General features: G+C 39.1%; 9 protein-coding genes and 1 long non-coding RNA gene across 26 annotated transcripts; 4 read left to right on the top strand and 6 right to left on the bottom strand.

Annotated features, from left to right (window-relative positions):
• Positions 1–278,713: 278,713 nt before the first annotated feature.
• Positions 278,714–736,588, bottom strand: RYR2 (ryanodine receptor 2). 3 transcript variants are annotated; one of them, XM_076334184.1, is made up of 104 exons: positions 736,538–736,588; positions 622,964–623,083; positions 601,715–601,819; positions 556,733–556,807; positions 555,897–555,975; positions 554,645–554,757; positions 541,426–541,525; positions 537,873–537,969; positions 526,632–526,706; positions 523,108–523,264; positions 516,230–516,394; positions 514,597–514,718; positions 511,345–511,528; positions 510,496–510,631; positions 501,596–501,691; positions 491,149–491,267; positions 490,600–490,733; positions 487,628–487,869; positions 483,737–483,929; positions 481,765–481,981; positions 479,786–479,890; positions 475,529–475,632; positions 471,114–471,197; positions 465,877–466,036; positions 454,912–455,059; positions 447,647–447,855; positions 445,536–445,710; positions 437,113–437,321; positions 435,858–436,210; positions 434,696–434,810; positions 433,668–433,828; positions 432,826–432,985; positions 432,484–432,570; positions 431,516–431,742; positions 429,771–430,572; positions 429,032–429,232; positions 428,804–428,909; positions 425,880–426,023; positions 422,891–423,164; positions 419,884–419,998; positions 419,160–419,292; positions 417,820–417,923; positions 416,286–416,421; positions 413,873–414,059; positions 413,288–413,393; positions 411,890–412,010; positions 410,451–410,620; positions 409,219–409,439; positions 407,822–407,912; positions 404,461–404,601; positions 403,474–403,637; positions 401,102–401,180; positions 400,372–400,461; positions 399,088–399,225; positions 396,768–396,845; positions 393,714–393,789; positions 390,935–391,061; positions 387,596–387,711; positions 385,974–386,038; positions 383,767–383,888; positions 380,449–380,498; positions 375,255–375,315; positions 373,838–374,076; positions 369,318–369,399; positions 367,177–367,307; positions 365,298–365,618; positions 363,621–363,861; positions 363,121–363,208; positions 361,424–361,516; positions 360,921–361,091; positions 359,915–359,974; positions 355,498–355,632; positions 351,383–351,495; positions 349,668–349,764; positions 346,416–346,519; positions 345,768–345,819; positions 345,567–345,620; positions 343,882–343,905; positions 335,432–335,488; positions 334,230–334,329; positions 333,209–333,288; positions 331,100–331,176; positions 329,701–329,774; positions 321,868–321,948; positions 320,796–320,884; positions 319,086–319,214; positions 317,570–317,674; positions 314,673–314,754; positions 312,249–313,552; positions 311,808–311,872; positions 309,811–309,958; positions 309,231–309,317; positions 308,168–308,386; positions 305,480–305,610; positions 304,794–304,836; positions 301,948–302,081; positions 293,762–293,822; positions 292,587–292,733; positions 290,566–290,700; positions 288,104–288,260; positions 284,731–284,795; positions 283,316–283,416; positions 281,750–281,801; positions 278,714–280,004 (listed from the first exon to the last, which is right to left on the bottom strand). In XM_076334184.1, the coding sequence occupies exons 1-104, from the start codon at positions 736,583–736,585 to the stop codon at positions 279,909–279,911; spliced, it is 14,916 nt and encodes a 4,971-aa protein (XP_076190299.1). In that variant the 5' UTR covers positions 736,586–736,588; the 3' UTR covers positions 278,714–279,908. The 3 variants fall into 3 exon arrangements, with proteins under 3 accessions (XP_076190299.1, XP_076190297.1, XP_076190298.1); XM_076334182.1 differs by lacking the exon at positions 335,432–335,488; XM_076334183.1 differs by lacking the exons at positions 335,432–335,488; positions 343,882–343,905.
• Positions 736,589–772,904: 36,316 nt separating this feature from the next.
• Positions 772,905–825,873, bottom strand: MTR (5-methyltetrahydrofolate-homocysteine methyltransferase). Of its 6 annotated transcripts, none has more exons than XM_076334175.1 (33): positions 825,796–825,873; positions 819,786–820,000; positions 817,703–817,792; positions 816,817–816,886; positions 815,581–815,673; positions 815,382–815,488; positions 814,038–814,097; positions 811,735–811,829; positions 807,694–807,794; positions 807,284–807,345; positions 806,178–806,245; positions 805,029–805,105; positions 803,787–803,899; positions 802,236–802,376; positions 801,391–801,576; positions 800,636–800,815; positions 799,507–799,623; positions 799,268–799,408; positions 796,032–796,121; positions 795,253–795,405; positions 794,568–794,675; positions 790,746–790,846; positions 788,322–788,389; positions 787,329–787,449; positions 784,281–784,362; positions 783,394–783,492; positions 782,086–782,161; positions 780,661–780,816; positions 779,753–779,949; positions 777,074–777,274; positions 775,462–775,654; positions 774,600–774,712; positions 772,905–774,464 (listed from the first exon to the last, which is right to left on the bottom strand). In XM_076334175.1, exons 1-33 carry the CDS (start codon positions 825,830–825,832, stop codon positions 774,378–774,380), a joined length of 3,798 nt encoding a protein of 1,265 aa, XP_076190290.1. In that variant the 5' UTR covers positions 825,833–825,873; the 3' UTR covers positions 772,905–774,377. The 6 variants fall into 6 exon arrangements, with proteins under 6 accessions (XP_076190290.1, XP_076190291.1, XP_076190292.1 ...); XM_076334176.1 differs by having other exon boundaries at positions 819,786–819,997; XM_076334177.1 differs by lacking the exon at positions 825,796–825,873 and adding an exon at positions 820,143–820,322.
• A 13,721-nt stretch (positions 825,874–839,594) lies between these two features.
• On the bottom strand, positions 839,595–911,770 carry ACTN2 (actinin alpha 2). The gene is made up of 21 exons (XM_076334174.1): positions 911,282–911,770; positions 886,638–886,752; positions 885,213–885,332; positions 878,378–878,464; positions 877,191–877,278; positions 875,035–875,113; positions 870,890–870,971; positions 866,570–866,655; positions 864,995–865,087; positions 863,747–863,977; positions 862,439–862,586; positions 860,732–860,882; positions 854,948–855,056; positions 853,971–854,111; positions 853,396–853,578; positions 852,105–852,239; positions 851,451–851,630; positions 850,939–851,085; positions 843,385–843,450; positions 842,313–842,471; positions 839,595–840,939 (listed from the first exon to the last, which is right to left on the bottom strand). Exons 1-21 carry the CDS (start codon positions 911,414–911,416, stop codon positions 840,781–840,783), a joined length of 2,694 nt encoding a protein of 897 aa, XP_076190289.1. The 5' UTR covers positions 911,417–911,770; the 3' UTR covers positions 839,595–840,780.
• A 137-nt stretch (positions 911,771–911,907) lies between these two features.
• On the top strand, positions 911,908–913,794 carry LOC143159062 (uncharacterized). The gene is made up of 3 exons (XR_012995099.1): positions 911,908–911,977; positions 912,164–912,349; positions 913,394–913,794. It is a non-coding gene; the product is annotated as an uncharacterized LOC143159062 (long non-coding RNA).
• Positions 913,795–927,706: 13,912 nt separating this feature from the next.
• Positions 927,707–966,271, top strand: HEATR1 (HEAT repeat containing 1). Its single transcript, XM_076334171.1, has 45 exons — positions 927,707–927,753; positions 927,985–928,163; positions 929,172–929,388; positions 930,330–930,471; positions 930,983–931,084; positions 932,044–932,184; positions 932,772–932,983; positions 934,237–934,370; positions 935,183–935,291; positions 935,651–935,761; positions 936,216–936,333; positions 937,561–937,668; positions 938,092–938,187; positions 939,203–939,291; positions 939,590–939,801; positions 940,078–940,199; positions 940,712–940,909; positions 942,535–942,718; positions 942,992–943,140; positions 945,253–945,445; positions 945,988–946,160; positions 946,514–946,681; positions 947,536–947,778; positions 948,537–948,668; positions 949,250–949,356; positions 950,433–950,576; positions 951,352–951,470; positions 951,740–951,861; positions 953,353–953,481; positions 954,808–955,038; positions 955,714–955,840; positions 956,913–957,079; positions 957,694–957,740; positions 958,602–958,725; positions 959,587–959,727; positions 959,944–960,233; positions 961,004–961,154; positions 961,670–961,828; positions 962,602–962,736; positions 962,996–963,100; positions 963,194–963,362; positions 964,097–964,251; positions 964,625–964,783; positions 965,500–965,608; positions 966,037–966,271. The coding sequence occupies exons 2-45, from the start codon at positions 928,022–928,024 to the stop codon at positions 966,123–966,125; spliced, it is 6,474 nt and encodes a 2,157-aa protein (XP_076190286.1). The 5' UTR covers positions 927,707–927,753; positions 927,985–928,021; the 3' UTR covers positions 966,126–966,271.
• A 1,067-nt stretch (positions 966,272–967,338) lies between these two features.
• On the bottom strand, positions 967,339–982,501 carry LGALS8 (galectin 8). Of its 2 annotated transcripts, XM_076334172.1 has the most exons (10): positions 982,423–982,501; positions 980,109–980,246; positions 976,312–976,400; positions 975,302–975,512; positions 974,530–974,646; positions 972,724–972,780; positions 972,621–972,647; positions 971,145–971,233; positions 969,064–969,229; positions 967,339–968,606 (listed from the first exon to the last, which is right to left on the bottom strand). In XM_076334172.1, exons 2-10 carry the CDS (start codon positions 980,148–980,150, stop codon positions 968,457–968,459), a joined length of 948 nt encoding a protein of 315 aa, XP_076190287.1. In that variant the 5' UTR covers positions 980,151–980,246; positions 982,423–982,501; the 3' UTR covers positions 967,339–968,456. The 2 variants fall into 2 exon arrangements, with proteins under 2 accessions (XP_076190287.1, XP_076190288.1); XM_076334173.1 differs by lacking the exon at positions 972,724–972,780.
• Positions 982,502–991,972: 9,471 nt separating this feature from the next.
• EDARADD (EDAR associated via death domain) lies at positions 991,973–1,009,892 on the bottom strand. Of its 6 annotated transcripts, none has more exons than XM_076334164.1 (6): positions 1,009,825–1,009,892; positions 1,005,295–1,005,356; positions 1,003,583–1,003,622; positions 1,000,494–1,000,609; positions 997,602–997,647; positions 991,973–995,080 (listed from the first exon to the last, which is right to left on the bottom strand). In XM_076334164.1, exons 1-6 carry the CDS (start codon positions 1,009,853–1,009,855, stop codon positions 994,704–994,706), a joined length of 672 nt encoding a protein of 223 aa, XP_076190279.1. In that variant the 5' UTR covers positions 1,009,856–1,009,892; the 3' UTR covers positions 991,973–994,703. The 6 variants fall into 6 exon arrangements, with proteins under 6 accessions (XP_076190279.1, XP_076190282.1, XP_076190280.1 ...); XM_076334167.1 differs by having other exon boundaries at positions 1,000,494–1,000,582; XM_076334165.1 differs by having other exon boundaries at positions 1,005,295–1,005,353.
• Positions 1,009,893–1,018,116: 8,224 nt separating this feature from the next.
• On the top strand, positions 1,018,117–1,047,188 carry ERO1B (endoplasmic reticulum oxidoreductase 1 beta). 3 transcript variants are annotated; one of them, XM_076334162.1, is made up of 16 exons: positions 1,018,117–1,018,405; positions 1,023,154–1,023,273; positions 1,028,344–1,028,427; positions 1,028,817–1,028,858; positions 1,032,987–1,033,069; positions 1,035,049–1,035,122; positions 1,037,786–1,037,906; positions 1,037,998–1,038,044; positions 1,039,169–1,039,180; positions 1,040,031–1,040,057; positions 1,041,502–1,041,594; positions 1,041,752–1,041,998; positions 1,042,840–1,042,909; positions 1,044,093–1,044,179; positions 1,045,359–1,045,492; positions 1,046,397–1,046,840. In XM_076334162.1, the coding sequence occupies exons 1-16, from the start codon at positions 1,018,307–1,018,309 to the stop codon at positions 1,046,455–1,046,457; spliced, it is 1,401 nt and encodes a 466-aa protein (XP_076190277.1). In that variant the 5' UTR covers positions 1,018,117–1,018,306; the 3' UTR covers positions 1,046,458–1,046,840. The 3 variants fall into 3 exon arrangements, with proteins under 3 accessions (XP_076190277.1, XP_076190276.1, XP_076190278.1); XM_076334161.1 differs by lacking the exon at positions 1,039,169–1,039,180 and having other exon boundaries at positions 1,046,753–1,047,188; XM_076334163.1 differs by lacking the exon at positions 1,039,169–1,039,180.
• Positions 1,047,189–1,052,209: 5,021 nt separating this feature from the next.
• GPR137B (G protein-coupled receptor 137B) lies at positions 1,052,210–1,077,933 on the bottom strand. The gene is made up of 7 exons (XM_076334160.1): positions 1,077,447–1,077,933; positions 1,068,869–1,068,918; positions 1,063,601–1,063,823; positions 1,059,651–1,059,804; positions 1,057,429–1,057,553; positions 1,054,363–1,054,487; positions 1,052,210–1,052,820 (listed from the first exon to the last, which is right to left on the bottom strand). Exons 1-7 carry the CDS (start codon positions 1,077,813–1,077,815, stop codon positions 1,052,709–1,052,711), a joined length of 1,158 nt encoding a protein of 385 aa, XP_076190275.1. The 5' UTR covers positions 1,077,816–1,077,933; the 3' UTR covers positions 1,052,210–1,052,708.
• A 24,108-nt stretch (positions 1,077,934–1,102,041) lies between these two features.
• Positions 1,102,042–1,152,564, top strand: NID1 (nidogen 1). 2 transcript variants are annotated; one of them, XM_076334158.1, is made up of 20 exons: positions 1,102,042–1,102,245; positions 1,109,447–1,109,746; positions 1,110,975–1,111,204; positions 1,111,855–1,112,282; positions 1,113,402–1,113,551; positions 1,114,837–1,115,088; positions 1,116,217–1,116,417; positions 1,118,275–1,118,520; positions 1,119,484–1,119,627; positions 1,120,731–1,120,859; positions 1,124,145–1,124,288; positions 1,125,031–1,125,153; positions 1,135,784–1,136,008; positions 1,136,662–1,136,834; positions 1,138,835–1,138,961; positions 1,144,091–1,144,262; positions 1,146,280–1,146,437; positions 1,147,805–1,147,928; positions 1,149,088–1,149,200; positions 1,150,727–1,152,564. In XM_076334158.1, the coding sequence occupies exons 1-20, from the start codon at positions 1,102,042–1,102,044 to the stop codon at positions 1,150,846–1,150,848; spliced, it is 3,765 nt and encodes a 1,254-aa protein (XP_076190273.1). In that variant the 3' UTR covers positions 1,150,849–1,152,564. The 2 variants fall into 2 exon arrangements, with proteins under 2 accessions (XP_076190273.1, XP_076190274.1); XM_076334159.1 differs by lacking the exons at positions 1,102,042–1,102,245; positions 1,124,145–1,124,288 and having other exon boundaries at positions 1,109,473–1,109,746.
• Positions 1,152,565–1,153,433: the final 869 nt, after the last annotated feature.

The raw sequence follows: 1,153,433 nt of genomic DNA, 5'->3' as shown, positions 1-1,153,433 counted from the left end.
GAGACTGTGCTTTCATCCAGCTAAATCAAATTCATTCTTTACAGCTGAAGAAGTTTCCCCCCTGTGCCCCCTTTTCTGTTAAGAGGAGGGCTGAATGAGAAAACGCAGCAGTAAATTATCCATGAGAGGAGGCAGAGCGAGCCTCCTGCCCTACAGCCCACCCTGACACCAACATTAAGCAGCTGCTGGGTGTGATAAACAGCAGCGTTTCCCAGAGATTTAAAGACAAAGCACACAGCAATGGAGACACAGCTACACGATTCTTTAATATTTATAAGGCAATAGTTCAGAGGCCTCACTGAAAATTAAAGGCCTATTATGCTAGGTATTATATAAACTTGTACAAATATACATCTCCTGCTTCAAAGTGTCCAGTTTATGAAAAGTACTGCACCAATGACAGGTTTCAGATTTAAAATGTATTCTTTCTCCTCTTTTCATTTCTTAGTCTCTTTCTGGGATAAGCTGGAAGATCTCTGAAGAAGAAAGAAAAGTACGACTATAAACCAAGCACGCTGGTAAAAAATCTCATTGTCAAGAAAGCACTTTTCCCCTTTGCTGATGTCTTGGATGGCTTTCTGTACAGTATAAAATGTCTTCTCTTCTGCTGGGTTCATCTGAATTACGATGCACAAAGGGAAGGGGAGTTTAGCTGACTTTAAGATTGACAGTGCTGGCGATGGACATGGAAGTTCAAAATATGTCAGATATAAGTGGCTAATATTTTCTTAGAGGCTTTCTTGTAAGGATAGTATGCTCACATTAGGACACAGCTCTGTGCACATGTGTGTGCACATATCCGAACAGCTAACATTGCAGCTATGTAATGCTGAGTAAATCCTTAGAATGTAATGGAAGTAGTCCAGACACATATAATTTTAATCAGTATACAGAATTTGCCTGATTGTATAAGAATTGCCCAATAAGACATGAGATTTGCTGTACTGGACAACTCTGTAGATAAATAATTATTGAGTTTCTGTAAAATAATTGGCTTCAAGAGAGCACATAGCTCACAGAAGTGTTGGGTGAGAGGAAATCTGAGATTATGCAGTCCACCCTTTGCACTGCTTTCCATCACACCTCTGGGGCAAGTGCTACTGGATCATTCCTGACAGGCATTTCTCTAACCTGTTCTTGAAAACCTCCGCTTACGAGGAATCCACAACTGCCCTACATATCCATATACCTTTTCTTGTACCCAAACTACACTCGATGCCAATGAACTCCAGCTCCATCAGTGAGTGGGATAATGACCTCCCAGTTTTGAATATGACAGCCTCTTAACCCTAGAAGAATAAAATAGGAAATCTAAATGCTAAAAAAAAATCAAGAAAGGTCTTGTTAAGCTGTAGAGAGAATTGTTGAACAGGAATAAAAGTTACACATGATGCAGCTGTACGATGCAGAAGCAGCAGTAACATGCACAGATGTGTCAAGTGTGCTAGGAGCAATAAGTCAGTGAATGTGAAAACTAAAGAATTTCCTTCTAAGGGCATAAAAGGCCGGAGGCAAATGAGGCCATTTTGCTTAGAGAAATGGAGACAGAACACAATCTCCACTTTATCCTCTTAATAAAGAATTCAGGTGTCATTTCTATTCATATTGACAGAAAAGATTCTCACAGCAAGTAGGTGCCATAATATCTTTGCAGGGGGTTGGCTTAGGTCTTAATTGTCAGGTGTCTCAAAATAGAAGGGATGGCCATGAGAAAGCAACATGAAACAAGATTCTCTTGGCTCGCTTTGTCCTTTTTGTGCTTCTACAGTGATCCAAAGACTTCTTCAGAAAACTTCCCAAAAGAAAGGACTCCTCAAATAGTATGAAATCATCAGAGGATAGTCATAACTCAATCTTTTTTCCTGAAAAGGAAAAATCCTCAGCATATTCCATACTCCATTCTTTGCATTAAATAAGGAAAAGCACCTTTTCATCACACCTATTGATACAGGAGATTGTTGAAGGTCTACTACTTTGCTACTTCAAGATCTACTACTAAAGCAAGTATATAGTACAGTCCTCCTGGCCACAAGAAAAAGAAAAGATCCAGAGCAGATTCATTAACTGTGCCAGCTCATTCTTATTTCAGTGACCTTCTTTCAGCACTAGGAATTAATTATTTTAAGTGTATTAGTTCTTTAAGGTGAATTGAAAAATCAAGGTTAGTCCTTTACAATGAAAGTAAACATATAATTTTCTAATCTACCTATATTTGACTGATTATTTCAGTTTTAAGGATATTTTCATTAAAGCTTTGTAGCTCATATTTTATTTTACAGGATGAGTAAATACAATTTAAAAGGTTCTGACAAATCCTTTAAATGTTCAGCAGACCAGGACTGTACTGCAATATTAACGTACAGAATTTGCAGCTTGTTTAACTTCAGTGAGCAAGAGTACAGGATGTATCACTCATTAACATGCATTGAAACTTCTAGTTTGATGCCTTCTGCTGAATATAATTAATTGCACAATTTAATCAGATTACTTTTAATGAAGTTCACATTTTATAAACTTACCAAGGATAATCACATGCATGTCTTGGTAGGCACAATTACACCAGAAGAAGGATCCTTTATCTATTTTTAACCTTTGCATCCCAATTAATAAGTATAAAATTCAGATTTTGATTACTGTATATTAACAAGAATTGTAATTGTTGGCTAAGTAACAAAACATGCCTCACGACTGAACCGATATGTCATTGAAATATATCTCTAAGCCTTGCCTTCACAGTTTATTTTCCAAATGACCAGCCTAGTTGGTACTCAAAATGTTACAAAGCAATGGGAATACATTTTGAATGTGCCCTTTATTTTTCTATTACAGCATTAGTGTAATTATTGCAGGTCTGTCTGTGCTTCCTTATGCTGCGAATGTGATCATCTATGCCCTTGCAAACTTGAGTTTAAAGCCCTGACAAATGGGAATGGCCCTTGCATAGGCCTAAGGGACTGATCCTCACTTAAGCTAAGGCTGCATTAAGGCACTCCGTCAAGGTAAGGGACTTTAAAGGGGAGGGAGCCCTTCAGTGTGCGCACATTTTTCAGGCCTTTCACTTTGCTGGAGTGGATTAGCTGAAGAAAAATTGTACTCAGCTGAAGGCATTGGGCCTGTGCAATTTTGTGTGAATATATATTTCCTGCCAAACGATAAGCTCTGATACTTTATCTTTTATTGCATGTAAAGGTGATGAAATTATTATAGCCGTTTCCATGAGAGTGCAGTTATGACACTGATTTGCTTGTTTTCTACTGAAGAATTGTTAAAATTTATTATGTAGAGATATTTCCTTTAAAGAAATGGACTACATAAACCAGTAGGTTTTTCCAGTGTAAGATTTGTACTGAAAATATTAGTTAACACAAAAGCTTTGAAAACAGGGGTTGAGGAGCTCTCTGTGGTTGTCTGAAGAGAGCTGACAGCACCATGATACAGCACTCCTTCTTATGTTTCCGTCTGGCCCTAACAGATATGTCCTTACTCATTATTTTTTTCTGCACGAGTGCAACAAATTAGGCAATGCACAGAGAGGAAAGTGTGAACTTTGTCCCAAACATCTTACAGCTCTGAAGAGAAAGATTTAATGTATATTCCTAATATTAATTTTCCATTTAAGTTACTGCTCTAGGTGCTAAAAATATCCATGTTACTATTAAGATTACGACGTTATTATTGAGATTACTATTAAGATATCCATGTTATCATTACTATCGATGTTTACTAGATGTCCATAGTAAGATGTCCATGCTTTGCTAATTCAGGGGGTGCAGCTTGCAGAGCAATACAGCAAATACTTAGAATCATAGAATCGTAGAATAGTTTGGGTTGGAAGGGACCTCTAAAGGTCACCTAGTCCAACCCCCCTGCTGTGGGCAGGGACATCTTCAACTAGAGCAGGTTGCTCAGAGCCCTGTCCAACCTGACCTTGAATGCTTCCAGGGATGGGGCATCCACCACCTCTCTGGGCAACCTGTGCCAGTGTTTCACCACCCTCACCGTAAAAAATTTCTTCCTTATATCTAGCCTAAATGTACCTCCCTTTAGTTTAAAGCCATTCCCCCTTGTCCTGTCGCAACAGGCCCTGCTAAAAATTTGCTGCCATCTTTTTTGTAAGCCCCCTTTAAGTACTGATAGGCTGCAATAAGGTCTCCCCGAAGCCTTCTCTTCTCCAGGCTGAACAACCCCAACTCTCTCAGCCTTTCTTCATAGGAGAGGTGTTCCATCCCCCTGATCATTTTCGTGGCCCTCTTCTGGACCCACTCCAACAGGTCCGTGTCTTTCTTATGCTGAGGACTCCAGAGCTGGAGGCAGTACTCCAGGTGGGGTCTCGCCAGAGTAGAGGAGCAGAATCACCTCCCTCGACCTGCTGGCCACGCTTCTTTGGATGCAGCCCAGGATACGATTGGCCTTCTGGGCTGCGAGCGCACATTGCTGGCTCATGTCCAGCTTTTCATCCACCAGTACCCCCAAGTCCTTCTCGGCAGGGCTGCTCTCAGTCCCTTCATCCCCCAGCCTGTATTGATACCGGGGGTTGCCCCGACCCAGGTGCAGAGCCTTGCACTTGGCCTTGTTAAACCTCATGAGGTTCACATGGGCCCACTTCTCGAGCTTGTCCAGGTCCCTCTGGATGGCATCCCGTCCCTCTGGCGTGTCGACCGCACCACTCAGCTTGGTGACATCTGCAAACTTGCTGAGGGTGCACTCGATCCCACTGTCTATGTCACTGATGAAGTTATTAAACAGTACTGGTCCCAATATGGACCCCTGCGGGATGCCACTCATCACCAGTCTCCATCTGGACATTGAGCCGTTGACCACTACCCTCTGGATCCGACCATCTAACCAATTCCTCACCCACTGGACAGTCCACCCATCCAATCCATATCTCTCCAGTTTAGAGAGAAGGGTGTTGTGGGGGAACGTGTCAAAGGCCTTAGAGAGGTCCAGATAGATGACATCTGTAGCCCTTCCCGTGTCCACTGATGTAGTCACTCCATCATAGAAGGCCAGTAGGTTGGTCAGGCAGGACTTGCCCTTGGTGAAGCCATGCTGGCTGTCTCAAATCACCTCCCTGTCCTCCATGTACCTTAGCATAGCTTCCAGGAAGATCTGTCCCATGATCTTCCCAGGCGCAGAGGTGAGACTGACTGGCCTGTAGTTCCCCGGGTCTTCCTTTTTTCCTTTTTTAAAAATGGGAGTTATGTTTCCCCTTTTCCAGTCAGTGGGAACTTCTCCGGACTGCCACGACTTCTCAAATACGATGGATAATGGCTTAGCAACTTCATCTGCCAGCTCCTTCAGGACCCGTGGATGGATCTCATTGGGTCCCATGGACTTGTGCACCTTCAGGTGCCTTAGATGGTCTCCAACCTGATGTTCTCCCACAGTGGGCAGCTCTTCATTCTCCCAGTCCCCGTCTTTGCCTTCTGCGGCTTGGGCAGTGAGGCTCAAGCACTTCCCAATGAAGACTGAGGCAAAAAAGTCATTGAGTACCTCCACCTTCTCTATATCCTGGGTAACCAGGTCTCCCGTTTTGTTCCGGATAGGGCCCACATTTTCCCTCATCTTCCTTTTATCCCTGACGTACCTATAGAATCTTTTCTTGTTGCCCTTGACGTCCCTGGCCAGATTTAATTCTGTCGGGGCTTTAGCTTTCCTAACCTGATCCCTGGCTGCTCGGACAATTTCTCTGTATTCCTCCCAGGCTACCTGTCCTTGCTTCCACCCTCTGTAGGCTTCCTTTTTGTGTTTGAGTTTGTCCAGGAGCTCTTTGTTCATCCATGCAGGCCTCCTGGCGTTTTTGCTTGACTTCTTCTTTGTCGGGATGCGTCGCTCCAGAGCTTGAAGGAGGTGATCCTTAAATATTACCCAGCTTTCTTGGCCTCTTCCCTCCAGGGCTTTGTCCCATGGCACTCTACCAAGCAGATCCCTGAAGAGGCCAAAGTCCGCTCTCCTGAAGTCCAGGGTAGTGAGCTTGCTGTGCGCCCTCCTCGGTGCCCTAAGGATCTTGAACTCCCCCATTTCATGGTCACTGCAGCCCAGGCTGCCCTTGAGCTTCACATTCCCCACCAGCCCCTCCTTGTTGGTGAGAACAAGGTCCAGCATAGCACCTCTCCTTGTTGGCTCCTCTACCACTTGGAGAAGGAAGTTATCATTGACGCATTCCAGGAACCTCCCGGATAGCTTACGCCCTGCCGTGTTGTCCCTCCAACGGATGTCGAGGTGGTTGAAGTCCCCTATGAGGACAAGGGCTTGTGAGCGTGAGGCTGCTCCTATCTGTCTATAGAGAACCTCATCAGCTCAGTCTTCCTGGTCAGGTGGCCTGTAGCAGATCCACACCATGATGTCACCTGTCCCTGCCTTCCCTTTAATCCTGACCCATAAGCTCTTGGTCAGCTCCTCATCCATCCCCAGGCAGAGCTCCATGCACTCCAGCTGGTCATTGACATAGAGTGTGACACCCCCTCCTCGTCTCCTCTGCCTGTCCTTCCTAAAAAGCCTGTATCCCTCCATCCCAACACTCCAATCATAGGAGCCATCCCACCACGTCTCCGTGATGCCAATAAGGTCGTAACCCTGCAGGCGTGCGCACATCTCTAACTCCTCTTGTTTATTCCCCATGCTACGTGTGTTTGCATAGAGGCATTTAAGTTGGGCCCCCGATGAAGCTGTCTTACTGGCTGGAGTTCCTTTGTGCTGCTCTTCAGGCGCTCTCCTGCTGACCTGTGTTCCTTCTCCAGGCTCTGGGCATCTATTGCTGGCCCTGGCATCAAACTGGTAGGAGTGGGGTGGACTGAGGTTCCCCTCCCCCGGCATCTCTAGTTTAAAGCCCTCTTCACCAGCTTGGCAAGCCTATGACTGAAGGTGCTTTTCCCCTTCTCTGACAGATGGACCCCATCAGCCCCCAGTAGACCAGGTTTCTCAAAGCGAGTCCCATGGTCTAAGTAGTCGAACCCCTGGCTGCGGCACCAGTCCCGTAACCATTTGTTGACTCGCCAGATTCGACTGGCCCTTTCAAACCCCTTCCCTTTGACCGGCAGGACTGATGAAAAAACGACCTGCGCTCCCGAGTCCCTTACCGCCGCTCCCAGGGCTCTGTAGTCCTTCTTGATAGTCCTCAGACTGCTCCTGGCTGTGTCACTCATGCCCACGTGAAACAGCAGCAGCGGATAATCATCAGTGGACTGTACGAGGCTTGGTAGCCTCCCGGTGACATCCCTGATGCGAGCCCCTGCTAAGCAGCCCACCTCTCTAGAGAGTGCGTCCAGTCGGCAAATGGGTGCCTCCGTACCTCTCAGAAGAGAGTCGCCTACTACTATCACCCGCCGGCTTTTCTTAGTGGCGCTGGTTGTTATACGGGGGGCAGATCAGGCTGCACTACTCAGCTCCATCGCTTCTGCTGGTGTGACAGGACTTTCCTCTTCAGCCTGCAGAGCGGTGGAGCGGTACTGCAAGGGCACCTCAGGTTTCGGGGGAAGTCTCTTCCTCCTGCTGGTCCTTGCCTTTGCAACTGTCCATTCCTCTGCATATTGCCCCCCCCGCTCCCTTCTGCGTGTGCCGGTGGGGGAGTTTTTGGCTGTGGGTCTGCTGCAGACTGTGCTTGGAACCAGCTATCTAGCTCCTTCTCTGCCTCCCTGATGTTACACAGTCTTCTCACCACCCCCTGCAGCTCAGCCACCTGCTGCAGGAGGTCCTCGACCTGGGCACACTTTTTGCAGGCAGGTCTGCTGCTTGTCCCTACCCCAGGAGAGAGGTCTAGGTGCTTCCTGCAGCCTGAGGTCTGCACCGCAGCCTCTCTCTTCAGCAGTTCCATCTGCACGGAGGCATCGGCCACCGCTGGGGTAGGTGGTGCAGACCCCCCAGCTGGAGCCGCGGCCTTTACCCTCAGACGAATGCCCACCATTCTGCCTTGAGGGTCAGGTAGGATGAGCGCCCTTGTCCTGTGCCCAGTTGCTGGGTTATGTGCACGCCCAGTCCCCCACTTGGCTCGTGTAATGCCTCTCCTTCAAAGAGGCGCCCACCCTGCGCGCCCTCCCTCACGAACTGCCACGCCCTAGCTGACGCGCCACGCCCTGGCTGACGCGCCACGCCCTGTGTGCCCATCCTGTTGGCAGCACTCCCGGTGGCTACCGCTCCCTGGGGCTGCCTTGAGTGGGAGTGGGGGGTGGCAGCCGTTGGTCCTGGCCCCACCCACGCCTCGTCAGCCGCCCTCGTGAGAGCGGCCGGCTCCCGGCGGGTCTCTGCGCTCCCCTCTGGGTTCCCCGGCTCAGGAAATCTCCCAGTAAGCCACGATCCGCCGCTCCGCTGCAGGACGTGCCTGCACTGGAGCTGATCGCCTCTGCGAGTGACCACTTGCTTGGTGGTATCAAATACTTACACACAGTTTAACAAATGAAGGCAAAATGAATGATTCTACCCACATTTTCCAACTGTAAATGTTCAAAGTATCTTACAAATATTGGCAAGATGTGAACATACTTTTTGGACAGTGAAATATTATTGTTCCTATTTTATAAGTGGCACATAAAATCCCCCCTCCTCCAAAAGCTGAGACCTAAACAGATTATTAAGACGTTACATTATAATCAAATAAATCAAGCTATTTTAAAACAATAAACCTTGTTATTTTAAAATTGAAGGATGGCATAGATGAAGGCGGCACAAGCACAACATCATGTGCTTAAGGGGGATGAGAGAACCCCAACTACTATAAACTATTGTCACTTATTCTGACCAGTTGAACCAAAATCTGGAGTCAGTAGATCTTGTGTCAGCATTTCATGGCTCTTGCTCTAACAAAGTCAGGAAGAAAAGAGGACGCAGAATGTTTTTTTACTGTAGCTTTAGAGTTCCTTAAAGAACACCAGAAAAAAACTGCACATTCATTCCACTGTTGCCTGCCTCCTTAAATTTGGCATCATTCCATAAGGGGATTTTTATTCAGGTTGTTTCTGCAGCCATGTTCTGGTCATAGAAGCTTTTTTGCTTTGACAACAAACACTGTAAAGATTTCATGCTACATTAAAATCAGCTCTTGCTTCTAAGTCTTCCCCCCTTCCCTTTGTTTTATCATGACTCTTTTTAATCTCAGTAATTGCATTATTCCGTTTACTAAAAGAAGGTAGAGCATACTCTTCACAAAGCCCCTCAGCTCTTTTATATTGACAACACTGTGGTAGATTATTGCTCTCAGAGCAAGTGCATTTTTGGTTTACGTGTAAACCTGCTTCATCTTCCCTACTAACCTTTCTTTGTCTCTTTCTGTTCTGCATTTCAAAGCACAGCACACAGTGCTACTGATCAGTTGGTATATGTATCACATACATAAAATACTTCATAAAATATTCATATATATCTTGAAATGGTTGTGTATATATGTCTGTATATTGAATAACTATATTTATGAGAATAGATTAGATCTCAAAGTTTGTTCTCTTCTTTATGTCTTAATTTTATACCATGAAATTCATTGTTATTCCCATGGCCTGTTTGAGTCACATTTAACTGATACACAGGTTTTCCTCTTTCCTTCCACATAAGGAAGATAATTTTGTCAGTAATGTTCATTAAAATATAACTGATGAAATAATCTCAGACAGTATTTATTTTATTATTCAATCTCAGCCTCTTGAAATGAATATTTTTTTTTTCTTTTTTCAAGGCACTCAATCCTCATTCATGAATTATTCATCACCTGCAGTAGTATTTGAAATACTAATTTTTTTTCTTCTACTATATAACTCAAAGGCCAACTGGTCCAAATGGCTTCAAATCTTAATCAGTTTAAACATGAATGGCTTCAATCTGCTTGCAATTTGCAATTTTGCAAATTGAGACCAGGTTTACTACAGTACAGTCTAGAGGTAAGATTTATTTCATAATTACTGTTCATGACAGCAAATCAAATAAGACTGAAAATGGTATTTCCATTAAAATAAGTTAAACCCCATAATTTTTAAATATGAAACTTTCAAATTAATCTTTACCTTTCTCTTTTGTTTCCTTTTTCTTCCCTCAGTCCTCTTTCACTTTTTATTCTTTTTCTATGTGATATTTGCAAGGGGGACATAGCAACAGAAATTCAAAAGGAAAGTAAAAACACTGAAACTTTGAAAAAAGAGGTACGTTGGCTCCTTTTTGATAAACTTCAGTTTCGCTGGGGTAAGGAAGTTGGTTGTTTCTCATCTTTTCTGGACACAAAATTCTTTGCTTGGTTCCATAAAAACAAAGCACCATTTTAAAACCATCCTAATAAAACCACCAATGTCCCTGTTTGTCTTGGGCCTTTAGGAAAAAATGGTTGTGGATATCCTCAGATGGAGAGACTTCTGAGAGATCTGAAAGAGAGTGCTTTTGTATACGTGTCATTGACAGGCAGAGAAGGACATTTAGAAGGAACATGGGCACAGCACCTCGGATATAAGTGTATAACAGTTTATCACTAACGTAGGTGAGGACACATGGTATTTTCATCAAAGCAATGTGAGTAACCTTACACTGAATTACTATGTTAGTGGGAACTATTTGTATACAAGGCAACAAGCATCTTCTTGCATTGATATGAGACCCTAGTAAGGTCAGACCGTGGTTTTCAATGTAAAGTTAATGTTTGATAACCCTGTGCTTGGTGACACTGTAGCACACAAATGATGTCAAATCAATGGTAATGAAGAGCATAGGCATTTCAGAGTATACTGTCGCATGTCTAACTGGTGAACAGAAATACACATGTACAGGAGACGTCTGTGGGGATAAAAGGATATATTTAGATACATTTACACATTCATTAAAGGAGAAGCTGTTTCCACATGCTGAGATATCTGATTGGTGTCCTTGTACTTGTTCTTGCTAAGCCAGAAAGGTTGTGAGTATAATAACCGTGAGCATTCACTTTATTGTACTGTTTTCTAGATATAGAAAAAAAAAAAAAGTTCATTGTATTTTTAAAGTGTAACACATCTTTTTTTTCTATAATGATTGTAATAGCATTCAGATGCCCATTTGAAAGGATGAACTTCATTAAAGAGATCTTTAATATGCTTATCTTTATTAAGAGTCTGTATCAATGCATCACAGTACAACATAGACCAATGTAAGGTATACATAAAATATAAATATCAGTGCTAATACCAACAGAAATAATAAACCAGAACTGGTGTAATGTCAAGGGCAGGACTCCCACATGGGCCAGCTTTCATTTAACATTACAATAAAGAGCTAGCTTACATACTTTTCTCAGTAGATTATTTAACTTAATCACTACAAGAGTTGTCAATATGTGGGAGTGCCAGGATGAAGCAGCAGCAGTTTTTCTGACATTACACTTGAAAGTAGTTCTCCTTATGCCCAATTTCCTTCCCTAACCACTTTAAAAAAAAAAAAAGTAGGGTGTTTTGGGGGGTTTTTTTGGGAGGGGGTTAATTCCTCTATGTCACATGCTATTCCCACAGGACAAAGAGAACAGGCAGGTTATCAATCTCTAGAATAAAATTGTTCTTTAGCAGAAGAACCTTAAAAAAAGAAAAACCAACAAAAAAAACCCAGTGCCTTTTGTTCAATATTTCTAAGCAACCTGGTACAGTTGAGCTCTCTGAGGGACCATGGTGTTTCAGAGGCAAGGGTTTTTTAATGTGCTTAAATCAGCTTAGCATTTCTTAGCATTTATTTCATTGGAAGGCATATTTTGCCTCCTGACTTATTCCATGACACCTACACAGTTGAACCCTGCTCTGTAAAAATGCCGGAGAAGCTCCTTCTCCGAGAACCTCACATGAGCAACCAGTGAATAACAGAAAATAACAGCCCAGGAGTTGAAAATAGAACAAGGAAGATCAGGTGTGTAAGGAGTAAGACGTGTATGGAAAAGGATGGTTAAGACTGATCTGTATGAAGAACCATGTGAATAATCCATCATATTCTACTAGACAATGTCACACAATATTGTTAAACGCATGTAACATGCAAGTCCTTGCAGTTGCATGGGCAATCATTAAGAGATAATTTCATCTGCATTGTCAGTTGTGACATAATGGTATGTATATATTTTTTGTAGCTATGCAGTGTCATCATGATCTGTAATGGTGGATGATATATTTGTTATATATTTCTCCAGAAACATCCAAAGAGAAGCTATGTGGTATCCAGCTTCCTGCTGTAAGGGGGAGAAAGTGAAAAAGGGGAGAAGTTAGTGATTTTGTTAATAGCTTATATCAGCAATAAATGCAGTACTCTATTCGCCTGGCAGTTCAGCTCTGAAAGCTCATAGGTTAGTGGAGATGAGGCGGTTTGAGGCATTAAAATCAGCAAGCACAGAAATATAAGACGCTGTTCTTCCTTCTCCTTACGTCCTGTGCTGGAATTAAATCCAGAGGAAAACAAATTACTACTCCCTCAAAACCAATTAATGGAAAATTATAGAGCTCTGGCAATATGCTTGTACACCTTGTTTTGCCTTAGAGGTTTCTCTTATAATGAAATAAATGATGTGGAGGGGTTTATTGCTTTTCTTCTGAAGATATAGTCCCAATGGGTGATGATCTAAGAAAAACCTCTCTAGATAAATATTACCCTGTATATGTCATGTAGCGTGCTATTTCAGAATATACCAAGGAAATAACATTAACTGAACAAGGTCTTACATTTTATTGGGAGGTGGAAGGTGAGAACATTATACCAAGTAAGCGACGGGAGCACATTGCCTGTCTGCTGCCTGCCAGACTTTTTACCCTCCTCCCGCACATTCAGCTCTTTTTGATCCACAGCTGAGCTTTGACCTGGCACAGCTGCTTAAACTCCACTCAAACATCTGCAAAAACCACTACGTTTCTGAGGAAGCTGTGAGAAAATATGTAGACAGGAACCAAGCGAGATGAGAAAGGTAGAACTGCTGGCAGAGGTAAGACTGTTGAGGCAAGACTGTCAGTGGCTCAGCTGGCGGAGCTATGTCTAGCTACGGGGAACCGTGCTGTGCGCTGCAGTTGCACATGCCCTGCTTGCACAGTCTCTTTGTGCGCAGTAAATGTTGCCTCAACAAAGTGACCAAAAGCAGGAGATCTACAGGTTTTCACTCATTCACATGTTTTTCAAGGGGAAGAACGAGTCCATATAAAATCTAACATTTTGATACAGTGGAGCCAGAAAGATGGTCCCTCTAAACTGTAACCATTTCCTCATGGATGATTTACCCCAAAATGGTCCATTGTGAAAGGACAAGATCACTATTATCTCTTCATGGTTCTTGGCATTCTTCTTCTTGGCATTTTTTAGACGTGCTTTTGGTCACCAAAATGATATGCAGGACAGCAGTATGCTTCCTAAATATTCTCAGTGTATCAATTTCAGTACAATAGTTTGATAACCAATGATATGGTTAATCAATAATATTTCTCCTGTGTCTGCATATTTTTTTCCTTTGAAAATGGACTGGCAATGGCTGTCTGGAGTCAAAGCTTTTTTAGACTAAATATTGCTGATCCCACTTGCTACTGCTGCACAAGTTTTCCATGCAAGTGCTGCTGAGCGCTGTCTGAGACCTTCCACTGAGTTCCAGTAGCTTCATTAAGGTAATTAGAATCGGGAGTTATTTATTGCTGCCCACACTGATTTTGTATAACATATAGATAAATAGTAGAGCTGGAGAAAGTTGTTCTCTGGCAAATCAGTTGAACTGTGCAACAAAAAGTTGTCTGACTTTTTCACTTTAAAACACTGGTCCATTCGTGTTCAGACTGCACATAATCTCATGATACTGTAATGGTTTTGGATATCCAAACCATTCCAGGCTGATTTTTATTATCTTCCTTTACCAATCATTACATGCAAAGGTTAGAAATTGCGCACATTAGCACTTTTCACTTACCAATATTTTTCTGCAAATCTGAATAAACTGAAATGGTTGAAATAACATATCATTGTTTATCAAACTATTGTACTGAAATTGATACACTGAGAATATTTAGGAAGCATACTGCTGTCCTGCATATCATTTTGGTGACCAAAAGCATGTCTAAAAAATGCCTAGAAGAATGCCAAGAACCATGAAGAGATAATAGTGATCTTGTCCTTTCACAATGGAGTTGGTCAGTGTTACACCACCCTACTCAAGCTGACCAGGAAGCCCACCCTGCATCTCCCACAGCAGCACTAGTATTGAGAGCCCACCTTCTGAGAAGCTGGGCACAAAATCATGAGCCTACTTTGGCCAAATTCTTGTGCATCTGATGACTTCAGTGAGCTTACACAATGTGAGAGGAAGAATCGGCTTGGAACAAGAGAAGAAAGGTTATATTTTTGGCTACAATAAGAGTTACTTAATTAATGCCACAGGCGTAGCTTTTCTGACTGTGACCCAGTCCTGAGGGTGAAGCTTGCCTATTGGCTCTCCAGCAAAGATAAATGAGATATGTTATTGTCGTATACAACTTCATTGTTCTTGTATGAGTCTGTCCATCCCAGTTAGTTTATTCTGCTTATTCTTGATTCATTGCATCCTGGACATGACCCTGCCAAATCTTTTTTTTTTTTCTAAAATTCATAAACTTTTCTGAGTGTGTTGACAATATTCTGCAGTCTCTGTTGGGCTTCTGTGCTGGTAAAAGTCCCTTGAACTTCTGCATGCACATTATTTATTTACCTTTTTTGTTTGGAGCCATAAGCCCCTTCAGAGTTTCATTTCACATATTTTTTTTAGATTAATTTAAACTCCTGAAGCTGTCTGAGTTTCTTCTTAGAGCTTTTCATAGAAATAGTTTATTCCTAGAGTGATGGGGCAAGCTGGGTTGAGCGGGTTTTCTTCTTCATGGCTTTCCATGAACTATATGAGCCAGGACAATACGTTTCTGACTGGGGTAAAATGGATTTTTGCTAATTTCTGAGAAGATAGTGGAAGTTTTCTCAGACTTATGAAGTCGAATATTCATATTTTCAGCCTAGTCCCCTGCAGGTGTATCCTTATTCCAGTGTTCCTCCAACTTGTAAGAACCAAGTAGCTGATTCTGGTTAAAGTTCTTTCTCTGATGCCTTATTCTAACAAAATTTCCCCATTATGTGCACAGCTAAGAGAGGAAAAATGCCCAAACTAGTTTTTAACAGATAGATAAACACCCTTGGGGAACCATTTTGGATTCCAAAGCTTCATTGCTCATTCTGTAATACGTCTATCAGATGTATATTAGGCAAGTTGTTAATGGATTTAGTGAGAGTGTGGAAGGCTCCACTGTTCACAGCTAGGCTTACAAATTGGTTTGCCTAAAGATGCTTATTTTCTTTCTATCTAAATGTCACCATGTGTTTTGTAGGCCCTTGTAACTGTTTTGTTAATGTGACTAATTATGCATGTGTATATATACGTATGTATGCATATAAGCATATGTATACAAATACCTTCACATTATCATTAACTGTACTGAGCCAAATATTATAGTTTTTCTTTGACTTATTTGCAAGTTGTTGTATCTGTCAATAACTGATTAATGAAGTCTAAATTTAGTAAAATTCTAAGTTTCTGAGCACACATATGAGCCAATTGAGGGAAAAATTTGAAAGATTTTAGTCTAGCAGTACCACTTCCATTAAAAAAAATGCATTCAACTCACTATAGCTCATCTTGCTTTCTGATAATTAGCTAGATATGGTCCAAAAAATGCACTTTTTGCTCAAAGGAAATTTTCCTAGCATTATTTCTGCTCTTAAGTCTTACTTTCAGCTTCTTCTTCTTCTTCTTCTTCTTCTTAAGTCTTGCTTACAGCTTAAAAAAATAAATTTTTGTTTACTTCCGTATGAAAACCATGAAAAGGTCAAAAAATGTATTTGTTTCTAGGGCATCAGACAATGCCCATCATCCCAGAGAACCTGAAGATGAGGTTTTTTTTCTTATAGAGAAAGCTCTGACCTGGGTTGCTGTAGAAACATAATGGAGATGGCCAGTAGCGTGTAGCTCTGTTAGAGAAGCTATGATGTCAGTCACTTTCATAGATGTAGGACCCAGAAAGGTACAAAAAGACGCTACAAGCTTCTTCAGGGTGCTGCAGTTGGGTGAAATATCTGCAAGATTTCCTGCTGCTCATTCAGGTAACAAATCATTTGCAGTGGGAGTGGGGTGGAATTTAGACATCCAAATACAAGTCTGTTACTTTGAAAAACACTCTGCTTTCAACTGCTAGTAACCAGGATCCATCAGTGCCTTGCCGCTTTTCAGAGCTATAGCCCAAAATTGCACTGCTGTGGATGCATCAAAACAGTTTCTGTCTTAACTAGACAGAGCATCCCAAATCCCACTACCAAACAGGATCCAGAAACAAGACATACCACTGCCAAAATCCTTCTTGGGAACTCAATCCAGTAAGAAAGCGTACAGTTAAATTGATGTATCACAGATTGCTGTTCCAGTTATCACTTTCAAGCGGTTATCTGGAGGAGGTGGGGGGGGTAACATTTCTCTTTCTGTGACAGCCTCATGTCTGGAGCCCTCCGCAACGGAGTGTGAGGTCGGTGTTTGGTTCCCTTTTCTTCTTGTGAAGTTCAGCTCATGCATGCAGGTATGCCTCAGAAGCCAAACACTGACTTCCAAACTGAGGTCCTGTGCCTGCCACCATCATTCTTATAACATATTGTGAAGAAGTGTCAGGGGAAGTAGAATAAGACTTTAACTCCTGAGTCAAGTATTTTTCCAAATAAATACTTAGTTAAAAAGCCAAGATGTCAGAATACTGAGCTGCAATAAAATACAAAGAAAGGGTCACTGTGTACTGAAATCCCTCTTTAAAACAGAAAAGCACGAGCAGTTTACCCAGATTAAAACATGCCCATGGACTATCATCTGTCCCAGAGAACCCCAGGGTAACACCTGGCAAAAGTAACTGAGATGGATCTATTTATTTCAACAGCTGATTACCAATTTCAGCTAAGGTTGGAAAGGAACAAGGAAATATCCCCTAAGACTAATACCATCCCAACACAGCAGAGGGCTGTCAAAGCAATGAGTGGCACATGGCTGAGTGGCACCTGGAAACCGTACAGACCTTCCATCCAGCGCCCCAGGGAAGGGCTCTGGGGACAATGACAATAATTAATTTTTTGCCATCTTCTGTTCTCACTCTGCAGTCAGCTAAGATTACGTTTTGTTTTGTTGGTTTGGGTTTTTTTCTGTTCATTTCCTCTTCTATTTACAAACTGTAGTGTCAGAATACATCCTGCATAACTGACACTGAAATTATTTGTCCTGACGTTTGAATTGGCAAGTACCAAAATCACTGGGCCAGAACTGCCTACATTGTATGTTCTTTGCCCAGTAAATAGTAACAGATGCTCATCTGCAATAAAATAACTTGAGCATTACACTATATAAAATATATTGAACCACACAAAATGTGAGAAATTTTCAGACTTTTATTAGGGTAATTACCTTTGCAAAATAAGCATACTCAAGAATGCAGTTCTATTTAGAAGAAATCTTTAAATTATTGGGTAACTAGGTTATCAGCTGTTTCCACTTCTTTAATGCTTTTTAGCCTATCATTTGTCTTAAACTCCTCTAATATCAGTTGAATAATCTCCATAATACTTCTCTAATGCAGCATCGTCCCAATTTTACAAATGGGCAACTTGATGCACAGAGACTTTTAAACCAACATTTCCAAAATTGTCTTCCTAAAATCATGTTACTAACATGTGGGTTTGCATAGTTAGTAGCCCATTTCAGTACTTTCTGAATACATATAAATTGTTATTCAATTCAATAATAACTTCTGACGTTCAACTGCTGTAAAACTCAGAACACATTCTGCAGTGAAGGAATGTGAATCAGAGAAGGGAAATGAAGCACAGTGTTCCTAACATCTACCTAGGCTCCTAATTTAACTGCCACATTAACATTAGCTAAAAAAAACTTGGTCTCCCAGATCTCTCCTGAATACTTTATACTTCTCTTGAACAAGATTATATTTCTCTCTTCCATATTCTTGTGCTACCTGACATCCTATTCACAAAGAGATGGTCATCAGTTTTTATGCCAAAAATAGTGATTTTGAAGTGGTATTAATGTCTAAATTAGGAGGTCTTTGCATTTCTATAATTCTTCCCAGGAGATATTTACTTAAAGAGACAAACATCAAAAAAGATCATTATTAGCTGGTTTCCAAACACTCTTTTATTGCTGGAAGTCACTTCCCCTGCAAGCCAATGTTATTAACTGTGACACTGCCATACGCCGGTGTGCCACACTTGCAGCATGGCGGCAGGACACACCAGCGGTGCCCACACCCGACAAGAGCAGCCCACGGCAGGGACCTAAACCTAGGTCCCTTGGTGAAAGAGCCCATGTATATAGCAATATTATGGTAGTGCAGCTTTAGTTTCAAGTAAGAAAAGGAGATTTTGAGCATCGAATATGTAGGAAGTACCCATAATTTGATTTATTCTCCACTTGGCAGAGCTCTGAAGATGAGGAGGCAGTGTGTGGGCCAGAAGTGAGTCTTCCCTTGTGCCCTGCCTTGGCTGATCACCTTGTCACTCATGCAAAAAGCAGGTGTCACATCTAGGAATAGCCCTCTCCACCCAGCACTCTGCACAGCACAGCTAGCAGCAACCAACCAGCTGGAAGAGAGAAAGTACAGGATGATTTAACATATTCTTCCATTTGCCAGCCTGTTTCTCTTTGCTTTTTCCCTGAGACAATGAACAAGACAAACACTCTGCTTTTCAGTGTTTGTAAACTGGGAGATTTGTTAAGACTATGGACCCCATAAGAAATAACATTTCTACCCACCACCAGGTGCTCTCTAAGTGAATCTGTCACTGCTCATTAAATCAGCTACTCACAGCGAACAAGCGCCTGCTCAGAAGTCCCCGCGGGTTACAACCAGGCAAAAGCAACAGCTTCAGACAAGTGTGGTAGAGCAGGCAAACCCAAACTGGTACTGAGTATGTCCCAGACTCTCCCAGTATGATATCCATACGTTTTGTAGAGGTTATTCAGCTGGCGCAGTTGCAGCCAAAGACAGTTGTTACAAAATGCTTTCTTCTTGGGACACCATAAGACTTTGTTCCTTTTCTAAGCTTACACAGAGACATGTATGTGTAATCAAGTGCAGCACTTAAAACAGATATGCAGAAAAATGTATATTAATTTTTTTCTCTTTTGTGTGAAATTTAATTATACTGATCTTCAAATGTCACAAACTTTCCCCCAGAACCAGATTAAAAAGAGCTTTTTGGGTTTTTTGATAGCTACGCTTACTGGTATGTGCTTTTTAGCAGCCAGAAACATGTTACCAGAGCAGCAAGAAGTTTTACACAACGGACATATTCAGATTTTTGTGTAGTACTAAAACCAGTTAAATATATCAAAACAAACATCACAGAGGTGGAATGAAATACAAATGCTAACAAGGGCAGTGATAGCAGAGTTAGATCTCAGGCAAGCTGTCCTGCAAGTGACTACTCAGTCAGTCCAGACAGTTTTGTTATGATTGATGGGACTGTCAGGCCTGAAAAATAAAATAAATCACTGCAACATCACTAGGCATTGAACTTGATGCAAGACAGAACAACCTTTCATCAGAGCATAGGCATTTCTAGAGTCCATCCGCTTTCTAGTGGAAGCCGCAGGTCATTCCTTACGGTTCACAAGGTGAGCTAACAAACTGAGCATATCTGTATTTGTTTCAAGCCAGGGCAGATTCTGAAAGCCAAAACAATGCTTTTCACTGGTGACAATTCCCAGATGATCCAATGCTTTGTTTTATTTAGCGTACGCTGTAAACTGGGCTGACCCTTTTGGTTAGATCTTCAAAAACAGCAAACTGTAACATTTCTGTGTGCCTTACACCAATGATGTGCAATATGATCAGAATCAGAGAGCAGTGTACGGTCAGGAGTCAGGACAACAGACAGAGCCTGTAGTTTTCTGAATGCCTTCGCAGCTCTGTGAAACCCTTCTTTGAATACGTAGATATTGGATACCAGGTGATACGTTTCACTTTTTTTGTCTAAATACACACTTGTCCATAATGATTCTAGTAAATGTGACTTGCTTTGGCTTAAAAAGCCCAAGGGAAATAAACAGGTAAATCCATTCAATTTTCTATATAATATCTGTCATATCCTTTGCACCGAAATGATTTACAAGAAATGCGGGCTTTGGATATTTCCTCAGAAAATGTCCTGACTTTTTAAAGAAAAAGTGGGACAAAGAACAGGCTCAACAAATATCTGTAAGGAATTAAATAAGCATTATAGGAGGGTGGACTATATATTACCCCAGCCCATATGGAGAAAGAAGTTAATGTTATGCAGAAGGAAATAATGAACTGCCCAGCAATTTAGCAGGGATTCTCTTTAGAAGTCCTCTGCAGCGTTCCCTTCTGTCTCCACCATTGCTGTCAGATGGTAGAAGCCCCCGACTGCAATGGTGAGGGACACTCCGAAATTCAGATCTCTTTAGTCCATGACAGCCAGTGACTGTAAACTCCAGTGTTAACACCCAAATGCCTGGGAAAGCCCACAGTCACAGGGACCTTTCTCATGGACATCTGTGCTCCATTAAATTTTAGGGAGAGGTATGGCTCCCAGCCCACCCTTTCCTTCTCTCTTTTTTCCATCCTAACAGATCAGCAGGTGCTGTTCAGCTGTTTTCCTCTAAAGGGTCTTCATGATATGTCCTTGTCCCTGCATGGCAACCATGAATTCAATTTCCATAGGGGATGCTGCTGAGACACAGGCTGCAGTAGCTGTTTGGCTGTATGGCCCCTCTGCAGCCACTGGCAGCTGCTTCTGTAGCCCTCTTCTGTTCTGCCTCTCTGCCCTTCCTCCCTTTATTCTCTCCATACATGAACTTCCTTTATTTCTCTTTAGCCCACACTGCAGATGGTATGAATGTTTGCTCTTTAAATCTAGAAAACCAGAATGATGGGATTTAACAACACAATCTTCTTGCTACCCATCTGAGATAAGCCATCATCAACCATATGTTACATATATGTCTACTGATGCATGAAAGGACTTTTCTAATCATAAAAGAATCTGTAGCATGGGGGTAAGATTAATCCTGTGTGCTGACCCCTCCACACTTCTCCTTCAGAAGATTGAAAATTTTCCTTCTGCATTTTTAATGAGGGAGGCTAGGAAATTAATCAATAATTCATGACAAAAATATAATGGAATAAATCTCAGGCTCAGTAGAAGTGAAACTCAGGAAGTAGAGAATATAGATGTACTGCACTGAAAGTAGGAAGAAAAAAGGGGGTAAAAAGAAAAGAGAAAGGAAACTTTCAAGTTAAACTCAGCCACTGAAACTTCCATATCAGAGGTGCATTTCTCTCTGAGCATTTAACATGTATTTTCTGACTGGGAAAAAGGAGGCTGTAGCTAGGTATCAGAATGGCCTTGGTAAACTCAAGAATCACAACCAAGCTCTAACTATACCACAGCAAATGATTCCAAGATCAAAATCCATACATGACTGTCAAACCTTAAAAACAAGCTGAAAGATTATTTTCAGAATGCAGAAGGAAACAATAAAACATGGTTCTCCTGCTTATAAGTCAAATGTTTCTCTTACCCACTTTATTCTGTTGCATAAGTTCTAGTACAAATCATGCACTTTAACATTAACCACCTTAGGATGCTCAATAGGATCTCTTGTGCTGATTTTCCATGTAGGAATCCCAGCTCTTCAGAAAAAATTATAGGTATAAGACACAAATCATTAAAAACATCATTTTAGGGTTCACATCTGTGCTTGAAAAAGCTGATAGGAAAAAAAAAAAACACACCACAAAAAACCCCAAAAAACTGAACTAACCTGCTTTAAAGTCAGGGAAAAAGAAATAGGCTTTAACACTTCTGCTTTTCTTTCGAGAGACTGCAACACTACTGCCACACACTGCTGAGGTGGAATGGTACTTCAGCAAATTAAGTAAATAATCGGTGAATACAAGAAGTTTATGAGAAGCTTTTTTTTCTCCCCCCCCCCCCCCCTTAAGCTGCTGAAGAAGAAAGGAAAAATAGCAGAGCCGAAGCACCTTAGGCCAGTTTAACAATGCTGTGTGCTACCAGAGTAATACTCTCCATGCTTCTGCTTTAGTCAATGCACTAACCATATGCTATTTTCTCTCTCTTTGTTTTTCTTGTTGCATAAACTATTCCTCCCCAGCCTTTTGCCATGAGCCAGACAGGAGAAGTGACTCATATGTTCCGGGATTGAAAAGGCACATTCTGTAAGCACAGTTAGTGAGTCTTACCTGCCAAAAATAAAGCTCCTCAAAGTTTCTTCAGAGATGAGTTGTCCAGTCTCCCTTAATACCCTGACTTCAATCACAGAATTGGTATTTACAAGTATGTTATCTTTCATTTGTTTGTTTTTGAACTTCTTGAACTTCTGAGCTGATGCCAAAGTGCAATAGCTGTGTTGTGCCTGCCACCAACTCTACAGAAGGAGGTAAACTAGGAGGACGTCTATGCCATAGCTATAAATGACACCCAGGAAAAGCCAGAGATTAACTGAATACAAATGCTTAATAGAAGGCAATGAGAAGAAGTGAATATATAGTTGTTCAGTTTTATTGATGCTGGGGGGAAGTATGTTTTTAAGGCATTGAATACTATGGTGCCTGCACATAGTTTCTATAACTAGACAATTAGGTAATTGCCCCCAAATGCTGGCTCAAAAGCAAAAGACATCAGAATTTCACTTAGTGCAACACTGAGAAAGAGAAAACATTGGGCCTGACCCATCGTTTTTAATGTCCTCTTTCCTGAGCCTTGAAACTCCACCTCTGAAACACGAACAGAAAGCTTTCCTGTCATGTGCTGGTGTGCAGCTCTCAAAAAGGTGTCAGCTGAGATAGCTGGGATATAATCTCTTCAGGGCACACTGAATTTCAGCCTGTGTAAGTTGGCACCCACTTCAGACTATGGAAATGTGTTGTTTGGTTAGGCTTGTGAGTGAGAAGCAACATGTAAGTTTGAGTACAATCAAAAGGGGACCACAAAAGGTGTCACTTGGTGAAGGAGCACGGGAAGGAGAGCTTTTTACAGGATGGAAACTAAGAAATGTTTGCAGTGGGAAAAAGATAAAGTTGCTCGAAGCTCAACTTCAGGACAGTATTACCACGTGTTTATATTTCAGCTAATTTATTGACAAATATGCTAAGTCTTATCCACTTTCTCCTACACTGGGGAAGAATGACTATCATGAACAGAATGATTGCAACATCATTGAAATCATTAAGACTGTTACGATACACCATGATGTATGTGGAGCATTCTTTCTAACATGTACATATATATCTGTTCCTATTAAATAGTGATACATGCTTGTACTGGTTCAGGGGAAGGAGGGCAAAGAAATGTTATAGATAAGAATAGCACCTGGTATTTTTAGGATAAGGTCAGTGCAAATTTATTCCTCATGCTGTCCTACACCTGAGATCCTTTTCCCTTCAAAGCTGACCTGACTACTAAGTTGAGTAACAATAAAAGTTCAGCAACAGCAGGTGTTTTCTTAATTGAACTCTGGTGAGTACTCACAGCCCACTGTAGAATCATCCATGCACTCACTTCTTTTTCTATTCATTTTTTCAATTAACCTTTCTTTTTAGGAACTTGGAATGATCATTTTGTCCAGAAAAGTTGCTTCTGCGCAGTGGGTTGTGCAAACATGCTGTCATACAGAAATCAGCAAATGATGATACATTACTCCTCTGGCTTAGCATCCTCTAGAAATCCTGAAATGGAAGAGATCCCAACAGGGGAGCATGCTGCTCTGGCAGGCTCAGTGACAATCTAATTTCTTCGGACACCACATGGAAAGTTGCTAGCGTTGAAGCATATCTTTTGCATATGAGAAAGCATTTGGTCATAACCACTCAATTTCTTATAAGCAGCTTGTGAAAGGAAACAGGTAGGTTGTCTTTCTGTTGGTAGACAAAAAGCCCACTGAATTGACACATAAGCCCATGCTGGGTCTCAGTGTTGCTGTATAAACGCTGAATAACTCCACTTCAAAACCAGAACATACTGAATCCTATTTTAGTGAGAAAGACAGCATTTTTTGTGCCCATTTACATTAATTCAGGACAAAGTTTTGTGGTTTCCCCTGTAAGTTCAGGCACTGCCATGTGTCAGCTCTTTAGTTGCAAGATGAATCCAGTTTACCCTGGTTTCACTTGGGTGGAAATCTGACATAGCGAAATACATAAACTGCCTTTGTTCATGTTTAGATTTGGATACTGTTGAAGTCATGGCATTTGTAAGTTTAAAAGTGTATGTCAAGCATGTAATAATAGTATAAAAATTTAACCATTAATTAACATTTTGACAATGCCTCCAGTGTGAGAATTAATGCAGTTAAATCAAGTATGCTAATAAAAGCCAAGAGAACAAGAACAAAGCAATAAAATGTACCCTTATGGAAATTCTTCATTCTGTTGTGAAATAAAGGCATTTAGAATATATACCTTCTAGAAAGGGCTTTGGATTTAAGGTGAGAGCACAAAGTATTTTTTAAAATGCTATTGCCAATCTCACAAATATTCTTGGGTTTTTGCACAGCATTTGAAGAACTATCTATAAAATATCAAGTATATTCACACACAAAATATCACAGGACTTCTGAAAACCGATGATACTCCATATTCTTATTGCTGGTCCTTGGTTAATTTTTTTGGCCAGCATTTAAACATTCCTAGACCATGTCTATTCATGGTAGAAAATGAACATGATCTTAAATTTTGAGCGATGCAAGGTGTTACAACCAAAATGAAGGACAACATGTTTTGTCTCTGAGCATTAGCTTTCCTCAGAACATCATGAAGTTCTCTAAAAGCAAGAGCAGAGCCAACACATTTTTCAGATGTACTATAAAACATACCTAAGATTAGCTTTTTTTGTCAGCAGCTTTGGAAGCGTGAAGTCCCATTAAACAGAGCTCTCCAATGACTCTATTGTCCTCTCCCACAGAAAAGAGATCCCCGTTTCTGGGGGGATCACCTGCTAGCTCAGCTGTGCCTCATTCTCTCAGCTAAGGGACATAGGATGTGATCACACATACTGGACTTTCCGAAGCAGCCTGGCTATGGTGCCTCAGCTCCTTTTACGGCCAGCATCCAGAGCTTCCCAGGCTATGCCCATGTCACTGGGGGATATAATGTTGGGCCCAAGGCTAAGTATATGGCCTGGCTTGCAATCACATTGCTTCGGGCTATCCCTCATGATGACAGATTGCAATGGAGAGGGCTAGTTGGACCAGTCCAAGACATAGACAGGGTGACCTAATTACTATGAAGCATAGATGTTTGTGCTTGCTCTTTCATCTTTGTTTATTTAACAGCATAGCTGTATCAGTAAATCACGCAAACTATACAGTGACGGGCTCCTGGCTATGGGTTTCCTTCCAGTGTGTGGAGGGATTTTTTAGCATTGTCATCCAATTATCCTTCAACATTCAAAGATAAAGTGGCAGGAATTTCCTGAAAGGAGATAGATCTAAAATAACAAGTAAAGGAGAATAAAAGCGTTTGTTATATAAAATTATTTCCTTTATCAGTCAAATAGAGAGATAAAGCAGACATTACTCTCCAAATTTAAAACTGACATTTGTATGTGTTGTTTAAAGTCTGGATCCTTCCTAGCACAGACAAATGGTAAGCATAGACCTTTTGTAACACTGCAGGTTGTTGTGGTTTAACCCCAGCCAGCAACTAAGCACCACGCAGCCACTCGCTCAATCCCCCCACCCCAGTGGGATGGGGGAGAGAATCGGAAGAATAAAAGTGAGAAAACTCATGGGTTTAGATAAAAACAGTTTAATAATTGAAATAAAATAATAACAACAATAATAAAAAATAAAAGAATATACAAAGCAAGTGATGCACAGTACAATTGCTCACCACCCGCCGACCGATGCCCAGCCAGTCCCCGAGCAGCAGCCCCCCCCGGCCAACTTTCCCTCAGTTTATGTACTGAGCATGACATCACTGGTATGGAATGTCCCTGTGGCCAGTTTGGGTCAGCTGTCCTGGCTGTGCCCCCTCCCAGCTCCTTGTGCACCTCCAGCCTTCTCAGTTGGTAGAGCATGGGAAGCTGACAAGTCCTTGGCTAGTGTAAGCACTGCCTAGCAACAACTAAAACATCGGTGTGTTATCAACATTGTTCTCATCCTAAATCCAAAACACGGCACTGTACCAGCTCCTAGGAAGAAAATTAACTCTACCCCAGCCAAAACCAGGACAATATCTACCCCTTATTCTATACCATCTACGTCATGCCCAGGTCCCACACTTTCCAATACATTCCCATTAATCACCACCACTTTTCCTGTATTTTTATACATACACACAGCTATCATTCCCTTAGTTTATGGGCCATCCCTATAAAATGTTCGTTGTGTTCATTTAGTCCATGACTTTGGGCTCCATCTCTCGTAACAGTCCTTCAGGGCAGGAGACATGGTGTGTGGTGTTGGATTGTTGCATGCTGAAGCCAGTTCTGATTCCATTATCAGTGCGCTTTGCTCGGTTTTCATCAAAGTTCATTCTTCATTAATCTGAGTGATTCTTACTGTAATACCGTTGATATGGCATATAGCCATCATAGAAGTGATGATATACAATGTTATACAGCAATTAACATCATACAATTTAATTCATTGGCTATTCTCACCCAAAATCAAATCCCCTTGAGGTACACATCAGACTTCCCCATCCTCCCGCATCACCCACCAAGTGCACCCAGGTCCTTGAGCACAAGCAATCCCACGGATGGGTCTGCCTTTGCCCGAGGCAGGAATAACCCAGACTGTCTTCCCCAGCATATTTTTTATGTGCACTACAGGGACTTTATCTCCTTCTACAGTACGTAAAAATTCTGACTGGGCAGGGCCAGCTCGATTGGCAGATCCCCTAGTGTTGACTAACCAGGCGGCCTTGGCTAAATGTGTGTCCCAAAGATTGAATGTCCCAGCCCCCATTGCTCTCAGTGGAGTCTTTAACAGTCCATTGTATCGTTCGATTTTCCTGGAGGCTGGTACATGATAGGGGATGTGATACACCCACTCAATGCCGTGCTCTTTGGCCCAGGTGTCTATGAGGTTGTTTTGGAAATGAGTCCCGTTGTCTGACTCAATTCTTTCTGGGGTGCCGTGTCGCCATAGGACTTGCTTTTCAAGGCCCAGGATAGTGTTCCGGGTGGTGGCATGGGGCACGGGATATGTTTCCAGCCATCCGGTGGTTGCCTCCACCATTGTAAGCACGTGGCGCTTGCCTTGGCGGGTTTGTGGGAGTGTGAAATAATCGATCTGCCAGGCCTCCCCATATTTATATTTCAGCCATCGTCCTCCATACCAGAGAGGCTTTAACCCCTTGGCTTGCTTCATTGCAGCGCATGTTTCACATTCATGGATAACCTGTGCAATAGTGTCCATGGTCAAGTCCACCCCTCGATCACAAGCCCATCTGTATGTTGCATCTCTTCCTTGATGGCCTGAGGTGTCATGGGCCCACCAAGCTGTAAATAATTCACCCTTATATTGCCAGTCCAGATCCACCTGAGCCACTTCAATCTTAGCAGCCTGATCCACCTGCTGGTTGTTTTGATGTTCTTCAGTAGCCCAACTCTTGGGTACGTGAGCATCTACGTGACGGACTTTTACAACCAGGTTCTCCACCCGGGCAGCAATATCTTGCCATAATGCGGCAGCCCAGATGGGTTTGCCTCTGCGCTGCCAGTTGCTCTGCTTCCATTGCTGCAACCACCGCCACAGGGCATTTGCCACCATCCATGAGTCAGTGTAGAGATAAAGTACTGGTCACTTTTCTCGGTCAGCAATGTCTAAAGCCAGCTGGATGGCCTTCACTTCTGCAGACTGACTCAATTCACCTTCTCCTTCATCAGTTTCTGTGACTTGTCATATGGGACTCCATACAGCAGCCCTCCACCTCCGATGCTTTCCCACAAGGCGACAGGACCCATCAGTGAACAGGGCATATTGCTTCTCATTTTCTGGTAGTTCATTATACATTGGGGCCTCCTCAGCACGCGTCACCTCCTCCTCTGGTGATATTCCAAAATCTTTGCCCTCTGGCCAATCCATGATCACTTCCAGGATTCCCGGGCGACTGGGGCTTCCTATTTGAGCCCGTTGCATTATCAGTGTGACCCACTTACTCCATGTAGCATCAGTTGCCTTATGTGTACAGGGGACCCTCCCTCTGAACATCCAGCCCAGCACCGGCAGTCGGGGTGCCAGAACGAGGTGCGCTTCAGTGCCAATCATTTCCAAAGCAGCTCGAACCCCTTCATATGCTGCTAATATCTCTTTTTCAGTTGGAGTATAGCAGGCCTCGGATGCTCTGTATCCCTGACTCCAAAACCCTAGGGGTCGACCTCAAGTCTCCCCAGGTGCTTTCTGCCAGAGGCTCCAGGTAGGGCCATTCTCCCCGGCTGCGGTGTAGAGCACATTTTTTACATCTTGCCCTGCCCGGACTGGCCCCAGGGCTACTGCATGAACTATCTCCCGTTTAATTTGTTCAAAGGCTTGTTGTTGCTCAGGGCCCCATTTGAAATCGTTCTTCTTCCAGGTCACTCGATAGAGAGGGTTTACGATCAGACTGTAATTTGGAATATGCATTCTCCAAAAACCCACAACGCCTAAGAAAGCTTGTGTTTCCTTTTTGGTAGTTGGTGGGGACATGGCTGTTATTTTGTTGATCACATCCATTGGGATCTGACAACGTCCATCTTGTCATTTTCTTCTTAAAAGCTGGATCTCCTGTGCAGGTCCCTTGACCTTACTTTGTTTTATGGCAAAACCGGCCTTCAGAAGGATTTGGACTATTTTCTTCCCTTTCTCAAAAACTTCTCCTGCTGTGTTGCCCCACACGATGATGTCATCAATGTATTGCAGGTGTTCTGGAGCTCCACCCTGTTCCCATGCGTTCTGGATCAGTCCATGGCAAATGGTGGGGCTGTGTTTCCACCCCTGGGGCAGTCGGTTCCAGGTGTACTGGACGCCCCTCCAAGTGAAAGCAAACTGTGGCCTGCACTCTGCTGCCAAAGGGATTGAGAAAAATGCATTAGCAATATCAGTTGTGGCATACCACTTGGCTGCCTTTGACTCCAGTTCGTATTGAAGTTCTAGCATGTCCAGCACAGCAACACTTAGCAGCGGTGTAACTTCATTCAGGCCACGATAGTCTACTGTTAGCCTCCACTCTCCATTAGACTTCCGCACTGGCCATATGGGACTGTGAAAGGGTGAGCGAGTCTTGCTGATCACTCCTTGGCTCTCCAGTCAACGAATCAGCTCATGGATGGGAATCAGGGAGTCTCTGTTGGTGCAATATTGCTGCCGGTGCACCGTTGTGGTGGCAATCGGCACCTGTTGTTCTTCAACCCTCAGCAACCCCACAACAGAAGTGTTCTCTGAGAGACCGGGCAGGGTAGACAGCTGTTTAATTTCCTCCGTCTCCAAGGCAGCTAGACCAAAAGCCCACCGGTACCCTTTTGGGTCCTTGAAATATCCTCTCCTGAGGTAGTCTACACCAAGGATGCACAGAGCCTCTGGGCCAGTCACAATGGGGTGCTTCTGCCACTCATTCCCAGTTAGGCTCACTTCAGCCTCCGATACCATTAGCTGTTGGGATCCCCCTGTCACTCCAGAAATACAGATGGGTTCTGCCCCTTTGTAGCTTGATGGCATTAGGGTACACTGTGCACCGGTGTCCACTAGAGCCTTATACTCCCGTGGGTCTGCTGTGCCAGGCCATCGAATCCACACAGTCCAGTAAACCCGGTTGTCCCTTCCCTCCACCTGGCTGGAGGCAGGGCCCCTCTAGTCCTGGTCATAGTATTTGTTACTCACTTCTTGTAAATATGAATCAGAAGTCCCTTTATTGAGATCAGAAGTAAGATCAGCCCTTCTACTCTGTCTGGAGAACTGCCCGCTGGAAACTGGAGGAGTAATTTTCCTGGAAGAACCCCTATTTGTGATTGTTTTTCCTTGCAACTCACGTACCCATGCCTCTAGGGCTGAGGTAGATTTTCCATCCCACTTCCTCATGTCGTCTCCGTGGTCACACAGGTAAAACCACAGGGTGGCCCATGGTGTGTATTCACTATATCCTCTCTCTTGAGCAGAGGGACGCTTACTCCTAATGGCTGAGATACTGGTCCATCCAGGTGGGGAGTAGGACCTATCCTCTTCGAGTTGCTGGACCCTCCAGGACAGTCTCTCCACAGCCAAGATGAGGGAGGAAGACACACTGTCTTCGTATTGCTGGAGTTGGCCAGCCAATTCATCCACTGTTGGTTCCTCTTCATCTTTCCAGGTCAGTATTGCCAATGAGTTGGCATATGATGATGGTGCGCTCCGTACAAACTTCTGCCACGTTGGTGATGTGCACTTGACTTCATCTGGATCTTTCGACAACTGTTCATTGTCCAGGTCACTATAAATCACCTCCAGCATGGCTAATTCCCTCAGGTACTGGATAGCTCTCTCCATGGTGGTCCACTTGCCTTGGCAATATATGACATCTTCCTTGAAGCTATACCTTTCCTTCACCCCTGACAGGAGTCGCCTCCAGAGGCTGAGGGCTTGTGCCTCTTTTCCAATCACTTTGTCAATGCCCCCTTCCCTGGAAAGGGATCCCAGCTGCTTGGCTTCCCTACCCTCTAATTCCAGGCTACTGGCCCCGTTATCCTAGCACCAGAGCAGCCAGGTGACAACATGCTCACCTGGATGACAGCTGAAATCTTTTTGCATATCTCACAGCTCACTCAGGGATAGGGATCAGGTGGTTTCCATCTCATTTATGAGTTCTTCCTCTTCCTCCTCCTCTCTTCATGATGGCCCTGCTTTTTCATCATCCCTTACTAAATGAGCTGACTTTCGCTTCTAACATTTCTTCTTCTGTATAGGGGAGACTGATACCGACACGGGTTGGTTCTCTGGTTCAGCCGCAGTGCCTGTCATTGGGGTTTGAGTATCCGCAGTGCCTCTTGCAGGGGTTGAAGTAGCTTCAGTGCCTGTTGCAGTGATGGAGTAACTGCAGTAGCTGTCATTTTGTCCTCAGATCCAGAGACCTTCTCTTCCCCTTGAGGGTACTGAATACTGTTGAACAGGGCTCAGTAGGCATGGGCCAGGCCCCAGCACGTTGCAGTGATTTGTGTCTCCCTAGAATTGCCAGGGTGACAGCATACTTTTTCCAAATATTCTACTCATTTTTCAGGATTCTGCACTTGTTCAGGGGTGAAGTTCTAAAACACTATGGGTGCCGATTGGCCTAGGTACTTGCCCATCTTGTCCCACACACCTGCCACTCAGAACGATCCAGCCTTGGGGCAGATCTCTGGATGATATTCTTAAATTGCTTATTAACCTTAGACAAAACCAAAACAATATTCCCAAGAAATACCAATAGAAGTATCTTAACTACCCAAGGATGCTCAAGATACTGAAAAGTTACTGTAATGAAGGAGGAAACATCAACGCGTGGCTCAGGGGCTGGTGCCATCGGAGGAATTTTGGGTTTTTTGATCATGGGGAGGTTTACATGGCACCGGGCCTGCTGGTGACAGACGGAGTCCAGCTGTCTCACAAGGGAAAAAGGATCATGGCTCATGAATTGGCAGGGCTCATTGAGAGGGCTTTAAACTAGGTTCGAAGGGGGAATGGGATAAAGCCAGGCTCGCTAGAGATGAGCCTAGGGGTGGCGTGCCGATGCCGGGGGTGAAATCGATAGCCCAGCTCAAGTGCATATACACCAATGCACGCAGCATGGGCAGCAAGCAGGAGGAGCTGGAAGCCATTGTGCAGCGGGAGAGATATGACTTAGTCGCCCTCACAGAAACATGGTGGGGTGACTCTCATGACTGGAGTGCTGCAATGGATGGCTACAGACTCTTCAGAAGGGACAGGCGAGGAAGGAGAGGCGGTGGGGTGGCCCTGTATGTTAGGGAGTGTTTCGATTGTATAGAGCTCAACGATTGTGATGATGGTACAGTTGAGTGTCTATGGGTAAGGATGAGGGGGAAGGCCAACGAGGCAGATATCCTGCTGGGAGTCTGTTATGGACCACCCAACCAGGATGAAGGGGCGGATGAAGCGTTCTATAAGCGGCTGGCAGAAGTCTCTCAATCGCTAGCCCTTGTTCTCGTGGGGGACTTCAACTTCCCGGACGTCTGCTGGAAATACAACACGGCAGAGAGGAAGCAGTCTAGGAGGTTCCTGGAGTGTGTGGAAGACAACTTCCTGACACAGCTGGTAAGTGAGCCTACCAGGGGAGGTGCCTCGCTCGACCTGCTGTTTACAAACAGAGAAGGACTGGTGGGAGATGTGGTGGTCGGAGGCCGTCTTGGGCTTAGCGACCATGAAATGGTAGAATTCTCGATTCTTGGTGAAGTAAGGAGGGGGGGCAGCAAAACCACAACCATGGACTTCCGGAGGGCGGACTTTGGCCTGTTCAGGACGCTGGTTGAGAGAGTCCCTTGGGAGATGGTCCTGAAGGGCAAAGGGGTCCAGGAAGGCTGGACGATCTTCAAGAAGGAAGTCTTAAAGGCGCAGCAGCAGGCTGTCCCTGTACGCCGTAAGAAGAATGGGCGGGGAAGACGACCGGCCTGGCTGAACGGGGAGCTCTTGCTGGGACTCAGGAAAAAAAGGAGAGTTTACCGCTTGTGGAAGAAGGGGCAGGCGACTCAAGAAGAGTACAGGGATCTTGTTAGGTCGTGCAGAGAAGAAATGAGAAAGGCAAAAGCCCAGCTAGAACGCAATCTGGCCGCTGTCGTTAGAGACAACAAAAAAAGTTTTTACAAATATATTAATGACAAGAAGAGAGCCAAGGAGAATATCCATCCTTTATTGGATGCAAGGGGGAACATTGTCACCGAGGATGAGGAAAAGGCTGAGGTACTCAATGCCTTCTTTGCCTCAGTCTTTAACAGGCAGACCAGTTATCCTCAGGGTACTCGGCCCCCCGAGCTGGAAGACGGTGACGGCGAGCAGGATGAACCCCCCGTAATCCAAGAGGAAGCAGTCAATGACCTGCTATGCCACCTGGACACTCACAAGTCTATGGGGCCGGATGGGATCCACCCGAGAGTGCTGAGGGAGCTGGCGGAGGTGCTCGCCAAGCCGCTCTCCATCATTTATCAGCAGTCCTGGTTAACGGGGGAGGTCCCAGACGACTGGAGGCTTGCCAATGTGACGCCCATCCACAAGAAGAGCCAGAAGGAGGATCTGGGGAACTACAGGCCTGTCAACCTGACCTCGGTGCCAGGGAGGATTATGGAGCGGTTCATCTTGAGGGCGCTCACAAGGCATGAGTGGGACAACCAGGGGATCCGGCCTAGCCAGCACGGATTCATGAAAGGCAGGTCCTGCTTGACCAACCTGATCTCCTTCTATGACCAGGTGACCCGCCTAGTGGATGAGGGAAAGGCTGTGGATGTGGTCTACCTGGACTTCAGCAAGGCCTTTGACACTGTCTCCCACAGCATTCTCCTCGAGAAGCTGGCGGCTCACGGCTTAGACAGGTGTACTCTGCGCTGGGTCAAAAACTGGCTGGACGGCCGGACCCAGAGAGTTGTGGTGAATGGAGTTACACCCAGTTGGCGGCCGGTCACGAGCGGTGTTCCCCAGGGCTCAGTACTGGGGCCGGTCTTGTTTAATATCTTTATCGATGATCTGGATGAGGGGATTGAGTGCTCCCTCAGCAAGTTTGCAGACAACACCAAGCTGGGCGGGAGTGTTGATCTGCTCGAGGGTAGGAAGGCTCTGCAGAGGGACCTGGACAGGCTGGATCAATGGGCCCAGGCCAACTGTATGAGGTTCAACAAGGACAAGTGCCGGGTCCTCCACTTCGGCCACAACAACCCCATGCAGCGCTACAGGCTTGGGGAAGAGTGGCTGGAAAGCTGCCCAGCAGAGAAGGACCTGGGGGTGTTGGTCGACAGCCGGCTGAACATGAGCCGGCAGTGTGCCCAGGCGGCCAAGAAGGCCAATGGCATCCTGGCCTGTATCAGAAATAGTGTGGCCAGTAGGAGTAGGGAAGTGATCGTGCCCCTGTACTCGGCCCTGGTGAGGCCGCACCTCGAATACTGTGTTCAGTTTTGGGCCCCTCACTACAAGAAGGACGTTGAGGTGCTGGAGCGTGTCCAGAGAAGGGCAACGAGGCTGGTGAGGGGTCTGGAGAACAAGTCTTCTGAGGAGCGGCTGAGGGAACTGGGGTTGTTTAGCCTGGAGAAAAGGAGGCTGAGGGGAGACCTCATCGCTCTCTACAACTACCTGAAAGGAGGTTGTAGCGAGGTGGGTGTTGGTCTTTTCTCCGAAGTAACAAGCGATAGGACGAGAGGAAATGGCCTCAAGTTGCGGCAGGGGAGGTTTAGATTGGATGTAAGGAAAAATTTCTTTACTGAAAGAGTGGTGAAACATTGGAAGAGGCTGCCCAGGGAAGTGGTGGAGTCCCCATCCCTGGAGGTATTTAAAAGACGTGTAGATGAGGCACTTAGGGACATGGTTTAGTGGGCATGGTGGTGTTGGGTTGACGGTTGGACTCGATGATCTTAGAGGTCTTTTCCAACCTCAATGATTCTATGATTCTATGATCATAGAAGAAGGTAGTGAAGATACCATTCTGTATTTCCTCCATAAAAAATATCTCAGAAGAAGAACTATAATTGCTAATTGTCTCCACGAGGTAGTACCTGGAGTACCGTAATGGCTTTAGTTCAGAGCCCAAATACCAGATGAAGCTCAAGACCAGTGTTTTAATAACAAACCTCCCAGGCAAAACATCACTAATCCCTGCAGAGCACAGCAAACTGCAAAAACCAACACTAATCTTTAACATGTACAGCAAAAAAAAGAGCATGGTGCAGATCAGATAAACTAATATCGAGAACAGAAGAATAGATATTGTGACCCACAACTGTTAACAGCTATAAATTCCTTAATATGCTCTGGTTAATCTGTTATTATCTCAAACCCTTTGTGCCCCACGCTGGGTACCAAAAAGGTCTGTTGTGGCTTAACCCCAGCCAGCAACTAAGCACCACGCAGCCGCTCGCTCAATCCCCCCACCCCAGTGGGATGGGGGAGAGAATCGGAAGAATAAAAGTGAGAAAAACCTCATGGGTTGAGATAAGAACAATTTAATAATTGAAATAAAATAAAATAATAATAATAATAATAATAATAATAATAATAATAATAATAATAATAATAAAGAATATACAAAGCAAGTGATGCACGATGCAGTTGCTCACCACCCGCCGACCGATGCCCAACCAGTCCCCGAGCAGCGGCCCCCCCGGCCAGCTTTCCCCAGTTTATGTACTGAGCATGACGTCACATGGTATGGAATGTCCCTGTGGCCAGTTTGGGTCAGCTGTCCTGGCTGTGCCCCCTCCCAGCTCCTTGTGCACCTCCAGCCTTCTCAGTCGGTAGAGCATGGGAAGCTGACAAGTCCTTGACTAGTGTGAGCACTACTTAGCAACAACTAAAACATCGGTGTGTTATCAACATTGTTCTCCTCCTAAATCCAAAACACGGCACTGTACCAGCTCCTAGGAAGGAAATTAACTCTACCCCAGCCGAAACCAGGACACAGGTATAACCTGATATCTGGTGGGCAAGCACTGTAGACAGTCTTAATTTCTTCACTTGTTTTGATCTCTACAGCAATAAATCCAGGTGTCACTTTTTCAACGTTTTTGTCTACACTTCCCCTCCTAAATCTGGGGAATGCTACAGTCTATTCTCTAACTGGCTGCATGTGCCTTGCTTTGTTCTTCATACAGCTGGCTGAAACCTGGTTGTTTTGTTTTTTTCCCAGGTGTCTTTGGTTGTGTAATAATGCTTTGCTGCTTGGCTTAGAAAAAAAAAAAAAAAGACAAAAACGTGTGATTTCTCTTATCACTTTACCCTGTGTGAAATCTTTAATGAAGTGAGACTTTCCAGACATATGATACTCCCCAGGGCCCATAAATTTGTGGCAGTATTTCCTAACAATTTCAGTATACATTAGTAATAGTTCAAAAATTCTCTAAGCTATGTCGGTTTCTTCACCTTCATTTCACCCACATGGTTACAACACACAGTACAGTACATGAAAGAGAAGGTTTTATGATACAGCATGTGTTTTATACATATTTAAAATAACATGCTCCCATGCTGACCTGGCATGCATATGAAAATCTTCTGTAACTGATTTGATTTTAAGAACACCTTTCCACAGATATCTGCTGATTATTCTTAGCTTCACCATAGTGTTTTAAAATAGTTCTTAGCTTCAGATTATTTTCTTGGTTATGCACTCTTTTTGTTCCTTGTTAAATTTTTCAGTAAACTTTCCTCACAGGTAGCATTGCTGATACTAGCTGGCATCAATTTCCTGATCCTCAGGGCTCTACCATGCCTGTCGCTAATAATTCAACCAGTTTGGCTTGATAAGAAAACACTGTTAGCAAACAATAAAGCACTGCTGTTGGATTCCACAGATACTAAAATTGCAACTTGTAAACAAATCCACAAGACAAGTATTCCTGCCTTTTTCCTGTTTCCTCCTTGTGAGTATTTTAGGAAATAAGAAATGGCAGGAATGCTTGCAGAAACAGTGTTTTAATTACATATTAGACTAGTCATAATCTGAAATTTGCAATTGTTATCATGGATATTTACACTACAGTCCAATAACAGAATGGAAACAAACAGTGTGACGTACGTGCCCAATGAAGACTAAGAAACCCAGCTCAATTACTTGCAACTCTCTCCTCTCATTTGATTTACAACCCACAACTTATTCTCCCAGAGATAATAATCTGCTTTTTTTTTTTTTTTTACTGCAGAGGGCTTTGGATCAGGTCATTACTGCCTGATAACAGTCAAGGCAAATGGTGGAATTTATAAAGCCTTCAGGTATGAATTTAAGCAATTAGCATTGTATTAGCAGCCTACAAATGTGATTTCAAAAGAATCCCCAAAGATATTCACTGCTATCAAAATCCATTTCTTTACTCTTTCTTTCAGCTGTCTGTAAACCTTAACCACAAAGAATGAGAATGAATGCCTTGGTCCCAAAAGGATAAGTTAGGTTGGCCTTTTCATATAATAAGGCAAAATGAAAGCACATTTGCAACACTTATATGACCTTCAGAAATGGGAACTTAACTCTCATCATTGTGATGGTGACAGCTTATATTTGAAGTAGTCCCAGGACAATTTCTTTTTATCCTTCATATTCTCAGCTAATCACAGGGAAAAGTTCATGGCTATTCGTTTTAAAATCCTGCAATAACTCTGTAACAGTAAATGTTCTTGTTAGAAGGACTCAGAAAATACTTTTTTCGTTCCATAGAAAATGTTGAGTTACTGGCAGAAAACAACTGAAAGCTCATCTATTTTTCTCCAAAACTCATAATACTTTAGTTCCAAATTACTGTCATAATGCCTCCTGCACCCTTTCTCTTGACAGGCCCTTGTGACATTACTGCTCAGTGTCAACTGCCCTTTTGGTTAAGAAAGTGATGCACCAGTAACAGTGAAGTTTTGCCCCTAGAGAAGGGTGACACTCAGGCATAGCTAACCGCTGTTACCCAGCAAGCCACATGATTGCACAGGTTTTTAGCTCTGAGATATTTTTCTTTTTTGTTCCCTTTAAAAAAATCAAAATTATTTACAGAACTGTTACACAGTAACAAAAAACAAACAAACAAAAAAAAAAACCCAAATACACACACCCCCAAACCTCCCAGACCTAATAATTTTTGAACCTGCATGGGCTGCACTGGGACAACCCGCATCACCATGGTCCTCTCCATGGGCTGCAGGGGAATCCCTGCTCCAGCCCCTGGAGCACCTCCTAATCTCCTTCTTCACTGACCTTGGTGTCTGCAGGGCTGTTTCTCTCACTCCTCTCTCACAGCTGCTGCACAGCGCTTTCTTACCCTTTCTTAGATATGTTATCACAGAAGCACCACCAGCATCACTGGCTGGCTCAGCAGTGTCCTGCAGCAGGTCCATTTTGGAGCCGGACGAAACTGTCTCTGCCCAACATGGGGGCAGCTCCTGGTGTCTTCTCACAGAAGCCACCCCTGCAGTCCCCTGCTGCTACCAAAACCTTGCCATGTAAACAACAGCTTTGAATGAATTAAAACCCAGCTCTTGTCCCCTGAAGTCAGTGATAAATCTTCTCTGAGAAAGCAGCTCAAGACCAAGGAGGCAGCTGTAACCCCAAATGTGAGATGGAGAAAAAGAAAGTGGTCACTGAGTAACCAATGCACTACCGTCCAGATCACTGCTATAGTAATTACAACTGTGATGTTTCATTTAAAGTTGAAATAACTTGATGACATTATACAGTACAAATTCTTCACTGTAAGAATTGAAAACTGTGTTAGAAATAAAAAGATGCTACTGGAAATATTATTAAATTATTGCTGCATATTCATTATTGATGCAATTGAGCAATTGTTGACAAAAAGTAGCTGCTGCAATGTTGATCTCATCCTTCAGTCTCTCCTGAAGGGATGGGAGTTGAGAATGTGAATGATTAGTTTTTTTAAATTGCTACTGTATTGGGTTTATGTGGCAAGGTTGTTTTTTTTTTGGGGGGGGGGGGCAGGGCGGCGCTGCAGGGTTGGCTTCTGTGAGAAGATGCCAGAAGCTGCCCCTGTGTTGGACACAACCAGTTCCAGGCGGCTCCAAAACAGACCCGTTGCTGGCCAAAGCTGAGCCCATCAGCAACATTGGTAGCACCTCCGTGATAACATATTTAAGAAAGGGAAAGGGTAAAAAAAAGCTGTGTAACAGCAGCTGGAAGACAAGAGTGAGAAAAACATGAGAGAAACAGCCCTGCAGAGACCAAGGTCAGTGAAGAAGGAGGGGGAGGAGGTGCTCCAGGCGCAGGAGCAGAGATTCCCCTGCAGCCCATGGTGAAGACCACAGTGAGGCAGGCTGACCCCTGCAGCCCGTGGATGTCCACAGTGGAGCAGATATCCACCTGCAGCCCATGGTGGACCCCACACTGGAGCAGATGGATGTGTCCTGAAGGAGGCTGTGACCCTGTGGAGAGCTCACCTTTTTATTTGACTGCCTTGAAATTTCTGAAGAAGCTGTAGCAATGAAAGTTCAACAGCTTCACCTTAAAGCTCTCTAAAGAAGTGGTTCTGTCTTTTGTACCCATTTTTCAGCTTTTTGTTTCTTTTTTGGAACAGAAAATACAGCTAGGCTCACTGTCGAGATGCTGTTTCAAAAAGACATTTGACAGACAAGTATATCCTTTCTCCAGTGATTCCTGATTCTTTTGAAATTATCGAAGTAGGAACACTGAGTGGCAACATATTACACATTCTCTGGGGTGCTGATTTTTCATTAAGAACCCCAAACAATGTACACCCCTTTAATTGCCAGTATTCTGCAGTTATTGCACAGATATTTCATAGCCTTTTATCTTCTTCTCTTGCCTCTTTGGCATATGACATACTGGCTATGGATTTACTCAAAATCATGTGCAGAGAAGGTGTCATAAATCACCAAATGAGAGCAGAATATTGTCTCTGAGAAGAGTGGGATTACCAAACCACAAACCCACTGTTTTTGGAGAAATCCTTTGTGTTCCCCTCAAAAACATTCCCAAGATCTCTAAGATGAAAAATTCACAGAATAAAAAAAAATCAGAATTTCATTTTGCCCTTGCAATTTTTTTTATTGTCAGGTATTCCTCAAATAAATACAAAATGTTCTGCTTACCATTAAGCACTTTTTCTACTTATTCAACATGACTTGTTTAAAATCTTTCCCATTACATATTTATGTATCTTTCATTTCTTTGTTTTTTCTCCTTTGCCAATTGTCAGAATTATATTAAGCTGCTGGTGTGGAAATTCCTGGATAATTGGCTTTGGACAACATCACTTTCACTGCTGAGTGATGATGGACATGTAATGAGGCATCAAAAGCAGCAGCAAGAAACACAGAGATCATTAGGTGCTGGTTGTGCAAAGGAGACTTTTGGACCCTTCTCCAGGCAAAAGAGGCTGGGCTGCAGGCTGGGGCCAGGTGTCTGTCTTTCCCTTCCTTCCTTCCTTCCTTCCTTCCTTCCTTCCTTCCTTCCTTCCTTCCTTCCTTCCTTCCTTCCTTCCTTCCTTCCTTCCTTCCTTCCTTCCTTCCTTCCTTCCTTCCTTCCTTCTTTCCTTCCTCTCTTTCTCTTTCTTTCTCTCTTTCTTTCTCTTTCTTTCTTTCTCTCTGTCTCTTTCTCTTTCTCTCTTTCTCTCTCTCTTTCTTTCTCTCTTTCTTTCTCTTTCTTTCTTTCTCTCTTTCTTTCTTTCTCTCTTTTTCTTTTTCTTTCTCTCTTCTTTCTTTCTTTCTTTCTTTCTGTCTCTCTCTCTTTCTCTTTCTCTCTTTCTCTTTCTTTCTCTCTTTTTCTTTCTTTCTCTTGCTTTCTTTCTCTTTCTCTCTTTCTCTCTTTCTTTCTTTCTCTTTTTCTTTTTCTTTCTTCCTTTCTCTCTTTCTCTCTTTCTGTCTTTCTTTTTTCCTCTTTCTTTCTCTCTTTCTTTCTCTCTCTTTCTCTCTCTCTCTCTCTCTCTCAGTCCCTTCTCATTACTCTGGATGTGTGACCAGACATTTTGATGCCAGGGAACACTCCCCTCCTATTGTCTAGAGCTGAAGCAAGGAACAAGTTGACCGTCCCAGCTTCCTCCCTCCAGAGAGGTTTGCTGCAGTGTGTGCTGTGGTATCTGAGGCAGAAGGCGGTGCAGCCATTGAGGATGCAAAGACAGTGATGAAGGAGCTACATGTGAGACACGCACCAAAAAAACATAGACTGTGAAGCACAGAAATGGTTATTAGCCATCTAAAAGAAGATGTAAATGAAAACTTTTACTGACATCGCTGTAGAAGTACTCGTGCAAATGTGTTACATTGGTCTCTTTTAGATTTTATAGTGACATTTCTATAATTCCTTTGATTTTTTAAACTCTTCTACCAAAATGTACTCTCCAAACATTCTGTCCAAGACTCTGTAACCAGAAAGTGTCTCTATTCAGTGAATGGGTAATACTTAAATTAGGAGCTGCTCTAAGTCTAGGTGAGAAGCAGTCCCGACAGACTTAACAATTTCAAGGGTAAGCTACACATATTGCTATAATATAGAGAGGTTCTCTGGTAATTTGTGGAAGACATTGAAGTTCTAACAAACAGATAAATAAAATCAGCTTTCCATGTGTAGCAAAAAGAAAAATAATTGCTATTTAATACATATGGAGTACAGGCAAGTTACATTGTTTCTTTCATGAGGAAGAATAGGTGGTACTGAAGGTAAAATCATTCGAGCAGGGAAAGGTTTAGCAACAACTAATGTCTGGAAGTTTTAAACAATTTGAAATAAAAAGTAAGACCTATTTTTTAACAGAAAAAATTATTAAACACTGAAACATGCTACTAAAGGAAGAGAGTCTTTATTTCTTTTGAATTTGAACACAAATGGCTGAGTTCAGTAAGAGGGTAAGTGGACTGAATCATTTTACTACATGGGTGTTTGACCCAAATGACTTCAAATGTGAAGCTTTCTGATTTAAAAATGGCAAACAGGAGATGGCGGGTTTGCGCTGCTTGGATCCAGGTTTTCTCTGATAGAGAGGCAGGACCGCATTGGGTGGGACTGGGTTCTTGGTTAGCTTTTATATCTGGTCACTTAAAACCTGTGTTATGCAGAAAAGTGAATAGCTTTCCAGATAGGACTTTGTTAACATCCTTCTTGTCCTCAGTACAGCATATTATAAATTCTCACCTGAATAGACATGAATGCATTCTGTGATTAAACAGGTATTAGATTGTGACACAGAAAGTTTTATTTTCAGAGCCATATATTTAGGAGAGTTTAATATGAGCATGTATATTTCTGCTTATGTGCAAAAGCTTCTGCTACTGTTTCACTCTATTAAACTCTAGAAAAGACTGCAATAGAAACTTTTTTACTACTATCCGATGAAATAATTATGAATAAAATTCTTTCAATGTAAATTTCCTTGCCAATTTTAACATTAACCCTGAATAGATTGAAATATTCTACATAGCTTTGGAATCTCCCTACTAAAAAATGAAAAATATTTAATATACTTTTCAGTAACAAGTGAAGACATTAATCATTTTGCCATTGCTTGAAAGACCTGTTGACAGTAAATAGATTATGTGAAATAAACGTTAATTCAGGTAACTCTGCCTATTTTTATTCTTCTGCTATTTCTCTTTTTTTTATTTGTAATGCTAAAGTCAGTTGTATTGCAGACAAAAATCTCTAGTGTTGAGACACAGTTCAAAACCTGCAAAAAGCAGATTATTCTATTGCAACTCAATGATTCACTTGATCTAATTTGGGTGTACCTCACAATGATGGAGATGGATACAGGATTCACTATTTGTATTAAAGAAAAATCTCTCTTCAATTTCTGCATGAGGATTTTGTACTAAAAGCAAAGAATCTTCTCTCTGTGTCCTAGAAAAGGAACAGACTTTCTAACATTTTGATGCTCAGTTTTCTTCCCTGTGTCTTTAACGATTTGCACTATAAAGTTTTCCCTGTATCCCTTGTTCAGCCATGACCCCGCCAGTGCCCTTAGGACCGACCTCCTTACCTCTTCAAATTCAGCTCTTCCGCAGACTTTTAAAGACCAAAAGAGAGAAAAATCTGTGGAGCAGTGCAGGGTCGGGGAGCAGCACTCCGGAGGTCAGCAGCGTCTCTGGCTTTGGACTACGTCCACAGTTTGGCCTCACTGGAAACCCAAAGGAGTGTTTTAGCAGTAATATGAATGTAAATTTACAGCTAGAAAGATCAACTCCTTGACATCCTCTTTGTAGACTCAGGTGAAAGAAATATCTGTGTCTAAAGAGACAAGAGCTTCTGTGAAACCATAGCAATAACTGCAAAATTGTTTCATTACTGCTCAGAGGCCTGCAGTGAAGCCCGTTCATGTACCTGCTCTGTAATCAACCTTTGAGCAGGGACAGGACCAGCCTGTATCTAGGTTCCTTTAACACTGCTTTGAGGAAATCCCACTGTTTACCACATGGAAGCTGTTTTGAAATGTCTGTGTGAGAGCTACTGAGTACAGGTTTGAGAATATTGGAAGGGAAGAAAAAGGACAAAAGTAAGCCTTAATAAGGCTTGTTAAATCTCTTTACTGTACAGAGGTAACAGTACTAGATAATTCATCATCCAATATTCATAATGCCTGAATTGCTCTGCTTAAGATTCTGTTTTGGCTGAGCACACCATTGAATTGGGAGTGCTGGTTCATACCAGTGCTCACGTCCTTTTCCTAGATCCTTCCTGGGTTTAGCATATATGGACTCTGCTTTTTCCTCAACTAGGACTGGTCTTGGAGTGTAAAATATACAGATGAGCCCTATCTTGCAATTTCATTGTGGTTCCTCATGAGTGCATTTTTGTTCCTGATCTGACAGCTCCCCTTAGTAATGACATGGATGACAGTGTTCACCAAGACTCGGCATGAAGAGCAGCTCACAAGAGGCACCCAGCCTTTACTCTCCCGTCAGAAGTACAGCCAGCCACTTAAGGTATACCCAATAATCTGGTAAGCCTTTTTTGCCCATTAAAATACTCTGCAAAACGAAGCATTTTTAAAGGAAATAAAAAAGCAATATGCATTCAACCCTGTGGTTGAACAGCCCAACTATTGAAGTGTCACATGGAATCATAGAGTGAGATCTTGAAGGTATTTAGATAATAGTGGTAATTTTTGGCATCTGAATCATATAATTTCTCTGTCTACTAGTCCTTTATGAGAATGTAAAATAGCTAACACTCCAGCTGCTACCAGGGGTCCATTGCTCTGGTACTCTTCCAGCATTCACAAAGGCGGTATTAGGGATGTCTGAGGGCACACTCCTGCCTATTCCTATCAATATCCATTATGAACCATCTGCCTATGAATTTGCCTAATGCTTTTTGAGCCTCTGGTAATATCATCCAGCTTTTTTTTTCCCAGCTCAAAAAATTTTGGAAGTTCACTATTCACCATGAAAGAACCCTGCTTTCTGTTAGCAGGGTTTTAAATTTTGTAATAGTTTTATTGCTCACTCCTTGTATTGTGGGATTTGGCAAGTTATAGGTTTGCATTCGCCTCATCCATTGCTTATAAGATTTTGCAAACCTCAAACACATTTCCATTCTGAGATGGTTTTCATATATCACCTGACTTACTTGTTATCAAATCAAAAAACAACCAAGGCAGAAAAAGAACAGCTCAATTACTGTATAAAAATAACTTATATATTCTTCTTATTTAGGGAACATATAAAAATTTCTATAACACTATTATATACTTATGAGTTAAAACAACAGATTATAAAATAGACATCGTCCAGTAATTCAGTACTTAAAAGAAATTTGTCAGCAATATTATTTAACAGAGGTCTGACTGCAAGCATTGACATTTAAGTCAGCCTTATAGTGATATTTCTGTGACTACGCAACTCTTGGAGTTAATGTTAGTTGTGGCTAATTCTTTTCAGGTGTTTGTCACTGATAGGCGAGATGGTCACTACTGCACAGGGTATGTCTAATAAATGAATGATCCTGCTTGCTTAAAGAGTTAATGAGTTGTGTATATAAATATCATAAGACCATGAAACCAACTGCATCGTGTGTGCTACTGCAGTGCTAAAGTTCATTTTCCCATCTACTTGTAAAAAAGATATATTAAGGATTATTTCTATTTCCATCAGCAAAAGTGGTTTTAAGATTGCTCAGAGCTTCTGCTGGCCAAACAGTGGATTTAACCTACAAAAGCACACTTCATTAGTATAATAAGGCAGGTGTATGTATTTGTACAGATATGCATATATGTTTATTAAAACATAAATTTTACTTACATAAAATTAATTAGAAATTTAATCGGATTACCCGAAATGCTCTCTGAAAAGCTGCAGCATGATATGTTTCTTGTGTTTTTTCCCCTTATTTCTGGTATATATCTTCTCATACATATCTATATGATCAAGAGGTTCCTGCCTCATTCTGTATGTAATTCAGTGAGAAAGCTTGACTTCTGTTTCAGCATTTTTCTCTGTTAATCAGATCAGAAAAGAACTAGGAGATTCTTAGGCAGGCAGAAAATCAAATTAGTTTTGAAGGTTTTATGTCTGAGGGCTGATACTATGGATTTTTCATAAGATAACTTCTCACAGGATAATCCTCCATACAAAGGCTTTGTAGGATCTCTGTATAAAAGCAAACAAACTGAAAGCTTAAAAAAAAAAAAGAATTCCCTAACTTAACCTTGAGTTTAGAGAATCAGATAAAACTGTGGTGTTGAAGAGTGCTTTGACAAATTGAATGAGAAAGTGATATCTTCCTTTTCAATTCCAGGACCATCAGATCTTTCTGTATATACACAGTAGATATTAGATTATCAGAATTAAAATATTTTATGCAAAAGTTATCAATGAATCTATAAAAAAATACCTTACCATTTCATAAGCTTGCTTTCTTTTCTTTTTTTCCCCCCTCTCCTATTTTTCAGGCTCAGTCTTTTTCCTGGTCAGCAGCTGGGATCCTTTGTTGCTGGCTTTCTGTTGTTTGAGTGGTTTTAAAGATTTTTGTCCCAAGATAATCTCCCTCAACCACATTTTTAATATTGTCAGTATAATAAATTTTTGTCTATGTCCACTCTACGACAAACATCTGTCTTTGTAATTTCAGATACCTTATAGCTTCGGAGGCTATGGTCTTGTCAGACAAAGGATAACCTTAACTGCAGTGTAGGGATATGTACTTAGGACCTACCTATTAAAGGTTGGTTTATATGTGAGAGGTGGAGATGCATAAGTCTTCAGAAAAGAAAATAGATTTTATTAAATATTCTTGTAGAAGGACTCCATGTTCTTAACCACATACCAAAAATAATATTGATCTTACTTACATCTTTTAGATCTTTGGCTATGGTAAACTACTATCTGCCCCTATGAACTTGTGGACCTTGGCACTATGCTACAGAGCATAAGGCATGCTGTTTTAATATTCTTACTGATCAAACAGAGGCTGAGGAAACTCAGAATGACTTTCCCTTTTTAACTTTACAGCTTTTCTATTCTGCACATCTGACAAGCAACTCAAATTTCATTGGGAAGATCTGAACACCACTTCAAACAGCAAGCCATTTTTCAGATGCATTTACTGCAAGGAAGGTACAGTACTTTCCTGGAAAATTCAAGTTAATCTTTTATAATTTGTTTCATAACAGCCATAGAAAATTTCCTTTTGCTGAATTTTTATTTTACTTTTGGTACAGAGGTAAAAAACAATTCAGGATTAGTATGCAGCCAGTAACTGTCTCTTATTTCCTTTCCTTGATAGCATTCTTCTGCTTTGTTTTCGAGGTTCTTTTGTTTGCTGCGCCACCAATAAATGCACATGTCTAAGAAACTTTACCATAAGAAGAATTGTAGTGCAAAATACAGCTGTCAAAAAAAGCAAAAAAAATCCAAAACCTAAAAAAAAAAGGCACTTTTATTTTTCCAAACAGAAGCTTGCTCTGCTTTACAACATATCTCATACTGCCTGGAAGGAATCTTTCTTCCATATTGTAGCTAATCCTGCTCAGAGTATAACAGAGCATTAAGAGAAAAGTTGTGCAAGGAATTTACTGTGAGTGCATAAATCACAAGCTATCTGCTTTAAGCTTCAGGCAGATGAGTTTAATTGCTCCATTGCAGTTTATTTGAAAACTCTTGCTCTTCGTTCAGGCTGCAAGACAGACATATATTGGCATAGTTAAACATCTGTCTTCAGTCAGAACAATAGCAATCACAATAGGTGTCGGAGCACCTCACTTTCAAACATCCATTGTGTGATGGTTAAATACCATTCAGTTTGTAACAGCAATATAATTTATTGGCTGTGATCTAGGCAATTGACTCAGCTGTTATAGTTCTGTAAAAACGTGTTTTGTTGTGGGTATCACACAACAACTGAGCTAGCATGGTATTCTGTCACAAACTGCTATTAATCAGTAACATGCACTAACTATGGTTAGTAATTGGTTAGTACAATAGTAGTATAAAATAACACTATCAGTGTGTTGTTTTATAGTGGATGAAAGTGTTGCCAGGATAAAATAGACATAGAACATTTTGACTTAATGATAACTGCTGTGGTTACTGACTGATTCCATGTCCAAAACAAAACAGAGGTCCCACTGTGCACTGCGTGACAGCGAGAGGAGACCCCTGTTGGCACCAAGTCCCACGCATCACAGAAGTCCTATTGCTTAAGCCCTCAAAGTATTATTATTATCCTCATTTCTTGAGATAGCAAACACAGACAAAGAGATTAAGAGCCTACTCAGTGGCCCATTAGGTAATTTAATACAAGCTACTGTGTATCGTAGGACATCCAATTTTATAGTCTGTCCTGAGTTGAGCTCAGTCCCTTCAGAGTGGCTGTAATTCACCTTCTGCGGGGACAAGAGCACGTTTGGAATGGAATTGCTCCCATGCAAGAACCCAGATTTCTCAAACTCCAATCCAAAGACGTCGGGAAAAATCACTGTGTTTTGCTGATCTTTTCCTTTAGTCAGCAAAAGTAACAGTGAAAACTTTAATTAATTCATAACTTCATAGCTAACTGCACCTATGACTGCTGTAGTCAAACCACTTTTATTTGCTAGAGCCCAGCACAGGGTTGGGTGTGTAAATCTGAAAGGTCTCAGATTTACAAATTTTCATCTTAATTTGCCAAGGGACCATTACTCTTCTTTTCATTCCAGATAAATCTCCAAAATTTTCAACATATTTTGCCATTCCTAAACTTTTCATGCATAGATTGAGCTGAATTCTGGTCTCTTTTTTTTTTCCTTTTTCTTTTTTTCTTCCAGAAGTGTTTGGCTCATGACTTGGAATCTATAAATGGCTTTGAAAAACCAGCTTCAGCCAGCTACTTTGGCTTTATCCATGATGTGTGACTGGTCACTTAAATTATGTAGCATTAGCTAGTCTTCCTCACCAGATGATTAAAGATTTTTAAATATCTATAAAGAATGAGTCATGGACAGAGAGAGAGATGAATACCCATGCAGTCTGTAAAAAGAGAAGCCTGTTTCTGTGGATGGAAACAAAAGCCTATTTATTTGCACGGCTGCTCACAGCGAGGGTAAGGGTTGCCCTGTGTTCCCTGACTCATGATAAATAATGACCTTTTGTACTGCCACCTCATACAGGTGGGAATTTCAACTTTCCTATGCTATTGACTTTTGACCAACTGCCTGCCCTTCCCTTTAAATTTTCTTGTTTTTTACATTGAGTCAAAATATGTCTAACCAACTCCAAAACTCTTCCTATTTTAGAAGTTGCATGACTCTTGGGAATAACTGAGGCAGGTCCAGCTACAGGCTTGACAGATGGGTCACATCAAAAGAATACATCACTTTGTAGGAAATAAACAAATTCTGTTCTAGAGTATCAAGGTACAGTATTAAATTCATAGAATTTCCTGTTATCTGAAACTCTCCCCATGACTTTCCTAGGCAGTTGAGCCAGCTACTCGTCCTAATTTTTTTTTGCAATAACCACCTAATAAACTTTCCAAAGAAAATCACATGGATCTCACAGGTTAAGGTTATAGAAGTCCTTGCTGGGAAGAGTTACTTTAATGCACATGAATATTAGGTATGTAATTTATATAAATATTAAATTGCACATCTATATTTAATATCTTCTATTCCACATATAATAAACGATTGAGCATTGGTTGCAATTATTTATATCTCACCCATACAGAAGGATTTTTTGCAAATAAACCATTCTATGAAGAAAACACATGAAGAAAACAAATTCTCTGTAGTAAATGGGATCATTTAGCCTGAGGAACAGATGTTCATCAGAGTAGCCACCTTATGTCTGATTGCTATTATTTGTTTGGGGCCCGTTTGTGAGTGGTAAGCCATTTTAGTCAATGCCTGTTGCTTCTTTCTTACTACCAGGGATTTCTACTTCTTCCTCTTCATTACAAGGTTACTTGTTACTGCTTTTGAGATGCCTGTTAACAGATGCAGCTTCATAAGGGAGTTATGCGGACCTCAAAAACAGCAGTAAGTTCTGTTCCTTTCTCCTCAGGGGCTTAGAGGAACCTCAGAAACCAGCGGTTGCACCTCCATTGTCCAGCTCCAGCAAACCTTAGTTCTCTGAGACTAGCGAGTGTGACCAAGATGGAGATGGATACACTAAACCTTGATGCCACCCCTCCCCAAGCAGCCTGAACAACGCCTTGCCCAGGGAACTGCTGCCCGTAGCCTCCCTGCCTGGCAGCACTCACCCCATAGGGCAACAGCCGCTGCACCGCCGGGGCCCCCTGTGCTGCTGCCCCCGCAAAGATGCAGCAACACTGGACTCCAGCCAGGGACAAATGTCTCGGTGCCTCTTTGCTCACATAGTAACTTACTTCTCTCACATCTGGGGCAGATTATTATTGAAAGACCAACTATTTCCCACCTACTTGCTTGCAGCAGGGGTTTCCCCTCCCCATCAGCTAATGTGGGTTCCTGTGAAAACAGTCCATTGGGCTCGGTGCCACACCAGCAGTCCACCCACATCAAGAGTGGGTCTCCCTGGGGCCTCTGTTTATGACTAGCCTTCAGGAAGATCCCCATCCCCTGCCCTCAGCATCCCCTTTCTGGAATAGTTGCTCTCATCTGGGATTGATGCTATTTCTTCCTGCCAGGTGGAGGTTATAACTAAAGGTAAACATGCTGGGATGTTATTCACAGAGCAAAATGACATTTATAATGTAATGTAGATAAATTCCCAAACTGTCAAAACTTACTCAGAAAAGTCCTATTACACTTTTTTAGGTGGGTGAAATGAATTTTACCCTCTGGGAAATGTTCTGGTGGAAAGGAATGACAGTTTCTGTTGTATTGTATTTTAGAAAACAATTTTGTAACAGTGAAAAGCAGTTGGAACAAACACATTTGCATGAGTAAATTTAAAAAAAAATCTTGAAGTGTGAACTTATTAATTTAAAAAATGGAAATGGAAAAAATACTATGCTTATAACTTGTTCAATAGGGAACATGTAAATAATAAATGACGGGCTCAAAATAGGTCTTTAAGAAGTTCATTTATTCAAATTTCAAGTAGATGGATTAAAACATTATATTGAATTAGAAAAAAATTAAAAAAGGTGAGTTTCAAACTTCAAGCAGACTTCTAGGCAACAGAGTTGATCTACATACTCAATGATATAATTCTTCACAGATCATCAGTAAAACACAACGGCTCACATTTAGACAAGTACACACCAACATATTAATTTGACAGAGCCCACTCAGGTGGGTTATTATTACTGCAAACGACTTTTAAAGGATACTATTTTTAACTGTTGAAAGAGTGAACGGGAATCATCCAGTAGGCCCACTTGCCTCCCTATTTTTTTATGCCTTCTATTATTTACGACATGTTCACCCAACAATCATGTACATCCAAGTTCAACAGGAGTTTCATTTGTCTAAATGCAAGCACCTGATCATCAGGACTTAGAGGAGCAAGATTAATTTGTATTTTTTATTTTATTCTCTTTATTTCTCAGGTCTGTAGGTAAATGTCTCTGTAGCATTGAAATGTTTTAAATGTTACACTTCAGATTTTGTGTCAAAATAGTATAGATGACTGTATTAAAATGTATGAGATGTTATTCAAAGCAGGTGCTGCAAGCAAAGCACAAGTGTTGTATCAGTTAAACTACCCAAATGCAATGGAATTTAAGGAGAATCAAAGATTGTTACTCTGAGGCTGGTGCTCAGCAGTTGTAGAAGCCAGCTGATACTTTGATTTCTTTACATTCTAGATGATAAAGCCTCAGTGAAGAATACCAGATGAGGGATAACAGGGAGATTATACAACACATGTAAAGCCCCATTATTTTAAGAATATCTTCTCTATTGATATGTTTTTAATTAATTTAAAGTTGAAGAATAGAGAAAGGGATACGAAGACCGAGATACAATTTCAGGGCATAATGTAGCCAAAGAGAAAAGAAATGGAAATTGTGGACAGAATGCTTTAGCATTTGAATGAAATTATTTGAAAACAAAGTGACAATTGAAATTTGAAAAGTATATGATTGCTGAGGAGACCTTGAGAAAGTTATTGGAAAGAAGGGAATGAGTTCTATCAGTCTTTCACACTTGCTTTTCCTAGCTGTCTACAGAAATCCCTGGACATACAGGGATTTCTTTGCACATGGTGTGGGAGAATTCAGTCAGGGAAACTACATATTCCCTTCTCAAGACGGAGGATGGAGATCTACATATAAAATAGTTTCCAGTGTCTTTATATTTATGTAGCTCAATATCAAATATTATTTTAGCAGTTGTCTTAGATATCAAGAACTGGCATCCTTTTTGTAAGACTGTACTGTAGGCTTCATAACATGGACATGCAGCTGGCCAGGCTGCATGCTTTGCTGTGGGTACAGCCCTGGCAGGCAGCTGGAGCTCTGGAGATGTTCCTCCGGCCCCTCGCCGGGCAGTGGTCCTCACCCCGTGCAGATGCCTCTGCCTGAGACCTAAACGAAAGCAGCTTTCATTCATTCACTGAGCTGAAGTTCAGTATGAACCACAGCAGAGTAGTGCTTCATACTGAACTTCAGTGACTACTGGGAGAAAAAATAAATAATTTGCCTTGGCTTACTAACATTAAACACCCTGACAGATATCAGGTGTGGTTTTAAAGAAATAATTCGATGGGCAAGTACCAAGGATGAAATTCCACCCTGCTTGCCTTTAGCAGTGCCTTACTTCAGACTCCTTGCCATGCTGCGGGACATTCTATGCCTGTTTTGATCCATTCTTTTCATCTCTGAATAAGTAATTGATATTTTCTACGGAGCCATACACTTTCAAAATATACATATGTATATATATGCCATATATACCCTATTTTTATATCTGAACAACAGAATTTCCTCTTATTCTCTAACACAGTTTGTGTAAAACCTTAATAACAGCAGATCCATTTTTCTTTACTTAAAAAAGAGTAACCACCAACAATTCTAAACACAGAAATATATATCCACAGCACAAAAGACTAAGCATGTGGTTGAATACCATCCCAGCCAGTGCTTTTATGGAGCACAGACCTCCACTCCAGGAATGCTGGAAAGCCTAAACAATATAACATCAGGGTCTTTGTTCTTTTTTTCTAAGCGCATGAAAAACATAAAGGTCTTGTCTGTCTCCCACCCCACAGGCTATGGCTAAATGATGTGTTGAACAGAAGCCACGCTGCAGGGTAAGGATCCTATACTGCATTATTGCTGTCAGATCCAACTTGCTTTCATTGTGTTTGCTTTTACACAGTTTAATTAGTGGCTGCAGAAGAGAGAAAAGCGAGGGGAATACAGAACCCAGCTTTTTTGCTCTCTAGTGCACAGATGGGCAGAGAAGTCACTTGTTCTTCTCATTTTATCCCTCTTATCCCTTATTATATCAACCCTAATTCTCACATCACATTGAATTGCACCTCATTCTGCAACTATTCCCATTGATCTCAATTAAGCCATTTTAGAGAAACATTAAAGCTAAGGGGAAAAAAGAGAAAGAACTGCTACTGATAGATGTTAATCTTGTCATTTAATACGATTAGAAGGCACTCTGATATTTTATTAATGAGTGGGGTGCAAGAATCATATGCAAAAGAGCTGCATTCTCAAGGTCTGGAGATCAATGGTTTGCAAGATTTTATTCCTCTGCTAAGTGATTAATGAAATGAATAGGAGATGTTCTCAAATAATCTCACAGGCCTGTTTATATAATAGCATCAATTATGAAGATTTTTTACAGAAAGCAAGGAATTTAAGTACTATAACTATGAATTTTCTTCTTACTACATTTCTTTAGACTAATTTCTCTAGGAACCATAGATGAAATATTCACAAACACATACCCTTCAAAAAATGGATATTTGGGGTCATCTTTTAGAAGGGAAAATGGAGAATATTCCCAGAGAAGCTGCCAGCTATCATTGAAACTACGTACATGCTGTCGGCATGCTACTAGTAATTTTTACTTCAAACTAATTAACACCTTAGTCAAGATGCGTTCACTTTCATCTCTTCACTTACCTGACATTTTTTACATGATTTAAGTTGGAAGCTTGAGGAAATTCTGCACTGAAGGACTTTATGTACAGGATGATCACCATGTGGAATGGGACCATTTTCTGTAAGGAAGGCACAAATTCTTCCCACAGCTGAATTTACTGAGGAAATAAAGACTACCACTTGAATTTGAATGTTGTTGAGTCTCTTTACTTCAGCGTTGCCTTCTCACAATGTTTTCTGATAACAGGGTTCACCCCTAAAATCTTACAGCAAATATTGTTTCATCAGAGAGACTGTGAGGCTGAATTTTATCTTTATCTAAAATAGCATAAAGTTACTGTAGACAGTTTGTTCCATCACTGGCCCTTTTTTGACAAATACTACTCATAAAGGGCCTTTTGACTACTACTTAGTATAATATATTTGGGGTAAAGCATTGCAAGTGTCCATGGCCTAATGCCCCCTCTCACCGCCTCTGGATGGATTTTCCTGAGAGAATCCACCACCTTCTCTCGGCTACTTTTGAGGGCAGAGGACTAAAACTTACAGAGAGAGGATTTGGAAATTCATCTCTGGAACACAACAACGGAAAACAGATGTAACATTTTCCTTGGTCATTTATTTTAGAATATATGGTATATGAGAGCTGTCAGGCCTGGATAACATCATAATTTTGTTAATCTTGTAGTTTTCCACAGTTTTACAGTTTTAAAAAATGCTGTCATTTAAACATTGTTTAAATAATAACACTGCAGGGGGGGAAGGGAATAGTTTCCAATTTTTGTTTGCTTATTGAGCAAGCAACAGTTGCTGCATTCTGCCATGGATAGATAGAAGGGGGGGAAAAGCACATAAACCTCTCACTGTGTCAGCCAGTTCTGTATATCAAAGTCTCAATAGCAAAATCAGAGCATAACCTGGATAGAGACAAGAGTAAGAAAACCAAGAAGATGACTCCTCTCACATCTTCAGTCTTCAAATGGATGTTCAGGCAATTCCCTTCACTGCAAGTTCTCCCCAGCCTGCGCACTGGCTGAAGTGGGAAGACTGAAGCCACCCTCACCAACCTGAGGAAGAGAAAACAAAGTGTATTTCCCCAAAAGAGCATGTGCTTCACAAGCTTCAGGGGGTATTGCTGAGGCTGTATTCCCAACCTGCTCGACGGTAATATGCTCTCCAGCACCGCACCCTTCAAACATTAATGAACTGATCTTCACAAACCCTTTGCAAGGCAGGGAATCATTATCTCCCTTTTACAGATGGAGAATTGAGGCACAACAAGACGTGAATGATTTGCCTAGAGGAAATCTGTAGCAGAGCCAGAAACTGAACCCAGTCCTTTCAAATCTCAGAGCACCATCCTCAGAGCATACAGTTCCAGCCTGATTTGCTGGGAAATCTGTCAGGCATTGTGCCTCTGGTAACCTCGCGGTGCTCCTGCTGTAGTTCACTGCCTCAAAGGCATGACTGAATCCTGCATCGCTGTAGTCATTTCATTCACAGCAAATTCTGTTTTCATGGTGTTTGCATTACTAATATAATGAACTACAATTCCTTCTCCAAAAAGATAAGATTGCAGTCAGACTTCTTTTTAAACTGACTTGCTGTTAGTCAGCAAACCATCACTTGGTACTGTTAAGCAGTACAGCTCATTTTCAGAGCTGTTTGTCACTGAGGTTATATGAATACAGACTTACAAGTGTATTATAAGTTGGTGCCCTGGTTTCGAGAGAACCTTTCCCTGAGAAAGGTAAGGTGAAGGAGCGGGGGAAAGTGTCCCCCCCGTCTCCCCCATAGATTGGTTCCCCAAGGAAAAAAGGTGAAAGGTGTAATTATTAATAGTTTCCAAAAAGTGACTCCCGAGGTACAGAGATGACGGCAATGTTGAGTACAAATACAAAAATACAGATACAAAAATTAGTCTCACGACCAAAAATTTTATCACATCATAAACCAGTAGTGTTACACAGTGCAGCAAAATGATATCCTTGATCCAGCCCCCGGAGGTGATAAACAGCACAACAGGGAACATATACTGCAAGTAAGGTTTTACATAACACAACTTTGAGAGCAAGCACAACAGCTTTGAGATTAAATTAATCAACATTGTGACCAGTGACTGTTAAACCAATATGATGAATGCTTATAACAAATTTGCCTTGACACCCTCTGGTCAGATCTGTCGTTATCTCAACCCTTCATGCCCCACATTGGGAGCCAAAAGAACTGTTGTGGTTTAACGCGGCAGGCAGCTAAACACCACACAGCTGTTCCCTCACTCCCCCTCCTCCCCAGTGGGATGGGGGACAGAATAAAAAAAAAAAAAAAAAAAGTAAAATTTGTGGGTTGAGATAAAGACAGTTTAATAGGACAGAAAAGGAAGGGAAAATAATAATAATAATAAAAATGATAAAAGAATATATAAAATAAGTGATGCACAATGCAATTGCTCACCACCCGCTGACCGATGCCCAGCCAGTCCCCGAGCAGCGGTCACCCCCGCCCCCAGCCAACTACCCCCAGTTTATATACTGAGCATGATGTCACACGGTATGGAATGTCCCTTTGGCCAGTTTGGGTCAGCTGTCCTGGCTGTGCCCCCTCCCAGCTTCTCGTTGGCAGGGTATAAGAAGCTGAAAAGTCCTTGACTAGTGTAAGCACTACTTAACAACAACTAAAACATCGGTGTGTTGTCAACATTATTCTCATCCTAAATCCAAACCACAGCACTGTACCAGCTACTAGGAAGAAAATTAACTCTATCCCAGCCAAGACCAGGACAGTATGGTGACATTTCTAGATGTTACTGCAAACTCTGCTTTTTAGATTTCTCAATCTACTCAATGATTTTAATATTCCATGTAACTACACTGGTAAACTACACTGAACTACACTGGTTCAGTGACTACAAACTACTAATCCTATTCTGTTAATTCTCACTACATGAGAGGGACCAATCATATTTATACACACAAGCCTAAAGATTCTGTATCAAAGGAGAAAAAAAAAAAAAGATTTGAAGGAATAGTTTGATGATGACCAAACTCATGACTCATTTTTTAGTGTTAGTGTGCATTTGTAATACTTCATAGTTAAAGGAATCATTCTGATTCAGGCACATCAAAAAATAAGCACTTTGCCCTATGTTTCAGGAAATAATTTTATTCCTAGAAGAGGATAAAATAAGCAGTTACCAAAGAACTCTTAAAATTTTAAAGATACAGGAGAGGATGAAATCTCTGAAAACAAGTCAGGAGGATTCACCGGGGCAGTGCTTAACAGTACAAAAGAGAAGATTGTGGTCCTAAGGTTTATCCATCAGAAAAGATCATTAAAAACTGGTTGCAATAGGGTGAAACAGTGGGAGCTTGAGTTTAGTGGTCAGGGCCATATGGAGTGTCAACGGGTCCCAAAATAATATGAATAAGATGAAATGCAAAAGAATAAAAATAACACAGCAGCTCTTCTTGATCCTTCCTTAAGTAAGTGAGGATGCTCCAGTGCAGGAGCATTGGGCTGAATATCGGCAAACTAGGTTAAATTACTCCATGGCTTTATTTGAAAATATTTTTTACTGACTTCACAAAGCAGAAGAGTGACTCATTGCACTTTTAGAAATGGTACTTCATCAGAGCACCCAGTGTGAGTGCGGATGTCAGCTCTTGCCCTTCCCATCTTGGGAAGGGGTTTGGGCGGCATCCCTGAGCCTGCAGCAGTTCTGCCCTGGGGAGAGGGTTGCTATCAACCTTCCTGATCTGCCTTCACATAAACAAGCATGAAATGTTATTTATCATGCAATATATAAAAAACTCTAAGTACATGTGTCTGCATAGGTGTATTTGTAAGTTTTTATGCATATAAATTTTTTTTACATATTCTAATATGTATATATAGGTATATTGTCTGCATACATATGCACATGCATGTACATAGACATGTATATATGTATACATACATATACACACATCATCTAAAAATACCTGCTGAAGCACAAGCCAAAATTGTATTCACTATGGTCTTACTCATTAGACTGAAATTTCCCCTTTTACACTATACACACCCTGTCGTCTATTCAAAGTGGAGCAGTTCCAACAGAAAGGACCACAGCGGTTTTTTTAGAACAGTCTTTAAGATATTTAACTTATGACAGAACATTTTGGTACCTGAGTTTCCCAGAAATAATGTGACTGCTTAAACTATTAGGAAGAACTGTAACTGCCACTTCCTCTAGAAGGCTGGCAAATCAAGACCCATTTTCTTTGCTTTCATTTTTTGGCACTTTTAAGAAAATATTCCTTTTCAAGTTAAATAGAACACTTCATATTAAATTAAGTGCCATATTTCATGGTCTTCCTTCAAAAAGAAGAAATTAGCAAAATATCTTTTGACTGGATTTTCTTTCTTTTTTTTAACAGCTGTTTTGGTTTTACAGTGGAAATGAAAAATCTGTATTTTCACAGACCTACTGGTGATGGCATAAAATGGGCAAGTGCCAGCAATGACAAGTTAAGTAAGACTACTCCACTCACTAAGAAAAATAGGAAAACTGATCAAAAAGGGTAGTAATCTATAACACCGAACAAGGAAGACTCTTTAAGTAAAAGAGAGAAAGCAATCAATCCAGTACAAGTAGAAGAAACATTGCCTGACATTTGTCTGGGAGGTCAGCGAAAGGATTTACTAAATTAATAGAAAGCAGAAGCCAGTGAGTCAGACTGCAGCAGGACTGCAGATGGGATATTTCTTGTGGGAGCAACATAAACCGAAGTTCACTTGGGAAAAGTAAAAACTCGGGGGTCCAGGGCTGTAAGAAATCATCTCTGTATAGGGTGCTAAGAGATAAAGCTACTGTGGGCAAAGCTGGGCCACTAAGAAAAGGAGTTTTACTTGAGTTCCTTAATGACCTTCTGCCTGCATAGTCTGAACAACCTCTCTGAAAAAATGTCTACAGCATTGGTGTCCAAAAATCTTTTTTACCAGAATGCTGCAACACTAACCATGACATTTAAACAGAGAAACAGCAAATGTAGAGGCATATTCCCTTCTTCTAAATAAGAAATCCAGGGAGGATTTGTTATTAATGAAAACAGCTGCATCTATGGCAGAACTACCACAAGAAGAAGACATCCTTAAGTTGTACATAAAGTTTTCTAACCTCGTTTTCATTTAATTAGAAAGCTTGTTAGAAAAATTACCAAGAAAACATCGAGACTTGGCACATAGACTATAGCAAAGAGAAAGTAATATGGGCATGGCAGACAGCCCTGTCGACTTTGGACTTCATATCCCCAACACAACAAGAGCACCTAACTCCTAGATGCTAGTGCCTTGCTCAGCACAACAGCTGAGCTGCACTCTCATCCTCAAGGATCAGATACTACATTCCTGTCTGGGGACCAACAGACTCTGTGCAGGAGAAAATCGCACTGAAAGCCCAGAGCTGCCGGTGATGACTCCTGTACAGGAACTGAAGGCACCAAAGTCCCTAGCAATGCTGATGAGGTTGGGGTAGTGAGCTGCAAACACCACAACATTTCATTTGAGATTCAGGTTGGTGACTCTGCATTGTGAGAGCACTTCCTTGTTAAGAGTATCGGGTATGTCCTTGTTTTTGCTGCCAGCATGCATTAAGCATTCATGCTGCCCCACAGCCTGCAGGTCTCCTGCAGACTTCTCGCCCCCCGTGGGAAAGGGAAGCCAGGTATGCATGGAGAAGGGACTCTGTGTGGTCGGCAAGTTAAGCAACACCTACTGACCTTTCATGTAACTCTGTCAGCTTCTTATGTGCTTAATTTTTAGTATCTTGGTCTTCAGTACTCTGAAGGCCTGTCTACATTGGCACTTGAGTTCAGGGTTACACTTTTGAAGCAAACCTCTTGGTCATTCCTTCAGGATATTGTATGGAAGTGCTGCCATTATTAGTGCAACAACTGTTCCTGGAACATTATTATTTTATATCGTCTTCATAGAAGAATACAACCTTAAGGGTTTTGTCTGAGCTACCACATTCAGACCTGTGCTATCACAGACATGTTGTCATGTAATGCCATTTACAAAGCTCCTTCTCAAAAATTCATTAAGATTTTTGCTTCTCTCCTGTTAGAAAGCTGTTCCAGAATGTATTTTGGTGATTAGAAATCCCACTTTTTGTGATCAGTTCATACTAGTTTGTTCTAGTGTTATCCTTTAATTTATACAGTTCTTTTGTCCATCTTGGTCCTCCAGGAATCCAGCAGACACTTTTTCATAGAATCATAGAATCATAGAATCATTAAGGTTGGAAAAGACCTCTAAGATCATCGAGTCCAACCGTCAACCCAACACCACCATGCCCACTGAACCATGTCCCTAAGTGCCACACCTACACAGCTTTTAAATACTTCCAGGGAAGGTGACTCAACCACTTCCCTGGGCAGCCTGTTCCAATGTTTAACCACTCTTCCAGTAAAGACATTTTTCCTCACGTCCAATCTAAACCTCCCCTGGCACAACTTGAGGCCATTTCCTCTCATCCTATCGCTTGTTACTTGGGAGAAGAGACCGACACCCACCTCGCTACAACCTCCTTTCAGGTAGTTGTAGAGAGCGATGAGGTCTCCCCTCAGCCTCCTTTTCTCCAGGCTAAACAACCCCAGTTCCCTCAGCCGCTCCTCATAAGACTTGTTCTCCAGACCCCTCACCAGCCTCGTTGCCCTTCTCTGGACACGCTCCAGCACCTCAACGTCCTTCTTGTAGTGAGGGGCCCAAAACTGAACACAGTATTTGAGGTGTGGCCTCACCAGTGCCGAGTACAGGGGCACGATCACTTCCCTCATCTGTACACCTATATTTATAGTAGTACTGTCCCTGTTAGATTTAATTTCACTATTTCAAACAAGCATTAAGCTTCTACATTTCTATATATGTACTTAAATCTTAGTTGTATCTATAGTTACACCTTCTTGCACGACAGGGTCACCACTCTGATGATCCACCAGAACCTTTCTGTACTTGTACAAGTTTTAAATAATGTTTCTGTGGCAAAGATGAGAAGAACATAGTGTAAGAACAGCCATACTTGTTCAGACCATTTAACATGTTATCCTGCATCCAGATGTGGCTATCAGTGGCCAACAAGGGAAAAATAAGAAACACATTTTAATAGTTGCTCCTTTCCCCAACTTGTCTTCCACTGTCTATTTACAGCTAAGGTGATTTCTTGAGTAAGTCACCTGCTTCCCACTTAGCAACCCTGAATACATCTCATCCAAGCAATATCCAGCCTGGTTGTATCTTTCCCTAAAATACTGGGTTTGAGTTGTCCGGATATATATCACTAGGTAAGTGCTTAGAGTTTTATTTCAAAGAAAAATGCATTTGAATATGGTGCTTTACATCACTTCAAGCAAGGGTTTTACACCATTTACATTTATGCCAAAACTTTTATATAATTTCAAAGTAGTCTCATAGAACTGAGAAAAGATGGCTCAAAATATAGCCTGAAGTAGCTCAAGAGGCTTACAAGGCTTCGTTGTCCCTTCAATGTTCTCCTGCACCTTATGAGTGTAAAAGGCAGCATGTAAAGTGTCCTGCTTTCAAAAAATCAGTGCAACATGAAATATTTGAATAAATAAAAATCTTCCTAAAAGTGCTAAGCTTATTTCATCTTTTTCTGGTTTTATATTTATCTCAATGACCATATCATTAATATTTTAGGGCTTGTTCGTTTGTTAGCTTACAGCCATAGAATGAAGGTGCAGACAAGTAGAGAAAGAGCAGTTTTCTTTGCCCAGCAGATTCCTAGCCACAATCTGACATGTCAAGACTTTCTCTTGCCCAAATTATTCTCTAGCCTATTTTTACATAGTTGCTTAAAATTCTTCTAGCAGTTTGTTGATTTGCACAGAAGATTTCTGTACAATTATTTTTTTCCTTTTATACTGGAGCCTGCCTGCACTAGAACTCCCTTCCAGCATCCAAGATACTTAAGCTTCTTGGTGTCTATATAAATGAAAAGGGTATAACAGAGAAAAATAGTTGCAACTTTGCTCTCGCTTACAACATTTAAGCCCTGTTGTCATTATAAGTCTGGTTTGGAGCCAACTGTCCTTAGCTAACTACAAGATCTGAATGTGGAGTAAGTTCTGGTTTGATAATCTTAAAATCTCTCTAGCTCTTTTTATGACTCCTGGAAGCAGAAATGGTTGTAGTGTTGAGATCATATGATGTCTTGAGCAGAAAATGCCTTGTAAATTGTAGTAAACTTTGCTCTATAGTAAGTAAATTCAAGTCTATTTGTACTTTGCTGTGCCAAATAATACATTCTATTTTTTTCATACAGAGCAGATAGTTTGACCTGGATACTGAGCCAATAGCAAGTACAAATAACATTACTATATTTTAGGATCATGGTCCTCCTCTATGTTGGAACTATCCCTAGTGATGCATCTTTACAGTCAGATTTTCAGAGGGCTCCTTGTAAGGCAGATGAATCACAGTCCTTAAAAGTCACCAGTGTCACCCTTTTGTGAGACACTCCTTCCACTTCATAATACAGATGACCCTAGCACCACACCCGGTAAAGCAGATGCTCACAGGTGGTGTTTAATTATCCCCATGACTGCAGTGGGCTCTTTCTGTCTTCAGGGAGGAATTCCTTTCTCCATAATATTATTTTCATCAAATGTTGTCGTGGTTTAACCTCAGTCAGCAACTGAGCACCACGCAGCCACTTGCTCACTCCCCCCCCTAGTGGGATAGGGGGGAGAATTGGAAGAGCACAAGTGAGAAAACCTCGTGGGTTGAGATAAAAACAGTTTAATAATTGAAATAAAATGATAATAATAATAATATGATAATAATAATAATACACAAAGCAAGTGATGCACAGTACAATTGCTCACCACCCGCCGACCGATGCCCAGCCAGTCCCCGAGCAGCGGTCCCCCCAGCCAGCTTTCCCCAGTTTATGTACTGAGCATGATGCCACATGGTATGGAATATTTCTTTGGCCAGTTTGGCTGTGCCCCCTCCCAGCTTCTTGTGCACCTGCAGCCTTCTCAGTCGGTAGAGCATGGGAAGCTGACAAGTCCTTGGCTAGTGTAAGCATTCCCTAGCAACAACTAAAACATCGGTGCGTTATCAATTTGTTCTCATCCCAAATCCAAACCACAGCACTGTACCAGCTACTAGGAAGGAAATTAACTCTATCCCTGCCAAAACCAGGACAAATGTGAATAATAATCCAGTCTGGACAAATCACGGAGAGAGGAGGTCGGTGCGGTTCTCTTGTACAAATGTCTTGTAGACATTTGTGAACCTGGGAAGAGGGAGGGAACCCTGGTATTACATAACATGGTAATTTTTAAAATCAGAATGGAAGATGGTTACACTGATATTATCTAAAATCTAAGGATTCCTTCTTAAAGATCGATATTCAATGTGCTGCTTAGATGCTATCAGTGGTAGTAGAGAAATATCAAATTTTGACATAAATTCATCATACAGGCAAAGGAATTGTGTGAGGTATCCTCACACCTCGACATCAGTCCATGATGAACTGGAATACTTGGAAAAGAACAGCAAAATATGAAACAAATTTAGTAAAGATGTGCCTCTTTTGAAAGAAATAAACAATAAGATTTCATATTTACCTTTGATATCTAGGATGAAATGGTATTCCTAGAATTCAAAGAGCACATACAAAACACAAAGGCTATAATGTTAATTAATTCAAGTACTGTTTCTGTGCTTGCTGCCGCTGTTTCTGTGCTACCACTGCTAAGTTATGTGCATTTTAAATGAATATTACATTTTCTGAACTGTTTGTTGGCACAAGGTATGCAATAGCTATTAGTGACATTACTTGACATGAGACAGCTGAACAAGGTAGTAGCCTTAGCAAAGCACATCTTGATAGAGGAAAAAGGGAAAGAAACTTGAGGAAAACATTGCTATCAAAGGAGTGGTATTTCTAGATTTAATTTTATTTGAAACATTAAAGGAAGAATCCAGTATAAAGTACTCATATGAATACTGCCTGAAGTTGTCTTAATATTAATACTATCTTGCGATCAGTATTTCTCATGTGATTAAAGGTTGCAAAATCAGGCTACAAATCAAGAAAAGGATAAAAAAGAAAAGTCAAAATGATCTAGATATTCTGTCCTCCTACTCAGCTTCTGCTGTGGTTGATACCATTCAGAAATGAGTAAAAAAATTTCTTACCTTCCAGGAAGGATGGCAGAAAGGGAATGAGCCTATTTGCCAAAGAAAATTATGAATAAATAGCTAGAATCAGCACAGTCATTAGTTTAGAATTGATGTAAGTGGAGCAACTATTTCCCTAAAGTCTCCAATACCAAACAGCTACTGGCCTGACCACAATTAGTGAAGTTAGTAATTTAAAGTTATATTTAAATCCCTCAAATTAACTCTATCTATTACCTTCTAGGTTGAAAGATCCTGTTCTACTGATGTATATCTCATGTATTTTTGTAAGCCTTGGTACTGATTCTAGTATTTGATACATATATATATGTATAATATATTGTGCAGCTGCTATAGATGATAGGCTAACACCTGTGCATCCTTACTACAGACAGCAGTCCAGGGTGACTGACACACTAATTACAGCTACAATTTTGGAAAAGCAGATGGACTCTCTACTTGACTGTCCTATCAGCTACTCACATTTTCCTTCAAGAATAGTTGGAGTCTATCCTTAATAATGCCGTCTGCAATTGTAAGGTTTCTTGGTTTAACGCATTATCAGCTCTTCAGAATTTACAGTTCTTTGCCTACTGAAGATTTGTCCTAACATTTGCAGAGTGTCTAGCTCAATGGTCACTTTGAAGTATATTACATGAAGAGATGTATATTACCTGATAGGAAATCTCAGCCACATTTAAATGACATTGGATACAGTGAGCAATACAGGAACAAATGTTCCTGTTATTCTCAACACATCTTTAAGAACCACTGACAATCTGCTTTATTTACATATGGCATTTCTTTAATGTATTTTTCATTCTTTTGATTGTCTGGCAGTAAATTTTGCTTGATTTATGATTTTTGCATATATTAAATGCTGAAAAAATGCTGAAAACGTAATTTGTATAATGCTTCTTGCTGAATGTTTTTGTGTCAAAACCATGGGACTATTCATCGCATTTTCAACAACATGCTCATGGTGGATGTCATTCAAAACAACAAAACTGCTTTTTTGATTTGCTGTCTTGTGATTGTATCTCCAGTGTTTTGTCCCATAGATTGCATGGAACGACTATATTCTGCAAGGAAACCAGCCAAATACAAATATCTATCCTATGCGTGTGCATTACATTATGTAACAGGACTATTACTAAAGTGCAAAAACAGGCAGACAAAAGTTAAGAAAATCAGGATTAAGGATGCATGTTGAATTTTAAATGAGTTCTTTTTTCTTGTAATGAAGTCATTAATTACAGTATCACACAATGTGTGAGCCTTGTTTTGCACTGCCACCTACAAGAGGACAAGTGCAAAATCATTAATTTAAAAAGTTAATGAAAGTTCTGACTAAATTTGCAAGTTGGAAAAATTGTGGAGAAGATTATGCTGAGTACTCTTGAAAGGCATTTAAAGAATAATGCAATCATCAGGCACAGTCAACATGGGTTCACAAAGGGAAAGTCCTGCTTAACTAATTGGATATCCTTCTATGATAAGGTCACCCGCCTAGTGGATGAAGGGAAGGCAGTGGATGTAGTTTTTCTGGATTTTAGTGAGGCTTTTGATACTGTTCCTCACAGCAACCTTCTGGACAAGCTGTCCAGCTGTGGGATGAGCGGGTTCATGGTGCGCTGGGTGAAGAACTGGCTGAAGGGCACAGCTCAAAGGGTAGTAGTGAATGGGGTTACATCTGGCTGGCGACCGGTCACCAGCAGTGTTCCTCAGGGTTCAATTCTAGGGCCAGTTCTGGTCAATGTATTTATCAATGATCTGGATGCAGCAGTTGAATGCACCGTTAGGAAGTTTGCTGATGATACCAAACTGGGAGGTGCTGTTGACTCTCTTGAGGGACAAGACGCCTTGCAGAGGGATCTAGATAGATTGCAGCATTGGGCTGTGATTAATGGGACAAAATTTAACAAGTCCAAATGCCAGATTCTGCACCTAAGATGGAGTAATGCCAGGCACAAGTGTAAATTGGGAGAGGGGTGGCTGGAGAGCAGCCCTGCAGGAAGGGATCTGGGGGTGCTGGTTGACAGCAGGCTCAACGTGAGTCAGCAGTGTGCCCTGGCAGCCAAGAGGGCAAACCGCATCCCGGGGTGCATCAAACACAGCATAACCAGCCGGTCAAGAGAGGTGATTATCCCGCCGTACTCAGCGTTGGTGCGACCTCACCTGGAGTACTGTGTGCAGGTCTGGGCCCCACCATTTAAGAAGGACGTGAAAGTCCTTGATTGCATCCAGAGGAGGGCAACAAAGCTGGTGAAAGGACTGGAAGGAATGTCCTGTGAGGAGCAGCTGAGGACTTTGGGCTTGTCTAGTCTGGAGAGGAGGAGGCTGAGGGGCGACCTCATTGCTCTCTACAGCTTCCTGAGGAGGGGACGTGGAGAGTGAGGTGCTGAGCTCTTCTCCCTGGTATCCAGGGATAGGACACGTGGGAATGGTTCAAAGCTGCATCAGGGGAGGTTCAGACTGGACATTAGGAAGCATCTCTTTACCAAGAGGGTGGTCAAACACTGGAACAGGCTTCCCAGAGAGGTGGTCGATGCCCCAAGCCTGTCAGTTTTGCAGAGGCATTTGGACAATGCCCTTGATAACATGCTTTAACTTGGTCAGCCCTGAATTGGTCAGGCAGTTGGACTAGATGATTTTTATAGGTCCCTTCTAACTGAAATAGTCTATTCTATTCTATTCTATTCTATTCTATTCTATTCTATTCTATTCTATTCTATAGAATTTAACCAGACGTATAAACTGTAACTAAACTTAGCAATCTAGATCCTCACTGAAGTACTTAGGTAATATTCTGATTTTAATACCCATAGGGCATTTACTGTTTGTAAATCATGCCAAAATATGAATTTTACTCCCAAATTTTAGTATTTGCCAAGCTCATCAAGTCATTGGAAGTGTAGTCACAAAGACAGTCAAATAGAGCATCCAGTCTGGAAACCATCAGCTCCTGCATCACTTTTTCTGTTTTCATATATGTAGGAGGTATAATTAGAAGACACGTGGGAGAAAGGTGGGAGAACTGGATAAATTTTTATTTCATTGGTATTAGCTATCAAAATGGCCTGTCATCATCTGAGCTCTACTAAATGCTAGATTTAGTATCTGGAGGTGCAGTAAAGGCTAAGATAAATGGGTGCAGCCCTTATGCTTTTCTGAAATGTGGAACAATCAGGATGGTATTAGCCATAAGTGAGCCCAAAAATCACAAAATACAAACTCACTGTTTTCCCACCTGTTGTCTGGGTTGAAACAGAGTCTGGGAGCAAGGTTTGTGTTTGCTACTTATAAACTTGAAAACATTATTAAAGGACATTTGTGCTGTATTGAGTTGTTGGCATACTGGGTCTGTAAAGCAAGTATTTGGCAAGTTACGTATCAAGTAATTAGTTTAAAACAAAATGTTATCTAAATGGAATCAAACACAGAAATAGCTATTAATATGAGCCCAAACTGCTAGACTCTTAGATACCTGTTAGACATGGGTTGTGTTAGCTTTTCCCTGAATGAAAATCAATGCTTTGTGTTTTGTTTGCATTCACACTGGGCTTGTTCTAAGAAGAAACTTAAGCACATGGATATGCACATGCAAGAAGGCGCTTTGAAGTTATTAGGACTGCTTTTGCATGTTTCTATGTTTGCTGCTCTGGTTTTATTGAACTGCAGTCACTTTCACTCAGTCAAAGTGTTTGACAAATTTTACAGAAGATTTCTGAATGCAAAGGGTTCTGGGCACAGATTTTTATTTCTGGTAAATTTCAGGCAAACATTTTAGACAAATTGAAGTGCTCTGAAAAACCCTTTTTTCTTAAGCGTTAGGGTTTCCTGAGCCATACTTGACTGGTTCCTATAACAACTTGCAAAACCAAATGATAGAGCACTCTGGAATAATTCCAGAGTGTGGACTGAATTAATTTGAGAGATGAAAATGAATAAAAGAAAACATGAGACAAGTTACTGAAAGTAACAAAATAACAGGAAAACACTAAAGAATAGGGAGTGTTCTGCTTCAGAAGCTGTTCTCTTTTTGATGTGATGTGTTAAGCAAACATGTTACTCATGCAATTGGAAACATCCAGGACCACAGGAAGGATGTGCCTGCGAAAGTTTCATTAGTTACATCACATTAACCATAGTTTTATCATCTAGTACTTAAAACTGTCTAAAAATATATGTCCTAACTTTCTTGGACCTCGATTTATTTACATGTGTATTCAGATGGTACTGCTTGTCAACTTTTAGGGTATTGCAAGTTTCAACTGATGTCTGTGAACTATGGACCCCTCCACTTTGAAATCTTCCTATTAAACACAGTGAAAGTATTTTCCCCTAATTATATGACTATGCTGGTTCTGTCTTGACCCCGTGTCCCTAGCATGAGAGGCCTGAGTCTACTCTCTGCACATGTTTGTTTTATTTTGATCACCATCTTGTTATGTGGACAGAAGGTCAAGGAAGGATTATTGCTAAATTTTTACTGCCCGAGTTTTATCTTTATCTTTCATTTTCTAAAGTTGGAATTGAGCTTCACTGAAATTTATCATCTCTCAACGCTATGTCTAATACTTCTCAATAACGATAATATATACATACAGATGTCTATATAAAAGCTTAACACTTCAGAGTATCAGAGGTTCAAATCCTGCAGTTAGTCTGCCTCCAGAATAGACTCCATCACTCTTTCAGTCCTGCTGAACCCTGGGCTTCAGAGGTCTCCCAGCCTGGCAGAGCGGCACGCAGCAACGCCTGCACTGCTGCTGCCTTGGACTGACCCACCTTCCCCGGCCTCACAGCTCCTTTTGCAAAGCACATCTGCAACATTATCTGGGGCTTTTTGTGTCTCCTCAGCTTAGCTGCCTTTACTTGCCTCCACATTTCTTTTCTTTCTTCTCTTGTCACAGACCTAGAAATGTCCTAACTGTTCTTCTCTCACCTTCCAGTTTGCCTCAGAGACCTAGCTGCTCTCCTGATCTCCCTTGCACCCTCATTTATTTTCTCTCTTTCTTTTCTCACTAACTTCTTCATGCAGGGATGCGTGAACAGACACACCAGGATCTACATGTAAAACAGGAGAAAACTACAGTGTGATAATCTCTCACAGACTAACAGGCTACATATGAGAAAGAAGGAAGCCAACTGGCACATATTTAGAAAACTGATACATATTTCTCTCATTCATTGACGGGTAAATTTTTCACTCTGAAGGTCTTGCTCCAAGGGCTGTTTCATGCGGTCATAGATTTTATAAATGAGAACAGCTTGACTTACCATAGGTTAACCCATTCATGCATCCCTGCACTGCACCGCTTCTGGTCTTTACCTCATCACAGGTTATTTTTCATCCTTTTTAATACCCCATATCAGCACAGCTCCAGTTTTTCAATAGCTGTCATCCCGTCTTTTGTCTCTCACCTGTAGATCTGCTCTAGTTGCTTCCCCTGGAGGTTTTTTTTCCAATTTCATTTTAGGCATTTTCCAATACAGCTCAAACTCATCAAAACACTTTTTTTTTTTGTTGAAATCTGCATGGATTCCTCTTCACCAAACCACAGAACCTGTTCAGCTTCATCAATCTGGACCTGTCAGCTGTCTAAGTACCATCAGAAACACTCTTTCTTTAAATATTATTCTCTGTTGGCGCCATTGACACCATCTTTTGATTTTCATTCCCTTCTCTCTCCAACTGTTTCTTTGGCATAGCTTTTAGAAATCCTCCTCTGTCTTGTTGTCATTTTCATTGACAACTTCTGGTTCTCCATCTCTTCTACTTCTGTATTTTATTTCTTGGTAATGTCCAACCACCAAAAAAAAAAAAAGCCCCCATTCTCTCTCTGACGTATCATCTTGGATTTTTAACTATTACCTTAAACTCATCACTGCAAAAACAGACCTCTGTATTGGCCCCATCAAATTATGTACTGAAGGAAGTTCTTGAATTTGACAATCATCAAAATAAAACAGCAGAACAATTAGGATGTGTGTCTATGAGAAATAGGCCAGCTAGACTTCCTTTTTGCAGAGTGGTAATTTATTTGAATGGTTTAAATTAAACAGTTTAGAAAACCAAACAATTTTCATCTTGTTGCAACACATATTGGTGACTGCCAGTAGAAGGAAGAGATGGAAAATTATTCAGCTGGACATATTGGGCAGAATATTTTGAGCTTCTGAGTGATCTCAAATCCTACATTGCATTAGTAATCAGTCATGGGGGGTTATGGCAGATGAATCTTGTGAATTTAGACAAGGCAATTTAGGAGGTTGCTGTCCCATCTGCCCACCCCACCTTTCTGCCAACCACCACTGCCATAACAGTGGCAGAAAAAAGGAAAATGTGTTCCTGGTTGATGTGTGATTCTAACCACCAGCAAGGCTGGGATCGCATCAGCACAACAGGCTGAACTGCAGTGAGTGAGGCACACAAACACATCTGTTTCTGCCTTCTTTTCCAAAACATCCCTAACAGGTAGTGAGGAGGAAGGTGGGTTACTAGGGGAAGAGGATTGTTTTAAGCCACTGTAGCTGTTTGCTTTCCTGAATTTGAGTCAAAATGTTACCATTTCTTCCTTTCACACCCTCCTCTGCTGCCCTCAGATTGTCAGTGTGGGGGGTCAGTACAGGGGACAAGCATAACGAACAAGGGGCCCACACGTGCAGTTTCACAGAATTGTTCACAGCCTGCTGTCCGCTAAGGGAAGGAAAAAATCTGTACTTGAATATTTCATTTAGCGAGACATAGCACCTTGAGTGTATTCTGTGCTCTCTGACCTGGGATGACGCAGGCAAACCTGCGCCCTGGCTGAGTCACCGCGAGCAGCATGCTCTGCTGTCAGCCTTCCCAGCACAAGCAGATGCACGATGCAGTCACCAGTAGACTATTAGTACATAAACTAATTATTTAAGTTGTATCTTTTACACAGCTTAAAAATGGTGATGACTTGTACACAGCGCTAATTAAACCTAATGTCTTTATGTGTTTGCAGTTATTAGTGCTCATTGCTGAGGAATCCATTATTTATCTATTAAAACAGTTCTCCTGTTCTTGGCATGGAGTAGCACCAGATGAAAGGTTAATTTTTGCATGTTTAAAGTTCAGTGAGGGGAATGTAAACATGGAAATATATTTCACCAGCGAGGCAGCAAAGCAATAGCAAATTCTGCTGCATAACAACGTCCTTTACTCTTTTGACTAATAGGAATTCATCATTTCATGGAATGAAATCCATTGTTTGAGTCATTCTTGTTAGATTATGTGATAAAAGCTCATCTACACACCCACAAAAGAGCAGAGAGGCACAACTGCTAAAGAGTCCCTGAATTCTTATGTTAAAGATTTTGGTATGGAGCAAGCTCCTCCCTGCCTCCCTGACACAATTGTTCAGCTTTGCCTGTGGTCATTAACCATTCACTGCAAAATTGACTCTGGAGATTATCCCGCAGTTATTCTCTCTCTGGCTCAAAGGTAATTAACTATACCATAAGAGTGAAACAGTTTCCACTCAAGATTTCTGCCTCCAAACTTATTTATCTCAAATTCTCCATTTGGCATACCTCCTAGCATCACCAGTCACTCAAGCCACGGATGGAGAAGGTAACAAATTACCCTGGCACAATTAAGACAAACTCATGGCCTGGCTGAGCTTGGTAGAAATACCTTGTGCTTCTTGAGTGCTGATGAGAGATGTAGGTCTCCTGGACAGGGATGCAAGAGTCTGAGACAGACCAGTGAGCCAATATAGGGAAAGCAGGAGGACCCTGCTTCAGGTCCTGCACCTCCTAGAAGAGACGTGGGTTGATTCCTTGGAAGCCTTTGGATTGGGGCTTCCAAGACAGTGTAAAGATTGGTCATAAATAAGAGGAAAGAAAATGGGAGGTTGAAGAACAGCTGCGTTTAGACATTTGTTAACCTGACTAGTCCTTCATTTAAGCCAGTGGAACGGACCAATCACCCAGCATGTGAGAAGTGAACTGTCAAGAATAGTAAATGAAGGCATCTGATAAATGACGTGTTGGAAGAAGCAAGCCAGTGCTACAGAGAACAAGGCAAACAACGTGGCTGAAAAGGGGAGCTTAGAGTTGGTGCTGGTTTTGAACAATGTTTGTGTTTGCTTTCTCCAAGCATGTGTCATTTTGAGAAATCGAAGGGTTCTGTTTATTCTCAGTGTTCCCCTTTGGTTCATTTTCATTGTATCACATGCTATTGTGCTCATATTGCAGAGCTCCTCAAACAGGTCACGCAGTTCAAATTATGAACTTGAAAATGGAAAGTAGACACTGAAGGGTGTTTGCTATGATTGCTGGAACTTAAAAAAAAATTTCAGGGTTTTTTTTGCTTTTTTACTTTTTTTCTAATTAGGAAAATGAAGCACTTAAGTGCCAATGCAAAGGAAAGCATTTTGAAGTTCAAGAGCTTTTTGATAAATGATGGAAGAGACTATTTAAACTACTATTGCATTTCCCCTGCAATCCAGTGCTGTTTGTACTAGAGAGATTATTATCACTAGGCATGCATACAATCCACTGTGTTTGATTTTCAGTGAGAGAAATCTAACATGCCAGAAAGACAATGTTATGAAGAGCCAGACTGACTGTTTTGCATAACGAATGCTTGGCAGCCATTTTACTTACATATAATCTAACGTGTGATGCCTTGAAAACGTTGAAAGTGATTTCTTATACACTTGTTCTGGTAAAAGGCGGCAATATAAAATACAACAGCATTAATAAAAGACACTGAGGAATCAAAAATCAAACACTCAAGCTGTCATGCTATGACTGCATTTCTTGTTGGGAAACACAAGACGTGGCATGTGAGCTTTGACTCCTTTCAGGTATCAAATTGTCTGTAACAATCAATTTTTATGCTTCTGTATTACCGAAGTGAAAATGTTTTGATACATTGCAGTTCATTTTTTTTCCCACAAAGCATCCTGAATGCTCCTGTCACCTTTTCCTAGAAACTGCTGAATACCATTATGTTATTTCTGTGGGACAGGGTTATTAAGGCATTTTCTTAACACATGACAAAGACCTTAAATGGTGGATGGGAGTGTGGTGTACAACATAGCTACACTTGAGTCCACAGTCAATATTTGTGGTGCCTGCATTTTTCCTCAATTAAGTGAGATAAGAGACTATTTTGATTAAGTTTTCTGCTTGGATTTGTTACCCTGAAATTTAAATGTCTGTAAAGATGGAAACTAAGCAAACTTCCCATTGCTCACTACTGCTATCCAAAGTTTTGGAGCTTTCTCATTTATTATTAATGTTCCAATTATACCAGAAAAAAAGACCAACATGGGTTGGTGATCTTCCTTAAATATTGATAGCAATAAAATTAGATTTTTTTTTTTTAAATAAATAAATTAAACAAGCTTTGAGGAAACTGTAACAAAGACTAACAAGAAGATTGCAAACTGGTATATAAATATCCCTGAATTCTGAATGAACCTGGATTTGGGTTGATTTTGCAAAAAAAGTAGCCAGCAAAAAGCAAGACCCAAATGAAAAGCAACATTTTTTGAAAATGTTAGAATATTCAGTCTGATGGATCTGAAATATTTCATTCCAGAAATACTGAAGAGCATCTTGGTTGTTTGAGCTGGAAGTCTTATATTTCAGTTTAAATTACATTATTTCCCTCAAAATATTAACCTAAATGAAAAATATTAAAGAAAAAAAAAGGTCCTAAAGCAAAATAAAATTATTTGTTTGGAGTCAGACAGATGATACCTATTTTTTCCTAAGGAGATGTTACTTATTTTTCATTTCCTGAAGCCATGTTGTTCAAATAAAAGTAATAAAGTATTTCAAGCTTTTTTTTTTTTTCCCCAAAGCCTCTGATTCAGCTATCTAGCAAAAAAAAAACCACCATGGTACATTCATCTCACAGTGACAGGTAGATGAAATTTAAAATATTCTGGTAAAATCTCAGTATTCTGATACATTATGATAAAATATTGCCTTCAATTTAAGCATTAGAATAATCCATAATCACAACATGTATACCTGATATCAAACAGGCTGTTCCTTGTTCTCTAATAAAAAAAAAAAAATTACCAGTATTGGCAAATGACTGTTTTAACATTGCACTAATGCACAATGTCAAACTTTTTTGGTTTGCTCTTGAGTTGTTTGGAATGATTAATACTTTGTTATGTTTCTGAAACTGAGTATCATCATTACAACCTACAACTTTAAAGAACCAACTACTGCTCATCAGTTACATCTTATTTCCATCATCTTATGAATGTGCAAATTAGAAACCTACAAACTGTGCCAACAGATGTCTAAATGTCTCAACACGCAAATGCCTTCATAAAATGTCAGGTGTTAAATGGAAGGTATTACGGCTAATACTTGTATCTTCAGAGTTCATCAGTTTATTTCTACAGCTATGTAGAAAAGGTTGTAAGTATGGGGGACATTTGTGAAGACTTAAGTGTCTGTTGTAGCAGGAGTGATACTGGACAGCTGGAGGAAGATGCAAACAGGGCCAATCAAAGGAATATTTCCATTTAAGAGTGGCTTGGGATGCCTGGGCAGATGGAACCCCTGTTCATAAGTGAGGAAGGAAAGATGCAGATTTAGTCTATTCACTACAGGACAACCCACCGTAATCATCTTTTTTCTCATCTCTGAAAAGGGTGACATCCTGCAAACGCTGTGCTCTGTTGAGTGCAAAGCAGATGGCCTTCAAACTTTTATTCAGGCGTTTATATGAGTGAGATTCATTCCCCAACATATTTTGTCTTCTGTATTTGTGCGTAATTACCTTTTGTTAGTCAACAGCTATGTACAAGGAGAATAGATATAATTTTATGAGGGGGGATTAGGTATGCTTTAGGTATTTGATGGGAAATAGGAGTCCTGTAAATAAAAAAGTCAAGGTTATATAGCAAATACACTGAAGTGGTCATAAGTGTAACAATTGTTTGTTTTCTTCTGTGTTGTTTAGGCTTGGTTATGTAAGTGTTGTTTCAGTGTCTTTTTGCACAAGCTAATGTATAGATGAAAGAAAATAAGTAAAATTCTTTGTAATTCAAGTACAAAAGAGCGATAGTCTCTCTATCTCTCTGCATCCAACCCACACATACCTTTTGATCAGTTGTGCAGAAAGAACACACAATTTCAAAAAGGAAAATGTTGGCAAGCTCTCCCCCCAAGCTTTTCAGCAACTGTAATGATGATTAGCAGAAACATTGCAGGTGCATGATTCATGTGAAAGTGTCAGGCAGCTCTCTGACTACTAGTGCTGGAAGATTGGGAAAATAGACTCATTTACTCTCACCTATGAATGGTATTTTTATGGTTTGGGTTTTTTTTAATTTAGGAAGTAACAAACAAATCAGTAGTTATTCTACACAATAAGCATTAGTACGTTACTTAAAGAAAGAAGATTAGTATTGTTGGTTGAGATTTTGTTCAGACAAAAAGACTGCTGCTTTTTGGTCAGTCTGTGCATAAAGTTACATATATTATGGCAAAGAGAATTTTCTAGCGGGTTAGCTTTCTAAATTAGCTTTTATCTCTTCCTTTTGAAAATGCCTTCCTGAGCTCTTTTTAAATGAAATGAAGACTAATGAAGATATAGAGAGGAATTTAAATCCAAATATACTGAGATAGTTCAGTAGCTAAATCCTGCTGAAATCAAGAGGAATTATGTGCATCATTGTCAAGTCGTTGTTCTTATTTCCGTTGACATTAACAGTCAAACCTTCTGGATGATTTAGTGTTTATAAAATCAAATAAGCTAATGCAAAAACCTATACAGCAACTTTATAATCTCTCATATAGATAGATTGACACAAGGTGAGAAACTGCCATTAAAGCTTTAATAAGTGTTATATGGTCACATATTAGGTTTGGACAAGAATGAAACAAACACCCTTAGGGAATGTATTATTGACAATGTTGAAGGGTATATGAAAGAATTATGAAAATTTTCCTCTTTCCTTCTTTATTTTCATCAATCATTCAGATTAAGATGCCATGCCCTGATGCAGCCTCAGCAATATATCTAAATGCTCTCTTTATTTGTAATAACTTTTTCCATATTTGGCAGAACCTCTCAGTTGTGTACTTGTCTGCAATTGACTCAGATCTCAGCACAGCAGTGCCACAAGATTTAAGCTGCAGAATTTAAACTTTCATCTTGCTACATAGGCCTTGAATGAGAGTTTACGTCATCCTTAAAACGTCAGAAGTCTGACTGTAGTATGAATTCAAAAAGGATATGCTAGACACTTCTCTAAACCAGCAGAGGTTAGTGCATCCTAGGAGCTGTTCTAACCTGACAGGTTTCCAGAAGTGTTCCCACCTCTGAGAGTTACTGGGGGCACACAAGTCTGAACAACTGACTTATGAAGAGTTAGAGAAGAAGAGTCCCCTACTTACAGGAAATGAGGAACAGCAGAAGGTGACTACGGGAGTGAAGGAGGTCCCATACCTGTGTAATGTGGAAGAGGAGGAACAATTTATAAGGTGAAAACATGGGATGAGTAGAACTTATTTTCCCCCTACAGCCTCTCAACCTTGCCAGTCTCTTTATATTGCCTAGGAACCACGAAAAACTGTGCAGCCACATCCTAGTACACTATTGACTCATATCATCTACCCTTTACAACCCCTTTAGCTATGCATCTTGTTCCCACTGAGTCCTCTCGGCTATCCTCTGTCATTGCTTTACAGATAGAAAACTGAAAGAAGTCTAAGATGGGAAAATTGAATACCATCTACACTTCTGCAGAGCTTTGTGGTAGCTGTGACTGCTAACAAAACAGTTTTGCAGGAGCAACAGCAAAATACAGCAAGCTAGTGGGGTTTTTTACTACAATCCCTGTGAAATAGAAAAAATTATCTCTGAATCTCAAACAAAAAAATAAAAAAGATGGATTGCTTTCATACTCGCTTTAAGAGGGCAAGGGCATAAAAAAGTATCCATATGGATTGAAGCCATAAAGCTTTGCAGAAACCTGCTGTCAAATGCAGATAAATTGCCTTATTTGGCATAAGCTAAAAAATATTCTAACAAAAAGAAAATTCACAGCAAAAAAATTAGGAAACACTCAGAGACGCCTAAAGTTCTTTGAATATTCTCGCTTATTTTTGTTCCACTTTTTTCACTGGCTTAAATCCAAGTCTGTTTAAATTAAGCAACTGAATAATCACCTTATTTTCTTTGTATTGCTGAGGTGAGGAGGTAAAACAGGTGAGTTTGTCCCTCCCCAGCTGGTGTACTCCCAAGATCTCTGGACCCTCACGTGTTCATCTTACAGAAAAATTTAGCATCTGCAAAGAATGAGTCTCTTCTAAGGCTACAGCCAAAAATAGACTTAACATTGCTGACAGAGGGAGAGTTAAGTATTTCTGACCTTCATGCTGCATGTTGTGATAAGTCTAGTATTACTCTTAAGCATCAGATATGCCGCATCAGAAATGTCGTTTGTTCTATTAGCCTAAGATATTTCTATTCGTCTCTTAAATCAATGCCAAATATTGCATTGACCGGAAATAATTTTTTCAGGTAAAACTTCAATTACTTTAAGTTTCATATTGTCCTTCAGGTTCTTGACAGAGCATCATACTATTGTGGGACTAATTCTTGTTTCTGTCCAGCTGACTAGAACATGAATTTAAAGTACCTCCTATCTCCATAAATGAGTGTTTTACTGCTCAAGTACACATTTATAAGAGTAGCAATTCATTTAATGTCAGAAAGACTGTTTTTGACCCTGCCTGTTTTGCATAAACTCTCTCCATCAGACATGCATATGCTTTAAATAGCTCCGTATTAGTGGAACCATTTATGCATTTTGACTTTTTCAAGCAGTATAAAAGAGTTAGATACTCTTGAAAGCTTTAACATCAAAATTGTTTCAATAAGTTGTAGGTTTGTTTTTAGGGTTCTTTTATTCCTTGAATTGATTTTATCAATAGAGAGCCTGGCATGGTCCCTGTAAAACCAGATATGTATTGGAAAATGTCTTTCCTTTCCAAAGTAGAACAGCAAATAACTAATATAAAGATCAGCATAACTGCATCAATATGAAGCAATCATTCAATTTAAACCCCAGGAAAGATAAAGTTTTATAACTTTCTAGCACAGGTAAGCTCTGATTTTCATTGTCTTTCAATGGGTGTATACTGAACATTATTTGGACACCATTTCTCTAGAACCAGCATTCTGTGCATAAAGAAAACACAAAGCATTGTGAGTAGATTGGTAGAGATCCCAGACCTTTAACGCCTTAAACTTGCATGTATTTACAGAAAAGCTATGGGTCTGCTTATCTAACAGAAAGAGGCTTCACTTCTGAAAAGTCAATTTCCAGTGTAACTTTTCTTCTAAAACACATCTCACCTCCTCTCTGAATTTATCTAGGAGAAAACAATTTTTTGATAATGAAGCCATATTTTCAATTACACTTATGGTCCCAGATGCTTGTCACAAGCAGAAATATACTGTATAATTATTTTGAAATAGCATACAATGGGTGATATTAATAAAGCTTTATTACATTTTAAATGTTTGGGCTTTGTCCACTTGGCTACTATACCATACCGTGATTGCAAATTGAACTGTCATAATTTCATTAAGATTTGACTTTTGCCTATAATTTCTTCCTTTTCTTCTTGGGTTATTTATTAATAAATGTCCCAATATCTGTCCTCTGCAGGGATAATCCAGACATAGAACCACTGCTAGAGCTGAGGTTGAAACACAGGATCAAATTTAGCCCTTCAGCTGGCAAGAGCGTGTTCCAGGTCAGGTCTGAATTAGATCTAAACCTTTTATTGTAAATCACAATGGGAACACTTATCTTTAAAAATAGCAGACCTTTTGACTGAATGTGTTTCAAATAAGCCATATTTTAGATACAAGACAGTGAGAAAGTATTTCTTTTCTTCTTTTTAAAGACTTTCCACATGCAAGTCTAACTTTTCTTTAGCAAGTATGATACAAAATGTAGGAAAAAAAGGAATGTAGGATTAAATAAGTAAAAAACCAGTGTTTTGTCCCACTTTCCTATGCCTTTGGTGCAGTTATTTCATCAGTTCTGTACCTACCCAATCATCTTTCTACTTTGGCCATACCTCCCCAGTTCACTCTTGAGAGCGTTGGGGAAGACAACATCAAAAGTCTTACAAAAGTTAAGAGGTATGACTTCTTCTGTGATTCACAAAACCACAGGTTCAGCAGCGTCACAGATGGAAACTAGATCAGCCCTACAGAACTTTTCTTGTCTTATCCATGTTGGGTTTTATACAGCTCCTTTTTTTTTCTTCTAGGCACTTCTCATATATAAGGAGACAGTATACCTCAAAGGTCTCTGACTGGAAATTACTGTTTCACCCAACTTGCAACATAACAGCTGAAGAGTGAACCTGTTCAGAGGGAGATTTGCAAAGGCATGGCTTACTGCTAGATAACAAATTCCAAATGTTTCATGGACCATGTTCTAAACCAACCATAACTGTCCACAACTTCAGTGAAACCATTGTCTAGTCAAAACCACGTTAAAATCTGTTGTAATTATTTGCAAGAATATAGCACTCCTATTCGTTGTAATTTCGTGCTGAGAAATCCAGTAATCAACATACCATCTTCCAACCAGCAAAGCATTTCCACTGAGTTTAAAATTACGGATGAAAGTTCCAGCTTGAAAACAGGACTCATCTATTAGATAAGCTTCTCACTTAATGAGACAGCATTTCTTTGAATAAATGAATTTCTAAAAGTGTCAGTAGTATCTGTCAATCAGACAGGTTGGTTGGTGAAATATTCATAGGAACTTTGCAGTAATCCTTAAACTCTGTAAGCCTTTTGAATTTTCAGTGGGTCAGCTACTGCATTCAGATTTGCTTGTAGCATGCACTGACTTCTTCCTGGAAGGGGCTACAGGAAATGCTAAAGAAATCATGCTAGTGGTAAGGTTTCATTATTCATCTTAAACATTGCAAATTGTCAATTTTCCCTAATACATTCAATGAATTAATTTCCACCTCTGGTTTTAAATGTAAACAACCAGCTTGCACAGAGCATATTGGCCATACTTCGATTTCTACATAAATTTACCCAAATATTCTCACATAAGTCTATTTCAGACCATAAAATAATAGTAATTTAGGTTATTATTAATAAAATGACAATATGCCAGAGAATCTTGATGTTAGTAGAAAAATAACTCCTAATCTTAATATTCATATTTTGTGATAAATATTATAACTCCACAGAAAGCTATAGGTCATCCTGCTAGAACTCAAATGATTTTATTATAAATCATTAGCTATTCAAATAGATGAGCATTAGAATAGAAAATATATGGGCCTGTAGACCAGAATAGTTTATTTCTAAAAGTGGACCTGAAAGAGATTGATGTTTAAGATAGACTTGCACTGGAAAACTGTGTGTTGTTAAATAAGTTTAACAGTTTATATCAGGAAATCTGTTTTTAATTTGCTTAGAATTTATCCATAATTTAGTCATTAGGTTTGACTTTCATGTGATGAAGTCTGAATTTGTCTGAAATCTTTCAGCATAAAAAAAATCACACAGGAAATAGTACTGTGGCAAAGATTGTGTTTTGTGCTCTCTTAAAAAATGAAACAAACAACAGTTCTGATAATCACTTCATTGAAAACCATCCTTTAAAGCAGCATATTCAAACTTCTCAGGAGGGCCACTTGGCACTGTAGGTACATGTGCTTTTTTTCCCCCTGTTCCCATAGACTCTTCAAATAAAGGAAAGGTACAGATCCCTAAGGATGTGGGTTACTGTACAGTCAGGAGATGGGCTCCATGTCCACACCTGATACAGCTTCTCCCTGGACTCAGTAGCCATGAGTGTACTGGTAAATTAAACATGCTCACAACCATTCTCTGAAAAAGAATGTATGCCACAGAAGTGCAGGACAGACGAAACCCTGGTGAGCAAAACCTAATTTTGATGGTCAAACGCTATTCTTGAATTAATAGAAAGGACTACCACTTGATCAGGCTCTTGTATCACCTCTATGGCCATGCTGGAGTCTCTTCCAGACCTACAGTTTCCATTCTGGCATGACCTAAAGGAGGTCTATTGGTCAACACAAAGAACAGAGTATGAATCTGGGGTGTACAAGACCCTAAATGTCCTCAAAACACTTCTTTCCCATAGGGAAGTTCATGGCAGCAGAGGGCTATGAACTTACAGAATTAAATAAGGAAAACTGATTGGTTTGGGTACCTGAGAGTCCTACTTTCACATACCAAAAGGATTTGCCAAATACACTTATCTTACTAGTTTACAATAGTATCAAAATAATCCAAGACCCACATACCTGCACCTCCTTACAAGCAGCCACAGCTTCAGAGAGACGATCTATTTTGCACTGACAAGCCTGGTCTTTCATTTGGATAGGTTCTTCCTGTGAAGAAGGAAATACATCGGACTTGCAAATTCTCTCCTTTGATGGGGATTGTTTTAAGCTACCCCCTTCCACCCAGAAATGGTCATTAAAAAAAAAAAGCAAAAAAACTTTTTGAGTAAGTATCTGATAGACATAGAGAAACGTTTGTCCTGTTTCTGAAAGTAGTTATACTGCAAAAGACATTATTTTACAATGCTATTTAAATGCTTACCTTAAAGCAACTTCATTGCAGGGTGAAATAACGTCGTTACGAACCATAAAAGACTGGGTGACAAGCCTATCTAAATTCTGACTTGTAGAAAATAGAAAGGTTTTAAACAATACATTTAATCTTGTAGCATACAAGTTAGTATGCTAAATTTGCAGGCATTTTCCTTAAAAGTGTCAGAACGTGGCAAAACTTCACCATGTATGTCATGCACCGTATAGTACCAAAAGAAGTGGGGGGAAAACGACCACTACTCAGACTCCACAGTCAGGCGGGTACTATATGGTGACAGTTTATTATGAGAGCCAGAATCCTTAAGCAAGCATACAGGTTCACGAAATAGTAACACATAACATGACACAACTACATACACAGGGAGGGTAACACGACCTGTCGATAAGGATCAAGCCGATGGTCACAGACCGTTCGGGGATCTCAGTCCAGCTGAGAGGGAGCTCCAAGGAGCCTCCTCCAGTCCGCATCCTTTTGTGCTTTTGTTGCCGCATGGTCTCGGTAGATAAGCCCTTGGTTGGGTCTTATCTTTTACTCAAATGCGCCGTCTTCTCCCCTTCCCTCTTATTGTAACAATGAGGAGCCGTAACTGCTAAATCACTAAACTAAGTGCTCAGTATCACAAGTTGGTGTTACTTTATGCAGGCAAGGTCCTCCTTTCACTTCCCCGCCTTAGGTTTTCTCTCTCAGTGCATTCAAATGTGTTTCAGAGCCTGAGTCTTTAAGCCTTTGACATAAGTTTAGGCCTCAGGACTGTGAGAGGTGTGGCAGAGGCGGGCTTATCAAGGATGACAGTGTCCGAAGAGGCGAGAGCTATGGGGCCTTCGCTCCATCCTGTCCCCCGTTTCTGCACAGTCATTGCTCCCTTGTGTCCAGCTGCATGGGGGCATGGGCATAAGTTTCACTAAGATTTGCGAGAGGTGTGGTAGAGGCAGACTTATCAAGCGAGGACATACTCAAGGATGACGGTGTCCAAGCAGGCGAGAGCTATGGGGCCTTCGCTCCATCCTGTCCCCTGTTTCTGCACAGTTATTGCTCCCTTGTGTCCCGCTACATGGGGGCATGGGCATCACAATGTACCTACCATTTAGGTGATAAAACTGAATTTTTATGTGATGCAAACTAATGGAAATCCCTCTACAGTTGAGGGTGAGAAGTTAGCCCTTTCCATATCCGACAAGAACTTCACTTGGCTTCTGGATATTGTGATATTTTTAATCACAAGCTATACCCACTAGAAAAGGAAGCAATGGGTATCTCCCTCTCTCTCTCTTTTTAAAATAAACATCCTTGATTTCTGTATACTAAGAATCAACAGTTTTATACAGATTTCTGGCAGTGTAATCATGTTTAAAGTATTTTGTGGCAGTAGATGTTTGGCAATTTTAGCTTTCTAAAACCATTATTGCAATTTCTTAGCCTTTGTACTCTATCCTTTATAGGCAATTTAACCAAGAAATGTTTTCCTTTTCCTGCCTCACATGTAAATAGAAAAGCACTGCTCCAGTTTTGGGGCATTTGGTCAACTGTTTTCCGAATCCATTTCCTCCCAGAGTCAGGCTGCTATATCGTTGACCACAGCATCCTGCCCCAGTCATCCAGCTTCCAGCACTGCCTGTGCGGAAGGCAGGCTCCTGTCCTGCTGTGAGCATCGCACTAGACTGTCAGCTAAAATGCCATGCAGCCATGATCCTGTTATTTTCCCCTCTTATCGGTCTTCTAAAATCTTTCTGCTTAATAATGACTTCATGCATAACAACCCCACTGATATCAGTTTGTAGCCCAGAAGTTAGACATCCCTTATAATTTTATTTAAATCTCAGAGACAAGTATTCAAAAAGACCAAGCTTCTGACACAAAATTCTAAAGAATTACTAAGCCTCCCTATTTCTAAATAAGTGAATCTCCTTTGCTTGTCTGAAACTTTAGATAAAGATGACTTTCAAAGTAAAAACACTTTGCAAAAAGTACACATTGACAACTGAATGATGAAAAGCCCATTTAAAAAAAAAAAAGACCACAGTTCACTTGCTTTTTTATCTGTTCTTCATGACAGAGTTCTGGCCGGCTGCCATTTGCTTTCTCCTGGTGTCCTGCAGGTGACAGCAGACTTGTAGACAAACTGATTAGGCAGACTGAGAGATGCTTCTCCAGTTGCTCTCATTTTTCTTTGCCATCTCAGGTGGAGCAGGAGTCGCTCTCAGTGGCAGTGGTGTCACTGCTGGCTGTGGCCCCAATAATAAATCCTTTAGCCCAAGTCCCTTGTGCTACTAACCCATCCCTGGAGGACTCATTCAGCCACACTTCTCTTAAATTGCAGTATTTTGTGGAACCTAATGTATCAAACTTGAAATCTATGATGTTTTCCATATTAAAATATTAATTTAAAAAATTAAATAGAGATGAGAGAAAACGGTTAAGTCAGAAGGGGAAAAAAAGTGAAAGAAAATAGCTGTAACTTCCAGGAGACCAAATTTCTTTCTCCGGTTTCTGACAATAAAAGTCATCATCGGGTTCTCTGGAATATGATATAACAGAGAAAACATTTCAGAAAGCATATTATCATTTTCTGTAGCACTGAGAAACTACACCTTTCAAAGCCAGTGGGACATAAAGGTTATTTGGAAGAAAAATGTGTCATGCAATCTGCTTCTACATTGCTTTCTGTCTTTAGGATCTTACTTTCTCCTTCTGGCTCCTGTATGCCTGTATAAGAACTGCATTTTGGACCAGACCATCGATCATTCTGGATTCCAGAAAACAGAAACAAACATCTTTCAGGAGTTGCCTTTAGGGATGTATGAATGCCAATATGTCTCCAAGTAACCTTCTGTAGTAGTCAAGCACTGTATTTGCTGTCAGATGCCCTTCTAGCTGCATTTGTTCAGGTTGGGATGCAACATGGCTAAAGTAAGCAAGAAAAATTTCAGTCAAGCACCGTGCACCCTTTAAATCTTGAAGGAATATATCCCTCAGCAGTTTCTGAGGTTCATTAGTACCAGTGCCTTTGCCTCCATGATGGTTGGAGGGTGTCTGAGACAACATTTATAGGGAATGATGCATCCTTCATCAACTGGAAAAATGGATAAAGCTGTCCTCAGGCATTGTTCTACTATTCCATATTATGCTACTTCTCCTGTTCAGCTATAACTTTGTTGCCTCATCATCCCTATTTGAGTCTGACATTGCTTTTCTCTGTTGCACAGTGCTTCAGCTCTACACTCAAGAGTATTTGGAGCAGCGATAGTCCTTTTACAGTATTATCAGCCATGGTTGCAATGGAAGAAATATTGATAATATATCTATACACACATACTATTATCTTCACAAATGTTGCTTGGAGGTTTACAGATCTAAACACAATTGATTACTTGGAGACTTTTACACAAGATCAGATTCACTGATCTTCCAATGAGCTATCCAGGACTTAAAAATAAAACAAACAAACCCTGTTCACTGCACCACTGCATCTTCTAGTCTGTGGCCAGAGGAAGAGAAGGCGGTGCCTTTTCAAGACAGTCCTTAGTGGTGCGATGAGGTAAATCATTCACTGTGAGATTGTTTGTCATTAATTACAAAAATTACTCAGAGTGCAAGTAATTCCACAAAATGGGGAAGTACTTCATTATTCACACCTGCTCACTCTCTTCTGTGAGTAGAGGTACCTAAACAGTAGAATTTTTCTTCCATAAACATAGGTGCTTAAAAATTGGATATTCATCTTTACTAATCATAGAATCATAGATTCATAGAATAGTTTGGGTTGGAAGGGACCTCTAAAGGTCATCTAGTCCAACCCCCCTGCTGTGGCAGGGACATCTTCAACTAGAGCAGGTTGCTCAGAGCCCCGTCCAACCTGACCTTGAATGTTTCCAGGGATGGGGCATCCACCACCTCTCTGGGCAACCTGTGCCAGTGTTTCACCACCCTCAGCGTAAAAAATTTCTTCCTTATATCTAGTCTAAATCTACCCCCCTTGAGTTTAAAGCCATTCCCCCTTGTCCTGTTGCAACAGGTCCTGCTAAAAAGTTTGTCCCCATCTTTCTTATAAGCCCCCTTTAAGTACTGATAGGCTGCAATAAGGTCTCCCCGAAGCCTTCTCTTCTCTAGGCTGAACAACCCCAACTCTCTCAGCCTTTCTTCATAGCAGAGGTGTTCCATCCCCCTGATCATTTTCGTGGCCCTCTTCTGGACCCGCTCCAACAGGTCCGTGTCTTTCTTATGCTGAGGGCTCCAGAGCTGGAGGCAGTACTCCAGGTGGGGGTCTCGCCAGAGCAGAGTAGAGGGGCAGAATCACGTCCCTCGACCTGCTGGCCACGCTTCTTTGGATGCAGCCCAGGATACGATTGGCCTTCTGGGCTGCGAGGGCACATTGCTGGCTCATGTCCAGCTTTTCATCCACCAGTATCCCCAAGTCCTTCTCGGCAGGGCTGCTCTCAATTCCTTCATTCACCAGCACGCACACCCCCTCATTACTTGGAGGAGAGAGACAGGACACAGCAGCCCATCTCAAGGTAGGCCCCAGAGCAGGCTAGATGAGTTACTACCTAGAAATAATTGTCCCTCTCCCGTGGCTACATGCAGAGCATAGGGTAATTGGAGTCTGACCACAGGTGCCTTAATAACATGTCTACATTAGACAGAATGAGGTTGGACCACAATCTCTTGGTTCATTTATGTGTGTCCAGAAATGCTACAACTGGCAGAAAGAGAGCAACAAGCATGCCCCTGCCCACAGGCACAGGCAATCAAGGTGCAGAATCACGTTCAAGAATCATCTGTACAAATACAACAAATTTAGCTGTGTCACTCACATAAAAACTGCAGAGAAATAGCATTTGTGCAGATTCACAGAATGTTCTTAATTGCTAGTAAAAATCTTCTGAAAATCACTCAACCAAATGAGGGACTAGATATATATAAAATTGTAGCATATGAATTAAAAAAAAAAAAAAAAAAGCAACTGTCCATTTATGGAAACTTTAAACAGGAATTTTATTTTACACCTGTAAATGGCATTTATACTTTTTTTGAAAAGTCTGTACCCGTCTGTAATTTTTTCATTTTGCAATCACAAGTTATTCTAAAAGATCTGGGGAAGGATTTGCTTCTTTATGCTTTTTTAGCACTTACAAAAACATGCTGTCTAATCCCTTTATCAGTCTTTGAATATGCTTTTCTATCATCTTCAAGAAATATGAGTGATACCATGCCCCAAACTCCCATTTCTGATGCCCCACTAAAGATATTTTCTAAAAGAACTACCTAACCAATCATTACATAAAAAACTTCTACTTAATGTGCAGCCCTTTATCAACTAAATGCTTATAAAATCACACTACTTCCTTTGTTGAGGGGTTTGGGTTTGCAGGGATTTTTTGTCCTTTATATGGTCTCCACCAGAGATGTGTGCTTAGAGACACTAGTCAGGAGCGAGGAGGGGAGGTTCGTTTGGAGTCTAATAGCTAAAGCTCCCTGAATCACCTCACCTTTACACTGTTGTTCTAGATGGAGAGAATGTGTAAGGCAGTTAATCTAGAATAAATAAATCAGAATAATTTTTCCTGTATAGCTCTTTCGTATTCTCATACAAGCAAGCTTCTAGCTTTTCAGAAGGTCTCCAAGGCATTTATTCATGGCCTTTCTCCACCCTGTCTCTTCTGTATGCATGGAAGTTATCTACCTGAATGGTCTCTGCCACGGCACTGAGGCTGCAGCATCCCTCTTCATTCAAATGATAGAATAGGAAAACTTTTGCAGAATATGGTTCATTTCTGCAGGAATTTTCATGTCCTCTACCCTAACTGGCTTTCACCTTAAATAAGTCAATAAATAAGTATGCTTACCACATTTTCCCTTTTTTGAAAGGACATTTCCAGCTGATGTGATGGATTTCATTGCCAGCTCTACTAACTCATTTTTGAGGCGTTAAAATTAGTGCTTACAACGTTACTAATAATACTATAGTAAGTGACACTTTTATTTAAATGTGATTATTTTATTTTGTCAACCAGGTTTGTTTTCAGTGTTGGTATCTCACCTCTAGTTCTACCTCCAAGTACCATTTTATGAAATAACTATTCTGATAATCATCTACATAACTTTAGCAATTTAAGAACAGACAAACCAAGACAAAAGATACAGTATGTATCAGCAAAATAATTTCTGAAAGTTCTAGTTTTTCAGGGCTTCCAACTAAGTCCTATCAGAACTGATTAAAGAAATAAAAAATGTTATTCAGAACTTTGGATTATTTTTAAATACAGAAAATAGACATGTTTTGTTTTCCACTGTACCTTGTTGAGAGAAAAGAATTTTTGGTAGTTAGAATGCTGCTAATGCAAAAAAGGAACTTTCTGATTTATTACAGCAAAATTTTCAATTCTGAATCCATTGAACTTCCTTTGGATCGATAGTTCTCCTAACTGAGGACTTAAAACTAAGTTTAAGATAGGGTACCAGAGACAGTAAGAATTGAGATTATGTAATACTCTGTATCTGGGTTTGAGTCTTTTATTCTCCCGGCTTAGCTGTAAGCAGTGATGAAGAGAATGTGTAACCTACATTCAAGTCTCACATGAAAATTTTCTTTGAAAAAATTGGAATTATGCAGAAATTGCCTGCACAATCCTGTGAGATTCAGTGACGATTACTCCCTGGAAGTTAGCATCCCTTGGGAAAGTATCACTGTCAAGACTACTTAAATAGTGATCCCATTTTTAAAGGTAGATGAAAAATATTCGAGCTCATGTGGGTTCTATTTTATATACATTTATTCAGTTTACAGGAATAAAAGCCAGTTAAAAGTTATGAGTAAAGACAGGAAAACAGTTTTTAATTCATCCAGTCCACTGTCGTGGTTTAACCCCAGCCGGCAACTAAGCACAACACAACCACTCGCTCACTGCCCCCCCAGTGGGATGGGGAAGAGAATCGGAAGGGTAAAAGTGAGAAAACTCATGGGTTGAGATAAAGACAGTTTAATAGGCAAAGCAAAAGCTGCACACACAAGCAAAGCAAAACAGGGAATTCCTTCACTCCTTCCCATCGGCAGGCAGGTGTTCAGCCACCTCCAGGAAAGCAGGGCTCCATCACGCGTAACGGTTACTTGGGAAGACAAACACCATCACTCCAAACGTCTCCCCCCTTCCTTCTTCTTCCCCCAGCTTTATATGCTGAGCATGACATCATATGGTATGGAATATCCCTTTGGTCAGCTGGGGTCAGCTCTCCCGGCTGTGTCTGCTCCCGACTTCTTGTGCACCCCCAGCCTACTCGCTGGTGGGGTGGGGTGAGAAGCAGAAAAGGCCTTGACGCTGTGTAAGCACTGCTCAGCAATGACTAAAACATCCCTCTATTATCAACACTGTTTCCAGCACAAATCCAAACCATAGCCCCATACCAGTTACTGTGAAGAAAATTAACTCTATCCCAGCCAAAACCAGCACATCTACTTATAGACTTATTTTCTGCATTTCCTCTAGAAGTGCAGAAATCTGTAACCTAAAGTAACAGACAAGCATATGGCTAAAATATGGGGGACACCCTGTGGGAAAATGGCAAAATTTCTTGCTTTGCAAAGCACTTACAGTGAGCCTACTTTTCCACTGAAAAAAAAAGCTGGATTTAAACACCTTCTCAGAGTTAAGCACTTGCTTGAGTGCTTCCCTGAATTGAAGCCAAATTGAGGGATATAAAAAACTAATAAAGAGGCAGACTCAAAATGATTTGGAATCCATCTAGCATGCACTCCTGGAGATTTTGTGAAACCTCAATTTAATACTTATATATTTCTGACACCAGTATAGTAACACCACAAAATAAACCTGTGAAAGCTAGGAAAATGAAAGCCTAAGACATAGATCCAGCATCTGAACCATAGCTTACTTCATACCCCAGAAAGCCAAATCTTACTTACCTGGGCTAGAAAAATCAGAATAGAATGAAGAACAAGTTGAATAGGAGATTTCACAAAAAGCATTAGAAAGAGAGTTTATATACCAGTGACGTTATAATCCATGAAATGGGGTATTTCTCTTTGTTTCATGGAACAAGTCATCTAATGAAGAAGCACATGCGTGTGTGATAAGTGATGGCTGATTTAAAGATCTGTGTGATTTCATGTTAGTTTATGTAATCCTGGTTATGTGGCATAATTTATCATTTTAAATATTCTTTTGTCAGCTAGGACATCTGCTGTCATTTGAAATGGCGCCTGCCCAATCTGAAATGTTTGAAGCAGATGGAAGCAGCATACATCTTCAGCTGCCTTCTGATACCAGCTTAAACAAAAGAATTTTTTCTCTCAAAGCAATATGCTGCCATGGTGCTGCCTCACAGCAGGCCAGACACCATAGACAGCAGGCAAACTGAACACAATGGCTAAACCTGTGAAGCTCATGCTTGTTTTAATATCAATATTTTACCGGTCAGTTGCTGAAGGAGCCATAATTAAAGTTATATAATATATTTCACTTCCATCCCCACTGGAGTTACTCACTCTCTTCCTAAAGTCTCATCTCACATGGCAGAATTTCATAAATTCTGTTTCTTCTGAAAGATTGGAGCACATGCTAAAAAGTACAACAGCTGGTAACAGCAATGAAAGTTGGGGGGGGGGTGTTAGTTGGAAAGAGTACAAACAAAAAAACTTCTTCAAAAGTTGAGTTCAGCTTACAATCTGAGGCTGAAGCTGGAATTTGCAAAGCCCTGTAGGATCTTTAAATGTTTCCTAGGAAAGCAACAGAGAGCATCTGTGTTTCTTTGTGAATATCATAAAGATAGTTCAATGAATTATTATTCTGCATTGCACTAGGAGTTAGAAACACTCCAGTACAGATAGCTGTGCCAGTATTATATATTCAAGTTACAAAAACCCCCACAACATAGTACCTTACTTTCAAGATGATGGTAGACATGATAGTGAGACAAAAAATATAAAAGGAATAGGGCCAGCAGGTTGTGAAAATGAGTATATCAACGAGCAATAGAAGTGGCATGACATTTTTCCTCTTTCTAGGAGGATAAGAAGACATTTTGGAAGAGTCACCATTTGGCAAGTTCAGCTCTAGCATCTCTGGTTGTACTTCTGCCACGTTGTTGCCTCTCACAACAGTCTTAACCTTACCACACTCCCCTGTGAGTTAGGAAAAATTCTGCTGATTTGGGCAGAAGAGATGTTATTTTTAATGCAGATCCAGACATTTTCATCTAAAAGTGCTAGCTATGCACCCAAGTGCTTGCACATTTTGGACCGCTACATGACAAACCCTGTGGAGCTGCGGGGCAGCGGCCACTGCTTGAGGCAGAGGCTCAGAGCCTGACCTCTGCTACCTCGGTACACGGGGGGATAGTTAACAGCACCCACGGCCGTGTTCTCTTCACAGCAATACAGCTCAAAATACTCCACAAGTGGAAAAATAGCCACATCAAGAACAAAAAAACACACTCCAGTTTCCCACTGCCCAACAGACACAGGGAAGCGTGAACTGTGTGGGTAAATGAGCTACAGCTGAGACTGACTGAGCCGCTTAGAGTCCATCTCAACATGGGACTGAAGGCACAGACATTAAATTAGTTTCACTCATCTCAGTGAGTTACCTCTGTATGCAAAATTCAGCATTACAATTATTCCCAGTAGCAATGCTTTTGCCTAGCTGGGAAGAGCTCATTTTATTCCAGGAAACTACTGTTAAACATGATGCAAAGCAGCAAGCATAAAGGAGCATATCACACTTTGATTTGAATAGATATCAACCCCAAGTTAAGAGGGAGAAAAAGCAGCTTTGACTACAGTATATATTTGGTAATAATAAAAGACTATTCCATACTGATAGCAATTTATATTAGATTGCAATACACTGTAGAGCAAATTTCTTCCTGTAGCTTCAAATGTACTGAAACTGTACAACATATTTTTAGAAGTCCATGAATATAAACAGTCCTGCCCAAGAGAAATGTAAGGAAGACTAACAGTTTACAATTATTTTAAACAACATAAGAAATACCTTCCTCGCCATGTACTTTCACCAAAATATTTACAGAATTTTTTCTTGCCACAAACCTAGTTAATCTTTTCTCCACATTGCTGGTATTCAAAAAGGCTTTAAGAACATGTCAATTCCTGCAAATAAATTAGCTTCATGTGCAAGTCAGAGAAATGATTAGCATGAAATAAATACCATGCTGTTCTCTTGATTATAGGGAAATCTGAGTGAATTCATTTGAAAAGTCTCCTTGTGAGATACAGCAGGGGAGCTCAGCAGCAAAAATATGTTGAATAGCAGTAGAACAAGATTTTTTTCATGTTCCCCCGAATATCTATCATACCTCCAAAATAGGACAAGTTTCTCTATCCCTTTTAGTAAGCCATTAAGAATATATTACAATACTTGCAAAATAATAATAATAAATGTGCATGAAATGGGGAAAAAAGAACACAGAATCTAAAATAAAAGATTGGCTTCTTTTGTCCTTCCTTCTCTCCTGCATATTTTGACTAACCTAAGTTACCAATTGTAGTTTCTGAGCTTACACTTAAAATCAGAAATCAAGATGTGCTGAAAAAACTCCACGTGTCCAAGGTGAATTACACTGTACCAGTGCAGATCTATTCCTCCTCAACCTTAGCACCACTGAACTCTGTCCATGAGCAGCTGTACCGTATTTAATCAGAAAATGCCCCAGAAGCAGATCTGGGGTATCTTTAGTGTTCCAGGTATGTTTTAGCCCATTCAAATGTTCTTGCTGAGCATAAGCAATAGCGTGCCTCTGGGACAGCGAAGTAGCGACCACCTAAAAACCTCCCCAGCTCTTGCTGAGCTCAGGAGCTGGACCTCGAGAGACAGTAAGAAGCAGTGCCTGCCACAAGAGCTTGGCCTTTTTATAGTTTCTCATTCTGTAAGAGAATTTGCAAGAGAAACGTAAAGTCCTCTGCAGTTTTCTTTCTTGCTTTTTTGTTTTATGCTGATTCCCTTTCATGGTCTTTCTTTGTTGTAAGAAAGGAGTGACTCATGTTCAGATCTACCTAGAGACCATCTGTCTACCCCTCCTCCTGGACTGTGTAGCCCTTCCTTCTCCCCCTGCTCCTTCAGGCAAAGCCATTCAACTTGAAGAGGTGAAGTGGGTGTCAGTGAGACACAGAAAATCAAGAGGTTTTACAGACTCGATGCTGAAAGAAGCTTTGCTCTACCAGGATTGCCCTCCTGCTGTAAAAAGGAAAGACGCTGTTTAGAAGGAGCTTGGGCCTCAAAGAAAGCCTTAAGTGGAAAGGCTTTATGTAGCAGTCCATGGTTTTTTGTGTGTTTTTTGTATCAGTGTCTATGTAAGAGTGAGTATTTTGTATACCAGCAATCTTTTCTGACTGCACGTCTGGGTGATCCCTAGTGGTTGTGACATAAAAATGTTTTAAAGTGTACATATTCATGATTTCTTTCCCTTACTGCCACTTCTCAGCTGTTTTTGAGATAAAGCAAGCTGAGCAGAGCCAAGATCAACCTAGCTCAGCATGCTGAGAACTGCAATATTTCTTTTCCTCACCATCTGTAACTGCAATCCAAGGATAGAAATTATAAAGTTAAAGAATTTTCCTTAAAAAAAAAAAAAAATCATTGATTGCCTCACAAAAGCAACAGCTTCCACAGATCTCATGCTCTGCCTGAGGAAAACCATACTAACTTCATGGCAACAAGGGTACCAAGATAGTAAAAATGACTCCACATGCCCAGTCCCCCTTCTTTAGCTTCTGTTTGGGTTCTGCAGCTGAGCCTGGTCCCCCGGTAACAGCCCTAGCATAGGTCAACTATATCAAGGGCAACGGCAGGGCTGAAAAAGACAGGAGAAATTTATTAAAGACTCTCTAAATATTGCTCTACTTTGTGAGCATCTGTAAAAAAACATGGACATGTTTTGCAGTTACCACTGGGAGAAGTTAGGGAGAGGAGAGACTTGCAATTAGAAATGAGAACACAACAGAGGTTTTCGTGACATTGTTGTAGAACAGGAGCCAGAAAGCAAGAATAGTCCCACGGAACTACTTGGAGAATAAAAATACCACTATGCTTTAATATTTTCCCATTTCATTTTCTTCCCAGTAGGAGCTGAAGAGTAGTGTGACAGGGTACAATAAAGGAAACTCTATTTCTCTTGTTATTACAACTACTACGTAGTAACTGGATGGTAAGATAGAAAAGGAGATAGATACGGCAATGAAGAGCACAGCTATAGCAAAACAACTTCAGCATCATTTTGACATAAAACAATAACAATCTCCCCTTATTTATGACGTCAACAATGAATTATCCCTTGGTACAATTGTTACAAAACCAAACAATATTTTTTACTTCAGCTTCAGTTACTTGCATAATACATCATTATTTGCTAAGATTGTCAAGTATTTCATAGGGACTAACAGTGATTAATAAATGCATCCAGACTAAAACAGATTTAATACATTGAGCTAAATAATTCAATGTACGCCATTTCCAGGTGACTTACATGAATTTATTTAAAAGAATCTCAAAAGGAAAAGATGTAAAAAACCCAAAAAGTAGATTAATCTAAATGTTATAGGCATTGGATATTATCAGAATGCTAAATTAACTTGAGATTGCATCCTCATATACAACTGTGCTTATGTGAATATACAGTGTGCTACATGCTGTGATCTGGAACGTTAATGCTTTCTGGCCCCTGGACAAGCAGCAGGATTTATGCAGTCAGGTGAAAAAGATGTAGTAGAGGAAGATAGCAAATATGAACTTTGCAGGGCTTTTATTTTTAAAATAGCTTTGCTGTAAGGCATCCTAAATCCATTATTTCCACCGCATTCTAAAATTACCAATTGCTTGTTGCAGGCGTACATCTAGAACGTATCAGGAGGTATGTTGGTCTGATTCATAGAGATGGCCCAGGTAGTTCAGGCTAGGTGCAGCTGCTTGCCAGCAGACAACTCACAAGAGATTTAAGGATGAATGAAGACAAAGAACTTTCTTTTCCTCCTCTCACTGCAACCTTTAGCCTGGTGTCCTTTTCTGGTGCAATCAAAACCTCCTTTTTTTTCCATCCACTTTCACCCAGGCTGTCAGTGAAATCCTCTCCAGGACCAGCTCCAGGTCTGACAAACCTTTGCAATGAGAAAGGCCTGGTTCGCCTTTGGCAAAAGAATTTCTTTAGTCAGATTCTCCCCAAAGCATTCACTGACGAGGATATCCCTTGGCTGTTACCAAAGGACTCAGCCGTTCAGTGGCTGAATGGGTGCCAGCCACTTCTGAAAGAACAAGAGACACCATTTGAGCTAATGAAAGGTTTGCTAGGCTTTCTTCCTCTTAAAATATTTTAAATATAAATATATATATACACAGATAATTAACATAATATTATAACAGATGCTTTCATTCATTCTCTCTCTATGAAGTAAAAATTTACTTCAGCAGGGAGTTTCAGAGGAAAGTGACAAAGACCTGTGTGGAGAAGATAGAAGCACATTCAAATTTAGGTACAAACATCTAACCAGGTTTTTACTGACAATTTATAATGTCCAATCAGAACTCGGTGGTACTAGAAGGAATAAGAACTTTGAATCCTACCATTTTAACCACTTAAATTAAACATAGAAGCCCTTTTGGTGTTTATAGAAATTAAAACCCTGACCCTGAATTCATGTTACCGCGACAGGACTTGCAGTATTGATTTTCAAGGAAATGGAATTGGCCATTGTCACTTTTAAGTGTTAGCTCTGCTTATCAAAGCACAGATGAAGAACAGAGGATAAATGAAAATATGTACTAAGTATCTCTAGCACACTTTTTTATTTGAAAAATTTGGCAATTTTGAACTTTTTTTAGGCTTCACTTCAAAAATATGGAAATACACTTACAAGCAGAGATGAGAGTCTGAATCCCTGCAAGTAACACAAGAGGTGAGCAGTAATGCACCTAATGCATGGAGGTACTCCTCAGTTTAACTCTTTCCTCCACTCATGACATGATGGCATCAAATATATTTTGATTTGGTTATCTTTTAAATCTTTACAATACGGGTTGAACACAGCGTCCCGAACTTCACCCAGCTGCACAGGTTCAGAGATGGTAAAGCCAGAGAGCACTGCTGTGCAACATGTGTACAATTACACCTTCCTGTCTTTGCTTTACAGACTAGAGACACCCATCATATTTCTTTCCCACTGTAAATGGGCACTATATTACCATGCCCAGCTGATTATCCAGCCTGGCTCCTGGGTCCCTTTTCTACTCACAGCCTACTCTTCCTCCCTGCCAGGCTGGCCCTGAGCAAGGCATGCAGGTGCGATGCTGTCTGGGTACCCAGGGAGAAGAGTGCATGGGCACTTTCAGACAAATTACAGAAATGTGTTTTGAAATCCATTGTCTGCAAACTTTTTCTCAGGAAACTGCAAGAGCTGGAAGTTTGTGAGAAACAAACCCAAAGTTAATGCGAAGGTGGATGAACAGAATTCATTGTAATGTAATAACTGTGGAAATATTTTGGCTATGTTCACTCCATCTGTCAATCATCATGTCATCTGGATAAAAACAAGCTAATAATACAACCTCCAAATAAGGAAAACATATTCAACAGTCTGCACTAGCTTCAGAGACCAGTGTTATATTGTATTTTGACTTACTGTATGATTTTAAATTCATATTCATAAACTTCCTTAACCTCTGAAGGTTCTAATTTAGTAGGATGAATTTCAGGTATTTGAATCCATATATGTGATCATTTTGCCCTCCCAGGCAGATTGTTGCTTTAGGCAACCACTGACTTTCCCAGTGCCTACAGCATAAGCTGCCCATAGCTACCAGTAGCTGGCTGTGCTGCAAAGTTTCTTTATTTCTATTAAATTGCGGTTTCACAGCAGACAAGAATCTATCTCAAATATCTTCTTGCATGATTTTCTGCTTGTAGATGAATTTTGTAGGTTAATTATTAAAAATGTTAGGGAGGTCTTAGTTCTATGCAGTGAACTAGAATGATAAGCTGATGCCAAGTGTGAATCAAGAAAAGTGATCTGACTGTCCCCGCAACCGAGCGGCTTAGAGTCCTGTATCTGCCTTTTCCTCTCCGGACCGTTCTGGAGTATAAGGTCTGGGTCTTTGCCCCAGTCCAGAGAGGTAACACACTGGGAAATGAACTGAACATGTACTGTGGCAAAATTTACACGGGCACATCTTGCACACATGCTCTCCTTGGCAGTATCTCTCAGAGCCCTGCTGGAAACAAAATATTACTAGGAGGTGGATCATGAAGGTCTTAGTTCAGTTCCTGTATCTTCTACAGGTCATATAACTCCTGTGCAAAAAGATTAAATAATCTAATTCCTATATTCCTTATACCATTATACTCTGAGGTAGTGCAGCAGGAGAACGAACACTTTTGGAAGTCACTGTAATTATGATGGACATTTGGGTTGTAGTGTCAGGAAGGCTAGAAGATTTCTGATTGTTAGGGAAATAGGAACAGCATTATGCAGAGGTTTGCTTCTCCTGTTAAGAAACAAGTTATAAAGAGGCCCTGGACAAACTGTAACACTTTAAAGAAGGTAGTGTAAGTGAAAGAGAAGAGGGAAGGCTAAAGAAAAATGTTTTATTAGTAGTGCTTTCTCTTCTGATCCCAGAAGAATGGTATTTCCAGAGAAATAAGAATTAATACACTATGAGCCAAACAGTGAGACTCAGTCTTACGTGGTGACAGAGGCAGCTAGCACGTGTACGGAGCACTTGTTGTCTCAGCCCTTTCCCAGGTAACACCCATCAGGAGGCAGAGAAGCAGAACACTTCAACTTGCTGCAGCACCCCGTGCTCCACAAACAGGCACTACACTGCACCTGACGGCATGGAAGCCAAGTGACCACCAGCCAGACGGCTCATTTTGCCATCGCAGATTAGCAGCCCCTCCGTTCGGCCAATACAGCTGAATTTCTAGCTCTCCCAGTTGAATTGCACCTACCAAAAGGAGGTGGGGTTTTTACTTCATGAAGGAACTAAGGGGGAACTTAGGGACACGGTTTAGCGGTGGACTTGGCAGTGTTAGGTTTATGGTTGGACTCGATGATCTTAAAGGTCTTTTCCAACCTAAACGATTCTATGATTCTATAAAAACCTGCAGCAGGAAAGAGGCAGGAATGTCTCAGCAACCTGAGCTGCTGCAACACATCAAGTGTTTTCTGTTTCTGAAAGAGATTAATGCCCCCTGTTCAATCATCTCCCTTGAGAACTGCAACACTTTTGCACTGCAGGAACTCTGATAAGGTGCTCTCCCTGAGTAAAATGCTCCTGTTGATATTTCTCTGAAGTGCATCAAAGAATAAATACACTGTCAACTCATTTTCACCAGGGCTTGGTGTGAAGCCTGACTTCTTCTCCCCCAGCTTAACTATGGAAAAGCAAAAGAAAACAGAAAGCAAAATACAAAATAAATGGACCCCTCTTAGGCGTGACTTTCTGCATGCACTGGTACCAGAAGAATTAATCATAAAATACCAACAAAACCGTTCACAAATTGTATACAGCATAAGGAAATGTTTGTTCATTTGCATACATTAGGTAGTAATACCAGCAATAACTCCATTCTGTTTAGTTAAAAATAAGCCCCAAATTTAAATTTTATAAAGCAAATTAATAAGTCACTGATCAGCACAGAGCTGGAAGCAAGATCATTTGCCCTTTGCTGCCTGTTTGCTGCGGTCAAGACACTCATTCAAACAACTTAAATGTTTACGAAAATGGCAGTTGCACAGTCAACCTCTCAGTAGAACTTCTGAAAGCAATTTCTAATGTTTTTGTTTATTTTCTGAAGAACTGTTTTATTCCAGCTCCCTCACAGAGAGTACTCTTCAGCCTTTAATGATTTCTAAACATCAGGCAGTCCTTTCACGTCTGGAATTTGTCTCAATTACTGGTCAGATCTGAAGCCTTACTAGGTCATATCTCACCCTCCATTTTCACTAATCAGTGAGAACAAAACAAAAAATTAAATGAAAGATTTAACATTCTTGTCTGCATGCCTATAAAAATATCAACCCATATCAGTATCCTTGTTATCCTAGTGATAACTCTCCTATGAGAGAGAGAACCAGATTTTCTCTATTTGCCAGTTTTACAGGGCCTGATCTACAGTGTGATCTCTTCCTAAATGTCCATGGTAGGTCTCATCTAACCAGGATGGTACTGTGTACATTATAAAACTGAGTTTATGAACTTATGAACAGGTGTAGAAAAAGTGGGGCTCTTAAACACATACTTCTCCTTGTAAATCTAAGAACTAAACAAAAGGATCCAACTAACTAGAAAAAATTTTTCATAAAATCTCTTAAACATATACTTAGGTATCTGTTACAGCAGATGACGTTACGGCTTTGATTAAACTAAAAATCCTGCTCTGGGGATTTGCTTTGCAGCGGTTCCAGGCTCTTTTGCTCCCCCAGTCCTAATACAGTTACCAACCGCCCCCCTTATTGCATTTTTTCAGCATGATTTGACAATGTTCTCTTTGGCTCTTCTCTGTGTGGAGGTAAATTAATATCAAAGGGATGACAAAATAAGAAATAATCCCAGGCAGATTTTTGCTTAATGATTGGAACCATGTTGTTTGCCTTTACTTCTGTTGGAGCAAGGCTTTGAATCCCAAGCAGAGGCCAGCAGATGGCACGGTGCAGATGACCAGATGACAGCCTGTGCCCCAGGCTTGCTGAGTCAGTGTACACACATTGTCTTCTGGCCAGTGTGCCAGTTAAAGAGGCTAAAGCTCCCGACTGACCTCAGTTGGAAGGCACGTTTCAGTCACATCTGCTGACCAAACTCTCTGAGGCAATCAGTACATAATTTATTTTAGTCAAAATGAGTTAGGTTGCTTTAGGCAGTCAAAACACAGTATGGATGCAAGCAAAGTCATTTGAATTGGAGCAAGTTTGAGCAAACTCACAAGCATCTCCAGTGGCAGGTGAAGCAACCGTGATTTCTGAGAGAAAACCTGAGCAGCTAAGGCAGTAACATGAACAATAACATTGCCACAGATTTTAATTTATATAATCAGCTGTAAATAACCACAAATAATCACAAATTGCCTTTAGAGCATGCGTGTGGGATGCAGGAGACCAAAGCTGTGACCGAGGTACCACCTTAGCCTCAGCATGTCACAGAGGTCAGTACTTTCAAAGCAGCTAACCCCCTTCCCAGCCATGGTTTCAGTACCCATTAAATCAGCATTTCAGGGACTGGCACAGCACTTTGATGTAATATGTGAATTGCCCCATGCCGGGGGAACTCCCTCACGCAGCAGAGAAAGGGCAGGATAACAGCAGGGACTCTGGCCCGAAATTAACTTACCAAATCCAGGGATCAGACTGCTCGTTTCCTGGCTGTAAGTCAGGCTTCGCTTGCCTCTGGCTGCTTGCAGAGAGATGGTGAACGACAGCCCTGGGTATGGCCTGTGGCCGGACACTTGTTACAGCAATTATACTCAAGAGTAGCTTGGTTTTAAATAACAGTAGCAGCCTCTGAAAAGTCACTCTGTTGTGTAAAATTGACTATAGAGCAGGTGTCGGCTTTGTGATGCTTGACAATTATTGTTTTTTTATTTTACCTTTAAAAATAATAATAATAAAAAAACACATGCTAGCCCAGTTTCTCTTGAAACTCCTGGCTGCTTTCTGTTGCTCCGACAACACAAACCAGCTGTACACTCTGACAGAGCACCAAGCAGCCAGAGCATACTGATGAGTCTGATCCCAGTACTTGGTCTGCTCTCAGTGAGGTATTATATTCTATTTGTCAAGACTAACCCAGCCATAAATACAGAACATAATCATTTTGCATGTGCTGTGGTACTTTTTAATCTTTGATCACATCTGCACCAGAAAAACTGTTTTCTTCACAGGAATCATTGAACTTCATATGTCTGAATTCCCCCATCTCCCACGTAGTTGTGTGATTACTGAAGAAGCATTTGACATTAATATAATGAACAAATACTCAAAATCATAGCTTAAGCATTTTTCAATTATTGTGGTCAAGGAGATCAAGGTTTCAATAGCTTGACTGTACTGCTGAAGCATAAACATCTGGCAAACAGATATATGCATTCTTTGCATCTTTGCATTTATATATATATATTTAAAATCTTCTAAGTGCATAAAATAAAATTAACATTAATGTCTTGTCAACCTGTAGTCTTCAGACCTTTTGCAGTAATGACTGACAGCTAGTCTAATACTGCTCAAACAGGGTAGATCATCCAATGTTTTCTTCTGCCCAGGAAGCATCCAAATTAATTTCATGTGCTCCACTTGTTCACCACTCATTTTGAATAGCTCTGCCATTCCCCCTGCTCACATTCCTGCAGTTTCAGTTACCATCCCACCTTGCCATCATCCCTGCCCTTTCTTCCCAGCTGTTTCTGGACTCCTCCTCTGCCCGGGGGCTCACAACACCATAGCCCTTTTCCAGAAGCAGCAACCTTCTTTTAGGGGGAAGGATTTCAGCTGTGATGGTGCTGGCCATCTTCTTCCTGCTCGCCCCTGTTAACCCCTGACTGGCCCTGTCCTTTCCACAGGAAGGAGACAGCTCCCTTTCCTGCTGGGCGACACTACAGTTTCCAAAATACCACAGAAAGATAGATGTTTAACAGGGCTGCTAATTTTTAATGGGATTTAAGAGTGTAACTCCTCAGAACCACTTAAAATACGACCTTGGGATGGCCCTGTAGCTTCAACACCAGCAAGGCGTTGTTTCACCTGAGGTTCTGGTTCAGCCTCACAGTGGTGTGACCTCTTCCTCATCCCTCTCTGTAAAGATTGTGCTTAGCAATTTAAGGAAAGGTAACCTCACAAGCTGAAGAGATCCTGGCAGATATTAGAAACAAACTGCCTCACCATTTTCTAACAGGAAAGCAAAGAGCCAAGTAAATATTTAAAGATCTTAAACTTATTGAAACAGACAAACACACAGCCTGCCAGGATAACCAGGGAGAACCAGCCAGAAATTTTCTTTACCAGCACGGCCCAGGGTGGTTTGTGCTGCCAGCCATACAACAGCTTGTCCGTGGAGCAGCTGGATCCCACCCCAGCTTTGTACAAAAAAGACATAATTTGTGAAGTAGGCCAAGCACAACTCAAAAGTAAAACAATGAGATTCGCTTTAGACTGTGCTTTTAGACCCATGAGCTAAGTGTGGGGACACTCACCGTTCCAACATAACCAGCTGGGAAGCAGCAGAGCCATGGTTTGCAGTAGGCACGAGGTTTCTCTTACCTCAGGGGTCTCTTGATTCTGTGGACATTCCTTCACAGAGTTTTTGTAAATCACTGCCCAAAATCATTATTCCTTTTCCATTTTGTGCTTAGGTTACCAAAGCACATCAGTGCCCAGCCATAGCTCTTCCTCTACTAGACCCTAGCACACACAGAAGATATGGGGTCACAGATCCTTTTTCCCTACAGAAACAAGGCTATTAAATCCTACACAGATCTAGCACAGCAAGTCACTGACTCAAATTAACTGTCCACCGCAAACGGTGGCTGAGACATCTGGCCATCTGGCCTCTATGAGCAGCAAGTGGAAGTAGCTGCTTTTTTTCTCATTTATCCTCTATGGAGACCACCAACATGTTCACAGAGGAGGCGAGTGGCGCATCCTGCATTCCAAGAATCTTTCCAGATCACACTTCCGTTACACCAACTACAAATCTGTAGAGGAAGGAATTATTTTTACAATTAATTTTACCATGAAAATCAAGCAGAAGTGAAAGAAGAAATTTAAAATATGAATTAAAGCAATTGCTAATGCAAGAGTAAGGAAATAAGTCTGCTTTCTCTGAAGAATCACATTTCTTTACTTTAAAGCTGTGTCTGACACACATCTTCCCCAATACCAGACACATTGTCCGACAAAAATTTTCCAGTCCTTCAAACAAGGGAATTTTTCTTAGCATTGTCAACCTTAATCCAATGACCTTGACTTAGGATCAAATACATTTGATCAAATATCATCAACAAATCATTTGTTGTATTAAATACATTCTTTATCACTTAATAACACAAAAATCTTGAAAGTTTCTGTCCTTTAATAGTATGTATCCAGTGTTTTCTCCCAATCACCTCTTCAAGTTTCAGTTACTGACTTAACAAGTTTCACATCCCAGTCTTTATGTGTCTTAGTAAGAGATGCATCACGCTTGGTATTTCATGGTGGGTCTGCTGTCAGAAAGGCCATAGCTGTTAATCTCAGTTTGCTCAAATGTGCCTGGATTTGGTATGTGCAAAGACTTACTTGATCATCCTTCCTCTTGGTCATCCTGCGAAAGATTGTTTGCAGATGCACAAGAAAGGCAACCCAGAGCACTGGGCATCTTCACAAACCTTTGACTCTACTTTCCTGAGATACCAGGCTAGAAGAGCCAGGTGGGGTGGGATTCTCATGAAGAGGATGAAAATAAGGCCTATGCAAGACCTTTAACATGCAGAGGGTAAGCAAAAGTCTTATGTAAGGACGATGATTGTCCCAAGCATACTTGCAACTAATCATGGAGTGTTGCAATATAGTTTCTTCTAATGGACACACTTCATCAGATTAAGAGCAGACACTTCTTACTTGTTTTTGACTAAATCCCAGTTAACACCCTTCTACATCCAGCATCCAACAGTGACACTTAGCGATGGATTTCTCCAAAAAAGCTCCACTTCAGCAAAAAGCCTACAAGCATTCTCCCCAGAGGGAAACTGTGGGAGACGGGAGGAGCAGCCTCCGCATGCAATTGCAGCTGATGAACCGATGAATCTTTCAGACCCATGACACTGACCTCCCTTTCCCCTCCATTCATTCATACTCAAAACAGGAGGAACTTTGAACTGTCTGCAAACATCAAAGATTCATTGTAAAATGTATTTCCATTCACTGCAGATAACTCCCTCGTATGCCTGCCAGTGAGTATCCCATTGCCAGATGGGTCGTAGCTGGGGAACAAGGCAGACAGAAAAGCCAGTGTCCTGATGATTTAAGAGGGTGTGAAATATAGACAGATTAAGAGAAACTGTCTCTCCTGAAGCGTTCTGACAAAAAGCAGGCATTGAAAGCAGCCTGGCTGGCTTGCCAAAACACTGACAGTCCATCCCAGAAACAAAAATTACTTTAATGCACTAATATTTGATGACATAATTGTACCAGAAGCAGAAAGCATAAAACACAAATAATAAAAGTATAGAGCTAAGCCCAAATACAGTCAATGGGCAATTTTTATACTCTCTTCTCTAGCCCACAGCTTGTAAATTACAGTTATCTCTTTCTTTAATTTTCCTTCCATAGCTTGCACAGCTTTTTTTTTTTCCTTTTTTCTTTAATTCTTTAATTCCTATCCCATTCCTAGAGCGACCTCTCTCCTGCTTAGCTGCATTGTTTGGTTTTCACGGCTGGCCTGTGCTCCAGGTCAGGATATAAGTCAAAAATGAATGTTCAGCTAAATTAAAAATTAATTTGCTCAGACTCAACTATACTCCTGCCTCTGCTGTGGCCGGCACCATAACCCCTCAAGACCTTGCCCAGCAGTAGCAATTCCTGTATGGCCTGCTGCCCAATCCATTGCCAGTTACCAAACAGAACCATATCTTGCCTGCTGCATTGCAGTTTATCCAGCTTCCTTGGCCCTGGGGAGTGCTTTTAAAGCTGTACCAGTTCTTGCTGGGACACAATCTCTTGGAACCAATACCCTGGTGGCATTTGTCACCGTAGCCATTCAGCTTCCATAATTTAAACTGGAAGGACACTTTGCCAGTTGCTGATTCTGACCCAGTCTTCCTCTAGTGAATTTTAACATAACTCCAAATCTGGACTTAAATCTTTTGACTCTTTTCCTAAACTTGCAGCTAACATTAACATTAGCACTGATCCCATGCGTTGGCAGTTGAACCTGAAATGAGCGAGAACCTCTACTTCCAACTCTGACAGTCTACTTCTTTATTTCCCTCTCTCTGACAGATAATTTAGAAAGCCTGACTTACCTCTTTTCTCTCTGCTAGGTAAATGAAAGGCAATTGAGATGAATCAGAATGTCAGAATAACAAAACCAAGGGAGAAGAAGAAACAGCCCTTGAGAAAACAGAAACTTTGAGTTTCTTTAAGGAACTAGTCTATGAGCATGACCATCTTCACAGCAAATCCTAGGCAAAAGTGCTTTCCACAATTCCTGCTATCTGGTCTATTACAGGCTATGATTCACAGCTCCTTTTCTGGAGATTTGACATTCTCATAATTTTCTCATGAGCCTAATGTGTGAGAAATATTTTTTGAGTGACTGTTCTACATTTTCAAGGTTTGAAATGCAGCCTGACTAGACAGGAGGTGGGATTACATGACTTTAATTTTTCCTTGAGAATTTTTTTTACCAAAATATATTTTTAAGTATAAGTTGATCCCCTGCTTCTTTTTTTCTATGCAATTGCTGTATTGTTGTATTTTATTCCTACAAGCAGGCTGCTATGGCTATATTATTACAATACATCAGAAGCAAAAACTTGCTTTTTTCTAATGATCACTTCAAGTATTTTTGAAAAGGACAGTCAAAAAAGACTCTGGTTACAGAGACAGATTCAACCTACTTTAACAGAAAACACCTCACAAAAATGTGTCCTGTGTAAAGCAGGTTGCATCATGAAAGACAGTTTTATGATTAAAAGTGGGAAGAACTAGACAGGCACATAGCAATATTTATCACTGCAACTCGGGAGCCAAAGCAATCAAAGCTATTGTGTGGTCTCCCCAACACACTTCACATCATATTTTAATCCATACTACTTAAAATGAAGTCATTTCCTACACAGCTTATTGGACAGCTGGTGTTATAGCAGCCTCTTGCTTCAAAAGACTTCTATCTATTTACCTTTTTTATTTTCACCATGGTTCTCCTGTACGTAATAATGGATGGACAGTTTTGTAACGGAAGAGGTCCTGAGCCTGCACGGCTTTGTACTCTGTTGTGTCTATTGCACAAATGGGTGTAAAACACTTTTTTTCTTCGGTAATGCTGTCTGCACACTCAGGTAGGATAAAGAACTGGTTTAAGGATGTGAATTTGACTTCCTGAATCTACTACAGTGCCTCTTGTTAGCATCTTCCCATCAGTGGTCTTTCTGGAAAGCAGCTTTTAAACCACAGCCTGTACTATGTCATGGTCTAATACTTTAGAAAGCTGCTGTAACTTCTTGGCTATTCATTACTCCTGATTAAATATTCTAATGAGTGTGCTGGATTTTGTAACAGCTGTTTTCCCTCTAGACCCTTAAAAATCATAAAAGAAAACTCTTGTTTATATCTTAGTCATTTTTCCTTCAGATTTCCAAATTTAATTGCTTTTTCATCCATTCTTCCTTCAGCAGAAAGATTGCTTTGCTTTTCTATTCCACCTTTGAATATTTCCAAATAACCTAGAAACAATTTGCATTGTGTTTAACCTTCCTAGCCATAATACTAGCTGTAATATTAACTGTATGTTTTCTTTCTTCAGTCAAGTCATTATGTCTCAGTCATTACTTTGATAAAAACAAATCAATAAACCTCTTACTGAGTCATCCAACACAGCTCCTGTGTAGTCTTGCATTACGAAGAGGATGTTGTTATAGTGGTAACTTGATCCATCATACTGCATGTCCAGAAAACAAGCTGTTCGGAGAACTTTACTTCTCTTAAAGCATTATAGATAAACCCAGCACTTCAAATGTGTATGAAAAAAATACTGACAGAAAAAAAAAAACAAGCCACAGAAGGGGAAACTTCTTCACATCCTTTCACCAAAGGTACTAATTGAGTTGGGGCAGCCTTTGTGTAAACATTACTCAATATGAAAAACCTATACTTACAAAACCTATGCATGTTATCATTTACATTTTGTGTGACCTCTCTTTTATCCTTAAAACACTGCAAAAAAAAGGCTTTTAATAGAGGCAGTCCAAGTATGAGCTGATATATAGTTGATTGCCTCCAAAGGAGAGCTGCTTCCTTCAGCTCCTGGTACCAGTGTGGATTTTCATCATGCATCTGTCAGAAAAAAAAAAATCCAGACACCGTACAATCTTCCAGAAATGCACTGGCATCTATTTAATCTAAAGTTATTTTGATCATTATGTGTTTTCATAGACTTGCATATGAAAGAAATGTTACCATGTTACCCTAACTGTAAAATAGGTCTAGGCTGCTCTTCCTCGCTTATGTGATTAGTGACTGTCATTCAGTGAAATGTAGCTGTTTAACCTGTCTGGAAAATGACGGAGCATTTTTTATCATATCTAACTGTGTGATCACAGTCTTTGAATATGCCACATTTATTCTAAACTATATTCTATTATGTACTTTCTATGCCTTTCCAAAATCTGGCTTGAGTTTCTGACATATAACACAACTGTGAAAGTTATTTCACTTTATTCTCCCCAGTAGAAAAAGAGAGAACAGAACAAAACTTCTTTCTTTTTTTCAGTATCTTTACATGTCTTTGGTAGGTTGGGGGTAATAGGTTTGGGGTCACTTCACTTTTTGCTTCTTGTTTCTGTTGTGCTGAGTTGCAACGCATTGTGATAGCAGCTTCATCAGATGGAACACGCTTCTCAGCAGAAAAATGAGTAGAAGAATCAATAAATATATGAACATATTCTGTCTTCATTGTGTTATTAAGTAGCCAAATATTTCTTTTTTTTTTAATTCTGTCACTATTTTCTTTTCCACCATTTTTAAAACTTAAATGAGTCTAGGTTTGTAAAAATGCTCTTTTAAAATGAGCAAGACTACAGTGAACTTTTACTATAAAACACGCTTTTAACAAAATATGTCAAAATTGTAGAACTGTGAATTATCTTTTAATGGTACATTCTCTGGGAATTATTTATTGTCTAGTGACAACATTGGGGCAGCTTCCACAATTCATAAAGTTTACTCCATTAGGCTATTTTTATATGTAACTGACTATCACAAAAATAATTATTTAGCCAAAGGAAATGAAAGTAACTTCTATTACAAAGACTGCCTTCTAGTTTAAATGTTCTCTTTTGATGTGATTTCATTTTTCACTTGCTTTGCCCAATGCTGTATTATAGCCAATAATGTAATTATGGTGAAGCTGTGAAAGTAATACAGGCCAGGCTGTTTACCCAAAGAGAGATGGTTCTGCTGAACAGCTCATCCATTAAATAAATGCCTTGCAACCTTTTGTTTGCTACAGATTTTAACAATATAATTTTACAAAGCTTGTTGGCTTAAAGACAGTGATTTCATAAGCTATTCTTGACCAGTCCAGCTGATACTATAATTTACAGGTAACCCAGTTTTTATACAAGGATACAAGTTCTGTAAAGGCTTGCAAGTGCAGCTCAGCTCACAAGGTAGGGTAGGTAAAACTCTACAACGTACAGTATGACGAGCTACCATGGTAACAAACATAGGGCAAAAACCTATAAAAACCTGATTTTGAGTGCTTGAATACCTAAGATCCAATCATGAAAAAAAGGTAAGTACATTTTCAGCACCTCATATTTTCAAATTCAGTTATATGTCTTATTTCCTTTTTTCTTTTAAAAATTGACTTGGAATTGAATATTTAAGCTTGTAATAATGACAATTACAATCCAAATAATTGGGAATGAAGCTTGGAGAAGATCCATGTAGGTTGAATATTTGGGTAAATCTACCTGATAGTAAACTCTCTGAATCCATGGAAACTCTCTGAATCTATGGAATATTTTTCCCATGTGAAATGAAGTCAGGTCTGTCTTGTGGCATATTTTAAACTAAATATGATAGCATCAAGACTATTCTGAAACTTTACAAATACTGAATGACTGAATATATAGCTCATGAAAAAAATGCTTTGCAGAGATTTATGGTGTCAAATCTTTCTTAGTTACAGTCTTTTTTTTTACAGTGAACAGATCATAAAAAAATTGCTTCAGCATGTATCCAAGATTCAACTTCTGGCTGTAACATTTTTATATTCACAGAAGAAAAAAAAAAAAGTCATTATCCCAAGAAATAGTAGTTATGCATATGAAGTTGATATTTATCAAAGCAGGATTATTCCTCCTGTTCATTTGGGCAGTTCTTTCTAAGTCAGTGATAGCAAGTTCCAACAATTTTCCTGGTGAACAATGTACCTGGTTGCCCATGCCTTCCAGTGGAGAATTTGGGGTTTAGGGCCGACTTACTACAACACAGTGCTCCCAAATCCATTTGTTCACATGTGGGAAGAAACAGGGAAGTTCACAGATGATGATGAATCTGGTAGACTTAAACTGAAAAAACAGCAGAATAATTCATTAAAACAATCTCTGAGCTGCAGATGCAAAGGTAGTACTCAGTAATTACATTTAATTTAATTCAGCCTGGTTTATGAGTCAATTACTCATAAATCCAGCAAAGAAGAGCAATTGAGGAGATATGAAAAGAAAAAAAATTCCACAAATCTGTATTCTTTTTCTCTGATTATGGAATATATGGGACCAAATTACTAAGCTGATATAAATTAGCATAACTTGATTGAATTCAATGGCATTATGCTCACTTGCATCATTTGAGACTGGAGTAGCTGGCATTTACCAACACATTGGAACCAGCTACATTTGCAGTAAAAAGCATCATTTTATTAATACAATTTGTTTTCAACATGTATAAATCAGAACATTGTTTCTTGGTTGTATGGCTCACAAATCAAGTTACTGAAACATATAGTGGTATTCCCAAGGACAATTTAAACAAAGGTACTTTTCTTGACACATGAAAATATAATTGTTCCAGTTTATAAAGGCAAGAAATTGCTTGCCATAATCTCAGTTGCTATAGTGCCTGGGACTCTATTAATATTTAGCAGTCATTGGGTTAGCTCGGCTAGTTTCAGCGTTTAGTAACCTGGACTGAGGGCATGTCCATTGCACTACATGGTGGCACAAAACATACTGAAATGCGCTTCCTACGGTCTTCTAAGGAGGCAAGTGCGCGGTTTAGTGGTGACTGTAGCCAACAGGAATCTGATATCCTTGGGGTCAGTTTTTAATTCTGATGCTGACTCAGTTTTTTCCATTTCTGAAATGACTTTATCCTCTCAGGGTTGCTCCAAAGGACAGGTCCGAGGGAAGTTCTGCATATTGCAGGGAATATTCAGCACCAGCCTAACAGCTGATCCTAAAGACTTGACTTTTGCCCTTCCACGTATGGGCTTAAAGAAATGCCGCATTTAGCCCCATCAACATTTGAGCTCAGAGCCAGCAATGCCTTTTCCTGAGGAACACAGTCTCATTAATGCTGAATAGTACTTCCCTCCTTTGCCGTGTACGACAGTGAGAAGTACAAATACAGACATGTTGCAGCAGGCATTTTACTCACTTTGTAGGATCGCTATAGCTCAGACTATATCCCAACAAGAATTTCCTCTCAACCTAACATTAACCAAATTTCAAATTTCCAGCCCAGGAGAAGACGTGTATTTCAACACTTGCTCTTTGCCTAGACAAAATTTAGAATATCAAATGTTTTCCCACAGTAAAAACTTCCAATAGTTTTGGTTCAAGTATGCTGAAATGTTTCATTTCAAAAGTGCTGAGCAAAAGAAAGCTTCCAGTTCAGCCCAGGGCTGATGCACACATTTCATTTTAAGTATGTTAAATTGCAATGCTTTACAGGAGTTCAAGTGCGAGCCACCTCATCAAACCCTCTCTCCATAATTATGCTCATCTCAGAGCGTATGACACAACATTGTTCAGAGGGGAATTCTTCATTATGTCCTGGGCTGTGTAGTCCTCCAGGGAGTTCAGCTCACAGGGAAGAGTGCGCTCCCAAACAACACCCTGGGAATTGCTAGGAAATACCATTCATGTTAAGCATTTCCAATTAACTAACCAAATCAAAGTCTTTGGATCTAGGTTGAAACAAAACAGTCCTTTTTATTTTCTCAGTGTAAAAGCTTAGACTTTAACAAAACTGCTATTGTATTTTCCATCTTTATTTTTAAGAGATAGAGCAACAATCTTTACTTCCTTCTTACCTATATTTGGGCATTCAATTACATTATGGGCACTGGAACCATCCTAAACATTAAAAGATGAACAGAATTCAAAATTGCCCTTTATTTTTCCCATTTGACATTTTAAAGGAGTGCAATGAAAAATTTGCAATGCAAGTCAGGCATTTAATTTCATACAGAAGAGCGTGTACAAACAACATACTAGTAAAATTGGGCCTCTGAGCTAAAGAGCTCATTCACTTCCTTTAACCATATTTTTAGAGTACAGTTCTATTTTTTTTACAGACAATTTTAATGGATTTTCTTATTTTGCCTCTGAACATACCAGTCATTTTTTGTTTTGTGAGCAGAAACAGAGGGAAGGCTGTACACCCGAGGGCACCTACTCCCTTATAACGTGTAATTTTGTTGTGAGACTACTGCTTAGCTCAGGACTTTACCAGCTTTGCAGGTGCAGGTGACTTTCTGTCAAGTTTGCAGCGAGCACAGCCTGATCACTGCAGAGGCTGATACCAATTTTGACACTGACAAAGACGAATAACGTGCCTCATCAGCGAGAGAGCTACAAAACAAAACAGAAGGTCCTTGGAATCGGTCAGTCCCAAACTCCAAGCTGCACTTGAAAGCTTTGTCTTCTCTAGGTTAGTCCTGACTAGTTAAAAAGCAATTTAATTATTTGTTCCATTTTAATTTCTATTATATTGTCCATTACCTTCTCTTAATCTTCGGTGCACATATGTGTACTACCTCACCTCCATTTTGATACAGAGAACTTGGGGTCGTGTTAGTTCATTGTCATGACGTGTTGCTGTCGTGGTTTCTGAGTCTCCCTTTTCACCAGGGTCAGTAAATCCTGGCCACTGGGGAAAACTGTGAAAATACAGGAAGTTTCTGACACTCCCCATGAAACATTATTGAGCTTGAAGAGGAAAAGGTTTTCCCACTCCATTCTCACAGGTAGAAGTGCTATAGATGATACCTTCATTGATAAATGCATTTAAATTAACATGAAGCATCTAGCTCTATCTCAAGGAACATGCACAGCCTCTAACAAATAATCACTTCTTCCTGAAACAGGTGATTCACCTTCCAAATTTAGCCTTCTGTGAGAACGAAGGCTGAGGACAATGTACCAGTTTTCGGGCTAAGTCGGAAGGAAATTTGATATTATTTCAAAACACCTTATGTTACTTAGTAACATATTAACTAAAAACTTAGGTTTGTAGATCAGACCTCTCTTTTCACGACATTGACCATCTGCTAGATCTAGCTTTAACAGATGAAATTTGGAAGGAGGATTTCACAGTTTGTTCTCACCCTAGAATTCAAGGTACGCAGATGCATAGCAATACCAACATCCTTTAATTATTTAGGCACTGTTATTTGCGATCTTGAAGCTTTTCAAATTATATGTGGATTTAATAGTCCTGTTTTTTCAGCTGGAGATGTTGCAGTAAAATGTAATCATCATGCATGAAACAACAGAGCTACATTTATAGTTCAGGTCTTTTAACTTCCTCTGCCACAAATTCTTACTCCCAGTCATTTCCTACCTAAAGTAATACAAATATGTTACTTTAAAGAACTTGTTCTCTTAACAAATGTTATGTTTTATGAAATTGCTCAAAGTACTTTTACATTTTAATTATTTCTAGCTCATATCTATTTTAAATAAATTTACATTCATTGCCAGGTAGTTAAGACAGTTACAATAGTTAACTTTTATAATGAACAAAAATAACTTTTTTTCTGCTTCACTTTTCAATTTCTTAACATTTGACAGAAGAAAATAACAGAAGTTTTCCCCAAATCCCTCACATTTCTGGAAATAAGTAGAGTTTTGGATGACATTTCAAATTACAAAAGAAGGTACAAAATTGATGAACATTCTTGCAGTTATCACTAGCTTTTCTGACAGAAAAAAAAAAGAGAAATTTTGCACAGATTCAGTATTTTTATCACTATTTAGATTACAGTGGGTGTAGAATAAAGATGAATCAAACTGCTAAAAAGACAGACAACTATAGAGCACATCAATAAAGTGAGGATAACACAGGAACTACATGGCAATTTTTAAAATTGCCCTGCGTTTAAATTTAGGTTTCTATTACTCTCTTGACCACATCTGCAAACATTTCATTAGTACTAAAATGCAATCTGATTTCTTTACATTCTAAAAATTATTGATTCACATCAATACCTCTGACCTTCTGCTGACTGGGCTGCATTCCTCAGCTACTCCCCTTAAACATGCCACCAAGTAAAATTAGCAGTACAAATGTATATGTACTGTCATTTCCTCAAGGTGTTGTGTTGCCAGTATGATAAATGAACACATTTATGAAAATAACCATATAAGTTCCACAGGACAAGATACATCTCTATACTGAATATCTTCTTGACAGGCTGAATGTCTTTGGCTGTAAGGCAGAAGTAGATGTGCTTTACTGTGTAAGTAGCTTATCAATTATTTCAAAAAGATAAGTAAAACCAGCTCCATTAGCACCAGGGTCCAAATAGACCTTCCTGAGCCTCAGGAAAGCTTCCTTTGGTTTAAGTCATCCTGCGTCTCACTTTAGGCTCTGTCCAATGTAAAACCAACAGACCAGACTGTGTTGGTAGATAGGAGGACTTACAATACTATAAAATATATCAGGGGAAAAACATGCTGTCAAGAAACCACTGGGAGCAGAGAGGGTGGTGCCTGAAAGGAGGTAGTTGGGGTGGTCAGAGGGTGGAGCTGTTTGAGGATATGTATGGCTGGGAAAGAGCACAGGTATAACAGAAAGCAGCATCTGAAGGAGCCCGTACAAACTCTAGGTTCCTCCTTATCTCCTTATCGTCTTTAATCACTACAATTTCTCCCTTTCCCCCAGTGCAGGGAGAGACAGATTCAAGGGCTCCCACCTTCTCTAAGCACCTACATCCCTGTCCCCAGCCCTGCCTCAGCCACCTCCTGCCAAAGGGCTCCAGCAGCTGCTGCCCAAGATGCCATCCCCTCTCCCTGCTCTGATCCCCTCCTTCAGGTTTATTCTGTTCTTAGTCTTCAGCATATGTTTGAAAATGTATAGAACACTGAACTTGTTAGGAAAAATTTAAAGGCTTATTATCTGTCCCTCTGCCATTGACACTTTTGGGAAACTGGGTGCGTAACTGCTTGTAACAATGCCTCAAGAATTTCAAAACCTGTGTCAAGTGCTTCCCATGTACCTTACTGCCTATTGCTGCCACATAGCATCTTTCATGAGATAGTCACAAAGTACTTCTTAAAAGGAGGAAGAATTGTTTAGTCACTGTTAAAGGAAGCACAGTTTCCAGTCGCTTCCTTTATGTTCTGTTCTGGTTTTGACAACACGGTGGAGATTTACTGTATACAACTGAAACGCAGTGGCATGCAAAAACTTTGTTTCATTAAAAACACTAGAATGTGAAGCCCAGAATGGAAACAGGAACTGAGGTAAAGTTAAGGTGTCTTCACAGATAAGATCTGGCATCAAAACATCCGGTAGCCTCAGGAGATTGCTGTCGATGAAAATTACAGTGAAAGCTTGATAGAACTATCAAAACTCTCTACATAGCCGTAAATAAAAACTCATAAAGCAGAGCCAAACAGATGTTCTCTTCCTTCATATACTTACAGCTATTATATATCCAAATATTATTATTAACACTTAGAAAGTAAGGATTACAAAGTAGCATAGAGTGCAAGAATTGAAAAATACTTCCTTTGATTCAGGATTATGCAGCCAAGCTTTGTGGACCATGTGGAGTTTTGGACCTGCTGCCCACGGAAAGCCGACACAGGCGCAAATGGTCAGAACATGCCAGTAAATCAGGGCACGCAGAGATCTTGTCATCAAACCTGTTTGGGATTCCTGTGTTTCTACCATAAACTAGATCACCATTCAAACCAGTAGGCTACCACAAAAAGCAGGAAGTCTGGCATATTTGCTAAAACGTGATCTAAGGATGTACATACTGTACTAAAAGAAGACATCATGAATGTAAAGAAAATAATAGAAATTACTTAGCTGGTAATCAAACATGTTCACCAAATGATAGACTTAATATAGTCCATCTGTTGCAAAGCACATTAACAGAAGAAATGAATGGCTAGATGCATTGAAAGTATTCAGTTTAAAGCAGTAAGTGGGAAAAACTATAATCTTTGTTACGGGCAAATGCTACCTGTTCTGATTTTAAAACTGTTGAAATGGTCACTAACATTTAACAAAAAAGAAACAAGGAAGCAGACTGTGGTGCATTGTTCCAAGAGTTGTGTTGTCTATTATAAAGTGAGTGCTGTACAAAAATTGCTAGGTAATCTTGAAGCCCCTCTTCATTAGAAGGTGTACTGGTCACTACTTACCAGTATTGATTAAGCAAGCATTGAATGGTGAATTCTACAAAATTCCATTCATTTTATTTCTCAAGTATGCTTCTAGGCAATGCATCTTTTTTTTTCCTCACTTGTTTACCTCTGCACCCTTTCTAACTTCTTTACACCAATAAACAAGTAGCCTTGTTTGCAGATGTTACAAGTCACCTTAATATATATTATCATTTAGGCAATTCCACTGAAGTAGTCCAAAGTTCTTTAATGTGTTGAATTATTATCTAAAGAACACTGGGAGTACTTTGCAGCAGCAGGTATTAAGCAGTTGTAGCCTGGCAGAGCTCCCTCAACATGATTCATGTCAGCTGAGCCTCTCCTCCTCATGTGTGCTTAAAACAGACGCAGAAATCTGAAAACATGTATCAAGTGCTTTTCTTAAAATGTGGCTCCACTTTTGATCCCATTGAAGTAGAAGCAGCTTATCTGATTCTTCTGGATCTGCATAACAAGTTTTCTCATGAGGCTTCCCAGCTCTGCAAACATCATCAGTGTTATCATTAGGAGCACAGCCTTTCTCACAGTACTTAGGAACTTGCTTTGCTAAAGTCAGGAAGGGAGGTGCTATGAAAATGGAAAATAACACAAAATAGGGAAAGTGACTCACAATATATGGAGTTCTTAAAAGATCCTAGATGAAATAATAATAATAACCTTCACTTTCCAATAACTGAACCAAACCTTTTATTTAGGCTCAAACTGAATTTATTTCACATAAACTGGCTTCTGAATAACAGAATCACTGCATCTGCTCTAATGTGTCCTGCCTGATGGCTTTGCTATGCTGTGGAAACATATACCTCCCTGTAGAATTTCCAGAGCTATTAGAGAAAAAATATTAGCCAAAGAAGAAACCATTTCAGTCTTTCTTCCTTTCTTTCCTCATATGCTGCAATGGATGTCTCATTTGGACTTAAGCAGTGTAAGTTCAATGCTACTACTTGGTTGTCTTGTTCTCATGTACAACTCTGTTGGAAGGATCAAGCAACAGGGTCTTCAATTTCTTTTGATAGATATGTTAACAAGGTTAAAGACATGAAAAGAGCAGGTAGCTAGAGACCACAAAGATGTCATTAAATACAGAAACGTCAATTATATTATTCCATACCAGTTTGTTTTGTTAACTGGTCACTTGCAGCATTTTGGTGCAGTGTTACAGAATGTCCTGTGGTGTTTATTCTAACTGAAATTGTGCTTTCTCACCTGAATAATTCATGTGCAGATCTTGAGTTAAATTTGGATAAACCTGTAATGGGAAATGTCCAATGCACTGAAGCCACCTAAGATTAATATTCTCCTCTGTCACTGCTGCAACAACTTGTATCTGGTGCCTTCACAAGGAGGCAGACCCAGGCAGCCAGTTTTGGAACAAGACAAAGGTTTCCAAGACACCTTTTCTCCCTGAGAACAGACTTTTCCCCTTATCTACCATGTTGTTTGTTCTTTCAAACACTACAATGCCCTAAATTTCACAAATTATTAAGGAGTTCAATGCACTTGAAAAGTTCTTCGAACTCATTCTGAGTAATTGCAACTTACTACTCTTAGGGAACTTAAAACAGATAGCAGATCATTTAAGCACATGCCTAACTTTAAGCACAAGCCATTCCCTGGGTCTAAAGGAACTACTGAAAGGTATAAATACCTGTGTGAGTGTCCTGAGGATTCAGGACTTGTGGCTTCCTGCCTGGAAGTACAGAGACATTGCCTTCTCACCTGGCAGGGAGGCATAGGGACATATTCATGAGCATTTGCAATCAACCCATTGACTTCAGTAAATGGCTAATGCTCTAGATTAGGTATCAGCTTGACTTCCTCTGTTGAAATGAGGCCAGAGAAATTAAGAAAGATCTCTAGAGTATTTAATTAAGCACCTCCAACTCTAGCTGTGTAAGTCTTACAGTTAGCTGAGCTGCTGTGAGAGTCAGAGGCCTTTTCCACATTATCTACACAGGGAACAGCGAGCGAGGAATTTGAGATACAACCAAAAAGGCATGCACGCTGAATGCACAGCTGCTTAGACCCAGCCAGGAGGAAGCAGGAGGCCCAAGGTTGTGTGTTTGAACTCCCGTCCCTCTCACTAGGAAGCAGTCCTGACTCAAATCCAGAAATCATGTGCACTGGAGACGCAGCCCATGGAGTCCCAAGGCCCAGGTTGGGCATTGCAGGTCCTTGACCACAGCTGATCTCTCTGTAGCCCTGCCTGGTACCAAACAAGCTTCACCCACCTACACACTCAGCCTGATACAGGAATGGGAATGTTTCGTGGGATGTTACACAGCAGTCAGGGAAGGGCCAGGTGACAATAAGAGCGGTGTCTGTGCAATACCTACCACAACCGCACCTGGGCCGGTGGTTAGGGCTCCCAGGCACCACTGTAACACACACCCAAATCTGCTCTGCAGCTCCTTGTATCTCAGCACAGAAAGATGAAATGTGGCTGTGCGTTTTCCCATGGCAAACTCAGCTGTATCTGTCAGAGCAGATTAGAACCTACAGTACTTTGAAAAACAGCAAAACGTAGGAAACACAGAAGTGCCTGTACTTTGATGCTTGCACTTTGATGGACAAATTCCACCAATCATTCCATTGCCTAAGCCTTAAGGATTTGCTGCTGGTTAAGAAAGAAAAACATCTAGGGTGAAGAGATGACAATAAAGGAAAAAGGTCCTCCGTGGGGGAGAAAAATTTCATTTAGAAGTTAAAATCAACTTCCCACTTGTGCCTTTTGGGTGAGAGACATTCCTCTCCCGATCCCCAAGTTTTTACCGGTTAGAGCCAGGCCATGAAAAATATATTCTCTCTCCTCTTCTCCAACTCCCATCTGTCAGTCACCACGAAAGAGCTGCAGATCAGTTCCACTTACAGAGCTGCTCTTTAGCTTTTGGGACAGATCGTCTGGAGGATCCAGCCCTGAGGGGATGAGGAGGTGCTGATACCTGCCACGTTGCTTGCACAGCTTGCTTCAGCGGTCACACTCCAGAGTTCATGGTTTATCTTCCACTTCTGCAGCCTCAGAGGGAAGAGGAGGATGGGATGCACAGAGAGCTCAGACTGCAACAGAATTCCCAGAATCATCTCATCCTTTCTTTCCATATAAGTGGTATTTTTTAGTGATCAAGAACTTTCTAACATCACTTCTGTGGCTTAACTAGTGCTATGGGGAGTATAAATACCAATTTTTTGCAAATACAGCCAGTAGTCTTTAGATATTAGTACTATTTCTAGTGTAGAAAATTAAAGAGAGTGGAAAAGTACTCACAAGTAACTGAAACCTGTAATAAAATAGTAATCGTTACAAGTTTTCATACATATATATAACCATACTAATGAAGGATTGATTCCATATGCTTTGTCTTCAAAGTCACATGCTTTGTTTAAAGCAGAATGAGCAATAGAAGAAAACTGGTTACTCTCATTATGGCATCACATGTACTTTGTGAAAGAGACACAAAATTGCTTCTTTAGCTCAAAAAAAAAAAAAAAAGATTATATAAAGTACAGGATAACATTTTATGAGAAATAATAATAATGGCCACCTATTATACTTTGCTTTTCATCAATAGGTATCAGGGTCAGACTTACTTTTCCTGTTTTCCAGAAGAGAAAATAAGGCACAAAAGGTGGAGTGACTGCCCAGGGTGATCCATCAGGCCGACACAGCTTTGGAAATTAAATCCAAGTTTCCTGAATCCCAGCCTGGTGTTCTGTCCTTAGCAATAAATGATTGGATATCTTAATCACCAGAGGACAACTTTACCCAGTCATTCACATGTCTCTGAAACCAAAGGCCCTCTAGAAAACACAAGGTATTTTCAGTTCAGCAGTCTCTGCAGTGTCTGACACTCCCAGTGTTTGCAAAGTCATTTTTTAATAAAACTTAGTGATGAACTAGAGCGGGAAATGGCTGATGTCCATAATTATATCACGCTGTAACAAAATTTGCCACTCATAATACATGCTTTCCTACATCTTAGTACTTTTTTGAAGCTTTCACTCTGGAAGCTTAGGTATCTAGCCATTCTTTTATAGGCAACATTTTAATTCAGTAATAATACTTCAAGTGCAACAACAGATTTGACAAATGAAGCATCTGTGTGAAATACACCAATTAAATTGTACATGGGAAAGGCAAATCTGAGGCAGTCTGAGAAGAGATTATAACAACAGTGTGATTTTGAAGATAGCACTGTTGAATCTTTTGGAAAAGTATCTTTCCTTTCTTCATGAAAAGGTAACTTGTAGGCAGATGTCTCTGCATTTTTAAAGTCTGGAGACTCAATTACTTTACAGAGCAATTACTAGATAACAAAATTATAATCACTGCCTGGACCATTAAACTTTGGTAAAGGTGACTGAAATAATCTTGAGAACCAAGAGCTTGTTTAGAGCACAGATATTAAGCAGCAGTAATTAAGTGACACAGCAGGTGTGTGAGTCCCAGGAGAAAACATGTTACAATGACAATTTTATTACACATCTCAATTACTTGTTACTATCCTCTTTAGTTTTCTGCAGTAGAAATCTACCACTGTTTCTGATCTCCAGAAGCCTGAAGCACTACACAGGTGTCATGAGCCCCTTCTCTAGTCCTGAGACCAGCTGGCATAGCCTGGTCACATCCACCCAGGAATGGTAAACTCAGCCTGGAAATAGGATAGCCATATCCAAACCACCCAGGGTTAATAGCCTCTCCTATATTAATTCCCAGACTGTCCCAGGAATTACCTGGGAGACTGCTAATTAACCACAACTGTGCATGGGACTGTATGAACAGTTTAGCAGTGCAGGCAGCCTATTTCTGCACCTCTGCCTGTGCCCTGGCACTGTCTATTTACTAGTCAAGATGGAGACAATAATGGCCTCCTAGCAAAACCAAGATGTTTCTGTCAGATGTGATGGACAAAAGAAGAATGGACAAAGGATGGACAAAGAAGAATGACATGTGGAGAGGGAAGATAGGGCCAAAGTTCTTAACTGGAAAGCAGTGAGTTAGCAATGTTGTAGATAAATGTGAGCAATCCAGGATGTAGGAAGAGAGGACGCTGCAATAATCAAGTTAGGAAAGGATGAGGGATGGAGCTAGCTGAGGGGATGGACCAATGTCTGCATTTTAGAGCTACTAGACAAGAGGAATCTTTGACGTTCACAGACAGCCCGGGGCAGGGGTGCAGCTGAAGACAATGCTGAGGTCCAGGGAAGGTGGTGCCGTTCCCAGTGAGCAGAAGGGAAGTAGTGGGGAGGGCTAAGGAGACGGTGTACTGTTGGTTATGGCACCACTAAGCTGGATCCCCACAAGGCAGAGGCAAGCTGAGGGTTTAGCTTTCACACATGGCCTGAAATTCATCTGTTCAGACTTAGATACCTGAGCAGTTGACAGAGATCCTCCCAGAGGTGGGGAATCCAGCAGCTGGGAAGGAAGCCTGCAGTTTATCTTCCAGACCATCCAGGATGTACATGCTTCAGTCAGAAAGGAGCCATAGAGGTCAAAAGAGAAGAAAAATTGTCTAAAGAAGCTGCCCAGATGGAGAACACCACCCCAGTAACCCACATTAAGCTGATCATCACCCTGTCCTACTGATGTGCTGATGAGGCAGAGCTTTAATGCATCCAAGCTCAGGAGGCCATAGTGGGTGCTAAAATCATTCAAGCTGCTTTCTTGGCCAAGCATCGGGGGCTAGAGGCTGTAGGTGCTGCAGTCCTGCAAGTCCTGGATCACAGAAGATACCAGGAGCCCCAAAGAGTCTGAGAAATGGGTTCAAAGGAGTCCCTCCAACCCAAACATCATCTAAAGGACTGTGGAGGAAAGGAACACTCTCTGTTACAGTAGTCTAGCCAGCAGGATAGGACAACCAGAAAAGAGCCTGGGAAAAATTTAACTATTTTGTCTTGTTTGTGGGAGCAGCCAAGCCAGAAAAAAAAACCATAGACCTCAGCATAAACACGGTCACTCTTTCACACATGTGCATGAGTGAAAGCATCTGTCTGTGTGCATGCACACTCAGACATGACTTGCATGTTGGAATTCATCTAGTAACCTGCATTTTCAGAGGCATCCAGCTCTGACTGGCTACATCTAAACTAGTCAATTCAACAGTGCCATCATCTTGGTACATAATTGTAGCCTCTTTACTGCATAACCATTGGAAGGTTATTAACATGGTTTTGAACCAGGGGCAACTAACACTCTCTCAGGCAGCTCCTAGGGACAATTTGAAGTTTCTGATGAGTCAGGGATGATTCCCACTAGGCCATCTGGATACAGCCAGTCTGTTTTGAATGATAAGGTAATTTAAAAGTATGGGTATGGGCAAAACATCCCAGTTGGTTTCAAGGCCAGAGAATGGGTCCTGGGACTGTTCGGTGTGCTAGTCCAGTTGTATCCAGACTCACTCTCCTGGGATGAATAACAGTTTTGCTACTAGCAATTTTGCTGTGTTTCTCAACAGAACTCTAAAGTAGACAAACTGCATATTGGTGGCCAGAAGCATCATCTAGAAGTGTGATGCGGGTAGAGAAGAGTTGTGACATGATACATGCAGTTAGCCAACAGCTGACATTTTTTGGTTCTATGAATACTGCAATACATATGTAAACATTTCTGGAGAAAAATGTTATGACATTTAACTTTGCCTGGCAAACTATGGTGCAATTTAGTGTGTGTTTTACTCCCTTTCCCCATACTGCCAGATAATCACATGGACAAGCAGTGTGCTGGGGATTTCATTTGTCAAGAAGAGTTGCTAGGGAAAAAGATCTTAAGGACAGAGAAACTCCTGGAAGCTCTTCATGCTATGGGGTGCCAAAAGAAGACAGGAAGCTTAACAGCTGGATCCTGAAAGGGTCTGAGCTGGCAGTCAGCACATGACTCAAGGCTTGCTGTTAACTTTTCTCTCAACATGGAGATACAGCCCTCATGCTCTACTAAACTAGAAGTAACTAACGGGGGTCTGTAATATTTGCTTCTAATATGTGCACCCTTTATTTTATCTTGATCGGTTGTTTACTGGCTATAGCCACCAGTAGTGATTGGAGTAGCTGAGGCCTGATGCTGCCACACCTAAATAAATGTATCTACAAGTATGTATCAATGGTGATAATGTTTCTGAGGTTGGAAAGTGCTGTAGTGTATATGCACACATAACAGTTACAATTCTGTTCCTGCTTGTCACATCTTTAAACCCCGAAGGGCTCTGCTCTCTGGTAGCTATTTTCCACGCTGTTCAGTACCAATCACTCTGCTATAGAGCAAAAACAGACACACTGTGCTTTTATGGACAACTCTGTGCTGCTCTGAAGTGTTTCATAGTCTCTACATACCTTCTGAAAGAAAAAAATATTTGCTTTTTGTCTCTGGAGAGACATAAGTCAACCTGATGGACAGACATTCAAATGCTATTGATTGCACCAATGTTTCTTTGTGCTTATAAATATCTGCAGCTACAAAATTAGAGATTGATCTGAGCTTCTCTTCAGAAACTGGGAAAAAATAAGAATAACCTGAATCTTACAATAAATAATGTATCACTCATTACCCTTTAGGAAAAAGGGTGACTGATTCAAAAACCTCATGCGTATTTTATGCTTTGGTCTAAGAAAAACACTATTATTTATAGTGCATTATGAAATAATGGTAATACAGAAGTTTTCAGGTGGCCAAGGAGGGATTTTTATGGCTCCAAGGCTTATTTATAATAAATATTATTTATTGTCCCTGTAAAAAGCTCTTATACAATTATCATGCCTGCTTTTTCTCAAGGATCAACATAACCATAAATATTTCCTGCCCTTTAATGTACATTTGGGATGAAGTCCCTCCAAATGCAGATACTACATTACTCTCTCAGCATCCTTATGCTCCCTGTCCCCCATCCCTTCCCATCCCTAGATTCCCCCATTGAACATGCACAGGACCTTCTCCGTGGGACAGTTTCCTCACTACAGAAATGTAGGAGTATATTAGGGGGAGGAGGGAGGCAAGTCAGAAGATGGGCTGCAGTGTTTTGACCTGGCTACAATAACTGCCCACACATGAAATGAAACAGCAGTCCTGAAAAAGTCCTATATTCTGATTTCAAGTTTGATTGGGTTTCAACCACCTCCATCCCAGGAAGTTATGTACCAAAAGATTCTCCCAGCTTTACACCGGGCAGGCTAGTTAAGCCTCTTTGTATTTAAAAAAAATAAAACAAAGTCATACTTAACAGCCACTTCATGGTTTAACATGTAGTTATACGCTCACCTATGTTTCTAGAGACATAATTCCTTGCTTCAATGATATTTCTTTGTCCGGTGTGGGAGGACAGTCCATTCTTCCCCCCTTGTGCTATACCTCATATGACCAGCCTGCAGAATGATGGGAATGTACAGAGGTAAAATATGCAGATCCAAAGTCTGTTACCTAAAAGCTCATTGACAGCGAAGATAAGGTAAATAACTGCTCACCAGCTGGCAGATTTTTTTCTTACTATCTGCATTCAAAACATAATCTAGAATAAGGAAATTTATGTCTACTAATTGTATGGCTATTCACAGCTCAAGGGCAGCTCAGCTATTAGCCATAACATAACAGTCAGAACTTTCCATACATTAAACAACTTTCTTGCTTAGAGCAGGAGCAAAATCCAAATAACAGTGTCACAGCAGACCAACAAATCCATCCCAAGACACCAAAAAACCACAGTGACTAATAAAAGAGAGAGAACAAACCCCCCTAAATTCAGACACTAAGTAATTTCCTATCTGACTCACTGCTATCTTGGCAAGCTTGTATCTTTGTTTATGGTTATTTATTTGTATTTGTGACCATAAATTAGAAAAGCATGAGAATTATCTGGGAAAATAGGCCCGCATGGACCAGGTGAGTCACCATGCTTTGTCCTCCATAATCAAAAGAAATTATGTCATAGGTTTTAATTCCATATAGGTCGAGAAGGTTAGGCATTCCCCTCACGTACACACAAGCTACAAAAGGTATTCATAATCCACAGCATAAGAGTCAAGCCCTCAGTGACTGCAATGCACTAAGGAAAGAGAGATTCAGAGGCTGGAGTCAGGGCTGCTGCCAGCTGTGGGTTCAAAAGTGGACAACTCCTGAGGCTGCAAAGTGAGATGAGACATCACCTCCTCCCCATCACCATGTCTCTCCCAGACAGGAAGAAAAAATAAAGAAACCTGATAGAAGAAAAGTTACGTGTTCCTGTGAACAGATAATTGCTGCTACCACTGATAGAGAGAAGCAATCAATAACAGTCTTAAGTTGGGACAAGCATTTCAGCACTGCTGACAGGCCTGGATTTAGCATGAGCTATAGTCATTACCACCTAATCACACCAAGCTGCAGAGGAAAAGTTTAAAAAAAAAAACAAACAACAAACTGCAAAATCTTGCACAGACATTCCTTGGTGCCAGAGCACCCGGGTTCTCTCTTCCTCTTTACTATCAGGCTATATGGCACTTTGGTCTGCAGAAATTTGAGGTACTAATCAGAAGTCAGGCATCTTTCACGACTGGACACAGGTTGGAACATATAAATGACTACAAGAGGTAAACAGAAATGTTAAGTTGATATTCAAACCTGAAGGTGAGCCCCTGAGGACACAGTGCAACATGGGGGAACAAAGAAAAGTGCATGCACTTCTCACTACCCAGCTGGTGTCTCCTGGGTTTTCCTACAGTTGCTGGAGAGACTTGGGTAACTCCAGTGGGCCACTGAAAGTATTCAGAGTTCCTACTTTGAATTTCTCCTCAATATTCTGGGATACTTGGGGAGAACAATCATGCCACAGGGACCACATTTTTCTCCTGAACAAAAAACAGAAGTAACCCACTGAAACCTGAAGATTTCCGGTTATACCACAGCTCCGTATGGCTGGAGTGCCTCATCTTCCTGCTGGGGAGCTCCGGCAATTCCCTGAACTCAATAATTACTCCAGGAAACAATCCTGCAGTATTAGATCAACACTTACAGCATATGCTACACAAAACATTAAAAGTCAGAAAATTATTTTTATTTCTATGTTCCATGGTTTTCTACATAAAGTCTGTGGGGGTGCAAATGGTTTGATTTTGAATGAGTGGAATAAAGCAGGGCCACAAACACATACCCCCACCCATTTTTAATGATTTGTTAATTCCAGTCCTTATTCATTCTGCAGTCACAGCCTAAACCAAGAAGGATTACAGATGGGGTGGCACCTGCTTGCTGAGCTCATACTGCAGAATATAACAACACTATCCACTGGTGTCCTAATGAATTCCCATTCATACAGTGTTCTCATTCCCAGAACTTCCAAAACAAAAACACACACGTAGGTCACCTTTAGTTTGTGCAAAATCCCCTGAAAGATATGCAACAAAGATACGCAAATATGGCAGGCAATGCAATGACACTACTGTCTGAAACAAATAAATTAACATAGTCTTTGACAAATCCTCGTACTTGGGCAAATCCTATTTTTCAGACAAAGAAATTGTCTCCTGGTTTTTTTTTGAACAAAGACCTATCTCTGAAAACGAAATGCCTCTGCAGGCATAAGCACAGGATTTCTTCTTAGTAATCATAGCTAAATTTCTTAGAGCCTTTTCTCTTCTGCCACATGTGCCAAGTGCCAGTATACCTCCTGGCTGTTGTGACAGCACCTGGGGGCTGGAGAGACACACAGTCTCAAGCACATAAATTGCTTTTTCTTTCAACTCAACTGGGTTGTGATTTGCTTGAACAGAAAATTGTCCAGTTCAGAAAAGAGGAAAGAAAAGAAAAAAAGAGACCCTTAGCAGACTCAGAGGAGGGAGAAGAGACTGCAAAGAAAGGGTCCTTTTTAATAATAAAACCCCGGGGGGGGGGGGGGGGAGGGGGGGCTAACCATCAGTTGTTTTCACCAGCTAAGATTACTGCACTCTATTTCTGCCCTGAGGCAAAGCCAAGGGGTTCTGGTTTCACCAGGTTTTCCTAAGGGCCTGAAATTGGGGATGCTTCAGGGATAGATCTGACCCAAGGTAAAGCAGAGGGCACACACAACCAGGGAACTACAACTGTATAATAATACAGGTGTATTATTACAGGTGGTGCAGGACTAAATGGTGAACTGTGTCCAGGCTCCCATTTTAGTGTGATCTCCTGAGTAGAAATATGAGCACGTACTCGCTGGAAAAGTACTGGCAGCAAGTGCCAGATTCCCAGAAAGCACTGGACTTGCTCTGCCTGCACCAGCCCGGTTAAGCCTGCATCTGCATTGCCAATTCACCTGCTCGCAGTAGGCATTTGCCAGCACCTCTGCCATCAGCAGCCAATCAAACAGGTAAAAAGAGCTGAATCATTCCCAAATAACCAACTTCCCCTTCTTCTATCCAGGCAGCAATCCAGGCAAAAACAGAGGATAAGAGTAGCAGGCAGGGCTAGTGAGGAGGCTAAGTAAAGCTTAATTGCCATTTTCCTTCCCAGCTCCTGAAAATATCCACATCCAAAGCCTCTAACACTTGGCAGAAACCTTTCAACCATGGATTTTATGATACACTTCCCAAGGACTTTTGCCACTAGGTCAGTTTAGTCTTATACACACATACAGAAAATACACATTTATAAACACACATATATAAAAGAAGTCAGGGCACACTGTGGAAGTTATTGGAGTTTTTTTCTATTTCTAGACCTATTTTATTCATATCTAGTCTTATTTGATCACTCAGTCTTTGAAAATGCCTCACTTTGGTGAAGACATACCATAATACCAGCAGCATGATATAGCCTCGAACTTTCTGCAAACTTTGCTATGACCTTGAAAGTCCAAAAACTTAAGCACCACATTTAAAAATGAACCCTTGCCATGTGACGAATTGCACAAGGAAGCAGTTTGTACACTTCAGATGGGCCTGAGGATGTTTATTCCAGATTCTTGAGCTCATTTTGGACTTTGAGAGACTTTAGCACTGGTCCATGTGACATCTGCTTGCGTCAATGACAGGTAAGAGGCTTCATCACTGTACAGATCTCTCTCCCTTACCAATGACTTTCATTATAATCCTTTGGTTTGTTACAAACAGCATTTATTCTACCTTGTTATAAAAATCCTGTATGACAACAGACAAAACAGAAAGTAAGTTGGAAAAATACAGAGCTGCTTCGTTCCCAAAAAGCCTCTTCTGGAAGCTGTTTTTTAAGAAAGATCTGAACTAAGACCTGAAATAAAAAAATCTAAAATCTTCCACAGATCCAACCTATGAAACTTTGTTTAGAAGAATTTAAAACAAGTTGTAACAGTTCTGCCATTTTTGTTGGTACTATAGATCTGAAGGTCAAAACCAACTACTTTTCTTGCTTCCTTACAGTAAAATGTTACACTAAGCCTTCACCGACTTAGTTGACATGAGTAGATCACGTGGAACTAAGAGCGTAAGACGTAGGTCAGGCCCCAAGTGATCTAATCTGAAGTGCAGCTAGGCCAGACATCAGACCCACACACTTTGCCCTTTAAATTCATAAAAATAAGACTATAAAAGGAAATATATATATATATATATCACTTTTATAGAAGATACAAGAAGGTCTAAAGTAATAGTATTTATAGAAGAAAATTATTGTTGTTGAAAAACAAAAAGAAATACTACTAGAAAGAGAAAGGTGGTGGGGAAAAGGTGGTTTGTGCGTGGAAGGTCATCATAGGTGGAATAGATGCTATAACAGAAGATGTAAGATTAGGAGGAATGTATATGGACGAATTCATGTAAAATATACCAGACTGGCTGCATGTTCAAAATATCATGCTGAATCAAACTGTAACAAGCCCAGAGTATGTGTTCAAGTAGCGTTAGAGGGCTGCAGTGACTGGAAGTAGAGGATGAGAAAGGGCAGAGACCTGGCAGGGCAGGAGCTGGCAGCCACTGAACAAGTGCTGCTGGCAGAGAAGGCATTTGCAGGCAGGGCAGGTGATCAGCGTTAGGAAGACACTGAGGGACAAATCCATCACAAATTTTTCTTTGCATTTTTTTGGATGCCTTCTTTGCAATATTTGCTTTTCCTTTACAAAGCTTTTGGGACTTGATCATTTCTTCTTAGTGGCTATGGGTTAGTTATTTCTCCCTTGAGCAATACGTTTCTAAACTTGGTTAATTAGATTTTTTTCCTGTTTCTCATGGTGCATTCTGAAGATGAGAAATGACAGAAGAGATCCTGCTTTTAAAAGCAAAGCAGAAAGAAGAGAGAAAGGAAAGATGGTGCAAAAAGAGAAGAGAGGCAGTTAGTGTCATTGTCAACAGTGAAAAAGAATGGCATCTAGAAAACTTATTTATACGTGTTGTATAAGGGTCTAAATCTTCTGCAGTATTTTCAAATAAACAGTACCCAAGTTTTGGTGAGAAACTCATACTTAAAAAGCTATTTCATCTTATGTTGTAAAAAGTGCCCAGAAGGGAGCACATTTTACAAAATATATGGCTGAACCTTTCAATTTTTAAGTCAAAGAGAACAGTTCTCAGAATCTCCCAGTAGTGAGATCAGTGTAGCATTAGCTATTTCAGTACAGTCAAAATCTGACAGCAGGATAAAAATGCATTAGAATAGACACTAATGCAAGTAAATCCAGGTAAACTTCTGTGAACAGAACATAAATATTTTGTTTCCTTTATGTTCTTGACCACTGCACTCAAACCTCACAATAGTAAAAAATAATTTGATTTGTTATGTTAAATTTTCAGTTTTATTTTGGCTATCTGGGAAATAACATTTTATTTATCCTGGTTTAGGAACTAGGCTCAAAGAGAGAGGAAGAAAGAATTTTAACTTTGATGTTACTTTTCACAGTCCCGTTCTTTTTGTCTCATATATCATGCTCTCTTTTCTTCGTATCCTCTGAAGATTTTCTGAAGTCCAGCAATCTCTTGCTTTTAGTTAATATTTTTATTCCCACATGTAATAAACCTGTAAATTGAACTGAACCAGTTTCTTTGACAAAGATTTCATTCACAGTTCATAAATAAATTTAGTGGTAGCGTTTTTGCTTAAGTTAATCTTCTTGTCCACATAACAATTATTTTCCTTAGTATGGTCAAAGGTAAACTAAATTATCTAATTTAAAAGAAAGCAGAAAAATAAAATATTTACCTATTTTGTTCAGGTTAATAGATTCATGTTTATTTGAAAGAAAGCTTACAAATACCTAAAAAGCTTAAACATGTATGACCAGGCTGGACTGTATCTACTAGTAGTGAGATTTTTGTAGGAAATCCGAATTACAAACTAATGTCTTTATATGGCCCTAGTGAGAGAGTTTAATGCAATACAAGTATTATTATAAGTGAAGATAGAAAGTTAACAAATCTGGACTGTGCAGTACATAAAGGAAAATCTTCCTGCTAACAAGAACTAGTAACTTATCACAGTCTTTCACACAATCTGCTTGACTAGTTCACATAAAACAGGGCAAACGGTAGTGGGTAAAGGAAGGATCAGGGCCTGCATGCAGGAGGAACGCTTTCTGGCTTTCAGCCAAAAAAAAAGCAGTATGATGTATCTGGTTAATCATGTATTTCCCAGACAACCTATTCTTTCCTCTCATTCAATCCTCTGTCATGTGAATAAAAGCTGTGAACAGCATTTACTACCTGGTCTTTTTTCACTGGAAATCAAAAATACTAAATCCACAATTAATCCACACAGTTAACAACATCTATGCAATAAGTATACAGTATTGTACACCTCCTAAGTGTTGTTGTAAATAACTGAGCTGGTCTTGCATGAGGAGTTCTTTCCTTAAGCAAAGAAATCCTTATTGTATATTAAAAAGTCTCATTCCTCAGGTGAATTATCTACTGCCTTTGCCAAGTCTGTGGCATTTGACCTCAGTGCCTACCCTTATTTTATTAGCATGCCAAATTATACTATGTCCGTAACATCCTCTTCCTTTTCCTTCAGGAAACATGTGGAATATGAAAAAAATTGACACATCATCAAAAACTGTCTTAAGGAAAAGTAAAAGGGTCAAAATTCAAAGAAGAAATTGCAAATGAGAGCTCCCAGCAGGAAAAAAGAAGTGTTCTGTCTACCAGCAATTTAAAGAGAAGCCCAATTACCAGCATCATTTCCCAAACAATATTCAGTTTAAGCAGAGATTCATACAGTAATATAAATTGTATTTCCAGTTGGTCATGCAGGAAATTCTAATTGTTTTTTAATATAAAGAAGGGTGTTTGGGGAACAGAAACCAAACCCACAATATTTTAGGAACATTTATCTTTGTAACAATGCCAAAAACAGTATTTGCACTTTTCTATTTGAGGTCTCTAAGGAAATACAGGACACCTACCATTCACCCCAAGGATTCCCCTGAATCTGACAGCTGCCAGGCTGCTTAAATGGCAGAAAATTTCCTGCTAGCGTATGTTTTACATTTGCAATGTCACTGCTACTTGACACATCTGGCCAATGTCAAAGATTTCTCTTTCTGATATCCCTTGAAAAACAACCATCTGTGATTCAATATGTAAAGTATCTATAAAATGACCCAACTTCATTAAAACAAGAATGAAAAAGGATTTCGTGATGTGTGTATACATTTACCAACACAGGGAACAGGATACACACCAGCTTCTTCAAGGGGAAAGACAAAAGTACAGGGTGGAAGACAAACAAAGAAGCTAAACAGAATATTGCTAGAACTCGGAAAACCTGATGCTGTCGGTACCATCTAAGCAATATGTCAGCCTACTCTTCACCAGCTTTCCATGGCTTCCAGATCAGACAAACTGCTCCAGTGGGTGGCTGCTCCTAAGTGCTTCAGCAGGAATTATGGTACAGCACCATGTGAAACAGGTCCAGGGTTACTTCCCTGTCACCATACCTTGGGTACACCAGTGTAAGTGCATTTCAGTCTGCTCCCACCCAATTCTGTGAAAATGAGCTGACTTTAAAAAAGGAAGTTCTACCATTCTGAGTGTTTAAATTACCTGTATTATTCGCACAGACCCCTAGTCTCTTAAATTGGTTCATCTGTACAGTACATTTTACTTCCTTTTTATCTTCGGTGTATTATTTCTTGACCATAGGAGGGTTTAGCAATTTTGAAAATCTTATGGCTAATGGTTAGATTTGGGTACTCTAGCAGAAATATTGTGGAAGCTGTCCTTATGAAATTCCCTATATTTATAACGAGGGAAGACATACCATTCTGTCGACGCCAGTTTGTCCAACTCTTTGAGGACAAAATTTACTATGATAATTGTTTACATGAAATGTTGACTGCATCAGAGCCAAAATTATTAAAGAAAAATATCTATTCCATAGTTGAGAACAGAAAGATAAATTCTAACCTGGGATATTCATGCCAGATCAGCCATTGATTCCCTTCATAAACGTGGGTACTATTGCTGGTTTTCTAGCTGACCTCTCAAATGGCCTGGAGCATCTTTAAGTGTGACAGTTTCCCCCTGGGGGGCCCGGTAGCCCTGCAGCCCAGTAATGCAGCAGGGCTGGGGCTGGGGCTTCAGGCTCTGCCCGGGGTTTGCCGGGGCTCATTCCCAAGGCTTGCCGGCTGGCTCTGTCTGCGTCTGCCAGGGCCTGCCTGCGGCTTCGCTGCTGCTTGGCTTAGCCGTGAAAGCCATTCCTCGTATGACAATAACACTTATAAAACTCACTGTATACAGTACAATCAGAATGAGCTGGACTTCCAGAGCAATGAAGAAAGAATAAGGTGTAAAAACATGTTAGAAAACACATAAAAATGACCTCGAGCAGATCCTAGAGTAAAGACGAGGAAACCATCGATTTCAACACCATCTTCCTCTCGGCAAAGGGCTCTGGATGCCGATGACTCGCCGTACTGCCCCAAACACACCCCACCACCAACCTTACAACACAGAGAGGCAGTGGAAAGAGGAACATAACACCAGGAAAAGGATTAAATACCAGGAAATATACATAACAATTTTAACTTAATTTTTATTGTTGAGACCTTTTCTGTGCAGTAACATTCGTTCCTTTTTTCTTTCTCTTAGATCTGCATTAACAATAGTTATTTTATTAAAATGTTAAGGTTTCAGTTATACAAAGTCTTAGCTTTATATGTAAGATTTTTTCCTTTTTTGACCCGAGCAAGGCTTGGAGTGTAAAAGCAGGTAAAAGAGACCTTCCAACCCAAATAAACATTAACTAAAATTAGCAGTGCTCACTTTGTTATATCTATTGACTTGGGTAACTTCTTGTGATCTGTAAAGCAGGATTGTATTAAACAACTGTTTTCAACACAGAGATCAGTCTGAACCACAAACTTATTTCCAGATTATTCCAACCTGGTATTATGAAAATCTCAAACTGAAATATGGATCCGAATCAACTGGCTCAAAGAAATGCAGATGTGTTGTGTGACTCAGCCAGCCCCAAAATTCACAGCTCAAACCTTCACTCCAGCTATTTAAAGTCATCACTTCTGAGCTTCTGGATATCGACACCAAGCACAGCAAGTATGTGCTATAAAAAAACAAACCGACCGAATCACTTGATGAATTGGTAAAATTATTATTATAGTTAGGCAGTGTATTGGCATGAAAAAGCACAATGCTCTTAACCTTACAGAATATTAGAAAATGAAACGTTTTCATTGATAAGCATTAGGTAATCTCAAATAGAATCGACTTCCTCTGGCAGACCAACCTTGCTCTGAAGTGAACATAAACCGTGAACTTTCCCCGTCACCTTTTCGATCTCCTTCAGATAAATCCTGAATTTTGTTTACATACCATAATTGAATTGAAGACAAGTCCCTTTCTCATATCAAAACACAACTCCTGGGAGCAATCAATGAGCAATCAATTACAAAGATTAGTGTTAGTTCATCCATTACATGACATGACTCCTTACACAAACCCATTGACCGACACACGGCACTCAAGATCAATACAATCTTTCCTCTTCCTTTCCCTGTAATTCCCAAGAGTGCCTAGCAAGGACAGATTCCCATAGAAATTGGTTAGTACAATAGCAGGCAGGATGCAGTTGCATTCTTTCTTAACAATAATCTTTAGGAAAACAAATCTTTCAGCAGGAAAGACTTAAAATACAAATCCTCTTATTGCAAAGGAAAACCTCAAGGTCTCCTCTTCCAGCAAAGGTCACGCTCACTCGCCATTCAAGCAATGGCAGCCAGGATTTGTCCTATTGGCCTGAGCTCAAGCCAGACAACATGACATTAAAAGCGCCAGCCTGGCCCAAAATCAAACCTCAGAAATTCACTCCTGGAGACCTTTGACATCCTGCTTTGTTGCAGTCTCCAGTTTCCAAAAAGCATAACAACAAACATGAATTATGGCACGTACCAGCTGTATAGCACATCATATCTGATGATTTTACCTGCCTCAAGACAGGGCACCAGCAGACGCCTGCCAGCAGGTCAGCGGGTCTGGCCAAGGGCTGCACGCCCCGCACACACCCAGAGACCTCCCAGGTGGCCCCGCACCCACACCTGCACCTCTGTTCCTATGTGGGCACGATGAAAGCCCCCTCTCACCCTCTCCCTGAAGCTGCATAAGTATCTTTCATCAAAAAGGGGGACTGCATAGCCCTCAACAGCCAATTCTGATCACCTTCCAGTTCCAAAAACAGTGAATCAAACATACAGGTGAAAACTCCGGGGATGGCAAGCTGGCAGCAGCAAAGGCGAATAGCAGGTCAAAAAATGATCCTGTCTGTCTGGCAATGAAACCAGCAGAGGACAATTCCTCTGTCCTTGTCATGTTACAATGGCACAGGATAATTATTTAGCAGCAGATTAGGAGTTTTACAGTAATGTCATGATTTATAGCTATTTTAATGATGTGCCTAAGATAACCATTAGACTGGCACAAAGTTTATACTTAAGTGTAGGGGTATAAACTCCACTGAAGGCACTTTTGTTTGAACATCAGGGCAACTGTTCAGTCTGTGGGGCCTATTTAGCTGTGAGCTCCAGTTATGAGCTGGAGGTTTAGCTACTTGAGAGTTTTCAAGAGTGCAAAGCTTGAAGAAGTAATAATTACATTGTAAAGAGCAATGACACCCCCGTAAGAGTGGGGAACACGTGCTAATGAAATTCGGGGCAAAAAAACAGTGCCTCATATCCTTCACTAGCAAAAAACAGCACAGTTGTATTTATGAGTCCCCATCCCTGGAGGTATTTAAAAGACGAGTAGATGAGGCACTTAGGGACATGGTTTAGTGGGTGGTGGTGTTGGGTCGACGGTTGGACTCGATGATCTTAGAGGTCTTTTCCAACCTCAATGATTCTATGATTCTATGATTCTATGATATCTGTAATTTCTTTTGTTTAGCCATTTACATCAGCTTAAGAAGTTGTCAACATGATTAACACCTCTTAATTTCTTAAAGGCTGCGTGATTTTCATGCAGTCTGTAAGTATTGAGCACTGCAGAAGCCAAAGCTGCTCATTGTGGTCTCTGACCTTAGATCTGTTTTCGGGCCTTATTGTAGTAAAGATCACTGCACAATGCATCCATCTAAAAACCTGTCAGTCCTAACACCAGAGATGTTAGCAGTCACAATAGTATATGATAAAAAATACCCACTCATTATAGGTAGACTGGTGATTTTGTGTTAATGTCATTGTACATAGGCTTTTGAAGAGAAATGCCATAGAAACAGCAACATTTTTAGAGCACGAGGACAGTAGATTAATGGAAGATAAATGCTCACTGGACAGTCTGACTATTAAGATTCACAAAGACAGTTAAGCATCTTCATATCTAAAAAAGCAGCTGACTCAGATGTGTGACTCCAGCTGATTTTCAGTACCTTTTAATTATCTCTATAACACTAATTCCATAATCCACAGCTTAAAATATTTAGAAAATTCTGGACAAGAGGGTTTATTGTATATAGGTTTTGTCATTCTTTTATGATTTTATGATTTTTTTTTTTTCTTACATCTAGGATCATTCCAGTACAAACAATCCTATGTTATATTTATCGTGTGATAAGATTCCCAAGACATTTCTTATAGATGGGGATTCTGTCTATGTGAGAGACGCCACAAACACAGGATGTCGTTTGATAATCCCTTGATCTATAAAATGATCATTATGGCACTCAAATAATAAGTGAACATTTTTAAAGAAAAAAATAGAACTCATAGGAGACACTTGTCCTCAAAGATTCGTAACAGCTTATTAAAATGTCTTCTGTGTCCCTCTATTCTTCATTACCAAATGAGCATGCCTTAAAAATCTTGATGAGAAAGAAAATGTGCAAAGGGCATCCATGATGAGGATTAAATATGCTCAGCCCAAACCATTGGAATTAATTTCAAAAGCTTAAATGACAGACAATTCAATGCTGTGAGGAGTGAAAGATGGGAATACCATGATCTGTAGTCTGCATTTTTAGGTAAAAATAAAAGGTTCTGTGGTAAGCCAGACTGAGTTTTTTGCCAGGCAGTGTCCCAAGCCTTCCACACCAGATCTTTCTGTTTCTCAGCCAGTGGAAAGAAAACAAAACTCAGACCCTGCAGTACATTTCATTTCAAACTGACTGGTGATTAACAAGTAAAATACGTACACAAACCAGCCCAAGTGGACATCACTATTATTACACTATTAACTGTTTCCCCAATCCAATTTATTTATACTGAATGAGAATTTATTGATCCTCAAGAGCTGATTAACATGCACAAATCAAATGATGAGTTAATCAACCCAAACACTCTTAAGATTTCCAGATTGCAGTCTCTGGTCTAGCTAGAACTAATTTTCAGAACAGAGAGTTGTTAATGACAGATTATCTATAAATAAGATCACAAGTTTAAATAAAAGAAAGGTTGTCCCAAAGTACAAATTTGCAAAAAACTGGAGATCCAAATGCCACATCCACAAATGCCGATTATGATCAGTACATTGCAATTCTGGCATTAACCCAGTATTTTGTGTTATTTAAACAAAACAGGCATCTTAATTAACTTATTTCTGGTTTTCCTAGCATAAAGTGAACCTTGGGGATTATAAAATGGGAACATAGCGCACACCAACATAGAAACATACTGGTGGCTATTTAAGAGATTGCAGAATCTGGCACAAGACTGTTCCCAGAAATACAGGTTTAAAAGGACCTGTGCCTCTGACAGGAATCAGCAGAGACCCAGCCAAGCTCTCCTAGCCCCACCATGCATAGGGAAGGAAAGTAATGGTTTCAGCTCCAAACAGAACAGGGTTTACCGGAAAATGTGCTCTCCTTTTGGCATATAGACCCACACTCAGTTCCCATCACTGCTGTTTCCCTACCTCTCAATCTGCACAAGTCCTAGTGAGCGGTGGAGGCATTGGGTGTAAGGTCACTTTCTGCATCCCAGGCTTTCTTTCCAATGCAATGCTATCTTGGTTACCTTGGGTTTTTAGCTTACAAAAAGGTCTCTACACTCTATGAAAGATAGAAGAATATGCTGAAAGAGGCAGTCAAGGACAAGTTGTGTTGCTCTTATCAGGCTTTCCAAAGAGCACAGTGCTGGATATCAAAGAGTACTGTGAGCATAATTATGTTTTTCATCAACCAAAATTTGAATGTTTTGCAGTTACCTGTAAAAGAAACAAACCTGTTGGGTTTGTTTTAACCTTTAAAAATAATTAAATTAATTCCCAAATGTAAAATGTCCATTTCAAATCAGGCATTTGAAACCTCATTTAGCTTCAAAACTGGAACATTTCATCCAGGTTTCTTCCCCTCTGCCTACCCCCAAAAACTTGGTGAAGTGAACCCCAGCTTACTAAATCCAAACATGTGTTTCTTTATTAGGAAAATGGCACCTTCGCTCAGTGCCACTGTCAATTTCCTTGGAAATCTGGTTTTAAATGTCACATAAGAAGCTGCTCAATGCTGAGCTCCACGGTGTGGGCTGAGCAGCTGAGAATCTTCCCCCGTGCACACAGCGGTGTCTGTGTATCATATGCCTGCTTTCATCCGAACCTCCTGGTTCCCTGCCTCTCCCTCTCCTGAGCCTTATTAGCAGAACTTTTAGATCAGCTTCAGCATTACCTGCCAGCCAAGTTTCTGTACATTTTTTTTTTCCTCATTCAGCCCGTCAAAAAAAGGAGGCAGCACTGAGAACTTCGGGGCTGATTTGAATATTCAAATCCATCACGCTTGGAGGAGCTTAAAAAGTAGGCAAAAATAGTTGACTCCGTCTGCTTTACATTTATCATTAAAAACAGTGGGACATACTCTAAGAGAATAATGTGGAAAACAACAGAATTAGTCTGCTTTAAACAACTAAGGGAGAAAACGTAACTGAGAGGAGAAGAAAAAAACAACAGAATTAACAAAGCTTCTTTTTGTCAGTAGTTATTCAAAACAGCATTTAGCCATTTGGGTAGAACAGTAGAGGAAAGCTTTTATGCATGTGTTAACTCTTCTATGGATAAATAATTGGCTTCATTTTTCACAGCTACCCTTCTAACACCTTTAGTAAGCACTCAAATGAAAGTTGGATGTCATGCAAGCACTGCATTTCCACACCAAAAGCCACCCCTGATCTTTCCTTCCCAGACCTAAGGGAACGTAAGTGACTTCCATAAGTCACAAAAAGGGCATAGGATTACCATTAGGTTTTAATTATCCAAGGAGGTGGCCAGCTGTGAAAACTGGGAAATACAATTTCTGAAATGGGTGCTCCACAGAGGAGTAAGCGCTGTCACGCAACACCAGTGGCAAGTGCCACTAATGGGAGCAGTGGGAGCCCAGGTTTTGCACGCCTCGCCACATGCAGCCTGTTGTGAGGAGGTTTGGAGGTTGTTGCTGCTCGACTAAGTGCCTGCATCCAACTGGACATTTTCCAGCAACAGGGCAATAGGTGGAATGAATTGATTTAACTTTAAAACAACCCCCCTGTGTGTTTTTATGTCTGGTATTTCCGTACACCCTTTCTTCCAGTGAGATACAAACGGATGGAGCTGGCACACTGTCTGAAAGGCAGAAGACTGGAAAAAATCTTGTGTAACAGTAACTTGTCTGAAAGTTTTTAAACACTGACAAGATTTGAAAGAAGGGAGAAACCGAACGTGGCTTAATAAGCACCAGGATGACAAAGCTATGTTAACACTAGCAATTCTTGCAGCCCAGTAAAAGAAGATCTAGAGGCAGACAGAAGACAATGCCAAATTTCCAAGATCCTGTTCCTTCTTCACGCATTTCAGGGGCAAGGGGATTATTTCAGATTAGATTTAGTCTGCCCCTGTTGGCTGAATGTCCATTAATGGGGCACTTCTAGTTTAGTTTAACCAAAAGAAAACTCATTTGCAGGCTTTGAAACCATTCCTTGATGTGAGCACCAAAATACTATAAATGGGGGGAAATGTAGAATTTTGTCCAAAATGCATTTTTGATCCAAACTAAAATGCTTAGGTAGCACCACTGAAACTATTCTGAGTTTTGCTACTGAATAAAAATGAATGTGAATTACCAAACATAAAACCAGCTTCAGTTTCTGCTTACGTCACCACTGTTATCTTGCCTTATGACAGAAAATCAGTATCAAACTTGAGCCTTTACCTACTTTGCTGGTAAAAGAGTCTTTCCAAACTATAACAATGGGTGTCACTGGGATAGTAGTACCTAATCAGGCCTCTTTCAACCTTGTGGCTATTTCCTAGTAATACTTTAATCACTTTCCTGTAAAACTTTTGCTTTTTAAAGATATTAGCAGGTCAGAGATACAGCAGCTCTAAACTGGCATTGCTTCGTCGAATCAAGGCCAGATAAGAAGCTTGTCTAATACTGCCAGAGGATGTCGCTCAAGGAGTCCACCTACTCCCCAGTGTGGTATTGAATATCATTAAACATTTAAATAATTTCTGTTATAAATGAGTGGCAATCCAGTGGGGAATTATTTCATAGATCGAGGAAGAGTCGATTTATTTTATCCCTCTCGCAGGACATTAATAGCTGCTATCAAAACACAATGTGCTCTGAAAAATGCCAGCACATTACCAATATCTGTTTTGTTTGAGAACTGCTGACAACTGACCTATACGACTCACAGTAAAACATTCATGTATTAAGTGCCCCAGGACTAGCCCCAAAAAAAGATACAGAGAAGACTACATGATTACTGTTGCCTTTTGCAGCAGACTTAATTTGTGCTGGCACTTTCACCATTTTATAGTAAAAATACTAGCTTGATGGCAGTGATATCACCACAGACTGAGTGCTTTTGCTAACAGCACCCATCTGTAAGGCTTGTGAAGTCCCCAGGTAAATTCCCAAGCCAGAGGCCTTTGTGATTAAATCCTGTGGGCAGGAAGGCAGACTTACCTTTCCCGGGAGAAAATTATGTGGTGTACCAGTAGGCACCCCTAATAGTGACCGGCAAAACCTTACATGCATAACAAGAACTGGCTTTTAACAGGGGATTTTGCAAATTGCACCAGCTTTGAATCAGTGCCGTCTGTGCTTCCGTGCATGAATTCCACTACTTCCCTACCCAAATGGTGAAATAACAAGATAAAATGCAAGTTACAGAACAAAGACACTAACTAATCAAAGAGGATGAATCATATTTTGATCTGTTTTGTTTTTTAATTAACCTGTATTGCTAATAGATGACTGGATTATCTCTCTGACAGTACGTTATGGCAGAAAAAAACAATTGCTTTTCTCCATAAAACACATCATGCATACTTTGCAGTAACATAGGGCATTGAAGAATATTTCAAGTAAAAAAAGCATTAATACTTTTGCAAACAAATTTTTTGGGGTTCCTGGCTTCAGGTTAGAATAGCCAAACTGACTTGGATAAAATTGTCAACACAGAAGTTTGATTTAACTGATTTTGTTTATTTAAGCAATCTAAACACAGTCATTTGATCCTGCCACCTCCAGTCTTATGCCCCAATAAAAATGTAGGAAAAGGGTGCAGGCAAAATCACTGCTGCTGCTGCTAATCAAGACAAAGAGCTCAGTCGGGAGGAGGTTAAAAGGGAGATGATCCCCAGGCTCAGGGCCATACGAATCAGAATAGTTACTGGGGACAAATTTGACCCTGCTCTCTTGTCACAGCAACGCTGATCCAAGTTACCGTTACAAGATCCCAGTTTCTGATGGGGGCATTATAAGCTGCACTCAGCCACGCAGTGTAGCTACGAGTCCTGCGCTGCCGTAAGTATACGCAAAGAGTTAAATCACACATTTTTTTGGTGCTTTCGAGTCTGATTGATCAGTTGCAAGAATATAGATATTTTATGAATTTTTGCTACGAGAATACTGAACTGATCAAATGATACTTGCAATAACAACAAAGCTACAAAACTGTAGGAACATATGTCCTAGCAATATAAGTATTGGCATTTGGATGAATATTACAAATAAACCACCAAATCCCATCCAACATATAGAGTAACATAACAAATAATGGTAAAGGAAAACACTTACAGCAGGTGGACTGAGAGCAGGAAAATACAAAAACACATTCCAAAGTTGGTAATTTGGCAGAGAAAAAAATAATTCCTTCTGGCCAGTGTCTATCTGGCACCCAGCCTGTCCCATACCGGATGAGATCAGTTTAACAAATGCGTGAGTACATGAACAGCTGATAAGATTTGTAATTATACCGTTTATGGTTTTGTTAATCATGTCGGTATCATTAGCTGTTATTTCCCAGATCAAAGGGCTATAACCTGTTTCTCACAACATTTTACCACTATTTTAAAATATTTTTTAGAGCTAATCATAAATGATACACTAATAAATCAGTGTTGAAAATAATTGTAATTAATTCTGGCATTACAAAGGTGTGAAGATACTGCTTTTGCCCCAAGCTGGCCTTGGTGTCCACCAGCCATAACACAAGGATTACTTGCTTCCTTAGGAAAATCTCACTCACTCTGGAAAGTTTACCAAAATCTTCTGGTATATATTATGTAGAAGAGCTTAGAGCTAATTAGTAGAATAAATTGAGACACATTATCTTTTCTTGTTCAGTAATTTGGCTAGTGACTTCTCATGCTGTTAAGAAAGGTCCGTGCTGGAGTGGAAGCTCTCTTCAGAAGTGCCTGTGCGTGTTGGGCACGTGTCTGAGAGGCTGGCAGCTCCCCCATTAGGAGGTGGATGCCTTGTGAGCTCTCCAAAACCAGTGGAGAGCAGACATTGATTTTCTGCAGTTCATATACCTTTGGAACTGTTTTTTCTTAAGATGTAAAATTATACTATTATTTGCCCTGAATTCACATTCTACCCAGTAACATTTATGCTTTACATCAAGTTAAAAATATTTAATTATAGGAAACAGGGAATAGAAGAGCTATCTAAAAATAATTCAACAGCTGTATAATAAGTAGGCTGCACTTCTGAACTTAAAGACTATATACTCTTTCTTCCAACACATTGAGCGTTAACAGTTCTGGGAAATGTGTGCACATCTCATTTGATACCAAACCTTTACCTTGGTAATTTACAATAGTCAGGAACTAGATAATGAGGCATTTTCATAATATGCACAAGGGTTTTAGCTTGAATTAAATAATGGTCTCAATTTAAATTTACCTTCCTGAAAGTCACATCTAAATCAAAACCTGTCCATAGCAGAGCCACGTCAGAGCTAGAGGTGCCTAGACAGGATTTCCAAAGGGAGGATGGATCTCTCAAAGGTCAACTGAGGTGACCCCTTTAGCCAGTTTTGTCACCTTAGGCCAATGACATGGCATCAGTCATCTACTGTAGGATATACTCTGGGAACTACAGACACCAGCTTAAATTACAACAGGTCACAGAGAAACTTCAGAAGTTGCAACATGAGAATCAGTTAGTGGCTTCTTGACAACTCCAGATACTAAACAGAGATCTGAAGAGATCTCTACGCAGGCAGAATTATGGTCCAGTTAATAGAGAGGGGGGGGGAAAAAAAAGGTGAGGGGGGCAGCATAGATTTGAATGTTCAAAAGCTAAAGGCATGACAGCACACACTTACAATGAGAACACTCTTGCTCTCAGTGTCCCGTGAAAAGCACCAGCTTACACTGCATGCATAACAGCAGGAGCTGTCAGCCCATCACCAGGTGGAAGGGAGCGATCTCCAAGAAACTGCCTATCGTTTCCAGTGATAGTTTATTTAAAAAAAAAAACAATTATTTCCTGATATGCTTATCCAAAACTATTAAATTATCTTCTTCCTGAGGCTTAGTCCATGACTATGTTTTAGGAAGAAATACAAATCTCAGATGGGTCAAAATACATAGCATATCATGATGACTAAATCTCACTGTAGAGATACTCAGGAAAATGGTCAATTAATTCAACCCATGCTTCCAGCCTGTTAGAATGCCAAATAAATGAGTCAAATGTTTAATTAAAATAAATAGGAAAAAAAAAAATACTGACACAAATTTATGCATCAGTCCCAGCAAAATTTTCAAGTCAATGCAGAGCAATACTTTTGGTCTCCTGATGTTTTGAGTTTCCAGGTATCAACAATTCCTCATGTGTTCCTGTGATGGATGATGGTACCAGTCCAGTGACGAATACCAGGGCAAAAATGAGGAACGAAAAGAGCACATTTTTCACCAGCTGAATGACCTGAAATCCTCCACATATTTTCAATGAATTAAGCCAGAGGTTAAATTATATACATATTTACTTTGGAAAGGTGAATATGAGACAAAGCTATAGACTTTCTGTTTGGCTTTAATTACCATCATTCACTGTCAATTACATTTCAAGATTTCATTTAATCTTGTGATTTAAGAGATACTACATTTTGACTTGCTGATTCTCACTTATTAATTTTTAGAGTGGCGTAAAGAAATCCTGACTTTCATCTTCCAGCAATGTATGACCCAACCCTGCCACAGTGCTTCACTCTTAAATTACCACCAGTCTCTTATCTTGAGGGACACTCCTTATTTTAAGGGACACCTCTCTTTCCATTCATTTAGCATGTAACAGGAACTCCCAAACAATCAAACCTTTGCAGAGCCAGCTGAGTAATCATTGATTGTGTTTTGTTTCCCTGTTTTCTCAGTCTTTCCACAAAATCAAGCCACAGATGTTGGGAAAAAAGTGGTGTGGACAGGGAATTTCCTTCTGTGACTCCTAAAATCGCAGAGTTGCACGTCTGAAATACAAAGAGTGAATATAGCTGCAGGTAGCCACATGTTTCAGATTTTACTCCAGACCTCTGCTTTTATACTTGTATTCTAAGTAAGGAAACTGTATTCCAGGAGGAAAAGAAAAAAATCTAAAAAGGTTGATTAGTAACTATGCAAACAGCAAAGGCTCCCACTTACAGGCATGACCATTAAATGCAGGTTAGGGCTTTCAAACACAGTGACAAAGCAGCTCTTTCTGGCAGAGACTGAGACTTTTTAATTCTGGTCCTCTCTAGGCATTTGGAAAGCCATCACCCAGGACGTGTGGGGACACCAGACACGCAGGGCTTCTGTGCACTGCTTCCCTGGCTGCTCCAAATGATGGGGAGGGGAGAGGGAGGGCTTCAGCATCAGGCTGTGCAACTGCAGAAAGAAAAAGAAATGAGGTCTCTTCAACCTCTGGAAAACAACAGGGTTTCAGAGATCACCTTGAAAAAACACAGTCCAGATTCACTCAGATTTTACAGAGTGAGCTCTATGAGGGAAGAAGCTGGCCACAGTGAAGAATAATAAAAAGAAAGGAAACAATATTTTTTAATTTAGAATCTTAAAATGATGTCTTGCATATGCTGAAGTTTAGGACACGAAGCATTCACTGAAGAGCAAGCAAACTATAACAGAGAACTGTTACAGAATAAAAGCTCTTATCTGAAAAGACACCACGGAAAAGCAAGGGAGACAGAAAGAGGTATCATGCAAAGACATACATTAACTCTTAGTATCTGACTGTACAGCTGTATTTCTGAATGAAATAATCCTCAGCTGGTTGAAGAATATTCTCTGGGAAAAAAAAATACAACGTTGACTTTTAAGGAAATGCAAACCTCATAGGAGGAACGAACCTAAAGGCTGGGTGAGGATGATGTGTAGAAGGCACTCAGATCAGCAGAGACTGTGTGGCTGCACAACGTGTCCTCATCGGGAAAGTGGCCTCTGCAGAGGTGGCCAAGCCTCCCCAGCCTGTCACCCGCATAAGGAAATCCCTTGCGGCACTCCCAGCACGAGCCTCAGCTTCGTCCCCAGGTGACCAACACCCAGGGGGATCACAGGCAGCCATCCATCCTCACATGAGCATTGTTTCCTGACCTGCTTCTAGCACAGGAGCTGCACCTCAACTTCCCACAAGCTCTGTGTGGCCCAGGAGTCCTGCTTCAGTTTCACACTCTAACATTTTACATCCATGGCTATGTCGTGCAACTGTGGAAAGAGTCTTTCTCACGATGTAAAAACACCTGCACAGGATGCAGACAATAGTTGAATATTGATTTCCTTCAAGTCCAGCTTCAAAATAACATCAGCATTTTATTTCATGCAAAGCATTGTTGTTTGTTTAGAAATCAAACCAAAAACGCACTGAGATGAAGCAAAGCTGGTAAGTGCCACTTGAAATAATAAACTAGGTTTGTGGTAATTGTGTATTTAAGGATAGTAAAAATATTTACTTCGAGAGGAAAAAAATCTGTTCACACTCAATGTCACTTCAAGTAAAATATTTTTATTTACTTTTGGTTTGATTTCATTACTCTAATTCCATGGACACCTTCCTCCTGTGTATTCCAATTAGTTAGTTCAAAAGCACCTCTAAGTTGGTTCAAAAGCAATCTCTAAGGGGGTGCTGTTACATCTGTCTTGCTAACTACCACAGGGGTGTACAGCAAAATATCTAAGGGGGAAAGGAACATTGCATGTATGGCTACCTGCAATTCACATTAAAACTCAGCTGTTTTGAATATAAAATCTCTGAATGCCACCCCTAATGGGGCAACTCTAACCTCGTCCTGAAGAAGAACAGGGACTCATGCAGTCTGCATTCTCAATACAGAACATGTTTGCCCCCCAAATCTTCATCTTTTACCTGCTGCTTTCTTCGATTGTATTTGTTGTTCATTCTTCCCACAGTCCTGGAGCTCCAGCTTCAGATCCTGTGAGAGTAAAATATTGCACAATGAGGGAAAACAAACTTTTTAACAACAAAATGCATGTAAAATCATCATTAGGACCTTTGCAGGTCTGATTCTCATCTCTGATGACTCCAGCTGAGCAACTTCTGCTGGTGCAAATGAAATCAGAATCCAGTAGAGTACCTCTGTAGGAGATCTTGAGAGCTTATTACTTTGGGATATGATTTATTTTCCCCTTTTATGGACTAAATTAGCAAGCCCTCTTCACACAAATAATTTGCCTGCCTGTACTGAATGCACAGGAATTGCCTGTTCCCCCTCACAGGCAGTTAATGCTTGTACGGCTGCCTACGTCATGGTATTTTCATTTGGATAGCATTGAGCTGAACACAAGGGATTAATACTTGTCATAACATCCCCAGCAGAACTTGTCACCTATTCCTGCTCTATTCTCGTGCCTTTTGGCATTTGCAATCAATATTTGTCTTGTTTGTCAGCCCGCTGCCATCAAGTTCATTCCTTACAAATCCACCCTTTAAAGAAACATTATGCGACAAGATTTGCTGTCAGTCTTGCTTGTCCTAACAGCAATCTGGTAAAACAGCAAACTCAGTTTGCTATAATTTAGATGAGGGGGATGTTTCCCCTTCTAATTTAACAAACTTGAAAAAGAGTGAGGAGACCTTTTTTTTTCCCCTTCAGTCATCTTTTCTTCCTAGTTCTTATGTAGCAGCATAGAGGTGCCCAAAATTTTGTCCAGGTTATGCCTCATACCATTTCATAGGGGCATTCAAGGAGTGTACAGCATTGCAAATTTTGAAGTTGTGACCAGATGTCTGCTTGTCCCAGAGCTGATAGGCACTCCTGATAGACATTCATCCAACCCTCATGTGATGTGCTATTATCTAATGAGCTGGGTATTCACCTCTGAATGGTACAGCTGCAGTGTGATCATGGGGAGGTGTATGCGCTGGGTCATGCTGCCATGGACCACCGAGGAAAGAGGGCAGAAAGGAGTCAGCCATCAGACAGCTGAACTGTTTGTGCAGGCTGGATTTGGCCTGTGGGCAGAGGCTGACCACTGTTTCTAGCAGCACAATGTCTGTTCCCAGCTTTGCAAGAAGAGAACATGTAAGTTCTCGCACACACATCTTCTCAACAAGCCTCTCAAGCTGCCTCCTTAGACTGCTTAAAGAATGTCCAGAAGGCTTCCCATCTGGGCAACTATGAGTTAATTGCTTCAGCACAAAGGAAGGCTTAGCTGTTGAAAATAAAATCATTTAAAAAATTATTAAAACCTCAGAAGAGGAAGGGGTAGAACTGCAACGGAGACTGATTTAAACACATTTTATTCCCTGGAGCCCAGCCACTCATAAAGAAAATCCTGCTCAATCTTTTCAAATTTAGGATACTATTCCTTAAGAAAATCATGTGTATTCTTATAGAAAACTGTACATCAGATCCTCTCCTACTCTAGATCAACGTAGAACCACTGAGGATCCCATACCTGTCTTTGCTGTATCCGTACATGTTTAAAAAGTATGTGTTATCTCCTCCTATACTGTAAAGCCATACACTCAGAGCAGCAGTTCTCTCTCATATCTTCCCATTAGTCAGTGTGAATATTTATCACCGTCAGCTAAAAGCTGTAACTGTGAATGCAATCCTGCTGCACCAGTGAAACCTTCTGGATCAACAAAACACTCCTGCCTCCAAAATGTGAAATTCTCCTTTCATAGCAAATGCAGCACTGTTGAATGGGTCAAAAAGTGATCAGCGATTACAGGGTGAAAGACAATAGAATAGGCAAATTGGAGATGTAGTAAACTCAACAGTGAATGAAATCCCCTTCACCTCCTCCATTCTTTCCCGGACAGGTGAAAAGAAGGGCATAAAGCAAAGCAACCATTTCTTCTTGTAAGAACCAAAATACTCACAATGGTGCAGCAAAACTGCAGTGCACCAATATTAAAAGTGCAGAAGAGCATTGCTGTGTACAGAAGGAACTAACTAATCCTGAGGGCTGGCATAAACTGTGTAAGAACCAAATGTGTAAACATTAGAAACACACAGTGAGAACTTCTACTGTGAACTGCAGCCTTAGCAATTGGAAGCGATGAAAGAGATTGGATTAGATTGGATAGATTGGATAGATTTAGATTGGATGTAAGGAAAAATGTCTTTACTGAAAGAGTGGTGAAACATTGGAACAGGCTGCCCAGGGAAGTGGTGGAGTCACCATCCCTGGAGGTATTTAAAAGACGTGTAGATGCGGCACTTAGGGCCATGTTTTAGTGGACATGGTGGTGTTGGGTTGACGGTTGGACTCGATGATCTTAGAGGTCTTTTCCAACCTCAATGATTCTATGATTCTATGATTCTAAGAGGAAAAGGATCTGTGCGTGTAGTGGTCAGGCACGCTGAAAACCATAAGGCTTCGGTGGGATACAGACTTGGAAAGATCAGTTCCAGAAGTCATTTCCAATGCGTACAAGAAAGAGGAACCCCGACCAGAAAACAAGTAGGACACGTGGAGTGAAGAGGTGGATAGCAGCTTTAAAGTTGCACTGAAAACTGGAAGTATTTCCAAATCACTGATGTTTTGGAATAACTTTTCAAGGGAATTTGTGAAGGCAAAAATCATAGAATCATAGAATCATTAAGGTTGGAAAAGACCTCTAAGATCATCGGGTCCAACGGTCAACCCATCACCACCATGCCCACTAAACCATGTCCCTAAGCGCCTCATCTACACGTCTTTTAAATACCTCCAGGGATGGGGACTCCACCACTTCCCTGGGCAGCCTGTTCCAATGTTTAACCACTCTTTCAGTAAAGAAATTTTTCCTCATGTCCAATCTAAACCTCCCCTGGCACAACTTGAGGCCATTTCCTCTCATCCTATCACTAGTTACTTGGGAAAATTAAATAAAATAAAAAATAAAAATAAATGAAATAAAATAAAAAATGAAATAAAATAAGCATTTTTTTAATATGATATTGACAATTTACAGAAGCAAGGTTCTTAGTTTGGATTCAGGCAGTTCTGTAATTGTAATCACAAATCTGTGTGTTAACAGCAGAAATTTTTTCTCCAAAGCACCTGTAAAGTGGGTGGGAAGGACTCGGTTCCACACTTTTATAAATCAGTCCAAAGTCCTTCCCCGTTCTGCCCCTTTGTGCTTCAGATCTTTCAGATGGGACCCTGGAGGTGCAGAGGAGCCCTGCAAGTGCACTCACTGCAGAGTATGCAGGAGTCAGCCCATGCCCGTACCCATCTTGGTAAGAAGGTCTTGCTGTGAAAAACTGAAGGGATTAATGGTGTGGAGTCTTGTGCTCAGGAGTGTCAGGTTTATACCATTAATCTAACACAAGTTTCGTTAAGGCATGGAGCCTGTTACGGACAAAAGTTAAGGTGAATATTTATGGATCACTGCAATACTTCTGTATTATTTTTAATTGCAAGTTTTTCTTTGCAATTATACTCACTAGAGCTGTGAAATAAGAAAACAACCGAGTAAAACTGGTAACACCAGTTCAACTAATTAAGGTTTAAATTAGTGCGATCTCCATGTACTTTGCAGTTTTTTATCACTGTAATACCTACAACAATAAAATCAAATTTAATCCATGAATCACACTGGATTATCTAGTGATAATCATAGTAATAAAGGAAAATGATACACAGTGGGAACTTGGTTCTCAGTACCAAACTATCAGCAATAAAATACTAATGAATAATACACTTCATTACAGCCAAAATACTGTTCCCTATCAAGAGTGCCACCAAATTATGCAACATTACTAGCAATGGTATCTGAAAAAAACATATAATGGACACGAAATTCCGAGAAAAAGGTTGAGTCATTATCTGTATGTTGTTATTGCTGAAACATAATTATTTCACCTTTAGAAAGCAAAGAGGTCTATAACAGCAAGAGTGAACTCTAAGTATTTCCCTGCATGTGGGAAGGTAAGTATAAGCAAAACTGTGGATGATAAGAGTCAGTGTGTCATGCTGGGTTTTCTTCTCTTTCATTCATATTTAATTTTCCCTTTTAAGTCAGGCTTCTTCAAGATTTTTCCTCTCAGCATAAGAGGCCGAAAAACAAGCCTGCCAGAGACTAAGCTAATCGCTTGGCAACAGAGTCAGATTCCATTTTGTTCACTCTCCAACTAGTCTCACTCTTTAGCAATTTTGGATGGACTATGTTCTAGCTTCAACTAGACAGAATGAAGGTACCTGCTGCCTTATCCCCCACTTTACTGCCTGGAGGTTAGGGTGCTTTTAACAAAGATGGTTTAAGCCTCTCAGGGCTGGAGTACCTGAACCAGCTGTCTAGCCATTAAGATCGTTAGCTTATTTCCAGCTGGATACTTCAGGAAACTTGCTGATTAGTGTGTACAGTTTTCGTATCATCACTGGGCACCTAAGTCTCCCCATGCATATCCTAAAAGGATAAAACCACTTCCAGCGGAGGAATCAGATTGGTCACATTCCTTTGCATGATTATCCCAGTGGCTACTAGCTTTAGACAAACTCCTTACTCAGCATACACCTTTAGGTCACCTCTCTGAAGGGCCTACTTTTCCAGATGCATTACACAGAGCGTTGCACAGTCTGGACTTTGAATTCCACATGAGCACATAAGGATTAGGGATCTTTCTTTTCTCCATTGGGAAATACACTGCAACGGACTGTAAGGCAAACACAAGGCACTTCTTTCTTATCTGCTATAACTGATGTTTAATGACAAACTAAGAAATGAGCACGTATCACTCTTTAGGCAGTTAGCTAAGCTAGTGATGGAGCAAAGTCCATGCTTATAAGGAGGGTTTGACCTCAATTAATGAATTATACTTTAAGCCATCACAGAACACATCTCCCACTGTGAATTACCAAACTAACAAGGTGCAAAAGTGACAAAATCTTAATTATCCCAAGAGCTGTGACGATTTTAATGAGGCAAACTGAACACAGAGGAGAAGGCAGTATCACATTTCTTTCCTTTTTCCTTTGGAAATTACCTTTTTCAGGATTTGGCATAAGAGGAGTGATCATGCAGATTGTTACACTGTTGGGTTATATTCTCTAATCACAGTGGGCATTTGTAGGAAGTTGAATTCAGAGTAACAGAACATAAAAGCTGCTCATTAGGAAAATGCCTACTGTGTCTTTCATGTGGGATTTTAGAAGAATGAGCACGGAAACTGCTATGTATTTAAAATCCCACTACAGAACACCCTGTAGGCCTGCCCGCTGGGGAAAGCATCCTTTGGAAACACCTGACTGCCTTGCCCAGTCCATTGGCCACAGAGAAGCTGGAAGGTGGTGGCACTCCTCAGGTCCTACGGCTGTGTGGAAGGACTTTGGTGACCCACCCAGCTGGTGAGAATTTATAATTCACCTCCCAATTTACCCTGATTCCTGCTGAGTTTGGCCAGTCTCTTTGGATGGGGCTTTGAATGCGGAGGAGATGCTCATGGTGGAAGCTGAATATCAAAATGCTGAAAAATTGCTGCTCAGCATGCTGGGTGAAACCATTCTCCTACTTAGAACTCATCAGGAAAATCTGTGTTACTATAGAAAATTATTTATTTGGCAAAACTGAAAAGTTCTTGTGTAAGAATATGCCAGTTTTGATGAAAGGAGTTTTTTTCAGGTTCAGCAATAGAAAACCGAGGGTGAATGAAGACAAGACCCAACTCCGACAGTGAAGGTTTAAAGCTGACTGCTGGGACATATGGGGCTGGATCCCTGCCCCAGCCCCTCCAGGCCTATTCGAATAGAGACATGCATCTTTCTCCACTCCTTGTGACTCAGGCCTGTGCCAAGCTTCAGCCAAGGTTTCTTCTTTGCTTTGTGTTGACTTCATGCCAGCCTTATGATAATCAGAGACTTAGATTTCTTTTCTTTCTTTAGGGCTGTTACAATCATGTTTTGTTGAACTGAAGTATCAAAGTTGGAAAGAACAAACACCAAAAAAAGAAAGGGTGCTGGATTTCTTGATGTACTCAGACAAGAAAGAAGTGGTTTTCAGACAGAATCTGTGCTACATAATAAATAAATAAAATAATATTTCACCATAAGATTATATCAAGGAAAAAAACATGCAAAGAGCTTCTGTATTTATTACTAAAACAAAAATATTTTTCATGTGTTCCCCAGGAAAACAAAATATCTTTACAGTTCATTCCTTTATCAAAAAATTGAAGCAATTTTTGACATGGACGTACCCACTCTGAAGATTTAACAAGACTTTTGTTTGTGCATTTTCTTTAATGTAATTTTTAAAACCTACATGTACCGCACAATTTATACAAAGAACTTCTAGGATCAAACTCATTTGATCAGATGAATGAATTATCACATGCAAACCAAGCGAAAACTCAGTTGCTGACTGTAATCATTCTGATAGCGGATTTCAGTCCTGCCATTTTTGCTAATGGTTCTAGCAGTACATAGCACAAATGGGCTGATAAATGACAGATTTTAGATAAGTACTCCTCTATTAAAATAAAAGCTTAGTCATTGAACTCAATTAGAAAGAAAATATGTCCTAACCTTCACTCTGCAAAACACAGAACCAAAAAATAAAAATACATTTTGTCTGAGGAAAGAGTTTTAATTCATTGCTTGATTTTGGTTTTATTTCAATCTTCTGGATTGTTTTAACTATAAAAACACTTATTGTAACTTAACAGGCAAAATTCTAAAAGGAGTAAGTTGGGAAACTGTCAATTAATAAAAATAAATAGAGGAATAAAATAAAAAATCCAATTCTTTCAATTCAAACCAGTCTAAAGGTCTTTTTCTGAACCTTGTGAAACAAAAAACCAAAAAGGGTACTTGCTAAATCCTGTTGCAATTTCAAGGTGAAGAAGATGCACAACAAAGACAAAGATCATCTCCAGTTTTCACAACTAACTTTCCCATGTCTGATTATTCTTGCTAAGACAACTCATTACTACTTTTGATCCTCTTGAAGCAGTAGGGAAAAGGATTAAGATACATCCTTCTTTATCAAGAAATAATTGAAATGTAATTTTCTTGATCTATTCCCAGCAGACTGGGAATCAAAACTAAAATTCTCCAAGGAACACACATGTCAGCCTGACCTCGGTGCCGGGGAAGATTATGGAGCGGCTCATCTTGAGGGCGCTCACAAGGCATGAGCGGGACAACCAGGGGATCCGGCCTAGCCAGCACGGGTTCATGAGAGGCAGGTCCTGCTTGACCAACCTGATCTCCTTCCATGACCAGGTGACCCGCCTAGTGGATGAGGGAAAGGCTGTGGATGTGGTCTACCTGGACTTCAGCAAGGCCTTTGACACTGTCTCCCACAGCATTCTCCTAGAGAAGCTGGCGGCTCACGGCTTAGACAGGTGGACTCTGCGCTGGGTCAAAAACTGGCTGGATGGCCGGGCCCAGAGAGTTGTGGTGAATGGAGTTACATCCAGTTGGCGGCCGGTCACGAGTGGTGTTCCCCAGGGCTCAGTACTGGGGCCGGTCTTGTTTAATATCTTTATTGATGATCTGGATGAGGGGATTGAGTGCACCCTCAGTAAGTTTGCAGACGACACCAAGTTGGGTGGGAGTGTTGATCTGCTCGAGGGTAGGAAGGCTCTGCAGAGGGACCTGGACAGGCTGGATCGATGGGCCCAGGCCAACTGTATGAGGTTCAACAAGGACAAGTGCCGGGTCCTGCACTTGGGCCACAACAACCCCATGCAGCGCTACAGGCTTGGGGAAGAGTGGCTGGAAAGCTGCCCAGCAGAGAAGGACCTGGGGGTGTTGGTCGACAGCCGGCTGAACATGAGCCGGCAGTGTGCCCAGGTGGCCAAGAAGGCCAATGGCATCCTGGCCTGTATCAGAAATAGTGTGGCCAGTAGGAGTAGGGAAGTGATCGTGCCCCTGTACTCGGCCCTGGTGAGGCCGCACCTCGAATACTGTGTTCAGTTTTGGACCCCTCACTACAAGAAGGACGTTGAGGTGCTGGAGCGTGTCCAGAGAAGGGCAACGAGGCTGGTTGAGGGGTCTGGAGAACAAGTCTTATGAGGAGCGGCTGAGGGAACTGGGACTGTTCAGCCTGGAGAAAAGGAGGCTGAGGGGAGACCTCATCGCTCTCTACAACTACCTGAAAGGAGGTTGTAGCGAGGTGGGTGTTGGTCTTTTCTCCGAAGTAACAAGCGATAGGATGAGAGGAAATGGCCTCAAGTTGCGGCAGGGGAGGTTTAGATTGGATGTAAGGAAAAATTTCTTTACTGAAAGAGTGGTTAAACATTGGAACAGGCTGCCCAGGGAAGTGGTGGAGTCCCCATCCCTGGAGGTTTTTAAAAGACGTGTAGATGAGGCGCTTAGGGCCATGTTTTAGTGGGCAAGGTGGTGTTGGGTTGACGGTTGGACTCGATGATCTTAGAGGTCTTTTCCAACCTCAATGATTCTATCATTCTATGATTCTAAGAAATAATTGAAATGTAATTTTCTTGATCTATTCCCAGCAGACTGGGAATCAAAACTAAAATTCTCCAAGGAACACACAATCTTAGAGAGCAATGTCATCTTGCATCAGAATTGAAAAAAGAAAAAAATCAACCAAAAAGATTACAGAATTTCACTGCATTGTGTTGTTTCAGAGCCAGCAAGAAGGTGTCCAGCACAGCGAGCCAACATCTTTCCCCTTATTTATCCAGCTTGCTGGGGAAAAGACCTGAAAGCCAAGCAGCCCAGGGGACAGCTGAGCCAGACCACGTATGTAGCTGCTCCTTGCCCACTTGTGCAGGTGGTCAGCAGGGTGTGGGAGCTTGGGTACGGGCCATGCTGATGCCTCCTGCCTCCACAGCAGTCCAGCTGGCTGGAGCAATGGGGCAGGGGAGCACCAAAGCTTCCCTGGCTAGGTGAAGGGGAGAAGAAACTCCAGGAAACCAGGGAGGACTGGAAACACATGAGGCAGGGGACAGGGCCAGTTGGCCCATCTTCCCAACTAGTTTTATTTGAAGGTTTGGACAGAATCAATAAATTCTCATGAAGCACTTTGGTTTTGTCAGATTGGTATTTTTCAGTGAGTATTGCTGAGGTAAGGAAAACGTGCAGGCTGAGCAGGAAAAGAGGTCACCGTGGGCTGCGGTGTTCTTATAATGCTTTAAATAGTTTGGCAGAGAGCGTGTTCCAACTCTGTTGCCTTAACAGTGAGTCTCCAAATGAAAAGAAATGTTCCTCATCACATTCATTTGACTTCACTTTGTGACATGAATGACAAAGTGAGGACCGGGCAAGGCACTCATACTACCACACCAGTATCTTTGAGCATGAGGCAAGCTGGACACTCTGCTTACTTGCAGTCTCAGTTTCATATTGGCAGGAACGTCAGTTCTCAGCTTCCCTGGAGAAGACAGAGAGAATGAGGAAGGAAAAGGAAGGCAGAGGTGCCTATCAAGTAATTTCCTTTTTTTTTTTTTTTTTTTTTTTTTTTTTACAACCCTGAGAGCAAAGTAAGACAAGTAACTTACCCTTGTGCTGGTGATGACTGCTGGTGCTCCCCTCTGCCAATATCCTGCCCTCCTGAAGTCTGTCAGCTTTGGGCAGGAGCAAAACATCTCCAGGATACATCTGCAGTCTGTCCTGCGGCAGGGCACTCCTATCAAGCCATGGTAGGAGGCAGAAAGGGACTACAGATCTCCTTGTAATGTCATAATTTATTCTTCCCTAGTGTAAAGTTTTTACAATTAGATCCAAGCTGGACACGTCAAACTTGCTATAGTAATTAAATCAACGCAAGTGCAAGTACTCATCAGGCTTACTGTTAGGATCGGTAATTTAGGAAGCTTAGTATGGATATAGTGCCTCAGTTTAGGAGACCTGTAAAGGGAAAGAAAAGGATCAGTATACACTTTCCCACGGTAAATAAAAACACATCCATATCTAAGAATACCCATGAAATGCTGTGGATTATTACAGAAAATATGCAGCCCCTTCATTAATACATGAAAACCTGATCTGGTTGAAAATGTCCCAGCTCATTGCAGGGGGGCTGGACTAGATGACCTTTAAAGGTCCCTTCCAACCCAAACCATCCCATGATTCTATGAAAAGGATTCCTGAATTTGTATACTAATCAAGATAAATATACTGATGTGAAGTTATTTTTTATATGCTAGGAACATAATATCAGATCATAATTATCCAGGGGCGCCTCACAGTTCATTTACCTTTTATAGCACAAAGAAGGAGATAGCCTTTGAGTTTATGCAAATATACACAGTCACCTCTAAAAAGACTTAACAGGAAATTTAATCTAAACCCTGCACAAGGCTACTACTCCAGTGGGTGATGATTACCCTATTCTGAAAAGCATTTCTGTCCTCTGGAGACCTAAAGTGCTACGTAAGTAATATTATTTTATGACGATGGTTTCTGTTTTGTAGTACCAACCAGCCTTATTTCTTTTCTCTCCATGTAACCATGTGTTTTCTCTGTGTGAGCTACAGAGCATCTGCAGATCCTAACTTTGGGAGGTCAGAGGTTTGACCCAGTCTGCTTCTGTAGGAGGTTTTTCTCAATTTGCATATGCTGGTATTGGCCATTTCCTGCAGCCTAAGTGAGTCCAATTAATGAGCCCTGCTGTGATCAATAAACACTGGAATTGTTGCAAGTATTTGGGGAATGAGACATGAGGCTTTCCAGCACGGAGCTTGTTTGAAATGGGAGAGAATGCAGTTGCTGAAAAGCCTATTTCTAAAAAGCAAAAGTCTGTTTAATAAAAAATACTGTGACTTGAGACTTTTTTTTTCTTTTGTCATTTGAAAGAAATCACTTTTATGGCTGATGAAAGACTTTTTCAGGGCACTGTATATTTGTAACAAATCAGGAACCAAATAACAGGGACGTATTAAAATAAGCTTGACAATAGCTTTTGGAAGGCCATTTAAATGCATTATCATATCCTCCAGTGTAAAAAAAAATATTTATAGCAAGCATCTAACCCTTGTTGCTATTTGTATTAAATATTCATTACAACTACTAGAATGAATGGCATACTATAAAGGGACCAAATTATTCAGCAATTGTAAGGATCAGACTTGTGGTGTAAAAGAAAGAAGGATAAGATTTGTTCTTGTTTGTTCAAGAAAACTAAGCTCATGAATGTAAAGAGTCTCTCTTTAACATGTCTCCATGTTAAGAGAGACAGTAAATTGTATGGTTATGGGAGCCATATTTTCACTGTATTTTCAGGATATAGACTGCCTTCAGAAAAAGTCACCGCAGATTCATGGATTTGTTGGAACTTTATCTGCATGGTACTTTTGGTCCTATGGAGGGGTATTTAAATTAATCACCAGGTCTTTAGGTGGACTCTACACCCAAGTCCCAAACTCAGTCCTCTTAGCCTCTGACAGGCTAAGAGGAAAAGATATGGCCGTCATTACTGCAAACAGGCACATTTTTTAGATATTTAAAGATACAAGGCACAGAAATCAAAAGTAGAAGAATTTCAAGCAGCACAGAGTTCCTCTCAGGCCCCCCACAAAGGATCAACTCATCATGCACAAAATCGTACAGAATAAACCTAGTTCAGCTTTAAAATTAATTCTGTTTTGTCCCCCTCCATCTACCTACCTGTGCATACATCTTTTCAAACTGATTCTCCCAGGTGGCCATGTATCACCTCCGGTAATGACATCAATAAATCTCAGAGATGATAGTTAGGAATCTCCCTGATGTCACTGTGAGTGATTCACTCTCCAGCAGGGACTGGTAGCCAACTAGCTGTCAAGCTGCTGATGATTGCTTTAACACAACGGAATAGGAAAGAACAGGCTTAGGAGAAATGGTTTAAATAAGTCTCTCAAGTTTCATGAATACACTTGGCCAACAGGTGACAGTGTAATGTATGGCAAGTAATAGCATCAGAGAAATTCCACTTTGGGGGGCCAGATCCTCACCCTTGGTGCAGTTTCCATAGTGCTTTGATAGTACTAAAAGAAAAATTGCCTGAAGTGCAGTATGTGCTTTTAGCAGGGAATATCTCTAGACAAGGTAATGCTGCAGTAAGTCCTTTCAGCTTTGCTATATAGTCTGGAAAGTCCTAAGACGGCATCTTCAGTGTAAATCTAACATAAGCCAGTTAGACTCTGGCTACCACCATTCAGCTCACTGAGAATCCCAGAGGATTTTCCTCAGGTAACTGTTGTTCTTAGTCACCTTTGATGCGGTGGGACTCAAATGCAGGAACGAGTGTGCAATGATCCCTCTGGGCCACAACATACTTTAGAAATTATATCCAGCTCTGGTTAAAAACACAACCCTTGCCCTGCTCTGTTGTTATAACAGCCTTGTCCCTCTTCATTCCCACTGGACAAATGGCTTAAAGTGGTACCAAAATTATTTATTAGGGGAAACATTCTGTTATAGCTTACAAACCAAGTTCTGTAAGACACCTCTGTGAACTCTGTACAAGACCAGTGTGGTCCTGTATGTCAAATATCTGGCCACCACAGATTAGCTCCAGAGCAAAGAGAGGTAAATTGGCTGATCTCTGGTCTGCAGGTTTCATGTATGCTTCTTTACATGTTTGTACTTGGTGGCTTTATGAGACAGAGCTACCATTTTTTGCCATGCTTCAACCTCTGCCTACCTATGAATTACTTTTTGAAACCCTGTCCTGCCTTTTCTTGTTAAAAAATGATGCTTTGGTTCATGCAGCAATGCACTGAGAAAACAGGAGATTCAAGTATGATAGCAGATGAGGGAATGGCAAGATCGACCAGAGGGTCAAAACCAACTTCTTCTGACAGAAGTCTTCGCCTTGGTGCCATGCCACCACTGCATCTTGTTCAGTCAAGGAAGGGGAGCATTTACTGCAGCTGAGACAGGTGAGAGGAGGTAGGCAAAGCAGCACTTAATTTCTAGCTCTGCCAGCTGGCCAGTCCTGTCAAAAACTGAAACACTTGTGGGCATAGTGCAGTAGAGCCTGAGCTCAGCCAGGTGAATTTGAGATCAGGTGCTTCCAGAATGAATTTTCACATAAATCTTGACTGAGTCCCATTTTAACCAAACAACTTCTGAACTTGTGTCCCCTTATGTGATCTAGGCCAAGACACTCCCCCTCTGGACAAGAAAAAGTAAATGAAGCACCACCCTTCCTCCTCTTTCATTTTACCAGGAGAGAGCTTTCTCCTTTAGCAGCGGCTGAGTACAGCCAGCTCCCGCAGCACCGCAGTTAGGAGAGCACTGGGCTCGTGACCAGGTCTCCTGTAACAGGACAAAGCACTTCTAGCAGGTGTGGTTACCCAACACTCTTATTTGTCTGGCTACATATTGCAAAACTGATACTTCTAAGATGGTAGACTGCTAAACAGCCCAGGCTGCCTACAGGAATGGATGTCAGCATCTTATACAAGGGAAGGAAGCAGCTACAAAACAGAGCATCCTAACTACTACTAGAGAAGCCTGGATTGGGGTTTTTGAAGCGAATATCTGCCTGGCCCCAGTCAGAGAGATTGTCTGTTTGGCCACTGTGAGCACTGGAATCGGCGTGAGGACACAGAGCTCTGCCCCAGCTAATCTGCAGCACTAGCCAGGGCAAGAAGAGCTCTGTGTTCATTCAGCCATGATTTGGAGCAGAGTTTAAAGACTTCCCCCTCTCCTTCATCATCTTCCCTTTATTTCACCACTCTTCAGCCATGCTGACAACCACTATTTGTGGGACTACATTGAGGGCCATGAGGGAACTGATCCAGCTTAAAAATAACTTTTTTCTGTTATTGCTCTACTGTTATTTTTCAAACCCGGGGCAGTTCCCTGACCAATTCTTTGATTTTATTCTTTTCTAAAAGTTAGGCTACTTTTAACTTTTTATACAGATATAAAATTCAGATAAATGCAAAGCAATTCTACTTTCAAATCAATATAAAATCAAAGTCATATTAAGAAATCAAACACATTACTCTTTAAGTTATATAAATGTTGAGAAAGTAGCCGTCTCACTGTAAATGCCAATTAAAGAATTTGACTAACAGCTTAACGCTGAGGCCAAAACTATTATTTGATGTCTAGACCATGACCTCAGTACCAATTATAATGCTTCCTATGTAGATTTCAGTTGTCATGCAGAAACTAACCTTTTCTTGCCTCTGCTCTGGCCTTCTAGTGATATAATGTTCACTTTGACGGAAGGCTCTTAATAAACACATTTGATAACTCTTACTTGCCAGAAATTAAGGATGACAGTCTCAAGTGCCTCAAGTCCTTAAGCTATAGCAAACACTCCAGTGAATAACTTTTTCAACTACTTTCAACTTTTTTTAAAAATGAGGAATGATCTCTCAAGCAACATCTTCCTTATGGAAGATCAACATTGAAAGCAAACTCTTCTTATGAGCTAAAATTCTGAAGGGGAAGCACGCCTTGCATATTCTGCTAAGCAGATTTCCCTATTCCATCTCTCGCCATGACAGAGGTATCAAGGTAGATTTGATCCAGTACATTTCAAATTAGATATTCCCTGGTCAGGAATCAGTTCAGCTCTGACCTGACTGTGGGAGCTACGCAATCACCTCATGTAACAGAAGCATGTGCCACGCCGACTGGTACTCACCTGCCTGTAAATCCACACCTGCCTTCGTTGTTTGCAGCCTGGAGAAGTCTCACCTAAGACAGTAGTTTAAAAAAAAAAAAAAAAAAAGCTGTTTTTAAAAGATGTGGTATCCCAAAACAGAAAAGGTCATACTAAATAAATTAATAATAAACTTTAGTGGAAATTGTTGCAATCTGTGATCTGGAAAAAGGCTATTCTTCATTCTGCATCCCTACATTGCCACAGGCACTGTAATCTGTCCCTTCCCTTGCTCTCTCTGACTTAAATCCCGCATCCCTTTGCATGGTGCTACTATACTAATTCTGATGGAAAAAATAGGCACAAATGTGGAACTCCTTGTCAAATATGTGGTGGATAATAAAAGTGTCTACAGCCTGACAGTGACACTAGAAAAGTTAATGGAAGAGTGTGATATATAGAAATACATAGAAACATCATCAAGCTCAAGAACTCTAAGGTAGGTGAATATCAGGAGAGAAATACCCTTACCTTACTCTTAATCTTTGCTAGGTATCATATTGCAGCTGTTCTTACATTCTTAGGTGTTGTGGTTTAACCCCAGCAGGCAACTAAGCACCACACAGCCACTCGCTCACTCCCCCTCGGTGGGATGGGGGAGAGAATTGAGAGTAAAAGTGAGAAAACTCATGGGTTAAGATAAAGCCATTTTAATGGGCAAAGCAAAAGCCATGCACGCAAGCAAAGCAAATCAAGGAATTCATTCCCTCCTTCCCATCGGCAGGCAGGTGTTCAGCCATCCCCAGGAAAGCAGGGCTCCATCATGCACAGCAGTTACTTGGGAAGATAAACGCCATCACTCCAAACGTCCCCCCCTTTCCTTCTTCTTCCCCCAGCTTTATATGATGAGCATGATGTCATATGGCATGGAATATGCCTTTGGTCAGCTGGGGTCAGCTGTCCCGGCTGTGTCCCCTCCCAACTTCTTGTGCACGCCCAGCCTACTCGCTGGTGGGGTGGGGTGAGAAGCAGAAAAGGCCTTGACTCTGTGTAAGCACTGCTCAGCAATGACTAAAACATCCCTGTGTTATCAACACTTTCCAGCACAAATCCAAACCATAGTCCCATACTAGCTACTATGAAGAAAATTAACTCTATCCCACCAAAAACCAGCACATTAGGTTATGTTCTCGTGCACAGGTCTAGGCAGTTAAATACTGGTTAAGACTGTGAATACAGAGACCTTGATCTCCTTTGTCACTGGGAAAATAGTCAACAATGTCTACCATTCTTATACTAAGCTGCAATGAACAAAAAAAGATAAATATTTCATTAAAGTAATAAATCATCTTTAACTGTACATTGTGATTCCCTATAAATGTTGAAGTAAGAACTGACAGGAGAACAGGACTTTCCTGTTCATCATTCAGTGGTGCTATGGATGATACTTTGGGGGAGGAAATGAAATGTGTGATATCTGCTGTGGTCCTCCACTTCTTATTGTTACTGATGTCAAATCCTGTTTCCTTTAGGAAAAACAGAGAGACACAAAGTGTAGATAAAGCAATGCCAAAGATGACAAAGCAATTTCTGCCTCTTAAACCGTGATATTTTCAACAGAGTTGTTAGAGAAACATTGGCACAGCACAGTTTTATCAGCCTCCAAGACCTGACCTCCCCTGAGCCACACTGGTGCTGTTTAAGATGGTTTAGTTGTTTACTTTTAGCTCCTTTTCTGGCCACAGGTTCAAAGAGGTTAAAAAAGTTTCAACTCCCCTGGGTGCCAAAGCCAGACTTTTATTAAGTCTGCAGTGAGACTTAGGTCAAGGTGAGCAATAAGGAAGCGGACAGATCAAATGACAGGTGAAAGGACAAACAAGGGCAAGGACTCAGCTTTCACTTACGTGTGCTATTCAGGACTCCCTGAAGCAAATGGAGGGGTAATGAGCAGCGTGGTGCAGCATGAAGCAGGCTGCAGCTTCCTGAGGAGCAGAAGAGCAAAGGCACACAGGTTTCAGCCCCAGCTCTCTTAGCCTTTCCCCCTATGTCAGATGCTCCAAATCTCTTAATCATCTTCATGGCCTTTCACTGGACTCGCTCCCCTAAGTCCATATCTGCCTTGTACTGAGGAGCCCAGAACTGAACCCAGCACTCCAGATGTGTCTCACCAGTGCTGAGTAGAGGTGAAGGATCACCTCCCTCAACCTGCTGGCAACACTATGCCTAATGCAGCCCAGGATACACTTGGCCACCTTTCCTGCAAGGGCACATTGCTGTTCATGTTTACCTTGCTGTCTACCAGGACAGACCCCCCAGGTCCTTTTCTGCAGAGCTGCCTTCCATCGAATCAGTGTGTACTGTTGTATGGTGGTTATTCTTCCCCAGATGCAGAACTCTGTTGAGCTGCATGAGGTTCCTCTCAGTCCAGTTCTCCTGTTGAGAATGAGCCTGTTGAGGTCCCTCTGAATGGCAGCACAACCAGCTGGTATATCAACCACCCCTCCCTGTTTTGTATCATCTGTGAATTTGCTGAGGGTGCACTCTGCCCCATTGTCCACATCATTAATGAAGATGCTGAACAGTATTGCCCCAGTATTGACACCTGGGGAGCACTGCTAGGGACTGGCCTCCAGCTTATCTTTGTGCTGCTGATCACAGACCTTTCAGCTCCACAGTTCAGCCAGTTTTCAATCCACCTCACTGTCCGTTTCTCTAGTCCACACTTCATCATTTTTTGAATGTTGCACAGACTTGTGCATGTCCAGTTTGTTTAAATGCTACTTAACCTGGTCCTCTTCTACCAAGAGTAGCTTATCCTTGTGCCAGGATCCTGCATGCCACCATCTCATGGTCACTACAGCCAAGGCTGCCCCTGACCTTCACATTCCCAACCAGTTCTTCCTCGTTTGCAAGTGTGAGGTCCAGCAGAGCATCTCCCCTTGTCAGCTTCTCCATCTATGGAGATGGAGTGGGTATCACGGTGGTTAAAGTCCATCGGTTGGCTGCCATATTTTCCAGTTGTTAACTACACGTGAATTTAGGCCTATTGTTAAGAGATAGCTGTGTGCCAGTTTGTTTGTATAGCCAAGTCCTCTCCATTTTCCTGATTTCTTCAAGCGATTTCTCCCACTTAAAAAACAAAAGTCCTCCCAAACAAAGCCCCTTCTGTTAGTTCAGTACATGTTGGAAATAATTTAAAATTTCTTAGGATATATCCAATGATGCAGCCACTGAGCTGCTCTGGCATGTATTTAGTCATATTTATTGTCTATGGAGTCATTTCTTCTTAAGGCAAGACAGCTTTGAGAGGTTAAGTACATAGAATAAGGAGTTGTTGAGTGATTGCTTTATACCATTTCATAGTTCTCTTTGATTGCTTTGAAGTCTGCATGAATACGACCCAAGAGATGTTTTGAAAATACTGTCAATACTGAAATTTAAATAGTAACAATTAATCTCTGCTGCCTGTTGGATAATATAGAAAGCTAACAATATATGGATTGAATATGTTTTCATTAGCAGAATTCAAATATCAGTCAACATTGAGGCAACACTGCTTAGAATTTCGAATTATACTTTTTACCAAGATACTTACCACTGTAATTCAGTTACATAAATATTTATATTACAGGAAATTATTTATTTTGTACTCTCTGTAAATCTATCTTGCTGCTAATTAAGGATGAGCAAAACAGTTACAACAGTATAGTAAAGCCACCAGTCGTTCTCCCAGGCTTCAAGGTGTGTTTGCTGAAGTGCAAAATATCTTTATTGTGCACCACTGTTTCTTTTGGTCAGAAGTGAAAGGAGGAGAGCTTTATGGAATATTTCTGGCCCACCTGGATTTCTGGCCACCATCCCAATTAGGCCTATAAAGTCTTCCCTGGCCCTTAGCCTCCGCTTTAAGGCAAAGCTCTGTGCTCCTGGCAATAAGCAGCCTTCTGCGCTCTGCCTGCCTCCCCTGCCCCAAGGCTTTTCAGCAGCCAATGATGCTCAGAGCTACACTTACCTGTTTCATTTCCAGGAAGGTGCTAACTCTTGTAGTTTTTTAGCACTTGGGGAACTCACTTAGATGAGAGGGAAACTCATGCGGCAGATCAGTTAACAATTCTCTGGCTCCTGTGTGCCATCAAGAAAATATAGGAAGCAGCGGAGGGACCAGAATAAGACTTTGTTTCCTGGTTCCTTGTGCACTATTGCTCCCAGTGGTTTTACTGCTTCACTAACAGCGTAGGGTCTTACAAGGGACAAGTAAGAGTAGCAGAACTGGCAACTCTCAAGGTAGAGCTTCATTGCCAAAGGGGCTGCTCTTACCATGAAAGCAGAAAGAAACAAAATACTAAATACATTTATTCTGTTTTCCTAAATGAGGTCAGGCAGTCATAGTCATTAAACTCAGTCAAGGCATTAAAAACAAGTGAGTAAGTCTCACTGGTCACAGCCAATAATGAGAGTTATATATAACTAAAGATAGACTTCTGAGTCTTTTATCACCTTGAAACCTTATCACCCAAGTCAAAGTAAAGAGACTCTTCAGTGGCTTTCAGTCAGGCTTGTCAGTGAGGCCATACTCAACACCATCCAACAGGCTTACATCAGCTTCCATTTTTATTCCCATCACAAGTTTCGTATAGGAATGCTGACCCAAAATTCAAAATATAGAAAATGCTATTCAGGAAAAAAATAATCCCATGTCCTGTTAAGCTTTCTTTTTGACCATCATCTTCTACGTACATATTCTAAAGGGAACTTTAAGAACTGGATTTGATTCTTCTATTTAAAATCATAACAAGTTGCTCATTGTTCCCAATTTTATAACATTTTAAAATGTTATAAGAACATCTACCTGTAGTAGACATGGTGAGTTTCTTCCTAAATAATTAGGTTTGCACTATAGCTACCACCTGCTGGAGTAATAAGTCTTGCCTGTCAGAATGGTATTTGTTCATCTGGAATGAAAGACTATTTCCCCTCCATACGTCCTGAAGCTGGCTGATTATGGACCCACAGAAGAGAGACTCCTGTTGATCTGGGCATCAGTACTATGAGCTGTCCCTCACTGCTGTCTTATCTCAGATTTCTTATGGGTTTAAAACCAAACCACACTTGCTTTAGGCAAGTTACAGAATAGGAAACCAGTGACTGGCACTTAAGGATACAGTGGTTCCTGATTTTATGTTCCTTTTGTACTACTTCTAGGTTTTGCCTTTTACAATAATTTCCCAGCTTCTAAGAGACTCAAAAATAGAACAAAGAAAAATGAGTACTTAAATTTGCAGCACAATCTGTCTTGTCCTTTTTAGTAGCATGTTAGGGCTTAAATGTCAAAAGACCAGACATTTACATATATTCTATAGAAACCATGGATTGCTTCCTTTACATATTGGATTAATATATATGGCTTAGTACTTCTGACTAGCAACAGGAATGCAGTTTTTTATAGCCCTACTTTGAGATGTTCAAATATGAAAGTCAGCAAAAATGAACTATTTTACATAGTATTTATGTGCTTTGAAGTCCAAGCAAACATGGAGCAAAAACACAACCTGAACATTGACTCTTGGGTTTCTGAGGTAAACATCTAGTCTCATATTAGGCACATATTAGGCATGGCATATTTTGCTTGGACTCCAGTTGCTATCCCAGGCAGATGCAGGAATCTTATAAGTCCTGGATGTCTGTATCTGGATGCCCAAGTTTTAGCCAAAGATCTTGGATAACAGAGGATATCTCAAGTGACTCTAGACATTATGTTTAAACAGCTCAGCCTCATCCCTCGGTTTGACCCACTATACCCAGGTCTTGTATTGTTATTATTTTTTTTAATAACTCAGAATGATATAAAATAGAATTGTTAAAATTTTTTGCTTCCTACATGATACTGTGCAGATATTCAAGGGAAGAAGAGTCAAAAATATCTTTTCTTGGTTGCTGTTTTCTATTTAGAGCCAAATTTCTGGGAATACAGCCATAGTACCTTATTACAAAAAGTCTTATGCACCCCCTTCCAGATTTCTGTTGGAATTTGTCCAGATCACAACTGAGAAAGAACTATGCGAAAGAGGACATGTGATTTTTTCCATTAACTTTGGATGCCAAAAAAATGTTAACTAAAAAAACCCACCACCACCAAACCCTACAGTTCTGCACAAATATGGCAGGAAAATAAAAACAGGGCTTTTTCACTCTGCCCTGACAGCTATTTTATCCAGTACATTTCTTATTCTGTAACCCAGATGAATCTTCTTGTCTCTTGGGTTCATGCAGAAGTTTTATTTTCTTGCAGAAAATGAAGGCAGCTGTCTCCTTGCCTGTAAGGCAAAAGGGATTAAAAACCAAAAGCAAAAAAGAAAAATCCTCTCTCTTGTTACTGCACCTCAGCTTATGATCCTTTTCCTTTGAAGGACAGAGATAAGGGGAGTGGATACCACTGGGGAAGAACAGAAAGAGCTACAGCTCAGCAAGTTAAGCCTGTTGGTCCCCACCCTCATGCCTGATGCACCACGTTTCATAAATTGTACTCTCAGACCTCCATTTTCAAATGCACTTCAATAAGCTCATAGCTCAGGACTAGAGCAGAAAGACTAAAAAGGACTAGTTCAAAACTCATAGTTAAAAATAAACACTTGTCTAACTTCAAGCCTTTCCCTCATTCCTGTTCATTGCACTTCTTCACTACAGACACCAATTTTAAACCTTCTTTGCTGCACTGAATTCAGGGAAGTCTCCCCAGTTGACAGCAGAGTCAGGATAAAGAGCTACCAAGATATATGTAGGTAATTATAAGGTGTTTACTTCATACCTAAAAGTTCGAAATTGATTTGGAATTTGGGTTGTCTATTTTCTCTTGGCATGACAGGAACAGCTGTGAGTCTACCTCCCTACAAACAGGTCACAGGCACACAGGCAACACCTGCAACCCAGGGCTCAATGTTGAAAAGCGCAGACCATTTTCTGCCAGGCTCTGAAGCCTTCCACTTGCATTGACTGCAAGGGTTGACAACCGTCAGCATGTCAAAGAACTAGCCCCAACTCATCGCACTTTTTTTATATTAAAACTGTGATACTGCCACCCAGTTATATCGGAAGGAATATTTAAACTTTACTCCTCAATGGTAATCTTATTCTTATTTACAGGCAAGGAGGTTGAAAATTCATTAGAATACAGCACTTTGACATTCTGTTTGAAAATAATTGTTATTCATGGGCTTTAATTTCAAAGAAGCTTCAGCAAAATTCAATATCTTTATCCATGATCTGGATGAGGGGATTGAGTGCACCCTCAGTAAGTTTGCAGATGACACCAAGCTGGGCGGGAGTGTTGATCTGCTCGAGGGTAGGAAGGCTCTGCAGAGGGACCTGGACAGGCTGGATCGATGGGCCCAGGCCAACTGTATGAGGTTCAACAAGGCCAAGTGCCGGGTCCTCCACTTCGGCCACAACAACCCCATGCAGTGCTACAGGCTTGGGGAAGAGTGGCTGGAAAGCTGCCCAGCAGAGAAGGACCTGGGGGTGTTGGTCGACAGCCGGCTGAACATGAGCCGGCAGTGTGCCCAGGCGGCCAAGAAGGCCAATGGCATCCTGGCCTGTATCAGAAATAGTGTGGCCAGCAGGAGTAGGGAAGTGATCGTGCCCCTGTACTCGGCCCTGGTGAGGCTGCACCTCGAATACTGTGTTCAGTTTTGGGCCCCTCACTACAAGAAGGACGTTGAGGTGCTGGAGCGTGTCCAGAGAAGGGCAACGAGGCTGGTGAGGGGTCTGGAGAACAAGTCTTATGAGGAGCGGCTGAGGGAACTGGGGTTGTTTAGCCTGGAGAAGAGGAGGCTGAGGGGAGACCTCATCGCTCTCTACAACTACCTGAAAGGAGGTTGTAGCGAGGTGGGTGTTGGTCTTTTCTCCGAAGTAACAAGCGATAGGACGAGAGGAAATGGCCTCAAGTTGCGGCAGGGGAGGTTTAGATTGGATGTAAGGAAAAATTTCTTTACTGAAAGAGTGGTTAAACATTGGAACAGGCTGCCCAGGGAAGTGGTGGAGTCCCCATCCCTGGAGGTATTTAAAAGACGTGTAGATGAGGCACTTAGGGACATGGTTTAGTGGGCATGGTGGTGTTGGGTTGATGGTTGGACTCGATGATCTTAGAGGTCTTTTCCAACCTCAATGATTCTATGATTCTATGATTCTATGATTCTATGAAAATCAGAATAAGAGCTGTCTAAGTCAAATAAACTGCCATGTCATATATATTTGCAGGACCATATGTTCTACTATAATTGCAAATTATTGCAAACATGTCTTCAGGTTACAGAAAGGTATTTCCATAGGAGGATAAACTGAATTTAAGCTAGATGCAGACAGAAAGCTAGAACAGTTCTTATTTTGTTATGGTTTGTTGTTGGGTTTTTTAATAAGTAAAATGCATCCTTCTTTCTCAGCAATAATAATAATAGTTCAGATAGTGAGACCATAATTTAATTCCTAAAGCATAAGATCCATTTGGAAATAACTGGAACCATGTGGTGTTTCCCCGGAAGTAGGTGTGATTAGCTAGTCCTTGTCCTTACGCTGCAACTCTGAGCAAGCAAGCCACTTCTGTTTTCCTGACACTGCCCAGTTTCCCCATGTTTCCCCTCTGTTTCCCCTCTGTCTTCAGCGCAGGCCTGACAGAGGATTTGGGAGAGGCACATGGCCTGCCAGAGTGGAGGCTGGAGGACAAGCAGGATGCCTTAAAGCCATTACAGCGGCATCAAACAGTGTTAAACAACTGAATCACCCCATGCGACTTAGTGTATCCACTTCAGTGGGAAGAGATGCTTAAAATAGAATATCTTCTTTGTGGTTTGCAATAAATAATAAAGGATATTAAAAGCCCATTACAAATGGATTAGTGACTTTCTATTGACCTGAAGAGGCATTGAGTCAGTCTCATAAAAGTCAGTGCTGGGCCATATTTGCTGTATTCTGATGTTGCTTCTTAGATTTGTTGGCAGAATACAGCCATTTGTCTATGTTGCAAGGAGCCATTTTTTCATCTGAGTAACAACTGAACAGCTTTTTGGACAAGAGGTTTGCAGACATGAGAGTAGAGGGTTAAAACAACTTGGCTACAAGATTAGATGATCAATTTTCAGTTACTCAGATTAATGATCAAAACAAATTGGCCAAATTTGGGTAAGTATTTTCAAACCTCTCACTGTGTAAGAATCTCTGAATCAAGGTTGGAAAAAGCAGGTAGTTCACCTTGTCAGCTTTTAGCATGCACATGTATAATAAGAAAAGTAAAAAGCCGGGTTGATTTGACAGAGGCCTTTCTCCAACTGTCTGACTTCATCTCCTTATATTACCTTGCATTTGTTATACAGAAAAAATCATTAAATATTCCCCATATAAACTAATATAACCCATAATCTATAAATGACCAGAAACACTGAAAAGCATTTTTTCACACACACAAAAAAATTCTCGTAAAAGCCAGGCTATGAAAAATACATGTTATAATCTTTCACAAGTTTTACTCTGGTGCAATTATTTGCAAATATTATTTACTCTTAAAAGTTGAAAACATATACATTAAGCAAGGAACCTTATAATTCATCTCGTACTTTATTAGGAATAGATTACTTCAAACCATTTCTTGATCTAATTTTGAAGTCATTGATTTGACAAATGAGTTTCATTTTGTGATGTTTCATAATCTCATCTCAGAATCCCAGAAGAATTGCAAGCCACTCGATGCACGTCTGAAAATAGCTTAAGTATAATGCCTTTAAGAGAGGATAGTGAAAAGAAAACATCACCTGGGTGGTTTAATGTTAATGAAAACAAATCAGAAAGCCGCCAGGAAAACTGTAATACCTTCTCACTGTTAGTCTTCTATGTCTTTAGGACTGCAGGAATATTGTATTGGCTGAGAGTAAGCATTCACAGTGATCCACTTGTCAGAGACAATAGCAGATGTTTGAGGAGAAAATGAGGGAGATGCTATCCTGAAGTAATATGGAGTAATTTCTCCATAAGAAAAAATTAATTTTAATCATCTTTCATTCTAATCCAATAAAAAAATCTGAATTGTTTGTGTTGTGATGGCTGAGGAATATCTCTTCTAAACATGTGAACTTACCTTGTTCTCATGTTTAAAGCTATGAGATGAAATTATGGCCAATCTATGAATGCTCATTTCATATTTTATCTTTCTGAAACTTATTAGGTATGTGGGCTAAATGATATTTGCAGGGAAAAACAATTAAGCAGGTTAGTTACTTATGTCATAAAAGCACTTTCCTTGGTCTACTGTTTTTGCTTCATTCTCTATTTTCCAGTAAAACCAGCTATTTTCCAATATTGGCAGTACTGACAGACTGAGAACTTATCACTACCAGATGATTACCTTCTTTTTTTCACTCCTTTTCCCCATTATAACCAGTTATCTGGGGATCTCCTTTCCTCTTTGTCTCATTAAACATTTCTTTCTTCAAGAATACAATGAAATATTTATTAAAAATAACATGCTTTTGTCTTGTCTCCTGTGAAGAAGATTCTTTTGTTCTTTTTTCTGAAATGAAAAAGACAATATACAACACAGTGGAAATTAAGCAATTACTCTAGTAATCTCATGTTGTTCTGTGTCACAGAGGTTTGACCTGCAGGGCCCAGTTGATCTTTTCCTCTGTGTTGTCTCTGCAGTGTGTCTAAGTGCTACTGACCGCATGGCTGAGAAGCATCAGGTAGAAAACATGACTGCAAACAGAACCGGCCTGTAGATATTCTGTTCTGTGATGCATAAGCTGTTATTTCTTCATTGTACTCTCAGGGAGCACAAGAACTCTAGTGAGAAGGGATTTCCCTTTCCTCCCCTCTCCTTTCCTCTTTTCTCCTTATATTAATAATTTACTGAAACATCAAATTGAAAATTCAACATAGAATATCCCATAGGAAAAAAAAAATTCTCCTAATTGACGTTGGTAAAATCAAAATTCTGAGACAGTTACAGAGTGCTACGTGAGAGAAGAAGCATGGGGAAACTGGGCAGTGTCAGGAAAACAGAAGTGGCTTGCTTGCTCAGAGTTGCAGCATAAGGACAAGGACTAGCTAATCACACCTACTTCCAGGGAAACACCACATCAGCAGAGCAGGCAGAGCAGGGACAAACGTTTCTGCTGGTGGTCCAGATCCCATAGTGTTATTCCTTCCCTGACCATAAGCATTCAATCTGGTATCTTTGTGATGCCATTTTTTATATAGTTTAGGTTTATACCTCACCCCACCAGCTGTTAATTAAACTCTTCCTTTTTTGAATTCAGACTTCCTCTAGGTAACATGGGTAAGGTATATGCAAACAGTCATCCCTCATTTCAGTTTCAAATCCCTGCCATCACTGCTACTTCAACCTTTGGTTTGCCCAACATGAATGTTTGAATTATCTTAGACCTTCCTATAGTCTGTCCACTGCAAACCTCAGGGTTTCCCCTCCCAGGCCATTTTTGCAACCCTCTTCCTTTTGGGAACCTCCCAGTATGCCTGCAGACAGCAGAGGAGGAATTAAAAGATCAGGGAAAACACTGTGGCAGTGACTTCCTCCACAGCAGAAAACATCTTGTTTTCCTCCTTTCTATCAAAATCACTGCCTCAGATTTTATCTGCCAGTCTCAGATGTTCATCATAAGTGGTCAGTACTGGTCTAGGACACATTGGGTTGGTTGGAACAGGAGTGCACTTCTGAAGTGAGTCTCCTGGTTATTCCCACTAATCCCTCTATGAACTGGAGTCCTTTTGGATTAAACTAACCTGGAAGATGCACTTAATACAAACTAGCTTTTAATGGGTACTCTATTCACAGGTCCAGACTAGTTTTACTCCAAAGAGGAACCTTTGAAACACAGATACTGTGGACATTTCATTCTCAATACCAAAGATATCAATTTTCTAATCTGCTCCTGCTTGGCTACACTGCTTGCAAAAGGAGACACAGGCAATGTCTATGCAGAGTTTCAGGGCTGTAGGCTAAACCCATTTCTCTTTACTTCAGGAAGAAGAGCCTGGCTGAGGTGACAATAGATGGAGCAACGGATTTCTCATGGAAGCTGAATGGATTAACACTCATTTTTGTGGTTTGCACAACTTGCTAGGAGAGGAAAAGCTAAACTGTAAGAAAGCAGTTCAAAGATCTGCAGTAATCAGGCAGTAACAAAGCACAAGGTTCAGAGGAGCAGCCCTATTGCCCCTTACCTGGCCACATTCAAGTCATTGGAGAGCGATGACAACTGTGCTCATCAGCAAAGTAAGCAATAGTTTATCAGCACCCAGCTTATGTTCCTTTTCATTTAAGACCTAGAAAGTCAAAGCAGAAGACTGAGGCCATGTTTAAGGGAGCTTAATTTATGGGAATAAGACTGGCTAAGGAAATGTTGATTGGAGAGCTCCTGCAGTGTCAGGGATTACTTTTGTTCAAATATACAAATGCTTATGGAAAATGAGATGGTCTCTCCCTCACATTTTTACACTAGAAGGCGGCACTCTATGAACTGGCTACTTTTTACAAGACAGCCCCACCAAAATCACCGTCATTCATTGCTTTCTGCTAATTCATCTCTGCTGTTCTCTTCACTCCAGCTTTGTTTCCACATAGCATGTTTGTCTTCAAAAATCTAGTGCCACAGTTTGACAGCTTCTTAAACAAGAAGCATATGTTATAGAACCTCTTCAACAGAGGCAGCAGTTAGCTAAAATAGACAATGTGAAGAGAAAGTAATAGTTCATGTTTCTCCAAGGGAGCTAAGAAACAACTAAAGAGCCTTGACCCCATGAAATTAAGGCATGATTCTTTCCCATTTTATATGCAGTGCTTCATCTACCGTGACCAGATGCTACCATTCTAATCATATGAGGTGACTTAAATCATATTTGAAGGGGGAAAAAAAAAGAAAGGTTAGCCAAAAAGTTAAATACACTAAGGTTGTCCTCATTTCAATACTCATATATTTCGAAAGGAGCATGCCATACCACAGTCAGCTTTGGAATTAAGTGCTAATCTTTATGGCTTTAAGGTAAGCAATGTAGCAAATAGTTGTTGTGATTGACCTGAAAGGAAGTTGAAGCTTTAACCAACTCCAAAAAATAAGCTTTGTGTCTATTGCTAGGTGAATATCTAAAACTCAGGTACAAAGCAAGCCAAATTCAAATGAAAATGCTAGAAAATATTTCTAAATTCATAATTAATTTTTGGAACACAATTCCATGTCCCACAATGTCATGAAAGAGGACTATAACAGTACCAATTTATTAAGTTAGGTAATATTAACTAAATCTTTGAACAGACCATTTTCCTAACAAAGGTTATTCTTGTTCACTTTTACAAAGTATAAGGTAAACATCTCTTCCATTAGTATTTCTAGTTCATTAATTCTATACAAGCTGCCTTATTCTCTGCCCAACACAATTCTTCTCATAAGCTATACATGAAATTTTGTTGCTGCAATGAATATAAGGCCAAAATAATGCCTGAAAGACTTTAATTTGTCTCCAAAATTTTAATATCCACACAAATTTTAAAAGGGACCTTCATACTAAAAAATTATTTAAAGTGTAATAAGCATCAGCATTTTTAATTGGGCAAGGACAAATAAATAGTGTTTTACCCTGCCAAGTCTCCCTGGCTATGCATATTAACATTAACCCCTCTAAATCAGAAGAGATTATTAGTCTACAATTGAGCCCACTTGTCTCACAATGCAGTAAATAAATTGTGAAATAGTATGCATTATTAAGCTACAGATTGACAGAAGCTCATTGATACAGGGCACGGTGGCTTAATAGGTACATTTAAAAAATCATTACCTGGCAATAAAAAACTTTCCAGGTGAAAGATCTTTGCTTCATTCCTTTAATGGGAGATGAAAATTGAATTTCTACCAAATGTCTGTTTCAGTTGCTGCATGCAAAAAAGCACAGGTCTCTAGAGTGCTAGCCTATTGCCTTACTCACCCGGGAGAAGCCTTTTTTTCATTATTCAGCCTTGTCCTCAGAATCCCTTTCACATAAGCTCAGGGTGCACTCTTTAATTTAGGTTTTCAGTTAATATACCTTGAAGTGTTCTTCACAAAAGCTCCATTGAGCACCATTACACACTTCTACAGAAAAAAGCAGGTCTTCGCAGAGTGCACCACTGCTAACAAAACTGTTCCTTCTGACTCCGGCGTCTCGCAGCATGATGCCCTGGGGATGAGTTGTTTTCTACAATGCTCAATTGGGGTGTAAGCTATAGCTTAATAGGTTCATGAGGAAGTTAACCGTGTATAACATCACAGACACACACTGTGGGCTTTGTAAGCACTTTAGCTGCCTTTTTCCTTGCAGAGTCCTTTTCTCAGCTGCAGTTGGGCTCTGAATAGTCTGAAAATCCCTGGCAAGCTGTTTATTAGGTGTTATCTCCTGTTTAGGTGGAAGAGCACTTGGGTAGATCACAAATGACTTCACGTCAGCATATGTGACACAGACATAACAAGCAGGGCTGAATGAACTTCTTTGTGGGAAACAACGACAACAGAATTCCATGCTGAGTCTTCAGTGGAAATGAGAATTTATACACACACGCACACAGAGTAGGGCTGTGCATGTTAACACCACCCATCTCTTGGTCACCAATTTTCTGGGTTAAATTTTCTGCTAATATCTCTATTTAGTCAGTAGAAAAAACTATGATCTCCGGAGAGCACTTCCAGGGACACAAATTCAGCTCCTGCTTAGGTTCACCTTCGGTAAAGATTGACCATCTATGCAATGCTGATTAGCCAGACTACTTAGCCAGCAAAAAGATGGCTGATATGAATATGTATAGCTCAGTTGCATCTCTCTGTACAGACTAGATAGCAAAGAGTCTAGGGGCACTGCAAGAATCTTGATGGCCCTAAAAAAGAAGTGAGGGCAGAACCAGATATGATCAAAAACTGACACTGTGCTATGAACTCTTGCACTAAGAAAAAGAGGACTTGGAAGCTGGCTGGAAGATTTCCTAATAATCTCCTCCCCATTAATCATTCCTGTCATGCAAAATGAATCAGAGTTTATTCTTTCACCTGGAGACCTCCTTCTATGTTATCATTAACAGAAGATGGAGTTATTGTTTACAAGCAGACAAAGAAGAAAAGTCCAGAACTAATCCAGTGCCTTATCAGGCTTTCCTTAATAACACAATCTCATTTTAGAAAGCCCCAATTCCAATGTGATTCCTCTAAATGCACCCTATGAAAGGTTTCATTTTCATAATTCTGCAAGCCAATAAAGATGCAGACCTGTCTGGACAAATGGCTGGTAGGGCCAGTCCTTTATATCACAACACAGAAAACCCCATCCCTACTGTATATCAGCTCCCATACTGTATCTTTGCCCTTACTACTACTAAAAATGACACTTCAACGCATTTGCTACATAAAAAGGCAGCTAGAACAAGAGAGGCATTAAGAAAGATTTTTGATTGTTAATTACTAGTTTGAGAAGTTACATCTAATTTACTGCTAGAGTTTTAAATGACTGGAACCCTATTTATCCTCCATGGATTGTGTAGCAAGGTATAAAGAATATAATTACTTTCTGCACTTAGTGCTTTTTTGGAATTTTAAGCTAAAGACATAGCAAGTGGCAAAAGGATTTATGTCATGCAGTTAAAGTCAGTTTACTCTCTTTCAGTGATTATTTAATTGGTATGTAATAATGGCCTTATTAAATCCAAAGAAAGCAGTGGTGGGTTACAGCTTTGCCAATGTTCAGTCTAAATTGACTACTTGATTTTGAAATTAGTTAGCACTTTTTTTAATTTGGACGATTTGGTGATTGACGGATTGATTGGTTGATTACTGGAGAGATAGAAAAGGTCACCTGTCCCTAACTTTTTTCTTACATTTTACTGTCATCCAACTTCTCTACTATATGCTGTCCCCGCTGACTTCTGTGTTTCCCTGTAGCATTACTCTCAGGAAAATTCCCTCTTCAGTAGGCACTGAAGATTTATTCTGCATTCACTCTGATCTTTCTGCACTATTAAGCTCATGACAGCCATGTTGAAAACAGGAAAACATTGCGCAGACTTCTGGCACAATAAAGAAGTGTTTTGCAAAAGATGTGAAAAATCCAAAACAGGAATAACTGGATAAGTGACACGTTGGAGAGCATTACTCAGTAGAGTTCCTGCCTTTGGCTAGGGGCCACAGACTGCCATTAGAAATGCACTGGAGAGCTGTCCCTTGCCAGCAAGAAACTTGTGGCCAAGTCTAGCAAGCTGAGCAGAAAGTGTCTGCCATTCAGTGGCTATTAGTCGTCCATCAGAAGACGGAAAAAGAAAATGCTTGCAGCATTGTCTCAGACTCTCCTTATGATTCACAAGATCCTCACCAATCTAGCTTCAAAATAGAGGAAAAATGGAAAATAACATGCTCCCATTCAATAGCATGGCTATGACTTTTCCTCCCTGTTTCCTCCCTTCTCAGCCATGTGTATGTAGGGATGCAACTCAGCCAAAAAGACTGAGCAAACAAGTCTTTCAAAAACAAAAGATTTTTCAAAGAAAAACTTTTTTTGTAGAAATACGAATTTCAAAGACATGTAATAAAGTTTAACTTTTTGTCACAAACCTAAAATTTTTAATTTTTCAAATTCTTTTGTTTGGACCTGCAGTTTCCATATATAAGTGTGTGTGTGCTTATAATATATACTAATTCATTATTATAACATAAATGCTAAATCAAAATCAAATGGTTTTGTTAAAATCTTTTCAATGCTATTAAAACAGAATGATCATGTATAGTTAGAAACCACCATCATTGTTTAGTTCTTATTTTCAATTACAACCTTAATTTTGCCCCAGGTGTAACTATTCTAGGTCATACAGTGATTCCAGATGTCAAGCACCTCTGTACAAAAACACACCAGTAAAAAAGAAGGCCAGAAGAACTGTGAGGCTTTTTCTGTGCTTTATATTCCTATATTCATGCTCCACTCTCCCCCTGCTGAGCTTGTATTTTCAAAATCTGGAAAACAAGAAAACAACTGTGAAAAAGTTGTTATTGGCTCTGAATAGCCAAATGATGCATTTTTTTCTAAGCACCAACCATGGTGTCCTTTTACATGACCATCTTAAAAAAAAACTAGGATTAAGCCAAATGAATATATTAACTAGATGAGATTACTTGTCTCCCTTTCATCAATAATCCAAAAAGAGGAAAAATGGACCAGTTTCATTCTATGCCAAGCCTTAGCAACGTACTTTTCTCTAACCACCATCATATTCTACAAAAGACAAGTGAACTTGACCTTCCGATGAATAACCAGAGAGCGCACAGTGAGTCAAAGGCTGGGTTTTTATCACAGCTACTACAGAGGATGCAGCCAAAGTAATTGCTCTTGAGTCAGCTATGGGAGCTACATTGGTAGCTATAGAGCAAGAATATCCCCAAGAGAAAAATACCCCTCTTCAGGACATTTGTTTACTGAAGCTCACCCAAGTATTTACTAAATGTACTTACTTGGATTTGAAGAATCTTGAAGATATCTGCATTGCTGCCAATTTTTGGGTCAGATTCAAAAGTTGCTCACAGGAATTCTACCTATAGGTCAAATTATTCTCTGGTGCATTTGTATTAATTTAACTGGATTTGTAACAGGTTTGAATCTATCCCATGGATTTCTGCAGATGCAGTTTAAGCTTGGTGTATTGAGGTCTCTGTATTTTTTCAGGTATTGCAGATCAGTCATGTCAGAGTTGAAAAACATGACAGCGATGCAAAGCTGATTTCATTAAATAAATATCAGAGTCAAATCTATAAGGTAATCAATAACACTAAAGGACTTCTGATACAAATCTATTATGCCACAATGACCAGCTGCATTTTACCTTGTGCTATAATCCTATACCTTACGGTATGTCTAAGAGGAAATGGCTGCCCCCACTACCTCCTACCATCCCAAAGCGGCTAATTACTGCCACATCTGCTTTCTGTCAGAATCCAGAAGGTAATAAATGTTTATCCTCATTAACAGGGTGACCAGATTGTCTCCAGGTTAAGGAGGGAACAGAATAAGTATTCAGGTCTCAACCCTATAGAAGACATCAAAGAGAAGTCTGGCTACGAGAGCTAACATGATCCACCAAGAGCAGAGGAACGTGAGAGCTCAGCTGTACTCCTCTGCCTACTGCCATTTCAGGAGGGAGACAGCATGACAGTTAATAAGAGAGAAAAACCTGATATAATCTTACACATTTTTGGTTATTCATATTACCTCGTATAGCATAGGCATAGATATCTATTAAAAAAACTTAACTGAAAGCATGCACTAAAACTACATTATCTATTCTGGATATTCTGAACAAATCTTCATTCATCTATTTTCCTTAACTTGACCTACGTGTAAGTTAACCGAACAAAACCAAGACATTCCTCACACAATGGTGTAGCAAAACTACAAACAGGCAACTGGGCCACTGTACGTGATCTCCCCGGTACAACCAAGATGCACTGAAGGTGGCGAACTGGACCTCCATCTGAACTGTCCAGGCCAGGCAGAGAGCTGTACCAGGATCAGCGGGCGCAGAAACGTCCTGCAGAGGCTGTTGGTAACACCTGCAAGCTCTCCAACCTGCAGTAAGATGTTGGAGGACACTTCAGCCTCAAGGGTATCCATAAACGTACATCTCCATGCCTCTACTCTGTTCAGCTTCAGACATATTATCTCTCATTTTTCCCTTAAATATGATGTTCATTCTTTCTGTTCTTACAACATTATTGCTGATGTCATGAACTAAACTGGCATAACAGTTCAATGACCAGCATATGTAGGCTTTACTTATGAATGTGAGAACACTAACAGTGGTTACGGTTAAGGTCAAATTCCACAAATGTTTTTGAGAAAAAATAATGCTGGGAAGATATTTTGACAGTGTCAAAATATTTTGTTTCAGTATGCTGAAAATGACATGCTGAATTTCAGTATTTCAAAACACTCTTGTCATTCCAATGGAAGTTTGTAAGGGTCAAAATGGAAAATACAGTCCAGGTTAAACTAAACCTTTCAGGGTGACCGACAAAGGCTCTCCTTTAACTCAGCTCTCTTTCAGTACAATGTAAAGAACATTTTGTATGCTATTTGAAATAGAGCTCATCTTCATTTAGATCTATACATGAAACTGTCTCTCTGTGCAGCTGGATCATCTCTGTCCTGTGTTGCAGTATTTGCAGTGTATCACAATGGGAGGAGTGGTGAACTTAGGCAGTGGACTAAGAAAGATAAAACAATCTTCTCTTTTAAGGCTGTTATAACACAATGTGTTTCAGCTTTGAGGTTAAATCAGAATTTTAAATGGTTGATGAGATGGGAATGGTTCAAGTAAAACCAACTCTGTATAGGGAGGAAGGAACGGAGGGGAAAAAAATCTAGAATATTGTGTTTTGGGTCAACTCAAAATATTTCATTTAGACATGAAAGAAAAAGGTTGCTTTCACTTCTCTGTTATGTAACTTATTTCCCCACCCTCATCATTTAAGGGAGCTGACTTCAATCAAATTTTACATGAAAGATGCAATTTCTAATGAAAAAAAGTCAAAACACTGTAATTGGCTCAGAACTGGAGGGGTAAATATTTATGCCTCAGCTGTAACTTATAGCCTGTTCTCATTCCTTTCCTACAGACAAAATAATTTTTTTCCAATTCAGGACTGCAGGAGAACAGAAATGTTGAAAGAAAGTAATTCCCTCAAAAATCTGAGAACTCCTGGCCTCCTTTTTCTACAGCTCACAAGCAGCATGGCACTTGCATCCCATACTCCCAGTTTGTCTGCTGAAAATCATTTACTACATCTACAGGTTTGCCTTTCTTTAAAAAAAATCACAGGCTTATTCTTTTTCGGAGGGAGAACTGAGCAGCCGAAAATGCAGCAGCACCATGGTCTCCATATAAACCCGAAGACTGAGTGAATGGAGGCCTCTTCTCTCTAAACCTTAGAGAAGCTATGTGAAGAAGCTGCTCAGTATACTGCTTGCTCATTCTCCTTCCTCACATTACAGAATTCCGAGCAGACCCAAGCTACCACTGTGCCTCATTATTTAATTTAAGGGGATTTTTTTTTCTTTTGTTTCATTTCCACAGTAACCCCCATAATATTTTAAGTCTCAAGCTCTTGTTTTCAAAAAGCCAGGTAACACAATAGCAAAATATTCAATGTTCCTTCTTCATTGTCAGCGTTGTTTATGCATCTGGGTCAAATCCCTGAGCCAAAGCAAAGGAATTGCTTTCAGAGGACTTGAATTTCAATTTCTGAAGAAATATTTTTCCTGTAGCAGCATTTAATTTCTTGACAGGCTCTGTAAGCCTTTGCTCTCCCAGCTTGAAGAGTTCCTCTGGGCTGCTGCATGACTGGCTGCTGCAAAAATTGCTCAGTTGTCTCATCCTTGCTGGAAGAAATGCAACCTATGTTTCCAGCCACATTGTAGTTCTGTGGATTAGGTACCCTTTTAACTTTTGAGTCCCTGTACACCCTGCTGTTGCTGCTGCTAAGATTAACGGTCCTCTGAAATGGGATTTGGGTTATAACTACTGGACTAGATGCCCAAGTACAGCAAAGTAGCTGCCAGCGTATCTTCTGGGAATAACATCTAGATTGCTGTAGACCAGTTCCCCCACCACCACCCCCCATAATCTCAGCATATCTCAGATCCTCTCAGATCCTGCTAGTCCAAAGCAGAGAATACTTTTCACTGTAGTCCCCCTTCCTCACACTGCCAATGCAGGAGCACACTGGAAGACCTGCACCACCACGTCAGTTATCTAAAGTTTTTGCTCTTTTGGGTGATTTAAGGCAGCCTGAAAACTGTAACTCCCACAGCATGAAGCAGACAGCAGACTTTTTCATGCAGCACAGGCAACGCATTTGAATGGTAAGACAACAAGGGTTTGTTGTCTTTTAATTTGAGTCAGTCTTCAATACACCGTCACTTTACTTTCCCTTTATATTTTCATCCATTATGAGAAAATGTTACTGTAAAATTGAATTTTTTCTTTCCTAGCTGTCATCACCAGCAAGAACCAGTATTATAGGCAAATACAGGATCTCTTTTCAGCTCTTCAAAAATATTCCTATCTGTAGGACATTAATCTCTTTATAACTGCAATTAAAAATGTGTCCAACACCATGCAGATGTCAGCATACAAAATATTCCTAAGTGGTGCTATAAGGACAATGGGCTTAGTAATACCTCAGCTGTTTCTTTATGAGAGAATTGATATAGTTTATTCAATTCAAGATTAAGAATTTTACAAAGAATAATTTTGCCAGGTGGCTTATTCTTAGTGAAATTACGGATTCACAGTTTAATTACTCTAGTCTTTGTCATTCACAACACTTACAATTAGTCTGCCTGACAATTCCCATTGTAGAACTTTGCTTTCAGGTGTTTATCTTTGCCACATTTTAGTAATCAAGCTGGATGTCTTCTTTTAGATTAAAATTTTATGAAAAGTTTCAACTGAGATCACTTATCCATTTCTGAGTAAAGTGATGAAAAAATCTTTCAAGGCTTTACCTTCAATAATTCCCCAGTCCCTTCCTCAGTTTTCCTATGAATTCCTTTTTTTCTATCACCAGATGACCTTCGATCACTTCTTCCAGATGCAATGTGCTCTGTGTGTGTGTGAGGGAAGAGAGAGGAAACATTATAAAAGTAAATGTTAAAGCTGAGGTGTCACAGAAAAGGTGTTATCACAAAAAAGAGCAGTTAGGAAGTTTGGAAACAATCTTAATTTTTTTTATCTGAACCATCAAGATTTTAATTCTACATAAACTTTACCAGACCCAAGAGAAATACACATTTTATTAACTTTCTATTTTACAGTGTAAATACTACTAACTGATTCTCTTCATCACTTAAAGCCATGTGGTTTTTAAAGTTGTGTATCCTCTCTTTGGGAATTAAGACATATGTCAGGGATCTCATTCATTACTGGTCTACCTTCCTAAAGATTTCTTTCTCATCACAACTGACAGCATCACACACTGTTAAAGCTTTCGTGGTTGTCTTTGAAACAGCTCTGCCTTTAAAAGGACTCAATTTTATCCTAATATTTATGAGGTGCAAATTTACTTAAAGTTCCTATATTGTTGTGTTGATATTTACCTCTATAAATTCTAAAAGCCAAATAAAATACATTGTTTTGGGGCAGTAAAGAAGAAACTGACAATTTAAAATTAGTTTCTCCAAGCAAATGTTAAATAGTACGTGGAAAATGAAGTATTTTTCTTATTTCAGGTGTTTGTTTATATTTTCAGAAATTGTTTCTTTGGGATTTTCTTGTGCCTTACCATTAATTTAATACCTGCAGGCCTCAGTTGTATATGGATTTCATTATACTAAAAATTACTCAAAAAATTCATAGACATTTGTGAATGTGAATACACATGAATGTGTATAAAACTCAAAAAACTGGTAGGCAAAGAGAGGTAAAGTGTTCTTCCTTGGCCATATAAGTTTTATTCATAATGTATCCTTGCTCCAGCTCTGATTATTGTGCACTAACCAACTCTAAGCATTTAAAAACCATTAGCCTTGGTCTTTAAGTCTTGGAGTCCTTTTGCACTCTGCACCTTCAATATAAATGTGATTCTAGGTAACAAATTTTGGGCAAGGTTCCCTCAACAATTGACATCAGAACAATTGACATACTGAACTGGAAAGAATAAAATGCACTAAAATCCTTAGAAAATATTTGCTATGAAAATTAAAGCACAGACTTTTCCCAATCACATATATTTTAGCTTTTCTCAGCAACTTGAACAGCTTTTAAGGTGGATAGCAAATTCATATTCGGATTAAATCAAAGGCAGATTCATGATTTCATTTACACTTCTCTGTGCTTCTAGCTAGCCATAAACTTTATTTAAGCATTTGGGAACAACTCAGGATATCTTTTCAGTAGCACAAAAGAACTTGTGTGTACCAAAATTCTTTGCCTTGGGGGTTTTTGTGTGCATGTCCCCATAGACCATGAAGGAGTCAACACTCTAATAGACATAATCACAACTAATCTTTTCCTTTCTAAATTATTTGGATTACCTGACTGGTACAAATCTTCTCAGTGCTCTGTTTATCTGCATTTCTTCTGGTATGCATGGATTCGTTTGCAGATCTGCCAAGCCATCTATATAGGAACATGCCTTCCCGTCCTTTATTTACAACGTTACATACAGACCTAAGGTCAGGTGCCAGGTGCCAGTATCACCAGTTGTCTGCTAATTCACATCAGTTAAGGCTCAAGCTTCTAATTTTCATTTGTTTTCAAAAAGATAAAGGAACTTGGCTTTGGAAGAGGAGGTTGTTTTCAGTGAGAGAAAATTACAGTCTTTCTGACTGCTCATTGTTTTGGAAGAGGAGTCTGGGCTGCTTGATATTTGCAATAAGCATTCCCCAAGTGGCTGTAGCCCCAGGGCACACACATTAGAGACAAGAAGAAAAACAGCATGACTTGCAGCTCCTACATAAGCAGTTTCCTACTCTCATGCTCTTCCGGACACATGAACTAATTCTCATTTTCTAGCCCCAAGGAAGAAGGCTAACACTGGCCTGAGCCTCATTTTTTTTTCCCCCCAGAACTGTAGCTCATCTTTTGTCAGTAGGGATACTGGCAATTTATTGCTCTTGCTTGTGAAAAGAACCAGGATAATTTTTTTGGGAAAAAAAAAAAAAAAACAAACTCTACTCTCTAGTAGCTTTTCAGCTACTAATTTTCACACACAACTGATACCTGAACTAAGACCAGAAAGTAAATCCATTTACTTGCTCTGAAACTGACACAATGTTCCATTCACTGCACAATCTTTCCTCCTTACCACCAGCTGATGGGGTTTATTTGCCTCTGAAGTCTTACACAAAGATGAGTAAAGCAAGATTTTTTTTTTTTAAATGCATAAAGCAAAAGATCAAGAAGCAGTGAGCAGCCTGAACAATGAAAACTAATCATTATTTTAAACATATGCTGGATTTCTCACCGAGTGTTTTCTTTGATAATACTAAGTGGTTTCACTTACCTGTGATCTCTGCCCTGATTTCATTAGGAGTTCTGCATGAATCTCATACGAAAATAATGTTATGGTAAGAAGGTATAAAGGCAGAAGGGCAGAGGGGAGAAGATATTTGATCACAAGTAAAAGTGAAGTGAAGGTCTCTTCACAAGCTTATCCAGGGGATTAGTTCGTGGGGAAACATCCATGATGGGCTTGTCTTGAAGCTGACCAGCCATTTTATGGAATATACTCATGGACAGATCACTAGACTGGGAGCCAAAAGGTTTGAACTATAGCAAAGCTAAAACTGAAATTTCAGTCCTGGGAGAAATTCTGATATTTCAACTTTTGCTTCTGTCCTGCACAGAAAGGAAAAGTCTTCATTGGGAAACTATTTGGTGGCAGATTAACAGCCAGCTCTTGTTAGACTGAAATGCTGTCTGATATTGGCTAAGCCATTTGCCTTGATCATGGAAAACACCACAAGCTGTCCTTAAGTTTCACTGATGCATAGTAAAAATTTATTGAGTCTCAGTGGCCCTAAAATAACAACAATGCTAACAGTGACACTTGCTTTCCTAAAGTACTGTGAAAGAATTTAAAAATATAACCACTTGTGGAAACAGAAAAAGAGGTAAATTCAATATTTCAATATATTTTAAAATAAGAAAAGTAATAAAAAATATAATAGAATTGTAACAGAGGAATGTAAAATGATATTTAAACCCAGAGCAGACGCAGGTTTGTGGTACACCTATTGTAAGTCAGCCAGGAAGCCAAAGGCCAAAAGAGAGAAGTTTTCACCATCAGTATTTGAGGATGGGATGAGGGAGTGTCACAAGGATAATCAAGAGCATATTGGGAAAAGACTTATCATTGGGGCTTCGATAAAAGGTCCCAGCAACAGTAGCAAAAACTTGAAGAAAGCTGCAGAAATTTCCCTGAATGTGCCTGTGACTAGACAAGCCAGATAAGATACTAAACAGAAGATACTAAGCCAGGGAAGATATTAAAAGTCCAGCTTTTGAAGAATTTTCTCTCTGCAGGCAGGGCTCTGAGAGCTAGATCTGCCACAGAGTCCCTCAGAGCTCCAGCAGCCACCACCTAATGCCACGGGCGGTGAGGATCAAGCAGAGCAGCCAGACCTGGAGGAGAAAGAGGATGAGATGTATATATGAAGAAATAAGGAAGAAAGGAGGAAAGTGGCTCAGTTATTAGAAACAATAACAACCATTGTTTTAAAATGTTTTCATTGCAAAGCTTTCAAGAAGGGTGAGGTTTACAAGTCTTGTGAAAACCTTTTGGTTAATTTTCCCCTCTCCCTGCCTTTCCTTTTGTTTTTGGGGTTTTTTTAATTTGCTGATTTAAAAGGGAATGGGGGAGGAGGAAAAATTAAAACCGGGATGAAATGTGTTTCATTTTCATATTTTGTTGCAAAGACACAGCATACTTCTTTTGTTCTTATTACTAAAGGTGTGAAAGGAAAAAAACCTCATACAGCTGTGCAGTCTGTTTTGTCAAGGGCCGGGAGGAGAGTCATCAGTGTGGGAAATGAATGAAATGGAGAGTAGGTCAGGACAAATGCATAATCATAATCAGATGCTTCAGGGATCTAGATCATCAGGGGAAGGACTTCAACACGCTTCAAGAAAGCAGGCAGTGCTGTGACACAGGAGAGGAGATTATGTCTTTCCCTGGGGTCTCAGACAAGCAGCTAGAAAGATAATAGGGAGGAATTAAGGAAGACCAAAGTCAGAGAAAGGCAGAAAGAAATTAGACTGAATCAGGAAAATAAGCAAATGGAACAGGGATGCAAGGTGCTTGCTAGCTAGGAAAAGAAGACCATCAGGGAAATCACAAATTTATTTGGTGTTGTTTCTAGCAGAAAAGAAAAAAAGAAAATTAAGCCAAAGAACAGAAAAAGTGATAGACCGAAGGAGTCCTATGAGTAGTGCAGAGTAGTACGCTATTGCAAGGCAATTGGGCAAACACGGCTGTAGGTGTCAGTGAGGAGTCAGACAAGAGCCAGAGGCAGCACAAGACAGGTGGCAGGAGCCCGTGGGAGAGGGGGTATGTGGAAGCAGGCATAGCCAGGTTTTGAAGGCAAAAAGCTCTTGCATCAGTTCAATTGTACTCTTGAAACATACCTAGAGGTACAGCTGAGCTACAGGCCACAGAGGTTGAAAACAGTCACAAGTCTTCAAGTTATAAGCCCAGTCACTGGCCCATCTTTCAGCTTGAAATATATATATATATATATAACTTGAACTCAAGAAAATTGCTTTCAGAACACTGGAAAAAAACAGGCTGAATGATTTAACCCCCTGTAAATGATGACACTGTGCATAGACTGGCTGCATAATCAACAACTGCATCTAGATATTTAGTGTGCTAAGTAATAATTCTCCTGCATCAGTCAATTAAAGAATCCCTAAGTTCACATTAACACAACATGCACTAAATGCACCCAAGGAACCATTACAGTGTATCACATTAATATTCAACAGTCTAACAGCTCCCCAAGCAGGCATTGTCAGGGTACACCCAAAGGGCCTCATTGGAGCTGTTACAGCATCCTGTATCCAAAATCTGTGGATTAAACACTTGTTTAATAGGCTCCAATGTGAGAGAATATAGCAGGTACTGCCCATAATGTCAGGCATCCACGGGTAATGGGAGAAACTAATACACTTCCAGCGGGAATGACAAACCAGATTCAAACTGACGGCAGCAGCACAATCATTCTACCAGTGCCTTTCAACGGCTGTAATGGGCACAAACTTCCCTAGCATAGTCTAAATTAGATAACTGGTTATATTATACTTTAAAATTGCAGAGTAATCACACAAGAAAAAACAAAAAACAATTTCTCAGAATGATGGAGAACTTGACAGGAACCCTCAAAAAGGAAAATTCCTAAATAATGTAGCCCCATTCTTCTGCTGTAATTTTGTGGAATGCATGATGGTGGAAGAGATCATGCTGTATAATTTCCCCCAATACACATTCATTTGCATTCAAATGTACGTTCACTTTCACTCAGAAGCAGTTTAACTCACAATAATGGCTTCCAAACATCTCCTGTTTGCCCCAGAAAGGACATGCTATTTCAGAGGGCTTGGAAATGGTACAAACGCAAAACACCTGAAAATAAAGTTTGAATCCTTCCACTTTTCACTATTAATAATTTGGCTATCTCTGCAGTACTTTGAAAATTATGCTGTTCCTGTGACTACATATATATATCTGGCCTGTTATTACTGCAAAAAGAAACTGCACCACCTCATATTGCTGGAAGTACATGATTCTTCTGAACAACATTCAGAAACTTCAGTGAGTGGTTTGAAAAGAAAAGAGAAAGATGAGAAAAGAAGGAAACAGAACTTTTCTCCAACAATACTTGACCTAGATGAAACACATAATAGGAGTTACAATGCAGACCTAAAACAGTACCAATATAGCTGATATCAGTCTACTCAAGTAATCTCACTACTAGTGGTACTGTAGAAATTGTTGAAGTGTGATGACCCTTCTTTGGCAACAGCAGGAGAATTCATAAAAGATCAACTTTAAACCAGGCTGCAGAGTGAAAAGCATGTTTCTAGAGCTCTCTTTGCTCATGAGCTAACTGTTTCAGTATTACCTTTGCCTGTTGCCAAGGACCGTGGGTTTGGCGTACTCTAGTTAAGGTCTGCCAGCACACCCACATGGGCAAACCCGTATAGCATAGATGGAATTAATCCCAACCAAAAAAGTGCATTTGCTGACAATGATTTATATTAATCAAGTGAACAAAATCCACTATCTCAAGAAAAAATGGCTAAAGGAAACACTGGCTACCATGTCACTTACATTGTTACAGCAGCCAAGGCTTCTAGAGTGGAAATAGCCACAGAAAAGTGAAGCTACAGGATGGTGGTTTCAAATGATTGCAGTCATCTAAGCTAGAGTTGGTGTCCCTTTCCAGCCAGTTTTGTCAGCAAACCATTTCTTCATGAGGTCTAGAGAGCTGCCATTCCAACAGCTCTTTTAAACATTTGAAAGATGCACTTTGGTGCAGAGGAAGGGGGACCTACTGAATTTAGAAAATTGAGTCAGATCTCCTTCAAAATATATCAAGCCATTTATGTTGAAATCTCATCATTCTTAAAACCAGCAAAGTTGGGGGTTTTGTTTTGTTTTTTCTTCTGAGCTTTTAGAAGTCAAGCTTTCCAATTACTTTCTACAAGTAGAAACATATTTTGAAAAAAAATTATTCAGATTCCCACAAAATCATATCCTTCCAGGGTTCAAACCCCAAGTGTTATGAGACTCCTGATAAAGCAAGAAATGGCAACCTTGTAAACAGCAAAGCCCACACTTCTCTGCTGTTGAGGTGCTACAGAGATCTAGATAGGCTTTATCTTACTATTTTATCCTGCCCAGCAACAAACATCTGCAAGCACATTTCAAGGGACCTGCATACTGCATTCATTTTTCCATTATTTTTTCCATGACTTCCCCAATAAATGTGGTGGGTTGGGTTTTTTTTTTCCCTTCAGTGTTAGTTTCGTTCTCTTTTTCTAATTAAAGAGTTAAGAAGGAAAGGAAAGTGTGATTGTTCTCTACAGCTGAAGCTATTTGCAGTGTCTTTATGCTGTAGGACTACACAGCCAAGAAGTACTAGAAATGCCTCTGATAACTGTAGCACAGTGGTATTTATTTTGTTTCTGTTTTAACCAGCCTTATCCACCAGTGCTATGAATTTCCTTAAGCCTTTTAATCGAGTAGTATCTATAAAGCATGTCACAGCCAAGGGAGTCAGACTGGACTGTGGCTTTTTTTTTTTTTTTTTTTTTGGTGTTACAGCAGCCTGTATCACTTCATGGGAAAAGAAAATTTTGGGCATTGAGGTTCAGTTTGAACTTCTAATGTGAGCAGAACTACTTGCTTGCAGGGTGATCTGAAATAAAAAATGTTTTTCCCAAATCTGCTCAAGCAAAAATAAGTTTCAACAAGCAAATATAAAGGAAGAATCATCCAGTAGGCTTCTACCACAGATAATTTATCCTAGGCAGTAAGTACAGCCATAGACTCCAATTGATTTGCAAATGCTAAACATTTTCAAAAGTCCATGAGTAACTTAGACGTCTGAGTCACATATTTAAAAGACTCATCTTGGTCCCACTGATTTCTGGTGAAACTCAAGATATGTCTTTCTAAATTAGTGGTATCCAATGCAGAAATATCAGCTTGGCCAAGCTTCATTCTGCCCTGCCTGGCCCTGCCTCTGATCACACTCTCTGTTTCCCAGCTAGGGTACCCTTCTTCACCTAAGTGAAGCCCTACTATCATCTTCTCTGAAAACCCCTGAAACGTGCCCCTTTGTCCAGAAAGCTTAAAGGTATTGCAAACCCCTATAAGTAACTATGGGCATATCAATGCCTATGCAAGTTTCTGTGAGAGATTTCCCAGGCTGTAACTGAGGAAAAGCCTGTGAGCATACCATGCCACGTAGATATATCAGATGAGGTCTGAAAGCTGGAGAGCCGTGTCCCAGTTACTCTGCATTGTGCAAACATGGCTATGGTACTGCTTTGATTACAGTCTTATTCTGCAGCCATCTTACATGGCTCTTCTTCCATGATTCGGATATACATTGAGAAAGAACACACTTTTAAACTGTCTTTCAAATAAAAATGTCTATAGCTGATGTCACAAAAACATCAGAAAAGAACTTTTTAATACATTTTTTTTGCAGGAAACATTAACACAGCTGTCTGAAGGATATTTGATAATTTGGACACACTCTATAACAGCTGAGAGGTACCTCAACTGAATGGGGAGTTGGGACTTAAAAAGACTTCATAACCAAAAGAAGCAGCTTTATATTGTGACATAAAAGAGAATCCCACTATAGCAGCCTCCTCTCAGACTGCGCTTTCCTCCGAAGACTGAAAAGACTTGACAGCAGAAGAGAAAAGAAGCCTCTGTTCTCAGCACGCTTCCCCTCCTCAGCAGTGCACCCAGCTATCACATCTCCACTGGGATGCAAGAAGCCAGGAGCAGGTTATCTGCTCAAATGTGACTACTGATTTTTCTTCAGAAGCATTGCTTAACCTTTATTTTCTGCAAAATGTCTTAAAACTAACACTTCAGGTCTATCACCACACAAAAACCTGCCAGACATTAGCAGAGAGTCTGACTCTGTACTAGCTAGAGGCACAAAAGTGAATGTGTAACTGTCATTTCTTTCATGCTGTGAGCAAGGGTTACTCCTTTTGAACTTAAGGTCCCAGTTTAGGTCCTACCAGAGACCTGAGAAGCCAGCCTTACACATGGTTGAGTTTCATGCACAGCCAACCCACAGAGCTGTCACTGCTTTAAAGTCCCTAACACTTTTCAATACTTCCCAAGGACCAAGATCTATGGCTATGCTAGCATGGCTTCCTGAATAACAGTAATAGGAGAAGCAGAGCCAAAGATAAAAGAAATGCTTTCCCATGCACTGAAAACTGAATAGCTTTCAGACTTTTGGTACTTCATAAGGTCCTTGATAACACCAACAGCTCCAACACAGAAAACTTCACTGTTACCAGCTGACAATGCAGACATAACCTCATTTGAAAAGATGCAGAAAGGGAAGCATTTTTTGCACACATATCCCAAGAATTGTGCAAATGTTCTTATTTTACTTCCTCATTATTTCCACAGGATAAAAAAAAAAAAAAAGGAAGACAGAAGAGAAAAGGAAGAGATGCTTACCTTCAGAACTGACTAAGCCACTCTTGCCTACCTTTTCCTAATAAAAATTCCAAAACCCAAAAGATTGACTTTTAAACATTTTTGTTCTCCCCTCTCCACATTAAAAACTAAGTGAGGATAAAAGAAGGGAAAACAGATGGGCAGGACTGGAGTAAAAAGGGTGGAGAGACAAAGGAATTGATGGAACAAAAAGCAGATCTGAATCATTCTCTACTTCATGGCTACCAAGTTACATGACTATAAGCAAGTTATCTATCACCTGTTACAAAGTGACATTTAAAATAATCAGAATTTCTTCAGTGGTAAATTTTGATCACTAGACATTGATACCCACAAACCTCCATAAAGTTATTTAAGACAAATAGCTAAAAATGCTTCAGGCAAACAAAAGACTCACAAGTTAATCTTCAGCTCTCCCACAGAAGTCCTACGCAAATGGCCTGAAGCTCATCAACCCCTAAGCATCAAACAGGAGCTTTGGGTGTTAGCATTTCTGACAAATGACAGGTTCACTTTCTGTGCCTTTCATCTTCTCTATGCTTCAAATGGGCTGCTAGTAATTTTTTCTTCTCACCTTTTGTCTCTACATAGAATTGGCATTTGAATCTCTGAGGGCAAAACCTACTGTCTTAGAGTATGTTTGTGCAGTACACATGTGCTAGGGCTGTAGTTTGTTTGGGATTTATGTGATAGTAAAGTAACCGAGGTTTTGCTAAGACTGTAGGGTAAGTGCTCCCACGTATTAGCCTGTTGTCTTGGTCACGGAGTCTTAAAAACTGCAGACATGTTAAAGTACCGACAGGTTTTCCTTCTAGCCTATGAACACAGTTTTACTTCTTACAGAAAACAACTGTTAGGGTGCAACAAGCAAGGGTGAGCACTCAGATCTGGCTGCAAATGGGACAAGTCCAGAGCACGCAACCAAACCCAGGAGCTAGAGAACATCCCCGATTTCCACAGCATAGGCACAGCTGCACTGAACCAAAATTCAGTTTTCTGGGCTGCTTTAGACTTGAATTGCCCCTGACTTTATAGTGTGCTGTGCACAGTGCTGGGCACAAATACATCGTGGAGAGGTGAGGAACACCGCAAGGACATCGCCTTGCTCTGTGAATGCCTACATGTCTTCTTAGGCTGAGGCTGGAGGGAGTTCAGTCTGGTCCAGATAACCCGCTGTCCCCTTGCTAAGTGGGCACTCTAGGCACAGATTCACTGGGCTGGGATGTGAGTGAGGGGGCCTGGGGATTGCCCCTTACCCATTATCTCACAGCTCCTTTTCTTCTAACACAGATGGTCAGCACCTATGCACACAGTAAAACCTTGCAGCCTCTTGAACAGGAGCAGCCCTGTTACTGCCCAAGGGGAGCAAAAGAAGAGGGCTGATGGACTTAAAGAGGACAGGGACTAAATCTCTCTTCATCACAAGACTCTTGGCTATGGGGCCCCTAAATAAGACCTTACTAGGACAGCCCAGTACTATGTAGATAGGGCAGCCTGGCTCTTACCAGGGCTCAGATGCAGAGCTGTGGTTATGGGAAATGCCCCTACCATGTCTGGGCTTGTGTGGCCTGTCTTTCCCTTTCACACTGCCCATGTACTGGCTGGGGAGACTCAGTCCTCCCAGTCACACTGGAAATCCCTCTGCTCCTGCACAGTGCTCCTGCACTTCAGGACGTTACGTGGAGGGATACAACACAACCCTCTTGTGCTGCTCTGTGCTCAGTGCTACAGCACACCCATTAATCAAAGGTGAACCTTGCCAAACAATGTCTCTACCCATCTGGTTCTAAGGCACAATGAAGCAACAGAAGAACATTTAAATCCCCATGAAAAAGCTAATTATTTTCATTCCTTTTTTTTTAAAAGCAGAGAAGAATTTGTGGTACAATTTTGAACCCCAACTTTGACAAAAGAGAAAAAGTATGCCTAGGTTTTTGCCCGAGTAGTAAATGATTGTTACTGCTGCCAAAATATGGACACAGCAAAATAATGGCACCCAGACCAACCTCCACCCAGTAGAGATTTCTGCCCAATAACAGATGTGTGTATGAACATGTAATGAAATGCCTAGCAAGGGAAGCCAATGGTGCAAATGAATGACAATAAAAATAACAAGCGACATCAAAAGAATCATGTCCCACTAAATGATGTCAGATGGTTGGTGCTTAAGCCATTTATGGAGCATCAATGGAGCTGCCTCAGCGATTTAAGGGCCTGCTTCTCAACTGCTTTGTGGTTCATAGTGCTGCTATTGCCAGTACAAGGCAAGCGTGACACAAAGCTATTGTGACTTGATGGCATTTTTCAGTTATAAATTATCAAAAATCTGACCCAAGAAGCCTATCGCCACTTCACTTCTGACATGACTGCGCTGAGTTACTCATTTGTTCTGTCTCTGCTGGTTAATTGCAGAAAGAAGAAGAACAGCTTTGCTCTTGAGCGCTCTCTGCCCAGTTGGCATCAAAAGCTTACACAAACACAGCATTGTTTGATGATTATCCAGAGAAATCATGGCAAGGAGGGTGGAAAGCAAAATGCTGCTATTGTTACTCATCTTAATCGACAATAGGGAAGGAAAACTGAATGAAATACTCAAAGAAGGAGGACAACAAGGCTGACACTTTGAAAAAAAGTAGAAAGCTCCAGATGGAGCTGCCTCAGCTGTTCATGACATGTAGCCTGCATTAGTGCCAAGCTGTCATCAGAAACACAGTTTGAAATGGTCAACCAGAATCATAAACGGGGTCCTTGAACATCCACAGTGGAGTGTCAAATACGACCTTAACACTTCCTCAGACTGCAGTCTAGTATGTCAAAATACATACCTCAAAGTATTTCTAAAAGGGTTGAAAAGGGCAAAGTATTATTCAACCCACAGGATAATATACATTGGAAAACTGACCTATCTTATTCACAGAATATACATCACTAGCAATTTTCTTTGTGCTTTCATTTACATACATGTTTGCCTGTATGTGCTCTGGCCCTTACAGATTTAATGGTAATAAGCCTCATCTACAGCTCTTCTATTTTACACAGATGTTTTTTTCAAATACTTAGCTGTGACTTTTCACTGTTTAAAGAAGTGCAAGAGAAAGGAACAGAGATTATACCCAATATGTGTTGACTGAGGGTATCTGCAAAGAAAGTATCTACAAAATGATTAATCAATGACTTTCATTCCATAATGGAAAGACCTGATCTGCACCATTAAGAAAGTAGTTCATCATGACCTTGTAGGACAACAGCTCTGGGTTGTGTCAGCCACAGCAGGGGTTTTGTCAGGAGTAATTACCCAAGGGACTAGCCACAAAAACCAGACTCATTTCATAGAAGCCACCAAAGGATAATCACCTCACAGTGAATTTTATTGACTACTCATGCAGAATGAATCTAAACAAGCATTCCAGTGGTAAAAGGCTCTAAAACTTGTTTCAAAACTGTGAAGTTAACTTGTCTGTCAGTCAGCTTTAAAATGGCTCTTCTCATATTCAGCAAAGGATGCAAACAAATAATGAAAAATGTGAAACCCTACCATATGCCTATGGAATTTCTAAAAGACATTTAGGATTTTGGACGAGTGGCAATTAACGTGTTCAGATAATAAAGTCTTTGCTTAATTCTGCAATAGCAAAATTTCTGAATAGGTAGTAGAAACTCAAGGGTAATATACCAACATGCCAAGGTAAAAAGCCCTTAGAAAAAAGAGGGAGGACTGAAGACAGCACATCATCAACTTCAAGCATCAGACTGTGCCAGGCAGCAGCCAAGGCTGACACTTCCCCACCTGGCCGATGACTGCCTTCCCAGCAGGAGCTTGCACTGGGGTTGTCTGCACAGCAGTGTCTCTGTCTCAGCCACTCACTATGTGTGTTAGCCAAGAAAAAAACCACCACTATGTGCACTTATAGTTTGGGTATGATCCTGTTTGCAAGCCTCCACATGAGTAAAACATGCCCAGATGAGTGTGATCCAAAGAACTACAGGTTCCAATAACAACAAATATCATGGCTACTACCCTTTTTTCCTCTCATGGAAAGGACTGGATCCTACATACTGCTGAGCAGTCTGGCTGCAACCCAGTAAAGCACTCAAAAAAAGAGTGCTGAGCTTAAGTCTATGGGGGCTTAAGCTTAAGTCTACAAGGGGGCTATTTGCATGCTTACAGAAAGTAGGTGATTAAGTTTGATGGAGGTAACAGTCATCAGTGATTTTTTTTTCCCCTGCAGACTTGAAAGCATGAAGTTTCTCATCAGTCTGACTAACCCTTTCAGCTTAAAAGGAATACAAACTATGAGGAAAAAAAATATAAAGTCTTCCTGAGAATCACACGCAATATGTACTTTTTCTTACATCATCTACATGAATTAAATGCATCATCTCCTTTATGGTAACATTTACGGGGGAACAAAAACAGAAAACTATATAGATTGGTATGTCCTTTGCTACCTTCTAGCCACACTTCAGTTCTGGTTTCAGTTCTGGTTGCTATCGCTGGTACTATAGCAATACAAACTGCAGTACATACAGAAATCATAAGAATAATAGCTGACATCTGTCAAACTGGAGTGCCTTTGTCACATAAGCCCAAACAGCTAACACTCAGGGGATGAGAAGCATTTATAAAATCTTTTCTACAGAAAAATTACTGTGGGGTCAGGATTCAGAGTTACATGCCACTGCAAAATGGGCTATCTGTTCCATGTACTAGGAGAAAAACTGGAAGATATACATCAGAGAATAAACCTATTTCCGTAGGAGATTGCACTGGATGACCTGACAGGGCATCTGTTTCCATCAGCAAGTCTCATTCGTTCATTATATTGATTCATGTGGCTATCCTGAATCTTGTGCTGAACCTAGCACCTGTAATTTACCTTGGGCTTAAACCCTGGGCTTTTAAAAAGCAAATCCTTTCAAAGAAATTGGCTTATTTCCAAAAGACAGCTCCTGGATTTTTAATCTAGGAGTCTTAAAAGGTTCCCTAAGCTTGTGGAGGACCAGGGCTGTGCTGTACTGACTGTTCACTACTTTCGTTAGCAGAAGAGTGGCTATTTTCTCCAGTCTTGCTTTCTGCAGCACTTGTGTGCATGCAGACATGCATCTGTGCATGTACAACTGGACAAATATTTTCAACTTAAAAGCATTTCAAGTGTAAAGGCATCTATGGCATTGTCATTCACACTTGATACATCCAGTTCAAAGAAAATATTTTGCTGCAGGCAATGAAATTATTTGGAAAATCAAGAAAAGAGGAAAGAAATAAAGGAGAAATATTAAAGGCCTAATCTGTGGAACACATACAGTCTTACTCTGCTAAGAAGCATTAAAAAATGGTAGCAACAAATAAAGATCAGTTAATTGGGAACAATGCCTTTGTTATTTCTTAGCTGCTAGAATTCTTGTACATAATGAAATAAATCTACAGACCAAATGAAACACCAGCAAGGAAAAACTTTGTAAAAGGTGAAATATTTAAGCATATGTAACCTTTCAAAATTTCATGTGCTCTCCCAGATATCTGGTCTTTGCCACTTTTAAACCATTTTCCACATAGATAGTCAGGAGTGTGTCAGTGACGTCTGATTCACGGTCTTTCACAAACCAAAATTTTTATACTTTCTCTGCTTCGGAAAATCTACAATACCTTCATCAGGTTCCTTCTCTATGGTTTCCAGCAAGCTAATTTTTTGTGGATAGCAGACTGGATCTCTTTTCCTCTGTCTTCTTCTTTCTTTCCTTTCTCTTAGTAGAAAGTATGGGATGGGATTTTATCTCTACTTCACTAGGATTTAAAATTCTTTGTCATTTACCCCTTCTTAAGCTTTGAGGCCATTCATCAGTCACCTGGTGAGATGGTTTATAAGAGAGAGAGGTCTATTGACTACTCCTTTATTGTTATTTCATATGGCTGATTTCCACTGTGTTACAAGACTCTTAAATACTGTTCTGATGTTATAACAAATTCAAAACTTTGTAGTTTGCTTTTCTTTATGCCTCCACTGAATAAACTCTAGCTTCAATTACACCTATGGCAGTTTAGAGAATCAATGGGACAAAAGATTAGGTTCATCAGCTGGTTTACCAGTTGCTTAGGAGTATATTGTGACACGATTTTGTGTACTAGAGTTAAAATCTCATTTCAAAATGAGGTTTATACCTTTGAGAAAAGGTACAAAAGGATCAAATTAAAAAAAGAGTATTTCAGTAAAGCACTCAATTATTTTCAAGACTGTCCTAGGTCTTTTCACTATCATTATATTTGCCTAATGATTTCCAATTAAAAAATTATAACAAACCATCTACTATTGATTCACTACATACAACTTAATGTAGAGAAAATATTTGGTTTTATTTGATTATGATGACCTACTGAAGTACTGATTATTCTGAGTGTGCTTAAGGAAGGTAACTACTAATTTTTGATGCACTTAGTGAATAGTCTTCTGCTTGAATCAAACACTCCTAAAGCATACAGTTTCATGAACTTCTTAATCCTTCTAACCAGGACAAAGATCTATGTTCTGCTGCAGCAGTTTTGATTATCTGGCACAGTCTAATTTATGCTTTAAGACAGTCTGATCAGACATAAACATTAGATGATGATAAAGCCTCTATGAGTTCTCTAGAATACTCAAATATCTTACTGTAGATAAAAGATCCCATGTCATGAGGTGGCTTTTTAAAATTATTTTGGTTTTATTTTGGTATTCTGTCATCTGATTTACCCTTGACATTGGTGTAAATGTGTTGAACCTGAACTGATTTCATGCTGGTTTTATGTCAGTGTAACCTCACAGAGCCAGATTTACTGCCACCTTGCAGCTGTTTTGCTCTACTTCTGCAATGCAAAACAGCTTTTAACCATCTTTCAGCAACTACTTTAGCGGGGTTTACAACTGCCTTGAATGAGAATATGCATGCCAATGGCACTGGTGGAGAGATCGCTGATGATTTACATCTATGTAGACTAAGAGTTCATGTCCTTTATGTTCAAGCATACATATATAAGGTGATTTGGCAGTGAAATTTTTTAGTCTCTATATTATGATTTTTACACACAGTACAGTTTTCTTTCATTGTTTCTTATTTACACACTATGGATTTCTCTGGCAATAACTGGAGGCTGCAATCCTGGCCCCCTAAAATCAAAGTTCAAGGAACAGCTCCAGTTGCTCTCAATAGGACTTTACTCAGAAATGCAACAAACATTCAGAAGAAGCCTTGCAAATCTTCCCAAAATATCTACAGGTATTGTCTTTTTGTAAGAATGCATAGAGTATAGGGAGCAGAGAATTATTTAATTTCTTGAATCTGACCCAAATTCTTAGACTGTTTGCATTGTAATTACAAAACATGCTATCTGGTGAGCAGGTGGCAGCATAACAGATAGATAAACTAGAAATTCTGCCTATAAAGATATCATTTATATGGCTACAGAAGTTTAAAATCATTTATTTATTGTTCTTTTAGGTCAAAGCAGTGGCATATTAAGTCATAATGACCTCAGCAGAAATAGAGGAAACAGAGAAAATTTTTCTTCATCTACAGTAGTGCAATTTGCTTTCCAAAGCAAAAAGCCAGCATGTACTTCCAAATTGAATCAGACTAATCCAAGTCATACCAGGCTCTAACTGAGTTCACATTCAAAGTGCCGGTTTTGCACACTTGATATAACTGCAATGTCCATAAATAATTGGACTGCAAAGTCCATAAATAATTTGTCTCAGCAGCCTCTATGTCAGATTTACTCAATTATTAATAGAATTATGCATTTCATAACTGTCACCCCTGCAAAGTCACACTCAGGCAACAAAAAGTCAAGGCATTGCCATTTCTGGCTGGTGAACAAAGCAGCAGTGATGAAGGTCCTGAGGGCCCAGGTAAAAATTCCTTTCATTACACAAGAGGTTGAATTCAAAATTAAGATCTCCAGGTAACCGTATGATTCCAGAGTCCAGTGCTTTACAAATTAGATTCAGAAAGAAAGTACAGCAAAGTTCATGTCTGCATAGTAATAATCTGTATATTGACCTTGCTCTGACATAGTAAATAATTCAAAACAAATAGCTAGCTCTTAATCCCATAGTCACAAAAGCAGAGAAAACAGGATGACTGGCAACATCTGTTGTACGTCACGTTTAAAAAATGTAATCGAGCCACAGTTCAACAAATCTTGTCTTGAAACTAAATAGGCAAATGAATGCCAGCATGTGCTAGTTTGTGGGTTTGCTCCATTTTTGGTAACAGCAGCTAGTTTAGATCCTGTTTATTGTCCTCTACCCTGCAGTGACAGATCTATTACAAAAGAAAAAAAAAAAAGATCTAAATTATATGAGAGTATTAGTCTTACAATAACCAAACAAGAGCAAGCTACACTTCAGTTCCTACTTTCAGTACACTTCCCTGTGTCTTTCTATGGAGTTGCTATCCTGTCATCACAAAATGTTCAAGGGAAGAAGGGGAAAGGAAGTGTGGGAAGGAGTAAAGGCTAAGGGAAGGTTGATCTTTCCTATGGGTTTTAGAAGACGACTTACATTTTGATGTCTTGGAGTTAAAAATTGCCTTCTGTTGATGGAATGCTGCTCTGGTGGTGCTGAAACAACACAGTGGCAGTCACCCTAAACACAGAGTATATTAATTTTTCACTGCTTACTCACAGACTCTACCATGTTTTAAAAATGAAAATATCCATATGTTCAAGAAGCATATTCAACTTGAGTTTGAAAAAGCTTACCCTTTTAGGCTAAGTGTAAGTTATAGAGTTTTAATGTACTGAAAATCACCCCCTTCTGTTTCATGAAAAAACAAGAAACCAAGGTGATTTCAGAGCTCAATGAGTATTTTTTGATTTGTCAGTGCTTTTCTGTCTATGTGATTTTGCTCTTTTACAGTTTGATAATTGATACAATATGAAACTCAAGATGCCCAATCAGATACATATTTATTTAATGGTTTGTGAATAACACATAACTCATGAACATATTTGAAAAGATTTAAAATATCTGTTCAGGAATCTGAACAATGAGCAACATATAATAAGGTATAAAAGGCTCTTAAGCAAAGGAGAAAGTAAACTTTCTCAGAGAATTTTCTGATCCAGAGACTCAAATCAATGGAAAACCTTGTATTGACCATAGCAGAAACCTGATTCACCATTTATTTTGTTTCTATTATTGTTATACACATTTAATTCTTCTCCAAACTTGGATTGCCTAATGGTATGTTCCCAGAAATACTATGATTATTTATTACATAGAAAAATTTTGTATGGTAGAGTTATCAAATCTAGATATAATTTTCCAAAATACCATTCTTTGAATGCATTCAAATCCAGAATTTTGGATCAGAAAAGGAGTGTGAGAGGATTTCCATAATTCATGTTTTCTCAGAAGTTCCCCAGCTAGAACAGGGTCAATGCAAAGCACATAGCTGCTTGGTGCTTTAACACTGAACATGGCAAGATTCATATATATTACCAATTATTCTAAACAGGTTGCTTTGGCTTTCTTTCCTGTAGCAGACTGTGAGATTAAAATCCTCAATTATTTTATTGCAATTATTGCAGTTATTTTAAGGTTTGCAGTTTACATGTTTGTCTAATAGGTATGAGTGAGCAGTTCACTTCTTACTGTATGTTGCAAAGACTTCACATAAAATATAAAACATATGGAACCTGAGCTGTTCAGAAAGTCCAAATGTTGATATTTGCATGCCTTTGCAAGCAAATGGAAAATTGCAAGCAAAATGGAAAATTACGGCTTAGAAACATTAAGTTTCTCAGCAGTGAAGGTAAAATGAAATTTTGCTGTTTGAGGCCTAAAGGGCAGGTTGTGCAAAGACCAAGCTGCCTGTGCCTTGGAAGGGAGTACAACTGATATCAAAACCAGGGAGCGCATCCCAAAGAGCAGGGCTTGCTCCTGTAGCTGATATGGGAAGGAACAATGTCACAACCAACCTGATTTCTCCTTTACTAGCCCTCCAGACAGCTACCAGAGGCTAAACAGGCAGAAAAAACATACCTATTTTGCAATGCTACATGGACCCTGCAACTGTAGGAAATCTCTTATTTTACCTACTATTGATCTAGATCTAAGTTACCTAAGAAAAACATCAGAAATCATCCAAGTTTTCACACGACTATGGCTTATTTTCTGATGAGGGAAGGTCAACCTAGCAATGGGGCAAGGGAGATAACAAAAATTACAGTGAGATACCTGTAGCTATAGAGATTAAATATTCTGATCTATTCCGGGTGAGGTTCTACTTACAACAACGCCAGCTTCATAAAGACGAGGTATCGAAGCTGACAGTCTCTTGATTTCAGCTCCTTAGGAGCTCTGGCCAATTGCTGATGGAAAGGAGGAACCATGCTTTAATAGACTGCAATGTGAACCTGTCTCCTCCAAGCAGATCTGACAGGTTTCTCTACAATAAGAGAATATGAGCTATGAAAATAAGGATCGTTGTATGGGATGACACTAGCCAGTTCTAACTGCAGATTTCTGTGAGCGAGGTGAGGATGTCAAAAGATATGTCCCCTGCTCAAATATACACTTGTACCAGGAAACATCCCTCAGTGAGAAGTACTGATTCTGTTGAAACTACACCTTTTCTTCCTGAATTGGCAGGAAAGGCTGAATCAATCTACCCTGGAACAGCTAAAACAACAAAATATAGCTCTGTCCTGCCTTTCAAACCATGGGGAGAAAGAATAATGTACAAGAACAGGCCTAATAGTGTTGGCGCATAATTGATCAGATTCATTAAGGACGCTTCTGAAATCTCACATTACTGACAGCCCCCTGTATCCTTCTCAAGCCTGTTTTAGGCCTACTGCTCTATTTACTTACTAAAGAAGGATCATCAGTCTCTTAATTCTTTTAAAAATAATTAGCTTTTTATATTTGCTGATATTTTAAACCAGAAATTATTACAAATCCCATGGTAGAAAATTTAATCTGTAACATGCTTATGATGTTTAATATAGAAATGGATTAAGAACTTGCTGAAACTACATTTTATATGTTTGAATACCTAATAAGCATTTACAGTGAGCAACTGTAAATAGGCTAACACATCAACAGCAATGAGATCTGCTTAATAGGCTTATATCACTGGGCTTTATCAAGACAGAAACTGTAGCATTTTACCTATATGTATTTCCATCACTGCAATAAGGATTGCACTACAAGTCCCTCACTACAAGAAGGATGTTGAGGTGCTGGAGCGTGTCCAGAGAAGGGCAACGAGGCTGGTGAGGGGTCTGGAGAACAAGTCTTCTGAGGAGCGGCTGAGGGAACTGGGGTTGTTTAGCCTGCAGAAGAGGAGGCTGAGGGGAGACCTCATCGCTCTCTACAACTACCTGAAAGGAGGTTGTAGCGAGGTGGGTGTCGGTCTCTTCTCCCAAGTAACAAGCGATAGGATGAGAGGAAATGGCCTCAAGTTGCGCCAGGGGAGGTTTAGATTGGCCGTGAGGGAAAATTTCTTTACTGAAAGAGTGGTTAAACATTGGAACAGGCTGCCCAGGGAAGTGGTTGAGTCCCCATCCCTGGAGGTATTTAAAAGACGTGTAGATGCGGCGCTTAGGGCCATGTTTTAGTGGGCAAGGTGGTGTTGGGTCAATGGTTGGACTCGATGATCTTAGAGGTCTTTTCCGACCTTAATGATTCTATGATTCTATGATTCTATAATATGTGGGAATTTCTCAAGTGGGATCATCAAACATCTGTGAGTTACCATATCAAGGATCTGCTCACAGTTCAAACATCTTCCCCACCATTTTATTGAGAGAAATATTCTGGTGCATATTTGCTACTGGGCATGCATCTCATATAACCAGAATCCAAACTCTGAAGCAGCTTTAGCAGACTGAAGAGGTGCACTTTGCAGCATCTCCTGTGATCTGGTACAGGACTACTACTTATTACTTATGTGGATTGTTTCTAAGCTTACCCTTCCCACTGTCACCTTTGATTCACCAAACTCCTTGAAATAACTCTTTTGGAAAATATTTAATAGAGACCAGTATGCAGCTACAAAAAAAAAAAAACATACATCTGATTTAGTCCAAGAAGTTGTTTCATGTAGCTAAAATGTTGTAGTAATACTTACCAAGACAGGCAGGACTGTGATCTGGTGTATTTTATTCACTGAACAGGATCTTGATCTGGAGACACAGTTACTTTTGTTTAACTGCCTTCTATTTTTTCAGCACTTAAAACTCCTGAAGACATTCACATAATTCATCACCTGTCCAGACAGTAAGAAAAATCCTTTCCTGAAAGCCAAGGCACGAGCTCTTGCTACTTAATTCTGGCAGAGAAAAAACTGCTTTCTTCTACATGAATTAGATCATTGACTTAATGATTCCCTTGGGGAGAGGAAGTGTTTTATTTCAGTACATCATGGAAAACTACTGTTTCATATTAATAGTTTTCTTGAGAACGCATGATTTGTACTTGTAATTTATAAATTTTATACAGGACTATGAATTTAGCTCACTGCTAGTTCTCAACAGAGGCTAGCTATGATGGTAGCTACCAACGCCAGAGATGAGAATAGTGCTTGGTGAAATCAAAGGATGCTGCATGCAGGGAGAATGAAGTAACATGCTGTCTTTTATACAAGGGAAAACTGAGGTATAAAATAATTAGATGACTTGGTTATGATCACACCAGATGACAGAGGCAGGCAGAGATGACTAATGTTCTGACTTTAAGACCTATTTCTTAATCATGGGGAAAAAACTCAGTCTTTTAAAGGATAATACAGTGTATGTGCCTTCAGAAATGTGTCTCAGATGAAAGGTGTTCACTAGAGACTGCAAACAAAATATAGGGACTTTTTATTGAAAACTGTTATTTGAGCCATAATAAACTAACTAACCTTCTTATCAAATTGAAGACAACATTTTTTTCTTCTGGTTCAGCTATCCTGCTCTCAAGTATACTACTCAATTCCCAGTTCAGCAAGGAATAGACAACAGACTTTTCTTTCCTGCAGTTCAACAAACGGTATTTACAGTATATTCTGCTTATCCATGGACATACTTTCATTGCTTATTCCCTTGTAAACCTTCATTTAAATCATTGCTTATAATTTTGTTCTAAAAATCCCATTTTTAGTAAACTCATATTTGGACAATTCTGTCACATTAAAAATAATGAAACCTTTGGTTCACCCGGTGCCAAAAAGAATGATACACTATTCCTCATTTCTCAGAATCATGACTTTGTCTTTGCACTAACCAAGACAATGAGAAAATCCTTAATTTTCTATATACATTCAGTCCCCAGCTTTATTTGCCAGCTAAGTTGCCAATTTGAACCTCTCTCTGTTGGAAAATCCTAAATTCTCATTTTCTAACATGCCCTCTGGATTCCTCTAATTCAGATTCTGATAGACTCCGGATCTCAACACCCAGGCTTCAGCCTGGGGTTAATGGAAATGAACAGTTAGTTCATAAGTGCTATTTTTGCCATATGTTGCCAAAGATACTTTCTTTTCCATGTCCTATTGATTTCAAGGGCACCTTCCTCAACTAATCCCCCTCCAGCTGATGTCACTCTCAGGTCAAAGAGCTAAATTTCATCTGCACGTCTTGCTTTTCTTCCCCAGCCTGACAAGATAGTGACTACTGATGCCAGCTTTTCCATCTTAGACTGTTTAGGAGCAGGAATTCATTCATCGTAATTCAGGTGTTGTTGCAGGATCACTGCAGAACACTGCTGAAAAGATTAATTTATTTTACTCTGTATTTAAAGTTGGTATAACCTTTGCTGAGTAGCGCACTGTGAGTCACTGCAGTGCACACATGCTGAATTTTTATTTTGGCTTCCTCCAGCCACCAGTTTACCTACTCTAAACGTGTTTTGAAACCAGGAGGTCTCGCTGCCATAGAAACATCACACTCCTGTGCTTGCCATCCTGTCCAGGCCTGAAAGGAAAGTTATGTATGGCTTGTTTTTGCTTTGGACAGCTACGGTAGGAGATACAGAAACAGAGCCTGGCCTCTGGTCTACCCACAACGTGCAGCTACAGACGTGCCTCGTTGCTGATGGTCTAACACTGACCCTGTCCCCTCCACACAATAGAATTATTCCCACTCCAGCAGGAACTACAGATGGAACCGGAGCACTCAACCAAAGAATGGTGCCTTAGGAATAACTCTAGCCATTATAAACTTGGCAGCTTTACACTGTGCCTTGGATCTGTTCATTTCCAGTCTATGGAAAGGTAGCACTGAGTTACATTTTGCTCCCCATCCTGGCACATGCCAGGGTCGTCAGACAGCCACAAGTTCTGGCTCAGTTACTTGTAACTTCCATGTTCCCACAGGAGTCTAGGATACAGAAATAGAAACACATCATCTCCTCCCCAGGCAGCCATAAACAGAGCTCACCAGACAAGTACCAACAGGTTACACTTGTATTGGACGTCTATTCTTCATTAAGATTAAGAGAGTCAAAAGCCAGAAGGCAACAATGTTATCATGTACTCTGGTCTTCCACCTAACACTTAGCCTTTCCCTGAATTCATCCTGGTGTCAAATCTAATTGCTGTGCTTTGATCTTAATTTTTAAATTTCCGGTGACAAAGAATCCATCAAAAACCTATGTGAGCTCTTCCAATGGTTAATTAACTTCTCAGCTAAATGTATTGTCTGAATTTGTTTTGCTTCAGCTTCCATGCGCTGGATCTTATTATGCTTGTCTCTGTGTATGACACCAAAGAGACTTCTCATAACTATTTTTCTGTTTCTAGAACAGGCTGTGCATACCACGACCAAATCACCACTGAAATTTCCCTCTGAAAAACTTTATTTATTTAGGTCATCTAGTCTGTCACTTTAAGGTATACTGTCTATATTGGTTAGCATACTGATTCATTCATGCAGCTTCTCTTTGAAACCTCTCAAATTTTTCTTGAAATGAGAAAACCAGAGCAAAGCAGAGAGTTTGGTAAGTTAACAAAATACAGGGGGACCAGAGCTCTCTGCTCTGCACTCTAGTCCTGCAGATCACACTGACCTTCAGCACTTCAGGGGTATCTGCATTCCCACTGGTGCAGTACAAAGAGGGAAATCAAACACACCGAGGTTTGATTTCACACACTTTGTCGTGGTTACAGGCCTGCAGGTCTGCATGGCATTTTTACCAGTAATGAAGTTAAATTGATTTGCCAACCTTAGGCATGTGCTGCACATGTGCAGAGTTAAATACTTCAGGACCTTGTGTCCAGATTGCAAGTGAGGTGCTCTAGGCAACGCCCTCAAGTGTGAGTTCAACCTTGCTTCCACCAGAAGAGAAATTACACTGAGAACAGCAGTGATACGCTTGGGTATGTACATCAAGACTCCAACTACAGACATGAGGTAAACCCACACCTAAAGAGTACTCCTCCAGCTCACAGAGTCACTAATGTGGATGCACCTGGTAAGATCCCAGGTCTCTCTGAAGCACAGATTCCCCAAACTGAAGCCTCCATTCATTAAATTGCACTAAAATGGAGATTTATTTAAAGCAAACCTGTTAAAGTATCCAGTCCATAAGCAGCTAACTGTACTTCAAACACTATCCAATACTGTCAGTTAATTCACCTCACCAATAAAGCAAATCCTTCTTGATCGGCTTCCTGCTGGAGATTCTGTGAAGTCATCCCCTTCAATTTCCTCCAGTTAGGAAGAATTTAGTTTTGAAATTGTGGTAAACAATTTAAGGCTTCTTAAATTCCACAGGTATGGTGACAACTCCTCCCTCCAAGATACTGATGAACGAAACGTTGGAACTTTTAATTACACCTTGTAAGGACTTGGTGAAGTAAAAGAACAATTTATTCTGTTCTTTAAAGTATGGATAAGGTGAATATACATCCTGTGGAAGCCCTGGAAGTTATGGGAAAATGTTAAGCTGGGTGGGTATGTTACATTAATTAATATGACTTTGATGGTATAAGAGTTAGGCCATACACCATTTACAGCCAAACATGTAACTTCGAAAGGCTCTACTGTGAAGGAGCCAAGCCACGATCATTCTAACTCCCAAAACATTGTTTATGCATTAACCATAGTCTTGGGCTTGTTTATTCGTTTTTATCTGGTTTCTTCTAGATGAGATAGTTTGTTGTCAAAAAATGTCCTAAAAAGACACCAAGTTGTTACCTTACATAGCCTTAGCAGACTGACTACTGACAAATCTTTGATTAAAAGAAGTGAAAACAGAAACACAGTTCTTCCCCCTCTCTAGAAATAGTGGTAAATGTTGAAATTTTCTGTAATTGAAGTTTTAAAAAATTACTTTATAATTTTAAGTTATCAGAGGCAAACAGAGAAGAAGCCCTTGTGATCTGCTGTGCATACAAGTAAAAAGTTGCTTTTCATCAAGCCCGAGTCAGACTTTGTATTATGTTGTGTTTCTCCTCATTAATCTCTGGGGTGTAATCCTACACCAGTTTTACAGCAGGGTCACCCCTCTACCTTCGGTATGGTTATTCTTCTTTTCTACCAGCATAAGTCCAAAAGAAATTTTGTTGTTCATTCTGTTCACAAACCAGGAATAAATCACATTACAAAAATGCCCACAATGTCTTATTGCTTATACAGAGATTTATTATTTGAAAACTGGTTTGCTTTTCCACAGCAAATGACTAAGAGCAGAAGTCTATAAGCACAATGATTGCCTCCTTCCTCAGGGCCAGTTTGTATTTCATACTCATACAAGTTCACAAAACAAGTCCAAAAGAAGAACCACCTTTCTTCTTGCCGTGTAAGAGCTAACCACAGCCACAGACCTTTTTCTCCAACAAGGTACTACAGGGAGAAAATGTGGTGCTTAAAAATAATGCATGACATAAGAAGTTTGAACATTTAAAAAAAATCACAAAACTCAAGCTTTATTCTAGCTTATTTTAGTAGTTCTTTGGTGAAATAACAACATGTAAGCTAGTAATTAAAATGGTTTAACATCTATTAATTTTAGAAAGTGAAACAATATCAAACAGCTTTTACATGCCTAATATGCCTCTTATTTTTACCTCACACAGCTCAGGAGGCAGTTACTGTAGTACCCAGGCATAGCACTGGGTCACATCACGTGTTTTTCAGCGGGTAGAGCTGCTCTGCTATGTCACCAAGGAAGCACCGTATCTGGAAAGAGATCAGCTTTTTTCTGGATTTGCTTAATTTTAAGCTTAGAGGAATAATAAACTGTTCTCTGGTAGTTACAATACCTTATGGCCACGGTGAACTACCTTCTCATGAGTAGGTAGTTCACTCAGAGTTTCACACTGCTTTAACACAGCAGCTGCACACTGTTTATCTATAGTGCATCTGTCAAGGGCTCACAGAGAAATGTTTTGTCTTTAGTGCTCTGTGACTAATTTACTAAATATTCACTACATAAAGTAAAACGATTTTTTTTTATTATTAGTCATTGTATATTTTCATAAAATAATGTTAGAATTTTCTTTTGAAATTTGGAGGGAATGCTGTGTAATCATAAATGCAAGGAGGCACAGTTACTTAGGCAATCGGTTGGACGGGAGGTGTCTAGGAGACATTTTGTCCCTTAAAATGCAATCAGTAAATTACTGGATAAACCACTGCTCTAACTGTGAATTTTATCACATCATATTCATATCTAGAGGAATAGATGCTCTCACAAATGCAGAATGATGACAGAAGAAGCAGGCAGAAGCAGCAGCTGGGCTGTGAAGGAGAATGTTATTAAGAGAAACTTGACAGTCTGATATTGCAATAATACAAACAATGATTGCTCCAAGGAAATGACTTTTTATGATCATATTTTCTCATCGTAAGATTACTGTACCATGAAAGTCTCCTTTTCAAGGAGCTGGGCATAGTCCACACATTTTTTTTGCTTTGGCCATGCAGGGTGGAAATGACATGCTCTCTCTAAACCCTAAAATAACTCATCTTCCCACACACTGACCCAAGGAACCACAGCAGAACCCCTTCTGATGTAGCTTTCTAGGGTCAAAAGATTTGCAGGGATGGAGTAGGTGGGGCAGGGGATGAACAGTGGTGGATCAAATTATTTCTTATCTTGGTAGTGCATTGACTAATTCATCTAAGGCTTTTCAAAACCATATTGTGACTGAGCACTTGAATTCACCTTTGAAAGAAATACTTTCAGCAGATATTTAAGGGGGGCTGTTCAGCGTAGGAGGAGTGGGCAAGAAACTGGAACTAATACAAGAATTTCTAACTGTCTGTGAGAGAGCGTATTTGCCTGGTAGAGATCATTATCTCAGTGACTGGGCATGACTTTATCATACTTTAAGTATTATCATACAGCCTCCAAATGACATTTTTCCTTAGTGGTAACTTTTTAATAATAAGGCAGCAGGGAAGACAGCTGGAACACCTATGGTGGAAGCCATAGTGTCGTGGTTTAACCCAACAGGCAGCTAAACACCACACAGCCATTCGCTCACTTCCCCCACTCAGTGGGATGGGGGAGAGAATTGGCAGGTTGGGGAAGTAGGATTCATGGGTTGAGATAAAGACAGTTTAATAGGACAGAAAAGGAAGGGGAAATAATAATAATAATAATAATAATAATAATAATAACGATGATGATGATGATGATAATAAAAGAATATACAAAATAAGTGATGCACAATGCAATTGCTCACCACCTGCCGACCGATGACCAGCCACTCCCTGAGCAGCGGCCCCCTGGCCAGCTTTCCCCCAGTTTATGTACTGAGCATGACGTCATATGGTATGGAATGTCCCTGTGGCCAGTTTGGGTCAGCTGTCCTGGCTGTGCCCCCTCCCAGCTTCTTGTGCACCTCCAGCCTTCTCAGTCGGTAGAGCATGGGAAGTTGAAAAGTCCTTGACTAGTGTAAGCACTACTTAGCAACAACTAAAACATCGGTGTGTTATCAACATTATTCTCATCCTAAATCCAAAACACAGCCCTATGCCAGCTACTAGGAAGAAAATTAACTCTATCCCAGCCGAAACCAGGACACATAGGAACACCCTGATCATCAAGATCATAGCTAGACCAGATGCCATATTTGTCAACACATATTGTATCTATAACAGTGATCTCTGCCATTTTACCTAAAGCAACACAGGATAAACAAGTCAGTATTGTTCAGTAAGCATGGCTGAGGTTGGCTATTAACAATGATGAAAAAATCCAAAGCGTTTATACCAAAGCCAACCTTACCAGATTGGAGCTTTTCTTCTCTTTGAGGATGTAAGAGGACTTGAAGACACTTCAACTAAAGGAGGAAATATTTTTTTATTGAACCTTTTTGCTCTTGGGGTTTTTTGTTGGGTTTTTTTTCTATAGCTAGAGCATAGCCAAGTCTCTCAGGTGACAGCTTCTAGAAATTATGTTTCTATTTTATCAAAAATTAGAAAAAAACAAATGCTACCTGAATAAAACATCATCTGTAGGTAACAATATATTGTCTCACTTTTTGCACAGTAATAACCTTTCATCTTTCTCATGTCATTGATTTTATTTTTTAAAGAATTACTTCATTTCACCAGGATCACCAAAGCAATACTTTTAGCCTGTGAAGGTTTCTTAGCCTTCACATTTGTAAAAAGATTTAAATGTTATTGGCCTTCTCTGAATGCAGTCCTACTATTGTTGCAGGACTCTGCATATCATTTGAACTTTCCTTAATGCTTCAGTTGAAATGGTTCTTGCCTGTAAGTTTTATTGCATTTCTCCCTGTAAGTTTTTATTACCTCAGACTTGTTCTCTTCATTTTCACTGAGGTTCAGAAAACCTAAAAGGCAGATCTGAGAAAAAATATATTTCAAACTTAATAGCTCAAAAAGGTTTTTTGAGTTTCACGTACCTCTACGTTGTTACATGATTAACTTCTCCAAAATTTGGACCCCATGCAGTCATTTACAGTTGTACAAAGCTCAGTCATGCTTCTACATCCATTTGTGTAAATCAAAGTAGGCATGCCAAGACGAATGACAAAGCTGGTTTTGTGTGTGTTTAATTCACCATATCAATTCTTTACTAAAGGTTCTTATAACAGAAGTGCCCAGAGTATAATTTAGTAAGAAGTCCTGTATGATACCAGAGAGCACTAACATTTCTGAAAGTTCCTAAGTTCTCTTGCCAGAAAAGCTGATGAACATCTGTCCAAAAGAACAAAAACCATTTCAGACCAATCATATCACAGAATTCCCAAATTTAAGATATTATACTCCTTATCTTCATGTAAAGACATGTATCACATCTGTTATGACTTGCCCTCTTCCATGAACATAGTTTATTTAAAGATTGTAAAACCTAGATGGAAATTAGAGGGGTTTGATTTTTACCTTTTCTTGAAATTTCTACAACTCAAAAAGGAGACATGCACATTCAAAGCAAGCTTTATTTTATACTGAGAACCCCAAAAAAGTAAATGAAACATTAAAGTCTTCTGCAGTGGCACACAGAAATTTGTCTCCTCTTCAGAAGGCTCTTGTCTCAACATGATAGTTGTCCTACAACAAAAATGTTACATTCACGCTGAAAAAGCATTATTTGCAAACGCCTATAGGCATAACCACATAGAGAGCCAACACATTCTAAGAGTAAATATAAAATTATGTTCCTTAAGGAAAAAAACACATAACATGTAAAACCAGTATCTCTGCTCTTCAGTAAATACGTACCATCCTACTGGTATCTCTGCTCTTCAGTAAATAATGCATTTGATCTTCTCTCACAAATAGCAACCTGAATTAAAAACTCAGGCTTTACTTTTACAGCTACAGAAGGAAACGCTACCATTCACCTCAGCAACATCCATGAGCATGTCTGGTTTTGTACACTGGTGCTCTGCAACAATGAAAATTTTGACTAGCCTTATATATTTAAAATAGGGCACTCAAATGATTCCTGAAATTAAACAATTCCTTACATGTTTCACTCTCCATTCTACACATATATTTCTGTTGCAAAGCTGTTTTGTGACCATAATCAGATCAGAGCCAAATGTCTTCCAAAACTCTACTAAAATCACCTATATTGTAAAACTGTAACTGATGAAACCAAGGGTGAAGTAGGCTTCTAGTAAGTACACATATTCCACAATGCGTCTGTGTACTTAACCTTAATGTGATCCTTATTCCCTCACACTGGAGCTTGTGAAGGAGGAGACAAACTATAGCGTTATGGAAACACACCCTTGCCAGGTCTTTCAGGTGATGACAAAAATATATGGAAATTATCTCCTAATTCATAAGATACTGGAAGTGTGAATGGTGTGCCTTCACATGCTGTTAAGCACACGCACTCTGTTGAGCAGCACCACCAGTATGCTAGGTGTAATGCAAATACAAAGATAAAGAACATGCCTGTTTTGGAGAACACAGCTCAGCCACAGGCAAAGTACACGGGGAGAAAAAGGGAGACCGTGTATGATATATGTGTCTTTCTGATTATTTTCTTTTATTTTAGGTATATTACTTTTATTATGAACACAGTATTCATGGTTACAGTAAAAATTATTTCTTCAGAGGGATTTGAGCTATAAAGGATTGGGTTTATATGAGGTTTTCCTTTTGCATTTAGAATGATCCTCAAATTTAAAGTTACAGGCAACTATTCTAACTCTTATTATTAAATAGGTCATTCCTTCTCCCTACATCACTCCTCGTTATCACCTCCACTAGGCTAATGTATTCATACATTTTCATCTGGAGCTGTGGTACACAGGAAAGTAATATTTAAATTAAGTCATTATGCCATTTTTCCTTACGAAGTCTTTTAACTGGAGTGAGCACAAGTAAAATCCCTCCAAGTTTTTCAAGTTCACACCCAAGGCCAGTTCACAACACTGAAGCCAATCTAAAAAAGCCAAGAAGCCAAGATAAAAAAAGGTGCTTGCACAAGCTAGATGCAACAACCCTGGAAATTTTTGGAAGATCAGCTTTTGATTTGATTACAAGCAACTTTCCCCCTCTAATTTTTCATATCCCACTTCTCAAATATACTTCATTTCAAGAATCTGCATTGCAATGGAGGAGTTGCTGGCAAATGAAGGATGTTGTAAATCATACAGCTGTAATGGAAGGTAAAAGCCACCTGAATTAAAATTCACGGTGCTTTTCTACAAGGATTTGTAGCAAAGATTTGAGTAACGTAAGTTCACACGTGTGTGAACTAAATTGGTCTCTGCTGTACCATCCATTACTGCAGGGGAACAGAGCGGTGTTTAAATAATGCATAGGGATTCCACAACTGCTCAGGACAGAAAATGGATACCAATGCCAAACAGTTCAGCCCACAAAAATGAAGCCGAGAACTGTATAATTTAAAATCATAATTTTGTCAGAACAGCAGGACTAACCTCTGTTCTGAAGTGAAAAAAAAAAAAATTAAAAAAATGCAGTGGACCATGGTGAGTCCTCAATAATGCCTATAAAATCAAAACACCCAACATAAGCAATACGAATTGCATTGATACTAGCTCCAGGTCTCATGAAAATAAATTTGCCCCATTACTATAATACATACACAGTGCCTAAGAGGTCTTTTACCCAGACACTGATTGAGCTTGACTTTGCTTATTTAGGAACTGGTCACTACTTCATCATTATGGAAATGAAAGAAAATAGGAGAAGGCACATAGAGCAGTCTCATCAAGAATTGTTGTAATGTCCTAGTGGTTTTATGAACTTTGAGTAACCCATGATTGTTTCATACATTTCTCACCTTTTTAATTCCCCTTTATTTTTCTTCTGCTCCATTTCATAGTCTTTCTTTTCTCATGCTTGCAGTTACAGACTCATCTAATAGGAGACAGTTCTGCATGACAGGAACACAAATTGCACAAAAGTTAGACTCAGCCTTGGTGTAACATCATTCCACAGATTTCAAAACCTTAAGAGATCAATATAATTTACAGTGCAACAATGCCAAAACATGAAGATCAATAAAAAAAGTATGGCTTCAAGTTCAAATAATTCAAAATTTAAAAGTACAGCACAGAAGTGAAAGTCTGAGGCAGTATTGGAAGGTGTATACAACTGCACCATAGGGTCTTGCGTGGCAATCAGACCTGTAAATATGCTAGCTGTCTCCAGCAAAGGACTTCTTCATACTGGGGAGGAAGATAACACCCCCTGTCCACACAATTCATCTAGCCAGCATTGTAGATTGCCAGAGTGAGACCTTTCATGACTTCTCAGTTTATGCCCTGAAGTGTGAGGTTTGATTTCCCTTACTTTATTCTGAATAATATTGCTGGTAATAAAAGTCTGCCATTTTCCCAAATCCAGTACAAGTATTATTCTGATGACCTCCTGCCGTGGTTTAACCCGGCAGGCAGCTAAACACCACACAGCCGTTTGCCCACTCCCCCCCTCCCCAGTTGGATGGGGGAGAGAATTGGAAAAAAGGTAAAAATCATCGGTTGAGATTAAAACAATTTAACAGGACAGAAAATGAAGGGAAAATAATAATAATGATAAAAGAATATACAAAGCAAGTGATGCACAATGCAATTGCTCACCACCCACTGACCGATGACCAGCCAGTTCCCCAGCAGTCGCCATGCCCCCCTCGCCCCCTGCCAACTCCTCCTAGTTTTTTGTTCAGCATGACATCACATGGTATGGAATATCCCTTTGGCCAGTTTGGGTCAGCTGTCCTGGCTGTGCCCCCTCCCAGTTTCTTGTGCATCTCCAGCCTCCTCGCTGGCAGGGCACTATGAGAAGCTGAAATGTCCTTGACTTAGTGTAAGCACTGCTCAGCAACAACTAAAACATCGGTGTGTTATCAACATTATTCTCATCTTAAATCCAAAACACAGCACTGTACCAGCTACTAGGAAGGAAATTAACTCTATCTCAGCTGAAACCAGGACACCTCCAGTAGAAAAATATTCCAGATTCATTTTTTGCACTGTGTGAAAAAGATGGTGCTTTGTAAGATGGTGCATTTGTTACATATATATTCACACCTTCGAAATGTATCCTGAGGATACATTTCACAGACATGGTTAAATTACATGCATTATACCTCTTTTATCCTCTCACCTCCTGTGCCTGAAGTCAAAATTTTCCAAGACACTTTTCATATTTCAAATTCTGGACAGCTTCAAAAAACTATCCTTAAAAAATGCCTCTCTGATACAGATTTTCTCCCTCCCTCAACATATATGCATAATACTACATATATGCAAAGAGAAAAGGGAAGATGATACACGTAGTTCACATACACCAGTTAGTAAAGCTACGTGCCTACCTTAAGATCTTCAGTTTCACCCATCAAAAGGTGATGTTGCTACCATCACCCCCGTAAAAACACCAGTATATTGCTGTTAATAAACTAACTTAAAACAGCTAACATTAAATGTAGGGTACTTAAAAGGTACTTAAAATCAGATTTTGCTACTTGAGTTTGTTGTTGCTAAGAAAAATGCTATTCAGTCTTTATACCTTTTTGCATTCTTTTTTGATCCAAAGATTACACACTTCCACTGACATACCTTGACACATGTGAAAATAGAGTATTTATGGCCTACAAGAAATGTAGGGTGACAGACCTGAAAAAAATCACCTCTCTTCCCTGCCCAAGGTCACAGATAAGGCTGAGAGACTCTTCACTGAGGTTTGTAAAAGCCTACTAAATGATCCCTATTTGCCTTTGTCAGGCACATCTGCATTAAAGAAAAATGCAATAGTAATTATAGTCCCTAGCATTCTGTAATTTCTATGCAAATTAGACATAGGGCTTCAAGTTGTTAGCTAAAAAAGGCCTGAAATTCCCTTACGGTTGTGAGTTCCTGTGGCAGGTGTCATCCTCAATAACCAGGGAGAAGCCAGTCTCTCCCAAGTTCTGTATTTTTTGCCCTTATTCATTAGGGCAAAATTTGCTCTTTTTATCTCTTGCATGCTTTATTGTTTACAAAACTGTTTTCTAGAAACTAAGAAACAAATTGCCACTGATTATCAACACTTCTTACACATTTAGAGGAGATAAATTATATCTTCACGCCTTTTTATACAAATCCTCTTTCTTTAAGCTGTTCAACTGTGGAAAAGTAGGCTGACTTTTCTAACATCTGAACTATGTAAACAAGTTGTTATTTCCACTTGGAAGGGTAATAATGTCTTTGTGTTAGAGAGAGAGGTATATAATAAAATGGACAATGATTATGGGCTTAAATAGGTCAAGAGCAATGGACTATTAATGGTTTTTATGCCAGATGTAATTTTTAAGCAGACAACTATATCTGGAGGCACTCTCTAGCACTTCAGTTCCAAGGTGTTGAAAGTGCATCCATCATCAGATAAAATTGTTATAACACTGCATGCCTGTTCTTCCCAAGTACCCCAAAGCAAAGAAGAGACAACTAGTAAATCATATAGAAACCTACTAGTATTGATGTAACTCCTTAAATGCTGACAATCTGAAGCATTCTGAGGCCACACTGCTCCCCTTCAACACAACAGAAAGTGAGCACAGTCACCTGAGCAAAATGTGAGTATCTGCAACAAACATCCATAAAAAATTAACGGCAGCAGCTGTTTATAATGTGGTTGGTAGTCTCGAGAGTTTCAACCCCTATTTCTCCATTCAAGCTGTATTCCCTAGGTTGACCTGCAGGACAGCAGATGTATTGGATCTGGAATGCCCTGTTGTCACCCTGAGCACAAGCTGCAAATCTGAAACATTCCACTTGCTTCTGACAGAGAGACCCTTTGTCACGAACACAGTGAGGCTCGGCAGTCCAGGTTATCACCCTGGCTGAGAAAGTCCACACTCAACACACGCATAAATAGTGATTCGCATTTCGCAATTATTGAAGGGAGTCCCACCTAGCAGATGTTTGTCTAGTAAGGTTACTGAAAATGTCCTTTGATTTAGAGATTTGCCAAACCTGACAATGAAAGCATCAAAGGAAAGAAACATCTCTTCAATTTTGCCCAGTTCAAGCTCTCCAGAGGAAAGGAGAGGAAATAGGAACCTAACAAAACTTTAACAATCCTATAATACTTAAAAATGGAAAACATCTTGAATGATTCTTTGCTGGTAATGTTTAAGGTCACTTCATGTCTTACAGTTATGAATCCTACAAGTTATTATGCCCTCCTGCCCCTTACCACACCCAGCAGCACCTCCAGTTTCTTCTCAGGTCCCCTGAGTTTCGGGAGCAAGAGCCAGCAAACCCCCTCCTTAGGAAACCAAGCTAAATATAAATCTAATGTGATAGGTACTCAGTTAGAAAAGTAAGATGCAAACCAACAAATGGGATATCCCAGACAGCACAATTCTTTTACCTTTCTCTGGTTTCCAGAGAGCTGTTTCTTTCCAGAGAGCTGTTTCTCCTGGGAAGATATCCAGATCACAAATAGCAAAGAAAAATAAACAAATATACAGGAAACTTCATACTGCAATAAGCAGCCTGGACAGAGATAACCAGAAAAAAATAAATAGCCAGGGAGATAGAATTATTCACTACATGATAACCTGTCAGAGTCAGGGGGCGATACACTATCAATGCTATTCATGATTTATCTGACCTCTTAAAAAGGGAAATGGGCTGCAACTCAAATCAGATGCTCGTTTTCCCCGAAGTGTGGGGGACACAGGAAGCTTCATAAATTTATTGGTTCTGGTCTTCCATGGAGAAACTAAAATATATAAGCTCTAAAAAATGAAGGTCAATCTTTCAGATCTACTGGTCTTCAGAAAACAATAGACCTTTCTTCATGTCAAAAACCAAGCCTTTTTTGAATCACTATAGATTAACACGGCTTCAGAAAAACTGGGGGAGGGTAGGCAGCAGTAAAAAGAAGTGTGTTGCTAGGAAGGGAAAAAGGTGAGGTTTGGTAATTATGTCATGTTCTTATTTTCTGTTCTAGAGGGAAAATTATATTTTGAGTAATAAACTGAATTATTAAAAAGAGCATATTGATTCAGCCTGCCAAAAAGACACTGCAATATTCATTTTTCATTAACAGCTTTTTTAATATGCTGTGTGATGTATCCCAACAAAGGTGTTTATCAAATCAGTGCCAATGTGGGTGATTTTAATAAGGCAAGCCTTTAGTATCTCATAGATTGCATCCATTTGTTATCTAGTACCTCAGCCAATTTAAGTCTCAGATCCCAAAACAATCTGCCTCCAGCTGTTATCCAAATTTGTCCTTGTAAAATGTTTTCATCGATCCTGAAAAATTGTGAAAAATGAGTGAAAAAATACTGTTGTACCACAAGGATAGACATGAGGAGGATGAGAGAAAAAGGCATATTTGTAACACACATAAGGTAGGCCTTTCCTTAGCAAAGTCCTCATGCAGCTATCAACATCTTTTCCTTTAACTGTAAGCACATGCTCAAATTCCAGTGACTTCAGCAGGACTTTACAAGCTACTTAAGTTAATAATTGCTGAAATATTTTTTCAGAACACAACTTGTTTTACTCATATGCCCCAGTGTTTTACCTGAATCAGGACTGTAGTGCCTCTGCATCTTGGTAAAGGAAATGTTAAAGTAAATACCACTGGCTATGGCTTTCCATTTTATCAAATTGAAGCCATGGTAGCCAAAATATGTAAAGAAATAGCCTCTTTTTTTCCTCCCCCATGAAATACAGATAATTCCTCCAGCCAGCTTCAAGTGCAGGACTAAGGACTGCATGTTTTCAGCTGTTAATTCTAGTAGGGTAATGACTTTGTCTACCCATCCCTTGTCAAGATGGCTTTCTGTGCTATGAAGCATTGTTTCCCTGCCTTTATTTTACATGCATGCATTTTTACATGAACTAAGTAAACTAAAACTTGGAACATTTCCTATATGTTCATTTCCTTTATTCTCACCAAGAACTTAACCCAAGTCTTGCAAGCCATGGGGCCGTACTCACTATCGCAATAAAATTCCTGCTTTTTTGTGTTTTGGTGTTGTTTTGAACCAATTAGTTATGGCCATAAGAAGCTGAAGGGCTCCATGAAAACTTCTTAAGCCAACCTCAGGAGAAAGTAGACAAATTTCAAAGATATCATTTAATTTCCAGTCCATTTTGAATTAATATTTTTTGACAGTACCTCTGTGGTTGCTGTCCTACCAAACTGAACCTTTCATAGAGTATTTTGAGATTCTGCTGTCTTTGCCCTCTGCACATGCCACAAAGTAGCCACAGAGGTCAAAACTTCCCCTTCAACTCTGATGAACAGCAAAGAGGACCTCCTACCTACACCATTTACTTAAGAAGCTAACTACTTTTTAGTACAAGCAAATTTAGGCTCTCCTTTTAATTCATATTTGTTAAAGGGGAAACATATAAAAAGTTAAAATTAAATTAAGGCTGACAACTTCCTCTGTAATAGAATTTTACTAATTGCAAATACATGCTGATTGCAGCTGGATATCATCTCCTCTCTCCTTTATATCACACAATGACACAGTGAGTTCACCTTTTGGCAGGTAGCAAAAGTCTTGATTTTGCACTTTGGGAGGAAGGGTGAAGGGACAAAAACTGCATGTGAAAAGATAGCTCACAGCATGGATTTCTCTTGCTGGGAAGAAGAACCCCCTATCTCCACCGAAGGAAAGGCCAACCCATGTAACTATTAATCAAGCTGAGCTCACTGACAATATTGGCAAGAGTAAAAGGGTCATGGAAAAAGGACATTGAACAACAGTATTAAAACTGAAAAAAACCCTATATTCAGAAAAGTCAGTTTTAAGGATGACTGTGCTGTGCAGATCTGCTCCTTTTCTGTTTATGTACTGTTGTGGTCCTTATTTACATTATCATACTACTTTTTCCCCTGAGGCTTCTTTGCATTCCTTAGTGCACTCCATGCATGATACTCACACAGTGAGCAGCTATTAAGTATTTTGTTTAGTCCTGGTGGTTCAATGTACCACTGTCCATGCATTGTACTCTAGCCCTTCTCCTTATACAGAAGTATTCACCATGAGTTTTCCAGGGGTAATCCCACATATCATTTTTTTTGTTATCTTTGAAGATTTCAGGTGCAAAGGTCTAACAATTGTCTTGTAGGTGTAAATCAACTCCAACTCAGGGTTTTGTGGTCTGGGTTGGCTTTGCAAGGCCATTGTCTGACAAATTTCACAACACTTCTCCAAATCACTGTATCTCAGGGATTTCTTTCTGGATGGAAAGGCATTTCTCTACATCATTCTTCTCTGAAGTAACTGAATATTTTTAAAATATTTTCATAGCCTGCCTTGGACGGTCACTCAGCTGGAAACTTTCATATCAAACAGCTAAAATCTTGCTAAATTATATACTCCAAAATAACACGTGAACACAGTATGTGTTGTGCAACTAAGGATGCCTACTTCTTACTGTAGACTATTTCTTGCAAGGAGTGGTTGGTGATTAATAACTGTATTCCTCCACAGGACTGTGGCTAACATCTCAGCAAAATGCTATTATTGCACTCCACTGTACTGTACTTTCTTCATTCAATATGAAGTCAATGTGGACAGCTGGTACGTTGTTTTGTCTTTCAGATGACGTTTGAAATTAACTTCCTCACCATTGGTCATTAAAGAACATGACAAGATATCTTCATTTTTGACGGAAACTTTTTAAGCTTTTTCTCTGATCCAAAGCTTCCTCCTCTATGGGACCTGACAGAACTTTATTCTTCCAGCATTGAATGGCTTTGTTCTGGGGGGAAAATTCCTTTAAAAGTATCTGGTTTAACCATTTTCCTCTGAGTTTCTCTTTCATTTAACAGTTGGATCTGGAGATTTTTAATGTTGGGGGTTTTTTATTCTTTTTAAAATCTATTCCCAGAGAGTTATGCAGAGCTGCTGCTTCCTTAGAGAAATTAAGATATTCATCTTCTGAAGCAGTACACTCTATATGGTATTGTTCATGAGACACTGCTTAGAGCTGGCCAAAATTTTGTACAGAATCTTTTTCATTAAAACATGCTGTTTCTTAAAGGCCAGAAGGTACATACATTTCAACATAGTTTTAAATAGTTTCTAGCTGAAGTTTCTAAATTCCTCTATGAATATAAGACTGAGTGAAAACCTGATTTGTCTATTAGAAAAAAGATGCTCCGGCACAATTTTTTCTGCAAAACATTCTGGAGATTCTGATTTCAATCCAAGGCAGAACAAAAAGAAATTTTTAAACTTCAGAAGGTATCTCAAAACAGAGCAGATCTCCCACAGTCAACGCCAATGACTTACCATCTGGGGAAAAAAAATCAGGCACCCATTCTAAATAAAAAGCACTTATCCCTTCAAAATATTTTGTGAGAAATACAGACCCAATGAGAGAGAGCTACAAACTATTTGTTTTGTGGATTAGGCTTCACAGGATTACAGGGAGACTAAAGATGAACACACAAAGGAAAAAAAGCAGCAAAGAAAGCAAAAAAGGAGACTGAAAGCACAAGATCTTTAACATCCCAATACATGGATGAGAAATGAAAACCAAACAGCTGCAGTGAGGCTGGATCTCCATATCCAAAGGCAATACATACTGAAAACCTCCCCATCAGACAATAAAGTTAATGTATGGCAGTGGCACAAGCAGGGCTGGAGTTTCAGCTGGTGGGCGTTTCACTGGGTCTGCACCTCTGCACCTCTGTCTGCAGGCTCAGACAGGGCCTGGTCCTGGGTTGCTCTCCAGTCTCTCTGCAAGGTTAGAGCCTGACAGCGTTAAAGTGAGTGAACCAAGCTTCATGATGAGAAAAGAGCACAGCAGGAAAATATCCAAAAGATGATGCAAGGGAGATAATCTATACACCCACCCACACATCTCTGTTTTTATCTATGTGTCCTTCTATATTACTCTGCTTTGCAGAAACTTTGCTTTTTTTCTTTTCAAAGTTTCAACACTTGAAGTTAAATAAATAAATCCTTTTTTTTTTTTTGTCTGTCGTAAAATCTGAGGTAGGTTAATACAGTGATGCCTTTCCTGCATCCATGCATTTTGTGGCCATGATGAAGGCACCAGAAAAAGAAAACAATTTGTTCTTTCAACACAGTCCAATGTCCCTGGTAAAAAATAGAATACTGAACAAGAAATGGTACCAGAAATCCACTGTTGAAAGATTGGGCCTCTAATTGCTGTGGCTAAACAGGCAATTCTGCCTTCAGTAAATTCACTGTAACACCTACAAAGCCTTTAGCAGTTATATATATGTAATTAAAAACAGATTTGTGATCTGCTGCTTTGTGCTTTAAATAAAACAACATATTCATAGCACTGCTATTTAAACATTTAACCTTTCTAAAAAGGAGATAAATAGTTTTCCTTAAATGCACATGTTCTTAACAAAGGTCCCACAGGTCAGATGTTCTGAGCAATTAATGAGAAGGTAGGAGACAAATTTTTTGTCTTTATATCTAAATATGTCTCTATGGTAGTTAATTACTATCAAGCAGTTTACAGCTTTCCAGCAAAGGCTATAAATCTTTTCCTATTGAAATCAATGCCAAAGCCCTCCCTTGCTTGTAAGTGGTCCATGCTTGGAACCAATGAATATGTGCAATCAGGCAGTTAGCAAAATTCAGGTTTTCTGGATGCCTGTGGAATAACTGCTGGTTCCTTTACACTTAACTGAAGTAAGACAGCATTTTAACAGTCTGAACATGAGCATGGATATCATGAATGTGTATGTATGGGAAACAAGGTACTTATTTGTGTTAGTAGAATCATCAACAGATTATTTTTAAATAGGATCCAAGGTCTTGATATTTCAGGGACCTCTGAATAGCCAGAGTACATGCATAAAAATAATGTATTTACATACAGGGGGAAAATCAGTCCTCTAGTGTACTGTCATTTAATTAATGACTTAATGTAAGCTAGTTCCTTCCTAAAGAAATAAAATGTCAACAATAATTGAAAGAGAAGCTAGATTTAGTTAGAGACAGCTGGGGTGAGAAAAGTCAGTGGTAGAAGGAAAATATTTAAATATTTAAAATATTTTAAATACGCCGTAAGAAGAACGGGCAGGGAAGACGACCAGCCTGGCTGAACAGGGAGCTCTTGCTTTGACTCGGGAAAAAAAAGAGAGTTTACCACTTGTGGAAGAAGGGGCAGGCGACTCAAGAAGAGTACAGGGATCGCGTTAGGTCATGCAGAGAGGAAATTAGAAAGGCAAAAGCCTAGCTAGAATGCAATCTGGCCGTTGTCATTAAAGACAACAAAAAATGTTTTTACAAATATATTAATGACAAGAAGAGAGCCAAGGAGAATCTCCATCCTTTATTGGATGCGGGGGGGGGACATTGTCACCAAGGATGAGGAAAAGGCTGAGGTACTTAATGCTTTCTTTGCCTCAGTCTTTAACAGGCAGACCAGTTATCCTCAGGGTGCTCAGCCCCCTGAGCTGGAAGACAGGGACGGCGAGCAGGATGAACCCCCCATAATCCAAGAGGAAGCAGTTAACGACCTGCTACGCCACCTGGATGCTCACAAGTCTATGGGGCCGGATGGGATCCACCCAAGAGTGCTGAGGGAGCTGGTGGAGGTGCTTGCCAAGCCACTCTCCATCATTTATCAGCAGTCCTGGTTAACGGGGGAGGTCCTGGATGAGGGACCTCCCTGGAGGCTTGCCAATGTGACGCCCATCTACAAGAAGGGCCGGAAGGAGGATCCGGGGAACTACAGGCCTGTCAGCCTGACCTCGGTGCCGGGGAAGATTATGGAGCGGTTCATCTTGAGGGTGCTCACAAGGCATGTGCGGGATAACCAGGGGATCAGGCCCAGCCAGCACGGGTTCATGAGAGGCAGGTCCTGCTTGACCAACCTGATCTCCTTCTATGACCAGGTGACCCGCCTAGTGGATGAGGGAAAGGCTGTGGATGTGGTCTGCCTGGACTTCAGCAAGGCCTTTGACACCGTCTCCCACAGCATTCTCCTCGAGAAGCTGGCGGCTCACGGCTTAGACAGGTGTACTCTGCGCTGGGTCAAAAACTGGCTGGACAGCCGGGCCCAGAGAGTTGTGGTGAATGGAGTTCAATCCAGTTGGCGGCCAGTCACGAGCGGTGTTCCCCAGGGCTCAGTTTTGGGGCCGGTCTTGTTCAATATCTTTATCAATGATCTGGATGAGGGGATTGAGTGCACCCTCAGTAAATTTGCAGACGACACCAAGTTGGGCGGGAGTGTTGATCTGCTCGAGGGTAGGAAGGCTCTGCAGAGGGACCTGGACAGGCTGGATCGATGGGCCCAGGCCAACTGTATGAGATTCAACAAGGCCAAGTGCCGGGTCCTGCATTTTGGCCACAACAACCCCATGCAGCGCTACAGGCTTGGGGAAGAGTGGCTGGAAAGCTGCCCAGCAGAAAAAGACCTGGTTAATCAGCATTTGATTTTGAACAAATCTCAGTGATCACTTCATCTGCATTCCTAACCAGCTGAGTAGGGTATGATATATATACAATCATTCTCCTTCTATTCCTTTTTTTTTAATCAGTTCTGAACTTTACAACATATAGTCACTTCCAGTTATTGAATATGTGCTATTTCTTCCTATCTGAGAAAAGTTGATATTGCATTGTATTTCTGGGTTGCAATAAGCGAATGACTTGGCATTCATGCTTAGAAAACTATTATTTAAGTAACTTTCAGAAATTTTCCTTTGTGACAATGACTTTTTTGAGTCTGAGTCCTCTGTTTAGTTGTAGAGAACACTCCAGAGTGCATGGGTATGAAATTGATATTGTGACCCTTACAATGAAAAAAATTCCCCTAGCAAAAGCCTCACAAAAACCAAACTGATAGCATCCTCTCAGGATAATTACCTCGTTGCGTGTGGTGACTGATTCATACAGATTCCTTTTTTTTCTACCTCAGGACATGTATATTACAGCAATATTAACAGCCTAAATATACTTTTTATCCTACTGCAGTCCTTTTCAATCCCTAAATTTCCATAGAATCCCTATTAAAGTAGTTTTAGAGTCAGTATTTAGATAACAGATTTTTGCTTCTGAAATTGATGTGTGCAATTTTATCTCTAGAGCTTAAATAATACCATTTTGAGTTGGTCTGTTTCTAATATCTCACAATCTACAGAACTATCAGACAGTCAGGAGCTCATAACGCATGCTTATCCGTGTTAAAAAGATAAATTATTGGGTTAACTTAAATTTCAGACAAAAAGTACCAACAAATTAAATATATGACTATGTATTTGTTCAACAGCCAGCAAGCTGAGGAAGGTCCATAACATAGCAAGAAATCAGTATAGGCCAGAAAATTTCAAGACAGCTCGACCAAAGCAGCATGGATATTGCGAGCCACCGGCAGAGTGCAAGATGAAGAAGGATATACGCTACAAGTGAACCAAGGCACTACCCTCACGTCTGGGGCAACCACCACATTGCACGGCCAAGCATTGCTACTGGGTTCTGCTTTTGCACAGCATGCGAGGTAGAAGAAGAGGAAGGAGCGCAGGCTGTCTTGCCTGTGCTTTGTGCAGCCTTACCTCCAGGGAACGCGAACAGCAGAGTTTGTATTTAGAGCACAGGCGGTTTTCCCACACATGGCCCTTCCTCTGCTCATTTTGCACAAACAAAACGAGCTCAAACTCAACAAAAAGAACTGTTCCCTGTTGCCAGTCCAAGCTCCCTCTCTCTCCAAAGCCTGTGCTCGCCTCATCTGAGAGGAAGACAATTCATTTCACTCTTACTCTTGAAGATACAGATGAGGCTGCATAGCAAAATGTTTTTTCAAGCAGCCTGCTCCAAGAACATCACATTTCAGAGGCGTTCCTCACCAGTTTGCGCAGAGGGCTGAAGCCCCTTTCAGCTGGGAAGGGAACTGCTCTTTGTCACAGCAGATGAGTTTCTCTTTGGGTGCTCACAGCAAGGGGCACTGCCTGGTCTTCCACAGACACTTATGGACAGGGCTGCCCAAGTTTCCCCCACCCTTCGAAAGACATGTATTCCTCCACCAGCTGGGGAACAAGAAACACAGCATGCAAAAAGGTCACACAGCCTTCACCCCCTTGGGAAGCACCAAAGAACTGCACAGAGAATAAAAGACTGAGGATCCCTCTGATGTCTACATTACTGCAGCTTATTATTCTGCCCCAGCTATCAAGTACAATGGAAGAGAAAAAATGGCCATAGGTTGAACACAGACCACCAGAGGCTGAACTTACTCCACATTAGAGATACTGTAATATAAGATCAGTAATAGAGGGCTCTTCTTTACCTACCATGTCAGCTACCAGCTGCCAGCTCCCTCCTTCCCTACACCCCACACAGGAACTTTTCAGGTGACCACAAGACCTCTCTTTCTGTACTTTGCAGCACTGGTGCATGACTTGAATCTTTCACTGAGGCCAAACGAGGAGCGTGTCAACCTGAGCGTCACATACAGATCAGAAGAATCTGGTACAGATGTCAGCGAAATGGAAGCAGGCATGGACGGACCTCTGGGAGTACATAGAGCAAGTGCCTGTTAGAAGGAGATGGGCCCATGAACGGCTTATGAGGGGAGGGTGATAGGATTAGTAACCTCACTCTGAATCAGCCAGACCCGGGTAAGATCACATAGAAGTGCATGGTACCAGTGTTGAAGCAGCAGAGGACACCACAGCTCTTAGCTGTAATTTCAGGGAAACTGAGTATGAAAAGACACAGCATATGCCTTTTCAGCCTCCTTTGCCCTTACCACCTGTTCAGGCCTTGGCATGCCATAGCAGGAGTTGGACCAAACCTCATGGGTTCTTGCCCAAACATTTCTCCAGCCCACTTCCACCATTACTGCATTTTTCCTCTCTTCAGTCACCTTCCTCTTCTTCACACCTCTCAGCATGGCTGAATTCAGGTTCTCATCTGGTCCTTGTCTGTCTGTCCAGAATATTGTAGCAGAGACTCCCCAAGATTGCCAGCACAGGATGACAGCCAGACCCCCAAGGCTTTAAGCAGAAACATAAATGGTCACTTACAAGTCACAACAGGAGTGTAACATTGAGAGCTGAGCAGAACTAGTTTTAGGGCACAACAAAGAGACCAAAGAACAAATATCCAAAGAGTGGGAAACAGCCTGTTCATGATAAAAGTACAAAGGAGATAAAAGCAACAGCAACAGCCCCTCTGAGAATGAGGACAAAAGAAAAAGAGCTAGGAAATGTTTCCCTCAGTCGAGGACACTGTGCTGATCAGTATTACTATATACATGCCAGCAGTCCTTAACTCACCTTTGAGAGGAGAAAGAGAACTGCTTTTTTGATTTGCCACTCATCACATTTTGCCACTCTAGACTCAGAAATCATATACAAAAGTAACAACTTTTACTTTATAAAGGAGGTTAAGTCAGATATTTAAGAAGGAGTGTATGCATGTTTGTGCTTTCTGCTTCAACCTTTTGACACAGCACGGTAGTGGAGACTGCAGCACTAAAGAGTAAACTTGGATGCAACGTTGCCACTTGCCTACTCCATACTTTCACATTAATGCTTCCACCAAATCCTATCACTGTTTAAATCTCTCCTGTTGAAAATGCTGATGTCATCTAAATTCTGATTGCTAACCTGTCTGCCTCTCTATGCCCATTCTCCACTAACACAAAGACTCAGACTAGCACAAATTCACTTGTGATCCTCAGCTCTGCTTGATGCACTTGGCTCCTGAGCAGTCTGCACAGGCACTTTACAGTCCAATCCCGCTGAAAGCATCGTAGCAAGCACAGGCTGACATTAGATGACTGGCATGGGGACACGAATGACCACAGGACCTGGACGACGGAGTTAATGGAGACGGGGGAGACGAGAAGGTGAGACTCCTGTGCATGTGTAAGACGGGCACTTCGGACAGGAAGGGAACTTCTAGTACATGAATGCAGCTGACTATGCTTTGAGATGCGAGGCAGGTGCCACAGCTGAGGGTGGAGGGACTGGCACAACTTAAGGAATGAGATGTTAGCCGTTTAATTCCTGTATGGAACATGAATCCTACCCTAGCAGTGCTAGAAAACTACCGTAAGTTTTACTTTAGTGTATTTTTCTAGTTGTCATTTTAGTTTGCTCCAGGGTTTGGCTTAACTTTCCAAGGCAATTCCATCTTCACATACAACAGTGCTCTACCTGGGAATACATTAATGTGTTTCCTATTTGACAAAAACTGAATGTGGTAATGAATTTCACATGAAATGATGGGGAACAAAGAATTAAAAACCTCAAAATATTGCAATTTTAAACATGTACAATCATGACACAGAAGAAACATTTTTAATGTTTTTAAATGTATTTTCAGACATCTTTTTCCCATAAAAATATTCAAACTAGTCTTAGTGTTACACGTAGAGACTGCTATATGTTTAGAGTAGATTTACCACAATGTAACTAATAATATATTTTCATTTTGATTTGTCACATGCCAATGCTAATTTTTATACCCAGTGTTATACTTATTGCACAAAACTGTAGTGGTAGCCATAGTGGCATGACAGAGTCTGTAAAGATTCCAGTTATGAATTAAATATAATTTCCTTTATGTTTTCTACATTAAGCTGCATTTCACTTCGTTCTTTAATGAACTTGATTATTCATTCAAAGCAGTATGTTTGGACTAGTAAATAACTGATGTTTAAAAAAAACTCTACAATAATAAGATATGGCAGTAGGTAATAGGTCCTATTACCCAATTATCTTACATTTTTAAAACCCCTTGATAAGCTAAAAGTTTACAAAACTTTTGAAATTGAATCTTACAAACTGACGTCCGTTAAGTTGCTTTTTTCCCCACTTTCTTTTGTGTTTTTCCCCTACTGCTGAAGTTAAAATGAAAAGATAAAACAGTGTTCAATCTGACAACAGAAAGAGCTGTTTAGCCAAATTTATGTTCCTGATGTTTTTTCATATGTAAATGTATATTTATATTTATGTATACACACACACACAGAGGTATGAGTGCTTGTATATCCAAAGGCAATTTCATCAGTAATGAATACCAGGTAAGCTATTTATCCATCGTTTAATTTTCCATATTTAAATCAGAACCACATATAACAAACGAATCTGAATTTAGTTACTGATTTAGCTCCTTCTTTGTCCCCTCTCTTGTGTTTCTCTAAATGAAGCAGATATAAAATTTCAAAAGCATTGAGTCCTATACCAGCACCTGCAAGCTGAAAAGATGTTGAAAATAGAACAGCTTAAGCAAACAAGGGGCAAAATTTCAGCAACAGCAGGTATTTCTGTGGACTCTGCAAAATGTTTGAGGATTTTTTAAAAGTGTATAACTAAGTTGATTTAGTCTCGATGTCATTTAACATTTACAAAGTCAGCTGTTATAAAGAGAAAATCAAATTTTAGTTCCACTTTAACTACAGAGTGACTACCGCTCGCTGCTTTAGAGTCAAAATCTGTGTTTCCCCCTGCCCGGCAGCTCTCAGAGCACCATTTCCTCACCTCCATCCATGTGTATATGTCTAGTAGTTATGAATGGTATTGCCTTACCTGAAGGGACCTGGTTTGTTTGGTTTTTTTTAATAAAGCACTGATCTGTCTTATGAACACATCAGCAGAAATGTGTTCTGCCATTGCATGCCCCGCAGCGGTTTCCCCAGCGGGTGCCGCACCAGCAGCAAACGGCACTACAGCGGGAACAGGCAGCGATGTTCTGCTGGGACCTGACGTTACATCAGCCAACAGGTAAAACACTGTGACAGCAAGTGTAATGGGATTGAAACCAATTTCTGTAAATTGAGAAAAGTAAATCTTGAAAACTTCCATTACCTTAACTTCTGCTACTGATTTTTTTGGGGGGTGGGGTAAGGAGTGTGTGGTGTGTATCTTCTTAGAGATTTCCTTTCCAAAGCAGGGACTGTCTTCATATTAGCTGCTGCACACTCATAAAGCTAATTCCCCTAGCAGGTATTTTCACAAAACAATCTCATTATAAGCAGAAAGAGAGTATAACCAGATTTGTAATTTTCATCATTTCAATGCCCTAAAACAATTTCCGACTCTTTCTACTTTTCTGCAAACACCACTTCATTATATTGACTTTCTCTGCAGATTACATTTATTCTAGCACAGAGAAGCCAAATGAAGTTTTCCAAATCATTTGTGTTCTTTGGGTTAGACAGCATAACTATCTTTTTGGCATACAAATTGAGATTTTATATCATTAAAATTTACTGCTTCATCCTAGAGCTACCTGAAGCCAGTAGGCCCTTATTAAATAGGACTTATTAAAAGCTGTGTTTTTATTTATTTATTTAAAGCCCAAATATCTGCATGAGCCTTGACACTGCTAAGCATGTCAGTATTTCTCTACAAAGACTAATTCCTAGAACTACAGGGTGAGCTCCTGCACGATACATGGTTTAAAGAACAGAGGTCACTATTGCTTCTTTCCCCTTGGCAGGTCAGCAGTTATTCTTCCCCAAAGACTGGAGAGAGGCCTTGAACCTACCTGCAGAATAAATGTCACAGCCATTACCTACTCTGTTGTTGGGCTGCTCTGTCCCTGTTATTGCAGGTTTCCGTCTTATCTACCTCACTATTTATTGGACTAGAAAAAAGAGAAGGTACAAGAATGACATTATAGCCTAGTGGTGAGATCTACCAGCAGGAATACTGGAGTTGAGATCCTTCTGTTGAGTCACGGTCTAGGAGAAGTTCTTACATAAATACTGTAAATAGGACCGTGGAGCTTCACCGTACATAGATGTCACACAGTAAACCTTCAGTAAGGTACTTAAGCCCTAGTGGGGGCCAGCATTTCATATTCACTGCTCTAGGTAGTTGTTTTCCAGCTTTGGTGTGCCACTCTCCTCTTACATTCTACAGTATTCTCAGTTCACAGCATTCTCTCCATACATTTTATAGACAGCCTATCTCAAGACCCATGGTGTTAAATACCAAGGTGCCTAAAAATTAGGTGCTGTAACAGAAACCTTCTGTAATTGAGCCCTAGTGTTCAAATCCTGAGAATCAGAGCATAGCCTGAGGACTTTGTTCTCTATCCTATCTTTTGAACCCTACAGCCTCAATTAAAAGGTCAACAAGGAAGATTTTTAAAAGTCCACTACAAACACAGGAGATACATGATAGAATGATGCTGTGAACCAGTATTTGCATCTCTCTGATAAGACCACACAGGTGAAACCCTGTTCCCCTGAAAGTCAATGACAGTATCACCATTTCATTACCTTTGGGGACAGAGGTTCAAACAGCTTTAAGCGAAAAGAGGAAAGCTGTATTACCATGGTGGTTCTGAAGACAAGGGGCAGCGAGGGGAAAGATTTGGATGGGATGAGGAAAACAAAGACATCCATGAATTCTAGTAAGTGACTAACACATGTAGTACATATAAATAGACATGGAGCTCAGTGGAGTAAGGAGGCCCTATGCAGAAACACCATACTCACCCACGGCACAGATACGAAAAGGCGCTTCCTGCATCCTTCCTCAGAACTCCTCATAGCAGACACAGGCAAAGCTGTTTCACTTGTAAAGACCAGGCTGTAAAAGTAACGGTGGATAGCTACAGTACATATTCAGAGATTGGATTTAATTCTTGGTGCTAACTGTAAAATCTTTCTCTCTTTTAACAGGATAACCTGGACTTAAACTTTTCTACTCTCTGAGTACAAAACATTTTTTAAAAGATTTATGGACTGTTGTTGCTTCAGCTAATCATTCCCCTTTACGTAACAGCTGATCCTTGAAATTACATTGACGTACCATTAACAGCACAATTAATATCAGTATCTTAAAACAGAAATGAATCTGTTGTGGTGTAGAGTTCCAGTAAAACTGCACTTCTCAGCATTAGATGTGCAGCAGATGAGCTAGTGTAAAATCCAGTCTCATGTTGTGGGAATGTGATCATCATATCAGTAACAGTGAAAAGATTATAAGCATGAGGCTATGCTGGATCAAAACAGTGATTTATTTAGTTTAATAGCTATGTTTTGACAGTGATTTCCAAGACAGATGCCTGTTCACCTATGTACGTTAACACCTTCTACTAAAATTGGCCTTAAATTAGATCTTGATTAGAGTATTTGCTTTGTAGGAAACTTACCAACATGTTTCAGAGGAAAGGATATGAAGTCACATCCACAGGGCAGAGATGCTTCCTAATTCTAATTCTTTAGTAATCTGCATGTGAATATAAGCACTGATCAATACATCTTTTATAATCTAACTAAGAAATTTACTACGGCATTCCTGTTGCCCATCCAAATATCTCACCCTCTGAAATAACATTAAACTCCTAATCTCGAAACTGAGCTTCTCAGATTCCTTTTCCTATTGCAAAAAAATAATTTCTTTTGTTATTTTGAAAAACATTACCTTTTAATTTCCTTGGCTAACCTCTGATTTTAGCCTTTAGAAAAGGACACTACTGTTAACCCCTTCTTGAAAAATCTGTTACTACTTTGATTCCTTTCTTTATCCCTTTTTTTTTCCAATTTTATCCAATTGCTAAAGATGATAGTCTTTTAACAGCAACCTCTGACAAGCACCATTAAAAAAAATCAGACAGTTCAAATAAACCAAATTAACTAGCCCTCCAGTCAATAACAAAAGAGGAAGATAAGTCTTCCAAACATGGAGTATGCCTTACTGTTCTATAAAGCACTGTTTTTGGCAAGCTTTTGGACATTGTAAAAATAAGAATAAATCCACTGGGTTTTTTTGTTACAGCTGATCAATAGATGTTTCTGTTGTACACAGATGATCAAGTTTTTTCTGAGTACATGAAAGCCAGGAACATTCAGAAAAGTCACCTATGCAGATTAGTTTTTCTGTCTTGATTATTTCATATGGTATATTGCGTTGTGACTTCAGTGGACTTATATTTGGCAGTTATGTTTAGATGACAGGGGCTGTGTTTGTGGTTGTGTCTAGTATTAAACACAAATAAACCTTATTTATAAAAGCTAGATTTAAAGCAAATTCTTCACTGCTTTGGTGAATGTGCAATATATTAGTTTCACATATTTTAACCTTTTCAATATTTCAAAGCTGCTTTAAGTAAAATAAAGATCGAGGAAAACACTGAATTTGGGCTATATAATCTATTCCGTAGAAAGCATATAATTTTCTGATGACGACTAAAACAGTTACTTTCAGGCATGAAAACAGCAAAATATGACTGCTGAAAAAATATTTTTATACATCCTTTGAGAACTTGGGAACTCATACAACCTTTTCTCCATGAGGCAAATGCAAACACACACTCACAGAACTGCAAAAGGCATGCACAGAAGTTGGAGCTCAACTTGCCCACTCCTTCCCTAAAGGCTTCAGGTCCTGTTGTGAGACAAAAGACAAGTCTGGGGAAGACAGTTCTCTTGGAGACATGCAGAAGATTCAGGAAATAGCAAGCCTCCTTGGCTTGCTTCCTTGATAACACGTGAATTACTGTTTTCAAGAATTGCAATAACCTCTAATATTTTGATGAATACCAGAGAGAACACAAAAGAGATTTCTATGCCTGCCTTTCATTAGACTGTGTTTTTGGTGGAACAAGTTACCTTTTGTAGGCAGTTTCCCCTTTGCAGTCTTCCAGGAGAACCAGAAAGAATTAGTCTTTCACCCTGAAATTGATACTGGACCAGCCTTGTCCGGGAGATGATCCATCCAGCCCTTTTGATTAACAGAAGCATCATCTCATTCCTTTGACTATGTGAAATGTCTCTGTGTTGAAACTAGGTAGCGTCTCATCTGTTTAACAGTAAATAGGTATTTTCCTTAACTAAAGGCAAGATTCCCTTCCCTTCTTTGGTAACTCATGTTTCAATGTGAAATTTCTCTTCACTTTGTAGTGCACTTGGTAGTTTACTGAGCTTTGTAGTCTTCACATTAGCACATACACTTAATATCTAAGCTTTAAGTGAGATACATTTTTCATAGTTGATGATTGTCTTTTGACTGAGACTAGATACAATGGTAATTGACCAATTTGGGGTAAAAATGGATTAAATGGATTTGAAAAGTTTGAATTCCCCTCAGTAACTTGGACAAAGTTATATGTGACACTCAATGTTTCTGGTTCTAAGCTGATATTGTGTCCATTTTTACAGTAAGGTGAAATTATTCTGGAGCCACCTAGTGGTCCTCAGTACTCCTGAGGAGTCTCTAGATATTCAGGGTTTACAGATCAGGGGCTTCCTTCACTGGTCTCCAAGATTATAGTATATTGATCGGATTAAATGATGAGAAAATTTGTTGAAAAATAATGAAAAGCTGCCCCAGGGTAGAGGATGGACTAGATGGGCACATATATTTCCCTGCTGGTTTAGATCAACATGTATAAAGAAATGTTCAAACCTGTAGAAGTTAACAAAAAATAAGGGTAGCACCTTTATAGAGAGATGTCTCATCATGGAGAGAAAGTAACAATCAAGTGGAAATGTTAAGCACAGAAGAGCAAACCTCTGCTACAGTATAGTGGGTCTATTTGTCATATTTACTGTGGGACTATCCGAAGCACTTCTATCAGATGCTAACATGTCTTTTGAGCCATTCTTTTGATTCATACTGTTTGAATGCAATGATTTTTTTTCGTAATGAAGACAATGATTTCACATCTCTGTAGCATCTTTCATCTAGGTGAATCACAAACCACTTAAATTTCATACTACTTACACATATTGCATATAGAAATTGTTCTGCCGGCCCTTGAAATAGGGCCATTATTTCTCTTTATGCCAAGAGAAAACTGAAACAGATGTAAAAGCCAGTTTGTTGACTCCTTGATACAAATCTCTCTCCCTCCTCTCCTCTAGCATACAGTAACTGAATTGTGAAGTCCCTTCTTTTTGCAAATAATTTCTGCAGTTCAGAAAAGTAAGCATTATGAGATATTTTTCTTGGTGAGTCTTCTGTTGTAGCTATTCAGCCATGACTGGGGCACATACACGGTGGTGGAAATTAAGACATGCAAATGTTTCTGGGTTTTCCCCCATTATATATACAAGACCAGTCTCCTAGAATAACTTAAAACAAACTGCAGTAAGTCTGGACTGTGCTTGAGAGGCTAGAAGTCAGATCTAGAACTCTTACATTTTCAGAATTTCTACAAGTATTACTTTTCCATTTTTTCTTCACGTCATTTCAAAACTTGCTTTCAGATCTTATACCTTATTGATAAAATCAGTCTGAGGCACACAGGTTTCCCAGTTCTTTTTCTGACTTTTATTAGTCAGATTAAGTGTTTACATTTTCTTTTTCAGTAGTGTTTTCCTTCAAATTACATCTCCAATCTCTGAGCTTATTTGTTCAAAATAAGTCCAAAACTACATGGAATTTTTTTTTTTCTGCCATTCTACCTACCTAAAAAATTTCTACCCATGCTAAAATAACAGCCAAAGGCAGGTAGCATCTGTTAACTTTTGCAAGCAACTTTGTTTTATCGTATTCCTATTTGACAGCTCACTATTGTACCCCTGAACAATAAGGGAGCTTATTTCATAAATCACTACAAAATAACTTTCAGATTGTTACCACCTATGTACAATTATCGTAGACCTGCCTTGGATTCTTTGCCAGTCTTAAAATCATAAAAGGTCACATTGAACCTGACTTCTGTCATGACAGGAAGCACTGCAAAAGGCCATTGCATCCAATGAAAGATATGTATAGCTGCTGAACTAGGATTTATTTAATGGAACTGTAATAATCTAGGAAAAATACAGGTCCAAAACAGTTTACACACAGCCAAAGACAGGGTTGAAACAAAATCATATGTTTTGCCTTTGATCATTGACTACAGCAGGATATTGATTAACAAAAGCCCAACAGAAATAATCAGTCCCTAACCTCAGAAACCATCACATATAAATTATAACATGCTTTTGTTACATTTTAGCATGAACTTACAGCTGTTTAAAAAAAAAAGTTGCTAAAACCTGAGAATGATTTAACAAACTTAACCATCAAGAGCCTTTTTCTTGATGGAATCTTGTAAAGAAGGACTTGCCAACATGGGGTCACTGAGGAAAATTAATACAAATTAACTAAAGGTGTTCTTTCTTAGTGGTTTATATATACCATGTTAAAGATTAATTCAGAATTGAAGTGGCCTTAATTAAATTTACCTTAATCATTTCCAAAGTAAGTTCAAGTGATGAGCATTGCAACCATTTCTATTCTGACTTGGAGCATCTATACAGGCATTCAATGTTGCTTAACTAATCCACTTAGAAAACTAATTAGGCTTAATTTTCCTGGATGTTCTCACGTAAGTAAGCTCGCAGATATGTGCTGAGTAAATCCCACCTCAGTATGAGACATCAGAGTGGAAATATGAGAACAGAAATGCCTACACCACGTTCTATGACAGGCAAGAAATCAGGGATTGATGGTTGCAATCAGCATCACTTCAAAGAGATGAGGAAGAGGTATTTTTTAAAAGCCAGTTCTGTTGAGCTAGGCCAAACTGTCACCAGTTCAGACCTGCCTCCTCACATCCTTCTGTCAGAAAAAAAGTAGGAAATTTTAAATCAGAGCTGTGCTTCTAACCAATTTTATTAGTAAAGAGGAATTTGAGACATAACTGAAGGCTATCAGGAAAATAAATAACAACATTGGGTAGGTTCAGAAAAAGTAGAAAGCATGAACTGACATTAAGATAGATCGGGCTCCTAGGAAAATGGACAAGAAACTTATTTTCCAAAAGGGTGATTAGAGTATGGACTAGATTTTCTAAGGCAAGTAATAGAAACTTAGTTTCAAATAAGAATTGGAGAGACAGGAGGGGAAGCACACAGCGTGAGGGACAAGTTTAGAGACCTGCAGATACCTGGGCTTTGATAGATTGTGTCAACTCCTGATGCCTTAAAAAGCCACTAATTCCTTGAAGAAGCAGAGAGACAGACAGACAGACAGACTGAGGATAGTGAGCTAAGCAGAAAGAAAGCTGACATAGAGTGAGTTTGAAGGGAAAAGGTGATTCAGTGCTAACAGAAGTGAAGTCTGCAATAAATGGACCAGGAAGAATAGAAGTGAGAACTTCTCATAACTGAGAAGTTAGTACTGAGGCTTAGGGATGAGCTGTTTCATGACAATTTGAAGACAGTCTTGCAGTAACAGTATATTGATTTTCCACATTCAGGGTGAAGTATCCTGCTTATGTGAAAGAAATACAATAATTGCAGTAAAGCAGTTGTCACACTCTGTAAAATCAAATGGAGCACACAGAAACTTTAGAGTAAAACAGAGTAGAAAGGAATCCCTTGCAACCTGAATACTGCTTTTCTTTCAGAATTTTTTTTTTGAAAGTTTGAAATATAAATCTTAAATTCACATTTTAGATTTCTTTATCCTCACTGGGATTCCTACATGCAAGTTTGGGTACTGTAAACATAACTTGTTACCAAAATCAACCAGATAGATAGTTACAAATTACAGTAGCTCTAATTCTGAAGAATAAACAACTATCCTGAAAAATGAAAATAAATGTACTGGTTTGTTTTTTCCCTGATATCAGACTGAAAATATAATTAATGAGACTGGATGTGGCTACAAAAGGTAGTATCTTGAGATATATATATGTAAATATTTATATACCCGATCCATTACGGTATTACATTGTTCCACAGGAAAAAATTTCTACCCTTCCTAGTGATTGTATGACCACAATGGGATGTGTGCAATATTACTAAATTATCTGTGTTACGGAAAGAGAACATTTGGAGCTGGTGCAGACCAAGAGCTTTCTGCAACAAGCTAGCAGAACACATTCATTGCCTTTTCACAAGTGATAAGATGCCTGAGAAAGGGGTCTCTGAAGGGCACAAAACATGCAGTTGGAACAGGTTTCAGAGTAAATGGCACTACATTATCACAAGTTATGGGCTTTAAAACTAACAGCGAATTAATCTGCTATTAAAAGAGAAAAGACAGATGGCAAGTGTGAGCACCATCATCTATGCTATGCATCCACTGAGGAAATGGAAGATGAAAGAAATGTTTCATCCTATAAAGAACTAGAATGAAGAAATGAAAGTTACCTAAAGCATAACGAGGCAGTTGTCCGTAATTATTATAAGGCTGAAGACAGAAAGTCAAAACCGGAATGAGAGATTTTTCCACACTAGAACTAATGAAAATGGAATAAGAATAATTAGTTCCATCACTCAGAAAAGATGGGAATTGAGAGCAGGATGTTTCACCAAAGAAGACTCATCTGGGTATTCAGAAACTGTGTTATTGCCAAATGTAGTAGGTAATGACTACATTACATTATGTTACCAAATGTACTACATGTATATAACATAATCATAGAATCATAGAATCATTAAGGTTGGAAAAGACCTCTAAGATCATCGAGTCCAACCGTCAACCCAACACCACCATGCCCACTAAACCATGTCCCTAAGCGCCTCATCTACACGTCTTTTAAATACCTCCAGGGATGGGGACTCAACCACTTCCCTGGGCAGCCTCTTCCAATGTTTCACCACTCTTTCAGTAAAGAAATTTTTCCTCACGTCCAATCTAAACCTCCCCTGCCGCAACTTGAGGCCATTTCCTCTCGTCCTATGGCTAGTTACTTGGGAGAAGAGACCGACACCCACCTCGCTACAACCTCCTTTCAGGTAGTTGTAGAGAGCGATGAGGTCTCCCCTCAGCCTCCTCTTCTCCAGGCTAAACAACCCCAGTTCCCTCAGCCGCTCCTCAGAAGACTTGTTCTCCAGACCCCTCACCAGCCTCGTTGCCCTTCTCTGGACACGCTCCAGCACCTCAACGTCCTTCTTGTAGTGAAGGGCCCAAAACTGAACACAGTATTCGAGGTGCGGCCTCACCAGTGCCGAGTACAGGGGCACGATCACTTCCCTACTCCTGCTGGCCACACTGTTTCTGATACAGGCCAGGATGCCATTGGCCTATAATGATTCAAAACAGAAGAGATACAAAAGGGAAATCAGAAGCCCAGCTATCTGTTTACCAGACCTGTCTTGTAAGAGTCATTCTAAGAAGTTTGCATAGTAAAAAAATGAACCAAAATGAGTTGAACCTTTTAGCAAACGTAGACTCTTTTATCAAAATAGAACATTAAGGGTCATTAACAAGTTTTGATCACGCCACTTGTGTTGGCACCTTAAGTACTTCAGATTAGAGTTCTCCATTTATTATACCAATGTTATTTAAAGAAAAATTAAGCAAAAATTTCGCAGTAAGCTAAAACTTACGGCAAAGTATCTGGAAAACAAAATGTGTTACCCAAAAGCCCTTAGTGCAATACAACTATTTATGCAAAAAAAATACAAGCTAAATTGCTTTATAGACTGCTTCCCTTGCAATGCAGTTTTGTCAGTTGTATAACTACTATGCTTGCATGGTGACACTTTAAGACTTCAATGACTGAATTTCTTTTGTCCCAGACTACAATCATTAACTCCAATCATGCCTTTAACTCTCTACCATCCAAGGGGAAATAACATGGAATTCTAACACTGAGACGCTTAATGTGAAAGTCTTTTTGCACATTAAAGCTATATACTGTTTAGCTAGTGAGGAAATTAAATGCTAGATTCAGGACTACTCTTCAAGTAACAGGCTAAGGATCTTATTACACCAGAAATAAGAACACACATTTTTCTCCCATTGAGTTTAATAAGAGTTATGAATGTGAAATATAAATTTGGATCTAGGCTGTATCTATTCACATAGCACCAATTAATTCAGACTGCCATGGGCTCAATTAAAGACAAAATATAGTCCGTAAGTAAAAATGTTGATTGATGTACAACCACCAGGATGTCAATAGTATAAGGACAAGAACAATGTTGGATCTCTGTGGCTTCATCCACACCATTGTGTAAAGCCAGTCCCAGGCCAAAATAAGCACCCGAGTCAATTGCTTCCTTGTTGATGTGCTCTCAGGACTGACTAGTATCTGCAGAGGAAAAATCTCAGGCATATTCAGTGCTTAGAGTAACCTCTGGTGCACATCTATTAGTGTGACATGCAAAACAGCCTCCAGCTCTCCTATCCACCTTTGTGGTGACAACCTTTCTAGAAGGTGGAATATCATCAGCCCTACAGATCAGTGCAGGCTGCCTATGACAGACAATACTGGTACCAGAGAGCAGTTGCACCCTTATCAAACAGAAAAAAAAATGTCACGTTCCCCTGGGGTTACACCACCAGATGATACGATATCAATACGATAAACCTTTAGGAGTGGCTAAATTAAACCTGGCAAACCTGAACACCCAGAGGGCCATCATAAATCTTTACCAACTTTCTCTCTTGGTCTGGGGAGACAGCCTGGTAAAATGATGGTCACTCTACTGCTCAGAAGTGCAGTACTGTGGGGCCACTGCCCACCTGCTCATACCCTGCCCCTGTTCATGCAGTCCAAATGATTGTACAACATGCAGTGACTGTGAGTCCACCTCTGGAAAGGGTTTATTTCCGTCAGCTGCAGAATAGTCCAGGACATAGTGCAGAATCCTCTTTCGCCCTTCCCAAAAGTTTTAAAGAGGCAGGAGAATTATGAAAGAAGTGAGTGATGGACATGGTGACAAATGTTCCTTTCTTTCACTGTCCTGCATTTTTCTGGGGATTAGATGGAACTGTTGAATGATGCTTTGATAACTGTATTGAAAATAATGTAAAGGGCACCTAGGGCAAAGGGATACATGTTGTTTTTATGAATTATGATAAACAAGTAATAAGCAATACATGGTCACCAGAGACTGTTATATTTTCCTTTCCCTGCTAATTGCTGCTTAAAGAAATAAACTTTCAAAATCTTATTTCTCGGTCATTTAAATGTCAAAGGAAATTATGCAGAAAATAAAAGCCATAGGCAGTGTAACATCTAGACAAATTACTGGTGGGTTTTGGAGATTGCAGAAATTCCATTCAGGAAAAATCCCTTCTGGTGAAGCAATCTCTCAAGTCCATGTCAAGAGCATGGATCATGACTAACTATACTTCCAACAATCTCTCAGGAAATGTCCAGAAGTCCCCTAAAGACAAAACTCGAGAGCAAGTCTTTGGAAAAGATCTACATCCCTCCCTCGTTATTCATTCCTTGTCTGTAAGACTGTTAAAACTAAATGTAGCAGCCAGCAAGCTGCATGGAATTTTTTTTTATTTTTTTTTTTTTTTTTTGAGAGAGAGAGAGAGAATAAACAGCAGGAATCAAAGCTGGGTGCACCCACAAATCGACGTCTGGGTTCATTCCTAGGCAAGGAATTTATAACAGTATATCTCTGCTTCTTCCTCTATATTACACTTGAGTTATCTTGGTCTCATTGAAGACAGAATCAGCCTTAATTTGTTTTTAACTCCTTGTTAAGTACTGTGCTGGTTTTGGCTGGGCTAGAGTTAATTTTCTTCATAGTAGCTAGTATGGGACTATGGTTTGGATTTGTGCTGAAAACAGTGTTGGTAACACAGGGATGTTTTCGTTACTGCTGAGCAGTGCTTACACACAGTCAAGGCCATTTCTGCTTCTCACCCCACCCCACCAGTGAGTAGGCTGGGGGTGCACAAGAAGTCGGGAGCAGACACAGCCGGGAGAGCTGACCCCAGCTGACCAAAGGGATATTCCATACCATATGATGTCATGCTCAGCATATAAAGCTGGGGGAAGAAGAAGGAAGTGGGACACATTTGGAGTGATGGCGTTTGTCTTCCCACGTAACCGTTACGCGTGATGGAGCCCTGCTTTCCTGGAGGTGGCTGAACACCTGCCTGCCGATGGGAAGTAGTGAAGGAATTCCCTGTTTTGCTTTGCTTGCATGTGCAACTTTTGCTTTGCGTGGCAGTGTGGTGCTTAGTTGCTGGCTGGGGTTAAACCACGACAAGTACAAAAAAAGTAAAAAGAATCAGACAGAGGCTTTATATATTTCTGGCCATTGACTAAAAGCACATATCAGAAATAAGACAAGATAAACTCTAGCTGAAAAGAGAATCAAGTACTTATTACTATTTTATGCCTACTTTGCATCTTAAGGTTGCATTTGTTATCTTCATTATTGCACTGCTTCCTTTATTTTCTCAAGCACTGTAGGAATGATTGTGACTCATACTGGTTTGCAATGCTAAAATAAAATCTCATCCAACATAATGTGATGAAAAAACATTGTTTTCAACGAAGTTATATCAGCTTATTTCAACTAGGGATCTAGATTTGTAACTTCATCAACTTCAGTTGCTCATTTACACCTTTTTATGTTAAATGAAACAAAACCAGGCCTATATGAAGACTCGTTCACTTGGTAGAACAAGATAGTTCTTTGAGAGCTAGATCAACAAAGAGATTTAAGTATCTAAAGTGATGAGCACAAAGCCTAAGCCTGATGTTTATATGCCCAAAACAGCCACTCTTTGGCTGCTAAATCCTGGAGTTACTTATGTGCCTGCCAGTAAACACAATTATATGACAATACTAAACAACTTAATGCCTACCTCCTTCCTCACAGAAAAAAATTGAGACAAAGCATTTTCCTGGTCTCTATCTCCCCTGAGGCATAGTCTAGTATTTGAGGAAAAGGGGTTCTGGTCTACAAAGTGTTTGTCCTGGTTTCAGCTGGGGTAGAGTTAATTTCCTTCCTAGGAGCTGGTCCAGTGCTGTGGTTTGGATTTAGGATGAGAACAATGTTGATAACACACCGATGGTTTAGTTGTTGCTAAGCAGTGCTTACACCAGTCAAGGACTTGTCAGCTTCCCATGCTCTACTGACTGAGAAGGCTGGGGGTGCACAAGGAGTTGGGAGGGGGCACAGCCAGGACAGCTGACCCAAACTGGCCACAGGGACATTCCATACCAGTGATGTCATGCTCAGTACATAAATTGAGGGAAAGTTGGCCGGGGGGGGGCCGCTGCTCGGGGACTGGTTGGGCATTGGTCAGCGGGTGGTGAGCAACTGCATCGTGCATCACTTGCTTTGTATGCTCTTTTATCATCATCATTATTATTATTATTATTATTACTACTATTATTTTATTTTATCTCAATTATTAAACTGTTCTTATCTCAAGCCATGAGTTTATTTTCACTTTTACTCTTCCGATTCTCTCCCCCATCTCACCAGGGCTGGGGGAGTGAGCGAGTGGCTGTGTGATGCTCAGTTGCCAGCTGGGGTTAAACCACAACAGACCTTTTTGGCACCCAGCGCGGGGCACAAAGGGTTTGAGATGATAATAGATTAACCAGAGCATATTAAGGAATTTATAGCTGTTAACAGTTGTGGGTCACAATATCTATTCTTCTGTTCTCGATATTAGTTTACCTGATCTTCATCATGCTCTTTTTTTTGCTGTACATGTTAAAGATTAGTGTTGGTTTTTGCAGTTTGCTGTGCTCTGCAGGGATTAGTGATGTTTTGCCTGGGAGGTTTGTTATTAAAACACTGGCCTTGAGCTTCATCCGGTATTTGGGCTCTGAACTAAAGCCATTATTATACTTTGGGTACCACCTCGTGGAGACAATTAGCAATTACAGTCCTTCCTCAGGTCTTTTATGGAGGACATACAGAATGGCACCTTGACTACCTTCTTCTATGACGTTTCCTCCTTCATTACAATAAGTTTTCAGTATCTTGAGCATCCTTGGGGAGTTAAGATACTTCTATTGGTATTTCTTGGGAATATTGTTTAGGTTTTGTCTAAGGTTAATAAGCAATTTAAGAATATCATCCAGAGATCTGCCCCAAGGCTGGATAGTTATGAGTGGCAGGGTGTGTGGGATAGGATGGGCAAGTACCTAGGCCAATCGGCACCCACAGTGTTTTAGAACTTCACCCCTGAACAAGTGCAGAATCCTGAAAAATGAGTAGAATATTTGGAAAAAGTATGCTGTCACCCTGGCAATTCTAGGGAGACACAAATCACCGCAACGTGCTGGGGCCTGGCCCATGCCTACTGAGCCCTGTTCAACAGTATTCAGTACCCTCAAGGGGAAGAGAAGGTCTCTGGATCTGAGGACAAAATGACAGCTACTGCAGTTACTCCATCACTGCAACAGGCACTGAAGCTACTTCAACCCCTGCAAGAGGCACTGCGGATACTCAAACCCCAATGACAGGCACTGCGGCTGAACCAGAGAACCAACCCGTGTCGGTATCAGTCTCCCCTATACAGAAGAAGAAACGTTAGAAGCGAAAGTCAGCTCATTTAGTAAGGGATGATGAAAAAGCAGGGCCATCATGAGGAGAGGAGGAGGAAGAGGAAGAACTCATAAATGAGATGGAAACCACCTGATCCCTATCCCTGAGTGAGCTGTGAGATATGCAAAAAGATTTCAGCTGTCATCCAGGTGAGCATGTTGTCACCTGGCTGCTCTGGTGCTAGGATAACGGGGCCAGTAGCCTGGAATTAGAGGGTAGGGAAGCCAAGCAGCTGGGATCCCTTTCCAGGGAAGGGGGCATTGACAAAGTGATTGGAAAAGAGGCACAAGCCCTCAGCCTCTGGAGGCGACTCCTGTCAGGGGTGAAGGAAAGGTATAGCTTCAAGGAAGATGTCATATATCGCCAAGGCAAGTGGACCACCATGGAGAGAGCTATCCAGTACCTGAGGGAATTAGCCATGCTGGAGGTGATTTATAGTGACCTGGACAATGAACAGTTGTCGAAAGATCCAGATGAAGTCAATCGACCCATGTGGCAGAAGTTTGTACGGAGCGCACCATCATCATATGCCAACTCATTGGCAATACTGACCTGGAAAGATGAAGAGGGACCAACAGTGGATGAATTGGCTGGCTGACTCCAGCAATATGAAGACAGTGTGTCTTCCTCCCTCATCTCGGCTGTGGAGAGACTGTCCCAGAAGGTCCAGCAACTTGAAGAGGATAGGTCCTACTCCCCACCTGGACGGACCAGTATCTCAGCCATTAGGAGTAAGCGTCCCTCTGCTCAAGAGAGAGGATATAGTGAATACACACCATGGGCCACCCTGTGGTTTTACCTGTGTGACCACGGAGACGACATGAGGAAGTGGGATGGAAAATCTACCTCAGCCCTAGAGGCATGGGTACGTGAGTTGCAAGGAAAAACAATCACAAAAGGGGGTTCTTCCAGGAAAATTGCTGCTCCAGTTTCCCGTGGGCAGTTCCCCAGACAGAGTAGAAGGGCTGATCTTACTTCTGATCTCAATAAAGGGACTTCTGACTCGTATTTACAGGAAATGAAAAACGAATACTATGACCAGGGCTAGAGGGGCCCTGCCTCCAGCCAGGTGGAGGGAAGGGACAACCGGGTTTACTGGACTGTGTGGATTCGGTGGCCTGGCACAGCAGACCCACAGGAGTGTAAGGCTCTAGTGGACACCGGTGCACAGTGTACCCTAATGCCATCAAGCTACAAAGGGGCAGAACCCATCTGTATTTCTGGAGTGACAGGGGGATCCCAACAGCTAATCGTATCGGAGGCTGAAGTGAGCCTAACTGGGAATGAGTGGCAGAAGCACCCCATTGTGACTGGCCCAGAGGGTCCGTGCATCCTTGGCATAGACTACCTCAGGAGAGGGTATTTCAAGGACCCAAAAGGGTACCGGTGGGCTTCTGGTCTAGCTGCCTTGGAGACAGAGGAAATTAAACAGCTGTCCACCTTTCCCAGTCTCTCGAAGTACCCTTCTGTTGTGGGATTGCTGAGGGTTGAAGAACAACAGGTGCTAATCACTACAAGTGCACCAGCAGCAATATCGCACCGTCTGAGACTCCCTGATTCCCATCCATGAGCTGATTCATCGACTGGAGAGCCAAGGAGTGATCAGCAAGACTCACTCACACTTTAACAGTCCCATGTGGCCAGTGCAAAAGTCTAATGGAGAGTGGAGACTAACAGTGGACTATTGTGGCCTGAATAAAGTCACGCCACCGCTGAGTGCTGCTGTGCCAGATATGTTAGAACTTCAGTACGAATTGGAATCAAAGGCAGCCAAGTGGCATGCCACAACTGATATTGCTAATGCATTTTTCTCAGTCCCTTTGGCAGCAGAGTGCAGGCCACAGTTTGCTTTCACTTGGAGGGGCGTCCAGTACACCTGGAACCGACTGCCCCAGGGGTGGAAACACAGCCCCACCATTTGCCATGGACTGATCCAGACTGCACGGGAACAGGGTGAGGCTCCAGAACACCTGCAGTACCTTGATGACATCATTGTATGGGGCAACACGGCAGAAGTTTTTGAGAAAGGGAAGAAAACAGTCCAAATCCTTCTGAAAGCCAGTTTTGCCATAAAACAAAGTAAGGTCAAGGGAACCGCACAGGAGATCCAGCTTTTGGGAATAAAGTGGCAAGATGGATGTTGTCAGATCCCAATGGATGTGATCAACAAAATAACAGCCATGTCCCCACCAACTACCAAAAAGGAAACACAAGCTTTCTTAGGCGTTGTGGGTTTTTGGAGAATGCATATTCCAAATTACAGTCTGATCGTAAACCCTCTCTATCGAGTGACCCGGAAGAAGAACGATTTCAAATGGGGCCCTGAGCAACGACAAGCCTTTGAACAAATTAAACGGGAGATAGTTCATGCAGTAGCCCTGGGGCCAGTCCGGGCAGGACAAGATGTAAAAAACGTGCTCTACACCGCAGCCGGGGAGAATGGCCCTACCTGGAGCCTCTGGCAGAAAGCACCAGGGGAGACTTGAGGTCGACCCCTAGGGTTTTGAAGTCGGGGATACAGAGCATCCGAGGCCCGCTATACTCCAACTGAAAAAGAGATATTGGCAGCATATGAAGGATTTCGAGCTCCTTCAGAAGTGATCGGCACTGAAGCACAGCTCCTCCTGGCACCCCGACTGCTGGTGCTGGGGTAGATATTCAAAGGGAGGGTCCCCTGTACACATCATGCAGCTGATGCTACGTGGAGTAAGTGGGTCGCACTGATCACACAACAGGCTCAAATAGGAAGCCCCAGTTGCCCAGGAATCTTAGAAGAGATCACGGACTGGCCACAAGGTAAAGATTTTGGAATATCGCCAGACAAGGAGGAGATGCATGCTGAAGAGGCCCCACTGTACAACAAATACAATGGACTGTTAAAGACTACACTGAGAGCAATGGGTGCTGGGACATTCAAACATTGGGACACACATTTAGCAAAAGCCACCTGGTTAGTCAACACTAGGGGATCTGCCAATCGAGCTGGCCCTGCCCAGTCAAAACCTTTACATACTGTAAAAGGAGATAAAGTCCCTGTAGTGCACATAAAAAATATGCTGGGGAAGACAGTCTGGGTTATTCCTGCCTCGGGCAAAGGCAAACCCATCCGTGGGATTGCTCGTGCTCAAGGACCTGGGTGCACTTGGTGGGTGATGCGGGAGGATGGGGAAGTCTGATGTGTACCTCAAGGGGATTTGATTTTGGGTGAGAATAGCCAATGAATTAAATTGTATGATGTTAATTGCTGTATAACATTGTATATCATCACTTCTATGGTGGCTATATGCCATATCAATGGTATTACAGTAAGAATCACTCAGATTAATGAAGAATGAACTTTGATGAAAACCGAGCAAAGCGCACTGATAATGGAATCAGAACTGGCTTCAGCATGCAACAATCCAACACCACACACCATGTCTCCTGCCCTGAAGGACTGTTACGAGAGATGGAGCCCAAAGTCATGGACTAAATGAACACAACGAACATTTTATAGGGATGGCCCATAAACTAAGGGAATATCATCCGTGTGTATGTATAAAAATACAGGAAAGGCAGTGGTGATTAATGGGAATGTATTGGAAAATGTGGGACCTGGGCATGACATAGATGGTATAGAATAAGGGGTGGATACTGTCCTGGTTTTGGCTGGGGTAGAGTTAATTTCCTTCCTAGGAGCTGGTACAGTGCTGTGGTCTGGATTTAGGATGAGAATAATGTTGATAACACACCGATGTTTTAGTTGTTGTTAGGCAGTGCTTACACCAGTCAAGGACTTGTCAGCTTCCCATGCTCTACTGACTGAGAAGGCTGGAGGTGCACAAGGAGCTGGGAGGGGGCACAGCCGGGACAGCTGACCCAAACTGGCCACAGGGATATTCCATACCATGTGACGTCATGCTCAGTATATAAACTGGGGGAAAGCTGGCCGGGGGGGCCGCTGCTCGGGGACTGGTTGGGCATTGGTCAGCGGGTGGTGAGCAACTGCATCGTGCATCACTTTGTATATTCTTGTATTATTATTATTATTACTATTACTATTATTATTATTATTATTACTACTACTACTATTATTTTATTTTATCTCAATTATTAAATTGTTCTTATCTCAACCCATGAGGTTTTTTTCACTTTTACTCTTCCGATTCTCTCCCCTATCCCACCAGGGCAGGAGTGAGCGAGCAAGCAGCTGTGTGGTGCTCAGTTGCTGGCTGCAGTTAAAGCACAACATGTTTGAGCATGAAAGTACTTCTCAGGAAACCAACTAAAGCTAGAGGTGAGACATTTCCCTTTATAAGACTACCGTATTATGTACAAGCAATTATTTGCAAGGTCAGAGCTAAGCAAGTGACTCACCCTTATGACTAGTACTCCCATGCAGGAAAAAATATCATCGGGTCCAGTTCCATTAAATATATTTCCTATGCAAAATAAACAGCTTTAACGAGCCATATCTACCCCTTCACCACACTCAGCGGCTGGGTTCCAACTAGGTCCCAATCTCTGCTCTGTTCAAATCTCTTAATGGCTTTTATGCGTCTGTGTTTAGTAGCCTAACTCAGCTGTTACACAGAGATCTTGGGTATGTATTTTAGGAATCTGGACTCCGAACACCTCAAGTTAAATGTTACAAAGCAGAGCCTAAGTGTCCTTAATGCATTTAGCTTTTAGACAGAAAATAATCCAGAAAGACTTTACAAGCTGCTAAGACAGGATTTTGTGGAATTCATATCCTAAATGCAAGATTGTGATCTTCAAATTCCAGACTTCAGGAGCCAGAAAACTTAAAGGGGCATACATAGATTTGTCATTTACGTATCAGACTGAGACATTTTCCTTGACATGAGACTCCTGTGCAAAAAAGCAAATGACACGGGCTGAACAGTGAGGTAGTGAGATGTCTGGTTCCCGGTCAGAGCCATCTGCCAGACAGTGCAGATCCGAGGAGGTACTGGACTTAGTAACTGAAATTTGGAGTTACACCACATACTGATAGGAACTGGAAGTGACAGCCCTAGCTTTTCCCTGCTCAAAGTAATATCTAACCATCTGGAGCGAGGTTAAAATACATTAAAATGGAGAATAACATATTTTAAGCTATTAGATCATATATGGACATCTATTATCCAGGCAAAATGAAAGACAACAAACAAGAACTAAAGCATATTACTTTAAATCTCCTCAGAATCAGAGAAAGAGGGATGTTTAGAAGTAAAATGTAGAAACACAATCTTTTCCAGAAACATACACACAAATACGTGTATCATAAAATCTAGCTTTTTGCTATCTTCTAGGGAGAAACCTAGTTCAGCTGTAACACTAATTTTTACACACAGTAAAAGACGCCTAAGAATAGACATGAAATAAATACAGATTTTAGCTCTGTTTTTTTCTAAAAGAAAATGACAGTTTATAAGCATATATAGCAAGTGGTGAAGAATGTCAGGTTTTGTCATTCATTTATTTTCCAATTTTTCCCTTAACAAGGTAATTTTGAGGCAAATTTGCAGTAAGACCAGAAGGCCCAACATAAATCACTTAAGCTCTTTACAATTACATTTGCAGGAATGGAAGAAAAGGGAAGAAAAGGTATTAAACTGCTTCTCTGATTTTATCATCAAGATATACAAGATTCCCAAGGCCCAGTAACAGACCAGCTGGTTTTAAAATGAAATGTTTTTCCATCAGGCATTCCTCTACTCTTTAAGGGTAATTGGCAGTGTGCACAGAAGAGTTATTGAATCTCAAATTAGCCACTTCTGATAGCACATCACATCTGTTTGTCTGTCATTCTGGTGATACACTGGGATTGTTGAATAATTTGTTTACAAATAGGAGAACAATCTGTGCTAAAAGTTTTGCAGATGAATAGGTACATCTGGACAAGAGCAACATTGCATTGATTGTCTCAGAATAGCCCGGGCATACCGAAAAACATCCTTTGCAGATCATTAGTCAACAAGATGGCTTGTCTTCACAGCTCTGTTAGCTCGAGCTATAATTCAAATGCTGTCTCTAACTCCAAACAATGCTGCTTTTCTTCATTTACAACTAGTGATTCCTGTAGTGTCAGTATATTTTTTCCCAATCTCAGTTTCTACTATCAGACTGATTTTTGTGGAACTGCCTGCACATGGCCCTTTGGGGGACCTTTGGAGGAAAGGTGCTGAAGTATGCTTGAATGGAGAGCAAGCTAAGGACCAGTAAGAGATATGAGCTTTAATAAGAAACCTCTGACGTTGGCGGAGGACAGCAAGCATCACCCAGCCAGAGGGCCTTCACTGCTGAGAGACAAGAAGCATTTCTGTGTAGGCAGAGAAAGGAAATAAAGCAGTGATTTCAATGTATCCTTCTGTGTTTCATTGCTTCTTACTGTAAGAATCATATATCCTTCTGTCTTTGATAATTTCTTACTGTCATCTTAAATATTACAGCCCATTACAGAACATATTTTCAAAAGGAAAGTGTTAGGATATTTTAGTATTTCTCCTTTAGCCAAAGTGTTTCCTTTAAATGGCAGGGCTACTATTTTGTGAAATTAGCAGCAACAGAAATCTTTTCACTTATAGTAAAGTTAGAATAAATCCCAGAGCCCACTGTGCACCTTTATGCTTTCAGACTTTGTTAAAATCACTGCAACTCATTATCTAACTACTAGTTAGTAATACTAAAGAATAAAAATCTAATGAGGATTTGGCTCACTATTAAGAAGAGATGCTGCATTCTACTTACTGTCAAATTCCTTGAAATGCTGCAGATTTTTATAATTGGCTAAAGCATGATTTCAGAAATGCTGAGATTTCTGTCTCATTCTGGTACCTGTGTACCTTAAGATATTTGATCGGTAACAAAGCACTCTGTACAATTAGTCATCATATCCTGAGCTGGAGAAAAGAAACATATATTCCTATTTCTTTGGGGTTTAGTCAGACATGAGGAAAATGAACGCGACCTTTCACGCACATCAAAGTCTCCTAAGCAGGATTCTGTACTGGGCAGGTGGATGTAATGGAACTCTTCAAGACTAATTTTAGGATTAACTTATATCAAATTTAGAAAAATCTCTTAAACTTTATTGTAAAGAGAATTGAAGTCCATTTCTTATTCAAAATCAGCTTGAAAACAAAACCAAGTTTGCAGAATCCTGTGGATCAATAAAAAAGAAAATATGCCTGTAAGAGGTCTGGTATTACTTCTGTAAGAGCAGTCCCCCTGTGAGCTTAGCTTGCTTTATTTTTTGAAATACCTGCTAGTTACCACCTTGCAAGAATTAGATGAAATTTGACTAGCAAGTATTAGACGGGATGAAAGTAGTTGACATGATCTACAGTGGTGAAGGACAGCATGGAAAAATGAGCAGAATTATCAGAAGTCAAACCCCAGAAAATCTTACATTATTTCCAAATCCCATGGTTTTACAGTACACCTTTATTACACATTACTATGTCTGAAGCCCATTCTACCCAGGTCCCTGCAAGATATGGCTAGTTCGTTTACTTCTATCTGTCTAGATACTGTGATTTTACCAATACATATCAGAAAATTTTGACCTCTAATTCCACTGCTGCTGACAGGAACAAAACTTCTGAGCATGACAGAATAATGTTAAAGATTCACAAGACAGAAATGGAAAAGATAATTTAAAAAAAAAAAGACAGAGAGACTTAACTGTTCTGGGGATGTGACACCACAAACCAGAAGCATGGAGCTGGTTAGTTAATGAACAGGATCACATGCACTAGCAAGAATAAGAAAACAGGTAGATTAATGACCTGAAGTTTCACAGACTGAGTTCACACAATGAAACATATACAGTACAAAAGGCTGCATGTCAAAAAAAAAAAAAGAGATAAAACCTCTAAGTCTCTCGGGTAAGTTTTGCAAATCTGAGGTACTGCTGAACTAGGTGAGCTCTTGTTAACAAATAGATCAATAAGCCCTCTTCCCTTGTTTACAACTACATATATATGAAAGACAATCCAATAGGTGCTAATGCTTAGCACTGTGCCGGCTAATCAGCATCCTCATTCCAGAGGCACCACCAGGAACCGAGATTTATGTGCTAAGCACATTTTGAACATGGATGCACAAAATAAAGCGAGGGCAAAAAGACAAGTAGACAGATGCGAGAAAAGGGGAAAATAATATGTAATTCATATATGTCAACCTGATTCACATAAAGCAGCACAACTAAGGCAGTTATGAAAAAGTAATTTTACATTAACAGCTAAGGCATCTTGCAAATAAAATGCAATAAATTCTCTGGTGGAAGGACATTGATAGATCAATGGAGGTGAAATCTACACAAAGCACTGTAAAGATCAAAAAAGAACAAAATGAAAAGGTTAAATTACCTGTAGGTAGAACGTGGTTTTATGGTTACTATGGATAGTAGCTAATATGGATAAAGGAGAGGAAAGATACAAAGGTAACAAACAAGGGGATCTGGAAAACTGCTTGTATTGTCCTCAGTGAGGCTAAGGATATTCTGGCTTGCTCAAGTTACACTGAAGTTCACAAAACTTGCTCACAAACAGACACCCGAGAGACAGACTGGACTGCAGGACTGAACAGAGGCAGATGAGGTAGCGCTGGAGCGAGATCGTCAAGTCATCAGCGAGGAAGACGCCTGACCAAAGTCACCTGTGGACAAAACATGACAAATGAAGCGTTACAGAAGTGTCAACAGCAGAGGACAGAGCTGGAGGATGACTTCAGTGGAGCTGGGCACAGACAAAGGGTATCCCCTTAGGTCAGTCAAGCAGCCAGCCTGGTTTCTGCATGTTCTTTCTGGTGTCTGACATGAACGCAAACCATGGTATTAACACCCGCACATGCCTTTCTCTCCTTGCACAGCCACAGCACCGGCCGTTCTGCTCCACTGCCAGCTTTTACGCACCGCAGCAGCTCGCCAGGCACAGAGTATGTCTGGAGCGAGTGGCTGCAACCTTGCCATGGACCTTGCAGAAACCAGTCTCCACAGCATCCAGTGCAAGCCTGGGAGAGTGGAGCTGGTGCTCTCTGTCAGGTTGAAAAAGGGTACATCCAGCTTGCAGTGGGGATTTTTTCCTGAGTGCAATCTCTATACCAAGTTATTGTTTGTTTGAGACTTAGAAGTAAGGAAGGTAATGCTTTATTCATGCAGAAAAATACTGCAAAATTACCATTACTTCTCAAATAAAAAATAATTTACATCAACCAGCACAGAACAAGATACTTCTTTCTTTTATCAGTAGTACTTTATACAACTACTAACATAATTTCTTTTAAATGAAACAAAGCAGTAAATAACAGACTAACAATAAGAATCACACCAAGAATACAATTACCTGCTGAAAAAATTCTTCAGATAAGCTTGAGTTTATTGGACAACTATTTTATTTGCAGGAAAGTACTGGTAGTAAATGATTGTTACAGACAGGTATGATAATTTTAGAGACATTACAAAACCACTTTTTGCTGTGAAACAAATCAGATTTACCTGTAGCGCAAATAACGCTACTAATGCTGAACAGTCATTCTCCACATCGAGAAAATACATATCAATTGAATTTCACACACACACATATTAAATCTTTAAACGAGAACTGTTAAATGAAAAAAAAATAGTGCCTATTTTTCATTTCCAAAGTAATTCAAGAAGATGGAAAACTCCCTGCTATGGTAATACAATTTCTTGGTGCTAATTACCGAGAACAAAAAGAGCTACACACCTTAGTAATTATACAACTTCCTCTAGTGAGAAAGGCACAAAAAGTCTGATTCTTGTTTGCAAAAAGCCACTTTTCAACGCTCTGCCTTTGAAAAGATAATTTGCAGCTGTCCCAATGCCTTCTTATCCTGCCATGTATGTTTGAGTAGACTTAAATAAAGAGCATTTCCTTGGTTCCAAGTAACTTCTCAAATTTCTTGTATCTGTTAAAAATTAAAATTCTAAGTAAGAAAACTGAGATTACTCTTTTTTAAAATGATCAGTTTTCAGGGGAATTCATTTGTTTGTTCTTTTCTGGAATAAAAATAATACTTTTGTTGGCATTTTCCAGAGACAAAACACTACTCTGGCCAACTTCAGGTTTATTTCACTCCACAAGATCTCATCCTGCTTTTCTCTTTGTCTTTGTGTAAGCACACATTGAGTTTCTTTTTGCTCACATTTAAATGTTATTGAAAGACCACCAAAAGCTCTGAGTGAAATAGTCATCATAAAGGAAAAATCAAAATAGCTAATTTGACCATGAGTAAATCCATGCTTTAGAGAAGTTTAGACCAAAATCAATGAACAGATCAAATCCCTTTTAAGTATATGCAGCTGAGAACACATTTCACTGTTCTACCGTAGCCCCTTTACAGTTTAACAATGAAAAAATTGTATTTTCCCAGCCCTTGCCCTTTCCCAGACTCTTTACCTTCTGGTCCCTGTGTTATGCTACGGAAACCAAAAGGATATCATGATGTGATTCTGAATTATGTCATTTTGTGTGTTTTAAAAATACAGTCAGATAATTAAAGTGGGTAATCACTGGTTCGTGTTTGGGAGGGTGAGGGGAGGGGGTGAGAAAGAGAATAATCCTTCTTCGTTATCTCGGAATGATTCACGGTTTGAGAAATACTAGAATATCACTTCCCATTTACCATTCTTCCCAACTGAAGTGCCCCAATTCTGTTGCTCCTCCTGACCATTTCTGTAGGCCCTCTCTGTCCCTTCCTAACTTTGCTGTGTGCTTTATCAGACAGGAGGTTTAGACGTGCATTTAGTGCTCTTAGCTTGGTAGATGGCATTTTCAAATGTGTGCTCTTCCTCCTTCATTCCTTGTCAGTTCTCTCCCCAGGTGCTTCTGGGTTGTGTTCACAAATATCAGTCAATGATCTCTTTTCATTTAGACTTACATTAAATACACTTACAAGCAAAGAATTAAAACTCAAAAGATTATATATCAAGACCAGATTCAGAAATGTCAAATAGAAAGTATGCATTTACCCTGCACTAAAACAAAAGTAGTCTCTTTTTCTGTCAGCTCGCAGAGCAGCAATAATATGAGCTGATAGTGACAGAACAGGCATAGGCTTCCTAAAAACTGGAAGGCAGGCTGATTCCAGTTTAAGGTATGGGAGGCCACGTATCTCTAAGCCAGGGACAAAAACCAAGCGTTCCAGAGCTGTTCCAAGCACACCCTAACATTTCCAAAAGCTGCATAATATTTTCTGCTTAATATTTAGGACTGCAATTAACATCAAGCCCCTGGTCATCGCAGTTTGTGCTTCGGATTCACTGTGCTGAAAAAGACGACTCCCCCCATGACTACTCATTTTGACATCAGTCTAGAGGACCATCCCCCTTCATCAGACAGACCAAATTCCCAAGAACCAATCTCCAATTCAGCAGAAGAGCTCGGTCAGGTGTTTCAGTGTAGATACTCATATTATTGGGGTCAGGGACAGAGACAGCTCATGGGTTTGGTTTACACACTTGGTCATACAGTGGTCAGCTTTTGGCAAATAGAAACAGGTTTCCATGCAAGAGACCAAGGATGCTGCAAGTACTTTCCAGAAACAAACACACCACAGGGTTGGTAATAAAACGCAGGGTTGGTAATAAAAGACAAATGGATTTTACTTGTGCCTCTTCTGCTGATTTATTGCATAAGGTTGGACAAATCACTGCCAACCTGTACTATAGTTTCTCAGGTACAGGCTGAAGACACTTACGGTTACTTAAATTTAGGAGGAATCTTGGAAGGTTCATTTAAAAGACTTTTATGAATGTCAAGCAGGAAGTTTGAGTAAAAAGTAATCTCGATCTCACAGAAGTAATGTAAAGCTGCATACAAATGGAACCATACCTTCCACAGCCTGTACCTCTCTCATCCGATTGTTGCAAGCCAATGCATTCCTGTTCAGCAGCTACTGCAAAATATACAACTGAACAAAGAGATAACATAAATATCTCTTTTTGGTCCATTTAAGCAATCTTTGCTTTTTAAAAAGGAATGTGCATTTGTATCTCCAAATTATATCCTTATCTTGCCAGTGGCTATACTCCTCACCCAAATTAAGCCAGGACTTGGCACACTAATAATCAGTAATTAAGTAGCAAAGATAATTATAGAGCCAATGGGGAATTTACAGAAAGGAGTTGTTAGTTTATAAATTGATTTGCATTCTAACGGGAGTTTTATTATGAGGCCTGCGTAGCTGTCAGTAGCAGGCACCTGGAACATGGTCCATGGCTTTCTGCCACCCTCAGAATTTGGACCACTGCAAAGCAGAACACTTGTTAGGAGGTGAAGAAGGAAAAGACAAATAGTTGTCTTTGCTAACAAGAGCAATTTCCAACCAAGTATCAATTTTAGCACCCCCCAAAAGCGACAGAAAAGTGTAACAAAGCCAGTGAAGCAATGCTGCCTGTCTTCTGTTTTGCCAGTGTGAGTCATTCGTTTACTATTATCCTGGGCTGCAGCTGCCTTGTCTAATGATGCTAATGAACTGTCCGCTACATCTCTCTGACGTTACTGATGTACGGAATTGGATAACACAGCACCACTTGGAAAAAGTAGATGCACAAATGTGTTGAAGTCAATGAACCTGCATATCTGAAGGAGCACAGCAGGCATCACGCTCCTTCCTCTTCTCATTTGAACATCTCTTCTTGCATGTTTCAAAAGATTTCACTTGCAACATTTTTCAGTTTCTCATGTTGTTATTAAAGATCTTTTCTTTCCTGTCCAAGTTCCCACTCTATATCCATCACTGTAGGATCTGTGTGTCTGTATAAATGAGTAAATAACTACTTATTGAACAAGGCTTTAATAACAGCGGTTATTAAACATTCACCTTAACCCAACTTCTTCTCCTGCTGTTGAAAAAGTTGCGATACTTTCAGTGAATATTTTCATGGATGTTAATTTCTTGGTTGGTAACTCAGTTAGGGGGCACTGTGATTTCCTGTAGTGCAGAATAACAGGACAAAAGCTACTTATAAGACACTTAAACTTTCAGACTGGTGATTATGTGAAATTGAAGTGACAAATAGGTTTGGGATTAGTATTATGAATAGCGGTCTTCTCACTGAGCTGAAGTAAACCGGTTACAACTGAAAGGCTATTCCACTAAGAGGGGAAAAGTCCTTGGGCAGGTTGTTGAACAGCACCGTGGCTTTTCCTATCTGCCCTGCCTTGAAGTCTGGTACTACTGTGTGTCCTCGCCCCTACCCCAGCCACACAGAATGGAGAGAAGAAAGACCATCCCAGTGAGACCTCAGCTGGCACAGAAGCAAGCAGGCCTTGCAAGATAGTTCACTTTGTCTATTTAATTCCCAGTGAGAAACCACTACAGTAAGATTAACTTTTACAACAAATTAATTTCCAACTTCAACATAACCGCAATAGGGACAAGTTTGCCCAGGACTCCACTAAAATGAGCACGCCTGGTCTGTAAAGCCGAGATAACAGCATACAAATTTTACATGTGGAAAAAAGTACTTTGAAATACCTGAATATAACCAGCTAATCTACCTAGATCCATCTCTATCTAAGGGCAATAAATGACACTAACACACGCACGCTAACTCAGCCTCTACTGAATTAAACAGTAGGATCCAATTTGTCTTCAGTTAGTATCAACCCATGACATATTACCTCTGACCACAGAACTAGAACTCTACTGGTATATTTATATTTATAAACTCACTGAAAGAGCATTTATCTAAAGGGCACTATGTCAAGCTATCATTTTAAATTATTTGTTGACCCATTTTGTTACAGGAGAAACCTGACACACTTTCATACAAGAAAGAAAACAGTAACAAGATGGAGAAAACAAGCTTCTGGCTGAAGAGAGAAGATGAGGATAAATAGATTTGACAGATGTTGATGAGTATGATTTGACAAAAATTCACCCCTTTAAGATTCTGAATAAGTAAGTAAAGCACAGGGAATGCAAACCATGCAAGAGCATTTTAAGACAGGGTAACATAACAAAAAAGCATAGAAGAGAATGAGCATCACTTGAGCTCTGCTATTATATTATTGTGCTATTGACTCAAAACATACCATTACTGCACGCATACAATAAGGTATAATAAAATAAGGTATTGTATTTCCTGGGTTTTTTTTTTCCTGTTTTGAACTATTATTTTCCACTGAGTTAAAAACCTATGCTGAAAGTACAACCAATTCATGGAAGACTATATGGACTGAAGTGACTGTAAAACCACAACCAGAGAAAAATAGCCTTCTCCAGAGGACGGACCAGATAATCTAAAGGAAGCTCCACAGATGCAGCCTACAGAGACCACTTGGCTCCTATCACCTCAGCTAATGACTAAAAGTTAAGCAATCTGAAATGCTACTTTCAACCTGAATAATGTAGAACTTCAGAAAAATTTAGTTAATTCCCAGGGCTTGGACTCCTGGCTTTGGTGAGCAACATTGTAATCTGATTCCAGAAGAGTCTGAAATACTTGAGTTATTGTTCTGTTAATACGTTCTGGTCTTTAGCTTGCCACTGAGTTAGGTTTTGATCAGCTCCCAGGGAAATCAATGGATGCCCAGAGGAATAAGCACCCAAAATCGTAAGGCACGCTTTAGAGAAATCAGCATCTTTCACATGCTTATGTCTATCTTTACATACAAAAATAACTTTTAAATTCTGGCCCTTATTTTCTCGATTTCTCATATTAATTAGTTTGAAATTGGAATAATAATTACCCATCTTTCAAATGCTTTGATATTCTCACAAAGAAACCTCTATGGAAATAAAAATTCTTAACATTTCTCAACTCATTTGCCATTGAAAGTAAGTATTTTTATTAGCATGACATACCCCCTAGGAGCAATCACCTCTTATGTTCCACGATACAAGTAATTAATGTTTTTATTCAACTTACCCAAGCATGTGAATAGTATTTCAAGTGGGTTCTGCCCTCACCTACCTGGTATCAACCATATGGTTGGAAGGAATAATTACTGTTTACTAAACCTACATTAAACTTTTCAGAGAACAATTTTATGAGATGCCATAAGGTTGTATACTTACTGCAGTCATTAATCTTCTCTGGGCGTCTTTAATCAAGCGGCTCTGTCAGAATCATTAAATGATGTTAGGCCTAAGTTCTTTAATAATTATGCAGTTTTTTATTTTTAAGAACCAATGTGTTACTGAATTATTTTCACATGTGAAATTGCTCTGTTTCAAGCTCTGGATGACCCTTAGAATCAGGTTCACCTTATAAATGTAAAGTACATTTTTAAAATGGTTTCTGAATCTGTAGTGAAAACACCATATGACCATGATATGCTGGTTTTAGAATTACAGTGAAGTATTCATGTCAAGAGGTCAGGAGATGGGTACCACACTTCTAACACAAAGAAAAACAACAGAAATCAAACAAGTAACTAAATTTAAAGTTTTAGCCAAAGTTCATGGAAGAGATAGGTATAAAATGTCCAGTAAAATAGCCCCAAAACATTGAATAGAATACTTTTAGGGGCTATTGGCATTGCTGCATGGTACTTGCAAAGGAAGTCAGAATAAGCACAGTTCTCACTGGGATTAATGATATCACTAGTTATATAACATTTAACCTTTCAATTCATTAAGGGTTCTCTTAAATGAATCCTGGGTCACTACAGCAGATTATACACTCATAAAATTTCTGCAGGTCCAAAGTAGCTCTTATTTCACATACATCAAAAGGTGCTCAGTGAGAAATGATGATTTCTTTCTAATTACAGATCTGCAAATAAAATAGATGCATTATTTTAGCACCTAACTGAACAATACAGTAGAGCAAAGGAACTGAACAAAGACAGAAAGATCCAAAATATGATAGATAAATAAATCCATGATATATTTTCAATAAAGAATTAAAAAAATGTTTAAAAATCTTGAGGTTTGTGGAAGAAAATAATATTCATAGCAACTTTTAAAAGACAAACTCTTTCAAGAAATCATAAACAGCAATATTAAAACATAAAGAAAGCCTGTTGGTTTTTCTTTCCAGTTGTCTGCTATAAAATCTGAATGATTACTGCAATATATTCTCAGGAATGAACTTGGAAACATTATTTCCAAGTGCAGGTGAAAAACAGACAGCTCCTTATTAGCGTTACTAGCGCATGGGTTCAGTTGTTAATGTTGCTGATGCAAAATACAACTGTTCATAAACATAGGATCTAGAAAGTGTGCATTGATGGTGCGCTTTACATATTACTTCTTCCACTTCTTTTTAAATTGTCTGGGCCTTTTAATGACAAAATTTTCCTAGTAATAAAAATATTAGAATACTTTCTGGTAGATATTCACATTTTGAAATGCTGAGAAATGTGAAAAGTGCTATAAGGAAAATTTCTTCCATCTGAATATTTCTAAGGAGAAAGCTGAAGTTTTTTACCTCAAAATCTTCTAGTGATTTTTTTACAACTGTCTGCATCAGAAATTTAAGAAAACACAACAAAAGTTTAAAAACAATATGCTGATTTTTGTTATTGGTTTTGGAGTTCTGGGTTAATTGAAACCTAAGATGGGCAATCAACCAAGCTGAAGAACCAGGTGGCTAGGGAAGGGGTGGCCACAACAAGCGTTTGCAGTCACTTCATTAATGTACTTCAGCCAGACCCACACAAAAACATTTTCATTTCCATCAGCACTCTATCAGCTATTTGGTCTTGTGTAAACAAGACCAAAGCAGGCACTTCACCTAGGCGGTACACCTAGAGTAGCCATTGCAGAGGTTTCCTCCAAACCTATGACAAGGTTTCCTGTACATTCTCTGAAAACAATCTCTTTTTCATGCTGGGGCAACATACTGTTTCTGTCAGGATGATAAAGATGCCACTTCGTACTGATCAGGCTGGTGGATGGTCAATTGCATGGGTTCATAGATTAATATTCTGGGATCAACAGTCTCAGAGGGAAATCTGATATTCATCACTCCATTTCCTTTCCCCGTGCACACTTTTCTACTTTATCAGACTTTTTGCTGACTTGTTTTAATTAGCAAATTGTCGAAAAAACAAACAGCGCTCCACTTTTGGGTCTTTCAAATTACTTTGTCAATGATGTTGACTTCTCAGTGTTGCAAACAAGAAACCTCAGGCAATAATACAGCTACATTTGCTAACAACTGTGAAAAAGTCAGCAACAGTAGGGACAATAAGTGAGATACCATATATCTTACTGTTTGCAGTGACAAAAGTATACAGGCCTTTAGGAGAGCACTTAGGTTTTCTAACCACTATATGCAGCACAATAGTGTTTAGTTTTATACACTAATTTCAGTCAGTGACTAAGAGTATAAATATGCAAACCAGCTATGCTCACAAACTTTCTCCCCATAAGCAGTTTTCATTCTAATGCAGTTAAATAGTAATCTCAATAATATTGGGGGGTTTAGTGGGGTAACTTCCCTTTAGTCAAGATTCACATCTTGAATTTTCCTTTGGCACAAGGAAGTGAAGCCCCTCATTCTGAAATGCAAGAGTAGGTTGGTCCTTCTGAAACCAGCCTAAGGTGGTGTGACCTGGTTTTCCCCTGGCCAGAGGGTTGGTGTGCTTGTGGCCATCTGCCAAGGATATGCTCCATCTCACGCTTCCCACAGCACCGCTCTGAGTGCAATCATAAACTGCTGTGAAGGGAAGCAGGGGCAAGGCCTACTCTCACTCCAACCGGCCGAGGGAGTTTTACACTGCAAAGAGTAAGTAAGTATTTGAGGAGAGGGAGAGTAAGGACAGAGTATGGAGGAGGGAACACTGCTGGCAAGGATATTGATGACACCTCTGCAGTCCTGAACAGGGTACTGCAGATGTTCACCTCTGTGTCTTCCTGCTATGCTCCACCACAAGGGAAATTTGGCAGAAGATGGTTCTGTTAATACGTACACATGAACGTTATAACTTACATGCGCTACCAGTGAGAGAGCCTGGAGGAGGCAGACAGGTCTGGCACTTGGCCATATGCTTTATCCCACAGACAGTACTGCCTTTCCTGAACAGGCTGCTGTGGCTGCCACACTTCAACAGGGAATTCATCTGGTGCCACAAAATATCAGCCAAAATATCAGTGCAGCTAAATATGCAGGAATTAATTTGAATGGAAACAAGAATGAGGGGCATGCAAAACCAAAGAAGAAATTAAATAAGAAAAAAACCCTGCCTTCTAAATGTCAGCTAAAATGTCTTTTCCTCTGGGCCCTCTAAACATTGTAAGAGGAATTCAGAAGGGGACAATAACAGATGTCAGTGGAAAGATCAGATCCTTTGAAGAGAAAGTGTCATCAAAAGAGGTGAAGTATGGCTCCTATTCATAATATAATTTTTGAAAATGCACAATCAGTCCCTTTGAGGAAACTCAACTAATGCTAAGTGAAGCACCCTTTCCATGCTAATGAAGTTCCTAGGGCTCGCAACATCTAGAAGTCATTACCAAAATGTCCTCCAAAGGTACAGGAACCATGCAGAGCCCATGCAGTAAGGAAGAGCAAGTTTTCTTTGTCTGAGAAACACTCCCTTGCAAGCACTATCTCCTCACAGTGGTAGAGCCTGAAGCAACCCAGAAAGGTCACTGGCGGTCCTTCACCCCACCCTTTAGCCATTCCCCTCCCCTCCCCCCCCAAAAAAAAAAAAAAAAAGGAGAGGAGTGGGAAGTGGGAAGGGAAAAGAAAGGAAATGTGGGTTTCCAAGGATTCCCACGGCTGTTGGGACGGGGCATGGAGGGGCCACTGGGCAGGATCATGGTGCCTAAATGTCCTGGGATAGTTGGGCCAGGTGAGGTGGAGAGCTGTTGGACTGAATATTGATATCCAAAGGTTTTACAGATCTCTATGAAAGACTGATTACTTGAATAAAGACAGCATAAATTATTAGTGATTTTCCTTTCATAAATTGACCTAGAACATTTTCTTGCAACATTTTAGAAGACCCAGAAGTGAAAGCTTCTGTAAGGGATTCCACAGGAAATGGCGTTTGCTTTGGTAGCCAGCAGTACTTTTATTGGAAATTATTTTAAATATTGTTATCAATGCAAAGGCCACAAAGCTCAATAACTCTTACATGATGAGAGCAGGAGAGTAATGAGGGCAGGACAGTCGTATAAGGTTTTAGATTTTGACTGCTTGGTCATTTTGAATGGTTTTAAGTCACAGATTCATGAATAATGAATACAATCTTACCTTATCCTGGAAAGCAGTGGGTTTGGAAAAGATGCAAATGTTATATTGTTCAAGCAAATATATTCACGTTTTCAGCATGATCCTTCATTAAAAAGGATTTAAAGAAAACCTAGCAGCATAAATATGTCGTATGAATGCTCACTTGATGCTCTCTGTATATGAGACTAGGTAAAGATATACCACAGTGCTTCTGCAACGCATATGCTTCTGCTGCCCATACTTGACAAAATATGCTTTTCAAAACACACAGTTAATGAAGTCTGAAGAAATCATCTAACAGGGAAAGATGTAAAGAATTCCGTGTGCTCGGTTTATCAAAAGAAAATTGGGAGATGACTCAATAGTGAATAAGCACCTTTGTGGGCATAAAAAAACAGGATATGAAAAGATGCTTTAGATAAGCATAAAAAAATAGTTTTTGCTGTACTTGATGAAGTAACATTATAAATAAGGTTTTAATTTATATAATTGAGGCTGATTAAGCATTGGAATAAATAAGGCAAAGTCTGATTCTGTGTCGTCTGCTACCTTCAGATCAGAAAAGCAGGGTTTTGAGATACGCTTTCTTCAAATACAATGTTATCACACCCCTATAAAATATAACAGTCTATGCTAAACTAGACAAAAATATTGGATTTATGCTCTCTCCTGCTTTTAAAAATATATGAATGAAAGTGAATTCAACATTATCAGGAAGTCCTTGTTCTCAAGGACTGATGTTAGAGTAGTCATACAAATTTCCAATGCCACCCTTTTTCACAACCTGTCCTCCTTTAAAGCTGTCACTGGCCTCCCTAGCTATAAAAGGCTACAGAAAGTTTAGGTACCTGCAGTCCTGCTTGAACCAAAACAAGCAATTGCAGGAGCCGACTACTGTGAATACATAAAATAGTCACAATGTTTAAGGATATCTAAAATATTTTATAAGGACAGCAGATGAAATGTAAAGCCCCCAAAAATCTGAGTTTAATTATTTTCATGATCATGAATTATGATTTCTTTTATGATTTCTAAAGTTTTTTCATATCAAGAACTGGGATCTCAGTTCCATGAATAAGAGAAAATCGACCCCCCATCAACACATCTGGAATTTTTCCAGGAAGTAAGCATTGTGTAGCTACTTAGACAACACAGCCATATATTGTAATGGTTTCACACATATTTAGATTAATGCTGCCTTCTTCCATCAAGCTTTAGGTAGCATTCATTTTCTGGCCTGCAGCACAAGAGCTGCCTTTGTAGAATGATCCACATGGCATTCATAAGTACATTACTTTAACATTACTACGATAGGTATAATAGTGCTGTCATATAACACAGCTGGACGCTTTACTGTGTAAATCCATTCTGTCCCCAAAGATCAAAAAGACAAAGAACCTCGTAAGTAGTCAGCGCTAAAATTAGTCATGGGAGGAAAGTAAAGTCGGTTGCTCAGGAGGTATTGTACGAGAAAATGCCAACAGCTAAAACCAGTACTACGAACACAGAAAGCACGCAAGCAAGCGCTTATCACTAACTCGGATCGAGTAGAGAGAGACCTGACCAGGAGCTTCTGGCCATCAGTAAGCTGGGGCCCATGGCTTTTTTTTTTCCTTCTTTTTTTGGGGGGGTGGGATTTCTCTGTCCATTTATGTTTTCTTCTCTCATCATTATCTTACATGTTTCTGCTTTTACTCAACTTCTTGAAATCTTTTCCTATAACCCTCATATTTTAATTTCAGTTTCTCTCTTCCCTATCTCATTTTTACTTCGTATTTTTTCTCCCGCAGCCATCCGTATGATAGAAGAGGAAGAAGGGGTATATTAGAACTGTGCTGAAAAACTTGTTTATCATTAGTGGCACTTCATCAGTTTGCATTATACCTTCTTGCCCTTTCATTTCAAACTAAAAAAATTAGGAATAGTACCCTTCTGTTCTGCGGCAGACAACCAAGAAATAAGCCAACCCAGGACTCTTAGATTAATTCAGTTCTGCACTCCTTTGCAGTTGCAGAGTAGGATCTGGCATTCTTTATTTCACAAGTTAGTTGGTTTGTGCAGTACTGCGCTGGTAAACCTGACGACAACCAAACTAGAAATGGGCAAACATGATGTACCTGCATTTACCTTTGACTACATCTTTGGCTGTGTATGTCTGAATACTGTTACATGCTTGCCATTTTTCACTAAAGAGCTGTTTTCTTCAGCAACCGAGGAAGCATAAAGCCTGCTTCACTTGTAAAGCACTTGGAAGGTAAGAAGTAATAATACCATCAACTCTGATTGTCCTCTTGTCCCACTTGCAAGAATCTACAATTGTTTTTAAAATTAATTTCGTTCTGAAACAATGGAGGAAACACGAAAAGCTGAATAACTGTGCCGCATTCTGCACCAGTGTTCCTCATTTAATGTGCCACATTCATCTCACCGAGTTGTGGAACACCTACACATCAGGGGCCCCAGCAGACTCTACCCAAGGGCCTTTGTTTATTGTCCACAGATACCAGGCGATGGTGCACACCTGGGTCTCAGCCTGAATAGAAGTCCAGATTCAGCTGGGCACGTACCTTACTCTGGGAATCGGACATGCTGCGAGCCAAATGGACTAGATACAGCCTGAGGGAAAAATGGCAAGTTTATGGGAAGTGCATAGAAGAACCAGAGAGAGAGTGTAAATCTCCAATGTCCCATGGCACTGCCTAAATCACCACATTTCCCCAATTTTAATATTTTGATTAATATTTCGTCTTAAATGCTGTACTGTCTAGACTATGCCTTTGGAGGTTGAACTCTCCTGTTTTTTAAAAAACACTGCTCTGCTTTGCTTTAGATCTGCCTTAATATTAACCAGCATTGACTTCACATGGATGTGATGGAAATGCAGGAATTGATGTAACCTGTTGTGTTTTCTTTCTTTTGATGGAAATATTTAATACCTGGTGATTTTATGGTGATGTCTTTTCCTTAAAAAAATTATTGTTTCTATCTTATTCCTAAAGCAATAATCATGCTATCAAAAGGACCGAGGTTACTAACAAATGTCCAGTTTCAAATTTTATATACACAAATGATTTATTTTTTCATTATCCTTATGAATCAGAGATGCCAGGCTACTTTTATATTATCCTATATAATAAGGAAGTTTTTGGTAGGAAGCATTCACCAGATTAATAGAGAAACCCATCATTGTCCTTTCAGAAAATAAAGATGTCTCCTCATACTTCTCACTATCTTAAAAGCTAGAGGTCCGTCCAAAAAATCTGTAAGATGTGTGGAAGCCTTCTGCTTGTTCAGCTGTCTTCCAGAACTCTAACAGTGGGGTTGCAGTGGTTCAATTATTTCGGGGCGTCCTTTTGGTTACAAAGCCTCCAGAGTTCCCAGTGGGTAAATCCCGGTGATAATTGTGTTCTACCTGTGTCTGTAACAAGCCAGAGAAGCTGAAGAGATCACGTTTATGCCTCTAATTCCCCACCAGTCAGTCCTTGCTGCATGCCTGGCGATTGCATACAGTCAAGCATATAAAAGAGGCTAAGTGTTTCTCAGCATGCAGGCCAGCTGCTATCCAGCCTTTGAATTGCTTCAGCCACAACCAGAAGGCATGCTAGAATACTGCCACACAAACAGGGCTCAGGGATGCATCTGCCCTCTACCAAATTCTGCCATTTCTAAAATTGTTGCAAAACAACCATTTTCTCATTGTATTCTAGTTTTATTTTGCAAGTCCCATTTAGCTAGAGGTTGCTCCCTGTTCTGCTTAAAAAGACCCATTCTAAACAAGTGTAATACAAACCCTGTATTTTAAATGTTTTTCCTTAAGGCAACAATTACATTTCAGAAACTTTACTACTTTATAAATGAGCTTTCAGTTTTGATTGCTTTTCTATACTTCTGTAGAAGACATCTAATGGTCTAAGTCATTAAATATACATTTTCTAAGTCATTCCCTTTTCCCAGAAAACGTTTTGATCATAATTACTGACCATCTTTCTTTCATCGATTATGATTAGTTTGTGGATCTTGTTTTACTGAATTCATCTGCTTATTTCTGTGACCCCATGAATGCTTAGACTGCCTCCCAAGACAATCTATTCTTATAATGTGAACACTCATAATTCATGATTGCTCAATGCAACAAACCAATCACTGAATTAGCACCAGTATAGAATACTTTTCTAACACCTTCTTAAAAGTGCTAATTTCACCTTCTTGAAATTGCAGAATAGCCAGATAAACTAGATGTACTAACAGGTCTTCTCTACAATTGTTGTCCATTAACTTGACCTTAGAAGGAAAACCAAAGTATTTTTAATGAAGAGGAATTCTGAGTTGCTATGAAGTGTGACAAATGAGGATGCTGCTGTAGTAGTATTTTCACTTCTTGAAAAGATAACACTGCAAGGAATCAATAAAAAGTAAGACATCAGTAACAGAGTATTCAGACCAATTAAAATGAGGTTGAATACAATACAGCCAAAAGGAGAAATTACTATGGAAAATCATTAAAATGGCTGCACCATGTTAAAGAGATATTGCATGCCTTTAAATGTACCAAGGAATGGTTCTGTTCCACAACACGTTAATTCATATGGCTTACTTTAAACGATTTTAAGAGAAACATGTCTTTACACTACAAATGTCTAAAATTCCTTTAATTCACAACTCCTGAACTGGAATGAATAACAGAAAATAGGATGTTTTCAATCACGCTTTTACAACACCAAAAAGGGGCACACAGACTTCCCCCCCGCCCCCTTGTCCTGCAGTTTTCCTTCAGCAAATCTGAGGAAACACTTCCCTTGGCAACAGAAACTGAGCAGTGTTAAATGTATTTGCTTCCAGTTGCGTTAGGGAAGTTTCAGGGGTATCCCACACCCCAGGCATCCTCCTCCCCCTAGCACCATAGGGAGGGACACCACAGCTCAAGGTAACACGAGTTACCTCGGCTTCAACAGCTTCGGTGTTTCCAGGCATCCTCTCTCTCTGCTAACTGACCATCAAGGCTCCTGACAGTACCTTACATCTAACACTCACCATTTCAATACTGAAAGCATTTGCATTTTTCATGAGTGCTCAAACCAAAGAACACTGAATGCTGAAGTATCCACAGCATTGACTGACTGAGAAGAGATTCTGAGACAGGTATTTATAATTGCAAAGTTTATATTTAATTTACAAGTATTAATAAGCTGATCAGATTTTTGGTTTCTAAAGAGGTGCAAGAGCCAGCTGTGAGTCACATGATGAAAGACACATCTTGGGTTGCTTTTTGTGCCACAGTGCCCATACATACTTCCTTCTGAGGAAAGGGGCATGTTTATAGGACCACAGCTTAAGCTAAGGAGATCAGGAAAACCAGAATAAAAACGGGATTTTTCTTTTTTTTTTTTTAGTTAGAACCCTATATACCAGAGATTTCCACTCAGATGAGGATAAGCATTCACCTTATGTTAAATTCCTGCAGAATATACCCATAACACTTTGCCGCATGCCAATACAGTCATTATACCAGAGTAGTATTGTTTCTACTCTTCCATTCTATGACATGTGAGAGGGATGCATAAGGCACAATAAATTGCACATCTGCTCTCTAAGGAGTGGTGTTATAGCCCTTATAGCAGCTTTGTCGCATCCCAAACATTTCCATGAAGGTCCAAGGACTGATTTAGCAGAATCTGTACAGCACGCAATGAAGTCCTCAGTGTTGTTGAGGACCGTGCTGTCAGCGTCTCCAGATGCCCTTCCCCATGTAGAAAGTCTGTCACTTCTCAAAATATTTTTTGATCTTCTTATAAAAGTTAGTTTTACTGGAGGTAAAATACAAGTCAATATAAAATAAGTTAGTGTTTTAAATATGCAAAAATAATTTTAAGTGGATTTTTTGTATGAACGTGTTTTCTAATCTTCCAGCACAGAATCACTTGGCAGCTTGCAGACACGATGTGTCATCTACAAACATTAAACAGAAAAGAAGAAAATAATGAGAGCACTGAAATAATTTAGAAAATTGTGTACATACTTGGCAGCCCTCACTGATGTTTTGAGTGACATGCTTTTCATTAATGAGGAAAATGAAAACCAAAATCACTGACCTAATAAGCAATGAGAGAATGCAGATAGGAAGAAAAAAGTACATCTAAATTGCTTAACGTTAAAATGTCAATTTCTCTGATATTTTTCTTCAGAATAAGGGTTCATCCTTGGAATTAGCCAGGAAAAATAATTATTTCTCTCTGTTTTTAATATGGAATCTATACTTTCTATTAGTGTACACATTTAATTAATTAAGGAAATACATGATGCTGATTCTGATTCTGAGTTGTCTAATTAAGAGTAGCTTAAAAATACTGAGAATAAATATGTACTGATGTCAAATTATAGTGAAATTCAATTTATTTATTTTCTAGTCTTATGCCTTCAGGAAATACTAACAATAAATTTTGAAATTAATTCTTGTCTAAAACAAAGGTTTTCTATCCCATAGAACTTGTTTTCACTATAGGACTGTCATAAATGTACTTTGCAAGATCAATGTCTGACGGTGTTCTTTGCAATGAATCTTGACAAGGTGACAATTTGCATTTGTTAAAAGAATACTGGACATTTTAGCTGGCTGTTCTTTCCAGATATAAGTATAAACAGGGTTGTACTGTGATAGTAATGTGATAGGTTACAGGAGGATCTTTTGGGAAACGGAAAGGTAAAGGCCATGACAGCTGACAGGGAGCAGAAGAAAACAGAAATGAAAGCAGATTTTCAAATTTGTTTCATAACAGCCTTCTGTTAGAAGCACTAACACTTCTGTTAGACAGCACTACGATCTCTAAAACAGGCAAACATAGAACCACAACCATGGCTTTGTCATATAGAAAGTATATACTCAGATTATTACTTTTCAAGGGGAGTTGTCCTATTCCTTTTCATGGATGAAAGTCATAAAATCTAAATATTAGAATTACTTTCAAAATTTTTGAGGACTTAGAAATTGATTCCAGGTAAAAAAAATACAATATGTTACTCCAGTGTTTAAAGCCTTTTCTATTACCATTACCTTTCTAAATCACAGTGTGCTTCTGAAAAAAAAAAAAAGCCCTATACAGCTTTTTAGGACAGATATTAACATACAACAGTGGAGTGGCTGTACTATATCTGACTAAATGGACATGAAGCCCAGCAACCTGTATCCAGAATGAATTGTCTCCATAACTGGATGCTTAGGGAAGAATAAGAACACATGTGATGTCTCCCTCTAACAGAGTCAGAGAAATCTTGCTTGGATAGGACTTTTGGATGTCATTTAAGTCCAGCCTCCCACCCAGAGATGAACTTTGAAAACCTCCAAGGATGGGGGTTCCTGGATAACCTGTTCCAGTGCTGCAGCCCCCTCCTAGTGAAAAGGGTTTTCCTAATGCCCAGACTAAACCTCAGAACCCACTATTTAGTCCCTTTGTCCCTTGTACATAGTCTAGCACAACCAATCCCCATCCGCTCTCACCAGGACACTCAAGATTTTCTAGATTTCTGTTATATCTGTATCTTATTCTTCCCAAGTAATCTCTTTTATAGACTGAAAAACCCTATCCAATGCAACTGTCCTTTGTACAAAGTTATTGTAAATGGCTCAGAAGACATTTCATACCTTCGGTCATCCTTGTTGCTTTTTTGTGAACCTCTTCCAATTCTACTACATTCTCTTCAAGATGAGAGGACCAGAACTGCACACAGCATTCAAGATGTAGACAAACTATGGATTTATACAGTGGCATAACAATGATGTTCTCTGTTGTGTTCTTTATTTTATTTCCACTTTTGTAGGAGAAAGAAATTCATTTGGTCCTAGCGAAATGTAGAATTTTTACCAGGAAAAGTAATCACTAAAAAAAGAACACCTTCCAAAAAAGAGGTATATTTTTAGAGAAACTCCATGGAATACCTCCCACAGAATGGGAGCCAGTGTCAGTAATCTACATATAAGCATGGAGAACTATTAAGATGTTTCTATCACACAAACTGTGACTGCAGAACGAGCTCCCAGAGAGCTTCAACCACATACAGAATCTGAACTTCATTAGGAGAAATTAAACAATCTTCCCGTCATGAAATGCATTTTCAAAATAAGAAAGCCAGTCACGGACACACTTTCTTCTAAATGCTTCAAATGCTAATTTGCTGAAGGAAAACAACAAAGAAACCCACCTTATACAGGAAAGCCAAACAAATGATGAGCAGTTACAACAAATACAAACCTCAAAATAGCAAATTAATTTTCACATTAAAAGATGGTCATTCAAACCTTTAACAAAACTAAGTATGAAAAGGGATTATCATTTACAATTATACTATTCTCTCTGTAATGAAATTAAGCTTTGTATTTTGTACTGTTGACTTCCCCCCCAAAAAAAAGTCTTTAAAAACACAGCATTGACATTTTTAAAGGCTATTCTCTTTGGAGAAAAGAGAATAAAAAAACCCTAATATTGTCCTCATGAATTTTTAGAAACAAAAACACTGTTTTCCTTAGAAATGGATTAACTTTTGGGGCTGTAACACATTATTGTAACAATTACTCACAAGAAAATCTGAGACATTCACAGTTTCACTTAAACTATAAACAGGTATGGGTTTTACAAGACTCAAAATAAAATAAACCTTTCTTTATAACATTCTTAAGCTTATTTTATGCCTGCAAAGTAGACCAGCTTGATTAATTAGTATCATATTAAGAATACAGGTGAATTGCAAAAGCAGTATACAGAAACATCAGCCTTTTCAGGTCCAATTTTGAGTAAGTTAATTGCATTTTGAATATTCATTTGAGAGGGTACTGTATAATTTCACCATGTAATAGCATTAACAAAGTATCTAACGGTAACTATGCATCAAACAGGCTCCTTTTCTGTTATAAAAAGCGTCAATTCTTCTCTAATTAGCATTTATGCCAGAATTTCCCTTTTCCAGCTGGACAGGCCACGCAGACTATTGCACAGGTAGGAATGTTTTCACTGCCCTGTAACCAGCTCTGCCATATATGCATAGCACAGACAGTCAGAATACGTACAGTAGGTTTGAGACTTCCCTAAACCTCCTCACACACGTGACTTCTTATATGTTTCTCAGTTGTCCTTGGGTAAGCATGTAACTGGAATAATGTTCATTTTGTCAAAACAATTCATTTTGCCCGCTCCTGGCCATTTATTTCCCTGAGGGCCATTCAGGATTGTGTAAAAGTTTTGTAGGTTGGTTCATTTATTTGTTCAGGATTGCCACCTCCTGCCTGCTATATTTGTTTGGAACCTTCATTGCTCCCATGCAACTGAACAGGTACGTATCATCTCTCTGTGCATGTCACGTCCACAGAGGAGAAGAAGGGAACATGTAACCTAGAAATTTGGCACCCTAGATCCAGCTGCCTGAGCCAGAACTCGTCTTGCCCCAACAAGTTCTCCACGTTAGGTTAATTCTGGTGCATCACTTAGGCCCCACTGGCTATGATCTTGTGCGTTTCTGGAGCATATAACAATTTATATATAATAAAGAAACAGGGATCTCAGGTAAGGAAAATAATCCAAATCCTGGGAATGCAAATTAAGCCACAGAAAGATGCAATGAGCATGCAAATGCAAAAAAAGCGATCAGATAGCATGACTAGGGCTCAGGGACATCTGAGTTTCATCAGTCTGCAGCGGTAAGACCACAAGCACAACAAATAAGTTTGTCTACTCGTTCTAGGTCCAAATTGGTCAAAACAATGCCAGCATAGATGTTTCTACATGCAAATCATGGTTAATCTGCAAGCTGGATAATTGGACCACAGTTCGTCAAGAGTTGATCATATATGCAAAATATTAACTATAAAACAGCCTTGTACAGTAAGTTCCTTTCACAGCTCTAGTTTTTGTAGCTTACATTGCCCCAGTTGACAAATTAAGCAGCAAACAGTAAGAGGAAAACTTAATGTGAATTATTTTCTAACAGTTCTCCCAGGCAGAAGCACATTTTGAGCAGTATTATTCAGATTAGCCCATCAGAAGCTTATTTTAACCAGCCTTTTTTAACTCTGTTGGATTCCTATGGCAAGGAATTCATAGCCTGCATAAAAATGATCTGGGTGAAATGTGCATATTAATTACCTTGATTTTTTAAAAAATCAAATAACTCCAGATAAAAGGCTACTGCAATTGCAGACTGCACAAGGATTCCTTACAAAAAACTTATATTTATGACAAAAAAGTAATTGTTTATACATCAGTTCCATGAAGCATATACAAGCAACATTTTTATAGGCCATAAATTATACACTTTGGAGAATGCCATGAGCACTCAGTACTGGAATTTAAACAAGAAATAGGCTTCTTAAATTGCAAAAGACAGTTAAGAAAATTATATTACATTTTTCTCTGAAATAATCCAGGATTATTTTGGCTTTTTTATATAATCACTTCCAAGTACTGCAAAGTATGCGATATTAACCTCTTGATATGGGGCAGAAGTCTGAGCAAACAGAAAGCAAAGTTGCCTCATTACAGTCAAGAATAATGAAGGCTGAGCCAGGGACAGGCAAATTCTGAGATGATGGGTCTATCTTTACATTCTTATATCTAAATTATTCTTAATTCTGCACTTGTCCAAGCATAAAGAACCAGTGAAGAAAAGAAATTCAGCGTCTGTATTTCCTGCCCCAAGTTCATTCCATTCTGCCACATCCATTTAAACATGGAACGTTTTTCCAGATGTGCACAGAACACTATAAACCACTATTTCTAAAACACTGTGCTCCAGAGAAAGATAATCATTTTACCTATCACTTAAATTGGCTTAAAGCAGGGCACGTAGATGAGCATCAAGGGTAATAATCTTTTTAAATAGCTAGGAACTATACTGAGTTTTGGGTTTTAATATTATATTAATATTCAATAGCAACAACTTGGTTTATTAACACCTTAGGGTAACATTATGAAGCACTTAAAAACAGTTCAGTAGTTACATCAGATCTGTGAAGCCACTTATTCTCATATAGACTGTAGATACCCAAAATGTCCACAATAGTCCTGATGTCCACTGAGTGCCTGAAATTCTATCTTCCTTGGACAGAGCCAAAAATCAACTGCCTGCTATATGGTCCAGTCATACTACTAGTTTATTTCCTGGTCAGTGGATATACTTCTTTCCTTCCATTAGGATGGACCACATGATAAAAGGATATGCCTTGTTGTCAGCACTGAACAGCTGCCTAATTAATTTAACTTTAATTTCTTCTTATGAGGAAGCGTCTGCAAGTGTCTGTGTGTCAGCAGTTGTAGCAGTATGCAGTCTGCTGCCAGAGGACAGAGCCAATAATGCAACTGAGAAAACACAGATGGTCAGTTGTCGTCCTTTCCCTGGCACTGAGGTAGATGGGGAAGGGACTCCTTCAGAATTGGATGCACTTAGCCTAGCTTGGCCACACTACCACAGGACGGAACAAGCAGTCTCACTGGATGCCACTATTTAAGCCAGATGTCATCCATTCTGCTACCTTCCTGCTGATCTGCACGTGGGCACAGTATGGCTCAAAGCTGAGAATAACACTGTCTTCACAATTACTGCAATTTATTAATCTCCAAAGAAATGTAACAACAGTTTTACTTCTCCCATTTCGCTCACATCATGTTTTATTCACTAGTAGTTTTTGCAAAATTTAAAATAATTTCAAGACTTTTCATTTTATTTTTCCATTCCTTAAACTGCAAGAAGCAAAACAACTGTGATGTCTTCGTAGGATACAGGGTATCCACTTACTAGGAGCTCCTTAAGGAATTTGATATTCCTGGATTTTACCTAACTTCACTATCTACTTTATCATAGTAACATTTTATAAACAGTCAAAAATCAAATTATCCATCTTTTATTACAATGCATACTTAACTGTGACACAGTGAAGTCAGTTCTCAGCAGCTTTTCCCAGTCAGTTCAAATTACTTTCACATCGCTGCCTTTTCTTTACAAAACCTTCAGGTCTATTGACATAATTATCACATGTTAAAGTAAAAAAAACCCTCATACTTTGCTGAATTCTACCTTCTGCCACCATGTTTTACAGAAGATGAAGCTGCAGGAATCAAAAGATTTTAGCATAGTAATTGTTGAGAGAAAAGGGAGTGCGACAGATCTGGGTTCATGCCCAATACCTAATTTTAAAGCAATTCATAGCATTGTTCTAACATATCCCAAAAGCTGAGCAGGAAGGAGAAAAGATGCTAGCGCTAGTCAGGTACTTCTTTTGCTCATGAGTGCAGAGTGGTTAAATAGCAGGATATTTCTCCTTCAAAGGCAGAGTGGAGAAACTGCTGAAACATGCATCTTCGTCTGAAATTCAAACACAGAAAGCTACAAAAATGCTAATGTTTTCCAAAGATTGAAAGCAAGCATATTTTCAAAATCTCGTACACTAAGTGAATATTGATTAAAAATGAAAAAAACAGAGCTTGAGGAATTTTATGCAGCAGTAATTTACAGGAGGAGAAAAAAAAAACAGAAAAAAAAGAATATACTTCAAAAAAGCTTGCTATGCATAAGGCCAACCGACTTCTCCTTTCTCCTCCTACGATTTTTTTTTCTCAGTTATGTTGCTTGCAGATAACCTAGTAAGTAGGCAGCTGATGAATTTTTCACCATTACCTATTCTGTTCCTGATATTATCCTACTGTAAACTTGACATTTCCTGTCCATACACTGCATCTATGTATTGTCTCGTCTTTTGCTCAGGCTTTCAGCTCTTTAAGGCTAGAGACTACAGTTTTGTTACTAATAGGTATGGCAGCTGACACCATAAGACCTTAATTCTTCGTTTGGATCCTGAAACTCACTTATAGCACAAAAAAATTTTTAAATAAATCATGAAAACCTTAAAAATGAATCTGTATCTACCTAAAACAAACAAAATGCTTCATAAAAATTCTCATTTTCAACCTTTTCATTTATAAAGCTATTTTTAGAAAAGCTTGTTATCTGTGTATTTTCTAGACATCGTCTAGTATCGCAGAAAAATACTTACAGTTCTTAAGAGTTTTACAGGAAATATAGAAGTTCCATCACAACAATTAGTGCAGAAGCAGAGCTCATCAAAGGTTGCATGACGAAATCCCACTTCTCAACAGAAGAAATACCTTTCTTTCATATTCTTTATTTCTCATGCTATTTTTTTCATCTAGTCATTTTTTCTTTTACTTCAGGACTTTCCATGCTCTAATTCTCCCTGGGTGGTTCTGTTTTTTTCAACGCATTCTTCAACTCATGCAGTTTCCTTCTATCCTACTAGCGCTACATAAAGAACAAATAATCAAAACTTTTTGCTTTATTTCAAATCTCCAATTGCATGATCCAGCATTATTTAGCTACCTTCAGCATTCCAAAGGTGCTTACTGAACATATATCTGAGAGAGAGGTATTTGATCTATATAACGGCAATTTCTACTAAGCAATACAGCAACTACATCTTGTGTGCAAACTTGGAGCATTTACACAATGGATTGATAGCCAAGTCCCTCGGTTCGTTGTAAATGTGGATTTTTGAGCTTTCCCCCTTACATTTCAGAAATTTCAAAACTTTTTTCAGGAGAACTTTAGCTCAGATCTTCCCATCCAGCACCAAAATGTATAGGTCAAACCTTTGTAACTGCAGATCAGCCCATGGCTATATTGTTGCAAGAGCAAGCTGTTCATATCAAAAATTGCCTCAACTCTTGACCTCCATTGGCACGGCAGAATGATGCTGCTTGGCAGCCAGAGATCTTCAACAACTGCTGAGAAGGGTCTTCTTTACCACCTAAGAGAGACACACCCTTTTGCCTAAATGAATATCCAAACAAACAAAAAGATAATTGTGAAGAAAACTAGACAGAAGAAATTGCATAGGTACAGTTAAAACAATACGCAGACGACAGAGAAAACCCTAATCCAGAAAATGCATTAAAAGGGCCTTCAAAAAAAAAAAAAAAAGCAGCAGCTGCAAAAAAAAGCTCACCTATAAATGGATATTTGTGCTTAAGTATATTGCAAATCTTGAGTAAGAAGTGACTGTAAGAAAATATAATTTGAAATTCTATTTGCAACCAAGACTCTATGGTTTAGCATGGCTTTAGAAAAGCTGAAGAAAACTGAAAAAGAAGCAAATAAATATACAAATAAAAGTGGCTATGACTTAAGAAGAGAGACTGAAGGAGCTACATTTATAAGCATAAATATTAGACAGATTTAATCGAAGAACATACCCACCCATGCTCTCTGTGACAGATGTCTTACCCTTTGACAGAGACTGTTCTGGACACCACAGTTATACTTGTTTTGGCTAATGAACAAAAAAATTAATACACTCTCTACTTTAGAAAATAAAAAAACCTGGAAAATATTACATCCTATGAATACCTTACAGGTGACTGTGTAAGCAAAGGGAATTATTCAGTGCCTCTGAAGATGGTAGGACTGTTATCAAAGGAGTTATAGAAAGAAACATTAATGCAATTCATAAGCGAAATGCTATTATTCATTAGTAAGAGTCCTGTAACAGTAGGAAGATACTACAAATGAAAATATTCAACAACAACTTAAATAGCACATTAGTGGCCAAGATGAAGGGATTAGTCTTGTAGTAATGCATGGGCCAAGGCTATTACAGCGTCATTTTCTTGTCTTCTATTTTCTGTGATTGTCTCAGTAAAAACCACAGACTTAAGCTTCAAAGTTTTAGGGAAAGGAAAGACATAAGAACGGAGTATTGGAAGAAGGTGCAACAAATGTCAGGTAACTCAATTCTAAGTGGAACAACATATAAATGGGTAACAACTTCCACAAATGAATCACACCTCAGTTACATTTCCATCTTACTTTGCTTTTTCCATTACCATTTATTCCTTTGTTTCTTCGCTGAAATCAACACGTATGCACTAGGATCATCAGTTTTAGAGCTCTTCTCAGTTCTCTTGGCATTCAGAGGTAAACAGCAACAATTTTCTGCTATCCTCAATAAAGGGCAAGAGTTCCTCCTGAAAATTACAGTTTTACTGACACAATCAGTAAATTCAGCTAACAGCTGAAAAAAACATCAGCATACACAAATATGTGTGTAAGTATAACCTTATCTTAAATATCACATGCATAAGCACTATAATTGAATTTCTTGGATTTAAAACTGCACTTTTCAAGCGACATACTATTACCTGCTCTTGTGTGTTGTGCTAGTATATATATGTCAATGTTAATTTCGTTTGATACAACTATTAAAGCAGTGAATTGTCTGTATTTTTTGGCTGTGTTCATATGATCATATTGCTTAGTTTACTGCTTCTTTTACAACACAAAAATTCAAAGAAGTTGCATTTGTCACAGTAAATTCAGTAATTTTTAATAAAATCTAAGAATTCGCTTCAACTTTGTCTAAGTCTAAAACAAATTAAACAGTATTAACTTGGACACCACAGTCTGTATCACATAGTATGTGGCCTGCCTGAATAATATTATCCTGTTAAAAGTGCACATTAGCGTCAGAAACAGTATGAGTCACAGGAAATGCATACTTTTAAAATAAACCAGTGTCCTATGACATGTACCCTTATTTTTAATTTCAAAGTGAGTTTCTTTTCTTGAATTAGATGTGTTAAGTGTCAAGAAAAAGGCTCTCAGTGGCAAATTTAGTGCACTGAACGAAACAGAAAATGCCAAGTTTCAGGGACTCACAGGAAGTCTACAGCCATTGCAGAGGGGACAGCATGAACCAGGCTCTGAAGGTCTGCCAAAGCCAGTTCCCATCCTTTTTCAGCAGCGAACACTAGTTTTGCAAACTCTTATGAACCAGTTCTTAGCTGGAGGAATTTGCTTCTGGGAAAGCTATAATTAATTTAATAAATGAAGATTTTTCATCCTTAAAAAGAAACCTTTTGCATCACCATATAACCAGTAGATCTTATCCTGAAAGACTCCAGTGTTTAAGCGTGGCTTCATGTATAGTTGTCAAACAGCATACTGGATTCAACAGCAAGGATGCCCCAGAAGCTTTGTGACGTGGAAGCTGAGGTTAAAGAAACATGTCACTTCTATTCTGGTATTTGCCTACAAAGTCCATTGGAATTTGTTTTCAAGACAAAGGCATCTGGAAATATCAGTCAGAATAATTTGCTACATATTTCTCAATAAAATGTGCAAAACCAAAATAGCGTGTGTGCCTGTGTGTCAAACAACAACTATTCTCATGTTGTACACCCCAGAAGGAACATCATTGCAATCCCCCATTTCTAAATCTTACATGCAAATCCCAGAAAGGCTGATTAAAATTGGTTTATGGAGTTGTACCAAATAGGGAGGAAACAAACCTGGAATTAATACTCCAAACTGGGTGGGGGTGGTTTAAAACCTGAATACAAATTGTAGCTGCTGTACCTGACCCTCCCACCATCACCAGCCTGCCCAGCCTCTGGCCTCAAATATTGCAAAATTTGACAGGATTTTACCAGAATCCTCATCAGGATCCCAATTTCAGAGTAGCAATATTCACAATCTGCTGAACTGAAAGCCTGGCTTTTAAGAATACAGAATGAGTATTTTTAAAGGATTATTTCTTTAGTTCTATTTTTTCTTAGTTATAACTGAATATTGATACAGCCAATTTATTTTATGACAAAACTGTGGCCTGTAAAGAAATGAGATGGAGCAACAGAACAGCAAGAAGTCCAGGAGAAAAACCAAAACCAAAAACTTTCATTAAGGAAAGAGCAGCTTAATCCTGTTTTGAAATGGGTATAATTAATTCAGGGATTAATAAAAAGATTCCGTACCAAAGACCTCAAATGCTACCAAAACCAGCTTGTTTCCATTCTGAATCTCTCTTTTTATTTGTAAAGACTGGCATTACAATTGAAAAGGACTCAAAATGGAGTGATGTATACATCATTGGTGTTTCATGATGCAACTGATGGAGTCCCTGAATGGATATTGCTTCAGCTTTGCTTTTAAAAAATAATTTAACAAGAAAATCTTCAACTCCACTATCGATCACAGGTGGCAGAAATGAAAGAAAGAAAAAGAAAAGAAACCAAAACTACTGTCAAATTCATAACATATACATTGTTGGCTGATGACACTTGTTCCAGATGTACAATAAAGCCCACAACACTTTATTACTATGGATATAATTATTGTGAATGTTTTTTCATGTTGATCAACTTGCTTCTGAAGGTTGTTTTCTTGATTGTTTTAAACTTGCATAATAAACATGCAATGAAATATTTCTTGTTAAAGTGTTTTTTGCAGTCATCTTGTTTTCATACAAAGATTTCATAAAGTTGCAGTGTTGTATCAGAGCATTACCAAAATAAGAGCAAAAGCTAAAGAGGAAGGTAAATGTGAAATGAACTCGATGAGAATAACCTAATCTTCTCCTGAGACACTCCAGTCTTATTAAAAAGATGTGCACAATCAAATCCCTTCCTCCCAAACCCACCAAAACCACAAAGTAAATATTAACTTGGAAGAAAGGGAAGACACAAAGAAAAAAAAAAATGATGTCGTCATGCACTCATCTTCTGCATAGCTCAACCCACATATAGTAAGGCACTATTTCCCCACAACTTAGTGTCCACAACAATCTTTTACAGTGCTCTGCGAACTACATATAGTTCCTTCCAGGATGATGAAATAAACAGATTGAATGAGTGTTGCTACCATGGCAACCCATGTGCGATCTTATAGACAAGGGCATCATCTGGCAGTTTCAGAAATAAGCTGTCTCAAGTCTCTTCTTATGTGTGCATGTTATGTATAGGGATATCTTTTGTGTGTGCAAGTGGTTGGTTTGTTTTCCAGAGTTGCTGTTATTTTTCATTGTTCTTTACTCCAGTGTTCTCAAAGCAAATACACAAGAAAATAAAAGCGCAGTTGGGTCATTAAAAACAGAGCTTTGGTGCTCCAAAAAGCACACAGCTTTGGGGATTTAAGAAATCTGTTAGACATTCCCAAAAGAGTTGGGAAATACATGGACATATTTTCATCTGGAAATCCTCATCTCTGCTTAGTTGAGCTGGTCTTCATATTGTTTTCGGAAGCAATCACCAGCAGGGAAAAACTCCCAGCACCGTTCTTGATACATTTTCCATACATAGGATTCCTGAAAGAAACACAATTTAAATAATTTAACTTGATTCAATGAGAAAGCACCACCCATGACTTTTTTTTTTTCTCTTTTATTTATATACCGCTTCACTTTTTTGATTCTGTGCTTATCAGGTTGCTGTATATCAATCTACAAAATCATGTTAATGATTTTGATCAGTTTAGAGTAGCTTTTAGATTTTTGTCACCTAGTCAAAAAGCACTAGAGAAACACATAGAAGAGGACCAGGTAGTTTAGTTCTTATTGCATATCCAGGAGCATTGTAAAGCCCAATTAAAGCCGGTCATGAGACAAATACCAGGGTAAGCAGAATATTTTCTGTCATAGAAATTTGACTGAATTTCTGCATCAGTCATTTCAAAACATGCCTACACACAATACATAAAACAAAATGGCCTTTAAAGGTATTTCTTAGAAGAGCAATATTTTCTGAATCAGTGGTGGGGTTTTTTTTCTTTCTGATTATTTGTTCAGGTAAGGCTCTGTCTCTAGGCAGTCCAGAGAATAGTAAAGGATATGTCAGTTTATTTCCATTTTAATCACACCACTTACATGTACTTTTTATTATACAAATTCCATGGTAGAAAGGACATGTGTTACACAAGTTACAGAATCATAGAATCATGTACGTTGGAAAAGACATTTAAGATCATAGAGTCCAACCATAAACCTAACACTGCCAAGTCCACCACTAAACCATGTCCTTAGAAGTTATGTAGCATGAAGTACTCTCAATTTTCAAATTAACAGCTAACTATCAAAACTCAATAGTTAGTAGAACTCTGGCTACAGTGAATATAGTAGGACACACTGTATGCCAAGAAAAAAGAAAACGCGAATAAAAAAGACTTTTTAAAAAATGTCATTTAATATGAAATTCTCAAATGACAAATGGATGTTCAAAAATAGCAAAGCAAATACATAAAATCTGATACTGGACAAGGCTGAGAAGATTTATGCAAAGAAGATTATTATAATTGCCCAGTACATACATCAGAGTTCAGAAAGAGTAAGCTACGTAGATTTATAGCAAATCGTCCCTCTGACCCAAATCTGTAGGGCTATGTATATGATGCTTTTTAGATTTTTTGTTTTCTGATCTGCAACATGAGATCATTTGCTTAGTCAGCTGCAAGACTATCACTAGAAAAAAAACAATAGTCTGTAAATTCGATACATTTTTTTTACTGACTTTAAGTATACTTAACGGAAGTTGAAGGAAGCACCAGAAGTTTGAAAGAACAACAGCAAAGAAACAACCTCCAGGAAAAACTTCTCTCACAGGTTTCATTTTAAATATATGCACAATCTCCTTCATATGGACTTATCCAGGAATGTAAACATAGAAGATTATATACAGATAATAATAAAGGACAAAGACTATTAAAAAATAATCAACAGGGAGAAATGAAGAGTGCTGCTTTCACAGGGTGTTTGAACATTCTGTTTCTCATTATTTTTGTTTATAGTCTGTATCTATATTTTGTGGAAGTAACAATTTAAGAATAACAGGTCAGATAACAAAATAGGAATAGAAAGTACTACAGAATTGACACTCAGTCTAACATGAAGCGACTGAAGTCTTAAGAATTGTTTAGAAGAATGAGAATTCTGTTACATACCATATAGGGAGCTATTCATTAGAATAAAACTCTTAGTTTTACCAAGCCTGAATGATTTTTATTTTAGAATCAGTCTTATTTAATAACTGTTGACATTCATAGAGTTGTTCAACCTACCTGTCCTGTATGCTCTGTTTCATCTTTGTTAATAAGATACATCAGAAAAAACCTACAAGCAAAGAAACAGCTATTATGAATACAATATTTGGAAACATTAGGCAACCTGCAGAGGGATGGATATTTTTTAGCATGTACAGTGATAATGCTGTTCACGGACTTAGAAGTTCCAGAGTTCTATTTATGATAATATTCCCAGACACATTAAATATACTTTCCTGACACTGTTATCATTCACTTGTTGTTCAACGAATAGTATGCTAAAATGCAAGAGATTCAGTTTGATTTACAGTAAATAGCAACTCAGTTTAAATGAAGATTTTCTAAGCTTTCTAATCTGAAAATTACAATAGACATTTTCTTGCCATGAATACCAACTTGGAAGTAGACAAAGAATAGTCCTTGGGACTTTTTTTTTTCCCTCTCCCCACAATGAATAAGAAATGCTGAAGATGATGAAGAGATTTCTCTTACTGAAATTATAGGTTGGGGATATTTTACTAGCATATGTAACTCAAGATCAACGTGAGCAGAAAAGAACTTGTAATTTTAAAAATACATTAGTCTTGGGGTTTTGAGATATCTGACAGATACTAGGTGACGATTTCAGAATTTCACTCATAATAGACATTCTCTCCAAACATATGTAAAACTATAAAATATGATCATGCACAAAAATATCAAAAAACATTTCCTCAGGATGATGCACTTAGAGTTATGCTATAGTATGTTATTTGTGTAGTACTTTGTAAGCAGGAACAAAATCCCACATGATGGTGTTTTTAATGTATTTTGTTTGCACAACCTGTTTTTCAGGTAGAAGTTCTTTATAGGGATATTTGACTTTACAGTCTCATTACTCTGTGCACAAACAGTGCTAGTTTATAGACACAAAGTCACAATCCATCCATTGCTTCATACTGACAGCACTAGTATGAAATACACTTTGGCACTGGATTTTCATAGGTATTTGACAGGAGAGGAACAGTATGATACAGTGATTGTGGACCAGATAAATGGTTTTATTTCCAGATTTAAAAAGACCGAGTTTAGTGGTCACTGATGCTCTGCTTGGATTTTCCAAAGCTGGACCTGATGCCCTTGGTCTGATCCCTCCTCTCTCTAGCTCTTCATTACAGTTCCCCTACCTCCCTTTGTCCCGGGTTCTCTTAGTCAGCCTCAGCACTCCACTCAAAATATTTTGTCCAATGTAAGTTTTCCCTCTTTTGCCTTACTCCTTTGCTTGTGCACTCTCTCCACCAGTCTCCAGGCCAGGTCATATTGTTCCTCTGTACCTTACACAACACATTCAATTTTACAACGTAAGTTCTCGGTTTCCATCTCCTAGCTCACACAAACTTGGTGTGTCACAACCAAGCCGGAAACAAGGTAATGAAGTTTGTTCATCCCTTGCTCCCATCACCACAGAGTTATATATTCAGACAGCACGAGTGCACATCAAAGCCAAACAGTACTGACTCTTACTTATGCAAAAGAGCTAATCAGGTACTTGCAGAGGCTGCAAGGGTCATGAGTTAGCGAGGAGTTAATTTTTACTGTACTCACAAATAATTGGCCAAGTTGTGCTCCTGTAGTGTGTGTGTTTCAAAGCCATGGGGCACTGTATCAAAGTAGTCATTTCCTATTCCACAGATAAAGCACTTTGTCTAAAAGAAAGAATACAGAGCACTTCAACACTATATATGACCCTGCCCCTCTTTGACAAAAGGCCAATAAAAATGTAACAATTTTCTTGAAAATGGCAATGCATCATGTATAATATGTGCTGAACAAAAAGGCTTTTCTTTTAATGGTTGGGACTGGATACCTCAGCCAAAACACTTGAACAGAAGTTTAACTGCCATCAGAATAGCTTCTTACTGTTTAAATAAATAAATAAATAAATAAATCTTTGCCAGCTGTAAGTGAACAGGTATCAGGAGAAAGAATGGCATAAAACAGTCAAAGCTGATTTTTTTTTTTCCTTTAACACTGTAAGTAGCACTCACTGTAACATATGGCAATATTTACCTCAATGCCTGTTGTGCTTGTCCAGCTGAAACTGAATATGCTCAAAGTTTAGATTACAAAACACAGTAGGTTTGCAACACTTTTCTGAGTTCTTATAGTCATAGTTAAACAACAGAATAGAAAACCACCAAGTACGGGATACTTTCACACATAGATTAACCAAAGAAAATGACATCTGAGATGAACTGTAACATGACAGTGTTAACACCCTGTGTTAGAAACCTCTAATCTGAAGATCCAAAAGATTTAAATAGCCACAGACATGTAATTCATCATAACATACTGCAATGTACAAAGATTTTTCTTGTTTACAAAAAGGAAGATACAAGGATTAGTCTAAACTTTAGAAAGTCATGAGAAAATACGCTGTTAGGCTTTTTGTCTGAATTTTTGTTAACTTATCACTGACAGAAAAAAAATGGCCACACTTGATCTGGAGGTATTAAAAAAATCCATACTAAGAATTGGCAAACAAATCCAAAATATGCTTAGAGCAGAGTATCAGTTTAGGCAACCTGGGTTTGTGTCCCATGCAAAGAGACATGCAAGGTAGCAGCTAGCACCTGTCAAAGCATAGCATACCTCTTTCACAGGAGGCAGCAAAGAGTGGTAAATGCTATTCAGAACCTGGATGTTAACAGTTTTCTCTTCATAAAATTGCCTAAAAAGAATTTTATTGGGTACTAACAAAACTACTTACGTAAGTTCTTACATTTTAATAGATACAGAAAAAGTCAATTAAAAAAAAAAAAATCTCAGTTATTATTTCCATCTAATGAACTGAGATGGTAGAATCTCACCCAGGACATTGTATGATATTGGACCGTGTACAGACCTGTATTTTCCTCTTAGTTTAAAAAACTATCCAGTAGCTAGATCACGTTTTGATTGAAAACAGATATTCATGAAACCTGCAAATAGGGTATGGTTGAGCAACTGGATGTTCTTACCTCCATATCTTCCTTAACTTGCTCTTGCTGATCTCTTAATTCACCAAAAGCATCAATAATTAAACCTAGGGTTTAAGTTAAAATGATAGTTAATATTCAAGAACAGAACTGCGACAAAGAATATTTGGAAATCCAGGGATAACTCTGACAAAGAATATTAGATGAGAATCTTGTGCAGAAATAACAGAAGCCAATATACATTCCAAAGACCACAAAACCAACTCAATACATGAAGAAAAATGAGCAAGTCAAAGAAATGGCTACCAGTAACATGGCTGGCAGTACCATTTAGAATTATAAAATGGGACAAGCAGACTTCTGTTTTATTCACAGTGCTCTAATCTTCACTCAGTACATGAAGATGCATGTGGTTTTACACTGATGGAGGCTTTACTATAGAAAGAATACTACCGTACGTTTAACAGAGTTCAGGGATTTATTAGGCTTTTATTAGGCTTGCCAATGTGACGCCCATCCACAAGAAGGGCCGGAAGGAGGATCCGGGGAACTACAGGCCTGTCAGCCTGACCTCGGTGCCGGGGAAGATTATGGAGCAGTTCATCTTGAGGGCACTCACAAGGCATGAGTTGGACAACCAGGGGATCGGGCCCAGCCAGCACAGGTTCATGAGAGGCAGGTCCTGCTTGACCAACCTGATCTCCTTCCATGACCAGGTGACCCGCCTAGTGGATGAGGGAAAGGCTGTGGATGTGGTCTACCTGGACTTCAGCAAGGCCTTTGACACCGTCTCCCACAGCATTCTCCTAGAGAAGCTGGCGGCTCACGGCTTAGACAGGTGTACTCTGTGCTGGGTCAAAAACTGGCTGGACAGCCGGGCCCAGAGAGTTGTGGTGAATGGAGTTAAATCCAGTTGGCGGCCGGTCACGAGCGGTGTTCCCCAGGGCTCAGTTTTGGGGCCGGTCTTGTTCAATATCTTTATCAATGATCTGGATGAGGGGATTGAGTGCACCCTCAGCAAGCTTGCAGATGACACCAAGTTGGGCGGGAGTGTTGATCTGCTCGAGGGTAGGAAGGCTCTGCAGAGGGACCTGGACAGGCTGGATCGATGGGCCCAGGCCAATTGTATGAGGATCAACAAGGCCAAGTGCCGGGTCCTGCACTTTGGCCACAACAACCCCATGCAGTGCTACAGGCTTGGGGAAGAGTGGCTGGAAAGCTGCCTGGCGGAAAAGGACCTGGGGGTGCTGGTCGACAGCCGGCTGAACGTGAGCTGGCAGTGTGCCCAGGCGGCCAAGAAGGCCAATGGCATCCTGGCCTGTATCAGAAACAGTGTGGCCAGCAGGAGTAGGGAAGTGATTGTGCCCCTGTACTCGGCACTGGTGAGGCCGCACCTCGAATACTGTGTTCAGTTTTGGGCCCCTCACTACAAGAAGGACGTTGAGGTGCTGGAGCGTGTCCAGAGAAGGGCAACGAGGCTGGTGAGGGGTCTGGAGAACAAGTCTTCTGAGGAGCGGCTGAGGGAACTGGGGTTGTTTAGCCTGGAGAAAAGGAGGCTGAGGGGAGACCTCATCGCTCTCTACAACTCCCTGAAAGGAGGTTGTAGTGAGGTGGGTGTCGGTCTCTTTTCCCAAGTAACAAGTGATAGGACGAGAGGAAATGGCCTCAAGTTGCGCCAGGGGAGGTTTGGATTGGACATGAGGGAAAATTTCTTTACTGAAAGAGTGGTTAAACATTGGACCAGGCTGCCCAGGGAAGTGGTTGAGTCCCCATCCCTGGAAGTATTTAAAAGACGAGCAGATGAGGCACTTAGGGACATGGTTTAGTGGGTGGTAGTGTTGGGTCAATGGTTGGACTCGATGATCTTAGAGGTCTTTTCCAACCTCAATGATTCTACGATTCTATGATTACACGGCAGATGCAGAGAGGCCCAGAGCTCTGTGCATCCTTTCTCATTATGGTTGTCATGTAGTATGAGGTTCCACTGTCAGAGCTCTACAGAAGTAAGGGGTCATTTCAGGGAGATACAGAAAGAAGGAGAAAAACCACCACAGGCTCTGTGGCTCAGATTATAAATTCTTCATGATTCTCCCTTCGCTTACACTGAGACAAATAAGGACTAACTCCACAATCATTATTGAAACTACTGTGCTGTAAAACTGACGAATACCAGATGAGAATTACACTCAAAGCTTGACAGCTAAGGCCTCTACTCTTCAGCCACTCACAAAATGAAGAAACAAACAGCATGAGATATGCCGCTTCAGGCTATCAAAAATTTTGCACCCTCCCCAAGCCCTTTAAAAAACTTGTTACTTGAGTAAGAGTTATAAACAATTTACTACGAGCTCAGAGTCACCTTCTAAACTTCCTTGTAGGAAGTGAGAAAGCATCCTTACTGCTGTTAAAATCATCATAAGTTAGCTAACTGTTAGCTGACAGAAAATAATAAGGTATCACTATTTATAACAGCAACTGGACCTAGCAAAAATCATTACATGTTTTTCCAAAATCAAGAATATACTTTTGTTAATTTGTGCAAACTTTAATAAAAGATGATCTGGGCATTATTGACAATCTTTTGAAGGTATAGTATGTAAACAGATGGGGCTTTTAAGTATTTTTGGTAATAACATTAAACATCATTAATACAAACGTAATAGAAAAACCCCTGACTTCCCAAAATTCAGTATCCACTATCCAGATTACAACAGCGAGCCACACTATCAAATAGCTTCACTCAAATTCAGAAGCTAACTGATGGCAGCTGACTTTCCATTGTCATTAACCAGGATATACTAAAGCTGTTTTCATATCAAGCACCTTTCTTTACTCTTTGACATTGTTCAAGTAAGCAGACATCACACCAAACAGAGGTTTTTATGTAAGAAAAGATTAAACCCCTTAAAGCTATGTTCCAATTTTCACACCACTACCATCAATCTGAAGATTTGCCAGACAGTCAAGAACATTAGATGCTGGCAGGAGGAATACTGACAGCACCCGCTACTGATTTTGTCCACATAAGCTCACAAAGGGTGGGTTGTGCTGAAAGACAATTTTAAGGTATGCCACAAGATTTCTAATCACTTTCTAATCACTCCTCTTGCTGATCATTTACAGGAGGCTTTTAGAAAGGGCAATGAGAAGACAGAAACTGTAGTGACACCAGTATTCTCACAGCAAAGAGCTTTTTTTGTTTCCACTGATCCAGTTAGAGACTGTTGATTTTACAGAGACTAGAAAGAATAGCATATGGGTAAAAGCCAGCTGGGTGTGATTTACTATATAAATCTGCGCTTCATGATCTGCCCTGGTGTCCTAGTTGAATCTTAGGTGTGTGATCACTGTAGCACTAAGATCTTTGTACTGCTAAATAATGCTTTCAGTCTCACCATGGGTTACAAACATATACCTTGAATAATTGCAAGCAGGATGACAATCACAAAGAAGAAGAAAGTGATGTCAAAGATAATCCGATATATTTCATATTCATCTCCTGCTGGATCCTCTATTTCGTCACCAATGCCTCCACCTGCACGTACTCCGACATACATGTGAAACATGTAGCACTAGAAAACACAAAACAAAGGGATACAAAGTTTGTCTGCAGCTAAAAGTAAAAATACCCATTGTTGCAAATTCAGCAATTGGCAGAACTGGTCTATGGTCTAGCAACTATACTATGTCAAGTCATCTTTTTCTCCCCTTTGAGGTTATCTATATTCTGAGGGAGGTGAAATGCTGCTGTGCAGCTGAAGCTGCAGTATTTCACGTTCTGTCATTATGTCGCAGTTCAAAAAGATCAAAGGTTCAACTATCTTAAGCCCAGCAGCACACCATGATTCACATACCATCATTTCAGTAATGTGCAAATAGGAAATACCATTACCACCACAGCCATCTCCTTTTCCACTTTCCTAGCTCAAAAGTGAATGACTTTCCCCATCTTTGGCGTTTCAAACAAAAATTAAAACAAAACAAAACAAAAACCTTTGAGAATATCCATGCAGAGGACAGGCTAATGATGGAAAAAGTCTGAGACTAACACTGTGAACTATGATCTGAAAAGTGGTATAATAGGTATAGTTATGTGGGATGCTGACAATGCAAAATTTCCAGTTTATCATGCTATAATTCAACAGAAAATTATGATATCACTCTCAGAGGTCTGGAGCAGAGGATTGGTTCTGGTTTTTTAAGTAGCTTTGCAAACTACAGATCCAGGGTTCTCACTCCCTATTAAAAAGTAGTGATGACAATAACAATAACTAACTCCTAAAACCTAACCATACAAAAAATCCATTCTTTTATTTCTATGCCACACTTACCCCCAAAATCCCTTATGTAAGAAATTGATATAGCAACATACAATACTGAGTGACCAATGGCTGAAAAATGTAACAATTTTTAGAGATAGCTTTTATTTGACCATTGAAAGTCAATCATTAACTTAATGAGTGAATGTAGTGTTAGTTATCTAAAAAGTTTTAAAAGTCATTTTCTATTTCTAAAAATAAAAATATATTTTCTGTACTTTTATTTTTCTTTTTTTGTTTTTAACATCACATTGCAAGTCTTACCACTTTTACAAAGGACAACCCTGATTTTATAGCATATCACATGTTATTCTAACTCATTCCTGTACAATATTATAGCCTTTTTTTAAGTGTATTTTCAGAGAATTGCAGAGCAGGTCAGGTCAGAAGGGACTGCAGTACGTCTCTGGTCCAAATCCTGCTCCAAGTGGGGTCCACTATAAGCTCAGACAAAGATGCTCTGGTCTTTATCCAGTCAGGTCATTACAACCTCCTAAGGATGGAGACTGCACAACCTCTCTGAGCAACCTGATTTACTGCTTGGCTCTCCTCAGTCAGAAACCTTTTTCCACTTTATGTCCATGGTCTCCTGCCATGCACTGCTGTAAAGAGCCTGGATTTGTCTTCCCCATAACCTCTCTGCAGGCACTGGGGAGCTGCTCTTACACTCCCCACCACCCCAAAACTTTCTCTTCTCCAGGCCAAACAAGTCCAGTTCCCTCAGCCTCTCCTCCCAGGGCAAGTGCTCCAGCACCTGACAATTTAGCGGCCCTCCACTGATTTATGCTCCAGTTTATCTATGTCTTTCTTGCACTGAATGTCCCAAACTGGACAAAAATATAGACATATATAGTCTGCTTCCACAGTTTATCTAATTATTTGGCTTTCAAATGGTGTCAGTTCCCTGGAAGTGGTTCACATCGCATAACATACTGAAATATATTTAACTTTGTTGTACATGATTGCTTTTAGAAGGATATTAATGGCAACGCATCTTAAGAAATTCTTCATGATTTAAGCTCTACTACCATCCACAGCTGTAAAGCCTGGCACTGTCTCAGTAAGTACAAAATAACTTTCAGTGGTTCTGAGCACAGGAGAGATTTCAGTAACAGAATTGCCAATTGAAGAGAATCATGGAAATTCATGCTAAGGGAAACTGATGGATTTCCAAGCTTAAACAAGCATTTCAGTACCTAAATTACTTATGAAAGTCCTTGCCTATGACTGACCCTCCTCCTGAATGGCCTGTAGAACCTCAAGATTCAGAAGTACTGCCCTTTAACTGACTCAGCTCAGTGTCACAGCTTGTAGTTGTTTTTCATTTTTTGAGAAACTATAGCAAAGAATACTTCTATTCATTTACAGATGTGTTTGTTTAACATGCACAGGGTATATCTAGTTGTTAGGGATGTTCGTTATATTTGTTCCTTTGCCTTCAATCATAGTCTTCCCTGTGCTGGCTAATGATACGACCATATGAGTAGGAATTACAAGAAGGTCAGGACAAAAACATAACAGTTTAAGAAAAAAATCCAGAAAGCAAAATAAGACTTACTGTTAGCATATCATCACATTTCATGTCTGGCATATCACCATCTTCACTCTTGTTGTAGAACTTGCGGAAAAAATTGAATGCCACTACTGTATACAAGTATACTACTACTGCCAGTAATCCCACTGTTAGGACAAGCTGGAAGACAAAATTATAGAGTGGATAGAACACCACCAAGGAATTATGCTATACAATTTTCTTTGCAAAAGAGAAGGAAAGTAACAATAATCTATATGTACTAGCAGAAGGAAAACTTTCTTTACTTTTTCTCTCTTTGCATATCTTTGTAATATTTGGTAATATATCTGCGTATTTTCATGCAAAGATTGTGCATTTCACCTGATTTATTCTGAAGGAAAACTATTACAAACACAATTACAAAGACAAATCTTGCAAAAACTAGTGGATACATACACAATCAAATGATCCATTAGAATAACTTAAAACCCACACAATCAAACAAAAATATCTGAAAGTTTACTACCTAATAGTAATAGTACTACTATTTAATATCACCTATTATATAATTGCAATATAGTATTTCTACTAATTTAATACTGAAACAATTTTCGTTTATATATATCTATGAAAGCACATATAAAACAAACTGTTCCTAATATTTTAATATCTACCTCGGAGAAGCAACAACAAATACTCCACTGCTCAACTGCAGCATCATTAAAATTTTTCCTTGAGCTTTATGGAAAGCAGTTGGAATTGAACTAGAATATCCTGCAAATTGATATTTCACTTGCATAGCTGCCAGACCTAAAAAGTTCCTTATCATAAATAATACCCCCTTACTTCATAGATAATTTGCTAAAACTTCAGGACTATTTTTGAAAGGTAGAATAAGTCACTTTTTTCTAGGTGCAGACTGATTTTTCACTTTCTTGTTCTTTTAAGAAATCAGAAGTAAGAATTTAAGAAATTCTGTTCTTTAAAGGGCAAAGAATGCAGTATGTTGATTTCTGTAACTTTTCAAGACACAATTTTTGTTCCACAAATGAAACTTAAGTTTGCCACATAAATTAAAACAAGTTTGTCAAGATGAGTTCATACTTAAGAGTCTTCTATATGTCATGTGCTTCACTGGCTATTTTGAAATATAAACTGTGTCCATTAAAATGTGTATTAGTTCTTAAAAAATGTTGACAAGGACAGTACATTTGAATTAAATTAAATCAATCACCCTTTGTCTTTACAAAAAATCATTGCTAATGATTTTATGTTTCTCCAGTATCAAACTTGCTTAAAACAAAAAAGAATAAAAACAAAACCCCTGAAAAGTAACTTCTTGCTACTGATAAATTTCAAAATGCACTTGCCACCAGACTTCTAAAGCACCTACGTTGTATAAAGTCAGAACTGAAGTTCCATCTTACTACAACAGCACATAAGCATATACAACAGAGAAGACCTCTATGTTACCATTCCCAGTCCACTTGAATAAGAATTATATTAGCTGCCTTGCTGGAAGATGTTCTAAGCAGACCAAGGATGGCTTTTTTATTATTACAGTTGTTTACAAAGGTCCTTTGAACTAGGAAGGCCATCAGACTTGAGGAACGCTAAGTCTCAGGTTACGTTAAATGCCATTCCTACAACAGATCTCAGTAAATTGAAAGCCTTATTTTCTTTACTTAAATCAGAAATGCAATTTCAGATTTTATAGCTTAAGAAAAGATTTCTTATTATCAAAAAGCTGAGTTTCTCAAACAGTCCTCTAACAAAGAGTAACTGGGTCTCAAATGGACCTTTCTTTAGATGAATCTTGAAAAAATTTTAAACAGCAACTTTATGACACAGTTGCTTATAACAGCTAGAGACTGCCATACATCCTAGTCCCATTTTCTTACGCTTATAAATCCCATTGGCTAGTTTCCCCACTGACCCAAGTTCTAAACTTCATGATGAAAGAACAATTCCGTTGTCAATCTGCAGAGCAGCTGAATTAAGTCATGAAGTGATCTTTCCTGTGTACTCCTTAAGTAAAAAAGCTGAAAAGATATGACAGTTGATACCTGTTTGCCATTGTGGGTCACTGATGACAGGATAGTTCGTAATGTCTTGAATCCCATTGCAATGTCAAGGAGATGAGCAGCAAAGAAAAAATTGTTGTAATGGCCAAGGACTGACATGGTCATGTACCACGCTAGGTAAAGGAAAGACTAACAGAAAAAACAGGTACATCACAAAATAAAACTCATGGATATTATCTTTAACCTAATTCAAAACACTAAAGAAAGGTAGAAATTGCTTGAACGTGCTTTTCTTTAAATAGAAAACAATTATTTATTTACATAGAATTTGCTAGAGATCTTTGAGATAAGTAGTTTACTAACTACTATTACAGATGTTAATTTCATCTTTTCCTCTATAATTTAATTTTTATTGGACTTAAAGACAAGTACATATTTATAAGAGAAATTACATTCCCTCCCTTAGAAAAAACCTAATCCTGAACAAACTCTAACTCTTTACAGATCATGCTGTCTGTAGACCTGGAGACTTATAATTCTACTCTTCCTGACTAAAGTCAGATTACAGTTTCATTCTCTGGCAGTCCTAGTTCCAAAATTGTTTGTTCCCCTACCATTTTTTCCACCAGTAAAATAAGCTGAGTTAGGCAAGCAATAATCATAAGACTTTTAATAATCATATGATGAGTGACTTCTTAAACTGTAAGGTATTTTAAACAGTCTTGTTTATCTTTTTTTTTTTATTTTTAAAGACTCATTTTTTCAAATGATAAAAATCATCAGCCTCATTCTGTGTCACATCCTACTAGTAGTTTCAGTGATACAAATTTTAGCAATTCCACATACATTAACTACACTGATCTGACTGTGCTCCAGGTATATTCAAGTGCTCATAAAGTTTATGAAAAATGGCAATTGGAATTTATATAGTCAGTTTTCTAATTCTACAGCACAGTGCTTGCTTATTGCTCCTGAATAAAGCGTATCAGAAGGGGGGGCAGGAACTGACTGAGGTTCTATAGACTAATACCTATGAAAAGATTTTGGCAATGTCTTTTTAAGCTTCCAAGATTTTCTTCATTTATGTAGTAAATTAAATATAATCCAGAGTATTTCATACCTCCCTTTGAAGCACTTTGGGTTAACAAGTGTATATTGCTTTTTAGAAGGTGAATATATACATATATATGTGTGTGTGTGTATACTGATAAACTTACATTATCAGTGAAAACAACTCCTAATTTCCACATCTGATACTTAACATCAATGGAATTTAGCCTGTAAAAATAAATAAATAAATTGCATTTTATATCAAAAAACAATGGGAAAATATGCAACACAATCTGTAGGAAGTGTATTGTCACATAAACACAGGAGACAACAACTGATCTATTTCTCCAAAAGCTGAAATACATCAGAACCTTGTTCTAATTCACACTTTTACTGTGGAATGGACCTGTCCAAAAAAAAGGCAGAAAAACCAAATTAATAAATACTGGTTTGGATTCATCAGACCTAATGCTGATCAATGTCTACAATGTTATCATATACCTATAAGTGAAATGAACTGTCTTTAAAATCCATGGAGAAAAAGAGATTTTTTGTTTTTTTAAATGCAACCCATCCAAGCCTAAAGTAGCTGTCATAAAGGGTCAGAAGATTTGCACCCCAAAATGCCAATTCTTTACCATTAGTTATGATAGCATACCTTGGGTGATACAATTAGATGACATTAAAGACAGACAAAGTAGGTGAAATGAATCTCAGAGCTTGTGTCCTTTGCTTTTCCCACGGATACCAGGAATAAACATGAATGAAAGAGAAATGTATATTAAAAGCTTTTGCAGAAAAGCACCTGGGGTTCTTGGTGGACTGCAAGTTGAGCATAAGGCAGCAATGCACCCTCACTGCAAAGAAGGCTAATGGTACCCTGCGCTCCATGAGGAGGAGCGTTGCTGGCAGGTCGAGGGAGGTGATCCTTCCCCTCTAACTCAGCACTCGTAAGGCCACACCTGGAGTGCTGGGGTCAGGTCTGGGCTCCCAGTTTCTTCCACAGTTTTTGTTGTTTTGTTATATTAGCCAGTTAGCCTCTTGTACTGCTCTCCTCTCTTCAACAAACTTTTATGTTGCATGGACTGATATTGTAAACTATTCGCTCCAATTTTTTCCCTTGTATTTCTTTAATTAATACCTTTAGGTATTAATTCTTCTCTTACTCTATTAACACAAGTAAATGTCTCAACTTTAGGCTACAGTTTTTGCACTAGAATTAAACCCACTAATTTGCTTGAAGCATTTTTTTTTCCTCTATAGAGAAGTGATACAACTAACTTACCAAACAAGATGTATACCATTTTTGCTTGTAACTGTACCTTGTCCTCTCCAGTTTTTGACTTTTTCTTTTTGGAAAGGTTTGGATCATCTGTATTATATTGACACAAAAAAATTCTAAACCTGGATCACAATTCAGAAACAAATATAAATAATAGCGTGAAAAATGTCATCTGTCCTACTTTTATCCTTAAAATGTGAGTGAATTCAGTGTTCCTGAAAGAGAAGAGCTGCCGACACTGACTAAATAAGTAGAAATAACACTGGCAGATGTCATACACCTGCCATATATGAAAGCACGTAGTACTTCTGTGCCAGATGTTTATATGGACTTACTTGAGGCCTTAGATGGGATACCAAGAGTTAAACTCTGGTCTACCGAGGTCTGACTTCCGAAATTCTTACTTGTATAGCCAGAGCCACTAACCACATAAAAGTAATAGTTTTATTTGAATATTACACTCCCAAGGAATACTTTGCCATCACAATACCAAACTCCTACTCATATTATATGCAACAGTAATTACTCCTTAATACAACCAAAAATTAACACCATTTTTACACATAAAACTAAATGGCAAAAGACTCAAGTTGAACCTCCTGTATAATAGTATAAACACTACATAGATATAAGTGGAGCTACTATTATTGAAAAAGAGCATTAAATTGAACTTAGATCAAGACCTCAACTCTAAATAGTCTACAGCCTATTTTAATTAAGAATTCAATTTTCCTTCTGAAGTGTATTAGTCTACTTGAACAAAAAGGGAAAAACAGAAGAAATGTAGTAGAATTTTTCTGATTTATGAAAGATTTGACCCTTGCTCTCAAATTTACACATGGCAGATCTTTCATACATCCATTTTACTTCTATGCAGAAAACTTTTGGATGATACAGTAACTCATTTGGGTTTTTTTTTACCCTTTATTCACAGTGAATTATACTTTTCTGCCTTCACCGAACTTCCACAGGACTATACATTTAGCTCAAAGCAGGTAAAAGAGCACAATTATATTATTAATGCTCTGTAAAGTCAAAAATAACATAAGCACAGAGGCTAATGGTGAATTCTAGAGTATATTATCTGGTTAAACAAGATTCAACAGACTTTAATTTTCTTTTTTACCATTTCATTTGTGGGGGTTTTTTTACCTATGCAAAAGCAACAAATTACTAGGTTAAGAGATCTGAAACTTCTCATAAGAATGGCATGAAACTTTTTTAAAGAATAAGAGTTGATCACAGATTACTAGGCACATTGATGGCACGGTCAGCAATTGGTTTTGCCTCATTATTCCCTTTGTAGTAGACAGCAACTCTGTAGAAATGAAAGCCTAAGGTTTCACCTGAGTTTCTTCCATGGTGACTCAGGCCATAGTCACCAGGTGACATTTACTGTCTGATTAGGATTGCAGGGATGATATTTGTATAACAAACAAACTACATACACTAGAGAAATAAAAGCTGCAAGTTTTTTTCTAACAGGCTTTCAAGTTTACAAGGATGGAAAGATGCATCCATAACAAAATTCACATTCATATCTTGAAAGAAATTATTAGAATCAGGCTAGTCTCAAAGGTCTCCAAACTGTGCTATGCTCCAGATACCGCAGAGTACTCAAAGACAAATCTATCACGCTGCCATTTCACTAAAGCTAGGAATGCCTCTTGAACAATCAAATGGCTTCTCCAACAACAGTCTAGCACAGCTCAGAGCTGCTGATACCATTTTTGTCAACCCCAAGTTATACGAAAATGTTCTAGCCCCAAATTTGAGTTACTAAAGAAATTAGAATTTATAGAAAACTCTGTCCTAGAAGGAAAAGGAAAAAAAAAGGTCAAAAATGTTAAGAACAGTTTCTCATTCAAATATTGTTCAATAACATATTCAGGTGGTAAAATGAACCAAAACTTCTTGAAATTTATTTCTGAAAATATTATTGCATGAAGTTAATTTCTTACTTTATTCTGACCCAATACCACTCACTTCTAGTGCCAGGCATATTCTTGTGACTACATTCCATCTATTCATAACTATATTTGTTTTTTGTATGAAACACCATGGACAGGATTGCTTATGGACAGGCAGGATACCCTCTCATGAAATGGCAAAAAAAACCCAGCACCAGGGAACTCATCTCTAGTCAATTTAATTTGATGATTTCATATTTTACAAACAGCAATAGCTGTAGAGCTCCTAAAAATAATGTGAATATTGACCTATATGGAAAAAGGAACTGTTCATTTTTCCATAGCTTCATTTTTTAAAGTAAGTCTCATATGGATAACAAAGCGATAATAACATGCATAATACTGCATTCTCCTGTTTATTTCTGCTCACTACCTTGATCAAATAGCTCAAAGACTTAAAAAAATATGAGGTCATATAAAAATTAAGCACTACAGCTGTGAATCAAAAAGTAACAGTATGGTTTCAAGTTTCCCTTGGAATATCATTAGTTAGTATTATATTGGATGAATTTCCTAGTCTGAATGAATTTTTATTTGACTTCTTTCTGCACCATTGAACATGTTGTCATACACTGTAGTACTGCAGTTGTAGTAGCTGAGTTTAGCGACGGTGAATGATGGCACAGTGTAAGAACACACAATGTGAATAAACAATAGGAAAATTGTGAGAAATTGCCTGTATTACTTTTGGCTGCAACCTGCACTAGTATATCATCACCTTCAACAACACCCAGACTTTTTACAGCGTCTTTCTTAAGGCCTACTGCATTCAGCTGTTCCAAGTATAACAGAGTAGGTTTTCAAAAGTTATTCTTCCCTTTAAAAAAAAAATCCTCAGGCAATCCAATGATACTAATGTTAACTGGAATCAGAAAATTCTGAACTTTTCAGCCTGAATCATTTTAATGTTTGTACATCACAGCTGTTCAGAGCAGCTATAAGGCATTGCCAGCTGAGGAACAACTATCATTACTTTAAGTTCAAACTGAGAAATAGCCTTGCAGCAGCATTTAACCTTTTTCCAAAATGACAGACAAATGAAAACTGGGAAGAGTCACTTTTAATTAGTTAGCTCTTCACATTAACTTTCTTAGCAGACACTGAAATTTTCTGTTAAAGGTTCTTTCAGGTTGTTTCAGGAGGCTAATCTAACAGAGAAAACAGTTCAGAATGATGACCCATCTTTCTAAAGCTATAAGAAAAATCATTAATGAAAATATGATCATTCTTACCAATTAATGAGTTTCAATGTAGGTGCTTAGAAAGATCTTCCGTTAATGTTACTATTTGTATAATAGAAAGCATCCCATCAGATTAGAAACATTCATTATTAATTGGTCAACTGGGTAAGAAATATTATCATTTTTATTGCACTGTGTCGAAATAGTGCTCCTTTTGTGCTAGGCACTGAACATCAGCAGGTGATATGTTACAGAGGATGGTGCCAGTTGACCATTACAAAAAGAAAGCATTGAACCGAAACAAAACAAAACAATGAGTTACTCGTTGTCTTTAAGTTATCTGTCTGCCTTGGAGATACAGCACATAGAATAGATTATTATTTTAAGGTATCCTACACAAAGCCTCTGCAAGGATCCACTAGGCTTAAGATTCCCAAGTGAATAATCGAAGGAGGAGGTATCATCCATAAGTGGAAAGGCTTGAAGTTGAGTTTCCCACATATGCATCACTCCTCTCAATGGAACAGGCTGGGAATTTGGACATTATACATTTAACGGTAACTATGCCTGCCTCTCAACCATGAAAACTGAAGCCACTACCCACTTGCAGATACACACTTCTATTTGGACAAATAGGCACATCCACAGGTTTGTAAATCCTGTGGTAACATCATATCAGGTATTAAATCTTGGGACTTCAGGTGTAGAAAAAAAATCCCTTACTTTTTCAGCAGCCATTATGGGCAAGAGGCAGGCTGTCACCTGAGGGAAAAATCTACCAGTTTATCAGGGACAATACTGCTCTCCAGGACACTACATTACAAACAAGGGGGTTACCTGCTTCAGAATCTTTTCAAAACCTAGGTTATTGTTTCTCATGAGAAGGAAGAATAAGACCTTTTAACTTCTTTCACATTCTGAGGCCAACTGCACTCATTCTTTGTACACTTCACATTTATGATATGGTTTATCTTCTCGTCAAACTACGGAAACCTCACATCTTCCAGGAGAAAATTATTTACATTTTTCTCTTCTTGAAAGGGGAAGAATTCTTCTACCACATGAGCATTCAACAGAAGCCCTGCTTATTTTCCCCCAAATTAGCCTTATGTCACTGATTGCTGCAGATGCCTCAGCTGCCTCTTCTATTGACAGTGACTAGACTAATGACTGCAGAACCAACAGCAGTTAGGAAGGTAAAGGGACTGAGAGGTAATCCTCACTATGACACCTCTGATAAATAACTTTCATCTTTGTGTCTTTCATATAGTTCTCTCAAATATACTTCATCCATGCTGCAGCTAGTTTAATACCATCCACCCCAGAAGGGAAACTTACTCAATGGAAAAACAGTGCACTGTCTCAATCTGAGGGAACTGGGGTTGTTTAGCCTGGAGAAAAGGAGGCTGAGGGGAGACCTCATCGCTCTCTACAACTCCCTGAAAGGAGGTTGTAGCGAGGTGGGTGTCGGTCTCTTCTCCCAAGTAACTAGCCATAGGACGAGAGGAAATGGCCTCAAGTTGCGCCAGGGGAGGTTTGGATTGGACATGAGGGAAAATTTCTTTACTGAAAGAGTGGTTAAACATTGGACCAGGCTGCCCAGGGAAGTGGTGGAGTCCCCATCCCTGGAGGTATTTAAAAGACGTGTAGATGAGGCACTTAGGGACATGGTTTAGTGGGCATGGTGGTGTTGGGTCGACGGTTGGACTCGATGATCTTAGAGGTCTTTTCCAACCTCAATGATTCTATGATAATCCCACTGTGCAAATTTTATCTATCTTTACTGTCTAATCTACGGTAAAGCTCCAACTGCATCATCCTCCTTAGTTGGTTATATTTAAGTAATACTGCAATATATTTAAATAATTATTTAAATATTTAAAGACATATTTATAAATTTTAATATATATACTTAAAAAATACTCAAGACTGCATCCATAAGCTGAATGGCTCTTACAGAGTTAAAATATAACAGTACACTGAGGATTTTTTTATGCAGTACATCAGTGGGACAGACAGGAGCTTCTGAAGAAGCATGGTCACTTGCAAGTAGAGTGCTCTCATTCCCTTGCAGAAAGACAGATGGAAGGGAATCCCAGGTTATTTGCCGACAGGAAAGGGGAAGAAACAGTAGGAGCTAGGGGTTGAGGATACAGAAGAAAAACCTGGCTCATTTGTATTGGGAATGGAAATGCTACATGCTGCATTTCCCTTCTGTGTTGAGAGATTTATAGGTATCTAGGCCCTCAGTCTGGGCCACCTGCTGCTGGCACATGCAGAAGCAGAGGCACTAGAGCTGGGATCTGCACCAGGTCATACCATTCTCCACTTTTTTGCCCAAAAGTGGTACAGTAAGGGTTCAACTCCAGTGCTTTTCCCACCTCTATCTTCATTGCACTGTAAATATATTTCAAATGTTGAATCTGGAATATGCCTAAGTTTTAGTAGCTTCATTAGTGTTCATTTTTGAAACTGGTAAAAAGTGGATACATGTACCTTCCTGAAGCATATGAATTTTATGCGAATGGTTCTGTAAACTTCTGTCATAGTTGTTTATTTTCCCACAGCATATTCATCTGTTATAAGCATGGAATGATTTCTCCAGGGAGAACATGAAAGATGGATGAGGTCATAATTTTTTTTTTTTTAATGTATTTTACATGGAGTAGATGTTAGAGATGTAACAAAAAACTGGCATCCTTCAGGCCTGATTCTGAAATTAAGTATTTCATCAGCCTTCTCCAACTGCTTCATTCTGGTCTGTTTTGTCAAGAGTATTCACAGAAACATTATTTCAAATTTCTTCCCAAATATGAGTCGTGAGCACACAGGGAAGGGAAAGTAGTTTCATTTTCTTTTTATACCAATAATAAAAGTAATAGAAATCAATTTTTTTTTTCTAAACTCAATCATGGGTCCTACTATAATCCAGCAGCAAAACAGCAGCTAAGAAAGTATTCTGGAAAGTACTTCTGCCACAATATTAAATTTTATTTAGTATCGCAATGCCACAGAGTCCTTGGGCCTTAACACTGCACCTGATTGATTGTTTAGATGGACTCCAGGTTTATTTATCCATCCATGGATATTAAAGATCCATCTTTACAAAATCAGCCCTTGCTTCAATGCAATTCTAATCTACTAGTGGTCCCTCATATAATCCTTGCCAAACCCATTGATAAAATGTTGCTTTTAAAGAAAGCTATAAATAAACCCTTACATTAGAATCTCTGTAGCATTAAAAGTCCATCTGTTAAAATATATTCTATCTATTTGAATATCTTTTTTTGTAACGCAGAACCAGAAAAAACATTTTTGCAGTGCTTTACAAAAACTGAGGATGTCCCTTCCCTAAGAAGGAAAATGAACATCTAGGGGCTTTTTTTCAGGTCTGTCTCTCAGATGATAGGCAAATACACAGTTTAGGGAAAACAAATTATAAAAAGATGTGAAAACTAATCATCCAACTTCCTAGATTTTACTGGTCACTATTAGTATTGCTTAAATATTCCATCATTTCTTTACAGTCAGAACACACAGTGCCAACTTTGCCCATTCTTTCCAGCTGAGCTGAACTGAGAGAACTATGAAAAGGAGTTTCTAGCCCAGTTGTAATGACACTATCAAAACAGTGGGAATGTGATGCATTCAAGCAGCTGTGTACTAAATGAAATCTTCATACACAAAAAACAGTGGAGTCCTGCATATATGTTGTCTGTAATGAAATAAAATCACTCTATCATTGAACTTAAGAATTGATTTATCTTATATAGCTATACATAAAAGAGCAACAAGAAAATTCAAAGCTGAATGACAAACCTTGAATGCTTGATTTTAACTTACGAAAAACCCCAAAACAAAAAAACAAACAAACAAAAAAAAGAAACATTCACACAAACAAACCAGAAGCGAATGCTTACACAGCAGATAAGGAGCTATCCTTCTTTGGTTTCTTCTTTTCTCGAGCATCGCTAAAATCCAGAGCAGCTTTGTCCATTCCTAGTAACTCACTGATCCTGTCACGGCCATAGAACTCACCATATTTATCCATGACCTAAAGTTAGGAGGAATATTCAAGAGAATGAGTTGGGTAGACCAGCTGTTTTTTAGCCTGGTTTCTGAAGACAAGAGGTTTAACACAGACGATCTTTTTCATCTGTTTGTTTCCATCTGTCTATCATATCAGTCAGTAGTATTTTTTTTCTGCTCAGTTGCAATCAATTCAATAGAGGCAAGAGGTGGCTGTCAAAGATAAGGTGTTCCTACTCATTTAATGAAAACAGGAAGTGGAAAGCAACCCTGCAGAAGGACAATAACTAAATCAATGTCATCACCGACAGAAAAAAAAATACACTGTGAGGTCACACAGGAAAGAGAGGCTTTGAATATCCTAGCTATGTGAAAAGCTCTGATTAAAATAAGATTTCTCAAAGACAGTATTTGACCCTTACTAGTTATTCCTTTTAAGGAAAAAAAAAAAACCACACAACATATTTATTCTGTTTAAAAAGTTTTTTTAAATAACCTGAACATCTTGATGGGGAATTTTGGATTTTTTATTTTTCTTTTAAGGGGAAGTATTTCACATTGAAATAGTCGCGAAAAATATCCTTACTTATTAAATAGCTCCATTGCATAATTTTGTGACCTTATTTCTGTTAGTTAATAATGCGATGAAACTGTAATACACACAGAATATTTAGGAATCAAAAGATCTTGAACAGAGAGAGTTACAGCTAAAAATGATTTTCAGTGAACTCAAACTATCCCCCATCTCTTTCTTACAAAATTTAACATGTTCATAAGAAACTTTTCTGGAAATGAACACATACTTGCTCCCATTCTCACTGAACACACAGCTCCTTCTTAAATATTATCTGGCTCTTCTCATTTTCAAAAGAATACTCAAAGAAATACAAAATTTTGGATAACAAGATCATAACTGAATGACTCCTGCAGGTGAGGTGGTATTTTACCAGCTTTCTAATAAGCAATGCTTTAAATCTTTATTGATATTTTTGCAGATTTTTAGAGACAAGCCTTCTTTGTCACATGCCTGAAAACAGTGCTTCATGACTGTGGATCATTCAGTAGGCTGGGGATTTAAGTATATGTATATAAAAATATTAATATATATAAAAGAAAACATTCTTTGCAAAATAGTGTATTTGAAGGCACTTAGATCTATGCAGAACAGTTCCTCAGCCAAAGATAAAGTACAAAACCTTCCACACAATTTAAAATCATGCTCCTCTCCTTTTAATAGGAACCTTCCTTGACCTACATTTGACAGAAGCCATATAGGATTTTATTTTCTTTCTTGAGTACTCTATGTGAGCTACTCCCTCCTCTTTGCTTAGATAGACAGATAGAAATATGTATCTAACAACTTCAAATATGTAAAAAAATACTTTCAACAGCAAAATGAATACACAACTCAAAGCATTTTTTAGACAGGTTGACCTAAAACTGTTATGAAGCAGAAGAGCAACTAGTATTTAAAAAGACATGTTTCCGAAAGTGTGATTCAAGATTGGCATTGAATGGTGTGAAGGAGGGGTAAATCTGATCCAACAACATAAACACCCTTTTTCAATTGTGACCAAACGCACTAAGATGATTATTCTTGTTGTAAGCTATGGTACATACACAACATTTATTTTCTAAGAGCAAGCTGAGAAAACATTTGACATAATGTTCGTAAGAAATGAACTTCAACAGTCTCTGCATATGGAGGACTATTTTTGAGAGAGAGAGAGATTGTTAGATTATGTGATAAAAGCTCATCTGCACACCCACAAAAGACCACAGAGATACATTGGCTGGGGGAGAGTCTGAAGAATATCCTGCCCAGCTACTCCCAGGCCCATCACAGGAGCCATCAGCCCATTAAAGGCCCATCTCCTCAAGCCTAGCAGAGCACAGGGGCACAATGGCAGGCAGGAACCCAAATTACAGACTCCCAATGAATGGACACCCTGCCTGGTCCCTCCAGGGCTATCCCAGGAGAGCCTCAGCCCCAGTGTCCAGGTGCAAAACCCATCAAGATGAGTCATTGGGAGTAGCTCTCCAGATCACCTTTCAGAGTAAGAGGATTACTGCCAAGGGATGTGGGATACTTTATGGGATGGCGAAGGAAGAGCATTTGAGGATTGCACAGAACTTATTATTGGATGTTATAAGGAGGAAGCAAAGGTGGGAAAAGGGATGGATTTAGGTGATTTGGGGAGGAACAGGTGTGGGAAAAGAGAGTGGTAAGGGACAAAAAGGGCCAGATGCATGTATACAGTTTGCTGGTCAGTACAGTTGTCTGACTATGCCCTATGCCTAAACATCTCAATCTGTCCTATCTTCTTATTAAATTCCTTTCTAACCCTCTCCTGGGTGAGGGACTCCCTATTCTGTGTGCATGGAGGTGAATGCATAAATACACACAGACAAAACAATTTACATATGTTGCAATATACATACAGGTGTACCCAGAAATTCTCCACAGAATTTCATGAATGTATTTGAATTCCTGTTTTATACAACAAGGTGTATGTAGAAAAAGTTTGAAAGAATAACTATTCAAACCACACAAAAATAGCTGTAAGCATGAGGTGAGTAAGGAATTCTGTGTATTTTAAAATGGTAAATACAGAAATCTAAACTGAATCAAAGTTATATTTCAAAGAAGTGCTGTCTGTATTTCTTCAAACACGAAAATAAACTTCCATTAAAATTTTATTTTAATTTCATATATATTTTTAAAAATAAGCCTTACCTTTCTTTTCACAAATTTGTCCCAATAGTTATTTGGAAAAGACCTGAAAAACACAGATAAACAAGATTATGGTTGAGACAATCATGAGAAGCTTCAGTAGTTACTAAGACGTCATAAAAATTACATACTGATTTTGTTTCTAAGAGGCTCTTTTGTTGTTGCTATCGCCAGCTAGTCATTTGTGAAGTCACTGGAATGAAAGTTGCCAAATGGTGTTCAGCCTACCATGTTAATGTGGCTGGGAAAGAGCAGCAGAGCCAATGCCTGCAGACAGGGTTCTAAAGCAGTTGGATCACAGAGTCCCACCAGGCAGAGAGTTGGGACTTTAAACATGTTCCTAAAGGAGAGCCTTCAAGAGACACTAAAAGGATGCAAAGCACAGTTCACTCTCAAGCTGACAGCAATACACAATCATCACTGTGCTTGCCAAAAGAAATTCATCACAATTTTTTTTCTTTTATGGAACAGAAATAATTTTAAAGCAAAAACCTGTGAATGAATAAGATTAAAAAGTAATAGTAAACATTAGCATAACAGGTGCCTGAAATATTTTGTATATCCTTGCTAGAAATATATCCCTCACAATTGTTTATTTCAGACAAGCTGGATGATCAACTACATAATTGTGGAGATTGAAGAACAATTCCTTGCAAAGCTATAGAGAGACAGAGTAGGTAAAAACTCACTGCGTGTTGATTACAAGTCTATCCCACTGTCCCTTAATATCATCTTCTGATGGCTGTTCAGTTATATACAGCCCATCAAATTCCAATTTCCTTGCCACTTCCTTTTCTCTCTTAAAAATAACCAGTGGAACCTGCAGTTGAAAAAAAATCAGGAATTATTTTAAATGCACTGACATGTCTGCGAATTTTTAAGAAAAGCTGGCTGTTATGAAAAATAAAGTATGAAAACTGAACAAAGCAAAAATATTATTTAAAAAAATTAAAAGACTTGACAATTGCCCATAACACTGTAAAGGTATAGATGCACAAGGACCAGGTCATTCAGAATCATATAACTACAGCATACCACACAGTTGTAAAAAGATGGCCAAGAACCCTGAAAAGGGATCCTTCAAATAAAAACAGTTCTTCAGTGCTATGGAGCTATTAGAGCTTGTCAAACGAAAGAGAGCTAAAATAAAAATAATTTTTAAATGCTTAGAAATTCTAGTTCCAAAATATTAATTTGTGATCACACTTTTGGACTGCATTTTGATACCCAGAGGTGTTATTGAGTTTGCCTTTCATTTGTTAAAGAATTCTTGAGGTTTCACAGTGGAAAGCAAAGTGGTTTCACAGCAGAGAGCAAAGACAGACTGGAAGCAGTAAAAAGAAAAATCCTTAAATCACATTCCATATACTTGATTTGTGCTCTGTAGTTCTTTGCCAGCAGCTGAGACGCTTGAGCAGTAAGGATCAGGCTTTACCTACAACTCTCATCAGCTGGATGACATTCAAAAGTACATTCCAAGAAGGCAGATGTAACTAGTGGTCCCATTGGAATGGGTTTTTCTTAGAAATCTGTTACCGACAAAAAATAAACCCTACTCTTCCCCGCAATTATTTCACAGATCCCCAAAATTCACCCACGCTGCACTACCCACCTTGACTGTATTACTAGTCAAGACTAGACATGAGTATACTGAAACAGTAATAATAAAAATTAGACTACTCAAGCAACATGGTGATTGCATTAGATACAATAACAGTAGTTCCAATCTTATTTTCAGACAGCTAATTGAGAAAAATTTAGTGGATTTCATGCAGAGCAACCTCCAGAAGCACACATATCATACACAGACCTGCAGTTATGAAGATTTTTAATTTTGAAAGCAGTGTATCTCCAAAGACAGAGACTGAAACCATATTTGGTCTTTTCTTCAGGGTTTCAGAATTGGAAGGAAGGCAATTCATTATGGCAAATAATGATAATAATGTCTTTCCCTTCTAGTCAGAGGATAAATGTAGTTCAAAAAACCAATGTGGGAAAGTAGCATAAAAAGTCATAGTGGGAAAAAAAAAGCTACGAGGTGGGAGAAGAGGACATCTCAAAAGCCAGAAATCTAAGCTTTCATGCTGCATGCCAACCAGTGAAACAGGAAAACGTATTTTAGTATTTATTGACCTGCAGAGACACCTAAGGTAGAGATGAAAATCAACCACTTAATGCAGTAGTATGATGACCATTTGCCTCAACTACAAATGCAGATTGCGTCTTTTTAGCATAGAAAAGGTATTATCCATTAAAAGAGGAAAAGAAAAATATCAAGGACAACATAAAAGCTTAATAAAGAAATTATAATTGTATGGACAAATGAGCAACCATACTGGGTCATAGCAAAGGCCCATTTAATTTAGTACTATCTTGCACTTTGACCTATAGTTTTTGCCTCGGAAAGAGTGCAAAAATGGGGGAAGTACATCGTAAATGTACTCCTCCCAGCTCCAGAGATTTATGGCATTTGGTCTTCCTAAACCAGCAGCAGTATTTTGCCAATAAAGGTGGCATCTTTATTTCTTACATCCCTAACAGAGATCTTCTGCAAGATATTCTTTCAAAAGATGCTTAAGTTCCTGCCAGAACACTACCACCAGAGTGTATATGAAAAGTAGGCACTGTCTATAGCCACAACATGCAGTAGTGGCAGTCCAAAATGCTGCATCCTTTTCAAACGACCCAGCTGACAGACTAGTAACACAGACACTATCATCTAGCTTCCTCTGGTCATGTGCGTTTGCAGCTTGTCTTTGACAGTCACAAGCAGCTTCTGATACAGGTTACTGCTGTAATTGTCTGGCTGACATGGTAACAGTGCAAATGCTGATCTGTCCTGGTTTTGGCAGGGATAGAGTTAATTTCCTTCCTAGTAGCTGGTACAGTGCTGTGGTTTGGATTTAGGGTGAGAACAATGTTGATAACACACCAATGTTTTAGTTGTCGCTAAGTAGTGCTTACACCAGTCAAGGACTTGTCAGCTTCCCATGCCCTGCCAGTGAGAAGCTGGGAGGGGGCACAGCCAGGACAGCTGACCCAAACTGGCCACAGGGATATTCCATACCATGTGACGTCATGCTCAGTACATAAACTGGGGGAAAGCTGGCCGGGGGGGCTGCTGCTCGGGGACTGGACCATGACATGATCCTATGATCCAGTGTCATCCCTGCAAATCAGGCTCTGGCCTGTAACTTCCTGAATTCACACATCAACTAACACACAATTTCCGTGTAGGTTACACTAACAGAATAGTGTTTCTTTACATGGTCCCTCAACCTGCTTAAGCAAAGTTGCTATGACTTTGTTCCAATTTATACCACTCTGCATAAAAAAGTTGGGAGCTAGAAGAAAAAACAATGTTCAGTCTTTCTTACTTTCAAACAGTAATACCCTATGATGCAGAAGAATGAGATGACTGTGTGTAGGATGGCCAAAATCCGCAGCGTGGGCTCCATGTAGCCACTGCTTTCTTCCAGGACATAATGCACTGCAATGACCCTCTGGTTGTCACTTTCCAGGCTGTTCAACTTGGTACTTTCACCAGCAGATACCACAGGAATTTCCCTTTCTTCTGTCACAGCAGAGGTGGAGACCTGTTTAAATCACTTAATCTTAATATTGCAGCTGTATTCCTTTGACAGGAGCTTTACACTAGTAGAAGCTAAGTAGTATAACTGAAAACAATGATACCAAGGACAGTATAACAGTGAGGAAAGAACTTTTTGCATAAAAATGTCCACAGAGAATACCTCACAGTGACCCTTTCATCTTGTTACAAGAATCTGTGATATTGTGCATTTTCTTTTTTTTTTTTTTTCACTCTCTGTCCATGGTAGCAATTTTGGGCCACGCTGAATTTTATCACCTCAAATTCAAGAAAGGGCATAGCCCTCTTGGAAGAAACCCAGTCAGCTCCTGGCACTCCCACATGTAGCTTTTATCAGCAGGGCTCTGCCAGAAACTGATTTGAGTCTGAAGACTCTAGAGTTGTATTAACAATACTAAAAGTCTTGACAAAGAAGATCAGTGATATTCTAGGCAGCTTAAGACGATATGACTTCTTGCTGTACACACCCTCTCAGGGGAGCATAATGGCACAAGAAAACATCTCAGCTGACATGTATTAGTTTAAGTTGCCAGTGAAGGCTGGGCTTGGCTGAGTCACTGTACTGTGAAATGGAGCATGAGGCATGGGTATGCCTTTCAGTCTGCTGCCTCTGTCACAGCACAGAACTTTGTAAATAGCTATTTGTGTACTGGAACTCTATTATTACTTCACACAAACACTTTAGCTCTCACCGTGTCAGATTTCTGAAGTAGCAGTATGAAGCAGGTATTTAATCTGTCAGGCTAGGCAGTTTTACCGTAGTACATTGTCTACAAAACCTGAATGTTTTTCAGTATACAACTTGAAAAGTAATATTTAGACAAGTTTACCTTATAGAAAAGCAGGATGAAGTTGATGGCAAAAGCAACAAACAATGCCAACATCCTCATGTTGTAAAAGTTTCGTGCAAAATAATTCTGAAAATAGAAACAGAATATAAATACACTTTGCCTAATAATGATACCACAATCATTATTAGGTTGTTGCATGGTTTTAGGCTAAGCATTGTATCTTAATAAAGTCTTTTTATAGGAGAGCTTGTAGTTTCCCAAAGTTGTGTCTCAGGGAAAGACAAATCCTACAGGCTCACAAGCTGCTATGAAATATCAGGACATTTTATTCACGTAAAAATGCATGGCTGTTTTCCAGTGATGGACAGGCATTTCTGAAGGTCTGGGTTTTGGACAATAACCGTCTTCCTAAGAATTAATATCTTGTCCACTAAGTTATTTGTGTGTTTCTTTTCTCTAACATTCCAGTTAAACCTTTGCCTTTATGTCCTTTTTATGGATGATGGCGGATAGAAAAAATGAGGTTCATCAGATGCAAATTTGCCTTCCCATTGGTAGAATAATATGGTGGTACACATGCCTGCCAACAGCTAAACACATAGTCTAGAGAACAGCTTACAAGAAGCTTCTGTTGGTATGCAATGATTTTCTTCCAGAAAGCTGATTCCTGAACTTCTGGTTCTCCATATCTGTGAGTATGAAGTTGTCTTAATTTCTGTTTCCCTTTGTCTTCCTTGGCTTTCTCTTCTTTTTCTCCATCTTCTCCTCTTAGGACACAAATGAAGCCAAAATAATATGTCAAGTTAATAAAATTGCTAAACAAAAAAAAATTAAAACCACACCCTGAAAGAGGCCATTGCATCTTTTCATGAGGCTCAAGTAGTCATGACTCATGCAGTTCACACACATGAATAACAAGGAGACATACCCTTCTTCAGCCCAAAGCACTGGCAAGAGTGACTGATTAAGTCTACAGATAATTAAACTTACTGGTTTGGCACCTTGAAGTGAGGATGCTAACTAGTAGAGGCAGGTAATCAAGAAACTGCCAACCTTAGTACCTGAGGGTCTGCTTCATAATTGTGCAGCTAATACTTGCACTGACAAATGTCTGTAAGCTGACAGCTGTATGTCTGTATGAGTGCCTCTATGTCTAAGTGTTCCCCTCCAACCTCATGCACTTGAACTATCTGGTTCCCACAAAGGTTGCAGAAAACTTTGGTTCTTCTTGCATTTACAAGCCAAACCTCAAGTTTTAAATTCTGCATTTCTGCCCACCTGAGGAATTCATAAGTACCCACTCCAGGAGGAGGCAGGAATAAGAAAGCTTGACAGCATTCGATGTGTGATTATCACCATGCTGCCTGACTACAGAAAGTCATAGTTAGTGGGCTGCCTTCTCCAAACACATGATCTAAGGAACTGTGAATTATCTTAGAAGTTAATTTGACCTGACAGCATGATAGATGAAAGGATCACAGAAGTCCATTTGAAGCCAAACCAGAGTGAGAGGCAACTTATAAGTTACATTATTAATTTCTCTGTATCTATCTACAAACAGAATAACTGATGTCCTACGCTGCTTCTCTTACTAGAATACACTCGACAAACTTTCACTTGAAAGTTCACTTGAAAGCTTGTCTTATGTTAGGAGTGGCTTCAGGGCAACCAATAGTGCCAGGCACTGCACTCCTCAGAGAGAATACAGGTATCACTGTAACTCACACAGCCAAGCAGAGCAATCAACAGTGAAGTAACCTTCAAAAGCCAGCAAGACTCTCCTTCACAAAGTTATACTGGCTGAGTTAGAAATTTGCTGTACTGATTAGGAAGAAGAGTTTTTGTCACTGGCAAGTGTTTGTCATCCCAGGAGAGCAATAAGGATAGAGCTTGATACTAAGGGACCCACTTAGAGCTTTGACAGTGACCTATCGCTACAGGAACTGTACATGTATCAGAATTGTACATGTATCAGGAACCAAAAAATAGAGGGATGGAGTGCCATACTTTTTACTCGTTAAAACCAAGCACTATGTTTTGCTTTCCACTATTTTTATTCTGAGCTAATCTCATTAACATTGGATTTTAACATATCCTAAAAAGATTAAAATGATCATTTAACAAATGCTAACACTTGTTCTTCATAAAGATGTGAGAGTACTCAGTAATTCATTAAAATTACATTGGAATATTAAGGTTTTGCAAAATCCAAATAACTCAAAACAGGTCATAGCAAATGGGAGGGGCAAAACAGATTCAGTCTCTACCACTGATGGATAACAAGTCTCTGGAACCCAGGTGCTGTCACAATTTTTCCAAGAGATTTTCTTCTAGCGTTCAGACTTGCCAAGAAAATCTTAATCAATCAAACACGTTCTAAAAGAAACTAAATTGACATTACAAAGGATGCTGCTGGAAGAGGGAAATTCATAAAGTCTCTGAGTGATGCTATTTACATGGCATTTCCTTGCAAATGTGAAGGATGGTTAAAAAAAATCCTAACTGTGGAACATGAATGGACACAAAATTAAAGGCAAAGAAGTAAGTACAAATCAAGCTGGTTTTTCAGTGAAACAAACCACATTTCATAGGATCAGAGGTTAAAGTAATACATACTCTGCTTTTTCAGGTTCAGATTTTGTTTCCTCCTTCTCTTCCTTTTCATCTTCTTTCACCTGCTCCTACAGAAAGTCAGATTTAAAAAGTGTCTAAGCACTATTATACACTACAGAGTTAGTTAAAAGGATACATACAGTGCAGAATGTTAGGCTTTTTTTTTTAACAATTGAAACCTTGAGAGAAGACGATCCTTCAATTTACATTAATGAAGAGACATTTTAACACTGAATTAAAAGCAAACCAAAACACCGTGTACTTAGAGAAGGCTGTGGGAATTCAAGTTTATGACGTCAGAGAGGGTAAACATCAGTAATTATATGTGATTCCTTAAAAAACATGTCACAAAACCCAGAAAAACATAGATGCAAGTTTTGTTTCCAGACTATACTTAACATATAGTAGATAGAAACATACAGCAGAAATAAAAGATACAGTTACCTGGATTTTTTCCTGCACCTCAGGCATTGGAGCTAAGGAGGGACTGCTCAGTAAATCACTCAAACCAGCATTTGGATTGTGAGGGATCAATTTATACTGTCCACCTTCCCGTTTTAAATCCAAACCAAATATATCTGAGAGTAGATCACTCTCATCTGATAAAGTTCTCAGATCTGTCAAGTCTTCTGTAGGCAATGCAGCTTCTGTTGGCTTCCTCTCCCCCTCTTCTCCTTCCCCACGTACCTCATCCTGAGTGGGATCTGGCATATTAGCTAATAGTTCAGCCACTTTGATTTTCTTTGCTCCTTCTACTAGGCTTCCTCCAAGCAGCAAACTGCATATGATGCGAAAGAAGCCCCGGACGACACTACAACCAAAATGTAGTAAGCCCATCAAAATGCTCCAATAGGAAGAAAACAAAGCCATGACCATGTCCTTCATGGTCATTTTCTTCACTTTTTTCATCTGTTTCTTTAGGCTCTTCATGCTGAGCATTTTCATAAGAGTCATTAAATTATACTTGAGAGCTACTAATGCTGACTTCATGGTCACGAGAGAGAAGAAACCCGTTCTAGGATCCTGTTCCTCAGGCTTATCTTTCTCATTCTCCTCTTTATTTGCTGACCTTTCATTCAGATCTGACTCAGAGATCTGGGCAGCCAGTTGCATTTCAAAGATGGTATCCTCACAGAAATTAACAAAAAGCTCCATCTTTTCTTTCTCCCCGCCTTCATTTACAACATCAAATATAAATTGTCTCTTTGACTCTTTTACCTGAGGTTTCTCCCACTGAGTCCGACTTGACTCACTTATTTCGAAATAAACTCGTTCAATGCGCTTTGCGCTGCCCATGATTTCTATGCGTCCAAGGAAAGGCTGAAAATAATTCAGGACACTCTCTGACAGTTCAAGAAAAGTTTGCAAGCGGGTATCGTGGGGCATGTGTTCTGACAGGTTGGTCAGGAGAACAGCAACATTGAAACCAATGTCTTTGGCAGGTTCATGGAATCGTTTCACAAACTCCTCATAGTCCAGAGTCTCGTTCTCATCTGTTTCAGCACATGATAGCAGAAACTCAGTTTCAGACTGGGTGTAATGCTTATGGCTTTCCATTGCCTTGTGAAAATCCCTCTTTGAAATTATCCCTTTACCATCAGGGTCATATTCCTTGAATGCATCAGAGGAAGTCAAATCCTTCAATTTTAGGAACATATCAAAAAACTTCAGAATCATCTCCACATTGTTGGACGATTCCACAAGCATATCGACCATCTGCTTGCCAATAGTTCCATTCACAACATTACCTAGATGTGATGACATGAAGTTAGAGATACTGATGGCAGCAAATGTTTTGGCAAAGAAAAGCGTATAATAATGACTAGTGAAATAATCAAATAGTAAGAATGATAAACTATTGGCTAACATAGTCACATGAGAAAGCTAGCTGTAAAGTCAGAAATCTTTTGCTAATAACACTACCCTAAGACTTGGAAAAAACATAAGTGACTAAGTATTTGCCATTAAAGAAAGGAAGAACTAACAAGCCCTACAGAAGACATCTGTTACATTTAATATAGTACTAAACATGAGGCAGCATACTATGAATTTTACTATAGTGCAACATAGACAGAACTAGTGTCACATTAGTTAGGATGAGTATCTCAGTAGGTTACTCATGAAGAACAGCCTACAATACTAAGAATTTACGTTGCTTCCCAGTGACCTTCTATAAGCAAAGCCGTAGCAGTAGCAATACATGCTACACTGCAACCTATGCTGCATTTACTGCCCTCCCAGTTCTCTCAAGAAAGTAAATGTGATAGGATACATGTAAGAAGCAAAAAGGAAAAACAGATCTTTGGATCATCTATGTGTATGTCTGGCTAGGCTAGTATTGGAAGCACTAATGCAATACAATAAAGGAGCTAAAGAAACAGTAGTATTTCTTGACAATGATCACATTCTCTGGGGAATCATAATTTCAGGTACTGTCTATAAAGGACCTTGAACCTAGTCACTAGACGAATTGAAACCTGTTCTTTATGGCTAAGATCACTACCAAAATAAATGCAATATAGTATGGGTGTTAATAAAATGACTGACATGGTTCAGTTCCTAGAACTCAGGATTCCAACTTCAATAGTAAAAGAACTTTTCACCTAAGCCAAAAGAGAAGCCAAGTTCATGGAAACAAAGTAAAACTTCTGCTAGAGCTGGATTTTATACAATTCTGACATTCAAAATTAATATAAAATATATCAACTACACTAGATAAATCTCCCATTCACTTTAAGACCTAACAACTCCTCACAATTGAGACATGAAAATTAAAAACCTAAAGGAAAATGGAGCATTATTTCTCACATGAAGAAAATCACAAAGGTAAAAACTTTGCTAGAACAACTAGAATTAAATTTTGACTACCTTCCAGCATAGACAGCAACATGACAACCATATCCTTCTGAAGATCCATTAATTCCTTCAGTAATTCAATTTGACTGGAATCCTAAATAATGAACACAATATATATAATAAGATATCTATTGACTTCTTTGACATTTATATGTATGCATGCATATTTCACCCTGTAAAAATGAGACTTAGAAATTAAGAAGCTAGTAGTGCCAAAGCTGGTAATACAGTGAAAATACATTTAATTGCTTGATTCCTTACAGTACATTTACAGGATCATTTACACGATCATCGGTTTAGAAGACAGTAATTTAATAAAGACAAAGTGAAAACTGAAGGTGATGAAAAACTTTAAAGCAATAACTGGGTATGTCAAGCTCACAGATGATGCCCCTGTAATGTTTCATGTCAGCTAAAATATTGTCGCTGTTGGTATAATCAAGTTCACAGCTATGAAGACTTGTAAAAACAACAATGGCAGCAGCACATAGAACTCGAAGTGTAACATGATTCAAAGTGAGTGATTCCATTATAGGCCACTGAACTTTTTTTGGGAGAAAGAAAAGTTGAAATAAAATTTCAAAATATTTATTAATAAAGTTCCATTAGTATATCCTTAAATAGACATGATATTGATTCTCTTAGCCATCTTTTATCTCATTCAGCTTATCAAGTTTACTATTTCGCTTGCCAATGATTTCAACCTGGAGTCTATCTGAATAGATCTATTCAACTACTTAATTTCTTCCTCAGTGATACATTGTTGCACCATGCCACTGATAAGGCATATTTGAGCATTGCTGGACTTCAGTGATTAGTACAACAAACTCAAGGTACTTTATGGCAATTTGGATGTTGGATTGAAAACAGCACAAGTTGGAAATAATGAAGATTTCTAATTGATTTGTCTTGTAAGTTTTCATTATAAATCTCTGTACTTCAAAAGTTGCTTACAACCTGGATGATCTTTGTTTATTTAGATTGAAAATTTTACTTTCATTTTCTGCCTTACAGTTTTCTTCAGAAGTGTTACCAATATCACCTTGTTGCTTCCTAGTACAAGACTAGAGAAGGAAAAAGAAAAAAAAAAAAATCACCCAAACCAAAAAACAGTGATTTAGTTTTGTTCCTATTTAAATCTTGTTTCAAATATTCTCCAAAAGTGCTCTGGAAACTCCCAATTTAAAACAAAAACCAAATACTTAGCCTAGGCAGGCCCCTCTTACAAACAAAAGCCATATGGCAACTCCTTATAAATCCATTTAGCCACCCTCTACACCTTTGAAAACTGGTATTTCAACAGAATCTGAAAAGCTTATTAATATATTCTTGCAATAAATATAAATGAACAAAAGAGCTCACGTCTATTCTGGTCTTTCCCAAGGCTCTGCTGGCCTCCTAAAGGAGCTCCCAAAAGCCAAGAGCTTAAGCTCCACACAAGAGAAAGACACCATCGCTATTTATCATACATTTGGAGTAGACTGTGTTTCTGTCATCCCACAGAACAGCATGAGTAACTCCACACACTACAATGGATCTCATTGTGCAAAGCTTCTTGGCTCTCTCTGTGGCAGGATGAGTATCATTGTTTTCTAGATGCAGTAAGTAAAAGATACTATGAAGCCACTCCAGGCACAGCTGAGGCTATAAACTTGTCATTACTGTAAAACAAATCTGGCCAGTAGCCACATCATAGTTCTCAATCAACACACAGTTACCACGTGTTTGACTCGCCGTCAGTAACTACTTAGATACTGCTTTCCATGTTGCTTACAGGAAGAAAGCACAATAGCCACCACCCGTGGCCTACCCAAACATTAACTGTTTTTTCAATTCTTAAAATTACAAAGATGTTCCAAAACCAGGACAGTATCTACAGGCACTTATAAATACACTTCAGTAGAAATTCAATGCATCACTCTTGAAAAACAGGTTTCACTGTGATGCCATTTGCTGGAAGAAGATTTCTATTTAGCCATAAAGAATGAGAAGCATACCTGTAGCACAAAGTCTACAAATCTAAGCGATCAGTCTACTTTCAGCCATAAAGTCCCAATGGCAGGGAGGAAAATCATTTGAGCAGGACTACTTTAATTTATGCAAAGAATACTTACATGGATACATTTGGAGCCAAAAAAATCTAAAAACCTCAGAGCTGTCAGAGCCGTATTCCTTAACGACAACTAAAACCTTTATAAGCCTATGACAATTTTCTCTGAGAATGTCAAATTATGTAAAAAATTTAGAATCACTACATTCAATTAAGATGTGTAATTCTTTTAAAAAGGTAAGACGTTGAAAAATGCACTGCTTAAGATAGGATTCTTCTCACCTAATTTTAATCCCCTAAAGAGCTGTCTATGCCAGTCCCCTACACTATATCTATAGTTTATGAAATGAGTACTCACATCCAAAAGCTATTCACCCATTCTAAGGCCTGATTACTCTCTTTCTCTACTAAGAGTAGAAAAGGCTTAGATGCAGACGTATGTTGAACTAGGGTTCAATAATGATGAGCTAGGGTTCAATACAGGACACATCAATGAAGAGGGGTCCTGCATAAAACGCTCATGCAAAATTGCAGAAAACATTGTGACAGAACTTTGGTATGGAAGACAGGAACTGATTAGTTCTTTCTGAATATCGGTGATACACTTCATTTGCAGCTTGATCTAATCGGCTTTGTACCTGCGGCCAGTAATCCAATTACAGGCCTGCTATTCATACCTACTACAATTTTGTAATTTATTCGCTCAACTCTATTGTATTCTATCACCTCTCTCTCTTATTTTTCCTCTTATTTCTCCTATTAACTGTTGTTATTAATGACTCAAACATATTAACAAGTCTGTTTATCTTTTACAAAAAAGTTAGTAACTTAAAAAGGAAAAAGTAAAACAAAAAGATACCTGAGACAGCTTCATCTGCATGTGGGCAAACACATGAAGAAAACCAACTACAGCATCCCATAGCCTGCTGTGTGCCAGACTTTGCTGATTCCCAGTACATGGCCCCTATTGTTCAGGCAACAAAAAAAGAAAAGAAAAGCAGAGTTTATTTGCAAGAAACTCAACAAAAACAGGAAGGAAGACATACAGGCAGTGCATAGCTCAGGGCTGTCCTTTAGAAACTGCTATGAAAAATTAAACATATATAGATTTATCTATTTAATAACACCACTGACTGTAAGCAATGCCTATTCCTAATAACCATTCTGCCTCTGTTTTAGCCAAGTCCTAATTTACTAATTCAGAACCACAAAAAGTATATTTGCTTGCAACTTGAAACTGCAAATGCTAAAGGGGTACAATCAAGCTGATTCTTCCCTACGTCGTTCTGTAAATCAGGAATAACTTTATAGAAGGTTAATGCAAAATTGGCATAAGAAATTAGGGAATCAGACTCCTGATTTTTTTTCCCCCAGCATATTCTAGCTGTGGTAGAACACAGTGCTAAAGAATATTCTTCCAAAAATTCCAACTTCTGAAAAGCAGGAATACAAAATCTTTTGAAGCCTCAAAGGATAACAAATAAAATCTTTACCAGCTAACAATGCTATTTGTGATTTGCCAAATAGGTATACATTAAATACATGTACGCACATGTACGTAAGCTGCTTCTACTCATATTTATTCAGTCCTATTCTATCACATTTCATCCTCATGAACTGTAAGATACTATTTTTGTAATAATGATTTTCATTTGAATGAAAACAATATAATAGACACCTGATAGTCTAATGAGATTCTCTCTAACCTGCTTATTATATACAGAAACAAACTGTAATATTGTTGACTGATTTACATGAGGAATTAAAGAAGAACTAAATTACACTGAATTCCTAACATATCATGGAAGAACTGCTATATTGTTATTTTGACAGAATTGATCCCAATCTCATTTATTGCAGAGTCCACTTCAAGTACATCTCTACAATTCTCAAATGTAATGTGTGACTTCAGTATTTCAAACACAGCACTGATGCCTTAAAACAGCCTTATTCCTGTCAGAAGATACAATCTAATGTTCTATTGACTAAAGAGCAACTATGTTTTGCATTGACCTTAGTTTCTCAATGGATTAAAAGTGAAGACTTGAAAGTGGCTAACATGGCTGCAGTCTAGGCCAAATTAAAAAAAAAACAAAAAAACCACTCTACTATCTTGCATACAACCGAAGGATGATTATTCACTAATAACTGTGAATTCGACTAAATTGCTAAGATTCCAAAGGAGTAGTGATAGCTATATATTTTTTTTCAAACCTTCACTTCCTACTTAAATAAATGCACTAAAATAATGTTGAAGCATAAATGCATCTATATTATATTTCTATCTATATTATATCTAGCTACATTACGTCTTCATGCTGAAACTATGATTAATTTTCTTTTAAATCCATAAAATTCCAATGAAACTAATTTACCTGGATATACTCCGTAAGAGTATTGAAAACTTGTTTAGCAACCTGGATGGCTTTGGAAAAATTTCGTTGTCCTTGCTCATCAATGACATCCTTTCCAGAATAATACCAATAGAAATCACTAATGGATTCCTAAAAAACAGTTGTGAGAAGAGCAAAGAGATCATATAATCAAACTGCCTCTAACTGGTTATTCATTAAGATACGAAAAATAACATTAGATAGCATTCTAGTTCTGAAAAGTATTTAGTTTATAAAGGTTTTAAATGACCCCCCCACCGATTCTCAAGTACCACTTCAAGAACTGTAGTTTCATCTCAAGGGAATCAATAGGAAAACAAATAAACTGAAACAAAGAATTAAAAAGCCCCACAGTAAACCTCAAAATAGAATAAAATAAAATAAAAATTAGATCTGTTGGTATCTGCTTTTAGAAATACAACCACCTGCATTCTGAAAAGGAGTACTTAGTAGTATTACCATGCTGCATGCTGTTCATTAAACAATCTCTCTTTATACTGCGTGCTTGACAGCTAGTCAATAGTGGGAACAAACGTTGCTTTGTGTGCATGATTCCTCTTTCTGTCTTCCCCAAAGGTGAGCTTATTAAAGTTTCAACAAAGTAAGCAATGGAATGAAAATCATTGTATTGTCCCTACAACTTCTACAGAATGCATAAGGATAAAAAGCAACGTTGATAACAGCAGCAACTTAAAACCCACCAATTTTCAAAGCCTGGAATTCTCAGACCCGATAAATAAATGGCTAAAGGGAAAACTTAACTAGATAAATTTAAAAAACCACAACAAAATATATTATCATGCACAGTGATTTTCAGAAAGATAAGAATAATAGGTAAAAATTATTAACAGTTATCAGAAAATATGTTTTCATGCCTTTCACATGCTCTAATCTGGAAACAAATTAGATTTTCATTACTTTCTACTGGTTTGTGACAATGTAATGTTTTCATATTTAAAGATTAGAGAGATAATTCAAATTAGAGGGCTGAAGGGTTTTTAATCTAGCCTTCTGCTTTTGGGGTTTTTTTTTGCTTTTTTTTTTCCTCCTTAGAAAATGATGTGCTGTTCTTACGCTTCACACCATACCATCCCATGACTATCCATACAGTAGCCCAGTGTTCAGACTAAATCAGAACACGGATGAAAAAGCAGCTGGCTGAAGCTTAACTTGAACAATGCGTCACAGGGTAGTCTCAGTCAACAACTGGCTAACAGTATTCACTGATACACTTAGCGTGTATCTACCTTCTGCCTGCTCTCCTTGGTTAACAGACTCCATTGCATTCTTGCATCTAATGGCTGAAATCAGTCTTTCACACTTTTGTCACCTTCGACTCTCACAGTACAAAATAACAACTCCTAAAGAACTGTAACCAGTAGAGAATTACAGCCTCTCTCATCAACATGGGCTACAGTGACCAGGACAAATGTCATGACAAATAAATGTGCTCCTCTAATAAAACTGAACATTTTGTGATAAGGATGAAGTTTCATTTTGCTGTAAATGGAACTTTTGTGGCAGCAAGCCATGCATTGCTGAAGGAAATTCCAGAGAAATTAAGAAATTCAGAAACTTTATAAACTTCTGCCTTATGATCAAAATAAATGTAATAAATTTTAAAAATGGTAAATATTGTATAGAAGCAAGTTATTATTGTCATCTACTTAATTAGTATATAAGTTAACCTACCTGAACTCTTAATAAGTAATCCACAGTGGAAATTATAATATTAACAGTTGTGTTGTTACCAGTCTGAGTTCTCAGGTAATTCTGAAAATCTAAAAATTCAAATAAAAGTTTAAATTAAACTTATTTAAGTGTTAAAGACTTACAAAACTACTCCTGCAAATTAATTCTGATTTAACATGTCTAGGAAAGTATAGCTGAAAGGAATGGATTTTTTTTTTTTTTAAATCTTTTTTTTTTTTGGCAACAAACCATTTTAAGAGTTTCAGCTTTTAATTGCAGAGATCACAAACCAGTGAACTTCTGAATCCAGAAACTTGATTATCTGTTTCATCTGTAGAACTTTAACTTGGTCTTATTTTCATCTCATTTATGACTAATTTTACATCTCTAGAACTCCATCAATATCAACATAATTACACCTAGTATATATTTTGTTAAGCAAAAGCAGAATTAAATCACATAATTATACAATTCCTGATTACAAAGTCATAAATATGTCCAACGGCTAAAAAAAATTATCTTTTTTTTCTTTTTCTTCCCTAATGATGACAGAGAACACAGGGAAATGTACTTAATAATAAAAATATGCTTAATAGCACGTATTTGTTTAATTTGTTTTTGTATTTTTAAAATAGATGCTACTTCTTCAAGAAAGGTATTGTGCATGTTGTTGTAATTTCACATACAATTCTAACTGACATTAGTGCCAAATAGCGCACACCAGAACATTGCCAAAGAACAATAAATATACCTTCCTGTTATATTTTTCCTCTGAATCTTTGCTGACTAGAAGTTATAAACCATGTACATTTTCCTATAAAAATTTACCTTTCCTAGTAGGTCAAGATACAAAACTCATCATTTTGGAAACCGTTATCTTTTCTGCAAAGTTAAAGCTGATTAAAAAACCTGGCAATTTAATTCACATAAATATTTTCCTTTCATGTACAGTCTAGCAGCTACTCCAGCTTTCATAATATTTTATGAAGGCTGCCAAACTTTCAGCAATGAAGAGCTTTTATCTTTAGTTACCATCACCTTGGCTTAGCTGACTGGCAGCCTGCCCACAAACCTGAATTATGTCCTTCACAAAGCAGTTGAAGGAAGCGGAAGAGGTCACAGGTGAACTCATCATCCTGCATCACCTTTTCTCCTGTAGAAAGGCCAGATGGAAGCAGATTATCACAGGCTGCCAAGTAACACCCCACAGCCCCTGAAGAAAATCTCCATATTTAATTTTAAGAAAGAGAGAAGGGGAGAGAAAATTTATAACCACCAATCTATCTGAAGCACGTATGACTTGTGCTTGGCAGATAGTTATTTTGTTTAAAAAAAATTAAATTATGAAACTTAACTTTTGATTTATAAATATGGCAGCATGAGCTTGGCAACATTTTACAATTAATGCATGATTTACATTCTTGTTTGACCTTGCCGGGCATGAATGCTGCATTACACACAAAGGTTAGGATTGGATTAATTTGGTTCCCATTCATCACAAAAAAAGGTACTTAAAAATACAGAAAGAGATTTAATCAAACAGTAATGAAAATCATTCCCCAAATAAACTATTAGATTTTAAAATACTCTAAAATAACCCATGAAATTTATAGCTGTGTGCATTCTCAAGAATCATTTCGGCTGAAATATTTGAGGAGTTAGTACCTGTCTGCTGCTGACACAAAATGGATGTTAGGCATTTGTCTCCCTTGACAAAATAAAGTCATAAACTTATGATGAACTAGAACAAATGCCAATGTGCTCTGCTTTACTGAATTAGGCCCTTCAGTTCATTTTTTGGTAAATAGCCAGTATCCAAATGTATAAAGCTTCAGTTCATTTTCTTGCTTCTTCACAGGAAACAGTATACTAAAAAGCCCTCAACTAACTCACCATTATTTCATTTACATCGATACATACAGTTAACTTTGTACACTGACACGTGAAGAGGAGAAACAACCATTCACCCAGGAAAACAATCACGACGGAGGAAAATGTAGAACAGCTAATTAATTGACACAGGAGGACAACAACATAGGTGTTCAAAACAATAAAGGACACCTATTGAAAATAAGGAAATTCCCATTTAGGACCTTGGAAAAGTATTTGGAATGTGTATGGCAACAAAAATGGAAGCCAGAAAAACTTCTACTTTTTAGAATATACACCATTTGAATATGTGGCCAAGTGCTATTTGTAGACAACAAAAGGAAAGGAGATAAAAATGTAAGCAAACTGCAAAAGAATTTGGATTTTTTTTTTTAATGGGGACATATTTTAGGCTTTTATCTGACCTTCAAAATCCCATGTCTACAAAGACAATATTTTAGTGTATGAACAGAAGAAAACCAGAATAGTGAGTAAATGAATTAAAATTTTTAAAAAAAAAGCTCTATAGGTTATAGACAATAATAATTACATTAACAATTACTGACATACTGTTATATCGGTGGATAACTCTATAATGTCTACATTTATAAATTATTATATTATTATAATTACATTATTACAGTGAATTGTAAACAGTATTTAGTACAACTTGGGATATATCTAAACACAAACATGATCAGAAGTTTAACTTTACATAAAGTCATGAACAATTACAAGTTCAAGCTAATGGACTTATCAATTCACAGCCTGTGAATTTTCAAGTGAGAAGCTTCAGTACAACAGTAGGATTAGGAAGCAAAAGCATTTTGAAAACTAATACAAATATTTTAAAAGTACGGAATTTCACTCTTTCCTGTTGCCATCAAGACATAATGTTTGGTATTAAGAGCATATATCACCAAAGTATATGCCAACACAGTTTCTTGCAACATAGGGAAAGATAAAATGTACTTCCTCCTAATTCCAGATGTGTACTTATGGTAGTGGCAAACAATACGCCATTCTTTCTCCAAGAATGAGCCAAATACTATAAATGACATTCCATGACATTTTTCTCCATCCCAGATATAAATACTAGATATATAGTTTTTCAGTCACAGAAGACTGAAAACCCTTTCAGCTAATTAAACAATGAAAAATAAATGACTGTTTCTGTCAGTGCTGATTAGCACATACATACAATATATGCCCGAGAAGGCAAGAAGCAAAATCAAGAGGTGCCTGTGCACTTAGAAGGATATTATTCAACATTATATGCTGGTTCAGCCCTGCAAGATAGTTTCATATGCTGCTGGCCAAAAGCCTGAGTATAGAATATCCTGCAGGACTAGTCACTTTCTTTTTTTTAATTTAACTGAACTCCTGTCATGCTTAAAGTTACACTTGGAGTCACATGCTTTGTTGATCTAGATGAATATTTATATTTTGAAAAATAAGCATTACAGAAAGCCAAATATTTGGTGAAGCCTGTACCTTCACACATGCAATGCGTGTAGCTTGACTGCTGAGATGGCAATGATTTTAAAAAATAACTCACAAGGAAAATCGCTGATGCATTACAGCTGGAAAAATCAAGCCCATAAAAGGCTCAACCATGTATTTCTTGCATATCAAGATGTCACTGAATCGAAGCCATTTGTATGAATAAGACTACAGAATAAGTTACAGTTTAATATTTTTCCACCTCTATTTTTCTTGCCCTGTTATCAAGTAAGATTTTTCAGAACAAGAAGGAAAACAAGTCTCAAGTTAAAATGATTATACAGATTAATTTATAAAGTAATCTTCTGGCTTTTAGTACACCCACTGGAATTTAGGAATTTTTATAAAATAAATTCCGATTTTAATTTGAGAAGGGTTTGGAAGGGTCTTTTAACTAGCTCCACTGTAAAGAAATCACAAAATGAATAAAAGTTATTGCAAAATTCTGCAAAATCAGAAGGTGTTTAGGTACATCATTTCACATAAGCTGAAAGCTCCGTTCCTTTTGGAAATATGTTTACATATTTCAAAATGAAGAAAAAAAACCTTGTTTCAAACAGCTTGGCCACACTAAGATTTAAAATAATCCTGGTTTTCAATTTCTACAGCTGATCAAAATCTGACTAAAACCGATGTTGGCATTGACAGGAATTTTAATTTTCAGATGTTACTTACTGACTGCAAAAGGTCACTGGCAACTACAGAACTGAAGTGCAGATCCATTTCTATAAAATCTGAGAACAACCTTTGCTGCTGTGCACACAAATTCATGCCAATACATACAAAGATTTGCAAAGATAATGTACTTACAAATATACACACTGCACATAGTATGACTTAGGTTTGTCAGGAAACCATGTTCTTTAATTTCTGTTGATATGATGTACATTCTGGCATATATTTGCTTAGATGTTAAAATGCTGCCATTGCTCATGCTGTATGTAAATGATATGGCTACACACATGAAGGCTTTAAGCCTGTGAAAATAAGATTGAATGAAAAATAAAACACGTGTTTTTTTTTCCTTGAAAGTACGTGTCCAAGTTTAATAATTCTCTCTCTCTTTTTTTTTTTTTTAATCCTCAATGGAAAAGCTCTGACTTCTATTACTACTCAGAAACATTGGTCTGATGCTACATATTACAGAAATATACAAATACTTTCAGCTTTCAAAAAGGAACAGGGTTCCTTCTTGATGGCTGTTAAGCAAGAGCAAAGCTCTCCCATGATAAACCAAGTGAATTTATTCTTATCACAAGACCCGGGCAATGTTGGGTTGGATTGTGAGTGCTGCATGCCTTTGACTTCTCAATAATCTGATTCAAATAAGAAAAGCTCTTGTTTTCTCACCGAGTGACACATAACAATTTCTCTGAACTGAAGCTACTTAAGTTCCTTTTTAAATGCAAACACTGATTCAAATACAGTGATATAAAGGTGGAAAACACCCCTCCAATGTAGGCTACAGTGGATCGCGCAGAATTTAAACATCCACTTTAAGTGTGACTAGGTTAGTGAAGGACAAAACATATTTATTGATGTTATTATTGGCTGAAAATAGCCCTGATGTGTACCCTCATTATAGCTATTTATTATACGGCATGTGTACCACTCTCAGTCAGTTTAATAGAAAGTCCTTTAGGACCTACTATCCGATCAAATTTCATTCTAAAATTGTATTTTATTAAAATAAGCCTTCTGAGAACTTATGAAGAAACAAAATAATGCCATGATACGATATTAAAAGATTAAAAATAAAAATAGAGCTTTCCTGACAAAAAGGAAAAAAAAGGTAAAATAATCTAAGTGTAAACTTAACATCTTAAATTTTTTACTTCATATGAGAAGTAAAACAAGTCTCTCCAAAGGAGAAAAAACATTGCACTTTCAAGACTTTTGTGACTCACAGTGAAATAGCATAGAGTATGAGTGTTAAATGAAAAATGAAAAAATGAAAAAATAATAAGCATTTCTACGTCTCCGGTTTTGAACCCCCCTTTTTTGAAAAGGAAACAGAACAATCAAAACAAAATACATACAGAAGAAACAACATTGAGTACATCACAAAAACAAGTAAGAAACACATTTGCTGAAGAACCATCAATGTTGTTACCAGTGGGGGTTCCAGGGTTTGGAAAGGGAAGGTAGTACCAGTCAGAGGAATGTCAGGACAAGGAGCTTACGATGCAGACAGTACAAAGAAACAGTTGGAATAGAGCAATAAATCTCACATCCATGTTGACTCAGTACAGGGCTTTCTACCTATTGCCAAGGTTGACATGGGACCAGAAACAAGCACTGCCCTTGAGGAAAAGTTGACTCTATTCCCATAAGTGTCAACAGCAGTTTTTCTTTGACTTTGGCAAGAATAGTTTCAGGCTTATAGGTTGTAAACTCAATGACAATTACTCATTAATATGCTTCTGCATCAGATTCAGATGACATGAGGAACAGGCTACAGTGCATATTTTACATCCCATCATTCCCCTGGGAATCAATAAAATGATCTTTAATTGAGGAGTAATTAATTACTCATAGCGTAAGTATCTCCCTTGAAAAAAGGAATGGGAGAAAACATTTCCACATCTTTGGTACTTCCTTTGTAGTATTTACAGATGGTTATTCATAGGACTGCAAACAGACATATGGATCTCAGGTATCCCATAAAATCTAGGTTACTTCGAAACCGTTCACAACAGGGGTTTCCCCACAGACACACTGGCTGGGCTTTCATAATGCTATCAGGTATTAATACCAGTACCTGTACAGCTCTTATGTAAACTACTTTCCAATGAATTGAAAAAATCACTATTATTTGAAGGTAGCGTAATATCAAGAATAACGTAACCCTGAAAAGGAAAAGTACAGTCTTTTTTGGTTTGACTTTGCTTTGTTCTGTTTTCTTGAATTTTCAATCGCTGGATATTAATACATAAAAAAGGTGCTGTTAGCAAACATTATCCCTTTGTGCCAAGAAATCTTTGACATAGTGTGATTACTGTATCTTGACATTGCTGCTGCTCAGTAACAAAGAAAATGAAAACACATGATCTTAAGTGTAGAATTTTGTTAATCTGCCAAATAAAAAATTTCCACTGAGAAAACAAATAAAAATCCAGATCATGCCCCTTCCCAACATTTGGCTAATGAAAAGACATCTGCTGTGTTTGAGCTTATTGTTTCTGCTGAATGGTATACACATTTTGTACTTTAAATTCTCATTTCTCATGGCAACAGGAACATCTCACGGCAACTGCTCCTACAAAACTCTTCCTTTACTTGAAGTAAGGAACCTTTGAGGTATAGGAACCTTAACACATCAAGTAGCTTTCACAGCAAGGAAGGACCACCTGTAAACATATTGATTCTTGTAAATTAGCAATGCACCATCTCTTTCTTGTATCAACTCCTGAACGCATTAGATAAACCTAGCCAGTGGCAAGTCCTCTCCTTACTAACCACCCTCAAATCCTCACTGGATCCACCACTGATTTCCTGTGCTTGCACAAATCAATGCAGCGATAAAGCCACATTCAATACACAACATAAATACTACAGGAGGACTATAGCACAAGGCTTTGTGTATGTACAGGTACACTTTTTTTTATTTTGTAACGTTCATCCATCGCAAATACTGGGCTCACTAAAATGAAAAGAAATAAAAAAGAACAGAAAAAAAAGTTTAAAAAAGCTTGCTGCTCTTACATCTAGTGTGCCAGTTACTGTGCAAATCCTGAGAAAAGGAGGAAGAACAAAGTGGGGAGAGTTGACATAAAAACCAAGAATTTTGGAACACACAATTGTAATAATAATAGAAAAGAACCCACTAGTTTAACAGTCTTACAGGAACAAGAAATCTAATGGTGTTCAGGACCTGTACAGTGCTGACACAAAGCTAAGAGCAGGAAAAATAAATAATAGGCAGTTGTTTTTAATAATTACCACGCTCATGAGTGATGACTGAGGAAGGGAGGACAGGACAATTAGTTTAAAGAAAAAGAAACAGGGGAAAAAAGAAAAAGAAGTTGAGAAACTGTTTTTAGCAAATACAAAATATAGTTAGTATTGGTTTTGGCAAAATTAGGTCTGTACTAAAAGAGAAAGAACAAATAAACAGAAAATTTAAAAAATCCCTCAAATGAGGACACACAAAAATACTCTAACATAAGTAGAGTCAATTATGCAGCGTTTAAAGATTTATTTGTATTTGCATGCAAAATCAGTCCTTTCTAGAAATAGAGGCAGCGGTCAAAAGAAAAATGAGCCAATATCTTGACAGTCCAGTTCAAAATCCAACATTATAAATAATAAATTTAATTATTTAGTAGTAGAAATGTTGTCCAAAAGAGCAAAACATTGTGCAGAATAATCTTCAGTAAAACATGAAAGTAACGGCCAAATCCTTATATGCCAGATAGCTGCATCAGTGCTCAATCCACAAACTTGTGACCAAATTTTATCCACATGGGTTCAGTTTTATTTTGTTTACTTATATAAGTCTAACAGGATTTGATCTACAATTTAAACTATGGGAGCACTTTCGGAGAAGCAGTATTTATAATCGGTCTTGAAGTCATTCAGTAAAATTTAATAGTTCATGATTTTGATTTGAGACAAACAGTTGAATATTCAAGAAATATGCCACATAAAAGAGCTACAGGCATAATAGCCAATGAGATATGCAGTGTTGCAGGTATGAATTATGAACCCCCAAATGCAATAATGATTATACAGTCAAGCTTTTTTACCTTGTTTTTAAGATAAAAACATGTTAAAAGATTAGGTCACTGTAGGATTTAAACATAAAAATGCACAATAAAAAATACTGAAGATAAGGGGACAAAATGTGCTTTGGTAGCTCTATTAAGTCACATAAGAATGAACCTAATGTTTCCAGACAATCACAGTAAGGGAGTAGAAGAACTTACTGTCAGACAGAAGAAAGAAATTGACAGTGAACTGACAACACAGAGGCTAGAAAGCCAAATCGGTTCAAAGTCAAAAGTAAAGCAAAAATTTTGTAGTATTTCCCCAAAGACAAAGAGAAAATAATTATTTCAAAGAAAAAGCTTCCCCAGCAGACTTTTTTCCAAACAGCAGATACAGTTCCCTCGACCTCTAATATTTAACTTATGGCTTAACTAAATTGTCTTTTTCATTCCAGTCAAGACAGTTTAAGAAATCAGGTGGGAACTCTTAATTTCATTTTATGCTGAAACTGGTTAGGGACTTCTGAAATGTTTTACATGCACAAAGACTGCTGCTTTTAACTAGAATCTGTTTTCAATTTTACATGTAAAGTCTTCACTTCTTAAGAGTCCTCTAGGACCATTCTGAAACTCAACACATGCTAGTGATTTACTATTGACAAGCATGGGCTTAGGTAGGCCAATTAAATATAAACCACTCTTGGGAATTATATTTTAGCTTCAGCCTCTAGATATATATTTACAAGGTTCTTTCAAATTCAGCTTGCTTCTGCAAAATGTAAAAGAGAGAAGTTCACAGATCATTTCTGTTAAATCGATAGTACCTGATCCTTCTTCAGTCACCATGCCAAGGCCTTCTGCTTTGTTCTGACGTTCAAATGCATTTAGGTCAAGAACACTGCAATGAGAAAAATTACATTTGTCCTGTGATTAATTAAATATATATAATATTTCATGAAAGACAGAGAAGGATTTGTGATTTCATTTAAGTATATAATCATACTAGTGTCAAGAAGATACATTTCAGTGGCGTAATATATGCATCTGCTACAAGATTACGAAACTCAGCTCTATAGACTTAACCTGCTTTTGCCCTGCAAATGACAATAGAATTTAGCTCTTCATGATTGACCGAAAAAATGGGAATGTATGTGTTTATGATATACATACTAATTTTAGGGGTTACAAAGAAGTCATATTATTAACTAATTTTATGTTATAGCCCAGTTCATCCCAAGCAGCAAGGCCCATTAAGAAACTATGTCATTATTAGTTCCACTCAGTGTTCCTCTCCCTTCACATTCTGAAAAACTGAAGCTGCCAAAGGGGAATATGTATTCAACTAACCAGACTTAAGGAACATATACTTTTACATATTTCCATTTGTGAATCTGCAAAGTTCTGCCTTTCATGGCTTAGCATGTCAGCTAGCCATGGATAACTTCTGTTCATAAGCAAGAATATTTATGAAAGTCAGATGAATGTAGATGAACTACAGCAGTAGTTCTGCTGGCAAGAAACCTCACTGATTTCAAAATGAAACTTGGCCAAAGACAGTGTTAAGAAAAAAGGATATAACATGGCACCCTTGACATAACAGAAGACTGAAGCACTTGATCCAGGAAGCCCCTTTTGGTCCTATGTTTTATGTTCATTAATACTTTATTTATTGATACGGTTTATTCTTCAGAATTATATGTAAAACATTTAAATATATATATATTTATGTATATAAAATCAATATAAACTGTCAAGAAGCATGAATGGACAGTATCTCCACAGTTTATTAAAACACAATATTCCATTCCTTTTTCTGCCTTTTAAAAAGTCCTATTAATATTTCTAGCAAAGTTGGGTTTTCCCAAAATCTTTATGATTACTTAACATCGATCATTATCCTGGTCTCTGCAGGATTACAGGGTACCTCCAGAGTTAAGAATTTGCCTCTGAAGAATGCTCCTAACTCTGGAGTTGCTGGTATATCTCAAGTAGACACAAATGCCATAAACATTTGTGAAAAGAGCTCTTTTACCAAGGTAGATCCATATCATATGAAGATTTCATACCATGAGCACCACCTTGTCCTTTACCCCAAATCCGGCACATTACAGTCTCCAGGTGCTGTTTGCAAAAAGTATGTAGAGGATCTTTCCAAAACTATAAATCCTGTGGAATAAAACCTAAATGCAAAATAATAAATTTTTAAAGTAGGTATTTTCTTACCTACAGGACTGCATAAGACCAGCAAGGCTCTGAAAGAATCCCACATCCTTTTTATCCTTGAGGTAGTCAAGCATTTTCTGCAGTAAACACAAATAATTTATGCAGAGAATTAATATTTATACTTTGTGTTAATCTAGTTAACTTATTACTAGATGGATTCTAGATTACTAGTGATGCTGGTGTTTTGAAATATCTATTTTGAAATATTTACAAATTAGATAAAAGAGTCCCGCAGAGAAAAATCCAGGTATCAAAAATAAAAAGAACATTTAATGCTTATGTCCTTTACAGAAAAGGTCATCCATTTTGGATATTCCTTCCTAAAACATGGAAAATAAAGATAGTAACTGAAGTCAACACAGCCAGAAGAATTTAGTGTTTAATATAAATACAATCTTGCCACTACTAGGCCAGAAATTTGTTTTGACACTACCATTTCAGCACCGGACTGGGCTTGTCATAACCTCAGTTTGTTTTAGATTATTTTAGCTGCAACAGCATGTTAGTAGTCATGTGAGTATTTTTTAAATTTGTTTTAGCTTTATTGTAATGTGTAATACCTATCTGATAATAGATTGCAATAACAAAAAGTTATTCAGTGGAGGGAACTCTGATTCTAGAATGCAATGTGTTGCTGAGTGAAGATACAGGATGACACCAGAGGTCCCAGTTGTGAACAAAAATCACAATGCTCAAAGATCAATCTTAGTAGGAATGCTACAAGAATTCACATTGTGAATGAGGTAAAACTCATTTTGCAAATAACAAAAGTAATAGGAAAAATGGATTATAAGTAACCTCCAAAATGAAAGAGCACATAAGCAGACAGTGTTAACAAAACGTATCAGCATAACCCCAAGTAGACCCAAGATCACAGAAGAACACCCCCATCAACAACACCGTACTAATGAAAGCAAAGAACTCCAGAGGATGATGATGACAACCTTTCAAAACCACTTCTGTACCTCTCCCCCCACCCATATAATTCTTCCCAAGAAAGACTGAAGAGTCGATCTTAGGACCTAAAGGAAAATCGGAAAGGTGAGCATAACACCAGAGAAAATGGGTCAAAATGAGGCAACTGAAAAAATAGCAATTCTAACTGTATTATTGATGCTTTTGTGTTATAAGTATGTAATTTAGACTAGTAGTATTAGTATTATTGTAACCATACTAATAACTGTTTCCTGCATTCTGATTAGTTAAGACTTTATCAAATAATTTTTAAAAAAATTAGATTGTAGCATTACAAATTCAGATTAAATAACTACATATAAATGTCATGACTTTCCTAAGTAATTTAATATCATGACATCGCAAAGAACTGTCAATGGTTCAAGCAGATACTTTTTTGCAGAATTTGTGGTCTTTCTGGTCAATTCCTGGTAATGATAGCCCCTGAAAAGAACATTATTTTTGGTTGCATTCAGCTGCTTCAGTGGTTGCTTAACTTGGGACCTTAACTGTTCCCAGTTGTCTGTATTCTTCAAACTGTCCTACAGCAGTATAGTAATGGCAGGTATGAAGCCCTCTGGACTCAGGAGTCTTCAAGTAGTACAGAATGCTGAACATACTTTGTATCAGTCACTTCTCTTCAACAGTGCAGAATGCTGTTAACATATCAGACTTGTCCACTGCTCACCACGTTATCTTACTATAGATTAGTAAATCAAGTTTGAGTTCTCTGCTTCTATCACCAAGACTCTCCATGACTTCTGAAGGTGTGTAACATTTTTTTTGGTGAAGACTGGGGTCAGCAATTTTGCTACTGGCTACAAGACAATGGCAATCTCCCAAGAAATCCTTCCCTCCCACAGAACTCCTCTAGAAGTTAATGATTTAACATAAAATTTCCGCCTTCCAGCTAAAGCGCAAAAAAAATTTCTTTTAGCCTTGTGTTCTGTAGATTAATTATATGTATATGAATAAGAAACACATACCTAGTAAAATAGGGTACTTTGGTACACTATTTTCTTCTGGGAATGAGAGTAAGAGGATAAACAGCATCTGACAAATAGTCACATTACATAATGCACTACTACAATAATTACCACTGTGGTATAAAGACCTATACTGACTAGAATGGGTGAAAATAAATTAGTACCTTACCTGTTGAACGGTAGAATTTCCTCCATTTAAGATGGCAATCCCTAGCTTTAGGGTAGCTGCAACCATTGGCCCCATCTCACCTTAAAATTGTTTTAAAATATACTTTTAGATCATATATAAAAATAAGAATGTTCTATTAACTTATCCGTACAATGACTTAAATGGTTAATTATCAGGAGAGGCCTTTTTGTTTCTCTTGTAAAACAGACCTATTTTTCTTTCATGATCTCTAGTGTGACTTAGTATCTTCCTGAGTGCCTACAGACATAGTGTAATGTATACACAGCACACAAAAGAAGCAAGATATAAGAAAGGAAGGACGGAGCTCAATGAATATAAATCATGTTTCATTTGCTAGAGCATCCAACAGTTGATTTAAGGCTGGGTACACAGTTTTAAACTATCTTTCAAGTTTAACAATGTGTCTCCTCTGCATGCCAGTCTAGATATTTTTTTCCTGTTTCTTCAGAAAATGACAGTGATCTGAAGCATTTAGTTACAGTAAATTAAATTTGTAAACAGGAATTTTTAAACCATCGCTACTGTAGAAACAAATCACAGAACAGACAATGAAAGCATCAAACCTTAGAGTAAGATAGTGTCTAAGGGACAAAAGCATCATTTACATTTCTGAAATGTTTTATCAAAGTACACCAATAAAGTAGATATTTGGGGGGGGTGTGGGGGGAAAGACCAAAGTCTACACCTACTTCAGAACTGTACACGTCCCAGAATTTGGGGGCCTTTTTGTCATTGTATACTGCTAAAGCTATGAACTTTTCCACACTTCCTCTCAATCACCACTAGAAAAATTAGTAACAACAACAACAACCACCACCTCATGAGAATTATTCATTATCCTTTTCTGGATTAGCTGTCAATACTTTTTGAAACTTTGGGTGCATTTTGAAAGCAAATTTTAGTGCCAAATACCTGTGGGTTTTGCCCAATAAGAATTACAATCATTTCAAAGATCATTAGAAACAAGGTTTAATATGTAATCTACACAACAAAACATTACCTTTACTAGCACTGATTGTCTGCAGAACCATCTCAGCAGCACCCCGGTCATGCAGTCTGGCTTGTTGATACAGAAGTTTTTGCTTTTCCATTTCTTTTTCCTGAATAAAAATTCCAGTCATTTAAGATGAGGACTTCAGTTACTATCAGTTCTCCAAAGGTTTTTGGGTTTCTCTTAGTATATGGGCTCTATGGCAACATCATGGACCATTTTAATACATACAATGCTACTGAACAGATACTTAACATGTTCAAGTAATATTCTGCCCTTGTTTTTTTTTCTTTAATAAGTTTTTAGCAGTTTATCTGAAAAGAGTCATCTCAATTGTAAATCATTAGGTTAGTTCAAAGCCCATGTCATTATATATATACTGCATATATCAAACTTGCACTTTTGTGCCGTGTTTTTGTGCAACAGTTCATACTCTTAATAATCTTCTATAGCGTGACCATAACTTCATACTGCTCAGTATGCGGCTCTTGAGTTGCAAGTTGTTGCTGAATACCAGAGTAACAGAAGCATCTCAGAATTTTTTTCAAAACATATCATTATATTACAATATAGATTGCCCACCCTACCAACAGAATATTTGACAGAATACACTGTGCTTTTATATTTTGCATTCTCTAGCGGCAACAAACAATACTGCATGACGTTGCTTGAGCAATGGTGAAGTTTGTTCTTTGTAATTTAAACTACTACCAAAAACAAAGAGGAACATAAAGAGCAAACATAAACGCACAGTTAATTCCAGATGAGTTTGAACTTTCACCAAGTTAATTGAAGTTTGCTGGAGAATTGAGGATGACTAAGCAGTATAAGTTGCAAAATGGAAGTTGCATAGAGCCCTATGACAGTGAGTCCATCGGATGGCGTGGTAAAAAGCTTACTCAAAAGGAACATGACACAATCAGTCAGTATCATGTCCAAAAACACAACGCCCAAAACATGTATGACCTAAAAGCAGGAACAGCTGCAGCAGAAGTAGCCAGAATGACAGCTTTGCTGCCATAAACTTTCCATCTAAGTTACGGAAAAAAGACATTGGAAGATGGAAGAGGTTTAAAAAATGAAGGCTTGCTAAATAGAGGGTATGAATAATAAATCAAAAAAGAAGAGGTAAAAAAGAGAAATATGTTCAAATGAATGAAAAAGAAACCTTTAACTCAAAAGCAAACCAACACAGACATTTATGCTGTTACCAGAGAGTTCTCGCCGAGGCTGGCAAATTTGTTTCTTAAATCTTTGATAATATCGTGCTGCGGAAACAAAATTCATCAGGGTTTTTTTTTTTCACACTATTAGCTCTCCTGCGGTTAAATTGTATCTTTCTTTTTTCTTTAAATTATGTGACAGATCTAGATGGAGGCACAAAAAGGAAAAAAAAAATAAAATGGCAGCTTTGCTTCATATTTAGCCATGCTAAGGTTTGAAAGTTTTGCCTTCATGTTTAAACCTCTTCCTGGGAGTTCAACAAAAACAAAACAGAAACATACACACACACACACACACACCACACGCACAAACCACCAGAAAATCATGACATCACAGGTTCAATATAGTTACAATAAAATATTTTCATTTGCTTCAGATGCCACTGAAAGTTGATCAGTGTTTCTTTTTTAAAAAACTATTTCCTATTTCTAGTTAGTTTTAGACCCAACAATCTTTCATTTTTCTTCCACTGCAAGATTTATTATTCGCTTTTGTTCACAAGCCTAACATCAGCTATACTACTTTCATTATACAATATTTTTTGATAAGTTTATAAGAATGCTTATAGTGAGGATGCATCTGCATAATCTACAGACTAAAAGAACAGATATGCACACTTCTTGCAATGGCACTATAGAAGAACAGTAGAAACAGGCATTGCCAAACAGCTTACAGTGAGAAGAGTGGCGTTTTCCATGGAAATCAAGCTGTCTAGATAACTAGTAACAAAGCAGACCAAAAAAAAAAAAAAAAATCCACCAACAAAAAAACACCACAAACATCTCTTCTACAAGCAACCATTCCTTTGATGATAATCCCCAAAGATCATGGTTCCTTCTTTAGCTTGACAATGCGTTTTCACTGTTGCTTTCTCCATGCAATGTTAATACACACACACATATATACGTATATGTGTGTGTGTGTGAGTGTGTGTGATGGCACCGCTGATATTAAGTGTGCCACCCATTGCATATGAAGTGTAGTAAATTAATAGAGCTGCTGGCTGGTCAAGGTATCCCCATTTCTCTAAGATGTGCTTACTGCTAACACTGTTATCTGTGCTACCAGCACGGTTTTTGCACTTTATTGTGCCTGACACAGTTGATGTCAAGAAAACTACCAAAACAATTAGTCAGTGGTTTGAATTTTCTGTCATTCACAAAACCATCACAACAATAGCAAAAATACTTCATACTAAATGAAACATTTGAAGTAATTCACCAGAATTTAAAAAAAACAACCTCAAAGAAAACCAAGTCTATTTCATCTTGGGTGTTTTCCATTTATATGGAAAAATGGTAGACTTCCTGTAGTAGGGGATTTATTAAATATTATTAAGCAAACATAGGCTTTTATCTACTCTACCTTAACTCAATGACTTCATAAAATTTGAAAATATTCCCTGCATTCATCTTTATCACTGTTGGTGCTAAACAAATAATAACAATAAAAATAAAATGTAGCTAGGAAAAACATGTATGCAAAAAAGGATGTTTTGATTTGATCGGCTATAAACAACATTCAGCTTTTTGGGCGTTAGCGTAAGTATTTTGTAATATGGTGAGATGAGAGGAAAGGAAGTAAAATTGATCTAAAAAGTATCTGGGAAAAAAAGAGAATTGAAGGGGAACACACCATCTTATTAATGAATTTTTAACAAATTTCAGACAAGACAGCAAAAAGCTATTACATGCTTCATAATATTATAGCTGAAAAGACATAAGAATTATAGCAATCATAGAATAGTCTGGGTTGGAAGGGACCTTTAAAGGTCATCTAGTCCAACCACCCTGCCGTGGGCAGGGACATCTTCAACTAGAGCAGGTTGCTCAGAGCCCCGGCCAACCTGACCTTGAATGTTTCCAGGGATGGGGCATCCACCACCTCTCTGGGCAACCTGTGCCAGTGTTTCACCACCCTCAGCGTAAAAGATTTCTTCCTTATATCTAGTCATTCATCAAAATTATTTCTTGTATTCACACCAATATTCAGAGAAAGAAGTACTGGTGTTCTGCTGACTCTCCCCGGTAATAAATGCCTGGGAGGAAAAAAATTTATCATGTTTTATAATTAGATTTTATGACATAACTATGTTACCCAATATCAATAGTCAGCATAATAATCCACATGGGCACAAAGTAAGGGTTGTTTTATCAACATTATATTTCACATTTCCTAGCATTTGAATAATCTGTATTAAAAACTTTAATGTTATATTTTGTTCATCCAATATATAGTTATAAAATAAACAAAAAAGCATATACTAAACTGAACAAAATACTACTCTGTTAAAATAGCATTAAATCTGAGCTACAAATGCACAGGAGTAAAGATATCCTGAAATAAAAACTTCACTACATGTTTTGTTTTGGTTTTGTTAAAATGTCTCATTTCAGCTTGCAGCAATATCCTTACTGATGTCATCATGTTTATACTGTCATTCATTTATATCTTCCTCTCTGGCAAGGCAGTTAGTTTTGTTTCCTACATACTGCCTCCATATTCTTGCCACACTGATGAGATCAGTCAACATATTCATTCCTGTTCAAGTAGACAGGAACTGACAAAGTATTGAGTCTCTAAAAGGAAAAATATTGTATCGGGTGACTTTCAAATCTATGTATTCTCAGTTTCCAGTTTTTTTCTCCAATGGTACATAGCTATAAAACTACACATTACTTTCAAACTGTGACACCCTTTCTTGTTTAAAGTTGGGTGACAAATTTGACATATTTTAAATAGCTGACATAGATGTCTAACTCTCTATAGGAATAATGAAAAAAAAAAGGGTAATGGATCGTTTAGAAGATTCCACTATGACTGGAATTGAATCAGTTAGCTGGAGCAGAAAATCTTACGTACAGGGATAAGTTTGGTAAGATTATTATGTAATTACTGCATTAAAAATAAGCAAAGAACCTGGAAGCTAGAAATGGTCACTTAGTCATTGCAATGTATTTGTTCTTCAAAATACACCACTCCCCGGGACTGCCAAAGGCCCTGCCTCACAAAGATCTCAACCAGTTCTGTTGTGCTACAGCAGTGAAGCATAGAGTGCCAGCTGGTGTCTGAGTTGAAAGACAGGGCAGATAGATGTCTGGGAGTACTCTTGAAAAGTACCACACTAATGCTAGTATAAGCAGCAGAAACAATGTAGGGGGAAGAGATGCTGATAAACACAGAAGATGGGAAGCAGCCAGAGAACGCAATTAAAGATCTTAATGAATAGCCTTAAATCATCATTTATCACTAAGCCCCTGAACTGAAACCCAGAGAAAAGCATGGGTATGTTATTCACTTTGTAGAAAAGAGATTCTCTACAAGACTTTTGCTGCACATTTCCCACAGTCAATGGGAGGTTATTCATATAGCCCAAAACAGCCTTGCCAGATAGGCAAGAAACTGAGAAACAGCTGACCTTGTAACAAAGAATGTATTAATGGCACTGACCCTCTGTTATTGATATAAACTAAATTGTGGGGAATCAAAACACTGCAAACAAGTAGGAGCAAATGAGAAGTGAAGGGCTGACCATCTAATAGTGGACACCATCAATTCTCTAACTGGATTAAAGACTTTTTTTTTTTTTTTGCATAGAATAAAAAAAAAACAGTGACTGATGGAAATAGGGTGGTGGGGAGCACAAGGAGAAAAAAGAAAGAAGGTCCTGGCATTAACAAATAGCATAATAACAACACCATCAGTATGTAAGAAAGAACAAAAGAACTCTACCCCTCTTATGACAACATGTAAAAACTGATTGAATCTTACTTAACCATAGGTTTGTAGTAATGTAGTTTATCCTGGGAAGAGTATAGGGACACTGCCCAGTTGTGTAGGGCTGGGATCAGGAAGGCCAAGGAGCTGAACTCAGCAAGGGATGCAAAGAATAACAAAAAGGGCTTCTACAAGTATATCAACTATATAGTTGATATATATAACCAAGAAAAGGAAGGTCAAAGAAAGCATACACCCCCTAATGAGCAAGACTGGCAAACTGGTAACAATGGACGAAGAGAAGGCTGAGGTACTCAACAACTTTTTCACTTCAGTCTTCACTGGCAACCTCTCGAGTGGATGGACCGCAAGATGGGGACTGGGGGAGCAAAGTCCCTCCCACTGTAAGAGAAGATCAGATTTGTGACCACCTGAGGAACCTGAACATATATAAGTCTATTAGACCCGACGAGATGCATCCGAGAGTCCTGAGGGAATTGGCTGATGTAGCTGCCAAGCCACTCTCCATGATATTTGAAAAGTCACGGCAGTCAGGTAAAGTCCCTGGTGACTGGAAAAAGGGAAGCATTGCACCCATTTTTAAAAAGGGTAGAAAGGAGGACCCTGGGAACTACCAACCTGTCAGCCTCACCTCTGTGCCTGGGAAGATCATGGAACAGATCCTCCTGGAAGCTATGCTAAGGCGCATGGAGGACAGGGAGGCGATTCAAGACAGCCAGCATGGCTTCACCAAGGGCAAGTCCTGCCTGACCAACCTACTGGCCTTCTATGATGGAGTGACTGCATCAGTGGACAAGGGAAGAGCTACGGATGCCATCTGTCTGGACTTCTGTAAGGCCTTTGACATGGTCCCCCATGGTCCCTTCTCTCTAAATTGGAGAGATATGGATTTGATGGATGGACTGTTTGGTGGATAAGGAATTGGTTGGATGGTCACATCCAGAGGGTAGTGGTCAACGGCTCAATGTCCAGATGAAGATCGGTGACGAGTGACATCCCACAGGGGTCTGTACTGAGACCGGTACTGTTTAATATCTTCATCAATGACATAGACAGTGGGATCGAGTGCACCCTCAGCAAGTTTGCAGATGACACCAAGCCGAGTGGTGCGGTTGACACACCTGAGGGATGGGATGCCATCCAGAGGGACCTGGACAAGCTCAAGAAGTGGGCTTAACAAGGTTTAACAAGGCCAAGTACAAGGCCCTGCACCTGGGTCGGGGCAACCCCCAGTATCAATACAGGCTGGGGGATGAAGGGATTGAGAGCAGCCCTGCCGAGAAGGACTTGGGGATACTGGTGGATGAAAAGCTGGACATGAGCCAGCAATGTGCCCTTGCAGCCCAGAAGGTCAATCGTATCCTGGGCTGCATCCAAAGAAGCGTGGCCAGCAGGTCGAGGGAGGTGATTCTGCCCCTCTACTCTGCTCTGGTGAGACCCCCACCTGGAGTACTGCCTCCAGCTCTGGAGCCCCCAGCACAGGAAAGACATGGACCTGTTGGAGCGGGTCCAGAGGAGGGCCATGAAAATGATCAGAGGGATGGAACACCTCTTCTGTGAAGAAAGGCTGAGAGAGTTGGGGTTGTTCAGCCTGGAGAAGAGAAGGCTCCAGGAAGACCTTATTGCAGCCTGTCAGTACTTAAAGGGGGCCTATAAGAAAGATGGGGACAAACTTTTTAGCAGGGCCTGTTGCAATAGGACAAGGGGCAATGGTTTCAAACTAAAAGAGGGTAGACTTAGACTAGATATAAGGAAGAAATCTTTTACGCTGAGGGTGGTGAAACACTGGCACAGGTTGCCCAGAGAGGTGGTGGATGCCCCATCCCTGGAAACATTCAAGGTCAGGTTGGACGGGGCTCTGAGCAACCTGCTCTAGTTGAAGATGTCCCTGCCCATGGCAGGGTGGTTGGACTAGATGACCTTTAAAGGTCTCTTCCAACCCAAAATATTCTATGATTCTATGTATAAATAACTTATACTGTAGTTGTGGAGAGTGAAACCACGTATTAGTTGCCTCCATTCCATTATGGGTAGGAAAAACTAACGAGAAACACATTTTTGCATACTAATTGCAATGTTTAATTCCTAAGAATTGATACATTGATCATGGAGTCTGACCTTAATTCATATCATTCTTTAACAAAAATAATTACTTATTGTAAATACATGGTATATGGTCACTCCATTTATGCAGGCTTTGCGACAGAGATAACAGTGACCATCTCTGATGGGCTAAAACCTTACAAGGTTTCATTATTTGTAGGTACTGAAACTTGCAAGTCTTTCTGTGCCTGAGGTAAGTGACGCCACAATGTATCGTTTTGACAAAAATCTAGTGAATACAAAAGTCTATCAACGAAGTTGCTACCAGTAACAGGGATGAAGAAAACTCATAGGAAGCTCTGTCTCCCCCCCATTTCTTTTCTTCCTGTGAAGAGCCAATTTAAACCAATTGATTTTAAAAAGATGAGCTGGGTTTTGATTCCTTTTTTTGAGTTCCCATCCTACACATATTTAGAGCACATTAATATGTAGCAAACCAGTAGAGTTAGTGACTCAAATGCAGAAACCTATTTGCATTCAGCTAGTGAAACACTTTGATTGGAAAGAATTTCCTATCAGATAGAATCAAGGGGGACAGTGACACCAACTCTACAGGGAGTCAACTGAGCGTCTGTTCAATATGATAGGAAGTTAACTTGGAAACAAAGGGCAAGGAGCAAAGATAATCATAATAATTCAAAGCAAATCCTAGCAGGCAAATGCAGACAGGCACATAGTAACGCACAGACAACTGTATTGTGGGTTTATATTGTGACCTCCCTACTGCCCACACAGTGATCCCAATATAGATTATTTGTACAAAAATGAGACTACACCGCATGAGATATGGGCATGAAAATTGCCGATAAAATACACTCATCGTTTTTATCACATTCTAAGCTTGCCCAAAGGTCTCTGTTGCTCTGACTGTGAAAAGATTCAGGACTTCAATCACATTTTTAAAGTCTAGAGGAGCAGTAGAGTTTTGTTCCCATACAAATTGAACAGTCAGTCTTTTCACATGGACACAGAGCATGGAATAAAAGAACTGCCTTCAACATTGAACTTTGAGATAGATAGGTTGACAGAAAGAAACACACAAATGCACATATGCACACACACAGCGGGTATATATGGCCTCATATCTTTACAACTGTCATGTATGAAGGAAGCAAGGATTATTTATTGTTGTGGGTTTTTTTCCCTTTTCAAACACTTCAGCAAGACAGAAAATTTGCTATGGAGCATACAGCATTCAGTGTATGGTAACCACATGGGCAGAGTGATAGACATGTAGTATTTGAATAGCTGAATTAATGGAAGAAACAAAGAAGAAATTACACTATTAGATTGCTTATATACTTCCTTTGGGGTTTTGTAGTATGTACTTTGTGTTTGTGGCAATTACAATACCTTTTAAATAACTTTTTGTGAATCTGTGTGAGCACATTCATCTTCCAGGATAATGCCTTTATCGTATGAAGGTGGAACAGATCTGTGCAAACTTTTGAAGGAGTAAGAGTGAAGTTGATCCTGGAATACATCTTCTCTTTCCACAGCTGTATGGGAACCTCTTTCTTTTGTGAATTGAATGTTAATAGAAGCGCTAGCAAACAAAACACCAAAATCATCTTGCTCTTTTCAGCAGAGAAGGTTATAATTGTTCCCCATACTGCCATAGGCAATGGACTTTGAAGCTACTGACCGGAGTCTGACCATCAGCTAAATCTGTGCATTCTCAATCTCAAGCAAGTCATCTCTACTTAGTCTAGCTGTCATTAGCCACACCACAAATAACTATATTTAAACACCTCAGAACCAAAAATTAGCTACTCCAGACACCCTATCTCCTCTCAGAACATCAACCTTGTGGCGCTATCAGCAAGCAGCCTGAGTCAACAATGGGAACTGAGACTTCTACTTGCATGAAGTAGGCAAGTAGGCTGGTGCTTAAGCCATGGGCCATCCTTTAGAACAAAATGGTGAGACTTTCATGATGAGACACGAAAGACTGCGTAAGCAATTGAGTCACTAAAAAAAATTAACGCTGTGAAATTTCAGAGCTATTGCCTCTATGCTTTTAGAGAAAACATGGAACAACTAGGAATCACTTCAGGTATGGAGTAGCTATGGAGTTTCTATCAAATACTAACAACAATGAAGGCTATGGACTCAGCCTGTTCCAAAGGATCTGAATCACAGATAAACTATAATATAATCGATGCTCTCTCTGTGACAAACATTGGAAATAGAATTCTACTACTGTATCAGAAATGCATGTCTGCTAAGATATAGAAGAAACTGCTTTCCCTTAAGAGCCAAATAAATGATTTTAATCATTCAAATGAAATTATAACCAGAAAGAAGATAACTGATGCACAAAAGGCAAGAACAGCAAAACAATATGAACAAGCCAAATGACACTCTGTTTTCCCCAAAATGGCAATGTAATCTTATATGACATATTTTGCATAAATAATTCTTGGAGTCTTTAAAAACAGTTTGTGCACAAGAAGGGTTTGGTAGAGATGTCATGCTGGAACTGAAATGTTAAAAACATTTTCAAGACCCTTTAGTTGAACTTATCCGAGATGTTGGGCCTAAAAAAATCACAAAATTAGACCCAGACAAATACACACATATTTTTTTGTTTTACCTTGCTGCGTTGTGATCCTGTCACCTTAAGGAAGGGCAAGGACAAGAAGCGAAATAGTAATAAGAAAAAGAACTCCAAAATTTTTTTCTGCAGGTGACTGACCAAATACATACACAAAATTGTCTTTTGAACAGATTAATACATTATTTGAACATAAGTTTCATAGCTACAGAAAAAATAATAATGAGAAACAAATTAATAGGATCTTCTCTCAAAAGATAAAATTGAATGCTGAACAAGGAACCCATTATAATTTAGGTAAGGGGCACTAATAAATTCCATACTGATAAATTTGTTCATTCACCTCAATGACTTCCAATTTATAAGTTTTCATATTTATAAGCACAAGACTTTTGGTATCTAACAAGCATGCATGGGCTAACTGAAAAGAGCTTACAGAAATAAATATTCTTTTTTAGCCAATGATACGTCATACATTGCATTTCCAGGAAAAAAAAACACAAAACAAAAACAACAACAAAAAAAAGAGCACCGAAATTTGTATTCATACTTAGATATTTACCAAGAAACAGAAATTTATATATTGGGTACGTTAGTTGTAACTCAACAGGACTAGAAATCTGAGTGACTGAAAATAATTTGGTATTGGTATTCTTTCTGATTTCTGTATACAGCCAAATAGGCAATACGTACTTAAATAATTCAGTGCTATCTCATGCATGTAGAAAACATACAGAACATCTGATGTGTACAAAACAATGGGAGTAAAAGTAAACACGCCCCAAACCACTCCTCAAAAATCAAAACAGCACAGGTAGTTTCATATCAAATCCATCAGTATATTTAGAAATATTTTAAAGAAATAATAAAAGCATGTATTTCATATTTCTGTGTTTTAGTAAAGATACTAAATATAAGTATTAATTGATTTGAAAATAAGACAACTTTTAATGTCAGAATTATAATATGCTAAAATATTTTAAAATATTAAAAATATTGACAAGCTAATTCCCTCAGTGCCCCTCAGAACAGACAAATTTCTTGTAAACTCCATTTTATTAATGGAAAAAGAGAGACAGATCCCAAAGCAAACACATGACAAGGACTCATCTCTTACTCTTGTAATCAACTCATGTAAGTGTGTTTACTTATATAGTGATGATCACTAAAAACTCAACATTAAACAACAATAAATACAGATTTCCTATTCTCAGCATAAGAAAAAGCTTGGCAGTATTGATGAAAAAAAGCTCACCTTTTACTAAGAAGCACTAATATATATGTAAACATAAAAACATTGTAGAAATTACTGGTACTGAATGTGAATGACTACTGCAAAAAGCAGTATTTCTGTATTTTAACCATCCAAACTAAAGGTAGGATGTGATACTTTACAAGATACAGCCTGTTATTATCAGACTTCCAGAATAAGTTACTACCCATAATATTTCTCTTCAGCAACTAAAAAGTTAAAATCAATCAGCTAAACATGTAAGAGCCGTTAAATTACTCTCTATATAATCTTATATTATGTGATACTACGCATGTTTTTGTTTTACTACTATGAATCTGGTGACTCATATCTGCCAATCCAGTTTCTGACATGCAGTTCACTGGCATAATAAGCTGCAGTAAGCCATGAACCAAGAAACATAAATGTCAGTTGGAAGCTATGAAATAATGTCTAACGTGACAAGAAAAACAAAACAGAAGTATAATCTTACTTCAAAACTCTTCACTTCTTCTTCACCATCATCATCTTCTTCATCATGGCAGCTCTGATACCATGTAGAAAGAAAACATTTACTGATAAGTCAGGGGTGGGGGGGGGCTAAGCCTTCCATCACTTTACACATAATTTCTCTTGATCTTCTTCATTAATTTTATTAAAACAGAAAAGATGTAAAAAACAGCAAAAAAGTTACCTTTGCCATAATGTCAGCATAAGCCATATATAGGAAATCTTCTTCCAATTTGCTGGTTAACAGAGAGATGAAAGGGAAAATGAGGAAGATTAGAGCCATTATAGTAGAATTGGAGCACCAAAATATTTTTAAGCACCTTAAAAATCTTTTTAAAGGATTTCTATGCTCATAATTAATTACACAAGTCTTTCTGGAAAGCGAGGACTTGATTAACTAATACAAACTGAAAAGTAAAGCCAGCTCAGAAATTCATAAACACCTTCCAATGAAGAGAACATAGTTAATTTTTCAATTATACCTAGAATATACTTATATTTCACATTCAGAATATAACTGTCAATAGGGAACACAGACAAAAGAGAGAGGTGTAGCAAGTCCTGAACACAGCATCCATAACTATGAAAAAATTAGCATATTTATGTTAGAAAGGGGCATCTATTTGTCTGTAGAAAACTCCTTACATCTCATTATCAGTCATGTTAAAATCCCTTTATGTACCACAGGCTAGAGAGGCAAACTCACCATATGTACATACGCACGTTTGGCCTAGCCTATGCAATCTCACTTGAACAGAGACATGTATAACTTCAAATACAGGAGTAATCTGAAAATCTGCATATACTCTGCAGTCTCTCACACCATCCTTACCATTTTTCAGTCAAGGCTGTTCGACTGAATAGCAGAATAAGTTGATGTAAAGGATCAACTCTTTTAAGGCTTTCATCTTCTTCTGGTGGTTTCTCCCCAGGTTTCTTTAGGGGAAAAAAGATTTAAAAAGGATATTTAATTATCTATAGTGAAAAATGTTTTACTCTGTGCAATTTATTAAACATCAAATACTCACATATGTAATTTTGATTTGGACAACCAGGAGGAAACAAGTTCCAAGCAAAGTATGAAAAACCTGAATCCTGACCGTGTTTATGACCATGAAGACTTACAAAGACAATACCATTTGCAAAGCTTTGGATTTCCTCTCCTCATAAAAACTAACCCTCTTCCCTAGATTCTGAAAATAACTTCAGTCTTTTACTGCTGTTAGCCAGAACGAATGGTAACCAGATGCAATCATTTGCTATTTGTCCTGGTTTCGGCAGGGACAGAGTTAATTTCCTTCCTAGTAGCTGGTACAGTGCTGTGGTTTGGATTTAGGGTGAGAACAATGTTGATAACACACCGATGTTTTAGTTGTTGCTAAGCAGTGCTTACACTAGCCAAGGACTTTTTAGTTTCCCATGCTCTACCGACTGAGGAGGCTGCAGGTGCACAAGAAGCTGGGAGGGGGCACAGCCAAACTGGCCAAAGAAACATTCCATACCATGTGACATCATGCTCAGTACATAAACTGGGGAAAGCTGGCCAGGGGGGCCGCTGCTCAGGGACTGGCTGGGCATTGGTTGACGGGTGGTGAGCAATTGCACTGTGCATCACTTGCTTTGTGTATTATTATTATTATTACATTATTATAATTTTATTTCAATTATTAAACTGTTTTTATCTCAACCCACGAGTTTTTCTCACTTGTGCTCTTCCAATTCTCTCCCCCATCCCACCAGCTGGGGGGGGGAGTGAGTGAGCGGCTGTGTGGTGCTCAGTAGCGGACTGAGGTTAAACCACGACACTATTATATTATCTGTTCCTCTCTATGTTAAAAAGCTTCATCAGCTAAAAATTAGAATGCTCTGTTCCAAGTCTTATGCCAGGTGTAATGTTTGCTGAGGAACTCTGAGAGGCTTTGAGGGAGAAGAAATCCAAACTTGAAGCTCGCCAATAGTTTTAGACATAAGGAGCCATATCTACCAACAATAGTAATGCTGGCAGGATGTAGAATTTTAGAAGATGACAAATCAATAATGTATAAAAATATTATATATCATTCAATAATATATATATACACACAAATGGGTTTTTTTTCCATGTGATTATTTTGCTTTCAGGCTTAGACAGCTCTAGTTAGTTCACTCTAAGAGAAAAATGTAGTCCTAAATACTACAATGGCAACCACCAAAGCAGTGTTTTGAAAAGAATCTGTACAAAATCTGTATTGTTCCAGTTTTCTACCTAATATGTGAACAGTTCAGAAACTTCAGACAATCCTTCAAGCATACATTAGCGAACCCAAGGCTCCTCCTTTCTCCCCTTCCAGACAAGTTCTGCCACCACGGCCTGGGCTGTGGTTCCATCTTGACAGTCCAATAAATCTTTAATTCCTTTCTACACCAGGGTACAGTTTCTCTAATAGGGACACAGAACCTTCACCAGCATCACAACCACATCTTTCATGAGGACCACACAACAGTCTGAGTCAGCTCCACAGAGCTGAACAGTAGAACCTCAAACTCTCACACTCCAGGAGAGTGCTCTAAAGCAGCAAGAATGTGATAGAAATTTATTTAAAAGACAGATAGAATTTTGTTTGCTCTTTTGAATGAAAGGTGTAATACATCTCTCCTTAAGAGAGCGCTGGAGACTCACTTATCTGTATGCTTGAGGAATTACAAGGGAATGCCTGTAGTCCTTTACTAAAGGATAATATAGCAGCCAATCCAGTCTGTTTCTGTCTTCTCTAAGACAGTTTTTCACATAAGCTACCTGCCGGCAAGGAGTTCTTCATAAACTTAGCAAAGATATGGTTTCTTAGAGGAGATAAGGAGACAAGCCTTTATGTCACGGTGTAACCAAATGATCATGCTGGGTTATTACTTTGCACATACATACCTGCACATACATACACACATGCAAAGAGCTATGTTGTTCCACATTCCATATCTACACACACATGCTCTCAACTGCTAAAACATAATTATTTTTGGCAATGAACATGCATTATTTAAAACATTTGCAGTGTGTTGGGACACATGAAGATATCAGCTTAAAAGGTTGCATACAAAGTAAGTATTTGCAGAAGTCTCTTGCTTTTTCACAGTGCGTGATCATACAATAAGGATGCCACAAGAAATGAATTCTGCATGTGTGCAGGCAAAAATGAACTTCCATGGTCTGCTTGTGTTGAGCTCATTGCTGCTGACCTTCCTTTCACTATTTTGATCCTTATTTTCAAAATTGTTCACAACTTGGGCAGCTGGTTTTAAGCATAAGCTTTAAACAGTAAAAGCATATTATTGTTTTTTTCTAATAACAATTTTCCAGTTAGCTTCCTGTCTCTATTGCAGAGAGCAGGCTCTCCTCACAATAAAAAGATTGATCTCAGACTGTGTTCTATTGGACCTCCCAGGGACTGAATCATTTCCTAGTACTAGTTCTTGCCCAACCCTAGAAAGAACTACCTTTCTGAGAGACAATTGTAAGGGATGAGGACACAAGGCTTTATTGAAAAATCACCCCGGGGATTTACCAGGCTAAAGACATGGCTCTAACACTTTACTGTTGGGAAAAATCCTCACCTCCCTGACAAGAGGATTCTTCTGCGAAGAAGCAGCAGACTCTGTCTGCTTCTGAGGGACTGATTAGTCTAAGACTAGAATTCCTTTAGTTTCATGTTCTAACCTTTTGACTTAAATGGCTTTAATGTGGGTTATGAAGTCTTCAAATACATAAAGGTTAACTGCAAAGAAAGAAGGGAATAAGCTTTTCCCCTTCTCCACAGGGCAGAAGATAAGAGATAGAGGAATGACAGCAACTGCGAGGGATTTAGACAAAAGTTTAAAAAGCTTTATAAAAGGTTACTGAAGCTCTGAAGCAGACTGCCTGAGGGGGTTCTGGAATCTCCATCACTTGTAATTTTTAACACACTGTCAGAGTGACTTGGTTACAGCTCACCCCTTTGGGTAGAGATAGCTTAGATGATACCTTATGTATCTCACAGACTTATTATTATTATTATACAAGATGAATGTTAACCCGTAATACACCCCCACAACCCTTTGCACCCAGACGTACTGCTAAGTCTTCTATCAGTTTGTCTTCAAAATAGTGTTCTTCTGTTTCAATCCAAGATTTATCATAGCCTTGAAGAAAGAGATTGACGGCTCGGTGCCTAAAAAGGGACATTTAAAACAAAAGCTCTAAACTTTTAAAGAGAAGATTTGGTCCACATGAATTTCATTTAGCTTGAAGAACTGTCCAGTCACTACAACTAACATTTAAAAGGAAAGCAAAATTTCTATAGTAAAACCTGCCAAAAGCACCTATTTTAAAAATTAAGTTTACATTAAAATGCTCTATTCAAAACTGTGTCCCATTAACTTGTAAAACTGGTATTAAAATGTAATAATAATGATTTTAGGAACAGATAATAAAAAGAACTTTATAGAAATTTAAACACAAATAAGAAATAAAATCAATTACTTTGCTACATTAGTGAGTTTTATTTTTAATATAAAATATTTTCATATTATTTTTAATTTAAATATCAAGGTAACAGCGATAGATAACTTTGGATTGTGCTCAAATAATTGCATTTTTTTAATGTTCAGGATTAGACTTGCATATCTAAAATGATACACCTTTTTTTTTTCCAAACTCCATGAAATTAAATGGATGATGAGGCTAAGGAAAAGAGGGTAAGCCAATGATGATGTTTACTGGGTTTTGGTTTTTTTCTTGAGGATTCAGTGCAAAATGGACTGTGTGACAACCAGTTCTCCATGAAGAATTTTATCAATCATCTTAATTTTTTTAAACAACTCTCAGCCTCATATACTGAAAAGGAAGAAGTATAATTAAAATATACAGGAATGCTAGTTATGTGCAGGTGACCTACTTGTTAAAGTAAAAACAGCTACAGGTGGAAATATCTTTGTTCTGTTTTCAACCATCACAGCAGCTTCATTTCAAGCTAGTATGCCCTTGTGCTTCCTGGGACAGACTTTAAGATTCATCCTACTAACTGGTAATAGTAGTAATATGTGTACTTTTGGGAAAAACCGAGAACATTATTATGCTGAAAAGATCAGATACAGGTGTTCTGGAAATTATTTTCAACAATTGCATGAAAAAACAGATGTGTCTACTTTTTCTGAATGTTCATTCCTTCCAGAATCTCAGGATTCTGAAACTTGCTTGACTATAGATCCCATTCTCTACTGAACAAGAAAGAAGAAGAAAAGTAGCCACAGGAAAAGGTGTGAAACACCTAGAGTATGTACATATATTTCTTGTCTAATAGAATGCTCTTCCCAAAAGTGCACAATAAATAGACAAGTTTTCAGATAAATAGTATCCGTTTATTTCCTGCATATAGAACATTAGCATCTAATAATGAAGGTAACTGCATATTTCCCGAGCTATACCATGGCTTAGGAGGAAATTTATCTCCCAAGATGATATCACAGTGACACCAATATGTCCGTTTCTGCATTTATCTCCTATGAAAGGTGCCTACTTTTCACAAAAGAAAACATACCAGGGTGAACAGGTGGAATAACAGCAGGAGAAGAGAACCAGAAATTTAAAATTATACTTTTTGTTATTCTTTTCAGATGATATATTAGAAGAAAATAATTAGATCTATTAAGAGAAAGTAATATACAAAGTACATTACCACACAGTTTATCAATTACCAGTTTACATGTTTTTCTTCCTTTTGATCTCGCCAAATAGCACTGTATGAACATAAATGCATTTGTGAAAGATAGAACAAATATAGCGCTTACCTTGGCAGATTATACAATGGTGCCATTCTAAAGCAGGCAACTACTGCTCTTTTCCTCTGTTTAGACAGCAGCTTATGCCACACTGCTTTTTTGGACCGCTGAGGATGCTCAACCTGTTACATAAAATACACATGGAAAAATAAACAATGTGGCAATGTCCCTACTGTCTGGGCATAGTAATAATAATAAAAATGTGAGATAACAGATAAATCAAGTGGAAAGATAACAGAAGAATAATAGATGGGAAAAAGTGTTCTAGACAGAGGTCAAGTGATCAGCCAAATTGTAGAATCAGAATTTAGAGAATAAACTTAAAAGCAAAAATCTCCCTTTCCTTGTATGATATATTCTCCTTTTTCACTTCATCCTACTTCTTATATCTTTAGCTAGCATATTACCATCATTGAGACCATGTCTCAGGAAATCTTAACTTTTAATACAAAGAATCTTCACTCTTTCTATCTTTTATATGTAACTCTTTACATATGTACAGGTAAATTGTGCACCTTCACATTGCCTCAGACAATACTTTTAAAGGAATCGTCTTAAATACAATTAGTCTTTTATTTGTAATATTTACTATGACCAGCTACAATGGAAAGGAATCAACTTTAAAAATGAGAGACAGGCATGAAGACTTAGGACTAAATCCCTTCCATGAATCTGCACAGCTAGAATGAACACGAGATACTCCAAAACACTTCAACTACATTTCATAATATTACAGCTCTGTCTTCACTATCATTTGATTTAACCTAGACAACTCTTGTGGAGTTAAGGGGGTGGATGTCTTTTGTGTGGGGTTGGTTGTTTGTTTGTGGGGGTTTTGTTTGTTTCTATTACAGACGACTGTGCTGGTGGAATAATAGCTCCTCTGTCTCCTAACATCGTCAAATGAGTCAATGGAAGTTAGCATCTCTGCCCTGAAAGACTTGGTGATTCTCCCTTGTAATAAAATAAAACATTTTGTTTAAAATATGTAGTGATTATGATGTTTATGCAGACTCAATATTCAATCCAAACATAGTTAACCAAGAGGACTTTTCTAGTTTAGTGAAATACAAAGAATTATTCATAGTTAAACAATAAACATTTAATTAAACAGACTAAAATATTGCCAAGCATTCAGTGAAATGGATAATTACACTTGTAAGATTAAATGGTGACATTCTAAAACAAGTTCCTTCCAAAAGAGAAAATACAAATGAAAAATATTTGTTAAGAGAAAGGATAGAAAAGCGTTCACTGCAAACATATTTACAGTCACAAAACAAAGTCAGCGCTAATAATTTAGAAGTCAGACAAACCCAAATGTGAAAGTAAGGTAATTAGTAATATCTTCACAAACAACTATAAAACTCTCTATACTTTCCCAAAAGAAAAAGCCTCGGCTTATGCAAGCAGATCTCTGAAAATAATAAAAACAAAGAAGTTAGCTGTGCATGAAAAGAAAATACAAAGAATGAACTATCTTTGCCAGTGCAATAAGGAAAGCATTCAGAGTATGTACATATGGAGGACAGAGTATTTGTATATGGAAAGCAATGGATTACTCAAGACTATCATAAAAACAGACCCAGTGCTCACATATTCATTATTTTTAAAGACATTGAATTACCGATTTCAGTAACAAAAGCACCTGAGCACTTGTCTACAGAAGATAAGTAAAGCTGTGGGGCCAAATCTTTAAACAAATAGGTGCAAAGTACCCAGAATAAGAGCAGCCAGCATTTACTTCACTGTAAGTCCTTGTTTAAGTCTGATGAGAAGGATTGATCTGAAATGTCAGTCTGGTACTAAAATGGGAATCCATCCTGTTCTGTACTACTGCTGGATTCTATACGCTGTGAGATTGATCCTATGACAGAACATGGAAAACACAAGGCTCATACCTTGGGTTTCACTCCCTTGAACAATTTCTCCAAACTACACAAGCTTAACCAATTTATATACATGATGGTATAGCTAAAATGCCAGAAATCAAGAGATTGTGTATGCTGTTTGAACTCAAATACAAGAGTCTAATGATGAATTATGCAACTCTGTATGTGCTAATCAATTTCCTTTCAGCTCGGTTCACTTTGATAAAACCAGGGTAAAAGACAAGACCTTTTGCCCCCCAAGTTTCTAGCTTTCCTCTACTTTTCCTTCTTCCTCACAGCCACCCTATACCCTTTCAAATCAACACCCGTCCTCCTGTCTCTCTCTCTCTAGTAGGCTAACCGTGATTGCCATGGATTTACTCCCACATTCTCTCACTTTTTGCTTGCTCCACACATATTCATTAACAGGTAAAATTTAGTGACTCCTCTTCATCCTCTTCTATCAAATTGTGTACGGCTGCTGAACTTGAAGCAAGTCCATATTAAGGCTGACAAACTATATGAAGAAGAGTTGTGTGATGCAACAGCTGGGACACAGGTATTCACATCAACACACTTGGTGCATTCCAAGATCTCTGAAAGTCACTTTTAGCTATCAAGTGCTGCACAATGCATGTACAAGCACTGTCACGTATCTCTCAGATTCCTACTTGACTGAACCAGTGATCTCATCACAGTATGGAAACTTCCTGATATGGGGTCTGAAAACCTATACAAGCTTCTGAGTGAAACTAACTAATCTAATGAGAGGATAAGGGAGCCTTGAATTCTCAACTGTTCTTTGAAAAGGAAAAAAAAATAAACCCTGAGCAAATTTTATATGCAGTCAGTTTATAGTCTATTGTGTAACCAGCAGAGTTCATATCTGCCACTAGGAATACCCTTCAAGGTAATATGCTGTTTATCAGTACGTTTTAAAAAAGAAAGCCTAGAAAACACAGAACAAATCTAAAGTGCAAAATAGCTAATGAATCGGTAAGTAAAATGGGAAAACTAAATTTATCAAGTAGTCTTTGACTGTTAAAATGTATCAACATAGGTGGGGGTTTTATTTCAAAATTTAAAGAATTAAAAACTTAAAGATAAGTCATAGACTCTTGTCCCAAGGGAAGGAAAAAACCAAAATCAAAACCAACCAACAAACACCTAACTTCCAACATTTATTCTTGGCTGACCTATTTCTGGGGACAAGTTTAATCAGAGAGACGAAAGACAAAATTCCATCAGTGCTAGTGGGAAGAAGGACACAAAATAAATTACAGGGTTTTTTTAATGAAAGTTACTGTAGTCCAGGTCACATGAGAAGCTCATACATTTATGCAAAATATATTAGATAAAACAATAGAGCTTCATGCCAGATTCTGAAACAAGTTAAAGATTCTGCCAGAATTTTCTCAGAAAAATCATTCCTCCACCCTGCTTCTACTATTTCTTGAATGAAGCAAATAGTATTTGAGCTGGTCAGCTTAATCTTGGTTTGTATTCACCGTTGCACCAGCATGAACGAGTCTGAGTTCACGTATGCAAGCAGTTTGCTGGACCACCAAAGAGTAGTCCTGCTAAAACTTCCAGATTATCAAGAATTTTCTGCATTTCAATGCCAGTTTAATTTTCTAAATGCATATATTCGTGCCCACATTCACAGAAACTTCCATACAGATTTTGTCAAGAGGACATTCTTCTTACAACTTTTTTAACTAGTACATAGTAAATGGCTTTCTCAAGCCATCACTAGAGAAGTTGTGTATCAAATCATCTGATTGTCCTACTCCACACAGCTATAATATGCAGCTTCTAAACAGATATTTATGTAGGAAGCTTTAAGTTTCTTGCTACTTCAATAATTCAAGAATCCCAACTGAGGGAAAATGCCTTGAAAAAAGGCATTTTTTCCAATAATTAAGTTGTTTTTTACTCACATTTCATGGTCCACGGAAAATTTAGTGATTAGTTCCTGCTAGCTGAAATGTACCAGAAGGAAGGTAAAACATAGATACCACTTTCTTAGTCCTTTTCCAAATAAATGATTGTTGGAGCTGCTGCAAACACACTGCGTGATGGATATGACCACAATATTGGATTACAAAACACAAGGCAAAGCACGTAAACAGTAGCCATCAAAAGAAAGAAAAACAGAATATAACATTAAATACAGGAGGTGAAAGTATAAATGAAAGGCTGAATACTTTTGTTGAGATTAAGTAGCAATGGAATTGGGAAAATGTGTCTAACCTGTTCCAGGTGAAACAGTACATTAGCTATATCAAGGACCCTTTCCACAGTCTTCTCTGGATCTGAGGTATCTTCAGTCCTGTTTGGTAAATCTTTGTAAAGTGCCATCTGCCACCTAATGGCGGGATCCTCAAGCTGCAGGAGAAAGATTTCACATGTCACCAAGGCAAAATGTTCCAAATGTAGGGTCAAACAGTTTAATTAGTACAGAAACTGCTTCAAAGGACAACAAAACACTTTATACCGTTAACCCACACCTTTACATGGCTAACCCATACAATGTCCACTACACTGACTGGGAGAACAAAACTAAAGACTGACTGGTGTAATGTTTCTTGAGAGCTTCCAGAGGACTAAAAGTCTAATAATCATACAAAGAGCAAATGATCATGGGCCAACAAATAGCACTGGCACCAGCAATGAATATATTATTTGAGAAAAGGGAATGAACGTGAGGCAGACAGACAGACATAACTTTGTACACTGACTTTCCAGTTATTAAACCAAACAACAATGAAATTGTTGCTCTACTAGTTGGGATTACTTAGTTTTCAGTCATGGAAATTAGTGACATTAGTCTTATTTATGTTTATTTTTTTAATTTTCATTTTTTTCAATTGTTAGAAAATCCTAATTTTACTGATTACTAGCTAAAAAATGAAAAGTTAATTTATGAAAAATGAATTCAAGATGCATTTGCTTATTAGCCTACAAATTATAAAGAACTGTATGATGCAAAATGCCTTTTCTTATTTTTCCCTTTACATTTCATTTTTTCCATTTCAGTGATCTGTGATTCTCTGTTTTACCATTAGCAATCTCTTTTTTGGTTCATTTTGTATCCCCAGTGCTTCTGCTAATCAACACTGATGCAACACACCTTGCAACCATTTCTTGTGCCAATGACACTGAAGACAAATGCAATGCGTAACCCATTTTACTGAGAGCTGTGGCCAGTGATCATTCCTGATTGTGCAATTTAGGTTTAAGTCACACTGGCCTGGATTCCTGCAGTATTTAGGAGCCTAAGCCCTACAGGTTCGAATAGGGCTTAAACTCAACACTTACTTTTCTAGAACATCTTTGTGGATCCAGATTTCAATCTGTGCCTAAGATGAAACAATAATGCTAATTCACCTCCACAAAACATCTTATGATACACAGTTTACTGAAGTTCCAGGAATTATTATAAACTTACACAGTCGCTCAATAATAGCTTATTACAACCTAGAAAGCCACAATTGGCAGGCATTTCTTCCACCTTTCGGCTTTTCCATTTCTTAACAACTGTCACATCCACAGTCTTTGTGTGAGCATTTGACTGGATCATCATGATTGGATAGTCCACAAAAGACTTTTTAATCACAGGTGGAGATGTCTTTTGATCTGAGGACTCCTCACATTCTATCAAGGTACAGCTTTTTTGTATAGGTAGTTTTCTAAGGGTATGAGTAGTTGACATTTCAAGGTGTGAATTAGCATGGCTGGAAGAAGATTTTGGTGACTTGAGCTTCATCCATGTCAAAATGAATGCAAGTTTCATCATCAATTTCTTGAAATAAAAGGCTCGGTACTGAGTAACAGCATGCAGGCATGCAAGGAAAGGAAAGACAGAAACAGGGTGAAGACAAATGTAGACAAAGGCACAAATGCATGAAATAGACGCCACAACATTAATAGCTAAAGATTCAGAAGGATGATTCTCAAACAGTGCAGTTTTCCAAAAAGAAATCAAGATAAATTACATTTTAGCTCTAACATAGATGACAGAACATGGTGTCTGTGAGAAGCAAAAGTGGTTAACAGAAAACACCATCTGAAGAAAGAAAATTGCTATGGTTGGAAGAAAACCAGCCTTTCCAAAAAGTAGTACTTTTCCTCTGTTTTGAAAGCCACCTTACACAAACACCATTATAACTAAGTTACATATTAATTTATAACATTAAATAATAATTTAAATTTATAAGACCATTTGGCCTACATTCCTTTTATGTCTGACTCAGTCAGACAACAAAAGGGTAGTGTATGCATATAGCATAATGGCATCATTTTTCTTAACAAGAAGCATCATACTTGGCTGTATCTGACGTGTACTTGATTCAGTCACGATAGTGACTGAATACTAATGACATCAGAGAATTACAGAATAAATTATATTGTACTTTGTAAATTACTGCTGAATTTAACTTTATACATTATACTTTTAAATAATTAAATTCTACACTTAGGTTTAATTGTGAACTCTAGAATGTGTCAGTGCTAAATGATTCATGAAAAAATATATTTCACACCACTGAGAACAAACTACTTAGCAATAGATAACAAATCATAATAAAGATAATAAATACAATAATAAATTGAAGTTCTGAAGTCCTAGAAATGCTGCATTTTGTCCATAGTTGGGTTGACTACTTTTCACACACAGGTCAAAACCAGAGCTTTTCAAAGCTAGTAAAGCAATATGTCGATAGCTATAAAATAAAGATAGCTACAGTATCTATTTAGCTTTGTTAGCTACATATTATGTGGTTCCCTTTCAGAACTGTCATCTTCCATTAGGAATTTATTTTACAATTAGGAAAACCCAAAGTCACTGCTGAAAAGTTTACAACTGGAAAATCCGTCAATGTGTACTTTGGATTAGCTATGATTACTTTCTTCTTAATTATCAAGGCACCATGAAATTTCATCAATATAAGAAATTTAAAAGTACTTTTATTCTCATGTGTTATAAACAGAGGAGGTGATACGTTGCTGAACAACAGCAAACTTTTAATTGAAGCAAAGGGAGTTTCTGAAGAGAAAGCACCGATCAAGGTATTAAGAAGTATCATTACTCCAGGGCAACAAAGCAGTAACAGACAGAAATTTCTTAATAGCAGTATGCAGAACGTAACCCTAAAGAAATAAAATAGAAACTGAAGTATTAAAACAGGAGGACAAGTGCTAAGAAGCAGCATGAAATGCCAGGCAAGACTTACAACTGCATGGCTCACAAAATGACGACATACACATACTGAAAATGTCAGAACAGAAATACTTATTTTCATCATTAAGAAAACATTACTGAAGTTCACACACAAAATCACAGCACATCCAAGGTTTGTATGTTCATGGCATGCACATTGCTTAAGTGCTGTTGCTCATTAAGATCTTCATAAATGCTCTTTTCTTCCTAGGACTTTGCCTGCGTGCTTTCTTCTGCTTCTCAGTATAGAACAATATTTGCTATATAAGGATAAGTGTTTCAAGCTTTTTTTAGGATTTAACCAAATCTTTTGTTTTCAGTGGTAAACTTTTCTATGTGCAATCCCTATAATTTAAAGCTATTGGACTTTTATTTGTAGTATTTTATAAAAAACGCTGTTAGCTTTGCAAAATTATGTATCTTCTTGTGAGCTCCCAGAAACCCCAACCTCCACATAATCTTGCTTGACATTGCAGTGATATACAGAAAACATAAGATGGGAGAAAAATTAATCTTCAGATATTATTCAGGAAGAACCATCCCATTAACAAGTAATTTAAAAAAAAAAAAAAAAAGAAAAAACCAAAACATTTATTGCCGTGCACTGAATTGCTGTGGAATCTAGACTTCTGGATGATTCTTACAATACCCTTTCAGAAAAAAAAGCCAGATTTCCAACTCACATGTTTATTCTCTTGTAACCATTTAATGAGCACAGGAAATACTACAGTTAGTTTTTTCCTTGAGGTGAATAAAAGGTGGGGCAGGGGGAGGAGGTAAAGGACAATCCTAAATAAAGCACCATCCATAGGTCTGATTCCATCTTCCTTCAATAAAGAAGAAACGTACATCATTTTATTACACTTCTGTATTATGGCTTCTTCTTTGCCATTATTTGAAGCATTAATAAAACCATTCAACTACACTGGGCCAGTTCAGGACTTTTTCCCTAGGGCTATTCATCTGGCACTAATTGGAATTCGATAACAAAAATCTGCACTTTTTCCAAAATACTTTTTTTTCCCTGGGCTGAAAAACAGAACAAAACTGAGCAAAGTGGAGAGTTTTCACTTCACAAAGTATGCCAAAGTGGCAGCTTCCTTTTCCTTTACATTTCAAACTGATACAAAGTAACTGAGCATTTTGCAGATTCTGTCCCGAATAATAGAAGGTAGAGTTTAAACAGTGATAGACCTTTCTTCCACCTCCAATTTCATATTAATGGTGTGCACAGGCAGAGATTTGAAGGGCCACATGTTATTGTATATAATGCATATATGAACACATTAAAAACCTGACATTTAACAACTGACATGAACAAGTTATTTGACAGAAGAGAAAAAGGGACTACAAGTTATCCTAATGAACAAAGGCAGGTTGTCACTATATGGCACCAACAAATGAATTCAAAGGAAGAAAAATCATGTTTAAAAACTTCATATAGATTACCTTGCCCTGGAGATGAAGATTATTGCGGATGATATCTCGTACTTCATCTTCAGTATCTTTCTGTCAATAAATTACAAATCATATAAATTAGGAATAGAAGGTAATTAAGAAAAGATGTTGTTCATATAAATGTCAACCTTGGGCTTAGTTCAGATGATGAATAAAACTGACAATGTGGAAGATTGGGGAAAATCTCAGTGGCAATATGTCTTTTTGTATCAGCTAGCCATATGGAAACTCACAGGAACAAGTTCTGGATGGCATCATTCATATTTGTCCACAGCAACACACTAAATACAAGTCTGAATTAAAATTACTAGTATATACATATATACATACTTTAACCAATGTTTGACCACACAAAGCCACTATCATGAACACAGCCTTTTCTGATTTGATTTCTGTTTGTTTTGGAGATCTTTTATACTTTATAAACATTCCATTCAGCTGTCCGAAGGTCATATAACTAGCTAGGGTGTATAAAGTAGCATAGCTTGAGAAAGGAGTATATTCCAAATTACAATCACATTATTGTACTGTGAGTTTACTCCTAGAAGGATCACTTTTAAAACAGTCTATCCCTACAGAAATTCTTGCATTCACATGAGAGTGATCAATAGGAATTAATTATGCTATTGGGCATAAAAATTAGGAAACATCCAGTTCTTATTTGCATTTCCAAATTCAAGCTTCATAAAATATAACAAACACAATTTAGCATTAAAAATTAAGAGAAAGAAATAACTTTTAATTTCAGGATGTCATCTCTATTCACATACTCATCATTTAGCAAATAAGTATGTCCAAACTGAAATGTTTCATGCCCTGAAAATGAGAACAATATGTAGATTACTATCTACCATAGTCACCCATTGTGCCTTTATGTAACAGAATTATAGCCTTGGTTATTTGTGTCACACTGTAAGAAGGAGCATGGGGGAAAATATTCAAAGAATTTCATTAGTAAAATATTTCTACCTTTTAGAAGTGCAAGAAGAGCACCTACCATACTGAATCGATTTTTGGCCAGTGCAATTAGCTCTTGGTCTCCAGGAGCACAAATGTTTAGGCCAATGGGAAGTAATCTCTTCAGTGCTGCCACAATGAGAGAGGTCTGCATAGAGTACCGGTCACCTTTTCGCTTCATCTTCTTCCTCTCCTGGTCAGAAACTGCTGCCTGCAGCATAAAGCAAAGATGAAAAAAAATCCAATATTAAATGAAAGAATTGTACTAGCAACTTTGTACTTGTCTCTGGTTTGACAATTTCCTTACTACCTATACAGCTGCAACCCTATCCAATGGAACAGCCACGATATCGTTGCCAATATTTTGCACCAATATCTTCAAAGTCCACTGTGTTTCTCAAACAACGACTACGTTTTGATTCTCAACTCAGTGTTTTCAACAGATATCGTTACCAAAAGGAAAAAAAAAAAAGTGCTTCTCTGGAGTCCTCCTGTCTCCTTACTATCTGCAAAGAGAAAAAAATACAAAAATCTTTACGCTACCTTGGACATCTTAGACTTGGTGTCACTGATAAGGAAAGACATGTTGTTGATTTCATTTTGTACCACAAAGTTCTGCTCTTCCCTTTTGAAATTCTGGAAATATATAGAAGATCTCAGTTAGAAGAACTTATGATATATGAGGAATCTATCTAAACAAACCTTAAATAAAAATATAAATTAACTGGAAATTTGTAAAATCCACAAGATAAGACAAGCACAGAAAAAATTAATGGAGGCTCAGTAATGGCCTTGGATTCCAGCTTTATTTACATGACATAGCTCAGGGGGTTGTGTGTTTTGTTTGTTGGGGTTTTTTTCTAAGTTAGAGAGAAAGAAATGTTTCTCTGGGTATGAAACAGGTATGATAAAAATCTCACTCCTCCTCTAATTAAAAATAAAATATTGTCTGGGTTTTCCCTTACTAGTAAATCATCCATTCCATTTTTTCCCCCATTATAAATCCCACTGTATTCAGATACATAAGAAATTTTAAATAAAAGACTGAACTTATGAATACACAAGTAATATGATGATCCAGTATCTATCTACTGGCCAACCAGTGTCTGTGCACAGCAATGATGTTTATAATAAATCTTACAGTCAAATTCAGGCACAAGTACACAAATAATAAGGCATCTTGTTTCCCAAACTTGAGAGAATTGAAGTTATGGCAGAAAAGAAATTTAGTATAGACAACAGTCCATATGGAGATCCAATGCCTGAGAGTATTTAGTCTCTTTTGTTTTTTTCCTTCTTTTTGTTCCGGCATTCACATGAATCATGTTTTATTTTTGTTTAAGCACTGTCAGTGATGGTGCCTGATTAGGTCTTAATGCAGACCCCTTGATTCCTGCATATGAACCAGAGGAATCGGCCTTGAGAACCAAGGGTAAATTTTGTAGAAGCAGAATTAAGAAGAAATCCTTAACTGGTAAAATTTATGAAAGATGAAATAGTATGATCTAGGAAAAAAAATATTTTATTTGGAGAATTACTTGTAAGACATATTTGCTACTTCCTTGCTCTTAGAACACTTACTGACTTTCCTTCATTCAGCCCTGCTACAGACCTAGGCTTAATAATTGAATTATATACCTTTAAGTTTTATTAAAGAAATACAAATCTACACTGCAACACAAATTAAGTGACTGTAAATAGAGCTGCACGTTTCCTTCAGGAAACCCTTGTTCCACTAGTCGTGTTGAGGACCTTTTCACATGATTTTTATCATAACTCTGCCAAGAGGCTCAAGGAAACAGACTGTACAATTTAGGGAAATGGACTTTAATGAGACAACTGCTACTAATTTAGTAGCCATACATCCTGGTTATAAAAAGGCTTTGGGTGTGAAAATAACTGATTAAAACAAAAGAAACGGTAACGACACAGACCTCAATGAGCTTAATATATTAAAAAAAAAAAAATCCCAACCAAAACCAAAAACAAACCCACAACAAACAAACCAGAATTTATATAAAAATATCTACAATCAGTGTTACTATGCTACAAAACACCCATCAACTCTCCTAGCTACTCAGGCATTTCAAAAGTGTCAGAAAACTGGAAGTCATTAATACCTTCCCACCTGCAGTTTCACTTCTGTCATTAAATGTGTTTTCCCAAACACAACTACTAAATAATTGATCTGCCTACTAAGAAACCTAATTAAAACAAGTATTTACCAAGGAATTACTTACATGAGACTTTGACCAGTAAATGAAGACCTCAGCCACCATGCGGAACAATTCTTCTGCTTCAGGGTTGGGCTCTTTCAGCCATTTTGCCCTAAAATTTGGTAGAAGGGTGGAAATGCAGATGATCCTCACTGGCTTTATGCTTTGAAATCAGTTTTCAGCATTTTACAAGGATACAAGCCAACAAAACCAAGCATGCATGTTTTTAATCCTTTCTGGTAGCAGTGGCTTTTTGATGTCCTATTTCAAAACCCCTAAAATCCTTTTACATTAATCCTAGGTCTAATGCAACAGATTTGGATTACACCTTTTTTTTCAGTTTTCTTCTGAAAAAGACCCCAGCTCCTCCTAAAAGTCATAAAGCATCAGGTTGAGCAACTTCAAGACTGGCAGGCTGAGCAAAAGCTACTTTAATTCAGTGCTAAGCATATCAAGGGACAAGAGCCGGTATCAATAAACAGGAAGATTTTACAAGATTCATTGACCTATTCCTCTCCACATACCTGTTATAGTCCACAAATCTAATCAACAAAGGGTAGAAGGCATAGAGGTCCCGTGCCAAAGTGGTGAACTCATCTAGGATGAGCAGTTCAGCCTCCGACATGTCACCTCTGCCTTCTGCTCTTAGATGTTCTTCATCCGATACAACCACTGCTGCTTTTTTCTTTAGCTTATCCATCAGTGGCAGGAAGTGTGTCTTTAAGAGCTGTGGCTTCGCTTTGCTTATGATGGGCTGGGAAAACACTATTTAAGGCAGTGAATATTATAATATATACCTGGCCACAAAATATAAATAAAAACTTTTACCTTTCCCCTCTTTCTTGGATCTTATTTCTAGGCTACAGAATAAAATCCTGCCCCCATTGAAATCAGCAGAAGTTTTGCCAAGAATTAAATGTGGTCAGGATTTCACATAGTCAATTCACTTTGTCACTATCAGGGCAAAAATTACAACTTCACAGACTAAGCTTGCAAGATCATAAAACTTGAAATGCCTCTTTACTGGCATTCTGTCAACATATTGGTATTTGCCTGCATAATTTTACTAATGTAGAAGTTGTTTAATGGTATGCATGAGTGGATACATACATAGTTAGATAGTGCACACACAAGTTTTCTCAGCCACTGGCTCCTCTTTTGAACCCTGCTTTTTAGCTTGAGCAGAGTAGACTGGAAAGCATGCTCTACTTATTTGCAAACCTATTGAAACAGCCTGCCTGTATTTCTTATGCACATTAGGTCACTGGAAGGCTTGTGTGTAGACAGAAATGAGACTGATTCAACCATCCATCAACCAGCCATTTGAGACTTGTTAGCACAAGCTTTTTGCAAAGCAAAGAGTGCTTTTTTCACTCATAAAAATGAATATGTAAATTAGCACTTCATCTGGGTCCATTAGTGCAAAACTATTTGTAGCATATCCATTCGATTACAAAGAATTTTAGGCAGTTACCACTTATCCTTAGAGTGCGTTACATTACTAACCCTCAAAAGACTAGGAATACAGACTGCCACCATGAATGAAATTATTACTACAATAAGTACTGAAAAGTCATAAGAAAGCCTAATTGAAAAACTGAATTCACGACACTGAAGTGACTTTTCCTTACAGATTGTAACATTGAGAAACTAGTTTTAAATAAATTTTAAGGTGTTATCACAATGAAGTTAATGTAAGGATTACTAAAATACATACGCATTTCCACATTTCATTGTAATAGATATGTTAGGTATACAGCTTCAAAACAATATTTTAAGGATCCAGCACTCTCACAGCATAGCAAGGAACTGTGTAATGCCTGCAAATGGAAACCTGCTATATAATGAAAATGGGCTAAATAACTATAGTCCTTTAATTCAATATACTGCAAAATGTGTATGTGCATATTCTGGGGAAAAAGAAATAGTCTAATGTTCTTCTTATATTACTTATTAAGAGATTAAAACATACTGCTTACACTGCTTTTTCTTTATACTTAGTCTTTTCTGGTTCATCAAGATCTGTATTGTTTAAAAACATAAAAATATGAGTGTTGTTCTATTCCAGCTTTAACAGGGTAAATACAGAATAATTCAGAGTGTGTGTGCGTGTGCATTTTTTTATATATATACACATACATATTCTGAATATACACACACATGCTTGGTTGTTAATTTATTTATTTATTTTTACATCTTACCTGCTAATCTCTTCATCCAGGCTCCTTCATCAATACCAAGGTTATTATAGATGATTTTCAATATGTTACCCAACAGAGTGTTCATATGCTCTGACGTCAAGGCTGTGCAACACATTTCAGCCTTGTCAGGGTTGTTTTCTGGCCCATGCTCCCACCAGTGTGACATGTAACTACATAGCATAGGCAGTATTACTTCCATGATATGTGGCATTTGTGTGTAACGAATACCAGACTCTGCCAGTTCCACAATTTCTTCCATTAGCTTCACCAAGGAAGGAATATTTGGGCAAACCTCTTCTACACTAGTAGGCAAATTGAGAACTATTGAAAAAAAAAATCCAAAAATCAATAAACTAAGTTATAGAGGGAAAATAATTCTTTTCAATTGTTATTCTGTATAACTTTTGTTTTCTATTTACATTTATGCCCTTCTGATCCAAGGAAAAAAAACAAACGCAACAATAAAAAACAGGTATTTTCATACCATTGAGCAATAAACTGTTTATATATAAGCTTCAATAATAAAACTTTCTATAATAAAAATAATTCCTATACGGAAGCTTCAACAATGTAATTATTACAGAATGAATTCAGAGAAATCAGATGCAGTTTGCTATATTCAAAATAAAGCTTAAATTTCAGAATTTTTTCCAACGTAAGTTTTGCAGCTGAGGAAACAAATTGATACAATGAAACACCTCTCCACAATACATCAGATGAGACCTGGAATGTTAATAAAAGAAAAAAAATCATTGCCTGACATAATGAGTAGAGCAGATTCTGAGAAACTGACTTCTGAAGGTGAATTTCCAATTGTAAATGTTTACTTTTCAAATTATTTGAATTATCAGTTCCTTCCTCTGAAAAGGCACTGCAGTTGCCTTTATTTTTGGAGGCAGTTTCTTTCATCTACAAATAAATATCTGTAAGCACAACTATTAGCTCTTGAATGTCTAACATCCTAACGTACACATACAATGAGATATACAGATATCTATATATTGAAAATTTAGCCTGCAAATTGTGAATCCAAATGTTTGTACCAACATAGCCTAAGGCTAATCTTTTTTCCAAAAACAGTCTCCTCTCCTATTTAGTCCCAAATACACTTGACACAGCTATCGCAGAGTCTCCTTAAAGCTTAATACAATTTTGGAAAATAAATTCAAATTTCTGTTAAAAATCAATGAAAATACTGCTGATTGTCTTTCTAGATGTATTAAAATAGCTAGAATATATATGGTAAGTAAGCACGGCTGTTGATATTTTCAAGATAAGATACTACAGCTCTTTGAAGAATAAATTTGGTATGCTCCCTGTTTTAAAAATAAAGGTGAAGTTATAAAATGGATGCCATTATAAACTGGCATCTTATACACTGTCATCTATACATATCTGTGATATAATTCACACACAGCATATATGCAGAGTTTGTACAGTTCTACTGTAACTTCTCTTCTATTTACCGTAGGAACAAGTAGTACATATGACCTTATTCAACAATTACGTTTTCGCATAAGAAACATCAAGAGTTTCAGAATGGAACAAAAAGGTATATGCAAAATAAACATACATAATGTTACTGGAAAGTATCTATACTGGTCGTGTATTTCAAACAAAGAAAAAACAATTTACACACTACTCTGCAGAGTATTTACTTTCTAAGGGTATATTATGTACTTAATACAGGCAAAGGTATTTTGCTTCAATTGCAAGTACATATCTTTTAGGGACCCAATATTGCATATGAAAACCGAGGAACTAAAGTTACTGATTAGAATACATAATTTTATAATCAAATATATAATATATATAATAGCAGCGTTTATAGTGAAATTGTGTTTTCATAACCATCATTCATGTGAGTTTCTGGAAATACCTGCTCTGTCTCTCGCATTCTTGGTATTGTAAATTGAGTAGATATTATGTTTGTTCAAATGGGTTTCCAAAAAAGCCACTGGAAAGGCACCTGAGAAAGCAGCCAAGCATTCTCCTAGTGCTGATCGTTGCCTGTGAATTAACAAACATCGTTAAGTATACACATCTTTAATGACTGACTACACCTCAGGGTAGTTGTATACCAGCCTTATTTTTATTCTAAGATGAGCTCATCTCAAAGAGGTAAGCCACTATGTTATTAGTGGATCATCAACACAAAAACAGGTAATAGAAATTGAAGTCCAGCAACCCTCTGCTAATATAAGAATGAAATGTTAAGACATAAAATGTCAAAGGTGGCCTACTTAGCTGAGAGCAAATTAGGAACATGCAGGGAAAACCCAAAGTCATCGTAACAATGCCTTCTGTTCTATTACTTTCCTCTCAGCTTTACTGACTTTATAATCTCTACTATTAAGAAAAAGCTACTGAATAGACCAAGAGACTAAATACAACTGTCATTTTATTTGAGTGATATAATTTCCTTTTTCTGAGAAATAGTAATAATCAGACCTTGGTCTAGCATGAAAGTCAAGTTCTTCAGAGAGTGGAAAATTGCTTCTACTGATCAATAACTCTGAAAGTTTTGCACAAAAACACTGCATAACCTTTTCAAATAAATGACAACATTTATTTGATAATCAAAATTCCTTAAGTGTGTCAAAATTGTAAAAAGCCTGTCTCTAGGAAGAAGTAAGTGATCCCCTGTCACTTCACTTGGGTCCTTCAGGGGACATTTCGAACTATTCTTTCTGATTTCCAATTCAGTTATCAGAGCAGATTTTAGATGTGTGAGAAATCCTTAGCTGCTGAAGATGAGCCACACAGATGACAGAAATCCAGGAGTCCCATGAACTTCCAAGTAAAAAAAAAAAAAGGGCCTCCAAACTGATCTTGTGATTTAACAAGATTCATCTTCAGTCTATAGTTTATCTCATTTTAGGAACCTACATTCTTTCTAGATCTAACTCATTAAACTTGATTTTGTTAAATCTAACTTCACTCCCATTACTATTTATTCTGTTCGCTCCTTCTTCCTTTTCTTCCTTTTCATTAGGTCTTCATAAGCAAAACATACTCCATTACATACACCTACAAAGAGCATGCTACGTGCTTTTTACTTGAGATAATGGTTGTAGACAACCATACACAAAAATTATCACTTACACTAACATTTTTCATCTTAACTACAAACCCCACATCATTTACTTGCCAAATACCAAACCCAATTAATTTTATATCCCTTATGAAATTAATGAGACCTGGTTTTCCACAGATGTGTATTTTCTTACTTACAAACATTGGTCCCCACCTTTCTTCATAATGTTTCCTATGATACTGCCACCAAGTAAGCAAGGGTATGACATGGGATTAGTCTGGAGTTATGCACAGGTTGATTTGCTAGACAATGTACAGATATATGAAATTCCTAGATTACTGCTGCCAATATCTGAAATGTATGGGTTCTGTTTAGCCTTCCCTCAGAACAGTGCTAGTCACTATAGGGCAACTATTCAGTTTTAAGAACTGAATTATCTAGGTACCTCTATTTTTTGGCCAAATATGGTTTACACAGACCAAATGTAACTTGGAGGGAAGTTAGCAGATACACAAATGCACAAAAAAGCTATTATAAAGCCTCACTACCCTGGGTAACTGAGCTAGAAAAGAAGTTGTGTTGTATGAGTGACAAATTAAATTAAATTTAGGGTAATGAGAAAGAAATATACATCACAATTAAAAAATATATAAGGAAGAATTATAACGATAGCTGAGCTGAAGGACATATTTTTACAATTGCCCAGTCGAACCTCAAATCAAGTTATATTTATTGTAAAGTCAGATAATTTTATTTGTAAGTTTTGTTTTAATTAAGAAATATATTTTGACAAACATATAATGCAACATTTTAAGTGTATTATAATAAATGCAGCTGCATTCCACTTAACATCTGAGCACCTTTTTTCTCTCAAGATATCTTTCCAACAACAATCTCTTCCTATATTCATTTCTGGGCTGCATATTCATGAAGCTAAATATAAACACAAATATTAAAACCAGAGGAACATTTTTTCTTCTTACCGCTCTACATAAATACTCTTGCTGGTTCCCAGAGCATATAAACTGGCCAATATTCTGTAACAGGAGACCTGAACATCTTCCACTAAAGAGAAGAAGAAAATGATAAGTATAAAGCAATTTTTCTTTGCAATTCTACATTTCTGTAGAATTTAAATACATTTCTTTTGACAATAACTGAATTAATAATATTAAGCTCTCAAAGGCAATCCACAGAAATCACTCTCTAAACACAAGAAGTCTTCTGACCACTGAGTGCCATAGTTTTTACTCAAAACTTCCATTTACTTCAGTACCAACTTACCAGCTAAGACAGTAAACATATTTCACTAGTGCACTAACTTACTAAAATTAATGGCATACCAACTCTTTACGGATAACATCTAATTGCATAATCTGAGAATTTATTAATTTAATAGCTATAAAAAAATTTGTCAATGAATCTTTTCTCGTTTGTCTGTAGCACTTAAGAAAGTTTAATGGCAAATCAAATACAGTGCTGAAAGGAAAAAAAATTATTAGGGAACAAATCGATTTACAAATATAACACCACTGTATAAAATACATTACAAAAGAAAGGCAATCCTGTTAAACAGATATTTAATTCTTTTAATCACAGTTTACATTTTTTAAAATTTAGACACAGATACCAGTTAATACCGTATACTTAATTTACACTTCAGACTGACAAAGGATTAAAAAAATAAATAATCCTTCAGTCTTTATGAATACTTCACCAAAGAACGTTTTGAAATTATCAAATGTTTCAGTCACAAAAATGTGAGAATAATCTTAACATCTATTTGAAAAAATGCTTTTTCAATGTAATCTGCAGTAATAGTGTAAAAACAGTGTAAGTACCATCAAGAGGGACAACACACCCATTCTTTCCGTATACATTTTTTCAAGTCTCTCCCACAGTGCTAATACCTTCCCCAATATGCAATGAAATGTTGGGAGTAAAATAGAACTAAGACTTAATGGGCTGGGAGAGTCTACAAGATAGTGCTTCAAAGCTACATAGCCTGGCTCTTTATTATACCATGATTTTAGTTCGGGTCATCTTGGAGTTGAGTATTTTTTCACAATAAGAGTAACCTCAGGTACACTGACCCATCTTTGTACATGCTCACACCATGGAGTACTCTGTACATAGAATCATAGAATCATTAAGGTTGGAAAAGAACTCTAAGATCATCGAGTCCAACCATCGACCCAACACCACCATGCCCACTAAACCATGTCCCTAAGTGCCGCATCTACATGTCTTTTAAATACCTCCAGGGATGGGGACTCCACCACTTCCCTGGGCAGCCTGGTCCAATGTTTAACCACTCTTTCAGTAAAGAAATTTTCCCTCACGGCCAATCTAAACCTCCCCTGGCGCAACTTGAGGCCATTTCCTCTTGTCCTATCGCTAGTTACTTGGGAGAAGAGACCGACACCCACCTCGCTACAACCTCCTTTCAGGTAGTTGTAGAGAGCGATGAGGTCTACCCTCAGCCTCCTTTTCTCCAGGTTAAACAACCCCAGTTCCCTCAGCCACTCCTCAGAAGACTTGTTCTCCAGACCCCTCACCAGCCTCGTTGCCCTTCTCTGGACACGCTCCAGCACCTCAACGTCCTTCTTGTAGTGAGGGGCCCAAAACTGAACACAGTATTCGAGGTGCGGCCTCACCAGGGCCGAGTACAGGGGCACGATCACTTCCCTGCTCCTGCTGGCCACACTGTTTCTGATACAGGCCAGGATGCCATTGGCCTTCTTGGCCGCCTGGGCACACTGCCAGCTCACGTTCAGCCGGCTGTCGACCAGCACCCCCAGGTCCTTTTCCGACAGGCAGCTTTCCAGCCACTCTTCCCCAAGCCTGTAGCACTGCATGGGGTTGTTGTGGCCAAAGTGCAGGACCCGGCACTTGGCCTTGTTGAATCTCATACAGTTGGCCTGGGCCCATCGATCCAGCCTGTCCAGGTCCCTCTGCAGAGCCTTCCTACCCTCGAGCAGATCAACACTCCCGCCCAACTTGGTGTCGTCTGCAAACTTACTGAGGGAGCACTCAATCCCCTCATCCAGATCATTGATAAAGATATTGAACAAGACTGGCCCCAAAACTGAGCCCTGGGGAACACCGCTCGTGACCGGCCGCCAACTGGATGTAACTCCATTCACCAGAACTCTCTGGGCCCGGCCGCCCAGCCAGTTTTTGACCCAGCGCAGAATACACCTGTCTAAGCCATGAGCCGCCAGCTTCTCGAGGAGAATGCTGTGGGAGACGGTGTCAAAGGCCTTGCTGAAGTCCAGGTAGACCACATCCACAGCCTTTCCCTCATCCACTAGGCGGGTCACCTGGTCATAGAAGGAGATCAGGTTGGTCAAGCAGGACCTGCCTCTCATGAACCCGTGCTGGCTGGGCCTGATCCCCTGGTTGTCCCGCTCATGCCTTGTGAGCGCCCTCAAGATGAACCACTCCACAATCTTCCCCGGCACCGAGGTCAGGCTGACAGGCCTGTAGTTCCCTAGATCTTCCTTCCGGCCCTTCTTGTAGATGGGCGTCACATTGGCAAGCCTCCAGTCGTCCGGGACCTCCCCCGTTAACCAGGACTGCTGATAAATGATGGAGAGTGGCTTGGCGAGCTCCTCCACCAGCTCCCTCAGCACTCTCGGGTGGATCCCATCCGGCCCCATAGACTTGTGAACATCCAGGTGGCGTAGCAGGTTGTTAACTGCTTCCTCTTGGATTATGGGGGGTTCATCCTGCTCGCCGTCCCTGTCTTCCAGCTCAGGGGGCTGAATACCCATTGCCTCTAACGACAGCGGCCAGATTGCGTTCTAGCTGGGCTTTTGCCTTTCTAATTTCCTCTCTGCATGACCTAACAAGATCCCTGTATTTTTCTTGAGTTGCCTGCCCCTTCTTCCACAAGTGGTAAACTCTCCTTTTTTTCCTGAGCAAGAGCTCCCCGTTCAGCCAGGCCAGTTGTCTTCCCCGCCCATTCTTCTTTTGGCGTACAGGGACAGCCTGCTCCTGCCCCTTTATGACCTCCTTCTTGAAGAACGTCCAGCCTTCCTGGACCCCTTCGCCCTTCAGGACTGTCTCCCAAGGGACTCTCTCAACCAGTGTCCTGAACAGGCCAAAGGCCACCCTCCGGAAGTCCATGGTTGCAGTTTTGCTGGCCCCCCTCCTTACTTCACCAAGAATCGAGAATTCTATCATTTCGTGGTAATTACATGTAGTAATACTCTTAGGTACAAGCACCAGGTCAAGATGCTTGTCATCAGAGTAGTACAAATAAGATAATCTTATTCTTAACAAGATGTAAAGAGAAGTTGTATGTAAGAAAAATTAGCCTTTCCAACTATGTTATAGACAAAATAAGCAAGCACAATTTAAATTAATTATTCTTTCTCAGTTTATGAATTCTAAATTGAGTGCTTGACACCAGTGTGATGTATGTAGAAGATTATGGTAGAAGATTAAGGTATGTAGGTAGATTAAGAATACCAACTTAAGTAACAAAGTATCAAAGGCTAATTATTAAGTTCCAAAACATGCAATACCAGAGATCAAGAATTATACAAGGCATGAACATGCTGATGCCTGAAAAAGTGGTTTATGATGAACAAGTGATGTATGTGAACCTCACCGATGACTCCCGAATTTTACAGAAATAATTTAATGAGAAAAGTGGATGTTTACATCTCATCACATTCAAATTCATCAATACAACTCCAAATTTTCAAAAAGAGTTCTCTTAACGCTATTTTAAATAATACTTTTCCAGATTCTGAAGAAAGAAAAAATATGATTTAATATTCTTTTCTTCCAGGCCCTTCTCTCAGTTATTTCCATAACTGAGTTAGCTATACAGAGCAGAATTGCCTCCTTTAGTGCAGTCTGGACAGCAGAATTCCTGTGGAGTTCCTAAAATATATAAAATTAAAGTTTTGCATTGCAGACTGCAAAATTTTGTCTTGCAGGGACTGGGTTTGTGAAAATAAAGGACACTGAATCTGCCATAATCAGAATGTCTACAGAAATCTCACATACAGAGTCTCATACACACTCCTTTCTTCTGTGCCTGAATTCTTCAGGAGCTCTCTTCCACTTTTTCCTTAGGATCTAAGATGCATCCACCCAAATTCCCCGCTAATTGAAACTGAGTCAAGGTGCATATAGGATGGAATAACATCATTCTCATAGTATAACCTCATTTATAAACAGAGCAAAGACAAATTAACTTATACAAAGTAACTTTTCACACAAGAAGAAAGTCACAGTAAATCTATGGTAAAGTTATAAACAAAGTCAAGCCTTCTGACTGTCTAATCACAGCCACATCTGCTTTAATATTTACATAAAGTGCACTAAAACCTGCAGACAATTACAGCAAATGTTTGATTAAGTCAATGACAATTTTGTCAAAACGACATAGGATTTGTCCTTCTCTAATAGAACTGAGAGTCTAGTAATGTTTACTACAGGACGCTACAGATATTTTAGTGGCATGGCACTTCTAAATAATACATACATATCAAATCTTCCCCAAACTGGTGCTGTCCAATATGCTCAAATAATGAAGATAGCACTGGCAGAAGAGCAACTGTGGTATAATTAATGATTTGTGTAATTCCCTTTGGCTGGTTTCTGCTGTGTGTAAACTGGCCTTGCTTAAGATTTTCCATTGTTTTCTCCAGATCCTCAGCAGCATTGTCCAAAAATGCTCTCAATGCCATCTTAACAGATTCCAGACCAGTTTTCATCACAGTCCTGTATATAGCATGCAAAAAGAATGAAAAAGAATACTCTATTAGACAAGCATGGAATAAAGCCTAGTCTTGGCTTATATGAAACAGATAATAAAGAACTGAAGAAAAATCTTTCATCTTTTGATATTGTTAAATCTTGTTATAGGAGAACAACCTACTGGAAAAAAGGTTTCATGGGTATCCTGCAGAACACAAGGATATTTTATCTGGTTTCCCATTGAGAAAATAAAGTCTTTTCAAACTTATAAATTAAGTGATTTATTTGCCTTCAGAGGGAAAAAAAACACCTAACAAAGAAGAAGAAGAATGAGTAAGTCTGCAATTTATAACTCTAGGAAGAGAAGAACTATCTCAAGCTAGAACTCAGGAAAGTCTTCCCAACCATGACAGTCATATTTCTGCCTCCAGAATAAGGGCATCAGAAAGAAATGACTAAAAACAACGAAATCTGTTTAAAATGAAATAAATAAATGCATTGATTACATATCGATAACACCATAATCAGGTATGTAATGGTATAATCCAGGATAATTATTATCTTATTTGTTTTAACTAGCTCAATTAGAGAGATCCTTTGTTTAAGGAAAGTATCCATTTAGGCATGCATGAAATAAATCCAGGTGAAATTCAACACATTGAAAAGCAACACATTACCCTCCAATATTTAAAGACTGTCTCATCCATAAACCTCACAATGGCTCAAGCAGCTCAATTTAACTTAAAAGTACCACTGAATTCGATGTAAAGCGGTTTTTTTGTTCAAATTAGAACCCGAATTAACTTTGCAACGAAGACTTTCTATGAGACAGATTTACTGTGCTCCATGTCCATTTAACTCTGGAATTCTTTGATTAAACAGCGTAAGCAAAAGAATGAAATATTTCTGATGTTACTGTGTTCTTGGGATGGTCACACGATTAAAACCAGATGAACTAACAGCCAGCAGTTCCTGGACACCATTGATCCAAACTGAAGTTGAAAGCGTAACCTACAAATATTGTCCTGCCAACTCCTAGTAATTAACCAGTAATTCACCTACTTTGCAATGGGAATTCTTTTCAGTACTAGAACTTCTTGAGTTTTGAAATTCTGTAGCCTTACACAGGTAGTCCAAATCTGACTGCACATTATTTTCTTAAGTGATTTTTTTCATACTTTAGAAAATACATTCAGTATTACCTCGCATCCAAAGTCTGGCCCAGTATGTGAAGACAGTTGACTATTGATGTTGCATCATTTCCTAAACAGGGAGGAAAATTATCCACCAATTAAGCTGAGTATATTGTATAGCATACCTACACTCTGCTAACTGTATCTCTTGTTTTAAATAAAGAGTAAATGACATAGCAGAAGAGCAATTGAACTTCTGCATAATTTTAACATTCAAGTTAAAAAACATGCAGTTTGTTTTCTTAGCCTTGTTTACACGAATGCAGTAACTAGAGGCAGTAAAGCATCTCTCATCAAATAGCTGAGGCAGTCAAGATGGAAGCACTTAAATGTGGGGTTAATTAGAGCTGCAGTGTATTGTCTGGTTTTCATTTAAGTTCTATAAATTTTGCTTTAATTGAATTAAGTTTATCTGAACATTTGTCTTCCCCCTCTCAGTAACATAAAAGCTGTTAACTTTCACAAGCTGCTATTGCAGGAAGAGAACATTTATATAAAATGTCATCAAAAAGCTTAGCTCCCTGGTGTTACCAATAGGTTGCAGCCATTTATAGCAGGATCAGGTGTGGCCCACATGAGTAAGTCTCTAACATAATATGCATCTCCCATAATCAATTATTTTTTTCACCCTTGTGTATGTAAAAAGACAACTTACACATAACATGCCCTGTATGCATATGTACATCCCAATATGTTGCCATGTACAAGTCACCTCCAAGTTCACTTTTTAAATCCAGGACAGATTTAGGCTACACAAATTTGACCCACAGCTTATTTAAAAAAAAAAAAAAATCTAAATCTCTGCAAAAATGAAAATACCTTTTCTTGCTTCTCCATATATTTAAAGAAGTTTCTCAATTAAAAAAAAAAAAAAGAAACAAATTGAATGTTTAAGATAAGACAGATTTCTGAAAATACTGTCATCTGCATACAGTGTACTAAACTTTCTCACTGGTGGTTATTTCACTTGAAAATATAGGCAAACATACAACTAAAATCAGTAACTGTTTCAGTGAAATAGAGATTTAAAAATTGCAAGGAAGGAGTGGGAGGTTTATTGCAGCACTGAGAATGTTGTTCTATGCTACCAAATTAGGAGGTATTGTTGTGGTGTTCATCCACAGTAGATTAAACAAACCTGAACCACAGCTTCCATGGCTGTCCCTAGCCAGGCAGCCCCACCTTCTTTGTACTGGCACTGGTGGTCATGCAACAATATCGCAAACAGATGAGAAAGCTGAGGTGGCCTAGAAAAATCCTACCAAAAAAACACCCCGAAAGATTTTTTTTGTCAACTCCTATTTTTTTTCCTTACTACTTTACTGCTCTGGTGATATGAATGCCAGTGCTAGTGAAGAAGAGAGTGCAGGACTGTGCTAATGACAGCAGGCATGGAGGGAAGTACTCAAAGCAACCCAGACTTAGACTGTGGATTAGACCATCATGAAATAGTATCTTAACATTCGTTGTGCAGGTGTGTATACGCTGCATGCTACAGTGCAGTATAGAGATGCTCGCTCCAGTTCCCTGAAAATTTACATCGGCCATCTATTTATACCATGTAGACACATTTCAAGAGCCATATATTTATCAGGAATCAGGTGCTTTGTATGCTGCAACCAGATGGAAGGGTCAGAAATTCATCTACTTATTCTGAAAACCAGACAAGCTTTAGGCATATCCCTGTAGCAGATACTGCAGTGTGGTTGGTTCCACAGACTGGGATACCAGAGCAGAATTCAGTGACCATGATAAATGCAGCCCCCCTCAGTCTAAACTGACTGACATACTAGAGTTTGGCCAGTTTTATCAATGTAACACTAAAACCAGACTTTCAAAATTATCATGAAACTTGTTTTCTGGAATGTGTCCTTCAGGCAGGATTTGTTACAGAGTCTTAGAAAATGCAATTTGCTATGAAAGACAGGTTTAGGTTCAATGATATTCTCTGTCTTGCTTTTGTTCAGTGTCATGAATTTAGTTGTTTTCACTGTGTTTCTAAAACAAAAACCCACAAAAAAGAGTATTTTTTAATATTTTACCTTAAAATGCCACAGTTAAAACTCAAAAAAAGTCCTTTTAAATCGAACATTTCAAGAATCAATTTGCTTCCAACGAGGTCAGAGGTCAGAAGTCAATTTCAGAGGGCCACCTTTTTTTAAACTGAGTTATGAAACCTAAAATGAGGGGTTTTCTAATGAAACTAGTTTTGTTACTATTGCCAATATTTCACAGTGTATATATGTACCTTCATTAAATTAAAAATATTCTTTTTTTATTAGTTAAAAATTTCTTCGTTTTCAGAAGCCTGAAAACTAGATACAAAACACTCTGATGTAGAAATGAACATGCAGTAGATAAAATTCCGTTACATCATGAAAGGGGAGCAGGTGATAAGTACAATTGAATAGGATAAAAACTGAAACAAAAGCTGTTCCTTAAAGAAACCCTTCACACAACTCAAAACAATAGAGGCTGGACATATCCAAATACTAAACCACATGAGTTCAAGAGGTTTTAAGGCTAAAAGTATCCCAGGAGCTAGTATAGGTTGATGGCTGGATCACCGTTCAGCATGTATTACAAATGCAACTGATCCCATGAACTGCACAACTGAGTTTCTTTAATAATCTGTGGTGCAGTCCTACATATTTTAGAAAGCTGTATTATTATATCAGGAGGGAAGAACTGTTGCTGTATTGCGAAAGTGCTATGGATATTGATTCCAGGATGCCTCACTGGAAGGACACTTATAAATTCAGAATGTCATCAGGCAGAGAAAGCCTTCTGTTTCTTTTTAGGAACTCCTCTGATTAATTTCTCTAAGTTCCCAAAAATGAGTGAGCAAAACCAGGCCTTTCTTATCTGATGTCTTACCCAGCTAATTTTTGTTTCCGAGTACATGGGTCTGTATTACCGATATGAAGATTTTTTTTAAAAATTACTTACATTCTTATATAGAAAGAATGCCTTATGGAGATTTAAACAACATAAAAAGTGAATCAGACTCATCATATAACTTTGTTTTTTAAGTTGAGAAAATATAAATTCATATGCTCAATTCACCAAAATTATTCACTAAAAACTTTCAACTTCAGCCCACTAATAATAATGAAAGTAAATCAATACAGTCTTACTGATGCACAGCTACAGCTCTCAAACAGTAAATTATTGGGGTAAAAATCTACTTTCACAGTATAAAGAAATAATAATTCCATGCTGAATTACAATTCCATAATCTCAGTGACACTCAGATATCAAATGCTATTAACTGTTTAAGTTCACTCTCGAAGACTTGCATGCTTAATTTCCCATTTTATCAAGATTTGCATATACAGCTTAAGCTATATGACTTTTACTAATGACTTTCATACATGCAGCTGTATCTTCAGAAGTACCATTCAAATTCACAGTAATATAAAACACCTATATAGCGAAACCTATATAGCATTTTGCTATTTGTTATAGCAAACTCCCCACTATCCATAAAGATTATTATCGACCAACTCTTGCTCATTCAAGATGCCTCCAAAACATACAAGTAACTTTCTAGACCCCAGCTGTGCTCAGAGGCTGTCCTCATGAGCATCTTCCCCTCTTCTACACAGGCATTGCCTTTGCTGGAGTAAGTGCAATTATTTGATCAGGTTTTCTAACATGATGTAATTCACTGTCAAGGTAAGGCAAACTGTAAGATGACTTTGACTTGAGTTAGTAGGTCCACAGTAAATGACCATGCTCCAGAATCTTATGGTAATGGTGACCTTGTCATAACTGATGGGAAAACTACAGTATACTTCTGTGTTGGCATAAGAATTTTGTATTCTGTTGGTTACTGCACACTAGGAAAAGAGTTAAAAAACAAACTGTAGCCATAGTAAATATTCATCTGATCCCATCTAACTTATCTCCTTCTACCACTTGAACCCAGCCAAACAACAGGAAGTAAGCAAGCTGAGATATGGAACGGAAAAGATCTTTTCTTTACTACTGAAGAAAGTTACATGGACTTAAGATTTTTAACTTCAACTGTTACTCATTTTAGAAAAAGAGTCAGAAAAACAAATTCACACAATAACGAAAAAGATTTGCAAAATTTTAATAGTATACCTGAGCTAGTTCATTCTTTGAAGAAACAACCTAGGGTATAAACCAGAGCTTATGTGTACGTTTGTGACATACTCCACCCTTCAGAAAAAGCTGCAACAATGCCACACAGCTGCAGAAATAACTCCATTCCTCCTATGATCTTTTGGCTTTACAGGCAAATCCACTCAGCTCATCCCAAAACATATTTAAAAGCGATATCCCAAAATAACTTCCGATCTTTCTTCTCAGTTTAATGGTTTTCATAATGGTCTGTAAGCTTTTTAAACATCACACTGCTGCAGCAAGTGAGTTCCTTCCCTTCAAATTGAATGAAATACGTAGGAATTGAGTTAGATGCATGTTATCTTAATCAAATTCTAATTCGCTAGATAATTACCCAATCAATCAGGTACGTTCAAGGATGCTGAAGTTTGCAATGTATCCATCATAGAAGCTATATATGCATAGAATGTACTATTTCAACTATCCTATCATCATGGCATAAGAAAAAATTGCAGACGAAATGACTGTGCCACACATTGCATATAATGTATACACTTGATACAGACTTCAAATTGACTTCAATTAAGTGATTTTCACATGGCATAAGACAAACACTGAGCTCCTGCTAGATTCACATAATACCAGAAAGATAGTACACATGCGTATGTGGAGTCAAGCACATCTGGGAATATTTAAGAATTCTACAGAACATAACTAAGCATTTCAGCCCACTACAAATTTTCCTTAATGACTTTCCAATACAAATGTGCGGTTCTGATGCTCTGTTTTGCCCAAACGATTTAGAATAAAATAACAAATTAGTAATTATAATTAACTCAGCAAAATTCTTTGGTAGGATAATGAAATCCAGATATTAGTTAAGACACATGGAAAACTAAACAAAAAACCCCGAACTGATAACTACAAAAGCTTTTTATTCCATCTAATAAATTCTGTGATCTACCAGCCTAAACGATTAGTGGTCTGTGAAGACCATGCATTTCAGCCATGCAGCCATGCAGCATGCAACAAAGCAGCACATAACACAATGCAAAAATGGCAAAGAAAACCAAGTGATGGCCATGCTAGTATTTGTCAAGGGTCTCCTTACCAAACAGTGAAATCCTATGCCTGACAAGAACTCCAAGTTTGCAGAACAGGCTGAAGACAAAAGAAAAATAAAAGAGAAGAGAAGGGAAAAGGAAAAAAATAAGGGGGGGGGAGGGGAGAAGAAAGAAAAAATAACAGCTGATATATGAGCAGGAAAAGCAACATGATGTCACGCAGAAAGAATCAATTATCTGAGCAGAATGTGGGACAGAGTACTAAAGAAAGAGTTTTTAAGTGCATATCCTTAACAAACATGGTTAAATAAGCACATATTATAATTAAAGAAACAAAAAAAAATTAAAAGCAAAGCTAATTAATATAAAAGCGTCCTATATGATAACCCACAAGGAAATAACCATCAAAGCTTTAAGAAGTAAAATGTGGTCAGTGTGCTATTCCGGATACCACTGACAATTTGAAAACAAAAGGTGAGGAAATCAGATTAATTGAAGTGTTTGATGGCAAATGTTTTAACTAGTCCAATTTCAATCTTGTCATCTTGAACACAGTGAGAATTTCTTTTCAAATACATTGCTTTTTAAACACACTTAACATGAGAAATAGCCTCTTACATGGTTAAAAACCAACAAAAATGGATATGATCAATGATTTCATTTCACATGTTTGAATTACTTCCTGTGCTGATGAGCAGTGCCCCGTTCAGAACAATGAAGAATGAAATTTTGTGTTAATTCATAGGAGCAGGAGCACACTGCCCTACCCAAACTGACCTGGCCTCCAGATTTAGGAGGGGTTAGCTCAATCTTCATGATCCAGTTCAGCCTCAGAATTTTCTCCGAGAGCAACATCAATTTTGGTGTTATTTTTTATGCTGCAAAACCCCTCATCTGCTATAAATGACATGAACAATATCATGTCATTTTATTAAGCTATTTAATTATTAGGCACACAGGCTAGTTATCAACCTCCGATTTAAAAGCAAAAGACACCATAAGCATGTCTGCACAGTTTATGGATGAGATCTGAACATGTTGTTCCATTGACAGACAAGAGCACGGTGCCAAATGGAAACATTTATGTCCAGAATCAGAACAGCCAGGTTAATGTGGTGTTGAATCCAGCTAATTAGCCAGTGCACAGTGATCCACTATAGCAACAGCAACCGCTGTTTTAGAAATGAGGCTGGTTGGTGCATGTTCAGGGATCTCTGTTCACCTTTTTATTCCATGAGGCAGACATATACTATATATTCTTTTATGAGGATCCTGGTTCACCCAGTCCAACAGGAAAAGCTGTACAGAAGCATGTTAGCATCATATAAATCTTGTGTCCATTCTAACGAAGACAGTAAATAGCTCACAATCTATCTTATTTTCTAACATACAAAAGTTACTCAACTGACTGTAGCATTCAGCAGATGCCATGTTTTCACAAAGTCAGACTGAACCTATCATCTCCAGTGTAATTAGTTTAGGTTAAAGAAATAAATAAATTAAAATGTCCAAATGACCAGTACTTATTTGATGTCCAGAACTAATTTTATACAACTGCAGTAGTACAAGGACTTGTAAGATGGTGTAATGGATGAGAAATGTAAAAAGCCCAATCCTGAAGAGGTTGGTTACATATAAGATGGAATATAATGCCACCGTATTTCAGGAAGAGGTCTGACCCATGTTTGCCCATGAAATAGATCTGGATTTAATGTATTTGCTAAACATGGAATGGTTATTGCACTTGTTAACACTGTCACTGCATTATCAATACCCAAAAATATACCCTCCCATAGCTTAATGAATGCAAGCTTATCTTCATTGGAAAAAGAAAGCAGCCAGGAACTGCCCTTAGCTTGAAGAAAATCCTACGTATGAATTGCACTCAAACAAATCTAAAGGGAAAACTCAACAGAAAATCCAAAATTCAGCTTTGGCAAACTCCCCACAATACTGTAGGGGAAAAAAAAAAAAAAAACCACAGCACAAAAAAATGTTGGGAATCTACTAAAATGGCCCAAAACAGCCCTTCAGGAAATGAATCATATAATGTAGTTTCTATAATCTTTGCGTCTTGACAATTAAGAAATAAACTGTTCAGTAGCACTCGTTATAGCTATCATTCATCCAAGGCTTCCTTGCATGTGTTTTCTTCTCTTTGGCTGACACTTCTGGATGGCAGGTGACTGAATTAAGTATGGCAGCAGCTCTGATCCTTTTGCTGGGCCACATGTTCAGGAATCTCACACAGCTAGACAGCATATGTGTAGAAGTCCTGAATCTATGCAGCATGTATGCTGATATATCCATGTGTGACATATTCCAGAAGTATGGGGTTTATTGGCATGACTTAACAACTGTGAAAATATTGTTATCCAGAACATTACAGACAGAAAAACATCAGCTCATAGAGTGGAAAATTATCTAGATGCATGCATTTTGGTAGAGTCTTAATTCTTTGAAGAATACCATTCAGCCAAGCTGCCAGATCAAATTAGACCATGAGATGACACAGGGTCAAGACAGCCATTACTTACTTATGCTTAGTATTGTCGCTAGAAACTTCACTCAGTATTCACACAATCTTGCAATCCCCGCATGTCTGTATGACCATCAATTGGCTGTCAGCCTCAAAGAATTCAATTTTGCATGGTTCAGTACCCAATAACAGCCAAGAATGCAACCATGATACCTTTACATTACAGGTATGCAGTAGGTCCTGTGTAAAGCTTGTAGTCCACCTTACTAAATGGGAAATACGGGTTTCAATTCAATCAGAAGTGAAATTAAGTGAAAACGTATCTTAGAGAGACGGTCTAAAAAATGGATAACTTCAGACAAAGGGTCAAGTGGGTATTTCTGTCATACTACTACTGTTATTACTATTTAGAAAACCAAAGAGCAGAAAGAATGCAACTCTCATTTTTACTTTTTATCGTGGACAGCAATAATGATACTTACTGAAACACAATTATATAAGTAAGTTTGGCTTTTAAATCTACCACAAAATTTTGCAGGAATAATGATTTCGGTATATACCTATTTCCAACAGTGAAAACTGATACACAATAGTATAGCCTGTGCCACAGACTGTGCAACTGATGTACTGTTGTACATAATGCTAAATTTAAGTTCCCTGCATGCTAAAATCATCACCACTACCTTTAAAACAGCATATAATCATCTCTGTACTCCTCTCTTCATTTTATACAATGAATTTTCCTAACAGAAAAAGGAAGTTAAAAATGTTTAATTTGTATGTTCATAAAAATATTTCTCTGCCTCCCACTTCTCACTTTCCCACACTCAACTGCTGCTGTTCAAAGACAAACACACATATGCATTAATAGTATTTTAAGTTTTACCTTGTCACCATTTCTTTCTCTTTATTAGAGGCATGACCTCCACTGCTGAGAGGCCTACTTGCTGCAGATAAGAAATACAGGCGATGATTTTTAAAATATTGATCAATCAAAGGGAGCACAACCTGAAATTACATCAGAAAGAAGTGGTTATCTGAGGGCTTTCTTTACTATGTTCTGTATTACTCTTTGTAAGTCACAACTAAAGACAGGAGATTTCAAATGTGTTTTCTGTTTTAAAATCTCTATGTATTTTTTCTTTAACGTCTATTCCTCTTTGAATTTATTTAGTATTCAAGGCATTGAAAATGTCATCAGGAAAGGCAGCAGAAGAAATTTTACATTATCTCTGGGACTTGATCTGTGTGTTTTTTAGGAGGAGTACAAAGCAGAAAGTATAATTTCATTTTTTCTCACAATTTAAGGTTTTTCCAGTACCACATACCCAGACACAACTATTGCTGTTCATGCCTTTTAATGTAGGCTTAAGAAAAATTCACCTACAACTGTGAGCACACTAACAGCACTTAATTCTAGATGCTATCAAATAAAATTCCCAAAACATCCTCACTCATTAAGGGCTTGCCCACAGAAGTTTTCCTGTTTACTTCATGTGGTGACCATTACTCAGTGCCCACTGCACGTCTCAGCCAGGAGGAGATCCAAAATAAACAGCCAGTAAGAAAATCTGAAATTGCTTCCTTTTTGGAGCATGGTTCAAAAGAAGGTGGAAGGCTAGCTCCTGAGTCAATGAACTTGGCAAATAGTACCACAAGGAAGTACTTTAAGGTATCGAGATTACAATTTACTGCAAGGATATCAGGGTTAGAAAATGCTGCAAACAGCTGCCTTTGCTTATTCACTACTGAATTCAAAAGGCACTTTGAATACGCAAACACCATACAAACTTTTGCATGTGAAAGACACAAGCAGATTTTCTTAACTTATACAGTGTAAAACCTTCTCGACACAAAAACAAGAATTGGGCTGACAGGAATCTCACGACTTTCAGCAAGGCGAAGTGCAAAGTCCTGCACCTGGGGAGGAATAACCCCAGGTACCAGTACACACTGAGGGCTGACCAGGAAAGCAGCTTTGCAGAGAAGGACCAGGGGGATTCTGGACAGCAAACTGACCATGAGCCAACAATGCACCTTCACTGCAAAGGTGGCCAACAGCACCCTGGGTTGCATTAGACAGAGCATTGTCAGCAGATCCAGGGAGATGATTCTTTCTCTCTACTCGGCACTGGTGAGGCCACATCTGAAGTGCTGTGTCTGGTTCTGGGCACCCCAATACAAGAGAAACATGGACATACTGGAGAGAGAGGCCAGTGAAGGGCCACAAAGATGATGAAGGAACCAGACGATCTTTCAAATGAGGAGAGATTGAGGGAGCTGTGACTGTCTAGCCTGGAGAAGAGAAGGCTCAGGGAGGATCTCATCAATGTGTATAAGTATCTTAAGGGAGGGTGTAAAGAAGATGGAGCCAGGCCCTTTTCAGTTGTGCCCCGTGACAGGACCAGAGGCACAAACTGAAACACAGTAGGTTCTGTCTGACCATCAGGAAACATTTTTTTTACTGTGAGGGTGACTGAGCACTGGCACAGGTTGCCCAGAGAGATTGCGGAGTCTCCACCCTCGGAGATATTCAAAAGCCATCTGGACATGATCCTGGGCAACCTGCTATAGGTGACGCTGCTTGAGCAGTGAAGTTGGACTAGATGACCTCCAGAGGTCCCTTCCAACCTCAGCCATTCTGTGATTCCGTGATGGAGACGTCAGTGTGGTTTTAAAACAAGGAAAGAAATAAAGAAAGTGACACTGACAGATACATAGCTGTGTTAATTCCAATAACTATTGCTCACATTTATCTACCTGAAGATTGTAAAAGGGAAAAATCTTCAGAATTAGACTAAGCCAGTAAACAGAAAATGTAGGGAGGTTATGAATAACATCATACGAGTAGTTTCATATCATGGAGCAAGGAAATAATGAGAATAAGAATATAGTCCTGTAATTTTTTCACATCTATACTTCATCCTACAGTATTTTCAAGCTATTTTTATTACTACTGTTTTTAATTAATAATACAATTAATTTAACACAGAAAAGTGCAACTATAACAACAATAATCATGTTCACTAACAAATACCTTCTTACTTCAACTACTTACTATGTTGACAAAGAATAAGCAAAGATATACTGTACTTTGGCAAAAAACTTGATTTCTTGTTCATATGGGAAGTGCTCTCCTTTGCCTCTGCTGCCACCATCTGCAGAGAGAAGAAAATTAAGCTCCCTGTCATATATCCTAATTACAGTCTACTCTACATTTTTCTTAGAAAGTGTACACTATTAACAAATAAGACTGCTCATCTTTAGATATAGATTTAAGATACCACAAACAGTATACACACTAGTTAAAGTGGCATTTTATTACTACGTCATGAAAAGAAAAGTTACAGCAAATAAAATATGTAAAGAATAATTGTCCAAATCTTCATAAAAGTGTAGACATCTCATAGTCCAAAGAGATATGGATATTTTTGTGAGATGAAAATCTGGTCCTATGTTTGTATTTTTCTAGTTAGTGGTGACAATTTAGAAGCCTGAACTCAGATTCTAATGGAACACCTTTCTCCAGTCATTCCCAGGAGAAACAGAATTACCAAATTTTTACTACTTATTTGTGGACTTTGTCTAAAGAATAAAATTAATGGTTAGAACTACCCAACTGAAACTAAAATTGCTTCACTTCCCCCGTTACTATAAAAATCAAATACTCTTTACAGACATAATCTGGTACAACTCCCAGACTATTTATTCTTTATTTATTATCTTCTTTTTACTAATCCATCGAGGGACATGAACGGTATTTGTTCCACCAGTGTTTCTACTGTTTCAGTATTTATTCATTATCATTCTTGCAGTTATGCCAAATCTATATTATTAAGTAGAATGAAGCCATGATAATCAGGCATTAGCAGCAGAAGTAACCCAATGAGTTATCAAGGTCAGACTTTCGCTGCTGTAAGTAACCATGGCATATAATAATTCATAAATTTGATAACTTCTGCTTTAAAACTAGATAGGCTTTTGGATGAGCATTGATTTATTCAATCTCCCTGCTGTTCCTGCCGTTAGTACCATCAATTACAGCATCTATGTCTAGACATGAAGCACAGTATATGTTATGTGGCATTGCAACTCCCATGGTCACACAGAAGCTGCATCTGGCCAGGTTTTTTAGCTTTTACTGCTCATATAAGAAGCTGACTTGGGTCAGCAAACTTTTCTTTTTTTTATCTTTAACAAAAGCAGATCAAGTTAAATCCATTCCTTCACAGCACTGTTGACGAAACACATGCTCGGTGTTTGTGAAAGAACATTCCCATTCTGGAAGTTTGTTAAAGAGGTTTCTTTACTCAACTTCCTCCTCCAGAGAAAATTTCAGAATGGTACAAACGACCGGTTTAATTTGCTCTGTGAAAAACGGATTACATGTGAATAGTAAATATTAATGTGCACATGTGAGAGATTATCAAGTTGTGCATAAATGCAAGAGGGCAGCTAGTGTTCTTTTTCAAAGAATGAAAGTCATTATAAATTTTGGCTGAACACTTTTCATCTGATGAATGAATATGGGAAACTGGAATGAATATGTGAACTACATAACTTTCCAAAATTCATCATTTTCATCAACTATAGGAAACTAGAGGGAAAACTCCTAGTCTAAGAATGTGTCATTTTCTTGAAATTTTCTAGTTGTTTTTATAATACCAAATATCTTAGTTAATAATTCTTAAGAAAATGCACAAGGAGTACTATACCAAACTCCAGAATGTACTGATGGGCTTCATCCACATATCTTATAAGTTGCTGAAGGAAACTGTAGGCAAACCGTTTCTCAATGGAAGGTGTATCTAATTCCAGATCCTTAAGCCCTCTGTAAAAAGAAGCAAGTCAATTTTCACACATGCAGAAGGAATCAAAGCAGTCTTACCTCTCCATGTAGTCTGATGCCATTTTCTCTAGTAATGATTAACTGCTTATTAATATAAGAATTGTTCTGTGTTTGAAGTAAACAGTACTCTTACGCTTATTTAGGTTTTGAGCAATTTGTTAAGATACAACTCAGATCTCCCCAGCAGAAGGTTACAGAAAAATGAGATTAGTCAATCAGATTAATCCAATACCATTGTAATTTCTTTCCCTTACTTGTAAGGCATTACTGTCTTATATTTCCCTCCAGGGATTGATTCTTGGGTGAGGGAGTTTTGAAACTGCCAGAATAATTTGATTTAAACAATCAAACCAGAAGTAAATCTAGTCTCCCTCATCATGACTTTTCCCCAAAAGTCTGTTTGTAATGAAAAACTTCGAATAGCTATGTAGCATTTGTGAAAAATCAGGGGAAAACCAAAACAAAGTGATGGAATTGCAGTTTACCTTTTCCAGTATGTTCCATCATAGTTACTAGTCTGATATGAAAAGCGTATCTTCTTTCAACAAGTATGAATCTGCAGAGAGTGGTTCCATGATGCAGGCTGATGTCTGTTAGCAACAAGCTGGCAATGACATAAGCCTTGATTCTACAGGATCAGGACTTTAATGATGGCACATGAAGAAACTGTGCTTAACCAGCAAGGGAGTCAGGCACCCCACTGTCAGAGGCACCAAGTACATTAGTACTCAGTTATTTTCCAAATTTTATCCGATCAAGGACTTTCTCAATGCATAAGGGGGTAATAAGAGGGAAGCTACAAACAAGAATACATAGAGACATAAACCTGGTAGACAAGGGATAAAGGGGACAATGCTGGAGACCAAAAGCCTCCAGTTACTAATTAATGGGCCATTAAGAAACTTCAGACACAACTTTGCTGAGGGCCACCCGGATTTTGTAACTCCTAAAAGGAGGGGACATGAAGAACATGAGGACTGGAATATTCGAGGCAGGTCAGTGGACTACACAAACTAATGACGGAGTGTGCAGGGGAGGAGGATTGAGGAAGAGCAAAGGGGAGAAAAGACAAAAAGGCATATAGAAGGGGCCAGTCGCATGTAAACCATGGCCTGTCAATACAGTTGTCTGACTGAGCCCTGCACATCATCACTAGAGTCTGTCCTTCCTTCTTTTTAAATCCTTTCTTAACTATCTCTCTGTGTAATCTCACTCACTATTCCCTGTGCATGTGTGTGCTGTGAGGAGTAAGTGCCAGCTACTGGCAAGACCAGCATGAGTGGATACTGGGCAAACAACTGGAATCAGACTTGGGGTGTAGGTGCCCCCAGGCCTGTGGTGACAGCAACAGGAGTGAATGAGGGTCTCAGCATCAGTAGTTGGAGACGCCATAGCTTTTGGGAATGTCTCTATGGGTCCTACAGACTTTGAGTCCAGAGTGCCAGCTACTGCAGGGGACTGGTGTGAGTGGATTTGGTGCTAGCACTTGGAGTCAGACAGTGGGGGGGGTAAGGCACCCTTGGTCTGTGGTATCTGCAGCTGGAGCAAATGGGAGTCCCAGTTGCCAGTCACTGGAGTGGGAATGCTGTGTGTCCCAAAAAACAGCTAATGTGGGGTGGCAGTGTCAGTAAGGTGAGTGAGGGGCTCAGTGCCAGCAGCTGGAGTGGGACTGTGGGTCACAGGCCATGTGCCTGAGTGTCATGTGCTTGGCAGGGGGCAAGTGTTTGTATCTTCCCTAAACCCGGTCTGCATGAGGGTGCACTAGACTAGAATGGTCACTGTCAAATAAAAGACTGGAAAGAAATGTGTGCAAGGCATATGTGGCAGAATGTCAAGTGGTAAGCAGACCAAAGAAAAACATGAATCAGATGCTTGTTTAGACAGCGCAGTGGTCACAGGAGCAAGCAGGTACATTGAGTTTAACTTGATAGAAAGGCCTGCATTTGACTAGCACAGGAGGATGTAGATGTGGCACGAACTATTTACTAGATGATGGGTGTGTCCAAGTTAACAATTATCTTACCATCCCTCTTAGCCTTTCACTCCTCCAAAAACCAAAAGCCACTTTTCACTTGTGTTTAAGTTAGACAGAAATAAAAAGGATTAGTCAAAAAGGAACGTGTAACCTACAATGCAGCTGAGGAGTCTTTTATCATTTTGACAGGGGATGAGAAAAGAAACCTTTGCTGACTGACATCCTTCTTTGTACATCCTACTCCACTGAAGGGAAGTAAATTGAATTATTCCAGCTACCCTGAAAGATTTTACCTATAATTATTAGATTAGCTGTGGGACTCTACAAACGGGCTGAATTTCATATGTGATATAAAAGAAAGGAAGTAGGCAGATTTTAAGTAGATGTGCTAGGCTAATTAATTCACAATGATTACTTAAATCCATCTCTGTGACTGTTTCATTCACTTACTAATGTTCAAGTCATACAAATCTCAGATATGCTTTCAGCCTTTCCTAGCGACTCACATTTCCTAAGCCATGCTGATGAGGCAGACAAGCCTCAAATTTAATTAAAATTTTATTCACGCTGCATTTAGTAGGTAAGTATGTCATATTAAAACCAAAAGGAATTATGCAAGTTATTCAGCAGAGAATGGCATGTATACGTACTGAATTATGAATGTTCTGTTGATTACTACATTTATCCACTATTATTACATTTACACTGTGAATTGTTTAAAAAATAACTTTAAAACATCACTTTTCACTTTTAAAATATTTTAATAACACTACAAATTAACTCAGTTGAAAGAAATGAGTAATAGATTTTAGAAATAAAACTGTCTTTTCAAAGCAATTGCCTAGAAATTCCTACAGAGAGGTGCATGTGCCTGACCTGTAATGAAGACTTAATAATTCTATCTCTTGTAGAAAATTAACAAGTTTACTAACAGTTGGATGTATGGAGACACACCAGAAAGAAAAAGCATGCTGCAGTGTTGAGGGGAGAGGCAGAAGACATGCAGAGATTCTGGAGAACTCTGCTTGTGCCTTCCAAAAACCCTGGTACTAACTGTAATCCATTTCTTCCTTACAGTGTTCTATACAAAGGAGCTCATCCTTACTCTGAGGTACTGAAACCTAAAAATGACCATAGATTTTTCTTTTAATAAAAAAAATGTAAAAAAAAAAAAAGGTACTGAGGAGTATTAGAAACCTTCTGCGACACTAATACTGAACAGACAATTACCTGGAGACAACATATCCATTAATCTGTAGAAATTTCAGAATATCCTGTGCCTTTTCTCTGTCCTTGGCTTTTTCTTTGGCTGTGAGTGTATCATAAGGAACAAGAAGAGGATGGTTGCCTCCTCCTACTATGGAACATCAAGAGAATTAAAAAGCAGTTAGAGTTATCTGTTGACATTGTAAGTCTCAGTATGTAAAAGCACTGTCATAATAATACATAGCACATTACAGTAAAATCTAGTCTGAAATAACAACAATGCACTTTTCTGTTTCTTTACACAAACCTAAAAAATATTCAGATAGAAACTTTAGACGTGGCAGCAAACATAGTTCTAACATAATCAATTGCTGCAAGTATCAGGTAAATATGTTGAACCTACTGCAAAAACTCTTAAAGAAGAAAAAAGTGCTTAACTGTTACAAACATGTATTATAATTACAACTTCATTTAATGAAACTGAAAATATTTCAATGACACATCATTTCATAAGAAAACCAAGATATAAACAAATATATAAACATATACAGAGTCCTGCTTTTAAACATTCTGATGACAGCAAAAAGGGTTCATGGAGTTTAACAAGATATATGCATATCTAAAAATATATAAGTGATACAGTTCTACTTTACAGTAATAAATTAAAGACAGAAAATTCGAGTACATTATTCAAATGTGGTTCAGACAACTGTCCAATCTGATCAAAAGAATGCTGCCAAAACAGAGAAGTAAACAGAATAAACTGCATTTGTATTGCTTACAAATAGCTGATGTATTGATACCTCTCTGAATGTAGATAGTTAATTTGGCAGGAAAATAAAGTTGCTATTATTAATATAAATACCTGTATAAAAAGCAACACTCTTAGGATTTCACCTTCTAAAATCACCATCATACAACAGAACACAATAAATTCCTAGGATAATTGCTACGAAACCCCAGGAAAATGTAAGGGTAATGATCAGACCTACCTCAGAAAAAATACTACAGCAAGTCTCTAGTAATAATATTTTAAAAGGGAACAAATTCCCTCTAGAAAATATTGGAGACATATCCTTAGATGATTTTGTAAGCCACATATTCTAAAATTTTCCATTAGTCCTGCCTGAATCCGTTTAAGTACATGCAAAATGGTAACCTAGTGGGCAAGTCTGATGTTTGGGTTTTTTTGTTTGGTTTGGGTTGGGTTTTTTTAGGAAGCCTTTAACTTTGGGATGATTGGGTTTTATTCTATTACCACAAACGTGACCTAATTCCACCTTATTACAGCTAAAGACAGACATGCAAAAATGCATATAAGCATAGTAAGCATACATGCCCTATCTATGTAAGTCATTAAGACTGCAATAGATCATTCAATTACAATTAATACACACAAAGTGTTCAATGAAAGGGAATGACACTTGCAATTTTCGGGTGGCTAACAATTTGTGTATTTGAAAAGCCTTAAATGGAAAATAGGAGTATTCTGTATCTGAAGTCTGCGTTACTGTTCTGTTCTTTACACATGTATAAAAAATATTTCAAGACTAGCATATGTATATACTGGAGGAAAAAACCCACACTCTTGAGGGCCAGGTTTTGCTCAGCTGACAAATACATCTACTTTTCACACGAAGAAACTCTCCATCAGAAGCCTCTCCATTCACTATAGCCACCTCTAGCCTTCTCAGTACTACGCTCCTTTGCACAACACTAAAAATACTATACAGTGTTCTCATTGAAGTGCTGTTCAGAAGCAAAAATCTGCTTGCAAAGCTGTCAAATACAGTAGATCCATTTAAATATCTAGTCCTCCTGTAGCCTACGATTTCCTGGACTTAGCCCATCCTGGCACGACTTATCCTGCAGAAAGTTTTCAAAAAAAGGCTATAAAAATTAAAATAAAAGCTGTATTAAAGGGAAATAAAACTAAAGGCATGGAAATTCATAGTGATTTATCAAAGGCACTTCCAGGTGGAACTTTACTTTTTCATACAACCTTAACTACTGTACCTTTGCTGGAAGCTTACAACTAATAAAAAAAGCAAGCATACAATTTAAAAAAAAAAAAAAAAAAAAAAAAAAGGCCAAGTTTGGTGCATACAATTAGACTTGACACCTTCGGATAAGACAAAACCCTAGCTTCAGTCATTTGCAAATGAGAACTTGCTGTTTCTCCAAATATTGTTTCCTCCATGTGCAAATATAATGTTATCTGCAGAAAAAAAATTTAGCTTTAACACAAATAAAGAAATTATTTTAACAGAGAGGAAAAACAGTAGGTTACACAACATATAACAAAATTTGTCATTTAGGTAAGCAGAGATCATGGAGCACATGCAATTTTTATGTGGAATTAAGAATCTGCTCTAGGTTTATCCACTTGTCAATTCAATACACAATACATGCAGTTCTTAGTAAACACCCTTTTAGATCTATCTACAATAAAAGAAGTAATTCAAATGAAATCAGGACCCACTGGACAATAGTCTGAAAGATTAATGCTAGAAGGAAAATGTATTAATGTAGCTTAAATTTATTTACAGGCTTTGACTTCTCTTGCTTTGATATATTTGAATTGGTGAACTACTTCAACAGGAACTGTTACACTCAGTACTATAAAAACTTCCAAGCTCTAAAAATCACAAAATATTCATTTAAGAATAGATACGTTGTTGTTTCTTCTTTGTTAATTTAAATTCACTGTTCCTTTTTTTTTTGCAATCTGTTTTCTCAAATACATGACCTAAGCTAGTAATAGAGAACTTAAAATACTGTAAATACCTATAGTTAATATTACCTTTTGCTTCAAGCTCCATTTTCTTTTTCTTTGCCCATATGTTATGGTAGTTTTCGGCCATCATCTCAGCCATAGCCTTAAGAAAATGGAGAGCTTAGTGATACGTGTCACAATGACATCTTGTCACCCCCAAGAAGGACAATTTTCTGGTTGATATTAAATAACGAGTTTTGTTCTCTGGGAGGCTCAATACAATTACACTGTAATGGTTCACAGAAAACAAGAGTTTTTATTGAAAAATTATGATATAGAATTTGGGTAGGATGGGTATATGTATAGGAATTAGGAACCCTGTGCTGAAGAGAAAACTGTTAATATGAAAAAGGAGGAACCACAAAGAGGAGTATAGTATGGAAAGAGTACTGGGGTGTCAGGCAGGGACTTCATTCTCAAAACAATGCCAGCAAGAACCTCCTGAAGGCCCTGGTAAGGGAAACAAAGAACAGCAAGCCAGAGGACGGACTCAAGATTGTTCCTGCTGGCTGCGGCAGACTGACTATAAACCCATGGATATCACCTGATCAAGGTGGATACTCATTTGTGTGAGCACACTGTTAAAAGCACCAGCCATTTTACCAGGGACTCCATATATGCAGCCACAGTTTTTCACTCAGCGTGAAATTCTCCTCCAGCATGCACAACAGATAAGTAAATTCTTCCTACAAAACAAACTCTTTCAGACTGGTAAACGAGAAGCTAGACCCCAAACTATGCAAAACACAGACAAACTCTCCAGTCTCTAACTAGTAGGAACTACTATTTCAACATGAAACAACTTTTTAAACCCACCTCTCCTGTCCTCCTGATTGTATACCCTTCTAGTTGTATGCAGTGGTGGAATTTTCTGTAGATTTCACTTTTCACTTCTTTCATGGACCTACAGAAACATTCTTCTCATCTTCAATAAGGGTTTTGAGTAACCAGTATTTCTGAATACCAACTTCTTTATCTGGGAGAATACTCATGAATTCAGATAACAACTTGAAACTTTTTGGCCATATCTTGTTTGTCTATAGGACAATTTGTTTCAGAAACTTTTCTCCAGTGGATACATTATTACACACATCTCTCCTGTATGGTAGACGCCTTCTATCATGCACACTCTGGTCCTGGTGTTTTGACAGTCCAGATTAGGACCTTGGAAGAATGTAGTGTAGTCTGGGTTTTCTTTTCTTGGAAAGCAGGGTGCTATGAAGATGGTCTCAGAGCAAGACCTAGCTACTCATGGAGCCAGGATGTGACCAGGTGACCACTTAAGACCAAAATGAGAAGTATTTCCCAGACTTTACAGTTTTAGACATGGTCATGATCCCTGCTAGCACAGTATATGCACAGGATGATGTAAACATTAAACAGGACCAATTCTTATGTACTAGTTAAAAAAACCCCAACCAACCAACTTTGTTCAAAACAACTAACTTTTCCCAGCAATTTAAAACAAGGTTGAAGAATCTAACCCTGAACTCCGACTTTAAAGATATTAAACATTAAAAAAAAGTTCAAAATTACCCACAGTTAATTTTTAAAACTCAGATCCCATTAATACCTAACATGTTTGGATATTTCCTAAATGACAGTATCAGGGCAATTAATACCTGAAATTGCATTTTAATTAAATTTGCTTAGCTTTTAAATAATAGATTTTGAAGCTGGTTTCAAAGAATACCTCTCTTCATAATTAAGGACAAATGAATCGTAAAGCCAACCAGCTCTGCTTTATAGCCGAGGGCTACAAAGGAAATAAAATTAATGACAAATCTTAGAGAGTACAGCATAAAAGAGTAAACAAGGGAGTAATAGTAGTTCTAATGCCATTTCTTTTGTGGTTTGTGACACAATAGTTACTTTTCTCTGGGTTTGGTTTACTGCATCATAATACTATGATGATGTTCACATCAAGAGTTGTTTCATGAGCATTAAAGAAAGTCTGCACAGTCTTTTGACTACGCTGAGTCTATACAAATGTTAAATGATGTAATTACAATGAAGCTGTTCCATCAGTTTAAGATAAGAGTGTAATGACAGAAGTAGTGTTATTCAATTATCAATTTTATTAAGTCTTTGGAATGATCAGCAATCTACTGAATATTTTAACTCAAGTATGATAGTTAACTGGCAGCAAATTCTTATTATTTTAAAGCTAGACAACAATCTACAATGGGTAGAAATATAAAACTGGAAACTACAAGATAGGGATCAAGGAGGGGAAGTCCAGTGTGAGAATTTGATCAGAGGCACAGTATACAGTTAGCCAATCACTTTACTACTGCTGCTTGTTTCACTGCACTATGACAGAGCTCAGTATGGGCAAACTTAACCCTGTGTTTCAGGAGTTTTTTGTAGACAGCTTTGAATGCCATGTTGCCATCGCTAGACTGGTACAAACACTCATGCTAACTAATTTAAAACTATGTAGTGTATGCCTACATAGTATTGTAACCATACTCACAGTAAATTAGTAGACTGTAAAAACCAGCACCATACTCCATCAAACACCATGAGAAAAAACCCTAACTTTCTAAAGACAGAAACATCATTTGTTTATAAAAATATTGTTCCAAATAACAGCAGTCTACTGATAGATCTGTCAAAATCCTACCCCCAACTTTTTCATTCTCTATTCTCATAATACTTGTTGTAATAATGGTTCCTGGTTCTTATTTCTTCAGTTTAGAAAAAAGAGCAATGACAAAGTGTTTTGCGAAGATGGTGGAGAAATGAATGATAAACAGAAAAAAGCTGATGCTGCAAGTTCTTCTAAACAGGATTCTCGTCAAAACAACTGATGTTCGCAAAGAGAGCTGGGAAAAATCAATCCAGGACTAAAATAAACTTTGAAGCTTTTCAACATGAACCATGTCTTTTAAAGCAACAGAGGATCAAAGAGCAATGATGAAAAAGACCAAAAAAGCCCAACAAACCAACCCCAAACCAAAATCAAAGCATACCAAAGAAAGTAACGTAAGGCACCAAATTTGTTTAAAATAAACTAGCAGAACAGAAAAAAATAAATTGTAAAAAAAAGGGTAGGCATATTAAGTGTTTCTGACTTACATGTAAGTCTCTGGAGAGGGTGACATTGCTCATGTCGATTGCTCGAGGAGTGTAACCATGGGCTGTATCTACAGATATCTGAATGACAAATGTGCAAAACAGTGGCGTTATACAAGCATTTGATATGAAGAAGTTAACATTAACAAGATACTGAAAGTAATGAAAGAACTTAAGGAAAAGTCACTTGAATATCTCTAGACATCAAAAAGATCCTATGTAGCCCAACTGAAAATACATCAAAGGTGGTAAACTTAAGTGAGATTTAGGCAAAGGTCTACATATTTTGTTCCCAAAGACAGACAGCCATCAGACACAAAGCCCCCTCATTCAAATGCAAATGTCACTTGAACTCGTTCAAGATTTTAACTCATTGTGGATAATGCTGTACTAAAGTTAGGATTAAATCTCTGCATTTTCTAGAGTTTTTTTTTCTCAGCAGGCAAAATCTCAAGACAATCTAGTTTAAGGTGAATTCAGGCAAAAATTAAACTTTGAATTTGGCTTTTCAACCCTATTTCTACATGTAGAAATAGAATGTACTAAATACATACCTTTTTCTTTCTGTCCCTCCTCCCCACTCAGAAAATATCACCATTTTGTCATTCTTTCTTTCTACTGCTTACATTTGTCACAGGTTTGCTCCTTACATTGACACAAATGCTCGAAGAAGGATAAACAATGACGGAGATTCCCTGGATGGCAAGCCACTGAGGGAAGAAATGTGGCTAGAAAAGGGGCATTGCTGGGCTTTCCTCTATGGATTCTGCTGTAACAGATACATGTCCCCCACAGGTACATCTTCCTTTAGAAAGAACAGTGTCCAGAATTTTGTTCCTGTGTCGATTTTATTTTCATATGCATGTATACAAGCATGTACAAGGCCTAGAAGTTCAAAGGCCTCCTTTCAAAAGGCAGGTATTTTTAATAGAGAATAACACAAAGGATGTATAAGCAGCACACAGTAAATAAATACTGATAAAGTATTGTTTTCTAAAGCAAATAATGCAAGCATTGTTACATTAACATGAAGATACTGATTAAATATACTGAAAATTTCTCAGCTGAACACAGGAAAATGCTATTTTTTGTGTGTGTGTGTGATGGCAGCACAACACATTTTAAACCCAAGATGAGTATTACTATGATAGTGTACTCAAATACAGAAATATTTTAGGCTTCAGAAACTCTTCTAGAAAAGCTATGTAATTTCATTATAGTAGGGAAGACCGTAACTTAGCTACAAAAGCTGTTTTCATATGTTGATATAATGTGAATCTCAATTGTACAGCTATTCATTCTAATGAGCTCCTTATGCTTAAACTACATACGAACATCTCTGTCAGCATAGCCTTTGGGGCTGGTATTATAAACAACCAAAAGTTGGGAAATTTGGAAGTCAAGAACTTTGGAAGGCAATTATAGTGTGCAAACCCTAATGTGTAGTTTAGCCCAAGTGCTAAATCAAATCACTTGATACACACTTTCTAGTGTCTATAGAGAGCGGAGAGGCCGGTTCAACTGCTCATTTTTCACAGGTGTATCACCACTCACACACGTAAATAGTGCAGAGCTGAGTGGAGAGAAGAAGGAAAGATTTTTCCCCTCCATTTTATTTTCCCCATTGTTTTGGCTCCATGTGTGTCTGTGTGAATGAGAGAGAAAGAGATTTTCTCCCCTCCCCAGTTTAATTGCAAAGTATATGCAGCTCTAAGAGAATATAGTGCCAGTATTTCTCCATTTTATTCTTACAGCATTTTGATTTAAGAAAGCTATTCTAAAGGAAAAAACTATCTTTAACATTTTCAGAATTTTGGCTGTCTATAGATGTAAACTTTATGCTGCATTAACATTGATGTTTGTATTAATTTTCCTTAAAAAAAAGAAATAAAAATAATTTATATACGTACCTTTATTTATTTCTTTACACGCTTAAAGGCATCCATAGCCACCAAATTCCCAAAAATAGCAGTCTAAAATCATATTAATACTCACTATCAATGCCTAATCACCTACTGATGTAAATAATTCCCCTAAATAATGTAGTTAACTTTAAATCAAGTGAACAAATACATTCCTATTTCAGTTTTGTTCAGTTTTTTTGAAAATGTTTATTAACATGTTACTTTGGAACAGGGAAAGAAAGTTCCAGCTTCAGTGAATAGAAATCCAAACCAATCTTCAGAGTTGTACAATTGCTTGTGAAAAATGCTTTCACGTATTTTTATGGTACGGGTTTATTTCATCACTTGTAAAAATCAAAGATTGGAGAGCAGATTTTGCATGCCTTTTTTTAAAATAAGTTTTTAATAAAATGGCTTACTTGACTGGTTTGAGATATGCGACGCGTCCGATTATACAGTGCCATGGAATCTCCCTCCCGTGTTCTTTCAATTCGCCATCCCCATGCCAGCATAGTTTTTAGTGATTCTTTGATTGGCCATCGATAAATTTCTTTCTCCTAGAAGAATGCACATGCAATAATTGCCTGGTTTATTATGTGGCTGCACAGAGCAAAAAATAACTATTGGGCTTCTGCCTGGTTATACTGAGATGCAAAGAAATGTACTGAAATCAGCCCTTATGGCCCAGGGATACTGCAAATAAGCAAATAAATCACGTAAGATATTAAAAAGTTTATTTATCATTTCAGAGGTGGGCAGAATAATTCTGGCCCTGCAGGAAGCTGATGGTCACAGGGATAACCACGTTAATGGCACACTCAGATATGAACTCAAATGTGGAGCAGTAATTATCAGGAGTAATGCAGTGTTTTGTCTGCTACATGAAACAAAAAGACATAATCACAGAATCATAAAAAAAAGTCTATGTTGGAATGGACCTCTGGACATCATCTGGCTCAACCTTCTGTTAAGGTCAGGTAAGCTAACCTAATTGGGTTATCGATGCTTATCAAGATTAGGTTATCTAGGGCCTGCCATGTCATGCCTTGAATATTTGCAGCGCAGGTGATTTCACCACTTCTCTGAAAACCTATTCCAATATTTAAGTTGTCAAGATAAGAAGGATTTCCAGAAAGCATTTCCGCTGAAGCAACTTAGACCCATTGCCTCTTGTCCTGTCACTGTGCATCCCTGTGAAGAGAATAAACCCATCTTCTCTATAACTAACATTTAAGTACTGGGAAACTGAGATTATATACTCATCAGTTTTCTCTTCTTTAAGCTGAACAAACCCAGTTCTTTCAGCCTTGCTGCATTTATCAAGTTCTCCAGCCTTCTAATCATCTTCGTGGCCCTCTGCTGGAGACCAGACAAAGCCTAAACCTAAGTCTTCACTAAGCAAGTAGGCATTCCTGTCCTATATGACCTTACTGTAAAAATATACTGGCAATATGACACTTCAGTTTCCGCTTAAGTTATGCCATGTAAATTCAGCCATGAGAGAAAATAGGTTGAGTGGCCTATTTATTGTACAATAAACCCCTTCTATCTCTTTTTGAGATTTTGAGGAAGGCAACAATCACGCATTAGCTGACGTACTCAAAATAGATTTTAAAAAAGCAATGTGAACACAAGGTGATATTTTCACAGTGAATGAAGCAATCTTTAAATCACCCTGGATCAAGAATGAACAAATTCCTTACCTTTTCAGATAGTAACTTATATTGTTTCATTAATGGTTGCACTTTTGCAGATTCAGAATATGTTTCACCATATGTCCATCCATTGGCAAACTGAAAACAGTAATAATGAGAGGAAAAAATGGGGAAAAGCAAAAAATTATGAAAAATCCTATTTTTATTGGTACAAAGGAACTGAACAATGCTTCTGCAGAGCTTTCCTCTTGAAATTTCCTTTCTATTATTTTCTCAACCAACATTTATATTATCTACGCATAATGAAATGAATTATGTAGCATGCCATCTTTTTGAAATTAATGATTAAACAAAGCTAACATTTCAATACCTTTTTCTTTTACATATTTATATAGAGCAGAATACTGTGCTACAGTTCAGGAACTATTTTTAATACTGGACACACAAACTGCACAAAGGAATAAAAACCCTAAAGAGGTTTTTTGGTTAAAAAATTGAAATTTCAAGTCAATAAAACTCTTAAACAATTAGCAAGTATATTTACTCAAAAGTCAACAATAAAAATAAGGAAGTTATGAATCTCTGTTTTGAAACACTCACGTGCACTTACAGAACTTTCCCCCCCAAATGCATTTCAAGAAATTATAGGTTTATATCTTACCTACGTACCAACTTGTAGCATTATGAAAATAATAATATTCAGAGTAAAATATTTTGAAGATGAAATGGATTAAAATAAAAATTCTGATTTTGCTTTAACAGGAATATAGGTTTTTACCTTTTCCATTGACCATTTGTCATGAGAGTGCTCTGCATATTTGTTAATGAAATATTCTAGCTTTTCAGGGATTGTAATGCTGAAAGTGAAGAGAAAAATAGCTATTATATCACACATGCTAAAATGTGAATGCTTTTGTTTTGAAGAAAACTTTCAAATAAATAATTAGTAGCGCATATATCCATTCAAAGTATCTTACTGTGCTCTGCTTCCTCACATACAGTTTGCTCCAAGCCCCAGTTAAATCAAGGAAAAAATCTGAGTTATTTAATGGGCACTGAATGAGAACCACAGCTCTTGTAGGAATTTCATTTCTTTGACACACATGTGCGGGGAAAAATCAATAATGATACCGCGCACTCATGCTTTTTGTCACATATTTCTATTACTAACATTCATTTTCTTAAGATTAAAGATATAACTATGACCCACAGTTTCAGAAATACAGTGGTAACTTATTGCACATGTCCATCATAAACTAAGTGTACTAACAGTCCTTTTTGAAACACATCATCTATTTCTATAAATTTTAGTATATGCTTGAAGCACGATAACTTATGACAACTCAAAAGTTATAAGCTCAAGGATTTATTTTCCAACACCCCAGTGAATATTAAAAATATTAAAATCCTTATTAAAAATTGAAAAAAACACTAGCCCTTCAACAGGTATACAAGACAGTGCAGAAGTTAAGGTTTCTTAAGTAGTAAAGGAAAAGCAGCTTTCCTTAACTGTCAAACAAGCACTCGATACAGAATCCTTTTCCAAAAATAATTCATCAAATATCAGTATTGTTTTGCATCTGCATTCCTACAAATCAAAGGGAATAATTGCTTCTCGATCACTTATGAAGTAGCAAAATCTTCCCTCCTAAGACAAAGAATTTTGGCAGCAAAAGTGTTACAGTGCCATCTACTGCAAAGTAGAAGAGTCTGTTTTTTAATCGTCAGTCTTAGGGGGGGAAAAAAGCAGAAATGTAAAACAAAATTATGTCAGAGTAACAGTTTCCAAGAGCCTAACCACACACAAAGGTCAGAAAATACTCATCCAGCATGGTCATCAGTTTTTTTATTGTTTGGAAGCGTGTATTTCGAGGGGAACTCTACTAATGGTATAATACTTTGAATAATTTTAGAAATACAAAAAATTGATAAGTACAATAAGGTCATATTATCTGTAGCTTCATATAAACAGGTCTAGGAATAGTAAGCGATGCGATGCAGGATTTGCATGTTAAAAGAATACAGGATAGGTTGGAAGTGACACTGATAAAAGTAGCACTTTCTTTGTCTTGAATCATCACAGAACTGTTGACTCCTATGGCAATGAGGTGACTGATGATTTAGGCAATGTTAAGTAACATTTTCTGACTTTTTCAAATATATTCTGGCTATCTACAATTTTCCTCTGAAATGACACCAGATAAAGTAATTTTCGATTAGTTAAATGATAGAATAATATCCTTACTAAATTTTGTTAAAACTTCAATATATCTTAAATAAATCTTAGACAAATGAATTTTAATGGTCACTGATGTGATTTCTATATTCCAGTCTAGATTATGTCTTTTACTACCATATTTCAATGTGCATACATGTACAAGCATGCTGTAACAAAGGTATCAATCTACTGACAGCTTTCTGTGTTCTGAATGTTAATACAGACAGAAAGCTCACAAAGGCAATTGAAGCAGATGTCTTACAAGTAGCATTTTTCAAGACATAGTGCATAACCACACTGCTGTAAGACTATTCTATACAAAGGAGAATGGGGCTCTGGGTGTAGTCAAAAATCAGGGCACAAAAATCCCATTCAGATATGTGTTTTGTCTGGCTAATGTACTTTAAAAAGTATGGTCAGAGTCTGACTGCCTAGAGAGAATGAAGATCCTTCTGCTCAGTTCCCCATTATTCATAGTAAAAAGAGATTATACGAATGCATGATCATCATCATTTTCTGTAGGTACACTGTCATTAACACACACCAGAGTTAGTGTCTTGGTACATGTTAATAATGACAGGGATGATGTAGACTGGTCTACTTTTTCTGCTCCTAAAAACATGATGGTTTGTTTGCAGCAGACGTACAAAGGTAAACAGACAGTTCCATCTTCAGGCTGAAAATGCATTAAAAATGTTCTAAGTTGACCAAGAAATTAGTTACATAACTGGATACTTATTGCTTTCTATGATTTAAAATAAATACTTAAATAAAAAATAAAATACAAAGTTAAGGTCTCCATTTTATCTAGAAGATAAGCATTCAGAAGAGAATAGAAGCTGTAAGTTCACATCATACCCAACAACAGACTCCATCCCTCTTTTACACATTCATGATAAAAAAAAACTAGTTGCAACAAAGTAATTCCTTACTTTGATGTATCAACAGGTTGAGGATTAAAGTTCCCATCTGAATCCATTGAAGACTGTTTTTCCATCATATTGACATAATTTGATTCCATATAGTCTGGAGGTAAGGCCCCTGCAACTGCGCTCAAACAAGGCAAAGCCAATTTGAACAGTTCTTGTTCATACTTCTGTGGAACACACAGGGGATAGAAAGTGAGTAGTGAATGGAAGCTGTCAACATCACTGCTGAAACTGATATAGCTATATCTGAAACCAAGCAGCCACAGAATGGCTTTTTTACTCAGTGTGAAATTGAATTTTTGTTCTGAAAATAAAGGAAACTGACTGTCCAAAGCATATTATACAGTACAGATAAAGACAGGATCAAGCCTTGTTCTTGCTGAAGTAAATGGGAAAAGTATTGACTTCACTGGGAGCAACACTAGACATTTTTCAGATGTCTGGGAAGAGAACATAGCACAGGAATATGCATAGCATTTCTAAATACCTAGATTTGAAATGAAAACCATGAAATTTTAAGCAGGCTGGTTAAAAACACTCATAGAATGAACAATAAGTACATACCAAGGCGTATTATTAAACTTTTGTCCAACATAGAATTGATTCAAGGGTGAAACTACAACTACTAAGTAAAGGACTATGCTCTTGGTTTAAGGAAGGATAGTGCGTGAGGTAGAAAAGTGCAGCTTTCAGTCACCTGCAGATGCCTGAATTTGCTTTTAGGGCTCTGAAGTGTAGTTGACCTGTACAGATACACCTCAAGATTACTTCATTAGCTATACAATTGTTTTTTTAATGAGCAGACAAAGTGGTATTCCTACATTAAAGCAGAAGCTAGAAGAGGAAGATTTAAATTTACTAAAGCCTGTATTTTTCCCTTTGAAGTGGATAACACAGTGTTGATAAAAGCTGGGTAAAAATGACAGATTAAAGAAAAAAGGTTACACAGTAAGACTTTTGCAGTAGTAGATGGATATTAAAATTAATTACCTTTTGAGACAAAGCATCAAAAATACCCCAGAACAACTTTCTGGATAAATGAAGTTCTTCTTCTGAGGCAGCACCAAAGTTACCCCATCCACCTGGCAAACAATAATACTTCCAGCATCTTTCATAATGATTTGTCAGCAGCTAAAACAGAACATATTTTGAAAGGAAATAAAATACAACTGTTGAAGTTCTTCCATTCTGGCACTCGACCATTATACAGGCACTGCCAGAAAAATGTCTAATTTTTATCAAGAAGCCATGTTGTGTATCTATTCTTTAAATCACTGGTGGATATACACACAGAATGAGCAGTTCTTTCTTTTAACATTAGTGGCATATGCAAAAAGCATGTGACAGAGGATAATTTTTCTCAACACCACAAGAACTCTGACAGCTCAGCTGAAGACAAGAATTCACCTCCGTGTGCCGCTATTCCAAACACTGCTGCTTGGTGGGTAAGACAGTAGAACCATGATTTCACCTAGTTCCCAATTATTATTTACACGTCTGAGAGCTATTCAAGAATAACTCCCAGTGTGACTCATCTCTTCTGTGAGTTGTAAAACCTGCTGTCAGTCTACCCTCCTTGCCCTCTATTACAATTGGCAGAGGAGCTTTAACCTCCCTCCCTCTCTTTCATTAAATACGTATTTCAGGGATACTTTCTTCTTAAGTGGTTACAAGATTCCAGATTATCAGGGACTCAAATGGTGCAAGGACCTGCTACTGGGTATTTGCCAAACTAAGACATCACAGATTTTGCACTGAATGTGTCCTCTATGTCCCTGAGTCACAGACAAGAAGAGGAAAAATTAGTTGTATGTCTGTCAGTAAAGGTAATCCCAAACAAAAAAATTCTGGCAATAGCAAAGTATGAAAACCTAGTCCTCCTCAGGGGCAGATTTCCCTAAGGCACAGAATGATCCTTCTAATAAATTTAGGTGGAATCTTAATTCAGAGTTTATTTTAACAGTTCCTCAGAGAAAAAGAGAATTGTTTCAACATCACTTTGCAAAGCATGTTGGCAAAATATTACAAGTCACAGTCAGTAAGGAGATGACAGGATTCCCTTTTTTCCAGTCAGAACAAATGCCAGGATGGAAACATGCAGATATTCATAACGTAAATGTGCAGAAATAAAGACAGGCATTAAAAAAAAAAAGTCCTGATGTGTAGAAGTGAGGATTTTGATAACCAAAAATATAACCTCAATACTGTGCGGTCCTGTTATACTTTTCATGGATCAGAAAAAAACCCAAAACAATCCATATAATGTATTTGTATATCTTTAGATTTAAATAATTTATTATTATCTATTTACTATTTAAAGATGATTAAAGAAAAAAGGGAGAGAAGAACTTACATGCGTATATAATGTAAAAAGACAGAAGTTTTATCATTTGTGTAGAACCACAGGGGTCTCAGAAATATGGACTCTAACAGTCTAAGACGTATTTGAAAACGTTTTTTTCAAAATAAATTCTATTCCACAATGGCCAGAGTTCAGGTTTGCTTTTGGACAACATGTGAGTGCTAATATATATGTACATATTTTTAAATCTAGCCAAGAGTAAAGGCAGGTTTACCCTTAGAGAAGTCCCTGATGAAGCACTGAATATGATTTAAGAGGAAATAAAAACAAGGCAGCCCTATTCCAGAAAGTTCACACCAAATTATAGAGGAGAAGCATCACAGATTTGAATTCACATGCTGCCTAAACTGAGGTAATTTTTAATTGTAGAAACCAGCAAAGGTATTCACAGTAGATAGCACTCTATTCTGATTTAGCCCTAATGATTTCCTCCTCTCTTCCCATTCAAATTTACATTTTCAGATGCATGATTAACTTGTAGCTGTCTCTTTAGACTACTATAACCGGTTTGCTAGCACAAGCCCATAAGGAATATACATGGTACTTTCAAATCAGAAACACATTAGTAGATATAAGTAGGAGTCCCTTGTTAAATCACTGAAAATCAGTTTACTGTTGGTGAAACCTTTGAAAAGTTCTAGTTCTATCTTCAGATAGAGTTCACTTTCCTCAGAAACTCCTACTACTTGTTTAGGTGTCAATGGACAAAATCATTTGCCCATGCTAACACCACGGTTCTCTTCATATCTATAGGCTCCCGAAGCCTGACTTGCCAAAAGGATCTAATTATTATTTCCTTCCTGTTCAGTTCAGCAATATGGGAAAGTCACTGCAGTCATGACCCTCAGGATCAAAAAACCTGCTGTCCTAGATGAACAGATCTCAGAGAGCTGGGGTTGCTCCTTCCCCTCAAAAAAAACCATAGGCACACAGGGAGCACCAAGTTACTATGTGGTTTTTGCAGCACATAAAACGTCATAATGCATTAGAAAGGTCCCCTTCAGGGCAGTATACTAAATTATCAACTGTTTTTCTCACACATAGGCACTAAAGAATGGCTGCTCTGGCATCTTTAGTTTGATTGAGCACTTCTTGGGGGACACAACCAAACTATGAAGTCCTTGGCAGGGGAAAGACCATGCAGCAGGTCCTGGCTTTAAGACTAATGATTTAAATTCCTCATCTGATGTCAGAGACCATAATCTGGCTAGTAGAAGCCTGCATAATTCTGAGGAGTATTTTGGCAAAGAAATCAGATGTAAAATGCAATTAATCCTGGTATGTGGCTTTTAAAGCATAAAGAAATATTAAATAAGAAAAGATTAAATATCTCGCTCAAAGTTGTGGTGGGAAAGCATTAAAAAGGACTGCTGAAAAACAGCAGTAGGTAAGGTGAGAAATGATACATTTCTTAGAACTGCCGATGAAATCTGAGGAGTCTTTAAGAAATGTGTCATCTCAGAAAGGAAAAAACACATTCTTCTTGTGCATTAGGAATCAGAATCAAAAGATACAGAGAAACCTTTGGGGGCTGAAAACAAAATGGAAGATTATTAAAAAACATGTATTGCTTAGATTTCTAAGCACAAACCACAGAAAAAGAGTCCGTTTTCCACGAGCTGGGAAAACCAACACAGAGGGCAGAAGTAAGGTTACATACAGACTATCAATTGCTATCTTCCTTTGTGCACTGGATTCTGCCCCCCGCCCCCAAGAGTTTTTCTATTCTGTTTCCACATGGGCTTAAAAACAAAGGAGATAATTAAAGGAGAAGTAAACATTAGACACGGACTTCATAATTCCATATGGATGGATGTAAATTAGACTGAATTCCTGCCGAAGCAGCAATTTGTCTTTAAGAGTTATGGTCTTAGATTATTGCAGAGTGGAGGTAAGGTAACAAAGAAGATAGAGAATATTCCCCATGCACGTATTTTCTGTTGCATTTTCTTACAAAGAATGCTGTTGAACATTAAAATATATTTTTACCTTGAGAGGCATCTTCGCATGTTCATTTAATAGAGGAACATCAAATACTAATCTTCTCAGCAAATGCTGCATCATAGAAGGCCGCAACTGCCTAAAAGCAGACAAACCATTTCAAAAGGGCGTACCAGCATAGTTTCATGTAAATAATTAATAAATACATTAAAGCAACCTGTCAGTTCTATGCCATTAAAATTCTTCAAATTCATAAAGTAATAAGATTTTGCTTGTGGCACTAAAAAAATGTGCCCAAAAGAAAGCAAACAAGTGCATACCAAAGAAAACCTTCTGAACAAGCTGAAAATCAAATGCTGTAAGGAAGCAGAGAAAATATCTCATCTATAGACAGAGAAAATCAGGAAATAAAATACTGAATTTTGATATTGTGTATTATGATCACCATGCCCATGAGAAAAGGCTATAATGTTAATTTCTTGTAATATATCTCAACGGCTCTTAAAAATATCCTAGAAACTAATAAAGACATAAGAGCATTAAGTCCTTAGATATGTACTAAACAAGACGCAGCAGTGGGCACCAACTGGAAGGACAGAAGAAATAGGTATAGCATGTATGTTAGAATGGCATGGACATTAAACCTTTCCAGATAAATAGCAAACACTGGTCCATTCTATTGCTTCTTATCAAGGTAATATATATATAAAATGGTCAATGTGATATATTTTATAAAGAAATGCTATACAGTACTTTTTTACAGTACTATAATATAAATGTCTGTCATTTCTGAACACATTTCCACATTATGCAAAAAAAATTATGGTGAAATATTCAAAACATTCTGGTGATTTAAAAGCCTAAATGTTGCTAGCTTTAATTAGAAATTTAATTCATAAGCGCCTAGTCAACTTCTGATAATTGAGCCTGTAGGCTTGTAAAAAATTGGATAATAACTGTTTTTGAGACTGCAGATACCCAGACAAAATTTGTCCCGTAGGTGTCAATAACGAGATATAACAATACTAGTCATTGATTAGGATTTCAAATGTAACACAACATAAACAAACATCTCCATAGAACTGTAAAATCTACTTATCATCAACCATACTGCCAATCTGTACAGCTAAAAGTATTTAAATGGCACTTCAGTCCATGCACAATTCCACATTTCCAGAGCTTTGTCTTTTTGCAGTACATGCTCTTAGTTAATCGCCAAGGTTTTAATTTAAAAAACTCGGTAATAGCAAAATAACTGAGGACTGCATATGAGTAATTAATGAAGTTGCAAATTGAATACAGTGTATTTAAAAATATCACAATCATCTGCCAGAAAAGAAATCTTAATTATGCTACTGGTGGCATAGTTCTGCATTCCTGTATTATAAGTATCATAGGTTACTTTATCAATTAGCATTCCTGTACAGCCAGGAGTATTTTCTTACCCACAGATAGACAGCAAACACTCTTCAATAGAATCTCGCTGAGCTTTGGTAAGAGAGCATCCCTTTGAGAGTCTGTACACAGTATGTAATAAGGAATCGATGAGGGAAGCATGGTGCTCTGTGCCAGCAAAAAGAGGAGCACATCTGGTCAAGAGAGGCAAGACTGCTGTGCAAAGGTATCGATTCAGAGCCAAAGCCATATCCGTAGCACTTAAAGCAGCCTATGAATTAAACGGGACAGAAATTAGATTTGTCTCAACAATGTTGTTACAAATGAAAAGAACTTGTTGTTTGTTTTTCCTTTGTAGTAGTTATGAAGAGGGAAATTTCGAAAATACACAAATGAGGATTTGATAACTACTGGAAGCTGGATGCCTAGCTTCTTTTTCTGCTTCTGAAGTCTCACAGATGGTTTTTGTTTTGTTTTGTTTTTAACGAACAAAAACATAAACACTAAAGGAAGCCATTCAAAAACAAAACAATTTTCAAGACTATGTTAAAGAATGTCACAGTTGCTTAACAGAACACTCCAAAATCAGGTAATACCAGTCAAGTCTGCATTTATAAGACTCAGTATGTTCCTGTGTTATGATCAAGCCCAAGTTCCAAGTGAGGAAAAAATCCTCTTTCTAAAATAACAAAATAATTATTTTCAGAAAAATGTTGACATAAAAGGTCAAATAGGGAAATCAAAGTCCATTTCTTAGCCCTCACATAAGCTCTCTAAATCTGATCTTTCTGGACCAAGCCAGCTAAGAAAAATTAGATGGAAATACGACTCACAGAAAAAAAGACAGCAATTTTGAGGAGGAACTAAAACAAAAATTTAGTGATTTCTTAAATAACAATGTAGGTGTCTCTGACAAATGCATGGAGATGAACGATTTCTGTATATCTCTGGAAAGAGGCTCTCAGTTGCATGCTTCATTGGCAGCTTATCTGATTTTGATTCCATAGCACAAGCTCAGAAAGTCTCCTGGGGAAAGGCATTGCATCTCTTATGGATATGGGTATCAGTGGGGGCTCTTATAAAGTGAGCATCATTCTGGAGAATGCTTCTTCACTGTTCTTCAAGTATTCTCAAAGCTCAGCAGCAACAGGCAGCTCATCCAGCATTTGAGAAATGCAGAAGACAACATGAAGAAATAAAAAATGTTTTTTTGAGGGATGAGAAATGCTGCAGTGTTCAGTAAGATAATGGAACCAAAATTACAACAGACTTAAACCCTTACTGTATCTAAAGAAGCAGCAGCACGAAGATCTGGCAGAAAGCCAACTTCAAGAAGGTGTAGAAGAAAATCCTGGTCCTCAATTCCATAGACCCTGTCAAGGAACAAAACCATGGCTGCCTTGTGATCTGGGCAAAACCCCGCAGACATGTCAGGTTCCACCACAGTACCATCTAAAAGGAAGAAATAAGACTTCAATGACAAGGATCATCCTTCACCAGCAGACTAGGCAGTCATGCTACTACTTGTCAGAGGTTTTGAGTCTCTCAATATCTAAGCATCTTCCCCATGGTTTTGTTACACAAAGGCAACATATTTGTAGTTAACTGAAAAAGAATGCATAAGGCAATTATGCATAGATAGATAGACCTCAAAGCCCATACATGCTTTTCTGTTCATGCTTTGTGTATTAAGGGATTCTTATCAGTTGATATTCTAATATGATAAGTACCCAAAACATACTAATTCATCTACAGAACTACCTAGTTCTTAGAAGAAGCAGACAGAAAGTAAAAAATACAATTCTACATCAAACACCCCAGGAATGCAGCACTGGTGAGCATATCTGTAATGTATGGCAACGAATTAACGTTGTACTAAAAAGTCCTCTGTATCTGAAAACTTCTGAAATATCTGTAAGGAATTAATTGAAATATTTTTAAATTTTGATACTTTCATTTTCAAAACCAAATAAAAAATTCTGTATCTGAGCTGTACTCTGTGCTACTGAGATATCACCTATAGATCTATCACTATTTAGAATATAAATAAATAATGGTGTAATAGAACGATTGATCTTTTTCTCTCTTCTACTGTAAGCTATTGGGCAGTCTTGTGCTGTAAGTCCCTAGACAATCCATGTTGCGATTATAATGTTCTCTCTCCAGATACCCAAAAAAGCAGATGTAATTCCTTTCCCTTTTATATTGATGCTCACATAGCTCCCACTATTGCAATCAGTTCTATGTAGGCAGAAAACACAAAGAAATGCATTTGCCTTGTCACACCTATAACTTCACCATAGTTGCTGAAGAACAACTCTGGTGTCTTAGTAAGATCTGCTAGAAACAATTGATAGGGTTAGAACAGCAAAAGCTAATGATTATGTTATCAAGAGAAGAGACTGAAATTTTTTCAAATGTTTTAGAAAAATAGAAAGTATGCATTTTTAAATTTCTTTTTAAAAGTTGTAACAGATTTTCATGATTCAATTTAAATGAATGGGATGTACATCAGTGATTTAAGTGTACACAGAATTATTGCCTATGGCATGCAGAAAAATTTTTGAAACGTTTGAAATACACATGATTTCTCTTCTAATTCACATAATTAGTTGAATTTCTATAACATTTTTAAATACTGAGAGAAGTATGAGTATCAATATGTCATTAAATTACAAAAAATAAGTCGGATGGGGGAAAAAAGTAGAATAATCATCTTACCTTTAGCTATGGTTGGCATGTGGAAAGGAATACTAATTACTCCCACCAAATCTTCCAGTGGAATCAAAGACCGTAGAATTGATCTGATTCTAATGGCTTCCCCTTTACCAGCATGGATTAGCTAAGGAAAAGACAAAAAAGTAACAAGGTCTTCTTTTCATCTTCTATATGTGTTCATGTTCTGTAAACTTTCTGAACCATGGATACACAAAAATTACTGCTCTCAAAATCGCTTTATAATTAATAATGTAAATTTCACGCAATCTGTATTTATTTGCTGTATTTTGCATGCAAATTTGCAAAGTCTTGAAATCTAGATGTTTGGTTATTAAATAAGACTAAGCCCATTTTCAGAATGGAATGTTAGGTAAAATAGGTGAATAAAGCTTTAAAATGTAGCACATGGGGGGACAGAAGGGGGGAAGCAAAAGCAGATTTTCAGATGAAAAAAGCCAGTTTTTCTGTCCTGGCCAAATAACAACACTTTCAGGTATACCAGCTGTTTTAGTTTTGTTTTAAAAAAGGCAGCAAGACAGGGAGAAAACAAGGCAATTTTTTTTATTCAAACAAAACAGATATTCATACACTAACCTTACCATATGGATATCTCCTTTCTCAAGTTATCGATCTCTGCACAAATCTGATTCTGATCTATACTGATCTATATGAATTAGGGCACATTTCAGGGTGAAATGAGAAACTATGCATAAGTAGAGTAGAATTTCTGAAGAACAGGAAGGTATTTTGAATCATAAACAACAAATATTTTCAAATAGTTTCAAGCTCTTAGGAACTAAGTGGTAAGGGCTTGGTTTTTATAGTATGAGTGTCTAATTCTTTGTATTTAATGCCTGAAATAGTGACATCTTACCTTTGAGAAGGTTTGTCAGTGTGAATAAAGATTATGAGATATTGATGTGTATGTCCAGGGACAATGCTTATTCCTACGTTTTAAAAGAATGCCCTATAATATTGACTCTTTTATATGCAATTTAAACAGTCTGTTTAAATAAGTGTATGAAGAGAGTAAAACCATGGTTTAAAAAAAATAAATCAATCTACACCATCACAATAAATAGGGAAATTTGAGGAGTTTGATTGTCATAATGGACAATCAAACAATATTCATGACAGAATGTTGAAGACCAACCACAGGGAACGGTAATAAGAAAAGCAATGGAATAATTCCTTTAAAAAGAACAGCTTCTGAATAGTTTACAGAAATTCCTTGCAAATTAGCAGATGAATACATTATGTACATTAGGATAATATGTAGCCATACCACTGCTTTAATACCTGGTAACATGTTACTGTGAAAAAAGCCAAACAGCAAACCACCGAACAATCAGTAAAACAACTATGCCTTTACTTTCCAATGCATGAAGACATAAAACTTACATGCATTTCAGGGGCACAACGTCCTAAGAGGTCAATCAAAGCAGCATAAAAGGTCATGATTGCATTTCCCATGTGAATAGTGTCATCTTCTTGTTCTTCCATTTCACTGTAATTAATTAAATGTTAAAACAATTAAAAGATGAAAAAAATACAAGAGAGTTTTTACATCAGCAATAAATAAAGAAAATCTGCTCATAGGTGTAACAGCTTACACACAGTGGCTTCCTGTTAACTTGTGGACTTTTAGCAGACTGACGCAGAATGGAATTTGTCCCTAAAAGATTGTAGTGACATCTTCATTGTTACCATTTATCTGTCTCATTTTGCATCAGGGGATTGATTCTTAACTGACTGACAAAGAAAAAACAGAATTCTAAAGAGGATTTAATATTTAGAGGGAGTTACTTAAATTAACAGTGCAGAGGAAGCATTATTTGGCAGAAGACAAATCTCTACCCTCCATAGAATCCAGGGAAGAATACAGCTGATAATTCACATGTTAAAACAAACAAGTCACTTCACGACTAAGATTATAAAACAAATAAACAAAAATTATGGCAATGTAAGCAATTCCACTGCACCTACAGGGTTTTACCCGATCCATTACTTGGGGAAGGTCCATCTCTTGTTGGATCTTCTGATATTTGTATTGCTTCCTCCATGGCAGCAAGTAACCCATTGCCTCCTTCTCCTCTTAGAGCTGGACCAAAACATTCAGGTCGACGGATAAGCAGTCTGACTACAACATTAGCATTCTCCTCCACACTCTCTCCTACCACACAGAACAAATACCAAGATTTAAGATCATATCAAAAAGACTTCTGAAATATAATCAGAAAAAGGTACACAAAAGTGCAGAATGTATGCATCAGTAGATACTTTTAACCACAAAACAGTTTAAATATCATGACAAAGTTACATAAACACACAAACATACTCCTCTATTATTGTAATAAAAGCTATGAAACAAAACGTGATTTCATTCAAAATTAAATAGAGCCAAAGAAGTACCTATGTAATAAAGGGTGTTTAAAGCATCACTGAAGCTACTGATTTGTAGTAAAGACTCACAGTTAAGTGAAAGAGTTAATGAGGGGACCAATATAGCTGCTAAACACTAAAATTGGACTATCCAAATCTTCATCAGAAGATGGGGGTTTGGCTCTATGCCTAGCATGATTTTTATCATACAATATTTAGGACACTCTGCTTCCAAAGGAGATGTGGGCATTTCAAAGACTATAGATGGATCTAAAAAATGGGACATAGGCTCATAGGACCCTATATGACTTGTGAAATGGGCATCTAAGTTACTGCGTGTCTTGCATAATTTATAGAATCATAGAATCATTAAGGTTGGAAAAGACCTCTAAGATCATCGAGTCCAACCATCGACCCAACACCACCTTGCCCACTAAAACATGGCCCTAAGTGCCGCATCCACTCGTCTTTTAAATACCTCCAGGGATGGGGACTCCACCACTTCCCTGGGCAGCCTCTTCCAATGTTTAACCACTCTTTCAGTAAAGAAATTTTTCCTCACATCCAATCTAAACCTCCCCTGCCGCAACTTGAGGCCATTTCCTCTCGTCCTATCACTAGTTACTTGGAAGAAGAGACCGACACCCACCTCACTACAACCTCCTTTCAGGTAGTTGTAGAGAGCGATGAGGTCTCCCCTCAGCCTCCTTTTCTCCAGGCTGAACAGTCCCAGTTCCCTCAGCCGCTCCTCATAAGACTTGTTCTCCAGACCCCTCACCAGCCTCGTTGCCCTTCTCTGGACACGCTCCAGCACCTCAACATCCTTCTTGTAGTGAGGGGCCCAAAACTGAACACAGTATTCGAGGTGCAGCCTCACCAGGGCCGAGTACAGGGGCACGATCACTTCCCTACTCCTGCTGGCCACACTATTTCTGATACAGGCCAGGATGCCATTGGCCTTCTTGGCCGCCTGGGCACACTGCCGGCTCATGTTCAGCCGGCTGTCGACCAGCACCCCCAGGTCCTTTTCCGATAGGCAGCTTTCCAGCCACTCTTCCCCAAGCCTGTAGCGCTGCATGGGGTTGTTGTGGCCCAAGTGCAGGACCCGGCACTTGGCCTTGTTGAACCTCATACAATTGGCCTCAGCCCATCGATCCAGCCTGTCCAGGTCCCTCTGCAGAGCCTTCCTACCCTCGAGCAGATCAGCACTCCCGCCCAGCTTGGTGTCATCTGCAAGCTTGCTGAGGGAGCACTCAATCCTCTCATCCAGATCATTGATAAAGATATTGAACAAGACCGGCCCCAAAACTGAGCCCTGGGGAACACCGCTCGTGACCGGCCGCCAACTGGATTTAACTCCATTCATCACAACTCTCTGGGCCCGGCCGTCCAGCCAGTTTTTGACCCAGCGCAGAGTACACCTGTCTAAGCCGTGAGCCGCCAGCTTCTCGAGGAGAATGCTGTGGGAGACGGTGTCAAAGGCCTTGCTGAAGTCCAGGTAGACCACATCCACAGCCTTTCCCTCATCCACTAGGCAGGTCACCTGGTCACAGAAGGAGATCAGGTTGGTCAAGCAGGACCTGCCTCTCATGAACCCATGCTGGCTGGGCCTGATCCCCTGGTTGTCCCACTCATGCCTTGTGAGCGCCCTCAAGATGAACCGCTCCATAATCTTCCCCGGCACCGAGGTCAGGCTGACAGGCCTGTAGTTCCCCGGATCCTCCTTCCGGCCCTTCTTGTAGATGGGCGTCACATTGGCAAGCCTCCAGTCATCCGGGACCTCCCCTGTTAACCAGGACTGCTGATAAATGATGGAGAGTGGCTTGGCGAGCACCTCTGCCAGCTCCCTCAGCACTCTCGGGTGGATCCCATCCGGCCCCATAGATAATTCCACTCTTTCTGCAAATTGTCCTTTAAATTTACAGTAACTTACCAAGTTGGCTTGTATTACCATTTTAAATGTCAAACTTATTTGAACATTAGAGGAAGTTATAAAATTTATAGGCTTCTACTCTACCATTGCAAAAAACAGCAAAACGAAGAAAATCCAAATATCGCTCTCCTTCAACTGGATTCCATCCGATGTCTGGGTAGCCTTTAGAAATCAACAAAGGACAACTCTGCAATCCACATCCAGCCAAATAGCGAACCACCTAAAAGCAAGGTAAGATGAAAAAGATATTAATTGTGAAAAAGAAGAGAAGTGCAGTTTCAAAGGGAAGCATCCTCATATGTTGCCTCGGATATGGTGTCCACATTCTATTATCCCCAACAAAACCGTATCATAGTTTGGGCAAATCAGAAGAGCAGCATCTTTCTTAGTTCACTTTCCCAGTCTTTTCCTACTTCAGCAGCCATGAACTGCAAGACCTTACTTATCTCAGTTCCATTTTTCCTCTAAATCACTGCTTTGCTATCTATATCTCATTTCTCTTGCAATCCTGAGCGTTACAAATTAGCCAATTTTGTGATATTCCCCAACTATATACTATCCATATTTGAAAACACGTCTTCTGATATAACTCACAGGTCTACTCTTTTATTTTAACCTTTCCTTTTCACTTGCCTTTTTTCTACCTTTCTTTTTAAACACACAGCAGTAACACTCCCTGTAATTCAGACCTATAGTCTCAGTAGTAGTTTTCAGTTGGCTCTCTCCTTTCTGAATTGTAAGAATTGTAAGCATAGCCTTTAAGCAGTTCAGACAGCTTCTTTTTGCTGACCATTTATAAGAATGATAAGTCTGAAAATGTCCTTTTAAACACACATGGTTCATCCTCCTATTCCAAGAAAGGATCATCTATTACTCTTATATTACTCCTGACAGATGCTTTCCTACGAAGGTTATAGCATCTCCAGAACTGGAGGTCTTCAAGAACAAATTGGACAATGTATTCTGCTGTCTTACTTTCCATTAGAAAGTTTTTTTTAATGCCAATCTTGAATCTGTCTTTCCATTATTTAAGACACTTTTCTTACCCTCTACTGACATAGTAACCATTATTCTATTCCTTCTTGCAGCAGCAATTTACATGTTCTACACAATTGTCACATGCTCTCTTGAGTTTTTTATTCTTTAGTCTAATTAATCCCAGTTCCTTCAATCTTTTCTGAAGCAGGTTTAAATGTTAGGAAAAAAAAAAGATAGATATAGATAGATATCTCTACAAAAATTTGTCATATACTGTAACAAGTTGTCACAAGGCTTCTAGTAACCCCTATCTCATTATGCCACCACTGCATGTCACCATGAAGACAGAATAACAAAGATTTTAGCAAGGAAGTTTTGTTGGGTATGGCCTCCACTATTCCCAAAGTAAGAGCTGCCCTTGAGGCAATTCCTTTTGGTTACACCTGTGTATGTAATAACCATTCAGTTCAACTATCCAGACCAGCCGCAGAAAGAACAAACAATCAGATTCTGATAGTCTTCCTCTGAAAGGTACCTAAAAATCCCATAGAATTCTTATCTTGGATTTTGATTACTTCAGGAAACAAGAATCTCCCCTTCTCTACAGGGAAAAAAAATGCTTGATAAAGAAGCTACCAACCTTCTCCAGATCAGGCTCCCTTAAAGCTAGCGCAAGTTCATTGTTATCCATCACAGAGGCTGCTGCAACATCTAACGGAGTTGATCCTCGCATAGAAGGAGAGGCTGTTAAAATAACATGTCATTTCAACACCAACTTAATGAAAACCAACAAATTCATAGAAAATATATTAACAATTTTTTTTTAATAAAATACAACATTTTATCATTATTTACTACATGATTATAGGCATATCATTTATACCACTCAGTTTATAATAAAATCATGCACTCACATGAAATTTGACATTGATACGAATTCAAAGTACAACGTAGATGTTCAAGCTAGAAACAACTTTTCTTACACATTCCTATTCTCATCACATACTTTGTTTTAAGATCTCATTCTTTCCAATTTTCCTAACTGACACAACTTCGTTTTGAGGAAAAGGTAGCAGGGATTTTGTATCTAAAACACTGACATTTTATCAGATGTACTGAAATAGAAAATATCTTTAAGCTTTAAAATATAAGATTATATGTTATCTATTTCTTTAAAAAATGGCAGTCATTATAGCCTTAGGAAAAGCTAAGGTTCTCATATTAACACTCCAAATGCATTTGATTTGGGCACTTTCTCTCCAAAAAGATTTTTAGTTATACTTCCATCCTGTACCTACACATTAATAAGGAATTTGTGATCATTTAAAAAAATTACTATGATTCTAAATAATTATATATTCTCAATTACAAGTACTAAATTAAATAAAGGATAAATGTATCTCCTCTGTAACATTTCAGCCTAGTAAAGAAAGGCTGACACTTTAAGAAAATTTCAAGGTTCATTTCTGGGCATCTATGCATGCATACCCAAGCAAATGAGCTCTGTATTTCTCCCAATGCCATAGCTGTATACTGAACAATCTACGGAAGAAAGTGCAGGGGAGCAAGCTTGAGCAGTGAGAAGTAAGCCCTAGTGAAATGCTGCCAACATTTCTTTATGATTCTCTTCATCAAAATCAGTATTTTATTCTGTTCCTCAAAATGGGCAACTAAACACCAACTCCCTCTTAATGTCCAGGCACATACAAAAAAGCGTATACTAAATTACCTCAACTTAATGCTACTGTCAGGGGTTTGTTTGGAGTTAGCAACACAGTTAATGAAGATATTTTTGCACTGGGTAAAGGTGAACCTTCAACACAAACAGAGGGCGCAGAGGGATGCAGAAAAACACTGGTGGTTTTATATATAGATATTAAAATATATATATATGTGTATATATATAAATAAAAAACAGCAGAAAGCTTTAAGATTTTGTTTTTGGTTTAGAATCTCAAAAGACACACACTTATTACTTACCAAGGCCAACACTGCTGTTTTCCAATAAATAGCTAAGATGATCAAACATAGCTTTTTGATTCTGCCTGCTGATGCGGCAAAAATAACATAGAAAACGACAGCAGTTTGCCACCATCTTTGGGAAAGTGATTTCCTAAGAAGCAAAGAAAAACAGACTGAAGCTTAAATTCTAAAACAGGCATAAAACTTGCAAAAGATCATTTACGTAACAGCCTTTAAACACACTAATATTTATGCATTGTATTCCTTGCACCTCAGTGAAGTTAACTGTTTAGGTTTCACCCTGGAATCAACAGGGCTTTCTCAGCAAGTAAATAACTCCTTAAGCCCCAAAGATCAAGGTATAAGCTTGAAAAACAAGAGCTGGGATCACCCATAAATTCTAGATTAAAACATGAAAGAATGTGAATGCTTAGATTCACAGAGTAATACTGCATTGATTTTTAATTAGTTTCTAAAAACATCTCCCCTTTAAAACCTAGTAAGCATATGAAGTGGTATTTGCAGTTTTTTCTTTAAAGCATCTGAAATTACAATGCTAATTATATCTTCCTCCAGAATGGAAGGATAGATTCTTCTAAAAACTTAGTCAACTATTGTCCTAATGGAAATTAGTAAGAGGTTATGGTCTCAGTACCTCCAGTGACTGCCTACCACCTTACAGGATAAAGCTTTGAACAGCTATATTCTAAAATCTCTGTCTTCTAACAGTGAATTGCTTTACCTTGGATTCTCCTCCACCAAGCACATTTACCATCACTTCCATGACAGTTTCATGCATGCCTAAAGCTCTCATGAGATTTGGATGTTGGTAAAATACTTTATTATTCATGATGTCTCTACAGGAAAACAAAATAAAAAATTGGATTACAATGTTATGGACCAATAGTTTACCTATTATGTTATTTGCAAAGCTGATTTACTGTGCAATTCTTCACCACCTGAGGTGAAAAATTACCTCAGGGACTTTTTCAGGTTGTGTCTCAATGTCTCCTTTTTCTATGCACATTGTGGAAGAACGTGACCTTTCCTTTCCCATACTATAGTTATTGCCCTAATCACCACCTGATTACATCAGAGTAGGATGTTCTTCTATTTTCAGTAGAAATCCCATTCCAGATCTAAAACTATTTTCTGACAAGAGCATGATCAAAACTGCTATAGTAGCTTAAATTTTAAATTCAACTAAGCAATATTTTTGACAAAGCATTCTTTTCAGAATATTTCAACCTTGAGACATTTGACATCTGCCATCAAAACCAAGAAAAAATAACCGTAGGGAAAAGAGAATGTATATCCAGCTAACCTCTAAGCATTAGAAACAGAAGCTGCATAAATATTAACCTTAGTTCATGAGTTACTCCTCAAAAGAACTCTTCTCTCCTACATATTTCAGCAGAACAGATTTACATACTTTAAAATCAGTCCTGTAGATTATAATGTCAATATTTTATGCAGACATGTTATCTCCAATAAAAATGACTGGTTTAAAAAGTAATTAAATTTCTAAAAACTGTAATTAGCCTTGAAATCACACACAACCCATAAATAAATGTGAAAGCAATCAGGTCATGGGAGAAAAGGACTAGCAAGTCACTATAGAAAATACTGTTGACAACTGTTCAAATTTCACTGTACATTTTATAGCAGTCTTCTTTTTTCTGACCTAAAGCTCCTGCAATCAGGCAAGGAAAATTTCAGCCTTATAAAAAGATGAGACATGAAGAGGACTGTTCCATCACTCTAAAAGCTACAAATCTGCAACTATCAGTCACGCAGCAGAATGCATGCAGTATGTCTGATGTAGGTGGCACTATCAGAGTTTTTGATGCCCAGGAACTCCCAGAAAGATTAGCTGATCTTTTTCCCCCAAAGCCTACAACCAGACTTCGTATCAGAGATGATAGAGGACAGGCCCTGCCTCCAAAAGCTATCCATACCACATCGCCTTTCTGCACTACTGCTTCATGCTGTGGAAGAAGACCTTGATGGTATCAATCTGCCAAGTCATTCTAAACTCTTATTTGTCTACAGCAGCTTTCTTTTACAGAAATACAGTACAGAAAGTCAAAACGTCACCTCACGGACTGGCCAGAAATATTACACTACTTTGGAAAGTACATCCACTTTCAGTGTTCTGTTTAACTGTGGACTGCATTATGAAATGTCAAACTTAAGAAAAAAATCTTAACAGCATTTCTGAGGAAACAGTTTTTAAGCAGGAATGAGTGACACATCCATTTCTCAGCTGGAAGAAAGGAATACTTTCCACTCACAGCAAAAAACTTGGCATTTCTAAATAGGTGCTGGAGCCCAGGTTAGGCTATAAAAGGTACAAATGGCACAGCTGGGTAACTTCCAAGATAAACAAGACTATGATAGAAGCTACGAAGAAGGGTAATAGGAACAGGCAGTGAAAACACTAGCTTAACAGAAAGTACTCTTTCTTCCTTACACCAGACTTTGACATATCACCAAAAACATCATTAAAATTAAATCAGATTCACAAAATCTTAGCTTTTAATTCATAGCACAAAATATTGAGGAAAAAATGTAAAAGAACAAAAAGAAAGCAGAACATGAAATGAAAACCCCTCTGAGATTGTTTTTTTCCCAGGCACAACAACGCCAGAATCTAGTAATCACGCATTCATTTTAGACTTCATTAGCTTAAGTGAAATGTAACAACTCAAATTTGAAGTACGACAGTGGATTTAGAAATACCAGTATTTTGTGTCTCTTGACAGGTGATGGACTTTCCCCTTTGCCAAAGCCTTAGCATGAGTACATTGAACACTGCAACAACCAGGGAACTCTGATGAGACCTGCTGGCAAGCTAAGAAGTAGGCATTGTTCATAATGACACTACAAAACTACGTATAGACATTATTTGGATATTTGAAGACATTATTTGGATATTTGAGGTTTTCGGTAAGCTCAAAAAAAGAAAAAGATATTTTGCACAACAAAAACTTCTCCTTGTATTCCTGGCATGCCTTATATAATGCTATCTTTGGTTGTCATTGCTCTTGTTGATTGGGGATTTCTAATAGATCACAGCTGATGTTTAATCTCACCAGACACCTCTCAGATGGTAACATTTCTTTGAAAAAAGTGAGAGAAAAAAAACCAAACTCTTTGCTAGTAGAGATGACCATGTTTTCTTTACTGTTTTCTCCAATTGTACTTTTTATTAGGCTGTATTTCACTATTATTAATCATATAATTAGGAAAAATAAGACTGGGTGAACTACTTCATAGTTCGAATAGTACTAACTACATTCAGTGCAATAAATAGATGGCATATGTACAGACACCTGTAGACACAACTCCATTAGTTGACTGCTGGGGGGAATTGTATGTGTCAACAGCTACCAGTCACTGCAGTTACATAAAATGGACAGTATTCTTGATAGGACTCTTCACAGCCATACTATTTAAAATATGGAAACAAGATATATTTTGTAATACCATAAAACATTATATACGTTTTCAACTTTTCTTACAGGAAGTCTTACAGATGCCATTTGCTTCTCTCCAAAAATGATACATATAATGCTGCAAAGGCTGTATCTTACAACTGAATATACTACACAACTGATACCAGTGTCTGCATTTACACCCATATAGACCATTCACATTCAAACTTCATGTATAACCTTGGCCATAACCATACAGCAAATAACAACAAATATCTGTAAATAAAGAGATGTTACACTCCAATTATTTACCCTAATCCACGAATCATAAGTTTCTCTTCCTCCTTCCCCATTCTGACACTAAGCAACGAACGGATTTGACCGAGGGATGCCAGAAGATTGATTGTGTCTTCCACAGACACACTATTTATGGTGTAAGTCTTTGGTAGGGCTCGAACCAGGCCACCAATACCATCATATTGGCGATGGAGCAACACAAACATGGCCCTCACTAACTCCGGGTCTTCTATCACTGATTCCTGGGCCCAGCGTACCATTGTGTCTGAAATCAACTGCTGAAGAGTAGCTGTGAAGAAAATACATAAATCACAAAATTACCATTAATTGCTCGTCTCTCTACTGGTAGTCCCTCAGAACCCATTATGCAACGTGAATTGGAATGAATTCCAATTCTTAAGAAGCACCTTTTTCTTGGTACTTCTTTAGCAGACTATCAAAGGAAAATAAAATCACACAAGAGAAGCAGAAACATCTCAAAACCAACAGCCTATATTTAAAGTTGAAATACAGAAAATAAATCTGATAACAAAAAATTACGAAGACATACAAGATGCTCACAAAGTCACCAGATTTATTTCTACATATTGCTTTCAAGATTTTTCCAGGAATTCAGGTCTGAGGGGCTTTTTTGCATATTATGAAGTAAGACTAGAAAAATATACTGGTAGCACATGTAAATGCTGTACTATTTATTTACATGCCTAAGCTCTGTATCCACTCAAAAGTTTATAACGTACAAACCAGAATAATTTAACTTAGTCCTTTGCCAAAATCAAAGACCCTTCAAAAGAAATAGAAATGGAGAGACTCCAATCAAATAAATGGCAAATCATCATTTGCATATTTTGAATTCAGTGTCTAACGAAGCAAGAAACCCATGTCTGGTATTCTCACTGACAATCTTTATTAGTTGGGATATATATATATTTATATTTGGGAAAATCGTATCTTAAAATAGACAAGGTATATAATGTCAGTTAAGATTTGAGACTACTGTTTAGAAAAATTACTCATGAACTAACAGTCAAGACAAAGTATTTGATAAAAGACAACTGAATAATATTCTTTTTCCCAACTCAGGGAACTTCCATTCAGGTTTGCAAGACTTTGTCAGATCAATTCAGGATCCTCTTGAGATATCCTGATAGTTATACACCAGAAAATTTCACCTTTAGTACCTACCTAACTAATCAATTTATTTCCATGTCAGGCAGATAACAGCGAAAGTTTGACAAGGGAAATTTGATAATCCCTCCTGAAGTTCAATAAACTGCATAACAAATACCCTGATGTTGAAGAAGGTGGCTGATGCAGACCGAACATCAAAAATATTTTCAAATTAGAAATCTATGTGTTGAGACAGTAACATGATTTTGGAGTAAACCAGATGCAATTTCAGGCTAAACTCAAACAAAACAAAAAAAGTAAAAGTACTTATAGAAAGATATTGAAGGGACAGGAGTTTACAGAAAAGAGAATGTTTAACCAAGAAGGGAAGTTGTGCTAAGATGTGCTAATACAGGGTAAGGGGAAAAAAAGAGCAATAGTACTATATTTTATTGTTACTGTCCAAACACTGTACTATAGGTGTTTCCATTGTCACACAGCATAGCACTTTTTAGAATACAAACACTTTAAAAATAAGTAAAAGAATTAAATGTATTTGGGCTGATATTTCAGGAGGACTGAAATAAATAATAACAAGAAGGGACACAATAGTAAGTTTCCTTTGTTTTTTGTGAAGAATCACATGAGCAGGCTGTCCTTTGGCTCCTGTTTTGATAACTGCAATACTGCATCCAACCTACCTGTGGGTCTGGCTGTTATCTTGCTTACAATGAAGAACCCAAGCAGCCTAGCCACCACAATACTGTTTAATTAGTTTAATATAATACTGTCTTTCTACTAATATGAGAGAGAGAGAATTAGATTTTGTAGAGCTTTAAGCTTACTGCAAGAAAAAAAAATTAGGAACCATAGGATTCATCACCACATTCTCCATAGACCTAGCCTCTAATTATCACTGCCTGATAACTGAAATAATAGTTATAAACTGCAAAGCTAGAAGGCACACTTTTAGGAGGACAAAAATATTTCTACTTAAAGAACAGTAAGCTAACACTAACAACTGGCAGCTAAGAAGCCATCTCATTATAAGTACCCTGGGGAAATCTCATCCCATAATTTTAGGCACTTACATTAGGCAACCAAGTTAAAAGGCCAGTCTCCTTAGAATTCTGTGTAGTCAATGATGGAAACCAAGTTTTTACCAAAGTCAGAACACCTGTGTGCCCAGAAATTCATTCCTGCTAGTAGGGTAGCAGCATAAAAAATTAGGACATTTGAAAGTACCATCCACCATAATAAAGGCAAAAAAATTATAAAAATAAAATCAGCATTGACAAGTAAAAAATAAATAAAATTCCATAATCAGTTGGCACCAAGTGCAGAACTTGGATGCCACTGGCAATGATTCTTATCACAATGGAAAGAAAGTGTCAGAAAAATGACAGAGCAACAATCACAGACAGCAAATCTTGAATTTTAGGTTGGGTAGGGAGGCTTCTGCTAAGTACAGCTTTGCAAATTATGGTCTAATTGCATAGTCTTCTTTAATTTGTTAATTTTCATGGAAATACTGATTTGAAGCTGCTGCAGCTGTTTTATGAGCAAGTTCTCATAATCAGGACCTTGCTACAATTAAGTCTGCACTAATTCTACAAAAAGCAAGATACATCCTGAAAAAATTATGACTTGAAAAAGGATCAAGAGCGAAAAAACCAATAGAAAAAATTTTCCACTACATCCCATTGAGAAACAAATCTGCCTATCATAAAAATTCCATCTAAGCTTGTTTTGAGTCAGAGCTACAAACTTTAAGATGCACAGATGTTTCACTAAAATCCACCTTGCTTTGGCTGAAAATATATGAAGAACTTCCTTCCCTGCTTCTTTTGCCTTTTAGAATTAGGATACGATAAACTGATTTAATTTTGCTTACAGGATGTCTTAGCATCATCATCAACTGGCTTCTCAGCTTGCTTCTTCTTCAGATATGTAACTTTTTCCATAAGGTATAGGAGGCGACCCCTAATGGTTAAATCACTGTTTCCATCCAAGGTTCCATCTTCATCTAGTTCAATTCCTGAAATAAAAAATACACACTAAATAGTAAAAGAATAAAATTAAACAAGTTACAGACATGTTTTGTATCTTGTACATACAAACATAATCAAACTGAACTATGTTGTTCTGCTCTGTTAGAACTACGAAAGAGTTTGATATGGGATACGCTTAACCAGCAGTTTGGAACAAGTATAGATCAGGTATATGTGCGAGGCAGGAAACCGCAGATAAGGATCATGTAATCTTATTAATTTATTGTATAAATTGCGTGTTATTATACATAAAATATATAGTAAATATATTTCTGTGGTCAACTCCCCCAGTTTGCATGTTTCCATGCTAACGCTGATGCCTGTGTTTTGGACGTATGTAGCTCAGAAGTGTAGATACAGTCCCTACTAACACAGTATGGTTCAGCTGATAATAGCAAAGACTAGATTTTAGGTAAAACACATCATAGAAGTGAAAGAACTAAAGTTACAATAAATATACTTTCTAGTAACCAGTCAGAAGAACATAGCCACCTTCACAATACAGTGGCTCTTTCATGTTATTCCTATAACAAGCTATAAAAGTGTAAAAAAATGCATGTGAGGATTTACAGAATCACAGAACAGCTGAGGTTGGAATGAGCCTTTAGAGATAGTCTAGTCCAGCCTCCCTGCTCAAAGCAGGTTCAACTAGAGCAGGTTGCTCAGGACCACGTCCAGTGAGGTTTTGAATATCTCCTAAAGTGGAGACTCCACAACCTCTCTGGGCAGCCTGTTCTTGAGTTCCATCACCCCTAGAATAAAAATTAAAAAAAAAAAATTAAGTAGAATTTCCTGTATTTCAATTTGTGCCCATTGTCTCTTGTGCTGTCACTAGGCACCACTGAGGAAAGTCTGGCTCAGCCTTCTTTACTCCCCCTGCCCAACAGTATTTATACGTATTGATACAATCCCCCCATGAGCTTTCTCTTCAAGGTAAACAACCCCAGCCCTCTCACTCTCCCCTTGTACAAAAGATGCTCCAAGAATTTAACCATCTTTGATGGCCCCTCCTTGGACTCACTCTAGTGTGTTCATGTCTCTCTTGTACTGGGGAGCCCAGCTGTTGGCTTTCTTTGCCACAAGGGCCCATTGCTGCTCATGCTTACCTTGCTGTCCACCAGGATCCCTGGGTCCTCTTCTGCAAAGCCACTTTCCAGTTTGGTCCCTAGTCTGTCCTTGCTACATGGGGTTATTCCTCCCCAGGTGCAGGACTTTGCACTTCCCATTGCTGAACTTCATGGGATTCCCATCAGCTCATTTCTCTCATGCACTCATGCATACATTGTAAAGGAATTAAAAATCTTGGCCTATTACTCACACTAAAATAAGCTCAAAGTAAAAAAGTCATTCAACTATTTTTTCTGGGATTTTAGTTTCTGACATAAGTTCTGAAGTTAAGGGTTTTGTGGGGAGTTCTTTAGCAATCTTGAATTTTATAGGATGTTTCTTCACAATATTACATCATTCTTCTCAATTTATTGCATCTGTTTTTAATTGTCTGATTTTTTGCATTAAGTACAGTTCCATTAAAATTTATTTTGTTATATTTTGTCCTAAGAGAGTAATTGATGCTAAACTAAACAAGGATCATCAGTAACTTCAGATTTTACACTAAATCACATTACAAGACAGTTCGGATGGCAGTCTCTTCAACCAAACTAATTAACAGTAAAGACACTGAAATGTCTTCTCAATTAGAACACAGAGATGCTCTGAAATTACTCAAATGAAATGTCTGTTTTCCTACAATTATGCTGTTCCCTGAGCTCTAGTTGTATTTTTCTGATTTGCAAACTGTCAATATAATTGTCTCTCAACCATTTCACAAGACGTGAATCCCCAAATGGTGGCTGGCTAATCAACCAAACATAGGACTCGGGATGTATATTTGTTTTACCTATTCTGAATACACAGAGTAATTAATTCTGCTCTACTGTAATGCATGTCTCAGTTATTTTTTTAAAATAGTGTACTGAAGTAAAATGAAGGGATGAGTATCCTCCAAACAGGAAAAAAAACAAAGTCCTCAACACAAAATGTAAGTAAGCATGCATTCCGAACAAAACTACTCTATAACTGAATTCGCAGTATTCATGGATATGAGCTTGACATTTAAAATACACATTTTCGTGCTCCATTTCTATATTGGTATTTTTGTATTTAAGTTGTTACTATATTTCACATTTTAGTATGACATAGAACTTAATTGGTTTTTATTAACTAAAGTGAAGAAATCAAAACCACTGAAATTTAACTGCTCCTTTTGATTATTAGTCTATTTCAATAGATAATAAACTTCTATATCTTCATTCATGTCCGAGAAGAATCAGCCACTAATATTGTGTTATATTGTGGTTAACATGGCCATAGTCAACTTGATACAGCAGATGACCTATACCAACCTATGTAAAGAAGTGCAAGGGAGAAGGAATAGGGCAGAGAAACCCCTTGAATAACAAGTGAGCTACAGCGTTATCCAATACATTAAGCCCAAAGAAATTCCCACAGAGTTGTATGGGTGAAAAAACCCCCTTTTCCCTCATGAAGCAAAACATACTGCATTCCCTTCTAGTTTGACCAGATCCAAGGATAAGAACATTTCCTTGCTTTTGACTACAAGCTGAGTATCTTTATTTGATAGTATTTATAATTGATATAGTGTAATCTATAGACTACTTAGTTGGTGTTTCTTATGTAAAATTATTTAGAAAAATTGCTTCTAATGCTAATATAATTAAAAAAGTAAAAAAATTCAGTAACGACTTACCACAGTGTGTCATTAGGTCTTCATGGAAATCCAAGAGTTGATCCCGAATTTCTTCAGGGCAAGGACAATCATTTTTATCATCTTTAAAGTTCAGCAGCATGTTAATCTTAAAGAATACAAAGGAAAGGCAAATGACACTGATCTCCGAAAGGAAAAATGTTGAAATCAAACAGAACTCTGCCACACATAGAGCACAACAAAAAATAAATTGTCCATTGTAAGCTGTACCTGCTCCTGAGGTGGGGATCGAAATTCTTTTGTTTTTCTAGCTGTCAGGGCAGCAGACATGTTCAAGGCCTGCATCACTTCATTGTACCGGAAGCGTTGATTTTCTTGAAGCTTGGCCACAAAATCATCTGAAAATGCTACAATGGCTTCTATTCGGTGTCGTATTTGGCAATCACACAGGTACTGGAGTAGATGACACATCTGAGAAAACAGTATCGTAACAGAAAGAAGAGTTGGCAAGCTAAGAAATATCTTCTGTATATTATGCAAATAAGGTTGGATTCCTTACAGTAGCAGTTACTATCAAATAAAGTGACTGAAATCTTTAATGCTGTCATTTACTACATGGGAAGTAATCCTACACCAGGAATAGCTGGCATCTGAAAGAGATTTATTTGCCTCAGAAATATAAAATGTAAGACTTTAATAAAAGTTATAAGAGAATGGATTTATTCCTTGCTTCTAGGGAATTTCTTTTCTGTTTGGATCCATAAAAATGAAGAATTCCCTGTTAATGTCATTGAACAAGTAATTCTATTTAATGAAACAACAGTGGTTTGATCTATGGTGAACAAGTTTATATCATCAGGAAGATAGTAAATCTTGTTTCCTGTAAGGAAATTACTTCTCTATTTAACTAACATCAAGATGATGTATTCCTTAAAAGACAAATTACCAAGTGAAGAAGAAAGGATCTGCGAAGAATTGGGAACAACTACTATCACAACAGTATTGTTACCTGTAATTTAACAGGTTCTGGAAGTTTCATCTGAAGGAGTCCTTCCTTTGGCACTTGCTCCCCTCTGCTTTCTTCCTCTCCTTCTTCTGACTTGAGCTCATCTGAACTCAGCTCCTTCTCTGAGAAATCAACTTCATCCTCCTGGCTTACTGCTTCTTTGAAAACCCGGGGCTCAATCAACTGCAAGATGTGTTTCAGGTCCCCATTGTGGAAGATTCCCATAATTAGGAGGGTATAAAAGAGCTTGATGAGAGGGACAAACAGAAATTCTGTAGAACCTCCAACTGGATCTCTGACGTGGAGGCTGCCCTCCTGAACAGCTTCAGTCAGCATCTCTATGGTTTTGGCCTTTAAGATTTCCAGAGGGAATTCAGGACTGAACTGAAAGCATTCACTGCTAACGCTTACAAAACTCGGAGAGGAGAACTGCATTCTTGGCCTTAATGAAGTGCTAAGTCCTATACCAGGGAGGCCGTGTTTTTTGTTTTCATCAGGAAACAAAGTAATACTCTTGGTCTCATCTGTCATTGGAACTATAAATTCATTATTCATCATTAACCTGGCAGTTGCATAGGTATTGAGATGGATGTCAATGAGTAAGTCATAATATCCTGCACGTAATAATCCTGGCATATATTTATTCTCAATAGCATACAGGAGCTGAGATTCATCCACATGGCTACACATAGCATGGGCCACTCGGTTGTTGCCTAAAGCACAAACAGCTGAATATAATCGGAGGGTATGGTAGTGAAATTTCAGCAATTCTTCTTGTTCTGTCAGCTCTAAAATATCAATTGTTCTGCAGAGAAAAAAACAATACGGTAAATTCCATATCTGTGCAAAAAATTACTTAAGTGAAGGAATTCAAAATTCTCCCTAAGGATAACATTGGCATAATATCAGTTCTAGGGATGGACTTTTTCCACGACCCAGCTTTCATGTGAGAAACACTGTCAACCTAAGAATCAAGGACTAATAACAAAGTTCAATCAGGAATTTATTCAAGTCGCTCCTAAAGTACAACTTCAATTACTTTCAGTGGGGAAAGATCAAAATTATTTACTTAACACAAAATACTTCTTCATACTACAAACAAGAATTTGGATAACTGAAAATGAAGGTTTTAAAACTAGTATAGGTTGAGATAGTTGTATCGTTTATTGGTTTTAGATCTGGGGTTGCAAAATGGCAACAGACTAGCCAGTTCATTTGCAGAGGGTTTGGCGGTGGAGTTGTTTGTTTAGAATTCTTACCCAGTTTTTTAGTGATTTTATTTTCAGTTTTGGCACCAGCAAAATGCTGAGACATTGGGGTAACAAATCACAAAGTTAAATTTCTTCAATTGTTTAAACTAAATTTAGGAAAATTAAAGTAATGGAATAATTAAATTGGTTACAAATCTTAAAAAATCGCTACAAAACCAGATCTTTGCCTATCTTACATATTATCTTTAACAATTTATAAACAGAGTTCCTTCCGTTTTCATTCAAAACCTATATATACTATTGAGGAGTTTGGAGAGAAACTAGGAGAGGTTGTAAACACAACAAAAGGAGGCAGATTTTAAAACATTGAAAAATAAGATTAATTTTTAATATTAGCTAAATCAAAACACACTGCCTTTATTTCCATGTGTTATAAATACAGAGAAGACCTTGGGCTTTTCTTACAGAAATTTTATTACGTGTCTAGCTTCATAATCCCAACCTAGCTCTGATATACTTCAACACACAAACATCAACCTGTTTTCTTCGGGAATATGAAGGGCCATGAACTGCAAACGATTCAGGCACTGTATCATCCAGCCTTGACGTTCACTGATCCGAGAGACATCCACCTTCAAGAAGTGGTTTGGCACTCTGCTCCAAAGCACATGAGTCAGAAATTGAACATGGAGACGTGGAGGACATTGAGAGACTGGGTTTTTGTGTTCACTTTTGAATAAGCCAGCAGATAAAGGCATTACATTCTGGAAAATTCCAACAGGAGAGACAATCAGTTTCATCATCTTTACCAAACAATGAGTATATGATATTTTTCAAGAAATATATTCAACATATAGTACAGTAAAGTACAGTGCAACAGGAAATTAACATTTTCAGTAGTTTGTAAAACCAGCTGGGAACTGTTGGCAGATTAGCAGCAAGAGAGCATTGTCCATAACAAATTTTTTAAAATAGCTAAATTTGAAATAGAAACTTGAATAGAATGTGTGGTCACTTCCTTGGATCAGAGATCTGAACTCCACTCTTTTTTTACCTCTTCTGATCCACATATCCAAAGCAAGGAAGTAAACGTCAGCTCAGTTTTCCTGAGTATACTGTTTGAATGTACTTAAAAACTATTTTAAAAGCCTAACCTAATCTGTAGATACAGCAGTCATCCATGCACTGTTTGTAGAATAAGAGTTTTGCCTTACTGACCCCAGTGATTTTGTTTCATCATGAAGGATGAGATTCAGAAAATTCAACGGGACTTTGCAATATTGTCTGCCAATTCTAATCAGTTACAACCCTTCTCATCCAATGATGTACTGTATTTTAATTACATGAAGTATTTAAAATTGAGTTAAAAATAAAAATGGCAATAATGCAAACACTTCCAATCATATATTGGAAGTGCAGGCAACAAATGGCCATTAAAAAAAAAAAAAAGATTATTTGATAAGATATATTAGTCCTAAACCTGCACAAAACCAACCATTATTTACCTTTATTCTTCCCAATTCAAACTGGAAAACATTGGGGCTTGTAGCTTGAGCAAATACAGCAGGAAATAACTTTGTGCTCGGTTCAACCTAAATCAAAGATGCACAAACATATAACCACTGAAGACAGCAAAACACTATTGCATATTAAAAAAAAACCCTAATATCTGTATTGACAGTCAATAAGCGCAAGCCCCAGAAAATCCAAATAGGAGGGAAAAATCACTGTCATAATAGCAACAATTACTTTTTCTTCCAATCTTGTACCAACGTTTCTAATAAGATGCAGCCTCAGGATTCCATTTTCCCCCTTCCCACTAGAAGACATCATCAAAAAATACTCACCTGATAGTACGTGCCTAGTTCCTTGCCATTAGCTGTGAAGGTCAGCAGGCCACTGGCAGCATCAACTAAACAACCAATCTCCAGACCATTATTATTACGTCCTTGTCCAGGGCTCATGCTCTCTCCTGCGCACACCATATAGCAGTTGCTGCGTTTTATACTGGATGTCAAAAGACAAATTTATTTATGGATGGTGTGTAAACTTTATGTAGTGGACTAAGAACAACTTTGTATGGCTGCAACCAACAGAGCCTTGTGGCTGAAAACAGCGGATCCCACCATAACCAATGCCAAAATTCAATGAAATCTAGACTTCATAATTGACAAAATAAAAACTGAAGATGGCAAATTATGAACAAGTTCAAATCTTTTGTAAAATTCCAAGAGACAAAACTGACTTTGCAAGTTAATGTTTTAAATCATTCAATGTTCAGCGTAACATAAAGTTTCTGGCATAGATCACAAGCTGGAGTGCTGAGAGGAGCTGTTGTAGTACTAATTTTGGCCTGCTCAAAACCAAAAAGTTCCAAAAATACCACAAGATATTTTGCTCTACTTTGTACCAGTTCAGTAGTCAATATTTACAGGATCATGGTCTGAAACTACATAGAAAAGCTGCGCTATTTTACTTTTCAGTGCCTGTTGATTTGATTAGATCATTACTCCACTGTTTCTTCGCAGCAAGAGGAAGGAACAAGTAAAGTTACACTTTTTCCTATTACTTTTTTTTTTCTCTCCACATCAACCCAATTACATTAAATGGGGTGGATTTAGAGTTTATAAATTGTTAGTTGCTTTTATAGGTATAAAATATGTATCTTTTTAAGAAAATTGTAACCAACCTCTCATGAACCTTCCCTTTTTCATCTCCCAGTGTAACTGTGACAGTCCGCACTCTGTCCAAGTCAAAGCTTGTGTCATACTGGTGAAAGTCAGATGTAATCCAGCCCACCCAGACGTTGGCAGGTTCTTGACCAGGAAATATTCTCACTGAATAATAGTACTGTCAATAAAAAAATAATGTCAATAAATGTTAGTATTTGGTTTCCAGTGTATCAGTTTGATTCAGAATTAATTTGTTGCTCTAAAATCTGAAAGTATGTCATCTCTTCAAAGGTAGCATAGGCTTGTTCAAGTGCAATTCACAAGCAAACCAACAAAAGCATATAAACACAAATCAAAATACAGCCAAGAAAATATGTACATTAAAACAAAAATGGAAAAGATTAAAGATGCGGCTTATACGCTTCATTGTAGGCTTCTGCATCATAGCATTGTAGGCTATTTTTGTACTGCAGCTATAGTTTTTATACTGTAGGTGACTCAGTTTCCAGTATCTAATACCTTTTAGAAAGAGGAGAATACATCCAAAAGAAAAGTAATTTTTCCTTTGAACATTGAAGCGTGAGTGCTTATGGAGCTGATCTCGTCAGAGAAAGATGCACAAAACCTGCACAAAACTTTTACTGGGAATTCCATGAAATAAATGCTGAGTAAAATTAGTATAGATGTTTTCAAATGGTCCTGAACGTTGACCTATTAGTTTAATGCACTTTTTCCTATTTATTCCATTATTCTAGAACTATTTATTCTTCCTCTTTTATGTTTGGTGTTATCAATAGTAGTTTCAACAATGGATTCAATTAATTTATGGCTTTCCATGTGGAATTTGTTTTAGACTGATAATCAAGTCAAAACAAAAGGAACTGAGGTCTCAACCTCAGTAGTACAGGACTACCACAGACATTTAAATTAAAAATTTTACCTGAAAATTACACTGTTTCTGAAAATCTTACAAGCATAAACATGGTAGTTATTAAAAAAAAAAGAAAGAGCAAGCAGCTAAAATACCAATCCTATGTTACGATACCGTGGAAGTTTGCATCAAATAATCATAGTCATCCCTATCATCTGCTAACACATCCTCAGTAAGCCGTGCAGAGTGACTCGTGCTATAATCTGGCTTTGTCCTCCTGAGCATAAATCTGTAATAAAATAAGTAAAACCAAAATCTATATGAAAAGCTCAATATATCAATATATATACACAAAGGAATATTACATTGATACATTATCCCTAAATACATGATATTTATTATGCTAGCCCTAAATACATAGTATTTATTACATTATTAATACATAACACTAGTTAGTTTATCACTTCCATGTAGATGAAAACAAAATAAATTCTTCAGAAAAGAGAAAGAGACAAGCTCATTTTTAAAAGCACTTAAATGAATTCTGAGCTTAAACTATATATTAAAAAGTTACTTGGAAACTAAACTCATGTAACTTAAAATTATCAGGCTGTTGAACACCTATGTCGCTTTGGAAGAATGTGGGACCTTAAATGATCTTCATGCATTTAAAAATCCATGTGCCCTGATTTATTCTGGAATTGAAATATTTAACAAAGCAAGTTCAGTAAAGAAGAGCAGAAAAGGAATGGAAAGCTGCAGTAATATTGTCTGGGTAATGGCCCGGTGTTTGTATCTCCACAGCATCATAAAGTTAGGTGTTCTGCTCCTGATTCCATAAGAAAAATTAGGGAGAATGAACATGTCAACTAAAGAATATTCCCATGATTATTTGGTTCATTGAGTGAGATAAGAAGCTAATGTACACTTCTAGATAAAGATTATCTAACACCTTCAGCTTTTTGGAAGCCATGTGAAAAAACATTCCATGTCACTTTGAAGACCTCCTAGTTCTGTCAGAATGGATCTCCATGGTTTTAGAGTGCGCTTCACGTAATGATCGCAAAAGCCTTCACAATAAACCAAATGATAGGTTTCTAATAGCTTGAAAAATGTTTTCAGTTTTCTGCTTAATTTTAATCTATACATTGCATATAATGTAATTTAATCACATGAAGGTTAACTGTCCCGCCTACTGTGTTATACCCAAATTTAGGGCAGAATTAGGGAAAAATCTCTGCAGACCTGACTGGCATTTTCTTCCACTATTCAAGAAACAGGAAAAAGGGAAAAAAGGGAAAAAGAAAAAAAAAAGTAAGCCAAATGTGCTACTAACCTTTGTTTAAGACGTGAAGGCTTTTCTTGAACATAATCTTTATGGTTGTTTAACTCCGGTTTTGTGGCATCTTTTTCTCTTTCTGTCCGGTCGGGAACTAGATGACCATGAGCAGTTTTCATTAGAACCTCAAAATCAGAATCAGCATCATAATCCTCCAAGTCATTCTTCGGGCCAAAAAGACCAGAGCCTGGTAACCCTCCTGCAGCTGATCTGGAGAACACCTCAGCACATTCAATGGGCATGCTTAATCGAAAAAACATGACTTCTGTTTTACTGTTCTGTGAACCAAAGGACTTCTGTGTGACCTTCAGGCAGGGGCAGCTGTCTATGGTGCCATCAATTCTCATCACCTATCAAATGTAAAGATGTAGTTGTTTTGAAGCTGATGCTTTTTCCCTCTTGTAAATATTCAACTTATATTTCTAGAATAAGCATCCATGACTTGCAAAACTTGCAACAGTATGCTGTCAACAGTCAAATGTATTGTAATCGTGTGCTGCCATTTTAAGGGGAAATAAATACTATAAGGAGTGGAGGTTTTTCTTGTTCTGTTGTTAAATGAAAAAAACACTCACAAGGGAATGACCTTTCTCATCATAACTCTTTGCAACATAAATCCAAGCCTGCCCAGAACAACACAAACCAACTAAGATAACTCATACATGTACATATGCAAGTACACAAATTATTTCCTAAATACTACGGTGTGATACACATCAGCTGAAAGAGTTGTGATTTCATCAATTTCAGAAGGATTTCATGGTAGACTTACAAGGCATGAATTCAGTTCCCTTAAGATGCACAACTGATTGGGACATAAGTGTTGACACAATTGGCTAATAAATATTTATTAAAATCAAAACCAATTAGTTATGGAAAAATTGCTTCACAAAGTATGTGCACCAGAACACATGGTATCTGTTAAGTAGAAATGCCCAATTTTTCAAAGTTGTTTACAAACATAGCTCTCACTGCACAAGGAGCTCTTAATGAAGACATCTTGTAGAATTTGTCTCTGAGAATCTCATGTTTACACATGACAGATTTCACAGATAAAGAAATACTATCAACCAAATAATTACATTATTTGCAACTCCACTGAATATAAGAAATTTGTAACAGGTGCAAGGTTCATCGAGAATTGGGTCAACATACCACATTAAAAATCTTGTCTAGAAGTGCGAAAGTAGAAACATAATTAAAACATATTCATGGAAGAAGCGTCTAGAAACATTTTAATAGGATCACAAACCTCAATATGTTCATGATTTTGTGGCACTGGTAGAAACTGAGGGAGCCTTTTACTCAGCCAAATGGTGATGTCTCTGTTTGTATTAACAGCAAAGGGTTCATACCCTTCCTGTAAGCCACAGATAGTGAAATATTTTAGAGTGCTGACATCTTTCCCAAAGTTCATTCTTCCCACTTGAGATGGGCCCAAGCTGCACACAGGTAGAAATCCTTAAAACAAGATGAAAGAACACATGGGTTATACTTCATGAACATCAGAGAACTGCACTCTTCCATAACCCAATTAAAAATCATTTGGAAAAAAAAAAATCCAAAAAACAAACAGTATGAATGCAAGCAGTCATCGATAGCACATCACTTCTTATATGTCACCAAGTACTGTACCTCAACTATCATTCTAAAAAGAGGTCTCTAATAGCCATGGATCTCTTCATGCAACACAGAAGAATTTACACAGAATTTACATCACAGAAATCTAAGAGTACTTCAAGGAGTTTGACAACCAGCTCTTGGTTTAATCTCTCTGCTAAGCTGGTAGAGTGTTGCCAATTTTACTCCAAATCTTACTATTTTTGATATTCCTCCTAAAATTCCATTAGTCATGGTATTTTGAGAGAACCTCAAAAATTACTTTAAAAGTAATATAGTGCTTGTCCATACAGCTATAGCAGTGAAAAAAAATTACAAATATGCACCAAGTGCACGCTGTAGATAAAAAAAAAAAAAAAAAAAAAAATTTAAAAAATTTCATAATACTTTGTGACTCTGGATAATGCGAACTAACAATATGATACTGTAGCTTCATGAAACTTATGGTAGTTTGGTTTTGGGCTGGGTTTTTTGTTTTTACTTTTGAATCAGCTTCACATTTGTGTGCATCTGCTTACTGTTTCACTAGCACAGGGAACTCACTTGTGACTCCTTTGCACTTTTTAAAAAAACATTTGGGTTTTTTCCCTCAGGTTCAGCATCACAGTCTAAAAACCTAAGAAAATCTCTTATTTCTTCTGTTCCTTTTCATCCTGATTTTGAATGTCCACAGCTACAAACCTCTTTGTAGATTCATTTGATCTAGCTATTAACAAAATGTTTTCTTTTGTATCAACAAGAAACACGAAGCTCTGTTCAATGATTCTGGTTCAAGTGAATGTACCAGGTAATAAAGGGTATAAGGACAAAATACAGCTAGTTCCTCACTTGTCTTTAGGCTGCCCAGATAAAAAAAGGGCAGAATATCTGTTCGTGATATGTTCTTTAGAGACAAAAGCAAACTCCAGAGCACCATCTACAGGAATGACAGCTCACCAGATAAAAGATCAGCCTTCAGTACCACCTTTTGAAGATTTTATTACAGATACCCAAGATTGGTTATCATGTGTATGTGTATTAGGCACAATAAATTTAAGGACATACACTATTAGTCGTAAGTTCAAGTCCAGATTTTTATCTTCACAGCAAGGCTCTTTAATCACAAGGCATCAACTTCTCAGATAACATAGATGATTTAGACAACATGATTTATGTCTATCCTGCTAGTGCAAATCCAATGACAGACAATAATAAAGAGCATTTTCCAGCACTAAATGAAACAAAATCATATTATACAACACATAACTGGGAAAGTTATATTTGCATATATAGATATAAACTCTGGTAAAGCCCAGCAGCTGTAGTAGGGAGAATTTACTAGGCTCCCTATTGAGTTAAAGGAATCCATAAGCTGTTGCAAAAGTTTTTAAGCAAAACCAAAAATCAAAATTCTATTTTCAATAACCTTACAAATCTCAGCTCATCACTCAAGAACAGTAACAACCTTCTATGGACATCAAGTTGTTTGAGAATGGGTTTTCACAGAAACAGTTGTGACAGCATGAATCCTCACAATATTAACCAAAAACGACGTAAGATTTGCTATAAACCACATAGGTATATGTAGCCTAAAGCATGTGCTTTGTCTGTCTGAATCACCTCACCATTTAATTTCCCATTCTTATTGAGGTAAAACATTTTCAGATGTTTCCAGGATGTATGGCACCCACATTTAGAATCTTACGAAGAGTTGTGCTTTCCACATCTCAAAAAGGACAGAATAGATCTGAAAAAGGCCAACATGAATGAAACTGCTTTTTTAGCAGCAACAGTTAAAGAAATTAGGATACTCCAGCCTCAAAAAAAAAAAAAAATTATTAAGGGGGTATGATACATTCCCCCATTATGAGTGGCATAGAGAAGATGAACAGTAAACGATTTTTCAATGTCTTTCGTAACAAAAATTATGATCAAAGAAACTGTTTGGTAGCAAGCTTCAAAACAAAGGGAGGAAATTCCTTATACACCTCACAGTAATGCTGTGGAATTCTCTGTCACATAGCATCATGGATGCTAAAAACTCACATTGGTTCAAAAAATATTTAGAGACCTTCATGTGGGAAAGGAAAAAAAAACAACAAACATCATCAGGGCTATTCAACACAAACATAATACATTTGCCTCAGAAAGCTCCTGAACCAGAAATCACTGGAGGCTGGGTGACTGTATCACTATCTGCTTGTCCTGTTCTGATACGTATCCACAGGTATTTGCTATCCACTGCTGTTAGAATCATAGAATCATTGAGGTTGGAAAAGACCTCTAAGATCATCGAGTCCAACCGTCAACCCAACACCACCATGCCCACTAAACCATGTCCCTAAGCGCCTCATCTACACAGCTTTTAAATACCTCCAGGGATGGGGACTCCACCACTTCCCTGGGCAGCCTCTTCCAATGTTTCACCACTCTTTCAGTAAAGAAATTTTTCCTCACATCCAATCTAAACCTCCCCTGCCGCAACTTGAGGCCATTTCCTCTCGTCCTATCGCTTGTTACTTCGGAGAAAAGACCAACACCCACCTCACTACAACCTCCTTTCAGGTAGTTGTAGAGAGCGATGAGGTCTACCCTCAGCCTCCTTTTTTCCAGGCTGAACAACCCCAGTTCCCTCAGCCGCTCCTCAGAAGACTTGTTCTCCAGACCCCTCACCAGCCTTGTTGCCCTTCTCTGGACACGCTCCAGCACCTCAACGTCCTTCTTGTAGTGAGGGGCCCAAAACTGAACACAGTATTCGAGGTGCGGCCTCACCAGTGCCGAGTACAGGGGCACGATCACTTCCCTACTCCTGCTGGCCACACTATTTCTGATACAGGCCAGGATGCCATTGGCCTTCTTGGCCGCCTGGGCACACTGCCAGCTCATGTTCAGCCGGCTGTCGACCAACACCCCCAGGTCCTTCTCTGCTGGGCAGCTTTCCAGCCACTCTTCCCCAAGCCTGTAGCGCTGCATGGGGTTGTTGTGGCCCAAGTGCAGGACCCGGCACTTGGCCTTGTTGAACCTCATACAGTTGGCCTCAGCCCATCGATCCAGCCTGTCCAGGTCCCTCTGCAGAGCCTTCCTACCCTCGAGGAGATCAACACTCCCACCCAACTTGGTGTCGTCTGCAAACTTACTGAGGGAGCACTCAATCCCCTCATCCAGATCATCAATAAAGATATTAAACAAGACCGGCCCCAAAACTGAGCCCTGGGGAACACCGCTCGTGACTGGCCGCCAACTGGATGTAACTCCATTCACCACAACTCTCTGGGCCCGGCCGTCCAGCCAGTTTTTGACCCAGCGCAGAGTACACCTGTCTAAGCCGTGAGCCGCCAGCTTCTCGAGGAGAATGCTGTGGGAGACAGTGTCAAAGGCCTTGCTGAAGTCCAGGTAGACCACATCCACAGCCTTTCCCTCATCCACTAGGCAGGTCACCTGGTCATAGAAGGAGATCAGGTTGGTCAAGCAGGACCTGCCTCTCATGAACCCGTGCTGGCTGGGCCTGATCCCCTGGTTGTCCCACTCATGCCTTGTGAGCGCCCTCAAGATGAGCTGCTCCATAATCTTCCCCGGCACCGAGGTCAGGCTGACAGGCCTGTAGTTCCCCGGATCCTCCTTCCGGCCCTTCTTGTGGATGGGCGTCACATTGGCAAGCCTCCAGTCGTCTGGGACCTCCCCCGTTAACCAGGACTGCTGATAAATGATGGAGAGTGGCTTGGCGAGCACCTCCGCCAGCTCCCTCAGCACTCTCGGGTGGATCCCATCCGGCCCCATAGACTTGTGAGCGTCCAGGTGGCATAGCAGGTCATTGACTGCTTCCTCCTGGATTACGGGGGGTTCATCCTGCTCGCCGTCCCCGTCTTCCAGCTCGGGGGGCCGAGTACCCTGAGGATAACTGGTCTGCCTGTTAAAGACTGAGGCAAAGAAGGCATTGAGTACCTCAGCCTTTTCCTCATCCTCAGTGACAATGTTCCCCCCCGCATCCAATAAAGGATGGAGATTCTCCTTGGCTCTCTTCTTGTCATTAATATATTTGTAAAAACTTTTTTTGTTGTCTCTAACGACAGCGGCCAGATTGCATTCTAGCTGGGCTTTTGCCTTTCTCATTTCTTCTCTGCACGACCTAACAAGATCCCTGTACTCTTCTTGAGTTGCCTGCCCCTTCTTCCACAAGCGGTAAACTCTCCTTTTTTTCCTGAGTCCCAGCAAGAGCTCCCCGTTCAGCCAGGCCGGTCGTCTTCCCCGCCCATTCTTCTTATGGCGTACAGGGACAGCCTGCTCCTGCGCCTTTAAGACTTCCTTCTTGAAGATCGTCCAGCCTTCCTTTTTTGTTGAAAACAAAGTAGTGACCTAACTAGACGTCTGGTACAAACATTGTTATATTTTCACAGAAAACACAGAGGAACAAAAGCTTAAAAAAGAAGTGTTCAAAGGCAAGGAGGTGTAAACTGATCAGTTGTGAACATGCCATATCTATATATATGTCTATATTTATTTATTTTATATTTTTATTTATATATATGAACAATTGTTTTATGTTTCTGCACAGGTCAAATATTTCATGAAAGGAAGTAGCAAGCTCTATCTCTAGCACCTTGAGAATTAACACATAGCCAGTTCCTCTTTATTACAGCCCTCAAACCAAACGGGAAATAATTGTTTTACAAAACAAAAAAAGAAATAGCAGCTGACGTTATCAGCAGAATTCAGTAAGCATACATTATAGAAAAAGCTGATTAGATAATTAGATGCAGTCCAAAATCCAAGAAAAGATGATCAACTCTATTCATGAAGATGGAGATGAATAAATGACACAAAACTAAATCAAACAGGAATATTTAAAATATGTAAAATATTTAAAATATTACTAATATATACCCTTCCTAAATGGAATGCACATAAACTGTTAACTCTTCTACCTATGCATTTTCCTGTGGGCTCAGAAAAAAAGATCTCACAACTAGATTTATTCTTAGACATGAAGAAAATATTTTACACACACACACACAAAAATAAAATGTAAATGAGTATTTGCAAGATTCCCTGAAAGAAAACAAAGAAACCCATTAAAAAATCCCTACACAGGTAAAATTCTCATTGATGTTATTACTCAATCTAGTATTTTCCGTCAACTCTGTAACTGTAGCCAATATGGAATCAAGATGACAATCTCTCTCACCAATACAAATGTCACTGATGCCAGAATGGTACTGTACATGTCACTAACTCCTGCAAGTAATCATAACTATACAGTAACTGTTGCTCTGTATGAATGGACTATAAATACCAGTGCCAGTCCTAATCACAGAAACACTACTTTCGTCTCTGGTGAAATTCTGCACTGATTTGCCAATGGGATAGGTGTCATTAAGGTGTTTCAGGGCTCTTCCGTATCTGATAAAGATACGCCATCTCATCTTACAGGCAGTGTGCTGGTAAGGCAGTTACGTGTCTTACTATGGCATACAAATTAACTCTCAGTACCCTTCTCTAAATGGGTATCCAGCTATTTCAGATGTGATACTTCACAGATCCTGTGTAGCCCTTGTATGCTGGAGGCTACATAAAAAGATGATTTACCCATGACCTGGCTCTTAGTCTCCAGGTGCATAACTGGGATATGAAGCAAAACTTTTATTTTACTGTATGAAATAGCAAAACAAGTAGAAAGACTTTAGCACTACCACCAGAAAAGTAACCCTCTAGCATTGTCTCTCACATGTGGCAAAAACATAGGACAGCAACACTTTTTATAATGTTCCCTACTTTTGAGAATACAAGATGAACCTCCTGACCCAATTTGGCAAACACTCACTACAAACAGTTCATGTTCACAGAGATCATGAGTTGACAAAACAAAATTCTGTTTGCATAGTGTACTTGTTCATATCTACAGTGTGAAATTTCTCTTACACAAATGCGTAATAATATGCAATTATGTTTAATAATTTTACTACTGAGATGGTATGTCACAAAGTAGTCTGCCATAATCCCAAGGAGCTCCTCTTGGCAGTACAACCTAAGACACAGCACATGAGCCTTATTAGTAATCTGGTAAAGCGCCATATTCCCTTTTCACTGTTCCTAAGTAAATTAAAACTACAGGACTGATTTATAGTCAGACTGCATCCTTCAAAGCAGGACACTGGGCTCTGAACAGAAATTTTATCTTTTTTCTAAAGCGAAAGGTCTCTTTCTGCAGCAGCACACAGCATGCACACAATTCACTGACAGAAGTGACCTGCAGAAAGGTCTCCATGCTCTTAAGCAAGAGCCATTAACAAAACCAAACTAAAGCCATCCTACAAAAAAATGAAAGCTCTATAAAAGTCATATTTAATTTAGGCATTTCATATGTGTGTTTGTATACACACACACACACAGATGCCCTCCCCCCCCCATGAATTGTATGTGAAATACCCATAATATTTACAAATATTGATCTGGAGTTATTAAATCTGAGGTCAATCAGCACATTACTTCGAAAACAGAATAGGAGATCTTACTTCAAAGGCAAGCTCGCCTACAAACACAACACAATGTGAATAAAGGGATATTGTGAAAAATCTGAGAGGCTGGACACTGACATTAAGTCTTTAACATGGTTACCAAGGCCTTTGGGCTTCATGTCAAACCAGGAACTACTTAGCAGTTTCAGACTCAAGAGATCTGTTTAAATCTGAATCTGCAGCTAGAAACAAGTACCACGAAAACTACACCGCTGTGATTTCAACAACATTGAAATCAAAATAGTGGTCAAACAGGCTGTCTTCACAATTTCATGGAATTCCAGTTTCTCTCAGAATCCCTCACTCCTCAATGGGATTATGCTGCCTAATAACTGGAAAACCATTATAATTTAATGGCACCAGGATGATTTTATGCCTATACCACTAACAGTAAGCCAATTCACGCATCCCTTTCCCTCATCATGTTATCACAGTATCTAAGGAAATCTGAAGGCAGTAAAGTAACAGGCATGAGTCTAGAAAATTTGTGGCAATTTTTGTGGCAATAGGGATCAGTAATCCAAATGTATCACTTGCAGCTTTTACTGTTCAAAAAATTTAACTTTCTCTCTCAAACACAGATGTATTATTTAACAGATGTATAATATAAATGACAGAACATATGTACCTACTAGAAATGAAAGGGAAAGATTAAATCTTAAAATATTTTTTTTTACATTAGCATAGGTCAGAAATTTTAGGCAGTTATCTACATTAATGTAATTTCTTACCCTTTTATGTACCTATTTGCACACAAGTATGTATTTAAATTTATAAACAAAAATACTTTTGTGCTATAGAATCAATCTGGCACCTGACACAACCTCTCAATCTTTGCCATCTTTTGCAATCTCATAAGCTACGGCTTCACGGCAAACTAAAACCTGCTTGTAGACTCTGAAAGCTGCAACAAGAAAACTACAACAACAGGCACAAAAGTCAATCTGCTGGTTTAGAATTAAGTAAAAAATTTTGGAGGCTAACTTTGTACCAGCTGGCTTTACCCTGGATCAGGTGTCATTTTTCCTCCCAGAGCTAAAACAAAACCTTAAAGCTGTCTTAAACTCCCTACCATATGGTCTCACTCATTTGACAAAAATTTGGTAGTAATTCAGTACTTGATCTACAGAAAATTTGATGTCACTGCCCATGGCAGGGGGGTTGGACTAGATGATCTTCAAAGGTCGCTTCCAACGCAAACCATTCTGTGATTCATTCTATGATTCTATTATATCATATGGTGACCTGCTGCAGTGCGGATGAAATGTTAAATGTCATTAATTTGAAACCCCAGACACATCCCTGCAAAATAGTCAAAAGGACTGATCAAAAAAAAAGATGGCTGCAAAGTTCACGACAGAAAAAGGCCTTGCCTCATCCTCACACCCAGCACACCTCCTTTCCAAAGGCTTGATACTAATGAAATAGAGAAAAGGACAAGGGGTAGTTCCCTGGGGGGGGTGGGTGGGGTAGAAAAACAAGAAGCACACCACATTAAAGGGAAGCCGGAGCAAAAATTGGGCAACGACAGCAAGTTAACAGCACAATGTATTACAGTACTTACCGTCACCAACCTCAAAGTCCTTGAATGCAAGTTCTGAACCTGAGTCATCAAGCAGGATTTCACCATTTAAGGTGAACATCATCGTGTGCTCATTCATGTCAACCATACATCCAACAACATCTCCTGCCAACCAAGAGCGGCCAAAATGCTCATTACCCTGATGCCACCGCTGTGCCTGAAAAGGATTTAAAAGAACTTCAAGGAGTAATAGTGACAATGTATGTGTTCCTCTCTCCCTTAGTGGTACAACTAATAATTAGCCCCCTCAATTAAGACAGCACTAAAATTAACACTGTCACAGCATACCGTTCCAAAACTATGCCTGTGAGTACTCCAAGTTGACTTTGAAAATGGAAATCCAACAATTAACTTCCTGCAAGCATCCCTCACATCAGCATTGTAAAACATTGCTAAGTGAGCTGACAGGGAAAATTGCTATTTCAACATTTTAGTAACAAGTAAAAGCATGGCTTATTTTTCTGCAGAAGCTCCATGAAAGACTTGTAATGAAAATAATATGCTATCAATTAATATGTTAAATAGCTGCTTCACAAACTTTTTTTAAGCAATTGCTTTTATTTAATCTAGTAGCCTATAAATTCATTGCTTCCAGACAAACTTTATTGTTTCCTTAAGTATAATTCTAAAAATGTTGTGTACAAAGTAAATTAAACTTCCTGCCATACCAGATTTTGGAAGGAACAGAATTGTGTGTGGATGGGACGAGCACTCTGAGCTTCTGATAGATTCCAGAGTAGCTGAGGGCATAATTAATGATTCCTATGACTGACCTTCAAGTCAAAGACTGCAAGGGCTTTAGATGGGGTCTTGGATTGGAATTCAAATAAATTAACATCTATTAAGAACTTGTTGTAACACACATAAAACAAAGCAGTGTTAATAAAAAATAGGTTCCCTACTCATATATTCCATCACAAATAGATTTTTATCCTCTGTATCCATCCTCAAAATCCTACAAGACAAATGAGCCTTTCTGTGTATCCTGAAGGTCAAAAGTTTTCTCCAACAAAGGAGAGAACCCATCAAAATCAAAGACAACAAAACAGCTTTGTGGATTGAGATCTAAAGGTCAAAACCTAAGATTCAGAAGGCAAACTACTACACAACTATTCTAATAAAGACACAGGACTTGAACAGTTTACTTAAGCCAATCAGATATTTTACAAAACCAACTTTTCAGTTCTCTTCTTAAGGCATTTTCTCATGTAATACAAGACTGGGAAAAAAATTAAAATCCAACAACATGAATAAAATACAGCTTGAGAGCTTGATCTGACCAGGAACAGCCAGGAATACTGTACACTTCTGTTACATATTGTAATAGTAATAAAGGAAATGACTTCAAACATCAGACAAAAGAAACATTTTGACATGAGTCATCAGTAGCCTTAACAGCAATTATGGTTTGGATAGCGGTTGCACTTGCCTTCATACTGAAATAAAAAGTTTTAATGAGTCATTTAGTCTATTCTGATGAAAATCAGTAACATATAAAATGGTTTCCTATATATTTTTACTACTAGATTTCAATCTGGCATTGTCTCACGCAGAGTTAACTTTGAGCAAAAATTGCTGGTTCTATCATACTTCATTCACTCTAAACTGTAAGGATTTCCATGAAAAACTAGGTATACACTTTGTAACTTTTACATTCCTATAAAAAACTTGTATCAAAATTTGCCTCAAACATTTACTGCTAATAATCTTAACCATATTTATTCCCTAATGGCACTTCTTATAGAGAGAACAACAGAGTAAAAATTTAAAGAAATGATTCATAGTTAACTACAGCCCTGCCAGTATTTTGAATTTCAGTAAGTCACTGAGATTTTTGATGCTTTATGTATATTGTACAAATACTGTGAAGCTGTGAAAAAAATTATAGAAATGCCAAACCCTGCTCATTATTTTTTCAGGTGACATTGATCCTCCTTATTCCACCTAGGCCCTCAAAGAGAGAGAGAAATAATTTCATAAAACACAAATGAAAGAAGAGAAGGCAATTAAGTTGAGGGAATAACACATGGAATAAGATGCAAAATTAAAAGTTTTGCAATCACTCATGTTATTACAGATAAACATATACAAACCTTAAAGCCATCAAAAACAAAAGCTTCTTCATCTGAGCCAAGTTCCTGATCTGGCAGACAACCCGGCCTGGTCCAGCCAACTCTCATGTCTCCTGCAGTAACTGCCTCAAACTCAAAGTACCACTTCCCAGCCTTCACTGCATAAGTCTTTTCTGTGCGGAAGATCCTGAATTTTTCCATTATCCCACTGCACACATCCAGTCTCGTCGCTGTAAGGTTTAAAAAATAAAAAAAAGTGAAGAAAAAAAACCCAACACAGAAAGTACTGTACTCAACTACTGACAAAATGAAGGCATTGAAAACAAAGGGCAAAGGAATCCCTCTGAGCATAGGCATGCAAAAAAGAAAGTGCCTGCAGAACAGCCTTACGGGGAAAGCGCCCTTGTCCATTCTGGGGAATCAGCATGTTTGAGTACCTCTCTGAAATGATTCTATGCTAATTCATCTACCGGGGGGGGGGGGGGGGGGGGGGGGGGGGGAAGGAGAACTTAGAAGTCTGAGTGCAGTTAGCACGCTACGATCCTCATTGGGATCACAGAAACATGGTGGGATAACTCATACAACTGGAGTATTGCAATGGATGGATACATGTTTTTTAGGAAGGATGGGCTGGGAAGGTTATGAGAAAGAGTTGCCCTTTATGTGAGAGAGCAGCTGGAACACATGGAGAACTGCCTTGGGATGGTTCAGGAGCCAGTTCAGAACTCATGGGTCAAGATATGCAGGCAGACCAATGTGGGTGCTGTAGTGGAGTACCCCAGGCATACTGGAGTCTACAGGGGTATTGAAGCCAGTGCTGTTTAACATCTTCATTTATGACCTGGATAATGGAAAAGAGTACACCCACAGCAAGTCTGTAGATGACACAAAACTGGAAAGAGCAGCTGATGCACCAGACGGTTGTGCTGCCATTCAGAGGGACCTCAACAGGCTGGAGAATTGAACTGAGAGGAATCTCATTAAGTTCAACAAGGGGAAATGCAGTCCTGCACCTGGGGAGGAATAACCCCAGCCAACAGAATACACTGGGAGCTGAGCAGCTGGAAACCCGCTCAGCAGAGAAGGACCTCGGGGTCCTGGTAAACAAGTGGAACATAAGCCAGTAATGTAGCCTCTCATCAAAGAATGACAGAAGTATCCTGGACTGCATAAGGAACAGCCTTGCCAGTAGGTCCAGGGAGGTGATCCTTCCCCTCTACTTAGAATCATAGAATCATTTAGGTTGGAAAAGACCTTTAAGATAATAGAGTCCAACCATTAACCTAATGCTGCCAAGTCCACCATTAAACCATGTCCCTAAGCGCCACATCTACATGTCTTTCAAATACCTCCAGGGATGGTGACTCAACCCGGGCAGCCTGTTCCAATGCTTGACAACCCTTTTGGTGAAGAAATACTAGCGAGGACACATCTGGAGTGCTGGGTCCAGTTCTGGGCTCACCAGTGCAAGGAAGACACCAACTTACTGGAACAAGAACAGCACAGGGCCATAAAGATGAGTAAGGGGCTGGAGCATCTTTCTTATGAGGAGGGGCAGAAAGAGCTGGGACTGTTCAGCCCGGAGAAGAGAATGCTCAGGGGGAATCTCATTTATGAGTGTAAACACCTGGTGGGAGGGAATGAAGAAGAGGGACACAGACTCTTCTCAGTGGTGCCCAGTGACAGGACAAGAGTCAATGGACACAAGTTAAAGAAACTTAAAATTCCATCTGAACACAAGAAAACACTTTTTACTGTGAGGGTGGTCAAATACTGGAACAGGTTGCCAGAGAAGTTGTGGGGACCCCATCCTTGGAGATAATCAAAACCCATCTGACCTGGTCCTGGACAACCTGCTTTAGCTGACCCTCCATGACCAGATAATCTCAAGAGGTCCCTCCCAACCTCAACAGTTCTGTGATTCTATGAACTGGGCTCTCAGTTATTTTAAACAAAACAAAAACACCAAACATACAAACCCCAACAAAATACAGACCAAATTAATCTTCCAATCACCATAAAAGACAAACGTTTGAGACAAGATTCCTCAACTGAGACATCTTCTTTACTTAGAAACTGCGATCAGTTCACCTAGTCTTCTCATTTATATTCTAAAAGTCAGATTTCTTAGGTATGTCATTGTTATAAAAATTTATTACTATATTTCTCAGTTATTATAATAAATAATAGAAGGAAGGTTGCGATTTAGATGTTTTTGCAGAAGCAATGGAAAATGGAGGATAGGAATCACAAAAGGAAGTCATGCATGAAGCTTTAACAACAACAACAAAAATCCCAAAATGATTGTAACTCCTGCTTCAGGAAAAAATATATTAACTTCTGTCAAGATAAAGGGTAGCAAGTCTGGAAAGAATAAGGATGCCCTTAAGGAGGGCATAAAAGTAGCGTTAAAGGCAACTCCTGTTTGAGGCAAGGCAAGTTACTGTTCAAGAACAAAGGAAAACCTAGTCACAGCCAAGGTACTATTTAGAAAATATTATTTAGCTAGCGAAATAACAGAAATAACAAGATGCCAAGTTTGAATTGTGTTGACTATTCCGCTTTTTTCTCTCTCAAACTGTTGAAGAGAGAGTCAGATGACTACGAGATTTCATAGAGGGCCTTAAAAACTGCCACTTCTCACTTCAAAGTTACTGTTTGTCAATTGTCAAGCTGAGATGAAGAAAAAGAGCTTGTTCACATTTCTTGTCTAATGCAGTGGAGTGTAAAATAAATTAACATTAACAGCTGTGTGAAAACAGAAGTTTTCACGGACACTGATTCATTTGGTTAAGTATCTGTAGCATGATCATACGTGCTTATCTAATCACAGCTTACTATGCTTCATTCCAAAATTCTCTTAATTTCAAGTGATTCATAACAAGCTAGTTTAAAAGTGTTTAAGTTAAAATTCACTCTTTGTCAGGTAATTATAAGTATCTTTTCTCAAAGACCAAAACGGCTACGTGAAGAGTTTCAAAGGAGGCTAAAGTTAAACTTTGACACATTCAACTTGTTTCTTCTAAATGTGTTCACTGATTCTCTTACTCCATGAAAGAATAATGGCATAAAAAATACTGAAAAAATATAAGCTGGGTTGTTATTGGGCTGCTTCAGAGACAGAGGAGAAGAGAAACCTCAAGGGAAGGGTAAAAACGTAAAGATGTTATTCTGTCTGCTCTGTAACAGCAGTAGAAACAAGCTTAGTTTGGGCCTCCCATTTCTGCTTTATAACATCTGCGGAATGTATAAGCAAAGATTTTTAAAGGGAGAAAAAGTATGCTGGTACATGTACCACTTTGAGACACATAAATAAATCTATTTTCCCCTTTTTTCTTGACAACTAACAAACAATAAAGTTTTGGACTTGGATCTCTAAGCTCTGATCCAACTCTCCATCTATCCATCCCAGTTCTCTTGTGGGTTACCCCGCTCCTTTGTTCCCACTTCCTCCCTTTTCCAACGTTATCCCACCATCCATTCCAGATCAATCTGTTCCAATAGAAATGTACTTTTGTTTCTGTCATTCACAAAAACACAAATCGTAGACTCAGCTACTTCCCTAATTTTCTTCTTTCCCTCACTGCACTGAACATACTGTCTTGAAAAAATGCCTTTATTGATTCATCTACAGCTATGTTGCATCCACCTACTACCTATGGAAAATGTTCTCAAAAATTGCCTAAGAACATTTACTCACAAATACTAGTTGAATACTCATAAGCTTACTTGGTGCCTTCGAGATGGCCAAACCTAACATCCTTTTAAGCACTTTTAATCCTATCTTCTTTCTGCTTTCCTTCAATATTTTATATCAGTATATAGTGAGTTTTCCCTCCCTGAGCTGTCTTTCACTACTCTACATATTTTCTATTTACATACAAACCTTCCGCACTGTTCCTTACTTATTACACAGTCCTACAGTCTGTTTCTGACACTTCTTTCCAAGACCTTACTATCAATTCAAACCACAAGGTAGCTTGAAATGACAAAAATCACACTTTAAAAAGATGAAAAAGGTTTAAAAAATGTCACAAAGCACAAGAAGTAATGCTGAATCAAACCCTTGATCTTTCTTCCTTAAAATACTCTATTCTCCAGTATTTTATACAGTTTTCTTTCCATTAATCAAATCACATAACTCAGGGATCACTCTGACTCTTTTTCTCAGATTAGGAAAAAGAATGCTTAAAGCATTCTGGATCTTCTTCCACAAATTTGCAAGGTATTAAAGCCTGTGCAGCTTTTGGAAATTCAATACTCCAGTCTGATCACTATAATTCCTCCTCTTTCTGAATTTCTTATAAGCTCAAATATGTCTGCACCTACCTGTCTGTTTGTTAGACCATATTAAGAACCTCTGCCTTTCTCTTCTGTTTTCTCAGCCACATCAAGGTCCACATTTCCAATATTATCTTGAATAGCCTATAAAATCACATCCCTCAGAACTTACTATCACTTCTCATGCCACCAAATGCCTGACTTCAGTTAAGTTAAGGCTTAACTTCATTAAGTTTCCTGTAAGCAACTCTGAACTCTCTGCCACATAATTCTTTATCAGTAAAATTTTCTCTTTGATGGTCTACACAATTAACGCCTTAAAAACACTTTTGAAGACCCTCAATACCTCAACCTATTGTGAGGAGGAGGAGGAGAAGGAGATGAACAGGAGATGAACCACCACAAAGCATGGGAACTGAGAATTTGTTGCCTTTTTAGATTCTAAGTAACCTAATGCTTTCTAGATTCTAAGCAACCCCAAAAATACAGCTGCTGTGGGAAACCAGTAAAAAAAAAAAAAAAAAAAAAAAAATTTAATAATAATAATAATAATAAAAATGACCCTATAGAGCTTTGTAAATCAATGTTTAAAATAAAATTAATCAACGGAGATGCAGAACACCACTAGAGGGCTCTAAATCCTTTAAAAACAGTATGGATTTTGGCTGATGAAAGGAGTTCCCTATGACATGTTTTATACATCTCAAAAACTTGAGAGGCTTATAAACTGTAAAACCTAAATCCCCAAAATGAGCACAAAAATCTTTTGCTGAATGCAATTGCAGTCTTGTTTAAGACAGACCAGTTTGTGGGACACTGTTCTGCAGTTCCTTTCCTCTGGGAATTTTGCAACAGGATTGATGACGCCTTTCAGATGCAAGGATTGCAGTTGTGTTCTTTACATTTCATTAGTAACTCCATACACAGAACTATCTCAAGGATCTCTGCATTGTAAGGAAAAAATAAAATTTTCCAGCAGCTCATTCACGAGGAAAGGCAGGGGCACATGGTTCTTAGAGATGTAAACGAGGAAAGGGGATTAATATTGTTTAGTGAGATTTGGAGGAAATTGTGGAAAATGAGCATGACCTCTCTCCCTCTCACCCTACACCACCAGACAGCCCTTTTATCTTCATAAGAGGCAAAAGCCAACCCACTTTCTCAGAACCAAGCAGAATCCATGCTTGCTCTCTCTACGCAGCATCTCCTTCCCACAGTGGGAGGGGAAGAAATTACAAGATTATGCAGCATCCTTAAACTCTCCTGACTTGGCATAGGCAGATTTAACAGTGAGACCATGGCGTTTTGCCACCAACACAATCTATTCCACTAAGAAACAGATTGTTTTGCCCATTCAGCAATCCAGCCTTGTTACGCACTCATGGTATCAGTGATGCCTCATATTTAAAAGTGTAATTTAATAGCAGCCTCTCATAAAAGCTGAGGATCAGAGCATGTATGTGCTTTTGAAAAGAAATTGCAAATGGCAAGTTCCCTGTGTATGTTCTGAGTGTGAGTTAGATCTGCAGAAATGCTTTACTGAAGGTCTATGGCCTAAATAGGTCTAAATTTAACAATACTATCACTATATAAAGCAGGGAAAATAATCATTTATTAATCAATATATTGATAGGATAAGGTTTAGACACATTCCTCAAATTTTCATCACTTTGCTGAGATTATAAGGATGTAAGTTTCAATTTTGATTTGATTATTCCGTATTTCCAGATCTCCAAATGAACTTCTAGAATACGGCTGCTGAGGGGTTATATCTATTATGTTACCATTTCCTTTCTATATGTGCAGAGTGTTCCAGAATGACAGTACAGTACCAAGAATATCCCTGTCCTGTGTTGTCTTACAACTTGATCTCAGCATGACAGAAAACTGTTGTTTTAAAAGCCAAAATCTGTAAGAGAATTTTATTGGTACATTATGTCTCCTGATTTCTTTTACTTTCTTAACATTTTATATTCTGCAGTTACTGAGGTAAATGTTGTGCACTGTTTCTTTAAAACTTGTTTATTAAAAGTGTATATAGTTTTCCATGGGGTTTTTTTGTTTAGGATGTCTCAAACTCAAACTATACATGCTGAAAATACTGCCCGCAGTATCAATAAAATATTCCATCTAGCAATGATGTAAATTCAAAGAAAACGTTTGTAAGAAGTTAAAATTTACTTATAGTCTATTCAGCTTCAAAGACCTGAGAAAGTCCAGGAAGCTTAAATGCTCTAACAAACTATCTAATTCTAGACTTGCAGTTTGGCATTCACAGGAATTTGGTTTGTAGGCATTCATCTTTGAAAGTTTCATCTTGTAGCTTTAAGTGTTTAAATACAAGATTGTGCATGAACTGCAGAATTCTTCATTATTTAGAGTTAAAATTGTAGGAATATAAAATTCACATATACTGCATATGATCTTTCTCTTAGCAATTTTGCTATTCTGTCTTGAAATAACAAAAATAGTACTAATTAAAAAGTTTTTAATTAAAAACTCAATTTTAGATTGGGGAACTTCAGATATTTATGCACATATTTAAAATGTAACCATACATTTTCTTCCCTGGCATGAGGCCATATATTGAGCAAGAAGATAAACACTTTATTTATTTTCTGTATTTTAGGGTTGTGTCTTGTAGTATTCACAATCCTGATTTAAATTTCTTAAGCTTTTAATTTTGATTCATCTGAACTATCAAATCTACAAAATGAACAGTGAAAGGAAGTGTATGAAATACAGAGAAATTGTATCACTGATTTAAAATGTAAAAATGTTTCATTTTGTAATTCTTCATTTGAGGCCACAGGACAATAAAAGGAAACAATAAGGAAAGTAAGATCAAAGGGAAATATAAACAACAAAAGATGGAGAAAAGCACCTATTAGCTTTGAAGACACTGTACCTGTTAAGATTGTTTTATCGGACCTACAAATCTAGTACTGGAGTGAAATATTCTAATTTTTTTTTTTTTAGAAGATCAAAACAACAAAATTAATTACCATGATCTTGATCAGGAGCTTCCAGGTTGTAACCATAGCCTAGCAGGGTGCGGACTGCTTCCCGAAGACTGTCTTTGTTTGACTTCTTTGTCCTATCATCCAAAAGAGCATAAGGTACCAGGCGAGGATTTCGTCGATTTTTCACATCCTGCATAAGTTTGAAAAATCAATTCAATTTCAGAATGTCTTAAAGACAAAATTCTGCTATAGCAGCAGTATAAAAATTACTATTTATACCAACTGAAATCATGGAACTGCAAATACAGCAAGGATACAAAGAAGTTGCAATAGTCTAGAAACTAGTAACAATACTGAATTTACTAAAAAAGCAATTAATACACAAATAAATGAAACTGCGTGGCTTATACCTGCTTTCATTTTCTATCAGATTTACTTAACGGGACAACAATACAAACAACAAGAACAAGGATAAAGGCGAAGTTTGACTGAAAAGTCAAAGGGATTATGTTTTGTACACTGTTTATGAAGCAGCTACTATAACAAGAAGCTAGTACATAACTAAAGCTCAGAGACATTACTGTACCACAAATATATAGCCTTTTTTTAATTATAGCACTATACAAGATATATAAAAACCCCAAAGAATATACAAGATATAAACAAAAGAACAAGATAAAACACTAATAAAGGAATATTAATAAATACATGCAATACTAATTAATAAATAATAAAATAGATAACAAACCTGTGCCTTAATATGTTAAATACTTAAAACATGTATTTTTCCAAAATAAAGAGTCTTGTAAGAATATGATGAATGTGCTTAATGTGCAGAATTTTTGTAATAGGTAATTTAACGTAGCCTCTCCTCCAGCTGAAATTAATGTATTGGTAAGGTTTAATCTTTGCATTTTAGATTTATTAACACAACATTGATTAGATTTTCCTCTACTGCAAAATTATCTTGTTTGAAAGCATTGTTTAACTGGATTATTTATATGACTAACAAAATTTTTAGTGACTAATAGAATTGTTTTCTTGTCTACATTTTCTTCTCACATCCTGTCAGCATTTGTTGGCAGTGAGTGAAAACATACAAAGAACTCTCCATGTTCTTCCTAATATCTTATTTTAATAAATAAAGACTGGACAGACAAAAAAAATACTTGCTGTTTGTTCTCTTGGATACAAATACCAAAGACATTGAGAGGCTTTTATGATTGCTCAGACTTATTAAGAAGTGCAAAAATAGTCCCTATTATTTTAGAAAACAGTGCCTATAGTGAAAGTATCTTACTTCTTTTATGGCATTACAGTTCTACTTTTAAGAATGTGTGTGGTTTTCATTCTACCTTTGCAAGCAGAAAAGAAATGGCACATCCATTCTGACAAATACTTGCAGGCATCTTTTCTTGTCTTTTAAATGCTTAGATACAAGGCTATCTGCCTTTTGCCTTATCATGGTGAGTAAATATTAAAGTGCAGTTATTAAGCAGTGCTTGATGAAATCTGGTCCTACCAGTGATCCTTCTAGGAGAAGAAATATTACAGGACAAACATTACCTATATGCTAAAAGGGCTAACAGAAAGATAAAGATAATGCATTGCTGGGGACACATATTACTACTACACCATATCAGATCTAGTTATATTCAGTGGGAAGAACAGTGACAGGGCCAACACAAGGACCATTTGAGGGGACTACTTTCCATATTTATTCCAAACACTTGAGTTGACGTCCCCTTTTTTCTAATATTTAATTTGGTAGATGTGGAAAAGGGCTGCTTCCAGAACAGAATGGACCAAACAAATGTTGAAGTAAATGTTATAAGGAATTATTATTTGATATAAGAACATTCAAATTAACATCAGAGATGAAACACCATGGGTTTAATTATTTGTCTTGGAAAAGACATAGAAAGAGAAATAGTTTCCTCTGAAAACACTGTATGTCCAAAAGATATCACGAAGTACTGTCTTTAAAAATATGAATCAGAAGTTTGGAGTAACAATTATGTAACTTATCCATGATACACAGTTAGACTAATGCACTGGTAATTGCCATAGCAACCATTAACACACAGTAACATACTGGCAATTAGCTGATAACAATGTATAATAACGAAATATAGTATAAGTGCTTTTAAAAATGTCTAAGCACAAAATCAGAGTGAGCGAAAAAAAGCATAAAGAAATCATAAGTATTAAACAAACTTGATTTTACAATTTTTTTTTCCTTGGGTCTAATTTTATTTAATATTGTGACCTTTTTCACCCGTTCAAGACTTTGGCTACTTCTTTAAATATGAATATGAGAAGGAATTTTTCTTTTAATAATTTTGTTCTTTTTTTTCTAAATTTTGAATGCTTTACTTATTGCTGAATTAAGAACTCATCCTAAGTTTTTGTACTAACGGTCTTCTGCACCTCTGTGGTTTAAGTGTAGCTAATCAAGAGAATGATCTTATACAGTGATTGAGCTTTGCACAGTCACAATCAAGCCAACAAGAAAACTGATTAGCTAAGAATGGTAATTTTTATCGAGTACATTTGCAATTCGTACATAGACTTAATTCTTCCTATTCACTACAGAAAACTTATTGTTTTATATTGTAGACTGTTAAAAGAAGGAAAACAGCCTAAGTTTTTAATTTTTTGCTAGAATTTTCCAGGTTTGACAGTCTAATGCTTCATCAGAAGACTGTGTTTTGTATAGAGTTTGTCTGGCAACTACTTGGTCTCCAAGTCATTTGAAACAAAAAGAAAAGCAGACCTCCTTCAGAAGACAAAAAAACCCCAAACTTAAGCTTGTTGACAAGATTCTGTTTAAAATGGTTTGATCTGGGTAGCACACATGAAGTTTATATAATTCTTTGGTTTTGAATTCAGAACCTATAATATCACAGGGAAAAAAAAAGGAAAAAAGCCTGTATCTTTTATTACACAACTTTCTCTTCCTTTAATGTAACACAAACATTGCATTAGTCATTTAGAATTTAATTTGGAGTTACTTAAGTAAAAGAAAGCATTGCAACCATGAAAAGTTGAAATGCTTGGCAGAATGTGCCCTGACTATAAATGGAAGGAATTAATAATAAATAATGCTAAACTTGAGTGATGTAACACTGGCCATGAAAAGTCAGTATTACTTTATAGTGTATAGTACAGATTTTGCTATATACAGCAAATGATAGACAAAGAATTATCTGAATCAGCACACATATAGTTATTTGTAGGGTATAAATGGATTTGAAATAGGCGATAATTGGTCAACAATGGCACTAACCGAATATAGCTCTTAAAAGTAATAGAAAAGAACTACAGAAAAAGGTACCTAAACACACACACACCAAAAAATATCAACAAGCCTTTTAAAACTTCCATTACAGGTAATGAACACTGCTGCAAGATAATTCACAGAGGAAACACACTGGGAGCTGAGGTGCAGAACTGCATTCATTTGTTCAGTGAGTGTGTGACGTAGCACACTGGATCTAGCAACTGGTCTTACAACTTGCATAGACAGATGTAAGAGTAAGAACGAAACAGGAGGAGTGTCCATACTGTCTACAGCAGCATAGAAAACCATAGTCAAATTCTATGGGCCCCTCACTACAAGAAGGATGTTGAGGTGCTGGAGCATGTCCAGAGAAGGGCAACGAGGCTGGGGAGGGGTCTGGAGAACAAGTCTTATGAGGAGCGGCTGAGGGAACTGGGACTGTTTAGCCTGGAGAAAAGGAGGCTGAGGGGAGACCTCATCACTCTCTACAACTACCTGAAAGGAGGTTGTAGCGAGGTGGGTGTTGGTCTTTTCTCCGAAGTAACAAGCGATAGGACGAGAGGAAATGGCCTCAAGTTGCGGCAGGGGAGGTTTAGATTGGATGTGAGGAAAAATTTCTTTACTGAAAGAGTGGTGAAACATTGGAACAGGCTGCCCAGGGAAGTGGTGGAGTCCCCATCCCTGGAGGTATTTAAAAGACGTGTAGATGAGGCGCTTGGGGACATGGTTTAGTGGGCATGGTGGTGTTGGGTTGACGGTTGGACTCAATGATCTTAGAGGTCTTTTCCAACCTCAGTGATTCTATGATTCTATAAGCAGCTCTAAAAGAAAAACCTATTAAGAGATAGTGTGTGTAATAAAGTTGTATTCTTCAGAAGTAATTCAGTAACAAAAACCAAAGCCTCATATAAACCTCTAAAAGACATCTGAAATGATAATAATATAGTTCTCAGAACTATAAATGTGATACTGCAAACCTGTGCACTCCTGGGCTTTCCCAAAGCTCTGAGAAGTTCAGGAACAGCACAGGTCACTAGACTAAAAGGAACAAAAAGACACCAGAAACATACATAAATAAGTGCCTATCAAAAAGACAGACAGGAAAAGACTGAAAAATGAAAACACAGACTAGAAAGAGTGCAGGAAAAACATTATAATAATTTAATGGGATCCTAAATTTCGTGATTTAAAGTGTTAGAGCTGTACAGATAGATATTCTGTGTGGTACTGAAATTATTTTGTTCTCATAACCGAGGCTGTTAAATGACAAGCACAAAGCAAATGTATTTCAGCACATATTCAGTGAGACAGACGTGCTCTTGTTTTCCGAGCTTCATTTTGCACCATTAGAAAACACTCATTCCACAGCTGTGAATTGATTCTGCCTGCTGCCACGTCTGTGGATCTTGCACTTCCACAAAGATTTCTGAGCAATTGCCACAACAAATGCTACTGGTGAGCTTGCCAGCAATGCTGTCAGAAACCCAGCTCAGTGAGCCACTGTGTGAGTGTGCAGCAGACACACTGTGAACAGGATCATTTACCTATACCATACATTCCATATCTTGTTATCCAGAGGTCTAGCTTTTCTGCATTTATCATGGCAGCTCATGTTTAACCATAAACCATTAAAAATTATTTTATAGGGGAAAAAGGAAAAATGTAATTCTAAATTGGTATTTAGTAAGTAAGTAATTTCAAGATTCCAGAGTCATTAGAACTGGAAAGCACAATAAAGTCCTCACGAAGCCATATTCTTGGCAATGTTAACAAATATCCTAAATATATCCACCCAAAGCGGAGGTTGTGTTCATAACCTGGCATACTAGCAGCTGAGTTCTGTCCTTAGAAGTATGTGCATCCTTAGAAATACGTGTACAGCTTCTACCATCTTCACTGAGGACTGTACCCATATGGAATGCCTGGCAGAATGTGCCCTGACTACAAACGGAAGGAACTAATATATCAGTACAAATAATATAAAATGTGAAAGTGAGGTAACGTAAGTAGTTTTTACAAGGACAAGATGCCTTTTTATATATATTTAATGACAAAATAAGTGACAAGCTTTCAACTTGTGATTTTTCCCGTATGTCCATATTTCCTCAGTCTGAATTTCCAGAACAGCGCCTCTCTTGCATTGCAGCACTAGGCAGTCTGAGAAGACCAACTCCTGATCAAATAGCGATTGCATATGCTTTCTACAAAAACCTAAAAAAAGTAAGATCCTGACTTAAAAAGACCAAACTGTCTTGCATTTTCGGCCAACAAGAAATCAAACTTGATAACTGCTTCACAGTCCTGACTAATTATCCTAGGACAGGAAGTGCAGAGCATCTTTTTTAACATGCTCTTTACACAGTGGGAAGAACTTTTTAGGTTGTTGATTCTTCTAACCAATTGCTAAAGCTCTGGGGTTTTTTAATTTTTTTTTTTTCTCAATATAAACGAGGTTCCTGACTCTTAGGTTCTTCAGCCACAAGACGCAATATAACATGAAGAAAAAGCAAGACACCTTTTGACTAAGCTATCTGCATATGTGACAATGCATATAAGCAAAATTTGAAAGTCAGAATCTCTGGCTGTGACCCCCACAATCAGTGGGGAGACCTAAAAGTCATGTATTCAGGAAGGGGGAGGGGGTGGCTAATGTACTTGAAATTATTTTCATTTGCTTTCTGATCTCTAAGCTTGACTCTTTTCTCTGTCTTTTCCTTACTTATATAAAAGCTGAGATTCTCCTGTATACATGACATCACACTTTTATGAACGTCAACCAATATTGTAAGTTCATGGATAAACTTATGCGAGTTCTGAATATTTTCCATTTGATGGTAAATGTGTCATTCTATACTTCAATGCTATCTTTCAATCAGCTTGTTATGAAAAATTCCTTAAAAATACCCAAATAAAAAACTCGGGTAATTATGATAGGACATAATGTCAAAATCCATACATGTAAAAATAATTTTTAAAAAAAGCCCTCTTATAGAACAAATATGATTATTTTAATTGACTTACACCAAGGCTAAATTGCTCCTTTGCCTGGATCTATCTCCCTTATCTGTCTTTGATCATTTACCATTTCCCCAGTTCAGAGAAGACCAACCTGCAGGCAACCACGTTCTCCCTTAAAGGGACACTGTCAAGTATTTTCATACTGATTTTGCGCTTGCTTTTCCACTTACCCTTGCTGTTTAATACGTTCTTTTAAGTAGAAATATGTATTTTTCCTACCTGTTTTGTTCCGTCTGCTCCTTTCATGGAGCAATAAGCTACTGCGAGTCTGTCCTACTAAAAAATACTTACTTGTTTGTGATCAGTGTCATCACAGCTGTCAGCACAGTTCTGGGAACAGGATTTATTAGTTAACTTGTGCTCCCTCTGCTGGCTGGCTGGTTGGCTCTGCAGCAGCAGAACAAAAATACTGTGTATAGTCATGCACGAAGAGCAGCTACCTCTTGTTAAGAAAAATTCCTGACAAGCAGTGGTGGATTTAGAAGAAAAAAAAAATCTAGAACTTGGAAGGCATTTTTCCCACCAGGTTGTAACAGGAAAGAAATGGATTATACATGAACTACTTGACAGTATCCCTTTAATTTTTTTTTATATTATATAATCCCAAAATGATGAAGCGCTCATGATGGAACATACCTACTAGATCATCTAATCCATCCTACAGCCACAGCATGATTGCTGTTTAGAACATATTTTCCAGTGATTAGTTCATCTACCTTCAAACATCTGTAAGCTTCTTTCCCTTAGGAAACTATTTCATAGCTCTGCAAGATCTGTTTGTAGTACTATACAGCATAACATCATGTCACTTTATTACAGTACTGTAACATGTCACAGTAATATGATGGGATGACAAAATGTAGCCCATGAAACAAACCCATTGTTGGAGTCAAGCAGAAGCACATAGCAGCGTGGACAACAAGCTAGCAGCTTGCCATGTGATATGTATGTCAGCTAAATGAGAAGCATCTTTGCACTGCACCTTGCTATTCTGCTCTCTTCTTTTGACTTTTAGTGAATGGTATTTGTTATCTGCACATTGTAAGCACTCTTGGAACTCAGTTGTCTGTCTTCTCTCCAGAAGAAAATAAACTTAATTATTTGAAAAGAGAAAAATAATTGAATTAAGAGGAAATCAACATCAACACCCCAAGCATGGCAGCTTCTACAGGACATGCTATTGGTGGGAAAGTTTTCAAGGACATCATCTACCTGTTTCACCGTACATAGGACTACTGTAATTTTTCTGCCAAGAGTAAGAGAGTAAAGGATACTGCTGATCTTGTTGAACTGTTTCCTGAAGGTCATGAATATTCCTGAGCTCTTGATGATCTTTAATAACCATCCTCTGCTGAAAGCGTAACTGTGACACTGTTCACTACCCCATTGTGTTACATTCTCAACAACAGTGCCCCACTCAGCACACAAAAGTCTTCAGTCAGTTTGAATGAATCAGACCCAACAAAATATTTGGATGTTTAAAGCAGAAGCACCCAAGACTGAAAAACCCTGATTAAGTGGCTTTCCAACTCCAAATGTGTTCAGCTTCATAGGCACTTAAGCTTTTTCCTTTTAAATTCTCCAGGTTCTTTTTTGCATGCCCATAATTGTCTTTGCCTTAGTAAGGAAGAACACTTCAATACTGATGATATGCCTAAGGCCAGTCAAGATTTAGAGGAGAATCATTTGTCTAAATCTCTTTCAGAGCACAACCTGGTAGTCAAAATCAGAGCCTGATTCACATTGACTGCTTAAAACATCTCCAAAAACCTAACGAGGGGCTACCGATTTATTTTAAAACTTAGCAGGTCTAAGTGATAGTGATAACCCCTTTATATAACAACTTGTCCTTGGCCATAAAAATGGATTTAGATACCTAATTCCTATTTGTCCAGTTAGATATCTTGGAGGATATAGATGTCAATTTTTAAAACACTCGTGGAAAATGGGTAATGCACAGTTCAGTAATTACAAGACTAAGGGGTTCAAAACTATACCTCTATCTTCCACAAGTTTTCTCACACCAGACCATAAATTGTAATAAGTAAGCGCAGATTTAATTTGCGTGTTGAGCTTTGTCATCCAGCAAGCAGGTCATTTATTAGAAAGGGAGTCTAGGGGAGGCCTGAGTTCCAAGGCTGGCCCTCAGGACAGTATTTTAAGAGTCAGTAGATAAAATACAGAGAGCTGTTCAGTGAGTAGATCAGAGTCCTCCTCTTTCCCTCTGCTCTCTCCCAGTGAGCCTCAAAAACGTCTCTTCACAGGGCCAGAATGTTTTAGATTCAACAGTAAGGTCAGTCTCTTCCCCCGGGCACAGCGCTGAGAACATAAGACAGACTTCATGATTCTTCTGACATTAAGTTGAAGTGTTTAATTTTAGGTTACATCCCGTACTAGATTTGTCTAATCAACATTTTTATTTTATTTTTTTAAACCAAAGTTGTGGCCTGGGGCAACTCCACTGCCTTTTGGGAACCATAATAAACCTAATGATAAACTATCACATCACGCCTCTTCAAAAGCAATACCTTCAATATCAACAGGCACATCAAAACATACATAAAGACTGTTTATAAACACATTATATAGCTGCAAAGGAGAAACTTATTGCCACCCACTCCCACTACATCTTTTGCTTATCATTCCCAACCCAGTAACACTGAAGAAGTCTTTGACAGCATCATTTAACTGCCTTTCTTACTTAATACCTCACTAATTCAGAAAACATAAAATTTAACTGCAAATTCACTCCAATAAATATGGCAAAATTATTTGTATTTTTTTTCAAAGATATACAGATACACAGGGTAGGTTGAATTGTCTTCAAGATCTAAGAAACTTTATTTACGACATATGAGTTGTGGGTTTAAATTTTCCCAGTGCTAGTTAGAAACATAATTAGCCGAGAGATGCATTTGATTCAGAAACTTCTTAGCTTCGTCTTAACTAATAAACGCTGTTGCAAAACTAAATTTAATTTTGGGATATGTCAGGGTTCTATCAAAGCTGTAACTATTTCCCAACTTTCATTCATTTCAAATCTCCTGGTTGGAAAGGCCCTGTATTGAAAATGTTTGGCTTCTGGAGAATAAAAAATACGGGAGGCATGGTGTAAATTATTGAGTGTTATATCAGAAATATTTCTTTTGAGCATCTAGAGACATACAGACTCTCATTCTAGAAATGAATTGTGCACTGTCTCCATAAACACAGGATTGAAATAATGGGTTCAAAATTAATTAATCTGCTCCCGCTACCTGACAACAGAGAATCATCACTTCCAACACTTCTCATTATTAATATTCTATCAGAAATGTTAACAGCACTTCAAAGAGCCACCTTCCCTTACTCAAAGATGCAGTATTAGGGGAAAATTTAATCCTGTTGTAAGCAGGGGAGTTGCACCAACACTGAATTATCTTCAGCGTCTGTCTAGTAGGGGATACTACATACATTCCAGTCTGCAAACATAAGAATTGGCTCTATGTCTGCCTAGACCCAAATACAGAACATAGATTTCCTAAATAGTTTACAAAGTACCAAAATGAGAGCTTTATAGTAAGATACTATAACGGCCAATGCTGAAACGCTATGCGGTATATATTTTGTCACTTAAATGTACTTTGTCAGTATGTGATGAGGTGAATTTAAGTGCCTAACTTAACATATATAAAACCTATTTTTTTTTATATACAAAAGCTTTGCAAATAGAATGAGTCTTGATCTGGTAGAAAAACAAAATTTGAAATGTGCTGAACTGAAATGTGTAACTTGAATTTTTGTCAAAAACAAAAACACTGTTTGTAGGCAGGAAAGAGTGTGTACCAACAAAACAGCTGTTTCTCATTTTTGCAAAAATAATGATCTTTTATGCCCAGCGCAAAACCATGAAAACTCTTTTTTTTCCACAAGGGGTGAATTTTCCTAAAATTTCACTGTGATATGCTACTACATATTTATTAACAGAAGTGAAGACACCTTTCTCTATATAAAATTCACAAATCACAAGAAGAATAGAAAATATGACTCCTAAGGGAAAATTGATACAGTAGCTGTCTTGAAAAATAATAAATTAGGCTTATTGTATACCCAATTTTTTTTTTAAAGAAAACAAAGACCCTGAGTTTTGCCATTAACAATCCACCATGCTTAATTTTTATTCCCCTCCCTTATAACACATTGTGATACCTACCACATAGCATTCCTGTTCACTGAAACAAAACCACTACAGTAGGACTGGAACTTGGAGACTGACTTAACTATTCTCAGTTAAACATGGCCTCTGCCAGAAATACAACATATTAGCAAAGTGATTACTAGAAGTTTACATTCTGATTTTCCTGGATAAACAAAATTATTCAATTCCCAGGACTGCAAACATTTAAATGATTCCCCTACTGAAAATCAATGTTTACATTTCCTAAAATACTAGAGCATATTAGCTTCCTGCATGCAATTTTCTCACCCTGAGATCTAGACAGCATACAGGAATATACCATCTTTTTTTTTAATACTGCTTGTAAAAGAAGTCTCATACTGCTAGAAGATTTAGCAGGATTGCTTTAATTATGTATTTTTGCTTTCTTTGACTGACACTCGCATTCGTTAGCTGCTCCTTCCTGCTTTTGTATCCCCATTATTCCCATTTAACTGTGAAATATCTCAATAGATAAGTGCTTTTTCAAGTGACTGAAGTTAGCACTTACCTGCTGGATACCATACGTCCAGCCTTGCCTTATACGGTCCCTTGCCCACACGTTGTGAGCATTCTCTGCTAGTTTATCCACCATAGCTTCTTGAGAGGGAGTCAGTTTGATAAAACTCAGATCCATGGGAGCAGGCTTATATCCACTCAACAACTGGTAGCTGTCAAAAAACACAGAACTTGCAGTTACTTTTCAGTAAGAAAATTAATAGAAACTGCAAAGGAAAGAAGTGACATGTATGCAATGTATCTATATAAATAATCTGTCTTTGAACATAAAGAATAATAATGCACTGACATTTGATTTTGTTTCAAGCTAGTTGCATCTTGATGGGATGAAGTAACTGGTAATGAAAGCTACACAAAATGGTCTGAACTAAAAATGTTTTTAAAGTATTTTAGTGCTTTTGCATATTTAAAGTAGTAGATTAAGATGTTGCTTATCTAAATACTTATATGAACACTATTATTATTACCTCTGAGCACTTCACAATACTTATTAAATTCTATCTACCTCCTACTGAAGCAAGGAAATATATTCTTCCTATTACACACAGGGATGTGAGAGAGAGCAGGTCAAATGGCTTACCCAAGATCATGTATGAAGTCCATCTAATAAAAGTTTGTCTTTATATTATTTTCATACCTTAACTGTCCTTCAAATCATAGGAGCAAATGGTTAAAATTTAAACATGACTTCAGAACAGAGACAGCTTCCTCACTATTTTTAGCGCTCCTGAGAATGAAGTGTTGTTTACTTTTATGAAGTTGTTCCAATTGAATTAATTATAGTCATCTCCCGCTTTACTTATGACCAAACCTTCTTTAATAAAGGATGTAATGCATATGGTGATGGATGCAGTACATCAGGACTTACGAAATTTACAATGAAAACCCATGACACTATGCAGTATCACCATGGTGGTGGATGTTGCCCCCCCTTACCTCAGCTGATGAGGGAACGTGCAGGGGACAGGGAGCAGGAAGAGCAAAGCAGGGGGCAGACAGACAGGGGCTGTACTGGGTGCCTGTGCCCAGGTGCTAGTGGGGGGGGCTGCAGGGCAGCCTCTGTGAGGAGAGGCGGGGGCTGCCCCATGCCAGGCACAGCCGGCTCCGAAAGGGACCCGCCACAGGGCACAGCTGAGCCCCTCAGCCACGCTGGTGCTGCCTCTGGGAAAACATTTTTAAGAAAGGGCAAAACGCTGCACAGGCAGAGAGGAGTGAGGAAAAAAGTGAAAAACAGCCTTGCAGAAGCCAAGGCCGAGGGTGGGGGACGGTGGGCAGAGGCGCTCCAGACGCTAGAGCTGGTGCTTCCCTGTGGCCCCAGGAGAGACCAGGCCGGAGCCGGTGGACGTGCCCTGAATATCCCCGAGTATTTCCCCTCGAGCATACTGACAAAACAGAGAGCTATTCTGGTCATAACAAAAGGGGTCTGTGGAAAATAAACAACAACATTCTCTCACTGAAATTACACATGCTGGGGTGTTTAAGGAATGGCTAGTTTAAATAATTGTCTAATTATTTTCTAACCAACTCTGGCATTTTCTTGTATTTTCTTCATTTGGACTGACAGAAATACAGAAAAAGAAACAGTATTTATCTCCATTTATATTCTAAAATATTCAAATACTTTACAAATTTTAATTAATTCTCTTCTGTGACAACTATTCTAAAACCCATTTAAATAAATTACTGGTTGAAAACAATAATTGAAAACAAGCAAGTATTTAAGGGGGATTATCATCTATAAACATGATGTTGGACCGTCCTTCAAAATTACCACATTTAAAAAAAAAAAGTTTAAGTCTAAAAACAACAATTCAAGAGCGTCAATCCAAAATCAACCATTCATATAGCTACCAATTGGCAAATTTCTATTACGGAATTAAGCAAGCAGTTGGCAGGTGTGCTGCTATCTCCCACATGCTAGCTAACTGCCCTCACGGTTACATCTCCTCAGGTAGCTGTGAAGTCACTTCAGTGAGATGAGTAAAACCAGTCAGTAATGGAAATAGTGAATGATACAAAATTAACATGTTTGTCAGGCTGGCAATTACTGCATTCTTTCCTGTAACACTCCCCTGCACAAGTGGTACGTTGTGCATAGAAAAGCTACGATAACCACAGCTATTTCAATATAAGAGCAGGGTCAAAGAACCAGGGGTCTCAAAGGATGCTCATGATTTTGTCACAGAGGATGTGTATACCTTATTTCAGGATGCATATGAATACTCGTCAAGGATAAGTATCAATGGATGCTAAGGAAAATAACAAAAGCGTATTGTGTGTACAAATTCATGTTGGAGAATTGTCTTTAGCTGCAGACTGATGTTACTAGTTGAAACAGGTAGCTAAAATCCCAGCTCCTGCCCGGTTGTCTGCTCATCAGTATCTTACTGGTTTTATCTCGCTCAGTATCTCTGCTGGCCTGATATTAACAATTTTTTTTTAAGAAGTAGGTAAAGTAATGTGGAATAATTTTCAAGCTGAAAATTTAACTGCTTCAACTGCACATTATCACTACCATATTGATCTGCCACTGATTTATAACAAGCATTATGGAATTTTTATTTGTGCCACCACCTAAAGTTACAGAAAAAGTGGTAGATATGTTTTCAAGTGATCTTAGTCTATACTCTGCTCTCTTGATTAAAGATTTTCAGCAGTTTACCTGAGTTGTTTTACAAGATAAAATTAAACGTAATGAAATTTAAAAAAAAAAAACTTTTTTCTTTTCATTCTGACAATTCTTTTTTCCTTTCCCATTTCATTTAGACTTTTTTTTTTAAACCCATGGAAACACTAAATATTTAGAATTTGTTAAAATACAGACTTTGAATATTTCAGGGAGGTGTTTTAAAATAAAAAGTTATTGAAGGATGCTTTATTCAAAAACCTAAAGTAAAGTTATACCAGGAAAAAACTTCCTAATAGAATTTCCATCAGCAAAAGTTGTGTTTGCAATACACTTCAGCGAGTTGTTCAAAATGGTCCAAAAAAACTCTTTTGTGGAGTGATGCTGTATTAGAAAAGGCAAAATTCTGGCACAACTGTCAGTTAAAAGTGTGATTTTCCCCGACTTGTAACCAGTGTGGCTCTGATGCCAAAATTCAGTAGGACTGGCACAATATAAACTTGTTCCTAGCATTTTACAATCTTCATTCTTACAACAGGATGGCAGCAACGATAAAGCAAAGGGTTAAGAAGACAGACAAGAATATACAAAGTAAGGTTGAAAAATTAGGAAGTAGAACAGATGAGCTAATTACATTCAAGTGATGTCTGTTGCTTTTGTTTTTCATAACAGCATAAAGTTTTTGTGTCAGGCAGATACGAGAACTTAATAAATTATCATGGGAAAATTGACAAAGTGTTGGGATAACGTATTTGTATCATCTACAGGAACAGAAATAACTAGCAAACACAGGAAGTGACATCTCTTCTCCCATCAAAAATTTAGCTTTTCACACACTACCTCCTGTAACTTTTTGTTTTGGTTTTGGTTTTTTGTTATGGTTAAGTCTAGTCTAACTGTGAAAGAGCAACCCTTCTTCTCTCCAAGTCTGTATCCCACAAAAAATGTGCACAACTGTATCTACATCGTGAAATCTTTGCTCCATTTTTGCTCAACAAACATCTGATGCTATTGAGAATGTAGCCACAAATTTTTTTTCTTTCCTTTTTACTCATTTTTTCTATCCATTGTATGTGAGGTATCAAAATTCTGACTTGGTACATATGGTGGGACCTCAGGTTTCCAAAGTTATGACTGTTAATGACATTAAAAAGACTCAGCATTATCACTCTTCTTAAATTAGGAAGAATAATTTCTTCAGACTTGAGATTTAGCTGCAGTTTTTCAAAAACATCAAATCTAATTCACTTGAACAATCTTGCAAATGCATATACCTTTCTGCCCAGGAAATTCAGAACAAAAATACAGAAGGCCCTAGGTATCTCTTCTGTTTAGTCTTATATGCAGTTATTTTGGGATACCAAAACTGAAGAACAGTTTTGGGGAATTTAAACTAATCCCTTGCTTTTATTCTCATTCATTCTTGTGAAGCAACCACGTCAGGGATTCTGAAGCTGTGATATTAACGGTACGTAAATCAGTGCAGTATGGTATATATTGGAGACTTGAGGGTCCAGGTTCTTATAGCTACCTTGTAGTAAAGTATTACCCAGAAGCCTGCAGGAACCTTGCCAGAACAGGGCATGTGCTTTTGGCTCACAAAAGGAAAAAGGAAGGCATGCTTTAGTTAAACACGGGCTTGGGGTTATTAAACTGGCCTTAGGGACACAGTGTATGGAATATGAAGGTATGGGACACTGAAAGGCTACTGTGAATAATGGAGATAGGCAATAGCAGAGGAACATCTAGCACTTAACCATTGCTCTTAGTCGTAACCAAGAAAACTAAATTACTAATTTAAATTCAGGAATAACGGAACACATGGAAGTTCTCTCATACCAAAACTGTGACCTTTACCTTTCTGGTTTTATACACTATTATAATCCTCCTTTATCCCACTGAATTTTATACCAATCTAGACAAACTTATAAACCATGGGCTCAAATGTATGTTGGGCCGGAGGGCTGTCATATGCTTATCACCAAGTACAGTTCCATTACTTTCAACTGCGTTGAAGTTCCCAAATTCTTCATTCCCAAACTGGGGGGCACACTGGTGCTAAGGAGGAAGCCAGGGCACCTTGGCTGGGTCATGAGAGCTGGTTTCAGAGCTGTGGTAGTGGAGGCCACTATACCACACCAGCCTGAGCCCAGCCCTACCAATGCTGTTGCCAGTCAGTCACTCAGGAAAAAGTCAGGCGGCTATACCAGTTCTCTCCACTTCAAGTCACTAGATGGCCATTCTAGGACCTTCAAAAGGGTTACCTTTAAATATTTGCAGCACAGCAAAATATATTGACAAGTTTGCTGTAAAAATTCTTTATCAAGTTTCTGCAGTACACTCCGTATGTAAAAGAACTATGCAACAACGAATGCCAGACATTTCAATGAATCACGGAAAACCTAAACTTTGTCTACACATCAGACTATAAACATCTGAAAAAAAAGGTGTGGGTGAAGGTGTGTGTAAATTTCTGAAAATTCACATGCATACATGCACACCCAAGTATCAATAACACTAGCAATGTGAATATCAAATTGTTAAAATACGGTTCGCTTAACTCACACTGCCTAACAAAAAGATGCATTTGAATTTCAACTTACTTCTTTGGAAGTTTCATTTTTTTCACTTTTTCTTCAGCATGTTCATCAGCAATTCCAACATGGCAGCCTAATGCCAGCAGGGTTCTAGGACACAGAAATCAGAGATAAATTACTGCCAATGTTTCTATATTCAGAGTTGCTGCTGGGTATATAAATGGCACTACACAACAAATGAGACCTATGGGAATGACGACAATATAATATGGAAAGATCAACACCAGCCCTTTTTTATATGTAATAAGCTTTCTGATAGTGTTAAGAAAATGCCACAAGATGTTCCTAAAAATTTTAGTAAAAATATGAGTGGACTACTTCAAAATGGAACTATCATACAGTCTATTTCATCTATATGAGGCATCAGTTGAAAGATTCCCTGCCCTTGAAATATATATTTCTGCTTTATATACTTATTCATACCGCTTATATACTCATTCATACTGCTTTATATCAAAATCTTTTTATGTTATGTTATTTACTTCAAAGCTGATGTAAGGAGAAAAGGCAGGAAATGTCACTTGTTATCCTTAGAATATGTCTTCTTTACAAAGAGAGGCTGTTACTCAGAGATTTTAATTGGATCTGGATTTTGTTAGGACATGCTACTGAAGAGAGGACTGACAGCAGAATGAATGATAAGCATTAGGCCAAAACTGCCGTCTTAATGCTCAGTATGGATGTTGCACGTTAATCCACTTCAGAGAAAAGGATTCGAGCTAGACGGGGTGTGTCATGTACCACAGGGCTTCTACCACAGAGCCACTGACCCAGGCAGCCCATTCTGGCCTGGCTCTGCAAGATGCAGCTCCTTTCAGAAAAAACAAACACTCTCTACATAACCTTACAACAGGGTCGATAGTATTAATCGGGTTTCTGATTACTTCAGACCTCTTCCTGTCCTTACAGTCACACTATCCAGCAGTATAAATCTGAAGTCTCATTCATCTTCAGGATTTGATCATCAATTATTTGTTCCTGCACTTACATTCAATACTGGGTTATCAAGTCTTATCTAGTTTCTTTAGCCTAGGTGTGTTACTAAAATATTGACATCGAAATGAAAAGAAACCCTGGACAAAAGTCAGAGACCACTTTGGAGTCAGATCAGTTGTTTCTCAAAATCTGAGGGTGACACACATACCTTTGATTGAAACTGATTACGCAGAAAAAATTACAAGTGTAAACCTTGGACTCCATTCCCAATTTTCCCAACATGGAAGAAAGCTGGGAAAAAAGGTTTTTATTTGTTCTTGTCTCTAGTTAAAACAATATTTTCTAGTCTTGCTTTAACTATATTTACTGCTCTTGCACTGACTGGGGGGAAAAAGAGCATAAAAATTGCTCTAGCAGTATTTCTCCTGGCAGATGAGTCATATGTTTCAAGGAGATTCTTACAGCATATTTTTAGTGCTAGCTACATGAAGTAAATCCTACTGTTATGGTCTGTGAACCCTGATTTAAAAGTAGATGGTAAAATCAGATATGAGGAAATAAACATGCAGTGGCCACTTCCTGTAAAACACACGATCTGCTAAGAATACTCCATGCAGCTAAATTTCAATTGGCATAAATCATACCTGATTCCTGTGCAGCTATCACAAGCATAAGTAACAGAACATATCTAACAGTGGAAAGCAGTACAGAGGAGCTAACACCTGCTAACCCTAATTTTCTTGTAATGTAAGACAGGAATTTGAACCCTACATTATCTCCACCCAGATACAGCAAATACAAATCAGAGAGTCACAGCAGGATTAAAAGGCAACTGGGGACCAAGAGTTAGATTTTAATTATACTTCCATTTACTTTTCAGGCAGACTCATCCATACTGGTAGAACCTGAAAGACCCCTAAAGCACTTCAAAGCTAAACACGAAAAGCAGAAGTGGCTGAATGCAGCCCTTAGCATAACATTGATACATGCAATTATCACACACAACTGAGTAAATAGGTAGAAACGGGAAAGCCAGTCACAAAATAGTAAGCATCAAACAAAAAAATACAAGCTCAAACTACAAAATATATATAAGAATGTGCAGAAACAGTATGAGCAAGCATATTTTAATCCCATGACATTTTCAGAGGTAACTCATTCCTGAATCTTGACATTTCATATAGTGTATCATTTTTATAGTTCATTAAAGTATTCAATCATACTGAAAAATATACAGAGATCTCAATATATTGAAAAAAATGTTGTGTCAGATAATATGACTCAGAACTTCCTTGCTTTCTGCCTCTCTCATCTAGTAGAGCTGGCAGCAAATCTGGCAACAAACTAACAAAAAAAACAATTAGAGTAAGAGTTATTCTTGATGTCTTGCAACTACTTCAAGGATGCAGTATGCAGTTTGATGCAAATTGTAAAGAATATAGCATATAGATGACTAGAGGAAGTTTTAAAAGAACATTTTCTTTCCCTCTTCCCCATTCTCCCCCGTTGAAGTTGACTGCTAGTAGACTAGAAACATGTAGTAAAGAACTAGTCAAAGTAGCTTACAATTCAAGTCATCACAGTATGGATCACATAGAATGGATTAGTGCACTAATTTTTCCACCTTTGCAAGTTTGCAGAAATGAACTGAGACACTCATATTCTAGTCTCTGAACAATAGATGTCTAGGTGATAAATACAACATGATATTGTAAAATTAGAACTGCATACTTCAGAAAACAAGGACTAATACAAGAATTAAATGAAGACTGAGCTCAGTAAGCATACAAATTTTGAAATCCATAGAAAGACTGAATGCTTTATGTTTTTGATACTATCCGTTTAATGAAAAGGCTCTCTCTAGAGTAAGTAATAAAATTACTAAAATAAAAGTAATCCATAATTTATATGTTTATAAAACCAAATTATTTTTTGTTTTGTCAGGGTTAGATTTAGAAAAACATTGGGTCCTGAACCAGTAATCATGTAAGGATTACTAAAATTTGTTTAATATTTATTGAAACATTAGGAGCGTGCATTTAATTCTGAGAGCTTGATTTTTATGATGCCCGAGTCATATTATCTAGACTATTCTAGCAAAAGATCCAACTGCAGGGAAAGTTAATGACATCATCTTTTGTAGTTTCATAAAATGGAAAGGAAGAAGCTATTCTGGATTTTTAGCACATTGTTGTGTTGACAGGGGTCTCAAAAGCTTTCCTTGTAATTCTAATATCTAGCTGAAGACAAATATGAACTTATTTTCTTGCTCCAATGGAGTTCCATTTATCCCTGAATGCTTTATCTCTAAATAATGCCAAAATATCTCTCCAGAAACTGTTTAACACTTAGGGTCATAAATATGTTTTTCATCAAGTAATTTACTTACTGTGGGAATAGTGGATCAGTAAATAGCACAGAGAAGCTGACCAGAGAAGGACACTATGAGAAATTCTAGGAGTGTTCTACCTAGCTTTCTACTATGAGGACATAAAGTCTTTACATTATGAGTGTAAATACTATATTGCACTATCAGTTTACATGGCAAATTTAATAATATAGTACAAATATTCCCAGAAAAGTAATATCACATGCAGATGGTCAACCTTTGTTAACGCTCTTATTGGACAAAGCAACTATATTTTAACAAGAAAAAAAAATGAATAGATTTCAACAGATTGCAAATAGGAGTGACTGGAGAACCACATATACCACTGGGCATTTATCAGTTTGAGAAACATTTTAACATGTTGGCTACACACAATGCTTCATATGGAAGAAATTACTTACACTAATAGATTTTCAGTGCATTCGCAGCAAAGTAAGAACTCACACCTGCTTGACTGACAAAGCTGAGATGAGGAATTGTATCTTTGTGAGCCAGATAACTCGATTACTTGAACAAACCCATTAACATCCCACTGAAATTTTCTACCATTCCAACTGGAGAGCTTCCACGACATTCACACATCTAACCGCTTATCCACAAAAGGAGGGAATGCCTACTACTGTTTTGTGGCAATATGCACAGCTGACACAGAAATAGCAGCAAGGCGTCCTGAAGCAGAGCTCATCATTAGTCACGTCCAAAAAATAACTATCGATTGTCAAAGTGTACTTTATCAATAAAGAAAATTAAAAGCAATTAAACTAAATTGAATTAAACCAAATAAGAAGCGAAGAGGGTTTTTTTCAAAGCTTGGATCTATTTCTTTCCTCCAAACTAGATGAAAACTGCCTGAGTTGCCATTTCATAATCGGCGTTACCACAATAATTCTAAAATTCCAAAGGTGTTAAAAAGAAGACTATCAAAGCCAGTTTCAATGCCAAAAACATCATTCATTAATGTATCTCACTCCCTCATTTTCATATTATTACCCCCACTTCCACATCAAATTGTATTTCACATGTCAAATTATAATTCTGGAAACTGCAACTTCTTAGGAAACTCTCACTTTAAGCTTCAAAAGTTCTAGCAACTTACTTCAGTGTTTCAAGTGACATTTGCAAGTTATAATTTCTTTCCTGCTCCGGCAATTTTGAGAACTCCACTAAGCATGGGTGTTGTCTTTTGTTGTCATCTCTAACCTGTAAAGACAGTAAAGAAATAAGTTTAATGTGTCTTAAAAACTAGAAGAAATTTAAAAACAGTCCAAAACACAAAGTACTTAAAGCTGATCCTGTCAGAATTACTCAAACTGAACAACACTTCAAAACAGAAAGTATTCTGTATTCTCAGAGCAAGATCATTCTGTTCAAGTAAGGCAGAATTTGCATTTGCAAATAAACTTCAGATTTGCAGATCTCAAGTTGTATAAATGCTAATTTGTACATTTCATTATACAGATGTTCACAACAAATATGCAAAGTTCAATAGTGCAATCTATGTTATGTTTTGACATACAGCCATTAAAATAACAACTCATCTTCAGCACCATGTTTGAAAAATTATGCATCCAGTTTGTATAAATATGTTGATATGAATAGTACTGAAGTCCTTACCCTACGAAAGTAATGATATAAAGGATAAATCTACCCTATTTCTTAAAGCAGAAAATGTTTGTTTCTTATTTATGTCCAGTAGTATACAAGCAGAATGCAACTGTTCAGCAGTCACAAATGATTGGAACATTAATTTACTTTTACTGTAGTGACAGCAGTCATGAAGACTATAATTTACAAAATCCTACATTTTATAAACTTCAAAATTTGATCAAAAACATTTTTAACCTACACTACTTCTATACAGTTTTAGTCTAATACTGGCCATAACCAGGAAGGGCAACCTGAGAGGCTGGGATAACTGAGCATTCTACTGCTCTCAGCTTTGCATCTTTATTGTGCTAGAGCTCAGTCAACAAAATCTACGAGGATTATGTCTTGCTAGAAGGCTTGATAAAAAACATTAGTTTGCAAATATTAACTAAAATATCCCAATGGAAGTCTTAACATTTGCTCAGCTGAGACTACATCTTTACCCATCTATTAAAACACTTTTGTGTCCGTCTTTCATGGACCATAAGCTCACCACTTACATTAATCTTTAAAGCTGCAAAGTGAAAGTTATTGAAAAATACCATTATTGACAACTTTTGATCAATCGGATAATTCTGCTGGAAAATGGAATGTTAACAGTTGAAGTTAAGAAGCCTAATTGTTATACTTTTTCCAAATTGATCTTCACGCATTTGGTGAATATAGGATGGCTTGTTAATTGTTTTAGCCAAAAAAAGACCAAGGCAGGGATTCTCAGTGAAGTAGTACCACTGAACTGGGTATAATCTGTTCTCAACAGCTTGATCGGTTGTTCATATACAGAATCAGATTTGATGTTTAAAAAGGATAAGAAAGTCAGTAGCATATAAACTGGCATGAAATTTCTGACTTTCAGAAAAATAATCTATCACACTTAAACTGATTGCACTGCGTATTGCATCAAATAAAAGAGCTTTTCTTTGGATATTTTAACGTAAATGTCTTAAAATGAAAAAGCTCTAGCATCATGGCAATAAATCCATATGCAAAATCTAAGATTACACTTAAATTAAATCATAATACTGGGATGTAAACATTGTGTGTTAGAGCAGGGGAAGGAAAAACAGTCATCTGCAAACCATAACCTATTTATAAATTTTCTTGAATTTCAAGTACATGAGTACCCACAGAGTGAATATGAACATGGATCACTGAGAGCTGAAATTTATTTTTTATTTATCATCTTCTGTCTTTGCCAGTTCTGTGTTCTCCTATAACAATAACTAGACTGTAAATAAACGAGATTGAGTAGTAGTGTAATCTCATGAAAAAAAATCTCACATTTCTCTATAACATTTCTGAGTAACATATTGTTGCATTTTGATCTAAGCACATAATAATTATCAAATTGAACAGCAGTAATTTGTTTATGTTTTTGATTGAAAAATATTTACAATCTCCAGGGGACATTTATCTTCATTTGATGGGATTAATGTTCTTTGGACAGGCAATACAAGCAATTCAACTGTCAAGCTACTTGTTCAAAATCATTAGCAGCTAAAATGAGAAACATCTTTTAGCAGACACTGAAAATGTTTATTTGCAGATTTCTTTCTAAGACCTATGGTAATCTGCATTAATAAAGGTTCAGTACAGTCTCCAATAAGAAGGACTAGTTTAGATCTGTGTACAGCTAATTTACATCTTGGACATCCGGTGCTTTCCTCAGAATTCCAATGTTAATTGAATTTCCCCTAATGGCACTCTTTTCACTCTACAGCTACAATGTATAATACTTCTATTATATATTTAACATATTTTGTAGGTTGCCTACCCCCCCCTTTTTTTTTTCTGAGCACACTATAAAAATCTACTGCCTTGCAGTAGATTGATACCTATCAATTCTTAATTTTTGTGGCTGCTTTTAAATGTACAGCGAAGTTTAATAGAAACAAAGATATGCAGATGCATTTGATGATTTCAAGTTGGACACCTAAATACCGCTCATATTCAGACTTATAACAGAGCCAGTTAACAGAAGTCCTTAATTTTGCTACATTAGCTTGTTATTTTACTTTGTTGCATGTATAAAATGCAGTAGTAATATTGCATTACAATACTGGGTACCACTTTGGTGATACTACACACAGATCTGATGAAACAGGTATGTAGGAGGGAATATAAAATGCAATCTACAGCAGATTTTTTGAATAATCTGGAGAGACATTTAAATCTGCAGATTCTCTGTCTTTTAGCCTTTAAACTTTTTGACTTGGTGAAAAAACATTTTTCCAGAAAAGCTAGCTACTATATATAATGCATCTTGCTTTGAATTAAAAAGACCAAATCTAACTAAGATACACTCATGTGTGTGTGTCTAAATCATCTAATTTCTGTTTCATGCCTTCATGTATTCAGTAACTGCAGTGCATCAATTCAAATACCTAGAATAGGCAACAGTGGCTTAAACTGATTAAATCATCTGTGAGAAACCAATATGATAAAGGAGTCATTCTCCAGAAGATGATCAGCATATACTTTGCCACATTCCCAAAGTGAGCACATCCAACCATAGAACACTAAAGCTAGAGAGAAAAAGCTGAATAACTTGAAAGATTTAGCACTGGGTTTCATTCTGAATATAACTACAACATTTATCGCTGCTTAACTTGATACTTACTTACTATATATTATTTAAATTAAAATAGTGTTCAACTGTACAATTAGATTCTCAATGGTAAGTAATGGTACACTAAAAGTTCCTGCAGATTGCTTCACAGCTGGTATGATTATAGCACAATTAAAATGTTTCGACACATTAATTTAACTGGGGTTTTGTGTTTGATTTGGAAAGCAACAACAACAAAAAAAAAATCTAGTGATCTTCTCTGTTAATCAAATCTTTTTAAGTGCTGCTGTATGCTACACCAAATATAATACCTATGCCCAGTTACATCAAATCTGTAATCTGAACTCCTCAGAAGACCAAAATATTTTTATTAACAAAAATAGAATACATGTATGTTTCTATACGTGCATACATGTTTTTATATTTACATCTAGTATCTACTGTATGTTTCTATACACTCTTCACAGCAATAGCTCTTCATAAACACCACCACTTGGGATCCAAATAACTAGCTTGTATAATTTTTTTATGATTGATTTGACAAAAAAAATCTAATCAACAAAATAGACTGCATTTGTATCAAAGCCAGAAGTCACGTATTTTTTTCACGTCATACTCCATGAAAAGTAGGAAAAAGATAAGAAAATAGCTATGTGGAGGACCTAATACAGACATGAGCCTGAAGAAGTGGAGAGAAGAAAGGAGGCAAAGTAGATTTAATGGCATTTCCTATAAGCAATACTTATTTTTCATGAAAAATAAGTTTGGGGTTTCTGAAAGAGTTATGTCAGTCAGTACTTGTGAAGAGAACCAAGAATAACTGCTTTTATTGGCTTACTCCACCAGGCAACTAAACTTCTTGCCCCAAGAACAAACAGAAGGTGAAAAACCCACTATGTGCTTTCTGTGCTAGCAGTTAGACTGGCTGAAAATTTCAGCACCAAACAGCCTTAATACTAGAATTTTGGTTCAGAAATATACAAGCACTGTTGGTTTCCAGCTGCTTCTGGTGGAAAGGGTCTAAAACCTTACCAATTTAGGAAGGATGGAAAAAAATGCCGTCCCATTAGCACATTGAAACCAATGTGCTGAATAATACTACGTAATTAACAGAAAATTAAGTTGGAAGGTACATACTGGTCCATACTGCCAGCCAAGTTCAATCTTATTCATAACCCATAGTTCATGGATGTTCTCTGCTAATTTTTCTCTAATCCTTTCCAGGTGGGGAGGCAAAACAATCTAAAGAAAGAAGAGAGAAAAAGGCTGTTACAAGTAAGTTGCTTGACAGTGTCACCCAAACTTTCATAACAGATAAACTTCGTACAAACCAGATCTCTCAACTAAACCTAAATTATCATGCAGTTCTTACTGACTAAAGCGAGTGAGAATTCTTAGATCAACAGAAATACTTTAACCTATGCTCTTACAAGTTCCAGAGTTTGACCAGCAAGTGACAACGGTTTTAAATCCAACACCTCCAAACGGCACAGAATACATTCCTGGCAGCTGGCTAGAAACTACTCAAACCAATACTATTTCTCAGCTTAAAAAATGCTAAAAATCTCAACAACCAAGGTAATGTTGTGAAAAACACTTCAGATAAATATAAACATTTGAGAACTGAACCCCATTTAAAAAAAAAAAAAAAAGAAAGAAAAGAATTAGATGATGATGACAGGTGACAAGTGAAATCAGGACAGCACATCACTCTACCTCCAAAATTTGAAATCAGGTCTGCTTTACCTCAAAAACCAGAGACCTCAAATATACAGTTATCGTGGTTTAACCCCAGCTGGCAACTAAGCACCACACAGCCACTCGCTCACTCCTCCCCAGTGGGATGGGGGAGAGAATCAGAAGGGTAAAAGGGAGAAAACTCCTGGGTTGAGATAAAGACAGTTTAATAGGCAAAGCAAAAGCCGCGCACGCAAGCAAAGCAAAACAGGGAATTCCTTCACTACTTCCCATGGGCAGGCAGGTGTTCAGCCATCCCCAGGAAAGCAGGGCTCCATCACGCGTAACGGTTACTTGGGAAGACAAACGCTGTAACTCCGAACGTCCCCCCCTTCCTTCTTCTTCCCCCAGCTTTAGATGCTGAGCATGACGTCATATGGCATGGAATATGCCTTTGGTTAGCTGGGGTCAGCTCTCCCGGCTGTGTCCCCTCCCAACTTCTTGTGCACCCCCAGCCTACTCGCTGGTGGGGTGGGGTGAGGAGCAGGAAAGGCCTTGACTCTGTGTAAGCACTGCTCAGCAATGACTAAAACATCCCTCTATTATCAACACTGTTTCCAGCATAAATCCAAACCACAGCCCCATACTAGCTACTATGAAGAAAATTAACTCTACCGCAGCCAAAACCAGTACAACAGTGCTGTGAAGCATGATAATGTTACCCTAATTGTTGGTGTAACAGAACAATAATTACATGACACATGTAGAATGCTGTATTTAGAACATAATGGCAACAAACTAGCAGGTTTGTTCTTTTTTTTAATGTGTTTTTTTCAGGAACGAGTTCCTAAATATGGTAAAATCTGAGCACATAGCGTACGAAAATTTGTATCATCTCAAACTCTAGTCAAGTGTAAAATGAACTCGTTACCTGTGATCAGAGATCTTTGGTATCAAAGATTTACTGCTCTTCGCAACTATGTAAAAAAAAAATGAATACTATAACTTCAACGCCTGCCATTTACTGCCCACAGTGAGTCAAATGCCACTCTCAGTAACCTGCAAGTCCAGTAAAGAACTAGGGTTGAAGCTGGTCTAAAAGTCTTATCGTAACGCAAAGTCTTCAGTGATTTTAATTAAACAGTAATAAAAATGTCTAGTAACAGAACAAGAAGTTCAAATATTCTTTTTTGCCTGCTTTAATATTAAGGGTAAAACATTCTTTATTATAGTGTTTGTGAACTGAAATATATGAAATTTCTAGTGAGCACTATCAGGACCTTGCACACCATTTTTCAACTTCTCACAATGGAACATACCAACCAAATCCCAAGAAAAAACGAGTTTAAGACAAGCTGCAAATTCTATCAAATGTAAAATAACACAGGCCTATAATATGTGTGTTTAAAAATTAAAATGCAGTCTTTCAGTTTCCATACCTGGCTAGTATCTACAGGAACTGGAGTGAAAGCTGCTTGTGACAGAGAGATAGTGGGACCCAGTAGGTCTCTTGTATAGCTAAGATCCTGCTTGTACTCTCGGCTATGCTCCACTTTCAGCTTCTCTTTCGGTAGGACAGCTTCAAAGCAAGGGGCATATCCAGGTGGAGGAAGGAACTTGAACTCTCCATGGCGACCTCCAAGCAAGAAACGTACCCTGTAAACATCAGACTTACTTCAGATAACTGAGACACCTATGGTGTCAAACCTAACCAGTTTACAAGCCCAACAACTATTGAATGCTATTTTTAAAAAAAGGAAAAAAAAAAAAATCAATGTTGCAGCTTATTTGCATTGTTTACAGTTCAAGTTTCTCTGACTACTGCTGGAGTTTATGAAGTAGGAGGTGCAAAAAACATGGGGAAAAGTAAACAATTCTTTCTTTTAGTTAATTTTCACTTCCATAAATGTATTCTAAATCATGAGACCAAAACAGAAGACACAGAGAGAGAAAGAGAGAGAGAGAGAATAATCAGTTTACTTAGCACACCTATGAAGTAAGCAGCAGCCTTTCAAGTCTCAGAAGGCAGAGATTATAACCCAGAGTAATCAATCAACCATATCTGAACTGCCTCCGTTGAGGAGTTCTCCATTCTCTCTCATTTGAGAAATCAGCCTGAAAACTCCATGGAATACGGTTCTATCTTTTCTCTCACAGAACACTAAATTCTTAGGACACAATAGAAAAATCTCCCATATTTTCTTCCCTAAAACATATACTTGTCATGTTAGTAGAAACCTAGGGGAAAGCATTCTTTTATTCATTACAAAATGGTGTTTGGTTTTTTTTTTTGTTACTGAAAAAATCAATTAATGAGGTGATCATGAAGTAGCAATGATATAGTATTGAAAAATCTTCCCAGAACATTGCCATCCAGAAGGAATCAAAAACCACCCAAAAAACTAGCCTTACAACAGAAACATTTTGCCTCCTTTCTATTTACTGAGTATCTTATAAGATTTTTGTCAATGCTATACTAGAACACTCTCCAAAAACACACTGAGCACACAAATAATATCTGTCAAATATTTCCCTCATGACACAGATAAAGCATGCAGGTTTATAGTTTTGCATTTCATAGCATGCATGTCTATAGTTTTACCACACTATATCTTCCGTATTATCCAAGGCAAAGTCTAAAGTGCATTTCGCATCTGGAAGGAGAGGCTGCTATGCCCACTGTGTGATAGCTCTTAGCTTCTGTAGTACTCACCAGAGTCTTTGAATGATCCCTCACAGAGCATTGCTCTGTCTCCAACAGAAATCAGCTTTCAGCCTTTACCTTTGCCAGTCCTGCTAAAGTTGGTCCCTCCGCTGGAACATCACACAATCTTTTTTAATATTATAGTCTCAAACTATTCAATACAGGGAAGCAGAAGTCTGGCATCTCAAATGTGACTTGAAATTTTATAGAAAGCCAGTACAGCAACCAGAATACAGATTGACTGAATTCATACTAACTCATCCTGCTGAAAAGAAAGTGTACCGCCACCATTTCTTAAGGTAAGTGTCAATAATGTAGATAATAATAGTTACTACCTCATAACAAGTGAGTTAGGGCAAATATATTTTTAATATTGAAGACTGATGTTTTTCTTCCCATATAGGTCAAACGCTGTCCTGGAGTGAATGTGTAGCAATGTGTCAGCTAAGAAATGATAAAGCAGCTGTTTCTAAGGTCTATCTGCAAACCACCTGAATACACTGGTGTGCTGAAAAACAACAGATGCATTATCTCTTCAGGACTCCTTTGTAGCTCTCACTACCCAAGAACTGGAACTGTGCCAAAGAAGCAGATGTCAGAAAGGGAAATGAGAGCAAAGACAGCCAGGGAAATATTCAGCTTATTCACATACACAGATAACAAAAAGAGACTGGGAGGGGGGGAAACCAACTACACAGGATGCTAACTTTATTCCTGCAGAGAAGCTGACAACTGGGAAGAAGAGGCCATCTATGTTGAAATTCTCAAACATTCCTTGAACTGGTTGACCATTTATCCGGAAAGAGATGCTGGGGGCACTCAGGTCCAAACAGCAGCTAATAACATCATCAGTTCTTAATAGATGTTGGTTGGGAGAATTTACTGTTCGTGCTACACAACCTATGGAAGTAGAGAGACACACTTAGCAAAACTTCTGAAAATCATACAGGTTTTCACAGCAGACTAAAAAAAGAGAAAGACATAGCAATAGAGCACAAACACATTAATACATAAATATCTAACCTATAACATCCAAGACCTGATTTTAAGCTTGCAATACAGTGAACAGAAGCATACAATCATATCTACAAAGCTATTTTAATGATAAATAATAGAATTAAATTACATTTAATGTAAGTGAAAATAATTACTGATACACATATAAACAGTCAAAACCAAGAAAACTAAACTTTATTCCTCACAGTAGTAGAAGTGCAAATTGAAAAACAACCATTAGTATCTAATATGAAACCTAGTATACTTTACTAAAGAATGCTTCATTATTCAAGATAAGGACAAGTCTCGTACTGTAAATTATTTAGGAAAAGTAAGGTACTTCCTATTATTAAGGGCCACATCATGGTACCCTTGCAAACTTGTATAAGATGATACTACCCAGTTTCATAATCAAACCGCAAACCAGCATTTTTCTGGCATATACAAAGACAGCAGCAATTTTGAGGCATACATATTCAGTAATGTATGTATTTTTCTTTAATAAGTTTTGTATGAATTCTAAAGGATCATTCTCTCTTGCATCAAATTACATTTACACAAGCACACCTGCTTCCCAAGAGAAATAACCTATAGAATACAGAAATAGGAAATGACTGTTTCTGAAATTTACTGACACCTACAACAGCAAATTTACGGAAAAGCATGACAGTTGTATGAAAATATCTCTAGACACGTTTTCCAAAAATCAGATAGGCAATGTCTGCAAGAGATAAACCATGCATATTAAGAACAGAGCACTAACTTCTTAACTATGCTGTCCAACTTCCGTAAACGTGAAGGACTTACTTAAACTAAAAGCACTGTATTTCCAAGAAGGAGATGAAGATGGCATATGTTTTTAACAGCAGCAAAAATAATAAAAGAAAAATCTCAATAATTCTTCTGCAGATAAATTTTCATACACACACCCCCACCACCACCCCAAGGAAAAATAAAAAACAACACTTCCGATACTCTACGTATGGAAAATGACTTCCCAATACTGCCACATAATCTGCAGACTGTAGGACAGATGCCCTTGTGCAATCTGCCCCCCTTGATAGGGCAGTCAGCAGTACAGTGGGGGGGAAGAAAAAAAAGTTTTCAGAGGCTCTTGCTGCTCCCCTGCACCCTGTCAAGACAGGATGTCCTTAGCTCAGTTGCTGTAAGAATAGTCAGTTCCATGAGCAAGGACAGGGGAATGACATGGAGCAATCCTAAAGGCCCCTCACAAATCAGGAAATCTATAGGAAATACTGCTGAGAACCAGAGTAGCAGTCACAGCGTAAGGAATGGCCTGCAAGGAAACTACCTTCTACCAGCTCTACATCCCAAAACTCACAGAGCACAGTAGAGAATAGCAGAGAAAAACATCACAACAGCTGAGAGTTAGCTTCAAATAAATCACAGAAAGGGACAACTATTTAATGGCAGGGATAACTAAACTCTAAAAGAGCTATCAATGAAGAGTGGATACTTCATCTCCTTAAGGCATGCTACATGAGACTAGATGCCTTTTTAGATGTTAAAATTTAGCCAAATATAGGTTATTGGGATCAATGCAGGGCTGACTGTTACAGAAATATGTACTGGTCTTTGATGAGCACATAGTCAGACCAAATGATCTAAGTGCCTTTTCTGGCCTTAGGCTTTAAAAATTTGTGAGTTCCACTTCTCCATATTAGAGAAGTAATTGCAGGACTGAAGAAACAAATGTAAATTAAATGTGATTCTCGTAAAGGCTTGGTCCAGAACAGAAACTCAGGGGTAGAAATTATTGTTGCTATACATTAAAGCAGTAAATGCTTCATGCTCAGAAGATTATTTTAAAGATGTCGTTGCTGAGACTTACCAAGATGCAGCCTGGGATGGTGGAAGAAGAAGAAAGGCCATGATTTTCAACGCTGAACTACTTAAAGTCCTTCCAAGTTTCAGAGGTATGTGTTACATGAGAATGTCAATGAAGACAGAAGTCTTTTCAAATCTACCAGCCACATCCACAACAGAGATTAATATGCAAAAATTGCATATACAAAGGTGGTCTGACTTACTTTAACTGGGCTGGATTATTGACTTGAAAACCACAAACAATTGTTCATTTATTCTTTTGTGACATTTCTCATTAAAAAGTTTCCGGTGGGTAGAAAAATAATTTTGATTTTCAGTAATCTTTTGTTTCCTCCCTAAAAGGGACCCTAACTACAAAATTTATTTCAGTTGGCTCATTATTTTCTGGTTCTTTTGAAATACTACTTTATCTGACAAGCTCAGTTATGACACAGCTTTAATGACATCATTAATTATGCATCATTGTTCCAAAGTAATTCTCACTATACATGAGAGGCAAAGTGGCAGCTACTTTCCTAAGATGCCACTCCAGTTGATACGTTATTACTTAATAATACAATCCATTGCTATTTTGATTGGAAAAGTCTTTTGAAATGTAAAACTGTATTCTTTCCCAAGTACCAAGCCACAACGCCTCAAAACTTCAAAGACCTTGAATGATGCATACAGCTAACTCACTAAAACGTCTCTCTTGTCTGCTAAGGAGCTTTAGAAAACTTGCTCATATCTTCACAGTGGCAAGAACTGCCAATCCAATGAGCCTAACCCAGTTTCCAGTCAGTTCTACAGTTGCCCAATAATCTCTCAAAATCAAAGGAAAAAATTTTTCTTCACCAAGATGAAACCACACTAGAAACTTTTTTCAAGAAGTTTAGGACTGTCCACATGTAGGACTACCTATTCCAAATTATATCTGGGAATCTTTTCACAAAAGTTAAATTATGTGAAAAAGATTAAGAAAAAGAGAACAAGCTTGCTTTTTTATTATTCTGATTTTGCTGAGCTAACCCACTTTGAAGAGAGAATAAGATATTTGCAGAGTCAACAGTAAATACAAGGACTTTAGATACTCAGTTCAGTATCTAAATGAATAGATCCAAGCTGGGCCAGTAACATTTTAAAGATTAATACCTGACCAATCACACCATGTGCAAGCGAGGAATATGATTCTGCAAGTCTTGCAATAAACAGTCTCAATGTACGTAAATAAAACATCACTACAGAAAAATATCTGTTTTTAAAATGTATGGCAAAAAGCATACTTAAAATTCTTCTTCGCCTCTAAAATATTTCTAAACTTCTAAACTAAAGATCCAGATTAAAAATCTGTTTTAAAAAAAAAGAAAAAAAAAGAGAGAGTCCTATGAATTAAATCTCTCAGGCTGTTCTTACACTATCGCACAGGAATTACAAATCCAGATGACTGTTTGTCAGACTTCCTTTTTTGCACCTTTTATGTTTTAAATAAAAATCTTTATAGTTACTATGAAGAAAACCCAAAAATAATTCCCAGGCTGAAACATAAATTATTATTCTATCTGCATTATTTTGTATAAAACAATTTTTTCAATATGGATTGTCAACTTAAAACATATTCTGATATAGGGTACTGTTTCTGTATATTCCTAGTGTCAACTGAAACATCTAATTCACTTCGCTGCTGTTGAAAACAAATTCACTGGAATTGCAAACAACATTCTAGTATTTAAAAAAAACCAAACAAAAACCCCAAACAAACAAAAAAAGGAGAATACCTGACCACAGATGCAGACCATCGAAGCCATAGGAATACAAGTCATCACCAACACCATTTCCTCCCCATTCTGCTCCTCCCCCTGGATATGGTGAGTAGCCCTCTGTTGAAGCCCAGCCCACTCGTAGATGAGTTGATTCTGCAGTCACAAAGGGCTCGAGGTGGTCCACCATAAGTTCATAGTACCATTTTCTGTATTGGGCAGAGCCTTCACTAATCCCCAAGAAGATATTGGGTCGCATGCTTAAACAGAAAGAATGAAAGTGGTTATTAAAAACTTATCTCAAGAACATGATGAACTACTGCAGACTTTTCATTAAACTCAAATTTCATGATTGTTTTGTGTGATTAAAACAACAGAAGTAATTTATTTATTTATTCTGGTGAAAAATGCTCTATACAGTTAAAGTAAAAAAGTGTTTGTTTCACTAACTGAAACAGTATCCTCACTCACACACCAATAATATTTTATGTGTTTGAACATTTAATAGATGTTAAATCCTACAAAAATGACAGCTAATAGAAATGTAGTAAGTACACATTGCAGGTTTAATTTTACATAGCAAACTGCATCCTGTAACACTGGTTATCCATTCAAGAGAATAACATTTACAAAGATACAAAAGTAAAGTGTCAATCTATTTCAAAATTCTCTTGTACCTCTTCCTTCCTTACTCCGAGTTTCGTGTAACTCAGTAATTTGCAGTGGTTATACCAATTCTTAATATCAATTCAATGTTCCTACTGCCAATGATTTTAAAGTACTTCACAAGCATACTTGAAAGGCAAAACTATTACTGTGCTTATTCAATAACTAGTTAAACAGCAATATGTAGACTCATACATCTAAAGGTCACGAGGGAAAAAAACTGAAAGAAAACTATGCTTTTCTAATCTGATTTTTGGGATAATACTGAATCTAGAATCTCATCCCAAGGAATCTGCCTCCAGACAATCATTACCGTGTCAGCTTTGTATTAAGAAAGCCATCCAGTCTTGAATTAAAGCTGTAGAGCACAGAAGTAGCCAAAATCAATGCTAGGTGTGTTTCCTCAATGGTTGGTTACCCATATTGCAAAAAATCTTTTAGACTTCTAGGCTCAATGTATCTAGTTTTCACATCCCTCCACTGATTGAGTTGTAACTTCTATAAATATTTTCTTTCTACATACAAGTTGCCTAATTAACAAAAATTTAGCTCTAAGCCAGCCCCAGCTCACTGTATGCCTTCTGGTGTAGGGAATGCAGGGGGAGGAAGAAGGGTTGATATGGGCTGTTAAATACGAGTCAGTATAAAAGCAGACTTTACTGATCTGATTGCTTCTAAAATAACTTGTTTTATCACATAAGGCTAATACACTTTCCTTCTAGAAGTATATGGGGTGTCTTTCCCAAAAGTTTAAGTATAGATACTCTTCACTTTGTTACAAGTCAAACATTTAATCTCCTTAAAAATATAAACAAAACCTGTTTGACAAAAGCTACATTCCATAAAAGTCAAGTCATTTGTAAGTTATTGGTAAGATCACCAATTGAATCTTTTCTGCCTGAACACAGTATCAGCTTTAGTATGCCTTTGTCCAGACTCCACAATTTAATCAACCTAATCGTCCAACTTACTCTTTTTAAATAGAGGCTTGTGAATAGAGTTTTCCAGTCCCCTGGAAAAGTACATTCAACAGCAATATCTTAGAAAATTCCTTTGCTAATTATTTTTGGTGCAAGGTACACAATTCTTAGTCTATTACTAAATGTTTTCAGTGTTTCATTGGTCTTTCTGACTTCTGAAAAAATAATCTTTTTTTCCTTATAACTGCAAGAATATGAATAATCTCATTCACAACTTTCTAATGCAGAGCAAAAATATGTGTTAACTACATTTGCTTTGTCTACAGCCATGTTTAGGAAAGACAGCTCTACCTTCCCTGTACGAGATCCAAAGTCAGCTCAGAAGCTCAATCAGTACCCATACATTTAAAATTTCTTCTCATGCATTAACAACAGAAGTTTTCATTAGTGATTTTAGCTTATCAGCAGTTCAAATTTATTGCTGACATCCCATTACACCATCCTTCCATGTGTTATATATGTTGCTGTGTTACTGGATGTGTTGGGGCAAGCCAAGTCACATGTGGTTATGAAAAGTATGAGTGAATGTATCAGCTATAAAATTGTCAAGTTAATGTCACCTTTAGACTTGAATTTATCTTTACTTGAAAAGGCCTCCTTATAATAGACAGTTGTGGAATTTTTATGGTTTTCCGCATCTAATAAATCCTATGAACTCTGAATTATAAGTACTATTTCTATGTTTCAACTTTCATTCTCACTTAATGATTGAGACTTTTTAAAATATAAGTTTGAGACAGAGGAAGATCCCACGATTCTTCACTTAAAGCCAGATTCTTCTGCCTCAGCATAAATTCAAACTCTGGATCAACATTTACTTTGTAAATATTACTTTGCTAGTTTAAGATGTTACTAGCTTCATCTTGTTATTAATGTCTGCTGGAAGGTAGCTTCTACAACTCTGCCAGTGGGAGGAAGGGTGAGGGCACTCCCTAAATATCCCAGGCAAAATCAACATTAGTTTAAGAAACTGGTGAAGGTGTTTGGCACTAAGTTCTTGATTTTGACCAAAGGTGATTAGGAAATCCTCACAAGATCACAAACATAAAGGCAATCACAGGATACTGGCTGACAATACTTTGAAAGCACAGCTAGATCTAGACAAGAATCTTTAGAAGAGACTCTACAGTTTCACAGACTTAAAGCTTTAGCTGCAGCAGCTCTCTCTGACCCATGTTTTGATTCTAATCAATATTGCAAAGAGTATTTAAAATCCTAGTAAGAATAAAATACCTTAACAAAAGTTTTGGAAGTAAAACAGGTTTTCTGTAGTGACTATTTCTTTTAACCACAAGTTTTATTCTGCTTTGTTCATAGATACAGATTTTTTGTTTTTCTTTTTACCTGCTCACGTGGTTGACAAGGCGTGTCTGTAAGAGCAGATCTCTTCCTGGCAGGAGATTATCACAGATTAGATGTTGATTAGACCGCACAGCTACTCCATGACAAACACAGAGAGAACACAAAACATCCAAGACCTGAAAAAAAAAAAGATTCTTTTCATCTTATGAACTCATGCTAAAGAGTTCATAATCACTGTGAGTTACTTCAGGCAATATAATGCTATATACCTTGTTACTGGAAGACATGTAAGGGTATGTAATTCATCCAACATCATAGTGTTATTTTACAACAATCATGAAATTCTCCTAACAATATTAAGATATATTCTTCCTGCTTCCCTTGAGATTTAGTGTGTATCAACGTTTTCATCAAAAAGAAGATAACATTCCCCTTTGCTTCTTCAAACTGCTTATATGCCTTTTAGGAAAAGTTTCATTCCTAATTATGAATAGAGTATTAAAGTATTTGAAATCTAACTTCTACACAGAACAACGTGCTTGCTTTGTTCACAAATGTTCACCTAAATATACTTGTCTCTTCTTTGCCTACCTTATGGTTTCTTCCATGTTTGTCCAAAAGACAGATGATTGATTTAATATGTCCTTCCTTGATAATGTTTAGAGCTTCTGGGCTTTCCACCAACACACAGTGTAAAACCTCTAGAATTCCTGGGAAAAAGAAGAAAAATTATTTATTCAAAGTGCATATAAAATCATAACTGCATATAATACTTCCTAATATATTGCTCAGCAACATGGATTAGTTTCAAAACAAAACCAAAACAGGATTGATGTTGTACTTCTAGATTTCCCAAAATAAGTGAATGTAGTAAAAATCAGAAAGGACAGGAAAAAATCTGTAAATTAATTTGAATTTTTAATAATAAATATGTGATGATCAACACTTACAAATTCAAACAAACTGGGTAAAATATTGGTTTTCAGTGGTTCTTAAAGGTGACGACTTCACACTACATACATATTATATACATAAAATATGCTCTCCATATTTACAGTTCTCCATTTCTTCCTTAGAAAACCATATGAACCACTAATAGAGTCATATACCTCTGAATTAGAGAGCAAAGGTAAATTCCCAGTCTACTGGCCCACTGTGTATAATTTTCTTTGTGTATGTAACAGCTATACTGGGAGCCACAGTGATGTTCTTACAAGAGCAAACAAATAGAAACTAGCATGAAACCAAGATGTGCAAGGAAGTAAAGAACCACTAAATCTCCAGTGGCCCCTCAATTAAATGCAATTCCAGTCCCAATAAAGCAGCAGTCATTGCCATCAAGAATCATTAGCCTTGCAATGGTTCCCTGCAGTGGGGCAGTAAAACAGGGCTCCCTTGTGTACTGGATCAAGTCACCACTTGCTTTGGGATCTTCCACATTTGGCAAAGACAAATACTACACATGTAGTTCATCATTATCAGTTGCTACAGCTGTTGCCACAATGAGAAAAGTCAGAGCACTGAGGGAAAGCTGAGAAGCAGTCTTAAACCTAGAGACAGGCAATTCCTATTTGCCCTGTACATCTCATCATTCTGTCTTCATCCCTGTATTCAAGCCATGGCTCCACTCACTCAGCTTAACCCTTGCAAAGCAAGATCCATAGCATGAGTATTCTGTTCTTTGCCACGCTCTTTTTTACTGAAAGAAAAATGGTAGCAATGTAAACTCCCCTTGGTGTGGGAAAAAAAATTCATCAGACAAAAAATGCTGTCTCAGTAAGAGTACTGTGGTCTTTCTTTGATCCTAGTGAGGAAGAGATCATCAGCCGCTACAGCTGAGTAAGGCTAGGGTCAGCTAAGAAAAAAAAGTTCCGAACAGCTACTAACTGAACACAGATTTCATTGGAACAGGCTGCCCAGGGAAGTGGTTGAGTCACCATCCCTGGAGGTATTTAAATGACGTGTAGATGTGGCGCTTAGGGACATGGTTTAGTGGTGGACTTGGCGGTGCTAGGTTAATGGTTGGACTCTATGACCTTAAGGGTGTTTTCCAACCTAAACAATTCTATGATTCTATGACACAGAAATATTAAATTTGAAACAGTCAGCTGATCAGCTGCCTCCCTCTCACCTTAACATTCCAGATTGGATCTAAAGCTTACAGAGGGGAGCAAGTGCTTTTCTGTTAGATTTCCACTGGTTTTGAATAAACCACTGAAAAAAATGTGTATCATAAATAAATGACAGCTAATATTTAAGAATTTAAAGATTGTGGATCATCCACATAACTGTCCTCAGTATGCATCTGAGGTTTTCTGAATTTGTAAACAATAAAAACAAGCTTTTCAATTTGTAAACAATAAATAAAAAAATTAGAAATGCAAATTTAAGTAAAAAGAATATGTATTTTGATTTATTGTTTTTGTAAATAATTCCTGAGTAACAATACAATATAGTCTGGAACATTATAACTAACTGATCATAAAGCCTCTCACAAAGCAAAAATTAAAAATTAAAAGTTAATTGAGCAAGCATTTGAGAGACAACCAAATGAAAATTAAAAGAAAAGCTGAAAACCAGAAACTCTGAAGAGAATTTAAAGTAATGAGTATAAAAAAATTGTTGAAATCAATATATCTGTTTCTGCTAAGTATGAAATGCATGCTTATGCAGTGAATAATGAAAAGCAATGAAATAAGTAATAACTATGAAACAATTACAGACTGGTATTAAAACCATTATTTATGAGGAATATAAATGGCCAGGAGTTCCAAGTCTAATCTATTGTCTTTTCAGCAGAAAATCCCATCTGGAGAATTTCCCAAGTATCTTATTGAGGAAAGGAATATTAAACACCATTAACAACTTATAGAAATAACCTACCTATGCAAAGATATGCATTCGTAGACTTAGGACATGTTCCATTGTTGCACACCAGCAAAGACTAAAATACCTTCAGTTCATGAATTATTTTTTTTCAATTGTTAATTTCAGACAAACTTATATTACACTTACTTGCATTTGGATCAAGGTATAGCTCTATTAAAAACAAAAAGACCAACACAACCAAAGAAACTGCAGACCTCCTCATAAAGAAAAAACAACAAAAAATTATCTTATAAAGGACAGAAATTGGGCTGTGCAGACTTCTCACAGAGGGATAAAAAGAGATGAAGAATGTTATGAATAGTCATATGTCAACAAAGATTTTTAAATTTTTTCTTTAAACTTAGATTTTAGAATCCCATCCCTGTTAAGACCAAGTTACTCTGCCAGAAGAGACAATGGTTACTTTTAAATTACTTGCTATTTGAAAGGTAGTTTTATTTTTTTTATTTCCCAAGAAAATCTGAATTAAAATGAGGATTGGAATACCCAGTGATTTCAGTCATGGCTGCAGTCATCTGACTTCATTCAGATCTCTCGTTTTCATCTCAGACAACCTACAGCACCATCACCTTTTATCCCAATACTCATTAATGTTTCTTCCAGGGACCTGGAGGAATATATGCTGCCATCACTAATAAAGGGTACAGATTACTCAAGGACTGAAATGTAGTAAAGGTGGAAAGCAACAGATACAGTGACAATTTGATTTATCTGGTAAACAGGTTTCCAAAAAAGTGTGTGTTTTAATATGTTTGAAGACAGTCATACATATGTAAACAGAAAATGCAGGTGACCCTGTATAGATATTGTAGACAATTTTCCTGTTCTGTGCGGTGGCTCCAAAAAAAGTCACAACCACGATATAATGAACTAGACACAAACTCCTGAAGTGATTCTGTAGCCCTGAAGGTATAAGCAGAAAGTCTCAACTACAAATAAGAGAACATGTTAAACCTGAATTTGGCAGTGGTATGATCTGGGCTGCAATAGATGTACACTTCCAATATTGACAGTAACAATATTGATAAAAAGGATAAAAATCTAAGAGTCATGAGAGCAAGCTAAAGCAGTAGATGCCCTGTAGCAACATAGCAGGAGCACAATCCACCCAGCCTGCCAACTACACAGTCAGGGGTCACTTGAACGTGGTAAAAGTACCTAGGAAGGTAAGAAAAGTGTTACAAAAGGATCCTCCATCTAGAGGGGTAATCTGTAACAAGATCAACAACTTTATTGTGTGCAACAGTGACCTGGGAACGAAGGGAAATCACTACATTCAAAACTTGGTAATTTAAAATTTGCCACCTCTCATCGTAGCAGTGAAATACACTTTTAACAGTATAAACAGTAATCTGATATGAAATGATACCACATAATGTAAGTGTGGTGACCATAACCTTGGAATTTTCAGATTTGTGTAGGCAGATTCATAATCTTAATTTTGTCTTAAAATAGTATACAGGGTTCATTTTCTAGTCTTAACCTTTTCAATAACGGAAGTAAAAATACTTTGAAGATGTAAACATTCAATAATAAATGAACATTATCAATTAGACCCAGCTGCCACAGCAACTTCTTCAATTACTGCAGCATTTGAATGCTAATAATCAAACACATTTTGTTCTAAGGGCAAATTCCCTCTATTTCAGAAAAAATTGCATATGAATGTACAATGTCTGTTTGGACTGATCCACTTTTAGATTGTTTAGATTGTCTACTTAAAGACAACTGGACCTGTTCCAATTTCATCGGAGTTGCTCAAGGCAGTAAAGCAGGAAGTGTTCGAATTTAATACAAATATTACAAACAGTATGATATGCAGAGTTTATGATAAAGATGAGTGAAAATTCTTTCTTAATGAATAACAGATGAAAGGAAGCATATCTTTTCAGGACAACATGTTGACTCTTCTAATGTCATCCTGTAGAATACTAGAATAAAATGCATGCCCTTAAAAAAAAAAATACTCAAAACCTGATATTATCTGGTTCCAAAAATCTTCACTTGGAAGATATTAAATTATTAACTTGCCCTATTCTATTTTTTATTACGTATGTTTTAATGCCTTTAAAATTTCAGAAGGACTAGTTAAGCCCATCTGGAATATATTTCAGAGTGAAAGACTAATCTAATCTTAATTTATACATTGAAGAGACAGCTGAAGCATTATTGCATTATTCACTCAGCACCTGTGATATCTCACTTCTAACATGGTCTACTCTCAGACACATTTATACTTGGACAAATCTCCATTTTCTTTCTTTAACTTCGGTGAAGATCAGGAACTGAATCGATTGCTAATCTAATTTGTACAATCAACAATTGTACAGTGCAAACAATTGCTGTTTATATATTTAATGCCTTTATTCTGTTTACATGACATCTTTAGTTCAAGGGTAAGAAAAAAGTGAAAAAAGGAGTTTTATTGATAATAGTTTATGGCATCAGATCTTTATTGTGACACATTCAAGAAAACACCTGCAGGAGATGTAGCTAACAACTTCAATGTTGAAGGTGAACTTAATTTTGGTGTCACTGACAGAGTGTGGTGTTTCTTCCTCACAAACACTCTACCTTAGAAAATGAATTAATTATTTTAGGCGAATATATGCAGCCAGGTATTCTTATTTAAAAGGTGTAATATAATCCAGTATTTCTCCCTATTGTAGATCTACCACTGTAAATTAAAACTGTGAATATCCTCACCTCAATCAAGCCATATAAAGCTTAAAATCTGGCAAGCAAGCATCCCGCATAAAATTACAAGAGCACGTTTACATACTAAAAGCTAAACCTACTGTGCCTCTCGAGTTAACTAAAGCACAGCATAATTAGCATCTTGTATAACTGACTCCGTCAAAACCAGAAAAAGTCTTAATTATAAAATCAGTCTTGGAGGCAACATAGAAGTTATGTTACCAGAACATATGGGGAACAAGTTCAAGTGGCCTAGTTCCTAGAAGAAAACTCGGGACAAACAAGCACTGCAAATATTAGTACCTTCAGAATTTTTGCAGCATGTCATGAGGTTCATTATGCAGTACAACTACAATGTCAGATTACTTTGCAGTTTACAGAATTCATCTCATACCTTACTATAATATCATAAACATTTAGGTTTTAATTTTCAAACCTTATTTTTACTTTGAGATTAATTTTTAAAAATGCATACATAACAGAAACCGTGTAACACAGCATTTTTAGAGCTGTTGTAACAAATTTCATATTGAACCTCCAAAAGTTGAGCACAACGTTTTGAATTATTTCTGAAAATCCTAGCCCTGAGAGTTTCAGATGTAAAATTAGGTCTCTTAGGAAATAATTTCACCATGAACAACTGGGGAAGTACACTGAAATTAAGAAGGTTGCAGACAAATCACATGCAACTGCATAATTGTGAGAACATTCTCCTTAGATGAGTGCTCTCATACCAAAGTGGACTGTCGTGGAGGAAAGATCTAGCCTGCGATTTTGCCATTTTTTAAATGCTTGTTTCAGTTAAATTCTCTGTTACTCTAATGTTCATGAAAGCAAGAAGATCACAGCATCTGCAGAGCAGGTTTCCCTAACAATAATGTAAACCAACATGAATGTTCAGTTAGGAGATCTATTTGGTTAGGATCTCTACATGTAATATGCTAGCTACAGTGATAGGATGATCAGCAAATCTCTAACTAGACACCAGTGCTATGAGCAGCTAACTGTCTGTAACACCAGCTGAGAACTAAACTAGTGATACAGATTTAGCCTCGTATGCTCTTTTTGCCTCCTATCTTGAGCAGCTGAAGCATTCAGAGCACAAACATGCCACGGCTGAAACAGATTAGGTGCATGCCAGGAGTAGGAAGAAATAGCATAGTGAAACAGGTCCCCCCACCCTAAAGCCATAGTTCTGCAGTAAAAACATGAAACAAAATGCTGCAAAAATACTTCTATGAAACATTGCTGACTAGATGGGCTTACACGGGCAAATGCCTCAAAGTCTCTATACCAGCCTTCATCCCAAGAAAAGAATAACTGACTTCTAAACTCTCTGCTTGCCCCAAGACAAAGGAAAAAACTTCCAAGAGGAGAACTATCAATGTATAACTGCTCTTTGCAACCGCAGTTACCCACTGCAGATCTTGCCAATCAGCTAGTGAACGCCGTGGCAGTTCACCCTTGGCTCTGAGAGGGAGAACACTCCTACCACTGACATTTGACAGTATTTTCCTGTGCTGTTGGTCAGTTCATCTCAGGAACAGATTTATGGCAAATAAACAAAATGCACATGAATGTTTAATGACAAAGCTGAGGGGAACACAAACAGCTTATTTGCCTTGTTTACTACAGGACACATCTGTTCTCATGGCTGTTGCTGATCCTTTGAAGACTACTGAGGTAAGAAATGTGATAATACATGCCAAATGGTGATCTGCAGCTGAGACAACTCCAATTTTTACTTGGGATACTCAGCAATAGCAGGATATTTCTTATGTATTAATGCCACAGTAAAAGGCTGATGAGAACAACTGTGTTACACCTATGACATTTCTTCTCAAATGTCTACCAGTCTAATATAAACCAAAGAACTTTTACAATGGGGGACATCTTCCCTTCCTGGCATTCCTCCCTTAAGACGTCAATGAATCCAAGGACACATCTATCTATGGCAGAAGTATGAGTCAGGAGTGGGAAGAACAGGATGGGAAAGGAAATTTTAATTCCTGTGGACAACTCTTTAGTCAATGAAAAATTATTATTGAAAGGAAGATTATTATGTTCGTCCCAGCTCATGAAACAACACACAACACTAAAACAAGATGATGGGAAAAAACTACAAATATGTAACTGGAAAGGTGTGTCACATTGTTCTCACTGTTGTTGCAACTACCCTGCCCATTGGTCTGACTACAAACCTTCCTGCCTTTTGAACTTAGTGTAGCATAATTACAGAAAACAAGGCTTGAAAGACTCTCAAGAGGCCATCTTCCAACAAAACAGTAACAAATATTATATATAATGCAAAACAGTCACAACTGCAACTAGAAAACATTTCTTAGTCTGTAACTCTGAAACAGCTCCAGCTGGGTGAGAGCAGAGAACAGAAGAGGGGAGGGAGGGGAAATTATATGTATTAATAGTAATGACAAAGCAAAGCACACGTGAACTAGAGAGAGATGAAAAAAACAGACAATAAAAATTTAAAACACAGCAATCGCTACACATGGAATATTTTTCAAATCTGTTGCTCTTCCTGCAGTGGATTCAAAATACCTTCCCTGTGCTATTAATACTTAGCTCCTGAAATCCACCTTGATACCTACATCTACTGTGAAAAGATAAACATGAACCAGAAACAGAAGATCAAAGAATATCATACAAGGGATATCAGTTACAGTAGCTAGAACCAGGCAATAAAAAAGAGACAGGTTAAGACAAGTCTCTATCTGCTATTACAGTAAAAATACTACTACATTTAATACAAGAGGTTCTATTAAATTGGTTGGACTACAGCTCTGAGCATTAAAGATTAATACAAATTATACAGGACATCACAAATATTTATACTGCAATGTTCTTATATTCAAATTACAAAGAAAAATATAAATTAGAAGTATATTAACATTTATTAAAAAAATGAAACAAACTATAGAAATTGAGATTGCCTGTGGTAGCAGAAGCATTACAAAATTGTCTAGCTTCTTGGTTGCTTACAATTCTTCTCTCCACAGGACTATTTTTTACTCATTATTGACTTAAAACATAGAATTTTTTCAACTTCTATACTAGAAGGTATATTCCCAATACATTTCTTACAAACAGTTAGCGGTTCCTTCTAGTAGTGCAACTTAAGATTTGTATAATGGCAAAAAAAATTATATGTGTCTAGATTATGTTAATGACCTATATAAAAAGTTGAAATGTCTCAAACCAAACTTGCTTTTACTGCGTTATGTCATATGTTAACATGTACAACTTCTCCAATTTGTATTATTTATATTTCTATATTTCCCTCTTCACTTTTAGTTACAGGGAGGAATAATTTGCAAGGCAAATTCCTTATCAGGTATAAGAGCTTAATTTAGACTTTGAGCTCCTGCTTGTTGTTTAACTTTTCTGTCTAGTGAATGTGCGAAATAAAGCTTTCTGTAAGGAGCTGTTAACATTTTTCTTATTTCATGTTTTTCATAATTTCTTTATTCTTGTGTCCTATGACTCACTTAATTGGCAAATCAGATATTAAAAGATCTCACCACATCAGATCCATGTTTTCAGTTACTGCTGTAACCTGTAGAACTCCAAGAAGTATTACATTGGTAAGAATAAAATTTAGAACACTGGCCTTACACTCCGCATGTTTTTTTATTCCAATAAATACTTTTACTAATCTTGAAAAACAAGAGAGGTGGGGATCAGGCTGCAGTGACATTTCTTACCAACTGTATTTGGTTTTTGATCTTTATGTAATCACCATCATGAAAAGCATGCTTGAAAAGAGTCAAAAATCAGTCTTAAGAGTCCAGAACTAATCACTTTACTTAATCTCATTTCTTAGCTGCTGGGACCAAGTTTGAGTACTGTCTACTGTTCAGATGCCTAGACGACATAATTTTGGCATATTTTCACGCTGAAAAGAACAGTAATTAAATCTTCATGTAAGAAAAAAAGAAAAAGTTTGTATTTATGTCAGTAAAATGGGGCAAGAGACTGAAGTATCACCCATTAAATCAACACTATTAATTCCAGAAACATAGTCCTAGTATCTCTTCAGTAACTTTGAGATACACCTAGCAGAGGTTCTCTAATGCAATGAGATCTGTCTACCATCTTTTTACAAAATCAAACTACAGTGGCATGTTTCAAACACATACTTTTAAAGAAAATAGAGTAGTATTGTTAAAAAATGACAAAATAATTATTCTAAGTATTGAAGACTATTTTTTTTTAAATAAGCACATGCCAAAGGTGGTAATCCAGATAACCACCTTTAAGGTCCTGTTATAGACTACAGTCATGTTAATAACTACATTTAAGACAGTAAAGAGGTACACAGTTACAAGCTGTCAATGCCAGTAGGAATTATATATCACAAAAAAAAATTCTTAAGATATTATCTGCACTCACCTAACGTGCAGTGTTCATACTGCTTATTTCTTATTCTGTTCAAAAAGTATATGTTTCCAATATAGTCCAGAGAGTTTTTTTGATCAAGTTTAGTTGCAGTATTTTTTTTTTAAATCCATTAGAAACTTAAAAATACAATGTATTTGGTTGGCAGAGTAGGTTTACGGAGAACAGATTGTTTCCAAGGAAACAGAATCCAGGATCACCACTTCAGTGAGAAGTACAGTACAGCTCAGCATAACTTCATTTACTTTCACTTTGAGCAACACAGATACTAATTGCATCTCCAGGACACTAAGGGGTTAACATAGCGGTTCAGAAGGAAGATAAGACATTAGGTAATGACAAAGAAAATAAATAAGCTAGCTTAAAGAATTTGTGTCTAAAGTGAGACAGAATTCCCAGATTTTCAAATCATAAATGTGTTTCGGGCATGCTACTTTTTATTAACTTCAACAGAAGTTCAGACCTCAGGAGTGAGAGAGGTGATTAAAAAGGGAATGTGTATGTATTAAGGAGGTAACACTGTTACATGCAAACATATAGGTGTTTTCTGAAGACCCATCTATTGCGCATACTCAAGTAGAATACATGAACTTCCCTACATTACCACTACAGTCCTTCAAGAAGAGACAAATTATATCCATTCCATACGGTTTATAATTATATTTAGTTTGATGCAAATCCTGAAACACATGCAGACTTCCAAAGAGAAGGGAAGAGAAGGTACTAGAATTAGAGAGAAAGCAACAATACAACTGAAACTGTAGAACAACTGTTTCGCCAAATGGTTGGTTTGCCTGAATTAAAAGATAACATTACAACCAATTGGCCTAGGAAAAGGAAAGACTGCCAGAACTTAAGGTAGAACTACAACTGAAATCAATATGTAAAAATGTTACAATTATAAATCTCACTTTATTAATATAATTTACTCTCTCATAGGAAGAACTTAATGATAAATAGACTGAACAAGTTTATCACCAATTTTAAAGAATGAAAAACTGGTCAAAGAAGGAAGTTAAAATACTAAAAAGCATACCAGAAGAGGCTTCCAGTCTTTCTAATCTGCTGATCAACCAATCAAGAGATCCAGAAAATTGAGCACAGTTTTTACGATTCCCTCGAATCAGAGCCGCTATTGGAAAAAGACAGAGAGAGAAAAAAAAAAAAATCACAATTGTAAGTCCATTTAAATTAAAAGAATCCCTGTCTTGTCTTTCCAGGAAGGATCCAGTAAGACAGATTATCAATCTTTAATTATTGATGTTCTTGATTTAAATAATGTGAGTGATGGTTAGATTTAAGCATAAGAAATAACCTTGGCATCAAATTGACCTTTAAGGTATTTGAATTATTTTGGCTTTACAATCACCTCAATAATCCCGGCAAAATGCTCTACATGAAGTAGCCGGTATTGACACCACAAAAGTCAGCTGCTCCTGTAGAAACAGATTTCTGTAAAACAGCATTCTTGTAATGACAGCAAACGTTGGAAGAGGAGAACGTGAAGCCAACATCATAGGTGCTGAATGTAAATTATTTTCTATTGATACAATACTTTTGTTCAAGAATAATAGGAACTAAAACAAAATACATGTCCAGGAACTGTTTGTCATACTTTTGACAGGGCTGTAGGGAGGAAGTAACTGGTTTGAAACTGTTTCACCCTCATGCTTTAAGCTGAAGATTGAAGTAGACTGAATGCATGCACTGACTTAGAATCATAGAATAATCATAGACTTGGTGGGTATAAATGAGTAGAGATCTCGCTGAACACTATAGGCACCCACAAGCCTGCCCTGTCCTGGAATATATGCGTTTGCATGTATGTGCATACACATGAGCTCTCAGAGAAGCATCTGTTCTACTCCAAAAAAAGAGTGAGGCGCTAACATATCTGTTTGGTGTGTGGAACAGTGCAAACTGCTTTTCTTAAGATTGTTTTCCAATTCTGCCAACAAAATATTTCAACCTGAAATTTCTATGGTTATTTTCAGCAGCAGAGACTGTTGGTCCTGCTAAGAAGCAATGGCCTCTTAAAATCTATGTTTTATTGCTGCAGAAATTCCCTATATTATATTGCAACTATGTTTTTATGCTGTTTCATTTATAAAAGGTTAAACTTACAGACTTGTGACATAAGTATGAAAGTGTATCTGCAGAGGGGAAAAGCAATCTTGGAGTTAGTTGCAAACAAGTCGCTGCACTGACAGTTTTGTATCATGAGGAAAGAGACCAAAATCCAATTGTTTCATAGCCAAAACCAAAACAAAACAACACAACAACAAAAGACCCCAAACCAACCAACCAACCAACCAAAAAACAACAAAAAAACCCCAAACCAAAAACCAACCCCAAACAAGCAAAACAAACAAACAAAACATTCTCTTGCTGTATCATATGACATCAAATCTATACCCTGAAATCTTACATAGTTAATTAATCATGACCATAGTTATCTGAAAATATGGGAATCATAAGAGGAGGAGCATCTTGTTACAAGACACCAATTAGAACTAAGGAACACCTGTTTCTGTAGGTGACTTTTTTATCGATTATAGGCAAGCCACATAATCTCACTGTGTTTCAGGTATGAACATAAAACGAAGGCAGTAATAGTTCACTGTTTAACATGACATCAATAAACTTGACTTTGTTAACAGTAATAAGACACAGATGGTTTCATAAATGCAGCTAAGCGGAAGTTTGTGAAAGGTTAGTATTCGGTGGTTAAAGCTGTGCATTAAATGACACACACAGCCACTTAACATTGAAAACAAAAAATAATATTCAACAGTTGCTTCTTTTATTGCCCACTACTCTGAACAAGACTAGCATCCAGTTTTAAAGAAATAAAAAACAAAGACAGGATGTGGTCAGTCAGATATTAAAGTCACATCATTACATATACTCCTGCACATCTTTGGCGATACAAAAGGATCAAATACAAGTTCAGAGTGATTGTATGTATTTGTAGTAGAGGAAGGACAGATACCTTAGTAGATATATGCCAATCATTTTAAATTGAAAGAGGGTAGATTTAGACTGGATATAAGGAAGGAATTTTTACGGTGAGGGTAGTTGGACAAGATGATCTTTAAAGGTCCCTTGTGACCCAAACCATTCTATCATTCTACGATTTTTATACGTGATAGTATCCAGTCTCAACTTAAAGTCTGTAAATGCCTCCATACTCGCCACAGTGAAAAATAGCACAATGTCAATGATATGACAAAAGCCATGAATTGTGGCATCACAGTTTACTTCTATTTATGTGCAGACTCAAACACAAAGTACTATTTGCTTAAGCAAGACTGAGCAAGCAATATCCATTTGTCACCCATGCAATTACTGTACAGCTCCAGCGTTATTCAGAGCAGAACAGTGTACAAATTCATTATAGCCAGATCAAAGCCAGGCTTCTTAAGCATTAGCTGCCAGAAGATAATGCAGTTAGGGAAGTAACGTAAGGGGGTGGAGGGGCATGGAGCCTGGGAAGTCAAAAAAAGCTTGTGCACTGTTCTTCTCACTACAAGTCCATGGAAACAATACTTGGTACAGGACAAGTAGGCTCTTTCAGAAGGTATTTTCTGGCCTTGTCAATTGGAAATTTCAGACTTCTACAGAAATGATTCAGCAATCAAGCCACTATTTCCTCCAGTCTGAGCTGTGCTTAATGCAGCAAGAGATAAAACAAACTAAACTGTTACAGAAACATCAACACTCCCCTACATCTATGAATAACCCAACCACAGACTTTTATACTCCATCATCTACACTCTAGAAGGTCATCAGTTGATTTCATTGAGACATTAACTCTCTGGACCTAGTCTAGATACTTTTAAATTTTTGTAATTCCTGCCATAACTTCTTCAACTGATTCTTAATAACTCAAGTACCATTAGTATACACAGAATAATCACCTTTAAAAAAAAAAGCCTAAAGTAGATTCACTTTACTTAGTGGGCATATATGAGCTGAAAGATAGATTAAGATGTAAAAATTTTACCAGTGTTCCTTCTAACCCTTTTTATCTCAGGGTTGAAAAAGCAGACATCCCTAAAAATCACATTATGTAATGTCACATTTTCAAGCATTCATTCGCGCATTAGGGTGAGTAAAGAGAGAAGCAGAAGGAGGGAAAACATAACAGTAATACTGGTGTGATGAGAAGCTTACACTAAGATTTAGTATCATTTTCACTGTGAAAGCTTAGTTTAGTTTCATGCATCTTTTCCAAATTTTAACTGTTAAAGATAAGATTTGCTACCCTTTCTGCCTGCCAATAGTTGAGCTACCTTCAAAAAATTCAGACTAAACAATCTGGTTGCTTGCAAGCATGAAGATAGCCAAAGCTATATGGGTTGTTTTGTTTTGTTGAAATACAGTTAAGAAATATTTTCTTCATTTTCTACAACAGCCTATAGTGTTCTGAAGGAAGACAGACATTGGCAAAGATAAGTGAAGCATGGAGCTGTAACATGCAAACAAACATGAGAAAGGCCTATACCAGTTTGAAAAACATAAGACATGAGAAAAAAAAAAGAGGGAAAGGATCTGGATGCTCCATTCAAGAACCTACAATATAATTCACGGTCCCAAGTCATAGAATTTCTCCATCATAAATCCACCAGCAAAAACTCCCATCTACCTCCGAAGCAGTTCTTCATATAGAATTGCAATACAATGGACAACAGTGTATCATTTACGAATTACTTTTAGCTGAAACCAAAGCGGTATCTGAAGTTCCAGTCCTGCTTTTGATCCACATGCTGGCTGACTCACTTGTCACTATGCTGCAAGTTACAGAACTGGAGAGAGGTGTATAGAGCTTGCAACTATAAAAACCATGGAAATCAAAAACATTAAAGTTACCTTATAATGTTCATAAAATCTAGCAATCCAACGTTAGGAAATGCCACTTTTGGTCACCCTTCCAACCTGTGCATATGCATCATGCTACAATCTTCAACTACAATAGAGGTGGTAGATCTCAGCAACTCCTCAACCAGAATCACAGCCACAGGAACTGCCTTGTACTCTAACAGCCTGTGGCAAGAATGACAGCAGCCACTGTTCAGCTAGCTCTTTCCATGATTTCTCGGAACAAAGGAGAGGGTTTCTGTTTGTCTCAATGATATTTACTGCGTCAACTTCTATTTCCTCTGGCAGAAAAGGTAGTGGGCCAGACAGAAGCACCTCATTGGTTTTATCAAGGGCTGGGCACCATATGCCGGTAATCCTTTTTTTTGCCCCCAAAGATTATTTTCTTCTTCAAGAGCACAAAATGATGGACCTACTTTTACTACGGAAAAGCTTTGTAACAGTACTATATACAGAACTCCTGTCTCAGTTGCCTCACTTTGCTGTTGGGTAGTAAGGATAGTTTATGTGAAGTGAGGCATGCCATTGAAATTGCATTTTCTGTGCCTCTGAATTTGGAGGAATGCAAGTTTTCAGCATGCCTTGCACACACGAAATACTGCTGAATATTCTGAAAAAAGGTCAGATCCCACAGCTCTTAATTTGGGAACTAGCATTGGTAGAGTCTTTTCACCTAAATTTCTCTCTGTATCTGTTCCTCTGAGTGAACAGGAGATGATACCTTCTATTTGCCTTATTACAGAAGTTTCCAGCAGAACACTTATTAATAGTTCTAATTATTCAGACCACTAATCATCAATGGCACAAAAGTGCTCCAAGATAATAGCTTTGTTTTCCAAACATGAATTAAAAGGCTTACAATAAATAAGGTTCAATGCCACACACTGAGTAGCAAAGAGAAAAATAAGTATTATAAGTACCAGTAATAAACGAGCACTAAATAAGGAATGGGTCCTATAGAAAAACTATATGCATCACAATGCATACCCGCAAAAGAGCCGTACTATACACACTACGTTCATCTGGGCACTTCCTAACCACTTGACCCACTTCATTTTACAAACTCGGTATTCAGTTGTGGAGCTTTTAATGGAATTGATGTATAACATAACATTACTTGTATACCTTTTCAATACCAAATTTCTCAGGAGTGAGATTTTGTGAGTATAAACGATACATAAAGTGCTTTATATTTTACTAGAAAGTAAGATAACAATCCTGCATGAGGACTTTGCCCAAACTCAAGCTTTTGCCAAAACACGTGCAAGTCAAAGGCAAGCAGGCCCTCACGTTAGAGCTGGCGTGTAACAGAAAGCAAGCAGCACAGGCACATGTATGCAGCCTGCACAAAGGACTGCTTAATAGCAGGGACACATTACTGTCCTCAGTCACTTAAGGTCTGTGTTAACGTTATTATTTAGGCTTACTTATGGCACTGAGAAAACCTGATGACAGAGGAGGAAGGAATTGGTCTCTTAGGCAGTACAGTTTCCTTTTGTAGACAATTAACAACTCGGCAGGAGTGAATATGCAGGCAGCTATAGTGGTGGATTAATAACCCTATATAATGAGTCATAATCAAACATAAATAACAAATGCAATTCAAATTGGTGAGCAAACAAATCACGCAATTAAATGCTACTACCTACATAGAAATTTGACCAGGACACCAACACTTAGATACTTACAGAAGGTATTATGAGATTTTCAGTGACTGCAGGTGGACATGATATAGAATCATAGAATCATTGAGGTTGGAAAAGACCTCTAAGATCATCGAGTCCAACCGTCGACCCAACACCACCATGTCCACTAAACCATGTCCCTAAGTGCCTCATCTACTCGTCTTTTAAATACCTCCAGGGATGGGGACTCCACCACTTCCCTGGGCAGCCTCTTCCAATGTTTCACCACTCTTTCACTAAAGACATTTTCCCTCATGTCCAATCTAAACCTGCCCTGGCGCAGCTTCAGGCCATTTCCTCTCGTCCTATCACTAGTTACTTGGGAGAAGAGACTGACACCCACCTCGCTACAACCTCCTTTCAGGTAGTTGTAGAGAGCGAAGAGGTCTCCCCTCAGCCTCCTTTTCTCCAGGCTAAACAACCCCAGTTCCCTCAGCCGCTCCTCAGAAGACTTGTTCTCCAGACCCCTCACCAGCCTCGTTGCCCTTCTCTGGACACGCTCCAGCACCTCAACGTCCTTCTTGTAGTGAGGGGCCCAAAACTGAACACAGTATTCGAGGTGCGGCCTCACCAGGGCCGAGTACAGGGGCACGATCACTTCCCTACTCCTGCTGGCCACACTAGTTCTGACACAGGCCAGGATGCCATTGGCCTTCTTGGCCGCCTGGGCACACTGCCGGCTCACGTTCAGCCGGCTGTCGACCAACACCCCCAGGTCCTTTTCCGACAGGCAGCTTTCCAGCCACTCTTCCCCAAGCCTGTAGCGCTGCATGGGGTTGTTGTGGCCCAAGTGCAGGACCCAGCACTTGGCCTTGTTGAATCTCATACAGTTGGCCTGGGCCCATCGATCCAGCCTGTCCAGGTCCCTCTGCAGAGCCTTCCTACCCTCGAGCAGATCAACACTCCCGCCCAACTTGGTGTCATCTGCAAACTTACTGAGGGAGCACTCAATCCCCTCATCCAGATCATCGATAAAGATATTGAAGAAGACTGGCCCCAAAACTGAGCCCTGGGGAACACCGCTCGTGACCGGCCGCCAACTGGAGGTAACTCCATTCACCACAACTCTCTGGGCCCGGCCGTCCAGCCAGTTTTTGACCCAGCGCAGAGTACACCTGTCTAAGCCGTGAGCCGACAGCTTCTCTAGGAGAATGCTGTGGGAGACGGTGTCAAAGGCCTTGCTGAAGTCCAGGTAGACCACATCCACAGCCTTTCCCTCATCCACTAGGCGGGTCACCTGGTCATAGAAGGAGATCAGGTTGGTCAAGCAGGACCTGCCTCTCATGAATCCGTGCTGGCTGGGCCTGATCCCCTGGTTGTCCCACTCATGCCTTGTGAGTGCCCTCAAGATGAACCGCTCCACAATCTTCCCCGGCACCGAGGTCAGGCTGACAGGCCTGTAGTTCCCCGGATCCTCCTTCCGGCCCTTCTTGTAGATGGGCATCACATTGGCAAGCCTCCAGTCGTCCGGGACCTCCCCCGTTAACCAGGACTGCTGATAAATGATGGAGAGTGGCTTGGCGAGCTCCTCCGCCAGCTCCCTCAGCACCCTCGGGTAGATCCCATCCGGCCCCATAGACTTGTGAGCATCCAGGTGGCGTAGCAGGTCGTTAACTGCTTCCTCTTGGATTATGGGGGGTTCATCCTGCTCGCCGTCCCTGTCTTCCAGCTCAGGGGGCCGAGTACCCTGAGGATAACTGGTCTGCCTGTTAAAGACTGAGGCAAAGGAGGCATTGAGTACCTCAGCCTTTTCCTCATCCTCAGTGACAATGTTCCCCCCTGCATCCAATAAGGGATGGAGATTCTCCTTGGCTCTCTTCTTGTCATTAATATATTTGTAAAAACTTTTTTTGTTGTCTTTAACGACAGCGGCCAGATTGCGTTCTGGCTGGGCTTTTGCCTTTCTCATTTCTTCTCTGCACGACCTAATGAGATCCCTGTACTCTTCTTGAGTCGCCTGCCCCTTCTTCCACAAGTGGTAAACTCTCTTTTTTTTCCTGAGTCCCAGCAAGAGCTCCCCGTTCAGCCAGGCCGGTCGTCTTCCCCGCCCGTTCTTCTTACGGCGTACAGGGACAGCCTGCTCCTGCGCCTTTAAGACTTCCTTCTTGAAGATCGTCCAACCTTCCTGGACCCCTTTGCCCTTCAGGACCATCTCCCAAGGGACTCTCTCAACCAGCGTCCTGAACAGGCCAAAGTCCGCCCTCTGGAAGTCCATGGTTGCAGTTTTGCTGCCCCCCCTCCTTACTTCACCAAGAATGGAGAATTCTATCATTTCATGGTCGCTAAGCCCAAGACGGCCTCCGACCACCACATCTCCCACCAGTCCTTCTCTGTTAGTAAACAGCAGGTCGAGCGAGGCACCTCCCCTGGTAGGCTCACTTACCAGCTGAGTCAGGAAGTTGTCTTCCACACACTCCAGGAACCTCCTAGACTGCTTCCTCTCTGCCGTGTTGTATTTCCAGCAGACATCCGGGAAGTTGAAGTCCCCCACGAGAACAAGGGCTAGCGATTGAGAGACTTCTGCCAGCCGCTTGTAGAACGCTTCATCCGCCTCTTCATCCTGGTTGGGTGGTCTATAACAGACTCCCAGCAGGATATCTGCCTCGTTGGCCTTCCCCCTCATCCTTACCCATAAACACTCAACCGTACCATCATCACAATCGTTGAGCTCTATACAATCGAAACACTCCCTAACATACAGGGCCACCCCACCGCCTCTCCTTCCTCGCCTGTCCCTTCTGAAGAGTCTATAGCCATCCATTGCAGCACTCCAATCATGAGAGTCGCCCCACCATGTTTCTGTGATGGTGACTAAATACTAAATATACTGTGTCTAAAAGAGTGTACCTTTCCATGGCACACTGTATCCTCGTATAATGCTGGAGTCACTGGTCATTACTGACTAATAAGAGAGGTCTTGGTTATAGAAGCTTTAGATTTATGTTGCAGTTCTGCAGCCAGACGTGTGAAAAATCAGACACTTCTACAAAACTGACCACAATGTCATGGCTTCTTAACACAGGAATGACATATTCACATATATTTTTTTCCACGCATTTTTGGGCAGTATACAAAACATATCAGCAATGCAATGATACGAAAAAGTAATCATTCATTTAATTGAAGTCTGAAACATGTTATTTATCATAATAACTATTATTAGAAAAATAACACATTATTTGAGTGTTTTCAGTGTATTTTAGCCTTAACCACATGCAAGGACCTGGAAATGCAAAAATCTTCTTTAATTTGTATCCTAAATTTCTACACAGTGGAAAGTCTTCTATACTAAAACAGGTACGTGGGGTTTTTTTTCATCTGAGTATTATTTTGAGCTAAAACAATCCAAGTAACCCATAATATATCTTACCTAGTAATTTATACAAAGAATTCAGAATAGATTTCCATGCTTCTCCAGCTTCCTTCCCAGCTACATCTGCAAAATGAGCTGCACTGCTGTATACATTCAAGCGATCAATACATTCAAGAACAAGGTTGATCATACCCTAAAAAATGGAAAAGCTCAGATTGTCAGAGAAAAAAAAAAGTATCGTTTAGGTGCAAACACAAAAGATTTTCAGAAATCTAAGAAAAACAAAACATGAAAGGCAGGATATGCAAAACAAGAACATATACATGGAGTCAGACAAGTGGAGTCAAACAAGCAATCCCTATGGAAAAGTTTTCCTGGACTGTGATAATAAAAATTTACCATTTAGGATGGTCAAACTAAAACAAAAAATAAACAGTATTCCAGACATAATTTTAGGCAAGTTTCTATTCTAGAAGGCATTTAGGCATCTGACTAATTATAGGCAACTATCACTACCAGAGAAATAACAGACAATATTAAACAGAATTCTTAAAGCACACTTATTAAGCGAAAACATCCTTCTGCATCAAGAGATTAAACTATAACAGAAGACACTAATTCACACATAAGGAGTAAATTATGGTTAGAATTCAGGGCACAAGGTCATATTAATATCTAATTTTTTTAAAAAAGGAAAAGGAAGTAAGGCCTTAAATGTATTTCTTTAAATATACAAGAAAATCAACAGATCTAAAGAGATTATGAATGTAGCAAATAGTTTGACTCTTACAGGACAAAAAAACCACTGCAAACATACTCCAGATTAGACATCAACGCTACAGACACTGCAAGAGAATACTTGCAGACAGCATGGTGGAAAATCAGGAGTAAAACTGAGAGAAGTACCTCTTCCTGGAAGAGGTTCTGGCGATTCTTCAGTGCTCGGAGCCTGTTTTGTTTGTCTTCATGCTCCAAATGTTCATCAGGGGGATGAAAGTAGCCAATCAAGTCCTGAAGGCTCAGACTGACTGACTCGATAGGCAAATCGACGGTGGAAGACTTCACTTTCTTGCTGAGAGCATCAAGGCCCCTACAATAAGATGCGAAGTCTCCTGAGTATTGGAAATGAATTTATTTTATCGTTTAAACCATTTATTGGTTTAAAAGCAAAGTTTGTTTAGATGTCAAAGCTCAATTCGTTTTCTGACAGCTAGGTAACTTCTCAACAATGATTTACGTCTGCCCCATGCTCCACTTAATGATCCACCCCTCCCTTCCCAAACAGAAACAGGAAGCATCAAGAGTACTGTTTCCCTTAAATACTTTTGAAATCCAGAAAACACATTTTAATATTTTACCTACGCATTTAGCAGTATCAGAGGCAGACCAAAAGATAAAGACATGCAATTATAGACCTGTTCAACGCATCACAAGGCTGGAATGGACAGAAGTCAAATGATCAATCCTATGGTGCCGAAGAGGGCCCAGCTAGTCCATACAGGCTCTCAAGCGTGTCTCTAACGTGTTCTTAAGCCATCTTCAGTGCTGGAAGATGCAGCTCTTCCACACACTCTGTCCCAGCACTTCATTAGCCTTTTTGTTTCCCTGATCCAATTCAAGCTTGGCCTTCCTGTAGTCTATGACCATTGTCTCCTAGAAGTGGGGGGCAGACCGGTCTCATCCATGCTGCATCTGCCCCTTGCTTAGCTGAACCCCCAACAAACCCCATAATCCAATTTTTCCTCAGCACTGTGCCTTCCAGAGCCCGATACACCTTTCTCCTCCATTTAAACCTCATCTTTATTGAAATGCGGCTGTTGCAGCTGAGACCACACCAGCGCCATGTAGCAAGTGGAAGGCGAGGACTTTCCCTTGCACCTCCCTGGCTCCCCTCAGGAAGGCGGTGGTGGGCAGGGGCTAGGCAGGGGGGCTGCCCCAGCCGGGGGCTGCAGGAGGCCTGCCAGAACCTTCTGGAAGGAGCAGGAGGGGCTATGAGAGGCAGAGAAACAAGGGGTACTGAGGGCCTGCGAACATATCGCCCATCCTCAGGCAGGAGGGAAAGATCCGGAGGATCCTGAAACTGCAGGAGCCAGCCAGGGCCCTGAAGCGCTGGGAGAGGAGCAGCCCTCAAGGGAAGGGCCCACCCTGGTGGCATGCAGCAAGGGAGAGCAGGAGAAGGGGGCTTATTTGAGACTCATGATTTCTCTTTTGACTCATTCTCAATTCTGCCATTGTAAAAAGGCTTTTTTGCTAGCATATTTTTGAGTAAAACCCAGCTATGTAGCAAAGAGGTCCTTTTTGTTTTTACCGGTGCTCCATTTACACTGACCTAAAGACCACCAAGCTTCAGCTGTCAGAGGAGCCCGCCATGTCCACGCAGGCACCCTCCCAGCCCTGTGCTCATCTACCTCTTTTCTTTCGTTAGAAGCACCAAAGGTCCCTGGCAACCCAACCCACAACCGTCCTCACCAGTCCTCTTCTCCCAAGCTGCACAGCACCCTGCTTGCTCCCAGGTTTCCTCTCCAGGCCACGATATGGAGCAGAAGCCCCATTTTATACTCTGCTTTTTGCTGGATTAAGACAACACTGATAAGTACTGGGCGGGTTGGGAGGGAGGGGGTGTATGGTTGTTGGTTGGTTGGTTGGTTGGTTTGGGGTTTTTTTGTTTTGTTTTTTTTTTAACTGGCATGTCAGTCTATATTTTCATCTCAAATTGTGAGCTAGGACTGGAAAACTTCTAAATTTAGGAAACATGAATTCAGTAGGAATATTTACTGTTGAAGAATAAAAATCTCAGAATAAATCATGCAATGTTTCAAAAAGACAGCTACAAAAGTTATCTTTAAAACTTAATTTTTATTGTGAGCACGTTATCTGAAGTGCAATTTTTCTACTGACTTCATGGGAAAGAACTGGGGCACACAATTATGAGGATAATTTTGATCCTCTCCAATTCAGCTTTTCCTTCTTGGAGTAACATCCTGCCAAAACTAAATTGTTAAACACTACCTTGGACTCCCTGTGCACTCTGTAAAAATCTCCACTGTAATTTAGCAGTACTTTTATTTGTGGTACCTTATCATTAAATTGCCTTTCTCTGTCCTTATCTTTTATGGCATTCTTAGAAGCTTCTAAGAAAATGTAGTATTTACAAAGTGACCTACGGCTTGCATTTCTTTTGTATTTTAAATGTCACACAGTAGGCAATTCTCCTGACAGGATTTTTCTCTGTTATTATTTAAGTACCTGGGTAAATGTTTTTCAACAAATTGACATGTCTATGTCTTCGGCTGTGCACTGATTTAGGACATGGTTGCTTCAGGTCACCATCTCCCACATTGTCTTCTCTTGTGACGAATGAGTTCCTATGAAATTCTTATCATTCCATATAGTCTTATCGCATATCATCCTTTTTCTAATGCCAGCTACGCTGATGAGAGGGGCCTTTCATCAATTACTGAAGTCACAAACATTTGAGAATTAGCATTTTATCAGTGTTGTTTAGGGAGACATTTGGAGTAGGAAGATAAATGCGAATTGCATAAATCTGGCAGTATTTTTAAATGGCTAAAGTACTATAAAATAAAACATTTTCTATGTCGCAAAATATTAAAGAAACAAGTAGCATTAAAAGGGAACAAATAAGGAAAGTGTAATGGGAGGGTAGAAAGAAGGTGTAATTTCATACTTTTTAGAAAAACTTTTTCTTGAGACTATGAACTTCTTCAGTATATCTGTATCTTGTACAAGTTTGTAGTTACACAGTTATCTCCTTCTTCCAGGTTTTTCAAGGAAGAGCACTTTTAAAAACCATACTTAGAAAAGAAAAAGCTAAATGATGCACCGCATGACTTACAGCAAATTTTGGCAAGGAAAAATATCTCTCTTATGGCTTGTTTGCATTTTCAGTATGTTTATGCATTCAAATCAAGGTTGGACAATAAAGTAATATTAGAAGATAGAGAAAAGAAACTGACCAATACCTCTCAAGGTACATCTCTGCTGATAACACATAAAGAATTGGCATAAAGTCTGGTTTGAGAAGTATTCATCTGTTTTTTATGAGGGCTAAATTGTTCACTGTTGTGTTAATGGCCACTTTGAATAAAATAAAAGAGGAAAAAAACAAGGGATGAAAAGATCATTTTAAAGGCGTACCTTATAAACCTGTTGAAAAGGAAGACTGTACTACGGATGACACGTGCTGTACGGGATTCTTCATTCTGAGATCTGGACAATGTTAAACCATCATCCATGTGACCTTCATGGTGCATTATTGCCTGCAATATAAAAATAAAAAGCAGTCACTGCAAAATGAAACATTATTCACAAATAAGAAGTATGAAAACTCACATAGCAAGACAGGCTAGGAAATGATGAAGTCACATACAAAAAAAAAGAATTTAATTAAAAACAGATAATCCCATGTTTTACTTCCTCGTGTCCAAGGACACACTTGTACTGAGCCAGCAGGTTCAGTGCCATAATAATCTCAAAGCCACAGCTTCTGTAAACGATACACTTTATTAAAAAAAGTAAAATCAAAAGTCTAAGGATTTTCTTTTGTTGTTTGTTTTTCTCAACCTTAAAATAGTTCCCTTACACAGCAGCAGATCCCTAAAGTACAGACAAGGTCAAAACAGGCATTCTTTACTGGTCCTGATTTCCAAGGATGTTACTGGCCTTCTCTTCTGACTATGCCTTGAGTCCCTACCGATAACATGGCTCTGAGGGTATTCAATCCAATCTACATAAATATTTTAACCTATTTTAGGTAATTTTTTTTTTCATACACACACAAACTATTTATATTACTTACACTAAATTATTCAATAATGTATCTTATTTTGAATTATTTTAGAATTAAGTATTAAAATTATTAACTATATTAGTATTATAATCACTCACATTTTACATGTATATAAACACTGTTTCCTAAAAATATATTATTTTATATAAAATATTTATAGAATATATACGTGTGTGTGTATACACATATATGATACAGACAAATTATATATATATATATATAAAAAATATATAAAAAATTATAAGGCATGACCTTCCAAGTATACCAGATGTTGCTCTAGCTTTGTAGTTCTGGCATGTAAAACAGTCACAGAAAATACTACAGTGTGGATAAACATCACATTTTATTTTTTTTTATTTTATGTTTTAAAAGAAGGCTAAAACATTTTTTCCTTGCTGAGATATAATTTCCTGCAAAGTCATACATTTACAATAAGCACTAACACAAATGTAGCTTCTGGAAGATGTGTTCAGTTGTAAAAGAATCTTTTTCCTACTTTATTATGCTGAGCTAGCATTCTGCTTGGCCATGGTTATTCTTTAAAAGAAGAAATCCCTTAGGGCTCAAGACTTGAACATTCCAGCCCAAAAGGTAATATGCTCACAACGTGGAAAGAAAAGACTTTGAACTAAAAGCCTCCTCAATCCAAACTACAGCACATTGAATAAAGGAATTTTAGCATATTCTACAGGCTATTACCAACATTTTAGTTTGACATCAAGTATATCCAGATTTATCAGTGTTTGTGAGTTAATGTCTATAGGCTAACACGTGCACTTCGTTTGGCTTTCAGTTTAAGAATTCAGTGCATCACATAACTTTTCAATACGTGACAAAAAAAAAAACTTTCACAATGAAACAAAGACATGCTTAAAATATTTGAAACCCAGAAATTAGCTGTCTCCTGTAGTTCCCTTCATTTCCCCGCCCTGCCCTATCAGACTGTGACTGAATGAAATGCATTCCTATTTACAGTCTTACCTTCCGCTGCACAGAACCCATTCTTACAGACTTTGCATCAGCAGACTGGTACGTGAGCCATAAGCCTGTATCTACATGTTGTATGAAGCATATTGAATCCCCATATTTTATTTCAGGTGCTCCCATTCCATCCACCTCTTTTCTTGTCCCTATATCCAACTTTTCCTGAAGAAGAAGAAAAAAAATGTGTACAAGAACAATAACCAACATGTTAATATTTCCATAAAATATTGAATACTAGGCAATTGTCCAGAACAGGACCTAAAAGAATATTTGAGATCCTTCTTTAACGAAACGATTAAAAACTGGCAAAAGTGTAACTTCTAGTTAAATATTCAGGCAAAAGATGGAGAGATCCCATCCACACAAAAATCTAGCTTATTACACTAGGAAAGCCAGGTGTATTCATTTCACCTGCCTAGGAAAGAACTAGGATCATAACTGACCGTACATGTAATTATTAAAACATAAAAGCTTGCAAAACAAGACCAAATACATTGCATCCCCTAGCTGAACCAGACATTAACCTCCAGAAGCTTTTTCTTGGGGATTTTTTTTTTCCAGCCTGGAAAAGATGAGCACCTCCCCACAATTTATTTCTGACTGTCACAGAGAGATGGTCTTTAACTTGTCACTGCCCATTACTGCCCAACAATGGGCTCAGTATTTCCTGAGAAAAGAAATCCATTTCTGTGTGTTTGTGACTGACCTGTTGACATGGTGTAAAAGAAGAATGGCATGACCATGCGTCAGTCCAGCTGGTGTCCTATACAGACAGCAGTCGTTTCAGGAGAGGAAATTTAGTATCCCAAACAACGCTACAGTTCGTAACTGTAATTTGAGGTGCTCCCCAATATCTAGCTCTTCTAAGAACCAACTCCTTCCCCACAGACACCACTTTATAAGACAAACAGCCTACGCACCCTGGTTCATGGCAGATCATCCATTTAATCTCTCCAAAAGCATATGGTTCAACCAACTGATATACCTCTTGTCAGCCTGCACTAGTTGTTAAATCCAAAGGTAAGTATGGAAAAAACATGTTACAAAGGATCAAGATACGTCTTGTTAACTGTAGGAAGGATGTTAATGTAGTTATGCCCAAAATTTCTCAGGGGACTTTGAGCTTCTTCACTGCAAGCTCCTGAGGCTTTCACCACTAGCTCCATTTTAGGCAAAAATCTCCATTGAGAGTAACCAAAAGCACTTTGACTCATTAGTTCTGAGTCATGTGATCAAGTTAGTGACATAGAAACTATTCATCATTCTTCTGGGAGGAGAGGGAATACATCACAATTGTTGCAGTTGAAGCTGAGACTACTATAATATTGCAGTTTGCTGTTTTGCTCTCCCTTTCAACAGGGCAGGCCAGGTTCACCAGTGCAGTAACCCCCTGTATTCTGCTTCTATATATGCTCACATATGCCCAGATAAGAAGCTGCTTAATTTTCACCACTGTTCAAAAAATCATCTGTGCAAATTGCAGGCCTATTTTAGGCCGTACATTCAGAGTGCAGAATGATCCCCTTAACAAAATACAGCTTCGACCTTCTCTGCTTCTCCTGATCAGCAGCAAAGGACAAGCCGCTTCCTCAGAGTAATGTTGCAAATAATGAGACAAAAACTTCTAAATGTTCTATCCTACTACAACCAGGAAAGATCAGGAGAATGATTACACCACACATGTTTGTGGCCACAGTTGGCCTTGACAATCTGGGGAGACAGCTTCACAGTAAAAATGACAAAGACTGGGTTTTGAAATGAACAGAAAACAATCTCTAATTTATTAAAGGATTTTAAAAAACATTTATTAAGTAAAGGGAGATGTCATGTAACTAGATTTTCACCCTACAATTATGAATGTATTTTAAAGCACTTAAAAAAAAAAAATTAAAAAATTCATACTCAGGTCAAATTCTTATTATTACTTTTCATAACATTAAGCTTTGAGATATAATATATTCATCAATTCAGATTATTAAACCGTTTCTGGATACAGATGTTAATTTCACTATCTTGTAAATGTCTGATTCCTTAAGTGCTGAAATTCTCATTAAAACCTTGTCCATTGATACATGGTAATAATTGATTTATTATTACATCTGATGCCCATTACTGAGTTATTGTGTGCCTCTATTTCATTATTAATTCATTATTTTGTTCATATCATTTCTCTAAATGTTGTATTTAAGTCTTGTATTCAATTCAAAAGCTAGCACAAATAACCTGAATGTAATAACAGTTGGAAATTGAAAAGCTACTTATAATAGGACATTGCACACAAATGACAATACAGGAAAAAATAAATTACGTCCTGCTATCATATGAAGAAATGACAGCCTGATTTCAAGCTCTAGTTTTTTGAATTATCTTCATAACTAGAAGATAGTGTGACCATACTGTGCTTCTACATTGTAAGATTGTCTTTTTTGCCAAGTCTTCCTCCTCACCACCAACTTGCTAAGATATGGATATATGAATTCACAAATTTTCTCATAAAGCACTGTCAATAAAATAAGGGATTATTAATTTAAAGTATTATTCCATACTTTAAAATCTACTGACTATAACAGAAATTGAAGGGGTTTGATATTGCAATCTTCATTCCAATTAGAATTAACATTAAATTTACTTAGCATAAAAATTGCAGTGCCAACAATTTGGCAAGCAAGATCTCTGTCCTCACCTATGTAAGTACGCTGACAACCCTGCGTGTAAGTTTAGAGCCCAGACTGAATTCAATCACATTCAGTTGAGCTCTTTCCTGCAAATAAACATAGCAGCCAGGAAAGCATACAGTAAAAGTTTGATTGAATATAGGAGAGAAGATGGAAAGCTAGGGGATGGGGGGGACAGCAGGCTTTAGAGTATTCATTTGGGAACTTCAAGACATTGAGCTTTTGGGGAGAGTGAAGAGGAACCACAAATTGTTTATGAAGGGGAAGATTTGAATGGAGCGCTGGATTCATGCCAATAAACAGCAGGTAGTTGAGAAAGTACATATAATAAATCAATCTCATTATCTACTGTAAAATAGTTCATCAGTGAAAATCAGGATCTGACAAACATCAGAAATCACCACGTCACCATTTAATAATTGCGTACTAGTATAGATATTATGTGATGCAAGTTTCCAGCCCCCTACACACTTACCATAACCTGTCATTACATAACCATCTGCTACTTCTTCCTACAGCATATTTACAAAGAAAAGCTTCAGTTTTATTTGCAGTCTAGGCCCATTCTCAGAACTTTTTCTAAGCAAAGATCAAAAGTCTTGATTCATTACACTGGAACAAACAGAAACAACTGGCTTTTGCAACAGTCTGGAAACCACCTCAGTAATGCAAAGCAACAAGAATGCATTGGAAATGAACAGGTTTATTGAAAAATATGCCGAATTTTCTCCAGAAGGATGTGCTCTTTATAAACAGTTTTTATTCCATGCATACAAGAATACAAGCCAATCTTCCCACATTTTTTGTGGGCTAAATGGACAACATAATTTTAAATGGTATTATCTTAATGTTGAAAAAAATTATTCTATGAAGCCTAGCCTTAAATGTGTTATTTCACTCTAATGCTTCTGTTTAGTTCCTTATAACATTCCGAAAAGGATTCCCATGATTAAGGCTCATCCTTTCAATTTTATCTCTTGTCATCTGACCCAACCTATACCTTCTGTGGCACACTTTCAGGACTGACATTCTAGCAGATCTCACTGACTGGAAGAAGCTAATTCATGACTGTTTTTTAAACTGACATTAATATATTTCCTATTAAACTTTATTAAGAAACAGGTGAAGATATAAAAATGCAGGCCATAAAATGTTATTAAAATTGATGTATTTCTGTCCACTGGAAAAGACTGTGGACAGCAAAAGCAGACTTTATACAGAATGTATAAACATTTCTAAATTAGTAAACTTACCTTATTTCAGTGGAAAAGCAATATTAAGCTAATACTTTTTACCAAAAAGAATCAATATTTAGCAAATGTGAGAGAAAAAAAAATCCATAGAACTTAATCACTACAAAGTCAAGTCTACAAAAGAGCCATATATTTGGAGAATAAATTGTAGATATCTGTGGACATCCTGTGCTGAGTGAAGCAAGACTACAAGAGAGAAAAAAAGAATTTTCTGAATTTCAGATGCTTGAAAAGCTAATATAATTCTCATTTAATGATAATTATTAGGGTAATATATAATAACCAGAGCATAAAGCCCAATTCCCAGGAAAAAAAATGAAGAGACTGTTAGCTCTTCAGAATATCCCTATCTTCTGAGTGCTGTTTGGCTTGTGATGATTTTAAGCTTTCACATTTCTTTATTTTGCTGAGATATTTAAAGAATTTTAACACGTAAGAAGATTCTGATCTGATTTTTCAACTTCTGTACCAGAATGTTGTGTTTTGGCCAAAAAAAAAAGTACATATGTATATGTGTTTTTGTTTGTGTGTCTGTGTTATTTTGAGCATTTGAGAAAAGTATTCTGGTTCATATAAGACATCTTATAAAAAACTTCAGCTTTCTGGTTCTCTTCAGCTTACTTTTTTAATGCAGTACTGGCAAGCTAATGTGTTCAAACTTATGAGCAAGGCCCTTGCAAATAATAAGGTTAAAAACAACAATAAATGTTGAGCATTTATATTTGCATCTGATTCTTCAGATTTATAGGGGATACATTTTCAGTATTTTCTCTGCAAACATGAATGCTGCTTTTCATTTGGAAACTGAAATTATCATCTACTCACATGCCTGAAGGAACTGAGTCTTTAACACTGCAAATAAGGGTATTCTTCCCCATATCTGGTTTTGCCTATTAGAGCTAACTTATCTATAGCACAACAAGTGGGATCTTTGTAATTCTTCCTTCCACTACTTTCCAGGTAGTGGAAGGAAGAATTATGACTGTGGCAAAAAAGGACTGAAATTGCTATAAGAAAGATCTAGCCACTTGACATACTCCCACTATTAATGCTCTGTATTCAATAGAGAAGACTAGGGGCTGCCTCTCATCCAGGAATAATTATTTTCAGCTAACTACATGCAACAACACAAGTGAAAGGTTAATGTCCATACACGCTCGGAGGAAAAGAGACCCCTGAAGCTGCTTACCTTCTCTACAGAAGCCTTTCTAGGACTGCTATAATTTTGAAATATTTATTTAACGCTCTTTTCCAGAGAGAGAAGGCACCTAAAAATTTTTAATGCCTGTATCCTAATAAAGTGAAACATGCCACTCCTTTAAGAAGTCCTAAGCAGGAGACTGGATTCATCCTCAGCAATGAAGAGCAAACCGTATACTCCTCCCCTGTGGCGTCTCCATAATTCCTTCCAAATAAGTATTTAGTTAAAATGAATGTTGATATCCACAAAATAAACATCAAATATGATCTTCCAAACTTCCAATTTCTTTGAAAAACCATATTTAAATATCAGTAAGATTATATCTGTCAAGTGCTGATTAGCATGTAGACCCCTCTTAAAATACTCTCATGTTACTTCAAGAATTGACTACCATAACTTGCTTCTACATGCCCCAAAGCCTTTTATCTCTGCTCTGCTCAGCATAGAATAGGTTTGGTCACTTAACAACAACTAAACCAAAACATGTTAACTTTTTATTTTGAACATGGTAGAACAAAATCACTTCAAAATATAAACCTTCAAAATACTTCCAAATATGACTTCCAAACTCAGGTTGAAAAAAACAAGTGAAGAAACTTCAAATACAACATCATCTAATCTCCAAAACACATGTGCATATGCTACTTCAAAAATAGAGATGAACCGCCTTCTCCATATCAACAAAAGATACTCTCTGTATTGCTAACAATTCTTGCCTTCAAGTATTTTTTGGACTAAATAATCCATGTAACAGTAGAGTGCAGTATATTGTTCCACTTTTTGGAGTAACCCCAACTGAAGACTCCATCTTGAGAATCAGTGAATGAATTATTTTATCCCTCTTGCTTCAAAGAAGAGTAACTGTTGAGACCTATAGTAACTGCAACAGGAACTCCCCAATATAGTTGCACTGCATTGTCCTAAAATATTTGAGTATTTCTACAGCTTTTCTAACTGGTTTTCTAACATTGTCTGGGTCTCAGAACAATCACCTGAACTAAAGCCTTTGTTATCAGAGTGCAAAAGGTATACATTCATTTCTTATCTTCCCAAGCAGACAAATAATTAAAAAGATATAAAGTAATTGCTACAGAGAAGTTATTGAATAATTCTGTTTACAATTACTATATATTTTTAGAAGACAATTTTTTAAAAAAACGTTATTGTTGGAAAATTTTCAGCAACATCATGCTGCAGGTGAAAAGTACAAGAAATCAAAGGATATTAAAGAATTTATCATAGTATCATTTTAAACTGTTTACCCACTATGCAAAGTACTCTTCTGAACTTGAAATGCTTATTGAAGGTGTCAAATGAAAATTCAAACTATGGTAACTTTAAATTAAACCACAGTAAAGTATCTGATGAAAGAAATCCTGACTTTCCCATTTAATTTAAATAACCCACAATACTATAAATTTTTCCTGTGTCAGCCAACAGATATAAGCAGTGAAGTACCAGTGAATTTCATCAGAAAAACAAGTAAGAAATGAGGAAACTGTTCAAAAGTAGGCAAGCAGTAAAATAAAACAAAAAAACCACAGAAACAAACAGCCCAGCAGCATTACCCAATGAAAGTATGATAAAAGAAGCTTTCCAGATATTAATTATACTGAGTTGTTTTTGTTTTAATCAGTGAAAAGGTAGAAGGCTCCGATAATTCATGCAATAGGAAATATCTAAATCTTGCTTACTAGAGAGATTGGAATTACTACTAGCTATATTAATGCTGCACTGATTCCGTACCTTGGAAGACCGAAAACAGAATGCCGTAGATTTTACATCCGCTTTCTCTTTGTCTGTAAGAAGAAGACTCTTGTCATCCAGGAGACTTAAATATTTTCCTGTTGTTATATGTCTTAGTCTGAATGGCTGTCCCCATCTAATGTGGCTGCCACTCCACCTAAGAAAGTTCATAGGAAACGTTTGGTTTTTTTCAAACAAAACATACGAGTTTAACTACTCGCAAAAATATTTTAAAGTACATTATATTGCCAACTAGTTGGTAAAAGGATAAAACTCTAAATCTTGGATTATCAGCAAGAAAATAGCTACTTTTTGGTTATCTCCTATAAAACCATTCTAATAAATAATCTTAACCTCTTCCTTTGCACAGGCTGCCTTGGTACAGACTGAATTCCTCTTGAGAGGAGATACAGACCGCCTACAGAAAAGGAGGCTTCTGCCATACACAAAGAGCTTAGATCTGCCAGTTCCCTCTCCAACATTTCATCTACTAGCAGCTGGGTTTGTTCACTCTCCCAGAGCACTCTCCTTTCAGCAGTCAGCACAATTTAGGCACACTTTGAATAGTGGGGGGAGCAAAATAAATAAATAATCACTAAAAATCCTCATAAAATAGATTTTAAAAATTATTAAGCAAAGACTGGCCCAGATCCTTCATATTCTATAGGAGGAAATGAAGGAAGACAGGCAAAGATTTTCTAACCTCCCCAAGAACTCATCAAGTTGAAATATAGGTTGCAGGTTTCTAACTTCTTGCCTTTAACTGAAAGTCAGCTCTTCTGTTCTTCCTGATTAACTCCTGAAGACAAACTTGTGTAGGAGTTACTAAGGAGGATGCATTTCACAAAGCCTTTTCAGAAGGCTTCTCAAATATTCCTTAGAGTGGAAAATTGCCACAGCTAGGATGTTTTCCTGGATCTTCACAAAACTTTCTTCAGTCTTACATCTTCAAAAGTTTACTTTAGATGTATGTGCACACTGCTTTTTGGAGAGGAAATCATATATTTATTTTGTGTTTGCAAAATGCCCGTCACAATGGAGTTATGACATACTGCTGAGGTTCTGATGTGCTTCCACAAATGCTAGTAATTCCCTATGCTTACTGTGGCTTGAAATAGCTTAAAATTATCAACAAATGTTCACATAATATCAATGAAATACACAAACACATCCTTATGAACTTAACTTGGTTATAAACTTACTCCCATATCAGAATTCTATATTACTGCATCTTCTCACTTGCATTTAAAGTAATCCCAGGTACAGCATTTAAAAACATAAAAAGTTTTTATGCATATGTTTTGTATATATTCATGTACTAGTCTGAAAATCCCGTAAGCTAGCACTTACACAGGTTTAAGTCATTTTCGTTTTCCCTGACGCACACATGTAGCAGATTAAAGCACTTAACTACTCAATACAAATACCCATTTGTTTAAGCATGTCTTCACAAGAGTTGGCCATACTGTATGCAAAGTATGCAAAACTGATTTGGCAGACATTTTTAAAGTGCAGGAGTTTTTAAAATGCAAGAGCAATACCCGGCTTCTGTTTTGTAACAGGATTTATTACACTTCACTAATTAAAATTCTAAACCTTTTTAGTTATTGGTTTTAAAGAGGCCAAAAGAACAAAGAGGTTTTCCCCTCAACTATTCTCTTTTGTAAACGAAATAGTCTCTTCTGTTTAAGGCGAGGGGAGAGGACTTTGGGGAGGAAGGAAATATGGAAGCTTTATATCTTAGAAATGCATTTCTTTTTTTCTGTCTTCGACACAGCAAAGTCAGCATACTCCACAAAAGCACATCTCAGTATCAGTGTTCTAGCACAACATCTGCTTCTCAATTAAGTAAAATGTCAGGTCATGAATCTCAGCCATTGTATTGCTGGGTCTGGTAAAACATGTCAGCTCTGCACCTTTCATATCATGGGCCATGCTGGGGAGCTGCCTTTTCTCTAGTCTGATTCAATTTTCTCTTGGACCCAATAGCTCTGGACCGTAAGAAAAACAAAATAACAAATGTAGTGCAATTGAGCCATGCCCCTAGTTCATGCCTGCAGGATAGGAAAAAGGACAATCCATGTGCACTTACAAGAAAAGCCTTTTGAGCATTAAGTAGCTTGTGAAGCCATTTGACTACTAAAAATTCTTTTCTGCAACGTGAGAATATGATCCCTGTCACCTTTTGGGAAAGAAAGCAACGCTGAGCAATAGTATCTGGCATCCCACGACAGGGCATCCCAAGAGGCAGTCTGCACACGCAGACTGCCCATGCAATTTTTATGAGAGTTCTCCACTGATGAGGAGAGTTCAGAAACAACGATTCCTTCAGAATCATATAAAATTAACAGAATTAATATTATATCTGCAGTCATTCTGGGAAGGACTAGAACTGATGGAGGACTTCAGGAATGCATATACTAAGTTACAAATTGAAGCATTTGCATGAATAGTAATGTGCCTGCAATTCAGCAGTGAACATATATAGCTACTAGAATATCATACAGGAAAACAGGGAGGTGAGGGACTTGTAGGAGAGAGTGTTATTGGGATTTTATTTGTTTTTTTTTTTCCTGGTAAGAAAGTCATGTGTCTTAAAAAGAAAGGTTACAACTGCCTTTGCTTAGTTGTTTTGACAGTTCTCACGATTTCTCTCAGTCATATATGTTCAAATGTTTACACTTCAAAAGTTTGCACACAGTGCCTGTCAAAGTGAGATATATGACAGTCGTAACAGAAACCTGTAATTTCTCAAATCGCCACATTGCTCCTGTACCACTGCTTATTAGGGAAGTACATGCAATGAGGAAAATAAAAAGCCAGAGAACCTTCCACAGCTTCATTGTTGTCACTTAAGCACTCTCAAGGTCAATGTTAGTCCAAAGCAAAAATCTCACTGCTCTATCAATGACATTTAACATCATCCTATTGAATAAAATGCACAAACAGAAAACAGCATCATTAGATGCACCTTTCCCTAAGCTGCCCTGATTTAATCTCTAAAAAGCAATCATTGATTAGTCACTAGAAATTTTATCACAAGCATGTATTGTAATACAATTTAAGTGAAATTTTACAGGGCAATTACCTTAACAAACAAGGCACAATTCCTTACTATCACTCCAACACTCATGCAAGGTAGCATTTTTTCTGTAAATTTTTGCCTTTAAGGTCACCCGAATGGCTTAAAGAAGGTAGGGGGTGGCACACATGAATTATTATAACCAGAACAGTTTTCCTTAAAAATGTCACATATATGTGTAAACAAGGTAAATTGTGAATTCACTGCCAGCTATAACAACTTCAAAAAAATAATCAAAACACACACAGCATGTGTGGTAACACACACTCTCTATGGGAATTGTATCATTTTTCATGAAAGTGTTATAGAGCACTTTTTGAAGATTATTTTAGTATTATCTGTCTGGTTTTATAGTTATCAATCTGATTTTATAGGAATACTCTTACTATAGAAAAAGCACCCTGCCAAACTGACTTCTTTTTCTGAGAGAGATTTTACTTACGCAACTCTTAGAGTCTCTAGTCGCCAAAGGGAACGAGCATGAATTGACACAGCACCACCTTCATAGTGGACAGTTCTGAAAACCAAGCAAAAGCACAGACTAAATGCTCAGCTCTGTTATAAGAATTCATAGTATTTATTTGTTCATTTAACTACATCTCTCATTTTAAGACCACCAAAACAATTCCTGCAACTGTCAGATTCAAAAGTTATCATATTCAAAACCAGCTCTTATCAATCAAACCTTCAGACCTAGTTACTCAAACAAATTTTATTTTCATTGTCTTTAGCATCCATTATTGTGATACTCATAACAACGAGATTTATACAGTGCTTGTTTAGACATCTTTCTTAATGTTTTAAGGATAGAGAATCCGGGGCGGGGGGGGGGGGGGGGGGGAGGGGGGGAAGCAATAACCTGATAATTACAATATTTCTAGGTTCTAACAAAAAACAAATATCAAATGGTGATAAAGATTTGTGTTCACTGCATACGTCTCACAAGAAAGGCAGTGTTTTCTCAGAGCTTATACTGTTAAAATAACCATGAAACTTACGACGCTTAATTATGAAGAGTCACCTATTTGGCATTTTATTTTACTATCATAGCACCTGAAGTTTCACAACCACACTGATACAGTCTTCACACAGTTCAGATGTTAACAGCTTCCTATTTCCAAATTTTAATATGTAGTGACCCCTCTAGTTCCTGCATATATCCAGAAATCTGAGTGCTTCTAAAAAACAGTCAGTTCAACATAAAAAAAGTACGGGGTGTTTTTTTCTCCATTATTCTAAGCACAGATAAGTGATATATATTGGATCGACAAAATGGTTTAGATTTTATGGTCACCAAAAGCCCCGAGTTAGGTAACCTGGCTTCTCTTCAAAGCAATCACTGAGAAACATGGTGAGTATTAAGCACTGCCACTGTAGATTTAGGCAGCCGTTCTTTGGACCGCTTCCTCCCTGCACCTTTATTTCTGCCCTAAGACACTGCCAGAATTAAAAAACCTAGGCCTTTCCTTTGGGAAAAGGAATAAAGGAATCACTTATGCAAAGGAGTGCTGTCACTATGCTTATCAGATCAAGCATGTCAGGGAGCACTGCCAAAGAATGGCCTAGTTTTATGGATCCTGGAAGAGCTTATGGATTGAGTGAATATTGTGATCTTCAGCCAAGATCAGGCACTGCCAAAAATAGCCAGAGGCATAACTTTAGGGAATATTAATATTGAAATTGTAGGCATTTCCCATTGTTTGTTAGAAACAATTTTTCTGAGGACCACAATTTTGGAATCAGGTACGTAGTACTTACTAGGCTTTAGCTTCCAAAGCCCTCCTGTGGATATAATACAGAGGGACGGAATGCTTAGCACAGAGAACAACCCAGCATTGAAAGAGATGGTTCAAAACCAAAACAAATAGTGAGTTAGAATATACTTCTCAGTACTGTTAACAATACATGAAACTACAGATGTGCTAAAATTCATCTTGGAATATGCTAAAAAGTATTAAGGAAATAAATGCTCCCAGACATTGCAAATGAATGCACACAAATTATTCAGGGGGAAAAAATGAGTCAAACTACAAAATAAATATTCCTCACTACAATTACAGAACCACTCACACTGAATATTTGTGACCCATGTATAAACAGAAACTCTGGCACATGCTCCATGTACCAAAAAGAAGTTATAGGTGCATATATAAACATATACAAAATCCTCCCCTTGACCTTATATCCAGTATTTTCTCCATGTATTGTCTTAGTCATCTGCTGCAATGGTTGTGGTGCTACGAGCAGCTGACAGGTATTGGTACGTCTCTCCTATCTCTTTCACAGATGGGAATGAAATTCAAAGTCAACCATTTTTTATTGAAATTTACCTTCATTAGTATAGTAAAATGCAAATGCTAAACAATCTTGCATTCAGGTGCTTTTCTGTTCAGACACTCTTCAGGCATTTGTTCAAATTTTTGTTCTGCAACTAATAGACTGGGTTTATGTTGCAACATCTAAACAATAACAGATCAGATGTCACCCTGGTTGGTTTGGTTGGTTGGGGGGGTGTGTGGGTTGTTTGGTTGGGGGGGGGTGCGGTTGGGGAGGGTTGTTGTTGGGTTTTTTTTAAAGTCAAAACATTCTAATTACATTCTGACTTATTTCAATATGCACCTCACTGACAAAATGCATTTAGAATTCTTGCACTTGCATAATACAAAATTTAACAATTTTATTCAGCAGTTTTCAAGTCATTAAATATATGAGAAATCAGGTTGAAACAAAGGCTTAAATTAATCAGAATATTTGATTTTTAAGTCGGTACCTTGTTACTTTTCAGGAATGAAGTTCTTTCTCACATTGGAAACCCGGAAGCTGTCACCAGTTTCTCAGTCTGAGTACTCTTTTAAAGCTAGCTTTGGATTACACATAGCAGTTGGACCAGTGTAATTTTAAACATCTAAAAAGCCACCCATTGTGAACCTAAAAGAATGGCTTCTCGCGGGTGAAGTAGTTTTCTGTTATGTGACTGTCCATCCATTATTTCCTTTCTCTGTTCTTTCAAAGGGCAGCTATCAGTCTTGGAATGGTCATGTAAGATGAGAAAAGAGGAAAGAGATAGAAGGGATGAAAACCTAAATAAAAACGTGCAATTTGTTTACCAAAGGAAATAAAAAGGATCCTGGGATTGACTCTTATTTCCATATGAATGAAAGTAGCAACAGAAGGAGCGAAGACAGAAAGACAGTGATAGCACTTGAGGGATAGAAGTCTACAAGGCAGCAGCAAAGCCTCAGCAAAAGAGTAAGTGACAGCAATCTGGAGGGGGACTGACAAAGAGCTGGGGACTGGAGGGCTAGGGATCAAGGATCCCTACAGGGAAGCAAAAGGAGAAGCCCAGAGATTGGGGTCAAGGATGGACCAGCAAGACTTTGTATGGGCAGGAAAGAAGATATGTGCTACAAAAAACCAAGTTGGCACAAAGCACTAGAATAGGGTGTAAGCTTTTGCGTCTTTAGCTAGATATTGTCTTCTCTGCACAAATGATAAAGAAAAGGTGCCTTTGAATAAAAGATAACCTGTTCTTCATTGAAGGGCAAGTCACTTTGCTTTTACCATAACAGAATGCGTACTAACCATTGCCCCAGAGCAGCTGAACAAATCCATAACCTAGACCATCTCATACTTTTTTATTCTAAGAAATCCAAAGTTCATTTTTAACTCCTTTCATTAAAATAAATGTCGTAAACTGCTCTGAGACTGCTCAAACCAGCTTCCTTAGAACTTGCTCTATATAAAAACATATTTGATAGGATGCACCTCATTTCCTTTTATGTACTCTTGACAACAGTTCAGTGCTGAAAAGGAAGTATGATTCATAACATTTTCATCCTTCCTGAAACTGACACTGGTAAACCATAGCAGATACTGATATTACTAGGTCAAACGAAACATTGCTTTTAATGACGTGTGAATAACCTACAAAAATTCTCTGACTATCAAAGAGTTACTACAGATTTACATAGATGGGATGGAAAAAACAAAATTTCAAATTGCAAGTGCACAGAAGATGCACGTTACTTGCCAAACAGTAGAGAAAACCTGTGGATTACAAAAAAATTATTGTGACATTATAAATAATGTAAATGCATGAGGGAAGTACAAACAACAGCAGAAGAAGAGAGGGCAACAAGAGCTACAATGAGTGTTAGTCTTCCCCTAGAAAGCTCGGGATACCTTATACCTACTGAGCCATACCCATAACGCTAACTCCTGACATTTCCTTTCTATTCTTTCCAAAACACTTTATTTGCATATTCTAAATTTATGGAGTAAGGATATTAACCACTTTTATTTCAAATGAAAGTATCTATAAGGAATTCAGAACCTTTGAGAATTTTCAGTTCATCTTTACTATAAAACTTAATCTAGTTAATTAGTTGGTGTAATGAAGCCATTTCTTGTCTGACCTATGACTGTAAGTTACATTTAAAACACCACTCTTTTCCTGACTACGTCGTTAATCTATTTAATTCCCCTTCATATAAACAGTCACTAGAGCTGGAACTTGCCGCCCGATGTCTCGCACAGCGCTCGGGCTGTCATTACAGCACCAAGGACAGCGCAACCGCTCCCCGGCGGCCCGCTCCCCCCCCGGCGGCGGCCCGCTCCGCCCCGGCCTGGCGGCCCCGCTCCCCACCCCCGGCGGCCCGCTCCGCCCCGGCCTGGCCTGGCGGCCCGCTCCCCCGCGGCCTGGCGGCGGCCCGCTCCCCCCCCGCCTGGAGGCCCGCTCCCCGCCCCGGCGGCGGCCCGCTCCCCCGCGGCCTGGCGGCGGCCCGCTCCCCCCCAGCCTGGCGGCCCGCTCCCCGCCCCGGCGGCGGCCCGCTCCCCCCCCGCAGGCAGGACAAGCGAGCTGGGAATTGACCGTGCTCTCGCTTGCTTATTCCTAGCACTCTCCTCTAGCTTTCTGAGATGTGATGTAGAGGCAAAGCGACGGTAAACATCAAAAAGAAAGCTTGCTATCTGAATCTCTCATCTCCTATTACAATAATGAATTAATTATACAGGTTTAAAATAGACTACCACGTATCAAACCCCCTGGAGAATCATTATTGAATTCGTATTCTTAGTAAAGTATTGTTGAGCAGAGAGGGCAATCATTTCAGTGAAATTCACTGACTACAAATGGGCATTAAATGAGGTTAAAACAAATTACATTAAATGACAGTGTTTCCATACTGCTGAAGTAGCCTTGCTTCAAGAACCTGTAAATCCTAAGTTCCACAGCAAGGAAATAACGGAGTAAATCTCAGTAACTTGGAATGAACCAGGGCGCCATAAATATGGCATAAATAACATAACAATATTGTACCTGGATTATACACAAATTAATAAATCTAAATAAGATGTCAAAGTTCAAGTCAAAGAAATTGTTCCGCTCCCTTCAATGACAGGCAAGGATGTTCTGTTTTTAATCCAAACAATCAATCACTAAAGAGCTCTATGGATTTTTTTCAAATTAATTTATAAAAGCACAACCATTACTATTCAAGGCTCGTGGATTGTTTTGGGCGTGGGGAAAAGGTTATTGATTCATGCTGGTGAAAACTTTCTGAGTTTGTGTTTCAGTCATAAATAATCCTTCACACGCGCCAGATCCCGGCCTTTCTGGGGTACAACAGACCTCACTGGTTTGTAATGCCATATCAAAGAGTGTACTTTACCTGTCTAAAGAAAATAGCATGGAAAGGAAAGGGAAAAGGAGCTGGCATTGGCTGTCATATTGACTTTCACCACTTTACAACCCTCTCTATCCATTTCTGAGACTAACACAAAATGTTCAGTACAATTTACAAAAGACTTAACGTAATATGTTTAACCCAAAGAAAGTCTCAAAGGCAGGAATGACAAAACTGCTTCTGGAATTAGGCTACACATACACATTCCCTCATGAAGGCCTATTCTGACTGGGTGGTTTGAGAAATTGGAGTCTGTTCCACCTCAGGTGATACTTTGCAAAAGCCAGGAGCACTTTGCTCTCCCTCACAGGTAATTTCTTTCTGTAATGATTTATTTCTGAAGGGTCCAAACTGTACTGCAGTTATCACTTTAAAATATATATTGAAAATCAAGATGCAAATTAGTTGCAGTGGGAACATTCATGGTCCCCTTCTACACTGGGAACTATGAATACTCACAGCCTTATTACTGTGTGGACTTTAAGTTCTAAAAGAGTATGAATGATGGTGGTATAATAAAAAGCAACCATATCACAACCCAATCAAAAAAAAAAACCCCCAAAAAAACCCAAAAAAAACCCCAAATAATTTTGATTACATACTTCCACTGCTATCTGCCATTAGTTTTTGGGGACTTCTAAGTTAAAAAAAAAAACCAAAACCACAAACAAAATCTACCAAACAAACAAACAAACAAAAAAACAAATTAGAACCCAAAACAAATCCACAAAGTAATCCAAAACTCTACAGTCACGCAAAGTACTGTATTAATAACTAGCTGAGATTTTACAGGAAAATAAAAATAACATGCGTAATACAACAACATCAAAAATGTAAAATAATTCCTCTTAACTGAACAGTAAAAAAAGGGGGCTATTGACTGATTCAATTGTGATGGGGAAAAAAATCAGCCTGTTTATTACAATACTTTTAAAATCTTTGCTCCACCACCTTAATTAAAAGAGTGAAACAATGGTAAATAATTTCACAGAAGCACTTCAATGTATACCTGCTCTGAAAACCAACTTCCACCATAATTATAATAAATTTATTCATTCCTTTGATATTAAAAATTCACAAGTGAAGACTCAATACTATAATTACCAGATAAGGGGTTTTTTTTTTAAAAAAAGGGGGGGGGGGGGGGGGGAGTGTCACAATTTCAACAGGAAAAGACGCCAAATGAAAGCAAAGACCATTTCAAGATTCCTGTAATACAAACACTGATTTAAATCTTCTGCTGGATAACCGTATACAACCCCCTGCCCAAAGAAGAAGTACTAAAAATGATTAACAAATTTCTCATGTATGAAACAGGAGGAAAAGAGTAGGAAAGGAGACTATGCAATCCTTTATTTCAAGGAAAAAACCTCATAAATCAAGGAAACCCTTGTGGGTCTGCCCATTCCCATACGCACAACTAACAGACTGCTTCCATCAGCTCATCTGATGGGAGCCAGGCCACGAACCGTGCCGGCAGAGAGTGCAGGAAAAGGAGTCAAGATAAATACAGGCTCCCAGCTACCGTGCTGCTGCAGAAGCTTCCCCCGGCTTTGAAGATAAACAGAATCAAAGCAGCCACCAGAAGAACACCAGGCTGATTATGCTATGCCTTCTCTGGTATATCTATACCTATATTTATTCTTCAATCTACCTGGAAATGCTTCTGAAATTTGAATTGAAGAGCTACAGAAACAACACTGCAAATTTAGGTCTAGCTTGCTCTAGGTAACTAAGGCACTTTAAATAATAAAAACACAGTTTAAGGATTCTATGCACAAGGGTTTAAACACTGTCCTTAAACCAGCAACATACCTAACTAGAATGTGCAGTAAATTATATTTAATTCAGTGACACCGCACATACTTAACCTTTTGCCTGTTCCTTTTTTGTTCTTTATCTGGGTCAGAGTGAGTGAAAACTACCAGGGTCATGCCCACTCTGCCTGTGGCGTTTTAAAAACAATACCACTATTTTTTTCTAGTGTAATATCAAGTAAACCAACATAAAACCGCAAACATCTCTATTTGCACTGCTTCCAACTGGAATGCTTTTTAATTACAATGCAAACTAAGTCTAGCAACTTCAGGGAGGATCTACTTGAAACTACTTCCCAAGGAAAAGTACATTTCTGACTGGATAGGAGCCCCATAACCTAGAGACTTCTGTGTGGTGAATAAGCCACTACAATTATTAAAACTTGTTTTAAGGTTTCTGATTCCAGCTAGATCTTTCTGGGGGAAAAAAAATTAGTTCAGGCAATAAAATCCTATTTTGCTATTTTTCTTGAGTTACTACTGCCAGAATCTGCTTAAATCAGTTCTCCGAGTCTCCCACTACACAAATACTCAAAGTAGTCTTAAACTATTTATAGTTCAGAGATGTAATCTTTGAACAATATCTCACTGGCATTACATCAAGAGCCACGTATCACTACATAAAAGGCAGCATTATCAGAGACAACTCAAGATTTCTCAGCAATTTTAACCAAATTCAGCCAGATAGCAGCAGCAGACCGGTTCTTCCAGGTACCATCTTCACTGGGAATTTAAATGCACCAAGACACAACAGCCTTGGCAATAGGTAGCCCAGGTACTTTGGCTCTGTGCTTACCCCCATCGTACGCCTTTGTCTGCTGCTGCCAGGGCAGAAGGTATGTACTACGGAGACAACACAATACCACTGCCTGCAGGAGGGCCAAGGCAAGGGAGGAGCCACTGCTCTAGCAGCCTGCAGCCCACCACAGCTCTCCTTCCTTCCAGAATCGAGGGGCCATGGCCAGAAGACAGTACAGAGCGGGCTGTGCATGCAAGAACCGACGTTATGGCTATCCATTACCGGCCAACGGAGCTTTCTGGATCTCAGTTCTTTGAGGGATGGAACAAAATCATCCTCCTAACCAGTCCCTCACCTTGGGGAAATACCTGCTTTGCCTGTGTCAAAAGTTGGCCCTGAACATTGCTCTTTTTCCACTGCTCATTGCGCAACTGCATCTCACTACTCAATACCAAAAAGTCCCTCTTCCAAAAACATAGCAATTCCACTCCACTGGCTAGTCATCCAAAAACACAGTGATTCCACCCCACTTGCTAGTCATCACTTTAGCACAATTGAAGGGCCACATGGAGGGACACATGAGCTCAACAATTAAGTGAGGAAACACAGTATACATTCAGAACAAATTGTGAGACACGGGGGAGAATTTTATAAGCTTTTTATATGATTATTTCTGCCACTGTACTAGGCCTCTTCCAGTGCAGATTTGGATGGCCTTGCCTCGGAGGAAGCTTTGTTAGGTACTGTAATCATGAATACAGTATCTGCACTGTCACTGTATCATAGGTCTCCACTGTGCTAAATGCTGTTCTGCAAGAGTATAAACAGCTTGAGAACGTGTGTTTTATTTTGGACTTCTGGTAATCTTTGAAACACTTTTATACTCAAATTTATGTAACTGTATCAATGCTCTAAGAACAGAGAAAAACAGCAGTTATTTTTAGAAACTGCCTAGGAGGATCCTTCACATCAAAACAATTTATTCATTCCCAGGATTAGATACCAGGCACCAGGTGACATTATAGAATAAAACTGTTATTTTAGGACCGTCTGATCTTTTATTTATTTGAAAAGGCATAAAGAGGAGGCCTTTGCAGAAAAATAAAAATGAGATAGAGGAATTAGTGAGTCACAACAGAGATGCAACTTCTCAGTGTTCCTTTGCACTGCCATTCTGCAGAGCTGAGCTGCTCTTCAGGCTTACGCTGGAACAAAACAAATCCAGCACAACCACGATAAACTATCAGCAGACTATTTCAAAAGGCAATGAAAGGATAATACAGAATTATTATACTCCAAATATATCATACTTTACCATGCCTTATGTGCAAAAGTTACAAAAGTAAAATTAAAATGAAAGATAAAATAATTCATCTTACAATTTCCTATCTGCCAAAATTACCGATATCTTTTAATATAATTCTACCAGCAGTTAAATACCACCCATCAAAATAAGGTATGCATACATACTGAAAACTGAAAGGAGACACAAATTATCCTTTTAGATATTATTTTGAATAGGCAAGAGTCCTAATTAGAGAGAAAAATATAGAGGATTTAAGCAATTATTAAATTTATTAATAATTTAAGAGGAGAAAGCGTGGGGCACGGAGCGATTATACCTAACTCCATAAAATTAAAAGTAATCATAGATTATGTTCTAGGTTTACCAGTAAAAATAATTTAAAAAATTTCAGAAAACAATAGAAGAACTTCAGAAAAGGAGAATATGAAAAAAATTAAACTTGTTTTTATTCTGTTTGTTTATTAAAGAAAGCTCCTGAACAACAAGAAAATTTCAGAAGATCAAATCTGTTTTTTATGAAGCACTGAGAAGCAGTGTCTCCCAGTATTCCTCTCAGGAAATATAAAGACAAAGACATAGGTACTATTTTGTTGTCTACTAGCTCTGCTTCTTTTGGGGTACTAGACGGATAGGGGAAAAGGTAGACAGTGCAGAAAGAAGAATAACGATCTGGTCTGTTTACGGCACTGGTCTGCATCTTAAGAAATGAACCCTATTCTTCCCCTGTTATAGGACACAAAGATGCATCATGGAATGCACAAGCAGATCAAATGAATTTTTTCTTAACTTGCAACTTTGTACTCCTTTATTGCGCTTTATATATAATGTTACTCTTGTTGTAAAAACACAGATTTTTAGTGTGTTCTTAAGCGTTAAAGTTCATTACTGAGGTGCTTGATCATCCTATAAACCTGCAATTAAACTGCAACTACAATTTTTAAAAGGAATTTTGCAGGATTTAAACTGAAATAAGAGAAAACACTATAGGATCCTATTTATTTATCATCTTATCTTTTCATCGCTTTCAGGGTGAGGATAGTAATAGCAGCAATAAACTCCAAGCTGTAATGGATATATTACATAGTAACTAAAATTAAAACATGAACTGATCACATTTTAAGTCTCTGTGTTTTGAAATATCGTCTGTGTTCAAAAACTATTCCCTTGTCTAAAAATAAGAAATAGCCAGGAAGGGTTGGTCAGCAGCTGTACAGAGAAAACTCTGAAGTTCTTCTCATTAATATTTAAAAATTCATAGAGGATTTTTGCTGTATTTTATGAGAGTTTCCAGTGTCTTGTTCTTACCTTTACAAATAAGAATAAATTGGAATAAAAAATACATTTCTATTTGCAAACCAAGAAAACTCATTTGGAAATGAATGAATAGCACTTGCTTTGTCATGGAAATGAAGCTACCCAATTTGCTGCATTAAACTATTCCAAAATCAACATTATCATTTAGCAATCTTCAGGCTGAAGGTAGGGATAAATCATACAACACTGCCCTACTAAAAAGCAGCTTAGGGTATATCTTATTAGAGCAAATAAGCAGGACTTTGATTCACCCATGTAATCACTCCACTGAGACATGCCACTTTCAGTGCCAGTATTCTCACCATTTGGATTTATTAGTTAACCAAGAGACACACATACTGAGCTGTCATCACTTCTCTACTTCCATTCTAGGATTCCTTTAGTCAACAAAATAACCATACATTAAGTTCTAGACTACCGTGACAAGTACACCTGAGATCAATACCCAGATTAGTAGCCTTGAAGGACTGGGCAGTAATCGTAACATACCCTGTCCTGAGGAATTTTTTTGTGATTACAGAAAAAACCAGCAGTAAAGAAGCCAACACATTTCACTCACATAAACATAAACAGTGTTTAAGTCAGTAAAGACAACAATAAGTTATCAAAAATCACTATCGCTTTTACACCTGGTAAGTGAAATCAGACTTGAACAATACTGAAAAGAAAATGCAAGAGGCTCACATCCAAAGTTCATCTCAACAATATTCCTTCTCATGAGTAACACGTCATCACAATATCCTTCAAAAATCTGTACTATCAGTGACACTTAATATTGATTCAGCAACATTCGTTATTATTCTATTATAAGCTGGAAACCTACCTTCTTTGTTCTTCTCCGTGTTCACCCGAAGGGACTGTCAAACATTCGTCCATGTGACCATGCAATAACCTCAGAACATCCCCTCCTATCAGATATCCTTGAATAAAGGGAGAAAATCAAGTGCATTTGTCTGAATGCAGCAACACGTAAAACTATAGTTCCAACTGTAATAAATACTATCAGTTTTATTTCATTTTTTTCTGTTGGTATTTTATGTTACTTAAAAAAGAGAGTCAGAAGAAGGGGAAGATACCTCGTACCCTGGGGAGCCATCTGAACATTTCCAAGTGAGAAAAGCTCTAAGCCAGCAAATAGAAAAGGGTGGATCAGGAGAAAGAGAGCCACAGACAGGGCATCGTGCAGAGTTAGTGCAACTCAGAAAAAGACTGATCCAATGGAAACAAGGAAGCAAGTACTTCCCTGCCAGATTACAACAGATAAAGTGGGAGACTCTTCTCTTCCATTTTACCTACTCACTTTTGGCTTTGATTGAAGTTAAGGATTCCACTTTACATACTAACAACACAAAGGTTGATTTACTGAATTAGTTAACTTTAGAATCCTTTTTGGTGTCTTTGGAAGTTTTCTGTGAGAGAAACTTTTGGGAAGATCCACTCAAAGCTCTGCTTGACGTAAGATTCCCAACCGACAATCATGATTTATTTGGACTCCGAAGGGAAACTCCTATACTGCCTATACTACCACTGCACATGCAGATTCAAAGTCAAACACTTGTGTTCACAAACTAAAGCATGGAACATACACGTAGCATCACAATATTTGAAGACCCAGGACATTGCAGCCGGAAGCTGAAAATAAGGCCATGCTTCTAATCAGTAAAGATATTAACAAAATAGATGCTTTTTCATCAGTCTTTTTGCATCAGAGATGCGACATTAAAAAGAAATATAATTTTATGTTATCCTACAAGTATTGTATTATAATCTAGTAACTGAAGAACACTAAGACTTAGGAGATTTTAAGTGCAATTCAAGGGTATTTTTTCAGCCTGACAAGTTAAACAAGTGTTAACATTCGTTTCCTAAACTCATCTTCCCTTCTTGCTAGAACTGGCTAATATCAAATTCTGCATTTGAGCAGGATGTGGGAACATAATGCCTTGGGTTTAGTGTTATAACAAAAAGACTTTTTTAAAAAGATATTATTGGAATAATATTTTGAATCTGTGTCTATATTAACAAGTAAGCTGTGCCTTACATGTACATTACATGTACAGGGAAATGGTGTTGAAGACCCAACAGTCACACTGTACACATTTCACAGGTTTATTTTGAAGCTACAGGAAATCTTCTTCCTGAATATATATCAAGGAATATTTCCGGATATATTTTTTAAACCTTTGAAATCAATACCAAATTAGTATTTATGCGGGAAATTTTAGCATTGAATTTTTAAATTCTTGATTTTGACACAGAGGGGTATGTTCAGGTAACAGTAGTTATATATATTCATTTTTATATGGACCTGTGTCAATATAATTCTGCCCTGAGTAGTTTTTTGGGGTTTTTTTGTTTTGTTTTTAAAGTGCCCCCCATCCACGTCACAGTACAGAATTAGCAGAATTACTTGAGCTGACTCTAAAGCTCTGTTTTGACTTAAACAATAAACTGACTTCTGCATAAGCCAGTTTTGCAGAAATGCATGTAAAAAGAAATCATTTTCTTTTAACTAACTACCTCCAGTATCCTAGCTCATTTTACGGACTATTTATCCATTATTTTCACTTCAAATAATTTCATTTAACTAAAGTGTTTCACTTATTAATCTATTTTTAATGGGAAGTTTTGATTAAGAGAGGGTATTGTAGTGTAGTTATTCCTATACGCTAACGTTTTGTTCATGAAGATGACAAAGCATTTTGCAGATACTAACAAAATTAGCTTTATTTTCCTCTTCCCCCTTTTTGAGGTAATTTTCTCCAGTTTGGCTACAGTTTTACTGAGGTATATAGAGTAAGGTCTTACACACTAAGTGTCAGATTCACTCTCCTTTCATAACAAGACAACTTTGATTACAGGAGCATTTGCCGGTTTTGCTAGAATAAGGCCTTCGCTCTAATTCTTTCTGACAGCAGCCAGCTGATCTTCTCTAGAAAAGGTACTGCTTAACAAAGATAATGTCTATACCTGAGAAAAGTGAAAATGGAAAGGCGTAGCAACAAAGAACAAGCAAATACGCAGAGAAATGCACAGCTGCTGAAATCATATTACACCATTTTCACATGATTTCCTGTGAGTATGAGTGCATAACATGACACTATACTCTATCACTGTGGACTTCTGCTTCCCAAACAGCCGGGCAGGTCTCACTAGTGAGGTTCACCAACCAGAGAGATGTGGCACAGCACAAATCTGGGTCCCAGCTAATAAGCTGTACTGGGATTATTAACATGAATGCCACGCCAGAGCTGCCAGCAGTGGGAGGACAAGGAGAACAGAGCTAATAGGAAGAGGCAACAGGTTGGAGAGGGGAAGGTTTTCTCCTCTCATCAACAGAAAGGTTTTCTCCATAAAGTTTAGAACATTGTTAAGCAGCGCACTAGCATTTGTTTTAATAACAGATTGCAATAGAAACCATGTCAGACAATCTGAATGTGCAGAATGATTCTCATAGTCTAAAAACACAGCGAGTATGTACAAAGGAGGTGTTGGCAACGCTGTCCCTGCAAGCTGAATAAGCAAACCTGCAAGAGCATTCAACAACCATGTTTTAAAATATGCCAGATAAAAAGAACTGATGTGAAATTTCAGTGTATTGCCTTTTCAAAAAATAGTACCCAAAAATCCCAGGGAGTATGAAAGAAAGGACCTGCAGCTTTAACCTTCTTATGGTTCTATTACAAAATCTACTCAAAACAGTGATTCTGTAGGAAACTAGAAATTATTATGCTTTATGTCCTGACAAACTTTTCTGAAAAGATGACTTTTTTTCTTCTCTGTGGAACCAGCATGGCATAAATTCAGGGATCCTTGTCTTTCATGTCAGAAGTAGCATTAAAAAAAACCCTTCCTAATTTCTAAATAAAATAAACAAAATTTGAAAGTTGTTCTAGCCTGTCTCTTTCTCTTTCCCCTCCTTTTGTTTTTCTTCCCAACCATATGCTCCCGACAAAACCATTCCCACTCTTTACTCCTTGGATTTCACATCCTGCTTCCAGTCCTCTTGCACAACATTTTTTACTCAGTCTCAGGAACATGTAACTGCATACAATAGAATAATCTGAGATGATTTAAACCAGGACCAAAAGCCATTTAAAAAAAATGTTATGAACATTATCATACCTTTAGCAAAATGAGATTTGAATGAGCTGTTCAGTATTTAGAAGAAAAACATGTAGAAAATCATCAGTGTCCCTTTCAGCATAATTTTCCCTCTCTCTTTTCAGAATATTTATATATTCATTTACTGGATTGAATGTTTACATAAGAGAAACCCACTCCCATAGTTCAGCCACACTTGGCAGAATAATTTGATTCTTCAGATATTTCATTTACATTCAGTCTTTCAATAATTAAAGTTAGGTCAACCTTACCTTGGGCAACTTCACTTCCTGAACTGATTGGTGCTACGCTCCAGAGCGTCTGCTGGAAGGCTGCATCAACATGTAAGCTACCATTGCCGTAAGAGAGATGCTAAAACCAGGAAAGAGAAAGGCTTTTATTTGGGATTAATTAAAAATCTCATTACAGTATACAATAATAATATCAAACATTCTCTTGGTTCTTTCGTACATAAATTGTTCATATTGACTGTATGAGTAAACACAAAATCAAACCTGGGTACTCTTCAAGGGACATTAGAAATAAAGCTAGAATAATAACAGCATATTTGTCTCAGAGAGACATACCTAAATGGCACAGAACGGTCACCTGTTTGGGGTCTTACACCATAGCAAACACTCTGAAGAACTGAGTATTAAATGCTGCGGGGGTCTTTCTTACACTGGTGTTCTTCCTTCTATACGCAATGGGATTTTCTACAAAGTTTCAATACTGGGATGGGACGTTAATCTGTATTTCAGGTGTAACTCACCACTTAATTATTTCTTGTGGGCCACTGGCTTCCCAAAACTGCCATCAGATCAAAGAAATCAAGTAATTGACTTTGTAAAGCATGTAAGGGAGTTCCCAAAATACATTCTTGCACAAAGTTTTCATGATCCAAGCAAATCTGAAACTATCTTTCCCCGAAAGGCTCACTTCCTGCCTAAGCGTTCAACGGGTGCTCTTCTTTTACTGAGTTATTGTCTATCTTCTGCCAAAGTGGCAGGTCTTTCCGATGAGTGCCACAGATGCTTTCTCTTCTCGGAATTCTTCGTGTGTGTGTCTGTGTGTGTGGACGCGCACATGTGTTTTCCAACTAGTTCAGTGACATCATTGTCTCAGAAATTCTAATCTCAAGGTATATTATATATCACATCCATGCAAAAGCCTTTGTCCCACACCATCAGCCAGTTCCACTGATATACTGTTAAGTGCCAATCAACATAAGAGTATACAATTATAAGGTTATAGAACCAAGCGTTCTATACATAAGCAGCTGCTCTGAAGTATACTGCTTATCCTATCAGGTAATAGCTTTTCGAGTGCAGTAACATTTAGACACTTTTACAAAAACTTTATTGTAAACTACTGGACAGTAACTGCGTTTACACAGTAGTACTGGTCTCCGTTTCTGTATGTTGTGACCAACGTTAACACCTTTTGGGTAAAATTATTAACCGTACAGAGGACAAAAATGGCAATGGACGTCAGAAGGGGCTAGATTCCCAATGACATGTGCAGAGTCCTGTCTTCCTGACTGCACATCTTCTAGCTGTACAGCGGTACAAGAAATGGCACATGAGCTCATTTAGATGGCTCCCATAACAGCTGGTGAGATACAGAGTAAGAGATCTCACAAAAGCCATTTTTTCCCACTGCACCAGCATCATTCAGCACACGTAACGGAGGAACAAACTTCACCTCTTACTTTCCCCTTACTGCAATCACATAACTTAGTCAATGGCAGACCAGGCTGAGGGATTACAATCCCCAGCACAACTCCAGTCCCATTCCTGCCCTCTTGGCCTTAATTAAATTGTTAGGTTTTCTCTGAGATCACTACACAGATTGCAGTTAGGGACAATGAGCAATTCAACCAGCACAACAAAGCAGGAATATTACTTTTTGTGGAAAACACATCATTCAGGGTGGGCAAAAGAGGAAGAGGATAACTCCTGTGCCATTTAGATCTGCCATCACCAGAGCAATTCTTGTAACTGTGTGCTTTGTACATGTTAATGAACTTATTTTCACACACAATGGTATCAGCTGAATTAGCGTTCCATTTTATAGACAGGACACTGAACAAAAATACATCACTGACATCTCTCTTCGGAGCACCTGTTATTTTTATCCATTCATTTGACTCCAGTTGCAGCTCTGATTATAACCCAGATGTCTCAAGCTGAGTCATCAGAGAATTACATCTTTTAAAAGTATGGTTTAAATGACCTAATACAACACATGACCACCAAAGGAGAGAAATAGAGAGTATATCTCTGCAAATCTCTTCTTTCCTTCAGTTCCCTAGATTGCTTGCTGCATCCTTCAATTTACAACTGAAGGCAGGGGTCTTGGCAACTACAATTCCATATGCTATGGTGTTCATCCCCAGACACCATCCATAGCAAACAATAAAATGAAGCTTTGACCATGTAGAGGAGGTAGCCTGTCAATGGATATTCAAGGATTCAAGTACATCAAATGTATAGAGGAAAAAAACCCAACAGATCAGAGATGCCCGTCTTAAACCTGGCATTGCCTAACTTTTCAGTGCTATACTTTACAATCTCAATGTTGTTTTAAAGCAACCTGCTGCCTGTTTGTAACTTATTTGGAGCTTATCTGCTTGGTTTGGTACCTTCAGCACAATAAAACTATCAAAATGAAACACAAATTCCACAACACAATGTCCAGGATGTGGACATGACTCACACTGATGCTGAGCAGCCTCTGTACCTACTACACAGATCTTTGCTAGCTGGCATAACAGAGTATCTGGCAGAAGTAGCAGGTTGCTGTCATCGATGAGGACCACATGTGTAGCACATGCCTTTCAGGTATGCAGTGACAACATTAGCAAAGTAGAAATACGTTAGGTTCAGGAGTCCTGCTGTCTATTCTAATCCTGGTATGGGTCTTCACTGTTACAGGCAGGTCCTTCAGCCTTCTGTCTCACCCAAATAATATCTCTTCTGCACTGGTGTCCAGGCTCAACCAAAAACCTAGGTTTGTCTTCCCTACTGATAGACTAATAATCTCCTAAACCAGCATTTTACCTGCCATAGGTTTTTAATCACTTTTCAGAATTAAATTATGGTATTTTATGAATACAGGTTAACACTATAGAGGCAGCTTCTCAAGGATAAACTGCAAGACTCAAACTTCCAAGAATACTACAGGTTTCCCAACTGAACATACCATCATGTTATAAACTCTGTACTGCTCTGCAGAAAAGCAACAAAATCACATCTCTGTTCCTAGGTCTTCAAGAAGAACACAGTGTATTCAAGCTCGCTGGAGAGCTTAGAAATCAGATGGTAATTTCCACAAGAACCCTTCAGCAGTGATTGCAGCAGCATAGCTGCATTTACAATAGCTCTAAATAACTAGATGATGTCTTTTAAATTTCAGTCAGTCTGCATCAACATTTCTGTTCTCCAAAACATGCATGTATGCAAAGAAAAAAACATAAAGAAGCAAAACTTTTCCTTCAGGCTTCCTCTTGGCTAAGGTGTGTCAATACTGACATGTCACCTAGCAGTATCTACTTCTATCTGCACTTTACATTACGATGTCTCTGCCTTCAATCTCGGGCCGTTCGAAATAGCAAGCATAGCAAAAGAAAAAAATAAAGTTTATTTTCTGGTACATTTTGAGAACTGCGTACAAGGCAGAGCAATTCCCAGAATGCTTAAGTACTGCACACAGCAACAGCATCAACCACACTGCTTCAAAAGTTAGTACCAGCTGGTGCAGAGATGGAGGCTACAGACGCGACCCAATTCAACCTATTTCTCTTTTGCACAAGGAGACTCTGACAGCCCTTGCTCTTTCCCCTTTCTCTCTAACTGTCTTACAATGACTGCAATGATCAGGACAGAGCAGCAGTTTCAAACCATTTAGGCACCTATGACCCAAGAACCTCTGAGATGTTCTAAGTCTTGAACAGACACCATTCCCACGACAGGTACACAAGTGAGAACGCATGCATCAGAGTGAGGGGGAGCACTTAATACGTTTCTCTACTTCTACATAGTCAGTCTGAGACCAGGCAAAGCAAAACTGGAAGATGTCCATGCTGGAGATATTTCTATCTTGGGAAAGAAGTCAAAAAGTACATACCTGTATCTATAACTTAAAAAAACCCAAACCCCAAAAAAACAACAACAAAAGAATCAAACACAAAACTATACTCCCTTTCTTTTTTTTTTTTAATTAGGAAGGAAAAAACATTTTGCATCAAAAGAATGACAATGCAGATGCATGGCAGGAAAGCATAAGGATCCCACAGAGGGTAGATGGGGGTAGTTTGCATTCCCCCTCTTTATATTAGCTCTCCTTCTGCACTATAACCACGAAAAGCCTGAAGCACATCAGCTACTATGCTTCCAAATGATTATCATTTAGTATGATTAGACACAAGAGCTTTCATTAACAAAATATTAATTTTACAGAAGCAAGTATTGAAAAACTAGGAAATGTCAAACAAAGTAGCCTATGGAAAAGAATGGCTTTTGGTGACTGCATCATATTACAGTCTTCAATGGCATGATCCTGTACAACTTTTTCCACAAGTGCTGCCTCATTGTATATATGGGATAAAGGAGTTCACTTCATGAAGAGCTGCTCAATGCTTTGTTTTCTCCTCAATCTTCAGCCTGCAGCCTCATGCTTTTTTCAATATAGTCAATTCTTCAAAGCTTTGAAAAGAGAATTATTAATTTCCTCATAGGCTTTTCTCTTGCTACCAACAATTACAGCATTTCACAAAACACAACAAATATTAATTTATTTTCTCAAAACCCCAAAGGAGTAGCATTATAGCCCATTTTCCAACAGGGAGTGGAGGTACATAGATTACACTAAGAAGTTTTCATTAATCTAGGATGCCCAAGTTGAGGTGACAAGGACATGTTTAATCCCCACTGTAGACTGCATTATATGCAGTTTTAATGTTCAAGGCACATCTTCCATTCACTTCAGTTGCAGGTATCAAGACTGAGCAACTCTGGGACCTCAACCTCTAGCAGAAGGAGACCTCAGAGCCACAACTCAGGTAAGGAATATTCGTGGTGAGGGATGAAGAGTTAGTGACCTCTGGAAGGCAAGCCTGGTATAAAAGATGATCTGCTCAGCAAATTCCACAGCAGAGTCTGGTACAGAATCTAATTCTCCAGGAAAATAATTAACTAAGCATCGTACCACCAATCCTCCACCTGCAATTCCCAGCTTGAAATTTCATCTTCAAAGCTGCTTCATTCCACAGCCTCTCTGCTACTCAGCCCTGACACATCCATCAAACTTTTATCAGCACTGAGATAGCGTTCCATAAAAAGCCAGTGTGACTGTGTATTTAAAAGATTTCATTAAATATATCAGTGCCATAATTGTTGCATTTTCTAATGCCTGTGGTTTTTCAAAATCTAAGAAAATTATTTATCGTGGTATAATTTATATGCAGTTTTCCTATATTAAAAAAAAAAGGCCAAACCCCCCCCCCCAGTTACAGTAGGTGGCATCACGCTGACACCCACATGAACCACAGGTAGAGAAGGAAACTTTAAAACCACTTTTCAGACATCTGCCACCTAAACTAACACAAAATCACCATCAGGAGTAGGCTGTCAGCATACCACGGGTGACTGCTGTGCCTTAATACAATGGGTTTCCTAGATAGTTGCTGATAGCTGTTATCTAGCTTAATTGCTCCAGGCCTCTCCCACTCTCTTTTCCTCTCCAAATCTTTATCCCAGTCCCATATCTCTCACCTAGCCAATCCAGCTTCCCAACCCAGTTGCAGCCTACCTTATCACCCAGAATTAGGACCTCCTTCTGCTTCAAAAGGTTCTCCTCAGACCTACAAAGCTTCAGCATGGCCTTTTGACTTTTTTCTTGGTCAACCTCTTCCTTCCCATGTCAGCCAGTATTAGACTTCACCACAGCTCCTGCCCCTCAATTCTTTTCTCATGTCTTGGCCCCAGACTTTCCCCTCTCTGGATCTTTGTCCAGCGGTTCAGTTCTCTGCAGCCAGCCCTCTCCTTCTCTACAGATACCTCTTGTTGTCCTCCTTTCCCAGTCCCACTCTACTGGTTCTTCTTTCAATTCTCCCTGCCAAAATGGAACAGGTTTTCTGCCCCAAATTTCTAACATAAATTTAACCAGCAGGTGCCCACTCCTCCCTCGTCACCAGCTTCTTGTCCCAGATGATTTGTTAGTCCCTTACTGCCTGCCTGCCTTCAACTGCCAATCATTTCAGCCAGTCATCAAGTCCCACTCAGTTTCCCTCCTTCCCACTTCAGTCCCAGGCTCCTGTCCCCGCTACATCACCTGCCTTTTGTACCTTCTACTTTCTCATAGTGTCCTCCTCCACATTTCTTAAATTACAGGAGATCGCCGACAGCACATAAAACACCAAGTTCTCAGCTGTCAATACAGTGCCTGACTTCATCCCTGCCTTGAGCCACCCATTACAAGGAATATCTGGTTCCACCGGGGTTGGGGTGTATTTAATTATTTCCTGTAGAGGGAGTTTAAACAGTTCATTAACACACAGGAGGTGCAAGAGGACTAGCTTATGCAAAATAGACAAAGTCATCACTTGTAACTACTAAAACAAAATTTGAAAAATCTTCCCTGGGCATGACGAAGCTGCATTATTTCAGGGGAATGGTTTTTTACTAATTTTTCTTTTCTTTTTTTTTTTTTTAAGTTAGCGAAAAGTACACCTGTGATATCAAGAACACTCCTTCTAATTTCCTGTGTTTGTTATAAAGCGTGGGATGCTCAATATTTTCAAGAAAACGAAATGAATTTTCTTAATGATGTGATTTTTTTTTTCCTTCCCTGTCTTCAAGCTCAGTTATGTCTGACCTCTTCTAGATGAACTAAAAAAAAAATTACCTGACTGATTAAAAAAAAAAAAAAAGAAATCATAGAATCATAGAATCATTGAGGTTGGAAAAGACCTCTAAGATCATCGAGTCCAACCATCAACCCAACACCACCATGTCCACTAAACCATGTCCCTAAGTGCCTCATCTACTCGTCTTTTAAATACCTCCAGGGATGGGGACTCCACCACTTCCCTGGGCAGCCTGTTCCAATGTTTAACCACTCTTTCACTAAAGACATTTTTCCTTACATCCAAACTAAACCTCCCCTGGCGCAACTTGAGGCCATTTCCTCTCGTCCTATGGCTAGTTACTTGGGAGAAGAGACCGACACCCACCTCACTACAACCTCCTTTCAGGTAGTTGTAGAGAGCGATGAGGTCTCCCCTCAGCCTCCTTTTCTCCAGGCTAAACAACCCCAGTTCCCTCAGCCGCTCCTCAGAAGGCTTGTTCTCCAGACCCCTCACCAGCCTCGTTGCCCTTCTCTGGACACGCTCCAGCACCTCAACGTCCTTCTTGTAGTGAGGGGCCCAAAACTGAACACAGTATTCGAGGTGCGGCCTCACCAGGGCCGAGTACAGGGGCACGATCACTTCCCTACTCCTGCTGGCCACACTAGTTCTGATACAGGCCAAGATGCCATTGGCCTTCTTGGCCGCCTGGGCACACTGCCGGCTCACGTTCAGCCAGCTGTCAACCAGCACCCCCAGGTCCTTTTCCGACAGGCAGCTTTCCAGCCACTCTTCCCCAAGCCTGTAGCGCTGCATGGGGTTGTTGTGGCCCAAGTGCAGGACCCGGCACTTGGCCTTGTTGAACCTCATACAGTTGGCCTGGGCCCATCGATCCAGCCTGTCCAGGTCCCTCTGCAGAGCCTTCCTACCCTCGAGCAGATCAACACTCCCGCCCAACTTGGTGTCGTCTGCAAACTTACTGAGGGAGCACTCGATCCCCTCACCCAGATCATTGATAAAGATATTAAACAAGACCGGCCCCAGTACTGAGCCCTGGGGAACGCCGCTCGTGACCGGCCGCCAACTGGATTTGACTCCATTCACCACAACTCTCTGGGCCCGGCCGTCCAGCCAGTTTTTGATGTTACTATTTCTAATATGTAATTTTTTACATTACAAGCACTTGATCATAAGCACTTGGAAGCAGGATTTTGTAAGGCAGAGCAGCTTGACAACCTTAAGTATCGGCAAGATCTACCAGCCTCCACAATAACATTTCAAATTGTACAGAGGCTCTGTGGGAACTGCATTATGATCAGTGTAACAGAGCAGCTCAACACTACCTTGGTTCCACCAATTTCAGGTTTGTTTATGCAGATTCAAATTATTTTTAAGAAAAATCTTTTTTACTATTCTTCAACAAAAAATGAATGATGGAATTGTGAACTTACACAGAAGAAAGCAAAGTCCAACACTGAGTTTCATACTCTTAGAAAAAAAAGAAATGGAAGGGGGGAGAATAAAATTTTTAAAATTTAAAAAAAAAAAAAAAAAAATCACACACTGCTATGTTCCCTGGTACTATTGCACCAACAAATGCGACAGATACTCAGAAGCTGTCCCAAGTATCTGATAATAACTAAGAGAATTGAAACTAAGAGCTGAAAATAAACAACGTATTTGATGCAAGAGGATGCAGAGGGAGTACCTTTCCAATACTCAGGAACCTGTCCTCCTGTCCAGGACAAATGACAGATATCAGCTCCACCTTTCAAATAATTTGATCTAATTTGGATTATATTATTTTTGAAAGGGAACTCTGTCATCGGTTAACCATGATAAAAATCTTCAAGGAAAAGCTTACACTTCAAAGGAAAGTTTCCAATTAGTTTCCAGTATTAAAAAAAAACAAAAACAAACAAACAAACAAACAAAAAAAGTCATTTAAGTCAAAGAAATAAACCTCAAGGTTTGTTCACAGATTTGCATAATGCAGCTGCAGATCAGCATTACAGTCAGGACAGCAACTCAGCAACTAGATATATATCACAGTGCAGAAATTGTTGCATTATACTGAAATCTGTGCACTGTAGATTCAAAGTTGGGTTTTTTTTTCCTCTTTCCTGACTTCTTAGCCAGAATAACACTGACCTCATTGATACTAATTTTCATTTTTATCTTCATTTATGCATTTTGTATTTCAACTTCATATCTAAGGACTGTTTCTTGAATTATGTTTAAAAGACTAAGTTATCGAGGCTTCACGAGTTTGAAAGAAATTACAATTAATCAAATTTCTAAACTATTGAAAATTGGCAATTTTGAAAGCAGTCATGGTATATAATTAACAATAGGCATAGGCAAACCTCAGTGCAGGTGTACATGGTAGTACGTACAAGATGGGGAAACACGCTGGAACTATTACATCTGCTCATCAGCCTGCACTGCCTCAAGAAAGGAAACAGAGCAACTCTGGCTTGAACTTAAACGGTGGCAGTATTTACAGCTTTTCGCTCTGCGCTGAGAGGGTTCAGCAGAGCCAAGCTTCCTCACTGACGGACCTGGAAGTAGAGCAATTCGCGCTTTATATAATGCCACAGGCACTGCATGTAAGTGCTTTTCCTCAGAAACGCCACACAGAAAAGTAAGCATCCAAAATCCTGTTGTATAGGTAGGGATAATGAGAGCCAGAGCAACTGAATGACTTGCCCAGGGACATTGCTGTGAGTCAACAAACAGCCAAAATCCACATCTGTGGACCTTTAGCTTACTATTTTAACACTAATCTTCCTATCGGTTTAGCACTTGTTCACTGCAATTAAAAAGATGACTCTTCAGGGCAAAAACATGAAGTCAATTGTCCCAAAATCTTTTTTTGATGGAAAGCAGGGAAGGGGAACTATAGCAAAGTCCTGACATTTTCTTAATACTTTAATAGTGGTTGCCAACCAAATTAGGCCTAAACACTAACCTACTGACTACACTGAGATCATAAAGTCACAAAGTCAATGGGGGAAAAAAAATTAAGTAATTAAGCTGCACTCAGACAACTGGAAGACTAACCTATGAAGCTGATGTAGTTCTGCTCTCCCTTTGTATTATACAAATAAAACTAAGTTCTGACTACATTTTTGTCCTGGTTTCGGCAGGGATAGAGTTAATTTCCTTCCTAGTAGCTGGTACAGTGCTGTGTTTTGGATTTAGGGTGAGAACAATGTTGATAACACACCAATGTTTTAGTTGTTGCTAGGTAGTGTTTACACTAGTCAAGGACTTTTCAGCTTCCCATGCTCTACTGACTGAGAAGGCTGGAGGTGCACAAGAAGCTGGGAGGGGGCACAGCCAGGGCAGCTGACCCAAACTGGCCAAAGGGATATTCCATACCATGTGATGTCATGCTCAGTATATAAAGCTGGGGGAAGAAGAAGGAAGGGGGGGACGTTTGGAGTGATGGCGTTTGTCTTCCCACGTAACCGTTACGCGTGATGGAGCCCTGCTTTCCTGGAGATGGCTGAACACCTGCCTGCCCATGGGAAGTAGTGAAGGAATTCCTTGTTTTGCTTTGCTTGCATGCGTGGCTTTTGCTTTACCTATTAAACTGTCTTTATCTCAACCCACGAGTTTTTCTCACTTTTACCCTTCTGATTCTCTCCCCCATCCCACCGGGGGGGAGTGAGCAAGCGGCTGCGTGGTGCTCAGTTGCCGACTGAGATTAAACCACGACAATTTTGCAAAAGCCATGCCCTGTGAATGAACTCTACTCATCTGTTACTTTTACATACACATCTTTGCCCCAGGATTGTTAACCCGTTTGTCTTAATTTGGAGATAATTAGCAAGTTGCTTGAAAACATAGAGCAATATTGCAATATAAAAAGGTGACATTCCAACCCTATTCCTAACAGCATATAGACATAGAACATTTGATAGAAAACTTACTCTTTCCTAAGGTTTTAACTGTAAGTACACAATGTAGGAGCGGCTGAGGGAACTGGGACTGTTTAGTCTGGAGAAGAGGAGGCGCAGGGGAGACCTTATCATGCTCCACAACTACCTGAAAGGAGGTTGTAGCGAGGTGGGTGTCGGTCTCTTCTCCCAAGTAACTAGCGACAGGACGAGAGGAAATGGCCTCAAGTTGCGCCAGGGGAGGTTTAGATTGGACATGAGGGAAAATTTCTGTACTGAAAGAGTGGTTAAACATTGGAAGAGGCTGCCCAGGGAAGTGGTGGAGTCACCATCCCTGGAGGTATTTAAAAGACATGTAGATGAGGCGCTTAGGGCCATGGTTTAGTGGGCATGGTGGTGTTGGGTTGATGGTTGGACTTGATGATCTTAGAGGTCTTTTCCAACCTTAATGATTCTATGATTCTATGTACATAAACCTAACTCTCAGCATCCTGTTGAACATCACTCTCTGTCAAGGGACACGAGGAACTCCTTACCCTTAGAAAAAGTGTTCCTCGACTGGATTCAATAGAGCCTATTTGGTGTCACTATCCAACTGGATTCATAAAAATAACTTCATCTCTCCACAGTCCTAACCTATTGTAAAAGGTATCAGTTGCTACATTCCTTTAAATGTTGTAGAAAACAGGGACTATAACATGACGCTGCACTCAAAATGAAAATACTGTGATTAAAGGTACCTCCTTTGAAGTTATTTTGTAGACAGCCTAATGGATTAAGACAATTTAAGATGGAGAGCTTTCATGAAAAATGTTCACTCATTGGTAACTGGCTAATTCAGTCTTTATCAACTGTTTGAATTTTCATAAAAGTATCATTGCCTTATTTACAGTGCTAATATAACTACTGAGTAGGCAGCAAAAACACAAATATTTTTATGATTGCGAAGCTACATAGTTCACCAGCTCTTAATTTAGTCTGGAAAAACATCTATTCATAAAAATGTGGGGTTGAGTGCACGTAAGAGCAAAATTAATTTGCTGAATCCTTGCTCCTTCTTACTATCAAACCAGAGCTGAATAACTGAAATAGGTTTAATAACTATTCATTAAAATCTAGCTCTAAACCATTTTAAGACTATAATACAGAGATTAAAATATCAAGAACATAGATTCGTGTCGTTTCTCTCTACACTGAAAATATAATTTGGTTTTAGTATATTGATATTTTGCATGGAAGATGCAGTATACACATTAACACCACGTGTTGAGGAAAATCAGTCTCTGCTGCATAAAAGTACGTATGACAGCCTTGAGAATCAACAGTTGAGGCACAAACCCTAAATAATATAAAAGGCTGAGCTGATTTACTAATTAGAGGGCAGAAAGTATGAGTTCAGGCATATACCTACACAGAGACACAATCTATAGCAAAATTCAACTTCAGCAACCCAATTCAGCAATTCAATGAATTTCAAAAAATTCAATGTCTTGAAACAAAACTGTTTCATGAATTAGATTTCTCATTAATTTTGTCCACAATAAGTTGTTTTTCCAGTAAGTCTAATTACAATTCTCATAAAAGTAGTTACTAAAAATAATTTTAAAATGTAAAGATTATTGGAAAGTTGTCAGAATGTCTACTTACAAAAAATAACTAATTAAATGAGTTACTGAGCTTCTAATTAGAAGTTAAAATTATATTCTAATAATTATATTCTCATTTTTCTATGTGTTTCCAAAAGAAGGGAGAACATTTTCAATTTTATCAAAAAGAAAAAAACCACTACTTTTAAGTCTTATTAAACTCTTCACTTTTTTCTAAATACTGTAAAAAACTTTCAGAAATAATGTTTCATAGCATAAAAAGAATAAGTGAATAATATAGAATAATATATGGAATATATACTATAATATATAGAATAAACTTTAATGTTATATGCAGACCTGAGACAGTCTTCCTGACAAAGCTAAAAAGACTTCCTCTTTAAGGATCCTTTTTTTCGTGTAGATACATTTGCCGAATCACTGGGGCTGATTTTACAGACTGATTTCCTTCTTATTTTCATCTTTCCCCCCCACCAGATAGAATAGTTCAGGTGCTTGCAACACCAAGAATACAAAAAGAAATTAATCTTAAAAGTGTTGAAGAGTTTCATTACAGAACAAATGGGAGATACTTTGATGAGGAAGAAAGTTATTTAAGCCAGTGATAAAAAGCAGCTACCACAGAAAGTTTTAAAATATTTCAATTATATTTAATTATGATATATCAGTAGCTGTGTATATAACGCTGTACATAATCCTAAGAAAATATGGACCTTTTAAAGGCCACAAAATGCTATGTACCTAAGTTAAACATTCTAAAATTTTGGTATAAAGTCTAAATTCATATATGATAGTGCTGTTAACCTCTGAACACTCACAGGGACTCTAAACACCTCAGTTATGCAATTTGGACAGATTTCTTTTTTCTGTATTTTCTTTTTTTCTTCATTGGTAAATTTTTCAACTTCTATTCCATTATTGAAATGAACACAAATTAGCTTAGTCACGTATTAATGTCACACTTCCCAGACCTTCAGTGTCTTGGTTTGCAAAATGGTATCAAATACCAGTTTAAACACCTTAAGCTATACTTTTGTGGAGGTGGAATTGTAAACCAGACTTTAGTATGACACTTTTAGTAACTGTTTTTTCTGTAGAGGAAGCACTGTACAGATATTCTTACAGAACTTACCAAATATCTTTCTGAAGAGACACTGACTAAAATAAGATCATCTCCAACACGCACTTTTTCTCCTTCTGATCGTTGCTTGGAAGCAGGATGGATGGTCCACCAGCATGCCTCACCTGTATCATTATTGAGTAACAGCAGAGAAAGAAATGAGAAAGAAAATGCCCAACACTATTGCCATTAATTTCACATTTATCTCAATCCTAAAGTTCTGACCCAGATTTCAGTTGGGTAAACCAAGTGTCCATGTGTTTGCAGCAACTAATATTGTTCCTGCACCACCTTGTCAGAAACTCAGCTGGAAATAATACACATATGCGAAGACAAGACCACCTCTGGAACAGTTATTCCAGAGTTGAGTAAGGAGGCGGCTCTCTGTGTTCTCTAGGCAATCTGGTCCAGGTCTTTGCTAAAGAGCTTCCCTATCACCTTCATTCCAGGCTCTGGGAAAGACATCGAAGAATATTGCGCCGAGAATTAGGACAAATAAGTGGAGCAACCCATCACTAAGGGCAATAAAAATAAGCATCTACAGTATCGCTTAAAATATTATTTGAAAGATCTCATAAATCCAAATTCAGTTATGTTCTTCCACTTCTACTGACTGCTAGTGTCTCTAATTCCCCACAATATTTATAAGTATTAAAGTCACAAATTTTGTTCCCATGATAAACCTAGCTTTCAGATATACTTCTTGAATGAAAAGCATACTTTTCAGAAAAAATCTCTTTGATCTTGGAACTGTTCAATTGTTGCTGTTAATCACTGTTATTACTCCTAGCTAAAGCAAAGCTTTAAAAACCAAGCAAACTTATTTTTTCTAATTAAACGATTACACCAAACTGATGGCACTGTAAGAAGCCAGATCAGTCTTAAAAATACAAATAAATCCGAGTCACCAGCAGTTCTAAAGCTTTAATAGAATCTTTATTTAAAATAACACAAGTTTAAAAAAATTTCAGCAGAGGGCTTCTACAGGAATAACAACTTGGGAATATTCCTTTACTTATAGTCAATATTATAAATTTATATTTAAATACCAATAGACATGTTTATATCTCATAGAAAAGAAATTACATAATCTATTAGAAAATGTAAAGATACTGAATGTGTAAAACACGGAAATATTAAGGTTTTTTTCTTTAGTCCTTAAACTAGTCTTAATTTTTATGTGATTTATATGTATTTATAGGTCTCTTCTGATTTTTAGACTGAAAGTATTCTTCATTACATAGTCTTTTAAACTAGCATTTACCTGTTGTGTCCTCTTGCAATCCTACATCAAATGCCAGCTTATCCATTGAAGATCGAGATGTAGAGAGGCAGCATAGATACTACCAAAAGAAAAAAGCATGCATTACTAGTTCTGCTCACATCTGATAATCCACTGAAGTATAAAAAGCCATCAACCTACTAACACAGGATTAATTATTCTTAAATTATCCCCACTAGTTACTATCAAGAACATATATGCCTGGTAAACTGAATGGCACTCAAGGAGACTTGACAATGATATATGTTCTAAAATAACCTCTCAGTCTGTCCAGGTTATCTTTCCACTGAGACGGGAATAGTGAGAGTGGAAATAAAGGAGCTGTCTGCATTGAAGTTCAGCGCCATGAAGCCTTACTTGTAGTTAAGGAGTTTGTAACCCATATAATTCATCAGGGAATTGAAGAGTAAGGCTTCTGTCCAAAATATGTGCAAGAAGGAATTTCCTTTTCCACTCAGTCTCCAACATATGTTCAGGTTGCCAGCCAGATGCCAGCTGTGGATTCAGTCACAGCTTATGCAATATGCAATATCCAAGGGAAAAGAAATGAGAAATCACCAACTCGGAATAGACTGACAAACAGAGCACTCATCACTATGGAGCCAGGCTTAGTTTTAGCACTTACCCAGATACGAACAGCTAGGTTTCGTATTTCCAAGCATCTGCCCTTCACAAAGGTTTCCATTAACCACGGGTGAAATGCCTCTTTGATGTGAGTAATTCTCCAGACATCAGTAAATTGCAATAGTCCGGGCACTTTCAAACATAACTTTCATACAAAAAAGAAATCATTGCTGCTATCAACTCCTGTTACATACCATGCCGCTGTAGGAATGGCGCAACAGGATTGCATGCCCATAGAGTAGTGTTCGATGACCGCCACCTTGTGCAGACTGAAAGATAAAGAGAAATGATATACTGGTATGTTGTAATAAAATCAGGCCTTTTGAGAAAGAAAAAAGAAATCCTCATCAATCTCTGGACAATCTGTATTTGACCTGTGACAGAGAAGTCTATTTCTTTATAAAACGCTATTCAGGGATTAGTTCAAGAAGGTAGTTTTATGAATGTGTTCTCTTTAGTTTTGATTGCCTCTTAATATATTGACCTTTGAAGTCCTTGGGGCAGATCTAAGGTAGAATTTGAACAGGCGAATCTAGAAGCTACTGACTTTTTCTATTAGAAGTGCTCAATTCACTGATAAGGGAAAATGGTGTACTTTGTACCATCACCAGTTTGGTATAAAATATATTCTAGAAGCTTGAATCCTCCTTCCTTGGGCCGAAAGCGGGTGGCCTCTAGAGAAGAGCAGATTTGATGCATGTCACACTACCCTCTACACCCTTATGTATTGTTAAATCTCTCCATATTCACCCATTTTCCCTCCAGATGATATACTTTCCTATACAGAAGGTATGCAGAGGGAGCTTCTAGAGTATTGTCCCTGTTTTACCAGAAAGTATTAATGATATATCAACCACACTGAAGATCATCAACCTCCAGACTGCTTGCCCTGCAGTGTTAAAATACTATCAGACAGAATTCTTTATCTGCTAGGCCAGATAAGTGCTCAAAGACATCCAAGCTAACTCAACAGGATTTGGGCATTCTGAAAATTCAGAAATCATGCCCAAGTAAATGTTCCTCTTGAGAAATGCAGCATAAATCTTGAGTGAAAGAAAATTAAAGTAATAAAATTCACTTTTATCCCAAGAAACTGCAACCATTTTTTTCACAGTATTTTCATTACTGTTTCTATTTATCTATAATCAGTTTAACCACTCATGAAAGAATAAATAAATCTTGTTAAAGCATGAGCAACCTTTCAACTTCTGCTGAAGATTCATGAATTCCTGAGACTGAGATGCAGCTGACTGACATTGGTCAGGAGCAGAGACTGTCAGACAAGACTGTCAAGAGCATAAGTCCATATTCCTCTGACAGAACATCTCACGTAACATTACGCACATCACACTCTTCAAGCAATATCGATAAATACATATTTCTGAGTCTATAAATGTGACAACTCCATAAGCAGCATTATTCTTTCATATAGGACTCCTAATTTAATTTCTTATATACAGCATTTATACCCTTTCTTTTATCACAGTAGATTGACCTTCTGTTTGACTGGAACATCAGATTCATTACAGAATAAATTGGAAACAATCATACTATGTTATCTCTCTGGCAGCTTCATTTCAGTGCTGAAGATCAATTTAACTGAATGGCTATGGTGGCAACACACAATTATTTCCCCCTCCTCGTTTACTGGTTGTCCTTCCTTATCTTTTATCCATTAGCATAATATTTGTTGATCTTTGAGTTACTTGGTCAAGGAAAAAAAAAAGAGAAATAGGTGGTGAAAAAGCAAGCACTTCAAAAAATAATAATTTTAGCACTTCTAAGAAACTGCCAGGAAATTCTGGCTTTTATCTTTATTGAGAAGAGAGCATCTTGATGGACACAAGGTATATTTTGACTTTCAACAAACTGTGTAGCAGTCAAAATGCAGGGAGGCACATTCAATAAACTCTCTGGAAGACTGAATGACATGAATTTTTATTAAGAAAGAAAAAAAGTCATGGTCTTTGTCACAGACACAGTCTTGACAGTAAGACATGAAGATTTAGCTTTGAACTACCATTACTACCATCACTTTTTCCAAAGGCACAAGGAAAGAACAAGAGATTTGATAATGTCAGGCCCATTGTGCCAAAGATGAGTGCTGAACATCCGCTGCTTATCATATTGGGGAAAAGGGGAAAAACTGCTGTGAACGTGCTGCCTTAGCAACATTTCAGGTTTGCCCAGAAGCTTTATCAACAGCAGGCATAGCTACCCAACCAAGTCACTAACATGGACAAAAGTTTGAAATTTCACTGATATTTTTATCAAAATTATTCTGTGTTACTAGCCATAAATTTGATATCTAACATATAGATTTGGTTGCCTGTTGTAAAAAAGATAACAGGAATAGCGTGATCAACAAAATCACAGCTATGTTATCTTGCCCTTGGTTTGGCCATATTGATTTAGCTGTCTAGCACCTATTTTGTTAAATGCCCATTTAATAGTCAAACCGGAGAAAGGTTGGCTCAAAAAAAATTTCAATTGCTTTTGTGAAAAATGGGGGAGTGTTTGTTTAGATAATTTTTCCCCAAGGGATTAAAGTAATTCTTTTTAACCAAAATTATTTTGCCCATTAAGCAAGTTTGCTGTTTCTGTTTCTTAGACAGAAAACAAAGAGTTGCAAAAAAACATTTCAAGCATTTTCCACTGAAAGGCTTCTGAGAGGCAATTATAATCAAGCCATCCACATGGAGGGAAAGTGAAAAGATGAAACACAGGAAAATACAGGAGAGACTGGAAGAGAAAGCTGGTACTATGAAACTGCCTTCCATTTTGGAGCCTGCCTTCCAGGATATGTGCATACCTGTATGTTAATTTCCTGCTTTAAAGGCTCATTTCATAACTAAATACTCAGCATTTATCTTTATGCCAGAAACTGCATAGTAAGTAGCTGTTGGGCATAATTGTGCACTGAAAGAGTCTTTGATTTTCAAAATAATGCATTCCTACCTAGAATGTTGCAGAGAACTGTAAATTTTCCATGTTAAAAAAATAAATAAATAAAATTAAATAAATATAAAAGTTAACAATTGGACTTCCGTGGCAAAGATGCAACATTCCAACATGAGGTGTCCCACTGAAGTTTTACCAAGTTTCTAGTAATATTTAAATAATAATATTTCAAAAGACACTGCAAGACTTCTTGGAAGCCACAATCCTGAGTAATTCAATCCGTAATGCCCACAGATTTTTGCACAAATATATGAATGGTATTATAACGCACGCAAGTTTCTAGCAACCGCATTATTTATCATGAGTCTTATTTGCTTTATGTTTTTAATTTCCAATTTTCAGAGCAATTTCTAAGTTGGACAATACATTCCCTGAATAAAACTAGGTTGGAGGAAAATACATTTGTGTTCAAAGAAGAATTTATCCATGGAAGCTATGCCATTCAGGAGTATCAGTTATATGAACGCAAAACTCTTCGCCTCATTTTATTCTCCAAGAATTTGGGATTTAGAATAAGACTTGAAAAGCCTTCAGAACTGGTAAACACTACAGTCAATAAATTGAGATTGAAAGCATATAGGGCAAATTCACACTGCTTGCGAAAACTTCATATAAACTGCCCATCTCTAATATTTCTGCAGCTGGAATACAAGATTAAGTCGGAGTCATCTCATCACCCAAAAGCCATTGCCGAAACAAAGGCAATTTAGAATACAACAACAACAATTAGAGCTGAAGAAATAAGCATTCAAAATATATACACAACTTTCAAGTTCAATGCATTGTTAGACCAGGCAATGAGAATAGACTACTAAGACCTGAGCTGCTTAATTTGATGTAAAGTGTTATCCTGAAACAAAAATAAATAAAGAAAATAAGTTAAAATTGGGAAATATTTCTTTTCCTTGTTTTCTTAATAGAAATAGGATTAAAATGCCAACAAGAACTTAAAAATTACAACCTACAAACTATCTAGTAAAATGTGCAAATGATGGAAGCAGCATAACATGAAATATTTATTAGATTGAACAAAAACTTATATATTTTACTGTGAATACCAATCCTGCAGTAAGATACGTTATACATGAGCCAACAAACGCTTTATATCTGTACAATTTTATATATACACAACTGTCATATGTACAGACATGCAATCACCTGACAGATTAAAACAGGTATTTCACAGACGTTAATTCACACAGTAGCACTTGCACCACTGTGCCTATGGCAGCATTGCTACACTTGTGGCCATACATGAGAAGCTGCAGGAAATTAATCATGGTGACATTGAGCAAGTGGTTTGGAGCCATTTGTGCTTCTGGGAACCTCAATTACAATGAGAATTTCTAGAATACCCTGTGGCATCCAAGGAGATTTTGAGTCAAATAGCCATTACCTTTCCATTCTTTTCAAGAGAACAGCCTTATTTGTACTAGAGAACACATTTCTTAGACCAATGAGTACTCTACTGCAAGCAAATGCCGACATTTCTTTGCTGACTTTTCTTCATGGGTCTACACAATCTCCAAATGTATGAAAAGGGAAAAAGCTATGGGCTTCAGGGAGGTACCAGAGAAAGACAAACATGTGAAAGCATGTAATGAAACAGGGTAGTTATTTCGGTGTTTTGTGTGTGTACAGACAAAGCTTTCGTAACATTGTCATTATTCAGAAATCTAATGCTTGAGAAAGCCTGACAGCAATTGCATTTAGCACGTGGCTATTCAGACAATTCTAGTCACCCATGAAAGCAATTTAAAAATACTGAATGTGTCACAAGAACACAGGAACTGAAGCACACTCTCTAGAAAATCATACAAGATAACACAGTGAGTTTTGAAGAATGATGTAATGGCTTTTTCTGCCTCATGCAATGATGAGCCCATAAAAGCAGAATGGAATTAATGGCACATGCTATAAGGAAAATGACAGTACAAAGACTAGATTATAAGGAAGTATAGTTTTGATGGACTTCAAAAAAAAAAAAAATCAAGTGAAACAATAAGCTACAAGACATCAGTAGTAAATCCTTCAAAAATGCAATCCATATAATTTACAGTAATGGTAAATTATGACCTAATTGCAACCAGCTGCTTAGCCTGGTATTTCCTCTGTGTCCCAGACCCAGTCATAGGAAACACCAGCCCAAATGGTCTAGATGGAACTTAGGACCACTCAATATTGCTCTGAATGGGTTTCTAAAAAAATATTACACAACTATTTTCATGGCACTGAAAATTTTTAACATGTGAGGGCAGCTGTACAGTAAAAGAAGCAATGTGCTCCTTGTTTTTCTTCACAAATGTTTTCCAAGGCAAATACTGCAAGATAACGTTAAAAGTTTCAAATATGACTTTTAGTGGCTATTTCATATGTACACTGGAGTAAAACAATGTCCTTTAAAGCACTGAGTACTTACACTTCATTAAAATGGAGCAAGCCTCCGAAACAGAGCCTAAGTTAACACTTCATTGCCAAAGCCAATTGGGATATCAATGCTTACTGAATTTATTGTTGTCACAGATTTAAAATACTGACAGCAGCTTAAAACTGCAACATGTAATAACAGAACAATGATTTCAAAACACACCAACTAGGCATTTAAAATAAAAATATTGCCAACTTCCGTATTTAAACATCAATGTGACACGTTTGGATGAGGGGAAAAGCTAATTGTTTCTACTAATGACGGCCATCTTACACTTAGATGCTGGAGAGAGACAACAGCATGTCAAACAGAGGACACCTATACTTCCATAAAAACACTTGCAAATACAAATGCAAAAGCATTATTTTCTCCATCACGAGTGTGTTTTAAGTTTCTCAAAGCTCCGTAGTTTTTTTCTAACATTTGTACTGTTAGAAAACTACAGAATGAGGAAAAAAAAAATCCTATCTCTAAATCTAGACACTTAGTTCAAATGTATAAGCAGAAGTACATAATTAAACACAGAACACCCTGCAGTTACCCGCTTTGAACCCTTTTAAATTAAAAACCATCACCACCACAAAAATAAACCAAGCAGGAAATTGCACCCACCAGTGATGGAACCTTCTCAAAGTCCCTTCCCTGGGACTCACATTGGGGCTGTCAAATTTCCCATTCACGAGCAGTCATTACATTCTGAAATTGTGTTTTGAATCATTGGAAAGAGAAATCAAATAGGAAACAAGGGTCTGATCACAAGTATTGGCTTGAAAAAAATCAACTACCATGCATTCTGAGTAAAAGTATATTTAGGCCCTGGACTATGCTCTTCCCAGTCAGAAACCACCTGTGTCAAGACCAGAGATGTAAGGCTGTTGGCATCAATGCCTTTTTCCAAGACACCCATGAAAGTTTTTAAACCAGCAGGCTAATGCAAATATTTAACCTGAACTGGTTCTTTAGAAAGAAAACTGTGAGTGCACAACAAGGAACATGTGCTTTGTTTATATATAAATCTTTAGGGCTTCCTGCATTTAAGCAAATTAAAGGTTCCCATTTAGTAATATGCAAGATAGAAAGAAAAGTACTGAAAGGATGTGGAATAAATGTAGATCTTGAAAGCTTTTGAGTCCTCACTCAGGAAAAGGAAAACTCCATGATGGCAGAATTAGCAATGAAGTGAAAGAAACTGGGAAAAGACTAAAAGGAACTAGGAGGAATAGGAGGGAAGAATGTCCCACAGTCTAAAACCATCTCACTATTGTTCTACACATAAATATTTGCATGATGCTACAACCATTTCTGTAGAGGAGAGGATGCTCAAAATGATGTTTCCATAGAAATGTAAAAACTAGTCATCTATTCATTTCATTATTAATATGCAATTTTTTAATCTGTTCTAGACCAATGCTGATGGAGGTCAGTATCTCTAAAAACAGCGGTGATGACGCAATCCTACTAGCTGACTAGAATTGGAGACCACCACAGATAAGTGTTCGATGAGACCTCTTACTCCCCACAGTTATATCACTGTCTAAATTTTTTCACACTGAACACAACTTCATATGACTAATGAAAGCTTCTTTCTAATACTAGGCAACAGCCACCTGGAAAACACAGGAAGGCTCGTTCTCTTAATACCAGCATGATCAGTAACAGCTTATGAAAAGCTAAAAGAATTTCTTGATGACAAAACATAAACTCAGATTAATTTAGCCTAAGGCAACTAAACAGCCAGTGGAGAGAAAAAGGCACTTTTGGACAGCAATAAAAAATCTGAGCAACTCTTTGATAGATACCTATGCTTCTGCTTGTGGTTACACAGGGAGCTCAGGATATCATGGCTCTAAATCAGGCATTTCAGTTTTGTGGGATGAATGCCAGTCAAAGAGTCCAGAAAACCCCAAGCAGTGGTGAAAACAGAATGTGTGGAAACAGGCTGAGTCACTGCAGAATTTGTGAAGTAACCGTGGAACAGAGCTAGCTAGGCTTGTGAGACAAGATTAGTCAGGCAAAACTAAATAATTCACACTTGAAATAGCAACGCTGGGAAATTACATCTCCAGCAGCATCGGAGAACTTGAAAATGCTGCAAGCCATAAAGACTACAAACAAAGCTACAAACAAAGCTGAGTGTGAGCCAAGGAGTTTTACATGTTCTTCTTGCTCATAAAAGTATCCATTTTCTTTAAAAATCTTGACACAAAAAGAGACAGAATTTCCTTTCCAAAGTAACAGCATCCAGGCCCAGAAGCCTTGAACTCTTCTACCAAAACCCAGAAATGTTAATGAGAACCTTCTGCAATTACTGTGCTCTTGGGCTGCCACTTGCAGTGGTTGGAACCAAACCAGCAGCATTTAGTTGCTTAGAATTTAAAGATGCAAAGTAAATCAATCCACTGACATGTGGCATTGCGGTAATACATTCCTTCACCCTGCTCATATCAAATAACAGCAACACCAAAGGGCGAATTCAAACCAGTCTAAAACCTCTTTGTTTGTCTCACTGTAGCCTATATAATGTGTTACAATGGAATAACAAACAGGAAGTTGAACCTATCGAGACATTATATATGCTATACGTATTCTAGTCTTTACACCTTAGTTCTAAATCACTATTTAGTTGATTGACTTTTCATGGAATTCACTACAAATAAGTAAGTGCTGCAAAAATTCAGGTATGGAGATTAGTGTGACTGATGACTGCTGGTACCTACGTTTAGATAAGGATGGCCACTGTGACCAAAAAAAAAAAAAAAAGAAAAGAAACAAAACAAACTTCTTTCATTGACATGATCAGCAGTTACCTCCTGTTTTACGTGTCGTGCCAAGCCAAAGAACAGAAAAAAGAGTTTAGCTAAACTATAGGTTTCCTAAGGATGGCTTGCTTTAAAAGCTGCATTACAATGTTGAATTATGCTTTATATAAGTATCACATAAAAATCTGAACCTGAATAAATCAACTGGCCAATAAAAATCATGAGCATGTCGTATTCAGTTAAGAACACAGAAATATTTTACTATCTGTATTAAAAAGATTAGAATCATTGGTAATGATGATAAACATTTGTGCCAGCACCATGCTAAATCATCCCAGTTTTGCTAATATTGACCTGTCAGAAGGCAGACTAAACAGCCACATAATTAGAAACACTTCAAATACACCTCATTATTAATATTTCCAACACAACATTTATGTTATCATTTTCCAAGCAATTGGAAACTTCACATCAATGAAAAGCAAATACAGCAGTGAAAATAAATCAAAAATAAATAATATTGATCATCTGTTTCCAGCCTTCTATGCAAAACAAACATTTATAGTTATGGCTGAGGCAATACCTCCATTACAAACTCCTACTTTCAAGCACTTTCAGCAGTTTGGAAAAAAAATTGCTCAAGAGGATAAAATCTATCGATTTCTCCCTTCATCTAGTGAAGATTTCTCTTCCCCCGTACTCCTCCTCCTTCACTGCACAGGAGATAGAAGGAATTAATAAAAATCTTCCTGGTTATTTTAGAGCTAAATAAGTGGAGCAGGGAGGCATTTTTCACAGGTTAAGGATTGTGCCTAAGCTTTTTCTGTTGGTGTATGATACAAGGAATGTGAATCATCCTTGTCACTTGAGAAAGAAACTCACAGATAAAGAATAAGACAGACAACCAAGTAGGAAGAAAAGATGGATCAGCAGAGGAGTCATGCTAAGAAAATTCCTCTGACAACATTAAATCCAGCCCTTAAAATAGCACTGCTTATCTAGCCCAGAATTCCTCCCTTTTGGAGAGTGACAATGAAGCAAGACCATACCATAGAACAGCAAACTCTCAGGGGGTGAAAATCAGTAAACAAATCATTTTGTAAGATTAATTTGGAATAGACATTGATAATTAAAGGAAAAAGTAGAAAATGAATAACCAACACATATTGGCTAAAATCACAGCCAATTATTCAAATGTCAGTTATTCAAAATATTTGGAGGTTCGCTAAGTGCCTTGTCATAGTCTTAATAAGTAAATAAATAAATTAAAAAAAAAAGGGCACTGAGAAGCGGAGCTCCTGCACATGCTTACTGACCTGAGGCACGTGACCCAGCCCAAGGGCTCCCCACTCACCCCACTGAGATACCATACCATCACAACAGCATTCTTGCGACAGAAGAAACAGTGTGCTGTCCCCAGTTTCCAAAATACCTAAATGTTTTACTGGGACTTTTGTTATTTATTTATTGTCTCAAGATTTCTTATTTACCAGGTAGTGTTGCATTCTCACTGAAAGGATAAGGATGAATTGAGAATTAGAGAAGCTGGCCCAGAGTCCTCTTTCCACAAAGGTGCCTGCCTTTGGTCCTTCATGATCTAAATAAACCATAACACCAATCCAAACTAGAGTCAGCATGGTTTCTAAAACCAAATTGTTGCAAAATTCTGTATGTGCTATTTTAGTGAAGGCAAGTTTGATGCTGATGTTAAAAATAAAGAATGAATTAAATTAAATTGTAGGAATTCACAGAAAGTATAATACTAAACGTTTAACTTGCTTACCTTCATCATAAATTTCTGTAGAGCCATGAGAAGGAGAAAAAAAGAGAAAATGTGAAATGAATATTTGCTTTCAGGTGCTTAAAAATGGGATTTGTTTTCCCTGAAAAAGTGAGTGGGATACACAGAACTCCAAACCACATTTAAAAGGAACATTTATGATTGCAATTAGCATAATTATAGCTCATGCTAGAAAGCAAAACAGCTGCTCAGAACAAGGCTTCATAATTTTTTTATGCAATAGTTTTCTCAGATTTTTTTTACTTTAAATAATATAGCACATTAAATACTTATTGCTGAAAGAGAAAACACAGTACAGGTAAAAGAGGTACCATGCCTGATCATCTTAAACATCTTGCTCTGCAGATAGTTTCTAACTCAGTACAATGCGAGTTGTAAAATCCTGCATTCAAAGTGCAGTGCTGGAGAGCAACACCACTATTGTAGTAACGTATCGTATGTAAATGCACAATAAATTAAGAAAATTAAAACGTTACTAATATTGCATGCTGTGGTTAAAAAAAAAAATCAGTGCCATATGACTGACGTCAGAAGATTATGGAAATTTTTAGGTTAATTTTCACAGAGGTGCTCAAGAATAAAAGGAGGGTGATATGTTATGTTACATGCAGTGTTATGTTACATGCAGTGATTTGGTTTTCTTTGTGAGGGTTCTATGGCCAGTTTTTCCTCTTTTGACCTCATCAGTTCATGTTTTGATATCACAAAGTTTGAAGCTGAGGACTGAAGTTTGGCATCAAATCTCTATCCCACATGAAAAGAGAGTCTAAGTGGAGAGCTTCCAAGCAAGACTGGGTGCTTTCATTTCATACATGCTTTTAAAACAGAAGTATCTGTTCTCAAAGATGTACAAGATGTTCTAGCTAAAAAAAAAAAAAAAAGCATAATCTAATGATCTCAAAACGTTCACAGACTTCTCTCCTTAAAAGTCTTCTAGGTCTATTATGGTAGGTAGACATTTGGAAATGAATTGACCAAAACTAAAGATCGTGCACCCTGTGCACCATCCCCATAAACCAAGGGTTTAAAATACAGTATGATCATTTTGGCATTATTATTCATCCCATTTCTTGTCACCCCAATATTTTGTTTGCTTTTACTGGGCGGCTCCAGAAACTAATCAGAAGTCTTTGCTGAGCTGTCCACAGTGTGTGTGTGTGTGTGTATGTGTAAATTCATTAATATAGAAACCAGTTAATTAAATGATTAATTCTAATATAACCTTTCCTATATTTGTCAATACTGAATTTCATTTGCCATCATGCTGTCACTTTATCAAGGAGATTAGATCCATCAAAGACCTCAGTCTCTTCCAGCTGTCATTCATCTATGAAATTTTATTCTGAGAAATACACAACCCCACTGCTTTTTCCATATTACAAGTACATTAAACAACAGTCCTTTTGTGAAACCTTCTGGTTCTCTTTCTGATAATTTATTTTATGCTTGACTGTAATCCCTTAACTAGCTTCAAATTAAAGTGAATAATTTATCTCTTCCCTTGATTACTAAAATGATACAGCAGCTTCTTATGCTGGATTTTTTGGAAGACCAGATTCAACAATTCATCCTCTCCAGTTGACATATTAAATGAACTTTAACAAATGAGAGAGAAACAATTGTCATCTGTTTGCATCTGTCATATCGTGTTCTTTAGAGTTACTCTGGTTCCTTAATAATTTTGAAGATGATTTACATGTCATTCTTAGAGACAGAAAGTGCCATGAGCAGTCCCCCTCAAGCTAGAAAACCTGAAACACAACAGTGGGTGAGGGAAGTCTGAACACATATATCCACCTACTGCTTCAAAACCACCAGGGGAAGAATTACTCTGAAACTTAATTGTTGTGAAAATGCTTTCTCTTTGTGGCAAACACTTAAATGCACGTTATGTCCACGAATGTGAAGAGAATGGCCCTGTGAAACTTCAGGCCAAGCCTGAGAAGTTACCTGCCATGAACCGTGACGGCCTCAGCTGCCCGGCTACTGGCAAATGGTCAGGGCAGAGAGTTCCAATTACTCCTGTCACACCCTTCTGCAAGAACATTCTCCAAGGTTTTTAGACCAAATCCCTTCTTAGCGAAAGGAGAATGCTTACTTTGAAAAACATTCACTTTCAGCTTGGAAAACAAACAAACAAAAAACCCTGAAGCAAAACAACCGAAATTATGCACTTCAGGTAGGCAACAGGCTGTTACACAAGAAATTTCTCCAACTCGTCCTCTGCAGAGGGAAGAACTTTCTGCTCCTTCACACTTAACTCTGTGCCTCAGAACGACAGTGCACATGAGTTTCTGGACTAATATTAGCAATTCAGAATGTATATTTGAAAGTTAAACAGAAATTTCAAGTTATAGGTCTGTTCTTAATGTCATTCTAACATCCATTGCTCTTGAAAGGTATTGTTTGCCAAACACTAACACCAAAGTGCTAACGTGATAAAAAGACAGACCGATACAATCACTAAGTACAACAAGTAATTGTTATACACTTCAACACTAATTCAGCTAAAAGTAAAAGAAGACATCAAAGTGTGACGTTATTTTAGTTATACACAAAGCTCCTACTCCATCAGTGGAGCTGCACTGATGACAGTAGAGCTTGGTCACGTTTCCATTTGAAATGTGACATTCTACACACTCTAACAAACCATATAGATGTATGCAATATCCAGTTTGAAACACTGTTGAAAACAAGCTTGGTCTTAGGAGTTATTAAGGATGAGATTTATCTGCACTATGTAGATTTCAGCTAGTTGTATAGACTTACTTTACAGTCAAGGAAGAGACAGTCATTTCTAGAATGCGATTCATCCGATTTATTAAGCTGACATTTTCTGTAGGATGGGACTAACTACGCACTAGAAGCGTTTGATTCTCTGCCTTGACTGCAATTAGGAGTCTAAATAACTTGCTTACCCTACACTGTCTACAGTGTAAACATCTAAAGAGCTTTCAATATCTGAGGAGCAGACCAGTTATGAACTACGTACAAAACACCTATATTGTATCAGACACTGAAATTCAAGAATCCACTGGAGGTTCTCTACTGAGCATTCAGAAGCCAGAAGCAAGGAAATAACTGGACTTCTGACATACTTCTGGACTACAAATAAGTGTCTCCCTCAAATCCTGTCCTACTGAAATCAATGCAAATTTAATGACTAAATGCATCGAAGACCATTTCACCTTTAGAATTCATTTGTTCAAGAAATCAGAATGTGCTGTGAGTTTTACATGCACCTGTTTCTCTAGCATCCAGTTTTTTCAAAAGTTATCCTGAGAGGTAGGACTGGTAACTGAATGTAACCAACAACTGGATAATCATATTCCACTGACTTAAGTCTTCAGCTGCAGATGCTATCTGATCTTTTGGGGACAAATGCCTATGTGAGTACTTAGCGTCACACGAATATCATCCTTGTGGAGGAACCAAACTCAGCACTCAGCAGCCAGATTACCTGTATGGCCTGGAACATGTCTTAAAAAAAACCAAAACAAAACAAACAAAAAAAAACCCAACAAAACAAACCCACAGATCGATTTTTGTAGGATCTCCAATTATTAGATTTAAGGCACATAACACCCATCATGCTATCCATAACTGTTCTCTCTCTCTCTCTCTCAAAATTAAATAAATAAATAAATAAATAAATAGAATTTAAAACCCGTTGAAGCTTTATCTGAGAACACTAAGGATGTGTTGTTAATGTAAATATTTACAGCTGTTTGGGGCTATTATACTATTTGGCTTCTTGGACAGCTTTTGGGTAGCGTATCACTTACTATGATTGTTCAAACACCTTCTAACTTATCATAATCTCACCTTAATTCTTGGGCTCTCTGCCTAGATGAAAAGAGCAAAATAGTAATGCTATTTTATTTGGAATTTTTGATAGCAAAGTTGCCAAGATTAGTTTTAAAATCCATTTAATTTAGAGATTATCTCCTGACTATAACTTTCGTACTATTCTTGTAGTATTGTATTTGCTTACATAGAAATATCAGATCTTTACACTAACCTAATCAAGAAATACTGAAAACAAGTAAACTGAAAGTAGACAGTTTGCTGCAATTCACAGTAATACACGGAACACAGCTTGAAATTCTCAGATCTATAATATGGACTGAAGGAGAAATACCAAAGGAATCCTAATATACAGTTGGAAATGCTACTATTCTATGAAAACAAGTTTCAGTCAGATTTCCACACAGATTTCTTCTGGAAAGAAAAGGAGTACTTAGAAAATGTTTGTATTACTTTCTCTTGATGATGTGAATCAGACTTGGGCTGCAATTAGCATCCACTAGCATCCTTAGTACACTAAGGATGGAACTGCAGATGTGGTTGAAACTATAGCTGTAGGTGTGGCTTTTTAAGCAGTATTTCCATAATCACTCCATTTCAATATGCCTGTTCATTTTAACATCATACAGTGCTATCTCCTCCCATTTCCCACAAGATCTGTATGAGAATAACCGAGTGATCCCTATGTTAACACTGCTGATACTACTCCCTACATTGAGCCACCTCTGCAGGCTACGTTATATCTAAAATTTTAATGCAAATTTTTTAAGCTGGAGGATCAAATATTTGTGCACAATTAGCATATTTTTCCCACCACAGTAATCTGTCAAAGAAATCTATATTTAAGTAAATGAACTTAGTGTGAACAAAAAAATCCTCAAAAAAAAAAAAGTCAAGTCCTTAGATAATTCCTTTAATGATTGAAAATCACACTGATTATAAAGCATGGATGTGCAATTAATTACTTTAATGGTACTGAGGACATAGTACTGCAACCATTTCTCTCTGATGAAGCTTTGTTTTGTGGCTCACTCCAAACTCTACAGTAACCCTAGCTTGTTTCTTCTAGTCAAAATCCACTTAGAAATTCTTGTTATATTTATCCAGCCCACACTATCCTCAAAGCCATAACTTATTCACTTCTCTCACTTCAACTTATTCAAGTCCCTGTAATGAAAGCAATTCTTTTGAAAAGTGTCTAAAGTGTGTTTCCTTACTCTGCAAGTTTCTTTTCTCCAAAGAAACTGAAAATTAGTTTTACTAGTGGCATAAAACTGAGCTAACACAATAACTATTTGAGGGGAAGAGAAAAAGATTTACCAGTACCTTCAGCAGAAGAGGTTCCTCTGTCTGTTTAAAAGCTGCAGACAATCCTACAAAGTTATAGTTTGTAAGTGTAAGGATGAAAATCCTTGTCCCTTGCACTCTAAATTTAAGAACCATTACACTCGGTTTCCCTTCAGGCAAAAAGCTCTTCAGAGTAATCTCTCTTGAAAACAATCTTTCTTGATGGCTCTTAATGTCAAATTTTCAAAATCATTCACCACCCATATGTAGGCAAATGTGTAAAAAAGGCTAGGTTTTGGAACCCATAGATGCCCTAGAAAATTCCCACTCCTTACAGTGAATTCTGTTACAGTGCTAAGCATTTGTTCTGAAAGTCAAGACAGACATTCGGGTGCTTTTATGAGAACAGAATTCCTTTAAAAATCAAACCCTTAAAGTATACAGCACCCACCTGGAAATCTCAAATTTGCAAACAAACACCAATAGTTGCTAATTCACCGCAACAGACACTTTAAAATTATTTCTCTTATTTCATAAATATATTAAAAGAGAAAAAATGACAGGCAGGTTGAAAGGAATTCCTTTCACTATGCATTATTCAATTTCAGCTTATTTCATTACTGTTATTTTCTCTGTCAATAAGATATATTCAGTATCTTCTAACTTTCAGTTGAAATTTAGTAAAACCCTCTGATCAAATGTTGGCTTTTTCCCCCATTGGTAGTTTCATTAAAAGCAGAAAAGCAATTTTCAAATATGAAATGGGGGCTGGGATGGAAAAGGTAAGCCTTACTTCCATTAGTTTTTACGTTTGGCAAGGCGTCTTAAACTAATCTTTGATTCTGTACTGAAGCAGACCTACAAGCCCTCACTGTCACACCTGCTGAGAGACAAAAGGAAAAAGCCAAAGGTTCAAGGAATATCTTAAGCCCATTTAATTCTTACCTAGCTTCAACTGCCAGCACATGCCTTACAGTAGAATAAAGATTTTGGAACAAAATTACCAGAAGAATGATAGTTATTCAACAGGAGAAGCAGAGCAGAACTGGCGTAATTCCTTCCAAAATTTTCATTAGCATACTTTACAGGCTGGAACAGCTCAGAAGTGGACAACTTTAGCTTATCCTTTGGACGGCATAAAACTGCTTGCAGCAAGGTTCCGTTACTAGTTTGGTCATTAATTTGGCATGAAGCTTGTCTAACTTAAGCTCTTGGCTTGGGCTTCAAGGTGTCCACAGATACATAGACACAACTGAACACACTTGCGTTAATCTTGGGTGTTCTACACTGGAATATGGCTTATGAAGTGTATGTGTTAGAATGAGGTGTCTGGCCTCAGTGACAATGCAGCTCTGCAACAGCCAGCCTTCTGCTGCATTAATTCAGTATGTACATCTGCAGTCCACCATAAGACCTCTGGTAACACTCTGAAATTATAGAGGGGGTTAAAAACTGCTTTACAGGGCAAACTGGGGCTCATCTGAGATAGAATAATTTCGTATTTGAAGTAAAGCCAGCACCTACTCCATCACCATCAGATAGGAGGTTGTCTGGATTACAGAATTGGTCTATTAGGAAAAGTCCTTAGCCGATGTAACTCGGAACGAAACATTTAGCTCTGCTGTCACGGGAACCATTTCTTTTTAAAATGGTTTAAGGATACATTTCTGTGAAGCAGTATTTCCAAAGCGTAAGATTTTGATGTTACTAAATTCTGAATTAAAAAAAAAAAAAGCAGATCTGACTTGTATTTATGCAGGTAATACTACATTTTCCAAGAACACATTCTTTGAATACTTCCGTCAAAAACAAGCCATGCTAGAGTGTAACCAATAAATTTCTGGCTTACAATTTTTCATACATCATGAAGTATGAGGCCAGGTGCCTGTATACTACTGGACTTCCTTTTTTTATTGCTGTTTTGTCTTTATAGCAAAATTCTTCATAGGAATAAAAACACAGAATCTAAAGATTTAGAACCAAGCCATCTCACTTGTAATTAAAAAGGTGGACAAAATGAGAAGATAACCTGACCATCATTATGGCTTAAAAACATTCCAAATCAATCCATATAAAAATTTGTTGATTGTCACAAATATCAGATTCACAGAATATGGATAATGCTGTCACACTGATACAATTAGCTAAAATTAATACTTAACTACAGTTATTGTTTAATAAATATTAGAAACATCTACTTATATATGTCACATGGCATGGATAGTGGGGAATACATGAGTAGAAGGGTGTTGAAAAGCCTAAGCCACCATTTAAACAATGCACTTACCTACAGGAGTCTCAAGCAAGCTATAACTTGAGTCACTACTTACTATAAACGTGTAATAATCACAGATTAAAGTTCTATAATGTCTGGCTGAAATAAAGTGAGACCAGTGCTCTAGCTATGTTATTGGCCATATACCAAAGGATGTCTGAGGTTGTTTCTGGTCATGTGCAGCTGAAATTAAGAAATCAAGGAGGCCTATTATGGTCCAAGCTTTCAGGGAGGCTTCTACATTTTAAATGTGAACGAACAATTCTACACACACTTTTATGACCACCAACTCATACATATGCACATGTAAGAGATTACATTGGAGAAAAACATACGTAAATATGTCCCGTACAGGGAAGTTATATCAGATGCCCAAACAAATATGCATGGTACACATAGACACATTAGGAAAGGCCTTAACAACACATTCAGCAGAGAACTGTGCTTTGAATTTACTTGCTAAGATCCATGAATGATTTTTTTATTCTGTAGCAGCTGTTCTCCATCATTAAATATTTCACATATATATGATTTGCAGCTAGATACAGCATCATATATTATTTATCAGTATTAATTATCTTACTTGTCATGCATTTTAGGATTACAGTGTCTATACTGGAAAAGACAGGGTAGGTTACAGAATGGACTTATAACATTAGACAGCAAGGCTCAAAACTGACAGGCAATAATCATACATTTATATTACACAATTCTACGATCAAATTGAGAGAGTTCTCTCTTTGTGGTAGCAAGAAATTTAGTATGGTAATTCAGGAATGACCAGATCCTACAAGACCATGTATTTGCCTCTTTATTTTGAGCCATGCAAGTTAAAGGGTCATGAACACAGAGGGTATCAAAACAGACAGGTTAGACTCAGTGGCAACATGAAACACTTGGGATCAAGTGAATAAAAGACAGAATCACATACCCATTTTTCCACATCAACTAGCTGTAGAAAGAAAAAGCAAGAAATCAGTAAATCTCTTTCCTTAAATACAGCATATCAAAGTCTATTTTGAAGTTAACATTTCACATTTTCGGAAATGTATCTAGTATGAAATAAAATATATGAGTAGAAGATATTCTCCTGGCATCTCCTCTTTAAAATGCCAATACCTCACTTTTTGTCTTTATTTTATGGGAAGCACTTCAAGTTCTGGAAGCCCAAAATGTCCATCTAAATATCAGATAATAGGCAGCAAATGAAGACCGATGCTGCATTAATTCCACATTGTATTCAGTACCAATCAGTCAAAAATACAGAACACAGTTTCCCATATCTCCAATTTCTCTTGAGTAAAGCTCTCTCATAAGTGAACATTATTCACTTGAAAAGGTTTAGTGGCTGCTATTCAAGGTTTACCATTTTAATGAATGCCATAAGTATGAAAGGTAAAATTAGGGGGTACCTGTCAAACCCTGACCCTACAACCTGCAGCATAAGAGAATATCTTGCATAAGAACAGAGAACAGCACACCAAAATGTCATTCATTTTTCCTATGGGGAATGAAAGAATCACTCTGAAAGCTTAAGGTTTTGCATTAACAAAACTGTTTCAAGGTTCATTAAGGAAACAGATTTTAAATTACTCTCTCTAAAAAGTCTTTGGACCATCTTACAGTCTCCGAAAGGATTGAGAATATCTACTAGAATACATTTCAGCTACTAGAAAGGTTAGTATAGCACTACCTATTAAAAACTTAGTTGGCACCAACAGCAGTGTATCTGAAGTAGATTTGTCTCTGGACTTAGCACAGAAAACACTGCAGCATATCAAGCCTTCTGTGGTTTTACTGCAGGTACACATTGACCTTTTGTTAGCAGATGCCACATAAAAGCTTAGCAGTAATTTAAGATAGCTTAGTGCAAGCCAGGAGCAATTTTCAAAACCAGGAGTATTTGGATTCCAGCTTACTTGTGAAATTACTGTAATAAAAGGCAATGTATTTAGTTCTCGTCTACTAAAATAGTTTTATTCAAAGTAAATTTTCTCACTTTTTTTAATATACATTTCAAGTAAGATGGAGTTTCATATTTTCAATATTGTTCAGTCCTGCTAGCACACAAAGGTTAGAAAACACAATCTGACCTGTCAACTAATTAACATAATAAACTTATAAGCATTTGTTAATTTGACAATTCCTACCTCTCTTCTGAGATTTGGACTGCATTTAGATTTATAATAGAAATTCTGTGATTTGCCTCTATTATTTTTATAATCTTTACTGTGACTTTTCTTATGAACCACAGCTGCAGAAATCCCCCCTAAAAAACACCTAGTGTTCTAAAATAGATGCAATATAAGATATAATAAGATGTTGACAAGTTAGAAAAGCAAGCAATTATTTAAATCTAAATGCAAACAATACAACTATGTCTTTAAAAAAGGAGTAAGGAATAGCCAAGTTAGAATCACCTACAAATCTTTAATTTATTACTTTGCTTTGATACATCTTTTGTTTTGTTAAAATTGTATATGCACTGAGAACATAGCATTACAAGCAATTTGACTGTGTGACAATACTTGAAAGAGGTGAATCAATTCACGCTTTATTGCCTTGCTTTGAGAAGTTCTCACTGTCCCAAAATTTAAGTGAACAGGGCAGCCACAATTGGTATTAGAAAGAATCCACTCAAAGCTCAACGTACATTATCAGTTGTACAATCAATTGCCTTACAATTGTCCATTTACTTTATTTTAATGGACACCAGTTAGCTTCAAGAGTAAAGTGCAGTATTTGCCAAGTATTTATAAATTGTACACACTAAATCTGCATTGGTATACCCATCTTTAAATGGAACTGTCAACAGGCTTTGGCATATGCCAAAGGCACCTTTATTCAGTAGCCTCTCAGGACAACCACTTGAACTGTGCATGTACACTTGTCAAACCCTACAGTTTGACACCTACATGATGGTCGTACAGGAAAGACTATGAATACATCCAGAGAGATCTGCTTCTGAAAGCATGGTACAGTGCACATCACAATAAAATCTTGCATTTTTAATTATAGCCATATTCTATAGGCCTTCTGCTGTATGCCTCTTCAGAGCCCTCCCAGATCCGGTGTGCTCCCTTTTCTCTAGACATCTGTGGGAGAGCTTTTCCAGCTACTGAAGTCGCAAGAAGACATTTCTTTCTTACAGCCCACTTTGTCCCAAGTTCTAAAACTTGCCTGTGCAACGTATGGAGATAAAATTTTGTTACCTTTTACCCTATGGAACCTATTCTGGAAGACTTGTGACCTTCAAGACATTTAGTATCCCATTTTGGGGAGAAAAAAAGGCATAAGCATGACCTAATAATGTATTTACTGGCCTGGAAATTCCTAGTAATGCACATTAGGTAAACCTAAAAGTAAAGAAGATTACCCATATCTAAGAGTAATTGTCCTAATGTAGACAAGAGAGATGTGAAGCACACATAAACAGAAATGAAAGGAAACAATAAGATCTAAGCTATGATTCAGATAACAAGCAAGCAGATGCTTCACAGCACATCTAAATACAGATTCTGCTTCACACTGACAACTCCATCTTTTGTCTGCCTTCACAGACTAGAATCCACAGGAACCCCTTTTCCCGTGGATTTCCTAGTATGCATCCAAATTCAGGAAAAACTAAGATTCAAAGCTCCTTTTGCTATGTATGCATTAGTCATTAATCCAGGGGGAGAACAAAAGAAAAAAATCCACAAAAACACACACACACACACAAAAAAACACACCACCAAAACAAACCCCAAACGAACAAAAGAAAAAAAGCCACAAACAAACCAAAACCAAAAGAGGTCTAACCTTCCCTTCTACCAGATCACATCTTGTCACCTCCCTCTTTGGAGCGCTTAATGCTCCTTGGACTAGGAATTACCTGTTCTTACCATAAATTACTCTACTTAGGTTTTGCTGAGCTGTTGACCTGTTAGGAGGTATTGATCTTCCAAGTGGTCTCGGAAGGTTTAAACTTCAGGAAGGGTTGGGGGGATGGCAGGCAGGGATTGACAGTCACTTCTGTAAGTTCCCTCTCACTGTGGTATCTTACACTGTAAACTACTTTATTCCAATCATACATTATGTTAACCATGGTCTGAAAAAACAGTAAATAATTTATTTTATAAACCACAGTAAATTTTGCCTTGTCACAATAAATCCAAATCCGTGGAATTCAATAACTATTCCTCTTCTGGCTCATCTTCTTTCCTGATCACTAAGCCATGTTGTCTGGAAAAAGAAAATGATTAGGTAGGTATATACTAATTTTTCTCTTTTTCTTTATCCAAAGACTATCTACTTTTACAGTATCCCTCCAGTAGAGGAAGCAGAATCCATCTTAAAACATATATACCTCAAATGCAGTATGCTACTTAGAAATATTCCTTCCACATGTATCTGGGTACTTGGAAGACTTTTCCAGAAGAAAAGAACATGACACTGAGTAACATTAGATATCAAAATTTAACAGGTTCATTACCATCTGAAAATTCTGAATATGGGAAATTATTATCTTGCCATGAGAACACCAGAGTTACCAAAAGGGTGAAGGATACAATGTCTCTAGAATTTACTTAGTGATTGTTGTAACCCCCTTGTAATCAAATCCCTTTGAGGTACACATCGGACTTCCCCATCCTTCCGCATTATCCACCAAGTGCACCCAGGTCCTTGAGCAATCCCACGGATGGGTCTGCCTTTGCCTGAGGCAGGAATAACCCAGACTGTCTTACCCAGCATATTTTTTATGTGCACTACAGGAACTTTATTCCCATCTACAGTACGTAAAAGTTTTGACTGGGCGGGGCCAGCTCGATTGGCAGATCCCCTAGTGTTGACTAACCAGGTGGCCTTTGCTAAATGTGTGTCCCAATGTTTGAATGTCCCAGCCCCCATTGCTCACAGTGGAGTCTTTAACAGTCCATTGTATCGTTCGATTTTCCCAGAGGCTGGTGCATGATAGGGGATGTGATACACGCACTCCATGCCGTGCTCTTTGGCCCAGGTGTCTATGAGGTTGTCTCGGAAATGAGTCCCGTTGTCTGACTCAATTCTTTCTGGGGTGCCGTGTCACCATAGGACTTGCTTTTCAAGGCCCAGGATAGTGTTCCAGGCAGTGGCATGGGGCATGGGATATGTTTCCAGCCATCCGGTGGTTGCCTCCACCATTGTAAGCACATGGCGCTTGCCTTGGTGGGTTTGTGGGAGTGTGATATAATCAATCTGCCAGGCCTCCCCATATTTGTATTTCAGCCATCGTCCTCCATACCAGAGAGGCTTTAACTGCTTGACTTGCTTCATTGCAGCGCATGTTTCACATTCATGGATAACCTGTGCAATAGTGTCCGTGGTCAAGTCCACCCCTCGATCACAAGCCCATCTGTATGTTGCATCTCTTCCTTGATGGCCTGAGGTGTCATGGGCCCACCAAGCTGTAAATAATTCACCCTTATGTTGCCAGTCCAGATCCACCTGAGCCACTTCAATCTTAGCAGCCTGACCCACCTGCTGGTTGTTTTGATGTTCTTCAGTAGCTCAGCTCTTGGGTACCTGACCATCTACGTGATGGACTTTTACAACCAGGTTCTCTACCCCGGGCAGCAATATCTTGCCACAATGTGGCAGCCCAGATGGGTTTGCCTCTGCGCTGCCAGTTGCTCTGCTCCATTGCTGCAACCACCCCCACAGGGCATTGTCACACCACCACATCCATGAGTCAGTGTAGAGATAAAGTACTGGTCACTTTTCTCGTTCAGCAATGTCTAAAGCCAGCTGTATGGCTTTCACCTCTGCAAACTGACTCGATTCACCTTCTCCTTCAGCAGTTTCTGTGACTTGTCATATGGGACTCTGTACAGCAGCCTTCCACCTCCAATGCTTTCCCACAACACGACAGGACCCAGCAGTGAACAGGGCATATTGCTTCTCATTTTCTGGTAGTTTATTATACAGTGGGGCCTCTTCAGCGCATGTCACCTCCTCCTCTGGTGATATTCCAAAATCTTTGCCCTCTGGCCAGTCCATGATCACTTCCAAAATTCCTGTGTGACTGGGGTTTCCTATTTGAGACCGTTGTGTGATCAGTGCGACCCACTTACTCCACATAGCATCTGTTGCATGATGTGTACAGGGGACCCTCCCTTTGAACATCCAGCCCAGCATCGGCAGTCAGGGTGCCAGGAGGAGCTGTGCTTCAGTACCAATCACTTCCGAAGTGGCTTGAACCCCTTCATATGCTGCCAATATCTCTTCTTCAGTGGGAGTATAGCAGACCTTGTATCCTCTATATCCCCGACTTCAAAACCCTAGGGGTCGACCTTGAGTCTCCCCTGGTGCTTTCTGCCAGAGGCTCCAGGTAGGGCCATTCTCCCCGGCTGCAGTGTAGAGCACATTTTTTACACCTTGCCCTGCCTGGACTGGCCCCAGGGCTACTGCATGAACTATCTCCTCTCTAATTTGTTCAAAGGCTTGTTGTTGCTCAGGGCCCCATTTGAAATCGTCTTCCGTGTCACTCGATAGAGAGGGTTTACGATCAGACTGTAATTTGGAATATGCATTCTCCAAAAACCCACAACGCCTAAGAAAGCTTGTGTTTCCTTTTTGGTAGTTGGTGGAGACATGGCTGTTATTTTGTTGATCACATCCATTGGGATCTGATGACGTCCACCTTGCCATTTTATTCCTAAAAACTGGATCTCCTCTGCGGGTCCCTTGACCTTACTTTGTTTTATGGCAAAACCGGCCTTCAGAAGGATTTGGACTGTTTTCTTCCCTTTCTCAAAAAACTCTTCTGCTGCGTTGCCCCATACCATGATGTCATCAATGTACTGCAGGTGTTCTGGAGCTCCACCCTGTTCCCGTGCAGTCTGGATCAGTCCATGACAAACGGTGGGGCTGTGTTTCCACCCCTGGGGCAGTCGGTTCCAGGTGTACTGGACGCCCCTCCAAGTGAAAGCAAACTGTGGCCTGCACTCTGCTGCCAAAGGGATTGAGAAAAACGCATTAGCAATATCAGTTGTGGCATGCCACTTGGCTGCCTTTGACTCCAGTTAGTATTGAAGTTCTAGCATGTCTGGCACGGCAGCACTCAGCTGGCGTGACTTCGTTCAGGCCACGATAGTCTACTGTTAGTCTCCACTCTCCATTAGACTTTCACACTGGCCATATGGGACTGTTAAAGGGTGAGTGAGTCTTGCTGATCACTCCTTGGCTCTCCAGTTGATGAATCAGCTCATGGATGGGAACCAGGGAGTCTTGGCTGGTGCAATATTGCCACCGGTGCACTGTTGTGCTGGTGATCAGCACCTGTTGTTCTTCAACCCTCAGCAACCCCACAATAGAAGGGTCCTCCGAGAGACCAGGAAAGGTGGACAGCTGTTTAATTTCCTCCGTCTCCAAGGCAGCTAGACCAAAAGCCCACCAGTACCCTTTTGGGTCCTTGAAATACTCTCTCCTGAGGTAGTCTATGCCAAGGATGCACGGAGCCTCTGGGCCAGTCACAATGGGGTGCTTCTGCCACTCATTCCCAGTTAGGCTCACTTCATCTTCCAATACAGTTAGCTGTTGGGATCCCCCTGTCACTCCAGAAATACAGATGGGTTCTGCCCCTTTGTAGCTTGATGGCATCAGGGTACACTGTGCACCGGTATCCACTAGAGCCTTATACTCCTGTGGGTCTGCTGTGCCAGGCCATCGAATCCACACAGTCCAGTAAACCTGGTTGTCCCTTCCCTCCACCTGGCTGGAGGCAGGGCCCCTCTAGTCCTGGTCATAGTATTTGTTACTCACTTCTTGTAAATGCAAATCAGAAGTCCCTTCATTAAGATCAGAAGTAAGATCGGTCCTTCTACTCTGTCTGGGGAACTGCCCACTGGAAACTGGAGCAGCAATTTTCCTGGAAGAACCCCCTTTTGTGATTGTTTTTCCTTGCAACTCACGTACCCGTGCCTCTAGGGTTGAGGTAGATTTTCCATCCCACTTCCTCATGTCCCCTCTATGGTCACGCAGGTAAAACCACAGGGTGGCCCATGGTGTATATCCACTATATCCCCTCTCTTGAGCAGAGGGACGCTTACTCCTAATGGCTGAGATACTGGTCCGTCCAGGTGGGGAGTAGGACATATCCTCTTTGAGTTGCTGGACCTCCCAGGACAGTTCTCCACAGCAGAGATGAGGGAGGAAGAGAGACTTTCTTTGTATTGCTGGAGTTGGCCAGCCAATTCATCCACTGTTGGTCCCTCTTCGTCTTTCCAGGTCAGTATTGCCAATGAGTTGGCATATGATGATGGTGCGCTCCATACAAACTTCTGCCACATGGGTCGTGTGCACCTGACTTCATCTGGATCTTTGGATAACTGCTCATTGTCCGGGTCATCATAAATCACCTCCAGCATGGCTAATTCCCTCAGGTACTGGATAGCTCTCTCCATGGTGGTCCACTTGCCTGGGTGACATATAACATGTTCCTTGAAGGGATACCTTTCCTTCACGCCTGACAGGAGTTGCCTCCAGAGGCTGAGAGCTTGTGCCCCTTTTCCAACGGCTTTGTCAATGCCCCCTTCCCTGGAAAGGGATCCCACCTGCTTGGCTTCTTTACCCTTTAATTCCAGGCTACTGGCCCCGTTATCCCAGCACCAGAGCAGCCAGGTGACAACATGCTCGCCTGGACGACAACTGAAATCTTTTTGCATATCTCACAGCTCACTCAGGGATAGGGATCAGGTGGTTACCGTCTCATTTATGGGTTCTGCCTCTTCCTCCTGTTCTCGTGATGGCCCTCGGTCATCTTCACCCCTTACTAAACGAGTTGATTTTCTTGTGTATTTCTTCTTGTGTATAGGGGCAACTGATACCAGCACAGGTTGGTTCTCTGGTTCAGCCACAGTGCCTGTCACTGGGGTTTGAGTAGCCGCAGTGCCTATCGCGTGGTTTGAGTAGCCACAATGCCTGTCGTGGGTGTTGGAGTAGCCGCAGTGCCTGTCAATGGGGTTTGAGAAGCCGCAGTGCCTGTTGCCGGGATTGATCTCTGGATGGTATTCTTAAATAATTGTTTAACCTTAAACAAGATCACATTCAGGAGACAGAGCAATAGGACATGCTGGTTTGAACATCCCAAGGATATTCAAAATTCTCAAGAGCTGTTGTAACTCGCCTGAAGGAGAAAGGGAAGGTGAAGGAGCGGGGGAAAGTGTCCCCCCCATCTCCCCCATAGATTGGTTCCCCAAGGAGAAAAAGTAAAAGGTGTAATTATTAATAGTTTCTGAAAAGTGATTCCCGAGGTACAGAGATGATGGCAATACTGAGTATAAATACAGAAGTACAAATACAAAAATTAGTCTCATGACCAAAAATTTTATCACATCATAAACCAGTAGTGTTACACAGTGCAGCAAAATGATATCCTTGATCCAGCTCCCAGAGGTTGGACAGCACAACAGGGAACATATACAGCAAGTAAGGTTTTACGTAACACAACTTTGAGAGCAAGCACAACTTTGAGAGTAAATTAATCAACATTGTGACCAGCAACTGCTAAACCAATATGATGAATGCTTATAACAAATTTGCCTTAACGCACTCTGGTCAGATCTGTCATTATCTCAACCCTTCGAGCCCCACGTTGGGCACCAAAAAGACTGTTGTGGTTTAACCCGGCAGGCAGCTAAACACCACACAGCCGTTCTCTCACTCCCCCTCCTCCCCAGGGGGATGGGGGACAGAATCAGAAAAAAAAAAAAAAAGTAAAATTTGTGGGTTGAGATAAAGACAGTTTAATAGGACAGAACAGGAAGGGAAAATAATAATAATAATGATAAAAGAATATACAAAATAAGTGATGCACAATGCAATCACTCACCACCCTCCGACCAATGCCCAGCCAGTCCCCGAGCAGTGACTGCTGACCCCCAGCCAACTTTCCCCAGTTTATATACTGAGCATGACGTCATATGGTGTGGAATATCCCTTTGGCCAGTTTGGGTCAGCTGTCCTGGCTGTGCCCCCTCCCAGCTTCTCGCTGGCAGGGTATGAGAAGCTGAAAAGTCCTTGACTAGTGTAAGCATGACTTAGCAACAGCTAAAACATCGGTGTGTTATCAATATTATTCTCACGCTAAATCCAAACCACAGCACTGTACCAGCTACTAGGAAGAAAATTAACTCTATCCCAGCCGAAACCAGGACAGTGATTGTGGGCTACTTACACTATGATAATTAATCATTTTACAGAAAGGTACTAACATCAACTTAAAAGAATTATTTCACTGCCTACTGCTAGCAAGTAGCCATCAACATAACTAATTTAATGAGTAGAAAATATGATACTTCAAACTAGAGAGTAGTGCTTTATGGATACTAAAATGGTATGGCACCCATACATCTATATGTCTAAGGAATACAGGTAGTACTATAAGGGAAAAAACAAGGATGCAAAACTGTATTCTAAGAATCAAGCAGAAGATCAAAGACAGAATTTAGAATTACCAAATAATTTCTCTTCTTGAACTAGATGAGAACACTATACTACAGAGTCTTAATACTTTCCTTAGAATTTCGTATAACTGCAGTAAGAAGTCCTCCACAAAGAACACACAGACATGACAATCATTTACTGCAATGCTAATCCAGAAACTTGAGAGCGTGATCTGCATTTGCTGACTTCTCTTCAGAGATATGTAAGAGCTCCAACCTTTTCAGCCAAGCTTTCATTTTAAATGCATTTAATCCAAACTGGAGGGCTGGTTTTCCAACAATTTTTTCCGAGTGCTGCAGATATCCAGCACTACATTAACCAGACATAAAAGCCAGTTAAAACAGCAGGAATGTAGTTCTGTTACCTCTATTTTCTCTTGTCATAAGGAGTCATGAACTAGATGAAGAGAAATAAAGAGGGACCTTTTCACCATTATGAGGAGTCATTCACAAACTCACTTTTTAAATCTTGACATAAAGCAAGCTCACGGAACATGTGCTGAACGTCCATTAATACAGCAACGTTAATTACCAGTGCACAAAGCTGGAAAGTAAGCTATACAGAGCAGCATACAAAAACACTAAGGAACTTTATTCCACACAGTGCAGGAGAATCTTAGCTGACTATGGCTAATCACATTCTCTACAACTATTTATGAAAACTGCAACAGATATACTGCCATGATCCACAGATGGGACTGTGACCTGAAATCTCAATGAAGCAATGCATTCCTGCTAGTGGATGTTCTATCTTCCTCTATGCTTATAGTCTTTTTTCTGAACTGAAGCAGGAAAATCTTAGTAGAAAAACAAGAAGTTTTTTCCATTTCTCAGTTGAGGAAACTGACAGCATATAGCAAAAGCTCTGTCTAAAACTGTCTAATAGAGATAAGCAAGATGAGAGTAACTAGAATTGAACTAGACAGATTCCAAATTGAATTGTATTTTTGTTTCTGTTACAACACTTGATTATCTTCAGAGACACCTTGATTTCCTGAATTTAATATTCAACAAGTTAATTAATGATACGTTTTTTCTTCCAGCCCAGAGTTGTCTTCCATTGCAGACTTCTGTCTTCAAGATGCTTCAAGAGCTGTGCTTCCATGTTTATTTGGTTTAGCACCTTCCCTGTATGCAACCTAGATCAGAAAACTTAACTGAGAAGGAATAAATTAATTTCTCTTTCCCTCAAAGTCAGTTTTTACTGACCATCATCCTGGAAAGAAAACTTTGAGCACATTAGAGATCCAATGGTCACGGTAAGGCTGGAAAAAGGCCTGCCATCTACCTCCAGAATAGGAACCTTGTCTGGGATGATAAAAACGTTTGCTTTTATGTCACACGTCCTCATACATCCTCATTCCAAATATGGCACACTCAAAAGAAGAGCCCATGTGCCAGAAATATTTGCTTGTCACAATTCTGTGATTTGAAATAGATAATGATTTTATTCCTGTCCTTGCTTCTACCTGAGGATAAGCAGAATGTAAAAATACTGTGCCTGCACTTTGTGATTTTTTCCAGTACTTGCATTTGATCAAAGTGCAGTTGATCAAAGCCAAGTCTTATTCTTTTTGTGCCTTACTTGAAATGGCCTGCTAACAATCACTTCTGATGCTAAATAAGATGCACTGAGGAGAAAATGACAGTATTTGTTTCATCTGCAAAAGTTTTGCACTTTTTTTTTCCCTGTTGTATTTCCTGTTCTCCTGTTAGCAATGTGGCATCTCTAAAATAGCTGAGAATAGTCAGGATTTTAAGTAGAATAAGCCTTTATACTACCTCATCTTTTCAAAGAGCTTTCCACTGGTAGCCGATAAGTCCATCTGCATGATACAAAGGCCCACGCTGCATGAAATGCTTTGAGCTCCACTTCTTTCTCTCCTTTCTCTCTCCTCCTTTCTCTTCTTTCTCTCACTTTCTTTCTTTGCAGTAAGAAGCATTTAGGTTATGAAATTCAAAGTTTGGAAGGGCAGACCTTGCAATAAGTACAAGCTAATATTGGTGGACATAACAGCTCTGTATCTCTTCTTGACACACCACTCTCTGATGAAAACTTATATCCAGAATTTCTGAAGAGAATTACTGCTGCAATATTTTGTTACTTCAGTGAGTTATGCCTGGCACCTGTAGACAACCCTTAGACTAATGAAAACACTCAAATAAACTACGGAAATAAGAAGCTATAGTTTGGACTTTTTGCTCAAAAGTTTGATTAAAAAAAAAATTCTTGTCTTACTGTATCTATGACTTGTCAAAGAGAAAACTTTCTGGTCAGTGCTAGGAAATTAAAAGAGCTTTGGTTCGTTATACTAAGAGACCTCTGGTTTGTTTCTGACTCTTCCTGCATGTGGGGGTTCTGCTAGCAAACCTGAAAACATTTTCAGCCCATCATATTTACCACAACTGCTGTTAGCTTTCAGATATGTTACTAACTAGGCTACTGTAGTGTAAATCAGAGAGCTTAAATTGTCAAGAGTGCATTTACCTGCCAATCTTTTTTTTTTTTTTTCCTTAAGGAAGTACCTTGATAACTTGGCTTATTCATTAATATACAGAACACTCATTAAAAGAAATAGGGAGTGTTACCTTTTTCCATTTGCATGAGGGATGAAATTACTTTCCCCCTCCCCCCATGCTGAGAAAATGATAAAGCTGCCAGTTCTCCGTGTTATCTTGCTGCTTACTAATACAAAGTAATTAATGAATTCAGAGTTCCACAGTTGGAGATAGATGATTTGAATATTCAAAAATCCACCAGCTACAGTTGCGTTCCTGTCCCCAAATGCCTCCATTCCTTCCCTGCAGCATGGGAAACCTTTTTAGCTCTGTGAGGAAACACTCGCTTTCCCCATCCCTTAAACACAGAAGGAGAATTACACATGCGAGACACTTGCATGTGATGATTCCTTCACACAAGGCCCTTCGGATCAGTGGAGAAGAGCTGTATTTTGCTCCCTTCAGCAAAGACTACCCCACACATAAAATTAGACAGCAGTTTGCTGGTCAGTGGCACGGAAAACAGATTTTATTAAAACAAGGCACCAGGAGAGGTGATTAATCAGCCATGACTGGATGATTAGATGGGAGTTAATAAGCTCATGATGCAATTTAGCAGGAACTCTGCCTAACTGATGGGTATCTGCAGGCAGCATTTTCCTGAAAAATGAAGTTGTCACATACTGGAGTAGAGGTTGTGAAATTAAAATTTTTCATATTACAGAAACAGTTTAGCTTAGGATGCACACACAATGTGTGCAATCAAATACTTTCATTCTGTTAATAAGGTCTGACACGGATTTATGAGTGCCCAAATCTGAAAAACTCCTAGCATTAATTACAATGCTTTACCATGATATAACGGAGACTTTTAAATAAAAGTTAATGGAGATATTTGTTTTATGGCTATTTTCTCATGTTGTCCAGGAATTATTTCTGTCTGTATTTCAGTGCTTTTCTAATGTAATTGGATCGGAGGGGAGGGGGGGTAGTCCGTGACATCTAGAAGAAAACAAGGACATTCTGGAACTAATGTTACTAATGGAGGAACGAAAAGTCAGAGATTAGTGTCAGTAACCAGGCTGTATACTGATCCATCAGTTCTGCTCCAAAGTTAAGATCTTCTGTCAGTAACAGGAATGAGACAACAATGTATAAAAACTATCAATCCTACAGATGTGGAAAAATACGCAGTAGATCAAAACTAACAGCATACATGAAGGAAATAAAGGCTATCAAAAGAAATGAAAAAAAAAAAGGTATTAGGAAAAAAGTTATTCCAATGCAAAAGAAACAGATACCTGTCTTTTACTGCTGTACTCTGAAATCAGTGCAAAAGTCAGTGTCAGGTTTATATTAGAAAGATAATTAATTCAATGCATACCACTCTATTAAAAATCCACTGAACTTTGCATAGGGGCAACAGAAGTTGGTTACACCAACTGCAAAACAAATGAAACTTTTAGCTAAGCATTTCCTCACAGACAAAGTCTTCACTTAGACAAGAGTGAATGTTACATGTCTGTATCACTCCCTTTAATCAACACCTTCCCGATCTCATTTTCAGGAAGCTCTTTCCAAATCCCAACTACAGTAGGGTTCCTTCATACTTGGCTCCCTGAATCTGACTTCTTGATTAATCTAATCTTGCCCGTAGCCTGAACTGATCCAATATGCCAAAAGAAAAACAGGAAACTGATGGAAATGAAAAATCTGCCCAGAATTAAGAAGCAAAAGCGCTGCAAGTTCCTTTCATGAAATGCAGTTAGACTATAAAAAGGAGATGGCTATGAACCAAAAATTCCTAACTGCTTTAAATACATGCAGAATAAGCATGAGATAAAGAATTTAGAAAATGCTTCCTACTGTATTGTACTCAAACCACTGGCTATATTTGTAGCCTCCAAATCCTCAGGACATTTGCATTTCAAGTGACAAGGAAAGCCCCTAAACACTGTCCTATCCACAAAAGGTTTCAAAAATTGGCCTGTGGTAAAAGACATTCTGAACAAGACAATTGATGTTAGAGGGGAAAAAAGAAAGAAGAAAAACAAAAAACCAACCAAACAAAAAAAAGAGTCAGAAATGCTTCCCTAAATGTTTTAGCATATAACAAGAGAATTTTTGTACTTCACTGATAGACTGTATCAAGGAGAAACGATCAAATTTTACTGTGAAGATCAATGAATCAGTTTATTCCATTAATCCCTTGCTTGAGCTTCTAAATGTCCTAAAGATATCTCTGTGTTAAGGTATTATTTTCTCTACTGTTTTACATCAAGCCAGAAAAATCCTGAAATCATCTATGACAGTGATTAGGATTTCACTGGAAAAAGTAGGAAGAGTCACTGGGATTTCAGAAGAAATCTCAGTAGAAAGTCTATCGCATGCGCTCTTTCTCCTCTCAACCCATGCCATGGTATTCATGAGTTGAGAATGGACTAGGGAGGCTGGATAGGTGCAGACATCTGAGCTACAAAAAGGCTAAACAGTGTGCAATATTGAATTGGAGCAAGTCTCTGTTTTAACTGTCATTTCCACACAAAAGTCTCAGTTCCCTAATGAAGTTTTATTTTCTACTTTGCAGTTTCTTGCAATACTCAGAGGGTGACAGGAAGCACTGGAGTTCTCGTACTTCCTGCAGTAATAGCATATAAGGATGTTTCCTCTATGTTATTTTCCTCAGTGGAGAAACACTATAAAAAGGCTGTGCAATGTCAAGTCTGGATATAGAGAATGTAGGACTACAACATCAAGTCAAATGAGTGGGTTAATTGTAGCATTCACTGTCTGAAATATGTACCAAAAGATTCAAAGAAATGTGTTAGCACCTTCCAGTATGCAATTATAATATAATCAATTTACAGGCCTTACACGCTTAGCTGTGAAACAACAGGACTATTTTTCCTATCCGAACATAAGTGCAAATAAAAAGAGTTCACAACAAGTTCTGTAAGTTTGGTTCACGACATATTTCTCCCAAATTAACAGAAACATTGAGAACTTCTTCCTTGACCTTACAAAATTTGAAGGAAACTACAGAATGTTCATCACTCCCCAACAACAGAGTAAGTTAGTTGAAGAAGAAAAAAAATATTCAGCAACATATTTCACAAAATTTAGTGAACCACCAAAGTAATCGGAGACAAGAATACTTCTGATCTGAAATGAATGTTTCTCAATACAGAGATACTCAGATTATTGTGTTTAAATTCTTGATTTCTGTGTAAAAAGCTCTAAAAATATTTTAGCATTTATTAAGCTATCCAAAACACTGCATCTGAAAGTACTGAGGGGGGGAAGGGGGGGAAGTAAATTCACTGTAGATGAAGTATTTAAACATTACGTCAATTTGCCTCAAATTTTCACTGGGTAACTTGAATGCAGAATTTCAAAAACCTACCAAACACCATTGCTAGAAAAATAACAAACAGTAAAGTCTCTCACCTATATACTTTAGATAGTACCAGGACTTAGAAAAATGATCTGCTAAATATTCAGTTCAAGGGCTGTTGACTCCCGTTTCAAGCCAAACTGGGAAAGGACTCAGCTTTTTGCACCCTGTGGGATCACGACAGAAAGAGAATTGTGGTCTTTCCTCTAGGTAGAGGCAAATACTGGCTATCTAATATGTTCCTCTGAAGATCTCGAAACCCACCACCAAGTTCTTTCTTTAGAATGAAGGCTTTGTATTTCACTAAGTAATGTACCTACAGAGTAGTGACACATGGCTGAGGAGAGAGAATAAGAAACCTCACCTGAAATTCTTTGGAACAGGCAAAGGATTTATCAGTTACTGACATTATTACAATTTGGACAAATGCACAAGTTCTCTTGAAGAACTAGAGCTATACGCAGTAAACTGCTTATAAGCTAACAAACAAACACCACCTGGAAATGGAATTTTACAAGAGCAGCAAAATAGCACAAATACCCAGTTAACTAAAATAGTTTGCTGCTAAATGACCTACATATACACTAGGTTATGTGAATTTACCACATTAAATAATTGCTACTAAGAAAATTGTGAAAAAACAGGATTTCCAAATTTGTCCCTTTCCTTCTGCTCTGTATGTACCGTTATATTCTGTGACTCATCCCAATATTTTTTAAATAGAAACTTCTTTCAAGAAAAGTAAGTGTTCTGCATATTTATCAACAGACCATCGGCTACCAAAGGCTGCTTCAGGAGCGGAAGCTGCATGTACCGCCATAATTACAAGCACATTCCACAGCATCAGCAGTATCTGCGCAAAGAAGCATTAACTACAAAAATCATAGACAGGACTTCATAGCCCAAGTGAATTAGGTCTAAAGCAGATGATGACAGCCAATCAAATGGATGTCAGGTTTACTGCTAGCAGCCTGTCTCAGTGCCCCCTGTTCTTTTCAAGTTTCTCTGCTTTGCTCTACCTATTTCAAAGTATGCTGTTTCCATAAAGAAAAGTAAGGAGTGAGCTTTTACTACCATCACATGAAAAAGGAAAACAAAGTCTTACCTATTTAGGCACAAAGAGAATGACAATTATTTGGAGGACTAAAGGGCAACTAACTATCTAAACAGCAAACACTGGAAAAGGCTGCAGCCTAGGCAGAGAGAGGAGAGTGCTAGGGAAAGGGAGGACAATCTTCAGAGCTCAGCAACTATCACGTTTATCAAAAAGCCATTTATGGATCAAGATCAAATGCCTTACAAAAGCAATGAATGAGGGCATAATACCTCCTCTTCTCACTTACCATGTTGACAGTACTCTAAAAGCACAGGTTTCAATTTTAATTTGAAAACTAAAGGACAGATACCTACAAAGAGCTCAGGAAGAGTCAAAAAGAGCATACTCCCTTTTTTTTAACCTAATGGTATGTATGTGTGTGTATATATATGTGTATTTTACAGGCATGCTTTTGAAGAGGAAGGACTCAATCCAGACTGCCTGCAGGAACTCAGCAGGAGATTTTTACTGCAGCTGAGATCCTGCAGATACTCCAAAACGGAGCCTGCTGGAGCGGGACCCGCTACCCATCAGAGAGACAAAATGCGTCTCAGCAGGCTGGCAGCACAGGCTGCCGCGGTGGGCAGCTCCCTTCCCAGCCAGGGCTGCCCAGGAGCCTGCAGTCCTGCCCCTCGCTGGCATAAGGCCCTGCCCGCAGAGTGGCAGCTCAAATACTCAAAACTAAAATCCAGGTTTAGGAGAGGCTGGGTGATCCTGATGCACACTGAGGCACGATCTTGGTTTATAGGTCCCACTGAGTTTCAAGCTCATCCCAAGCCCTGCAACGCTGCTGCTCTGAGGTGAGCTTAGCTGAGGTGGATGATCCTGCCATTCACAAAGGCAAGATAGTGCCCCTGTGAAGAGCAGGGGTTCGTAGCCTCTGCTGCGCTCAGATCCCGGCCTAGGCTACAAATCAGGCACCAGGAGCCCAGAGGCAGAATCTCACCTCTGTAAACAAAGCCGCTCTCTGTTCTCAGCCTTTCTCTGTCCACTTAGACCCCTTGTCATAAACCCCTTCATTTCTTTCACTTTCCATCCCCCCATCCCCAGCTCAAAAGTTGTTACCATCCTCATAAGTAAATTAAAAATGGTAATTCTCTGTGATAAGAGAGAAACAAAAAACAAACCTGCCTGGTAACTTTAGACCTGGAGTAGTGTAACTCTCACACTACAGTAGTACTTAAATACTTAAAATAGACCGATACGCTCACCTGCTTGGAAGGCTTTGGTTTTACTACTGTTATTGAAACAATTGAAACGTTTGATGGCTCTCCAGCACGACCTCCCAAAACCAGAAACCATACCTTCTCAGTGAATCTACAATACCACAGTCACCAAGGAATGACTGGACATCAAAAGAAATCATTTTTCCACAAATAGTTGTTAAGTGTGAAATAACACCTGTTCTCACCGGACCTGTCATTTTTGCTAAGATATTGTAGATTCACTCCGTGATGTAGCTACCACGGATTCAAATTTCTTACTGCCATGGGGAGATGCAATTACATACATGCAGATGTATCCTCATGCTTATAGTACCCAATCCAGACCTGTCCAGCAACAATGTTCAGTGGCAACCGTCAGGAAACCACGCACGTTTATCATCAACTCTGACACACCACACAAGCAATACAGAGATGAACCCTGCTCCTCCCCAAACTCCGTTCCCTCCCATTTCCTATTCAGGACAGGAATCCAGTCTGTTCAGTCCTACTCAGTCTCACAATCCTAGCTCTATCTCTTCTTTTCTTTTAAACGCTACCCATGTAATCTTCCAGCTGCAGCTGCATTGAGGTCCTACGGAGCTGCCTGATAGCAGACTGCTTTCTTGTTACGCAGTACTGCAGACACCATTAACATTTTCCACACTCCCAGCCTGTATAGCACTGCTATGCATTTCCTACATTGATAGCATTTTGCACCAGCCGTCCAAATATTCTTTAAACTTACTATTATAAGGCACTAAGATGAGACAAAAGATCCATCTGTGTTTGAAATTTTGCATCCACCTAGCCAAACATTGCAGAAAGCTATCCCGACAAGAAGCCATTATAACACAAATGTAGATTTGGAGAATTTTCATATATAATGAGATATATAATGTTTATGTTTATAAACAATGTTTATGTTATAAACAATCTGTTTAAAAATATTACATAATTATTATTTCCGTTCTCAATATAATTGTATAACTTGGCAAAAATGAAGGTTATAGTTTATTTAAAGTAAGGTCTTGGGCTTTAAAAATAATTCGGATTACAGCTGTGTGCATTGCAAAAGAAGAGGAAAATAAAATGTTTGAGTGTCACACTATCCAGGCCTTGCCTCAGCTGTCAGATTAATGTAAAGTTGCACTTTGTACAGTCTGTAATAGGAGAGCTGTAACAGACAATAATTATATATAATCATGAACAATTTATATTTCAAAACACTTTTTACAAGCTAAAGTATCAAGTTTTTGCATTTGCAAAAGAATTATGCTAAGTTTTACCCAAAAAGTTAACAAAATTAAGGCAAACAGTAAAAAGACAAAAAGTGACAAAAGTCATCTATGCAACCTTAATTTCAGTCCATTCCTGTCACTGTCTTATGACACAGCCTTCCACATGTCCATTACTTTTTCAACATCAACTCTGCCTCATTCAACATGTAGGAGAGAGCATGGTCACTTACTATTTTATTTCATCCCAGCTCAGTGTGCAAACATTGTACTGAATATTGATAAAAAAACTCTTCTAAAGACATAATGATTAAGTGCCATGAATTTTATGATGTTCACTACTGTAATGCTAATCTCACAAATACTAATTCAATTTTCACAATACCCCAGATGACGTATCAATACATTTAAAGAATCTAAAGCATGGATCCATTAAAATCAAAGTATACACAAACCCGGGAGTTCAGTTTAAGATGCCTAAGACCCGATTTCTAACATTATTTTACATTTTATGTGTAGCTTTCATCAGCTACAGTCCTCAACACCCGCACAAATCAGTCCTGAGGTATGAAGACATACAAAACCAGAAAAAATACAACTAGCAGTCACTGCTTAGCTTACTGATCATAACTGCTTAGCTAGACTGACCTGGTTTAAAAACTCTGTGTGTTAATAGCTTTGGAGAACCATGTAGTAGCATTAAGAAAACAAGTGGTTTAAGAGACTATCTTGGCTTTACATAGGATTGTGTAGCAAAACTGAGACTCTTCAGCATTCTGGAACAGCATTTGAATGTGAAGATTTGGGGGGTTTTATCTTTTTTATCTTGTATTTTGCCTAAATACCATTTAGTATATCATTTCCAACAACTGCGACAAATGAGTTCTGTGGTTCTAAAGACAAATTTAACTGTACCATTTTCAATTTCTCTGTGCTTAAATTTCATTAGAGAAAACAACAACAACAACAAAAAAAAAACCAAACCACAAACAAAAAACAACCCAACCCCAACTCTTCCAGGAATTAACAGGGAATCTTTACTGAATGGCATCAGTATGTTGCCATCCTTTATGTTAACTAGCTATAGGTTATAGATGGCAAGGGGATAATACCTATGGAACTGACTGTGGTAAAAAAGCAGAGAAACAGACCATCCCCTTATTTGCTCATCCAAGCTAAAAGCCCCACAGCACACCTTGAGTTCCCCATCCTAATCTCTCTGCCAGTATTTCTCAGCTGTCCTCATGGCAGCTCATTACATCAAAGTGCCAGTTTCAGTGACTTCCACACTGGCCATTTTCAGTCAGTAGCTTTTTGTCCAGCTGTTCTCAGTTTCTCTCCTAGGACCACATGGAATCTGAACCAATTCTTGTTTTAATCCTTGTGTCTAGTCCACTTTGGAGCTGTGCAAAGCTGCAGTCTCAGGGAAAGGTTAGGTCATCTCCACCGTCATCCCCTCAAATGCATAGCTTTTCCATTCCACTTCAATAGCAGAATTGAATTGGCTCCAGTTCTCCCTGTGTTCAAACCCACTGCAACAGTGCCCGAGTGTTCCAAAAACATCATCTTGCACATCAATTTTCTGCTTTCAGGACCAGTGTCCAGCTCCAGATGGGTTTGCAGAACACCCAAAAGTATCAAACAGAAGTCTACTTCCAGCTCTGAACCTCCGTCTCTCTGAGAATGGCACAAGTGCAATCAGTCAAAGAGCAGATTTGAGAAACTCCAGCACATTCATTTAGCATGAAGTCTTCATGCTGCATTTGTTATAAGTGCTTAAATGTCTTTACTGAGAAAGAAAATCCTTTGCCCTTTTTTTTCCCTCCCATTCCCCCCACCCCATGCAAGACCATCCCTCAGGAGTTGATAGTGGCATTGACAGTTTCACATCTTCATTACCAACCAGGAGGACAAGATAGAGCTTCCAAGCACGGAAAATCTCCATGGCATACAGTAGTAGAAAAGCACAGATGCTGTGCAAATACTGGGGAAAAAATGCAGAAAACTGCACATAGAAGTGTTCAGTAGACTATATGGCAACTGAGATCAATTTGCAGGAAAGTAACAAAGGATTTAACCCTACATTTCATTTTGTATAAAAGTAAACAAAATTCAAGTGTATTAAGGCAAATGGGAGCCAATTTTTTTTTCTGTGTAATGAAGTCTAGGAAGACAAATAGCAAAAAAGATTTCACGTTTACTCAGAGTTTTTCAGTCAGAAAGTAAAGAACAAATACAGCGTGATTCCTGAATAAGTGCTTAAAATCATCTCAGTATAAATGCTAGAGAGCCCTACACTATCCTGACATACTCTAGTACATAGTATACGGTGTCATTCAAAATACAGAAATTGTAACTACATATACATTCACTTTCTTGCTACAGATGACATGCAAAGAAATCCTTACTTAATTCAGTAGTACATTTTTTCTAGTAAGCAATCAAAAAGCTGACACTTGATGTGAAAGGACACAGAAGCAACTGAGAGAAATCTATATGGTTCCATACAGGATAAGTGAGTTTGGTGCATCTGTCCCGCAAGAGTCATTAAAACACAATTCCAATAGAAGCACATTACACTCCAAGCGCAGCTGATTTTCCTAGTGAGCAATTCATGTAGCATGAAGCCTAGCCATTAGCAGAGGAATTGAACTTTCCACCCACTTTGCTGATAAAATTGAAAAACAAAAAACCAAACAAACCCCATAGCAGTCTCATACTCTTCGATATATACCTGAACAAAAAAAGTCCATGCACACACGTCCTGTTGGCAGAACAAAGCACAGATCAGCAAACAGGAGCTCCAGAAGCTCTCACCACAATAGGCGCCTCTTACTCTACACCCAATGAAATGAGATTTTGCCATGGATGGATGGTACAACAACAAAATTGGGATGGCTTGGCACTCACTCGTCTTCTGGTAGACCAGAGTGAATGCATTACCACTGCTGACAGAAATAATTAAAGCTGCTGTGAAAGACAGTTTACCAAGAGTTCTCAACCACTCCAATAAAAAGGTGCCGTTAACAACAATCCTCTGCATGGGATATAACATCTCTCATCCACATAAAGACTGGCAGGTGAAAGCAAGTCACGTACCACGTGAATTTATATGTGTCATATATATCTATATCTATAGCTCATCTATTCACCAGGGTATGGCACGTAACATACAATCCAGAGTCTTCAAATTTCAATGGCTTCATTTATGATAATTACCATGGAGGACTATAAAAGACATCACAAGGCAAAAGAGTAGTATGTTATTTATACCATGAGACTGCTGGATATATTTCAGAAAACCCAAGCAAAGCAAGCATAACTCGAGGAATCACAAGCTCTTATTGGTTTCAAAAGAAAAGCAGGTTTTTGTTCTAGCCAATGTAAAAGATACATGACTTTGTGCTTGTTCACTTACGGTAAAATGTCCTTTAAATGCCAAGCTAATTTAATTCCCTGTACCTAGTCACAGTACCCAAAACTTTTTTTGATCTCTTTGAAGTAATAAATGCATTAGAATAGAATGAAAGTTCAAACTAGCCACTTGTTATATAAATACCTATAGCAGCAGTGTTTTGAATCCTCAGATTCTCCCTTTAGAAAAAAATCATTTATATGGAAGGATATGAAAAAAATACCTTTGAAATATATCTCAAATAAGAGTTAGTAGCAATAGCCTTTATGAAGGTTACCTTACACTTCATTTTAATTTGCGTACCCTTTTGGCAAATTTTTATTTTAATTGCTATTTTTATGCAGTGTGTTTGCTTGAGGATGATTTCAAAAAACTTTCAGACAAAAGTCTAAATCATTTGCTGAGGCAACTGAGGCTAAGAAAATACCTGATGTTTTTTCATGTCAAATATGTCTGGATACCTGTTCTTTTGGCATGTCTACAACTGTCACACAATAGAAAAGCGACGTGGTGGAGAATTTTGTAGGATCTGGAAAATTCACCTGTATGTCATCAATAGAGACATACAGTAGGTAAGCTTGATCAAGAGGATGCATGCTGGCCCTGATTTTGGCCAAGAAACTGGTAATAACCAGCGTCATCACCTACTTTGCCTGCTATATATCATGGCTGAAATCTGTATGCTGGATCTTAAGGTACCAGTCATTGTAAGATCTTTCAGGAATCATCAGTATCAGCAAGACACGACATATTGAAAATAAGAATTAAGGCAATCCCTGGATATACAGGCAGGACAGTCCAAGCAGGACATAGGGAAACCATTTTCTTTGTCATAAAAGGTGAGACTAGTAACAGCATACTATGTAGAGGTCTATTGTCTAACTTTTATGAAACAGATGTTGAAAACTTGAAACTGAAAGAAGCCACAAAATTATAAATCCCTTCCTCACACCTGAAACCTGGCAACTTCCTTCCCATGTACCTGTGGCACCTCTTCTGAGCAAAAGACAGCAGTGCAGAAGGTACACCAGCACAAGAGCAGTTGATGGTAATGTAAAACAGCCAACTTTGCCTTCCTTCCCTCTTATAGGGACGTAAAGTTTTCTGTGGATGAACTAACAATAAAAGTAGTACATGCATATAGCACTCAAGTCCTCAGCAAAATAAAAAATTTACCTGTTTAAAATGAAAAGTGTAAATAATGCTGCCTGAGCAAACAAAACAGGTTGTGGTTTTATTTTTTAAAACAAAAGCATACAATCAAGCTATGAATTTCAATGTTTTAATAAACTACCAGAGCTAAGCATAGTATTTTAAAGGGAAATGATAAAACCTCAGAGCACAAAGTAACTACTCAGTGCCTAGGGCTAGAAGAAACAGAGCACTACACACATTCTTATGAAATGTCACTCATTTTCCACTGTTGCCTTTGGTACTAGCATTTAGCTGATTCAGGAGAGAGAAGTAGGTATACTCAGATAGACGGATCACTAATGTCATGCAGCATGGAAATTCTCATTTTGGGATTCTTGCACTAAAAAGGTAGGTATTTATTGCAGAGCTAAATCTTGCACATTTAATACATACTAATTGAGAATTAAAATTAAATCCAGTTAGTGCACATAGTTATTATTTCTTAAGCATAAGGAAAGCTGTTTACTGTTTCGACTCAAGTCAGCATGAGATTTTGTTCATATTACTCAACAATTTCATTACTGCTGACTTACCTGTTATACAATAAGAATACCTATTATATCAACATAGCATTCAAGAGATTACACACCACAAAAAGCAAAGAACTACAAGGAGACCACTCTTAAACACAGCAGCCTTAATGATTTCTGATGTAATGAAAAGTAATTGAGGACTGAAAAGACCTCCCTTTGCAGAATTCTTTCCATTAGAAAACTGAGGTCATATTGAATCCGGTTTATAGTAACAATCTCTCAAGAAATTGCTATACTTTCTTCTCCTAAATGAAAGAATACACTGTTACTCTAAATAAAAAATTGTACCAAGAAGATAATAGTGCTTCAGATGTATGCACAAAATTACCTCTTCTCATAAAACTTAAAGTAACCACATAGTCATTATATGCAAAACTCACATGTTCTAACAGTTACTTCAAACAAATATGAAGCTGCCTACATAAGTACCTACCCTACGATAAATACCTATAAACACAAAGGAAAACTTCATATATTTTTCATAGAGACTACATACAGATGCCAAATGTCAGTTCTGTTAATTTATCAGCAAGTACCTATTCAGTCATTTTAGTATTATCATTATTCTTGGCTTCCAGAGACTTACTAGAAAGAAAAATGATGACACTGACAACAATATGACCTTGTTCATCTACAAGCTATTTTCAAGATTATTCTCTTCTAATATCAATATATCAGTATGCAAGAGACACACAGGCAGATTCCTAATGCATTTGCACAGAAGCCAGGCAAAATTTGCAGTAGAAATATATTCATTATTCAGTGAACACCAGCTACCTGGGTTGGTATAGCTATAGCTCTGTATCTTCTGTTGTGTTGGGATTTAATAGGTGTTGAAAGCACAGTAAACTACGCTGTAAACAGGTAACAACCACATAACATTCACACTCGGAGACTTTGCTTGCTTTCTTTCTCGTGCGTGTCTCAGAAGACCCATGAGTACAGAGCACTGTACATCAGTACAACTGCCATCAGTTTTCTTTGGGCACACATATGAATGCCCAGAACTCTGACCTTCAGGGTTATGCACAGAAAACATCAATAACTGTTTCCAGGAAATGCCAGATTACCATCAAACATGGTTCTTCCAGCTTGGAGTATGTAGGTCCCATCAGTCACTGTGCCCTACAAAAGTCTTTTTCTGCTCACATCTAACGCAGAAAGTAGTCCAGAACTAGTGCAAATGTTCCACCTGACTCCTTTACAAAGCTCTCTTCAGCCTGCCCTCCTCCCAGCAGAATCCCCAAGCTCACATTTTCTAACCATTCTGCAGAGAACTTGGTTCGCTATCCCATGTTCTCTGGACGTGATCTCTGTATTAAAAGTAAATATTCACTTAACAATTGGCTCCAAAACTCTGCTAAAGACAGGCCAACAGAAAATTTGCCCATTAATGTTATGATTTAAAAAAAAGTTTCAATACTTCCTGTTTGAAAATTGACTGTTTTTTTCATTCACTCTGTTCTGCCCTATAGCACTACTTTGACATGCACTCCCATACACTTTCTTTAGTTTCTGCTCCTGCCCACATCTGATGGGAACAATCAGCAGGAAAACTGTTGCTCTACTTCACATGTACGGCTGTACACACTTAGTTACCACTGCACATCCTTGGGTTTGGACTCTGATTTTTGACATTATGCCTGTATGCGCCTGTTCTTTTGAAGCTGTTTTTTTTTCTTGTGGATTTGCTTGCTCTTGGTTTCAGTATTTACAAACTAAGAAACAGGGGTCCCCGTTTAGAAGCATGGATCTGCTTACTCTGGTACCACCTCTTCTCTCAGATGTGCTTTTCATTCTCTTGCTGTTGGAGTTAGTCCTTGGAAGAAATTCTCAATGACAGCACACACTTCGGATCATCCATGGGACTGCTCCTGGACTTCATTTCCCAAATACCATTTTCAGTCTCAGTGCCTGGCATTTTATGGGACTGACTACTCTATGTTAGTTTAAAGTTTGCTTTCTCAAGGCATTCCCAGAAATATCAGAGGCATGCTTCTCTCCTGCCAGCTTTCTTGAGTGACAGACTTATGGTTAAGCCCTACTTGTCTTTTATCTGTATCATTCCTGTGCCTACAGCCAAACTTCCCGTGTCACTTTTCCTCACTTACAGTTTACAGGATTTGGGCTGGAGCATGGCATTCAAATTAACCCTACAGGGTGTATATGGAACACTCAACTACATCATAACAAATCAAATTAATTACACAGCAGAGAACATAAATTATACTACGATTTATTTGTAAATGCCTATTTGCTAGTCAAACAATTAACATTACTCCTATATTCTTCCTCCCCCAGACTGCAAAAATGTGTTCGTTTCCATATTTCTTGTCCACCGAGACTCAGTAACACTCTATTTCCAGCGCTAAAGGTGAGTTACAGGACATTTTAGGTCAGGTCACACAGAACAATCTCATTATTTCCAGAGAAAAACAGCACACACCCAAGTCATTTTAAGACTACTTGAGAGTCTCACTTGATACAGTCAGAAATCCTCAGAAAGCTTAGCTGTTCTGAAGAAGTGATCAAGCTTTACATTTCACATTATGAGATCTCAAATGAAAACATTCTTGTAGCTCTATGCTGACCCGCAGGACATTGAAATGGTTGGGAATTTACAACTCTGGCAAGCTTCAGTGAAAGCCACAAGTGTTTAGAATTTCTCAAAAATCAGACCATTCCTGTAGCAAAGGAGGAGGAAAATTAAACGTAAGGAATTCATGACGCTATAAGCTTCTGCCAGTCATGAAGTCTGTGGTACAGTGAGAAAAAAATTGTTGTATTTCACAAGAAGAAAAAAAGTGAATACTTAATAACTTACCCCTTCTGCCTTTTCTTCTGTATTAGCCAGCATTTCCTGGAGGGCCCGTACTGACAGAGACTGCTCCAGCACAAAGGTGCAGATGGACAAATCAGGTGGAACATTCTAGGTGAAAGAAAAACCATGCGATCACATTAGCGACAGATTTGCTGAATAGCACTTTCCAATGCTTCTATTTTCCCTCACTTTCCATGGATCTGAAAGATCTGCTATACCCTTAAGGCTATGAAAGCCAGCCACATACTGGGCTGCAACAGTTAAGGCTTCGCCAGCAAGCAAAGGGCAGCGATTCTTCCCCTCTGCTCAGCATTTGCAAGCTGACACATGGGGTACTGGGTCCCATTCGAGGCCCCTCAATAAAAGAAAGAAACCGATAAACTGCATCAAGTTCAGCAGAGGATCACCATGATTGTCAGGGCTGGTGCACTCACCCTGTGCGGCTGAGGGAGCTGAGCTCGATCAGCCTGGATGGAGGAGGGAGAGGAGAGGGGGTTCTTACGGTTCTCTTCACAAATCTAGTGGTGGTTTACAGGGAAAATGGAGGCAGACTCTTCTTGGAGGTGCTCCATGAAAGGAACAGGAGCAGCAATACAAGTTGTACCAAAGAAAATTACAATTAGATATTAGGGACAAAAATTCACCCTGGGAGTAGAAAACACTGTCAAAGGCTGCCAAGCAAAGCGGTGAAATCTCCGCATGGACATTAGCATATGGAACATATGTCTTAGACATGATGATCAGATTGTGGGGGGAACAAAACTCAGTCTTTAGGCTGCTGGTAGTAGCCAGACCTCATCCTTATCATGGTCTCCAGGTCAAGATGAATTTTCTGTAGGAGAAACATTAAACACTGAGTGTCAAGGCCGAGCCAGTACCTTCTCAGCCTTGCAGGGCGGTATGCTTCACCATATTCTGTTCGAAGTGGGATAAAACTAGAGAGTCTTATAAAACTTGTCGTGACTGAAAAACAAATCATTGAGCTATAGAAAAACTAATTTTCCAGACTATCCTAAAAATTTTCCTTTCTTTTCTTCTGTTAATAGAAGAGTATGCAACTCCTACACACCTTTTCTTGCCTCCAGAACTTCTTTCATGTTCCTCCTCTTTTCCTTTTCATGTTAGTTGCATATTTTAGTTTAGGAATACTTTTACTGGAAATCTTTTTAGCTTTGCTAAAGCTGTAAAACTGCACATTTATTCAAACTGTACAGTTTGAAGAGGCCTCTTCCAAGGCCTCAAACATTAATTGTAAAAGGTAGTTGCAAAACCATTTCATTCCCTCTTTTTCAAAAGTTAGTTTACTCAGAATACCTCACACTCTTAATAGCTTACTAAATTGCTGTTCATCACTCCTAACTTTACAGTAATTCAAGTCTGTTTATTAACTAATAGATCTTTCATTACCTTCCACTATTTATATTTCAATAAAATTAATGTAAAATGGTATTTTAAATTAAAGTTTTAGCCAGATCAAAAAGCACCCTCTTTTGCATGGGATTTTGACTTACTTATGCAATGATACTTAGGCATGAAGTATTTTTAAGCCAACTCTTTTAGAATCAGGCCTCTACTTACTTGTCAGTGTTCTCGTTACCATTTTTCTTTTGTAGTTACTCAGACACTACAACAGTCCTTTTCATGCTAGCATTAAGCCAACAGACAACTAATTAGATTCTCTTCAAAACATCCTTGTAATGTAAATACTATCATAAGCCCTTATTTTACAAAGCAGGAAAGAGAGCACTCAAAGATCGCGGGTTGCAAGTTGTTGTTTCTGCTCAGTAAACAACGAGTACAATTTTCCATTCTAGAAAGCCTCACACAAATGAAATGCCTGACAGTCCAGCTCACCCTCAATTCTCCCCAGTGAAGACTGACTGTCAAACAAGAGTCTGAACAAAACAGAAAAAGATGCTCCTTACACTGTCCTCAGAAATGAGCCAAGGCTACATTTTCTATATGTTTGGCTATAAGCAAACATATATAAGCAAACTACTGTTATTACTGTTATTTAAAGCAAGATTTTTCCAGCACAATATGTCTCTCTCATACAATTTTGTGACCTATCAAAATTTTTTACTACAAAACCTACCCTACAGGTTATATACACTCTAAAATACGGAAAATCGTGCATCATTTCACACAGTGATCAAGCCAACGTAACTAGGACCCTCCTTCTTCATCATTTCCATTCTCCTTTACGCTCAAGACAGCCATGAGCATTTTCTTCCCTCCCCATTAAAACTGAGGAATGACGTTCCAATGAACATTTTTCAGCTATTCTCATAGCAGATGAGTAAGGCACGCTTCGAGCAGCCAGAGAGTAATAAAGGAGAGCTGTATGAGATCATCTTGCTTTAATGAAGTGAAAGAGGCACCTTCTTCTTACAGTCTAGCAAAATGTTAGAACCAGTTTCTTTTTCTCAGGACAAAGGGGAGAGCACATTATCCCACCTCATCTCTGTTGCCTGAACGCCTAGACACTCGATGGCCCTCGGAGAGCAATGCGTTTCCCCTAAGAGCTGAAGGAAGATGCATCTACTGATGCTTCCGTTGAGCGTGTGAATTGAACTCCTCCTCTCTGGCAGTTTCTCACCCAAATCTGCTCTACTGAAGATCCAACAGGCATGGCTGCATACAGTGTACAACAATCATGGCACGGACATACATGGGACAGATGCAGAACTGCCAACATATTTAGCTCGGTTATAGCTCTGCTCACCCCTATACAGTCCATTTTAATGCTGATGCTTTTAAAGCTCTGGATTTAGAAGACAAGCCTTCAGGCTGGCGTACAGACACAGATTGAAGGTCCCCGTTCCGAATAGCTCCTTCCAAAAAATAATAATTGCAGGTAATTTTAAATCTTCATTCAAATATACTAAAAATTTATTCACAGTGCATTTTCCATCATTTCAAAGCATAAAATAAAAATGAGGAAGGAAAAACACAGAGCCTTTGCCAGTCCTCTGATTATCTACCTTATCTCTCCTATTACCTCACATACAGACGGAGGAAGGAATATGAAAAATAAAGGTATTCTGTGTTATATGGCAGCCTAACACTCCATATCAAAAGATATCTTCATACAAATTACATAGTAGTTTTTATTGCGCAGTCTGGAAAGTGACCGCATATTCTAGGGGCTAAAATGAGAATCTGTAGCAATCAGTTTGCAGCATCAGGCTTTTCTGAGGATAGGTCAAATGTGTGGGCAGGTATTTTAGTGATTGCTTTGCTAGACTATGAATACACTATTAAATAATAAAGAATTTTAAAGAAAATATTTTGCTGCATGTCTAACAGCCACCCACCAATGCACTTTTAATAAATACCAAAACAACCTGTAACTAGCTGGAAATTTTCAATGGTTAAATAGTAATAATAAATCTTTAATTTGAGAGCAGAGCACAATTTATATCCCCAAAAAATGATCAGTGCTCGAAAGCAGATGTCTCAACAGACATATATAACCAGATTGGTAATCCTCAACCTTCTTTTCCACCAATTTTTATTGTATTCATCTTTGCTGCAGTAACTTTCTAAAGGAAGGCATAGAAAAATAGTTCATATTCTAAAAGGGGTTTTTTGTTTTGTTTTGTGACAGAATATGTAATGAGGTCCTTGGACAGTCCAGGGAATCTGTATCACTTATCTTTGATCCAAAGAACAGTGGAAAATTCTGTTAAACAATGGCAGTACTGAAAACAATTTATTTTCAATTTATTTTTGACACATTTGCAAAATCAATTATATTCTAATGGTTTTTAACATAAAATATACCTGGTGACTTAAAAAGTAAAAAGCATCAACTCCAGTATTTCTCAGAGCTTAAAACATTACTGATTTTCTCTGCTAGTTCTTGTTTACAAGATTTGTCTTATTGTCAATTATTTGTCTAGGCAATCTAGTCAGTCATAATTACAACCTAATAAGCAAGTAGCTTGTTAAAAAAATAGGTTATAACACAAATAAACTAAAAATTGTATATTAAATTTCAAAAGGAGATAGGTACTGCTAGGAGAAAAATAATAAATTACAATTAACTTTTTCTATTGATCCTTCATCATTGTTTGTAATAGCACCTACAATCAGCAAAATTAGACAAAATAATGTAATTCTCATCTGCAGTTTTTAAAGCATATATATTACTGGAGTAATTGCTGGATTATTTAGAAAAATTGATAATTCTTTATTCTTCCTTCCATTTTAATCTATATCTATTGCGTACAGTAATTTTCTGTAGTAATACTTGCATAGTAAATTACGCTTTACTCTGTGGGAGGCAGATTTGCAAATTAGATAATCATACCCTTCATTAAAAAGGTGTTTTGAGCAAAGCTTTTGAAATGCTATTTAAAAATATCTCTAACTCTAGTCCAACCCCCAATTGAATCGTGGATACCGGATGTATTCATTACGCACTATTTCAGTTTTCAGTGAATTATTATTTACAAGCATACCAAGTTGCTTTCCTAGACTCATGGATTGTTTTATTTCTCTTCATGGTTTAGTGGGCATGGTGGTGTTGGGTTGACGGTTGGACTCGATGATCTTAGAGGTCTTTTCCAACCTCAATGATTCTATGATTCTATGATTCTATGATTCTAACCAAATTCCCAATGAAACGGACTTGCAGGTATTTCACCTCTAACTGTATAATAAATACTCACACATCAGTGCCTAAAAAACCACCTAACTAAGCAGCCTAATTTACAAAGCATCCACCGTTTGTATTGTCGTCAAAAAATAAGATGTGGGTGTTCATAACTTTTTAAAAAGTAGCACATTTATTAGATGCCTAACTTTGAGAAGGTATCTTCTCCAAGATCCTCCAAGTAGGAGGATTCAAAAAATTAATTTTAGTACAGAATTTAAGCAAAACGTCTGTAACCCTATTTGTGGGAGTAGCCTGAAAGAAACTGAACCCATCATCTATTTTCAAGTTACATTTAAATTTATACCTCTCAATCTCTTTGGCAGTCCTTTTTACTTAAATGAGATTCTGTCTGGTGACAGTGATGAAACACACTCAATATTACCAAGTAAAAACATCCATTTCTAGGACTCTACATAGAAGGCATAGTTTTCCATGTTTTCAAGCTTGTCATCAAAAAGATGGACCCAGTACAGAAATACATGGCTCTGACGACAAGTCCCGTCAGCCAAATAGGATGAATCATATTCACCAAATCCCAAAACAGGAAAGACAAAGAATGAATTATGGGTCTTACAGTTTCAGTTCTAGAGGAGAGGACCTTTCAATAAGAGTGTCAAGCTCCTGCATGTTTATCATTAGCAGACTGTGAAGGTTGCCTGGCCACCTCCTACAAAAACTTGCTTTCAGTTGCTTATGACTATTTCAGACTGAAACCATCACTTTCTGTACGAGGCATCTGCAAAAGACTGAACATTTATAGGATATTCCATCCAAAACAGTTGTTTCCACCAAAAGCAGAGAAGTTTTCAACATTCAAAACTTTTTATGATACTATATCTAGAAACTGTAATGTCCTCATGTTTTCAGAAGCGCGGTTTGATAAGGCCGTGGCCTTTTGTCACAAGTATGCTTTTCACTTTTTCTAGGAAAAACTTTGAAAATCTGGTCAAGTTCTACTTCCCTGAAAAATGTCATTTTTCACATAGTGAAAAGTTTCTTGTTAACAATTGAAAGCTCTAAAGGTTCCTTGTTCACAGGACAGCTGCTTCAGGGGATAAAACTGGAAAATTCACAGGAATACCAGGAGGATGAAACCAGCATCGGGTCCGGAATAAAAAAGCAAGGGAAAAGGAGACCAACACAGGGAAAAACAGCTAGTGGTGGAACTGAGGTCAGATCCAAATGCACTGCAATCAATTCATTTTCAAAGCCTAGAACACAAGCCAGCTCCAAGTCCTCAGTGGTTCCTTTGAATCATGTTGGTTGCCTATGCCACTCCATGCTGATCACCCGTATTTTTACATATCTTGTTAATCTGACCTAAACAACTGATCGGTTTAATTTTTTAAAAATATTCTCTTCTTGTGGTCACATATACAGTTTCCCTATGTTATCCACATTTCCGAGTGCAGAATTCTCTCATAAATGAAGTGCTATATTTGGCAAACCCAGCAGTGAAAAAAATCTTGATACACTAAGCATGCTTTCTGTTGAGATATCAAAGATAAACACTCATCTACAGTAGTCTATGTCGTATCACGAGGAGTTACTAGTTTTTATCCCCATATGAGTTAGCACAACAGTGAAGACCAAAATGGTTTCCTACTGTTATTTCCAGATAGTGAATGTCATCTGCTGGTCACAGTGGAACAGTTCATTGGCAGAGAAAAAAGCGCTACCTGAAACTTAAGCTGTACAAACTGAAGGTGTAACAACATTCAGAAGGAAACTGCTTCTCGGGTTTTTCCCCCTCTCACAATCTCCCTTAAAAATCCGTAAGAAATCTATTTCTACTTAGGCTGTTGTTACATAAGTACAATCATATTCTTTTCTTTTATGCTTGCAAACAGCGTCAAAGTTTTCTGTTACAATTTTCCAGGTTTTGCTCCTTGGAACCGCTTTGATCCTGAGAGCTGTCAAGGGTCATGAGGCTATTATTAACAGAGCAGACCGTCTTAGCTGCTTGGAAGTTGCAATTCCCGGCACGGTAAATACTTTCTTTATGGATTTAGGGCCTCATACATTCCATCTCTAAAAAGGATAAGTAAAGAGGTTTTTTTCCTCCTGTCCTCCATCTCTCCCTCTGGTCTCCTTTCTAACTATACACAAATCCAACGTATCTACGTTACTGAGAGCTGTTTCTCTTTTTTATCTGTTCTGTGAAAACTTAAAACTCTTAGCAACGGATAAAAGTGACATTGGGTAAGGAGCCATACAACTACATTTCAGCCTCGATGGATAAGCCAGGTCAATCAACTCAACAGCCATTACAACATACGCTGCTGTAGCCAGAAGCTTAGATGAACATTAGTTAGTAGTATATCACCCTAATGCAGTGTAAATGTGTTAATTTTTAAGGTAATTAGGAAAATTCCATGCTAATTAATAAAATTTAAAAATCTCATAGGATCAACAGTGCTACAGAGGTTCTAGGCACACATCCAAGTTAACAAAACATTTTTTGTTTTAACTTCATGCTGATCCTGCAAATTCTACCTTATTATGCTAATCTTATGTGTATTATTCAAAACTTTACAGTTCCCTTTTATTCTTAGAGATTATGTTGGTTTTGTAGTTACTGCAACAAGTAATGGAAAAATCTAGGATATTATCAGTTGAGAGGGTACTATTGCTTTAGAACCTGGAAGGAAGCAGCTACCCTTTGATTCCTGCAGCATCAGAAAGACGATCTTTATAAAACACTATTTTGCCCCTTTCTGGAAAGCATAGCAGACACCCAACAGGAAAATTTTCCTAATCTCTGACCAGATTTACTATAAAGCATGCACATTACAACAATCGTATTTCAAAGTAGGAATCCTATAATCTTTCAGGATCAAACAAGTAGGGCAAACGTGCAGATCTTTCGTGGCTGTAATAACTGACGTGGCCTGACCTGTCTCAGTAGAAATCTTACCTCCACATAAAAAACAATAGGACATTATTTGCAGAGATTCTCTTACTGTTAAATTTATCCCATAGCTGAAATCTTCACAGTGGAATTATAACACGTAAAAATGGAATCCAAATAAATATAAATGCTAACCCTTCCAGAATACCCTACACCAACTCTAATGAGCTATTCATTCACTTTGCAGTGAACGTGAAACAGTATGTCTAAGAGAAGCAAAACCTGCTTATTTATCTCATAAGCTATCAACTATAAAACATAATAATGGACACCAAATTTTAACTTTAAGGATTTTATTGTAAGTTTTCAACTATTACGCTTTCCATTTTATGTTGCTGAAATCAATAGTCAACCTGTGTAACTAGGAAAATTGGTGCCTATCAAATATTGCTGGAATGGGGGACTGGGAATTTATGCTCTGAGTCACCTCTGACTTGTCCTTAAACGAAGGAAAGGAGATGCATCACCAGCTCTCTCCTGGGCAACACAGTTTCAAAGTAGCAAAGCATACACAGCTATCAAAACCCTTTGTGGCAGGAGGCAACAATGCACTTAGGCACTTACAGTACTAAATTGCATATTAACAGTCAGTATTTTCTTTACACATCTGTACAATCAGTTTTTATAACTAACACAACGCATACGTTCTGTTTTGAGCCAACACTCATTCATGTGCTTAATTCAATTGAAAAAATTATTCAAAACAAATGAAATGCAAGCGCCCACAGAATTTTCAGTCTGTCCCACGGGCACTAGAGAAGCTAGATGTGCTTCATTCAAATTTAGGTGTGCCAGCCCCTACTGGCTGGCAAAAATTAATAAATTATAAAGCCAGTTTATGAGGATGAAGAATGTACCATACCTCAGTTCGTTAATTCATTTTGTCCCTCTTGTTATATGTCTTTTAAAGGTAATATGTCCACTCTGATTCAGGCTGGGTGTAATGTTCCCCAGCTTATTTTCCATCCCAGACTGTTTTGATCTGATTTACTTGATTTAAAATAATAACTATATCAAAAATTATGCATTTATCTTAAAAGGTATACACATTCACCTCTGTAACGGAAATCAAATCAATTAGAATGATATATAGAAAGTTGTTCACTCAAAAAAATACATCTTTAATCATTAAATTCTTGTAGTCTTAGAGAAACTCCAGCAGATATTTGGGTCAGGGACAGAAAGACTTGAGGAGTCCTAAGAGTAAGGACTATCTGCCAGGAAACTCTTCATGGATTTAGGGACATATACTGTCAGAGTTTCACTACTCATAAAAAGTGCAATAATACTTTCAAACATAAATATCTATTTTAAAAAAAATCTCACCATGTATACTTAGAAATTGTGGTTTATCTGTAAATGTGTAAATGTATAAAGCCCCTGCTTGACTGTGCATGGCACTGCATTTGAGCATACACTGCGTGATGTAAAAAATAAACACTTATTTTACTATGCACCTTTATTAACTACAAAATCAAAAAGCTTGGAAGACTAACTAGTGATTATTTGTTCAGCTTCTTAAAGATTAAAATTTTGTCCTTTTTTGGTTTAAGGTGCCAAAATATTGTTACTAAGCCGTTAAGCAAACAACTGCTGCTTTAAAGGACTCTACTTAATCATTTCAGTAACGTACCAGCACAAAAAGCTGCCACAAAGTACTGTCTAGACAGAAATACCCACATGCATTTCTCAGCAAACAGCCCACCTGCCTCAGAAGTGAATTATGCAAGAGGTAATAAAGCAAGAGGCTTAAAAATTCAGAGGCGGTAAAGACAGTCTCAAGGAGCTGGCAAACTATGTGGACTTCTACTCTTTTCCTGCTCCTCTTGAATGTACATTCAAGGAGGGAGTATAACAAGAAGTCTACAGATACCACCCCTACGTGCGACTATCGCATTCATTTAGATCATTCACCAACCTGGAGTTTCCTCCTTGACCGTATTCAAGTTCTTCGTTTTCAGAATTTCACATTTTGACATCACATAAGATGTTAACTACAGTATCAAGACCTTTGCAGATACCTGTTATGCACAAACACCTATTATTTTCTAGATGCTTTTAATTTTATTTTACCAATATCTCAACTTTTACCTTACCAAGCAAAGATGTTCCACTCCTCTACTAAGGTGCATGTCTATGATGGGGATTTAACATAACCTTTCAAATGCCTTTATTTGGTATTGCTTTATTTTCTAAAAAAATGAAAAATAAAAAAAAATTTCCACATTCTCACAAATTTTCCAAAATAACCAGAACTCTTCTTAATTAATTCTCCTAAGGAATCCACCTTTTCTACAGAAACAAAACAATTCTAACAAGAATTACGTGGACAGTTATGTGTATGTGAAAATAACAGCTTTAATGGAAACTACAGCTACAGCTAACCTCCATGATAAGTAAGCTAGAAATGTACACAATGGGAAATAATTCTTTTGCCATTTTGAGTTTATAAAGTGAGACTTTTATAGTCATTAATCTGTACACATATTTGGAACTGTATCAGCCAAAAGAGGTCAAAGTAATTGTTAGTGTACTATTGACCAAATCACATATCAAATATGGCACTCAAAGCATATTAAGCTTTATTCTTACACACTAAGCATGTTTCTTATTTAAAATTAGACCTCATTGCAATTGTACTTCATTTCTATGGACCTTTTTGTATCACCTAATAATTAATTTATACACACTGGAGAAAGAAATTCTGTATTACTGGACTTTCCAATTTATTGAATAATGGGCACTCAAATGGTTTCTTGGCAAGTCCGTTCATACTTCACATTGCACTGAGCAGAATATTTGTTTGCTTTCTAGGACCTCTGTCCAACCTTCTCATGCAAGTCCTGTGCTGTGCCTGTTTCTTTTTCTCACACAGTACTTAAAATGTCACAGAGCTTTGGCATTTTCCTTCAGGTAGAAATAACTTGTCCCTGCTGTGTCTTTTAATGATCAGTACACACCTTGGCCATTTCAAGCATTCTAAACTATCTAAACTAATTCATCCTATATTATCTAAAGCCATTTGAACGATGGCTGTTACTGATTTTGATTCACATTTCCCTCAATAATTGCCTTATCACAAGCTGTAAACATTGTACTCTGCAACTAGAACTGGTCGATACTCTGAGAAACAGCAAGAAAACCTGAAATTCCTAACTCCCCGTTACCATTAAAAGACACCTAGATGTGGGATAGAGGTAGAGTTTACAGGATTGTTAAGAGAAGACTGTATCAGTCGTTTGAAATCAGCCCAGTGACATTAGTTGCCTATGCTTTTTTTAATGGCGTGTAAAAAGTCAGTTCTCATGGAAAGGCAACCTTTTTGTGGATGATATCTTTGTAAATATGTCAAGAAAAGAGTACAAATACCTGGAAGATGGAACAAGCTTCCCACTCCTAAATACATTCTTTATATCCAGTAGGGAGGGAAGAGAGAAATTCTAAGGAGTCAAAGCTCAGAAACATTGATTAGTATTATTCACAGGCACTCACTGTATTTACAAGAATATCGCTTTCTGTAAGACAAGAAAAACTGTCTCACACTCAGTTAAGCAGAACATTAGCTTCAACCCCTTCCAGCTCACACAACTCCCCAACTAGCAGATTGAAGGCAGCGCAAAAGTAGACTGCACACAATCACTGTTTTACAAGATCCTTGCACTGAGGCACAGAGAACCGTAAAACTCCTTTTGGCTTATAAATGGTATTTGAGAAGGCCAAGCCAAAAAAAACCAGAGAGGAAGGACATCTTAAGTGACTAATCATATTGTGGGAAACCACAGTATTATTCCCATTCTCCAGCTACTACAGACACGCTGGTTCGGTAAGAAAAAGCAGATTGGAGGTGTCAGTGTGGTTCACGGTTCACGTATCAACTGCAAATCCATCACTCATATCTACAGGTTTTCAAACAAACAGCAAACTTTCAGCAATTATTCAAAAATAATTAAACACTCAGGAAAAGCAGCCTGAACTCTGACCTTCTGCATTTATGCACACTCTTTAAGAACATCATAACTTTTTTTACCATCTGGCCTCTGTTTTTTAATGTAAAACAAAGCAACTGTTCTTTTGCTTGTGAAACACAAAAAAGTTATGCTTGTATTTGTATATGGCAACCCCCTTGCCAGCATTAGGAAAGTTACTAAAAATCAGCTTGCATTTGGGTTTCAAGCACAAGGACACAACACATACACCTTCAACTTCCAAACTATTTCCACTTGCCCAATTTCCCCCTTCCAATCCAGGCTATTTATAAACTAAGACCCTCAATTTAATGTTGCAATTACTCTTGTTATGATAGCAAGTTAAGGCATGACCACTGTTGTTGAAAAAGCACAAATCTTCTTCCTCATTTTTCATGGGGAAGTAACCAGGAGGAAAACCCTAGAATCTTGAAAATCACCACCCAAAAGATAAAAGTCTTAAAAAGTCTTAAGAAACAACAACAATTTAAAAAGTTCTTCGATATTCTTTTTTTGATTCATTACAGATATAATTGATATTACTTACCTCAAAGAAACACGTAGACTCACTCATTAATAGGCCGCATTTCCTCATCGTAATTTCTGAGAGCCCATCGGGCTTGGATTATTCACAGGAGTCTGCTGAGCCAGATTTAGCCCAACAGTGCTTAAAAATACTGAGTACAAAGTACCAATACCGTGATTTCAAGTGTTGAGCAGGGCTGCATAGCCAATTTGACACTGCTACTTTATACAACGTTTGTCTAAAGGGCTTGAAATAAGCATTTGCACTTCCATGTGTTATTAGCTTGAAACACACAGATTTATGAATCTGTCTGGTTTTTCAGGTTTTCAGATTCGCAGCTACATATCAGCCTAATTAAAATTCAAACGACTGCTTTGTAACTACTCTGTGTGTACTAATGAAATACGTCCTGCTATAAACCCATCAGAGAAAATATTTAAAATGCTGAGCTCTAGAGGACTTAGCAGAATATGACACTGCGTAACCTTGTGATGTTCAGTTACCCAGGGTAATGCAGCAAGCCTGAAGCTGCCGGGGCTGTGCTTGCATTGAACAGCTATCGGTTGTAACTTTCATCAGACATGAACGTACAGCAAATAAGAACTCCCACCTCAAAATATTCTGGCTTTGCTCTATGCATCACCTTATTTATCTTTCAAGGACTTTCTTATGGTATTTTAGTACAGTTAGTGTATTTGCTGAAGTCGGATAATCTGTTACCAGTCCTTAACACCTAGTCCCAAGATTATTAAGAGTCCGAAGACTTTTATACTAAATGGGGGAAAACAACCCCAATCATCAAAACCCATCAACTATGCAATTGTGTGAGGGCATTGCTTTGAACAGTGTTCAAAATGCAAATAGATAAAGCCATTGTGCAATAATAGCAACTCTCCTTTTTAATAGGAACAGTACTAAAAAAGGTAGGACTCAGAAGCTAAATCACAGCGAACTGGCAGGTTTTCAGAAGCCTGCAGAATACTCACCAAACCAATTATAGGGTTGTACACCGCATATCTGACCTTCTTACATCATGGTGCTTGTGTCACAGCTGTATCTCAGACAAGATTTTCCAGCATTGTATCTGCTTTTAATCTTTAAATAACTAAACAGTTACTGGGATATATAGTTATAAAGGAAAACTGATTTAACCGGATTTTTCAGGTCGTCTTTACTTATTTTATACCAGAAGTTGAATTCCTACATCTGTTCCACTACAATTAAAAAAACAAACAAACAAACAAACAAACAAACCACCACCAAACACCATCATATGTGGTTTTGTAAACATTTAGGGTTTGTTTGTTTGCTTTTAACAGATATTTAGATAATGAAGAAAGTTGCAAACTACCTATTTGATTGGAGAAATTACAACTCAAAACTATTTGTTAAATTACAAAAAGTGTACAGCTTTGGGTTAAGTTTCTTGATTGAATGGCCTATGTTACTAACAGTATGAAACAAATCATTAATATTAAAAATAAAATGAGCATTTTGAAATTTGTCTTGCATTGGTTAGTTGATAACAGACATAATGTATGCATACATATCATATGTACTACTCTTTCATTCAGTGCCATCACTTGGAGTATCATCATCACCTAATTAATTTCCCTTAACTACAAAATTATTTTGATTCTATCTTTCAGCTTTTGTTGCTACATTTTCAGGTTACATGTCATGCATTCTAACAGCATATTTAGGTGTTTGGTACTTTCCATTGGAGATTCTTTTCTAAATGCTTTATTGATAACAATCTTTAATATTTCTAAAATATATTTTTGACAAAAAAAATCCCAAGTACACAATACATTTTAAGTCTTATAATAAAACCCCGTGGATTCTAAATCATTAATATTAAGCATGCAGAGTTATCCCCAACAAACAAAGTAGAGTTATTGGTAGAAGCATGCAGAGAACCGGCCTATAGTAATATCACACTTTAAATAAGTGGGTGTGATTGAAAAAGAAACTCTTTCACAGTTATGAAGGTACATTTTGTAGATAGGAAGAGCTTTTAATTCCTTTTTGGTAGTAAATAGTGCCTCATTAAGCTAAAACTCAAGGTATATCTCTGACAACACTAGATTTGATAATGAACATTTCTGTAAGATCAGAATAATCCATTCCTGTATGTATTTCAAATTCCAAATACCTGCTTCAACAGGAGATACAATCAGAACAATGAGAATAATAAGATTTCCTAGACTGGATATATTATGATTACACTATTCAGTCTTTCCCAGATTGGATATATTATAATTACACTATTTAGTCTGTGATGCCTTGCAAGATACCACACATTTTGTTTATTTTTTAAGAACTACCTGCGTTACAGATGACAGTACAAGCATGCTAAGTTGTATTATTACGCCTACTAATAATGCACACAATTTTCAGCTGATTCAAAGCCATATTTCTGTTGCTGCTTTACATCCATGGAGATCTGACCCAGTATGTTTCATACGCTGAATGTTTCACATTCATTTTAAATTATTCACTTTCCATCTCAAGAAATAATTCTGTTGGTTTGTGGGACTAAATGCAAGGATCACAATCAGGTCTGATGGATATGGCTACACATCTGCATTTAGGCTCAGGTTTTATACAAGACTTAAAAGGAATAAATATTGAATCTGATATACATAAATAATAAATATATTTACAATTATATAAATTATGTATTACATAAAACTACATACAAATGTAGTGAAACACACTATGTTCTTACTTATATTGCTTCTATAGAGAAGCATTTTACTGGGAAAGAATGATTCACTGAACAAAATCCTGTCTGATCTACGCCTATGAAGACTTCCTCTACCTATGTCTAAATTATGTATGTAAAGTAGGGCAAATAATGTGTAAGTATGCATGAATTTGTTACCAACTCTTCATTTAAATTATTAAAATCAATGATCTTAGTGAACGTCTGCTAAATGGAGTCCTCTGAACATGATAGTACATAAGATTAAGTGTCAACTTTTCCATTAAATATGAACATTCATTTTGGCAACATGGCACAAAGGCAATTAAAACAGCCTTGGAGGTGCAGCTACAAAGCCTTGCCAAAGCCCTGACTTGAAGTCTTTTTTGACTTTTTTAGAAGGATGCAATGGAAACTTAAGCACAGAAAGGAACCACAGCAACTATTAAAAAAAAAAAAAAACAAAAAACAAAAAAACCTTACCGCATGGCAAATTCCCAGAACAATCCACTGTAAACACAAGCAGACAACAATGATTTGATTCATCAGTGTGAATCAAATTTTAAAAAACTTAGTACTTCATTATGTCAGTAACTGCTCAAAAAGCATCTGCTTGCATCCATACATTAATGGACACCATGTGCTTTTTTTATACATTTGGATTTACGCAATCAAAAACTGTGCGCAGCACAGGTACTGTTTCTCAGCTGTCAGAAATGTTTCAGACTCATTGTCTCTGGAGTCAGATTATTTGCCTTGGCCACTGAGAACATGCTCAAGTGTTTGCTGTACAAGACAAAAAAAAAAAAGAAAGCAATCCTTGCCTTCAGATAGAATCATAGAATCATAGAATCATTGAGGTTGGAAAAGACCTCTAAGATCATCGAGTCCAACCGTCAACCCAACACCACCATGCCCACTAAACCATGGCCCTAAGCGCCTCATCTACACGTCTTTTAAATACCTCCAGGGATGGGGACAGATCTTACACTCTGGAAGACAAACGGAGAAAAGAGGTTTTCTCCCAGAGGCAAATCAGAGTAAAGGAGTTCAGGCCAGTATCCCTGCCCACCGTTCAGGATGACACCCTTCTCTAGACACATCCATAGAGAATTTGACTGCTGGCATGGAAATTGCTTGTGTAAATACCAGAGAATCATACTTTCTTGCAACCTTGTCTGTGACAGGTGACCATCCTTCTCTACCCTCCCTCCCCCCATTCTCCTCTTCCCTTCCAGCATAGCCACCTATCCAGCTCCTGCTGATTCACCTACTTGTTGCAAACAGACCAAAAAAAGGGCAAAGAAAAAACTCAAAGAATTGGCATTTGGCAGCACAAGAAACAGTGTGCCAGTCTTACCATCAGGCTTTATTTTCTAACCCCTCACACAACAGTAGCATCTAGGGACCAACAAAGAGTGGAGCATCACTGATATATGTAGCTCTGGGTCATGGAGCAGACAGCCCCAGCCAACTGGCCTACACCAGTCCAGCACCAAATCTGCAGAACCTTTCCTAGCGTTGCAAACATGCCCTGCCACAGGAGAAAAGTGACTCTTCAAAAGCAAAAATGGAAAAAAGTTATCAAAGCCCTACCCTCACATGAAGCCCTTTCTCACTTTACGAATAGAATTATTAAGGGTATTATTAACCTTTTGGACTTTTCTCTCAGCACTGTAACTTATTATATATAATGTAATTCACAGCTCAGTGGAAAGTTCAAACCATATACCAAACATTGCACCGCCTTCTTAAAAAAAAAAAGAGAAAAAAGTTTTAAAAATTGGCAAATTTTTTTAGATCTTCAAAAACCCTCACTATGTTATCCTTCCCTCTCTCAAGTCCAAATTGCTGAGAGCTCAAGAGGGAAAAAAAAAAGACATAATTTTTATTGGTCCTTTTTAATGATGTAAAGCAGTTGTTCTATACCTCAGAGCATCATGGAATTAAAGTACTTGAGTTTACCACCTGCCACAAAAACAAAAACCCAACCACCTTCTGCCATTAGAAAAGCGTAACTCACTCTCAGTGTTCTGCTGTGCAGTGGTTCACAAGGGACCAAAACCACAGTTGTGACTGGCCCAGAGCTAAGTATTCTTCATTCTGCACCACAGACCGGTATAGTTTTCAGGAGCTGTTAAAACACAGCTCCACCTTGTTTGCCTTTAAATACTCCATGCATTATTTAGGTCTAAAGAAAAACTACCTCAATAGCAGACAGCATAATCTTTTAATGAATGGACTTCCTCATATTAGCAATCTGTTTATACATTAAAAGCAACAATTGTCATTGAGATAAGTTAACTATTCCTAGTTCTTGTTTTAATAAAAGGGATGGTCTTCCACACAAGGAATAGATTTAAAAGTAGAGCAAACATTGATGAAACAAAGTTACCTACAGACCATTGTCAAAAAAAGAAGTTTATGTTCTTTTTTGCTTTTTTTCTGACACCTATCCCTTATTGTCTTCTTTTTACTTAAGAAATTAAAATTTATGCTGTAGATTTAACAAGACCTGCTGGAGAAATAGTGGGATGAGATAAGGAAACTAAACATTTTAAATTTTGTCTTCAGCATGTCTTCTTTGGATTTTGTTATTCTTGCTGTTGCAACTTTTTGAATGTTAAAAATTTTTGATGGCTTATATATTTGTTATTCTTATATATTTGGAATGTGTAACCTATCCCTAGAAAAACATCTATTTTGAGACAGATGTGCTTTGAAATTGGTAGAGATTTAAATATAATTATTTTTCACTTGAGCTAATACGCCTCTATAGATGAGGTAGTCATGTGTTTATCTTGTACCAACCTGATGATTGTTTTATACTCAGAACTGTCTCCTATTAATAAAATTACATGTAATTCAGACCTGACATCTTGTTTATCTATTATGTTGCTCTTGAAGATATGGGATCATTTTGAGGAATTTGGTGACATGCTCTGAGCAACAATCAGGAAGCTGCTATACTCCTGAAAGTAGCAGATAAACCACATTTACAGAGTAAGTGTAGCAACTAATTTTACTTGCCTTCCCAAGTTAAAATAATGAATGAAATAAAGATAGCATAAAGTGCAAAATAGCTTTTATCCCATTATCAGTCAAAGCTAGAGAATAGTCGCTGGTAGAACTCAAAAGAACTGTTACGAAGACACGTCCCTGATTTCTCCAAGGCTATTGCTGTCACTAATACAGAATCTAGTCTCTCTGCATGTCCTTCACGACTGCAATCCAATCCACTGGCTCAAATAATTCATCTCAAATCAAGAATACATTTGCTGTACAAAGACCCAGTACCCTCTGACCCAGGCAGGGCTCTGACTGCCTGGGAGGCAGCTTTGCAGAGAAGGGCCTGAGGGCAGTAAGGTGGGCATGAGCCCACAGTGTGACCTGGCAGCAAAGAAGGGCAATAGTCTCCTGTGCTGTACTAAAAGTTGCGTAGCCTGGAGTTATTCTTTTTCCCCTTTACTCAGCACTTGCTAGACTATATAGAATCATAGAATGGTTTGGGTTGGAAGGGACCTTGAAGATCATCTAGTTCCAACCACCCTGCCATGGGCAGGGACATCTTCCACTAGACCAGGTTGCTCAGAGCCCTGGCCAACCTGACCATGAACACTTCCAGGGATGGGGCATCCACAACTTCTCCGGGCAGCCTGTTCCAGTGCCTCACTGCACTCATAGTGAAGAATTTCTTCCTAATATCTAATCTAAATCTACCCTCTTTCAGTTTAAAAGCGTTACCCCTTGTCCTATCACTACGATCCCTGATAAAGAGTCCTTCCCTATCTTTCCTGTAGGCCCTCTTTAAGCACTGGAAGGCCGCTATAAGGTCTACCTGGAGCCTTCTCTTCTCTAGGCTAAACAACCCCGACTCTCAGCTCAACTATCTTCCTGTAAGAATCACCAAACCAATGCACAAAAACATTCACAAACTTAGAAATATAACTGTACTTTGAAATTTGATGCCATAAAATGCCATTTTGTGATAAGATGCATTTCTTCTCAGAAAGAGTCCCATATCGACTTTAATAGCAAAAGATGTCTCGCCATTTGCTACAAAGAAACCAACCTCAAGCCTAAAAACTAGCTATAATGTAGCTCCAAACATGAGTGAATTCCTTATTTAAAATTCAAACACCTTACAAGATATACAGAAAACAATAGATTTGCAGAGCTAAGAAATAAAGAGGATATTTTTGCTCAGTAAAGTGATTTGACAAGCATGGATTGCTTCCAAAACAAGTGAAGAAAGTGGAATTTGGAAACAGTTTTGAAATGTGAACGCATGTGAACTGATAATGCTTATTAAAGTGTTTGCTAATTTAGCCCAACTATCATCATCCATCTTTTGTTAGTATGATGTTTTCAAAATCTGCTGTTCTCCAACGCTAAGGGAATCTACATGACCCTCCAAAGAAACACTTGTGTTGTAAACTTGAACAGAAGAAATAAAATTCATTAAGTAATTTTCATGATGGGCCTGCCAGTGTTACTGTTGAAATGGGATAAGTATTAATAGTCAGTAGTTGCCAAAGTATTCTATCAATATATATCTTTGATTTGACCGTTATTTTTGTAGTGTGAAATAGTCAATGATTCTAGGGCAAGAAAGTGCATGCGAATAAGCTGTGCTAATAAAACATCAGCTACACCACCAGGAGCCACACCTTGAAGGATATTAAAGAAAAGTGGGGGATTGTATCAGGCATTCTCAAGAATGCAAGTCCAGGATGATAGCTGAGGTTTGTTACTTGTGTTTGACCTGTTACTGGTGCTTGGTTTGGTACCTCGTCCTTGATACCTGGCTGTGATTCAGATGCCACACTGCTGTTTGCATTGAAGTGCATCACAATCCCATTACAACTGGAAAATAGCCTTAAAGACATGCAGGGAAATTTGTTAACTGGCTCAAGAACTCTGCTGGAACCTTTTTCAAATTATCATATGCCTCTTGTAATATTTTGTATGGTCTTGCTTATATAATGCAATAGTAACCTTGTATGGACACAGACATTAGGAAGAAAAACATTTTTATTTACTCTTACTTACAGTCAACTTTGCTTTAAGGATTTGGTAATTTTTTGGCTCCCTCAGTATTTATATCTCCAAATGACTTCAAATGAGCTCATCCTAGAAACTGTCAGCCCTTAAAAATTAAAACAAGGATGAGCTGCAAGGATTTTCTTTTGTTTGCTTTCTTCCCCCCAAGCTCATGCAGAATGAGCAGAATAAATACTGCTTCAAAAACATGGAGAAAAAGCAGCATCAACAAGCAAGCATAGAAACTGATATGAAATTTACACTGTATTCCTTAAAGACAAGAATGTTCAAGAGTTTTATATAGTGAGAGAGAGACTGTAGATTTAATATCCAAAGTTACTGAATGGTAATAAATTCATTAAATAGATTTCTCTGGCCTTACAGGCAACTAGCACTGCAACCACTTCCATCGCAGCACATTTTTACTGTTAAAAAAATTCACTTAAAACAGAGCAGCACAAATGAATTCATCAAGATCACTGCTATTATAATGAATCATTGATATCCTAGTGAAAAATTTATTATTATGAATAATACATTCAAAATGAGAGAGAAAATGAAGCATTACTCTGCAATGTATCAGAGAGAATCAGTGATGTTATAGACGTTGGCAAGATAAAAAACATCATTTTTTGTTCTAAATCTTTCTAGATGTCTTTCCAGATGCTTTACCTTCATTTTATTTGCTCATCGTTTATATTTTAGCTGAAGAAAAAACAAATATGTTAAGCAACATTCTTCCCTTTGTATAAATAAAATGTCCAAGTATACCCATTACTTTGGTCACAAAACCAGTTCTGCCCTCAGAAGGCACATTTTTGTCTTCAAAACATTTATTTGAGCATATGTGATTGTGAAACAAAACCCCTCCTTTGTAAAAAAAGCAATGTTAATTTTTCAAACTACTGTATCTACTGCATATATAGCAGAGTTATCGTAGGCTTAGATAACAAACTGATTAGATGAGATAATTTTGATACTTGCACTATTACTGTGCTTGGTTAGGGAATTAGAATGACTTAAAGTCATAAACAAGTCAACGTAAATGTCACAGAATAACAACTTACCACAAATAGAATAATCACTCTCTTTCCTATGGACTTAAAATCAGAGTAATCAAATGTGTCTTTGAGTTGCAGTACACAAAAATTCCACTGTGGCTTACTACAACTGAGTTCCGACAACCCAAATAACAAGCACGTTACTGAGATGGACTTCTGCAGCTAACTAGTTTTAAAGTGAGCCCCAAACAGAAAGCACAGCGTTAGAGTCCAGCCAAAGGGCCATGACAAAGGAACAATTAAACTTTGAAGGGAGATTAAATATCCCTTATATTATCGGTAGATTTGATTTGTCCATTCTCCTAGACAGATATTATAACTATATCTTTGCTTCATACATGACACTTAAAACACTCTTAGAAGTGAGTAACAGTACCTTAGAATTTGATGTGGATTCCAAAAAGCAAAGCCTGTTGCCAAATCCTTCTGCAGCAAGACACAATTTCTGTTGCTCCTTGTGAACAGTTGCAGTGCACTGCAGAACCACTTCATCATCCTACCAAAAAACAAACAAAAACAGAACAGTGGTTATGCTTCTGACCCAACAAGATCTGGAGAAGCATTTACAAAGTCAGAAACGGTTATCCCTGAAGCAGAATCTAATCTCAGCATGATTTTTATTCTCAGAGTTGTGAATGTGGGCAAATCAATTAAAATAATTATAATAACTACATATGTGCTTTTCCTGTTTGCCTATCCTTGTAACAGAAGTCAGTATGTATGAAATACAAATGTTATGGGACTAAATCCTTGCAGTAATATAGCCGAAGGAGATCTTGTCACCAAGCCTGAAAGAACAGAAGCAGACCCTTATTTAAATCCCATTCTTCCAAGTAACATGACCATGAGCTGGAGAATCCCTTTGCAGAAGTATGGTTTAAGTTAAAAAGAAAGAAAACTGTTGTAATGAGTCTATTTTTCTAGCAAAGGTTTTCTGTTTAAGAATCGAAAAAATAGTATCACCCTGTGCATTTTGCACATTCACTTATGAAGCAAAATTAGAGTTTCCAATAATAAATTTCACATGAATGATTATGAAGAGGTCATATTTAACACTGTAAATAAAATGCAATACAATAATAAAACTATAGGATGAAGCATGCAACTGGAAGCAGAACAGGATGAGACTACAAAAATGCACTCATTAAGACAGGCATGTTTACCAAAAAAAGTTGTTCTTACAGGCAGCTTTTTACATAGGGACATTCAGAAAAGTTCATCAAATTAAGTAAATGCCTGAATTTAAATTGAACTGAGTAATTTGAAGCCACTTGTAAACACCCATCCTGAATTCAGCTGCCTTTTATTTGGTTTAATTTACTTCACTCTATTAATGAAACTAAACTAAATTAAGGTGTATTTAATTCTAAAAAGAACCGGAGATTAAATCGAGTTTAATCAGACACTTTAGAAATTAATTTACGTTACCTTTTTTTAACTGTCCCCATGTAGCAAACCCTAGCCCTAAGTGTAGGTAAACCAATTTTCCTTGTAGACCAGCAACAAGTGCCCAAGCTGCATATCGCTTATGATCCACAGTCAATTGCAGAGGCAAAAAGTAGTAACTGCTTCCAGTCAGACATTAAATCCAGAAAACGTAACATGTGCATATGTTATATGTGCAGTTCAAAATGTGCAATTGTAATTAATAAAGAAAAATCCCTAAAGGCCAAAATCAAGGATCTAGAAGACCAAATATACAGAGCTAAGAGCTTTGCTGTATACTCTTGGTAAAAGTAGCATCTATTAAAACCCAGAGCATTTGGGGGGGGGGAGGGGATGTATGTTTGTTTTTTAAAGTGCAAAATCAGTATTTCCTAATCTTAATTACACTTGATTGAAATAAAAGTTTATTTTCAGGTTAAAAATAGTGGTGTTAGTTTGCAGCTAGATAAACACATTCTCCTTCCTCTTTCTCTTCCTAGCCCTTCTTCCTAAATAACCACACCAGCAGAATGGAAACTCCAGTAACCATGTCACCATCATACACTGTGCCAGAATTGTCTCCAAAAAGGGTCGCTAGAGAAGATGCCAACATCGTACCTCCATAGCCAGAGGCAGACAACATAGTAAGGCTACTTTCTACTGAAATGAACCACCAATTTCATTTTGTACTGCCCCATTCTCTATCATTGTATGCTGTGCTTTTAGAGAAAGTCTGAAAAGTGTTCTACATAGCCCATCTACAAAAATGACTATGCTGACAGCAGCAAAAATATAGAGTTGGTTTGGGGCAAGCCCCTGACATACTTAATTTTAGTTAATGATCTCACGCATCATATCCTTCCCTGCAAACCAATTATGCACAGTCACCAAGCATACATGTATAATGTAGACGCTGACTGTTGGAGGATTAAGAACAGAATACAGCAACTGCTAAATTTCCTGACACACAAGCTTTCTCAATTCATTTTGCAAACATTTTCTCCTCTTTTGCTATACAGTTTACAGAGTACATGGCTTATTATGTTAAACACATAGCTCACAAATTAAGACTGATTTCTTAAAAAATGCTTACTAATTAATGAAAATCAATCACCCTCCCATGCCCTTTTCAAAAGTTAATTCCTGGGTTGGCAGGACATGCTCATTAAAACAACAAAGCAAATCACAACTCTGTTTTGCTACGTGTTCTTTGTTTTGTGTGTAGATGGTTACAATAAATGTTCTCTTAATTCAGGCCACAGAGTCATAGTGTTGTGGAACTTCTTGCTCTAGTCAAGGTGGGGTTGATAAAATTGGCACAGAAGGCTAAAAAAGATGCAATGCCATTGTCAGATCAAGTGAAAGGTGATTACAGGTAATGATGTGTTATATACACCCAGCTCTAAGTTACTTTGCATTTCTGTGCACACCATTAGAGAAGAATCTAATATAAACTCTACCCTGGATTCAGTCTTCCAACATTTACTGACTACATGTTCAGAAGATTCCTGTATATACGCAATTTGATTATGCTGCAGAATTATAGTAAGATACATACTTCCATTCCATTTCTTTAGAGAAGACTGGTAAGTGGGTAAGCATCTCAGCACTGTCTTTCTAAACCGGTTTTCAAATCAGGAAATGCTAGCCAGTTCCAGTACCAGGAGAGCTAAAAATGCATTATTTCCTTATTTGAAGTCACACCTCCTAAGAGACCTTCACTGAAGGTCACTCTGCTCTTGTATGAAGAAAGCTACAGTGTGCATCATATTAAACGTCTATTAAAGAAAAATATTTTTCAAATATTCTTAAATCTTGAATTACGAGATGCCTCAAACTGGTTCATTTCCTCCTATTACCTTCTGAGCATTTTCACACCCATATGTTATGCAGATGAGGTTTTAGATCATCATAATTTTTTTTGTCAGTCACTGTCAGGTTAGAACTGATGAAAGTAATTTATGTTTCAAAGGGCTATAACTGTAGCCTTCAAAAGTTAAGTAAATACATAATTATGTATCCAGATACACTCCTATCCACCTCTTTTCTAACTCTCCTCATCCGAGACTGAAAATTCAGGGGTAGAGGCAACACAAAGGTGCTGACAAGAATATTAATGTCTTTTAAACATCTCTGCCAAATGTTGAGTTACTTAATAACACAGTAAACTAAACAGAGACGAAAATTAAAGAGATTCCAAGGAGCCAACTTCAAGCACAGATGTTTAATGCTAAAATGTAATCACTTATAGGAACTTCTGATCCACTTGGAATCTAAACTCGTGGACAAACTGTGTTTTAAGACATGTAGAAATACTTGTTTATGCATTGCCATATTAAGTGCATAGCCAAAGGAAGAAAACCGAGTCTTCCACAACACAGTTATAGGTCTTTGTAATTGTTCAAGTTAGCACACGTGTTAATAAACAATAGTGTGTGTCTGTCATATTCAATGAAACGAGTTTAGCATCTCATTAAAATCTGATTTAAAAAAACCTGTATTCTGCCGTAACTAACAAAAGTATTTGATTTAAACTTCACATTCAAAACAAGCACAACAGACATAGATTATACAGAATATAGTATAGTCTTGAAAAAAACTCCAGCAGTTTGGAAGAAAGGGCAATAGCACAGGCCTAAAGTCCCTGCAGACATGTCCACTGCCAGATATTTCTGTTATTCTTGTTTTGCTGAATAATCATCACTTTGATACACATCTGCCAGTTTCCTCCATGGAAAACTGGAAAATTTTAGTATTTCCATCCCAATTCGCTATCACCATAGCAGCCTTCATTAGTAAGCCCAAAGATGCTGCTTTGTCTTCTATTTTTCCAGTTTTTTGATACAGAAAAAAGGTATCAAGAGAGTAAGGGAAAGTAGGTGCCAATAACCAGACAAATTCTGTGCACACAGTGGTGCTGCAGCTAAGTACCAAATGCACAAGGCAAGCAGTCACCATAACAACAATGGAGCACAGTCTCAGATATATCTGCACTGACTGCAAGTAAGAGTGAATCCAACTTGAGAAGCTGTCCATTTAGTTTAGATACTTTAATGGATGATTCTTCCATCCATTCTCATTCATCCTTCAGTTCACAGTCTGATCTGCTTCATAACACTCTCGGGAATTTGGAAATACAGTTACCTCCATCCCACAAATGGGGGGGTAAGGAGCAAAGGTGGCACTGCCTACCTACAATAACAGAGCATGCCTACGGGACAGCAGAAATGGTACTCAGATTGCTAAACTGGTAACCTGACTCAGAAAGCTATTCTCCTTCCCAAGTTTGCAAATGAACTTGCTGAAGGCAATGTGCAGCTACGGCGAATGTAACCGGCCATATACAGTGCTTTAAGGTTATGACCAAGTACCACCTTGGACTAATCCATTAATCCCAATAAATCCTTATGTGTCAGCCAGGACACCAGTTCATAGTTTCAAAGATTCCGTATCTTCCAGCAAAAAGACATCCTGCTCTGTGTTATGTCAGATACCTGCACTGACTCAAACAGCATGAGCTTTTGATAAGCACACTACTGCATTTATCATTCTGATTCTTCAAGAAGCATTCTAAAAAAAAAAGGCAGATGTTATCTATGCCACAAAGCCCTATGTATTTTTTAAACATCCCATTTTGAAAAGCAAGGACAGTTATTGAACAAAGAGGAGCACACAGCAGATTCTTAATTATATCTATTCATTATGGGTTACTTAATTATTTTCATGAAATCTTTATACTCACAGAAACTAAACAAATAACTAAATGATTTAGCAGAGGACCCAGTAACTGGAAAAAAAAACAACCCTCACCTTTAACAGCACCATAACAGTTTCTACAGCTAAAAATTACTCCTGAAACCAAAATGATACCAGCAATAGCCATCAACTGGCAAACTGCACGCTCAGAACTGCATTCCAGAAGACCAAATTAAGGAGGGAAAAGCAGGGGTTTGCTGTCAAGGTACAATATTAAAACAGTGAGTTCTCAAAGCTCCTTAATAGCACTTACTTTCATCTACAGTGATTATTTGACTTTTCCGTGAAATCAACTCAAATCTCCTAAGAGTACATGAAATATATACTACCCAGTCAAGAAAAAGGTTAGTTTCTCATGTAAAGATGTGGGCATGTAATGTTCCCACATGAATGTTTTGACTAGGTGTATTTTTCCAAGATCAGCAATTTCAAGTTATGACTGAACAAAACATATATACACACACACACACATAAACACGTACACATATATATATGTATATCTCCTTGTAATAGACCCTGTTACTCTGTCCTATTAAACCCTGAAAACTGATAGCTCCTGTGTGAAGTCAGTTTTGACTAATCCTTAACCTTCTCAATATGTTAATTCTATTAAAGGACTAAAACTGGCTGGCTGAATTGCCATGGGTAGGCATCATCTACAGTGCTATAGCTGTTAGCACCTCGTCAGTATGGACATAGCTGTGATTTTGAGGGTGGAATATCTGCATTGAGGCATTTTTCTGGAAATCTGCTAGTTGGTGGTTTGTTTGGGTTTTTTTTAATATTCTTCGTCAGTTTTTTTTTATTATTCTGCACATAGGAGCACCTTAAACTTTTAATAATTACAGATACTTTTAAAACTTCTGAATTCATATCTGGTACTAGTTTAGATAGAACAAGCTTGAATAATTTATTTGCATTCTTTGAGAATGCAAAATATAATTTCCAACTGTATTACAAAATATAATTTCCTACTGTATTCCCTATTTTACACTCTGTGCCATTACTACCTCCAAGTCTTTTAGTTTAACCATGCAAGAAAAGCACAATATTGGAGCTTCTAGTATTGCTACAAATCTCTGCAGGAAAAGTTGATGATAAATAAAGTAGCAATACGCTACAAGTAATACATTTATTTGGAAACACTGTATGTGCTTCAGCCCAAGGTGTTTCAACTCATTATGTCATGACCTTGACATCCACATTTTGCTTCCATTTCACGACAAAAGTAGGCAACATTTTTCAGGTATTTTCCTTGATTTTATACTTTATATTTTACTCCTTGGCAGAGAATACAGCAAATAAAACATGAACTATAACTAATTTAAATAATTTGCTGTACTCTTCCTAATCTGACCCATTATACATGACTACCTCCCTTAAAGATGTAATGCTGTCTCTGTGTTTCTACCGCTCCATGACAGTATACCAATTCTGAAACTGCATATGGAACAGAGAATGTCACATTTGCAAAATGAAGCATTCAAAGGTTAAAACTGGTAAGTTATGCTTGTACATTCAAACTCACTTCTACTGCTGTTTTGTATGGCAAATACTGCATACTTCCATATGCTATAAATCAGGATCTCAGCACAGACTTTAATAGCTCAATCTTTAATAGCTTCCTCAAACTCCACATATGCACAGTTCTGCTTCACTGCATCCCATTGTTCAGCTGTGCAATTGAACTGTGCAATGAGTATAGGTGCCACACATACTTTAAAAGTAGATTTACAAATAGAAATTTAGCCTGTACAAACTGCTTTCTGCATAAGGAAACTGTAGAATACTTCTTGACTTACAAACTTCACTTCAACTTCCCTTTGCCTTGTTGGAATAACCACTAGATTAAAGTGTAGAATAAAAGTTTCTAAGTCCTATGGACCATCAAGTACAAGACTTCCACAATTATTGGCAACCATATGCTAACAGGGTAATAGGATCCACAAATCAATCCCTGAAGATGACCCTAGTGATCTGACCTGCCAAAAAAAAAAAAAAAAAAAGATATCAAATGGGACCTTTTTTGTATGCTAGCCATCTGAATAACACACACCAAGCAGCACGTAAGACAACTTTCAGTGTTGATGGAAGCTCTACTGCTAGTTGCCCCAGACCCTCTTTCTTTCTGTGCTTTGGAAGAAGGCAAAAAGCAACACTGCAGAAGTCAAGTAACAAATTAAGATGGTGTTTTTCCTTCTCCAAATCCCTGCTGACAACAAACAGAAGCCTTGACACATAGAATTTATTAAACACCATGTACAAAACATGCAAGAACTATGATCAACAGCGATTAAATATCTTTTCAACAATCATGGGAGATATCAACAAAACAAATGCTCAGATCATAGCATTACTTACTTTAGCTGCTAATTCTATTCTTGACTGATCAACCAGCATCTTCAACAAACTACCAAACTCTATTTTGAAATACCACCCTATTAGGGAGATGACTCTAGAGCTTCTGACATCTGAACGCAAAGGAAGCCTGTGACAGAGGTAAGAAAAGGACCCAAACTTTTGATTACTGTATCTGAGCTTGAACTACAACTCCACTATCTTCTTGGTAGCAGATGACCGTCGTAATAGTTAATAATAAAATAATAACAGTAATGTCCTTGGTCAGCGGGAATTAGTGCTCAGATTCTCATAGAGGAGACCAACCTATAAGGAACTGAAAGCAACCTCAGCGCAGCGCACAACTCTTAGGTAGGGACGCAGGATAAAAAGCAATGAAAAGACAACGGTGCTGTAGAGAAGGATCTGCTGGTTACGGTGAATCAAATGCTGATCATGAGTCAACAACACCAGGCAGCTGTATAGAAGCCAAAAAGCCGAGCTAATCGGGAAAGAATTGCGTGTGACTACAAGAGTAATGATCCTTTGACTTTACACTCAACGCTGGTAAGGCTTCAGCTGAAGTGAAACGGCCATTTTGACCCTTCGTTTCAAAAAGAGAAAGAACAGAGAGCAACAAGACTGATGATACCTAGAGAAAAACAGAAAAGATCCAGAAAAACTGCTGGGATGCAGTCTGCTTAGACTGTGGGGAAACATGGGAACAACGTCAAGTATATGACTTTTTTTTCAATAAAATATGGCATAGAGGACAAGTAATACTGTTCCTCATTGCATTAAGAAAATTAATACTAGACAGTTGGGGAAAAGGTTTCTGAGGATAGCAGAGCATTTTCACAGACCAGTTTAGAAGCTTCATCATTATAAGACTACAAAAATTGCTCAAGAAAACATGTCAGGAGGATTTATGCATAGCTGAACTTGCCTTAGGATGAGAAGGAAGAAAGATGACTTTTCTGGTCACACAATTCTAAATAGTCTGGACACATTTTACTGTACATGTTTTAGTTTTATCCTGTAGGAGGAGTAATTTCATAAGAATTCAACATTATTCCAATGGAATTATCCTTTGAGACAGAAAACCCCATGCAGAACAGATGGAATTCCAGAGGACCAGACTAGCTGGTAGTTCTTGATACAATACTATGAAGCAGGCTGCTAGTACAATAACTACGTTATCTCCTCCTCCTTCCCCAAAAAGCTCTAACTTAGTCATCAAAATAATTTTGCAAGATTACAGCAAAGTCATGGCGATCTGCAGTATTAAAGACATGTGGCAGTAAAAAAAAAAGAAAAAAAAAAAAAACAACACATCTTGAATCATGTAGATTCATATTCAGCCCTTGTCAGAAAAAGTCTTCACTAAAGAAGAACGATACAAAGAGCCTGTCAGAAAGCAATCACTATGTACAAGGCAAAAAACTTGTTATGCACCACTTGAATAGAGTGATGCTATATGGCAGAGCAGAGTTTATCTAGGACCTGCACATCAACACTGAGCAGAGCGTCTCAGGCACAGGGCACATCCCACTCTACGGGTTCCACAGCCACCAGAGGGAAACAAAGCAAGGAACAAATCTGAATGAGTGGCTCCAGGTAACGACCCAGGTAACAAGAGCACTTTCTGTGCTCTGCGAAGTGCTTCATGGAGAAACAAATGTACTACTGAGTTTGATCTGACTGGGCACTGCAGTGATATCGTAGGTATCTGTACCCTTCAATTGCACATGCTAACCACCTCCTCAAATATACTATTCACTAGTGATATCAAACATGCACACAACACTGAAAACAGATGTACTGTCTACATGCAATCTCAAACCTTCCTCTTCTGGCTCTTTATTCCACCGAGCCAGCATGAAACGATGTCAAATTTGGTTTCGGCACTCAATGGCCTTGTACACGCATGTGCTAGTATGCTCTTGATTGAGTTCTACTAAAAAATATGTCTGCAAATGAACATATTTCCATTTGAGATGACTTATTTCTCACCAATTAGCTTCTCTGGTCCTACAATCCTAAAAAATGCCAAGTTCAGCTGTCAGTGTCTAATAATAAATTTATCTGTCTGTAACCATAGTTAGTAACGGCTAACTCTGCATCTGACGCAGTTGACAGAAGAGTGGTGGAAAACATCTGCAATAAAGTATGAATATCAAATTAAACAGAAAACAGCCAGTGGGCTGATTTCAGCTTCCTAACAACCCCAGTACGTCAAATTTCTCTCTGATGTAATTCCACTTATTTTAGGAATTTGATAAGAATTCTATTGCATTACACCCTCACTCACTAGTTCCAGGCTATGTCTCTTCTGCAATCAAAGGTGTGATTACAGTATGGGACATATCTATGCTATATTCGATCTCGCTGGTGTGAACAACAGTACCAGTAATGACAGAGGTGAGAGCATGCTAGAAAAGGCATCCACAAGATTCTGCAGGCAAACACAAGATTATATCTATAATCTGAGTCAGGCAGTTAACAAGCCGCCTCTAAACAAACGCCAAGTATCTTATAACCCCATGGTGCTCAGTAGAAGCTAATAAATCCAGACTCTCACCAGTATCTGAAAATAATGTATCTGAAAATAATCACTGAAGGGTTTTAGTTTTACAACACTTTTCTCAGAAAAGAGTTCATTAATCTCAGCTGGAGAACAGAGGCACATGTTAAAACAAGTAATTTGTTCAAGGTCACACAATACTTAGACTCAAACTGAACACATTCCTTTTTGCGTATTCCTCCTACCCTACTAACAGGTTACACAGAGCAAGAAGGCTCTGACAACATGCCTCTCTTGTGAACGAGGCCCTCTCACTCCAACTCAGACTGTGAAAACCTCTCTGCATTGTCCCTTTCATGCAAGAATATATGAGAGAAGTTCACCAGCCCTCAGTCTTGTATCTTGTGAGCAGACTCAGGAAGCTAAGTCAGTAATATGACCATCTGCTTGAGTTTGCACATTCAATCCTAGATCACCTTCTCTTCCCTTAATCTCTTTTCAGCAGTATTTCTTGAATCATTCCGCTTCAGCACTCTGCCAGACTGATATTTCGCAGCTGCCCGATCAATCATGCAACCTTTCCTCTCTAATTCCCAAAGACTTACCTGCCACTGTGCTTTTTTTATTTTTGGAGCAAGGTAAAGATTCATTCTAATCTTCATCTGTTTCAGCCGTGTAATGCTCTGTCAATATATTTCTCCCTGCTTTCATTCTGAAGCTGCTCTAACTTATGAGATTCACCCTTTCACTTCACACATTTCCCATGCAATGCTTTCTTGTCACCGTGAGAAGTCTACCACCTCTCTGAATTCTTCCTTCTTAGACTAATTCCACTTTGAAAAATTCTCTCAGACTGCTGTTCACAACTTCTCTTCTGAGCATCTTTGATTTATGATCTATTCTTTCCTGAAGACCATTAATGAAATTATTAAGACGAGATGTGGTATCTTCCCATAAACAACTCCAAAAGGGCTATTACCAACATTCAATTTCTACCCAGTTTAAAATGCCACAAAAGGGCCATCATACAGCTGGAGCTGTATCATATTATGAAACCCCAAGCAATCGTAACACTGAAAACCTAGTTCCTAGACACCTTCACTACATAAGGAAGAGTAAAGGAGGTTTTCAGCCTCCCATTAAAGAGATTGGTTGTCCCTTCAAAAAAGGGACCAATATCCAATCTACCCTACTGTCTCCAAACAGTGCTGCTGTTCCCCATTTATCTCTTCTTAACCCACCCCAACGTACCTATTTCTCAAAACATCAATGTACAAAATAAAGACTGCAGCAGTCTTAAAACACTAAACTGCAAACTTTATCTAGGTACTGTAGTTGTTTAGATATATCAAGAAATAATTGCATTCTATAGGGACAGTGCAGTTGAGGGGAAGAACACTAAATTGAGAGAAGTGGCAGATGGATTTTTGTTCCCAGCTCTCCCACCAAGCTTTTCTAATTTATTTGTCAAGACTATTCCCCTGTGCTTAAGCCCCTTTTCCACACCTTTTTGGCTGTATTTGTTTAGACTCTAAATGCTCCCAGGCAAGACTATTCCAAATTCAGTTTCAAGATAAATCATACCATTAATAAGTGCAAGATTACATACATGCCGTAACAGGAAAGAAACAAAAACTTACACATACCATGAAATGTTTTGTTTGTTGGTTTGGGTTTTTTTCCATCAAAAGTGAGTTTAAGCAGCAGCTACAGACCATGTCAGGAGAACTATCCAGTGGTCCAGCTATTCAGCCTCCCAAGAAGGAGTTGAAAACTTGTACATCCCAATTTTTACTCAAACAAAAGTCTCCATGAGCACAGTGCTAGAAAAAATATACAATAAAATAAACCAGCTGGAAGTCTGCGTGGTGGCTTTACCTGCAGGGCCCTGGGAATGGGCAGCAACGGATAGGTCAGGTACTTGGTTCAATAGGCTGCCTGTGGCCCACAGCTGAGATATCTTTCCTCTGCTTAGCAGAAATGTCATCAGGTTCGAACAGCAATCATATTTTGTAAAATCATAATATTGGAAACTTATTACTTGTTGAAGAGAAGAGCAAAGAAGATAAAAAGAAGCAGCAGGACAAATGGGGACTGAGATATTCAAAGAGCAATGATTAGTGATTTTGACTACTCCCGGTGATCCAAGTCAGAGCTACATACAGCAGGAGAACACCACGTACAGAATATGAATATGAAACACTTCTTATGGCTTGATTTTTTGGTTTCTTATCTATCCATCTCTGAAAAAAATCCATGGCATTTGCCTGTGGATTTCCAGACAGCTCTTGGGAAATTAATCCTCTCAGCTGTATTCCCTGTTATTCCCTCACTTTTCTAACCACACCACTCCCATGATGATCTGTTCTTCCTGTCTCACACAACACGTTACACTCTCTTCATTCTTCTTCCCCTTATAGTCTTTCCTCCGTTGATCATATCTCCTGCTTTCAGCCCTCCATTCCCCATCCTGCGATCCTTTGTTCACAACCCTTCCAGCCCTGACACTCTTACACTGTACCCAGACAAGTCCAGCTGCCGCCTCTTCCTGTACCTCTCTGCCCTCCTCTCACGCCCACTACCTGCTCTCCGGTCTCCTCCCTGGCCACCAGAATAACCCTTGAAAAGGCCTCAGCGTGAGCCTCCCTAGCAAGATGTATTATTTAGCTTCCTCCTTCCGCTCTGTTTAGTGAGCACAAGTACTTCCTTGAGGGATGCTGGCAGCTCCACATTCATGGGAGCTTTCAGCCTTTCTGCTGGAGAGAGCTACAGGAGCAGTGGTGTCCCCAGAGCAGGCGAGGGGGTGCAGGCCACGGCAAGTGTCCTAGGAGAGCCGCAGCCCACCCGAGGGCAGGAATTCCCCCCTTTCACTGGCTGATCTGCTTCTGCACCCACCTCGTGCCAACCGGGATTGAGCTCAGTACCTCATGACGGGTAAAGGGAACAGTACTTCAAGAAACCGAGCATCCTGGCTGAACAGTTGCAATGGAGCAGTTGGGACCAACAAGTAACAGTCTTTACAGAGAAAAAATTTAGACACGCTTCTTCAGTCTAAAAAGCCTCTCTGCTCTCTCCTCTACCTCAGTTCTAACGATGCAAATACTTCGCCACGCTGGGCAGTGGGAAGAAAGGAAGGGAGGCTTGGTAGCCCTTTCCACATACCCAGGGATGTCAGGGAAACAGACATTTGATGATTTTTGCAAGGGTATCTCCAAAAAACCCCACAACATTCAAGAAAGAAAAAGAAAGCAAAGAAAAAGAAATATCAAGGGTCCTTTCCCATTATGCTGCAGTATCAGACTTTAGTGTACTAACACCACAAGAAAGTCAAAATAGCAAAAAGAAGATGAGATGTGGCCTGATCTTGATCACATTTAAGAACAAATCATTATACCTAGCACATTGCAGTTTATACACATATTGTGTGACAAAAAAAAAAATTCTATTTTTGGGGACGGTGTTCTACCCATACTAGCAGCTGCCAGTCAAGGCAGCAGCACTGGGATAGCCAAGGATGTTAAGCCTCAGCTAATCCTGGGGAGGTTGAGAGGGTCATTTTTTTTGTTGCCAGACATTTTCAGTCCTAGTAATGGGACTCAGCTTTACAAGAAAAGTGTTATGAGGAAAACATTCCTCAAGCAAGGAACCAGAGATTGCATTGACAATTCTTGTTAACTTTACCCAAATTTAGAATCATAGCAGTTAAGCCATATTTATTCTAAAGCTTTAATCAAGTCATGGTATGACAAACCACACTACTAGAGTCCTTTTTTTAGTGAATCCTGCTTCATGAGAAAGATGTTCTAGACAATAGTAATTGTACGTTTTATTTAACTTGCCAGCTCTACTTTTACCTCACTTTTATGATAAAAGAAAACTTGAAAAATACTATTTTGTTTTTAAAATTAGGTTTCAAACCATTGTTATGTAACCCATAAACATATTGATATGTCCTAGGAAAAGTATAATGCCATTAACTAACAAATCTTAATTTCATTTGACACATCACAAGACATACCAGGATCACAGGGCTTACTTGACAAGAGCTGCCTCCCAGAAGCACTGCCTAAGCTAACAATGTGTTATTTACTTCCTATAATTTAAAAAAGAACATGTATAGAGGGTGTAAAGTGACAGAAGTCTTTCCCAAATGTAGTAGATGCATCTAGGCAAGGTACTACAATAATCCCAAAACATTTTGCTAGGCCCCTGTGCTTGCTGTTTCTGAAACTAATAGGTTACTTGTTGGCAACTCCTAAAATGCTGTTGAATGGCGGATGGGGTGGGATCTGTGGCATCCTGAAATACAGACCCATCTCAAAACAAGCATCAGTACACTGAATATCAAAACACCTGAACAGTTCTTATCCTGACTGCATTATTTCCTCCTCAAACTGAACATATGAAACACTGAATTTTGTATTTTACACTGAAGCTGCCATGCAGGGTCTGCCAACGGTCAGATCTGTGCTGCAGAATTTAGGTCCAGATCATCAAGCAGCCACATATCCACGGGTTTTAGCGAGCATTGGATATTCCTCTGTACTTTACCAAGTGCTACAGCTTGCTACTACTCAATCAGTACTCGACAATATCAAAGAATGCCTCCTCCAGAGAAAAATATACTATAAATTTTGTAACAATTGTCTTGTCATTCCATTTGCATTCTTTTTCATAGACTGAAAAATAATATTAGTATAAAAAGACTGAAATATTCAGCACAATAGCAGTATATGTTGGATTGCAAATTCTGCATAAGAATCAAAGCACACTACAGTAGAAGATTTGGTTATTAAAGACTCTGTGCAGGTATTAACAGAACAGTAAGTAGATCCCGATGCATTCTGTGCTAAGCCTGTCTTTTGAAATAAGAAAAATTTATGGGTTCCTAAAAGAATTTCTCTTTACCCCAGCTTGCAGGGCACTCTTAATTTTTAATCATTTCTCTCGGGTCCTTCATAGTCTTACTGCGGAGCCGAACAGTTCATGGAAAAGCTGTGAGATTCAACTAGCACACTGCATATTGCAGCAACTGCTAACCAAGAAAAATTAAGGAATCTTCAGATACACAGGAAAATGGCTTTCTATCACCAGGTTCTCATGCCAGCAGGTAATTCTTCACAGTTTTTAATCAGGTGCAACGACAGAAGGCTGCAGTGAACTGTGAGTCCCAAAAATATGTTATTAAGCAGGTGCAAAATTATCTTTCAAGCTTATGCACATGTTGCAACGTAATGTTCAGAGACAGTCCAATTTTTATTTCCTGTTTCTTCCCCTGAACAAACTCACCAGCTATCATAAATAAGGCAGCGAAATGGAAAATTATCACCAAGAATATTGAAACAGCAGGAGTATCTTTCAACTGCTTCTACTCTAACATTCACCAGCAAATGTTTCAACACACAAAGTTATGCACAAGCACAAACTTAAACATTATAAACCACAAATCTATATTTGTATACTCATTTTTTGTTCTTCCATATATATATTACATGACATGAGACAAAAGGTATGCTTCACTCTACTCCCAACTAACAAACATCAAAAAACAAACATCAACAAAATCTTGCTGTTTGTTTATACAGTGGAATTAATGGTTCTGTATTATATTAAAAAGTTATATTAATATTATATATATATTACATATTATATTAAAAAGTACATTTTCTCAAACAAATATTGAAAGTAGGTTCATCACAGCTGAAAATACAAGTTCTCAAATACTGATTTCATGATCATATGCTGAACTCCATTTTCCCCCACTCTTATTTACAGCAAGAAATTCTGCCATTGCTTCCACTGTACTTTGAGAGTACTGAGACAGTAAAAAGTATCATGTTGTCACATGAGCTGCATCTGATACTAGAAGGTCTCCCAGAAATCTGTCAGAATTGCTATTAAAGAAGAGAGCAAAATTAACATTTTTATTTCCACTATGAAGCTATATGTATAGCTTGTTTTTCACAGTGCCACCCTTGCTAAAAATTGCACTATTACATTAATTGTAAATCAGAGAAGTCTGAGAAAAAGAAAATAATATTTTAACCAGGAAAGTGGATTCAGAATAATGGTTTCATCTGAGCCAAAGAAAATCAAGGCTGGAATTTTTAATGCTGGGAGGTTTTTTGCTGTTTTTCTGCATATGTTACATGACTAAAGAGCTGTATATTAACAATACCTTTTAAATTTAATACTTAATGTAAGATATGTCTAAATCACAGAACTTAATATATTAACTTGCCTACTTATTACAGAGAATATCACTGTGCATTACCATTTTTCATTCCTTCATGCATGTCAACTGATGGTTAACGTCTACTGTTAGAACACAGCACATGCACATAACTTCATTTTGGGTCACAATTATATTTCAGTGCTTGCCCTCTAAATTCACTAATTTTAGTGTTAATTTAAACAACTTTTAAATACAGCAGCAAAGCTAGGCTGATAACCATCTGTATATCAATGAGGCTAAGAACCATAAGCTCTTCCACATTTCTTTTGGCTCTGCTGAGTCCCTTTGGCTCACTGAGCTCCTGCAAACCATTTAGTCTAGGATGCATCACACCTAACTTAAGGCATCTAAAATTCACTCACCTAAGTCTATTTAGCTACCATCTGTCATTTAGCTATTTACATCTACTCAGCCTCAGCTCCCTTTACAGCCAATGGCGGGAGATTGGTTTTCCAGAAAGCAAGGTACCTTCTTGTGAAACCGGAATTTAAGACAGCCGTGATGAACAGCCCTCTGCAGGTATCTCCTCCCCTCCTTGGACTCTGCGATAATCGGCTTAGGCTGGGGTGACAAACACTTAGGTGTCCCAGTTTAGGCGAGATGAATCCCAGCCTCAGCACGCTCACAGCAGCTTATCCAATGGTAAAGAGGCAACAGAGAAACATTCATCCTCTACAGAACCGTCTCATGTTCTCAGTGGAGTGGCAGTATGAAAACTAACTCACAATAGCTCAAGGCATCAAATTTAAAGAAATTTAGGCAAGCTTTGTATGACTATTGAAATTACAGCTATGTCCTAAATAACAGCAAACAAATAGCACACTGTGGACTGGGGCTTCACACTCTTTCACTGCCCATTGCCTTAGCCAAATTACATAAAAACACCTTGGCACATTAATTTCAACCCAAATCACGTGCAAAGCTTGGTATTCAAAACAAACTGTCAACTGGTCATTCCAGCTCTACTCACAACCCCTGAGTCCTCAGTCACAAGATCAGTTGCTCCTCAGTTTCTGTATTAACTTACAAGTGCGTGCACGCAGCACCTTCAGCTGCTGAGGGGTAGCAGACAGTCATTGTGATGACAACACAAACAAATCCTGAGGCAACCCAGGATTTATAGAGACCTCCGCTAGCATGAGTCGTGAGCCAGCCATCTCTCCACTGCTCCGCCAGCTGCTGCAAAACACTTAGATGGAGCAGGAAAAGCTAACGAAAATTCTGGAAAGAAAGCATAAATCGGTGAGGCTTTGGCAGTCCAGCTTGCACACGGCTGGCTGTCCCAGGAAGGGGAGTGGGATTACTGCAGTCAAGCTTTAGGCATCTATGTCCCAGCTAGTGCCATTAGGCTCTGTTTAATGGTCAAAAAAAAAAAAAAAGGGGGGGAAAAGGCTGTTTTCAGGTACTCTCTTGACTAAAAAGGGAAACTAGACGAGTTTAGTTATAGACTTCTAGCTCAGATGACTCATATCCTAAGCAACAGACTAATATCAAGAAGAAAAAAAGTAACAAACTGAATAGCTGGCATAAATCCTGCTATACTTCTCATTTTAGGTCAGCATTATCAGTTGTCTTCATGTCCAATTCTTGTAGGCAGGCATAAGACTACAGACCTGAGATAACAGAACCAAAGTACAGGTCAGAAATCACTAATTCTTAGAGTAACTACCACAGCAGAAAAGGATATTTAATAAAAGAAGAAGCTGGTATGCCCGAGGCATGGTAGAGAATACTGTTAGCATTACAGCATACAGACCATTGAACAAGATTTATGCATACATACATGCACACACAGACATACACATGTATCAGTATCAAATCAGTAATACTGGTAGTTAAAAGTTAAAATTCAAAGTTTCTGGTTTTACTGGGCCTCCAGCCCCAATAACTCATCTTAAGTAGCAATTAGACATAAAAATTTTGTCTTTTCCCCACATGCTGTCATAAATTTTAAGAATATTTATGGCTAGGTAGAGATTTTCATGACCCGTGTTGAGCAGGCCATTGATCTCAATACCGCAAATGTAAAACAAAATGAAAAAAAATCTCTTTGGAAAGCAAGATATCTAGATAAGGGCAGATAACTTTAACCACGAACTTTGCTTACATAAACATAGCATATTCTCTAATTCAATACTGACGTCATTTTAGGTTCATCCTAAAGCCTGCCGTTACTACTAAACTAGAAAGATGGCGAAAATTAAGGAGAGCGAAGCCTACAGAATGAAATGATACAGGCCTCTGTGCCTTACCACTTGAAAATACTACAGCACACAGGAGTTAACCCAGGTTAAAGCAGAAGGTGACTGGCACAGCAGAGACAACCCAACCGTAATGAACAACCACTGGCCTTAGTGCTTCAGAAAGGAAATGCTGCAATGGTCGCCTGAGAAACTGCAAGCTGATTGACAAGATACTTCCCTGCTATGGGTAACACAAATCCATGACGTATGGAAGGAAAACTTGACGTCACCTAATAGAATCCAAGATAAACATTTATCTGTTATAAAAATCTCTGCTAAAATAAGCAAAGAAAGCCAGAGAGATTGTCCAGGGTACCGCTATAGAAGTCAAAAGAAGTTTAGCCATTGACATCAGTAGGAATGCCTGGTAGTAAAAACGTTAGTAGAGAGTTCAGCACAGCAGACACTTAACACTTACTCAGTTAAGTACATAGTGGAGTACCAGATTACCTGCTAAGAACAGTCTTTTTAACAATCCTGAGGGAGTTTTTAAGTGATAATTGCCAAATGAAACAAAAAGGGATCTACAACACTTGAACACTTGCTGTGCTGTTGTCCCCTCTGCTTCAACTTCCCCAACTTTGAAAGAGTAAATCCTTCTGTACCTGTCTCCCTGATACCATCATAGATACCTGGTTGGTCACTTCACCATTTCCATAATAAACTGCGTTAAAAGTTTGTATAGCTTTTCACATCGATTATTGCGGTTGAGGATGCAAACCTGCAGTATTTGCATTTGAATTGTTCTGAAACAAGTCAATTTTGAGCTGAAATGCTCAGTCTCAGTCTTTACTCAAAGACACACTTGTAAGGATGTTTTTAAGATGACTTTTTAAGACCCGAAAGCCTGCAATCTTTCACATGCAGTTAACTAGGAAATTAAAGCATATATAGACGCAGTGATAAGAACACAGAGGCAGAATCACAAACTGCAAAAATAAAAAGTGCAGAGATGTTCCAGCTCTCATTTTTGGCTTTCTGAAGAAATACTTACATTAATAATATATCATTGTAAGACTGATTATATTTACTTTATGACATGCTGAGAGCTTTCTGGAAGGTGTTGCTTTTGGCAGAAACACATAGCACTATATCATATCCCTAACGGTAGGCAGAACCTAACAAAACCAGATTTAAATCATTACCAAAATAGGCAATACCAAATTGAAAGTAATCAAGGTGTGTCTTAACAAGACACAATTTACTCAAAAAAAAAAAAAAAAGGTATCACAATAATATGTTGATTTTAGCAGCCTAGAAAATCTCTGCTGGTGACTGCATCTGTTCCATTTACCCAGATGGGCCTACACATCTGTTCAGTTCCATTTAGCAGCTTGAAAAAAAAGGGAGCAAAGTCAACGATAAAAGCAAAATCTGAAGAGTTTCTGGGGTCTCTCTGTGACTTATGGCCTGTACACAGCCAAACTATATTAGTTTGCTTTTCAGTGGTAGACTTTGTTTTGCTAAGTAAAATACAAGCATGTCTGTAGGAAATGCCGACGTACATTGGAGGTATCAAATCTGCACCAGAAGTTGGTTGGGGTTTTGTGCATGTAGAACTGTGTGTTATTTGTGGCTAAAAGCTAGTTCTGTCAAAACAAAATAAAACCATGCACGAACAACACAGCTTTTAAAATTACTACAAAGGAGATGGAGTTTCGATTCGATTTGGGTGGGGTTTGATATGTTCAGTTAACTTAGGGTTAGTGGGGAGGATTGTCCTTCAACATTCAACTCCCTTTAATTTTTGTAATTAGATATGCTATCTAGACCTTCATTATAGGAACGCAGCTTCTCAAAATACTATTCTAACAATATTTATGCAAATATAGAATGCTTTCAAAAATCCTGAAGTGCCTACCTATGTGGCTTCACCATAAGCAAAATATTTGCTTAAAAAAACACCAAACATTTTTTAGGCTTTATAGTGCTCTCCTCCAAAACATACGATTCAGTGTTCTTGGCCTTATCTCCAAAGACCTAAACCAACTTTTTTCAACCCCCTCTCTTGTGTTCCTCCCCCTTTTATTCCCCAGTCATGAAACAATACGGGACATATATTAAGTCTAGAATTTTTAAGACAGAGAAAATATAATCAGATCAGCAACATTTCCCAGAAACAGAGCTAAGTATCTGCAATTTTAATTAGAGGTGCATTTAATTGTAGCATGCTGATCTAAAAGAAAATAGGTCTTACAAACCCACTCGTAAGCACAAGGGCGATAAGAATAAAGGTTCCTATAAAGCATACGCTAAGAAATAACACAATAAACTAGTGCTGAACACTCCTGCCTGAAATGCACTGGCACTGTATAGCACTTGCTGCAAAGCTTAATGATGCTAAACATACCAGGTTTTGTTTTGTCCTCTGTTTATTTGATTGATACAGTTTTGTAATTGTTAAGAAACTGTCCATTAGCATCAATTCAATTGCCATTTCAAAACAGATAACACCTGGATTGATCTCACTGCATCAGATGTGTTCTTCTCTCCACAATAAGACATTTGCTTATGCTTATAATCCATGCAAGAAAATGCCAAAATCTTGATGTCTCCAGCACAGTCAGAGCAGGCAATGCCATGATTCTCTTTGGCTTATAACTTGTGCGTCAGGCTTGGATCTCTCACTTGCTCCTTAGACATCCCAGCTGACACTCAGTCCTGACTCTTTCTAAGTAACATCTCTCTGCCACTGAACTTTTTCTGCACCAGTTTCTCCACGCTCTTGTTCCTTTGCATCTTAATTATCAAACCACTCACTTCTCTTGCCTTAACCAATGCGTTCTCCTCCAACTCCTATCTTGTTACAATGCAAATATAACAACAATTTCCCCAAACTTTTGCTCTGAACCTATTGTCACCTTCCTCATTGCTATCTTGCTTTTCCTCACACTTCCCTGGACATTGCAAGTATCACTTACTCCCCCTTGCCTTTGGACACAGCTCACAGAGCAGAGACAGAGAGACTGCCTAGCTGTTTGCTCCATACGTGAGCAAGTGACCCAAAGTGGCCAGCCACAGTCAACAGGCAGCCCTGCCGTGCAGCTTCACCAGATGTGTCAAATCCTCACCTAAATTTGTCACGCAGCTGCTCAGCGCGTGCCACTTGAGATATGCCACAACTGGTATTCCTTATCTAGCAACAGTAACTTACTTAGGAACAGAGAGACCAGAGGAAGACTCCGCATAATGCCAATTTGTATGTATATCCTAATTCTGTTATTAATTAGAGATGGTCAAGAAACGTAGTACCTGGTTAAAAAGGAAAATTATTGGGGGGGTGGGGGCTCTAAGAAGGGCTGAACAGCAAATGACAAGAAAATCACTTTTACGTTCAAGGAAAGTTCATGTAATTTCATACTTTACTGCCTTCATGTAATTTTTAGGAAAACTCCATACAGTTCAAAAGTCCCTTGTAGCAAAGCTTTATCTGTTACTCACATCCTTAACATTTATTGGAAACATTTTGTATTAAAAAGCAAATATAAATGCCTAATTCCTATGTAAAAAGAAGAGTTTATGTGCAAATATAGCACAAGCATTTTATTTTATGTTATTGCTGGTTGTTGCCTAAGAAGCTTTTACAGTTTAGAATGTTGATATTAATTTTCTAAGAGTGTTTAAGCAATTTCCCTGGCAAAGCCAGAAAACAAGCTACTTCTCCAAGAACAATTACGCACAAGTGAGATGCCTTTCGGGGGGATTAAGATCCTTAAGAATCATGCAAGTTTTAAATAGATATTTGAATGTGAAAGTAAATATTTACATAAAAGAGGGTGGTTTGTGCTTATGTGAAATTTCTACTAAACCTCTAACCAAACATGGAGAAACAGACCCAAAAATGGAGAAAAATAAAATCTAAAACTCTAATCTGCTGAGGTATTTTGGTAGTCCTTTCTACACGAACATAGTCATCACCTTCTTGCACACAAATTAGCAGCACACATTCAGAAGCAGAAGGTGATTCCTGAACAGTCGTTAAAGAACTTGGGCCAATAAAAGGGTACACGCTACTAGTATTTAAACCTCGGCAGGCCCTCAGATATTTCTAAAGAACGCATGAGGAAGCTACACGAGCGCTATGCCTGCAGCTCTCAGCTTCAGAGTATGTCTTGCTCCAAACCCTCCTTTCATCTCAGATTGCTTCTCTCACCTCTTCAAGGCAGCGAGCACATGCAAGTACACAAGGCGGGAGGAAGATGTGCTGCACTGCAAAGCGCCAGCAACAGAGCTTAGGAAAATCCTTGTGGCTTCCACACCAAGTGTGGGAGAAAGTCAGCTGGAAGACTGGCCAATAAACTAGATTTCTTTTTCCCGTGTAATTAATATAATGATATATTGAAATTTTGTTACGATTTATGATTGTAAAAGGTTTCTCAGTCAAAAACAAAGTAACCACTTTGGCCAAGTATTCCTGGAATGGGAGACAAATAAACTGACAAAGATAAAGAGTAGATTTAATTTGAATTTAACCAGTGTTTGTTACTTTCCCTGTCTTAAGACAGGTTTGGAGCAGAAGGGATGTTTGTTTTGTTCTGTAGGGCCTTTTGTTTGATTGTTTTTGTTTGTTTTTAAGATAATTGGCTAAATGCTCTTTCTGGTTTCACACAATTTACTTGGGATCGCATTTTCCCATTTTTAACAAGTTGACATTCCCAGGAAAAATCATAGATGATTCACCTATTATTATGCAAAATTCCTTTAGTCATCTATAAATAATTATTTTTTCAAATGATACACAAAAAAAGGGCTGTTTATTCTGAAAATAAGACAGCTTTGTCTTATCTACTGCTGAATCCCACAGCTAGAAGCTCTCGTGAGTGTAATTACCACAAAATCTTCTCCATAGAGTACATAAAAGTAACCGTAAAACCACAAACTTCTTCCTTGTAGGGCAAGGAGAGTGTTCTCCTGTTCTTCTCAGTAATTGCATTGTGAGCTTGTTTTGTTTATTCTTAATCCTAGAGTTCCCTAAAACAAATTTACAAAATTCCATGGAAGTGAATTAATCGGGGGTAACATTTCCTGAAGGTCATTAAGAGAAACAGATATTAAAATCTGGTCTATCATTCCTTGGTTTTGCAATCTGCATCTATTAAAAAAATACTTGCCTTCCAAAAACCTATACATCATTTTCTGTCTTGCATAAAAGTTGTAATTTTTAATGGAAATAGAAACATTTGATTAAAAAAAAATCCTTTTAGCAGAAACCATTTTTGGGTAAAAAATGTCTTCACAGATATTTCCAATGAGCTCTGATATTGTTATAGCTATAAAATTGACCTCCAGTTAAAAGAAAAAAAAAAAAAAACCATCTGGTTCTCAAGAACTGGAGATGACTCATTTTTGCCTCACCACTGCTGCTATCTTTTGGCATATTTTCCTATACACGTGCCAAATTTAACAAATTTCTTTGGTCTCCAGCTACAGAAGATTACTCTGTGTTTAGATGTTCGGGTTTTGCCAAATTTTTACCTGCTTCAGTTTTTTAACTTGTAGAATACAGCCATTTAGTAAAAGTGTATATAATGAATTGGAGTGTTAAATTCACAGCCACGAACAAGGCAAGAACATAATTTTTACCATTGCTGTGGTCCATTGGCTGACTGTCCTGCAAATACACCTTTTAGATGTTGCTTTTTTTTTTAAAAAAAAAAACAAACATTTCCAGGAGCTCTATTGACTACTGCAATCCTTGACAGGGTGAATAGCCATCACATACCAGAGAAGACAGACAAGCTGCTATAGTTCCATCTCCCTTCTACATGTTTCCACTCATATGGGGACACTGACTCCATCACATTGCCATCTAAGGTCAGGTTTAAATTCAAGATCCAAATCCCACACCGTTCACACTGTGAACCAGGACGGCGGAACCTGTTCCTTGCTGAGGATCAGGCAGTCCTCTCAAACACCCTTAGTGGACTATACACTATCACATACTTTAGCATTATGAAATAATAATTGGACAGAGTACCAGGTTTCCCTTATTCACAGTTAAATCTGTAAAGAAACCACTTTGAGTTTGAGTTTGAGTTCATGCCAGATTAAGTGTGAACACAAGTACATTCAACGCCTCACTTCTGCAACCTTCATGGATTGAGCACATGAATACCCATGCATGCAACAGGCAGCTCTGCCAGCAGTTACTGAAACATAGGTCTTTCTCCAGCACAGTGAGGACACTTCAGTTCAGACCAGCACTGCTGGCAAGCACACGGCTAAATGCACCTGACACATCCTGGAGAAACAACCACACTGAATTCATGGGGCTGTAGTGGGCACCTCTGCTCAGAGCTACAGGAAGGTGAACTCAAGCCAGTCACCTTGTCACTTATCTGTGTATCAAAAAAAATTTAACTTAATTAAGCTATATACTAGATGATGCTAATGGCAATATGGCCTATATGTTATGATTATATACATCAAATAGCTACTTCCATTCGTATTTGAATCTCTAACTAAAACAACTACAAACTTTTATGGCGTAAAATGATTTAAGTGTAAAACTTAAGGTAAAGTCCTTTCTTATTGGCACTGAGGATCTGCTGAGATCTCAGATTTCTTACCTTACTAAACTAGGGTAAGCTTATTTGCTTTTATTCAAAGTCATTAAAAATGGGAATATAGAGAAAAGCTGCATCAGTGGTGAGCTATGACATGAAAGAAAGCACTTTATCATACTAATGAAATTAATGCTTTAATACGAGAGCTGAAATCTGAAGCAGTACATAAACAATTAGTAAAATTACTGGAATAAAGGAATTAATAGGGTGAACAAGAAAGATGCACAGGCTTTCTAGAAAATAAAAATATTATTGATCCATAACCATGCAGCTCTCAAAGTTCGGTCCCTGAGAAATTTGCTTCCATCAGTAATAAAGAATGTGGCAAACTATAATTAAACCACTGAAATCATTGCACAGTAACAAGATCCTTAGTGTTCTGTTGAGGCTGTCCATGAGTTTGAAGCAAATTGTCTATACTTTAAGCTTGTACATAAATGGAGGCAATAATATAAATCAGCTTGTGTCTTTTCAAAAGTCTTTCTAAAAAGAGATCAGGTAATTACTAGAATTGAGTTTACTAACTGTTAGGAAACCCCTTCCAAGAATCCTACATCTGGGTTGGCAATGTGTTGTAACTATGCAGGGATGCAAAGAAACCACATGGAGAAAAAGCCCAAGAAAAAGACTTGAGCTGATATTAGCAAAAATAATGGACTACCTTTCACAGCAGTAGTCCATTAGTAAGTTAATGGGGGACCATCATCTTCACATGACCACTTCAAAAGTGGAAATGCAGCATTTTCAGAAGGGGAAGAAACCGAATCTCACTGTTGCTGTGTGTAGTATTTAGGTGAGTGGCAAGTCAATTCCGTGAACGGACATGGGACTTCAGCTCTGTTAGCAGCTACAACCCTGTCAGCAGCTCCATCTACTGCAAAACACTAATGGGCTTGTCCTTCCACACACTGACACTACTTCTAGCAGACAGCTGCATGGCTTACACTGTTACACATGCTGTTTTAAACAGAAGGACATCACCTCTGACTCCGCAAGCTGCAAACCGCTGAAGGCTGAAAGAATCTTCTGGGCACGTACCACGACATGCTTGCACTATTCGCCTCCAAACATCCCAACTTACAGTTGCCTGCCTCTTCCTGTATTTATTTCAAAACCTCAAATCTTATGAATACCACTGGTCTTCAAAATCCAGCTCTGCAAATGTTCTCCTTCATGTTGTGTTATATAAACTGCTGTAAACATTGAAAGACAAGTACAGATGAGCCTTTTCTTTGCAACTGCTTGAAGAAACATGGACAAACTGAGATAAAGTCAGAGACGGGGAGACCCTTCCACACTGAATGAAGAGTGGTGAGATACAAGTCCTAAAGGGCCACTTAATCTATTGATGTATCTTCCTCTCTCTTTTTAACAAAAACCCTAGGTCATCCCAAAGACACTCTTTATAAAGAGCACAAAGCCAAATCCTTATTTCCATTTCATTAAGATACACATGCCTCTGCCACAGCGCATCAGAGACCAGGCTGGTGACAATCATTCCTGCAGCCAGCTTTGTGGTAATAACTCATTCATGACAGGCCTCCTTTCTTCCTGACCAAAAGAGAAGGCATTAAGAACACAGAGTGTTTTGGGAGAAACAAAACCGTAGATGTTTGGTCCTATCTAAACCAGTCACTAGGGACAGCAATTGATACCTGTCTTCTGACAGCTGTCATGTGGGCCACCAAAAAAAAAAAAAAAAAAAGTCAAGGGAACTGCTCTCCACAGGCATTATGTTCACATCTCAAATCAATAGCACTAAAGCTGTCTACATTATTGGCAAGGCCCTACAGTCCCTACAGAGAGGCCACTTGACCGAGTTCACACTGACACTCAATTCCCCTGATATCTGCAGAACAGGCATTGTCGGTCTGGGCTGAGGCTCTGGGTGGGCAGGAACACCGTGGCAAAGCTGGCACAAACATCTCCAGTTTTTCCAGTCCTGGTTCTGTTCGGTAAGTAAGTCAATTGTCTCTCTCTAGAATTTTACACATTAGTTCTAATAGGAACATCAGCTATATTATTGTAACAAATAATCCACATTAAGAACAATTCCTCCACATTAATTTTCCAATTCCCTTTTTTTGTTGTATACTGCTAGAATAATGGATGGACTTTTAAGATTAAAGGAACTAACATCCAGACATACAGAAAGTACTGCTCCCACATCCTTCCAACTCACGTCCTATAGAACATGCTATTTAAAGCTCAAAAAGTATCCGCAAGTTCCAAAATTGCCCCTTTACAAATCTGCATCTACAACCACTTATTTAGACGGAAGCCAAAATGGTCACAAAAATGACAGCAATTCATCAGAGTCATGGTACTTTCCTTGGACTTTCTTACCTTTCAGCCTGCCCTAGTTCAAAGAATCCCTTTTATATTTTAACCAAAATAAAGTAGTCCATGAGGAAAAAGTGTTTAAAGAAAAATCCACAAAACTTCCCTTGTTGACTCACTAATATGGGAAACAGAGGTGCAAGATTAACGAAGTATTTACTGATTAAAGAGGATATAAAGGAGAAAAATATTCTTCAAACTAGAGGACTATGAGACAACAGGTACAGCAGAAAGAAACAGTAGTATAATCCACTGGCACAAAATAAGCACAATAGCTGCAAGCTTTCCAATACATGGCCACGTGACCCCTATCCCACAACTACAGCAATCTGTCACAAACACAGATTAGCAAACTAAGGACATCATATATCCCAGGCCCCTAACTGAAGGATGCTATAGACCCACCTACAATCAAAGATCCTCCAAGATAACACTATCAAGAGGCTTTTACAAAGCATGGAAGGAAGAAAACACTGAAATACGAAGAATACCTGAATTGAGGGCAGCAGAACAGGAAAATACAGGAGGGAGAGAATATTTCTGTCTTTGCTGCCTAGTCTTGTCCAATCCAGTCACAAAATAGGGGATACACAGAATTAAGCAAGTTATGGAAGACTTTCAAGCATGCTTACTAACAATTCCTAAGGCCCAGCATAATAAAAGATTATGGAGAAATAATTTGTACATTCTTTGTAGAAAGCCACAAAAGCAGGAAATTATCTGTACAGTCTTTTGATAAATTTAGCACTTGAGAGTTGCTGAAATTCAAGAAAAGGCTTATTGATTTGTTAGGGCAAAAAAAACTCAGTAAGGTAAAATTTTAATTTTGAAAGGTTGTTTTTTTTTTCCTTCTTTTTTTTTAATCATTGACCTCTTGCAGCAAAAAGGAGATTAGAGTAATGCCTCCAGACTTTTAAGCATGGTTATATTTTAATGGAAAACTGTGTTTCCTATTATAGAAAATGCACAGTTACAGGTATACTCTTTTTAATGGCAAAAAATGACAGTGAACCAATATAAGGATGATAGACCATTTCCTTTTCCATCCCTCAACTCACAGAAGAAACCAGATCTCCTCCTGCTTGAAACGAAAGTGCTTAAGTCATCCTTGCTATTATGGAAATTTAACATTAAACTGTTAATACTTAACTGCCAAACAACAGACAACCCTTAGAAATCAAAGCAGTATTCATAAGCCAAAAAACTGGCAAAGAGAAATGAGAACATTTAAACACAGAGGCCAAGTATGGATTAAAACTGCAAGTATCTCTGAAAAACGAAGCATATTATAAACATGATTTTTTAAACAGTACAGATGAGAGAACTGAGGCAGACTTGGAGAGGAAATAATTCTGGTTCTTCAGAAGACAGTACAACAGTGGTTCCTCATCTACAGGTCCAAGGGGAAAAGTCCTGACATCCATCAGACCAACTTACAAGAAAGTCATAACGTGTCACCTGGATGGATGATGGCTGATGGCTGGGTCCCGGACTTCAACATTAAAATGTGGGAACCTCTCTTCTCTTGATTAAATTAGCAGATTCATTAATTTGAAAGTTGTTAGGAGACTAAACCCTCAATTACATGGTCCCTGCTCCTTACAAGACAGTGGACTGTCTGTGACATTATGTAGACTATGCTTGGATAATTGGACACAGTTAAAATCTATTAAAAATAATTGTTTAGGCAAACATCTGTGTTCTTGTTCAGTTTGTTGCTTAACTAATAACAACACAGAAAGAATTTCTCTCTTCTAATACATGTGTAGAAATCTGCAGGAGTTCGATATGCCAACCAAACAGCCCAGCCAGTAGCCCAGACAGCTGATTTGTCTTCAGCAATTCAAGAGATCATTCCAGAGAGTAATCTGCTTGTAATATACAGAGCTCTTTTGAAGGACTCTGAAATAAAGAAAAGAAGCTACCTCCAGAGGCCTGGATTCAAAAAAGCATTTAGCTCTTCAGTGTTTACATTACTTCTTTAAATAAATGGGAAGTTAGCCAAAACGTTTTGCTGAGTCTGAGCTGTGTCTAGCCACAGATGGAAACAGAACAGGTCCGATGGGAGACAATGAATAGACAAGCCAATAGATGAACTTTAACTCTATTAAAATACGCACTCAGTCCTATATCCTCACAAGATCACGCCACTTCTCTGCACCTCTGTTTTCCCATTCACTTTACAGAGGTTCCTCCTCTCTTCTGTGAAGCAATTTGAGATCAAAGAACAAATAAGAATCATAGTGTTGTTCTATGAACAGAGTTAATCTAGGCCTTAAGTGGTTTCCTGATGTGATTCCAGACACAGCATAGCAGAAAACCAATCTTTTACTTAAGCTGGCAAAACCATTTTAATAAAATGCTCTGATTCATAATGTAATTTCCAAGGCGCTATTACTGGAAATAAAATCTTCATTTTTCAAGATAGCCCAGTTGTAAGTCCTCTATATTAAGTATAATTTCCAAGTAATAAACACACTGACTGAAAATTTAAAGCTGTATCTTAAATAATGTGAAGCACAGATATACTGAAATACAGTCAGAGCTCACTTGTAAAACAGGACAGTGCTTAATTCAATTATTTGTAATATTGACTATAGAAAAAAAATACGTATCTGATAGTTTTCAATACTCTGAACTGTGTAAGATTTTTTTTCTAGGTACATGAAGGGAAAAAAAAGGCAATCTTTTTTTCCTATAACAACCCAAATTTTTTTTTTTCTCTAGTCTCCTCGAGAAACCATAACCAACTCATAACCATTATGAGTTAAAATGAAAACTATACAGAAGATATATTTAACTCCCTCACCCCTTACCTAATCTGAAAAGGACAAATATTTTAACACTTATATTCCTACACATTCACATTTCTGGTTTTTAGATTTAACCCTAATGTGTGCTCAGAATGAACAGTACACTCTGAGGGATACTTCCTTCTTCTTCTGGCTGATTTTTCTGCTTAAGAAAAATAATGACTTAGCTTAATAGAAATATACAATCATTTCATTATAGAACTTAGAACAAACAAAAAAAACCTATATTCCCTTGCTATTTCCACTAATAATACAAAGCATTAACTAAAATGCTAGAATTAGTGATATGGAAAAGAAACAATCACTACTTCAATATCAGAATTGTCCTAGTTTTGGCAGGGATAGACTTAATTTCCTTCCTAGTAGCTGGTACAGTGCTGTGGTTTGGATTTAGGATGAGAACAATGTTGATAACACACCAATGTTTTAGTTGTTGCTAGGTAGTGCTTACACCAGTCAAGGACTTTTTAGTTGCCCATGCTCTACCAACTGAGGAGGCTGGAGGTGCACAAGGAGCTGGGAGGGGGCACAGCCAGGACAGCTGACCCAAACTGGCCACAGGGACATTCCATACCGTGTGACGTCGTGCTCAGTACATAAACTGGGTAAAGCTGGCCGGGGGGGCCGCTGCTCATGGGACTGGCTGGGCATCGGTCGGCAGGTGGTGAGCAATTGCACTGTGCATCACTTGCTTTGTGTATTATCACTGTTATTATTATCATATTATTATTATTATTATCATTTTATTTCAATTATTAAACTGTTTTTATCTCAACCCATGAGTTTTTCTCACTTGTGCTCTTCCAATTCTCTCCCCCATCCCACCGGGGGTGGGGGGGAGTGAGCAAGCGGCTGCGTGGTGCTTAGTTGCCGACTGAGGTTAAACCACGACATATATAGCATATGGCAGCAATAAATAGAAGCAATTATGTGGGTTTTGAAAAAAATGCAAATATATTGAATCAGAACAAGTGATGTTGGCATAGGTTAAAAGGTAATACTTGAATTCATCAAGGTTTCAAGAATTATTAAAAAAAGTTTTAAATATTCAAAAGTTCAGATTTATGACAAACTGTTAATATTAGGCCAAACCTATCTTTCAGCACAATCACAAAGCTACTTCATCTTATTTTGTATGAATAGTTAATGCAAAAGAACGATGTGAGACATTGTCAAAGCACAGGCATCTTTTACACCATGATCACTTTCATTTGTCATTGTTCCAAGTTAGTTTATTGTGAAACAACAAAAAAAATTGTGTTCATATAGGTTCATTAAAAGAAACATTGTTCACATTTTGAACTAATAAGTGATACCTGTCCTGTCTCTTGCGTACTTTACTTTAGCACCCTTCATAAAGAAGTCCATATATATAGGCCATAGATATGAGATGTAGCAGCATGCTGCAGCAGTAGCGGTGCTCATGCTGGACTGAGAGCCAGTATTGCAGTGTCGTCTGGTACTGAGGAGGCTCCTGAAGCTGTGCGAATCTGCCATAATAGGCAAAAGCCAGTGGTGGCAATGGGAGATTCAGTGAGACTGTTTGCAAAGTCCAAGGGGACTAGCCCATAACTCATCCACCAAATCCAAAGACCGCAGAACTTGCCAGAGAGCCAGATGAGTTATAATTGGGCATGAAGGAGAGGTGTTCGCGGTCACCATTCCTGTTGACACTCTAGGAAGAAGGGGAGTGTAGGAGGGATGGTCTGAAGGCTACCTTCAGTTTCTTAAGTAGGAAACTGAAACGCTTCCAAATCCATGTGTGAGGCACAAGAAACGGGCTGAGTCTCAATGCAGCCATGAGACAATGGTGACGAGAGGAGTTATGTTAGGAACTGGGGAAATAAGGAATAAACAGGAAAGGCAAGTCGGACCACCTGCAACGCCAGCCGACTAGCACATGCAATAGTGAAAAATAAAGCATGGGCAGAACTTATAAATGCTTCTACAACAGTATTAGAAGCCAAAAAAATATGTTAGATTGGAGAACGGGAAATGCTAGGCATCAACATATCGTTGATGCCAACATATCGTTGGCATCAACGACCCCAACACAGCAGGTGCAAAAGAAACATGGTGAAAGGCATATAATCAGTGGGATATGAGATTGACAATCTACCAACCTTTAAGGGATGACAGAACAGTATCTGCAGGTGAAGAACTGAGATTGTACATAAAGGATAATAAAAAGGCAAATGGTCGAAAATATCTTGGGGGAAAAATAGGCCCAAACAAAACCTTGACAATTCTGTATGCAAGTAATGAAAACGCAGTACTGGGACCGTAATACAAACTCCCTGACAAGAACAATGATTTTGATGAGGAGATGTTATTTGAGACACAACAAACTCAAGACATGCAGAAGCAGCACATTTCAACTACCCATATGCAGTCTGGACAAATGTCACATCAGGACAAGATGCAGAAATACAATTTTTGGATGCAGTGACTGGTTCCTAAAAAACTAGTCTTAGAACCCCCAAGAAGAGATGGTCTTCAGGCTTTTGGTGAAACAGAGGACTTGGATCAAGTTTTAAGTGGAAGGACTGGTCTTTAAGAAGAATCACAACACAACTAGAACTAACACTGAAAAAATGATGGAGAATGCCAATAAATCCAGCATAATGATACTCAATTTTAAGAAGGGATATGACAGAGATGGTACAAGTAGTCAAAATAAATGAACAAAACCCAGAAGGAGTGGTCCAAAAAGCAAGTTAGATTGCAAACAGCCCATAGGCTGTTCAAAACCCACTGTATTAGATGACCAGATTAAACTGCCTACCCCAGCTCTACAAAACAAACAGATGAGAGACCTTCTTAGCTCAACAGAAAAGTAAAGGAGATAATCTCAGATAAAAGGTCAACTGTTAAAAAAACCTGGAAGCTTGTCCAAACTGGGCGAGGAAAGCACATAAACTATGACTGATCAAACGTACCGGAAATAAGGGGAAGAGGGGGAAGAATTTGAAGAAATCCTTGCAAATTTTACAACAGACAGAAGGAAATTCTCCCACCCCCACCCATTTTGGGGTTTTGTTTGTTTTGTGGGGTTTTTTCATTGGTTTGGGGGGGGGCATTGTTTGTTTTTAAACACAGAGTCTATAGTTAACTTCTGGAATTTCTCACAGGGTGTTGTATAGGTAGATAGTATCAGCAGGAACAAAAGAGGATTAGAAAAACTGGTGGTTAATAATTTCTCCACGGACAGACACTAAAGAGAACATGCATTGATGTCCCCTCTAACAGCCCCAATGCAACAACTATGGATGCTGGAGACATGAGTGGAACAGACTGGACTCCAGGCTCACGTACCATCCTGAAATAGCACCTTCTACTGCCACTGTCAGAATACAGAGCTAGATGGACCAGTGGTCTGGCCCAGTAGGGCATTTCTTGCCTTATTATATTCTTATGAACACATAAAAATCTAAAAAAAAAAAAAAAAAAAAAAATCTAAGCAAATTATAAAAACAGAAGAGTGAAAGTTAAGAGGACATAGTTACTATGTTCAGAGTGTAATGTTAAGCAAGGTAAAATGTTAACCAGAAGCCAGTCCCTGGTATAAAGGGCTTCCCTATATCACCTAGCTTTTGGAAATGGCTCCAGCAATGTTCTTTTCTCAACTCCAGCGTTTCTGGGGGGGCTAGGTGACTTAACGAAGACAAAAATCAGTTGCACGTACTTTTCTGCTCTAAGGTGGTAGACAAACTGTGGGAGATCATTGTCAGCTCAAATTTAATTTAAATAACAGAATAAGCTGAACAGGGAAATGATATCATGAAAAATAAAAGCAATAGAATTTACATTTTCGAAAACATTATATACAACTAGAAATGCCTATATGCATGACTTAACATTAATTTTTTCTGTGAGTAAGCAATTGTCCTTGCTAGAGGTTTGCTATGCAATTGTGTTTGGGGAAAGAAAAGTAGTCCCTGAGGCGACTTCTAAATAAAGACTGATCTGACACTAGGAACATATTTGAAGGCTAAGTCATCATCAGTAATAAAACTAATGACATTTGTTTGCTTGTATTATATAAGATTTTCAAATTGACAGTTTCTCTTAGAAGGGCAGTGGTGTTCCTGGACATAAAGGATTTCTCCCAGAGAGCAAGTAACTATTTCAGCGACAAGCATTAGAATTATTCTCATAAAGTTAGCATTATCCTTATGTAACAAATGCAAAATCAGATGGCCCAGTTAAATGAAAACAGACTCCTGTAAATGCTGCATTGCTTCAAAATTAGCTTTGATCATACTGCTCTTGAAAGGTGACAGACACTCATGATGAAAAAATTAATCTCCCACTGTAGCGTTTGCTCCTTCTTTGGACAGCCATAGCAACCAGTGAGGGGATCACAAAGATAATTTTGTGTGTGTGTCTCCCTTTGCTGTGTGCTTGTCTACATCTCATCCGCCTCTAGAATCCATCTTGCCTTTTGCTTGGGACATAAACACATAGCAAGAGCTGGATTTTTGTTATGCATCTGTGCAGTGTGTAACTTAATGGGGATCTGAAGTATGATAAATGTCTCTAAGGGCTACCACTCTACAGACACACTGTATACAAGTGCACATGCATGTACACTAAGAGCTTTTATAACACTAATAGCAATTGAAATGTCTCATGATACTGGGGAGGGGAAAAAAGAAGAAAAAAAAAAAGGGGGGATTATTTTTAGGACTAAATTATCACAGCCCTTATTCACCCAAAAATAAGAAATAGAGAGATTCAGTCTAGCTTTTCCTATTTTGCCACCCTAACTTTTCTTCCTTCTGTGAGCAAATCAGTGGAAAATCAGAATAGTAATTCCACTCACTCTAATCCTCAAAACAAAGCATGCAGTATAAGCTCACAGTATAAACTTGTTCTTCAGCCAGAAGGGAGCAAAAAGAACTTGTCACTTGGCTGCACAAGGCCCCTTCCCCAGGACAAGCTAAAAGCTGCCTTTCGGTTCTGCCCAAGCAACAAACAACTCCTCCAGCAGACAAGAAGCACAGCTGCCATCCATATGGAAGCAAGAGCTATCCTTAATCAGCTTGATGCAGTTTTCATTCACTACTGAGATAAAGTAACAGGAAAAATGGAATGTGTTCTATTTTACACATGCTGTATCACAGGAAAAAAGAGTGAATGCCCATCAACTCTTCAAATATTACAATTAGCTGAAACAGGAAATGCACATACAAAGAAGTGATGGCTTTCTGGCTAAGGCAACAGACTAAGTATTTTCTCCTTTCTGATGACAGCAAATACTCTGTCTCGGTTCCTTATCCCTAACATGGGGATAAGAACATGGTACTTCCACACATTGTAACACTGCTCTCTGGGTAAATTCATAAAACATTTTTAAAAGATGACACTACTGTAAACAAGGCCACAACAGGGCCAACAAGGCTATCCATAAATTACCAAAACCTCAAAAGTCAGGATTATGTTTCCCATCTCTCAACTTACTTGGACAACTAAGTAATAAAAGAAAGCACAATGAGGTATATAAAGGATGTAGCATAATTAAACTCGTTCTTTTCCTTCATTCTGACAATCTTTAGCTTTGGGACTTTGTGATACAAAGCTAATAAAGGCTCTCAATCATTCTGTACAGGGAATTACATTAAAATAACGACACTTGATTGCAGGTCTATTACTAAGTCTGTTTAGAAGCATGTAGATCTGTTGGGTTTCGGTCACCAATCAATGCTGGGTCTATTTGCAAATTCCAGGAACTAAGACTATCCATAGCACCCTGCTTGGCTCAGACCCAGTGAGCCATCTCTTAACAGGTTCCATTGCTTTTATTGGTGTTATTTTATGCTTTTATCAGAGGATTTTCGGCTGTTCTGGCAGCTTTCAGTGACAATCTAGTGCAGAGTAGAATTGCCCTAGATTTGTGAAAGTCCCCACATGGATTGCCTACCTGACAGCAGAAGCACTGAGACCTGCCTCTTGGGTGTTACAGAAAGAGTCCTAAACCCCTTCTCCTCGTGAACTTGCAGAGAAGCATTGGTCAGTGCCACTCAGAAGTCACTCATCCACTTTTTGTCAGAGCAAAAGTCATTGCCTTGAAGAGACAGACAGCTGGATAGCAAAATCTTGCATGACATTAAGTTCCTAAATGATTAATTACCCAAGTGCCTCACAACTACTGTTGAAATACCACCTTTAAAACACAGTTGTGAAGCAAACCTGTTAATAGTAGCAGTATTCAGCATGAGGAATCAAAAGACCTGCATGAAGCATTGAAAATCTATGACAAAGCCAATAATCTAATAAGTTTTTCAGAAATCATGTCTAGTGCCTAAACTATACTTTCTACCATGCAACATTAAAAAAAATGTAGGTCCTAGAATGGAGAAGTTTATGATATAGGAAGAGACGCTACAAGGGATTTCCTGGGTCCATGAATAAGTCCCCTGCTATTGCAGATATCACATCATATTATTCCCTTAAATTCCCTCCATCTTAAATGCACCTGCTTTTTTACACAGATCCGAACAGGGATCATTACGATGGTTAGGAAATTTATTTCGATTTCTACCCTACATTTTATTTTTATCCAATGTATATGTTCACATAACAAAAAGTTCCTGAGCTTCTATAATACTATTTTTTCCCTCCCTGATGTATTATTCCTCTCAGAGCAATTAAATTTCCTTTTGGCCTTAAACTTTCCTACACTAAGAAGCCACTATGTTCTCATTTACATCATAAATTAAGTTCTCTATCATACTTGCCTCTGCCTCTGCTTCATTTTGGTTTCAGTTTCCCTAAACACATTGAGTTTTGCTAGCAATTTGCACAACAGCATTAATATTCCTCTATTGGGAGATTAATAGTCTGAATGGAACATATACAACACATGATTTACAACTTAAAAACTGCAAAAATAAATCAGTTTTAATTGCAAATGATCTTTGAGATTTCTATCTTTTAATTTCATGCAGAACTGAAATGTCTTAATATTCAATATTATTCTACAATTAAAAAGCTGCATGAATAACTTTAATGTCACAATTAGCACTTTTCTGCTTTGGGATACTTGGCTGAATCTGTAATCATGTTTGTAAACCTGAGGTAAGATTGACTTCGGCAGCAAGATCAGTGACAAAACAATACACCCGCTGTTTTGAGGTAGAAGTATTTAGCATAGCCTTTTTCCTTCTCTTCTCAAATCCCTGAATTTGTTTACTGAGTAACTGCAAGTGCTGCTTTTCCTCTGCTACATACTGCAATCAGAAAAAGTTCTTTCAGCACTACTCACGTATCAGTAACATGAGAAATATATTTTTTTTAAGAATATCAAGATCCCAAGAAATAACACTTTTCATCACATCAAACTTTTCCTTTGAGGCTTCAAACTGCCCGATTGCTAGCTTGAACATTTTATTTTTGTCTATTTCTTCACCACATATTAAAAAAAAAAAAAAAATCCAGAAGCTTAGCTCGCAGGATGCTTCATTTCTTCAATTCCTCCTTCCCAATATTTCTGGGAAAAAAATTATCTCCTTAACACGTAGTTTCTAGCATCAGTTACAACGCTGAGCAGTATATTTTTCAGTAAATGGTCTCTGACATCATCTCCGTTTATACTAAAGGTTATCTCATATAACATGATACTGATGTATGAGCTTTTGGAGGAAACCAGACTTGACTATATTATAGGAATATTTTTTCACCTTATCTGGGGAAAAAATCCTGAATCTCTTCTGTCTGGCACGAAAGGCTCCATGAACCCTTATCATTCATGTTTTTGGCTCCCTACCTTGGTCTAATACTATTACATGTTTTCCAAGGCTATGTAAGAGACACCCATACAGTATTATATACAAATAAACCTTGAGAGCATAATGCATAAATCCTGCACATTCAGTCTAAATAGAGCAGTGACTGCAGAACAGCATTTGCTTAATGTTCTCCACAGTCATTTTTTTAAACAGTGTGGGGAACAGATAATCTCAGCAAGTATGACATATGTTATGGCTCTATAGAAACAAAACCAATTCACTGGAAAAAAAAAATGCAGGGTAAAAACTAGATTCAAAATATCCCATTTCTTTCTAAATATTATGATTCTTCACAGGAATCTTTACTTAATTAATATGCATAAAAGATTTCAAAGATGATACCAGAATACTGAAGTACAAAATTATTATTAGTCTTATGGAAAAGCAGCATCTATATAAAATGCCAACAAATAGTACATTCTCTGGCCTCTGTAGCTACAGACATGCATAAGGCATACAAATAAGAAGTAAAATTCTATTATACACTACAAGCTTGTATGTCAGTTCATAAATTATGTATTTCATTTCAGTGCTGAACTGTGAGAGAGAGTGCAAAGCCTTCCTTTCACTGGACGTTACAAGGAAAACTAACACTGTCCAGGTGTCGTGGTTTAACCCCAGCTGGCAACTAAGTACCACACAGCCACTTGCTCATCCTCCCCTCCCTCCCCGCCCCGCGGTGGGATGGGGGAGACAATCGGAAAAAAACGTAAAACCCGTGGGTTGAGATACAGACAGTTTAATAGGACAGAAAAGGAAGGGGAAATAATAATAATAATAATAGTAATAGTAGTAGTAGTAATAATAATAATAATAATAATAATAATAATAAAAACCAAAGCAAGTGACACATAATGCAGTTGCTCACCACCTGCCGACTGACGCCCAGCCAGTCCCCGAGCAGCAGCCCTTGCCCCCCCGGCCAGCTTTCCCCCAGTTGATGTACTGAGCATGACGTCATATGGTAAGGAATATCCCTGTGGCCAGTTTGGGTCAGCTGTCCTGGCTGTGCCCCCTCCCAGCTCCTTGTGCACCTCCAGCCTTCTCAGTCGGTAGAGCATGGGAAGCTGAAGAGTCCTTGACTGGTGTAAGCACTACTTAGCAGCAACTAAACCATCGGTGTGTTATCAACATTGTTCTCATCCTAAATCCAAACCACAGCACTGTACCAGCTACTAGGAAGGAAATTAACTCCACCGCAGCCGAAACCAGGACACCAGGCTCTACTTAGCAAATCAAAATGTGATCTTATATTTGGTAAAGATGTGTGTTGACCGCAAGGAAATCACAGTCTTCCAAGAAGATTTAAAGTAAATATTGAATCCCATAGATATCAACAGTAAATAGTAGCATACAACAGCACATAAAAAAATGCTGTAATAAGTTTCAGCAGGTTGGGGCTGGGAGGGGGCAGGGTTGTTTTGTTTTTAAAATGAAGGAACATTGTTATATATTTGGCCACAGTTATTAAAGTTCCTGTCTTTTTGTAAAAAGACAAACACAACAACAGGGATAACGAAGATTCCAACAGATACCTAGAAAACTGTTGATAATAAAATAACTTTAAACAGCTGATATTTTAAAAAGTAACAGTGTATGTTGTTGCGTGAAGTTACATGCAAATAATGTATGAAGTTCTTCTATTTCTGTGGTGAGGTATTATAGCTATGTTCATGTGATGAATATCAGTCAGAAATGAAAACTAGTATTTTAAAAAATATTTTCAAACTTCTAACTCCAGTAGAGTTATGGATGTATTACTCCATGTGGGGAGGTAGAAGAGCACAACTTCAGACATCGTGGCTTTCCATGATACCAGGTACAAAATGACACCCACTGGTAGTGCATACATTCAGTACTTTTGAAGATAAGTGTGAAGTATAATCAAGCACACAAAATAGAGCACAAACTTTGAGAGTACAATTTTAAAATACTCCCTCTTTGTTTAGTAGCGAAATGGGCAATTAGACCTCTGATCTGAGCTGAAAAGCATTAATCTATCTCATTCTCTAGGAAACCTTTAGGGTTCCTTCCACAGACAACAGCAAACCCAGCTACTTGAGATGCACAGGAGCTAGGTGAATACAGATTTTTGAGAATGTAATCCCGAATATCCAAGTGTCTCTATAGCTTGTGAAGGAAGAGCTGTGGCACATGAAATAGGCAAAAAAAATTCCACGTACACTGTAGGATACTCAGACAAACTTCTATCAAGAAGGATAACTTCCTGAAGCCATTCATAAAAACTAAGCTCACTTTAAATGCAAAACAAGTAGATGATCATGGAAATTCTATCCGTACCAACAAATGCATGACAGACTAGCTTGTAGGGTACAGTGAAAAAAGAGAATGCTAATCAAGAAATATTAACTACTAGCTATTACATTTTCCTTCCACAGTACCCAACATTCACGCATCGCAGTTTATTCTATGAAAAAGCATCTGTCCAAAATAATTTTTAACAACAAAACAGACAGATGTCACCATTCAGCTCTGTCGAAGGAAAACCTGCATAAAAGCAGTGTCAAGACCTTAAAAAACAAAGCTAATAGACCGAGGTAGTGAACAAGCATCAAGTCAAATTCAATATCATTCATATATTAAAAGAGAGAAAGCCACGATGGATGGAAATGCATCACATCTCTATATCAAATACATTTCACCATCCTAATCTAAAAGATTTGTCTTTTTGCTGTTCGCCCCGAAGAGCAGAGTGGAGAATTGCACTGATACTTTATATGCAAAGCATTGTCCAATAAAAACAATCTAAAATTAATGTTCTAATATTAAATAACTAGCACTTGCATAAATTTTCTAACTTGCCATGCACTTCAAAAAGAAAATATAATTCTTAAAAGTGGCTTTAGAGTTAAGGGCAATAGCATTATGTATGGCTACAAAATGGAGAAACTGAGAAAGAAGGTCAATTGTCCAAGTTCTGAGAAATGGCCAGGTTTTAGTAGAAAACTAGAAATACTCAATAATCAATCCATGATCTTTTGCCAAGCGCTGTAACCCTACATTATTAATCTCTTACTTCCTACTTACCCTCTAACAGCCTTAACCAGATGTTCCTAGGGACCACAAAGGGACCACAAAGGGACCACTGGAGAACCTCAGCTAGTACCCCTGAGAATCACTTTATGTCTCTGCAATGACTCCTTCCAAAGAAGTTAAAAGTTTATTAAAGAATAGATATATTGCATATAAATTTCTCATATACATAATTGCTAGAATTGCCAGAAGTCTTGTACGCAACTGAAAGGGAAGGGCGGTGGTCCCACAACATAAACTGCTGAAATGTAAGTTATGCAATTAAATAACCTAAATGCCTTTCGTAACAGGCCATGACTGAACAGCTACTGAAAATATGTTATAAAATTCTGATACTAATATGCAGCGCTGTGCATTTTAAACTCACCTTATGCTAGCAAGTATACACTTCGGTTCTTTGAGCTTATCATACTAGCACAGGAAGGAAGAGAATGGGGATTCTTTCCTCTTCAAGACCAAGGCAGCCAGAAAATCTACTCTTTTTAAATTGCCAGTCTTGCTCTTCAAAACAAGATGACACAGCAAAATGTATATTACTTTGCAAATACATGCCCACACTCAGCAGAAAAATAAGTGGGGTAGCTGATGCAAAAATAAAGGGACGAACAGTTTTACTGAATTCCAAGAATTCCAATTCCATTTGTTTAATTATTGACGAAAACTTAAAAATAAATTAAAAAGCTTGAAATTGGAGTCCTCACATATACTTACAAAATAGGTTGAGCTGTGGTAATATTTTATCATTATACTTTTGCAAACTACAAGGGATAGGGATGTTGCAAAACTGAGATAAATTCATCTGAAATATATCCTGCATTGACTTTGACAGGGTTACGCGTGAGATAACTTTAATTTTCAAATGTTAAAGAAATGGCCTTTGTCTAGCTAAAATATCAACCATAGAGCTGTTTTAAGATTTCGTGGCTGACACTGCTATTTTTAATATGAAAACTAGCTACCATGCAATGGAATAGCATAGATCATATTAACAAATGATGAAATAATCAGACTGTAATCTAGTTAATCACATGCAGGAAGTGAATGCTGCAACAACCTCAGTGCTTCTATACCTGTGGGAGTAAATCTACACAGCATGCTAGGACCAGAGGGTAACCAACCCCGCTGGCAGCACAGGGCCATAGCCGTGCTCTGACTTTTGCCCCCTAATTTTAATGGCAAAATAAACAGTTTACTGGAAAGTAACATAATATCAGAATATCTTTCACGTGATTCTTCAAGCACTGCTGGTACGATTGAGGATTAAGAGGTCGCATCAGAAGCAGACCTGTCTGTTAGAACAGGCATGAAAAGACATGATTCCACATTAAATTGGTGCCACTAAAAGAAACAGGGGCATCAATTCCTCCAGCAGCCCCATTCCTCCCCTCGGGCTCTCCCGGTCCTCTCCATCCCACCCCTTGGCACCCCCTCCTCCAGTTCCCCAGCCATCCCTCCTCACCCCCACCCATGCTGCCCCTCCAAACCGCACAGCCATGGGGCAGCGGAGCATCAGGGTGGAAATAACCCAGTGACGAAAGGAAAACAACGGCCAGTTTTAAGGGACAGCAGTTACTTTTATCTGCTTCACAACATGGGCGCTTGACTCCTTGTAGCAGCACCCGAAGGAGGGCAGAAGGCAGCAGGTAGGGCAGAAGGGAGAGCAGGACTGGCACCTTCAGGGCCTGCGCTGGCTTTTGAGCTGTGCTCTATTCAGGCAGGGGGTACTGACATAAAGTGAACATTTTTTCTGCCTTAAGTCAGAATGACAAAAGTCTATTAATGCCCTCCAACATCAGTGACGCGTCTATTCAGGGGACACTACTGCAGGTAGGTGGGGTTTTTTTACTCTGCTTTTTTTATGCTAGTCCATTGAATGTCAAGACACCCACATGCATATTTCCAAATCTCCCCACCTCAGGCAGAGTTTCTAGTGTCTGCTATCACAGAGGTACAAAATCAGCATTAAAAAAAATGTCCACCGATGCTTCCCTGCCCCCCGCCCCCGAGTCTAAAGTAACGTTGTATTTTTCTGTCTTTTGTTTGTTTTCAGCAACGTAGAAGTCAGATTCATGGCACATGGTTACTCTTTAAGTTAGATTAAGAAAAACTCAAAAAAAAAAAAAAAAAAAAAAAAGACATAAGGCTCTGAAACCTAAACCTCTGTGACTTTCAAGAGGGTCATGGTCAGCGCATTTGTATAATTCCATAAATCAGTCTCCAAGTGGAAGCTATTACAATTAAGAACAAGCCTAGAAATTCATATACTGGCTCATGAAAAAACAGCATTTCTTCCACTTACTCATTTCATTCTCATAAACTAAATCCTTTCTGAGGTCTTTTAGGCTATATCTAATGGATATTCTAAGTATAACTAAGTATTCTTAGTATTTCTAAACCATAGTTATTTAATAATTATGTTTTATTATAAAAGTCTTACACAACAACTAAGTTTAAAACATGAATGTGCAATGTATCCCTGGAAAATTCTTTCGGATATTTCATCTGTGGCTCTTAGTAAATCTCCAAAGAGAAGAGAAAACCTCTTTTGTTTTAATCAGACACCATGTCCCCTGACAAGAGACATGTGGGTAGCAGCCAGAATTCAGGATATGGGAAGCAATTTTTTTCTCCTAAACACTGTCAATGTTTATGTTAGCACCTACTCATAATAGCTTTTCAAATACAAAATAGTATCTCTTTCTGCAAAGATTACTTTGTCTCATAGTCATTTGAGAAATAGGTAATGAAGAAACGATATTAAGAATACAGAGCATCATGCTAGGGTAACCTAGCATAAAATGTTGGTTCCAAGCCAGGCTTGGAAATCACAAACAAAAATGAAAAAGGGAAGTTCAAGAAAGTCTAACAACATGATTTTGTTTTTTTTAAAGAGAAGAAGAAGAAAAATAAGGTTTAAAGTTCGTTCTTGACTGTACTTCCTGAAAATTCCAGAGATAATACCATTAACTAAAGGGGATTTTCCCTGACTTTACAACTGCCACGTATCATCTTACTATGCTGTATCTACCATACCATAAAGAGTTTAAAAAAAAAAAAAAAAAAAGCTTCTTTTCTCTAGTCATTTCTGGATAAGTCACAGTCCAATAAGAGGAAGCTAAATTTTACTCCAAACAGTTGGGTGTGGATAACTGCTCACCGTGAAATGTCATGTCCCTTCCACAGTCAGCAACTGCCCCTCTAACCAGCCATGTCTGCTAAAAAGCCAAAAAAGTCTTTAGCAGGACATGCTATCTAGCTAGAGGATCTTTCTCAGGCTCAGGAGGAAATTCACACACATATTGTGCCCCACAGTGTGTTTCTTCACTTGGCATCCTTCTTCCGGCACTGGAATCAAAGGCTCATTCAGGCCCATGACACCTGGAGTGAAATCCTCAGTTACTGTCTGAAGCTTTGCTTAATCAAGACATGGAACCCAAACCGATTTTTAACTTCTGAAGGTCTTAGCATGGGAAATTTCATGTCTGGGAGTAAGTTAATCTTAAGCACGTCAAATGTAAAGCTCTAGTGTGACAAGGAATGGTAATCTTTTAAAAAAATTCTCATTTTATCCACTTTTAGCACAAAACCCAACTTAATTAGATTGATCAGATATCACTAATACTGGAGCAGAAAGACGCAGTAAATCAAAAGGCAAGTTCAGATTTAGGAGAAGGACTCCAAATTGCTCTTTTATTAACCTGAACACCGCAGACATCCACCTTGATTTATCATCATATTACTCCAGTTGGAACTAGTTTTCATTTGGAACTAGTTTGATGCAAAAGAAAATCAGGTTCATTTCACACGTATCTATTCAAAGTTTCAGAAGGTGAGAACTCGATAGCTAAAAATACCATCTTAAGAGGGTAAAAAAAATTGGAAAATAGTATTAAGAGACAAGGCATTATTCAACGATGTCTTTTCTGAATAAGATCAAAACATTTGAGAAATGGGTTAGAAAAAATGGACAATTAACCCCTAACAGAGATTTGCAATACGTTCGACTGTAACGGTTTCACTATAAAATTTTACTTCCCCAGATAATTCAGCCTCTTGCAGGTTTTAAAAACATATGACAGAACTTGAGCAGATATGAAATAAAACTTCAGACGGTTTGCTTGAGGTTCTCAGTTTCTCAAATTAATTGTGAAACTATATTTCTTCCAAGAACCAAATCAATTTCAAAATACATAGTAAAGTAAGTGCTTTGAAGCTTATATAACAATGACAAGTGCTCGAGCCTCACCGCCCAAGCCGCAGAAGGCAAAGGCATGGGCTGGGAGAATGAAGAGCCACCCACTGTGGTAGAACATCAGGTTCGAGACCATCTAAGGCACCTGAAGGTGCACAAGTCCATGGGACCCAATGAGATCCATTCACGGGTCCTGAAGGAACTGGCAGATGAAGTTGCTAAGCCACTATCCATCGTATTTGAGAAGTCGTGGCAGTCCAGAGAAGTTCCCACTGAACGGAAAAGGGGAAACAAAACCCCCATTTTTAAAAAGGGAAAAAAGGAAGACCCGGGGAACTACAGGCCAGTCAGTCTCACCTCTGGGCCTGGCATGATCATGGGACAGATCCTCCTGCAAGCTATGCTAAGGCACATGGAGGACAGGGAGGTGATTCGAGACAGCCAGCATGGCTTCATCAAGGGCAAGTCCTGCCTGACCAACCTACTGGCCTTCTATGATGGAGCAACTACATCAGTGGACACAGGAAGGGCTACAGATGTCGTCTATCTGGACCTCTGTAAGGCCTTTGACACCGTCCCCCACAACATCCTTCTCTCTAAACTGGAGAGGTATGGATTGGATGGGTGGACTGTCCGGTGGGTGAGGAATTGGTTGGATGGTCACATCCAGAGGGTAGTGGTCAACGGCTCAATGTCCAGATGAAGATCAGTGACGAGTGGCATCCCGCAGGGGTCTGTATTGGGACCGGTACTGTTTAATATCTTCATCAATGGCATAGACGGTGGGATCGAGTGCACCCTCAGCAAGTTTGCAGATGACACCAAGCCGAGTGGTGCGGTCGACACGCCAGAGGGACGGGATGCCATCCAGAGGGACCTGGACAAGCTCGAGAAGTGGGCCTGTGTGAAGCTCATGAGGTTTAACAAGGCCAAGTGCAAGGCCCTGCACCTGGGTTGGGGCAACCCCCAGTATCAGTACAGGCTGGGGGATGAAGGGATTGAGAGCAGCCCTGCCGAGAAGGACTTGGGGGTACTGGTGGATGAAAAGCTGGACATGAGGGGGGACATGGGGGAATGGCTTTAAACTCAAGGGGGCTAGATTTAGACTAGATAGAAGGAAGAAATTTTTTATGCTGAGGGTGGTGAAACACTGGCACAGGTTGCCCAGAGAGGTGGTGGATGCCCCATCCCTGGAAACATTCAAGGTCAGGTTGGACGGGGCTCTGAGCAACCTGCTCTAGTTGAAGATGTCCCTGCCCACAGCAGGGGGGTTGGACTAGATGACCTTTAAAGGTCCCTTCCAACCCAAACTATTCTATGATTCTATGATTCTATGACATCTGTCTAGTTACACCATCTTGTAGACAGCAATGCAGAAGAAAAGGAAATAAGAGATACTGATTATCACTGATTTTATAGTGTAAAGCTGATTCTGAGACTTTTCCTATAAGCAGTCCCAACCTATGCAGAACCTGCACAAGATGAATGTAATACTCTTCATGAACACGGATAAAGAACTGAGACTTTAGTTAACAAGTCTATACACACTACTATCAGCATTTATGTACTACAGAGAGCATGCTTCAGAAGTGTCTAAGATGGATCAGTGAGTATAGTGGGTCTCGCTGGGATAGAGATAATTCTCTTCACAGTAGCACATTAGGTGCTCTGTTCTGGATTTATGACTAAAACAGTGCAAATAATACACCAGCGTTTTAGCTATTGCTGAACAGTGCTTGCACAGTGTCAGGGTGTCTCTGTTTCTCACTCTGACATCCCAGCGAGCAGGCTATGGATCGCCAAGAGGTTGGGAGGGGACACAGCCAGGACAGCTGAACTGAATTGACCAAAGGAATGAATATTCCATACCATGTAACGTCAGGCTCAGCAGTAAAAACTGAGGGACAGTCTTTCCAAAGTAGCCATTGCCTGGAGACTCGCTGGGCATCAGTCTGCTTCTGGGAGGTGGTGTGATTGCCTTTGCATCACTTGGGGGAGGGTGTCCCACCTCTTTCCTTCACTTTAATTAAACTCCTTTTATTTCGACTCACAAGTTTTTTCTTGGTTTTCCTTTTCCAATTCTCTCCCCCATCCACTTCAGGGTGGGGAGCGAGCAAGTGACTGGGTTGGTGCTGGCCAGCAACTAAGCCACCACAGTGAGATTTGGGGTTCATGAAACTCTCTGATTTTTCTTTACATTCCAGACACCTCCAGTTCTATTGCATCTGCCGCAAGGATTACTATTTTTAAATTTACAATGCAGTAACATTCCATGCATCTTCACCTTACATTAAGCAACATATCAAGGGTAGTATCTGACCAGCCTTCACCATATGTTTCATTACTTTGCATAATTGATCCAAGCCCTTTTCTAGAATGCAATCGTGCTAAGGGATGTTCATGCAAAGCATTTTAACTTCAATATTATAGTTATCAAGAGAGAAAGGTCCTTAAAACCTTGCCAAATTGCCTTTTATATATCAGGCACTTTGTCTGCATTTGAAGTTCTGTCATTACAACAGTTGTTTCATATCCTTACATGAACTTCTTTCATCAACACCATACTGAAGTGGTAATAACAGCAAATCAGTCTTACTGCAATAACTGTTTTTCTGTATAGTTTTCCACTTCCCTTCTAATACTTCTTATTTGTTCTTTTATTGGTTTCTGTGTATTAGATAATCTTCTTTACTAAACTAACTAGGAAAATCTAAGGAATGTTTCCTGACAAAACCTCCCCAATTAGGAGTCCTTACACATAAAAGTACATGCTCTGAATCATTAACAGTCTCTCACTTGTGCCTTTGTTAACTTTCATCTGCCATCACACTACTAAGTCCCTCAGGCTGGTTTAACCCTTCTGGAGATCCACACAAGCTCTGTTTTGACTCATCTAAGTTAAACTGAAATCTGAAATATGTGGCCATTCGTAAATGATACACAGCATCTTATTCAGTTTGTCTTCCCATAGAGATTATGCATTTACCTCATTCCAAGGGGAAGAAAAAAAAAGAAAAAGAAAAAAAAAGAAAATCAAGATGGCCATAAAAAGACAATCTTCGTACTTGAACGTAATGCATTTTTCACAGATGATTCACAATAGGTAGCAAAGGAAATGCTATATCCAGTTTGCATTTATCCTTTATTTCAAAGTGTTAGCCATATGACAGCTAATTTATTTTTAATAAAGATTAGATTTTGTTGCAGAAGATAGAACCTTCTTGTGGAGTAACCTTCATCAAATCGTGAGTAAACACTGAATCCGCTGCAATCAACTTTAAACAACTCTTGCTCACATGACTTGGCACAGAATCAATTATTAGCATGCCATTAAAGCTTATTAATGAAATGTTTCTAATATGGATTCTACCACTTCTAATTTGAAAGGCATCATACTGAGCACTTGAACAATTCTCTCTTCTTCACTTCTGAATTTCTAAATGACTTGATGTATAGGATTTAAATACGAAATATAAATTGAATATTTTATGTCTAATACAGAGTCATATCTAATTTAAGATCCTAGACATTCTTACACTTTATCCGTTGTTTAATCTGGGTACACATCCGTGGTGCCTTTACAGTTTGGATAAGTGATGTGCAGAATACATGCCACTCATAAAAAGCCTGAGCTTTACTTCAGAGAATTCTGGATTAGAAAGAGAAGGCAAAAAGCATTTGGCAGCACTAAGAAGGTGCTGCAGGACCCAACAATCCACAGAGAATTTAGATCTCAGCTCTTCCCCCCTCTGCACTGATCCTTAGCGTCTGCCATCCTTCAAAGCTTGATTCACACAAATCCATACTGCCACCACTTCTACTCTGAATTTCACTTTCTCCACAACAGAGATGTTGCTTACAAGGAAAGGTGAGAAAAGATTACAGCTGCCTTCAAGAATCAAAACAATTCCATCCTTCCAGTTCCCTTATCATTAGAAAAATAATGTATCACAACAGTCCAAAATCCCTGCTTACTTTCTAATCTCCTATGATGTGCAATCAGATGGCTCTCAAAATAGCATACCATGCTTTTAAAAAAAACCAAACACAAACAAAAACACTAAAAGCAGTAAGCAATCACAAAAGCTGTTCAGATTAAATACAAAGAAAGGAAAATAGAGTTCATTAATGTGCAAATGATTCATAGGGCTTCATTGTTCTGAGCTTCTGAAGTTAAAGAACAATTTCACTCTAAATGTTTATCCGTATTTGATATGTATATATAACCTTATATAGGCTCAATTATCAGAATTAGGACAAAATACTCAGATCAGAGATTTTGTTTCTGTTCACTTCAAAGATTAGAGGCAATTTGGGATGGAGTTTAGTCAGTGATGTTTTATGTTCTGTGCTAACCTGAAGGTTAGACAAAAAAATTACAATAGTTTCTCCTGGCCATATAGTCTATGCTACCCCAAAATATGTTATACTACCTTTTGCTCTGTTATTGTTCATCATGATGCTGTCATGCCCTCTGGATACAGGCTTTAAAAGCAACAAATATCAGAAGCCAGAAAGCAAAGAAAGAGCAATTGAACAGAGATTCTCAGCTAATAACTAAAAATATATCCCCTGAAGTGGCAACCAAATATCTGTTACATTGCTAACTTTCTTTAAAAACCATGACCAAAAAACTCTGACTTTTATTTACTGCATAATTTGAGATGATTACTGATCTCTGCTTTCTTCATATATTGCACTTTTGATCAAATACCCTAATAAGAATTTGTATTAATATTTCTTCAGAAAGAAATAGTATTCTTTTTGAAGATAAGTACTGCAAAATGGGATATACCCAGGACATCTGCATCTCATTCTATTTTTTTTTTTAAAGCTATCAAGTTCTCATTATCAATTTTTTGAAGTTTTACCTAGATGAATGTAACCCTATAGACTTGCCATACTCCACCCACTGGCACACTGAACAAAACAAGTTAAGTAGAACACCACGTGGAAAATCATGGTCCAAATTAGAGGTAACTAGCACAATCTTCTTCCATTTACTGGCTACATTCTTTATTTCTTCAGGAAACGTAGACCTAGGTGTAACAGATTTGATCTGTTAGCAATGAGAACTACCATCCAGGACCTCAAGCTAACTCGCTATTATTGTGTTGATTATTGCAAACGTGTATTCACAGACTCTGGATGACTAACAGTTCACATACTCCTTTTTCCCAATACATACATATACAAATGTGTTTGGATTCCACTGCTCTTTTCCACCTCCATTGTATTATCTTGGCAATTTCACAAAAACAGTACAAGAACAGAACTCACTTGTTTCTTATGCAAGGAACATGCTGTAAGCATATGGTTGGTCAAGTTCACACTTGGAATTGTCATTAGGAGATGACAGAGTGAAGTTTGCAACAAAATTTCATCTCACAGATATTAAAGTTATGGAGAGGTTTAAATTAAAGAGTATAAAGTCTATCAAAACAGTCATCTCTCTTCGTTATCTTTGCTACATTTTTGACCATACAACAGAACTTTATCAAGTATTTAATGGAACTCTGCATCTCTATCAGCTTAATAGCAACAAGCGTTTGTGTAACATTTTTGCTAAGGAATAGCCGTGGGATAAATTTCAATTAGTTGTAACAATATAAACCAACCTAAAAGTAGATTTTGCTAAGTTTGCTAGTTTGCTACGTTGATATACCAGTCCGGGCACAATCAAGGTAAAGGCTGGTGGACATAATTATACAAAACAAAATTAATTTCTAAATATTATATGCATGAAAAAAAATACTTTTTTAATTTATATACATTCTATTCATAATTTTCATAGTCTCCATATGAAGAAAATCACAAGCAAAAAAATTCAGACTTATAATAAAACAGCAATTGGACAATGTTCAAGGGCAACCATGAAAAACCCAAATATTCAGCAAGGAGTTTTCTAGCTATTGTTTCAAGATTTATTTCTTGAAACTGAAATACAGCTCAAAGTCTATGGTTGGTACAGCTTTTACCACAGGTACAGTTTGCTTGATCTGATTCTGCTAGCAAAATACAAATGTTTACAACACAGTGACACAAAGAAGGGGGGGGGGGCGGGGGGAAATCTTTTTTGCTAAGTTTCACTTCTCTCCTTATTCCAACAAAAGCACTAGGAGCAAGGTTTCCAAAAATTGTATTTCCTTAATACCTGTTCAGAAATTAAGTCTTTTAAATTCATATTTGCTGCTGAAGCAACAAAACACCCTGCTAACAAAGGGCTAAATCTACAAAGGTTCTTGCGCAGCTCCAAGCTTCTTCATGCTGCCAAGAGCTACACAAAAGGTACGCTGATGCCTCCATACGCTGTGGCAAACCACACGGTCAAGCAGCTCAGGCCGTAACAGGATAGTATTTGTCAAAGGCACACTAAGCTACCCGCACCCAGCTCCTGACAACAAGCTATATATTACACTAAGTTGCAAGCCGGCAGTTTTGGGCTCTAAACCTGTCTGCATCTTTTGGGAGAGCTAGAAGAGGAAAGAAGATAGACTTCTTTGGACAAGGCTAGAAGCGCTGAGGCAAAGTTTGTAGCAGTGCCAATTAGTGCTTTGCGTTACCAATCCTCATTCAGAAACCGAGACTCAGTTTTATAAATAAGACTGCGGTAAGAAAATACTTCTCTGTCTGCACGCCATCAAACTGTATTCAAATAGGGAACGTCCAGAAAAGGTCAAAATCTCTTAACGCTTTACATAGCGACTGTACTCGTACTCTAACAAACTACATATCCTACACAGCTATAGCCAGAAGCTAAGCCAAAGCTTTGCTGGCAGCAATTCTAGACAATTACTCAGCAGAGAAGCAAAGGAACAAACAAACAAATTAACTTCAGATCCAATGCTATCCATATCCTAGTAGCTAGTTATTTAAAGTTAGAGAGATCTGCGTTATGTTTCTTTATTACACGAGTTATATAAGCTTCTTGGCAGAAAATGACGAAAAGCAATGGGAATTCATAGTACATCCAAAACACAAGAAGAAAAGGAAAGCAGGATAAAGGCTTCGCTTAGTTTCATAAACAAATAAAGTAATTCTGTAGCAACGCTACATCTTTAATGCCCTCAGCCCTGACACTCACACCAGTAACATTGTTGATTCCAGTGCAAGGAAAGAGTTAAGTATCATATTGCACAAGTTGAAACTGTATGAGATCACTTAAATATTTCAAAGATTGCAGGCTATCTTTTAGTTTACGTAAATAATTACTGTTAAAGCTATTTGTCAGGCCTTGCAATAGTAATTGGGCTATTAAAACATTGCTGAAAGCCATCACGTAAGAATCTACTTAATTGGATTTCTTCCTTGTACATCTTTCCAGATCAGTGCCAGAGTGTAAAAATGTTAATTATCTCATGGCAACAAATATTTCGTAAAGGTGGGAAGCACTGTGAAAATGCAAGAAGTTTGGTTGGCAGCCTTGCTACTGAACCCAGATTAAAGTTGCAAGGAGTTGGGGGCGGTAAGAGACTTTCCAAAATATTAACATTTATTTTCTTACACAGACAACACGCATGAAAAATTGTGTATTTAGTCATGGACCAAAAAGCTCTTTCATACATTGTGCATCTCTCTAACTTAATCTGGGACTTATAACATTGCTCATTTCTGCTGCCTTTATTCTTTGAAATGCGGCAGTGGAATGAAGCCTGGTTTATCGGAGCAAGGCTCCCTGAAGACTTAACAATGCAGACTGCATCATCTGCAGCCTATTACCACTGCAGCCGTTTGACACAAATACATTCAGATCGTGAACACTCACTGTAGGCTTTGGATACAGTCATATGCCATCTACAAGGCAAAACGGGAAGAAAACAAGACAAAACACGGGCTTTCCTTAGATGCTCACCTTAAGAATAAAGGAAAGGTAGCCAAGCTTTTGGTGATAAAAACATTCATATACTTATCGCAAAATGTTGTAGCTGAATATTGGTGAACAGAAAAATTATGTGGGTGCAGCCTTATTGCAGTTATAGTTAAGAAAAACATTTAAGCATTACCCTCACTAGCTCTGCTGCTCATCTGCAGATTTGGACAAGAAAAGTAATTTCTAGGAATTAAACTGGACACAAGCTGCAATTAAAAGCAATAATGCGATTAGTAACTTGGTATATGTAAAGAATTTAAGATAACGAGTTTTTCACTGTATTTGCATTCAGATTACTGTTGTGTGGCATTATTTTTCCTCTGAACAATTAAAAATTCTTTAAGCAAACATTACTAAATACTACAGACATCTGATCCTGTCAAACACTATTTGCCGAAAACCTTTTTGCTTAGATGTCAGCTGAAAGATTTCCCATGAACTGCAACAAATTTTAGATCAGGAATTTGAAGTCAGCAGTCTCTTTAAAGGGGAAAAAAAAAAAAAGAAAAAAAAAGGAAAGGAAAGGGGGCAAAAATAAGAGAATTATGTAATCCTAATATAATTTTGTGTCGCAGAATCAGATCCACATACTGGAAGAAGTCACTACCAGACACTGCTAATATCCAGGGCATCCCAAACATATATTACAAACACATCTTTAACTTCGGAACACTTTTTCCACCTAAACAAAGACCCTCAGTAAAGCAGCAATATGTATAGTGCTGAGTGACGCATTTCCTTCTGACAGCCAAACAGAACAAGATTCCCTCCTAGAGGGGCTGGTCATCTAACTTAGGTACCATTCCACAATTACGTACAAAACAGTAAGGAGATTATATAACATGACGCAGGGCAAAAACAAGATTGGCAATCGCATGGTTACTCCTATTAGGCCTGCATAATTCAGATGGCTCAATAAAAAGCTATTTTAATTATTAACTTCTAACGACTTGCATCTTGTGGTAAGTGGAAGTGTATAACCTTAATCAGGAATGCTGAAAGAAGAGAAAGGAGTCCTGCAGCAACTTCCAACAAAGGTTTCTGCAAAGGTTTACAAAGGCACTTACATGTATGAAGTTTGAGCAGCACCACAGAATTCCCTAGTGCATAACGTTAAGCACACTTAAATCTCTGCAGGATCAAGATGGTCCTAGGCAAGGATGTAAGAATGAAGTAACTGGGGGGTCAAGAAGTACAAAATTAAGGGATCGGAGATTAGAATGACTGTTTATTTTGTATGACAAACTCACTCCTTTTATCCTGATTAACCATACATAATTATACCTAATTTACACAGTTGCCATAAGGGTTGTGGCTTTCACGTGAAATGGTACAACTCCACTCACATCATTAAGGTAATGTAATTTCTTTAATGTAATTATCTACAGTAAGAAAAGTATATAAAATTATAAAAATGCCATTTATTTCTGGTACTTTAGGAATAAATTATATTGCAATATGCACCTTACTATCAGCATAATTGTACACCCAGAAAGGCATGCATACAACACAGGAAAATTGAGGAGCATATACTCAATGGCTATTCAACTTCCAAGAAAAAAGATTATTTCTTTCTCAAGGTGTTCGCTCTTAAAAATATGGTATGTAATAAAATATTGGAAGAGACAAATGACACACAAGGCTGTATTAAAGTTTTGACTTAGTTGGTTATATATATAAAGAGTGAATTGAAATTCATATTGAATTATTTTGGTTTAGAAATATCATTTTTCTTATGAAATAATGCTATAAGATGAAGTTTCATGACCAGGCATATTAAAAATACATACCAATTTTAGAGTATCATTCTAAGCAAATAATACTAAAAATCCCTACCACAAATTTAGAGCTAAGGTTAAAAATGGCCTGCTCAACCCAGATTTAACATCTGCTACTGATAGATGAGCAGAAAACAACTGCCAAGAGAAGCAAAATTCCCTAGATTTTCAGCGTGAACCCTACATGGATTTATGTGCTTTCATAGTTTTATGTTAAAGTCTTTATTAATTACATTATGAAGTTTCATAACAGTAGTACAGTCATTTTAAAAAGTACCTCTAAAATAAGTCAAAGATTGTCCTCAAATGCTACAGACTTTACTGGACTACACTCTAATTCATCAAAATACAAAAAAAATGGCATGGTCATAGAGCTAGATTCAGAAAAAACATACTGTAAAAGTTGTCATCATCATAAATACATGGCCTTAGAATTGGATGAGATCCACATAGTATGTCAGAAGGGCCAAGGAATTCCAGAGGTCTGCCAGATCAATATCCTAGGCTCGACTCACAGCTGGTCTTGAGTGCACACTGCCATTGATAAGATGATTTCACATCAAGAAGGCAGTTGTACAGCTGACTGCATATCCGCTGTATGCTGAGCTAAGCATTTGAGAGTGTTGATGCTGATAATTGTAACAAGTCTAAAAAAAGAGAAATAAGAACTAGCTAAAGTAATAATCTCAATAAAAATAGTTTACTTAAGTCCATGTGTTATCATCTGAAATCCAGGTAAAGGTCACAGGCAAACTTCCTTCTCAATTAGCGCATTCATACAAAGTTTTAGAATCCATAAAGTATGAAACAAGATGTACAACTCTTTGAACTTTTGTTTCCTGCTGACTGATTCCATTATTTGTTTATTTTTATATGATGAGAGCTGAAAAGCTTTTGTCAAGTGCTGACTACCAAAATGAAAATAAATGTAGTATTTTGAAAGGTACCACCAAAATTACAGACTAAAAATCCTATACCTATTATTCCAATTAAAATAAGGGCCAAAATAATGCTGACAGAAACTGTCTTAGAGGATTTTAAGAGCATTTAAGTTTTATTTCTGGGTTATTACATAGGCTGTGAAAGAAGACACATAAAAAAAGATTTCTACTATTCACTCCATTTATAACTTAGCCTTGTTAATTTATGCACAGGCCAACTTTTTCAGGATGGTCATAGGGTCTGAGCTTTCAAACTGAAATGGGACAGAGTCTTCAAGAAGACCCAGAACTCATCATTTTAAAAGACCTCCAGAAGAGCTTAGCTCCTGCACAAGCATAAAGTAAGAGAAGAAATTTAAAAAAAAAAAAAAAAAAAAAAAAAAAAAAAAAAAAACCAAACACAAGCAACTTTGCAAAATTATTAACTAATACAGTTTAAGTATTTTAGGAAATATTTTTTGAAATATACACGAAGGACCATTTGCTGGCAGTTGAACACCCTGAAAAAACTGACCAATATACACACACGTCACACAACTGTTCTGTGATGTAGCTATGACCGGCTAAGAACATAAGGTAAGGTGCACATATAGGATGAAAGAAAACAGGGAAACAAAGGCTTTGTATACACAAAATCTCATCTTCCCCCCTGCCCCGCGCCATTTACTTTAGTAGGGCTAATACAAGACTTCATATCTCCTCTCTATTTGCACACTGCATATAATTCTTTTACATTATACAATATTTTTGTATTAGCTGTAGTTAATATTTATTTATTTTGTTTACTTCAGTGTAGCCAGGTCTTTCATATTTTACAGTGAGAACAGGAACATCTTCTGCATACTTTGCTAAAGCATCATTTACTTTGTCAACAACTTTGCAAAAATCATCCATTTCCAATTATACTTTCACAGAAAGCAAAATTACACTTCAGAAGAAATAACTGAAAAATCTTCTTCTACTGGCTAAATTAAGCTGCATAACTGTAAGAAAAGCTCTGTTAAAAAGTAATCTAGCAACAGATCTGTGGATTCCAGGAATCCATCAATCCTTATTTCAAAAACTGTTAGATGTTAATTTGACCATTTGGAAATGTCTCTTGCAGTATTGAAACTCATTAGGCAGAGTCTTGCCAATGAGACCAGACGCGTTCTTATTTATACATGCCCTAATTCTCATGCATATGCATTCACTGTGTTGTACATCCAACTTTAAAAAAAAAAAAACAAAGATGCATAAAGAAAATGACTTAATGGACAATGTGCAGCACACGAAGTATCTAAAGGATACAGGCTTCTCATCCAAGTGAGCTCAGGAAGTAAAAATCTCCAGGCTCAAGATTTGGCAGCTATTTGCTGCAGAATCATGCCACTCCTAAGGTATTCCTTATTTTAATTGTGAATTTAAAAGGCACAAAATTGACACAAGTCAAATGCATACCTGAGCATACAAACCAGATCTTCTATGCTTTAATAATAATCTCTTAACACATACAGATTTTACTTAACTTCTGAATTCCTAAATGATTTTGCTCCAGAATTCATATCTAGTTCTAATAATACTCTGAAAAAGTCCTGTCTCATCATTACTCTTCTGCCTCCCCCATGTTCTCACAGATACATCACTGGAACTACTGAAGCTACTTCTGATAAAGCAGCACAGGTCAGCTCAGAAAACTGCCTTTTGGGGGTTTTATTAGTGACCACTGAAATCTCCCAAAATCATTGACAAGTTTTTCCTGTGATGAAAAAAGAAAAGCCTCGATACATTGCATCCTGTGATCAAGTTCTAAGATGTTTCCTAAAAATTTAAAAAGCTTCTCACATATTTACTTTTCAGAGGTTACCTGAAATACTGTCAAAGATGATATTGTTCAATAATTAGGGATTCTGGCTCAAACTCCCACTGCACTAGGCACAGCAGAGAAACAACTCAGTCCCAGAAGGCTCAAATCTGCATATCGGATGGAACAAACATACAGATGGAGGTGAGGTGGGCCGGAAAGATAAACAGATCAAAGGGATGCATAAAAGAAAAACACTTTCATTGCATATCCACCCCCTCCCAAAGCTTAAGGGTAAACACACACAACTCTTTTTCAAACTATCAAAACATGCAGCTACCAGGTCAGGATTTTTCCACTAAAATCCAACTTTATTTTTTTGGGGGGGAAAATGGGATCCTAAAATAGTAATTATAATTATTAAATATATATTATTATTAAATAATAATAATAATAGAACCATAGAACAGTTTGGGTTGGAAGGAACCTTTAAAGGTCATCTAGTCCAACCCCCCTGCCGTGAGCAGGGACATCTTCAACTAGAGCAGGTTGCTCAGAGCCCCGTCCAACCTGGCCTTGAATGTTTCCAGGGATGGGGCATCCACCACCTCTCTGGGCAACCTGTGCCAGCGTTTCACCACCCTCATCACAAAAAATTTCTTCCTTCTTGCCTTAACAACAACAACAACAACAATAATAATAATAATAAATAATCACAGCACATGAAAACTTTGATTTTACTTTAAAAACTCTCCATTTCCCTTGGGAAAGATGAAGACACTTCCCACCCTCTCTGCCTAGAGACACCCAGGGGGCTTGGTTCCCAACTACGCACCAGCTGAACTGCCTGACTTCTTCACCAGACCTAAAGGACTCCCAGACTTTCCAAGTCCCTTGCTTCCCACTTTGCAGGTGGCAGCCTTCCTGCTTCCTGGCATTCTCTGCCTTTTTCTGTCTACTGGGCTGCCAGATTTGCCAGACCACCAACCAAGTGTGGTGCCATGTGGGCTTGTTCTGCAGACTGCCCGGCTTTACAGCAAGGCACACAGAGACTCTGGGAATCTGTCCTCGGTTCCTCTGAATCCAACTAGAACTCAAATTTCAGGTCACAATGAAAGCTACAAAACTTCAGCAATATCTCTTTTCCTCATGAAGGAAAATCCCAGTTCCTACATGGCTCTGCCCCTCTTGCTGAGATGTGAAGTAAAGATGTTCAGACACTTTTCCTTTCTTACATGCTTCAGAAATACTGGAGGAGAAACTTTTATATAAATACAGAAATAGTGCTCTAATCCCCACGTTCCAGGCATCTGCCGCTGATAGTCACTGCTATCTGCCAGTCTGCAGTGTGCCTGTGAACATCATGTGAGCTTTGGCAAGATGCACAGGGTCTTTGCATCTTGCCAATGTGACCTTATGTTAGGTGAAGAGCTATCTTGTGTTACGTCACTGGCCACTGTGGTCAGAAATAGTCTTGTTTCCTGGCATCCCTGATCCTTCTCCTTTGCTGTATCTTGATTCCGCCTGTTTTTCTAGTGAAAAACAGTTTTTCCATTTTGCTTTACTAGTTCAAAGTTGTCTACTTCTATTTTATTTAACGTCTCTTTCATTTAACTTTTTTAATTGCATTCTGGAAACACAGCTCATCAGTGGAAGCTTAGACATTAAATACAAGCCTACAGAAATTTGTTAGAACCTGCCCACACATCTAGATGATTGTCCCACATGGAGGAAAGAACGCTAAACGAAGCATCTTCAAAAGGAGACTTTCGATATCCATTATTCATGGGAGCAAAAAGAACGTCTCCCCCCCCGCCTAAGAAACAGTGATGAGAGCCACAGTCAGTACACTGAGTGTAGAGTAACTGAGTTCAATCTCCAGGAAAAAAAACATAAAGAAATAAAAGCCTCCTGCTTTTTTTTTTTTTTGGTGGGGTTTTTTGGTTGGTTGGTTGTTGGTTCTTTGGGCAGGAGCGTGTGCTTTTTTTTGCTTTGCAGCAGCTGCTCTTTTCATCCCCTCTACAACGCTTTGACCTAATACTCGTCTCCATACTACATCCTTTTCATTTCTTTCCCCCTCCCACTCCCTTACAGTTAATCTAGAAAAGATTATAAAAGCAACATAAAGACTAGGTTGTGCATCTTAATCTTTTTCTGGACAATATTGGGGAAAGGAGCTTATAGATGAAGTTTTCTTAGTACAACAGAAAAGCAGTCTGCTCTGAAGCAGGTTTTCGGTGATTTCTTTAGAAAAGGCTGAGCATATCAGATCTCGGAAGCTAAGAGTAAAGCCTGTCCACCAACGTCTGAGCATTGCTGGCATGACGGAAATGGGGGAGCTGTTTTAACAGGCAAGATTAAGGATTCTGCAGATGGCACTCTTCCCCCTGAATCAATACAGACATAATGCCCCAGAGTAAACTTTCTGAGCTCTTATCAGCAGTGTCATTTTTTAATGGGGAAAAAAAAGAAAAAAAAAAAAAGTGTTCCATCTACTCTTGATAGGCATCATATGTTACCCTTCATCAGAGAAGACGTATCAGTCTTAAATAACATTCGGGTAATGCTAAGCTCCCCATTTACAAATTCCTTAGGTTATCACCACTCTCCTCTATCGCAGCCCTTAAGTGCCAAGTTACATAACTGTACACTGTTTGATACACATTTATACAGCAATTTTTTGCACTCATATGGCTAGGTAAACCTCTAGCCACAGCTAATAGTTACACATACAAAGGCAGCAGCAAACAAAATTCCGTCACCTTTTAAGGACTACTAAATGGCATCCTTGTTAATAGGCTGAGAAGAGTTGCATTCAGCTATCAATTACTTCTAACACACTGAGAGTCAATTATTGTTCTGTTATTTCCTGGACTCTGTCTTGAAGACTCACTCTAGTGTAACTCCTGAAGAGCAATATGGCAGAGGAATAGTTCTGGTAGGAAGAATAATAACCTCTGCATTGTAAAGCTGGAAAATCATCATATTATATAATTCATTCACATTCTTATATAAGCTTAAGTAAGCGGTTGTTAATCAGAGTGATTTGAAAGTGTCACAGAATTAAAAAAAAAAATAAAAATACTCCTATCTTCCAACTTGACAGTTTATGTGTTTAAATAAGGTAATATCCTTAGATAACCTCATCCTTATAAAAAGCTCACACACATAATGCTGACAATACAATCTGTGTAGATCCGCAGATAAAGCATCACATTGCTCAGCTGATCTGTAAAAGAATACAGAACATAATATCTACTCTTGATTTAACCTCATATATTCAAAAGAAGTTTGTACTGACTATCACTCTGTTTCTCTTTCTCCTTTCCTCTTCACTTTTGTACATTTAAAAGCAGTTGAATCTTTCCAGCATTTCGTCAATAATAAATTATCAGGACACATCCTAATTTATATATCAGTGTCTGAAAGACTAGCATAGTACTTTCATAAATGTAGCAAATCCCTTGCCAACTATTGTCACTTTTTTATTATTATTAAAAGGAAGATCATTACTCATGAGTGAGAGGCAGAACAATTAATACACAGGAACCTCCAAAAATTAATTCAGCAAATTCTATTAAAGGCACACAGGACCTTACACCTAAAGGTGAAGGGTGGATTGAAAATCAACATTCTTTTTCACTAGGTCCCTTTCAGAAGTTTTCCATATAGATAAATATAGGTACATATACATCCTTATAATCTATGGGATTTCTTCAAGGACTTTACAGCATCCATAAAGAGCCATGACACAACGTGCTGTTTTTCTGGCACTATTCCCTGATAAGAAATAGAGTTGCTATGAATTCTGCGTTATATTTTGGTTTCTCAAACTCTCCACATTGAGGTAAGAGGGGAAGAACACAACTGGGGAGCCCAAAGAAAAGGGAAGGTTTAAATGGTTCTTGTTTGCTCAGTAACCATCACTATCTTACACAAGTTTTTTTCCTAGAGATGCTAGAGCAAATCAGGCAAAGCATTCAAGAACAGGAAAAAGGGAAAGATGTGACTATACTACTTAAAACTGTGGGTTTGTTTTGGACTGCATATACCAGCCAGTCGGGAGGGGGGTCCTGATATAAGAACTTGTTGAAAGTAATCAATATATTACAACTATCAGAGCCAGCCATATCTGGTAGTTCTTATAGAGGTTTGGGAGCACATGGCAGCTGGGGATGACCTTCTGTCCTGGTGTTTAGCTGCCTGACGGGTTAAACCACAACAGCTTCCCAGACTGCCCAGAGGCAGCTTGTGTAATTTTGGGCCGCACATGCCCATGTGAAGTTCTCACTGCCCACAGCACAGCCATCTCAAACAACTATGAATGCATGAGCACTGTGTCCATAGCACAGAGATACAACTTAAGAAGAACAAAATACAGATTAAATAGAGATTTCCTAAAGAACACAAGATTACAGAGAGAACTTCCTGCTTCCACTACAGAGCTCATAGCAAAGAGTTTCTTATTATAAGGTTTGCATGATAAGCAAGTCAACTATCCCCCTACTAAATGAGGGAGCCCAACCAAGACATGAGGTAGAAGCCAGTAAGAAAAAAAGTTTAGGAAACATGATCTAGGGAAGCATTGATTAGAGAAGTGATCGTGCCCCTGTACTCGGCACTGGTGAGGCCGCACCTCGAATACTGTGTTCAGTTTTGGGCCCCTCACTAAAAGAAGGACATTGAGGTGCTGGAGCGTGTCCAGAGAAGGGCAACGAGGCTGGTGAGGGGTCTGGAGAACAAGTCTTCTGAGGAGCGGCTGAGGGAACTGGGGTTGTTTAGCCTGGAGAAGAGGAGGCTGAGGGGAGACCTCATCGCTCTCTACAACTACCTGAAAGGAGGTTGTAGTGAGGTGGGTGTCGGTCTCTTCTCCCAAGTAACTAGTGATAGGACGAGAGGAAATGGCCTCAAGTTGCACCAGGGGAGGTTTAGATTGGACATGAGGGAAAATTTCTTTACTGAAAGAGTGGTTAAACATTGGAACAGGCTGCCCAGGGAAGTGGTGGAGTCCCCATCCCTGGAGGTATTTAAAAGACGAGTAGATGAGGCGCTTAGGGCCATGTTTTAGTGGACATGGTGGTGTTGGGTTGACGGTTGGACTCGATGATCTTAGAGGTCTTTTCCAACCTCAATGATTCTATGATTCTATGATTGCAGAAAGATAGTTTAAAAGTCAGAAATCCACACGTACTTCCCACCTTTTCAGCAAAGACAGAACAAATCCCTACACCAGCACAGAACAACTTGTCTGTTATCTGCAATGTCATCCTCTCAAAATCCTTCTCTATAGGGTCAACTTCAAGTGCACTAGGAAGCAAATGCATCTTACCATTCACCTTGCTCTTTGGGATGTGACTCTCTGCTACTACTTTCTCCTCTTCCTGTGTACTTCTTTATACCTCTCAGAAGACTGTCCTACCAGCCCTGGGTTCTCAGCTTTTATCTTTCCTTTGTTCTCACCTCCCACCCTGGACCTTCCCTGTTGCCCTTCCCGGCCACATAAAGCTGCATCTTCACCTGCTGATGCTGCCCACCTCATCTGTCCTTGCCCGGAATGGCTAAGGATGCCTCACCTCACCTACCTTAGTGCTGCATCCCTGCCTCTCCTCCTAGGCTGCTACTGCTTCTTGCATCTTCCCATACCTCTTTACTGTCACCACTGTCGGTGGCAATGCCAGAGCAGAGTCACAACTCAAGTCTGGAAGAGCCTGCACTACCCTGAGTATTTCAGCCAGCTAACGTTCACTTTAAATGTTGGCACACCAATGAGGCATACCTCATCAACTGAAAAAATATTGATCACAGTCATTTAAGAAAAGGAACTATCAACTCATTATTTCCTCAATGGCTTAGAACAGAAATACAACAAATAGGGATCTTACATGAAAACAGTCTCCAGGATGATAAGCAAAGTACTCCAGATAACCCTTTTGGTTCTCTCCAGTGAAATAACAGTCTGAATATGTGCGCAGGAACAAAAACAACACTGCAGGAAAGCTCCTAGGCCTTTGTTTCCATCTTTGCTTCTATCATCACAGACATCATCAGAGAGTATCCACCAACCTACTAAGGTCCACTCTTACCATAGTTGTCTTTTGTCCCTCATCTTTGTACCTAGTAGCAGCCTGAAGTCCTACTCCTCTGAGAATTAGAAACCCTCTCCTAATTTCCAGGCTAAGCTTATTCGGGGTCAGCTTATACCCTTTTGTTTTAGTGCCAACATTGTCCTTAAGCTTAAGTAATTCTTGTCCTTCCCCGATGTTTACCCCCTGGACATTTTTAAAGGCCACAATCTAAGTTTTTATTGTCCTAGGCTAAACAAGCCAAGTTCTTCCAAATCTCTTATAAAACAGTCTCTCCTTTACTATCATCAGCCCACAGCCTTTACTTTTACCCGCGCCAGTTTAAATTCACATTTCTTGAACAATAGGGGCAAGAACTACAGGCAAAATTACAGAAGAATTCTCATCAGTGACAATACAATGGTATTAAAAATTTTATGTCTTCTGGAAATACCTTGCCTGACATACCCTACACTTTCATTTTGCGTCTTCATAGCTACATCCCATTACTGGTTCATAGTGAGCCCCACAAAATAGGTGATTTAGATGCCTTGTGCTGGTTTTGCAAAAAATAAATTGTCCAATTTGAAATATTTCTTCTGTATCTACACTGCATGTGCAAGTGTGTGAATGTAGTTCAAGATTTATGCTTGTTATTTTTATCATTACTAAAAAAAGAGATACAATTTTCTCTGCATATGCAGCACAGTATTTTTCCCCACTTCAAATAAGTACTTCTATTTTCTCCAACTATGAAACTTCCAACTGTGCGACACCATTTACACTCTGATCTGGAGCAAAAGGAAAATAATTGCAGTTATCTTGAATACACTGATAAATTGAGTATTACTGGAAGTGCAGTTAAGAAATTGCCAGATCAACTACCAAGAAGTAACTTTAAGACTAAAAGTTTCAAACAAATGAACTATTTGGAGGGAAAAAAAGAAAAAAGGAAAAAAAAGGAAAAAAACAGCAATTAAATGAAAGCTAACATCTATCATGTAAGTCAATTTTTATTGCATTAGAGCAACCACACTGATTAACAGCTTTAGAATGAAACATAACCAAAAAGTAATAACAACTATGAGCTTAAATCAATTGTGCAACATTACATATTGAAGAAAAACAATCCTCCTGACCCCACAAGGATCAACTCAATCCTCCCAATCCTACAGAACAAATGACTTGTTAATTATCGTTTTTATCATTACCTCGACTAGAATGCTCAGCAAGGCAAATGGGAGCCTGGGGAACAGCCCACTCTTGAGAACTCTCTTGTAGGATCTGTGCAGTGATTTCCAACCCAGTTCCTTACAGTTGGTATTAATGAAACTGGGAACTTCACTGAAGCATTACTGCCTTTTTGGTGCACTTCAGTTCCAAGAGCATTCCTTTTCTTCCTCACATTATTGTACAAACTAGAAGGTAACAACCAGTTTTCACTATTATCTTTAGAATTTTGACTCCTTTAAGCCTATAAAATCTGTACCTGTTAGTGGTGTATTGCCATTCTTACATTTCAATATTTTTACTGTTCTTCTCTAGCCAGTTTCAAGTTTTGATTTATGCTTCTGAAGGCAAGGCAACAAAGAGTACACAGTCACGTGAGGATTACTATTAAAAATAGGCTTTACATTCTTCTTATTCTACTATGCCCTTCAAGTCAAGCATCTTCACTACCTGCTTTTCCCTAATAGGACAAATATTTCTCTCTCATTTTTTCAAAGCCTGCAATCTGAGAAAAGAATATTAAGCTCTTTTGGATAACATCACATTCATCCAAAACATATTTCTTATGCAGCTTTCCACTGATTTCAGTCGTGCATTTAAATTTCACACTTCTAGTCTACAAACGAAAGCAACTCAGCACGATCAGCAAACCTTCTATTTTCTCCCTCCAACTCACCAGCAAAGGCATAAGCAACACTGCTTCCAGTAACCTCCCTCCAGGGAAAAAACCTTCAGCTCTTTAGTAGACTCTATTCTCCTTTAGGATTTACAGTAGTTTTGGGACCACAAGAACAGTCTTAAGGACATTGAGAGACAAGGTCAGACCCAGGAAAGCTACTGTATACCCAAACGTTTGGGATTTTTAGTTAATCTAATAAAAGCACGGTACTATGCCCTACAAACTTTGCTCCTCTAACTTGCATGCTCCATGCAACTCAATCAGCATTTTCCCAATAATTCGTGAATGCTGACATCAGCATTGCTTGACCTCCCAGTGTTTTAAAGTAGGTGAAAAAATTATTAGGCAATCAAGGGCCAGCTATGTGCGTGTCAAGGCACAGCTCCATGGGGGCCAGGCACCAGGAGTGGTGGGAGCTCCCCATGGGGGCTGTTGGGGCTAGGCTTGGCAGCCAGAGCCCATCCCACCCCCCAGCCAGGAGCAACCCCAGCCCCAGGCACTGGGCACCTCCCTGGGGACTGGCCAAGGCCAGGCTGGGATGTGGGCCCACAGGTGGGCATGGCTCAGCGTGGCCCATGGCTGGGCAGGACAGGGCTGTGGGGAGCTGGAGACCAGCCCTGCTGCAGTGTTGCTGGGGCAGGGGCTGATGGCCCCGGGGGGCTGAAATGGGGTCATGGGGAGCCCTGGGAGGGACAATAATGTCTACGAGTGCTCTCAGGGTCTTTACAGTGTGGACAGGGATGAAAGAATGGATTTGTGGTGGGGATTTTTTCCATGAAGCTAAACTCCTCCTAATCTTCTCTTCCTCGTAAGACTCTCTTCTTGCTTTTGCAGTGTTGATTTCCCTTTAATTTAGTGATGTCTCTTTCCCATTCACATGGCTCCTACACAACACTGGCTGTGGAATCACTGAACGATCATTCACCCTATCTTAGGGTGGAGTTTCCTTATCCTTTTCATCCATTTCTTCACAGGAGAGGAAGTCCTTCCACCTTATCTTCTTTCTACTATGCTCTACTCTTCATCCTCAAAAGCCTTCCTCACTTCTTGTCCTGGAATGGCTTCCTCCAACTTCTATTTTCCAGTTTCTGTTCACTTTCTTTACCGTCCTATTGCTTCCTTTTTTCACCTGCACCTCATCCAAAGAGCTTTCCTTTTCTCCAATGTCCTCAACATTTTCTTGCTCTTCTCAGCCTTGAGCCTGCTTCTCATCTCTGTCTCACCAATGATCTTTACCATCTCATTTTTCCCTCTTTTCCCTTTTATTTTACTGTCCACTGATGATATCATGGATTCCAATGATGTCCAAAATTCAGGGACCATAAAGACAGAGGAAGAAGTTTGGTTGTCTGCTCTTCTAGCTCTTTTATTCCCAGTCTGCAGTGAGAGTCAAACAGAAGTAGAACGAAAATCAAGTTCCTCAGTTATGATCCTAAATGGATTGGACCACTAAATTTTCTAATGATTTTTTTAAGTGAATTCATCTGCATGGGTTTGTGTTTCTTTTTTTGTTGATTTTAAAGGACAGGAAAGACAAAGGTATTTTAGAAACAAAGGGATCAATTCTTCCCCCTCCTAAAACTTGCAACTAAACAAGGATTTAGATTTTTAAAAGAACTTACTGCAAATTAAGCAAATGCCAAAAACACAGATCTCAGTAAGTTCCTTTGTATCACCATTATGCTATTTTTACTATGTTATGCCTCGATACATAACACAGTCATCTTCCACCCATGCAGATCCTCAGAACTGAGTCTTCCCCACTCTGTTAACATCACAACTACTAAGTAGAGGCCACTGTATAGTTACATGCATCTTTGTCATAGTCTTCTCATTTTCCTCAGATATTCAATAAGTTCTCTCATGCTAGGCAAGTAACCATTTAGTTCTCAAACACTATAAATTTACTAAGGGTAGACTTACATTATGCTGTTCTCTAGATCTTCGCACTACACTATTACACACAGCCAGCAGGGGAATGGGAGTGGGGCTGGGGGGAACAGTCCCTGCAGGACCACAAGCTTTCAATAAGGAAGAGAGCATCAGACCAAGTGGTTGGCTGCTTCTTCCCTTTCTTCCAAAGTTTTTAGTGCCTCCTTCAAGAATTTAGGACATACCTCACTATGTAACATAAAAGCAACTGCACAAGCATTGTCATGTGCATGACCTGTTTGCTATTGCATTCACAGTAGTTTTGTATATGTATGCTGAGGGGCTTGAATTCAAGCTGCATTTTATTACTGAATGCAAATGTGGCCAAGGGGATGCTTACTTCTCCCTTTGTATTTTGAAGGGACTAATCCAAGGCTCTCTCTTATTCAAGTAGTAATTTCATAATCCTCAAATGACTCGACAGCTTTACAGCTTCACCTGACACACTTTTTCAAGTGCCATGTGACATTACACTGAGCCAAACTTCTCCTAATGTCCCGCAGTACAGTTAAGCAAATTCTGTCTGGAAGATACAGCAATTCCAATGGTAATTTAGGGTAAGAAAGCACACTCAGGAAGATCTTGGAAATAGTTGCATCATTCTGGTCTGAGGGGAAAAAATTCCTTGTGAGTCAAGTGCTCAATGACCAAGGGTTAAGCTGCTTCTTATAATTTTTTAATATAAACATCCCTCTAATTAATGGTGACAAACTACAAGATCCTAATTTGCCAAATGTAAGTCTATGCTGTACAAGTATCTTTCTGTTGAAGTTTTGTAACACATTTACAAAAGGCACGTTATGTAGAATGTTACACAGTTTTCCAAAGCTATAGAAGCCATGAATGCCAAATCCCCTACCGCTCAGTCTTTAGAGCAAAGAAACTAGAAACATAATGTATTCTGATTAGATTATTTTACAGAGATTTTTTTAATTAAAAATGAGACCCTTCTTTGAAGGATCTTGGACACAACCCACTGAGCCTAGAGAGGGAGGCTCTGTACAAATGAGACTTATCTCAGTTTCCTAAACTTGTTAGCTAAAGCACATATTATAGCTTGAGCATCTTTAAACAACCTTGCAATGTATCATTTCAAGAGATTCATCTCTTTTCTCTGATGTCTTTTGCTTGCCATTGTTTAATATCTTTTGAGAAACTGGAATATACTAATGCAAAATTTTTAAAAAGAAAAAGGAAAATGAAAATGTCCTTTTCCATTTATCTGTACTGATTTTTAGAGTGTCAAGGTGCCTACAGCTGAGCAAAGGCCCTCCATGCTAAAAACTTCACAAAGCATATGGTATACATTCATCTGTGCATTGGCATCACTCTCTGATTTCAGTGGAGCTCCTGAATATTACAAGTAAAAGAGAAGCAGGGGTCTCCAGTGAGGGTAGAGAGTGACTGGGAGTCCTCTTAAGGGAGACAATCCCGAACTAGCCTCTCTTGCTCACTCAAGGAGCCTTGCCTCTCCCGGCAGGAATGCAGCAAGACAGAAGACACTGACAGCACTTGCCGATATAGCTGCAAGGAGAGACGGCAAATAACTTAGTCCTGTGTGGCAATTTAGAAGAGGTGCACAAGGAAGATATGTGATCTTCTAGGTCAACAGTCTTTTTGTATGAAACGGAAAAACAGGTAGGTTGGAAAGCAAAAGAATCAGACTGATCCAGTGAACACGATGCTGATCAAGCTCTGAGCTTGATTCTCTTTTCAGGTTTAGACTCTTCAGGTCATGGAGTGGCTCTCCCTGCTCGAGAGAATAGCACCAAGAAGTAAAACTCATTCCGGAAGGCAAGTTTCAATCACAGGAAGTGGAGAAAAGGAGAGGCAAGACAATGATTCCCCCACCACATTAAGATACTTAAAACAACTAAGCCTAAGAAATTTAATATGTAAATATATGCCATATTTAGGTGGCAGATATATGTGAACCTACCATACACTGTGCAGAATATGAAACTGCTTAACTAAACAAACGCTTTGACTACTAACTATAAACATCTCTGTCAAGATTTCTCATCCCAGAAATACCATACACCTAACTCCAAGAGATGATTTTGCCTTTTTCAAAAGCAACACTTTGCTTCTTGGACATTCTTAGGCCTCAGAGACCCAGTATATACTGAACGTCAGAGTAAAGTGTTGCTTGCGAGGCTTTCAAATTACAATGTTCTTGCCTATGTATCTTAAGTCAACATGGAGGGAGCAGAAACAGCTAGTTTCATGTTTAATTAACAGGACAGAGAAGATTCTGTTGTGGGACTTTAATTTTCATTAGAAATCTTTGATTGTAGTCAGCTAAATGCAAATTCAATCTGTCTGAGAATAATAAAGAAGGACAAGGCCCTCTGACAGATGAAATTGCCTTCATTAAGACCATATACAACCTAGCTAACAGATGCAATTATTAATATGTGCAACTGTGCACTTCCACCAGCAAGGTTTTAATGCAATACAAAGTTTTTACACAACAGTGATGGGGGGGAAGGGTGGGGGAGGGTGGGGGGGGGTGGTAAGAAAAAAAAAAAGACAAACCCAACTTTCAGGAAACTGTGAATAATAGTAGAATAATCCATATGAACCGAAATTGCATAGAATAAGCCGCTGGTACAATTGCTGAATTCACAGAAATAGACTAAAAAAAGAAATAATTTAAGCCTTCATATACCCAGAGAGGGAGGACAGAGTGTGGTTACTGTAACGGCAGCTTTTCCCTTTTGAGATATCTACAAGGCTGAGTAGCTTCATGACAAAAAGCTTCACAAAACATCCCAAAGGCTGAGCGTGTCCCAGAGCTGCACCAAGGCCACATAGCTCCCTCTCTGTCACCACTAGCCATAGTTATTCTTCCACTGGTTTCACATAGGCCCTGCTTTCCATTTCTACTGCCTGTCTGGCCAGAAAACAGGACACTGCCATGGGAGCACGCTGACACAAACATCAGAAAAATCTTACCATTAAGTTCAATTTATATTTATCTAATTAAAGTGGAACACAGATCTATCAAGAGGATGATAAAGCAGTGGAATGGCTGCTGCACTGCAGCTAAGAGTATGCTACCTGCTAGGGGACGTGCATTTACAGAAGTCAAGGTATGTAACATATATTTCCTAGCCCAGTGCTTCAGACCATGTGACCTCCTGATCATATATACCTGTTCTCTTGTTACCAGATGCATGAGGTCTTAGCTGCTGCCAGAGAAAAAACTGTTAAGAGAAATGCTTACATCAGACTGCAGAAGACAGTGGAAGTACAATGCACAAAAGAGTCTGAACTATTCAACCGATACATTTCTAAGACAAACACTTTCTTCCACTTTTCTACTATCTTGTGTTTCCCACCACCAAACAGCTAACAATATATCAACCTGCCATCACCATGATCGCAATGGATGCAATTCAAAAGAAAGTATGCAGTGCCTTTATATCACTAAAGTAATACAGTTCTGACATATCACACACACTAAATACATGTATTGACTCAGTATATTTGTTGTGATGACCTAACATTCCATAAATTTTGAAATCAAAATATTACATAACAGTTTAAAATTAATCAATAAAAATAAAAGAACTATTCTTAATCTCTATACCTCTTCCCAATTTCTTACATAAAGACTAAAAGAAGTATAATCAAGGTCTGAATTACTGACTAGGTCTGGAAAATGAACCACTCCTATTTTACAATGCCTGTATCACTAAGAGGTATTTTATGGCTTAGAGTAAATTCAGGAATACTTGAATACTGTTTTTAGACTTACTGTAATGGCATAGATGGTCTTCAAAAACAAACAAAAGTCATCTCACCAACACATTTGGGAGGATCCTTAACACAAAATAATCATAACCTTTCCTGGTGTTTCTCATGGCTCGTCATTAGTCATTCTGAATCCTAACACTCTACTATCTTGACCAAACTTCAGTTCACCACTCAGATGGTGTTCCTTTAGGAAATGGAGATAAACTGTAGCACGTCTGCTATTTGTGAGCCTGGAAATTCTCTAGAACCACTTTCTATTTTTAAACACATTCTTTAGATGGAAAGTACTGGCATGCTGTAATTTTTTCCCTAATGAAAGGCAGTATCCAACACATTCTGACTGTCATCAACACATACGAATTGTTCCTTTGTGACAATGTGGTCGTGGAATATAGTGCATATATTGTTAAGTTATATATAGCTCTTGGCGAGAGGCTAGGGAGAATGACTGAACAAATCCCACACAGTGTATACTTAGGAGAAAAACTAATGATAACTTGAACATCGAACTCCTGAAGAGACTCAGAACCAACCAGTATTTGTTCTTGCCTATAGTTACTTCATAGGTATTTAGATAACAACGAGTGATTCATATTCTTTTAGCTCCCGTAGTATCAGTACTCAGGTTGTAGATCCTGCCCATTTGAAGAAGAGTAATTACATTGCAGATTAAACCTAATGAACTCATGGAAAAGCAAACCACATAAAAAAAGAACTGCAAGACCTTGTGCCCTGTTGGAAAGATGCAGCTCTGACAAAGTACAGTACCACAGACCAGCTGGCCAAACAGAAATAAAAACCGTGGTGGCTGCTACTGCTGCAATCCAGTAGCAGGTAGGAGTCACCACATGCCCAGATTCAGAACACAGTTGACAGAGGGCACTCAGTACTTGGCCACAGCATCTGATATTACGCCTAACAGATCTTGCTCGATTCCCTCTGCCAGCTAACATCTTCTCTGAGTTCCTCAGCTTTGATCCAACTCGCTCTCATCTGCATGCCAGTCTCATCCAACACGCAGCAATTTTACTGACTGATCTGGCTACACCACAACAGTGTCATGAGCACTGCATTGCATCTGCTTCCTAAATCTCCCATCAGCACAACACACACACACATACACTAGAAGTGGACAGTACAAATATGTAAAGATTGACAGAAGATTTCCATTACTCTCCCCCACGCTTATGATAACCAGAGCAGGAAGGCAGCAGTGAGGTACTGAATATGGGTTTCACTGGGATTTGCAGGACAGCACTACATACAGTCAGAGCTGTATTTAAAGGAAAACACCTGAAGATGCAGCCTTTGCCTCTATCAAAAGCTATCTTCTAATTCTGGAGGCCCGTGAAATAGTTTATTGTAACAAAAGAAGAAACACAAAAATGAAACATTTCAAAATGAGGTGCTGAAATTAAACATTTCAAAATGAGATGCTGACATTTTCCAGCTTGGGGAAAAAGATACCTCCTGGTCCCTGTCCCTACCCTCCGCTCCCAACCCCAGCAAATATTAATCAGAAAACAGCAGTCTCAGATTACAGCCCTGGCTGACTTAAGTATTTTAATTACCACTAAGCTTACACACGTAAAACCCTGCATTCTGCTTCAGGCTTGCCTGCCCATAATTTAACCTGCTCAGTGTCATTCCCAGAAGTGATAAGATTATTTTACTGCACAAAAGCAGTGTTGCATGAAGACATTTAGTGTTGTCTTGTCCCTGACTGCTATTATCTTTATTGAAACCTGATATAAAGAAGGGAATGAATTCTGCAAATAATCCATAAATAATTTTATGATGGGATGTGAAAAAGCAGCATACTACTGAAAGGAGATAATGGCCAGATAGTGACTTTATGCTATTATTTTAGACCTAAGGCTGGATGAAGTAATGCATCACTGAAAATACAGCTGCATCCACAGTAGTTTTCTAGGTTTTTATGTGACTTCAGGAGCTAATAGAAATTAACTTTTACCTCTATAATGCCATTTGAACAGATGCAAACTGCAGAAACAAAAGTTTGCAGATCCAGTTGGTTAATAGTTTTATTGTATTAAGAAAAAGTAGAGCTCTCATTAGCCTGCCATTGTTTTCTGTTCTGAAAGAAACGAGCAACGTAATTTGGATGTAATCACACTGGAATCACTTCAGCATTTCTCTTCTCATTTTTTATCCCTATTGTACATCAGTCATTAAGGGTGTAAATCCATTAACATTTGCCTTTTGCAAATCGGCAGGCAGCTTTCTCTCAGAATAGAGCTGTCTTTTAGTCTTTGCAAAGATGTTCTTTTGCTGTTACAATGACATTTTTAAGGGGAAAACACTACTTTCTTGATACCTCAATTCAAGAAAGCACTGAAGCGCATCCTGGCTTCAAGCACGTACCTTAAACCTACTGGTCCTTGAGTAAGATTCTAAGTGTTTTTCTGAATCAAGAACCAAGGTTCATAAAGAAAGCATCAGTTTAATAAAACAGACCTGAATGACAGAAAAAGCACAGTATCTTCTGTAAATCCTTCAGAGAACCATTGGCCTACTCAAGTTCTTTTGAAAATCAGACACCAAAGTATGAAACTAGGAATTTTATCTCCATATCCCATTTTAGAAAATTTTGGTTGACAGTTTTAAATTATAAGGTGCATCAATATCAATAGCGAACAGAACAGAGTGCTTTGAGTTCCAAAAATACTCTTGCACAATAAATGAAATCAGATTTAGATATCACAATTACACATTAATTTGAAGACCATTTCAATAATTGTTTGATATTGTTCTCAGTGTACTAGATAGCAACATATCAATTATTACAAAAATCAAGCTCATGTCCTGGGACTATGTATCTAAAGAAATGAACCAGCTATGTGGTATAACACTTTTCATATTTTTCTTCCGATTTGACCAGCTGCAAGAACAATTTTTTTTTAAAATGACAAAAAGAACCCCACAACTAACCTCCATATCTGAAAGACCACCTAAATTGTATTATATCAATGGAAGGCCACCTAGTTTTCTTAAATTTTCAGAACAGCAGAGAAAAAGGAGATAAATCTGTTACCACATAATAATACAGGTATTTTCCTTCTCTCAGAAACATTCATGATCTGAAACATTTTATATATGTGCTAGAATGCTCAGAAATAACAGCTGTTTGCTATGGTCTCATTCTTGCTCAGGGTATTTGTATTAGATGACCTGGTCTAGGTCATACATGCTTGTATTTTCTTCTCTGCAGGTAACAGTGGTAGTTCAAATCTCATCCACAGGTTAACTGCATCCCTTGTAAGAAGTGTGAGGAGGCTAACGTTGTCAAATCCTTTTTAACATTAAGTTATTCCAAACAGCAAGGGCATAGATGTAATGCTCTTACTCCCTTATGTTCCAATAGTAGTTTAGAAGGGGGGTATATTGCATGCAAAGTTTGAGTCATATTGTTATATACCGTGCTACTCTTCCCGAGTGAAGGTTGATTAAAATATCGTGTTTTACTGGCAGAACTTTGTCTTGGGTTACTTTGCTGGTGGAGTATCAGCATTCTGGAAGCACCCAACGTCCGAACAGTGCTGTTTAAGTTAATTGTTCATTATGTTCGCTGCTGTCTCTGCTTCCCCCTCTCTTCTCTCTATCAGACAGGGATGTCAGGGAGATTCAATCACTGCAATCCCAGAAAGGACAGCTAACTCTTAACTGCCAACAGGGATTTGACTAGACTTGTACTGCAGAGATCTGCAGTCTGTTTCATCAAATATTCAGTAAAGCAAAGCTTCCAAAGCCAAATAAAGGTCTTACCTGCAGCTCTCCTGTTTTTTTCCTCATGACTATCTGGTTTTATAGGCTTTCATCAAAGCTCTGCCAGAGCTTTTTTTATTAATTTGTTTGCTACATTTTCTTGTAGGGCACTTAGGAAAGAAATTCACCTGTGGCCACATTGCCTCATTTCATTTAATGCTAACAGTGTAGCACACTGACCAGTAATTTGCTTTTTAGACATCTAACGTTAAGTTAAACCTGGAACTTGGAAAATAAGTAATTTAATGAGAATATAATGATCTCTTCATCCTCAACCCCTGCAAACTGACAGAAAAACAGTGCAATTCTTCTAACATATACCAACTTCTCTACTGCAATTCTGTCAAAGCACTACTGGAACTTACATGCCAAGTCAAGCTTTAATAAAGCAATGATGAAGAAAAAGTTCTCAGAGGAAGAAGAGTTAGACACATAAAATACACCTCCTTGTCTCTTAATAAATAATGTATTAGATTTTTATTCATTAACACAATTAAAATGTAACATTCACTTGATTTTATTCATTTAATATATGCTTATTTTAAAAAAACAGTTAATTATCAGAATTTAAATATATTTAAGTAAGAGGCTGCATGTATGGCATAACAAAATGCTAGAACAGCCTTTTTTAATACCTTGAGTAGTGGAATTAATTCTTCCAGGTGATTAAGTAGTAATATTAGTTGATCCACAGTCATCTTGACACAACACTCTGATGAAACTCTCACATGAGCACATGCATACATTGTATGTTTATTCATCCTGGGCAGTTCCATCAATCTAGAGATAGTCTTATATTAGTTTGTGTATACTGTCTGTAATGCTATTTTGCAGGTAACTTTCGGACTGTTACTGACATTATTGGAAATGTACTCTTACAATGGGGAAAACTTTTTCACAAGGCCTCCGAAGAAGAGGTGACGTATAGTCTTCATGTCCATTACTGAAGTCTACAGAAGCTATATAAATGCACCGTGTCACTTCATTAATTACATTTTTCTCACGAAATACATATTTCGCAAGAACACTACTTTGCACAACATAATCCAAGTTACTAAATAAAGAGGATTATTAAATTAGAAGGCATGATTTACTTTCCATTTACAAAGACACACTAAAAGTTATTACAGCTGAATTAAATAATTGGTAAGGCGTTCCATTTGTCCCTCACATCTTCATAATTCACTTGTCATTACTAAACAAACATTAAGAAACCAAATTCTTTTTGCTCATACTATTCTTCAATAAACTGTTACTTGTTATAAACACCAATTCAAAATACTGCACATCCCAGATATAACTTACTGATGAGCCTGTGATGTTAAATTTCTTTGGGAACATACCAGGGAGAAAGTGATTAATTGTAAGTCTCATCTGTTACATCAGACAAATACAGCATGGAAAAAATGGCAACATTGTACAAAATTAAAATCATCATCCCACCAGCAAGCAAGGTCGGGGCGAAAGTATGTTTTTATTCAATTCATTTTGGAGACATGGCAGACATTAGAATGATCAATATTAATTCTAGGCTTCCATTCCCAGTTTTTCAAATCTGTTCATGTTCCTGCTATTTACTTTCAAGTGATATGCAATTTTAGAATAACATACTTCAAAAATAATGTGATACAATGGGTGAGATAAATTTTTTTAAAAGTAAATGACTAGATGTAAGATTGACTTTCACATCACTACGCAAATAAATACTTTAACCCACCCCCATAATAACAGTATTGTCAAAGAAATTCTGATATTTTGACATTTTGCAGATTTTAAATCTGTACCTATTCTCATCTATACCTTCCAAATGATTTTAAATACAGAGGAGTTTTTGCTTCTTTCCACCCTGTACTTATTCTCATATGAAGTCCTCTTTCTGGATGATGATTTTATTCAATCTTGCTGCACAGATTTGGAAAAGACGTGGAAGGAGCTGGGATCAAAACTTACGTCCTCCAGGTGAAGTAGAATGCAGGCAAATAATATCCTATCTGACTGCCAGAATATAAGAGCTGCTTCAATTTCCCTCTCAGCACCCACTACAAAATACATCTGTACTTCTGCTGTCAATACACATTTATTATCTGTTTTGTTATGCATTTCCTCCATAGTACTGAAAGCAGCAGCATTTCTCTTCCTTTCTGTCCTTTTTTAAAAGAGAGGAGATCAATACAAGCAAACAAAGAGGTTACTCAGATTTTGTAAGGAATATTACCTTCTAGAATTTTCACCAATAATGAATTACATTAGTTTGCCACAATGCCTAGAAAATTAACTATGGAAAGGAAAAGGCATCATATGATAATCCTCTCCACTGAATAGTTGTATCAGTGAACAGACTCCTGACAAACCCAGATATCAGAGGTATCCATGGATACATGGTAAGATTTGCCCCAATCCAGTCATGCAATCAAAACACAAACTGAGCTGTATTTCGTAATTTGTGGTATAAATACTTTGAGAGGTCACCAGATGGCTGGAAGAAAAAACTTACTCATGTTTGTACATCAAAAACAAAATAATGGTAAGTAAAACCATTTCAGAGAGCCACAGATATCAGTTAAGTCAGCTTTCTCACTCTGAAACAATTATCAAACAAAATTTATTACATTCTGTCAAAATATTTATTCCTAAGTAAAAAGGTAATTATTTCTACTGTGAAAATCTCACAATGATTTTTAACAAGCACTAAAAATTCAACATCCAGTTTATCGTTTAAAGTTTGTGACCATTTTTTGATGCAATGCTAAGGAATGTTATACAAGTGTCTTTGTTTCTGATTAAATCTCTTTAAAAATCACCAGTACAAACCAAATGTATTTAGTTGAAATCAGTATCCAGGCAACACAAAAGTTCAGTAACAATGAGAAGGCTGTCTTATTGTCCCAGAGGTCTGTTCATCTGCTCGATCATTCTAAACCTGGAAATACAATATTGTCTAGGAAAAACATACTAGAATAACAATTTCCTACATATTCTGAAAAAATTTTGATAGGGATCATATCTGAATTAATACTAATCCTAACCATCCTACATATAGGATAGAATTCAAGTTCCAGCTTAATGAGAATAATCATGCAATTACCTACTTTTTTACAACTTCGGCAGCACAGAAATCTGAAAATTCTGCCCAGAAAATTAACACCAGCTTGTTTAAGTACCCGTTCTCACAAGATGTCCTGCAGATCTTTCCGCTGCTAGCAGCGGCAGCAGCTTTTCTCCTTCAGTCCTCTCTTCAGCTGGCTACCCAGGCTGTGACTCATACCCAGGACAGAAATGGGCAGTAAATAAATGGACTTGCTACGCTTAACAGGAGGATGAGTTAGTGTCTAGCAGTTGACAGTGCTAAAGAACAGATGGAAAGTACAGACTCTAGTTCTCTCCATAAAACACTATCACAGATCACAGGAAGGGAGTTTTGCATTTACAATTCCTCCAGGGTTGTGGAGGAAACTACAGAAACTAAGAGATTTCTTTTTACAGTGTAAAAACACCATCCGAACAAGTAAAATAACACTTAATTCAAAAGTTACTTGATTTGAAGGGGTTTTCCCCCATTATTTCTTGAACAAAGAAACCTACCTCAGCTGCCAACCTCACACGTCATTTCACTACTCTTAACGCCAGCCTACTCTGTGGTAAACTGTAACTTTTCCTTAGTTCTGCTTTACTATTATCCCATCCTTACCTTTAATATCTTTAATCCATTTTATTCTGTCTAAAATGTGAATTGCATGCTCTAAAGACCAAAAACTAGGCTTTTTTTTTTTTCCTTTTCTTTTAAATAAATCACCTAGCACAAAGGGGGCCCACATCTTCCACTGAGGTTCCCAGCAGTTACCATATTAGAGACAGTAATTCTCTCCAGATGGCAAGTGTCCCAATGACAGCCAGAGCCCTTTTAACCAGCACACTAGGGTGAATATAATGAGACTCTTGGGAAGAGTTTCCTGTAAAATGTTGAGAAGTTGGCAGATGGGACACAAGATTTTAAGACTAACTTTTTGCCACGAGTCAATTTGGAAGAGTTATAGCTGCTATGAAAGCAAGCTCTCTGGAGGCAGAGAATTTCTAAAGACCTCTTCCAAGAGACAGTCGAAGTAGCCAGGAGTCTGTGGAAAAAAATTCATTTAATCTATACCTTCTCCTACACTGCCCTGGCTTTTTTTTTTTTTTTCCTCCCCTGGTACTGTTACAAGGTAAATAGAACAACAGTTTTTAAATTTGAGAGTTTTATTTTACACACCTCAGAGGAAGACCTAAGGTAATTGTATAGAAAGCATGCCTCTAAGACTTACTGTTTAACCTATCAATCTGTCATTCGGCATAAATGTTGCTACAATATAAAAAGATACTTGCCTGCACTAGAATGTTGGGAATAGAAAACAGAGAAACTATTCTTAAAAACCCCTATTTCTTAGGCAGTCACCTGGAAGAGAAAAGAAGTACATCCTGGATCCAAGAGGTAAAGCCTTCAACTCCATCTCGCTTACTCAGCTTCCCCTTACACAAACCTGGGCCACATGTTCCTGAAGATAAAGACAGTAAGCGCTGTTAGAAGAGACAACGCAGAGGAGCCCCACCCAAAGGCTTGAAGAGTTCACCTAATGCTTCTGTTTTTCCACACCTAAAATCTCACTTGGCACATATTACAGATTTGCATCCATCTCTGGAGGTCTGTTGCTCCATAAACCAGCTAATGTACTATACTCTTCTATATCCTTTATGTAGTTTTTAATCCTAATTTGTTAGAAATAAAATTGATCATTTTCTTTATGTATGTTAGTAATGCCAGATACTAACAAAAAGTTTTGAAATTTCATTTTATTCATCCATTATACCATTTCTTAGAAAACATTAGAACAAAGTCTGCTTCTGAAAATGGCAGAGGGTTTGCATATTTATTTGCAGCAAATGTATAACTTGCTTTAGTTAGTACAAAACCCACCACAGTTTAAAAATAAAAAAAAGTTTATCTTCTCTGACACAGCATAGGTATACCATATTGGAACTTTTTGCTTTCTGTGAGGGCTATAAACCCTGAATGCATACCTGATAATATTAGAAAACATTGGACAAGTTACTCCATGATTTTCTAGTACAGGGAGTGTGAAATACGAGGCACACTTTCCTGACCAGATGTAAGCAAGTGTAGGTACTTGTATAAAAAGAGACACAAATCTTGAATCTCTGTTTTCTTGCACCCTGTATTATGTAATTTACACTTGTGCAAAATAAGCAGAAACTCTACACTACACTTATTCTACACTTACTTTCTGTATGTGCTAATGCCTGCAGCAAGGTGAAAGGGAGTGGAAGAAATAAAAATCGTTTATATTGCCAAATGTACATGGAGACGCAATTCCAGTAAGTTTCTTTATTTCTCAAAGCTAAATCGAGCTACTGTACCCTTTATATTTTAGCCATTGTAAAGAAGAAGATGTGGAACCTACCTTCAGTTGAACACACAACTTAAAAAGGCATGAAGAAAAAGACCACAGATAAGACAGCAAGAAGGAAAGCACCAGACCAATGCATTAGCACTGAATTAACTGAAGGAAAAGAGAAAGGGCAAATAGCTTCTGATCTTATGCAGGAAACATAGGTTTCTCAGATGGCCAAGCTGTGCATAATAGCTTTAATTACTCCAACGGACCACTCTATATGTGTACAATTACCATAGCATTAGAGAATTCCCTCTGGATTTTCCCCGATTAGTATCATTGCATCCTTTGTCTCATATAGACATGGATTACAAAGTAACCGTTAATACTTTTATGAGCAAATACCTTTTTTCCCCCCCACAGAATGAAGCCTTGTAACAGTGCACAGAACGAAAGATGTTCAATAGTTTGTTTCACCTCTGGTGTTCAGTACATGCCCTGATGTCTTGTACCTTTATTGCACCCCATTTCTTTCCATCCACCAGCAGATTTCATGCCCTGCCAGGTGCTCACTCTACAGGACACAGCACTCCAGCACCTCACAGCTTCACAGGCATTGAAGAATCCCATGCAGAAGCCCTCCGAGGTAAAATGTCATCGCCTTAATTTACAAACAGAAAAGTACTCAAGACCAACTGAAGGTAAAAAGGACCAACTCATTTTGAGTGCCCAACACGCATTGCCTGGGAGCAGCGCTTTTGGAATACTTACAGTTAAATAACAATGTACGTGTTCAAAACACATCCAATACCGGTTTCTGATGCACCCGTGAGCACCTGGCACTCCTCCAAATCAGGTCCAGATATTTCACGTTGGATAGCCAAGAAAACACGACCATCTATGAAAAGTTGGTCCAAAGTTGCCCGGTGTTACACAGAAGTGGTGGAAGAGCAGCAGCTACAGACACCAAGCCCTAAGGGTGCACAGTTTTGAAATTCCTGCTACCCAGGCCAGCCCTCCAATCAGAGCAAACGGTCAAGCACTTGGACATCCTAGAGACAGCTATGTAAGACACAATCTGATACAGTCTGACTTTTAAAAGCAAAGAATAAGACCTAAAATTCCAAGTTAAAAAGATTTAGTCCAAATTTTTGTTTCTGAGAAAAAGGCTAGCAATAAATTTAATTTACCAAGCAGGCTATGAGTTGGTCTCATGGCAAAGCAAACTATTGGATTTTGCTTATGTAAGTAATTTTCTTTTATTTTTTGAGCATATGTAAATGTAGCTTCTGCTACCAGGGATGTGAAGTTTAAGTTATAAATCTACTATGCATTTTCATTTTGGCTATATGGGGGAAAAAAAAAGAGAAAAAATCATTTACTTACAGTTGTGGGGTTTTTTTTTTTGTTTTTTGTTTTTTTACACATGCTTACTTGATTTTTAAAATAATCTGAATTATGGATCAATCTCTTCTAACACTGACAGAAGGACTTAAAAGACAAATTATAAGAGCTCCCAGGCAAGCTTCATAGACATACAGACAGAAAGCCAAGTTTATCAGTGTCCTTGTTCATGCATTCACTGATGGTTTTAAAACTGAACAAAAATCACCATGCATCAATTTTGTGCAGGATGGGAACACTGAATTTTTCTTGTTTACACTGTGGATTTGGGACAGCTGAGGGCTGATAAATAGAAATCTACAACTTCGGAAGTTGTGGGTTTAAGGGCAGAGAGAACTCAAATCAATATTGCTGCTCTTGAATTCTGTGGTGTCTTAGCAAACACAGCATGCTCCAATACTATAGAGGCCAAGTCCAGACAACATAGCTTACATGTTGGTACTCCTCCCACAGCAGTCACAACCAAGCACATCAATAAACTCTCCAAATAGATTCAGGGTCCTGAAATTAAATATTTGAAAATCTTCCTTTCCAATTAATCAGTCAGACTTGAAGTCAAACTGAAGACAGACAATTAAAAGAAAAGTTCTCAACTGAGGGCCTTTAATCATAGTTGGTCAAGAATTAATAAAAAGTTTCTTCATTTTATTATTCTTCATTTCTTACAGCCAGGTATTAATAAGACAAACTGATTATTTCAGAGAATATTTTAGCAGTTTGGAGCCGCAATGACATTGATAGTTTGATATTCTCAAGTAGTTTTCTGAGAAATTTGGTAGATCTAAGAATGAGTCAAACTTTGGAATCAAATCTGAACAATATCAACCCTTGCCTCCTCCTCCCCCTCCGTTCTTGTCATTAGGGGACTCAACAGTGGAAAATCCAGTCTCAGAACAGGGTATATTTCAACATCATACACAACAATAATGCCTGGAACCAAAGCAAAGGCAGCCCAAGGTGCACACACATATGATTGAAAGTAATCTCAGTGTTCTTGGTTTGATATTTATTGACAGAGGGAGAAAAAACCACCATCCTCATTTATGTCAATACTTGATCTGGCGAACCATAATACGGCTAACTGCACTGAAAACAAAGACCTGAATTCAGAAGGAAAATTGGTCTAGATTTTTATCCAGCCTGGGCGGGAAGAAGCCACACCAAGCATATCCTTCACCGAAACGCTCTGCAAACAGTGCTAGACAGCACTGGCTTATCACTTAAGCAAAGGCTCTTTCCAATGAAGAGACACATCTTTGTTTCCTCAGACAGAAGAAGCACTTACCATAGCATATTTAAGTTTAACCTAGAAGCCTCAGTAAAACGGTTGTTGACAACACAGGCAGCAAAGAGATACAAATCACTTTGAGCATGGTGAAGACTTAGCATCTTGAGAAACAGCAAAGGGGTGCTGTGATAATGCTAACACTTTTTAAAATTTGAAGTTGTTTATGAATGTATTGTTGGTTTTAAAACACAACAGACTAAGAATTTCTCTACTTCAACTTCTCTTTTGTAGGGTTTTACAAAGCATAAATCACTGCATTATTGGTACTGTCTACAACTATGGAATACTGGTGGCACTATGCCCTCAAGCTCCACTGTGTGTCCTGATCACACAGGAAAATGAAAGAAATTGAAAAATTAAGGATAAACCAAGCACAGTACACTGACGAAGATGACCACAGCAAAGGGTACAATTTCTGAAAAGAGATGCCTTTACCTTACTGTAATTTCAACCCACTTTTCGAGCCCTAGCTTAGCTTAATTGACCAATGAAAACCCAAAGACTGTATTAATGTGCATATTTTAAATCACAATTTCGCATGTGTACATGCAGGTACCTTATTTTAAGTTGGTCCATAAAGAAAGATAGCACATACACCCCACCCCAATATACACTATATGTTTTTCTTCCCAGCTGACACAGCAAGAATTACTCATGCACTCCAGGTATCTTCACATTGAGATGAACTATGTGAGATCACCCTTACATAAGCAATAGCAGGAGACAAATCTGCAATGTAAATGAATTTATGGAATCATTCATGTAAGTCTTAAGATTTAATAACAGTCCAAATATACAGTGCAAGACAGACTGATAAGCACGCTCACTTTCTATTTGCTCCCCTAAAAATTGAAAATTGAACCAGTTTCCACTCTTCCTCTGTGCTTTACCCCATTAACATGCACTGCTGTGGGACATTCTGCACGTCACATAACGACCAGACTGCATTCAGGCTTGCTTGTGATATTACAAATCAAGATCAATACCACAGGCTTTTACAGTAGATATCTATTGTTGCACTGGTTTGTAGGACAAATACGTTTTGACTTGTTTGTCCCAGTACACTGCAAAATCATGTGAACAAAATAAAATTCACTTAGCCACGCAACTAAAAACAATAATAAAAAAAATCTACAGTTTCTTTTTTATATTATGCTACATAACCCAAGCTGCTGTGTTTAAACATTCAGACACCTGCAAAAATACTCACACACTCTACACTGGAAAGATCACATGACTTTATTAAGATAAAAAGCACATACTGGATTTCTTCTGAAACACATAAACAATAACTTACTCATTCCAGGTAAAGGGAAAATGTAAACAACCTGAGAGATGTAAACCAGAAAAAAAGAAACACAACAGTATTCCCACTGACTACAAGTTGAAACGGATTTGGTATTTAATCACTTGTCAGTAATTAAACATCTAAAACAAATTAAAAGAAAACATCAGTGATCCTTCTTTCAGAAAAAAAATGGAAAAAAAAATGCAATAAAATCAGAAATAAAGCATTACCAAATTATCTGAGGAAACGGAAAAGTTAAAATAAATCATTACTGAATTATCTGAGGAAACTGAAAAGTTAGTTGACACAATAAAAGAAGAAATTACATGAAAAAAACATGCCCCAAACCCAAAACATTATTTATAACTAGATCAAAACCAGAAATGGTTATAAGGACAAACTACCTCTACAATAAAATCCTGAAGTAGAAAATATTTACGGAAAGCAGCTGAGATATACATACAATAAAGGATATGGGGAATGACTGTGTCTATTTGAATGTAATCTACGATGAAGCCACTGCATAAGAAAAATCACCTGCACACAGACACAAAATTAAACCTGAGAAAGGTACAAACTAGACTGCAGTCCTATCTCACAGCAGGACTGCAAGCATTTATACTGTTGTAGGTTATGAACGCATTCTAAATTTATCTTTCGGTAATTAGACATCACTAGAGGACGAATTACAGAAAAAAGTCATAGGAAAAGAAAGCAAGGGCTTTAACTGTGAGGGTAAACAGCCACAGGAATATATTGTCAAAGGAAATTACTAATCCGTAACAGAATATTAGCTGCTTAGGGGTTTTGGCTTTGCTTTCAAAGAGACATGACTTAGCTTAACCGTATGTTAGTGGGCTTGGTGTAGTCACCAAATATTCTACCTTAGACACGTAAGACGATCTCTCACAGGAAAGTGGAATTACTGGGCAAAACTCTGACTTGTGGTAACATGGGAAGTGAAACCAAAGAGCAGCAGTGGGCTCTTTGAGCCTCAGCAACCACAGCTAAATCTGTGACGTGTCTCAGTTCAAAGACAGGTGCTGTGGCACTTTCAGAAAGAGTGAAAAATAAGACGGGAAATGCTCATGTCAAGAAACAATATGTGCAGTTTAGGGAGTGCAGAAATGGCAAACTGTGTCTACCGTCACCACTTTTAGACAGCTCTTACATATTCAGGATTTGACTTTAAAAAAATGGTAGGTACAGCTGCCAGTAAAAATCAGTGAAAGCCTTAACTATCAGGCAGTTCTGAGAATATCTTCATCACAGAGCAGATACCACAGCAAAAACCTCAGTGCAAAACTGCTTCCGTCAAAGGTACAAAATGCAAGTCTCACAGGCTTCTGGTTGAGCAATCTGGAGATACTTAGCTCAGTTCATAGTATGTCAAAATCTGCCTGAGCTATTATATTTTGCTAGTATAAAGTAAAACTCTTGAACTGTACTGAATAGTACAAGCCTGATCAAACAGGAAAAACAGATCATCAAAGATGGTAATTTTGTACAGAGTAGCAACTGACTTCCATTCATTCACGCAACAATCTTCCCATCAGTCCAATATGGACAATACAATCAATACTTTGTGGCTTCTTCGAGGAGGAAAAAGGAAAAAAAAAAAAAAGCCAGTGAACACATCAGGGAGGTTGTTTCTTTGCTTCTTATGCAAGGGGCACTGCAAGGGAATACAGGGAGGTGTTTCCACAAGACAAACTGGTGGGCAAGGATACCAGCAGCAGCAGCAGCAAAGAACAAAAAAAGCAACTAATGGGTATTTCTAGGGAAACAGACAGTGACTGAGTTTGTTACAACCCACATTTCTAAAGGTTCACCCTACTATGTGAACTACATTATTTACTTTACAAACAAGCTATGGGGATGGTTTCACATGAGAAATGGTATTTTTTTCCTTTATTATTAAAAGCTACTTCCTCGAAATCACTCCTGCTCAATAGTCACTTTGTCCCTGATCAAATGACACAGCTCATTATTTTCCACAGAAGCAGCAGCAATTTAGCGTTGAATTCATGCCTATCTTCTTGAAAACTTGCCAAACCTTTAAATACTGCTGACACCATTTGGGAATGAAGTATTTATTTCTTATCAACAGTTACTGTTTAAATGGAGCAGTAAGGTAAATGCATCATTCTCTCTATTAGCCCAAGGATGTGAGAAGTACATCTAGCGGGGGGAGGGGAGTACTCATGATCCTTCAGGGACACATGCATCCCATTTAAAACAAATATGCATCCCAGTGGCTCAAAAAAAAAAAAAAAAAAAAAAAAAAAAGTGGGGGACTCTCAGATATGTGTATGTAAATGTTATTATTTGACCTATTTGTAGTGTGAACTTCTACATATAATAATGACAAAGGTAATGATAATTCTTCATTTTGTTGTCTGGGCAGGAAGAAGTATTTAAATTTTTTTTTTTTTTTTTTAAAACCCAAAAGCTCACAATGACAGTATCACCCTCAAGGCCAAAGTTGAAAACTTTTCTGCCCCCATACTTATATCTTAATAATTAAAAATAGTGTATGCTTTTCCTTGCCCCTAAGTTTCAATGAAATACTGTGTTCTCTTCAGTATATACTGCTTTTGAAAATGGAATGGAGGTGCTCTGAAGAATTTTAATCTTAAATCTTATATAAGAAAAAAGATCTATTACTTTAAGAAAGGCATGTTTTTAAAGTTTTAAAGTCACAACTAAAAGGAAACCTAAAAGCTTACAATTTTTCCACCTGAAATTAACAGTATTTTTAGCCAACCTTGTATTTTTCAATTCTCTCCCTCAGGATCTCCAAGCATTAAGTGCCATCACTGATAGGTGGGAATTAGTGACCTCCATTTCGGGACATCAGAAGCCCAGAGATGCTCACTGCTTGGCTACCACACAGTGCACCCTCGTACTTACAGACACTGTCATTTGCAGTGCACAGCTACCAACAAAAGCAGCTGTTGGTTTCCCTCTTCCCTAAATCTTTACAGGGGGTGTTACAAACCATGTCTGCTCCCTGGTTGGAAAGTGAGCAGTAGCAGATGCAACACTGGTTTCTTTGCTGCCTGAGGAAATTCCCTTCATCTCATTGTCTTTCTAACCTCAGATTAGGAGCTTCAAGAGGAGCCTGCATTTGAATACTTGACTGGGAGGCAGTTAGCTTATTATCACAATTAATTTTAAGCATATGGAGCACCAACAACTATTAATTTCTAGTTTTAATGGAATTCTTATTTCTTACTATTGTCAAACTCATGACAGCAGCCCACTTTTAATATTAATCAACTCAGCAGCCTTTCATAGGTAAAAAAAATCCATTTTACAATCAATTTATTCTTTACAATAAGAATCAAATTAAAAATACCCATACTGCTACCCATACTGCCTTTTTTTTTTTTTAAATTGCAAATACTGGAATTAAAAAAAAAAAATTGTTCCACCTCTAAGATTTACTGTTTGAACACTGGCACTTAATAGTTAATACTTTCCAGCACTCAGACAAAGACAAGACACCTGTAATTGCTAAGCACCATTACTGCAAAACCAATCTAGACAGGATGCATAAGAGATTTTACTGCCTTACCAATAAAACATTTAGACTGTAAGTTTGTCCTCCACCCTGATTAAATGGTGAGCACTTAGCTGTGGCCTACCACAGACTGCCTGTCCCCTCACAGCACTGCACAATCCACCGCCTGTTCCCCATTTGCTCTGCTCGCCTACACATGCATGAAGGCCAGGGTTTGAATCACTTCTCATCCTGCCAGTCCTCACAATACAGGTATGCCAGGGGATGGATCTCTTCTCCTGCACCAGAAAATGGGCAGCCTGTGCAACCATGGAAGATCACACCTTGTACGTCCATCAGGCTACTGTGTTGCCCATGACTATCTGATGACAGTTGCTGTTGACTTCTTAGGCTGTTCTGCCAAAAAGAGCTGCACACCACAACTCCAGAAGGTTTCTTCAGCTACAACTCAACCACATCTCACTCTCAAATATATGAGAGCAGCAACATTATGAAGCGGCAAAGGAGAGGGCCAGAAACTAGAGCCCCAACAAAACACATCAGTGCTTAGTCCGTACCATTTTCCTTAAGGCACGCTGACCCTCACCCCCTACCCTGCCAGCTCCCTCCAGCTGAGAAGGATCTAGTAGCCCATTACTGCAGACTTTGGATTTCTCTGCCCAGGCAGCAGCAGCTGGCTGGGCAGGGCCACTGTGACCCTCTCTGTGCACCCCCCAGCAATGCTTCTGTGAGCTTCCCAACACTGAGCCCAGCCACACAAACCCCAGTCAGGATGCAGAGACAAAACTGTGTAGCAGTGCATCCGTGAGGAAAAAGATTTCAACATAGTGATGAAAACACAATAAGCAAGTAGCAGTGATCTCCTTTCAGGTGAAAATCATAAGCATGTTTGACAATATTTCTAATTCCCCAAACGCCTTCCCCAATAGCCACAACTAGAGACAAACAGGCTGCTGCTGCTAGGAAGGGTCAGGAAGCCTCCAGAATGCAGGCTACATGCAGATGCAACTGTTTGGACCCATGATTATAAAAGTCAGGAAACCCACAATTGCAAATCCTTCCACAAAAGTGCAAATTAAGAACCACAAAAAGGGAAAAGCGGATGGGGAATGTGAAATTGTAGAAAAAAATACACAAGGAACCCCAGCTACTTCTCAAAAACCTTTTTTTCAAAAGTTGCCTCTGTTGTAAAGCTGGGTAACGGATTTAAAAAAAGAAAAAAAAAAAGAAAAAAGAAAAAGTTATTTTTTAATCAAAAACACTTCCTTTTTTGTTTTAATACTGAACCTTTTGTATAAGGCTACAAAACAAAAAATATTACAATATTTGCAAATACACGCAGTAATATTTTCAGTTATCAGTCACTGCCCTTTCCAGTACCAGAACTACGGATCATCAATTAAAAGTTGCACACAGCAGCTTCAAAACAAACAGAAGGTGACACTTCCCCATGCAACATCCACTTCAGCCACGGAACTCAATTTGCTACCAAATTCAGAGTCACCAGGCCTGAGTCTAATTCCCCCAAGTCACAAATCGCTACCGGCTGATAGCATACAGCAGAGGCAGAGAAAGTACATTCTTGTCCTCTTCCCTTGCTGTTATTGACCGCTACTGGAGATACAATACTGAGCTAAATGGACCCCTTGGTCTTCAGTTATTTTTACGTTCTTATGTAATCTATAGTAAATAAATAAATACAGTACATACAAGCACTGCAATTAAGGATAAAAGCAGTCTAGCTTACTTCTCTGGGAGCACTGATGCAGAATACAGTAGAAGATATACAGATTTTTAAAACACATTATGTTAGCAAGAGCTGAAGTCTTAGAATAGCCTTTCTTTTGAGACAGCAAGCACTGCTTTAGCCTGGAATTCGTACTTCCTGAGTACAAATCATTAATTTAAAGTGTAGTCTCTGACATTAAATCATAAATTTAAAGTGTAGACTCACATAATTTCTTTTAACTATTCCTTTTAAGGCATTATTTGCATATTTTAAGAACACGGCGGGGGGAAGCATATATCCATGAATGTAATACAGGGCCTGATAAAAAAAATTAAAAAAAAAATCTATAAACCAGTAAGAGCAACTTGATACAGTTTTTATTACTATTTTTACAGTGTCTTTCCATCACCTGAAGTGAACTAAATACTTGGGCAATCTTATGTAAGGCATTTTAACTGTGAGTCATCTGTAAGTATGTTCTTGCATACTAAATAAGCTGAAAACAGTTGGTACTTCATGCTGAGTGACATCCCGGTTTTGCTTAAATCTTCAGATTCCATCTTCGCATGGTATTTCTGCTGATTTTAGAAACAGTGTATTACAGGTTGCATATCTTTGCTTCTGTTTGCCTTTTTTATTCACCAGTACAGATCTGCATTCAAATTTCAGGTGAGTCATCAAACCCAGGGAAAATGCCAGTCTCGGTTCTCACCGGGACATAACCACAACCATTAAAAAAAAAAAAAATCTCATTCTTCTTCTTCCAACCTAGTAATACCTGACAAGACATCTGTGTACTAACTTGACTAGGAAAAGAAAGACAGAAGATATAGCTAGAAAAGCATTCTTTCACCGTACTGAAACAAAACCAGAAAATCTTGACGTATGCAAAGCTTACTAAAGGTAGCTTCCACAAAGAAAAAATTCCATTGTGTGAAACCATCAAATGTTTTTCTTAGGCAAGTTTCCAACTACAAATTCACTGCTTTACCAGAACACAAAATAAAAAACCTATAAGGTCTTATTAATTCATTGCTCTTTCATTATTTTCGCCTGTACAAACAAATCAAGATATGTAACAAACAAACAAAATCAAACTGAATTCTCACTGTTTCCACAGAATAGACATTTCTAACAGAATAAACAGATTCTAAGAATTAATTACCCTCACGCGAAATATTTCATCCAAAATTTCCTACAATAACGATAATATACTGAAGTTCAGGGAGCGAATCCAATAGCTAACGACAATTTAGGATTTTAGCATGCAAATTAAGAGTTTAAATTATGCTAGCATTACGGACCCTTCTTTCTCATTGCATACGTCTTCACGACGAAGGATGGTCATACTCTGTCACAGCAAATTGCGGTGTGCTTTGACTCCTCATCCAGAAGGTATCTTGTATTTACATAATACAGCTGCAAAGAAGTACCATTTAAATAAGCCCACTTTTAAGCACAAATAAAAGCCCCACTGACCACCTATCATATCAGTACATACGCAACACAGAATGACAAAACAAATCAACGTACGTGAAACAAAACACATTTTGTAGGTGCACAGAAGAAACAAACATAAGAGTTAAAAATTACCTCCAAAGGCAACTTGCATCTCCTTGGAAACATTCTTTGAGAATTCCTGTATTTATTCAACTCTAATTCCAACTTCTTTTTAGGCATTTCAGGAAATTGTAACTTAGGCCAACCTCTACTTTAATCAGAGCAGACTGAAAAAAAAAAAACAACCAAGAACCCCACACACCTTATTAGCTGAGCTTCCTTCTTCTAATTGAGATTGAGACCCATTTGGAATCAAAACAAATAATGTATGGTATGTACATCCGTAAAGATTATACAGATGCCAAACTTCCCTTCAGATTTTGCAGTACATGGCTGGAGCAGACTTACAGCTTATCCATTAACACTTGAAACTTGGGACAGTTCAGTGGACAAATTAGTTGCTGTTTCTGCTCAATTTTAATGAAACATTCTACTCAAATATTATTTTACGTGAGGATGCGTACGCTCCCACACCACTCAGGAAAAGAACACTCAATACTTTCAAGTCTCCAGGATGTATGTTTTATAGTTATTACTTGGCTATACAGTTACTCAGAGTAATTGTGTCCCCTCTGCCATTTTGTCCTTTAAGAATGGCTTCTCAAAAAGAACTTCTTCCCAGTCTTTTCAGTCTGATATGCCATGAACACAGGAACCATAACATATACTACTTTAAATTAATTACCAGTACAGACCAGGCAACCACAATTTAGAACTTCCAATTCAATAATGGCAATGTGTTTTTCCAACTATGCTATTATTAGCAGTATTATACATTTTGCACAGAGACTTTTTCACATATTTCTGATAACGACCATTGAATAAGTTGCAAATAAAGCAACCTTTTTTTGTCCAGTCTTCTGTCCATTAGGCCTTGAATCTATGCACCGACTTCCAGTATCCTCACACATGATGTTTGTATTTATGTCCTCATCTTCAATGTCACAGCTCTCCAAGTCTCTATATCCGAAGTCATCTTGAGTCCAGAGGAGCCCAGAATGGACCCCAAGACATCCTCTGTGTCCCTAGGCACACTACTTCATTTCCCTGTCCCTTCATCTCATCTCAGTGTTTCTCCATCTTGTCTATGTGGAGTCTATGCTCTTTAAGGCAGGAACTGTGACTCACTGTGCTTTTGTACGGAAGCATAGTAGCACCCTCGCCTCAGCTGAGCCCTCTGGGCACTACGTAATACAATCAATAATAATAATCAATTTTGTCCCTTGTTTCCTCTTGTATCCAACAGCTGTGATCTTTCCTCTGATAGCTGAATACACACTGTAGCTCCTCAGGTTTTGTCTCACTAGCAAAGACATCCATTCTTCCCCTCTCCTTAGGCCTACCTAGAATATCTTACGCAGTTCTTCAAGAAAGACATAGTAATTGGTTCTCTTTCTTCAAATTCTATCGCAAAATTCATTTCCTTCAGGTATACTTTCACTACTAATCTAAGGCACCTTACGTTATTTCAAACCCATAGGTTAAGGAAGTAAGAGGTAAATACAAGTGTTTCAGAATTAAAATACAAATGTTACATGGAAAATTGTATTTTCCATATGTATATATTATCTCTTATCAAACTAAAGGGTGACAAGAAGTACCAGTCTGTACACAGGGCAGATCCTTCACTACAGATTGGAACCTCTGACAATGGTTTAAATTATTTCAGTAGATTCCTATTGACATTAAACACAGGAAAATGCTCAGAAAAAACATTCATGTACTTTCATCCATACTCGTACACACACACCCACACAAGCAGTCAAGAGTCCAACAAAGCCAGAGCTCTTTTGGCGAGACAGACCTCAAATCAAAATTAGTGTTTTCTGCCAGCATCAGTCATCAACAGTTTCTTTCTGTCAGTTACTTAAATACTGCATCACCTATTGCTAGACAGAAAATACAAGTCTTTACTGTGTAACCATTCCTAACATGACTTTTTAAGAGCTCTCATTATGGATGGTTCTCACAGAACTGAGATGTGAAGGTGGAGAAGTCATAGGCAACTTGTGGCATTTTAAGTAAGCAGAGACACCACATTTCAAGCAAAACTAAGTAAAATTTGGGTTAAACCACAGGCAGGTTATCTATACTAGCACGTCACATCACTACCACTTGGTTGCTGTCACCAAGGGAGTACCACATAAGAAACATTAAAACATCTTAGCGAGATGTTAATGTCTTACTATCATGTCTAGCACACTGAAACAGTGCCGAATACAGACAGATTTGTTAATAACTTGTCTGACAGTTTAGGGACCCCATCCTTAATCAGGAAACACTGACGAAAGAATTGAGTGGGACATTGGCTTTGGTTTAGAGAACAAACTGCAAAACTTTCCTGTCTGCAGGTTAAAAGTCAGATTGTGACAGCTCATGAGCTGGACTTACACCATTCACATAGTGGAGGAAAATTCAGCTTTGCAAATGCAAAGTGATGCAACATTTCTGTGCAACTACCTAAAGATTCCAAATACTTATTTGCAAAAAGCTCTTCAACATTTATTTCTCTCAAATCAAAGCTGACTTTAACATTTCAAGCTTTATATCTTCTTATTTACAGAGATTTGCAGAAATTCTTCTTGTTAATTGTGGCCATCAAATTAATTGTGCTTTTTAATCACTCTGATAGCAATAAAAGATTTTATATACAATACAATTTAAAGGATCTTTCATATGATATTTCTCCCCTTGCATTGAACTCTCCTCTGAAGTGATTTATATGGCAGTTAGGTACTGTTCTTAAAAAATTATTTTCTTTAAATTTAAAAAAGCATAATACAGCTTTACATTCCCTACGAAGGATAAGCACAACCAGACTAGAAGAGACAAAAAAAAAAAAAAAGGGGTGGGGGAACATTAATGAAAAAAGTATCCTTTAACATTAGAGTTCCCAAAGAGGTCTGAAGGTAGCTTCCTAATGAGAAATAAATTTTTGTCTTTCTTTCTCATGTTGTTTCTGGAAAATAAAAAAAGCATGTGTCAAAAGGTCCTTTAATTCACTGCCCAATGTCCAGAGTTGGAATAGGGCAGACTTTGACTGAATTTTAATTCAGATCCTGCAAGAGTACTCTAATCGCTGACCATTTTAAATCCAAATGTGAACAACTTTTCTTTATTAAGTTCTTCTAAAAAGGTACTTCTATTTGTTATGGCAAAATCCTGCAGTCATGGTATATAGTTCAGTTCATGCTGTCATAGATAGTTCATGCTGTCTTGCCTGGACCAATATAGGTTCTAAAACTATTGACAAGCCCTGAGGTAAGACAGGCTGAACTCAATAAATCACTTTTTTTTTTCTCTCTAGGTGGACAAACACTGCAATAAATTGCCCTGAGATGCTGTGGACTCTGCATCTGTGGAGGTGTTCAAAAGCTAGGTGGACTAGATCTCAAGAGGTCCCTTCCAACCTCAGTGATTCTGTGAGAAATCCAAAAAAGTTCTATGTGTTGAATAGTTAAAATTATTATTAATGCAGACTGCATTAATCACCAAGAAAACCCTGGTTCAATTAAAACACCTGCTCAGGGCCCAGGAGCAGCCAAAATCAGCAGGAAAACAACGGTGGTGATAATTAATTTGGACTTTATATTTTTGATCAATCAGTCACCAGGCAATTTACAGCAAGAGGAATGCAACTTCATCTTCAAATTATAGATGGAAATCTGGGTATGAATACACACACTGATTCACATTTTAACAAATCCACTTTTAGCAGCAGAAGCAGAAGATACAGTGACTATGTGTCTTCAGTTTAGCTGAGGGGGGGGGGGTTTATACCTAAAGAGGGACCTGAGGGTTGTTTTCTTTTCCAACAACATTGTACTTAAGCTTCCTCTTCAGAGGATGAACTTCCAGAAATCAGAAGCCACATCTCCTCAGCCAATGTGCTGCCAACTAGACCACACTCTCTCCCTAGTAATAAAAACATATTTTATGATAGCACCCTCATTATCTTCACTCATAATCACCAATACTTGGAGGTGCTTTCTACAGAGATTCTTAACCAAAGATCAGGATAGAGGGGCAACAGTTAATCACAGATTAAACTGATTAAATATTTCAAAGATCCCAAATTCCTTAAGCAACAAGTAGCCTGAATCCATAGTACTTGTTCCACAGTTGATCTTTACAACCTCTCTGTAGCTAAACAAAGTGGCACTTGATTTTTCACAGTTGCCTGGACTCCACTATCTTGCAAGCCCTCCCATCAGATTTCCCTCCACCTGATCTGAAGAAAAAGCTAAACCAGACAGAAAAATGAATACCAGAATATTTGTTGTTTAAAAAAAAAAAAAAATCCATATTCAAGTGAAATAGTTAGGAGCAGTCATAAAATCACTAAATTTCTCACGTTTTACAATCCTCTTCCAGGAAAAAAAAAATTCTTTTTTCATCCTTGATCTTGCAAGCTTCAAGACTAAAAAATTGCATGATTCATCTCCTCTGTTTAGCCTGGTTTGCCAACAAAATCATGCCAGCTGAGCTGTGCAGCTAATGCACTGAAATGTACCAGAACAATGCAACAGAATTCCTAATGCCCGAAGTCTGAAGAACGGAAAAAACAAAAGAGAAAAGAAAAAAAGAAAAAAAGAAAAGAGTTCATGAAAGCCTTTCAAGAGTAACCTAACATGCTGTTAAAAAAACAACCAACCAAAAAAAAAAGACACAACCAAAAAACCCCCCCCCCCAAAACCAAAAAACACCCCCCACAATCTAAAAATAATCCTTCTCCATAACAAAAGTCTTCAATTTAAAACAATACTGGAGAGGAGAGTTCCACACTGCAAGCTGTACCACAGTTTCATAGATGTCATGTTGACTAATCAGGTGGGAATGATACTTCTATCGGCTAATCTTTAATAATACTCTGTTTGTCCCCTGGATCATCTCCAAGTCTCGTAACAGCAGCTTCTCTCAACCTCCAGAGTCAGTTCATGAGCATCACATTGTGATGCATCAATGACAATGATACTTTCAATTGACACATCCCCGAATTTCAAAAGATCATGATGGACTTTGTGCACATTTCAGCTACAAAGACTTCCTCTCTGCAATTACTAATGTTCTGCAGCATTGGGCTAATTATGGTGCACTGGTTTTTGTATTCCGTTTGCCTCTACTACTTGTTAAATACTGTCTGAACATACAGCATGTAAAAATCCAATCCTTGGCATAAATGACTGAATCTGAAAATATAGCATGCAAACAACAGCTAAGAGAACTAGCTATCATCTCTAGAAAGGATATTAAAAGAACGCTATTTAAAATACAGAAGTTACACAACCTAGTGAATTCTAACGTTGCTGACTGACCACACTTTCTCATTTGAATTCTCTTACACATCCAGTGAACTATAGAGATAGTCCTTGGCCACGAGGAGGTGTGAACTCAGAATCTTCTGGCAGCGCTTAAGTAAAAGGTTCACGTTTCCAGCTGAACCTGCTAAAAAATTGTCAGGTACAATGAGAGAACTGCCTTCCATAGACCAGAGGGTTTGACGGGAGAAACACAATCCATTCCAGACCAGCTTTTTCTTGCTGCTGAGAAATTTGAAGCTAGTACAATGAAAAGCCAATGGGGAATGAATTTATCCTGGAAGTCAGCACCAACCCTGGGTAGCCCAATTCTGATCTGTTTTCCATCTTGCAAGATTGAGTGGAGTGATGAAAATCTCTTCTGCAACATGGTTTCCCTCATCTCATAAGGAGTAAAAGAAATAGGTGTTTTGGGCTACCTTCCAGATCAGAAGTATGCAAGTCCAACCAAATTCTTTTCTGTTCTCTGACCCAAACATTACTACAGCTTTCAGCAACACATGTCCAGCCTTAAAAAACGCATTTATTTATGATTTTACTATATTGTACCTCCTTACTGGGGAATGCAAATTACAGACTAGAGCTTCCTTTCCACCTTGAGGAAAAAAAAGAAAACCAAACAGAATTTCACAGGACAAAGAAAAGGTATGGCTCCTGCTTGCCTGAACAAAAAAAGCAAAGGTTGACTGCAAAAAAACCCCAAAAAAGTCACAAGAATCTTAGAAAACAGAAAGTATTAAGTAATACATAAAAGCAGTTTCCATCTCCCCTATAATAAATATTACAATGTTAAAATATTTCAAAATATTTTTTTCTGTAGCCAAAGAAAAAAAGTGTGATAAACTATATTTTTTTAAATCAGAAAATTACAATGAGTTTAAGATTTTTACAATTCTCTTATCTCTTTAGGGTATAAAATCTTTAATATGAAAATATATTCCATTTTAAAAGAATACTAAATCCAAATCAAGAAATATATTAACCTTTACTTCAGCAAGAGTTGGACCAAGAGAACAAAACAATGCATAACAGTAAGTCAGTTTTAAGAGAGGGCAAGAGGTTGTTTATACATTCTTCCATTTTTCTCAACATCATCTTCTTCAAGGCAAAAGACAACCTTTTAGGGCTTACCCCTCCAGCTCTTCATAAAAGAAGAGATGTGTTTTTGAAAGAATTTAAAGTTTGAAAATTCATTTCAATTCCAGATATGGGTTAGTTTAGACACAAAAAAAACCCATACATAAATTCCTACAAGGTCAAGGATGACCATGAATCAGCAATAAGAAAAACAGAGAGAAAAGCAAATAATGTATATTTTCAAGCAAGTATCAGTATCTGTGATTTTCTTTCTTCACTGATCCAAATTAACTCCTACGTTTAAGGAAAAAAAGCATTTTAAGTAAACATAGTCATGAGACCATGCTATCATTTGAAATAATTCATTTCTGATAACAGAGAAGTCTCTGGACAAGACAACTGGAAAACAACGACTACTGTAGAATAAAACATATGCAAGGGTGCACAGAAGGTTTGGTTCCATGTATGGAAAATTCAGTAAGTATGGAGAGAAACTTACAGACTATTTCAGCAGGAAATAAGCTGGAAAAGGACTGTTACCAGATACTGCCATGCAATCATGTGTAACCAAAAACCAGTTCAAGATCTTTTCCATTTCTCCTTCAAGACCATCTAAGGCACCTGAAGGTGCACAAGTCCATGGGACCCAATGAGATCCATTCACGGGTCCTGAAGGAACTGGCGGATGAAGTTGCCAAGCCACTATCCATCGTATTTGAGATGTCATGGCAGTCCAGAGAAGTTCCCACTGAACGGAAAAGGGGAAACAAAACCCCCATTTTTAAAAAGGGAAAAAAGGAAGACCCAGGGAACTACTGGCCGGTCAGTCTCACCTCTGGGCCTGGCAAGATCATGGGACAGATCCTCCTGCAAGCTATGCTAAGGCACATGGAGGACAGGGAGGTGATTCGAGACAGCCAGCATGGCTTCACCAAGGGCGAGTCCTGCCTGGCCTTCTATGATGGAGTGACTGCATCAGTGGACAAGGATGTCGTCTATCTGGAACTCTGTAAGGCCTTTGATACCATCCCCCACAACATCCTTCTCTCTAAATTGGAGAGGTATGGATTGGATGGGTGGACTGTCCGGTGGGTGAGGAATTGGTTGGATGGTCACATCCAGAGGGTAGTGGTCAATGGCTCAATGTCCAGATGAAGATCAGTGACGAGTGGCATCCCGCAGGGGTCCGTATTGGGACCGGTACTGTTTAATATCTTCATCAATGGCATAGACAGTGGGATCGAGTGCACCCTCAGCAAGTCTGCAGATGACACCAAGCCAAGTGGTGCGGTTGACACGCCAGAGGGACGGGATGCCATCCAGAGGGACCTGGACAAGCTCGAGAAGTTGACCCATATGAACCTCATGAGGTTCAACAAGGCCAAGTGCAAGGCCCTGCACCTGGGTTGGGGCAACCCCCAGTATCAATACAGGCTGGGGGATGAAGGGATTGAGAGCAGCCCTGCCAAGAAGGACTTGGGGTACTGGTATGGTACTGGTGGATGAAAAGCTGGACATGAGCCGGCAATGTGCGCTCGCAGCCCAGAAGGCCAATCGTATCCTGGGCTGCATCAAAAGAAGCGTGGCCAGCAGGTCGAGGGAGGTGATTCTGCCCCTCTACTCTGCTCTGGCGAGACCCCACCTGGAGTACTGCGTCCAGCTCTGGAGCCCTCAGCATAAGAAAGACACGGACCTGTTGAAGCGGGTCCAGAAGAGGGCCACAAAAATGACCAGGGGGATGGAACACCTCTCCTATGAAGAAAGGCTGAGAGAGTTGGGGTTGTTCAGCCTCGAGAAGAGAAGGCTCCAGGAAGACCTTATTGCAGCCTATCAGTACTTAAAGGGGGCTTATAAAAAAGATAGCAGCAAACTTTTTAGCAGGGCCTGTTGTGACAGGACAAGGGGGAATGGCTTTAAACTAAAGGGGGGGCAGATATAGACTAGATATAAGGAAGACATTTTTTACACTGAGGGTGGTGAAACACTGGCATAGGTTGCCCAGAGAGGTGGTGGATGCCCCATCCCTGGAAACATTCAATGTCAGGTTGGACGGGGCTCTGAGCAACTTGATCTAGTTGAAGATGTGCCTGCCCACGGCAGGGGGGTTGGACTAGATGACCTTTAAAGGTCCCTTCCAACCCAAACTATTCTATGATTCTATGATTTAAGCCTTTCAGTTTTACTGTAAGCCAGGAGTTGAAGTGCTAGACTAGGCAGAGTAGAAAAATGTGAGTAGAAGGTAAAGACCTGAATATTCCTATGCCTCTATATTTTCTCATTATATATTCCGCTGCATTCCAAGCGCAAAGTAAATTATTCTGATAAACTCAGAAAACTAACAGACTTATTTTACTATTTATCTGCTCTCTACAATGAACCGGAAAGCGTGCATAATTTTCACTATTTCACCATTGCCATAGTTAACACAGGAGTCTGAAAGAGCAACACTGCACAGTGAGAACTCAGTTCCATGAAGTGCTGGTATTCCTAAAATAGGCTTTACTTAGGCTTGCAGACACCAAATAAAATCACAGGAAAGCTTAAGATGTTTCAGAAACTTTGTGACAAGATGGTTTCTTACCTTGAAGTATAATTGAAACTTTCTTCAATAACTAAACAAAAGCAATTTACTCACCTAAAAGTAAAAGCTTCAAGACAAGACAGATCTCCAATCTTGTAATACAGACCAGGAAAAAAGTTGGTTTTTTTTTTTAAAAACTGATAAAGAAAAATATGACACTAAAAGAGTGAAAGAAATAACTAGGAAAAATAAGTGGTTTGTATGTATCAAGCACCTAAAAAGCAGTACTCCCCCACAGCATATCCAAATTAGAGCTGACTTTGGGTTCCATGGTTAACATAATAAAATTTATGCTGGACACAGCAAAATCATACTGTTAACACAAATTACAAATGCTACTCTGCAAGAATGACATTTAGCTTCTTAACAAACACTTCAGGGAGATTTGTAGAAAAAGAGAAATCTAGCTTTCTTCTCAGAAAAGAGGAATATACGACAGATTATTACCTGTGCTGAATTGGACAAGATGGTACATCTGTGTGGCAAAGCTGGAACAGTTTACTAATAATTAGATGTAAATATTTTGAAGGGCAGTTAGCAATGCGTACACATTTTTAAACTAATTGCGTAAAAGCCAGGTCACACACTTTTGGTGCATAAGCAAGATAAATATTAATTGTGCTTAAAATGGCAGATGGAGAGCACAGAAAAAGATATGCATTTGACACATTTAGGCCATTATATACACAGCGCACAATGCTATCAGTGTAGGATTCAGGTCTGGTTAAAATCTAGGGAAGGTTTGACATTAATATCAGGGAGAACAGAACCAGACTTATAAAAAACATACATAGCCATATAGAGACCCTTGCAGTCATAGACCAGCAAATCGATTCATAAAATGTTTAATGGATGCAGAGTAGATTATTCTGCTAGATATTATACTAAAATCAAGTAATTTACATTCAGATTGCAATATAATTTAAGCAATAGGTAAGAGACTCAGGTTTTTACTTGAAGCAGCCTTTGTAATACAGGATTTGGTTTTAGGCTTCTGGCCAAAAAAAATGTATTTGTACCATAAGTATTTTCTTCTAGACTTTTGCTAATAAAATAATACTTAACAACCTGTTATACCAACCTGCCTGTTTCATGTATTTCTTTCATTTAAACAATTTATTCCTCAGGCAGAGAAAATGAGATCCAGCTAGAAATTTTGAAAGGAATATAAGGATTTTCTTCAGCCGATTACTCAGTTTAAAGGTATACAACAAGGCTACAAATCCTTTTCACTCACAGAACTCCTTGTTTCTCTGCCCCTCCCAATAAAACAAATTACTAGGGTACAACTACTAATAGCAAACCATAACTTTTGAATAAGAACTTACTACAACAAAGTGGGCTTCCCAAGCTCTAGATGTGGTTCCAATTGTCAAACTGTAATTCTGTAACAGACATAAATCATCATAAAAAACCCTCACTCATCAATAGGAAGTCACATAGGTACATAAAGAAGAAGTAATTTTGTTAGCATTCACACTCCCACACAGTTCACTACCCAATTAAACTCATTCCTTCACTGAAAGGGTGTTCTGACCCATGTTAGTTTATTCTGTTAGTAAATCAAAAAGTGCAGCAAGGCCCTCCTGTGTAAACAGAAATGCAAATGCCATGCATGGAAACAAATCTCCCCCATCAAGTTCTGAAGGTTGAGCATTTCTCACACACTATATTAATTGGATTACTTTGCAGGATTACAGCTTCAGAAAACTGATACAGTAACTGTCACCTAGAGGTTTTCTCAGAGTCAGCAGAACATACCTCTGTGCAGAGGGCCAGAGTAAACAATTCCTTAACCCAGGCACGGGACTTCTGCAGAGAGGTGATTTGCCAATCCTGAGGGGCAACCCCCGAAACAAATTAGCTTGGAAGGGAAGAATATTGTCACTGATGCTCTTCTAAATTTGCAGCTGTCAAGTAAAAAATAAACTGTAGAACAGAAAGCAGAATAAAAAATTCGGATAAAACAGAAAGTGTATAATTCTGCTTCACTGACAGATTTATAGTATAAGGAAAGAAGAAATTCAGAGACTTCCTCTGCAATTGCAGCTGACATACAAGTTTTAAACTAGAATTCAACTAGAAGTCTCAAAATAAAAAAGAGCACTACATTACTTGTGACATAATCAGAATAAAGTGATGCCTGTAACATTATCAATAAAATATATCAACATTGCAGCTTGATGTATCTTTAAACCACATTCATTTAGTTTTCAGTAGATTAAAACAGGTATGAAAATTCCTAAATCAGAAAAAAAGAAAATAATGCCTACTTTCTCAGTTGGCTGTAGTCAATAAATAGGTGTAAATATTTCAGTACTTAAAAATGCACGTTTCACCTAGAAAAAGATACCTCCACTCACCTTTAGGAACATGAAAATCTAATTCTCACTATCTAATTACTCATTTTTCTCCTCCCACTCCATGGAAAATGAAAGTGTTTCTTTTTGTGCCTAAACTCAGAGTTATATTACATTTTCTCTGCAAAAGCATCTATTTTATTTCAGAGAAAAGCCAGGCAACACGCTACGCCTCTCAAGAGAATGACTAAGCTCACCTATGAGATTTGACATCCCTCCCTCCTACATTCCATCCCTCTCCCTTTCTAGACAAATTCTGTTCATTTGAAATTAAGGATTTTTGAGTCCTTCAGCTCAATGAGCTGAAGCTTTCCAGAGGTCAAGCATGCAAAGAAAAGGAGAAAGAAAACACTGACTAATCATACATCAATACAAACGATGTGGAGAAACACGTATTACTGAAGTTCTCATGATAACCTCTCTCCTACTCAGTAAACTTGATGTGACATTTTTAATACACTTATTTTCTTGTTCTGTGAGAGGAAAAAATAAAAAGACCTTGACCTTGCCCTTTGTCAGATCAAGAGAGCAATCAAAAAGAAGAAAGAAAGAAAGAAATTCCAAATTTAAGAGCCCCCTTCAGGAAAATATCCTTCTACCAATCTGAATGAATGCTTAAATTCATAACTAAAGACAACAGCAAGTTCTGCCATGGGCTTAGGTTGAGGCTGTGTCAAACTTTCAATCAGGAAAAGCAATCAAACCCAATACCAAAAGACAGGAATCTCAATGGCTGTGATAATAAAAAGGAAGACTGAGAGAGATTAAACAAATGTTTTGGACTCAGAGGTTAAAAGACCAAAGAAAAGCAACTTCAAATGAACCAGCAGATAGCATACAGAACAAATACAGTACCCTTCTTGTTTGAGATACTGCTAACAGATTTCAGAAACTGACTTGGAGGCATAACATTGCAAGTGATATTCTGAAACTCTCCAACATGCAACAGCATTTCTTCTACAGGATTTCAAGAACTTTCTCATATCAAAACAAAATTTACAGGATGTTTCTACAAGAACCCTGGTCAGCTCAAAATGGAGATTAGGTCTTCATTGATGATTTGCTTTGCAATCCTTTCTTTTTGTAAGCTTTAAGACTCTTCTTCCATCAAAATACCAGTATCAAAAGTAGTAACTTTTAAAATGCATATTCACTACATTAGACGTATTAAAAGTGATTAAAGAGTAAATAATGGCTGACATACCTGACCGAGCAGTCAGACTATCATCCTAAGACCTATTCAAAAACATCTTAGTATGCGAATCATCAATTCGCAAGCTTACCCTACAGAAATTCAGTCAACAGTGATGGAACACCTATGGCATTTGAGAAGTTTTCTGGATTTACCTACGTAGCGATCACCCTCCTGCAATTACTAAATACTAGACTAGTGCTTTTTTGCTCACAAGCTTTTCTAAAGGACTTGCTACATAATTCTAAGACTACAAGAAATTAGGCGGACTTCTTATGTACGCACCAATAAATACAGCTCTTATCCATGTTAGCCTTACTATTCCAGCATCGTGTTTAGATCTGCGATGGTACTGCTTCATGGACTCTTTGCCTCAACAATTACACTTCAGCAATGTTACTTAACATTTTTGGCCCTGAAAATTCATACAGTGTTATTTGCACAGACTTTGATCTCTATCAGTTCCTTCATTAGAAGAGTTAGATATCTTCAGCCACACTTGCTATGATAGTTCTCATGAATGAATCACTTCATGTCTGCATGAATGCAATACTGCAGTTCCTTCAGGTGTCTGCTGGACTGGCTAGTACATGTCAAATCATGAGACAAGTCTTTGCTTTCCGTAAGCGTCAGCTGGGGCAGAAAAAAAAACAAAACCCACAATTATTTAATACAAGCTTTTAAAAGAAGATTAATCCAACTCTTTAGCAATGAAGGACTATTAAATTACCTGTAACACCAGGAGAAAGGTGTTCTCCATCCCAATTTCATTCTTACTGAGTATTTCCCTGCACCACATATTGTAAATTTTTTTACTTTTCTGTTGCATGGAAAAGGGGATATGCATTCCATCTCCCTGGTACACGCAACAAGACTGTGTAAATGCACATAACTGTCTATGCATTAGCATTGCAAAATCTACTTCATAAACATGCAGAAAATATTCAAAAAAATGAAGTCACATGATTGATGCTTATTTTCAGTCTAACCCTGAGTGTTAGAACCACACGGCATTCTCATGACTGTTGTAGGGCTAAAGGATTCTTATCCATCTATAGAGGTATTTAGGTGGCTGCTATCACCATTGGAACCAAATGCTTTATCAAAGACTGCTTCAGGATGAACGTCATGTGTCCATACAGAGAGGTTTAATCATCTAGCTTGTGCTTAGCATGCCTCTGCTAGTTCTAATGAAATTATTCCACTTCGCAACTAGAAAATAAACACACCATAGGTGATTTTCAAATGTTTATCAGCATGGCTACATTCCTGATGTACAATGAGGATCAGTTACCAGTGAATGAATCCACCTATCCAGTAGTTTACTGAGTCTTAAGCAGACCTATCCAATTACCTAGGCTTACTTTGAACACTCTTCAAATTCCTTTCATTCCTCCACCTAAATTCCTATATAAGGAATTCTACTTGGCCATCACAGGAAGGGAAGATGCTCATACACCAAGGGAAATTATCTGGCATATTCAGCAAAGGAAGATACTTTCCTCTTTCCCCTTTTTCCTTTTATGAAACCAAAGAATGCATCCCACACAAAGCCCAGGCAGTCATTTTTTCCAGCTTTGCCTGGTTTGGAAGAAAAAATATAGCTGCAAGAGACAGTCATTTCTGGCTTGATTCCACTAATACAACTCCACTTTCTGGCAATCCCCAGGAAAACTCACAGACAGCCAATGGAAATTTTGTGTTGCTTCCTTCCATCATTCCTTTGAAAGAAGGATTTAAGCAGGGACATTCTTCAAATTCAGTGCATTCAGTTTTCTCAGCAGGATTCCAGAGAAGTTTTCACAGAGGTAGAGAGACAGGACATGCTAGCGTTCGGCATTTGGTTCTGCCAGCTAATATCCATCAGATATTATTTCCCACAGTCAACTAAAAAACAATCAGATAATAGAAGTATGTTGTTATACAGCATTAATTACTCTGAAATCCTCTGGGAAGCTGCCTCACAAAACGTTACTCCTTCTCTGTGGTCCTACAGTGTTCAGAATACGAACAAAACCAAACCAAACAAAAAAAGCTGTCCTGCACTGAAGTGTCTTGCATGTTAAAAATTAACCGATCCATACATCTTATGGAATGATATCTTGTCAACTTTTGCCAAAGTCCCTCTGGGAAGTCTACTGCATTACTAGGTAACCTATTGTATCTCCAATTTTCTTCAAGCACATGGTAATTATAAGGAAATCATTCCTGACTATGATAAACATTAAAGTATGCCGCAACACTGAGTGAACCCACCTTTTTATTTAAAATTTAATGTAGCTGCTAGTGTGAATGCTCCTATAAACACATTAATATTACTGTAAAACTGACCTTTATAGCATTACATTTAAACAAAAATTGCAACTGTCAAATAAGTTAATACAGCTCATGTTATGACACCTTACCTGTCATATCTTTCACTTTCCAAACAGTAGGCACATAGATACTAGTTGGTTTTTATTAAGCAATTCTGAGAAGCTAAGCAAAGCTTCTACTAAATTACAGTACATGCCTCAAACACACATCTGTTCAAATCTATAGCTCAGTAACATATCATTGGGCTCTAGAAGCAGCAACATATTTGAAGAGTTTAAACCCTTCACCTGACAAGTTACACCACCGTTACTATGTAAAAAATGACAAAGAAAAGCAAGAGTTCTTTCATAAGTGAATACACAATTAGTTAATGAATCTCACGCTTATTAACAAGGGAGCACAGAATAAAACTACACTGCAGTAAAAGCACATGGGAGTTACTGCTAGTCCTTGTTAGGAAACTGGGGTGACCTTTTCTGTGATGATGTTGCAGGCAGTGGTTGCCCTTAAGTTGCTCTATTTGTTACGAGGAGATCAAAAAAATACCACTGTACGTACCAATAAAGGAAAAGTTAGACCAAATGAAATAGCTACTTGTATAATGCATATGCATGAATTTGGACAAAATATAAGAAAATTAGGGTGCTCAGAGTATGTACTTGATTAGCTACTGCCTCTATTCCCCTATGTTCAATGCTCTAGCAGAAAACTCAAACCACGTAGCTCAATCAAGTCAGAACTCAGCTTCTGGTTGTTTTACATGTCAATAAGAAGTTCCTACGTAAGAGATACAGAACTTTCCTCACAGAAGAGGAGACCACTTTTGTTCAGAGATGAAGTCTAGAATGGTATTAACAGGAAAACATTACCCATTCAACCTTAGAAATTACTTGTCTTGAGAATTTATTCTTTTGAGGAACTGTCCACTTGTAGTCAATAGCAAAATTCTTGTTGATGATGGATAAAAGAACAAGCCCCTCACCAATGTAAAATACAAACAGAAAATTGCTGTGATTTTACTTGTACGTTAGTACCATGAAAGGGACAGCCATCTCCTGGGAAATTAAGCTCTATGAATTTCTGAAGTGATGCACTAAGGGATTCATCACATAAGCCGTAAAGAAAATCTCCTAACAGCGTCATAGCTAGGAACAATTCCAACCAGAAGACTGAATCTTCCCATAGAGTTTTGTAGCAGTTTTCAGAAACAAACCTGCACTTACACAGGGACAACTATTATGTGCACATTTCTAGCCATTCTGCCTGCAAACAAAGTCTGGATATGAAATCCTGGTTACACTGAAATCAATAGTTCTACCTTCATAGGGATCAGAGTTTCACTCCTGAGACCTTGAACAGCACTTCACAGCGGTGACCACGAGACCCATTAAAATTGACATGCAAAAAACAAGTATTTTTTAAAAGCGGTGCTATAAAAAAAAAATATTTTGTTCATTTCACTAACATTTATTGTAGCTATTCTTATCAACACTTAATATATAGCAGTAAATGCATGGTACATGTTTATGACAAATTAAGCAGAGCTCCATTCTATAAGACTTCTGTATAGCATTTGCAAGTATTTCCTAATAAGTAAAGAGATATTACTCCTTTTGTGCACAAATTAAGAAAAAAAGATTAAAGAGCCACAATATATAAAATACATTGCTGACTTCTTCCATCAATCACAATTAAAATCACAACAACCACAGTAAGAGAAAGTTAAAATTCTTTCATTCATCCTGATAAAATGTGTTCATTTTACAGTTCAACAAAGGTTATTTACGTACTAGTACCATGACACCAAACAAAACAAATTTATGTCACTTAAGTTTTATTAGGAAGTATAGGAATACATACACAGTTTCTGACTTTTCTTTTGTCATCTACACAAAGCCAAGTCTACTTTTTCAGTCAATTCTGGAAACTTAAACAGAAGCCTAGGTGTAATTCAGAAAACAAAAGCCTAGGTGTAATTCAGAAAACAAAACCAAACTAACTCAGAGTTTTAACATGAAGCACCCATAAGTAGAAAAATCAGAAGAAAGAGATCTCTGTACTCTCAGTTTAATTCATGTACTTCCTGGATGCAGCCCACTGTCACTATTTCCCCACACAGTCAGTTTCCAATCTTTTACCTTGATTCAGAGAAATACTTCACCACATCCTTATCCCTGTGCAAGAAAAGACTGGTGTACTTTCCTGAATTAGAATCATCCTGTGCACTTTCCATACATTACAATATGCCTGTAATAATATAACATTCAAATAGAGAAGTCAAAGGCAGACATAGCCCTTGAGACCATGCTAAATCTTAGGTCAGAAATTAACTGGAATTCTCTCTCTGCAGTCTGTCCACAGCTCAAGTTGCTGCAATAGATTTTCCTCAGGCCTTCACAATGCTAAAGAGCACCATGCATCAAAATATCTTCAGACACTGAAAAGAAGAGCAGCCCTCTGTCTGTCAGAACATTAGTCAACCAACTCACAGGGATAGCAAGAAACTCCCCTGGTGGACCAACTATTTGCTACAGAGCTTCCTCAGCCTCCTTCTCACACATCTGATGAAGACAACTTCCAGATGCAGAACACTGGACAAGATAGTACACTGACTAGACAACTGATTTTATCCGGTAGTATCATTTTAATGATGGTATAAAATGTTTGTCAAACAATTTTGGAATCAAAAAATTTATATACAAAATGTTCACACGTAATTCCAAACAAGAAATGGGCTACATGTCCTGGCTAAAACCCATTCACTACAAGCAGCCTGTCCAGCTCAATTCCAAAATAGAATTTGAGATCATATTCAGTATCTGTACTGCAGTGCAGTGCCTTAGAGAGGAAGGTACAAATGCTGCAATCTCAGCCATGCCAGCCCTCACATGAGCTGTTAACAGTAGTCTCTTGTGTCAGTTCCCGGTGAATCTTCAGAAGTCACATACTGACAGGTACAAGAAATACTTTTTAAAATAAACAAAGGCTAGCCAAAGTGTTTTTCAGTGTTCTTTCCTTCTAAAATTGCTCCTAATATCCAAGATTGCTTTTGAGCATTTTCTCCAGTGCATTCTGGCAGCCGTGTTTGTATGTTTGATGATTACAACTACCAGAATCTAACATATTTTGATAAAACCCTTTAATGATAAACAGCATAGGAAAAGCATCAAGGGATTTTAAAAAAAAAAAAAAAAAAAAATCTATTCTATTCTATTTCACTGAGAGAGTCACATAACAATTCTTCTTATGTTTAGTTACTTATTTTAGAATAATCTTCAGATCTTGTTTTTCCAGGTTCCTTTTGTGTCCTCTAACTCCACAGAATCTTCATTCAGGACGGCATTTAAGCACATGATTTTTAGTCAGATTTAAAGTGACATTCATTGTTTAAATGCTGTCATAATGAGGAATATCTGGAAGTGACTCTGGAATCACTGAATTCCTGTCCTTGAAATGTGACCACATTACATTCTTCATTTCAGAATGAAGAAAAATTCTCTGCCATCAACTCCCTTCTTTTATTATCTGAAGTATTAAATCCCAGCACTGAGTGAAGAAAATCTTTTGCATGTCAAACATGAATCCTAAATAATGTTTAACTTCATTTAAAAATACTTTTCCATGTTGGAAAGTACCCTTACACTTTTCTCTGACAGTCACACTCAGAAAAATTAAGTCCATGTAGGAAATAAGGCAGCACAGAATATGTTCACACAAGCAAAAGATCTTATTTTCATAGAATGATAGAATAGTTTGGGTTGGAAGGGACCTTTAAAGGTCATCTAGTCCAACCCCCCTGCCGTGGGCAGGGACATCTTCAACTAGAGCAGATTGCTCAGGGCCCCGTCCAACCTGACCTTGAATGTTTCCAGGGATGGCGCATCCACCACCTCTCTGGGCAACCTGTGCCAGTGTTTCACCACCCTCAGCATAAAAAATTTCTTCCTTATATCTAGTCTAAATCTAGCCCCCTTGAGTTTAAAGCCACTTTACAGCAAATTGCTAATTAAACAAATGAAAAAAGCATTAGAAGAGAGCACACAGTGGAACATCAGCATTCCAGTCTTTAAAAAAAAGGAAAAGATGAAAAGGAGATGACGACTCCAACGGACCTGGGGAATATGTGCTGCTCACACTGATTATGCTTCTGATTTCTGACAGGCATGGTAGTCTTCACTGTCTCAGAGGACATTGAGAAAGACCATAACCCTGTCAGCCTTACTTTAGTGTGTCCTGGTGGTGTCTCCTACCATGAACATGTAAAAGAAGACCTGCCTCTAATTTAAGAAACTCCACAACTCCAGAAAACCATACATACTGGCATCAGGAGCAGCCCAAGATCAAATAGCTAAATTACACATTTCTTATCACTCCTAGGTACATATTGCTCCCAAAATTCAGGACACCTTTAACCAATATAAGGGATACTCACAGGCAGTATTTTGTTGAAATACTGCAATTGTTTTAATCCTATCATCAGCTTACCACCCCATACCACATGAAGGCCTTCTCTTATGGGGGTTCTGCATCACAAAAAACAGTGTGCATTATGGAAGGAGCCTATGCCTTTAGGCAAAAAACATTTTCTGTTCTCTCCTGAACTCTGAATTATTTTCACTCTGGTCAAATTCCACATCCTATAAATAAAAAAAAAATAAAAAATAAAAAAAAACCCACAAACAAAAAAACCCAGGTCATTTCCGTATTAACTATAAATGTTTTAGATTCTTGAATGTAAAGACTAAACAATGACAGTTTATTTTGTACACATCTTTCTTCTTTCTAATATTTAAAAAAAAAAAAAAATCCTCTACAGGGAAGAAGTCCTCCCCAGACACTCAACTAATAAAAGCAAGAGCAGGATACTTGCTCCTCTTCACTCCTCTTGCACAGCATGTGTGCATTCAGTGGGAGAAGACAGGAGAATGTACGTCCAAGCCTAAAAAAGGCTACACATAATACAAGGTCATCTCCACCTGGACTATTGAGCAAAGTAATGAGGGAGACCCCTGTCTGTGGAGAAGCATGTAATTCACAGGACTAATGAAGATTTCCTTGAGGAGAACTGAACAGCACAGAGCTGAACTCCAGTCTGTCCGAAGTTATCTCAAACAATGTAAGGACTGATGCTTCCAGAAATCCAGGGCATTAACAGGTTACGTTCACTTCTCAGAAGTGACGTATAAAACTCAAATTGTTCCCAAAAGAAACAAAAATCCACCTTAGAAGCAAATTTGTAGGAGGAAATGCATGATGCCACCTTATAAAAAAATAAGAATAAAATAAAAGCAGCAAAGAGGAGGAATCATTAGGCAAACAGGAATGCGTGAAGAGGAAAGGAAGAAGAAATTACAAATCAACATGCAGATGGCAAATACAAAGTCAGTTTAGTAGCTTAATAGAAATAAAGGAATTTTTTAGTTGAATAAAATCCCGTATTTCTCTTTAAACATTAAAAAGAATATATTGTATTTACATTCCAGGGTAAACTCTAAAGACGCTACAGCAATTTTGAAACATCAGAAAGAGAACCCGCAATTTTAGAAAGTTTATCAGGTCCTATCAAAAGAAGAAAATATGAAAAGCACTGTGTACATGTCGCAGGCCTACAGATGTCATCATTAAGGTATTCAAAGCACAGAAAGCTTTTTTTGCTCGCATAAGGTGTTCTTTGAAAAGTTCTATTTTATCTACCAAACCATTTATGAATCCGGCTGTCCCCAATTACTGTTTTAAAAATAAATGCCTAAAAAGAGAAACTGCAGCAATTACCAGGTAATGTCCAATTTCCAGTGCCTTCTATCAATGCCATTCAGAAAGTTACGCACATCTAATAGCTTTAGAGAATACTTATCCAAACTTTCTAAGAATAGATAGAAGAAAAACTACATCGAGAACATGTCTTAAAGCAACTGACTTTTCCAAGTAATGTTCATAACTTTGACAAAGTGGAAGGAAAAGAGGAGTAAAAATCACTACTTACATACAACTACAGATTACAGATTCAAAACTTCACATGAAAAGGGTATTTCTCAGGCCTTTTTTATTTCACTACACAAAAAGCCTCCCCTATGCCTCAGTTTACCATATCCAAGGTCATTTTACCACTAGTACAACATTCTAAAAATTTTTAAAGTATTGTCTAAGGCTGGGTTTGCCAAATCTGCATTAAGCCTGCTGCACATTATCAGGAGTGCTGTTTTACATAACATGCTGCTGCCGTCAGGTGCTGTAGTTTAACATTACTGTATATGTGCAGAGCAGTATTAGCATGCTCACTGCTTCTCTTTCCCTATTAAGCATTCAGATAACAGCCCTTCCATGAGCTAAGCTTAACATTCAAACCTGCGGTAAGACCGTCATTGTACAAGTCTTCCAACAATGTTTACCAGTGAGAAGTACTAATAATAAAAATCTCATGAATTGAGATGGCAAATTATCTTTCAAAGAAGTGTTTTGCTGTTTTGTCTTTAGGTGTTAGACAACACTACAACAGAAGTCACATAACACTGAGAGGAAAAAAAGTTGACAATCTTCATGCCAGTGTTGCGTAACAGCCGTATTCCCTGTAAAACCAGATTTTCTAAGAATTCTCAAACCAAAAAAAAAAGAATAATAGGATGTGTATCTATTATTTTACGGTTTCTGATTGAAATAAACATAAGCTGACTGAGATCCAGGATTCACAATGCTGCAAACAGCATATGAATATGCTTCACGTACGTTATGTGGCTTGCTTTCCCCTCCTTTTTTAATGTATTTTCTTCCAAGACGTTGATCATGAACATTTTCTAAATCAGACTGTACTAAATAAGAAGGAAGCTAAGCTTTACCCTACAGTCTCAGTGTTTTTAGCTCTACTTATCAAATGTCTCAGCAATTTTTCCTCAAACTGTGACAGGGTTTGTGTACACCACCATTCAGATATGCTCATCTGCAAAACTTGCTAGGATTGTGCATATAAACAGCACTTGGGAGGTGGCCCAGAAGGTAAATAAAAGCATTACTTGAAGAAAAATAATGCAGATAAGCATAAAATGCAGCAGTCTTGATGTATTAATTAAACTGGGGGAAGAAATGCTCTAGCGCCTTAACATGCTTTGGATTGAAGAAAACAGAAGTAAAGAAAGGATGCTCACACCAAAAAAAACCCGTATTAGTCTGTGCTCAGCGAGGAGAACGCCTGCAAGTTAGTGGGAACCTTGGTGGGGAGGGGGTGGGGTGGGAGAGGTGATTTTTTTTCAATTCTATTTTTGCAAAAGGAGTGTGATTGCAGCTTTTAAGCTGGGGAGGGCTGCTTGGTTAGTATCTGCAGTACGCGAACACATCGGCGGGTGGGAAGGCAGCGCGGAGAGGTACTTGTGGGGAGGCGGCGGGGGCGCCCTGCCCGCGCCGCTCGCCCTCCGCCCGGCGGCGCGCACATCACCCTGCCCGGGGTCTCCCCGCCGCGCCGCCTCCCCCCCTCCCGCTTATCCCGGCATCGCCAGCAGAGCGAGCGGTTAGTTATCGCCCCTCCGCCCGCGGGTACGGGGGGCACACGCTGCCCGGTGCGGAGGAAAGGGGCTGGGGCTCCGGAGCCCTCCCTGACAGGACTCCCCCGGGGCGGCGGGGGCAGAGCGCACCCGCCTCCCGCCGCCCCCTCCCGGCTCCCACCCCCGCGCGGGCAGGAGCCCCCCCTCCCCTGCACACGGAGTCTCGGTGCCCCGCGCCCCACAGCTCTCCTCAGGGTAAGGTCCGGGCGTCGCTCCCCCCGCAGCCCTTCGCCCGCACGGCCCCGGCACCCTGCCCCACGCCAGCGCGGAAGTGGGGAAGGCAAGCCCGGCGCTTACAGTTCGCAGGAACTGGATCTCGTCCTCGCCCTCGCCCCCCTCGGCCATGGCTCCCCCTCTCTCTCCTTCTCCCGGGCGCCGCTCCCGGTGCCCCGGCGGACGGCGGCGATCGCTCCCCGCGGGGAGGCGGCGGCGGCGGCAGGAGGCTCACGGCCGCGCCGCACCGGGCTGGGCTGGGGCAAGTGCGAAGGCAGCGGAGCCGGCAGCCCCAGCCCGGCCCTTGCTGCGAGCGGCGTGCGGGTGCCCGTGCGCCTGCAGCAGGTTGACAGCTCTGCCCAGCCGCCTCGCTGCCAGTGCCTGCCACGGGGGGGAGGGGGATGCGATTAACCGGGGGAGGAGGGGGAGGCGGAGCTCCCCGGCCCCCCCGCTGCCGCAGGTGATCCGCAGCCCGCTCCCTCCGCACACCAAACCCGCCGCCCAGCGCCCCTTACTGGCTGCTCCGCGGAGAGGCGGCTGAGGGCTCGCCCGCCCGGCCGACGCCGGGGCTCGCCTCAGGGGCTCGCCTCAGGCGGCTGCTGGCCGACCCACCGGCCCGAGGCGGGGCGGCCGTGTCACACGTGCCTCACACGGCTCGGGGCCTGGGTCTGCCTCGGCTCCTTCGGGAGTTAGCGGGTAGGCCGGCGCCGTGTCTGCCTGGGCAAGTCTGTGCCTCCGGAGTTACGCGTGATGTGCTGCATTGAGCGATACCTCAGGAGAGGGAGAATTTAAGCGGCTTTGCACGAGGCGTTTTGCCAGCCGACAGTACTCTCGGGGAGAAGAGGTGGAAAGTACAACATGGCTTCACCGGGTGTTGGCCTCTAACCGTCGCGTGAGCGAGCTTAATCCAGGGTGAATGAAAGGCTTCAGAATTTAATTTACTTGAAGGATAGCTACCACGTGTTTACCGTGGGGTAAAGCAGAGGGGTTACCATGGAATAGGTCATCTTTCATGAGCGTTCGTGCAGTCCGTACCTTACGAAGGATACGTTAGTTCTAGCAGCGAGGAAGCTAGGCCTGCAACAGAAAGAAGTTTGGCAACCCACAAGAGCTGCAGGACTTCTAGACAGTAGAATATTTAAAAAATAGTAAAATGAACATTGCATCATTGACAGAGTAAAATGTGTGAGGGTTGCGTGACTGCAGAAGGCTTTTGAAGGACCAAAACCAGTAAACATGAAATTGCAATAATTTTGGTGAACAGACTGTATGGCTAGCATAACAGAAGACACGGTAAGCGTTTCTTGAGAAGCCATACCCATAATCTGTAACTTTACACTGTTCAAGGACATTGTGAAAAAGTAATATTAAACACTTGTGAGATTTTATCATTACTTCCAGCAGTAGAAAACCTGTCCTTCTGACAGATTGGAAATTGCAAGAGCAGCTAAGACCCATAAGGTCTCTAGAGCAAGTAATGTATGAGTATTTAATACAGAGGTTCTAAGATGAACTCCAGAGTTATGACAGCTTAAACATTTCCTTTATAATTTCCTTTTTTTTTTTCAGTTTTCAGTTACTGCTGACTTCAGGAGATTTCTACCTCTCAAACTTACTCCTGACTGACAATAATTTTTTTCTAAGTATGATAAAATAGTGAAAGACTTTTTTTTCATATTGTTGCAATATTCAAATCTCTTAAATATCCCTTCCTCCATATGATTTAAATTGAGAGAGATTTCTTGACACAGACCCCTATTGTGAAGAAAAGTCATGAGTTCGGATAACTTTAAAAAATTAGGCTTCATGAAGGTACACAGAACAAATATAATTGCACTTTATCCCACTTACAGAACAAGTCAGTTCCAACGCAATTTGCGAATGTATTTCATATGGATGTAAAGCTCAGTTCACATGGGTTTACAGGACCAAGGTCTTGGTTAGATCATAGAACATCCAGGATACTTCCCATCGTTTTTGAAGGAGAGTAGTAGAGTAGATGCCTGCTTTATTTGCTGCATGTAAGGCAAGGACATTATAAAGAAAGAAAAAAACCTATAAATAGTCCACTATAACATCAGTGGCTGAAACATTTTGTACAGTTTTCGGTACAACATTATGACATAATGAAAGTCGTTTCAAGAACTGTGGAACTGATGATACCTGGTTTCTTACAGATTTGGAGCTCATAATTAGACTCCTTGGTGTTTAGCAAGATGTAAATTCCAGCTGAAGCTTCTCCATGCTAGGGCAGTAATATTACTCTAACGTGCAGATTTGTTGATGTCTAGTATGAGTGAAATGTATGCTGCAGTTTTTCAGACAGCAGATAATAGTCTTTGATGTCTTCTTTACCCATGCATCCATTTTCATGAAATGGCTAGGAGTGTGTATGATACTATTAGCCCTCTGTTAAATTGTTGGAATTTCCCAGTTAGTTCAAAAGATACTATTCAGTAAAAGAGAGACACAAACTACACCTGGCTACATAATTTAATTTGCTTAGGAAGCAAAGTTAAAAGTAGTAAAGGGGAAAAATTCTTCTGGAAACTTTCTGAACAGGGTGATAAAGATCAAATGTAGTTGGAAGCACAGCTTCTTGTTAAATTATTCATCAAGGACAAATATTCATATGTGTATACACCATACAAAAAGAATATTATATGCACACATGTGCAAAATGCATATTAAATATAGGTATAAAATATACATAGAATATAAAGTCAGCACACGCACAAAAATGCCTGAACAAGCTAAGTAAATTCCTGATGGACATAGCTTCGATTTCCTCTACCTTACCTGCCCACACCAATCAGCTACAATGTATGTGCCTCTCTCCTTTCCGCTCAAAGCACACAGGCTTACTCAACCCGTGTGAAAAGATCAGGAATGTTTTCAAAATGTTCAGGATATTGGGCTGGTGTTGTGTTTTAAAGGGAATGCACTTTGGCTGATGTGAGGTTTTAATCAGTAGTTATGCTTAGTTGCATTGAATAATTAAAAACAACTGATTGGTTTTTAAGTGGAAATAACATAACAGTTTCTATCATAACAGGAAGTAATGTAAAGTTCACAGAATTGTTTCTTAGATGCACTAGTGGGAAAACTAAAAGAATAAACATCCTCCATGGCTGGTATTTGCAGGTGGAATTCAGTGGAATTGCATTCTTTTGTGTGGGTGTGGAAGAATTAGGGCACTTTGCTACAGGGCTGCCAGTCCCAAAGTTCAAGATGCCAGTCAACCCCATAGCAGTTAACTTTGTGTTCCCCACTCTTATTTGCTCATTTTCAATTGACATTACATCTGATTATGCCCACTGTTTTCCACAAGTCTGAAGATTTTTATCACTGACTGACAACTGTGCTTTCCACAGAAGAATGCAGGAAAAAACAGTTTCTACTTCTGCCAAAATAATCCCATACTGGTTTGAGAAGTTAAAGTTTTTAACACAGCCTCTGAAGATTAACAAAAAGTTTTAGTAAGAAAATTGTCATTCCCTTGCAGCTCTAATTTATGTTTTGTTAGCTAACTAGTTGTCCTATGACATGCATGTAGTATGTCTGCTCCTTCTTCATCTGACCTACAAGCAGTCTTTCAAATTTTCAGTCCGGAAGCTCTCCCACATTATGTGACCTGCTGCTTGCCGTGTACTGTTCCTTTTGTTGCCTTGCTCTTGCTATGTTGCTCTTAAAATCCCATTTGAAATCTGCCCATCTCCATGCACATTTGTAATTGTCACTATGACAGATACTTTACTTGGTGCGTTTTGCCTTTGGACCTCAAGGGCTTCTTGCTCCTGCAACCCTAGTTTATCAAGGCAGCAGCACTGTGAGGATCCATAATATGCCCCTACCAATTTTCCCAAAAACAGGTTTCTTGGCGTGTTGCAAAGGCAGTACAGCAGCACCAGTGCGACAGTGCTTCTGAGGTAACCCAGCAGGATTCTGAACTGAACATAAATTGACACCATTATAAGAATTTTAGCACTTTAATTTCATAAATTTTAATCACCTAAATTAGGAAACTTATTATGATGTTAGGAGAGGATGCATAGATATGTTTGTATGCACACACTCAAAGTAATAATCTATGTAAAACAAACAATGTTTGCTGTCTATAATAATAACAACAAGTATTGTGAACATTCAGTATTCAGTAACATGAAAGGAACTCCCAGGTGTTTCTTTGTTTTCATCTAGCAGTATATACTACCACACTATTTTTTTCTTCTTAGAAGCACAGAGTAAGATAATGCCAATAGGAATTAAATGGAGCAGATACTATCCTTTCTTCCTCACGCTGTTCTTTCTTACAGCATGTCAGACTTTTCAGCCAGATATCAATCTTGAAAACATGTTATTCCAAATGGTGTAAAACTAGAGAGATTGCATCTCCTATCGCATGTCATAAATCAACACCACTGTGGTCAACGAAATGGAAGCAGTGTAAAATCTATGCCAGTTTAGGTCCCAACTGTGACTTGGAAACAAGAATATAATTAGTAGACCCAATTCCACATTGAATTTAAAATGATATTTTATTGCAGATTAGCAGAGTTTAAGGAAGCATAATTATACCTAAGACCACATAGTTATATGCTTATCATGATCACCCCAGAGTTCAATAATATACTGCATTTTCTTTAGTTAGTGCTTATTCTGAACACATAAAATACAGTATAAATGTTAACTGCATGTCTGTCATTAAGTATATGTTCTTTATATATAGCATGTATGCAAGAATTTACATAGGAATACAGTGTTACGATAAAATTCAGACAGTGAAGCTTTTCCTCTTTTATAAGGACTTTGTTTTTAAGCAAAAGCAAAGGCAAGCCCCTTACATCTTGCTTAATTACAAGAAAAGTCTTCAAAAAAATTGCATTTTGCATTTGGATATGTACAGTCATTTTCTAAGACCATTTCTGTTACTTTGCCTTCTGTTGTCAGCTGCAGCTAGTGAGCTCATGCCTAAGTGCAGTCTGGAACACGGCTGTGGCAAAGTCTGGAAATCTACACTTCTCACCCTAGACCAAGAAACTGTCACTATCTGAAGCATCATTCCTGGCAAAGCTCAAAGCTTTTAATTATTCTTTTCATTATTGTGTATGGGATTATTAACATTAACGAGGAGCTATGCATCTTGTGTTTTAGGTTTTGGGGAATAATAGTTTGCATGGGTTTTCATGTTCCTGTCTCCTTGGAGTTTTTATTGCTCTTTTAATCTTTTTCTAATGTACTTTCTGATAAATTCACTGGAAGCTGTTGGGAGGCACAAACCCAGAAGAAATAGTTTTTTGAATGCTTTTTTCCCCCCCCCCCTTTGGTCTGTTTGGGGGCATTAATATATTATGTTTCTAAATATTGTTGGTATACATTAAAAGACCACATGAAATACCATCTTCAAAACAGAATTTCCTGGTTTCCTAGGTCTCGTAACAGGTTATGACATTATGTAACTATATACTAGTACTGTATGGTTATGATGTGTATATAAGGATATATCCCAGTCTCTCGCTTTTATTGACAAATGGAGGTGTGTTGGTGCTTTCTTCAGCTTGCATCTTTGCGACTGAAATTCCATCTGTGTCTAGCCAATGATAAGGAAGCAACAGGAATGTAATTCTAATTGTATTAATAATTTATTTTAACCATATGTCAGTCTCAAAAATCAATGCAGTCGCAAATAGTTGGAGATAATCAGGTTTTCAAGGTGTTTCAAAAGCTTTTCAAGTAAGCATCTAGATATTCAGTGTTGCTGATTTATTTCGAATGAGTTAATATCTGAGGACCTAAATAACTCCCTGGAACAACGAAGGGGAAACCCCTCCTTCTTATTATTAATATCCAGCAATCTGCTGTATAGTTTTCCAGTAAAGACCTACATAACATATAAAACCAGGAAAACTTCATCCTCTGTCCCTACGATGACAATCTTTGCTATGAATTCCAGTTGTGTGATATTTAACAACTCTAGCCGTGTTTCTAAAGAAACAGGCAGTTTTCTGGGAGAAATTTTAGTAGCCATAGTGCTACTCTGTAACTTGAGGAATGCAAATAATTGTTAAAAGAGATTTGTCTATCTCGAAGGAAACTTGTTTGAGAAGGCAGTTTTTTCACACTTTCATTTTCAAAAAAGGAAATTTCAGTGATACAGCAGACTTGCATTTTGTTCTGAGGAGATAAAGAACAGTTCTTTTCATGGCTGCTGAGACAACCAATTGTACACAGGGGGAAGAAAGATGAGGGTAGACAGCACAAACACTGGCAACAGCATGAAATTTCTGCTAGGAGAAAATGAACTCTGCGTTAAAGGTATTAATCAGATACTAGCTACCAAAGGTGAAAGTTGTTGGCAGGTTCTGGAGAAGTTATCAATAATTCTTGTGTCTTCAGAGAAAATGAAAAGAATATTACTTCCATGGGGAAATATTTACATTACTTAAAATGATTATAAATTAGCGAGAAAAGAAATTGGTAATCAACGCAAAACTCAGTTGGATTGACCGTTCTCCAATTGAATATCCTTTATGCCAGCAGTTGAAATGTATTTTTCTCATAAATATTATGTGAGGTGGTGATGTAGTAGCCTGAAGCAGCTGCCAGAATAAAAGGAAAGAAAAAGGAGGAAGTGGAGGAAGGGAAGGAGGAAACTTTTAAGGTCTTTCAATTGTAAATATTAAGCCTGCAAACCACAATATCATTAGATTAATATCCTAATTTTTATCTTTCATCTGCCATTTCTAGTACACTTTTTCAAGTGTATCATAACGTAAAGTCCAAGACTTGAATATTCACACAAGACACAAAACACCACCAGGAACTGAAACTTAAAACTTGGATCCATAGCTAGTCATAATGCAAACATCTCATTTGAATTGTGACTATGACAACACAAGTACCGGATTACAACTGTTACTAGGCAAACTGTTCACTGTGAACAAATGATTAATTTAGCTTTTTTGAGTAAAAAATTGTGTGCAAAGTGGTTTACTTATATATTTATTATTCATAATTGTTAAAAAAAAAATCAGGCCATAGTTTTGAGAGTTATACACTTGGTTTTTACCTTAGATTACTTATTATTAGCTTTTGTGATGTCTGTGGTGTCATGTAAGTGACAGAGTATTGTTTCTGCTCCCTCACTGGGTGACAAAGTCAGAAGGATGAGCATTAAATACTGTACGTAAGCACAAATAACCTCGTGGACGTGCCAGGGCAGATAACTGGGGAAAAAAAGTAGATGTTCCCTACGTACTCATAGGAGAAATCTGTAATGAGGCTACTTTTTCCCACCATTATTTCACAGACCAGCAAAAACACAGGCCCCCAGATTTCACAGTTAATTATTAATTTCTTAAATATAGGATAATTACACGGGGCAAAGGATTTGTTTTTCTTTGTAATTGTGATTCCAGACTTCCTCTAAGTCATTCTAATGTCCTCTACATGAGCTACTCTGCCTGGAAAGGCATGCATGAGCAATAATTTCCTTTTGACATTAAAAGCCACAAATCTAAACACCACTGCAGTAACGCAGAGGAAAATACGTTTGGCTCTTAACTCAGGATTAGTCTCTGTAGCCATTAAGAAGTGAAAGCTCTATGGAGGTAACAGAACCAAAACCACTGAGATTACATTCCAGTCACAACAAGCACTTAACTGTTGTAGATACAGTATCTAGCCAATGATATATAGTAAATAACCAACATTCAATTGTCCGTTTCACTAATATGATTTTAAGAAAATATTCATTAACACAACTGTAAAGCAGAAACAAATAGATTCATTTATTGAAAAACAATAGTTATCGTAAAGGAGTAGCAGAATTCCTTAATTGGAGTCTTCTATCACACACTAAGAATAAAGCAAGACATTAACAGTACTTAAGACATTCTTGCTTGAGCACAAGATTTATATTTACTATGGTTCAGTTACTTCTATAATTAAAAAGAAAACTGTTTTCTGAAGCTCTATGAGGAAACTATATTACATAAATATTTTGTTTAGGCTCTTAGTATCTCATCCCGTAGCACTAATAAAACACCTCACCTCTAGAAACTGGAAACTGCATCTTTTTGTGACTGCTTGCTGAACCAAATCAGGAGAAATGTTGAAATGATCTGAATCAAAATCTAAAGAGCATAATACTCTGAATTCTGAAAAGAAAGGATTCAGGGTTTTCTGTTGTTGTTTTAAAGACACATACAGTTTGCTATGCTAAACTGGACCTAAAATCTGTGAAGTCCAGTTTCTGGTCACCTTTCGTGGCAAGCAAAGAAGAGATGCAAGCAGGAACTATCTAGTTCTCCCCTCCTTTCCAGTCATAAATATTTGCTCTTGGTTGAATATTTGTTTCAAAATCTTTGTTATAGTTGATTTGTAGTAACAATGGGTATTCCTATTATGTACAAAATTCTATTTTAAACTCGCTTAAAACCATAAGACTCTTATTAGGTCCAACAATACACTAATCATTCATTGTTTCAAAAATATTTTCCACCTCTTAATTGGATTGTTTTGTACCATCACTAAGATCTTAGATGTGTCTATTCAGTATTTTGTAGAACTGTTCACATAATTTTCAGGAGTACTAGTTCCCCCCAGATCTTATTCTTCCTGTTCAGTTCTCCCTCCCAGTTCATGGATTCTGCTCTAGTTCACGTAGCTCAGACTGATTCCATAGCCAAAATTCCTTTACATTTCCGAGAACATGGGATTTTAAAAAACAGTTCTGACATTCTGATCCATTCTTCTCACATGCAGGGGCATTTCACCGAGTGATCAGTGCAGGCAAGACGAACCGTTTTCTCTTTGCATCATCCAAGATTCTTAACTAATGTGCTCCTGCTTTCCAGGCTCATCTGACAGCAGAGACTAATTTCGTAGTCACTGAACCAGTAAGTGAATATCAGCTCATGTATCAGGTATTTCCCATCTTTATTTTTGCTTTTCTTTATTTGATCTTTAAAATCAATCATAATGTTGCAGTATCTTTCTTTTCACTCCTTTTAGTGCACAGCTCTTTTTCTGATGCATAAACATTGTGTAGCCTGTTAACTATGTTTATATGACACTGCATTGTATGCCTTATGATACAGCAAAATAATCACATAAAAAACATATCATATGAAGTAACTATTGAAAAGTGTTGCCAGGGAGTCACTCTGAGCAGAATGGTTTTACTTCATTAACAGCAAGAGAATCACACCTACTCCACTTAAGACCATCTTCTCTTTGAGGTTGCCAAGGTCATTTCAATAGCTTTGGAGATCTTGTTACTCTAATTCAGTAGGGCTAACCTCCTAGTAATCACAGCATGAAAAGGCCAGCGCAGGGCAGGATGTTTCAGTCTGAGTAGAGCAATTGCTCTCAAACCACGGGAACACTAAAGCACCGTCCGGCTTCAACATTTCTAACAGGTCAACGTATTCCTAAGCAAGGAAGGGAAACTGCACTGCAGTGTCACCCACTTAGAAACCAGAGGTTTGTAAATATCTGTATATTTACAAACCGTATATATGTAAATTTCCACATATCATTTCAAGGCAGGCATGATTTCAGTTGAAACACTCAGCTTTACATTAAAGCAGAACCCCCAGGCTTTTCTGCCTATCGTAAATGGTTATTTTAATTGTCTAATTAACATTTGTTTTTTTAACAACACATCATGATTTCTGGCATTAACAGCAACACTGCAGCTCAGATTTCTCTAACAATTCTGCCTAATCTGCTTATTGAACTTTATTTTAAAGGCTTGATTCCATGCTTGCCTCTTAGCATGTGTAGTCATTGACGCCAGCAAAAAGTGGGTGTAAAGCTCTCCCACAACAGAATGATAACATTTTACACCCACGTTACCCAGATGTATATCACTACAAAGCAGCAGAGAATAGGATTTTATGTTTTGGAACAGTATTAGATTTTGAGCTGACTGCTACAGCTAACTGTTAAAACGAGCTCATAAACAATTAACAGTGGGACATTCAGGTTTGTGCTGATTTAGCAGAAGGCAACAATTTTGTTTGTGATTCATTGCTTATCCTGCTAACAAGAATTACATAATTTGCTAATCCATTGCAGTCCCTGCTTAGTGATCCTAAAGCATGTTAACATTCTCCACCTGTCTTACCACACAGAATAGGTATAATGAGACTATACATATATACATAGATAAGTCTACACATATACATACATACGCTAGCATTAAGTGAGGATGGAACTGTCAGTGAAAATATGGCAGCACCAACTGCAATATCCGCTCTGAATTAGACTTTAAGAATGACAGAACTAAAACTGCTTTTCTCCTGTTGCAGAAATGTGCTTTTATTAATGGTCAAGAAGACAAGCTCCTGTTTAGGACATCCTAAAGATCCACATAGTAGACCTTTTCTACTGACAGCTGAGTTTATTTTTAGTTAAAGCCGAGCAAGACCTTAAGGGAGTGAACTGTTTAACAATTTTTGCCCACATCAGGTAATACTAGCTCTAGGATAACTATTCTCTGCAGTGATATTGCTATTGCTTATCCTCCCCCCACCCCAGCTTGTATGAGCAATGGTTGGTTGTTGGGATCGTCGGCTGTATTTCAATGTCATTCGGCTACAGGGGAAACAACTGTGACTTTTGCATGCAGTGGCCCCTGCACTTTGAATCTGCTCTCAGAATTCATAAATATAACTGTTCACAGGCAAGATAAAACATTCAAATGACACATTAGTCCTAGCCAAGGAAAAGAAGCACAAAAGAGGGCATTTAATGAGTCTTGACCATAAAGCTTTGTCATTCAAGTCGTCACATTGGTAGTTCTGCACTTCCTCTCCCTTCAAGCGTGATCCCCCATTGTCCTTTTAATGTTGTTTTTGCAAGATATCTCAGTTCTGCTTCAATTGCAGGTTCCCACAGTCCTTGAAGCTCATTATCCTTCACTACTGGTGAAAGAAAGAAACAACCTAGGAACTAAATATATACTGAATTTCAAGGAGGTAGCTATTTGTAGTGATATTTCCATGCATTTATTTTCCCTTGCAGTGCTTGCATAACCACCCCCTCTGAGCTCTGCCCATTTTAAGTGCAAGTGCAGCTGAAAAGTACTATTTAGTCCACTTGGAAGTGGCACAGAAAACTAGCTTTATCCACAGAGCTGAACTTAATTGTTTCATCGCATATGGCATGCTTATGCCCATGCTCCAAAGAGTGGAGAGCAAAGTCCTCAATCATGCTTTATGTCTGCTCCATTTAAAAAACGCATATTAGAGGAGCTTCCTGCAGGTGGAGGACATCTTGGTCACTGATTAGGGCTAGGAGAAAGTTGTTACAAGCACATTTGACTTCTGTCTGAGATTATGTAACATTTGCTGGTATTCAGGAAAATTGTTCTTGCTAGTCAGAGGTACAATGTTAACGGCTGCTCTTCATAGTAAGTTTTATGAAGAATCCAGAGTAGGACACCAATCAGGCAGAGGTCCAAGTGGTTGGGTCATTCCCCAAACGCTCAAGAGAATTTTTTCTGTCAAATGACCAGGGAAGTGTACTGATTTTGGTAGAGAAAGTGAGTTAAAAGTGTTTATTTTATAACACCTGGGTTAGAAGTTTAAAAATGTCCATTTGGTTTCACAGTGAAAATTAAAATGCTTTGACTCTTTTCTTAAATAACTGGGGAAAAAGGGAAAAAATAAAACACATTAAGCAGAACAGTAAACAATTTTAATTTACCTACAGTCTTTAGAGAAAGTTTTCATAAGGGAAAGTCCCTTCTACTTTGTGTTAAAGAGGGCAATAAGTGTCCTTTTGGGACGAAAAGCTATAGCTAGTTGAAATCAGTACTACTTCTTTAAAGCAAACCAAGCCCACACAGCGGAGTGGACAAAAGAACAGAAATTAGAAAGAAAAAGAGCTTCTATTCTGGTGCATCTCTTACTTTCAACTCATTTGCACCTGGAGAAAGACAGAGCCAGCACATGGTCTTATCAACCACTCCAAAACCTGGCAAACTCCTAGCAGTGCCTGATGATTACAATGCTGCTTTTAGCTGCCCTTTTAGTCATGGGTTCATAGCAGTGAAACAAGACATGCCACAGCCTTAATCAGCTAAGTCACACCTCCTAGGAAAACACACACACACACACAAAGGTCAGAAAAAGACCTCTAAGAGGAGAGTAGGAAAGAAAATGGACATATGAGATAGGAGGTGATGGTAAAACCCAACTGTTGTACATTATATATATTCCATTTGGTGTCATGGATTTAGCTTAACTCGGGAATGATAACACCCTTCAGTCTCTCCTCAGTGGAGCTTGGACAGGACATCTGTCAGGATCAGATGATAACTGTCCATCAGCCTCATCAGTGCCTTGCCTTCATTTCAACATTTGTAGACCCAAAGAATCAATGATGGGGAAAGACAGTGGATTTACTCACCGCATTTAATTATTTTAGAAAGATCAAAGTCAGTCACGTATTTTGATTTGTTTTTACACAATGGAGTATTTTACATATTCTGTTTCTTCATTATTAAAAAGAAAAAAAGTCAGTCTTACTCAGACATGGCAAAAGCAAGATGATCATTGGAATTGTACTAGAGGAAAGATTTCAACACAAGCAGAGATAACCATGTCATTTCCTTAAACCTTGCAACAGTCAGTAACTGCATTTTTCAAAGTACAAAAAGCCTATTTTTCTCAGTTTTCTTAGATTATCAGATTTGCCCTGTAGCATACAAAAGTCACTGGTTTAAAGTCCATTTGGATATACCCTTGATGTGTTCTTGATCCCACAGAACCTTGACATAATAAAGATTAGATCTAGAGATAATAAAGATTTTCAGTCACCCCAGTATTATTACCGGTTGCAGCTTCCTTACTGTTTTGCTGAGATTTATTTGTATCTATCAGCTTCCTTCGGGATATTGCTTCATGACATAGAAACTGTGTCTTGCAAATTTTTAAAACTGGTTATCAAGCTGAAATGATTTTGCTTTATTAATTTCTTGCTATTCTTCTTAGTATGCTAAAAAAAATTCCTTTTAAGCATGCATAATTCAGGATATTATTACTAAAGATCATGCAGAATATATATTAGAATTTTGTTTTCATGCAAAGAGCCTGCTCCTACAACTCTTACTCTTCTGGGTGGCTTTCCTATGATAAGGCTGCAAAAGTGGGACTTTCGTAACGTGACAAATCAAAAGATTTGTGGACAAGTTTTTGACTCATATGCAACTGGCAAAATATATGAGGATCGATTCATGCGCACAGACCATGGCCGAGCAACTGGCTGGCCTCACTGAGCATGTGTCTAGAATAGACAGGTCATTTTGCTTTAAAAAACTATACAAATACATGAGCCCCATCTTTTTGACCAGAGTATGAATCACACAAACTACATACTCCTGAAAAAGCCCTCTCTCACTACATTTAGTGGAATACATCCAAAGCAGATTTCTCAGGGAGACTGTGCTCCCATCTGTGGTGACGTTAGCAGTAAAAAATACCTCTTCATATGCTTGCTGCCCATTTTCTAAAATGAAACAAAACTTAGCGCATGACCAGGAAAAGAAAAGCAAGGCAACTAGCAAAAAGGCAACGCAACAGCTACCCGCAGGTATGGAGCAGCAGGTCACATCTATGGGGTGAAGCGGTGTGCTATGTGGGGAAATGAAGCAATGGGGCCCGCTCTGAGCCACTTGGGAACCACACCGGCCAGCAGCACCACGTCCGTGTCTCCTGGGGCGTGCGGCGTGGCAGCAAGAAGTTCCTGCAACGGTGCTTTCACCGAGGTCCTTTTCACAGAGAAATGTACGGTGACAAGGAAAGTGATACTGGCCCTGCATACCCAGTATGCCTGGGATTTGTTTTTGCATACCATGCCAAACATACAGCGCTCGGACTGCAAAATTACGTTACAGGTAATTTAATTACACATTGTGTGTAAGTTGGAAGTATATAGATACACAGGACTGTAACAGAGCCATTGTCACTGAAGATAGCCAATGCCATAAGGGGAATAGTTAGTACAGGAGCATCCATGAGAATACTGTTGCATAAACGTATTTAAGCCCATTATAACAAACAAGACTTTCAGTACAAGATGAGAATTTCAGACATTGCACTGTGACAGGGGGGAAGACTAAGAGACCCGAGAGGATATCAGCAATGCATTACTCCCTTAAAAAAGCAGGGAGTTTATTAATGAAAACGCTCACAGGACTGAAGAAAGTGAGATGCATCTCAGACTTTCAAGAACAGTAAGAAAATTAAAATCCCCATCTCCTCACCAGTCAGGCCCTGGGAAGGTGAGAGGACATTAAGATTTCCTTTCTGATCCAAACTCTGGGGTTTTTTTCAGTTTGATCCTGAACAGTCGTGGAAAACTCCCTGTCCAAACATCTGATGTTTCTTGATAGCACCATGGGTAGCAATTTAACCTTGGCCAGCTACGCATCTCTCATGTATCTAACAATGCTTTAGAAGAAGGAAATTATAGAATTAAAGTAGGGGAGTGAGAGGGAACTGTTTTCCTCCTTATAGGAAAGAGACATCAGCGCAACATCCAGGAACATATATCAGGATACCAATCCCTAGGTTTGTACAGCACCACATGCATTTCCAGTGGGGAGCGATAGCTCCAAGCAAGATCAGGCACATCCCTGTTATACCATTGCGGCATAATTCTGATATAATAAATGTCTCCTGAGATGCCCCAGTGAGATGTGCTCCCTATAATAAGATAGCAACATGTTCCACTATGATGATTATTTCATCTAGAGCAAACTGCCCATCTTGGCCAATGAACTGTCATCTTACCCCCATTTGCTGTTTATTCTATCTTCAATTTTCCTTAGAGCGCAGAAAAAAATATCACACTTCCTATTATGCTGTTTTGCAGAAAGACAAAAACTTTTAAGAAAACCACACAAAAAAGAGGTTTGCGGTCTATGGGTTTGCACCGCGGTTTTCATTGTGAGTTATGATTTGCTGTTAAACTTCCAGTTTCTAGAGTATTTCCATGGGCTGGAACATAAGCAGTAAATCCTCTTGGTGTCAGCCATCATGTTCTCTCATTCCTTGATTTGCCAGAGAAACAAGAAAATCATTGTAAGAAACCACATACAAGAAAACATTGTAAGAAATCACTTCGTGTTTGTGCCTTGTGCTTACGTTCTTACGCATGAGTGCCAATCAAAAGCAACATATCAATAGTCCTGTGGTCATATTTAATAACAGTAGGCACAGGAGGAAATGCCTTAGCTTTGTATGTTACAGAATCTAATACACCGAGGCCTGATCCTAGGAAAATGCTGTTCTGTGGAAGAGTTAATTCAGATACTTCAATGTTGCCTTGCAAGTTCTGAGTAACCTCTCCTATTTTGCATAGTATTTCCACTCAACACTGTGGTATCCCAGCATCTCTGAAATAAGCAATAAGCTTCTGACTAATATTTGTCATATTCAGTTCATTTGAGAGAATTAACTCTCCTCCTCTCTCTGTAGGACGAATAGCACATACAATTGCTCTGAATGGGATTGACATTTTTTAAATACAAGCATTGATTTAAGGGAGTGAGTGCACTTGGAGTGAGAAATTGTTTCTTTTATATCAGTCCCCGCCTCCTGGAAAATTCATTTCAGAGGATCAGATGTGAGCCCAGAACATCAAAGCATTTGAAAGTAACACTAATCTCTTACGGTGATATCCTAGGGAAAACCACTGCAAAGAACAAAACATTTGTATGAGTTAGGTAAGATTTTCACATTTGAAAAAACATGGTATATAGGCAATGAAATTGTGTAATGCTTAAGAGCCAAGCCAGGAGCAAGTTCCTTGCCCCAACAAATGCTTGTGCTCTTAGAGTTTGCATCCTAAGAAGCAACGGTAGAGCTTGATGCTTAAGTAGTCCTTGAAGCAAAAGGTATTTGACAATGGGAAAGCATGATACTGTGTCTTGTTTGACCATTGAGTCCTACACCACATACCAAAACAGTGAGGAACAGCAGGGCTAGAGAGACACCAAAATGGTAGGAGAAATAAACATGCATAAAAGAAGGTTAGATAATATCAATGGACAAGGAAATCTCAGAAGCTTAGATCTGAACACGCATTTTGCTCGCAGAATGAGTTTCATTGTACAGATGGTTACTACTTTTTTGTCTCAAAATAAAGACCATTACACTGTACATGCTGGCTTCTGCTCAACAAATAAGTTCTGTTTCTTTCCTACCCCCATGAATATCCCACTTTAATACGAATTTTTAAGATGTTTGAGCTTACATAGCCCAGTCACAGATCCAAAAACTACAGCTGAAATGCAGCTCTGAGCTGTGCTCTGGCCCTCCCCCAGAGAGAGCTCTGGCTAGGTAAAGAGCTGTAAAATTTCCTTTAGGTGACCAGAAGGCTTGTATATTTGCGTGCCTCTTGACTGGTAATATTCTCCAGACACTCACGCATGTATTTAGGGGTGGCAGTAAACATAAAACTCAAGAGCTAAAGTCTAAATGTCTGCTATGCTAACTGATGGAAAGTTTCCTTCTTGGTCTGGGTCTGTTGGCTTTTCTTTCCCTTTCAGTGTTGCATAAAAAAGTCTTCTAGGTTTGATTCCATTTAGTCGTCGGCTTTAGTGGATATTTTTAGTCCAAAAATTTCAACACTATCTTGAAACAGTGTTAAGCTAAGGACAGACAGCGATATGAGCAAGTGTAACCTGACCCTATTTTTCTAAACAATATAGATACGGAAACTATTAATCTCTCATGCTGTATCTATGTTTTCAAACTAAAACTTTCAAGAGGAAAGAAATTCAGTAGACATCTTCAAGTATATAAATACTGTCCCTGGGTAATTATCAGAGAACAGAATCCACTGTAGAGAAGATGACAGATGACAGGTTTCTTAAACATTTTTGAGAAATCCAGTCTTGGAAATGGACACACTAAATTATGTCCTTGTCCATGACTGCTTCTGTGTTTGTCTCAAGTAGCATTCTTCTTTTTCTCATGTTCACATGCAATTTGCTAACTTTTGTTAAAAGAGAATACATTATTTCACATCGACCCTATAACAACGGAAATACACATTTAAAAGAATCACAATAAATACACTAATGCTATTTAGACTTCTGGCAATCTTTATGAAGATGCTGGAATGCAGATAGCTACATTCTGTGTAACAGTGATGCCTACACAAACACTTGAATTTGTGATAAAATTTAAGCCAGGTTTAAAAAAAAAAAAAAAAAAAAAAAAAAAATCAACCTTAATGCTACGTCGCCCCTCACAGCGCTGGCTGTGCCTGCCACCCCACCAGCGCAGGGCTCAGAGGGAGCTCTGCAGCCACCCGGGGCAGAGCAGCACCCTGAGAACAAGCTGCAGGAGATAAAAAGCTCTTTCTTTGTAAGAGCTCCCCAGAATCAGGTGAATGACATTTTTTGGTCTTTTGTTTCTAGCCTGAGAAAGGATGAATACTGATAAAGAGAAAATTTTCATCTATTGGAGATGTACTCTTCTCTTTAATGGAAGAAAATTAAATCCAGTTAAAAGAAACCTTTGGATGCAAAGCAGCCCTACTTCCTTCAGTAATATTATTCAGTATTTAAATAACCAGTTTATCAAGAACACACAGGCCTCATTTCAGAACTGGATATCAGGTGGATATGCAATTAACAGCCTAAAGGGAATTAAAGTCTGAGCCTATTTAAATGACTATGGTGATTAAGATGTTTGACTGTCCCGTTTCTTTCCTTCTTGGACTTCTTAATAGCCCCATATCTCAGTGATTCTATCTAGGTAATAGGACTTTCAAAGTGTACCTTTCCACTTTCAAAATGTTATCCACTTCTAGGGATGTCACTCTGAAATTTCATATACCTGCATAAAATTTTTGCTTACATATCTTTAGTATTTTTATGCCAATTACTGTTTCAGATTGCCTGTTTTGTTCTCCCACTCAATATAAATATTTATTCATTATCCCAGTTTAAATTCTACCTGCAAAGCCTATTGATTTTTAGCTTTTACCATCTTTAATTTTGTTTCTGAATGGTCAGCTGTACACATATATATTACTACATGCTGAAAAATCCATTATTATACTTTGCTTATAGTCAGAATCGCTTCTAGTTGAACAGGTATTTTTGGTGACTGGTGTCATGGTTTAAGCCCAGCCGGCAACTAAGCACCACACAACCACTCACTCACTCCCCCCAGTGGGATGGGGGAGAGAATCGGAAGGGTAAAAGTGAGAAAACTTGTGGGTTGAGATAAAGACAGTTTAATAGGCAAAGCAAAAGCTGCGCACGCAAGCAAAGCAAAACAGGGAATTCCTTCACTACTTCCCATGGGCGGGCAGGTGTTCAGCCATCTCCAGGAAAGCAGGGCTCCATCACGCGTAACGGTTACGTGGGAAGACAAACACCATCACTCCAAACGTCCCCCCCTTCCTTCTTCTTCCCCCAGCTTTATATGCTGAGCATGACGTCATTTGGCATGGAATATCCCTCCAGTCAGCTGGGGTCAGCTGTCCCGGCTGTGTCCCCTCCCAACTTCTTGTGCACCCCCAGCCTACTCGCTGGTGGGGTGGGGTGAGGAGCAGAAAAGGCCTTGACTGTGTGTAAGCACTGCTCAGCAGTAACGAAAACATCCCTGTGTTACCAACACTGTTTCCAGCACAAATCCAAAACACAGCCCCATACCAGCTACTGTGAAGAAAATTAACTCTACCCCAGCCAAAACCAGCACATTCCCCACCCCTTATTCCATACCATTTACGTCATGCTCAGGTCTCACACTATCCAATACATTCTCATTACCCACCACCACCCTTCCCATCCTTCGATACAATACACAGATATCATTCCCTTAGTCTACGGACCACCCCTGTAAAATGTCCGTAAAATGTTCATAAATGTCCACAAATGTCCATCGAGTTCGTTCAGTCCATGACTTTGGGCTCCTGGTCACTCAGGACAGGAGAGGTGGTGTGTTGCGTGGAGTTACTGGGCACCGAAGCCAGCTCAGGTCGGGTCCCTGCTGCACTTGCACTGCTTCTTGTAAGGCTTGTCCTCCACTGGTTCGGGTGGTTCCTGCTATAGTAATTCCCATAACATGCAACTCAAATCCCGGGCTACAACAATTTAAAGGTATTTCCATTATAGTCTCCACCCCTGGTCCCTTTGGGCCAGGTTACAGGGTTTAACTTTGCAATGAACTCCTCCCCTTGCCCCTGCTCCAGCTTGGACTTACCCACAGCCACAGACACTTTGGGGCATCCTGCTCCCGCATGGACTCATCCGCAGGTCACAGTCCCTTCGACTCGAGTTCGCACTGGAGTTCAAGCCTGCCCAGTACAGCAGCACAGAAACAGCAGCGATGCCCTGGCCATCTGCCAGCCCAGGCGCACGGTCACTGCTGTTACCAAAATGTTCCCAGGCACAGCAGAGTAAGGTGATCAGCAGCACAGCAGTACAGCAAGCAGCGAAAGCAAAAAGCAGCCACTAACGAGCCCTAGACTCTGATATACGGTAAGGCAAGCAAGCCCCACGGCAAGCACAGGAGCCTGCCGATTAATAGCTAAACAGCAATAACAGCTATAAATTCAATCTAGGACATCATTTCAAAAGCATACTAGATACCATTTTGATTAGAAATAGTAACTTGTCACATACTGAATCAATAACCATGTTTCTCTAAAATTGTGAAGGTGGCTGGCTATATATCCAGCTTTGAGATTAAATCCCCTCTAGTTAGCCTTCAGAGTAATTTTCCTAAACCACTTGAATACCACAGAAAGTGAAGTTTGATCAATTGCAAAATCGTACTCCACAAGCCTTCTAAAGGGGTATATGAGAAGAGGGATGCCAAGGTTCCCAGGCAGAATATTCAGCACTTTTAGCCTCTCATTTTCTGCATTAACAAAAACCAAACAACCAAACACTAAAATCGGAAACACCATTGGAAGCCAGAAGACCTACTGTACTATAGATAAGTAAGTAAAACAGATGAATAATGTATTTTTAAGATAATAAAGCTGCAGACAGAATATTACAACTTTATTCTGTTCTGACAGTACAGGTAGAAACAAACTCGTGATGTTTACAAGATTATTTTTTCGTGAATAACTGGCCAAAGTGAGGGCTCTGTGTTTGATTTACTGTTAGCCAGTTTAAATATATAGTACTATAGAAACAGGCTTGAACACTAAAGTTGCCTAGCCTTCAAAATTTGCTAAGGAGAACACAATTACAGCAATGCACTCACCAAGACAGAACTTTAGATTTGCTTGGATTTTATACCATATCTTTGCCTTTCCAACTACTGATGAATAATTGCATAGTGGAAAGGCCCTGCAAATCTAAATTCTTAAAGAAAAATCTGATTACTTTGGTTCTCAAAAGTTAACTTAAGCATACTAAGTTTTCCCTCCCAGTAAACTTATTTAAGTGAAGTCTCCTTATAACTGCTTTTTCTCCTCTTATATCTTTATAAATATTATTCAGAGGTCACAGAGTGACACTGAACAGGTTCGGATGACTGAGAAAAGCTAGCAAGAAATGCCCCTAGTGTTTTCCCCTCGTCCTGCCTTACTATCAGAGCACAACTCGCAAAGAATAAATTGCAGAACTGAATTGCAAGATTCAGGGAGGGGAAAAGTTTAGCCGGAGCTTTTCAGCTGTGGTGTTGTCTGCAAGCACATAAGAGGAATCGTATTATGTATAGCTCTCTGTATTTCTGAAACAAAATCAAGCACCAACTAAAGACAGAGATTTTGTTCCTACAGCCTACGTGGCTTTCTAAGAAAGATGTTGTAATTTAAATAGGAGGTAAAGGTATTACGCAGAATTAACTGATAAGGTTCTACAGCCTGTAGAAGAGATTGGATTAGGTGATGATTTTAATAGTTTCTTCTGAGCTTGAAAACCATGAAAGCCTTGCTCTGCTTTTTTTCCAAAGTTGATCATCAAGACTGCAGTGCCGTTTGACACTTTTGGACAAATCCCAAGCTAACATAGATACTGCACAGATTTTCAAAACTTAGAACATTTGCTAAAACTTTTGAAAAAAGAAAATGTTGAAAAACTGGCCTCACACAAAGTTTAGGGAAAGGGATGTGTGTATTACCAAGGTTTTTCGTGCACACAGGTTTGTCTGTTCTTACTGCACTTGCTATTTTGCTAGCTCCTAGTGCGTCCCTCACGCTGGCAGTGCTCATGTACACTTTTTTTGCAGCAGCTCGGTTTTTATCTGGTCTTTGCAGCTTGGGGGACTGGGAGTGCTTCTCTATTTACTTCTCTGCTACAAAACCAGAGTCTCTTCCAGCACATAGAAACTATTAGAATGATGAATTATCCATTCCCTCTGCTCCCAGATACAGCCATCTCAGTTACTTGTACGACTAAGTATTTGTTGTCGTCTCACATTCGTAAGTATTCTACTGTGGCCAAAAGTGGCAAAGCAGCAACACATAAATCAAAAGTTTTAATTTTCCATTCCATATGCCACAGTCCACTAGAAGATTCAAAACAGACTGAAGAAGCTGTAAAGGAACACAGACCTTACAGCTGTGTATATAAGAAAGCAAACGTAGGCATTTACCAGACCAGTTAATGTTGTGTAGAGCTTTTATAACAATTATTTGCTTAGAGCTTTCAGTGCGTCATTTTTATTATGCTGAATGGAAGAGCAGTTCAGCTCTTGCCCTGAATCTCTCTCTGAGGAAGGATTTTTCTTTCCACAGCCCATACAGGGAACCTAGCACAGCTACGTTCCTAAATTAGGTGCCCGAACTTACACAACGTGACTACTCTCGTGCATAGAATAGCACGCACTTACACCCACAACCAAGGCAGCCTTTTTGCCATTTGCAGCAAACAGCAGAGTGCACTCTCCCCGGCAGGCTTGTTTCATGCGGTGGCAGTGGTTTGCATTCAGTTGAAACCTGGGTGAACAACATGGATCTGCCAGAAAGCGCTCTATGGCTGTTGCCTTACATGGCCGGCTGGGAGGCCAAAAACAATCGTGCTCTCTATCGTGCTAATACAATGTCCAGGTGCTGCAGTAGGGTCGGGGAGCATCAAAGGAAGGTGCCTGCACTTACCCATTTATGCTAATGCACAGAGCTCCAGAAGAATAGAGTATGTCTGGGGCAACGTTGCTGTGCTGTAAAACCACTCTTCTCCCAGAGCAGCTGCTCAAGCTCTCAGCTCTGCCAGCAGCACGTGACGAGAAGCCAGGGGAAGCTTTAGGCTGGGGGAAGAAAGAGCTCGGACCCGAGAGCGGTATGAAGAAGGTGAAAATACAGGAAAGGGGATAGTAGGATTCAAGAACGAGGACTGATGTTTTTCAAGGGGTGTAGGAGGCTCCAGAGGTCTGTTGTGTGGGGCTGTATTTTAGGCAGTAGACCTGGGAGCAGGCGTAGAGCTTCAGTCCAGGCTCTGTCTATATTCCACCTTCAGCCCCACAGTCCTCCTTTGGTGCGTTTCTGTGGCAGGGAAACCGCTGAAAGGGAGATACCCCATGCTCCAGCCAGCCCCATGGGCTAGGAGGAGAGTAGGATGATGGGGTGCAGGGCATGGTGATCAGTCTGGGTACAGCCCCTCTGTAACCTCCCTCTTCCCCTGAGCCTGCCTTCAGTCTCACCTCCTCGGTATCCCCTATGCGGCCCTCTGTGTGAGGAGGAGGAGGAGGAGGAAGAAGCAGCCTTGCTCCTCGCAGGACCCAGGCAGTAAGGACACAAACCCACTGACAACCATCCTTCTAGCCCTCAACAGCATCAGGAAGGGCAGCAAATGCTGGCTTGGGGAAGGAGGCCCCTTGCAACACCCCACATTTCCTCCACTGTCCAGGTGCAAATTCAAACTACAGCTGGCCCTCCCTGTCCTTTTAACCTCTGTCCCCTCCCTCTGAGAATTTCCGTCCTTCCTACACCATAGGTAACGTTGATGGACCCTTTCTGACATATGCTGATAGGACCCTAATAGAGTAACATTTTGGCATGAACAAATTCAAATGTCAGTGACCTGCACGAGGTTTAATTATTTCAACTTTTTTTTTTTTTTTTTTTTTAAATACCATTTGTGCCTGCCTCCCTTTCCTGCTGCTGGGGGAGGGGGCGGGGGGAAGCTGTGTGAAATGACTGGCTTTGTACTATGCTCCGAAGTACACTCTTTAGGGCTCATTCTCATTGTTTCTAGCAAGTTATTCTGCAGCTTAAATTCATGAGATTTGTTTCCACGGTAGGGAGCTTTTGGTTCACTTATGTTAAGTGAGCAGAGATGTTTTGGGGTAGCAGTCCTTTAGCCTGGCCAAAGATAAGTACTATTAAGATAAAAATAAGGAAAAAAGGGAACAAGTTCTTGCCTAGAATTAGGCAAAGTATTGACAGAACCACTGCAATGTACCATCCCAGTTACAAGTTTCAGATTTTGACCATATTATCTGACTTCTCTATAGCACAACAGAGATTTCACTACGTGATTCTTGCACAGTAATTGCAGATGAAAAGATTGATATCTTTCAGTAAATTAGTTATATGTTAGAAAATCCTTACTATTTTAGCACTTGGTAATTTGTTCATCAGGTAGTTACCCTGACTGTAAAAAAAAATAAAGGTGTGTCTTTCATTTCCCATTTGATCTCCAGGCTCCTGCAGGCCTAGTTCTGTAAGATGGGCAGGAGGAGGTGGGTTCCTCCTTGACACAGCCTGGGAGACAAACCCCTGAGCGCAGCCACAGTTGCACCAGGAAAGCAGCACTGGTCTTGGCATAGCTTCTCTGTACTGTACAGAGCAATTTTACGATACTGTTGTGTAAAGCAGAGCCCCTCTGCAGCTGAGCAGGGTGGCAGGTGTTTGACTGCTCACAAAAACATGATGCAGCTATTTAAGACAAGGGCTATGGAGTAGCGTGCTGAATACGGGAAGGATGTAGCTGTCCTCATTGAAACACGGCTGCTGTTAACATTTCTGCTCTTGTGAAAATCACTATGCTCATGCACTCTTCCGTGACCACATTTGGGCAGGGCTTCATTTTAGATCTTACCAAGAAGTCTTGCTTCCCACAAGAAAAGATTTTGCAAAACTGTCAAGACTTTTCTTTCTGCATTTACTCCTTCAAACAGTTCAGCAATTCTGAGGCCTTTAATTTTCAGTGCTTAGAATAAGCGGAATGCGACAAAGCTTTGAGAGCCTAAAATATTTGTTTACACGGTACTTCTTGCTGTTATTCTTTGTATCTCCCACAGGTATTTTTACTATGCTTCTTAATTCGCTGCAATGCCATAACTTGAAACACAGTCCTTAGATGTCAGTGATTCAATCTTGAATAAACAAACTCAAGCGATAAGAATCAGTTTAAGTCAGTTACCCTTTTAGTCGAAGAAAAGCGTACATCTGAACTGTGGAATTTTCAGCCAGATCTCATTACCACACCTTTCAAGCAAGCATTTCCGAATCGTTTAAACATCACCAGCAAACCAGGAATAGGAACGTCTGCAGGGTAAGTTAGGTGTCCTATCGCTAGCATTATACCATCCAGCTTAAAAGACGACTGTTTCTTTTGCCCTATCTCCCACATTCATAACCTTAACTACTGTGGAGTCAGGACTGCCATTTAGCAAACTACTTGAGCTACACTTTAACATGTATTTAAGCTGACACTCACTCCTACCAAAGAAAAGTAGTCCTCACACCTTGCCCGCCTTTCTCCCTGCACGTCTCTTGGACATTCTTAATATACAGTAAGCAGCTGGAGAGTAAAACAAGACGGTGTTACGTTTCAGCTGCTTTGGCTTCCCAGGCAGGGTGAGGAGAGGGTTAGTTCTGCAGCCACATTAGCTCGCTGAGGCACCTCCCCGCAGCCACAAGCACTGGTGCCAGCAGGGATGAGCGCCGAGGCTGGGGAGAGGGCCAGGCAACGACAGCAGCAGCTTTCAGGCACGAACGCCACCGGTAGGTCACTGGCAGGCTTCCACTTTGAACAACCTGCAGTGCATCAGTGCAGTCTGAATAGGCATTTGGCAAGCCTCGCATCACCTCATACTAGAGCATCTCCCTCCTTAATGTCATCACTAATTCCGTACTAAACGCATCTCATTTCAAGTAGGAAACAATAAAGAAAGGCAAAATTCAGGAGGCAACGGTGCAGAGGAGCCTCAAGAGTTGTGCTTCCAGTGGACAGACCTTGCCAACAACATTCCGGTGCTTTCAATAGGAGTACCACAATGCGGAGAAAATCAGAGAAATGGGATTAGAAGTAGTCAAAAAAGAATATAAATCTGAACATGATCTGATCCAACTCAGTACCATGTTGGGTATTAGAAGTAAATCAAGTCATCTTGAAACTCCTAGGAGTTTGTCTTCATTACTGAACAATAAAACTGCAGGGCAATCTTTCACATAATTCCATTATAAGCCATGGTGTTGCAGTAGACATGTATATGCCCAGTTTTAAGAAACACAAAAAATATAAGCAATTTTAAACTGTATGCAGGAACCAACTAAGCTATTACAATAACAACACATGTGGAAATTAAAACACGCAATCTCAAAAAGAGAAGGTTGGGAAACAAAGGAACTCAAATTGCATTTTTCTGAAATAACTACTAAAATAATCTAAAAGTAAAGGGGTGCAGGTAACACCGTTCAGAGGATATCTGTGGAAGCGTGTTAGAGATGCCTCTTTTCACAGTTTGTCTATGGATATCTCAAAACCTTTATTTCTAGTCAGCTAGAAGAAGATTCAAACTGTTTATGCTACTTCCACACGCATGGTACCTGCATTTATTTGCTTACCCGCTGATGCTAGGCAGTTTCTCAAATGTGTACCTGACAACTGTAGTGCATCCTGTAAATTGCAGTACTTATTGCAACATCAAGGATGGTGAAGGAAACAAAGTGTCAGTGGACACCAAATCTTTTTGGTTAACGGATGATAAGAATCCCTCGGTAAGGACCTCGATAATTAAAGTGTTGACAAAGTTATGTTGTTCTTCCCATATGAATGACATCTCGTGTTAATTATCCATTCCTTACGTGGCACTTGGATCCTTTACATAATCAAATGTGGTAAGACTAAGTTCACACTCCAGTAGAAAAATAAATCATCCTAATTAACATTTCTGTTGCAGGAGAGGCTGGTATTCTCTATTTCACAAGCAACAAAGAATACAATCCCCCACAAAGCATGTGAAGACTTACAAACTGTGCTTAGCTGTACTCTAAAGGCATAGCGTATAAAAGCTGTAAACTCTCAAGCTGAATATAGAATTCTCACTCTTTCTAAAGAATATTCATGCTGATCATTGGTGATTAACTACACTGTGCTCCTCTAGCCCTCCTTTATGGAGCATAAGGCTGTGCTTGTAGAACGGCACACCTGCTAAATACATATTTATGGAACAAAATCCAATCTGTGCATACACAGTACTTACCTCATCTGCTCGCATAAATACTGTCCAGTTATCTTTCTGAAAGCAGGAAATATTTTATGCTTATACATCAGTTTTTCCAGCAAGAAGTTACTTAAAATTATCGTGCCTTTGGAAATATAACACGCTTGGCTATGCTTTGTGTCTAGTAATCTAACATCCACTGTTCATGCATTCTAGAATTAAAAAAAGTATGTAGCAGATTTCAAATTTTGGGATCAGTAGGAATTTCTCTGGCTAATGAAACACAATCTACAGTGCAGTATTTCTGGCTTCTGCAGAGTAACTGGATACCTGTATTAAGCAACGTTTCATCTTACTGTTGAAAGGCAGCGTGGTTACTCTCTACCAACAGAATATATTTTAAAGCCAGGCCAACTGCATGCTAAGATGGATCAGGTTTATATTACAAATTGAGTTCAGCCAGTGTTTGAGTTTTGATTAAAGGATCAAAATATTACAGAGACTACATTATCTGTAAGTATTTCATTAATGAGTCATATTCATTGGTTTTAAAAGGCCCTTTTTGGGGCTCAAATTGGAACACAAATTGCAGGCTGGTAAGGCATATCTCAAGTGCTCTGGCGCATGGTTATCCAGCTGCTGATTCCCCAGCCCCTTAAGTAGCGGTGTCTCTCCACACTGTGCTATATTAGTTGCTTCTGCAGGCAAAACTTTCACGATTGTTGCAGCTACTCCGTGGCAGCAGCTGGTCAGGAATCCCAAGAATCAAATTCACACAAGCTATTAGAAGAAAGCAATCTGCTTTTTGTGCTGGCAATTTTGCATGGTAGCGTCACAGTAAATGAAAAGGGGGTCATATGGGAACTGGATTTCACTGATCTCTAGCCACCAGACAGGATAAGCCTACATCGTACTCCATGCGCAAACTTGGCTCTCCTCCCCATGCTCAGGCATACAGCCGTGCCGGAGCGGAGTGGACCAGAAACTCTATGCATCCTGCAGTCAACATTCAGCCCATTTCCCATTGCAGCAGTATTGCATGGCACTCACCAATTCAGTCACGACGGCCTGGGCTTCAGCTGGCTCTGCAGCATGGCCACACGGGCATCACGCGTGCTGCAGCTAGCAACGTGGCCCTCGCTCAGCAGGTACCACAGGCTTTTACCTACCTCTTGACCTGCACCTAACATTACGCTATTGAAACAGCCAAGTTCTGCAGCTGGGGTGTGGGCGTGCTTTAAACACCGTTACCGTGACTCATAACAGGTCTGAGCCTTCACCTCCCACTGCCCCTCTGCGGCACCTGCGCTGTTCTGCAGCACAGCTGGGAGAAGTCACGGTGCAAACTGTTGCCATTCACAGTAGTTCTCCCTCCAACCCTGACGGAGTAGCAGTATTAAACACCAGCCAGGCAGGCTGGCAGCAAAGTCTTGGGGCTTTTCTTTTTTTTTTTTTTCTTCTAAATTGGTTGGAAACAGAAGTGCTGAGGTACTAACAGGCTGACTCCCGTTCCTACCTCTGCCATCAGAGTGGTTCCAAAGAATGTTTGTCAATATGGTGGTAGGTGCTTTATATATATAAAAACTGGCTCATTGTTACAAGTAGCAGACTAGGAATAATTTCTTTAAAATATTCCCATGCAAAGACAACTGTTACAGTTTCATGTGTATTACATAGCTGCAGGTGAAGAGTGTAACAGTTCATGGAAACACTAACTGGACTCAACTATCACAGACTAGCCTGGAAATTAGTATTTAAAGTTAGGGTTGTTTGCTGTTGGGGTTTTTTTGGGGGGGGGGTTGTTGGGTTTTTTTTTTTAAATCCAAGACTTGCAACCATTTAAATATGTAGAAGTAGAGGCCCTAATACAAAAGAAAAAAATATCAGAACTCTCCACCACGTTGTGCCAGAACTGGACAGAAAGTGGCCATTGTGGCTATGAGAATTCAGTCTTTGAAAGATGGAAATATATCTGCCAGTCATGAATCCAGTGGCAGGTTACTGTTCTTAATCTGAAACATTTCCCTACTTACGCGGCTGTTTCCAGGGACCAACAAAGCAGATTATGACTGGAGGACCAGTCAGCTGTACTGGGGAGAACTAGCAGATGACCAAAATGAGCATACTTGAATGAAGCGCCTAAAAGTTCAATACCGGTTTTGGATGAATCTCACTGTCGATAACGTGGGACTTTCAGCCCTTGAACAGCAATCTGTGGGCAGGTACCTACTATCCTTCAGTCATAGCTGGGAAAGAATCCTGAAAAGCCGCACGCCTCTTCCCAAATGTCAGGAGTTAATGTCAGTGCTGCCTGGGGCTACCACAAGGCACGTGCCTTTCGATTTTGCTTATACCAAAGGCGGGGAAGAGGGGTAGTGAAAATTCTCTCTCCTCAGCTCATACTAACCTCCAAGCAAACCTCCAGCAAAGGCATGCTGCTTGCCGCCAAGGGGAGGGAGTGAGGCCGAACGCAATGAGGAGGCAGCATTCCCCTAACAGCTGTAATTGTAATATTTACATAGAAATATCAAACATTCAATAATGGCTTTTGCCCAATACCCATCAATGCAATAGGCATACACTTTACAGCAAGGAAAAAAATCCGCCATCACAAGTATTAAAAAGCTTGTGATGGTTGCGACCTAGACATATGAAGTGCTTCGGTTTCTGCTTCAGAGGAAATAGCCGTGCTGCTGCACCCGCAAACCATCCCATGGAAAACTTATTGCAGTGACAAAAACAAAAACACGTTTCTTAAGCTTTCTTCTGGCTTTTCAGACTTATTAATGTGAAGAGCTACATTTAAATTTAGCAGCAGTCTCATGTTTGATTTCCTCCAATCCTGTGATCATTATTAGCTTTGTAGTAAATAAAGTAATTCTTACCTGGGAAAGGGACAGAAAAAAAATGGCCCATGCATTTTTAGCAGTCAGCAAATGCACTGTTACAAGCTTTGGAATATTAAGACTCCTTTTGGAAAAAGAGACCCCTGTAACCCAGCCAAATAGAGATAAACATTTACATCCCTCACACACTTACTTGGTCTCCTTCATTTTACAGCGCCCTCAACTCCTCAGCCGGGGGAGGGGAGGATACCAGCTCTGTGCAAGAGGTCACTTTTCCAGCTGCTCCAGCAAAAGCTCCATGGGCACCGCTGCTTTTCATACCACCACTCCAAAGGCTACAGAGATGAAGCGTTAAGTGCCATGGCTGCTGGCAGGGGCGGGGAATGCATTGTTGTTTCTTATTATTTGTAGATTCCCAAATCTACAAATTTGAACTGTGAAACCAACCTGTAGCCCAGAGACAGGAATTCATTTTACTCTCCTTTACCTTCACACTTCATGAAGAAAAGCAGCTGCCAATAAAGGCCAAGACATACCGTGGGCAGATGGCTTAGAAAGATTCCCACCAACAATAAAGCCGAGTGCAAAGCACGGTCTCTTCACAACTGGTGGCATTTCCAACGGAAGATATCAAAACAGTAAGTCTGACTTCCAAGCTACTTGGCAAATAAGCATGGGTGGAAGAGAACTGTAACAGTCTGGAAGCTAAGTAAAAACTCCAGCGGCAAGAATGGAAGCAGCAGCAGCAAAAAGCGATGAATGAACCTGCCAGTTCCAAAGAAGTAAGTACACAGCCATTAGAAGTACCATGAGAAAATGAAAAAACTATCAGTTTGCTTCTGATCAAGGCGTAGTTTACTGACAGATCAAGAGATCACATGACAAGATGTTTTACATAACATCAAGAATTTCACAGCATTACAGACCTCATTTGAGCTACAAAAGCAAGAGATTTTTGTATACGTCATGCTGACGTTTCTGGAGAGAAACCATAATGCAATTCTCAAATTTATTTGGATTGATTAGCAATAGCCATACTGCAGCAGCTGCCTTGCCATTGCTCAGCACCTTGTGTGCACAAACAGCATGAAAGATGTGACAGTACTGTGATTTTGCTGATATTTGTAGAATTACTTGACATGAAACATATTTAAGAAGGAAATTTAACTAAAAGGCAGCTGCTCTTTAAAAATGGCCAAATGAAACTCCAACAGTATATAGAAAGTTAGCAGAATGTATATTCACATGACCATCAAGGACTATAAAGCTCAAAATCTCATTGAACAGTATTTGTTTTAAAATCACAAGAGGCCTGAAGTCATGAAAATGTTTTTGGAGCATTTGCCAATCCTCATCTGCTGAATCAAGGCACCTTTACGCCTTCCATCGTTCAGACTGTGAAACAAAAATCAATGCCCACGCTGCTGGTTCTGTTCAGCAGTCTCCCTCAAACATCCCCGAGATGGATGGTTACAATTGATCACCCCGGACCCACAGCTGGAAAATTCATCTGTTCCTGGCTTGATAAGACATCACTTTCTGTCAGGTAAGTGTTTCCGAACAAGAGTAAAAATTACTTTCATAGTCCCAGCCATCTATTTCAATGAAGCTGAGCCACTGAGGAGGTTTAACAGCACATCCTGTTAGTCCTCAAGTGGTTTTGACAGGACTTTAACACTGAATTTTCTTTCCAGATTATTGCTTAGGACTGACCAAACTTGTGTTTTGGGTAAGTAGTAATTTTTCCATAGACTTTAATAGCAGCTGGATCAGAGACTAGAACACCCGCTAAGAGGTGTTCTAGCTCACTTCAGCTCCCAAGCAATGAATATGACAGCAGACAGATATGCTAATCAAGAACCGAGAATAAAGGAGTACCATAAAAACTCCTTTCGCTCTTCACTCCCTCCTCCAGCATACTTGGAGCTGTGAGGAAATGCAGGCTATTTGCTTCAGTGCACGGAGTGGTAAAAAAAATGCATCAGTACCTGGAGACTTTTTGAGAAAAAATAAGTATTTTACAGTTCAAGAACTTGAAATGTTCATCTACAGTGTGGTGCTTTAAACTCTTGTGGAAAAACAATCCTGGAAATGCACATCAAAATCTTCAACAAAATCCATGTCTCACACTTCTTGTGGAATAACCAGGAATTTGGATGCAGCAGCAGGATTCAGTTGCGGGAGAAACTGACACAAAAGGAGGATGTAAAGCCTGCGGTGTAATGCCTAAAATGACATGAAATGCTGCTGATCCAACATCTGAAAGTCTAAAATCTTCACCTAGCCTTAGCTGACTGCTGACTCCTGTCGTACAGCATCTTCACCTAGTGTTTATCTGAAGAGACAAGATGATATTCAGTAAGTACCTGATACACTTTTACATCACATTAAGTTTTGAATCTCTTGCTTTAGTGCTTCTCACCATACGTGTATAGACGGTATTGTAAGAATTGAATCAAAACTTTTATTCCTTTAGGGGCCCTGAGATGCAAGGAACAGTAACTGGAAGAAAGTAAAAGTAAAAAAAGTAAGTGCTTACATTTATTTCCTAAATAAAACACGGTCATGTTTTTGTAAGTAGCACACTTTTTGACTAAGGAGATTGGTCTGCAAACCCTTGACCACCTGAGTAAACTTGTTAGCTCAGGTGTTGATAATAAAATCTGATCTTGTGGGCCTTAGAGAAACAATGTATTTATTTGCTCTATAATAGTATTCTGAAGAAAGCCACCTATTTGGTTACGGAAAGGTTTATGAAAGCCAAAAATACAACAGCAGATAGTTACTGCGAAGTCGTTTGTTATAAGTGCCTGGTTAAGCGAAATGGACCCTGTACAGTATTCAGCAAAGCATGAGATCTCAGGAGTAGCGATTTCCTGAAAGAAAAGCAGCTGAGTACAGCCAAGATTGAGACAGCAGCTGAAAACGCACCCTGATCAAGGACAGCAGCTAGAGCGCACGTCGTACCAACGCAGCTCTAAAGAACGGTTTGCTAAGTCAGTCTTTTGGCCGTACAGTGCAGCTTTTTCTCTCTCTTACTTCCTGTACCACTGCTGCCCTGGTCTACAGAAAGATACGTACGTATTTGTTCTCGCAAGGTCGTAACAGGAACGGAAGCGTGGAAGGAGTCCACCAACCACAGAGAACGGACACCTTTTTAGACCTCGTATTTGCACTCCACTTCTGAACCTCAACCTAGATTTCCAATTGATGGCCAGATTAAAAGGCATAAAGTTGTCCATCTCTGGGGAAGAGGACACTTGGCAAGAACCTTCCCGAAATTCAACAAAAAACAAAATAATTTTTTAATTAAAAAACCTAAACAAACAACATGCAGCACTCACAGGCCATTAGAGAACTCCAAGCTACATCTCCACACCTGTATTGTGGAGCAGGAAGAGGGGGAAAAGAGTACAGACCAAGTATATGGAAGAGTAAAGTGAGAACAAAACATCCAATGGAAGTTGCACTCCCACATACAGAAAAAATTGATCTTTTAAACACCTTGAGTAAGGAAAAAAAAAAATCCATTACATCTACACACGCAGTGCTATTTTACCTACTAGGCTGAAGTAATTCTCGGGTCAAAATTGCACTAACGTCTACGTGCAGATACAGAGCTGATGCAGAGTTTTAACATCTTTGAAAGTCCTGGAAAAAGCAGGATGTTTTATTTTCATGTATCACAATATTCTGCCAGAGTCAGGGAACACCAGCGTCAACTGAAAATTCTGCCAAAAACTTTCATCTAAGTAATGATTCCAACAACTCCCAAGAGGTTGGTTTGGTCTCCCCCCCCCCCCCCCCCCCCCTTTTTTTAACAGCTTGTTACTCAACCCTAGAACAAGTTCACAAACTAATTATTTCCTCCTCCTTCTCCCACTCATAAACATGCAAGTATAACTCATTAATCCCCAGCATGCATTAGATTAATGAAAGCTCCTTAAAAATTGTTCTCAAATCGCATTTCTTACACTCTGATGGTATACATAATGTAGAGGCCACAGCCTTTATTTTCATTTACTGCAAGACTAATATTGAGAATACCTGGGTTTTTTAAGACATATGTTTGCCATAACTCTTACTTTATCTTCCAGCTGCTCTCTGAAGAACTGCCTGTTCTTCTGCAGTTAAGTTACCCTCTGTGAATCCCACGCCACTCTAGCTTCTTTTGTTACATGTAGGTAATCCTGCACACATAGAAATTTCTCCGAGTAGTGCAGCAAACTTGCCAGTCTCCTAACCAAATCATTTTATCAGCTATTTCTAGACAGCAGTGGTAAAGCCTTTTAAATCAAATGATTAGGGTTTTGTAACTCGAGTTTGTACTCAAGATGAATTTTTCATCATAAAATAATTAAGTCATCAACTACCTAAAAAATTTTAAAAGCATTTGTAGTAACAGCAAGGCACAGATAAATTCTCTACTTCATCTTAACAATTTATACCATTAAAATACTTCAGTTGAAAGTGATATTAGTTTTATATAGTTTTATTATTGTTAGCTTATTATTAATTGCGGGCTTAGAACAGTACACTGACAAAGGATGCAGTACACATTTTGGTTTTGCTACCTAGACGAAAACAACCACATTAACTAAAGATGCAGTTAAGACGTAGGGAATTGTTTAACACATCTCGTGGCCTTCTCCTCAGCTGTTATGAATGACTAACATATATAGTGTAAGGCTCCTATAGGCAGAGCGATTAGCACCGTTTGTTATTAATGTTGTCAAACACTTGCCAGGCAAAAATTCCTCTTCCTGGAACAGCTAACTGGTTCAGACTTTAAAAGAGACTTATTTAAAACCTTCTACAATTCCATTTTGGCAGAACCTACAGAGGACCCTGACATGCAGCTAAGGGGGATTGCTGGAGGGAAGAGGAGGAAGAGGCGGCTGATTCGACAAGGAGATGGGGTAGAAAAGACCATGAGCTAAGAACTAAGATGGGGTAAGCCTGACTTTCCACACTCCCTCCACTTACTCCATGCTCTTTCTGTAGGAAGGAATGGCAGAGACCACCCTGGCATGAGAACACTCCGTTAGCCCGATCGGGAGCTTTAGGCACAGGCCACGCTGGCGCTATGGCAGCGAGGCGGAAAACAGGGCCTTTCATTTCTCAGTCGTCACAGCAGCTTCAGGCCAGCAGGGGTAATTACCAGCTCGCTTTTGCCATCCTGGTTCAAGTTGAATCACAAATCCAAAACGCCAAGTTTGGTAATCTCAGCTGAGTTCTACTTTGCACAGCTATTTATATCAGGCATGTGGCATGGTCAAAAATCTCAGGATATCCAGCCATAGTGGTATTAATAGAACAAACATACATGGAGGCTTACTGCATTGGTTTTTCGGTTCTGCCTTTAGCTGGACAGTATACAAATGATGTGTGAAAGCAGAATAAACATGTTTCTATTCTGTTCACAGCGTATCTTCATTTGAAAACTGGCACCTACAGAAGCCTGACAAATCAAACGAAATGACTTTGCAGAGGGGCTGAACAGGCTCTGCCATGACAAGGCTATGATAATTGAGGGCACAGGAATTATTTCTCCAGTGACTGAGAACACGTGCTGCTGTTTCTGTATGGAACCACCCTCCTGAACTAATTAAAAAAGTTATTTCTTTTCTTGCGCTTCAAACTCTTTTAAGACACTGAATCCAGCTTTCATGGCATGCTCAGGTAAATCAGCCAAAGATTCCAAAGAGCATTTTATGAAACCAGTGCAGTTACTAGTAAACTAGCCCCTTTCTAAAAAGCAAGACCCTCAAAGGCCTCTCACTATTCCCCTCAGTTTCTGGGTATCGCTTGTGTTTTAAGAAGCAGAAGTTAACTGAAAGGGTGTACTGCAGTTCATGTTGTTGAACAAGAAAGCAGAAGATTCTCAAAAAAATGCTCAAATACTTGCACAAAAAAAAAAAAAAAAAAGGTGAGTTTTATGGGGGGGGGTTCTGAGGAACGGCCTGACCTACGGTAGTACCTTCACCCCACAATGAACTGCACTACAATCTTCCCAGGAGTAGCAGCAGCACTGAAACAGACCTCATAATGAAGGGGCAGGTTTAGGGATAGTATTCCCTCCTGACACTCATAAATTAAGATACGTGCCTCAAAATGTAATCTCCGGGTTGCTGGCCTGACTTACAGAAGAAGAAGAAAAAAAAAAAAAAAAAAAAAAATCACTATCCAAAGGAAATTTTTCACAAGAATTAAAACAGAATTGTTTACAAAGCATTCTTAATTTTTCATCATCTCTTACATCTTGTACTTTTGTTAGTAGTACTTAGAAAAGCACCGCAAAAAATCTTTTATGCATTCTAAAATTGATGGTCTTTCCTGGGAAGTAACCACTCCATTTCATGACTTCAGAGAGGTATATTCTTACTGTGGCTTTTCAATATAGTTTCATGAAAGTAAAATAGTCTTACCTGGTAGAACTATGAGACCCTTTTCCTTCACAATTTACCTTTGTTCTGGAGAGGAGAATGAAGATTCGTCTTATTCAAAGTGTCAACTGACAATTTAAAGTAACAAACTTTTAAAGAAATTGTCCTTGGTAAACACCTGCATAATAACAATGAGTAGTTCTTCCAAACAGGTTCTCACAATGACAAGTTTTGCAGGCAAAGACACAGATTTTTCTCAGTCTATGATGTCACGTGTGAAGGGATAAAGTAATTGCACACCATTTGAAACCCTTTGCTTGTACACGAGGTAACACCAGCACCGTTACACGGCAGCGCACCTACGGCTCTGGTCAGTCTGATTCTGCTAAAGCTGTACTTGCTGAACTATGTGCTACGGATTTCAGGAAAATAAATAAATAAATAAGCAAGCAAGCAAGCAAGCCAAGCTGCACAAGTCAAACTTTGACCTCATTCACACGACCAAAATTTCAGACTAGTAAGGCGCAATGCTTCCAAATATAAGAATATGGAAGAGTGGTGGAGAGGAGATACTCCAAGCATTAAATTGATTTGCAAAAGCGCAAGTACCAAAAAGAAAGCAAAGAGGATTTCAATTTTTACAGGCTACATGTTTCAGGAACAAATTTTCCTTTACATAAAGAATTCTTTACTGTATTTTTGGCAATCTAAAAGAGCCTTCTACTGAGGAACCGTTCCAGCAACAAGAATCAGCTGATCAACAAGGGTATGTCTCAAGTCCCTTGATATGGATGGAGGGGAGGTGGGGAGAGATCCATTTAGAAATTATTTTTTTGAGTCATTAAAGGATGAGCCATTCTAAAACGTTCAGTTAAGAACACACTTACTCGACTACTTTAAAACCCCATAGCAGCCTTTAGCATTTCAGATTCACGGTACAATATGCATATTAATTTTAACATTATCTGTTCAGACTGTCGCACATGTTTTATTGTTGCCATTTAAAGGATTCTAATAGGATAACACCATTGACAGCTTAACCTTTATTAAACTGTTGATACAAGATGATTCTTTTAGCATAAAGTCAGATGAAGACATTACAAAAATTATGTAGCTATTAATAGATTACAGATAAAACTATTTAAAAGAACATTCTCTTTACAATATTGGTCTTTTCTTTACAATTAGAGACCAGAAAAATGGGGTTTTTTTGTCATAATATTTTACTAAATTAGCATTTAAATAATACCTGAGAGACTTTCCAGAGAATATTAAAAGCTATGAACAATTAGCTCACTCAGAGTTAAATCTGAAGAATAAGCTTACGGTATTAACTGTTACTTATGATAGTATTGCTACTATTTGCTTCTAAAATCCAGGTACCCGGAAGCTTAAAGAGGTTGTAAAACACTGAAGTCAGCTCCAAGCCTTCTGTCTGTCTATAGTAACAATTCTGCTTCTCTCGTATTTTTCACATACAAAAGATTGTTTAAATATGAATTAGGCCTCACAACGTAACTGGAAGGTAGGGAAGTGCCATTACCCTTTATACAGAGTAGAAACAGATTGTGGCTTGCTGAAAGGAAGAGGAAGCATGAGGTGGACAACTCCATGGGCTCAGGCATCCCATTTCACGTTCTGTCATAATACAGCATCTCTGATATTGCTCCAGCGCACTGTATTATTTTGATAGTTCTAACTACAATCATAATCACAAAGTAATTTAAAATCCTGATATTTTTCAGAGAGAACAACATATGTTCCCAATCACAAGACCTAAACACGGAGCAGCAGATTTTAAAAAAGGAGATCTGTTGTACTGCAGTTGTTCTTGATCACTCAGTATAAAACCTTTGCTGACTTTACAGAAAGATCACATCATACCTGGACCTGGTTCTGTACCTGGACTTGCCAAAACACATTAAAATAACAGAAGTCAAATTCTGTTCTATGTATATCCACAGCCAATGGGATAGAAATTCTTGCCCCTGATTTCAAAGCCTTCCTGAGGACAGGAGAGCTTTGCAGCTTCCACATCTCACCCTATATCTAGCTGCTCAGCTAGAGTATTTGTGCGAGAAATAACAATAAATAAGAGTATCTTGCTATGACTAAGAGATCTGCAATGCATTCATGGTCCCAAGCCAAGAGCCCAGGGCAGATTTGAAATATTAAGCTCCTTGATCAAAAGTTAAAAATAATCAGACAAGCTATTGGAATGGATGGAAGAAAGCTGTTTTCAGTGGGAAGGATTTTCTTGTTCCTTCTGGCGAGTAGACCATCAAAAGAAAACATTCGCCCACAAGTGTCAGAGTTATTCAGTATCATATCCCAAAATGGGTCCCAGCCATTTCTCCACCTCAGTCACGGACAAATTTTTCCTCAGTGCATAATCTTCAACCTGCAAAGGGACCACAAAACACGATGAAGATTTGGAAACCAAACAGCTTTTACTGTTTACAGAATTTTTTGGAACATCTGCTCACAAGGTGTTTTTGAATGCTGTAACACTACCGCAATGAACAGTGCAAGTTACCTGATCTTTACATATCTTGCCAACAGCGAAATATTTGGATTTGGGACTGGAAAAGTAGAGGCCAGAAACTGCAGAAGCAGGTGTCATTGCTAGTGATTCAGTTAAACCAATTCCTGGAAAAGAGAATGAGAATTTTCTTGTTCTCTGAATTGATAATAAGCATAAATTCAGAACCTTTTTTTGTGGGCAGCTTCAAGCAAGCTCAAAAACCAAGAAGCTTTCAGATGAAGTAAAAACAAAACCATTTGCCACTTGTTAACTATTAAAAAAATAAACATAGCTTTAAATATATTGCAGACTTTCATTACAGTATTCCTGTAGAGTAACTGTACAGTTTGAAGGACAAAGACATTTTGGCAAATGAAATGGGTAACTAGAGGTTTTGAAACACAGGAAGGTATTTTTGGAATTGTAGAAGTAGCAGTGAAGTGACTGGCACGTAAAATATCAGACGAAAACAAATGGAATTCATTCCTTTTTTAAGAGTTACCATCTCAAGCTTTCTGTGGACCAGGAAATACACTGCTGAATTGGCTTTTTTCCTGTTTATATCTGGAATGTCTTCCTGCAACCATAAGGATGCTAGAGTTTTTCCTCTGTGCAGCAGAACCCTGTTTGCATGCAATCTGATAATTAGGGACATAACTCCTTTACCAAAAGCACTGGTAGTATTTTGCAAATTCTTCTTTGAATGAGGCAAAGTAAAAATGGCAATGAAAAGAGGCAGACAGCAACTCCCAGAACCGCTTCAGTTCGGTTTTTTATGTAGCTCTGTACCACCCAATTCGCTGTTTTGCTGGCATTTCAATCTTTCGTTCACATAAGAACAGTTTAAGAATCGTAGTAAAGCAGACAGAGGTACCTGCTGTTTCCTCAATGTTTGCAAGTTTCCACATGGTGAGTTTTTCTGTATGGTCAGGCTGGCTTGGATATCCAGGGGCAGGGCGAATTCCCTCATATTTAATTCTGCGTAGGTCAGAGAGATCTAGCTGCTCAGTACTACAGTAAGCCCAGAACTCCCTTCGAACCTTTTCATGGAGCTCCTCAGCAAATGCCTTGGAATAGAGTACAAAGATTTTTTTTTTTTTTAAACTTGTGCAGACTGATGCAATAGCTATCTGATGAAGACAATGATAAGAGACTTTCTCCCCATTCCCATTTTGATTCTTAAGGGAGCTCTTATCATAGGTGAGAAATTCGATAGCATTAAAATTCACATACAATACTTATTTTGCTAATTCAAGTATTTCAGTTTTTTCTCTTATTGGTAGACAGTGGTTTTTTGGTTGTCCTGTTTTAAAATCCTACGTACTTGAAGAGGTAAAGACGTGGACAAGTAACCGGAAAAGATGAAGTTCATTAGCCTACGGTAGCGATACATCATTAGAGCACTGAAGTCATTAGGTCTTGACTATCTAGGTATCTCGTCCAGGTCTAGCTATGGAAGGCCTCATCATTCTTGCATCCGTGCTAGTATCAGATGTAAGTGCCGCTGCTCTTTTTAGCAGAGGACCTTTCCTCTAGCTGAAAGCGGGCAACAGCTTTTCTTAACTGCTCTTACAGCTTACACTATTTTGCCAGCAATGGTTGCCTTCAGGAGAAATTTCCACTTCACTAATAATATCTTAATATTTGAACAGGCTGCCCAGGGAAGTGGTGGAGTCCCCATCCCTGGAGGTATTTAAAAGACGAGTAGATGAGGCGCTTAGGGACATGGTTTAGCGGACATGGTGGTGTTGGGTTGACGGTTGGACTCGATGATCTTAGAGGTCTTTTCCAACCTCAATGATTCTATGATTCTATCTTTAGATGGCATCTAATAATAATTTCTGTGTTATAGCTTGAAATACACAACTAGAGCTAACCCCATTTGCATTGCACCAAAGTTGCTGTAAGTTTTAACATGGTTACTTCGGTGTAAGCATGCGGGCAGGCAGATGGGAATTAGAGGGGTAGGAGGAAAGGGACAGCATTTTCTAAACCACTTCAGTTAGAGCTTTAAGAGCATGTCTGTCTAAGCCTAAGACATGTTAAGTCAAAAGACTTGTACCCTGGATACATCTGCATGGTCACCATTAAAAGCAGAAGGCATGTTTGCAATTCAAGAATATAATTGGTGGGTCACACCTGGGTCCAAACACATTCTCATGTAGGTAAAACAAGATTTGAAGATAGATCTTTTTAAACAGTCATGCTTTAAAATCTACTAAATTCTATCCATCATCAAAACCCTCATAAAGAACTCAGAGATGCTTTTGCAGCTGGAAGAGATGGACAGCAGAGTCCACTCTGGCTCAGAAGAGGACTCTCCTCTCAAGACAATTTCAGTAGAACAAGTTAACTTTCAGATTTAATGCAGAGCATGCGTTACAGGCAACAGTCTAAGTTTATGCTAAAACTTGAAACAGCAACCTGTCAAGCAAATCTAGTACAGTCAGAAAATTTGCAAAGAAACGCATGATAAAACCTCATACCTCTGCTAACCGATCGCCAAGAGCCTTCACCATTATGATGTTGTATTCATCATCCTGTTTCCTAAATTCATTGCATAACTCATCTACACCAAAGCAGGCCACAGCAAACAGGCCTAAGTAGTCACAAATGCCAGAATCCAGTGGTGCTATGAAGTCAGAGAGGCAGTAATATGGATCCGTGCAGGCAGAGTCCTTTTCAGCCTAAAGTAACAAAAACAATGCAAGAAATCAGAACATTTTAAAAATATATTAAGTATTAGTGCACTATTAATCTAAAGACCAGTATTTTTAAGACTAAAGGGCTTAAGGCATTTCTGACAAACACCCAACTAGTCTTTGAGCCATGATGGCTTTCTTGTACTTGAATTAGAAGAAAAACACCTCTCTTACTCTGAGGGTGTTTGGATGACTGAAGAACAAAATGTCAAAGAAGAGAGATGCTGTGCTGAACACATATAGAAATGTTTTGCTTCTATTTACAGTTAGTAAGATTTAACATCTTATTCTGCAGACGAATTATTACGAAATAAGGAATGCTCTTGTGCCAACCACTGGGTAAGAGGAGGAATTTTCCATCTCTAGCACTCATACATTTGTTAGCAAAACTGACGGTCGATAGTTCGCATCCCAGTTATGCGAACTGCAGAGTTCTTCAGCAACTCCCAATTTAGAATGGCTGTGAGAGCTTATAAATGCTCCTAGTTTCTTATGCTACAAACTATGTGCCCAGTAATCCAGACAAAACAGCGCCCCAGGATGTAGGTTTACACTAGCCACACGCAAATACAAACAAAATGCATCTATCACTACTGAAAAGTTGAATCCCAAGCAAAGTTCAAGTGGGTTTATGGAAAGAGGAAATATCCCGCTCACTGGATCCTTTCCCAAAATGGAAAAAAGGGAACAGAAAGAGGTGACTGAATGCTGGCCATAGCACCTAATAAGAAGTTTTACAGTTGAGGATCATATCAGTGTATTCATTGTGGGAACATGACTGCTATTTTAAAAAGTGGCACAGCTCTTGTAAATCTACCCAACTTACAGAGAGATAAAAGTTAGTTCGTGGCTATCACTTCGCTGAAGATTCCTCTCCAAGTTTTCTTATTCTATAACAATATTTTAACAATGCTCTCCACCCACTCCCAACTGCAGTTTAAAAAAACGAATAAACACACCACCACCACCGAAAAACAAAGAAAAATGGTCAACTGTTTCCCTAGTTTCTATAACCTACCAGGTTACAGAAAGTACCATAAAACTGAAGAAATACAGATTTCACCTGTGTGGAAAAAGGATATTAATTTTAAGGTTCTTCTGTAATGATTACAGTTAAGGAAAATACTAAATGCATCTCCAACTTTTAGATTTACATCACATCCTTAATAGTGTCAATGTCATGGACAGAACTCTGTGTACTGAAAGGATCATTTTATGTAAGAAACAAGAGACAATAATTCTCTTCTATTTTGCTCTGGTGAAGCCTCTGCTGAATTACTACGTACACCAGATTGAAAGACATGCAGCTAAAATACGTAGAGTCCAGAAGAACAGTACCCACAATAGCACAGTGTTTCACGGCCTTAACCTTTGAGAAAAACCTGAATAAATTGGGAATATACAAGATAAAAAGACTAAGGAAAATAACAGTATTCCAACAGTAAAAACCATTACAAAAAGAACGTCAAATCAGATATTCTCCTCGGGAGAACCCTGGGAAAAGCCAGGAAAAGAAACTGTAGTAAACTTGATTTACATGGGAGATCAAAATGTTTAACTAGGTAGTAAGGCCCTGGAACAGCCCTGCCCGAATGCTTGTGAGAACAGTTTATATAAACATCTGCCATGGATTGTCAAGGTACACTAGATCCATCTCCATGCAATAGATAATCATTTCCAGGGAACTGGAACAGGTAAACTTAAAGTCATCTATTTCTTAGTACAGTTCTGCAATATTGGCACAGGACTGTCCTCATAGAAATGACTCTGAATATGTGAACTATGAAGAAGCCAAGTCAGAAGGTAGGGAAGAAGGAAAGGCAGAATATTTTGAAAACGTTCAATCTATCAAAATAAATGCAAATCCAGGTAAGTATGATTCAAGCACGAATACTTAAAATAATGATTCTCTCAATCAGAATTAGCAGCCAACTAACTAAACTGCCTCTTCACAAGAGGAATTTTACATAAAAATTAAGACTATCAAAAAAATTTCTCTCCATTGAGCTTTATTTTCTAAGTATTTTATTTATAAGCGTTTTAAACCTTTAACACATTCAAGCAGAATTTCTCATCTAAGGCAGAATCCAGGGATATTAGAGAATTAAGGTTCTAACTTAGCACACAGGATCCATGTGATGAATTTATACAGCACAGTGCCCTAGGACATCTTAAATATTAAAATGAAGACAGAAAATGCACGTCGTATCTGAAGATGTCAAATCTATAAAGCATTTTGTACAACTACAACAATGCAAAATACAACAAATAGTACAATACAAATACCTGGGTCATCACTAACAAGATCGTGTTATTACTGAAAGAAATGGCAAGACAACGGCTGCAGACATATTACAACAACCATTTTCTGCACAGATTTTAATAGGGCGCTTCTGTTAACATTCTTGTGATTCAGGAAAAATGAAAAAGTCACTTTATTTAACAGATGTTCTGTCATTGTACCTGTTGCCTCAAGCCATAAAATTTTGCTATTGGTTCTGAAGATCCCACTGCCTCTTCTACAGCATATAAATGGATATCATCTTGAACACTTTGAGCTGGCCAGAACCCAACCACACCTCTGGCTTGTAATTTCTTTTTATTAATTAACGTTTTCAGTAGTCTTTGAGCATCGTTATAAACTCTCTTTGCTTCTTCACCTATCAAAAAAAAAAAAAAGACAACCCTTTAGAAAAGGCATGTTTTCACAACTGGCTAAATGGGTTTAAGAATTGCTGAAGATTGGTTCACTTTCCACATAATTCTCCGATGACTGCAACAATCTGTCAACTACAGCAAACAAGAGAGATAGCAGTGATTATGTCGATACAGTTGTAACAACACATATCTTGGGGGAAAAAAAAACAAAACAAAACCACCAAACATTTCAGCCAGCACCATTCTAGTAGAGGCAGAGGACACAGAATAAAATGAGCAGAGAACATGTGTGTGCACCTACATTTCCACAGTGCAGCAGATCCAGAACATTGATTTCAGTGTCACCCTTGCAGTTTCATCATGTATTTCAAGGCCTGCTGAATAGCTTCAAAAGGAGACAGAGCCCTCTTGCCATCTTCACCCACAACGGGGACACAGATACATTAAGTGCTCTGCTGCCATTTTCTGTCATTAATATACCTCCCTGTGTTTTGGCAGGTGAATTCTAAATAAGATGATTGAGCATTTTTCCCCATTTATTTTTCAGCCTCACATGCCAACACTTGGTTCAACAAGTGTTGCTTTAAACAAATTATTTCAGTGACACTAGCTTTCCATGTATTTTCATAATTTCAAAACATTCAGAATCTTAATGCAGCACAGCAGGTCTGTTAGGATTATTTACATGAAGTAAATGCAATTTCAATACTCACCTACAGTTTTATCATTAAAGACTTTAGGGAAACCCCGGTTGGGATACTTTCCCCGAAGCTGCCAGACATCAAAGAAAGGCTTCCAGTCAATGTATTCTACCAGCCTCTTCAGGTCATAATCTTCAAAGACTTTTGTGCCGAAGAATTTTGGTTTAACTGTAGGAATCAGAAGTACAATCTGACATGATGAAAATAATTTAATATTGCTCTTATACGTGCAGCATAACTGATGCTCACCAGCCTCCACCACTGCGGATGACCTCTTCCAAAGTAATTGTCTTAGAATTCTCACTGTCATATCGTTCCCAAGTCATACCATACTCTACAGTCACAATGTGATTAAAAAAAAAAAGGCATAAAAAGCATATAAAGTTGAAATAGAAAATTTAAGGCCTTTTGTAATTTCATATAAATCAAGACTTATTAGGTATTGGACTTCTGAACTTATTTCATTGGCCAAAATATCGGCCAAAACAGAAGACCAAAAAAAACCTACACAACTTATCAATACCTAACATTTTTTGGGCATATATCTTCCATATTTACAAATCCCACTTTCTATACACATATTACATGCATACACTATATATAGCACATATTACGTGCTATGGTACTGTAGAATAGTTCTGTAAATTAACATGTAATTTAGAAGAACTTTTGCAACCACCACACACTTGTTCAGATGCACGTGCACAAGTGAAAAAGCGAGATGGAACTATGTTATGATGTAGCCACAAGCTTTGCGCTTGTCTGTGCTGTTCAATACTTTATAATACAAACTTTATTAAGATGAGCTATTGAAAATTAGCATCTTTTTGAGTCTTGTAAATGAAATGACAGAAAGCAGTGAAGTGTCAATGTCACTGCAGGATGCAACTTCTTGTGGAATGCTGTTTATACTTCTAGTCTCTAATTTAAAAAAAAAAAATCAAAACAAACTGGTACAGAAACTGATGGAGGAAGGGTAGGAAAAAGTTTAAGAAGGAATTTGATATAAATGCCATGTCACAACGTGTGTTTCCTAAGTATGGTATAGTAAGCTTTGCAATATAATGAGCCAGTCCGACATTGTTTTGCAAAACAGGCATTAGACTTATCTTTGATTATATGGTGTTATGGATAACTCCTTGTTTTAGGATTTTTTTTCCAATTTTTTTATTAACTATTAATTTATTTTTCAAATACTGTGAAAAATATATAGCAGAAACAGGACACTCAAATTTATGCAAAAAATAATCTCTGCTCAGACAGACACCTATTTACTCAAGTCATTACACTACTATATCCTTATTTACTCAAGTCATTACACTACTATATCCTGAAGTTTAATGAAGTATAATCTAGTTAAAAATATATATAAAATAAATACATAAAATAAAATAAAGGAAAGGCACAGCAACAACAAACAACAACATTTAAACTGACCTGGCTTATGGCCTGATAACCAGTCATTATGGAAACCTTTTCTTCTAGCTTGCTGCAGAGACAAGTATCTTCTTTCCTGTATGGACATAAAGGTTAGTTTCACAAAGCCAGCCATCCTTCAGACAGATAAACTGTAACTGTTGACTTGGTGGTAGAGTTTTACTCAAAATGGTCTTCGGGACAAATCTGAGAACACACAATTTCAGTTCCAACAACTCCCAGTTCACAAGTGTAAAGTAAGATTACATCACAGCCATGTCATTATTTTTTCCTGTATACTTCTAACGAAACTGGCCTATAAGATTTCTAGTTCCTCTGAAGGACACCAGAAGTTCCTTTATTACTTGAAATTACATTAAAATACAGGTACGGCAAGATATTCTCCTACCGCCTGCAAAAAGCTTAGGATTGCAGTGACGCCACCACCAGTGACTGCAGCATGCCTCTGGGCAAATTACTGGCTCTTCTGAAAGGCACAGGAAATTTATAGCAACTTCAGTAAGGCCCATGAATTCTCTGCTGACCTCTGCTTAAAGGACAGTGCTGCGCTCACTGATCTCAACTTAGTGGACTGGTTCCCTGTGTGAAGACAGTCTTAAACTTGGTCAAGCCAAATGTTCTCAGCAGGAGGCCTCAAGCTTTCTCTTTCTTTATCAGGAGACCAGGTAAGAGCCAGATGACTTTCAGCTTGCTTCTCTGTCTATTTACAAAGACGGCCTCAGGAGTCCTATGTTATTTGTTTCCTGTTGTTAATTTGCACAGTCCGTCTCCACATTTCATTGCTTCCTCCTCTTCACTTTCCTAAAATGGCAGCCTCAGCTCTCTTCTTTGAGACTGCTCAGATCCCTAACCTAAACAATATGAACACATCAGGAAAGCATGGTGTTGTAAAATACTCAATGGAGTGTGGCTTAGTACCAGGAAAAGCAACCAGTGCCATTTTAGTTACTCCAGTGTAGCTCCCCGTTTCCAGCTACTGCTCCAGGAGCGCACTGGTCTCCTGTAGGTTGGTTAAGTTGACATGACTGCCAGCTCCATGGAGATGTCCTAGATACCGCTGATAGCCCATTGAGGACAATCAAGAATTTGCCAAGCATGTGTTAAGACTCACACAGAATTTTCCCTTATAGGTTAGAAAATTTGATTTCATAAGCACTTCTGGAAGTTTTCCATCAATTCTACTGCATGTTTTAAATCAGCACAAATACACCTGAAGGCCTTCATAAGGAGCTGAAACTGAGAGTTAGTAATGAGGCAAGTACTAACCACTTCAAACAAGAAGAGAAGCTAAAGCAATTATATTTGTACCTTGAGAGACTCATAGTGTTCTTGCCTAATTTCTTCATATTCCTCTAATATTTCTTCAAAGAAATCATCCTTTACACTTTCGTCTAAGAGCTGAGAGCACTGAAAAAAAATAAAGAGAAAGCACTAAGTACAGACTGTAACATACCATAGGAAGGACAGAGTATGAACTTCAGACTAAGCTATCTGTCTTTCAAACTCGTATTTCCAATTACACTTGACAACACTAAACTAAGCCTTACAACTAATTTGCAAGCTAGGTTCAAAACATATTTAAGAATATGACTATTACTGAGAGTACTGCCCTACTACGCAAGTAATATTAGCAGAGCCAAGTCTGGCTCTGGAAAGACCTGGGAGAAGAATACTCCGAGACTTTAGAGACTGAATAGTCACAGAAACACCACACAGCTTGGCCTATTTCTTTCCAGCAGGTATTTGCCAGCTAAGACTACCCATTTGTCTGATAGAGAGAGCATCCATCCCAGAAAACTTCAGCCAGACGTTTCACAGTAGTAATGTTGCCATATCACTAACTTCAGAAGTATATCCAGAATAGAGAGAATAGCAGATGACATCTAACCCCATCGCTCTTCACCATAAGACATCTCAAAACCACAGTCAAGGACTCAGAATGAATCATGTCACCCTCACTAGAGAAATGGGCATTTAAATAAAGGTATCCAGTGACAATAATTGACACACGTCAGATGAGATAACCACGTGGCAGCAAAAAATAACTGAAGCAATAGTAGTTTAGAAACTGGTCTCTGTTGTGACTCTTCAATTTTCTGCCATAACGTTAAGCCTTAGAGGAAAGGATGAGAGGCACAACAGAAAAACAGGGCATATATTTTTGCATGGATGAGAAACTATAATTTAGAACTTACAACCACAACACTCTTGGATGCATCCAGGACATGAATTACAGGTGCGCTATATCGTGGGGCAATTTTAACAGCTGTGTGTGTTCTTAAATGAAAAAGAAAAAGAGTGAGCATTTCACAACTGAAACAAACAAAAAAACCCAACCAAAACCACAACCACCAGACAAAACCCCCAGCAAAATAAATCCTGACTTAATGCATAGACCAGAACTTCAAAAGAAGAAAGCAATTCATCCATCTGCTATGCATGGATGATTAAACACAGATTTTAATAATAAGTACATAAGCACTTTTCTTCAAAGAGTATCAGAATGCTTCATAAATACTGTGCCAACTCACATTCCCTCACTGTCTCACCAGCTGACTGAAAATCAGCAACTCATTAGTTTGAGTCTCAGAAAATTCCAGTGAGAATGTTCCAAACTAAGCCTACCAAAAACTAACAATTTTTTCTTAATCTTTTTTGCTCATCTTATATTTTTCCCCTCCCACATGCTAGTTTCTGGGTCTATGGATTAGCATTAACATATTTCAGTGATGATTATTCCATTTCTATGATGCTCTACTTCAAAGCTGGAGGCACAAGCTCTCTACTCACCTGAAGAAGGAATTCTGCCAGTGGTCAATAAATATTACAAACTTGCACCTGCTTGGTCAGTCAAGTCATTCACATAAAAACCTCCCAATTCATCCAATTATTTAGCATTTACTCATATTCCAGTCCTCATGGAAATACTTCAGCATATAATGAAGAACCACTTCTATATTATAGTACTTTGTTGATCAAATTAAAGTTTGGAATCCTAAACTGAGGCCTAAGCTATCACGTGAAATGCAGCTGGCTACCCCCGTTGCTCAGAGTCCTGGCAAACTGTGCAAGCAAGTGCAGGAACAAAGACCTTGCAGGCCAAAGCTCCATTTGCTTTCTTGAATGCTAAGGTCAAACACCATTTTTTAAATTAATTTTAATCAGAACCCAGGAGGCAATCTTCCACAGCAAAGATAAGATCTCCTTTTTCTGCAGGTTCTGTCAAATACTTAAAGCACTTGGCCATGGAGGTTACTGATGACTGTGCAACGCAGCTGTGTAACCAACTGTCCAGGATCTTCCTAATTTGCTTCTAGGTGATGCACCTTTGGTCTTGGCAACTCTATTTTTTTTAGAAAAAGATATTGTATCTTCTATTTTGATAGGAACAAAGGAAACAAACAGGGCACGGTCCTACAATGGCACTGTATCAACTACTACATACTAATTTTATATTTTTTTAAAATAAACATTACCACAACAAAACTGTCACCGTTATTTGTCAGCATCTGAGTTTACCAAAGCAGTATAGTAAGAATGCAAACATCATCATTATTGTAAGTTATGAAGAAACTCTATTATGTAGATTCTGTAGGCAAAATCCAGCCTCTCTCTCTTTCAAACTAACCTCACTTTCCACCCTTCCAAGTACTTATGGTCTCCTTATTCCAGATAACAACGTCTTACTTATTACAGAGAAAAAGTGCAGATGGTTCTTCATTAGCAACCTCTGACATGTACACAACCTTCCAGAATGCACACATGAGGTTAAACTTAAGACCGTGGAAGTAAAATTAAATATATATTACCAATCCAGTCTTCCATAAAGAATACGTTTACTTGACGTATATTTTATAGAAATTGTATGTGTCTGGGCATATGCATAAGTATGTATTTATATACAGTTCACATGAATAAAATTATTACTTATGTATACAAAATTATGCATCTATTCTTCAATAATTTCCATATTCAAGGATAAAACTAGTGCTGCCTTGCTGTTGGCTACATTCATCTCTCTGGATAAATTCTACAAAATTGTTTGACGCTGGTTATTTGACATCAGTTACTAGGCCACAATGCCCTGTGTACAAACACTAAAAAGATCTGAAGAAAGGGCTCTCCTAAGACTTCCACTTAGAATAAAGCCTTCCCCCCCCCCCTTTTTTTTTTTTTTTTTTTTAAGAAAAAACCCTCCACATTTGTTCTCAGTATCAAAGCCATAGGAACAGAGACTCGTATGGAGGAGGAGAAAAACGATACACTTAACCTTGCGTTATAACTACAGGACCAATAAAGACAGGTAGTGATCCTACTCTTCACTGTCTGTCAAATTATGGGATGATTTGCTAAGGCCAAAAATACAGAATACACGGAGCTAATTGTTCTGCTAGAATATGTGGTGCTCTGATAAAGAAAGCAACACTGCTAACAGCTTCTAGTTATGCAAGAAATGACCACTGCAGTCTCCTCAGCTGTCACCTACTCAAGCATATTGTGCATAAACCAGGTAGCAAAGCATGACCCAAGGCCATTACACATGCCTAAAACACATTTGTGGTAATGTTAATACTAGGTGTCAGTGAGCTGTCAACACCGGTCTTCAGGACATCATAGCAGCTGTATTATTTCATTTGAACGGATCCGAGAGAAGATCTCAACAGAAAAGCTCAGTCTATCAAAAGCAAAATGGTAACTACTCCAAGGCAAGCAGCTAGAATTTATCTCCTATCAGCCTGCTTGAACAGGACTGGGGTCTCAACCCAATCAGCACAGTGCTGAACAGTGATCCAGGAAAATACATGAACTTTCTTAAAGATAATAGCTCCCTTATGTCAACATGACCATTTGTAGTCTCAGAAGCCTGCATTTTCAGAATGCTTTGGTGAATTGAAACAGATCATTCAACCCCTCAGAAGAACAGAACTGTATTCACATGCATATGTGCGTGAACTTTTAGAAGGAAATATAATACTTCCACATACAATATACACCTGCAAAATACATAACACTTGCAAAAATGAAATGTTTGATATGTCCATTGTTTGTTGTGTCCCAATTACGTTTTACCTCTATATTCTAGGACTTCTGATATAAGAAGCAACATTCAGTCTTAAGTATATACATACCAGTATGTATGTTGGGGGAAAATGAGGGAAAGGGAGAGAGAAATGGTGATAAATTTTCACTGGTTAACACTATTTTCACACCCATTCCCCATCTTCCCAACTGAGATATCTTACTTAGAAGTAGTTGCTCCTCCAATCAGCAAAGGAATCTTTATTGCCAATCTCTCCATTTCCTTGGCGACAAAAATCATTTCATCCAAAGAAGGGGTGATGAGACCAGATAGGCCAATTATATCTATTGCAAATTTACAAACAAACATATACAAAAGGTTTAGCAAATCCACGCTAGAAAGACACAGAAATTATTACTACAGAAAGCATTTCTTTCATACATCAGATAGCTTCACACGTCAGATAGAAAATAGTGAGATAAAAAGCAGGATAGTTGCTAGTCTAGAAGCGAGGTTTGACCTAATTAGAAAGTGAAAGCTTTCCAAAAATGAAAGTGATTCCAAATCCCCAGTTTAGGATATTTCTCAAACAGTCTTCACAGCTGCTGAACACATACTGCTCTAGTTTCAGCAATAAATATACAGTACTTCTGATTAGCAAGCTTCAGACCTCAGAAATTCAGCACTGAGGGGGGAATAAGACAAAATAATTATAAGCCCTGCTCTTAGAAACAGCAAATGCTTTTCAAACTTCACCACCCTATGGTCCCACACAATTTATCTTCTCCAAGATGCAATAGACTGTTCCAAAGTAACTGTAACTTGTTTCAGAAAGTTCATTACTTATTAGAACAACTCATTCCTGATTTCACACTCGCTGATCTGGCAGGCTGAATGCCAAGTTCTTTTACTGATTTAAGACCCAACACAAAGTTATTTAACCTTTCCAAGTCTCCATTTATCCATCTGTAAAACAAATACTAAAACATCTCTCTTGGAACTGAAAACCTGTATCAAAAGAACAGCTCCTCGGGCTAAGTTTCACAGAAGTGCCAAATACTAAGTAACTACTATTGTTAATGCAAAAGTTCTGATTTATCTGAAGATAGTCTGACCAAATCATAGACAGCATAGGAATGCAATGAGCAGCAATAAAAAATGCGAGTGGGGTTTAAAAATCAAGCAATTCAGGAGTACTAATGAAATCTCTCTATACCTGCTTTGTTCTCAACAGCAGCTCTCAATATCTTATCACATGGAGTCATGACTCCTAAATCAATAACTCTGTGAAAAGAAGTGAGATGACACAAGATTCTTTAAAAAACAGGTCAAATTTCTGCTAAAGGGCAAATACATTGCTCTTACTGTAAGTGACTGACCTAAAATTGAAGTTAAAATTGAGATCTTTATTTGTTTGTTTGTTTCTCTTAAGACCTCTGTTGGGAATTTTAATGAAGGAAATACCTGTGGGTCTGGTAAAATTTTCAATATTTTTAAATAAACTGAGTTCCAGATGATACAGTAGATAAGAAAATTCAAGTGTAAGAGGCTTTTTTTTTTTTTTTTAGTAATTTTTTTGTGGTTGTACTGAGTCTGGCTGAGATGGAGTTAATTTTCTTCATAGCAGCTGGTATGGTGCTGTGTTTTAGATTTGTGACCAAAACAATGCTGATAACACACTAATGTGTGTTTACTCCAGCGAGTTTTTAAAACCTCATAGTTAACAAACACCTTGAAAAATATACTAAAAGGTTCATTCGAACTTACAAGACTTCCTTTTTCCCAACACAACCCACACGTAGTCTTGCCTACTACAATTGTTGTATCTGATTTCTTCAGACATTTTACTTATATGTTTAAGACATTATACTTATTATATTTAACTAATATAAAACAAATACAAAATTGATGCTCTCATCTACATTGCAGTTGATGTTAAACTGTACTCACCTCAGATGCCAGTTTATTAGGAAAAAAATAACACACAATAACAAACTATTGATGAACAGTGCTTGTCCAGCACCAAGGTCTTCTCTGTTTCTCATTCTAACCCCCCCAGGGAACAGATTGGGGGGTGCACAAGAGGTTGGGAGTAGACACAACCAGGCAGATGACCCAAACTAATCAAAGAAATATTCCATGGCATATGATGTCATGCTCAGCAATAAAAGAGGAAGGGGTTTAGCGGGGGTTAGCCATCTTTTGCTCAGGAACTGGCTAGGCATCAATCTACCCGTGGGAAGTGGTGAGTGATTGCCTTTGCATCACTTGTTTTGTTTTTTCTTTCTCTCTTCTTCCACTTCTCCTTCACTTATTAAACATTTTTCATCTCCACCCACAATTTTTCTTGCTTTTATTCTTCCTTTCCTCTTTCCCCATCCCACTGAGGTTGGCTGGGTGGAAGTGAGTGAAGGGCTGCGTGGTGCTTAGCTGCCTACCGCGGTTAACCAACAGCAGTGGCATTTCTGAAGTTATTTGGACAATATGAAAAGGTTTTGTGGACATCGTATCTTATGTCAGGAACATAAGATGATTCACATCAAGGTTTTTTTTGTCTTATTAAAGCATACATTTTATGAAATGAGACACTGTACTTCCCTTGCTAGCATTTTATTCCTATTAAGCCTAGCCATTGCCAAGGTTTTTGTTTTTTTCAAGTAAGCCCCCCCAGCCTGTTAGCTTCATTCAGCCTCACTCATACTCATGGTGACAGAAAACACTATGGCTTCAGTTCAGTAAGTCTAAATAAAGCTCAAGAAAGCCTGAAACCAATCGACAGAATTTCAAGAGATAATGATACGGAATACACTGCATATACACAGCACTGCTACTGGCTTCAACCCTTTGTGTTTTAAACTAAAGAGATCATTTTGGCTCTTTTTAGAGCAAATTACAGCCCCAAGTCAAAAACAAAACTAAAGGAATGAACGGTAAGACAAGAGTTCCAAAGCAGATTCAGCTTTGCACAACATTTCACAGACACTTGACAAAGGGCTCTGATGGAAACGTGGCCATTCATTCCAACACTGTTGCCAACCCTGCTGCATGTACACAGGCCTTGAAAGAACTGACTCTTCTTGAAGTTCTATCTTTTGAAGCTCAGAAACAGGACGAGAATCTCATCTTTTAACAAAAACATACCCCAGCGAGTTTTTAAAACCTCATAGTTAACAAACACCTTGAAAAATATACTAAAAGGTTCATTCGAATCTTACAAGACTTCCTTTTTCCCGACACAACACACAACCTACACGTATTCTTGCCTACTACAATTGTTGTATCTGATTTCTTCAGACATTTTACTTATATGTTTAAGACATTATACTTATTATATTTAACTAATATAAAACAAATACAAAATTGATGCTCTCATCTACATTGCAGTTGATGTTAAACTGTATTCACCTCAGATGCCAATTTACTAGGAAAAAAAGCATTAACGGAAGAGGCTATACTCCCTCTTGCCTCTCCATTAGTAATAGCTGGTATGATCTGTGTTCCCAGCCACAACTCAGGGAACAGAGGACAGTTCCCAGGAAATGCCCACCTCTATTATCACCACAGCTGCAGCTAGCCTAATATATTAATTAGCTACCCTTATACAGTTGTGTTCCCAGCTACCTAATGTTAGCCTCTTTACCTAAAGTTGTTGCAGCCCAGAACGACTCCCACAATGTTCTTGCCGATATCATGTACATCTCCTTTCACAGTTGCTAGTACTATTGTACCATGATAAGGATCCTGAAAGTTGAACAAATAACACAAGAGTTAAATTACTCGGAAGCCTCGGTATGTTTGCAGAGATCCTTCAACAGTGCAATCCTAATCCATGACTGAGACTCCTACTGTCGTACAAGCAATTGCAAAGCGTAGTAAAGGCAATATAGTCAATGTTAAAAACTATTTTAAAAGATCCAGGTAATAAAAACTTGCACAAGAATTATTCTTGCAAATTGTGTGCGTGTTAATTCACAAATCTGTCTTTAAAAAAAACAAAATAGCAGATAAAAAATTTCAGATCTGGATAGCATTTTGTGCAGTGCAATAACTGAACTCCTAAGGTATCTCTGTTCCAAATATAAACCTCAACAATAAAGAGTTTAAATAAATTAAGTATTTAGAACAAAAGGGTATGAACACTCATAATTACATGCCTGTTTGTGCATCAAGAACAACGCAATGCTGAGAAGGATGAGAGGAATTAGCAAAAGCAGAAGAGACTAGTTTTTTATGCAACACGAATAGCAAGGGAGGCATTTCAGTGCAGTGATCAGGCTACTTCAAACTACCCAAGCTGAACAAACAGGCTGGAAAAAAGGATCTCCTTGAAGAAGGGAAGCTGTACTGTCACAAACTGGTCCTAGGTTAGATGGCATTCAGCCCTGACAAGGGGATCCTACCAGCAGGGCAACAGTGGAACTTCCTATAGCAATTCTCCACCAGGACACAGGCCTTTGGAATACATTTTTAGTTGTATAATCAGTGTTGTCATTTGGAGCAGCTCCAGGCTATCACAGTGCCATGTTTAAGTTGGTGCAGGATCAGATGCCAGTAACAGACGACTAAAATTACATAGAATTTAAATAAAGTAGAAACCTGAGCATATTCTATGTGAAACTACAAAATATTTTTCCAGACAGTATCTCATCTCCTTTGCAGATGGCAGAACTGAAGGATTAGATCTTTCTACGAAGCTTGTTGTATTTCTGGACAGTATCAAGTAGCTCTGTACTTCATGAACCTACATTGCCTTCTGTAGTTGCAATTTTCTGGGGGAAAAATCTTTATATATTACCAAAAGTGATACTAGCATTTTGCATGGTCCTAACACATCTGCTGAATAAAATCCCTGGATCCCCACCAGTGCTGCTGTTTACTAAGATCTATTATCTCCCCAGTGCTCCTGCTTTACAGAAGACCAGGGAATAGAGAAGGCAAAATGGAGGTCTGTAAGTCAGCCATCTCAGTACATCAATAAAAAAAATTTGCAGCTGAAAATATACTGCTGGAACGTGAGAGAAAACTGGGGAAAGAGATTAATCAAGGACAGGGAGAAGAACAGAAAGTGCTGCCCACATGTATCGTACCCAATACCTACTGGTGATTTAACTAGTGATTGATATCCAAGAAGAAAAAAAATTGGATTTGCACATGAGAAGAAGGAAAATCTGTGCTGGGCAGCAAACAACAAGGGCCAGAGCACACGCTATTTTAAATAAACCCTATTTAGGGCACACTGTGATTTCAATTGTCTCAAGCAAGGAGGTCCTCAAGTTCTGGGCACACATCCAAAAGGCTTCTTCTTTGTTTTAATCTTGATAGAGATCCACAGCCACAGCTATATATCCTCAAATGTAACTATCAACGCTTTGCGTTTCCTGGCAGTCTGTGACTAAAACTGTTCTGGAGGTTACAGTAGCCTGGGTAACATCAGACGGATCAGCTACCAGAGTCTGCAAATAATTTTCCTTCAAGTCAACATCTAACTCTGAAGACAGATGCAGCTGTTTTTTCCTCTCTCACCAATTCTCTATAGAGCAACAACTTTTTTTTTTTTTTTTTTTTTTTTTTTTTTTTTAAATAAGAGGAAGGCACTACCTCCCTTTCCCAGCAGAAGGTAGAGGAAGCAGGAGGACAGAAGCCCTACTTTTTTCCTCCTGCTCTCCTCAGCCACACAGAGTATCTCACAATCTCTTCAGTGTGTTTGCTATATTTTTTAAGAACCTCTCAAATTCCACTTCACTTCTTTTTAGCCAGAGAATTAAGTGCCAGAGGGTTCACAGCAGATCCTAATCCAGTGCTCATGGAAGCAATAGGGTAATGATTTTCACTGACCTCAAATAGCATCAGAACAAACCAGAAGATGCCAAATACCGGCACTGTCATCTGAATTAAAATAAAAAAGAACAACATGAGCAGGAGAGAGATGACACATAGAAAGGTGACTCATGTGGATCTGCCAGAGAACAGATCCACTTGAGATAGTAGAAAGAAGACACCTTCTTCGCATCCAGAAAGAGCATGGGAAAAGAGACTAGGCATTCTCCTTCTTCCATTAAGATTAGTCAGGTTTGATCATCAGGTCATTTTTCTTTCTAGATTATTCACTGTATTCATTACATTTATGCTGGACAATCACACAACAGATCCACAGCAAATGGAAAGATACAGTGCAAGAAGATTTCAAGGGAAGAACTAGAAACCATTCAAAAATCCACAGAAGGTAAGCCAAAAGAAATACACAAATATCACAGTTTAAAGAAATTCTGCTATTCTTCCTTTTTGTGTGTGTGTGTGTTAAATACCAGATTCTGATCATAGCTATTGTCTCTGAGAACTCATGAAGACAAGGTAAGGTTCCACAGGACTAAAGAAAAGTAAATGTACATCAAACCTAAATTTGATAGTCAGACAAAGACAAGAGAAGAAAAAAATATTTACCAACCAGAACTGTAAGCACCTGTCACATTATAAATATAGTAGGAAACAGCACACATGAGTATTTAAAAGGGGATTTTGTCCGATTCATCTGAACTCTCTTTTCTACTGAATAGAATCTTGTCAGTATGGACAAACAAGGGACATCCATTCTATATCTTCATCTTCCAATGCTCCTATCACATATTCCATTAACCAAATTTGGAAGAAATTACTTCAAGTATATGCACAGGTAGTTGATAAAACTATTCTCAGGCATCACCAACTGTTGGCTGTGAAACAGGAAATGCTATCAAGGAAAGGCCCACAACGATCTGAAAATCATTGGATATTTTCAATTTTATATATTACATAAAAAGTAGCCTTCAGAAACTGGTGGAAAAACACGTACGAAAAGACAACTATATTCAGATCCTGTTTTCATAAACACTTGTCCCCTGCAACTTGGTCATGGCTACACATGCAACAAGCATGTGTATTCTATCATAACACAAGGTCTTGAAGTCACGATCTATGAAGAAAAAGGATGGAAGAATTTAGTTTGTTTAGCTGGGAGAATAGTCAGGGCTAGGGGGAAGAGAAGAGTTGAATAAAGAGAAACATGGTAACAGGCTTTGAACATGGCAAAAGGGAGTTCCATAGTTCACTGAGGGCAGGAGTAGTAGAAGCAAATGGCAAAATTTGCCGTTAAGTTAGAAGTACCATAAATAAATAACACTAGAATTAAATGCCTACAAAAATACAAGAAATAAGTAACACTGGTATAAAGGGCTTACAAGAGCTTATGGCATCCTTCAGGAAACTTGTGACAACTGCTTAGGCACACACCAAGCAGAGTTCCACAAAATCTGCACTTTATGATAAATTTCAGTCCTACTTCAAATTATGCCAAGATTGTCAGTTTCCACATGACTGCATCAACTCTCCAGCATGAAAGCTGAATAAATGTCATTAGCAAAAAATAATTTCAATTTTTGTCATGGCATGCTATGAAAGAGTTACAGCACAAAGGTATGTGTCTTGCCTCTTCCTCTATGCTGCCTCGTTCAGCTCTCCTCTCCTCTCTTTCTTTTTCCATATAGGGAATAAGGTGGCTAACTGCTTTCTTCATAACTCGAGCAGACTTTATCACCTGCATAGATAAATAGAGGGGGGGGAAATAAACAATAGAGATCAGGTAGAGGAATAGCCTCAGATTTCTCATAGCTTTCTTTTATATCCATTCAAACAATAAACAAAACTTCATTTGTAAACCCAGATTCCAGCTTTGCAGAGCATTCTGTGGTAGCAGGCTGCTGGCCCTACTGGACTAAGAGTCTACACGTGACACTTGCTTTCACAGTGCAACCTCTCAGACCACTCACAACAGAATTGGAAGCTACAAACAGGCCCAGACTTGGAAGGTGCTAAACACAGCAATTTTTATTTGGATCTTTTTTCTCTCTTGCTCTTTTTCACAGGCCCAGACTTAAAACTGCATTTAAAATAAAGCAAAAACTCTCAGGAAGAAAGGAAACAAACATGTAAAACTACATAAAGTCAAGTTCCAAAGTAAAGGAAAAAAAAAAGTCTGCTTCTTAGTAGCACCCAAGTTTTCACAATTCACATGCTGTATCTGAAAAAAACAGCCGGCATAGAATGTTTTGGCTACAGTTTACAACGCTAGTTTTTGCAAAATAGGAAAATATATGAAATCATTTTCTCATTACCTGAGGCAGAAACATCTTTCCAGCACCAAAGAGATCACCAACGATTTTCATGCCATTCATCAAAGGCCCTTCAATTACATTTAGAGGTCTAGGATATCTTTCCTGATTTAATCTTGCTTCTTCTGTATCTGCAGTGACATACTTCTCAATGCCCTGGAAAAAAAAATGAGAAGCTTTTATCTTGCTAGAAATACACCTCTTATTTAGTTGCCTTCTCCCCCCAAAAAATCACAACGGAAGTACAAACAGACACTTTAGATACTGCTAGTCTTTAAGAATACCTCAAATGTGTATTTAAAATAGGTTTTCTTAGGAAACAAAACACTGTAGTTCTTAGGCATATAAAGTTATTCAAAGCAAGAGTCCCCAGTATTAACAGATTTGTTTTTCTTAACCATGCCATAAGAAAAAACAAACATTCAAAGATTGCTTCCTCAGCACAAGTGCCACTCAGTGCAGGACTGTTAAAGGACCAAAAAACACCCTAGAAAGTAAAAGCAGTATGTTAGAAAGTAAAAGCAGTATGTTACTACCAATACTAGTGGAATAAAATATTAAGGGTCAAAGACTTCAACTTGTGAAGTTTAAAGACAAATCACCACAATTTTGTCTGTTATTAAAGTTAATTAAATATATTAATATATTATTCATTATTAATTAATAGCTTTTCAAAGAATGGCAGTTGAAGAATTTTTGAAGCCAAAGGTGTCCCTTAAAGTCTGAGCTGAGATCACATCTCTGAGACCTGATGGGTAGGACAATTTTCTGCACAGATTCACCTTTATGAGAGCATATTCCAGCCTTTCCTCCACAGAGCTTTTCCGCCACTCATCGGTCTGTACAACTTTTCTTCCTCCCTGGGCATGATTCTGAAGAGGAAAGACATCCATAGGAGCTTGCAAGCATAAAAAGTACAACTATGGACTTTACCTTCAGAAAAGTGAGAATAATTTCAAGTACTGATCCATAAAATAAGATTATTCAAAAGGTTTTTTATATACATGCAAGTCATATTGCAAGCACCTGTTATGTACTACAGACACTTAGGGGGTCTACATCCCAAAGAGTATATACCTCAATGAAGCTGTAAACAAAACAAACACAGAAAAAGTGAAAGTAAAAAAAAAAAGGCGGGGGGGGAGCAGTTTAATAATTTTCACTCTCTTAAAAATTATGAAATGACTAATCCTAAGGGTTTTACTTCTGGGAACATAATTTAAACTGATTCCTGGCCCACAGACTACACTTCATTTTAAAATTCTAATTAATTTGGCACTAATTCAGTTTCTGCTGGAATAGGTTATGTTATTCCATATCACAGATGTGTTTTCGATCAGGCGGTCTACAGAACTACTGTTTCTCATGCACATAGACTGTCCCAAACCCTCGCACACTCTCTCTGCCTCACACTCACACTCCCCTTTGCTATGAATGCAAAGGCCAAAAGGGCTTCACAATGCAAGAAAGCTCATAAGCACCCACCCCAGGAGGGCTCATGGAAGAGCATGCTATCCATTACTTCAACCACCACACTTCAAGCAAGTAATTTCTTTTCCTCCATCGGTTATTCCACGTAATCTGACATCTTTCAGTCCTTACAAACCTCCTATACTCTTGAGTGCTCATCAGCAAGTTTTTAAAGATAGAGCCATGGGAAAAGTCATGGAAACAGGATCTCACTCATGAGAGCAGAAACCAGAACTAGTTTTCATTCATGTTTGTATGAATGTTAGCTAACTTCACAGCTTCTCATTGCCAAACCTTATTCCACTCATAGGTCTAGTTTGTACAAAGGGAACGAAAGGAGGAGGAAAACATCACCCAGAGACATTGTAGAGTCTCCGTCCTTAGTTACATTAAAAACCCAGCTGAACCCAGCCCGGAGCAACCTGCTCTTGCTGACCCTGCTCTGAGCAGGAGGGGGTTGTACTAGATGATCTCCACATGTCCCTTCCCACCTCAGCCCTTCTGTCATTCACTGAAAAGGTACGAAGTGCTCCTCAACCTCTGGCCAGACGCTTTAACAAGGGAAGCATTCCAACCTAAAAATAACCTATGAAGCTGTAGGGTGGGCACACAGGGACCACAGTGGCAAGCACTACATGCAGATCTTTAAAAACAGGATGATTATACTACATGCTGAGGATGAAAAAACCTGCCTTTGGAAGCACAACTCCCATTGCCACAAATGGGACAAAGTTTCAGTTTGAGAATGTGGGCAGCTATACACGTTATAGAAAATGTTTTTTTATCTCAAACTTCAGAGGAAGACTGATCTCCTAAATCTGCAAGGATTAAGTTTCTCATTTTTCCCCACAGGTCTAGCATTCAAACAACTGGCAAGGTACATTAATATTACCTGAAGGAACTAGGAAGAAACTTCACTGGCCCTCTATCAGAGGTGCGATACTTGAAATGGGACTGCACATTCTATGTTCTTTGTGCAGAATAAACTGCAGTAATTGGAAATAAAAAGAACATATGCACTTACTGACTAATGAATACACTTCTGTGTTAAAAAAAAAACCCCAAACTTTAGACAAGAGAACTTAGAGCCATTCAATTCCACTATATCAAAGGAAGGTCTGAATAAATATTTTGAAATATGCCTCAAACTCCAAAATCTTATGTTATAATCCTTCTCGTTGGCTGTAAGTGACTATCTATTTGGACTCTCACATTTGTCCAGAGCCAAGATGAAATCCAAATCAGGATGCTTACCTCCAGTGAAAACCTGAAAGTTGTAATATTTTATGTTAAATTTTAATAGAGCTTTTAAAGATGTTTTGAATCAAGAGTGTCTCTCTTTTTGCAACTGGGGGCTCTTTTACTCCCACAATAAAACTACCACCATGAATAAGAGCAGAGATTCCAACCATGGCTTCCCAAACTTCTAGACCTAGAAGGAGTCGTCATCCACTTCCATTTCTACTTTTCATGCTCCATTTAAATACACATTCTGCCTTCTACAGAAACACTGCTTAAGCAATCCCTTTCTAATTCCCCTTCTTTTTTTCTTCCTCTTTATGCAACCCTGAATACCCTAATGGTAAAACTCTGCTTATACAGACAAGATCACTCCCAGGTGAATTGCTTAGACATTAACAGTACCATCTAAAATAGCCTAAGCACAAGGGATAGGGAGAGTCTTCCTATACTGGTTTTCAACACGTTGCCATTGTTCCTAAAAAGCACGCACCACCATAGTGCAAACTACAAACCACATGAAGCTGTGCATACAAATAATACCTCCAGGAGCTACAAAACAGGCATGCAAACCTTCTTGTGCGCTTAAATCTAAGAGCTACCTAACCCAGAGAGATTTTTGCTGTATGTTCTGTTCAGAACAGGATTTCACCAGTCGACTTATGGCTGATAATCTGGAGACCTTCAGGTGCGTAATCTTTGTCTTTTATCACCACCATCATTACAGTATCTCAAAAACACTGAATAGCTGATCCTCACTCTTGACATGAGTTACATGAACTGGAAGTCTCTATGGCACAGCCAGGAATCACAAGCAACTACTTCACCTTTTACATATGTTCCAAGCAAACCATTACCACCAGAGAGACAGGTTTACTCTATCTCCCACAGTGCACTTGTCAATTAAGCTCCAGCACCAAGATTTGCTTCGGTTGTGGGTTGGCCTTTTCTAGTTTTTGTTTCTTTGTGAGGGTTTTTTTGGTTTGGGGGGGAGTTTGGTTGGGGTTTTTTGTTTGTTTGTTTTTTTAAAAAGAACACCTATGCAGCTTGGTCTCCTGAAGCACATAAAGAACTCTGGTGCAGGATCTTTCAACGTACCTATGAAACTGGAGAGGCTCAATCTTTCACAGAGTTCCCATTTTATTCTATATTAATAACTGAACCACTTGTAGTATCATTAATAACTTCTGTCACCCACTGTTAGACTGACACGTGCAGTTTATAGGCTGTTCTACCTATCATCAGCAGGGAGGTGTTAAAGCCCAGGTGCTAAGCCAACTACTATTCAAAGCTTAAAATTGGAATTTACCTGAGCATAATGTAAAAGTTTCTCTGTTGCATCAGGATCTTTGTTCCAGATTAGATTCTCACACAGCTGTAGCAATTCCTTGTGGATATCATCATACACTGGCAGATTCCCAGCATTCACAATTCCCATGTCCATGCCATACTGAAAAAAACAATACAGAATCCCCCAGCCAGGGCTGTCAGACATAGCTCTGCACATCTGCCAAGTGCAAACATACAGAAGCCAAAAGCACATCATACCTTAATCGCGTGGTAAAGGAACACCCCATGCATTGCTTCTCGAATGGCATCCATTCCTCGAAAGGAGAAAGACAGGTTGGAAAGACCTCCACTTATCCTGGCTCCCGGCAGTGTTTCCTATAGGAATTGCACATAGATTTTTAGATAAGTGCTTTCCAAAAAGGAAACCTAAGCAGAGCATTCAGCCCATACAACAGTTGGCCCCTGAGCTGTGGTGCATTGGCTATGCACCCTTTCTCTCTTCCCTGTTCCAGATCCTTTTAGTTACTCAAATTCATAAAAAGCAATTCAAATCTCTGTAGAAAAAGATACCAGTAAAAGGAAAGATCCAGCCTAGTTACGTGTAAGCAACTACCACGGCTTCCATAGTCATAGGTGCTATTCTAAACGTATCAGTCCTCCCACAGCAGCATTCCAGATTTTCCCCACACAGACCTACTTACGGCTCTTCCATCCCCCACTCCTCTGGAAACAGGAGCAGCCAACCTGCCTGCTTGCATGTCTCAGGAGCATGCTGTAGCTGAGCAGCTAACCTCAAGGGTGCACCCTCCCTTCCAGAAGCCCTGTAGTGACAAAATAGCCTGTGGGGTGTTCAAGCCCCAGACTGCTACTGACAGAGCATCTCCAGACCGATCAAGTTGCCTTGTGAAACACAACAGTGCAGCTGCCTTGGCTGTGTTCAGGTGATGCTCTTCACTGCTGTACTTCCTTACACACATTTTGGCTAAATAAAACACCAGGTTACTGCACAAATCCCTTCCACAGTAACAGAAATTTTATTAATTTAAAAAGGTAGCTTTCACATACCTTCAAAGAGGTCCTTTTAGCTAGAACATGAATGTGATTGTTACCTTATTTAATTAACATATTATATTTACAGCAGTGATAATGGATTGAAAATATATTTGTAGAACTATTTGAAGTTCTTCTACTGGAAATACAGCAATATTGGGGAATGGCTGCACTTCAGAGGAATAGTCCCCCTTGCTAATTTAAAACGTGTATCATTTTGCAGCAGTGTTTTGTTGTTGTTGTTTGGGGGTGGGGGGTGTTTTTCCATTTTGTAGTGGTTTGGGTTTTTAAGTAATCTCAGCAAAACACTTCAAGTTAAAACAAGCTTACAACTCACTTTTATGGTTTTAGTAGCATTGATAAAATTCATGGCATACAGGTTATGTTCTTCCATTCCAGTTCCTATGGTCAAAATATTAGGGTCGAATATTATATCATTTGGATTGAAGTGCACTTTTTCCACAAGGAGGTGATAAGCTCTGGAACAGACTGCAATCTTGGTTTCTGTTTCTGTTGCCTAGTGGAGAAAAAGAATTCTGACATGAAACTTACAAACACAAAAAATAAACCCCTCAGAAATCATTTATAGTTCCAGTGACTCAAGGCTGAGAATGTGCACATCACAAATATTAGAAGACGATTATATATAAGAATTTTGTATTAAAAATATCACCACACCTGTACCTGGAGTTTTGACTCAACTCATTAAAAACAATTTTGTTCCCCAACATTTCATCATCCTCTGCAAAGTTTAATATGTGTAAATTAATTCACAAAGATTCCACTCTCATGCAAAACTCAGTTTCTGAACTAAAAAACATCTTCTGCGAAGGAAGGAAGAGTTCAGCATGGCTGAATAGCAAGAGACATGCTCTTGTGCTAGCAGAGCTACGCTTACAGCAGTACTTGGATTCCTCAAACATGTGGGCACTGTAAGAAATGCTTACATATCAGGGTCAAAACTGTTGCTAAGACTGTATAGACCTCTTTGAATCACCTGTGTCAATGAAACAAAACAACTTTGTCTTGCACAAGAGAAAGAAAGCCTTGCACTCCAAAAGAAAAATACCTCTCCTTTAAAGCGACACTCACCTGCCCCATTTCATCAAAAGCCATGACAACCACAGCTGCTCCATACAACTTAATTTTCCTTGCTTTCTCCAGAAAGTCTTCCTCACCTTCCTTCAGACTGATGCTGTTTACAATGCATTTCCCTTGGCAACATTTCAAACCGGCTTCAATCACTGAGAAGTTTGAGGAGTCAATGCATAACGGCACCTGTAAGTAACAGAGAAGTAAGCCAGGGGAATACATACAAGTTATGAATTAGAGTTCCACATGCTTTTTGCCCATTTGGACATAAAAATGCACACAACATTAATCAGCATTTATGAATAAAAAGTTTCCAGATGGTATTTGTAGATTCACTTTGCTTTAAATGCAAAACTCAGAGCAAATTTAACTCAAAAGCTTCTATGGCAACTCCATCAGATATCATAGAGACCTCTACTTCTCCCTGTATTGTCTTGTGTTTCTGAATTAGATACTCATTTTTAGAGAACGCACTTCGCAGAAGTATCTTTTAAAACCATCCTATATCCATAGCAATCTTAAGTTTTGTGGAAAGCAATACCATTATGCACTGCCAATATATAGATTATGGCTCATAACTGCTGCAAAAGGAACCTGCATTCGGCTTTTCTAAGCAATGAAAAGGACTGGCATATATTTAGCTGAAATCAGATAGAGAATGTTAAAACCTCTGTTTCCCCCAAAGGCCTTCCCCATTACAGTACCTTTTCCTCTTGGGGGACACCTACATCTGCTTATTAAGCACCTAAACTCGTTACTAAACAAATCAATACCAAAATTTTCTGAAAGGCAATTTCCAACTCAATAAAGTGTTCTTTATTGCTTTGGAGTGACTCAATTACAACCTTTGCAATATCAGGTTCTGAAGAAATCAAGTTACAAAATCTGGTCATTGCAGCAGGGCCATCCAGCATCCCATCATCCATGTTGATGTCAAGAACCTGGGCCCCCATCTCAACTTGCAATTTGGCTACACTCAGGGCTTCCTAAAGAAGAAAGTCAAAAACCAAAACAACAGTCAGCAGAAAAAAGCCTAGTCATTCTCAGGATAACATTTGGCTGCATGCTTATTTTGGAGAAGTCAAAAATTTAAAAATTTGTAAGACATTCCATAAGAAAATAAGGAAATGGTCTGTGATGTACAACAACATACAAAAGTTGTTAGTATGGCACAACTGATACTAATCTGTTCACAAAAACATGACACCAGAGACCTAACGTGCTGGTAGTGCCATTGATTTTAGACCGTTGGCTTAATTGAATGATTTAAGATTTGCTTGGTAACAAGGACTTCTGACTACACAAGATTACAGGAAAACAGTCTCTGTGATGGTATGAAATAAGGGTCTTGCATCACAAGCTCTGCTGTTTTATAACACAGAGTACTTAGTTTTTGGAGGTTCGGCATTTTTTCCAGCTGCAGAATAATCACCAAGTGCTAAGAAGGAAAACTAAAGTTTTCTCTCCAGCCCACATAATTATCTGAACAACCATGTCCGTTTACTTTCTCTTTTGTGTCACTCTGCAGACTGAGGAGACAAAAAAGAAAAAGGTTTTTAGTCGCTCACAGTCCCTAACAACTTATGTTTTTATTTAATAGGTCTAACCTGCGTCATGACTTCTAAGAGCTTAAGAGTCAGACTTCCTAAAAAACAAACTAAGGCTTTAATTTTGATTGCATCAACTAGAACAGCAGAGCACACTCTGGGGCAGAGTCTCAGACAGTGACACTGAAATGTCACTTTACCATTTGTTTGAATGTTACAGAAACAGTTTACACCAGTAAAGAATGAGCACTCCAGCCTTCTCATTTCTGCCCTGCAGCTGTTTCAAGAAAGCAATTACCTTCTAAGCAACTTTTTCTGTAGCAGCTCTCATGTAGCATGCTGGAGCCAGTGATCAAAGTATATAAAGATTAGATGCAACCGTAATGCTGACCAGGATTGGAGAAGGGAGGGAAAGAGAGTGAGGGCTGCACAGTGGCACAATCTATCCCAAGTCAGACGTACCCCACACATTGGAAGGAGGGATTACACCCTCTTTCCTTCCTCCCTCCTCTGTAAATCCACCCCTAGATACAGCACAGACCAGGACATTTTCTAAACCATCATCAGCTGTGTAACTTAATTCAAAATGGAAAGTCAAGTTTCCTGTAACACTTGTCAAAAAAAAAAAAAAAAAAAGGCCTTGTAAAACACTCCTCACAAATTTATTAGGAGCTGTCAAGCACAGAAACAAGGGACAGTGAGAAAGTAAATTATCCTTATTTTCTTACTCTTGTACCTGGTGTAGAATAGTGCTTTGTGTCAGCAAAACAAACAACTAATAACACAGTGCAATGGAGCAATGAAAAAAATCAGAGCATTAGCTATAAAGATTATTGTTAAAACATATACTTCATAGTTGCCTGCCATGATGAGTTTAGCAAACTTCCGTGATCCTGCAACATTGCAGCGTTCGCCAATATTAACGAAGTTGGTGTATGGCCCAATCCTGAATGGCTCCAGACCTTAAAAAGATATTTTTGAACATACTTGTAAAAACAGAAAAGAAAAAACTGTGTAAGAAAGACAAAAGCCCTTTTCTAAAAACTGTGAAATAGAGGTGTCTCTTTCTTTAAGAATAGTAATTTCTCAGCACATCAGGAAGTGCACAAATCTAATGAGTAACTAGCAAAGAAATGCAATGAAAGAACTTCCAACACATATGCCAAAGGTTTTTATCCTTCCTCAATGACAGTCAATAAATTTACCCAACCCACAAAAAATAACAGCCAATTTGTTCAATATAAAATGACATGAAACTACGATTCTTTGGGCATCTATGTGTATGCACATACACACCTTCTCTCAGCTTCCAACTATGTTACCTCACGACTCTACCGCCACCAGAGAAGGAGCCCACTGAACTGACTGACAAACAAGGTCAGCTCTTTTAACCACGTTCCCTAGTTCAGAAAAACGAGCCAAGGGGGACCCTTGGGTAGCAGGCAACTCAGAGGCAAACAAACCTTACAGCAGGACAGAATAAGCTAACACATGAAACTACAGGCCAACCATGATTTATTTAATTTATGCTAAACTGATTTGACTTTGAGATTAAAATACCAGCCCAAAAAGAAGGTACTGTTTTACTTGGATACATGTCCCAAAGGCTTAAAAGAAGGCCTGGCTGAGGAACATACAGATCTAGATAGACCTGGATGTATTGCTGGAACACTGTCCCAGTACAACTGGATCAACATCTGAGGCAACACAGGGCAGCTGTCTCACAGCAGCTGAACAAGGATCTCGTCCCAGCTCTGCCATCAACGGCAGTCAAATTACCTGATCTCTCTGTGCTTAACCCTCTCCTGTTGCAAAGTGAGGATAAAGATACTCACTCACCATTACAAACTGTCTGAGACTTGCAGAGTAAAATATACTAGCTTGGTTATATTATACAAGATTGTAATTAAATGTTCCATTAATCCTTTGGCCAAAACAGTAAGATTTAGATCTGGTTACACATCCATAAGCTTGCTGGATTCAGGTAGAACCAGAAACTCGGTGCTGTTCTGATCAGCAGACAACGGCAAATAAGTTTATAAAGGAAGGTCGCATGGGTTATAAAGCTCAAACTGTTGGACTCCATTTTACCTGACAGCAGCATGTATCCTTGAGAGAGAGAAGGTGGAACACGAGGCTTACAGAATTTCACAGCTTCGGCAATTTTCCTGAGTTACAGAAGGAGGAAAGTAAAGAGTAAAGTTTTCGATGAAAATTAAACCATTCCAGACAAGACTCAAACAGAACATACTAGACATATACCTACATCTCCAATTTAGCCCTGTTGCAGACAATACTAATTAGCTTGTTTCATTTTGTGTGGCCAAAGGAAAAAACATACTCCCAGAAGATCCTATCATAGCTATTTGCAGGGAATGTACAAAGCTGAAGATTTATCAAATAAAGAACGTGAGATACTATGCCAATGGGATACTTGATGGGTATCAGAACCAGTCCTCAACCACACCGACTCTTACCATATTCATGATTTGCTGAGCTGAGCAATTGCTGACTGCAGCAAAAAAACAAGGGACAAACATTGTTCTGTGCTGAGACGCGTTTCTCAGATGCCGGAATGACTCATGGTGTTCACATTCACTTTCTCTTCGCTCCAGTCAGGAGCAACACATGGTGTCCTCTACACGTTCACATACCACCTCTTCCCAGTTTGTATCAGGGTAAAAATGAATCACAAGGGCCCCTTCTCTTTCAAGCCCAGGTGAAAAAGGGAGGTTTTCCCACTGACCTACTTCTGGTGAGAAAGATATGAAACTCCTTCTGACTGGCCAGGACTAGCACCAGCTGTACAACATTCCCAGATCTCCCGTTCAGACATTTCCCCCATACATCCACACACTCTCCTTCCTTCTACCATCAAAGGAAACCTTAAGTTTCACCTTGTGGCTAAGAGGGCCAGAAAGAGAAAGAACGTACGGCATAAGGGAGCAGAGATGGGAAGTCTATTCTATCCAACAGTAAAGAGGGAGGAGTAATTCCAAAACAATTTTAGATGACAAAACAGCAGAGGTATAATCCTTGTTTGAACCATGCCTCTAAATCATTCTTCACGATACACATGACTATGAAAGCCAGGTTATTTCTACTCCATATATTGCTGCTATTGGCATTCAAGTGATCCATCTTTTCAGGAAACTCTAAGCCAAGCCATGGAATATTGCTCCACAGAAGCAGCACTTAATTTACTTCCCAGTGCACCTAAAATTGTAGCTTATGAGGTACCTGATATGTGCTGGTGTAGTACCACAGCAACCTCCAACTATGTTGACCAAACCATCCAAAGCAAAATTCTGTAAAAAGGAGGGAAAGAGAATTTTGTTTCAAATTAATAAAGGTATTTTATATATATATATATGTATTTTTTAGATATGTATTTTTTTTTTCTCCATATGTTAAGCAATTCAGGGGGATCACACGAAAAAAATTAAATTAAAAAACATTAGTACTAGTTCTTCTCTTTAGGATTTGTTTTGAGATGTGGATTTCCAAGGCTAACCAGCAATTTCACACCTAATTTTAGGAAACTACATTTGAAACTGGCCTATTTTATACTGAAGCCCCAGATGAAAACTTGGATGAGTATCACAGAATCATTAAGGCTGGAAAAGACCTCTAAGATCATCGAGTCCAACCGTCAACCCAACACCACCATGCCCACTAAACCATGGCCCTAAGCACCTCATCTACACGTCTTTTAAATACTTCCAGGGATGTTGACTCAACCACTTCTCTGGGCAGCCTCTTCCAATGTTTAACCACTCTTTCAGTAAAGAAATTTTTCCTCATGTCAAAGACTAGTCATACTGTATTATAAAAGGGAATTAACAGGCAGCAGATACTGTGTTCTCGCTGACACACTGCAGCTCCAGCCACACAGTTCTGTCTTGCGCAGATCAAGTGGCATGTGGAAGGACACCCTGCACTGCAACACCATCAACATCAGCAGTTTCTATACACACAACTCTAAAATTCTGCCAATTCATAAAAAAAAACCACTCAACTTTTTCAACAGTTCCCAAATGTAAAAGTAAGAACACAGGCGTGCAAATGAGTAACATCCACAGATCAAGCTGCAGGAAAGCTACTTAGCGTAGGACATGAAGGTAATTAAGGTTTTCAAAAGTTCCTAAGTAGTTTTTCCTAACCTTGTATCTCAAAAGCACTATCATTCAGCAAATTGTTTATAAACAAACCAAATGACATACAGAGCCATCTGAGGAAAAAAAACCCACACCATAGTACTGTAACAAATACACATTAAATACAAGCAAAGAATTCTTGTCTACTAGCATGTCAGATATGACACATTCATGAGAAATACTTCATACCTTTATATGCTTGGCAGTCACTTCTGGAGTTTCATCATAACCACCAAAAGTATTGGGAAGACCTCAAAACATAATTTTTCTAGCGTTACAATTTGTTTGAAGCCCACAAGAACAGAATTAAATTCCATAGAAGATATATTTAAAGTAGCTACACTTGTATGAGGACTAAAATGCCTCATCACCCTTGCAATCATTACTCAATAGATTATTAATCATGCAAGAGAGCATTCTGGGTTCACTGTCACAGTACTAACAGTTACTTTCAGCATTTTAAAATATTCTTAATCTCTTTTTAATAGTAAAACCAATCATCTTTTCAAGCTAATTCAACTCTATTACTGCTAATGAGATGGAACGGTTTAGTTACATTTTGTCTGCCTGTAAGAATAGGAAAATGGGCACCAACATACCTGCGTTGGGGTAACAGATGATGTAGGCTGTCGTACATTTTCCAATTGTTTCAATGAATGGTCGCATTTCAACTGCCCCTAAAGCACAATTTAAGCCAATACTGGAAAATAAATTTTCAAAAATTATTTTGAGGTAAAAACACCTTTTACACACAAAACAGATGAATGTTAAGTGCTGGCAACTGCTAACTCCCACAATCACCTACAACAAAACCAACCTGATCTCCAATTTCTTTGATCATCATCATCAATACAGCAAGACCGTGCAAAAGGAGAACCCTCGGGTGGAAGAAAAGTGCAAGGGGGAGGGGGACTGGACTGAATTGAACTGGGAACAGTAAATCAGTAAAGTGGCAGCATTTTGACAGCAACTGCAGCAACACGACGGCTCTGTATTGTCTAGGTGAGAGAGAGAACAAGTGGAATGAGAATGACAGACTGGAAAGGAGCCTTGTGCTCCAGGAAGAAGTATGAAAAAGGTTGAAAGAGTAAGACCTGCTTCAAGCCTCGAACTCATAATTTTCTTTTAAAATTATACATAAATTACATCAGCCTCGGAAGAAACCAAGTGCCTCACCCGAGATGCCTCATGGCAGCACTAAGCTTGGGCAACTGAATCCACTACATCTTAATAACCTAGACAGCACTACAGCAGAAGTATTTTTGCATGAATAAGCTTCTCAGACAATTTTACCAATATGAGGTACAATCATGTTTTCCTTCATTCAGTGACAGATACATAAATGTGACTTGCACTCAAAATGTCTACATCGATATTAAAAATGGAAATTTCTCTTTCAGAAAGTATATGAGAGAGAAGTTTCCTGATCTCTCTGCACCACTCTAGAAACCACTTTATAAGCACTGCAAAACTCAAAAGGTGTTCACAGTGCTGCTCTAAGAGGAAGATGTAAAAAAGCTTTCTTCTTTCCTGGAATAACAGTCTCAGAGAGGATGCAAGCCAACCCACTGAAACAGGAATGGATAACAGCCACATCTCCCAACTAACTGAGCCACAGAGGCTGCCTCAAAGGTAGCTAAGTTAATAAAGTGCACGTCTGCCCATTTAGTTTCCCAGAGGTCAAGAGCAATAAAGTCCTGCACAGGACTGGGAGCACAAAATGTTTTTTGACTTTTCTCCTGTGTCCAAGGAGAAGGCAGGGGCTTGGTAACTGCACAGGTAGTAGCAGTGAATGCTTGCAGCCCAATTCACTTCTTGGACAGAATCACAAATCCTTGAGATCCGAGGGGCTCACAGCAACATCCAAAACCGGGGCCTTGAATATCACAGGGTCGCATACCCAGACCAAACAATACACAAACCCCTTCTTCCAATAGCTTAGGTTTGGTTTTTTTGATTGTTTGGGTTTTTTTCTTTTTTTGGGGGAGGGAAGGAGGGGCATATATGTTTGTTTTTTCAAACAGACAGCTCTACCTTCCAAGTGCTTTTTCTAATGCATCTCATATGGGCCATTCTATTTAAACAGGAAAACTTTAAAAGAACCCTTTTATTCTCATTTCCCTATTCAGTGTTTACACACATTTAAATTCTTCATACAGATCCCCTGGATACAAATGCACAATTACAGCAATGAGGTTCTGGAATTTATTTCAGAGCAGGGGCTTATCCCTCAGGATTTTCGAAGCAAAGCAAGGTAAGAGTTGTTAACGAAACTGTCCTTATCAAATGCAGATGAATGCAAGGTATTTTCTACTGTTAAGTCATTCAATTTACAAGCTTCCAGCTCATACTCCCCATCCCCTCTTTTTAAGCTCTCTCCTGCATTAGGCAGCTTCATCTCTCCCTTCCACATTTAATATCCATCTGTCTCTGGTTCCAAGTACACTCACCTGTCACTCTCTTTACCTGACCTTACCAGAGAGATACTGCACAAGCAGCCAGCATACTCGCCAAACAAGCACTTCTTAATGTTCTCACTTGACTTACTGGGTACTGGCCCTCCAGACTGCCTGAATGATTACCCACTACAGGGGTTGCTGACAAGTATATCTATGAGCATGACAGCATCCAAGAGTTACCCGTTTCAAAACTGCCAAGTCAAACTAAGCACAGACACGCACATTCATTCAGAAACAAAAAGTAGCTTCCATGGCCAGTATCATCTCCCCGCAGCACTCAACAGCGTCATGAAAGAAAACATTTGAGAAAAGCAAACCGTTAACCATGCTTTAAAAGCCAGCAGCCTTGAACCAGATTGCTGGTATGCTATCACTGTTACCCTAGTGTAATAACCATCACACCCTCATCTTAAACATCACCTCCCTCCCCTGCTCATTTCTTCACAGCAGTCACGCATCAGCTCCTGTGAAAGCTCAGGCTGCAGAGTGCCCTCAGGACCAGAACAAACACCACATGAGGGCCCTAAACTCAGAGTACATCATCTTAATGCTACCACAGTAGAAACAATCACAGGAGCCGAAATAACATGAAGGGAACTTATGCCACATCTGAGCACCTTTCATAGCAAGCAGCTTGCCACGCCATCTTTCAGCAGTTACTAAGCACAGTTCATGCGTTTCTCAGCTATTATCTGTATCAACTGGACACAAAGCACACACTTTTTAGGGGGTCTCCCAACCAAACTGACTTAAGGACAACACATCACCCTAAACAGGACATAAAAAGCACAAGTGGAAACATGTGAACACATATAACATGATCCCTAGGATACTACTACTGATCAGCTTTTTCGCAACCCTAAAGCCACTCTGTACCAATCTGGCAACAGAAACAACATTCAGTGCAATCTGCTCCCACAACTAAAACCCTTCTGTCACAGTGCTGTATAGTAGCCTTCACATAAATGGGAAACAGGCCCTAAGCATTCAGACCCGTAAGACAGCTTTTATGAAATATGGTTTAATAAATTCTTGATTTCTGCTCCAGTGCCCTTCTCTCCTCTTCAGAGGCAAGAGAGTTATGAGCAAGATCATCTGAGACAGTCTCAAGCCAAATATGGATCACTAGGCTGTGATGCTGAGAGAAGGAGTCAACTACCACCCTGTTCCAAGAGGCTCCATATGTTACTTCTGGAGCACCGTCTGGTCTGGGAAAGTGGAGCCTCAAGGGCAGTCAGGAAAGCTGTGAATGCAGTCTTCTGCTTTTGTATCACCGAGATGACAGATTGCGCGTTTTAGCTGGAATTTTGTTGTAAAAACAAACAATGGCTCATCACAATGTGCATGGCATGCACTGCTAACAGTGAATTAAATGTTTTAAGTTAGAATATTCGGGGGGGGGGGAATCTATTTCCGGTGTTTTTGTGTGAAGAACCAACCTGAGAGAAGAAATGGTAAAGAGGGAAGAGGAGGCAAGGAGGAGGTAGAATAGGGCATAGAAACACAGAAGAATAGAGAAACAGGGAACGGTATTCAAGTTAACATGCAAAGCCTTCCACAATGACCAAAATCTGCTATATTATGCATTTTCACAGATCTTAATCTCATACTTATTTCAAACTTTTCTGCCTGAACAGAAAAGAATGCAAGTAAATGGAGGCATCAGGAGCTCTCAAAACAACAATGCACATCCTTGAGAAAAACACTCAAGGAATACATCTGTTTTTGTAAGTGCTCAGTAAAAAGAACACTGGAATGAAATCTTACGATTTGCTCTTTCAAGCCACCCTGAAACATTCTGAGCTGGCACTGCTTCCCTCTAAGAGAGAGATGTAAGCCCTGCCCATACCAGGAATTAGCTCCTTGCACAATCAGAGACGGCAGGAGATGGCAAACTACAGTTTCAGAATTTTTTTTTTTTTAATGCTTTGACCTAATTGTGATTTCAGTGGCTGTTGCAAACACAAAACCCCAGATTATTTAGAGCAATGTTTTAAAAATTCAGCATTCTTCGGAAACACAATTTCTGCTGAGAGAACGATAGCAGAACACGTTAGCAATACACGTGATTAAATATGACCACAGTTAGGACAGCTTCCATTTAGCTGCAAGCAAGGGGTTTAAATAGAAAAGAATCACAATCTACAGATAACTTACTAAGAGAAAGATACATTTCCTTACCAAAGAGGCTTACTGTGGGAAACACTGATGACAAATGCCTCTCCTGTCTGGCCTGAGAGGGTACGCCCACTCTTATCCACAATGGTTCCGGAAACCTAAATATCAGTTGAACACAGAGAAAGGAGAAGAATTAAATTAACAATAAAAACGAGAATTTAAATGGCTGAACTGCTAAAAGTCAAAGCAGAGGGACCTGTGCTCCACTCAAAGTGATGAGGCACAACCCAAACAGAAAAATTAAACCCTTTTCTCCCTACAAACGTTTAAATATTTTAGCTAGGGGAAAGGCAAACCTTTGACCAGTCTTCTTTCTCTCTCTCCCCTCCCCTCGGGGGCAGAAAAAGTAAAAAATAAGGGGAAAAAAAAAAAGCCAAGAGAGAAAAAGACCATGAACCATTCAGCAGCAAGGTAGCATTAGTACCACGGTATCATTTTGATGATGGTCTCTGAACCAATCTGCAGCGGTTACCTATTTAGGCAGCTATCAGCAGTCACAGCTCCTCTCCTATCCTCCTCATCCTCCCTACCTCCCCCTTTATGTTATTTCAGGTCTCAGGACTGCTATTAGGTTGTTTGGTGGTGGTTGGTGGGGGGGCGGAAGAGGGGGGGCTGGCCTTAAAAACAAGATACCCCTTTTGCCACAAGGGAACATCAGATGTTGCAACTTCATAGTGGAGACAGAACTCTTAACCTGTACAATCATACCTCTTAAGTACTATACAGAGAGGTGCAAATAATGTCTTGACCCCAACTAACAACTACAAAGCTGAGAATTCAGGAGACGTTTGAATGAGCTGGGAAAGCCTTGCCAAGCCTACAAATCTTTTTTCCAGAAGATAGAATGAGTTTAGAAGACTCCATGCAAAGGTAAATCCATTATTTACTCCAAAACATGCTTTAATATTGATGCTATTGGAGGTGACCAGTGGAATCCTAGAGAGAGCTGTGCTAAGGGTTGTACTTCTCAACATAACTGGAAAGGGAGCAGAGAATGAGGCAACCAAGCTCACTGACCACTCTTTGTGGTCAGTGTTCAGGACAATGAAGACAAAAGCTCTATGTAAGCAGAGAACTCTCAATGCTAACTGACTTGAATGACAAAAAAATGGAAACTCATTGCTGATAAACTACAAAGTTGTGAACACGGGAAAAATTCTACATAATGACACCTCCAAACTAGTCTTTACTATTTGAGAAATTAATCTGAGTAACAAAAGGAAGTTTTATGAATGCAATTTCAAAGCTCACTAGCAGTGAAGTAAAACATCAGGAACTACAAAGAAAGAAATGGACAAGGCAGAGAACATCACTAGGCTATCATACAAATCCCTGATGTCTGCACTTTGACTGCTGTATGCTATTCGAATTCCCCTCTGACTTGAGGAAGTGGAAAACAAAAAGGTGACAAGAACAATGAATGAAGGGTATGGAGCAGCTAACTAGACAAGGACTCTTCAGGATGAAAAAAGATGACTAAAGGAGGCTCTCACAGCAGACTATAAATGCCATGGCTATGCAGCAAAGGGAACATGGAACAGCTGCTGTCACTTTCCAGAGACAAACAGCAAGACACAAAAGAAGTTACCAGGTGGAATGTCCAAAAGTAAGCAAAACTTCAAACCAGTGCATTCATAAGCTGTGAAAGTTACTGACAGATTATTTTGTGGATGCCTGGGTCCCACACAGTTTGAACATAGGTTCAAGGAAGGAGTAAACACATTCAACAAAAGGGTACGAACAGATAGAAACTGCAGATCAGAAAGCCTGGCTGCAAACTGCAGAAAACTAGAAGAATACATCAGAACTTTCAAAACAAGCTTATTCTTTTTCTATATTCATTCCTACGCATTCATGACTGCAAGCTGTCAGAAAAATACATGTCAGAGAAAGAATATGGAGTTAGACAGACCTTTTCTGACTTCAAATGGCCACTCATATTCTACCTGAAAATATGGCAGTATTTGCTTAATTTCATCCTTGAAGCACTGGTTCTTACTACCCTTAAGACAGCAAGCCTGAAAAAAAATCATGATCAGACCTTTTCCTGTGGAAATACACAGAATGAATACACCCTGGAATGAAGCAATTCCTTAGTCTTCAGGTTGATAAGCTGGACAGATCTACCCAAGGCTGATTTCATAAAGCTCTTCGCATAAGAGTTTTTTCTTTTACAAACATGTGAAAAAAGTACATTTCCAAGACACCTATTTCCTTCATTTCAAAACGCTTTAATCAACTGCCACCTCAGCTAGTTCACAAATCAATCTTAAGTATATATAAAATATTAAATAATATATACTTACAAATATGGGTCGGGGAGTATACCCTTCCTCAAACAACATCTGGAGTGCAAAAATAGCTGCCTATAGAAAAATAAGTTACAAAATATTAATGGACAGTTCGAGAGTTCTTCAGTCTGTTGGTTTTTTTGTTTGTGTGGGTTTGCCTTTTTTTTTTTTTTAGGTATTTTTTATGGCTGTTTATGCAACTTGCTACCTCATATTGCCTGTGATAACTTACTACACTCAAGAGGTTTTACCCGTACCCCTAGTATCTTCCAGATATTCCAAAACACACTTTGGTAACAAGTAGAAAGGAAGTACCACGGGGTGACCAAATTAGACCAAGACTATAGTGAAACCCAAATCACATTGGCATGTACTTCTCCCTCATGTCTGCAGCATGACCCCCACCCCAAACATGGTTGTATGTAGTATTCTCAGTACACATTCACTGCCCTTGAATCTGTTTAGACATACAGTTTGCAAAGGATTATAACCACCACAAATTTTAACAGTAAGGACTTCCCCTTGGAAGGTCCTGAAAATTTCCTGCCTCCTTAGGGTAAGAAAGTTGCATGTGAACATGAGCTCAGCATAATATTAAGCCTACAGGATCCTAAACAAACCCCCATGACTGGTCAAATCTGCAAAGGACAAGTCACGCCACTGCACACGTTAATCAGCCTGTGGCAAAAGCCTAAGAAACACTGTGTGCATAACCCAGCCAGACTTTTCCATGTAAAATTGCAAGACAGTTTTAAGCACCCTAACAACTCCACCACTTGCATTGAGCAGTTATTAGATAAAGAAGGAGGTGTCAAAATCACATGAATTGTGGCATATTTCAACATTTTGTTCCTCCTATTTTACCCATCTAATCCTCTACTCCCAATTTTTCTTTTTTAAAGCTGATGGCAGAATGTCAGAGTTCCCAAAAACCCCACATTTTAACAGGACTGTCTCAAGCCTTCCCATGCCTGCAATCAGATACACTGGACATTCCCTCTCCAGTGTGCATCACAAGCATCCTTTGGACAGACATGCTTACGTTGAAAAATACAAACATCAGATGCATCTGGAGATGTTTTGCAATACAGCAGAGCTTCTGGAAATAAAAGGACAGCTGGCACAGACAACCAGAAAGATACTAACAGCACATACTAAAAAGGCAAAGGAAAAACTCTGGAAAAGGCTGTTTTATCATTAAAAACAATCTCCTCACATTCTACCTGTTTGCTGTCAGCTGAAGAGTCTTTTCCTGTATTTAGTAAGCAGTAGCTGATAGCTCTTAGAAGTACCATGTTGAATTTTCTTAGGTAGTATACCAAATACATTACTGAGTTTTTTTTATTCCAGGAGTCTCACCTTGGCATTGGCTGTATCAAATATGGTTTCCACTAACAAGATATCAACTCCTCCATCCAAGAGTCCTTTGGCTTGCTCCTTATAGGCTTCAACCAGTTCATCAAAAGCTGCAAAACAGGAATGATGTTAATTTCAGCTGGAGGTATCTCTTTCAAGACCATCACCTAAGCTAAGTAACTTGATGGTTATAAATACTTACTTATGTTCCTGTAATCTGGTCTCTCCACAGACGGTGACACAGAGAGTGTCCTGTTTGTTGGACCCATGGCTCCAGCAACATATTTCCTAATTCCTAAACCAAGACACAGAAGAAAAAACCCAAACAAAAATAAAAAAAAAAACCACAAAACAATTTACCTCTGGTTTTACAATGACAGCCACATGAATGTAAAAAACCTCCAAGGACACCAAGACACACATATCATTCAGGGATGAAGAACTATAAAACAGGAAACTCCTGTCTCAAATCAAGAGTTTGATCAGCACAAGATTATCCAGCACAGCTGACTTTTTTGTTTTAATCCTATCCAACAAGAAGTTCAGTGTATACACGAGACAGAAGAACATCTATGAAAAAGGCAATTGGCTCAATTAATTTTTCTTCTAAGTATCATTTATCTCTGACACAGGAAGCTTCATTCAATTAGTTTAAATGCACAGCATAGAACTGTCCTGGCATTTTTCACTGGATAATCTGATTTGAATATTCTGGCATGTGTTCATAAAAAACCCCACCTTTTTTTAGAGCATATTTCAAATCTTACATTTTTATTGCATACTATGAATCACATCAGTAAGGTGTCATCTGGACAGCAGCAGCACCGTTAGCTTGAAACACAGTTTGATGCCAGAATACAAGAGGAAATTACTTGTCTTTGAAAGACAGCATTGTCTACAGCAGTGGAAATGAGCTATAACCCTCTCACATAAAGCCCTGAAGGTAAAAGACTGCACATTTACAGATGATGGTCACATACTAAGCACATTCCAGTAGCTGCTCAATAAAGTTAAACCAGGAGAATCACACTAGGAGTAACTGGTAATCCGCATTTACCTACAAAGAGCTATCCTAATTCTGTAGTACAAAGACTTGTGCTGTACAAACCTAAGTAACTTATAACAGTCCCTACTGAATTTGTTTTCTCTAAAACACATCTGGAAGATGTGTATTGCCTGCAGTCTTAAACAGGCAGGCACAGGACAGCCATCCTGCACAACACACTAAGGACTGGATCCTGCAAACTTGCTGAAGTTAGTGCAATATGAATAGAGATGTGAAATTGCTACTGTGCCTAAACTGAAGAGCGTGCATGTCTGCAAGTTATGTCCCTGTGATGTAAACCATCAAGCTATCCTCTAATTAACAACATTTCAAAGATTGTAGCAAGACAGTCAAAACCACAAATGAGTAATAAATTAAAATAATATTGCTTACCTGTCTGAGCAGTTACATTGTCTGCTGCTTTTCTGGCCACCTGTGCAGAGACTCTATTTAACCGATATGCCTAGAACAATTACAGAAAATTACCAAGTAACCTTTAGTTCAGTACAGCATAACTCATCCTCAAAGAAACACACCACTTCCATTCAGTAGCTTGCAGTACGCTCTGAAGGCTCCCTAAGCCATACAAATACACATGAGCACTATTACAACACTTCAAAAGGAAGAGCTCTATACATCTCAGCAACAGAGTTACATGGCAGGTCTCATCCCACGTACGCCCCAGCCTACAGCTGCTAATCATAAAATTTCATTCTGTAAGGTACTAATTAAATCCTACTGAAGTCAACGGAAGCTGAAGAACAGGACTTTGAGGACAAAATTAACCTACTTTTAAATTCACTTTTTATTCAAGTAGCATATTTCCAAGTATTTTCTTTCACATATTTCTCAAATTCTCAAAACAACACATAACACACAAGAGGTATGACAAATGCAAGCTTGAAAGGACTTCTACATACACCAGCACAAACAACACACAAGTAACATCCAGGAAAAAAGCAGTTCCATTCTGGCATCTGGTAAGGACTGAAGCAAAACATCCCTGTTCACAGAACTGAGACATTCTAGGAATACTCAAACAAAATCTAGGATAAATTATTATTGCCTGTGCCTTCGTCAACAAGAGGCACACTATGACTGTCACCCACAGCAAGTACAATTGCCTACAGCAATGGAAATGAGCTACAACTCACGGCTCTAGAGACAGCATGCAGTCAAGAAACACAATACCAATGGACTCTGGGACTAAGCTAATCTTGGCTGCTAAGACAAAAATCTTGATTAACATTTTAATGTGTAAATAGTTTAGCATTCTTACCAAATGCTCAAGGCCATAGTCAGCTTGTGCAACTCGGGTGCTGCTGAAAGTGTTAGTTTCAATGATGTCCGCGCCTGACAGCAAGTATTCCTGCAAGACATGAAAGAAAAAAATCTTCAAGACCTCCAGAACTGAGATCTGGAATGAAAGCAACCCAACTATATTGTCTCATTCAGTTGACAAAAAGTCACAAATCATCTCCTAATTCAAAGCAGATCAAACTCTGAAGGTCTTACCCAAAGGCACAGGGCCAAAGCAACAGAAGTGTTCCATGTAACAAATTTTCAGAGTTTTAGTGTCAGCCACACCTTCTATTAACAGGTGACATTTATAGTCACCTCCGCCACTGAGTCCAGCACCTGGAGCACATTCTAGATTTTTACACAGGGACATGGTGGGACATAGTCCAATTGCCATCAGCCAGCGAGGGCTGCTGTGGGCAGACTCAGAAAAGGCACCAGTTAAACAACAACAGAGGATTAGAAAATTTAAACATTCTGAAGGGAGCTGTACAGCACAAGAGCATACTGGGACAGAATACAAGTTTAGGAGAATTACGTTTTGTGCAGTTCACATTTAAAGTTTAACTAATGGCCCAGATTCACAAAACAATTAAGCCTTCTGCTCCAGTTTGGTTGTCTAATTCCCACTGAAGTAAACTGAAATCAATGCAAACTGAGTATTTTTGCAGATTCTAGTCTGTGTTTTGATAACCTCCATCAGTCACCCTCCTCCCCTCCTAACTCCTCTTTTTGATCAGGTTAACCCTTAGGTGACCCCTGCATATTCAAGGAAATTAAGACATTTCAAGTGCTAGTTAAGTCAAAAATATTGATGTGGCCATTAAACATAAACCACTCAGATTTTCCTATAAGGAGCAGATGAGTTCAGTGGGTTCAACAGGGCAAACAAAGTCTTGAGCCAAATGACAGCAGAAAAGAATTACATTTGCTTTAAAACATGTTTTGTTGCAAACTAATATGCTTTCTCTCAACTCCTCCTGGATACATAGGGAAACACCTACAAACAGCTGTATGAAAATCTACAAGTTCTTACGTGTCCACTAATAACCAAGTAATAAAGTTTCTGAAAATTATCTAGACTAAAGAAAGATGTTAAATGTGTACAGCTTTGTACTAGCTTTTGTTTAGTTCAGATCTGTCATTTTAGCAAAAGCCCTTCAATTTTACTGTCTACCACCATAGAAGGAAATAATATGCTCAAAGCAGGAAGATCATTTTTGCCTTTGAAAATACATCCCCTCTCTTACCACTGAATCTTACTTTGGCAGACAAGGTACAGCTAACGTTTACTCTTCAAGTTACTGATATCGGTGAGATCTGACTCACTGGGCCATTAAAAAAACCCCAACAACCATACATATAGTGGGATTATAGTTACTTTGTAGAAATATTTTCATCTATGATTTCAAGTTCTGTCCAATTCTCAGAAGAAATAACCACTGGCAAGTATAAAATAGGAAGTTGTTTTTTTAAAGTCTAATTGAAGGTAGGAAAATTATAAAATCTGTTTGCAAACTCCTCATGATCAACACTAGACTTTTATTTTATTCTCTGGGCCACACATTAACATTCTAGAGAAAAACCGACAATATGGAAGTGCATATACTTATTAGGAAGCCCATATACTCATTAACTATGAAGAGACCTGCTTCAGGCTGCCACGTTTAACAGCTCTAATACACAATTATAGAAACACACATCTAGAGTTCAGATGTGTCCTACTTAGATGCATTTCAAGTGCTGGTTGAGGAAGAGAAAAGGAAAGAAAAATGAAATAAATCAGCATCTACAACTAATAGAAATGCATCAGGGACATAAGTCAAAAAGGGATTTAAAAACAACACTGCCTGCGTGACATCAGGAACCAAGACATGAATGCTGTGCTCACACAACCAGAACAGTCAAATCTGCTCATTCTTTTTCGCATGGTTACCTAGCACTCTCTTCCCTATCCCCAGAAGACGCAGGAGAGCCAGTAGCCTGTGGCATGGAAAAGGGGAGCACAGAGGCCAAATCCTCCTTCCTTCTCTTGTCAAGAGACAGAAATCAGAACCACCTACCTTGTGTATGTCACAGATTATATCAGGTTGAGTTATACTGAGAAGGTCATTATTGCCTTTCAAAGGCCTGGAATGATCTTTAAATTCATGCCCTCGGAAATCCTCTTCTGACAGGGCATGTTGCTGGATCATGGTACCCATGCCTCCATCCAAAACCATTATCCGCTCCTGCAGAACTGATTCAATTTCATCTTCCACGCTTTTCTGGGGATCTGCTGCAACAAAATAAATCCAGTATTTAAGCAGCTTTGAAATTCCCTATCTACGCACTTGTGCAACCTGACCTCTTCCCATTTAAGAAACAAAATACAATAACTAATCCTCTACTGAAATCAAACAGTAATTGGTTTACTTCACCTATGGCTCCAATCACGTGATATCAGGTAACAGCTGTATCTATCTAAATAGAATTAGACTCAATTGGTCCTTCACCTAAGTACAGTCACCTGCAGAAACAAAAGCATCAGAAGTTCACAAGGCCATACACCAAACTCTCTATATAAACTAGTCTCCAGCACTGAAAAGTGTCATAATTTCCACTACATCAACATTTGAACAGCAACGCAGAGCTGCCTCTTGGTACCAGACACTGTACTCTAAGTGGTACACAAGTGCAAACCAGAAACCAGTAAACTTCATTTAAAAAAAATTTCTACTTTAATTGCCTATACTGTAATGAGAGAGAAATAAACTGAGCAAGCAAAAACAATTCTTCAACTGAGTCCCAAATTCACCTCTTTCTAGGATTAGAATAGTAAATAACAATTTTGCACTTCTGTTAGTGAGCAAATGCCAAGATACACCGACAGGTAAGAGCCAGGTTTTATTTTCTTTTGCACAAACACAAGATCTTCTCCTGCTCCGCAACAATGCCAGAAGAAAACAAATCAGGCAAATCACATGCTAATTATAAGATACTGGGTAGGGTAAGTCTAACAATGACTGAAACAGAAAACTCAGAGCTATCATTAGGAATGAAGATGCAGTATTGTAATGCTTTAAGATCCCAAACAAAGCCCATCCCAAACATTAAACAAAAAGCCAAAACTATAATCCGAGACTTTAAAAAAAAAACCAAACAACAAACCCACACCACAAAACCCCCAACAAAAGTAATCCTACTTTTCCTCTTTAGAACATACACAGAATCATTTCAGAACAAAGACACACTTACACGCATATAGCAAAATAATAAAACAGCCTCTACCAAAACCCCAATTTACAAGAGTGGGACCCCACTTATCTTTCACAACCATGTAGATGAATGATGTGTTACTCTTCATCTCTCTCCTTCATTCAGTTTGGGCTTACTCACTTTGAGTAAACACCTGTTTTGCATTTTAGTTATGCACTATCATCAAAACACTTGTAAAAAAGAATGATCTTTGAAGCACAGAAACATCCTTATGTCTCATTACAACTTACACACAGTAATACCTAAAAATCACTGGCAACTGCTAACTGATTTGACTTTTTTCCTTCTGCATTCTTGCAATGCAACTTCTGTTTTGGCATCAGTGCTGTTAAAAAAAGAATATGCTGGAGAGAAGATGAAGCCAAGAGTAAAGTATTACAAGGTTACATTTATACCAACACACTGGAAAAGCAGCTCTAAATCAGATGTAGTCTCAGCAAGAAGAGAAGTCAAATAAAATTTGCTGTATAACAAGTATGAAGCATTTGAAGGGAGATTAAAACACAAAAAAGAAAGCCACCCTCGTTTCATGTTGAAAGTTTTAACACCACACAGGCAGGCTCAGCAGGTTCTTATACAAGAGCTTAAGCCTACTCACGTTAAACCATCAAATTATTCATGAAAATAAAATCAGTCCTTGAGCTAAAGGCTTTCAGAGGCAAGACCCCAAAAATTGTATCTGAAAGTACGACTGCAATGCAGACTCCCATGGAGCGTAACTCATGTGCTTTGCAAGAGCTACAATCCAATGAGACATACACATTAGAGCTTGCTTTTGCTTTAATGTAGCCTCTAAATCAATTCTTTGATGCCAAGAGCACTACAGCCCAGGCAGCTGAGCCGGGCCATCGGAGCCCTCCCAGAACCAGCCTTCCTTTCTATAGGCTTCTGTCCCTTTTACCTACATGCTTCTCAACTATCTTCTCATACGCACTGGGAAGCAAAAGATTTACAGTCATCTGTTTGGTTTTAAATCCTGCACCTCATGTGGTCTGTTTTGCTTTCCCTACAGCTTGCCTCGCTGAACAGATGCCACTTCAGTGTATGGCTTTCTGCTCATAGCACAGATTTCTGCCTAATCTCTGCTCCCAGCTCTGCGGAGAGACTTATTCTAAAGAAGCTTTCAGAATCTGTGGTTCTTCAGCAGCATCTCAAAAACCTGCAGGAAATATGGTGGGAATCATGAAGGTGGCTGTCAGTGCCAGAAGTACACAGACTCTACATTTTACAAATGGATGGCATAGCTCCAAGCCCACCAAAACCCAATTTACCTGTCCTTGCTATAGATAACACTTGACTCTTCTTCTATTAGGAGCCTGCACTACTTGCAGCCGTGCTCTGGCACACTGATGATGCAATTTTCAAGTTGAAAAAGAAGTCCGCAGACAGGTCCAAAAAGATCCCAGAAATCAGAGAGGATTGATTCATAAAGGCATGCTAGGAAGTGCTGAACTCTGCCCTTGGGAGAAAAGCAGGAAGGAGGCTGGGAGTCAGCCCTGTTAAACAAGTACCATCGTCATAATTCAGCATTCAACTCGCATAATTCCCCTCTCCAGCACAGACAGGGCCCAAGAGTTTGTTACAGAATAAATGAAAAAATGTTTCGAGAAATTCCTAAGCAGTGAAAAATCAGGTCAGCCTTTTTTTTTTTTTTTTTTTTTTTCTTTTTTTGTTTACAAACCCTGCTCCTACCTCTGCTCAGCAAGAAGTTGATGAAAAACTTATTTTATAAAGATCACTGGTGAGCTTTGGGAAACAGAGTCCCTCTTCCGTCCAGAAGTGTCCAGGAGAAAAACTGCCTCTATAGCTATAACAGAAATAGTAGCAAACCAGCAGTGGTAACAGGACCCAGAAGCAATTACCTTGATTTTAGACTCTATCGAAACTTAAAATATAAAGCGCATTACCACAGAGTGTTCTAGGGCTAGAACTAGTTTAGCACACCATACCAAGACAGAACAGAAGTGACCCAACAACACTGGCTTAAAAGCCAAAGGGATACCGAACGCAGAATAAAAAATCCTATTTCACTTCCCCAAGGTAAACACTCTGGCTTGAGATCACTTGAACAAGGGAATTACTAGTCTGGAAAGGAGAAATGAAATCAGCTACAACAAGTTCTACCCCTTGTAGATGTTTCCAAGTAAGTTTGCATAGCACACAAGGTGTCCCTCTGGTACAGCTGTTCATCCCTACAGTCATTCTACCACTAACAATTATAAACTTTACCCAACTGTAACCAAACTTTGCCCAACTGTAACCTAACATTCTCACAATGCGGCAACTAAACAGCTCAGGGGATAAGGCAAGATGATATTCCTTCATCTCCTTATCCCAACCCAACCCACATACAGGCGACATATGCAGAATTGAAGGGATAAACGCATGTTCTCCACAAGAAACAGGACTTCGAAGCTTGCAATTTGCTTAAAAACACATTTTTCTGATGCCTGCAGTGATTCTCAAAAGGTAGGTTTTTATTATTTATGCACTTCTATTAAAAATGTATTCTTAGTATAAAATAGTCTGGCATACAAGTACTTGGAAAGGAATAAAGGATTACAAGTTGCTTCCAAAGCTTTTAATAAAGGATCAACCCAGCTGTGACAGTATTATAGTATTTTCGTCACGTTAATGTGAAAGAACACAAATTGAAGAAGAACTACAAGGAGCTATAGGCACTTGCAGTACCCCCTATTTCCTAGGTTGACCAGGTCCTGTCCTAACAGGCAACAGGGCCAGTCCACAGTGCACATCCTAATTCAGCAAACCAGCATTGCCCCGCACCAGCTCCAAGCACAAGTTTCTCCATTATTCAAAAAATCATCGTGCAGCACGCAGAAATTACAACAACAGTAGCTAGAAATGATGCTCCTGCTATCAGCCTGCCACTGACAGCTCATGACAACCTTAGCACTGCTTGCTGTTTAATTAATTAAATTTTCAACTGGATGCCCTCTGGCAACATTAAGAGTTTCAGGAACTGTAGCAACAGATGGCAGACAGGTCCTCTACAACAGTGGGCAGCAGCACCCTATGGCTAAGTTACTTGTTACCCTGCCTATCCAAAGAGAGAAGCACTGGATCTTACCACTTCATCTGGGGTACCTATGTGCACCTTGCTGACGTTTTCCGTGTCAGCACTCGTTTTAAGAACCGTTCCGGAACAGACAGACAGACACTTGTGTAGCCAACACATTTACAAAGTTAGCTTGAAAGGCAAACGACAACCACAAAAGTCACTGAAGTCCCAGAATAACAGAGGAGGCCTGTTAGTTGTGTCCACCGTCTCCAGGTAAACATGGTAATCCCCGGCTCAGAAAGCTTCCTGTGTTATAACCACAACTGTCCATCTCCCGACATTAACCTGTTCACAACAGATTGTTAGATATTCATTACAGGTAGGAACCACGAGGAAACAAACCAGCCTCCAGACCAGCATGGTCTCGCTTTGTGGCATGACCTGCCGCTGAAAGGCTAGGGAGAAGCACTTCGCTCAGCTCCCTGATGGCCTGCTCCCAAACGCAGGTCCTTCACACCACTGCCAGACGTATACACCATCATCCACTGCCTTCTGCCTGGTCAGTGGGGCTCCACAAACACCCCCGGCATGCAATTTTTGCTTTCATCTAAGGAGAACTTTTCTCCAACTGCCACCGCTTCTCAAGCTGCTGCTGAAACACACTCCCATGTCTCCCATTTCAGCCAAACCCATTCTGCTCTGCAGCAGCAGGACAGTCACTAGCAATGAGTTGACCCCTGATGGCACGGGAGAAAGGGCAGGGCAGGTTAATGTCATCTCTGCCAGAGGAACCTGGGAAAACCTCAGACCGCAAAATCTGATTACCGAGTCGGCGCCGCACACAGCTCTGCAGCGAGGAGGACTGCAGGCCGGTTTAACAAGCTGAGGGATGCAAGCCCGGGCCGAGTACAGGCTCAGCAGCAGGCATTCCCTCAGAAACATCAAAAAGTAAAGCGCTTGGGATCTCTGCAGGTAGCAGCACCGCTGAAAGCAGCCACTGACAGAACTGTCCGTTTTGAAATACCGACAATGCCAATTAGCAGCTAATTTTACTTCTCCTCCCCTTCCAACGACTGCTGTTTAACCCGTGACATGGCACTTTCGGCTTAGAGCCCCGGCGCAGCCGGAGCACACCCCGTCCCTGCCACCAAGCTGCAGCCTCTCACGCAGTCGGTTTTTATTTTTCCAGCTTAACTATGTCTGACGGGGGGGTGCGGGTGTCCCAGCACCCTCCGGACCCCTCTCAGGGAGAGCGAAGCCTACTGCAAGGGACCTGCTCCGCACCGGAGCCGCCGGGGGCTCCCGCAACAAGCGCCCGTATTCACTACCGCCATCAACACCGCATTTTCGGGTCGGCGCGACCCGTTTAAATGCGCGCCGAGCCGCCAAACGCGGCTTTTACAAAAGTTAAACGCTGCGAATAACTGACACCCCCCGCCAGCACCGCCCCAGGGCACGCCTGCACCGGCGTCGAGCTGCGGGCAAACACCAGAAGCTGAGGGGAGGCCGAGCTCGCCGCCTGCTGCGGCAGGACCCCAGCGCACGCCACCCGGCAGCCCCCGCCGCTCCCCGGAGAAGCGGCTAAGCGGCTCCCCACGTCCCCCCCCGCCCGTAGGCGGGAAGGCCCCGCCCCGGCCCGCTGCCACAACAGCGGCACGTGGCGGGCCCCGGCCCCCGGCCCGCCGCTGCCGCCCTGGGGGGGGGGGGGGGGCCGCCGCCATCACCCCGACGCAGCCGGTGTGCGCGCGCGCGCACACCACCACCCCCACCACCCCAGCGCTCGCGCCCGTTACCCGGCGGGTCGGCGCCCGCCGGCCCCGTAGGCGCCATGCTGCCGAGACGTCACCGCCGCTGCGCGGGGCGAGGGGCCAGGGGGCCCGCGCGCAACCCGTGAGGCGAGCACGAGCGGCAGGGCCGTCGCGTCACCCCTTGACGCGCGAGCTCCGCCCAGAGCGCGGGCAGGAGGCGCGGGCTGCCCCCGCGTGGGGCGGCCGTTGCTGCCGTTGGCCCGAGGGCGAACGGGCGGCGGGAGGGGGGTGTGCCCCCCCCCGGCCTGTCACACACACACACACTGCCTCAGGCGAAAGCCGCGGGGCTCGGGGAGCTGCCCCTCAGCGGCGGGCAGCGCTCGTTTAGACTCGTTGTCGGCCTGGCTGGCCGCTGCCCGGGAGCCCTCTGCCCCGGGGTGGGCGCGGCTGGAGAGGGGCGGTCCCCGCTGAAGCTGTTAGGAGTGGATCGGCAGCCGCCGTCGCAGGCTGAAAACTCGCTGGCGGAGGTGGTTTGCTTTGCTTTTGCGGCCTGAGGACGGCAGCTCTTAAACTTACGGCCGGATGAGGAAAGCAAAGCCTGATCTTCTGACTTCACTCTCCTAACGTTAAATGCCGGTAGCTTTAGATGCCCTTGTAGTTCCTGGGCGATACTTTTGCTGCCAGGCGTCATTGGGGGAAGATAAGGGGGAAAGTAAGTCTTTCAAATGCCAAAACACTTGTATTGCAATGAAAAACTAACTTAGCGTTGAGGTGAAACAAATGCAAATGCGCCTTACATAAAGTGGAAATCAGACTTGCCAGTGATGTATGGGTGCATGTTACTGGCATGTAAACCTGGAAACAAGTTCATACTAAAGGAATCGAGCAAATTAAGGCACAGTTTGCTTGACAGCCAAACAAAACAAATAAAATGTGACTTACTTTCACAGAAGAGTTCCACTTCTTTTCCATAGTCCATGATGATACGTCCTTTCAGCTTACCTAAGGACTCACATTTTAAAAGAAAGAAATACCTGCCTGTTTCAGCTGCAGAGCAGCCTCGCAAACATTACACCATGTGCAGCGAATGCTTGCTTGCCAAGAGTCAGAATAGCTCAAGGGAATAACATCTGTGCTCATTTAAAGTGTTAGTAATTCAAATGCCAGTAATAAATATGAACAGCATTGTCATTTAAACTAGTTCAGTGTTCAAAATATGAAAAGAAGAAGGAAGTCTGTGAAATGGATTGTTGACCAGCCTTTCCTATTTTCCTTGGCTGGTTCAATACCAGCTTTGCAAGCAAAGCAAATACTGCAGGTGAAGATGCAGGGGCCACTGGTTCTGTGTTACAGGAATGAACCGAGTCTGCTTCCCTCCTTCAGGCACATGGGCCTCAGCTCTGTGCAGCAACGGTGAAGCCTTTTGTCAGCTAAGAGTATGTGTTGCTACATGTACCATACTTAATAACAGCTTCTGCATTTTCCCTGGAAAACTTTCAGGAGACCCAAAATGAGTAAAAAGCCATTAGTGTAGATTATTCCTGGAGGCTAAATGCTTACTCTTGAATTTTCTTTTGAGACACAAACCCAGTTGGTTACAAACCCTTTGAGTCTAATGTGATCTAGGAACTTTTATAATCAACTGTCACTTCAGTCAATGGTGATGCAAGAACATATAAAAAATGTAGCTTTATGTTCAAATAATCTATGTCTAACTCAGCTTCAGAAGAAATACAGGCAGCTTACAGATCAACTAGATAGTAGTCCATCATCAGTTGTAGAGGCCATGCTCCGGTTTTGAATGCCAGGAGACACGGCTGGAGAGCAGACCTTGCCTCTCAGCAAACCATTCCAGTGGTCAGCCCAAGCTCCACTGCAAAAATGTGTCCCAAAATTCCAGTGTAAGATGCAATGGTCTGGAAACCCATAAACTTTAAAAGCCTAACAACAGAAGTGGAATACACTAAACAGAAGCAAAAGTCAGTTACTCCTAGAGACTGCTTAATTTTATCACTTTTACACATCATTTGCATGTATTATAGAGATGGGCAACGCTTTGAGAACCGTTCATTAAGAGATTTTAGGGTGTGTATTTCCTTGCTTGACTTTCGGACAGCTTCCAATCTTTTTGTCATGCCACATAACACTATGAAAATTTTCTCTGGCAGCAATTGAGGTTAAAAAGCTCAGTGTCTCCACAGTTGCTTTGTGGCACCAGATCTTTGTACTAAAGCTCAGCACGTCCTTGTGTGTGCTGATGCAGTTGTTTGTGTAACAACTGCTGCAAAGTAGGTCAGTGGAAAAAAAAAAAGAGGCTGAAAATGTGAAGGTGCTTTTGAAAAGGATCATTTCACATATCCCGTTTACTCTGCAGTTTCACAACCAGTTTGAGCCATTTTGACTGCGCGGTGCTGTGAAAAGGCAGTCCCAAATTCCAACCTGCCCCATCCCCGCATTTCCACGCCGTTCGTTGTGTGGGTGCTAGCCCTCAAACACAATTCTTCCTTAAAGGTCAATTTTCAGTGAGAACAGGTCTCTGATCCAATTTGTCTGCAGCTGAACAGTCTCCAGAGGTGACGTAGAAGCAGCAGCAGGAAGAGAGGGCAGCAGCCGCCCAGCCTCAGACTGTGTTTAATCTGCTCGTGAAACTGGAGTTGTACAGACAACTGAAAGAGCGCAGCTGAGGCAAGATACACCCCAGAGGGTGAAGGGAAGAGGAATGAGTGGTTAAGGGTAGCGGTTATCAAACCAGATCATCCAACAAAGGAGTAGCAACACAGAATTTCAGCCCTAATATGTTTTGCAATGTTAGAGGATCTCAGGTCGCTTTTCTTAGTTTAATTTCAATGACGACAGTACTGCGCAGTGCTAAGAGTCCTGGTGCGTGTCCCTATCCTGAGGCTGCCACACACCTGCAGTTACCAAGATTTTTGAACTATTTTTTTGAGAAGCTCTAATCCAAGGTGTGTTTGCAGGAAACCTTCAAGGATTTGCAGTGAGCATGCCCTTAAGCTTGAAAAGTGCTTTTTCTTTGTCTTACGGATTGTTCTTCTTATTTTACTAAATTAGGCTGTCAAAATACTGTTCCCTTTCATACATTTAGAGCAACGCCAGGAGCAGCTTAGAGTTGCTGGAGCAATGGAGTAAAGGAAGGGAGAACGCAAAGGTGCCATCATTTCCACGTCGGAGAAACCTGACCTTGACGCTGTTGGGAATTAGTCCTATTTAAACATCAGTTGCAGACATAGTATCGCCCATGCAAACGTCTATCATCGTGCTGAGAATCCTGTTTTCTGAAGGTGGTTATAAGTGGTGCTTCAGTGATGCTAATATCTTCCTAACTGCAACAGGATTAAACTATAAATCCAAATTAATATCCTTAGCAAAAAAAAAAAAAAAAAAAAAAAGTCTTTAAGTCAGATCAAGTTCTGGTATTTCAAGTATATTTGAAGGTATTTTCAAACTACCACTTTCCCCAGCTCTTCCCACACACAGCTAACTCTCACAATCTTTTAAAACCAGGTAGTGTTTGAAGCAAACAAAGCCATCTTTGTATTTTTTTTTTTCCCCCAGTGCCAAGGATCTCGTTCACCAGTTCGTTACTCTACTTGCACACCTGTGTATTCAAATGACATACTCACCTTATGCATGCGTGAGATCAAACACAGGGGTTTAGCACACTCTTTTAGCTTTTGGGTATGTGTTTTAGATACCGCCATAATATTCATTACAAAAATATGCCTGTCATTCCCATATTATCTGCCTTTATTCCTGAGGATGCAGTTCCCAATGGGCTAGTCACATAAGTAATCCTTATTTAAACAAGAACAGTGGGATTATTCATGTTACCCAAGAACAGTTGTATTTCAGAGGATTCTATCCAGGTGAAGCATTCACAGCACCATGCAGAAATCTGAAAGAGAAAACAGATTAATCTGATTTCAGAGCACAGCTCTTGGCACTCTGTTTTGTAAGGTTACTTACCACTTGTGCTATTTTGCTGGAGCTGGATTCTTCCCCTATTTCAGATGACTAAGTTACGCTACTTGTTTTTTATTTTCAGAATTTCCTCTGTGCTTAAGAATTAAAATTTCCATTTAATAATTAATTTTACAGCCCCACAACTTAGAGGGTGATTTTTTGTGATCCAAATACAAAATATTTGTTCCATTTAAGTCAAATTATGATGTTAACATTTCTATTCCAGGATCAAAATATTACCAGAAACCAAAAGAAAGCTGATTGTTTCAAGATCAATTCTAAGTACACTCCAAATGGTAAAATAGCCTATTGAACATACACAGTTCAGAGGAATATCAACAAATTTATTCTACTTACCATAGAACAGATTTTGGACTTCCCTACTTTAAAAAAAGCCCAAAGTCTCCATCACAGTAAAAACAAACACACAAAAGTGAACTGGATGTAACCTTTTGCGTCTCTTTAGAGAATCGGTGTTGATCAAAAAGTGTATAAATGCCTAGGAGGGCTGAAACGCAGGCATGAAGAGGAGTGGGAATTCAATAGGGGGTGTAGTCTTACAGTTTATCCGTACTGCTGCGCAAGGCAAACTGTGTCAACTGCTTTCAATTTATCACAGCCTTCATATGATTATGCAATTTTGCAGCATTTTTAAAACCTTCAGTATGCACCTTTCAGGCACCCACATCAAATTCATAGAAGAGAGAGGAAGAACCACTGCAGGCTTGCCAGCTGCCCCTTGAAAGCACGGGAAATGGGGAAAAAGGGCCAAGTCACATGCAGCTAAATGTGTGCACCGAGGAAAACCTGTTCAACATTGAGCTCAAAGAGTCAGAAAACATTTTGCCATGGATGTGCATGAGATTCTCAGCATCTTTCTCCCCGTTAGCACGGCCGAGTGAAGTCTGAGCTGCACTGCAGACGACATCTGCCCTGGATCGGTCCAGACTGGTTATGGAAACAGGTTTGTGAAGGTACCTTCTGGTCTCTTACTTGCTGGCAGAGCTTCTTGCTCGTGTTGCCAGATATCCACAAGCTGAGGGGCTAGAGCAAGCCATTTATGAAGTTCTCCATTCAACAGACAGTGCCTCAAAAATCAGTTGAGGCTGCAGGAGGGCTCACCCTGTGAAGGAGAACTGGAAGGTCTTGCTGACAGGGTAGGCGTGAGGGTGACGGCGAGGCAGGCAGGAGCAGTAACCTCACAGGCAAGTCCCGCAGTACTCGAACAAGAAGAGCAGGTCCAGCGATGCTACGAGGTTCAGCCCACAGTCCAGTGATCACTAGACAATCCATAGCCATGAGACGGGGCCAAGCTCAAGCCAGAAAGTCTCATAGACTAGGCAAGTCATAGTATACATACAACATAGCTCAAGTAAGGAGCGAGGATGAGGGCCTGAGTTAAATGCATCTCCGTGGCTAATGGGTGGGAGGTGCAGGGGTGGAGGTCTGACACGTAGCTGTTCAGGGCAATTGGAGCCTGCTGTGTTCCTAGGGCCTTACCAGTAGGTAGACTAGCTCGGCGACACAGACACAAGAAGTTGAGGGGGACTATCAGAGCACAAGCCCTAGGCATACTTTTGCTGCCCGTGCACTATAAATGGGATCACACTCCACCTGGCAAGCACATCAGTTTGTGTTCAACACAGCTTGAGATCTATGAAAATGCGTCTAATAAGGAGGATTGTAGAAAGGTTTGGCCAATTTGGAAAGGTGGATGACATGAGAAGTGCAGACATAGCCAAGTAATGCAGCCATCTGCACCCTGGTAGTGCAGACGTAGCACAACAGGGCAGAGAAAAGGCACATGCACAGGTCATACAGCATGTGAGTGGCATTGGAGAGCTTCAAGCAGTGCTCCCGGCTGTCAGTCATGACTCCATTCCAGGGAGTGAACAGCCTCTGTTAGTATAAAGCTTTCTTTCATTGCACAGCGAACCTTCTAAGATTTTCTGCAAGGGCAGAGGGAATCCTTCTTTGTAAAATACCTTGAAAGACCAGCGGCCTACTTGGCTTTCTCTGACTTACACATACAAACAATCCTGCATGTTATCAACTATCTCTTAGAAAAGCATGTTTTATTGGCAATTCTCTTTCCTTTAAAGGACTTTGAAACTGCACGGTTCGTTCAATTTGTTTTAAAGTCTAACCCAGTAGGTTTCAAACCTTTGTGAAAACTGCTTATGATCACAGACATAGCGGTGACATTTTCCCTACCCTTTCTACAGGCAGTCACAATCTCCTCCTTCTTCAAAGTGGTTTGAGCAATGCTGTCCCCTCTCACGTGTTCAATGCATTCTAGGTAGAAGAGCAGAAACAGAGAGGGGAGCGGGAAGCTGATGAGGTCAGAAGCAAGGAGGCAGGGAGCAAGGATTTGAGTCCCAGACATGAGCTAGAAAACAAGTTTAAGGAACCAGTTCTGGAAATATGAACCCTTCTAGAGAACTGCTTTTGCTGGAAATATTCACTGTGAATAAAGAAAATTGTTTTCAAATCAAAATATTAAAGAAATATGCAAGTGGTATAACGATATAAACTTACCAGGCAGAAAAGAACCTGAATGCTGAAAGTCTTATATATCTTAAGATATGAAGAAATACTCACAGGTGGTGTCGGTTCTAAATCTTGCCCAAGCTTCAGAAATTAAATTGTGAGGGAGAAGCAGCCTCTTGCATCTGCAAGCAGTAGCCACAGCATGAACAAGAGACACTGACAGGGAACACCGCTGTAGGGCAGAGCCCCTCTTTTGCGATCAGCAATATAAATCTACATTAAAACAAACATGCCTAGAGTGTCCTTTGTCACCCTAAAGGGCTAATATTTCCACCCTGTGGTTACTTACACCAGCCAGGTCTTATTCTTTGGCTAGTTTTCAACATGGAAGTGAAAAGTTTCTTCTGCAGCCCATAGCCTACAATAATTCTCTTTGATTTGTTTTTTTCTTGACATCTCTTTTTGTCTTGTCCAGCTAAAAGACTTACTTTTGGGTCTTAACACTTGTAAAGCCTAAAATGTACTGAGCAGTCTAAGATCTGCTGACAAGTCCTCAGAAGTCATTACTACATCCCATCTAGCATTTTCTGAGTACGTTGCCCAACTGTTCCTTAGATTAGGAGCAGTCTTTATACACTGTACAGCCCCTCATCGAATAGAGTCCCTGTCAATGACTTGAGCTCCTGGGTACCATCAGAGGGCTGCAGGAGAAAGTAGATCTGAGAGTGCCCACAGTCTCCTTGTATATTCTGGCACATGAAAATACTCTGTATTACCCTCCGCTTTCCTTCTCTGCTGTTTGCACTTCTACATGCGTGCAGGGCAGATGATACATTGGGAGCTGGCAAAGCTACCACGAGGGTATGAAGAGGGTACGAGCTGGGGGTTAGGTTAATCAGGCCTAACTCTCCGTTCCTGTCCCCTCTTTGCTGTGTAGAGCTAAACTCACTGCAGGCACCTGGATTTTGATGCCAGAAAGTGCTGGTGGAATAATCTGTGGTTTATGTCTTTCTTTTCCATGTGGTACACAAATGTCTTTCCACATAGAGCTGGTGGCTGGAGAGGCATGCTATCATTCCTGTCTATTGAAGGGTCTAATAAGTACTCCAGGAGTAGCAGGTAAAGCTAAAGATATTAAATAAAAACAAAGGGGAAAATACTTTATTTATTGCCTTAGTACAAATCAAGAATAACTGCATTCTGATCAAGTAGAAATAAAGTGTCTCCCTTCAAAATCCGATTCAAGGGAGCCTTGAGATCATTAAACTAGATTTAAGTTAACGTCTCCAGTCAGGAACGCTTAAGCTCTAAAGGACAGCTGTTAGAAGTGGGAAAAGGGCAGTCGCAGAAAGAGGTTGGTGACTGCGGTAGAAGGGAAAGCAGTCTGCAAAGAGACAGTAACGCTCGCAGGAAGGGAGATGCCTCCTCAGAAAAGGCAAATGAGTGGCCACTGCTAAAGACAGCCCTGTCTGCAGAGTAACACTTCAATTAAATGCCACCATTGTAGAAAGGGTAATGACTCTAAGCTAGGTGTTGCCATAAAGAGCTATTCCAAAAGGACTTTGGCAGAATATTTATTCCCCTACAGCTGTTCCAATCAATTGTCCTCTGCAAATAAGGCCAGCTGGGTTCTTGGTCTGGCTTGAAGAAACAAGGAGTCTTACAAAAAAAAAACCCAAGCGCCCAGAAAAGGGGGAGTGGCAGGGCAGTCAGCTGGGGTCAATCATAAATGAATGTTTTCGGTTTTTCTTGCTGAAATAAAATGAAAAAGCCAGCTATTCATTTTTGATGGATGGAAGGCTTTTGCACACACGTAATCAAAACATTTAATTTGGAGTGTAAGGGGCCAGTCTTTTTAAGTTTAAGCGGCTGATAGAAATGTATTGATCGTTAAGGAGAAGAATGAAAAGTATTAAAAAATGTGTTGTCTTTTTTTTTATAAAGTTTACATTTGTGTTTTTGCCGCAAGCATCATTTCAGCTTCTTACCTGTGCATATGCAACTATATTCAAATGAAAAATGGGAAAAAATGAACTGTAATACAATGGCTAAAGTATGTGATGATACTTGTACATTTTTATTTACATATCAAAATATTAACATTTCAGCCCCTTCTTCCACAAGTCACTTCAGATAATGGCAGTTACTATTTCCGAGTGGCGGAAGTGTTTGCTGGGCAGTATGGTTGCTTGCCAGCTTGCTGTGGCAAATCAGGCTTTGTCACCTTCGCTTAGCAAATAACGGAGCTAAAAGTTAGAACTCTCGTGGAGTGTTGTCCCTAGACAATGCACAGATAACAGCAAGACTGTTATTGAACATGCTGCACAATATTAAATTCTGTGTCTTTGGTTTAATCACAACGTCAGTAGATAGGACCTTGGGGATGTAGCGTTCGACAGCATTGTATCTGCCATACGTATTCATCATGCTCACCCGGGCATCCACCAAACATTACTGGGTGTCTGATTTTCATTTAAATAATCAGGTTTGCCAAGGAGTTTGTTAAAACTGTGACTGGGCTTTTTGGGTTTTTTTATCTCCCAGGAGGTAGGATTTCCTCTCTCTTGGATTGCCTGCATTTTGCAAGCATTCTTCAGAAAGCTGGCATCATGTCCATATGAGGATAATAAGATTATAAATTCTGGCAGGTTAAGTGTAAACAGATAATAAGGGAAACCAAAAAGACTTTGAGGAACGGTTTGCAAGAGATAAAAGAACAAACAGCAGACCTTTTTTTCAAGTATATCCAATAGCCTGCTGGAGAATTTATAGGAACAGTAGGTCCCACTGAGAGGAATACGAAAAGAGCTCTCAGAGAAGATACTGCTTTAGCAGAAAAACAGACTAAATTTTTGGCATCGGTGCGCAGTGTTCCATAAGGTCCTGACCCACAAATCAGTGGCGGCTCAGAGACTCCTCTGGGCACACGTGGCCACATGCTGCCTCGCTTTTACACTTTCCCATTGTGCCTGCTATTGGTAACTGTCAGAGCCAGGATACAAGTCTGAACAAGATGTTTGATACAGCCATTCTATGTTTTTCTGTGGTGGTTTTTTTTTAAATTATATTAATTTGGTGTGCCTATATTGACAGTTCAGTCCCAATCGAGGCACGACTTGCTGGCAACTTACGCAAACGTTTCTTTTCCTTCACTCTTGACAGCAGAGTAGCTAAGCCTGAAACAGGACACTGTGCTTGTGGTCTGCCATTTGGAGCTCTTCTATACCTGAGCTTCTCATACAGGTAGCCACTACCCAGTTGGAAGGCTCCAGCTTAGGCAAGCACAGATGATAACACTCCTTCTGAGGGCAGCGCTTGAGGGCATTTTTCACTTAAAGCATTAACAGGTATCTTGAAGGGAAGAAAGTTTCCACGAGTTGGGGCCAAATAAACCAGCCAGGCTTTGAAACAGAACAGCGAGGAGCAAGTAGGTGAGGGATGGAAGGGTGTTAAAATAGCCTCAAGACATTTATCCCTTCAGGACATTCATCCAATGTATTTGATTTCCAAGTAATTAAAGCGATATGCTGATAATCAAATTTGTGCAAAGCAGTATCACAAGTGCTAATGAAATTTCTCAAAACCTCGCAAATTGGCAGAGGAATTTCTTTTGAAGCTTAGAATATGAAATCCTAGTCAAGCTCACATAGGGAAAAGACTGGGCTGCTTGTTTAATGTAGCGCTCTTACCCTATGAGGGAAATGAGTGGTGTTCCTGGAACTGGCTCAAGGTTTGTTGTCGACACATAAACATTATTCTGTTGTGAATAATAAAGGACTTCTAGTGAAAGTGCCTGGTTGGGTCCCTAATTCCACAGTTACACAATCACTTCAAGGTAATGTAAATACAGGCTGCTGTTGGAAGGGATAATCTCCCGTTCTTAGCACCCTGGGTATGTATTCCCAGCCAGCGTGGCAACCAGACCAGGGAACTGTTCTATTTAGAAATAAATGGGATCATGGAAAAAGTGGAGATAGACTTGTCCTATGTGGTGGCAGCCCACACCTTGGCTTAAAATTAGAAAGGAATCACAGATTTTAAAAAGAGACTAATGTAAAATAAAATCCAGTTTAGAACAGTCAGTTTTCCTAGATAAAAATATTTGGTCTGAAACAAGTAGAATCTCACCAGAACGTACTAACAGCTATCTGTCGGGCAGGCTTTACCCTGGTGAAGCAGCTCCTTAGATAAAATGCCCTCTGAACACAACCAGAAGGTAGACTGATGCACAAGCAAATAAGCGCGCAGGTTGTTAACCATAAAACCTGGGAAAGAGGGACACGGGGAATGAACAGGTATTATTTCAGTTATTCTGAAACCTTGTTAATATTTACCAAGAGAGAAAAATCTCAGCGACCAGTGAGGCTGAAGCAACACTAGCAATGGTCACTCTCTATATTTATAATAGGTATTACGTATTTGATATTTGAGCATTTTTGGCATCTCAGGGGATGTTGGGATGCTTTTCTGATTCTGAAAAGAGCCTTTGGGGTGCTTTTTGTGTAATGCCCTGAAACATTCCCACCAAGACAGCGCCACCTCCTCTAGTGCTCTGTCTCCAGAAGCAGGGAACGTTTTTCAGACATAAATCCTGACCTAATACAGTAATTCCAAGACCGCTGAGCAGTTTTCCCTGATAAGAAATAAGTTAGTCAGGAATCCAAAGCACAGGCATATTGTGCTAAACTTTCACTGTGCTAAACCTACAGCTCCTTTAATGTCATTTTCTAGTGTAACACAAGCGGAGAGCCAGATCTAATAATTTTTACTTTGTGCTCAAGATAGGGAAATGATGCACACGCTTTCTTGTTAGACTGAGCTGATCCTTCTTTGTAAGTAATTTTCATACCGATTATTCCCTGCTTTCTTTGTTTATATCAGACTTTCACTGACTTTGTTCCTCATTTCTTTTGAAGAATAACCTCAGGCTTGTTACTCTCTTAAAAGTCTAGAACTCCATATGACACCAAGAGGCACAGTCCCACTGAAGATGAGGACCAAGGACTTGGATTTGGCAAAATTAAGTGATGAATGTTCTTCAGAGAAGCATCACCTCTTATCTAAGTATTATTTTCTCATCTAAACATTACTGGAACTGTTTGTAGAAGCACGCCAAAAAATACTGACACCATTACCAATGCTGGAGGCATGCTCCTAAGGGCCTGTTCTTATGCTAGCAACGATCAAACAGTTACTTCCTTACAGAATTACTCTCAACCACAAGCCATTTAAATCAAAAAAGGAAACTGCTAACCGTCCAAATGCAGCTGCTAACAGGAACTATTTTCCCCCTTCATTGAGACCGCTTGTGTCTGGGATAACCTCTACAGACACGAGGAACTACCTGAATAAAAGAGCATGGTCTCCTCCAAGAAGTGGGCAAACTGAACAACAGGATGTTCTGATGAAAATACAAGCCGCTGGGAGCAGCTCTGATCCAAGCCTTTTGTGGCCTGTAGGTAAGAAAAGAAGTGCTGGAAACTCTGTATGAAGAAAGGAGGTGTGAAAGTAGCAGAGAGCTGACAACACCATTTTCTACCTGCATCAGCACTTTTCTGAAGATCAGTGACTGACAATGATTACTACAAAATCAAGATTATCTTGGCAGGAAGTTTTTCAAAGAATTGTTGTATCCATGTAAAGTCACAGAAGACATCTGTATTACAGTCATTAAAGCAACTTGAAACCTTACTGACTTTTTTTGAATTACAATTTCTTCTATAACCTTCATTCACATGATCATCAAAATAATGCTGTACCTTGACCTGTTGAACCTTGATTTGGCCCCTGTGATTGGCACATTCATTACCCTGGGCTCAGTTACTGTGCTTTTTTTATAGTAAAACTAGTTTGCTGCCAGAATTGCGTAGACAGAAAATGCCACTGAAGCCGTTGATGCCCAGTGTGAACAGAGTGATTCTACAGAAAAATACAAATGCCACCTACTAAAAGTGGAGCCTTAGAGGAAAAGGAAATCTCTCTGTCAAACCCATTGCCCTGGACCTTGACCACAGACTATTTTTAAAAACCTTGAATTTTACCCACTTCAGGGTAAAATAACACAGCTTACTTAATCTAGTTACCCTAAAAATAATCGATGCTGGAGAAATAACCTTATGATACATCTTTTTTTTACATGAAAGACGTATTAAAGCAATAAATATGGTATAACATTTTTAGGCAAATACAGATGGGTAACTAATCCCCGCAGCTCTCTGCCACTGGTTCTGTTCCACTCTACTTTAGAAATTAGAAACCTGATATGAGAATGAAAAAATTACTTTGCAAAAGTCTTTTCCTCTTGCTGCTGATAACGTTATCTCTCACATGCTTTGATCAACAGAACATTTAGCTAAAGGAGGAGTTTAGAAGTCTCTTCCATACTATTAAAAATAGGAAGAATATCGCAAGATAAAATTAGCAGGTAGAGAACATGAATGACACCCAATAGAAGTATCAGAGATAAACTGTCTCTGTGCCAATTTTTAGCATAATCCTGCCTGTAGCACTGAGATTTTGCTTTTGTGCCATGTTTGGAAGCTCAACGTTTTATGCTTCCAGTTGCATTATACTGTGACAATGAGAGATATACAGATTTATTTTTCAATAGGATTCAGCTTGCCCAGCAGCCATTTAGCTGGAAAAGCCATTGCTTTAAGGCAGAGCTTCCTGACTTAGTTTGTACGGGCACTGTCATCACAAAAGGAGATGGCACGGCACCATGTCAGTATCAGCAGTGGCAGCAGCAGCTTCTGGCTGTGTGCAAGGCTGCACATGCACTGTAGGAGATGTGTTTCTCGCTCTAGTATTTCTCTAAGTCCTCTGCCGGCCTTTGTACACAAGGTGGAGGAGGAAGAGGATTTGGTCATTGCCTATCTATCTCCTCCGGGGTTGTTTTGAAATTGCTCCCACCACATGCACCTTACCTGCAGGGTGCCTGCTTTAGGATTGAATTTGAATCATTCACAGATTTCAAAGCAAAGGCCAGTGAAAGCGTCATTACATACTTAACATCTGCACATGAGGAAAAAGGAGAGACACAGAAAAGTTAAGGCCAACAGCTTCAAAAGCATTAGTGCCTAAGTCTCACTGAAATCAATCTAAGCTAGGAGTCTAACAAGCTATGGACATCTGTGCTCAGGTGACTTAAATGGAAACTCTGTCCCACTCATTCTGAGCTCCATCTCACTTCATCAGGCCATACCTGTCCCTCCAGCACGTAGCAACTGTTGTTCCTGCAAACATGGTGTATAGAAATGCGTGACATACTTTTTGAACTTTTCCTTTTAGCAGACTGAAACCTCCTTTAATGTTCAGAAATATTTTCCGTTCTTAGAGAGAACCACTAGATGATTGCCAATGACAGAGTCTCATAAGGTTTTGAAAAGCAGACTTTATTTAATAGGCACATCATTGCTTTAAAAGCACTGGGCTGCACAGCTCACTTCACCATTTGTAAATGGTTTTGTTTGATTACATTGCATTTCCTCAGTGTCGGTAGGATTCAAGTAAAAAAGTTACTGCTTTTACTTCTCTATCATTTCTCAAGATGGAAAAAAAACAGTACAACAACTAGCGCACAGGAGCATAATACAGACAGAACTGCCTGTGATCCAGTAGAAGTCAAGACAAACTCTAATTTGAGCACTGAACAGTTAAAGCTGCAAGACAACCACACTACATTTGCTCAGATGGGATTTTGCATTATGCAGGATAGAGACGAATGTTGCCCACTAATACAACAAGGGCCTGGCTTTCTTATACTGAGAAACAAAGACTGTCCAACACAGACAAGAATGAGGGTTTCAAAACAAAACAGCTCACATGAAATTAGCTTCCTTATTATTTCTGATTATAAAAGTTGTACTCCCTCAGCTGTAAAAGTTAAAGGCTTAAAAGCGAAGTACTGCTTACAGAACTCTAAACCTGCAATTTAATTGGCTTTTCCCCGCTATATTACAACTCTTTGTGATAAGAGAAAACCATCTTTAAGAGACAAAAACATAGCATTCTGGATTATTTTTGTAATTAAGTAGTTTACTTGGTTGATGTATTTCTTCCCTGAAAAACTGCATTTTAATATTTTGTTAAATTCCACCAGTAGAAGCATACAAAATCAGAAATCATTAGAGGAAAATAATATTGCTCTATGAAAGAAAAAAGCATGACTTCTAACATTGTGTTATGAACATCGTAAAAGAAGCACATATGGCATTGAAACATTTTGAAAATGGAGAAATATTTTGTGAGTTTCAATGTTCTGAGGTTTTACATTCTATTTTCTGAACGGGTATTTCCAAAGTTAATATCTTGCAGGATTTTTAATGTATTTTCTAGCATTGTATAGGACAGACAACCTAAAACCAACAATGCAGAAATCTAGCGTGCCACACACTTTAATATACACTAGTTACTTTAGTTACTAGCACTTTACACTGACGGTACCTACTGTATTTGTAAAACTCGTTTTTAAATCAGCTTGTCAAAGCTTTTGAGAAGCAATCTGGGCAATAAGGTGGGTATTTTTAGTGTCTACCATGAATACGGCCGATTACAGAATCAGAGGTCGCTCTCTCCATACAGCGCTGATGAAAAAGAGGTGTAATCCAGAGCCCCAGGAACAGAACCTGGGCCGGTGTACGGAGGCATTCTCTTGATGCAGTACTGAGCCTGCTCAGGAGGCAGCTCTCGACGTAACTCATCTGCCAGGATATAAGGCTGGGAGGGGGAAAAGGGTTGACAAATTCAGTATGTATTCTTCAAAGACACAAAATGCATTTATTTTCTGCAGCTGTGACTAATAAACTCGGACATCCTGCCTATTTTCCTGAGACCAAATATTTTCCTCAGTAAATTCCATCCCTAATGATGAGTTGAAGAGGACAATCCTACCAACAAACTGATTAGGTCAAAATCCGGTCTCAGGATATGTGACTGTGTATGTTAGCGACCCAGCACTGTGCAGCCATGGGTAGACTGCTACTGATACAGCTCATCCATGGATAGGTAGTCAGCATCTCTAAAGTGCACTACTGCCCCTTCTGCAGTGACAGGACAGACACATTTTCAGTTAGATCCTGTTAGTTTCAAGGTCCTAATACATTTGTAAAGAAAGATGCATTATTGCTCTGAATGGTTTGCATTTATGATATGAAGGATACCCTCTCTTAACAGACTTGACTTTCTTAAAAATAGCAACGTAATAAAACCCATTTTTTCCTGAGACCTTAGCTTTCATCTTCCACATGAATTCCTACTGAGAACTTGTCTGGAATTCAAAATGTGGTCCACAGTAACTGAGATCACAAAATCAATACAAACAGCCAGAATGAGAAAATCAATAGAGCGAGCTTGGGCAAATAGACCTGTACTGCTGTGATCTCTCCTTTCTCCATAACACAGGATTGGTTTCCTCACAGCACTGTTTATGGCCCTGACTACTCCCGAAGCTCTTGTGCTGCCATTATCCTCCCTTTTGTCTTCGTATACCACTCACTCGCCAGTGGATCTGGCTGTGGGGAGGAAAGTATGCCAAATTCAGGAGCTTCCTCCACGTATCCAGTAACTAGAGGAGGCCTCCCTCCTCCTGCTCCTCCTAGGATAGTGGTACACCACATTGCATCGCCCTGTTGAATGAGCTGTCAGGTCACACCATGGCTCACAATTAGGTATAGTCTTGTGCAACTGATACAGGCTATGTTCCAGAGGGCCAAACTCTGCATTGAAACATCCAGACAACAGCATGAAAGGCAGAATGAGTTCCCCTCTAATCAAGGCTGTTGTGTGGAAATAACCTGATGTACAATATAGCCATTATACAAACTGCCTAAGTCTTGTCTAAGATGTCTAATTTTATGTTGGCTCTTTGTGGTATTAGGGTATACGTATACAGACCAAGCCTTGAATTCTGCACACATTTCAGCTAAGACTCTTGGTTCCAAACAAGAAGAAAAGGCAAGTGCTTTCTCTGAAGTCTTACAAACTGAAAACAAAGCTTCACTATTACTAAAAGGCTTGTATAAGACTTTCAGCAAAGAAGGGCTAAATAGGAGAGCTATTGAATCCTGACAGCCAGCAGCACGATGACTGACCTTATCTGAAGCCAGGATTCTGAAGGAAGCTATCACTTGCTCAGCCGTGTCTGTGTCTGCCGTTTCTCTGGTCATGAAGTCAATGAAGGACTGGAAAGTGACGGTTCCTTGCCCATTGGGGTCAACCAGAGACATGATTCGGGCAAACTCAGCTTCACCCTTTCACAGAATCCGAAACAAAAAAAAATGGTCACCGTAATATCAATCACCAACAGCCCGTGTCTCTCATGAACCAGTAGAGACCAGTGGCTACAAAGTCTTCAAAGCATCTTCCTGACTTAGGAACATAAACGTCAGAGTCAATGAAATCTGGGATCCTAAATGCCCACCCCTCTTTTGTAAAAAGGACTCGGTGCTTTTGAAAAATGTATTCTTTGTCCTAAATACATAGTATGTACCTTTCAGTTAACTTTCTGCAGCTTCTCCTCCCTCCCACCCTCCCTCAATGCCTGTTTAACTTGTTTTAATTTATCACTTCATTTTCCACCCCATCCTAAAACCATTGTAATTTAGGCACCGCACAGGGAGGTGAAACAATAGCCCAAGAAGCAGTGTACATGCAGACCCACTGAACTAAGAAGTAAGGGAAACAATTCTGAAAATTTCATGCCAAATATAGGACAGTTCAACTAAGGCTAATCCTTTTTTCCACGAAAAAGGGTGAATTTTGGGGGAAATTTTTAGAATAAATAAGTGAAGGAAAGCAAATGCGACCCCCAAAGCCAGTTTATAAGAATTAAACAGCATCAAACTCATTCTTCCTCATGCAGATAAAGAAGGAGAAAGAAAAAAAAAATCATTTAATAACTGTTAATTTCAACTTTTAAAGTTTCCTTAATTCAAAGAGCAATGCAGCAGACCATAGAATGTGGTTTTCAAGTGTCTAGTTTTGCTTTTAACTTCCTTTTTAACCATTTGAAAATAGAGAAAAAGCAAAGAAACAAGAAACTAGTATCTCCAGTGTAAATTATATTATTAGTATTCTGTCAATTTAAATAAGCTTTAGTGTTGCTGTGGTTAGTGTTATGAGCTGTACGCAGAATCAGTTGCCATTGTTTCTTAAAATTCATACCAAATCATAACCCATTGAAATTAAGCAAGCTCTGAAATCATCGTGGTCCATCAAGCCATTCTTCCTCTATTGACCAAAACAACGTAAGGAATATAGAAGGGAAGGTTTGAAGTATCCAAGGTAATTTCCAGAGAGATGACGAGTTTAGACCATTGGCATATTGGATCCAGTGTATGAACAGCGTGCATTGATACAGCCCAAGCAGGTCACCAGAATCATCATCAGTTTTAAAGGAGGAAGAAGCAACTAACATATTGCACACAGGAAACAGACATTTTCACCACAAGAAGTAACATCAGGAAAGGTCAGGGGAGAGATAAGGGAGAAGAGGAGGTGAATGAGACAAGAATACAGAGAACACAACCAGAGAGGACAAAGAGAAAGGCAAGGAGAAAAGTTTGTTACTAAACTAGTCAAACTCAGGAGATGCTCAAGCTGCCTCCCTGATATGAAATATCTTTGAAAGGTTCTGCATGGGATGCTGTAGTGACTAAAAGCATAGTTAAAAACAGTCTGAAAATAGCGTATCACTGACTATTTCAAATACTCCACTCCAAGCCTAAGGTAGGTACACTATGAGAGCTGTCTGCTGACATATGGGAAATAAGTACAGGGATTTTCCTTCTGTCTGCAGGCTGTCAAGACCTGGACTACAGCAGAGAGATGCGCATACTGGCTTAAAGGATGCGACTTCCAAGACTTAGAAGGAGGTCAGTTGAAGACCTTGTATAAAAGGAGGTTGCTCATTTTCCAGGGAATAACATCTGTGGCATTCTTGGCTCAGAGCTGAGTAAACATTAAATGGCATGATAGTAAGAAGGTAAATAAACATTTCCTCTGTGTTGTGATACAGTGTAGCAGTTTGGAGAGAAGTGTGTCATCCTAAATCAGTAGAGAGCAGTAGAGACCTTGGGTTGAGTCCGAGGAAAGAAAAATTAGCAAAAGGCTGAGTGCAAGAAGCATAGGAGCTCCCCAGTTATCTAGTAGAGTCCAAATAAAACATCTCAAACCAAGTAAAAGAAACAGCCTGAAAAATCTTTGAAAAATGCAAAGGGATGCTGACAGTCCATCTAATCAGTTGTCTTCCCAGAGGCAGGATCTTTTCAAAGCCCTATGACATTGTGTGACATTTAAACACTGGAGTTTAAACCCACAATCTCTTTGGCTGTTATTATATTGGCCTATCTGAAAACAGAACAATATCGGTTTCCTCTACCTGCAAGTCATTTCCAACCTGTCCTAGACTGATGAGGCAGGCTTTAAATTCATCAGAATGTAGATTGTCAGATTCATCCTAGCATCCCATCACAGGTCATGCATTTGGGAAGGTGAAAGGAAAGAAAGAAAAATCGCAGGTCAGGTTAGTTGGTTAGTAAAGAACATTCTACTCTTGTATTAATAACCATGTTTTTACCGAACTTCATGGAAACGTAATGTCAACATATTGCAATGAATTACCTAAAAAGCGTACAACTTTTGCAGTTTCATGCTTTAGGTTTTTTCATAGTTCAAGAGGGTCCTTACTTCAACTACAGAGTTAAAACTGTGCTTCCTCTACAGGTGCTTTTTTTACGTTTTTGCTGATAAGGCAGTTTTTATTCTATGGAACTGCCATTTGCTTCCTTCATTTTCTATCATCATACAGTGTATGTGAGATGCAGTAAAAGCATCACTGAACCTGGGCAAAACATTTTTTCCTCACTCAATTACTGTTACTTCACTCTTGATCTGATAATATTACTTAACAACTGAATATGCATATCTCAAAAGAGAGTAGAAGTACAAAACAATTGATTTCTTGTCTAGATCCAAAATAAATTTATAACTGACATAACTTATTTTCACTTATCTGTCTTCTTTAATAGTCTCTACAGTAAGGTTTTGCTTTGAAAACTGACTTTGAAAAAGCCCCATTGAATTCCAGGTTAAATGGCTCCTAGTAACACCACATCAAACTGGATCATTGTTTTGAACCAATATTTTTTTCCATTTTGCAGGTCAAGAAATTCACACTAACTTCTTAAAAACAGACTGGCTCATCTTTTTCTTCCTGTTCATACAAAATGTCTCCTATCAGAGGTGTACTTCAGATTGAGTTAACGTATACAATTAAGGAGATGTTCTAAGATGAAAAATTATTGCCCTTATTGATTTTACAGATTGACAGTTTGGAGAAGATCCAAGGCTTTCTGTCTGCTACATATTTGCCTGCTGGATGAATAATTTATTTTTGAAAATTTCTAGACAGTTATGCATAACTAAAATTATAGGAGTCTTAACAAATGCACTGGGTTTATTTAATATACTAATAGGATAAAGTGGTGCCTTATTAAGTTCATAACGCCGTGCATTTTTGACATATCGTGCTGTTATTATATTGACTCCCTCTGCATCAACCTCCACCAGCTCCATAAAGGGAAGATGAAAAATAACAGTGAGAAGTCAATGATGAGAGAGAAAGCAAAGCTGCAAATCTGGAGCAGCATTTAGTTAAAAGCCATAATCACAGTGAAGTTTTTTTCCTTTAACATTTCTATTTTATAGGATAATTTCTGCTCTAAAGCATTCAAAATGGTTTATTTTATCATTCTGAAAATGTTAATCTAGGCTGGCTTGACACTCTCCAAAACCATCCTGGAGGTAGGCTACGGCAGGTCACACCATGAGTAAAGTCAGCTCATTTTACCTTATTTCTAAAGCCAAAGATATTACTGTGTGACTGCAAACAAAATATGATATAAAAATGGGAGCTAAGAGCCAAATCCTGTCCCTCCTCCTCCTCTACCAGGTGTCGGTAGAGGACTATTAGCTATTTGACTAGACCAGGGGGGTGGGTGGTCAGTATGTGCATGAGCTCCTAACCAGCCACACACAGCAGCGGTAGTCATGCAGCAGGTAGCGAAGGGTGGACGGGAGTGAGAGAGGCCAGCACATCTACCAGGAAACCATTTTCTTTCGGAGAGGAGTGCAACGGTCGTGCTGGAGCTCACAACCGGCATCTGGTTAAGTGGGACTCCCCAGTGAGGGTCCAAGTAGTTGTGCCATGTACTATAGCAGGTTCTTACATTCTCGTAGCGAATTTTTTTAATCTGCATCATATATGGCCTAAAAAGGCATCTTTGCCTTTGTAGTATATCAGAGTTTCATGGGATACAATGGTATTTTGCAATTAATGCATAGATCAAGCCCATGCAAGGGCTTGCTCTTTAGGATATGGTTCTTTGTATTTACTTGTATTGTTTGCAGACCAACATTAAGCCCTGAAATTAGTTTTTTAAAGCATATAAATAACTTTGCCTTGTTTATCTTTTCCTGCCAATACAAAGTAAAACACTGAAATCTCCCTCCATGTTTCATTATTAGTCCCCAGAAATCTTTTCCTTCCCCTCTGTGATTTATATGTGGCCTTATAAAACAAATGAGCTTCTGAGTCATAGTAATACACTTAAATATGTCCTTCAGTTTCCTGACTGCTAATTGACCTGCATAAGCCTGATCATGTGATTCCTTTAATAGGGAGCTGTTGTTTTTCTGTTAGTAAAATATAGGGTGCCATGATGCTATTGTTCTGTATGCAGAGCTCCTACTTAAAATCTGTAGTTTGCACAAAAATCGATAGTAGAATATATTAACAGCCATTAGGATATTACATGCAGAGCAGCTGCAGATATTTTATCACATACTTTGCAATCTTATTTAGAATTTACTAAATATACTGGATCTGAAAAAGGAAACCTTGCGTAAAAGACCAGCGACTGACAACACTTCTGTGTTGGTGTCCCAATTTGTCTGCATACCATAATCTAGCTATGCACCATTTTGAACACTTCTAAACTGCTTCTGTGATTCAGTGTCCCACTTTCTCTTTTTTTCTCTATGCAGTCACATTAAGGCAGGAAATATACCAGCATTGCTGAAGATTTATATTTATACCTACAACTAGACTGTGCCTTCAGGCACAGCCTCCAGCAAGGAGTAGTGGGTAAGCAGCAGCATCCTCAGGAATAACTTCTGGGGTACCAGCGTGCGTACATGCCTGTTGGAAACAGAAGAGCCTAGAGGGCTGCCTCCTTACCCCAAGGGAGATAGTGTGTTTACCACTTGCCTTTAACAAGTATGACTTGTAATGCTTTCCGTGCTAGCACATCTCTGCTGGTGGATGCACTGAAAGAAACACAACTCTTCCTGCCCTTGTAATTCTTATATGCATGGTGCCTACTCACTCAGTGCAGTTTGAGAATCAGGGGCATGTGGCCCCCCAAAAAAACCTTGTAAAATACCAAATAGTTTTCTTTCAAATATTCAAGGTGAAGAAGCCATTTAAAACAACTCACCCAATTATTTATCTCACTTTCAAAGGATTAACAACTGCAGAGTTAAGCCCCATAATGGATTATAAACTGTAAGATTTTTATTTTTTCACATATTCTTACTGGGGAGGAAGATAGGGGTTCCTTCCTCAGATTTATAACCAAAGGAGGTTGTTTCTAGAAGCACTCTATAAAAAGTTGTTAGGTTTTTGTGTACCAAAACACATTCTTTAAAATGGGGGAGGGTGCTACTCTGCATATTAGTACTTTGCTGACATCCTCAACACACACTAAGAGTCAAACATTAAGATACATCTTAAATTGGAGAAATGCCACAGAAGTCAGAGCTATAGCATGCATAAATGATTCTGTTGTGCTTAGGTATTTAAAGCCTACTTGTCAGGGACAGTATTAATTTTTGGGATCTTTTCTGGCAATTCATCATTGTGAATTGCAATCCAGTTCTTTCAGTGTATTTTTTAAACAATACGCCTGCCTATGTCTGGCATTCAGAAATGTTGCTAAGTGCAAGAAAATTATTACATATACTACTAATTCCATCTGACATGGAGAACCCAGTATTTTTCATGTTAGTGCTTATGTTCAGATGATCCAGTTTCATCTTCATTTCTATTTAAGGTAATCAAGACCATAAAAGAATCCATTACTGCCCTCTCTATCTAAATTCCAAGTTTAGAATTTTCATTACTTTGTGTACCCTGAAGTAAGTCTGAAGCACCCTGGGTTTCCTTTTTTTCACCAGCACTAAATATTTGAGTGTGCAAGGACGTAGGAAGGATATAAAAATGAAAAACAAACCTGCCTCTCTCAAACATGTTTGTTCAATGTCTCCTTCTAGCCAGTGTAGATTGAGTCTCATCTGCCCATTGAATTACAGTGTAATTTAATCAGTATAAGTTTCTCTTTTATCAATGTTTCTACTATCTGTCCCCTGCAGAAAGCCTGGCTTGACAGCTGAGTGGTTTTAGATCTTACCTTTTTCCTTTCTTTAACTTGCACTATACATAATATACATAATTAGAACATAATTGCTGTTCTGTGTCAGTGCAAAAGTACTCCTAGGCCAATTTCCCATGTCTGATGCTAAGGGAAGGAGTATACTAAAGGGGGCATATGCAAAATGGTCCTTCCCTTAACATAATCCTTCCAGACCTCTTTTTTAAGGCCTTTGGATTATATCTGTCATGGGGGAAAGTAAGGTCTGCAGCTAAACTTGCAGTCCAGGCCCAGGTTGTTGAGGCCATAGAAACTTATGAAGCATCTATCTCCTTCCGTGTCTGACACGGACACTCAGGCTTCCTGCAACAGAAGCAAGGGCAGAAGGGACACTGCCTGAAGCCATGACTCATTATAGCCTGAAGAAAGGAGACAGCCAGGAATAGGCAAGGATCTAGGAGCTGGGAAGCACTTCTGTGTTGCACATTATTTTCATAGCCCATCTCCAACCTGCCTGCAGCTATGTGACACGAGCGCCCTCTTCCAGGCCATACAGCCTTTCCTAAGGCCCTGCTCTATTGTATCCTTTGGTCTCTCAAAGTCTTACTGTATCTGCAAAGCCTAAAGATCCATGACAATAGGGCTGGTTGGTGTAGGAGTTAGCTTCTCCCTTTAAGACCTTCTGAGGCACCAAGAGAAGCCCATAATATCTCCTCAGCCAGTGAACCAGCCCTGCCACGAGCATGGCAGAGAACTCATCTAGAGTTCTAGCAGCCCATCCAGAAGAGGGATGCTAGAAATGGCCATCTAGTGTAAGATGTACTAGGATTCAGTCACCTTGCCTCCTTATCTTTAGGGAGCTGTCAAATCTTTGTGCAAAGTCCCTGGTTTTCCTTAATAGGGTCTCTCAAATACTGGTGTGTAATTTATCAAGGCCTGGTACTCTGTCTGATTTTAACAGCTCTAATTGCTCAGTTATCTGCTCTAGTGCACTGGAAAAGCCATTTAGTATGCTACTTCCTTCCACCCCAGGAAATTTATCTCTGCTCCTGTGATGTTATCTTCTGCTTCCTTAGAAAATACTAAAAGGAATTATGCTGCACTAGAATCACATTAAGATTTTCCATAAAATCTGTTCCTGGTTCCTGTGTAGCTAACCTTTCCTATGCTTGTGTGTTTCTTCAAAGAGCAGAGGTTTGGCAATTCTGCTTTTCTTTCTAAACAATTAAGGGTATTCTAAAGAATATTTAGCAAACTATGACTGTCAGCATCCAATACACATCAAGTATAAGTCCAGGTAAGGGTAACCATTTTGGGTAGAGCTGGACAAACAGGATGTCAGTGAAAAGAAAGTAGCATTTTGCCTGAAATTATTTGAAGGAGCTGACTCATGTGATAACCGAACCTAGGTCAGGGGTTAAGCACAGTCTGCGAACTACAGGAATCTGTACTGGGAAAAAGACAACAGCCTGGCACTGCATTATGGTAATCTTTTTTCAGTATTTGAAATGTGAACTTGGTTTTGAAGGTGGGTTCATGTGAGCACAGAGCCAGCAGAGCTAACTCATGTACAGATGGTTCTCCAACTGGGAATGTCAGATCTCTGTTTGCATGTATTTTGCTATTGTGTCTATTAATAGCTATCTTTTTAACCCTCTATCCATGAATACTACGTAACTCACAGAAGGAGCGAGTTAAGTTTCTTCACAATAGTGTTTTCATTCCTACTTTTTAATTCATCCATGTTTAGATAACTGAAAAAACCAGCCTCTTATTTCCCACATACAGCCAGAAAAATAAAGGATTTTCCTTGACAGCTATCAGTGCCCCAACAATATTTCCTACAAATCTATTTCTAGGGGGACAAGATGTGATTCAAAGGAAAAAGAAAACCTGTAATCCAGATTACAGCTAAATTTAGTGAGATGGAAGCTGCTGGCAAGTACATAGAACATGCTGCACTGCCTTAAAATAAAGGGGCACGTTATTTTCCAAAACACAGATTTATCTAGTTCTGCCTGTTATTTGAACAAATACTCAACCATATCAGCAAACTATAATTTTGCATTACATTTAAAGAGTACAAATTAATCTTTAACATATCTGCACAATGCTATGATTTCATAAGGCTATACATTCTTTGTTAACTGATCTTTTTTGCTGTTTTAAAAAGAGCCCATTGCTATTGCATTTACAGTTTTTCAAAAGGCTTACGTTTGGAATGGAAAGAAACTTGCTTTTGGGAACAATAAATGTTGCTAGTTGAGAAAAAGCAGGAGTACTGTACCCTGTCAAAATGATTGAATGATGCTCTGAAGTCATTCATTTGTTCCTGGGTGATACCCTTGGCATCTCTTGTGAGGATCTGAGTCTCAACCTCATTGATAGTTCGAGCAATGGTGGTAAGTAGGAGCTCCCATCCAACACGGATGTGCTATGAGAGAGAAAATACTGATTTATTAAAGAATCAAATATATTTTCCTAAGAGTACAAAAAGTAGCGTAAGCAAAAACTCAGCTCTAAATATTTATGTGATACCTTTTCCATACCACTAACTCTATATTATGACCAAGGATCATTAAAAATAAAAATGGCCTTCAGAAAATATGGAACTGGTTTCTAAATGTGTACTTCTTCACTAAAAGTAAAAATAAGTGAAAATAAAACAAGTCTTATGAGATTATCAGAAAGTCTGCCAAATTCCACCCTCTGTTGCAGTCTCTTCAGATCAGGGAAGGTAGTTACATGGCAGAAGAGGGCAGAATAAACTAACAGGTACAAAAGGGAGTAAACGGCTACCTCCATAGTATAGTTGGTGTGCTTGTTGTCAAACACCAGGGCTTCTTGTATAAGCTGATGATCTCCTTCCAGTTTGTCAATGTTGTGTTTATAGTTAATGATATTGTGCTCATATTGCTTCAGCTGATTCATCTGGTCCTCCAAAGGCCCTGTCATTTCAATAGAGCTGCGGGCAATTTCCTGTCAAAAGAAACAAAGATGCAAAATTTAAACTTCAGATTTGCTAATTTGACCAACGTTCACATAAATACGTAATATTTTCATACTAAGAAGCAATAGTAATAACACCTTCATACAGTGGAGACAATAAATTTTACTGTAGAAAACACATTTCAAAAGAAATGCGGTACATTTATTTCTGGAATCAGTATTGACATCCCAGTGATCCCGGTATCTTTCCTTTACAGAAAGCAGAAGCTAAATAGTAATTGTTTAGTGATTGATTTTTCAAAGCTACATCTCCTGCTCACCATCAAGGTACCACTTGTACAAGCTTCCACAGTTTTAAAAATTATCTTAACAGGTGCTAAATACTTCAGGATCAAACGGCTGGTAAACTATCATGGAGATTGCTGTTGACCTGTATATAAAGCAGAGATAAAAAATCATAAAACACTTTGTTCGTCAGCTTCTGCGTGAGGGTCCGACACTCACCTCCATCTTGGTCTGGATCCATGGCCCAATGACGTTGGCCTGAGCAGCAAACTGGCGACGCAGGCGCTCGTTTGCGTGCTGGCGGGCTAGTTCCTCCTGCAAGGATTGATCCCTCTGAGGCACCAGCTGCTTCACCTGTTACAGTGGGAAAGCACTAAGTGTAAGTAGGCACAACTGAATAGTTTAAAAACAAATGGAACAAATAAGTCTACAGTTACTAATTTTTCTTATTGGTCTGAAGGTTGATATCAGAAGGACAAGCCAGAAACACGATCACTATTTTATTTACCAGTTCTGTGCTAACATAAGAAATTGCTAACATGGTCTTGGGCAGCCTGACCAGAGAGACTGACATGGAGAGAGAAGAAATTCTCGCCTCTGACTGGATTCATGTTCAAGACAATTATTTAACTTGAACTGTTATTAGAGCAGTTACTTTGCTTTTCTTTTGAAACACAGATGGTTTTTTCAATCTCTAAGTAATTCTTCTAAGAATAGTTGGTGCAAAACATTTTATTCGAGCACAGCCATTACAATAGGATCTCATGAGACACATTCCATCCATCATGTATATCTGAAGGTCTCTAATACATGGCAAATGCTTTTTTTGGCTTACCCTTCTGGATTGCCCTGGGAGATTCTGAACTTGGTCCTTATTGCTTGGTTTTTATAACCCATTGAGGTGAGTTCTTGTCTGCATAAGTTTATGTATTTGGTAAATTCATGCATTCTACACAATCATTTACCTTCAGCATATTATCTGTCTTGGTAATGAAATAAAATTTGTGTGATTGCTCTAGGAGCCTCTCTTTAATACCTCCCCAGTAATTTTTAAGATAGTTGCCAATTTCAATCTAACAGGACAGAACATTAACAGTCCCAAAGATGCTAATTTTTGACATTTGTGAAAAGCAGCAGCTGTATAGAAGAGACACACGAACGACTGTTTATACTGAGAGAAAGAATACAATCATTTTATGTTCTTCTGACGGCACCCCCTGTCCCATCCACTGGCCAGCCACCAGCTCTGCACTAGCCCCAACATATGCTTCTCTTGCCCCACCAAAAAGCCGAAAAGGACATAGGTAATACTGAGTGATGGGAGCAAGGGATATTGTGAAGTGAGCCTAGCAAACATAAGGGAGAGCATAAGATACTTTAGAAAGTTCATTCTGGCATCTGATGATCTGGAATAATTTACAGCTTTATTGTAAACTTCTCTGAATATTCTCAGTATTCCTAAACTAGAATATTATGTTACAATGTCCTTTACGTATTTAGCATACATTACCTTTTCCCACTTGCTACGAATCTCTTCCACAGTAACAGTGCTGTAAGGATTGCTTGCGCTTATTCTCATGCTGTAACTCTGAATAACTTTTTCAACTTCGTTCTGGATTGACAGTATGGCCTGTCTTTCACCATCTGCCTCTGGCAAAGTAGCTTTAAATTGATCATGTGCAGAGATTAAACTCTAAAATCGAAAACAGAGAGGGAAAGCATGAAAACTTTAATGTTCCTTCCAACATCTGGAAGATCTGCTGTAAATAAGCACAGCTCCTCTCTCAGCCTCCCAAACACCCTGTCTACATGTATCTGTAGATACAGGAAATAATACATGTAGATACATTCATGAAACAGCCCTCATTGACTTTATCAGGACCATCGCTTCTTCCATGATCTCTGGAATATGCTTTCATACCAATGAAGAACCCTATTTATAATACAGCAGACGTTGCCTATCACAAAGAAAATGTCAAGACAGAATATGGTTTTTTTCTTACGTGTATTCTACTCTCCAAGAAGGAAAAGCTTCTTTTCTTGTCTTCCCTATGACTGTAAGCCAAAAAATAGACAACCATTTACCTGAATTTCCTCTATGCTATGAACAATAAACATGTCCTGTAGGTCTTCCATAGCACCTTCCATCCAGTTGTTGAAAGGAGCAGCTCTTTTGGCAAACTCCAGGTGAAGCTGATCAATTGTTTCGAGCAATTTCTCCGTCCTCTGTGCAGGTTGGGAAAGGTACATTCCTTTGTTACTAGGGCAAGACCTAACTCCGCACATATACCCACCCATGCACAAAGTCATGCCTCATCTTTTCAAAAGCAACTAATTGTATTGTTGACTGATTTCACCACCTGCTTTAAGGATTCTCACTCAAGGCAATAGGACTAATTGCAGTAAAGATACTCTCATATCCAACATGTTAAAAGGGGTATATGCCTTTGAAGGATAACAGGTGAGATGACTTTTTCACTACTGATATTTTAAGTATTTTTGTTATTGTAATCTATCTGCAAATCAATTAAAATCTGCTAATCTTGCTTCAGTAATTTCTTGTAAGTATAAAAACGAAGAATTAGACATATGTTTTCCACCGTGGTATGCATGTGTGTGACTTCCTCTTTTCTTAAGGAATAAGGTTTTGGAAAGTATCTCAGTGCTTTGGAATACTCACTGCCAAAAACTTAACCCAGTGCTGGCCATTATCCGGTACCTCACCTGATTAAGCTCAGACAAGTATGAAAAGGTAAGCACCTAATGGCTTTTGTTAGCCTTGCTGGACACCAAATTCCCAGAGTGGTGCTATAAACTGCATGCCATTTGTTGCTGCTTTAGGACTGTCCTTGGCAGCTGAGCACTGTCAAGTCTGCTCTGAGCAATTCAATCTGTTTGCAAATGAAACCACACCAAAATGAAATGGAGATCTGAGGAAAAGGCTTATTGCTGTTTGGATGCCAAAGTGGATGCTCAATGGCACTGTTTCCAGATCTGAAACAAATGGTTCATTCTCCCCTCCCTGCCTCAGCTGAGCTGCTGATCACTGTTACATGGTTTACCTCCAGTGCCTCTCTCCTTTTCTGAGTAAGTGTTCCCAGGCTGTCCCATTGGTCACATATCTTTTGGCATCTATCATTGACACTTGCAGCATCATGGTAGTCCAGTTCACTAAGAAAGAGTGAAGACAAAAATTTGTGTGACTTTCTGAAAGACAGGAGCAGTTGCATTGTCCATACTCTTCCACTGGCCCTCAGTAATTCTTCCCCTCTTTTTTGCAGTATTTCTCTGCCAGGTAAGCAAGTGTTGCAGTAGAGACATGCGTGACCTAGGCATTCAGCATTTCAAGAAGCACAGCACAGGAACAGGATCAACCTCCTCTGTTGTGAGAAAAATCAAGTATCCATCTGTGACATCCAGGTATTAAAGACAATTAAGGTGTCTAACCATCTTTGTCTCAGCTATTCCTGTGGCACAAGCACTTTGATCTCCTGAAGACCAGAATGCTTCAGTCTGGGGCTTTATCAAGTTTCTGAAGATTGGTACAGTTTTAAATTAATTGGCCTGAAATATACATTTCTTTTTAAATAATCCAATGATCCTTTCCAGGTTTATATGCTCTGAAATTATTTAACTGAGAAACAGACCTCAGGTTGCATTCAAAGCATCATGTCTCCCTCACAGGCCTGGCAATACTAATAGGGGCTGCCCAGATCTGGGGCACAGAGATCAATTTTCATCTTCCTCTCCAGGAACTCCTCACAAAGCTACACCCTAGAACTGGCTCGTTCAGAGAACAGGAATCTCCAGACCCACGTACACCACAAGCATGAATCAGTGCACCCACAAAGGATGTAGCAGTTAGCATTACTTTTTCACCTGCTTAAAAGGCTTATATTATCCTGACAGAAAGCAATTTACTATTCTGCCTAAGACTGGAATAACTTTTTAAGGCTCTGTCCTGAGATGCTGCACTGAGTCTGTCTCAAGTTGAATTTTTGATCTCAGTGGCAGATAATCCCCTTGGTTCTGCTGCAGCCATCACAACCATAATAAAATACAGGTGTTTGGCACTTTGGAAGCTCACTTTCATTGGTGTATCATCAACCACTGAATTTAGCTCTTGGCTGCTCCTTGAGGACACTTTGCCCAGTACTAAACATTGCAGAGATTGTGATTATGTGACATGGCAATATGAAGCTAAGATTTACTTTAAGGCTTGAACAAGACATTAAATGCAAATAGAATTTGTTCCCTTCTTTTGAACATTCTTCTCTAGGCAATTGGCAAGAGGGATGTACGGCTCACTTCCACCAAAAACTTAGAGAATCAGAGAGGACAAAATGAGAACAGAGGTAGCTTTCCTCCGTGAAGCTACACTGTAGGCCAGGGGCAGTTCACGCCTCCTCCTCTAAGCTGAGTCAGAGCAATCTGATTCGGGATAAAGTTGAGAAGTATGTGAACCATTCTTTTTAAAACAGGCTTCAGATGTGCTGTAATCAATCGACTGTTGAAAGTGAAGAATGGTAAAACAAGTGAAAATAAAATGCCATAACAATTTAAAAAAATAATAAAACCAACCCAAAATTGTGAAAGTAGAACAGGTAAAGAGAAAGCTGTCAGCAAGTCATACTATACAAGGGCTCCTTAACTCAAAAACTTGCTTCCTCCTTTAGAGCAAGCCTTTTTGCTAGCCTTCAAGGGATGCAACAAAAGCCATCTATCTGTTAGGAAATTTTAAGTCAGAAGCATGGAGTTTTGGATGAAACAGGCTGAGATATATTTTGCTGCTATGAGTTTTTGGCTAAAAGTTGGGGTTTTCATTATAGCATATTGAGATTATTAGATGATGTTCCTTTGTGAGCTGTGAGCTCGCTAAGTGGATGGGATATGGAGATTTGTATTCTGGTCTCTTTTCACATACCAAATCTAATATACCAGAATATGGACAGGGTATTTTTCCAGATACTCCAGGTCACATCCCTGAGAGTACTGCAAATTTTATTTTTGCTTCAATGGATCACTTATCTCCTTTTGTCGACTAGGATAAGGGCAGGTGCCCTTCCATGAAAGTGAGGACTGATTGTACCAGCTCTGGTCAAAGTCCAGGAAGGTAATGTGCAACGTTCCTCCACCAGCTCTGCCAGGGAGGTTCAGTCATTCCCCATAAGATCTCTGCTATCCTATTTCTTCCAGGGATATGCGCTGTGGACAAATAGGTAGGAGAATAATATTATCAAAACAACTTTTAAAAAGGGCGCCCATGGGTCAAAAATCATAAGTTAAATCAAGTGGCATTAAACTGTGTAGCTCCACTGCCTTTCTGGGCCTGCTGTAGCTTACTTCAAATAAGTATATTATATGTGTCAAAGAACATTTTTCTGCTCAACACAGGAACAGAGGAAGAAATAACAACTCATAGGAGATTATTTACTTGGAAAGAAAACACAGGTTTACATTCCTTGTCCTATTAATTTTTGTATCTCTCTCAGCGTTGAAGCTGTGAAGAGACTAGATTTCATATTTTGTAAAAAAAAGTTTTGCTTATCATGCATACACAAAGTAATGCTGCACATGTGTTACAGAGCTTCCAAGAGAACAGTCATTTCTATTTGTTTGGTTATTTGAAATCTACAGCCTTTGGATTTTAAAAATCATTAAGCTATTCCTATTGATCTTACAAGTAATTCAATCTTATCTGTAAAGAATTAAAAATTTGGTCAAATTTTGTCCTGATGCAGAGAAGCACTTAAGTATGAGCTCACTTTAGGAACAGTGATAGTGTCACAAAAATAACCTGCTGAGCAACGTGCTTTAGCACTGCTTCAGAACCAGGCTCATGTTAATCATGCACGTAAGCACAATTTGAGCCCAGGTTTCCAGAAGCAAAAAGACTCTCCAAATCAGTGTTACAGATAATGGTCTTGGTTGAAAATAAGTTGCTATACTAGAAGTGATGGATATGCAAGAAACTACATTCCAAAAATTTTATCTTGATGATTGAAAACATTGAAATGAGCACACAAGACCATAAATGAATATGGCACTTCATAGTACAGCTCACTCAAGTTCTATTTAGCATTCACTATGTCATAAATGGCAAATCCCATTTTAGAAATGCCTGACTTCTTCCAGCTTTGTATGTCGCCCTATCCAAGCCTTGTCATGCCTCATTGCGAAGGATTTCTAAGCCTATACGGGCTGGAACACAACAATCTTATAGCAGCACCCTGGCTGGAATCACCTGCTTGCACACATGCACAAATCCTTTATCTGAACAGCACCAATCAACAAGCTTGCAGCAACTTTAACGTTAAGCACACAGTGGACTGAGCTGCTGCAGCAGAAAATACCAGAACAGACAGGAAACTGTAACTGGTAGAGTTCAAGGTCACACAGCAATTGCTCTCCTTTGAAATAGCAACATTAGGCAGCCAAGAGATTGACTAAAACAAAACATGGAGGTGTACCGACTTGGAATTAGACACGATGACGCTGATTTCTGTAAGGGCCTGATCCAGTGATGAAAAAAACCAAGAAAAAAATACCTGCATTGACTTCAATAGGCTTTGGATCAGGTGCCAATGCAATCAACCCTTCTTTAAAAGTCAATCCTTCTTTAAAAATATGAATGGAGAAAGAAATTGGCGTTTTCCTCCATAATTTCATTGTGTGAGGAATTATGTATAAATAATTAAAATCAATATTTAAATGGAAGCTGCCCATTTGCTTGCAGCTAATAATAAAACTTGACCTTTATGACCTTTCGTTCAGTGTTCTCCAAGGGCATTAAGCTTAACTGAGCTACTGAGTCTCAGTGAAAAATCAGGCACTGATAGCCCCATCGTATGGAGAAGCAGAGAAGTCAAAGTAGAGCATCTCTAAAAGCAATGGGTTTTCAGCACCTTTGCAGCCCAGGCCACAAATAACGTTTAACTTCACACAGCAAATTACTGAAACAAGTGAGAAGAGACAATCCTAAAATAGACAGGATACAGTGTTCACTGGCCTCACCAGAGGTAAAGGACACAGGGTTCAAAACGCTGGTAAGCAGATGCTGTGCTATGTATACTACATTCCCAAAGTTTCTCATCACTTGTAAAGCTGAAGCCGAATTAACAATGATTAGGCACTTCAGAAACTTTCTTTAGTATAAAGAGGAACAAATAACCCCACAGCAGAGATCAAGGCGTGACAGAAGGTGTTTCATAAGCTCACATACTCAGTGAAATCTCCATCCTCTGTGTTTTTCAGACTTCTTTCACACTAACTAAAAACTAATCCTTACTTTGCCCACTGTGCTTTACATTTCCTCTTTTAAATAATCTTGAAGAACAGGATTTTTCTTCTAAATCCATTTGAATTATACAATTACTGTCAGTGCTGCTTCTATCAGGTATAAAATACATTTTTAGACACCTCTCTGATTTTTAAATTGTTAATGAATGTGGAGCTGTTTATGAGCCATGGTCCTTCACAAAGTGAAAAGAGGGCATGTTTTTAACACTTGATTTTGGGTAGTAACTGTTTTGCCTATTCAAGAAAGTGAGAAAATGAAACTTGGAGAGTTGAAGCCAAGGGTAGGAATCTGAGAATTTTGATGTTGGCTCCTGTTTCGACCACTACCGCACATCTGTTGGCTTTACAGATTTATGCTGCGGGTGAGCAATGAATTTAAGTATGTGGCAAATTGCTAAGATCAGGAGTAGCGCCACTGATTTACAATACAGAACCACTGCAATTAACTGCATAAGATCATAAAATCAAATGTGCTTAGCTTGGTGTACACACCAAGATGACTTTACCAGAATAGGGACATCAGTATGTAACAGTACAGTCCTGTCAGTGTGGGCAGAGCTTTGCTGACAAAACTGTGCTTCACACAGGTGAATTATCAACCTTCCCACAAACAAAAGCAAGCTCCACCAATAAAGACAGAGTTTAGCCAGAGTAGCTGCATCAACACCCAGGACTTCTGCTGCCATAAGGGTGTCTGTCAGTCAGGGGCCTTGACTTTTCACATCCCTGACCTACGTAGCTGATGTCAACAAAACAGATGCAGCCTAAATGTGTTGTAGAACTGTTCTCAGCTTTAGTTGTGTTTTCTCTGGGCATAGTATGCTGAGTGAGCAAGTGTTGGTCCTGTGGCTAAGTTGATGGAACTGTGGGTGAAAACTCCTGCTCTCCTATAGGAGAGCTTATGTGCTTGATTGCTTGTGTGACCCTGAGCAAGTTATTTAGTTTCCATATGCCCCACTGCCCTTTCTGTAAAATGGAGACAATGGCACTTCCAAATATAATACGAAGAGATTGTGAAAATAAGTATACTAGAGACAATTAAATCTTCAGAAAAGTCAGTGCATGACCCACTACTATAGAGATAATTTAGGGATGTAAAGCCTTTTGAAAGGATCAATATACTTGTGGGAAAATACTTGATTTTAAAGTGAAGACGCTTGATCTGTAACTTGTGTAAGTGAAATTATTTTCTAAGTTAAACAATTCATAGCCAGTACCTCTCAGCAGACCATATGAACTGAGAAATAAACACCTCCAGCATTCCCATCAACACACAATGGACTTATCAGTAGAGCTAATGCTGAAAGCTTACTGTTAAGTCAATTTTAAAATGTTTGCTTTCAGAAATTTTGGTCAGTTGAATATCTATATTTGGTTGGGGGTAAGGGAGAGATGAGGGAAAGGTCTCAGTGACCAGCTCAGATAATATACTTATGAAGCTATCTCTGGAATTCTTACGTTGGTACCTATGACACTATCAAATTCATTGGAAAGAGTTTATCGCAAAGTTAAATGTCAGCAGCTGCAAGCCTTTAAATGGAACATACTTCAGCTCCTGGGCAATGGCAGCGATCTGTTCCACCCTGTCCTGGTGAGCAGCCAAATCGCTCTCAAAAGCTTCATGTTTCCTTAACATGGCGCGGACTTCTGTCAGAGAAGCAGATTCATAATCCTTCTGAAGTAAGATCTGCTCTTTGCCTGAAAGAGGAAATTAAAATATTAGTCACTTTTTACTAATTTTTGGGTTAGAACAATTGCAAATTTAGTCAAATTTTTAAACTGAGGCATGGTGAAAATTACATGTATGAGATGAAGCCCCACCCCTGCTGAAATAAGTGGCAAATTGTCAGCACAACAGTGTTAATTAGAAATATACATTTTTAAAGATCTCTCAGTAATTCCTTGATTCTTGCATAGGCTGTTTATACTGATTCAAAATAGAGAGTATTACATTGCTTGAGAAACTGGCATAAAAATGGTATATTGGCAAAAACTGGGGCTCTAAACTATTGTGGTAAGTCTTTTGTAGTGTAGGCTTACAAAACCAGAAATCACACTGCTATGCTCAGCTTCACTCTTACTAATGATCTGTTATTCTTTTTCATGTTCTGCCTTCAATTCATTATTCATTTCAGCATTTCCGAAAAAAAAAAAAAAAAAAAGATTGAGATGTGTGGCTGCCTGTTGTATCAACCACTGAATTTTAAGTGGAAAATGCCACCCTATTTACAAAAGGCTACAGAAGCAAAGAAGAAATCAGAAACTGAAATACTACTCCTCAGTAGCTCCTGTGTTGGGCAACTGAATCTGTACAGACAGCCCCTACAACTGCAGCTCACATGGCATTACACAGCTCTGTGAATTCTAGAGCCAGAAGGGACTATTGTTTCACTTGCTACGTACCAGCTTATGTGAAGTTTTCCCTACATAACAGCCATAAACGTCACCATGAGTAGTTTATGCTCAGAAAATAGGCTCTCAGGGCTGATAAACACTGTAGTTTCCCTTCTAGTATCTGCTTGGCAGCCATTTACAGCCTTGTATTCTTCCAGCAACTGTGTTAGGGGATGGACTCTGGTTTACTTTCACAGTGTGAAAAGATTCTAGCTGGAAAAAGCCAGAAGCATGGCAGAAGCAGGAAGACTGTTGTTCGGCAAACAATAGGATGATAGAGCAGATCTATGTTTAATGGTCCCCAACAAAACTGTATGCCAGTTACAACTGTACAGCTGTTACAACTATACCTAAGGTTAAGTTACCATTAAAAAACAGAACCGTAACTGGGGTGTAATCCAGGGTATGGAGCAAAGCAGAAATGAGTCCGTTGTCATGTAGTTTATGTGGACTATTCAAAACATCATGATGACCAAAAGATAATCAACTCAGAATAACTCTGTTAATAATTTCACGCTTAACCAGTGGTGTCACTGTGTTTCTGGTTGGATTGCTGGTGTACAAATACATAGGAATCCACTAGCAGTAATGGCCTCTATTCAAATGCTGAATATTCCCATTAAGTTTGACTCACTACCTCAAAAGTATGATTTTTACAGTTACATTTCATTAGCAACATGCCTGCAAGTTAGTATCGTGACTATAGTCAACAAAACCTGCAATTTTATCCGTTATTATTTTAGGTTTCTAAAACTGTCCACACTACTTACGAGTGAGTTTCTGGCTGGCAAATATTCAGCACTGACAGTTCAACTTTGAACATTAAAACATTAAAAATGTGAAAAGCCATCTCTGCTCACCATATGCCCACTGTTCATGAGTGGAAGCCTTCTGCCTAAATTTCTCAGCCAAGTGTTCAAGTCTTTCCAGTCTTCGTATTTCATTCAGCAGCCACTCTTCATAGCCTTTCTCAGCTTGTTCAAGTCTCTGCCAAGCGCCGGCAATATCCTGTGAAGAGAATACATGGGAGAGGGGGGATGAAACTATAATCTCTTTTTATCCAAATTTGCAGATTTCTGATTCATTCGCAATTTTGCTCCAATGAAAGAAGTTTTTATGTCCAGATTTTGTAAAATCACAGAATCATAGAAAATGTTGTCAGGCAGCTCAGAAAGTCTTGTAGTCCAGATATCCGCTCCTAATAGCATGTCCTATTCAGGTGGGTTCATGAAAAGAACCTCTATACAAATGGCTTCCAAGCATAGCTACATGTTCAGTGTCTTCACGATATATTGCTTTTACCTCCCATTTTACAATGTGCATGTTCTTTTATGACATACCTATCTGTTATCAGAATAAAAGTGCTTTGCTCTCGGAAGTTGACAATGGCAAAATAATTAGTATCAAGAGGATTTGGTACGTATTTTATCTGGAATACAAATTCATTTCACTTTCTGTGGTGCACAAAGTTTTGTGAGCTTCCTTGGAAACTCAAAGGCATGAGTAGGAAACTGAAATAACAGGGCCCTTATTTTCTGCCTATGGGGAGTGGACAACGTCCCTTTTCAGATAGTGCAATCGTCTGTTTATCAAATCTGAGCAACCAAAACACAAGGATAGATCAGAGTACACAAACAGGTTTGCTATATTCCACAGGAAATGTTTTCACCCACAGTCAGCTCACGATACTTATCAGCAGATGAGAATTCTTGGTACTGACTATTCTTACCTTCACAGACATAAGAAAAAACAAAATTTAATTTTAAAAAGTAGAAAAAAGCAGAAACATATATTGAGCAATGTCTGTTTCTGTAAGTCTGATGACCAAAATGACAGTGAAACCACTGTGAGTTTTGCTTAAATAAACAATATTTGGCCTCATTGATAGAGAAGTATTGATAACACTCCCAAAGGAAGCTCTGTATCATCTCACATCTCAAGACAATTTGCTCTTTGGGAAGCCTTCAAAGGGGCAGGAGCATGCTTAAGAGAAAGCAAGATTCTAGAATGAAAGGGAATGTGTAAAAAGAGTGGTTTGATATTGATAAAGTGCAACAAACTGAAGTTTCTGAGGATGACTTAAAATGGCATTTCAATCCTTCAAGTTGAAATTTTTGTGAGAACATTGATAAAAAGGAGAACAGATTATTGATGCCTCGTTTACTTACTGAAACCATTTTTCCCTCTGATGGCATGAAAGCTGGCCGATTGCTGATTCTCAGTTTTGTCTGCAGGGTGTTGAAATTGATCTCCAGTTGACACTTCTCTTGGACTTTGGGAGGTTTGTGTTTGCGGCGGTAGTCCCGGAAATCCTCTAATTTCTTCTGCATAGCCTGCATTGTTTTTTCTGGGGTCCTGTTTTCCAGCCAAGGAATTGTCCGGCGAATCCATTCTAAAAGCTTTCAAACCAGCACAAACAATTGAAATAAAGGCAATGGAAAAGCAACCAAAACCAGGTCATACTGAATGCACAAATCCTAATCAAGTTTGCTCCATTTTAATATTATTGACTTCAGTTGGTATCAGTGCCTTAATGGCAAGTAAGCACAAGATTTTCAAAGCTGAACAATACTTTTTTAACTAATTTTCCCAGATATTCTAGGTATTTCTAGAATACCTAGATTTTTAGAAAGATGAACACACATGTAAGGTGTCTCTAGCTAATTACTCAAAACCTGAGTTACCCAAAATCACTTGCCACTTTCAAAAGTATTGGTCTTGATGTCTCAAGTAGTCATAGTTATGAGATCAGGACAGACACCAGCCAAGTAACTCAGGTCATATAAAAATCTTCACTCAGAAGTCTGTTAGTGCCAATGTAGCACTACTGTCTTTCTGTCTATGATCTCAGTATGTTTTTGCAGGTTATGCGTTAAAGACAAGGGAGCTCTCACTTGTGCACTACACATCTGTAGTCCTGACTCAACAAATTTACCATTTACCAAGAAAGGACAGGAGGAGCACAATGTGCCCCCTTCTTCATTCATTTGCTGCCTGTGTTCACAGGTGCATTGTGAACACCCTGACAGACCCTGTCCAGGTGTGCTTTGCAGTACACAAAGCAAACAGGCTTGCTTGGAGTGACAGGATCCTGTATGTTCCACATGACGTCAAGGATGGCTATCTTTGGAGATTGCAGCGACAGCAAGCTTGGTCTTGGGGCAGACCAATGACAGTTCTCAAAACGCCCTTTTTGGCACATTAATGAGACTGAGTGACTTGCTGGAGGTCACACAGGAAGTCTGTGGCAAAGGAGTCACCTGAACCTTGACATCTTGGGCAACTGAGTTTTGTACCCTACCACTGTGAGATTTACCCTCATAGCGTCTTCACTTTGCTGTCTTGCAGAGAATCTTTCAGCTTTCAGTATTTCATGAACATAATTATCACCGCATTAGAGATGCAGCTGTCTTTACCTCACTTGCTAGTCTCTCATACTCTTCCATCAACCTCTCATTTTCCTGATTCACAGCAAGCACCTTACAGATCCGGTTAGCTGCAGTCTCAGCCTGTAAAACACAGCAAATAAACAGGGCATATTCATAAACACATTCTGAGAAAGGTACAAGCTTGAAGAAAGAGAGAGATTTTTATTTGTGGCTGCTGCAAATAAAAATCATTGCTTTATAGTTGTTGATCTGTGCTCCTAGGTTACTTAGATATATATTTACCCTCCTTCTGTAATCACAGATTCCAATGGCCTGAATAAGGCACAGATCAGCACAGAAGTCACCCTGTTGTACAATGAAGCCTTATTATACAAGGGGGAATTTCACACTGCCATTATAGTTGTCTAATAAATCTTTTCTTTTCAAAGACAACTTAGGCCATTCTTAAAGTTATCCTATTGGGTTATTTTGTTTTAAATCACACCAGAAAAGTATTAGATTTGTTAGCCACACTGGAAAGACACCGCCTGTGATTCAGGAGTCCCAGACCACTCTATATCTGCACATCACATTGAGAATATATGCAGCTCAACCACTGACAGCAAATCTTTTCGTGCCTCCTGCCAAATTTATTTGTGAAGGCACTGTGTAGCTTTGCCATATTTAAAATTTACATTAGTAGTTTGACATCACAGATCTATACTTTCATACAAATGTGAGTCTGGAGTATATCTAATAAAATAAGTATCTATGTAGACTCCTGTGTTACAGAGTATCTGGAATCCTCCTTTTGCGTGAATAGCAAAACCTTCATACCCAGAAGCAAGAGGGTGCAACAGCGTAGCTGTGCTGTGATAAGGTGTAGGGGACGTACCAGACAGGAAGGGAAATTAAATCCTGAGGATGAAGGAAAAATATCAACTACTTTAAGGGTTGTTTATTTTTTTTTTTTTTCACATAAGTTGGGTTATGTCCGTTTGTAGGCTAGAAATGTATGAAACAGAACAGTGGGAAATGCCACATTTGTAAGTGAGAATCCCATCCTGTATGACAGATCTGCTGCTGATGTTCTTGCCTTTTATACTAGTACTTTGATCCACAGATAATTCCGTTGGCTTCAGTGGGAATCAGGCACAAATAACTGTGCTGGATGTCTTCTGTGCCTTTCTGCATCTTTAGGCATCTTTGAAAATCTAGCCCTAAATTACTACTCAGCATGAATAAGACTAGAATAGTCTCAATCTCCAAGAGTCAAAAATTCTTTTATGCAGCAAATGCATAAGATGTTGATGTAGCAACAAACAACTCCATTTCACAGAATCTTCAAATACAGTTTTTCTGAAATAGTCTTTACAATCACCAAATAAAGACCCAAAATTAGAAACAGGAATGTCCATTGGAATTAAGAAGTTCAACTTGCTACACAACGTTTAAATAAAACAGGTTCAAGTGTTGGTTAAAAACAAGTATTAGTGCTCTAGTAATACTTGCAATTGTTAATTAAAACCACAAAGTACTAAATTAGGTTTTTTTAATAAACTAGTGGAAATGTGAAACAACCAATCAAAAACACAGCAACCTGAAGGGACAGTTGATTAATACCTGCTCTGCTCCAGCAAAAGCATGGTAGAAGCAGGACACATATGTCATGATAGCTCTCTCATCAGGTTTGGGAGTGTTCACAATATCTACAAGGGGGGGGGAGAAATTAAAATAAAACAAAAAAAAGAATCGAGGAGTAGAAAACAGGATGAATAAATAAAATCACAACATAGTGTCATTCTGATTGTTTTCTTGTCTATAGTTCTGTACTCTAGAAACTCTACAAAGCTGTAATAAATTTAGTGTTAGATTGATGGGTGCTGACAGAATAAAATATACACTAGAAATTCAACATAACCTCTTACAAAGAGGTGGAATTTTTTTAATAAGCTTGATCCTGCAGTATTGTCACAGGGGGAGTGACCTTAATTTTACCAGGACTATCTGCTTAAGAACTGGCACGCGTATGTCTGGTGACTTAGAATGTGGGGGTTTTTTGACTAAGACACAGGAAAGACAGACTACATTTTGATCTGGGGAGATGTTCTCTGGAATTGCACGTGGATTAATTATAAACTTAGCATTATATATCAGTATTCTTTATATTACTAATACCTGAAGTATGTCCAACTCTGAACTGCCTTGCTTTTTAAAATTTTCCTTCTTTTCATTAGGACATGATTCCAGAGCTCTTCTGAGATGTCTGTATATGTTTCTGTGTCTATTTTGCATAGTAGCAATGTTTTGTGTTGCTGTTTGTACTTACCATTAAGCATTTAACATTTTAAAAACAATCCTGAAAGCATAAGAGAAGGGTTTATTTTCTGAGCATCTGTTATGATGATTTTGACATCTGTAGCAGGAATAATATCCAGCAGGGAGAAAAAAGATGGCATTCTGCTATTGAAATTGTTTTTTCAGTATAAGCTTATTTTCATCTTGCATTTTTAAAGGTGCTTCAAATGAATGCACACAATTTCAATTAAAGAGAATAATGTCCTCTATCCCATTCAGTAACCAGCTGTCAAAAACCTACTGGATATTATTAGTAAATATACAGAAAGATGAAACAGGAAGGTTTGTTTCTATGGAACAAATGGATAGACTACTATTGGCTCTACCGAGACAGTGGCTCACAGAGAAAATCAGGCAACAGGAAAAGAGCTCAGCTCTAAGATGCTGTCCTAGTACCTAGTGAGGAAAAGATCAGAAGAGGAAAAATTGCTGAAAGAAACAAGACAGAAGGTGAAGGATGAGATCTGATCCATCTTCTACAATCTCACCTTCTGAGCACCAGCAAATGTATGGTAGTAACAGGAAACATAAGTCATAATGGCTCTTTCATCAGGTCTGGCAGTGTTTACTACATCTGTGTAGAGAGAAGAGGGTTAACTGCTCAGAAATTCTCACAAGGTACTTCCATTAGATTATGCTGATGATGCCACCTCAGTGCTGTAAGGATTCAAAATAAATACGCCATTATTCAGGTTGCATCTGTTTGCTGATATCGGTGAAAAGCTACCTGAGCTTTAGGAATCAGTAAATGGAAAAGATATAATTCTCCCTGAAATGGCAAAACATCTGAAGGCTGAGACTGTACCGAAGGGTATTGCTACCTTCTGGTTTGTGGAAACTTCCAAGCAGATGGCATGGCTGGCAGATCTACTGGGTTCAGCTTCACTGTCACTCCAAAGCAACTTCATCTAAATCACTAGAATTATTCCAGAGTTAAACACAGCCACTGACAGTCACAAAATAGGAGTGAGTACAGTGTATATTAGCACAGGATCTCTGTGACTGACAGGGTATTGACATATATTGGAAACCTGTAGAACCACAGTCCAGAAATGCATTTTGTGCTAAGAAAAGCTTGGAGAGTGACAGTTTTGCAATCCCTGTGCCAGTCTGTCTTTTTAGTTAATAGCATAAATCACAGAAGAGTTTGGCTTTGCTGGCTGATAGCTTTGTCCCTATTATGGCAGGAAAGAGTAAACGTGGGTGCAATCAAGGTATGGTACATTGGTAAAAATGGACCTTTTCAATACTTAACAGAGAAAGGCAGAAAAGGTAGGGTAGGAAGGCTCTAGAGAGGGATCTGGACAGGCTGGATCAATGGGCCGAGACCAATTGTATGAGGATCAACAAGGCCAAGTGCTGGATCCTGCACTTGGGTCACAACAACCCCATGCAGCGCTACAGGCTTGGGGAAGAGTGGCTGGAAAGCTGTCTGGCGGAAAAGAACCTGGGGTGTTGGTCGACAGCCGGCTGAATATGAGCCGGCAGTGTGCCCAGGTGGCCAAGAAGGCCAAGAGCATCCTGGCTTGTATCAGAAGTGGTGTGGCCAGCAGGAGTAGGGAAGTGATCGTGCCCTTGTACTCGGCACTGGTGAGGCCGCACCTCAAATACTGTGTTCAGTTTTGGGCCCCTCACTACAAGAAGGACATCGAGGTGTTAGAGTGTGTCCAGAGAAGAGCAACAAAGCTGGTGAAGGGTCTGGAGCAGAAGTCTTATGAGGAGCGGCTGAGGGAACTGGGGTTGTTTAGCCTGGAGAAAAGGAGGCTCAGGGGAGACCTTATCGCTCTCTACAACTACCTGAAAGGAGGTTGTAGCAAGGTGGGTGTTGGTCTTTTCTCCCAGGAAGCAAGCGATAGGACAAGAGGAATCAGCCTCAAGTTGCGCCAGGGGAGGTTTAGATTGGATATTAGGAAAAATTTCTTCACTGAAAGGGTTGTCAAGCATTGCATTGGAAGAGGCTGCCCAGGGAAGTGGTTGAGTCACCATCCCTGGAGGTATTTAAAAGACGTGTAGATGTGGCGCTTAGGGACATCGTTTAGTGGTGGACTTGGCAGTGCTAGGTTAACGGTTGGACTTGATGATCTTAAAGGTCTTTTCCAACCTAAACAATTTTATGATTTCATGAGTCTAGAAAAAGGTGGTTTTACACTAATTATGGCTGAGTGATGAATGATGCTAGTGCAAGCTGCAAGGATTCCTGCCAATGTAAGGAGTGGGAGGATACTGGTGTGAAAAGACCCAGGAATGAGGTGACAATTTCTAATATTAACAGTGAGATTTCTGAGTTCAGGACCAACGTATTTACTGATTTTGCATCTACTTCACATAATTGTGAACAAAACTTTGCAAAGTTTCCACGGAGAACACAGTGGAAGTAAAGAGAATAAAAAGTGATGGTGAATACTTAGGGGGTGTTAGAAGCAGCATGATTTCATTTCCCCCTCCCCTGCCAAGAAGGAGAATAGTAAGTTAAGGGCTAAAATGTGCAGAAAATCTGGTGAGGAAAGAAAAAGGTTTCTTACATTGTATGTGAAGAGAAAAAATGAGGAAAGGAGAATGATAGCAGGAGGTGTTCAACGGTAAGGAGGTAGCACTTCAGTTTATTCCTTGCACAGTATTTCAGGGTAAAATAATTAAGTGGTGCTTGAAAAGGGAATTGCTGTTCAAAAAATGAAAACAATTAGTTTTGAAGCATGAAGGTGAAACCAAGAAACCTCTTCAATGAAGAGGTTACAACATGGATTTTCCAAATCATCCTGTATTGGCCTAACTTTCCTACCGAAGACTTCAAGGGGAGCAGACACAGTGAGTTTATGTACTCTGAATAATTCCTATGTTATCACTGCTCTACTGACAAGCCACCAGAGCAGAGTCTGCATACTTGGAAAAGAATGCTTTGAACTAGTGTAGGCAAATTCCAGTATTTTGGCACCATTTTTTGCCTGGAGTACAAAAGTATGGTTATCTTGAAGAAATTCAGGAAACTTTAATAGATTTCCTTGTTATTTGTCAACAAACTCTAAAGATTATAGGAGAAACCAAACATGAGACTATGTTAAAACTATCACTGCAAAAGGTTTACAATTAAAAAAAAACAAAAAAAATGCTTCCCTCAACCTAGATCTCTCTCATAGGAGGCATGTTGTTAGTCTATTTTGAAAGTTCTACACTTCTATTTGTATTTCTGGCTGTCTCACATAAACATTTAAAAAAGTGAATGTGCTTTAAGCTGCTAACAGTTGTATTTCCCTTTATTACTTAGATTTTAATTTCTTAAAGGCAAGGATTATCGTTCGATCCTGCATTTTACCTCATTTATTGCAGTAGGGCCATGTGCTGAGGTTAGGACCCAAGGTACTATAATAAATACAAACAATAACAAACAATAAGGAATGAAGAAAAAAGTGAGTGAAATTATCCAATACACAGGGAACAAGAAGGAAAACATTGTTTGAAAACAAAGCAGCTTGCTCCATTACGATTCATGTGGAAGTAATGTTGAAAATTTGCTAGATAGAAAACAAAAGAAGTTTTACTGTCTCCTGCTTGTGAGTAACACAAACTTCAGTAAGATATAACTCTCACCTTCTGCATCCAACATCTTAGGGATATCCAAATGCTTTTCAGCAATTTCCATGGCAAGGTTAATATTTCCTATGGGGTCATCCTGCATTAAAGAAGAAAACACAACTAGTCAAAGACAGAAGTTTTTCCTTGAAGCAAGACTACAGTAGGTACACTAAAACTTACTCTGTTTTTCAAAACTGTAAACTGGAGTCACAACTATTGTTCTTCAAAAAGCAGAGTGTAGGTATATGAACTTTTGGTCTACCCACTGCTATACTTTCAAAAGAAAATAGTAATAAGCTATTGTTTAGTGTACATAGTGTGGCCAGCAGGACTAGGGAAGTGATCGTGCCCCTGTACTCGGCCCTGGTGAGGCCGCACCTCGAATACTGTGTTCAGTTTTGGGCCCCTCACTACAAGAAGGACATCGAGGTGTTAGAGTGTGTCCAGAGAAGAGCAACAAAGCTGGTGAAGGGTCTGGAGCAGAAGTCTTATGAGGAGCGGCTGAGGGAACTGGGGTTGTTTAGCCTGGAGAAAAGGAGGCTCAGGGGAGACCTTATCGCTCTCTACAACTACCTGAAAGGAGGTTGTAGCGAGGTGGGTGTCGGTCTCTTCTCCCAAGTAACTAGCGATAGGACAAGAGGAATCGGCCTCAAGTTGCGCCAGGGGAGGTTTAGATTGGATATTAGGAAAAATTTCTTCACTGAAAGGGTTGTCAAGCATTGCATTGGAAGAGGCTGCCCAGGGAAGTGGTTGAGTCACCATCCCTGGAGGTATTTAAAAGACGTGTAGATGTGGCGCTTAGGGGCATCGTTTAGTGGTGGACTTGGCAGTGCTAGGTTAACGGTTGGACTTGATGATCTTAAAGGTCTTTTCCAACCTAAACAATTTTATGATTCTATTATGTACCACTAATAGGTACATACAAGGACTCTGCTGCAAATATATTCTGGAGGGGAACATAGGTAACATATGCAGTGTACACTCATAATTCTGAGCCAATTCTGAATGAAGTATAGCAGTAATACATACAGTCAAGGCCACTGGTCCAGTAGGCTATACTAGACCATTAATCACAAAGTTAGTCCTGCATGTTTTTATACCTACTTTGCGTTATATTACAGTGATATGAATTCTACTGAGTTCTCTGTTGGTCAGGTGTATGCATGAGAAGAAGCAAGCACAGACAGAAGAACAGTTCTCCAGAAGGAGCAAAACTTCCCAGTTTTGGCTTGGACAGACAAATCTGTAATGCCTCTATAAATTGAATTTGAGAGCTGTGGAAATTCAAGAACTTCCTCTGGTTTTGAGATTTTGATTTTGGTTTTTGAAGGAAAGAGAAAGGGAGCAATGTGCACAGTTCAGATAAACAGCACACATTTCATGTCTTACACTACAGACAGCTATTGCTGACAATGGAAGAGCATGTCAGATTAGGGCTGCTCTGAAGGCAGCCTTCCCGTATCAGCTTGGAGAGAAAACACCCTATGTGAAATGGCAGTTCATGCCATTAATGCTATTATTATTTTCATGTATTCACAAACTGCTAAATGATCATAGCCACTCTGAACAATGCCAATGTCTACAGAAAGAGGTTGGGAAAACAGGACACAGAAGAGCAAAGTTAGAGATGCTGGAGGGCACTGAAAGAAATGTTAACAGGTTTTCTGTAGGGAATTTCCAGGGCTTCCATTTGAATACAAACACTTCCTATAAAGGGATCTTGTCTCAAGCATGATTCTTTTGTTACTTTGAAATTAACTTAGAAAGATTACTTACTATGGAATCACAGCAATTATTTAAGTTTCACAGAAGTCTATTCCTCATGCACATACATATGCCAGCTATCATAACTAGTAATGCCCATGACACGTCTTTCTATAAACATATCATACTAGATAGCCTTTCCTTTAAAAGCTGCATGTTCAATAAAATGTGTTATGAAGAAAAGTTTACTTTTTGAAACCTAACAATTTGGGTGTAATAGAATACAAATTCACTAATCATAAGTTCTCACTCTATCATCATTTAGCAGTTTTGTGTATCATTGACATCAAGAGGAACTTAAAATGTGGACAATATTTAAAACCCATGAACTTATTTTTGCTATTACACAAGACACCATGTGCAATACAACATTTGCTAAATGTGTATACAAAAACTCTTACTGAAATTAAATGGGACAAAAATAAGCTAAATCTAACTGAGACCTATTGACTAGATTAAAACACTTTGCTTATGGATGAGTGATGAGCACCTCCTATTTGTGTGCTTGTTACTAAGTCTATGAGTAAATAGTGCTCCACTGGTAAAGGATTTGTTTAAAATCACAGCAACTTCTGAATAATTGGAGATCTCCATCACCCATCCTTTTAAACAAAACTACAAGCCATAGTAACTAAAAATCTCTGCTACAGCTAAAGAGATACCTCATCTAACTTGTCATAGTCAAGAAGATCACGCCTGTGTCTATGGATAAGGGCGTTGAAAGCAAGGCCATCTTTCCAGCTATAAGTTCACACAAAACACATTGGTGAGAAAAGGAAAAGGCAGCATGCAGGAGATAAGAAACCAAGAAACAAGACACCAAGACAGCTGTTAATGTAACCAAAATGAGCAGTCAATCAAACACAGCCAGGGCAGAAAAGCAAGATCTATTTTAGGATTTTTCTGCATGTGCTTTACATGCCACAGTTCAGCCTTGGTTTGAAACCTGACCTGTTCTTATTTTGGAAACCTCTAAGAGGGAAATAGTAATGCTGAAGCAGATATGCTTATGTTCTATTCTTTCTTCTCAGCACTCATATATAGGATGGTTATACTGTGAAGTTCTGTAGTACTGTGTACCACTTTTCAAAGCACAAACTCAATCAAACTAACCTCTGTTTGTGCCATACTTAAGCACATGTACACAGAGACAGGTAGGTTAGTCATTCCATGAATCTGTTTATCTGTAGGAAAGGTTGTATACAGAATTAGAGAATAAGCTGGTGTTGATAGCTAATATTTTGCCCTTTGGTTTAGATCTGCAGATGTCTTAGCAACTGCCTAAATTAAAATCTTATGTGTTTAGGAATAAGTTCATTGAATTTTCATCACTGCACACCTTGGGGACCCCAGCATAAATTTAACATATATATAAAGCAGACTAAGTTTTCAAATAATTTCATTCATTTATCTTTTCCCTCATCAAAGGCTTTCTGATAACAGTTGATTCCACTAGTAAAATCAATTTGTAATGGAAGGGCATGGAATGGAAAATATGGTCTATGATTTATCAGTCTCCCACATCAATGAAAAGTTGCACTCAACAAATTAAAACCATGATTAAGCTTTCTGTTTTACTGGTGTTTATGTGAGACCTCAAGATGCATTCATTCCAGAGAGCAGAAAATAGTACATATGTATTGAGAGCTAACGTGAAACGACAACATTCCAGTTTCTTTCTGGGTTTTATTCTTCAGTGATGATACCCAGAAATTCTGACATTACTTGCTCCTCATTCCTCCCTCTCAAACCAAAGTGGCTGGTATCTTTTAGAAAACATGCATTTTGCCATGAGTAGCACACTGTAATAAAATAGTTTTGTAATCCCTGTGAGGTACTACCTAAGGAAGTTAGGATATCAGTTTCATTTCCACTTGTCTGGAAGTATAGGTAGAAGTCTAATCTAAGAATTGGTGAATAGTTTCTATGTAAGACTAGTAACTTATTGCGTACTCCTGATTAGCAAGGGTAGTGTTTGTTCTAAGGAATCTTAGGATTAATCATGTCATTGTTTACTGCTCTGCAATCTACAGTCATTTACACCAGATGCAAAACAACATGGGCTGTACAATACTATCAGTGGTGAATAGAGATTTCCAATGTATTTGATTTAACATCCATATTGGGTAGTGTAAAAGACTTCAACAACTGCCTGGCAGCTGAGGACCAGATTATTTGCAATTAAATGCTGAAGTCGTTGTAACAGGAAGGAAAGAAGGACACAGCACAGTCATGAGGTCCTTTCCTCCATGTCACTGTTTTTTTTGGAGGGAGCTTAGAAAGCCAGTCAGAATTAGTATGCACTCCTCAGCTTGTCTTTTAGAAAACATGCTAAGCAAACCAGAAGTGAGCCAAATCACTGCAGGACAGCATGCTGTACCACCCAGACTGATGACCTTATTTAGCTTGGAGTAGTCAATAAGATCAGGTCGGTGTCTGTGGATAAGTGCACATAATCCAAGGCCATCTTTCCAGCTTTACAACAAAAAATAAAATGGAAAAAAATTAATTAATAAAGTCATGACATTTTACAGTTTGATCCTTGCTCAAGGCTTAAAGTCAAGCAGGAACTTTCCCGTCAAATCCTGACACTTATGTTCTGTCAACTCTCATCCCTCTGAGCTTTTCTGTTACTGTACTCTTTTTTTCCTGTAGTACATATCTTACTCTGCAGTCCATATACACTTAAAGAGTCCATAGTGCTTTCTAGGCAGCGTACATTATGTGCAACCGTCCCTGATTTCAATTGCTTAATTTGTGCAGTGTTCCAGAATAGCTCAGAGTACACATTCATCAATGAAAGTGCATAATCTCCTATTACACTTACAGCATGTTTGCGAAAAAATAAGAGAGCAAACCTGCAATTGCTTGAATTCGCTGAAGCAATTGGCTTTTTCTATGTCAGTTATTTTAGACAATTTTAATGGCACAACCATATTATGCTCATAAAAGTAAGAAGTTATAAATCAGCTTAGTTTATTTAAAACACTTCACACATATGACAGCTTTGATCTGAACTCTTACACTTCAGTGTGATTTCAGACCCACTACCTTTTGAGGCAAGAATAGGCAACGAACGGAGCTACAAATAACATCTATTTGGAAAGATTATGAGAGGTTCCTTTCAGCCAGAAGCAATTATTCTGAAAGATACTTTATGTAAACACTTTATGCAATCACTGGGACTGTGGGTTTGAGGTCTTATCTTGTGCAGTAATTGTGTGATACTAAACGTGTTAAAACTGTTAGAATCCCTGTCACTGAGATGTCTGGGTAGATCCTTCAAATAACAGAACCATCTCCAATAAAACTGTAATACAATTAAGCAGAATATACATACATTGTATAATATAAAATCATCCAGAAGGTAAAACTGAATCAAAATGAGCACCAAACTAACAAAAACCTTTTTTCCAAAAGGTATAGGCTAAAATGGCCTGGACAGCCCATTGTAAAGTAGTTCTGTAAGAGCCAATCAACCCAAACATTAATCAAGGTACTTCCATTCAAGATGTTTTCCCCATACCGTGTATCAGACCAGCATACGTATGTATACACACTAAGATTCTGATACTGTAACTTACAGTATACCCAGCATCCATACAAAGCTCTACTGAAATATACCTCTATATATTCAAGGAAAATAACACGTAACAAATTTCAGAACTCTTAAAGGCAATACAGGGACTGTAAATCAAACATCCTTTTTATCTGTGGATGCATGTGTGAACCGTATCTTCTCTATCACTACATGTGCTTTAGGTGCGGCGCATTAAGAATGAATTCAAAACATCAAAACACTGTAATACAGAGCTCTTGTTCTAAGTACGATAAGGGTTTCAGGGAAGGCAAGATCACATGGTTAAACAGTGCAAATGGCAAGTCATGTAGTTTAATGAGGTGGGTCACCGGCAGAGCTACAGGAACTAGCCCAGTGAAATCCCAAAACCAGGCAGCCTGCATATAGCCTGGAACTCCCTTTCTAGCCCTTAATGAAAACACAGAATCACAAGGCTGGAGCTTCACTAAGTTTTCCAACTTAGGTAATGATCCTGATTCTGAAAACAAACATGTTTAAAGTGCTGCTGTTGTGTAGTGAGTGCATTTTTGGCTCCTTATTTATAGTTACGTTACAAAATAATAAAGACTGATTCATCATAATGAGATATTTGCATGCTCAACACATTGGTATTTTTGCCAAGAACAGTCTATACCTACAGTGGCTCCCATTTGAAAGCAGTCATTTGCCAAGTCACTATGCTGCGGTACTCAGATATTCCCATATACCAAGGACCTCTAATAATGTAATATGGTCATTCTGTATGTAGTAGGGATTTTTTTCTTTTAAATGGTAACTATGAAAGCCATGGTAAAAAATGCCAAAGGCTAACCAAAATAAGACTCTGAAGATAGAGCATGAGAATTTGAAAAACGTCTAGTTAACAGGGATGAGTGAAATTCTCCTGTCAAATATATACCTACACAACTGTGGGAAAAATTTGACCTAAAATATTTTAGACTGCTTCTACCCCTTGAAATAATGGAAGTTTACCTAAGATGGAAGTTCTGAATGTTCACATTTCTGTATGGAGCAGTTTTTCTTTGACACCACAGCAGCAGCCCTTCTTTGGCAGAGGTCTCTGTAAAAGACACCAAGGAGTAAAAAAAGGAAAAATGTAAAAAGTGCTCAGGTAATTCATTTCTTGTCATCTTAAATGTGGTCAGCCACCTGAAACTGGTTGGCATAAGCCAACATTTAACCCTAACAGATACTCATACAAATGGACTAATGGGGCTCCATTAGGACACAGAGGTCAGCTCAACTGGAACAACTCAGACTAGAGTCTCAGCCTGCACAGTAATTCTGGGATATTAGAAGTTTAAGAAATTATATATACTGGTTGGACAGCAGAATGTATATTTGGAGAAAAATACCCAATACAAATATAATAGAAGTAGGCATAAAAGATTGTGTTGGTGCCTACATGAAATATGCTTGTAGTCTCAGTCTATTTGCTTACGGGGAGATATAAGTGCTGAAGAAATACCTTCATTATCTGAACCCCTATGGGCATCTGAATGCATAAGTAAAGGACAGAAAAGATCAAATAGACCATTAGGTCCACATTTAATGTCCCACAAATTATGGGCAGGACAGCATGCAGAGCTTGAGCCAACTCTTACTTTTGTTGAAAATTGAGATTAGTTTCTAGAATTCTAGACTTTTCACAGCATAGACTTGATTTAAAGAGTATTGTAACTACAACACACTTTTTGGAGCCAGTTACCAAGTGAAAGTTAAGAAAAAAAATTCTGAAGCAGTGGGGGGAAAAAAAAGTGATAGAAAGAAGAGGGATATAATCAGATAATATTTGCAAAGAATGTGAGAAATGGACAGGCCTAAAAAAGTATGTTGGAAATAGGACCACCATACAGGGTACAGCATAGTTTCAGGCCACCAAACCTCAGAAACACAGGCATGTTTCTATTTCTATAACTAAGAGACATGCCCAGAACTTCTGCATTTAGAAAGCTGGCTCGAGGTCTCTGTCAGGATAAGGAGAGTAATTACGTTTTCCCTCCAGAAATCGATTTTGTCACCAGGTAGGGAACTTGCAGTATCATTTTCTGTGAAAAAATAATTCATGTTTAAAACACTCATCTCACTTGTGCACAATTCATATAAAAATGTCTTTAAACAAATTTCCTGATTATTTAACATAGTTGCATTACTATTACCTTCCACTGAAATATCCTGAATAGCAAAGCGAAGGATGATAGTCCAGATCATACCCAGCGTCATTTTCACATTGCCATCAACAATTTCTAAGGTGAATAAAGAGATAATAGTAGTATTTAGAATGTTTTCTGTTTTCTCTTATTTTAATCATATATTTCTATAAATAATATATTGTATCTAATAAATTCATTATATTTCTACCATAATTCTTTATCTGCACAGAGTTCATCTGGGTTCATTTTTCAACATGCTCATGCTTGTGCTACCCTGGCAGTAGGACTGAAGACTACTGAGGTTAAGGTCACTTCAGCCCTTCCACGCTAAAAGGCTTTTCTCCAGGTAGTTGTAACTGTCTCAAATCTTTACCTTTTAGGTTGACTTTTTAGAGAGAGTCTGAGAGGAAATACTTATTTAAAGTTTGAACAATATCAGCCTTACTGTTTTCAAATACAAAAGAAGTGAAAAAAATATGGTCTTACCCCAAATTTTAAGAAACTACAGGACATTAACAGTATTACTTTTTAATAAAATGGTAGTCAGAAATTTCCCTATACTATTTAGACCTTTTTGAGAATTTTACCTATAGTGCCAGCACAGATTAGGTATGAAGAACAGCTCAGGAGATACAGCACCTCCTGAGACTAAGCTACATAGCTTCCTACTAAGCAGTTCAGAAACATGGCCACGAGGTTGTAATGTCTTACAGCTCTGATGCCTATGCACATTTTTGTATCTTTAATATAAAATGGGATTTTTTACCTCTGGGGTTTCAATTTGTTTCAAGACTGCTTGAGTCTACCTACAACACAGGGCACTAGGAAGGTGCTTTCTCCAACCCTTCTCACACATACATGGGAGTCCCTTCCACAAGCCAAATCAGAATCCCGTGCTCCTACATCCTAATATGAACAGTGATACAACTTAAATTTCTCAACACCAAATAATGTACTGCCAGACTGTTGTGGTTTAACCTGGCAGGCAGCTAAACACCACACAGCCATTCGCTCACTCCCCACCCCCAGAGAGAATGGGGAAAAAAAAAGTAAAATTCATGGCCTGAGATAAAGACAGTTTAATAGGACAGAACAGGAAGGGAAAATAACAATAGTAGTAATAGTAGTAGTAGTAATAATAATAATAATAATAATAATAATAATAATAATAATAATAATAATAATAGAATATACAAAACAAGTGATGCACAATGCAATTGCTCACCACCCACCGACCGATGCCCAGCCAGTTCCTGAGCAGCGGTCCCTGTCCCCCAGCCAACTACTCCCAGTTTATGTACTGAGCATGACGTCACATGGTATGGAATGTCCCTTTGGCCAGTTTGGGTCAGCTATCCTGGCTGTGCCCCCTCCCAGCTTCTTGTGCACCTCCAGCCTTCTCAGTCGGCAGAGCATGGGAAGCTGAAAAGTCCTTGACTAGTGTAAGCACTACTTAGCAACAACTAAAACATCAGTGTGTTATCAACATTGTTCTCATCCTAAATCCAAAACACAGCACTGGACCAGCTACTAGGAAGAAAATTAACTCTGTCCCAGCCAAAACCAGGACACAGACCACTTAAGTGTGGTGATAATGTTAAATCAATCTGCAAAGTATGGCAAGAGACTCAGAAGAACATAGTGAGACTATAAGGAGGGTCCAGCACTGGAAGGGGAGGAGGTGGGACAATGATCGAGGGGAACTGCAGACTGCTTTTCCAGTCACCTCACACCAAAAGAGCAGTGGAACGGGGAAGGCACCAGCTGCTCCCCTACTTGAAAGTCACCTCCAGCCTTCCTCAAAAAGTGGAGCAGCTGTGGCTGCCTGGGGGCCCACTGGTGTTCTGGGGAAGGAGCAGGAGGAACTTGCAGCAGGAGGAATTTCCTCAATTTAACGTCAAATGCCAATAGAGGTGCCAGCAGAAAATGCAGTCACTCTGCTACTTAAAAGTTGCCTGAATCCAGGGGCAACTTTTACAGAACAAAGCAGCTGCTAGCTCCGAGACTTGTGATACATGTTGAATTGCAGTAGTATGTGGCACAAGCTGTCATTTGAACCTATGGAATTAACAAATGTGGTAGGAGATATGTCACCCGTCACTAGTCTATACTTACTTTCCTAGTGTGATAATCCAAGTTTGTATATGAATGGCTATTTTTCTGCTTTCCCCTTTGGGTTCTATACTAATATTCCAGAATTCTTGCCTCACTTTTCCTGCCTTCCATGCATTATTACTATCTGATTGGCGCTGAAAGACCTCAAGTCTTTTCAAATCTCAGAACTAAACTCTTTCAGCCAAAAAAGACCAAATGGCAATTAGGGCATGTAGCTAATTCTCTCTCCTCCCTCCCCCTCGGTCAAGTATTTAACTGTATTTTCATCAGATGTCTGATATGTATATACAGTAAAGAGGAATTGCTTCAAACGTAAAAAAAATGAATTTAAATACTCAGGAGGCATTGCTGATTGTCAGGCAATCAATTCATGGATTTGCATAATCACTACATCATTGTTTTGATTTACATATCCGTATGTACAAACAGACAGAATGAAAGAGCAAGAGAGGGAATTTTCTATGTTGTGCCTCAGGAGAATTTTCAAGCAATTTGCCAGCTTTGGTTTCTCATTATCTACTGCTAGCATAAAACACAAAAAAGACATGTATAAAAGACAAGGAAAAATATCTAAACAGAAGGAAAACAAAGTTGCTAAATGTTGAAAAGTATCAGTGATGAAAAAATACTGATTTATTCCAATCATTTTCCTCTACAGGTCAATAGAAGACTTCATTATTTTCTTCATGCTGCCTGTTTGCTCTGGGAGGAATATAGTTCCTACACCTCACATATGCAAAGCTACAGCTTTCTGGGGAAAAAGGTCTTGCTGATCTATGAGGACAGGAAAGGAGAGAAGGGAAAGGGAAACAATGAAAACTGCCTAGGGAAAAAGCTAAGCAAAGCAGTGTGGCAAGTTCTCAAAGGTTTTAGTTTCAGTTTTTTATTCTGCTTTGGCTTTTTTTTTTTTTATTCTAACCTTCTTGTAGTAGATTCACAGATCATTTGGTCTTTAATATTTCTCCTGCTCCCCAGAAAAGCAATACAGAAGTGTTTCCTATTAACAGGATACTTATCTTTTGTGGTTCTCCATATCTCAGTTCATTTCATTCAGGATGCAATTACCTTGCAAATGGAGTTATTGCACTTTTTTAAAACTTAAGGGAAAACTTCTAACTCCTGGACTGTGAATGGCTCCTAAGGACTACTTTCACAGCTTTTGCTTTAGCTTCTTGACTCTCTAGTCTCATTCAATCACCAATGGAGAGAAAGACTCTTCCACAAGACAGATCAGAGTAGTGAAATTGGGCTTCTGCTCAGCATCACGGTTAAAGGTGATCACGTCTCTCTTTCCACTCCACAGACAGCTCAAGGAAGTCAGCCTCAGAACAGTAATGATAGCTTTAAAGAATATCCCCGGCCCCTTAAAAATACTAAATTGAACTTTGTACTGATGACCCACAGGAATCGCAGTTTAATCTTTGTTTTGAGGCCCCATTTTAAATGCCAGTTGGTCCCCTTGGGCCTACATGCTCTTCACCACTCAGCATGTCAGATAATAAAACATGATCCTCAGCAGATTTAGATACAAAACTTTCATGCTTTGGAAATTAAAAAGTATTCCAAGCATCCATGTAACTCAGAGAATGCCAAAACAGATGGGTGCAGACAAGCCATATGCCCCCTGCTCACACATAAGGGCAGTGAGTTAAGGGGTTAAGGACTTTGATAACAATACAAGCTTAAGGAGCCTGTGCTCTGCCTCCTTGCTGGCATTCATTCCACCTTCATACTATAATGACTGCCCAGTCAACAATGCTGAAAAATGCAACAAAAGAAAAAAAAGAGGTGAAGTGTGTTTTAAAACCAGATCAGATTGCTGATCCAGTCTCCAGCATAGCTACAGAAACAGTTGTCAGCCCAAGTGATAGGGTAAAGCTGTGAAGTGTGGGAGCAAGTATGCAGGACAAGGGGGCATAGGGACTCTTTAAACACGTACTGGTGCCAGAGGTCCCACACTGTGAAACTATACCCAGTCAGATGTGATACTGCATTGCTGCATCAGCACGGCACTGTGCCTTAGATAACAAATTTAGTAGAGGTGATGTGGTAAACTTAAGAGGGCACTAAGCACAACTGGGCCAGAGCTAACTTTGTGTTCAGCCTGTTTAGAGTAGGAGTGGAAGGCACACGAATCTATCTGCTCCTGCCCACATGGATGTAATCTAACGTGTGTTAATAGCCATACTTGACATAGTGCAATGTCTTACAATGACACGTTCCTCTCTGCATCTAAGCTATGACAGTAGCAGTGGATTTTTCTCCTGTGCTTCCATCCAAGAATTTAAAATGGTTTTTTTAATGCTAATGAATGAATTTTTGCTTCTAATCCCTCCATTTTACAGATCGAGAATTCCAGAAACAGGCAATAAAAGCCTGCAGCACAGCCAAGAACATTACCTTGATCTCCTGGCTTACTAACTATGGCCTGCTGTTACATGCAGGAAGAAATACTGAGTGCATGGACAGACATCACCTTGCAGCAACTGGCTGAGAAGCTAGAAGAGGTTACTGCCTCTTGTTCCTGCCTCCCTCCCAGAGGGAATTACCTGTCATCACAGAGCATCTAAGTTCATGCCAGTTGCTGCCAAGGAGAGCAGCGGGGTCAGTTTAAATTGTTTTAATGGCTGATCTGAGCTATCCCAGATGCTTTGCCTTCAGGTGATACAGAAAGTGCTGAAGCACTGCTCCCTAGTCTGAGCACCCTGGCAGTAATGAGCAGCAATAAGCAGGGCAAAATGAGGGAGATGGGAGTGCAGAGGGCTGGCCTGCTCCTTTCAGGAGCAGATATGAGCTGATGTATCTCGGTTTAAATACTCCAGCCTTGCCTGAAGAACCTAGGTGTGAAAACATTAGTACTTTGTGCAAACTGTGAGCAGAGAGAACAACCACTCTGTCCCACAAGATACTCCTTTTGCTACACTCTTGTTTTTGCTCAGGAAGCCTCAGAGTCCCAGCATGACATGACAGAAACCACCATTCATTTGCTCCACACTCTGTACTCTCAGTATTTCTGCACCAGCTATCAAACAGGCTTCTGTATTCTTAGTTTTAATTTCCACAGATAAATTGTCTCTTCAGTACCCTCTGCTGTCCGTTCAATGCCATGTCGCTCTCAGAATAACCTTAACTGCAGAGGTTTAGGGTACTGGCATATTTTTCCATCCCACTTCATTTAATTGAGCAAAGGGCCCAGCTGCCCCTGACTGCCTGTACAACTGATGGAGGGAGCCAGGCGCCTCTGAAATGCAGTAGAACTCCTCTGAGATCTGAAGTGCCTTTGGGAATTGCCCATTTCTCCCCACTGATGATATATTCCCCAAAAAAGGTCTCTGTTATGTGCCTAAAGATAGATGGTATGGATTTGGACTCAGGTGGCCCACCCAGTTCAGTCTCAAATAAATAAAGGGTGAGTTCAAACAAATGCTCTGCCCAGAGAACACCCATTTCTTGGGATTTTGGAGTTCTAGATCTAGAAACTGAACACATTTGGTGAACAATACTTGAGGAACCAAGCAGGCTAGGTCAAACCATTGTGGAATCAACGAATGCTGATAGATGTCTCCATTACTTCTACAGATGCCCCTACCCCACCTAATGAATCTTCCTGCTCCAGCCACAATTACAGTAAGCTCCCTGAGATCAAGGTTTGGAACCCAGAGTAAGGACATATATAAGCCTAGAGAAATCAGAGAACAGGAAGAAAAGGCTCATAAATGGATCTAAAAAGGCCTAGCAATGTGAAGAGAATATAGCTTCTCACCGTGATACCGAGGTTACAGCCAGAGTTTTACGCTAAGGACATGTTAGAGGCTGCCCTGAGAATACACAGCACATCATTGAGGCTATGGTATCAAAAGTAGTTGGATATCATGCTAGCCACATCACTCCTTTGCATGGTAATGGCTATGCAAAGCATTATGTGAATATCTCCATGGAGCAGCTAGTTCTAGACAGACCTTTGTCCTTTTTAAACAATTAACTGAATCTCATAGGAGGCATAGGTTCACTTGCAGTGAAAGCCTGCCTTCCTTTGCTCAGTTTACATCTATCAGTACTTAGCTAGCCAACTGCATGTTTTTATTTAACTACCTGAACAACAAAACAATAACAAAGTAATAACTTTAGTAAATAACATCCTGCCCCACTTTCTTCATATGTTCAGTCTCTCCCCAGCTACCATAATTTCTTTTGATCACTCCCTTAACTCTACATCTGAATTTTAGAAACACAGCTGCCATCCACAGTTAGTCTCATAATAAAATGGGAGTAGGTCCCAGCCACCTGGTAGTGATGTCAGCCTTTGTCTTGTCTGAATAATATCTCCTAAAGATAAAAAAAGATCCCAGATTGGATAAAGCACACCCTAGAATCCAAACTGATTTCTAAAGGAGTTCCTTATTTTTAATAATGTATAGGAAAAACATAATGCTCTGAAAGAAGAAATCATTACCTGAATACCCACTGAAACACAGACAATTCAATTTAACCTTGGAGACAAACTAATCTTAGAGCCCATTTATACCCCTATCCCTCTCCAGGTGTCCACAAATTTCTACCTCTCGTCCTTTCACAGATATAGATCAGCAATCAACATTAAGTGATTTTTGAGGCACCCATATATAGAGAAGAGCCCGCGCAATTTGGCTAAAGGTCTCTGTCAGACTCTTTTGCAATGTGAATGCCTAGGACCTAAGCAAGGTGCATGTCAAGCTCTGCCACATACCTTCTGCACCAATTGACACAAGTTTCACTCCTTTGCTGGCGATATAATCCAGAGCTTTGTTGACATTAGCAATTTTATGGAAGCGCATCTTCCCTCTGTCTGGTTTCGGTAGTCTTTCCCCTGCAGAATAACAAATTTAATGTGTTTATTGTTACATACACCTGCTACAGACACCCAAGTGATTAGAACTCAAGAGTGAATGTGCCCTGAACACTGTCTAAAAGTTAGCAGTTATTTTAACAGGTATTTTTCTGAAAGAATGTCAAATGGCTTTGAACAAAACCCTGAAGAGAAAATTCAAATGTTGAAACATCTGACTTAGATCTTTCTGATATAGCAGTAAAACCAGAGTAAAATTTTTATGCTTGCCCTAAACATCTGGAAGATATGCGAGTGCTTCCTGCTACTCAACTTCTGGTTCATTGCTACTGTCTGTGTTAGAGTAGCTGAATATTAAGAAGGCAGGATGTTCTCAGAGCTCATCACCCTTACCTGCCTGACTGTAAAGCGAGGCTGGACTCTATCCAGCAGATTAGCCATAACATCCTTCCACATCTGACCAAGAACAATGGCTTTTAACAACCTCATCCTGTACAGCACAGCAGCTAATTTCAGAGCATAGGCTGATGTGTTTGAATGAACTTATCTTTTCAAATGATCACAAAGAAGAATAATTTCTGAAAATATGACTCTCCATTTCACGAAGAGTGATAATTTGAAGATCTTCTTCCCCCACTGAACTCTCCAGCAAAAATGTAAACTGTCTTTTCCATAAAGACATCTTAAAAATCTTCTTGCCCTTTTTCACCTTTATGGTGTGTCTGTAACTTGAGCTATTCCCTTCCCATTCAGGGGCATTCCGAGTGTACCTTGGGGACTGCCCCTCTGAATAACACATAAAACGGGTGACATAGTGAGTTTACATCAGTTAGTCAAAAGGAGTCCTTGGATGTTCCACCCTTCTGAAAAATGAGACCTTTTACTTGTGACTAAATATCGATCTAGTTTTACTTTAGGCACTCACTTTTGAAAGCATTGGTCCATCCAATAAAGTCATTAAAAGCAAAGCAAAACTTTTATACTAAAAGTGGAATAAAATGAATTTGTAACCTAAGTGTAAAGGCTTTTTAATTGTTAGGGGCTAAGACCAGTTCCTCAATGTTTCTGGTTTGTCCAACAACGCTGTGATGTCAGTGATACCCTGATACACTGTGATATCCTGGAATACAAGCACAAAACAGAAGATGTTGGAGATAAGGAAAAAGCAGAGCTTTTTTTTCCTCCCTTTTGTTTTAGAGTGTGTTTCACCTCTCACTTTTCAGCCTACTTAGCGTTCGCTGTTTTGAATTGTTAACAATTTTTGTTCTTTTAAGAGTGTTTCAGTTACCATGCTGTAAATACATAGCAGACTTTATTTTAGCCAACCTGAGATAACTTCCAAGAGGAGCATCAGTTTGAGGCCGTTTCTGAAGTCCTCCTCAATGTTCTCAATCTGTGTGCCTGCTTTCCTGAGGTGGGAATTGCACCAGGCTGTAAACGTCTGTAATAGTAATTAAAGAAAATACTTGTCAACAAGGCATTTTCCAAAACAACTGCTAAACCATCTGAGTAAACACTGCATCTGAGATTTCCACTACTGCCTCAGAAATTTGGATGTCCAACTCCCATTCATTTTATATGTGTCGCCGAGTTCAAAATTATCCCAGATGTTCATGAAGGAATGAAGGAAGATGCAAAGAATTGCCTGATTAGAAGCAATATTGTGCTAGATTCTGCTCATAAATGCATCCCAAAAAAAGATCTACACATAAAGGCAAAATTTGTCTAATAGTTATTACCACATTTAACATTTTACGAGCACATCATTTTATGTTGGGACTTACCTGTTACACATTATTCCTGAAAAGAAAGATTGATATAGTATAAAGGAAGCTGTGTGACAGTAAAATGTAGGCAATACCAAGCACAGAAGCAAAAACTTCTACTACCTGAATTCATGCCATGATAAACAGTTCTTATACAGATTATCTATGCCAGGGACAAGTAACATGCATTTCTCACAGGCAAGGAAGTTGTGAGAACATTCTTCAGGATGAAGTAACTGAAGAAAGACTTTATACAGCAAGTATACAAGCAAAATTGCATCTGCTCCGACTTGTTACTACAGTGAGAAACAGAATGCCTTTTGAAATCATGGACAATAAGAATGGATTTTGAAAGTTTACAATAATTCAAGCGCAGAAGTTTCACATTCAGACCCTGCAGATATGGCCTGCCTTACCAAGGGTTTTATTTTTCAACTGTATTACATATTCAGAAAACTACCACAACTTCACGAAACACACAAATGCAGATACTTAAATATGCAGGGCAAAAATGGTCACAAAAGCAACCATGAGCATTTCTCTCTCCATGGAGAATAACCAAGTCTGCTTTTACCTGCAGAGATGAAAAGCAGAACTAACTCCATTGATCTACAGAGGTCATATACACATTACCTTTTTTATGAATTAAAGCAAAACATGGGCTACTATAAAATTTAGTAGTTAATATTAGTGTGTTTTCAAATATCCATTACTTCTCAGCCTTCTGACAAACTCTCCTTGCTTTTCAGTGTCTGTTAAGATATCTAAAGCAAGTTTGTCTTTACTAGGTATTTCACCAGGTATTTAACTCGAAGCATATAACAAGGCCATGCATTTTGGTAAGTTAGACTGTAGCTACTTAAAATTGTCAGATATTTGGAATTCCCCTTCTTTTGCTATTTCAAATTACCATTGTTTTAAAAACATTTAATGTAAACCGTTTAAAAAATAAAACATATCCTAAATCCCCATTGTCAATATAAAACTTCCTTTGGCCTTCTTTTTTCTTGCCTGTTTTTTAGACTATTTAATTTCTGATCTCTCAGAAACAGAATGAGAAAGGCCAGTAGATGAAGTAGATGAAGGCAAAAAACTTTCCCTGGAACTTGTAAATTCTAGACAGATTTCATACCTTAAGAAGATATGGATTGAATTTTCAAAAATGGTCTATTCTTAAAAATGCAACTTTCTGTTAAAGAATAACATTTTAATTGTTGGGTTTGACTCAATTTATGTGAAGAATTTATATGCAGCTTGCTGGTCTCTTTTCTCAGAGCTCCTACAGAGACAAGGAGCAGCTTGCTAAACTTTAGTTTTATCGACTTCTCCTTTCCAGTTGAAAGGAAGAAGCAAGAAGTGCTATGGATATGGGGGAGCTGTGCAGTGAAATCCCTAGTTCTAGATACCCAGAGAAAGGATGAGAGAAAAGACAGTACTGGAAATCATTCTGGGCAGGGGTCCTGTTGACCTGCAGAGGATGAGTTGCAGGTAGAGGCATAAGAAAGTAATTCTGTGTGCAGATGGAAATAAATAAGGCTGCAGCTGAAGCATCTCTGCAAATACATCTATTTTAATAAAGGGACGTTAGCTTGAAAAGCAGTCATTCAGGAAGGTAAAACTTTCCTCATTTTAAGATAACTAGCTTTACTGAGCTCATAGGAGACCTGAAACCAGAGTGTATCAAGCATCACAACAGAAATACTAGGCACCTCTACCCTCAGGTCTTGACATGATGGAGTCTTAGGATGGTATTTGGTTTGGATCATTATAGGGTTAGGATCTAGTTTATAAGACTAATTTGTCTGCCTCAAGCAGTATCTTGTTCTAGTGATATGTATCTAAAAAGGCTTAGCACCACATTAAGTCATTTGCAAATACTAAAAGTATAACAAGCATCCTTGGAAGGAACAATATTATGGTAATACAGAAAAAACAGCTGAAAGCACTCAAGGGTAAATGCACATGAACGTTGCATGGCAATTTGGCAATAAATATTAGAAAATTGAATGAGTAAATAAATGAGCCTTTCATGAATTAAGCTTCAGTGATGGACATGTGCTTATCTGCAGATGCTATTGCAGTTTGTAGAATTGTTCCAAGCACACCATGCCAAACTCAGAGGAATTTGAAGAAAAACCTCAGCCATTTCCACCTCTTCTTTTAGACATTTATGGTGAATGTTCTGACCTAGTACCACTCAAGTAAATGAGTTTTCCTCATTTTTCATTTAAATAAGAATTTAATGGCAACGACCCCACCAGTCGAGCAGTCTTAAAATACAAATCTGATTCCCACTGTGAAGAAAGCTACTTCTCACTTAGTTTCTTAAGAAGAAATGGAACCTAGCACTTCTTAGCTCATATATGCATATATAAATATATATATATATTACAAAAAAGGCAAATTAAAATTTTGTCCACCTCTAATCTCACTGTGGTCCTCTACTTCGCCTCTACAACAGCTGATTCAGCTTACTGGATGCCACACTGATAGACACAAAACATAAGTTTTATCCAAAGATCCTAAAGTTTTCAAATAATTTAAATAGTTTCTCTTGAAAGCAGACATTTTTACAGCACTCTCAGCATTTGCTGAGAGACAAACTCTCTTCTCAATCTCATTCATTTTATGAAGACACTAAGCAGCCAATGTTGCTATGATATAAACAAGGAAAAGATGCTAGTACTGCTGAATCAAGCTGTTTTCATTAAATAGTTTGATGACAGTCACTGGTTTTATGGACTGCCTTTTTATATCTGTAGGTTATTTAAGATTCTTTCCAGTAGTATTGGGGTTTGTTATTGACATTGTAGCATTCTGAAGGATAAACTTGGAATTACCTACAAAGCCTGCATTCATGAGATAACAAGTTCTGATGAAGCACTCTACTGTGCATGGATTCTTTATTTAGACTATCTGTATCTAGATGGTTTAGATTATCTTCTATAGCTAGAATAAGAGATTTAGATCTTTTAGCTAAACTACAGTTTCTCAGAGCTTTCTGTTTTACCAGTGCATCAGGTCATGAAATGGTGCTATCCCCTTGTGACAGTTGTCTTGTGCCTCATGCAAAGTGTCGCTGCTGTACATTACATGTGGCTTCATAGCCTGGTGCCTTCCAAACTGGCTTATTTTCCTAGGACTAAACATGGTTAGAGGAATGCTGCTTAAGGAAGTATTTACTATGTTTCAGTGATGCAATCCATAAGTGACTGTATTAAAGCTACTACAAAACTTAACTTGCAAATTTTAACAGTTTCCACAATCCACATTTTATTTAACCCTCATCCTTCTGTTCTTATTGTGATACCACTTGTTCTCACTGCTTTGGCTTTAACTAACAGTTCTAGTCATAGTTATTAAGAAACAATTCAAAGCACGTTTAAGTCCTGGAGATCAAGATACAGCCAGCATATAGTACCCTGCAAATTTATAATCCACTAGGATTTAAAAGCTATTAAATGACTTAGACAAAGCAAATTCCTTTTTCTGCTGAGCTGTACAGCACATTTCAGAGTATCAGATTGCCCAGAGAAACAAGGCAGTACTGAAGGCACCAAGCCGAATACCAGGAGGGATACAAATAAGTGCCTAGAAAGCTAGACATTTCTTTTTAGAATTTATTTACCATAGGTGGCTCTACAAATTTAAAAAATAAATAAAATTTCTCCTTTCCAAAGTTGTTACTACAAAAGAAACTTTGCTGACATTCTTAGATGTCAGCAAAAACAACCACAGAAGAGGGGATGCAGGGCAGGAAGCCAAACAATTTGCAGTCCCACAGGTAAATATTCTCTTAATGCACTATTAATTGTCTACTGCTGTCACAGGTCTATTTTGGAAAACCTAAGTCCAGAAAAGGGAGCGCAGTTTATGTTCTATGCCCACTTAGCCTCATTGTGAAGACTGCCAATAGCATATTCTCCATAATTTGGATTCATAGATCTGTGATGGCAAAGTGTGTACCTGAGAAAAAAAAACCTTACCTGGTAATTTACTTAGGCCACTTAATTTTACAAGCCCTTGACAAGCAGAGTTGCAACCAAGGCGCAGAAAAAGGAGATATCCCTAATCAATTACCAATCAACTGCAGCTAATGCCAAAAAATAATAGGGTATGCCCACTCTGTGCAAATATTTTTTACACATGCACAATGAAGGACATGCTTGATGGAAAAAGTGATGTCTCTGAGAGCTGAATTGTCCTACACTCCTGAGAAAGCCCACACGTCCTTTTTATGTGAGTGTAATGATAACTTACTTTTGATTGTGCTTCAAAGCCAGAAAACAAGATGCTATAATAACAAGTTTCATATGTGCATGTGGTAATAGGGATAAAGAGAATAGAGAAAGCACCAGTTACCACCCTCTCCAATACTGTTACCCATTGGTGGGTCACAAGACAACTTGTTCCACCTGCTGAATATACAGGGTAAATTTCTAGTTTGGCACTGACAGGGAGTCCAAAATGTACATCACCAAAACAGCAGCATAACTTGCATGAGGACATGTACAGGGGATACACTCCACAAGTGCAGGAAGATTTATTTACTTGCACTCAGAATTGAAATTGAGAAGTGGATCCAGCCCAATAAAGGATTGGAGACCTGTATCCTATTTAGTATGTATATCTCATAACAAAGGTTAACACTGCCTTTCACTCTCTCCAACTCAAATCAATTTCTGTCTGCTATAATATTTACAAGTTTTAAAAACTAATATTTATTTTAAAAGGCATGTGTCTGCTTGTCTGTAGCCCTACCAGAAAGGCTATTGGCCCACGAGTCATTTGTTTTTTGAGTTTCTAGCCTTTCTGTAACATTTACATAAGAAAATATAGACAAAATCCAATTTTAACCTATGAGTTATGAAAAATATTGCATTAATAGGAAACTTAATACTTCCCATGTCTGTTAAGTAAAGCAGAAGCACAACTCATTTTAAGTGGACCTTAAATTCTAGTACCCAGAGCAGGAGAACACACCTGAAGAAAATTAACTTCAAATATAAACATTCAACACATTTGTTTATATACATATGTGTTATCCCTAATTACCCCAGTCTGATAGAGTTGTTTCTTAAAAATCTGCTTTATAGCCCTTCTTCTAAAGTATTTGTCCTCTCTACTTGTGCTAGCTGGGGGTCTTCATTACTTCTAGGCTAAATGGGATGCAGTGATTCACTCTGTAGTTATACGGAACATTACCAGGCTCTGAGTGCATGGCAAGGGTGTTACAGAAAGCTCTGCCAGAACATTCCCACTAGGCCAGACTGAGGTTTCCCCTTGAAGAATTTCCCATCTGTCTGTTATCCATGTTTTAAAATATAAGTTGTGAACCTGCCACATGATCTCCTAGCTCCTGTGTCCACACAGTGTTCTAATGACTGCAGGATCAGGGCTTTTCTCTGGGCTTGGGATACAGTCTGCGTTGGCCCTTGTTCTCTTAACTATTTAATTCTGCTCCCAAAAGAAGGGGCATGAAGGTGAAACACAGCAGAAAACTGCACAGCCTTTATAAAATAGCTTGATGTGAACCAATGGCATCTTTTGTATGTTCCTAGAACATCTAGATCAGCTGTTCTTTTAGTATATTAGGTGCATGAGTATATTTTTATGAATTGAAGAGAAATAAAATCTTGTATCTTACTTGTTGGTTTAATGATTATTAACTGTCCCCTTGCTGTTATTTCCCCTTGCAGTGGAAACCTAAATGCATTGGGACATGTTAGTAAAATAACTAGAATAACTATAACAGGAGAGGTGGTTCACCAGTACAACTCGATCACTCCAAAACACTTGGTAGGCAAAGTGGGATTTTAACGCTAAACACACCAGAGCACAGCAACAACTCAAATGAAGCATGGCAAAAGCATAGTGAAGGGCGCCATTGAAGGCTAAGGTAGGGGAAATGTTTAGTGTGTTCCAAAAGGTCATTAAAAGGAAACCCTCAAATCATAGGCAGTATGTCAAAGCCGAATTCCTGGGAACAACAGAAAGGATAGCACAGAAGTGTCTCACAAAGGAAGTTAGTAGAAGCTTCATCACAAGGTCCCCAAATGCCAAGTTGGGGAAAGCCCTCCCTGCTCCAGCACATCCATCCATATAGCTGAACAGATGGTGCCAAAGATGATATGCTAGCATACTCTGCACTGTCAGCAGATCTGCTCTAGTAACTAAGGGAACTTCACTCCAGTTCCTTAATTTTATTGTTCACAGGAGACGTCGTCAAAGGGATGCATTCATCACACAGGACATTGCACATGTCTTGCTAGCATTCTGCATTTTGCTCTCATGGAAGAGCCTGGGGAGACCTCAGTCCTTACAAAGCAGGTGGCCTAATCCTATGCGAGTCTAGGGTTTCCTGTAAAACATGCAACCCTCTCCCAGCACTGAATAATTGCACGTCTGTTTTACAGTGCTCACTATTAACAAAAAAAAACCAGAGCATGTAAATATCCCTTCAAGAATAATTTGGCAAGGCTGAACCCCAAGAAATGTCAAGAAGATTATTGAGCCTTTTGTTACAAAGTGAGTGACATTAGTTCTTTCTTTCAGAGGCGACGACAGAGAAAGGTTATGTTGTCCCATTGGTCTAAAATGGAAGAAAACTCAGGAGGCAGCAAGATGTATGGGAAACTCAGTATGGGTCACTGCATGCACTGTCCTCGCCTCAGCCTTTTTTTCTTAAGGGAAGAACAGGAAGGAAAGGAAGGAAGATAAGAGGTTTCACAAGGTCTTTGGAGGGGCTAAAACAGTTAAAAGATTGCAAGGTTTATTAGGAGTAGGCAGATAATATCTTTATTGGATCACCTGAGGTAGCTGGAAAAGACAGAGAAGTTTTCAGGCACGTAAGCCCATCTTTATAAGTGAGAGAGAAGCATCAGTCTTAATCACGAAAATTTAGGTAAGTCTTCAGACAACTCAGGACTTTGATGGACCATTGGTATAATGCTACAACAGCTCTATTGCCTGAAGGAAGCTCCTTCCTTTTTCATTACTGTTGATGACGTACATTTATGAAAGTTTTACAGCAGCAGGCATCTGTATGATCCAAATGTATGACTTCTCAAAATACATGCAGTGCCACAGGGTTGTCCGCTTGTGTATTTTTATCAGTTTAAAATAATTCTGCCTATTTTAAATGTATTTTCAATCAGAAACATTGATGTTTTAGAAGTAGGAGCACATGCAATGTATCCCATTTGAAACTAAAAAGTGTTCAGGATCTGTAGGACAATTCTGGTCTAAATCTACTTTTCAGTTTTGGAATTTCAAGAATCGCTCAAATAACAGAACCCTTGCTCAGAAAAATAATGCAGAAATAAGAGGCAAGAATCCAATGAAAATCTTCAGTAAAAGCATGGGCATGGTTTTACCTTGCATTATAAAACCTGCAAGATATCTTTACCGGCTCTTATCTTTAAAATATAACTGCAACCTACTCAATTTGTTATGGTGAAGGAATTAGAAAGACAAAGGAACTGTCAGGAAAAAAACCCCTACTGTCTACTTCTGGTGTTTTCTTTTAATTCTGAATATTTTTTAACACATTCCTATCACTAAGCAGACCAGAGTGGTCTGTGGTAAATTTGCATGTGGTAAATTTAATAATAAAGGGAGAAACACAGTCTTATAGGTGATAAAAGGTTTGGCATATTTTATTTACGCAGAAGTGGGAAACTTCACTAGGCAAGTAGCATCAACTTTTGCAGAATCCAATCTTATATTTAAAAAATTAAACTTCCAAGGACAAGCAAGCAAAAACTTATGTTGTGCTACATTTCTAAACCTGCATTTAGGTACATGCATGTCGTACCCTCATGATTTTGCCTACCTAAACTTTAGCCATTCGTCCTAGTTCCACTAGTTAAGCTAGAGTATTTTAAAGGTCCCCCACCAGGGCTCTACAGAAGCAGATCTCTTTTATGTCACGTACCTAAGCTGGTTGCAACAGCAGAGAGCTATTTATCTATGAGGAAAACTAAACACAAAACCATATGAGAAAAAAAAAAAAAAGAAAAAAGAGTGTTTAGCAAGCCAGAGAGTTTATTCCTACTAATGGTGAGTAATGGCTCACTATTAAGCGGAAGGGCTTATTAAGTATACTTCTGTAGGAATCTGCCCTGAACCATTTCCTATACTACACTTTACTTACTCATTTAGATGACAGAATAGAGTGTATGCTTGTAACATTTGAATATGATAGCAAAATGACGGGTCTGTAAGCATGTTTTGTGACAAAGCTACAATTCAAACTAATCTTGACAAATCAGTGAAATGACTTGAAGAAAGCTGGATGCAGACTAGCAAGGAGTCTGAAGTACTGCCTTCCTCCAGTAATAAATAACTGCAAAAACACAGGATGGAGAACTACTGGCAGGGCAGTAGCACTGAAGAAGAGGATCTGGGAATAAGAGTGGATCACAGCCTAACCTGATTGAAAAATGTTGTGCTGTTATAAAAGGCAAATACAATATTGGAATCTCTAAGCAGAAGAATGGTGTATCAATATCTGAAGTATTTCTTCCAATCTCCTCAGTGCCAGAAAGGGATTAGCTGTAATACTGTCCCCTCTTTTGGGCACAAAATTCAAGAAGAATATGGACCAGTTGGAGAGAATCCATTAAAAGAACAGAATTCTAGAAAAGTTTGAAAAGACGTCATCAACCTTAAATGGTCTCTACCATTTAAGAAGTCACAACAGAGAAGAGAATAAATCAGATCTGTGTTCACTGAAGATAGAGCTTAAGATAGACAGTCATGAGCTTTAACACCAAGGAGGAAGATTTAGATTAATTTTTAACTCTAGAAGCAGTGAAGCACTGGAAGAAATTGGCTGGGTAAATGTGGAATCGTTCTTCTTGGACATCATCAAGAACAAGTTGGATAAATGTGTTGAGAACAGCATGAGCATATTTGCTTCTGCCCAAAAGTAGGGGAATGGACTAAATGTTTTCCCAGATTCTTCCAGTCATACTTTCTATGATGTTCATGGAAGATTCCCATCCTAATTGACATCTACACTGCAGCCTTGGAAAGGGAGAATAGGCAAGAAGACTCTTCTTCCTTCCAGATTCTGTGGCTGAGAAGCCCTAAAACTTAGGTATATATGTTATCCAAAGACTACAAAATAAGAAGTCATTCAGCAGAAAACAACTTCCTTTTAGGAATCCAAGCACTTGGCATGCAACAGATAGCTGTAAATTTTGTTTCTGTCAGGGTGTTCTTTCTGTGGTGATCTTCATTTCCCTCTCCTACTTTCACATGACCCCCTAATTTCTCTTAGCAAAAAGAAATAAAACATTGGAGGAGATTTGTCAGGGATATTTGAGAAAAAGGAAGTAGAAGGGTGAAGACAGAGAATAATAAAGAAACAAAGCTGGATAAATGTAACAGGATAGAGGGAAAGAAGATTCAAAGTCAATAGGCAGAAGAGTGTTCATGGAAAGTTAAACATAAACCAAATTAAAATGAAAGTGGATTCAATGATCTGTTCTATGGGTACATACATTTCCCGAGGTCTGTATTATGATCCTGGAGAAGAGATCCTGACACTTGTGTTTTCTCCCCAACTTTGTGACAGCCTTTAAGTCATTTAAGACAGGAATTTTAAAAATTTTTTTATTGTTCTAAATGCTGAGCATTTTATGACCCATGATTCCTCATATGGGACTATAAGCCTTTTAACAACAATGGGAGCAGATGTTAGCCATAGCTGAGTACTTTTAAGTGTCCCACTTCTGTATTCAAAGATAATGAGAACAATAAACCTTCCATATCCCACAGCACTACTTAGGGGGAAAATTCACTGTTGCTTTTGAGGTGCTCAAACACTACCCTGAAAAAAAGCCCAATAAAGAAATAGTAGCAAGAAAGATTAGAAAGTTGACAAAACTATAAATATCTTGTAAATAAAGAACCTATTGTGAACAAATGGAAAACAACACATAACAATTATCAACATCTTCAGCATCTGTTCTCAGTCATCCAAAGTTAATTCTACATTTAAAAATCAAAGCTAGCTGTTCAGCATAAACCAGTTACCTACTACTGCAAATCTAGTTGCATGCTAGTTATCCTTCCCTCCTTAAACTCTTAGAGAACTATGAAATGTACCAGCCACTTAGGTATGGAGACAGAAGTCGCTCAGGGAACTGTTAAGAATAGCAATGACTGTGAATAACCCCACAGATGCAATCTGAGAAAGCATTTTCACATACAGAAATTGTTTTAGCATTCACCTCTAGGATGAAAAGTCACTGTCCCTACCTCTCTCTAATAAGGTCAGGTTTGGACACCTCCAATGAAGCTGCCATTTCTGGTGTTTTAAGTGACGGGGACACCTGTCCCCGAGAGCTAAACTGAGAGTACAACTCACCTCATAGACATTACCAAACAGCCTGCATGTGTTAGCAACCTTGTCACTTATTCACCTGGCCTGGGTTCAAAACACTGACCTAAAAGTGAAAGGTTCCCCCCAGCCACGCATTCCCAACCAATAATTAAAAGTCCATCTTCAGTACGAGGTTATCTTTCATCATGAGTTGGGGTGTAGGAGCTATTAGAATATTCCACTTGGAAGGCTTTGCAATACTAAGACTTTTAATTAATATTGTCACCACCTTGCTAAGCGGTGACAAATGTCAGGGGTTTGCAAGTCAGCTTTCTCTTGGATGTGAATGACTATTTTTGCAGTATAGTTTGTTCATTCACATCATATGCACGAACCCTTGAAAGAAGATGGTCACAAACAGCATCCAGGCAATACTCTTTGAGAACCCTTTGTCCAAATGGCAACGCCCGGCTGTCTTACAGCAGCCTTCGATAATTCATTCTAGCTAGATGGAGTAATGGGGAGCAATCCCTTGCTGTTTGCAATGATCTTTGCCTTTTATGTAAAACAACAGGTATGTTAATACCTTGTCGTAACAGAATTAAGACCTCTGAATTTTTTTTATTACATACCATTATTCAATGCATTAAAATGCTCAAGGTACAAGATTAGCACTACAGAATGGTAAATAAATGGTATAATCTGTGAAGTAAATATAAAGTTCTCAAATTACTAACAAATTTCTGAGTTATATTAGCCCCCTTATTAAACTGCTTTCTCTAATGAGAGTGAAAAGACAGACAGTGAGTGAAGACTCAACATTTGAGTCCTTGCTCTTCCACAGGTTTTTGTACAACTTCTTTCGAGTAGTAAAACCTCTTTACACATCTGTCCAAAATCTTTACCCCACAGTAGAGGTGAAATGTAAATATGCCCTATGGAATAAGACTTCTAAATGCAGAATTAGGAGGGCCTTGTTCATCTCTAAAATTGAGTGATTGCAGTATTTTACAGTCTCATGTACGTTTTGCAAATTTAAAATGCTCTAGCAAGTGCAAGAACTTTTATTTCACAAGCCTCAAAAAACAAATATTGGTGAAAAAAGTATCTGTGAATCAAGCATATTCAGAACACAGTTCTTAAATGGGAGTAAAGCTTTAAAAACAAAACAAAACCAAACATAAAAGGGACTAATGGAACAATACAAATGCAACATTTTGAATAATCTATTTTTGGTCAATGGCTTTTGTTTTCTTTTATTTTCAGATGTTGATTTTGTATTTCCCTCGAAGGAAAAGTTTATGGACATGTTGATCTCTTTCAATAGGCCATATTGTTCCTAGCATCTAATAATTTAACAATTAACAGATCATGGTAGATGTGGGTTTGTTTTTTTTTTACATGCAACACTGCCAAATTCTGCCCTTCAAAATGTCTCCTACTGAAATCTGCAGAAATAGAGAAGCATCGCCCACAAGGACCTGTGCCTTTTTGATAGAGACACAGTACTCCCACACAGCATGACTGGGAGTGTACAGCATCCAGACTGAACCTCTGAGGACTGCCAACTATTTGCATGCCACAACAGTATTTTCCTCTAATAGGGTAACCTAACTTTAGAGCATACTAACCAAATATTCTCTGTCCCGATACACTGCACTTTGCAGAGCTTGAATTTACACTATAAAAACAAGTAATTCTGACATTGCAACCTGAAGTAGTATGGCCATAGCAACTAATATCTTACACAGCATTCCTGATCACTTTACACCACAAAACTTTACAACGCATACCTACAAATAAATCAGTTCACACCCAGTTGTCAGAGCATTAAAATAGATTTGCCTTTACACTACACAAAGTTGAGCACAGCAAAGAAATGTTGTACACATTTTTAGAAAAGCTTTAATGGACTCTATCACCCATGCAATAAAGACTGTATCTTTGCATTTATATAGAAACATATATTCATATCTCATAAAGTGCTGTCCAAGAGATACCTCTCCCCAACTAATCAGGTAGGACACTAGGCACCTAAGCAGAGAGCTTGCAGAGCATGAAGTGTGTAGCTTCTGTTAGAAACTCCAATGTACTGATGCATGCTCCCAAACATCTCTCTTTCATGCACCCTCTCTCTCTTGCTCTCTACAAGTTCTTAGATACAGATCTTGAGTGAACAAAATCAAGACAACTCCTAATGCTTTTGAAGGCATACTCAATTAATGGAACAGTGAGCTATTTGCATTCGGGTGCTTTCTGGATCACTTTTGAATAAAGCGATATTTGGGAGGTCTCACTCTAAGCACTAGTTAGACAAAGAGCTATATTTAAGGCACGCTTTTTGGATCTAACTACTGAAAAACTAAGAAACACAAGGATGGAAAAAGGTATTTAGTATGTCATGGGACCAAAATATCCAACGAAAAGTTGAACTGTTACAGGGTCGAAAGAAATTCACTCATTTCTACACGGCTCAGAAGGAGTTAATTCTGGAGCACCACCTTCCATGCTCAGCATTTCTACGTCACAAGAGTATCAACAAACTAGAAGGCATCTTCAGGAAAGGATTCACAGTAAAAATGTCAACAGGTTTGGAAGGAATTTTTTCAGCAATGATAAAAGGTTTGAGACCAGCCATTTTTCTGGTTTTCTCTCCCTCCGTATTCTTTTCCAACTGGCCACTTCTTGGCTATTAAGGAACAAAAGCATAGTCTCCGTTATATTTGCCTCTCCCTGTGGGGAGTTAAAAACAAAGTATAGGTAATCCAAAAAGGGTCTCAAATACTGTGGTGGATCTGCAAGGGACAAATCTGCAGGTGTGCTTTAAAGGTGAAGTCTATGCCCTTCATTCTGCCTGGGGCTTTCTCTCAAGTATATTAAACAAAGAACATGCATTACCACTACCCTATCAGTGCCAAATGAACCTTCTTATAGAGAGATACGTATCTCCTACTCTCCTTTCCAGTCTCGGGTCCTTCTTCCACCAGCTGTGCCCTACAGTGCTCCTCCTGGTTTCCCAAGAGCTCCTGAACTATCACAGATAGTGCTGGCTAACATTTTTGTTTCAGCAGACACATACTTAAATGACCAAATACTATTTAGGATGAGACGAAAGAAACATTCACACATTGTAGTATGGAAGGAACTAAAGGTATGCCCTCTGGAAATAGAAGGATTAATTAGAAGTAGGCTAATCCAGGATTTAGTTGACTGGATTTCCAAATGTCTTTCCCTTGCTTTCTCTGTTGATTTTCTTCACCATGCTGTCTTTACCCAGTAGTTATATACTACATTGCCAGGTGAGTAAGTAAATCCAGTATAAATTGCTCAATACAGTCAATCAGAGCGGGATAAAAGTATGTTCCTATCCAATTTATCAACATTCTTTAAAACACTTCCATAATCAGAAAAGCCTGTCTTCTGACTGATAAAACTAAAACCGATTTTGAAAGTTTTTTCAATTCCACACACACCAACACACATCTTTAAGTCCCTGACACCAATAAATGATGGGCGAAGTATGCCAATAGTCAGACCCCAAGATATTTACACAGTAAATGTCATCTTTGCACTGTTATGTAGTACATTGGAAGATCACCAAATCTAGTTTCACTTGTGATCTAAACGAAGGTTTCAGCTGAGATTCTTCTAGAGAAAGGAAAACCTCATGCATTTATTCTCAATTATGCAACAAAAAGCTCCTCTGGGGCATATATGCCCGGTTACTCAATGCAATATTTCTCAGTACACAAAGCACATAATCTGCCCATATTAATTTCTTTATTATTGTAACTGATGATTTTTTTAAAAAAATTCAATTTTGATTTCATTCTTGTTTTAAGAATTTGTTTTTTAAAGAATTAAAAAACTTCTGCTGTTAAAGATACTACTTAAACATATTGGGTTGATTTTTTTAAGCTCTAAAGTTTTTTTATGAGGCATTAGCTATAGAGTAACATTTTCTAAAACATTTAAAATAGCCTGTAAACCAGCAGACTTTCAGAAAAATTCCAGAGTTCATAAATAATTTTTAGTGAGGCTCAGGTTCCTAAATTACTGAGCTTTTCTTAAAAACAGAATAAAAAGCAAAACATTACTCGGGATCTTTGGGTGGCTTGATTATATGAAATTTAATTAAGTAACCTGTTCTCAAGCACTTAGCTAAGAACAGATGGTTAAATAACAAACAATGATGGCTGTAACTGCTGAAAGCATAAACACCTGTGTTTCAGACAGTACAGTGTTGGTAATAAGCAAACTGCTTTGTCAACTAAACACAGTTCTTTGTTTATAGCATATTCCTATTCTTAACAGGAGCCATGCTGGGACCTGTGCTCGGTCATGGAAATGAAGGCCATAGACAAAAGGAAAGCAAGCAAACTTCAGCCTCATGTATGGTGTTTTGTTTGTCTTTTAATATTAATGCCAGATGGATGATAAGTGCATTATACATAACATGTACATGTACAGATATAGCTGCTTGTGGGGCTGCACTGCAAACTACATTACTGAAATGACTTAGGATTAAGAAGTGGTAAGAACAGGGAGTGTTGCTTCAAATTTCTTCAATGATCTGGTATATAGCAGTAGATCATTGTACCAGCAAATGAAGGGGACTGGAAGGAAGTCTATGGATAGGAGTAGAGTCAAAGGTGGTCAGCTGCTCTGCCAAAGAAAACGCGTGGTGGAACTACACTCCAGAGTACAGCTGGAGATGAACTTGGACTACAGAGATTTTCCATACCCTAAAGAAACTCCTGTAGGTGAAATAATACCCCAGAGCTACACAATCATTTATGTATTGTTTTTTAATTTGTATTTAGTGCAGCTGGGTACCAGTTTTCTTCATATTAAAGAGTGCAATGTCTTAAGTCTTGCAGCAGTGAAAAGCTACATTGGTGCCAAGATTAAACATAAAACAGAGTTTAAAAAAAAATCACTTAATGCTAGATGATTAAGCCTTTCTGTGAGTGCCAAAATAGCAGGCTGATTTTCAGAGGTGCAAAATAGACAGAAGTTCCTCCTGACATCAGTGGAAATGCCTGGGTGTTCAACACCTATAAAAAATATGAGCGTTTCCTTAGGCGCTTAAGGAATAATCACAGATGCTAATTTTAGACTAGGGTAGTCACTTTCCACAGACTCCTGCTATGGTAGTGGGGGTGAGCAAGGCTTTTCTAGGGGGGAGTTCAGAGTAGAAGCCATCTGCTCTAAATTAGGTTCTGCTAGTTGTCAAAGTACTGGATGGCTGGACTGATTTTGTTTACAGGTTTTTGAAGAGAAATAAGAACAAGCATCAGATTTCAAGTTGAAGGGATTTTGACAGTTAAGAGCAGTTGGGAGCAAGCATTTGAAGTAAATGGAAAATCTTACTCATACCAAGTACAGTAAACACTTAGCACTTTCATCTGTAAAGCCAGCACATAGCTATTACAACCACTATTTTGGGGATGAAGACGTGGACAAAGTGATATGTCCTTATAACTCAAAAGCAGGGAAAACTGGGACCAGACATAGGAGCAGCAGTGCCCATTCTCGCACTCAGGATGTAAACTCAGGACTAATTTTCTCAACTGTGTGCACACATGGAAATTTAAGCTCCAAATACAGAAACTAACTAAACATTTGTCAGCTTCTGCTTCCCTCTGGACAGGCCTTTTAAAGAATGAAATGTATTTCTACAAGCTACCATTTCAAGTGGGACACTTTCCTAAAAGGAGAACATTGCATTTCAAAGTCTTCTACCTCTGTCTCTGCAGATGCTCTGTTCCTGCAGAGCAGTAACACCTGCCCTGTAATCCTTTCACATCAGTAGTTTGAAGAGTACTAGGACCATGCTATCTTGGTCTATATTGAAGAGTTACTTGTACTGCCAGCAGAAAGAGCTACTACAGAATATGTACAGAAACAGTCACAGAGGGTGATCGTAAGACTGTGTTTGCTAGTTAAATGATGTGGAAAGAGGTAACTTCTATCTTTAAATACATGCCCAATTTTATCGGGTAGAAAAAGAGCATTGTATAGCACCTGGGTAGTTATGATCAGCTTTATGCATCAAGTCTCTCAACATGAGGCATATTTAAAACCAACAAACCCAGTGATATAAGAACAAACGTCACACACCCTTATAACAGCATTTCATGAAATGATGTTCTTCAAACATTGAAGACTTGAAAATCACCCCAAACTACTAGGAATGAAATTTAATTTAGGAGGAAATGGAGTGCTCTGTGTGAATACATTCTCATTCTGGTATCAGCTGAGGGTAAAGAATACATAGCCATAAAAGACATTCACTCAGAGTCAGCAACTTTTCACTGCTCACAGTAGAGGAATACCACATCAGTTACACATTGTTTATCCCAGCAATTAGGGCTCAGAAGAAATTACGCTTAGCAGTAAAGCCATCCAATACAACTCAACTTTGCCAACTGTGTAAGCACTTTTATATTTGTCGCTTGCGAGGATATAAAATAACACACAGGAGGGACGTCTTTTGACTTGGGACAAAGCTAAGCAGCACAAATTCCCATCTAATTCTATTTCACTGACATGCTTCTTCCTGCATCATGTCCACCTGCATTTCAGATACAAATCCAATGTGTTCTTTTGTAAGCAGGCTCTGCAGTACAACTTCTAAAATACTACCAATATCTATATAGTACTCACTATTCTCAACTAAAGAAAATCCTAATGCTCAGTCTCACTGAAATTAATTCAGTAGAGCTGTTCAGTGTAATACAGAAATTACTACCTAAACTAAACATCATTAAATGGATCAGAATTTATGCAACAGTGATTAAATTTATGTTAGGCGTTCGGTATCCGATTTTTCCATCATAATGATGAAACCCCTTTTGTCTTACTGGTAAGAGGATGGAAGGTCTTTGGTGGAAGATTTTGAACTGTGTTACCCCATTGGCAAAAAGCAGTCAAAATTCAGCTTGCAGGGCTGTCTTAGTTTGATTTGGAAATTGGTGATGTAATCATGATATTTTCTTACTGGAATTCATTAGTTTACAGAATATACCTGAGCCCTGCTTTTGCTTGCACAGGGCTACAAATTATATGAGCGTGGATTCCCTATTTACTGCAGTCTCAGGGCTGAAGACCCTCAGTGTTCTTCCAAGCAAACACCTCCCATGCCTCTCTCTTCAGCTCTCCAGTGACCCAAACGCAGATCCACAGCGAGACGCAGACCTCCCACCCCCAAGAGATTATAGCGAAGTCCACTGCTCAACACACAGCTTTTCTCTAGCTCTTAAGCACCTTAGTTGCAGCTTATGGGAACCCACTTAGATCCATACTTTCTTCCAATCCCTATTGTCTTACTAATTGGATCAGCGTATCTGGAGACATTTTACTATATGAATTTCAAGGGAGGCTGTGGTGTGTATCTGTGAGTACAGGTAGGAGGTAGCCTTTGCTTCCCATTATAAAATGGTTCTTACAATTTCTTTTCATAACCATACAGTTCTGTTGCTGGCAGATATTTGGGGGTGAGTGGCAACTAACAGCTGAATTGGGACTGTAGGAATTATCCATTTGACAACACTAACAAAAGCATACAGAGCCTGGAGTGGGTCAACATTGAGAGGGCCATCTGAGTTTAAATAGAAAATATAATATTGAGTAATATGTTGATTTCTCGCACTTAGTATTGGTAAAGAAAACCTTCCCATTCGAAAAAACTATCTCCATAAACATTTCTAGTTAAGTGAGTTTCATAATAGCTTTCTTTGAATTTCCCTTCATACACCAGCACCACAGTATTCAGAGCCCTCTTTAGCTGCACACCTTATTGACAGGTTCCAAGACAGAATATGAAGCACACTGACAAAATATGATTGTTCCACTATCCTTTCAGCATGCTCCTCTCAAGCACCATTCCATGCAAGTAACATCAGCAAGAGGAATTTAACATGTTACTATTTTAACAAGTACTAATCTCTTAAGAGGCCAATCGTACAGAACAAGCCATAAACACATCCCATATTTCTATACAGAGTCCCTCTACCCTCATGGCAACTCTTCATAGGACTAGAGAAACTGCAACTCCATGCCCTTCTGTTGCATCAGTGTCTAATATTTAGGACAGTTATAGTATATGCTGAAAAATCAAGACATGCTGTGGCAGAAAAAAAACGAAGTCTGTCTATTGACTATCAAGTACTGAGTCAGACCCCATAGGGGGCCATCTACCACTGAGAAGGTCACTTAAAGAGCACCCAGGATTTAAAAGGAAATGAGAGATGTTTTATGTGTGTGTTCTTAATACTAGAGGTTTTGGCATCCACTGTTTGAAAAGAAAATTCTTGATGCACCTGGAGGAGAAGCATGTGGCCTTGGAGTGCTGAAACTTCATGTTACCGTAAGGCACACTCTGCATCTATAGTGGCATATATCATTTGGTGAGACAGTCACAGTACTGGCTGAATAAGATAGAAAATAGAAAAAAAAAAAGTCTAAAAAGGTGAAATTGTTTGCTTTTCTATCTATTAGTAGTAATAGAAAATCCTGCATTTCAACCTACAGAATTCCCAAGACACCTACATCATCCTAATTCTGTGCATAAAAGGTAAGGGAGGCAGAGAATTGCAGTGTAGGACTCAGTATAGCACATGATTTTTCCACTGACTATCATTCTGCTTTTGACTGGAGGATTTTCCTCCTAACAAATTAAATCCCCTCCTGAAATTAGTCCGAAAGCTACTCAACCCAGGACCCCCATCTTTATATGAAATATCCAACTGTTAACAGGTAAGGACTAGGAATAAGTAATGAGAAGGCTGATACTGTCTTAGAAAGGAGTGTACCTTTTGCCTCCCTCACACCTCCTACACTCACTGCTGGCTCTCATCCAGACCCTGTTCATGTTGCTCACTTGCAGAGTGGAATCTCTGTGCCTTCTCAACAATCCCACTGGTATTCCACGTGGGTAAAAAGTGTGACCTCATTAAAAATCCTCAAGAGATGGATGTTTTCTGTGCTATGGGAGCTTAACCCCAAGGCTGATTATTCAAGGAAAGAATTTTGCACTGTCTTAAAAAAAACCCCCACAAACAAAAAAAACCCAAACACCACCCCCCAAAACCCACACCCAAAACCCCAACTTTGATTATTTTCAGATAATCTCAGTAAAAGAGCAAGACCTAGGCTGGAATGCCCTGTACACACTGTAGTTATTGCTATATTCTCCATGACAATGATTTCAATCCGGAACCTGTAAATCCATGAGGAGTGGTTCTACAGTACTGAATTTTGCTGGTGACATCCAGCCTCTCCTGCCAACATTTTTCTGCCTTACATTTCTTTTTCATTCATTCAAGCTTGGGTATTTCTCTCCTTCTCTTCCTGGTTGAAGAATGAAGCTGTTTCCTTCCACTACTTCATCTGTCTTCTCATTCACCAGTAGACTTCTTTCAGGAAGAGGTTTCTGATAAGAAATCAATTTAGATTCCATCCATAGAAGACCATACAAACTTCAGAGTGAATCTGGGACACTGACTATAGCTCTATTTATAGACACTGAAGTCAGACTGAACACAAGGTCAATTTCTCTTTCAGGCTGCAACAAACCTCTCAAATCTGCTGAACTTAATGAAGCTGCAGCAACACTAGAAAAAGAAGGATGTTGTCCGTAATTCATAGTCCTGGTAGCTTCTTCCAAATAATTTGCCATATATGTGGCTTCCAAATGCATTTTTTTTATTTGCAAGGACAACAGGAGTTGTATTACCAGCCAAAGGAGGTAATGCAGATAAATCCTTATGGGTCACACTGAACATGTAATCTGATATGTACTGCTGAAGACTGGAAAGACACAGCTTCTTTCGTAAAGAACCTTTTCCAAAGTCCTCACTCATGCACAGCGTTCAGTGTCATCAAGAAGATTTGCATTCACAAAGAATGCAATATCAAGGTAAATAAATATTCTGAGTCTTCTTGTTTATTCTATACCAGTGTAAAAAAACATCAAAATGGTCAGAAATTGCATTGACACCTACATTAAAACCCTCCTGCATTAACAAGGCGGTGGTATCAGGGCCATACAGCAAGCTAGAATAAGATCATTCATCTATAATAATACCAGTAAGGCAAGGAGTATGTTTCCAGTTCTTTCCTTACATGTGTTAGTGCAACAGTGTCAGAGGCATGTCTGAATGACTGGAGAAGGCACATATGAAATATGTGGAGCCAGTTTAGCACTTTACAATACAATACAACTGTCCTGAAGAAGGGATCACACCTGTTTCACAACCTTCAGATCATTATCCTGAAGGCTTAAGACTTCCTTGAAAAACTAACAAACCACATTTCATGTCAAAGTTTAAAAAAGCACACTCCTGTAATAAAGTATTTATAGCAAAAGTTACAAAGAGGAAAGAGTACCATTTAACACACAGCTCACTAAGTAGTGTTGGCAGTTCAAACACATTGCAAACAATACGTTTGCATTTTGAGTAACATTGTTGTGCTTGGTTTCCTAAGCTAAGGGACACTGCATTTTCCTATGTTCCTTTTAGTTACATTGAGATACAGGCTAGTGAAAACTAAAAGGTTTGTGAAGTTTGTTGAACTCTTTTTGGAAACTTAAGAAATAAATTTATCATGGAGAGAAGAGAAATCAGGTTTTAAGTCTTCCACTATGAGCTAGCATGATTTTTACTTCCACTCCAGTCCAGCAGGGTAGGGACTGAAAGACAGCTAATCACTAGCCTGACATACCATAGAACCTACCACTTTGGTCAGTTGTTACAAATACCACTGCTGTCCTCTTTTTACCAATGGGAAAACCAAGGGCTGAGGTGAGCTGACCTTGGCTAAGGTTACAGAGCAGAGTGAAGAAGAGAATCCCACTCCCTCTGGCCAGACTTTTTGATTTCCAATAGATTTTTATTTCTGTGTAGTACTGAAGAAACAAGGGGCCACTTTCATAGATCTTTCAACTGGTGTTTAAGCACACGTGGCCAGTGGAAGTGTACTGGGTCAGGAACAGATTTCAGAAGTTTCCAATCTCATGGTTGCCATCTACACGTTCAAAAAACACCAAGGCTGTAGTTCTCTAATTCGTTCCTACTGAAGACAGCATGTCCATCCAAAATACAATTTTTTTTGTTATTTAGTCTTTCTTTAAAGTTGCTGCCTGGAATTTCCAACCATATGATCCTGTTTAAGTTTTTACCAACAGTGTCTAATGCAGCAAATGGTCAAATTGTTGTATTTTCTTGATTTCTTGATTTGACACAGGCTAAATGTTACCCCAACTGAAGCATTTAAGTTATTGTTCACATTCAGAGAGACAGAGCTAAGCTACAACTCAGCTTCCTTTTCTATAGTGTACTTCATATTTATTCTGACATCTGCAACCACCAAGGAGCCTGGATTACAGCAGACCATAATACTCTATGAACCATGGTTATAATTAGGCGTCACATCCATTGTAATCCTATGGACGTCATCATGTGTTACCAGCATCTGTTGACAGATCTCATACCAGGCATATCACTGAAATGGCAAGTCTGGAGAGGGCAGCCCACAATAGAAACAATGGCATTTATTTTTGGTTTGTTCCAAGACTGTCTAATAGAAAATATATGCTGCCAACTGCCAGGGCTCCACTGAGATCACTTTTCAATATTACATTACCAGTTAGAACAAAGATCTGTGCCCATGTATCTGCAATCTTCTCCTGATGAATAAGGAAATAAAGCAAGCACTTCCTGCAACTGCCTTAGCACCAATTAGAAAAAGATAGAAGCCTTGAAATTTTATAAAGTTTATCAGGCCCTTTATCATAAGAGTACTTATTTTTCATGTAATAATAAATTCAGACTCCTTTCCAAGACAAGGAATAAGGATCCCGTCTCCTAAATTTTATTTAAATGTGGTATCACTTTAATATTAAAACAAAGCCCTGGGAACTGGCAACATAAAGTAGCAAAGCTACAATCTCTCTACTCTGTGGAAGTAAAGCAGAGTCTGCTTTAATTTATCGATGTGGAAACCTGACTTTCTGCTGAAACGCTGTCTGTTTGGAGGAATGGAAACAAAAAAATTGCTATGGGGTCTTATATTAATTACTCCTTGCTCTTCTGTAAAAGTCGAGACTTACTGTAAACATAAGAAAGTCTACAGAATCCAAATTATCTTTATTTTTTATCATTTATCTGCATTGTAGGAAAACTGCATTAGAGTGCTGACTATCTAGTAATCTCTCCATTATTTCTTTATTTTGAAAACAGCATTCCCTGAAATGCTGGACAATTCAATCCTAATCAGATGTAACCACGACCTGTTACGGCTGAGCAGTTGCAAATCACTAAAGCACTTAAGCACTAAGAAAATTTCCATTCTCATTATAAAACATAAAAGAATAGTTCATCATCTAAAGAGCGTCAAATTGAAACAAATGTCAGTTTGTTTGGCTTAATAATTGGTTAGGAGTTGCAGCAGCTGGTAGATCAAGAAAAGTGAACTTCAACCTAGCCCAAAACTTCTCCCACTATACTCATGCAGCAGGATCCGAACAGGTGTGAATGTAGGAAAATGAATAAAAACAGCTAAAACTCACAGAAGGAGGAAGCCTACAAGTGAAAACTGAGAGGAAAATATTGGCTATACCGATTTTAATGGAAAAGCAAACCCACTGGCCCCAATGATTCTAACAGCTCTTACTTTTATAGCTATACTTTTATAGTATAGCTTTTATAGAAGCTGTGACTGTAACAGTGGGTCAGACTCTGTCATCAGATATAAACTGGCAACTTCTACTTAAGTTTTTGAAGTGAGCTGCTCATCTATAGCAAAAAGCATATTCAACCTTATTGTCTAGGGCGCCGTTTCTCTCTCTCTCTTCCCCCCCCCCTTTTCTTTTTTTCATTCTTGTAACCAGCAGATAACCTTTTAATCCCAGATCTGTCAACTGTGACTTCAACATCACCTTTTACATTAGGAAGTAACAAATCCTTTACAATATTTCATCTCTCTTCCATATGCTACTTAAAACTCAGTGTTGTGAAATTAGATATTGCAAATATTACTAAAGTACCGAACCATTGACAAGACTGCTGATGGGATTATAATCTCTGCCTATGTTCAGACAAAGAGCATGGGCAGTACTTGCTGGCATAATAGTTTTCTTACACCTAAAAGGCAAGAAGCATCTCCTCTACGATGGTATATTCCAAGGAGTTTACAGACCCGTTTTTTCCCAGACAGTGAATTGGCATATGGGAACCTAATCATGAAATACAGTTTTCCAAATCTAGCCTGGATATATTTCTAGGCAATATTTTCCTTGTCAGATGATTCAGTCAGAATTAAGAGTAAATTCTAATAAGAGCTGACTCACAAGATCACAATTTCAAAAGTGATTTCTCAGTCTGCTCTCAGAAATACTGCAAACTTTTTTTGCACACCAATTCTGAACCATCTCATTCATCTCCCTATTTATAATTGCAAGTTACTGCTTTGGAAAAGCAACCAGGCACACACATCACTTCAGTCTGCTTTCCGAAAGGAAGACCCAGGAAGTGAAGTTAAAACTTACTGAAATACTAGTATATAAATCTAGAGGTACTGACAGAACATTTCCAGTGCAATACAAAAAGAAACTCCTGACTCATAAATTAGTTTCATCTTACATAGGTATCACTTAAGAATCCAAAAAGTGAACGCTTTATCCTCAAAATATGGCATAGCTAATATATATTATACACATCCTTTACACGATGTAAAATACATTCTCTTACAAAATTAGAACCCCTTACTGCACAGCCCTGGCAATTCCAGGTGCAGCACGACAATAAGAGAGGACATCATTCCACGCAGAAGCACATACACAGACACACATTACTTTATTTCCAGACCTTCCTTTGCTGTTTCTCCCATGCTGGGTCCAGGAGCAGGTCCCTGTCCCATTCTTCTTCTTGGGTCATGTACTCATCTTCTTCATAGTTGTAGGTGTACTGCATGTTTGTTTCTATCTGGTTCATGCTATTCATGCTACCTGGGGATCAGCTTCAGCTGCTGTGGCTTCTACTATGTTTAAATGTATATATATTTTTAAGCTTAGTTTACTTGCTGATGGGTTGTAGACAGCGGTGTCTTTTTTCTGTCTTTTTTTCTTTTCCCAAGGTGACAGGGAGGGACTATTGATGAGTCTTGCTGCGAGCAGAGGCTGAAACTGCCAGGTAGGTGCCGGCCTGTGGTGACCTTCCTTCCTTCCTTCCCTCTCTCTCCTGCCCTCCTTCTCTTTCTCTCTCGGCTACTGCTGCTGCAGGTCCCTGCGGCTGACCCTCCGGAGAAGCCCAGCGGGGCTCATTGCTGCGGCTTATTATCCCCGCCGGGCTGTCACGTGGCGTGGCGGCGGCGGCTCCAGCCCCGCTCCAGGCGGCGAGGCGCCCTCGGTGGGGCCGGGACCGCCACCCCCGCGGGCGGGGCGCGGGGCAGAGCGGGGCAGCAGCACCGCGCCCGCGGGCGGCGCTGGGGCCGCCGCGCCGTTTCTGGACAGGGCAGCAAGTCTGCCTGCAAGAGGGGAAGGCTAGCCGGGGAGCTCACCTCCCGTAAGCGCTCTGGCCAAAAATTACTGTCGACTCCTCTGTTTGTCTGTCTTTTTTTTTCTTCTCTCTACTGACATGTATTTCTACTTCTCGAGACCCGTCTATGATTTGCTAATGTAGTTTGACATTGTTTGCCATTAGTCTGAAGTCTGTGTGGACCCTTGAGTCACTTCACACTTTCCTTTTCAGATTAAGGATCACAGGAGCCAGTGCAGACAAGGACACCCAAGAAATGAAACAATTTCCAGTGGAGATCAGGTCTGGAGTTAAACCAGAAAGTATGGAAGCACAACTCAGAAAAGCAACATACATCTTTTTCGTCCGGGAAACACGCTCAGTACACCCCAAAAGCAGGACCAAGAAGCACATACAAAGGTCTGTGGAACCAATAACTTTACAAATGTGTGACAGGAACCATTTACCCGTGCTTTCCACAGGGTAAAATCTGAAATGATAGCGCTGAGATCGAGCATCCTGGCAAGCGTGTCCCGTATCTCCCATGTCATATCATTTCAGTTGCCCTGGCGACAATGTTTCTTCTGGGAATTGGCAAGTTTACTTCATGTAGCCTGTCATTAATGCCTGCACCCATCATCAGCCAAGGTCATCCCCTCTAGCAGTGTCCGCACTGGATACAATTTGAACTTCACTTAGAAAAAGAAAATGCTCACCAAAGCTGAGCTTTTGGAAGCTGTAAAAGACCAAGTCAGATATAAGGGAGAACGATGTTCCGTAAAGGCAACCATAGGTCTCTAAGCCAATGTGAATGAATAACCAGAATAATTAACAGCTAGACAGCGTATGTCCTCCACTTCGTATTGCTAACTTGCTTTCTGCCAAGTCACCTTCTATCCCATAAGTCTAGGCAATTTAGAAGAACATGCATACATGCACAGCTAATACCTACCCATCAGCTCAAAAAAAATTCATCAATGCAGCACTAAGGTTGCAAATTGGAATTCAGAAGAGGATTGCAAAGTTTCACGCAGTCAAAGCAAGCCAAACTTCCAAAGATTGATGTACGTACTGTGAGATGAACACTCTAAAAATCAAATTCCAAATCTAAGCAGCAAAGTCAGAACCATATGCTTTTCACCTGCTCAATGCAAATATTCTCAAGGTTGTTACACTTCCATCTAAATAATGACGCAAATGTTGATGAATGCTATGCCTAAACTTTTTTGTTCAAGTGCAGATAAGCATTCTCTTAGGATACTCTCAGACAATATCAAATAGCAATTACAAAACAAAATATTTCCTGTATGTACACACTATGTGTATGCTGGTGTAATTTGTGTGGTTTATTTTTACAGCTGGGTAGTCATCTGTGGTTTGTGATACATGTCCAATTTCAATCACCTAAATGACTATTTAAGCCTTTGAAGTCAGTAAAACCATTTCTTCTTATTCACTATACAGAGCACAGGAGAAGTTTCTAGAGGAAAAGCAGGAAGAAGTCAGAGAAGTCCCAGAAGTATACGTGTAAAGCTGTAATGCTCTGAACCAGAGCTGTCTCCTGTGCAAAGAGCTCTCCTGCACTGACGAGACCTGTGACCTTTTACGCACTACCTCATCAGAGGTGAGCCATTGCAACCAGCTTGGTGCCTTTCTTCGGCACTGCCTTGTCTGGGGTTCTACGTGGATGAAGTCAGATGGTACCGCACTGCTCCCCTCTGCGCAGTATAGGTGAGCCTTACGGGTACTGATGGCTTCATACAGGGAGGTACTAGTTAAAAGTCACATTTTATTTGTTGGCCCTCATCCTATAACACAGGCCAGAGTGCCTGTGTCATGAAATAAAAACTGAGGCATTATGATGACGAAGAGTATCTGATCACACTGTGGATTAGGACTGGAGTCAGATCCATGCCTAGATTTCTGGAAATCAAAGGGAAATCTACCCAGATATTCCAGAATTCTGAAAGAACATTATTAAGTTTTTTCATGGAATAACTGGGTTTGCTCAAAACATAGCTAGCCACTGCTGCAAAGGTACTGTTCATTTTTTCATGTTTACTTGGTACGTAAGTAAACTTAGTACTTTCATAACAAAACAAATAAAAATGTCATCATTGTTCCAAGGAACCAACAGCTAGAACCATCGTATCTCTCAGCTAGTCTGAGAGATCAAAAAAATTCAAATTAATTCCAAACAGGAATAAACACACATTTTTCTATAAGGGGCAGGTATTTCAAAATCCACTTTGGGTAGGTTATGTTAGTGCATTTTGGATTTAAAAAAATTTCAGAATGAAAAATCTAACTTTTTAATTCTGAAAATGTCAAAATAGGGGGCTTCAATTTCATCAGTGTGCAGTTTGAGAGAGTTGGGCTTTTTACCTATGAAACAGGAAGCTAAATGGAATATCTCCATTTAAAAAAACCCTGCCTATCTTGATGGAATCTGACCTGTTTTAGGTTCTCTAAATAACTGCTTACTGCCCCTTAATCAGACAGCATGAGTAGGCAGGGGAGATATTTATAGATGGAGCTTTAGGAGGAGTATCTGGTATTTTGTTTACTACTTTAATTTAATTTTATAAGTGAACTGTGTGGGTGGTAACAAGAAGCATATGAATGGAGGTCCGTAGTGGAAAGAGGGCCAAAATGGAACTCTGACGCCAAACTTGAAGTGGAAAGGGAGCTGCCTCTTCCAGCTCACCTAGAGAAAAGGAAAGCTGTGCCCAGCAGAGTAGTATGAATAAGGCAGTGTGCTTCGATCAGCTTATTCCCACATCAGAGGTAGGTTAGGACTATCCCCACTAAAGCTGGCAGAGTCACACAGCTACAAACTATGTGTGCCTAAGGAGAAAGAAAATCAAATCAAAACAGAAATAAGCAAGCTGAGCAGCAAAGAAAGGACAAAAGTCCCAAGTAGAGAAAGAGGAAGAAACACAATGAACCATATAGATACGGAATCTTAAGCTGACATGGCAAGATACCCAAGAGCCAGCAGGTGTATTTGAGGTAGAAATGACACAGATTGCTTACCACAATGTGGTAAGACAAAAAGAATACTCATGATTGCCAAACAGATTAGAAGAAGCAAGGTGGCACAGGGAGGTCAGAAATGGAGATGGCAGAGCTGAATTGTCAACTATTTTTATCTTTTATTTGGCAAAAGGTGTGCGGTTGTAGTTCATGCTAACATAAATGCTTGTAAGGGCCTACCCAGGAGAATGCCTTTACCCCAGGAGAACACTGTGGCAACAAGATATCGTTTCCCATACACGAGGAGCACCAAGAAGGCCAGAACTTTCCTAACAGGAGCAGCAGGTCTGTGGGTGAACTCACTCAGTATTTCTTATCACAGTTCCAACTTGTGAAGGGTCTTTGAATCTAATACCACCTAAGTGAAAGCCTCCTGGCATGCTTTGCATTAAACTTCTTGAGAATCAAAGGGCTTTTCTAACTAAAGGAAGCACAGTTTTTACCTCCTGTGTCAACCTTTATCATTTTTTTAATGAAATGGAAATTGTTTCACACAGTTATATTTAACATCCATTTGCTCCCCAAAAGTCATCATATCATTCTCTCAAGAACTCACTCCTCCATATTTTCACTGTTCATCAGACTTTCAACCCCTTCAACCTGCTTATTCTTCCCTCTCACAAAATCTTAGCATGAGAATAAAAACCCAACTTTTTAATAAAACTTCAGAAACGCTGAACAATGTCTCCCCAGATCATTCTTCTATTCGAACTTAGTGAGATTTAGAAAGAGAAATTAGCCAGATTTCTCTACTTAAATAATCGCCTGTGAAACAATCAACTAATGTGAAAATGATCACCATTAGCTTTCAGTGTAACATTTCTGTGTAGGAACACAGTAGTTCACACCTGCCAAAACTGTCTCAGAAAGGCCACAGGAAGATAAAGAACCTTATGAGAGCTCAGTAAGTCAGTGAGTCTTTAAGCAATCATCTTTCCATAGGCACAGCCTGTTTCTTTGTGAAAAAGAACAGCAGGAGGGCTTCACAAGAAAGAAGTCAATGAAAGATAAAAGAAAATAAATTCAGTGTTTGTTCTCTTGTGTAAACTCTTAACAGAATCTTAAAAGAGAGATCAAAAAGCCCTTTTATTTTAAAAGCATGTCATAACTGTCACTTAAAATGTACTTTTGCTGGTAGCAAATATCCACTAGTTTAAAGCTTAACCAACAAAAATTTGAATTATTTAAAGACAACATTGATAACTTAGATTGGGCCAAAATGTTGGATTCTGTTAAAAATTATGCATACATTTCCCAAACAAAGATAAGCAGAAAGGTGGGGTGTGTTATAAAATGTATTTATTTTTTATTAGAGTTCAGGAGAAATAACCCTTTTTCCCCCCAATACAATAAACACAACCCACCTTCTTCAATGTAAGAAACACACTATTTTGTAAGTTCAGAAAAAAACCCAAGGAATTCAATTCAATATGTAAAGAGAATATGAATATGAATAAACGTTAAACTTGCTTCATATTCCTGAAATGAACACGTACAGAAGGAAGGCAGAAAGAGAGAAGAGAAGAGAATCATACATATGGGAACCAAAATTCTGATTTTGTCTGAGCTAAGGAAAAGCACCGCGGGGACTGAGCCTATTAGCCCTCCCACATCTAGCACCAAGAGGTACAAACTTTGACTCTGAAAAATCCCCATGCTACTCATGCGTGGCGATATTAACTACACAGAAGCTAAGTATACATTGTAATTATTCTTTTTAAAGTATACTATTTCACATGAGAGGTCTGGAAATCAAAATGGAGAAAGAGCTGAAAAAATGCATTGCTGGCTTCATAGTAACAACTGATATTGTCAGAAGATCCCGAAGTGTTTCATCAGCTATATATAGAGACGACTTACTCTGTCCCTGAAATTCAGCCACGGATGAAGTGTAGCAAGAAACATTTATAGGACAGACAAATACTACCAAAGCATAGCTTGGGCTTCAGGAGTATGGAGAAAATGCTGACTGCACTGAGATCACTGGCTTTTGCCAACCCGTTGTGCGGAAGGAAAATCACAGGGCTCAGACATGGGGTGATCCACACCAGCTTAAGATGCCCTATGTGACCTTGAGCAAGTCAATTCAGACAAAATTTTCCCCAAAAGCTAAGTGTTGGCCCATTAGACTACTCTCACCGAGAGAAACAAGCTTGCTGTGCTGCACTCTCCCGTCTCTAAAATAGCATCAGCAATGCTTCCTTTGATCCTTAATGTCCACCTAGAACACAAATTCTCTGGAGCAGAGGCTTGTTCTGTCTAAAAGCCCCGAGGAGCCTACAGAACAATTACGCTTACAGTGTGCTTTACCTACCATACACCCTTCACCTCCATGTTTGCCTCTCAGGTCTGTGTGTAGCCTGCACCCAAAAACGCCTAGCATTATTCTAGTATGTCAGGCTTGCTCAGACATTCAGGGTCCCTTATACTCTGGAGGGGATGTCCCCACTGTTTGTAGGGCCACACTTGCAGCCTTGTAGCCTGCACAGCAGATGGTCCTGGTTCTCAGAGAGGCTTCAAGGCAGACAGTAGGAAACATTCAACATCTGGTCTCTGCCACAGTATCACTAGGCAGTACTGTGATACATAATAACAATCACAAACTGCAATGTGAGTGCTGAAAGCTGTAATGTAGCCGAGGGCAAACGCTCTAGTGATGGCGACTGCCAGGCAGCACTACACAAGATCATACTTTTCATGAATGAGAAGAGCCCTCAGACCTCACATTCTGACATACTTCTGTTAAATATTTCAGAAGAAACCGTGATACCTGAACACCCTTATCCCTTGAGCTAGTCTCTTGAGGGTGCCTTTTTTGTTTAATGGTTCTTGTCTGGGTGGATGCAACTCACAAAGACAGATTAGATCATGAACTAAATAACATCAGAAGCTTCAATAGATGCTTTGCACAGATTAGAAATGTAACATCAAAGGAAAAACTGGGAAATGCATATGGTAATTTATATGCAACACTGCAGTCTGTCTGTTAGCACACTGAAGTTGTAGAGCAATATGCAGACAGTTACAACGTAATACACACAGTAACAGGTGGGGAAACTACAAATAGTGTTGGCATAAGGTCGGAAAAAATGGTGAGACAGATCCAGGATTTTAAAAATGGTTCAGTGATGAGAATGCAAGGGGCAGGACTAGGGGTATAGCATGGCCTATTACAAACCTTCTGAAGAAACCTTCACACCATCATCTGTTCTCAGAATCCTGGCTGTGTTCCTGTTTTATGTTGGCTTAGCCTCATCACACAAAATACTAAGCAAGGAAGAAACTGTGCGACTAGGGCAATGCGAAAGCCTGCAACTGACTATACAATTTGTACTTCATGAATACAACCAGTTAAAAAAATCCCTTAGTGAGCTAGCCTGTGAGCCATAACTGATTTACCTGAGACTATTTGTCTAAAAAAGCACAACATTATTCAGCAATAGTTTTGGTCACACTGAGAAAAGAGAACAGAGATGTATGTGTGAGATATGGAATGCATAGACAACATGCCTTTATTTATCCAGAAACAAACATCATCAACTAAGTCAGAGTTTCCAGACAATAATTATCTAAGGGGCACAGATGAGACCTGGCAGGTTTTAAATCACTGAAGTATGAGGTAGAGATTATGGGCACAGGATATGGGCACTGGATATCAGACACTGACTGCTGTGTTCTAAACTCAGCATTTGTACAGATTGACTGAATGACCTTAGACAAGTTGCAGTCTCGATGTCCTCATTTCTCTTTCCAGATACACCAAAGTAATTTCACTAACATCAATGAAATTAAAGTTACACACGCAAGAAGGCAACCTGGTTGAACGAATTGCCAGTCTGTAAAAATGAATAGTAGCTACTTATTATTCATTCCACAGGAGCGATACAAAGATTAGTAAAAGGGGCAAACCCATTCCTGTATAAGGCAGCATTAGGCGCAACCTGAATTACTGCCAAACAGGGATAACATGTTCTTTTTGCAACATGTATAGTGCAAGTTTTCCTTTTCCAGAACTGTTGTCCTTACATCCTGTCCAACAAAGCTTTAGTCTGACGCTCAGCTGTATTAAGAATCAGCACTGAGAAAATAAGCAATTTTCCTGCCATGCCTGACATGAAAGCAGCAAGGCCTGAATTTTCCAATTCCTGTTCTGAAGGCAGTTGTTCCCTGTCCAACTATGACCTCTCTCGCTAACTTTGGCTGTATTCTCATCTCAGGAGCAATGGATATCAGTCTTGCACAACATACTTTCCAGTATGAGACTGGTTGCTCTTGAGCTCTACCAGCAATAACCTACTCATGGTGAAGGCTCTTGTATATTCTCCATCCCTCTGAATGTGGACAAGTCCTTTGTTTCTTAATCGGCTCACCTCTCTCCCTGCATAAGTCCAGTTTAGCATAAGCATAGGAGGAGAGGAGAGTATTTGCATGTTTCTTCACTTTGAAACCAGTTTGTCTATAGAATAAATGCAGTGGAGTTGTGCTAACGTGCAGTCTAGATCTCTGTTGTGTCCCATAGTTAAATCTGGAATAGCTGTAATCTTCCAGAATTTCATAACTGAACCAAATTCAGGAGGGTTGTTTTTTTTTTCAAGCCAGATGCTGTTCTAGGTATTTTTCCAGTTCATATGGACAATAGTTACTGGAGGTGGAGTCAGCAACTAGGACAAAGGTGAACCTACTCTTATAGGCTGTAAGGCTCCACATGTATTTATAGCAAACTCTGGAATTCGTTTTTTAGTTGAGATAGTCTGAACACATCTTCCCCTGGCCTCTTTTCCCATGATAAAAGCATTCAGCAGAAAGCTTATTTTGCAGTTCAAATGGATGGATTCAAAAATATCTTGGACTTCTCCAGGGGAGACTATTCAGTTATGAATGCGCTTCTAGAACACCAAGACACTTTTTCATTTGTTCCCCATGGCTCAGCAATCCCCCTTACATCTCCTTCATAGGTAACCCTGACACACAGATGATCTATGGAAAATTAGGCCGATCAGATCCTAAATTTGTAGGGCCTGATTTTTTACTGTTAAAGTACCAGTGGTGGAAGTCAGGAGGGTCATAGACTACACTTTCAATTGTTTAAAACAATGCATGATAGAAATACCAGACAAATATAGGATTCTGCTGGGCCTAAAGGTTCAAACTGTCAGGCCTACTCAGTGGGCAAAAAGACAGTATGTAATTGTACTCTGTAAAGCACTTTAGGGAAAAGACAAATTCCATAGTACCAGTATTCATTATCCTAAACCCATCCACTGGATGGGGAAATGGAACTATGGACAGTTTGGAGCATGTGCCTCAATTTTCTTTCTGTAGACCAGGAATAATACTAATGCTGTGAAGTATAAGGAAGTATGTGAAAATTAAATACCCAATAGATTTGGAATACTTGAAGACAAGTACAAATACTGTGATGACCAGAGCTGAAAATCATAAATTACATATTTAGGAACATGCTTCAAGCGAGTGCAACAGACCTTCATCAAATAAAAAAGAGAAATCAAAATGCTGTAGAGCACTGCTTATGCAATACACTGAACAAAGCAGGATTTCTGGAGAAAAAGTAGTTTGTGACTGTGCAATTGAAGTCTGCATTGTGATACATACAAAGCAGCTGAATTAAGATTGCTTGGAAAACTTAACTCTGGCATAGTCCACCATTAATTAACTTGTGATCTTGATGCTCTTTTAAGATATCTTCTCTACAACTAATTATAAATACATTACAAATTAAGTAATTATAAATGAGTTCTGAATTGGAAGACAGTTCATACAAAATGTTAAGGAAAGCACTAAAAGTTTCCAGTGCAGCCAAACAGTTACATAACCACTACAGCTTCTGCTCAAGAAAGAACATCATGTTTTGCATCTCAGATCTGTCTGTTGTAGTTCACACAAGAGAGTCTTTAAATGTGTTACAGTGACACAGACAGATTAGGCACATTTTAAAGATTAAATGAGTCATAAATTGTTTAAAATGTTTTGTTCCCCCTCTACAGACTAGAACAAGGCATATGCATCACCATACTGTTAAGCATCAGCAGGTATTGCAAACCAAAGGGATCCTACCACAAGTAAAACAAGAAAGATTTTGAAGTGTAACCTCTCCTGTGCAGTATGTGAGAGCATCACAGCAGGAACTGCTTTGTCGCTGGCCACCAGGCTTATTTAAAAGAGGTGTATCAGCATCAGTGGCAGAATCACTTGATTCTTCGCACCACACCCTCCCCTTCACTACACGTTCAAGGCCAGCCTGCCTTCCTACCCACTATACTAGGTGCCTGTCGAGCCTTCTGCAGAAATAGCACCCTCCTCTCAGTGTGTCCAAGGAATTGCCCCTGATGTCACTGGGCCTCTAAGTCTCTCTCAAGTAGTTTCTCTGCAGAGAACTCTCTTAAGTCAGTGGCATACACAACGCATGCAGAATGACAGAGAGTAAGAAATGCATTGGAGAAAACATTGACATATATTTCTGTCAGTAAGAGTTAGTAGCTGTTATCAAGAACATTTCCAGTTGTCAAGACTATTTTATGAAAGGCAGCACAGAGTCTTTACATCATCTCGAGACAGCAGGGCCACTATTTTAACTCTGAAAACATGGCACCTCTAGTAAATCAGCAAATCTGGAGATATAGGCTTATCAGTAAAACTCAGCTGCATGCATTCACCATCTAAATCAAACACACTATTTCTTCTAATAACAGGTTTTTCCCCCAAGAATTCCCAAGATACATAACAGCATGAACAGTTTCCAATGCACAATGAAAGCAAATACAAAAGCCAAACATTTTTTAAAATGGCACTGAAATGCAGAGAAAAGTTTGGGGGATTTTTGTGATTGCAGGTACTTTGTATAATTCAGTATCACAGAAATGCACTCTCTGACTTTCTAATACTTTTTGAGTATTATAGTATCAATATCTCTCATACATATATATGCATATACACATGTTAAAAAATGTTCAGTTGTTCCCAGTGTTCACAGTGCCACTGTGCTAGGCATTACATGAATGCATAATTCATTCCTACACAAAAATATGCAAAATAAATAAACTTTAGAAAGTGGATAAATAAAAATATGTAACTGAATATAAACGAACAGCAAAACTGGCAGATATATATTCTCCTCTCTGCTACTGAATGTGGATTATGCTGTTTTCAGGCATTATCATATAAAGTTGTGAGCTCATCCTAGTTCAAACCATGTATTCACCAGGTATGGAAAAGTCCCGTGGACTGGCAGTGACTGGGGCAAATGAAGAAATGAAAGCAGCACTGGCTTCAGTGGCCAGCCTGGGAAAAGGCTGAAATTTGCATTTAGTGCATCTGGATAGGAATGACACTATTTGTCCTTCAGGGAAAGAGCTGTGATTCATCTTGGCATTTCAAAAAAAACAACCCAGCAAATGGCTGTCTGACAAGCAAATAGAGGTTCAAACAGCTGCAGGTCAGGAATGGGTAGTTGCACCATATGAGCTCTACTGCTATTCCAATGCCTGTCAGTTGCTGGTATAACAGGCAATCGAGGGAGATGATAGCAAGACAGTATACTGCAGTAAGAAAAGCATGCTGTGTTAAGCATGTTCCTTACTGATCACTTTTTCTTGCTCCCCATCCTTCAGTTTATTGTCTCTTTTACTGTTTACAGCCCTGCTATGAAAGATGAGACATGTCTAGTACACAACACTCTCCTTATTGCTTATTACATCCAAGTCCCTAATGGCCACGTTGCTACACTCTGATTACCAAGCTCTCCCAATGCATTAAACAATGTGACTCACAACAGTAGATCTATGACACCTACTCTCTCAGTAGATTGCCTGGCACAGGTATTTTTTCATAATAATAAACAGCTAACAAATACACACAGTATCATACTTCCCAGCCTAATAAATATCAAATCATGACAAAGGACTGTCACAATCACAGCAGTCATGAGAGACATTTTCCTATTTTTCATTGCAACAATTGTGCAGTCATTAAAATCCAACTTTCTAGTTGACTTTTTACACAGTAAACAAAAAAAAAAAAAAATCACAATTCATCAAGTAGCTCAGCACTGAAAGGACTGCTTTTTTTCTTCCATTTTTTACCCTTTCCATTTGTCTTCCTTACTCTCCCTGATGCTTTTGGGACAAACTAGACCTACCTCGAGTGGATACAAATGGAGTTACAAAGACGACTATTGCCTACCCTTTTCAAGCCGATGGTTTCTCTGCATGTGCCTAGCTGAAGATAGTTTGTTTATTTGGGGTTTATTTCTCCTTATCTAGCATATATATTTAAAAGCTTCCTTTACAACAATTTTGATTCAAAAGCCCTCAGTTTATATTACCATATCAGAAAGCCTTTAATACAGTAAAATCCCCAAATAGCTTCCCGCCAGCCCATCCAGAAGGTTCCTATTTATTATTAGATCTGGAATGCAGCTACACATGAGAATTTATGGCTGGGGGAAGCTGCAATAGATTTTCCAAGAAAAGCAAGGGAAACATGATACCGCCTGCCACAGTGCTCAGTAAGTCAATGATGTGCTTGATACAGCCTAGCAATGAAGCTTCTTCCAGGCCTTCAGTTCAACTGAAGAATTATTCTCCCTTCAGTCCTGTTCCAGCAATGAGAACTGCAATCCTCTGTAACCTCAGCCACCATCGAATTACGCTTGATTGTTTCTGTCTCCAGTTACATCAGCTGCACACTCATACAACTCCACTGACCTCATCAAAATTACTCCCGAGTTTCACTAATGTAAGCATAAAAAGATCAAGCCCTTAGGGCAGGAAGGGTTGATAGGGAAAACAAATCTTAACTCTCTCATTTTACATCTTTGCTTTTTTACATGATACATGGCTCCAATCTCTTTGCTTCTAACAAAAGCTTAGCCAAGGGAATAATGGCCTCAAGGCCTTATCAATGTATACACTGCAGAAGGGTACTGTCTCATCATTTCACAATGTCCAGAGGTGAAGGGTGACCGCTGCATTGTCACAGAGAGCAGAAAGAACTGAAAATGGAGAAAAATACATTGCTGCAGCCTTAAAGTACACAATAAAGCACTGTTGTTCCTGATAATTACAGTAATTCTATAAATTCAGAGACCACAGATGTCTTCTTATGAATTATAAACTTCCAATAGGGAGCAGTGATATACATGAATTAAGAATAAAGGACAGATTAGCTCAGAGTAGCAGATTTAACTGCACAGCCTCCAAAACTACAAAATATTGGCATGCTCCCTGCAACCAATAGTGAAACAAAATATATCCCTTGACAATAAGATTACCTTGGCTTACAAGACGTTCAGCCCACTGCTCCAGAACGCGGATCAGTTTACAGGTCATTTAGCATACATATACCCACATTAAACACACATACCTATTAACACCTACTTTTGCTTAAAAAATTAGAGAACTTGATTCACTCTAAGGAGGTTATAGTCTCCTTTGCATATCCTAGAAAGGTTTTAATATTACTTCATTATGCTGCAATCGGATCATATTTTAGGTGTCAGGCACTGTCACATTCTCTATTAGCAATGGCATGAGGAAATGTCGGGGAACATATCAAGATCATTAGCAAGTGATGGTGAAGAGCACGGAAGGTGGCTCTTTCCCATCTCCTTCAGAACTGTTTTAACAACCCAAAACCATGGTGGATCACTAGATTACAGGAGGTGGTGCAAGAAGGGAAAAAGAAGAAACATCTTAGCAAATGAATTAAGAAGCTTTTGAGAGTACTTAAGAGTATTTAATACAAACACTCTCTAACTTTGTGTGTAACAGTAAATTGTACAGGTAGTACTCAATTCCTTACCTTCATTTTGATATATTACAATTGAATGCTACTGAACAGTACTTTTTTGTACCAGAAGTGATTCCCTTTTCCTCTTTAAATGAAATTCCTCCCCATCTGTTGCCTCCACATGAAACCAAACTAGAAGATGCATTCTAGGAGCGCACCTGATGGGAATTTGGTCTACAGGGTGAACAAGATCTAGTCTGCATAAAACCTCTGAAATGCATACACTGTGACGAGAGTTCCTCAGCACCATTTCATTCTACAAACTTCCTCCTACTGGGTTGCATTACTTACCGAGGTAGATATAGCTCTATACACGCACAGCTGGTGAGGTGAGTTGGAAGGAAAGGAATATAAAGACTAGATCTTTATCTACAAAAAGACACCAATTATATTTGCTCCAGCGGTAGCACAAATTTACCCAGATGTAAAGAACATTAAAAGTTTAACAGTGTTTGCATTTCTCAATCAAATCTTTTCAAACACACCAATACTTAGGAGTGAATAGGCTTACAGAAAGCACTTGAAACAGATCACTTTTTTCCAAATAAAAATCAGCATATAACAATTTATATTCTATGATTTCAAGATTTTTTAACAGACAACCTAATCTGTCAAATGCAGTTTAATAGCAGCCATCAGCAGAGATGATCTTAGCTACAGTATGGCTACGAGAATTCCACCCATACAGACTAGCTATGTGATGATGCGGGCACTGAGAAGCTAAAGGGACTGATTGAAACAGGCTTGGAGTTCAGTTCAGAAAAGCATCTTTTTGTAGGCCAGCATGGAGCAAATCTTTGTGATATTCAGCTTCACCACTGCGGAATTACAAATCCAACTAAGCATATTTCCTAATAGACTTTCTGTTTTTATATTTTTCCCAGGAAACACTTTTTTAGAATTAAATCAACAACAAATATTTTTCCCTCTGCAGAAGGTGTCTCTGTTCCTCCAATTAACCTCCAAAGAGAATCCCAGCTTTACTCTGAAACCAAACAGAGATGGAACAGAAAACACAAAGGTATAAAACCTCTGTCTTGCAGCTCTCCACGGGAAAGAATAGTGGGATAGGAGTACTGGAAAACCTGAACACATTTCAGCATTTACAACTTCTAGTTTATCTTTCTGGCTAGAGCATTCAAATAATGAACCATGTTGCTAAAAAATTACTAGTTTTCTTTTTTAGAAACAGCTTTCTGTCTATTGCAAAGTCTACATATTTTAATGTTTGGTATTTTTAGACATGGAAACATGCATATTTATGCCGGTTTAAACTATGCTAAAAATAAGGTCACATGAAGGCTTCATAAAGGAAAAAGATGCACAGAAGCCACAGGGAATGTGAAAAAGTGCAATAAATTGGCCAGCTCATTTACTAGATGATCAGAATCTCAGTGTTAGAACAATCAGAAAAATAATAGCAATCCCGTTAAATCAGTAATAACCTCCAAACACCTTAACACTGTTATCACTGCAGTGGTAGCAACCCTTAACAGCTCAGCAATTGCTGTCATTACATCCAGATAATACCATGTCAGAAGTAACACAATATATAGTTAATACATACTCTCTGACAAGGCACCAGCAAATATAATCAGGCACAAAGTCTGATTATATATGCACATATATATACCCCATATACGCACATCCAGCTTCATTTCCTCTCTCTGCTCCCATTCCTACAAAGGTTTAACTTAACACAAGCAGAGTCTTGCTGAAATTGGTGGAGATACTCCTAATGGATAAAATGAAGCATTTAAACAATTCTCTGCAACCCTAAACTTTTATCAGCTTTTTGTATTTCTACTGGATGCTAAATGATTGCCAAATAAGGCAGCTCTACTATGCGAACAAATTTGTTATTTCTGCCATAGCTATACAGCTTCTCAACAATACATGGAAATAATTTTACAGATCTGGTGCTGAAATTTGTTGTATTTGGCATAATTTTGTCCATTCACTGACATGAACTGCAATCAGTTTTATTTCAGCCTTTTTTTTTTCCCCAGGCTTCTCCTGGTTTGTCAAAAGCCACGTTCCCTTTCTGGCTTTGTGCACCGACTTCCAGGTGCAGAACCCTGCAGCCTTGAATGCAAACTGGTGGGAGACATTGTGGTTTTCAATATTAGGAATTTCTTTTTAATCTGAGAGTAACCAAACCTTGGATGAAAGGCTCAGTGAAGCTGTGGAATTTCCATCCTTGGAGATACTCCAAACGGACAAAACTCTGAGCAACTTGCTCTAAGCTGGCCCTGATCTGGGGCTAGATCAGACGACTTTTAGAGGACTCTTCCAACCTACATAGTTGTGTGGTTCTGCAGCTGGAATCTAGCCCATACACACTACAGTAGCTTTCACTCATGGAATTCCTGCACTTCTAGCATCACTCACTCCAGATATGGAAAAATCCTAAGGTGGAACAACTCCAGGTGTGCCTGCCCTTACTATTAAGCCATGCTGACCCTGTTTAGTGGATCCCCACCCACAGCCTGGGCTGCTGCCTTGCTGGGCTCAGCACAAAGCCAGCACCACGCCTTGCCGCAGACACCTCGCTGAGGCTTCTCCATCTATCTGCCGGCGCTGTGGGCCTTTGCACCTCGGCTTGTCACCCGGACCGGCCGCTTCCCCAACACAGGCAGGCTGGCTCCCGCCTGCATGAAGCCTCCACACGGGCGCTGCAGTCCGCGGCACCGGCCCGGACACGCAAAACCGCCGACAACGGCCACTCCAACCGCCGCCCGCGCCCAACGGCCACCTCCCTCGCGAGCGCCTGCCGCGCGCTAGCACGGCCGCGCCTGGAGGTGGCGCATGCTCAGTGCAGCGCATGCCCGCAGCCCCGAGAAGGGGGCGGGGGGGAGAGGGGGCAGCTCTCTGCCGATCGGGGGCGGGAGCTTCCTGTTCCGCCGGAGCCGCCGCTTCCGGGTTAGCGGCGCGCGCAGCCCACGTGGGGCCCGGCGCGGAGCGGCGCGGCGCGGAGACAGGTCGGTGTCGGGGGTCGGGACCGGGGGACGTGTCACCGCCTGCCGCTGTCCCTCTTCTTCCCCGGCGTGGCTGGGCCCGGCCCGGCCCGGCCCGGCCCCTCCCCACGTGTGCGCGCCCCCGAGGGGCAGCTGGAAGCTGGGCCTGCAGCGGGAAACGGCGGGCGGGGGAGGGACGGCATGTCTCCACGCAGCCGCTTTATCCGCGGGCCTGCTTTGGTTTTCTTTCATTAGGTTTCTTTGGAGGCTCCTTTCCTCGGAACACGAAGCCATGACGTCCCTCGCGGAGCAGCTGAAGCGTCTGGCGCTTCCCCAGAATGATCCCAGCCTCCTAAGCCGCAGCGAAGTAGCATCGCTGCTGTTCAGCTGCAAGGAGGCGGCTAGTATTGACAGGGACACGTTCTTTGCAATCGGTGAGTCGGGCTCTTTAGATGCCAGTGATTTTAGAAGTCATGTATCTATCCAAAAAACAGCTGGAGAGAGGTAAATGGGAAAGGCAAACCCATATTCAAAAAAGGCCAAAAGGATAATTCGGGAAATTACAGGCTAGTCAGCATCAGTCCAGTCCATGGGAAAATCATGGAGCAGGTCCTCTTGGAGCACATGTCTGGCCACATGAAGGGTAGGGTGATTGGGAAGAGTCAAGGGCCCCAAGGTGGTCAAGGGCTGGAGAATTTGTCCTGTAAGGGGAGGCTGGTGGGAGGAAGGTGTCTGGTCTCATTCAGCCTGGAGAAGAGAAGGCTTTCAGGGGTCTAATAGCAGCCTGCCGATACCTGTGAGGAGGCTTCAAGAAGACGGGTCAGGCTGTCCAGAGGAACGCACGGCTGGAGGACGGGAGGCAATGGGCATAAGTTGAAACAACAGAGCTTCAAACTGGATATAAGGAAAAGCTTTTTCACCGTGAGGACAGTTCAAGACAGTTGAACAGGTTGTCCGGGGAGGTAGTGCTATCCATCCTTTTGAAAACCCCAACTGGATAATGCCGTGAGCAACCTGGTGTGATTTCGGGGCTAACCCTGCCTTGGGCAGGGCCGTGGACTAGAGATCTCTTGAGGTCCCTTCCAACCTGAATTCTGTGATTTCATGAAAACATGCTCTCACAAATGGAGGGGACAGTTCACCTCCCTCAGCCTGCTGGCTACGCTCTCGCTAATACAGACCAGGATGCTGCTGGCCTTCATTGCTGCAAGAGCGCACTGCTGATACTTGTTAATGTTCTTTTTCTTCATCAGTTAAGAAATACTTTAAGTGTAGCAACAGTTTTGGTCTTAGACCTGTTTACTACTTGGTTCGGTTTGCTTAGTGAGAATGATATATACCAGTATAGCAAAGAAGTTGGATATGCCAGTGAGGAGGTAGGTGGGTAGGACTGGTGAATAAATCTGTTGCGTTTAAAGCATTCTTCCATTTTTTTTCCACAGGATGTACTGGCTTAGAAGAGCTGATGGGGATTGATCCTTCATTTGAAGTGTTCCAGTCCAGTTTGTTTAGTTCCACGTCCAAAGGCCTGGAACGCAGTGTTCAGTCTAAAGCAGTAAATCAACAGCTGAATAAGAATATTTCATTGTTCCTGATTCACCTGTCCCCCTACTTTATGCTTAAGCCAGCCCAGAAGTGCCTTGAATGGCTGATTCACAGGTAATCCACTGAATGTCCTACATGTCAATAGATAAGGCTACTAGAAATGCCAGGTTTTTTTCTCTAGTGAGAAAAATTTTGAATGATTTTACTTTAGTTTTCTGAAAATACAGGTTAAAATGTTAAAAATACCCATTTGGGCTTAGTCTTTATGGGGCCAGATGTTCTTTGCCAATTAGATTTCTGTCTTTTGATAACTTTCTGTGAAAATTTTGATCTGTCACAATATTCTATATAAAAGCAATTATTTGCTTGCCCGGCTTTCAGCAAATTTGCCCAGCTCTAGCCATCTTAGAGAAGAGCTAGAGAGGCATTTATGTAGCATGCTTTTAGAAATGGGCTGTGTAAAATAGCTAATTTTCAATATTAACTGTGAACCATGAGGAGCATGCCCGTGTATTATAACATGAGCTAAGTATTCTTATTTCAAGGTTATGTAGGAAGGTGTGAAGAAGAAACAAACCAAGTATTTTGTGAAGTGATGTTGTATTTATTTATGTAAATTAACCTATACAGATGCTGCAAGTGTAATATTTCATGTCGTGAAAGAGTGGACGATTTTGCTGATACAACCTTTGAATCACATTATTTTTTTATATATGTATTATACTGAAATTCCTACTGGATTATTGTAATGTCTGGTTTAATATTGAAATCTGTGCAGAAGAAACTAAGGTAATCTTCAGTCCTATAGGGACCTAAAATTATTGAGAGTGAGGAAGAAAATTGCTAGCACTGTTTCTTTCCTCTAGCACATACAGGCTGGTGGCCACCTTGGGATTCTGGACTGTAGGTGGACCATATGTCTGAGTCAGTACGACGGTCATCTCTCATCTTGCTTAAAAGCGAGTAAACCAGGTGTTCTGAGAAGAACGTGGCTGGGTCTTTTTTTTTGGACTTCCAGATAATTTTTAACTGTATATATATGGCTTTTTTCTTAGATTTCACATCCATCTCTACAATCAAGATAGTTTGATTGGTTGTGTTCTGCCATATCATGAGACTAAACTATTTGTGAGAGTTATTCAACTTTTAAATATAAAAAGCCCAACTCATAAATGGCATTGGATGGATCCAATAAGGGTAAAGTATTTAACAGATGCAAGTTGGTTATTAATAAGTATCTTGACTCTGTTACTAGGTTTATGAATACGGTCCACCTGTTCATGTGGTTAGTTGTAGAACGGTACTGAAAGATTTAATTGCAGGGATGGAGCCTGGATGCCCACCTGTTGTTCCTGTTATCTTTCTTTAAATATAACGTTAATTATAAAAAGCTTTGATTGTAATTACTCTTTGTTTTGGCAAAGTTAAAGTATGGTTTTAAGGTGCAAGTATTTGCTACTGCTAGGAAGATACGTCAATTACTAAAATATATGTTTATTTGAATATAAATTATATATAATGCTCTTCATTGTCTGTCTTAATGTAGAGACAAAAAATTCCAGAGAGGTATGTGGGTTTCCATTACTTATTTCAATTTTAATGGTGTTAACTGATCAGTAGGATTAATTTAGAGATTATATTGTTTTTTACTTCGGGTACTTCACTTTACCCTCGAGTGTTCTAATTTTACGTTTTTCACCACGTAAAGAAACCTGGAGTCCCACTGGCAAGGGGTACTGTCATTACACACTGCTACAAAGACATGGATTTCATGGATTTCATCTGCAGGCTGGTGGCAAAATCTGTGAAGGTTGTTCATTTATTCTAGAACATTATTTGTTTGTTGTCACTTGGATTTCCCCATCTTTGCATTTGTATAGTATTATGTAATAGTGTTATGTAATAGTATGGTATTGTAGTAATACTGATATTTTGAATTACATCTCAAATAGTAAAAGGAGTTATTTGTTAGTAAACAATGTGAAAATTTCTTTTCTTATTATTTGTATAGATGACAGTCTATCAGAAATTCTTGTAAGGACGTGACTGAGAACCGATGAGCCATGACAAAACAATTTGGCAATACTGTATTACTTAAAGATACCGTATTGCTTCAAAGTACTTCATTGTCTTAATTTCTTTTATAAAGTCATTCCCGCTATTAGTTTGTAACTGTGCTTTGAATTTGGGTATCTCTTTAGGGGGTTGTCATGGGTGTTTCAAATGTATGTCTTCAAATATTAATGAGAACTTAAAATTGAGAATGTTAGGTGAGCGGATTTATTTGTTTTTTCAGTTAATGTCAAATAGAGAACTAGTTTTATAGTCTCAGAAGGATAAGATGTACGACAGTTCCAATTATTTAGAGAACTAGAATGCATGTACTGTCAAACTAAGCAAAGCACACGCAATAACAGGGCTTGTTCACAGATGTAGTAGGGGGTGTTAAACATAAACCAGTCAGCTTCTTGGCTGTCCAGTTCTCGGTCTTGAGCATTACACCAAAATCACACGTGATTTAGGTTACCTTATTACAGTTAACTACAGTAGCTGAGGAATAGCACCCATTTCCTTCTACCTTGTCTGCAAGGGGGAGCAGTAACTTCTGGCAAGGGTTACTGCTAGGAGGAGGTGATAACTTAAGTTGTGCCAGCAGGAGCTAGTAGAGCTTACATGCTGGAGTTCTGAGATTTTGCTGGTTTGGGGGGAAGCCATATGTGCGTTTCCACTTTTCCTCATGTCTGAACAACTGATTTTTCTGTGGTCCAGGTCTTTTCAGAGTGTCCTGGCAACTCAGCTCAATTGAGAGTTCTTCTTGTGTTTTATGCCTCCACTATTGTATCAGCTCTTGGAGCTGCAGAGAAGATAACAGACACTATAGTCTCTATGCTGCTCCCTTACATCCAAAAGGTACATGAAGCTTTGTTTTCCTTCCTGTGTGATGAAGTGTACTGTGTTGTGCTGACATGCTTTCTGCGGATAACATTTAAGAGGGACTTGCTATGTGAAACGTTTCGTACCACTCTTAGCCTGCTTTGAAACATCAGGCAGGTGAAGGCCCATGAATAATAATGTGTTTTCACACCTCAGATGAGCACTTTAAGAACTCTGTTTCCTACTCTGCATGAGGAATGGAGATGTGAGAAATGGATACACAGTTTGATTGAACCTCTTTGCCTTAGAGACTTACTGCACCAAACAATGAGGAAATGGAATCAGGGTGGACAGCCTGCTTTAATATCCTCTTTCTTCCAGGGTTGTTGCTCTGTTAACAAACAGAGCAGCAGTTAATGAATGTGTCTTCTGTATGTGTGCACCCTGCATGACAGCTTTTTCTTCTTGAAAGTTGAGTTTATAGATCCCTCAAAAGTTAACATATGGAGAAGAAGGTAGCGTGATTCCACGGATGTCAGAATGAAAATGATTTTTATGTGAATGTACTTTTTTTTTTTTTTAATTTGTGTGTGTTAAAAATCAACCTTTATCCCTTTTCCTAGGGCTTGAAATCCTCTATACAGGACTACAGAGCTGCAACATACATGATAATCTGCCAGCTGACAGTAAAAGTGACAGTGGAGACTTCCTTGGTACATTCCTTGATGTTACAGATAAGCAAGACATTATCTAAAGTGCCCTCATTAGTCAGGGATGGGGTGGCGTGCTTGAACCTACTTCTACAAACTCAGAAAGGAGACAAACTTGGGAAAAAGTAAGTCTACATGAATTGAGTTTTCCCACTGTTTAAAAGCTCAGGCTGCACATTGATAATTTGAATTTTTTTATCTTCCTCATTAAAGAGATACTTTCCTATCAGAAATTTTGCTAGTTGACATTTCAAAGGGCTCGGAAGTTTCTTTGGCTTACTTTGAAAATTTGTATGCTCGCTACAGCTAAGGATTCTCAGTGGTGCGAGTCTGTCATCTTTTGGTCCCTGTCCTGCCACTTCCCTCAGTAGAGGATTGCTGTCAATGTGCAAAACTGAACCCTGCCAGTAAGAGGTTTTCTTGAAAGTGGGAATCCTGGAAGAGAAGCCAGCATAATAATGGTAGTGCCAATTTGAGGTTATTTGAATAGCTTGGAAAAAAGAAGTTCTGTCCCTTCAATGAAAGGGCTTTGAGTTCATATAGTTTGTAACACCTGAAGTGTAAGTGCTTCTATACTACCACTTCTTTGGTCCCACAAGTCAAGTGTTCTTCTGGAAGTACATGTAGTATTTAATTCCCGTCAATCTGTCTGCCCTGCCCTGATACAGTTAGCTAGTGCTGTTAACGTGCAGTTGAACACGGTAGTGGAAGTCCCACATGCTACAGGGAGTTTGCTTGCTGGCAGAGAGGTTAGCATGGGTATTCCAGTAGAATAAATCTTTGCTGGGAATAAGTACAGTGATTACCTTCCAGATACTTGAACACAGTCATAGAAGACGAAAATGCGTTAAAAGCTGAGGTATGGAGGCATGCTCGATGCATTATGCAGCATCCAGCCAGGTGGATATAAAAGGAGGCAAGATGAGAGAAACTTTATTAGCAGGAAGAGAAATTGCTTCTACTCTCTTTGAGGATCTCCTGTCATTGAGCTATTGTTTCTCCTCCCTTCCTTTTGCTGCCGCTGGGTAATAGATAAGCTCCTTGCAATGTGAGGCTATCTATTCATGCAATTCATACAAGTATTTTTACTTTTACTACCAACTTCACAAAAACATAGGTATGTTCGCTGTGCCGTTGCAGCAGCTGTGCTTAACGTGACTGGCAGTACCCTGTTTTCTTCTTGGATATTAAATGCGCCAATAAACCTCTGGCGATAAGGAAGTGGAACCCTTTGAATCTTTTCAGCATTTGTTTACAATGATGCTGTTACCTGATGCTGAAAATTGAATCCTTAGGAAGTCTGCATAGTTTGAAAGTGTTGGTAACCCAGATGAGCATACATACTTTTTCCCCCCCCCCCTCCTGTTCCATTGTGCAGGCCGTTTAATTATCTGTGCAAAACCCCAGAACTGGTAACACTTTTGCAAGGCCTTTCAGCAGGCTATGATATCTCTCCTCTTCTGCGTTACCTGCTGCCTCATCTTGTTTGCACTGTCATGAAAAGTGATATGGGTAAGTTAGCATACATTTTTACAATTTTGTTGAGTCTTATGGGCAGATGGCTGTGGTCAATGTCGTAGCTGTGTAATTTTAGTTGTTTTTGCCATTAAAACTGCGCCAATACATGTGAAAACATGATTGAACTTTTGTGTGTGTGTTGCTTTTTGTTTTTCCGGGTCTTACAGAGGAGGCTATTTTATGCATTGTTATATCTATATCGCTTTGATTTAAATGTTGATTTGCAGTATTTCAGTAGTAACTTAATTTTGATGTATGAAATTTCTGACTCTTAGAGATGCATTGTAGTACTGCAAAATAATTTTTAGGTAGATTACGCGTAGTCCATATGTGGTTTAAGATCCGTGTTTACCCGGTGAATTAAATGTGCCTGGGAACGATCCAGGACAGCGAGGCTGACTGGCATGCAGTAGTAGCCTGCATCTGCACTAGTAAGTCCGTTTGCACTGTGGACTTGTAACTGCCAAATCATGGTTGGGAAAGCCCTTTTGTTGAAAAGGGCCAGATTGACGCCAGGGAATACTGTAGGCAGTTGCTGGCACAGGTTGTGGTAGCAGGTCTGGAACGTTCCAAAGCATACTTGAATTTATTGGTAGCAATATGGTCTTTGGCATATTAATGACATTGGTATAAAGCATTGCTAGCAGCACACGGAGAGTTAGTGCTAGTAATCGATGAACATTGTGGTCTTCAAGTCATGTGCTTGGTTCACCAGACGATGCCTGTACAAGCTATTAACTTTCATCAGTACGAGGGGGTTATTCTCAAACTAGTGTTCATCTTTTGTGATTACGCATTGTCCTTAGAGGAACAAGAAGAATCTGAGGAGGCAGAGAATCCGATTTACGTCAGACATCTTGAAGCTATTCTTCAGAGTATACCACTGGAAAAGGATTTAGATCACCTCTTGGCTTCGTGAGTTAACTTTGATGATTTTTCTTCTGCAGTACTACAGTCATTTCTGGTTTAATAACAGCTAATTCCTGACGATGGCATTAGCATTATATGAGCATGTTTTTCTGAGTTCGTAAGTTAACTCCAAACCTGGATTTTGAAACTGAAATGTTCAGTAATCCAGAAGAGCCATGCTTTTAGTGCTTGTGGGAGTACTTGTGGGACGGTACTGAAACAGTAAACTTCAGGCCAGGAGCCAATCTGTACTTGCAATAAGTAATGCATGTTAATCCTAACCTGTTTAGCAGGGTGCTTTATAACATTAATGAAAACTGTACTATCCAAAAAATGGTGGCTTTTTTTTTCATTTGTAATTTTAGCAAGTTTCTTGAAGAGTTTATCTCCTATGGTACAGAGATTGAATCTAATCCCACCAAAATGGCTGCACTCAATCAAAAGATGCTTCCTCTTATCAGACTTCTTGAGAGAAAGTAAGTTCCATTTTTCTATGACAGACCCACAATCTGTAGAGTGGTGACGTCAGCTATGATCTTGGCTTATTGGGTGTAGTAAGCACAATATTCTTGCCTAAATAAATACAGTAAAAATAGCTGACTCCTAACCTTTGTCCAAATTTTATTTTACTGATCTGTCTTTGTATTTTTTGTTATCACTGTAATACATGGACACAGACCTACTGGCTTTGTACAGCTGTTTGCTGTGTAGCATGACCTTTTCTGCTCATTATTTATCCTAGTGGTCTGCCTATTGTTCATCTGTGTTAAGACATAATAGTTGATTGCCCTTTGCAAAGCTACTTAAAATAGCTGGTTCAGATGAGTGCATGTGCATTCAGCTTCCTTGTATTTCCCTGTATTTCTCTAGTAAATACATGTTCTTCTGTAATGCTCTGTGGAAAATGTTGGGGGTTTTGTCTGTTGGCAGGTATCCTAAAGCCTTAGACTCTGTGTTGGAGAAGCATCTGGAAGATTGCACAGATGAGGCTGACCAAAATCTTTTTCACCAATTTATTTCTCTTTCATTAAGCTGTGGCAAATACAAGGTAGGTAGAAGCTCAGTTCATGATCCTAGCTCTTATCTGGTTATACTGTCAGAAGGCTGATGTTTAGGCAAAATTCTGCTCTCTCTTCCTCTTTCTAAACAAAATCTCTACCATTCCCACAAAAAAAACCCCAAACAAACCACCCCCAACTTACTTAAACGTGATTTTTTTTGGGGGGTAGTTTGATCAAAACTGTGATAAAATCAAAAGTTACCAGATCTTTTAAGTTTGTGTTTATCATGAACAGTCATGAGTGTGAGCTTTTTTTAATGGTTAAAATTTATACATTTCCACCTGCCCCGATTGCTATCAATAATTTTTTTCCTTAAGAACATGGCCACTACATATACTGTAGTGGTCAATAATGACAACATGGTGGTGCCCAGCAAGGCCTCACCTTACTTAAAGACTTTGTCAGTGTCAGAGGTGTCTGTTTTGGGAAAGTTGACAAACAGCTTTACTGCTGTTGAGAGAAGGTGGCTCAGTCCTTTTTGTTGCATTGATTTTATGAATGTTTACAGTCAGTCACATGGAAGAATAGAGTGACTACAGAGTTCTTCCTGTGCCATTTCTGAAGAGCAATTGAAACTCAGCCTAACACAGAATAACCATGAGTGCAACAGGTCTGTCCAAGGAATTTATTATTAAGAGATGATTAGTATTATGACTCTTGTTTGCAACAATTGAAAGACTGAAAGCACTTAGGAAAAGATGATAAACTACATAAAGAAGTGCTTCATATATTTTTGTACTGATTTAACGAAGGCACAGATTCTGTGACGGAATAACAAGTGGATTAACAGAAAAACAAGGCATACGGAACAAAGGCATATGACTCTCTTCTAGCCTTTAAGGTTCCTGAGATAAGGGCACACAGTTGGACTGGCGGGTATGCCTTTTTAACAGTTTCTGTCTGTGCTCTGTCACACTGACATTGTCACTAGAGCTTTCTCAGAATCCTTACATAAGTGTAGTGCTTTTCTAGGACAAAAAGGTGTCTGTGGCTTACTGTACTTTTCAAGCTATATTCCAAAAACTGTCTGCCAAAGTGAAGAAGACCAAATTTGAAACAGTTATACATCATCATTGTTCTGTAACTGACGTTTTTTGGGTCTGAATTATACAGGTTTTCTTCTGGTACAAAAAATTGCTGAAAGAATTTCTCCCGTTACATATACCTAAAGTATTTTTAACATGCAGTGAGTCACTCTGAAATCTGTATTTCAGTTTCTGGAAGACTCTGATACCTCCCTTCTGCTTAGTTTGAATCATCCTCAGCCAGCTGTGCGGGTCCTTGCTCTTCAGCATTTGAAAGATGTTATTGAAACATCAAAGGTTTGTGTCCTGAATCTCTCACTGGCAGAACTGTCTTAACATATAATGTCTTCAAAAAGCTGTTTGCCAGACATATCAGTTGAAGATGAGTGCTATGTTAAACTACTCAAATGTCATCCTCGCTGTTTTTCATGGTGTTTTCAGTAGGCTTCTGTCACCGTTTCCCCCTGTTCTGGAGTCTGGATGTAGTTCTTGTTTATTAAGCTGTTTGTAGTCTGAGATAAAATCTAAGTTAATGGATACTTCTGTTTTTCTTTCTTTTGTTGTTGAAAGTTAGTCTGCCTGTTATTTGAGGTTTAATTTAGATGATGTTACCGCTTTCCTTGTACTAGGATTCAGATATTTCATTAAAAGCCTGTAAATTGTGCTACCAACAAATGATTTTTTTTCTTTTGGCTCTTTTTTTCCCCCTTATTTTTTCAGGAAGGCTTTGACCAGTCTTTCATAGAAGAAGCGATTTTTGGTCGGCTCAAGGATGACAACAGAGATGTTGTAATGTCTGCTCTCAGTTCTTTGGAGGTAAGTGTGTATCTTTTGATACGCCAGGTGAGATTTTAGCTAGTCTTGACTATGTGTGTCTGGAATGTATTCTTTGTAATTGCCCTTCTTCTACTCATGTCCTTCGTGTAGGGCTTTTGTCCTTTAACAGGATGAAGCAGCACAAATTTAGGAGGCTTGTGTTGTTTACCTCCTCACAATTCCCCCCCAAGTTTCTGCTTCGTGATCTTTCCCTAAGTGTTTGCAGTTAACCTGAATTTATTGATTTTTTTAATGTAGCTACTATAGTATATTTTAATCTCTGATTATTATTTGAAGTGTGCTTCCTGCTTATCCTGTACATTTTTCTATGAAAACGCAAGCCATGTCACCTGCCTTTTGGATGGAAAGTGGTGCAGTGACAAGTCGTTACGTTAGTGAGATGTGCTCAGTTGAGATTTTCCATATGAGAGTCATTTGATCAGTTGATACTGGCAAAGTACTAAACTGCAGCTCAGGTTTACTGGATAGGACTCTGGTATGCATTGTACTGATTGTTTCCAGCTAGAGTAACAGTCTGTCTTTATTGCTTCTGCTAGTAGTAGTGGAGAATATTATTAGCAGTAGTATAATTGGTCTTGTGTGTTCATTCATTCTCAATCACTAAAAAATAGGAATAGAAGCACGTGAGTGCTTTTTTAAATTTTAGTATTTTTTGTCAATGTGCCTTATATTTTTGTCATACAGATGCTATGTAAAGTAAAAGCAATTCTTGTTTAATTATAAAGTGTTTTGCTTATTGTTTATCAATTTTACCAAACATTTCTGCATTCGATAAATTCTCCATATTTTAGCATATCAAGAGGGCATACTGGGCAGCCTTATAACTTCTGTTTACCCTGATAATATTTTTATTACACGATCATCAATAGGAATGCAATTAGTGATGTTTGATCCCTGTTTCCACTTGGTATAGCTGATGCATTTTCCATTATGATATGGTAAATAATTTTGTATTTTATTGTACTTTCATTTCTTTTTCTTGATTACTTTTCAGATTTTCAGGAAACAAGTCAATCCAGAAGTAATAGTGTCAAGTCTTTTGAACATCTTCCAGAGAGCTGATCTTTCAAAGGATGGGAAGTGGTATGTTTGTGCTTTTTTTCAATCTACTTTCTTTCTGTATAAATTAAATTTTAAAAATGTAACTCTAAAGAATACTTTAAAACCCGTTTTTCACTTCAAATACTTTTTGTTATGCTATATCTATGCTGAGTTACAAGAGAAATATTCAATTATTTGCATACCATTTCCCATGAGTTCCTTATTTGTTCTCACTGCTATTTGGATTCAGAAAATTGCCATGGAAAATGGAGAACAAATCAAAGAAATGTTGCTAGTAAGATTGAGCAATGGGGTTTGAACATCGCTTGTTCTCTTTTAGGTACAAGGTTCTGGAGCGAGCAATAAAAATTTTAGTCAAAGAGGAGATTTTGAAAGAGAAAAAAGAACTACTAGATGAAGCAGTAATGCGGTTGTTACCTTTTATGGTAATCACTAATGCAAATTCAAAATCTTCAGATTGGAAAATGGCTGTTTATCTGTCAGAATCTGATCTCTGCTCCTTACACCCTTTACTGAAAGGTTGGCCAGAAGGTAAAGCATTAATTGTAACTAATTCAGTAAAAGAAAAATTGTGACAATTTAGGACGTCATGCTTATTGAACCTAAGCGCTTATTGAAGGAGGCTGGCTGTCACTGACAAGCTACCGTGCTATGAGTGCGAATAGAATTCTTTAAAAAGCTCTTTGCAAAGATGAAGAAATTGTCTAGTACGTTTCTGAGTGTTTCTAAATATTATTGAGCCACCGGTGTTTTAATATGTGATTTTTATACCAGATTGTCTGATTATTATTTTTTTCCTTGGAATAGCTCTTGAAGAGGCAATTAAATCTAGCAAGTCTGCAGAGTTGATTGGAGTGGCCAACAAGAATATGATTCTGCTGTTTTCTAAAAACATGACTTCAGGGGACCCTTCCTTACTATTGCAAATGGTGTGTACCATGTTACCCTAACCTTAAGAGATCTTACTTTCCAGGTGGTCACTGTAGTAGAACAAATGTGATATAGAAGAACTTTGTATGTGTGCTTCTTAGCATTAGTATGCCATCATCAAGCTGCTAGGCAAATACATGTATATATTGAATAACAAACCCCAATACAATCTAGATAAAAACAGATTTCCACCTTAACGTGAGGAAAAGAAGCAGCAAAGTTAATACCTATTTGACAATTACTAGTGTAACTAAATTCCAGGAATTTTTAGTTTCCTGAAAAAAAATTCTAGAGAATAAACAAGTATACCTGTGGGTAGATCATAGAAACAGATGTCTTGTGCATTCCCAGGTTCCAAAGAGTACCATTACAGCAGACAGTAATTTGTTACCGATGGTAGAAGGTAACAAGGATTTAATTGGACATGCAAATGAAACACGGTGTAAAGTCATAGTGAAGTCCCACTGTCTTACAGACTTTTTGTTGTTTTTCCTCTACTCCTTTTTCTAAGGTTGATGATCTGATACTCGTTGCTGAAATGGAATCTGACAGCGTGAGACAGAAAGTAACTAGTCATATAATTGGTTCAGTGCTTGTTCAGTGCTGCTGCAGTACACAGATGAAGGAAAGTTATTTTTCAGTGGCTATCAGAGTCTTCCGTTTCTTGGATAAAAAAATAAAAGATCTCAGAGCTTGTGATCCTGCAGAGGTAAGATGTAAACAGTTTGGAGAGGGCATTTTCTTTGTAATGGAGAAATCTTTTTTTATTGTAGGTTCAGAAACCTTGAGAAGGGCTGAAAATCTCGCCTTCATTTCTTTTCAAAGCAAAAACACACTTGGCAGCAGTACTAGAAGCTGCCATCAAGAATTGCTGTTACATTTTACCACTGTAGTGAGTCTGCATTAAAAAATTAAGAACTCCAGAGCTTTAGGCTAGCATCTCACCAGCTGATTCAATGTTTCAGTGCTGTGGGCTTGGCACAAAGTTTGGGGGGTTTCTGCCAGCTACCCTGCAGCATCATGTGGTGTCATTGTTTGGGGGTTTAGACATTGAGTAAAGGTTTTGCTCGGTTGTTCAATAGGGGAAAGAAGGAAATGCAGTTGAGTATGAAAAAGAGCTTATGCTAAGAGCGGTTCCAGAGGAGGGCTACGAAAATGGTCAGAGGGCTGGAACACCTCTCCTATGAAGAAAGGCTGAGTTGGGTTTGTTCAGCCTGGAGATGGCTCCGGGGAGACCTTATTGTGGCCTTTCAATACTACCGTGGGCATGTAAGAAAGATGGAGAGAGACTTTTTACCAGGGCCTGTAGCGATAGGACAAAGGCCAATGCTTTTAAGCTAAAAGAGGGTAGATCTAGCTTGGCTATAAGGAAGAAATTCTTCACTATGAGAGTGGTGAGGCACTGGAACAGGCTGCCCAGAGAAGTTGTGGATGCCCCGTCCCTGGAAGTGTTCATGGTCAGGTTGGCCAGGGCTCTGAGCAACCTGGTCTAGTGAAAGATGTCCCTGCCCATGGCAGGGGGGTTGGACTAGATGATCTTTGAAGATCCCTTCCAACCCAAACCATTTGGTGATTCTATGATTCTGTGAATTGCAACCTCAAGCAAGTCCTTGCAGCAATATTGAAAGTGTATTTGTTGGGTTTTGGTTTATTGTGCAGCTCCATAAGCAGTTGTATTGACACTTGTTGGGAGGCAACCTGGAGGCAAAAGGAGGAGCCATCAGAAGGGCAGGAGCAATGTTCAGAAAGAATATTTCTGCATCTTTCTTCTACCTTTCTTTGCCTTATTTTTATGCATCTTTCCCATTGATTTATTTTGTTGTTGAAACAGTTTGTTCTTTTTTTTGTGTGTAAGAAACCCACGTGAGCAGGGCTGTGTTTCTGTGTGTGCACCCCCTCACACACACACATAGCAAACCATGGTAATTAGTTATTCTGACCTCAGATTATTCCGTTAAAGATTTTTTATATATACAAATATCTGAAAGATATGGATTATGTTGCTAGAACAGAGCTAGATGAAAGGATGAAACTGAATGTCCACAAAATGCTGTGAGTAACTCCTAATGCCTTTGAAGAGATATTTTAGAGAGATTGGTATTTTACTCTTCAGTTACCTCACTTATGTATGCTTTTAATTATGGTAGTAAGAACTGGCATAGGTTTTAAAACTGCAGATGCAAGTTTAAATGTAAAATCAGAAATGTAATTGACTTCACAAGGATACCTCTTTCGAGGTTGGAAGTTAAACATGGCTGAGTCTTAGTGCTAAATTTGTGTCTTCTGTTGGATGAAATTGTGACAGTATACGCTAAAATGAATTTTCATTCACAGGAAACTCCCCTAAATTGGTCTGTTGAAACAATAGAGGAAACTTTGGTGCCTAAGGAATTGTTAACTACATATATAGAAAAGCTCAATAGTGATCAGACTGCTCATGCAGAGGAGTCAGCTATGTTCCTGTTCTTATTGAAAAACTTCATCAATGGCCTAAAACCTCCTCTGTCCTTTTCAAAAGGTAGGTGTTAAGGTTTTGACTGTCTTTTATATCAATGAAGTGAAGAAGGAAGGTTAATTTTTTTGTCTTCAGAAGTTGTTGGAAACAAGCAAGCCTTGCTTCCCTAACCTTCTTCGCTTGTTGTTCCTGAGGTCTGTAAAGATTACTTACTTGTGAACATGAAATCAGCCAAATGTATTGTCTTCTTTTAACTAGAGATGTCTGTTTTCTCTTGGTTTCTGAAGGTGTTCATATGCATCCACTGTGTCTTATTTATAACCTGTATTTTTTTAGAGGAAACTTGGTGGAATCCCGAATCTCTGAATCCAGATAGCCAAGACTACCTGCACCTCCTGTTGGGGCTATTTGACCTACTTGTCTGTGGAGCTAGTGAGGGAAGCAGTGCTGTTCAGTACAGAGCATTGATGAATCTCTTACTCAAGGTATTATTTTTGCATTTGTTGCTCTGAATTTTTAGTCGTCACCTATTAGGCAGTTACATAATTTTAAGGAAAACTGAGAAAAATGGAGAACTTGTGCAACACTGCTTGTGGCATGCTAATACTGTGAGCAGATGAAAGTCTAAGCTTCAGCTGGTAAGTTAACCCTAATTAAATGTAATAATAGAGAACTAAAGTAAAAAAACAATAAATGGACCAGTTGAGGCAAAGGTGAAAACGTAACACTGATTTGCAGGACAAGGTCAAGAGCTTGAAGTTTGAGCTAAAAGTTTTGGTCCTATTTGGGAGCAAAGCAAACAGTTGCTCTGTAAAACTTGTTAGTTTTTAAATACAAAAATTGAAAGGAAAACTTTTAGAAGACATTGTATGTTTCCTTATAACATCATCTCATGTCTTCTCACCTGCATCGAGTGATAACATTTCTGTGGAGAGAACAAGGGATTTTGACAGTCTGGATTTTAGATGACAGGGAGTAATAACTGTACGTTCTGAGGAAAAGAGAAGCAAGTAATTGACACAAAGCCACTGTTACTAGAATTTGATGCTGTTTCATCAAGAACAGCACATGACAAACAGAAACAGAGGAAGGAAAGGACAGCAATGATTTCATAACAAAACTTGTTTCTGATGTTAATTCTTGTATATAACTTTGTCTAATTATCAGTCACTTCAAGATCTAGTGAAGTGGTACTAACACTGAGCTGTTCAAGAGATTGATTCAGTGCCTGACTAGTTAAAGGCTGTCAGCAGGGAAGCAAGGATGTTATTTTAGTGGGATTTTTGACTGAGCGAGCTGGGTAATACTGCACAGAAGAAGAGAAGAAGCAGGGAGGAGGGACTACAGAAGGTTTATGGAATGGGGCTAGTAATGTCCTAGGACCTAGTGAAGGCAACAGCTGCAGTAATAATTTGCTTCTTTCACTTGTGGAGTACTGCCAATTTTGAGGGGTTTTAATTTGAAAGGGACAAGAAAGATGTTTTTGCCTGCTCTAGAACCGTTAATATAACTAGAACCTAAATCTTGGTGGACTTGTGGAAAAGAGAATAGGCAAGAGTATGTCAGAAGCTGTATCAGTTGTTCTGGCAAGCTGTGTTCAGTCTGTGGGATGTTGAGTGGGCACTCCTGTTTGATGAATGAAGAGCTCTCAGGATTCCAGAGAGCATCTTGCAGACAGAAAGCATACTAGCTGTTGCCAGACCATGTAGTAAGCAAGAACTTTAAATTGATTTGGGATACTATTAGGACACAATGTAACTGCTTCAAAATCAGAAGCTATCCTAATTAAACTTTGACAGAAAGGTCCTGAAGTAAAGTTAAGGTAATTGGACGTAGATGTGTGAAAAACTGAACTGAATCTTCTTGGAGCAGCTATTACTATGGGGGGGGGGAGGGGGGAAGGCACTCTGATCTGTGTCAGCGATGGTCAGTGATACATTTATGATTCAGAGTTTGTTAATTTTGGTCCCTGCTCTATTATTATAAAGCCTATACAGCCAATCCAGGACAAATTCTAGGAATAAAGTTTAGTGTGAATATTCAGCACAGAAAGCTGTGCTGTACAAGGAAACTGCCCAGCTCTTCTGAGACGCTAGTTTATAGGCTTCTGAAAATCACTTTGTATGACTGATGAAAAAGTCAGGGGTTACTTAGAGCACTTTTAATATTAAGATTATTGCTGCACAAAAGAGGAAATAGAAGTTCTTTATTTTGCATATAACAGTTCTCTTGCGCAGTTGACATACTATACAAGTGCTCATATGCATGTGTTTTCAGTCTGTTACGATAAAAAAAAAATCCCTTGTATTTACATACCTATAGACTGCAAGTTATCTGTTAAACTAAATAAGCCAGCTGTTAAGCAACATGTGGACTTGTATACACATGCAAGTACTGTTTACCCAAAAGCATCTACTCAATAACTTTTTCTTCCCAAAAGACACTGTTTCTGACTCTTTAGTTCTCTTTCTGTGAAATCCTTTGATTTGGGTGGTTTATCAGATGTTGTGAGTAGTAGTTTGCCAGATAAATTAAAGTTATTAAACAAGTGCTTTTCTCTTTTTTTTCTTTTTTCTTTTTTTTGTGTTCAATTTAAGGTACATCTAAAAGATTCAGAGGTTCTCTTCAAATTCCTTTCAATTTTATGGACTTACAGTTATAACCTTTCAAACCATCTGAACTATGAAGTCAATGCAATGTTACAGACTCAAGCTCTATATATTGGCTATGCACTGCTTGAATCACAGACATACCAAAAAAAGAAACAGTTGCTATCGCCATCGTCTCCAGGTAAAGTAAAACAGTATCTATCTCTCATCTACAGACTTAATCACAGTATTTTTTAATTTTGTGCAATTTTACTATATTTTATACCATGAAGCGTATCTATAGTTATTTATGTTCAGCTGCACTAGGCTGAGGCAGCTCTCTTTCTTGCTGATTCACTGCTGCGGTTACTAGCCCAAGCTTGGAACTAGGTGAAACCACTTTTTTTCTTAATCTTAAAAGTGTTAAAGAAACACAGTCCTGTGCTGAAGAAGTCAGTTACAGCACCTTACTTTCTGTGCAGTATAAGGATGTGGCAGTCAGTAGCAATATATGAACTCTCTGAGCTTAAACGTTAATATAAGGACTGTGATGAAGAAGTTCAGAGCCATGGATCTGTGAGATTCATGTTGGTTTTGTGTACTCTAGAGATTTATAGTGAAAAGAGATGACTTTTTAGTTCCAAAGTAATGTTGATGCCTCTTCAGGGACAGATACAGTAAAATTCTGACCACTCATTTTATTCTGTTGTCTTTTCCTCCTTCCTTCCCTCACTCTTTTTGCAGTGGTGATATCTTTGCTAATTAACTTGGGTAGTCCTGTGAGTGAAGTTCGAAGGGCTGCTCTCAAGTGCCTCCATTCCTTGAGAGGGATAAAGGAGTCTCTATTTCATCCTGTTCTTCAGCATTTGGAGCAAAAGACAGAAGAGATCATATCTGACCCTACATACATAACACAGGTATTTTTGTTGTTAAGGTGTACATTAATACAAGTTTTGTCTGCTGCTGTGAGGTCCCATCTTTTCTAAAAGAAATCAAGTTAACTGGGAAGGTTCATTGTCATCGTATACTACAGTAGACTGATTTTTTTTTTATTTTTTTTTAAAGGACTATGAAAACATTCAAGTGATTTATTACATACAAAGAATTGAGAATATCAGTCAAATAAGAGGTATTAACTTGTGGTTTATTTACAGATGAAGAATTCTGTTTGTATCTAGATTGCATCATTACGAAAGCATTGAATAAACATTGTTTTAAGGCATTTTTATTGCAGGGAAATAACTTAATTTTCACTTTGTTAATGAGCTAGATTATGGAAACTTTATTTGAGGAGCTTGAGACACAACCAAAACAGAAATCCCAGAAGAAAAAATTGTTGGAAGCTTTGGAAAGCATACTCGATTGTGTACAGAACCCTATTTTCCCGTCATATATTGCAAGAAACTTAATGAAAATTCTTCATGAAGTCCATGGTGAGGTAAGTGCCGCCTTTCTAGTTGTTTTATGGGTTCTGAGCTTGACTGAAATGCTGAAATCAAATTTCATTTAGTAATAATGCTGTTAAATAACTTCATAATGTATTAGACTATTAGGCATTAAGATGACACCTCTAATAACATGCAGTAGTGATGCAAAGTATGATTTAATGAAACATAAAGTACTTGCATGCTCCATCCAGGAATGTAAGGGCTGCAGAATTTTGCACTGGAGTTCTTAAAGAAACTCCCTTGATGTTACTGAAAAAGACCATTTCAGAAGAAGATTCTTCCAGAAGAAGAATTACTACCTTGGTTAGATATCAGTGAATATAGAGTTTTCTGTACAGAATTGTAATGTATTAGGTAGTACCATCAATTTTATTTGTATGTATTAACCTCCTCTTATCTAGTATTTTCAGAATTCTCTAAGTGCTGGAAAATACATGAGTTCAATGTTCAAAAAATGGATGAAATTATGAATTTTTCTTCTCTGTTCATTTGTACGTGTCTTGAAAGGATTGTGAACTGCATAGAGGATGAGCATTCTTGCCTCACATTTGGGTTTTGTAGGAGACTAGTCATAAATCGGTGAAAAAAATTGCCTTGTTTCTGTACTTTAAAAATATGAAATACTACTCTGCAAAGGAGAATAGCAAAGTAGCAGATGAGCATGTACTCATGGTAATCTCACAATAAGTCTTGTATTTTTCCTCTTGAATAGCTGCTGCATAAAATACTGCATGCAGCGTGTTACCTGAGAGGGGATGTTGCAGTAAAATGAAGCTGTGCTATTGGAAGTTTGTTAAAATGAGAATGGATAAAAACTTCTATTATGAATTTCCTCTGTTTGCAGATGATTCTTTCTCACCTTTTGCCCGCACTAGACCGGTTGCTAGAGAAGGTTTTTCAGAAACCTGAGGCAATGTTGAAAGATGAAGTTGTTCTCCTGCATCTCATCCTTGGAAAGTTTAATGAATATTCAGCAACCCTCTTGTGCAAGAACCAGCAGAGTCTGGATTTATTTATCAAAAGTCTGCATGCTGCCAAGAAAATCTATGAAGAAATTCCACCATTTCAGATCACAGCACTTGGGCAGGTATGGCTGTATGAAAGATCTGCAATTTATTTTTATGCTTAAAGCAAATAGCGGTGTTTGGGATTGGATTTACAAGGACTCTTTCTGTGTTAACGAGTCCATAGCTTTTGGCCTGTCTTTCCTTTATTACAAGTTTTCAAGGTTTCCATAGTGTCTTTGAAACATCTAAACAGGCTGCAAAACTTTCTTAAACTTACCAGAAGGAGAAATTGCTGCTCGCTTTATTTCTGCATTTTGACAAGTACAAGTAAAGAGCAGAAATATCATTGTATTTGCATGCCAACGAATACCTGTATCATTGCCTGCAGATACTACTGTTCCGCTGTCCTTAGTTTTTGTCAGGCAGGCAGGAGCTTTACTTCATGTTTTTCTTCTGAGGAAAAATTGTGAAGAAAATACAGTAGGTGGGAAATAGTCTCATTTGAAGGCGGCTACCAATTCAGGCCCTCTATTAGCGTATACTTACCAAGGCTGGCAACAGCAAGTCTGTTCCCCCCACCAGGCAAGCTGTGTGAAAAATTTCAGGAATTGGTATGTCTGATGGGTATTTCAGAAGTATGTGCTTTGCATCTAAGGATTCCTGGATATATACAAATACATAGTTAATATGCACATTTTGACGATGTATGTTCATACTAACATGCGTGTGTGGTTGGGTGTGTCGTACATAATCCAACATACCTAAGTTCCATAGCTTGTGATTTTGTTACCCTCTTACAGTAAACCTCTTTGCATCCTTTCTTTTTTCCCTTTTGTAGATTACTAAACCATTCTTCGCAGCTGTGTCAGATGGGATGGTGCAACAGAAGCTATTAAGAGTATTGTTTGACTTACTGTTAAACTGTAAGAACCCGCTTTGTGCCCAGACTATTAGCAGTGTTTTTAAAGGGGTAAGTGGCAAACTCCAGAACACAGAAATACGTTCAAACTTGTTGCGGTGGTTCTGTGTTGCTACATTAAGTAACACTTGTTGTTTATATCATTCATAGCATGAAAGGAATCAGAAACTATTTGTCACATAATATAATTGTGTTAAAGGATGGAAAGTTTGTTGAATGACTGCTTTTAGAAGGTATTTCTTCAAAAGCCATGCATCAGTCATTTACTATACTAACTACCTGAATGAATTCAGCAGAAGTCACTTTCTGCTGCACTGATTTTCATTTTCTGGGTACAAACTGCTTTTGTACTGTTACTAGGAGACTTCTCCCAACGTACATTCTTTGTAGCTTTCATATCGCAATTTATTGTATTACATGGCTTTGAAATCACTTCCTCGTTTTATTTGCTATAAGAACTACAAGTAGGACAGTCATTCAGAGACTGTGGTGATATGACTTGAATATGTGGATTATATACCCATATGTGCATGAAAGGGACGTGTTTAAAAGAAAAAAAAAAAAGGAGGGTGTATAGATGTGTGATATGACACGTTGTTCATTGGTACTTGCATTATTGTTCTTTGTTTCAGATTTCAGTGTGTGCTGAGCAGATCGTCAGAGAACTGGAGCCTCCTGAGAAAACCAAAAGTCTGGCCACTGTTCAGCAAACTAGAAGGCAGAAAATGCAGCAACAGAGGTAAAATAACTAGAAATCCAAAAATATTATCTGTACAGTTTGAAAATGCCACTTGTTTTACTACATTTCATAGTTTGTATTGGAAGCATAAGCATCCCTTCCCCTCCACAGTAAAATAACTCTGAGCTACTTTTCACAGGAGAAAACCAACCCGTGTTGCTGTTTGAGAACCAATGGAACTATAGTCAAAATTTAAAAAAAAAAAAAATTCCCAGTATTTTTAATGTTGGTATTTGCTCTTGGAGAATCTGGCTTGACACAGTTGAACAAGATTAATTTTTGTAGGTATTAAACTTGGTTAGTAATAAAGATGTATGGACGAATTACGTACACGTGGCTGAAGCCTGAAGATGCTCATCAAAATGTTCCTGTTAGTTGTATTTTCTTTCAGTTAAAACATTAATTTTTAGATCTCTTCATCTTGTTTCTTCTCTCCATTCTCATAAGGAAGGAGCTGTTTTGTCCACTGTACTTATTCTCTTCTTTAAGCGTCAACTGTCAGCTGCTGTTGAAACAGGATATTGAGTTGGTTTTCTTTTTTTTGGACGTAGAATAGATGTTCTTATGTTCTTATTTTCCTTCACTTGACCTTTTTTAACAATCATCACCCATTAGATTGATCCATCTGTAAACTGTCTGTCAGAGTTTATAAACACACAGGCTTGCGCACACACCCATTGCCTGCATAGTCACTGGTTAGACAACGAGTAGTTCAGAAGATGCAGGTTTCCTGGATGGCAAGCAGATCAGCATTTGGACAATTATTTGGTAATAGATTTTGGTTTTTTTCCCACAGAAGGTCTGCTTCATTGTGTAGACTTTTTGTATACACAGAAGGCATGCTATACTTGTTTGTTTTGTCAAGTTTGGTCTGGATTTTCTGTTGATTGTTTAAAATGTGTTGCTGCTTCAGTCAAAAGCCCACACATTGCCACCTCTCCCAGGAGAAGCAGTAAAGGATATTACTATGTGAAAGAAAGTTTGTCTTTTTTCACTTATGTGTGTGTTTGTTCCCGGAAACACTGTACTATTTTCTTTGCAGATGTATATCCTGATTGTTTGTCTTATCTTCTTAGAAAGCCTCAAGATGCAGAACTGGCACCGGAAACAAGCCACTTCAGCTGGCAGAGGGTTATGCTTATTCTGGAATTACTGCAGCATAAGAAGAAACTTAGACGTCCGCAGGTGTTGGTACCTGCACTTTTTAACCTGCTGAGCCGGTAATCGTGCCTCCATAACACATGAGTCCTTGAGCTTTCTCTTCTGCAGCAGACACTGTAAAGCGTTAAAATATGGGCTACTTTCTCTGGCTTTGTTGCCATGTTTTGTAGCTTGCCTTTTTTACTTGAACTTAATTTTAGGTAAATCAGATGAAGGGAGTGGGAAGCTGTTACAAGTTTTTTGCCCTGTAAACAATGTGATGGGCTTTTTAAGATGGTTACCTGATGCATAGCTTCTTTTGTGAAGACTTTGTTTCTCAGGTGGAGGGCTTGGGATTCCTAAGAAGGATGACACCTGTGCTAAAACTGGCACAACTGACAGGACTTGTCTTTTGCAGAGCTATTATAATAATACCCTAAGCTTTAAAATTCCTCCCAAAACATTGTGGAACAGCCTTCATCCAGTGCAACCTAAGAAAACTATTGCTTTTCCTGCCAGCCATATCTCCAGGCGCTTAGGAAAGTTTACATATAGATTGGGTATTTCTGGTTTTGTTTTTTTTTTTTTTACGACTTGTCTTTACATAGACTGGCAATCATATTTCAGGTAATCATCTTATACTCCTGACAGTGCTTTGATAAATGTCTTTTATTAGACCAGTTGATGTATTTGAAAACAAAAGAGACACTTTTTGGCAAATGCTTTGTAGAAGCCTCAATTTAGAACTTATGTAGAATGAAGATTGCAGTTTCTTATTTGTGTTTTAATATGCAGTTTGGTCACTTATTTTTCTGTCTACCTCCTCGATTCCTAAATTTTTTCCTGAATGTATAGGTGTCTGGAACCTATGGCATCAGAAGAAGAAAATATGGAATATACAAAGCAGCTAATCCTCAGCTGCCTGCTGAACATCTGTCAGAAACTGTCTTCAGATGGTAGCAAGATCCCAGCAGGTAAAAATTGCCAGACTCATTTCTTGGTACTTCTCTCACCAGTACAGCATTAAAACAGTGGCCTCTAACTTTTTTCTTCTATGAGTCTACGCTGTATTGTTGAGGAGAGATAGGCTCCTTTACAGGGTATACAAATTTGCCTTCGTAATAATTTTTTGTAGACCCCTTAGGTATGGTCTGCAAATTGAAACCAGTGCTTGAGTGTACTGTTTTTATTCCTACGTCATTGACCATTAAAGTGTTAATCTGTGAATATTTTTCACTTGCAGATACCCTTGACAAAGAAAAATTCAATGTGGAAGTGATAGTTCAGTGCATCAGGATATCTAAAATGCCCCAGACACACCACCACGCACTGCTGCTCCTTGGTGCTGTTGCTGGCATGTTTCCTGTAAGTAGTACCTGAAATTTATGTGTCGGCTCTTCTCTTTAGGTTCCAAATACTGGGAAGAGTGAAGAATGTATAGAGCTGTTCTATGGGGAGAAACTTTCTGAAAGGAGCAAGAGGCAAAATTTACAGGTTCCCTGCTCTTTTAGGGCTTTCCATTCCATTTTACTTGAAAACAAACCTTTGTTTTGATGCTTTGGTCACTAGTCACTTATGAATTGCAATGAAGCGCATTAGAAATGGAAGAAGCTTTCTGACAACAGCCCTGCCTCACCTTCCCGCTGTGGCCAAAGTTCTCGTGCATTGTTTCTTCTTTCCCCCGCTTTTTCATAGACATGAGAGAAAACATGTAGCCCGATAGCACATGTATTCTTCCAAGTTCCTATCTTGTACAACACTGAGAAATGTAGTTGTAGTTGATGATAAAACCAGGTTGGTCTGATTTTAATTGACTGAGAAACAGGCCTTTTCTACTATGGATTGAAATTTGACTGTACACTCACTCTTCTAAGTAAGATTCTTTTGCTTTGGAACTATAAAAGCAGCAAAATGTATCCAGATGTATCAAACTCAGTTTGCATCTTTATCTTTACCTCAGTACTTTCTCCACACATTTGGAATGAGAGCGTTTTTCCCAAAAAGCAAAATGGGAATATTTTTGAGAAATTTGTGGAGGATTTGGCTTTTTTATTGTTGGGGTTGTTTTTCTTTGTCGCCATCTTACTGCCATCACCTGCTATGGAACCGAGCTTTTATTCTACATTAATATTGGCTCTTACAAGATTTTCAAGGTCAGAATACAAGGAAATATTTTGTATGAGTCTCATCTCTCTTTTTAAATCTAAAACACTCCTTCAGTTCACTAAAACTGAATGAAAAACGTGCCCATAACTTCTTGCTCTGAGTTCTGACAAAATCTAGGAAACTAACTCTTGAGCTAGGTGACACCTCTAGTCCAGCCCTCTTAAAATTAATTACTGTGGTTACAGTCTAGCCCCCCAAAAAGCCCAAAATTAAAATGAGCATGGTTGGTTTCCATTGTATGAGTGTAGATATTGCAGATGTTTTACAGATATAAAAAGGGTGGGTGGGAAAGGTGTGAAAATCACTGGAATCTGTGCCACACTCACATTTGTGCTTCTGCAAATCTCCTCATAGCTGATTTTGCTTGTCATACTACTATGGCACTGAGTTGAAGAATACAAAGTATTTAATCAGACTAAACTCTCAATTTCCAGTCTTTAATTACTTGCTTAGAAGTGTATCTTGGTTTCTAAGTAATATTTGGAACTCTAACAATCACACAGTAAACAGCTTTAAGGGACACTATACATTTAATATTAGTTTAGTGGAGATTCTGGAAGATACTAATGATTCTCATTTTCTTTTATAGGAATCTAGTGGCATTTGTGGGAAGGAGAAATGCCTTAAGGTACAATATGTAGAGCAGCACAGTTCAAAAAATAAACTAATCTCATCTGTCTTCTTTTCCAGGATAAAGTTCTCCATAACATTATGCCCATTTTTACATTCATGGGAGCAAATGTCTTGCGTCTGGATGATACTTACACGTTCCAAGTAATTAATAAGACAGTGCAGATGGTTATTCCTGCTCTTATACAGGTAAATTTGTCTACTTAATGGAAAGGAGTAGAAAAAAGTGAACAATAAGATTATTAATTAAGTAGAGTAAATGGTTTAGAATATCAGTGGTAGAATAAGCTGCAGCCTATTCTAGGATTATTTTTAGATAGATATTAAATGGTATATAATAACTATATTAACAGACTACTCCTCGTCTGACCAACTCTGAGTTCATCAGACTACTGCTTCTTTTTAATCTTACGAGCACCTGCACTTTATAAATGGTTTAGCCAAAACAGTATTACAACTGTACCTAAAGAGGACCTGAAACATACTTTAAGTTCAAGTTTTTGCAGGCAAGTTCAGTAGAGGAACCATTGGAAATAAGAAGGAGGTTATTAGTCCTATAATAATATGTCATGGTCATATCAATAGTAGACGTAGTCTGAAGGAAGTGGAAAGGTAAAATATTTGACAAATGCTTTTATTCTTCCAGCTGGTGTTTGTGTGGGTTTTCTTGTTTTTGTCTGGACATCTTATAAACCAAAACAAAAATACATCATTGTTTTTCAAAGGGGACGTTTTTTCTTCAGTCAGATTTCACTTGCACCTAATAAATCTTAATTCTAGAGTCATTCATAGATTTAAACATGAAAAATGCCATATAAATTTCTTATGTAAAAATGAATTGGGGAGGGGGGGGAAATTTCTTCTTCTAATAATGGGGTGAGGATTTCCCAGTGTATTTTTTAATGATATGTATACATATTTTGCATCCTCTTGCAGATCTCTGTTAGAGAAATCAAGTTGCTGTCTCTTTTTTAATTTTATTTTTTATTTAAAACCTTTCATAGCAGCCATCACAAGTTTCTGTGACAAATTATTTATGGCACACACAATTATTACATGTGGGGAGAGCCTAATGTTACTCACCTGAGATCATGTAGCCTACTTGTATTATTTTTACTAGGCCCTTGAATCCAAGACCCTATCTATCAGGCTTACAGGCAATGTTTTCAGAAGGACATGGCATTGCTTTCCCTTGAAAACGTCCTGCTTGTTTCAGCTGATGCCAAGTAACATTTTTTCTTTTTTTTTTCTTCTTTTTTTCTTTTTTCTTCTTTTTTTCTTCTTTTTTTTTTTTTTTTTTTTAATTTTATTTGAAGCATCTTCCTTAAACACTGGAAAGGAGCTGTGTGACTGAAAACCGTTTATTTTGGAGCACTTACATTTTCCTTGAGATTATGGTTTTGGTAATGCTGTTATCAGGCACGTAGCGCTTCCTCTCATTTTCTGAATTTACAAGAAAGAACTTGTACTTGTCTGCAATAATCTGTTTGAACTGCTCTACCTGTTTGTACATAGGCTGAAGACAGTGATTTGTCAGAGTCCTCCGGAAGCGTGGAAGAGGTGGTGGTAAAGATCATTTGTGTGTTTGTGGATGCCTTGCCCCATGTACCGGAGCACCGACGCCTGCCAATCCTGGCCCAGCTGATCACTACGGTGGGAGGAGACAAGTTCCTCTGGGTTCTCCTGGCGCTGCTGTTTGAGCAGTATGTGACCAAAACTGTGACTGCGACATCAAGCACAGACAAGGTTAGAAGACTAGTGGGGTCAACTTTTTCCTCAAGAGACTCATCTTCACCTTTCTGTTCGTGGTCTTGCCTTTAAGAAGGTGCAAGATAAAATAAGTAGTGAGCTCTGAGCTTGTGCTATAGCAGAACCTGATGGTGATGTTGACTACGGTTTGTATTGCAGATACAATATTGTTTCGTCCTGGAGCCTGAACAATAAATCAGATCATATTGTACAGAAATCCGTGACCTGAAGAGCTCATAATCTAATTATGAAGTGCTTCAATATTTTTAAAGTTTGTTTTTTTTTTTTTTTCTTTGACTGTGTTTGTGAAACATGAAACTGGTCTTCCTGCACAGACCAAGATAAAAACCCTATTACGTTTTTGTGTAGGCAGGCCCTCGGATTAGGTGAAAGCATAGTTTATGGGGAAAACTAAAAGAATTATTAAAGGAACATTGGTGAGAAGATGCAGTCTTTGCTGTAGCAATTTAATCTCTTTCTACACCCTCTGGAACTATGTTCTCTCCAGAGCTTGCTGCTGTTACCTTTGGTGTTAATCCTGGCAGTATCCAGCTCACCATGGCATTTTCACAAACTCACTGATAAGTTTTTGAGTCTTTTTATCATTATTAGTAATATTTTTTTTTTAATTCTTGAAATATTTTTTTCTTCAAATTTCTAAACCATAAACAGGATGCTGTTCTGGAAGCAGACACTGAATTTTGGATTTCCATCTGTTGCGAATTTAACGTACGTTCTCAGTTCCAGAGCATGATGAAAATAATCCAGTACTTGACAGAGCTGCCAGAGAACAAAGAAGGTAACCACAAAACAGAGCCAGCAAATGCACGTAAACCTTCCTGTTACAAGGGACAGGGGGTAATGGTTTTAAACTAAATGAGAGTAGATACAGACTAGGTGTAAGGAAGACATTTTTTACGCTGCGGGTGGTGAAACACTGGCACAGGTTGGCCAGAGAGGTGGTGGATGCCCCATCCCTGGAAACATTCAAGGTCAGGTTGGACGGGGCTCTGAGCAACCTGCTCTAGTTGAAGATGTCCCTTCCAACCCAAACCGTTCTATGGTTCTATTACTCCTCTAGACAGAAGACCAAGGGATGCAGAATTACTCTAATGACTTCTTTTTTTTTAATAAAATTACTAAGATAATGCAATTACTTTTTTTGTAATCCTTTTAATTATAGATTAATTTGAGCACTTAGAATCAAACAGTAGTCCTCATTTAGAAGGTACAGTAAATCATTTAGTTGAAATAAAAAGCTATTATTCATAGCAGGCAAGATCACAGGGACTACCAGTCACTTCTGGGGTTTTTTAAGGTTTCATTTCTTTCTACTACAATATAGTGGAGCAATAGTTAAACAATATCTTTTAATACTTTTCCAGTCTGTTATTTCAAAGAGCATTGGGGAAGGTGGGAGAGGTTTGTTTGTTTGTTTCTTTTTAACTTAGAACTTCCCGTATTTGTTGTTTGTATACATTTCCTCAGCCAGGAAGGACAAGGTAATGACACTGAAAGCAGTTTTCCCAAATAGGTGATGCACAATGTATGTGGTCCTGCTCAAAAGTCTCTCGTGTTTGTAGCCAGTGTACCACAGCTTCAGCACCAAGAAAAAAGATTCTTCTTCACGTAAAAATGATCAGATGGAATAGCAGTGAAATGGCGCTACTTCTTTTGAGGCTGTTGAAATGAAAAATTTATCTTCTGTGGTATTTCAGAGCATCTTTTTTGGAACTTTGACATGATTTTGGATACTGCAGAGTGACTATCCTTGATAGGCATCTGACTGTAATTTTAGTTTGTTTCTGTAATCAGAAATCAAATGTCTTTTTCTCTTGGCTGCACATTTGTTTTGTGAATGTTTTCGACAGATGATCCTGGGCCAAAAAAGTCAAGAACATGCAAGACAAAGCTAAAAAATCAGGATGGGCAGCTCTTTAATGTGGAGTCTCACTCAGACAAACAACTTCGGCATTTCAAATTCTTGTCGGTCTCCTTCATGTCACAACTTTTATCCTCTCAGAGTTTTGTGAAAAAGGTAATAATGGCAGATTGCTTTTAAACTAATCACATTAAGTAATTGTGCCATACTGTAACAGATGAGGTTTAATTTGCTTTTTAGTACGGCTTTATATTCAAAGGGGATGAAACAATACACTGTCCAGTGTATCTTGCTGACACCTTTATTGACACAGTTTTGAAACCTCTCAGGCTTTTCCAGATAGACTCCGTTTGTGTGACAAATAGGTAACAAAGTGAAATTCTGGTCCCAGTGGATTCCCACTGGCTTTATGGAGTCTGGGATTTCACTCGCAGTCTGTATAACTTCAAGTTTGGTGTCAGATTCATACTATTAACTCTGAAAAGACAAAATAGATGTTACAAATTTTAGGCTTTGGCTCTAGCTGGAAGTAGTTCCCAAGTGTTTCAACTGAACATTATACGCCAGCATGAAATGTATTTGCTACTGTGACTGTATGGCCTAAGATTCTCAGATTTTCTTCTAGAATGATGGCTTAAGTGCAAATATGGGGAACTCATAACAGTGGACATTTCATTCAGAACAAACTAATTTGCCTATACTGGGATATTAACTTAATGAGGGGATGTAAGTTTTATACTTAGCGTTTTCATTCTTTCCTTTTAAACCAGATAGTTGAATGTGAAGAAACAGAAGAGCTGCAGAAGTTGGAACAGAGGTATGCATTAAATCTGCTCCACTCCTCCTTTTTCTAGCTTTTACTGCAACCTGGGAATATTTTTTTAAATGTAATCCCATTAGAATATTTTTTTCCCCCAAGGATACTTTTAATGTTGTCCTCAGCAACAAGTAGTATTTATTATATGCAAGTTATTTGGTTTTGGTTTGGTTTTGGTTTGTTTTGTTTTCAATATGATGTGGAGTTTTTATTTCTGAAAGCTTGCTCTACCCAATATCCACTGTTCTGTATTTCTGATAGCACTTACTTACATACTTGGCCATAACTATTATGCTATTGATGATGGAGTCTCTAAAAGAATTCCAGATTTTTAGCAAAACATATTGTTTCATTTGTAGGGGGAAAAAAAAAAAATCATTATTCATGGGTGCCCCTATATTGGTGTAAGAAAATTACCAGTAATGACAGTTTTAGTCATTGGGCTGTAACAGCCAATGATGCAAAATTGAGGGTTTCTTTTGCAGAGGCTTAACTTTTATGTTTGTTCTAAGTGAAAAAGGGTGTAGGATTTATTTTAAATGCTGTGTTCCTTAAATGCTCATTTTTAAACATCTGTATCCTCCCAGGTTGTTTTTGTTTTAAAGTAGAGTTCTTAAGTAGAATTACTGTTGTATGTAGATGCTAATTTGGGGGTATCAGGTAGATTTCTTTAATGTGCACGTGATTTTCCTTATTGCCGTAGCTTTTTGTTAATATGTAGATGTGATTTGCTAGTCTCTCCATTAGGTGTTTTGTTTTCCTTTATTGTTGCTGTTTTGTGAAATTTTATGCTTTCCAGTAATAAAGTTGACTTCTTCAGTGTCCTTGTTACTTACTAAGAGATGCTTCCTTTCCACCTAGGCTATTAGAAGAAGTTCTTCACTATATAAACACTGTGGCATCTTCAGTGGAAGGAAACGTGGACAAGCCAACAGCCAAATTTTGGAGGGTTCTGCTTAACAAGTCCTATGATATGCTGGATAAAGTATGTCTCATTAGCCCTCGTGTTAGCAGTGGGACATTTCTGCTTTTGCTTAGTAATATGATTATAACCTTTGTAGGATTTCTTGTTGGATTAGTACTAATCTTTATTGGATGGTCTGCAACCTGGTGCGTCATTGTTTAAATTTATCTAACAACTTTAATAACTACAGCTAACAGCTTAGACAGAACAACCAGAAAAAAAAAATCAGGAATGCTTATTTCCTCTAGTTAGTATTCTACTGCCTGGAAGCAGTCATTTCCCTGTCGATCTGGTGGAGAAGAATGGCTTTTGGCAGCATTTCTCACTGTTAACTCAAAATGATTTAACTAATGTTAATGGAACTGCTGTGTATTTCTACCTGGAATTTAAAGGAGAAAAAATCCTTATGCTTTTCTTTCTAATCCTTTTCTGATCAGAAGTATATTTGTGGAATTGGACTGGCTATCTCATTGCATGCTGTGGAACATGTGTCTTTTCACAGCTTGGATTTTTTTTTTTTTTTTTTGCCTGTGAAGCATATTCCAGTTTTCATGATGTACATGCACAGGGCACTACCAGCAGTATTTTAGGCTGCAGAGGGATAGCTCACCAGTGTAGTCAAAAGGAATTGCTGAGAAAATCTCAGAGCTAGTGGATATTGGCCGGTTAGCAGCCAGTGAACATACATTCAGTACTGTAACTAGAACCTGCTTTGTTCTTTTGCTTGCCTCAGATACAGCATTGCTAGCCTGTCCTCCCTTCTTTGATCCTGAAACCCACGTTGGGAAGTTGAAGAGAGTTTGCCTGTCTTATTTGAAGGCTACTGTGTCACAGTGCATGGAAGAGCGTTTATGGTATCGTTTTGTTTGTGTTTTCTTGTAGGTCAATGCCTTATTGCCAACAGAAACCTTCATCCCTGTAATTAGGGGACTAATGACAAATCAGCTCCCATCTGTGAGACGTAAGGCAATGGACCTCTTGAACAATAAAGTGCAGCAGCGCACAAGGTGGCAGAAGAGCCAGGTGAGGCGAAGTGCTTAAACTCGGTTCTTTTAGCAGAAGCCCCTGGAGAGAGATTGATGTCGAAGTGGTTTGCTGAATGTAAAGACGTCAAGTACCACTGTCAAGTCTGGCCGGCAGCTCTTGAGTAGTGAGACGTAGGCTACCTGCCCATAGTTACCTTGCAGGTTCTGAGTTTCTAATTGTATGTCTAATGTGTGTGTTCTCTTGTCCTCTTAGATCCTGCAGCTCTTAGAGCTAGTTCCTGAGCTCATTGCTATTGTGCAGTGTAAAAGAAAGGAGGAAGAGGAGGAGCAAGCCATCAACAGGCAGACTGCTTTGTTCAGCCTCAAGCTACTCTGCAAAGGTTTTGGCACAGAAAATCCAGTGCCGTTTGCACCTGTTCTGAAAACTGCCATTGATCTAATTTCTTCAGAGAAGGAGGAAAAGAATGTGATGGGAAGTGCTTTGCTCTGTATAGCTGAGGTCACCTGTACACTGAAAGCCCAAGCAATACCTCAGCTTCCAAGGTACTGTTGGGTTCTTTTTAACAGAACCAACTGCAGCAGGAATTAGTTATACTAAAATGCATTACTGAAGGAATGCTGATGAAGGCCAAGTGGCAGTCTGCCCACGTGTGTGTTTTGCGTAGATAAGAATAAAGGTATTCGTAGTGCTTGAAGGTGCTTCCTGGTCGTAGAAACAAGAAACTAGCGGGGAAGTTGTAAGAGTTTTATAATCAGTAGAGTTCCTTATGGAGAGGCAGTCTTTTATGGCTTTAGAAAAGTCAGACCATACTCTGTATTTTTACTGTAGAACAGATTGCATTTGAAAACATGAGAACCAATACAGTTGGAAACCCTGCATGTTACATTATTTTATTCTCCCTATTCAAGAAGAATTCAAGCATCTAACTTGTTGCTTTTAAGACTGTTTTATCTCATTACAAATATAAGTTTCTTATTGACATTAAATCTTTAAAGGTGGGGCTTTGAGCAACCTGATCGAGTGAAAGATGTCCCTGCCTATGGCAGGGGGGTTAGACTAGATGATCTTTAAAGATCCCTCTGATCCAAACCATTCTACGATTCTGTGATTCTAAAGCTAATATTCTTCATTAGCTTCGAAAAAATGAAATACAGCAGAAGAGCCCAGAATACTGAGTTTTCTTAAATACACATGTAAAAATTCATGTGAAAATTGTCCCTGCAGGCTTAACAGATGGATTTATGTGATAGGAAATGTGCCTCCAAATGGTCAGTGGTTTTACCTTTCTCTATTTATGCTTGGTTATTCACAGGCTGATGCCAGCACTGTTGAAGACTTTAAAAAATAAGAAGGAGCTGGTCTGCAATGAGATTTACTTGCTGAGTGCCGTCACTGCTCTGCTGAAGGTTGCAGAAACATTACCACACTTCCTTAGTCCTTATCTTTTGGATTGCTTGCTGCAGGTGAGCCATCTGACTCCTACAGATATGTAAAGGGGGACAGGATCTGCCCAGTTCCTAGAAGAAGCTACAGAAATTACTTTTTTCTCTCTGAAACTGAAGTAGGAGAGTGTGCCAGCTATGTGGAAGGTTGTAACGTATTACTCTTCTACTCACCTTCTTATGCAGATAACTAAGATTCAGAATGTAAGAGTGTCTCCTACTCCTCCCTCTGATAGGTCGTAGTTTGACTCTTTGGAAAGGGAGATGAATCCTGAAGGATCGTTCTGTAATATCCATGATGTGTGTATCTAACAGCTCTAGTAGGGTAATTCTGACCCCCTGCCACTGACATGCGCATGTTTTCAGTGTTTGTCTTCTGAAGACAGAGAAGCTCTGTACACAGACATCCTAATGTACGGTGCTCCAAGTGGTGCAAACAGTAAAATTCCCGTCTGACACTTGCAACAGACAACTACTGTAAAGTAAGTTCTTGAGTTGTTCTAAGTATGCCTAACTTTTGTTGGATTTCCTGATAGGTTGTCCGCTTGGAAAAGATTGTGGTCGAGTTTGGTCCTTCTTCCCAGATAAGCTTACGCGTAACATCGTTGAAAACTATCCTAGCTACAAGGCTTGCTCCCCGAATACTCTTGCCAGCAGTTACAAAGTGTTACAGTGAAGTGGCAAATACCCGGAAGGTAAGGATTTTCTCATTCTTTTGAATTGTGATTAAAAAGAAAGAAAGAAACAAAAGAAACAAGCAGTGCAAAATTCGGTTCAACTGTCCCAGCTGCGTCCCCTCCCAGCTTCTTGCCCACCACCAGTCTACTCACTGGGGCAGCAGCGTGAGAAACAAAGAAAGTCTTAACACTGTACGAGCACTGTTCAGCAATAGCTAAAACACTGGTATGTTACCAGCGTTGTTTTGGTCACAAATCTAAAACACAGCACCATAGGAGCTGCTGTGAAGAAAATTAACTCCATCCCAGCCAAACCCAGCGCAGTCTTTATATATCTCTGTTTCCTTTTGTACCGCAGTGGTGATTCAGGAAAGTTAGACCTGGGAGAAATGCACCGGTTTAATGTCCTTAGCATGTTAGGTGATGAATGCTTGAGAGATCGTCCCATTCATAAAGGCTTTGATTTATCAGCTAGGAACACGAGTTGAGTCCTAATTTTCGTCTGGGCTTTGCTCCTGTCTCATAGGTGCAAACCTTTCAGACTTAACTGGTATCTCCAGTATTGGAGAGGGCAGACCAAATAGGATTTGGGCAAATCCAAATAGGATTTCTTTTCAGGAATCCTACTAACTTAAGCCCCCAAAAAGTACAGGAAAAAGTTTATTTATTTTATCGACAGTATTTTAATGAGTAAATGTACGAAGTGCAAAAATCCGATTCCCTTGTTATGTTTCTCGGTTACTGTCAAATATCACAGTTGCCTCTGCCTTGCTTTGCTTTTGTTTTGGCAGAACTGCCTGGGTCCCCTTATGAACATTTTGAAGGAGCATATTGTTGGTATGGAGAAGGAGCACCTGATCTCCCATCAGTCTGAGCTGACGGCATTTTTCATGAAAGCCCTGGACTTCCGAACAGAGCATGCCCAGGTGGCTTGTTTAGGGGGATGAACAGCAGCAGCTCAACCTCTACATGCTAACTCTATCAGTTGTTTTAAAAAATATTAGAAGTTTCCATTGCATATGTGCTCTGAAATTCTGGGTATCAAATATTCTGTTCTGGAATCGTTCTTGGGGTAGAAAACATTATCGTCAGGTATTTAGTCTGAAACGGGCAAAATTAAAACGGGCTTTGAAGGCTCCAATTCCTACATTTCAAACTTGGAGTTATGTTTTCTAATTTTTCTAGGATGATTTAGACGAAGTTGGCAAGACAGAGGCTTACATTATTGATTGTCTAATAAGTATGGTTATGAAACTTTCCGAGGCTTCTTTCAGACCCCTCTTCTTCAAGGTAGGAAGTTTAAATATAATTCATCTGCATCAGAATATTTGTATTTTCCAGTGCACAGACACAGGAAAGAGCTAATCTGCCTTTCACTTTCAGCTCTTTGATTGGTCCAAAACAGAGTCTACCCTAAAAGACAGACTGCTGACATTCCACCGAATAGCAGACTGCATTGCAGACAAGCTCAAGGGTCTCTTCACCCTGTTTGCTGGTCACTTAGTGAAGCCATTTGCTGAGACACTGAACCAGGTCAACATTTCTAAAACTGGTAAGTTTCCAGTTACTAACTACAGAGAGGCATTGGCAGGCTAACTCTAATTGCTGAAAGAGGTTAATTATAACTGCTGAAAGTTTAGTCTTACAGGATTTACTTCACAGCACATACTTCTCATTTCTCTCTTTCTTCTTTCTCTCATAAATACGGCATCTTTCTTATTCTGATGGAACCAAAGGACATTTTTCATCCATGGGCTCTGGGCTGCCAGTACAAAGTTGAGACCACATGAAAATTTTCAGTGTCAGTCCCAGTGAGTTCCATGCGAATGAAATTGTGTGGAAAGAGGGTGACTTGTTTCTGTTTGGGTTTCTTTCTTTTTTCATTCATTGACTTCTCTTATATGCTACCTGATGTATTCAGACTCCTCTGCTTTCTTGGCAAAAGTAGTACTTTTTTGCGTGGGAAACTATTTGCCCATCCCATTTGTAGCGACCTGAAGAAAGTCTCCATATCCACAGGTATGGCCAAGCACTTTTCCTATAGCCTGTGGCTGTTCTCTTTTATCCCCCGCTGACTGTGAAGGGCAGCGGCAGACCTGCTAGGGCATTAGCTAAAAGCCAGACAACGTATTGCATCCACTTTATTGTTCTGAGTGATGAGTACGTAATTGCTATGTAGTACATCCTTTAGCTATGCTCACAAACTAACAAAGTTTCTATCTTGTGGGGAAGTTTTGTATTTTCATTTTTTTTGATGATTTTTTTTTCTTCTTGATTGATACGTAGATGAAGCTTTCTTTGACTCTGAGAATAGCACAGAAAAGAGCTGTCTACTGTTGCAATTCACCACAGACTGTCTGCACAAGCTCTTCCTGTTTGACACCCAGAAGTTCCTGAGTAAGGAAAGAGCAGAAACCTTGATGATGCCTCTGGTCGATCAGGTATTGACAAACACAAAAAAACCAATTCATAGCTGATTTTTTTTTTTCCCCCCATCTGAAAGATTTATGTTTTTTTAACTATCAGGCCTCAGTTCTCTCCTTTAACAAAAAATGAGGAATTAATTCATTGTCTTTGGGCTACAGACAGTATTAACTGCTTTGCCAAAGGCTCTGAATTGCTACATTTTTTATCCTCTTTCTAAATGTCTTCATTCCGTAAGGTTCATGCATGTTGTTGAGCTCTTGCAGACCAGTGCACTCCCACTGATGCTTTTTGACGTAAGTCTTGAGTACCTGAAAGCTAAAGCTAGAAGTGCTTTTGGCTGGCTTTATCTGAGCCTGAATCCGTTTGACAAGCTTTTTACTTCCACAGCTAGAAAATATGCTTGGAGGAGATGAGAAGTTCCAGGAAAGAGTGACAGCACACCTGATACCCTGCATAGCTCAGTTTTCAGTGGCAATGGCAGATGATTCTCTTTGGAAACCACTGAACTACCACATCCTGCTGAAAATGAGGCACACCTCTTCTAAGGTTGGGAGCTACCAGAATTTGAACTGGTTTTCTTTGTTGCGTTAGAAAATGGGAACAGTGCCCCAAAAACCAGAAGTGGATTAGCCAAGTCATTGCTAAAATACTAGCCTAAATTAAAATACTGATACTGTACTATGCTACTCCCAAGTTCTAGAGAGATGTATACAACATGGCCTTCTGCTCTTACTGTAAGCAGTCAATATTCCACGTGTGGATGTCTTCCATACTGTGTGGTTTGGGTGTTTTAGAGATTTGGTAGCTGTTAGAGTAAGAGCTAACCTGTTGTTACGAAGAAAGGGGCACTTTAGAGGGGGAACTGGAAGACGGTTATTTATCAACCTTCAGATCTGTTTATTATAGAGAGTTTTGTCAAGACTCTCCTATTTGACAGGTTATATGTATTCAGGCAGGGAGAGTACTTGGTTTTTCATTGTACTGAGCCAAGTCCTTCTGACACAGTGGGACAGAGTGGCATTGTAACAGGAAGTTAAAGACCGTTACATCAAATAAATTCTAGCAACATACCTGCTTCTTGCAACCTGTTTTTCCTTTGACATTATCTTAACCCAGATGTTGAGATTTAAATTAGCTTAAAACTAGTTCCCTTCAGTAGGGAAAGCTAGTTTACAAACTTATATGGAAAGAAGGTGGGGGGAGAAAATGGAGAACTATACTGTAATGTTTGTTTCCTTACAAAGACTATTGCTTTGTTTTAGGTCCGATTTGCTGCTCTGCTTACTTTAGTAGAAGTTGCACAAAAACTGAAGGAGAACTACCTGGTCCTGCTACCAGAATCTATTCCATTCCTAGCTGAGCTCATGGAAGGTAATGTTCTAAGTGGCATTAGTGAAGGCAGACAACTGGCCTATGACCAAAAAAAGAATAAGGGCCACTTATTTCAAAGATTCAGACAGGATGATTGCTATAATTCTTACGAATTGGTATACGGTAGCTTAAACTGCGCAGGCTGCAAACCGAAATGGATTGTGTCCAACACACTCCTAAAGTTCAGTTAAATTACGGCAGTTTCTTTAGTGTTATAGCCTGTGCACATCTCTGCAGTTGCATGTTTTAGATCAGTGTTACAGTAGAAATAATTTGCCTAAGTCCTGAGTCAGTGCCAAAATATTCTTGAATAATTATTTCATACCTGGTGTTTGAAGACAATTCTAGCCTTGACAGGTGAAGCAGCCTTCCTAGGGTAGCTTTGTAATCACTATTCAACTTAATTCCTGCTTTATTTCTTTTTCTAGATGAATGTGAAGAAGTTGAACAGCAGTGTCAGAAAACAATTCAACAACTGGAAGTCATTTTGGGAGAACCACTCCAAAGCTACTTCTAAGTTTATCCTCTTTGTTTTCAAATTTTGTCTGAATGGTGTTAGCTTCACACATGCAAGCGTTACAGGCAAACTTGTCACACTAATTTTTATCAGAGCTGGGATCTTAACTTTTTAATAAAATATTTATCATTTCTGGATGGTCTGGAGACTTTTCATATTACTTTTCCTTAACTGCTCTTTTCTTAACAGTGGGAAACTGGAGCAAGCTATAAGCAAGTTCTGATAGCTGGGCACAAACAGAGTGACAACATCTGAGACTGACTGAATTCCACTGTGCTTGGGGCATGCAGTTACTGTCCCTGCAGAGGGGCTGCCATGCTACAATGTAAGCATGGTACTCACTGAACCCACGCGCTGCAATCCCGAGAATCTGCTTTTCTGTCACTTTTAGGGAAGTAAAATGTACACCCACTGAAGATACTGAAAAAGAAGTTATGAGAAACTAGGATTCATATAGGAGCTAAAGCTGGTTTTTTAGTCTTTAAAGACTGCTACTGATTAGCTTCTTATTCACCTGAAGATCAAGAATAAATTGCTTGCTATGTTAATGAATTTACAAAAAAACTCGCCACCTGTTTTGCATCAGGAGGTGCTGGTTCATTACACTGCTAGTAAGAAAGGCACTCAGACTCTGTAAAGTATGGTTTAAAATGCAACTGGTCAGAACTAACACTATAAAGAGGATAATCTTACATCCCATCGGGTACTGGGAACAGGCCTCTGTTCAGGGTACAGCATGCCATGCAGATCCCGTCTGCGGAAAGGTTACTCCATCATGGTCATTTGTGCTCTTACAGGATTTTTTTAAAAGAAAACAACTATTAATCATGTCTGCTGTCAAACAAAAAGGATGGTCACATGAGACCTTCCTGCTGAACTCCCAGATAAAGGCAAGGACACACAAGTGGTGTAATTGCCATTACCAAGTGGGAGCTGCCTACCAGCTCCTCTGTTACAATCAGCCAGCTAAGTTTATCCTGCAGCTAAGGGGTACGTACAGCATAACACAGCCCTGAAGGCCACACCAGCACAGCCAAGGCCTAGGCCTACTCAGGTTTAACTGGTCTGTGGATCGCTAACTCCTCGATGTGGAAATGGTCCTCCAGTTAGGATCACTATGGCACCTTGGAGATACTGGTAAGACAATAAGCAAAACAAGACAAAATACAGACCAAAAAGGGATCATAGCTACTTAACTACACTTGGAGAAAAGCAGAGTTCACAAATGTTTTTATTTATGCTTTTTATACATTAGATCTGGTAATTTGTCTTGAAATTGTTTCACTCTTTTAGCAGCTGTTAAGATAAATAGGAACATCCCTCAGGCATGTATTGACAGCCAATAGCAACTTATTTTTAAAAAGAGTATAAAAATTAAGACTGACATCTGTACGGAAAACTGATTGAATAGAACAGCTTGTTTCAGATAGATAGTATTTTAATACAAGACTGAAAAAGGATTCATTCTCTATTCCACTGATGAGTATCTGAGTCTCATCTCAGCTGAAACCCTGCCTGGACTACCTGGGTTCACACATTATTAAAAGAAAAACACAAACATCTACTTCAGTCCCTGAGCACTCTCAACTCAGTTAGGAGCCATTTCAGATCAAACAAGCTTTCAAAAGTTCACACAATTGGAGCCAGCTAAATCATTCTAATTTGTTTCACTTTGGAAAACAAAGCTAGAAATGCTGCTGTATGTTTAAGCCACTTACAAGCAGGAGGCGAGATAACCACAAGTGTCAGAGAAGGTACTACTGCAGCAGTAGACCAAGAAGTAAGATCAAATTCCTCCTTGCCTTTTGCTAGAACTGATGGGTCAACTGTTTGCTTAATCCAGCTTCAGCAAAAAGGTTATAGTTGCTAATATAAACTAAGAAGTAGAAGAATATATTTTATAATTCTATTTTAAATGAATTATCAATGTCCCTTTTGGGGTGGATAACTATCTTCAGATCCTGTTTCAGTCTCATTTCTACTTCACTAAATTGAATGTATGCTATCAAGGAATGCCAAGTAGTAGTTTAACTTAAACATACCGAGTGCAATTGTTAGACACAGTATGATGCAGCATTTTCATATTGCTAGGTTCAGTAATACAAGAGATTTATCTGAGCAAACACTTATTTAGCTTGCCAGGATACTGTAAACTAGAGGAAGATTTAATCTCGCAGTTAGCAGTTCTGGTACTCGCCTCACTGAGAAAGGCAGACACAGAAGCCTAGATAGATAAAGGCAGGCTCAGCGCGAGTCAGCACCTGTTTGTACTTGACAAGGAGGCACTGTCATTGGAAGAGGTTGAATTCTTTTAGTACTGATTGAAAAGAACTACCAGCTCCTCACATCTAACAATTGAACATCTCCTATGATTTCCACTACATTGATCTTTTCAAGTTGTTTAAAACGATGCTTGTACTCCAGAGTGTGAACACCATTAACAGCAATTTTGAACTGGTGGGCATCACAGAAAATGATCAGCTGAAAAGCAAGAAGAGAAACAGTTAAGTTTTAAGCTCAGGTAAGACATGAAAAACAACCTGATGATCTAGCCTAGACTTGGGCAAGCCCTGCTTCTGCTACAAAGAATGTTTCATGCAAAAGAAACGTGTAAAAAAGTGGAACTTCAATATAATCCATAGAATCATAGAATAACTCAAGTTGGAAGGAACCCATAAGGATCATAAAATCCAACTCAATTAAAATTCATTCTGAGCACAGGCTGAATTCTTGCAGCTATTTAAAAAGAAAACTGTCATTAAAACCAAGTCAAATCTCTGCTCCATATGGTCCCATTTAATCCTAAATATTCTCAAGACACTGAAATGCAGGAATGGCAGTTTTATTTAAATCTATATTAGTGACATGACATTTAAGCACCACTGCTAATCCTTTCGGCAGAATTACCAGTCTGATGCTACGTTTCAGTTAATCTTACCTCAAAGTACATCCCTGGACTGAAAGGAAAGTTGGCAACTTCCTTTTCTTCTTCTCCCCAGCTGTCATGAAGGTACGAGTTTCTTACAAAAACTTTATTTTTCACTCGGGGATTCAGATGTAATGCGATGTCCTTTGAGTCACTTGATTTCAGATTTATTGCAAAGCTGGAAGATATTTTTTAAAAGTTTACTATACCAAGGGTTTATAAACACGATGCAGTAGTCCATGCTGTTTACCAAGTCCTTAGCCAATACTCAGAACTGTTCTGGAGCCAGGGCTGTGAGTCACCTGAAGAACCAAGCAGGCAGTTAACATGCATTTGTCTCCTTCACACAGCAACCTTTGCTGGAGGCAGCAAATGTAGGACATGACCCTGCTAGATCTGCTTCATCACTCACAGCTTTCTGTTCATGTCTCAGCAAGGAGGTATTGAGCCAAGTGGGCCAAGTGCTGCTCCCATACAGCAGTAGGAAGCAGCGTTCTCACAGAAACATACGGTGCTACTTGCTCCACCATCTCTTTCTCTTAACTCAGGCGGTGGAGAGTGGGAGGCTTTGTTTTACCTAAGGACATTATATTCTCTCTGCCAACAAACTGGTTAGACTCTAAGGAAAAGTTTGAGGATTCTCTCAGTACGTTTAAGATTGGTGGGACACCATGCATACAACGTGTTACTTTGTAGGCAGCGTAGCTCTGCCCAGGCTGAAGGAGTACTCTGCAATCTTAGACATGTCCACAACACAGGGTCCTAAGGGGGAGCTCTGGAGAACACTGATCAGAGGGAAGAGTCATCCAAATGCAAATGAATGCTTCAACCTGTGGCAAAGATCTCACTGCATTTAAAGAAGAAATATTCCTCCCCCCAGATTAGCTCCAGCTGTCAGGTTATTTCCCTCCTTTGAGAAGCCTAGAATTGCTTACTCCAGATACGAAATACAGCAATGGCCACACTTCCAAGCTGTGAAGTCCTCTTTTTCACCGAGAAAAAGGAACATCTACAGCTGTATGAAAGACATTAAATAACTTACAAACTCTATAAAAGTCTCTACGTTTAAAAGCACAAAGAGCAGACAACCTGCAATGCTTTAACTAACACCCAAAAGCCTCTTCACGCTTACAAGCAGTACGTTCAGCACTTGAAATCTGCTAATAAGCTTTTCAAGCCAAAAGAAGGAAAACAAATGCTACTATCCAAGTATTAATTATCCTGTCCAATTCAAAGTCCATTCAAACTTTGTTGATGAGATTTCTAGACCTTGGGTTCCAATATTAGTATGAACTCTGAGTGCTGTTCAGCTGCAGGGAAGATGTGTGCTCTGAGGAAGCAGGACTGCAATGCATACACACCGTAAAAAGCATGCTCCTCATCATTCGCACTAACGGCTTCATTTTTAGGCATGTTTCTGCAGAGCCAAAACCACCCTTCAAGCAAAGGGCATGCTGAAGCACAGACATTTCCTCAGCTCCATTTTGATTGTGTTGCACTCCCCTTCCCCCCCACCCCCTTTAAATCATGTTGGGAAAATGTCTTCTTTGCAACCCGTTGCTCTTAATTTGCTATTGAAATTATAGCTCATACTCCCCTACCAGCTTTCATCACTCAATTGTTGTCAGTCATGCTTACACAGCCCCTGAGGAGGCCATCTGAGAAGTATTCAGAGAAACGTCATAACATGCAGCATTTGAGCACACCAGCAACTCATCTAACCCACTCATTTTCCATCTACTTCTGCCAGTTCCCTTACTCTTGGATCTCTTTAGAATAAAAACTGTCTTCGTACAATATGTGTGCTCACATGCCTCGCACAATGGAAACCCTGAACAGACACACAATCTTGTGAATGATGCAGATTTAGTAGGTAAGACACTCGGTTTTACCTTCACTTTTCACAATGGAGATGCTCTTTTAAGTCCTCTCTAAAGCGGTATCCTGCAGGTTCCTGAGAAAACTGCACTGTAGTTTCAGATGATTCCAGATGCAAAGTTGCAAGCGAGTAAGGATATACTGAGGCAATGGAAAAGCCTACTCATTCTCAAGAGTAGCTCGGTTAAATGGCAGAAAAATTCAGTAACACTTACCTCTTTGGGTTTTTATTCACTTCTCCTTTAATGGCAACCGTGCATCCTGGATGAAGTGCAGTATCAAGTTTCCCAACGTAAGGAACTCCCTGGAAGTACACCACCAGTAAACATTTTGACTGTGACTTACTTTTTTCAATATACAAGCTGAGCTTTACTATGGCAGGAAGAAATTTGGCCTACGATTGCAAATCTGCACTTATAGCTAAAGTTATTCCTACCAACATGTTCTGAGATACTAATACTATAGTGGAAAAGTTACACTGAAATAAACATATCAATGTGTTGGGTTTTTTCTTTAGACTACCACCTTGGGTTCAAAATAAACATGATTTACAACTACTTCTGCCACCACTAATGGTGGAAAGAGGGGACGAAGGGGGCGGGGGGGAAGTAAGCACGAAACTCCCTGCACTAATTTAAATTTGTATCACATAATTATTCAGATACAGACATCCTGACCCCTCCTCTCTGAAAGCTTCAGTTATGCTTTAAAGAGTAAGATTCATGCTAGGTGTGTAGTCCCACAGTTGCGTAAGTACTAGAAGTAGGGTCACAGTATTCTGTCCTCCTGGCACCAGTTCATAATGACAGACAGTGCAAGTATTTTATTTGCCTTTTTTTTTTCGTTGTGTTAGAAGTTATTTTGATCAGGGAAAAGGAGTGAATGGAGAACTTTGCCTTTATTTTTTTGTTGAAGTCCACCACTTGCAAACGATAATATTGTGTGTCATTCAGGTTTGAAAAGAAGACTAAAGAAGGCAGACTGTCAAGTGACAAGGCAACTAAAATCATGGCACTCACTGCAACTACACCTTCTCCACAAATTCTATTTGTATATATTCCTGGCTTCCAACCCCATTTCAGTTTGAGCGTGGTCCTTACTCCAGTCTGGATACTGTCCACCTGTACAGCTTTTTGCAAAAAGATGAGCACTCACTCTGCCTATGCTCCATGCTAGCTGGGTGCAAGTTCCAACCCTAAGGTGCGATACTTGCATCCAGCCACCTGAAGTGTATACAGGGTAAAGCATGGATCTGTCAGCAAGAGGAAGATGTAGCCAGACAGGTTCTGAGATACACGTTAACATAAGGCCATTTGGCATAATATGACTGCAGAATGCTTTTGTTTTGCAGGGATTCCCTAAGGCAGAGAAAACTAAGTATGCTTATTTGAAAAAAGTTTTTAATGTGATTTGGTCCTTTAAAACTTCAGGTACCTCACTTTTTATTTCTCTGTTTATGGCTGTGGATGCTGCATTTATCTTTTGGGTTTTCTATGTACTTTAACAAATATCCTCACTTTTACTAGCAGCAGCAAAGAGGATTTCTCTCTACAAAACCTCACTGATGATCATCTCCCAGTAGATTCTTGATTCCCTTGTTCTGTGCATGTTTTTTCATGAATAACTGAGATGTTTTTATTGCGATTTTTTTTACTCTTCACATTTGCCATAAGTCTACACGAGATACTTACAAATTGTGAACCATCTGGCATTTCCCCCTAAAAGAGAAAACAAACGTTAACTAGCTTATCAGACAACAGAGAGATTCATTTAACCTTTTACAAACATACGTACATTTTCTGTGTTTATCTTTGTTACTCCTAGAGAAGATGGCTGAGAGCCTTGTAAAGACTGCAGAAAGAGAGATATTCAGATGTCATTGCTAACATCATAGAACTTTAACATAAAGTTGGTTTAGAACCATATATGGATCTGTGCTGCTTTGAAGGGTGAACTGTTAACATGAAGATCTAGGGCTAAGGTAACGAAAAAGAGCCAAACCCCTACAAACCAAGGAAAAGTCCTCAAGATCAATTGCTGAAGCCAACTCGAGATTTCTAAAGACCACCTCATTACAATTTGAATCCTTATTTAACAGTCGGAGCACTGTGAACCTCTTAGCATCTGAGGGTACCCACTGAGCTTCCCTACTGGGGTAGGAATACCAGCAGGGCAGGTCCATGCAGGGGACCTCGGGATTCTAAGCAGCCCCCTGCACCCCTGTCCCTTCCCATGGGAAGGGCATATGAGCAGCATGGCCATGCAGACATACAGTTCCAGTTCCTAGCCCTGGCAGATTGTATCTTCAGCTTGTTTATTTCGACACAAGCCTCCCTCTTCCTCCTCAGAAGAGTGTATTAGAAGCAAAGACAAAAAGGAAACAATCGCCCTTCTCCGTTCCTTTCTTCCCCAAAGGATACAGCATCAGCAACCACAGACTAAAGCAACTCTGCTTTGTTTTGTGCTTGGGACAGAAATCAACCTACAGCACTGCTTGCCCCCAGGCTCTTCTTGGAGTCAGTCCTCCAAAACCAGGACTCAGCTTTGAAACAACATTATTCTGGCAACATGGCCAAGTGATGGGGCCCATAAAAGTCTGTGCATATGTGCACAGGCTTTGCAAATGATCAGTGGGTAGATGTATCTTTAAAGTTTAGACCCCATTGCATTCAGGCCCAAATCTCCACCTTCCATCAATACAGTTATTAGTCTGCTGACCTGAGTTAGACCTGATGTTTGGCAGCAAGAGACCCAAGCTTTATGCACAGTGTGGTGACGATGGGGCAGAAGAGACCCAGAATATTACACAGGAGTAGGTAGGCTGCCTTAGTGAGTGGCAGGAAGAAAGGGAAAAGGCATCACCTTCTGTATCTCCCTGGAATTTATCACCACCTGTTTCTGCTCTAAAAGTCTCACCCTTCCAGAGCAGAAGGATCTTTCCTTCTGCATAGGGGAAAACATGTTGTTCAATTCCTCCCTGTTGGTTTACTTTCTCTAGCAGAGCTGGCAGCTGAGAGGAAGCACAGCACCACCTGCACTTTATATTCACTGCAGTTTGGTCCAAGCGCAAGTCAAGCCACAAGGTCTTCTTCAAGAAAGGACATCTCTTCTCACCCCCCCAGAAATAAACATACACTCCTACTTACCATTTCATTCAACAATTCAGTCATTTTAGCAGGAAAAACAGGGCTATGTGCACAAGCGGTTCCAGCCGTGGCTGAACTTGGCATTTGGAAGCCAAGCAATCAGTTACAGCTGTGGCAGAACTTGTCACTTAGAAGCACTGAATACCAAGAGTTCATTTTGGAGCTCCTGCAATATTTGAAAAGTCTAATCCATTCCCAGATTCAGTATGTGTCCTGTTAACTTTGTAAGCTGTAAACTTTGTCACCCTTTTGCCCCTAACCTCAAGACTAAAAAGGGAAGACAGAGATCCTCACATGAGACTCGCATGTTGAACTGTGGGGAAAAAAAGGTCTTGTTACTGACGTTAGACTGTGTAGCTGCTTTTCTTTCCTTCCTTTTCACCCTAAATCCTACTCAGCAGTTTCGCAAGACAGAGGAAAGGAATCTAACAAGTCAGCTGTCTATACAACTTACATTAGAAACAAAATCTATACTTTTGATCTGCACTTTGCCATATATCCCAAGAGTATCTATTCTTTCAAGGCTAATTCTGTGGTTGTAGAGCAGCAAGTGCTTCTTGTTCACAGTCACCTAAAGAGACAGGAAACAAAATAGGAAAATTGTATTAAACATACATCACACCAGCCACATATCAAATTATATGCATGTATCTCTGTTTTACACTGTTTTGGTACAGAAGCAGGGAGTGTCCTAGAAATTTCAGAGCAACTAAGTTCAGCTCATCCATGATTCAGTCTCTCTCTCCATTTCTGTGAGGGAGATTTATTTGACTACACTAAAATTTGCATTTCACACCTTTTGTTTCTATCACCTGATCATTTACCAGTGTGGTACTGTTAACCTAATAGAATCTATTACTGCAGTCTAACAGAGCAAGACAAATACACCTCACATGTTTCCTCCAAGAGGACTGTCCTACACTAGTCACAAAACAGGTTTACCCTAAGGTCAGCCCTTTGCACGTAAGAAGGGAAGGGTGGAGTAGCTATCAGCCACGGCAGGAAGTTACTTGCCAACTCATCCAACTTAGAGGGAAGCAATACAAAATTAAAAGTCTGATTTACTTAGCACCTCTTTAAAGAAAAGCTTCTAAACTTTTCTCTAGTTAGACTATACCTAGTTAACAGAGAAACCAAGGCTTCCAACTATTTATTGTAATATACAAAATACCTCTCTTTTATTGGTCTGACAACTGGCTACGGATAAAGAATCGACCAAGACTCACCTGGAATTTATCCTTTAAAATCATGATGACAATCTCAAATGACTTCCCTTTTTGAAAGGGCATCTCGTAAGTGATCTCTTCCCAGCCCCATTTTTCCCTCTCCAGCGTGTTGCAAACAATGCAGCCAGACCTTTTGAAACGGGGGTTGAAATGGAATGCCACATCAGCTCGAGGCTTTATGCTACTGCCACACTGTAAATCCACCTGGAACCTGATCATAAAAATAAGACAAACCACATTCAGCTCAGTCTGTCAAGAAACCACCCAGAAGTTCGATACACTTGTGTTTTACTGTGGAGCCTCAGAACAGGCAGAGACAATGAGTGTTGTTGGATAAGGAAAAAAACCCAAACATATATTTGTCCAACTCCTACATGTTTGTGAAAGATTCTCCCCCGATTTATTGCAATGAATTAAAATATTTAAGTATTTATTTAATGGTCATTATTCATATCATGTAAGCTCCTCACTTAACTGTGTTCACCACCTTCCCTCCCATCACCTTCAGTAGAATAATCGAATGAACTTTTGGCAAAGTCAGGGAACAGAACCCCCATACTGGGCACACGCACTAGGTTCATACCTCTTTATCCCAGTTTAAGTTAATTACTTCATGCAACACGCTCAGTTATCAATTTTGTTAGTCTCAGATAACCTCTTTAGACAAGCACACATATGCTATGACAGGGAAAAAAAACATTGCCAAAGCAGGCAAAGCAAAAAGAGAGAAGAGAGGATCAGCAGAAAGCAAAAAATCAGTTCATCATCCACTTCTCATCACAAAGCTTTCATTAACCACTTAAGCCTGTATTCATTCTGATGCTATCACAAGGATTTAGATCAAGCCTTTGTGTGCCATCATAAGTAGGACCCCTGGAAACATTTACATTTTATCCATTACATTCTTGTTCACATGGTGACACTGCAAAAAGTGACACTGCAAAAAGTGACACTGCAAAAAGTGACACTGCAAAAAGTGACACTGCAAAAAGTGACACTGTAGCCACTACCTGTCTGCATCATCAGGAACAGTCCCATGTATCACAATCAGCTCTCCAGGAACAAGGCCACCAAGTATTGTCCCAACATATGGAATGATCTAGGGGGGGGGGGGGGGGGGGGGAGGGAAGAAGAAAAAAAAAGATTCAAATAGCATTTTGTGATGTGGCAAAAAAACCCACAAGAGTTTTAAAAATAATATTCTAATAATTATGTGGTGCTCTAGCACATTAAAAGAAACACAACTAGCATTTCATTTAAAAGAAACAGTAGAAAAGCACTAAATACCCACCACAACGGGAAGGAAAAACCCAGCAGATATTCATCTATGAAAACCAAGCTTCTCAGATAAAATTAAGCATTCCTAGCTCTCAAATGAAGAATGGCAATATTTTATTGCCTCACTTTTAACAGAATATAAAGAGGATTCACTTCAAATTAGGTCATTGCCAAGGGCCGACTATTATCAGCCCTTTGCTGGTAGCAGGAGGCACCTTCCACAACCCTTCTGACCCCAGACCACAGCAGCTGCCTTTTTGCTTGTTCTTGCTCCATTTTGGAAAACAGTGATGGGAAAAGAAGAGACTATGTCACAGAGTGTCTTCTTAGTAAAAACTACACGACAAACACAACAAAATACCTCATCCCAATGAGCTAAGAACAGCAAGGTGCACCAAAATAGCCCTGTTCAGGGGTCTCGGTCTTTATGCTTGATCTGAAAGCAAAGCTGTAAGTCTGCATCTCATCACATGCGCTTTAGATGATTGAAAAAGGAAGTAAATGGTAGCAAATGTTGCATTTTCTCTGGTTAACAGACAAAAATTTCTGCCAAGGTTGTTTTTTGTTGGTTTTTCCCCCAAAATCCCTTATTTATGGAACAGTGTATAAGATTTTAGGACATCTTTGAAATGAAACATCAATTGCAAACAAGAGTTCCAGTAATTTAACAACTGGAAATACTACTCTTGAATGGAATACTGGACCATAAAAGGACAAGTTGAGATTTTTATTTTTTAAAAAAATGTATATATCATCATGTGAAACAGGAAGATATGAAAAGGGGATGTGTTTGCTAACACCTATTCTTGTGAATTTGTGAGAAGGGAAGGGGGAGTGACAGCAAAAATTGTCTAAATACAGAGTGTTGATCATTTCTGCCAGTAGATACACATACTTTTCTGCCCTCTCTCTCCACTTCCCTTCTCAGCTACCCACACGTTGCACAAAACATAATTTGCAGGCATCTTCTACATCAGGCAAAATGGACTTAAAGAACTTGCTTCTCAAGCATAAGCTCACAAATGGTCAAGTTGTCTTAAGTCTCACATATTTTTATTGGCTTAAGCAGGTGCAGTAGAGGAGGACCAAAATGTGAAATTAAGTGTTAAAAGTGAAAGAATAAATAGGCTGAAATCCCTTTGCTTACTAGTAGCGGCTTGGTTCCTTAATATAAAAGCTGTACACGAGAGGCTCATTTTTATTCAAAGAATAAGAACAATAATAATAAATAAGAAAAAAACATATCTTGATTATTTTAGTTTTAACACACTGCTCCTGAGGGGTAGTAGCTCTGAGTAATGCAGTAGAGTAATAAATTACTGGTTCAGTCTCCAAAGACGAACCAGAGAAACATACAGACACAGGCCAGTGATGCTGGGACTTAACCACTCTAGTGGATCAAAGTTATTTGCCCCTGGAAGAGAAGCTGTGGCAAAAAAAAAATTCTTTACATTCAAAAGGATGCATTTATTTAAGAGGAAAGAAGGTTGGCCCATCAACTCTTCAGAAGCTCAGACATAGAATCTGTAAGACCATAATAGAGCATTTCCTGGGTGCAATACTACAGACTTAATGAGGTTTTGTCATCACAGAACGTGCCTGTAATTTCCTCACATCTCAAGACATTCTTCTACTACCTCTTCCTCCTTTATTAAGAGTAATGCTTGTGATATCACATGATCTACACCAGCATCCCAATTCTCTTCCAGACCTGCAAAAATTACCTCTGAAGCCAACTGGTGAATGTCAACTGAGTTTGAGAGGTCTCGAAGATGAAGTTCTTTCTAATATCTGCCAGTTTTCATAAAACGAGAAGACAGATTATGGTCTTACAGAGGAAAGGACTGTGATAACACAGCTTTCATCCAGTTTGCTGGGTTGTGGACAGCCGCCCCATCAGATGGGGCATGACATTTCTTGCCAGATGGGTGGAGTAAAGGGCATAAAGAGGAAAGCAGGATTTTCTGGATAATTCAGAACAGTACAGTAGTGAAGAAATAAGTCTCAGACCCAAACCTGTAACAAAGCTCTTAAGATTTGCTGCTCATGGAACAATTCACTGAAACAGTGAAATCTTCATTGCCTGCCCTCCTCCATCCCTACTAAGTTCATCTTGTGATACCACATAGGTGACAGAATCACAGAAGGGCTGAGGTTGGAAGACACCTCTGGTGTCAATGCCTAGTTCAAAGCAAGGTCAGATAGAGCAGGTTGCACATGGCCTTGTCTGGAGGCTGTCCTGAGGCCATTGGCACAATCTTTCCCAACTCTGCCTCCATATTCCTATCCCAAATACTCACTCTTATTCCCACCTTAGACTCTTGACCCCTAAGCCCTAGTTTACCCCTTTATATTCTCCAGCCTGCTCTTGTCACCCATCACAGTCATCAGCCCCCTTGCAGCCATCCAATTTTGCTGAACTCTTACTCTCTCCCTTACACAGATTATTTGTCCTGAAGACCTCCTAATCCTCCTCTTCACACCTCCTCTCCCACCAAAGTCCCCATCTACCAATTTTCATCCTCCCTTTCCTTTTGCAGTTCAGTCCTTCCACCTTCTAGCTAATCTCCACACAGCTTTCCTTCCTCTCCCAGCTGGGTTCTTTGAAGAAGGTTGAAGCTATTCCCCCGTCATCCCTAACTCTATCCACTTTGCAAGCAGTGAACATATAGTGGGATTGAACAATCAGATTCACTGAGGGCATAGGTGTGTACCAGTGCGAAGCTGCAATAGATAAGGAACTCCTGTGGAGATCTGCGCTACTGTACACTCCACATAGATACTCTACAGACTTTAATATTTTTGAAGAGTTCTAGCACAGAATGGTAAAAATACTATTTCCTGCAGGCTCAAAGGAACTACCTTTTTCAAGATACAATGAAAAGCACAGCTCCAGCCCACCCCTTTAGCCACATGGCAGTGTCAGGCCACTGTCCCAGATCATGAGAATACTAGAGCTTTTCAGAGGAGTCTCCAGACTCCAAGCTAGGCAAACAACATTCCGTCAGATCCACTCTCTGCAATGGCTGAATCGTGTTAGCTCAAGTCTTCCTTACAAAACAGGATTTATTGTAAGGTATGATATCAACTATCAAAAAAGATTCCAAGTTTAATTGTTCAGAATGAAGTTACAAGCACCACAAAAAAAAAGCCAGGCACCACCCATGTTTACAGAGAATTAGGTGAAAACACTGCTTATCACATTTTCACCTTTGATCCAGCACATTCTGCAAAAGTGCCAGACATCCAATAAGCTGTGTATGAAAAAGGATTACCCTCCAAGGCCAACAGAACTTCCTTCCTGTTTTGGAAGTCCTGTGCATTAAGTGTCCAGTTGCTTACAGCACAATTTCTAAACACCATCAGCTCCTAGTGTCACCTGTGACATCCTTCCTCAAATACCTGAGCAATGCAGAGAGTTCTCAGTAACACCCCTCACTATGCAAAACAGTACGAGTACTAACTACTGACATAAAACAGTAAAGTCCCATTTCCCAGGGGAGAAGTTGTTGACATGACGGGGAGTTACCGGGTTACTGATTGTCTTCTGTGGTCCATCCAAGGACATCATCTTCCCTCCTCCGGTTTAAGTTTGTCAGTTCTGTGTGATCACTGCTGAAGCGTATTTAAAGGACTCGCTGCTCAGACAGCACCAAAGGAGGGATCCCTTCGAAAAACCAAAACTTTTAATTAGAAAGAACAAAGCGACACTACATGAAGTGAAACCCTCCAAGGTATAACTTTAAACAGCACAAAGAAACGATGCAAACATCTTTCCTTTCCAATAAATTTGCTGGAGTTTTGAAATACGAAAATTAAAGGCTTGCTTAAAGAAATAAGGTGCCACCCTAACAAGGGACAGTGCACACAGGTACACGATGCCATCAGCAGCTTCCTGAGATTATGTATACTGAGACAGAATCCCACGTAAAAATCATCACTGTACAGGGGAACACTGATAACTCAGTGCCCCTCAGCTGGGCCCTAATAGCTCTCCATTTGCAGCCGACCCCTGCCTGCAGACAGGGAAAAGATACACAGTACAAAAGCAGTTTTTCCAAGACAACCAACCAACCCTTTCTGCTTCCTTTATTTCTGTGCTATCCCCAGATTTTCCAAGGCAGACAAGCCCTAGGGGCTGAACTTGCTTTTTCCAGTTTTATCTTACATAAAGTTAAGAGATATTAAGCAAAGACATAGCAGGGAAGCAAAGGGTATTTTATATTTCTTCCCCCAACACATACAATCCCTGAACTCCACAAATAACTACAGGAGCTTGTAAAACTTGCATTAAATGCACAGCATTAATAAGAAATGAAACAACAGCTTGTGAGTATATCCAGCGACACTGTAATTTCTTTAGCAAATCTAATGAAGTGACCAAAGTTCAGGGCCCAACTGAAACTACTAAGTAATTATTTCTCACACATTCTGGATAAGTAACTTAAGGTAGCATGCAAACTGTGTGGTAATGACAGGGAAAAAGTCAAAGGTGAGGGTTCTAGCATAATTACTGTGTGACAACTGCTAGCAACATTAAAAGGAAAAAAAAGAACAAAAAAACCCACACACACCACCAAACCAAAAACCCGACATCTGTGACCTGTTCCACAGGGCCCTGAAGTTAATCTTCTGAAATGATTCAACAACAGAGTGGCCCATTGCAACATCTGGCTTATCTTGTGGCAGATTTGGGCCAGAAGGGCATGAATCTCCTACTTAAGACCAGTGTCTAGAATGCAATTCAGAGAACATAAGGTGCCTACGCTGCTTAACTGTTTTGCCTCTTTGATCTTCTCATGGGATACCACCATCAATTCACAACAGAACTGTGCAAAGGCAGGCAAATTTCATTATTTTCATTTTAAAAAGGAAGAAATCAAGACCAAAGCAAACAATTCTGACTTTAGCATCAGAAAGTCCAACAGCAGACCCCCAAAAATGAAACCCACACCTACGACCCAGTGTCCTGCTAACTGAACTTCCCTGGGTGTGCAACAGCAATCTAGATCATGCTGAAAGAGGATCCTGGAACAGAACTGACTGTCCATCTTGGCAGACCAGGTGGCACTACAGCAAAGTGATGGGTTGAGGGTTTTTTTGTTTATTAGTTTTTTTATTGAAAAGGTCACAATAATGAGGGAAAGCTGCAATTCAGGCTCTGACAAAACAGGAGATGGGCATGCAACTGCAAGGTTCTCCTGTAACCTTCTATGAGAGGAACCACTGTCAGTACATGTTACACCAAATCTTGTCTGCAACACCATACGTTAAGGTTTCCTGACTATACTTTTAGAACTGAAAAAGATACATATGCTTTCCTGTTATCTTACACATTGCAAAGCAGCTGAAAAACCTCTTCAATAAAAAAAAGACAGGAAAACAGGAAGGCCAACAACCACCTATTACGCTGTCCCTCTATGACATGCAGAAAATATCTTTCATGAGGGTAACTCGAGTTAGACTTTATGATCAAAGCTAGATTTTACACCGAGGCAAACAAGACTTCTGCAAAGAGAGCAAGCGAGGTACTTTCTGGATATTTGCAAGCAATTAAAGCACAAAACACCAGTGGCGCGCCCGGCTATAAACCCTACCACACGCTAGAATGAGACAGGACTAGTTTCACCAAGAAACCTCGGCCACTTCAGCCTTAACGCGCTCCGAGAAAGCCCCGGCTCCACAGAGCGCCTCCTTCAGCCGGGCCCGCCTCGGCCCCGCCAGGGAGCAGCCCCTTCTCCCCCACAGGCAGAGACACGCGGGGCGGGGGGGGGGGGGCATTGCTACTTTTGCCCTCCGGCCCCCCCCTAACGGGAAGCTCCTTCTTTATCTGCGCAACGTACCTCCGTGACTAGCAGCGCCTGGAGACCCGCGGGCTGAGGCCGGCCGGCGCTGCCGCTGCCATCGCCCTCCGCCGCCGCCAGCCGCCCCCCTTCCGCGCCCGGCCTGGCCCCTCCCAACGGCTTCCCGCCGCCTCCAACGTCACGGCGCACGGCGAGCCCCGCACGCCTGCCCCGGGCCCGGTTCTGCTGCGGGCCTGGCTGTGTTGGCAGCCGCGGCGCAGGAGGCGGCCCCTCTCCGGCGGCTCCCCGCGTGTCGCGGCCGTGCCCGGCCCCACACGGCCCCGGCCGAGGGCGGACGGCTTCCTCCTGGGGGACGGGGGGGTGCTCTGCTACCCCGCGAGGGCGCCCGGCACCGCGGGTGGGTTTGACGTGACCCGGGGAGGAAGGCCGCGCGGGGACCGCACCGTGTCTCGGCCTGCGTCAGCCCCCGAACCGCGCCCGGGACTTGTCGGAGAGCGCTGCTGGGCCCAGGCCATGCCGTGCTAGGCCATGCCACGCCACGGCACGGCACGGCACGGCACACCACAGGCCCTGACCCGCCGCTCCGGCACGTGCCCTGTGGGCTTTGATTTACAGGCGCTAAGGTAACAACTGGGTCGTGAAGTTAATTGAGCTCCTTAACGCCACCACAAGCTTCCCCTGCACAACCTTCACTTCCTCTATGCTTTGTTTTTCCTCTGTAGGTCCCTTGTTCCAGCCTAACCCCATCTCCTCCTACCAAGACGCATCCCCTGTGACCAGACCCAAATGCAGTTTTCAAAGCCGACTGGGTCATTTGTTGCTCCAGGACTGTGGAGGTTCTGAAACGTGGAAATCTTACACCCACCCCCAGTCTTATACCCACCATCCCAAGGCTGTGCTTTTATCCGCCGACTCCCTCACAGGCTTCACGAAGTGTGGTTTTGGCTGTTTCGGTCCAGTAAGCAGATAGGGCAATGAAGTCCCTAGTAGTTCTACAGCTCGTGATGTGTAGCAGCAAGCTGCTCATACAAGCGCTACTTAAAGCCCCCCCTGTTCATATGCTGGACGGGGGAAAGGTGAGCACAAAAATAAAGGTTGCAATAGAAAAGGCCCACAAAAGTAAATCACCATATCCTATTCAATTACAGGCATGCAGTATTTCTTTGCCTTGCAGGAAGCAGTGCACATGGCTATATAGCAAAGTTAGAATGGTATTCAGCCACTCTTGTCACAAAGACCATTTAAATATCTTAGCTAGAGACATCCAGTCTTCTATTCTACAATTAACCTACACAAAAAAACCCACATACCAAATCATATCTACTTGCTAGAGTTCTGCTAATAGTTGTAGGATTGCTGCTTTAAAGGGTACGTCAGCTTAGCTGTATCAGATTTAAAGGATTCATTCACAGAAAAGTATGATAACATTTCTTTTGAGGAGAACTGCAGAAATGAGCTATCCAGATTAAAGAGCAGCAAAGCAGATCGCCTGGGGAAAGATACCTTGGGATCATGCGTGGTTTTGAGAAAGGACCGAGAACTATTGTCTGTAGTTGGGTGATAGCAAAAAGCCTGCTATTTGATTGTTCTACAAAATTCCACTGCGCTTTTTTAAAAGAATAAAGAAAAGGTCCTAGAGCCTGAACTACCACCTAGTTTTGCTTTGAAGCGATTGTTCCAGGCATTCTAGTGTAAAGAGTAGAAAGTTTTGATAAAACCAGACTGACAAAAGTACATGAAATGCCTTCACTTCTCAGTATTAGAAAGAAACCTCAAAACAGGTTTGAAAGTTCAGGTCGAACAACAGGGACAGAAAAGGTGCTGAAGGGCTGGAATAAAAAAGTAGCGATGCTGAAAGGAGGAGCAGTAAGTGGAAGTGTTTCTAGAAGAACCATAGAAAATAAAGTTTTACTACTTTACTACTACTTCTGGCTCAGAGCTCTTCTACTTTTGGGAAGAAACAATCCAAAGGAAATACAGTGATTTAAAGTACGCAACAGTTCTTTACTGAAGCAGAACAGCTGTTTGATTAACATGCTGATCACCTCTTTGAAGGCAGAGTCATGGGCAGTTTATGAAATTTGCAGGAAAATCTCTATTTCAGCTCCCAAACCTAGTGCACCATTGACAATGAGTCAGCTGGGTTACAGCTTGAGTAGCCTTGTCAGCGCTGCAGTGGTTTTGTTCACAGACTGTCATTTTCCTGCTGATTTCTTGTGACTGCTATTTTTAGCAGCATTTACTAACGGCAGTCATGACGGCAAATAACACGGTCTTCCCCTATTTCCACAGTCCAAGTCCTAATTCAGGCTTTTGCTTTTAAACCTACAATTCGATGCGCACACAACCATTGCTGGGACGGTATGTTATCCTGTCAGCATAGTCTGACTTCCCATGTTCCAGCAGAATTTTTCTTGCTGGAGAAACAGAAGTGCTTTGTCAAGACAGAGGCAGACAATTTCAGCTGAAGCAAATTTAGCAGCTATTCTTGGCCAAAAGGTAGCATTTGTTACCCTGAAGAAATTTTACCTGCCTTTCCTGCCCCAACTACAAGAACTGGGAGAGGAATATAATCACAAGACACCAGCAGTGCAGGAGCTGCTACTGCACGTCAGCTGCTACCGTACCCAACCAGCACTACTGAGCACAGCCTTTACGAACTTCCTGCTTATTTTCAGTGATAATTAGGTGATCTCCAAATCTTATATTCCCTCTTGGGTACCAAGAACTGCTTTGATTCATCTCATTAAAAACTGAAACGTGATCTTTTACAGATCTAGCTTTCCATTCTGTTTTCCCTTTCCACTTTGGAGAAGAGAGAGACTTACTTAACACTTGAGCGGCAGTGTCAGACTACAACCCACTAATTAGGACAGACCGATGGTGTCTAGCACCATTTTACACAGAGCTTTTGGATCTATGTGACTGAGTCTAATAGTGACAATGAATTTTTAGTTTAGATAAATATTGTGCTTGCTGAGTCTGTTGTCAGCAAGACTGGATTTCATACAGTTTGTTACAATCACCTGTATAATTATAGCATGCTTCAGTGTAAGCTTCTGACAGCAACACAGGCCATGCTAATAACAGTTAAAGCCCACTCAGAAATCTGGGAAAATTGAACTAAACTGATGACCAGGCACTTTTTTTAACCCCTTCTCAAATATTCAGCCAGGTGGCTTAACAAACACTACTTTATTGGATAGAAAAGGAAGAGTACAACCACAGACTATTTTGAGCCCTCCTGTAATTTCTTGGTAAAGGAGCTGTTATGTTTGCTCCTTTCTTCCTGCAGTAAACACCTCATCTTACATCTGCACTTCTCCAAAGCAGAGGCTGGTGCCTTCCCTGCCGGGCGGCAGGGTTGCATCCAAACTGCACCAGACCCAGCGGCATTACCAGCTGCTCTGTCCTTTGTGAGTCACTCCAGCAGTGCTCTGGCTCTGCTAGCTGCCTTAGCTATCTGCTGCCGTTCGGCTATCTGCTCCTGCCCTCCAGTTCCTCCCACTTTTCAGCAGAGTGCCACAAAGTACATGATTACATGCTATCCTACTTCCTCAAAGGAGACTTCTTAAGTGGACCCCCTGTCCTTGCTTCCCAGCCTATAACCTGTACCTCTCAGGGCAGCAAGTCATTGCCCAAAGTTAGGGTAACATACATAGTCATAATTACTTGGTCCAATATTTTATACACAGTTCCAATTATAAAATTTCCACCAATTAATGGTGAGCTACTTAAAAAAGAGAAGTCCCTAGACTCGACACAAAGAAACACATTTCAAAACCTCTCACGGGTCCCTTTTTGTCCAACTCTCCTCTCCACAATACAAAACACCATTCTTCCCTTTATGTAAGAGGCTGCTTTTCCTTTTTAGGCCTAGTCAGCACTTTCTGTAATAGGTTACTTGTGGTTTCTCAATGTTCAGATAATATGCTTATTTACTTTTCTTCCTAGCCTAGGTACCAAAGCCCAAAGTTATGCTGACTTTAGTCTAGGGGTAGGGTTGGCTGCCCCGCTGGCTACATTTGTCCTTTTTCTGATGCATACAGTACCATAACAGCTTCCTAAGTAGTGCTGTTCTTTTGAGGTTGGTAAAAGACATCTATGGTCCGGTAGAGACAAAACTGGCTGTGCCACATCAAGCCAAAGGGTCATGCACCCACGACCATTACAGATAGTGGCCACCACGAGCTGCCTAGAGGAGCAGAGTGAGAACCGAGGCAAACACACAGTACAGCTTCTGACCATCAGCCGTTTAGGACTTTCTGAGCCAGAGGTTAGAATTGCACTATCTTACTGAATAAGCAGACCACGAATTTGCCCGATTCATTTTTAGGTCAATGACACCACTTTTGGGCCTCCACAACACAATCCATGGCAGCATGTAGTATATTTTAATGAATCGCTATCTGAATATCCTGCAAGAAAAATCCTGTCCAGAACCAGAAGCTTCTCCCCACTGTACATATCACTTATATAGTAATGCACCACTATGACCATTCAATATTAATAACCACAATGGCTCTCTGCAGGTCTCATCAAGAGTCCTTAACAGGCTGGTAACAGATCAAAAATATGGGTTATGACAAGTTTGTTTGTCCTCACCCAAAGCTGATGGCTGCACACATTATCTAGCTTTGCAGTGAGGCAAACAAAGTAGGCTACTAGTCCCCACTAAGAAACCTGCCCAGTGGAAGTTACTCTCAGCTAATCTTTTTTATATTGTTGTGTGGTACCGGAATAACTATAATTTCTTGCCCTAGTTAATAAAGTACTACAGGCCACAGGGGTAAAGCCTCCAGCACACTGTACTGTTCAGCGGAAATTTTATGCGTAAGGACTTCATATGATCTCAAAAGCCTGACATTGTTGTATCTTCCATAGCTTTAGGGAGCTGTTTGTGCGTTACAGCATTTTCTTATGGAAATTATTCCCCTAGCTTCTTTGAAAGGCTTTAGATTCGACATGGACATGAGTCACCACTTCTTGGTACACCAACATTGAAATTTCAGTTGACAGCCCAGCTGGTTCAGCTGTTATTTAGTTACGAGTTAACCAGTGGCCTTCCATAACTCTTCCTTGATATGTCAATACTTAGCTCCAGTGATCATGCAGATCTTCCGGTCTTCAGTTTAAAGCCTAAATGCACAAATCTTAAGAATCACAGGGAACAAAATAAAAAGTCTATGAACTGAAGTCCCATGCTATACCACATACCCTGCCACTCGTAACTATCCAGCCTTGGGGCAGATCTCTGGGTGATATTCTTAAATTGCTTATTCATCTTAGACAAAACCAGAACAATGTTCCCAAGAAATACCAATAGCAGTATCTTAACTACCCAAGGATGTTCAAGACACTGAAAAGTTACTGTAATGAAGGAGGAAACATCATAGAAGAAAGTAGCAATGCCACCATTCTGTATTTCCTCCATAAAAAGCCTCCCAGAGGAAGAACTAAGATTGCTGATTGTCTCCATGAGATGGTACCTGAAGTACAGTAATGGCTTCAGTACAAAGCCCAAATACCAGATGAAGCTCAAGGCCAGTGTTTTAATAACAAACTTCCCAGGCAAAACATCACTAATCCCTGCAGAGTACAGCAAACTGCAAAAACCAACACTAATCTTTAACATGTACAGCAAAAAAAAGAGCATGGTGCAAATCAGATAAACTAATATCGAGAACAGATGAATCAATATTGTGACCCGCAACTGTTAACAGCTATAAATTCCTTAATGTGTTCTGGTTAATCTGTTACTATCTCAAACCCTTTGAGCCCCACGTTAGGCACCAAAAAGGACTGTGGTGGTGTCCTGGTTTCGGCTGGGATAGAGTTAATTTTCTTCCTAGTAGCTGGCATAGGGCTGTGTTTTGGATTTAGGATGAGAACAATGTTGATAACACACCGATGGTTTAGTTGTCGCTAAGTAGTGCTTACACTAGTCAAGGACTTTTCAGCTTCCCATGCTCTACCAACTGAGAAGGCTGGAGGTGCACAGGGAGCTGGGAGGGGGCACAGCCAGGACAGCTGACCCAAACTGGCCACAGGGACATTCCATACCATGTGACGTCACGCTCAGTACATAAACTGGGGGGAGTTGGCCGGGGGGGCCGCTGCTCATGGGACTGGCTGGGCATCGGTCGGCGGGTGGTGAGCAATTGTACTGTGCATGACTTGCTTTGTATATTCTGTTATTGTTATTATTACTAATTTATTTTATTTCAATTATTAAACTGTTTTTATCTCAACCCACGAGTTTTCTCACTTTTACTCTTCCGATTCTCTCCCCCATCCCACTGGGGGGACGGGGGGGAGAGTGAGCGAGCGGCTGTGTGGTGCTCAGTTGCTGGCTGAGGTTAAATCACCACACCTATTCAAAAGCTTAAAATGCTACTGCTACTTCAGAAACTAGTAAGTAGTCTATTTTTTTTGTTGCAATGCCTGCTTTTCAAAGCAAAAGGTTGAAGAGAAGCGCAAGAGCAAACAAGAGACAGATTAGATATTAGGGCCAAAGGACAAACGAGTTACAGAGAAGTCACTGGTCCTTGTGAAAACCAATTATAGGCTATATAACTCTTAAAACATGCTCGCCCCTTCTTTTTTAAATCAGTTCTAGGATTCTGAAAGTAGTCAGGATCACTTCTTCATTTGCATCGCAACAGATACCAGAGCAAACCTGTGCCTATGCCTGCCCTGTCTGCCCCTCCCAGAAGATGATTGTGCCATGGTCTACACCAACATAGTGCCTCAGTCCCTACCTACCTAGGGAGATAAAAACCAAGAAACACCACGCATCTGTGCAAAACAAAAAACTGTGTGATGTTCTCCAAACTAGAGACTGTGACCAAACCCAAGATCCTTAGGACTACACCTTCACACCTTAGCTACACCATCATCCCCATTGCGGTTGCCTTTGGATCTCCCTGTTTGGTCTCTGCAGTTACAGATGGGCTCACTTGCCCGCAGCATTGCTGCATTTTCAAGGGAGAAATGAGCGGGCTGTAGTACCACCTCTCACCACGAGATGGTAGGTGTTTTCTGATGGTTAGAGGGGAATAGGCTTTTAATAGACCTTTGAGTTGAACTCCTCAGCTTCAGAGAAGGTAGAGACAAAAGTAAATTAGGACCAAAAAAAAAAATCTAATAAACTATTTATGGGCTCGTGAATGAACTGAAGCTTGAGAGAAGTGGGGGAAGCTCACATGTATTGGGCACAACCATGAAAAAAACACCTCAGCGTAGACTCAAGATATTCTTGGTAGCATAAGGATTTGGGTTCCCCTCTCTTATTCTTATCCTGGCTCTTCCTGTTAAGAAACTTTTTAGTTGTGTAAATGTGTTTTATGTCATCAACAACATTAAACTTTGGTTATTTTTTGAGACAAAGCATTCCCAAACTAAATATTGGGTAATTTTGAAGCAAACTGATAATTAAAAAAAAAGCACCTTTATGTGGATACATAAAGTTGCATATCTATCTCATGCTGTACACAGATACACAGAACACATTTATTCTCCAAGTTACTAATACATTTGGTCTTGTTTCTGGAATTTTCTCAAAAAAAGTTGAAAGATGCAGCTGTAAATAACTAAGATTTTCAGTCAAGGAAACTATTTCTGTACATACATCAGAGGAAAGACAAAGTTAACACCATGGACATTACTTCTCACTAATTATTTCTGACAGAAGCTGCTTCTTTCTCATCTCTTCTCCAATTTTAATCCTCTTCTTCATAGCACTGTGAAGGCCAGTAAACAAAGCCTGAACAAAGCCAACACACCAATACTCTTTCACGTCGGAGTTCAAAAAGGCCAAAGCCAACCCTGCTGATCCCATCCTAACAAGACTTGCACTGCTTTATCTTTCTCACATTTAAGATTCCCATGCGACTCTCATTACCACAGTAACAAATATACATTTACCCCAACCGCCTGCCTTTGAAATCAAGAACCACCATTTTACAAAGATAAAATACAGAGATCAAACCAACTAGTAAGTCTGCCCGGCTGTTTAATTGCCCCTTCCCCCAAAAAAAGAGGGTACAGGCAAGCCTCTTCCCAAGTCTGTCAACTCCTCTTTGCCATCAGTTTCTTGTAAGATGGAGTCAGTCCCAGTCCTTGGCCAAGGTACAGGCTTACAAATACTACAGACTCCACCTTCCCAAATACTTCTTAGTGCTGCTCATATTCAGCCTGTCTGACCAGTAGATCCATACCTTCCCTACCCAGCTAAGGCTAACAACCGACCATAGCCATGCAATCAGGACTAGCTGAGCTCAGGGACAAGGAAAAACACTTTTCCAACAAAACAGGCAACAAGCCCACATCCTCATTTAATGGTGCTCTGCCCTACTGTCCAAAACTGACCCAAAACTTAAGACTTACAAGGTATATTGAAATTAGTTATGAATAACTAATTGCTTTTCCTTCATGGACAGAGAACATGATATGCTGCAAAAATTACAGAAGTCGGCTGCTCCTTAAGTTATTATAAATGCCATGCACTTTCTTTGACCTTGTTTAAACAGTTATGCTCTCTGACAAATAATTTCCAACTATGTCTGGCCACAAGTCAACAGTGTTACTCTAATTTAAACCACCATAAGGCAGAATTTACATTTTTTCCACTTGCTAACAGCTTGATTTGGAACTGTGGGAGGCAGTCAGTTTGAGACAGTGAAAAATACGCAGCCTCTTGCATGAAGCATTGCCCAGACTGAGCTGCAGGTCTCCATTATTCAGTAGTGATTCAGAAAGAAGTATGGTTTACAGTTTCTGTACAACTTACTTCCAAGCAAGCACCTGGGGCCATGCTGACTACCCTATCCTTTACGGTAGACTTCCAAAGGACAGCCCCAAGCCCATCTTGCATTCCTCCCCACAGATCAAAGGGAAGTGCATGCAGCGAGTAAGGCAACTGGATACTGTCACTGTTTTTTGGGGGATGCCCCGTAGTTGACCTCACAGCAAAACTAGGGGCTCCTGCAGCACAGGACTGTACTTTTGCTCACCATGTCTTAGATAAACATGCAGGAAAGAAAGAATATAGTGGTTTGGATATCTTCATAGAAGCTAAAGTGGGTGGGAAGGGCCACTGATTATCCTGCAGGCACAGAGATGGCAGCCAAAGAACTGGAAGTCCCTGAAGGGAGAGCGGGTCTCGTATGGGAATAGGTGAAAGATATAATGGAACAAAACTGATAGTCTCGTAGAGCCTTTTCAGTGTCCATGTGATTCTCTAACCTTCATTATCAGATTGGTTATTAATTCAGGAAGAGTTCACCCAGTGTAGGTTTCATACCTCTCTATAGTGAGTAACTCCGCTGCAAGTTTCTACATAAACGTCTTTGTTCATCATCTTACCAAAATTAACTCATTTTGCGTATGGAAAAGATTAAAAAAAGTAGTATCTGCAGTATCTGTTGCAAACATAGGTGCTTTAAGATGCCATGAATCTTGTCTATAAGATTTTTTTTTTTTTTTTAACATAGCACAACTAGTTGATAGTTCAGTAGGTCCAAGGTGACTGGTGAGAACGAAAACAGCTGTTTTCCTAGCTGTAATAAAAACAAATACAATAAAGTCAAACATTGACAAACTATATTTCTTCTAAAAATAGTATACACTGTAACAGAAGATATAAGAATAAACTGAACACTCAGACCCAGTATCTTATAAACAGATATAAAACTAAAAAAAGTGTGTACATCTCAATTCATGCCATACAAAGACGAAAAAAATATTTCAAGTATACTAATGAGTAATCCAGTGTGTGATGAAGTTTAAAGCTAACATTTTCAACCTTCAGTGCTGAATTTATACAGAATCCACACGTGAACTCTCAGAAGCAGCTTTATTTCCATCAGACATGAATCCTTGCAGCTGACATGGACTTTTCAAGAGCTTCAATGGATCAGAACTCATTTCCACAAGACAACAGTGTTTCTCCAAAATTTTGCAAGTTGTAGCCAGAAAACAGGAAAAGGGGTAGATTTCAGTTGAACATCTTGATTCAGAAATGCTGCTACATCATTTCATGTTCCCACTGTGAGTCTTAGGTGAGGGCTCCAGCTCCTTGCTGGACTGGATCTACCAAAGCAGAGCATGCCGTAATACCACACACATATAGCTGTGGTATGTTATGGGAGAGAAAAGCTGTTGGCATACATGCCAGCACTCATCACTCAAAAGAACAACTTAACACACAGACACATGATCCTAAATCATGCATATAATAGGCCCAAGGTATGGGGATTATGTTGGACAAGCTGCATTATGACCTATTTGTATGTACGCAGCGGATGCCTCTGTAGGAACTGAAAATAGCAGGCAGCCCAGCCACAGCAGTAGTCCTCAAAGCTGATTCTAGAACTCCTAACTAAAGACAGAAGATTATTTGCAAAAGTTAGAGTTGACAGACTTCTAATCGGGAAAACGCTGTTCCTAGAAGAGGAACATGAAACATTTGAACTGCAGCCCCAACAAAACACTCTTTCCTCTTTAAAATATGACTAGAAAACTTACTGTTCTAAAGAGTAGCAGCTTTTTGAGGAACGGTTAAAAAACCAAGTTATTAAAAATTCCAGTCTTCCACAAGCTTTTAAAAAAAAGAAAAAATTCAAACCTCAAATTGAGGTCAGTCTTTTCACCTTGAAACTAGATCTTCAGCTTCTTGAAGTCACTAAAATAAAGCTAATTTACGTCACCCCAGAACTAGTGCCTGACATAGAAAATGTTAGTCTTTACTTCTAACTCCTCTGTAACCATATCGCTCAGTATCTATAGTATAGTATTACTAGACGTCCCTCTTCATTCTCTTACAGTAAGAAACTCAGTATACGGCATTAGACTTCCCTCAGCTTTGCTACTAATTCTTAGTCATTTCTACTCAAGAAAAGTAAATGGTGCATCAATCTGTACCCCATTCTAGTTTTGCCCCACATCTTGACATACTGTTCACCAGTGCTTTGGTATATACACCTATGTACATATTAGTATTGTCTGAGATGCTTTTAGTAAGGGTAACAACTAGAAGTATTTTTTAAGTCACAACATTTTTGTGAGTGGCATTATAGCTATAAGTACTTTATACATTGTATTTTATAACTGATTTTTCAGGAGCTTTTTTAAAACATTAGAACACAGAAGAATGGTAGGAAAAAGACCGATTTCTAAAATATTTTAAATGTAAACAGTGTAATTCCGAGTATCAAAATTCTTTGAGAAACATCAGTCAAAACCACCATAAGTGCTTTAATAACCATCCACCTGGACTGTAGATGAATTCACCTGTTAATTTCCCATTAGAGTGGCTTTAATCAATACATAAACTTGTGCTAGTTTCACGCAAGCGTGCAACTACTTTGGTGTGGGACAGAAAGTAGGACAACCCACAGGACTGTAAAGAAAACCACAGCCTGTGAAAACGGAAGTTATACTCAATACTAAGGATCTACTGTGGGTGAGGCATTAGCCGTCACCTCACGCTGCAAAGTGGAGGCATTTGAGATTAACAGATAAGTGCACTCAGAGTGTATATTGTCTTCAAAACTTTGGAAAGTAATTTTAAGTATAAAGCATTTTAATTGGTTTTTTTGGTCCCTAGTGGTTATGGGCTGGAAAGTCTCTCTGAATTGCATGATTTTTTCTATAGCAAATATATGTCCTATGATGTAGAAGTATGCAAATAATTATTTTGTTTAACATCTATTCTTGTTTATAAAAGAGATTTAAAGCTTAATTTGCCTGAATGTGATGTTGAAACATTGAATTAATTGTAACATGCAAATCCAAACTGCTGCTTGGAACACTGAGGTGTTCCTGTGCCAAAAACAGTGTCATAAAGCTTAAAAAAAAAAAAAAAAAAAAAAGGAAGAAAAAATAACCCCTCATCTTCTACTAGGTAGAACATATAAAATTGTGGAAGGGCTGCCAGAAAGGCCAAGAGACTTGCCTTCTAACTGTGGCTTTCCCCAAAGCAACAGCACATAACTGACATGGTTTACAACTGCTGCAGTAAACCCAGTGGTTTGGCTTTTTCATTCCTCTTCTGCTTAGGAAGCCTACGAACAGCAGCAAAGAAACTGAAGGCATTTGTAGACTCAAGAACACAACCTGCATTATTCCATCCACTTTTGGAAGGTTATCTTTGCAACCATGAGGGCACAGAACATATATATGTGTATACAGTACATAAAGCTTGCACAGTATACAAACCGTCAGTACAGGCTCGCTCTCTCTTGCAAGGGAAACTTCCCATGCACTAGTGGCAGCTAGTCCCAGCATTTAACACGTACAGGCTAACAACTTCCTTTGACCTAGAAGTCATTCTGGTAAGTTCTGTTCCCTCTCTTGGGCCATTCCTCCTCCACCCATTTCAGCAGCACTTTCACAACATCAATTCTCTTATAAAATTTACAGAGATCAATCAGCTGCTCCACAGTCCTGTCACTATTCCGTAGCAAGAACTCCAAGGTGGGACTTTGGGGCTTCTGTTCAAGGAAACACAATTCATCATAAGTCATCCCCCATTTGCTTGCTAAATTTCTCCAGTTTTTCACCGTTGGGTGGCAGGGATCCAGCTTTAGCCTCACTGTGTACAACAAGTCCTCATCATTGAGCATGTCACTGATGGTCGGTGCACGGAATAAGCACAAGGAGCAGGTGCCATTTTCCTTGCAGGTTTTCTTGAGGTCTGCAGTGAAAACCATTACAAGGGGAGAAGTTAGGATCTATTGCTGTGGTTTCACCAGGAACAAAATGTTAAAAGCACAAAGGGTTGAAGAGTATTCTGTTCCTGTGAATCGTTTCTGAAAAAGTCAGAATAGTGACATGTAATGCCTTTCCATATGAAGTACTCATGAAATTAACTTTCTAAGACTTCTCTCTTCACTACGCTTAGTGGCTATAATCAAAAGGACAGTAATTTTGAAAGTACCATATTTATACTTCTATAGAGAAGGCATGCAATTCAATCCAGTGGTGAGCTGGGATATTCCCCTTTTTTGTTTTTGGGAACTACGTTCCTTCCTTGAATCTGCCATAACCCTTGCTTACATCACCAACAGGATTATGTGCACATTATGTGCATCTTGTATGCATATGTTGTAGGACGAAGGAAAAGGTTTTGCACTTCTGAGCTGCTGCCTTCATAACAACATGAAATATTTGCACCAGGAGAATCTCTGCCGACAGCTGCAAACACAAGTAACATCTAGTACTTTAACACAATGAAAAAGTGGAAATGTTCCTTTGCTTTGTAAGGGCTCTTACAATAAAAGCTGTCCCTGTTCTACCAAGCAAGCCTATTTTAAATGTACGTTATGGAAAGGAATAAAGTGCATATTCCTCCATGTGTGAGAGAAATAAAAATACCAAGTTGCTGGAAGTAGGTGGTGATACGTTCTAAAATCTACATCAAATACCGAAAATTGCCATTTAGAGGTCTCCCACACACAACAGTCAATATCTCCCCAACATTGTGAACAATGTGGTGCTATCAGACTGTATGATATATTAATAACTCGTAAAAGCATGTAGAAACCAGTTCTAGTCATACTTCTAGTTAAATGCTAATATTAAGACCTTTAACATTGCAGTGGTGTAGGGCATTGTTTGAGCATTTTGGTTGCAGATATGACCTCAACTCTCCCTGCTCCTTTTTGAAGACAGGAAGAATTTGGTATGTTCAAAGAGTCATAGATAACGGATGCAGCCTAGAAGCACTTTCTAAAGCTTCTGCCCTCCAGCCTCATTGTACAGCTTGAAATAGGGAAGTAACTGGTCCTACTTGGGATAAAACTCTTTGAAAAAGGGACACTACAAAATAAGAAAAATTATATTAATCAAAAGAGTGATTAAAAACAACAGAAAACAGTGACACACAATTTACAAGTGCTGGATCAGTGCTGGTCTAAGAGACCTGAACTGTACCTGTGGCAAAGGGCAAATCTGGTACTCAGTGCCACCTACTCACACAGACAACAGCATCTGTTAAGGTTTTCTCATTTGGGTTTTTTCCATTTGCAGTAATTATTGTCAGATTGTGTGAAAATTCCAGAAAGACCGTCAAATTGTGATTTTTTTATTCTGAATATTAGTGCTGATAAAAGCAACTCAGCTGGATGTAGCTTCTGCATGCACTTTGTTTTTAAGGGAAGAACAGGCTATTGTTATTTTTGTAAAGCTGCTCATCGGCTTGCTTTTTTAGCAGGCCAAAGACAACTTTCAACAAGTTAGAACGTGCAGCAACAACACTGCTGCAGACACATAACTTCATACAAATGCTTAGATTCTCTGTTAAGGGGAAACATGTTCTGGTGACATCTTTGCTCACAGATATTTCACAGGCCTTGCAGCCGTTCTCTACAGAAATACGTATGTGAACTATTCTGTTCTTCTTGTGCACCCTAAACTCTTGCTGAAGCAAGACAAAATTTGCTTGCTTCACTCATACCAAGATTTAGTTACACAAACAAGGCAAAATGAATGTAATCCAAAGTTCTGGCTGAGCTCAAAGGGCAGAAGAGCACCCTATCGGAATTTCATCTTATTTTGCTTTGCAAGGATGCCAGAGTAAGTTTTATCCTCCAATAGAAGCAGGGAAGAAGGGGTAAAGAAAACACAGGGCACAGTTATAGGTAAACAAAACTAAACCAACCTGCTTCTTGTGCTATACCGTGTGTAGACTATCAAAAGCATTATAAAGAATCCTGCTTTTCTAAGATGCCCCGTGTTAGATACTGATGAGCAAATGATGACCTACCCACCTAATTGCATGATCCTAATGCTACATGATAGGACCAACTTCTTTACTAACAGGAAATTCTCAGTTGTTCACTGTTAGATCAACAGGGCTGTGTATCATCCACACAAACCTGACCCCCAGCAGAGCTCATGCAATTATGGGATAAGCCCCCGCAGCCCACCGCCAGCTTCTGCTCTCTCCAGGTAGCTGTTTACAGATTTCTTCCAAAGGTGGATGTACTAGATGTATTTGGAAAGCCCAACTTACACATTTTATATGGTCTGCACTATTGATAACCACCCCCTTTAGAACAAAGAGGAAGCTGTAAATGACACTGGTAATGACATGAGCGCCACAAGCATTGACTACCCAGGCGATTCTTGGTTATGACAAATAGCAGTTTTTAATAAAGTACTTTCAAAGAAAATCTAGGAATAAAATATGTGGAACAGTAAAGCTGACATATTACCTGAAAGTGATTCGTCACTATGGCTTTGCGTGTCTTTGTCTTCTGGCTACAAAGCAGAAAACAAACATAAATCAAAACAATGTATTTGAACGCCATAAAAACTATTTGGCTAATTTTCAAGTGGCAGGAGATTACTTAGAAGAATCCCGAGCTACTTGTAAAGTCAGACAGGGAATATATCTGTTTTTGAGGAATTACTGACAATCTGCAGTCTTTTCAGGCAGCATTTTCATGCTTTGGCTCACAAAACTTCCCTGTTGGTTGTATCCACTGAACAATGTCATCTTTATTAATGATATGCTATGGGGTTACATCTCTTGAGTAATTTGTTCTTAATCCCTCAACAGCTGTTCAACAATTCATATGGCTTGATTAAAAAGATTTTTTAAATGTTTTGTAATGAAAAAAACCGAGAATTTTGCCTGTAACATGCAGCAGTAAGGGATTGTTTCATTGATCTAGGAAAAGTGGAGGGGCTTTTTTTACAAATTTCTTTACATACATAAGAAGCTTTTCTAGACAATAGGTGGACTTGAACATTTCTGCTGGTTCACATCTAACCCTCCTCCTGTTTGAAGTAAACATTCCCTCCGTGGCCTGCTAATTAAACATAATGAAATTACTTAGCAGCTTGAAACTACAACACACATTGTAACATTTCAATTCTACTATTTAGAGAGCAACATCTGAAAACTGGAAGGACAGCACCTTGATCCTAGAACTGCGGGAAACTGCAGCTGCCCTTACTTTAACTATGCAGGTGTGGAGCCAGGTGAAATAGCTTTCTTCTGCTGAGGATTTAAAGATGAAAGCAGAAGGGGATTTTCCCCTTAGATAGCTGCAATAAAGTATTGTTGATTTTTTGTATTGAGTCATTCTTCCAAAATTATCACAGCAGGCTTCTTAACATCTTGCAGACTGTGCATGCAAACACAAGTCAACTAGGTAACAATATAGTGTAATAAGATACTCTATTCCTACCTGCTACACCTTCTTTACTAAGAAATCCACTAAAAATAGAATATAGGCAGTTTCAGTTGATGTGATGGACATGCATACATTCACAGTCCAATTATAAAGAAGGTAAACTATCTCCAAAATATTTAGAGACTTTGTTAGGAAAGGAAAAATTTGCGTGCTGTTTTCAGCATTTCTTTATTCTCTGAAAAGCGCAAGATCATACATACAACATCAACTCACCCCACAAAACGTCTGCTCTCTGCTCAAGAGAGATCTAACACTGCACGTGCCACTTGCAACAGAATAATCCTTGCCATTATCTTCTAGTAGTTTACTTTTCCACTGGCACCACGTAAGCTTTCTCTGGACAGAGCTTTTTAAACATGAACTTGACCTTCATGGCAACATGTGATCACCCGAAGTTTAAGAAAAATTAAATCTGGAGATCTGATTATAGTCATTGTCTCCACTCCCACAAATTCCTTAAAAATGTAGAGTATTATTACTGAGCCTTGAGGAGCAAGTCCCCAGAAGGGTAACTCATTGGGAGAATAAGGAGCTGCCCATCACAGCTCAGCCTCCCCAGAGATCTGTTTCAAAAGAAATAAACAAGCAAATAAAAACAAAACGGAAAGGAAAAAAAGGAAAAGTGGATACTGTTCACTTAGTTTGCAATAGCTAAGCTGCTGTCCTGAGCTTCAGTAACATTTCCCAGACTTCATGAATTCATGAAAGTTCAAACTGTATTGTGAAAGCTAATACCTAAATGCCTTTAAGAGATGTCATTATACTCATGTCTTGTGACAAAAAATAACAAGAGTGGCTAGTACTGCAAAAAGTACAAAGAAAACCAGGGATACTTACCTGTGCCATACATCTCTCTTCAAAATTTACTGATCAGTTATTATCTACTTTTATCAAGTCAGGTGCACTCGAGTTTATTCAAGATCATTTTCTTGTAATGTAATTGCAATAAGACAGTGTAGTGCTACTGCCCATTAAATGAAGGTATTAAGCAAGAATATATTTTGCCCACAACTAAAATCCAATCAATCTCTACAGGTCTAATCAAAGCCATAAACCTATGCAGAATCTGAAGATAAGCAGAAAGTTTTTCAGCTCTGTAGAACCATTAACACCCTAATACACGGAAATATCTTTATAGTGATTCTAAGCAGGCAATAAATGCTCTCTTCTTGATGATGGGAATGAGGCTGTTACCTCCATCATCTGTGAAATGCATACCAAACCCATGTTTGTTTCTGATGAAATCCAGCTGGGACTCTGGCATAAGGAACTCTTTTTAATTCTTCATCTCGCTGGAAAATGCTCATTCATTTCTCTTCTCCAAGTTTTCTGCTCAACCCAAAGAGAATCAATTTGAAATTCAGCAAATAACATTCACTTGAAAGATGGTAACCATGGAGCATGGGGGTCACTCAGCGTTGCCCGCCCTATGGCAACATAAGATTTCACAAACAGTGGAGAGTGTTTCCACTACGGGAAGAGCAGTGTCCCAAAGTCAAAGCAGAATAGTCAAATGCCTCCCTAAGGGCAAAACGCAAGGAGTCCAAAACCTAGGATTCCTTACTGCTTCACTTATTCTCTGCCCTGGCTCTATTTTCGGCAGGAAAGAGGGAGAGCACGCACGACAAAGCCTTAACTCTTTGTCAGCTCTTCTTCAGAGCATCCACACACCAATCAAAACCTATTTAATCATTAACGTGTACTTTGTAGTTTAAATAACCTTTCTTTTGCTCTTGTCCACAAAAGCTTACTTCATTGAACTCTTGAAGAGAGAGCCTATTTCTGGTCTGTTTTACTGAGTAATTCCGTGCTCTCCAGATATAGTCTGAAAATATATTTATTTGTTAACATACTTATTTAATCAATAGCAATAACTAGTTCACATTCAGGTATCTTTTTTCTTACCTGTTGGATTAGGCCAGAATCTGACGTAAGGGTCTTGATGTTCACAGATGCAATTTCCAATGTAACTTGATCTGTTAGGTATTCCTCATCTAAGACAAAGACTGTGAAACACTGGTCTTCCACCCAAATACAAATTTAAATAGTAAGACTATCAAACATAAATTATAGGTGTCTAGCATACAAAATTTAACTCCATATCATGATTAGTCACTGGGAAATGCTGGATTAAAAGCCCAAAACATTAAATTGGCAGAGACTGCAACAATCATGCAGAGCATGACTATGTGAAGAAAAACAATGCTTGCAGAGATCAGATATTAGTGTAGCAATTGTTTTTCAAACAAACACCACAATATTTTTGAAGCAAGAGTCATGTTCTCCTTTCAGAAAGCTGACCAGAGAATATTAACCAAACCAATACATCAAAGTAGGCTGAAGACAACTGTCGCAAGTCAATATAATCCCTTTTTGCTTTGCTTTTCTCATCACACTTACAATGATGGTTGTTGAAATATGTACTACATAAATATTTACCTTTTATTCTGCCCCTTTGTGAATTAGGCTCATCCTGCTTATCTCTACTACACAGGAGTTTTCTGAAGCACTGAAATAATCCGTTTCTGAGTGTGTTTATCAACTGCCCTGGGAGTTCACTGAAAAGCACAACATTGTCCAGTGCAGCACAAACTCTATTTACCTTTCAAGCTTCACTTCAGCCCTCAAAGTGGGGTACAAGGGATGCATAAGCCCTCTGTGAACCTTGTGCAAACAGACAAATTTCACTCTGCATGATTAATAGGGTCCTCATCATCAAACCATTTGCATAGTTCCCCTGGGTCAGGTACTGACCAACCATTAACACGAGCTTAAAGAGGATATATTCTACACGTTTTTACACACAAGAACCCTCCATGGTGGTGACTACATTTGCAGTGCTGGTACATTTCCGTTTGCTGTTTGTTTAGTGGTGAGATCTCGTTAAAGAACAGCTGTTACCTTTATGAATCATCAGATAACAGAAAGACATATTTCCTATCTCACTCAAGAAATCGATCTGAATCAAATAATTCATCCTTACACTTGCAAGAAAAAAACCGAAATCATTATTTTCTTCTTCTTTTGGTTTTATAAGACTGTTGAAACTTAAAGCCAAATAGTATTCCACCCCCAGCAGAGTAAATGTTTAATAAGGATCATCTTTATTCTTTATGACTGTAGGTCCAGAGACAACAACAAAACAAAAAAATCCAAAAAAGTCTGGCTGAAAATGCAGAGTATGGGCATCAAAATTCCACTTCATTTGTGTGGAAACATTATGTGTGAAATATATAGAACAATATATTGTTCTATATCTGAGTGGAGGTAGAATTATAATGAAAATATGATGTAAACATTAAGCCTAGTCCTGCAAGATGAAAAGTTCCCTCAACTCACCTTTTATTTTGGTAGAGGGTGCTAAGAACTTTAATAAGTTATGGCCCCCAAATGGTCCACTAATTAATTGACCTATAAAAGCAACAAAACAGCCCCCACCCCCGGCCAATGTACTGTCTATTCAAACATTATATCTGAAGCAAACATAATTTTGTGTTACACAGAATCAGACCTGCACATCTGTAACGCTACTTAGCTCACAAATTCGTATTTCTAAATCCGTATTTTTACGGAAATAGTTATGAAAAGTTGTTCTCAGAAAAAATTTTAAATCACAGAAATGAACAGAATATTAAGAGGTATTTGTATCACTTTCAACTCCAAAGGGGAAACATCAAGCTATATTAGTACTTGTATCTTTTTACACTTAGGAAGAGGAAGCAGAAACTAAAATTAAAAATAAACCAAGTTCATTTCCTTTCTACAGAAAGTGCTGAAATTTCTTCTTCCTCTCAGCTTTCCTTTTTAAATTAAATGCATTTAAAACATGCAATCTCAGATTTCAAACAACTTTGACAAATCTGAAATTTAGGAATTTATCTAATTAATTTTGAGGGGGACCTGATGTCACGGGTGAAATAAAAAACAGGGCATGGAAAAGAATGTTACAGAGAAATTGCTTTAGTGTTAATAAACAATTTTGAATGAAGAAACCACCTGGCTGCAAATAAACAGAAAGCAGTTTATGATTTCAAATTAGTTTTCATACCACGTTCTCCTTCCCTACTGAGCAGCACTTCTGTGAAGATGCTCATTTCCTCTGGCTGGCTCCCTCAAGCCCCCAAAATAGTCTCTAAACTTCCTTTAACCCCAGTGGTATATTGCTTACACTCCTCAGCAAAAGTTTCCATCGTGACTAGCTTCTGCATAGTTTCCTGTGTCTGTCCCTGCTGCAGACCTGCTGCGCAACACAGAATGGAGAACCCACTACCTGCAGAGCGTTCCTCAAATGAGCCCCTGCCAGTGCATTCCCTGGACAAAAGCCAACAGTGAAGCCTGGGATGACAAAAAAACCCCCACCCCACACGTCAAGGAAACCGTAAAGGGGATATTCACACTGTGTAATCCAAGTATTTGACTTCAGTGCAATACAGAACCTGCACTCCCTCACTCCATTTTCAGTGAGGAGAGGCAGGAACTTGTGCAGAGTGGACCTACATTCGGTTCCCAAGTAGATGGTATTAATACCTGCCGAAGGTAAAAGGTGGCATGAAGAGTTAATTGATTATAGGGCTGAGGATGCAGTCAGAGGCAAGCGATCTGGAAGGTATTTCTGCATTATATTTCTGATAACCTGAAGGCACCGGTAATCTCTTCAAAGCCACCTTCTAACATTATCATGTCTCTACCATCTGTTCGCTGAACACTGTTTTTTAACGGCAACACTGTATTTTCCTTCCAGATTGAGAACCAAGATCTTCTGATGATAGTTTTATGCTGACTTTTAGACCAAAACTAAACTTTGGAAGGAAATTTTGGAAGTTATATACACACACCAAACTGACCTTAAAAATACAGAAGACGACATACATTTAAAACATAAACATCTAGGAAAAAGTAAGAGTATTTCAATCTGTTGGATAACACCAATGGTTTTATTGCACGTAACAACACAGATCTATGACACCTGAGTAGACAGAATTCACAATACTTACCTTTAGGTACTCCTGTGTCTTGGACAGGATATTTTTCAGTCTGTCACAAAAAGGCAAGAGACAGATGTTTGTTATTTTGAGTGTAATTGTGCTGGAGAAAGAGTATATAAAACTGCAAAATTGTAGTTGCATCTCTTAAACTGCTACTAGTTGATCTGTCTACAATCAGCCATAGTAACACTCTTCTTATGCGGGAATTGAGATGCTACTAATACTACTGATTAGCACATGCAACAGTAATAGAGATTGCTGCTTTGCTGTGGTATTTTAAAAGCTACTACTTTTTAGTGAAAAAGCAGAGATTGGGAAAGAAATCTTGCATTTAAGTAGCAAGATAATCTAGAAAAGGTAATGCATACCAGGAGGAATAGAGATGACTTCAAAAGCTCTTTTAGCAGATACAAGCTTTTACTAAAATGTTACTGTACTGAAAGAAAAAAATATTTTTCTCTTCTGCTCTAAAATTAAAAAGCTGATTACAATGCAGTAGAAAACTATTATTACTGAGTTTAAGGGGATAGCTGGTGATTTCCAGGCACGTTATAACTTACTATTATACCTGAAACCCACCTCCTTCCCTATGACCCCACCCTTATGTAAAAGTAGGTGTGGCTTTTATAGACACTCGTAACCAAGCAAACATATTAAAGACATCTTAATTTAATTTCGTCTCAGACATAGCAACTTTTTCCCGCCTTTTAAAGACTCCCCTTAGCAAAACACAGCATCTAATTTAGTCCACAAAAACAGTCACAAAGTCTGTAACTTTTATTAAAACCTGCTAACACAAATGCATGTACACAGACTGCAATAACGGATCCCAGTGAAGGATCAGCATTTAAAGTACTAGTGAAATTTTGAGAGTTTCCTGCTGACTCCCTGTTGCAAAGCTTCAAAAATGGGAAGAAAACACCAAGGCAAAGCAATAGCTTGCTCACTTGCCATCCATAAAATAAACCAATGCATTTCAATCTGTTTACATAACTGCATTAGACAACAGTCTTATCTGGGCTACACGGCACTGTAACTTTTCTCCAGAGTAAACAATTCATAGCAACATTAAAAAGAAAAACTCTTAAAGGGCTTCACAGAATTTCATGTTACTTTGACCTGATATACCTGTCTCAGCATAAGACTGGCATGTTTAATATCCTAAGACACAAAACCTTGTCATAAACGGTGTTACTCTGCCAGCAAGCACTAGAGAGCGCTGTTTGGTATCGCCCTAGGTTCACCCGTGCCTGCTGTAAGGTACTGCTGTATGGCCCTACCTTTCCATGACTTCAACTCACCAGACAAAATAGCTACAGGAAGGAATAATAGCTTAGTACAATTGAAATTTTAAGCTCTCGGTGGGTTTTCTTATCCCTCCATCCCATATAGACAGCAGAATGTCAGCACCAATCTTTCTCAGTTGTTGATTTTTTTTTTAAATTAAAAAAATGGTACTGTCATAGCCTCTAGAGGCTATCCCACGGACAGCTCAGCTGATACCATCCAATTCAGCCTATGTACCTATTGGTATTTTTATTTACACTTTAATTGCACAAGGTTAGTAAATTAAAATTTGTTTATACAATCATACAGATAAGCAAAACCCTATATATACTCACAGTTGGAGTTAACATCCTTGAATGTTTTACCTCACTTCTATGTTACCTAACTGTAGAGAGCTATAATGATTTAAACTGTATTAGACCAGAAACCCATACCATTGTTAAGGAAAGAGTGCTTGGATCTGTATCTTCCACCGGCTCTTTTGCTGCATGATCTGCTGGAAATAAGAAAGCTTTGTCACTGCATAATCCTCAAAATATTTCTGTCTGGCAATTCATATTTTGCTTCTTTGTCTGACCAAGATAAAGCACAACTATGCTGCCATTACATGCATTATGTCAAATTACACATTACAAATTTTCCACAAGAAAACATGACAAACCAGAAAATGTCAGAGCTACTAGCACATAGATGAGAAACTACATGCAACAAGGAAACGCAATGCTAAGCTAACAAAAAGATAAACGTAAATGAAAATTCTAAATTATTTTTAGTTTAAAAAAAAAAATCACAAACTAATTCAGCAATGAAGAATAAAATCCAGTAAATCTGATAAAAGCTAAGTTTTGTTCTCCAAGTGGCAGCACTCTGTTTTTTCCTTAGAGCAATAATTCAAACAGTAAACATACTACAACAAAAAATACTATAATAAACAGCAGACTGTAGTACAAAACCTAATAAAAAATGTATTTGAGGTAAACATTAATTATTTGTATACAGTAGAATCATAAACTTCAATTATATTCGCATCAAAAGGATACAAAAATAAATCTTCAAAGCACTTGCAGGTGAATCATTAAATGTCAACCCCTCTGCACCAATGGCTAAACTGACAAATAATAGTGGGGTACTGACCAAAAGTGCACAGAGAATCTGAAACAAATCTCATACAGAAATCAGGATTCACAACACCACTCCTGTAATTTAACATCATCATGCCATTTCCTCAAGGAATCTCTTCTGTTGATAAGTATCACATTTTCAAAAACTGAAAAGCATTTTAAATTATGCAGTTGGATTTTCACTCCGTTCTTGTCACTCTCATTCTAGAAGTCCTTATACTTACTAAAAGAACACACTAAATGTTTTCAGCTGCAACCAGAAAGAGGTGGTTGGAATCAATATTTGGTGATTACCTTCTCCCAAATACAGAAATCAGTGCGTTTTAGAACACAGCTTAGTCCCAGAAATGAATTACAAAACACCCAGTATAAACAGTGAGCCCCAAAATAGCACAGAAGTTACATAGACACTATTCTAACCAACTCAAATTTAGCATAATTGTTTATTTTTGGGCCTGCTGCTACAAATCTACTCAACATAATAGAACAAGCTAAAGCATAAGACAACACAAGACAGTACAATAAACAGGCCTGAAAATAAAAAAGGTGGCAGCAGCGGGGCAGAAGCAGTCCCAGGGCTCCAGGACAGAGCTGTTCTCCCTCCTGCTTCTGTGAGGCAGCCCCCTCAGCAGCAGTTCCTGGGTGTCCGGTGCGGTGCCTAGCCCCTCTCTGCAATGCCAGGAAGAGCCTTTCTCAGTGCTAGTGCCCACAGGAAGACCGCACTCAATCTCCAGGCAGGTGGTATGCTATCAGAGGGGTCAGATCTATCAGAGGGGTCAGATCTACAAGGCTTGAGCACAGCATTTGCACACAGATACACTGAACATTTTACAAAGGCAGAGGTCTTTGAAATTTCAGATGAGCGTGTTCACGCTGCAGTGCAAAGTTTAGGAAGACATACGCAGAAGAGGAAAAAAACCCAAACCAAAACCCCATGTTCTTGTCACACGTGCCCTTTTTGGTAAATATTAAATCCCTGCTCCAGAAACATGGTATTAACAAAACGTTCTGGATAAAGCCTGCCCTGATGGCAAGGGCCAGCACAAACCACCATAAGCTTCCCAACTCAAATGCAGAGAGGGTGGGAGTCAGACTGGGATATGAGAAAATACAACAAGCTGGCGTACGAGAGTAGGGCTAAAAATGGAGGATCCAAGTGGAAACTGTAGTGGAGAGCTACGAAAAAACTGGAAAGGGAGCTGGGACAAAGGGAGAAGCCCACCCTGCAAAGGAAAGCTGAAAAAGGAGCAGGTACGGGGAGCCAAAGAAAGGCTCCAGGGAAGAAGGCCAGCCCCGGCATCCTTAGTCTCGCTGTTTCTCCACTGTCAGTAAAGACCCACAAACCCAGTGGCAAAGCATGCAACTTATCGTCAGTTTATCCTGGAGGCCTTACAGCCCCTCCTTACGGATTCTTGGCCGAGTTAAAAATAAATAAATAAATAAATCTTTCTTTTGCTCTTGTAATATAAAGAGGAGCCTTAAGGTAGATGAAAGCAGACCCCACAGAAGGTCCATGCCCTGGTGAACCTTGGTGGCTACTGTAGCTACGGTAAGGGCTTCATCCCCTATCTTCTGTCGCATCTCCAAGATATGGCCAAGGTACATTGCGACACTGGTAATTATTTACTTTCCACAATCCAGAAGGAAGCACTGAAAAAATGGGAGAAGCTCCAAGAATACAGGCATTTGAAATAAGGATTTGACAGACCCCAGGGTGACCCTACAAGAGGTGATGGGGTACAGGGCGGTACCTTTAATTGACTCCTGCTTTCTAGGTCTCACACAAAAACAGTCACTGTGAATCTGTGACCCTGTATCTTTCTTCAGTATGTATCCTGAAAAATATTTTTAAACTGTATTTCTTAACCTATACCTCAATTTCTTCCCTTTTGTTTTTCTAGTTCTTTGTGAAGAACAGCAATTTCCATGTTTTTTAGGTTGTAGAGCACTACCAATTCCCAACATTTTCTATAAGTGGCATGTATGTGTGTAAGTATTTGTACCTAAGAATAAACACTCCACATACTGGATGATTCCTCATGGTCTTGTTGATCACCAATAGTTGGCAGATAACTTGAAAACCACAGATTTAATATTTAATTGTGAATAAGGCAATTAAAATGGCATGTCCCCTCTCTCTTTCCCACACATACCTCCCACAGCATTCTGCAGCTCATCTCGCACAGCTGGATGCAGGTGCACAAAACAGCAGGGAGGAAAGTCCTCTGTTTATCTCAAATGTAAAACATCCACAGTTTTGCATGTTGAAAGGCCTACAGGAAGTACAGGTATCATCTGACTGACTATTCACTGCAGACCGGCTGATTTCATAGTGACTTTGACAGACAGCTTGATAACAACATTATCTGGGATCCCTCAAAAAAATCACTACCACCATACTCCTCACTGACAGCATACAGCCACTGGCCTGCATTTACTTCCCCATGCTTCTGCCAGGAACCACACGTGAGTTGACCCAGATGGACATAAATCAGCACGTGCAAATTGACTCGGACAGACGTAAGTCGGGTTCAATGGTTGCTCCCAAGGTTCCTTTCTGCCACCAGCACGCTGACTGCTCAGCGGCTGCCATGGCTCTTCCACCTGAGCCTGTCCAGTATAACCAGTCTGCAACAGGAGCAGCAGACTTGTACCCATCATCACCATTTCTCTCTGTTCAGTACTGCTACTCTAACGGGGATGCAATGCTGTGCACTTACCAGTGTGAACAGCTTGTCAATTTTATATATATGCAGATGTATATATGTGTACACACATACGTATTCAAACTCCTAATCCTACATCTGCTCTTTGTCCTTGCATTGGAAGCAAATCTGAAGGTGAGTTTTGGAGACCTCAGCATTTTGACCTTTAAGCAGGAGGGGGTTCACAAAGCACCATTTAGCAGAGACGGTATTCCCCTCTGTTAACAGTTTTTTCCCTGCAACGTAGCCGTGACACCACCAGTAGTGAGTGAAGCATGTAAGGTCTACCATAGTTACGTAGTTCAACCATGCACATCTACGACCTCTTTCACGCCAAGGCAGGGCATACTCATTAATAGTGCAACTCAAACGAAGCGATCACCCTAATACTAAAGTTGTTCACAGAGATAAACATAGAGATGAACCCTTTGATTAAACCCAAATCAACAATGATGCTTTGACCAGAGGCACATGAATTTCAGATTTGACTAAGAGGAGGAAATACAGCAAATTATATTAGAATATTCAGTTCTCTGAAAAAAATCTAAGTCCATCAGCACTTGTGCGTTTTTGTTTACTGTTAACTACTCAAAACTTTGTCGCTGTCTGAGCAGACAGGTAGGGAAAATCTGTAATGCTGGCACACCGGAGATGAGGTACGCAAAAGCTGTTTGCACCATTAGCCAAGTAAGATAAAGAGCGTGGGCTTCCTAACCACCCGGAGTCTGGGGTTTTAAGAAAATGGCTTTTTAATGTGCTGTTAGAAAGCACAAGCTAACTTACACGCTAAACACTGGAACAGGCTTGACAAAACAAGTTGCGCTAAATCACATCAGCAGAGCACATGATAAATTATTACCTTGCTTAATTAGCGTGTGCGGAAGGGAAAGGGAGCAACTAACAAACCCTTGTAATCTCGGCCGGGGCTAGGCTCCTCACCTGGCTCCCATGAGCCACGGCCGCGGGTCACCGCCGCCCGGGGAGGGAAACGGTGCGGCGGGACACCGCGGGCCGCACTCCGCGCAGCGCCTGCCCCGGACCCGCGGGGGCGGGCTGGGAGCAGCAGCTGCCGCCGCCGCCCCTCCCGCCGCCCCGCGGGGCACCCCACCCGCCCGGCTCCCCGCGGCGGCGTCCTCACCTGGGGGCAGCGGGTCCTGGGGAGCGGCCATGGGGCGGGCGGCGGCGGGGTCCCAGCGCGAGGAACGAGCGGCGCCCGCCGACGTGCCCGGAACCGCCGCCCCGCCGCGCCGCCCCCTTCCTGCCGCCGCCCCAGGTAGGGCCGGGCGCGGGGCCTCGCCTCGCCCTACCGCGGGGAGGGAGGTCCCGCTCCCGGGCGCGACTTTCCGCCGGGGCAGAAAGCGCGTCCGCCGGGGCCGAGCGCGGCGGCCGCCGGGAGCCCGCGTTTCCCGGCGGGAAACACCGCTCTCCCGCCGATACGTAGGGTTAACTCCCCCGGGCGGGAGATGCTCCGCCATACGAACGCTCCGTGTTTCATTAACAACACAGACATAGCGTGCATGTTATGGCTCATCAAGTAATACTAGTTTGGACCTAAGGTAAGTTGCTTAAGCAATATAACGTCAAGTGCTCGCTCTCCTGCTCTTGCAGACGTTTACGCACTTAAATTTAACTACCTATAGACAGAGAAAGGTGGTCTCGGTTAGGACTTAAGTTGCACCTGCAGATGGCTCACAGTGCAGGGATAGAGTTTAAGAACCCAAGTGTTGCAGAGCAACAATCATAAACTGCACTGGTTTTTCGCAAATATTTAAAATTCGTCCTCTTATGCTACAGGCACTTTCTATATACCATGCGGATGTCAAATCTTTGTATGTAATTGCTTTGGGTGCCAATTGTCGTCTCTGGCAAATTCTCTCACTTAAGTTTTCAATATATTTAAAGCAATACAGACTTCTTACATGGGGTCTGTGCATGAAACCGCTTTCTAAATAAGAAATATCATTTATTGCGATTTATTGTACAGTACAAACAAAAGAAACCAGCATAACTGAATGTGCCATTATAAAGACCACATCTGTGTGTCAGCCGAATTTAAGCCGCTTGTTTATCAACGAAGTAGCTTTACAGCCAAATTCTACTCTGTTACACTGGGAGAGCTCCCATTCAGTCAACTGGCTTACACTGGAGTAACTAAAATTAGCCTTCGGTCCATAAAGCATTAAAAATTGAGTGCTTTTCCACAGATTATTTTCCACCTCTCATGCACATTATGAACCAAAAAGAAAAAAAAAAAGTGATAAAGATTAAATTGCTCTTAATTTCAGAATTTAGATTGAATACAGTGGCTCATCCTGCTATTTGGCTTTTCATTAATATAAATAATATTAATGTTTTTCAATGATTCTGTTACTGAATTTGTGAATTCTTGTAAAAGAGCAAGTCTTTGTGAGGAGAGCTCCTATGGTGTATGCCTAACTCATCCTACCAGTGAGAGTGCTGACATGGTATTTAGAAGATTCAGAGCATCACCCTTATTTCACCTGGATAAATGGAGGTTTTGCCATTGGGTTATACACACGCACAAACACATACATATATCTCTATATATCTTAATCTCCAAGGTAGAGCTAACAGATCACTAACATTTCTGTAATTCATGATGTGTAAAAACCAAAGTAGTATTTTTTTAGGCATATTGTCCAGCTGTTCATGGTACGGGTTGACTCTGATTGCTTCCACATTAATATTGAAACTCATTCTCAAAGAATGGAGGCATTTCTTAGTTTAAAAGGGTAACACGAAGTCTAATTAGAAATAAAATTGCTGATTCTGTATGTTTCCCTAGATTTCCTTAGAGGCACAGTGTTTTTGGTGATGGATAATCAGGCTGAGAGTTAGAGGGTGGAGAAAGTGTATTCTTACCAACACAGATCTGCACAAATGCTAGAGTAATAATTGCAGCCTCTCCTATAACTGTAAGGAATGACAAAGCCACAGTAGAGCTAAGAATTTTCTGGATTTTAAACCTGCCAAATTGATGCCTCAATAAAATGAATGCCGTACCAGCCCTGAGGACCTGCATGTATGTATTGCCTCTGTGTGCTGTTTGAAGACTACTGGTTTTAACCCCAGAAGTAGATATAGTCAGTGACTACAAAAACTTGGGATAAATATATGTATAATCTATATAAAAATGTATCCACTAACATCCTTCACAATATCCCTAGGGTACTATTGTTACACAGGTGGCTGTAAACTGCAGAAACATACAAAGCATTGGGGTTGGGGGCTAAGCCAGGTTTTACCATCAATGTGGCATTTACTCTTCTGATAACTTACAACCTGAAATCTTTGTACGTTAGGATTAAAAAATTATTTTAGTAAACAATAACAAAATAATTTTAGCAGAACAACACTTGTGCCAGCAGCCAAAACTGGTTAACGTCAAAAATCATGTACTTTTAAAAGCGTATCTGTAAATTGCATTGGCTTTTCAATTTGAAACAGGTTGGTTTTTTTTTTAACAAATTATTCATAAATAACTCTTTAAAATAATGGAATTTAATAATAGAAGCCAATAGTCCAGATAACAAACTTAGGTTAGTCATCATAATTTAACATTTTTTTTCCTACTACTGAAAGAGGAGCCTGCAATTACATATAAATATCTCTAGAGCACTGTCAACAGTACAGATTAATTTGGCTGTTGCATGCCTGTTCTTGTATCATTCTTTAATGAGTGATACAGAAATCTTTGTTTGTTACTTAACTAACTGACCAGTCCAGAAAGCCAGCAATTATTTTGGCAAAACTAAATAAAACTCTATCATAAAAACTAAATCCAGAATAAGATAACTTTAAGCAATGGCCTTCTCTAAAACAGTGGATTAACTTTCTAATCAAATTTCTATACTTAAGTACAATCTATATCTTATCTTGCTGTAACCCTGCAAGCTGCTAAATTCACTGTAACTAATGATAATGTGAAGAGTTCAGGATTTTGTAAATTTCCACTCAAATACAGAACTAATATTTTCAAATACTTTTTACAAATCAAGTCTACACATGCCTCTTCTCACCCCTTTCCTGGCCCCATCAAAAAAACAGCCATCTTTGAGGAGGACAGAGACTTTTCACGAAGATCTACAAACTATCTGGTAATACACAGCCAGTTAGTTTATTGTTTGAAATAGCAATTAACCCACAGTCTCAAGGGGTTTCCCGCCTTCTGAGCACAAGGCTGCAGATGAAACCGTTTTCCTGCCATGGACGATATATTCCTGTCCAGCAAAATATTATTGCTATCTCCCCACGAAAAGATACAAAACCTTTTTCTAACTGATGCTCTACAGCTGCTCCCCCAGGTGAATAAAGAACTTCTGTTCCAGATCACAAATGCCACTAACACAGTGGAACAGTAATCTTCCCCTCCCTGACAGGGGTTGCTAATAGTCATGGTAATTGTGCGCCTGCCAGTACCGTGCGGCAACCTTGTTTATTCTTCCTCATTCATCTGCTTTATACATTTCAAACATCTTTCTCTAAGGAAGTTCACGCTGAGTAAAATACTTCTGTTTCAACATAAGCTCTTCACCTCTAATGTATTTCAGTAGAGTTAGGAAATACCTCCCTGCATTTTCTTTCCCAGATATCCTATAGATAGCTTTCAACTGTCGGCAGCTGACAGTGTGTTGCTAGGCCAGTTCCTTAAAATTCTGAGACTGTTTTGGAGTAGGAATAATTAACCAGCAGCTAAAAAGTTAAAACTACTTTCTTTGCCAATAATTATATCGGTTTGTTCTTTTACAGTTGTACAGGAATGTCACAATTTTGACATTCATTTGACAGAAACATTATATGGAGAAAATATAAGAAATGACACACACATCTTATATAAGCCTGTGGATAATTAGTTTGCCTTACAGGACTGCATGATATGGGAATGTTCCCACCACTCTGGGAGCTGTGCTGTGTCCAAGTCAAACACGCGCCACAGAAACAGTGAAACCTTGCTTTCTCTAGATTGACATATTGAAACTGAGCCTAATACGATTGGTTTCAGGCTGCAGCTTATCCCTCTGCAGGGGCACTGGCAGGGTCTCCCTGCCTGGCTGCTTGTTTCCATAAAATGTATAATAATTTAGCTGAGATCTCTACCTCACAATCGGATTTGTTGGCAGATAAGCACACGCACACAAAGTGCAAGTGCATAAATCTTGGGTTTTTTTTTAAACAACATTACTTACGTTCATCTGCACCTGCTATAGTCACAAGTTTGACAGAGTTAGTAGACTCATTTCTTTGTTAGCATTCCTTCGTCAAAAGTGATAGGTACTACAGGAATGACAGTAAGACTCCAGAGATTACTTTACTTCTGTACTCTTGATTCAGACCATGCAGTCATACACTACGCAGTGCGGTTTGTTAACATTCAACTATAACACACACATACTAAACACAGGAACGAGGATACAGGTGTATAGCTAAGATTTGTAGTTAATTTTTCACCACCTACAAAAACTTTTTTAAAAAACGTACTCCTCCTTTGTACTTTGCTTTTCTTTATTTTTACTGCATTCTATCTTTGTTTCTCCTCATGTTCATTGTGAAGATACTGCTGTATGAAATTTTTATATTAAAAATTTTCCTTTTTTTCACTATACTGAATTTGACCTCTTATTTTGCCATTTACAGACCATAGTCCTGACATTTCCTGTTTGTCTGGACACCCATGGGTACTTTTCAAAAGTTACTTGCAACAGTTGCCTCAGACTTGAGCATATATTGTGGTTTTAAGGCAGATCTCAGTAGGTGAGAACAGAATGTCAGTGAAGCATGACTTGCAAGGAAACATAATAACTTGTATCAGGCCTAACGACAGCTGCATAAAACAGGGTTTTGGGCACACAAGTTCTTCAGGTGTAGCAGGCCTGATAAACAACTGAACTCGTGCTCCACTACTTGCCTGCTTTTTGTACTTACATCAGGAGGTCTACTAAAAGTTCTTACTCACAGCTTTGCCTTGCTATATCGTCAAATCTTCCTAACTAGGCTACCTCAAGATGTTCCATTGCTCAACAGGCACTGCACTCCCACCACTGCTGTTTGCCAGACTTAAACAGAAGTTTGTGACGTATTGATTCCTCCGGTTTACTCTCCTAAGTTTAGAAAGGACTCATTCAAATGTTAATTTGGAAAAATAAATAAAGGCAAAAGTTTCAAGGGCAAAAAATTTCCAGCAATTCACGTTTCAGATTACTGAAATCTAGTTCATGAACTTGGCAAAGCAGCTAGGATTTACCAAGCTTCTCCTAACTTGAAATGTGAAGCCACCCTGTTTTGCCTGTTCATTCACTGAAATTGGTCCGTAATAATTTCTAAGATACATTTTTACATGGTTGATGACTACAGATCATGATATCTGTGTACAACCAGAGTGCATAAGCTCAATTCTAGCAAATAAGAGCTAAATAAAAAGCACTGATGGAGCTAATACAAGAAAGGTAGCAGGACTTTATCTGTTTCAGTTCCCACTGTGTCCTCTCTGCAGGCCAGAGGCAAGTTTGGTAATTGCAGATTTGTTGTATCCACTAAAAGACGGTTTGTCACTCTCTGGTGCACCCAGATCTCTGTCCACTCTAGAGAACAACATTGTGATTGGGCAGAGGTGACTCCGATGGGCATTATTTAACTTATTTGCTAATACAGAATGTTTTTAATTCCCATGTTCAAGGCTTTCTTTGTCTGCACATAGAAAGAAAATGTTAGAGCTTGCAAATAAAACTGTCAACATTTTTAACAGCAATGCATATTATGAAATCACAGAAGATATTTGTTCTTATGCCACATTGAAAAATCAAATATATATGCCAGACTCTTTTCATGAGCCCAGGAAGCTGTAAACTATGATTATCCCTCTCCCCAGTAAAGCCTTGTCCTCAGCACTGGCTACAATATTATAATGTCACGGCAAATTTCTTTAAAAGAAACAGGCTTAGTAGGCACTCCCAGCTTTGTAACATGCTGTTAGGTTTCACTTGCAATTGTAAGACTGTTTCTTCTGCAGCTATTTCCTGAAATTGATGTCACAAAGAAATCCTATATTAGGATTTTTACACTTTTTTAAACATTTTTATACCACTACCAAAGTAGCATTCATAGGTTGAAATCAACACTAAAACATAAAATAAGATTGAAAATACCCTAGAGTTCAGAAAACTGTATTAAGCTAAATTCAGCTCTGGTATAGCAGATAATACTTACGTATACAAGGAGTTAATTTCTTTTTTTTTGCCTCAAAATTATTCATTATACATTTCTACAGCCAATTCCTTATGCTTCTAACACGGCAGTCAAGAACTAAACTGCTGCGGACTTTTGATGCAAGCAGGATAAGACTTTGTCAGAGGTGAAGAAATAAAGTACTTTCTGTAACTAATATAAAATGTTCTGAACTGACAACTTAGAAAATATGATAGTTTACATCTAATTTGCATAGTCCTTTATGCAGTGCAAGTGTGTGGCAGTGCAAGTGCTTGATTCTTTCAAGGTTTTGGGGCTTTTTTTAGTACTCATGACAGAAAATTTGCTCCAGAATCAAAGCTATAAAATGCAAAGAAATAGAATGAATTCACCTGAATCTGCTAAACAGAAACAGTTGCTTTGTGAGAAGTACAAACCACCTGTGATAAAGTATGGAGTACCGATAGTGAGAGCAAACCATGGCAACATAAACATTAGCTGTTCTGCCATTTCTTCTCAAACACCTAGTAAATTTATTGGTCCACTGATGCTGAAAGTAGGAATAGATTCTCATTTAATCCTTCCCAAATGATAGGTCTACTGCATGTACTCCAGAGAGGAAAGGAAGGAGCAGTTACATAATCTCTCTAGGACCAAACTATAAAACTACTGCCTACTCCATTTCATGGTCTCTGTAATTCATAGCTATCAATCCTTCATCTTTTCAAGCCATTTTCAGCTATGCAAAATCTGTGACATACTGGCACTTAAGGAGAAATACGATGGAAAACTAATTTGAATTAATTTTTAGGTAAATAACAATGGCAAATCTAAAAACTTTTAAGGTCTCCAAAATAGTTTCCTCGACCTTAGAGCTTGCCTCCATACTCCAGTAAAGGCAGAACTCTAACTTAGCACCCTCTAACTGAAAGGGTGTAAGAAGAACCTGGGTTAGCAGAGCAACTGAAAAGAAAATCCTAATTCCAGCAACTCTGCACATGGAATCAGTGCAACACTCATGTTTTCCTACAGGAATATGAATTTTTGCAATTCTGGAAATGAATTACATATATACATTTAACTGTTGGGAGCAAAAGATTGTTTCTGAGCTGTTGCCTTTCTGGGTTGTTTTTTCTTAAGATTTTGAAAGGAACTGAAGAGAAGCAGCAGTAACAGTCTTAGACTAGTTCCAATAGCTATTGGCAAAGCATAGCTAGACAAATTCAATTGATATCATACCGCAACTTTCAGCCTCTCAAGTGCCAACCACTCTCCCTAAGGGGGCAGTAAAAAATTAATATATAATAAAATAAAATTAGGTGCAGCTAAACTGATCTAACAGCAAGCAGCCACCGGAACGGATGGTCCTACCCTCTCTTCTTCCTACCAGGATATCTACCCTTGCTCTCAAAGGGAACGGGTAGGAGAATCAGACAAGGCAACGCCGTATTTCCTATCTCCCTGTACTTCTTGCTGTTAAAAAAAATTATGCGTGCCCATCTTCATATAAATAAAAGAAGCTGTGCTGAGAGAAAAGGGCAGTTTAACCTGAAAGGAAAAAAGCCACCTCTAAACACTCAACACAATTCACCTCTAGGGCACTTCCCAGCACTTCGCAGCAGCAGGAACACGGGAAGTCTCTACAAGTACTTTTTGTCTCTGTGAGACACCCGGCCGAAGGCTGGACGCGAGCGCCGGTGAACACCGGACGTTTCAACTTCCCGGCGGCGGCCCCCTGCCGCCCAACGGCGGGGCGGGGCGGGGGAACCTGCGGCCTGCGCCGTTGCCTAACGCAGCCACGTAGCGCAGGGCTAGGGCGGCCCCAGCCCGTACCGCCGCACGTTACCAGCGGCGGCCGCACGGGTGGCACCCCCCGCGGGACGGCCACCGCTCCCCACCACCGCCCCGCTCGTGCCTCCCCTCACGCGTCGCCGCGCGCACGCGCCCAGCGGCCTCCCCCTCGCCGCTTGTTTTGGAGGCGCGCGTGGTCCTCTCCGATTGGGCGCCGCGCCGTGCCCCGCCCCAGCCCTGCCGCGGCGGGGATTGCGCGCGCGCGCGCGGACTACAGTTCCCGGGATGCCGCGCGGCTGCCGGAGGAGCGGGCGGTTGGGCGGCCGTGCGGGCGGCGGCGGCGGCGGTGGTGGTGGCGGCGGCGGCGGCGGCGGCTGCGTGAGAGGATCGTGTACGCGCGTCGGTGCTGTGGCGGCGGCAGCGCGCGGGCAGGTTGAGGTGCGCGCGGCGCCCCCGCCCGACAGCTCCCGCCGCAGGCAGGAGCGGCCGCGCCGGGAGGAGACGCTGCCACCGCCGCCGACCCTCGGTTCGTCCCGTCTCCCTCCTGTGGCGGCGGCGGCTGCTGCGCGACGGGGCGAGGGCCGCCCTCCCCTGTCAGCCGCGGCGGGCGGAGCGGCGGCAGCAGCATGAGCGGTGGCGGTGCCTTCCGGAGCGCAGCGGCGAGGGCACGGCTGGCAGCGCGGCTGCTGGCGGTGCTCAGCTGCATCCTGACAGCGGAGGCCCAGGTAGGAACAAGCGGCGGATGGGACGATGCGGCAGGGTCCCGTCACGGCTGGGGGGGCGTGGGGAGGGAAGGAGGGAAGAGAGCGTGGCGGGGCAGGGATGCCCCACCGGCCGTGGGTAGGGCTGCGGACCCCTGCCTGAGGGGAAGGAAAGCAGGGGTCCTTCCTGTCGCGGGCTGGAGGAGGCGGTGAGGGCGCTTCGGAGAGGCGTGGGGGAGAGGGCAGCTTCGGGCCGTGTCTTCTGCAGCCTCCCCGGTGGAGAAGTCTGGGGATCCCTCGCTGAAGTCTGTAGCCCATGTCCTTCCTGTTCGATACCCTACGGCTGCTACTTGCTGGGATCCAGCCCGGGGCCGGGTGGTTGGGTGCCTCCCGTCTGTGTGGCCCCGGTGCTACAGTGAGGGGAGAAGTTGGTTGACCTGGGAACCACTGGTAGTACCCTATATAATGGTCCAGCTACACAGAGGAGTTGTTTAATCTAGCTAACACTGCTTGCTGTTGGTGGGGTGTTGTGTTGAGGAGCTCTGGGTTGGATCATACCCTCGGCTTTAGGCAGAAACTTTGGTGTCCTTATGAAGTTGGTGAGAAGCTATATGTTTGAATGGTAGTATCATTGCCTGTCCTTGGCTTGTGTTTAGGTCGTGTCTGTTTGCCCACACTACAGAGAAGGATGAGAACGCGCCTTCTTTCTGTAAACTGCCTTCACAGCTTCAGAAGGACAAGTGTCTGTAGTTGGGAGTTTGCTATTCATCAGCAGTATGACCGTGACTGAAATAATAGCTGGTGTCAAGAAGGGAAGGATTTCAGCTAGGCCAAAGACATTAGAGTGAGTTTATATGGAAATATGATGTCCACGTGGAGCAAAATTTGTCTTCTGTATCTGATTATTAGTTTTCTTATATTTTCTAAATTTCTGCTTTGTATAACATGCTATATTCGAAGTGACCATCCAAGGCAGTGACTAGAGTAGTCTAGCATAGATAGCTTTTATTGCAATTTTTTTTGTTGTAAGTTGAGGTTTTCTCAGGTTTAAAAATCCCTTATTTTAGTAGCTATTTTAGTGTAACTAAATGCTAATTGAATTGGGATTCTTAAAGAAGCCATTAACAAACTGGCATGGTTTTCTTATGACGCTTGGCAGAGAGATTGGTTGTTGGTATTTCATAAAATTATTAGCATGTTGTATTCAGAGTTTAAATACCTAGAGTTTGACTTGCGCAGAGAAAAGTTAAGCTAGCCATAAGTTCTTTGAGTCATGTTACCTATAGCTTTTCTCTCATTCTGCAGCTATGGCGAAGTAAAACACGAAGGAACAAAACAAGTCATCCCAGGTGGTCTTCTAATTGTTGAAGCAATTAAAGTACAGCAACCTGATAACACTAATAAGGTTGTTTGTACGAATAGACTGCTTGTTAGTATATGAATTTATTCAGGTTTTTCTTAATGTTGAAGTGCTGAATACATTTCTCTTTCCAGATTTCATAAGGAGAAATTGATGCAGGTTGGACATTGACCTTTTCTTTTGAAGGGTTGATTTATCTTGGAGAAGATAAGTTAGAAGTTTATCATTTCCAGTACAGCTCTGGTATCTGTACAAGAACCAAACTAAGTTCAACAATACGTGGAAATACTTTGTATAAGCATATTGGAAATATAGAAGAAATAGCAGCTATTCAATGTCAGACAACTTCTTGAACACAAATTATAGTAGGCTAATGCTTTTAGAGTTTATAGCAGAGTTCAAAGTAATTAACAGATGAAAAGAAAGCTTGATACTTGGCCATAGTGATAAAAGTTGTGATAACTTACAGTACAGTTTGGCTCTATATTTGTGGACTAAGTTAACTAGTATAGTTCAATTTAAAAAAGGCAAAATACCAATTGTGTGAATAGCAAAGTAGGTCTTGCAATACGTAATTTTAACTGTGTAATACACTGTTCTTATTTTGGTGTCTCCAGTTTGAAAAAAATCACTGGAAGATGCAGGTGGTGACAAAAATGAAACAATTTTCTGCATGTTCTTAGAGTGTTCCATCATTACGCAAGTGAGAGCACTGAAGACTATACCTGGACTAATAAAAAACCTCTAACTGGGGTACTTGAAGCCTGTGTTGCTGTTGTATTAGTGTGCTATGAACTGACTCCACTGATGTGCAGTATTGGTATTTCATATGTGCTGTCAAGCCATTTTATAAATTGTGGTTTGGTACAGATATAGCATAGTTTAATTTTGGAGCATGCCTTCCAAGGAAACATTGATTTTGCTATTTTATGTATACAGGGAGCTAACTGTTTCAGTTTTGAAAAAGTTGAGAGAAAGAAATGGAGAATTTAGTTTGCTTGCTCTTGTTACTTTCATTTTTCTCTTAATAATTTCTTAGACCAGTTCTAGTTTTTGGGGAGGGTTTATTTCTGAAACTTTGTAATGTTCTGAGTAACTGTACTGCATTTTGAAAGATGTTCTTAGGATTGAGATTTTATCAGGGACATCTGGCAAAGGTGTGACCTCCATTAGCTTGCTATCTTAGTTGAATAAAAAGACTGCAGCTTTTTATTTTTCTGTGGGGATTTGTCACTGAGTGTAACTACTGCATGTTTATTTGGGACATTTTCCCCAAAAAGAGTATTTTCAGTTTTGCTTAGATGGTAAAAATATGTTTGTAAGCAGGTGGTCATCGAAATAGTTTCCTACTCTTTATCTTCTGAGTCCATAGAAAATTTCTTGGATCTTTCCTACTGCTTTCAGCTTAATAAATTATTGCTCTTCACATAAGGTTTATCCTGTTTATACAGTTTAATAATATTTGAGCAAAATGCTCAGAGTTATCTTTTTGCCTTTTTATATTATAAAGAAATGTACTGCTGTTTGTTTTGTGGTATGGTGTTACCTGTAAAGACTGCAAAATTAATTTCTGCCTATGTGTGACTGATAAGAAAATTTGAAATTTTTAACAAAATCATTATAGATTAAAATGCATGGGGTTTTTATTTCTGTAAGTATCAATAATAACAAGTTTTGTCTTCTGACTTTGAAGTTGGCAGCCATGTGGGCTATGAGCTTTCTTGGCTTTGTGAAAAACCTCTAATTGCACATAGGCTCTTTCATAGCTGTTTGCCCAGGTTTGAAGTTAGATAACATTAACAAGGCAAGCATAACAGCATGGAAGACTTTGGGTAAAGTAACTTCCCTTCAATGAGTTTTACTTCATTGCCGTATCTACTCTGCAGAATTGTGACAGCCTATTTAGTGCCTCAGGAAAAGTAGGATCTACAGGAGGTGAATTTTCTACTTAAATGCTTCATTGCCATACCCTCACCTCTTTATTCTCATAGGGGGTTGGGGGAAATCCATTTTCCAGGCCTCCTTTATGCTTCATAAAAGAGCAGAAGCCTACAATTCGGTTTCTAGTGATTCTTTTACATCAAGCTTGATTATATAAGGGTATCTGTTCTGTAAAGTAGTGGAGTGATTTATCATGCATAAAACAGATTAGATGATTTCATAATCTCATCTATGTGAAATCTGTGGAGGGGAAAAAAAAAGCCACAAAATATTTATCATCTGCTTTTGCATATAACCTTTTAATAGGTAGAAGTTCTTCTAAACCCATGCAAGATAGAAGATGTGTGGGCTTTCCTGTTTTGTGTGCTTTCTAGGCCATCATGTATGTCGATGAATTTCTGTCTGGCTGAAGAATAGTAGTAGTTAACCAGCAGTGTTTGGTTCCATTCCCTTAGATATGGTCTATAGCCTTCAAACTTACATTTGAAAGGCTTTTCAAACATGTTTGTAGTTGTTTTAAGAAGCTATGCTTAGGAGCAGTTAGTTCAGATTTAATGAAATTTATCATACAAATGTTCATAGAATCAGATTTTCACTGATTTACACCTTTCACTAAGACACTGACAGGGTCTCAGTAAAAGCGTTGCTGTAGCTTAGTCTACTAAGTTAGTTGGGCCTGTCCTCTCTGCTACTTGCACAGTCCTGCCTTCCTTTCCTGTGCTGGCAGTAGCGCTTCTGAGCTTGTGTGCACTCCTTTTCATAGAGGTGGTCTTTAGCTAGTGCAGTACCTTGAACCAGCTTGCTGTCCTGGCACAAGAAGAGGGATGGGACCTGGAAAGTTCAGACTTAGTTTCACAATAGATTTACAGCCTTACAATATAGGTGCCTGCACCTGGTTTTCCTAGTATTTACTTGTAGAATTTAACTGTGAAGTTACTAACTTCTTGGGCACAGAAGTACGTATTCCCCTTTCTCCCATGCCTCTAAAGAAACTAGCTGGAGTGTTCTTACGCTTTGAGAAGAATTAAAAAATAAGATGACAATGCATGATTGTGGTGGTTTTTTTAGGCAATTCAGCTAATGAGCATTTGGTGGGGAATACTTGGTATGCAACTCTGATGTGCTAATATACCATGTGTTCGTAGTTTGGAAAATCTTGCTGCTCATTCTGCAGAAGGTTCTATATGCTGAATCTGTCAACAAATTTCAGGGCTGAAAGTATTAATCTGGCTAACATTGATTCAGCATCGCATTTGGAGGTGGACTTAAGCTTAGAAAAAGTGCTAACGTCTGTTATTTTCTAGTTCTGAGTGTGTAAGGTATGTTGTAGAGTATTTTAATGATGAGAAATAAATTATTTGCTATGGAACTGCATTTCTTTTGACTGCCATCTTTTTCTCTTTAGAGGATTTTTCTGTAGTTAATATTGCATTTCTTGATTAAAATAAATTTTTGTGTATTTTTTTAATAGCTCACGGGGGTCCTAGATGATTGCTTATGTGACATAGAAAGCATCGATGACTTCAATACTTTCAAGATCTTCCCCAAAATACAGAAACTGCAAGAACGTGATTACTTCAGATATTACAAGGTACAATTAGAAAGGATTTTCCTGAATAATTTAAATAAAATCCAGAAAATATAGGGAGGATTACGTATCAAATTACCTTGTCTATATTAAGTTGTCTTTTAGAAGCCCACAGCTCTTTAATTTGGTTGTAGCAGGTTTTCAGTCCCTGACATTTATGTTGGTAATAGGTCGTGTTTGCTGTGTTAATCTTGGAGTCAGTGACAGTAAATCATGACTTCTTTCATTCAACTGATAAGTGGTAATTTTAAAGGTAGTATCTTTGTACTGCTGTATCTAGAAAAGGATTGTATATTAGCAACTTTCTGACAATGTGCAGTACTTGTCTTCTAAGAAATGTGTGTAATTTGAAATGGAAATATTGCAATGATTTCCTTTTCTTATAAGTTGCTGTCTTAGTTCTGATTTTAGTGTTTGCTATCTAGAGAACCATTATTCCTTTGAAAAATAGGTAAAAATATTCAATTTTCAAGTAGTATGTAATATCAATTTTTAAGACTTTAAACATTTTTTTCTCTGTATTAGAATCTGATGAGCAAAATAAGACTTTGAAGTCTGATACTTCTGTTTTCAGATATGCTTAACTTGAAAATGAGGTTGCATTTTGACTGTGCTAACCAGATGGTTGCCTGCCGCTGGAAGAAGGAGATTACACTCCTTTTAGGGCAGACCATCCTGCTCCTTCCCTGCTTTTAGCTCTTGGGCTTGTCTGACTCTGCATTAGGCCAATGCATCTCTTTAACCTAAGATTTTTAGCTTAGATGTTTGGGTTTGGTTGTTGGGGTTGTTTGTTTTTTTTTCCTTTTCCCCAGGATGTAGTAAGTTATCTACCTGATCTGGAATCAGACAAGTATTAAACTCGTGCAAGAAGGAGTTATGAATGTGAGGAAGGAGAAAAAAGTGCTAGAATCTTCCCTTTGTAGTCTGAGCAAGCAGTAATGTGTAACTTTACCCTGAATCTCCTCCTGCTACATGATACAGTTCTAGCTTCACTTTTCAGGAGAAACAAGATATGTGCAACTTCAGTGATAATACAACACATAGTAGTGGTAATTAGATTCTCCAGAGGCACAGAAAGATACAAAACAAAGTATTTGAACAGGAGGAGCAACAGGTATACAAGGTTTTATACAACAGTAATTTAATCCTGCAAATTTAGAGCTAATCTTCATTTCAACAGCAGTTCTGCAGATCATACTTTAATGTTGTGTTGCAATCCCACCACATCTTTCATACTGATCTTCCTAATAGATGGGCAATTACAAGGGCCAGTGTGCAGTCCACCCATCACCACACATTATTTAGTACTTTCAGTTGTGATAGAACAGAATTTGTGTTGAACAAGCAAACTGAATAAGTAAGTCAGAACATTTTTCACCCTTTCCCCTCTGAATAAGCAACAGTTTTTTTGATGACCCTGCACAGAATCATGGAAGTGCTATTAAGCACATAGATGGATGTGGAAATTGTGAGGATAGGCAATGATCATCTAGGTCACCTACAGTGTAGCTAAATACTGAACAAACATGGGGGGAGTATACTTGTTCTGGGAGTGAAAACACTCCTACTCTGAAGTAAGTTAATTTGTAATAGGAATTTGGATCATGAACTTTTGTAACTACAGTCACAGTATTCCCATTGTGTTACTAGTTCAACAGCCATAAAAGAACTTGAACTTTAATGTATAATACTGAATGGACTAACTAGTTTTTATTTAAAGGCCGAAGAAAACTTTCTTTTTAAAGTCTTGCTGAAATTGTGCTAGGTGGTTTCTAGATAGTTGGTGGAACACTTCTCAATGAAAGAAATAAAGGAATAAAAGATTTTGTCTCTGTATAGTTTTATACATCAAAACACACAAACTATGGAAGCCTTATGATAAGGAATCTAACTTTTAATGTGTGACAAGTATTGAATAATACTCTAAACGATAATAATGAAATCTAATGTTTCAGGCCCTGAAGAAAGTAGAAGGATGTTCTGTGTAGTCAGTGCATGATTGGTACTGATTAAAGTACAAGTGTTATACAGCCTCAGTTTGTCTCAGAAGTGTGTGTGCGCATGCTGGTTTTTAGTGCTCTTGAATCATTCTGGGACTAGTATATCTTGATTTGCAGGTGTTCTTTCTAAATTAATCTGCAGTTTAGACAGCAGTATTCTTTTATTTACAGTGTTTCTCTGTGTAAGAACAGCGACTGCCTAGTAACTTGGATCTTCCTAAGTATGTTAGCATGTTTTATTGTTAGAGTTTACTTTGAAGAAGGTTGTAGTCTAACTATGTTAGCTGGTCTTTTTTTTGGTAGAAATTGGTGGGAGGGGCATGCTTCATGTAATAGGTCTTATTGTGAAGGTGATGTAAAATGTAACACTTTTTTGTGCTTTATTTAAAAAAAGATGATGAGTGAAGACATACAAAAAATTCTAAAATTTTACATATTTTTTTTCTAGGGATGGTGTTTGTTGATTGAATAGAGGAAATGGGGAGGAAAAAGCAACCTAAAATCTCTGCTTTTAATGTATCTGTGCTAGCGGGGCTTGAACTGTAACTAGAAGATAGTTGTCATCACTCCTAAGAAGTCGTACTATCTGCTTAATGTCTTTTTAGGTTTTTTTGACTGCGGAATCTCTTTTAACATTTTAAAGCTGAATTTATAATTCCCAGTCATGCTGAATAAGTACATTAAAATGGAAATCTGGAAAACAGTCTTTCCTTCAGATGTTATATAGCAGTTAGCTTTGTATGCATGTTTTGAAAATACAGAAAGAACTTGCTTGCTGAAAGGTTTGGTAGGGGAATTTAGTATAATAAAGGGCAGTTGAGCAAGTCAAACATTAAGTTTTGCTCTTTGGGGATCTTTTGTGGTATTGACAGAACATTTGAAGAGGGAATTCTTTTTGTTTTGCTTTAATTTGGGTACGTGGTGCCACAGAACAATTTATCCTTCAAGCATTAAAGGTTGTTTCTTTACTTCTGGTACATAGCTTTGGTATTTCTTAGCTGTCAAAATTAAGAGAATAGACTGGAGGGAGAGTAATATCTGGCTATAATTCATCTCAGATTCTTCATATTGTGCCTGCTTTGTATCAGAAGCATATTGATCTAGTTTTCCTTATGCTTAGTGTATTATGTATAATGCTGGGGAAAAAAATTGAATTTTATTCATATTTTTTTATTGCTGAGGCTTTGGTTTGACAATTCAGTGAACATAGCCATTGGGCTTCTATTACTGTATTCCCCCAAAAAACAGGCCACTTAAAGCAAATCACTGATCCAGTATAAATGTACTCTGCCAGTTAAATGTGTTCAAAGCATAAAGGTTTTTTTTAATGGAATAATTGTTCAAGACGGCTCAGTGATTTCAATTTACTCCAAATTAAAAGATTAAGTAGTGTGTTTCTTTTATCGTAGCCAGAACCCTTCAAGTACCACATGCAGTGGACTCCAAGTTCATCAGAACATGGGATTTAGAGTTCAGTTGCCAATTCTTTGCCTAAGGGGCTGCTCTGGCACTACTGTACTAGATGTTTAAGCTTTGTTTCCTGACTATGTTTCTCCTTATGTAAAGTGAAAGTATAGGATATAAATTACATTAATTAGAAAAATGTTCCTACACATAAGGGGAAAACGTGTTTTTCTGAAGACTAAATTGATGAAGTGTTTAGTCTCAGTTTTTTAACCTATTAGGTATAGTAACACTGTTCTTTATAGTGTGTGACAATTTACTGTACAGCTTGTATGTATTTTTTTCCATAAGCTAGCATAAGGATTAGTTTTCTGACTTAAGATTTATAGATCTAAATAATTTTTATAAGCACATTTATAATTCTTAAATTTTTGTGTTGAAACTGCTCTAGGGCCTGATGCCATCCTTGGGGTATTAGGCTTAATTTTACAGTGCGTTTTATAGAACTCTTGCTGTGTCTGACTACAGAATCAAATTCAATATCTGCAACAGTTTCAAATAAGAAGTGATATATCAAATCATTCAGGATGTAGTTAGTTGGATATAAGTAGTGACTTCAGTTGAATATCTTCATGAATAGTATTTATCCAGTGAAGAAAACTAGTACAAGCTGTGCTAAAGGAAAACAAAGTAAAAGAATAAAGTAATTTTTGTTTTGTGTGGTTTTTCTTTTTTTACTTTGAAAGTTTTAAAACCAACTTTTTATCTGGAAGATAGTGGTTGCTACTGAGGATAAATGCTTTGTATTTTATTTGTAATGTTAGATTTCAAAGATGGTGTACTTCTGCAGTGTTTCTGGTTGATCATGCAGGAAAACCTTTAGTCTGTAGTCTTCAGTTAAGGAGTGATGAGGTCAAAGTGTTTTTTATCACTAATGTTTGTTCGTATGTATAAGGCTAATGTAAAGGAAAGCTGGCATTTTTTTTTTCTTCACTGACTCTCACATTGACATTCCAAGTGAAGTGTAGTAAATTGTTTGAGTCCTTTGCAATGTCGTATATACTAATGTGTGTGGTACTCCCTGCCTTTATTGTGCCATTTGATGACAAATAGGAGCACTAATCATTACAGGATTTGCTGGTAATGTTTCTGAAGTGGTTTCTCTTCATTATTTATATTTGTACTGGATCAGTTCTATAATTTGAGGCCATTATGATACTCATTCTTCCTTGACTAGCTATGATGTGTAGTAGTGATTGCCAGTTTTTATTGCTTGAAATCTGAAATCATCCAAGCGCTTACTTGAATTAGTAAACTTGTGCACTAGTCTGTCCTCCATCAAATGTATTTTCTTGATCAGTATAGTACAAGTACAACCGATTGTAAGTACAACCATTTTAGAGCTGCATATGTCTGATTTGCCTTCTTTTTAGTAGTTCATGTACTGCTTTGAAGTTATATTAGTGGCGAGAGATTTAATTTGTGCTTTAATATACTATTATACTAGACCAAACCCCCACAAACCCCCCAAACTTAAAGTACTAAATTTAACCCTTTTTCCTTGTATCCTCTCCTTTAATTTGAAAGGATTTCCTGATACTGAGAGCTCTTTCTTTTAAAGTTGCCTTGCGTAGGTGTTGATTGTAAACTTTTGGTTTTGTATGTTTAGGTCAACCTGAAGAGACCATGTCCATTTTGGGCTGATGATGGCCATTGTTCTATCAAAGATTGTCATGTAGAGCCTTGTCCTGAGGTATGGATCAAATAATATAAAATAGAAAAAGGTTATTTGGTTAAAAAGTTTGCTAATTTGCAGTGACTAATACTATACTTAACAATATTTACTAATGAGAACTTAAATTTAAATAAAAGAGTGACAATAAAATTATTTTCCCTTTCAAAAGCAGAAATACAACTGAAGTATTTTAAGGTTTTAGTCATTTTACCAATAAAACAAATGTCTTTTCTAAACTCTAGCACTGTTCTGGATATAACATGTTGAGAAGGTAAAGGAGGAAGTTAATTATTTAAAAACAAGTTTGCTTTGACCTCTGTAGGAGTGATATTTAATTTGTAGATTTTCATCAAGCATAATAATTTCTATGAACAGTGTAAAAACTGTGATTTATTTTTTGTTTTTAGAGCAAAATACCTGTTGGAATTAAGGCTGGGAGCTCTAATAAAGTAAGTAGTCATTTATTTTCTAAGTTCTTTCTGATTTTTTTTTTAATCTTAACATTACAGTAGCTGCATGACTTTTTATTACAAACCTTCAGTCTTGGCATAGTGGTGAAATTGTTAACATAACTGATCAGTTCCTTTATGTGGCTTTGCATTTTTACTTTTATGTATAATACTGTTTCTGACATAGCTGGTACTGTCATGTCATTCTGAGTCTGTCATAGCTTGAGAGCTGGTGCAGACTGAATCAATGAATGACCAGGGACAGCAGTACATGGCCACAGAATGCCTGGTACAAAATTCTTTGTTCATTTCTGAGTACAGGCCATCTTCTGTAAAGCCATAGGCTGAGATGCACAGATGCAGTAGCAGTGCAGTCTTTTGCAAGAATCATGTATAACCACAACCTGTAATATTAAAAGAACCTGAACGATTACATGTAGTTTTGCTATGTCTAATCTTGAGCAGGTCATTAGTCTAAAGATGATTTGGTCATTAGTCTAAAGACAATTTAGGCTAAAGTGGTCAGTGCAAGCTTAAGTAGTCAGTCTGTGCTGTCGGCTTTTGCTTGCTTCTCTCCAAGCCATCCTTCCTAGATCACCAAGTGATCTTAGCAAAGCCAAAAAAGTAAAGAGGGTATATATGCCTAGAAAAGAGGTCAGAGCAGAAAGACAACCAACCCTCCCCTGCCCCCAAATCCCGAACACAGTGCCCAAGAATAAGGATTTTGGCAGTTGATGGGATAATGATGCCCAAATGAGAGATCTCCCTGTTGAGTGCCTTGGCTGTGTGGTAGACTCATACTTACTCTTGCTGAACTATCGTATCTCCGTCCTCCCCAGTACTTTCCACCTCACTGGGCAGCCATAGTTGCTGCTTGCCTCACCTGAGCGTAGTTCACCGTATCATAAATGACCATTGGCATTAGGTTTAGACTTTATGCCAAGAAAGATTACCAAAGATAGCTGAGAGGAATACTTCATCGTGAATTGATGACTTCTGTGTCCTGCTGTCATGAACAGTGCAGGCAAGTCTGTCCAAGCTTTAGCTCCAGAGGAAGTCCCATCTCCTGGGACTCAATACATAGATTGATAAGCTCACTCTGAAGTAAAGTGTGCCTCTTCATTTAAAGGTTTCTGGTGTTCAGAGTGGAAATATCTTTCTCACTGACATGACTTAAATGTCAGTCATTCACGGTTTCAGCACAAGCAACAGTAGTTGTTCTGGGAAAACTTTGGCACTATCTCTGGGCAGAAGATCTTGAGTTTTAGCTGGGTAATCTGTTGCCAGTTCTCTTTTTCATTGACTCTGTTCTCTTCCAAGGTTGACTGTAGAGAAACTGACTCCTGGAATACCATAATGCCTCCTAAAGAGGCATTTTAAGACTTTTAAAGACTGTTTTAGAAAGGATTCTTCTCGTAGGCATTTGAGCTTCCTGATTGATTAATCTTGAGAGCCATAAGTAAGATGTTAATTAGTAACCAAAAAGTATGCTGTTCTTAAGATACTTCACATGAGTATATTGAATTGGACTTTGGAAGTGAAAAATCAGCCACCATTGGCTTTCACTACAATAAAGAAACTGGGATAGCTTCTGTCGGAAGCTATCATTTGCTAGTATATTTGCTACAGTTGTTTCCTTTGAATTGCCTTATAGGTTGTTGCAACCAGCTACAGTACTGAAAGTTGGGCAATTCTGCATCTTTAATCTGTAGTAGAACAAAGACGCTAATATCTGCTGCTTCTCTGTCAGAAAACAAAATATTTCTGCAGGAAAATTGTTGTCAGGACTGACATAAATCTTACCTACACCATTTTCTTACTTATGATTCAGTTAAAGATCTTTCTTGGAGCCAATTAAAAATTGACAATCTCATTTAATATCCCTTTTAAGGAAACATCAAACTCATCTTAGTATGAATGTTGAGCTTGTAAACTTCTAGCTTTATTTAGGCTCTCATGGGGGATTATTTTTGTTTGTTTGCTGAACCATAGAGAGAACAGTTCTTCTTTTGAAAGCTCATCTAGCCACAAAGACACTTCCACAACTTCCCCACAGAAGTGTAATTAGCAGTAGAGGATCTCTTTTTAATTCTTGGCACCAACATAAGCTTTTTGAAATGGTGCTGGAGAAGCACAAAGTAGTTTCCCTTTCTATAGTCCTGTTTCATTTGAGTGGTGAACACATTTTGGAGGGCTAGACATTAAAGAACTGTCATGACAGCTGCTGTATTAATCTTTGAAGCAAGGGACAGGATGCAGTAACTGAAGGTTACAACATTTAACTTAATATTTTACTTCCTGCCCACCTCTTTTCTGTTTTCTTCCAGAAACTGCTCTTAGGAGATCCTGCTTTGGCAGGAACAGATACTTTGTCCTGATCTAGTCTGTGGTCACAGAGCACTGATCCGATAGCTGTTGCTATTAAACACGGGAGAACAGTGAAGCCTGGAAACATGTTTTGAGACTTGAATGTTCATTCTGTTTGAAACCTTAAATTTAGGATTATATTCTTGGCAGTAATTTTTTTCACTTCAGGGTAGGGATTGGTTTGCGACTGTAGACATGCAGAATGTTTACTTCAGTATCTCAGTATGTTATTTCATCAGCAGTATCTGTTTCATTTTAGGTCAGATCCTTGTTCACTTTTTTCCATTTAACATCCATATGATGGATGCCACACCATGGCAAATCCAAGAAAATTGAGTGAGAAGTTGCTTCTAGAGTAAATATTTGTTATGGGCAAGGCCCCTAACAAGGTTTAAATTATTTGGGTTTTTTAATCTCCTTCACTTCTTTGGTCTTCAGTAGGTTCTGCTATTTTTCCTTGTATTGGTTCTGGCAAATGCATTTTTAAAGCAAGTTGTTTTGCTTATTCATCTGAACAGTTTTAATTAAATCCTTTCTTTTTTGAGAAGTACTGTGATATGTATTGTGGTGGTGCTTTGCCTCTGGCATCTTGACCACAAGTCTGTCCTCAGAAATGAACTATTCTCTTTCTTTTAAAATTTATAAAATCATTGTTGTTTGCTATTTCTGAAGGGTTGACCAAAGCCTTCAGCTTACGTTTTTATCTTGAGCTGGTTTTGGATAGTAATCATTCATGTCAATATGTATGTGCCCTGAAGTGAAGGGAAGCCAGTAGTTTAGCTTTATATAAGCTATCAGTTACTTAACATTAAATAATTCTCTGTATTTCTTAAGGACTGTGATAAGGTAGAAATCTGTGTGAACCTAAGGCTCAGTCTGCGAAAGAAAAAAACACACACATACAAAACCCCAACCCAGAAACCCCAAAAAAGAGGAAATTGGGTTTGTTTATCTTTTAAGAGAGCACTGATACTATCTATTATGTTCCAAAACTGTCAGAAGGATTTTTTGAGCTTTAAGCTGACAGATTTAACAAATCCCCTGCTGACATAACCATATTATTGTAGAATAGTGGAATTTAATCTTTAATTCTTCAAATGTTTCCCTTAGAAGTATTCTAATAGTAAGTCTATTTTAGTGGATTACTTTTTAAAAAGTACTGTAGAATCAGAGTTCACCTTAAATACTTCAATTCTGGCTTTAAAATAATCAAAATTTGAGTTCAGCTTGAAAAGCCTCTCTTCCAGACCTGTGCACATGTAAAGCATGCCAATGAACAGGATTAAATGAAACATGAGGGGAAAATGGCCAAAACTGATACATTTTCCTACTGAAATGACCAATGAAACTTGGGGTATGATTATGTTTGCAAAATACAAGGTACGTTTATAAGTATGACACTGCTTGTCTTCCAAGGTCCTTTTACAAAAATGTAAATAACCATATGAAACACTTCAGAACTCCATTAAATTTAAACAAAACAAAACAACAACAACAAAAAAAAAAAACAACCAAAATTTTGACATATTTAGCTGAATTTTCTGTGGTAGTTAAATGCACAGAGCGAAATTGGCCTGATGAAATTTAGTGAAGAAAAATAGAAATAAGAAATGTTCCAGAATTACTTACTGCTTCTAGAATCTGAGGATTTTCACTGATACTAGCCAATTAACTGCTAAACCTAGAAATGCCTTTCACAGCACCTGTTCTCAGAGAATTTTAGGTAATTCATTTGTATATTAAATATGAACTTTTTTACAGTATTCAAAAGCAGCAAATAATTCCAAAGAATTGGAAGACTGTGAGCAAGCTAACAAACTGGGAGCAGTTAACAGTACCTTAAGGTATGCTGTGTTTTACAACAGTAGTATAAAAATAGTAACAAAGGAGCATTTCATTTTGTCTGTCTTGTTTTTGCAATGTGCTGTTTTTTGTTCTTCATTCTTTCCATAGCCTATTAGAAAGTAAATGTGAAATGATGCAAGAACATCTGAAGGTAAAGGTGTTAAGTGATAACTAGACTTTTTTTTAAAAAATACACTTTGCTATTATTTGAAAGAGGTATCTTACAGCATCAAGAGTCGGAGGAAACTTGCAAATAAACCCACCTTTTTTTCTACTTTTTACCAGCATCAGTCTTTGTTCTTGATGACTGTGCTGGATTAAGGGATTCTGTCCTGCTCTGTCCCTCTGTTACACTGATATGCCTGTTTGTGATCATTCAGTGAACCAGATCAGGGAGCTTGTGAGTTACTTTCGTTGTTGGCAAAGTTATTTTTAGCTTGGATCAATTCCCTGATCTTGCTTGTTGCATGGCACGGTCAAGGTTAGGTGGGAGGAATTCTGCAGGATGGTGTTGCCCCTGAGTGGGAAAGTGTGTGGAAGAGCACTTAGAAAAACTTGCATTCTACTAGATTCCCCACTTCTAAAAAGTAGAAATAGAAAAATCAATTCGTTACTGTTGGTGGAGGGGTGTGGTGTCTTTGGCCACAGATTTCAGCAGTTCTACCTGATAGAGATGCTGAAACTCTTTCCTGTCATCTGACAAAATGGGACTGCCATGAAAAAGCAACTGCTTCTGCCTGGTGTGCGGTGTTTCAAACCAAGCTGGTTAGAGCCCTTATTCAAGGTTTTTTAGGGGAAATAAGAAACTATTAACTCTCTTCCACTCCTGTAGGGCAAAAGAATAAATATGAGATTGAGTACACATATGGAGAGCTAAAGAGAATGCCTTTTGTGAGAGTAGGATAGACGATTAAAGTTGGGAGAGGGCAGGTAATGGATCCTGCAAGTGCAGGAAGAGTTTGTGCTTTGTAGGCAAACCTCCATGTTCTCTACCTAGCAGTGCATCATCTTCATGGTTTTGGGTTATTTTCCTTTATCAGCTGTATTTCTTGTGATTATCAAATCTTGCCTGCTAGTAATTACTGGAGAAGTTCCTCACCTAATGCCAAGTATAAAGTCTCCTATTATGATTTGGCAGAAGGTTAGTAATGTATCTTGTTATAGAATTGCCTCTGTTTGTAGAATTCAGCTAGTACTAATTTGATAAAACGGAATAGGTTGTTTTCATTATTTCAAGGTGCTTCACTGCACCCTGGAACAGAGTTCCCAATCTTAACTTTGCTTGTGTTTTGCTGTCAGTAGTGTGGCATCAGTAGTTCTGTGCTGCACATACGTGTAGGAGAAAGCATTCCGCTTTTGGCACTGTTTGTGTTTTATAGTGTGGGAACTTCAAAGTACTTGTCTCTCTGGTACAGTACACCTTTGAAAATGCTAGGGTGAGTGGAATACCGTTATTGTTTAAAAGGCTTAAGACAAATCATATTCATAGAGTAATTTAGCTTGGAAGGGGCATTTAGACATCCAGTCTCTCACTAAAAAGCAAGGCTAACTATTGTAGATCTCATTGAAAGTACAGGTTATGAAAATACAATGATTACCACCCCCACCCCCCCCGAAGTGACAGCTGCTAAAGTAGTACTTTGAAAAGTGTTAAAAATGTATGCTATGAAAGTATTTTACCAAGCTCTTACTGAGGGAAGAGAAGTCACTGCCGCTGCACAGTTTGTTCAAATAATGATGGTGAAATCTTTCTTGCTGTCTAACATCAAGATGACTTTTTGAAGTATTGCAGTTGATGCCTGCTTGGATCACTGTGCAGCTAACAAGCGGTAACTCCATCTATTCTTGAGTTTCAGATATAGTAATTCAGAATTCAGTTCCAAGTTAACTACTATATGTGGATTGTATTTCTTTCAGTAGCTCTTATTGATGTCGTTTATTTAAAAGTTTAAAATCGAATGTATTTTTTTCCCCTCAGTAACCAAAGTAAGGAGGCTTTCATTGACTGGGCAAGATACGATGATTCACAGGATCATTTTTGTGAACTTGATGGTAAAATGTTTAAGCTTTTTCAGAGTGTTTGTTTTATTTGCTGTCTCTTAAAAAACACAAAAGATTATAGTTTCTCTGCAAATAACCATTTTTTAAAAGTTTTAATTTTGTGCTAAATGGAGATGTGACAGTTCATATCATCTTACATGCAAAGAATGCAGTTTTTTACAAGGAGCATTTGGTAGTCTACACAGTGCACGTTCACTGTTACCTCCTGTTAGTATAGTGAACAGGAGACTTACGGAAATAAAAAAGAAGGTAAACGGGAGGGGGTTAGCATATATTTTTTTTAAAAAGCTTCTTCTCACAAAAGTTGCATCTAGCACAAATATAAGACAAATTACTTGCAGCTGATTCAGTTTCTTACTACTATATTATTTTTGTTGCTATTCTACTGTCTATGCTTGGACGGAGTTTGTTCCTCTTCTACCCTTGCTATGTTTCCAAACGATCTCTGCACTAAATTCACCCTTATTTGTAAGGACTTTCTTATTGTTAAAACATCATGATACTAGATTATGTCTTCCCTCTGCTCCACATATTTAAGTCTTTTTATTTGCTTGTAACGCTCAAAGCTCAAAGGAATGTTTTTCAGATAAACATGAGAATTGCCAAGTTCAGGAATGTCTGCTAAAGGCCTTTTTAATAAATACCTTAGAAAGCTTTCTATGCTAGGAAGACTTAGAGCATAATGCAAGATGTTTTAATCTACCTTTAGGCTAATGTTTGGTGTCACCTGAGAAAGCAGCCATAGTGGACTTACCAACTGCGGTTCTCTTTCAGCATTTCTGCTGTGTCTTATCTATGAAAATTTTCTATATAAGCTGTTTCTGTAATAAATAGTCGGAGAGCATTACTGTAGATCTGAACTGTTATATGCAATAAGCTGCTGTTGTCTCTACTATGTTCAAGTTGCCTACTTATATTGTTAAGAGGACTCAGTTGGGAAAAGTATAGTTTAGGAGCATTTCTTTTAGAAGTAATGCTAACTTAAGTAGTTCCTGATTCCACCTCCATCTCTCTTTACATCATGCCCTGCTGAAGGAGGACGTACTGGCCCCAGCTGTGTTCTTCCAGTGCTTTTTTTGCACTGGCTCTGGCTTGCATCTTTCTGCATGGTAAGCTGATTCAGCTTACTTGAATAGCGGGAAAGTAAGTTGGTATCTCCCCTCCCATCTCCCAGATTGTTGTGATGAACTGGCTTATCAGGTGAGTTTGTGAGCTGGAACAGGGAGAGGTGAGAGAGAATAACTACTGGGAGTGACTGGAAGGAGGTAGAAACTCTTGTTCTCTTCCTCTCCTCTCTTCCCGGTGGTGAGAGGGCTCTTAATTCACTCAACTGTAGCACAAAACCATATCATCAGTTTTACTTTTTACTAGCTTTTCATTGGGCTTAATGATAAACTAGATAAGGGAATTGATCTAGCTGAAAAAAAACTTCATAACCCAGGTCAGCTTCCCATCTTTCTGTTGCACTGCCCCACAGGCTCAGTTGTATGTGGGTGACAAGAAGAAAAAGTGGAGACCTGAAACGACCAGGAAGTGTAGGAACTGCTTAGGTTAGCCATGCTGTCAAAGACATAAATAAAGCTCTAATCTGACTTTGTCTCATCTGGCACTCACTGTGTTGTTGTGCGTCTTGTGTCTGTCTCTTTTCTTTGTTTTTGCTACTACTGCTGAAGCGATGCTTAACTACTCATGCAGAATCATCTCTTCTTTTTAGAGCAGTTTTCACTCTCTGTTTCTGTGGCTTTTTTCGACATCTGAGGAAATACTCAGTGGCACTGCTTGACCTATTCCTATGAATAAGTCTCTGGACTACTGGCTTGTGTTGTATGTGGGGGTTTTTAAGCATGAGTTGCTCTTGACCTAGAATTTCAAGGAGAAGGGAATTCTTCCTACTTTTTAACTGGTTGTAGCCCAAAACTTAAGTTTCTATTCGTATGCAGTTTTTAAACAGAGAGAGTACTGTTTCACAATTTTCTTTGGATATGTTGCCTGAATTTGTAGTAAACTTTAGAGATGAGGGTATAACTTGTTGAAATGCTGCTTAAATAACAAGTTTCTTGCCATAACCAACAGAGCATTCTGCAATATGCTGAAAGTTTGTTCAATTAAGCAATGTGACCCAGACTTTCTGCCAGTATACAAGGGTATCTGGGGAAAAAAGGGATTTAGCTAATACATATACAATATGTACCAACTACAAGATGCACTTCTTTGACCTTGTCTTTATTAAGAAGCCCCTGTAGCAGTATACCCATTTCAAAAAAGCAACCCCCCCAACCAAATACTGCCAGACAAATAAACCCTGAATTTGAAGCCCATTTAAAACAAAACACTGTTTATATCTTAGCGTAGGGTGAGAAACACATTGCATGAAAAGCGTTTCTGGTGGCGTTGAAGAAGCCACATTGAAGGTGTTCAGACGTTGTAGAAATTATGGCCGCACAAGAGACTTTGGAATAAATTATATACTTTTAAGCTTTCTATTTAGTGTGTATATTGCTGTATTTTTATGTACAAGGCATTTATAATCCAACTGGAAGACAATAATATTATGTGAGACCTCTTATTTATATTTAATCCTGTGTGATTTTTTTTTAAATTAAATCTTTTTTAACTGATCAGTTAGAATACGTAACAAAAGGTTTCCTATTTAGATGAGAGATCTCCAGATGCGCAGTATGTGGATTTGCTGCTGAATCCAGAACGTTACACTGGATACAAGGGGCCTTCTGCCTGGAGAGTGTGGAACAGCATCTACGAAGAAAACTGCTTCAAGTAATTGGGGGGGAGAGGAAGCCTATTTCTTATACTTGCGCTTCAATTTAGTGTAAAACTGATTTTTTGTGTTTTCTAACTTATTTTCTAGGCCTCGATCTGTCTATCGTCCTTTAAATCCACTGGCGCCTAGTAGGGGTGGGTCTTGCCTGTTTTATTTTCTAATGCAGTTCTTTTAAGATAGTGACTATTGCAGTACAAGTGATACGAATAGTAATCTTCATTCTGTAGGTGTGCTTTCTGCTTTTTTAATTTCCTCTGTAGAAGTAGCTGTCCATTTTCAATATTTAGGCTGCGTTTTGTGATATTTGATTACATACATGCTTAATCTTATGCATATGAATAGGCTTATTAATTTCAGGGGAGCTAACATGAAAACTGTTTAGTAAGTGTCACAGTAATTTTCCAATGTAGATGGGAAGGAGTTAAAGTTCAACAAAAATTTCAGCACTCCTGTATTCTTCCCTTGTTTGTTTTTTTTGTAGAACATTTAATTTAATCACTTTAGCTCATAGTCATCGTAGTGTAATATAGCTGTACACTTTCCATCCATAATGTTTAGTGTATTACAAATGTACAAATAATTGCACTATTTGAAGAAAGAGTGGATACTTAGAAAGGCTAAGTTATGTGCAAGAATGTTTAAAAAAAAAAAAAAAAAGTATGCCAATTACTTGGGTTTTAAGATTTCAAATTTAAATTGAAAACTATAACCTGGTGTTCCAAATGAAGCAGCTTTCCCCTGACAGTGTGTCTCATTTCCCTTAAAAATTAACTATTACCCAGTAGATTGAGTTAGAAAATATCACCACACACTAGAAAATCAAGATAGCTTTTAGTAATTATAAATATTGAGATAATATATTGCTGGTGTACACAAATAAAAAGAATTGTAAAAGCAGTTTAACTCGGGGATCAGCATTTCGGAAAGGGACACTGGTCAGATTGTTAAATAACGTGAACTGAAGAAGACTTCCTAACCATCTTTCTGAAGCTAAAACATAGCTTTCAAGAATATGGAAATCAGCTGCTACTAAGATTTCAAATTCTTAGTGACTTTCATTATTATAATGTGTTTAGTCTCAGGTTGTCTTGAGGAGGAGGAAGAGGATGGAAAGTAGGCTATTTTTTTGTAGATTAAATAAGGTTTCTTGCACTTTTTCAGTGTTTTTGTAGTAAAGCCTGTGTTTCATTACTACTTTGCTGTGGAATTTATCATTTTAATGCTTATGGATTTCTTTTTTTTTTTTTTTTCTCCTAAGGAGGAGATGATGGTAAGTCACCTTATTTTGCTTGACTTGCTGAAATGAAGTAAGCATTAAAGAGTTTTGGACATCTGATTTATTCACTTTATTGCTATTGCATTAGAGGGCAAGAAAGTTATGTTTTTATGCAGATGATTGATCAGAAAATGTTTTTATTGGGATAATTCTTTCATTTGGAGTAGGGGGAAGGAGTGGATAAGAGCAAAATACAGTTCGGTTGTTGGTTCTTATCCTTTTAACGGAATGTGTGTTGTGATAATGTTATTAGCAAGATAACTGGAGATGCATAAATTGAAGGATTCTTGGGTCTCCTCCAGAGCCCCATTGATACTGATGTCAGATCCCTTAAAAGAAGATGGACAGGTTTTTGTGTACTTTCTTGAATGTCCTTGATTTTTGGGAAGGTGGGGAGAGAGTGGGGAGAAAAAGCATTTGGTCTGTCTGCAGTGAGACAGACTTTAAGATTTTTTCAGTCAACTGAAAGCTCTCAGGCAGAAGATCTAAGCCTACAGGAAACCTTCAGACAGCGGTCAGGGTAGAGGCTATTAGATATAATTACACTCTTCCGTCACATCTTTCTCCGCTAGTGCGTATAATCAGGCTTGTGCTTCCATACACTTCTGAATGCCCTGACCAGTAGTTCAGTTATGCTCATTCTTGTATTCCTCCTATTCTGACCCCAACAGATTTAAACCAACCTCAAAGTTCAGCCACTTCAGTGCCTATTCTCACTTTAATAGCTAAATTATTTAGCTTTATGTCCGGATGGCAGCTAATGTTAGTATGCATAGTAGTATAAAGATACTGTAATGTTTGAAAATGAATACTCTTCATTTGACTATATACTTTGTATTTACAGGAGAATCTTTCTACACATGGCTAGAAGGTAAAGGCTTTTGGATGGGTTAATATAATGTTAAATTCACTAGAAGAAACACTGTAGTATTTTTTTCATCTCCCCAAATACTTTCATAGTGTAGGCTTTTTAATAAATTGTGCAGAACTTCTGAGTGTCATTCAAAGACTATTTTTTTCTTGAGGGTCTTTGGAAATCTTCTCATTCACTTAGATGGTATACTCCTTAAACCCTTCAGTGCTTCATCTTTTATAAAGGGGAAGTTCACTTCAATACCAGTTACTTTGAATTTTCTGCTCGATTTAGGCATTTAAGCAGGGACATTATTATTAGTAACATTGCGAAGCGTTTTTATTTGAAAACAGCTTGAAAAAACATTAAAGTTTTTGATGGTTCTGTTCCTAGTATATAAACTAACTTAAGTATAATGTGTGTTCAGAAGGCAAAGCAATTTTCTTTTTATTCATATTTAAATTGAACTTATTACAGTGGTAGCAATCAAAATCGCATTTTGGAGGTGTGCAGAAAAGTAAATGAGTTAAATGTACTTAATTTTAAACTTAGTTCATTCTGCCTTTCATAAGCCTTTACTTGTCTAGTTGGGAATCTAACCAGTGCTATTGTAGGAAAGCATACAAATTTACATGCTTTTAAAATGTGATGTCTGTAAATGAGGCCATATCTCAGCCTCACAGATAGGCTTCACCATCAGCTCTTCCTGCTTCCATTTGTGGAGATTGGAGTGGCAGGGATGTCACCCAAACATATCTTTGAGAAAGGAGCAAACTCCTGAATTCCAAGTGTGGTCTCTATATCTGGGTCTAAGTGGTATTATAAGTAATTTTTGCATTTAAATTATATTTTGGCCACCCAATGCCATTGCGTTTCTGTTTACGCTGTAGAAGTCTGTATCCATCGAAGTCATATTTTTCAAGGTTTTGATCTGTGCATTTAAATCTTCAGTGAATTTATAGTAGAGCTGGGAAGAAATATTTTTGCTGTTTTCCAATGCCATAAGGGTTCTGGGGTTCTTGATGTTTTTCTGTAAGGTCACTATTCTAATTCAGTGGTAGCTTTAATTCTAATTAGGATGCGTCACAGTATAGTTCTGGTTTCCAGACTGTCAAAATTCAAGACTATTTCAAATTTATTGCTCAAACAGTGTAAGCATCTTATTTTTGTGTGGCAATTTATCTGTACTAATTGACCAGGTACTTATTTGACTGTATTTATTAGAACACTTAAATACCAAGTAAGAAATGTCAAACTTCATTCTTAGTACTTCTTTATATAAAAAATAGGAGGTAAACTTTTCCTATGATGGATATAAGGGCTTATTAACAATGCTGAAGTACTGTAACTCTTGAAAGTTAAATGATGCAGACTTGCATCACTGAAATGTCAAGGTATATTCATTTTAATACATTATTTCCAGTATCTAGTTTGGGGTCTGTTTGTCTTTTTTTCTGAACAGGTCTTTGCCTTGAGAAAAGAGTGTTTTATAAACTCATTTCTGGACTTCATGCTAGCATCAACTTGCATCTGTGTGCAAATTATCTTCTTGAAGGTAATTTAAGTCTAAGTAAAATTGCTGAATGGAGTTCTACAATATCCGTAACATGTATTTGTTTTTTTTCTGAAAATTTTTGATGTATACTTAGTTGCTTTCTTTTTCTAAGTATGTATGTTTTACTCCCTCTGCCCTTTTTTTTCCCTCTGTGTAGAAAACTGGGGGAAGCCTCGCTGGGGACCGAATGTGAAAGAGTTCACTCGCCGCTTTGACCCTATTGAAACAAAAGGAGAAGGACCAAGGAGGCTCAAAAATTTGTATTTCTTATATTTGATAGAGCTGCGTGCTTTGTCAAAGGTTGCACCGTACTTTGAGCGTTCAGTTGTTGACCTTTACACTGGAAATGGCCATGAGGATGCTGAATCTAAAGCTCTCTTACTAGATATCTTCAGGGATACAAAGTAAGGCATAGGATTTTTTTTTATCAATAGTTTGAAATTCTCAGTTATATTTGCAAGAGAGAATAGATGACTTCTTGATAGGATAGGACAAGAAGAAGAGTGGAATGAAGAAATAAAATTAAGTAATGGGAGAGAACAAGAGGAATTTGTACATTTGATGGGAAGAGATGACTATTTTTGAGGTTTGCATGTACCAATCTTTAAAAAACAAAAACCAACAACAACAACAAAAACCCCACACAACACCCTGGGCTACTCCCGATTTGTTGCTTTTTCTGATTCTTCAGTATAAGAAGCACATGATTTATTCTGAAAAGGAAAATAGTACATGTAGTCTTTTAATGATCCAGTGAGTAATCCAGCTTTTATCAGAGACTTAACCTCTGGGGTTTTAGCCATCCCTTCTTCCTTCTGTTTACTCTGTAAGGTTCTTTAGTCCAGTTCCTTTGCTCACCTTCTCACTGATTTTTGTGATTGGTAATGTGCTGTGTGGCTTCATTGCTGTCCCTAATCATAACCTTGCTAGGTATTTGAGATGCGGTCAGACAACGATCAACGGAAAGACAAATATTTAGACAATTTCAGTGTATAGTAGAAAGAAATCTTGATCAGTGGAAGTGGAGTGAGGAAAATTGTCAACAAAACTGTAAATAACACATTTCAAGTTACAGTGATTGAATAGTAAAACTGATACCATTCAGTAAATTTTTTAAGAGCTATTCTGCAAAGACTAGGAACTCTGAAAAGTATTTTACACTGATGGCATCAGCTGCTTACCGAGCATGATGGAACACTGTAGTTTATGCCAGCATTTGGTTTTTTTGCATTTTGTCTTTATTAGGTCCTTCCATATGCACTTTGATGAAAAGTCCATGTTTGCTGGAGATAAAAAAGGAGCCAAGTCATTAAAGGTAAAGCTAGTTTTCTGAACTACATCCAAAATAGCCATTTTGGAATTAAGTTGTGCTATTTTAGAAAACCTCTCTACCTACCAGAAGCATACTGCTGAGAGTAGAAAAGGCAGGGATAAAAACTTACAGAATTGTATCTGAGGCCTCTTAATCTACTTTGTAGTAAATGAATGCAAGGTGTTGTCCCGAGCCAAACAGACTGAAATCTCTGGTTTAGTGCCTTGGGTCTGCCATCAGGACCGCGGTGAGGCAAATGAGTTGAATTGGTATTACCAGTAGATGCAATGGTGTTTTTTAAATAGAGTATCTGTTTCGCATAAGCACCTGAAAAAAAACCCAACAGTGATGTTTGCTTAAAAAACAGATGCCTAATACAGTATAATATAATGTAATATAATATTATACTTAACATTAGAAAAGCATAGTTCCTAGACATAGGAACTTAATGTGAATGCTGTTACTACCTAGCAACTTCCAGTGTTAACATGCTGATGTTCAGATGGGTGTGACTACAATTCCACAGTTGGAGTGTGGCTCAGTAATAAAGGTCTGTTTTAACAACTTAGTAACACTTCTAATACTTATTTCAGTAGTAATATGGAATTTCATCAGCATTAGAAAGAATGCGATTAGAAAGGTGCCAGTAGTTTATCAGCCCAGCTAGTGTGTTTCTGAACTTAAAATTTAATTATTATCTTAATTAGTTCTGTGCTGTGCTTGCTTCCACTCTGACTGAAACTGCAAAGCAACAATCTACCCATAGCTTTGGACAGAAAATGTCTTTTGTGAATTGTAACTTGTTTACCTGTTTGTCAAAAAGATAGGTTGGTTCAAAAGGGAGTTGAATAATGGAAGAAAAATTGGGCAGGGACACAGATACAGCACTTACAGCTCAGAAAATTTTGAGCAAGTTGCTAGAAACTCAGTGTACAGAATCCTGTGCACTGCATGTCCTGTATTTTTGGGGTTTATTTGAGGAATTAAATATTAGCAGTGGCTTGGAAATAAGATTCTGGGTTTACGTGGACCTTTGTTATGGCATGACCACGTATGGTAGTGGTTTTGTTCGGTTTTAGTAATAGAGAATTGATATTCTAGTGGTACTAGATTAGCTTTACAAAAACAGAAGGTTAACTAAGAGGTACTTTACGTTAATGGTTTTTATTTTGTTTTTAACTGATAGGAAGAATTCAGATTGCATTTCAAGAACATATCCCGCATAATGGATTGTGTCGGATGTGATAAATGCAGGCTGTGGGGCAAACTGCAGGTACAGTTTATTTTACGTGTGTGTGTGTGCGTGGCCGGGGGGGAGTTTAGAAGATAAACATCTATTTCAGTTTGGCAGGATGCCTCTTACCTTAGCATTCAGACTTTCTGCACATGGTTGGTCTTTGATATCCTTACCTATGTATTAAAAATAGACGTATGTTTAGTTCACTGTTAAACAATTTTTAAAAAATTGTTTAAAAAATGTTTATTTTGTTTAGTCAACAGCTATACGAAAAGGTATAGTTTGTATTCTCCAAAAAAAATGTATTTAAAGCAGATGCTTCATGGCAAAGTCTTACTGGCAGTCAATATCTTATCTGTGTATTCAGCGATCAGATGAGCCTTGTAGAATCACCTGTGGGAAGCCTTTCTGGAAATACAGCACTTGCTTAATTGTTAGAAAATTCAGCGTGAGATTTAATTCCACAAATTGAGGCATAAGAAAAAGAAGTAATTCAGATTTTCACAATTTATGCAGAAGGCAGCAAATGAATGCAAAGGTCCACAGTAAAGCTGAAAGTTGAAAAGCAGAATGTCAGTTTCTGGACACCTATTTTTGTTGCTTTGGGGTGCCTACTGTGCTATACTGCTGTATAGCATTAAGCTTATCAGAGTTCAGTTTTCAAAGAAATTTATCAAAAATTTGGTGGTCTCTGCTGAATTTCCAGAGTTCCGCCTACCGTGTCCTAGTTAATGCTTCTGATCTATTATTGTTTTTTCCTCCTCGCGCAGAATGAAATAGAGCCAGATTTCTTGACCCATAAAATTCTCTTGCAGCCAGCCTCAACCACTTTTGGTCAAAATCCAGTGGTTGCTTCTGTAGCCCGATTAAAAGGGGAAATAAGAATAGCTTCTTCTGTTCTATTTCTGTATAGAAAATAGGGGTAGAAACTGAAACTGCAACGTCTGCCACTGGGACTGGAGGTGGAAAAAGCAGAAACGTTGTGATACCTCATAATAAAACCTAGTTTGACTTGGAAGGGGGAGGGGAGAAGGAAAAGGGGAGATCGATCCAACAGCTCCTGCAGCAGTGGGGCATCTGTAAGGTAAGGGGCGGGAGGGACCTGGAAGTGTTGTAACAGGCATATTTTCATATGCATCTGCTGTGGCTGAGAAGAAGAGATGGGAAGTGAAGGAGTGATCTTACTGATGGCAAAGCATTGGACTTTTCTTGTAGACTCAAGGCTTAGGAACTGCTCTGAAGATCTTGTTTTCTGAGAAAGAAATACAGAGCCTTCCTGAGAATAGCCCATCAAAAGGTTTTCAACTCACACGTCAAGAAATAGTTGCTCTTGTAAATGCCTTTGGAAGGTAAGTTTTTATCATTTGTATAGTAGAAAAACAGTAAAACTTCAGTGTCAACACTCAAGGTCTGTGGAAAGATGGTATTGTACGTGTGGCTGTAGCTTTTAAAGGCTGAATTATTTATTATTAGTGATATTGATAAACTGAATGCCATCAAACTGAGTATGTGGAGTGCTGATTATTAGCCTTGGTCATCGTTGTGTGTTGGGATCCAATTCATGTCTTTATCTCAAATCTCATAAATTCCATCTTGTGAAAGCTGAATTTAAGTCTCAAAGAGTCTTAAGCATTAGACTTGGGGTATGTCTCCTCAGTTTTGGACACTGAGTAGAGCTGTTCCAAATTTTTTTTATTTCTGTTTTAAATGCGTGTACGTCAAAAGTAGCGAATGGGAAGAAAAATACTTGGAGGTTTTTTAACGCTGTCGTTTAGCCCTTAGGCTTTTGTATTTTTGTGTATGATGTGATGATTTTTCTTAAAACTTCAATTTTTTTGAAAACAGCAAAAATCTACCCCATTCAAGAGATGAAATAAAACATTTCAACAGCTTTAAAAGATGTGTAGAACTTGCTTTGTTCATATGCTAGTTATTCAGATCTTGAATATAACAATCTGGTCCTGTTTAAAAGAATGGAATTAATGTTTATTACCTCTGGTTAGAGAGTTTTACAGATGTTTAATGAAGCCGGGAAAATTTAAAATATATCTAAATTTTAGTCCCTGTAATATAGTATGTAAATATAATGGAGAGTCAGATGGTAGATCCTTTGAGGGAAAGTAGTATCTTAGTTAATCTTTGGAACAGAATTGTGTTCAAAAAAACCAAACAAAAAGCCCCCATGGACGATGACGATTTGCACTTCTCTTTCGCAGTTGGCTTACTAACACTTAAGGGGTTTTTGTTTTACAGGCTTTCCACAAGTATAAGAGAGTTGCAGAATTTTAAAGTTTTATTACAACAAACTAGGTAATGAAGGCCTTTGCACAACCCATTAGTGAAGACCATTTACATGACTGCATTGAGCAGAAGGAACTGATCCTTACAGGACTCACATGAACTGATAAAAAGTAAAATCAAATACCAACTTGAATATTTATGTTTAAACTAGGAATGTTTATTAATTAGAAAAGATATTTATGAATGAACTATTTAGTTTTTAAATGTGTAAATTATGCTGATCTGTTTATTTTTTAAGTTCTCTGCTCACAGTTCTGTTGTACTGAAACTTCACAGATTTTCTTTATTTCCTTGTCTTTTTGAGACAGTTGTTTTATATGGAAACATATGTACCTCCACCCTGACTTGGCCTGTCCTGAGAGAGGTGGTTCACCTCTCACCTCTCCCCAGTACTGAGCTTCAGTATATTCTGAGGATTGGGTACGTGGATTCTGGCTGTCTAAAAGGAAAAAAAAAAAAAACCAAATAAAGAAAAAAACCCTGACAAAACAAACAGAAAAGGAAATAAGGCTCTTGTTGAGTTCTGACTTCTTACTGTAATAATGAAACTTACTTAAAAATAGGAAATTTACTGAGCAGAAAATTTTATTTCATACTGAGCTCCTTTGCATCATGTTGATATCAACATCTTTTTCCTTACGTGCTGCTTTTCAGAATTTCCTTTTTTCTTTAAAATAACTACGTTGTCTCTGATGCAGCACAGTTGGAAGTGACTTTTCTGCGGCCCCTTGGCTACCTGCATTTGCTTGGGGTGGGGGTAAGGGCGGGGGGAGCTGGTTAGTGGAGTGCTGCTAGCTGAAAAGCCTCTGTCAATCAAATTCGCATCTAGCCCATTTTATTTTCTAGATTGTAATCACAAGTTTAGTTTCCAGAAATTCTTTTTAATGTCTAAAATGTTAAAATAGCACACTTTAATCTTTGAGCTGTGGAAATAGATTTGCTTTTTATGGGTTATGTTTTAGTGCTATGTTAAAAAGTCAGTGCAAAAAGTAAGGACTTGGTTTTGTAGTCACTTTTAAAAAAAGATGCTTTTTAAAATTCATAATCACACTGACATTTAATATCGCATACTCTATCTATGCAATCCCTAACTGTATCTTCTTTAAAAGGATATTCAGCGTAATAAAACGGGTATGTTAATAACGTAACTTTCATAAAATAAGAAATTACTTGTGGATCATTGTCCACGAATGTCAATGATAACTTACCATTGTCCAAAACAGAATTCAGAAACAGCACTACTGATGAGTAGCAACCAAATATTGGTTTAAATTTAAAACGAAGTAATAATTTTTTTTAAACCAGCACGTTTCAAAGTGAAGTTAGGAGTTACGAATGTAGGAGGTGCTGGTACAGTGTAGATACTTCTCTTGTTTTTAAAAATAAGTCTTCACAAAATAAAGTGCTCTTAAACATTTTTCACCCTACCAGATATTTAGCGACCTGTTTATATAACGGATTGTAACTGTATTGGCTTCCATAATGTGGTCCTTTACAGCTGGGATTTTCTGCAAGCTGGAATACGCTCTATGTCCTTTGTTTCCAGACTAGCCTCAAATTTCTACCTGCCTGGAAATGAGAGACTATCCTGCTGACACTTGCTATTATAAAAAACACTGTTTCTCAAGAAAGGAAACCCTCGAGTCAAACTGGGATAAGCTAAATGTAGGCGGGGGCAGGGGGGAGAGGAAAAAAAAAAAACCCCAAAACCCGCAAACCACCCCCACAAAGTTTTGGTGATAGTTGCACAAATTGGCAATGAACTGGTATCCAGTCATAAGTTCCTGTTTAAGCCAGTAGATAATTTAGCGTGGTGTTAGAGAAAGCTGATGCCAGTCTGGGGATGTTATATTCTTACCCAGCAGCCTGTCTTGCTTGTGGGCACCCATGTCTGAGCAAGTCACCGCAGGCTTCCCTTTTCTAGTTAATGGAGAAGGGCAGGTGAGTTCTAGGTGGACTCATCTGGCCTATTCCGAGCTCCGTATGATATACTCTAGGATGCAGTGATTTGCACCCTAGAGTTTATTTTTCTCCGTTAAATTGAAGAGGGAATCTAGGTAACTAGCTCAGATGTGAACAGCTGTGTTTGGTAAATGGGTTACACCCTGAGTATCTAACTCTTCTGAGTAATTGTATATATCGAAAGTGTGTGTTTTTCAGTTGGCCGTTAATTCCTTGCCTTTTGGATTGACCTGCAAGGGCTAGAACTTGTAGGCTCACTTGTGTGAAGAATGCTGTATAGCTGGGATTTATCTGTATTATTATATATTATAGTGCCTAAAGCTTTAGGCAGGATTTTCTAGGTGAAAATAAACGGTGTTGTCTGTGCTGCCCCAGGAAGGACCCGAGTCTCAGAATTGTTTCTTCCCTTTTTCCCCTTGCTTTATGGGGAAAGTGAATTGCTTCCAACCTTCTTCTGGGGATGCCACTTGCTGGTTTTCTTTTTTTCCGCCCGTGCCTGGCTAAAATCTACGGACACTGAAGCAGCATCGCATACTAGCATCACGCACTTGCTCATGGGACAGGTGAGAGATTCAGGCATGCGGATGCTGGACACCTGCTCCTCGCAACCCTCATTGGCACAATGCAGGCAAGGTTAATACCGTTGGGTAAGGACATGAAGAGAGGGGAAGCTTTCCGTCTTTTCCTTTGTGTCATGGAAACACAGGAATGCAACTGAACAGCAAATGCTGTGTACGGGGAAGTTCTCTTGCATTTGAAGGTACATCTCTCTTGGTGATCAAATATGGAAGGCATTTCGCTTCACTGTCCTTGTAGAAATAGGACATAAGATTTTTCCTGTTAGAAATCTAGTTGAAAAAATTTTCCTGTCGCCATCTTTTTTACTGTATTTGATGTACATTCTGTGACTATGCTGCCTATGAAGTTTTGCCATGTGAGTCGGATGACTTGGTTCTTTATATGTTAAATTAAATTTTAGAAATTTACAGATCCGTTTTTATACTAAAGAATAAGGTTAGTGACACTGTCCGTGACCTGTAAACTATGTTAAATTCCAGCTCCCTGTCGGGGATCAGCTTGTCAACATTGTCTGCCATTCGTTTCAGAGTAAAAGTACATTTCCTTGTACAAATGACACAATGATTGTAATCCCAGAGGTAGTGAGAAGGCAAAGACAAAACTGTTTCATTTTTCCCAAGTCATGAAGACTTATGTGAAATGGTAAAAAAGACTTTGTGCAAACCGCATAGGTAAAATGTAGGGCGCTGTTGCTGAACAACTTGCTCCTCAGTGCCTGAGGAGGAAGGTGAGAATATAGGTTTAAAACAGTGAAGGAGAGAGACTTGTGTAAGCTGGAATAACAAGTGTTTTCCTACTTCAGCTGACGAGTTGAGCTGTATGTCACTGCCTGTGCACGAAATACACTGTGCCACACTTTGCTGAGTTGTGTTTTGATGGTTGGGTTGCCTTTATCTGACCCTGCTTTGTGCTTTTCTGGGAAATGACCTGTAATATGTTGTAAATAATCTAGATGCTTACGTTTATAAAGTAGCAATCAGCAATTCATCGCGTTGCAATTCCTCCACGTAGCTGGCCTATTAAAATGTAATATTTATTAAAATCAAAATCAATGTTGGAACTGCTTACTGAGATCTAAACACTTCTGAATCTTTGCTATGTTTGAATCTATAAAATGCGCATTAAAGTATTTTCTGCTACAACTTCTTTTTGTGAATGTAATTTTTGGGTTTTCATTTGAAAATTATCTTACTTTTCGTTTCACTTACCTTTCAGCTACACTTGGTAGAAATTGCATAACTTAAATTTTTCACGTGTCAGTCATTTAAGCTTAAGATGATGAGCAGGCTTCCATTCTCACTTTAATTCCGTTCAAAAGATGAACGTAACCTGTGTACCTGTCGCTGTTTACAGTGCATTGCAGCGTGTCAGCACATCAGAAATTCACGTGGCAGAATTACAGTATGTTTCTCTATGAATACGGCCAAATTTAGCCACTGTTAAAGTCCAATTGTTTTAAGAGGCAAAAAGGCTTATTTTGAAATGAAGTTGGGTCCTTTCTGTCCCTTTCTCAGAATAGCGTATAAAATCAATTTTGTAAATATTTTTTTTTTCTGGTTGGTTTACCCAGCGGGGCTCTTCATGTGAAATTATTTCCCCTAAAGGGATTCTGCAGCTTTCTGTTTCATTCCATGTATGTATTTTTAACAAACTATCTTCCTAAAAATTTGATACACATATTTCAGTCTCAGTTTAGGCGGGTAAGTACCTGTTACACAGGTGATGATAACTGTAGTGATTTAGTTTAAATTTAGGATCTTAGCTTTCACATTGTTGTTTAAATCTTCTGTGTTTGAGAGTATTTAATTCATTACTATGATTGGTTATAGTCACTTGTAATTCCACTTTTTTGCATGCATACTGTGGCGTAGGGATTAAGCTTGTTTTAAGCGCAGAATTCTCATAATTAAATCTTTGCTGTGCAGCTATATCTACTGTGAAGACAATGTAATTTCCGCAGACTTTTCTTGCGCTAGCTCTTCAGGCAGTGTTGTACAAACATGATTGTAGAACTCCGAAGGGTTTAATAAAATTTCTGTTCTTCTCCCAGTCCTGTGGCACATTTTTTCATCTCTGGCTGGTAGTTTAGTTGGCTTTTTTTCTTCAATGAACATTCAGGAAGAAGTGAAGAAACTAATGGAAGCGCTGGAGGGCAAACAATTGGCAGGGTGCTTTGATTTTACCACAAAGGCCCCAACAATCAAAGACCCTGTGGAAGACTTGGCGTGTGAGTGGGGCACTACTGTGCTTTCGGCTTCCAGGCAGACCTGGTCAGACCCACTCCCCATCCCTTCTTTTTTTTCCTGTATATCCTCTGTGAAACGTGTACGAGAATTCTCTACTTCCTGTACTTCTTGAAGTTGAGTATGAGGAGAACGTCAAGCGTGTCCACCATTGGGGATGCTGTAGTACACCTCAAAATGATCTACTTTTATAGAATAAAGATTACTGTAAGAAATAGTTTTTCTCCTAGGGAAATGTGGATTGAATTACAGTATTTGTTTCGCATGGGGAAGGAGGAAGAGACGCTGGGGGTGCAGAGTTCTTCACAGTAGAGCATACCGGTCAGTACTGGGCACAATAAAAAGACCTGAAGTAGCATTCGGGTTCCTGCTCACTGTAGATTAGTGTTGTTTATTTTTAGGCGTACTGTGTGCAAATGTCACATATTAGAATGGTATTTATCCACCGTTTCCACCACAAACCCCCACATTTATCCCTGAGCATACAAGGCCGAAGCACGGCTGTGCTGACCTTCTGCTAGTGATGCAGAATTTAGCCTCCAGGTCCACTTGAGGTTTTTCTGCTTTACGTGTTCCTGGCTCCTGTTCTATTCCCAGACTGCACTTCCTCGGTTTTTATTAAATAAATAAGTACGTACCGTTACATGTATCCATCTCCCTGGCTAGGTATTTCACTTACTCTTCTACATAATACACCTAGAGCTGATTGACAGACATGATCACATAACTTCAGTTTTTCAAACTTACAAATTTTCAGCCTGCTTTGCAGTTCACAGTGCTCCAGCCAGAGCAGATGCCCATCGTTACCGTTCTGAGACTGTCCCTATAGCTGCTGAGAAGATACAATTTTCTTTCTCAGAATGCCGTGTGTTTTGAAATCAGAGTATAGATGCATAGATGACTTTTAGCCTCCAGCCATCTTGCCACGCTGAGTAACCAGTGATGATCCAAAGAGTAAATTGTGCTCCGAGATTGCAGCAATAACTTGAAAAGACAATATTTAATTGGGCTGATATTTTTCCCTTACAGGCTTTGATGTGCCTGTAAGAATGGCTTGCTGTCATGCATCTGAACAACCCATTCATGTGTTTACAGTATATTCATCATAATCATGTATTTCTAACCTTATACACAGTGTAAAAATAAAAATACTTAGAAAATAATTATGCCATTTCACTTCATGAAATTTGCTCTCTTAAAATGAGCATAAAATGATTAAATTATACCCTCTAACATCTCTATTCAAAGCCAAAAATACCATGGCTTAGAACAAGGTATTAATTAGAACAGTCTTCAAAGTTTAAATCATTAGCTTATACTTCTTGAACTATGAAAAGCTCGTGGCACAGACAACTTCTTCATTTATCTGTGCATAGGAACACTTCTAAAAACCAAAAGGTGAACAAAAATTGCTAAGCTTTGTTTTTGAGAACATTTGTTTTAATATTGGAATGTCCTAGAACGCTGTCGTTGATTGAAGTTATATAGGGCTCGGCCGGTCTGTGTCCAGTGCTGGTTCTTGTTGGAGGGATCCGATGTAAGCCATGAAGCTGTTGTTCTGATGACCCCAGTCGTAGTAGTCTGGAGAGAAACTTGAAAAGAAAACAGAAGAATTGGTGACTGGCAGGTTGGTTCTGTAGATATCTGGTTAGTGAATGTGGGCAAAATGCAATCGCGTAGCTGTAGTTCTCACACTGAAGTGCAAAAATAAAACCCCAACCAGGGGTTCGGGCTGCTATTTATTTTTCTGATCTGTCAATCATTTTGGCCCAAGTGTCCTCAACTCACTGTTTCCTGATTCTTCTAGGTCACTAAGGACTCCTCCCCTTTCTGCTTCGCTAATCCAGAAGGTGTTTGAAAACCCTAGAAGCGGTGCTGCTAATCCATGTCAAGTCCTAGCACTGCAAGGGCCTGTCAGTGACAGACCTAAACCTCCCGTGTCCATGTACAAGGGACCGGTACTTGGTTAGCAGCTCTGGCATGCTGGCTTTTCTCCCACGAGCAGTGCGAGCCAACGCACGTGGCTGGTTTCTGCCCGTGTCACCAGTGTAGCTGGGTGTCTCACGCCTCTGTGCGGAAGGGGGGGTGCCTGGGTACCAGCCTGGCATGCACCGCCTCCGGCAGCCTCAATGGGTTTAGCTCCTACGTGAAAAACTAATGCAGGGGTAGGATGACTGATAACTGCAAATAGTGAATATCCAACTTTACTGCATCATGGTATGGGCTCAGAGACAGTGACTACGCAATCTTAGCTAAATGAGCGACAAGAACTAGATCCAGGTATGTTAGCTACAGTTAGCAAGTTAGCCTTCAATTTAAGATGACTGATTACACTAATCTGCTACTCGCACACTGTAGATACAGGAAGAAGCAAATGACTAACGCATGACTGAGCCTCCTTTCCGGGCAGGACAGTGTCCTGGCCGTGCCTTTCCTTCTCCGCATTGGGTGCTATCATTTCTTGCTGTGAACTGCTCCTTCCTGGAAGGGAATCCTTACCTAAAGCTCACAGTTACACAGAGGAAACAGGCTTTTTTGTGCCAGTTCTGGGTTGTGCGGGATTTCAGCAGTTAGGTGGATTCGCACAAGCTTTCAGCAAGTGGGAAAGCAAATGCCCCCTTCATTTCAGGTAAACCCCAAGACATTTAGCCACGTTACAGGGCAACCTAAGTTGAGAGGCTTCTCGCTACCACCATCGCAAGCTGCTGCCTGCGCCGTCGAGCTTTTCCCTGCTCTCCCTGAAGACAGGGAGATGGCTGTTTTTCTAGGTTGCCTTGCTCACACACTTGAACTAGTAAATGGCACTTCTTAGGCCACTCTTGGAAGAAACAGAGGGTGAAACATGCAACCCAAAGATCTGCCTGAGTTTTTCAAAGAGCGGCATGCTCTTTAATTCTTAAATTATGTAACCGTATTCATTCTTGTGTCCTTGCAGTCTCTGTGGGGCCCTTAGATCCCTACAGTCACTCGGTGCTGCCTTGCCACTTCAGCTTCCCCCTTTGCTTCCCCTCACCCCCTGGAATTTATGCAACGAGTGGAGCTAGACAATTTACGTTAGTGTTCTGCAGTGTGAGAGACTTCTTCCTCCTCCAGTTTCTGTTACGGGAAGCAAGCAGTTCCCTCTTGTATCTCACCTGCCCTGTGCCCCCTGTGGTGCAATATTCCACGCTAGATCGTCATCACTGTCGTATCTTCGAGGGTTATCAAAGAAATAAGATCTGGGACTGAAGCCATGGCTTGGGACCATTCCTGTGTTGGCCTGAGGGAACGGAAACCTCAGTCAGTACATGCAACAGATAGATAGATAGATAAACTGCTCGGCGCCTGACTTCTAAAAGAAGTCACTGCTGACTTACCTCCTGGCTTCCAAAATAAAACAGGCGATTTTACATTTGCTGTAGACAATAGAAATCTTTTTGCATTTTCTGTTTTTCTCTACCAGTGTAGTGATGGTCTACTGATCGTAATGGCTTTTCCTTTTCCTTCCTTCTAGCTAACAAATAACGACCCATTTCTGAAACCACCCTCCAGTATGCATTTAACCTGTCTGCTGAATTCCTGTCCATCCTGGACACTTTGCGCTTTTAGCCAGCTGACTTGAAGTGAGCAGTAGGGAAGCAGCTGAGGAGCTGAAGGATATGAAACACCTAAAGAGATTCGGTTTTACCTCCCACATTTGTAACACTCCCTCCTGGCGCGTTACCTCTCTTGCCTCAGGAACTGATCATGTTGAACCTTGGCACCCTGCTTAATGAAACCACAGCTGAAAAGCCCCTTAGGACCTCTCTGAGCAATTTCAGTTTCACCCTACAGTGCTGTGAGGGTCAAATCCCAAGGAAGGGTCCTTTGATAAAAGAGAGAAAGGGGCGTACATGTCACTCCTTCATTTACAAAGCATTTTGCTTTTATATCCCTATGAATCAAAACAGAAAGCATACAAGATTCAAAAGGTCAGTCTGATTCTGGAAACAGTGCAGAGGGACATCTAGGACCCAGCTAAGCCTCTTCCACTGATCCACTGCTTCCACCCCCAGGGAACAGGGTTCCCTGCACCTGCGGGTAAGCCAAGATGACATCTTCTCCTTGGCCTTAAGCAGGAGAGCAATTTAATCTCCCCATATTTTTAAGATGTTAAATAACTTTGACAAAGATGAACTAAAAATAGGTCCATCTCTGTCGTCTCCCCATTTCCAACATTTGTCTGGCTGAAGGTACGGCAAGGCAAAGTTAACATGCACTGCAGTTACCCCGTGTCAGCACCAAAGCAGACAGACAGCTCGTTCCAGGCTATAATCGTCTGCGGAGTGGAGCTTTACATTTGAACAGTGCTGAACGCAGGCTGCCTCCACTCAAACGTCTTGTTTCTGAAGTCCTGAATGAAACGTAAAACCAAAGAACAACATTTCTTGGGATTGTTCCTTATTAAAAATAAAGAACATTCTGGATTTTTACTCAATCAGAGTTGTTGTTAAGGTTTTTTTAATTAAAAGAGGGTTTGTTTTAATTCTAACCCCATGCTTTCTGGCCAACTATTTTCAACCACTGGAGCATTTGATACTTAGCTGCTGTAACAGTTAGCCTACTGAACACATTAGACTAAAGTCCTGTGGCCCTTGGTCTCCCTCTTGTGGCACGCTTGCACTGAAGTTTTGCCTTGCTACACAATCTCTTCATTTTTTGTTTCTTTCTAACATTGTTGTTTCCAGTTTTCCTCTTACCGTGATATTGGTTAGCATAAATATTTGTCTTGTGTAGAAAAAATCCATATATGACCTATCCACTATGACAGATAATATCTATCCTAAAAAAGGTACCCATAAAAGAAGTGATACCACTGATTGGCTCTTCTGAACTACATCTTTATGAAGTTGGAGATTTAAGGCTTTCTGCAAATCACAATGCAAAAATATAATGTTATATGTGTTACTGCAGTGCTCTTTGACTGCTGGGAGAATGCGGCCTGTTTGACTCCATTTGAGCTCTCGTTTGAGTAGGATTCCAAGTCTTTATGTGATCAGCTGTTTGAAAGGAGAGATTAGACCACATCCCTTACTTTCATTCTCTTGTGAATCTCTCCCACACTATCCAGACTTGACCACCAGGTCTAGCCTTACTAAACTCACTTTAAATAAAAATGAGATCTCTCTGTGGTCACTTTTTAGAAGAGCAGCACCACTGGACTGTACTTTAAAACATTTCTTCTCTTTGCAGTTGTCCTGGCAAATTCCTAAGCAGGAGTGGGGCTGAGATTTTTTTTTGTGATGGACACTGGGGTCCACGGGGTTTCTTAGTGCGATGTCAAGTATCACAGGTGAACAGTAAGAAGGGCTTTATACAGGTGGGGCTTTGTTACTTCCTTGTTCAGCTTGGCTTTATCATTGTCTCTGAAATCTGCATGTGAGAATAAAAACCATCGCCTTCTCTAAAAAGTTATTCTATTAATTGCTTCTCTTTTAGTTGTGAATTTACCATTCACATCCTTCTTGGGGAGTATTAGCTTTGGTTTGGTTTGGCCTACAGAAACAGAGACATTACCTCGGTAATCCTAGTGCAGGGCTGATATTCCCCATGTGCCTGTCAACCAGCATATCCTATGCTAACCCGGAGACATTGCCTGCAGCTATAAAAAGATGCTTGTCCATCTATTAACTACCTAGATATTAAGGATACTTACAGGGAATTATCCTTACAACTCACACCTTAATCTCTGCTCTGCTGAAATAGCAAACAAAAATGTCAGCAAGTGCTTATTATGGCTATTGGTCTTTGACATGGAAACAATTCAATGGGTACAGGGCTGAAAGAATTTGATCTCTTATTTCATGCAGGCCATTGAACAGTTAGCACACAACCATTTTCACTGCGATGTGATGAAAGAGCCCAATTTTGGATAACAATCTCCTTTTCCACTGACTCCAGTGAAGTACCGTATTAACCCAAAGGGAAGATGTTCCTAAATTTCCTGATTTTTAAGGTAAACTGCCTGAGAAGCACCTTGTCTTCCTTCTGGGTAAATATGATGAGTTTCTCTCATGAGGACTTAGTATGAAGAAGTGGGAAGTTTGCATTGCTTGTATTCTGTCAAGGACACATTGAAAAAGAGAAGTCAAAACGTAAAGAAGCAAACCTCCCTCAGAAGCTGAGCCCTCCAGACCTGCCTGGACATTACACTAACGAATACACTAACAAATTCCACTTACTAGATCTTTTGTAGGGTTTCGGACACGGAAGAAATACACAACCAAGGAAGTAGGCAAGAGCTCCCAGATGAAAAGCATCACACCGAACACTATATAACCCGCGTCTCCCAACTGACATTTCAGATCTGCCTGTTGAAAAGTCAAAGAGAAAAGTGTTTAAAAATAAAGATGGCAGCTCATTTAAAAGGTGCAGGAGGCAACATGTCTTCTTATGAAGACCTATATTTAAGTGGCTGAAATGCTTGATAACACGGCCAGAAATTCCACCCAGTAAAGCCAGATTAACCTGGCTAATGATTAAAGGCATACTAAAAAAAAAAAATCAATATTCTATCTTGTTGGGTACATGACTTCCCTTTTACCTTTCTTCCTCCCTCTTTCTCCTCCTCCTCTCTTTCCTCCAGCAAAATCAAAGTTTAATGCAGGGGTCTTCCCAGTCTAAAAGCCTGGCAAGCAACCATTTCATCAAGCGATCAAATCGAGGTAATGAGAAACTAGTTTTCCAGTCCTTTTCTAGCTGGGAATAACATATGAAGGAACAATCAATGCCCAGGTCTTCAAGGGCATTGCTGGCAATCTGGCTTTTAAGAATTAAGGCTTGCATCCCTTCAAATTGATGCACATTGTTAGCCTGAATAACCATGCTGTTACTCTAGCATTAGCTTTGAACTTGTTCAGATTTCCCCTCCACCATTCACGATAGCTGCAGAGGGCAAATCCTGTCCTTTCGTGTGTTTTGTACAGAAGAGAAAAGGGTAATGTTTCTGACAGGTGACCTGAGGCAGTACCACAGCCAAACATTGGGCTGTACTTTTTAAAGTGACTCTTGATTCTGGTATCAAATTGAGTACCTCCTCCGTAGTTCCAGGCCCTTTACCTATGGCTCAAATCATTTACCCCAAAATCCAGGCAACCCTAATGTCACAAGTCAGATCAGCTGTTCAAAAATCAGTAGTAGTGACCTAAGGCCTAAAGCATTCTGCTGAGCTCTCTATGAACAACCTCGGGGCTGCCTCCACAGGGGAAATGGGACCAAATATTCTGGCCACAAAGTTCCAGCCCCTGTTACTTCAGATGTAGGAGTCAGCACAAGAAGCGCCCCCTGCAAGGGGGCAGCAGCAGCAGCAGCAACAACACTCCAAGCCCCAACAACAGGAGGGAAAATGTTTGATTCAGGGGGTGAATCGCAACCTAGAGCCCTTCTGCCTAAAACCTGCGTCTTCTAATTACACGGAGTGGCACCACCCAGCTGCACTCCTCTTCTCCGCACCGCAGCAGGGTTGATTAGTGGTCCCTTGACAGACCCTACTCAACTAACTCATAATGAGGTCCTCTGGGCAATCCTACCCTACCGTTTACCTACTTCTTCTTTACAGTTTTATCTACTGCTCAGCAGAAAATTATTAATGGCTGCAGGTTTGCTTGGCCACCCTGGCAATACAAGGCCCTTGCGTGGCTGGGAGCACTGCTTTTGGTCTGCAGGTGCTTGCTGAGAGGGTGGGGAGACGTCACATGTCTTGAGGCCAAACAAAATGTACTCATGGTCCAGACCCAGGCCTGCCATTTTGCCCAGCCTTGACAGAGCTGGAAAAGTACTGGGACCTAACTACATGCTTCAAAGCAGAGAAAGGAGCTGGATGCCCAAATTCCATAATATTCAACTGCTATTTCCTTCAGTGTTTTTATCACTGTTAGTATTCAATCATCTGAATTGTCACTTGAAATTAAAGGTTGGGAAGAATCATAGTCTTATCCTCAAACTACAGAAGGTATCACGCTAATGACAGAATTCAGGTAAATAACTCCACAGCCCTGGATGGCAATGGGGGATTTGATTATGACTTCAGAACTGAGCATTTCAGTGGAATCAAGTACTGTTTTTCTGCTTCTCCAGGTACAGTGCATTCTTTCTAATGGACAAAACACCTGTCTTTTTTAATAAAAGGATTTTTTTTAACAATAAAATCAAGGTAAATAAAAGATTGATTTTTTTTTTAATTATGTGGCTGGTGGTTACTTCTTTCTTTTAGCACTGGGGGTTTTTTTCCTCCTTATTCTGAAATTACCAGAAATTTGTATTCCCGGAGCAAAACCACCTTAGTGCATTGAATAAAAGAAAAAAATAATAGGATTTTAATATATTAATTCCTCTTGTCATAGCATTTAGGAAATCATCCATCACATACAGAATGATTTTTTCTCATTAGCAAATATTTTCATACTTGCCTGATCTGATACGTTGTACCAATCGTAATCAAAAGAATTTACTTTCTTGGTTTGGGAAAATGATAAGATGAACAAGTTGTAACAGGCTCGTGAGGTATAAAGTAGTATAACAGTCACTCCTATACTTGTCACCTGACAGACAGATGAGCCCTGGAAGAGATTAAACACAGGTTATTATTCATAAGGGCTGTTGACAAGAACATTGCTTTGCATGAACTTCGAGGGTTTGTCATGCTACTCTGCCTAATGCAGACAGACTTCTTCTCTTTCCTTCTTTGATCAGTATATCCTATACTACATATATTCCTGTATTTTAACAGTACAGTGGGTTCCAGGCAATGGTAGCAGTCCCAGCCCTTACCAAGATGGGCTGCAACTAATTCCTACAACTTACTGCAGAAGCGCTATTTTCAGAGCAATGAAAATACCTAAGATCTACACTTGGTATCACATGGAGCAAGAGAATTCAGCCTTCAGCTGTGCATTAGCTCTAGAGCATCCTGTATCAGATGCTGGCTAGCTAGCATGATGCAACCTTGCATCTTTTTACAACTGCTTGCTGTGCACCTATTTCCTAAGTACAGAGCAGATCGTAATGGTCAGCAGTTAAACACAGCACAGACAGGAACAGAACATCCTGCCTTACCTAATGTCAACACAGAGGAGACAAAGCGGAAGCACGGCCTACGGGCAGAGTCACCATGGCAGGGCAGTCTGTGAGTGGGAGCTTGGGCACAAGGGGAGGAATGAGACTGCACGGTGTGAAATCAGAACAGTTCCTAAGCCCTAGAGAGAAAAATGGACAGAGCAGGGGAAAGAGCCTAATCCAGTGTGAGGAGTGAGACACCTGACCACTGTGGGGGACCGAGACTCCAGCACAGGAGTTGTTGTAGCAGCAAGAAGGGAAAGAATCCGGGAGCCATGGCTACAGGGATCAGTGTGAGTCTGATCATGGAGGCAGGCAGATGTACAAAAATGGGACTGGCTTTGAAGGAAGAAGCTCAAAGTAAATTCTGTGCAGTTGGCTCTGGAATAGTGCTTTGCATAGCCAAAGGAGGAAAGATGGGTTAAAGCGCCGTGTGCTTTTAGGGAAGCAAAATACCTTGCAGTCATTTGCTTCATGAGCCCTGCCCTCTCTCTCTCCTGGCAGAGACCCACACCAGGACGATGGGCTCCTCTCATCTGTGTGAGAGGGAGAGGCCAAGAAGGAAGTTGCTCCTCCCCTCACAGGACCTTTTATACCAGTGCAGGAGTCAGGAAGGTCGGCAGCCTATTCCCTGCACTTACTTACACACTCTGCTTCCAGGTTTGCAGCCAAGGAGGAGAGGTCCAAAGCGCTGTGGCAGGTAGAGCACAGACATTACAGAATGGCTACTGAAGTATCAGGGAAAGTCACCAAGTCACCACATCCTGAATCCCTGGCCTTCAGGAGACTACCAGGGCCCCTCTGCGGCTCACCCAAGCTGGTGGCTATTGTCCCTGCGACTCTGCCAGCCAAGATCCTCGGGCTGGGTGTTCCCTGATGGGTGTCAGTAAAGAGGAGCTCAGGGAGTAATCAGAAAAGCTTGCAGAAAACTAGCTTGCCTGTTTTCCCAGCAAAATAATATTGATTCAGGGAACAGTCAGGCTCAGGAGTATTACAAAATCCCCAGTGCAGTTAACCTCTCTGACTGAGTACCGGGCCATAACCTGCAGCCGTGTCAGGAGTGAGCCACGAGCCTGCTGCTATACGGGAATTGAAGCCAGATACATACTAGGTAGTGGTGAAAGCTGTGGCAAGACCAGCAAGCAGGAAGTGCCACAAAGGAAATGTTTGCTGAACACTTCTCTATTCTCCTTCGGTACCAGCAAGTCAGTGATGCTGTCATGGAAACCAAGGGTGAGAGAGCAGAGAGAAGCTGCTGGCTGGCACATACCATATCCCAGCTCAGGGGCATTTACAGACTGGGGATAGCAGAAGTGAAGAGCAGAGAGGGGTCGGTTATTTCCCTATAGAGGTTTCCCTACATAGTTGTCATTCTTTAATAGTTAATAGTTAAATTTAACAAACTTCAATCCCACCACATACAAAAAAGGGGGTAAAAGTGTCCTGGTTTTGCTGCCAGTCAAATATACTTCGTGGCCTGGGGAAGGGGGAGTGCAGCAGTAAAAGCAAAGCCAGAGGAATCCTTTTCAGTCACAGGCCCCTACAGAAAAGAGGGGGAGCCCTGAGTTTGTAGCATGTCCCACTACATGATGCTTCTGGCTAGCACAGAACTGGCCCAAGTCGGCACCTAAGGGCAGGGCTGTGCACCTCCTTGTGCTGTTGTAGCCTTGGCACAGAGAACCAGGCCGGTCCCCCATGCCAGGTCATGGAGGTGAATGTGTTTTCACATGTGGTCAGAAGATACGTGCCAGCAGATGGGAGATGTAACTAAAAGGCTGCCAGTACCGATGCCTATCTACATGCACTGCAGAGCACTCATTATCTCCAACACTACTTCTATCATATCACTGCAGAGAATGGATTTTTCTTCTTTAGCTAGTTTTTTCAGTACAACAGTAGCAGATTAAACCAGGATGTTTTTTCACTGCCAGCTCCAGCCACCTGTATCCCTAAGTATGCGCAGTCAAATCCTACTGGAAGTCCCCAGAGGAACTCCCATTTCAGGTCAGCAGAAAGGAGCAAAGCGCTCTTTGATTCTCATTTCCACATTCAAACTTTCATCAGCTGAGCGTTCTGTCCTTTCCTGTCTGCAATAATGTTAGTGTTTGTTTGGTTTTTGTGAAATAGCTTGAAGTAAAGAAGATCAAGTTTCCTGCAGGAGGAGAAAACGGAACAAAGTAATCTACCAAAGCCTCCCTTAGGTTAACACTGCTTTGTCGCAGAGATTTACGCTTCTGTGATTTGCGGCAGTAGAAAAACTTTTCTTACTAGTAAAAATAATCCATTGCCCATGCCCTTTGGTCAGCAAGTGACTGAAAGAAACTTTCTTTTGAAAGAAACAAAACAAACTAAGCTGTGTTTTTAAATCCTCTATTCAGCCCTGAACTTTCAGTTGTTGTGCAGTACGGCCAGATTTGCTTAAACAGGAAAAGCACTCCTTTCATCTGATTAAGTAAAAGGAGAGAGGAATTTTATTATAAGATTTTCTAAATAGTAGCTGAAACTTACATTTTTGAAAGGTTTGTTGTGGTAAAGATAATGTGCTATTGGTTAAACTAATAATTTATTTTAAGATTTAACTATCTACTGCAAGGACCTTTGAAAGTCCCGTTTTGTTATTTAGAAGTACAAACCACCTTCACTGATTTTATAATAAACACTGCAGGCTTACGTGATGCCACCCAGTGCCTTGACCACTGAATGTGTCCAAAGCTGTAAACCTAACAATATTACTTTAACGAACATTTTGTAGAGTAATATGAGAGACTTTTTTTCCCCTTCTCTCCACTTGGCTGAGTTTATAATCCATTAAGTCTTTTAAAACACATTCTCATTATCTATAGGGCAGTATGCAAATGTATAAAGGGAGATTCATATTCCTCTAACTGGCCTATTTTCAGCATGCTGCTACCTTAAACATTTAACTTAATCAGTCAAAAATTTGACAAGCTGAAGGATCCCAAAGTATAGACCGCTTCTTTCAATAGCAGTACTGAAATGAAGTGGTCTTCAGACGGGGATCTGGAGAAAGCAGTATCCACTTGAAAAATAGCTGTGAGAAACTCCAGCCAATAAGTTGTGTAAACTCTGCCTCAAAAATACATATTTTGGGGTCGCTGGTGTTAGCCAAAAGTACCCTCGCTAGCACTTAGTATTTAATTCATATATTGAGCAGGATGATCAGCCAAGCGCAAGCTGTGAAGTTTAAGGCCAGTAGCTCTCAGGGGATCAAAAAAACTGTGCCTTGCACTGCCCTTGTCTCTCAGAAGGTACTTGAAAAGAACTGAAAATGTACCTTACCTTGGATTCCAAGTAAATGTTGGCTAAAGACATCTTGGAAATCTTATACAGGCAGATGGAGAGTGAAACAGCGCACAGCACAAACAACGTGTCATTAATTGCCACCCGGACAGAGACAATGACTTTTCTCTCTGAATTCTGTGTCCTCACCAATACTGCACATGTTAAATTCACCAAGAGGAAGAGGAGACTTATGAAAAGAGAAGCCAGGTAGAGGGGCAACCTGGGAGAGTGAGGAGAAAACAGTTTTAGCGACATTGTTCAGCAAATGTCAGTCATGAGATGGAAGTTGCACTCTGAGCAATGAAAGCTGCATGTGTTGGGCTGCCAGAGTGACCAGCCGCCCGAGCCCAAATCAAAGTGCTCCAGATTGCTGGAGAGATTAACTTAGCTTGTTTCGAACCTGTTTTTACAGTTACACAATAAGCTGTAAGTAAAGAAACTAATGTCAAGCAGCAAAACATGGAAGAGTGTTTGCAGCAGAAATACAACAGCACAGTTCTTAAAAACTACTTAGAATACACATATACTTTCTCAGAGCGTGCACTTCATATACAGCACAAACCCTCTGACTACTCACTGACAGGAGAAACCTTGCAAAAGGTTGAGTTGCCTGGAATGGACTGGTTTTGATCCTGGTTTTGCTACACCACCACTGCCATGAGAAGCATCACTGACTGCTGATGTTTGCCATCAAATTTCATATTAAATTAGGGAAGTGTCTAACAGTAGGAAAAATCTGAGTTACTGGTTCCCCTGCATCTTTGTCCCTTTTCCTAAATAACTTGGTCATGGGCAACCTCTTGAAAGAAACATCAAGAAATTTAAATATGCATATTGATTCTGGGTTGGCATTTTGCTGTCTATGCCAGGAAAAAGGTTTGCTTGCGCAACCACAGGAGCAGAGCTAGAACAGAAATGTGACAGACAGAAGCTGGACTGGTTTTCTCTGTCTGTTTTTTCCCACCTACTCAGCACTGATACCTGCAATATAAGTATACCACATACTCAAGGAAAGCTGCTTCTAATTCCTCTTTACTCCTACACACAGCTGTGGAGCTTTTCACTTTAAAAAAAAAAAAGCATGTTTCCATTTCAGGTGTTTGCTTACTTCATTATCACTGCTGACCAAGGCAATTACTGATAAGGGTCATAATTTGCAGTCACTGAACAAGAGGTTTTGGCCACAGCTTTTCATGCTTGCTGGGAACTTTGAATTTGGCTGACAACAAACATCCAGACTGTCCCTGAGGAATCAAATTCTGATTGTTTAAAAATACTTTACCCAATGGTGATCTTTTTCTTTCACACATTCATATCCTTTTGGGATAGCATCAACCCAGCTACAAAGCTGAAGCATAGCTGGCTTCTTTTCAGAGGGCAAGAAAGAGAGAGAGAGAGACTTTGAGACTTTTAAAATGTGTAACAGGGAGAACCGAAAGCCTAAAAGTCCCTGCTTGTGAAACAGTGCCCTTCTTTCCAGCTATATCTGGCAGTGAGCGAGGATGCTGTCACGGAAATTCCCTCTCAGGGGGAAGATTGTGCTCATTCTTAACCTTACAGGGCAGGGCTCTGTTTTTAGGATAAGCAGCTAGAGGTAGTTCCTTTAAACCTCACGGTCTAACGCTGGAAGCACTGCAGTCCTGAAGCTCCTCTCTCACATAGCTTCCTCTGGAGAGTGCGGTTCCCAGTTGTAGTGGTGATACACTTACAGCTTTTATTAATATCTCAAAAGTCTTTAAGTGATGGTCATGTGTCTTCTTTGCCTTCACCTCCCAAAGCCTATTTAATAGCCTCATCTCTGCTCCCCCATTGTAGTGCAGGTAAAATATTCTTGTGGGGTTTGGGCTTACGAGGAAAGGTATGCTCGTTGCCTACTTGCGGGACAGTAAGTACATGCTCTCTTTTTGCTCAGCTTAGTCAGAGGGACCTTCTGCTGCAGCGCAGCCTGCATGCTCTTGATGCTGGCTTGCAAGCAGCAAGGCTTAGAGGCTTCCAGGCCAGGCTCCTCCTTGGTGGAGTTTAGCAAAAAAAAAGCACTGTCACGCTCTCATGCCCACACACTCCCATACGTGCCAGGGTGAGCTGTCATGGCCAGTCAGTTGTGCAGCTCTTCACATAATGATCTTCCATCCCCTTTATTAACATGATGTGGCTGAGGAAATGGCTGCCTGTTTTGACAATAGAAGCATTGTTGCTGAACTTCTGAATAAGCACTGATGGAGATGCAGGCTGTGTCTCTTAGGGCAGTTTTGGGCCTCTGCAGCTGCAGAAAGCATTCCTCACTTAAAGGCAGAATGTATCCTTACAGCTCAACTACAAGGGCACCTACAAGGCATGAATAAGCATATGGGTTTTATTTAGAAAATAGAAAGGCACGGCAGGAGAGGTGCTTCCAGATTGCACCAGTGACTGTTCAAAAGCCTATTGTACCTAATCCCCATTTTGGGGCTAGTCCCTTAAAAGGAGCTGTGTGTAATCTGGCTTAGTCGGGGAAGGCACATGCCAGGGATGGATGTCAGGCTGGATGCACCCCTAAGTTTTTCTTTGAGCTTAAAATCAAACTTCAGATGAATGCAGTGAGTTTTACCTTGTTTAACAGGAAAATCTGTTTGAAACTACTACATTTTGTATGTGGTTTCCTCAGAAACCATGCAGTGTCTGAAGCTCATGTGTAACAAGGCACGCACACAGAGCACAGCAAGCCTCATCCAACCCCAGTGACTGTAAGAAATCTCCAAGCCCAGGGAGACGTGCAGAAAGACTGTTTAAATATGAAGTTGGGCTGGCACAGGCTTTGCCTTGAGCTCTTTTGCCATAGTGACTCACATCACGAAGGCTGTGCTGAGTAAAATTTCCTTAAGATTCTGGATCTCTGATAGGATTTTATCAGTTTTTTCCATATCTGAAATGATTCTGATTTCTGAGACCTGTGCCAATACATAGACCGCAGTCCTACCTCTCTGTTGCCCTGTTTATGTTGCCATTATCTATTGCAGAAATGCCAATACCAGGCCATAAGGTCTGACACTTATTAAAGAAAATGAGGAAAAAAAATCAAAACGTGAACATTCAGCAATGAAGAAAAATCAAATTCAGTAAGCGCAGACTCCAGCCCCTGTCTGCAGACCATCCATCTTTCTATCATCCATCATCCATCTCTCCATGAGGATTTGAGCAACCTGATCTAATGAAAGATGTCCCTTCCCATGGGACGGGGGTTGGACTAGATGATCTTTAAAGGTCCCTTCCAACCCAAACCACTCTGTGATTCTGTGATCTTTCACCAGCTTGTTAAGATTCAGGACCTCAGCTGTGGGTGTGCATGTATTACACCACTTCAGTTGCCCTGTATAAGATAGGAAACGAGGTCAGCTTTATTTATATGGCTCTTTTACACAGGATAACCACATGCATGCTAAGAGATCTAGATATTAAACCAAAATATTACTGAAGTCCTTTACCAACAGAGTTGAATAAGAGAGAAAAGGCTAGACCAGATCCAAGAGTGATCTGTGTTAGAAATGCAGTAGGCAAAAGTCAGGGTGGACATGGAGCTGTTGTGGGGAGGGTAGTCTGTGCATAAGTAATTCCAGTCACAATACATAAATGTTTAGGAACGGAAACGCTCTGAGAGCTACATGCAGGGTGCTAATGTAGTCACTTCATAGGCATTGACTAAATATCACAAGTTCCCTTTGCTTGAAGAAAGACATTTTTCAAGCAGTTTTCAGGAATAAAGCCTTGCCACAAACATCAGTAACAGAGGAGGTTCAAAGCTTCTACCTCTCACCTCTAAAGCCAGCCAGGAACATGTTCACAGACCTGCCCTATACCACCCTGACCCGAAGCCCAGGCTTTGTGCAAAGCCATCCTCTTTGTTCCTCTTGCCTATGTGTACCATCAGGGGCAGGCACGCTTGCATTGGGGGCTGGCTGGGGACCTGGCTGGTGTGTGCTGTGCTTGTCTGCCAGCCCATACTCCTGCATTTCCTTCCCACAGAAACCAGAGCGCAAAGGGGGGTGAATGTATCTGTATGCCACGGTGTTTACCAGGGAGCATCCAGCTCTTGCCCTTTGTGGTTTGGGATGTGGCCAAGGTATGCACACAGACCCACTAACTTGAAAGCATTCCTGAGGCCACCAAAATAGACGCAGCCTCTCTGTTCCCATCCTGACAATTTCTGCATCAGCTGTGGTTCAGCATGGAGTCCACGTCCCTCAGTCAGCCATCACACCCTGCGTGTCCCATACCCTCACCGGCCCAAGCACAGCCCCCCCTAAGCCTGCTCTGATTGTACGGCCATTCTACCAAACATGGCTTCTGAAGCACTTGCTCAAGATGATCGCCTCCCTAGCTGTGTCAAAATCCAATTGGATAACAAATTTTCCAGAGCAAGGACAATACATAATATTTGACCTGTTGATACAGTATTGTGTTCTCCTGAACAGTCAGCAAATAAGATTTCAGTTTCAAATTACTCTGCTTTCCTATCCTGATTTCAGATTGTAAATTTTTTCTTCAGAATGGAGACAACCTCTCTCTCTTCCCCTGCCTAAACAACATTGCCCCTGACTGAGGCTTTTAGGCATTGCCACAATAAATATTAATTTATTGAGTTCTTCCTCAGCTTTCTGGACATTACTGCCCTTTGGGGAGCTTTCAAGTAATTCCTGACAATCCCTCCTGCTCAACAAGATCCCAAACAAATCTCTCCACCTAAATGCAAAGCTACCATAACCTCAACTCTATGGTGTTGGGGGAGGTTATCTGTGAACTCCCAAACACATCATCAAGTTGAATCCATTCTCTCTACCTCTTTCCCTTCACAACTCTTCTCTCATCTTCCCAAAACTTTCGAGCCTTTTATTTCCACTGACCTCACAGATTAATACATACCCAGTCCCACTCATTCCTGTCATAATAAATACATCAGTCTGCTACCTTTACCAAAGCACTGGATCTGAATTCACCTAGCAATACAACTGTAAAAACCTGTAAACAAATCACCAGGGTGAGTGTTTTCTGCTTGCATTTGAAATATTTGCCTTTGAAATATGTCAATGTTTAGAAATGGTGCTTGTGTTGGGAAATGACACAGACTTCTAAATGTCATAGGAAGAAGCTGGCCTCAGAACCATCATCATAAAACATTGGTATATAAATATGAATAGCTGAGATATAAGCGCCACATTATCAAAGATGTAGTGTTTCTCAAAAAGCATGGCTACTCTTCTTTACCACACTGAATGTTTGCATAGTTCTTACCTGTATTTCAGTAGCTCTGGGGAATATTTTGACTTAGCTTTGAAAATCACCTGCAAAACAGAAAAATACTGCATCAAACATAGGATACATGTAAGTAAAGAAAGACGCTGTGATCCGCAGAAATCCTGTCTCACAGGTCACAAGAAATGTAATGACAGGTTTCATTAGATAACAGATTTGCATTTATTGCTTATCCATGGCAGGCAAGCTCTAAGCAAAGTATTAAAACCACTCAGCAGGCGATCATGATGTACTTGTATACAAATTGTCTACACCATTATTTTCACTTACTCTGGCTTGTGAATAAGGTCCTTTATACCAGTATTCACAAGAGGACCAATGCCAGTATAATCATAGAGGCAAGTAATTATTAGGCTCTTAGATGACCTAACAGTACATGTCTCTCACGTAGACCAGCTCATACCGGCATACTGGGTCAGATGCTCCATTCAAGTGAAGAGCCTGTCATAGTACCCTGGCCTGAAATTGGATATATACATTTGTGTCCATGTTACATTGCCAAAAGCATGCCATTGAGAACAAAACTCATTGTTTTAGTCAGAGGTATATTTGGCTTCTGCTGACTGTCTGTTCACTATACAACAATATGTATTTTTACAGAGAGAGTGCTCATACCCAGTAGTTACCTTGCTGTAACAGAAAAGACAAAATACTGACGTATTATTTTCTGCAATGTAGCTAGGTAATATCAGTCACAGGTGTTTAACCACCACCAGAAATTATACAAAAATATATTAGCATATTTTATATCTTATTTATTAAAGAAATTACAGAGAAGCACCACTGCTTTTTCATAAGCTAAAATGGTTTCCAAACACACTCAGTTTACAAATGTTCATTTAAACCAACACCAAAGCGCATTGATTGCTAGTATGACAAAAATCATGCTGTATGACTTATTCTGGGTTGTTTCCTAATGGTTTTCTCCTCAAGTTAACCTGCCTTACCCATGTCACTGGTTTTGCATGCTCTTTAGTATAGCTTGCATAATATTTGCTATGATTATCATGCTTTCCCAAGGAAACAGGACTTACATGATTACTGTATATGTGTAGGCATGTGTCTGCCTGTCAACTTGTTTATCTGTCCCCCCACTAATCTTAAAATACTCTGGTCAGAGAACTGATGGAAAAATACTTGAAGCATCAAAGATATGACTCTTTATCACCCTCCTAAAAATTAGTGACCCAACAGAAGTAAGGATCCTATAAATGCATCTGATATATGACCTCTGTGAGGAGAACCCTGCATAATGATCCTACACATCACCCAATATGAGAAAGTCTGCATAGCAAAGTATCGTAAGAAATGCCCCAGTTATGGAAAAAGCTCAAAGTCAAGCATAAGACATAGATATGTCTTCATCAGGCTTCACTTGTTCCAGTGCTCCTGGAACAACTTGTCATTTAACTCCTATTCACCATAAACAGCTGCCTTGACATGGAAATTAGTGTTGTGACGCATCAGCCTGCTTAGCGCTAGCTGAACCAGCAGAGAACACTGAGCTTTTCAGCAGGCCCTAGAAAAATAACAGCTGAGAATAAAATTGAAAAGTTGGGGAAAAAAATCTCTAAAAATATTCTGCAACCATTGATACTGTTTTCAAATAGTTAATATCTCTGGCAGTATCCCTTACAGAAGATTTTTGTGATTCATTCTCCAAATTCCTGGATCATGAATTCTCACAGGAGTTCAGGAAGAAGTTTTATGTTGTTTTACTTACTTGCTACTGAAAGGAGAGGTACAAGAGGCTTGTGAATGTTCTGCATTTTTGTGGTGCACAAAGAGGGGCTGTCAGTTTTTAGAGAAGAGATGGGGTTCAAAATACTTCCTGTATGCTTTTTGTGCAAGACTTGTTGCCTACCCTGCTTATTCTGGAAGACGCTGTGGGCAAGCGGGAGGGAACAGATTCCTGACCTCAGTGAAACTAAACAAGTAAAACTTGTCTCTAGGGCCATTCCACAATCCTCACCTGTTCTGAGTAGCACTTACTCACACATATCGTACCGTTAATTTTGACAGCTTTCAGGAGTAGCACTGAACAGAAGTGTTTAGAGCCTGTGCAAAGAACTGCACAAGACAAGCAATTTGCAGTGGGCAATGAGTTGTGCTGGGTCCACAAAACCTAGAAAATTCACAAGTTCCTGAATACCATCTCCTGTGGTTCCCCAAAAATGATCCACTCATCCCGATAATGTCACAGGGCAGTCCTGTCACATAAACCAGTCCAAGGCTGCCCTACCCAGCAAAAGCTCCGTGGATAACTTAGATAAAACCAACATGATGTTCCTGCTGCAGATCCAGCAGGATCTCCAGATGCGAGCTCACCAAAACAGCTGTTACTGTGATTCTACATTTGGTGGGCCTGTCCCAGCTGATAAATGTTTCTGAATTTTACCTGAGCAAAATGATCATTAAGAAATAAAATGAACACTGCATAGAAAATGGATGCTACACAGAACGAAAGCTACAGTATAAGGCATGGACACTCTTACAAATTCACTGCTAGACAGAAACACAGGCGGTCAAGTTCTGCCACCTTTGCTTAAACACTGATGGGGCCTTATTTCATGAGTAGCCTTGCTGGAAGCAATGCGATTGTCACAGAATAAAGGGCTGTTCAGTGGGAGTAAGGATGTCAGAAGCTGATCTTAATATACCTTATGTGCGTGGGTGCAGCTTTTTGCTTTTAACAGCCATTTAACTCAAGCAATGTGTTGCTCAATGGCCCCTCCCCACAACAGTGTTGAGAAAGCTTCCAGTCAATATCTGAGTCATCTAAGCAAGTCTTCCAGCAAACCAGAGCAAACCAGGCTATACCTAAGAATAGACTAAACAGCAAGCAGAAGGAAGACTTTTTAAAAAAGACCTTTCAGAGGGCCCCAAGATGAACAGCAACATGGAAAACTGTGAAATTCCTTGCTAATTTTCTAATGTCTAAAGGGTTACTTTTTCTTCTTAAAAGCGCTTCCCCGTTCGCTTGTTCTTTAAAGGAGAAATATCCTGTTTTGACTCCTTGTTTTTGCCAAAGGACTGGAAACCTCAAATGAGATTCTCACACTCCCTCCTCCACTCCCCTGAGGTATATGTTTGGCTTATAAAACTGCAGCAGTACAAAAGGACTCCAAAAAGCCCTTCATACAGCCAGGGAAAATTTCTGTTGCAGGAACTGATGTAAACAGCTGACCTTAAAGACATTTTACCAGGCCCCAGCAGAGGAGCAGTGGGGATGGCATGGGAGTCCATCAGCAGCTCTGCCACAGAGAGCTCTGCAGAGCTGCTGGGCAGCAGAGAAGGCAGAGAGGTCCAGGCTGCTGTAGCTTAAGGGTGTTCCAGCTACAGTTATGAAAGTTAAATCAGGAGCCTCTCTGGCCCTGTAAGTATCGGTGAAACAGGTGTCAAAGCCAAGTCACATATTCCCAGAGCAAAAGAGAAAAAATCTCACTGGAGCAATTTTCAGTCCATGCTCTGATTTAGCTGAACTGACGTGATGGCTGGCACAAACCTCTGCTGTACCTCTAGTGCTAGCTGATCGATTCACTTTTACAGGAGCCGCAGCTCAGCTTACCAAAAAGCCTCAGGTATGTGTTAAGTGCTTGCATATGTCTCAAGCTGGCCCCCTGCACAGGAATGAAGTTCAGCTTTATTTACCAGTTCTCGTTTCAAAAACTCTATAAGGAGCATAGCGTGCACTTTTCCTTCCCAGTTCCTTTCAACACGGCCCCTCTCTTCCTCTGTCACACTCCATGCAAACTTCTCTTTGCACTCTGAAAATATGCCACAACCTCATTCAGGCCCAGAGTCCCTCACCATCAGCACGTACACCTTTCCTCTGCTGTGTATCTTCCAGTCCCAGGCCCATGCTCCCCTTTCTCTCTTTCTCCCATGTTCTTTCTTTCATTTGGATCAGATTCCCCAAAATATGCAAGTTTTCCCTCTACTCTCTAAACTCTACACAGTTTGTAGGGCCTACAGACATGGGCAACGTGACTCACTACCATACTCAGCCTTGTGTACATTGGTAAAAATAGTCCTGAAAGGATAGGTACCATTGTGAGGCTGGCAGCCACAGTAAACTTGAATGTGTAGCCTTTCTATCAAATTATTTTCTGAGTCAAATGACCTCATTCTTCATGTCAGATGCTGACAGCCAGTCAGTCTGCAGTTGCAATTTGTCTCCTATAGAACCAATACCGAGGGCAACGTTTTACGCCAAACATATTTGCTGATGCTTTACTATCCGTAGTTAGACTCCTGTGTAGTTCTATGTACATCTAAAGCATGCTTTAAATTAATGACAAGCTTTATAAAATACGGTGTATTCATTTCTACTAAAAAATAAATATTTCTCCTAACTAAAAAGCCCTCTGTTCTCTCACTGGTGGTATTACTTTTGAAATGCTATTCCCAGTAATTAGAGGATGAGAAGTTCTCTTAATTGTCTTCCCAGAGCTAACACGTACCCCAGTTCCAGAGATACATGTAACCTCTCCGAAAGCCTTCTGCTGGTTTTACCCCGCCCTGCCAGGCACTTCCAGCATGGCCAGCTCCGCTCTAAACTGTCTTACTCTGCACAATTTCTCTTCATTTGAAAGTCCTTGATTTTATCAGCCCTGCCTGGGAGGCAGGGTAAGCGTCTCAGTCTGGATGCCAGAGAAAAGGGAAGATGGTTAGGGAGGAGGAAGGAGAGGTAAATCTGCCTGCCAGCCCTTCTCGTCTCATACAGCCTCACAGATCTTTAGCTCAGCACCATGTTCCCTAGGTCCTGGAGAAGTACCCAACCTGATGATTAAGCTTGCAACCCACCAAATGGTTTGCTCTTTACACTTTTGCCCACAGCACTGACTGTGAAGCTGGAAGACTCACCTCAATCTCCCCTTGTCAGGAGCAGGGAAGATTTGGCTAGGCGGGACCTAAACAAAAGAGTGCCTGAGTCCTCACTGTCTGGTGTCACTTAAAGTTGAAAATACATTATTTGCCAATTTACAGTCTTAGCTTTATCAAGCAGCAAAATAAACCCATGAGAGCTGCAGGTGTGAGGCAAACATATATATAGGCTTTTCGGTCTCTGTAGGTGGAAACACACACTTCAGCTCCCTATCTGATGGATCAGGATCAGGGAGCTGCTCTGGCTTGGTAGGATGCAGTTACTTGCCAGTATTGGGCTACTGTTTTATGAAAGTGCCACTGGATCTCATCTTCACTTGAGATTTATTTTAATGATTTCTAAGTAGACAGAGGCTTATCCTGAGAGGGTAGGTAATCTTATTTTTTTTCCTTAGAAGAGAATGAATACCGACATAGGATTAATAAATTCTAATAAATGTAGTGCTCTCATTAGAAATCATACGTATTTTCTGCAGTATGTGATTTCTGAGAGGAGCTAATATTATATGAGCCTCTGCAGCAGCCTTATCTTCTATTCTGCCATAAGTAGGGCATCAAGACCATAGCAAAGGACCCTGAATTTGGCTCTTAATCCAAAGATCACTCAGGAGTTGTTCTGAGTCAAAAGTAGTTTGATTGTAACTTCTCTTCCATCCACTGGTCCCCCACTTTAGCAACCTGCCCCAACGCATTACAGCTCTTTCTGCTGTATCTGCTTATGGCGATGCTCCAGTCTGGGAACAACCCCTGCTATGCTGACGCCATCATGGCTTACTTGTCTTGCTACACATAAAATACAGTCTAAATTTGCATCCCCATTGCTTTGGGATACCTATTGAAAAGAGAATAGTTGTGGCTAGCTTTCTGTCAAGTTCAAAGGTGCTTATTATTCTGAAAAATGCCCTTGGGCACTTGCCAAATGAGTTTGTTTGTTTGGCCAGGAGGATTTGCAATATTTTTGGAATCACTTTTTCTTCTCACATCTATGTCTAAAAGTATTCCTAACAGTGCCACATGTCTGGGTGCCATACAGCAGATAATAAACACCTGCAAATTCCAGAGACCCATGAGGTCTCTTCCAGTCCTCTGTCCCTATACTATACGCAGATCACTTCTTTCCCTCAAGCTAAGCACCAGTTAAATAGCATGGTTTTCATGCAATGAGGCACAGCTGCAGACCCTTCTTGCCTTCCTTCTACAGAAAAAAGGATAAAAGTTGTTTCTGAACAGGTCTGTGAAGCTATAAGCCATTACTGAAAACAAAATTCTCTCTCCCCACCCCTTTCACACCAGTTCTTGCTTGCCTACTGTGGAAAGCTAGATGCACATTAAATATACAGTCTCAAGAAGATGCTGAATTTCAAGACAAACCACCTTTTAATGGTTAGAAGTAAAGAACTAATGACAGTGAATTAAAAATATGTGCACTTATTCTGTGTCTTACATTATATTCCTACAATGGCTGTGCTTGTATTTCTTAAGGCTTTGTTTTGGCTGGGGAGATATTTGAGATGAGATTTCACTGGGAGCAATGAGCTCTAAAGCAAACAACAGTACTAATAATATGCCTGTCTACAGTGGCCCACGATCTTTAAAGATTATGACACACACCACAAACTCTGAAAGTCCCTTGTAAATATTGTTTCAAAAGCCTCACAATAGCTCTTCAAGACAGGTAACTATTACTCTTTTACAGAGGGGCTCAGAGGACAATCATGAGGACTCATGGTGACAAAGCAGAAATTGTCTCAAAGGCAGAACCAATAGCCTTAGCATTTTTTCTGTTTCCAGCCACTGACTTGTACTTCCTGAATGATATCAGACAGCAATGTCAAAAATAAGTTAAAAGGACATACGTGTGCATTCTGTATGCTCTCTTTTTAGATCTTCCTTAGACGAAAGGAATCAGTTACCCGCAATGCTAAGCCCCTGAGTGCTGGCACTCTAATGCACAGTGCAGACTGCTGTGCCCCCTCTGTGCTCATGCCAGGCTCAGTTTCTCTTGGCAAAGAGCGAGGATGCTGCATTCTGCCTCCAGACTTCCATAGCAGCCCTACATGTGTGTCTGAGGGAAGAATCTGACCTAGGGCTATGACTTAGTCCCAGCTGCTGTGATGGGGATGGACTGTGTGTTGATGGACATTTGCCCCTGGGGAACCACACCATTATCAAATGACTCTCACAATAGCTATGGGATAAAGCATAGGTCACCACATGCCTGAGCTGGATTTGAGTAGCATGTAGATGAAAGGTTCCTGTAATCCCTTAATATATCTCAAGTCCCAGGGAGTGGAGCAGGGTGAGTTAGCAAGTGTTTCAGACACTGAATGCAGAAAAGTAAAACTAAGCACAAAACTGTGTATGTGGTTCTAAGTATTTAACACCCTCTACAACTCAAGTGATCCTCTTACTATTGCTGCTTTTTCAGCTCTGGGATGGCAGTTCTCACAAGCAGCCTGATCTCTCCAGCCAGGCTGTTCAGAATTGACAGGCCTGTAATCACTACAGAGCACTGTTAAACACTGTAGGCACTACAGAAGCACCCAGACCCAGGCACCAAGCTGGTTCCAAGTGGGGCAGGCAGCAACACCCAAAGCATCCTGAGCACTGCCGGGGCTGCTCCAGTGCTGGCTGGTGCTCTCCTGGCCAACCACCCCTGCACTGGGAAAGTGGACTTTGACAAGGGTCATCGGAGTGCAGGTTTGGCTTCCTGCTCCAGGCACTGTAGTGAGATTGAGGAGATAGGGAATCCAGTCCCTGCCCTCCCGCAAGCTTCCTGTGAGATCTTAGGCAAGCCCAGCAGCCTTTCTTTGCCTCAGCATGCCAATATCCCATCCTGCAGCCCAGTGCCAAGATACCCAAGCTCACCATAAATACTTCCAAGCAAGTCTAACTGCAGCAACCTGGAGTGCTATGCAGCCTAACTCATCTGGCTTCTTAGCTGTCCGTAGCACAGACACAGTCTCAAGACCTCTTTCTGAAATGGAGATACTATTTCCTTTACCCCACTATACAGCTAATTGACCTTTACATCACAGTGTCCTTGAAATAGAGGGTGTATCTCTGTACAGCATTTAGCCCTAACTGGGGTCTGGAGTCACTGCTGTTTGTAATACAGATCATTATAGGAAATTTGGGTCCACAGTAGGAGTCGATCAACAGTTTTGATTGTGATACACACAAAGAATAGAAATCACACTCAGAAATATGCTAGTCAACTTATGAAAAACTGGGGTGGGGGGTTGCCAGCAAAATTAGAAATTACAGTTCTGACTGCACACAGAGATCAGGTCTGCTAAGCCGGGAGGTTTATGAAGTCTAGTAACAACAATAACAATAATAAAGAATAATAATAGAACAGCATTTGGATGTCCAGCTTTCAAGCTCTCCTATACATTTTTTTCCCCAACCCTTAAGTTAAATGACACCCATTTAATAGACAGTAGATATATTATTGGCCATTCCTGAAATGATCACTTCAGGCTCCAGTTTCATTGTAACACTGATCACTTGCATATAGATCAAAAGTTAAAAAATTCCCAACTAAATAACTGAAATTTGCTTTTTGCATTGCCCAGGTACATTAGGAAATCACATTTTTCTCATAATTTTTACAAAATAATGCTTTACCATTCTGTCAGATTTAATCAACCAAATATCTGTTGCTTACCTGTGTGAAGTAAAGATTCATCAGGGTCAGGGTGAAAAACTGGAGGCAGACTGGGAAGCAATAGAGAAGCCAGAAGATGAAGGGGCTGAGAGAATTTGCTGTGACAAAGTCTTTGAAGTAAAATGAAAAGAGCACAGTCCTAAGAGAGGCCCAAAACAAGCACAGAAACAGAAAGACAGTTTGGTAACTGAACCTCTTGTGCCTGTAGTGAAGGACCAGCCAGAGCTGGACGTAGATGAACACAAAAAGCAGTGAATAAAAAACAGTATATACAATGGTCAGGCCCAACTTCACATACGGAGGGACAGCTGGCGTCAGGGTCGGCGGAAGGGTGTCATTTTTCAGTGGGTCCCACTCAGGGGCCTCCATTTGATATCAGGAATCGTCAGAATTATTTATTAAGTTTGGCTGCTGCTGTTGCCTCCTCCTCCTTCTCCTTTCATCTTCCTACAGCATAGGAATCAAGAAAATGAAAGAAAACAAGCTGCACTTCCTCTTTGGCAGCTCACTGTGGGCTGGTAGCACATGATCACAATTCAGAATGATTCATTAGGACTGCCTTTGTCAGCAACTGGCAGGGAACAGCTCAGAAAGCTGCCTTTTGCTGCTGTTTGTGCACGAATCTTTACCATCCTCAAGAAACAAAGAAATCCACCAGACCCTGAATGGTTTACTGCTGATTTTTTTCCTAAGGAAAATTACCTGGATTTTAAATTAGTTAAGTAATGTTCTATTTTCTACAAGAAGCATGTATCTGACATTTTCCCAGTGGCAGCCACATCGTATCTTGTAGGATTTTTTTGTCTTGTTTCCCATTTAGCAAGTACTTTATTTAGCTACATTTCATTAGGAATAATTTTAAGCACCTTAAAGTACTCATGAAATTCAAACCACTGTAATAGGCTGTAACATTTCAGCTCTGCATTGCAGCAACCTTTGTGTTTATAAGGAAATACACAATTTGCAGAGCAAATCTAACACATTCAGTATCTTCTTTTTCTTTTAACGTAAGACATTTCATTAGAATGGGAGAAAAGGCGCATCAAGGCTTCCAAATGTGGTGCATACAGGAACAAATAAAACCCCCTAAATACCCAAATTCACCAAAGCATACATGCAGCTACAGGTTCTTTTCTTCTTGGTTGTTGTCTATTTGTGCCATCACTGTGGCAACAGCTGACCAGACACGCCTTCTCACAAGTGTGCAGATGTGCCCTTGGGATTACATCTACAAATTAATAGGCGCCATGGCAGGCTGCCGTGTTTGACTTACGGGGGTGAGAAGTGAGAACTGAAACTGAGTGGTTTAGACATTTCTAGCGTGGTGGAAATGCTTCATATATCTCTAGGTCATGTATAGCGTCATATACCATCAAATAACAAGGTTTTTAAAAGATACCTTGGTTATGCCTGGAGCACTGCCATGTTTTGCTCTATGATTTTTAGTAGGCTGATTACGAGAAGTGCTTGTTACCTGGAATAATCCCCAGGGAGGACCCCACATGTCTGTTGAGCAGTGAAAAAAAGATTCCTTTAGTGAAAAAGTCCATGTAGTGAACTAACACAGTGTTCAGGGTATGCAGATACAGATACTGACACTGAGTACTAACTAAAATAATGATTTCCATTATTAATGCCTCACCCCAAGAGGAGTTCAGAACTACTATTTTGTTGAAAAAGACAATTATTATAATTGTGGTTATTAATATAAATACAGCATATATAAGTTTGGATAGTTCTTTAAAAAGATCTCTGAGTGAAGCCCATCCTGCCCTAAAAATACCCACACTGAATGCTTAAAGCTATGTTCCAAAATCCATGTTTAGGTACTGAAACATAAGCAGTTTGATTTTAAAGGAAACCAAGCAAACTCAGCTCCCATTGACTGGAAAGGGGTCTGTGGGTTCTCAGTGCTTCTGTAAATCAGGTCACTTCTATTAAGGTGTCTAGATACGATTTTAAGACCCTGGTAAGGAGCAGTCAGCTTTGGAAATCCTGGATAAACAGCTCACAGAAGCAGGGTGATACACAGCACCGAGTGGCTGTGTCGATTTGACTACGTATAGAAATACACAGAACATACAATGAATGATGGGAAAGAGGAGAGAGGATAAGAAATGTCCAAGCACTAAAAATCATGTACACGTACAGAGGCATGTTATAGCTTGCACAGAAAGAGAATTTTATGGCTTCAACATAAATAAACTTGGACTTAGTTGTGCCTGCTCCTAGACCCTGTGTATTTCCTGGAAAAAAGTAAAATTGACTCGATAACCAGGGTAGAACATGGAAAACTGAGCAGTTACTGAAGCAAGTTTGTCAGAGAAGCTGTCTGTACTCAGGTCATCACGTTCATTAGGCAAAGATGGGGAAGATAAAGGGCCTGGAGAGGAGTTTAGACAATATGTATAACAAATACAATAAATACAACAAAATATATTTCAATACATACTACAGAAGGCTCCGTCTCCCAGATCAGGAAAACATCTCCCCTAGATTGATACATACTTCCTTCTAGCAGACAAGGAAAACCTAGGCTTTCCCAGTTCCACTAATAGGCCTGCCTTATACATCCCTCAGTCTCCACAACCCCAGTGCACACATGCACTATCTAGAGGCCAGAGTACAGTGATAATAAGTTCAGCGGGTTACACACCACCTCTCTGCTCTCAGCACAAACTTTCTGATTATGCTTGTGGCTAACATTAACCCACAGTGGCCATAAGCACTTGCTTTTATCAGTGACCTATAACAACTCTTCACAGCTTGTGCTGTAAGACTTTAACCTGCTAAATGAGGGTAAAGGCTTCCATGGCATGCCATCAGCAAAAACACCAGGATTTTAAGACTGCCACATGCCTGAAGTATACTATAAAATGTACAGAGAAGCAGGACTCCATTTCCATTCAACAAACTGCTGGTTTTCCTTAGTGCCCCTGTGGATGTGATTGCCAACTCATGCTTCATGGGCAGCATGTTGTAAACAGCCAAAGAAAGCCGCTGCTCCCTTGGTCAGGTGTTGCCAAGGGACAGCAAAGAACAGTGGTCGCACAGACGGCGTCACAGACGTGTGGTCCTTGCCAGTAGGTGAGCAAAGGTTGGTTGGGAAACCCTGCATTGCAGCATTACAAGAAACTTCTTTATAGACCAAACTTCCCATGCAGCTGTCCAGTGCTTAAGAAGTTCAGCCACTGCTTGGTCTTCAGCACACTCCTGCTGGTGTCTAGGGATGTTGGGCAATTCCAGGTGATTTGTCTGTGTTAACTGTTTTCTTTCTAAGGGTCATTGTCCAAAGGAATAAACTTGAGTGGAGCTCGAGGGTTCAAAAAGTTTCTTAGCTAGGCTGTCCCACTGCTATTCGACTTGAAATGAACAGAAGTAGACAACATAAAGTATCTGGATTCTGCAAGTTGAACTGCTGCCCTGCTCCTGAGCAGAGAGGTCTAGAGTTCTCATCTTTGATGTCACTTGCAGTTAACAAATTTTCTGGCAAGACTTGTTAGCGAATCACTGTGTGCTAAAGCACTCTGCACCTAATGACTCTCACTAGTGTGTAGTTCAAAAAGTCTTTTAGAAAGAGTTTTGCAGAAAGGAGCACTTCTAGGAAGTGAAGAAAATAAAGTAATTTAAGATTTTGTTAGATACTGAACCATCTTCATCTTTGGTTTTATACTGTGGTAGTCCAGAGAGTTTGTCCTCAGTTACACTGGCAAGTTTTTCATTCTTTTGAGGTTTAATGATTTCTTGGATTGTGTTTCTTACAAATACCTGGCTCTCATGGTTTAAACCTCAAGTACTGAGTAAAGTATCATAGCTGGACCTTAAAGGCTGTCCTTCTTCAAAAGTCGCTTTTCCCTAAAGTTATCTGAAAAATTGTGAGAGGCCAGTCCATCCAGTTCCACCCCAACTGAGACATACCAGCAGAGGTTGCCAGATAGGCAGGCCTCTTGCCAAACCAAAGAAAAAGAATTCTGGTTCAACATTTTTTTTTGCTCCGCACTCCATGAGGCCTACAATTACAAAACTCAACAACAACATTTTGAAGGAAATAATTCTTGCTATTTCTACTAAAAAACCAAGTGGGACAGATACCTGCTGTTGAACAAGATCCGTCAGCTGGCTGGTGGAGAGTGGGAGCATTAAGACTCTTTGAATTAGACAAAAGGTAAAGATACTGTGGAATTCATGATGATTTAATTCACCCGAATTTGTCACAACACTTACACCTCCTCTTTCTTCATTTTGTGTCTGGCAGAAATACCAGCTCACATCCTTGCAGTCCATTCATTTCAATTTAAATAATTTTTTTGGAAAGGCAAATTCCTCTGAAGACTTTAGTAACATGGCTGTTAGAATAGAGAAATTTAACTATGTGGTGTAAGCACACACCTTCTGTGTCTAATACTTGGGCCACTGTGATTTGGTGCATTACATGACAAGGTTTCCTGATGAGAGACGGTGGCCGGTATGCTGAAAAGAATGGACATTCCCTTGGAACAGGTTCAGGAATCTGATTTAAGTACAGGGGCAGGCACCTAAACTAGTGCTTGCTCAACATGATGGATGAATTAACCATTAAACCCTGAAACTGTAATTTCTCATTTGTCTTTGGATTCCGAAAACCTTATATTTGAAGCTTTTTGAATGCTAATGCATTGCAGAGCATGAGTACTTAGCCGTGGAAAATACTGCTGACGGGATACTTCCGTCCTTCACTCAGTGTGGGCTCATCTCCAAGTCATGGACTACGTCACCATCTGTGGGATCCAGCGTCTCTGTGCCATTCAACATTTAGCAACTCTGGCAAAAGCCAAACAGAGGGCTGGGAACCAGTTTTCTCAAGGGAAAAAATGTCCTTTCATTGCTGGGCTTTCTCTGTGCCTGGGCATGTTAGATTTCACTATTAATCCTGACACAGACCTCATACTCAAACCATGTCTAAATAAAGCCCTCATAATAAATCAGGATTTATTATTCTAATCTCATTTAGGTCATACAGTGGCATACAACAGTACAAATGTAGGGCCTCAACCCATAATCCTTAAGGCAGCCAAAGCTTCCATCGGCTTCAAATAAAGTCATGCCTATGCATCAAGGGCAGGAACTCACCCGCACAAACTAATCAGAGCAATGCAAGTAGCGTTAAAGCAAGAAAACTGTGGTTTCATAATTTCAGCCAATACTTGACCAGAAGAAAATTTTCTAGAAGAATTTAATATGTTACTCAGTGAATAGAGGATGGAAAGAGACAGATTCTGTGAAACAGAAGCATCAGAACATCAGTGCCTTTGTTTCATTTTGGAGTTTTGTCTCTATTACGGTGGTTATACATAGATTTCAGGCTCTCCTGCAGACTTCCCCATTGCACAACATGCAATAGGAGCAGACCCAAGCTTGGAAATGCAGTCTGCATTCCAGACTGGTAAGAAAGTCTTGAACACCCTGAAATTTCTCTCCATGCTGCATGTTCCTTGGGGTTTAAAACAAGACTCAGCAATCTGTAGATCTAAGATTAAAGAGCACTAAAAAGGATTTGTTGCTTTTCACTGTTTAAATCGTTCTTCAGTTCAGCCTTCAGTTTCCCGGATGCCTCCATGACGCAGAAGGATACTTTAAATCCATGTTAGCTCAAGTAGAATATAGTCTCTCCTTTGCAAGCCTTCTCTGCTTTCTTTGACTTAGGGTTTACCCCCTTCTTTGCACCCCTCCCCATCCCCCACTGGAAAAACCCATGAAAGAGGAACTAAAGCAGTTAGGTATTTCCCTTCAGTGGGGATTCCCTTAGATATATCAGTCAGCTGGGTATGAGTTGGCTGGAAAAGGGAGGTGGACTAGATGTGAACTGACAACAGAGGGAGGTGGATTTGAGTGCTAAAGATCCCTTGGCCTGGTGGCTAGGGTTTTATATCATCTATGACACATCCTGGCAGAGAACATGTCTTCTCTTCACAAGAACCTTGATGAGTAAAGAATAAAAGCCCATTTAAAAAGGGGTTATTTTAGCCACATCCAGTAAAGGAAGTTAATTAATTTTCTTCCCTTGGCTTCTGATATTTAGACAATACGAAGCATCTGGCTCACAGCTAATAAAGCCCCATGTTAGAAATCATCCGGTTCAGCCCTGATTATCTGCTCGTTCAAGCAGCTGAGAATTCAGCTGTGGAAGCAAAAAGTCCTGAATCTTGCTGAATCCTTCTCAGGTTAATGTCTGGAGAGGGTTTTTAACTCCAGTATCCTAGATCTACTCCAGTTGCTGCTGACATCCATACTAGCTCAGAGGACTGTGCCATGTTAGGAAGTGGGCTCACAGACGGTCTGAGCAGCTTGATGTTTCCTCACTTTCCTAAATGGCGTTTGGCAAGGCTGCCCTCTGAATGGTCGCTGCAGAAACTTTTCAGCTGTAGGGCTGTCCTTGGAGTAGTGATGAAGACATTTTTGTTGGCGAGGGGCCTACAGAACTCCAGTCTGGCCTTTCTGGGATATAAAAACAGGGTGGAAAGGGGGAGCCAGTGTGGCTGGAAGCAAAGGATCGTGTCTGGGACTGTGAGGTGATGTAGCTGTGCAGAGGAACGGCGAATTCCTGAGCTACATGTCAAACCTATGGCTCAGGGATTAATTCCCACAGGATGAGGTTTCTTTGATGATTAGTGAATCTGTACTTAAGACATCTGTAAAGACCTGAGAGACAAATGTAACTCCTGGGCTAAAACCAAATAGCAAACAAACCTTTACAACAAATTTGCGTGCAACATTTAACACACAAGGTTCAGCCAACAGCACACTTCCTTGCCCTGTATGTGTGTATCATTTGTACGTTGTATTCTAAGTTTGTGTGTATTTGTGCTGTTACTTTCCTGCAGCCATATGAATTGTACAAGCTGTGAGCCTACACCTGTGGGTGAAAGACTCTGGTAGCTCCTCCAGGTTCAAGCAGAGGAAGGGGAGAGAGCTGACACCTTACCTGGCAGGGCAGAAGGGCATCATCTACAGCCCCTGCACTGAGCTGTGTCCTCACCCCCTCTGCGCTGCCTCTCCGTCAGCAGAAAGGAGGCAAAGACAGCCTGGGACCCCTTCGCTTCAAGCCACTGTCCCTCCGTCCCTGCCCACCTACAGCAAGGGGCAGGTAGGGGTCATCATACCTTCCCCCAGCCGCCCTGCTCCGGGAGTGGCCACGACCCGACACCCCTCTCGCCCCAAGGCGAAGGGCCACGGGGTGGGGGGAGGTGGGGGCACGAAGGCAGCCCCGGCCCCTGAGGAGGACGAGGAGAGGTGAGGGGGAGCGGTGAGCTGGAGGGAGGCGGGTTCTGCGCGGCCCTTCCCCTCAAACAACGCGGACAGGGGGTCAGCGCCACCCCGGCCCGCTCCCCTCACGCCGGCCGGGCCGCGCCGTGGCTGCCGCCGCCCGGCGCTGTCTCTTCGGCACCACCGCGCCCCCTACTGGCGCGGCTCCGTGGCCGCAGCTCCGGCGTGAACCGGCTGGAACCGGCCGCCGGCGGCGGGTGCGTGGCGGCGGGCGGGCCGTGGCGGCGGCGCGGGCCCGCCGGGGTAGCGGGGCATGGCTGCCGGCTTGTGGCTCTGCAAACGTAGGCGCTGCGCGTGCTGAAGGCTGGGCACGGCTCTGTGAGAAGAAAACGAGAAACGGGAAAGGTTTTAGCAGCTGCTTCTTGATGGGTTTAAATTCCGGGTTTGGGTTTTTTTGATTATTTTTAGGGCTCGCAGGGCGAGCGTAACAACTTCCACTTACAAACTTCAGGGCAGAAGCGGAGGCGGGCTGGGTGCAGGAGGCGGCGCAGCACACGGTCCGCCAGGCCCGCTGGGTCCCCCCGGGGTGCGAGGGTCGGTGCCGCACAGGTACCTCAGCGTGCGCTGCCGTGTCTCCGACCCCGGAGGGTGCCAGGGATCTACCCCGTGCGCTGTGGGCCGCGTATTTTATTATTTGTTAAGGCTGCCACGCGTGTATATACCGCATTCAGAGTTACACAGGAGCCAGGGGGCTAGGCAGGCAATTGACTCCTTTCCGCTGGTCGCCTGACAAGGACACATTGAGAAGAGGTTGCAGCTGCTCGCTGTCCTCTCCGGCTCTGCGTGTCCTGAGGGCATCCGCTTTTCTGTAACGCCTGCCCGTGAAGATGGCTGTTCTCTGCATAAAACTCTCCTGGAAGAGGAACAGAAGCTGTTACATAGGTTCCCGTCCGTCAGCCAGCTGCGTGCAGCCAGGCGGTTTCCTGTCCCCACCAGCAGCTTTTCCGCATTTACCCCCGTTGCAAAGCAGCAACCAGCATTGTCCCGCTCCTCGTTCTGATTGCTTCTGCAGGATTTTATTTGTTCATGGACTGTGGCGCAGGGGCAGAAATCGATTGAGCTTTATCTCCTCCTCCTTAACATCATTAAAACACATTTATGTGAAAAATGAAGTTAATAGGAGCTGGCTTAACAAAATACTGGTTTTATTGGGGGAAAAGTGCCAAGAATATATTGTATGTTTGTAAATGAAACTGCTTTTGCTTCTAACACGGTAAAATAAAAGATCATTTCATGAATTTAATAATCATGCCGACTATTTCTCTTTGTTTAAACCATGACAGAACATTAAATGCGTTAGACTTCAGATGGCCCAGCTGAATAAATTGCCTTACTGGGTGGAACAGAGCAGAGAACTGTAAAAGTGTGAAAAAAGAGGAAAGGAGAAAGTTTGAAGAAACAGAGCTGCAGATGTTATTACAGGAACTACATTAAAGAGAAACTGCTTGGAGAAAGTAATTACTATGCAGATCTCTTAGCCTTTGGGGGATTTTTGTAAAATTCTCGCAAGCTGTTTGATGATATCATTGTGTGGATAGCAAAAACTTTGTCTTTCTCATTTCTTTTCATAAATCTCTGTCCACGTAAGTTTATTATGTTAAGTAAGCATCTTAGCTACAGTTATAATTCCTTAATAATCATTTGATAATGCATCTATAATCATAAAAATAAATAGAAACATTATATAGCTATATTAATATTATACATTAGTATATTATTAAATATAAATAACTGGATAATAAAATATAATGTGTAATTATTAAGTAATAAGATACTAACTATTTAAAGATTAGGACATGGTGGAATTAAGGTTGTCAGTGCAAGTTTTGTCTGAACCCCTTTGCAAGTGCTTTTTGGTGTTACCTTCAGTGATTGTTTTTCCCCCAGGATCCTTGCTTCATTCAGAGGACGGAACGGTAGTGCCACAAGCGTTCTAGGAGGAACCAGAGTTGTAAGGAAGTGATACGGTTGTTTGTAGGGTGTGAGACATACGCGAATTGGGGTTTGGTAGAGTAAGGGTTTGCGTAAGGGCATATCGGGTCTTTGTAACGACAGGATGAGGAGAGCCAAGGAGCTTTGCAGAGAGGAGAGGGTGGAAACTGTCCAGTGCTACCTGCTGTGAAAGGAAAAAGGATAGAATGATTTAACAGCTGGGATGGAGGGCAGGGAGTAGGTATTTATCCTGGACGTACTTCTGTCACCTCCAGCTGTGCTGGCTGTAGTTTATTTTGGAGCAAAATCCAGTATAACACAATGGCAGATTTCCAATCCTCTTATAGAACAGACAACATTGCAGTAAAAGGACTTCAATCATTTTTGCTATTAAAACGTTTTAAGAGGTGTGTGTTCCTGCGTGCAGCTGTATTTGCTTCGTCTTAACTATGCCATTGCAGAGAATGTTTCATCAGAAACTGCTGTCTTTTATTTTATTTTTCACATTTTGTTGGCCCAGATTTTTTTTAAAAAGTAATGAATGTCTAAATCTCAGCTAGGCAAAGGTGGTACAGCCACTTAATTAATGAATAGAAAAAATATACAGAATTTCAAACTACCTTAATGAAAGAAACTGAGCAGCTGAATTTGAATCTGATTAATCAGTATGAAATGTTTTCAGATATGCGTAACGTAATCTGTCATTTTAAATGTGAGAGATGTACTAAAGAGACCTCAGTCAGTGGTTATCAGTGACAAAGCTAAAATCAAAAGTGATTTTAACTAATTGACAATGCTTGTTGGGATTGCCATGTGTTGGGGCTGCTTGTCCCAATTGTTTCTCAGGTCGGTGACATCAGGTGTCCATTACATATGTCATCCTAAGTACTGTTTTTTTGAGAATACAAATTGTAGAGAACCGCAAGTATAAAATGGTAGTCTTCCGAGGCCTACAGCACTAGGCCATTTGTTGCATCTCGCTAGAAGCGTGTCCTGTGTTCAAAGACATGGCAAAAGAGTATAAAGGTATATAAAGATATGAAGAAGAAACAATTTCCAGGACTGTATCTTCAAAGGTAGGATATGCAAGCCTCTGTCTGTAACTTCAGACAGCTTTGGTTATAATTTAGTTAAGATCTTATCAAATCTATTCTAATGGCGTACCTATTTTATTGTTTTTATGTCTATCGATAATTTTTAATTAAGAGAAGCAAAATAGTCATGTCAGAGAAAGTTTGCAATAAAAAAGACAGTCTGATCTGGTAGTCAGAAGCCAACTGGGGGGGGTCAGTTTCCCCCACAGAGCTCTCTAAAAAAGAGTTGCACAAGGAAAATTCAGTCTTCCAAATGTTTTCATTGAGACGCACTAAATGTAAATTATTTTCATTTGTTCAGTTTGCAGGACTTTGTAAAAAGAAAGTGATTTTTGTTAAAAAAAATGTGAAAACATGAAAGCTAGTTATTTGTGCAGTATATCCTCTTTATAAAAGCTATAAAAGGTATATCAAAAACGAATAACAGTGGTATATCAAAAGTGAATTTAATGTTAGAAGAAATGAGGTATATCTTGGAAAACAAAAGTTTTCATTAAAAAGTAAAGCAACTACCTCTCCTGTGCTTTCTATTGAAAACACAGTCACTGACAGAGACTCTGGAAAGTTCTCAGCCTTTTTTGATTCACAGTAAAATACAGATATTAATGGAGGAGAAGATACAAATGTTTCTATCACGTTTTGTGGTAGATACCTGTGTATGCAAAGCAGTTAAAGATCCTGAAAACTCAGCAGTAACAAATTCCATCCTTTCGGGGGGATTCCACTGACACAGACTTAACAGTCTGACTGTGTTAGCTTTCATTATATATTTTTTCTTTTATTAGCTTCAACTACATTTTTCATATTATTTTACATTTAAGCGATTTTACGAGGAATTTTTTTTTTATTTCCTTTGATAATGCAAAATCTGAGCATTTCTAAATTCCATAAGAACCTACATGCTGCCAGATTGTTAGAAAGAAGCTTGAGCATCACCAGGACTGGAATAGGTAAATTTACTAACAGTGCTACCACTTGTCTTTTTGGACAGAGACAGGTAATGTTGATTTTATCCCCCAGCTCGGGACCTTGGAAACTATGATTGCTTTCTTAGTTGAAGTCAGTGTATATACTGATTTCATTCAAGTTTGTATAATATACTGGCTGAAGATCTAATCCAATGTGAATTCTTACACATGGTCAGGGTGTCCAGGAATTTGTGGTAAGAATTAATCTAGTCACTGCATATGTATTCTGTGTCTATCCACTCACGTGATCTTGGAGAGCACGTATCAAATGCAGTCTATCCATTTAAATTCCACATAAATACCCAAATTCCATGTAGTTACAGTAAGCAAATGTAATGGCTATAAATTACCTTTCCCAGTTCCAGTCTAGGTATTTTGGGTTACGTAAGTGGTAAGAGTAATCAGAATCAAATATACATATCAGCCAGCTCTTGGAATCGCTGCTACTCTGCAGGAGCAGCCACTAATCCAAAAGTAAACTGTATTAACCTGCATGAATGCACATATGTTAAAAAGAAAGAAAATATCCCCCCCAAATAAATACGTAATCAGATCATGAACTGGTTTAGGTAGATGGTTATTTTCAGTATGGACCTTTGTCTGTCCCCTCCTGGCAAGCATCCCCTGGGGAAGACAAATGCCTTTATTTCTAAAAGGTGCTCAGACTGTGGAGTGAGATGCGTCAAAGAAGAACCTAGTTACATCTTTTCACATCCTTACTACTATCTTTTTCCAAACTTGGGAACATACGTGGGCTTGGGTGGGTATTTACTATTACACAGCTCTTCCAGGAATACACGGAGCAACAAAGGTTTCCTGATCTGTTTTTCCCATATCTGCATGTGTTTTTATTATTGGATACCTCGATATGGCTAAAGATTTTCTATAACTACACAAAATAAAGGTTTTTAGATTAATAATTTACAGGTGATCTTCAAAGAAAAAAACAAGTTAAAATGTGCAGAATGTGCTTAATCACAGAGAGTCACTATTTACTTCTTCTGGATCGAATGAAAGACCTTTTTTTGCAAGCTCTCATGCACGCAGACACCCTGTCTTCCTCATGCGCAGTGGCTTACGTTGTCCTTTCTTTGTTTGAATTTTGCACATAGCCAATGGCCAGAAATCTTGGAGGAAAAAAGATGATGATGAATACCCAATTTAACTTTCCATTACAAGCTCCCAAATAAGGTTGGTACTATAACTAAAGTGCTGATTAAGATTAGTCTGTTTGGGAAATATATCTTTTCACATATGGTAGCGTAATTTATGAATCTTGTTATCAACACTAAAATTAAGTGCTCTTTCTGTGCACAAGCTTTAAAGTCACTGCCCCTGCTTTCAAGATATGTACGTGTATAGTGACTGGAGGCAGCTGGAGGCCACTTACAGAGAACATGACCTATACAGTAGGTTTAGTAAAAGGGTGTATTTCTATAGATTTAACACAACAGACCCAGCAGCAGCTCCAGTCAGCCCCTTTGCTGCAGGTGTCTTCATGGCAGGGGCCAGCGGAGGGTGCTGTTGTTGCTTTTCTGTACCAGAGCATGGTGGAAAAAATCCTGAGAGTAACGTTGTAGTGGGAGAAGTACCGTGTGCCAGCGTGGGGTCCTGCGGTTCCCCTCCCGGCATGGCCTCTGCAAGCTCCCACCCACCACAGCCTCGAAAATCTACGAAGTGGTTAATAATGGTTGACAGCGAGCACCATCTCCAGTCTGAAAGACGGGGTGTGTTAGCTACAGTGTGACGGGGAGCGGTGGGGGAGCAGGAAGGGAACAGCTTGCTTTGAGAAAGAGTCTGCAGCAGAGCGCTGCAAAAAGCTGTGTGATAGGAGTCAGTTGTTTGTCTCACTTTCAATGTGTAAGGCTCGACACATTGACAGGCAAGAGGTTCTCCTCAGTCACTGGACTCAGTCTGTCATGCCAGCTGTTTGAGTTTGTCTGAGCTCCGTTTCTATTTTGAAATATCTCTGTGGAGCTGCACAACAGGGCTTTACCTCCTTTAGCCGGAGCTTTGGCTGCATAGGTACATCCCTTGTGGTGAGCTTTTGCTTCCCTTGTGATATCGTAGCTTCTTGGCTGTTTTCAAGCAATCCTGATGCCGACTTTGAAAAGTCGCCTTTTAGAAGTTGCAAGGTATGAAGTATTAAAAGTATCACGTATCGTAGCCCATGCATGTTGAATAGCATCTGCTTGGATCTTTGCTGGTTGACTTCACAGGTATGGCACCTCTGACAGGGGAAAACCTGCTGGAGCCCTCAGCTTCTGCTTCGTTATATCTGTGGTTTGCCAGATATCCTAGAGAGAAAGCCTGCGATGCCAAGAAGTCTTTAACACTCACGGAATAGAGTCTGAAGGCAGAAATAAACTATTAGACATAGGAAGCAGGAGTCAATCTCAACCAGAAATAACTTCTAAAGACACAGTTTAAACGTCTTAGCGCCTCCTGTGTGCTGCCCTGTCTTTCTGGTTGGCACTAACTTCACCCAGTTTTTGCTCTTTGGACCAGTACCAGTGCCTTTCTTGTGCCTAGCGAGTCAGGCATGCCTATTCCTTTCCATCCTCTAAGCATCCTTGCGTATTACTGAGTGGCAGCATTTCTCCTTTATTCAAACACAGCAGGCACTCATTTAGAGAATTCACTCATCTTAGCTGAGCATTACTGAAGATAAGAGATATCTTCAGTCAAAGAAGAGATCCATTTTTTTCATGCAGGGTACCAAGACCAGCAGGATCAGCAGACCTTGGGTTTTATTTGGTAGGGCTGGGAGCGTACGCACGGTTAGGCAGCAGTCCACCTCTTGCTTCTTTGCCTGCAGGATTGCATAGCCCAAGTTGTTCTCTTCTGGTTTCCGTTACCATGTGATCAGCCCCCTTAAAGTGAATGGGACGATTCGCCTGCACAAATGCTGGCAATGTCAGAGCTTATATTTGTATCCTCTGACTTAAAAGACTCAGGTTCTCCTTCTCTTTCTTACCATCCTTCTCTCGTCTGACTCCTTTTTGAAATCCAGTTTTTCCCCTCCCTGGTTTATTCCTTCTCAATTGAAAAAAGACATCCTCAAAGTAAGGAGTGAGGTTATGGAGGCCAGTGGAAGTCCAGCAGGCTTCCTCTTCTCAGTTCTGGGTCTGGCTCCGCCACAGCCAGGAGCAGCTGAAAGCAGCTGCTTCAGATGCTGGGACAGTAACTGAGGTCTTACTCTGCTGAAGCAACACACGCAACCAATGTTTGTATCTGGTACCAAGGGGGATAAAGTGTGTTCGGTGAGGATGGTCTCTTTGGAGATTACAAAAGTCTTGTCCTTAGGCAAGGCTGAGCAATCTGGGGGGATTTCTGTTTAAGTCAGTCTTAAAAGTCTGAGAAAACTGTAGTACACTGTAGGGAATGTTCAGAAATCGTAGAAACTAGAAAAAGTTATCGGAGTTAGTGGCAGTGAAATGATAAGGGTAATGTATTTGTAAGTTCTTTTGTACATATAATATATGTGATACTAAATATAAGCCCCAAGGTTGCAAATGCTCAGGCAGAAACGTTCCCAAGTTTTGGAGAACACTTAGATGCATGAAGCATGCAGGGCATGCTGATGAATATGTGGCAATGAGCATCGGCAAACAAGAAAATTAAGTTAGTCTTGATCATAGTTTGCCATGTAAAATGGACGTGATGCTGTGGAAACTTTATAGGTAAGGTGTTATCCAGGCAAGAACCAGAAGTTCCTCTCTAATTCTCCTATCTTTGTACTTTGCTGTCTTTGGATAGAGGGTTATTTGAAAAATACTGCACTGTCAGGGGTGATTTGCTGCTGCTGTTGTCTTAAATCAGTCTTTTGTTTTGTTTGTTTTACTTTACTCTGAAGCATACATCCTGTTTTCAAAGTGATGGCACAATTTATGGAGATCAGAAACAGCTTGCAGATATTTAAGACCAACCTTTTCATTCCTCCACCACACAGAATGGAAATTGTTGCAAAAGTTTTGTATCTTTCTCTGCTTACTGAATTGTAATTTGTCAGTCATATGCCCCCGAAAAAAGGCTGAATTTGGCAGCCAGCAACAGAATTCTTTATTACGCATTCACCTTAAAAAAACGACTCTTAATTTTTCCTTGTGGTTTTTTTTTTATTCATTTCTGCCATGTGGTAGCCCCCTGAATATCTGAAGTTGGTGAGCTTTCCTGAGGCTTGTGAGCGTTAAGAACAGCTACACAGCTTCACACTCTGGATAACCACAGAGACAGTTACTAGTTGAAACTGGCGTTGTCTCGGGAAGAAACATGATCTGCTCCACTTCAGAAAGCTCCTTCTGGTTGTCAGGAAATCTCCACTGAGTTTCCTGGGTGTCTTCTGATTTGCCAGGTGGACAAGCTGCATTTCTTTGGTGCCTTAATTTTTCTATTTGTGAAGTGGAATAATAATAAGTGTTTCTTAAATCATCAGGAAAGGTTTTGAGATTTGACAGAGTAGTAATGGAAAGTGCTGTTGAGACTATTATACCGTGATTGCTGTATGAAAATCTGCTATATGCTTTAGCACTGCTGCAGGGAATAAGCTGCAGAAAATAATTACATTTTGGATGAGGCAAAGTCCTGTGCTGAGTATTTAAATAACTGAATTGTGTTTACTAATATGGAAGAAGCAGAGGGCAGTAGATTTCCCTCAGGAAGAACACAATGCTCTCATTTGTTCAAATGCTGTGGCTCATTCTTCAGAAGTTAGATTGCCTCCTCAGATGATAAAAACGTAAATGTTGGTACATCCACAAAAATCAATCATTTTGTTAAAACTTAGGTCCAATGTCATACACACTTTTCCCCATTGTTTGTTTTCAGTAATTGCATCTCCAAATATTTTCAGACTGTATAAGCTGTGTACTCATGGTATATAGGGGTCTCTAAATGGCAACTCATACTGTATTTAATGGCTCTAAAGATGGGTGGGGTTGCTGGATCGGATCATTGTTTTAAGGGACAAGTGCATTAAATACATAAAATGCATAAATAAGAATTACTGTATTTCAAGAAAAAAAATAGAGAATTAAGGACCAGATTTAGATGGTCTTATTTTGGATAATACTTTTTCTTTAAGTAATTTCCTTAAGTTTAGTGGCCTTACTTGTAAATAAGAATAACCCATGCTGGCAGAACTGAGCTTTGAAAGGTCTGTGCTGCTGGAAAACATTCAAATGTTTTTCATGCAGGAAGTTTGAAAGAATCATAAAAGATTTGCAATTAAAGGAAAACAGACGCGAGTTTCTCTGAGAAAGAACTCAAGGAATGAGAACTGGTCAATGAGCCATAAAGTGGGTCAGCCCTAAGATCCCAAAAGGTTAATAAAAAGCCTCTTCTGGAAAAAGGCAAGGAAGGAAACCAGGAAGAACATGACCGGTACAGAGTTAAAGGCCCTTGCGGGGAAAAGGTAAAGGAGGAGGATGTCAACAGTGGGTTCAGAGAGCTCAAGGGAGAGAAGACATGACAAGAAAGATCATTTAGGTAGAAGTCCAATAGAGACTGCAGAGCAAGAACACATAATTACTTGAAAAGGGTTTTTGTAACCGTTCGTTTGCGAGTGTAACTTTTTCAATTGTAATAGTCTTGCTGTCCCTCCCCCTTGAAAAACTTACAAATGTGCCTCTGGCTGCAGACAGACAGGTACATCTGTATTGCTAAATGAGAGAGCGCCAGGGATCTCCCGCATGCACTGGACCCCTGAATATCCAAACCGCTTAAGCGATAGCCGATTTCCTGCCTGCTCCAAATGGCTCTTTCCAACACGAAGCACAGGAGCGGTCTGGGGACAGTTTGCTCCAAGGGCCACGCTCAAAAGGCAGTCACAAGCCAGGACCAGACTTCATTCTTGGCCCTACCTAGTCTTCCAAAGCTAGCCCAAAGGCTTTGCGACTTCAAATACCTGCACATACCCTCGTGTCACAGGCTGTGACATGTGACATGTACTCTTGGTCTTGTGCTGTAACTAAACCACCGCTGGACTGCATAACGCCTCACTTTATTTCAGACACTGTGAAGTGTGCGTGTGGGGAAATAAATTTGTGTCCTCGGGCTACAGTAACCCAGCAGAGATCATGGGCTAAATGCTATGTAGTGCGGACACAGCCAGTGAGATCTAGGGGTTAGCAGTTTGGACACAGTCCAGTCCTTGCTACTTGGCCTCAGGGATCACACCCTGTCCCTCTTTTAATTGGGAGCGTAGACTACACACAGAGTTTGTTCTCAGCAGCCTCTTGTAGAAAAAAAGGGAGTTCCTGCTTTTCTTGCTCCTACCCTGTCAGTTCTCCAATGAATAAGTTATTGCATCAATTCTAGTGTTTGCAAATAATGCCTCTTTTTCCCAGGGGCAACATGATTGTTTCTGTGCAGCATTGCTTTAGTGCAGGTCTTCATGTTTTATTGTTGCTCTGTGACAAAACTGCAGTGTTACATCCTAGGCTAAAACACTAACCTCTGTTTGGGAAGAAATGAGTGGGCCACTGTTTATATTAGTCTGCAGATTCCAAGTGAATGTAAATCCTTGGGTCAGGAATAATAAATAGCTGTAATTCATGGAATTACTCCTGGTTTTTTGGATCTGGACTGTTTCAGGCCAGGGGAAAGTTCAGTCTTTACACAGTTTTTTAAAAAAGAGGAGAGAAAAATCTTCCTTCAGCATTATAGATGCAGGGTGCGTTACAGCAAACTATATGCATTATGTCCAACCAATTTTAAACTTAATTTATCTCCAAGCACACAAATCAGGCCTTCAGATTAAAAACATACAGTAGGCTCTTGAACTTATGCATGTCTAATCTAAGAATAAATGATTATATTTATAGCACCTCATAGCTACAATTTCAACTCAAGGTACTAGAAATCTCATGAAGAAAAAAAAGAAAAAAAAAATTAAAAAAGTGAAAATACTGAATTGTTACCCACCAGTTTTTACTAGGATTTTGCGTGGAATGATCAGCAGAATTGTCATTCCAAAATTTTGCCTGTTGACAACGTTCTTGGAGTCTAAGGTTATGATTCAGCCATCCTCAGGCAGGCTTTTGAGAAGAAACGTTTTAGCCTTTGAGCACACACTTACATCCACCACACTCAGCAAATTACCTTAAGCTCTCAAATAGGTTTTAGTAACTTGTAGGAAACTTTGGTGTGTGCTGAGTGGATTCCTGAAGGCAGAAAGCCCTTGGTGTAACTAACTTCGAACAGTTGACCAGGAGAGGTCAGGAAACACATCATCATTGTTTGGATGGAGGAATTTTCTTTCTTAGTAGACCTTGTCCAACAAAGAAAACATTTACAAGCAGCCTCATTAAAGGAAATATTAACACCTAGTGTTCAATCTGGCCAAGCATGGACTTATATAGGGAACTTTGTACTCCCTCTATGCAGGGCTTTCACAGCTATCTCTACATGTAAAGATGAACCACAATCTGATTTTGAGACCATACGGTTGATAAGAAGAGGTGTTATCTTTATTAAATATTTCTTCCCTTATCCAGTCCTGTTGTAAAACCCAGTAATTAAAATTGTTGGCCTTTGCTGCACCACAGCATCATCTAGCCTGAATGAAAATGAGTTTCCCTGTTTTACTCACAGCTGCTCGAGGTAGCGATATATTCTCCTGGGTGAATTTCACTAGCTTAGGCAATGGATTCCTCTTCAGAAAATCAGTTTCAGAAGTAAGTCTTTTTCCTTGTAAAAGAGATCATCTGATCATGATGGGGGAAAATGAGTTAAGTGTCTTCTCTAAATTGTCATGATTATTTAGACTCATCTGAGAAATCATGTACTCTTTTTCTCAATGACAATTATTGCAAGTTGTATTATTCTAGCAGGCAGAGAATCTAGGCAGGGCCAGGCTCCATGAGGCTGGGTGCTCTATAGGCACAAGGAGCAGATGTGAAATAGTAGCTTGGCTGTCACAGGAGAGACTGTGCCAATGTTTCAGACTTTTTATTAATCCCCTTTCGAATGCTTGTAGAAAAGTTGAGGCTGAGCTTCTCTCATAATCATTTGTTATTGAATTTCTAGCCACCAGTAGCATAAGACCAGTGCTTGGCCTCTCTTTTCCTATTGATTGTCGTCTAGAAGCTTTGCTGCTGGGACTCAGTGCAACATCTTTTTTGTGTGTTCCATGTACAACTGAAATCCACAGTCATTGCAGTCAAAGTCTGGATCTCAAGTAAAACAGAATACAAAATTTAGAAATGCTTTCGGTTTGGATGCACATTCAATCTGAAGTGATGATTTAACTTGAGATGCATTAAAAACCATCTCATCACCAGACTACAAGGAGATGTATTTTCCCTGTGTGTATTATCTCTGTTCTGAAATCTGACACAGTAAGATACCAGTGGGTCAGAGTAGTTATTTCTTTAGTCTCGGAGTAGATAGGAGGTAAAGGATACCTTTTCCATATCTGTCTTCCTGTCCCATTCAAATTGCTTTTCCACATGCCATTCCCATTGTTTAAAAAACAATGTTCCTTCATATTGTAGTTGTTTTTTTGCATATATGAGAAACTCGTCATACATTTTGTCTTCCTGTCTCCTGTGTGTTTTTTAAAAGTCTGAAGCCGGTTATTATTGTCTGTTTGGAGTCTTTTGTTGCACAAAGCTAAAACTTTTAGATAATAACAAAACAGTAAGATTTGGAGTAGGTGTAGTAGTTGACTCGGACTAGGTGTAGTAGTTAGTGCTGTGTGGAAGTTTTATATAGAAGACTAATTATATACCTTCTTGCCCTATTACAACTCTCTCTTACTACAGAGAAGTCCTAGTATTCTTACTGGATTAGAAACTCCATTCTTGAAAGACAACAAGCATTAGGATATAAGAAGAATATTTTGATAAAATATAAAAAAAAGATAAGCGTCATATTTTTCATCTGGCTACATGACAGATGGGAGGATTGTAAGGCTGCTTTTTTTATCTAGCCAGTTTCCGTGATGCTGATATTTTTCTGTCCATTTTCCATCTCATTTTTCCTAAGTTATAAACTGGGATGAAGAAAAGTGTTCATGCTTCTGTATAAGCGTAACTTCACTGAGTAACTTCCCCCGTGATAATTTTTTTCTGTCACGTATTAATATAGTTATCAGTTCTAATAACAAGACATAGGAAATAGAGGAAGGTAATCCTAGAAATGCAAACAGTCTCTCCTAGCACCAGACCTAGGAAGGGCCTGAGAGATAGTTTCTCCCATGCTTCTTGTCCTGCTCCAGGCAGTTACTAATCTGTTACTGCTATGTGCCATTATATCGCAGCAGTCTATCTCTTCTGTACTGACTAGGTCATTGGCCAAGTGTTAACACATCCCCATTGTTGCCCAGCTGCTCTCCAGAACAGGATATGAGTTCCCAAAGAGCTTGTCCTTTTGTTGCCCTGTAAGATCTCCGCATGAGAGGAAAAGGAGGGATTCTACAATCTTCTGTACCCTGCACTAATGCAGAGGGCGAGATACAATATTGCCCTTCATGTGCATCTCTTCTCAAGAGCATCTAACAGCATTTCAAAATTAGTCTCTTTCTGTAGAGACTTCTGCTGCAAAAGCTTTTTTTTAAAGTTGTTCCTGAGTCTTGTGACCTCCATAGTGATACAGGCTCATGTGGAGTTACAGAGGGAATCTCATCATGTTCCACTGTGTCCTGGTGAATGAACAATGAACATTAAGTTCCAAGGCAGAGTGATTTAAATTTATGATGCTCACTCCATGATCTTCCTGCAAGCCTTGCCTTTGCTTGTGACCCTCTGATTCCCATGACCTTGTCTCTCTGAAAAATGCTCCTTCTCAGCAGACCTCAGTCCCATTCTTTCCTGTCATTATCCCAAATGCTCAATTCTCTCCAGTTTATTACCACATGATTACTCTGTCCTTTGATGATCCATCCACTAGAATGCTTTGTCATCTTTGGACAGTAGCAGATCATCGTGAGGGGCCCAGGGCATTACTTTCCTTCCACCAGTCATGCCAGCAAAGGGGACACTAACTCCCTTTTCTCTGTTAATAGAACCTGGGGAGGAGCTTGAGAAGGTCAGGAGCGTCACAATATCTGCAATCCCCTTTCCCAAATCTCCTCACACGTAGGCAGTGGAAGTTTTCAAATATATATGCGTGTATACCTGTGAGCTGTTTTAGTACCATATGAACATAGAAATTCAGATCAAAATCTGTTGGGCTGTCTCGTCCCATGATCAAACACAGAACTATTCCTTAAGGTCTGTTGTTTAGTAATCCGACCAACCTAGTGTTGGACTGCTCAAAGCTTTCTGTCATTCTGCTTCCACTATGCCTAATCTGTGATTTTTTCTGAAAATAGACCCCATGGTAAGGAAGCATTTTCTGATACTTGGTTTCATGGCTTCTTTTAGTTATTTTGATCTCCTAGTTATCTGTACTCCTCAAACTCACCCATATAATTCCTCCGTCTGCTTGGTAGCACTCTTCAGGTATTTGGATTGAAGACACTCCATATCTTTGATGGAAGATGTCAATCAAATCTCATCCCCATTATCATTTAGCCAAGTGCGCATGTTCGGTTCTTTAACAATTCCTTGTACGTCACTCCCTGTGGTCCTCTGATCTTTTTTATTGTTTCACTCTGCGTTCTCTCCAGTGGTGAATTTTCTGTGAGATTTCTGATCTCACAAGCAATCTCTGGAAAAGCAGTGTCCTTACATCCCTTTAGAAAATGTCACTTACCTCCTTGTAACACAATAAAACCTGCTCATTTTTTGTACAGGATCTCAGTGGCTGCTCTGGGGATGCTGTTGCTTTTTAAACTGCTGTCATAGCTGATTTATGATCCATTGAAAATGTGATGTTCTTCTTGGCATTTACTAGCTATGTTCTGGAAGATTTTTCTCGATGGTGTGTTAGCTGGTGATATTCCAGTTTGCATCTGAATACATTTCTTCCCTTCTTAAATCTTGCTAGTCTTTTGCGTTCTCCATTCTGATTGGTGTTAGCAATTAATATCTCGCAATTGATTACATCGTATGTAAGCATGCTTTTCCATCCTTTTTTCAGGTCATTATTGAAGATGCTAGAAAGGACAACTGAAAATATTTTTTTAGTCTTAGAACTAACAGTTCTCATTACTCCTCACAGTGGGAGCTGCATACAAGGTAAACTTATTCAGCTACAACAGAAACACTGCAATCCTCTTAAGGTGAAAATAGACTAAACAATCACAATATACTGACTAATGGACAAAGGATTTACCGTAACATGGCTATTACTCTGTGTTTTAAACATGCAGATGTAGATATTTAACTCTTCAGCCTTCAAATCAATTTCAAATTTACTACAGTAAGTTTCTGGCTTCCGAGTGGTCCTCATCCTCCAAATTCTGGACATAATACTAGGAAATCATGTGGATCTGACAGGAAAACATTACCCTCTCAGAGTTTTCTCCTTGTTGTGCTTATATCTTCTTCTCGTTGAGGTTGACTTTCGTATTGAGGGAAAATGTGGCTACGGAAAACTTCGAGCCTAACAGAAATGACATTTTTATGTTGTGAATGTGTATATGGAGTTCTGGAGGTGTTATGGGGTTTAATTTAGTCTCTCCCTTTGCTATGGAGCTGCATTGCCCAAGCACATCTTGCCTTTAGGTTCTGCAGGTTTGGCAATAGGCTTATACTGGAGAGGGGAGGTTGTAATGGGAGGATGATTTTGTGGTGAAGGCAGTTGGTAGTATTCCAGCGTACACATTTAATGTGGGTAAGAAATTACAGTTTGCTTAACTGCTTGTAGTTTAAGTATCCGTTTGTCAAATGAGGAGAAAGATACCTGAGGTATCTTTGTGGATATGACTATGCTCAGATATGGTGGTGATCCAGCCAAGAGACTACTTTTGTAGCCGTGGTTAGCCAGATATCCCTGAATCCACCAGTTACTGTCTTATGGGCTCTGAAAATATGGAGGGAATTTGCAGGTGAAAGTACAGCGAGAACTGAATTGTGTGGAGAGAAGACTTGCCTTCCTCCCAGACCACCGCGCTACTTCTCTCAGTGTCTGTTTTCATGGAAATAGAGAAGTGAATTGTAAATAGTTGCTATCGATAACCGTGGTGATTAGATATACAGATGTGTTTCTCTCTTTTAGGTAGGCATGGTTATAGCGCTACCCTGGAATGTCGTGTGCTCTTGCAATTCACCAAAGGCAAAGTTAGGTTTTCTTACCCCCAAAAATGAGCAAGTGTTTAAAGAAAAGTAAAAAGCCATATAAAAAGCATGTGGGTGGTGTTTCAGCTGCCTTCTCTCAGGTGATCTTCTGCTATAAACATTCTGTGGAAATATCACGGCATACACTTCACTGGGCAAGATTTAATCCTTAAACACTGCTGTCTTTACTTGGAAGCTTTGTGAAAAATATATGAAATATATCCATTCTTCAGTTGCTTCTGAGTGTTTCATGGGAGCAGGACTAGGCTGTAAAACAAGAAGACGTACTCAGAAAGAATGTATTTAGATATCCCATATTTCTTTTCTATGTATCTCATATCACTGGTGAGTTTTCATTTACAGATTTTATTTTTTTTAGTTTTATTTTACAGTGAAATGCAGCTCTGACATTGATGGTGTCAATTAATGACACACATTCCAGTGTATTTCTTCATTTCTCCCCGATAATAAGCACCTGGTGTCAACATGATTTCAGAAGACAGCATAGGGATTCGTATTTTTGTTTCACGTTGGTTTTGGTACTTTGTTTCAGCGGGTTAGCCGGTGGCATACCGGTGCAAGATACTGCAGCTGCTGGCATAGCTTTGAGCCCGCGTTTCCCAAACGAACGCAGAAACCCCCCCGGTCCTGGGAGAGAGCCATAGCTTTGAAAGCGTCTGTCGGATGCCCGCGACCCCGCACCGATTTAGCCCCCCGCGCTCCTCGCCCCGCAAGCCACACGGTCTCATCCCGAAAGCGGCTGAGTCTCACCAGCCCAGCGCCCCCAGAGCGCTCCCCAGAGACCGCCCCCCGTGCCGGCGCTAACGCCGCTTTGCTCTCGCAGGCTCAGAGGTGGCGGGCGAAGCCCCGAGCCGGGAGGGAGCCCCCCTCGCTCTGCCGCCCCCCGCCCCAGGCTGTGGGAGCGGGCCCCGGGGGGTCCCGGCGGCGGGCGGAGCCGTGCCGGGGGCGCCCCGGGGGGCGGCGGGTCTCGCCCGCCCCCTCGCCCCCCGCGCAGCCATTGGCCGCGGCGCCGCGCCCCCGCCCGCCGGCCCGGCCGGGCCCGGCCCGGCCCGGCCGCCCCCGCTGCCCGCGCTTATAGCGGCGGGACGGCGCCGCCGCGCCGGGAGCTGCCGGGATGCGCGCCGCGCAGAGCTGCCCGCGCTGGGCGCTGCTGGCCCTGGCGCTGCCCCTGGCGCTGCCCGCCGAGCGGCTGTCGCTGCTGCCGCACGGCGAGGAGCGCGGCGACGCCGAGCTGGAGCCCGGGGACGATGCGCGCTCGGCGGCGCTGGAGCTGAGCACGGCGCTGCGCTTCTACGGCGCCGCCGTCCGCTCTCTCTACGTGAGTGCGGGGCCGGGAGGGCGCGGGGCCCCGCTCCGGCTGCCGGAGGGTCGGAAAGGCAGTTGGGGGCTCCCCGGGGGGCTTGTCGCCTCTTGCCGTGGTGCTGCCTGGCTTTGGGTTGGTGCGTGGCCGTGCTGGTTGGGTTTCGCGCCGCTTGTGTGACCGCTCCGCGGTCAGAGGTCGGTCCGAGGAGCTTAATTGTTCCGGTTGTGTTCAGTCAGGTATCGGGCCGTGTTGATTCCCTTCTCACACCGTGGCTGTTGCCGATTCTTCGCGATGCCCGCAGCCTGTGGAGGCAATGCGACAGACAGTAGGAGGGGAAAGAGAATGTAGTGGGTAGTCCGGGGTGAACACCATCCCCAGGCGTTTTCTGTGCTCCCGCATAGGGTGTATGTCCAGCTGAGAAACATCCTTGTCGTGGTCTGTTTTGTGTGCTTCAGCATGCCAAAGTCACAAAACTGAAGCTACGAGTGTCTAGCCAGCAGCCTGACATGTCCAAGGCTTGCACCTCTTAGCACTGAGAGTGCTGTTCTGCCCCTTAATGTCTCGGGCATTCTTGGATGTTCATTGCTCAAGGGTCTCTTGGTTAGGGGAAATACGCATCCTGGGCAATGGCAGGCTTTGGGTCGCAGGCAGACCTCAGCCACGTGTGCGTGCCTCATAGCAGATTCTGCATCCCAGAGTTGTGTGCGCATGTTTATAGCTAGTGGAGGACGTTTGGTATATGAAGGTGAGATTGAAAACAGATTGTCTAGAGCAGAGCTGCTCAAAAGTAGCCAGAAAAAAATGTTAAAAATGGCAGCATGTCTTCAGAATGCTGCAAGAGTATGGGCTGTTTTATCATTGCCTCTTTTCCCCTGAAGCCTCATCTAGGCTGGCAGCTGAAGATGCTGACTAACATATTTAGAAAGGTCTTAGTAGGGGAGGCCCAGTGTGTTTAGTGCGTTAATCTGATCAGGTTAAAACCCACCTCCCTGTCCAGATAAACCGACGTGCTTTAGCACCATGGGTCTAAGATGCAACTTCGGGGACTAATCCACATGGAGATGCTTGGGAAACTAGACCTCCATGTGGCTGCAGTCATTCAAAATTTGATGTAGTTCCCATGTACTTGAGTCTGTTTTATGGGTATTCACTGAAGATTTAACATGCTTGCGTTACACTGAACTATATTAGTGCTGCCACTTAAGTTGTGCTCTTTTTCATTGTCCACACTGCCCCTACCTAGATAAATCCTGAAATCACATCTGAAATCCGAAATTTTGAGGGATTCAAGTTATGCCTGTGTGGAAAATGGGTGTTGTTAACTGAGGCTGGCAGTAAAGAAGAAGTAATTCACAAGTATTAAGTGGAGTTCAGACTTCAGTTTGACCCTTAGTTCATTGTCTTGTCTTCTATACTCTAAGTTTGGTCACTGATTAGCCAGCCCAAGTAAAAAATACGCTTTTTTTTTGTGCTTTTTTGAAGCACAGACGTATTCCTGAAAGATAGCAGGCTGTGTATTCAGTCACTGAGAAGCAAAGATAACAAGTAACGTGCCAGATAAGTGACAGAAAGGGGACAGAGTTTTCAAAGAGCAGTGAATTGGTTAACAACACTAGGTTTCTTTTAGTTTAATGATCTTGTTACTTGCCCATGCCTTAAAACAGGAACAGTTCTAGTTAGTTCTTGTCCGGAAGAATAGCCCTATAGAGGCTATTCCAGAATCACTTTGAAAGCTCTTGCAGCATGATTGCTCAGTACTAAGGATGGGTGATTTTAATGTAGGTGAAGTATGATAAGGAATGGTATTTCAGTATCAGTCTACGTAATATGCAGAGGCTTTTAACTTGCATTTAATCTGTCACAAGTATTGCAAAACGGAAGCACAGTACAAACTGTATGGGAGTAGGGAACGGAGAAGTATACTTGTTAAGGAAAGGTATTGAGCAGTCTTAAATGCACCTTCACAATACACAGTATTATTGTATATTGGCAGTGATTGAGCTCTATGATGTTATTCAGTAATTTACCAAAGTATTGCTAGTCGATAGTAAATATTATCAAGCTGATACAATTAACATGCGGTATCGGTAGAAATACATCATAATACTTAAAGGAATTCCTGGATCAGGTTTTGAGTTGTTGTGATGAAATACGTCTTTCTGTATGGTTCATCAGGATAATGTGACAACCTTATCTTAATTTTTGAGTGCTTGATTTTTGCAAGCTTTGCCTTCAATCAGTTGAAAATTTACGTGGGTTCTCTATTTTTTCCAACAGTTGAGAAGCTGAGTTGTTTGAGTTAGCTCTACACATGAATAAAAAGGCAAGGAGTTCTGAGGAATGATTGTTTAGTATCAACTTGTCATAAAATCCCTGGCAACAAAACTTTTTTTCTTTTCATAGACAGAAGAGAACTTTTATTTACTATAAGTGGAAACAGACTTTCACATACTATAATCTTCAATATGGTGTTTTCCTATGCAAGGTTTAGAACATTGAATCCTATCACTAACCCATACTGATCTATTTGTTTTAATAGCACACTTCTATTAAGGCTTTTTCAGTTTACATTAGAGGTCACTGATGTGGACAAGCTAAAGGATTAGGGAGTACTTCCTTTTAGGGAAGAATCGGAGTCCTTTAAGGCAAGCTTGGATCAATTTGTTAATTGTTACTTTTATTAACTTCCTGAATTAATAGTTGGTCATGTTTATATTAGAAAGTTTTGCTGCTTTAAGTCAACTGGCACTTCATTATACAAATAAATTCATTTTTTCTAAACTCTCTTACTCAGAAATATTCAAGTCCTCAAAATGCCTAGTAACTGAACAGGGAAAAATACCTCATTTGTGTGAAACTTTAATTTTTGTTATACACACATGGATACACTTTTTCTTTCGATAGAAGCACTTCGTTACTTTATACTTCCTTCTCCTCACTTGGTTTTTCAGGGTGGACTTATGATGGAGTATGTGTGTGATTTGTTCTGCTGCAAACCACAAATGTATGTTAACTATGTGTGTAATCCAGAAGTTTAACATGCTAAAAATACATCTGTGTTAGTTCCTATCAAGTTAAATAGTATTATACCCTAAAAGGAAAGATGTACAGTACAGCTGGTCTTTAGACAACGCCCACCTGAGGCTTTTTTTTTCCCCCCTTTCCCTTTTGACAGGAATGATACTTCAAGGAAACCCAGTACTTACCCTGAATTACTTCTCTTTAGTTTGGGGTTCACACTTCAACGTATCTGTGTGACCTTAAAAGGAACAGGGTAAAGTTAAATCACACTATTCACCATCTTTGTCAATCTAAATGTGGTGTTAAATCTGAAAACTCAAAACACTTTTTCAGTAATGATGAACGTTCTTTCTCTACACTAAAAATCTCTTCGCAAAGTGAGCAGTTTGTGTATTTATTTTCACTTAATGGCTTGCAAATGTTTCCTGGGTGATAGAGTACTTGCAACCAAACATTCCCTTAACATTTAAAACTGAACAGTCTCATTTATAAACTACAAACAAATGAAAATGGGGATGGCATTTTTGTATCTGCTTAATAAGATTACATTTAAGTTTTTAGCAAGATAGGAAATGAATAGTCAGAAGCATGCCCCTGATAGGTGAAAAGAAGGCGGCCAAATGTTAGGTCATTTCTTCTGGTCTCTACTTTGTTCTGTAGTATTAACTAGTCCTGATTATATTTTCTTTTAATGTTGTTTTAATCTCTGCCATAAATGGGGGACCATGCAGCCGCAAAGTCTGCACACACCAAGTCTGATGAAGAGCCTGGAATTTGTTTAAAATACTTCAAATGCCAGTCATCTCTCACAAGAGGATTTAGAGTGGGAGTAGGGGTGCTTGTGTACAAAAAGTGTGAGCAAGGAGAAGGAAGGGAAAAACTTTTAATTTACTCTAAATTTATTACTTTAAAGGTGGAGTGCATCTCCTTGCTAAAATGTCTTAATGCCCACCATCTTCCCTACTGTAATCCAGTGGTATAGTATAATTGGTGGCTTTTAATTTTTAGGGTAAGTTTTAGCTTTGCTTTACAGGGGGCATTTTCTAGTGCACAGGTGTTACAGAAGTTCTGGGAACCTTTCTGGACTAGATCTCTGTTGCATGTCTGCCTGCAATTGCAGGGTCTAGACTGGGGTAACCCATGCTCTCTTTTTAGTTCTGTATTCCTAAAATTCATAGTTCACCTTAGAATCTGTGGCCACTGTTAAGTCACAAATGATTAGAGGAAAAACGATCACAATATTCAGCTTCTCCTCCCCCTTTCTAATGTGACCTGCATTCCCATCATACTTGTGCAGATTATATACTGCTTATATATCTTAGATATACTGTTCATGCATAAAGCCAACTTCCCATTTTTTACACGGTCTTAACTTTTTTAGTATTTTTCGCTGTAGCAGCTAATGAAATTATGCACCTGCAGACAATACAGTCAGCATATGTCAAGCCATTTGTAAAGTAAATTCTGACAGACCGTGTGAACTATTTGCTAAGTTTAGCTAATGGTTCATGCTAACCATTATCCAGTTATATACCAAGCTGATTGACCACTAGCCTGTGGCAGGGGGCATGCTCTGACCCCCAGGTAGCCAAAGGAGGGTTCAAGGTGTAGGTGTGTGCTGTACATGAAAAGGTCATTTGTAGCACGAGTTCCAGTACTACACTTTTTCTGATTTGCTATATGTAGCAGTAGTAATGGTGATCCAGATTTTAAAGGATGTTGCCAAGACATATGTAGCCAACATCCCTGACAGCTTGCACAGCCCACAATTTCTCTGTGTCTTGAAGAATATGCATGTAGTACTGGCCTCCTTGTTTCCAAATGTATCTAGTAGAAAAGGGGAAGAAAAATTTGGAGACGGTGAGAATGATCAGAGACAGGGAACAGCTCTTACACGGGGAGTGCGTGAATAGGCTGGGGGTCTTCATTCTGAAGAAATTACACAGGGGGAGAGACTGGGCAGGGTTAGACTGTATGTCCCAATACAAAAACTAGAGGCCATCAAATGAAGCTGGGAGCCAGACTGAAAACAAACAGAAGTAGGAGAGACCTCAGGGTATGAGTCACAGATCTGTGGATTTCCTTTTTAAGGGGTTTTCTGGATGCATAAAGTTTATATGTGTTGAAGGGAAGACTTAACAAATAAGTGAAGGAGATCCACTGAGGATGAATAAACAGTCAAACCACAGGGAATCCCTTGAGCTGAATGTGGTCAGACGCTGGTTGGAAGAGTACGTGCATGTCCTTCTCTTGTTCTGCTGAATCCGTAAGCTACCAGGTATGGCTGGGGACAGGCAACTGGACTAGATGGCCTTGTGGTCTGAGTCACAGTGGCCGTTCTGACCCTCTTCCAAGCATTCATAAGGATTGAGTAATGTGAACATCTTGACCGTGCGAAAAGATCCAGCAGCAGTTTGTTCTTGGACTCGCAACAATCTCTGTGGGTGAGAGAAATCTGTGAGAGATTGTAGTTTGAGTTTCATAGCTTGTGGTGCCAGTTTTGGGACCTCTGTCCCTTTCTGAGTCATCTCCATGTGTGGCAGCAGCTCTAGAGTGGTGAGTGCCTGCCTGCCTGCAGGTAGTCAGATGTGTCCTGTTACCAGGTAGTCAAACACTTGGAAATACATTTGTATGTGTCTGATTCATACAGTGCCATACACGTCTGGAAGAAGGGCCCGTGACAAAAAGCTGTGTGTGAGTAGTTTATGTACTGCCTCAAGGCCTGACACCTGTAGTCTTGCTTGCTTCCTCTGTGTGTGTGAGGGTCAGCTCTGGTTTGCCAAGGGAGCTTGGCTGTCACACTCGAACAGGCCCTAGCATCCACCTGTATGTATGTATGTATTTCATTTTTAGGCAGAGGTGGTCGGCTGCGAGTCATCATCTCACTGACCAGTTAAATCTCGCTGAGCCAGTGTATATGCATTTTCAGACCAAGAGTTTGTTATATATGTTAAAGCTTCCCCCCCGGCCAAGTAATAGAGCCAGTTTTCCATAGGACTGTGTCAGGGCATTCAGCTGTAAGGGAATTTACAGGGTGGCCTGTATCTGCTATAGAAATTCTGTCTCCTCGCCCCTATAGCCTCTGATACAGGAGCTATGCTCACAGCATATATGAAGAGTGAGCAGCACCTTGTTGCAGTCAACCTTGCACAGTAGCAGAGAAGTTCCTAGGAGGATGGTTGTAGTGAAGTGACAATTAGAGCAGTCCTGGCCAGGCAAAGAGAAATGTGTACATCTTCCCAGCAGACTTTCACCCACGTTATTACAATATTTAAGCATGGAGTGTCTATGTGTAGATTAGTTGTTTGCTCAGAAGTTCTATCAGCTTTGGAGGCAGTGCTGTAGTAGCAAGGAAAGCTCAGCTGACCCGCTTGCATCCTGACTCCCTAACCTGGTTTTCATGGGAATGACATAGCCTGTTGTGTCATGACTTAAGTGTGCGTGTGGGACAAGACAGAGCTGTTCAGTTTCTCTTTCCCCCCCGCTTTTTTTTTTTTCCCCCCCATCGTCAGCAGACTTTCTTAGGAATGGGCAGCTTTCTAAACTGTCCAGATTAAGCATCCTTCTCTGCCTTCATGGTAGAAGTCCAGATTCCCAGGGGGTATGCTATGACTTTGATACAGCTTCTCTGTAGCCCGCTCTGCTTTACACCAGGTAAGAATCTAGCTCGCTGGTTAACCAAAAAAGTAACTGTTGCAAATACTTGCTTCATCCTTACCATCCCCAGTCATGCTGTTGTAAAACTGCTCTTCAGGAGAGTAACAGTGAAAAGTGAGAAGAGCTTTTGGTCATCTGGGAGGGTCTGTACACAATTCTTGACAGACTCCCGGAGCGATTGAGCTGGATCTTGGTCTGAGAAAGACTTGGAAACTTGTAAATGTGGTGGTTTTGTACATCTTTGTTAGAAGAGGCACTAAGTGTCTGAAATTTAAATAGCTAAAATCTTTATCTAGGGAAAAAGGGTTGGTCTATCCATAAAGTAGACCTCTGGTTTTGGGCAACTGGAATCCCAGGACTCCTGACATGGGATACAAAACAAAAACTTGAAAAAATTCAGTTACTTTACAAATACAAGACTGACTTTTGACTCAATTTCTTTTGGAAATGCAATGAAAATACTATGATCTAAAGCACATAGGTGTGGGAGACAGCCATATGAACAGCATGTGTCTTATAATTTCCACCCTTTTATTAGGTTGCCACTAATGGGATTATTGCAGTGAATGAACCTTCAAGTGAAGAAAAATATCTCGGCCAATTCCCAGTCAGTTTTGGGGCTATTGCTCCTTTTATGGCTGACCTGGACACAACAGATGGACGTGGAAATGTGTATTACAGAGAAGATTCATCCTCAGATGTCTTGCAACTTGCGTCAGACTATATCAAAAGAGGTTTTCCCGAGACTACTTTTGATCCCAGCAGTGTTGTCATTGTTACCTGGAAGCTCGTGGCTCCTTACCAGGCACCGGGAGAAGATCATGCTTTGGAAGAAAAGGTGAATGTTAATCAGAGCTTTAAGACACGTTGGACATGTGTTCAGCTGAAGTGTAACACCATAACCTCTTGTTTTGGAGGCTTGAATTCCTTTGTGTTTAAATGAATCCTGTACAGTTAAGAACGTATTTTGTTGTTGAAAAGACTGTAGCAAAATAGAAGTTTCCAGAATTTTTACTTGATTTTTATTTTACAGTATTTTATTCATTCAAAAGAAAATGCTTGAATCTACATAGCTGATTTCTTTGTATTCCCTGACAACTTTTACTTTGAATGTTGAGTGTGATGTGTTAATAACTGAAATAGTAGGATATCCTGCCCTCCATCTGTGCGATATAATCCAGCTGGCTTGCATTTTTCAACACACTCTTAAATCATTTTGACATCAAACTATCTAAAATCTGATAGGTATATGGACTAATAGGAACTTCAGACTGTGAATCCCTCTTGGACAGATGACATTTGCATTCACAAAAAGGTCATGCTTTGTGCTGGTATTGAATGAAGAAGCAGTTAGAGGTTATTGTTTGTATTACTTGCAAACCATTTTCCCTTTTTAAACCATGTTAGGTACTATCCTGCAAAGATACATAACTATGCACCATAATTATCCCAGCTGATGAGCCTGCTCACAGTGTATAAAGTTGAGAACATTACCACAACTTATCAAATCTTATTTCATCAAAGATTAATTTCTTGTGCCTAACTTGACACAACCATTGTGTTCACAGTAATGATTCTGCACTCTGGTGGCAACGAATAGCTGATGTCTGAGGTACTGTCGTGATGGTTCCTACAGTATGTAGGAGTGTTCCTACAGGAAAAGACACTTGCAGCAATGTGAAACTTGAACTCTTCTTTAAATATTCTGTTTACAGAATTTTTCTATTTAGTCTAGCACATCACTCTTTTTATTTTAAAGACATGATATAGTATCCTATGCATGTTACAGAACTGAGAATTGTTATGTTTTAGGCAGCCTCTCTGGCTATTTCCTAGCAGATTAACTTACCTTTGATAATGCCTTCTTTTTGGTGTTTATGCATGCTAAAGCTAAAACTGCTGTAGCAAAACATAAGCTTGCATAATATTGATTTCTCCTAGGAAGTACATGATGTGGTATGTGTGATGGAAATTCTGATTTTGAATTTGTGTTTAAAAAAAATGTTATTCTGTTGTCTATCTTGACATTTTTCCGTGAGTAAATGGATGTTAAATTTTTTCCACAGAGAAACACATTCCAGGCTGTTTTAGCCTCTTCTGACTCCAGTTCCTATGCTATTTTCCTTTATCCAGAAGATAGTTTGCAGTTCTATAGTACATACTCCAAGAATGATGATGGAAAGATTCCTGCTATGGTTGGCTTTAGTCAAGCCTCTACAAACTATTACTTTTGGGAAAAGCCGGGATCCTACAATGTCATTGCTAATGACGAAGGCAGCATTAGAAACCTGCACAAGTATGCTTTTTTGTTTGTTTGTTTAAACTCCTCAAGAAAACATCAAGGAATTCCATGTTTTTCTTAACTGTAGCATGAGTCAATGAGAAATAATAATATCCCATTAGCCGTTGCATGAGAAATCGCAAAGTCTTCCGCTGATAAATATCCACCCTCTTGAGAAATATAAGGACTTTGGTATAACTTGTCAGAAGTCCATAGTTCCATTGTCACTGGTAGGAGCTGCTGTACACTTAGCCCTTCTAAAAATAGGACCACCTGAGACTTTAACTCTTTATAGTCTACCCTGGGAAGTCTTTTTTTTGACAGTAAAAGTGAACAAGAAGGAAAGGGAATGAGTTAGAAGGTTCTAGTGAGTGTTAGCAAGATATTTGTGGCCCAAATATCTCCTTCTGTTCCCATCACTTTGGAGACAAGAAGGCTAGAAATTCTCAAGAAGAGAACTCTGGGTGTGGAGAAAAAATGCTATCCAAACTGTCGGGGGTGTTTTATAGCTGAATAAACTGTACCTGTAGATAAGTATGTAGATAAGATAATTTGACAATTTTGTCCTGATATTTCTCAGTGAAGGATAACATTTTGTGTAGGCTAGAAATACCACACAACTTGTTCTTGATCATTTTGATTTGGCATATGCTTCTCTCTGATAGAAGCAGCAATGCTGGGAAACAAGGTGTCTGGGTGTTCGAGATTGGTAGCTCATCCGACAGTATTGTGCCTGCCAAGATCAGCAACGTTTTGGAGAGCCTAGAGGCCAATCAACAAGACCAGAAGATGACTTCAAAACCATTTATGGCAGACTATGGCTCCACTGAAATAAGACAGCAGTATGTCACCAGTAGTACAGACAGCACAGAAGAGGATCAGCACCACGTTACGTATAGTGTTCCTCAGCTAGCTGCAGAAGACTTTCTGACTTCATACCAAGATGTAACAGGAACACCTTCGACTGAGTCTTTTTACAGTCATCAAGATTTCCCAACAGCAAAAGCTCCACCTCGCCAGTTCCAGGTCCAGCAGTTCCCCCCACAGCAACCCCAAGTCATAGATGTGGAAGAATTTGATGAAACTGGTATAGGTAAGGTCTTTTGTCCGTCTTAGAAGTACCCAAGCTGTACAGGCTGCAAAAAAACAGGTGTGCAAGAGATTGAACTACTAAAGGAATAATCTGTTTCCTTCTCACTACCTTCATATCTGAAAATCTGGACACATTTAATAAGTTTGTGTTATTCATTGAGGTAGTTAACTTGGATGTCACCTCAGATTCAGATCTCGCCAGTCTAGTAAACTAGTGCCCCAGCGAAGCTCACAGGAGAGCACATTTACAGTGTGTCTGTGGAACCTGAATCTCTCCTAAGGAAAGCTTCCTATAGGGATAACTGTATTCCTAAAGCTGATGCATTCTTAGCGGTGACTGATTTCCCTTTCTTTTTTCCCAGGACTGTTGTTAAAGGTATGATCTTAAGTTTAATAGCTGCATTAAGTGGCTGTTCCTGGTAAGGATTTTATGATCGGTTCTACTGAAACCTAGCTTATCTCCTTTCATAGATGTGTTACTGAATACAGGTGATTTAACAAAGGTTGGTACTAGTAACTGTTGTAAAAATTGTTGGCTAGGGTTTCATGGCCTTAAGTTTTACAAGGGTGGGATTAGCGATTCTAACTTCTGAGGAAGTGTTTGTAGGAAATTCAAAACAGTGTGACTGACTGCCCAGCTGTTAATTGTTTCTTGAAGCAGATGTGAGAATTGCTATCTCCATGAAATAATAGGGTAAGCCAACTAGGATTACAGGGTGCATCCGTTGGTGCACAGTCCAGGGTACCATACTGATGTGTTTTGTTCTGAGGTTGGAAAGGCTCCTTTTTGCTTTGGTTTGGAAACAAGGACAGGTTAAAATTATTGTGTATTTAGTTTCGCCAAGACAGTTTAACTGATCTACATAATATAGATCTGCTGAAATCGATAGAATTAAACAGTTTTCTAACATCTGAAGCCCTGCTGTTTTCTGCAAAATAGTAGACTGTTACTTGCATATTGCAAGGTTAGCAAAAATCAATTGCAATTGCTTGTTTTCCTTAAAGAGAAAATGAAAAAAACTGATCAAGTTAGTCTAGAGATATTTTTAATCTAAACCAGGGATATGTGAATACGATAGTAATTACATGACGTGTAAGTGTCTGGTCTTATTTTCTACAGTGTTTCGCTACCACACAGATGTCCAACAGACCTGTGCTAACAACCGCCACCAGTGCTCTGTTCATGCTGTTTGCAAAGATTATCCCAACGGATTTTGTTGCAGTTGTATTGCTGGTTACAAAGGAAATGGCAGACAATGTGTAGCAGAAGGTAACTTTTTTGAAAATTGAGTACATATGCAGCAATTGCACATGGCATTCCTGAATGAGGTGACCTGTTTTCAATACTAAAAAGCCATGTGGTTAAATACTTCTTGAAAGACTTATCACTGAGATGTATTGAAAGGTATTTTAAGAAGTGAGCTATGCTTTCTAAAATGGTGTGGGTTTTTGAATGAAGGAAATTATTTTAGGTGGTCAGTTATATGCATTATGCATTTTAACATGACTTTCTAGAAAAAAGAAATGTTTACATAACTGACATCATGTAATAGCGTAACATCTAGTGTTTATTGCTAGAATTAGTTGTGAACTTCCAACTTGTTGAAATCTGATTTGGTCGCCACTCTAAAACGGACAGTTCAAAGGGGATGAACAAATTAACTTTGATCATCAAAGTAAAGAACATGGCTCCTCTTTGTCTGACTCTTAAGCTTCTTTACTAAAGGGCTAATCTGCCAGATTTTTGTTAGATACCCATTTAAACTTTGTTCCTGTGTAAAATCCATAAAGGAATTTCTTATGTATACACTTGTACTCCTCATAGTGACTTGACTCAAGAGTATAGATGCATTTCAACAACTAAAATAGCTGACTGCAGACTTTGTGTTTTATGAGGCAGGAAAGCAAAACCTACTACTTAGCTTTCAGTTCATAAAATTGAATTTTCCAGAGAAAGAAAAGAAGGATCTGATGATAATGGAATTTGAATTTGCACATAGGAAATTATATACAGAAGAAAACTAGCAATCCACAGTAGCTACTTCTGTAAAACATGGACAGTCTTAAAACGGTCAATAGTTTTGAGTTAAGAAACAGAATAGGTTAGAATAATAGGTCAATTACTCTAACACCTCATGGTGTTAGCCTTCTAATAGGGAATGAATAAATTTACGTTCAGTAGGTATTCATATGAAGTGTGATCTTCAAAAGAAGTTTCTGTATGCCACTTACTGTCAGAGAGACTGCAACAGCTTAGTCTGTTTATGCAGTTATCCTTGCAGACAAAATTGCTAATTAGGGTAAAGGGCATCTCTTCAGGCAATTTTGGCCACTTAGTCGTCTGTATAATGGCAACACACACACATGCACATACATATGTAAGCAAATTAACACACTGTTTGTCGGCAGTTTCCTGTCTGTTGAATTCTGTGAGCATTTGTTTGCCATTTATTTCAACACTAGTATCTCTGAACGTAGTGAGCGCTCTGAACACGTTCCTTGGAGAGTATGTGAGAACTGTCGTTTTGTTATGATGCGTTGTATTGATTTGCCAGGTTCTCCTCAGAGAGTCAACGGGAAGGTCAAAGGAAGAATCTTTGTAGGAAATAACCCCGTTCCAGTTATATTCGAGAACACTGATCTCCATTCCTATGTTGTGATGAACCAAGGGCGTGCCTACACCGCTATCAGCACAATCCCAGAGACTTTGGGGTATTCGTTACTGCCTCTTGCCTCTATTGGAGGTATCATAGGATGGATGTTTGCTGTGGAACAGCAGGGATATAAAAATGGATTCAGTGTTACTGGTAAGTTCTAAATTAAAATAATGTTCAAAAACTGTGCTATGCTTTCCTCTGTCTTGAGAGAAAAGAAATGTGTATTTAGAAGCAATATAGGATGAAAGTATGTTTATTCTGAGCTGTAAATGGATTGCTTTGTAATCAAACTTCTTGCCATTTTTCTTGTTTACAATGTGTAGATATTGGGCTGTTTAATTTACTGTCAGTGCACAAGCATGTAAGTCTGTTAAAAAGAAGAACGGCTTGGCCAGTTTCTGTGCAAGAAAGACATTATTAAAAAGGATCTGATTTTTGGTACTAGAGTGTACAGAACTACTGAAAAAAGCTGTCCCTACATCTACAAGAGGTCTAACATGTTAATTGCCTGATTGTACCAACGGAGCAAAAGAGGAATGAAAATCTGACCTCATGAAGGTCTGAAATTCTTAACAGAAGCAATTCCTGCATGAGATGCAAATGATCCTGTTAACTTATGTGAGGGAAACCCCAGTTCACAATTACAGCTTTTTATGAGAGTCTGAGGCCAAAGCTGGTTGGTTGTGCACATGAATTCAAGCTGTAGATCCAATCTGTTCTAGGAGAACATGTGTTTCTTTTTAAAATTTTATCCTTTACAGCCCTGTACTATGAATTTAGTCGAACATAACTTTTAGTTTTGGAGTTTTCTTGGATTTGGTGTGTTTGAAGTTTGTTCTGGAATTTACAACATACATTTCACTTGGTTTTGATTTGGAAACAGATGTACTGGATTTTTTAAATGTTTTTTTAACTCACTGTATTCCTAATGGAGGTTTTCTCTAAAGTGTACAACTCCTTTGCCATTTTAACTGGTAGGGTAAGGCCTACTATTATTAGCTTTGTTGGAACTTTTTTTAATTTAAAAGAACCTGCTTCTGCAGGCTTACTTGCAATTTAGCATGCTCAGTGCTTAAGAAAAGATAGTTTCCTTGCAGTATCTGAGAATATCAGTATACCTCCAAAAGTTATTTCTGTAGAAACCCAAAACATTAGCAATTATGCTGCATCAAAGCTTGCAGAAAATAGTAATTTATATTTTATCTACTAGGAGCAATACTTTGAATAGAAGGATTCAGAAAGTGCTATTAAGTGGTTTAACTAATACTGTTTCTTTAGGTGGTGAGTTTACACGGCAAACTGAAGTAACTTTTCTTGGCAACAATGAGAAGCTGGTTATAAAGCAGAGATTCAGTGGAATTGATGAGCATGGTCACCTTACCATCAGCACAGAAATGGAGGGCAGAATACCTGAGATCCCATCTGGTGCATCAGTCCATATAGAACCATACACTGAACTCTATCACACTTCTAGTTCTGGTAAGGTTTCCTAAGAATGAAATTATAAGAAAGTGCACATTTCTCAGAGCAGTGAGTAAGACAATCCAAAAAACATTATTTTATTCCCTTCTTAGCGAGTGTACTTAGGATCCTTGGATTTATAGAAAGTTGCTTTTTGCCTCTTTGGAACAAGTCCCAGAAGAGGGTGGATTTTGAGTGGGACAATGCAAATATTTCTAATCTTTTTATTGAAAAAAATGTGAGTTTAACTTTCTCTGAACTGATGCAAACCACTCTTGATTCCCCCTTCCATTGGCCTTATTTTTACACTGCTGATGGCAGTCGTACAAGTTGCAAAGCTTTTTTGTAGGGTCCACAGCCCTTCAGTAGGAGCTGTACTGGTGTATACCTTTCTGTGGTAATGTCATTAAGTGGGCTTTGGTCTTGTCCGATAAGACTGTGCAAACCAGTTATTTACCAGTATGTGTCATGTAAACTGCATTGCAATGACTGTGCCTTGTGTTAGTAACAAGCATTTGTCAGTGTTATCTGAGCTGAATTTGAACTGACCAGAAAATTAGGAGCCTCTTAATTCCCTTATCGGTTTCCTCCATTGTCTCTTCAGTACTTCTCTCCTTCTCTTTCTCTCTCTCTCTCACACTTATCTCAGACTCTGAGGTTTGTTAAGAGAGCCATTCTTCATTTCACTATTTACAGGGGAAACTCCCTTCTTTTGCTTTCCTCTTGCTGGATAAAATTATGGGTGTTTCAACACAGCAAAAACAAAGTGAGGTTGGAGTGTTGCTGCTGGCCAGCCAGCCCAGCTGTCAAAGAGCAATAAAGAGGAAGCAGCCTGTGGTGCACCCAGGTGCATGTGAATACTGGAGAGAGTGCCCTTTGCTTCAAGGGCACACTTTGATTGCTAGAGAGAGCTGAAAATGGTGTAGTTGCATCATCACTGCCTTATATCTGCTAATGTCTGGCTTTGGTAGCCTCTCTTGCTGCTTTGCCTGTTATAGGGGAGGAGGAGCTGGAGGCAGCAGGAAGCTTCTGCTTTGTGCTGAACAACTTCAGAGTTTTGGAGGAGTTGTCTGGGCAGCGTGTGCTCTGTAGAACGCCTGCCTTCTTGGCAGAAATGCTGTCCCCAGGGAGGAAAAGTCAGGGGCTGGAAGGAGGCATCCTTCAGGCTGGATTTGATTTTTCCAGTACTGAAATAGTTATTCTTCTGCTGTCCTATGGTGTATCTGATAGACCATTACTTAGTAGAAATCCAGCTTTTGCCAACTGTTGCAAGTGGATTGATACAGGTGTGTTCTGGTGTCCATATGAAGAACAGTGGAGTTCTGAGGAGCTTTCTGTTGGGAGGATCCACAAGCCCAGATCTGCTTTGAAGAGTTTTGGTCACAATTTTTCACAACATAGAAAACTGTTGTGAAGCAGACAAGAGCTCTCAGACATGCATCTTCTTCAGGACTCTGTCAAAATCCGAGGCCAGTAGACCACAATGAACTAAAAGTGGGTGTAGTTTGGTGCTGGTGAGGTGGCTCTTGGCCTTCTTAGCTTATAGATCCACTATGTAAATTCATCTAAGGAAACCTCTGAGTTTCCTGAGTTGAATGTTCCTTTCTTTACCTGGTAAGCCACAAAGTAAAGTTAAATTTTTAAAATAAGTCAAGATAAATTATGCGACTCATTCCTCAAGGCTGTTATATCTGAGAACAGAGTAAGCCTAGTCAAGTGCCTATTCCTTTGCATGGAAATACATCCACTTCCGTAGCTTCTTGCCTTTGAAATTTTTACTTACACTACTCAGCCTGTATCCCAAGTCTACAGATAGCATTGGGCAGAGTATTTTTGCTCTCTGTTCTGATCAGCGTGTTTGTTGCCATGTTGCAGTGATCACTTCATCGTCCACCAGGGAGTACGCAGTGACAGAGCCAGAAAGGGATGGGGTTGCTTCCACATACACGGGTGCCTATCAGTGGCGACAGACCATCTCGTTTGATGAATGCATTCATGACGACTCTCACCACGCTGCTTCTGCTACACAGCAGCTCTCAGTGGACAGTGTGTTTGTCCTGTATAACCGAGATGAGCAGATTCTGCGATATGCTATGAGTAATTCCATCGGCCCAATCAGTGGTATGTATGAATTGGAAATCTTTCTTTTTCTCTTTTGTAAGTAATTAAGAGCAGGCTTCTATATATTTTTTTTTTAGCCTGCTTTAGCTGGGATAAATTAATGAGTTATATTAATTTGTTGCATTAGTCAGTAGAAGTCTGGGTCTACCAATTAAGAGAAATGGGACTGTTGAAAGTTTGTATTTTCACTTGGGGAAGAGTATTTAAGTGATTATCTCATCTTGAAGTTCAGTGGAGTTTGTGTCTAATTCCTTGAAATACTCTCAACATACCACCTTGAATCTATTGCTGCTCAGATACATGGAGCGTATCATTTATCTTTACCTAATTATTAGTTCCTCTATAAATGAATCTTTTGGTATTGTCAGAGCAAAGGGCAAAAGACGGGAATAAGATTTGCCATTGAAACAGCTAGTTTCTATAATTTATCTTGAAACATGACATTTTATCTTTGGAAGGTAGGCAGCCTATGAAGCGTGTTTTTTGGATGAACTGTCCAAGTTTGTCTGTTTGCACTAAAATCAGAAAAAAGTAAAGGAGCAATTTGAAAATGCACACCAGATGAGTACAAGAAAAGACTGTTCTCACTTTTGTTTGTTACAAAGATAAAGTTCTACTAATTAAAATGAACAAACCAAGCTACTAAGAATCGCAATTTGGGTCTAGTGTCAGTGGCTAGAAGATGCGTTATCTTTGTCAGTCTTGCTCTTTAGAGAGGTTTTTGTGGCTTCTCTATCTTTTTTTAACTCAGCAGTCCTTTGCACAAGTAACAAGGAATACAGGTGCTATTGCTGTGTCTGAGATTCATGTCCTGCATATCACCTACAAGTCCCCTTCTTCCTGGTGCAAAAAGTATTCTCTTTCCTTGTTTCCCGTGCACTACAAGCAACCTCCTTCCGGGCCTTATCTGAGTGCTATTACTTGCATAGAGTTGTCATGGCTAACTATGGTCTCTCTTGTCAGATGGTTCTGCTGATATTAACCGGAATCCTTGCTACACCGGTACCCATAACTGTGACACCAATGCGATCTGTCGTCCAGGAACTGGAAATCGTTTCTTGTGCGAATGTTCGATTGGCTTCCATGGAGATGGAAAAGTTTGTTATGGTATCAGAAAACTTCCATTACAAAATGACAGCTAATGTAGCATTTGTTTTGCTTGGAATGTATTGACCCTCAGGACTAGCCATTCCAGCAAAATGAACTGTCCTGAGGGACTGGTTTTGGGAAAGATAGGTTAGAGGGATGCCGGGGTGGCTGATGTATCTCAATAATCATAGCAAACAAGTTTGTCTTGAAGGGTCAAACTTGGGTATGTTTTCCTAGCTTGCAAAGCATCTTTCCTACCCAGTTTGTCCTTTCATAAAACCTGTGGGAACTTCGCTGTGAGAAATTTACTGTAATGCAAGTTCTGGTTAAAATGAGTCAACTAGGTTAAAAGTTCTTGAAGGAGATGAGGAATGGCATTTGCACATGCGTACAGAGCACAGATATGTGGAAACCATTGAAATAATCATCTTTTTCAAGATCTGCTTTGAAAATCCCTTCTGTTCAAGGAGACTTATTTCCCAGCTCTGTACAGCTCTGTATCCTTAATGTATTTGGGTTTTGTTTTATAATCAAATCACAGCATACTTGTTTTCAAGAGGTGAAAGTGTGTATTAATGAAATATGCATCATCCCTATTAGTTAACTGAGTTGGTTTTTTTAATTAAAAAAAAACAAAACACAACCCTCCCACCCACTCCAACCCTTAAATCAACTTACAAATGAAAACAACAGCATCACACTGTCCCTCCCAGTCTGTGCTGTGAGTTGAGCAGCAGTGGATTAGAGATGTATATCGATAACGAAAAGGGAAGTCTTTCCTAAAGTTCATGCTTCCCCAGTAGTCATCACTGCTTCTGATCACCTTGTAGGCTGCATTTTCTTTCTCAGTGGCTCTTCCTTCCCCTCTGATTTCTTGTCCCTTCCCCTTATTACTCCATTATAGAACCTGTTCTGGGTTTTTTCTGGTGCAGATTAGCTGAGGACACAGTTACCTGAAAACTTATTTTCAGGTTACTAATATCTCTTAAGAGGTATGGTCTATCCAAGACATGGTTTAAATATGCAAGCCTGCTATTATTCAACAATTGCACAGTTTCTGTTTTTATGGCATCAGTATTAAATGCATCTCTGTCATAACTGGAATCCTTATAATATTCTAGATATTGATGAATGTTCAGAGCAACCAGCTCTATGTGGCAGCAATGCAGTCTGCAATAACCAGCCGGGAACCTACCGCTGCGAGTGTGTTGAAGGATACCAGTTTGGAGCAGATGGGCGGACTTGTGTTGGTGAGTTTCACATTTCTTAAAAGCACTGCCCAGCAGCTTTCAGGCTGTGATTCATCTCACAGAGACAGAAAACAGAGCTTCTAGGATCTGCGCTGACTTCTAACATGAGTTGAATTTAGGAGTTCATGCTGCAGTTAGTGATTACAATCCATTAGGTAACCAAAGAAGGTGCCTAAAGTACTTTGTTTTCATCTCACAAAAATTCCCCATTCAGAATGTTTCCAAACAGAAAGTGGAAATAATTATTGAATGCTTCTGTCCTTTCTGTACCATTATTTAGCTGTAGATTTCACATGGAAGTAAAATTCAAATTTGTAAAAGAAGAAAAATTAAAATGAGCAGTTATTAATTTGTTGGTATTTCACAACATCTCACTTTCAAGATGAGGTAGGGCTTTTCCTGCATTTTCTGTAGTCCTGTGCTTTGGCGTTTTGGGGTTTTGTGTTTTGTTTCTTTCTTATATCTAATCCAGAATTGGATTTAACAGATTAGATTTTAGTTACAGGTTCATCCCTTGGATAAGGCAGTGCACAGGTCTAAACCAGTGTGTCTTGGCTGGCTTATTCTGAGGTGATAGTTAATCATGCTGAAAAGGAATTATAACTACAGATCATTTCACTGTTAAAATCTTTGAGATTTGGAGGAAATCTAGCTGGTCTGTTAATGGACCATTAAAACTTCAAATTCAGTAGTTGTCACTGAATTAGTTATTTTTATTTAATTTAAAAACTTTTTTCTGTAGGAAGCCTGAGTTAATCTGTACTTGCTGGACTAAGGTTGTCCTAACGAGGGATTTTTTTTTTTGTTTGCTCTCTTTTTCACTAAAGTTGTAGAAATTCCATTTGGTAGCTAGCAGAATTGCAAGATGATTGTGTAGGATGTGTATTGAAAGTGAATTTTCCATATAGAAAGAAAAATCATGAGCTTTGTCCTTGAGAACATTAAGATGATTCTTTTGGGTGTCATTTATATTGCAAATATCAAAAGCTAAATAAAAAAAAATCTACAAATGGCAGACAGAAGAGGGGTAATGACTCTACTGCTAGAGCTTTAACTGTCAGGATAGGATATAGATTAGTTTTTTGGGTTTTTTTTAGTTAGAATTTTTGTCTTTGTTTGCAACCTGACGGTAATTCTGTACTGACAAAACCTGTACACACTCTTCCAGTATGGTTGGACCAGTTGCTGTTTCTTTTGGAAATAACTGATAACAGCTGAGGATTACGTTTGCTTCTGTCGTGACTGCTTTGTGGTGGAAGCTTAGGTACCCTTTGATCAGCTAATGCATTCAGGTCTTTCCTCATTATAGCCGAGACTGTTCTTCAGCTAAGACTGAGAAGCCTTCATCTTACAGCAGAAAGTTGCATTACTTCCCTTAAGTGTGTGACTTTGCATGCTGTGTATTACATTCCATCACGAGCCCCATTTCTCTGCTCCAGTAAGAATTACCATTCACGTCGGCTCACAGTGCGCCCTAAGTCTCCCCTTTGTTGCAGAACAGTTGGAAAAAGTAACTTCTTCTACCAGGACACTGGAAGGGATAGGGTGAGATGTGGAAGTGTGGCATTATGTCCACCACTGCCCTCTTGTCATTTGGACCTGAAAGGGAACATTCTTCCCTCCAGCCATGACCTCACTGGCTTCACTCTACCACTTCCCCATCAAGTTGATGTGTCACACTTCTAACAAGTGCTGTGTCACACTTCTAACAAGTGCTAGGTTAATTCCTTGCCCAGCTTGAAGGACTTCAGTTTGATCCCTTCCTTCAAACAAAACCAAACCTTGCATCTGTAAGACTGAAGAGAAGGGAAGATGAACTCTGTTTTCCCAACTGATTGAAAATAAATGTCATGGTAATCTTGTTCCCCTTTCAGAAGGGAAGGGTGGAGGTTATAAAACCCACAGACAACGTGAACCCCAGAAGGGGCAACAGCTACCCTCTTTGAGCTTTTGCAGCTTGCTCTGGGATACCAGCTCTGACTCAGCTTTTCTGGAACTGCAGCTTTTTCATACCAGCTGTGTGACTCGCTGGATAGCTTTAGAAGAGTTGTAAAGTGGTCATGGTGGTGTTGGGTTGACGGTTGGACTCGATGATCTTAGAGGTCTTTTCCAACCTTAATGATTCTATGATTCTGTGATTCTCCTATTTGTAGGCTGAGGAATGGGAGGACTTGGGGACTCCCTTTGAGCTCCAACTCTACATCTTACGCATTTATAATGCAGTTCTGAATAGATTATTTTGTAATCTAAAACTTACTTCATCAAACAGAACAGATACAAATGATTCTAACAATGATGTTATCTCCCCCAGAGAAATGGAAAAAATAACTGTTTTCAGATCTGGCCCTGATGGCAGACTTTTGTTATTTCCCTGCCGATACTGTGGCAGTTTTCATCTGTGTACTGTGATGAAAGGAGCATTGTAGAGTCTCGTCCCGGTCCCCTGTCAGCTCCTCGTAAGAACTGTGTAAAGAAAGACTCAGTGGACTCTCTGCTACAGCAGCTGAAGTCTGTTCCTAGATGTACACACTGCAAACTCGTGTATTTCCGGGCCCAAAATTTTTGTAGTACTTTGCCTCTTCTGATTTTAAATACCATGGTTTCCTTTCCTCTTCTCTGACGTAACAGGTAAGCACAGGCAGGGCTCCAGCGACTACCTGAAATAACTTGTGTAAAGCAGTGCAATGCCTTCAGAGTCACTGCTGTCAACGATGAGAAAATTATGAAAAGCTGCAGGACTGGTCCCGGCTTCCACTGTTGGTCAAAAATCTCTCCCAGAGTTGACAAATGTGTTTATCTCCCATTGAGTGAGTCACAGCTCCCATCTGTTGCCAAGCGACGGCAGCCCTGGGTCAGTGCTCGGTTAGTGTCGCGGGATATCTAATAATTCCCACTGCAGCGAACTGGCCGCTTAGCTAACACGCGAGGTACCTCTGCGAGGCGCCTTACATTTCTTCATCCAGGACCCCTTTTTATAAGCAAAACTGCCATGGATATTAGGATCTGTCACTGAGGTAGCCTTTCTGCCCTGTTCTATATTAACAAATATCTATGAGGTGCTGAGGACAACCAGTTCCTTGTAAAACATTAATAAGAAGATTTAACACTAGTGAAAGGGGAGATCTTGGCAAAAAAAATCCCAACCCCAAAACAAACAACTCAGTTTCCTTGTTTCCTTTCTCTTCTGTATGCTTTCACAGCTGTTCCTCTCTCCCTATAAACTTACTATGAGCTTCAGACTTTGCGGAATAAAACTCAATTTTCTCTCGTACATCTAACCTGCAGCTGTTGAATACGTCGTAAACCGTTGCCAGACAGGCACACACAATTGTGACATTCCTCAGCGCGCTCAGTGTGTGTACACCGGAGGGTCCGCCTACATCTGCACATGCCTCCGTGGCTTCTCTGGTGATGGGCGTGCCTGTGAGGGTGGGTAACACCATTTGTTGTGGGGGTTTTATTGCACAACTTAGCTGGTCATTGCAATGTCCTATAGTTACTTGTGATTTAAAGTAGGAAATTTCATAGTTTAAGTCCCTCAGGCAGGCATTGCATTAAGCTTTTGTCCTTTCCTCCCCTCACTTTTCAATTCACCCTTCAATATTTGAGCTACAGGAGGTCCAAGATGAGGTAAATGCAAAAATTGCAGTAGTTAGGGTTAGCAGACCAGATCTTCATCTGCTGGAACTGTTTGCACTGTATTGGTTTATATTTCTAAGCTGGTGACACACGATGATCAGACTACGTAAAAAAAAAAAGTTATATTCTGTTTCATGTCAATTGGAGTGCACTGGGGGAACAGCTTTACCTAACTACATGTTGGAAACCTTGTGGGCCAAATCCTACTTCTCTTGCTGCGTTAAGCCTTTTCCTTGAGAAACAAGGGCATGTATTTCTAAAATACTGTGTGACTTAACAATCCTAGTTACCTATCAGAATAGCAGAGTGCAGGGATTTGCTGAGAGCCAGAACCTGAAATACGTGCATGCTTTTTTTTTTTTTTTCCCTCCTTTGCATTTCTGTATAGACGTTCTTTCAAAGGTCTATAATTCTAATCAGGTATCCTTAAATAGGAGCCTGAAAGTAATACAGCAGGTTTGCAGTTTAATTCATCACCCTGATTTGTCCATCAGGAGGAACAGTTGTCTGAGATTGATCTTTTCTTTTACAGATGTAGATGAATGTCAAGAGGGCCACTGTCATCCAGATGCTTTCTGCTACAACACTCCTGGGTCCTTCAGCTGCCAGTGTAAGGCAGGTTATCGTGGGGATGGTTTCCGGTGTGTGTTAGGAGGTAAAATTTTATAGTTCTTGAAAGTTGGACCAGAAATATAATTTGGGAATTGGAGGGTATATGTTAATTTGGTTCCTCTCTGGAACAAATTGTGTATTGTCTTATTGGGGTCTTTATTCTTTCTCAAATCTTTCAAGTTTTGAACTTCACCAAGCTTGTGTCAAAATCTGTATCTTGACTTTTATCACTTTTCCATAATATCCTACTCAATGTCCCATTTTATGTTTTGTTTGTTCTGTCCCCTGTAGTTCTCAGCCCCAAGTTGATACTATCTTTTGAAGTTGCCTTATGTAAAAGTTTGACCACAGACTGATTTGTTTTGCATACACAGTAGTCGCTTACCGTAAAACATCTGGAACCATTGGCGATGTAAATGAAATGCAACAATTACAGGAGAAAAGTGAAGGATGAGACAAAAGTACCTGCACTGTTGTCTTCAGTGGGATCTAGATGCCCACATGCCACGTACAGCCAGCAAGAGTCCAGAAAGGCTAACTCCAGTTTTTAACTAGCACTTAGTTGTTTCTGTATTTATCCAGCTTGTTCTCTACTTAGCAGAAAGTTCTTGACCCTCCCACGCTTCTGTTCTTGCATTGTAGTTTGGGCCTTGAAGTATAAAACTCCTGATCTAGAAGGTACGCTTAAAAAAAGAAAGTAAGGAACACTGAGGCACAAAGTAGCATTGTTACGGTTACTTTAATTCAGAAGTGTGGCAAACCTATGGGACAGTACTCAGGTTTTGCAGAATGGTGAATGCTTTCATCCAGGAAATGAACCCTGACTTCTGAGTATATTCAAACCCAATTCTCCTGCCTCTAAGATTCTTGCTGTTGAGCAAAAGACCCTGCACCTGTCAACAAACTGAAACTCAAACTGTGCAGCCAGGAGTAAGAAAGGCGTAGGGCCAAAGGGAAAGAAAGCAAGAAGCAGTATGACTGAGGAGGGAGGCGGTCTTTACAATTCAGCTTCTGCACTGTGGTCTTAATGATGTCCAAAGTATTTGATAATTCAAAATTGAGATTTTTGGGGTTTTTTAATAGTGGATGTGCTGTTTTAGAAGTGATTGTCTGCATGGCACAATATTACTACCTGGTGCGTTGCTGAAACTTAGTATTTTCTTTTGCCACTATATTCCCTAATTCTGGAGTTCTGACTTTTTTTTTGCCCAACTGGATACTCATGTCTTAAAAATAAAAAGGCAAAGGATTGTTCATAGGAAAGGCATAAAAAAATCACAAGGTTGTTTCTGGTTTTACATCATATTTACATGACTCTTCATGTGCTCAACAACACGTGTTACATCAAATCACCCAGCGCTTGTAGACTTTTCTATCATAGGTAAATTGTAGGAGGTTTTGCACTGTTTAATTCTGAAGCTCTTGCTTTTGCCACTTTGTCAGTCTTTCAATATTATTTTTAACTAACTTTTCATGCGTGAATACCCATGTGTATTTTCATTTTAATGCCAGATGAATGAAAAACGACCTAGTGTTTCTGACCTGTGTCAAAATACTTAGCTAACCAACCAGCTGATAAAACCAGGATTATTCCTCCTAGAGGAGAAACTTGATGTGAATAACTTGAAGCAAAATCAAACCTGAAAGCTTCCAGTTCTTCAGGCAGAATTGTAGAGGCAGAAATAATGCTTTCATGTCTGGCACATCCCCTTTGTAGCTGAAACATGTGGTTTGGTAGACTAATACTTGATTCAACCAATTAACTTTATTACCAGGGCACAGTTAACTTCCTCTGAGTATATGTGATAGCATATTTAAGTGGTTTTTTTTGTTGATAACAACACCTTTTCACATGCAGTGGTTGGTCTGTCTACTAAGCTGCTAAGCACAGTGTACTATTTTGTAGTAGTTTTATGTTACTTTTTGCTGCTTATCCTGTACACTTCTTGATTTTTTCCATACCTAACACAATTGTATCTTGAATGAGGATCTTTCCATGTCACAGCTTTAATGGTAGTAAAAAAATATTTTGGAGAGTTTTGTCGTATCTACTGTTTCAGTGGGTGGGGATCTGTCAGGTTTTGTTAGTCTTCATATATGCCCCTCTGATTTTTTTTTTTTTTGGTGTTTTGTACTACCAGTAGAAGACACGCTTTAGAAACACTTGTGTCAATTGGTTCTGCTCATTAAATGTTCTGAGCAGAAAAAATCTGTGTAGATAAGAAGTCTCACTTTCGCTGAATCCTGACTGAAGTACAGAGTATCCGTATTGCTCGGCTAGTCTGCCACAATGGCAGTGTTTACAACAAACTTAGCTACTCCTCCCTTCTTAGAGTTAATAGAACAATAGCTGCCCTGGGGATGTCGTCTGTTGCTAAAGCTTTAGTACTTTTAAAATGGATATATCCAAGAGTTAATCATTGCCAGGAGATAGAATCAATATATACTTTCTGAAGCCTAGCAAAAAGCAGTTTAGTTTACTTTAGCACCCAATTTGTAAAGTAGGTTGCTTCAGAATGGAGATTCCACATGAGGCTGTATTGTATTCGGCTGTAATTAGAGACCATTTCTTCCCCATTTTACCCACTAAGGTTTTGATCTAATTAGCCTCAGTCAAGTCACTGAAGTCTTTCCTGGTTGTTACTAGCATGGAAAGTTTTTTCGGCCGAATACTCAGTTGTTTTAGCTGTACCCTTTTCCAATCCACGTGTACAATTGCTTGCTTGTTTGGTGTCTGTTTATTATATGAAACCTACTGCTGAACGGCAACTCTTGAAACAAGTAGACTAACAAGTAAAATGGATTTGAGTCACACACAAGAGAATGTCTGTAGGAGTGAACCAGCAGGTTAATGAAAGAGTTAATGATGCTGGAATGTCCCACTGCTCACAGCTATTAAGAAAGTCTGTACTTCATTATTTCCTCACGCTTCATTTTTCCATTTCAAAAAACCAGATGTCTGAGTGTTTCTACCCCTGCAGACCCTAGACACTGTTTACTAAACAGAAACAAATCTAGATTCTTGGAACTAGGAGTCTGACTGTTAAGAGCCGTTCGCTGGTCCTCTGAATCTGTTTCACATGAGAAATGCACTTAACAGGGCAACACTGTAAGTGAAGGATTACAAAGGAAAATGAAAGGACAAAGGGAAGTGTATTCTGTTTTGGGTTTTTTCCTCTTCTTTTTTTGGCAATGCCTGAGAACAGCAATTAAAAATGTCAGTATAACTCCTTGTGATATGTGGGGAATGAAGTGACCCTCATAGGAAATTAAAAAGTACTCTGATTACATACTGATTCTGGACACAATTTTAAATCATTTCTGTCTTTAGCTTGTGAATGAAAACCTGTTTGAGTAGTTATATCAGATCTTTAAAAATTTTTTGAATGCTGTTACGTTCTAATTGCAGAACTAATTGAATTTGGTGTAGTGCATCAGACTGTAATCCCCCCTGCAAAATGGAAGGGAAGAAGTCCCATACATCTCTGCTTCTCATTCTGTTTTCTCAGCCTCCATCTTTTTTTTTTTTTTTTTTTGAAAAGTCCATAAATCATTTTCTGCAGTGCTGCTGCAAGAGCTTTCCTTTATGACCAAAAAAGACTTTGAATGTGAATGTTTGTATATGGCTTTAGAGTTTTTTTCCCCCATTCTGTTTGTTTCTTCACTTATGTGGGAAATGTGTACATGTATGTTTTTCACCTGGCCCACTTGCCATATTCATGCTATTTCCATTTCATTTTTTTCAAGTTCCATGATATATTTCAGTGACTTTTAAATTCCAGATTACTACAGGTAGTTTATGAAAAAACTGAAAAAAAAAATGTTCAAAACATTAAATACAAATTTATTTTTCTGAGGAAGGGTAAATAAACATTTAGCTTGAGTTCAGGATGCACTGTTCTATGTATCTAGTCTGACTTGTGTGTACTGTGGTCCATGGAACATAAATTCTTTCAGGCCTTTGATCTCTATTCTGCACTACAGCTTCTCTCTTAGGAGCTCTTTTCTCTACACTGGTTCAGTTTTTCACTATCCTTTTGAACTGTGGTTACCAGAGCTGCACCCAGTATTCCTTGAATCATCTCCCCATCCAACATTGCTTCACTATACCTGTGCGGTGTTCTTTGTGTATATGCTGAATTCTTATTTCTACCCCATCACAATCTCTTCAGCACTGAGCTGGGTGCTGGCAGCTTATCTGCTTGCAGTTATCTGCTGATTGATAGCTTTTTTTGGTTGTGGTTTCCAAGATAAGTCTATCTTTAGAGGCTGGTCTACACAGCGTATTCCAAGAAGTGTAACTTTCCATTTGACTGTGTGAACCCACTTGTTGATTTTAATGAGCTCAGTTTACCTAGTGATGAGGTCCTGTCCTCATGTTTTGTGGCCTATTTCTCTTCCACAAATGATGCAACCTATGGCTGCAATCTATGGTTGTATATTTTCCTCTGGAATCCTAATGAAGCAATTACATTTCTTAATCAGGAAATTTAAAACCAAGACTAAAGTAATATGGGAACTTACTAGAAATACCACTATTTTGTGACATTTGTCCGCTGACTCAGGTGATTTTTCAGTTTTTAATCATTTATCAAATTAAGGTAGCCCACAGTATGGTGCTTTGTTTCAAAAGTGATACTGTCCTGCGGGCATAAGTAGAGTGCCATAGGGAAACGCAAAGCTATTAGGTCAGTGTGTTACCTTTATCAGCCAAGCATCAACTGCATCAAAAAGCAGTGAGAACGGATTTTTACTCAATTTTTTAACAAATGCTAATCAGTAATGTTTAAACATAGATACTGAAAAATACTGAAACTTGGTCCTGCTGTTAATAAAAGGCTGTTGCCACCCCCACTTTCCTGCATCACTGAAGATTACCCGGGTCTTGCTCTTACTGTTTGTTTCACCTCTGGCAGTATGAACTGACCCTAGTGTATACCATTTTTCTCATCATTGACGTGATCATTTGGCTTAGCTTTCAAATGTGAGTTTCAAGAATGGTAAGAACCTCTGAAAATCAGGGCTGCTAACCCCTGGATGCGGAGCCTTGAAATAGGCATGAGTTGTTTTCCATTCGCTACGATCAGGTATAGTAGTAGGTGTAACACACCATTACGCCAGGTAAGCATTACTTGTTCTTAGCTCTACCTGTTTCAGTTAATGGAAGTTTTCTTCATGCCAGTCAAGAGATCAGAGAACTCTCCTAATGTTAATCGTTCTGTATCTTTGAAGAGTCTTGACTGGATGAAATATTATTGTATTTATATTAAAGGAAGAGCACTAAAACCCCCTCATTTAGGTTGCTGTACTGAAGGAAAGGAAAGTTACTCTCCATAACGTTTGTGTCTGGAAGCTGGCTTACAAAGTAGCCCTTGTACTGCCTAAATATGTGCCAATTCTTGCTATATGTTTGCCTAACTTGTGCTGTTAGCTCATCAAGGCAGGGAATGTGCTTTTTTTACTGTGTCAATCTCATCTTTCAAACTCTGTCATAGCTAGCCTCATTTCAGACAGTTAATTAATGCAATTTAAAGCTTGCAAAATCAGAGCATCTTCTCTTAAGCACACTGAGTAAAATGTATAACTGTATAAGCAGACTATTTATCCCAACCAGCTGTCATCAGCATCTGTGACTATTGTGCCTTCGTTGCTGCATAGGCTACAACACTGGACTGGGATTCAGCTCACTTTTCTTTAGGTGTCTCTAAACTGTAAGCATAGTAATCCTGCTCATGATTCAGAGATGAGGAGAGAAAAAATACAGTATGGATTCCAAGTGCCTGGTTTGGACTGTCATAACCAGTATAGGGGCTTGCTTTGGTTTGTAAATTTTAGTATTGGCTAAATTCATGTTAGTGAGTTGAAATGAGTTTAATGTTGAAAGACAGGTTGAAATTATTGAGTCAGCACAGATGAACATGGAAATATCGGTTTTATTTCTTTTCAGAATGTTTCTTTAACATTAATTACTTATCGCACTTGACACTGTTAAAAAAGTTTATCACAAATATTAGAGACTTTCAGGAGCACAGAAGCAGTAAAATACATAGTTATTCCTAAAAAGGAGTGGCAATAGAATCATAGAATGGTTTGGGTTGGAAGGGACCTTTAAAGGTCATCTAGTCCAACCCCCCTGCCGTGGGCAGGGACTTCTTCAACTAGAGCAGGTTGCTCAGAGCCCCGTCCAACCTGACCTTGAATGTTTCCAGGGATGGGGCATCCACCACCTCTCTGGGCAACCTGTGCCAGTGTTTCACCACCCTCAGCACAAAAAAATTTCTTCCTTATATCTAGTCTAAATCTACCCCCCTTGAGTTTAGAGCAATTCCCTCTTGTCCTGTTGCAACAGGCCCTGCTAAAAAGTTTGCCACCATCTTTTTTATAAGCCCCCTTTAAGTACTGATAGGCTGCAATAAGGTCTCCCCAGAGCCTTCTCTTCTCCAGGCTGAACAACCCCAACTCTCTCAGCCTTTCTTCATAGGAGAGGTGTTCCACCCCCCTGATCATTTTCGTGGCCCTCTTCTGGACCCGCTCCAACAGGTCCGTGTCTTTCTGATGCTGAAGGCTCCAGAGCTGGACGCAGTACTCCAGGTGGGGTCTCGCCAGAGCAGAGTAGAGGGGCAGAATCGCCTCCCTCGACCTGCTGGCCACGCTTCTTTGGATGCAGCCCAGGATACGATTGGCCTTCTGGGCTGCGAGCGCACATTGCTGGCTCCTGTCCAGCTTTTCACCCACCAGTACCCCCAAGTCCTTCTCGGCAGGGCTGCTCTCAATCCCTTCATCCCCCAGCCTGTACTGATACCGGGGCTTGTCCCGACCCACGTGCAGGACCTTGCACTTGGCCTTGTTAAACCTCATGAGGTTCACACAGGCCCACTTCTCGAGCTTGTCCAGGTCCCTCTGGATGGCATCCCGTCCCTCTGGCGTGTCAACCGCACCACTCGGCTTGGTGTCATCTGCAAACTTGCTGAGGGTGCACTCCCACTGTCTATGTCATTGATGAAGATATTAAATAGTACCAGCCCCAATACGGACCCCTGCGGGACTCCACTCGTCACCAGTCTCCATCTGGACATTGAGCCATTGACCACTACCCTCTGGATGTGACCATCCAACCAATTCCTCACCCACCGGACAGTCCACCCATCCAATCCATACCTCTCCAATTTAGAGAGAAGGATGTTGTGGGGGACGGTGTCAAAGGCCTTACAGAGGTCCAGATAGATGACATCTGTAGCCCTTCCCGTGTCTACTGATGTAGTCACTCCATCATAGAAGGCCACTAGGTTGGTCAGGCAGGACTTGCCCTTGGTGAAGCCATGCTGGCTGTCTCGAATCACCTCCCTGTCCTCCATGTGCCTTAGCATAGCTTGCAGGAGGATCTGTTCCATGATCATGCCAGGCCCAGAGGTGAGACTGACTGGCCTGTAGTTCCCCGGGTCTTCCTTTTTTCCCTTTTTAAAAATGGGGGTTATGTTTCCCCTTTTCCGTTCAGTGGTAACTTCTCTGGACTGCCACGACTTCTCAAATATGATGGATAGTGGCTTAGCAACTTCATCCACCAGTTCCTTCAGGACCCGTGGATGGATCTCATCGGGTCCCATGGACTTGTGCACCTTCAGGTGCCTTAGATGGTCTCCAACCTGATGTTCTCCCACAGTGGGTGGCTATTCATTCTCCCAGTCCCCACCTTTGCCTTCTGCGGCTTGGGCGGTGACACTCGAGCACTTGCCAGTGAAGACTGAGGCAAAAAAGTCATTGAGTACCTCCGCCTTCTCCATGTCCCGGGTAACCAGGTCTCCCGTTTTGTTCTGGAGAGGGCCCACATTTTTCCTCGTCTTCCTTTTATCCCTGACGTACCTATAGAATCTTTTCTTGTTGCTCTTGACATCCCTGGCCAGATTTAATTCTGTCAGGGCTTTAGCTTTCCTAACCTGATCCCTGGCTGCTCGGACAATGTCTCTGTATTCCTCCCAGGCTACCTGTCCTTGCTTCCACCCTCTGTAGGCTTCCTTTTTGTGTTTGAGTTTGTCCAGGAGCTCCTTGTTCATCCATGCAGGCCTCCTGGTGTTTTTGCTGGACTTCCTCTTTGTTGGGATGCATCGCTCCTGAGCTTGAAGGAGGTGATCCTTGATTACCCAGCTTTCTTGGGCCCCTCTTCCCTCCAGGGCTTTGTCCCATGGCACTCTACCAAGCACATCCCTGAAGAGGCTATACCCTCTTAATATACCCTGCGTGTATGTGTGTATATATATATATATATATATAATAATATATATATAAAATATATATATATACACCCTATATATACCCTAATATACCCTTTATAAATATAGGGTATTTGACATCTTTTTACGGAACTGAAAAATCAGTGTTAATAGGATTTTTTAGAAAGAACAAATCATATTCTCTGCCTTCTAGAAACTGAGTACTAATTTTGAAAATTAATTTGTTTGACTAGTCTCTTGAATTTAGTGGGGCTAATTGCATAAGCAGGCCATTTGTGAGATTGGTCTTGATCATTGCAATATAAGTACTCTTCAAAAATTCCATCAGTATTCCTGTATAAAATCTGCAGATATAAATGTGAACATTGTCTTGAAATTAGAACAGACGTTGGTATTTCAAGTTACCAATAATACTAATATATTTTATGTGTAACAACTGGTCCTATCTGGGAGTGTATGCACACTCCTTTGTATAATTCATATTTGCTAAATCATTTTCATAAAGTTGATCTAGTCTATTGATTTAAAAAATTGTAAGCTGTTGGATATTCTCTAATTCGGGGATTTTCAGATGGGAAGGAAAAACAACCAGCTTCTACATTTGTTTTTATATCCCACTGAGGAGGAGTTAATAGTGTCTCTCAAAGATGACATGAATGCAATGAAGATTTTGTTCTGCAATGAACAAAAGCAGGGTGGGTCAGTTTACCAATATTCTGTATTCCCCCTCTTTTCTCTCATGAGCGGTGCATATAATTAGAGCTTAAAAAAATAAGTGTGGCAAAACTATCCAGTTACTGGAATCAACATTTCTTTTACCTGCATATTGCATAGTGCATTGAATACATGCAAATTAAATTTGAGACAGATAATGGAGGCTTTCCTTCAACGTCTGGTTTTGTAGGTTGATTCAAGGCTCTCCACCACCCACAGTAAAGCTGATGCCAAATATTTCAGTTGTTTAGAGAGAGCTGTTCTCCAGACATTTATATTTCTTTAATTGTGTCCAGGTGCATGAAACTTGTCCAAAGCTTTTGCTTGCATAACTGGTTTAAATAATAATAAAAAAACTACCCTTCTTTTTTGTATTTGTGTGATTTACACCACAGTAGTCTATGGGCACATGGGATTAGCTTTTTGCTCAGCTGGGCTGGGTCTAGTCTGAGCCACACATAGCTAATGCTGTCCACCAGGCAGTGTAAAACCAAGGAAGGAATAAATGGAAGAGTAATGTTCAAGCCTCTTCAGCAGGCAGTTTGTGGTATTTCTAACTGTCTGTAGAAATCATTGACAGGAAAAAGATACTCCCCCATAACTAGAGCTCTTTCTCTCCCAGTGCACAGAACCCTTCAGGAGTCTCAAGTGTAAGGTAAAACTAAGCCAGATTTCTTTGTCTAGAGAAGGAAAAAGATTATTTTTATTGTATTCTTTTAATTTCATTATGTTGTTTGTCATGTAGAAGGATATATTGATCCAGATGACATTCCCTATTGCATGACAGATAATACCATAAAAAGATGTATATTTTAGTCCAGACTGTTTTGTAAAATTGAAACCAAAAGAACCGAATCCCTGAATCTCCTGATAATCTGAAAAAGTTAGTCTTTCCTCTGTAATCACTACAGTAATACATATGCGTATGTATTACTGTATTGCATATGTACATATGCGTATGTATTATATTGCATCATATACATATGATGCACATATGTAGCCATTGTGCATCATATGTTTCTCTGCGTACGTAGTAGTATTCCTGTTTTCTGTATAGCCTTACTTATGCACTTTACCAAGGACTGGACAATCTGTCCCTGCAATTCCTTTCTTAGGTCCAAAAGTATCAAATGACTGCTCAAACTTTATAATCGAACTCTAAAAACCTAATATACATCAAAGCCATGAGTTGTTTCACTTCCTAGGTTCTGTGGAGAGCTCAGCATCTGCCTCGTGTTGTGGTTTTCCCTCTGGCTCTGAAGGGAAACTCGACTTCTAGCATTACAAAAAAACCTTTATCCACTGTATGGCCTGGGTAATTAGTCACATTTTGAGGCCCATGGATAATTGCCAAATGAGTAGACATCGGGTTTGCAAGTCGGACAGAATGTTCTTGCTAATGTGCCTCAAGGAGAAAGGCAGACAGTGTTTTCCAGCTTCTGTTTATGACCCTTCAATGTAGGAAGCTGCAGGGGGGCTGTTTGTCCTGTTTTAAACTAGACAATGGAAGATAAAAGGATGTAAGTTTAAGGCAAACGTGTCACATTTACATAGGGCAGACTGTTCCTGAAGGTGCACTGGAGGCATATGCCTTCAAGGTTTGTAACAGTGCTGTGTTCCTCCAGCAGTAAGAATACTTGCGTTGTAAGTGGTCAGCACACATTAACTGTTAATGGAACATAATAATTAGTTAAAACAGAAGTATTCACTGGTCTGTATTTTTTTTCCCAGAAGCTGAAAAGACCAAATGCCAGCGTGAACGAGAAGTAGCTCTTGGAAGTGGAGGCACTTTCTTCCCAAGGGAGATAAGAGTTGGTCACTTCATTCCCCAGTGTGATGAGCATGGGCATTACCTACCCACTCAGTGCCATTCTAGCAGTGGATATTGTTGGTGCGTGGATAGGGACGGAAATGAGATTGATGGCACCAGAAGTGGCCCAGGAGTTCGACCACCGTGTAAGTGGCTGAAGCACTTGTTTCTTGTGGGTGTCTCTCCACCCAAGTGCACCGTCTCCCAAATGTGGGGCTTAGTCATGCCCCTGAGATACAGCGCTGACTTGGAGCAACGCAGGTCTTTGCTGTCCCGGTGATGATATGCCTCGTGCTGCAGCCCTTTGGTAACTCCAGCATACACTTTTCCTTCAGCCAGGGCCTCTGGACAACTGTGGTGAGCCTCTGAGTAAGATGGTTTTCTAACTTCCTCCCTGCCGTGAAACTGTGAGAGGCCCCTATAGTTTCTGCCCTCTGGGAGCTGTGGCAAAACTGAATGTGTGGTAACTGACTGTTGCCTCAGGAAATAAAGGATGTTCCTTCCTACATCTTCCTCACTTCAGCTGCAAAATAAGATAGGCTTTTCTAAACTTTTGAAGGAAAGGGCAATTACAGAGCTGAACATGAAAAGACCTATTATGTCAATTGCTCCTTCTCTGTCAGCCAAGGGGAAAAAATTCAGAAGCTTTCTGCATCTGATTATAGTTATTAGTGTCTGCTTATAGGGCTGTTTCCTTCTAAGAAGTCTGACTGTAATTGTGCCTCTGCAAATAACAAGGAGCCTTGTAGTGCTGTACACGCTAATTTTTTCCCCATCTGTTTCCTTCTCTATGAACAAGGTCTGAGCACAGCTGCTCCTCCTGTTGTTATTGGGCCCTCTGTTCGACCAGATACAGTACCTCTGCCGCCAGGAACGCACTTGCTCTTTGCCCAAAGTGGCAAAATTGAGCATGTTCCATTAGAGGGAAACAACATGAAGAAAAATGGTGCAAAAGCACTCTTGCATATTCCAGTAAGTGACCTACTATACTAAATCTATGTGTTTTAGAAGACTTGTGTCAAAGATGAGAGTGTTTGTTTATGTAATTTGATAATTTAAGTTCCAAACTCAATTTTTACTCTTGATTAAGATTTCAGTATCCCATCACTTTGTCACTGAAAATTCCTGACCTGACTAGTCAAAAAGCCTAAAACTGAGCTATAGAAAAAAATGACTTGCCTTTAAAGAATAGCTCATAAGACAAAAATCTAATATTTGTGATCTCACATGCCTCCAACAGCTCATCATATAAACACTCACACTCACACTTCCATTGGCTTTCTGACTCTGGTATGGAAGTCTAGGAGACCTACAAGAGCAGTATGCGGAGAGGCCCCTTTTTTCCTCCCTTACTCCCTCAAAGTTTTTTCCTAAGTCTTAATCTCTTCCTGTTTTTCAGTCAATTCTCTGCACTTCTTGGCTACAGATATATATATAGATTATTTTTTTTTTCTTCTTTTTTGCTTTCTTCTCCATGTGCAGGCCCAGTGGGTGGTAAATCTTTTTCCCACACTTCTTACTACTGTCTTGAGAATCTTTTTTCCTTGAAAATGAATCCCGGATGCTGAGAACCTATCTTTTCCATCATCTGTGACACACACCAACTCTTCTCACTTCCGGTTTCATCCCATTCATTTGTTTTGCCTGAAGCCTGGGATTTCTATTTTCATTCCAGTGTTACTGTATTTATAATAGATAGCAATACCAGGTAGCATGCTGGCCTCCTTTTTACATTACTGTGAATATTTAGTAGACCAAATACTGACTAAATTACAGAGACTCAGTTCAGTAAATAGTACCACAAACTGTGCTGTGATGTACAAGCAAAATCAAGCTTTCATCTCGTCTAAAGTGCTGCTGCAATAATGTAAAAATAAAGTAAAATACTGTGTGCAAAATGGGGTAGTTAAGGCTGATATAGAGACATGATTCTGAATCCTTGTCAGCTAGTCTCATTATTTACTTGATCTAGCTTAAATGAATTAATTAGAAGTATCTTCAGGAAAGAGCTTCCAAGAGATAAGATGCAACTCTTCATTAAAACTTTCAATTAAAATTAAACTTTCAGTCTCTGCTAACAGTGTTGTCTGTGTTGTGTATTTGCAAAGTGACAGTGTTTAGCAGCGTAGAAGTGTTCAGATTGTTTTGCAACCTACAGCATTAATGTACGCTGATGAGTAAGTGCATCTGTTTTAATGCACGGTTTTGGACCATCTTTCTAAGAAGTTGCAAGTTACAGAAGCAGTAAAGGTGATAGACCTGGGAATCCATGTGTAATTATTGTTTTACGGTGAAAGTCTCTTTCATTTGCCTGGAGGAAAGAGTTTCAACTCTAAACTCAAACTCTAGTCTTATCTTCTTTTGCCTGTAAATTGCATATATATGTTCCTTGTCCCTGAGCATATTCTTTCCAGCAGAATGATTTATGAAGTATTTGTTTAAGCTATTTTTTATTTTAAAAACTCACTTTGCTAGAACTCTTTTGAGTCAAATGATGCTACGTAGGTAGCACTGCTGAAATGCAGCCATCATGCATGGGTTGATGAATTTGCAGAATACAAGTCAGATTTGATAGAAGTCATTATTCCTCCTTGAAGGGAAAGAATGAGAGAAAAAAGCACATGAGGAATAACACAGTAAAATAACAACATGAACTTTCTTTAAATGGATATGCAGGTGAAGTTGTAGAAGTGAGACCAACTGTTCAGTACTAATATCTACAATACTTCTTTGAAATAAGATAATTGTAAATGGTGTCTGCTAGTTAAAAGGGACTTACAACTGAAAGTATTTTTCTAAGCTATCCTACAATGACTGCCACCCAATCATTTTCTCTGCCTGTCCTCCCCATGTCCCATCTTTCCTCAAGAATTTTGTTTTTTCAGGCTTGAGACTTAGATCCATAAGCTAGTGCTGTTGGCAAATAATTGTTGTTTAGCGTAAGCTGATGTAATTTGCTTGTGGACCAACAGGACAAAGTTGTTATTGGAGTTGCTTACGATTGCACGGACAAGATGGTTTATTGGACAGACATCAGTGGCCCTTCGATCAGCAGGGCTAGCCTGCATGGTGGAGAACCAACAACCATCATCAAAACAGGTAAGAGCACAAAATTCTTCCTCTTGCCACTCCCTAGGAATGGCATTAGAGACTTGAATTTAGTAATAGATACTTCCCAGGTGTTGCCTGAGCTGTAGCATTACAAGCTGGTGTTATTTGGATAAACAATAACCAAAAAGTCTGGATAACATAAAATGAAAAAAGATCTGTTTCCTATGCAATAGCCCTTCACTGCCTTTCCACTGCTAAGATAGGCAAGAAGTCGGTTCTCTTTAAATAGATTAAGTTTAAGGCCAGAAGTGGGAGCAGCATGTCAGTGAGATGTTTCTGTCCTTACTTGCAGTTGCAGGATAGTTTATCTGTCTAACCATTGAGTGTCTTGTGAACATCACTGGGAATGTTTTAATTGAAGGCTGAGGGATTTGAAAGATGAATCAAGCTGCTGTGGTGGTTTTAAAGCATATCTCAAGGCACTAATGGGTGCAGGGTTCAGAGCCTCACAGTCTGGGCTTTGGACAGTGTCTCAGATCCTCGCAGAAATATTTAGAGGATTTTTGTAGCCGATTACAGTCCTAGGCTGTGCTTATATTCTTTCTGTGTTTAACAAAGCAAAAAAAAACCCCAACCCTCCTTTGGATGCTTTGTCACTTCTGGGGAGGAATCTTGAGGTAGTCTTGAGGCCTTTACTGCTCTTCCTTAGGGTGCCGTTATAGTGGGGCAGCACAGCTAGTACTCCCAGGGCAAATCCCCAGGTCATGACATCCCAGATATTTAAAGCACGCTCAAGACCTCACTTTCCTGTGTTGAGGATTGGCTGTGCTATGTTGTGCCCAGCCTGGCAGTCTTTGTGTAGCCTACTTCTTTTATAGTCACATCTTGTCAACCATAGTGATCAGAAAGGGTGGTCCAGCATCCTTCCTGAAAAGGTCCCATGTCCTTGGCCATGAGGAATGGAACACATAGGTAGGCTAAGCTCTGACTACTGTAGATAGACGTTATTCATGCTCACAATGATGCATTGGCTACAAGATGTAAATAGGTGAAGAAGGAAGGTTATCATTAAAACCTAGCTCATGTGCTGGGGTAGACCCATCATTGTTCAATGTATTTATGATCTGAAAAGGGGATGATGGATTGTCAGTTTACTGTTGAATTTGTATTGAACACAATCAAAACTAAAGCTGACTAAAAAGTTGCATTTATATGTTCACATGGAATATCATCTGTGGGTGTCACTCTTTGATTTTTGTTCTGGCAAGCAAGGTAGTTAATCCATTGGCTAGCTGAGATTTGGTTATGTGTAGTCCTTTTCTCTGCTGTTCTCTGCCTGTCAGCTGCCTGCTCTGCTGAGAAAGGACTGGTGAGCAGGGAGGTTGAAGAGAACCCCTGCGCTCGGTTCCTGGGCTTGGGGATCAAACAGCTGAAAGGTGGTTAGAAACTGTTTCAGCTGTGACTTTCCATGCCTCCCACTCAAGTTGTAAAATAAAAGTGAGTAAAGCCACCTTGTTTGGTTTTTGCCCTTGGGGTTGCTCAAGGATTCAAGAATTGGACTAGGGGCTATTGTGGAGTTAGTGCTTTTACAATTTATGTCCTGTTCTTATACACTTCTCCCAAGACTCTGCTGCTCACTGCAGTCCATGTTCATTTTCATTAAAAGGGTAAGTGTAAGCCCATGCGTCTTAAATATGAAAACCTTTTTCAAATGGAAAGGGTTAAGGGAAAGGACAGGTTTGGAGAACAAAGTGAATGTGGGGGCATTGAAAAAACAACAAAAATAGCTGGAGGCACTTTTTGAATACTAGTGTTCTCAGGATCCTAGAACACCTGTGAAGTCAAGATACTGGAGGAGGTCCCACTTGCTTTGGATCCTTTGCAACTATTGTCACAAAAATTTAGGAAATTATTTTAGCAAAATGATCAACCAGTTTTAAAACTCTACAATAAATTTGCTTTAGTTTTCTTTGGATGCACTGAGTATCTCTACCTGGAGTTTGTGCTTCGGAATAGCCAGTTTGCTAGGACTCCATTCAGGCTCTTAGGGGCAGTGGAGAGATGGGGGCGGCTTGGATCCTACTGTTGTCCTGGGAAGGGAAAAGGGAGAGCTTAAGGCCATCTCTAACCGTTCCAGCAATTATGGAGCTTCATATTTCTGTACAACTTGATGGCTGAGATATTTGTAAGACTTCTTTTTCATCCCAGCATATTTAATCTGAAAGGGACTCTAACCTGTAGTGCAAGCATGTGCCTGTACAACCACAAATTCTGGGGGGAAAGAATTTCCAGTTTCCACTATTAAAGTATTTTCTCAGATTCTGCACCTTAAAAAGTGAGGGAAGTTACTATTGCTAAAAATTTTATATGGATATGACTTAGTATCTAATGAGTGTGTGTGCAAGCATTAAAAATCTTGCAATGTATAAAATATTTTAAAAATATTTGTGAAGGCTTTCAACTAAATTTGATTCTTTTAGGTAATTCAAGATGCTTCAATGCCACATGGCTTTTATCTGCTACAAAAAACATTGTATGTGTAAAGACATCTCATAATTTCTGTTGTTCTGTTGTTTGTATAGGAAGTGAATGCCATTCCTGAAGAGGTGTTGAGCAATGTTGCACTCTACTTTCTGTATGTTAACTGGCTCTTCAGTAAGGAGTCAGAACAAAATAAGGTTGAATAGTCACTGTTTGAATGGATGTCTTCTGTGCTGGCCAAAACTGAAACTTTAAAATTTCAGGAAATGGGAAAATGCCTCCCTCTCAGAAGACTTTGTTTTGTTTTGATCTTTGCCTTTTTCTTCCTGTGAGCTGCAGCTGCTTTCTTCAGTTCACATGTATTTTTGTGGAATGCACTTTTTTTTGTTTGTTAAAGCTCTTGTGATCCAAGTTGGGTTGCTTTGCAGAAACATGTTTTATTGTGGAGCCCCATCCAGTTCTCATCTATCCCTGCAGCTGTATAGCCTGTGGAGGCTTCCTGAGCTCTGCAGCTGTGGAGGCAGGTCGGGAAGGAGAGCTTTCCTCTTTGTTGTAGGTGCTTAAGTCATATCAGCCGTACTTGTCTGTACAAGCCTGTCCCCAGGGACAGAGCCTGTGACTGTATCAGGCCTGATGACAATATAACAGGAACGCATTTGTGCCTCTGGAAAGACTGGTGATACATGAAGCCTATGTATTCCCTTACCCCTCCATGGGGGATAGTTTTTTCTGGCTCGTTGTCAACCAGACAGGAAAGACATTTACTTTAGACTTCTTTAAATCTCCTGGCATGTAGCTGAAGCAAGGAGACTGGTCAGGGAATAGGGGCTCCTGGGAATCAGTGGCAGCAGATCTTTTGCCTGCTACCTTCTCTTGCCTAAAATAGGCCGGGAGCTCCTCCACCACCATTTAGTCAGTCACCTTCTGATCCCAGAGACTCTCTGGGGACTGTCACCACCATCACCTCAAAATGAGGCCACCCTCAGCAGCCTCTGCCATTAGCAAGAGAAGAAGTAGGAACATTTGAAGATCTGAAGTATATGTGAGGTGGTTTCTTGCAGATGACAGGTTTAGCTCCACAGAGGCACTTGGTGAAATACAAGTAGTAATGTGAAGTTAGGGCAACTAGGTTAAAGTATGCCCAGGTGCCCTTGGGAAGTGTGAAGAGAGAACTGATTCACATTTACTTTCTTGGGCCCCCCCTGTGTACGAGCTGTGAGTCAGATGCAGTGAGATACATCTTATTTGTTCTTTTCTGCCTCTTCAGAAATGAACATACACCCAAAATGTCATGTGTCCAGGTTAAGTGCAGTAAGTGTAATCCACCCATGTGAGAGAGCGGAGGCTCTTTAGGCTATTGTGCAACTATTATTCGTAGCAAAGTCACAGTAGCAAATTTTAGACAGCTCTATCCAGTGCTCTGGGCCAAATGCCTTTTCTCCAGAAAGGTTGTTTGTGTCACATACTGTTTGTTTAATGGCTGTCAGTAAATAAACTTGAGAATTAATAGAAGGCTTAACAGGCCACATTCATAGAATCATTAAGGTTGGAAAAGACCTCTAAGACCATCGAGTCCAACCGTCGACCCAACACCACCATGCCCACTAAACCATGTCCCTAAGCACCTCATCTACATGTCTTTTAAATACTTCCAGGCATGGTGACTCAACCACTTCCCTGGGCAGCCTGTTCCAATGTTTAACCACTCTTTCAGTAAAGAAATTTTTCTGTCATTCTTGGACATTCACATGATGTGCATTTGAAAGGTGTTTTTTTTTCGACAGCTGGCTGGTATGAAGGGTCACTTCACCTCTTTTTGGGAGTGGCCACGTTCAATTCTTTCTATTTCTTTTGGAACTGAAATTGGAATAAAATTGATTTGTACCTGTCTTTGGCTTCATTACGTCCCACACCGCCTGCCTGCTCTTTTTCAATGGATGTATGAACCTTGAAAAGTATAGAGCAGTTTTTCACAGTGGCTGAATTAAACCTTGGAGTGCTATATATTTATTCTGCATCCTTCATCTGAGTTAGAAATTACTAATGCTAAAGCAGTAAGGTCATTATCTGCTATTTCCTGTTGCTTTTGGAACAACAAACTGTCCAAGAAAAACTGTGCACATACAGTACTAAAACATGTTCCAAAAAGGATTGCTCTGCAAAAACAAAGAACTGGATCTAAATTCCATCAGTTAGCTAATGTAATTATCTCTAGTGCTTTGGAGCTTGATTATCTTTAAGTATTGCATTGGCTAAATTTAGCATAAATCAAGTTTTCAGAGGGGTGCCACATATGCCAGTACCAGAGAAGGGGGAATATTAGGGATTATAAAATCCATTCTAGATCCTGGCCTGCTAAGGAAGGTAGAATAAGATCCTGAATATCTCTACTGTTTATTTCTCTATCAACTCTTTTTCCGTGTCCACCCCACAAGGCAAGTTTACACACAGATTTGGGATGCATGATGAGTTGGTTCCTAAATTTATCATTCTATGTATCTGTGAAAGTTCTGTGTATTTAAACTTCATAAGGCAAAATGTGTATTCCTCTTACAAGCGACATGAAGTAGCTTTTGGACCACAGCCAGAAAACTGAAAGAAAACTTAGTTAAGAGTTGAGAATGCTTATGAGGCTGACATTGTATATGGGGAATAAATATCATGTCTAGGCATGTTTTTCCTCTGTTCTCTTGCAGACTTGGGAAGCCCTGAAGGGATAGCTGTAGATCACCTAGGTCGCAACATCTTCTGGACTGACTCTCAACTGGATAGAATAGAAGTGGCTAGGCTGGATGGGCGCCAGCGTCGCATCCTTTTTGACACTGGTCTGGTGAACCCCAGAGCAATTGTTGCAGATCCTATGAGAGGGTATGGATATGTTGTCAAGATATATGTACAAAGCTTGATTTTTATTTATTTATTTATTTAACATGAGCATATACTCTGTGTCCATGTTTTTAGGCTGTCTGTAGACAATAATAGGACTATCTTTTCCTAAAACAACTAACAAACAAAAATGGAACAACCTACTTGTGTCCTGTGTCTGAGTGGTACACTGGAAATAAAACCTCTTCTAAAATGCCCGCTAGGTAATACCATGATATTTTGTTGAGAGGTTTGTCAAATACTTGTTTGTAACTTGCTTTCAGTACATTGTTTGCAGGATCACAAGCGTTGCACTTCCCTAAAAAAATTTTTTTTGCAAGATTACTGGACTAAAATACCAGATTAAGCAATTTGATATTTTCATTTCCATCATGACAGCCCTTCTTCCTGTACAATGTTCGTTCTTTGAAAACTCCCATGGTGTCTCTTCTGTCACCATTTTCACTTCTGTCATTCAGATGCCTGAGAAGGTCCTATTAGGCTTCTATTTGAAGATGCAGATAATGACGTACTTTAAAAATTGAGCCTGTAAGCTGCAGTCACAGAAATAGCCAAGCAGAGTGTCAGTATGAAAGTGTAAATGTTTTCAAGTTATGGTTCCAGCCTGCAAGAACGGAAGTATATACGTACTTTTATGTGTCTTTGATCTGTTGACATTTTTTCCCCTGAATATTGGAAGAAATACAGGGAAAATTAAAACTACTACAGAGCCCATGGTAGTACTGCACGTCTGTTCATTAATGTCTGAACTTGCCTGCTGTTGTCCTGGCGCAACTTTCTGTAGCGTGGCCGCTGCTGAGAAGAGACATTTCAGTCAAAATACTCAGGAGCACAGAAGCGAAAAGTCTTTCTTTTCAGTCTTGAATTGCTGGGAAGCTCTGCTAAATGATTGCTTAATTGATATAATAGGCATTTGGAATGCTTTTAGGTGAGAATTCATTTATGAACAAAAGTACTATATGCTCAGGGAGAGTTTTTTGGAATATGTATCCTCATTCATGTATTTCTCACTACAAGGTTTGTAGTGAGAAAAGAATGCATGTGATCCATGAAAATTTGAGTGATAAAAAACTAAATGAAAAAGTAATGGTATTGACTTCTCTCATTATTTTATGTTAAAGGAAACTTTCACATAATAGTGGGGTGAAAACATCTGTGGATGTACATCAAGTGACAGCATAATAAGGAAAAATGAATGCACTTCATGGTGTGAGAGAACGGGAGAGGCACAACTGTAATCAGACTGAGGAGAGACCTCAGTTCTGTGCAGAACCCCACTGATAGAGTAGGGCTGTGAGTTCAGGTCAAGCAGCACAGACTTCTGTCTCCCAGTAGATTTCGTGTGTGTTTGTGTGCGGGTTAAGAAATAAATAACAAAGGTGCTTGCATTGAGGGGCCGTGTAAATTCCCAGCCACAGAAAGTGCATCCAAGGAAAAAAAACACTACTAACAAATAGCTACTAATAATAAAACATCAGTGAATTAATGGCCCTCTCTGGGGGTTCTCCCCTGACTATAAACTACTCTGATCGATTCCATTGTATGTTGCTTACTTGGTGCACTGAAAAGAAAAATGTAATTTTGAATGAGTCCCACAAATGTGTGCCAAATGCTCCTGCTGTTTAGCCTGAGCAGACACGATGGGTGGTGGGGAGGAGAACTGTAGACATACTTTTTTTTTTTTTTTAATGGTCCTCAGAACTGTTGAAATAATGGTCTTTTTGCCTGGCATCTTGCACATAACCTAAACAATGTAGGGAAAGCATTTCTTCTCGAGTGTGTGCTTGCTTTTTTTGTTTTTTAATAGAAGTATAACATTTGCTACATCTTTACTATACTTTTGTTACTTCTATATCCAAGTGCAATGTGGTCCTTCTTATTTATTTAAATGATTTGGGGTGTGTGTGTGTTAGTTTTGTGTCCTTAGTGTTTTCCTTAATTGCAACAGTCTTTTGAGAACAGTCACTGTCTTAATTCTTGCCTTTTTCTTCCTTTTAAGAAACTTGTACTGGACTGACTGGAACAGAGAAGCTCCTAAAATTGAAACCTCATACATGGATGGCACAAACAGAAGAATCCTTGTTAAAGATGATCTTGGGTTACCAAATGGGCTGACATTTGATCCTTATTCTTCAATGCTGTGCTGGGTAGATGCAGGTAAAGAGGTGCTAAAATCTATCTTCATAATAGTAGTAGAGTAAGTATGTCCGATCCTGAAGTGCTGCACAGCCAACTAATGTTTATAGCTCTTTGGGCGGCACCTTAGACTTCATACCTTTCTTTTTGGCTTTAATGATCTGTCACTTTATTTGTTGTTACTACCACTGTAGCATTCACATGAGACTGTGGCGCAAGCTGAAAGATTTCAATTCTGATCAGAAAACTTTCTTGGAATGCAACAGGTTTATATCTGTTGTGTCTCATATGTGGCTATCTCTTTAGGTAGTGCTTAGGCCTTTGTAGAAGTTGTGAGTTTAAGACCAGGAAAAAACACTGATTCATCTAATCCGGCCCTACAGAATATCATCCTTTCACTATTGTTCTAAGACCTGTAACCTCTTTTTAGGCAAAGTCTGGCTTATATTTGACTGAAGCAAGTCTTGAAAAAGCAATTCACACTAGATCTAAAGATCAAGAGATGAAGGTTCTGCCACTGATCCATTGTTAGTTTTGTGTCAGTATCTTACCAGTAAAAAAAAAATGTGCTTTTAATTCTCATTTGAACCTTGCTCTTTTTCTTACTGTAGACTCTGCCAGAGATCTCCTCCTGTGGAGGTGCTTTTACACTTCAAGTCACCTTTCAAGTTTTTGATAAACTAAAAAGATCGAGCTCTCTTTTTCACTGTAAGGCACTTTCTCCAGCCTTCAAATATATCTCCTTGTGCTATCTTTCTTTTCTCTTTTTTCCTCTCTTGTTCTTGCATTCGTCTCTTTTCCTTTTTCCCTAATTTTGAACCCACTACTTAAGAGAAACATACAGGTGTTTGCATTCACTAGCAGTGTTCCTGACGCGTGTAGTAGCTTTACAGCTAGACCTTTTTACACCCTATTTGCATCTACAAGTTAGATGTTCTTCCTGTAGTCTTGCCTTCGTGGCCCAACCCAGCAAGCATTTTGGGAACATGGTCAACAAACTAACCTTGCAAAAATGCCTTCCAGAGGAGGTGAAACTGGTTAGTGGTTGAAGTATCCCTCCAGAATGGAGGACACCTTCTGTCAGCTTCCACCCCAGTCTGAGGATGCTGGTATCTGTACCAGGAGTCTCAGCTTGTGAGCAATGGCCATGACTGCACTGGACATCTGTGTTCCTGTAAGTTAGGTGGTGTGCTGATCAGCATTAGCACCAAAGTACTTTCCCATCCAATCTTTGGCACACGCAGAGATGTGGCCTTAGCTTTGGCTAAGCTGCATACTGAAAGACTTCCAGGAAGTTTTACTCTGTTCATGCTTGCATGCTTACGCTTCATCCCTCATGAGGGCTCTCTTGCTCTGGTTCAAAGGCTTAATTGTTTCACTACACCCAGGTACCAAGAGGCTGGAATGCATGAACCCTAATCAGCTTGGTCGACGAAAGATTGTTGAAGGAATTCAGTATCCTTTTAGTGTTACAAGCTATGGGAAGAATTTATATTACACAGACTGGAGAAGGTATGTTATCTGCTAAAGAAATTATGGAGTGCTTTAATTCATGTTCTTTGCCCTGGTAGGAACTGAAGTATATACTGCATTTCTCATATCTGGCCTCTCACACATTCCTGGTTTTTTGCTTTCCTGGCAATAGCTGATGCAGGGCAGAGTGGATCTGTAGAGTTGACCTATTGGTGTTGCTAGTTAACTGAGTTTTCGTTTTCAGCATAATGATTTGTCCGCTAAGAATATGCTTTTAATGCTGAACATTTTTGGGAAAGGAGTGGGAGCTAACATGTTTCCCTTATGGCTGTACTTGTTGCGTTGTAGAGGGCAGAAATTAGTCACTCAAGGCTTTCTATGCCCTATGTTATCTGAATGTTCAACCAGAAATAAGGAAAAAAAACATTTTTACTGTCTTGATGACACTCTTCGTTGCAAATGATCTAAAATATTGACGTATGATCAAGACTTTATAGTTTACTATATTTTCCAGAAAAAAATCCAGTCCATGCACTCTTAAATATTTATTTTTCCTTGAGGCAAATGGTTGTGTGGGCTCTATCTGCAAACTCTTACACAAATGACTCCATCAATTGCAGCAGGAGGAGCTATTAATGTGTGTAAAGATTTCCAAGCTAGAACCTAACAGCTGGGAAATGTTATTCTAGATAGGCTTTTATAAATGGGAAGCAATGTATTACAGATCTGCCAGTTGACTGCCCTTTTACTTTTAGGGAGAAAAGGTTGCTTATGACTAGCTGTATTCCTTCCGGATATCAGGCTCCACCTGAAGTACAACATTGCAGCTATTATGCATGATGCTTATGGACAATGTCAGCTATACCACAGAAAATGTCAAAGGGGCAGAATATGGAGAATGTGTCAAAACTACTAACAGATGTGCTCCTATAGAGGGACATTGTCCTGTGTTGGAAGTACCTTCAAAACTAGTAAGGTGGCTTCCTGCTAATTTTCTTAGCTGCCTAGAATGAGGGTTATGACATACTTGGGTTGCCTAGGAAAGATGAGGTCTTGGAGCATTTTGCTTCTGGCATCACTTCCTAATTGTAAAAAAAGAAGCCACTTCAGATTTCCTCCTTTTTTGTTTGTTTGTTTTGTTTTCCCCTGTACTTCCACCTTCATCTCACTTCTGTATATTCTCTTCTGCATATGACAGGGATGCTGTTGTAGCAGTGGATCGCACAATTTCAATAGAAAAGGATAACTTCCAGCCTCACAAGCGCTCCCGTCTCTATGGAATCACTACAGCCTTTGCTCAGTGCCCAGGAGGTAATCCAGATGATCCTCAAGTTTTTACAGCTGTGCAACACCTTAGCATATAAATTAACTTAGTAGAAGTCCCCGTTGACAGGCTGCCAACTGATCTAGGTAGTTAGTGAAGAACTGGTTATTGCTTAGATTTCCATTTACTGAGAAATTAAAAGCCACCTAATTTTTTTTTTTCTTCATAAAAGCAATTGTTGTGGCCATATGAAACCAGAGTAGGGAGGGAAGAAGGGGGGCCTGTCCTATCCTTTATGAAAGGACAAGTGTATGATCAAGATGAGGATCTGACATGGCAAAAGCTACTATGCTGTCATCCAAATTGAATGCTATATTCATGGCTAGGGCCTTACTTATTTTTAAGTTTAAACTACAGAAATATCATGGTCTTCCAGATGTCCTTAATGAGATCCAGTGTTTTTAAAAAGGGAATGTTCAGAAAACAGCAGGTGGTGGGGTGGGTGGGCTGGTCTTTCTGCTCCGTTGAATGTTAAGTTTTTCAGATACGTTACTGAAAAGCCCCTTGTGAAGCTTAGAAGAGAGGAAGTTGATACCCTTGAAATAACAATTTGTTCTTTGGGAAGCAATATCACTGTTCAGTTATGTTGTTTTTAGCAAATCACGGTTAGGAGAAGAGTTCACTTTTTATTATTACAACATGGCTGGAATTATAGGAGTTGTAGTGATTTTACTTTAGGCCTAAAAAACCCGTAAGGTAGTTTCTCTTCAAATTATTCAATATATATATAGTAAAAAACATAATTTAATTTAATTGAAAGCTTGGTTCAGAGCTTAAGAAATGCACATAAATGTCATCATTAAGAATTAAGTTACGTTGTTATTACTAGTTAATTCACAGTTCCATTGTGGTAGCCAGCGTAAAACAAAACAACTTTGTGTGCTCTGAGTAAATGCTTATGTTTAATATTCAGAACCTTGGTATCATTTCTTTCTCATCATATGTCTATTTCAAGTGTTTTTCTCGGATGGATGCCTTTCCCCTCAGATCCACTGCTTCTTGTGCTGTATTCTCTCTCTTCCATTTTACCCTTCAACATTAATGTGCTCCTCCCCACCCACATGATTTTTTTTTGTTTTCTTGGGTCATTCCTCCATGTTTTTGTCGTGGGTGGTATCCAGGGATGATGTCCTGTAGCATTTTGGACTCTGTCCCCACGTGTTGCACTTTCTGTATTTCCTCACTCACTGTCTCTTTATTCTGATGTCTGTGACCACTTGGCCAATTTATGAAGGGTATTTCGGGAACAGCCCAGTTTTTTTCATGTTGCCTCTCCGGCTCTGTCCTGATATCCTGATCTGTCTTTGAGGTGAATATCAGAAGCTGACACAAGGGATATATGATGACTCTCATCTCCCCAAAGCATAGTTTTGTTCCACTCCCAATCTCGTTATGGCTTGTTTCTCTAGTGTAGTCATGAAATCTGCACTTCTTTTGTATGTGTGTGTTTTGGATTTTATTGTGGTTTTGCTTTTGTTTTTCTTCAACATTTTACATCTCTGTTCTTTTCCAGGACATAACTACTGTACAGTGAATAATGGCGGTTGTACTCATCTCTGCTTGGCTACCCCAGGAGGCCGTTCTTGCCGCTGCCCTGACAACACAGTTGGAGTGGATTGTATCGAAAGAAACTGAGCATTAAAATGAGCTTTAGAGCAGCAGACACCTTTTGGAAATGTGCTGTAAACAATTCACTCCTATCAACACAATCAGGCCCTAAAGATAAGTGCTCCATGCTGCTGACAGCAAGCCACAATGCGCATATGCAGACACACACACACAGAGGCAATGACTGTTTTGTAGCAGTTAGGCAAGACAGAGCTGCCCAGGTTGGGTCCAACTGCATCTTGTTCCTTGTAATGTTATCTCTTTGCTTTTAAAGGTAAATGTGGAGGCTTTAGTTGCACCTGTGCTGGGCTAGGAGGAAGTGTCTCTTGGCAAAATTAAAGTAACAAATACCGAACAGAGTAAAGAGGATGGCATGACTCAAATCCTGAGACTGGGTTGCACCTTGGAGCATGCAGCAGTTATCTGCATAGTGGCGTGCTTAGCCCATCATATATGCGGCTGGGCCATATCTCTAGCTGAGAAGCAACCAGGGGGTCCCAAGGATGAATAGATGTGGGTGGGAACACCCAGTAATATCGCAGATTTAATGCCTAACTGCATTCCTTCCCACTACCAGTCCTTCCTCTTCCAAAACTTGAATCTCAACTTTTGACTCTTGTATTACGGAAATACTTTATCCGTGTGCTGTGAGGGTAGTTCTCACCCTTTCCCACAGCGTGTGATTCTTTATAGATAATCAGCACTGCTTAATGGATGTATTTGAAGTTTTTGCTGGATTTTGAGAGATTTATTTTTTCTTCTGTCTGGGATGGATTCCTGAGTAGTTTCCTAAAATCCACTAAACAAACTTTAGATATAGATCTCAATTGCTGATAGGTCATCAAAGAATGGATGTTGATTCATTTGGAGGTGTTTAGTTTTAGAGACACAGAGTCATGTTTGTTTCCTGAGAGCTTTTAAAATAATATTTCTATGTTTGATTCTGTAAGCCTGAAAGTGGTCTTTGAATCCTGTCCTAGACACGTTTCTTCTTTAGCAAACCATGCCATGCCTCTTCTTAGGCCATGAGAAACTATGGCAGTTAAAAACCTGATTTCCAGAAAGGTCACCTGTGTCTTGGTGCTTAAAAGAAGAAAGGTGGTGATGCTCCATTTGTGTACCAATGTTCAGTAAGAGCAAAAAGGTGTGCTGAAAATCAAAGCAGTAAGTTTGGAGTGGGGAAGGAAAATCAAAATGCATGTTCTTATGTCAAATTAGCAGTACAAATCTGGGAGTGAAGTTTGGCTTCCACACTGTCTGTTGGGAAGGAAGCTTACCTGCAAGGCAACCTGCAGCAGCAGAAAAAAACAGGGCTTGTGAGCCTCCTGCCAGAACACATTTTACAACGTCATGATCAAAGCAGTAGGCTAACATCCCCATTTCCTCACTCCCTCTTCAGACACTACAGTAACAGTTTTAAACAGAGCCAATTGAGTCTTAACTGTGTGACATCTTCCTCTTTAATTGTATATTTATCATAAAATAACAAACCATATAAACATTTTAAAGATTTTTTTTAAAATAACTTTTTATAACTTTTAATTCATTTTATTCATACACGTAATCAGGTATGTCTTACTGTAAATATCAAAAATGTGTTGAAATGAAGGTGCTTGATAACTCTTTCTCCAGAATTATTCACGTATCTGGTGAAATATTAAAGTTTACACTCTGTACAGGTATCTACAGTACAGTCAATAAAGCTTTTTGGTTTTTATTTTCTATAAAAAAAGTCATGCCTCCAGAAGGAAGTGATATGTGGTGTCTCAAACCTCTTTTCCTGTTGAGTTCTGGGTTTTCGCTAACTCTCATATCTAGCGATGATACTTCTCTTCTAAGATGCAACACTATAGGGGGAAAAACTGCTGTTGGGGCTTTTGTATTTTGAAACCAGTAGAATACTTTTATTCAAAACAAACATGGGACAGCGCTTAAAGAACGTACAGCTTCCTCTGTTTTGATACAGAGTTTTTACTGGTTGTTAACTCTTATTAAACTGTGTCAGGTAAGCATATTTCAGTTATACCATACTTCAGACTTCTACGTTAGTAGAAATATAGGGCAAGGACTAGATTAAATGGGGGACAGAACTTACCCCTCTGCTTGAAGATGCCCTGGTGCCGAGTTTCTGGGTGACAGGGTTCTTTGCTGCCTGGTGCCACAGCACGCAGGCTCTCTGTGTGGCTGCAGGTGTGCTGTGGCTGCAGGGCAAGTTGCAAGCCGAGTGAAGTGTGGCGTGTTGAAGGTGGTGATGCTGAGATTTAAACTCAACTTTTACAGCTACAGCATGTCAGTGCCTCAGGGGGGATGGCAAAAGGCTCTGTAGTACTGTGTAGCTGGACAGCTGGAGAACAGTGTGCCTGTCAAGTGAGCCACTAGGAAGGTGGACAGTGGGGCAGCAAGGAGAGCTACTGGGATCTAAAGGGTGGTGTGTGGAGTTACAGGAGGAGATTGGTGTTGATCCATGCTGGGGACTACACATGGAATTGGAAGGAATTGGGCCTTTAGTTTGTTCTTTACTGTATGCTTCAATTTTTTTTATTCTGATCCTTTAAAATTGATGATTGCCTGCTTTGTATTTGGACCAACACAATATTCCTCTTTGTGCATTA

The sequence above is a fragment of the Aptenodytes patagonicus genome, chromosome 3, assembly GCF_965638725.1.
Source record: "Aptenodytes patagonicus chromosome 3, bAptPat1.pri.cur, whole genome shotgun sequence".
Lineage (NCBI taxonomy): Eukaryota > Metazoa > Chordata > Aves > Sphenisciformes > Spheniscidae > Aptenodytes > Aptenodytes patagonicus.
This window is presented reverse-complemented; position numbering and strand designations above follow the sequence as displayed.

Bases quoted from the DNA above. Each gene is read 5' to 3' on its own strand.
- GPR137B (XM_076334160.1), bottom strand. From the start codon at position 1,077,815: ATGGAGGCCCCTGAGTGGGACCCACTGAAAAATGACACCCTTCCGCCG. The intron at 1,059,805-1,063,600 runs GTAAGGTACATT...AATCTCTTCCAG, and splicing joins ACATTTACTTGGAATCCAAG to GGCTCATCTGTCTGTCAGGT. The intron at 1,057,554-1,059,650 runs GTATGAAAATAT...TTCAACAGGCAG, and splicing joins CAACGTATCAGATCAGGCAA to ATCTGAAATGTCAGTTGGGA.
- MTR (XM_076334175.1), bottom strand. From the start codon at position 825,832: ATGGCGCCTACGGGGCCGGCGGGCGCCGACCCGCCGG. The intron at 816,887-817,702 runs GTAAGAATGCTA...TAATTGTTCTAG, and splicing joins ACTATGGCCTTGAGCATTTG to GCATATCGGTTAAATAGAGT. The intron at 805,106-806,177 runs GTACCTCATAAG...TCTGTAACTCAG, and splicing joins ACTACACCAGCACATATCAG to GAAAATTGCCGAAGCTGTGA.
- ACTN2 (XM_076334174.1), bottom strand. From the start codon at position 911,416: ATGAATAGCATGAACCAGATAGAAACAAACATGCAGTACACCTACAAC. The intron at 866,656-870,889 runs GTGAGAGTTATA...CCCCCCTTGTAG, and splicing joins TAAGATGTTGGATGCAGAAG to ATATTGTGAACACTCCCAAA. The intron at 851,086-851,450 runs GTAGCCGTTTAC...TCTCTCTCATAG, and splicing joins ACACCAACTATACTATGGAG to CACATCCGTGTTGGATGGGA.
- EDARADD (XM_076334164.1), bottom strand. From the start codon at position 1,009,855: ATGGCCGCTCCCCAGGACCCGCTGCCCCCAG. The intron at 1,003,623-1,005,294 runs GTATGGGTTTCT...TTTTTGTGACAG, and splicing joins GCACTCTTTCCTTAACAATG to ACTGAAAAATATCCTGTCCA. The intron at 1,000,610-1,003,582 runs GTAAGTATTGTG...TTTGGGTGGAAG, and splicing joins AGACACAGGAGTACCTAAAG to ACCAGTGTTTCACAGTCTTT.
- RYR2 (XM_076334184.1), bottom strand. From the start codon at position 736,585: ATGGCCGAGGGGGGCGAGGGCGAGGACGAGATCCAGTTCCTGCGAACT. The intron at 479,891-481,764 runs GTATGGAAACTG...TTCTTTCTTTAG, and splicing joins TTCCTGTAGATACTAGCCAG to ATTGTTTTGCCTCCCCACCT. The intron at 302,082-304,793 runs GTAAGGCTTATT...TCCTAACTTTAG, and splicing joins ACAAATTTGTGAAAAGAAAG to GTCATGGATAAATATGGTGA.
- HEATR1 (XM_076334171.1), top strand. From the start codon at position 928,022: ATGACGTCCCTCGCGGAGCAGCTGAAGCGTCTGGCGCTTCCCCAGAAT. The intron at 939,292-939,589 runs GTATGTTTGTGC...GTTCTCTTTTAG, and splicing joins CTTTCAAAGGATGGGAAGTG to GTACAAGGTTCTGGAGCGAG. The intron at 942,719-942,991 runs GTAGGTGTTAAG...GTATTTTTTTAG, and splicing joins TCCTCTGTCCTTTTCAAAAG to AGGAAACTTGGTGGAATCCC.
- ERO1B (XM_076334161.1), top strand. From the start codon at position 1,018,307: ATGAGCGGTGGCGGTGCCTTCCGGAGCGCAGCGGCGAGGGCACGGCTG. The intron at 1,033,070-1,035,048 runs GTATGCTGTGTT...TTTTCCCCTCAG, and splicing joins GCAGTTAACAGTACCTTAAG to TAACCAAAGTAAGGAGGCTT. The intron at 1,038,045-1,040,030 runs GTGGGTCTTGCC...TTGTATTTACAG, and splicing joins TCCACTGGCGCCTAGTAGGG to GAGAATCTTTCTACACATGG.
- LGALS8 (XM_076334172.1), bottom strand. From the start codon at position 980,150: ATGATGTCCTTGGATGGACCACAGAAGACAATCAGTAACCCG. The intron at 969,230-971,144 runs GTAAGTGTTACT...AATATCTTCCAG, and splicing joins GTGAATAAAAACCCAAAGAG to CTTTGCAATAAATCTGAAAT. The intron at 968,607-969,063 runs GTAAGATTAACT...CTTGCTTTTCAG, and splicing joins GTCCAGGGATGTACTTTGAG to CTGATCATTTTCTGTGATGC.
- NID1 (XM_076334158.1), top strand. From the start codon at position 1,102,042: ATGCGCGCCGCGCAGAGCTGCCCGCGCTGGGCGCTGCTGGCCCTGGCG. The intron at 1,113,552-1,114,836 runs GTAACTTTTTTG...TTGATTTGCCAG, and splicing joins CAGACAATGTGTAGCAGAAG to GTTCTCCTCAGAGAGTCAAC. The intron at 1,124,289-1,125,030 runs GTGGGTAACACC...TTTCTTTTACAG, and splicing joins TGATGGGCGTGCCTGTGAGG to ATGTAGATGAATGTCAAGAG.